Source organism: Odocoileus virginianus, chromosome 11 (genome assembly GCF_023699985.2).
Source record: "Odocoileus virginianus isolate 20LAN1187 ecotype Illinois chromosome 11, Ovbor_1.2, whole genome shotgun sequence".
Taxonomy (NCBI): domain Eukaryota; kingdom Metazoa; phylum Chordata; class Mammalia; order Artiodactyla; family Cervidae; genus Odocoileus; species Odocoileus virginianus.
Window position 1 is genome coordinate 46,398,985 of NC_069684.1, and position 868,801 is coordinate 47,267,785.

The 868,801-nt window shown below is 42.6% G+C and overlaps 5 protein-coding genes, 1 long non-coding RNA gene, 1 other non-coding gene and 2 pseudogenes across 15 annotated transcripts; 7 read left to right on the forward strand and 2 right to left on the reverse strand.

Annotated features, from left to right (window-relative positions):
- Positions 1–27,999: 27,999 nt before the first annotated feature.
- Positions 28,000–28,922, reverse strand: C11H1orf202 (chromosome 11 C1orf202 homolog). Its single transcript, XM_070473749.1, has one exon. It carries the CDS (start codon positions 28,459–28,461, stop codon positions 28,000–28,002), a length of 462 nt encoding a protein of 153 aa, XP_070329850.1. The 5' UTR covers positions 28,462–28,922.
- A 3,308-nt stretch (positions 28,923–32,230) lies between these two features.
- Positions 32,231–37,459, forward strand: LOC139037379 (uncharacterized). The gene is made up of 2 exons (XR_011490153.1): positions 32,231–32,707; positions 37,239–37,459. It is a non-coding gene; the product is annotated as an uncharacterized lncRNA (long non-coding RNA).
- Positions 37,460–102,264: 64,805 nt separating this feature from the next.
- On the forward strand, positions 102,265–109,099 carry COX20 (cytochrome c oxidase assembly factor COX20). 4 transcript variants are annotated; one of them, XM_070474403.1, is made up of 5 exons: positions 102,598–102,690; positions 102,810–103,084; positions 108,152–108,266; positions 108,381–108,444; positions 108,829–109,099. In XM_070474403.1, the coding sequence occupies exons 2-5, from the start codon at positions 103,043–103,045 to the stop codon at positions 108,968–108,970; spliced, it is 363 nt and encodes a 120-aa protein (XP_070330504.1). In that variant the 5' UTR covers positions 102,598–102,690; positions 102,810–103,042; the 3' UTR covers positions 108,971–109,099. The 4 variants fall into 4 exon arrangements, 2 of the variants coding, with proteins under 2 accessions (XP_070330504.1, XP_020770927.2); XM_020915268.2 differs by lacking the exon at positions 102,598–102,690 and adding an exon at positions 106,609–106,793 and having other exon boundaries at positions 103,010–103,084; XR_011490383.1 differs by lacking the exon at positions 108,152–108,266 and having other exon boundaries at positions 102,265–102,690; positions 108,829–108,886.
- An 8,673-nt stretch (positions 109,100–117,772) lies between these two features.
- HNRNPU (heterogeneous nuclear ribonucleoprotein U) lies at positions 117,773–127,499 on the reverse strand. Of its 2 annotated transcripts, none has more exons than XM_070474402.1 (14): positions 126,642–127,499; positions 125,629–125,740; positions 125,470–125,543; positions 123,407–123,546; positions 122,742–122,841; positions 122,281–122,393; positions 121,705–121,968; positions 121,431–121,550; positions 120,975–121,103; positions 120,718–120,886; positions 120,229–120,483; positions 119,787–119,971; positions 119,347–119,418; positions 117,773–118,888 (listed from the first exon to the last, which is right to left on the reverse strand). In XM_070474402.1, the coding sequence occupies exons 1-14, from the start codon at positions 127,273–127,275 to the stop codon at positions 118,835–118,837; spliced, it is 2,421 nt and encodes an 806-aa protein (XP_070330503.1). In that variant the 5' UTR covers positions 127,276–127,499; the 3' UTR covers positions 117,773–118,834. The 2 variants fall into 2 exon arrangements, with proteins under 2 accessions (XP_070330503.1, XP_070330502.1); XM_070474401.1 differs by having other exon boundaries at positions 126,585–127,499.
- Positions 127,500–131,998: 4,499 nt separating this feature from the next.
- Positions 131,999–132,755, forward strand: LOC110151843 (keratin-associated protein 3-3-like; annotated as a pseudogene).
- Positions 132,756–179,413: 46,658 nt separating this feature from the next.
- Positions 179,414–180,209, forward strand: LOC139037380 (translocon-associated protein subunit gamma pseudogene; annotated as a pseudogene).
- A 32,927-nt stretch (positions 180,210–213,136) lies between these two features.
- On the forward strand, positions 213,137–343,978 carry EFCAB2 (EF-hand calcium binding domain 2). Of its 5 annotated transcripts, none has more exons than XR_002318161.2 (8): positions 213,137–213,261; positions 251,392–251,476; positions 289,560–289,632; positions 308,745–308,824; positions 309,411–309,453; positions 309,558–309,624; positions 342,010–343,657; positions 343,752–343,978. XR_002318161.2 is itself a non-coding variant. In XM_070474404.1 (8 exons), the coding sequence occupies exons 1-8, from the start codon at positions 213,231–213,233 to the stop codon at positions 343,813–343,815; spliced, it is 504 nt and encodes a 167-aa protein (XP_070330505.1). In that variant the 5' UTR covers positions 213,137–213,230; the 3' UTR covers positions 343,816–343,978. The 5 variants fall into 5 exon arrangements, 3 of the variants coding, with proteins under 3 accessions (XP_070330505.1, XP_020770856.1, XP_070330506.1); XR_002318162.2 differs by having other exon boundaries at positions 342,010–343,433; positions 343,574–343,978; XM_070474404.1 differs by having other exon boundaries at positions 342,010–342,070.
- Positions 343,979–361,136: 17,158 nt separating this feature from the next.
- On the forward strand, positions 361,137–866,378 carry KIF26B (kinesin family member 26B). Its single transcript, XM_020915263.2, is given in 16 exon segments — positions 361,137–362,201; positions 363,020–363,421; positions 554,918–555,454; positions 605,057–605,226; positions 715,148–715,328; positions 772,408–772,614; positions 777,505–777,598; positions 778,803–779,065; positions 782,671–782,854; positions 794,784–794,943; positions 838,374–838,536; positions 839,630–841,690; positions 841,692–843,126; positions 854,832–855,034; positions 855,489–855,639; positions 859,245–866,378. Coding segments are annotated over 16 exon segments (6,423 nt in total). The 5' UTR covers positions 361,137–362,138; the 3' UTR covers positions 859,394–866,378.
- On the forward strand, positions 563,951–564,022 carry TRNAC-ACA (transfer RNA cysteine (anticodon ACA)). The gene has a single exon. It is a non-coding gene; the product is annotated as a tRNA-Cys (tRNA).
- Positions 866,379–868,801: the final 2,423 nt, after the last annotated feature.

Sequence of the window (868,801 nt, forward strand, 5' to 3'; positions counted from 1 at the left end):
ATATATGATCTTTATGAGACGTTGACTCAGTTCAGGTCTAAAAGTTAAATCGAGAATAAAATGCAAAGACTCTGATAGTGAATCAGTTCACTCAAAGAAGAGTCCTATCCTAACCTAAAACTCAGGTTAGTGATAAATGTTTAGTGCAGTTTGCTTGGGGTTTTTTTTTTTTAATTTGGTGGATTCCAGTTTTTTTCTTATCCATTCAAATATACACGATTTTAAGTCTGTGCTGCTGACACCCATGAAGGAGTGGCCATTGTTTAGGCACTTCTTGGTGAGTAGCCAGGAACCTTCTACCTTTGCTCATCCAGATTCCAGCACCTCAGCACACAAATGATTTTATTGTGATTTTGTTGTATTTGTTTTCATCTGCAGCACCTGAGGTTTAAAAATAGTGTAAACGGTCTTAGTAAAAATAAATAATGGCCTAAAAGGCCAATTATCTGTAGAATCAGCAGATAAAATTCTGGACATGAGATTGTTGGCAGTCTAATTGTACTTGAGGTTGAGAAAATAAGTGTCTTTAGAAAATCTCATTTAAGTCCGTTTGTTCACTGCAGTTCAAAATTGAGGCTGAATTTAATTAACTAGCATTTAGCCACCTTCCCTTGCCCTTGAAGGAAAAGCCTCTTGTTCTCAACGTGATCTCTGTTAAGAAAAATCCTATCTAAAAAAATCAGGTCATTAAGATACATGTGATACGATGGCATCAGATGTTCTCTCTGTAGCTGTAACCAAGTGAAACTCATTTCTCACGGTGGGTTGGGCAGTAATAGTGTTAAAGAGGGTCGGGAGCTGCTGGCTTCTACTGTTTGTTCTCAGTGCCCTTTGGTTTTGGTTTTTTTCTTTTTCTCAACACTAAGAAGGGGGCATCAGTTTTGCAAAGCGTGGCCTGTGGCGTGGTAGAAGGCAGTGATGCAGCAGTAAAGAGAGCCTCCACTTGATGCCTGAAATCCAGCCCACTGTTGCTCTGACCCACAGCAATAGTGCAAGTTACCTTCACCAGCATTTGTACAGAGCAGGGAATTCTGGTTTTCGCCAATTGATAGCATTGTGTGTATGAGGAGATTCAACCCTACAGACAGCTGCGGGACTCTGTATCCATGGCTTCTTTCCATCACAAAACGGGTAGAAACATGTTCACTGCTTCAGGGTTCTAATCTGTGTGTCGTCTTATGGCTCCATTTCTATAAGATACTCTGTAATTTTGATACATGCTGTATTTTCTTTCAGTGACCAAGTTTAAAAGGCGTGGGTTCTGTTCAGCAAATTGGCCATACTGCCACTGAACCCCTTCCCTTCAGTATGGTTTAGCAGCTCAGTCATTAGACTTTCATTGTCTACCCAGTCAATACGCATCTTCATTGTTTGAAAGGTGTTAACAGCAGTTGGAGAATCTTCATGAACCTGAAGATTTATTTCTTGTGAATTTGAATGCAAATGTACTGTCATTCATAGTGTTTATATGAAAAAATACCAGGAATCTTCACTTTTGCTACCTTGATATAGCATTGGGCTATCATGTTAACAACATTGAAATACATCAGTTTATTAAAAAATACTTTTATAAGAAATGTTTTATAGTGCTTTCTGACCTCCAGAAGACTGCAAATGTTACATATTGGGGGGGGGGTACTATTTTTATTTAAATTTTTTATTATTTTTTGTTTATACAGTTTTAAAAGCTACACTCCGTTTACAGATTACAGATACTTCTAGACGGGTGGGGATAAGGGTAGGGCCCCCACTATCCCTGAACACACACTCCCCGTCTAGAAGCACCTGGCTCTGTCCCCGCGTTGGAACAGTGCATTCTGTAGTCTCTCTTACACCCAGTAGGGAGATTATTTGTAAAACCCAAGAATCCCATCTGCTCTGCAGAGACAGTCCACCCTTCTCCATTGTATGTTCCTCTTGTATTTGCTTGTACTTTTACTCCCATGTATTCCTGCTGAACTTCAGGTCCATGGACCAGCTCCTTAACGGTCAAAGCATAGCCACACATGCTCCCAGGCAGCAGTGCCAGCCCCGACTCCTGGGGGATGGAGGCAAAGCTGGGGAGAGAGAACATGCCCCCTTGTCTCCGCCAGGAGTGCAGGGGAGAGACCTGTGGGGGAACGGCCCCCACTGTCCCTGAACACACACTGCCCATCTAGAAGCACCACGCGAGCAGGAGCCTGGGTGACTGCACCTAGTTTCTTGCAAACCTATTCTGCTCTGCACCTCCAACCTGACCCTTCCCCCGTCTTCATTTTGTACTTAGTCCCTCCACAAACTCCAAAACTTCACAAGTGGTGGCTAGGGCTTCCCTGGTGGTCCAGTAGTTAAGACCGCTTCCACTGCAGAGGGTGCAGGTTCAATCCCTGGTTGGGGAACTAAGATCCCGCATGCCACGTGATGCAGCCAAAAAAAAAATAATAATGGTGGCCGTTTATGATCTGTCAATGGGAGATTCAAGAAGATGACGGAGGAATAGGACGGGGAGACCACTTTCTCCCCTACAAATTCATCGAAAGAACATTTGAAAAAGCTGAGCAAACTTCACAAAACAACTTCTGACCGCTAGCAGAAGATATCAGGCACCCAGAAAAGCAGCCCATCGTCTTTGAAAGGAGGTAGGACAAAATATAAAAGATAAAAAGAGAGACAGAAGAGCTAGGGACGGAGATCCGTCCCGGGAAGGGAGTCTTAATAGAGGAAGTTTCCAATCACCAGGAAACCCTCTCACGGGCGGGTCTGGGGGAAGTTTTCAAATCTCGGAGGGCAACCTAACTGGGAGGAAAAATAAATGATCTGTCAATGCCTGTTCACTCTCTGCTAACTGGGAATGATCTACAGCTCATTTGTTCCCAGGAACAGCAACCAAAGGGGAACTTTCCCCCAAGTCTAAATAGGTTTTTAATAGACTACCAACTCCAGTCTGGTAAAGCAACTGGTCTTACCTGTAGAAAGGATGCCAAATACACTGAGGGACAATGGTCTTTACTCTCCCATTATCTGCTCCCGAAGTTCTCATCACCCAGATACTGACCTAGTTCTCAGGGTGCAGAAGTCTGTGCTAATAAAGAAGAATGCTCTATGCTATGCATTGCAAGAGGTCGATTAGAGGCAGGCAGCCACTTCTTTACGGATTCTGAACCCAGAGGACTGCTGAGCCCTCTCAAGCTTGTCTCTGTGATCGTTTCCCCAAAAGGAAGATCCTCCCAAAGAGGATTATACTTGGTTCCTGCAGTGGGAAGTGTGAATAGTTTCCATCTTGTCAAGGCCAAGGGGAAAGCTAGGGTTAAGCAAGTGTGTGTTTAGTCGCTCAGTCGTGTCCGACTCTTTGCAACCCCATGGACTACAGCCAGCCAGGCCCCTCTGTCCATGGGGATTCTCCAGGAAAGCGTACTGGAGTGAGTTGCCATGCCCTCTTCCGGGGATCTTCCCAACCCAGGAATCGAACCCAGGTCTCCTGCATGGCAAGCAGATTCTTTACCAACAGCCACCAGGGAAGCCCAGGTTGTTAAGCAAGGCCTGCTCTCAGTTCCAGCTCAGGAAAGCATTCATCTCCACTTTGCTGTCCGGTAGAAACTAACACATTGAAAAGCAACTCCACTCCAGGAAAAAAAAATTTTAATAAAAATAGGCCCCAAAATATGTGGCCTCAGCTAAAATATGGATTTGAATTTGCTTTTAAAAAATGTAGACATATTTGTAATTCCACCACACTGTTTAGGTCAATAAATAATAACTGATAAAATATTTCCTTCAGGGAGTAAGAAACTAATAGGTCAACAGCAGAGCAAAATTGTTAAATACCGGAGAATAATGACCTAAAATACATTAAAGCTTGAGCTGAACATGCTTCTTAAATAGTTAATGTCCAATATTAAATGTTTTATTTAATTGCCCATTGTTTGATAAATATTAATATAAAATACTAAAACCAGTGACCAGTAAGATAAAACAACATGTATTGTTTTAAAATGTATTATAAATATTATAACCCAGGTTGTATGTATATGCTTTAAAAGTTTTGAGAAAAAAACTGGAAAAAAAATGACTTTTAAAATTACGTAAATAAATTATGAATAGTATTATATTTTAAAATTTGAACATAGCAATAAAATTTATTAGTCTACAGATCATTTAAAAAAAAATCGGGCAGTTGACCCCGGTATTGGGGGAGGTTCTTCTGCCCCTGTTTCTCCTTTCCTGTCACACACAACACCCTACTGGTGACACTTCTATCACCAAATGTGTGGGGCTTTTCTCCAAACCTAGCAGTTCTCCACAACACAGGCTGGTGGGTCTGCAACTCAATTCTGACACTATCTGCCTGGAGAAGGCATCAATCCCACAGGCTAAGGGCTCAGTCCCACTAAACTGCCTCCCACTTCAGATTCCAGTCACTAGTAGCAGGGCCCCGGGTTACCCACGATTTCTGTCTGACTTGGCTACAAATCAGAGGTTCCCACAATACCCTCCTTGAGTATGATTTGCTACAGAGGCTCACAGAACTCAGAGCAACACTTTCATGTACCAGTTTATTAAAGGATGTGATTTAGAAAGTACAAATGAACAACCAGATAAAAAGAAACACAAGGTGAGGTCTGAGAGTATCCAGGGCACGGGGGAGCTTCTGTCCCTTTGGAGCCAGGGTGCGTCACCCTCTTGGTATGTGGATGTGTTCGGCCACCTGGAAGATCTCCAAACCCTATACTATTGGGATTTTATGGAGGCTTCTTCACGTAGGGATGAGTAAGTATTAACTCCATTTTCAGCCCCTTCCCTCTCAGAGGTAGGGATGACAGGAAAAGATTCCAAGCTTCTAATCATGGTTTGGGGCTTCCCAAGTGACTCAGTGGTAAAGAATCTACCTGCCAATGCAGGACACACAGGAGAAGGCTTGATGCCTGGGTCAGGAAGATCCCCTGGAGAAGGAAATGGCAACCCACTCCAGCATCCTTGCCTGGGAAATCCTGTGGACGGAGGAGCCTGACGGGCTACAGTCCATAAGGTCGCCAAGAGTCAGACCCAAAAACTAAGCATGCTTGCAGTCATGGCTTGGTCTTTCTGGAGACCAGGAGCCATGCCCACCCAGAGCGGCCTCGACAGAACAAAAGCTGCTCCTGGTGCTCTTATCACTCAAAAGTTTACAAGGGTTCTAAGAGCTCTGTTCTTGGAATCGGAGCCAAGGAACAATACATACATTTCCTATTATCTCACGACTTCCAATCTTTCAGCCTACATACTCATCAGAGCTTGAAGCCAGAGTCACTGTCCATGTTACAGTGGGAAAACATCCTTGCTGTTTCCAAAAGCCAGTCCTTCTTTATCACTAGATCTCACTCTCTCATCTCTCAAGGCCTTGCCCCAACTTTATTCCTTGTCTCCTTTGAAACATCAGTTTCCTTTTCTCCACTGGATCATTGCTATCGGCATAAAACATGTTCTGTGCTTTCTCAGCTAAAACCAACAATCCAGGACAAACTCTCCCTTCACTCCCTCATCCCTAGCAGGGCAACTTTTCCCGATTTCTCTCCACAACACAAGTTCATGCACCTTCAAGTCCTATTCACTCATAAATAATACTTTGGCTTACATACATATATATTTCAGCCTGAAAAATAATGAACACCTCCCTGTACCCACCACCGAGCTTAAAAAAACAGAACATGAGCAGGAAGCTCGATCTCCCTCCACAGTCACTTCCTTGTCCCTCCACTGAGGGGATGACCACTATCCTGAACCATATGTTCATCATTCCTGTTTTTAACAGTTTTCCATACCCACTGAAGCATCCCTAGACAGTATATTATTTGGTATTACCTATTTCAAAACTTTTTATAAATGGAATCACTTTGAATATGTTCTCCTATGATTTAAAAAAATTTTTATGTATTTCTTGAATTCATGCACATTTATGTGTGTAGTTATAGTTCACGTTCACTGCTGTATAGTATTCTGCTGTATACCTATACCATGGTTTTATATATATTCCACTTTTAATGGATATTTGAGCTGTTTACCAAAACAGCCCTAATGCTCTTGTGAATGTTGTTTAAGACATACCCTTTGCTCAAATAGAAAGGTCCCTCTAGGGGTGGAACTTTGAGGTTTGAGGGAACATGGGAGAGGGTTTCCCCTTATCTGGGAGAGGAACTGCAGAGTCGGAGGGAATGTGCACTTAATCCAACTTTATTAATTTTTAAGGAAAAAAAATATACTCTTCTTACTGCACTTTGATTAAATAAAATCTTATTTGGCCCTCTCTTCATCTACTAGTCAAACAGAGCACCACAGGCTAGTTATTCTCTTATAATATCATATAATGAAATTTCAGAGCCTGGGCTTGGAAAGTTTTTTTTTTTTTTTCATTATTCAGAGGTAAGAGCTGTGCTCAGCTCCCACACAATCCCTAGGAAGACAACACTCAGCATCACAAAAGTCATCCAAAGGATCTGCTTGATTGGTTAAGAACCTTGAACAGAATGTGTCTTGCAACTCAGAGCAGCAGAGTCTAGATAGACTTCTCTGACTAGAAATTGTTGCCACATCCTGTGACAATAACCACTATGTGAAAATAACCTCCACAGAAACCTATATTTGGTTACTTGTCTTACTTAATTCACTGACAATTATTGTTGTAAGTGCGATCCCAGTATTCCTAAAAGTTACAATACTTGAAAAAAAAGCTTCTCTTACAGATAGGAAGAGGATCATGGCACCTTTTTCCTATGAGCATGATGGAAATTTCAAAACCCCCCTGCTAGATACATTATTTAACAAATCATCTGAAAGTCCTTGTATCATCTTGTCAACACTGGGCACCAAAATTGTTTTTCAAGGTGGCCATAACACTCTGCACTCCCACAAGCAGGAGACTTTCATTCCCATTACCCCACACCCTTGCCAAGATTTCATGTTGACTAACTCTTCAGTGTTTGCCAATCTGGCATAAAGTGGTATCGAGCTATGCTTTTAATTTGCATTTTCCTGACTATTAATAAGATAAGAATCTATGTCTCTGGGACTTTTTTTTTTTTTCCTGTGACAGTTCTATCTTTAGCCTATTTTTTAAATATTTATTTTGGCTGTGCTGGGTCTCCATTGCTGCTTGGGCTTTTCTTTAGTTGCAGCAAGCGAAGGCCACTCTCCAGTTGTAGTACACAGCCTTCTCATTGGGTGGCTTTTCTTGTTGCGGAGCACAGGCTCTAGGATGTTTGGGCTTCAGTACTTGCGGCTCCTGGGCTCTAGAGAACAGGCTTAGTAGATGTGGTGTGTGGGTCTAGCTGCTCCACAGCAGGTGGGATCTTCACAGCCCAGGGATCAAACCTGTGTCTCCTGCATTGGCAGGCAGATTCTTTACTACTGAGCCACCATGGAAGCTCCTAGCCTATTTTTCTATTAGGCTATTTATCTTTTTCTTACTGATTTGTAGAAAATATTTACGTATTCTAACTATTAGTCTTTGACAATCCTATGTGCTACAAATATTCTCTACCAGTTTGAGATTTGTCTTTTCATTATCTTCAGGGTAAAACAAGTTTGTTTAATAATAATTACTAATTATTATTAGTAATAATATTACTAATATTATTGACTACACAATAATATTCTCTGTGGTAGATAGGTTTTGAATCTAAGAAATCCATCTCTCTACCTAAATTGGAAAGATATTCTTGTACATTTTCTTCTAAATATTTTAATGTTTCCTTTTTTAAGACTTTAATCCAACCAGAACTGATTTGGGTGTGTGTGAGTTATCGATCTTTGTTTCTGTAAGGATAACTATTTGCCCTAACACAATATGCTGAATAGGCTATCCTTTACCCACAGATCTACAAGTTCTATTTCCATTAATCAGGTTTCCATATATATGTGTGTCTGTTTCTGGGCTCTCTAGTTCCATTTGTTTGTTTACTAGCTCCACTAATGATACACTGTCTTAATTACTAACGCTCTATAATAAGCCTCAGTATGTGGTAAAGCAAGTTTTCCCATCTTCTTCTGAAAGTTATTGGTTATTCTTGGCCCTTTACTCTTCCGTGTATATTTTGGAATCAACTTCTCAAGTTATATCATTTCAGTTCAGTTCAGTTGCTCAGTCATGTCCGACTCTTTGCGACCCCATGAATTGCAGCATGCCAGACCTCCCTGTCCATCACCAACTCCCGGAGTTTACTCAAACTCATGTCCATCTAGTCACTGATGCCATCCAGCCATCTAAGTTACATACCCATGTGCAAATCCTATTGGAATGCATTGAATTTATTTATCAATTTGTAAAGAACCAATATCTTTATGATATTGAGTCTTTACCTAAGAACATGATATATCACTCCATGGATACTGAGCTTCAGTGTCTCTCGATAAAGTTTTATAATTTTCTCCATACAGGGGTTTATTGTATTAAATATTTTGTTAGCTATATCCCTAGGTTCCTCGTATTTTTTCCTGCCAGTGTGATATCTTTTATTTCCTAATTATATTTTCTGACTCATTTTTCACCATATGTAAAAAATGCAGTTCACTTGATTCAAATTTACTGAAAAACTGATCAGAACAAAGAGTTCCCATATACTCTTCCTCTCACATGCACACTTTCCCCTACTATTATATCTTATATTAGTGCGGCACATTTATGAACTGATAAACTGATTAATACATTATTATTAACTAAAGTCCATTTACATTAGGGTTCACTCTTGTACTATTATACAAGTACTGTTATTGTTCAGTTGCCCAGTCATGTCCGACTCTTTACAACTCCATGGACTGCAGCACGCCAGGCCTCCCTATCCCTCACCATCTCCCGGAGTTTGCCTAAGTTCATGTTCGTTGCATCAGTAATGCTGTCCAGCCATCTCATCTGACGCGCTCTTCTGCCCTCCATCTTTCCCAGCATCAGGGACTTTTCCAGTGAGTTGTCTGTTCGCATCAGATGACCAAAATACTGGAGTTTCAGCTTCAGCATCAGTCCTTCCAGTGAATATTCAGGGTTGATTTCCTTTAGGATTGACTGGTTTGATCTCTTTGCTGTACACATAGATGACAAAAATCTCTTTCTTTATCCCTGTTATAATCCTTGTTCTGAAGTCTACTTTGGTATTAATATAACCACACTTTCTTATGATGAGTGTTTTTTATCTTTTCCATCCTTTTATTTTCAATCTGTGTGTCGTTACGTTTAAAGCAGGGTTGTTGTTTTTTTTCTTTTTTACATACAGCATATAATCGAATTGTACATTTTTATCCCAGTGTGACAATTTCTTAGACTGGAGTTTTTAGACATTCACAGGGAATGCAAATATCAATACAATTTCATCTAAATCTACCAGTTAGCTATTTTTTAACCACTTGTCCTATGGGTTTTTGTTTTTTGTGTGGTTTTTTTTTATGTTTGTTTGGTTTCTTTATTCATTTTTCCTGCCTTTTTTTGAGGATTTATATAGAATATTTTAGTAATCTACTTTGTCTGCTTCATTAGTCTTTGTTAGTCTGCTTTATCTGTCTTTGGATTTTTTTTAAGATTATTTTTCTAGGGCAGTTTTAGGCTCATATGTCTTTGAGTTTGTTTTGTTTCTAGTGATTGCTCATGGTTTACAACTCACATCATTAATTTATAACTATTTACATTCAAATACTAATATACCACTTCGCATATATTGTTGGAACCTTAAAATAGGATACTTCAATTTCTTCTCCCCTATTCTTTCTGCTAGTGTTCATAACGTTTTAGATTTGTACGTGTTTTAAACCACACAGTACTTTGCTTTTGCTTTAAAATGGTTCTTTTAAAGGAACTGTTAAATGACACGGGGTCTTCATAACCCCATGGACTATAGCCTATCAGACTCCTCTGTCCATGGAATTTTCCAGGCAAGAATAGTGGAGTGGGTAGCCATTCCCTTCTCCAGGGGATTTTCCTAACCCACAGATCGAACCCAGGTCTCCTGCATTGCAAGCGAATTCTTCACCATTTGAGCCACTCAGGCAGACATTAAATGGCAAAAAAATATTTTGAAACCTATCCACATATTTACCATTTCCAGAGTTATCTGTGTAGATCCAAGTTTTCATCTGGCATCATTTTCCTTTCACATGAAGAATTCCTTTAATGTTTCTTGTGATACAGTGGTTTTCTTTAGTTTTCAAAATCTTGAAAAATTTTAGTCATTATGTTTTCAACTACTTGTTCCTGCAGTCATTCCCTTTGACTCCCCATCCTTTCTTCTATTCTTCTGAAACTCCAGTTATACATGTGTTAACATGGTTTGGTATTGTCACTGGGTCAGATGCTCTTACCATTTTCCTGATCTTTTTGCTCTTACCATTTTCCTGGTCTTATTCGCTTTTATGCAACTGTGTTCTATTACTATTTGTTGATGTTGATTGATATTTTCTTCTGCAATGCTTAATCTGGTATAAATCCCCAAAAGTGAAATATTCATTTAGTATATTTTTTAATCTCTGGAGATATTCCACCTCTCCTCATTCTGTTCATGTTTTCCTTAAAATCCTTGAACATATTTATTTTAATTATATTAAAGTTCTTATTTGCTAATTCTATCATATCTTTCTTTTATGGTTGGTTTGTTTTTAAATTCTGTCTGTTTTTATTGCCTGGTTTTTCTTCTGATTATGGGTCACATTTTTCTGCTTATTGGCAAACATAATATTTTTTATTGAATGCTATATATTTCAATGTTACACTCCTGAGGGTCTGTATTTTAAAGGATGTTGAGGGCTTTTTTTTTCTGACTGTCAGTTAAATAGTTTGCATATCAGTTTGATATTTTCAAGGCTTGTTTGTAAGCTTTTATGGCAGGTGCACAATAGCCCACGCTCTTGGGGTGATTCAGCCATCCTATTAAGTGTGACCCTTCAGTTCTCACTGTGGAATACCCCAGATGATTAACAAAGCCTTTCTAGTCTGACTGGGCATTCTTGTGTTTTTCCTGATCTTAGACAAAATGCTTTCAGCTTTTCACCATTAAATATGATTTTTTTGTTCAGTTCCCTCAGTTCAGTTCAGTTCAGTCGCTCAGTCGTGTCCGACTATTTGTGACCCCATGAATCACAGCATGCCAGGCCTCCCTGTCCATCACCAACTCCCGGAGTTTACTCAAACTCATGCCCATTGAGTCAGTGATGCCATCCAGCCATCTCATCCTCTGTCATCCCCTTCTCCTCCTGCCCCCAATCCCTCCCAACATCAAGGTCTTTTCCAATGAGTCAACTCTTTGCATGCGGTGGCCAAAGTACTGGAGTTTCAGCTTCAGCATCAGTTCTTCCAATGAACACCCAGGACTAATCTCCTTTAGGATGGACTGGTTGGATCTCCTTGCAGTCCAAGGGACTCTCAAGAGTCTTCTCCAACACCACAGTTCAAAAGCATCAATTTTTCGGTGCTCAGCTTTCTTTATAGTCCAACTCTCACATCCATACATGACAGCTGGAAAAACCATAGCCTTGACTAGATGGACCTTTGTTGGCAAAGTAATGTCTCTGCTTTTTATTTTTATTTTATTTTATTTTATTTTTGTCTCTGCTTTTTAATATGCTATCTAGGTTGGTCATAACTTTCCTTCCAAGGAGTAAGCGTCTTTTAATTTCATGGCTGCAATTGCCATCTGCAGTGATTTTGGAGCCCCAAAAAATAAAGTCTGACACTGTTTCCACTGTTTCCCCATCTATTTCCCATGAAGTGATGAGACCAGATGACATGATCTTAGTTTTCTGAATGTTGAGCTTTAAGCCAACTTTTTCACTCTCTTCTTTCACTTTCATCAAGAGGCTTTTTAGTTCCTCTACACTTTCTGCCATGAGGGTGGTGTCATCTGCATATCTGAGATTATTGATATTTCTCCCAGCAATCTTGATTCCAGTTTGTGCTTCTTCCAGCCCAGTGTTTCTCATGATGTACTCTGCATATAAGTTAAATAAGCAGGGTGACAATATATAGCCTTGACATACTCTTTTTTCTATTTGGAACCAGTCTGTTGGTCCATGTCCAGTTCTAACTGTTGCTTCCTGACCTGCATATAGGTTTCTCAAGAGGTGGGTCAGGTGATCTGGTATTCCCATCTCTTTCAGATTTTTCCACAGTTTATTGTGATCCACACAGTCAAAGGCTTTGGCATAGTCAATAAAGCAGAAATAGATGTTTTTTCTAGAACTTTCTTGCTTTTTCGATGATCCAGCAGATGTTGGCAATTTGATCTCTGGTTCCTCTGCCTGTTCTAAAACCAGCTTGAACATCTGGAAGTTCACGGTTCACGTATTGCTGAAGCCTGGCTTGGAGAATTTTGAGCATTACTTTACCTGCAATTATGCAGTAGTTTGAGCATTCTTTGGGATTGCCTTTCTTTGGGATTGGAATGAAAATACCTTTTCCTCAAACATGTTGTCTGTTAGGAACGAGGAACCCAAATTAATGATTAATTTTATTATTAATAAAGGTGAACTATTAAACTTATGGGATATGTTAAAAAAAAAAAAAAGAAAACACCTTTTCCAGTCCTGTGGCTACTGTTGAGTTTTCCAAATTTGCTGGCATATTGAGTGCAGCACTTTCACAGCATCATCTTTCAGAATTTGAAATAGCTCAACTGGAATTCCATCACCTCCACTAGCTTTGTTCATAGTGATGCTTTCTAAGGCCCACCTCAATCCCCTCAGGCATGTCCAATTCTTTGTGACCCATGAAATGCAGTATGCCAGGCTTCCCTGTCCCTCACTATCTCCCAGAGTTTGCTCAAACTCATGTCCATTGAGTCGATGATGCTATCCAATTATCTCGTCCTCTGTTGCCCCTTTCTCCTTCTGCCCTCAATCTTTCCCAGCATCAGGGTCTTTTATGCCCTTTATTATACTTTGGTATGTTCTCTCTCTACCCACTTCATGGAAAGTTTTTATAATGAATGGATGTTAAATTTTGTCAAAAGGTTTTTCTGCATATATTATGGTGATCATATAATTTTTGTTCTTAAATTTATTAAGGTGATGTATCACACTAATTGATTTGCAGATACTGAACCATCTTTGCAGCCCTGGGATAAATCCCATTTGATCATGGTATATGATCCTTTTCATATATTGTTGAATTTGATTTGCTAATATTTTGTTGATAATTTTTGCCTCTATGTTCATCAGTGATATTGGCCTGTAATTTTCTTTTTCTGTGGTATCTTTGTCTATTTTTGGTATCAGGGTGATGCTGGCCTCATAGAATGAGTTCAGAAACATTCTTTTCTCTACAGTTTTTTTTTTTTCTTTTAATAGCTAGAAGGAATTGGGTGTTAACGCTTCTCTAAATGGTAGTAAATATTTGTGAAGGCATCTGGTTCTAGGCTTTTTTATTTAAGGGGAGTTTTTTTTTTATTCAATTTTATTACCAGTAATTGGTTAGTTCATAATCTATTTCTCCCTCTAGTAGTCTGCTGTTTCACTATAACTTGTCTGGATAGAGATGATGTTTCATTTACTCTGCTTGAGAGTTTTCTGGCTTCCTGAATCTGAAAAGCAATACTTTCAACAGCTTTGGAAAATTCTCAGCCATAATCCTGTTGAATATTTCTTCTTATCTATTCTAATATTGCTTTCTAGAATTCCAACTAGACTTTCATTACACCCTCCCCCTGTTCTATATCTCCTAACTTCTCTTTTATATATTCCCATTTCATAGTTTTTCTGTTCTGCATCCTGAGTAATATATGTGTATCTACTTTCCAGTTTTCTGTCTCTATCCTTAGCTTTGTCAGTCTGTTACTTTATCTGTCCACTGAGTTTTTTATTCCAGTTATATGTTCATAGTTATATGTTCATAGCATAGTTTTTTATTCCAGTTATATGTTCATAGCATGGTTATATGTTCATAGCATATTTAAATATTTTCCAAATCTTCTTAGTCATTAAATAATCTTTTGCTCCCTGCTTATACTTTTAAGCTTAATTTTCTTTAAGCATACTTTTTAAATTCCCTGCCTAATAAATCCAGTGTCTAAATGTTTATGTGCTTATTGCTGCTAGCTTCTTTTTTTCATGCTCATGCATAGACTGCCTTGCTTCTATGTGTGCTTCATAATTTTATTTTAAGGTGAGCTCATGTTCCCTGGAACTTTAACTATGGAGATTCCCTCAGGCCCATGCTGAAGTTGTGTTGCTCCCAAGAGGATTTACAAGAGCCTCTGCCAGCTGCGTATGGGACCAATCCATTCAGGATCACTTTAACTGAATTCTTCTCTTGACTTTTTGTATCACACTGCTTGCTGCATTTGACACACATATATCTGGAAATATTAAGGCTCAGGAAGCAGAAGTAGGGCCTGGGAAGAAAGAAGTAGACAAAAATTAAGGATTGCTGTTTTAAAATATATTATTACAATTGGAAAAACTTTAGATCTTTATATATAGTTGATAAAGGACCTAAGAGATGAGAGGATTCACAGATCATGGTCCAGCCTCTATTTCCCCAGAGTATATAGTGATCCTGCAGTCACGAAGTTCTTGGGTAAAATTATCTACCTCTGCAGATCATTTTATTCTGCTACACTGGGATAGACAATACCACTCTCAGGAGCAAATGGAAGATCCAGTTCTCACCTAGGGGTACAGTTCTTTTCTCAGGAGAAAGAAATAAGGTGAGCATCTGCTTTTCCTTTGTTTCCAGCTACTGTTTAACCCACATATGTTGCCATTTCTGTCCTCCTGTAACACAGAACTGACCGCACATCTCACTCAACAGGCAACAGTGAGAATCCACTGAGGTTAATTGCAGAACTGTTGGAACAGAACCTGGCATGTAGTAAATGTTCAGGGAATGCCAGTCAGTGCTGTTTAATCTGGAGTAAATCTTCTGAAGACTCTTCAGAGTCTCTTGGGCTGCAAGGAGATCCAACCAGTCCATCCTAAAGGAAATCAGTCCTGAATATTCATTGGAAGGATTGATGCTGAAGCTGAAGCTCCAATACTTTGGCCACCTGATGCAAAAAGTGACTCATTCAAAAAGACCTTGACACTGGGAAAGATTGAAGGCAGGAGGGGAAGGGGACGACAGAGGATGAGATGCTGGATGGCATCACCGACTCGATGGACATGAGTTTGAGCAAGCTCTGAGAGTTGGTGATGGATAGGTAAGCCTGGAGTGCTGCAGTCCATGGAGTCACAAAGAGTCGGTACAGCTGAGCGACTGAACTGAACTGAAATCTTCTGAAATTAGGGTATCCAAGGATTTCAAAGTAGTAATGATGGTGCCATGTATTAATTTTCAGTATAATTGCATTGCATTGTACTTTGTGTGTGATTCAGATTGCATCAAGTTAGTGTGATATACTGGTTACCTTGTGCTACTTGAAAGTCTTTGATTAATAAAGTGGGAAGAGGACTTCTCTGGTGGTGCAGTGGATAAGAATTTGCCTGCTAATGCAGGGGACAGGGGTTAAATCCCTGGTCCGGGAAGATTCCACATGCCACAAAGCAACTAAACCTGTGGGCCACAACTACTGAACCCACATGTTTCAGCTACTGAAACTCACGCGCCTAGAGCCTGTGCTCCACAACAAGAGAAACTACCGCAATGAGAAGTCCACCCACCGCAACAAAAAGTAGCCCTCTCTTGCTGCAACTAGAGAAAGCCCATATGCAGCCGTGAAGATCCAGCACCACCAAAAATAAAAAATAATAAAATAAAGTGAAAAAAAAATAAAGTTGGGAGAATGCTGCTGCTGCTGCTAAGTCGCTTCAGTTGTTGGGAGAATAAACTTAAGTAAAATACAATTTTTAAACATGAAAGAGCAAACTAGTAGAAGTAGCCAGGCAGATTACATGTTTCAAAACAGGATCCAGGGACTTCCCAGGTGGTCCCCTCCTCGTGGGGGAGCAGGCATCACCTGTGCGAGCCAGCTCCTGTCTCTCTCTAGGTGTGCACCTCAGCTCAGGGAGTGCTTCCCCCCAGGCCCCCAGTGGCCCTCGAGGCAGACATTTGTGTGGGTCGGTGACTACTCTGCATGGTCCTCTGTGACCTGCGCCAGCTACGGGGCCAGGTGACCCTGTAACAAGTCAGGCCTCAGCCACCCAGGAGCCCACTTGCTCGTTTCAGTCTCAGCATAGCAGCTCAGGGTGAGAGACTGTGAGGACACAAGGCCCTTCTGGCAGGACAGAGCCAGCATCAGGTGGGCAGGGACTCCAGTTTCACAGCCTTTTGAAGTGTGTGGGACTGTGTCACTGAGAACGTGCACTCCTGCTGGAGGGGACAAGGTCAGCACCAGGGAAAGACAAACACACATGTTAAGCAGACATGCCAAAGACACAAATCGCTTGTGAGACAGACTCAAAACTCAGAAGATGAGTTCAGTTCAGTTCAGTCACTCAGTCGTGTCCGACTCTTTGCGACCCCATGAATCAGCACGCCAGGCCTCCCTGTCCATCACCAACTCCCAGAGTTTACTCGAACTCATGCCCATCAAGTCGGTGATGCCATCCAGCCATCTCATTCTTGTCGTCCCCTTCTCCTCCTGCCCCCAATCCCTCCCAACATCAGGGTCTTTTCCAATGAGTCAACTCTTCGCATGAGGTGACCAAAGTACTAGAGTTTCAGAAGATGAGTCAAATATAGCTAATTAGTTAGTTAGCTGTGAAACATATTCAATATACAAATAAGTAGAACACATGTGTGCTAAACAGCAAGGATGGATAGGAGGACCAAAGAGGAACATGAAGTTCCAAATACTCATTATTCACTGTATGATACACTGGAACTCCATATACCACATGGTAAAACACATTTTTTTTTAACCAAATACTACAATATGGGAAAATGCAATCTAGGCACCAAAACTCACTAGATATATTCATGATGTACGTGAGGTACTCAGTAGTCATGAGTCTTAAATTGGTCATTACTTTTAAAATATTCCAGGTATGATAAGACACATGGTGTTCAGGTCACTAAGTTGTGTCCGACTCTCACCCTATGGACTGTAGCTGAACAGGTTCCTCTATCCATGGGATTTCCCAGACAAGAATACTGGAGTGGGTTGCCATTTCCTTCTTCAGGGGATCTTCCCCACCAAGAAATCAAACCTGTATGTCCTTTGTCTCCTGCATTGTAGATGGTCTCCTGCATTGCAGGCAGATGGGTTTTACCAGCTGAGCCCCAGGGAAGGCCAAACATGGTGAGACATGCAGACACAGAAATGACTGTCATGAAGAAAGACATTTTTATACTCACAAATCCCTAGAAACGGGCATGCTAGTCCACATGGGGAAGCACCAAGGGGAGTTAGGAGGCAGAACAAGCAAGAGGAAAGCATGGGCAAGAGGCTTTATTGCAGTTTTCCTAGAAAGAAACAGGTAAGGAAGGGTAGGCAAACCGAGGATGCAGAGGATTGGATAGTTTGAATAATTTCTGCAGGCTCTGGGTTATAGATACAGTCCCTAGTTTTCAACTGCCTGGCCCTGGGGTAGTTGAGGGCACAGGGATAGGGTCCTAGACTGTGGGAGCCTAGAGACTCTGAATTGATTATTTTCATATCAAAGACAAGATCATAGACAAGTTGCGGGTCATCTGGAGGAATTAGCTAACCCTGGGAGCAGCTGTCCCTCCCCAGGTCTGCAAAGCCCCAAAATGTCAAAGCATCATAAAATACAGAAAAGAAAAAAAAAAATGACTGACACAATCACCCCTTGGTGACACACCTCTGGCTCCAGCCTACCAGGCAAACTCTCCAGTGATTCCATAGGCAATGAATGAGCACAGCTGTGGCCAGGCAAGCTCGTCCTGCATCTCTCCTCAACAGAAGGAACACTGACCTCAAACATCTTCAGTCTGTCGAGCCACCTTGCTGTCCTCAGCTCTGGTCCTTACAACCCCTCCATCAGTGCAATGAGCTGACGCAGCGGAGAGACACATTGGGATTATCTCTGAAGCTGATGTGGCTCAAGCTTCAGGGCCCCTCACTCCCCAGACTCTTAGTGTTCCAGTGGGAGGGAATCCAGGCTGCTGTCTTGATGAACACTGCATAACCATGTGGTCTTTCCACCCCGTCTGTGTGTTAACCATCTCATCTTCGTTGCTTCACTGTATTTTCCTTTCTTTCTTTTTTGAATAATTATATTTATTATTTCTGGCTTTGCTAAGTCTTTGTTACTATGCGGGCTTTTCTCTAGTTGCGGTGAGCAGGGGCTACTCTCTAGTTGTGATGCAGGCTTCTCATTGCGGTGGCTTCTATTGTTGCAGAGCACGGGCTCTAGGATGTTCGGGCTTCAGTGGTTGCAATTCCTGGGCTCCAGGGCACAGGCTCAACAGTTGTGGCACACAGGCTTAGCTGTTCTACAGTAGCATGTGGGATCTTCCTGGATCATAGATCAAACCCGTGTCTCCTGCATTGGCAGGTGGGTCACACAGCCCCATGCTGTGTGTTTTCAAATGATTCGATTTACCGTGTCTCAACTCGGTCTCTCAGCTCTGTTTCTTGGGCTGGGAAAGCTGGCTTAGAGGCAGTCATGGGTTAAAGCTGCCTCTCCCTCCCTTGGCTGCTTCACAAAAGGGAGTTTGGGGGCAAGAGACAGCCTTTAATTTTCAATCAGCCTCGACCATCAGTGTGCAGGTTGCAGGGCCTGAGGTTTACATAATATGAAAGTCAGCGTGTGTCTGGAATGAGAAAAAGAAGTTAAAGCAAGTTACCGGAGTCTTAGAGATTCTGGCTCTTTAGTTTTTGTTTTGTTTCTCAGACCTCTTTAGTCAGTTTACCAGAAACACTTGTATGGGAAAGGTCCCTGATCACTACCCACCTCCTTCTCCACCAGGACACTGGGGGCCTGACCATTGAGGGCTGAATGTTCATACTCCTTGCTCACAGTGGGAGAAGACAGGGACTAGTCCCAGCCCTGACGTGTGGGACAAATTCACTTCCTTCCTCTGAGGCCGAGTTCCCTCCTCTGTAAAAGAAGGAGATTGCTGGTCCCCACAGTCACTGTCTTCTGGTGTAGGGTAACATGCACAGGCAGCTTCAGCATTGTTGTTCAGTCATTAAGTCATGTCTGACTCTTTGCGACCCCATGCGCTGAAGTATGCCAGGCTTCCCTGTCCTTCACTAACTCCCAGAGTCTGCTCAGACTCATATCCATTGATTCGATGATGCCATCCAACCATCCCATCCTCTGTTGTCCCCTTCTCCTCCTGCCCTCAATCTTTCCCAGCATCAGGGTCTTTTCCAATGAGTTAGATCTTTGCATCAGGTGGCCAAAGTATTGGAGCTTCAACATCAGTCCTTCCAATAAATGTTCAGGGTTGATTCCCTTCAGGATTGACTAGTTTGATCTCCTTGCTGTCCAAGGGACTCTTAAGAGTCTTCTCTAGCACCACAGTTCAAAAGCATCAATTCTTCGTCTCTCGGCCTTTTTTATGGTCCAATTCTCACATCCATACATGATTCCTGGAAAAACCACAGCTTTGACCATATGGACCTTTGTCAGCAAAATGATGTCTCTGCTTTTTAATATGCTGTCTAGGTTTTGTCACAGTTTTTCTTCCAAGGAGCAAAGCATCTTTTAATTTCATGGCTGCAGTCACCATCTGCAGTAATTTGGAGCCCAAGAAAATAAAGTCTGTCACTGTTTCCAATTTTTCCCCATCTATGTGCCATGAAGTGATGGGACCAGACCCATGATCTTAGTTTTTTGAATGCTGAGTTTTAAGCCAACTTTTTCACTCTCCTCAGAAGACTCTGCCGTTAGAATGGTATCATCTAAATATCTGAGGTTGCTGATATTTCTCCTGGCAATCTAAATTCCAGCCTGTGAGTCATCCAGCTTGGCATTTCACATGGTGTACTCTGCATAGAAGTTAAATACACAAGGTAACAATATACAGCCTTGAGAAACCCTTTTCCAATTTTGAACCAGTCTGTTGTTTCATGTCCTGTTCTAACTGTTGCTTCTTGTCCTGCATACAGGTTTCTCAGGAGACAGGTAACGTGGTCTGATACTCCACCTCTTTAAGAATTTTTCACAGTTTGCTGAGCTTCAGCATAGGCTCAGGAAAGGGCCAGCCTGACCCAGGAGGTGGGCCTTAAGAGAGAAGAGGAGGTGAGCCAATGACCCACCGAGGCCTCCCCAAAAGCTCCCAGGCCCCCAAGGTGCTCCCCAAGTTGCAGGCATAAGAATCTTCTGGGAAGCTTAAAACACAGATTCCCTAGGTGATTCCCTGGGCATCACCTCCCAGTAGTCTAAGTCAACGGACTGATGGAGCCCATTATAATATCTTTCATAGTAGTTTCACTGCCCTTAAAACCGTCTGTGGTTTGCCTAGTCATCCCTTCCTCCCTCTCCCCAACCAAGCTCCTGACAACCATTGCTCTTTTTACTGTGTCCATAGTTTTATCTTTTCCATGATGTCACATAATTGTCAAAATCCATAGGATGAACACAAAAGTAAACCCTAATGTAAGCCACGGCAAGTGGTAAACTTTCAATTAATAGTAGTTATTCTTGGGCTTCCCTGGTGGTTCAGTGGTAAAGAACTTGCCTGCTAATGCAGGAGAAACCAGTTTGATCCCTGGACCAGGAAGTTCCCACAGGCCAAGGAGCAACGAAGCCTGCGTACCACAACTACTAAGCCCGAGCTCTTGAGCCCCGGAACCACAACCACTGAAGCCTGTGCTCCACAGAGAAACCACTGCAGTGAGAAGCCCACTCATCACAGCTAGAGAGCAGCCCCCGCTCACCACAGCCAGGGAAAAGCCTGCACAGCAGCAAAGACCCAGAGCGGCCAAGAATTAAAAATAAGTTAAAAAATTTAATTAATCTAAAACAGACCAGAGACCTAAACATAGGAGCTAAAACTGTAAAGTTCATAGAAGAAAACATTAGATTTGGCAATGATTTCTTGGCTATGACAACAGAAGCACAAACAAGAAAAGAAATAAATTGGACTACACCAAAATTTTAAACTTCTGTGCATCAAAGAACACAAATCAGTACAGTGAAAAGGCAACCTACAGAATGGGAGAAAATATTCTCAAATTATATATATATATTATATATAGTAAAAGTATATAGTAATATATATGTATATGTATGCATATATATAGTAAAAGAACTCCTACAATTGAAGGGAAAAATTCAATTAAAAAATGGGCAAAGAGCTAGAATAGACTTTTTTCCAAAAAAGATTAAAAGATATGCAAATAAACAATAAACACATGAAAAGATGTGCAACATCACCAATCATGAGGGAAATGGAAACCAAGAGCATATAAAATTCTACCTTACACCCATTAGAATAGCTACAGTCAAAAAGACGAAGAAGAAAACAGAAAATGTTACTGAGCAAGGGCTTGCTGCCCCTCGTACATTGAAGCCAACACTGACATCAACTTTTGAGAAAAGAAAAAGGTTTGTTGTAAGACTGACCAGCAAGGAGACAAGAAGCAAGGCTCAAATCTGTCTCCCTAGTCCAGGGTTGGGGCAGAACATAAGGCGTTGGGGCAGAAGCTGACTGACCAGACTCTAACCAGTCTGTATATATGTTAACCAAGATACTCGGGCTGCTCGGAAGCTGGGTTATCCTTATTGAAGAACTTCTAGTCTGTGGCTCTGGTGACAAGAGTCCTATTCTTTGAGTTCCATAGACTGAAGATTCTTGGTTCTGGGGTCATCCTAGAAACATGGGTCCCCTCTTGCTCATGGGCAGTGCTGTCTCTGTAAGATAACTACAGGTTTGATTAATCAACAATGTGCTTTAAGGAATCAGAACCAGTTTAAGCGAATCCACGCTTTATGTGCTTTTTCACTAACAAGTGGTGAGGAATTCAGAAAACTGGAACACTGATGCTCCAATTCTTGGTGGGAAGGTAAAGCGATTCAGCCACTATAGAAAACAGTATGGTTATTCCTCAAAAACTTAAAAATAGAATATGATCCAGCACTTCCAGGTGTGTACGCAAAAAATTGAAAGCAGGGCCTTAAAGAGGTATTTGTACATCCCTGTTCATAGCAGCATTATTCACTTCACAATAGCCAAAAGTTGAAGAAACCCAAGTGTTCCTGACAGATAAGCAAAATGTGGTATGTACATACAGTTGTAATATTATTCAGCTTTAGAAAAGAAGGAAATTCTGATATATGCTGCAACATGGAACCTAAAGGACTTTATGCTAAGTGAAATAAGCCAAGCGCAAAAGGACAAATACTGTGCGATTCCTGTTTTAGAATATACCTAGAATATTCTAAATATACCTAGTCAAGTGCATAGACACAAAAAGTAGAACCATAGTTGCAAGGAATTGGGAGGGTGTGTGTAACTGGAATGAACTTGGATCTGCTTGCTTATCATGCAGCAGAGTCAGTTTACTGACACCTGGTTGAGGTGAAGGACAGTACAGTGGGTATTGCAGGTACCAAGCAAGAAGGAGCAGTTTATGCCCCAAAGACCTGAACTCCCTGATGGCTTTCAGGGAAGAGTTTTTAAAGGCAGCACTTGTGGTAAGGACTGCAGGGTGCTTGACTTTCTTTGATTGATTGGTGTTGAGGTAACAGGATGATGTTTCAGGAATCTTAATCATCAGCCTTCTGGTTCCAACCAGCCTGAGAGCTAGTGCTTATGCCCAGCATGCTCCAGCTGGGTAGGGTCTTAGTTAACACAGAACAACCCTGCAGACACGTCAAATTGTTATGTAGGAACCAGGACTCTGTTTTACCACTAACCTATTGTCATTACTCTTCTTTTAAAAAAAAAATTATTTATTTATTCAGCTGTGCCAGAATAAGTTGCAGCACGCAGGATCTTCGATATTCATTGCAGCATGCCGGATCTTTAGCTGTGGCATGGGGAATCTAGTTCCGTGACCAGGAATCAAACCCAGGTCTCCTATGTTAGGAGTGTGGAGTCTTAGCCACTGGACCACCAGGGTAGTCCCCATCATTACTCTTCTTGCTTAATTGCTTTTTCTTAGTTTCTGCTTTCCCTCACTTCCCCAATTAATAATTGCTTGTGCCTGCTCTTTGGAACTCAGGGAAAACCTAGGAAACTAACGCCTTCTTTCTGCAAAGAAGAAACAAGGGACATGGAGGAGTTTTGTACCTGGGAAGGCCCTGCAGGATCCTGCTAGGTTTCCAGGGGAGGATGGAAAGTTGTTGTTTAAGGGAGGCAGAGTTTCAGCTTCGCAAAATGAAAAGGGTTCTAGAGATGGCTGGTGTTGATAGTTACACAATGACGTGAATGTGCTTAATACCACTTAAAATGGTTCAGAGTGATCTCGGTGGCCTCAACCTGCAGCCGCTTGAAGCAGGACTTTGGTTCCCAGGCCAGAGACTGAAGTCAGGGCACCGCAGTGAGAGTACTGAATCCTAACCACTAGACCACGAGGACTGGAGACAAGGTCCTGGCCCATTAGCTTTGTAGAAATGCATTTCCACAAAAAGACAGAACGTTGTGAAACAAGTGTTTCTAGGAGGAAAAACAAGTACATTCACACGGGCAGACTCAGAGTTGCACCCTCGTGGTAGTTTGAATCACTTATATGGGGCATTTCTTCCAGGTTTCCTCTGGCTAGTCATCTTGCACTGAGTCCATATTTGGTTTATCTCAGAGGCCTCCCCTGTGTGTGTGAGCATCTCTTAGCCAAAATGGATTCTAGTGAAAGGCCCTATGGCGTCCCTGGTGGCAAGGATGGTAAAGAATCTGCCTGCAACATTGGAGACTTAGGTTCAATCCCTGGGTCAGGAAGACCCCCTGGAGAAGGGAATGGCAACCCACTCCAGTATTCTTGGGCCTGCAATGCAGGAGATCCAGGTTGAATCCCTGGGTTGGGAAGAGGCCTATGAGAAGGTTGACATCACCTATGAGGTGGCATACCCTTCCTTTTTGACCCCTGAGGAGCCTTTCTGCACATATGTCATCAGGAAGTTCTCCTCAACCTCAAGAATGTGTGGTCTCTTTATCTGGGAAAGGATCAGTTCTTCCTTCATCTTAAAGTATCTGTCCACAGGGGACAGACTCCAGTTGCTCAACCTGGGGGCCATCTATCTCCTGACCTCAAGATAATAAACTTCGTGTCTATTTTACCACAATTAGAAGTATTTTTTAAATGATTCAAGTCACAGAGTCATTGTTAGGAACATAGCATTGTGACATAGGTTTGACCTCTGAGTCGAAAATCCACTGGAGGATGGTACGGCAACCCAGGCCGGTGGGATCTTGGGCAGGCTACATCCATGGGGTTGCAAAGAGTCGGACACAACTGAAGCGAGTTAGCAAACACACACAAATGTAAATAAAGCAATTCTACCTGTTCCCATATAAATCAGATGGGGGGAGTGGAAAGGCATCTTAAATCTTACTTCTCTCCCTTGGCTTCCCAGGTGGCTCAATGATACAGAATCCACCTGCCAAGCAGGAAATGCAGGTTTGATCCCTGGGCTGGGAAGATCCCCTGGAGAAGAACATGGCAACCCACTCCAGTATTCTTATGTGTAGAATCCCATGGACAGAGGAGCCTGGTAGGCTACAGTCCATAGGGTTGCAAAGAGTCGGACACAGCTTGGCGACTAAACAACACCAAAGTCCCTTGGTGGGAGAAGTCTACCTCACATGCCTAACCCTGGGCCTCGATATATCCTTTGGAGCCCCCTGGCAGAGCAAAGCCTGGAACTCTGAGCAGGCTGGCCTATTAGTGAGCTGAGACTCCTCCTCTTGGGCTCCTCACTGGTAACCCAAATCAACAGCCTGCCTCCCTTCTCTTTCAGAGGGTAAAGCATTTTAAGCTCTCTCTTGAACAGTCTCTAAAACCAAGTAGGACTCTGTGAGGCCTTCCCAATACAAAAGCGTTACAATATACCCCCTTGCTCGTTTGTAGGAAAAAGACTTCAGTCTCATAGACCTTCCCTAATTCCAAAGGGCAGATTCAAACAGTTACTAATTAAGGAAGTGAAAGGATGCAGAAACAAAGGAAAGGCAGTCAGAAAACAATTGTGCAGCAATAAAGCCCAGTCCTAGTTCCTCAAGAGATATAGTGATATGTCATGGTGTATATGACAATATATCTTTTGAGTTCTACAGGAACCAAGGCCCCCCACCCTGGTGGAGGATGGTAACTTCGGGGTGAGTACCAGATTCCTGGAACACCATTACCTCTCTACCAACCAATCAGAAGAAAGTCACACACCCTGCAGCCTTCACCCCAAATTTTGCCTATAAAAACCCTTCCCTAAGAGGGGGCTCAAGAGAAGTAGGGGGACAAGCCTGTCCCAGAACTACCTCAAGGTCTGTGGTCTCCTGGCTCCTTACAGCAAACATTTTTCCCCTTGAAGTGGCCTGAAGCAGAGCTACCTTACAGAAATCTGGGGTTAGAGAAGCCTTGGCAAGAGGCAATGAAAAGAGTTTAACTTAAGACCCAACCTGACTTACCTCCTCTGGGCAAGAGACATGCTTCTGGAATATCTGCACCAGAAAACCCTCAACCAAAAGTGCCTGAATAATGAGAGGCTGCATTTCTTTGTATTGGTTTTCGATTCAAAGGAAAAGGCATATAGGAGGAAGAACAAATCACAAACTGATACTGCTCCAGCCCCAGAGGATCAGAAGTTAACACTGTCACCAGGAAATACTCTAAAATTCCAGGGGAAGGAGGGTATAGTGGGAGAAGAAACCACCAGCAGGTATTCTACCCCAGCACCCTGATGTAGCATCCACACCCAAAGGCCATGTTTCTGCTGAAGATGGGCTTTGGCAGGATATACCCCCTGGTATGGGGCTTCCCAAGTGGCACTAGTGGTAAAGAATCTGCCTGCCAATGCAGGAGACGCTGGAGATAAGGGTTCAATCGGGAAGATCCCCTAGAAGAGGGCATAGCAACCAATTCCAGTATTCTTGCCTGGAGATTCCCATGGACAGAGGAGTCTGGTGGACCACAGTTTGTGGGGTCACAAAGAGTCGGACAGGACTGAAGTGACTTAGCAAGCATGTGCATACTGGCTGGTATAATAATAGCCCAGAGAAGTGGTAGAAGCTACCACTCTCTTGGCCTAGGAGGAATTCATTATAACCAACTGTCAAGAGGAACCGATCACAGGCAGACAGCACTACCAAATGTGTAAGGTTTTATGTGGACAGAACGAGAAGATGGAACAAATTCTCTAAGATAAACATTTACATTATGTCATGTACTTATATACAGAGCTGACATGAGTGTGTATGCACATATGTGTGAATTAGTGGAAATGTGTCCACACAGACCCAGGCACAGCCTAGACCAATTTCCTTAGCCTCATGAAGAAGATATATTGTAGAGACCATGGCCTATCAGTCAAAACAAAAAGGCACAGCTACATTCAAATTAAGGATCAGAAAAAATTAACTCTGCTTTAGTTTGGCTCTTTCCTCTCTGAAATAAATAAACCCAGGAAACATTAAACAGTTGGAATTTCTTACATATTATTCAACAGCACCTCTGTTTTGGTATTTGAGGATTCAGTAATCTGATATTCTTTTAATAGCTTCTCCTTTTATGGTCTCTTAGTTTCAACCTCTCCAAGCAAGGAAGATTCCATTGGGCTGCTCCCTATGGAACAGCGTGTAATTCAGGCATCTTGAGATCCCTGGTTCAATCAGCTATAAGGCAAGATAGCCAGATTGGCTTTCTTATAAGGATGGATGCTGACTATGAAGCTTAATGGCTTTTCTGTTGAAAATGCATTCCCCTATCCCAACCCTATAGATAATCTAAGCTGTCTGGATGATGCTAGAAATTAAAAAAAAAAAAAATTAGTAGAAGTACAAAATACACCTAACCTCAATCACAGAGAATTGTGTCCTGTAGGACGTCCCTTCCTGGTCCCAGCTTTCTGGCCTATGCCTTGCTTTTTTCTGCTGTTCTGAGATTCCTAGGTTCTGATCTCCAGAGTCCTCATTCCTTCCTTACCACAGCAATGAACTGAACAACGGATGGTCCTCCATGCCGGCTTCCCCAAGATGACTTTCTAGGTCAAGGGCATGGGGAGACCCTGGAAGGCCTCAGGAGCTCCCCAACATCAGCAACGTCAAGTGAAGAACCTGAAGGCCCACTGCTCAGCGTCTCTAGTTTGTTTAAAGCACTGCTTTGGTCAGGTGGGGCAGGAAGGGAGGACAGTAGGGTCAATAGTGGTCTGGGAGTAGCCCGGGGAGAGACAATTATACTGGTTTAATAAATACCTTGACTGCATACAGCTCTTTTAGTGTACTTTGAGCACTTTCGCTTCTAATATTGTACTTTCATCCTCGCAGGCCTGTAGGTACAGAGTATCATTAGCAAGTTTTTATTGATGAGGAAGAGGAAGAAGTTAAAGACGCATCCAGGAATCTCCCGGATTCCTCTCCCTTAGCACTTTTATCTCCAGCACAAGTTTTCAAACTCCCGCATTAGCCCCCGGGCCTTGGCCCTAATGTGGGTTTACACGGGTTCATAAACGCCTGTTATCGAAAGATCAAAGCAGGATTTGCTCTTGCTAGTGTGAGGTGAAGACCTCGAGCATCCCTGTTTAAAAGAAAAACAAAACTGTTTTAATCCCAGAGGGCCTGCCTCCAGTTGAAGGCCACTGCCCCGCCCACCTTCTTCTGGGGTGTTCAGGGAAAGATGAGCCCCCGCTTCCTTTTTCAGCTCTTCCTTGCCTGACAGCAATGGCCAGAGAATACGCAGGGACCGGAGGGATCCCGGGGCCTCCGCGGCGACTACCTCCTCATCCGTCACTGCATCTAGGCCCCAGCCCCGAGAGAAGGAGAAGCAAGCCGGGTCACTTCACTAAAACTTTGGTTTCAAATGAATGCCCACCCCCCCCCCCCACCCCATCCCTGCCAGGAAAAAAAAAAAAAACCACACCCGCATTCCTTCATTCAAATGGAACTGGGTTTATTTTCATATCTTGTCTTTACTAAACAAAACAAACTCAAAGCTCTGGGTGCAGGAGGCGGGGCAGGGTTCCGGACGGCCGCGGCCTAGTCCCGGGCCTGCGCGCTTTCCGGGCGGCCGCGGCCTAGTCGCGGGCCTGCGCGCGGTCCAGCACCAGCAGCGGGATCTCCTCCAGGCTCTCGCACCGCTCCGCGCGCCGCAGGTAGCGCCGCCGCCACGCCACCAGCCTCTGCAGCAGCTTCCGCAGGCCCGCGGGGCCCCAGCGGCCGCACTCCTGGGCCGTTGGCCCGGGCCTCGCGTACCGCGCCTTCTTCCTGCGCGGGCCGCGGGCCGCACCCCGCCGGAAGAGCCGCCGCCAGCACCAGCAGCCCGAGCAGGAGCCGCCGTCGCCGGCCGCGCGCCGCCCCGCCGCCTCGGGCTCGGCGCGCAGCGGGCCGTCCCGCTTGAGGGGCGCCATCCTCTCCAGCAGCCCGTGCCGCACACCGCCGCGCCGGGTGCAGCTGGGCGGCGCGTCCGCCATGCCGGGCCCGGGCCTCTCCTGCGAGCGCGTCGGACTAGGGCCACGGCCTGAGACTCGGGAACACATGGGCCTGGCGGCCAGACAGCGGCCTCAGGACGCGACAGGGCCGCTCAAGGCCTTTCTGTCCCTTCCCGGGTGTGCCCAGAGGCCTTCCCCTGTAGACGTTACCAAGGAGACCCGAACGCTGACCGCACAATGCCGGGTTGAGGCATGCTCTCCGGGTACCGAGCACGAACCCTATCGCAGGATCCAGAGTCCCACATGGTTCCTCCACCCGCCAGTAAACCTGCCGAGTTCGCCGTTGAGTGGTCTTCAGACAGGACCTCCAACAGGCCAGAAGGGCCCTAGGAGGCTCCCGAGGTCCACAGCCACATTTACCGCCGTAGGCTGCGCAGCCTTCACTGATCACACGCTCCTGTTGCCCTGGAGACTTTCAATAGTTTGTGGACTGGCTTCAGATGTCTGTATTTTTCAGCCAGCAGGGAACCACAGTTTCTGGGAAACTCTCAAAACCTGATTTTCTTCATCTGGCCTTACCTAAACATTTCTTTCCTTGTAGGATTATCACTGATTTTTTTCTTTTTCCCTAGTAATTTTTTCTGATGGCACACATAAGATTTTTAAGGAATTTTTGAAAAACACGAATACAAAAAACAAAACATTTTTTCCTGCTTCTTTGTATACATTTTTGCATTTGTTAATTTCCTTAAATTCAAGTAAGAAAAAGCTAAAATAATGGCTACCATGTATCATGCTTATATGTGCTAAGCACTCTAATAATATTTTGCATAATTTTCCTGGTTTATTTTGTAGCCCACTGACAAATGAGCAGGCTCAGGAGTGAGTCTGTTTGAGTTTGAATTCTGGCTCTCACAGTTACTAGCTTTAACTTTGGGCAAGTTACTTAAACCTGTTAGTGCTGCAGTTTATTCATTTGTAAAACTGACATAATAACAATCCTACCTCTTTGGGAGTTGTTGTGGGAATTAAATGAGATAAAATACATAAAGCACTTAGGCACCTGTTAAGTGTGCAATAAGTCAATATTTATACAATCCTCGCAACAATTCAAAGTGGTTCCCAAATGAAAAATTCCCACTTTGCTGATTGAGAAAACTAAAGCTTGGAGAGGTGAAATCATTTACCTGAGATAACATAACTTATAAACTAAGGAGTTATGATTTGAACCCCAGATTCTTTGAACCCAGGATAGTAAATGACTGCTGCTATTGAGCTTTCAACTGTTCACCCTACCAGTATAGCATTCCTTCTTCTAGTACATTTATCCTCAAAAATGTCCACAGTTTATAGTTAGGGGTCAACATTTAATACTTGTGTAACAATTTGGATAAAAACAACACAAAACAGGAGGAGGGGGGAAAAAACTCAGCTATTCACTCCTTTTTTGGAGCAAGTTTAAAATCTTCTAATCATCTTGACAGGAGCCTTTCCATTCCATCACCCCTGAGCACAGCCTAACAGTAAATATCCCCCTCACCTTGGCCTGACTGCACAGAACCAAACCCCACGAGCCATTTCCCTTTAAGAACTGCTTTATGTTTTAGTTGCTCCTTCCCCAACTCTCCATGGATGCCTCTTTCTTGTATTCAGGCCATCTGTGCTTCCTGCCACCCAAACCAAAGAGTGAGCACAAGGTAAGTCCTAGTTGATACAATTGGTAGTGAAACAAGCCCCAACTCAGATTGTTTACATGTACAGTGCAAGAAAGAGCAGCAAGGACACCAGCTCCCCACAGCCGTACACAGGGCAGCACTGGAACAGAAGGGCCAGGTGACCGCAAAGCAAAGCCCGTTTCTGAGAAGCTGATGCCATGCTGCAGCTAGTTTACAGGCTGCAACTGGGCCCAAGAGCCGGAGGACAGGGCAGAAAGTCTCATGCATCATGGGAACTGAGAGGGGATAAGAAACTGTCTCACAACAGCCTCCTAGGAAGAAAGGAGGCAAGTAGAAAATGGTCATGGTGCTCCTTATAAGCCTTGCATGCCCTCACGCTCCAGGAAGATTACAGAGTGTTCTGCCAAGATTTAGATTCAGCAACAAGTCAAGCCTGGCCTGTGTCCTATGTGGATGTGTACAAGGTCCTCAGGGCACCATGACGGAGCCATTTCCCTTCACAAGCCAACTCACATGCTTCCGGAATCTTTTTCTGGCTGTTATGAACTGAATTCTGTTCCGCCCTCCCACCAAAGTTCAGATATTGAAGTCTGAACCCCTAGAACCTCAGAATGTGACTATATTTGAAGATAGAGTCCAAATAGGTACTAAGTTACAATGAGGTGATGATGATGAGCAGTAATCCAATATGACTGATGTCTTTATATGAAGCTTAGGACACAGACACTCAGAAAGGGAAGACCATGTGAAGACACAGGAAGAAAGTGACCTCCTACAAGCCAAGGAGAGAGGCTGCATAAGAAACCAAACCTGCCAACACCTTGATTTTGGACTTCCAGCCTCCAGAATTGTGAGAAAATGAATTTCTATTGTTTAGCCACCTGATCTATGGTATTTATGGCAACCCTAGCATTAACGTACTGGCTGACTGGCTTTGCCTCCTATTTTATTCTGCCTCAAATCCCCTTATTGTTCCTCAGTCATTCCATTCTGCCAGGAAGGATCTCCTTAGTACCTCTGTGCACAGGCTCCTCCTTGTAAAGGTTCACTGTAGGGATGCCCTTTGTGTGACTCCTGCCAGGCCCATGCATCTGCCATGCTCTGAGGCCCCTGTGTGCCCAGGCCACATGGAAAGTCTGGGCAGCCTCAAACAGAGCCTCGGGCCTGACTTAGAGTTTGGAATTCTTAGATGCCTGTCACCCGCACAGCTACTCAGTCCTAGAGGACACTGGGTCTAGGGTTGCCAGATAAAATACAGGATGCTTAGTTAAATTTGAATTTCAGGACTTCCCTGGTGGTGCAGTGGATAAGAATCTGCTGCCAGTGCAGGGGACACAGGTTCATCCCTGGTCTGGGAAGATTCCACATGCCATGGAGCAGCTAAAGCCCAACTATTGAGCCTTTGTGCTGCAACTACTGAAGCCCACATTCCTAGAGCCTAAAACCCGTGCTCTGCAACGAGAGAAGCCACCAGGGTGAGAAGCCCCTGCTCACGGCAACTAGAGAAAGCCCTGAATGCAGCAACAGAGACCTAGCACAGCCAAATAGAAATTAATTAGTTAAAATAAAATAAATAAAAATTAGTTTTTAAAATTTGAATTTCAGATAGTCAACAAATAGTGTTTTAGAATAAGTGTATCCTAAATATTGCATAGGCTGTACGTCTATTAAAGAATTATTGACCTGAAACACAAATTTAACAGGGTTTCTGTATTTTCACTTGCTGCCCTACTAGGGTCCTGCGGAGAGTCCAGGGCACACTCCATTAAGGCACTTTGAGGGCGTTTCCTCCAGGTCCCTCAGCGCATCTCCTGGACCCAACGCTAGCCAGAGGCTGCAGCACTCCCTATAGCCTGGAAGCCCAGCAGAAGCAGGCTTTTCAGGCCCACCTTGTCCTAGTCCACATACCCAGAATAGCACCAGAGACCTGGAGTCCCCAAAATTAGGAAGAGCAAGAAGGGACAACAGAATTAGACAGAGTCTTTGGCACCCCCCAAACCCAGAAAAAGAGGCAGAATAGCATGGTTAAGAGCATTAGCTTTGGGGTCATTCAGTCCTGATTCAGAGTTAGCAGTGTGGCTTGAGTAAGGCATGGAAACTCTCAACCTCAGCTGTGTCATCGGAGCACAGAGCCGCTGTTCCCACCTACCTCACGCTGCCATCCATTGTGAGGAGCAAAGAGACAGGGCATGCCGGGCCCTAACACCGTGCCTGACACAAAGCAGGTGCTTGAGAGATGCTGGCGCCACCGCTGTGGAATCCTCTCCATCATCATGCTCCCATCATCATGCTCCCATCTCCTGCCCCAACAGTTCTAGCACACACAGGTTCTCCCAACATGAGTTCCAGCAGAGTCTTCTTTTCTGAAGTCCTGTAGCTCATGGCAAGCTCTGGGAGCTCCAACTCCTGGAAACTTTCCCAGGAAAATTTGGGATGCAGAGACATGGGATAGAAAACAGATGGCTTCAGTGTTTTGTGGTGTGGACAGTGAAAGGTCAGTTAGCTCTGCGGGAGCGAGCACTGTGCCAAAGGGACCTGGACCATGAGATAAGCATCCTCACTTCTCTAGCCTAACACTCCCCTGTCTCAGACACCCGCTGACTACTCCACCAGGTCCAGGCAGAGCAGCATCAGCTGAGCCCCAGGAGCAGATTATGTCAGCACTCAGATCCAGGAAGGTGAGCCCAGGGACATCATTCCCTGTGACATGTGACATGTGAAAGGTGACACGTTTGTAAGTAGAGACGTGAAGTGGGAGAGTGAGACCACCAAGGGTGACTCCTGCCATTCCCCAGATAACTGGGCCAGAAGTGGGGTATTTACCGAATAAAACAGAACAGATTTTGCCTCCTCTGTGGGTGTTGACCTCATTCTAGTATATAGACTTCCCAAGGTGACTGTTTCAAAATCGCTGTTTATTATAAGAACCAGTATTTTATCCAGATATTTTGAGATAAAATTGTGATGAAATAAGTGCACCCTAGGAAAGGCCTGGTTTCCATATTAGGAAAGTAAATTCTGCCTCCAAGGACATTGGGTAATTACACCCTCGAATGTTTGTACCCTACTAAATATTATAATAACTATGAGAGAACCAGATTCTCTTCCTTTTACTGTGCGTGGGTAGATCTTATCATCAGGATGTCAAGGCTACTGCAATGTTAGTACAGCCTTGATGTCAAACAGGGCCAACCTTGGAAGCCCCCAAAACCATAGCCTGTGGAAATTCAAAGAATTCTCCCCAGGATTTCTGCAAATCCTTCATCTCCCAATGTACTCCTCTCTCTGACTTTCACAAACTTCTCCAACATAAAACATGAAATATTCCAAAGTTCATAGATTTTCATGGAAATTTTGGAGCAGGAACTGGATAACAGGATCACAAATCACAAATGCAAAAATACAAATGACTTCCCAGAGAACACTAAATGTCAAGGTATTCACCTCTGTGGAGCATCCATAGCCTTCACCAACTTTATCAGTCTTCCTAGCTCTTTCCAGCCCTGCCACTCTCTTCTCTGCTCTCCACTTCTCTTTCCTCTTCCACATAAGAAGAAAAAAAATAGTCCTCCCTCTTGTTCATGGCAAAGTTGTCCCCTTTCCATTAATACTTCACCACCTGGAGATACCTGACTCCAGGATCTTGCCCACCTCAATCAGCTTGGAATTTGCCTATACAGAGGTATCTCCATCTAAGACAAAACCTTTTCATCTCCCTACATTGAGTTCATTTCTATTGTTATAATCTAGACCCTTGAAGGATGACTTTCCTGCAACATCAGAGGTGGTGGGTGGATGAGTGAGGAAGGAGGAGACATAGTCCTGAATCAGCATCAACAGAATCAGTGCCTTCATCACTGCCATCATTACATCATCATTACTATCATCCATTTCTTGCCATTTTACACCACATTGTACCATAAGGAGTATTACAGGCATGATATCACTTCAGCCCCACAACAGGCCTATGAGGTAGAAAGAGTATCCCATTTCACTGATGAGGACACTGGTGTGTACTTTGCTGTGGAAGGATCCATGGCTAGCAGAGACAGCAGGCTGTACCAGGAAAGGCTTGTGAACATAACCCTGCCGTGTGGATCAACTGAGAATTTGACTTGCCCTCCCAGGAGGAAAACTAGGTACTGCCAGACTGGGGCAGAGGGGGCAGGAAGGTCTGAACCAGGCAAAGATACGAGTTTGCTTGGGGGTTTTGGCGTGGGGAGAGGTTAGGGGTTTTTTTTGTTTTTGTTTTTTTTTTTTAATGAGAGAAGAAGCCTTCACAGTGTTCTTGGGAGAAGAACAAGATACACAGTTAGATGCTGTATTGGGAAATATGAAGGCTCTGGTCCCATGGAAATAGGGAGCTGGTAGGAAAGGGACCAATGCAAAGCTATGCTGGGTTTCTGGGAAAAGAATCCAGTTATTTTAAACCAGGGTGTTCAAAGGAACCAGGTCTGTGTGCTTGTCAATCACATTAGTTAGTGTATGGTCTGCTACAACTGCTAAGTCGCTTCAGCGGTGTCCAACTCTGTGCAACCCCATAGACGGCAGCCCACCAGGCTCCCCCATCCCTGGGATTCTCCAGGCTAGAACACTGGAGTGGGTTGCCATTTCCTTCTCCAATGCATGAAAGTAAAAAGTGAAAGTGAAGTCGCTCAGTCGTGTCTGACTCTTCAAGACCCCATGGACTACAGCCCACCAGGCTCCTCCATCCATGGGATTCTCCGGGCAAGAGTACTGGAGTGGGGTGCCATTGCCTTCTCCGAGTGTATGGTCAGTGACCTATAGTTTGTAAACATAATTTTTTATAATCTTTGAGTTATTTTTGTGGTTTTTCTCATTTCAATTTTTCTTTTGCTGTCTTTATTATTCTCTTAGATGATGCCAGCCTACTTTATTTGTTATAAGGAAGATATAAAAAGCGGGATTTTTTAATTTATTTTTAAAAATTTTGATGCAATTTTAAAAGCTATTTCCATGTACAGCTATTACAAAATATCGGCTCTATTCCTCTTTTTGTGCAGTACATCCTTGAGCCTGTCTTACCCTCAATAGTTCGGGCCTTGTACTTCCTCACCCTGTATTGCCCCTGCCCCCTCCACTGGTAAGCACTAGTTTGTTCTCTGTGAGTATGTTTCTTTGTTGTAATCACTAGATGGTTGTATTTTTTAGATTCCACCTATAAGTGATATCACACAGTATTTGTCTTCCTGACTTACTTCATTTAGCATCCAAGTACATCCATGTTGCTTCAAAGGGCAAAATTTTTGTTCCTTTTTACAGCTGAGTAGAACACATTTGTACCACATCTTCTTTATCCATTCATCTGTTGGTGGACACTTAGGTTGCTTCCATATCTTGGCTATTGTAAAGAATGCTGCTGTTTGTGGCAGGGGGAGGTTGTGGTGGTGGTGGTTTGGTCTCTCAGCCTTGCCTATAGTCTGCCAGGCTCCTCTGTCCATGGGATTCTCAAGGCATGAATCCTGGAGTGGGTAGCCATTCCCTTCTCCAGAGGATCTCCCCAACCCAGGGATCGAACCCGGGCCTCCTGCATTGGCAGGCAGTTTCTTTACCACTTGAGCCACCTGGGAAACCTGTAAGTTAAGAAGGGGACAACCAAATCTGCTTTATTTCAAGGACAGCTGTGAGGCTCTCAGAGATACCCATTATCATGAAGAAATCAGCTGGACAATAATTTCCAGCCCCTCAACTCCTCGTTGGCCTTTGGCACCAAAAACGTTGCTGTCAACATCTCATGGACAATTGCGGCAGTTTGCTGCATGACTGTCAGAAACCCCTGAGGCAGCAGGGCAGAAAATCCAGGTGATTCACCTAAATGGGCCGAACCCTGGATGGTTAGGAGAAACAGCTTCTTTCCAATCTCTGCTTTGAAGGAAGAGACTTGGCCAAGGGCTGCTTTTACTTTGGCAAATGTCTTGTTTCAGGAAACCCGAAACATTTGTTTCAGTCAACAAATTCCTTTTTAAACACTCAATAGCCTGGCAGTTTCAAGAGAAAATATTTGGGTGGGTAGTTAATATTGTTTCTGAAAAGAAACAAAGGCTGAAATGTCTGTGGTTCAGACACTAGCCAGTGAAACATTAGGACCAGGCATGTTTTGGAAACTTTTCCCACCTGTGGAGGTGAGGAGAGGGGATGGGACATTGGAAGACATCATTGCACACAGGAGCCGGTTCTCCCAGCTCTGCATGTTGCTGTGTTTCCTGCAGGTCATCCGGAGACCAGTCCACCCACCACGAGGAAGGCTCAGGGAAATAGAGATGGATTCTTGCCCCCCAACCCCCACTTCCCTAAGAACTGCCCCAGCCCCCACTCCCCATATTAAATGACCTCACTCCTCTCAGGACAGAGTCTAGAACTCATATTACATCAGAGAAGTTGTCTCCCTCAGAAACTGGAATTGGGTCAGAGGTCCTGGTCAGGTACACGTGGGTGGACCCAAAAAGTCATGTCAATTCAGGGTGAGGGCATGTCATTCCTGAGCGTCACGCACATATAAATGTGGAAATACCTATCTCTTCAATATACTCAAACCCCTGTCAGATGCAAGTCCCATCCATTCTCAGGGATAGAACAGACTAAGGTTTTTCAACAGCCATGTGAAGCTATTTTCCAAGGTCATACAATAATTCTCTAGAAAATCGAACCAGAATTTGGATTTCTTAAATCTAAAGTCAACTTACACCCTATGGATGAAAACTGCTACCTCCGCTGGAAGGCCACACACACACACACATTCAATTACCAGGATAATGCAAATTAAAATCTGACAGTGCTGTGTACTAAGCAACATTGTAACCTGAAAAATTTAGGGCTATCATCAAAACAGCTAGTATTGAGCAGAAAATTACCAGGCCCTGAAATCACTGTAGCTGGCAGACCTTCCAAATTATGTATATTTTAGGTTATGAATGTTACCTTCAGCTCTATTTTTAGCTTTCCACTCCTACAAAAGCATTTGTAAGAACAGAGAAAAATCTCTGTGACAGAATCTATTAAGTGTGAACTGCTCACCCGGTATCTCTGAGGGCAGAAACACTACAGTTTCTCAGATTGCACTTCTTTTATTTTTGGAACGTAATACAAATAGATTTTTAAATTTTCACTTCTTCATAGTAGAACACTTAACACTTTTGTAACATTCCTCAAGGTCTGTAAATGAAATCATTAACACTTCGTCTTTTTCAGGCATGAAGTTGTTGAGAAGTCTGAAGAAACAGGATTTGCTTTTTCCTTGACATCCAAATTCTAAAACCACAGCCAGAATGGTGTTCACAACAAAGTACCAAGCTGGTGGCTTAGATCTTTCTGAGACAGGGGTCCCCAGCCTCCCAGATCTAATGCCTGATGATCTGACGATCTGAGGTGGAGCCGATGTGATAATAATATAAGTAGAAAAGTGAAAGTGACGTCGCTCAGTCGTGTCCGACTCTTTACGAAATAGAGTGTGCAATAAATGTAATAAGGCGTTTGAATCATGCCTAAACCATTCCCCACCCCTCACCCCACCCCAGTTCGTGAAAGACTTGTCTTCCATGAAACTGGTCCCTGGTGTCCAAAAGGTTGGGGACCACTGCTCTAAGAAGTGTGTTGCATTCATATTTCCCAGAAGTGGACAAATCACCCTGGGTCTCCCTAAACCCCACAGTACCCAGGCTGAATGTATCCCTTTCTCTCTAGAAACATCAGCACAGAATGAGTGGAGGTCATCTACCTGAGGAGTTAAGATTCAGGGAGATGAAAAACTGCAAGTAGAAGGTTAAGTGAGGAACAGAAGAAGGTGGGAGCAGGGGCCCATATCCCCGCATGAGGTGGGGCCTGAGAACTGAGGCTCCTCCACCACAGGGCACCTTTCTGGAGGCCAAAACTCCCTCGGGCCTGCAGGGAGGATCAGAACTTTACGCTGCATTTCGAGGGCTTCTTTCCTTGGAGGTTATGAAGAGAGCCCCGTTCAGAGCACAGGGGAGATTGTACTCTGTGAATTTCTCCAAGCTGCAACTGTCACCATCCTTTCTAACCCCTGGGTCACTCACAAGGGTCTAACTAGAGAAGCTAGGGCCTTGATGAAGCCATGATTCACACCCACCCCCTGCCATCGGTCACAAGGGCCATCAGAGAAACTGACCCCCACAGTGGCTCAGAGGAGCTGTCCTGACCCCAGGGCACAGCACACCCCAGGCTACTGTCACAGCAGACGTGCAAAGGGTTTTTTCCAAGCCTTAGCTCAGCTATTGTGGGGCCAACATTCCTCACTTTTCTGAGACTTCAGTTTCTTCATTTGTGAGACAGAGACTATTATAGTATCATCTTCAAACGTGTGGGGATTAAATGGGAAGCAAGCAGCAGATGTGGGTTCAATCCGTGGGTCAGGAAGATCCCCTGGAGAAGGAAATAGCTACCCATTTCAGTATTCTTGTATTCTTGCCTGGAAAATCCCATGAACAGAAGAGCCTGGGGGGGTCCATGGGGTCGCAAAGAGTTGAACATGACTTAGCAACTTAAATACCACCACCTTGAAAGTACTTTGTTAGGTGCAATAAATATGAGGCATTATTATGAATTCATGGGGAAACAGAGGTTCATTGTAATAATTCACACCCAACACATGGTCCTATCTGTTGTTGTTTAGTCACTCAGTCTGTGACCCCATGGACTGTAACCTGCCAGGCTCCTCTGTCCTTGTGATCTTCCAGGCAAGCATACTGGAGTGGGTTGCCATTTCCTTCTCCAGGGGATCTTCCTGACCCGGGGATCAAACTCATGTCTCTTGCATTGGCAGGCAGATTCTTTACCACTAAGCCACCAAGGAAGCCCCACAGTCCTGTTTGTAGGAAGTATTTAATGAATATTTGAGAACAAGGAGGATTATTTTGATTATTTCAAAGTATACTGATCATCACCCACACAAGCTGCAGACCAAGGGTGAAAGAGAATGCAAGTCAGGAAGTGAGGGGAGGGGGCACACCCTCTGACCTCTGGTGGCAGCTGGAGATTCTAGGGGTGGTTTTTGGAGGTACCTGGAAGGAGGTGTCAGCCTGCTATAGGCATTGATGCTTTCTTTCCTTAAAACAAAAAAGTAACGATCTTATCAGGCTTTAGTTTCCAGGCAACCGTGTTCTATTGAGTCCCATGTTTTGGCAGTTCTTTGATGCCTGAGTCATATTTGTGGTGAACTCTATGCAGTAACTCCATGCAAAGGAACAGCTTAGACCCAAATTGAGACTATGGTGGGGTTTCTTAACTCCCTCTGTGCCATGGGCTCATTTGGCAGTCTGGTGAAGTCTGTAGGCCTCTGATAAAAATGTTGTTTCTAGATGTGTTAAAAGTAAATTGCATAGGATTATGAAGGAAACAAATCAAATGTTTTAAAAAGTTGCGATAATGTACTTGCTTCATTATTAGCATAATTAATAGCAAGATTGAGCAGCAGTTCTACTGTAACTATCAAAACTGTGAAAATGATGGGAACAGACAGTAATCCCTGATAGCCCAAGCATCGGGGTGTGATAGAGAGTGTCTGTGGTTTCTGCTGGAGACAGAGTCGAGGGGACGGCTGGCGCGGCTGTGGTTTGTTGCCGTATTTGTAACAGAGGGAAATGCCGGATTTCATTTGGAGGTTGGCAACTTCCTAGGTCCATGAACTTCCTGAAACCTTTTCATAGTCCCCCCTGTTAGGAATCCCTTCTAAGGAAGCAAGCAATTCCAGGTTCTACCCCAGATGTAGCTTTCTCCCCGCTCCTCCATCACTTATTGTCTATCAAGGATGTGTTAACATGAAATCCAAGTGGGGTTCTGTAAGTAGGACCACAGTCATAAGTCTCCACTGGATAAGACTTAGAGAATATTTCCCTCCAGGACAGCAGGACCAACTCATTTATTATTTATTTGCTGGGGCATTAGGAGCCTCTTTTTTTTAATTTTTGTAATTAAAAAAAATTTTTTTAATTGATGTCCAGTTGGTTGGCAATGTTGTATTTGTCTAGGAGCCTCTTGTAGGCAGAGCCTCAGGAAGCTACGGTGGTGGTGGAGTGTGGGAACATCACAACAGGAATTAACACAGATGACGAGAGGATTTGAAGCAGAATAGATACACGTGTATGCATGGTTGAGTCCGTTTGCTGTTCACTGGAAACTATTACAACTTTGTTAACTGGCAATACCCCAATACAAAATAAAAAATTAAAAGAAAAAAAGAAGATGAGTGGATGACAGCGGGAGAGGAGGACAGACTGCTGAGGGAAAGACACATGTCTGAACCAAGAGCACTTTTAACCCACACCAAGCGCCACCTTGCTCTGATTCTGAGCAGAGCATTCTCAAGAAACACAAAATGTTTGTTAAATTACTACCCCTAAGATCAGAAGAGTAATTTATGGAGCTTCTGAGAGAGGATGAGCAAAGCAGAGGTGGGGAACGAGACCAGGGCGCTGTCCATTGTATGGCCATGAGCCCTCTACTCCAAAACCTACAGTAGAATTCTATTAAAACTCACCAAATTGTTGGTACAGATGGATTTCCACTGGAAACCAGTGAAGGGACCAAGTTTTATACCAAGGATAATGTGACATTATATGAATGAAGGAGGCAGATGGACAGGGAGGCGTTGACTAGCGTCTGGATCATATTCCAGTAAATGATTGACCAATTGACCAATGTAGACAAGGCACCCCAAACCCAGATGTAGCTTTCTCCCTGCTCCTCCAACCCCTATTGACTATCAAGGATGTATTAAAGTGAAAGTCAAGTGGGGCTCTGTATATAGGACCACAGTCATAAGTCTTCATTGGATAAAATTCACTTTGCTACTTTGAACTGAGTCTGTTTTTTCATTCACCTCCAGATTAGGTAAATCATCCATGCAGACAGCACAGCTCTGATGACTGGCTTGGATCCAGGTTTTCAACCCTGTGCATTAAGAGTCCAAGTGGAATTTCACACCTACTGGCTCCATCATTTGTAACTGTCCTCATTTGGGGAGGCATGAATTTTCAGCTAGACTGAAAACAAGATGTACAGTCCTCTGGAAACCTCCATCTCACCAAAATTATAATTAAAAAATACAATAGGAAAAATAAGCTTTTCATTGATAAGACTTGACAGATGCTAGATAAGCACTCCACATACTCAGCTCAAGTTTGTTAATTAACACAGACTTTGCTCATTACATTAAGTTAAAATACTGCAAAAGCAAGCAGGGTATGTATTAGAGCTTTTTAGAGAAATAGAACCAATTAAATATTGATATAGTGATTTGTTCTAAGGAATTGATTCACACAGTTGTGGAAACTGAAAAGTCTCAAGATCTGTGGTCAGTGAGCTGCAGATCCAGGACTGCTGAAGGTGTGAGTTCCAGCCCAAGACTGGTAGACTGGAGACCTGGAAGAGCCCATGTTTGAGTTCAAGTCCAAAGACAGGAAAAACTTTGAGTCTCAGCTCAAGACACCCAGGTAAGGGACTTCCCCCTAGTGGTTCAGAGGTTGAGAATCCACCTTCTAATGCACGGGACACGGGCTTGATCCTTGGTCTGGGAACTAAGATCGGCCGTTCCTCGGGGCAGCTAAGGCTGTGTGCAGCAACTACTGAGCCCCAGTGCTGCAACTAAGATCCTGCAGGCCACAGCTAAGACCTGATACAGTCAAAAATTAATTAATTTTCTTTTTTTTAAAGACAGGCAGGAGGAGTCCTGCTCACTCAGACTTTTGTTCTTCTCAGGCCTTCACTGGGTTGGATGGGCTCATCCACATGCAGGAGGGCAACCTGCTTCACTCCATCTATGGACTCAAAAGTTCATCTTGTCCAAAAACATCCTCACAGACACACCCAGAATAATGTTTGACCAAATGTATGGACACCTCATGGCCCATCAAGTCAGCACATAAAATTAACCATCACTGAGAACAATGTATTCCAATTACATGCGGTGAAAACACAGGCGAAGCAGATCCATTCTGTAAACAGTCAGGAGAGGGGCTGCTGCGGGGGGCTTCTGGTTAGCGGCAGTGTCTTACTTCCTGAGTTGATGGTGGTTACACAGGTATCTCATGTTGCGAACATTTGCTGAACTGTAGACGGGATTTATATCCTTTTCTGAATGTATGTTATACTCCAATTCCATAGGCTTTAAAGAGAAGGTGGGAGGCGGGTACTTGGTCTACTGGGAACATCTGTTGAAATGTTCTAGGAGATAGTGAAAGTCGCTCAGTCCTGTCTCACCCTTTGCAACCCCAAGGACTATACAGTGCATGGAATCATCCAGGCCAGAATACTGGAGTGGGTAGCCTTTCCTTCTCCAGGGGATCTTCCCAACCCAGAGATCGAACTCAGGTTTTCTGCATTGCAGGCATATTCTTTACCAGCTGAGCCACAGGGAAAGCCCAAAAATATTAGAGTGGGCAGCCTATTCCTTCTCCAGTGAATCTTCTCAACCCAGGAATCAAACCAGGGTCTCCTGCATTGAAGGTGGATTCCTTACTAACTGAGATATCAGGGAAGCCCAATACTATCAGGGAAGTATTATCTCTGGGAGAAAGCACGTATTCTTGGCTGGTATCTTTCAGCCTCTCAGATTCCTGGATGGGGAACAGAATCCAACAGTCCCTGCTTTGATTCCCTTAAATTAAAGCCCAGTTGTGTTGAGGAGCATCTCTTTTGCCTCACGTGGAGTTCCTGACAGGAAGGACAAGGCACCCCTTGGCCAGGGGACCCTCACGCTACTGCCAAAAATGCAGGACCCAGTTCAGTCATCTGAGGCCACAGCTGCAAAATCTAGGCAAAACTGACCACACTGAGTTGACATCATGCAGCCAAGCTTTCTTCCATTTTTGTTTCTCTCCTGGCCCCGCCCACCCCCACCCACCCCCTACCCCCCCCCACCTCGGCCCCGGAGTCTCCTTCTGAACATTCTTGCTTTGAAATTTCTGGGCAGAAAGAAACTGATTTAAAACCCGATTCGTATCTGTCTCTGGGGAAAGCCACAGCACAAATGAGCTTTGGATTATTTTTTTGACGGCATATTATCCAGAGAAATTTTTTTTTTCCTCTTAATTCTTCCAAGTGCATATTCTTTGAGACTCAAATCCAGAGGCACCCAGGGAGATAAAAAATTGACTGGTTAGGTTAACCAAGGCAGAGAGCCAAGCTAAATTGCTTGGCCTCCAAATTAAAATGCTGGCCTGAATCAAGTGCCTTGTTAAAATTCTTAAATTGAGTTTCTCTCTTCACTTGGTAGAGTATTTACTTACACATCATGTCAGTGCTGGGAAAAGTCTAACCTGGTGTGGGACTGTACAGTCACCCATGAACTGACTGTTCTTCGGCACATTATTTAACTTCTCTGAGGCTGTTTCCTCGAAGTTGAGTGTTGTGGGGTGGATTTTAAATATACAAAGTGCTGAAGTCATTATAGTTACTCTGATGACTGATGTATATTCATCATTGTTATTGTTATTTCAGCATCCTGAGAAGTCCAATGTGGGTCTGGCCTAAGAAGTCAAGGTAGTTTGAGGTAGCCATTTCTTTCTCCAGAGGATCTTCCCAACCAAGGGATTGATCCCAGGTATCATGCATTGCAGGCAGATTCTTTATCATCTGAACCACCAGGGAAGCCCAAATAGAAGATAAACCCTTTTATTCTTCACGAAGTTTGTAACTTTCCATTCAACAGCATTTAAATAGAATCTAAACAAGGTTCAAGTCATCAATAGGTCTTGAATCTACCAGATTAGAGTATTTTCAATTAGGTATGCTTGTCTTCAATAAAATAGAATAAATGAAATGTATTTTAAATAGCTTTATTATGCCTGGCTTGTTACTTGTATTATATTTGATTGAATCTTTTGATGACTTGAGTGAAGGTAGGAGAGTAGTGCACTTAATTACATTTTGATGAACTTACAGATTTTTAAATCTTGATAATCATAATTCACAACGACAAAAATAATTCAAAAATACATAATAAATGTACTTAAGAATTGACAGTGAATTAACAGTGAAGAAATTTGGGGTGGGGGATCCCAATTTAATCTTTCTCCTAACCTTAGAAAAATTAATTTCTTACATAGTAGGTTACAAAGTATAATAATAACAGTACTGACGCTGATTTTAACAAGCATTTTAAAGTTGTGGTTACTGGAGAATATAATGAGGTTCTTCTCCCAGCAGGAACTAGAGAAAGTTTGTCTTCCTCAAATTATCATGTCAGATAAATCCAAGGTATGGGCTGAAAAGAAAATAATTATGTAACCCCTCTGCTTCAACATATCTCTTTTTTTAGGGAACATAAACTATTAGTAAAATACGAGAGAGAATTTTAATATGTGAGTCATAGCCTATGAATCACGGTAACACATCAAAAGGCTCTGATTGGGAAAAACTGAATTATATTCCTATTCTCACACTAAAATAATAACCCTCTTCTCTTCCCACAGGGCCAGGGAAAAACATGGTTTTTCAGTAGTGAACTTTAACTTCTTTTCTTTATTTCTTCCCAGTTTGATTTTTATGGGGATCCAGTCTAGGATGGCTGGCTCCTTGAAGACTTACATTATTTAGGGCCCTTTTCCACCCAGCATGTAATTCACACTCACTCTCCCTCCATCTCAAATTTCTTGCCCTCATTTGCTGTTATTTCTACAAAGATAAAACACTAGGTGATTTTTTTTTTTTTTTAGCTTCAAAGTATTTTTACAATTATCTCATTGGATCATCTCAGCAACTTTGTAGAAAAATATAAGTGATTCCCCATTTCTGCAGACCAGGAAACTTAAGCATGAGAGGTTAAGTGACTTCCCAAGGCCCAAGCCCCATAGTACCAAGTAAAGTAAATAAAGTCCCTCATCATCTTGATGGACTACAGGCTGCACGGTTGTCATGGCAGGCAGAAGGAGTGATGGATGGTGGGTTGCTAACAGACACAGTCAGGGCACGGAGACTTTCCTTCATGGCAAAGAGCACAGAAACTTACAGACATGGCTGCATGGTGCAGGAGACAAGAAGACAAGGCAGAGAGAGGAGCTCTGGGCTCCCAGGCCCTGGACCTCCTCCCCTCCTGTCTAATTACAGCATGTCAGGCCCTTGACCTTGTCATTACCTACCGCTGCATCCTGTCTGTAGCTCACTCTCAGACTGCTCTCCTCTCCGCCCCACTAACTCTGTCAATATCCCAGTTCCAGCAACCCCACGACCCCAGAAACCTACCATCCTACAACCTACAGACCTCCCTGCTCCCAGTTTTTTCATGTCCTCTCCTCTCTCCTTGTTCACCAGCTTCTGTAACTATTCACTATGATCACTCGCTCATGCCTTCCACTGCTTTGCTCCTCTCTTAATTTAAGGCCTTCTGATGAAATCATGACTGTGGTTAATCTAACTCTCCACCTGCTCTGGGCCTGCCCCTCCCAATGGCTGGACAAAAGCACCCAGTCACGCTCTCTAGTCACCCTTTAAATTTGTGATAAAGTCAAGTGGGACCAGAATGATGCCCTGCTGTTCCATCGCTAAGTCGTGTCCGACTCTTTGCAACCCCATGGACTGCAACACACTAGGCTTCCCTGTCCTCCACTATCTCCCAGAATTTGCTCAAGTTGGTGATGCCATCCAACCATCTCATTCTCTGTCTCTGTCTTCTCAGCCTGCCTTCAATCTTTCCCAGCATCAGGGTCTTTTCCAGTAAGTCAGCTCTTTGCATCAAGTGGCCAAAGTATTGGAGCTTCACCATCAGTCCTTCCAATGACTATTCAGGATTGATGATGCCCTACAAACATACTATTATATTGTGTTGGTAAAATAATTCATTCCAGGTTTTCCATAATATCTTGCTGCCGCTGCTGCTGCGTCGCTTCAGTCACGTCCGACTCTGTGCGACTCCATTGACAGCAGCCCACCAGGCTCCCCCGTCCCTGGGATTCTCCAGGCAAGATCGCTGGAGTGGGTTGCCATTTCCTTCTCCAATGCATGAAAGTGAAAAGTGAAAGTGAAGTCGATCAGTCATGTCTGACTCTTTGCAACCCCACGGACCGCAGCCTACCAGGCTCCTCCGTCCATGGGATTTTCCAGGCAAGAGTACTGGAGTGGGGTGCCATTGCCCTCTCCGCCATAATACCTTACAGAAGGAATATTTTGGCCAACCCAATACTTACTAGTCTTTTCTCTCTGCCACTCCCAAATTTCATACCTTCTCTTCATTCTCCAAATGGTCAACACCTCCTCCCCAACCTCCTTCTCAGAAACCTTGCTGCCTATGTCACCAAGCAAATAGAAGCCATCAAGAAAAGACCTCCTACACACTTACCCTGCCCCCACCCTCTGCACCTGTGTCTGCGCACTCAGCCTTCTCCCCTGTTACTATGCTGAACCATCCCGCTCTGACCAAGCCCCCGAACCTATGGGTTCAAAACACCCTTCACCCACTCAAGGAAGTTGCTTCAGCCCATGTCTTCTCTCTCCTGCACCATCGCGTCTTCTCTCTCTTGAACCATTCCCATCAACATAGAAACATCTCTGGACTTCCCTGACAGTCCAGTGGTTGGGAGTCCACCTGCTAATGCAGAGGGCACAGTTCGATCCCTGGTGGGGAGATTTCCATGTGCTGCAGCTACTAAAGCCCAAGAGCCTAGAGCCTGTGCTCTGCAACAAGCAAAGCCCCCCACAATGAGAAGCCTGCCCCCAGCAGCTATAGAAAGCCCACGTGCAGCAGCGAAGACCCAGTGTAGCCAATAATAAATAAATAATAAAAATTTTTTTAAAGGAAACATCTCTATTTCTTCTATCACTGCCTTTTCCAGCTAACAGCCTATTTCTGTTCTTTCCTTTACAACAAAATTCTTTCTGTCCTACTGACACCAGCAGTGTCTCTCCTCTTTTCTCCCTTGAATCCTCCACAACCAGGCCTTCACTCCTACCACTCTACTGAGCAGCCCTCAAGGTCAGCAATGGTTTCCTGTCACCTACCAGCCCTCTTTCTACTCGACCCATCAGCAAAATGTGATAGAGCTGATGCTCCCTCCCTCTTGAATTTCTATCTTGACATCAAGGACACCACGCCACCACGCTCTCCTAGCTATCCTCCTGCTTTTCAGCCACTTTTCTCAAGTTCTTTTGCTGCTTCTTTTTTCATAACCACTTTAAATGTCAGAGTGCTCCGGGGTTCAGTATTGGACCTGTTCTCTCTTGTATCCATAACCAATACTGAGAGAATCTTGTATAGTTTTAGGGCTTTAAATACTATGTACATAATGGACTCTCAAATTTTTAATCTTCAGCAAGAACCTCTCTGCTGAACTTCATACCCACTTATCCAACTGCTATTTGAAACTCACTTGGATTTTGACCGAGCCTCTTCATGGGCTCCTAACTGAGCTCCCAATTCACTCACAAGCCACTCTGGTCATCTTCCCTGTTTCAGCTCAAGGCGAATTTATTCTTCTAGGTGCTTAAACCAAAGACATTGCTATGATCCCTGACCACTTCCTTTGTTCCCCCTCACGTATCAGTTTGTTAGCAAATCTCATTGACCATACCTTGGCATCCAGTCCCATCACTTCATGGCAAATAGATGGGGGGAAATGGAAACAGTGACAGACTTTATTTTCTTGGGCTCCAGAATCACTGCAGATGGTGACTGCAGCCATGAAATTAAAAGACACTTGCTCCTTGGAAGAAAAGCTATGACAAACCTAAACAGCATATTTAAAAACAGAGACATTACTTTGCCTACAGAGGTCCATCTAGTCAAAGCTATGGTTTTTCCACTAGTCATGTATGGATGTGAGAGTTGGACTATAAAGAAAGATGCGTGCTGAAGAATTGATGCTTTTGAACTGTGGTATTGGAGAAGACTCTTGGGAGTCCCTTGGCCAGCAAGGAGATCAAACTAGTCAATCCTGAAGGGAATCAATCCTGAATATTCATTGAAGGGACTGATGTTGAGGCTGAAACTTCAATATTTTGGCCACCTGATGCAAGGAGCTGACTCACTGGAAAAGACCCTGATGCTGGAAAAGATTGAAGGCAGGAGGAGAAGGAGATGACAGAGGACGATATGGTTGGATGGCATCACCAACTCAATTGACATGAGTTTGAGTAAGCTCCAGGAGATGGTGAAGGACAGGGAAGCCTGGTGTGCTGCAGTCCATGGGGTTTCAAAGAGTCAGACATGACTTATTGACTGAACAACAACAATCTTCAAAACATATCCAAAATCCAACCATTTTCCGTATCTCCACTGCTGCCACTCTTTTTCAAACCACTATCATCCTTTGCTTGGATTACTGCAGTAGCCTCCTAGCAGGTCTCCCTGCCTCTGTCCTTGATCCCCTACAGTCTATCCTTAATAGAGCTTCCAGAATGATCTGGTTAAATTCAATCACCCCACTACTTAAACCTTTACAGTGCATTCAATTTCATGGAGGGACAGGCTTTAGCATGGACTATAGCCCCCACCTGATCTTGCCCCTCTGCTCTTGACCCTTCTCCCCTCTCCCCCATCCCCAACTCATTCTGCTCCAGCCACACCACCCTCCTTGGCCACAAGCCAGGCATCTGCTTCAGTCTGGCACTTTCTGCTCCCTCTGCCTGGGAAAAACACTTTGTCTCTCTAAACCTCAGTTTCTTAATCATAAAATGGGAATAATGCCATCCACTTCATAAGACAATTGAAAGATTAAATGCAATAGTTCATGTAAAGTACTTACTACAGTGCCTGACACGTAGTAGGCACTTGGAGAATGGAAATTAATTTTATTAGTAGTGAGAAAAGTTATAGGAGCTGCAGGTGCTTGGCGTGGAAAGAATCTTACTGGTAATTTAAAAGGCAGTTATCTGTTATCAAAGGGATGCAGACAAGTTGCTGACCATTTCCACAGAAGAAATATGCTTTAGCTACAACAGGGAAGAGTCTTATTCAGCCTAGGAAAGATGTGCCTAGTTCTTATTTTTACTTTTTATTGATGTATAGTTGATTTACAGTGTTTCAAGTGCAAAGTGATTCATATATATATATATATATATATTCTCTTTTTTAGATTCTTTTCCATTATAGGTTATTACAAGCTATTGAATATATTTCCCTGTGCTATATAGTAGGTCCTTGTTGATTATCTATTATATATAGCAGTATGTATCTATTCATCTCAAATTCCAAATTTATCCCTCCCCACCCCTTTCCCCTTTGGTAACCATAAGCTTGTTTTCTATGTGAGTCTCTCTTTTATAAATAAGTTAATTTGTACCATTTTTTTTAGATTCCACATATAAGTGCTACTACATGCTATTTATATTTCTCTGTCTGACTTACTTTACTTAGTATGATAATCTCTAGGTCCATCAATATTGCTGCAAATGGCATTATTTTATTCTTTTTATGGCTAAGTAATATTTCATTGTATATCTATACCACATCTTCTTTATCCATGCATCTATCAATGGTCATTTAGGTTTGTCTTGGCTATTGTAAATAATGCTGCTATGAACACTAGGGTGCATGTATCTTTTCCAATTAGAGTTTTCCTCTTTTCTGGGTATATACCCTGCAGTGGGACTACTGGATCATATGGTAGCTCTATTTATAGTTTTTAAAGGAACTTCCATACTGTTCTCCATAGCAGCTGTACCAATTTACATTCCCACTAACAGTGGAGGGTTCCCAAATGAGTTCAATTTTAAGAGAAAGTAACTATGGAAGTAGGCTTTTCTAGAGAAGCTCTGACATTGCATTGATACAGACTTTTTTTTTTAATCTAGTCATAGACACCCTGGACCTTTGGGTTGAGAAGTCCAAGGTCAGAAAAGAGCCACAAACATGGCTCTTCCTCAAAAAGGCTGCAAACTCCATAGCAAAATGGGGCAGCTGATTAGACCTTTGTAAGCTAATAGGGGTACATTGCAAGTTCCATACTCCATTTGTTCAATTCCCCTCTCTGCCTTTTTTAAAATCTGTATTTTAAATTTTCATCTTCTCAGCTTGCATTTTTCCCTGTCTCCAGTCACACTGATGGAATTCAAGCACTTAGCTCTGAAAACCTCAGGCTCTTATAAAGGATGATGAAAGACAACTCATCAAGATGAGAAGGGGAAAAGCACGCTCTCTTTTCTGGAAGCTGGAGAAAAATAGGTGCTCTTCTGCATCATAAAATATCCTTGCAAATATTGACTTCTAGTGAAAAAAAATCTGGTATGATACTGGGATTTCAGAAATTGTCTTGAAAAATAACCTTTAGCCCTTAAAATACTGTTTATCTCACCACCTAATTTGTTCCTTGGTAGTAATTCTATTAAAATTGACATCTCTGTTTTCTAAACACATGTGAGTTTTATGTGTTAGGCAGGAAGAAGATTATCATCCTTCTTATCCTACAGGCAAAGAGGTAAAAGAAAATTCAGGACTCCCTTGAATTTTTATTTAAACAACAAGTTTGAAAGTCTGTGTCTCACTTGAATTAATAGCATTAGAAGATCAGGGTGACTGGATCCTCAGCTCACCTATAAATCAGTGGTTCTCAGCCTTGGCTGCATCTTAGAATCACCTAGTGGGGACTGGCTGGATGGGAGATCAGTGAATAGAATCACTAGGAAATTTAGTCTAGCCCCAGCCTGGGCTCAGTTCAGTTCAGTTCAGTCACTCAATTGTGTCCGACTCTTTGTGACCCCATGAATCGCAGCACGCCAGGCCTCCCTGTCCATCACCAACTCCCGGAGTTTACCCAAACTCATGTCCATCGAGTCGGTGATGCCATCCAGCCATCTCATCCTCTGTCGTCCCCTTCTCCTCCTGCCCCCAACCCCTCCCAGCATCAGGGTCTTTTCCAGTGAGTGAACTCTTCGCATCAGGTGGCCAAAGTATTGGAGTTTCAACTTCAGCATCAGTCCTTCCAATGAACACCCAGGACTGATCTCCTTTAGGATGAACTGGTTGGATCTCCTTGCAGTCCAAGGGACTCTCAAGAGTCTTCTCCAACACCACAGTTCAAAAGCATCAATTCTTCGGTGCTCAGCTGTCTTCACAGTCCAACTCTCACATCCATACATGACCACTGGAAAAACCATAGCCTTGACCAGATGGACCTTTGTTGGCAAAGTAATATCTCTGCCTTTTAATATGTGATCTAGGTTGGTCATAACTTTCCTTCCAAGGAGTAAGCGTCTTTTAATTTCATGGCTGCAATCACCACCTGCAGTGATTCTGGAGCCCCCCCCAAAAACAAAGTCTGACGCTGTTTCCACTGTTTCCCCATCTATTCCCCACGAAGTGATGGGACCAGATGCCATGATATTAGTTTCCTGAATGTTGAGCTTTAAGCCAACTTTTTCACTCTCCTCTTTCACTTTCATCAAGAGGCTTTTTAGTTCCTCTTCACTCTGCCATAAGGGTGGTGTCATCTGCATATCTGAGGTTATTGATATTTCTCCCGGCAATCTTGATTCCAGCTTGTGCTTCTTCCAGCCCAGCGTTTCTCATGATGTACTCTGCATATAAGTTAAATAAGCAGGGTGACAATATACAGCCTTGACGTACTCCTTTTCCAATTTGGAACCAGTCTGTTTTTCCATGTCCAGTTCTAACTGTTGCTTCCTGACCTACCCAGTTGTGGATGTGACTGGTGATAGAAGCAAGGTCCGATGCTATAAAGAGCAATATTGCATAGGAACCTGGAATGTTAGGTCCATGAATCAGGGCAAATTGGAACGTGGTCAAACAGGAGATAACAAAAGTCAGTGTCTACATTCTAGGAATCGGCGAACTAAAGTGGACTGGAATGGGTGAATTTAACTCAGATGACCACTATATCTACTACTGTGGGCAGGAATCCCTTAGAAGAAATGCAGTAGCCATCATGGTCAACAAAAGAGTTTGAAATGCAGTACTTGGAAGCAATCTCAAAAACAACTGAATGATCTCTGTTCATTTCCAAGGCAAACCATTCAATAGCACGGTAACCCAAGCCTATGCCCCAACCAGTAACACTGAAGAAGCTGAAGTTGAATGGTTCCCTGAAGACTTACAAGACCTTTTAGAACTAACACCCAAAAAAAGATGTCCTTTTCATTATAGTGGACTGGAATGCAAAAGTAGGAAGTCAAGAAACACCTGGAATAACAGGCAAATTTGGCCTTAGAGTACGGAATGAAGCAGGACAAAGGCTAATAGCATTTTGCCAAGAGAACGCACTGGTCATAGCAAACACCCTCTTCCAACAACACAAGAGAAGACTCTACACATGGACATCACCAGATGGTCAACACCAAAATCAGATTGATTATATTCTTTGCAGCCAAAGATAGAGAAGCTCTATAAAGTCAGCAAAAACAAGACCAGGAGCTGACTGTGGCTCAGATCATGAACTCCTTATTGCCAAATTCAGACTTAAATTGAAGAAAGTGGGGAAAACCACTAGACCATTCAGGTATGACCTAAATCAAATCCCTTATGATTATACAGTGGAGGTGATAAATAGATTTAATGGACTAGATCTGATAGACAGAGTGCCTGATGAACTATGGATGGAGGTTCGTGACATTGTACAGGAGACAGGGATCAAGACCATCATCCTCAAGAAAAAGAAATGCAAAAAAGCAAAATGGCTGTCTGAGAAGGCCTTACAAATAGCTGTGAAAAGAAGAGAAGCGAAAAGCAAAGGAGAAAAGGAAAGATAGTCCCATTTGAATGCAGAGTTCCAAAGAATAGCACGGAGAGATGAGAAAGCCTTCCTCAGCGATCAATGCAAAGAAATAGAGGAAAACAACAGAATGGGAAAGACTAGAGATTTCTTCAAGAAAATTAGAGATACCAAGGGAATATTTCATGCAAAGATGGGCTCAATAAAGGACAGAAATGGTATGGACCTAACAGAAGCAGAAGATATTAAGAAGAGGTGGCAAGAATACACAGAAGAACTGTACAAAAAAGATCTTCACGACCCAGATAATCACAGTGGTGTGATCACTCACCTAGAGCCAGACATCCTGGAATGTGAAGTCAAGCGGGCCTTAAAAGCATCACTACGAGCAAAGCTAGTGGAGGTGATGGAATTTCAGTTGAGCTATTTCAAATCCTGAAAGATGATGCTATGAAAGTGCTGCACTCAATATGCCAGCAAATTGGGAAAACTCAGCAGTGGCCACAGGACTCGAAAAGGTCAGTTTTCATTCCAATCCCTAAGAAAGCCAATGCCAAAGAATGGTCAAAGTACTGCACAATTGCACTCATCTCACACGCTAGTAAAGTGATGCTCAAAATTCTCCAAGACAGACTTCAGCAATACATGAACCGTGAACTTCCAGATGTTCAAGCTGGTTTTAGAAAAGGCAGAGGAACCAGAGATCAAATTGCCAACATCCTCTGGATCATCGAAAAAGCAAGAGAGTTCCAGAAAAAACATCTATTTCTGCTTTATTGACTATGCCAAAGCCTTTGACTGTGTGGATCACAATAAACTGTGGAAAAATCTGAAAGAGACAGGAATACCAGACCACCCGACCTGCCTCTTGAGAAACCTGTATGCAGGTCAGGAAGCAACAGTTAGAACTGGACATGAAACAACAGCCTGGGCTAGGTAAAATTAAATGAGAATTTCTGGAGACGGGGTGCAGGCACTAGTGTAATATTAAACAAAACCCAGGTGACTCTAATGTGCCTCCAGGGCTCAGAACCACTGGCACTGCCAAAGTAACACTTCCTTGTTATTGAAGGAGAGTTTTACCCGTCATTCATCAACACTTTCTGATTTGCCAGGACTTTCTTGACAAATAAAAGGCTGCATTAGCAGAAAGAGACTATGATTAACCCAACCTCATACCATTGACAATATAATTCCTCTTATTATTTCCAAATAACAAAAGCCCTTTTATTTTGGTGTTAAAATTTTGCTTAGTAATATCCTACTTTTAGAAAAACAAAATCCTCAGGTTTCTCTTTTAAACACTCCAACTTTTTTCTTTACAATGAGATTTTTGCCTCATAGATAAGAATTTTAAAGACAATTAACCCTCTTCCTCCTCATAAGCAAAATAAAAGCACTTTAATTTAATTAGAGGATACCTTTGTTTACTACAACTCTGTCCCAGAAGCAAAGGTGTCTGTAATGTGAGAGCCCTTTGATGTCTGTGTTTCTATGTATTCTTTTTTAAATTTCGTATTTTTTATTGGAGTAGAGTTGATTAACAATATTGTGTTAACTTGAGGTATACAGCAAAGTGATTCAGTTATACGTATTGATGTATCTATTCTTTTTCAAATTCTTTTCCCATTTAGGTTACTACAGAATATTGGACAGACTTCCCTGTTCTGTACAGTAGGTACATGTTGGTTATCATTTTTTCTTAATTTTTTAGGTTGCACCAAGGTATCTTAGTTCTCCAGCCAGGGATTGAATTTGTGCCCCCTGCATTAGGAGGGCAGAGTCTCAACTACTGGACCACCAGGGAAGTCCCTGATTATCTATATTAAATATAGCCGTGTGTACACGTCAATTCCAAATTCCCAATCTGTCCCTCCCCCTCCCCCTTCCCCCTGGTAACCATAAATTCATCCTCTAAAATCTGTGTGTCTTTCTGTTTTATAAATAAGTTCATTTGTATCATATTTTCTAAGATTCTGCACATAAGTGATATCACATATTTGTCCTTCTCATTCTGAATTAGTATGATAATCTCCAGGGCCATCCATGTTGCTGCAAATCTAGGTATTCTATATAGAGCTGTTCTAATAGTGTAGCCAATTATCACATGTGGTCTTTAAATTTAAATAAGTTCAAATTAGAAATTCAGTTCCTCGGGAAGACTAGCCATGTTGTAAGTATTCAATAGCTACCCGTGGGTGCCCAGGTATTGAATATTTCCATCACTGCAAAAAGTCCCTACTGGATAGCACTGAACTGAAGAGTGTGACTTGGTTCACCCAACTGTTGCAAGAAGGGGCTCTAGAGTGGACTCTTGGCTAACACTCAAAAATGAATTGTCCAAGGAGGCAACGTACTGACGAAGCAAGACTTTATTGGGAAGGGGTGGCCGGGTGGAGAGCAGCAGGGTAAAGGAACCCTCTACCACAAGACTCACAGTCCCAGATTTTACGGTAGTGGGGTTAGTTTCCAGGTTGTCTCTGGCCGATCATCTTGCTTGGCCTATATTTGGTCTGACTCAGTCTTTCTTGATGGCATGAGCATCTCTCAGCCAAGAGAGATTCAGCGTGAAGGATTCTGGGAGGTTGGCAGGACAAATGGGCTGGCATCTCCTCCCTCCTCCTTTTGTCCCCACCCAAATCCTCCCTGTTAGTTTTCAGTGGCATCTCCCTGCTCTTTACAGGGACCACCTGTCGTGAGACAACTCAGGCAAGTGATTATCAAGCCTGGCCACAGCAGGCAGTTTCAGTCAACATTCCCTAACAGAACCGTACATGGTTTCACTCCTGGACTTTAATGGAAAATGGAGGCCCACCACCCTCACAGTAGAAAGGTCAACTTCTCCAGGTCTGAGCTGTGAGGTGATGATGGAAGTGAGAAGTCTTTTTCTTCTGAACAGTTAAGCCTTCTCAAGTGCTAGTAATATCGTTCTGTGTACAAATTAGATTGAAAAGCTGACCAGTCTGTCAATCTAGAGAACATGATCAGTTTAGTTACAAAGACTTCACCAGGAAAACAAACGTAGGTGCTGACCTGCTGTTCATTTCTCCCCGCTGACTAACTGCCAGGATGTCTACAATGAAGGCCTCAGGAGGTGCACGTGACCTCACCCCGCACTGCATGCGGGCACTTCAGACAGACGAATCTCAATGCCACAAGGCAAGAGAGCTGAATACACAGGAGACTGCTGCTCACCCAACATTTGTCAGAGCTGGAAAGTCACCATCTTTGATTTATTCCTTTCCTCTCTGCAGGAGGGCAGGATTCCCAAGCAGCGAGGGCCAGGTGGGCCCTGGGTTCTGCTCTGAGCTTTCCTCTGGTTGGCAGGCAGAGCATCTCTGAGTGCACATGTTGTACTCAGGGCCCAGAAACGCGGGCTCCAGGCTGTGGTCCACTCCCTGGGGAGGCAGAGCAGGGCCCCCTGTGCAGAAGCCGAATGGGAGCAGTAACACTCCCTGACCCTTGCCTTCATGGCTGTGGAGAGTTCCTACCTCTGTCAGATGCAAAACCAGATGCATATCGGTGTTCACACATATTATTGAGACTTAGTCATGTCAGCAGTTCTCTGATCACACATGTTTCCTTTGAGTCAACAGTGGGAATATACCTACATTTCCCTACTTTAAAGTTTGAAAAGTATTCAAATGTGTAGTAAATGTTCAGAGGAAAGGAGCTTGGTCCTCAGCAAATTGTTGAACGGCAGGGGTTGGCAAAGGGTATTGATAAAGTGGACTAGGGTGACTGAAGGTGGCGACAAGGATGGGGAGACCCTCACTGCAAGGGAAATGTAGGATATGTGGGGCTTGGGAGGTGTGAGGTCTTTGGCTTTGACTGTGAAGGGAACTAACCTCAGATGGCTCCTTCACTGAGGTAGTCATTAGCAGAGCTCAGGAGACAGGCTAACACTCTAAGTTAGCTTATTAAAAGAATTAGGACTCCATGCATCGACTGCAGCGGGCATGGGTTCCATCCCTGGTTAGGGGACTAAGATTCCTCATGCCCTCTGATGCAGCCAAAAAAAAAAAGTTCTGCTCAGCCCAGGAGCCCAGAGCTTGGCTCAGGATTCCAAATGTGTAAGGACTGGAATGGCAAGGACTTACCCCATCAAAGTAATAATGACAGCTCTAAAAATGTAGTGAGCGGGCAATTAGGCAAATAAAAAAATAGATAAATTTTTTAAAAAGAAAGAAGAAATAAAAGGCTTTCAACTGGAAAGGAAGAAACCAAATGATCTCTTTTTGAAGATGACATCATCTTACATATAGAAAATTCTAGGGGCTTCCCAGATAGCTCAGTGGTAAAGAATTCACCTGTCATGCAGGAATCACGTGTACAATCCCTGATCTGGAAAGATCTCACAAGCAGCAAAGCAACTAAGCCCTGTGCTCAACACCTACTGAGCCTGTGCCCGAGAGCCCGAGAGCTGCAACTACTGAAGCCCAAGTGCCTTAGAGCGTGTGCTCTTCAACAGGAGAAGCCACGGCAATGAGAAGACTGCACACCACAACTAGAGACTAGCCACCACTCACAACTAGAAAAAGGCCCACACAGAAATGAAGACCCAGCACAGCCAAAAATAAATAAATAAATAAATAAAACTATAAAAAAAGAAAATCCTAAGAAATCCAGTAATATAATATTAGAATTAATAAACAAATTCAGCAAGGTCACAGAATACAAGATTAATGTACAAAATTCAATTTGTATGTATTCTGTACAAAATCTAATCATTTCAATGAGCAATACAAAAATGAAGTTAAGAAAATTTCACTTACAATCGCATCAAAAAGAATAAAATACTTAAGAATAAATGCAACAAAATAAATGCAAAATTTATATTCTGCAAATTACAAAACTTTCTTGAGAGACGAAGACCAAAATAAATAGAAAGATATCCCATGTTTATGGATCAGAAGACTTGACATTGTTAATTTGGCAATATGCTTCAAATTAATCTATAGATTCAATATAATCCTTGTCAAAATTCCAGCCAACTTTGTGCAGAAATTGGCAAGTTGATCCCAAAATTCAGAGTATTGCAAGCAACCGAGAATAGCCCAATCTTGAAAAAGAAAAACAAAATTGGAGGACTTACACTTCCCAGTATTAAAATAGGACTGAGCTACAGTAATCAAGACAGTGTGATACTGGCATAAGGACAGACTTATAGATAAATGGATAGAATTGTTATTGTTCTGTCACTGTTATGTCTGACTCTTTGCGACCCCATGAACTACAGCACACCAGGCCCCTCTGTCCTTCACTATCTCCCAGAGTTTGCTCAGCTTCATTTCCATTGGGTCGGTGATGCTGTCTAACCATCTCATCCCCTGCCACCCCCTTCTCCTTTTGCATTCAATCTTTCCCAGCATCAGGATCTTTTCCAATGAGTCAGCCCTTCACATCAGATCCTAGAGCTTCAGCTTGAGTCCTTCCAATGAATATCCAGGGTTGATTTTCTTTAGGATTGACTGGTTTGATCTCTTTTCAGTGCAAGGGACTCTCAAGAGTCTTCTCCAGCACCACAATTCAAAAGCATCAATTCTTCAGCTCTCAACCTTCTTTATGGTCCAACTTTCACATCTGTACAGACTACTGTAAAAACCATAGCTCTGACTATATGGACCTTTGTCGGCAAAGTGATGTCTCTGCTTTTTAATAGCTGTCTAGGCTTGTCATAGCTTTCCTTCCAAGAAGCAAGCATCTTTTAATTTCATGGCTACAGCCACCATCTGCAGGGATTGAACAGAATTGCAAGTCTAGAAATAAATCCTCACTTTAATGATTAATTTTTTTTGTCACTTGAGTTTTGACAAGGGTGCCCAGACAATTCTATGGGGAAAGAATAATCTTTTCAACAAGCTGCACAGGGACGACTTGATGTCCCCTTACTTATTACCACACAAAAAAATTAACTCAAAATTGATCATGGACTTTAATGGAAGAGCTAAAACTACAAACTCTTAGAAGAAAACATAGAAGTAAATCTTTGTGACTCTGGGTTAGGACTCATAGTAGAAGCAACAAAAGAGAAAATAGATAAACTGGACTTCATCAAAATTGAAAACTACTGTGCTCCAACTGATACCATCGAGAAAATAAAATGCCAACCCACAGACTAGAGGAAAATACTGGTAAATCATGTATCTGATAAGAGATTTGCATCCAGAACATATAAAGAACTCTTGCAACTTAATCAAGAAAAGACAACATAATTTTTAAATGGGCAAAAGATCTGAATAAGCACACTTCTCCAAGGAAGATATACAAATAGTCAATAAGCACATGAAAAGACATTCAAAATGTGTCATTAGTCATTGGGAAAATGCAAATTAAAACCACAATGAAAATCACCTCTCAAAAAGTATAATAAAAATGAAAAAAAATGTTGATGAGGATGTGGATAAATTGGGACCCTCATACGTTGTTGATAAGAATGTGAAACTAGTGCAGCCACTTTGGAAAACAGTTGGCAGTTGCCCAAAATAATAAGACTAGAGTTAAGATATGACCGAGGATTCCACTCATCGACATACAGCCAAGAGAACTGAAACATGTCCACACAAATAGTTGCACATGAATTTTCATAGCAACATTGCTCATAATAACTTAAACCTGGAAACAACTCCAAATGCCTGTCAACTGATGAATAGATAAACCAAATGTTTGTATATCTACACAGTGTAATATTATTGGGCAATAAAAACAAATGAAGGGGGCTTCCCCAGCAGTCCAGTGGTTAAGAACCCACCTTGCAATACAGAGGATCCCTGGTTGCAGAATTAAGATCCCACATGCCACAGTGTGCTCCCCCCAAGAAGGAATGAAATATTGTACTAAAACATGCTACAATATGAATGAGCCTTGAAAATACTGTGCTAAGTGAAAGAAGCCAGACACAAAAGATTACCTATTGTATGGCTATATTAGTTTAAAACGTCCAGAATGGGCAAATCTATAGAGACAGAAAGTAGTTTGGTGGTGGCCTGGGGATCAAGGAGTGGAAGAGGAAAATGATGGCTAATTTATAGGAGAAGTTCTTCAGGATGAGGAAAATGTTCTAAAACTGATGATGGTGATGGTTGCATAACTCTGAATATGCTAATGCCATTAACTGTACATAAAATAGGCTAATCGCAAAGTCTATAACTTATGTCTCAATAAACCTGGTAAACAAAACAAAATCAAAAATCTGTAATGCCCCCTTCTGAGTGTGAACACCTATCAGCCCCCACTCAGCCCTAAGATAGCAGCCCCCAACCTTTTTGGCACCAGGAACCAATTCATGGAAGACAATTTTTCCACAGACAGGGGTGGGGGGGATGGTTTCAGGACAATTCAAAAGCATTACGTTTATTGTGCACATTTCTCCTATTATTATTATATCAGTTCCACCTCAGATCATCAGGCATTTGATTACAGAGGACTCTTGCCCTAATAGACACCTTTTTCAAGGTGACCTGCAGGCTCTCAGCCTACTGTGGGCCTGGTAAACCCAAATCTGCATATTCAAACATCCCTTAAGGTTTCTGCATGCTCAGTGGCTCAGTTGTGTCCGACTCTGAGACCCCATGGACTGTAATCCGCCTTACTCGTCTGACTGCGGGATTATATCAGCAAGAATACTGGAGTGGGTTGCCATTTCCTCCTTAAATCTTCCCGACCCAGGGATGGAACCTGAGTCTCCTACAATTCCTGCATTGGCTGGCTGGTTCTTTACCACTAAGCCACCTGGGAAGCCCACATCTTGAGGTTGGAGATGCACTCAAAGGCTTCAGACTCAGGAAATAAAATCTAAAGTGAGAGCTAATCATTGATAGCAATCAGGAGGATGTACTTAACTTGTACCTAGCTTTTTCTGTTTCTTAAATATTACTTTGTGTTTTCTATTTATTTTGTGAATCAAGGGCAGTGCTTTGAGATAGCTAAATGACCACCGAGGAAGTCCCAATGTTTATACATTTATTCGGACATAATAGACGTGCTCATTACTGACCTCCACTTAGCTGGTTCATCCCATTGCTCCTGCTCTCCATGCCTGCCACAGGCTGCCCTGCCAGGGTTGGGTTGGGAGCCCCTGGAACCACTCTGTGGTGAGACTGCTCTTCCGGACACCATTACATGTCTGCCCCTTCAGCTAGAAGCATCCTTGGCTGAAGCAAATTGGTTGCTTGCAAACATCCAATTTTGTTGCTCACAAATTTATTTATGCTAATCTCACTTATTTTAACTGTGAAACCTAAAAGTATATATAAACCAATGACATATTAGGGTAAATGTTTCTATGGAAACTAAGTGGAAAGCTTTAGAAAGATGAGATATAGATGATCTACTATCTTTTGTTTTTTTAGTGCAACCAACGGGAAAGATAAGGGCTTCCCTGGAGGCTCAGCTGTAAGAATCTGCCTGAAATGCAGGAGTGCATGCATGCGTGCTAAGTTGCTTCAGTCATGTCCAACTCTTTCTCTAGGCAAGAATACTGGAGTGGGATCAAACCTGTGTCTCCTGTGACTCCTGCATTGCAGGCAGATTCCTTACTGCTGAGCCACCAGGGAAGCCTGTAACAGAGGAGATGAGAGTTCAGTCCTTGGGTCAATAAGGTCCCCTGGAGAAGGAAGTGGCAACCCACTCCAGTGTTCTTGCCAGAGAAATCCTATGGACAGAACAGCCCGGCAGGCTACAGTCCACGGAAACACAAGAGAGTTGAAAACTACTGTGCGACATGTAAATCCATGGCTGATTCATGTCAATGTATGGCAAAAACCACTACAATATTGTAAAGTAATTAGCCTCCAGCTAATAAAAATAAATGGAAAAAATTAAAAAAAAAAGAAAATGACTGTGTGACTATGTAACAAGAAATGGAAAAGATAGCCATCAAAAATTAAAGAAAGAAATTGTGACAATCTGGAAGAGTTTAGCACTCAGATTATTGAGCATCTGTCTATATACTTGTTCCACATAAGTAACCAAAACTGTTTATAATGAATTATGAATATGGCTGATTCAAGAAATCACACAGAACTCCAATCAACTGATCCTCAAAAAGAAGGACTTTCCACCAGATCAACAAAGCAACGTTCATTTTGGGTTTTAGTTTAATATGTTCAATATAGATCTTTGCTTATTTAAAATATAACCAGTGTAGAGCAATTTCTATTCCTCAAAAAAAATTTTTTTTAATTTTTGTTCATTTATTTATTTTTGGCTGTGTAGGTCTTTGGTGCTGAAAGCAAGCTTTCTCTAGTTGCAGCAAGTGGGGGCTACTCCCCAGCTGTGTTGCGGTGCTCAGGCATCTCACTACGATGGCTTCTCTCGTTGCAGAGCTCAGGCTCTAGGGCGAGGACTTCAGTAGTTGCTGCTCATGGGCTTAGCTGCTCCACAGCTTGTGGGATCTTAGTTCCCAGACCAGGGATTGAACTCATGTCCCTTGCATTGGCAGGCAGATTCTCAACCACTGGACCACCAGGGAAGTCCCTTTTTTCTTTAAAATTGGAATATGGTTGATTTACCATGTTGTGTTGGTTTCACATGATGAAACCAACCAGCAAAGTGATGCAGAGTGCATTCAAAGGACAAAAATTATGACTGACAACATTGAGTGTTAGAGAAGATGTAGATCAGTGGGTTGTGTTATTCGTTGCAGAGGAAGCAGGTATTAGAAGCACTTTGGTACAGTTCAAGATAATATTATAAAGCTAAAGACTTATGTATCCTCTAACCTAACAATTCCACCTTTATTACATTCAAGAATACTCTTACAGTTTTATACCAAGGTATACAAAATTGTTCTTAATAACAGACCATGGGAACAACCCAAGGCCACAGACGGGAGAATGAATAAATAACCTGTACTATAATCACACAGTGAAGCTGTAGTCCACCAAACCACACGCAGCAATATTGTCCAGTTATGTATCACTGTGTAACAAAACACTCCAAGACTTATTTGGCTTAAAATATAAAGGTTTAAAACAGTCACTTAATTATATTTCATGATTTTGTGGCTCAAGAATTTAGGCAGGGCTCAGCTCCATGCAGTACTAAGGTCACCCATTCAGTTGGTGGATGGGTTAATCTGGAGGGCCCAAGGCAGCTCCGTTCACATACGTGACAGGGTGGCAGTGGTGGTTGAAGGAATGGACTCAGCTGGGAAAATCCATCAAAGAGCCTTCATGTGGACTCTCGAGCACAGTAACCTCAGAGTAAAGGGATGTCTTACATGGTGGTCCAGGGATCCCAAAGTGTTCAAAGAGACAGGAAGTTTATGTTGCCAGTTTCTTAAAGCATGCACACCAAAACTGGCACAGCATCACTCTATCTTACTTTACTGGTCACAGCAGGTGCGGAGACCACCCAGATTCAAGCAAAGGGACCATCGACCTTGCTTCTCAGTGGAAGAAGGGTTAAAGAATTAGTGACCATCTTTTATCTTCTATGAACATAGATAAATCTTTTCACTCCAAGTTACATAAAGAAAGTTGCCAATATTTGAAAGTGAAGTGATTTTAATTCTAAACCAAAATGACATCCTTGAGTGTTACTGACATTTCTGTGCTGATGAGACAAATAAATGATCAGAGGACCACTGATCGGTTACCAGTTTGTGAATGCCATAAACAAAATGACAGGAAAGTAGGCTATTTGGTTTTCTCAAGGTGAAAACCAAACCAAAGCCAGTTAGCAGATTGGGGCCAGAAACTGAAACCAAAGCCCAATTTGCATGCATCTTTTGACCTAGAAAACTAACTTCTAACTGTAGTGGATAAATGTAACTTTGTTCAACATCCACCCTGTGGGGAGCATAGTCCCTTCCCTTGGGGAATTTTTACTGCTCCTTTTCAGCTCTGTGGCTCTGGTGAAAGCTGCCAATTACAGGGCCCACTGTGGATCCCAAAGGGGTGTCCACTCACCCCAGGCCAGCGCGGTCAGAGCCCTTACAGGGGATTTTTTACATACAGGGGTAGAGACCAAGTATGTTCTTCCCTTTGGGGTTTATGTTTGGTGGTGGTTTATTCACTAAATTGTGTCCAACTCTTGTGATACCATGGACTATAGCCCACCAGGCTTCTCTGTCCGTGGGATTTTCCAGGCAAGAATATTGGAGTGGGTTGCCATTTCCTTCTCCTGGGAATCTTCCTGATCCAGGGATCAAACCCAGGTCTCCTGCATTGCAGGCAGACTCTTTATCAACGGAGCCACCAGGGAAACCGAGTTTTCTGTTGAGATCCCTTAAAGCTGGAGCTACCTCAGGGCATATTCCTGACTCAAATAGGAAGATTATATAGAGTTGGAGAAAAGAAGACCAAGTCCGAGGACAGAGCAAGGGCCTCCTTTGAGCCCTCGGGACCAGTCAACCCTGAAGCAGCTCTTCTTCTGTCTATTATGGAAGCAAACACAGTCCATTTTTGCCTCAAGCTAGTTTGAGTTGGGCTTCTATGGCTTGCAACTGAGAGATTCTTAGTAACACAATGAGGACATTTTTAGAAATGCATACAAAGGATGTTCACATAGTGGTGTAATTGCAGAAAAAGAAGAGAAAAAAAGAAAAGGAAAGAAAACCTAAGGACCTGATAAGAGGGACATGAAATGAAAAGAAAGGTACAAATCTAAAACAACAAATACATTATGATTCTAAACTGTATGGGCACACACAGCTGCTCTGGGCTGTGGAACTCTGCCACAGGGAGCCTCCTGGTCCAAGGTGAAAACTCCCCAAGGGGAGGGGTGCAGTCCCCACAGGGATAGATGCAAGACAGTCAACACTGTCCGCTGCAGTTAAAATAGACTCCTTGAAATGGAATCTCTAAGCCAAAAGTTGCATGCAAGTTGGACTTTGGTTTCAGTATCTGGTCCCAAACTGCTAACTGGCTTTGGTTTAGCCTTGACCTTTGGAAGGTCAAATAGCCTACTTCATGCCATTGATGTTTGAGGCATCCAGAAACTGACTGATCAGTGGTCCCGGGATCACTCATCTGTTTTATCAGCATAATGTCAGTAATGCTTAAGGTGTGCCATTTTGATGTATTAACATTTTCAAATGAACTTTCAAATATTCACGCCTCTTTTGGTGTGCCCATATTCACCGCTGGTACATGCAGGAGTATAAAGGTCTAACAATCTTGGCTCAATCCAAGACAGCTTCAAAGGGGAGTTTCTAGTTCCAGAGCTCCCATGCCCCGGCCTGACTTCTTCCTCTACACAATCCAGCTCTGACCCCTTCCAGTCCATTCTCCCTGGTCCCAAGGACACTGCTAAGTAAACATTCTGCTCCCCAGAGAACCCAGCCAGCAACGCAGCCCTTGGGATCTGAAAGGCCGTTTTGGGACTGGATCTTAAGTTGTCTTGTGTACTTGGTTTTTGCAAGGGCATTTTTGTCTCCGCAAGTAGATGTGAGTTCCTAAAAGTGGAAACAGCCTTACATTTCTTTAACATCCACAACACGCTTCCCCCACCTTCAATCTTTGCTCTGAATTAAACACAAACATTTGCAATCTAAAAGCAACATGTGGGCTTTCCAGGTGGCTGGGTAGTAGAAGAATCCAGCTGCCAATGCAGGAGATGCAGGAGACGCGGGTTTGACCCCTGGGTTGGGAAGATCCCTTGGAGGAGGAAATGGAGGAGGAGGAAATACCCACTCCAGGATTCTTGCTTGGAAAATCCCACGGACAGAGCAACCTGGCAGTCTATAGTTCATGGGGTCACAAAGAGTCAAATACAACTTAGCAAGTGAGCACGTGCAAAGGGATTTTTGAAAAAAGAAAAATGTACCTACATTATTTGAAAATCAGAATGGGGAAAATATGGACACTTGTCTTAGTCTGCTCTGTCTGATAAAACAAAATACCATAAACCGGGAGGCTAGAAACTTCAAGATCAAGGTGCCAGCCAGTTAGATTCCTTGCCAGTGCTCTCCTGCCTTCAGATGGCTGCCTTTCTTGCTGTATCCTCATGTGACAAAGTGAGAGTGAATCTCAAGCCTCTTCCTCTTTTTATAAGGACATTAGTCCCATCCTAAGGGCCCTACTCTCATGACCCCATCTAATCATAATCACCTCTTAAAGGCCCCACCTCCAAATGTGGGGATTGGGACTTCAACAAATGAACTTGGGAGAGACACAAACATTCAGTCCATAGCAATTTTTTTCCCTTAAAGGAATTATAGCAATGAAGGTCAAGCAACTGCCTTTATATATATATGCCAAGTGAACGGTGAAGTAGGAAAAAAAAGTCCCTGCTTACTGTGGTTCCTCTTTTACTGGTCTTCTTATATCACCTTCTTCACGGTTTTAATCCTCATTATGCTCCCTGGGCTGTTTTGAGTTGCATGATACACTTCTTTTAAAATTACCTGGGGTATCAATCCTTGGAGAACTCAGTAAAGTCACCAATGGAAGAAACACGTGTAAATGTACTTTGGCGACACCTGGTGGTAAGATATGCAATAACATCGTGAGCCGCCTCTAATGGCGGATTCCTGGTTTAGACTTCATGAAAATTAAATGAAAAGGGAATTTTAAGAAACGGTCCATAGAGTTAGCAACAAAAAAGAAGTGTACTTGTAGACACGCTTGCGTGTGTGTGTATTCCTTCTTGTGCATTAAAGATAGAAAGCATCTGTCATTCTATGAAGGTGAATCCCAAGCTTGATCAAGAATATGTCTCTTATTCTGATGCTTCAATTCTGACTCATACAAGATACTGAACCATTTGGGGGCTCACTTTCTCATCTATAAAACAGGAAATTGTAATAAAGTTTAAACCCTATAGAATTCATGAAACTCTGTTAAGTGAACTAAGTGCTAAGTGACAAGTGTTTTGTGAATTTGTATGAATGTTGTGCTATTACAAATGTTAGCTCTCAGCCACAAAATTTTCCCTTCAAATAATTTTAATATTACTTAAAGACAAGACAGAATTAATCTGGACCTTGTACCTTACAACAAGTCCCTTTCACCAAGGGTTAACTGAAATGATAATGAGTCCAATCACAAGGATAGAAACAGCGATTTCTTGGGCAGTGGTTCTCAATCAGGGGTGTTCACCCTCCAGGGGACATTTGGCAATGTCTGGAAACATTTTCGGTTGTCACTAGGGGGGTTTGGGGGGAGGCTTACTGGCATCCAGCAAGTAGAAGCCAGGGATGATGCTAAACATCCTACAAGGCACAGGACAGCCCCCACAACAAAGAATCAATGGCCTGAAATGTCAACAGTGCCAAAGTTGAGAAACCCTGGCTTAGGGAACAGGAGGCAGAACATCCAGCCTTCTCTTTCCCTCCGACTGTCCTCATCACCATCGCCACCAACTACAAAGATTGGGTGATGGGTCATAAATGAGAATTTATGTGCAAGAGAGTTGTGTTATGTGCAACACATATGTGCAAGAGAGTTCAGAGCTTGCAGGTTGAATTTATTAGGCAGGCATTATGAAATGTTATCTACTATTTGTAATTCATCTCAACATGGACACAGTTGGTCATATTCTTTCCTCCTCTTTTATAGGAAAACGAATCTGAGCTTTTGCTGGAGAGACGTGGAGATAGACTAATGGTAATCACAAAATGCATAGTTACTTGTGGAATTCAGTCCAAATAAGAGCTAAAAGAGAGTGAGTATAATTTGTAGTGGCCATGTGCGCTGACAGTATAGATATAGTACAGCTGCTTTTCTCAATGGTGCAAGCCCAGGGTGTGGAGCATACCAAAAAAGGGTTTTTTGTGTTTTTTTTAACTTTTTAATTTATAAAGGAGTATAGTTAACAATGTTGTGTTAGTTTTAGGTGTTCAGTTCAGTTCAGTCACTCAGTCGTGTCCGACTCTTTGTGACCCCATGGACTGAGCACGCCAGGCCTCCCTGTCCATCACCAACTCCTGAAGTTTACTCAAACTCATGTCCATTGAGTCGGTGATGCCATCCAACCATCTCATCCTCTGTTGTCCCCTTCTTCTCTTGCCTTCAGTCTTTCCCAGCATCAGGGTCTTTTCAAATGAGTCAGCTCCTCGCATCAGGTGGCCAAAGTACTGGAGTTTCAGCTTCATCATCAGTCCTTCCAATGAACACCCAGGAGTGATCTCCTTTAGGATGGACTGGTTGGGTCTCCTTGCAGTCCAAGGGACTCTCAAGAGTCTTCTCCAACACCACAGTTCAAAAGCATCAATTCTTCGGTGCTCAGCTTTCTTTATAGTCCAACTCTCACATCCATACATGACTACTGGAAAAACCATAGCCTTGACTAGATGGACCTTTGTTGATAAAGTAATGTCTCTGCTTTTTAATATGCTATCTAGGTTGGTCATAACTTTCCTTCCAAGGAGTAAGCGTCTTTTTATTTCATGGCTGCAGTCACCATCTTCAGTGATTTGGGAGCCCAAAAAAATAAAGTCTGACACTGTTTCCACTGTTTCCCCATCTATTTCCCATGAAGTGATGGGACCAAATGACATGATCTTTGTTTTCTGAATGTTGAGCTTTAAGCCAACTTTTTCACTCTCCTCTTTCACTTTCATCAAGAGGCTTTTTAGTTCTTCACTTTCTGCCATAAGGGTGGTGTCATCTGCATATCTGAGGTTACTGATATTTCTCCCAGCAATCTTGATTTTAGTTTGTGCTTCATCCAGCCCAGCGTTTCTCATGATGTACTCTGCATATAAGTTAAATAAGCAGGGTGACAATATACAGCCTTGACGTACTCCTTTTCCTATTTGGAACCAGTCTGTTGTTCCATGTCCAGTTATAACTGTTGCTTCCTGACCTGCATACAGATTTCTCAAGAGGCAGGTCAGGTGGTCTGGTATTCCCATCTTTTGAAGAATTTTCCACAGTTTATTGTGATCCACACAGTCAAAGGCTTTGGCATAGTCAATAAAGCAGAAATAGATGTTTTTCTGGAACTCTGTTGCTTTTTTGATGATCCAGCGGGTGTTGACAATTTGATCTCTGGTTCCTCTGCCTTTTCTAAATCCAGCTTGAACACCTGGAAGTTCACGGTTCATGTATTGCTGAAGCCTGGCTTGGTGAATTTTGAGCATTACTTTGCTAGCGTGTGAGATGAGTTCAATTGTGCGGTAGTTTGAGCATTCTTTGGGATTGCCTTTCTTAGGAATTGGAATGAAAACTGACCTTTTTCAGTTTTAGGTGTACAGCAAAGTAATTCAGTTATTTATATACATGTTATTTATTCAAAAAGGTTTTTATTTTAAAGCAACTGTTTTTGCTAATCATATAGGCAGTGGTGGTGGTGTAGCCATGTGTTCCAGGAAACAAACTCACTCAGAAGGACAATGCAAATAATGGAGTGCAGTTTATTACACCAGTGGCCCAAGGCAGAGTCTCCTCTTAGCCAAGGACCCGGACCGACCAGGTTTTGTGAAAACCTTATATACCCTAAGTGTACATGCCCAAACCCACCTCCCCAAATTCCCTGAAGCTAGCCTGAACAAAGGAAAAGAAAGATATAAAGTTAACCCGTGATTCATATACCTTAAGCCTAGGTAGTTAACAATGGACAAGTATCAATAGGCCTGTGGTCATACCCCAATAAGCATAATAGAATGTATGATTCTATTCGGTTTCACGGATAATTAGGGTACTCTTTTAGGCAATGGAGAGTCTAGGTATGAGTTCTGGGGCTCTTCCATCCGGGCGCCTGGTTTTCCAGTTGGTGTGTCGTTTCCATAGATACTGGGCATATAACTCAGAGTCCACCATCCGGCGCAAGAGGGAGTCCTGCTTTCAAGATGGAGCCTGTTCTGTCTGTTCCCTCCTTCAGTGGTATTAATATTATTGCTTTGAGATTGCCGTATGAGTAATACAGCATAAAACAAATGAGTGAGTGGCTGATTCCTGGCTTGGAGCAGGAAATATACACATTGACCCTTAAAGTATCATCTTGTCAGATCAGATCACAATGAAGTCATTGAAAATCACTAGGTCTTATAAAGAGAATTCAGGAGCCAATTGGAAGAGGCATTCACTAACCAAAGAAGGGGCAATCTTTGGTTCAAGATACAAAGGGATTGAACTTGTCTAAATCACTTTTTAAAATCATTTTATACTTTTAAAAATCATATTACATATATATATTTAAAAAGCTTAAGTCATATTTGGAGAATATTAGGGACCAATAAAAGGGACCTAATTAAATTTAAAGGCTTTTGCATAGCAAAAGACAAAAAATATAACACAAAAAATGAGAGAAAATATATGCAAACAATGTAATCGATAAGGAATTAGTCTCCAAAATTTACAACAGCTCATGTGGTTCAACATAAAGAAAACAAACAATACAATCAAAAAATGGGTTGAAGCTCTAAATAGACATTTCTCCAAAGAAGACATACAGATGGCCAAGAGGCATATGAAAAGATACTCAACATTGAAAATTACTAGAGAAATATAAATCAAAGCTACAGTGAGTTACCATTTCACACCAATCAAAATGGCCATCATCAAAAAATCTACAAACAATAAATGCTGGAGAGAGTGTAGAAGAAAGGGAATCGTCCTACCCCTATATTGGAAACGTAAACTGGTACAGCCACTATGGAGAACAGTATGGAGGTGCCTTAAAAAAATAAAAATAGAGCTACCATAATGTTATGTGAGAGCCTGGATGGATGGGAAGTTTGGGGGAGAATGCATACATATATATGTACAGCTGAGTCCCTTTGCTGTTCACTTTAAACTATCACAACATTGTTAATCAGCTAAACTGCAATACAAAAATATTAAAGTTTTTTAAAATAATTAAAAATGTTTAAAATAAAAGTAAATAAAAATAGAGCTACCGTGTGTGTGCTAAGTCGCTTCAGTTGTGTCTGACTCTGTGCAACCCAATGGACTGTAACCTGTCCATGGGGCAGGCTCCTCTGTTCATCGGATTCTCCAGGCAAGAATACTGGAGTGGGTTGCCCATGCCCTCCTTCAGGGGATCTTTCCCACCCAAGCATCGAACCCGCGTCTCCTGTATCGGTGGCGGATTCCTTCCACTAGTGCCACCTGGGAAGCCCCAGAGCTACCATATGATTCAGCCATCCCACTCCTGTGGTACATATAGACACTGGAATATTAATTACTCAGCTGTTAAACAGAATGAAGTAATGCCATTTGCAGCAACATGAATGGACATAGAGATTACCTTACTAAGTGAAGTAAGTCGGAGAAAGACAAATATCACATGATACCACTCATGTAGAATCTAAAATCATACTAATGAACCTATTTACAAAACAGAAACAGACTCATAGACTTAGAGAACAAACTTATGGTTACAGGTGGCAGAGTGGAAGGGAGAGACAGATTGGGAGTTTGGGGTTGACATATACATACTACTATATTTAAAATAAACAACAAGTACCTACTATATAGCACAGGAAATTCTGCTCAATATTCTCAATATATTTCCCCAAATGGGAAAAGAATTTGAAAAAGGATACATGGATATGTTAACTGAATCACTTTGCTATACATCAGAAATTAACACAACTTTGTTAATTAACTATGCTTCAACATATAACAAAATAGAGTTTAAAAAAAAGAACAGTGGACCCTTGAATAACACAGGTTTGAACTGCACAGGTCCACTTAGATGCAGCAATTTTTTCCCCTATAAATATATATATGTATTGCAAATGTATTTTCTCTTCTTTATGATTTTCTTAACAGCATTTTCTTTTCTCTAGCTTACCTTATTGTAAGAATATAGTATATAATACATATATCATACTAAAATATGTTAATAGACTATTATGTTACCAGTAAGGCTTCCAGTTGGAGAAGGAAATGGCAACCCACTCCATTATTCTTGCCTAGAGAATCCCCATAGACAGTCCATAGCGGGGCTACAGTCCATAGGGTCGCACAGAGTCGGATATGACTGAAGTGACTTAGCACACAACGCTTCCAGTCAACAGTAGACTACTAGTAGTTGTTTAGGGGGAGTCAAAAATTACATGCGGATTTTTGACCCCCTCAGTTGCACCACTAACCCCAGTGTTGTTCCAGGGTCAACTCTACAAAGAAACACAAGTAAGGGATTATTTTACTGGTTACTTCAGGGTGAAGGATACGGGTGGGATGGGCACATAGAGTGTCTTCTCAGTGACTGGAAAAATTTTATTTCTTGACCAGGATGGTAGTTATAAGGTTGTTGTAGTGATTTATTAATATATGCCTTACAACTAAATTAATGTTAGTTAATTACATTAAATGTTAATATAATGTTACATCAATGTTAAATATTAATAAGTGTTAAATATAAGTATTTACTATAAGTATTAAATTATTTAATATAAGTATTGAATATATATGCCTTATAGTGATTCATTACATTATACATTCATTTTTGTGTGATTTTCTGTATCTACACTTTGTTTTCCAATAAAAAGTTTTAAAGTACTATAAAGAAATTGCAAGGCAGAAATTCGTGGAATCGTCTCACATCAACACAAACACATAGTGGGTTTTTGGAACTTTGTTTTCACACTTAACTTTAGAGCTCTAACGTAATGACAGTTACAGGAATTGGCCACTAGGGTGTGTTCCTTGTTGCCCATAGCTTCTGTGTTTCCACTGAGAAAAGGGTTTTTTTAAATGCTTGTGTAATGCCATGCGAGTATTAGGATAAAGGACTTGTCGTCCTTTGATTACAGTCAATGTAAGTGAGTGTCAGTGCTGGCAACTTTTATTTGGAAGATTAGATTCAACATGTAAATACAGTGTATGTATTGAAAATACTACAGCTGTCTCCTTTCAAATAAGTCTTAATTTACTTAAGTGATAATAAAGCCTCATAAACCACTGTAACGAAACATTAGGACCTGACATGTGGAGAATGAAAGGTGAGGCACTTTCATCCTTGATCTTCTAATAAGAGATGATAGCCGCTGGTAGCAGGGACAGAAACCCTGGGAGCTATTCAGAACCTCCTCTCAGATACGTCACCCAGCTCCAGGTGGGCAGAGAATGACAGCACACTGGCCAGGCTTTGCGAGTCAATCAGGAAAGAAGCGTGGTCTTTGAGGGGCCAAGGGTGAGGTCACCTACGACTGCTAATCCAAGAAGCATCTTTCATTATGTGCAGTGAGGAAAGGGCTGCTGTCCATAGGACTTTATTGATTAGGAGCTCATCTAAGCTTCAGAGTCCTGCATCTTAGGTAAGAAAAAAAGGTGGCTCTCCTGTAATAGCTGCTTATCTTTTCTCAAAAGGAGGAACAGGTGATACAATCTCCTTTTGTTAATAAATCATGGACCTCAGCTGCTTTGTATTGCTAAGGAAATAAAAAGTTTATAAATTGCTCATAGATTAAGGGAAAAAGAGATACTTTGAATTTTAGAATTTTTTCACAAGGTTTTGATAGCTAATACAAGTCTTAAGCTTTAATATTGATTGTTATTATGGAATTTGCCATACCTCTCTAGCCATCCTGAAGGTGTGATACAGTGCCTGTGGGTGTATTTGTGTATACATTTGTTAGAATGGGTTAGAATTACTCATTCTGGTTCCTTTTTGAGATTTCAGGTACTAGTTCATTAGAAACACCTTGGGGTCACATATCCTTCCTGCTGTGATGACAGGATCTTAGTGGTGAAGACGTGGGATGTGGATGGACAGTGAAGAAAGGGAAGTGGAGAGGATGCATGGGCAAGATCACATAGGGAGGGTCACAGATTTAAAAATTTCCACTTGGGTGGACACTGTGGCTTTTCCCTAATCCCCAGTGCTCTTTAGTGACCCCATGCCTCACCCCCAGAGACAAAAGTCAGCCTTCTCTCATTTTAGGACCTTCCTAGGAGCCTCCAGGACACACCTTGTCACAGGCTTGCCCCTGGCTTAAGTACCCCACAGTGTCCCTCACCTCTTGGCTTCCTCCAGCCACTACCAGCCTCACACCCCAGACGGTCGCCTCCTGCCCACAGAAATGCTTCCTCCACCCTTTCACCTTCTGTCACTCATGCAGTGGTTAAGCAAATGGACAGCAGCCTCAGAGATAACGGAGTTAGAATCCCAGTTCAGCCACTTTCACGTGACCTTGGACAAATTATTTAACCTCTCTAAGCCTCGATTTCTTTTGTCATTAAATAAAAATGATGAGGATAATAATATTGACCTACTACTGATTCTTTTTTTCAAAGCAAACACTCCCCCGTTACCAACATCCAAATCAAGAAAAAGCCGGTGCCCAGCACTGCCGCCCCCTCCCAATCACTGACCCCTCTTCCCCGCAACTTCTAGACCACATATTTTTCTTGGTTTTTGAACTTTATATAAGTGGTAATCTACAGCATACACACTTTTACATCTGACTTTTTTCCACTCAAATCTCTGCTTCTGAGACTCACCCAAGTTGTCACATTAGCAGTAATTATTTCATTCTCATTCTACTGCTGATGAGTAATTGGGTTGTTTCCAGTTTGGACTACTACCAAGAAAAATGCTAGGAACATGCCAGATGTAGCCTCAAGAAGTAGAAAAGAAACACACTGAACCTCTACTGAAACAGGATGGGACAAAGTTCTGGACTTAAATTTACACATGTTGTTGAGTTATTATTGACAGGTAATGAGGGAGAATGGAAAAGAAGGTAGGGTTTTAGATCAGGCACACTTGTGATAAGCTCTGGACTTTCCACTTACTAATTGTATGACTTGGGCAATTAGTTGACCTCTTTGAGAATCTATTTGTTCATCTGCAAAATAGTAATAAGAATATCTCCCTCATTTACAGAAAGAGATGGGCACACAAGAAGGTGTCTCCAGGGGCTTCCCTGGTGGCTTCGTGGTAAAGAACCTACTTGCCACTGGAGGAGACAGTTTCGTTCCCTGGTCTGGCAGGATCCCACATGCCACGGAGTGACTAAGCCTGCGTGCCACAGCTTCTGAGCCTGTGCTCCAGAGCCAGCGAGCCTCCACCATGAGCACGCGCAGCCTGGAGCTGGGTTCCACAAGAAGCCACTGCAACGAGAAGACTGCACACTGCAACTAGAGAGTCGCCACCACTTCATGCAACTAGAGAAAAGTCTGCATGCCACCATGAAGACCCAGCACAGCTGAAAATCAATAAAGAAATACAATTATTTTAAAAAAAAAATAAGGTGTCTGCAAAGGCCCTAGCAGGGTGCCTAGTCCACATGAAGGTGACTCTGCAGCATTATGGGGTGGGAGAGAAACACGGGTGCAAAGGGAGGAGCCCCTTCTCTCCTAGATGCATCTACTCAGGGTATTTATTCAAACGTGTCTCCTGGGAACATTTTTATTATAAAATTAACAAAGGGCAGGGAAATTTTAAAAACTTCTAATCGCTTGAACAAGTGAAGCAAATGAATGAATCTAGCTGCCCATCAGGTTGGTGGCATATCCACATGAAGACTATTTTAGTATACTCTGGCACACCCTGCACACCCTGGCAGGGTATACTCCAAGGACAAAAGGTAAATAGGTAGGTAGGTGGATAGACAGGTAGATAGATAAGAAAAACCATTATCTTAGGAGCCAAGATTTTCAATATAAAGAAAAGAGACAGGAATATAAAATCCAGAAAACATGGGTAAAAATCCTGTAACTCATGAATATGTACTATTTGTTAGTATACAGTTGTTGTCTACTAAAAAGGCCAAGAAGCAACCACACCTAATGACAGTGAGCCTCCCTAGTGCCGAGACTGCAAATGTCCTAATTTGAATTTCAGTGTAAATTAGTCATTTAACAAAATTTTTCTTTCCATCTCTGCCCACTGTAAGAGCCTAGATACAACAGCACCTGACTAATAGAAAGGCCACACTGTTAGATACAGGAGCCAATTCATGGGCCAAAAATGAAACAATCTGGGTGTCAAAAGGATAATGTTTACAATAGATTGAAAAACAAGACAATTATAAAAACCCAAGTGTTCATAATGACATAATCATACACACACACACATACACCCTCATTGCTTGTCTTTGGAGGTGGCTTTGGTATCAACAAGTTTTTCTGAAAATTGGTAAATGAAGGAAAAGAGAAGCATTTATCCTGACCACATCTTCATATTCAGCCTGTTTTTCAAGGTAACTAAATAGTTGATGAAGGAAAGTTCTTCTTTATAGAATTTTGATTAATAAATCTGGAAGGAATGGTAGCCACTAATTAAATGATGTATTTTTAGGACACAGTTATCAACAGCTACTTAAACCATCCCTGGAAGGTAGATCAGGAGCTTTAAAGTGGTGGGATCAGGTTGACACCACCTCAGTCTCACTTGGCCAGTCTTTGAAAGTGAGAAATGAAGTACGTGGGACCACATAGAAGTACTCTTCCCAGCATACCTGAACCTAATCAAGCCTCTGACTCTACCTACCAGCATACAGGAAATAGAAGGATACCTGAACAGGTAAATGAACCAGCAGTAATCAATCAGCCAAATTCAACAGAGGGAAAACTCTACAGGCAAATAACCTGGTTTCTTTAAAAAAAGGGAAACAAAGCATATTTTGGAGAAAATAGCAATTATTACTATTTTAATTTATTTATTAATAAATTAATCTATTTATTAAAATAGGCTCAAAAGAAATAGTCACCAAAGGCAGCTGGTAAACATTGTTTGGGTCCTAATTTGAAAAAAATCAACTGTAAAATGACAATTTTGAGACATTCAGGGAAATGTGAATATAAACTTAGTCCTAGTTAATGTCACTGATAATTTTATTAAATGCAATAATACCAATGAAGTTATTTTTTCCTAAATGCTCTTATCTCTCAGAAATAGCTACTTTAGTATTTATGGCAAAATAATTTAGTCTGTGGTTTGCTTTAAAATATTCTAACAAGAAAATACATAAATAAAATAAAATATTCTAACAAAACAGGGATGGAATAATATAAATGAAGGAAGATAGATTAAAGGTTGATTGTTGAAGCTAGATGAAGGATACCAGAGAGCTCATATGTTAGTCCCTCTATTTGGGGGTATATTTAAAGTCTTTCAAAATTAAAAATTTCCAATTCTATTTAGAATTTAAATTTATGTCAGTGGTATAAATTATATTAAATTTCATTAATTTGGAGTAAGGACAATCAAGGTTAGGCAGAACTAATTTTTTAATTATAATCTAATTTTAGAATATTTGTATTTAATTTCAACAGACCTTATCTTTATTATGCGTAAGTTGATGCAATGACTTGGACTAAGAAGTTTTATTTTTTTTTTTATTTTACAAAATAATTTATTAAGAAACTAGTAGAGATTGTATATTTCATGATTACCTTTGATCCAAAGGTTTTTTTTTTTCATTTATTTTTATTAGTTGGGGGCTAATTACTTTACAATATTGTAGTGGTTTTTTGCCATACATTGACATGAATCAGCTATGGATTTGACTAAGAAGTTTTAAAGAGTTGGTAAATAAAATATCAATTATTGCATCCAGATGTTAAATGTAACCCTTCTTATTGTCAGAGTTTCAGCACGGGCCCCGGAGGCCAGATAGTAAACAATAAGTGTCAAGTTCCCCACTTACAAATTGAGATACTGACTAGGCTAGACCATCTACACCAGACTTGTAAAGGGCAAAATCCAAGCTAGTTCCACCAGCATTAGATGACCACCCTCTTCTAACCTCTTAAGGGATGAAGAGACTTTGGCGCTGAGCTGTGTGTCCGCTCCAAGGGGGAAAGATTGAGGGTCCTTCTTTCTCACTCAAACTTGTGGAGGGACTCCAAAAGGCCCTTGAGAGAGCATGAGGCTGGGGAGACATGCAGGTGGGTGTTGGAAAGGTGAGGGGCCGTGGCAGAACCGCCCCTGTCTGTGGGCAGAGTGAGAAGAGTCACTTAGAAGTGATCTGTACTTCCTCAGTGACAGGGCAAAGGGAGACGTCCCCAAGGAGCACATGTGGGCCCCATGCTGGGGTGTTGCCTGGAGTTATCCAGGGCTTCCTCTCAGGGCACACGCAGGGGAGGGACCACCTAGACAGAAGGTCAGAAAGTCACCTAAGAGCACCAGCTAGAGGTGGGCTCAGAAGGGCCCACCTGTGCAGACCACCTCTCCAGACAGCCTTCGCCCAGTTACGGCCACCCCGGCCATGAGACAGGACAGACTGGACTGCTGTCTCCCCCGTGCCAGCCTCTCCTCAACCCAACCCAGAGGCGTCAGAAACTAGTTTTCCAGCCTGACGTAGGCCCAAGTTCAGAAAGGGGGGAAATTCAGAATTTAAGGAAATTTGAAGGGCTTCCTGGGTGGCTCAGTAGTAAAGAATCCGCCTACCAGGGCAGGGGCTCAATCCCTCATCTGGGAAGATCCCACATGCCGAGGAGCAACAAAGGTAGAGTGCCACAACTCCTGAACCTGAGCCCTAGAGCCCGGGAACTGCAGCTAGTGAACCGCAGCTAGGGAACCGCAGCTACTGGAGCCCGGGTTCCCCAGAGCAAGAGAAGCCACTGCAATGAGGAACCTGCGCACCGCAACCAGAGAGTAAGCCCTGCTGGCTACAACTAAAGAAAAGCCCGCTCAGCAATGACCGAGCACAGCCAAACAAATAAATTTGGAGTTTTGATATTAGATGTTAGGTGAGTGTATGCTCCTTGGTTTTTGTCTTGTCACAACAAAGATTTGGAGTGACAGACATTAAAGCCCCCCTTGGCGTGTAAAAACAAAGACATTACTTTGCCAACAAAGGTCTGTCTGGTCAAGGCTATGGTTTTTCCAGTGGTCGTGTATGGATGTGAGAGTTGGACTGTGAAGAAAGATGAGCGCCGAAAAATTGATGCTTTTGAACTATGGTGTTGGAGAAGACTCTTGAGAGTCCCTTGGACTGCAAGGAGATCCAACCAGTCCATCCTGAAGGAGATCAGTCCTGGGTGTTCATTGGAAGGACTGATGCTGAAGCTGAAACTCCAATACTTTGGCCACCTCATGCGAAGAGTTGACTCATTGGAAAAGACCCTGATGCTGGGAGGGCTTGGGGGCAGGAGGAGAAGGGGGTGGCAGAGGATGAGATGGCTGGATGGCATCACCAACTCGATGGTCATGAGTTTGAGTAAACTCCGGGAGCTTGTGATGGACAGGGAGGCCTGGCGTGCTTCGATTCATGAGGTCCCAAAGAGTCGGACACGACTGAGCGACTGAACTGAACTGAACTGAACTGGTGTGTCACAGCTCTCGGGTCTTGGACAGACCGTATTATAGCTCTCAGGTCTCGAACGGACCGTGTTACAGCTCTTAGATAAATCAGTGTCACAGCCCAGTGTTACAGCTCTATTTTATTTAGATGATAGCAGGAAAATCCATCTTCAAGGCGTGAGGGCATGTTGATCCAAAGACACGAAGATAAGAGGGCCCCAGCATGTGGGAAAGAGAGAGTGAGCTAGCTTTGGCTCCTCTTTTTATATGTTTTTCTCTCCCTGGGCCTGTCCTATGTAAATTGGGCCAGCCAGGAGTGCTGTTTGTTTTACCTGAGGTCCTCACTCCAGTCCTCAGACCTTCCTTTGTTCTATTTTCGCGGGCTTTTCCCTTCCAGGTCTTTTAGCCACCGCCATTCTGGACTCCTTTTCCCTATTCTAACTACCTAACATAACCCTTAATGGGATTATAGGCCACTCCAATGACAGATACAGAAACCACAAAAGCTATGGGACATATAGTTTTATCAACAGAATGAGTCCACAGATTAACAATTCAAATTACCTAGGTCCTGTTTTTTTTTTCAATAAACCGCTTAAAATATTTCTAAATTCTTGGCAATAACTTCAAGAACGAGGAGGGAAATGGCACAGATGAGACTGGAAAATAAGGGCGATGGGTGCTAAGGACTTAGATTCTTTATTCTTTTATTCTTTATTACTTTGATTCTAAAAACAATGAAGAGCCTTGGAAAGCTTTTAGGTGTGGATTACAAAACAGGATTTTCAATGTTGTGGCTGCAGTGGGGCAAGTGGATAGGGTGGGGTGGGTGGGAGCTGGCCTGGAGTAGAAGCAGAAAAACCAGTTAGAACACTAGTGATCTGGTTGAATGACAATGGTGACTGAAGTGAGTGGATATTAGACTTACTCTGATGATCCCTTCTACAGGTCTTATTGATGAATAGCTTCATGGTGGGGGTAGGGGGACTTAGGGGGAGCAAAGAGATTATTCCTGGGTTGCTGGATTAAGCAGCTGGGTAGTGCCTTTTAACAAAAAACAAAACTGGGGAGGGTTGGTGGGAAAGGTGACAAGTTTAGTTCTAAATCTGTCAAGTTGAAGAACCTGGGAAGTGACAGATCCTGGGAAAGCTGTCAGGTAGGGAGCTAGATAACAGAGCCTGGAGTTCATGAAACAGGGTGGGGCCACAGGCCCCCCCCAGAAGTGGGTGGCCAGTGCAGCCTGGGACGGCTGGGCTTGCTGGGCTGGGTTTGAATGGACAGCCCGGCCCAAGCCTCAGGGAAATCAGGGGATTGTAGAGGAGATGAAGGCAACAAGGAAATTTCAAAGTAGAGGTCAGAAAGCAACCAAGAAGAGTGAAAGAGGATGGTGACTTCTAAGTCTAGAGAGGAATAAAACACAATGTTAGATGTTGTTGAATGGCTAATCAAAATAAAGACTTGATTATTTCCTTCAACATAATTCCTGGGCGGGGCGAGTGGGGACACTTCCAATGAGATGGGCCATGAGTTGTTAGTTGTGGAAGCTGGGTGTTGAGTACCTGGAGATTCACTGCACTGTTCTTTCTATTTATGTATATGCTTGAAACTTCCCATAACAAAATTTTGTTTTATTTTCCCATAATAAAAATGTAGCCTTTGGATTTTTTATCACAGAGACCAGTAACCTCTGCATGAATAATCTCATGAAGGCAAAAGCCAGACTGAATGGATTAAGCAGTGGAGGCAAGAAAGAGACAGGGTGTAAACAGAGAAGGGTATGGGTTTGGAAGAGGATTTTTTTTCTTTTTCAGAGTGGAGAGACTGGAGCTTGGTTATATCCTGACATGGCTGAGCTGGTGGCAGGGAAATGTTGTTGAATAAGGAAGGAGCCTGAGAAGGTAGGAGGAGATGGAATGGAAGATTCTAGAGGCACAGAGCTTGTATCTTCCTCTTTCTAGACAGTGAGGGCACCTGAGCCAGGGAGGGAAGGTGAAGGGCTCAGAGATTTAAAAACAGTGGAGAAGGTTTGAAGAAGAAAGAATTCACTAAGAAAACACTGTAGGGTAGTGTTGAGGGTCCAAATGACATCGATGAACACGAAAACTGCTTTGTAGGGTTTTGTTTGTTTGCTACGTTGGGTTTTTTGTTTTTTGGTTTGTTTGGTGGTTTTTTCTTTTTTTGTAGCCTGGTTCTGAGCTCACAAAAGAAGAACGTCCAGCTTCGTCAGGTTGTTGGAGGTTGGCCAAGGATGCCAAAGGAAGAAAAATTGAACATGAGAGTTTAGGTATGTCATAGATAACTATTGTTGCTGAACAAATTACCCTCTAATTCAGCAGTTTAAAAACACAAGCAGTACTTCCCTGGTAGTCCAGTGGTTAAGAATCCACCTGCCAATGCAGGGGACACAGATTTGATCCCTGGTTCAGGAAGATTCCCTAGGCTGTGGGGCAACTAAGCCTGCGGGCTGCAACCACTGAAGCCCATGGGCCCTACAGCCTGTGCTCCGCAACAAAAGACACCACAGTGAGAAGCGGGTGCACCTCAGCTATACAGTAGCCCTCGGTCTCTGCAACTGAAGAGAGCCTGAGCAGCAGTGAAGCCCCATCACAGCCAAAAATAAACAAATAAATGAAATAAAACCCACATGCATGTATGATCTCACACAGCAGCACACCAGCATAAAACAGTGCCATGTCAGACTTGCCCATTGCCCCTCAATAAAAGGAAGCTTCCTGAGAGAGGGGCCCCAGGCCTGTCTTGCTCCTTGCTGTATCCTCTTAGTGTAGAGGACTACCAGGCACATAGCAAACAATTAAAAAAAAAAAAATCTGAAAGCAATTGAGTGAGTGAATGAGTGAAACCCACCAGAGAAAATTTTAGTTTCAATTTAATGACAAACTTTTTCTTTTCATGAATGGGGGATGGAGTTTTCAAGGGTGGATTTATGAGCTTGCACAGACTTTCAATGGTTCCTTAATTGTATGCTGCTATTTTTTTACCCTCTTCTTTTTCTTTTGTCAAATACAATTAGCTTACATTGCTGCTAGTGAAACAGTTCTCGGAGTTATGACTTAACATGCTGTGCTCTTGAAAAATCACTCTCAAATACAAACACAAATATCCCATTCTAAATGCAAGAGGTAGTTCCACAAAGGATTGCTGTAAAGGAAACATTCACTTAAAGTCCTCATTTCAATTCACTTTCGATAGAAAATTAGAAATGAGTCTTGGCAACAATGACAACAAAAAAAACTGATCACTGAATGAACACAAGCATACGTGATTTCAACAAACTTTTTGAAAACCGCATATCTTAAGGGAAAAATCCCCTTTTGAAATATTAATATTCAAAATGTTAACCCTGTGAAAAAAATAGTAATAGCTTACATTTTATTAGCTCTGGGGTTTATCCCCTTCTGTCACCTTCCCACCCCCCCCAGCCCTGTTTGGGACAGCAGGTGGTGAGGGTCACCAAGGGGTCAGGGCTGCATGTGGTTAGGACCAGTATATTGGACTCACAGTCGTAGCTTCGTTCTCTTTAGCTGTGTGATCATAAACCGGTCACTTGACTTCTCTGGGCCTCAGTTGTCTCCTCTTTAAACTGAGGCATTGTCAGGGTTGTGAAGGTCAGATGAGAAGCCTTTAGAACACCTGAGATGTGTGAGTTAGCCAAGACTGGCTCTCGTCTCTGTTTTCACAGATTAGAAAACTGAGTCAGAAATGTTTAGAAATTTGCTTAAGGTTAAACAACCAGCAAGCATCAGAGTTTGACTCACCCCCAGAATTTGTCTCCAAATGGAGTGCCCTTTCCGCCTTACTACAATTATCTCCCATTTTAACAATGAGAGTGTATGACTGTCTTAGAAAAGGTCAAAAGCAAAATACTAAAAATACAGCATACAGACAATCAGAAACCAACATTCTCCCAGTGTTCCCACCCCGGAAAGAGCAATCCCAGAAGCTTTAGAGATTTAACTAAGGTTTTAGCAACAATAAAATACCATCAGATTTCTTAAAATTTTTATTTATCTATTTTATTTAGCTGTATTGGGTCATAGTTGCGGCAGGGTGTTCTTCAATTGTGGCATGTGGGATCTAGTTCCCTGATCAGGGATCCATCTCAGGCCACTAACCACCAGGAAGTCCCACTGTCATGCTTTTTTAAATTATAGCTAAATGCTAGTTCTTTTAGTGATTGAGACTTGTTCCTTCTTTTTTTTAACATCACTCCCTCTTTCTGGGCCCTGGAACCAGATGCAACTCTGCAGTGTGTTCCCCAAACACTGGTAATTCTCATTCACCGTAGCTGTGTTCTGTCAAGTCATCAAAAAGGCTGAGTTAGTGAATTCCTAGGGGAGATACAAACCTTGGCTCCTGTGAGCCTCCGGTGACAATATTTTTGTCAACCAATCAAAACAGAACCTTACTTTATGCGCCTTTCTGTTATAATACACCTTATTTAATAGATATTGTTGATTCATTCACACTGAACTCACGGCCAACCACACTGTAACTCGTGCCTGTGCCAAGCTTGCCCAGCACACGTATTTTTCTCCTTAAGGCGCATCACGACTTTCTTTGGACCCTAAACAGCCCTGCAGCCCTGTGCTTGGGGGCCACTTTAAACAGCATGTGTGTTAGTCACTCAGTCGTGCCTGACTCTGTGACTCCCGTGGACTGTAGCTGACTGTATAATCACCAACAAAAATGAAAAAAAAGAGAAAAAGAAATGGCATTAAAGAGACCACGGTTTAACAACTTTTTACAGCATTTGTGCTAATACAGAAAAGCTGAATGCAGCCTTGTTTAGCCTCAGCCGGGAACATGTGCAGTGGGCAACTCGAAATTTCCACCATTCTGTGTATGGTTACGCGTGTGTCTGTGTTCAGTGGCTCAGTCAAGCCCAACTCTTTGAGACCCCATGGACTGTAGCCCGCCAGGCTCCTCTGTCCATGGGATTCTCCAGGCAAGGATACTGGAGTGGGCTGTCATGCCCTTCTCCAGGGGGTCTTTCCAACCCAGGGATTAAACCTGGGTCTTCCGCACTGCAGGTGGATTCTTGACTTTCTGAGTCACTAGGGAAGCCTGTATGACTGTAAAAAGTGCCACATGTATTAATTTGGGAGTTACAAATAAATTTTAGCTAGGAGGTAAATTTACAAATACGGTATCTGCAGATAACTACAGGAAAGATTGTATCTATTGGGTTGGCAAAGAAGTGCATTCAAAGCCAAACTTTTTGGCCAACTCAGTAGTTGGTGCAGAAGGAGGTCATGTGAAAAGGCCACGATCCCTGAGGCTGCTCTGCTGCTAACAGGTGAATGGACATGTGTTCTAGTCAATCTCAGTTCTCTTGCCTGTAGTGAGGAGGCTGGATTAAAGGAGCCTAATTTCCTCCTAGCAACAACATTCAATGATGCAAATAATGACCCCTCATACAGGCATAGAACATACAACTTTATGTCAACTATAAAATGTAGATTATGGAACCAAATCTGTGACTCTAGGCAAATACTTAACCTTTCTGAACCTCATTTTCTTTATGAAATGAAAACGTTTGTCTCATAGAGTTGCTGGGGGGGAAGGGAATAAGAAACAAAATCATAATATAGGCAGAGTACCTAGAACATGCGTGTTCAGTTGCTCAGTTGTGTCTGACTTTTGAGACCCCATGGACTGTAGCCCGCCAGGCTCCTCTGTCCATGAAATTCTCCAGGCAAGGATACTGGAGTGGGTTGCCACCTCCTCCTTCAGGGGATCTTCCTGACCGAGGGATGGAGCCTGCATGTCATGCGTCTCCTGCATTGGCAGGTGAATTTTTTACCACTGAGCCACCGGGGAAGCCCCTACCTAGAACATAGTGAGCACTAAATGTTAATTCTTCTTTCCTGAAAATGTGTAAACACTGCTTATTAATATGAAGTTGTTCAACTGGATGCTGGGGAAAAAAAGGCTGCTTAATAACTTCATATGGTCCAAGAATGACCAATGAACAATGTGTTTTATCAAGAATTTATTGGTTTCTAATAAAATAAGCCAATATTGTTCCTGACATATCTGTCAATTAGTAGATTAAAAGTGGCCACCCAGCCTCAGCAAGTAGTCAAAATTCTCTGCCTTACTCATTCAGTGATTCACTCATCCATGATTCCACAAATGTTTACGGGCTACTCACGACATGCCACGGGGCACTGTTCTAGGCCCTGGGGGTAAAGCCCTGCTTTCCAAGAGCTTATGAAAGTGAAAATCTGTTGCTAAGCTGTGTCCAAGTCTCTTGTTGATCCCAGGGACTACAGCCCATCAGGTTCCCTTGCCCATGGCATTTCCCAGGAAAGCACGCTGGATTGGGTTGCACTCCAGCATTGCACTCCGCAAACCCAAGAGGGTTTCCTTCTCCAGGGGATCTTCCTGACCCAGGGATTGAACCCGTGTCTCCTGCTTACCAGGCGGGTTCTTTACCACTGAGCCACCAGGGAAGTGCCACCGGCCAAGTGCTTACAGTCAAATGTATGTGACATCAGGCAGTAAATTAATCTCATGAGATGTCTGATGACAGTCAGGGTTAAGAAGCAGTGGGCTAAAGGTTCAGAGAGTGGAGGAAGGAGAGTGCTCCCTTGAGAAGATGATCAGAGACGGCCTCTTTAAGGAGCTGCATCTAAGCAAAGACCTGTATGGTGGGGGCAGAGAACCAAGAGATGATCCAGGAAGGGGATGGCATTCGGGGCCTTGAAATCAAGAATAGAGCTTCTGTGTTGGGTAAACAGCGTGGAGACTGGTGGGGGAGAGTGTGGGATCAGGAAGGGAGAGCATTGGATGAGACCAGTGTCATAAGAGAGGCCAGCTTGCGGAGGCCAAGGACATTGCACCTAGGACTTTAGATTTCATTCTGAACACAATGAGCCAGTTGATGGTGGTTGGTAAATTTACACTGGATAAATTTAAACTGCTTTTTGAATGTGATTATAAAAATATTTTAAACTTTTAGAAATCATAAAATAAAACTACAGGGGACTTCCCTGGTGGTGGTCCAGGGGTTGAGAGTCTATACGTTCACTGCAGGGGGTGCAGGTTCCATCCTTACTCCGGGAACTAAACTCCTACATACCGCATGGCTTGGCCAAAAGAAAAAAAAAAACATACAATCACCTGTTTGTCATCCCACTGAAGTAATAATAAACTATAAAGACGAATAGAATCCTCTTAGTTATCTCTCTCCAGTCACATTCTCCTCCCTCCCACAAGAGGAAAGTGAAAGTGTTAGTCTCTCAGTGAGGTCCAATTCTTCGCAACCCCATGGACTGTAGCCCGCTAGGCTCCTCTGTCCATGGAGATTCTTTAGGCAAGAATATATGCCTTTCTCCAGGGAAACTTCCTGAACCAAGGATCGAACCTGAGTCTCTTATGTCACCTGCATTCCTTACCACTAGTGCTAACTGGGACGCCCCCACAAGAGGAAACCCTCTCCCGAATTTGATATCATCATTTCTAGGTGTATCTTTATGCTTTTACTAAATGTATATGCATCCCTACATAGATATTATTATTTTGCAGGAGTTTAAGCTTTATATAAATGGTATCATAGTTTATATATTTTTGTGCTATTTACAATTTGTTTAGCAACATCATTATAAAAATCATCCATGTTGTTACGTTACTATTATTCATTTCATATCATTATTCATTTTACTATTATTATTCACACATATATATATACACATACATATATAATACACATATATTTTTATTGATGCTTATGCTCAGTCATGTCCAAATCTTTGCAACCCCATGAACTGTAGCCCACCAAGCTCCTCTGTCAAAGGAATTTTCCAGGCAAGAATACTGGAATGGGTTGCCATTTCCTACTCCAGGGAATCTTCCTGACCCAGGGATCAAGCCCATGTTGCGTGCGTCTCTGGCCTTGGCAGGTGGATTCTTTACCACTGTGCCCCCTGGGAAGCCTTTTATTCATGACTTTACCATAGTCAATTTAACCATTCTTCTATTCAGGAATATTTAGGTTGTTCTCAGTATTTTTGCTATTACAGACATATGAGTATTCTCATATATGATCCCTTCTACACATAAATCAAAGTTGAATCTAGACTGATGCTATTCAAAGTGGAGTTCCAAGAGGAGCAGTATCAGCATTTCCTGGGAGCTAGAAATGCAGAATCTTGGGCCCCACACCAGACCTACCAAATTAGAATCTGCATTTTAACTATACTCCCAGGAACTCTGTATACACGATGCAAATTTAAGAAGTATTGATCTAGAAGAAGCAGTTCTTCTCAAACTATCCGTTCTGTTTTGGTTTTTAAATCTATTATGAAATTTTGTAAAACAAAAAAATCATATGTTTGGATATTTTAACAATGTGAATGTTACACAGGTTTCTCAAAAGATATTCTCAATTTCTGCACCTACCTCCATGCAGCTCAGTAACAATCATTTTGTGGATGGCCAGGGATCAGCAAACCCAGGCTCTGGACTTAGAAGTGGAATCACTGAGTTGTCTCATCCTTAATTTTACTGGATAATCCCAAGTTGTCTTCCAAAGTGATCATATCAGTACACACTCCCACCATCAGCATATGAGAATGATGGATGTGAAACAGTATCTCACTGGTATTTTAGTTTACATTTCCTTTATTTTGGAAAACTATTTGACAGTTTCCAATAATATGCTTTTCAAATGCATAAATCTTCTTATAGTTTTACCTTCATTACTTCAATTTATAATTATTTCCAAAATTATAATTACATAATGCTGTGATATTTAACTTATATGCAGAGTATGTGTGTGTTTCATTGCTCAGTCGTGTCCGACTCTTTGCGACCCCATGAACTGTGACCTGCCAGGCTCCTCTGTCCACAGGATTCTCTAGGCAAGAGTACTGCAGTGGACTGCCATTTCCTTCTCCGGGGGATCTTCCCTACCCAGGGATTGAACGCAGGTCTCCTGCATTTCAGGCAGATGCTTTACCATCTGAGCTACTAGGGAAGGCCTAAAGAGTACATATGCAGAGTACATCATGTGAAATGCCGGGATGGATGAAGCACAAGCTGGTATCAAGATTGCTGGGAGAATTATCCATAACCTCAGATATGCAGATGACACCACCCTTATGGCAGAAAGCGAAGAAGAACTAAAGAGCCTCTTGAAGAAAGTAAAAGAGGAGAGTGAAGAAGTTGGCTTAAAACTCAACATTCAGAAAACTAAGACCATGGCCTCTGGTCCCATCACTTCATGGCAAATAGATGGGGAAACAATGGAAACAGTGACAGAATTTATTTATTTTTTTGGGCTCCAAAATCACTGCAGATGATGACTGCTGCCTCTAAATTGAAAGATGCTTGCTCCTTGGAAGAAAGTTATGACCAGCCTGGACAGTGTGTTGAAAAGCAGAGACATTACTTTACCAACAAAGGTCCGTCTAGTCAAGGCTATGGTTTAACCAGTGGTCATGTATGGATATGAGAGTTGAACTATAAAGAAAGCTGAGGGCCAAAGAATTGGTGGTTTTGAACTGTGGTGTTGGAGAAGACTCTTGAGAGCCCCTTGGACAGCAAGGAGATCCAACCAGTCCATCCTAGAGGAAACCAGTACTGAATATTCATTGGAAGGACTGATGCAGAAGTTGAAACTCCAATACTCTGGCCACCTGATGGGAAGAACCGACCCACTGGAAAAGACCCTGATGCTGGGAAAGATTGAAGGTGGGTGGAAAAGGGGACGACAGAGGATGAAATAGTTAGATGGCATCACTGACGCGATGGAGGTGAGATTGAGTAGGCTCCAGGAGTTGGTGATGGACAGGGAAGCCTGGCGTGCTGCAGTCCATGGGGTCGCAAAGAATCACATATGACTGAGCAACTGAACTGAAGTGTTGTGACTACCCACAACAATAAGGTTCAACTATTGGAGTACAGATATTTGCTAAAAATATATGCCCCTTCTGCTGCTTAAAACAGCTATCCCATTTCATTTTATCGGTTTTTCAAATATGACTTAATCCATCTATATTTCAAAATATGCACAATGTTCAGTCTTTCAGGTTGCATGGGAATATTTAAGAGAATTACACTCTAGATAAAGCATAAACTTCTTTTTTAAAAATGAGGTTCTTCAACATCGAAACATGTATATTATCAAGTGTGAAACAGATCGCCAGTCCAGGTTGGATGCATGAGACAAGTGCTCGGGGCTGGTGCACTGGGATGACCCAGAGGGATGGGATGGGGAAGGAGGTAGGAGAGGGGTTCAGGATGGGGAACACATGTACACCCGTGGCTGATTCATGTCAATGTATGGCAAAAACCACTACAATATTGTAAAGTAATTAGCCTCCAACTAATAAAAAAAAATAAATAATAAATAAAAATGAGGTTCTTGAGCGTCCCTGGTGCCTCAGTGGTATAGAATCTGCCTGCCAGTACCAGAGATGTGGGTTCAATCCCTGATTCAGGAAGATCCCACATGTTGCACAGCAACTAAGCCCATGAACCAGAAATTATTGAGCCTGTGGTCTAGAGCGTGGGAAACCGCAACTACTGAGGCCATGTGGCACAACTAGCGAAGCCCATGCACCCTAGAGCCCATGCTCGGCAACTAGAGAAGCCATTGGAATGAGAAGTCTGCCCATCGCAGCTAGAGAGTAATCCCCCACTCACCACAACTAGAGGAAGCCCTCGCAGCAGCAAAGACTCAACACAGCCAAAAATAAATAACTTTTTTAAATGAGGTTCCTCTCTTATTTTACAATAAGGTTGACAATAATAATACAAAGCAGCACTAAGCAGATTCACTATTAAAGTAACAAGCTGGAATTTCCTTATATAATTTACTATAGAAGAGACTATGGTATAAAATAAATTGAATGATTTTTGTCTTTTTTTTTTCTTTTTTTGCCACACCAGATGGCAGGTAGGATCTTAGTTCCCTGATCAGGGATGGAACCCAAGCCCCCTGAAATGGAGTCTCTTCCCAGTGGACCACCAGGGAAGTCCCTAAATTGAATAATTTTAAATTATTTATTTTTTTCATAAGGAAATGAGAAAAGACTCCCAAACTGGTAAAATTCTGCAATATCTTAGAACTCATCCATGACTTACTTTAGGAAGGACCTGCTTGAAAGCAGTGGACCTATGGCATGCACTCACAGAAGGCATTAGAATGAGGTTCCATCTTGGAAGCGTTTAAGAAGCTCTACCTATTTCTTTGCTGAAATCTAGGTATGTAGAAAACCTCCTCTCTGGTGTGGGGCATCCCTTTTTCCTGGCTCCCACCACTAAGCAGCCAGAATAATCAGTTTTAGATATAAATCTCAAAGTGTCATCTAGCTCCTAAAATCTTTCCATAACTTTCTATCACACCTTGAACAACATCCAGACTCCCAGCCAGGGACCCAGCCTGGTGGTCCTGGCACCCCACCTCTCCAACTACATTCCCTGCATCCCCTGCAACCCACCTCACTTGTTAACACCAGCCCCTGGGTTCCCCCACAGCTTATTCCCACATGGAGTCTCTCCACCAGGTTTTCCTTTCTGCTTTTTCTTCCCCAACCAATTCCCCCAGGCTGGCTCCCTGTTTTCTGTACCTTCCAAGAGAACTTCTCTTACCACACAATCAGAAGTCATCATGAGGTCCTATAATTTACAAACACATTTTAATTCTGTGCAAGCCCTACTCACTTGCTTATCATCCATCTCCCCAGACCTGTAATAAACCCCAGGAAAGTAAGGACTTTGTTTGTGCTGGTCAATATTGTATCCTCATTTCTAAGACACCATCAGGCTCAAAGCTGCCACTCAGTACATGTGTCATATTGACAGTGAATCATTTTTTGAGTTTCTAGGTATAATCAATCACCTGAATGAAAGAGCATTGTATCCAATGAATGCAGAAGGAAAAAAGGCAAAGACATGGTTTCTATGCTTGAGACAACTGGGAGATGACAAATTCAGGCTGAGGAAACTAACAGTCAAAACCAGCAAATAATATATAAGTTCAGACAAGAGGTACTCTGAGAGTTGAGAAAATAACTTATTGACCATTTGCCCTATGAACTGCTGAACACTTGACATCATTTTATCCTCATAGTAATTATAGGCAGGGAGTTATTATCATCCTCATATTATGGTTTGAGAGATTAAAGAAGTTCAAAGTCAAAGAGCTAGTAACTCATGGGTTACCAGAATGCCTACTATTTACAACCTCTCAGGAAGAGAAGGTCTTCAACTGAAGGTGGTCTGGGAGGCGTCATGGTTGAGGGGCAGTTGAACTTGCCCTTGAGAACTGTCAGGATTGGAACAGTGCAACAGGATTGGAACAGTGCAACAGGAGGTGGGAGTGTGTCCATTTCAGATGAACGTTTCTGATTACTGGAAGACAGATAGTGCAGAGATATCTACATATGAAATAGGGTACTTAAAAGAAGACTGCCCCATTTGCTTATACTAGGGCAGGATGAAATCAATCTGAGAGATTTGAATAGAAAAAGTAATTCCATTCAAAAACACAAGGCTAAAATCAAGTTACTTGGGAGCTATGATTCACAAAAACAACATTTTCTTGAATGTCCCTACTATGGGACTGACTCTGAGACTGTGTCCTGGGGGGCTTCCCTTGCAGCTCAGCTGGTAAAGAATCCACCTGCAATGCCGAAGACCTGGGTTCTATCCCTGGGTTGCGAAGATCCTCTGGGGAAGGGAAAAGCTACACACTCCAGTATTCTGGCCTGGAGAATTCCATGGATTATATAGTCCATGGGGTTGCAAAGAGTCGGACACGACGGAGCGATTTTCACTTTTATTTTCTTTCCTGGGGGTGGAGGGAGTGTGTTAGGTGCTACAGCACCTTTTCAGAGAAGCTTGACAACATTGCGACCATTCCGTGGTGGAGACCAGCAGTGGATTATTGACGCAGTGGATTAAAATCTACCTGCCAATGCAGGGGACACAGGTTCGATCCCTGGTCCAGGAGGATTCTACATGCCACAGAGCAACTGCAAGCCACAACGACTGAGCCCTTGCATGGCCACTACTGAAGCCTGCATTCCTTGAGCTTGTGCTCCACAACAAAAGCCACTGCAATGAGAAGCCAAGCATGGGAACCAGAGAGCAGCTCCCACTCTCCGCAGCTAGAGAAAAGCCTGCACGCAGAGGACTTTGAAGACCCAGCACAGCCAAGAATAACCAAACAATAAAAAAATAGTTGTAGATGGAAGTCAGTTGTCATGTTTGGCAGAAGAATAAATAAAAATCTTTTGATTCAGGAAGTTTATGGAGTACACTAAGTGTTCTTAGACCAGTTGAACCTCCTACCTTGGCCAGGTTTCAAAAATAATGGAACACACAAATTAGCAAATCAACAAAATATAACATAATAAAGCAAAACTTTAAGGCTCAGGTCAACATTTGAGCCCACTCAGACAAATAATCTCCTCTGCTTATTCAGTGAGTTTATGTAGGTAACTAGGTGAAGAACAAATGTCCTCTATCCACCTATAATAGTGCTCATCTTGCTACTTCAGGGCCTTTTACTGAATATGAATAGCCCCATCCACAGGTGCTTAAAATCTAGCCTAGCAGTGTTTTGATTCATAAACACGCATGATGCACACAATCTGTTAAAAGAATAGAAATGAAAGATTTATAGGGTTAATCTTTAGCACTTTAATATTTCTTAAATTTTATCTTGTTTATTTCATGAGGACGTAAGCTTATTTGCTCCCATTTGAACCACTTTACTTCTGAAAAGTTAATTATATCCAGAGAGAAGTGCATTATATGCTGGTTTATCTTAGATCAATTTGAGGAATGTGTCTATTCACATATGTACACATAAACCCGATGTAAATGTATGTTGACTTAGGTTGTGTCAGTTTACATATCTACACATAAACCCAATGTAAATGTATATTGGCTTAGGTGAGGAAAAAATCATTTGTTGAAAAAGGAATTATGTTGAAGCCTTTAAATATTTGTGTGTTAGTAAGTTAATAAGTATTTTCTTGTCAGTGTTTAGTACATTTACAGGAAATATGAGTAATATTTGTGTACTTTGAGATAACCTCAAATTCATATGAATAGATACCAGAAAAGATTGTTAAAATATGAACTGAGGAGTTGTAAAAATATGACCAAGATTTAAAAAAAAAAAAAAAGGATATGGGAAGAGAGGGAGAGACAATGATGGAGGAATCAGAGTTCTCCTATAACCTAGGACCCACAGGCATAGGTAGAATTCCTAGCACATAGTAACAAGAATGAACTGAGAACTCCGCATACTTGTTTTCAGAGAAGTATTTTAACTTACTTTTGCAAATATGAGACCTAAAGCTATCCAAGAATTAGTTTTGTTTTTCAAAATTCATTCATTTTTGGCTGCGTTGGGTCTTCATTGCTGCTCACCAGCTTTCTCTAGTTGCAGTGAGTGGGGGCTACTCTTTGTTGCAGTGCAAGGGCTTCTCATTGCATTCTTGTTGCATGCAGATCATGGGTTCTAGGGCATGCGGGCTTCAGTAGTTGTGGCTTGCAGGCTCTAGAGCAAAGGCTCAGTAGTTACCCCGAAGCATGAAAGATCTTCCCGGATCAGATTAAACTATGTCCCCTGCATTGGCAGGTGAAGTCTTAGCCAGTAGGCCACCAGGAAAGCCCCAAGATTTAGTTTTAACCGAAGAAAATAATATTTAGTTCTATGGGTGGCAATATAAGTTGAAGTGTATATAAAGCATTAGAAACTACCTTGAATAAAATTCTATCAGTGTTTTTCTTATACTTAAAAAAAAAAGATTCACCTCAAATTGCTTTAAGAAACAATTTAATCCCCACTAAAAGGAGCATGAGTTCTTTGAAACAATGGTTGATTACAAGTCAGGGGCAGGGAATGTACAAGGAAGTGCACTGATCCCCAAAAAGGATGATCCTAATTGACCATTACACATTAAATAAATAAACTGTTTAAATCCAGAGAAGTAAGAAGCTCTTCTTTACAGACCAATGTCAGCTAATAAATGGAGATGAATTGACAAAAATAAGAATGTCGACCTTTTGGCAACCTTCAGTGTAATCATGGATTCAAAGCAAGGATCATCAAAAATGCTAAAACCATTAGATGAATGGATTTTTGGTAACAATATTTGCATGGATTTTTAATTGCAAAAAAGGGAAGTATATCTTCACAACAGTGAGCTCTGGCAGTCTCCATCTTAACTGAGGGACCAAGGTTAGGATCACCAATAGTGGGACAATATGTGCCTCCTGATATGAATTTTGAAATACAGAACAGGGAATTCCCTGGTGGCCTAGTGGTTAGGATTCTAGGCTTTCACTGCCATGGCCCAACTTCAATCTCTGGTAAAGGATCTGAGATCCTGCAAGATGTGTGGTCAAAAAGAAAAAAGGAACTATACAACATCTAGAAGTATTCTGGCAAAGAAAGCTAAACCTGAACTTAATCAGGCTTGTAAACTAGCACGTCATTAAAAATATAATGTGAGCCATATATGTAATATAATTTTTAGTAGCCACATTTAAAAAGTAAAAACACCAAAAGCCACAGGTGAAATTAATGTAGTAATATGCTTTAACCCAATATAACAAAAATATTAGTATTTCAACATGTAATCAATATTTTAAAATATTTTACATTCTTTTTTTGTACAGTCTTCAAAATTCAGTGTGTATTTTTATACTTAATGCACATTTCAATTGAGATACTGAATTTTCATTAGAAATACTTGATATATATTTAGGTTTCATAAAATTTACAGTTGAAGAAGTAGATCTGCTTACTCAAGTTGTTCCAAACCTACTTAAAAGTTAACCAAAAGTGGAGTCCAGCAGCTTACTGCTCAAAAGCCATTAAAGAGGCCCGGTTGATGGAAAGTTTGCTTTATTTTGGATGTTGGTAACTAGGGGTGAGGGGAGAGCCAAGGCCTGTCCGAAGGCCAACTCCGCAATGGGCAAGAGCCTTTCTAGATTGAGGGAGGGGGTTACATGAAGAAACAGCACAGTCAGCTCTGACAGTCATCTTGAAATTGGCCTTCGGTGGTCTGACCAGCATTTTCTCTTGATTGTTTTAAGCACAGTTAATCTTCAGCTTTAGGGTCAGTTTGTTTCCATTTCCATGAGGCCAGTTCTCAGAACTGTGGCAGCTTATGTCATAGCTATAGTCTGCCCATCATGTAGTTAACGTCTCCACCAGGTGGGGGTTTCAGTATATAAAACACAGGTCACAGGATATGCCTCAGAATATTATCTCTAGCCCCTGAGAAGAAACTAAAGGAACTTAATGATATTTAATGACTACATTATTATTATGTGATCTCCTTTAACAGTTTTCCTTTGCTTCTGCATTTTCTCGCTTCACTGGTTAAACTTATTCTTTAGCTAAAGTTTTTCCACAGACAATAGGCAGGCAGAGGACAAGGGGGGGGTTCTGCTCTTTTTCAAATTTTTTCCGATAATGAAATTAAGTATGAGCTTTTAAGTTTAAATTCAAATTAATTCAAGTTAAATTTTAAAATCCAGGTCCTCAGTTGCATTAGCCACATTTTGGGTGCTGAATAGCCACATGAACCATGCAGCCTTAGACTAAATTTCTATTTTATAGAAAACAAAGGGGATAGACAATTAAATGACACCAAGAGACAATCCAGAATGTGGAACGCTCCACAAAATAACTTAGACTTTCTAAAAAGTCAATATCATAAAAGAGCTAAAACATGAAGACTGTCATAGACTAAGAGAGATTCAGTTCAGTTCAGTTCAATTCAGTCATTCAGTTGTGTCTGACTCTTTGCAACCCCATGAACTGCAGCATGCCAGGCTTCCTTGTCCATCATCAACTCCTGGAGTTTACCCAAACTCAAGTCCATTGTGTCGGTGATGCCCTCCCATCTCATCCTCTGTCGTCCCCTTCTCCTACTGCCTTCAATCTTTCCCAGCATCAGGGTCTTTTCAAATCAGTCAGCTCTTCACATCAGATGGCCAAAACACTGGAGTTTCAGCTTCAACATCAGTCCTTCTAATGAATATTCAGGACTGATCTCTTTTAGGATGGACTGGTTGGATCTCCTTGCAGTCCAAGGGACTCTCAAGAGTCTTCTCCAACACCACAGTTCAAAAGCATCAATTCTTCTGTGCTTAGCTTTCTTTATAGTCCAACTCTCACATCCATACATGACACTGGAAAAACCATAGCCTTGACTAGATGGACCTTTGTTGACAAAGTAATGTCTCTGCTTTTTAATATGCTATCTAGGTCGGTCATAACTTTCTTTCAAAGGAGTAAGTGTCTTTTAATTTCATGGCTGCAATCACCATCTGCAATGATTTTGGAGCCTAAAAAATTAAAGTCTGCTTCCCCATCTATTTGCCATGAAGTGATGGGACCAGAGGCCATGATCTTAGTTTTCTGAATGTTGAGCTTTAAGCCAACTTTTCCACTCTCCTCTTTCACTTTCATCAAGAGGCTCTTTAGTTCTTCACTTTCTGCCATAAGGGTGGTGTCACCTGCATATCCGAGGTTATTGATATTTCTCCAGGCAATCTTGATTCCAACTTGTGCTTCCTCCAGCCCAGAGTTTCTCATGATGTACTCTGCATATAAGTTAATAAGCAGGGTGACAATATACAGCCTTGACATACTCCTTTTCCTATTTGGAATCAGTCTGTTGTTCCATGTCCAGTTCTAACTGTTGCTTCCTGACCTGCATACAGGTTTCTCAAGAGGTGGGTCAGGTGGTCTGGTATTCTCATCTCTTTCAGAGATACAGTAACTAAATGTAGTGTTGGATCCTTGTTTAAAAACAATGTGTAATTAGGGAAGTTCCATCTAGTCAAGGCTATGGTTTTTCCAGTAGTCATGTATGGATGTGAGAGTTGAACTATAAAGAAAGCTGAGCACACACAAAAAAAAAGAAAGCTGAGCACAGAAGAATTGATGCTTTTGAACTGTGATGTTGGAGAAGACTCTTGAGAGTCCCTTGGACTGCAAGGAGATCCAACCAGTCCATCCTAAAAGAGATCAGTCCTGAATATTCATTAGAAGGACTGATTTTGAAGCTGAAACTCCAGTATTTTGGCCATCTGATGTGAAGAGCTGACTGATTTGAAAAGACCCTGATGCTGGGAAAGATTGAAGGCAGTAGGAGAAGGGGATGACAGAGGATGAGATGGTTGGATGGCATCACCAACTCAATGGGCATGAGTTTGAGTAGCCTCCAGGAGTTGGTGATGGACAGGGAGGCCTGGTGTACTGCAGTCCATGGGGTTGCAAACAGTTGGACATGACTGAGCGACTGAACTGAATTGAAGGGAACTTTGAATATGTAGTACCTTCTAGATGAATTATGAAATTATCCAACTTTCTTAGGTATGACAATGGAATTATGTATATAAGCGTTTGCTTTATTTCCAGGAGGGGGAATAATTCTAGAAATGCAAGTTTAACCAAATACCAAGGCTGTCAGGAGAAAAAAATATGCATAGGCAAGATGCTCTCAAAATATTTACCTTCTATGCAAACTTTTTCCAGGAAGCCACTGGAGTATATACTGCTCTGAAATGAGGGAATTAGCCAGGAAAGAGGAAGATTACAAATTGAGGAAGCAGGTGATTTCCAAGTAGGTATGAGATGATGAGAACCCCCAGGATGGTAGCTGGGAATCAGTCTTAGCAAGCTACCATTATAGACTGGACCAACAGGAGACAAGTTCCAGAAGAGATGTCTTTTAAAATAAAATGACATGCAGATTATACAACATTTTTTACTATATTGTGGAGATTTTTACAACTCTTTAGAAGAATTTTGAGAGAAAAATTAATGAGAGGTGCATTCAGTGGTATATTGATAAACTACCTGTTTGAGAAGGGGGAAGGTAGAAAAAAAAGAAAGAAGCTCTGACGTGTAGCACTTGTTGACTTCTGTGGCATAAATACTCCACTATAGCAAAATTCAAGTAACCAGGATGAAGTCACTGAACAAAGAGTTGGCAAGAGGTGTGTATAATTGACACTTAACAACCAGTAAAGGGGGCTGTAGGGAAGAACATGTAATATGCAATTGTCCCAAGAGCCAAATGTCCCATCAGCCAAATGAGTATTATATGCTAAATTTTAGATAATCTCTTATGAAAAAGAAAAGGAAGGATCAACAAGAGCTAGTTTCAACAAAATTAAGCAAAAAATCACAGCAATTATTAACTCCAGGAAAAATTAAAAATTTTACAAGAAAATAAATGAAATCATAGTATCCCACATGATTCAGCTATGTCCATTTGCATTGCCATAATAATGTGCATACTGAATGCTTATTTAGTTTTTGGAAATGCAACACAACCATATTGAGAGGTTGAGGAAAGGGGAAAGGAGTAGAAAAGAAGGGTAAATTTTATTATCAATAGATAATGCCTACAATTGAAAAATTAAGAAATAGGAGAATGAGTATTTTTACTTAGAAATACAAAAGTAAACTACCAGAAGAAAGAGCCAAAAGAGGTAAAAGTCATTGCCTGTGGGGTACAGAACTCCAGAACGGAGAGAAATGTGGTGGAAAACAGCTGGTTTTCCTATCAGGTGCTACAGTACCTTTGAGTTGAAGCACATGCTCACATACAGACACACACAAACAGGGTAGAAGAGCAGGGAAATTCAGACTGCTGGTTACAGAGGGCTGACTGAACCCAGTTTTCTTTTTACCACCCCTTTCTCCAAAACTCACTGAAATGAAAAAAGCAATGTAAAAATAAAAATAAATTGATACTTCCTTTGGAAAGACAGGAGATTGTACCATCAGTAGACCAGGACAGTTAGGAACTTCCCAATGATACAGAGAGTTGGGATCAAATTCATTATTAAACACAACATTCCTGATTACAAAATGACCCCACACAAGCTTAAGAGAGAACCTCAAAAAGCAAGTTTGCCAGCACAACCCAACCCAATCCCTAAAATGATGTCGCCATTTCAGCCCTCCCCCTCCCGCTGCCTACAGATAACTACAGGTCTAGCATGGGATTACTGACTCTAAACACTCTCTCCTAGATGAGAGAATGAAAGCAGGCACTCTGGGCAGTGTGCCAGGGGACTGACAGCCACCGAGTGAGGGAAGGAACCCTTAAAGGAGAGTTCTTCTGGCCCCACTATGTTAAACCACCGCCGCATTCAGGACATCTGCATCCATGACCAGACAAACAAGAGAGTCTTACCCATAGCACGGTTGAAAAGCAAAGCACAGTAGTAGAAGTAAGACTGAACAGGATGTCACTGTCACCTAGAAAGTCATTCCTTTAGTTCCTGTATCACAACCCCCGGAGCCATCCTGGATGCTGTCCTTCAAGACCGGACTCCAACTTTTTATCAATTCAGTGAACTTCTCCACATCTTCCCAATAAATTTCTTTTCTTGTTTTAAGCTAACTACAGTCAGTCTGTTGCCTGCAGTGAAATAACTCTTACCATACAAATAGATGGCTGAATGGCAAATAAGAAGTTTAATGCTATTATCATATAGTTAAACATTTTATATATGTTATAGTGTATACATTTTACTATTATAATAAATAAGCTTAACAATGCTAAGGTAGAGAATGCATATTCTTTTCAAAAGCCTATGGAACATGTACAAAACGATCTCTTAGGTAATACACACATATACACAAAAATTGAAAAATCCCCCCGAAGTTCCCCCAAAGTAGAACTACATGGACCACCTAAAATTTAATACCAAAAGCATATCCAAATATATGCACTTGGAAAGAAAGAAAATCTGAAAGTATAGAAAATTTAGAAAAGAATGGTCATAGAAACATTACCTGTCAACTCTGTTGACACATATGATAAAATGATTCTCAGAGGAAATTCTATAGCCTGGAATACATTTGTCAGAAACCAAGAAAGATGGAGAATACATGAACTTAAGCAGTCAATTCAAAAAGTTAGACAAAAGACCTCAAAATAGATACCACATTAGTAGAAAAAAAAGTGTAAAATATAAAATGAAATTTACAAACCTGCCTTGGTCAATAATACCAAAAGTTGATCTGTTAAGAAACAAAAACAGATATAACCAAAATTATTAATGAGAGAGCATGCAATTTTCAAAATTATGAGAATTTTTTTTTTTTAGATGGGAGTCAAGAAGGTCTTAAGCAAAACACAAGCAAGACGAAAGAGGTCAGGAAGACACAAGATCAAAAGCCATAAAAAAAAGCACTGGCATATTGGACTCTGTAATAATAATAATAAATTGAAAGTTAAAAAATCCATTAAAATAGATAAATTTAGAAAAGAATGGTCCATAAAAAATGGTCCACAAATGTCAATCCATAAAAAATTGACAAACAGATTTTTGGGAAAAGAATGACCAATAAACATTTGAAAGAATATTCAACCATACTAGTAATCAGGAAAGTTTAAAGCAATTAGGACACCATTTTTCCAGCTTCTTTGGTGGTCCAGCGGTTAAGAATCCGACTTGCAATGCAAGCTATTGTGATACCAGTTTGATCCCTGGTCTGGGAAGATCCCACATGCCTTGGAGCAACCAAGGCTGGGGGGGCCACACTACTGAGCTTAGGGTCCACAACAAGAAAAGCCACTGCAGTGAAAAGCCGAAGAACCACAATGAGGAGCCCCTGCTTGAGGAAACTAGAGAAATCCCTCTTGCAGCAACAAAGACCCACCACAGACAAAAATAAATAAATAAATCTTTAAAAAAAAAACAAACATATTTCACTCATCAGATAGACAAAAAATTTCAAATATGATAATACACAGTGTTAGAAATGTGAGGATAGCTTTCCCAGTGGTCCAGGGGTTAAGAAACCACCTTCCAATGCAGGGTACGGGGGTTTGACTCCTGGATGGGAAAATACCATCCTACACACCCCAGGGTAATGAAGCCTGCAGTTTGCAACTAGAGGAGCCCAAGCCATGAGGCAGATCCAGGCCAGCCAAAATTTTAAAAATATGAATAAATAAATGTTGTGAGGACACAAGCACTCCTCATCCACTGTTAATGGGGAATGTAAACTGGCAACAGTACTGGAAGGCTAGGTCAATCAGAAGGAAACTAATTAAAGGATTGCTCAGCAGCCTTTAAACTAAATAAGTCCATAGATGCTTACATGAAAAAATTTTCAATGCATAGTATTAAATGCTAAAATTATGTAAAGCACACAGCACAGACATTTACATAAGTGTGTGTGTGTACCATACACACACACACAAGTATGAAGGTAGGTCTGATATAGAGAGACGTTTACTTTTTACCCTATATTCCAGGGTGGTTTTAATTAACAAGAAAAAAGAAAACACTTTGGAAAGAAATGTATTAAACTGTTACTTGTGTTTACCTTAAACAGGGGAGAAAAAAGGGGAGAAAGTGAAAAAAAGACTTTTACTTTTCACTTTATATGAAAATTAAAAAAACATGTATTATGTCATTTGTGAAATTTAAAAAATTAATATAAAGAAATAATGTATGAAAATACTGCAGAGATAAATGAAAAGCACCCTAATTTTACCCTAGCAATTTTTCGAAGTCACAATAAAAAATAAAATAGGATGGCTCTGGTACTTTTCCAATTCTCCTTCCTTTAGGACACAACAATGAATTACTTCAAAAGAATTCCTCACTCCTTTATGGACTGTGTGTGTTAGTCACTTAGAAGTGTCCTACTCTTTGCGACCCCATGGAATATAGCCCTCCAGGCTCCTCTGTCTATGGAGTTCTCCAGGCAAGAATACTGGAGCGGTTTGCTATTTCTCCACTTTTAATGGACTATTACTGCCTTAACTACTACCTTTCAGACCAAGATTTCAAAGCATAGTTAGCAAAGATTTTCAGCTCAGAACCCCAAACTGGCAGGCTATCATGGGCAGGGTGACATTTATTCTATTTCTTAACTAATATTAGAGCAGTATGTTAAAGCAGCTTAATCTCTCCCAAAGTTACTTATTTAAAACACACACACACACACGTCATAAACTACGTGTTTTACTGGGATTGTAGAAAGGTATTAAAGGACCACTAAAGTGTAAAGAGTAAGAAAACGCTCAACTAATGACAGATGATAGCAAACAATCATCGCGAAACTTACGCAGCATTTACTCTGTGCACTGCAGCATGACTATGCACAATAATAACATACACGCGAAAGCTTGAACATCTCCCCAGGAATATATTTTGAAATATAGATAGATAGATAGATAGATAGATAGATAGATAGATAGATAGATAGATAGATAGATAAAAGAGCCATGGTTTTTGTTAAGGACATTTTCCTTACGGTGCATAGGAAAAATTACGGGAAAAGGATTTGCATTGTACTTATTTAGAATGCCGAGGAAGTGGGCAAGCCCTATCTCGCATCAGACGACTGCAGCCGCTAAAATGCAGATTTCAGGTTTAGTCGCAGTCGTAGGGAGTGGTACACGCTGAACACTACCTAACATTCAAAAACGCGTGTCGCAGGCCTTTTCCCACTTCACCCCGCCCGCCTTCCCCCTCCTGCACGCCGGGCACAAACGTCTTGACGCATCCTCACTGACGAGGTGCTCCCTCCATTTTGTCCCCAGTCTCCTTCAAGCGAAAGGAGCGGCGCTATTTTAAAGCAAATCCCTGATTAAACCAAAACGAGAGAGGAGGCGATGTGGGCGCGAGACCACACTTTGCTGGAGGCCAAGGCTGGGTGGAGCTGCCAGGGGCGCCCAGGGCTCGTCCCGGGGCGGGAGGACAAAGGACATAAAGGGGACGCGGGCCGCACGCCAGGACGGGCCGACTTCCGGGCCGTGGGCTGGCGGGGGTGGGGGGTTCCCGTTCGCAGGACAAAGCGGCGGCGGCGCGCACGGCTCCTCCGCGCGGCCCCGCCCGCCCCCGCCGCACGCGCCCGGCGTCCAAGCACGCGAGCGAGAGCACGCGCGCTGACGACGGTTAGAAATGGCGGTTGGAGACGGAGGAGGGGCGGGGGCGGGAAAAGGCGCAGCCTCGAGTGCCAAGAGCGCGGGTGCATGGTTGCTCCCCTAGCCCTCCTTCTCCTTCTCTTCTCCAGGCCTTCGACCTGGGGAAAGCCCCGGTGGAGAAGACGTGATCCGTTCACTTGAACAAAGGAAATGGCGGCCGCACCCGAAGCTACCGGCACAGCCGGTGTTGCCGCCTAGAAGACTGGGAAACGTTCCCTAAAATGGCGGACAGCGAGGACGCAGGCGCGGGGCGGGGCGGGGTGGGGCGTCCGCCCACGGCGGCCGTCGGCGGCGGGGCGGGGCGGCGGCGCTGACAGTCCCCATGGCGGCTGCGCCGGAGCCCGGGGAACCCGGGAAAGGGAAGGTAATTCGGGGAAGACGGAGAGGGGCGGCGGGGTGCGGGCGGGCGGCGGGTAAGGACACGGTCTCTGAAGCTGGGAGACCCTGGATAGGAGCACGTGGCATTAGCTTCTCTCCAATGGTACAGCTGAATGGTACAGCCCCCCATTCAGCGACATTTTTATCGTGACACGATTCAAGTGACCCAAACTAGGAGGATGAGGGGACCGATACCGATAACTTACTGCAGGCCCCAAGACTGGTCCCTGTGGAAAGAAAATTTTGCTGAGGGCGCCTCATATTGTAATTGGCTAATAAAGAGTGAATTTATAGTTCCCTGACGACAGGTGCTAAGGCTGTATATATCACATTTAAATGGAGGAATGGGCAAATGCTGAGAAATGAAAATTTTGCTATATTCGAGTGAATGTATATCCAGAGCAGGAGGATCAGATGAAAGGATTTGAGGTTTTTTCCGTTAACCAGTTTTCAGTCAACCACGTGGACTTTGCATCATTATATGCAACCAACAGCTTCACTGGCTGGCATTCGTGTCTTGCTTTGCCTTCTCAGCCCATCATCCACAGTTGTCTTTGTGGGCTACCCTGTAAAATGGATCATTTTACATCTGCTTAAAACTCAGCCGTAGCAGCCCATTGCTTTCAGGATAAATCCGAATTTCTCGATCTGTAATGCAACGGAGTGGGTTGCCATGCCCTCTTCCCAGGGATGGAACCCGAGTCTCAGGTCGCCTGCATCGGCAGACGGGTACTTGACCACCAGTGCCACCTGGGAAGCGTGTAAAGCTCCTCACTGTTCAGTCTCTGTGAATCTTCTCATGCTTTCCTCTCCAAGTGTATTCAAGCTCAACAGGTCTCTCTCTGGCCTCCCATGAAGGGCTTCCTGACCCCAAAGGTAGCTGAGGTGCTTCTGTCCTCATCTCCCTGACACCTTGTACATGGCTGTTACCATTACAGCATTATACTGGAAGTTAATTTATGTCTTCTCTTCCTTAAGAGCAGGAATCCAATTTTTATATCCTCAATGCATATTAAGTGCTCATAAAAAATATGCAAGAAAAAATTTTATCCATCGTAAACCAGAGAGATTAACGTTGGATCAGTTGAGTCACAAATATTTATGAAAGACCCACTCTACCACACTGCACCAAATCTGTAGATCTAGGAGATCTGCTCAGCTTGAAAATTTTGATTGCTTCTTCAGTGTTCTTGCTGCTCTGGGGAATTTTCCATCTAAATTTGCCCTAGATGGGACACTTCCCTCCAGCTTCCAGTGCCGGGGGTGGGGTGGAGGTGCAGGTTCATTCCTGATTGGGGAACTAAGATCCCACATGTGACATGGCTCAACCAAAAAATAAAATTTTTAAAATAAACTTGGCCTAGATCATCAATGGTTATGAACGTTGGATACATTGCTACCATATTTATTATCAAAGCTTGCCAGTTGTCTTGATGCCTTTTCTGTTTTTTGTGTCTCACATGCCGATTGGAATATGCTTTAGTAGAACAGAGGCATCTAATTTATAACAGAATTCTAGACGGCTTTGTGAAGACATTGGGATCTTCAGTGGGCCTTTTTATCCCTTGTGTATGTGATTGTTCACCTTTGATAGGAGGTAACTGCTGTCTTTTTAGGGTCATGATGGTGGTTTAACCCACTGAAAATCAAGAAAAGTCAATGAAAGAAAATGTTTCATTTTATTTGAAGTGAAACATGTTTCAAAGTCAAATGATTATCTGTGCCACATGTGCAGAGATGTAAAGTAAGATGGATTTAGCAAAGTGGCTTTTAGACCTCAGTGGTGCCCTTTCGGTGGAGGGTAGGGGATAGATGTCTTGTTGAACTGGCTTAAAAGCAGGTAGGTTTTTAAGTGGAGAGGAGCACACATTGGTAACTGAGTTTTGCAGTAAAGAGCAGAAAAATGGGATGGTGGCTTGGGGAAACAGGGTGCTGAGAGGGTAATTTGTGTATTTCTAGATTGGAGATTATTAAATAGATGAAAAACAAATAATGCAAATAAAGTAAGGGATAACCATTAGAAGCAAAGTCCTTAAGAGTAATCAGCTGCACAGTGAGGACTAGTTTTAAATAGTAGGGCCAGCTCCTCCTTGGAAATAAAAGGCAAATGAGCACTGATGGAGCAGATAGATTTAACAGTGGAAAATGAAGCAGCTTTGACTTATATAATCTATGTTTAAAGTCTTTAATTTGTTAATAGCAGGTGAACCTTAAGTTTGCAGACTACTTAGGGAGTAAAAGAGGAATGCTAAATGCCTTGAACATTACAAGTAGAACTACTTCAAAAGGACTTCAGGTGTAGGATTCTTTCCATTTCTGAGACTTAGTTTGGATACTATATTGTATAAACTCAAGACTTTTATTACAGTACTCTGTATTTGCTTTTAAGCCATCACTAGTCTTTCAGATTTGTCAGGAGGCTGTGACAATTCTCTTACTAGGAAAGGGAAAAAAATCTTAGTATATCCTTACCCAATTTTGAGTCAGGGTGGCATTAGTGGTAAAGAACCCACCTGCAGGTAGACCTAAGAGAAAATTCCCTGGAGGAGAGCACGGCACCCCACCCCAATTCCGGTATTCTTGCCTGGAGAATCCCATGGAGAAGCCTAGCAGGCTGGTCCATAGGATCCCAGAGTCGGGACACGACTGAAGTGATTTAAGCACACACGCATATCTACAGTTAGGTACTTAGCTATGTTACTCCTTATATGTGAACCCTGAAAGGGTTAAATGCTCCAATGGAAATGACAGGCTTTCAGGGTCAGACTGACTTCCACTCTGCCACCACATATGAGGCTTCTACTTAAACTGTGAGCCTGTTTCAGAATTAAAAACAAGGAATATAAAGAGCTTGGTGCCTATAACCCCTTAGCACCCCTAAGCTGTAAGACTGTTTAAGTAGACCAGCACTGCCTTCTCAGCCCTGGTGCTACTGACATGGACCAAGGCAGTTTTTGTTGGAGGCGGTTTAGCAGGACCATCCTTGGCATCTAAAACCACGTGTTGGTTTTAGAAGTAACACTTAACAAAGATGTTTATCTTTCAAAGCAAGCTGGATTATTCTACCATTTGCAATTTCAAAAACTTAGTCTCCAAAGCAGTGTTTCTCCCAATCTGGTGGTTTGGGGTGGGGAGTGTGAGTTTGGTCAGTTTCCTAAACATAAATGCCCAGGCCTAGTCAGTCAGAATCTGGGGGTGGGACTCAAAAATCTCTAAAAACCCTCAGGAAATTACCTAGTGGATTTAAACAGCACCCTTTCAGATGTCCAGCAAGTTTACACACCTGGCAAAGAACTGCACTTTATCCTTTTATCCAAGTGCTCCCCCTCCAAAAGCTTGCACATTCTGCTCTATCCTGGGGTTACACCAGGACTCCATTATGGAAGAGAATCCAAATGAAAAGTTCAGATGCCTTCAAAGAGCTGTGCTGTCTTGGTTGGGATATGCAGTGTCTGGCATGCTATGGCTAACGCTTAATGGTTCCTTTCATTCTCTGCTTAAATGGGAAAGCCATCAACATTCTCCCCTGTGATAGAAGCTGCTGGTCTCGCATCTAAGACCTGACATTAAACACCACCACCGCCAATCTCAGTTCTTTTAGCACCCTCTCCCCACCCAGGGCAATGGCCTACCTGCAGAACAGTTCACGCCCTCCCCTCTGGGGCCATAAATGCCACTGGGCTGTTGACCTGAAGGTAAGAACAATCTTTTTTTTTGCTAAATTAAATGAAAGGCCTAGAAGTTAAATCCCAACCTCTTGTATATGAAGCTTTGTACTGAAGAGCCTGCCACTGGAGTCTGCCAACTTTAAGAGGCACCTGCTGCGTTCAAACATGTTGGGGGGGAGGGGCACGGGCAGGGGCAGGGGACAGGCAGAGACAAAAGAAAAACAGTGATCTGAGAGTATATAACTTTTGCTTTATTAGGAACCAAGTCACATTGTCTTTTCTGCAGAAGCTTCAGCCAAAGCAAACAGTCAAGAATACCTTTATGTTTCAACCTTGAATCTAACTTGCCCTTCACTGTCCTTTCCCTATTTCTTCCAATCCAATCTTCTTTTACCCTGTATAGTATATTACCATCTAGGTATCATCTCATTCCTAAGAATGGGCAAGTGACTTCCTTTTTGAAAGTTACATTACTGAAATTTTTTTTTTCAAGTGAATAGGAGTGCTGCAGCAAAACATTAAGTGTGACTTTAAAAAATGTCTGCCCCCCAACCCCAAAGTACAGTGAGAGTGACAAGACATCAGGTTGAAAATGTCACACTTAAAGTGGCAGTATTTTTCAGAGGGAGAACAAATCCATAAATCCAGTGCAGACTGTATAAAGAATTTAAAAACCATTTTAGCACTTGAAAGAACTTAAATTATCACCTAGCCAAACCCCTTCATTACAGACTGCAGGCCAAATAAGAAAATATATCCTACAGGTTACAGAAGTTAGTGGCAGAACTGAGACTAAAATCCAACCCTCTTAGATTTCCACTTTTTTTATCACATCTAGATGTGGTTACTATGTACTTCAACAAAGAAATGAAGTGCAACTTTGTATCACAGGCAAGGAAACAGACAAGGACTTGTCAAAATATTTATTATAAACAAAACTGATGTGCTGTTACTGGTTAACACAGATAAAATCTGCACTCATCCTTAAAGGAATTTAAAACAGCAGTATACTAAATATTATAAGTAACATGGTTAAAACAATTTCACTTTCCCATCTGTTTCTCAAATTGTAATTATTCTGCTTTTACCTTCAGTGATAGCCAAATCCCCAAGAGATGCCATAGAGATATTTAAAAGAGCTCATGAAATAATGTATGCCCCTATCTCCAAACCAGCTGGTTAACAAATTATGGCATAACCATGATACCATAATCTATTTAGGTTTAATTTACTCTGCTACTTAGTACTTTCTGGTCAAATTCTCAAGGTTTCCATTTTAGATTCATTCATATTAGATACCAAAGCAGGATGGTTTGTTTTTAATCTTTGCCAAACCATCCTGAAGTAAAATATTCTTTTACTCAAAATTATTTTATTTTTCCTAGCCCTTTAAACTCCTAGGAATTTTAGATGTTGAAAACATTCCCTGTGCACGGGATTCGATATTATATGGTTCATTAGGATCTGTTGTGGCTGGCCTTGGACATTTTTTGTTAACTAGTGAGTATATCTGTTTTTCTTCATGTATAAAAAACATTTCTCTATGTGTTTACAGTTTTGTTCTAGATGAAGTATCACAATCCTGATTATAGTGTTTATGATTCCTTTCGACAGGCAGAATTAGAAGATCATGTGACATTGGAGTAGGAGGATTTATCGTGGTGACTTTAGGATGCTGGTATGAGTGTTAAGTATTCAAGATTTTAATAAGGTTAATCCAATTCCAAAGCACATGCTATGCTCAGCAATCCCCCACTGGGAGATTCCCACCCCTACTCAAGATTATCTTACAAAATGATATTGCTGGACTGCCTTTAAATACGTATATATACCCATGTGTTTTGTGTCATTTGTCAAGTCAACAGATGAATGCGACATCAGACACTGCATTATGCCATGTCAGGGTTTATATTTCATTTAGGAAGGCCTCCACCTTTTATCCTAATGCTCACTTCATCCCTGCCTATGGTACCACTGTCAGTCATCTGTAAGCTTTTAAAAACTTCAAATTAGTTCCCATAGGTATGTCATATTGGTAATTTATTCACATTCTCCTTACTAGGTTCCACTGTAGGTATAATTATGCAAAGCTAAGAATCCAGGAAAGACTTGCCAGAGAAGGAATTAAAAACAAGATTTTATACGAAAGTACCCACCTTGATCCTGCAAGAAAACAAACCAATGGTGGCGGCAGCAGCAACTGAGCAGTCTTGAGCATAGAAAACCCAGATATAATTCACTTCATTGTGAACAAAGCTGAGATGAACTACAGAAACATTTTATGTACCATAAGACAGATCGCAATCAAGTAAATAAAGTATGTGTAAGCTGTAGTCTTTTTTACATGTCTGAGTATTTACAAACTTATTCGGGCCCTGTAACTGCTGTCAGTATAGCATGATGGACTCACTTCAATAATCCTTGTGTTTAACTTGCTTAGAAAAGTGTCTCCTTACAATAAGCAGTGAGTACACCTGATGTCTCAAGAGATAAAATCTCAGCTGGATGTTAAAACTTGCCTTAAAAACAAAAGTCACAACTGTATTACTGTACCTTGTTAAAAATGAAGGGATACTTTCTGGTCTCTAAAGTCAGTGACGTTCTATCACACTTAAAACTAATGGATCATTGCTTTCCAGTTGTTACTTTTAAAATGCACCCAGTGCTTGACTGTATTCTCCCATTTTAACAGGTGAGTTCTCTCTCAGAAAGGAAACGTGATTTTTAGCTGCTCTAAATAGGTCTTGGAAGTATGCAGGGTTTTTATTTTTAAGTAGAATTTAAACTTGCACATGGCATGCATAAAAATATCTTCTGAAACTTGTGTGGTGCAAAGGAAAAAGAATTGCAAAATTACACACATGTTGTTCCATTATGTAAAGACATTCATAATAATAAACTGGCTGCCATTTAAAAAAAACACCCAACTAAGCCCAGAGCATTCACTCATTCATTCATCCATTTTTGGTTTTAGTAAATATCAATATGAAAATACTTAAAACACAAGCTTAGAGGCCTTTCTGGTTGAGGAATGAACACTGGTGCATAAAATCACAGCATTATTACTGGGCCTAGTGATTATCACGGTTAACTAAAATAGAGGAAGGAAGAGATGTCTTGAAACTTAGGTGGTTCTTATTTTGTGCCTCTTTTCAGGATAGGTAGGGCTTGTTCACTTCATGAGAAAGGTACCATTTTCCCTCCTGTGCCCACCTTCTTACAGCTTAGGGTACACAAATGTTTATGGTTTATCAAATGCCGTCCGTATCATGAGTGACACTGTCAAGCATGTACACAAAAGCTGGGATCCCCAATCCCAGGACTGATACTGGCTCATGGCCTGTTAGGAACTGGGCCGCACAGCCGGAAGTGAACAGTTGACTTCCATGAAACCAGTCCCTGGTGCCAAAAAAGTTGGGGACCACTGTTCTGATCTTTATTGACCTTAATTATCTGGCCACCACCACAGGGAGAACCTTGGACACGGAATGGAGAACTAAGTTTCACAAGATCATCTGCCTCCTGTTACTAGCATAAATCAAAGCTCAATGCAGTCTACATTATGCAAATTGACCTGAAATAACTATGTGAACAATTCCATAATGTGACAGTCATTTGTTCTAAAGGGCGGGGTAGGTGGGAAACCAATGAGAACTGATCAAATTTTAATAACATGTAACATATAACATCAGGCCAATGGATTAAGTAACTCAGTCCCTTCCAGCTCTAGCACACTATTATTAAATCTTACCCCAAGTTAAGAGAAAAATCTCTCAGCTGGCAAGAATGTCCAAGGCCTTCACCAGTAACAATGTTAGTTCATTTTCAAAGAAGACTGCACAAACTGGAGACCTGGATAAAAACATAAGTTTAAATACTTATTTGGATTACTTTTCAAATGTCATTTCATAAATTTACAGTATTAGCATGTTTTCTTCTTGAACTACTAGGATGATACAAAATGAATTACTGGACCACTCAACATGCTCTAGGCCTGTATCACACATTGCTACTAGATACTTTCAATAGGGCCTCCAAGTTGATCTTGACACTTCCACTTCTGGTTCCTCCAGTCCAATCTTCCACTCTGCTATCCGACTTCAAGCTAGTAAATTCTGCCAATCCTATCACCAGTGTACATCTGGCTCACCATGAACTGAACTCACCTCTGCTCACTTCTTCGTTTCACTTGAGTGCCCTTCTCCTATTTCCTCTAACATTCTGTTGCTCACCAACTTCTAGAATTAGGTTCATCATCATCTCATTTAGACTCATTAGTTGGTTTCATCTGTTTTCCCACAGTGGTAGACTTTCATTGGTCACTGACTATAGCTAAGAACCCTATCAATTTTTATCTTTACATTCCCAATAAAATGTCTGGCAGAAAGCAGTTAACAAGTCAGTTGAATTATTAAACATTCACTAATCCCCCTCATCCAGCAGCTTACATGCTTTTCACACTTAAGCTGAAAGAGGAACCTACCTTCCAGGCCCACATGAAGGCTTCAGCTGAACTGCTTCATTATTCCATTAAATCCGATTTTTCACACTACTGTGATATAGCAGTAGGTACCAGCTAAATAGCTGATTAAAATAGAATTGTCGTCATTAGTAGGTTTAAAATTTTTCGTGGCTTATCTATCATACCTACTATCTTTAAGTGCTTTATTATGCAGTCCCCCCCTTCCCCCACCCCTCCTTTGACTTGTTTTACCTTTCAATAAAAGAACCTCAGGGTTTTTTAAATTAACTAGCTTTTCTCTGGACTTGTGATTTATATTGACCAAGTTTGCCAACATATTGACTATCCCTAGTACCATCATTTGCAAGCATCTCTTCAGTCTACGTACCTCTACTCCATCGCTGGTTTCCCTTCGCTTCGCTTTTATAATGCGAGGAGGTCTATATAATAAATTCAGGATTCCTGTTTATGCACACTTTTCAGCAAAATGCTAGGTATCAAATAAGGTTTGAATCCTTCTATTCCTAGGTAAAAATCTGGTGGATGGGGATTAAGGCACCCCTTTAGTCATGTAAGGTACATGACTTTGGGAAAGCAGAATACCTTAATGAGGAAAGTAGAAAAAGTACAATGATTGTTTTAATTATAGTTTTTAATGGTCCTCTAGAATAAAATATCTTTTGGAAGCATCTTAAAAATATGGTCCATTGGTCATCAAATCAGGTCAGTTTATCTTCTACCACCCAAATACTGGTATCTTACGCAGGATATTTTTGTGTGTGTGCATTAAGTTCAATATGTAAATTTTCTCTGAAAAGAGACGCTTTAGGGACAAATTATCTTACACAGTATTTTTCAAAGTAATACATTTCAAAGTTTATAATGTAGGCGCTACTGATCAGTGTTGCAAACATCCTATGAGTCTTTTCGACTACTGCATTCGCCTTTTATTTTCTAGAAATTATAGACTTCACAAGTATTTTTATCTTGAGAAAACTACCACTGACTATAAATAAATAATGAAGTCAAAGTTTTCTGTTGTTCACTAATATTCACACGTACTTGGGCAGTTATCTGTTCCACCTTTTTTCTAAGAATAACTTCCAGAGTTCTGTAAGTTAGAAAACACCTATTTTATGGCCTACCCTTAGGAGATTCAAATCAGCACAAGCTGGTTTCTTACAGGGTGAATTTTCATTAAACTGTATTCCTCCTTAAGCCCCAAGGACAAGTCATGTGACATGAAACAATGTTTTACAACCTAAATTCTAAGGCTGCTTTATAAACATTTTCCTAGTTTTTATGTTTTTCTTCCTCCAATAGAAAGAAGGGTTGTGAATTTTACCTTTTACTCTTACAAGCTGTCTGCTCTTCAAAAGCCATTAAGAGATTGTTTTGACAGAATAAAACTGTTTCACTGAGGAAATTCTGATCTTTTTATTTCCCGTCAGTATAGTACTCAAGTCCTCTCTCATTCACCAAAATACATTATTCTGAAGTATGTAGTGAGGAAAATTTCTAAGTTTCATACATGCTTCTGAACTAACATAATCAAAGTCCTTGTCTTAGATTTCAATTCCTGATTTAATGGACTTTTGATATAAATGTACATTACTTCACTATCCAAAAGATGGTTTTCCAAGTTTTTATAGGCTGCTTATTTGTGCATTTACCATAGATGCAGAAGGATTTGGGGAACCCAAGGACATAGGCATTCTAGATCTCTTTGCATTAGAATATTTTAAGTATTTAAACTACAAGTAGGGTGTTGAAACATACAAAACATTAAAAGGAATCTGAACCATTAGAATGAGGAGATAATCTTAAAAGGACTTGGCTCTATTTGCATGTAGCGCCTCTAATCTATGCAAGAGGACCACCAACTAACATTCTACTAAATGCGCTTCACATTTCAGGTATACAAAGGAGCTATTAGAACTTTTTTTTTCCTTCTAATTATAGACAGATCTATCCACCTAGTTACTAATTTCTCCCTTTCCCCTGTCTTTATTTTAAAAAGAGTTCTAATTAAGGTGAGACCCTGGAAGCCCAATATAACAAGTGTTAACGTACAAGCAGCAATTAATTTGGAATACCTATTGGAATCACTGGAACACATTTACTTGGGCCCTTTTACTCTTCCACACAGCACATTCACATGGACAGACTAAGGAAAAGGAGATGAAACTTAAATCAGCACATTATCTTTTATTTTTCAAAAAAACAAAAACAGTACGCTGGAACCTTTTGTTGTACTTGACCATTACTCTCCCATCTCCCTTAACTACAACTAAAAGGGCACCTTAATAATAGCTAAGGTAAAAGATTATCCTGTCATTCAAGTAAGCTTCAACTGCTCTCATTCTATGTATGCCTGAATACTTCTGAAGATTTCATGCTGTGCAAGCTGTCTACAGTGCCTATCTCAAAGTTCTTGATTGCTTTTACTTTTAAGATTTTTCAGCTGATGTTAATTTGTGGCAATGCTTCTCAAGTGCTTGGCAAATGTAAAATATTTTACTAGCCAAAACTAATTTTACTTCGTATAAGATCATGTAATTAATGGGAGTCTTAGAGGACTGGCAGGAAGAACATGCAACAAGCAGTTTAGTGTTTACAGGTTCCAAACTCGATGCTAGCTTTCCAAGCCTGTTGTCCCTACAGAACGTCCACTTGTGCAAAACCCAAGATGAACTGCACATCCGCACCAGTGACTGCTGTGCCACTGATGTAGCACTGATTTTAACTGAAACACTTAAGGAACCGAGCCTTTCCCTAAGACATTTCTCCATTCGCCTGGACTGTTACTACGCCATCACTTTCAACTGTTTCTCATACCAACAAACCCAGTATTTAAAAGCAAAACCCCTGTTCCTTGTCAAGATGTAAGTTTATGTTGATTCCTGGCATAAAGAGAAAAAAGTTACAATATTCCTAAAGTAATTAGAATTGACTACTTAAATACATGATTAAGTTCTTCTCCCAATAACTCATCTAACCAAAGATTACAGATGTCCTGGTTTAACAGTTACCTGCAACATTTACTCCCATAATATTGGATCCATAATCACAAGGGAAATTACCAACTGTCTACATGTCAAACAGTACTTATTCAGCTTCTCACTTGGACAGCACATTCTCAACCTGATCACACAATGTATAGGTGTTACCTTTTTTGAGTACTCTGGGTTAACCTTTTGAGTAATATCACTACCTATTTTCAGTCTGCTATTCCTCATGGACTAAACTCCTTGGGCAAACAACACTAACCTATCACCTGAATCTTTGATCGGCTAGAATGTTAAAAGTATATGTATGTGTGTGTGTGTGTGTGTGTGTATGTACTACTCTTAGTGTTATCTTTGTTAGCCATAACTCTCCTACCTAAAGCTATTTTCCGAGCTCCAGCTATCTCCATGTTTGAAAGTCACTACTGTGACCACCAAATAAAATGCCATACCTTATTAGCAGAATTTAAAAATTAGGTTATTAGCTGTTCACATGTATAAGTTAACAATTTAAAATTAATGTTAAGGTCATGGTTTTTAATTTTTTCTATTGCAACACACTCGAGGACACATACTACTTCTATCAGTCCAGTAGGTCATTTCCAAATTAATTCTTAAGGATTTAATTTTATTATCAAGGTTAATAAAGACTAGTTTATGACAAATGTCACTTCAACAGTAGTTAGGTAAACAATGTATTTTTACTGTCTTATAGTCATGTACGTGTAGTACGATTAATAGTACTAAGTTAAAAACTGGGCATTAGAACACAAGTAAAACTCTAGGCACTGAACTGGCCACAACTATCACCTGCATGTTTGAGTACAGGAGTTGGGGACTGATGGCCAAAGTCACATTTCAAAGTCATCCAAGGAAAATGCTCTCCACTATCACAAAAATATTGCACTCAACTATTTCTAGTTAAGTTTAAGGCAACTGATTTTAAGAGACTGAAGTTTACGTGAGTAATAAATCCCAATCCTTTAAGAGATCTGAAGCAGCTGCTAAGCTTCTTAAAGCACTAATGGTCCTTTAAAATTCATGTGTAATCAAGAGTTCCAATACATAAACTAAGCATTGCAACTTACTGCCAGGTCATTATCATACATCCGTACTTTCATTAAGTATTACTAAAATGTTAAAACCTAAACCCATTGTTGAGCTCCAGAGCCCCAGAAATATGAACAAGTTTAGATTCAAACATCTTTAAGAATTTTAGAAAAATGGCTTTAGAAGAATAAGGTTCCTTCCAAAATGAGTCTTCTGGGGGGTTGAAAAGTAGATGACTTTTCTGTCCTACAGGCTCCACTTTTTTTTAGAGACAGTTTAAGTTATATGTGAATTATGAGAACTAAAATGTTTTGTGTATCTAATACCAAAAACTTCAACTTAGACTACCAAAATACAAGTTTACACCTTCCTTAATTTCTCCTTAACATATTTATCCTGGTTTTGGCTTTCAAAACACATCAAAAACACACTTCCAGATCTACAATCAGTTCTTCCTATGTCAAAGGTGTCTGCACCACTGCCTTAAATACTATCAAAATATTTTGTTTGTGCAATGGAACCTGTTATAAAAACAATCCTAAGATAAAAAGCCTGTTCATATATGATGTTCATAGGAAATCATGTCAATTCAACTCCCACACCTGAGGCATATACAGCACACAATCTTTCCATGAATGTAAATTCCCCGAGTTGAAAAATACTGAGTCATCTTTCCTTGAAAAAAATTGTTTTTTAACAAGCTTTAATACCTGTTGCTAGCGTTTAAAACTAGTTTCATATTTCTTATTTTCCAACAGGCTCCTAAGGCAAACGAGAGCTTCTTTTCTACATTTAATGTAGCTTGTCATTTCAATGTTAAACTGGTTGGACTCAGCCTTCATCCTAAGATCTCACCTTGCTGTCTGTGTATTAGGGCCACAAGTCAGTCTCAGGCTCCTCAGTCAGAGCTGGAGCTCTCCACCCAAGGCCAGATATGAGCATCAAGATGTAAATGACCAACAGAGATAACTTTTTGCAGTTTCAGTTTTAACTTTTATCATTTCTATCTTTATGCTGTTTTTGTACCAAGTAACCAATCTAATCCAATTCTTGCCTCAGGATGGTAGGTATAATCAACTATATGCAAAAGTTTCTAGTGAAAGCATCTCTTAAACAGTCTCACAGGTGAGTTTTCTAAGGTGTAGCTGGGACATCTGTGTTCAGATGTTTATCCAGTTTTGCTTGACATAGAGGAGATGTAGGCAAGGGGAGAGGTGAACAGTAAACCAAGTTTTTTGTTTATAGCTCTTGTTCTACCAAACTTGGCATCAACTTTTTCTCTTGCTTGCTATATGGTGCACTCCCTCTTAATTTCTTATATATTCTCTAGGTTTGTTTCATTTCATATAAATAGACATTAACAGTAACAGTAATTCTGACCTTGAAACTGCTTCTTAAAACCTAACATTTTCTGTCAACATTTTTTATCTCTCTTCCCCAAATTTTCTGTGCTACACAGGCAACAAGCCTACAGAATTGTCCCCTGGCCATCACTCTCCCATTGCAATGATTAAGAGTAGCAAAATACGCAATTTTGAACTAGAAACTATATCCAAGGTTTTTCAATAGTATTTAAAACATTTAGGACACCTAAATACTGATTAGCAACAAAGCTTACTTTTTCCCTCTGGACAAGGCTATGCAATCCTAGTAATACTGATGCATCCTGAAAAGTAGGCTCATGCAGATAGTTGCAATTGCTAAAAAGACAAAAACCCTGGAGACACTATCTTATACTGGTAAGTATTCCTATGGTAAGTGTGTTATAACCAAAACACTCTCAACAGAAACTACACCATCATCTGAAACTCAACTCCAGCTCATCTTTCAGCAAGAAAAATTTCTAGTTAAAAATCTGACTTAAAATGGCTAAAACAAAAATCTAGGCAGGCAGAAAATTAAACCAACCTGTACTTACCAGAGGAAACCTGTAACACCAACGAAACACTAAGCTCATGTCAAGTTTTAGTTCTACAGTTTGACTCCTGATTCCTCACCGTAAGTGAGGGTCCTTTACAAGATTAAGTGTTCTGTGCAAACCCAATAAAATTACAATTAGGGGATCTAATGTTTATCACATAACTACAGTTAAGTTAGCAGTGTTGTGTAGTATTGACTGGCTTGCATGATGGCTTCTAAAAGCATCTGTTCCCAGAGTTTCATGTATTATATAGATGTATATATAATTATCAGTTGAGGACAGCCATTAGCATTTTGTAAAGATGGTAAACTGAGTGTTAACTTCTCCCAGCCAGTACCTTTTCCCCTCATTAAATGTTTAAAGTCATCTGGGGGGAGGGGAAGGGAAGAGTTCAACTTCGTAATTTTAAGTCAATTGTCAATATACATTTAAGTTTTTAAAACCTAAATGTTCCAAGTGCAGAGTAAAGAATAAGCTGTCCAGAAAGCACACACTTAAATTTTCTCCTCTTGGGAGTTTCATAAAGGGATTTTGAACCTTGATGGCGAGAATCCCAAAACAAGAGTAAAATGAATTCTTTTTATTGCAAACAAACGTCTAAATTAATTTCTCCACCCACTTTCTTTAGAAAGAAAAAGAAATCAGCAGGCTAAGGAGATACCCATTCAAGAACTGACATGATTAAAAATTAAGATATAAATGGGTGACTCACAATTTCATTAGCTTACAAAGATGGTGGAGTTAACTACTACAAGCACACTAGTTATACAGTATTTTGTGGGAGAAGGGCATACAGACATAGCTAACTTCATATAGATCCCATTAGACAACTGGATTTACAACAAGTTTTTTTAATAAGAAATGGGCAAAGCCAGCTTTCTTTTCAGAATCAAAATGCAGAACAAATGGAAAAATTATGGTACTTAAACCTTCACAAGTTTGAGCCTCCACAAATAATGCAACCAAGTTTTACATTTTTTAACAGCCCTTCTACATACACTCCATCTTCTCTATCTTAGTTTCAAATTTTATCTTCATTCCCAAATATGCCAATTCCATTGTTACTTAAAAAGAAAGAACCTTCCCAGTTACTGTCAAAAACTACTATTTAGCTTACCCCTCCACTACTCAGCAAACTACAGAGAGGATGGAGTGTAATACGAGCAGTACAGAGTCTTATGCAATTCATGAGGACCACTAAGTCCTTACATGAATCTGGTTGCTAACATTTCTATTATATTGTGACAATGACTCCCGACTGTTATCTCTGTGAGAAATGGGGGGGAGTAAATTCTTAATAAAAGACACCAGGTACAAAGCAACATTTTACTTTTGTTGTGATAAAAAAAAAGTCACATTTTACAGATAAAATGTAGAACCCTGAAATACTGACACATTCTCTTATCGTGCACAATGCTGAGGTTCTCTTACGATTCACTTTAAAACTGCAATTAAAAATGTACAAAAAAGAAAAGAAAAAAAAAAATCAACCCACAAAGCTTCTAAAAAAGGAACCCGCAGGCACTTCCTCTTGTGGAATGTTTAAAAAGTTAGCCTACTAAAGAAAACAGTCGACTTCTTGTGAAGGTTTTGGAGAAATATGTATCAGTTCGTTTTATTTGGGTATTCAATAATATCCTTGGTGATAATGCTGACTCCATGGCTTCTGACCCCAGAATTGCTGTAAGAGAAAATTTTTTTTTTAAAGAAAAAACATCAATAAGCCACTCAAATTGCTTTTAGGAAATGACAATCTAATTCAGAGTAATTGCTGGAAACAAATTTATACCTGTCATTCCTCTGATTTATCAAGCCAGATTTAGTTAGTATTAACATCCCATTATCAATACACATTACAAAAAAAACACATTATGACTTCGGTTAGTTTATACAATTAAAGCTATCAGTTAAAAAAAAAAGTATGAATTAAATATTACTTTATTAAAAAATATTAAGTTACAGCAAACTCCAACCTATCTCACCTTCAAAAGATAGTATATAGCTACAACTGCAATACAACTCACAGCTTGCCCTGTAATACTTATTTATAAACACTTCAATCCCTGGACAAGATCTTTTTTCAAGATTGATTCTTAAATACAATTAAATGCACATAAAAACATGTAAGGAATTACTTACACCCTGCTGCCACTGGTTGTAGCCCTGAGATTGATTTTTGTAGCCACGATTGTTTCCTCGTCCTCTGAAGTTCTACAAAAAAGAAAAAAATCTTTAAAGAACTCAGAACACAAGCTGTTAGTTAGGATTATCTAAGGGGCAGGGGGCAAAGAGGGGACATAGCTGCAGAAATGGATGGATGGGCAGTCAGCCATTAACCTGAACACTCTGCTGGGTTTCCTTTCAGGTGATTAAAACTTATTCACTAGGAGACATCACACCTGACTTGCTCCTATTAAGAGTTAACGCACCTAAAAATTAACATTAATGAATTTTACACATTTTATCATAATTATGCATATACACTGTGTTCTTAACTCTTCAGTGAAGCTGCCCACCCTATGTAACCTCTCACACTAAGTTACATGGAGAATCTGTCTGCAGAGGTCTTCAGTGATCACCTGGTTGTAGTTCCCTCTGTTAGGCATTCCACCTCTGTTGTAGTTCCCTCTGTTCGAATACCCGCCTCGGCTGGGAAAGACAGGGCCACGAGGATACGGATAGCCAATTCCACCACTTCCACCACCACCACCTCCTCTCTGTGGCATGTTGCCCCTCCTATTATATCCACCACGATTCCCAGGAGCTAAAAAACAAGAAACATTTCATTTAATAGTGTTACTTTCTTTACATGAGACTTAGGGTTCTTTCGGACCATTCCTTCATCTTAGGAGAAAAATGTTTAACCGTTCAACACAGCCTAGATATGCTTACTAAGACAGCTAAGATAATGCAGATCAAAAGCTTCCTATGTTAAATTCAGCTAAGTAATATATAGACCCAAACTAGAAGTTTACCATTTGTTTCAACCTTGGACCAAATAGTAACTCTAAATTAACTTGCCTCCTCCTCTGAAATTTCCACCACGCATATTGAATCCACCACGTCCTCTATGCCCACCGCCTCTGTTAAACTGGTTCTTGCCACTCTTATTTTTATTGCTCTTCTTTGAGCCTGTGTTCTGTTTCTTTTCCGGTGGAAGAGCCTTTTTGCTTTCTTCCTTATATTGCTCCAAAAGTTTCTGGGCTTCTTCCTTCTGAAGTTCAACATAGGTTATTTCATCAAAGCACTCAGCTACTTCTGGCAGAGTAAAGTTTCCTGCAAAACATAAAAGCATATTAACCTACAAACCCACTACATACACATTCACAACCCTAAAGCCTACAATTCTCAATCAGCTGTAATTCTTGCAAAACACACAATACCTAGTCATATTTTAATCACATTTTCTTACAAACACAAGTTAAATAAAAACGTTCATTTACAGTTAAACAGCTATTACTGATATTAAGACACAAATCACAGGCTATATAACGTAACAGAACACCATGCCTTTCATTTTGAGAACTGCATGTTCTGGTAGGTCTTTCCCCTCTACTTCCGCCTTCTTCTGTGTTCTCTGCTTATAGTCTTCATCTTTTGGGCAAACTACAACAGCTTTTCGTTGGAAGCCTGCAAAGAGGCACATTTTTCTCCTCTGGGCAGCAGCAGACACATTTGTCTTTCAGAAAAAGAAAAAAAAAAAGTTTATAACCCCAAACAGTAATTCTACAATTATCAGTTTTTTCAACTTCAAAGTTACAGCTTACCTGATCCAAAATGAAATTTCGCTTCTTACGGGCAGCAATCTCAATAAACTTTCCAAGACATTGTGGAGCTCTCTGCAACAGCGTGTTCAGCTTTCCAGTATCTGCCATTTGCTTCTTAAAACCTGCCACCTTTTTTTAAAATTAAAAAAAATTTAAACATTGCCGTTCCTCAATGCTGTAAGAAAGGACATTTTATCCTATAACTCCACCCAATGCCAATCAACTCATGTTTATCTAAACTGGATAACTGAGTTAAAACTTCTACAGAAAATGGAGTTTAGTCACTGGAAGGAAAGCACTTTTACCCTTACAGGTAAAGCACCTACTTACAAAACCATTTAACTGCCCAAACTCAAAACCTCTAAAATACTAAACAAAATGAATAAAAACAAGATTACCTAGAATAAATACCTTCTAGTCTTTTTAAAATGCTGAAATCAAGCCCATTTTACTTACCATCATTTTATCCATTATGGTGTTTGTTCCAAGAATGTTGTATTTACCAGGATTTTCTGCTGCATGTTTAGTAACCCAGGTAGTTTTTCCAGCTCCTGGCAAGCCAATCATCATAACCACCTACAATGCAAAGAATTCTTTAAATATTTTTTAATACACAAAAGCCCAGTTCACACATTTGAATTTTCACAGCCTTTTAATGAGAACAAGTACAGCAGTAAATTAAACAGAACTTTAGCCAAGGTTCAAAAAATTTTTTTTTCCAGTGACTTACTTCACAATCTTTCTTCTCTTCAGGCCCCTTTGGTCCTCTAACTCGATCCTCCAAGGGGACATTCTGGATAAAAGTATAGTCTTCAGGTATTGGAAAATATGGCTTTTCCTTCTGACCAAAATTAAATTCAACTGCACAGTTGTGGCACAGAACATGCGGGAAGAGTGGTCGTCCAGCAAGAACCTCCTTACTGATTTTGAAGGCAATGCCAAGATCTTGTCCATTCTTTGCATAAGCCAGTTCTACTTCATCACTTTCAAAGTTCTGTTAATTGCAGAGAAAAATGAATGGATTTTAATCTGCTTCTTGTAACACTTCTTAAAAAAAAAACAAACCACCTAGGAGTAAAGCTTATCTTGTGGATATTTAGGTTATATGTTAAAATAGCTTGGTGTGAACAACTACAACACCTATGTCCACAAACAGAAATTAATACTACCCAAAAAGACTAGATTTTCAGACCAACTTCACATTAAGTTTTCAGTCAAAATCAATAAGTAAATGAAAAGTCCGATATAACTGAAATAATCTTATCTAATGACTTGCCATTCACATAGAAACTTAGCTAAGACTCACAGCGAAACACGTAATCACGTCGTTTTCGTCGAACTTCTCTCCGTAATCCTCAGTCTCACAGTTGCATGTTTTTATTCCTTTTAGAGAATACCCATAAGAAAATTCTTCTTCACCTAAGAAAGTGATTAACTTTCATTAAATCAAGTCTCTGAAACAATACACTGACCCATTATTTTTTCAAGATGTGGGGTTCAAGAATACACTATACTGACTTTATACTATATATAAGAAGAGCTAGGTGGTTATTTAACTAGTTGACAAATTGCATGACATGATAACATTCTATTTGAACCATCAGCCATAAACCAAGTAACTATAAAGAAAAGCTAAAATTTAACCTGTGGCTCATGTTACTGTTATTCATCTCTAAAAAATAGGCAAAAAGTTTAGAATGCCTTCTAACTACTGAAATCAAACCCTAAACACTCAAGAGTACCAAGATACTCAAATGGAAACTTTACCAAGCAACATTCCACTTGTGGTTAGTGACCACCCAATCCGAACTTCATGTATATCAATATCTTTTGTATATAAATGCCTCACTGGGATCTTCTCTGTAACCTGAAAGTCAAAGAAAAACAAACTGTAAACCAAGGAAAATAAATCACTCAATCAACCCTGCTTTATTTCATTTGGGCAATGGGCTAATAATCCTTCTTCAGATACTAAGTACAAAGACACACCAACTTTACTTTACACTCCCCCCAACATTTACAAGAACTTCAAATTTTAAGGGCTTATAACTTGAAACTGAACATGTACTTGGTTGATTCACATTTAAAAGAAAATGTTGAAATTATATATTCTCATACTCAAAACCAACTTAAGTTTATTCTTTGACAAGTATTTCTCAAAATAAAAGCAGGAGCCTAACCAAATTTTTTTCCAAACCTTTGGCAGGTCTTTCAAGTGCCTGATAAAAAATGAACACCCTAAGTAAAAATTATGCTGGCTCTATCTACATGGCAACTTCTAATATAATAAACATCTTCAACTACTATAAAACATAGTCCCTCTTGTAACCCACAAAAATTTGAAAAAAAAATACAAGTTCCACTGATATCTAGTAACAAGCAAAAACCTCACAAAGCATAAGAAAAAAAGAACATCACAAAACTACTTTTACCTTCATCTCAAAACAGACTTTGCCTTTTGACACACCATAAGATGCCCTTCCTCCAGCCCACAGAAAAGCAAAACTCTCCATGGTAAGGGAAGAAGCACTGAGGCGATCTCTTGATATTTTAAAATGTAGATCACAATTATCTGCAATTATATCAAATACCGTTATTATTTCTTTTGATATCCACTATCAACATCTGCTATGTAGACAAAGCTATTATTAAATTTTCACATATTTCTGAATGCTGCATACATTTTTGCAGATGCTATTCTAAGTTTCAGTTTAAACCCCACTCCCACCAAGTCATTCTTGCCAAATTATGAACTGAAGTGTACACTACCTATGCAGCTAACAAATATCAAGGTTTAGTTTATGAGCATTTTAAGTATATAAAATAATCAAGACAATGTGACATTTATACATACCTGCTCTGCTCTTTACCTTGATTTAGAGGCAAGCAGTAGAGGATAGCAGGAAATCAAAGTGAAGCATGCCAGACCAGGTAGAATTTACCAGTGCCACAATAAAACTGAAGCGAGGCCATGACCAAGTATTTTAAAGAGTATGAGCTGTTGATCCTCACTTTACAGGGGTTCTAGATCTTAAATTCTTTGCTAAAACTTAAGACAATCTCAGTCTATACAATACAAACCTGGTCATCAATGCTGTTACTACCACAGCATTTTAGGTCCCCTTTCCCCAGATTTGCCTGTTAATACGAATGGGGGATTACACACTTTGGAGTAATCCAAATCCAAAACGACTTTAACCTAGCTAGCTTTGGGTCACTGGCTCATTAGCATGCACCTTCTGAGTTCTTAGTGGAGGCAACACTAAATTAAGAAAGCTACTTTCTTAAGTTTTACTGGTGAGATGAAATTATACCTACAGTCTGGAATTCCTTACATAAGCTTTGCTCTTTACATTTCTCATAGAAATGTTCAATAGATTATACTTGAGCCCAATAATGCACTTAAACTGGTATCCCTCGATGAGCTACAAAGTCTTATAACAGCATTATCTTCCTAAACCATTGCTTCGTATCTCGCCAATTTTAAGCAACTAAACTTTAAAACTAAACATAAAACATTCAACTACTCTTCCATACGCAGTTCTTAAAAAAAAAAAAAAGACTCCACTACGTTGACTATATGTAAACGGTATGTAATAAAAAGTCAAGACTTACATTTACACTACCATACACATCTAAATAAAATAGGTATTCCAAAACAGGAGAATCTAAGATTCAACTCCTTAGAGCTACAAGACAGGATGACACCTTACCTCTAAGCAATTATTTCTACCCTTTTTTCGGTTTATCACAAAATTCTACTCTCTGATCAAAATACTAAACCAATGATTTTGTATGTATGTGAGAAAAATTAGGAATCTGACTGCCAAGGCCCATTTAGAGGTTTGCAATACTTCCTCATACTCAATTGCAACCCAACTGGGTAAAGTAGCAGTATTTACAGCGCTGTCATTGATACCATTCGCTGCTGAAGAAAGCTAGTGGCCCAGTGATAGCCCACTGCTGCTGCCCCAGGTCTTTGGAAGAAACCAACTTAGGTTAAAGCAGCAGCTACTGAACTGGAATTGAGAACAAAAGAGCAGTTATTGAGAAAGTAATATTACAATCTTTTAGAATAGGGAATATCGTGATGTGCTAATGGGAAAGTCATTAATAAATACTTAACTAGCCCAAGTAGCTCACTTAATATAATTCCACCAAAAAAAAATGACATTACTTTTATTGTAGACCCTATAGGGACAAATTATAGTCAGTCTTACAAGTTTCTATTAGCTAGACAGTCAAATATTGACATTCATTTCACATTCCTACAAACGAAAATTTTAAAATCATACCAAAAAGTAATCAAATTGTTAGAGCCTCTAAAACTATCAATACAACTGCTGGACTAAATTAAGTGACCAGAATCTGAATAAAAGCCACCATCTTTCTAATTTTAAAAGAACCGTTTACACACATTAAGTTGTCTAACATCTTGTAACCAGAAATCACATTTGATAACTGAGGGAGGAAACAGGTAAACAGCTTCACTTACAAGTATCAAGACAAACCACTGTGTCGTCGAAGTGTTCATCTTCTTCTTCAACAGGTGGCTGAGGAGATTTGGCTCTGAAAAGACAGAATTGTCTCCTGATACAACTTTCCCCACCAAAGAACAATGAACATGTGACAAAACTAGGTTAGCATCCTCTACCTGCTATACTTGTTCTCTTCAATGTACTCAAAATAGCCACGGCCATGATCTTCTCGAGGTCTTTTAACACCTCTCTTTTTATCTCCGCCTTTCTGTTCTGTTTTGCCGTCTCCTACAACACACACGACACCGCTGTGTAAGATACCACGGCACGCCGCCACAACAAACAGAAAATCCCTTTCTTGTTGGAGGTTCCCTAAAGCTCCACTTGTACATTGTCGTGATTTCAATCAATGACTCACTTGCGAATTCAAACAACAATCTGCTTGGAATCGGCTTGGAGTCCGTGACGCAGTCTAAGGACATTGCTAATTTTGCCAGTCCACTCGAATATTCCAGAAAACTAATGAAAATTGAGCGCGGCCCAGGCCCGTCGCCCACGTGTACCCCAGAGAGAGTTCAGGAAAGGGGGAGGGGCAGAAGCGCCCCGCCCGCACTCCCCTCCCCCCGACCCGGGCCCGCGCTCCCCGCGGCCGCATTGTACTGCTCGCCGCGGGCCCCGCCCGGCCCCGCCCCGCCCGCCGGAAGTGACGTAACGCCGAGCCCGGCGCGCCTTGCACAATACCGCGGCCCGGAGCCGCCACGGCGCGCCGCCGGGGCCCCGGGCCTCCCCTCCCCCCGAGACATGTGCCCGCACCGCGCGCACGCAGCGCGACGGCGCCTCCGCGGCTCCTCCCCCTCCAGCGGCAGCTGCAGCCTCCCCCCTCCCCACCCCGGCTCTCCAGCCACATAATGGAGGCGCCGCCACCGCCGTCACACACCAAGCCGAGGCCTCACGCCTAATCCGGGATTCCCCGCGCCCCGCCCGCCCCCCTCCAGCAGTTCCCAGCCCCCAGGGGTGCTCCCTCCCGCGGCGGGTGTCCTCCCTCCCCCCCTGCGGGGCTCCGGCAGGCCTGGGCACGGTCCCCACCCCGCGCGGGCCTCCCGCCGCGCGCAACCAACCACGCAGCACTCACCCGCCGCCGGAGCCCCGGGGCGACCGCCGCCTCCGCCGCCTTCCGCCTTCTTCTTACCTCCCGCCTGCTGCTGGCCCTGCCTCGCCCCGGGCGGCGCCACCGTCACCGCGAATAGCGACGTGGGGCCGCTGCTCTTCCCCGCGGCCTCCTTGGCGGCCCCGCGCTGCTGCTGGGGTTGTTGCTGCGGCGCCGCCGGCGGTTGAGGCTGCTGCTCCCCGTGCCCGTTCTCGTCGCCCGCGCCTTCCTCCTCTTCTCCGAGCTCATCCTCCCCTTCCTGGAAGCCCTGGTCGTCGCCGTTCTCGTCCTCCGAGGCGGCCTCTTCCTCCTCCATCGGGCCCGAGTCGGCCGCCCCCGCCGCGCCGTTCTCCTCCCCGAGCTCCATCTGGTCCCCATCCAAGGCGGCGATCCCTTCCTCCTCCTCCTCCTCTTCCTCCTCGTCGTCGTCGCCGCCGGCCGCGGCCTCCTGCTCGAGGCCTGCTCCCGAGCGCCCAGCGGAATCCCCGCCCAGGTCTAGGCTGCCGTTCCCGGGCTCCATGGCGGGGCGGCCCCCGGCCTCCTCGTCGTCTAGCGCGGCCTGGAGACGCTCCATGAGCTCGGCCTTGAGGCCCTTGTCGGACAGGCGCCGCTTCTTGAGCTCCTCCTTCAGCTCCGACACCTTCAGCTTTTTCACATTAACAGGCGAGGAACTCATGGTGAGGCCCCGATTCACCGCTAGGCGCTGGCTCAAACTCGGCTCCGCTCACTCGGCCACTGGCGGCGGCTGCGGCTGCTCCTTGGCCCGGGCGGCGGCTGCGGCTGCGGCTGGAGGTGGGTTCGTGCTGCAGAGCGGATCCGCCTGGTGTCGAACGGCGCCAATTCCTTTCACCGAGTTCGCGAGGGAGACGCGGAGACTCGCCTGGCGCGAGCGAGCACGCAACGTCCTCTCGCAGGGGCGGCACCGCGCACGTAATATAGCCGCCCCGCCTCTGCGCCGGTGGAGCGCCCGCGCTCGCCCCGCCCCGCCCCGCCCCGCCTGAGCGGCGGGCCGGGAGCGCGGCGCCGCGCACTGCGCTTCCAATTGGGGCCGAGCTAATGGAGGAGGTGGAAACCGCCTTCAGTTAAACCGACCCGCTGCAGCCTCTGTTGGCCTTTCCAGCACTTTGGTGGCAGTATTCGTTTATGCTCTTTGCTTTCCGGCCAGGAGGCTACTTCTACCCAAATGCTTTCATCCTCAACTTGGTATTTTCAGCTGGAATCAGCCACCTCTTCTTCCATTTTAGATTTATCTTATCTGTTTCTCCAGCTATTTGCTTAGAACTCCTTAAAATTTTGATGTGATTTGTACACGCTGACAGTAATTATGCGCAGGGGATTTTCTTCTGCTTAATAATTGGTTTAATTTTCCTAAATCCTAACTTGGGAGTTGAATTTTAGACTCAGGAAGGGCCTTTCTTTTGTCTCCCATGACCTCTGATGCAGGGTTTAGGAGATCATGTTTGTTTTTGAAGTGTCCTCCACTCCATACTGCAAAGCGGACTTTACAGGCCTTGTCATGGTACTAATAGCCAAAGAAGTTAGCCTTAGAATTGCATTTCTGTTTTCTTTATATCTACCAAAAAGGCTAACCTGTAAGATTTATTCTGTCCAATTTAGAACATGGTCATGCAGTTATGAAGTCTCCTTAACTAACAGTGAGGATAAGACCCCCAGCTAGGTCACACACTTTGGTTCTATTCCTATGGCTATACCTTTGGCAAAACTATGCCAAAGCTCTAATAAAGACTTATGAAAAAATACAAGGCTGTGATTTTGTGAAAAGAAAAATAACTGTCACTCTCAAAGAGAAATGTTATTTTGGTTGTCTTAGAAGTTTAATTTTTCCTTTTACTAAATAAGAGGTGAGTGAATGTTCTTCCAGTTTTCCAGAATTTAGATATGTGATAAGAGATGAATGTCTTAAACCCCAGAGAATCTGCACAGTGGCTAGCCAGTGGTCTAGTCTAGTCTAAGGTCAGCTATATTGCTTGGTGCTTTAGCTGGCACAAGGCTGCCCCAATTTTAATTCAAAATTTAGAAAAATACACATTTAACTTTCTCCCATAGCATGGTTTAACTGATTAATAAATTTTATTTTTAAAGTTCTCTTCAATGGCTTTTAAGAATCTTGTATTTTACAGTGCAGTCATATATGAAGATGAAATATTAACATTTGTGAAATGATTTGAGTTGAAATTAGTGGATTATGTATAGTACTAGTAATTCTCAGTTTAAGCTGATGGAGGCAGAAGGGATAGCACCCGAAATAGGAACTTCCAAACAGTGCCAAAAAGTCATTTTAGCCTTTGGTTATAACATCCTTAGAGCTTACAAACAAGTGACAAACTGAAATTTGAACTTTTCAGGTTCTTTGCCCTTGTTCAAAATGGGAAAAGAATTACAGGGGGGCTTCCATGCTCACAAAGTAAGTAATTAGTCTGCCAATGAATCAGAATTAAATATGGTAATTATGGTGGTCATTTTTGTGTCCTTAGATATGACTTACATGTTTAAATGTTACCAACATGAAAGCAATTTCTGTTTAACTGGGAAAAACTAAATCGTGAAAATAAAGTTCATATACCTAAATATCAATTTATAACAATTATTCTTGGTATGTTAAATTAATTGTAAAAATAAACATGAAATATAACTTTAGATACTCCTTGGAAGAAAAGTTATGACCAACTTAGCATATTAAAAAGCAGAGACATTACTTTGCCAACAAAGGTCCATCTAGTCAAGGCTATGGTTTTTCCAGTAGTCACGTATGGATATGACAGTTGGACTATAAAGAAAGCTGAGCACCAAAAAATTGATGCTTTTGAACTGTGGTGCTGGAGAAGACTCTTGAGAGTCCTTTGGACTGCAAGGAGATCAAACCAGTCCATCCTAAAGGAGATCAGTCCTGGGTGTTCATTGGAAGGACTGATGTTGAAGCTGAAACTCCAATACTTTAGCCACCTGGTGCAAAGAACTGACTCATTTGAGAAGACCCTGATGCTGGGAAAGATTGAGTCCAGGAGGAGAAGGGGACGACAGAGGTTGAGATGGTTGGATGGTATCACTGACTCAATGGACTTGAGTTTGGGTAAACTCCGGGAGTTGGTGATGGACAGGGGGCCCTGGCGTGCTGCAGTCCATGGGGTCGCAAAGAGTCGGACACGACTGAGCGACTGAACTGAATAACTTTAAATGGGCGTGAGAAAATTTCATGGCTTTGTCTCCAAGAGTTTTGTATCACAAAGATCATCTTCAGTCTGCTCATTACATGGCCCGAGAACCCAGGTCCTCCTCCCACCCCAGGCTTCTTTCATTACACTGGGCCTTCCGAGACAACATTCAACAGAAAAACTGTTTTTATAAATGCTTAACGGGGCTTTCCTGGTGGCTCAGAGGTAAAGAACCAGCCTGCCAATGCAACACACAGGGATTCAGTCCCTGGGTCGGGAAGATGCCCTGGAGAAGGAAATGGCAACACACTCCAGTGTTCTTGCCTGGGAAATCCCATAGACAGTGGGGCTTGGGGGCTACAGTAAACGGGGTCGCAAAGAATCAGACACGAGTTATCAACTAGACAACAACAGCAAATGCTCAAAGAGCCATCATCTTGTTGTTTGTCCTTTTTACAAGCAATATTTTATTTTACCACTTGAAAATACAAATAGTGACTTCACTTTCCTAATAGTTTTTCTTCTTGTGTTTTTAATGCTGTCATGATAGTCCTGTTCTACAGAGACCAGTAAAAGTACAGATCACTCTCTCTAAATTGCTGAGGGATCTGTCAAAAATTTGATATTCCCCCTTTTTGAAATCCTGGAGACCACCAAGAATACAGAGTGGAAGAGAGGGTAAATTAATTTCAACAGTAAAAAGAAAAAAATGATTAGTGAATAGCCCATAGGTAATAAATCTATGACAGGGCATTACAGAGTTAGGGTGCTCAGAATATGTAGCTTACATTTTGAAGTTGAAACAAAGGCACATACCTGGATGTTATAGTTTGTCATACAGTTCACCCAGCAAGTATTTTTTAGCACCTTCTCTTAATCACTAGGAATACAGCAGTGAACTATGTAATTATGCCTTCATTCTCTTAGGGACAATTAGCCAATAAGTTAAAATAGACGCAAAGAGTGGGACACGACCGGGAGACTGAACTGAACTGAACAAGTACGGCCGGGAAATGTCAAACAGGAGAGGGGCAATGTGTGCTGGGGTTGGGGGAGTTTTTCAGTTATAAATGGGGTAGTCTGGGGAGCCTGGGCAGTAAGGTAATATTTGAGTAACTATCTCAAAGAGGTGGAGGGAACAGTAGGTAGCCCTGAAGGGAAAGATAGGCAGGGAGTTGAGGGGAGATACAGATTACCAGCAGCCTTGTCAGTGGCCTGTAAGGACTTTGGCTTCTGCCTCCAGTGAGAAGGAGGATACTGAAGGGTTGTTACTAGTGAGGAGATAAGAACTGGCAGCACTGCTAGATTCAATGGACTCAAGATGCTATTTCATGCGCATCTTTTTTTTTTTTTTTGGTATAGAAAATCAATGCCAATTTAATAAAAGAAGCAAGAAACACACCGAGATACATTTTTCAATCTTCTTACAAAAATGTGAGAAGTTATAAGTACCTACAAATTACTAAGTATTAACAGTACACTTTCATATAGACTAACAGAAATGCACAGTAGGAAGGGAGAATGTTTCAAATTCCGGTTAAAAATACAGCCATAAATAGCAGACAGACAAGGGCTGCAGTCCCAGTTAGATAGCATAGTGGCTGTGTGATCTTGCGCAAGCTATTTATCTGTCTGTGCCTGAGAGTATTTACATCTAAAATGATACCCGCCTCATAAGGTTGTTGGGAAAGTGCATTGAGATAGTATAAACTCTGAGGACAGGGCTGGAAGCACAGTAAGAGCTCAGTATATGTTAGTCTTCATTAGCTACTTTGAGCAATTCAATAACCTTAAGAAAATCTGGAGTTGGATTGCTAAATCTTATTTAGGAAATTATACATATCGTATAAATTGTCAATGAATTGTTCACAGTGAAATGTCAGTCTGGGAAAAAATGAAGTCTGGATAGGAGGGTGCAGGCTTTGCTTCTAGGCATGGCACTGTCACTATAACCAGTTGGGGGACCTTTGGCAAATTGCACCATCTCTCTGGATGTTTGCTTCCTCCTCTATAAACGAAGCAGAGCAGACTGGAAGATTTGTAGAGTCCCTCTAGGGTGAAACTTCTGTGAATCTCCTATTTGCTGACTCCACACTGTCCATGGAGGAGCACTATTAAAACTTTGAAATATTGATTATTCATATTCAAGTTTTACTTGTTACATTTGAAACTTTGCATTAGAGTCTTAAAGCATTTCATAATTAATTAGTAGACATGAGATTTAAACTAGTGTATCACAGCTTTTAAATTTTAAGTGGTACAAAATATTCCTATTTATATGGAAAAACTCAAACGAGCTTTTTGGCCAACCAAATACTTTCCTGGATACCGCAACAGGCTAAGAGGTTTAAAGTAAAGGGTTTCTCCAAAAGCAAACCAGATTCCCACCGCCATGGCTTTCTGTGCTTCCCATTACTGCTGCAGTGTCCCCACTGGTACTATCACCACCATCTGCTTCTCTGATAAACGCTGCCCATGTGGACTCAGCCTGCCCAGCACCTGCCCACACACGGTTTGGTTAGCGGAGCCAACCTGCTGTGACAGCTGCCCCCACCGTGCTACATTCCTTGACCCTGTGTGCCCACCTGCTTCCTGCTCCACCCTCCCAGCCCGCCCTAGGCCTGGAGACCGTCAACCTCGCAAGCTTCACTCAGCCCTGGGATGAGCCCTCCATCCCAAGCCGCTGCTGACCGATGGCTGCCTCCCTCAGTGTCTGGTGACAATATGGAAGCTATCTCTTCAGCATTCACTTGCCTCAGTATATTTATTGGATAGGGAGGCAGACCAGGTGGCCTAGATATGGACAACCAACCATTCATCTTAATGGAAAGAAAATCAAGAAATTTGTTATGGCTATTTGGCTGAGTGTCATTTGGTTCATTTGGGCAGGTGACTATCATCTATTATCAAACGTATTGAAATCTATCAGACCTCAGATTGTATTTTCTTGGTCATGTTGCTTCCTAGATCCCATTTCTTTCTTTCTTTTTTTTTTTTTTAGATCCCATTTCTTATACTGAGTATTTTCATAGAGAAAAATGTAATTTCTTGATGAGTTTTTCAATAAACTTTATTTCTGTGACAACAAATAAGTAAGTGGTTTCTGTAGGAACTATCTTGTCTTTAATGTTATGAATCTGTCTTCACACTCATTATATAATGTCTGTAGAATAAAATGTGCCCCAACAAAGGAAACTATAAGCAAGGTGAAAAGACAGCCCTCAGATTGGGAGAAAATAATAGCAAACGAAGCAACAGACAAAGGATTAATCTCAAAAATATACAAGCAACTCCTCCAGCTCAACTTCAGAAAAATAAATGACCCAATCAAAACATGGGCCAAAGAACTCAACAGACATTTCTCCAAGGAAGACATACAGATGGCAAAAAAACACATGAAAAGATGCTCAACATCACTCATTATCAGAGAAATGCAAATCAAAACTACAAACTAGATCGGGCGCGTTCAGGGTGGTATGGCCGTAGACGAGAAATGCAAATCAAAACCACAATGTGGTACCATTATACGCCAGTCAGGATGGCTGCTATCCAAAAGTCTACAAGCAATAAATGCTGGAGAGGGTGTGGAGAAAAGGGAACCCTCTTACACTGTTGGTGGGAATGAAAATTAGTACAGCCACTATGGAAAACAGTGTGGAGATTTCTTAAAAAGCTGGAAATAGAACTGCCATATGACCCAGCAATCCCACTTCTGGGCATAGACACTGAGGAAACCAGATCTGAAAGAGACACGTGCATCCCAATGTTCATCGCAGCACTGTTTATAATAGCCAGGACATGGAAGCAACCTAGATGCCCACCAGCAGACGAATGGATGAGGAAGCTGTGGTACATATACACCATGGAATATTACTCAGCCATTAAAAAGAATTCATTTGAATCAGTTCTAATGAGATGGATGAAACTGGAGCCCATTATACAGAGTGAAGTAAGCCAGAAAGATAAAGACCATTACAGTATACTAACACATATATATGGAATTTAGAAAGATGGTAACGATAACCCTATATGCAAAACAGAAAAAGAGACTCAGATGTATAGAACAGACTTGTGGACTCTGGGAGAAGGCGAGGGTGGGATGTTTCAAGAGAACAGCATCGAAACATGTATATTATCTAGGGTGAAACAGATCACCAGCCCAGGTTGGGTGCATGAGACAAGTGCTCCGGCCTGGTGCACTGGGAAGACCCAGAGGGATCGGGTGGAGAGGGAGGTGGGAGGCGGGACCGGGATGGGGAATACATGTAAATCCATGGCTAATTCATTTCAATGTATGACAAAAACCACTGCAATGATGTAAAGTAATTAGCCTCCAACTAATAAAAATAAATGGAAAAAAATTTAAAAAAAGAATAAAATATGCCCATTAGAAACCTGCAGAAAAACTGGAATCATGTAGTTCATAGTAAGATATGAGGGTTTTTCTGATAAATATTTACCAAGTGAAGAGTGATTAACATTTAGCAAAACTCCTTTAACACAGAGGCAGGATGAGCAATGAGGAGTTTATAGAAAGTGCACACCATTATACCTTACCAGTGATTGGTCAGTATCACAGTACCTAATTTAAAAAGAGGAAGAAAATGTTTGAACCATCCTGAACCACAGTCAAGAATGCGATGAAAAGACTAAAGCGAATATGACCTCTCAAGTTCCCAAGTTCACAAGTTCTACCTGTGCTGTGATTGTCTATTGTGAAGTTTGTCTCAGTTCCTTGAGGGCAGGGAAGGGAACCTGACTTTTCCAGCAGTGTGCAGTGTCTGCTCTCAACATTCACGGAGAGCAAGGCACTGCACTGGGGAACAAGGAGAGCTGAAATTAAAAATATCCCTTAAGAATGTGTGAACTGCGCTGCAACCCTGACTTGGACTGAAGGATTCTTGATTTAAAAGAGAGTTATTGGGCTTCCCTGGTGTCTCAGTGGTAAAGAATCTGCCTGCAGGAGACATGGGTTTGATCCCTGATCCAGGAGCAACCAAGCCCGTGTGCCCCAACTATTGGGCCTGTGCTCTAGAGCCCAGGAAGCGCAAATACTGAGCCCACGTGCCGCAGCTACTGAAGTCTGGGTGCCCTAAAACCCATGCTCTTCAACAAGAGAAGCCACCACAATGAGAAGCCTGGGCCCCGCAATGAGAGAGTAACCTCTGATCACAACTAGAGAATGCCCACATGCAGCAATGAAGACCCAGCACAGCCAAAAATAAATAAATAAAAATTAAAAGAGAGAGTTATGAAAAAAATCAAATAGAGGCTGTAATAATAAATTTTATTCAGCAGAGTCTTCTTGGCATAACACTAGCACTTGTTAAATAAATAACAAGTAAATTTCTTTGCTAGCTCTACTTTCCACTTGGCGGTTAGTATTTTTTTTGTGGACACCATATATTAGTGAATACCATCAGAGATCCTCAACGCTTAGAACTACTAAATAGATTTTTTTTATGGCTTGTAGATTTTACACGTCAAGGTCCCCTACCCTCTACATTGACAGTATACTGTGTGATTGCTTCCATCTAGTGAAGCAGGCTTGTGTTAACTGATTTTATACTCATCTTTAGTGGAGCCATACCCAAGGCTGCGTAGTCCATTTCTCTATTTTAATGCTCCATCTTTCCTTTTTCATTTCCTCATTAGAAAGAAGCAACACAAAGGTAGGGACTTTATATTCTCCATAATGCCAGCAATATTGCCAAGCACTAGATGCTCAGCAAATATTTTTACTTTATTTAGAAAGTGATATTAAACTATTAAGAAAGTCTTAAGACTCCACATACAAGCCCCATCAAAAAGTGTAACCCAGAACATAACAGTTGAATATGATCTGGAAAAGTACGTAAAGATGATACATAGGAGATTATTTACCAGTGTTAACCAATATAGTTGTCACAAGTAGCTAATTAAATTAAAATTAAAATTGAAAATTCAATCCCTCAATCACTTAACCACACTGCAAATGTTCCGGAGCCATTGGTCTCATACTGGATAATGAAGAATGGAATATAGCCATCATCACAGAAAGTTCTTTGGGATACAGCTGTTCATAGACTGTTTTAAAAATACAGTTTATACCCAGGGACCAACCCTAGTCTGCATATGGCTCAAGCCAGACTAAAGGGAAAGCTGGCCCCAGGAATCAGAGTGAAAGTGTGCATATATGCGTATGTATAAATGTATCATAAATTTATAAATATATACATGAGCAGTAAACCTCCCAATTCATCCTTTGATCTACTTAATAAATATTTATTAAATACCTACTACATACCAAGTTCTATACTATGTTCAGGGAAAACACAGATGAATAACACCATCTCCAACCTCCAGGAGTTTGCAGCTTGGGGATAAAGACAAGCTCTAACCAGGATGCTATTCTGGTACAGCTGTTTCATGGGGATTCAGCCATGCTGACCAACCACCGAGCTATAGAGTTCCCATGGTATAGGTCTGCACACTTGGCCACCCACAAATATTCACACATGCAAAAATGAAACAAAACCTCACAGACACCTTCAAGAGGTCAGTTGTATGACAAGTTAGCAGTAATTAGCAGTAATGGGCTTTCCTGGTGTCTCAGACAGTAGAGAACCTGCCTGCAGTGCAGAAGACCTGGGTTTGTTCCCTGGGTCGAGACGATCCCCTGGAGAAGGGAATAGCTACTCACTACAGTGCTCTTGCCTGAAGAATTCCATGGACAGAGGATCTTGGCAGGCTACCATCCATGGGGTCACAGAGTCAGACACAACTGAGTGACTAACACTTTCACTTTTTTTCTCATCCTATATCATACTCATTATTTTATATACAGAGCTGCCTATTATTTGCAGATTTCTGCCAGCTGATAAGTAAGTCTTTTACTAAAAACGGTCAGGAGAATAAATAAGCCCTGGGGATGTAAAATATAGCATGGCAACTACAGTTAATAATACTGTATTATATATTTGAAAGTTGCTAAAAGAGTAGAGGCTAAACATTCTCATCATGAGAAAAAAATTTTTTTATTAACTGTGTATGATGATGGATGTTAGCCAGACTTATTGCGGTGATCATTTTGAATATAAATATCAAATATTTACCACTAATATCAAATCATGTTGTGCATCTGAAAGTAAAATTATGTCATATGTCAGCTATACCTCAATTTTTTAAAAAAGCTGTCAGGAGTTTAGGGGGAAAAAAAATCAAACCAAAAGCGCTTTCCGCACTGTCCTGATTGCCTAGATGCTATGTTTATACTCTGTGTTTATGTAACCTTTTTTCCTTTTCACTGTTTTCACTTTGGTTCACACAAGCACATTTGAGATGGGTCATCTTTTAAGTCTGCACTATTTTTCTTGATTCATTTATTTGTGATATCAACTGCCAGTTATTGGGTGCCTGGTTATGTACCAGTCACTGTACTGGGTATTTTATACAAAATATCTCTAATCCTCATAGTAATCTCATAATATGGCAATTATTTGCCTCAATTTATAGGTATTGAAACTGAAAAACAGAGGGATTAAGGAACTTGACAAGTTCAGCGAGTGGTAAAGTTAAGACATCAAATCAGGGGTGCCTGACTTCCATGCCAAACTCTTCCCTGCATCAGTAAGTTTGGAGCATTAGAGTTTCAAGTCAGAACTGACATACTCTAATTCTAGCAAGATTTCATAGTGTCTAGTATATATACTATGAGTACACGTAGTATACAATATGTACACGTTATGTACAGTACAGTACAGTACAGGAAAAAGAGACAGGCAAACCAACAATTACATTGCAAGAGTACTGTATTACGAAAGTGCTGCAATAGCAGTGGGTATTGAGTTTGGAAAATGGAGCAAAGGGCTTCTTGGGGGATAAGACGCTTGAAAAAGCTGCATCTTCAAAAGCAAGAAGGTCGAAAGGAAGGAAGGCCATTCCATGCGGTAGGAACAGCCCCTGGAGATGCATGGAGATGAGAAGCATTCCTACAGCTGGAATTCAGTATGGCTGGAGTTCAAAGTTTGGGGGAAGGGGGCAGGAACAAGGGCAGGAGTAAAAGTTGTTCTTGCTGTTTGGCTGCTAAGTCATGTCTGACTCTTCTGCGACCCCATGGACTGTAGCCTGCCGGGATCCTCTACCCATGAGATTTCTCAGGCAAGAATATTGGGCATGGGTTGCCATTTTCTTCTCCAGGGTAAAGATAGGGAATGGTTATAAGGAACAAAGAGGCAGATTGAAAAGAACCCAGATCAGCTAGAAGCTGGAGTTTCATCCACTGATAAAGATGTGGGGGGTGAGAGCACTAAAGAATTTTGATCTGAGAAGTGGCATGATCAGGTCCAAACTTTAGAAAGATCATGTAAGTATTGAAAACTCATGTGGTTCCAAGTTGTGAGCATGAAATAACAAACGAATGAAGAGGGTTCAAGGTTTAAGGAAAACTGCAGTCAAGATGAGACATGTAAATGTCACTTGGTCTTTTGTCAGGGGCACTTTGGGAGTGACGAAAATCTCAGAGAACTGGAACAAAGGACTCACTTAAAGGACCCCATGGGGACTTCCCTGGTGGTCCAGTGGTAAAGAATCTGCCTGCCAGTCAGGCGACAAGGGTTCAGTCCCTGCTCAGGGAAGATTCCACATGCCACAACTACTGAAACTACTGAAACCTAGAGCCCATGCTGGGCAAAGAGAGAAACCACCACAACGAGGAGCTTGCACACCGCAACTAGAGAGGAGCCCACGTGGCCACAACTAAAGAAAAGCCCGCCTGTAGCCAGGAAGACCCAGCACAGTCAATAAATAAATAAATAAAAATATAAAATACGTATTATTCAAAATTGTAAAGCAATTTCCCACCAGTTAAAAGGTAAATCAATTAAAAAAAAAATTTAAAGTTAGACATCATCAGGGAGGTAAACTATAAGAAACATTGTTTTTCATTTGTATAGGTAAAGAACATCCTTGATAATGTAGATAACCAGTGCCAAAATGAGAAACTAGAAAAGAAAAACTAGTAAAACATCAAAAGGGAAGGAAAAATACATTTGGTTATAGCAGAATCAGTGATGGGAAGAACATAAGTATGAAGTTGTAGCAATAATAGAGAGTCAGATGCTAAAGATACTTACAGAACATAAAAAGATGCTGATGTTTCTTTGGGTAAAGTTGAGAAATAATTCAGGTTTTATCTGAGTTACGGGTAGATGATCGATATGATCTGGCCAAAATTTCAAAGGTCTCTGGTTACTTTCAATACATATGTATCAAAATAACTCTTCTGCTTAAGAGATCTAGTGCGGTTTCTGGTTACTTGACTAGATCTTATCTGATCATGGTGAATTAAGTAAAGAAAGGCTTCTAAGCACTGGAGGGATGGAGTTTTCATCACCAGAGATGGGAAAGTCAGTGAGTAGAGTAGGATGAAAATTAACTGGGCAAAATAATTTATCTATACATAAAAGTTAAAATGCTGAAATGTTCATAGGGTCATTGCTATTATCGTTGTTTAGTCGCTCAGGCGTGTCCAACTCTTTTGTGACCCTAGGACTGTATGGCCTGCCAGGCTCCTCTGTTCATAGGATTTCCCAGGCAAGAATACGGGAGTGGGTTGCCATTTCCTTTTCCAGGGGATCTTCCCAACCCTGGTATTGGGATCAATAAAAATATTGACAGTTTGAAAAAATAAAAATATATATACAACCAGTGCTCTGGGACAAGCCAGAGGGATGGCGTGGGGAGGGAGGAGGAAGAGGGGTTCAGGAGGGGGGACTCATGTACACCTGTGGCTGATTCATGTCGATGCGTGGTGAAAACTGCCACAATATTATAAAGTAATTAGCCTCCAATTAAAATAAATTAATTAATTTTTAAAAATTGGGGGGCAGCAGCTTGATGAAAATATATTTTTCCTTGCAATGGAAATATGGGAAGAATCAATTCTTCATTTTACAAATTATTTCATTTTTAAAATAATACTCTTCTAAAGTAATAAATACATAATTTAGAAAGTAAAAATAAAGAAAGAAATAAAGGGTCGTTTTAGCCTGGTTGCTTAGCAGTAAAGAATTTGCCTGCAATGCAGGAGATGGAGGAGATTCAGGTTCATTCCCTGTGTTGGGAAGATCCCCTGGAGAAGGAAATGACAACCCACTCCAGTATTCTTGCCTGGAGAATCCCACGGACAGAGGAGCTTGGAGGGCTATAGTCCATGGGGTCACAAAGTGTCGGACATGACTGAGAGACTAAACAACAAAAACAGTAATGACCCTATGACTGTGAACCCTGTCACCATGTGGGAATAGGACTCAGGACTGCCACGTTATTCCATTTTTTTTCAGGGACATGGGAAATTTTCATTTTTCTGTGACATTGCCTGAGTTCTGGAGGTGGCGGACACCATGCAGGCCGAAAAACCTGCATCTTTGTTCATCTGTAGGTAAGTTCTGCCTAGAGAGCCTTGAGGTGAACATGGGCGAGACGATCAAGTAGGAGGCTATTTGGAGTAAAACAGGTGAGAAGTGATGATGACCACTCTGACAAGGTCATGGGTTTGTTCAGTTTTGAGAAGGGAAAGGAATGGTGAGGAAAGCTTATTTAACATTTTGAGAGTTTCCTTAAACCCCAGTGATATTTGTTTGGACTCCGACTCAACCGCTCAGTCTAGGCAAATATAAGTATTGGGTTAATTTTCTAAACAATGCTGCCATTAGAATGGAGATGGAATATTTTGTGGGAAGGGGCACAGTCTTACTAAGAGGGAGAAGCTGAGCAACGCCTAGTTTGGGGGGCTTTGGGGACGAGCACACACAAAGGCATTCGATCGCTAACCTGTTCCTTTCATCCCACTCACCCCCAAAATGGCCACAAACAGATTGAGACAAATGAATTAAGTCATAGAATCAAAGCAAACCTTAGTGACACTTCAGGCCTGGAAACTTGTTTCAGTTCCCTATACTTATTTAAACCATCGAAACAGGGTTAAACTGAATATCAAGGAGAGTTCTGAAAAGTACAGGCACACAACAGGAAATTTGTAATCCAATGGGAGGTGATGGGTGGGAGGAAAGCAGACAGCCTCGATAGGCGGAGCTTAACCGTCAAGAAGTGGCCCAGTGAGAGGACCGCGTGGAGGGGAGGGATGTATGTGTGAGAATCTTACAACTTTTTGTTTCTTAGCAAGAGGTAACGACACTGTATTTTCTACAGGTCATCTCCCTGAGTCACTGCCTAGCTGTATCACCGCCTCGTCTCTTAATTACTTATTGTATATAACACATAGGAATATCATATCATATCTCATCCTCACAGTGATAATGAGATTGTATAAGGACCTGCTTATTCTAATCTGTTTTAAGATTCAGTATATGTGGCACCTCCTGCAAGAAGATCCTCCTGATTGTTCCTAGCCCACCCCCCTCATCCTTTACTCTATAAAGTATGCCACCCCTGAGCTTCCAAAATCTTCAGTGCTATTCTTGGCCCATGGAGTAATGATCATCTGTTTCTATGGCATCACCAATGCGATGAACTTTGAGCAAGCTCCAAGAGTTGGTGATGGACAGGGAAGCCTGGTGTGCTGCCGTTCATGGGGTCACAATGAGTTGGACACGACTGAGCGACTGAACTCAACGGATTGTTTCTGTCTGTCTCCCACTGATTGACCTTCTCAAGGGGACTCTGCTGTATGTCTAGCTTGTTTTGTGTTCTTAGACCAGCCTGAGAAGTAAGCATTCAGGACACATGATATGTGGAATAAATGATGCTTTGGAGATTAGTATAACTCAGCAAATGGCTATATTCCTTACCAGACAGTTACTTTAGGCAGAGTTGTTTCCTTGGCTCAATTTCAGCCTCTTCACCTGTAAAATGATACTGTCATGCCTACCCTCAAGAGGCAAAAGTTACATGCGCTGAAATACTAAGCTATAAAATGTCAATGGTATACATATCATTATTAGTTTTCAAACATAGATTTTGGGAAAAAAAGAAAAGGGGGAAAAAAAAGAAAGAAACCAGAGGGATTCTTGACTCTTGAGTGCTTATCTGTGCACACAGTTCACAAGCACCACTGTGGTCAAAAGAAAAAGATAACTAGCAGCCTTACTTACCTTATTTCTGCAGAAGCATTGTTATTATTGTAAAAAGTTAAAAATCTAAAACTGACAAGACACTAAAAAGAAGAGCGTAGTGCTTTAAAATGTGAGAACAAAGTCACTGCCTACCAGTCAAGTGGTGATAAACCTGCTCACCATCCACTCTAACTTGGGATTGGTATTGAGGCAAGCTAAGCCTCTTGAGATGGAGAAGGCAATGGCACCCCACTCCAGTATTCTTGCCTGGAAAATCCCACGGATGGAGGAGCCTGGTGGGCTGCAGTCCATGGGGTCGCGAAGAGTCGGACATGACTCAGCGACTTCACTTTCACTTTTCACTTGTATGCATTGGAGAAGGAAATGGCAACCCACGCCAGTGTTCTTGCCTGGAGGATCCCAGGGATGGGGTCGCACAAAGTCAGACACGACTGAAGTGATGTAGCAGCAAGCCTCTTGAGAAACCTATATGCAGGTCAGGAAGCAACAGTTAGAACTGGACGTGGGACAACAGACTGGTTCCAAATAGGAAAAGGAGTATATCAAGGCTGTGTATTGTCAGCTTGCTTATTTAACTTATATGCAGAGTACATCATGAGAAACGCTGAGCTGGGGGAAGCACAAGCTAGAATCAAGATTGTCGGGAGAAATATCAATAACCTCAGATATGCAGATGACACCACCCTTATGGCAGAAAATGAAGAGAAACTAAAAAACCTCTTGATGAAAGTGAAAGAGGAGAGTGAAAAAGTTGGCTTAAAGCTCAACATTCAGAAAACTAAGATCATGGCATCTGGTCCCATCACTTCATGGGAAATAGATGGGGAGACAGTGGAAACAGTGTCAGACTGGTTTTTTTGGGCTCCAAAATCACTGCAGATGGTGACTGCAGCCATAAAATTAAAAGACACTTACTCCTTGGAAGGAAAGTTATGACCAACCTAGATTCCATATTAAAAAGCAGAGACATTACTTTGCCAACAAAGGTCCGTCTGGTCAAGGCTATGGTTTTTCCAGTGGTCATGTATGGATGTGAGAGTTGGACTGTGAAGAAAGCTGATGCTTTTGAACTATGGTGTTGGAGAAGACTCTTGAGAGTCCCTTGGACTGCAAGAAGATCCAACCAGTCCATTGTAAAGGAGATCAGTCCTGGGTGTTCATTGGAAGGACTGATGCTGAAGCTGAAACACCGGTACTTTGGCCACCTCATGTGAAGAGTTGACTGATTGGAAAAGACCCTGATGCTTGGAGGGATTTGGGGGCAGGAGGAGAGGGGACGACAGAGAATGAGATGGCTGGATGGCATCACCGACTCGATGAACATGAGTTTGAGTAAACTCCGGGAGTTGGTGATGGACAGGGAGGCCTGGCGTGCTGCGATTCATGGGGTCACAAAGAGTCGGACACGACTGAGCGACTGAACTGAACTGAACTGAAGGGCAGTGCAGTCCGACAGTCAGAATGGAGTTTCACCTCAGAGTTACTTACCTTCCCCAGGTCTTCCCCTCCAGAAACTGAAATTCTGAACCTGGCCTTTATTCTACAAACAGTAGAGCAGTCTAGCTGTCCTACAACAGAGGAGTTTGAAGCAAAATTGCTCTCAAATTACTATCAATAATTTTGCCTAAGCAAGCTAATTAAAACACTTGGTAAACAGAAGCTTAATTTATGTTTGTCCAGAAATCAACCCTGAGTATACATTGGAAGGACTGTTGCTGTAGCTGAAGCTCCAGTACTTTGGCCACCTGATGTGAAGAGTGAACACATTGGAAAAGACTCTGATGCTGGGAAAGATTGAAGGCAGGAGGAGAAGAGGGCGGCAGAGGATGAGATGGTTAGATAGCATCACTGACTCAATGGACATGAATTTGAGCAAACTCCAGGAGACACTAGAGGACAGAGGAGCCTGGTATGCTGCAGTCCATGGGGTCTCAAAAGAGTTGGACACAGCTTAGCGACTAAACAACAATAACAGAAGGAACTGAAGGAATTGCTACAAATTCCCGAGTTGAGAGATGATGGCTCATTATGTTTTAGGCTCACACTTGAGATCTCTCTGAAAGGTAATATCATTTCTTCCCAACATAAGGTTTTTTGGGATGCAAAATGAGACTAGTTTCTAGTTTTTTTCCTTCATTAGATCTTGAGTCAGGTTATATCATTATATTCACATTTAAGTAAATGTGAATTCCCAGATCAGGAACTTTCAAACACAAATACAAAGAGATTTTACAGTGTAAATACCAATTGTTTTTCTATGATGGGTGGTTCAATGTTAGCTCTACTTCCTGGCCATCAGTATGATAATAAAGAGCTGGAGGGAAGTGAATCACTCATCAGCATTTCACTAGAGTGATGGATCTTTTTAATGCCCCGCTTAAAGCTCTGGAGCGGCTTCCCCCTGCTGTGGAGACAGAACAGGAAACCCTCGGGGGCTTCCAGGAAGTGGCTCCTGCTCCCTCTGCAGTCTTATCTCTGTGTTTATCGGTGCTGGGCTTCGTTGGCCTGGTGGAACCCATCTATTCCCAGGGCTGGCCTTGTTGTCCTTTCCTGCTCTGGGCAAAATCTTAGCCTGGCCAACCTCCACTCAAGCTTCCAGTCTCGACATAATTCCCACGTCCTGACCAAGCCCTGTCATCCAGATTGAGCTTGATCCCACATGGAGCCCACACCTCCCTTTTCCTAACTGGTGGTGAAACAGACCTACCTCAAAGAAGCACTGCGAATTCAAATGGACTGTCGAGTGGGGGGCAGTCAGCAATGTTAGCCCCACTCCTGTTGTTGCTGTCCTGCTAGTCTCCTTCCCTAGACTGTAACTGTGAGATGGCAGACCACATCTGTTCTATTCGTTCTGTTACCTTGACCTTCCGCGAACAGAATTGGGCTCAATTGCAGGTGCTCCGTAAATATTTTTTGACTGAAGGAATGCAAAAATTTGTTGAATGAGGGGATGGGAAGTTTTTGTTTAATGGGTACAGGGTTTATGTTTGAGATGATGAGAAACTTCTGGAGATATGCATGTGAGTGATGGTTGTGATGTGAATTGTTTTTAATGCCACCAAACACTCAAAAATGGTCAACTGGTAAATCTTATGCTTTCGTGTTTTACCACAGTAAAAATTTTTGTTGAATGAATGCATAGATAGTTAAGTGTTTTGAACCAGGTCCTATCTATCTCTAATACTTCATTAAATATTCATAAAGTGCCTACTATGGGTAACATAAAGATGCAGTCTTGGACTTATTTAATAGTTTGAAATACGCTAAAAATTCAAACCAAGTCACCCTTTGTATGCAAAACATATTTTAACTAGGTAGACTGGTCATATTTATCTTTGCATTCCAAGCATCTAGCCGCACTTAGCTCGTGCTCAATAAATGTTTCCTTTGGGGCTTCCGTGGTGGCTCAGCAGTAAGGAATCTGCCTGCCGATACAGGAGTGAAGTGAAGGGAAGTCGCTCAGTCGTCTCCGACTCTCTGCAAACCCGTGGACACCAGGCTCCTCCGTCCATGGGATTTTCTAGCCAAGAGTACTGGAGTGGGTTGCCGTTTCCTTCTCCATACAGGAGATACAGAGGACTCGCCGATACAGGAGACTTGGGTTCAATTCCTGGGTCAGGAAGATTCCCTGGATGAGGAAATGGCAACCCACTCCAGTAATCTTGCCCAGAAAATCCCATGGACAAAAGAGCTTGGTGAGCTACAGTCCATGGGGTTGCAAAAGAGTCAGACACAACTGAGCAACTAAACAACAAATTAAAAAATAGGACATGACAGTAACATGGTATTTGCTTAGGGCTTTCCTCATGACGAAACGCTTCCACAATCAGAATCTCAGATTATCATGGAGGTTCCTTCACTCCTACCCTTTTTATTCTTTTCCCATTCCTTCATCTACTTCTGTTAACAGAAATCCCTCTCTGGCTTCTGTTGTCAGAATCAACACAACTTTCTTAGTTTCTTTATCAATTATTCTCAATTGTTCATTTCTAGCTCTTACTCCATCATATCTAAGCAAATTTTGCAATTTTTTACTTTCAACAAAGTCCAAGTCCCAGGAAAGAATTACACTTGACTCTGGGGCAGAAGATACATTACCGGGATAAGGAAGGCCTGCTTAGCAGAAGGTGGATTGGGCTCCACACTCTAGAATCCTGAGAGCGCCCCACCTGTTAAAAAGTATTCTGAGCTTCCTTGAGAGTAAGTATTACATGCATGCTCAGTCTCTTCAGTCAGGTCTGACTCTTTGTGACCGCATGGACTGTAGCCCACCAGGCTCCTCTGTCCATGGGTTTCTCCAGGCAAGAATGCTGGAATAGGTTGCCATGCCCTCCTCCAGCAGATCTTTCCCACCTGAGGATCGAACCTGCATCTTGTCTATGAAATGAGAATAATAAGAGACACTCATAGAACTGGGGGTTTTTCCCTTTCTTTTTTTGGCTGTGCCATGTGCCATGAGGGGTTCTGGGGATCCTAGTTCCCTGACCAGGGATCAAAACTGTGCTCCCTGCAATGTAAGCATGGAGCCCTAACCACTAGACCACCAGGGAACTCCCTCAGAGAGTTTTTAATGAGCATTAGAAAAACTAATGTTTGCAAAGCAATTAAAACAATGTTAGACTTGTATTAGGTAGGACATATAATGTATTGCATGTCTAAGGACATTATCCATTGGTAAGTTCCTTTGTTGCTAAGGAAACAATATTAATTGCATACATATTAGTCTTAACAATATGTATTACACTTATGCTCTTGCTCTTAGGTTGAGTTCAGTCTTTCAGCCTGAAGATAGAAGGTCACTGTACTTGGGATTGAGAGACTCTTTGCCTTCTTTTCCCACTACAGACCCATACCTGAGTTATGTAAGAAGCTTATTTTATGCTCTGCAATTATTAGCATTTCCTATTTTAAATAAGATACTATACATGGGTAAAGGTTCTCAGGGTAGCAGGATGAACAAGAGAAGCAAAATCACCTTTCTTCTCACACTCTGGGTGTCTCTAGACAAAGCAGGATGGTGTTAACTATACAGCCTTGGAAGCTAGGAATTGGCCTGTCTGACTTTAAATTTCAGTAATACCATTTTCTCACTGTGTGACTTTATGCAAGACATTCAATCTCTTACTATTTTCTCATTCACAACATGGAGAAAATGAAAGGATCTAGTGTACTGATAGTTGGAAAGATGGCATGAGTTAATGAATATTAAGACTTAGAACAATAAATGTTAGCTGTTGGCATTATGTTCTATTTTGCTTAATCCTCTTATTCTCCTCAAAGTCAATGGCTTTTAAACACTTTTTCCCATGATCTTCAGTAAGAAATATATTCTATATCATAATCCAGTATATTCACAAATGAAAAAACTAAATTGAAGCTTCACAAAACACATTACTCTTAGCATACATATTGTGCTGTGAGTGTTAGTCGCTCAGTCGTGTCCATGTCTTTGCGACCCCATGGACTATAGCCTGCCAGGCTCCTGTGTCCATGGAATTCTCCAGGCAAGAATGCTGGAGTGGGTTGCCATTCCCCTCTCCAGGGGATCAAACCCAGGTCTCCTGTACTGCAGGCAGATTCTTTACCATCTGAACCACCAGGGAAGCCCCAGCATACTCATTGTACTCCATTAATTTCTATTCCTTAAAAAAAAAGAGAAAGAAAACAACAACAACAACAACAACAACAAAAAAACAAATAAAAATAAATGGAAGAAAAAAAAAAAGTAAATCCATGGCTAATTCATTTCAATGTATGACAAAAACCACTGCAATGTTGTAAAGTAATTAGCCTCCAACAAATAAAAATAAATGGAAGAAAAAAAAAAAAAGGAATACTGGTAGCGCCCTATTCATTTCACAATCCACTTATGGATCCATTTGAAAAGCTCTGCTCTTTGGTACCTGTTATGGGCAGAATGGGACTTCCCTGGTGACTCAGATGGTAAAAGAGCCTTCCTGCAATGCGGGAGACCTAGGTTCAATCATTGAGTTGGGAAGATCCCCTAGAGAAGGAAACGGCAACCCACTCCATTATTCTTGCCTGGAAAATCCCATGGATGGAGAAGCCTGGAGGGCTACAGTCCACGGGGGTCGCAAAGAGTCAGACATGACTGAGCAGCTAACACTTGCACTTTTCACAGGCAGGATAATGTCTCCCTCACGTGTCTACAATCCTGGGAACCTGTGAATATGTTCCTTTAGGTGGCAAAAGGAATTCTGCAAATGTGATTAAGTACAGACTTTGAGATGGAAAGATTATATTGGACTATCCAGGTGGGCCTCGTCTAATCACATGAGTCCTTTAAAAGTGGAGAATCTTTCCTGACTATGGTCAAAGAGAGATGTGAAGCGTCAGATGTGCAAAGAGATAAGGACTCAGTCTGCCAGTGCCAGCTTTGAACATGGAAAAAGGTGGCTATGAGCCAAGGGATGCAGGCATCCTCTAGAAACTGGGAAGAGCAAGCAAATAAAGTCTGCCTTAGAGCCTCCAGAAAGGAATGCAGCCCTATGTGTGAGTGCCCTATGGACTGTATCCTGCCAGGCTCCTCTGTCCGTGGGATTCTCCAGGCAAGAATACCGGAGTGGGTTTCCATCCCCTCCTCCAGGGGATCTTCCAGACCCAGGGATCGAGAGTGATAGTCAAAGCTCTTCAGATGATAAATCTAAAAGGACATGTTTCACTGTTTCATTTTTCCCTGTTCCGCTCCTCAGAATATCCTATTTAAAAAGTTATTTTACCATTTCACTTTATTATAGTTTTTTCACTTTATTACAGTTAAAGTTTTTTCTTTTTGTCTTAAAAATTCCTTCTTGGGAACCAAAGAAGGGACGAAGAAAGAACTCTGCTTACCAGTCAGCCAGCTTTTTGCATTCCATCTAAGTTCTCAGAGTTTGTCATTTATATTATGGCTCTCCAACCACAAAATGTTTTATTTTTTTAATTAGGGCATTAGTGGCATAGAGAATTGTCTTTTCTATGCATGGGAAAAATAAATTCACTAGGCTATATAGTCTTTTTCTCATAAGGACATATGTGAGACTGGATTAGGGCCCATCCTAATGGATTTATTTTAACCCAATCCCTTCTTTAATGCCCTATCTCTAAATACAGTCACGTTCTGAGATACTGGAGGTCAGGACCTCAACATAGAAAACTGGGTGGAATGTACACAAGTTAGCTCATAACAAACAGTGAGAATATTACTTCTTGAGACAGCCTTACATAGACTCAGAGTTCTAGGTGCACCTCAAAGCCCCTGTCGTGGCCCTTCTGTTTGGGTAGATATTTCTATTTTCTAGTCTCAAGGCTGGGCTCTGCCTTGCAATCTTCACCAATCTCTCTAGGAATCACGTCCCTTCGTATGGGCACATCCACCCCAAATGCTTTGATTATAAGATTATAAACTCTTCACACATGACAGCTACACCATCACCAACTCAGCTTGCTTAGCAGAGCCCTAGAACATTTTTCTCTCTCCCTTCTTTCTATCATTTTGACCTGGAGTCTTCTGAAGACTATCCTAAGCCCTTTTATTTGCAATGGAGTTCTTGCAACTTGTGCTGTACTCTTGCTTGCCTTTTTCTTCTACGCCTTTGTTTTCTTTAAAGCAGCTCTTAGAATTATTTAATTCTCTTCTGTGCAATCACTTAAATCCCACTCACCTCCACACAGCTTGAATCCAGATTCCCCGAAACATTTTCTTTCCATTCAGAAATTTGTAAATATACTTTTCAACAAAGCAAGCAGCACTGACTTTCATTAAACATCTCAAGAATATAATTTGGGGGCCCTCACTCTTTTTCCTTCTGCTCCAATTTACAGCTTATGTTGTTTAGCTTTGCATGTGGCATTCTTGCTTCATAGACCAGGTTCAAAGTTGACCAATATACCTGGCTATCCAGGAGCGATGTCCAAGTCCTTGGCTGCGGTCTGCTCCTCAGAAGCAGTGACTCAGTGGCAGAGCAATGCAACATCCTGGCAATGGGAATGAATTTGGGCAATCACAGGCCTGAGTTCAATGTTCTTTTGTGGGAAATTTGTCATTGGTGCAGGTAGATGTTTAGAGGATGGACAAGGGTAATGATACTAATCTAGGCAGAACCTTATTTAAAAGACTTTTTTGTGTGTGTTAGTCTGGCAAGTGTGTGTGTGTGTGCTAGGTGGGCACTGAAAAGTCCTAGCCTAAGGCAGAATCACTCTAAAGGGCATTAAATGTGATTCCAGTTCCAGGGTCTGTGCCTTGAAAAAACAGATTCAATTTTCAGGTGCCTGATGCATCTCATTAAACATCAGTGTCTGCCTTGATCTTGCTTAGTTGAGATCTGATAGATTGCATTCAAAGTCATACTAATGATCAGGTAAGGCTAAAAATGTTGAGGTTGGAGAGCCAGTTCATTCGTTAACTGTTGTAATTGAACTAGACTGTGGTCATTAATATCAATGACAGTGGCTGTCCTTGGTCATCCAGTTAGCAATAAAGAGCTCTGAACAAGAGCTAGGGCCCACTCACTTCTGGAAGCCTGAACTACTGCACTAGGCATCTAAGTGCCTTGAGATCACCATGGTACGAGAAAGCCCAAGTCAGCCAACCTGCAGAGATCCTGCAGCGAAGCCCTGAGATGATGGGAAGACAGAGACACCCAGCCAGGCACCGCTGCCCCAGCTGCTCCAGGCCCTCGCTGTCCCAGCTCCAGCTCCTTTTCCTGCCTCTGATTGCGCAGCTCAACTTTATCCACAGCTGCCCAGCAGAGCCCTGCCTGAAACCCTGACCCACAGAAACCAGGAGGGAGAATGCAGAAAACGGTTGTTAATGTTTAAAGCCACCTAATCTGAGGATAATCTGTTAGGCACAATAGTAACCGGAAGACTTCCCAACCTTTCTCCTCTTTCAGTCTCCTCCTCCCGAGAGCAAACTCTTTCCATTCTGGTAGCTGACTCTTCTCACTATTTATAATTTCATAAGAGTTAATATGCTTAAACCTCTACATGTCAGATGTATTACGGTTGGACTTCTGATTTTGGAAGATGAAGGTACCATGCTCTTCTGTTATCCTACCCTCCCCTTCTGCTTGCTCAATCACCCAAACATAACTATATTAATGTTTGTTAAGCCAACATTTATTTTTTTCCTGATTAATACTACCGTGCAAGTCTTATTTACTGTTGAGCCGATTTATGCATAACCATTATATTCCCTTTCTTATACAACTAAATTTCTCATTTGCCCAATTTCCCATATCATTATCACTATTTATTTCTGCATTCTTCAGCTGAATTGAAAAGCCCCAGAACAAGATTTTCTATGTGGTCAAACACATCAAGTTAAGTCTATCTATTGGGAACCCTTTTCCCCTGGATGTCACCCGGCTGGTGACTCTGTCCCCGGGCTGTGTGGGTTGGTGCTCCCCTGGGGCAACTTCTGTCCTGAGACTTCCTTCCTCCTCTCTTCTGTGATGGATTTCTTTTTTCCTGACTCTGTATCCTACTCTTTCTTGGGTTGTACCCTCCTCTCAGTGGATCTTATTCTCTTGCAGCTTGCTAAAGAAGGATGTGCAGGAAGTGCAAGTGTTGAGATCTTGCACAGCTGAAGCTGTTGCTCTCTCTTTTTTTTTAATGTCTTATTTTATATTAGAAGATAATTGATTCACAGTGTTGTGTTAGTTGTAGTGTACAGCAAAGTGATTGTTATACGTATGGGGCTGGTGGTGGTGGTTTAGTTGCTAAGTTGTGTCCAACTCTTGCGACCCCATGGACTATAGCCAGCCAGGTTTCTCTGTTCATGGGATTTTCCAGGCAAGAATACTGGAGTGGGTTGCCATTTCCTACTTCAGGGGATCTTCATGACCCAGGGATTGTATCTCCTGCATTGGCAGGTGGATTCTTTATCACTGAGCCACCAGGAAAGCCCCAGTTATACATGTTGATATGTCTTTTCTTTTTCAGATTCTTTTCCCATGTGGATTTTTACTGATTATTGAATACAGTTCCCTGTGTTATATAGTAGGTCCTTATTAGTTATCTATTTCAAATATAGTAGTATGCATATGCCAATCCCAACCTCCCAATTTATCTCCCACCCTGGGATCGAACCCAGTCTCCTGGGCAGTCACCCCTATTGGCAGGCAGATTCTTTACCGCTTTGCCCTATAGTCTTGTGCTGTCTTCATTTCCCTTCTGTCATTTAGTAGAGCTTCAGGAGCAGCAGATGGAGAAGGCAATGGCACCCCACTCCAGGACTCTTGCCTGGAAAATCCCATGGACGGAGGAGCCTGGCAGGCTGCAGTCCATGGGGTCGTGAAGAGTCGGACGTGACTGAGAGACTTCACTTTCACTTTTCACTTTCATGCATTGGAGAAGGAAATGGCAACCCACTCCAGTGTTCTTGCCTGGAGAATCCCAGGGACAGAGGAGCCTGTGGGCTGCCGTCTATGGGGTTGCACAGAGTCGGATACGACTGAAGTGACTTAGCAGCAACAGCAGCAGGAGCAGCAGAGATGAACCGTTGTGTTAACTGGGCTGTGTTTAATCAGCAACCTCCCCACCTACTTTGTAAGATTATTGTCGGTACCAAACAGGACAATACATGCAAAAATGCTTTGCAAACTCTTAAAATAACATACAAATGTGATTTATTATCATTTGACTCCTAAGATGCCTTGATAGATTTTTCCCACCACCTTTGTCAAAATCAGCACTTTGGTAATGGTAGCCACTCTCTTAGCAATAATCCTTAAAACCTTAATCAAGATGAAAATAAATAAAATGCTCTCAACCTTATGTGTTATACAAAACAAGTTGAAAATACAATACTCATTTGTAACCTGAAGGAAATACATCGTGCTGGGAGTTTCAGCAGAAGTCTCATAGACCCAGTTCATGGCATCTGCTCCCAGGGGCCCACCAGAAGCTCCCAGGTGAGCAGACTGTTTCTCCCTGTATCTCACGGGCCCCCTGTGTACAGATTCCCTGAAAGCACTTCCTGCCCTACTGAATCTGCTTGTTTTCTTATTTGTGTCAGCCTCCGGGTATGGAATCTGTCTCATTCATCCCTTTATCCCCAGCACCCAGCACAGTTCCTAAATGTCTGATGAAGTGGAACACTGCAGACAACCTCAGTCAAATATTATGCAGTCTTTTCGGCAAAAGTTCCAAGGGCTTGACTAGATATTCTACTTTAAGTATTAAGAAAGCAAAGATCAGCCTTTCTTCTTCCTCTATAAAGACAAAGGGAAAAGGACGGCTCTGTCTAACAGATTGCTTCGTCTTTTGGTGCAATGGAAAAGAAGGCCAGGGGAGTAAAGCTACAGTCCTGGCAGCGCCAGGCAGGCCAGACACAAGTGCTGAGCACAAAGGGGGAGGCAGCGTGGGTCCTGGCAGCTCTCGTGTTCCATGAGAAGCACCTGCTTTGCTGGCAGCCGGGAAAGAAAGACCCAGAATAGCACAGACGCACCCACTCGAAAAAACACAGAAACTCCCCTGTACTATAGGCAAGGTGGGAGGTCAGGAGAGAGGCCTTGTGAAGCTGACTTGAAAATTTTACCCAACCCTATCAAAAGGACTTGATTTTCCTCTGCAGTGGGCGGAGGATGAAATTCAGCACTTCTCAGAGGCAGCGAGGCAGGCTTGGGGTTCACAAAGTGGGTATGGTGAACTTGCAGGAAGTGTAGACATGACAGTTACTCAGCGAGGACCCGCTGCACATGAAGCGCAGGGCCCGCAGGCCCGAGGGGGGCTCTCAAGGCGGTGCAGCTGCCGACCCTCTCTCGGGGACAGCCCACTGCACTCTCAGTTCTAGGGGAATGGGTCGAAGCTTGGAGACGACAGTATTGGCGGCAGTAAGAGCAAGAAGCCAAACAAGCAAGCGAGGAGGCACAGATAAGGAAACGAGGGGACACGACAAAATCTCCGCCTGAGACCAGGGTGTTAGCCAACCTGAACGACTCTCCCGTGTCTGTCTACTCCTCAGTGTCCCGGAGAGTCCCTTCAGACGTTCCCTGGTCGCCAAAGTTTGGGAAACCCCTTAAGACTTCACAATCAACACGGGCATCTGCAAGGCCTGGAGTGGTTCTTCATGAAAGAAAAAATAACAACAACGAAAAGCCCCACAATGTTTTACTTTCTTTAACTCACAGTTTCTCAAACACTTTCATTCCCGTAAGACCTATTACAGACGGCGGACCTAATGCTGCATCGACCACAAAAGGAGATTGCTGTTATACCCAGGTCTTTGACACTTGAATCTTGCCTTTGGGATTGCCTCGTCTTTCAGAGTTTTATACTGAAGGATGGATTTAGTTATAAAATTCACATTATGAATTTTTAGGTCTCCTTTTCTCAAATAGCGTCAGAGTGGGAAATTCACCAAGCTTCTTAGAAGTTGTTTTGTTTTTCCAATTAATTTTCCCTTTGAAAAGTAAACTTTATTTTTAAGGGCAGTTTGGGGTTCACAACAAAATTAAGCAGAAAGGACAGAGAGTTCCTATATACTCCCTGTCTCATCGCCCCCCACACACAGCCTCCCCTACCAGCAACATCCCCCGCTGCAGTGGTACATTGTTACAATGAACAATTGACACATTGTTAGCACCTGTAGTCCATAGTTTGTTTCCATTAGGGCTCACTTTTTGTGTATATCCTATGGCTTTGGACCAAGGTAAAATGATATATCTACCATTATTCTCACTGCTCTGAAAACCCTTTCTTCTCTTCCTATTCATCCCTCTCTCCTCCCAACCCCTGGCAACCTCTGATCTTTTGACAGTCTCCGCAGTTTTGAATTTTCCATAATGCCATACACTTCGAATCCTTGTAAAGTTTTTTGTTGTGAACTCTTATCATATTTATAGGTAAAATAATTTTTTTAAGGGGGAAATAATACCTCTTTTATGGCTGGAAGATCATTGGCTTATTCTTTACCTTATAACAGTATTGACACAATTGATATTTGGGGCTGATAATTGTTTTGAGGGAGTTGTCCTGTGTATGTTTATGTGTACATGTTTAGTAGCATACCTGGCCTCTACCCACTCACTGTATGCCAGTAGGATCACCTTCTCCAAGCTGTGACAATCAAAACTGTCTCAGACATTGCTTAATGTCTCCTGGTGGGCAAAGACACACTAACTGAGAACTACTGGTTTAAAGAGAACACCTACACTTCATGAGAAAAATCTCAAAAATATTTTATATTTGATTATTTACCTCTGGTAAGCGTTTGGTCACCTAAAACATTTGGTAAGGAGAAGCAAGACTAGGTATAAAGACCAAAAGAATTCTGATGATTCCTCAAAAAATTAAAAATAGGACTACTGTATGATCTATCAATTCCACTTCTGGATATTTATCCAAAGAAAATGAGAATACTAACTCAAAAGATATATGCATCCCAATGTTCATTGCAGGATTATTTACAATAGTCAAGATATGGAAACATCCTGTGTCCACTGATGGACAAATGGATAAAGAAGATGTGATATATACACACACAATGGAATTTTATTTATCTGTATTAAAGAATGAAATCTTGTCATTTGCAACAACATGGATAGAACTTGAAGATATTATACTAAGTAAAATAAATAAAAAACAAATACAATATGATCTCACGTGTGAAACTGATCTAATCTTGGGTGGCCTCAGCCTGTAATGGCTTAGAGCAAGTCTTGGGTTCCCAACCAGAGATTGAGGCTGTGTCATGGTGATGAAAGCACCAGATCCCAGCCACAAAGCCAGTGGTAAGTGACAAAGGCCCTGGCTCTTCGGCTTTGTAGAAAAGAATTTCCACAAAGACAGAAAGTAGTGAAGCGAGTAAAATATTTATTAGGAGGAAAAAGAGTACAGTACTTGTGGATAGACAAGTAGTGGGACAGACTCAGAGGGAGAGTCCCTGGGTTGCTGAGTTGCACCCTCATGGTAGTTTGAATTACTTTTATGGGACATTTCTCTTCGGTTTCCTTTGGCTAATCATTATGATTTCCCTGGTTCACAGTCCATATTTGGTGTATCTCAGGATCCTCCCATGCATCTCTTAACCAAGATGGATTCTACTGCAAAGGCTTATGGGTAGAACATCCCTTGATATGACTCCCTTTGGCCTCTGAGGAGACTTTTCTGCACACATGTGGTCGGGGAGGTCTCTTGACTTTGGGAACAAGAAATAGGTGGTCTGTGCAAGGTCTAACCTCCCTTAATTGTCCTGCTTTTCTTGCCTTGGAGCCTCGGTCAATAGATAATGAATCACCAATCACTTTACTCTGGGGGTCCCATCTGCCTCCTCCCTCAAAATCTAAAAAAAAAACCAAATACAGAATAACATTATGTTTGCCACATTATCACATTATTGGTGATCATTTTGCAATATATACAAACACTGAATCATTATACTGTATGCTATATGATGTTACATGCCAATTATATTCTATTTTAAAAAAAGAGCAAAGAGTTGCTGCAGAAACCTACAGTCTTGACCAAGAACAGGGCCTTTGTAACTCATACAGCAAACTGCATGAGCCTTTGCCTGGGATAGTAGTTTAGTAAGTCAGATTATAAGGTCAAAGGAAAAAGAAGAGATTGTTTTCTCCCTGGAACAGCTAAATACTTTAACTCTCATTTTGCGGTTCTTTACATGTCTCTTAGCTTGAAAACAGTTTGGTTCAAGTGCTCTTTCAAATGTTCATAGAGGAGAAATATTTGCTTTCTTTAAGAATTAAAAGCTAATACTTGGCATAGACATGTTAGACTATAAACTCAATCTGATAAAAGTCTAACCAAACAACAACAACAAAAAGAAGAAACCTATTGGAAATTTTGGGTTAGATACCTCTAGTCTAATAAACTATAGTCAAGGGAGTGAGGCTATACACTAAAAGGTGGATGGACATTCAAGGGGACTCTCACTACGCCACTCATCAAAAAAAAAGCTTTTATTCTTTTTTGGCCAGACCATGTTGCATACAAGATAGCACGCAGGATCCTAGTTCCTGACTAGGAATTGATGCTGGGACTCCTGCAGTGGAAGCACAGAGTTTTAACTAGTGAAATGCCAGGGAATTCCCTGGAATTCTTAATCCTTAATATGGCCCACCAGGCCTTGGATGGCCGACCCTGCCCATCTTGCTAGCCTCTTTTCACATCCCTCATCCTCACCCCTACCCCCATTTCTCAGATTGGACCTCAGGCCACCTCAGTTCAGTTCAGTTCAGTTCAGTCGCTCAGTCGTGTCCGACTCTTTGCTACCCCATGAATCGCAGCATGCCAGGGTTCCCTGTCCATCACCAGCTCCCGGAGTCCACCCAAACCCATATCCATCAAGTTGGTGATGCCATCCAACCATCTCATCCTCTGTCATCCCCTTCTCCTCCTGCCCTCCATCTTTCCCAGCATCAGGGTCTTTTCAAATGAGTCAATTCTTCGCATCAGGTGGCCAAAGTATTGGAGTTTCAGCTTCAACATCAGTCCTTCCCATGAATACCCAGGACTGATCTCCTTTAGGATGGACTGGTTGGATCTCCTTGCAGTCCAAGGGACTCTCAAGAGTCTTCTCCAACACCACAGTTCAAAAACAACAATTCTTCAGCGCTCAGCTTTCTTTATAATCCAACTCTCACATCCATACATGACCACTGGAAAAACCATAGCCTTAACTAGACGGACCTTTGTTGGCAAAGTAATGTCTCTGGTTTTTAACATGCTGTCTAGGTTGAGCTTTTGCAAATGCTATTCCCAGTGCTTGGAGTACACTTTCCTCCTCTTGTACCTTTCCTGTTGCCTTGAGAAGTCCTGAATCTCCTTTACCTCTGTTTAAATGTTACTTCCTTACCCCCTTATATTCTGGTAACACCTGTGCTTCCTCATCACAGCAGTTTGTGCACCTGTAATTAGCTGATCATTTAGTGATAACTTGTTTAATTTTGTTGCCTTGCTAACCCAACTTTAACCTCTGTGTATTAGTTGTCCTGTGTTCCCAGTGCCTAACAGTACCTGGCACATAGTAGATGCTCATGAAACATCTGACTGATGACTTAGGTCATTCCTCTCTGGGCTTCTGGTTTTGATTTTGGCTAAAAAGTGATTTAAAAAAAAGGTATTATATTTTTCCCTTATTTACTCAATATGTGTCTGTCTAGCTTCTGATTCCAGATTTCTAATTTCCCCCTATTTTCTCTCCTTCAACTTTTGCCAAGAAACTTCTTTCAGACCTAGAACTGTGTCCCTAGCCTCAGCCCCGCAAATTTTTTTTGATCAGTGCCCCTGAACTTTTCCTGTCTGGTTTTTGTATTCTCATTGGCAATGGCAGCATAGTATTTCACCATGTGGATGGTTTGTGTAACCATTCCCTATTGAACACTGGTGGTGTTTCCAACTTTCTGATTCTGTGACAGATGCCACAATTAAGATCCTCAAGCATAATTTTTTCTACATTACTGATCATTTTCTCAGGGCAAATTTCTAGAATGGAACTAAGTCAAAGGGTATGACCACTTTCATAAGACTCAAGGTATATTTTTGTCTGGTTTTATTCCATTATATTAAGCTTGCTTTTCGTGCATAACTCAGTGTTCATGGCAGTTACCCTACTGACTCTCTACCTGTGCTTCACTTTTTCTGTATCAGCTCCTTCATCTGCCTTATTTCCTGGAATTTTTTTTGTGTGTGTGGCCACTTTCTAGTTGGCAACCAAGTCGCTTATTTCCATGTCTTGTTAGTCTTCTGATTGATTTGCTCATTGAATAAATATTTATTGAGCCCCTACTATGTGCCAGAAACTGTCCTTGTCAAAGTGAAGTAAACAGCTAACCAAATAATAAAAGAATATTGTAAGTGCTCTGAAGAATTTTAACAGAATGCTAGAACAATAATAGAATAAACTCTCTCTCTTTAGATAGGCTGTTAGCAAAAACCTGAAGAATAACAAGCAACCAACTAGTCAACAAGTTCATGAAAAGATGATCAACATCATTAGTCATTAAGGAAGTACAAATCAAAACCACAACGAGAAATCCACCATAGCCTCCACGATGGCTACAACGAAAATAAATATGGGAAGGAGGATGGATAGAAAGTGTTGCAAGGCTTTGGAGGAATTGGAAACCTCATATAGTGCTTGTGGAAATGCAAAAACGTTACAGCTGGGGTGGAAAACAGCTTGGCATTTCCTCAAAAAGTTAAACCTAGAGTTACCGTGCGTGCATATGACGCATGCATACGACCCAGTGATTTGACTCTTAGGTATATATCAAAGAGAATTGAAAACATATATTCTCACAAAACTTGTGCATGGGTGTTCTTAGCAGCATTATTCATAGTTGCCAAAAAGTAGAAACAAGTCAAGTGTCCATCAACTGATGAACAGGAAAGCACATTATGATCTACCCACACAATGGAATACTACTCAGCCATAAAAAGAAGGAAGCACTGATACATATTGCAACATGGATAAACCTTGAAAACATTATGCAAAGTGAAAGAAGGCAGACTTAAAAGGCCACATAATGTGATTTCACTTATGTGAAATGTTCAGAAGAGGCAGATTTGTAAAGACAAAGTAGATTAGTGGTTGCTGCAGGCTGGGGGAGGCGAAAGTGGAGAGTGACTGCTTTTCATGGGCAAGGGGTTTTTCAGATGATGATGAAATTGTTCTGGAAAGAGATAGTGGTGAGGGTTATTCAACATTGTGAATATGCTTCAAAAACCCACCAAACTGTACACTTCGTGATGATTTAAATGGTAAATTTTACATTATGGAATTTTTTTCTTTTTTTAATTTTCATAAGGAGTATAGTTGACTTACAATGTTGTGTTAGTTTCAGGTATAAAACAAAGTGAATCAATATACATATACATATATCCACTCTTTTTTTGGAAATTATTTTTTATTGAGGTAAAATTCACATGACATGAAATTCACAATTTTAATGTGTACAATTCAACAAAAAAGAAGCATGTTTTACAAGGAACGTGAGGGAAGATTATGCTAACATGTAATATGTGGAAAAAATGTCAGTCTTCCTGTTGCCATTTTACTCACTTTTTAAGAGAAACTTTGATTTCTTTTATGAAAGATACTACAAAAGATTATACTAGGATCTTAATTTTACTTACACGTGGTAAAAACTGTGAAGCTGTAATACCTGTCAATTTGTAATTGCTTTATGCTGTTATGAAAGAAATGTCCTTTTAGAAACAAAAAGTTCAGAGAGGGTCACCATCAATTAGAAATGGCACGGTAAGTTCAGAGAGAAAAGTTTTTCACCACAGCTGAGCTGAGCATGGGTGATGTGGGAAAGCGAGGCTAATGGAAGGAATAGGAGTCAGCTGAATATCAGCATTCACAGGTGAATGTACACGGGGACTGACACTGCCTCGGACTTTCTCTTCTTTAACATGCTCAACATTTCCAATGCTACACTTTCCATTATGGTCTCCTAGTTAAGTCAGTTTCTTAGCACCCAAAGACCCTTCCTCTGGTATGTTCTGATGATCGATCCTATGCTTGGATCAGGAGGAACACAATAAAAAACAAGGTTGTTCATCCTTCAACCCATCCCTCAAACTGTCCACGCAGGAAAGACTGAGGAACAACTATAAATGAGGCACATATCATTTAATAAATGGAGAAACAAAATGGAAAAATGGCTAGGTTGATATTTAGGATGAAAAGTTGCAGCAGCAGCATCTGTGTGGAAATTCAGTCACATGGCCAGGCAGAAAGACTTCAAAAAGCAACACCTTACAAGGTTGGAATAAGGTCCTCCACTTAGGTCTCTAATTGCAAAACTCATTCTCTAGGAGAAAAAAGATACCTGACAAGACCTTTATATTGCATCAAGCCCTTCTAATATTTAAAGGAAATTAGGGAGAATTTGCATACTTCTAGGCAGGTGACCTCTGTCCTACATAATACATAGGTATATTTTCCAAACTGAATAGGGCCTTAATTTCCAATTATGGGTTTCTAAAGTGCAAAATTAATACAGTACTTTAAGTGAATAATAGGACTACAGAAACTATGCAATCTGCAATTTCCTGCCTTAAATATTCACTGTAGGTATACTATTAATAGCTTAGTTATAACCTGTATAGAAGAAGAAAAATATATGCCAGTTGATTCAGCAATTTTTTTTTTTTTAGCAATTGTTTTGATATGGCTCATGTTATTTGTTTTTTACTCTATGCAAGTTGTTTTTATCTCTCTGTTCCTCAATTTCTGCATCTGTAATGTGGGGATGATAAATATAACTAAGTAATATGGTTGTTAAGATTACACATGTTTCTAATGCATGTAAAAGGCTTAGAGAGCAATGGCTGGTACATGGCAAATGTTTAACAAAGGTTAATGATTATTATTGATATTATTATCCTTAAAATAATACAAATTAACAGGTTATATCTAACAAGAATATTTAATGCTTTTGGTAATATGATGTTATTTATTTTTTTTATGTTATTTTTTAAATTGTCATGTAGGGGATTCCCTGGTGATCCAGTGGTTAGGAATCCACGCTTCCAATGCAGGGGGCAGAGGTTCAATCCCTGGTTGGGGAATTAAGATCCTGCATGTCGTGTGGCCGAAAGCAAACAAACAAACAACATTATCATGTAAAGATACATTCTTTTTCTTGGTCATTATCAAACTATTTCAGGGTAAAGAAAAATTTAGATATTCCAATGAATCAGATTTTTATGGTGAAAACAACTAAGAGAATTGAGGTGACTAAATATGAGTAAAGCACACAAAATTCTCGTGAGACTAACTTCTGATGAGAAATCGGTATTTTCTTCTAGGTCACGGACAACATGGAAGAAGGCGAAAACAGAGGTAAATTTGCAGAGGACTATAAAATACATTGTACATTGAGCCATGCAGAAATAACAGTGACTGATATATGCAACTACTATCAAAGAAACAAAGGTGCGTGGCTATGCATAATCATGATAGAGGCAAGCGGTGAGGTTTGGGTGGGCTTTATTGTTTTTACAGGGAGGCAGCTACTGAGTCATAAATTTAGTGAAACAGAAAAATTGAAAATGACGAGGAAAAGAAATCTAATATATTTGGAGACAGCCCTACTCTAGCACAGACAGCATGGCGATAACAGCAGGATGATTTCAGGGGAGATGGTCTTTAAAAGTTATCCTTACTGGAAAAGATGCTAAATATCACTACTCATTAGAGAAACGCAAATCAAAACCACAATGACATATTACCTCACACCTATTAGAATGGTCATTATCCAAAAGGCTGGAAATAACAAGTGTTGGCAAGGGTGTGGAGAAAAGGGGATCCTTGTGCACTGTTGGTGGGAATATAAATTGTGGTACAGCCACCATGGGCTTCCCTCACTGCTCAGTTGGTAAAGAATCGGCCTGCAATGCAGGAGACCTGGGTTCGATTCCTGAGTCAGGAAGATCCCCTGGAGAAGGAAACGGAAACTCCCTCCAGTATTCTTGCCTGGAAAATCCCATGGACAGAGGAGCCTGGCAGGCTACAGACCATGGGATCACAAGAGTCATATACGACTTAGTGACTAAACCACAGCCACCATGGAAAACAGTACGGAGTTTCCTCAAAAAACTAAAAACAGAACTACTAAATGATCTGACAATCTTCTCCTGGGTATTTACCCAAAGAAAATGAACATGCTAACTTGAAAAAATTTATCAACCTTATGTTCATTGCAGGGATCTAAGTGTTCATTGAGGGATAAATGGGTAAAGATCACTCTCACACACACACATACACACACACACACACACAGAGGAATCCTACTCAGACATGGAAAAGAATGAAATCTTGCAATTTGCAGCAGCACAGAAGAACTAAAGGCATTATGTTAAGTAAGGGTAATATGCTAAGTGAAATAAGTCAGACAGAGAAAGACAAATATCATATGGTCTCACTTATATATGGAATATAAAAAACAAAACAAATGAACAGAACTCCCAAATCTCATGCATCCAGAGAAATGAGTGATGCTTGTGGGGGGGTGGGGTGTTGGGAATGGGCACAATGAGAGAAGGGGGTTGGGAGGTGCATACCTGCAGTTGTAAAATGAATAAATCATGGGTGCAGAGTGCAGTATGGTGATGATAGTCGATGACTTTGTTGGGCATGTTTGAAAGTTGCCAGTGGAGTGGAGCTTGAAAGTTCTCATCATGAGGAAACAAAATACTTTTGTGTAATTTTTATGATGACAAATAGTGACCAGAAAAATGGAAACCAGATCATTTTTCAGTGATACAGTGTCAACTCATTACATTGTACACTGTGAGTCAATTATACCTCGATTTTTAAAAAAAGTTAGCTTTCCTGTGCTTCAGTTTCCCACCTAAAAATGAAAATTCTCTGTATCTAGGCTCTATGCAATGGCAACATGCTAAAGTACATGCTGCTGCTGATTAGTTGCTCAGTCACGTCCTACTCTCTGTGGCCCATGGACTGCAGCCCACCAGGTCCTCTGCCCGTGGAGTTTTCCAGGCAAGAGTACTGGAGTGGGGTGCCTTTTCCTACTCCCAGGGATCTTTCTGACCCAGGAATCGAACCTGTATCTACTGCATTGGCAGGTGGATTCTTTACCACTAGTGCCACCTGGGAAGGCCTATAAAATGAAAATAAAATGGAAGCAATTTTACTCTACCTCGTTAAGTTGGAAAAATAGAAGGAGTAAATGCTAAGTTCCTTAAAAGAGGTATTTTCTAAATTTTCTAAATTTAATTAACAAATTTCCATACTGTCATGGATTTGATATTGTCAAGTACTTACACTTCCAGTTTAATTTTGGAATCACTTTATTTTCAATGAAAATTTTTTTGTATTTTTGGTTGCAACTGAGCAATACATGTACGTTAATTTGGGGAGAATTGACAAGAGTTGTTTTTTTAAGTTTTTCTTATTTTTCGGTTGTGCTGAGTCTTCATTGCTGCTCAGGCTTTTCTCTAGTCACAGTGTGCATGTTGAGAAAGTTCTCATCAGTTCTCATTGTGGCATGTGGAATCTTCCCAGACCAGGGATCAAACCCGTGTCCCCTGAATTGGCAGGCACATTCTTAATCACTGTATCACCATGGAAGTCTGGAAAGCTATTTTTTAATGTTGATTTTATAACCAGCAGTTTACTGAATTCTCTCATTCTTTCCAACAGTACTTCAGTTGATTCTCTTGGAGTTTCTTGCTGCACATACATAGCAACTGCAAAAAAGAGGGAGAAAAGAAGACTATTTCTTCTTTTCAAATAATCAAACTCATTTTTTCATTTATGTCTTTCATTGGCTATAACTAGCAGAATAACATTGAATAACAGCATTGATAGGGTACATACCTTACAGACTTGTCTCAGATTTTTAGATGAATGTTAGTTGTTGATTTCAAATAGAAAAGATTGTATCACATGAGAAAAGATTCTTTTTATTTTTTTTCTTTACTAATGGTTTTCTAGTTTTGTACTTATCAGAATTCCTCTTACCAAAAGTTGTTTCCATAAAGCCCCACATAACTCATTTTGAATTAATATACATTATATTTAATATGTTGTTGTTCCTTTAGTCACTAAGTACATGTCTGACTCTTTTGTGGCCCCATGGACTTTAGCCCTCCAGGGTCTTCTGTCCATGAGATTTCCCAGACAAGAATACTGGAGTGGATTGCCATTTCCTTCTCCAGGGATCTTCCCAACCCAGGGATAGAACTTACTTTTCCTTCATTGGTAGGTGGAGTCTTTAATCGCTAAGCCACCAAGGAAGCCCCATCTTTAATATATATTACTGAAGAAGCAACTGTTAGAACCAGACATGGTACAATGTACTGGTTCAAAATTGGGAAAGCAATATGTCAAGGTTGTATACTGTTGCCCTGCTTATTTAACTTATATGCAGAGTACATCATGCAAAATGCTGTGCTGGATGAAGCACAAGCTGGAATCAAGATTGCCAGGAGAAATATCAATAACCTCAGATATGCAGATGACACCACCCTTATGGCAGAAAGCAAAGAACTAAAGAGCCTCTTGATGAAAATGAAAAAGGAGAGTGAAAAATCTGGCTTAAAACTCAACATTCGGAAAACTAAGATCATCGCATCTGGTCCCATCACTTCATAGCAAATAGATGGGGAAACAGTGGAAACAGTTATAGACTTTATTTATTTTGGGGGGCCCCAAAATCACTGCATATGGTGACTGCAGTCATGAAATTTAAAAATGCTTGCTCCTTGGAAGTAAAGCTATGACATACCTAGACAGCATATTAAAAAGCAAAGACATTACTTAGCCTACAAATGTCCATCTAGACAAAGCTATGGTTTTTCCAGTAGTCATGTACAGATGTGAGAGTTGGGCCATAAAGAAGGCTGAGTGCCAAAGAATTGATGCTCTTGAACAGTAATGTTGGAGAAGACTCTTGAGAGTCCTTTGGACTGCAAGGAGATCAAACCAGTCAATCCTAAAGGAAATCAGTCCTGAATACTCATCGAAGGGACTGATGCTGAGGCTGAAGCTCCGATATTTTGGCCACCTGATGTGAAGAACTGACTCACTGGAAAAGACCCTGATGCTGGGAAAGATTGAAGGCAGGAGGAGAAGGGGATGACAGAGGATGAAATGGTTGGATGGCATCACCGATTTAATGGATATGAGTTTGAGCAAGCTTCAGCAGACAGTGAAGGACAGGGAATCCTGGTGTGCTGCAGTCCATGGGATCGCAAAGAGTTAGACACAACTGAACAACTGAACAAAATCATAATTTGCATAATAATTAGAACCTGAAAATACAAATCCCCCTTTTAATACATATGGTGAAGATTAAATTTAGGGAAAAAAGTATTATAAAAATAAGTATTATATGTAAGTGTCACATATGAGGCATTTTATTATTAATAGATGCCTCAGAGTAGTGTTTCTCAAAGAGGAGTTCAAAATTCACCTGTACTATTCATTTGAAGGGCAAATTAAAGAACCGTACCCCAGATCCATTAAAAGGGAATTTATGGAGCTGGAGGCTAGGGAGTTGAATTTTCAATAAGATCACCAGGTGACTCTTACATACCTTCCAGTTTAAAACCCTGCCACAGAGAATAAAAGAACAAGCAAAATATACAGGAAAAAAATAGAGAGGAGGAGTGTATTTGAGCTTACCATCACAGAGTGGCAAAGCTCAATTCATCATGCTGTAGTGAATCAACTGGCTGTGAGCCTGATGAGACCGTTCAGCCTCTGCCTACTCCAGGCACTGTTTGTCTAGGCTTAATTCTGACCATTTCCTTTAAATCATTGATTTTTCCAACAGTGCTATAGAGGCTCCAATACGGAAACGCAGAGGAGGATAAACTGCTGGAACTCTCTTTTTCAACTTCAAGCAGAGAAGCTCCACTTTTATCTGTTACATGTTTTAGAGTTTTGTACAATAGTTTAAAAGTTTGCAAATGACTGATTTATACCCTTCAGCAACATCTTAATTTTACTATAAAGTTAGATCATTTACTGTTGCTACACATGATTAAAACAAAAAGGCATATGATTAAAACAATTTGAGCAAGTTTGACATGGTCCCTTTTCTGTTTTTCTTTATGTATTTGTCTCAAAAAATTAAATCTCTTCTTTATCAGGGGCTGAGATTTTTGCGTATAATGTGTTAAATGCTTCTATAAATCTGAGGACATGCTATAGCTGTTTATTATTACTGGATTTCCCTGGTGGCTCGGATGGTAAAGAATTCACCTGCAATACAGGAGACCTGGGTCCAATCCCTGGGTCAGGAAGATTCCCTGGAGAAGGGAATGGGTACCCACTCCAGTATTCTTGCCCAGAGAATTCCATGGACAGAGGAGCCTGGCAGGCTAGAGTCCATGGGATCACAAAGAGTCAGATACAACTGAGCCCCTAACATACTTTACTATTATTACTATTATTAATCAGAAACTTATATTTTATAAGTTTTGAAAAAAGAGAAAAAACCAATAGGATAAATAAGGTATAATTCATGTAGGCTCTGCCCCAGTGAACTGGGCCCAAGACTAAGACAGGAGCTAGGGTTTCTGACCAGAGCACTCATCACTTTCTATTGGTTTTGGTGAATGTCCTCACACACCTCTGAGTCTCAATTCCTTCTTCAATAAATGAAAGATGCTGGAATGAGATTGCCAACCTTCTTTTCAGCCCTAAAAGTTGATGACTTCTTTGTATGTCAAAGAATTCAACATACTTAGATTAGTGCACACTGCTGTACTTCAGGCTCTCTGCCGTACACAAGAAAAAATTTCTGGTTAATTATTAGGCATAGAGTAATGTCTGCTATACATTGAGACTAATTTATTCTAAAATTGATTGCATGCATGCTAAGTCACTTCAGTTGTGTCCAACTGTGTACAACCCTATGGACACTAGCCTGCCAGGCTCCTCTGTCCATGGGATTCTTCAGGCAGGGGATCTTCCTGACCCAGGGATCGAACCCACATCTCTTATGTTTCCTGCATGGGCAGGTGGGTTCTTTACCACTAATGCCACTTGGGAGGCCCCCTAAAATTAATTAATTCACCACAATAAATACCTATGTGTAATTAAAAGCAAGGACCCTAAGATAATCATTATGCTCATTCTTTTTAAACATAAGCATGTAAATTAACTTCCTATGTTCCATTAAGGTAACCAGTTCATCAGGACAAGGATGCTACATTAAGTCAGGGCTAGTACGTCAGTTCTCCACTTTAGGCTTTGCTTCTCTTTACATTAGTTTTTCAAGGCAAGTTGTTTTCCCAGGTAGCACTTTGCTTTCCTCCTACAGTCTCTGAAGAGCTGAATTCTTTAAATGGTTTCTTTTCAGTTGTGTTCCATGATATTTCACTAGATCTCACCACTTAGAAATGAATTAAGTAAAATCATGAACCTTTCATCTATTTAGCAAATACCCGCTGAACACACCCTGCAATTTTAGCAGTGCAGAGGACATTGAGGCAAGGAAGAAGAGGGGATAGCCTTGACCTGGAGAAGCTCACAGCCTTCTTTTTTTTTTTTTTGGCTGCACTGTGAGGCATGTGGGATCTTAGTTCCCTGACCAGGAATTGAACCTGCGTTCCCTAAGTGCAGACTCAACCACCGGACCACTCGGGAATTCCCAGCTCACAGCTTTCTTGAGTCAATGTAGAAAGTAGAAACCATATCCAGTGTATTGACCCCATGGTAAAGAAGATTCTTAGCAAATGATCATTTTGACTTTTCAAACAAAAATTCCTTACCAACAGTTGCATGTGAAATACACATTTGAGAATTTAACAATATGGTATTGGTCTGAAAGGGAGCCCTGGTAATATTTCTTTGTGGATGCTGAAATAAATACAAATATAAGATAATGAATAGATTGAAGAATTAATATTTTGATATAATCATCACTAAAAAGCTGTAAAGGCGAGAGCATGGAAATGACAACTGCTACACATAATAATTGTATTTCCCCTCCCCCCTCTGTCCTATTGTCCATTTTTGTAAAAGAGAACTATTGTAGTTAGGCATCTTAGAGAAAGGGGAAAAAAAGGTAGATACAGCATACAGGAAGAATTTTTATCTTACCTTTCCTTCATCCCAGTTTATTTTTTGCCTAGTGATTGTAGCATAGACACTGTTCCCAGGAGCCTGGGTCCCACAGGGTTGGGTAAAACATCAATAACATGCTTTAAACAATTCTTTACAGTAAGACTTTCACATTGCATTTGGATGTGCCATATGCTCTTTGGAAGCCCATACTCATTCCATGTGTACACACAGTTCTCTTCACTTTGCTGTTCTTTCCCTGTGTTAATGAGATATTGATACTGTGTTTTGCAGGGTTTATCCCCACCTCACAGCTTCGTCACTTTTCTGAATTAAAGTTAGACACTGCTGCAATGTTCTTTGGTTCCTGCTTTGTTGGGAAAGCTTTCAGTGGCAATCTCTGTGATCATGGGTGTATTAAATGTCAGGCTTGAAATAATCATTCTGGCCTGGGCTGATGGTAAATAAGGGGACTTCTTTACTTTTCATCCTGTGCAAGGAAAATTCCTTTCAGATTCAACACACAAGTCAAATGAGCTCAGACTCAGCTTGAATGTGTATCCCACTTTGCCTCCCTCACCACCCCCGAAAAATAGAATTCACAGAACCTAAGCTGAATACTACCATTAAGAGGAAATCGCATTCACCACATTTCCAGGAGAATGACAAAGAGAACCAAGATAAATGCCAGGGTACGTCTTGGATCTTTTCTAACTGATGTGTCAGGTTGTGGCAGAACTTAGAAGAGCAGGAAAAGATGTCACTTTTACTCTTTGGGATGAAATAAACTTCTTTTCAAAGTTATTTTTAAAGTATCATTTAATTATTTCTTGTGTGCATCTGAAAACGAAAGTAAATTAAAGAATCCACTGGGCTTTGAAACTTTCCTATATATTAAAAGATTTTATAGTGACTCTAATGTAAGCATCTAGCGATCTTTTTTGTGTTGTAATTTAATTCCTTGTGACTCATTCTTTTCATGTGATCTCTGAAATAAAATAGTAGCGTTCTTGAGCACAGAGCGGAGTACTAAATAACTCTAAATATGCATTATGGTAGGCACTGCCGGCTAGCAGGTCATGTTTAAGAGTTGTAGTTTTCCCAGTATATGTAACTTAAGTTATCTGTGAAAATGATAGCCAAAATCTGCAGGTTTTTATTTAGGAATACGGAATTTGATACTGGAAAATAGGAGGAAGCCTACGGCGGTTGGGTTTTTGCAGTCCGGATCAAAAACATGAACAGGCTCAAAGAAATAATGAGGCAGGCAGCGCGCGCGATGGGCCCTGCGTTCCCCGGGAACTGCACCGCGCGACCCAGGGGACAGGCACGCACCCTCCTGACCGCATCTCCGCGCGCAGGCTGCTCCCGAAGCTCCCGGCGGGCACCCACGTCCGCCCCCCTCCGGAGTCCCTGGGCTGCAGAACTCGCCCCAGGCCTGTGGCTTTTCAGAAACACAGTTTCGCTTCTCCCTTCACACGGACGGGGATGCTTGACAGATAATTTGGCTGTCAGATGCCAGCTTGCCTATGTAACATCATCTTCTTGAACACGGTAACAATATATTTCAAAGGCATGGCACGTGTGAACAGAAGTTCATCTTAAGATCCGGGCACAAAGATAGTGCATGCACATCCCGAAGTCTAAAAGTCCCCTCTGCTCTGCAATTTTCACTTGTCATAGGAGGAGCCACATCTCAGGAATGTAATGGCTCTGAAACTGTGGGGGCTGTATTTCCTTAGCCGGAGCAGTTTAGGGTACCCACATTAGGAGGTGCTCAGTTTGGCTTGTGCTGTATGATTTTTGGTGGGTTTCATTTAATATTTACTCATTTGGGGAAAAATAAATATTGAGAGTACAAACTACCTTTGAGGTAGTAGTCAAAAACAGAGGCTTGATCAGATTCGAATTTTTGGACATGACTACTTCGCAGACACTGTATCATATCAAGGGCACATACTCCCTGGTGGATTTTCTTTTTGTGATGACAATATTCGTTGACAGATACCATCAACCTGGTATGTCCATTATAAATTTCCCCACCAGCTCTCCACCTATAGTTTTAGTGGCCCCTGATAACCATTTCTTAGGTACTTTATTCATTAGGGGCTGCAAAATGGCAATATTTTAATATTATCATTCCTTCTTCATTTATCAGCAGGATCTCTTCTCAGTAATTGATTACCCCGAGATACAGTTCATACAGGAAAGGCAAAATAAGTGCTTGACTCTTTTATCTATGAATTTTTTGGAAATAAAGAGTTGCTTCCTTCACATCCTTCAAAGGTGACCAGTGAGTCTATTTTTGGAGAGTTGCTATGAAGCTGTGGATATTATTGTTCTTGGTGCATCTCAATGTGCTGCAGTTATTTATTTACTTATTTATTTGATGCTCAAAATATCCCATTTCCTGCCAGTGCTCTTGTGTCTGTCTGGCACCACTCTAGACATCTTTGACAGCTTTCTTGCTTCCGGTACAACAGGATGTTCCAAGGGTCAGAGGAAGATATTAAATGACATCATAGGGAAGCAGTCAACAACATTTAGAATGAGAAACTCTCCAGGACAAACTATTCGGTTTCTTCAACAGCAAATTGCAAGAGGGAAAGGAAGGAGTGCGTGAAACCCATAGATGGGAAGAGACTGGAAAAACCAGATAAATGCAATTTCTGGACCTTGTTTGCATCCCAATTTAAAAAAAAAAAGCTGTAAAAGAGATAATCAGCAAGAACCTACTGTATAACAAAGGGAACTCTCCTCAATATTCTGTAATACCTACATGGGAAAAAACATGAAAAAGAATAGATGTGTGCCTGGGCTTCCCTGGTGGCTCAGATGGTAAAGAATCTACCTTCAGTAAAAGAGATCTGGGTTTGATCCCTCGGCTGGGAAGAGATGGCTACCTACTCCAGTATTCTTTCCTGGAAAATTTCATGGACAGAGGGGCCTGGCGGGCTACAGTCCATGGGTTCACAGAGAGTCAGACACGAGTGAGCAATTTTCCTACACAGATATACTTCTAATAAAATCACTTTGTTGTACACCTGAAACTAACAAAACATTGTAAATCAACTATGCTCCAATATAAAATAAAAGTTAAATTTTAGAAATGGCTGTAAAAGATAATGAATGAGAAAAAATCAAGGAAAAATTAATGCTGGTTGGTGTCTTGGTGGTACTAAGGAATTGGCATTAACATTTTAAGATGTGGTAGTATGATTGTATGTTAAAAATACTGTTTTAGAGATATATACAAAAGTATTTATGGGTAAATGTTTACAATATCTGAAATTTATTTCAAAAGAAACTAGTTGGAGAGGAAAGTAGGTATGATATAGGGAACTTAGATGTAATGTAGAGTATGTTTGGCCATGTGTTGATAACCGTTGAAGCTGGGTGATGAGTATATGGTGAGGCCCTGTGTTACTCTCTCTGGTTTTATACATGTTTGAAAATTGCATAATAAAAAATTTAAAATTTATCTTAAAATAGAAACCACGATAGAAGGAAGCTGAAGAGGAACTGGTGATGGTAGAACGACACCAGCTCCATAAATAAAGTCTTGCCTAATTCAGAAATGTGCTAACCACCTGGCAGCTGCAGTTTCAGAGTAAGAGGAGAGACCTGGTGACTGAGCAAGTCGACTGATGCTCTCCTTGTTACTGAGGTGTGCCCCAGGCCTCTGCTTAGGGCTGTGTGTGTGTTTAGCTCACCTCGTCCTCACACTAGCTTCATGAGATTGATGGGATTATTAAAATACCTATTTTACAAATGGAAAACCTGAGGTTCAAAGGAACTACTCCCGTGATAAACAGAGATAGGCTTCAAACTGCTTGGTCTGGCTCTAGAGCCCATATTACTAACAGCGACATAAATAGCTCTTAATAGAAGCCAGCCCTGTTCAAAGTGCTTGGCTTCTATTCATTCAATGTTCACAACAATAACCCTCTGAGGAAGACCCTTCCAGTAGACCCTTTTCCCAAGTGAGAAGATTTTGCTATAACAGGTGAGGTACCCGCAAAGTCGCGCAGCAGACCCTGGAGCTTCTGCTGCCTCTCACACCCTTAGCTGCCTGTCTACACTGTGCAGGGGTCCTTCCTTCCCGGTTTAAGAAGCATCTGTTGAGTGCATGCAAGAGCCTGTCTCTGTCAAAAGTGCTGGGTTATGGGGATGAACTTTTCTCTTTTTTTTGCCTTCCAGTAGCTTCATGTCTCCTAGTCCCCGAGTCTCTGGGGAGCTACTTAGAAGATGACGGGGCTACAACTGAGAGGGCTGGGCTTCCCTGCTGGCTCAGAGGGTAAAGCATCTGCCTGCAATGCGGGAGACCTGGGTTTGATCCCTGGGTCGGGAAGATCCCCTGGAGAAGGAAATGGCAACCCACTCTAGTACTCTTGCTGGAAAAGTCCATGGATGGAGGAGCCTATCATGCTACCTGTGGACACTTCATTGTCTGAAGTTGAGTTCGGAAGAGAACTGAACTGGCTCCCCAAGAAGGCTTCTCCTGAACCCGAGAGTTTCTGAGGTGAGGCTCTGAAGGAAGTTGCTTGTGAATCCTATCACTTCACACTGAGAGCCTCCACTGCTGGGGGCAACTGGTCCTTGATTCCCAGGGACACCATGCTCATTCCCATCTTAGAATCTTCTCTTGCTGGGCTCTGTTCCCAGCTTATTCATCTCTGCTTTGGCTCTCAGTAACCTCCCTACTCTGAAATGTCAATGCCCTTATTGGTTGCGCTAATCAATTTTGTACGTAATTATACACACCCCTCAATTGTTACCTAAGAGTTTCACTGTGTATATCTTGCCTCTTTGCTTTAGTTGTAAATATTTGGAAGTCAGAGAATAGGTCTTATGCTGAACTGATACTCCCTCAACAAGCCCCAAACCATGGAGTGGTGCTCACTAAACACGATTATAGGAAAGTCTTTACCACTGTACAGTGTATGTTAGATGGCAACACATGTAGAATGGTCAAGAACACAAGCTCTCCCTCTTACTAGTGGTGTGCCTCAAGGCAATTTATTGACATCTTTTATGTCTTTTCCTCTCTGTAAAATGGATGTAGATAACAGTTTCTACTTCATGTGTGTAGAGTACTTAGCACAGTGCCTAGTAACAAATGTTTAATATGATAGCAGCTAGTGTTTTTACTATTACTGCTAATTGCCTAGCAAAGTAAGGTTTTATTTATTTATTTATATTTTGCCTGTGTTGGGTCTTTGTTGTGGTGTAGGCACTTCATTGCGATGTGCAAGCTGTCTAATTGTATCACACAGGTTTAGTTGCCCCTCTGTATGTAGGATCTCAGTTTCCTGACCAGGGATCAAACCCACATCCCCTGCCTTGGGAGGCAAATTCTTAACCACTGGACCACCAGGGAAGCCCACGTAAGGTTTTATTGACCAACCAGAGCATTTTTTTTTTCCTATATATGAAATCAGATTAAATCTTAGATTGCATAATATGCATGATTTAGTTGGCTCAGGAGGCTATGGGGTGTAGTGGAAAATCAATGATCACTAAATTCTTCTTGGAATTGGACCAGAAATCAAATTTCTCCTCTGATACTGGCCATACGATCTTGGCTTTTATGAGCCTTAGTTTGTTCCTATGAAAAATGTAATTAATAATAGGTAGTTCATTAGGTTTGGCTTCCCAGGTAGCTCAGATGGTAAAGAATCTGCCTGCAGTGCAGAAGACCTGGGTTCAATCTCAGGGTCAGGAAGATACCCTGGAGGAGGAAATGGCAACCCACTCCAGTATTATTCTTGCCTGGAGAATCCCATGGACAGCGGAGCCTGGTGGGCTAGAGTCTGTGGGGTTGCAAAGAGTCAGACACAACTGAGCAACTTTCACTTCATTAACTTCAGTCCGTTAGGTTGCTGTATGGTTCAGAAAAATGAATATAAGGCATCTAGCCCAGAATTTTATACAAAATGGATCTTAAAGAAACCATTCCATTTAACATCATCAAGCCTGTAGCGTTTCTCTCTACAGAGATTATGTCTGCTTAGTAGATGAGGCCTTTGTAGTTGTTTTCTTTTCTTTTTTCCTTTTGTCATGTGTGATCTTAGTTCCCCGACCAGGGACTGAACCTGTGCCTGCTTCAGTGGAAGCATGGAGTCTTAACCACTGAACTACCAGGGAAATTCGCCATTTGTGATTGTTTATGGTTGTTTATCGACCTTTCTTTTCTAGGAAGTTCTAGCCCTATAGACCAACTGCAATAGTTCAGTGCCTCTGAATCCTTGCTATTCAACTTTCTGTTATATGCTCCCAGGAGTATATACTTGGTACATACTCGGAACTTAATGAATTCATATTGAATGACTCAAGAACCTACTTTTTACAGATGCATATAGACCATCCTGGGGCTTCCCTGGAAGGTCAGCTGGTAAAGAATCCACCTACAATGCAGGAGACCAGGGTTTGATCCCTGGGTTGGGAAGATCCCCTGGAGGAGGGCATAGCAACCCTCTCCAGTATTCTTGTCTGGAGAACCCCATGGACAAGAGGAGGCTGGCAGGCTATAGTCCATGGGGTTGCAAAGAGTCGGACGAGACTGAACAGCATAGACCATCCCTCTTCTGTTAACACACTCTTCCCAGTTTATCAACCTCTCAGTCTACTGTTGACCGATCTCATCTATTACATTTTAGTTCTTCTTCATGTTGTCCCAAGGATGACCTTCACTCTAGTGCTTATTTGTTCCATCCACCAGTAAGATTTTTAGATCAGACAGGAGAGGCCGTGTCAGGCTGGGTAAGTGATGTTTTTGAAGAGATTCAGGAATGCCAAGTGAATAATGCTTGAGGGGAACCAAGAATACAAGGTGGAAAAAAATGCAGAGATAAGATAAACAGGGCGGGTGGAGAGAGGTTGTGGAGAGACTTAATGGTCAGGCCAAAGAATCTAACTTGACCTATCTGGCAGTTGGAAAAGCCAAAAGGTTGTTTATATAAGTTATGATAATCTCTTTTTTTGGCTGTGAGTATCTTAGTTCCCTGACCAGGGATTTTATCCATGCCCCCTTGCACTGGAAGCTCAGAGCCTTAACCACTGGACTGCCAGGGAAGTTCCTACAGTGATATTTAAATGTAGTTTTATACATTAAAGAGTCAAAACTGCTATTGTAATTAAAACAGCAGTCTCCTGTTTCACCTTTCCTAATCCCCCGTCCCCACTCCCTAGAGGTAAACATGTTAAATTCCTTTAAACTGTTTCTTCTGGTTATTTGAATCTACTTGTTTTCTTTTTGCAGGATGACCCCCAACTCTTGCTCCTTTACCTTCTCTCCATCTTCCCAGGACAGTCACGTCATAATTTTTTGTTAAATCAGTATTTGTGATTTATATTGTTACAATTATTTAAATTCTATAAATACAGTTCACAACTAATTAAATTTTCTTTGCTACACTGTTTTTCCTGGTGTTAATTATTGCCTCATTGTTTTATTTACTTAATTGCTGTGTACTGACCACTAGTTGAGCCCCAGATGCTGCAATAAAGATATAAGCTGACTGAGTACACAAATAACCTATTGGATTTTTCTCAACTTGCTGATTTAGCAACTAAACAACAACAATGGATATGGAGCCCTTGGCAATATCTCTGACAAAAAATAACTGGTGAAAATTACCTTTTTATACGTGTCACATGCATCATCCACTTAGAAACTTTGCTTTCATTCTAGTTTTCTAGTGACCTTTGCTATGCAAGGAATTTGTATGCAATTGCTGAGTGCCCTCTAAGTCGCTTGAGTCAGGTCCAACTCTTCAGGACCCTGTGGACTGTAGCCCACCAGGCTCCTCTGTCCATGGGATTCTTCAGGCAAAACTACTGGAGTGAGTTGCCATGCCCTCCTCCAGAGGATCTTCCCAACCCAGGGATTGAACCTGCATCTCATATCTCCTGTGTTGCCAGGTGGGTTCTTTACCAGTAGCACCAGCTGGGAAGCCCATGCTATTGCTAAGTTACCAAAATATTTTTGAATTCTTTATTTTCACTTGATCCTCAAAATGACCAAAGAATTAGACTGATTTTGAAACCTGGCTGTAGTGCTTACTGCCTGCGTGCTTGATCAGCTGCTCAACGTGTCCACTCTTTGCGACCTCATGGACTATAGCCCGCCTGGCTCCTCTGTCCATGAGATTTCCCAGCCAAGAATATGGGAGTGGGTTGCCATTTCCTTCTCCAGGGGATCCTTCCAACCCGGGGATCAAACCGGCGTCTCCTGCATTGGCAGGCGGATTCTTTACCACAGCACCACCTATGTGCAAGTTATCTAATTTCTTTTCTCATTTTTTTCAGAGAAGTTGGGGATAGTTTTAAGGATTAAATGAGATAATCTCCAAATATCAATATATATATATTAGCTATAGTTATTGAGGTAAAGTGTTATTAATCTATTTGCTGATTAGACAAAACAAATTAAGTTGCATGTACTGTTGGCACAGTGTGTAAGGGTAGAAAGTGAAAGTGAATTCAGTCATGTCTGACTCTTTGTGACCCCATGGACTATACAGGCCCTGGAATTCTCCAGGCCAGAATACTGGAGTGTGTAGCCCTTCCCTTTTCCAGGGGATCTTTCCAACCCAGGGACCAAACCCAGGTCTCCCACGTTACAGACAGATTCTTCACCAACTGAGCCACAAGGGAAGCCCATGTTAGGGCAGACCTGGGCTTAGAGCTCATCACGGACTGAATCATAGTGTAAATATCAGAGGAGAGTTTGATTTATACTCATGTTCCCTGCTACACCCTAGTGCCTAAAGTAGTATCTGGTAAATAATAGGCACTCATACATGTGATGAATAAATCAATATAAACACCAAGTTTCAGGCATGGAAATGGTCTCCAAAATTTGGTTAAATAAATTGATTTTTCAAATAGGGACACTAAGGCCCAGACACTTTTAAGTGAACCTTGGACATGTTTTGTTTCTGTTTTGTTTCTTTGTGTCTGCAGAGTGCTTTTCAAAAAAAAAAAAAAAAAAGAAATTAAAGTAGTTGCCAACTTAGGCCTGGCCATCTATGAATAGAAAACTCAATTTTGTGGCTTAAAGAGAATAGAGGTTTATTTCTCGCCAATGTAAGAGAAAAACTAGTGGTGAGCAACTCAAGGTGGTAACTCCAGAGTCAGGAAGATCGTTAGACACATATCCTTCTGCTGTACATTCTTAACACATGGCTTCCATCATGTGTTACGCACACAGACACACACAGACACACAGACACACACACACAGACACACACACAGAGGCTTACACGCATATTTGGCTGTGCCAAGTAGCTTGTGCTCTAGTTCCCCCACAAAGAGTCAGACTTGGGCCCCCGAAGTGAAAGTGCCAAGTCCTAACCACTGGACAACCAGGGAATTCCCTTCACCTTCTGTGTAGTGTTATGGTTTAAAAAAACAAAACAAAACAAATTTGGCTCCTGGGGCCCCAGCCATTGCATCTGTCAGGAAGGAGGACGATGAGGAAAAGGGGGGCACTTTCCAGCTGAGCTGGCCCAGGAGATTACCTGGACTTTCCACACAACTTCCCTTTTTATCCCATCCACCCAAAGTGAAAAAGAAGATGGAGAACTTTTTTTTTTTTTTGTTAATCTGATGGGCTTGCTCTCTGGGTTAAAGCAGGGTTCTTTTTATTAGGAAAATAGAGGGGAATCAATATTGGGTAGAAATTTTCTATCAGTTGTCAATACTTTCAAAAATCAGACAATTTTACATAGACATTTGGATTTCTCTTGTAAAAATCAGAAGATGGAGCTGAGTTATAGGTCAGAGAGAAAAGCAGATTTGGCTGGACTAGAAGAGAGACTGGGTGACACGGACCAGGCTCATGAAGGCTAGATTGAGGAGGAAGGAGGGAGTTGAAATTCCAGGACATGAGGCGTGATTTGGAGTTTGGTGTTCTGGTCTGATGAAATTGGTGTTTTGAGAGGATTCATCCAGTAACAGTGTGAGGATGGGATAAATGGGAATGGTAGAAAGAATTGGTAGAGAGCTATTGCAGAGATCCAGGCATGAAGTGATGAGAATAGTACCAGCAATACCAACAGAACTATGCTGCAAGCTACACACATAATTTAAAATGTCCTATTGGCCATATTTTAAAAAGGAAAAAGGAATTCATGTGACACTGACTTTCATAATAGATTTCACTTATCCAGTATCTTGGAGATGTAATCCACATAAAAGTTGTCAATGGGCTGTTTTGCATCCTTTGTTTGTGTATTGTCATTGAAATCCAGTGTATATTTTGCACTTACAGCACATCTCAATTCAGATGTTAATTTTTTATCAGAAATATTTGGTCTGTATTTAGATTGCACACAATTTATAGCTGAAAAAGTACATTCACAGACCCAAGTGATCCCAAATATACTTAATTTTTCCAAACACTGGAGTAACTATTTTCAAACTTATGCTAATTAAAATATGAATAAAGTTAAATGTTCAGTTCCTTGACCGCACTCACTTCAAGGGCTCAGTAGCCACAGGTGGGCAATGGCTTCCATATAGGACAGCCACATATGAGATGGAGAATGAAGACAGAGACAAAGGCCCCAGTCGGAGACACAGCTCAGATGACGCACTTCTGATAAGACCCATATGAGCATTGTCCTACAAAAGCACTAAACTTAGCATTTTGCATATTCCCTAGACTTGCCAGATCATTTTACATCTCCTGTCCCTTCACCCAAAAATGCTTTCCCCCTTCTCTTTTGATCTGAAAAAATGTCTATTTATCTTTCAAGTCTCCATTCAGAGGTCATCTCTGTGAAATCTACCCCAGGTCTCTTAGAACCGGTTAGTTGCCCCATCTTTTTGTTGTTGTTTGTATTGCTTTTAAATTTACTGAGCATAGCAAAAGATGTATTCCCTTTTTTATCATTTAATGAGCAATTATCAGTATGTACATGATCATAACTCATTGCAGCATAAATCTCGGCATTATATCAAAAGATCTCATCCTGTTAACATTAAAAATTTTTCTTTAAATTTTGTGTTGAGATATAGCTGATTAACAATGTTGTGATAGGGCGGATACGGTGGCTGCTGAGGCGGTGACGGTGGCTTCTTCCCCGCTCTGCGCCCGCTTCCGCGCGCGTCCCGCGGCTCCGATTCCACCATGGCTCCCAAAGGCGGCCCCAAGCAGCAGTCCGAGGAGGACCTGCTCCTGCAGGATTTCAGCCGCAACCTCTCGGCCAAGTCCTCGGCGCTTTTCTTCGGGAACGCCTTCATCGTGTCCGCCATCCCCATCTGGCTATATTGGCGAATATGGCATATGGATCTTATTCAGTCTGCTGTTCTGTATAGTGTGATGACCCTAGTAAGCACTTACTTGGTAGCCTTTGCTTACAAAAATGTGAAATTTGTTCTCAAGCACAAAGTAGCACAGAAGAGGGAAGATGCTGTCTCCAAAGAAGTGACTCGGAAACTCTCTGAAGCTGATAATAGGAAGATGGCTCGGAAGGAAAAGGATGAAAGAATCCTGTGGAAGAAGAATGAAGTTGCTGATTATGAAGCTACAACATTTTCCATCTTCTATAATAACACCCTATTTCTGGTCTTGGTCATTGTTGCTTCCTTCTTTATACTGAAGAACTTCAACCCCACAGTGAACTACATTTTGTCCATGAGTGCTTCCTCAGGCCTCATCGCCCTCCTGTCCACTGGCTCCAAGTAGACTGCCTCAGCTTTGCCACCCCCTTCTCCCCATAAACTTTGTGTCCGTGGGTGGCCTGTGGTGTGCGGAAAAGTAGCAGGGTGGTCAGGGTGGAAGACACGCAAGCTGTTTGTATAAGTATGGAGTTTGAAAAACCCAACAAAATATAATTCAGTATTTGTTTATTGGCTCTTTTTTTTTTTGGACAGATTGTTGAAATTAAATGAATTGAAAGGGAAAAAAAAAAAAAAACAATGTTGTGATAGTCTCAGGTGAATAGTGAAGGGACTCAACCATATATACACATATGCAATTCTCTCCCAAACTGCTCTCCCATCCAGGCTTGGCCACTGTACCACCAGGGGAATGGTATTTTTTCCCACATTTTCACAGATCTGTAATTTTCTTGAGGTAGAGAACCATCCTAGTTGTCTCTGAATCCCTAGTACATAGTACAGGACCATATAGATTCTTAATAAAAGGTTATTGAATGAAGACGACCTTCACTTTAGCTTAGAACTTGCTTCTATATTGACACTTTAGTCTGCTACATTTTAAAAGGGTATGTCCAGCTCTCTTAATTCAATTTTTGCTTTGTCTATTTGAATTTCATTGGACATGTTCTTTCCAAATAGCATAGTTCAAGAATGGCTTCTACCTTTATGTCTGCATACATAAAATTGGACTGATGCAGGCTTGTATAAAATTTTCCTCTTTTTCAGACTTAACCTCAGTTCACGCTGCTGCACTAAATAATGCATTTGAAATTAGTGTGTGTCTTTTTGACTGTTGCCTTTTAAGTGGACAAATCCCAGCATATAACAGTTCTTGAATGACAATCACAAGAAATTCTCAAAATGTGCAAGGTACTCATTTCGGTGTAACCTACTTGAGCAAGGGGCTGTAAAACAGACTGACAGCATGACAAGGCATGTCTCCACCTCCAAGGTGATAAAGAATAGATTCCATTAGGTGCTTTTAACTTGGGCACAATCAACTTCACCATGATGGAGTGACTGACCTTCAGTGCAGCCAAAGCCACATTGCTATGCTTTAGATTGTGAGAAACAGTGAGCCTTAGATGATCTCAACTGGTAGGGAGGCAGTTTGGCAACATCCATTAAAATTTTAAGTGTGCATTCCTCTGACCCTCCAAATTCTACTTTTGAGAATTTATTATACAGAAATACTTACATTAATAGGTATAATCTTCATGAATGGAATTAGTGCCCTCAATTAGTGCCCTTATAAAAGAGGGTCCTTCCATCATGTTAGGACACAGTGAGAAGATAGCTGTTGATGAACCAAGAAGTGGACCCTCACCAGTCACTGACTCTGCTGGTATCTTGACCTTGGACTTCACAGACTCTCAAACTGTAAGAAATAAATGTTTGCTGTTTATAAGCAAAAAAAAAAAAAAAGTATATATTTGCATAAATATACAAATATGTGTGGAAAGGGGTGACTTTTGTATTTGTATTTGTATTATAAGTTGTTATTTTGATATTTGAAACAGCCTCCACAGCAATTGGTATCAGATTGCTGTGGTTAATAAAACAAATCAAGTAAAATATACTATACCCATATGGTAGAATACAATGCAGCTGTCTCAAAAAATAAGTTCTGGATAGATAGATACGTAGATAATTTTTTTAACATGTAAAGGTACTCAGGATTTATTGCCGAATAAAAAGAGCAAGTAACAGAACATGATTTATTAAAACAAATGTGCACGTTTATCTTTAAGATATTAAAATGGGAAAGCATGAGTTTTCCAACATAAATTTCTTTATTGTTTGAAGTTTGTTCAGAGTACCATATTTTTTATTTTAAAAGGTTTTTTAAACATAAACACTACAAGGAAAGTAAAGAAACAAGAAAATTGGGCTTCCCTAGTGGTCCAGCAGTTAAGAATCCACGTACTGATGCAGGGGACAAGATCCCTGGTCCAGGAAGATCCCACATGCTGAAGGGCAACTAAGCCCATGAGCCACAACTACTGAAGCCCAGGTACCTAGAGCCACTGCTCTGCAACAGAAGCCACCGCAATGAGAAGCCGGTGCCCACAAAGAGTAGCTTCTGCTCACCGCAACTAGAGAAAGCCCACTTGCAGCAATGAAGACCCAGTGCAACCAAAAACAAACAAAAAAATTTTTTTAGAGAAAGAAACAAGAAAATGTCTCAGCAGCAGAAAATTCAAGCTTCATATAAGACAGTAATTCTGAGCAATGCCTTGTAGGAAACAATAGCAGCTCTAACAACATGGTACACCTAGGACCTAGATATTTATTTATTTATTTACTTACTTTTTGGCCTTGCCACTTGGCATGTGGTATCTTAGTTCCGCTATCAGGGATCAAACCCTTACCCTGTCCACTGTAAGCTCAGAGTCCTAACCATTGAACAGCCAGTGAGGTCCCACAACATGGTCATCCTATTCTCTCTTCTGAAGTAGAAGCTTTTGTACCCTGCTTTAGTCGCATGTCCATACTCATTTTCTCAGATTCAGTCTCTAATACCTTCTCTCTGTTTCATAATCAAAGTTCCTCGAGATAAATGATCTGATCAGGTTGACCAATCAATAAGCAATCTGGATTAGTCCTATTGGGTAATATTAGCCCATATTGGATTCTTATGCCGGGCCACTTCATGGGCTTATATTCTCCCTTTATGTCTCACTGGCTTTGGCTAGAGCAGTCTCATGGTCAGTGAGACCAAGGTTACCGGGTTATATGACACAAAGCAAGGTCACATGCTGAAAGAACACCCATGTCTTTGAAGAAGAATACAAGCAACCACACACATGTAGTGTTACATGGACCATCCACTGTATGCTCCCTTTGGTTTTATACAACTAATGAGAGAGAGACTAAACAGAATCAATGATCATAGTTGTTGCTCTGCCATAAAGAAAGCTGGCCAAGAATCCCTTTAATGACATCCTTCTAAGTGGAGAGGAAGTTCGTCTTCACTGTGTTTCCAGGTGGCTCAGTTTGTTTCCCTGGACAGCTAGTTTGCACTGTACATGCATGCTTAAGATCAAAAGATTCAATTTCAAAAGCAACTTTCTTTCACCACTTGAAGCTTTCTTTTCTTTGAAAGATTAATGGGCTGATGAAGAAAAGGAAAAAAAAACTACCGCTAATGTTTTTGAAGGCATGACATAAGTCACAGGGTTTGTAGGGATGACAATGTAGCTAAAATCTTTATAGAATCTGGGATTCATGTAATTCTGTACTCTTGAAATATTTCAAAGCCAAGTCTGGGCACTTATTTTTAAACCTTAAAAGGCAGGTCATTCAAACCCTCCAGAAAAAGGGAAAGAAAGCAAAAGAATAGGTATATCCCTAAAGAATGTAGAGATGAACATTTTCTTTATCCTCTTTAATTTAAAAATAGACATCTTCAGACCATTAGGAATATTGTTAGTCTTTTCTTGATGGCAAAAGGGCCATCTGTCTTTGAGAACCCATATAAGATGCATATGTGTTTACAATACTTCCCAGCAGTTAACATCCCTATTTCCTGTGGAAGGTAGTGGCAATATAGGAAGAAAGCCATGGTGTCATTCATTTTTCTACACCTTAAAACAGGAAGACAAATTTGCCAAGGTATATCTGGTCACTGTTGGGTCGATGAAGTTTTATTATTATGCAAAGTCTGTCACTTATCTTTTAGTCTCAGTGTACCCCTCACAGTGTCTAATATGATCTTATATGAGGATTTCAATGTCTATTAAGCAAATGGCTATTGAATATCTATCTTGTGCCAAGCACAGTGTTAGGCACTGGGATGCCAAAGTAAGTAAGATGCAGTTCCGACCCTAAAGTTACTCATATCTAGCAGGGAAAGCAGCCTTGTCAACAGCCAATTATAATGCAGTGCAACATGTGCTCATTAGAGACTTGCGCAGCTGTCCACCTAAACCCAGTTGAGAGGGGTTACCTTGGGCTTCCCTGGTGGTTCAGATGGTAAAAAAAATCTGCCTACAATGCAGGAGACTGGGTTCTGATTCCTGGGTTGGGAAGATCCCCTGGAGAAGGGAATAGCTACCCACACCAGTGTTCTTGCCTGGAGAATTCCAGGGACAGAGGAGCCCAGCATGCTACAGTCCATAGGGTCATAAAGAGTCAGACATGACTGGATGACATTAACACACAACTGTACCTTGTTTCACCGATCCTATGGTGCAAATTGACACCACTGAAATTGAGATACATCTTACAAGAGATGGTGTCTCATAATTATTATTGGTAGGTTTCTTTTTCCCCTTGTGAAGTGAAGTTGTTCAGTTGTGTCCGACTTTTTGTGACCCATGGACTATAGCCTACCAGGCTCTTCCATCCAAGGAATTTTCCAAGCAAGAGTACTGGAGTGGGTTGCCATTTCCTTCTCCACTGGATCTTTCCAACCCAGGGATCGAACCCAGGTCTCCCACATTGCAGGCAGACAATTTACCATCTGAGCTACACAAAACAATCACACAATCACACACAAAACAATGGTGCATCTTACAATCAATGGCATCTTCAGTTAAATATATTGGGTATATCCTTGGGTCACATAGATGAGAGAAGGTGATTCTTGAGCTGGGTCTGTGAAGAATGAGTGGGGTTTTCACTAGGGGGAAAAGCAATATACTAGGACAAAATCCACTGACTAAGCTTTAGAGTGGGAAGATCTAAGTCCTAACTTCTGAGACTTTGGGCTATTTGTTGTTTAACAGTGGGAGTGTTGTGAAGACAACAAATAACAGCTAACCCACATTCAGTGTGTGCTGTGTGTCTGGCAATGTTCTAAAGGCTTTAAGTGTATTAACTCATTTAGTCCTCAAAATAAGCCTAGGAGATAAGACACTATTATTAACTTTTATTAAGAGCAGAAACTTGTAGAGGTTAAATAAATTGCACATGTTTACACAGCAAAAAAGTGGTGGATTAAAACCCAATCACTGACATGAAGCTCTCAAATGAATGTTTATCAGAAAGCCTCTCTCCGGGAAAGATAATGTGTTATACATATGTTAGTTGTTATTTACTGCAAGGAAGAGGATTTTGCAGGTCAAGGGTACAATCTGAGCACAAATGTCACAGTAGTTTAAAGCATTCAGACTTTAAATGGGGAGAGAAAATGTTGGTATGACCTCGAGTATCTCTAGACAGGAAGAAAGGAAGTTATATTGATGCCAGATGATAAAGTGCATTGTAGAGTATTTTGGCTTTTGGAGTTTATCTATAGGCTACAGAGAAGTGTTTAATATTTTTGAGCTGGAATGTGATTCGATTATATCTGTCATTTAGAAAGATAATGTGGGGAACATGATGTGTTATTTAGAAAGCAGTGGGGAAGATGGATTTCAGTGGAGCAGGACTGAAGACAGGACTTCCCTGGTGGCTCAGACTGAAGAATCTGCCTGCAATGCAGGAGACGCAGGTTCAATCCCAGGTCGGGAAGATCCCCTGGAGGAGGAAATGGCAACCCACTGCAGTATTCTTGCCTGGAAAATCCTATGGACAGAGGAACCTGGCGGGCTACAGTCCATGGGGTCGCAAAAATTTGGACATTACTTAGCGACTAATCAACAACAAGAAGGACTAAAGGCAGGGAGACCACTTAGCAGGCAGGCCAGACAATTAAGGCACGAACTTAGGCTGCAGTAGTTCAGATGAAAAGTAGAGAGGGTAAGAAACGTTTAGATAGAGATCCTACACAACTCTGATGAAGACCTGTTCTCAAACAGGTCATGGGAGGGATAGATACATGTAATCAGAGGGCAGGCAGGAGAACAGAGGAGGGCTTTGGCATCTAAGGTACTGCCAGGTAAACCTGGCTGATTCACCAAGATGTCCCACAGAGATTGCTTGTTTTTGTTTTTGTTTGGTTTGGTTCTTGATCTGATATGTAGAGAGTGTGTTAAGTCGCTTTTGTCATGTCTGACTCTCTGTGACCCTATGGACAGTACCCCTTTAGGCTCCTCTGTCCATACGATTCTCCAGGCTAGAATATTGAAGTGAGTTGCCATGCCCTCCTCCAGGGGATCTTCCCGATCCAGGAATCAAACCCACATCTCCTATGTCTCCTGCATTGGCAGGTGGGCTCTTTAGCACTAGGACCACCTGGGAAGCCCTCTGAAACCACAGAGCAATCTACAAAAGCAGGCTTCTGCTCAGGACACTGCAGAAGCAGAAACACACCTGGGCACACCAACTCTGCACATAGCTCCAAGGCCATGTGTGTGTGGGCACCCTCCCTGCTCCATGTGGGACAAGCCTGACCCGCTTCCGGGGGCAGACCTGGAGAACATTACAGGAGAGTCTCCTGGGGAAGGGACGTGCATCCTGACCAAGCAGGCCCAAGTTCAAGGTTTCCTGGCCTAGAGCTGTCTCCATAAAGGGAGTCTCCCTAAGGGACTGTGGGTCCCTCCGAGTGCCCACCTGGCACATCTACCTGATGCCTTCCTCAGGAGACACAGGAGCCAGCTTTCTAGGAAGTCTTGATGCAGACAGCCACTCGGGGTGATGAGAAGGGAAGCCCCCAGCAGCCGGGCAGTGGGAGGCAGTGTGGGTTGGAAATGGGTGGGCCCAGGATTTCTGAATTGAGTGTGGGGGCCACATGGGCGCCACCCAGACTCAGAAAGCCAAGACCACATGGCAGCAGCCCTGTGGGCACACAGTGCACTCTGCTCCTCGACATGCTCCCCTCCTTCCTGCCTACACAGGTGATGGGGGGCTCTTGAGCAGACCCTTGCCCCCCGGGGAGACCAGGTGAGCCCAGTCCCGGTCAATGCTCTAATCATGACCATGTGTTACCTTATGTCTTTCAGAAGTCAGCTAGAGTGGTCATGTGATCTTGTGGCTATTAGGTGACCTGGAAGGAGTGGAGGAGAGTGGCCTATGTTGGTGGCAAAGACTTCAGTTTCCAGAGGAGTCTGGCAAGGAGAGATTCCTCTGATATCAATAGTAATTGAGTTTTCGTTGTGCCTAGAACACTAGGGTAGAGACTAAACAACAAAGAAGATAGATAAGCTCCTTTGGTCAGCTGAGAGGTCAGAAAGTGAACACCTGAAAAAGTACTTTGAATAGCATATCAAAAAACCAAATGAACAACACAGCACCAACTGAATGGAGAGAAGCAGCTGCCTTTGCCACATGTGGCCATGGCATGCACTGTGGTTGGCTTAAGCTGGCTGGAAGCTTAAGTGACCCTAGTGGAAGCACTGGGTACCCCAGGTAAGTTGCTGCAAGAGTAGTTTGAGGCTGAATCAGATACCAGACATCTGCCTCAACTACCTCTATTTCAATTAAAAAAAAAAATCTATCCTCCTAATCCTTTAAAAAGTGTTTTTTAAGTTTTATTTATTTATTTATTTTTGATTGTGCTGGGTCTTCATCGCTGTGTGCGGGCTTTCTCTAGTTGCAGCGAGTGGGGGCTACTCTCTAGTTGCGGTGCATGGGCTTCTCATTTCGATGGCTTCTCTTGTTGCAGATCACAGGCTCAAGGTTGCATGGGCTCACTACTTACAGCACGTGAGCTTAGTATGTTTCAGTTTTTATAATACAAAGATTCTGTGGCAAAATAAAAGGTGGGGGGAAATGATCTCACCAAGAATCTCTGAATTTAGGAAAGTAATATTTACAACTCTATGATCCTATCCATTACATTCGGGGCCACCACCCCACGAGCCAATGCTGGTTCCTCATTAAACTAGAGAGCCCTTCCTCCACCGTCTCACTCCCTCTTCCTTGCATTAAATAATAACTAACATTTGCGTAAGCAACCTTCATATATATGGTCAAATGATCTCTAACAAGGGTGCCAAGCCCACTCATGGAGAAAGGATAGTTTCATCAGCAAATGGTGCTGGGAAATTGGATAGCCATTTGTGAAAGAATGTAATTGGACGATTATCTTATATATATACAAAATTTAGCTCAAAATGGATTAAAGACCCAAAATTAAAATCCTTAAAGGAAACACAGGAGACTATGACATTGGATTTGGCAATGATTTCTTCGTTATGACATAAGCCCGGGAAACAAAAGCAAAAATAGACAAATTGAACTACATCAAACTTAAAGACTTTTGTACGTTAAAGAATACAGTCAGGGGCTAGTCACAGTGATTGAGAATCTGCCTTGCAATGCAAGGAACAAGGGTTTGATCCCTGGTCCTGGAAGATCCCACATGCCACGGAGCAACCAAGTCCGTCTGCCACAAATACTGAGCCAGTGCTCCAAGGCCTGGGAGCCACAATTACTGAGTCCACATGCCTAGAGCCTGCACTCTGCAACAAGAAAAGTTCTAGTGCACTGCAACTAGAGAAAGACCACACAGAGCAATGAAGACTCAGCTCAGACAAAAATATATGAATAGATAAATAAATAAATCATTAAAAAAAGAACACAATCAGTAGAGTGAAAAGGCAACTAACAGAATGGGAGAGAAAATTTGTAAATCATATATCAGATAAGGGGTTAATATCCGGAATATATAAAGAACTACAACTTAACAAAAAAATCAAATCAACTTAAAAATGGGCAAAGGGCTTGAATGAAAATTTCCCCAAAGACAATATGCAAATGGCCAACAGGTATATGAAAGATGGTTAAAATCACTAATCATCAGAGAATGCAAATCAAACCACAGTGAGATATCATCTCGCACGCACTGTTGGCTATTATTTTAAAAAACCCAGAAAATTATAAGTTTTGGCAAGGATGTGGAAAAGTTGGATCCTCGTGCAGCATCGGGACTGTAAAATGGTACAACTGCCTTGGAAAAGAGTATGACAGTTCCTCAGAAAATTACAAATAGAGCTACTACATGATCCAGCAAACTCATCTCTGGGTATATACCCAGAAAAATTGAAACGGGGATCTCAAAGAGATATTGCACAGTCATGTAGATACCAATGTTATTCACAATAACCGGGAGGTAGAAGCAGCCCAAACGTCCGTTGATGAATGAATGGATAAACAATATGTGGTATGAACATACATAGCATATTATCCAGTCTTAGAAAAGGAGGGAAATCTTGTCATGTGTTTTAACATGGATGAATCTTGAGGACATGACACTAAGCAAAATATACCAGTCTCAGCACATAACTCCATTTATATGAGGTATTTAAAGTAGTAAAATTCAGAGGAGCAATAAGGACAGTGGTGGTTACCAGGGGCTGGAGGGAGGGGAAAACGGGGAATTGTTGTTTAGTGGGAATAGAGTTTCAGTTTTGCAAGGTGAAAATTTTCTGGAGAGCTGTTTCACAACAATGTAAATATACTTAACACTACTGAACTGTACCCTTAAAGCGATTAAGATGGTAAATTTCTTCAAAAAGAGATGTAGTCTGGCTTTTTTCCTTTCTTGATGCACCTGTGGTTCTTTAAGATATAGCTCCTTACAGGCACAATGTCACTTTCTATGTACGCAGTCAAGATGCACATGATTATCAATGCACAGGCACAATCTGAGACACTTTAAGGTAAAATCTGTTTAGAGCTAGGAAAATAGGCTGCTGCCTTTTTTTTTCTTTTCATTCTTTCATTACACACCTGACATCTTTTTTTGTAACCTAATCTTTAAATAACATTACACTTAAAAATGGAGGGAATGCACAGGGTGTGAACACAGGAGGAGAAGGAGAAGGAGATCATTCAGGACCATTTTAGAGGCCACATAACATTCTAGTGGACTATTGTTATAAAGGTATAGCTCTACCGTGTTCTTTACTATAACTTTTACTAGGTATTTTAAATGACTATTTTATGTAGTATGTCTCATTCTACAGCTGAGCGTGTCATGTAATTTGTTCAGGGTCACACAGGAATAACCATGATCAGATCTCACAGGTCTGAAACTGTTAGGCACTCTATCCTATGGGGTATCTTTTTTTATTACTATTAAATGCAAATCATCTTACTTCACATTTGTGGAAAATCAAAGGTGTGCTTTATGGCACTACATCAATAACAAGTTTTGGAGTAATTTTTTTGTTGTTGTTGTTATTTGTAAATTTACTCTTCTTCATATGTCACAATTAATTTGTTTGAATTAGAATCCAAATAAAATGTACACATTACATGTGGTTGTTATAGCTCCTAATTTTTTTTCTTCTAGAGTGATCTTTCCTTGTTCCTACTGATTTGTTTTAATGTCATTGACTTATGGAAGATACTGGTTTAGTTGTCCTATACAATGTCCCATATGTTGGATTTGCCTGTTTGCTTGGGCTTTCCTGGTGGCTCAAATGGTAAAGAATCTGCCTGCAATGCAAGAGACCTGGGTTCAATCCCTAGGTCGGGAAGATCCCCTGGAGAAGAAAATGGCAACACACTCCAGTATTCTTGCCTGGAGAATTCCATGGACAGAAGAGTCTGGTGGGTTATGGTCCGTGGAGTTGCAAAAAAGTCAGACACAAATAAATAACTAACACAATTCCTACTGGTGTCATCTAACTCATTCTTTCATTATCTGCCCCATTTCCTGTAAATGAAAGCTAGCTCAACAAGCCTGATCAGATTCAGTTTCAATTTCTTTGGTAAGACTGTTTCAGAGGTGGTACAGCCATTACTGATTTAATATGTTTCTACAAAATTAAGCGATGCTGGAATATTTCAGGAAGGATTTGGAATCTTTCCTAAAGATAAGAGTCCCCAAATCCATCCACTAGTTTCAGACTTTTTTTCTGCTTCTTGCTAACTCTTGCCAGCACTGATTACCTATTTTTGTCTTGGTCTAAAGCAGAGATATGAATCTGAATGCCTAGCTGAATATGGGATATTTACTAAGAGTAGGTATGTATCTTTCTGGTTCTGATAAGCAACAGAAATGAACTCTGCCTAACTTATTTAAAGTACCATATTAAAAGGATATAGGATGGATTATAGAGTTTGTAGGAAGGCTAGAGAACCAGACTCAGAAAGGGGACAGAAATGCCAGGAAGCTAGGCAGAAGTACCCAAAAACCAAGGTCCCCCTCAGAAATCTGCTTTCACCACCAACATCAGACACTCCTGCCAACTGCTGTCCCTAGACCCTGCTCAATGAATGAACTCTAAATCATCCCTTTGTCTTTGTGTTACTTGTTCAAGGTTAAGAGTTCCAGGCAGGAGAAAGTAATGTATCATTTGGCTCACATGTGTATATCTTGTTCCCAGAGAGTTGGAAGAGGGACTATATAGACCCTTTGGGATCCACAGTGGGACACCTTTTCTACCCTGAAGACTCATAAAATGGAATATCAATCCTAACAGAAAGGGGGTTTGGAAGTTGTGTAGCCAATACCTGACAAATATCCATTGCACAGGATTAATTAGATTAATGGTTGGACCTGTTTAAAGGATAGACGAATAAGAATCATTGAGGGGAGGGGAGGTTTTCAAACAAAATTGCAATCAAGGTTTTAGGCTAAACACCTATATCTGATGATCTCTTATGGTTCTCAAATATTATCATGCACTAGAATCACCTGGAGAGTTTGTTAAACCACTGAATACTGGGCCCCACCTCCGGAGTTTCTGATTCTGTATATGTGGGGTAGAGTTTTATATTTCTGATGAGATCCCATGTAACACCAGTGGTGCTGGTTTTGGGTCCACACTCTGAGAATCACTAATTTAGGCTCCAGGTCAACAACTCTTCTATACTCTTGCTGAGAAATGTCAAAAAATTACAGCTGCAGATGTATAGATGGATGAGATAACCTCTGAGGATTCTTCAAACATGTGAGTCTATGGTCCAATAATATCCTGTAAATATAATTTTTTTCAGGTTCTCAAAGATAGCTAACATGCTTCCCCAACTTATTTTTCTCTAAAAGTCCCTAATACCATCACTATTCTTTTTGTGTCACAGATTTAATTCTGTTTATCACCCTAGTCACTTTCCTATGGATTATTTTCAGACCGCTATTGCTCCTGTTAACAAGAGAGACCCAGAGCTTAAACGTATTCTAGATGGGATCTGACTATTGTAGAGCAACCACAAGAAATATCCACCTTGTTCCCCAGTTGTCTATTAATTTCATTCAGTAGCTGTATCTTATTATTAGCCTTATTATGAAGTTCTTATTCATGAAAAGCACAAATATTCCTCCCTTCTTTCTTTCCTTCCTTTCTTTTTTACTCTTCTTTTCTTTCACTTCAAGTCTTTTTTTTTGTTTTATTTATTTTTTAAAAATTAATTAATTTATTTATTATACTTTACAACATTGTATTGGTTTTGCCATACATTAACTTGAATCCGCCATGGGTGTACATGTGTTCCCCATCCTGAACCCCCCTCCCACGTCCCTCCCCATCCCATCCCTCTGGGTCATCCCAGTGCACCAGCCCCGAGCATCCTGTATCATGCATTGAACCTGGACTGGTGAGTTGTTTCACATATGATAACTTACATGTTTCAATGCCATTCTCCCATATCATCCCACCCTCACCCTCTCCCACAGAGTCCAAAAGACTGTTTGATACATCTGTGTCTCTCTTGCTGTCTTGCATACAAGACAGCGTTATCGTTACCATCTTTCTAAATTCCATATATATGCGTTATTATGCTGTATTGGCGTTTTTCTTTCTGACTTACTTCACTCTGTATAATAGGCTCCAGATTCATCCACCTCATTAGAACTTCAAGTCTTAATGCCCATATCTTCTCATTGTAAAATTGATTATAGAAGTCTAACTTTTGGAACTTCCCGGTGGTCCAGTGGCTAAAATTCTGTTACCAATGCAGGGGGCCCAGGTTCAATCCCTGTTTGGGGAACTAGATCCCGCATGCCGCAACTAAGGGCATGCATGCTATAGTCAGGGGTTTGAATGCTGCAACTAAAGATCCTGCATGGCACAACTAAGACTCGGCACAGCCAAATAAATAAATAAATATATATATATATTTTAAAGCCTAAGTTTAGGATTTAACATTTATCCTTATTAAATTTAATTGTTTTAGCCTTAACCTATCAAATTTACCTGTTATGGTACTCTAATTTTAAATTTCCTGTTTGATATAATTATTGTGACTTGTGATTTTGTGAGAGCTAAAGATATGATTAGCATAATCCTCTTTCACTCATACATTTATTCAATAGGTATTTATATACCCTACAATACTATAGTCATTGCTCTAGTCCTAAACATTAATAAAACATTGATCAGAACAGTGCCAAGGATGGAGCCCTACTGCACCTACTCCCAGAAATACTTACGTTGCTAATCAACAATCTAAAGGATATGATTATTTTATCCATTATCACCTCACCTAAATCTATTTTGGGGGCTTCCCAAGTAGCTCAGTGGTAAAGAATCCACCTGCAGGAGACGTGATTTGGTCCCTGGGTCAGGAAGATCCTCTGGAGGAGGAAATGGTAACCCACTCCAGTATTCTTGCTTGGGAAATCTTATGGACAGAGAAGCCTGGCAGGCTACAGTTCATGGGGTTGCAAGGTGTCGGACACAGTTTAGTGGCTAAACAACAACAAAATGTATTTTCACCTAGTTTCCCTGACTCTATTAACATTTCGCTTACAAATGTGTCTTCAGGCTTCTGGCACTTGCCTTGAAGAAATGAGAGCCATACTGTCATTCCTTTTCTAGGCTGAGAGATTCTGTGTTTCAAACAACACTGTGGGTCATGTCTTGGGTCTTTAGAGCTAGAGGGGCACTTCCTCTAGGAAGTTTGCACTTCCTGCTTGAACCTGTGGCAAGTCACCTCAGTTCTCAGAATCTCAGTTTCTTCATTTCCAAGGAGCATAGAAAATACAATCTTACAAGGTTGTTATGAGGATTTTTGTTGTTTGGTTGCTAAGTTGTGTCTGACTATTTGCAATCCCATGAACTGCAGCACACCTGGCTTCTCTGTCCTTCACTATCTCCCAGAGCTTGCTCAAACTCACATCCACTGAGTCAGTGATGTCATCCCACCATCTCATCCTCTGTCGCCCCCTTCTTGCCCTCAGTCTTTCCCAGCATAAGGAATTTTTCCAGTGAATCGGCTCTTCACATCAGGTGGCCAAAGTATCGGAGCTTCAGCTTCAGCATCAGTCCTTTCAATGAAAATCCAGGGTTTATTTCCTTTAGGACTGACTGGTTTGATCTCCTTGCAGTCCAAGGGACTCTCAAGAGTCTTCTCCAACACCACAGTTCAAAAACATCAATTCTTCGGTGCTCAGCATTCTTTATGGTTCAACTCTCACATATGTATATGATTATTGGAAAAACCATAGCTTTGATCAGATGAACCTTTGTTGGCAAAGTGATATTTCTGCTTTTTAATACACTCTCCAGGTTTGTCATAGCTATTCTTCCAAGGAGCAAGTGTCTTTTAATTTTGAGGCTGTAGTCACTGACCGCAGTGATTCTGTAGCCCAATAAAATGAAATCTGACACTGTTTCCACATTTTCCCCATGAAGTGATAGGACCAGATGCCATGGTCTTAGTTTTTTGAATGTTGAGTTTTAAGCCAGCTTTCTCACTCTCCTCTTTCACTTTCATTAAGAGGCTCTTTAGTTTCTCTTCACTTTCTGCCTTTAAAGTGGTATCATCTGCATATCTGAGGTTGTTGATATTTCTCCTGGCAACCTTGATTCCAGCTTGTTCTTCATCCAGCCCCTCATTTCACAAAATGTACTCTGCATCCAACATCAGTTCCAGCCTTCTCCGGACCCCCTTCCCAGCCACTCCAGCATGGCCTTTGCCTCAACCCCTGGCTGCATGTTGACCGACCCCGACAGCCAGTGAAGGTTTAAGTGCTCAACGAGGACCGGCAGCAGGACAGTCAGGGCACCAGGATGTCATCCAGCTACGCTGAGTAGCTGAAGGGCATGTCCCTGTTAGTTAGGGCCCAAGAAAATGCGGTCCACTGGAAAAGGGGATGACAAACCACTTCAGGATTCTTGCCTTGAGAACCCTATAAACAATTATGAGGATCAGATATAATATATTTAATATGTCCAGTACATTCTACTTTTTAAACTTGCCATATGAAAAAAATAGTAAGAAGACCAGGATTCCCAGTGAGGAGAAACTAGATTTTTTTAAAATCCTGTGTAAATTGATGGAAAGCTTTGACTCAGGAATTTGAAAATCAGAGTTAAACAAAATATACAAAAATGATTATCAAATAATATTAAAATATTTTATTTAAACTTTAAGTTTAATAAACTAGTTTTCTATTTAGTTAAAATATAAATATTGACATTTTTGGTTATTTCCTTAATAATCTGTAGCAGAGTTTACTTTATTATCATTATTGTATTAATATTTAATAAAAAAAGTTTCCCACAGTTCAGAGAACATAAGCAATTTTTATTTTCTCTGTGCTTCCTAGGTAGAATAAGGCTTTTGTATAAACTTCCAGAAGGATTATATGCTGGGACTCTTTGGGGATTACTCAGAAAGGAAGGTAAAAAGACATAAATAAAAAATATATATTTGTATCTGCTTTTTAAAAAATAGAAACAAAAAACTGGTAACTGTATTTAGGGAAGGACATCAGGTGAGTGGAGGACAGGGAGGGAGGGAAACTGCTTTTTCACTATTAAAGCCTTTGTACCTTTTGAATTTTGTACCATGTGCATATATTAGTGATTCAAAAAAATAGTTAATCCTTTTTAAGCAGTGGAAAAAGAATTTTAAATTATACTATCCTTTTCACTGAAAGCTTCTTTTTATAAAATTTCAAAGCTTTGATAACAAAAAAGTCAAACTAAATTCTCTGAAAAGTCCCATTCAAGTCTGATAAGGCATGTGTGAGTCCTTAGTCACTTCAGTTGTGTCCGACCCTGCAACCCTATGGACTGTAGCCCACCAGGCTTCTCTGTCCACGAGACTCTCCAGGCAAGAATACTGGAGTAGGTTGCCATGCACTCTTCCAGGGGATCTTCCTGACCCAGGGATCAAACCTGGGTCTCCTGCATTGCCAGAGGATTCTTTACGCTGCATCACCAGGAAAGCCCAAATCTGTTAAAATATATGAGTTAAACAAGTTAAATGAATTGTGTTAAAACCTATTTATAACAGCTTCTAAACTCTGCCTGCTGGGCATAAAAGTGAAAAATACTTTATTTCTGCAAAGATGCTTGATCCATTGCTAAAATTCTAATGAGAACATAGATTTTTAAACTAGGACATTTTTAAACATATAATGAGCAGGATAGTAAGCTTGTTTTAGATGTTAAAGTATCAAAATCTATTTTTTCAAAATTTTGAGTAACTGTATTACTTTTACATATAAAACTTTTTTGTGGTTATATACTTGCCTTTTGTTGACAAAATTGTATCGTGTGTAGAATCAACCATTTACATAAATCCTGACTGCCTGCTTAAGGCAAATAAAACAAGAGTTTTCCAAGTCAGTCTGTACACAAGAGAGAGATATGTAAAGTATCAAGCATCTCCAAGGACTGCTTAGATCATTTAGTTTTATGAAACAAAGTGAGAGTCCTTCAGTGGGTAAAATTTCAAGCAAAAATGCTTGTTTAGAAAAATGTTAATCTTGAGGTATTAAACAGCATCATTGAAATTTTCATTGCCGCAGCAACAGCTGTGAAGCAGACTCTACAACAGAGACCTGTTTTAGGTGACTTGGGAAATGCCAGAAAAATGAAAGCCAAATTTCTTGCAGTTGAGGAGTAAATAAATACCTAAGCATATAATAATCACTTCAGAAATTTCATTAGAACCTGTGAAGTATTGGAACCCCTGATTTACCTCTTGCAATGCTACCTCCACTGTGAAGTTCTTTGCACAATACTAGGTATTCTGTAAATTTAAGACTTCTTGTCTCCTTCCTCACCAGTCGCAGCAGCCCAGGTCCCCCAACTCCTGTCCCCCAGTTAAGGAATTATATCAGGTTCTCCTAAGGGTACAGTCCAATGGCAGACAGTAGAGAAGACCACCCAAATGGCCCACTAGAGTAGGAGAAGGGGAACCAAACCTGCTGTCTCTGTTGGCAGTCAGGGAAAACTTAAAGTCACAACAGGTAACCTCAGATCACTCAGAAAGGCTCCAGGGGCCCTTTATCCAGAAAGCAACTAGTAGATTTCCCATAGAACATTTCAGGGATTCTGGAATCTTTACCAGGTGGTGTCAACCCAGAGCCAGTTGGATGTGGATATGGACATTAAGGCCACAGTCTCCCCTGAAGGTGTGTGTAAAGCATTGCCGCTCTTCAACACACCACATCAAGACCAAGCAGACAGAGACACACCCCTCAAAGCTAACATTCTGTTAAACAGTTACCAGGACTCACTCATGGGGTTCCAGCAGATGTCTGAGGACGCCCAGGGGCAAAAGGCCCCAACTGAAAGGTCTGGCAGTTGTTCACATGCCACATCAGGTTACTGCACCACCTTTCAACCATGTGAATTGAAACTGCCCAGGTCAAACAGTTTGAGGAGCAGTGTAGTAATTCTTTAACTAGCACGTGTCTTCCAAGTTCTGTTATCTTTTCTTTTTTAAGACAGGAAGAAACTCAGAATAATAAGAGATAGCAATAACTGCCTCTTACTGCATTGTTTTGTGCCAGACACTAAGTGCCTAGCCGTTTAGCTGCTCAGTTGTGTCTGACTCTTTTGTGACCCCGTGGACTGCAGTCCACCAGGCTCCTCTGTCCATGGGATTTCCCAGGCAAGAATACTGGAGTGGGTTGCCACGTCATTTGCCAGGGGATATTTCCAACCCAGGGATCAAACCCGCATCTCCTGCATTGTAGGTAGATTCTTTACTGCTGAGCCTCCAGGAAAGTCCAAGGGGCCTAGTATCCTACACCAACCCAGTATTTCTTCACAACAACTCAGCAAGGAAGTATTATTCTCATTTTGCAAATGAAGAAGTTTTGGCTCAAAGAACTTAGGTAATTTGCTCCAAGTTCATGTAGATAATAACTGGCAAAAATAAGATTTGAACTCAGGACTAACTGGCATTAATACCCATGCTCATTTCATTTAGCACAGCTTTATAATGACATGGAGAGGTACCATATGCTTGTAAGGCAAGAAGTTGTTAGCAGTACAGGATTTTGTGTTGTTGTTAGAAAATGAAAAAACATGAAAGCACACAGCCTGTTGCCTGGTATACAGTAGGAACTCAGTAAATGTTTATTAAAAAAAAAACCCTAATCTTACATCCTGGAACATGTGTAGTGGAGTGGGACAGGCACACAGTGGTCTTCTGAGGGCTTTAAATGGGTTCTAGGGATGACTATTATATATTTAAAAATAACAACACTCACATGGCTCTATGGTAAGTCAGTTGGCCAAGATAAAAATAGTTTCTAAACATAGAAAGAGCAGAAATTCAATCTAAGATACCAAGTCATGGAAAGCAGTGACAGAGGTTGCAACAAAAAAAAGAACATACATAAACTGATTATGCATTTGTACGAAAGTATCTATCCTCCATTTAGGTTCAGTACATCCCTTCTCTACAGCAGAAAATACATACAGACATGTACATATCTACATATGCAAATAAATAAACTAAGATGATATATTCTTTAAAAAAAATTCTTCTATTTTTTGGCTGCACTGTGCTGCTTATGGGATCTTAGTTCCCTGACTAGGGATTGAACCCATGCCACCTGCAATGGAAGCATGGCATCCTAACCACTGTAGGCAAGGGAAACCCCAAAGATAATATATTCTGATGTCACTTGTTTGCAATAACATTATTTACAAACCTATTAATTTTGAGGCTTCAGTACTTATTCGCACATAACAAATATACTACAGGGCTTCCCAGATGGTTCAGGGGTGAAGAGTCTGCCTGTCAGTGCAGGAGACGTTGTTTGATCCCTGGGTCAGGAAGATCACCTGGAGTGGGAAATGGCAACCCATTCCAGTATTCTTATCTGGAAAATGCCATGGACAGAGGAGCCTAACGGGCTACAGTCCATGGGGTTGCAAAGAGTCAGACACGACTGTGTGACTGGCCTACTATTAGATAAGCTACCGTAAAATGCATTTTCTTAAAATCTTTAGGTGAAGGAAAGAGGACAGTTAATGTTTAAAATGTTAGGGGTGCAGATGCACACATGGCTAGGCTGGTATATAACTAGCAAGGATGGGGGACAGAAGCTACATTCATAACCGTTCCCTCTGTGCCAGTAGACTTACAGTGGCAGACTTAGAAAGTTGGGTTAACATTCTGTCATCTGAAACCCTGAGAGCTGGTATGCCAGATAAAAACTCTTGTCACTGTGCCCAGGACTCATTCCCCAGGACCACAGTGGCTTTCAGGAGATGGGATGAAGCTGAGGGCCTCCTTTAGCGCCCTACTTTTAAAATGTTGTCTGGAGCACACAGTTAGTTGCTAGGGTGCGCCAGTTGTAGGCATGATTATTTAGGGAAGAAGCCCTGAAATGTGTGTCTTTAAATCATCTAATTTTATTCCATGAACATCAAGAAGAGAATGACAGATGGGTATTATGTATTATAGCATAAGTTATATATTAGATGTTAGCTATGTATTATAACTTGAAGTAATGGCAGATCACATCAAGCAAATCTTTCTGTAAGAATACAAACACTGAAACAGATACATTTGGGGAATGCATTTTTGGAGTAACAATATAAAGGATTAAAAAAAAAAAACTCAGAAGAACTCACTATAAAATTGATTTACAAATTTAGGAACATTAACCTTTCTCCTTTGGAAAAAAGTCTGAAAGAGGTTTATTTGTAAAACATGATGCAAAATAGGAAAATTAGGGACAAAAACATAGACAGTGATTAACAGCACAGGTTTTGGGGTCAGGCTACCTGAGTTCGTGTCTCAGTTTGGTCAAAAGACACAGAATCTCACTTCTCTGGGCCGCAGTTTTCTAAAACATCATATAGGAATAATCATAGTATATAACTTATAGGATCATTGTGAGTGTTAAGGTCCTATATGCTAGCTATGGGCCTAGCACCCAGCAATTCTAAATATAGTAACAGAGGTGATAGATACTGCTAAGTACCTGAGGAAAGTGGATTCCTATAATCAAGGGCTCCCTGGAGGCCCAGTGGTAAAGACTCTGCCTGCAGTGCAGGAGACATAGGAGATGTGGGTTCGATCCCTGGCTGGGAAGATCCCCTTGAGGAGGAAACGACAACCCACTCCAGTATTCTTGCTGGGAGAATCCCATGGGGAGAGGAGCCTGATGGGCTGTGGTCCATGGAGTCTCAAAGAATCAGACACAACTGAAGCGACTAAGCACAGCACAAGGGGAAAAAAAGATAGATTTTGCTTTCTGGCAAAGAAACAATAAACATTCATCAACGAAAATTATCCAGACTTAAATAGAAGGTTATTAAATGAACGTTTGACTACAGGACATTGCCTGGGATAGCAGATATTTTCAATGGCAACTTTGTACACACGGACTTAATTATTAAAGTGAGGCACCTTTTGTCCACTCTCCAAAAGAGTGCTATATTCTAACTTATGGTTGGGAACTGAGACCTCATCCAAGATCTTTTCCTTCTAACCTACATGATTAGGGCACGGAAAAACCAGAAAAATGGATGGATGAAAGAATTTCAAATGATTGATACTGTAAGTGTATCTTTACCAGAATGGGATCATGGTTTATTTTTAATTAGCTTTTTTCAATTTTTGCTTAACAGGTTTTTATTTCAGGCTTTGGGCAGAGATGACTTACCTGGTGGCTCAGACAGTAAAGAATCTGCCTGCAGTGCTGGAAACCCGGGTTCGAACCCTGGGTCGGGAAGATCCCCTGGAGCAGGGAATGGCAACCCATTCCAACATTCTTGCCTGGAGAATTCCCTGGATAAAGGAGTCTGGTGGGCTACAGTCCATGGGGTTGCAAAGTGTAGGACACGAATGAGCGACTAACACTTTCACTTTTGCTTTGGCAAAGATACATGGCTTTCGGAGAAGAATAAGGTGCATTACTCATTTTGGCCTTATACGTTCCACACGTGTATTAAAGAGTCACATGCCTTGGATACTTGAGATGACAGAGGAAGCCTTATGCAAAAATGAGAGTCACATGTCTCCTTCTCCTCCCAATTAGGAGCCGGTTCACTTGGTGCCTGGAGAAGGAAATGGCAACCCACTCCAGTATTCATGCCTGGAAAATCCCATGGACCGAGGAGCCGGGGGGCTACAGTCCATTGGGTCGCAAAGAGTTGGACATGACTGAGTGACTCACTCACTCACTTACTCGGTGCCACGCAGAATGGGGTTGCCTAATGATAGAGTCATGACATTTTACTTGAGAAAGAGCTATGAATTCACTTAAATACTAGGATAAGTTCGGGATAATTTGTCAAGCTACAAGCCATATAATGTAAGGAAACTGTTACAGCCTGAAAAACTTAAAGGCAGGTTTAATCAACCCTTTCTTTTATTCATAAATTGGCCCAGCAGATTTTGTCTAATTTCCAGAAACAGTGAAGTTATTTTGGAATTAGATTTAATCGCTCTGCTCTGTGCTGCCTAACCTCTGGGCATTTCTCTAATACAATACATTTCTTATGGTATTGTCTTCCTCCTGTAAATTCTAAGGTTCTTTAGTTGAGCCAAATTATAGAGTACAGATTACAAAAAAGAATTGTGGGACACAGCGCCACTTGAAACGATTTCTCAAGTGAATTAGTACATTAATTAATCCAGTGTTTCCCAAAACTTATTCAGTTATTTATTTATTTTGACTGCACTGGATGGCTTGTGGAATCTTAGTTCCTTGGGTCCTTGGCAGTAAAAACAGAGTCCTAACCACTGGACCACTGAGAACTCCATGCCCTTTACTTCTGATTTTTGTCACATGCCGGTTACTTGTGTAATTAGATACTTAACATTTTCCTTAATTTCACATAAATCGACTAATTTTAAAACCAATTTGTCTTAAACAATGATATTTGTGAAATCGTAGATCTGAGGTACTAGACTTTTAGTACACTATTAAAGTAGAAACAGAACTTAGTTTAAAAAAAATACACACACATATTTGAGCCCTTGGGAACAAGGGATTAAAAAATTAATTCACACAGGTAAAGAGACCCAGCCAAAGCCACCAGCCAAGGGAAGTTAGGGGCAGAACCTCAGTATACAGTTTCATGATACAAGTTAGTGTTTCCTTGATCATGTTTGGTGGCAAATTGTGCCCCAACCTAACTGGGTAGCTTTTTAAATATGGGAATTCCTACCAAATAAAATAACTTTAGCCTGTGTGTAAATGGTGCCAAAGAAATTCTGTCAGTAGCCAGTAGGTCCAATTGCTTAAGCTCACTAGAGTACTTATTTTCTTAATTACCAAGCAATAGTCATCTTCAATTATTTAAATACAATAAAATATATTAATACAGGATTTTAATAATAGAGGAAAGTGTGTGTAGAGTGAGCTTAAAAAGAGGTATATGGGAACTTGGCTTTTTGCTTAATATTCCTGTAAAACTAAAACTGCTCTAAAATATAAAGCCTATTGATAAAAACAAAGAATGGTATTGAGGCCAGTTGTTTAAAACTGCTTTTATTTCTAGCTGATATCTTTCTCATTCATCTTAATAGTAGTGTTTTGCTATGGGGTATGTTGAAGCATTCATTGCCAGGATAGCTCAATACAGAGATGTGAGTACAATAGATTTGGGTGGCACATAGGTGTAGGCACCCTGGATTGGTTACGAAATTTGCCTTTCACATTGTCAAGAGAAGACAGTAATCCTATTTAACACGTTTGATCCTCAAATTCTATTCGTGCTTTTATTAGGTAAGTGATACTTAATGGAAGAGATCATAATTCTCATCCTAAAATTCCAAAACCTAAGTGGTAAAAGTGCTATACCAGGTCACCAAAAAAAAAAAAAAAAAAAAGCCCTGGTCACACACACACATAAAGTGCTATACCATTTTAGAGAAATGGAGGCATAGAAGTCTAATAAATATTCCACAGAAATTCCAGCAGTAGATATTCCTAAATAACACTAGAGCAAAAATAGAAATAAAATTCAAAATTCTTGGGCCTGGCCATTACATTATGCTGTTCCTTCTTAAAATGATTATTTAAAAAAAAATACCCAGTGTAAAGAAAGAACAGAATTTGTTGGGCACTTGTATTACTCACATTTTAAAAAGAAGGCCATGGGAGGGAGGTTTAAAAGGGAGGGGATATATGTATACCTATGGCTGATTCATGTTGAGGTTTGACAGAAAACAACAAAATTCTGTAAAGCATTTATCCTTCAATAAAAAAAAAAAAATTAAAAAAAAAGAGAAGGCCATTAAAAAGAAGATATACTTTAACCCTTATTTTTATATAGTAGTAATAGTAGTAGTGTTAGTCTCTTAGTCGTGTCCGACTCTTTGCGATCCCTTGGACTGTAGCCTGACAGACTCCTCTGTCCAGGGGATTCTCCAGGTAAGAATACTGGAGCAGATTGCCCTTCCCTTCTCCAGAGGATCTTCCCGACCCAAGGATCAAACCCTGAATCTTTACTGTTTGAGTTACAGGGAAGACTTCCATTTTTGTATAGGCATAGTTATTTAAGACCATCTAGAAAGGGCTTTATGTTTGTGGACATCAATTTTTAAAATATTTATTACATTCTTAGTTGTATATTTTTTTCCATGAAAAACATGGTTTTTTTATTACAATATACACTCCTCTATGAGACATAAGCCATGTGTGTGCATGCGTGCTAAGTCACTTCAGTCGTATCTGACTCGGCGACCCTATGGACTGTAGCCCACCAGGCTCCTCTGTCCATGGTATTCCCCAGGCAAGAATACTATTGTTCAGTTGCTCAGGCATGTCCAACTCTTTGTGACCCCATGGACTGCCTGTCCTTCCCTGTCTTTTACAAACTCTTGGAGTTTGCTCAAACTCATGTCCATTGGGTCGATGATGCCATCCAACGATCTTGTCCTCTGTCGGCTCCTTCTCCTCCTGCCTTCAATCTTTCCCAGCATCAGGATCTTTTCTAGTGAGTCAGCTCTTCACATCAGGTAGCCAAGGAATACTGGACTGGGTTGCCATGCCCTCCCTCCAGGGGATCTTCCCGACCCAGGGAATTTGTCAGGTGGGTTCTTTACCACTAGCCCACCTGGGAAGCCCAATATAAGCCACGGTTAGTAAACTTCTATTTAATATCCCACTTAAAGGTCTACGAAGTCAAAGGCCTTGGGACCCACTCCAGGCACTGAAATAAAACAGTCTAGAGAACGATTTCCCTGGTGCTCCAGTGATTGAGACTCCAAGGTTCCAAGGCAGGGAGCATAGGTTCGATCCCTGGTTGGGGAACTAAAATTCTGCATGCTCTGTGGCACAACCTTAAAAAAAAAAATCCAGTGAATGTATATGTGTGTTCAGTTGCTCAGTCCTGTCCAACTCTTTGGACCCCCATGGACTATAACCCACCAGGCTCTTCTGTCCTCTGAAATTTTCCAGGCAAGAATACTGGAGTGGGTTGCCATTTCCTACTCCAGCGGATCTTTACAATGCAGGGATTGAACCCTTGCCTCTTGCATCTCGTGCACTGGCAGGCAAATTCTTTACCACTGAGCCACCTGGGAAACCCAACCTAGTGAACAGACTTAGTCAAAGTAGTTAAATTTGCAACCACTTATCTTCTGGAGAAAAGAGTATTAGTTCAATCCAATGACACATTTCTGTGGTGTTCTGGATAACTAATAATTGATCACTACTGTAGATACAAGCTGTTGTTGGGTACACAGACTGTGGGAAGGGCCTGGTATACACTATCCATCATATGAAGGAGAGGGTAGTTTTGGTGGGTGGGAATTTCAGTTTTGTGGACCAGTAATTTAGTAAACTTCAGGACAAAATGATTAGATGACAAAAAACCCACCCCTCCCCCCCCCAAATTGCTAGTTTATTTATTTAGTATTTTGGTCAGGCCACACAGCTTATGGGATATTAGATCTCTGGTCAGGGACTGAATCCAGGCCCCACCAGTGAAAGCATAAAGTCCTAACCACTGGACAACCAGGGACGTCTCAAAAGACTGCCGATTTAAAACTGCCAGCTCTAAGGTCTTCCCTGGCAGTCCAGTAGTTAAGACTCTGCTGTTCCACAGTAGAGGGCACAGGTTCAGTCCCTGTAGGGGGCAATAAGATCCTGCATGCTGTGTGGCTCAGCCAAAAAATAACTACATAAATGGTAAAACTACCAGCTTTAAAAGTATTTCAGCAAATGGAAAGCAGCTATCAGCTATCATATTTGTGTACTCCCTGTTGAGCCTAACAGGCTGTGCTGCATCCAGGACATAAAATATTCATAAATATTTTCTGATAACTGAGGGAAACTTCCTTCTCCAAGACTGGAGAGAGAGGCTAAAATGAACGTGATCACGCCTCCTACCCGGGAGTTTGCAGCTGCTGTTCTTATACTATTTGGTGAGGAAGAATTGTGAACATGTAGGAAGAAACAAGAGGGACTGGAGAACTAGGTGAACCCTTCCCCAGTTAACCAGCTTTCCCTTGGCTTAGTCACCCTGCCCCCACGCCCGGTGTATAACTGACTTGCTCTTCCCCTCCAAGCCTTCCTAAAAATAACTTCTTGACCTCTCTTTCCTGTCACCACTATTCACTCCCAATCTCACACCTTCCCTTACCTTCTTGAAAATATAGTTAACTTCAAAAAAAGAAAAAGAAAAAGAAAAATGATAAAGAAAACCCCAGCAAAATCTGTTTATGTTAGTATCATTTTGTTAGTGATGTTCCCTCTTGGCGTTGCAGTGGCAGTTCTAGGGCAGTTACTAGGTAATGTGGAACTTTATCAAGGAGTTAGCTTCCAATGCATGGGAGTGTGTAGTCCCAACTGCTTGCTACTCACAGGCATTTTATTACGTGTAAACAACCATAATCATAGGCCAGGCCTAAAAAGTCAAGATGAGGCACAGAGTTGAGTCATTTTCTGCTCAGTTCTAAAGATGCAAACAGTACTGGAATTATCTATAATACAAAATGATAGCACAAATTTACTTTTCAGTATCTGAAACTTAAAAATCCATATGTCTCTCAAAGACAAATACCAGGACTTCCCTGGTGGTGCAATATAAGAGTCTGCCTGCCAATACAGGGGACATGGGTTCGATCCCTGGTTTGGGAAGATCCCACAAGCTGAGAAGCAGCTAGGCCAGTGGACCACAACTACTGAAGTACGTGGTTTGCCTAAAGCCTGTGCCTTGCAGCAGGAGAAGCCCATGCACCGCGACTGGAGAGTAGCCCCCACTCTCCACAGCTAGAGAAAGCCCGAGTGCAGCCGCAAAGACCCAGAGCAACCAAACGGGAAAAAAAGAGACAAATATCATATGATATTCATATGTGGAATCTATTTTTTAAAAAATGGTTCAAACTTATTTATAAAATAGAAACAGACTTATAGACATCGAAAACAAACTTATGGTTACAAAGGGGAAATATGGTGGGGAGGGATAAATCAGGAGCTTGGGATTAATATACACACAGTACTACATATAAGATAGATAATCAGAAAAAAAAAAGGTAACAAGGACCTACTGTATAGCACAGGGAACACTAATCAATATTCTGTGATTATCTACAAGAGAAAAGAATCTGAAAAAAGAATGAATATATGTACATGTATAACCGAACCACCTTGCTATATTACCCCAAACGAACACAGCATTGTAAATCAACTATAATCCAATAATAAAAAAAAAAATCCTGTGTCGATATAAAACTATCAACTAGAGTTTTAAAATTTTACTTATTTATGTCCTTTAAGAGCTACATGGACTATCATTAATCTGTATAAGCTCTAGGAAGGAAAATTAACTACGGTAGTGGCAGTAAGGGAATGGGACACGTTCTAATCATTTCAGAGAGCATCAAGAGCTTTATGAATCAGGAACCAGGTCTGCAAAATTTTTCTAAGTTTCCAGGACATTGATAACATCCCCATTTGCCAACTTTATTATCCTATCTCTTTCTCCATATGTCAGTAGTGAAACTCTTAGCCTGCATGTTTGTATCCAGGGTGGCAGGGAAGGTGGAGATCGGGATGCGCCAGCCCCCTTCACAATCTCTTCACTGCGTTGGCTGGACAGGAGAGCAGTCATGTCCGAGGGGACTGATACGGGTAGGAAATGGAAAATTCAGAATAAGATTCTGAGGGAGCATCTCAGGAAAGGCTTTGGGGCTCAGCAGCAGCAAAGCCACTTTTCCTCTCAGAGAAGCAATTTTGGGATCTTAACTCTGTTTTTTTTTTTTTTTTTTCTTTTCTATCTTTAAAAGGGAACTATATCAGTATCCTTCTTATAGAGTTACTGTGATAGTGTAAAATATTGGGCATAGTTCCTAAAACATAGGAAGTGCTCCAAATACTACCACTATTGGCCCTAGTTTCAGAAGAGATATGCATGGCCATAGTCTAAAGAAATTAAATCAGGCCAGAAGTCAAGGGAGAAGCAGAGGTGGCCTCCATGTCCCAATTGGTCAATCATCTCCTTAGCTCCATGAATTGTGGTGCCGAAGAAGACTCTTGAGAGTCCCTTGGAAAGCAAGGAGATCAAACCAGTTAATCCTAAAGGAAATCAACTCTGAATGAATATTCATTGGAAGGACTGATGCTGAAGTTGAAGCTCCAATATTTTGGCCATCTGGTTCGAAGAGCTGACTCATTGGAAAAAGACCCTAATACTGGGAAAGATTGAAGGCAGGAGGAGAAGGGGATGACAGAGGATGAGATGGTTGGATGGCATCATCAACTCAATGAACATGAGTTTGAGCAAACTCCGGGAGATGGTGAAGGACAGGGAGGCCCGGCGGGCTACAGTCCATGGGGTCGCAAAGAACTGGACACAACTTAGTGACTGAACAACAACAAAGACCTGAGATGTGGAAACCAAGGTTACAGAGGAGAAATAATGTCTAAACTCATATAGCTAATGAGCAGTGGACTGAGGTTCAATCCTGGGTCCATTTACCTCCTAAGGCTTAACTCTTCCATACAGTTCTGTCTCCTAAACTAAACACGATTAAAAATGAAAGTTAAATTCAAAGATCTATTTTTGAAGCTGGAACTAAAAACCATTATTCCAAAGTTAATCACCTATATAATTCTACACTTTCCCTCTATTTTCACAGTTAAGAGGAAAGAGGTTATATCAAAGATCATGAACATTTTTTGAGTCTCTGGGTCAGTTACCACCCGGCCCCTTTCAGGTCTGATTTTCAGTGAATAAAGAACCAGAGACTCACCAAAAGTTGCTTAGCAATGAGTGTCCCTGAAAAGTGCTTAGAACAGGAAATGCTTAAGCAATGAATTAAACAGTAACTTGTTGTGTCAATGTGCGTTCTTAAGGAAAACAGAAAGAACCATGTACTTTTGAGAGAAGCAACGCCAGGAACCGTTATTTTTCCAAACGCTTTAAGAGTTGTGGTTTCATGTAAGATTTACTTTCAAGTTGCCCACAAGTCCTGCAGTTCCAGCTTCCTGCCCTGGGTCTCCTTGAAAAGCCTGAAGGAACTCTGGCACTGAAAATGCTCTTGTCCAGAGCCAAGGATTTAACACAATTCTCCCTCATTACCAAGAGGCCTGAAACCTCAATCTGCCGGAAGATGGGAAGGAAAGAAAAGAAGGTGAGCAGACCACTGGGGCGTGGTAGAACAGTGGGTTTCACCTCCTCTCCTGCCACCCAAAAGCTAGGCCTTAAGTTTAATTTTTTGTCCAGACAAGGACACCATGCATGCCATTATCTGGTTCCTTTCAAGTCCCCAAGGGTCTCTGCCAGTTGCTTTGGTTGATGTTTTGAAGCAGTTAAAAAAAAAAAAAGGGTGAGGAAAGTGACTAATTCTGTCTAGAATTTTTGCCCTTAACATTCTTCTCTAAATATTCAGGTTACTAAATAGAATATAACAATGGTATCTTACATTTATAGAGAAGTACAGTGGCTCTGGAATCAGAACTAGACTCCTTGCCAGCTCTCACCAACTAGCTGTGAGACCTTATACAGGCCATTAATGTGAACACGTAGTTCTTTCATCTGTGAAACGGAGATACTGTCAGCCTCAGAAGGATTAAGAGAGACAATATATACAAAGTATTTAGAGTTGTTTTTATTATTTTAACTGTAAGAAAACTGTACCCTTATTCTATCGTATTCTGATGTTTCCTTTTGAGATCACAGAGGGGTAGGTTAGGAGCAGTGTCTTTCTCGAAGGGCTGGACATTCTTGATGCTAATCATCCAGAGAAGGATGAAAGACATATCTTCAATTAGAAAACTGGAATTAGATCTGAGAAGTAATAACCTCCCTCTCATTGTCCTGGGCCTATAGCCCAAAGAATCTAGATATCCTTAAAGCCACTCATGCTTGATAAGAATTAAAAATCCAAGGTGGGAAATGAGGAAGGGGCCACAAACTTAACATGAAACTCTGTCATCTGTGTAAGACGTGGAGTCAGCCTCCTGTTGAAGACCTGGAAAAGCAAACTCTCCAAGTGGAAGCTGAATCTTGGGAGAGAAGTACTTGGGGTTTGATCCCCTAAGTACTTCTTCCTTTATGAAAGTGGGGATTCTTTACAAGTTCTCTAAAATATTCAAAGCTTTCAGTTACATCTATTTGAGTCTCATGAAAACTCTAAGACGAGGAGCTTGGATGTTGCTATCTCCATTTTTCTAAGTTAACTAGGTTTTAAAGAGATTACATGCCTTGCCTAGAATCATTTCAGTACAGGGCAATGGCTAAGGAAAATTTGGTTTAAAAAAAATTATTCCTAGTCCAAGGGGATGTCAATGATCCCCATCCTAGGAGAGTAACAGTGCTGTAAAGATTTTTTTACTATCATTTTGCATTATTCATACCACTAACCTTTCACTTTAACCACATCTTAGGTAACTGAATCAATTGTATTCAGAAGAAACATTTTCCAAGTCCCTCATAGGCACAGAACTCATGCCTGTGAACAAATTTGTCACACTATAAATTCAGTCACACAAAAAGACATAATCTATACATATCCCTCTGGCCCCACTCATTGGCATAGTGGGCTTTTGTCACTCGGATAACCTTTTTTTTCATTTTGTGGAAAGTTTTCCAGAATAATAACAGACTTTTATGTCTAACTAGTCAACTGAAAAGTACATATTAAGCTCCCAGTATGTGTCCCAAATTGGGATAGGTACTGTAGGGATACAAAAGATGTATATATTAGGATCCATCTTCAAATCTAATTGGGCAGAGGGGTTAACTAACATAAATATTTTCTACTCATCCAAATTTAGAGTGTTATCTTAAGTATGCTGTAGGAGTTGAGAATTAGAGGTCAATGTGGCTTGAAATAATCTAAAAAATAAAAAGCTTTTCCCATCAATGTCATTGAGAAGACTAAATTCTGTCCTAATTTTAAAAATGCACATTATTTTTACAAGTTTGATAGAGTTCACACATTTTATATTTTAAATACCTTTATTTATTTTCAGCTGTGCTAGGTCTTTGCTGTTGCATGTGGGTTTTCTCTAGTTGCAGTGAGCGGGAGCTACTCTCTAGCTGTGGAGCACTGGCTCTACCGTTGTGGCATACACAACTACTTGCCCCATGTCAGGTGAAATCTTTCTGGACCAGGGATCGAATCTACGTCCCCTGCATTGGGAGGTGGACGCTCAACCACTGGACCACCAGGAAAGCCCTAGAAATGCACGTTCTTTTAGACATAAACATTGAAAAGTTGTTCCAGGCAATGGAGATATATGGACAAATGAAACAATTCCTGTCCTCAAGAGCTTACAGTTTGGTAGGTGGAAACAAGTAGAATCACTGTAAATCAACGTGAAGGTCTGTGTGTGTGTGTGTGTTTGTTAGTTGCTCAGTCAAGTCTGACTCTTTGTGACCTCATAGACTGTAGCCCTCCAAGCTTCTCTGTCCATGGAATTCTCCAATTCCAGGAGAATTCTCCAGGCAAGAATACTGGAGTGGATTGCCATTGGCTTCTCCAGAGGAACCTCCCAACCCAGGGATCGAACCCTGGTCTCCTGCACTGCAGGCAGTTTCTTTACCGTTTGAGCTACAGGGAAGTCCTTGTGAGGGTCAACACCTCAGAAGAAGGGGTTGACACCGAAAGCTTTAGGGAGCACATGACCTTCAAGGAGGTCACTGACAACAGGGAGGGAACAAATGTGTGTGGGAGGGTGAATGTTAAGAGAGAATGTTAGAGGAGAGAAAGGCATTCCAGAAAAAGGAAACTGAAAGCAGCACAGGAAAAGGTAAAGCGAGTAGTGAGCGTGAAGACTAAAGCTGGGGTTTCCCACATTTATTTCAAAGGCCTTCATCACCTACATGAAAAGAGGGTCTTGAAAAAACAAATAACCAGACCATAATGATCATGACATTTAAATATACATGAGTGCTAATCATGTGTTGGTGTTCAGTCATTAAGTCACAACTAACTCTAGTGAATCCACTGAACTGTAGCCCACCAGGTTCCTCTGTCCAAGGGATTGCCGAGGCAAGAATACTGGAGTGGGTTGCCATTTCCTTCTCCAGGGGATCTTTCCAACCCAGGGATTGAATCCACATCTCCTGCATTGGCAGGTGGATTCTTTACCACTGAGCCACCAGGGAAGTCTGTGCTAATAATTACTCTACTTTTTGGCATTAAGAAATTATTGTTCATGATTATATTCATTTTATATAAATATCTATCTTCTGAGCCATTTTGTGAGGATTCAATTGTAGTCACTTTCAAAGAGAATGCTGATTGGAGCACCACAGGAATATCTTCTACAGAAAAAATACTTATTTTAATACAGAATATTAGTTTTCTTTAGGATTTACTGAGGGATTATAGAACCAGAATAAACATATAAAAACTCAGCTAATCAAATCATTAAATACCTTATATTTTGAAGGCCTCTTAATATTTACAGTTAAGTTTATAAATGGTCTTTACATAAAATTAAGTCATTTAAATTAATATACACATGCATTAAAGGGGCTTCCCTCCTGGCTCAGACAGTAAAGGATCTGTCTTCAACGTGGGACCCAGGGTTGGATCCCTGGGGCAGGAAGATCCCCTGGAGAAGGAAATGGCAACCCACCCCAGTATTCTTGCCTGGAGAATCTCGAAGACAGAGGAGCCTGGAGGGCTAAGGTCCATGGGGGTCGCAAACGGTCAAACTACTGAAACCGCTTAGTACGCACATGGACTAAAAAACCATCTAAAACTAGTTTTAAAAATATATATATTCGCTCGAACCACACCATTAGGCATATTATTTAAAAACTATTTTTAAAAGAAAATATCCTAGTGAATTTGTCCTTAAAATCAGACATACATTTAACACGTTACAGCTTCCAAATTTCAGAAAAGCGAGATGTAAAACTTTCCCTCGGTAATTTTAGCTGGACATCTTGTCGAATTTCACAAGCAGGAACATCTTCATGTACGTAACAGTGGGCACAATACAGGCACGTCTTTGTTGCTATGAGAACCTCTATTTTGTATGAGAAATCGCAGCCTTGACGACGCAATGTTTGCGCCGATTTTACAACATGTTTTTCAACAGCGATTCAGCTCCACCAGTTAACACTCTAATAATGGCCCTCTGGTTTCCTCCCCGCCAGCCCAGTTTTCCGTCCCAGCTGCAGCGCTCGCCCGCCGTGCAGTCCCGGTCTCTGGGAGCCGGCTGCGAGCACTGGACTGGCGAAAACGCGGGCCGGAGGTGGGGCAGGATCGGATGGGAAGGGGAGGCGGCGGCCCTGCGGGTTGCTTCTGTCACCCCTCCGGAGTCAAGCTCTGCACCAGCTCTCCAGCTGTGTTTTAAAATCTGCAGTTAAAAAAAAAAAAAAAAAAGTCGAGCAACGCCTCATCCTAGCGTCCCTATGGAGGGGACGAGGAGAGCAGTGTGTCCCCAAATGGATCAGAAACATGGGAAAGGAGGGGTTCCGAACTTCATTATTAAATACTTCCTCTATACTAGAAAAATCAGGGTTCAGGGCTCGATACTGGGCAGAATAGGCTGAAGCCACAGACGCGGCTAAAAGGGTCGCGGGCGCGGATCCGGGCTTCCGAGCGCCACAGGGATCCGGCTGGAGCGGGGGGCGCGCGCGCTCGGAGCGTTCCTTCCCCCCACCCCCGCCCCAGGGTCTCCTTCCTCGGGATTCGGAGCCTCCCATCCTCCAGGGCCGACTCGCCGCGGGGCTGGAGGGGGTCAGGACGCCGCGACCTAGCTTAGCGACAGGCCTCTCCCCGGCGACGGCGCCGCAACAAGATGGCGGACGACAGAGACAGGGACGGCACAGGTAAGAGGCACGGCGGAGCGCAGCCCTCGCCGCCCGCCGCGACCCCGGGCGGTTGGTACCGGGGAGCTTCGGACAGAGTGGGACCCCCTACCTCTGGATCCCCACCCTCAGGGAGAAGGCTGACCCAGCCAGGCCTCGCCGCCCGCCCTGTAGCGGAGGCCCCCTCCCCGGTTCCAGCCTCCCTCGCCCCGCCTCCCCGGTCTTCATCCCGCCCCCCTACCCCCATCGTCCCGCCTTCGGAGCCCCGAGCCTCGCTTCCAGCTCGGGTTGCGGCTGAGGCGCCGGCCTGGAGCCCTATAATGGCGTCCTTGTTCACGGTCTCGAGGACACCGCCTCCAAGCCTGAGCTTGGGCTCTCGTCGCCGCAGGCGCCACGCCGGCAGCTACTCAGCCTCTGGGCTCCCGGGGCGGCCTGGGAGAGGACAGATCAGGCTGTGGGCGTCTGCCGTGCTCCTCCCCGGCTGCGCTGAAACCCCGCCCGGCCCAGACGGCTGGCGTTTGCGGCCACCATTTTGCCTTCGTAGAGGGGACGTGGGAGGACGACCTCGAGGTCACCGCGGCTGCTTCCGCGCCTCCAGGATCCGAAGTGTGCGCGCCACCCGCCTGGTGTCTTGTCTTAAGCGAAAAACAAGACAAAACACAAAAAAGTTTAATAAAGATGAAAGAGCAGACTCCAGAGGGAACGCGTAGAGCTCGGTGCGCAGGCCTGGTCTCTGCGGCGGCACCAGACGGCCCAGCGCGATCGCGGCGGCAGAGGCGGGACTGGGCCTCCGGTCGCCGGGTGGGAGGCGTTGATAGGTTTTCATGATTAGCGGAAAGAAAACCCGCTTATCCATGTTTATTTGTAAGATTATTACGTTGTTTTAATTCAGCAGTTTGATTAAAAGATTGATGCTTTTTTTTTTTTTAACCATCCTCCGTTAGTTGCTGAAAAATAAGTCTGAATTTCAGTAACTGGTGAACTCGTCGCTAAACCGTAAAGCCATTGAAACGGTAAACATCTTAGAAATGAAAAGAATACCCCACCTTTGTTCTTTTTTTGAGTGCTTGAAACACATCAGCGTACCATTTTTCTCAGCATGGAACAAAGATGTAATGATAGTAAGTAATATTTACAAGTGTAGAAGGCAGCGCTGAGGTATTCAGTCACTTGTCATGGTGATCACAGAAAAAAGGCGGAGAAACACACGGCACTGTGCCAAAGAGCTACGTAGTGACGGCAATGATACTATTTTTTTTTTTTTTCATTTTATGATTACGTTAGTCTGAAAAGCCAGACATTTTATAGATGTTACCTTCCTAAGATGTCCTTACAATTTTATTGTGCTGTTTTAAAAGTATAAGGTGCGTCCTAAGAAAAGGATTACTTTTTTAATATTAGTTTTAGAACTTTCCCCAGAGGGACTTCCCTGGTGGTCCAGCGGTTAAGAATATGCCGGCCAGTGCAGGGGACACAGGTTCCATCCCCCGTGGGGAAAGATTGCAGATGCTAGGGGAGCAGCTAAGCCCCTGCGTCACAACTGCTGAGCCTGGGCTCTCCAATAAAAAAAGCCCGGGCATGAGAAGCTCCTGCACCCCAATGAAAAGTAGCACCCCCCCTCCCCCGCTTGCAGCAACTAGAGAAGACCCGGTGCAGCTAAAAAAAAAAAAAAAAAAAGACCTTCCCCAGAAAGACTTACTTTTATTTATTAAAATTCTTATTTACCAAAAAAAAAAAAAAAAAAGGAAGACTTTCAGGATTTAAGTTAATCATGGATTTTTAAAAAACATTTGATTAGGTCAGTCTGAGGAAAAAAATGCACTGGTTATGCTGCAAATACAATTTGTTTTTCTTCATTAAAAAAGTAGATTGAAAGCTTTTTTCAGTTTTCAAAGATACTTTCCTATTTATAATAAACTATTTCAGAGAAGAAACAGTTCTGTCTATAGCCATAGAAGTAATGACTGTTAAAATCAGACTGGTGTCATTCATTCAGTTGACATGTGTTTAATGCCTACCATATGGAAGGCATTCTGATTAGGTTAGAACTTTGGAGGATATTTTTTTCTCCCAAAGAAGGTGAGCTATGTAAGGGAGATAAGACATCCACAAAAGGGAGAGAACAGTCAGCTGGACTGGGATGAGCAGCCCATGTGCCAGCTGCTTGCCAGGTGTGTTGTGTCCCCTTCTGATGTGGGCAGCAGCCGGGTATCACTGGGAGCTTGTAAGAAAGGAAGGAGCTCAGTCCTTGCCTCTGACTTACTGAATAAGACTGCATTTATGCATTCCTGCTGGTGAGCCACATGCACTAATAAAGTTTGAGAAGCGCTGTTACACGGTATATCTCAGTTACTCTTTACAACGGTCTTATGAGTTAATTGTAATAGCAGCTTGAAGGGCATGATGAAACAGAAGTATGTTGTCTTAAGGATAAACTAGAGACTCATTTGCTGATAACCATCTTTGAATACACGTATTTCCCTCACATATTTGATTCTCTGCGCTGAAGTTTCCGAAATTACGCCTGACCAATTAATCAGAATAGGCTAGGCTTTGAGGATTCACTCAAGCTAACTAAACTCATAAAGAGTGATGTACAAACCTGAATAATGATTTATTAATTTAAATTGGGGTATGTTGATATATCGATCAGGAAGCTGACCTCTGCAATGTCATATACTGTTTTATGTGTATAAAGCTTTTGTAGAGGGTAGATTTATATTTCTAAAGTTGCTTGATGAACATGGAATCAAGCAAAAGAAAGGGATGATTGTGAAGGCTATATTCATTACCTTATAAGCTTCAAGAGTGTGGGGATCATTTTCTTACACTCAGTGTCTTGCAGAACGCATAGCACATGGTAGGAATTCAATAAATATTGTCACATGCAGATAATTTAATTCAAAGTGTTTGTTTTAATCAAAGTATTATTTACTGTTTCCCCAAAGATCCACACCTAAAAGCATATACAATTATTGTTACAGATTTTCCCCCTTTTCCTTTCAAGTAAGCTATATGCTTTTATTTCATCTGGCTCAACAAACATTTTTTTTTTTTTTTTTGAGAGCCAAAAAACTTCATTGGCATGTCTTTAAAAAATAACAACACGTATATATTTTAAGTTCATATTTAATCTTGAATTTTTTTTAAGTTCTAAAGGATTAAGTTTCTGGTTAGTTATCATATCCAGCTCTTCTTCAACATTTAGGGATTAATCTTGGTACAAATAGAATATTGGTAAGAAATAGTAACTAAATCTATAATGGGCTATTTTGCTCTATTTATAAAAATTTTCTGTAGGATTATGTACATTGAAATCATGCTTAATTTGTAACATTTTTGTACCTTATACATAGTATAATTTATCTTTTTTCCTAGATTAAAAAATGTAACACATATTAGCTAAAAAAAGAATTTGAAATTCTAGAATCAAGTTAATTTTTTTAAAGTACTTAATTTTATTTGTTTTACTAAAAGTAGAATGTTTGCAATGGGATAGGAAAAATTATTTTTGAAGTTCTGTTATTTCTGTGTAAGCTTCCTCAGCCAGAGCATTATTTATTTATTTTTTTCTTTCCCTCTGTTTTGTTTAAAATGAGGAATCAATGCAGTTGTTGATTCTTTGGATCTTTAAATCTTATTTTAATGTTTCTATCTCTTAGAGACTTTTATGTAGGACTGGAAGAATCTTCTATTTGTGATTAAAATCATGTCTAGGAAACACACTGTTTAGGTATAACATTCTAATTTTTGGCAGGCCACTGAGTTTTGGAAAGCATGTCAGTTTTTTGTTTTTTAAATAAGACTCAGGTACTCAAAGTTCCTTCTAGGATTTATGATTTTTGTTTGTATTAAAATATTCTTTTCATTTTGAATGCTTTGATAATATTGCTTGGTAAAGCACTTCCAATTAAGGAATCAGCTCCTAGATGGAAGGAGTTTTATAATTTTGTTATGTGTTTGTTTCCCTGTATTGTGCCATTCCTCTCAAAACCCAGCATTTGGAAATCTAAAGTAAAAACTGAGATTACAAGTTAATGCTACTTCTTGAAAAGTGAACTGTTGATAGTAGAGTGTAGTACAAAATAGTAGAAAATGTGAGCACTGAAGTAAGATCTAAATTATAGTTTCCTCAAGCTCGATAAAATCTTAGCGAAAATACTAAATCTAGGGATCTTCAGGTTCCTCAAATGTAAACTGGAAGTAGTTATATCTATTTCATAATCTGTTATAATGTGGACAGTATCTTCATAGTCATTGTTACACCCTCATCACCCACCACAATGCCTGGCATTAAAGGAATGCTAAATAAATTGGGAAAAAAGTGGTTGGTATATTTTAGGGAATTAATGGCTGTTTAGTGGATTCCATATGTATGACATGAAATCTAAGTGTTCAGTTCAGGTCAGTCGATCAGTCGTGTCTGACTCTTTGCGACCTCATGGACTGCAGCACGCCAGGCTTCCCTGTCCATCACCAACTCTCAGAACCTAGTCAAACTCATGTCCATTGAGTTGGTGATGCCATCCAACCATCTCATCCTCTGTCATCCTGTTCTCCTCCTGCCCTCAATCTTTCCTGGCATCAGGGTCTTTTTCAATAAGTCAGTTCTTCGTAGTAGGTGGCCAAAGTATTGGAGTTTCAGCTTCAGCATCAGTCCTTCCAATGAATATTCAGTGTGATTTCCTTTAGGATTGACTGGTCTCCTTTCAGTCCAGGAGACTCTCAAGAGTCTTCTACAACACCACAGTTCAAAAGCATCAATTCTTCGGGGCTCAGCTTTCTTTATAGTCCAACTCTCACATCCATTCATGACTACTGGAAAAACCATAGTTTTGACTAGACAGACCTTTGTTGGCAAAGTAATGTCTCTGCTTTTTAATATACTGTCTAGGTTAGTCATAGCTTTTCTTCCAAAGAGCAAGCATCTTTTAATTTCATGGCTGCAGTTACCATCTGCAGTGATTTGGGAGCCCAAAAAAATAGAGTCTGTCACTGTTTCCATTGTTTTGCCATCCATTTGCCATGAAGTGATGGGACCAGAGGCCATGATCTTAGTTTTTTGAACATTGAGTTTGAAGCCAGCTTTTTCACTCTCCTCATTCACTTTCATCAAGAGGCTCTTTAGGCTTTGCTTTCTGCCATAACGGAGGTGACATCTGTGTATCTAAGGTTATATTTCTCCCAGCAATCTTGATTCCAGCTTGTGCTTCATCCAGCCTGGCATTTCACATGATCGTACTCTGCATATAAGTTAAATAAGCACGGTCACAATATACAGCCTTGACGTACTCCTTTTCCTATTTGGAACCATTCTGTTGTTCCATGTCCAGTTCTAACTGTTGCTTCCTGACCTGCATACAGATTTCTCAAGAGGCAGGTCAGATGGTCTGGTATTCCCATCTCTTTCAGAATTCTCCACAGGTTATTTTGATCCACACAGTCAAAGGCTTTGGCGTAGTCAATAAAACAGAAATAGATGTTTTTCTGGAACTCTCTTGCCTTTTGATGATCCAGTGGTTGTTGGCAATTTGATCTCTTGTTCCTCTGCCTTTTCTAAATCCAGCTTGAACATCTGGAAGTTCATGGTTCACATATTGTTGAAGCCTGGCTTGGAGAATTCTGAGCATTATTTTGCTAGTGTGTGAGATGAGTGCAGTTGTGCAGTAGTTTGAGCATTCTTTGTCATTGCCTTTCTTTGGGATTGGAATGAAAACTGACCTTTTCCAGTCCTGGGGCCACTGCTTAGTTTTCTAAATTTGCTGACATATTGAGTGCAGCACTTTCACAGCCTCATCTTTTAGGATTTGAAATAGCTCAACTGGAAATCCATCACTTCCACTAGCTTTGTAGTGATACTTCCTAAGGCCCACTTAATTTCACATTCCAGGATGTCTGGCTCTAGGTGAGTCAGATAATCACACCATTATCTGGGTCGTGAAGACCTTTTTTATACAGTTCTTCTGTGTATTCCTGCCACCTCTTCTTTGCTTCTGTTAGGTCCATACCATTTCTGTCCTTTATTGAGCCTATCTTTGCATGAAATGTTCCCTTGGTATCTCTAATTTTCTTGAAGAGATCTCTAGTCTTTCCCATTCCATTGTTTTCCTCTATTTCTTTGCACTGATCGCTGAGGAAGGCTTTTCTCTCTCTCGGCTATTCTTTGGAACTCTGCATTCAAATGGGTATATCTTTCTGTTTCTCCTTTGCTTTTGACTAGTCTTATCAAGTCCTTATATATTTTTTCAGCCCACTCCCACAACATATATCTTAAATTAACAAGATTGGAAGGAACAATAGAAAGATTTTACCAGACCCACTCCCATAATATAATTTTAAGATGACAGGATTAGTCAGAAGGTTCTTGTTAAGGAGAAACATGTCCTCAAGCAAGATGCATTGTTATATTGACTAAGACAAAGCAATGTAGAAAAGAACATTTGTCTTTTCCTCCTTGAGAGCCCCAGACCCCTTTCTCCTTCTCGAGGGCACCGGATTCCTTTCTCCTCGGGAACCCTGGACTTCTTATCATCCTACCTAGGAACTGACTCTCTCAATAAGACTTATATCACTTACTGTTAATTCCCTGGGATTTAGAACAGTTGTAGTATGTATTGTAGTCACTCTGTAAATACTTGTTGAAGGAATGAATGAGTGTAATGAAATAAGTTATTTTTAAAATGTAGCGATACATTTGGAGCTTAAGACCTGGTCTTGAACTTGGACACTGCTTTTGTTTTTTTTCCAGATTTCATTGGGCATGTCATTTAATTTCCTTAGACTTCAGTTCAAAGAGTTCTCGATCTCATCAGCACTTTGAAGTAGGCACTGGGCTAAATATTTTACATGAATTATGTTATTTAATTCTTTGAACAAACCTGTGTGAGAGAGACCTCTTATCCACTTTCTACAAATGAGTAACAGGGGCTTGGATGGTAAAGCAGAATTCTAGTTTCAGCTCCAGCACTAAGAGCTTGGAAGTCATCACCCCTGTTGCTGTAAACTGGAAGAAATACTTGGTAATTTTGGCAAATAGTTGAAGACTATGTGGTAGCTGTGCTAGTGAGAAACTTCTGGGAACCTACAGTCTTAGGAAGTCCCTCATATTTTTTTGGGTTTTACTTCCAGGAACCCCACCAGGCTGTCTGGTAATGGGACAGGAAAGACCTCCTTATTGCTCTAGCAGGCAGAGGGGGAAAGGAACCATTTTGAAATCTCCAGAACATTCTTCATAAAAAGATCTGCTTTCCATGGGGAAAAGACATTACCAGTGCCTTGTCCTGCCTATCTGTGTTTAGCCAGCCACAGTGCCCCATAGCCTTCTTATCTCATCTAAGAGGATGGGGAGAAGCTAAAAAACAGTTATAAGGGTCACATTCCAGAAACCCTGGTCATTAAAAAAAAACCTGAACTTTAATCATGAGATTATAGATTGCTTTTCTTCAACTCACACCTTATCACCGCATAAACAGGACTCAGTGTGATACCAGTGTTTTACAACTGAAAAATGTAAATGCACACTGTATCTGAGGAGGAATTCTGACAGGGCTCTGGCACTAGAGCTGCAGGAAGCAGGAGACGTGGCACACACCCGCCTCGTGTGCTCAGTCGCTTCAGCCAGGTCGACTCTGTGACTCCATGGACTGTAGCCTGCCAGCCTCCTCTGTCCACGGGGATCCTCCCAAGGATACTGGAGTGGGTTGCCACCCCCTCCTCCAGGGGATTTTCCCGACCCAGGGATCGAACCTGCGTCTCTTATGTCTCCTCCACTGGCAGGTGGGTTTTTTTTACCACTAGTACTATCTGGGAAACTCAGACACACCCTATTCCTAGTCAGACTGGCATAAAGCCTCATACTAATGACCTTCTGTCTCAATTCTTACTACCTGATGCATCAGGTGTGGTTTTTAACAGGAAGTTACAAGGCATGCTAAAAGATAAGTGGGACAACCTGAAGAGAAAGGAAGTATCAGAACCAGACTCAGGGACATTGTACACATCTTGGAACTATCAGATAAAGAATTTAATAACTATGACTAATATGTTAAGGACTGTAATAGAAAAAATAGACAACATGCAAGAACAGATGAGTATTGTTAAGTGGAGAGATGAAATCTCCAAGAAAGAAAAAGAAATATTAGAGACCAAATGCGCTGTAATGGAAATGAAAGAATGCCTTTGATGGGCCTGTCAGTAGACTCAACATGACTGAGGAAAGAGTCATTGAGCTTGAAGATGATGCCACTGGACACGTCCCAAACTGAATGCAGAGAGAGAATGAAAAACCAAAGAAAAACCAGAACATCCAAGAACTGGGACAATTATTAAAGGTCTAAAATACACGGAATTACCAGAAGAAAAGGAATCAAAGAATGAAGCACAAGAAGTATTTGAAATAATAACAGCCAAGAGGAGAGATGTCCCTGACAGTCCAGTGATTGAAACTCCACACTCCCAATACAAGGGGGTGCAGGTTTGATCCCTGGTCAGGCAACTAGATCCCACATGCTGCAACTAAGACTTAGTGTGACTAAATAAAATAAATAAATAAATGTATATATTAAAAAAAAATGGCCAAGAGTTTTCCAAAATTAATGACAGACACCAAACCAGATCCAGGAAGCTAACTGAACACCTTCAGGATAAATACCAAAAAGCTATGCCTAGGTATATTATATTTCAAACTGTAGAAAAGCAAAGATAACAAGAAAATCCTGAAAGAAGTCAAAAAAAGTAAGATGCCTTACCTAGGCTTCCTGTCAAACTATGTAAAGCAGGAGGGCGTGGACTGAAGTAGTGTTGAAAGACAGGTAAGGCAGTATGACCACGGCCACTTAGCTAACCTGAAACAAGGGCTCACGTTCAAGGCTCTCTGACTCCAAAGCCAGTGCTCTTAGCCTCTATACCCCACATAGAGAAGTCAAGGGGAATTTTATTATAAAAGGAAGGAAAACTTGGCCCATGATCTCCTCACCTGGAGCAGTAGTTCCCAGACTTTAATGAACTTCAGCATCACCTGGAGGGCTAGTTAAGCCACAGATTCCTAAGCACCATTCCCAGAGTTTCTGAACCCGTAAGTCTGGGGCTGGTGGGCTGAGGGTGGACTCTTGAGAATCTGTATTTCTAACAAAGTTACTGGAGGATGAGGATGCTATTAAAAACCATTGATCTAGAATCTAGGGTAAAGTTTCAATGTATTTCCTTCTGGGTTTTTTCTAGACAGATTTGTATTTTGTTTTGTTTTACGAATTTGAGATTATGTTGTATATAGTTTTATATCCAGCTTTTGTATTTACTATTATAAGCACTTTTTCATGTCATCAGTATTTATCAGCATTATTTTTAATAGCTGTATTTATTATATTTATGAATTATATTTACCTAAGCTTTCCCTGACTATTGATGTCTACATTGTTTTCAAATTTTCTGTGCCATAAATAATGCTGCAGAATAATGCTGCCACAGTAAATGTTCAATGAATGTCTTGTATCAAGAATCTTTTGACACAACTTTGATCTCCACTGTCTATCCCCTTTGGAAAAATGACTTCATTCCTTCTCCTCTTTGTTGGTTCATACTAGTTATTTATGAGTCACAGAAGATAATCTCATTTCTAAATTCTATGAGCACTTATTGTGATCCTTTTTACTAATTACATTATTTTCTTTTAAAAATGATTAATCAAAGATACATAATTGCCAGTCAGAGGTTGTGATTCGGGTAAGATACATATTTGCTTATTGTTTGTCTATCCTGCTACAGTGGAAACTTCATGAAGTCGGAGACTTTTTTTCACTTACTATTAATTCCCTGGGATTTAGAACAATTATAGGGTTTATTGTAATCAATCTGTAAATCTTTGCTGAAGGAATAAATGAACCAAGGGTAACATATTGAGTAAAGTAGTTTAGTGTCATCTTGCATGGTCTTTTCATGGGTAAATGTGTTTTTTGTTAACCTAAAAATATTGAAAATAGTTCAGAGCTACCCTCATTACATTTGCAGAAGCACTCACATTGGAAATTACATTTTAAAATCCAACTTCATTGTTTAAAATGCTAGAATGGCACTTCTGCTTCAACATGATGATTGAGTACACGTGTTTATTTTTGCCCTTCCTAAAATCCCACAGAATGACAGTAAAAGAATTAAAAAAAAAAAAAAGGCATAGACTTACAAAGATAAAGAGAATGGGAGAGGAGATAATAGGGGTTTATAAAAAGACATTACTAGAGATAGTAATTTATTAAATGGATGGATGGGTGGCCACTAACTTAGCAGAACCAAAGAAAATAAACATAAACCTGTGAAGGAGGGAGCCAAAAAGAAACAAACCAAGGGGAGTTGTGCTGCTGCTGCTGCTAAGTCGCTTCAGTCGTGTCCGACTCTGCAACCCCACAGACGGCAGCCCACCAGGCTCTCCCGTCCCTGGGATTCTCCAGGCAAGAACACTGGAGTGGGTTGCCATTTCCTTCTCCAATGCATGAAAGTGAAAAGTGAAAGTGAAGTCACTCAGTTGTGACCGACTCTTCTCGACCCCATGGACTGCAGCCCACCAGGCTCCTCCATCCATGGGATTTTCCAGGCAAGAGTACTGGAGTGGGTCGCTGTTGCCTTCTCCTGGGGAGCTGTGAAATCCTGGTAATTTTTAGAATTGGAGGCAGCAGCCACCTCTCTTGGCCTATGTGTGGAGTGAGACTAAGTATGGGAGGTTTGGATGAAAGTCATAAGGCAAATGGTTGGATCTCTCATCCTTTGGAGTAACCAGGTGATAACTTCTGAAATTTAAGTCAGAGAGATTCAGGATGCAGGGATGTCTGGCACAGTTGATGGTAGGGGGTGATGTGCCATTATTATCACCAACTTTGATATAGTAGCTGACGTTAACATTTGTATTCAATTTAATAGTATCACATAGGTTAAATTCTTCTGTTGTTGTTCAGTTACTAAGTTTTGTCTGACTCTTTGCTACATACCATTGACTGCAGCACAGTCCATGTCCTTCCCTGTCCTTCCCTGTCTCCCGGAGTTTGCTTAGATTCATGTCCATTGAGTTGGTGATGCTATCTAACCTTCTCATCCTCTGCTGCCCGCATCTCCTTTTGCCTTCAGTCTTTCCCAGCATCAGGGTCTTTTCCAATGAGTTGGCTCTTCTCATCAGATGGCCAAAGTATTGTAGCTTCAACATCAGCCCTTTCAATGAATATTCAAGATTGATTTCCTTTAGGATTGACTGATTTGATGTCTTTGCAGTCCACGGGACTCTCAAATACTTCTGAGTAGGATCCAAGATAATAAACCTGAAAAGTGGTAGTCTGTCTAATAGTATGTCAAAGAGATGGGGATTTGAAATTCTGTTAATTAAGATCTTCATTAGCTATAAGGAAAGGGAACATGGAACTCTTTAATTGATTAGTAGATTTGCATTGGTAACTATGTTATAAAATAGAATAAGCACTAAGGCTTCAAAAGAAGAGTGAAAGGAATTTTAGAGATTAAAGAACTTCAGGTGAAATCAGTAAGTGAAGTTTCATAGAAACTGTGCAATATGATGAAATGAGAGGGAAAGTGTTTCAAATGACCAGTTTGAGTCACTTTATGTGCATTATACTTCAACTACCCACTTTTGTGGCTGAACTGTATCTTATATCATCTAGAATTGTACCACCTTTGGCATCTTAAATTCAGATATTTTTTTTCTTGAACCGCCTTTTTATTCAGCACTGATTATTTTTAAGAATAATTTTGAACAGTAATTTTGTAAAATAATTTAAAATTTACAGAAAAATTGTAATAGTACAGAGAATTCCCACATTCCCTTTACCCAGATTAATTTCAGTATTTTGTCACATTTTATCACTCTCTCTCATACATATACATATAACCTGTTGTATGTATCTGTTATATATGTATATTCTTTACTTGAAACACTTAAGAGTAGTATATTATAGTTGTGCCACTTTCTTCCTTAATACTTTTGTATATATTTCCTAGGAACAAAGATAATCTCATGTAAAATCTCTAAGAAGTTTAATTTAGATACACTTAAAAAATTGAAGTGTGGTTGATTTATAGTATTGTGTTAAGTTTCAGGTATACAGCAGTTTAGATATATATATATTTCTTTTTTTCAGATTATTTTCCATTGTAGGTTATTATAAGATATTGAACATAGTGCCTTGTACTATATACAGTAGATTCTTATTGCTTATCTATTTTATGTATAGTATTTTGTGTCTGTTAATCCCATACTCCTAGTTTATTCCTCCCCCGACTCTTTCCTCTTTGGTAACCATTAGTTTGTTTTCTGTGTGTGTGAATCTGTTTCTGTTTTGCATATAGATTCATTTGTATTATTTTTTAGATTCTACATATAAATGATATCATATTTGTCTTTTTCTGACTGAATTCAGTTAGTATAATATTCTCTAGGCCCATCCATGTTGTTGCAAATGGCATTCTTTTTAATGACCGAGTAATATTCCATTGTGTATATATATATGTGTGTGTGTGTGTGTGTAACTCTATTTTTAGTTTTTAAAGAAACCTCCATAACTGTTTCCAAAAGTGTCTGTACCAGTTTTCATTCCCATCAACAGTGTAGGAGGGTTCCCTTTCCTTCACACTCTCTCCAGCATTTATTATCTATAGACTTTTTTGATGACAGCCATTGTAAAAAGTATGAGGTGATACCTCATTCTGGTTTTGATGCACATTAGTAATTAGTGATGTTGAGCATCTTTTCTTGTGCCTGTTAGGCACCTGCATGTCTTTTTTGGAGAAATGTCTACTTAGTTCTTTGATTGGGTTGTTTCTTTTTTGATAGTTAATTGTATGGGGTGTTTATATTCTTTTTTTTTTTTTTTGGCGGGTGTTTATATTCTTGGCTATTACTCTTGTCAATCACATTGTTTGAAAATATTTTTTCCCAGTTCATAGGTTATCCTTTCATTTTGTTGAAAATTTCCTTTGCTGTGCCAAAGCTTTTAATTTTGATTAGGTCATTTGTTTATTTTTGCTTTCATTTCTTTTGCCTTGGGAGACTGATCTAAGAAAATATTCCTACAATTTTTGTCTGAGAATGTTTTGCCTATGTTCTCTTCTAGGAGTCTTTTCATGGTGTCATGTCTTATATTTAGGTCTTTAAAACATTTTGAGTTCATTTTTGTATATGGTGTGATGGAATGTCCTAATTTCATTAATTTACAGGTAGCAGCCCAGTATTCCCACCACCACTTACTGAAGAGATTATCTTTTCTGTGTTGTATTTGATTGCTGTTTTGTTGTATATTAATTGACTGTAAGTATGTTCCATTGATCCATATATCTTTTTTGTGCCAACATTAGGCTGTTTTGATTATTGTAGCTTTGTAATAGTCTCTGAAGTATAGAAGGATTATGCCTCCAGCTTTGTTCTGTTTCATCAAGATTGCTTTGGCAATTCTGGGTCTTTTGTGGTTCCATGTAAATTTTAGTGTTATTTGTTCTAGTTCTGTGAAAAATGTCATGGGTATTTTGATAGTGATTGTATGAGATCTGTAGATTGCTTTGTGTGGGAAAGCCATTTTAACAATATTAGTTCTCCCAATCCAAGAGCATGGGAGATCTTTCCATTCTTTTAATAATTTTCAATTTCCTTCATCAATGTTTTATAATTTTCAGCATATAGGTCTTTCACCTCCTTGTTTAAGTCTATTCCTAGGTATTTCTTTTTGACATAATTTTAAGCAGGATTATATTTTTGCATTGTATTTCTGATACTTCATCATTAGTATAAAATAATGCAACAAATTTCTTTATATTAATCTTGTATCCTGCTACCTTGCTGAATTCATTTATTGGTTCTAATGGTTTTTGTGTGGAGAATTTAATGCCTTTGTATAGAATATCTTGTCATTTGCAAATAGTGACAGTTTTATGTCTTCCCTTCCAATTTGGATATGTTTTATTTTTTTTGTCTGATTGCTGTGGCTAGGAGTTCCAATACTATGTTCAATAGAAGTGGGAAGAGTGGGCATCCTCCCTGTTCATTTTTTGACTTCTTATATGACAGAGAAAATAGAAGTCATAAAAATAGGAGCTTCCTCAATTTGTTCATACATACATGTACATCTACTGGATTATTGCAATAGCCTCTTAATAGTTTTACTTATTTTCATTTACCGTGTTGAAAATATGCTTACCTGGTGATGAATTATTTGTCAAAAACCTTTCATGTTTCTCATTGCCTTAGTATGGTCTTAATTCTCTAATAGAGCAGACTGTGATGTTTTATTTTTCCAGGTTCTTCTCTAATCACAAGTCTGATAGGTGCCACCCTCCATGCCTTCTACATTGTACCATAATGAACAGTTTATTTGTTTTTTCCATAATGAAAGTTCTAATCCTCTGTATATATTGTTTTCTCCTCCTGAGCTTCCTTGAACAAATGGTATTGTTTAGTGGTTTAGAACATGAAATTGATAGTAACTCTTAATGGATTTGAATTCCAGCTCTACCTCTTAATAGCTAGATCTCAAAAGAGTTGGACATGACTTAGTGACTGAACAACAGCAACAATTTTAGGCTAGGTACATAACTATTCTAACTTCTTTGCATGTTAAATGACGAGTTAATTGGAAGCTACCTCATACAGTGGTAAAGCATGTAGCAGAGAGTCTCACATGTATTAAGAGTTCTATACATTATATCAGTAATTACTTACTGTGTCAGGCAGTGTGATGGACATTGGAGAATAGAACATATTTGGGTCTTAGCCTCTTAGAGATTATATACCATAGAGAAGAGAACCATAATACAGTGATATTTAGGATAAGTTCAAAAAGTTCTAGAAGAGGGACCCCTGAGTTAATTTTTTTTTACTTCAGGGGCTTTGAGTGTGGCATTCCCTATTCCGAAAAACTACTGTTGTGTAGTTGCTAAGTTATGTCCAACTTGTTTGCGACCCTATGGACTGTAGCCCACCAGACTCCTCTATCTAGGGGATTTACTAGGCAGGAATACTGGAGTGGGTTCTCATTTCCTTCTGCAGGGGTTCTTCCTGACCCAGGGATAGAACCCATGTCTCCTGCATTGGCAGGCAGATTCTTTACTGTTGAGTCACAGAGGAAGCCCCCCAAACCTACTAGTTTTCAGCTAAAAGGACTGCAGATTCAAAAACCTGAATAAATAAAGGAGCATGACTTACTAGAAATATTGAATAAGGGTCAGTGTAACTGGAGTGAAGAAGTGAGGGTGGGTGAGACTGTAAGACTGGTGTGAAATGGGGTTTATAAAGTAGCCTGAGACCACACCTATTAGATGACCAGGTCAGGGGTACTGACCTCTATCCAAGAGCAAGAGGAAGTCATTGAAGCCTTTTAACTAAGGAGATAATACAATTCAGTTTATGTTTTTAAGAGGTCCAAGGTCCCTTGCCTACTGTGGCAGATTGGACCAGGGCAAGAGCAGGTGATGATGGTGTTATCTTGGACTGAGTGGTAGCTAAGGAAATAGGTAAGAAGGTTTTAGATCCTACAGATTCTAAATTTCTTTGTAACTGGATGTTGAGATTTGGAGAAGAGGGTTAGGGATGAATTAACACCTCTCCATTTCAATTTCTGACTATTTCTTCATCTCTACCCAAGTCTCACCCTCAAAACTGAGATTGGTGTCACTCTTGTGCTTCTATAACACTGTCTACATACTTTGCTGAGTTTTAGCACATCTGCTATTATAGTTCACTGTAGCTGGTTTGTTTTCCTTTTAAATTAAAATGTATTTGTGGTACATGATCAATAAATATTTGATAAATGAAAGCACCCAGTAACATAAAGCTAGATCACGAGCGAATACCAAACAGTATTTTAAGCCAGGTGTTTTGCTGATTTATTGTTTTTGGATCAAGCCATTTATAAAATAAGAATTCATTAAGAACTTCTCCTCCCCCTAAAACACCTTAATGGGTTCTTAACATTTTTTTTTTTAAACAGCATATTTCTGGAATAGGTATTGGCATTATTTGGGTCAAATAGAACAATAACATAATTTATACTTCTAGTTAATTAACCTGGAATGCATTTCTTTACCTTCTTTGTTGTGTATTTTAAACAGTTCTCATGATAAGGATTTCTCTTGGAGCTTATTATTTTCTCTTAATTTATGTAGGTGGGGTTTTGAGTATCTAGTATTTAAATATATATACAGACATTTTAGCTTTAGGAAAAAACCCAGCTGTGATATTTAAAAACTTCTCTATTCTCCCTGGGTAGTGGGGCCAGTATTTGGTAGCTGGTGGTGAAATTGAAAACCCTTGATTACATCCTTGCCCTGGGACTGTGTCAGTGGCAACTGTCACTCAATGGGACAGAGGGAAAGGAAACAAAACAAAAACCTCTCTGTTTTCTTAGGCAGTTTGACATATATTTTGGTTAATATAGATTCTTCTGTATTTATTATCATTAATTTCCTCTTTTGAGATTAAATGTTAAGTAGTTTTGGTTTTGGGCTTCCCTAGTGACTCAGGTGGAGAAGGCAATGGCACCCCACTCCAGTCCTCTTGCCTGGAAAATCCCATGGACGGAGGAGCCTGGTAGGCTGCAGTCCGTGGGGTCGCTAAGAGTCGAACATGACTGAGCGACTTCACTTTCACTTTTCACTTTCATGCATTGGAGAAGGAAATGGCAACCCACTCCAGTGTTCCTGCCTGGAGAATCCCAGGGACTGGGGAGCCGGTGGGCTGCCGTCTATGGGGCTGCACAGAGTCGGACACGACTGAAGTGACTTAGCAGCAGCAGCAGCAGTGACTCGGGTGGTAAAGAATCCACCTGCAGTGCTGGAGACCTGGATTCAATTCCTGAGTTGGGAAGATCCCCTGGAGAAGGTCATGGCAACTCACTCCAGTATTCTTGCCTGGAGAATCCCCATGGACAGAGAAACCTGTGGGTTATAGTCCATGGGGTCACAAAGATTCAGACATGACTGAGCGACTAAGCATAGCACAGTTTTGGTTTTGTCTTGGTATGGTTTGATTTTAACTTGGTATAATAGATAATTTTTAGCCCTAGTATTTCTATTGCTGAAAAACAAATATGTCAAATTGTTGGCTTTGGTAATGTGTAATTTGGGAAGAAGGAAAAAGGAATTACTGTGCAGTAATATAACTTGCCTCTATTTTATTATTGTATCAATATATTAATTTAGTTATATTTATTTTATAAAAGAGAAGTCTGCTGTATGCTTTTATGACCTAGAAGGGTAGGAACAACTATGAATAATGTAAATAATATAAAATATATACATTTTATTTAGTATTTTTTAATCTTTTTTTTAACATTGATTTATTTGACTACACTGGATCTTAGTTGCAGCATGTGGAATCTAGTTCCCTGACCAGGGAATGAACCTGGGCTGCCCTGCATTGGGAACGTGGAGTCTTAACCACTGGACCTCTAGTGCAGTCCCTGTTTAGTATTTTTAAAAAGATGATTTGCATATCTAACCCAATAATTAAAGTAATTACTAGTTCAAAAAATATTATTAGTGGAATACCAACAGATTCTAGTAAGGTTTATGACTTCATGAAAACCAGTGCAGGAAGCTCGGGCTTCCCTGGTGGTTCAGATGGTAAAGAAGCTGCCTGCAATGCAGGAGACCCAGGTTTGATTCCTGGGTCGGGAAGATCCCCTGGAGAAGGGATTGGGTACCCACTACAGTTTCTTGCCTGAAGAATTCCATGGACAGTGGAGCCTGGCGGGCCATAGTCCGCAGGGTTACAGAGTGAGCCACTACTGAGTGACTAACACACGCGCCAATGCTAATAATCCTGGGTGAAATCATTTAATAAAGTTTTTCCTTTTTTCTCTTTCATTATATTTCATGTAAATGAGTACAGTTGACCAGGGGCGCCACCCACAGCGTAGTTGCGTATCTGCATATAATTTATATTTGGTCCTCCTTACATAGGTGATTCTCCCTTGTCCATGGTCTGCTTCTCAGATTCAATCAACTCTGGACCCATGTAGTAGTGTGGTATTTACAGTTGAAAAAAAAATTGCATATACGTGGATGTGTGCAGTTCAGACTCCTGTTGTTCAAGGGTCAACTGTAACAGAAAATTTAATTTCTCTCAATCAAATTTATATAACTTACTTTCTTGAGATACTAAGCAACTTTGCCCAAATTAGAAAAAAATAGTCTGATAATGGGTAACTTTTACTGAATATTACTGTAGTTCTGGTAGTAGCTTTCAAAACAACCTTGTGACATTAAGACAGTCTTGATACCTTTTTTCAGATAAGAGAAACTGAGTATTGAGCAGTTAAGTTACCTGCCCAAAAGGTTACAGAGCTAAGAATTGATGGATCTGATCTTTAAACCCAGGTAGTCTGATACTGTGCTACAACCTAGAAATAGTGGCAGAACTTTTTCAAAGTAAGAAGTTAGTAACTTTCTTATTTCTTAAAGCCATTCTTTATTTAGTTTTTCCTAATTTTTACCTAATGCTGTTTTCTGTTCCAGGATCCCACCTCTGATACTACACTGCATTGAGCTGTCATGTCTCTTTACGTTCCTCTTGGCTGTGACAGTCTCAGACTCTCCTTATTTTTCATGATCACTTTGACAGCTTTGAAGATTAATGGTCAGCTTTTTTGTAGAATGTCCCTCTGTTGGGATCCTGGAACACATACTACCTAGAAGTGATGAGAACTGATGAAGCCTATGACTTACTGAATTTGCAGTCTAATGGGGGTTGGGGAAGGACAACCTGGGGAACCCCCATCAAGTGACTACAGCATTATGGGAAAGCATATGACACATTGAGGATACACTTTCTCCAGATCACTAGCCATTTCTTTGCTTCCAATTGAGTTTTCCTCCTAGCAACAAGAGTCATCTTTCTTGATTATAAATCTAGTCAGATACTCCTTACTTGATAAATCCTAGTTTGATACCTATTGCCCTTAGAATAAAATCCAAATTCCTTTAATGTGTGTTACTGAAAAAAAGCCTTAATAATATCAAGTCTCTCCCCACACTTTCTCTCAGTTCAGTTCAGTTCAGTCACTCAGTCATGCCTGACTCTTTGCGACCCCATGAACCACAGCACACCAGGCCTCCCTGTCTGTCACCAACTCCCAGAGTCCACCCAAACCCATGTCCATCAAGTCGGTGATGCCATCCAACCATCTCATCCTCTGTCGTCCCCTTCTCCTCCTGCCCTCCATCTTTCCCAGCATCAGGGTCTTTTCCAGTGAGTCAGCTTTTCGCATTAGGTGGCCAAAGGATTGGAGTTTCAGCTTCAACATCAGTCCTTCCAATGAACACCCAGGACTGATCTCCTTTAGGATGGACTGGTTGGATCTCCTTGCAGTCAAACGGACTCTTAAGAGCCTTCTCCAACACCACAGTTCAAAAGCATCAATTCTTCGGCGCTCAACTTTCTTTATAGTCCAACTCTCACATCCATACATGACTACTGGGAAAACCATAGCCTTGACTAGATGGACCTTTGTTGGCAAAGTAATGTCTCTGCTTTTTAACATGCTGTCTAGGTTGGTCATAACTTTCCTTCCAAGGAGTAAGCGTCTTTTAATTTCATGGCTGCAATCACCATCTGCAGTGATTTTGGAGCCCCCAAAAATAAAGTCAGTCACTGTTTCCACTGTTTGCCCATCTATTTGCCATGAAGTGATGGGACCAGATGGCATGAACTTAGTTTTCTGAATGTTGAGCTTTAAGCCAACTTTTTCACTCTCCTCTTTCACTTTCTTCAAGAGGCTCTTTAGTTCTTCACTTTCTGCCCTAAGGGTGGTGTTATCTGCATATCCGAGGTTATTGATATTTCTCCTGACAATCTTGATTCCAGCTTGTGCTTCTTCCAGCCCAGCATTTCTCATGATGTACTCTGCATATAAGTTAAATAAGCAGGGTGACAGTGTACAGCCTTGACATACTCCTTTTCTTATTTCTCTAGTTACATCCAATTATAAGGAAGTAAAGGAGCAAAAACTCGAACTTTTTATCATGCTTTTTAGTTTATTTTCTAAAACTGTTACACAATTTTATTATTTTGAATTATTTTTTAAGGAGGAGAAAAAAATTGACCAAAGTTAGCACACAGGATATGATTTTGAAAAGCACATTTAAGAATTAGTTTCTAATAAATATCCATAAGAATTCATGGAAAATGGAGGGTACACAATAATTGAAAAGTGTTCCTGTTTGTTGACACTCTTAAAAATGCTTCTAAGATTCTTATTTTATAAAAGTAAACCTATCAATGTACAGTCTATTTTAAAAATATACAAGATACTCTGACATATATTACAGTCATTCTGTTATAAAAATGTGGTTGTTCATGGAAATCAAAGGTGTAATAAAAAATCTTTCAACAAACAAAAGCCCAGGACCAGATAGTTTCACAGGTGAATTCTACAAAAAATTTAGAGAAGAGCAAACACCTGTCCTACTCACCCTTCCAGAAAATTGCAGAAGAAAGTAAACTCCTGAACTCATTCTATGAGGTAACCGTCACCCTAATACCAAAACCAGACAAAGATGCCACAAAAAAAGAAAACTGCAGGCCATTATCACTGATGAACATAGATGCAAAAATCCTCAACAAAATTCTAGCAAACAGAATCCAACAACATATTAAAAAGATCATACATCATGACCAAGTGAGCTTTATCCTAGGGATACAAGGATTCTTCAGTATTCACAAATCAATCAATGTGATACACCATATTAACAAATGAAAGATAAAAATCATATGATTTATCTCCATAGATGCAGAGGAAGTCTTTGACAAAATTCAACACCCATTTATGATAAAAACTCTCCAGAAAGCAGGCATGGAAGGAACATACCTCACCATAGTAAAAGCCATATATGACAAACTGGCAGCAAACATTATCCTCAATGGTGAAAAACTGAAAACATTTCCTCTAAAATCAGGAACGAGACAAGGGTGCCCATTCCCACTAATACTATTCAACATAGTTTTGGAAGTCCTTGCCACAGCAATCAGAGAAGAAAAATAAAAGAAATCCAGATTGTAAAAGAAGAAGTAAAACTCTCACTGTTTGCAGATGACATGATCCTCTACATAGAAAGCTCTAACTACACCACCAGAAAATTACTGGAGGTAATCAATGAGTATAGTAAAGTTGCAGGATATAAAATTAATACACAAGTCCCTTGCATTCCTATACACTAACAATGAGTAAACAGAGAAATTAAGGAAACAATTCCGTTCACTATTGCAACAAAAAGAATAAAATAGTTAGGAATACATTTACCTAAAGGAACAAAAGACCTATATATAGGAAACTATAAAACACTGATGAAAGAAATCAAAGATGACACAAATAGATAGAGAAATATGCCATGTTCATGGATTGGAAGAATCAATACAGTGAAAATGAGTATATTACCCAAAGCAATCTATAGATTCAGCACAATCCCTTTCAAACTACCAGTGGTATTTTTCACAGAGCTAGAACAAATAATTTCACAATTTGTGTGGAAACACAAAAAAAACTTGAATAGCCAAAGCAATCTTGAGAAAGAATGGAACTGGAGGAATCAACCTGCTTTACTTCAGACTATACTACAGAGCTACAGTCATCAAGGCAGTATGGTACTGGCACAAAGATAGAAATATAGATGAGTGGAACAAAATAGAAAGCCCAGAGATAAATCCATGCACCTATGGACACCTTGTCTTTGATAAAGGAAGCAAAAATACACAATAGGGAAAAGAGTCTCTTTAACAAGTGGTGCTGGGAAAACTGGTCAACCACCTGTAAAGAATGAAACTAGAGTACTTTCTAACACCATACACAAAAATAAACTTAAAGTGGATTAAAGATCTAAACGTAAGACAAGAAACTATAAAACTCTTAAAGGAAAACATAGGCAGAACACTCTTCGACATAAATCATAGCAATATCATCTATGACCCACTTCCCAGAGTAATGGAATTAAAAACAAAAATAAACAAGTGGGACCTAATTAAACTTAAAAGCTTTTGCACAATGAAGGAAACTATAAGCAAGGTGGAAAGGCAGCCTTTAGAATGGGAGAAAATAATAGCAAACAAAACAACTGACAAAGAATTGATCTGCAAAATATGCCAGCAGCTCAATACCAGAAAAATAAACAACCCAATCCAAAAATGGGCCAAAGAACTAAACAGACATTTCTCTGAAGAAGACATACAGATGGCTAACAAACATGGAAAGGTGATCAACATCACTCATTATCAGAGAAATGCAAATCAAAACCACAATGAGGTACCATCTCATGCTGGCTAGAATGGTTGCCATCCAAAAGTCTACAAACAATAAATGCTGGAGAGAGTGTGGAGAAAAGGGAACCCTCTTAACACTGTTGGTGGGAATGCAAACTGGTACAGCCACTATGGAGAACAGTGTGGAGATTCCTTAAAAAATTGGAATTAGAAACTGCCATACGACCCACTGCTGGGCATACTCACTGAGGAAACCAGAATTGAAAGGGACACATGTACCCCAGTGTTCATTGCAGCACTGTCAATAGCTAGGACATGGAAGCAACCTAGATGTCCATTGGCAGATGAATGGATAAGGAAGTTGTGGTAGATGAACACAATAGAATGTTACTCAGCTATAAAAAAGAACACATTTGAGTCAGTTCTAATGAGCTGGGCGAAACTGGAGCCTATTATACAGAGTAAAGTAAGTCAGAAAGAGAAACACCAATACAGTGTATTAACACATATATATGAAATTTCAAGACAGTAATGAAGACCCTATATGCAAGACAGCAAAAAAGACACAGATGCAAAGAACAGACTTTTGGACTCTGGGAGACGGCAAGGGTGGGATGATATGAGAGAATAGCATGAAACATGTATATTATCATATGTAAAATAGATGACCAGTGCAAGTTCGATGCATGAAGCAGGGCACTCAAAACTGGTGCTCTGGGACAACCCGGAGGGATGGGGTGGGGGTTTCAGTATGGGGGGACACCTGTACACCCATGGCTGATTCATGTCAGTGTATGGCAAAAGCCACCACAATATTGTAAAGTAATTAGCTTCCAATTAAAATAAATAAATTAATTTAAAAAATTTTAAAATGTGCTTGTTAGCTAGTATTTCTGATATTATTTCACCATCTGACCATTTTATGAAAGTGCTCATTTTCACATATGGTCATTACATACTTTGCTAAGTGAGCATGCTATAAAAAGTAACATTTTTTAGAACACCTGCTGAATGTGACATTTCTGTGAAATTAAATGTTATTGCTAATATTTTCCCCAAGATTTACAAAACTGCATCTAGTTTACATATACCATATATATGTATACCATACATAACTTGTATATTTTAGCTTTACTTAATTTTTGAGATAACATTTTTTATATTGAATTAAATGTAACCATGAATTAAATAGGTGGAATTACTTGGATTATCAACCAAGCATTTTTTTTTAAACTGCACCGTGCAGCTTGAGGGATCTTAGTTCCTACCAGGTATGAAATCCAGGCCACAGCAGTGAAAGTGCCCAGTCTTCGCCATTGAACTGTCAAGGAATTCCCAACCATTTATTCGTATATGCTAAAGTTATAGTTTAAACATATTCTGTAGCAAGAGATTTATTGTTTCCAGAGTACATTTGTCACATCTATGAATTATGACTTTACTTTTCTGTTGATACGACTAATAAATAGTTAAATTTGATTGAGACTTTATGCCTTGTGAATGAGGACTGAGTGTGGATTCTTTTTTTTAAGAGCTATGTGAACATATTTTCCACCATTTTTGATGGTGGTCTTTTTAATGCACCATTAATTTCATGGTGCACCATTTTAAGTGTAATGCTTCTTAAAAACAAAAACAAAAATTGAGTGATTAGTCACATAGTCAGTCAGTTCAGTTGCTCAGTTGTGTCCGACTTTTTGCGACCCCATGAATCGCAGCATGTCAGGCCTCCCTGTCCATCACCAACGTCACATAGTAGAGGGCGATAAACCAAACCTTGATCCACAACCACATAAGCACATTTCAGAGGGGATTTTCTCATTAATTGAGAGGGCTAAATGACTTCTAAATTTTCTTTCAGTTCTTGATTCTGAGGTTTTCAACTGACTTTTTTTTTCTCTACTAGCCTAAATATGTGATCAGCCAAACGTTTTGGAAATTTCTCAAAAATTTGCATAAAGCCATAATCTGTATGTTAATAACTAATGAACCAACTAATGGACCAACTTAAACTTGTACCAACTTACAATAATGTTATATAGACATGAATTCATAGAGAGAAGTACTTTGATTACCAAAATCATTTTAAAAATTAGTGATAGTACATTTGATCACATTACATTTAATTTTAATATACTTTGAGGCTAAAAAAGGTCTGTTTCTTAAGACATAATTATTTCCTCAAGTATCTCATTTGTTATATTCTAATCCTCAAGATTTTTTCCTGATAAAAGTTGTTTTTCCATCAGGCATTATTTTAATTGTTTTGAAATACTGATTTAATCAGTATAAGTTGCCAAATACTAATATTTTTGGCATATATTCACATCCATTGTTGCAAAGACATATTCTTGTACTTTCATTTTAATTTAAGTAGTTTATATTTTCTTCTGACAGCAGTAAAAACTTTTTAAGGCTTCCATTAGGCTGTTAACATGGAAATAGGTTAATATAGCTTTCTGACTTGTTACCATGGTATTTTAGCCAAATATTATGAGACTGGGTCTTATATTTTGGCAATGATATACACAGTCTGGCTTTTTGTATTTTGAAGATGAAGAATCTAAGTAAACAAAAGAAGTCAGGGATACTAAAGGGCAAGAGGGGAACGTGATGCTTTAGTTTGGTTTTAGCTTCTTGATTGGCTTAACTACCTGGAACCTTTGATAGTGGTATTCAGAAGGAGTGTTAGAATTGTTAAGCTTGTTTTATTGTCTAAAATATGTATGCCCTTTATTATTTTTTTAAATTTTATTTATTTTATTTTTGGCTGTGCTGGGCCTTTGTTGCTGTGCACGGACTTTCTGAAGTGCTCTGAGCAGGGGATATTTTTTAGTTGCAGTCTCAGGCTTCTGTTTGTGGTGCCGTCTCTTGTTGCGGAGCACAGGCTTCTCTAGGTGCTTGGACTTCAGTTGTTGCACCTAGCAGGTTCCAGAGCACTGGCTCAGTAGTTGTGGTGCTTAGTTGCCCCATGATGTGCGCTTTAATTTTATAACCAGCAAGACATTTGAACTAGGATGAAGTGTATTTATTACTGTTTGTGTCTATTCTGTCCAGGGGCTTTGCAGGTGTCACAATGGAAAGGAATCCTCCTGACAATGCAGGAGACCCAAGAGACTTAGGTTAGATTCCTGGCTCAGGAAGAGTCCTCTGGAGAAGGAAATGGCAACCTACTCCAGTATTCTTGCCTGGAAAATTCCACGGACAGAGGAATCTGGCAGGTTACAGTCCATGGAGTTGCAAAGAGTTGGACAAGACTGAGCTACTGAGCATGCATGCATGCTACTCTATTCAAGATTTGTTTTTCTTACTAGTTTTGAAATACCATAGGCAGCCTGTACAGTAGGTGCTATTTTCTTCTTGAGCTCTGGGTTTACTCTTTCAGGTAGCATTCTCAGCTACCAATTATAACTGTTGGAGTCTGCCAGAGTAATTGCATTAAAAAATCAACCTTGCCTTATTTTAAGCTATTTAAATAATAGACTCATCGAAGGTTTTAAATTGTTTTTCTCCATAAGACTTTATTCACGTTAGTCTCATCAGTTCAAATAGTCTTGATCCTGTGATACAGTATTTTGAAACAGAAACTTATGCTCAGATTTAACCATAATAATTAGTATCTAATACATGTGTGTACATTCTCAGTCGCTAAGTTGTGTCTGACTCTTTTTGAGCCCATGTACTATTGGCCACCAGGCTCCTCTGTTTGTGGGTTTTCCCAGGCAAGAATACTGGAGTGGGTTGCGATTTCCTCCTCGAGGAGCTCTTTCGGACACAGGGACTGAACCCATGTCTTCTGCAGCTCCTGCATTGGCAGGCAGATTCTTTACCATGGAGCCACTTGGGAAGCCTATTTAATGCATATATAGCACAAAGTTCTGGAGATAGACGATGATAACTGCATAGTAATATAAATGTACTTAATATCACTAAACTGTATGTATACTTAAAAATGGCTGTGGGAATTTTCATGTTGTGTATGCTGCTAAGTCGCTTCAGTCGTGTCCGACTCTGTGCGACCCCATAAATGGCAGCCCACCAGGCTCCCCCATCCCTGGGATTCTTCAGGCAAGAACACTGGGGTGGGTTGCCATTTCCTTCTCCAGTGCATGAAAGTGAAAAATGAAAGTGAAGTCGGTCAGTTGTGTCCGACTCTCAGCGACCCCATGGACTGCAGCCTACCAGGCTCCTCCGTCCATGGGATTTTCCAGGCGAGAGTACTGGAGTGGGGTGCCATCGCCTTCTATACATGTTGTGTATAGTTTGTTACAATAAAAAAATAATGGCATCATCCTGATAAGTTTGGTTCCTGGAGGAGGGCATGGCAACCCACTCCAGCTTTCTTGCCTGGAGCATCCCCATGGACAGAAGAGTCTGGTGGGCTATAGTCCATGGAGTTGCAAAGAGTCGGACATGACTGAAGTGACTTAGCAAGTAGACACATGTTAAGTCTGGTTAATGATTTGTTGTTGTTGAGTCACTAAATTCTGTTTGACTCTTTGTGACCCCATGGATTGCAGCACCCCAGGCCTCCCTGTCCCTGACCATCTCCCAGAGTTTGCTCAAGTTCATGTCCATTAAATCAGTGATGCTATCCAACCACCTCATCCTCTGCCGCCCTCTTCTTTTGCTTTCAGTCTTTCCCAACATCTGGGTCTTTTCTAATGAGTTAACCCTTCGCATCAGGTGGCAAAGTATTGCAGCTTCAGCTTCAGCATCAGTCCTTCTAATGAGTATTCAGTGTTGATTTCCTTCAGGATTGACTGGTTTGATCTCCTTGCTGTCCAAGGGACTCTCAAGAGTCTTCTCCAGTACCATAGTTCGAAAGCATCAGTTCTTTGGCGCTCAGCCTTTTTTTATGGTCCAACTCTTACATCCGTACATGACTATTGGAAAAACCAAAGCTTTGATCATATGGACCTTTGTTGGCAAAGTGATGTCTCTACTTTTTAATATACTTTGTAGGTTTGTCACAGCTTTTCTTCCAAGGAGAAAGTGTCTTTTAATTTTGTGGCTGCAGTGATTTTGGAGCCCAAGAAGATGAAATCTGTCGCTATTTCCGCTATTTCCCTGTCTATTTGCCATGAAGTGATAGGACCAAATGCCATGATCTTAGTTTTTTGAGTGTTGAATTTTAAGCCACCTTTTTCACTTTCCCCTTTCACCTTCATCAAGAGCCTCTTTAGTTCCTCTTCACTTTCTGCCCTTAGAGTGGTATTATCTGCATATCTGAAGTTGTTGATATTTCTCCCAGCAATCTTGATTCCGGCTTGATTACATTTGTTAATGATTACCTTTGTTAAAATGTGTAAAGAATTTAGATTATTGCCTGATCCATATTAAGTGCTTCATACATGTATATCCAATAATATATAAAAACAATTATATGCCGCAAATAAGTAGGATTTATCCCAGGTATGCAAGACTGCTTCAACATTCAAAAGTCATTTAATGTAACTCACCAACAGTGTAAAAAAGAAAAATCACTAATTCCTAGTAGACTAGGAATAGAGGGAACTTTCTCCACTTGAGAAAGAGCATCTGCAAAACCCTAAAGTTAACATCAGACTTAATGGTGAGACATTTGAGACTTTCCCACTAAGATCAGGAACAAGGCAAGAGTGTCCTATCTAGCCACACCCTTTCAACAAGATACAGTAAGTAATAGAGCTATGGTCTGAATTTTTGAGCACCAGACCATATGTTGAAATCCTAACTCCCAAAAGTCATGTTATTAGTAGGTGGAATCTTTGGCAAGTGGTTAGGTCACGAGGATGTAGCCCTCATGAATGGGATTACTGCCCTAATAAAAAAGATCATGCAGAGGTCCCTACCATCTTCCACTATGTGAAAATACAATGAGAAGTCTGTAACCTGAAAGAGAGCCCTCACTGAACCATATTGACATCCTGGTCTCAGAATTTCAGCCTCCAGAACTGTGAAAAATAAGTTTCTGTTGTTTATAAACTACCTGCTCTGTGATACTTCATTACAGCAGCCCAGTATCTTAGCCCATAGACTAAGACAGCTAAGCAATGATACAAGAAGAGGAAATAAGAGTTCAGACTGAGAAAGACTGCCTTCACAAACATGATAAAAATTACATTAATTGGCATTTTAAAAATATTTTAGTAACTTTTTAAAAAAAACTACTTATTCATTAGAATAAGAGGAATGTTTACTTACATAATTATCTAAAAATTATAATATCCCTTCCATCTTTTTTAAATAGCAGCTTTATTGAGATATAATTTACATACCATCTTGTTCACTCTTTCAAGATATATAGTTCAGTTGTTTTTAATATATTCATAGATATGTGCACCCATTACCAGTCAGTTTTAGAACAGTGTCATTAGAATGGTTGATTTTTTTTGAACTTCAATTTTTAGGATTTTTTAAAAACCATTCTAACCTTTTAAAAATGCACAGTTCAGTGACATTGCTGCTGGAGGAGACTCTTAAGCATCCCTTGGACATCAAGGAGATCAAACCTAAAGGAAATCCTAAAGGAAATCAACCCTGAATATTCACTGGAAGGACTGATGCTGAAGCTCCTATACTTTGGCCACCTGATGTGAAGAGCTGACTCACTGGAAAAGAACCTGATGTTGGGAAAGATTGAGGGCAGGAGGAGAAGGGGGCAAAAGAGGATGAGATGGTTGGATGGCATCATTGACTCAGTGGACGTGAGTTTGAGCAAACTCTGGGAGATAGTGAAGGACAGGGAAGCCTGGCGTGCCCCAGTCTGTGGGGTCACAAAAGTCGCACATGACTGAGTGAACAACGACGACAAAGTACCTTCACAGTGCTCTGCAACTATCGCCACTATCCGTTATCAGGACTTTTAATCATTCCAAACAAAAACTTTGTACCGACTAGACATTAGCTCCCTGTTCCTCTTATTTCCTGACAAATTCTTCCCAGCTCCTGAGAACCACCATTCTACTTTCTGTTTTTATGAGTTTGACTGTTTCGTTCCTCATATATTTGAAATCATACAATATTTGTCCTTCTGTATCTGGCTTATACCACTTAGCATATAACATCTTCAGAGTTCATCCATGTTGTAGCATGTGTCATAGTTTTGTTCCTTTTTAAAACTGAAAGATATATATATGCCACTTTCATTTATGTATCACCTGTCAATGGATATTTGGGTTGATCCCACCTTTTGGCTGTTGTGAATAATGCTGCTGTGAACACTGGTGTGCAAATACTTGAGACCATGTTTGCAGTTATTTTGAGCGTTTACCCAAAAGTGGAACTGCTGGGTTTTATGGTAATTAGATTTTAGTTTTCTGAAGAACTACCATACTGTTTTCCACAACAGCTGTACCATTTTATATTTCCATTGGTAATGTACAACTGTTCCAATTTTTCCATATCTTCACCAAGACTTGTTATTTCCTATTTTATAACAGATATCCTAATGACTAGTGATGTTGAACATCTTTTCAGGTACTAATTAGCCATTTGTATACGGAAATTCAAACTTCTTTGAGAGATGTCTGTTCAAATTTTTTCATCTTTTTAAATTGGGTTTGTTTTTCTGTTGTTTAGTTGTAGGAGTTCTTTATATATTCTGAATATTAATCCCTATCAGATATATGCTTTGCAAATGTTTTCTCCCATTCTGTGGGTTGTTTTTCACTCTCTTAGTAGTGTTCTTTGATTTCACAAAAGTTTTAATTTTGATGACATCCAACATTTATGTATTTTTGTTTGGTTGATATTTTTGTGATATTGCAAATGGAGTTTTAAAAATTCCTTTTCAGGTTGTTTGTTTTTATTATATTGAAATGTGACTGATTTTTGTGTGTTGATTTTGTATCCTGCATCTTTGCTGAATGTATTTATTTTCTCTGTCAGGTTTCTTTTTTTCTCAGACTAAGGGTTTTCTACGTAGTAAGATTGTTATCTGTGAACAGAAATGATTATACTTCTTTCTTTTCAACTTGGATGCCTTTTATTTCTCTTTCTTGCCCAGATTAACTGACTAGAACATCCAGTACTATATTGGAAAGTGGTAAAGGAGGCCTTTTTTAAATCTTATTCCTGATCTTACAGGAAAAGCTTTGTCTTTCAGCACTGAAAATTATATTGGCTGTGGGTTTTTCATACAGGCCATTATCATGTTGAAGAAGTTTCCTTTTGTTCCTAGTTTTATGAATATTATTATCATGAAAGGATGTTGAATTTTGTCAAATGCTTTTTCTATATCAATTATCCTAATCATGTGGCTTTTCTGCCTTCATTCTATGAATGTAGTATGTAACTCTAATTGACAGTCTTGTGTCTCTGGAATAAATTCCATTTGGTCTTGATGTTTAATCCTTTTAATATATTGCTGAATTTGTTAACCACTACATTTTACTGTCATTTTTTTTTATAGTAACTTAATTCTTTCCTTGCCAGTTTCTTACCCAAAAGATAGTTCTCTTGCTATACAAATTGTTCCATGACATAGAAAAACAATTAAGCATTCCCCAGTTTCATTATATGAAGGAAATAAATATAATTCTGTTAACAATACCTAAAAAAACATCAAAAAGGGAAATTGTGAGTTGTCATATCCAAATGGGACATGGATTGTCTCATATATAATCATTAACTATTTAGTAAGCATTTATTGAGAATTTAGTATGTTCCAGGCGCTGTCAAAGTTGTTCTCAAGGTGTTTACAACTGTGGAAGGGGAGACTAGTTAACTGCTGATTACAATACAGTTTGATATAATATTATAATAGAGATATCCATGGGTGCTACACAGGAGGGTACCTAATTCAAAAAGAAGATAAAAGAAGTGTGTTACTCTTAAACTGTCTTGAATGTTAAGTAGGAATTATCCAGAAAAAGGAGAGGACTGTTTCATACAGAGGACTATCAATCATAATGACAATGAAAAAGCATAATAATTGAAAAACTACAAAGATTTCCAAGGTGGAGAATCTGTATGAAAAAGTATTGAGAAATGACATTTTTGAGATAAGGAAGGGCCAGTTTGTAGACGTGATTTAGGAGACTGAATGCTTTTTTATTTTTTTGAAAGAACTTGGGAATCATTGAAAGATTTTAAACCAGGAAGTCATATGAACAAATTTTTGTTTTAGACAGATAGTCCTAGCAAAATGTGGACTATGGTTTGAAGGATGAAATGGAAATGGAGGGAAAGGAAACTAAAGGCAAAAAGACAGGAAATCATTGCATAAATCCAGACAGGAAGTGACTGCATTAATCCAGGCCAGAAGCAATGAAGGTCTAGACTTAAACTGTGGCAGTGGAAATGGAAGAGGGAGACTGATTTTGAAAGTATTTAATAATTAGAATCAAAAGGTGTTGATGATCTAATAGAACTGTGAGGATGGGTTGTTGGAAGTTAAATTGGTTGGCTTGATAAATTTGGAGGAAAGTGATCAGAGAATCAGTAGAGGACAGTAGTGAGAAGGAGTAGCAGGTGATTTCTGAAGGAATGAAACTTAACAGAGTAGTAGTTTTTTTAACATGAGGGTGAAATAAGAACGCTATCAGACAAGTGCAGAAGGTAGGCCATTTTATAAGACATTGCATAGCCTGGTCTCTTCCACAAGCTAATTTCAACGGGGGACAGGAGACCAGGAGAGAATGAAAGACTGTTTTAGTTTAAAAGAGACCAAAAAATTTAAAAACCAAATGTATGACATAAATTAATTAGAGTGTAGGTTGAAAAAGTAACTGTAAAAAAGACATTATGGTACAATTTAGAAATTTGCATATTGAATAGATATTAGATGTTCTTAGTGAATTTTTGTGAATTTTAAGGATATCATAATTGGGATTATGTAGGAGAATGTCCTTATTTTTAGGAGATGCATGTTGAAGTATTTAGGGATGAATAATTGTAATGTCTGTGACTAGAGACAGGGATTTAGGAAAGAAGAAAAAAAATGGCAAAACATTAATAATAGTTTGATACCGGTGGTAGGTATAGAGTTGTTTACAATACTAATCTTTCAGTTTCAGATTCAAACTTCAGTTTGCCATGCCAGCAGCTATTTATATAGCATTTATATTGTACTAGATATATAAGTAATCTAAAGATGATTTAGCCTATATGGAAAGATGTGTGTAGGTTATATGCAAATATTACAGTATTTTATATAAAGGACTTGAGTATCCTCAGATTTTGATATCTGCAGGTCCTGGAACCACTCTCCCCATGGATTCCGAGGGATGACTTTTTTCAATTCCTGATCAAATTTTAAAGTATGAGATCCTCAATTTTTGATAGTTTATTACCAGTGAGAAACTTTGTGTAAAAATGTGAAAGCATTTTTCTTAGCCATTAAAAAATTTAAAACGATTGACATTATAATTTCAAAAACTCATCCTTTTAAAATTGAACTGTAGTTGATTTACAATGTTATATTCGTTTCAGATGTACAACATAGTGATTCAATATTTATAGATTATATTCTATTTAATGTTAGTACAAAATAATGACATATTTCCCTGTGCTGTATAATATATCCTATTTGTTTGTTTATAATTTTTATTGGTGTATAGTTGATTTACAATACTGCAGTTTCTTCTGTACAGCAAAGTGAATCAGTTATCCATCTACATATACCCACTCTTTTTTAGATCATTTTCCCATATAGGCCATTGCACAGTATTAGTAGAATTTCCTGTGCTATGCAGTAGGTCCTTGTCAGTTATCTCTTTTACATATAGTACTGTGTATGTGTCAGTCCCAGTTCCCCAACTTATCCTTCCCCCTCTTACCCGATGTTGACCATAGTTTTCCTTTTTAAAAAAATTTATTGGTTTGTTTTTGGCTGTGCTGGGTGGTTGCTGCTGCTCAGGTTTTTCTCTAGTTGTGGCCCGCAGGGACTGCTCTTGGTTGCAGTGCTCAGGCTTGTCATTGTGGGGGCTTCTCTCGTGGAGAAAAGGCCCTGGGGTTCTCGGGCTTTGGTGGTTGCACGTGTTGGCCCAGCAGTTGTGGTTCCCAGGCTCTGGAGCACAGGCTGTGGCGCACAGTCTCAGTTGCCGTGTGGCGTGTGGGATCTTCCTAGACCAGGGATCGAATCCATGTCTCCTGCATTGGCAGGCGGGTTCTTTACCACTGAGCCACAGGGAAGCCTAAGTTTGTTTCCTACGTCTCTAACACTATTTCTGTTTTGTAGATAAGTTCATTTGTACCCTTTTAAAATTTTTATTTTTTAAAAAAATTATTTGTTTATTTTGGCTGTGCTAGGTCTTCCTTGCTGCACGTGGGCTCAGGCTTTCCCAATTGTGGCGAGCGTGGGCTACTCCTTGTTGAGGTGTGCCGGCTTCTCACTGTGGTGGCCTCTCTTGTGGACCCCGGCCTCTAGGCATGTGGGCTTCAGGAGTTGTGGCACATGGGCTGAGTTGCTCCACAGCCTGTGAGATCTTCCCGGATTAGGGCTTGAACCCATGTTCCCTGAATTGGCAGGTGGATTCTTAACCACTAGACCACCAGGGAAGCCCTGGACCTTTTTTTTAGATTCCACATTATAAGCGATATCATATGGTATTTGTCTTCCTCTGTCTGACTGACTTCACTCCATATGACAGTCTCTAGGTCCATCCATGTGGCAAATGGCATTATTATTATTATCTTTAATGGCTGAGCAACATTTCAGTGTGTGTGTGTGTGTGTGTGTATGTGTGTGTGTATATATATTTATATTTTACATCTCCTTAAACCAATTGTCTGTTGATGGGCACTTGGATTGTTTCCATGCCTTGGCTATTGTAAATGGTTCTGCCATGAACGTTAGGGTGCACGTATCTGTTCAAATTGTGGTTTTCTCTGGATATATGCCCAGGGGTGAGATTGCTGGATCACGTGGTACCTCTATTTTTAGTTTTCTAAGAAACCTTTGTATTGTTTTCCACAGTGGCGGTACCAATTTATATTCCCGCCAACAATGTAAAAGGGTTCCCTCTTCTCCATATCCTCTCCAGCATTTATTGTTTGTAGATTTTTTGATGGTGGCCATTCTGACTGGTGCTTATTTATTTTATATATAGTAGTTTGTGCCTCTCAATCTCATTCTGTTTCACCCCTCACTCCTTCCCCCACTGATAACCACTAGTTAGTAGTTTGCTCTCTGTGAGTCTGTTTTTGTCAAACACACACACTTTAATTGAAAAATATAACTTTAGAAAATTTTGTGATGTAGTACAAATTTTTTTTTTTAAATTTATTTTTATTTATTTATTTGGCTACTCCTGGTCTTAGTTGCAGCATGTGGAATCTAGTTCCCTACACCAGAAATGAAACCCGGGCCCCCTGCATTGAGAGCTTGGAGTCTTAACAGCTGACCACCAGGGAAGTTCCTGCAAGTGGTTTTTCAATCCAGTTGAAGTTTCTCATATTATTACTTAAAAATTATGGTGTAGATTTAATTTATATAACATGTTATGTGTTGTTAGAGCCTGGCAGCAAGCTCGGCTGCTACTGAAAGGTCGTATCATCAGTGGAAGGGTAGAATTAGCTAGTGTATATGAAGATAAGGATTATGGGCTGTTTCTTAGAGCCACAAGCCCCCTCAGTCACAATACTATGTTCCTTGGGCATGTGGAACACAAACTACTCCACTAGCTCCATGGGTTCTTTGTCCATTTGTCCATGGTGAGCAGTGGTGCATTTGATTTCTGTTTTCTGAAATTGGAGTATATGAGGTAGATCACTTTCATGGCAAGCATGGAGCACTGGGTGCTTGATATTTGTTGTGCTTGCTACCTGTATAGACCAAGGGGCTTGCTGTCAGAGCCTGTTCTGCTTTGAGCCTCTTGCTAGGAATCCCTGGAATAGATTCTTTCAGCTGCCTGACTTTGATCTGGCCACACTGAGAGATGAGAGGATCAGTGTTTTAGGCTGCTCTTGTAATCCTTTCACATCATACCTGCATCCAGTGGGTGAGGATTCCTGAGTTACAGAAGTTCCAAATGTCTATTAAAGCATTATTTATTCCTGACAGATGACGATTAGAAAAAGGAGATTCCATGATCAAGTAAATTTGGAAAATGCTGCATTAATTTCTTTAGAACATCTCAAAGAGTTTAATATGGTAATATGCATGATAAATCCCCAAGAGGAGACCATAATATTGTGAGTCTGTTTTTGTCAAAAACAAACCCTTTAAATGCCTTTTTCAGGCATTTTTGATTATTGAAGCCTTTTACTGAGAAACACGTTGAGGAATGAGTGTGAAACAGAACCCATTTTAGAAAACTTCAGTTCAGTTCAGTGGCCCAGTTGTGTCTGACTCTTTGCGACCCCATGGACTGCAGCACGCCAGGCTTCCCTGTCCATAACCAACTCCCAGAGCTTGCCCAAACCTATGTCCGACAAGTTGGTGATTCCATCCAACCATCTCATCCTCTGTTGTCCCCTTCTCCTCCTGCCTTCAATCTTTCCCAGTATCAGGGTCTTTTCCAATGAGTGAGTTCTTCACATCAATATTAATTAGAGGTTGTTAAAAGTTAGTAATTGTTCTTAATATAAAACTGGGCAGAGGAATGGAAGAATACTGCTTTAGACTTATTAGTAATACCTATTTCAGAACACAAGTCATAATTGTATTTACTGGTAAAGGACTAGTATTCTAATCTATCAAATAATAATGTTTTTAAAGAGCAAAGATTATCATTATCATTTGATGAATTCAATTTATTTTGGTAGTTCTGGCCAGTGTCCTAAATCATGAAGGAGAAATAAGAAAGTATGCATTTTGGAAAGAAGAGACCAAATGAATTATCAGAAAATACAAAGTAACCAACTGAAAAGGGATTATAAAAAGTTTGGGGAAATAGATGGATATAAGATCAATAGCAAATGTTTAAAAAATTAATATTTACCTCTACTTCTAGAAATTTCAAGGTTTCCAAAAAGTTTCCTTCGCAATATCCACAAAATCCATAAAATACCGAGGTGTAATCTTCTTGGAGAATTTGTGTGTGGCTTTTATGAGGAAAGCCATAATGTATAACCTTCAATTTAGAGATATAAAAAGGGCTATATAGCTAATATAGATCTCTTAGATGTGAAAATGATTTTAAAATGTTCATTCTTTCTCAGTGTATGGCTTCATTGCAATAGCAATCCCAGTGGTGTTTTACATGGAATTTCTAAATTTTATTTGAATTTCTAAATTTCATTTGGAAGACTTACACTGGTGAGTATATTAATGAATATTCCTAAGAAGAAGACCAGGAACAGTGATAATATTAATAAGTGAAATGGGATGATAATGACATAACGGTAGAAATACAATTCAGAATGGAATCAGTAGAATAGACAATGGAAGTAGTCTCCATCATATAAAGGACTATAACACATTGTAAAGTAGGAGGAAAGAATTCAAGTGCTTAGTAAATTAGAAATTATTAAAATCAGCTTAGAAGTTTATCTTTCACTTTGAATCATGCCAAAATAACTTTCAGATGGATTTCAGTATATTTTTAAATGTAGAAGACAATAGAATTGAGTTTACCAAACCTTTAGAAAAAGGATAATTTTCTCCCTCTTTTGGTGGTCCTTTCAAAGGCTATGTTTCTAAACTTTAAAGGATAAGAAATCTCAACATGTGTGACTAAAATAAAAATAAAAAATAATGTACTTTTAAAATGTAATCTTAAATTTAAAAAGCAAATATCAGCTTTGTGTAATGACAGTATTATAACCAGTGAGATTTTTCCCGTTACTATTAGAACTAGTAAGAATGTTCCCACTATCTTACACAAATTCAAGTGCATTCAACTTAGTGTATTTCAGTGAGATAATAAGACAAATGCACAAAGATGAATTGGGCAGAATGGTTCACTCAAGAATTAATATATTTAACAACAAAAAAATTTAGAAACTACCTAAATGTCTACAGTTAGGGAGCTGGTTTAATAAATTATGATAAAGTTCTATAATGGATTATCAGTCTCTAAAAATGATAATGTAATAAATATTTTTTTGAGAATGAAAAGATGCTCACGATTTACTGTTGAGTGAAATGTTAAATTAGAGGGCAGTATTAAGAGTAGTTAACTCTGCATGTTAGGATTTGAAGTCATTTTTACTTGGTCTCAACTTTGTTTTTTTTTTTTTGTCTTCAGTAATCGTGTGTGATTTTGATGATCATAAGGGAGATGGAACTGTTTTCATTTTAGGAAAACAGATTCAAACAACTGACCTGGAAAATTGTTTTCAGTAATTCTTTCAGTAAGAATTAAGTAAGAATTTCAGTAAGTCTTTATTATTTAAAGAGCTCATACAAAATTAAGAAAAAAATGGAAGATCCCAGTAGGGATGAGCAGAAAACCTGAACAGACAATTCAATACATAGAAAGCAGACGTGGTAAACAAACATTAAAGATCACTATTCAGATTTACTTGTAAGCAAGGAAACTGTACATTTAAATAATGAGATAACATTTATTTGCTTATCAGACTAGAAGTTTGCCACCATGTTATTATAATAAATTAATAATTAATAAATATCAATAAGCTTAAATCCCTTTGATAGTTTTCACAATTGAAGGTTATGTTGCAACCTGGAAAAATAGAGCATCTGAGTGAAATAGGAGAATGAATGGTAGTTCATATGCTGCAACTAAGTCCAAATGCAGCCAAATAAATAAATCTAAGAATTAAAGAAACAAACAAACAAAAAGAATATTGGGAAGGGGAGGGGGGAAGTAAATTGCAGATATTGTAACATTTCACTCTTAAAGACTTAAGCATTCCTCTCCTGAGAATAAAGATGTTCTCCTACATAACTCCCCTCCCCGCCAAAAAATAACACTAGGGAAGCGTTCTGCATGTTCTTTCTTATTAATAATTTCTAGTTGTTGAGTTTTTTAATTTTGAATTTAAAATTGGAGTAAAATAATTTTTATTTACTTTTTCTTTTGCAGAGGTAGCTGTAGCAGAATTTCACAAAAAAATCAAAGAAGCTTTTGAAGTGTTTGACCATGAATCAAATAGTACAGTGGATGTAAGGTTTGGAGATGTTTCCTTCCAATTCTAAATTGCTGATACAACTCTTGAAGTAGAAGATGGTTCATTTCTCTTTCTACATTCTTTGAATTTATTATGCTAAAGTATTTATGTTTCTGTGCTCAGCAAAAGGTCTTTTCTAGCTGCTGTTTTGTATAGTACTGTTTCTTATTCTTCATAATCTAGTGGAAAGACTGTATATCCACTTTGCCTGTTCTAATCTATAGACTAAATTCTGTGAAGGAGACAAATTTGTATACTATAGCTTTAGTGCTGGACACACAGTTGGCACTCATTAAATATTTGTTAAGTGAATGAACAGAATTTACTTTTAGAATACATAGATATGGGGCATTCCCTGGTGGCCTAGTGGTTAGAATTCTGAACTTTCACTGCTATGGTCTGGGTTCATTTCCTGGACGGGGAATTGAAATCCCACAAGCAGTGTGGCAAAAAACAAAACAAAACCAAAAACCATAGGTATGTATTATCAGGCATAAATAGGATATTACAGAGAGTGAGTGAATGAAGTGGCTCAGTCATGTCCAACTCTTTGTGACCCCATGGACTGTAGCCTACCAGCTCCTCTGTCCATGGGATTCTCCAGGCAAAAATACTGGAGTGGGTTGCCATTTCCTTGGATTAATAATTCTTAAACATGATATACTCCTCAAGTAAAATAACAAAAAGAACCCAAACAAAAGAACATTAAAAAGATGAGAAAAAAACACAAATACTGGTGGATTTAGAATAGAGGACAGGAAACAAAGAACAGTTTGAAAAAGAGAGGCAAAAGATAGAGCAGATTATGCATGTTGTAGAATCTGTGCCACACAAGTACATCAAAGAAAATGAAATCATCCTTCCAGGAGGCCAAACTGATTGAGAAATATTTGATGGGATCACAATCTCAAGAGTTAGAACTCAGTATGGATGCCAACAAAACAGTGGGAAATGATTTTTAAATGGTTTTGGCAAGAACCATTTGATGCTTATAAACCAGTCCCATCACTCCCACACTGGTTAGAGGACTAAATGCTTTAAATTTAAGCTAACCTGAATGAACAGTATGAGTATGACAGATTGTAACTACAGTCATCCCTCAGTATCTACAAGGTATTGGTTCCAAGACACCCGCTTGCACCCTCCTCCCCTCCACCCTACCCTTCATGGACTTAAGAAGATAGTCTCCTGCTTTGAGCGGAGGCTTCCAAAAAGTAGCAGTGAAGAGAAAATCTCCCAAATCCCTTGGAGCAGTGATGCCAGCCATTTTTTGGTAAAAGGGCCAATTCAGGGGACATAAACATGCTTATGAGGAAGGCATGACAACCCACTCCAGTATTCTTGCCTGGAGAATCCCTTGGACAGAGGAACCTGATGGCCCGCAGTCCATGGGGTCACAGAGAGTCAGACACAACTGAAGCGACAGAGCACACATGCAAACATGCTCGTGGGCTTCCCTGGTGGCTCAGCTAGTAAAGAACCAGCGTACCAATGCAGGAGATGCAAGGGACTTGGGTTCTATCCCTGGGTTGGGAAGATCCCCTGGAAAAGGAAATGGCAACACACCCCAGTATTCTTGCCTGGGAAATCCCATGGACAGAGGAGCCTGGCAGGCTACAGTCCATGGGGTCACAAAGAGTTGGACACAGTTGAGTGCACACACACACGCACATGCATGCTATTGGATGCATCTTTCTTCCCACTCAGAATTAAAATAATTGTACTGAGACCCAGTGGGAAAGTGTATGTTCTTACTTAAATTGTCTACTTTATAAAAGAAAGAAAGTTACCAGGAAAATTGGCGTAGTTTTTAGCACTGAAATATCCGGGTGGTAGCAGCATGGATGAATGCAGTTTCTAGTCTCTATTCCTTCTGCTGATTTGTATAGCACTTTAAACTTTACAGTGAGCATTCTCATGCTGCCAGTATCATTACTATCTGCTTTTTATAAATCAGCCAGGAAGCAAAGTGACTTGCCAAAGATGAAATAACAGGATAACAACACAGTTGAAACTCAGATTCGTTTCTTCTGTTTGGGGCAGCTGTGCCTCAGCCCTGGAAGAGGCTCAGGGGACGTAGTGCTGAAATAAAGTCTGGTCCTGCTTTTCCTAGCTTTAGCAGGTTCTTTTATTTGTAAAAACAGTTAATCTTGCTAGAATTTATTTTGGCTTATGATTAAAAGTGAAGGTCTAAATAGACTCTCCTTTTCCAAATTACTAAACCATTCCATTTATATATCTCTTGAATTTTTAGATTCATTTTATAATATACTGCATTTTCTATAATTGGGTCTGATTTGGGCTACATATTCTGACCTATTGCCTTCCCTCCCAATCATACACTAGGACAAGCAGTGAAAGTGAAAGTGTTAGTCGCTCAGTCATGTCCAACTCTGCGACCCCATGGATTGTAGGGTCCTCTGTCCATGGAATTCTGGAGTGGGCTGCTATTCCCTTCTCCAGGGGATCTTCCCAACGTAGGGATCGAACCCTGGTCTCTTGCATTGCAGGCAGATTCTTTACCCTTTGAACCACCAAGGAAGCCATACTAGGACAATCCTATATTAATTGCTCTCAAATTATACAGTATGCTTTACTATCTGATAGAACTAGTCTCTTCATTACTCTTCTTTTTGAGCATTTTAATTAAGAATTGAAGGCAAAAAAAAAAAAAAAAAAAAAAAGAATTGAAGGCAGAGCACTTCCCTGGTGGTCCAGTGGTTAAGACTTCACCTTCCAGTGCAAGGGGTGCGGGTTCAATTCATGGTTGGGGAGTTAAAATCCCACATGTCTCGCAGCCCAAAAACCAAAACCTAAAAACAGAAGCAATAGTGTAACAAATAAAGACTTTAACATTAAAGACTTTAACAATAAAGACTTTAAACAATTAAAAAAAAAAAAAAGAATTGAAGGCAGTGTTCTGTGTAGATTGAGTAAAGAGGTGCCTGAATGGAGTAAGAGTTCCAGAGACAGTTGAAATAGCTTGGTTTGGAAGAGAGAGCTGTTCCCTGAGAGACTTACTGGGCTTTTGACTGTTTCTGCCCCCTCATGTGCTTGATCCCTCAGTGATGCTATTTCTCTTGAAGGGCAGACCAGCACCCCTTACCTCGGCTTTGCATGAATTGAAAACTTTAATTTGAAATTTTATTACTTTAGGTGGAGTGGAGGTGTGACTGCCAGGCAGCCAGTGTGTTTTGTTTTGTTTTTGTTTTTTTTCATCATTGTGTAAAACATTATTAAATGAGCTCCTGCTGCTTTCCTCCTGGCTCAGAGGGACAACCAGGGGACTGGAATCTGATTTTCTGAGTTCATTGCTAGCTTTGTCACTATAACTTATTTACTCTTATTTAAATAAGAGTGACTTATTTACTCTTTCTGTGCCTCACTTTTTACATTTGCCACAAAGGACTGATGTAAGTTAGTAGGTCTCAAAATGGTTTGGAGAACCCTGTGTATCCCTAGGATTCTTTCAGGAGTCTGTGAAATCAAAGCTATTCTCGTAACAAATCTGAGACAGTATTTGCTATTTTCATTCTCATTTTTCACAAGTGTATATTGGAGTTTTTTCAAAAGCTGCATGTGTGATATTGCAACAGATTGAAGGCAGAGCCAGATAGGAGAATCCAGCTGTCTTCTGTTAAGCCAGACGTTAAAGCAGACGTGTAAAACACTACCAGTCTTCTAATTAAATTTATTTTTTTGTTTTGGAAAATATAGTTATTTTTCACACACAAGAAATATTTATGTAAGCAAATATGGGACTTCCCCAGTGGCTCAGCAGTGAAGACTCCACCTGCAATGCAGGAAAAGCGGGTTCAATCTCTGGGTCGGGAAGATCCCCTGGAGGAGGAAATGGCAACCCACTTAGTATTCTTGCTGGAGGATCCCAAGGACAGGGGAATCTGGTGGGCTACAGTCCATGGGGTCACAAAGAGTCAGACACAACTGAAGCCACTGAGCACATATAATAAGCTTATTGTCATTTCTGTGAATTTGACTGCAAGGAGATTAAACTAGTCAATCCTAAAGGAAATCAGTCCTGAATATTCATTGGAAGGGCTGATGCTGAAGCTGAAACTCTAATACTTTGGCCACCTGATGCGAAGAACTGACTCTGAAGAACTGATGCTGGGAAAGATTGAAGGCAGGAGAAGGGGATGACAGAGGATGAGATGGTTGGATGGTATCACTGACTCGATGGACATGAGTTTGGACTTGATGGACATGAATTTGAGCAAGCTCAGAGAGTTGATGACAGATAGAGAAGCCTGATGTGCTGCAGTCCATGGGGTCGCAAAGAGTTGGATGTGACTGAGCAACTGAACTGAACTGGATGAATAATAAACATTTTTAAACTTTGAGGTTTAATTTTTAATATTAAATATAACTCACATAAGCAAAAGCTCTTTGTGGGTCTGAATAAGTTTTAAGAGTGTAAAAGGGGTTCTGAGACCAAAAAGTTTGAGAACCACTGTTGTCAGTGGACATTTCTAAAGCTCTTAGAACAATATTAACTGAGAACAGTTAGTTTGGGATTTAAAGCTTAGAACAATATTAGCTTGTTTTATTGTTCTACTCAAAATTCTTAAAGTAAATAATTTAGACTTGTTTTCCTTCTGTTTAATCTGGATTAATCTGTTATCTTGTATTCTCCTAAGAACGTTTTACTTATATCTCTCTGTACTGTTTTGATCTTTTAAGTTCTGAAGCAGTTTATTTTCCATTTTCCTTGTAAAATAGTTTTTAAGGTTGCATCTTGAAAAACATCATGGCAGGTTTTTAATAGTATCAATTAGGGGGATTTTTATTTTGCTGCATACAAACAGACCATTATACATTTTGACTTACTTACATTTTCCTGCTCTGTGTTCAGATTTCAATCAAAAGCATGACTGAAAATTAAATTTTTGACTAGATTATATATATATATATATATAAAGTCTATTATATATATATAAAAGGTAAAATTCTAAAGGTACAAAGAATATATAGTGATAGGTAGACTTTTACTTGGCTCTCTGGTTCCCCTTTCTAAAGGCAAGATTTATTATAATTTTCTCTAATTCTTCCAGAGATAGTCCATACAAGTACAGATGTGTATATATGTGTGTGTATTTTTTATTGTGATAAATACACATAACAAAATTTACTATTCTAACCATTTTTAAGTGTGTGTGAGTGTGCGTTAAGTCGCTCAGTCGTGTCCGACTTTTTGCAACCCAGTGGACTGTAGCCCATCAGGCTCCTCTGTCCATGGAATCCTCCAGGCAAGAATACTGGAGTGGGGAGTGGGTTGCCATTCCCTTCTCCAGGGGATCTTCCTGACCCAGGGATTGAACTCAGGTCTCCCTCATTGCAGGCAGATTCTTTACTGTCTGAGCCACCAGGAAAGCTCTTCTAAGTGTATAGTTCAGTGGTATTGAGTATATTTACATTATTTCCATCCATCTTCAGGACTTTTTTATTTTCCCAAACTGAAACTCCATAAGCACCTCCCCATTTCCCCTCTCCTTAGTTCCTGGCAACCACCGTTCTACTTCGTGTCTCTGTGAGTTTGACTATACCAGGTACCTCACTGTGTCTGGTTTATTTGACTTAGCATAATGTCTTCAGGGTTCTTCCTTGTTGTAACTCGTATCAGAATTCCATCCCTTAAGACTGAGTAATATTCAACTGTGTGTATATAACACACTTTGTTTATTCAGCCCTCTGTCCATGAACATTTGGGTTGTTTCTACCTTTTGGCTGTTTGAATAATGCAAATTTTATGCAGTCCAGCAACCCCAGGTAGCCTTTTGCTAATGCAGATAATCTCTTTTTCACTGCTATTAATATCTCAACTTAGCATGAGTCTCTGGGGCTAACAACACCCAGTATTCATCTGTTTTACTGATAAAGAGATTTAAGTTTCTTAAGCAATTGGCAAGAACCTTGAGTGTATTAGATCTTGTCTAAAATTCAATAAGAAGCATATGATAACTTCTTTGTAATGATTTAGAAGTAACTCTTAAGAGGATTGGAGGTGCCATAAATATTACTTCTACGTCTTCACTTTTAATACTATTTTTGAAGAGAAGTTAATACAGCATTTCACAGTTCATCTTTATCAGGTTGTAAAAGTGTGAGCAGTATAGAGAAATTGCATGGACAGTTTCCCCAAGCAATTATTGTCAGAGAAAGCTTGGGGTCACTCAAAGAACTTTTGAAAAACTACATAGGTAAATGCATCTGCATTTGTGGCTTGGAAAAGTATATTATAAAAAGAGGAATGGGATTGTTGGACCCACAGACCTGTTGATAGGGAGTGAATTTTTATAATTTTATTCATACAGTGATATTTCACATGCATGAATAAAATGATGAATAAAACTACATGAGTAACTAATTTGAAAAATGTTAAGTTTAACATATTACCAAAGAAAGTGAAAATCATGATGAAGGAGGAAACAGACAGAACAGGCTCCATCTTGAAAGCAGGACTTCATCTTGCATCGGACTGTGGACTCTGAGCTGTATCCCCAGTATGTATGGAAACGACACACCAACTGGAAAACCAGGCCCCCGGAAGGAGGGGCCCCAGGGCTCATACCTAGACTCTCCCCCGCCTAAAAGAGTGCCCTAATTATCTGTGTAACCCAATAGAATCATAAATTCTATTATGCTTACTGGGGTATGACCACAAGCCTATTGATAATTGTCCACTGTTAACTACCTAGGCTTAAGGCATACAAATCACGGGTTAACTTTTATTGTATCCTTCTTTTCCTTTGTTCAAACTAGTTTCAGAGAATTTGGGGAGGTGGCTTTGAGCACGTACACTTAGGGTATGTAAGGTTTTCACAAAAACTGGTTGGGGTCCTTGGCTAAGAGGAGACTCTGCCTTGGGCCTGCCGGTGTAATAAATTGTACTCCACTATCTGTATTGTCCTTCTGAGTGAGTTTGTTTTCTGGAACACGTGGTTACAACAATGAAAACCACATAATGTAAATTTTAAATATACAAAGTGATAGTCTATTGTTTATGAAGACAAATAACATTCATGAGAGTGATAAACAGTATTCTCAGAGTAGTGGTTGCATCTGCAGATGGAGGGACAGAAATGATGTGCAGAACTTTAGCTGTTTCTGCAATGTTTTATTGTTAGGGAACAAATGTGGCAAAATGTTAACTTCTATTTAATCTTGGTATTGGATATATGAAATCTATGTATTTTTTTTTTTGGCCACATCGCAAAGCTTTTGGGATCTTAGTTCCATGACCATGGATTGAACCCTGGCCCTTGGCAGTGAGACCCCAGTGTCCTAACCACTGGACCTCCAGGGAATTCTCTGTAATCTTTTTTTCTTTACTTTTCTCTGAAATATTTCACAATTACACATAAAAATAAATAGTTTTAAAGGGTGATTTATATTTTGTTATTTTACCATCTCACTTTCAAGTTGATTTGTAAAAAATTGGTTTGTTTGTAATAGCCCTTTTAATAAGCTCTGATTAAAGAATCAGTTTAAAAAATCACTTAAAGAAAGTTTAAAAAACTATCCCAAATTCTACTTCCTGAAGCTATTTATTTTTATGTGTCTTTATAGATGAAAGTTTAGTAATACGATGGCACTGTGACAGAAAAATAACCCTCGTGTTCAGGCTGTCCTGTTCAGGGTACTTAATTGCCTGTTTCTAGGAGACCTTTTTTGTATTTTATATCTTTGGTGATCAACTTCGCTTGATTCTGGCTGGTAGGTATCTGTCTGTTGTACTTATTGTGTTATCTAGATCAGGCGCAGAGCTTGCTGTGTGTCTAAAAAAATTGGGAGCCAGAGGCTCTCTGATTATTGGTGGTCTCAGGGAGTGTACTTCCTGGGGCCTCTGGGCATATAATTCCTGTGGCCTCTGGGTGTGTACCCTCTGTGGCTTCCAGGTCTGGACAGCTGCTGCCTCAACCTATTCTCCTTAGCATAGGATATAGCATATTGGATTCACTTGAAAACTGTCAGCGTTATTAAATGTGGAAGACTTAATACAAATACATAACAAAGAACAGTTCATGGCAGTATCTTCATTAGCTTTGAAAGTTATAGGGGACACAAACTCAAGAAGCGTTAATTACCATGTGCTCAGATAGCTACAGGCATATTTGGAAATCTGGCTCCCTCTCATCATTCTGTGGCTGACACTCTTTCAGGCTGCATGGGACCAAAATAATCCTTATGTTTTCTCATTTAATGCAAGTGTATTGTAAGGATATACTTGGAAATGAATGGTATAAGAAGTAATTATTTCTTATATTCATAAGGAATAAGCAAAAAACTGCAGTGGTATTCAGTGCTCTTAGCCCACTGAAATGACATTTGTTTCAAAGGGACCATAGGGCTCCAGTGTTTTGGCAGTCACTCTGTGACTCCACTTCAACTCTAGTAGTGCAACATGCTGGGGATTTTACTCACTTGCTTCTTTAAAAAATTTTTTTTATTTTATACTGGAGTATAGTTGATTTGATATGTATCATTGGAAGGGCTGATGCTGAAGCTGAAACTCCAATACTTCGGTCACCTGATACAAAGAGCTGGCTCATTAGAAAAGACCCTGATGCTGGCAAAGATTGAGGATGGGAGAAGAAGGGGACAGCAGAGGATGAGATGGTTGGATGGCATCACCAACTCAATGGGTGTGAATTTGAGCAAACTCTGGGAGATAATGAAGGACAGGGAAGCCTGGTGTGCTGCAGTTCATGGGGCTGAAAAGAGTGGGACATGACTTAGCGACTGAACAACAGTAGCTGATGTACAGTGTTGTATTAGTTTCAACAAACTGATTCAGTTGTACCTATACATACCTCTATTCTTTTTCAGACTTTTCCCATATAAGTTATTACAGAATATTGAGTAGAGTTCCCTATAGGTCCTTGTTGATGATCTGTTTTATGTATAGTAGTGTGTATACGTTAATCCCAAACTCCTGGTTTATCCCTCCCCACCGCCTTTCCCCTTTGTTTATTCACATACTTCCGTGCCTTCTCCCAGATTCTTCTTACCACTTTGCTGCTAATTTAACCTCCACTGTGTGTCTCCAGTTCCCTTGCTTCTATTTGTGTATGGCTTTCGAGTCCTTCTGATTCTGCTTATTGCTTCCTATATGTTTTTCCTCTTCCATCTCTGTCATCTGTGTCCCTCTCCGTTTGTCTTCCTTTAAAACTCCCAACGAAGGAGAGAGAAAAATTTGCTTTTGCTATTTGTCGGTACTGAGTGGAGAGTGCTTTTGTTGAGCAGAGCTCTTAGAGTGAGCAACTTCATAGGCTTTGCTTCTGTAGGCCTAGAGAGAGAGATCATTTTTGGGTTAAGTAGCCATCTCTGGTTAAAGCAGCTGTGCCTAGTGAGGCAGTCCAAGTGGTACAAAGCATAACAACCTGTCCATTAAGAAATTCTCAGGAGGATTGTGGATTTGTCAGGTCCCTCAAATCCTGATGAGGTTGTACAGGCCTATTATTAGTCTATTCCAACCCAATTTCTAGGCCACTTGGAACTTTGTGTTAAACTTACTGGTTTCTTAACACTCCCCTTCCTTGATACTGCTAATGATTCATGTCAAGGTGATTGACCATGGTGGAGACTGAGGAGTCTGTTTCCTTGCTTCCTGAGCATGTAGCTACACTGTACTTCCTAGACTCTCTTAAAGATAGAGGGAGGCCTGGAATGTGACTGACTTTTGGGCAGTGGGATGTAGGTGGAATTGATGTGCGCCACTTCTAGGTCTGATCCATGAAAGCTTCCATATGTGCTCCTTCAGGCTTTTCCCCCTTTTAGCTTGAAACAGGCAAGTGGAGTGACGTTGGAAGTCATGCCTTGAGAGGGATAAATACACAGGGCGGAATGAGCTGGGCTTCTGAGTGATTTTTTTTTGAGGAAGGCCACCTATTCTGAGGAAAACTCATTTTGAATTTAACATAAGCCACTCTCTGACAATAGCATTATGTCACTGGATGTTGAAATTTGTTATAACAGTGACCATTTTCCTCACAGATTGTCCTTATTAAATATTCTTCATAGGAACTCAGGGAAGGATTTGGGTCCCCTAGATATCTTACTAAGCTGTGTCCTAGGCTGAATGAAGTTGGTTGGGAGGGCACCACCTTCAGAGGGGGCTGCTGGGGTAGAGAAGAAGAGGCATCATTGTTTTGCTATTCCATCAAACATGGCATGAAGAATATCTCCCTCTAAGATTTCTTCTACCAATTGCAAGCTATGTATATCAGATGCAGTGTTTGAAATTGCCCTCAATTTAGTTGGAGGGCAATAGGAGTAGCTCGTGGTTCTACCTTGTTACACAGAGCAAGTAGCTTTGTCTGAACAGTAGTCAGTTGCAGCAGGAGAATTCAGTGTTCTGTATTTTCTAGATAGGGTGAGTGCCAGAAAGCTCATCCATTTTATCTACAGAGATAATAAGGCAAGATGTCTAAACTGTTCTTTGCCTGGGGGGAGGTGAGAGAGACAGGACGCACGTGGGTTCTATTCAGGTGGCTATGAAAGGGAAAAGATTCAGTTACAATGGCAGGGTCCTAAGGAACATGGGAATTCATTATTTTTGTCTTCAAAGGGTTCAGAAACAAGTGTTTAGAGGTGCCACTGTATAATGCAGTAATGAAGCCAGGCCGGAAGCCAGGGTGGAAGCACTGTAATTTAAGTCAACTCTTGGTTAATTAAATGCATGGTAGTCATACCAGCTCCTAACCCTTTGCCTTCTTCTATTTTAGTTTTTGAATTGCTGAGAAGTGACAAGCAAATGTCTTCTTTATTTCTGAAAACTACTGATGCATTTTATAATAGTTTCTGACCTTCCTCTGAGAGCTCATTTTAGGCTTTTCTTTGCTAGCTTAACTCTAAGTTAAATATTTATATTTTTATCTGGAAGTTTGTATTTCTTGTCTCTCTTAAGTTTTAAACTTATTGAAGACAAATGTATCTAATATTTGGGCTGTGTAATATGTACAACAGTGTCTTTGTGTATATACAGCATTGATGATGTTAGCAGAAGGTATGTAACTAGCTGTGAGGAGTTACTAGAAAATGAAAGTGTTAAGGTGTGTTAGGGGCCAGACAGTGAGTGATTGCTTGCCGCCCTCAGGAGACTAGATTTGGTTATACAGAAAAAATAAATCCAAAAATGTTGAAAAGTGATAAGACTCGACTTGAGTTTTTAGAAAGGAAAGCAGTTGCAGGAGGGGGGATAGGTTGGCACATGGACTGGAGCAGTGGTTCTTAGTGCTGGGTGCTAGGGAGCTAAAAACCACAGAAAAATTGGCAGGGACTTGAACCAGGGACTTGAAGAACAAACTTCAGTGCTCCAAAGTCTCGCAGTCAGGTGTAGACAAGGGTATAATGGAGAAAGAGGATTCTCATTCTCTGTGAAAAGGAATCTTAATTAGAGCTTGGGGAAAATTTTGGATGACCCTATCTATGTGGTGGTCTTAAAGCACTGCCCACAAGTCCCATTTGTTAGGACTGAAAGCAGAAGGGCAGCTGAGAGCTCTCCAAGCTAACAAGGCCTGGTGACTCTCAGCCCTGGCCTAAAGCCAGGCAGAAATAAGGATGTCTCTAGGGGCATGCATGGATAGTGGAAGAGCCTTAGCCACACCCACACAGGTAATGATCTCTTGATAACTAAGCTTTCTTTGACATTCATGCTGATCTTTGTATTCTGCTAATTTATCTTTTCCCCTGAGGCAGTGAACCTGAAATGCCCTAGCCTCCTAGACTTGGGGGAGGGTGCAAAGAATTAAGAATGGAAGAACCTCCTTTGTTGTTCTAAACTATCCCACTGCATAAGTGTCTTCCATATAAAACAAAAAACAACTTCTACCCAGTAACACCCAGGGTAATGTTCTATGTCTTTCTCTTAATAGGTAAGAATCTTAATAAGAAAAGGAGTTTACTTTCATGATAACCATCACTCTGTTCATTCTTTGACATGCAATTTATTACTTGACTTCTATCTCTCAACCCTATTCCCATTCTAACTGTGTTCCCTGAAGTCACTTACTGTCTTATGCCTTATTTTTTCCATGACGTCACCTTTTGTTTTCATCCAACATCTCTGACTGTTCCTTCCCAGTTTCTTTTTTGGGGTCAACTATCCCTCTATTTTCCCAAAGAAAGGCAGTGCCAAGGAATGTTCACACTACTGCACAATTGCACTCATCTCACACACTAGCAAAGTAATGCTCAAAATTCTCCAAGCCAGGCTTCAACAGTACATGAACCGTGAACTTCCAGATGTTCAAACTGGATTTAGAAAAGGCAAAGAAACCAGAGATCAAATTGCCAACATCCTTTGGATCATCAAAAAAGAAGAGAGTTCCAGAAAAACATCTACTTCTGCTTTATTGACTACACCAAAGCCTTTGTCTGTGTGGATCACAACAAACTATGGGAAATTCTTAAAGAGTTGGGAATACCAGACCACCTGACCTGCCTCCTAAGAGATCTGTATGCAGGTCAAGAAACAACAATTAGAACTGGATATGGAACAACAGACTGGTTCCAAATCGGGAAAGGAGTGCATCAAGGCTGTATATTGTCACCCTACTTAACTTATATGCAGAGTACATCTTGCGAAATGCCAGGCTGGATGAAGCACAAGCTGAAATCAAGATTGCCAGGAAAAATATCAGTTACCTCAGATATGTAGATGACACCACCCTTATGGCAGAAAATGAAGAATAACTAAAGAGCCTCTTGATGAAAGTGAAAGAGAAAAGAGAAAAGAGTGAAAAAGTTGGCTTAAAGCTCAACATTCAGAAAACAAAGGTCATGGCACTTCATGACAAGTAGAAGGGGAAACAAAGGAAACAGTGCGAGACTTTTTTGGCCTCCAAAATCACTGCAGATGGTGACTGCAGCCATGAAATTAAAAGATGCTTACTCCTTGGAAGAAAAGCTATGACCAACCTAGACAGCATATTAAAAAGCAGAGACATTACTTTGCCAACAAAAGTCCGTCTAATCAAAGCTATGGTTTTTCCAGAATGAATGTGAGAGTTGGACTATAAAGAAAGTTGAGCCCCCAAGAACTAATACTTTTGAACTGTGGTGTTGGAGAAGACTCTTGAGAGTTCCTTAGACTGAAAGGAGATCAAATCAGTCCATCCTAAAGGAAATCAGTCCTGAATATTCGTTGGAAGGACTGTTGCTGAAGCCGAAGCTCTAGTACTTTGGCCACCTGATGCAAGGAACTGACTCAATGGAAAAGACCTTGATGCTGGGAAAGATTGAAGCCAGGAGGCGAAGGGGATGACGGAGGATGAAATGGTTGGATGGCATCACCGACTTGATGGACATGAGTTTGAGCAAGCTCCAGGGGTTCGTCATGGACAGGGAAGCCTGGTGTGCTGGGGTCACAAAGAGTCAGACACGACTGAGACTGACTGAACTGAACTGAACTGATCCCTCCATTTGACTTATTAATGTCCACCAGAGTTTTGTCTCCTTCTGTCTTTTTACTTTACACCCTTTTCTGGGATATCTCATTTACACCCAAATTTCAAGTTCAAACTAGAAAAATTTTAAAGTCTATACACAAGGAAGGCATGGCAACCTACTCCAGTATTCTTGCCTGGAGAATCCCATGGACAGAGGAGCCTGGCAGGCTGCTCTCCATAGGGTTACACAGAGTTGGACATTACTGAAGTGACTTAGCACACACAGATGCAGCAGGCACAATTCTTAGGTCAAAGGGGAAATTTTGGGACAATGAAATTGAAAACATCAAGAAAATAGCTGTAATAGAAATGAGATATGAAAATGGAAATGACAGCAGAATCCGTGTGCTATAACCAAATTGAAATGCCTGTGTAAAGAAAAACAAAAGACAAAGATGAACAGAACTTTCAACTCAAAAAGCTAGGGGAAAAGGGTAAGCTGAGAGAAAGCAAAAGGGAGGAATTAGGAAAGATAAAAACAGAATTAATGGGACTGGAAAACAGGGAAATAGTCAGAACTGGTGAATAAAGTAAAAAGCCAGATTTTTATAAAAGGCTAAAAAAAAAAAAAAACCCAATAAACCACTGGCATTTTTTTTTTTAGGAAGCACACATGCACTGGTGACTTGGGAGGAATAACCATCAAAAAAAGGAAATTTTAAAATATCATAAGAGAATGGTATGTACAACTTTATAAGCAAATTTGAGGATCCAGATGAAAAAAGCAACTTTCTAGTTAAAAATTATTTGTCAAAGCTTGTTCTAGTCTTGTATACCTGAGTTGGAACACTCAATACTGTTAAGATGGCAGGACTCCCCAAATTAATCACCAGATTAATTAATTCAGCACAATCCCTATCAAAATCCAACCTGCGTCTTTTTGTCCTTGAGTAATTGACAGCCTGATCCTAGAATTCATATGGAGGGACTTCCCTAGTGGTCCAGTCATTAAGAATCCACCTGCCAATGCAGGGTACGTGGGTTCGATCCCTGGTCTGGGAACTAGGATCCCACATGCTGTGGGAAAACTCAGCTCCTGTGCCACAGCTGCTGAAGCCTGTGCACCCTCAAGCTCATGCTCACAACAAGAGAAGCCACTGCAATGAGAAGCCTGCACACCACAACTCGAGAATAGCCCTGGCTCACTGCAGCTAGAGAAAGCCTGTGCACAGCAGCAGAGAGCCCATGCACCACAATGAAGACCCAGTGCAGCCAAAAATAAGTAAATAAATAGCTTTTAAACACTCCTGTGGGATTGCAAGGGTCCTAGAATAGTCAAAAACAATCTTGAAAAAGAACAAAGTTGAACTAACACTTCTTGATTTGAAAACTTACTACAACACTACAGTAATCAAGATTCTGTGATACTGGCATATGGTTTAAGGCTAGATATGTAGATCAATGGAATAGAGTTGAGAATCTAGAAATAAACCCTTACATTTATGGTCAATTGATCTCCAACGAAGTTGGCAAGTCAGTTCAATGGAGAAAGTATAGGCTTTTCAACAAATAATGCTGGTACAACTTGATATCCACATGCAAATGAATGAAGTTGGACCCCTATAGCATACCATATATAAAAATTAACTCAAAATAGAGGAAAAAACATACATGTAAGAAATAAAACTATAGGACTGTTGAAAGAAAACACAGGCGTAAATCTTTATGACCAAGGATTAGGCAGTGGTTTCTTAGATATGACAAGTAAAGCATAAGCAACCAAGGGAGGAAAAACAGGTAAGTGGGACTTCATCAAAAGTGAAAACTTACATGCTTCAGTGGACATAATAAAGAAAATAAAAAGACAGCCACAGAATGGGAGAAAATATTTGCAAGTTACATATCTGATAAGGGTCCAGCATCCAGAATATATAAGAACTCTTATATCTCAATAATAAAAATACAAACAACCCACTTATAAAGTGGGCAAAAGATTTGAATAGCTATCTCTCCAAAGAACATATTTAATGGTTAATACACACCTGAAAATATGGGAAAAACATCGTTAGTTGTTAGGGAAATGGAAGTCAAAACTACAGAAATACTGCTTCAAATCTACTAAGGTAATTTTAAAAAGTAAAATAACAAAAGATTGTGAGGATGTGGAGAAATTAGAAACCCTCATACTCTGCTGGTGGAAGTATAAAATGGTACAGTCACTTTAGAAAACAGTTTTGTAGTTCTTCAAAATTTTAAACATAGTTCCCATATGACCCAAGAATTTCATAAGTGTATGCCCAAGAGATACGAAAAAATATGTTCACACAAAAACTTGTGTATAAATGTTCATAGCAACATTATTCATAATACCCCAGAAGCAGAAATAACTCAAATGTCCATCAACTGATGAATGGATAAAGAAATGTGATATATCCATATAATGGACATTATTCATTCATAAAAAGCAAATGAAGTACTGACCTGTGCTGCAGCATGGTGGAACCTGGAAAGCATTATGCTAAGTGAAAGAAGCCAAACAGGAGAGGCCATATATTGTGTGATGCTTATATGAAATGTCCATAACAGACAAAGCTATAGAGACAGACCATAGGCTAATGATTACAAGGAAGCAGGGAGAGTGGGAAATGAGAAGTGATTGCTGGCAGGTATGGGGATGCTTTTGGGGGTGATGAAATGTTCTAGGATCAGTAAGGGTGATGGCTGCTCACAATTGTGAATATACTAAAAACCACTGAATTACACACTTAAAAAAAAGAGTCAATTACCAAAAATAAAAAGCAAAACAAAACAAATTGATCCCAGTAAACATAGAAAATCTAAACATACTAAATTCCATGGAATCAGAAGGCAAGAGTTCTTTCACAAAAAGGCTTCAATACAAATAGTTTCATAGGAGAATTCTATCAGACTTAAAAAATTTTAGTCACAATGGTACTTAATCTTTTCTGGGAAATAAGAAAAGAAAAACTTCCCAATTGTTTTTCTGAAGTGAGTATAATAATGATACCCAAAACTTAATAAAGAGTGCATTAAAAAAACTCTAAGGAACAGTCTTACTTATGAGAACTTCTATACAAAAATTACAAATAAATTACTTGAAACAAAATGCAATAGCACATTAAAGCAAAAAGGAGTTTATATCAAGAATAAAAGAACAGTTCTATGTTGGGAAGTATATATGTATTTCATCATACTAGTAGATCTGAGAAGAAATAGCATAGGATCATATTTATAAGTACTTAAGAGGCATCTGATAGAATTCAGCACACATTCCTAATTTTGATGATATGTGTATCTTTAAAATACACAAAGAGAGAAGAAGAAATTTTAAGAATTGGCTCACATAACTATGTAAGCCAAGAAATCCCATGATCTGACATTTGCAAGCTGGAGAATAAAAAACCAGTGGTGTAAACCATTCTGAGCCTTAAAGCTTGAGAACCCGGAGCATGGTTGTCCAAGAATGGGAGAAGATACATGTCTCAGCTCAAGCAAAGAGAAAAAATGTGCCCTTCTGCTTTTTTGTTCCACTTAGCATACCAACAGACTGAATGATGCCCACTCAAGCTGATGAGGGCGATCTTCTCTCTTAGGTCTACCCATTCAAATGCTGGATTCTGGAGGTATCCTCACAGATACACTCAGAAATGTCTTGTTAGCCAACTGAGCATCCCTTAAGCTCAATCAAGTTGACACTTAAAATTAGCCATCACACTCAGTGAAGTACATCTTGAGGAAATAGTTCCATAACATGAAATACTCGTATCTCAGCCTAAAATCCAGTCTCTTACTTAATGAAGAAGTACAATCAGCATTTCCATTAAAGTCAGGAACAGAATAAGAATATCCATATTCATCATTATTATTTAGTATTAACTGGAGACTTTAGCCAGCAATTAGACAAGTAATAATAGAGGCATAAATATTGGACACGAAAAGGTAGAAGAAAAAGAAGTGTCTCTATTTACATAGAGGAAATCATGAAATATCTAGAAAACCCCAAAAAATCAATGAAAAATCACCGCAAAGAAAAAGAAAGTTTAATAAAGTTGTAGGGAATGAAATTAATATACAGAAATCAAGCCTTCAATTATACAAATAATGGCCCGTTAGGTGATATATAATGAAAGGTGCGTGTCTGTTAAGTTGCTTTAGTCGTGTCCAACTCTTTGCAACCCATGGACTGAAGCCCGCCAGTCTGCTCTGTCCATGGAGTTTCCCAAGCAAGCATACTGGAGTGGGTTGCCTTTTCCCATTCCAGGGAATCTTCCTTCGGACTCAGTTCTCCTGTGTCTCCTGCATTGGCAGGCAGGTTCTTTACTACTAGCACCATCTGGGAAGCCCATAATCAGAGGTAAGACCCATTTACAATAGCAACAAAAAAATTTAAGTTTATAGACATAAATATAACAAAAAATACAATGCTGCATTAGGAAAATCTGAAAAATGTATACAAATAGAATTGAACAAATGGAAAGACGTACCGTGTTTTTCGATAGGAAGACTTGAAATCATAAAGGTGTCAAGTAATCCTAAATCAACTTACAAACACAAAACAAGCAGTTAAAATACCAACAAGTCTCTTCTGGAGCTAGACAAGTGAATTTAATGTTCATGTTAAAAAATAAATAAGCAGAATGGCCAATGAAAACCTGGCAAAGGAGAGCAGGGAGATAAGTTTAGCTATGTTGTTGCTGTTGTTCAGTTTCTAAGTTGTGTCTGACTCTGCGATCCCATGGACTGTAGCCTGCCAGGCTCCTCTCTGTCCATTGGATTTCCCATGCAAGAATACTGGAGTGGGTTGCCATTTCCTTCCCCAAGAAATCTTCCCGACCCAGGGATTGAACTCAAGTCTCCTGCGTTGGCAGGCAAGTTCTTTACCGCTGGGCCACCTGGGAAGCTCCAGTTTAGCTTTATTCGATATTAAAACATATTACAAATCCTTTACAAAATTAAAAGAGTGTGGCATGAAAGACTAATGAAATAGAACAGAAAATTCATAAATAATTGCCAAGTGCCAGTGGAAAGATAATACATGATATAGGTGACATCTCCAGTAAGTGGGGGAGAGATAGACTTAATAGCTAGATAGCCACTTGAAAAGTGTAAAAATAGATCTGTCCTTCAGATTATATACCAAGATAAGGTTGTATGCAACAAAAAATCTAACCGTAAAACATGAAATTTTGTGTAAGTATTAAAAAAACATGTGGGTGAATTCTTTTATGAAGTTGGAGTAGAGAAAAATGACTCAACATCCAGAAGTAAAAAGACTGACGCATTCAGCCACATATAAGTTTATTTTTAGCTAAAAACAAAACAAAACTTTAAATCCAGAGATAAATGACAACTTGAGAAAATGTTATATTACAAATGACTGATATCCCTAACATGTAAAAGTGGTAACTCTAAAAATATCTGATTAACCAGAAATCTCCACTCTTTGCCCATAGAGCAAAAAGGACCTTATAATGCCAGTATTTTTAATCTTTTCAATGTTTTAAAAACCATTTTATTTTGAAATTACTTTTGTAGTTACAGAAATGCAAAAATAGTGAGTGTTCCTTCAACCAGCTTCTCCTAATGGTCACATCTTATAACTGTAGTACAATTCCTGAAATCAAGAGAAAAATTAGCATTTTTTTCAGAACCATGAACAAAAATTCTAGAGCTTACTGATTTGTACCAGCTTTCCACTAATCTCCCTTCTCTCTTCCAGGATCCAATTCAAAATCCTATTTGTATTTAGTTATTATATGTCTTTAGGCCCTCTAGGCTGTGACAGTTCCTCAGTCTTTGTTTCATGACCTTGATACTTGTAAAATGTCCTGCTCAGTAATTTTGTAGAATGTTCCTTAGTTTGGGTATATTAGATGTTTTCTCATGTATAGATTGAGCTAATGCATTTTGCCAAGAATAATGCATAAGTGATTTTGTATTTTTCTCAGCGCACCACGGCAGGGTGATGCTGTGCTCAATGTTAACCTTGCTCTCTTGGTTAAGATAGTGTCTGCCAGGTTTTCCCACTATGAGGTTGTTATTTTTCACTTTGTTACTTAGTAAATATCTTGGGGAGATATGTCAAGACCACACAAACATTCTATTTCTCCTCCAAATTTGCCCACTAATTTTAGCATTTATTGGTTGATTTTTTTTCTCCTTTTGTGTCTGCCAAAAGGCGTTTCAGTGTTGCTTCTTAAACAGGAGGCTCCATGAAAGTGGACATTTTGTTTTCTTTGTTTGGGCAGTAAACAGCCCAACATTTGGCAATGTTGAATTTGGAATTATTTAGACCTTTTGCAGCAATGAAAAATGCTTTAGTCAATTTAGTTAGCATTTATTAAAACTCTTGTTATAACCAAAACATCCATGAGAAATATGTAAAAGGCATAGTGACTCTGATCTGCATCTGAGTCTTTTTCTCTGTTACTACTTTTCCTCCCAAGTTACACTCACTGCCATGATTTGTTCTAAGATGTTATTGCAGAGAGCTGAGAGAGAGAATCACAGGAGTCAGAAGATTGGAACCAGCTTCTGGTTCTGCTCCTAGTTATGTTCCTAGAGAGTGCATCAGTATGACTTCTCCAAGACCCAGTTTCCTTATTTTTAAAGTGGAGATTATGATATGGATTGATGTGAGAATTAAATGAGTGAATGTAGAGAAATAGAAAAGTATTCATTTATTATTTAACAAATATTTACTGAGTCCCTATTAGGTGTGAGCTCCTTCTGAGGGTCAGAATATAACAGTGAAAGGCTTCTGTCCTTATGGAGCTTGTATTTTAGAAAGAAGAGACAGACAGTATACAAGCAAACAGATAAATAGATACAATTTCACATAGTAATAAGTGCTGTAACGTAAATAAAACAGAATGAGGTAATAAAATATGGTATCAAGAAAATAGGATTGATGTATTAGAGAAGGAGGGGTGGTTAGGTGGGGTTCAGTTCACCTCAGTTGCTCAGTCATGTCTGACTCTTTGCCACCACATGAACTGCAGCACGCCAGGCTTCCCTGTCTGTCACCAACTCCTGGAGCCTGCTCAAACTCATGTTCATTGAGTTGGTGATGCCATCCAACCATTTCATCCTCTGTTATCCCCTTCTCCTCCTGCCTTCAGTCTTTCCCAGCATCAGGGGCTTTTCCATTGAGCCAGTTCTTTGCATCATGTGGCCAGAGTATTGGAGTTTCAGCTTCAATATCTGTCCTTCCAATGAATATTCAGGACTGATTTCCTTTAGGATTGACTGGTTTGATATCCTTGCAGTCCAAGGGACTCTCAAGAGTCTTCTCCAACACCACAGTTCAAAAGCATCAATTCTTTGGCGCTCAGCTTTCTTTATCGTCCAACTCTCACATTCATACGTGACTGCTGTGGGGACAGTTGAAACATTCTGGTCAGGGAAAGTTTCTTTGAAGGTAATTTTTGAGTTAAGATGTTAAAGACTAGGAGCCTGCCATGTGGTGAACTAGGGGAGACCAAGTATGAAGGCCCTATGAAGGGAAGGGGTTCGTGTGTTGGAGAGAAGCATAAAGGACAGGGTAGCTTTGAGGAGAGTGGTGTAAGATCGAGTCGCAAAGGCCAGCAGAGGGCAAATTATGTACATTTCTTAAAGGCCATGAAAAAGGAGTTTAGATTCTCAGTGCAGTGAGGAGTGCTGGGGGCTCTTAGAGGAGTTAATGCTTGGATTCTCCTTTTTCTTCTCTTTAAAATTTATTTTTAATTGAAGGATAATTGCTTTACAATATTGGTTTGATTTTCTGCCTTACATCAACATGAATTAGCCATAGGTGTTACGAGCCATGATTTAAGCTTCATTTCATGGCTTTGCCAAGAATGAGTCAGTGAAAAAATGACTTCCACAAGGGCAAAGTCTTCATTTTGTTTTCTGTTGTACCTGGCATAGTAGTGTTCAGTAAATATTTATTACATCAATAAAAATCATTTGCAAATCCTTTGTTCCTTCTTAGACATTTTTGAATTGCATTAAACATTTTCCTGTACTTAGCCTAGTGTCAGCTATTTCATAGAGAAGGTGCGATATTCTGCCAATCTTTTCTTGCCTAGAATTCTTTTCTCCCCTAGACATGCAGAATTGGGTCTTCACTTTGTGATCTTTTTGACCTTAGACTGCCCTCAAACTGAAGACTCACAATCTAACTCAATGCCACTGGCTCCACCTTGTGTCAGGAACGTGGTACTGTACTCACCAAAAATCAGCCTCCCAAGAGCCCGCCTGCCCCTGGCCAAATGTTTTAAGTGGTCCAATTGCTGTAAGTAAACTAAATGATGATGCCACTACTGGACAACCTTATTGTGACTCATTTGTTGTGAAATGATTTCACCTCCATGTCTACTATTCTTTATATAATGCAGGAGTGGAAACAAATTCTTAGTATTTAACCAAAAAGGCTTTTGGACTTAAATTTGTAGCTCTTGAAATACCTTGGCCACCTGATGCAAATAACTGACTCATTGGAAAAGACCCTGATGCTGGGAAAGATGGAAGGCAGGAGGAGAAGGGGATGACAGAGGATGAAGTGGTTGGATGGCATTACTGACTCGATGGACTTGAAGTTCGAGCAAGCTCCGGGAGTTGGTGATGGACAGGGAAGCCTGGTGTGCTGCAGTCCATGGGGTCACAAAGAGTTGGACATGACTGAGCAATTGAACTGACTGACCAACTTGTAGCTCTTATCAATATAAGACCTCTGACAAAAAAATGTCTCTGCAAATTTTAAGGACTTTAGATGAGACAGTTGAGTTTCATTTTCTCTGAAAAGCATATCAAAGCTGAGGTGTTGGTAATTTTTTAAAAATCCCATGAAATTTATCTAAAAGAAAAAAAAATTTTTTTTCCAAAATAAAATGTTGCTTTTTTTTTTTAAAAAAAAAAAAACACAGATTGTATTTGCTTTCTGTTTCGCGTATATATGTATAGATCACTAAGTGAGTTAGTTGGACCTAACTGTGGCAGGGCAGAAGGCACATGACCCGTTGCTTGAGCTTGTTGGGACTCACAGGATCAGTGATGTGCTGGGGTGAAGTCATGTTGACTAGTACTAGGTCACCAGAGCTGATGAGTTACGTTTTTAGGAATTCTGTAAGCCCCTGTTAAACCTAATTAACATAAAAAACAAGCTGTATAAACTTGCAAGTTAATTACATTAAAAACAAATGTGCTCCATTGGGCAGCACTTATGCTAAAATTGGAATGGTACAGAGAAATTTTTTTAAATGTTTATTTATTTATTTAGCGGGCTTTCTCTAGTTGCAGAGAGCCGGGGGTGTGGGGGTGGCCTGCTCGCTAGTTGTGGTGTGTGGGCTCCTCCTTGTGGAGCACTGGCTCTTGAACGCACGGGCGTCAGGAGTTGTGGCTCTCAGACGCTAGAGCACAGGCTCAGCAGCTGCGGTGCCCGGGCGTAGTTGCTCCGCGGCATGTGGGATCCTCCTGGATCCGGGATGGAACCTGTGTCTCCTGCACTGGCAGGTGCATTCTTTACCACTGAGCCACCAGGGAAGCCAGGTGCAGAGAAATCAGTGTGGCCCCTGCACAAGGGTAACACAAACTCAAGAAGGGTTCTATACTTTGTCAAGTTGTCGTTTTACTACCAGTGGAAAAATAACAAAGGTGCCAAACCCTCAAAGCTTACCACTTCCTAATGACTGTATTACGTCTCTGTCTTATTTATGCTCCGGAGGTGATATATGTCTCCTGTGTGGGAGGGTGCCATGTGATAGTGTGCTCTTGTCACTGACTCCATCGTGAGTGATGTCAGATTGGAAGCTTAAAACTGGCCATGGTGGGTAGATTTGCACAACGAAGATGCAACGCTCCTGATCAGGGCTTTTTCTCCTGAGGAAACCCCTTGATCACCCACACACTACTGTACACAAATAAGTTTGTTTATGCCTTCTCTCTCTCCTCTTCCAAAAGCTTGACAGAAAGACTTTAGAAGAAACTATTAAAATTTAAAAACTATTTTAATTTTATTGCATTGACATCAATATATTTTTAATACTTCTTTTCAATGGTGACTTTAATAATTTTAAGGACTTTAATAGTTTTAATAATAGTAGGGCTTCCCTGGTGGCTCAGATGGTAAAGAATCTGCCTGCAATGCAGGAGACCCAGGTTTGATCCCTAGGTCAGGAAGATCCCCTGGAGAAGGGAATGACAACTCACTCCAGTATTCTTTTTTTTTTAAATTTATTTATTTTTTATTGAAGGATAATTGCTTTATAGAATTTTGCTGTTTTCTGTCAAACCTCAACATGAATCAGCCATAGGTATACATATATCCCCTCCCTTTTGAACCTCCCTCCTATCTCCCTCCCCATCCCACCCCTCTAGGTTGATACAGAGTCCCTGTTTGAGTTTTCTGAGCCATGCAGCAAATTCCCGTTGGCTATCTATTTTACAACAGTAATGTAAGTTTCCATGTTAACTTGTTCCATACATCTCAACCTTTCCTCCACTCTCCCATGTCCATAAGGCTATTCTTCATGTCCGTCTCTCCACTGTTGCCCTGCAAATACATTCTTCAGTACCATTTTTCTAGATTCCGTATATATGCGTAAGAATATGATATTTATCTTTCTCTTTCTGACTTACTTCACTCTGTATTAGTAGGTTCTAGGTTCATCCACCTGATTAGAACTGACTCAAATGTGTTTCTTTTTATGGCTGAGTAATATTCCATTGTGTATATGTACCACAAATTCTTTATCCATTCATCTGTCGATGGACGTCTAGGTTGCTTCCACGTTCTAGCTATTGTAAATAGTGGTGCAGTGAACAATGGAATACATGTGTCTCTTTCTGTTTTGATTTCTCAGAGTATCTGCCTAGGCCACTCCAGTATTCTTGCCTGGAGAAGTCCGTGTACAGGGGAGCCTGGTGGGCTACAGTCCATGGGGTCACAGAGAGTGAGACACAACTAGCAATTAAACACTTTCACAATCATTTTAAAAGGTTATTTTGTTTGTTTTATATTGTAGTGGTTTTTGCCATACATTGACATGAATCAGCCATGGATTTACATGTATTCCCCATCCCGATCCCCCCTCACACCTCCCTCCCCACCCCATCCCTCTGGGTCTTCCCAAGGCACCAGCCCCGAGCACTTGTCTCATGCATCCAACCTGGGCTGGTGATCTGTTTCACCCTCGATAATATACATGTTTCTGTGCTGTTTTCTCAAAACATCCCACCCTCGCCTTCTCCCACAGAGTCCAAAAGTCTGTTCTGTACATCTGTGTCTCCTTTTCTGTTTTGCATATAGGGTTATCATTACCATCTGTCTAAATTCCATGTATATGCGTTAGTATACTGTATTGGTCTTTATCTTTCTGGCTTACTTCACTCTGTATAATGGGCTCCAGTTTCATCCATCTCATTAGAACTGATTCAAATGAATTCTTTTTAATGGCTGAGTAATATTCCATGGTGTGTATGTACCATAGCTTCCTCATCCATTCGTCTGCTGATGGGCATCTACGTTGCTTCCATGTCCTGGCTATTATAAACAATGCTGCGATGAACATTGGGGTGCATGTGTCTCTTTCAGATCTGGTTTCCTTGGTGTGTATGCCCAGAAGTGAGATTGCTGGGTCATATGGCAGTTCTATTTCCAGTTTTTTTTTTCTCCATTTATTTTTATTAGTTGGAGGCTAATTACTTTACATCATTACAGTAGTTTTTGTCATACATTGAAATGAATTAGCCATGGATTTACATGTATTCCCCATCCCGGTCCCCCCTCCCACCCTATTTCCGGTTTTTTAAGAAATCTCCACACTGTTCTCCATAGCGGCTGTACTAGTTTGCATTCCCACCAACAGTGTAAGAGGGTTCCCTTTTCTCCACACCCTCTCCAGCATTTATTGCTTGTAGACTTTTGGATAGCAGCCGTCCTGACTGGCGTGTAATGGTACCTCATTGTGGTTTTGATTTGCATTTCTCTGATAATGAGTGATGTTGAGCATCTTAAAAGGTTATTTTGAAATACTTTTCAATCAATTAGCTTGATTCAAAATCTCATTTAGTCAAAGTTAAATAGGCTAATCAGCCTTAATATATATAATTATATTAGTTATTTTCTTATTTCATATTTTTATTTCATCTTCTAGTTCCTATCTAATACATATTTCCTCTTAATTCTGAGCTTCTTTTATTTTCATCATTAAGCTTTGACATTTCTATTCCTTATCTCTTAAACCTGTATTTTCATCTCTTTCAATGTTTTCTTACATTTTTCTCTTTCAGATCTCTTTCTTTCCAGACCTTTGTCTCTTTCTAAAAAATTAATGGCCCGGTTTTTTCTATCCTCTGTTCTTTCTTACATTTCTCTTTTTTTCTTAGCTCACTCTCAGGAGCCTTACAACACCTGGGGCTGGATGTCTGCAGTATGGTTTCCTTTAGAACGGCCGGAGTCTCAGCTCCATCTGGAGTTCTTCAGAGCACCTTAACCCTCCTGTTATGTCCCTTGTTCTGGCACTAGAATTATGATGTGAGAGTAGCTCAGGGGATCACGTGGTCTTCAGTGCTCTGGCCTCGTATTTCAGGACATTGGAGAACAAAAGCTCCACATCACGTTTGTTTCTGCTGTCATTTCCCTTTACTGTCCTCTCGGGGGCTCTGTTTAGGAACTCGAGAGGCCTCTTGAGATATGTTCACCTCATCCAGTATCATTTGAAGAAAGAGCACGTGTGAGAGAAAGGGGCTATGAGTATTTAAACAGCACCTCCCTTCCCCACCTCACTTGCCTTTGAGTAATTTTCTTCTCAGTCGCTTTACTGGGCGGTGCCATCAACGGACTGCCACAGAAGGGCGCCTCCCAGTCAGCTGCCTCCCGGGCCAGAGGCTGACCCGGCCATTGCTTGTCTTTGGAGAGCTTGAGCACAGTGCTTGTTAGAGTCACTCACAAAGTCCAGCTGTTTTCCTGCAAGAGCGGGAGCATTCTGGTGCTGCCTTCTTGGTATTTGGTGAAGGGATGAGAAGGGCTCCATGCTTTCCATACACTTTTCTTCTACCTGCAAACACGGTAGACTGGTATCCACCTCACCTCTACCTGTACTTCTGGAAACAGACTGCTTTAGATCTATCATCTTGCTAAGTTTTCAATATTAAATTCTAAAATACTGAGGGAAAATGTTGTAACTAGTACATTTTATTGTGAAACTGAGGGCTAAGTCATCTTTAATAATCAATTTTTCAAGTCAAAATGATAAAAAAGTGTATAACATGAAAGGAGCAGTTTGTGTCATCAATAGTTTATACAAGGCAGGATTTCAGTTATTGTTTCTTACTACTCTGGTTTTGGTTTCATGAATGAAATTAAGTTTAAAAAACTTCAGACTTATAGACAAATAATAAATGGTACACTGAACTCGTGTGTACTTTCACTTAGATTCACCATTTTCAACATTTTTGCCATACTTGCTTTTGATGTGTGTGCTGTCTCCCTATATATTTATTATGTTTGTATTTATGTTTGTATTTTATTGTTATTTTCATTTGACTAGACTCTTTTTTACATTTTATTTTTAATGGAAGGATAATTGCTTTACAGTATTGTGTTGGTCTCCACCAAACATCAACATGAATCAGCCATGGGTTTACCCATGTCCCCTCCCACCTGAACATCCCTCCTGCCTTCCTCCACATCCCACCCCTCTAGGATGTTACCAAGCCCCAGTTTGAGTTCCTTGAGTCATATAGCAAATTCCCATTGGCTCTCTATTTTGCATATGGTAATGCATGTTTCCATGTCACTCTCTCCATGCCTTCCACCCTCTCCTTCCTCCCCCACCAGCTGTTTCCGTAAGTCTGTTCTCAATGTCTGTATCTCCATTGCTGCTCGGCAAATAGTTCATCAGTACCATCTTTCTAGATTTCATATTTATGCGTTAGTATATGGCATTTGTTTTTCTCTTTCTGACTTACTTCACTCTAGGTTCGTCCACCTCATTAGGACCGACTCAGATGTGTTCCTTTTTATGGCTGAGTAATATTCCATTTTACATATGTACCACAGCTTCTTTATCCATTCGTCTGTTGATGCACATCTAGGTTGCTTCCATGCCCTAGCTATTATAAATAGAGCTGCAATGAACATTGGGGTACATGTGTCTTTTTAAATGTTGATTTCCTCAGGGTGTATGCCTGGTAGTGGGATTGCTGGGTCATATGATGTTTTTATTCCTAGTTTTTTTTTTTAATTCTTTTTTTTTTTTATTCCTAGTTTTTTAAGGATTCTCCATATTGTTCTCCATAGGGGCTGTATAAATTTGCATTCCCACCAATAGTGCAAGAGGGTTCCCTTTTCTCCACACCCTATCTGGTGTTTGTTGTTTGTAGATATTTTGATGATGGCCATTCTGACCTGTGTGAGGTGATATCTCGTTGTAGCTTTGATTTGCATTTCTCTAATAATGAGCAATGTTGAGCATCTTTTCATGTGTTTATTAGCCATCTTTATATCTTCTTTGGAGAAATGTCTGTTTAGGTCTTTTCCCCACTTTTTGATTGGGTTGTTTGTTTTTCTGGTATTGATTTGTATCATTTTACTAGACTTTGAGAGTAAGTTGTAGACACTGTGACCTTTTCCCTTAAATACTCGAATGTATATCCTCTGAGAACAAGAACATTCTCTTTTATAAGCCATAGGTGTGTGTGTGTGTGTGTGTGTGTGTGTATTTAAAAATAATCTTGGAGTCAAGCACTTGAGGAGAACTTTTAGAAGCCATTTGGTTCCTTCCCCTGCTTCTTGCAGGTAAACTCCTAAACAGTACAAAATTGGTATTTTTCAGGAGTGATGTATGCAGATTTCTACATAGAACATGCCTGTAATAGAGTATGTGAAGCAGAAGTGTAGGACCATTCTCATGATGTTTACATGTGTCCCTGTAAACAAAGAAGCAAACGCGTGCTATGTTGAACAAAACTGTATCTGAGGGCCACATTTCTTCCTTTGATCATCAGCTTGTGATCCCTGAGTCTGTCTTCAGGGCTCTTATGGGGTGGCATACCCACAGCTTTCTGTAGACGCACCTTGTTACAGTCAAGTTCTTTTTTAAGTCTAACTAAATGCGCAGTTGATATTTATGAGAGATAGTGGTGTGCAGTGGTTAAGAGTGTGGAGTCCAGCCTGTGTGTGCGTCTGAATCCCTACATACTGAATCCCTAATCCCTTACTACTGAATCCCTAATCTGCTACTTATTAGGATCTTGGGGAAATTACCAGACATTTCTGTGGTTCAGTTTCCCCCATGTGTAAAACAACAGTGCCTACCACACAGAGCTATTGTGAGGAGATATTTTTTCTCATATCCATGCAGATCATGATCATGTCATAAGGGAAGTGAATGAGATGTAAAGTCTGTTCTTTCTAGAAGTCTTAGAGGAGATGTCCGTTCTTAAGCCAGAATGCTAGTTAATCTACTTTTCTCACATCGTGAGGGCTTTTGTTTCTGTTCTCATCCCTGTTCTCTGCTTAGCCCCCTTGTCAGACTTCTCCACAGCTCCCAAGATTTCCCTAGTCCCAAGGAAGTCATTGCTTTAACATATTGGCTATATGTGACCTCGGGCCCATTCCTGAATGCCTTTGGGATTTAATTTCTTCCTCTGAAAATGGAGATAATAGTAGTGCCTACTTCCTGAGGATTAAATGAGGTGATAGAATGTGCCGGGCACAGAGTGCGTGCTCTAGAGCTGCGAGCTGAGTGGGCATCCTCCACAACCGTGTATTCTGAACTTCTGGTCTAGATTTTCTTACCACTGGCACTCTTGCTGGTGGTGGTGATGGTGGGGTCCTTCCTCTTTCTTCTACGAGTGCTGTTACTAAGGTACTGCACGCGCGTGCTCTGTTGCTCAGCTGTGTCCAACTCTGCGTGACTCTGTGGGCGTAGCCCACCACGTTCCTCTCTTCATGGGATTCTCTAGGCAAGAATACTGGAGTGGGTTGCCATTTCCCACTCCATATTAAGATACCAGTGGTCTTCTTTTGTCCAAATCTAAGACAGTTCTTATTCTTCTGGCCATCTTTAATATTTTTAACAGTAGAGATCAGCCTGCAACAGAGGTACGGAGCAGCGGGCACTTAAAGGGGTTACAGGAAGAAGAGGGGGTCAGATGAAGGGAAGGGGAGGGAAGAGATGAGGGAGTGAGAGAGACCTGGACTGATTGATGAGTAGAGAGCCAGTGATGGAAGTATTTTGCAGAGGGGTTAGACATGGAGTGGATGAGTGGGGAATGGAGTCGACAGTTGCAAGAGAAATAATTTCTAAGTATTGTAATAGCAAAAGGAAGCTGAGAAATAGAATAGTTGAAGGTGGTCGGGCACCCATCGAAATTTTTTCAAGATAAGGAATATTGTGAATGTTTTATAGCCAAAGAGCTAGCAAATAATAAAGAATGAAGATGCTGAAAGAGAGGCACATGTGTCAAGAACAAGAGCCAAGACAACGGAGTGGGGTTAGCTTTGTTAGGAAGAGTGCTATTTTTCCCTCCATGGTTGAGAGAGTAAGGAAGGAGGTTTGCTTCCCTGGTGGCTCAGATGGTAAAGAATCCCGTAATGCACGAGACACAGGTTCGATCCCTGGGTTGGGAAGATCCCCTAGAGAAGGGAATGGCAACCCACTCCAGTATTCTTGCCTGGAGAATTCCATGAACAGAGGAGCCTGATGGGCTACAGTCCTTGGGGTCACAAAGAGTCGGACACAACTGAGTGACTGACACGTTCACTTTCATGTACACACCTGTAGTGGTGTGAGAGAAGTGCATGGAAAGCTGGTAGTATGGACTGAAGGTTTGAGTCCTTCTCAGATTCATATATTGAGGCCCTTACCCTCAGCAGGATGGTATTTGGTGGTGGGACCTTTGAGAGGGGAGTAGGTTTAGATGAGGTCATGAGAGTGGAGCCCCCCAAAGGAGAGGGAGACCCAAGCCTGCTCTCTTCCCGCTGTGAGGTCACAACAGGAAGAAGGTCACCTGCAAGCTGGGACTCGGACTGTCCCAGACCCCAAATTAGTTAGTGCTTTAATCTCAGACTTCAAGCCCCTAGAACTAGGAGAAATGAATGTCTGTGGTTTAGGTTCCCTCGTCTGTGGTATGTTGTTAGAGCAATCAGAGCTGAGTGAGAAGGGTTGGTGATGGTGCCGACCTCAGCAGTTTTCATTTCTTTGGTGAAGTAGGTGATAGGGTTTTCTGCTGAGATTAAGGGGGGCCATGCTTTGGAGCTTGAGGCCAGAGAGGATTCAGGATAGCTCTTTGGGAAGTTTGCTAGGGCATCAACATGAGATGAGAGAAAGGATTGTCGGGCAGCGTCCAGGACACTTGATGCTAGATGGCATGAATCTGTAGTGGGCCACAGGTTTTTGTTGTTTTCTTCCAGCAGTGCTTTGCAGTAACAGGAAATTAAAATTAGAGGCATAGAGATGCTCAGGGTTATGGATCAATAGAGCAGGCAGGATGGAAGGTTAAGGGACCCAGAATCCGGGGTGGTGATAATGGAAATTTTGAGTAGTTGACTGTGGAATATTGAGCAACCCAATGTGTAGATTAATTAACTGCCAAACACTGCATGAGTGAACCCAGGGGAAACTGGTGGAGGAACCATCCAGCCAACCTACAGAATTATGAAAAATAAGAACTTGCTGTTGTTTAAGACGCCACATTTTGGGCAGTGTGTGATCCAGCAGTGGAAACCTGCAATGCTCTGCCTCATGTTGGGCAATTGGGACCGGGATTCTGGGGGCAAGGGAGCCGGTGCAGCAGGTCAGGCCCTGGGGAAGCAGAGCAGAAGAGAATGGAGAGAGAAAGAGAAGACTTCACATCCCATTCCCAAACCACAAACTAGAGTTATAGATATGAATTGTATCTAGAGTAGTCTAGTAGACTAGAGATAAAAATGTGTCATGTTCCTGTATTTTTCTAAATCTAATCTAATTCCATTTCCCCATGTGCAAGACCAGAAAAAGTTCAACATTAGCAATTTGGTGGCTCCTTCTCTTCTTCTCTCATATTGTCCTCAGTTAGTGTTAGTTGCTCAGTCGTGTCCAACTCTGTACGACCCTCTGGGCTGTAGCCCACCAGGATCCTCTGTCCATGGAATTCTCCAGGTAAGAATACTGGAGTGGGTTGCTATTCCCTTCTCCAAGGGATCTTCCCGACCTAGGGATTGAATACACACAGGTCCCCGGCATTGCAGGCGGATTCTTTACTGTCTGAGTCTCCAGGGACCACATTGTACTAGGAGGCTAATGCAGTCTTTAGGGAAAACAAGGGCAGGGAAACCGCTGTGCTGCTGAGACATCTAGACCTGAAGCCATGGGCATCACCCCCTTCCTTTGTGCCCAGGTCGGCTGCAGGGATCCTGACCACAGCTTCCAGAGCACAGGGGAGAGATTAGCTTTCTGCTGAAAGGGAGGGTGGGCGAGCTAGAGAACCTGTTGTTTGTGTACAGGTGAGCTCGTGACATTTTGTATTGTTCTCTAGGCCACTGTGGACCCTCAGCTGAAGGGTCTTTGCCCTTTTCTCTTATATCATCAGGACTAGACAGAAAGAAGTTCCTTGATGCTGAGAGGACGTTAGGCTTTGTTTTCTGTGGTCTGCCTGGGCAAAGTGAGACAGTCTAGCCCAATGCCCTCAGAGAGCAGAAGATGGTGATGGGTTCTTCAAAGCAAAGTGGAAAGAGGGGCAGAGTAAAATGTTCTAAGACTGCAAGGAGGAATCTACCGCCTTCTTATAGGAAGCAGCTTGCTGGTGGCAGGTCTTCAGGTGAGATGGCCATGTGGATATAGCACTAAGCACCCGGCCCAGCCCTTCCCGCCTCCTTGGGAAGCCCATCTGTTCAGCTGATGGTGCCCAAATCGGTCTTCTATTTCACCCTGGTCCATTCCCATTGGTATTTAATGGGAATGCTCGCGTCTTTCTGGTCTTAAAAAATAAAAAATCTCCCGATACCATGTCCCCCTCCAGACGTCAGTTCTTCCCCTTCACTGCACAGATCCATCCACCTCAACCCTGGTTTCTCCTCAGCCTTCAAGTGAAATATCCTTGGTCCAGAATCAGAACTATCTCCTTCTTTACTAATTCCAGTGGACATTTTTCAGAACTTATTTTCCTTGACCTTTCAGCAGCATTTAACACTGAAGATGACTCAATTTTTTTCATCTCTTTCCTTAGTTTCCATGACATCACCCTGTCCTGAATTTCAGCTTATTTCCTGGCTCCTCTTCTCTGAGTCTAGTGCAGATTCCTCATCCTTGGACCGTTGTGTCAGTGGGGAGACTCCTGTGAGCTCTTCCTGCATCATCATCTCTTCCACCCACGGCACTCTTCGTACAGGAGCTCTTCTGCTCCCGTGGCTTTGTTACCAGATCTGTGTTTCCAGCCCAGATTTTCTCCTATACATCTTTATACATGTCAAGTCTACCCTTAGATTTTATCCCCTTCAAAAGCTAGTAAGTTAGCCTGTTACTGTTTCTTGGATATTGGCAGAAGACGTGAGACCTGGGTCAGCAACCCAGGACTTCATTTAAATATGTTTGAGGGAATTCCCTGGAGGTCCAGTGCTTAAGACTCTGTGCTTCCACTGCAGGGGGCATAGGTTTGACCTCTGGTCAGAAAACTAAGATTCTTCATGCTTTGACATGTGGCCAGTAAATAAGTAAATAAATGAATAAGGTTGAAATTTTCTCATAGTGGCACAGGGGGGATAAATTACATTGCTGACACAGCACAATGCAATTCTAATTTTCTGTTTATGTACTGTACCTGTCTTCACAAAGTGCATCATAATGGCAGCTATTCCCTAGAAAAGAACCATCAAAAGAAGGATTGCATATATAATTTAAAATTTTCTAGTAGCTGTATTTTTAAAAACTAAAAGAGAAACAGGTAAAACAATGTGTTTTATTTAACCAATATGTCTAAAATATGATTTCAACATGTAATCAATTAAAAATTATTAATGGATGTTTTACATTTTTTTAATACTAGTTTTTGAAATCCATATATATTTTTCACTTAGAGTCCATTTTAATCTGGACTAGTCACATTTCCAGTGCTCTATAGCCAGATGGAGGTAATAGCTTCTGTATTGCATGGTGCAGGCCTGAAATTTCTCTTTTTTTCCCCCAGCCCACCTCCCCAAGATTTCTAACTGGCAAGGGCATACAAACACTACCCTCCTCACTTCCCTGCCTTCCCTTTGTTTCTGTGAGTTAAGGCAGCCTTTATTCTTATCCTTCTGAGTCTGGAGTTGAAGCAGTTCTCTGATTCACAGAACAGAAGGCCTAGAAGGTTATGGAGGAGATAAATCCATGACTGTTTATCAAATTATATTTTTTTGTCCCTGCCTCACTAACTATTTGTTCTAACGTATGCAATACCCAGTCTGATATTACAAGAGTATTACTACATTGGTGTTAGCCAGTTTCATGGGTCATCTTTAGCTGCTTCTTGAGAGAAAGTATAATCTCATAAAACATTTTTAGTCTCTAGTAACAGCATCATGTTCAGATCCTGCCTCAGTGAGGCACGTGGGCATGAAAAGCAGTGAGACTAAGGAACCCAGGGAGGTACGAAATAGAGTTGACTTGAAGACATTACATGTTTAGTTGGCCCTCAAATCAGTCAGTGAACACCAGGAATCCTATATTCCACAGTTATTGACTTCAGGTTTTTTTCTTGATACTCATCCTTCAGCCTCCTGAAGTGAAGAACTTAAAAATTCTTATTTAAAATGTTTTCTCTGTAAAATAGAGAGTAAATATAATACCACAGATATTAGCCAGAATGGTGAAGAAGTTAAATATTCTAGTTAAGTGGACATTAGTTAAGTTGCTAACATTAGTTAACATTAACATCTAGTTAAGTTGAACAAGTTAACTTTCAAAATATCACAACTTTTTAACCATTTTAAATGAAAACATTTAACAGTCTATTATTAATCCCCTGTCTGAGTATCCAGGGAGTACTGAATATAGCTTATACTTTTCTTAGGTTATTGATAAATTTTTTTAAAAATTTTATTATTATTTTTTTATTTTTTTCCATTTATTTTTATTAGTTGGAGGCTAATTACTTTACATCATTGCAGTGGTTTTTGTCATACATTGAAATGAATTAGCCATGGATTTACATGTATTCCCCATCCTGGTCCCCCCTCCCACCTCCCTCTCCACCCGATCCCTCTGGGTCTTCCCAGTGCACCAGGCCCGAGCACTTGTCTCATGCATCCAACCTGGGCTGGTGATCTATTTCACTCTAGATAATATACATGTTTCAATGCTGTTCTCTTGAAACATCCCACCCTCGCCTTCTCTCACAGAGTCCAAAAGTCTGTTCTATACATCTGAGTCTCTTTTTCTGTTTTGCATATAGGGTTATCATTACCATCTTTCTAAATTCCATATATATGTGTTAGTATACTGTAATGGTCTTTATCTTTCTGGCTTACTTTGCTCTGTATAATGGGCTCCAGTTTCATCCATCTCATTAGAACTGATTCAAATGAATTCTTTTTAATGGCTGAGTAATATTCCATGGTGTATATGTACCACAGCTTCCTCATCCATTCGTCTGCTGATGGGCATCTAGGTTGCTTCCATGTCCTGGCTATTATAAACAGTGCTGTGATAAACATTGGGGTGCATGCGTCTCTTTCAGATCTGGTTTCCTCAATGTGTATGCCCAGAAGTGAGATTGCTGGGTCATATGGCAGTTCTATTTCCAGCTTTTTAAGAAATATCCACACTGTTTTCCATAGTGGCTGTACTAATTTGCATTCCCACCAATAGTGTAAGAGGGTTCCCTTTTCTCCACACCCTCTCCAGCATTTATTGCTTGTAGACTTTTGGATAGCAGCCATCCTGACTGGCGAGTAATGGTACCTCATTGTGGTTTTGATTTGCATGTCTCTGATAATGAGTGATGTTGAGCATCTTTTCATGTGTTTTTGTGCCATCTGTATGTCTTCCTTGGAGAAATGTCTGCTTAGTTCTTTGGCCAATTTTTTGATTGGGTCATTTATTTTTCTGGAGTTGAGCTGGAGGAGTTGCTTGTATATTTTTGAGATTAATCCTTTGTCTGTTGCTTCGTTTGCTATTATTTTCTCCCAGTCTGAGGGCTGTCTTTTCACCTTGCTTATGGTTTCCTTTGTTGTGCAAAAGCTTTTAAGTTTCATTAGGTCCCATTTGTTTATTTTTGCTTTTGTTTCTAAAATTCTGGGATGTGGGTCATAGAGGATCCTGCTGTGATTTATGTCGGAGAATGTTTTGCCTATGTTCTCCTCTAGGAGTTTTATAGTTTCTGGTCTTACATTTAGATCTTTAATCCATTTTGAGTTTATTTTTGTGTATGGTGTTAGAAAGTGTTCTAGTTTCATTCTTCTACAGGTGGTTGACCAGTTTTCCCAGCACCACTTGTTAAAGAGGTTGTCTTTTTTCCATTGTATATCCTTGCCTCCTTTGTTGAAGATAAGGTGACCATAGGTTCATGGATTTATCTCTGGGCTTTCTATTCTGTTCCATTGATCTGTATTTCTGTCTTTGTGCCAGTACCATACTGTCTTGATGACTGTGGCTTTGTAGTATAGTCTGAAGTCAGGCAGGTTGATTCCTCCAGTTCCATTCTTCTTTCTCAAGATTACTTTGGCTATTCGAGGTTTTTTGTATTTCCATACAAATTGTGAAATTATTTGTTCTAGTTCTGTGAAAAATACCATTGGTAGTTTGATAGGGATTGCATTGAATCTATAGATTGCTTTGGGTAGTATAGCCATTTTGACAATATTGATTCTTCCAATCCATGAACACGGTATATTTCTCCATCTGTTTGTGTCCTCTTTGATTTCTTTCATCAGTGTTTCATAGTTTTCTATGTATAGGTCTTTTGTTTCTTTAGGTAGATATGCTCCTAAGTATTTTATTCTTTTGTTGCAATGGTGAATGGTATTGTTTCCTTAATTTCTCTTTCTGTTTTCTCATTGTTAGTATATAGGAATGCAAGAGATTTCTGTGTGTTAATTTTATATCCTGCAACTTTACTCTATTCATTGATTAGCTCTAGTAATTTTCTGGTAGAGTCTTTAGGGTTTTCTATGTAGAGGATCATGTCATCTGCAAACAGAGAGAGTTTCACTTCTTCTTTTCCTATCTGGATTCCTTTTACTTCTTTTTCTGCCCTGATTGCTGTGGCCAAGACTTCCAAAACTATGTTGAATAGTAGTGGTGAGAGTGGGCACCCTTGTCTTGTTCCTGATTTCAGGGGAAATGCTTTCAATTTTTCACCATTGAGGGTGATGCTTGCTGTGGGTTTGTCATATATAGCTTTTATTATGTTGAGGTATGTTCCTTCTATTCCTGCTTTCTGGAGAGTTTTAATCATAAATGGATGTTGAATTTTGTCAAAGGCTTTTTCTGCATCTATTGAGATAATCATATGGTTTTTATCTTTCAATTTGTTAATGTGGTGTATTACATTGATTGACTTGCGGATATTAAAGAATCCTTGCATTCCTGGGATAAAGCCCACTTGGTCATGGTGTATGTTTTTTTAATATGTTGTTGGATTCTGTTTGCTAGAATTTTGTTAAGGATTTTTGCATCTATGTTCATCAGTGATATTGGCCTGTAGTTTTCTTTTTTTGTGGCATCTTTGTCTGGTTTTGGAATTAGGGTGATGGTGGCCTCATAGAATGAGTTTGGAAGTTTACCTTCTTCTGCAATTTTCTGGAAGAGTTTGAGTAAGATAGGTGTTAGCTCTTTAAATTTTTGGTAGAATTCAGCTGTGAAGCTGGTTATTGATAAATTGAATTACATTCCTATTGGGGAGGGGGCGAGGAATAACTAATATTTATTGAATGTCTACTCTGTCAAGAGCTGTGCTTTATGTTATGGTCTCATATTATTTGGCCATTAGAGTATTCTCAGCTCAGTTCTGAGTATTTCAAGGAAGAATCTTTGTTTCACCTGCCAGGTAGGCTTATGCATGCAGATTAACCTGCCCAGTCTAGCAAATTACAGGACTGGAGTTGGAACCCTAGCAGTCTGCCAATGGCTTCCCCAGTGGCTCAGCAGTAAAGAATCTGTCTGCAAAGGAAGAGATTCAAGAGGTGAGGGTTTGATCCCTGGGTTGGGAAGATCTCCAGAAGAAGGAAATGGCAGCCCGCTCCAGTATTCTTGCCTGGGAAATCCCAGGATATAGGGAGCCTGGTGGGCTATGGCCCATGGGGTCTCAAAAAAGTTGAACATGACTTAGCGACTAAACAACAACAATAGTCTCCCCCTAGAGGTCGTACTTTTGGGTACCCTGCCTCTAGACTTCACCTCCTTAGAGATTATCATCCTCATTTTACAGATGTGGAAACTGTGGCTCAAAAGAATTAACTAACACTTAAAACCAGTTAGGAAGTGGCAGGGTTTGCGCTTGCCAGTCAACACAAACACTTCTTTCTTCTCTCTTGGGTTCACTTGTCTGCCTTTTCCTTTCCTCAGAAAGTATCTTTCATCCTCTTGAGGCAATGTTTATTACATGACTTTGTTTGCTGTGCTACACCTGCTGTGAAAGAATTTAGAGAAACATAGTGCTTGTTTTTTCAGAGTTTATATTCTAAAACAATTGACTACTTTTTTTTCCCACAGAGAGGTCGGAACAATTATCAGGTCATTAGGATGCTGCCCTAGTGAAGGAGAGCTACATGATCTGATTGCAGAGGTAAGTAGGCTGAGAAACTTTCATTCATGGCTGAATGAAATGGAATGGCTCTTTTTGCATGGCTCTATCTTCTTGTAATTAAAAAAAGCCAATCGTTACCTGAAGTGAAAAATGCCCTAAATTACCAAATGTACTCAGTGAAGACCTTAGGACAGCTATGAACGTGCATGCATGCTAAGTCACTTTAGTCGTGTCTGACGCTTTGCGACCCCATGGGCTGTAGCCCGCCAGGCTCCTCTGTCCATGGGATTCTCCAGGCAAGAACACTTGAGTGGGTTGCCATGCCCTCCTCCAGGGGATCTTTCTGACCCAGGAATCAAAACCGTGACTCCTGCATTGCAGGTGGATTCTTTACCGCTGAGCCACCAGGGAAGCCTAGGACAGCTATGTGAATTAGCAAATTAACAGGATCTGTAAGAATTGGTATCAGATCTTAAAGAAGTGTTTATGACCAGGTAATGCGATGGCTCAAGTAAAGACCTCACTTTAGACATTACACTCTTTGTAATTAGTTGAAGAAAGGCCAGTAGACACAGGGGACTGACTGTATGCAGAATGAAAATTGGCAGATGAATATAGTAAATAATGTCAGTTTACAGGGAGCAGAAAGAGGAAAGACTGTACAGAATATATTTGAGGAAATAAAACTAACTTTCACAATTAGTAGTAAATAAAATAATAACTCACTTGACGCTGAATTTTGAAAATGCTTATTTGTAATAGTGTAGATGAGTTGCTGGAGGGAATTATAAACGTTGATGAGAAGCCCAAAACCAGAGAGCTTCACGCCTTATTTGGTTTTCCAGAAAAGTATCTGATCAACTTTCAAGTACAACTTTCAGTTCAACAAGGCAGAGGCCTGGAGGGAAAAGAACTACCTGGGCAGTCACTAGAAAACTCTTTTCAAACTTGTTTATTAGGTATGTGGGTTTTGGTGGAGGCCAAGTATCAACAAAGAGGCTAGGGACAAAGGCAAGCATGTATGATTTTATTTATCTCCTTATTCCTTGCACCCAGTATAGTACTTGCTTGTTCGGGAAGGAAGTGACTCTGGGTGAGTCGCTTAACCTCTGCATCAGTTTCTCCATAATAATACTCACTTCAGAATTTGCTTCAAAGATAAATGAAATAATGTATAAGAAGACAAGTTTTGAATCCTAAAGTACATAGATTGGAAAGATGACTGTTGCTCCACATTAACAATTTTAAAATTTAATTATTTTGTATTGGAATGTAGTTTATCTACAGTGTTGTTAGTTTTAGGTGTACAGCAAGTGATTATTATACACATACATATATACATTCTTTTTCAGATTCTTTTCCTATATAGGTTGTTACAGAATCTTGAGTAGAGTTTCCTGTGCTATGCAGTAGCACAGGAAACTTGTTTATTATCTGTTTTATACATAGTAGTGAGGATATGTTAATCATAAACTCCTAATTTATCCTTCCCCCACATTTCCTCTTTAGTAACGATGTTTGTTTTCTAACTCTGTGAGTCTGTTTCTGTTTTGTCCGTAAGTTCATTCGCATTACCATTTTGATAACTAAAACCAAGAACCAATTTTTTATTAGCATTTAAAAATACTCAGTAAAGCAGGAAACTGTTTTCCATTTTGGGATCCAGCAAAGTCATTTTTACTGAGTAGAGGGAAAAACCATCTCCTGCCTGGTCCTCACTAACAGAAAGTGTTGATCACTCCCTTAAAGTGACTATCATCAAAGCTAGAATTTGTATTGGGGAGAAGAAAGTTGGCACTGTGGAAGAGCTAGAACTGGAAGATGAATTTACAGTGAAATCACAATTATTGTTTGTAGTTAAGTAGACTAAGTGGAGCAGTAATGAAAAATACCTCTGAAACTTTAGAACCTAATTCTTTTATGGTTTGCTTGTATGTTTTAATCTATAGCAGGGATCAGCAAACCACAACTCCAGGGCCAAATCCAGTCCACAACCTACTTTTGTAAAGCTTCATTGGAACATAACTAGACTCATTTTGTTGTTGTTGTTCAGTTGCTAAGTCATGTCTGACTGTTTGCAACCCCATGGACTGTAACACGCCAGGCTCCTCTGTCCCCTGCTAGCTCCTGGAGTTTGCTCAGATTCACGTCCATGAAGTCAGTGATACTGTCCAACCATCTTATCCTCCACTGCCCCTTTTTCCTTTTGCCTTCAATCTTCCGCATCAACAGGGCAAGACTCACTTACTTACATATTATCTATAGCTATTTACTTACTACAAGAGTGGATTTAAGAGACCATATGATTTGCAAAGCTTAAAGGTTCTGGCCTTTTACAGAAAAGGTTTGCCAACTCCTGATCTATATATAGGTTTCTCTGGCAAAGTAGAACAAATACTACATCTAGTGTTAAGAGATTGGGGTTCAGATCCCATAACTACTGCTTACAGTTGTGTCACCTTTGGTGAGCCACTTAATCTTTCAAAGTCTGGTTTCACATGCAAAAGAAATGCAGCACTACCATGGTGTTTTATGAGTGTTAAATTTAATAGCTGTAAGGAATCAGCTGTTACCTGGTGGGCACTCTGCATATTTGGATTTGCTTGCTCTGTAGATGACTTGCTACCAAAACACCCCCACAGGTTTGGGCAGTTAGCCACAGTAGGTGTTCAGGTCCCAATGTTTTATTTTGTTTCACTGTTTTCTTAGGTACATTGACACAACTTTTGAAAATTACAGATATTTAGAACAGTTATGGTCTCATAAAGATCACTGAGCTATCTAAGCTCTGTATAAATGTTTTTCTGTACTTATTCACAGCGCAGTTTATTCACATTGCATTCTAGCAATATGCTTGAAAAGGTTTGCATGTGACTGTCCTTTTTGAAGTTTCCCAAATAATTGAGAGGGAAAAAAAGCACACAGATATTTGATACATACATACATACAAAGCTACATAATAGTGAACGTCTAGAGGTAGATGTCATATCACTAAATGCTGTGTAGTGGTTTCAGAACTGAAGCTGTTTCTGCCTCATTTGTTCTGAAATGAAATAGTGACTATACTCTAAAATTCTTCTATAAAAAATTGAAGTCTGTGTTTGGTTCTCTAATTGTCATTTACTTGAATTTTATTGTAGATTCATACTAACTTTCAGTTCTCCATTTCCTGGAGATGAATTTGAAATACAGTGTTTCTCTTGAAATAGATCATTTAAAAAATCACTCAACATTGATCCCTTTACTTAATATTCTGTAGTTAACCACTGGTCCCACATAATCTCTGCCTGTTTGGAATGTCACCAACCCAGCAAAAATGAGAAAGGTTAATGAAAATCTTATCAACATGCAGGTTACTGAACAATTTTTCCTTTGATGTTAAGTTAGAGCCGCCTGGAATCTTCAGTGTGCAAGGACTGGGAGGAGATGATGACGTCTCAGTACAAGCGGAAAGGATACTTAGTGGCCTAGATCCTTTAAAGTTCAGACTAAGGGAGGTGGGAGGGGGTATCCGGATGGGGAATACTTGTAAATCCATGGCTGATTCATGTCAATGTGTGACAAAAACCACTACAATATTGTAGAGTAATTAGCCTCCAACTCATAAAAATAAATGAAAAAAACAAACAAACAAACAAAAAAAGTTCAAACCTAAGTGTACTTATGGAGAATTTAAAGTAATTACAAAAGAGAACTAAAAGATGTTTGGAAAATAATATCAGTGCTGGTGAGATTATTACATTGCACAGTGTTTTTTAAAAGGTCAAGTCATCAGGAAAATCTAAAAATCAAAAATGTGTGTGCACCTAATAACAGAACTTTAGTATACATAAAGCAAACATAGACAGATTAGAGGGAAAAACAGACAATTCCATAATCACAGATGACGATTACAGTAAACTGCTCTAAGTAACTGATAGAATAGCCATATAAAATATTAGCAAAGATATAGAAGATATGAACAATACCATCAACCACTCCAACCTAATTAGTATTTATAGAACACTACCCTGAACAACTGCAATATACATGTTCTTTCCATGTGTACATGGAGTGTTCATTAAGATAGTTTAAGTACTAGGCCACAAAACAAGTCTTAGTAGATTTTTAATACCAAAAAAATGAATTAAATAGAGAGCAGTTGAGAATAAGATCATTAGGAAATCCTCAAGTACTTGGAATTATACTTCTTTTTTTAAATTTTATTTATTTTTTTTATTGAGGGATAATTGCTTTACAGAATTTTGTTGCTTTCTGTCAAACCTCAACACGAATCACTGATAGGTATACATAAATCCCCTCCTTTTTGAAACTGTCTCCCGTCTCCCTCCTCATCCCACCTCTCTAGGTTGATACAAAGCCCCTGTTTGAGTTTCCTGAGCCATAGAGCAAATTCCTGTTGGCTATGTATTTTACATATAGTAATGTATGTTTCCATGTTATTCTTTCCATACATCTCACCTCTCCTCCCCTCTCCCGATAAGCAACATACTTCTAAATAATTCATGAATCAAAGAAGAAATCACAAGGAAAATTAGAAAACGTTTTGTCCTGAGTGATAGGGAAGATGCAACATGTCAAACTTTGTGGATGCAGGTAAAACATCACTTAGAGGACAGTTTACCACTTTAAGTGTTTATATTAGAAAAGACAAAAAAATCTGCAAATAATTATCTAAATTCTCATCTTAAGAAACTAGAAAAACAAGACCAACATACACACAATATAAATAGAGGGAAGGAAACTATAAAGAGCAGAAATCAGTGAAATAGAAAATGGACAGAGAAAAATCACTGAAAGAAAATATGAATCTGTTCAAATACAGTTGATAAACTTACAGCTAAGTACATTGAGATACAAATTACCAATATCAAGATTAAAGGGAACTGTATTCAATATCTTGTAATAGCCTATAATGGAGAAGAATCTGAAGAAGAATATATATATATAAACATATATATGTATATATAAATATAAAACAATCACTTTGCTGTATACCTAAAACTAACACAATATTGTAAATCAACTATATTTCAATAAAAATGTTTTATTTAATTATGAAATTTCCCTTCTACCAGTTCTTAATAGTACTAGAGCTATAGTCACTTCTTGAAACAGAAATTAAGGAGTAGCTTCTGTATAAAAAAATCTTTAATATGAAGAATGGGTTTTCATTATCCTTCAAATAATAAGGAAACATTATCAAAAACTGTATGCCAATGAATCTGACAACTTAGATAAATGGATAAATCCCCTGAGAGACACAGATGATCAAAACTGAGTCAACAAAAACTGGAGAATTTGAATAGTCCCATATCGATTACCAAAATTAAATTTATAATTAAAAATTTTCCCACAAAGAAAACTAGAGATTCAGATGAATTCACTGGTGAATTTGCTCTAACATTTATGGAAGAAGGAGTACCAATTCTATACAAAAATCTTTCTGAAAATATTACAGGAAAGAACACTTTTTCAGCTCATTTTCTGAGGCTAGTATTACTCTTGATACCAAAACCAAACAATCATATTACAAGAAATAAACCTATGGACTTTGTTAACATAGATGCAAAAAAATCCTTAATAAAATTTTATCAAATTAATTTCAACAATATGTTAAAAAGGATAATACATCTAGAGCAAGTGCCATTTATACCAGAAATTTAAGGTTAGCTTAATATTAATTGATGTAATTTACTACATTAATAGAACAAAGTAGATAAATGATCTAATCATTTGAATAAATACAGAGAAAACATTGAAAAAATTCTACACTCATTGAAGATAAAAATACCCAGCAATATAAGAAGAAAAGGAAACTTCTTTACCTGGCTAAGGACATCTACAAAAAGCCCTAAGGCTAACATCTTACTCATTGGTGAAAACTCAGTGCTTTCTACCTAAAATCAGGAATGTCTATGTTCATCACTCCTATTCATCTTTGTACTTGAAATCTTAGCTAGTTCAACAAGGCAAGAAATAATAACCAAAAATACACAAGTTTGGATAGTAAAAAGTAAAACTGTTTCAAAGCAACATGATTGTGCATATAGAAGATCCTAAGAAATTTACCAAAAAGTCATTAGAACTAATATATGAAGTTAGCCAAGTTACAGGCTACAAAGTCAACATACAAAATTAATTATATTTCTATATAAGTTAACAATTAGAAAAATTAAGTAATCAGTTCCATTTATAATAGCCTAAAAAGTGAAATAATAAAGTTAGCAAAAGATAGATGAGACTTAAATACTGAAAACAGCAAACATTGTACAGGGAAATTAAGATCTAAGTAAATAGATATACATGTTTGTGAATTAGAAAGCGCAATATTTTTAAGATGTTCTTCTCAGATTGAACTCTAGACTCAACACATTTTCAACCAATCATAGCAAAATTTTCTGAAGGAATGTACAAACTGATTCTAAAATTTGAATGGAAACATGAAAGACCTTGAACAACCAAAATAATTTTGACAAAAAGGACAAAGATGGATTTATACCACCTCATGTGCAGATGACACCACCCTTATGGCAGAAAGTGAAGAACTAAAAAGCCACTTGATGAAAGTGAAAGAGGAGAGTAAAAAAGTTGGCTTAAAGCTTAACATTCAGAAAACTAAGATCATGGCATCTGGTCCCATCACTTCATGGCAAATAGATGGGGAGACAGTGGAAACAGTGTCAGACTTCATTTTTGGGGGCTCCCAAATCACTGCAGATGGTGATTGAAGCCATGAAATTAAAAGACGCTTACTCCTTGGAAGGAAAGTTATGACCAACCTAGATAGCATATTGAAAAGCAGAGACATTCCTTTGCCAACAAAGGTCCATCTAGTCAAAGCTATGGTTTTTCCAGTGGTCACGTATGGATGTGAGAGTTGGACTATAAAGAAAGCTGAGCGCCGAAGAATTGATGCTTTTGAGCTGTGGTGTTGGAGAAGACTCTTGAGAGTCCCTTGGACTGCAAGGAGATCCAACCAGTCCATCCTAAAGGAGATCAGTCCTGGTGTTCATTGGAAGGACTGATGATGAAGCTGAAACTCCAATACTTTGGCCACCTGATGCGAAGAATGGACTCATTTGAAAAGACCCTGATGCTGGGAAGGATTGAGGGCAGGAGAAGAAGGGGACGACAGAGGATGAGATGGCTGGATGGCATCACCAACTCGATGGACATGAGTTTGGGTAAACTCTGGGAGTTGGTGATGGACAGGGAGGCCTGGCGTGCTGCAGTTCATGGGGTCACAAAGAGTCGGACACGACTGAGTCATTGAACTGAACTGATTGCAGATTTACTATGAAGCTTCAGTTATCTTGAGTATTATATTTGTACACATATTGTGTGGTATCATGCACAGTGTGATATTTTGTACACTGGTACACATATAGATCAGTGGAACTGACTAGAGAATTGAGAAATAGAACCACACATATCTTTGACATAGGTGCCAACATCATTCAATGAGAAAAGGATAATCATTTCAATAAATAGCGTTTGAGCAAATGGTTATCTGAATAGAAAGAAACAACACTCTTTTCAACATTCTTTTACTCCATACACAAAAATTAACTTGAAATGGATCATAGAACTGAACATGAGAGCTAAATCTATAAAACTTCTAGAAGAAAACATAGGGAAAACTTTGTGATGTTGGGTTAGCCAAAGATTTCTTAGACAAAGAGACAAGAAAGCATGAACCATAAAGGAACAACAGTGATTAATTTCATCAATACTAAAAACTTTTGCCCATCGAAGGGCAGAGCTAAAAACATACAGGGCTTCACTGGTGGTCCAGTGGTTGAGTCCGGCTTGTAATACAGGGGCCACTAGTTCAATCCCTCATCTGAAAAAGATTCCACATGCTGCGGAGCAACTAAGCCTGTGTGGCACAACTCCTGAGCCCAAGCTCTAGACCCCTTGAGCCGCAACCATTGAAACCCATGCGCCGTAGAGCCCATGCTCTGAAGCAAGAGAAGCCACTACAATGAGAAGCCTGCACACCACAACAAAGAGTAGCGCTTGCTCGCCGCAATTAGAGAAAGCCCACAGGCAGCAATGAAGACCCAGCATAGCCAAAAGTAGAAATAAACAAATGCGAGTCATGGATTGGGGGAAAATACTTGAAAGATAATTTATTTGATATTGTATAGTTCATTTGATAATATATGAATGTCTGTGCTGTGCTTAGTCGCTCAGTCGTGTCTGACTTTTTGCCACTTCATGGACCGTAGCCCGCCAGGCTCCTCTGTTTAGGGGATTCTCCAGGAAAGAATATTGAAGTGGTTTGCCATGCCCTCCTCCAGGGGCTCTTCCCAACCCAGAAATCGAACTGGGGTCTTCTGCATTGCAGGCCGATTCTTTACCAGCTGAGCTACTAGGGAAGCCCATATGAATGTCTCTTTCAACCTAATTTTTAAAATAGCCGAAGGTTTGTATGGACATTTCGTGAAAGAAAAAGTATCAGTGGCCAATAAGCACATAAAAAGATGATGAATATCTCTAGTCAGTGGGGATAATGAAGTGCCACTACACATCCACTAGAATGTCTTAAGATTTGAGTCTGAAAATGTTAAATGCTGGCAAGCCCATTAATGAAAGTAGAGTGTTAATGTTCCCTACTATTATTATTGTATTACTGTTGATTTCTCTGTTTATGTCTGTTAATATTTGCTTTATATATTTAGCTGCTCCTGGGTTCAGTATATATTTACAATTGTTATATCTTCTCTGTCGGGTTGATCTCTTTACCACTATGTAATGTCCTTCTCTGTCTCTTGTTACAGTCTCTTGATTTTGCCTGATTTTCTTTGTTTATTTCTGTGTGTTAAGTAGGTCAGTTTTGTTTCCCAGTCCTGGAGTGGTAGCCTTATGCAGATGTCCTAGGGGGCTCAGTAGCTCCCCTCTGATCACCAGAGCTATATGCCCCCTGTGTGGGCTGCGTGTGCCCTTCTGTTGTGGCAGGGCTGACTGCTGTGGGCATGCTGGTGAGGGGGCTGGCCCTTGATTCACTTGGTTGCAAGGCCCTGCCTCCTACTGGAGGGTGGGGTAGGCTTCCTGTGTGGTTTGACTGAGGAGCCTGGTGAGGGGGTGCAACTGCTGCTGGACCACTGGAGGGCAGGGCTGAGTCCATCGGCAGCTGTCTGTGTGGCCTGGGGAGAGCATGTGAGGGAGGGGCTGCTGCCAGCCCACTGGTGGGTGAATAAGCCCCCGGCAGAGGTTTGCTAGTGGAAGGAGTCTGAAATGGAGCTTGCAGTGCTGGTGTCATTGTGGTAGAAGAAGCTTGCAGAAAAGGCTGCTACCAGTGTCTTCATCCCTTGGAGGTCCAGCTGCTTCCTATCTCTCTGGGAGGCTCTCCAAGATTAGCAAGTGGGTCTGCCCTAGGCTTCTTCTGACTACTACCTCTGAGTTAGCATTCAGAGTGTGAGATTTTGTGTGCACCTTTTAAGAGAGGAGTCTCTGTTTCCTATAGCCCTCCAGCTCTCCTGTTCACAAAGGCAGACGCGCTAGGGGCTCATCTGGTGCAGGACCCCGAACTGGGAAGCCCAAGTGGGGTTTGAACCTCTTACTCCTTGGTGGGAACCTCTGCAGTTGTGACCATCCTCCTGTTTGTGGGCGACTTACCTGGGAGTGTTGTTCACTCTTTCAGCCATGTCCGACTCTTTGCAACCCTGTGGAATGCAGCATGCCAGGCTTCCCAGTCCTTCAACATCTCCTGGAGTTTACCCAAACTCATGTCCATTGAGTTGGTGATGCCATCCAACGATCTTATCCTCTCTTGTCCTCTTCTCCTCCTGCCTTCAATTTTCCTCAGCATCAGGGTCCTTTCTAGTGAGTCAGCTCTTTGGATCAGGTGGCCAAAGTATTGGAGCTTCAGCTTCAGCATCAGTCGTTCCAGTGAACATTCAGGGTTGATTTCCTTTAAGGATTGACTGGTTTAATCTCCTTGCTGTCCAAGGGACTCTCAAGAGTCTTCTCCAGCACCACAGTTCAAAAGATCAGTTCTTCGGTGCTCAACCTCTTTATGGTCCAACTCTCACATACATATATGACTACTGGAAAAACCATAGCTTTGACTAGATGGACCTTTGTTGGCAAAGTAATGTCTCTGCTTTTTAATACTCTGTCTCACTTCAGTTCAGTTCAGTTGCTTAGTCATGTCTGACTCTGCGACCCCATGGACTGCAGCACGCCAAGACTCCCTGTCCATCACCAACTCCCAGAGTTTACACAAAATCATGTCCATTGAGTCGGTAATGCCATCCAACCATCTCATCCTCTCTCATCCCCTTCTCCTGCCTTCAATCTTTCCCAGCATCAGGGTCTTTTCAAATGAATCAGTTCTTCGCATCAGGGGCCAAAGTATTGGAGTTTCAGCTTCATCATCAGTCCTTCCAATGAACACCAGGACTGATCTCCTTTAGGATGGACTGGTTGGATCTCCTTGCAGTCCAAGGGCCTCTCAAGAGTCTTCTTCAACAACACAGTTCAAAAGCATCAGCTTTCTTTATAGTCCAACTCTCATATCCATACATGACTACTGGAAAAACCATAGCTTTGACTAGATGGACCTTTGTTGGCAAAGGAATGTCTACTTTTTAACATGCTGTCTAGGTTAATCATAATTTTTCTTCCAAGGAGCAAGCGTCTTTTAATTTCATGACTGCAGTCACCATCTGCAGTGATTTTGGAGCCCCCAAAAATAGAGTCTGTCACTGTTTCCACTGTTTCCCCATCTATTTGCCATGAAGTGATGGGACCAGATGCCATGATCTTAGTTTTCTGAATGTTGAGTTTTAAGCCAACTTTTTCACTGTCTTTCAGTTTCATCAAGAGACTCTTTAGTTCTTCTTCACTTTCTGCCATAAGGGTGGTGTCATCTGCATATCTGAGGTTATTGATAGTTCTCCTGGTAATCTTGATTCCAGCCTGTGCTTCATCCAGCACAAGGTTTCTCATGATGTACTTTGCATATAAGTTAAATAAGCAGGGTGACAATATACAGCCTTGACGTACTTCATTCCCGATTTGGAACCAGTCTGTTGTTCCATGTCCAGTTCTAACTGTTGCTTCCTGACCTGCATACAGATTTCTCAAGAGGCAGGTCAGGTGGTCTGGTATTCCCATCTCTTTAAGAATTTTCCACAGTTTATTGTGATCCACACAGTCAAAGGCTTTGGCATAGTCAATAAAACATAAATAAATGTTTTTCTGGAACTATTTTGCTTTTTCGATGATCCAGTGGATATTGGCAATTTGATATCTGCTTTCTCTGCCTTTTCTAAATCCAGCTTGAACATCTGGAAGTTCACAGTTCACGTACTGTAGAAGCCTTGCTTGGAGAATTTTGAGCACTACTATGCTAGCGTGTGAGATGAGTACAATTGTGCAGTAGTTTGAGCATTCTTTGGCATTGCCTTTCTTTGGGGTTGGAATGAAAACTGACCTTTTCCAGTCCTGTGGCCACTGCTGAGTTTTCCCAATTTGCTGGCATATTGAATACAGCACTTTCACAGCATCATCTTTTAGGATTTGAAATAGCTCAACTGGAATTCCATCACCTCCACTAGTTTGTTGTTAGTGATGCTTCCTAAGGCCCACTTGACTTCACATTCCAGGATGTCTGGCTCTAGGTGAGTGATCATACCATCGTGATTATCTGGGTCATGAAGATCTTTTTTGTATAGTTCAACTGTGTATTCTTGCCACCTCTTCTTAATATCTTCTGCTTCTGTTAGGTCCATATTATTTCTGTCCTTTATTGTGCCCATCTTTGCATGAAATGTTCCCTTGGTATCTCTAATTCTCTTGAAGAGATCTCTAGTCTTTCCCATTCTATTGCTTTCCTCTCTTTCTTTGCATTGATCGCTGAGGAATGCCTTCTTTTCTCTCCTTGCTGTTCTTTGGAACTCTGCATTCTAATGGGTATATCTTTCCTTTTCTTGTTTGCCTTTCTCTTCTCTTCTTTTCACAGCTATTTGTAAGGCCTTCTCAGACAGCCATTTTGCGTTTTTGCATTTCTTTTTCTTGGGGATGGTCTTGACCCCTGTCTCCTGTACAATGTCATGAACCTCATCCATAGTTCTTCAGGTACTCTATCAGATCTAGTCCCTTGAATCTATTTCTCATTTCCACTGTATAATCATAAGGGATTTGAGTTAGGTCATACCTGAATGGTCTAGTGGCTTTCTCTACTTTCTTCAATTTAAGTTTGAATTTGGCAATAAGGAGTTCATGATCTGAGCCACAGTCAGCTCCTGGTCTTCTTTTTGCTGACTGTATAGAGCTTCTCCATCTTTGGCTGCAAAGAATATAATATGGTTTTGGTTATTGACCATCTGGTGATGTCCATGTGTAGAGTGTTCTCTTGTGTTGTTGGAAAAGGGTGTTTGTTATGACCAGTGCATTCCCTTGGCAAAACTGTATCAGCCTTTGCCCCGCTTCATTCTGTACTCCAAGGCCAAATTTGCCTGTTACTCCAGGTATTTCTTGACTTCCTACTTTTGCATTCCAGTCCCCTGTAATGAAAAGGACATCTTTTTTGGGTGTTAGTTCTGGAAGGTCTTGTAGGTCTTTATAGAACTGTTCAGCTTCAGCTTCTTCAGTATTACTGTTCGAGGCATAGACTTGGATTACTGTGATATTGAATGGTTTGCCTTGGAAATGAACAGAGATCATTCTGTCGTTTTTGAGATTGCATCCAAGTACTGCATTTTGGACTCTTTTGTTGACTATGATAGTTACTCCATTTCTTCTAAGGGATTCCTGCCCACAGTAGTAGATATAATGGTCATCTGAGTTAAATTCACCCATTCCAGTCCATTTTAGTTTGCTGATTCCTAGAATGTAGACGTTCACTCTTGCCATCTCCTGTTTGGCCACTTCCAGTTTGCCTTGATTCATACTCTGTCTAGGTTTGTCATATATACACCTGCGGGAGTGGGTCCTGGCAATCCAGTGTCCCCCGCCCTCCTACCTGTCTTGTTATGGCAGATTCTTCATCACCAGCACCACCTCGGAAGCCCCCTTGTTACGATTGCTTCTTTATATCTTTAGTTATGAAAAATCTTTCCTGATAGTCTTCAGATTATTATCATAGAGAGTTGCTTTATAAGTTGTTGCGATTTGGATGTGCCTGTGGGAAGATGGGAGCATGGGGTCTTCCTACTCTGCCATCTTGGTGACACCCCCAATCCATCACCTTAATATAAGCAGTATTAGTAATTTAGTGCACTTCCTCCCATGTTATTTTCCTATACATGTTTTTAGCATAATAGTAATCTTACAGTACAATTCAGTGTGTACAATTTAACCTTGCTTTTTTTTTGCTAATTGTATCACAATCAGTTCCCATGTTATTATGAAAATTTCATTCTTTAAAAAATGCATGCTGATTAAAATTGGACGCTCAAAAAATAGAGGCGTGATTGCTCTTGTTTCCATCACTCAAACTCAACCAGAATATTTTGTCTTTTTACTCAATATTACATCAAAGTGATTCTTCCATACTGTTATCTACTTTAAGGAAAACTAACATTTTAAGAAGGAAATCCTGTCATATACTGTAACATGGATGAAGCTTGGAGATATTATGTGAAAATTCTAGTCACAAAATAGACCAGTACTTCATGACTTCACTTACTTGAGGTATCTAAAGTAGTTGAACTCTTAGAAAGTATGTTGTTGAAGATATGTTGAGAGTTTGAATTGCTTCATGAAATGTAAGAATAAGTGATACTTTAAACTAACATGTTGTTATAAATGTGATTTTAGAAATGTCTCTGGACCTAATAAAGCTTATGTGATATTGGATATTTATGATGCTAACCAAATCTTAACCATGTCTCAGTCCAGGATAGAGCTTTTCTTGGAATCTTATTGCAACACAATTTTAAAAAGTTCCTTTTGGTATAAATGGTAGATTACCTTGGGGGGACAGTTGCTTCAACACTTACTGCCTCTGTCTATTAGGGGTAGGGAGGTACACGCGATGCCCTGGTGGTGAGAAAAGGGAGGGTGTGAAACCAATTAGTGTAACTGGAGCCCCTACTCTCCCTGCCCCACTGCGGCCTGAGGGTAGACTGGGGGGATTACAGCTTGCCAGAAGCTGACTCTCCCACTGCTTCAAATTATGAAAACTTACAGTTGGTGATGGACAGCGAGGCCTGGCGTGCTGCGATTCATGCGGTCGCAAAGAGTCGGACACGACTGAGCGACTGAACTGAACAGTTGGGAAGGACCTTTTTGATCACCTGGTCTAGCCACCTGTTGATTCTTAGACTCTCTGATAGTCCACCCAAAGGAAGAGTTAGTCTTGTTTGATACCTCTTATAATAAGAAAGGGACTTATAACCCCAAAGGAGTACTTATCCCAATTTTTACACAACAGCATCTGGGATGTTTGGAGTAAATAATTTTTCTAAAGCAGGTAACTTTAGGATTTTTCATTTGTAAGACTAATTGGTAAATGCCAGTGAATTTTTGTTATTATTTTATTCTATTCAAGGCAGAGAAGTATTTTCTAAATTAGTGTTTTGGTTTTGAAACACAATTTATGTCAAAATTTGCATATGTGATATTCAAGTCTAATTGAAATATCTCATTGTTTTTATACTTTTACTACAAATAGTTAAAAAATTCATATGTATGTCTTATTTGGTGACCTGGAACTAGATGAAATGTAGGTGAAATACCATCTTAACTACTGGTATTATCTTGCTTTTGTGAAGCATGAAACGGTTCAGTTTATTGACGGATTGTATGTCCCTGGGGAGAAATGAATTTTCAGTGTGTTTTATTGTGCCTATTCAAAGAGTTCACTATTAAAATAAATAATGCTTTAATGAGAAAAGAGATCGCCTGATGACCTCACTGTGGGAATGGGAGAAGGCACTCTGGCTGCGGTCTCATCACAGCACCTGACTGGCCTTGAGAACCACGAGGGGCACTTTACCTCTCTGTGCCAGAATGTCCTCAGACGCAAAACAGATGAAAAAAACTGTCTTTTACCAGGGTAGAGTGAGAAACAGTATTTGCCTCATGCTTTGAAACTTAGGTAACTGTTGATATAAAAATAATCACACAGTATATACATATTTATTGAGATGGCTCCTTATTGGACCAGAGGATGCAAAGAGACTGGAATGGCTGGAGGCCCTGTGCTAGCCTGTGGAGGCAGGCCCCTTCGTGTATCAGGGAAGCAGGGTATTTTCTTCAGATCGCCTCCGCCACCATAGTTCTTTGGAGGAGGAGAAGCCAGGTGTGTTGGGGCGTCAGTCTTCTTCCAGGTAGACACCTGCTGGCTATTAAGATGAGCTCCTTCTATAAATGGTACTTGAAGGCTAAGCTGGAGGTCTTCCTGCAAAGAAGTTTTATTTCCTCTGCATTCATAAATGCTCCCGAGCGGACTTTCTAATTATTACCTTCTTTCTAGCACATTAGCCTTTCTCTTAGATGAACAGACCAGATTAGAACTTACTTTGCCTCATTCACATACATAGTAACAAGATATATTTGGTTTTTTTGTTTTTGTCTTTTGAAGAGGAGGAAGATGTGACAGATGGCTGTCTGTTACTCTCCTCTCCTTTCAGTCTGGGAAGCAAGCAGGGGAACAGCAGAAGTGGACATATCACGGCTGCTAATCTGCGGACCCTCTCCTCTAGACAAGGGTTCAGGGGCGAGGGACAAGGGATTAGATATGCCTAGCAGTTTAATACATTCATGCCACATTCCACGTGGCATTTTACAGAGAGGAGGCAGGATCAGACTTCTGTAAAAAACAGTTCCCTATGGTGGGCCAAGGAGGTCGTGTCTAAAATTTTAGCACCAGAGATCAATTCTGTTAGGAGGAGGTGTCACTGCAGAATATAGAACCAGAAGTGTGTACACTACTGATTAAAACAATAATAATCATAATAATTCACAGTTTACAAAGTACCTTTATGTCATATCTCTCACAGCAATGTTTGTGTGCAAGCGTATAAAGCTTGGTAGAACTGCTGTAACAAAGTACTGCAGACTGAGTCTTAAATAACAGAAATTTATTGTCTCACGGTTCTGGAAGGTTGAAGTACAGAATTGGGGTGTTAGCAGAGTTGATTCCTCCTGTTGGCTAGGAGAGAAGAATCTGTTTTAGGCCTTTCTCCTTGGCTTGTAGAGGCTTATCTTCATGTTCACATGACATTTTCCCTGTGTGCATGTCTCTGTATCTAGATTTCTCCTTTTTATTAGGACATCAGTTATATTGGAATAGGGCCCACCATAATGACCTCATTTTAACTTGATTACCTCAGTGAGTACCTTCTCTCCAAAGAAGTCACATTCTGGGGTGTACCAGAGATTAGGACTCCAACATATGAACTTGGGGAAGATATAACTCAACCCATAACTATCTATATATGTTTATATACAATATATGATAAAGTGTAGTTCAATATTTGATATATTTCTATTAAATTTTAAAGGCATTTTAATATGTGAATTTAAATAATCATTGAGCCATTATTGCATAACAGTTATAGAAAGTAGTGTCTTTGTCCTATCTTACTCATGGCCTCATAAAGTCAACTAGTTTGTCCTGCACCAGAAGTAATAGAAGCACTTATTATCCTCCCCTCTATCCACCCATTTCTAGATTGTCAGGTGGGCTGTTCTATCCTGCTTTTCTTTGTTTCTCTTTTATGATAGAGGAATGGTACCCTATTTTAAAAATGCCTTTTAAAAAAACCAATGGAATCAAAATAAAACATGGAGTTTAGTAAATAATACTACGTCAGTATTGGTTCAATGGATGTTACAATGAACCAAGTATAGTTTTACCATAATAATGCAAGAGTAAACGACAGAGGAAACTGGGAGGTATATGAGAACTCTCTACTATCTGTAAACCTAAATCTATTCTAAAATACGTTTATTTAAATAATAAAAACTTTTAATAATATAAGGTAGTGTCTAGTATATGTTATACAGTTCATTAATGCTGTATTTAGAAATATTATATAATTGTGCTATTTTTTATGCCATTACTTATATATCTGTTAATACACAAAGATTGGATGTGGCCTCTAGAGGACAGTGTTGTCATAGAAAGATTTTCACAATCTGTCCCAGTTGAAGATGGGACTTACATATTTTTCTTCTTACTTTTTTAACTCCAAGGCATTATTTGTTCATTATCCCTCTTTAAAAAAATCAAGGAAAATATATACCTCATCTGCTATCCTGATTCATTGGAGTTTTGTTTTACTTATTATTTTTGTGAAGTTTAGCTCTGTACAGATCCATCAGGCCATTTGGCTGTACACAGAATAGCGTTTCACCCGTGTTCAGAGCACCAAGGGTTTGTGGAAGTTGTCCAGGAGCATGACCATGGTGGGGGAGGCGTTATGAGGGATGTGTCTGTGACTTCTCACGTGATGGAGAGTGTGCTATAGAGTTAACTCCCTTTGGAAAAACTATGAACCGTTTGTGGATTGATGAGGATGCTCATAAAATAGGATTTTTGATTTTCCAAGGTCAAGACTGTTGGCTCTGCAGTTTGTTGAGGGTACGGGGAAAGGGAAACAAACTCTAGCTCTAGCTTCTGGAACAGATTTCTGGATTAATCAGAATAGAAACACAATTTAATTTAAAAATTATCCCTCTGGAGGCAGTCTCATGAGATTGGCATTTTAGTTTTAAGCAGTTTGTTGGGGCTGGGAGTTACAGAGTGCTACTCAAGCACATCTGAACCAGAGCCACCTGAACATTGATTTGCAAATTGCTTGCCTTGGATCTAGAGGCAGCTGAAAACAATTGCTTATTTATTGATGGGCTCAGAAATTCTGAAACACATCATTTTGTCATTAGATGGATGACATTTTTTTACTGATAGTGGAGTCCAAGGCCTTACCTCATAGTAGGTGAGAATCTAGTATAAACATTAAAAAATAGTTTTCATTTGATGACTGTGTGTTCCACTTAGCAGCACCTATAGATTTCTTATCTTTTGCTCAAAGAATAAATCTTTTAAAATCCCCACTGTTGAATTGGGATGTGTGAGCGTTTTAATAGGATTTTTGAAAGGGAGTGGAAAATTTACAACTTCTCATAAATAGCCTGACATGAAATTGAAAATCAATAGCGTACTGTTCAGCCATACCATCAAAAGCTGTACCTTGTGAGCATGAGTCTTCCTCATTCTCATCTAACCGTTCTGGTACCAAAATTGTTAGGTGTTGTCTTCTCTTAATTAGCGGTGGTGTAACAGTGTTCCACAGAGCATCTAGTTATTTAATGAATAGTACAGTCCTTGAGATTGATTGGTCCCCTAATCTGGTCTCTTAGCCAGTGTTCCTTATGTCAGGGGAAGTCCTTGTGCAAGTCAGAATCCTGGGCGTTGTCCTTGACCCTCTTTTTTCCCCTCATCCTTGCCTGTGATAGATACAGTACCAGGTTTTCTTGGTTTTATGTCTTAAGTGTTTCTTGAAAACACCTTCTTCTCTCTCCATGGCTACCACTCTAATCCCAGCCCTTGTCATATCTGCTTAGACTACCGCAGAAGCTGCCTCACCCGCAACCAGTGTGATCTGTCAGACACACAGCTATGAGACCTTCAGTGATTTAGGGTAACAGTGTCTTGGATAACAACCAAAGTCATGTTCATGGATGGTAATACCCTGCATGGTATAGTCCCCATTTCTCTCTCCAGCCTCATCTGAAGACATTCTCCTCCTCGCTCCGTGTGCTTCAGCCTCCTGGCCTCCGGTGCAGCCCACAAGGTCTTAATGCCTGTAATTTCATCTACCAGGCCTTTCCCTGCTGTTTTTGCTTACCTTTTACTCATCCTTTATAATAATCAACTCAAGTGTGATTTCTTTATGAATGCATCTCCTGATAATTTGGCCAAGAACAGGTTCCTTTATTCTATGCTCTACTAGAGCCTTGCTCCTTTACTTCATTGTTTCTTACATAAGCTTATAACCAAGCACTTGGCTTTGTTGTTTTTTTGATGGATTTGTGTCTCCGCTACCAGAATATAAACGCTGTGAGCGGGGACCATGTCCAAGTATGCTCATTATCAAGTCCCCAGTACTTGGCACAGCGCTTGGAAAAAGTAGTTGCTCACTACATTTGCTGAATGAATAAGTGGCTGTTTTTTACTGACTGTTCAGGTAGAGGAAGAAGAACCGACTGGATACATTCGATTTGAAAAATTTCTACCAGTGATGACTGAAGTGCTCCTAGAAAGGAGGTAAGAAAGTAAATACACTTGTTGAGGTAATGATTAGAACTGCATTAATTTCAAAACACTTGGCCTTTTCACTTTGTATGTTATACTCAGCCAATGTTTATCACAGAATAGCTCCCTCATAGTTTTTCTCTATACTTCTGAACTGCCAGTTGGTATGTTTCCAGAAATATCCACCACTTCAGTATTAATCTGATAAGCAAAGTGTAATTAAAGGGCAAATAAGCTGCAAAAAGCATAAATCAACAACATCCTTATTAGCTTCTGTTTGAATTATCAATGATAAATAAGAATTAACCCTAATTATTTTTCTAGACAAAGTGTAGCATTAGCTTACCATAGTTTGTTAACTATAGGAATTTTGTTTCCATAATGATGAAAAAAAGCTAACAGATAACATTTAACTATACCTTGTGGGTATGGAGTACTTTCAACTTTATTATCTAGAAATCCAAAAAGATTTCAGTGAGGGATGAACTACTATCCTGTATGCTAGCAGCTTTATTAGTACTTTTTTTTAATGTGAGCATTTGTTATTTGGAGATTGAGCTAAATACTGTGATGTTTACTTCTTTTATTGCATAATTAGATATAGACCAATTCCGGAAGATATCCTTCTTCGAGCTTTTGAGGTTTGTAAGCTATAAATTTTACACATATTTATATTTACATGAAAAAATTCATCATGTGGAATTTTCACCAAAAAACAGAGTATCTGTCTTTTCCTTCCCCCTAGGTATTAGATCCAGCTAAACGTGGATTTCTTACTAAGGGCGAACTGATAAAGTATATGACTGAAGAAGGTGAGAATGATTCATTACTTATAAATGAAAGTCACTCAGTTGTGTCCTCCTCTTTGCGACCCCATGGACTGTAGCCCACCAGGCTTCTCTGTCCTTGGAATTCTCCAGGCAAGAATGCTGGCGTAGGTTGGCATTCCCTTCTCCAGGGGATCTTCCCCACCCAAGGATCAAACCCAGGTCTCCTGCACTGCAGGCGGGTTCTCACTGTGTGAGCCAGTAGGGAAGCCTTACTGCTTGTAACAGTGACTTACTAAGTGATCAATGATTTTAAAACAGCTGTGCAAAAGTGCTGGAGGGCACTTTAATCATGCCAGTTAAAAGAAGTTACTTAGTATTCTTATGACTTTGGTTTTGGAGTTTTCTGGTGGATAAGAGGACAAAGGATAAGTTTAGAGGGGATGGATTACTGCCTTATAGGATTTTGTAAAGTATAATGATACTTCTATAAATTGAAGTCATTTCATTCACTTAGAGTATTTCCAGAATAAAAGGTATGTCACCAGGAAAACATGAACTATCCATCACTATAAATCAATGCTTGTTACTAGATTGAAGATTTCAACTGGAGTCTATAAAAATTATTTTTTTTAAAAATAAAAAAAATAAAAAAGATTTATTATATTACTGTTTTGGCTGTGGTGGGTCTTTATTGCTGTGTGCAGGCTTTCTGTAGTTACAGTAGGTGAGAAGGGCCACGTCTCTAGTTGTGGTGCACAGGCTTGTCACTGCAGTGTCTCCTCTCGTTGCAGAGCATAGACTCTAAGGAGTTACAGTAGTTGTGGACTCTAAGGGCTCAGTAGTCGTGGCACAGGCACTTGCAGGATATTCTGCAGCACATGGCATCTTCCTGAACCAGGGATCGAATTGGTGTCCTTTGTATTACAAGGCAGATTCTTAACCACTGGACCACCAGGGAAGCCTCAGAATTCCTTTTTTAAAGATCTTTTCAGTTGGTAAAGTTAGGGGCAATACAGCCTCAAATGTATATATGAATTCCGTAAAATTTTTCATTTTTTATGCTAATGATAGCATATATTTTTGCTTTGTATTTAAACTGTACACACACACACACACACACACACACACACACACTTATACATATTACCTACACACCTATATAGGCCAACATATTTTCTTTAGGAATTCTCTCTGCTTAGGCTGATGTGTAAACTCGTTTTCCCTGAATGTCAGTAGCCTAATGGGCATGCTCTTGAAAACTTTCTCATTGGTCACCTGCCCTCCTCCCATATAAAGTTAGAACTCTCTCTCTGTTCAGTTCACTAGTTCACAGATGAGTCCTGAGTAATTCAGAGTTGCCAATCAGTTGAGACAATCAGAAGTGCATGAAATTTTGAGTACAGAAGACTAAGACTGTGTCTCCATGTCTCACTGGTTTGACCATTTTGACTTGATCCACCATTAGGTGATAATACAGAGGGTGAGATCAATAAGAATGGCATGATCATCATAGCTGCACCCAAGAACTCATGACTCTCTTAAAATTATCTTAGGGATGAACTTTGATGGAAATGTGATGTTTCAAAGCATCAGCTTAGGGATTAAGCTAAGGGAAGTAAATACTAGGTTATATCAGGCAATATGAATTTAGTCAAAATGGCCAAATCATTACTGGGTTGTGCCTACTATGTGTAGGTAAGGGATGCAAGAACAGTGAGAGTAATAATACTAAAACCTGCTCCCTTTCTCAAGGAGATTATAGTCTTACAGGAGGGAATAAAACAATTCAAAATGTAAGATAGTAGGAAAAAGTGAGTATCAGAAGATCAGTGTGGTCTGGATCTGCCTGGAAAGCTTGGTCTGGGAAGACTTGAAGAGAAAATAGGTTTTCTAAAGATGGTAGAATAATATGGGTGAGTTATCAGGAGAAGGGCTAAAATATTATGCATTATAGCACTCCCTTACATCATACATCTCAGCAAGTGCTTGTTAAATTAATGAATGAGTGAGGTAGAATGGATGAAGGAGCTGATGAGAGGAAGACATCAATTGATAAAGAGCATGAACAAAGACTGGGAGCATGATAAATGAGCATGATATTTTGGGAGACTGAGAAAACTCAGAGGGTCTTGTTGGCAAACAGTAGGAAATGAATCTAGGTAGACTAACTGGGACTAGATTGTGGAGGCTGAGGCTCAGGAGACTTTATCCTATGGGCAATGGAGAAGCACTGCAGGGTTTTGAACAGGTGAGCTGCACAGTGCAAGAAGGATTGTGGGAAGGTTGACCTGGTGCTGGTAGGCTTGTGAGAAGAGCAAGAAAACGGTTAGATTGGGGGAGACCAGTTAGGAGGCTGGTTCAGCATTTTGAAGATATCCTAATAAGGGCTATATCTAGCAGTGGCAATGGGAATGGAAAGAAGGGATTGATACAATAGTACTGCCTGCAGCAAGATCCATAGGTTATGTATGATGAGCAACCAAGTGCAGGGCACAAAGATGGGAGCTGAGTCAAAATAACAAGGCTTTGGCCTGGGTAGTGGGTGTTAGGGTAGTGGTTCAGTTCAGTTCAGTTCAGTCGCTCAGTCGTGTCCCACTCTTTGCAACCCCATGAATCGCAGCACGCCAGGCCTCCCTGTCCGTCACCAACTCCCGGAGTTTACTCAAATTCATTCCCATCGAGTCGGTGATGCCATCCAGCCATCTCATCCTCGGTCGTCCCCTCCTCCTCCTGCCCCCAATCCTTCCCAGCATCAGGGTCTTTTCCAATGAGTCAACTCTTCACATGAAGTGGCCAAAGTATTGGAGTTTCAGCTTCAGCATCAGTCCTTCCAATGAACACCCCGGACTGATCTCCTTTAGGATGGACTGGTTGGATCTCCTTGCAGTCCAAGGGACTCTCAAGAGTCTTCTCCAACACCATAGTTCAAAAGCATCAATTTTTCAGTGCTCAGCTTTCTTCACAGTCCAACTCTCACATCCATACATGACCACTGGAAAAACCATAGCCTTGACCAGATGGAACTTTGTTGGCAAAGTAATGTCTCTGCTTTTTAATATGCTGTCTAGGTTGGTCATAACTTTCCTTCCAAGGAGTAAGCGTCTTTTAATTTCATGGCTTCAATCACCATCTGCAGTGATTTGGGAGCCCCCAAAAATGAAGTCTGACACTGTTTCCACTGTCTCCCCATCTATTTGCCATGAAGTGATGGGACCAGATGCCATGATCTTAGTTTTCTGAATGTTAAGCTTTAAGTCAACTTTTTCACTCTCCTCTTTCACTTTCATCAAGAGGCTTTTTAGTTCCTCTTCACTCTCTGCCATAAGGGTGGTGTCATCTGCATATCTGAGGTTATTGATATTTCTCCCAGCAATCTTGATTCCAGCTTGTGCTTCTTCCAGCCCAGCGTTTCTCATGATGTACTCTGCATATAAGTTAAATAAGCAGGGTGACAGTATACAGCCTTGACAATATACCTCAGGGTAATGGTACTCACTGAAATAGAGGAATCAGACTGCAGTGCATCCAGAGACAGTGCAGCTTTTCACAATATCCACAGAATATTAATCAGTTTGAGAATATGCATTTTAAATGCCCAGGATGTTATATGACGAACATAAGTCACATTGAATCAAACTCCTACAGGATAGAAGTTGACATGTGTCTAGGTATGTATATGGTGTCAAGTAGTATTTATTAGCAGGAAAGATCTCGAAAGAACTTTTCTGAACTAACACATATTGCTGCCTATGTGCCAGGCAATGTTCTAAGTGCTATTCAAATAATAACAATTCAGATACTCATAACAAGCCTATGAACTGTGGTGTTGGAGAAGACTCTTGAGAGTCCCTTGGACTGCAAGGAGATCAAACCAGTTAATCCTAAAGGAAATCAATCTTGAATATCATTGAAGGAACTGATGATGAAGCTGAAGCTCCAATAATTTGGCCACCTGATGCAAAGAGCTGACTCATTAGAAAAGATCCTGATTCTGGGAAAGATTGAAGGCAGGAGGAGAAGGGGACGACAGAGGATGAGATGGTGATGGCATCACTGACTCAATGGACCTGAGTTCGAGCAAGCTCCGGGAGATGGTGAAGGACAAAGAAGCCTGGCATGCTGCAGCCTATGGGATCACAAAGAGTCGGACATGACTCAGTGACAGAACAACGATAAACCCATGTGACAGATAGTATTTTACAGACAGGAAAACAGACACAGAGAAGTTAGGGACTTGCCCGGGGTTTTAAAGCTAACGAAACAGTTGAGCATTTGGACCCAGGCAGTCTGGCTCCCAAGCTTGTGCTTTTAATGATTAAGCTGTTTTCCTCCCATCGTTAATCAAATACCAGTTGTTTCTTTCCTTGCTTGGGGAAGCAGTGACCACCTTCTGAACTTCACTGTGAACAAGGCCTTGTTCCAAGTGGCCAAGTGTGGTCCCTAGACCTTGACTTGTTCTGCCGGCATGCAGATCCAGTTCCTCCTGTTTTCTTCATGTGCTGTCCTCAGCTCTAAACGGGGATACATGGTTCTTATCTCTTGTGAGGTGGTTCGGAGATTAACTTCATATCTGCGAAGCACTTCGATCAGCCTGGCAAACAGTGGTTCTTGATAAATATTTGTTGTCAGTGTTCTCATAAGGACTCCCATATCCATCAAAGTTCATTGGCAGTGGATTTAGTATTTACCAGTCAGGTTACATGAAAGATTAAGAATTTGTCTTTTTAGGCACTTTAGGCCTTCTTTCTTTGCTTAGGATGTAAACATGATTTCAGAAAAACACAAGCATGTTCCCATTGTTTGGTAATACTATCATCATCATGATAAAACCCCCGCTTGAATAATTTCTGTGTTAGTAACTGAATTCCACCTTAGAAGGCATGGTTTGTAGTAGCAGGTGACTTAAGCTTGTAAGGTAGGTAACTCTCAGGCCTTGGTAATTTATCTGCTTGGATTAATACTCTTTAGGAATCAGGTGACAATTTGGATGTTTCTGTATTTTGGTTTAACATCAGAACAAAGTTCTGTCTTAAATAGATGACAGCCTTTCCAATGTTCTTCCTAAATTTGCTTTTCATCTTGGTGAAACCAGTATCCATGATGGCCTTCAGTTGTTATCTGAACCCAACTAAGGCTCACAGATTTTCTATCCAACTTTTGATTTCATTTAACAGTAGCACTGGGTCAAACTATAACAAAGAGGGTTGGTTTGAAATGATTGGTGAATGGAATCTGTGGTCACTGGGTGCTCCTGAATCACTAAATCAACCTACCCTTGTTAGAGGATATTCATAGATATTCTTACAGTTTTAAACCATGTTATATGTTGTTCAGCCTTTCTGCATAGCAACAATTTAATCCTTTCTTCATATGCTTACTAAATATAATGATTAAACTTCCTATAAAACTATGACTTCAGGTTTGTCCTTTTAATTGCCTTTTTGGCAATTTTAGTGATTTTAATTTAAATAAAAAACCTTATTTATGATGTTTTCATGTCCTCCTGCTGTTTTGGCTGAAATGATTGATGCTAAAGGTTGCTTGAACTATGCTATCTGCAAGGTAAAATAACTCCAAAATTTGCCAGGAGTACAATAGCAAATTCTTTGAACCTCTGGACTGTCATGATGTGCTGGCTTTATGGCCCCAGGGAGAGTAACTGGCAACACAATATAGGATGGTGGGGCTCCATGGCAATTCAGTGAACTAGTGGAAAGAGAAAGAGAAAGGGAAAAAAAATGAGATGATTGTAAATGATGAGTGTCCCTTCTTGTTCCTCCCAGGTGAGCCTTTTTCTCAGGAGGAAATGGAAGAAATGTTGTCTGCTGCAATTGATCCAGAAACGAATTCAATTAATTATAAGGACTACATAACAATGATGGTGATAGATGAGAATTAGACACTCTAAAGACTTAATTTCTAATTGAAAGTATAATTTTAAAGACTGCTCGTCCTTGTTAATTTCACATTTTATTTTATAACTCCTACATATTGCTAATTAATGCCTGTGACAACTATTTCAAGATACTTTGTTCTTTAAAGGTGATCATACAGTTTAAAATACAGATCTATTTAGCATGTCTAGCCTAATGGAATGACACATTACATTGCTAATTAAACACATTGCTTTTAAGCTATTCATAAAATATTTAACATTATCCATGGATTATTGTTAATGTTCTACAATAAAACCCAGGTTGCTTTCAAATTAATTAAGCTGACAAAAATGAAGACTGATTAGAAAGACCTAAAGTTTAGCATATGAAGATCTTGGGATGGGGCAGGATGACCACAAATTGAAAATCAGTAGTAATGTGATGACAGCTTCTTTTTAAAACAACAAACCCTTCTTCAATCAGAGTGGGGAAGGAGAGTCATTGAAATGAATATTAATAATTAATTTCATGTGGGTGCCAATTTCAAATCTCACTTGAGATGATAGTCACTTAATGTATGTAAAAATTTAAATTGGCTGATCTAGCATGTTACCTGCCACTTATGGCATAGCTAAAGGAGTTGAGATGGTTGACCCTTGAGAAAAGAAGACTGATTGGAAACTGATAATGTGTGAAAGTGGCAGTTCTCTTGCAGTTTTTAGAATCTTAGAATAGATTCTAATCTCTGAATAGAGTCTGAATTCTATTCAAAACACCTGTCATGAGAATATTGTTCTGAATACTGAGTAAGAATATTGAGAAATTTTATGGTGTGTAAGAGGTACAAGTGTTGAAAGAGCAGAATGATGTTATCTGAGTACGAAGAATCACAATGGAAAAGCAAAGGGGAAAGTCAGGTAAGGGAAAATGAGTCATCTTCCATAACCTGTATCATTCTTTCACACACACGTACACACTGATCTTTATTTAAAGGTGCTTCACCACCACATGTGCATGTGTGTGTGTTTATGTGTGTATAAATATATGTATAGACATTTAATGTTGCTTGGGATTACTCCTCCTAGACATGCAGGGGGCTGCTATTCAAGAGACTATTTCTGTTTATTCATTCATGAAACCTTTACTGAGAATTATTAGATAATGTCGCACTTGCTTGGTGGCTCAGTGGTAAAGAATCCATCTATCAGTGCAGGAGATGCAGGTTCAATCCCTGGGTTGGGAAGATCCCTTTGAGAAGGAAATGGCAACCCACTCCAGTATTCTTGGCTGGGAAATCCCATGGACAGAGGAGCCTGGCAGGCTATAGTCCTTGGGGTTGCAAAAGAGTCAGACCACTAATTAGTGACTAAACAACAACATTAGATAATGTACTAGGAACTGGAGTTGCATGTGAATCAGTCCCTAACTAGTCAAGATTATAGTTGGGTGAGGGAGACCTGCAGGGCAGTCAGCAATCACATTTCAGATAGGGCATGTTCAGGGGATTGTGGAAGTGCCGAAGAGGGCAGCTGACTCAGCATGGAGTGGGAAACTTTCTCCGAGACAAAAGATTACTTTGAGTAGAGAAGGTTTTCTGGAACAAGTAACATCTCACTTCAAGATAAGTCTTTTACTAAGTGGGCAGCAGGACGCAGGGTATTTCAGAAGAGGAGCAGCAAGAACAAAAACAAAAAAAAAAATCCAGAGGTGTCATGAAACACAGAACAGTCTGGAGATTTAAAGTACTAATAGTTCAGTATGTTTGGAATGGAGGAGATCTGGGGACATGAGAGATGAAAGAGGGGTGGCAGTCAGGAGCTGTATCATTAAGGATATTGCGTTGCTGCTGCTAAGTCGCTTCAGTCGTGTCCGACTCTGTGCAACCCCATAGACGGCAGCCCACCAGGCTCCGCCATCCCTGGGATTCTCCAGGCAAGAACACGAGTGGGTTGCCATTTCCTTCTCCAATGCATAAAAGTGAAAGTGAAGTTGCTAAGTCGTGTCCAACTCTTCACGACCGCATGGACTGCAGCCTACCAGGCTCCTCCATCCATGGAATTTTCCAGGCAAGAGTACTGGAGTGGGTTGCCATTGCCTTCTTCAGATATTGGGTTAAGTGTACAGTTAAGGTTTTAGTGTAAGAGTTTGAACTTTCTTCTGAAGATCATAGAGAAAGATCATTTGTAAGTAAGGAAAATAGACTTGAAGAGTGAGGACTAGAAGTAGGGAGACCAGGTGGTAGCCCTTTGGTTGGTGGGAGGAGTGAGATTCGGAAAAGTCAAGCCTGAATGCCAGGTCTGTGGCTTGGACAATGGGTGAATTGTAGTGTCATTCATTCAGAAGGCCAAGAAGCCAGTTGAGGTTGGTAGGCAAAATGATGAGTTTGGCTCTGGACACCAGGGGATTGAGGAGCTAGTGAGATACCGAGGTGGAGACATTCAGTAATCAGTTGGATCATTAGGAGGAAGAGCTGGGCAGAGACATGAATCTCTGAGTTCTCAGCTTTTAAATAGTAGTTCATGCCTTTGCAAGAAAAGAGAGCCCCAGGGAAGCGTGGGGAACACCAGCATTTAAGAGAGGGCAGAGGAACAGGATCCACAAGACACTGGGAATAAGAAGTCAGAGAGGAGGGCCAGCAGGGGAGAAGCGTCATGAAGCCAAGGTAGGAGAGAAGCACTCAGAGGCAGTAACCAACCCTGTCAAATGTCAGGGAGAGGCGAGGTCAATTAAAGACGGAAAAAGTGTCCGTCACAACAGAGTTCATTGACAACCTCTGCTGGGGAAGACTGGGTGAAGCGACAGTGTGCAGAGTCCAGTGGGGGGAGGAGCAGGGAGGGGGGAGCAGGAGGAAGGAGAGCACGGAGGACAGTTACTCGGCCGTGACAAGAAGGGGAGATGCAGGGCTGGAGAGAGCAGGCTGGGGGAGTTAGTTTTGGAAGGTGGACACAAGCAGGCACATTTATTTTCAAAGGGCTGAGAGCTCGAGGAGAATGGTAAAATTTGGAAATATCTCTTGTGGGAAATGGGTGAAAGAATTGAGAAAGAGCCCATATAAAGATTTCAAGAAATGCGGGAGGATTTTCAGCAACTTGGGCCCAGGAGCAAAAATGATGGATCATTGTATTGATTCAGGATTAAGGTTTGTCATTGGGTGAGATGGAAGCAACTGAAGGTTTGGAGCCCACAAGGCATCTCTGAGTTGTCTTCTCTGAGCCCATTACCCTTTGTGACCCTGGTCATGACAGAGAAATACAGGCAGGTGGATCAGCCCCAGTCTCTCTATAAATTGGTTTCCCAGGTGTCTCAGTGGTAAAGAATCCACCTGCCAATGCAGGAGACTCCAGGAACGTGGGTTTGATCCCTGAGTCGGGAAGATGCCCTAGAGGTGGAAATGGCAACCCACTCCCATATTCTTGCCTGGAAAATTCTATAGACAGAAGAACTTGGTGGGCTGCAATTCATGGGATTGCAAAGAGTTGGGCACGACTGAGCATGCAATCCACATGCACTCTTCATAAGTGGTAATGTCATATTCTCTTTTGGGGAAGGATGCTTCAGGATTGGGTACCCCCAAGTCTCACCTTCTAGAATACTTTCAGAAGTTCTGACTGATGTCAAATTTCACACCCTGTCTCAAGGAAATTTTATCTCTTTAGTAATTAGAAGAGTTTTATGTATGATTCATTTTTCTATCTTTAGCATTAATTTGTTTTTTATAAGGCCATGAAAAAGTGCAACAGGCTTCCCACAGAAATCTTATTTTGTCTCCTAGTTGCAGAATACTTGTAGCATATTTGCAAAAGGAACAATTTTCTTTATATTCTAACCATTTTGATTCATATTTTACCTCTTTCACTCATCTTAGTCCTCAACATCCAGTTGAAGTCACAATGGCATTTTCTTGGCAAGAAGAGATGGTCTCTTGTGTAGAAAATTTGCTTGCCCATGTGACTCCAGGCTTGTGCAGGGCTCACCATCTCGGGCCCTGTGGAAACCCAAGTCTGCTCTCAACCCCTCGGGGCTGTGGAAGCTCCATCACTCAGGGCTGGGGTGCAAGCCTGGCATCGGGAGATCCTCTCGCCCTGACTTCGGTTTTGCCTGTGACCCACTCTGGGTCAGGCACTTCCCTTCTGTGCACCTATGTCTGGAAAATGAGAGGCCCCACTCTAGTTCTCCTTACACCTTCCAAAAGCAGTGCAGATGGAGTCCCCTTCATCTGTACCCAGTGTCCAAGTGTCAAATGGTAAGAGATGAAGAAGTATGTCCAAGACAGCAGGCTGGTTGGGATTTTCACTGGTAGGAATTTTCACTACCATTTCACTGGTACGATTTTCACTCCCATTTTTTTGTGGAATGGAGTGCATTTAGGGCTTTGTCTCCTTCCTTCCTTTCCCTTTTCTAACCGCTTCCAGTTAAGAAAGTTACCTTATTTATATAGCCAATTCCCTGTAGAAGATCAGTGTTACTACATTGTCTCTTCTGGGCAGATTAAGTAGGCAGAGAACCTCCTGGTCACATGTGCCTGCCTCGGGCTAGGTGTGACAGTCTCCTGGGCCTGCACCTACTGAAAGTATAGGTTACCAATCACCTGCTGAGAAGCACCTGGGAGCGGGTGCTTGTTAGAAATTTAAACGCCCAGGTCCCATTCCAGGCCTCTAGAACAGACCCTCCAGAGGTAGAGCCCAGGAACCCACGTTTTCACAGACATCCTCAGGGGAGTCTCATGCATGCTAAAGTGTAAGAGCCACTGTCTGAGATAACGAAAGTGAAAATGCTTTAAAGGTTATAAAAAAAAAAACTATTTAGCTGTTTTTGGCTGTGTCGAGTCTTTCTTGCCGTAGGCGGGCTATTGTCTAGTAGCAGTACGCAGGCTTCTCATGTGATGCCTTCTCTTGTTGCAGATCACCGACTCTAGGGCAGGTGGGCTCAGTAGTTGTGGCCTGCGGGTTTCATTGCCCTGTGGCACGTGGAATCTTCATGGACCAGAGGTCAAACCTGTGTCCCCTGCATTGGCAGGCATATCCTTAACCACTGGACCATGAGGGAAGTCCGGAAATACAAATTTCAATTACTGAATGGCATCTAGTTGTTGGGATGTACCTTAACTGATTTAACTAATTTCTTTTTTTAAAAATTTATTTATTTTGATTGGAGGCTAATTTACTTTACAATATTATGGTGGTTTTTGCCATACATTGACATGAATCGGCCTTGGGTGTACAGGTGTCCCACCATCCTGAGCTCCCTCCCCACCACATCCCTCTGGGTTGTCCCAGTGCACCAACTTCGAGTTTCCGGCTTCATACATCAAATTTGCACTGGTCATCTGTTTTACATATGGTAATATACATGTTTCAGTGCTATATCTTCCCACCCTCGCCTTCTCCCACATAGTCCAAAAGTCTGTATTTCACATCTGTCTCTTTTGCTGTCTTGCATGTAGGGTCATCATTACCATCTTTCTAAATTCCATATATATGTGTTAATGTACTGCATTGGTCATTTCTCTTTCTGGCTTACTTCACCCTGTCTAGTAGGCTCCGGTTTCATCTACCTCATTAGAACTGACTCAAATGTGTTCTTTTTTATAGCCGACTAATATTCCATTGTGTATTTCTTATTCCTGGTTATTTAAATAATTTTCAAATTTTTCTGTCATAATAAATTGCTATATACTCCTGGTAGTTAAATCTTTATTATTTGCTTAGAACATATTCCTAGAAGTGGAACTGTTGGATCAACTTTAAAGAGCTGGAGACCTTTTAAAAAGCCTGCTGTTAATGTTTTTTCAAGCTATCTCAGAGGAAGATTGTTCTCATATCCCAAATCTCATCAGCACTTTTTTTTGTTTGTTTTTAATTTTGCCAAACTGACAGGCAGAAAATAATCTGATTGATTTCTTGAAATTTGCATTCTGTTGATTATTTGAACTTTCTAAAAGTTCATGACCATGTATACTGAATAATTCAATTGGATTAGCTCAAGGAGGCACCAAATTTGAACCTCACAGATTGTTTCCCACCAGATATAAGAACCCCTCTGGTTGCTATGAAATGGATCCCACGAAACACAGCACTATGGGCAGGTTCTGAATTTAAGAGGTACACTTTCATTCTGAACGACTATCACTTGGAGAAGGTGATTAGTGAGAATGAGCCACTGTTGCACAGAACTGTTAGCAGGAGATGTCATAGACATTCAAGCAAAAAAATAGGACCTGGGGAAATAAACATGCAAACGAGAAGTGAGGAATGATCACCAAGGCCAGAAGAAGAAGCCAACTGGCCATCTGCTCCACTACTAGCTTCTTGGAATGGTAACATGTTTCCCAATGCAGTTCATTTGATCATTGAGTCCATATTTTTTGAATTCCCACTACATGCCAGACACTGTTCTGGGCACCAGAGGTGCCAAAATAAGTAGGAGACATTGTCCTTGTCCTTCAGAGATTTCATTCTTGTGGGAAACAAGTAATTACAAGCAAGTAATAGTTGTTCAGCAATGCTAGCAAAGTGCTTTGGTATCAGAGCAGAGAGCAGCCAGCTCTGCTGGTGGAACTCAGAGAGCTTCCTAGAGGAAGTGATAGGATGAACCACAATGGTTTTTGTGTTCCTATTGGCAGTATTGCTGCAGTCCTGCGTGGGAAAGAATGTTCTGGAATGGGATGGCTTGAGGCTCATCCCAAAATAGAGTGATAGCATGGCTTAGGGAGGATAATAGGCCTGTTTTTGGATTACAGCTGTGCCAGGTACAGAACACGTGAGTGGGAAAAGTCATTTGATGTGTCTGTATCTCTTGCCCAGCATAAAATGGCGATAATTGAATCTACCTTGTAGATACCCTGGTTGGGTTACCCTGAGCATTAAGGGCTACCAGCCTAGGACTTGATAAGTGGTATCTACCATTACAAAGCACTCAGCTGGTAAAGAATCTGCCTGCAATTCAGGAGACCTGGGTTCAATCCCTGGGTCAGGAAGATCTCCTGGAGAAGGAAATGGCTACCCATTCCAGTATTCTTGCCTGGAGAATCCCATGGATAGAGGACCCTGGCAGGTTACAGTTCATGGGGTTGCACAGAGTCGGGACATGACAGAGCAACTAACACTTTCACTTCTTCACAAGGTTGCTTTGAGGATTAAGGGCTACCTGCCCAGGACTTGATAAGTGGTATCTACCATTACAAAGCACTCAGGAAATATCCTTTGAATGATGAATATAAATATTTCCCCTGTGTTCTCAATCTTTTAAAATTATATAACAAGGCTGGGTCCAGATGCTTACAGGATTTCTGGGAATAAGAAAGTCTGTTGGGACTTCCCTGGCAGACCAGTGGTTAAGACTGTGTGCTTCCACTAGGGGCTTGGAAAACTCCTGGTATCAGGAGTGAGACCCATTGAAGAAAAGGTGGAGAGAAGAGTGGTTATGTGTAGCGTGGGCTGCTGGAGGCTGGCAAGAGGGTGACTGCAAAAGAAATCACATTATTCATCTAAGATCCATAAAAATAGACATAAGGAGGGAGGGTAGATTTGGGGATAACACAGAGTAAAAAGAGGCATGGGGCAGTAGACTGAACATGCAGAGTCAGAAGACAATGACCAATTGGTTTCAAGTGCCTTTATGGGGACATTAGAATTAAAAGGATGCTTGCTTTGATGGAGAAGGTGGGGACATGAGAGAAGGGTCTATGAATGGGGTGCCACCAAGTTCAGGTGGCTTTGGAGCTATGTTTGCAAGGGACTGATCACCAGTTTGTGAAAGTGAAAGTTGCTCAGTGGTGTCTCTTTGCAACCTCATGGACTATGCAGTCCATGAAATTCTCCAGACCAGAATACTGGAGTGGGTAGCCTTTCTCTTCTCCCAGGGATCTTCCCAACCCAGGGATCGAACCCAGGTCTTCCGCATTGTGGGCGGATTTTTTTTTTTACCAGCTGAGCCACAAGGGAAGCCCAGGAATACTGGAGTGGGTAGTCTATCCGTTCTCCAGCAGATCTTCCCAACCTAGGAATCGAACCGGGGTCTCCTGCATTGCAGGCGGGTTCTTTACCAATTGAGCTGTCAGAGAAGCCCGATCACCAGTTTAGGTGATTAAAAAAAGGACTTCCTGTCCTTTCACAAAGAAATTTCACAAAAAGAATGGAGTAAATAGACCCCCATGTAGCCACTACCCATTAACATATGGCCAATTGTGCTTTATCTGTCCCCCTCCACTGTTTTCCTGACCTCAACCTTCACCCATGCTGGATTATTTCAAAACAAATTCTGGGACATCACGTCTAAGGGCTTTGATAGTATCTTTAACAGATAAGGATCTCTTCTTTTTCCCATACAACCTTGAAACCGCTTTCATAACAAAAAACAATGATTCTTTAATAACATCTGATACACAAACATTATTCAAATTCCCACAATTGTTTCATAAACGCCATCTTACTAGTGGTTTATTCCAATCAGGATCCAAACAAGGCCCATACATTGAGTTTGGTTGATGTGTCTTTTGGTCTCTAACACTCCTGTCTACTTTTGTTCTTGCCATTTATGTGTTGAGAGCCCTGGCCATTTGTTCTGAATTGGTTCTATTCCGCACATTTTGGGTTTGTCTGATTGCACTTCTGTGGTGTTAAGTGACATGTCCCTCTCTTCCCAGTATTCTCTATAGACCCATTGTTTCATCTAGAGGCTTGATCAAATTCAAGGTCAGTTTTGGTTTTGCTTTCTTGTAAATCAGCTTCATTGAAGTAGGGCTTCCTTGTAGGAAATAGGGCTTCCCTCATAGCTCAGTTGGTAAAGACTGCTTACATCGCAGGATACCCCGGTTTGATCCCTGGGTTGGGAAGATCCCCTGGAGAAGGAAATGGCAACCCACTCCAGTATTCTTGCCTGGAGAATCCCATGGAGGAGGAGCCTGCCAGGCTACACAATCCATGGGGTCGCAAGAGCAGGACATGACTTAGCAACTAAACCACCACAAATCAGCTTCATTGAAGTGGTGTATATTTATTGCCTTCCTGCAGGTGGCATGTAATGTCTGTCGTCTCTCTTTTTGTCACTTGCTCAGGTTCAATTGATGTCAATGTAATCCAGCCAAAATGATGTTCCTCATCGACCTTTCCCTAACGCTTGCCTATAAACATGATTTAGTAGGAGTTGGGAAATGTGATTTTTTAAAACTCCTATAATTCTTTTTTGCATATACATGCTGCAATTCCTTTATTTAGGATAATTTTCCCTCAAGGACCATTTGGCTTCTTTGAGATGCAGTTTGTACTAGCATGGATACAGCAGTTCGCTTCATTGTTTTAATTCTTCATTTCTTTTAAAAACACGCACTTTATTTTTCTACTGTGTGTATGACGGGTGGGGCTTGAAATTGCTTGTGTCCTTGTCGGAAGTATAAGCCCCCATTTGGCACCTGTGCCAGCCAAGGCTGCATTGGGTAACATTCTTCTTCCTTATTATTTTCTGGCATTTACAGTGTTTGTATTAGCAGTTACATTGCTATTTCTGTCACAGTGAGTCTTATCTTTTCTTTAGTGTAGGTGGAAGTGAAGTGTTTGGGTTTGACTTGATTTAATAAAGCTGTTGCAGGTTGATGAAACAGGTTTCAAACATCATAAGTTCACAGGGGAAATGGTGATTTAGAGTAACAACTTATATAAATTATAATAGTACAGCAAGAATTCATAATAATTCTGAGTACAGTTCTTCCCAACTAAACACATTAATCAACTAATACATACAATATATTTTGATATTTATCAATAATATATTTAAATTGTATGTGAAAATAATATATACTAAAAAGAAAATCACTCACACAACTCATACTTGCAAATTATCATTACTGTCATTCTTCCATTTTAAATTTGGTCTTTTGACAACACATATTGGTTACCACTGAGTTTGGAGTTGTAAACCAGGTAGAGATTCGAGTTAATTTCTGTAATAATCAGGATTAACCAGATAATTTAAAATTTCTCTAGTGATTAAGAATTCATATGCCTTAGGAAACAGAACTACTTCCAAACAGTGGTAACCTAACTCTAGAGAAAGATTGCATTTCTAATTCCCTGATGGACATTCTCTTAATACATGGCTAAGATCCAGGGCTCTAGTCCCGAGAGCAAGAGTGCTTCACCGAAGCACTGGTGAAGGTGAGTGGGCAGGGTCAGTTCTACCTACAGAGAGAAGTGGGCCCCATGGGCCTAAAAGGCACAGTCAGTAACTGAAAACCATTCTGGGAGGAAGGTGATCGGGGAGTCTTTCCACCATGTCCACAGGTGGATATGGACACTGTGAGACCTATGAGGTGCCTTGCAGGGAAGGTCAGCACAGGGGTTTTATTGGCCTGAGGTGCTTACAAGTTGCAGAAGTGGAGGTGGAGCAAAGAGTCAAGATGTGGAAAAAGAAATGTGTGTGCATTCAGGTAACAGACTTTATGGTGCCAAGTGTCCATCAAGCTGTTCCCTGGACTATGCTCTGTGAGACTGCACACCGCATCCCATCAGCAACGCCCTGATTAATCAACATGAAATCAAAGGCTGCTCCAGATCTATACAACTCTTCTTCAAGTTCCCACCCCACCCCTGGGCCTTCTGTTCTGATTGGAGGACCTGGCCTCTTATTTTACAGAAAACGTACACCCTTAGGCTTGCATCCTCTTCAGTCTCCTTCGTCAAAGACCAAATGGCACCTTTAAGATCCAGGGCCAGAAGGTGCAGCTGCCAGGCAGAGTGTCCTGGAGTGTCTGCTCTGTGGGTTCGGCCCCAGCTCCTGCCTCCACACTGCCCTCTCCTGGTTCTCAGGCCTTCCAGTTCTCTCTGCCCCTCCCCCCACCCCACAGGCTCCCCGAAGTGGAAAGTGGAAGTGTTAGTTGCTCAGACACTTTGTGACCCCATGGGCTGTAGCCCTCCAGGCTCCTCTGTCCATGGGATTCTCCAGGAAAGAATACTGGAGTGGGTAAACCATTCTCTTCTCCAGCGAGAGATCAAACCTGGGTCTCCCCGTTGCAGGCAGGTTCTTTACCATCTGACCACCAGGGCCAGCCCTCAGGCTCCCAAAGCATCCCTTTGATTCAGACACTCTCCGTTATCACCCCGTGCCAGCCCAAATGTCCCCTGCATGAAATCATTCACTGTGCAGTCCTCTTAATATCTAAATTGACCTTTGTGTTCACGCACTCCAGCCTCCTAATCTCTGCCCTCAGACATCCCCACCCTCTTCAAAGCCAGCTTCCTTCTGTGCAGTTGTCCCCGCTCCCAGCTGCCTCACTGCTGACCTTTCGCTGTCAAATACTCTCTTTATTCTTTTGTCTTTACCTTTATCTGTGTGTGTATTTCTCTCAGACCATAATCTTTTTCAGGTCTACCCTGTCTTGTAAAAGACACTTTCCCTCATGTACACACAGCTCTATGTAAGATGGATAACCGACAAGGACCTACTGTGCAGCACATGGAACTCTGCTCACTGTTATGTGGCAGCCTGGATGGGAGGGGAGTTAGGGGAGGATGGATCCATGTATATGTATGGCTGAGTCCCTTCGCTGCTCACCTGCAACGACCACAACATTGTTAATCAACTATACCCCAATATAAAATAAAAGTTTAAAGTTTGAAAAAAACAAAACAAACCGACGCTTTCCCTTCCCTTAGGTGTATTCCCCTTCCTGTCCCCCACCCCCACTCCTCTGGGTCCGTGGTCTCTCTCTCTCTCTCCATCCCATCACGCCCACCAATTGAAAAGAGGGTTCCATCCTCTCTGAGCTCACATCCACACTTCCCTCTGTCAGGCTCCTTTCGCCTTCATCACTCTGCTCAAGCTGCTGCCGAGATCACCACCAACACAGCAGCTGCCAACGCTGGTAACTTTGTTCCAGGCCTTAACCAATTTGAATTCACTGCACTGTTTCATGCTTGGTGGATTCAAAGACATACTTTTGACTGATTCTCTCCTTTCTTGTTGATGACTGACTGTCTCTTACCTCTGACTGGTGCCTCTTTTTATTCCTATCCTTAAATATTAGTGTCCCCAGGGTGCTAGTCTTAGCTTTTCTTCCTTAGTCCTCTCTCCACGTGGCCTCATTCATCCCTGTGGTCTCATCTGCCACTTCCAAGCTGAAAACTTGCAGTTGTAAACCTCGAGATCCAACCTGTCACCGAGGCTTTCACCAGTGAATGTCCTGCAGGTCCCTCATATGCAGTGAAACCTGCAAGAGGAAGCTCTTCCTCAACTCTTGTTGGCCCAACCTAGTGACATGCATCAGTCATTAAGGACTTGCCTCACTGTCTCAGAAGTGTCGCTTCCACTCCACCCCTATAATACTCACAACCTCCTTCCTCGGTTACTGCAGGGATCTCCTAACTCTCTGCCTCTAGCTCCACTCAGTCCGATCCATTCTCCCCTTGCCTCAAGAAGCATCTTTCTAAACAGATAAGGTCATGGCACACATCTTAGTATAGGTTTTGTTAAAAAGTGGCCCTGAGATAAGGATTCTGGTTCTTGGTTGATTTGGGAGGTAATCTCACAAAGTGGTACCATGGGAGTAGGGAAGTGAGATGGGGAAGGGAACCAGTGGAGTCACTGTGGAGTACATGCTTCGGATTTATCCTCCTGAGGGGTGAGAGAGCAGGGGTATTTACATTCCAGCTCTCATCAGGCTTGGTTGGGATCAAGGAGAGGTGCCAGTACTGTCTCAGTGGATGGTCCTCCTGCAGTGCTTGGGGGAGGGGAGCCTGTGAAGCCCTCAGACATGGAAGTCAGACCAGTTATTGAAATGGGAGGCTTTTCCAGTGGTCATGTATGGATGTGAGAGTTGGACCATAAAGAAGGCTGAGTGCCAAAGAATTGACGCTTTTGAACTGTGGTGTTAGAAAAGACTCTTGAGAGTCCCTTGGACAGCGAGGAGATCAAACCAGTCCATCTGAAAGGCAGTCAACCTTGACTGTTCATTGGAGGACTGATGCTGAAGCTGAAGCTCCAATGCTTTGGCCACCTGATGTTGGGAAACATTGAAGGCAGGAGGAGAAGGGGATGACAGAGGATGAGATGGTTAGATGGCATCATCGACTCAATGGACATGAGTCTGAGCAAATTCTGGGAAATCGTGAAGGACAGGGAAGACTGGTGTGCTGCAGTCCATGGGGTTGCAAAGAGTTGGACATGACTAAGCAACTGAACAGCAAGATGGGGCAATGTGAGAGGCACAGGTAGTGTCTCCTCATCACCCTCCTGATTAAACCCCCCACAGGTCCCCACTGCCCATAGATAGCCTTTCCAGCCTCCTGGCCTGCTCCCTCCTGGCCTGCTCCCTCCTGGCAAGACCTTCCATGTACACTGGCAGGAATGCAAGACCTCCTGTGCTTCCATGCGTTTACATGTGTTGTTCTTACCTCCATGTGAGCCTTCTTTTTTAAACATGTATTGAACATGGGTCATTTATTTATGTTAGTTTATTTAATGTAACCCTTATAATAACTTTACACATTGACTTTAAAAAATTACTATCTCCTTTCTGTGGATAAGGAAATCGAGGCTCAGAGAGGTTAACTAATAAGCCTATTGGCACACAGTTAGCAGTGACAGGGCCGTGTTCTGATATCCAGGTTCCTCTGCTCCAAAGTCGTGTCATGGGTTAACCACTACGATGAACTGCCTCACGCTTTTGGACTCTGCTCACAGCGGTGACCTGTCCTTACTCCTTCTAACCCCACTAGATGTTCTCTTCTTAGCTTCCCATGGTGTGCTGTACCTTTTTATATATATGCTTTTTTATAGCAGGTGTCATTTTGTAGCACAGTTATTTATTCATTCATCTGACTTGCCTTTTAGTCTGTGAGTCCCTCGTGTTTCATCTTGAATGCCTGGCCCATTGCATAACTTGGAGCTGAATTAATATTAAAATTGGACTTTCATTTTAATATCATGCACACAAACACCGAGGAAGGAAACTTCTTTAGAAAAAAATATAGGCCTGTTTTGACTCTTCTGGACACGTTTTGCTGGGCAGGAAAGAAAGAGGCACAATAACCCTACTGGTGCAAGGTTTGGGTCCTCTGGAAAGCCCCTGAAATATTAGGTGGCTTTCAATCTAGATGGGGTTTCCCCTGGGGACAGAGGCAAAACCCTTACTCACATCAAGGGAGAGTCTATTTTCTTCTTAGTTTATGTATAGAATTAGAAGACCAAAACATTAAAAAAAAAAATTCCTTAAAGCTCTTAAGCTCTGTGATTCAGAGTGTGTTTTTAAAAATTGTGGTAAAAAAATCACATAACATAAAATTTACCATCTTAGCCATTTTAAGTGTACAGTTAAGTATATTTACAATGCAATAAAACAGATTTCCCAAATATTTTCATCTTGTATATCTGAAATGGTATGAAAAGTGAAAGTGTTAGTTGCTCCACCCTGTCCGACTCTTTGCAATCCTTTAAATAACAACTCGCCTTTCTCCCTGCCCTAGCCCCTGGTAACCACCATTCTCCTTTTGTTTCTGTAAATGTGTCTACTCTAGATAACTCATGTAAGTGAAATCATACATTATTTGTCTTTTTGTGACTGGATTATTTCACTTAGCATGGTATCCTTGAGGTTTATCTGTGTCATAGCATATGTCAGAATTTCCTTCCTTTTCCAGGCTGAATAATACTCCATTACATGTACATATCATACTTTTTTTTATCTGTTCATCTTGGTTGGGCTTCCCTGGTGTCTCAGTGATAAAGAATCCGCCTGCCAAGCAGGAAACAGAGATTCGATCCCTGGGTCAGGAAGATCCCTTGGAGAGAGAAATGGCAACCCTCTCTAGTATTCTTGCCCGGAGAAGCCTGGTGGGTTACAGTCCGTGGGGTCACAAAGAGTCACAATTTAGCAACAAAACAACAACTTGGTTGCTTCCAGCTTTAGTCTATTGAGAATAGTCCTGCTAACAATGTGAATATGCAAATACTTTTTCAAGAGCCTGTTTTCAGTCTTTTCAGACTTATATCCAGAAATGGACTACTGGATCGTATGATAGTTCTGTCTGTAATGTTTTGAGGAACTGCCATGCTGTTTTCCATGGTGACTGTAACATTTTACATCCCACCAATAACGCACAGGGCTTCCAATTTTTATACATCCTTGTAGACACTTGTTTTATGGTTTTTTGATAGTTGCCATCCTAACGAGTGTTTTTATTTGCATTTTCCTAATGATTAGTGATGCTGACCATCTTTCTACATGCTTCTTGACCACTTGTATATTGTCTTTTGGAGAAATATCTATTCAAGTCCTTTGCTTATTTAAAAATTGGATTATTTGATTTTTTTGAGTTGTAAGAGTTCTTTGTATAGTCTGAATATTAACCTCTTATCAAATATTCGATTTGCAAATATTATCTCCCATTTTGTAGGCTGTCTTTCCCACCACTGATTTTGATGCACAGAAGTTTTAAAGCTTGATACAATTGTACTTGTCTCTCTTTGCCTTTGTTGCCGTCCTGGGAACGTTGACAGGACGTGTTTGAGTCAGACTGGCCGGTGGCTTGTGGTCACAGAAAGGCAAGACGAGGAAGTGTCAGTGGACTACTCACCCTCCAGAGCTCTGCCATCTTAAAAGTGTATTGAATTCACATAGCCAAAGGGGTTTAAGGTTTTAGTGTGGACCTTCCATCCATCCTAAAATGGGAGGGAGACAGCTTCTCCCTGGGAAGAAACTTCCACCCAGGTCCACTGTAATAGACTGCCGTATGGAGAGTTGAGAAAATGATACTTTTCTCTTTAATAAAAACAACAGAAAAGAACTGCATGTGCAGACTTGTAAAAACCAGGCGACACAGTCAAATACTGAACCTGCTAATAAATATATCCTAGGAAAACAAAGACCAAAAAACACAGACTTTGCTGCTAAAAATTAACTTTATAATTTACTCTCTGGCAACAGGGGATAATGAGAAAGAGCAGCAAAAACATAAGGAAGGCAGAGGGGAGACAGCCCTCCCCCTCTTTCTTCACCCTTTCCTGGGTGGGTGTCTGGCACTCGTGTGCACTGCGCTGAGACCACCAAGTGCATGTGGGTGGGTTGGTGCCAGGAGCTGAGGGTAACCTGCAGACGACAGAAGTGCCCGAGCCTCTGTCCACCTGTTGACCGCAGGACAGAGTGTAAAAGAAAAGCTTGGGCCTCTCACGCCCTTGGTCTCCCATGAGTCATTTGTGGAAAAGGATGCAGCTATGAACAATTTCTTTGCAGTGCACTTGGACTTTTCTAGGGTTGCGAAAAGCAAGACTAATGAAGGCTACATGAATCATTTCGTTTCGTGACTTCTATTTTGGCTTCCTTACCTCTGGAAAATATTTCCAGTGCCTACTTTCTTTGTCCCTTTTCTCTCCACTTTGGTAAAAGATAACTTTCCCCACCTGACTTTGTACCTGAGCTCATTTAAGGGAACACAGACAGGGGACTTCTGAGAGCCCTGGGGCCCGCCTGCTGATCTGGAGGGTTTGACTAGCATTGCTTTAAATGGATGATCTTTATTGCTTTAATTATTTCCTTTAAGGTCATCTTTAAGATTATTGGAGTTTTAAAGAGATATCTATAGCTGAGTGAGAGAAGCTTACTGAAATTTGTGTGTGTTCATTTAGAGAAAAGTGTGAAAGCATGTGATTTTTAAACTTCTTTATACTTTTTTTTTGGTAAAATGGTAACACAAAATTCACCATTTTGACCAGTTTATGCATACAGTTCAGTGGCATTGGGTACATTCACATTATTGTGTAACCATCTCGCAGCACGCCAGGCTGTCCTGTCCGTCACCAACTCCCGGAGTCTACCGAAACCCATGCCCATCGAGTTGGTGATGCCATCCCGCCATCTCGTCCTCTGTCGTCCCCTTCTCCTCCTGCCCCCAATCCCTCCCAGCATCAGGGTCTTTTCCAATGAGTCAACTCTTCACATGAGGTGGCCAAAGTACTGGAGTTTCAGCTTCAGCATCAGTCCTTCCAATGAACACCCTGGACTGATCTCCTTTAGGATGGACTGGTTGGATCTCCTTGCAGTCCAAGGGACTCTCAAGAGTCTTCTCCAACACCACAGTTCAAAAGCATCAATTTTTTGGCACTCAGCTTTCTTCATAGTCTAACTCTCACATCCATACATGACCACTGGAAAAACCATAGCCTTGACCAGACGGACCTTTGTTGGCAGAGTAATGTCTCTACTTTTTAATATGCTACCTAGGTTGGTCATAACTTTCCTTCCAAGGAGTGAGCATCTTTTAATTTCATGGCTGCAATCACCATCTGCAGTGATTTGGGAGCCCCCCAAAATGAAGTCTGACACTGTTTCCACTGTCTCCCCATCTATTTGCCATGAAGTGATGGGACCAGATGCCATGATCTTAATTTTCTGAATGTTAAGCTTTAAGTCAACTTTTTCACTCTCCTCTTTCACTTTCATCAAGAGGCTTTTTAGTTCCTCTTCACTCTCTGCCATAAGGGTGGTGTCATCTGCATATCTGAGGTTATTGATATTTCTCCTGGCAATCTTGATTCCAGTTTGTGCTTCCTCCAGCCCAGTGTTTCTCATGATGTACTCTGCATATAAGTTAAATAAGCATGGTGACAATATACAGCCTTGACGTACTCCTTTTCCTATTTGGAACCAGTCTGTTGTTCCATGTCTAATTCTCACTGTTGCTTCCTGACCTGCATGCAGGTTTCTCAAGAGGCAGGTCAGGTGGTCTGGTATTCCCATCTCTTTCAGAATTTTCTACAGTTTATTGTGATTCACACAGTCGAAGGCTTTGGCATAGTCAATAAAGCAGAAATAGATGTTTTTCTGGAACTCTCTTGTTTTTTCGATGATCCAGCGGATATTGGCAATTTGATCTCTGGTTCCTCTGCCTTTTCTAAAACCAGCTTGAACATCTGGAAGTTCACAGTTCATATATTGCTTGGAGAATTTATTCTCTGGCTTGGAGAATTTTGAGCATTACTTTACTAGTGTGTGAGATGAGTGCAGTTTGAGCATTCCTTTGGATTGCCTTTCTTAGGGATTGGAATGAAAACTGACCTTTTCCAGTCCGGTGGCTACTGCTGAGTTTCCCAAATTTGCTGGCATATTGAGTGCAGCACTTTCACAGCATCATCTTTCAGTATTTGAAATAACTCAACTGGAATTCCATCACCTCCACTAGCTTTGTTCGTAGTGATGCTTCCTAAGGCCCACTTGACTTCACATTCCAGGATGTCTGGCTCTAGGTGAGTGATCACACAACTGTGATTATCTGGGTCGTGAAGATCTCTTTTGTATAATTCTTCTGTGTATTCTTGCCACCTCTTCTTAATGTCTTCCACTTCTGTTAGGTCCGTACCATTTCTGTCCTTTATCGAACCCATCTTTGTGTGAAATGTTCCCTTGGTATCTCTAATTTTCTTGAAGAGATCTCTAGTCTTTCCCATTCTGTTGTTTTCCTCTATTTCTTTGCATTGATCGCTGAGGAAGGCTTTCTTATCTCTCCTGGCTATTCTTTGGAACTCTGCATTCAAATGGGAATATCTTTCCTTTTCTCCTTTGCTTTTTGCTTCTCTTCTTTTCACAGCTATTTGTAAGGCCTCCTCAGACAACCATTTTGCCTTTTTGCATTTCTTTTCCATGGGGATGGTCTTGATCCCTGTCTCTTGTACAATGTCATGAACCTCCGTCCATAGTTCATCAGGCTCTCTGTCTATCAGATCTAGTCCCTTAAATCTATTTCTCACTTCCACTGTATAATCATAAGGGATTTTATTTAGGTCATACCTGAATGGTCTAGTGGTTTTCACTACTTTCTTCAATTGAAGTCTGAATTTGGCAATAAGTAATTCATGATCTGAGCCACAGTCAGCTCCCAGTGTTGTTTTTGCTGACTGTATAGAGCTTCTCCATCTTTGGCTGCAAAGAATATAATCAGTCTGATTTCGGTGTTGACCATCTGGTGATGTCTATTTGTAGAGTCTCCTCTTGTGTTGTTGGAAAAGAGTGTTTGCTATGACCAGTGCAGCATTCTCTTGATAAAACTCTATTAGCCTTTGCCCTGCTTCATTCTGTACTCCAAGGCCAAATTTGCTTGTTACTTCAGGTGTTTCTTGACTTCCTACTTTTGCATTCCAGTCCCCTGTAATGGAAAGGACGTCTTTTTTGGATGTTAGTTCTAAAATGTCTTATAGGTCTGCATAGAACCTTTCAACTTCAGCTTCTTCAGCGTTACTGGTTGGGGTATAGGCTTGGATTACTGTGATATTGAATGGTTTGCCTTGGAAACGAACAGAGATCATTCTCTCATTTTTGAGATTGCATCCAAGTACTGCATTTCAGACTCTTTTGTTGACCATGATGGCTATCCGTTTCTTCAAAGGGATTCCTGCCCACAGTAGTAGATATAATGGTCATCTGAGTTAAATTCACCCATTCCAGTCCATTTTAGTTCTCTGATTCCTAGAATGTCGACGTTCGCTCTTGACATCTCCTGTTTGACCACTTCCAATTTGCCTTGATTCATGGACCTAACATTTCAGGTTCCTATGCAGTATTGCTCTTTACAGCATCAGACCTTGCTTCTATCACCAGTCCCATCCACAGCTGGGTATTGTTTTTGCTTTGGCTCCATCTCTTCATTCTTTCTGGAGTGATTTCTCCACTGATCTCCAGTAGCATATTGGGCACCTACCGACCTGGGAGTTCCTCTTTCAGTATCCTATCATTTTGCCTTCTCATACTGTTCATGGGGTTCTCAAGGCAAGAATATTGAAGTTGTTTGCCATTCCCTTCTCCAGTGGACCACATTCTGTCAGACCTCTCCATCATGACCCGTCCGTCTTGGGTAGCCCCACATGGCATGGCTTAGTTTCATTGAGTTAGAAAAGACTGTGGTCCTGTGATCAGATTGGCTAGTTTTCTGTGATTATGGTTTTAGTGTGTCTGCCCTCTGATGCCCTCTCACAACACCACCGTCTTACTTGGGTTTCTCTTACCTCGGACGTGGGGTATCTCTTCACGGCTGCTCCAGCAAAGCGCAGCCTCTGCTCCTTACCTTGGACGAGGGGTATCTTCTCACGGCCGCCCCTCCTGACCTTGAACGTGGAGTAGCTCCTCTCAGCCCTCCTGCGCCCGCGCAGCAGCCGCTCCTTGGAGGTGGGGTTGCTCCTTTCGGCGCCGCCCCTGCCCTCGGGCGTGGGGAAGCTCCTCTGCGCCGCTCCTGCGCTGTCGCAGCCTGGTGCTCTCGGTCGCTACCCCGACCTTAGGCAAGGAGTAGCTTCTCACGGCTACGCTTCAGAAGTTGATCATTCTAAACTGAAGTTCTGTACCCGTGAAACAGTAACTTTCCGTCCTCACTGTACACGTTTTTTGAACGTGAATTTTATAACAAAGGCTTAGATTTTGAAAAATGGGATACAGTTTACTTCATCCTTAAATAATGTTTGCTCATAATGCTGTGTTTTCAAGACTATTTTTCCCATGCAGTCTCCCCCAACCCTTGAAAAGCACATCACAGTGTCTCATAAGTCAGCTAAATGAGACACAGTTGAAATGCTAGTTTTATGAGGCTTCAAGGTACTTCTCCATAAAGATTCTGAGAAAGCTATTAAGAATGTATCTAGGGACCTCCTTTGTGGTCCAGAGGTTAAGATTCTGCACTTCCAGTGCAGGGAACACTGGTTCAATCCCTGGTTGAGAAACTAGAAGCCCACAGGCCATGTATTATGGCCAAAAAAAAAAAAAAAAAGAATGTACCTAGAATTCTGGAGCAGTAATGCAGCTCCTTGAGGAAGAATGTAACAGAAAGAGGACATTCCGTTTAGAGCTGGCCTCTGAAAACATGGTGGTTTCCAGTCTAAAATTAACATGCCAGTTATGAACATGCAATATGAACATTAATACATTCTGACTAATGTTCTGGATTATTAGCATACTAATCAACCCTAAATATTCACTGGAAGGACTGATGCTGAAGCTGAAGCTCCAGTACTTTGGCCACTTGATGCAAAGAGCCGACTCATTGGAAAAGACCCTGATGCTGTGAAAGATTGAGGGCAGAAGGAGAAGGGGGCCACAGAGAATGAGGTGGCTGGATGGCATCACTGACTCAATGGACATGAGTTTGAGCAAGCTCCAGCAGATAGTAAAGGTCAGGAAAGCCTGGCATGCTGCAGTCCCTGGGGTCACAAAGAGTTGGACACAACTGAGCAACTGAACAACAACAATAAAAAATAACAATAATGGCATTAAGACCCAACAGTCTGAGCATTAACCACATGCTAGACACCATGCTAGGCGCTTTTCTCACAAGACTCTACACTTGGTTAGTGTTATTATCTCCATCTTACAGTGGGATAGGCTGACACATAGAGATGAAGGGCATGGTACTAAGAAGAGATGAAATGAGGATTCCAACCTAAATCTATCTGATTTCAGGGTTCAAGCTTATGGTCATCATCACTGTTAGGCCAACCATTGGTACACCATTTTATCATTCAGGATGTCTAGTTTGGAAAGAAAAGAAAGTTGATTTTGCACTTTTTTTTCATTGAAGTGAAAATGAAACAGGAGCAATTTATTAGAAGAACATCCGAAAAGATGACATAAGGTTTTGTATAATGCAATCCCTGGTCTCACCTACCAAGCGCCTTACTGGTCTGCATGTCAGAGTTCTTTTTTAAAAAGTGTCTTCTGAGGCTGTCTCCAGGTCCTTTGCTGTACACCTTTCCTGTGGAAATTACCATGCAAAGCTCAGTGGTTGGCCAGAGGCCCATTTGCGCCATTCTTATTCAAGAGGGAATTCAGTGATGCTTGAAGAGCATGCCTGATTGGAAGGTAGTCTATGGCAGAGCTTTTGTTTCTTAGAAATTCATTAAAGGGAAATGCTATCACTCAACTAATTTAAGTTATTATTTTTTTTAAAAAAATTGTTTCCCACTGTTTAGGAGGAGAGTTACTTCCTGGATCCTCAGGAGTGGCTGTTACATCTGGGAAGGCAGTTCTCACAAGTGATATGAGGGGTGTGCTCTTAAGTGGAGCAGTGTGGTGGGCAGGGCCTGGTGACAACTGGTGTATCATTCTTAGCCAGCAGTTTGCCACCTTGGATGTGTGTATCTCAGTCAGTCTTTCAGTCACTCATCCATTCACTCTTTTGTTCATCAGTGAGCCCCTTCCTTGAGTGAGGCACACCAGGTTATGTAGTGGGCCTTAGAGATGCGTCTGCAGAGCCTGCCCGCAGAGGGCTTGCCGTGTAGTGATGAGGGTAGACACGTGAACAGGTGAATCACAGCGCTGATGGCCAAGTGATGGTCAGAGTGCCGCTGGAGCACCGAAGACAGCAGCAACCCCGGCTGGGGAGTCAGAAATGAGGGGTGACATCTGAGCTGTGTCTTAATGGGGGAGTAGGAGGTTTCCAGCCACGTGGTGGGACGGGGAGGTTGTTTCAGGTAGAGATGGCGCATGCAGAGGCACGGAACTTCTGGAGCCGCCAGCTTGCCTGCATGCTGCTTTGCTCTAGTCGTGTCTGACTCTGTGTGACCCTGTGGACTATAGCCTTCCAGGCCCCTCTGTCCGCGGCATTCTCCAGGCAAGAATACTGGAGTGGGTAGCCATGACCTCCTCCAGGGGATCTTCCTGACCCAGAGATCGAACCCATGTCTCTTAAGTCTACCTGCTTTGGTAGGTGGGTTCTCTACCACTAGCGCCACCTGGGAAGCCCCAAACAGGTGCAAGCCTCAAACAGAGATATCCACCAAGGGCAGAAGAGAGTGCCTGGGTTTCTTGTTTCTATTTTGTACCATAAATACAAAATCTTTATTTATATTTTTCTAAAGCTTTCAGCCTCCTTAAATGTTTGGCTAAAATCTTTCTTTGTCTTAATCTATAGACACAAAGATTCATGTTGTCAAAATAGCATGAAGGCTGGTCTTGTAGAAATATTTTATCAACTAAATATCAATACACGGATGAACTGTATAATATCCTGGCTCTTAAGCTCTTTATTGTGTGCAGGGTGGTAGAAAGTATTTGTTTTTATCTCTTTTCTTGTGGCTAATACTTACAAAGGCAGCAATGATCTTATCTGACGTTCAGAAATATCCATGGAAAAGCCTCTAAGCTCTGTAAAGAAAATTGCTCTTTTTCTTCATTCTTTTTTTAAAAACCAGTTTTGAGAGGCTCCCAAAGATATCCAGTGTGAAGCAATTTGCAGAGAACTTGTTGTCACTGAATCTGGCTTCCTTTTATTGGTAAACGATAACAGCAAGACTAAAGCACATCTGCATAGTTTTAAATATGCCTCAAATGGGAAATAATGACTACCAGGCAGGGAGTGGTTACTCAAGCAGAAGCAGCAGTTATGGCACGCAGGAATGAGCAAAATTTGAATAATTTTGAAACAATGAGGTGGGCTGCACTGCTCCATATTTACATTATACAGGCAAATTAAGGATTCTAAATGTAAAAAATATCAACCATTTGCCATGGGAAATAGATGAAACGGGAATTAGAACAAACTATGAATCTGCCTGCCAGTGCAGGATATGTGAGTTCGATCCCTGGGTTGGGAAGATCCCCTGGAGGAGGGCATGGCAACCCACTCCAGTATTCTTGCCTGGAGAATCCCACGGACGGAGGAGCCTGGCGGGCTACTGTCCGTGAGGGGCAAAGAGTCGGACACGACTGAGCGACAGAGCAGCAGGAGCCCTTCCAGGAAGGCATCAGTAAATCTTGAAGGAAAGAAAAGGGGCTGAGAACAATGTGTGGCAGGTGGACTGGGCTGGACTGCTGAGGCAGTGAGGTTTCCTGCTTCCCCTCCAGCTTCCTCTGGAGAACTGGGAGCATCCTACTTACCACCTTCAGGGCCTTTTAGGAACCTTTGATTTATAGCAGATATTGTACAAAGAAAATTGTGCCTGCCTAGGGCCAGCTGACCAGCTCCTCAGCTGGGAGAGGGGCCCGATTCACTAAGTCAGTGAGGAGCTGGGCCCAGGCGGTGGAGAGCTCGATGCTGTGAGGTTACTGCTGGCTGTGAGGTGCTGGCGCGTGCTTTAGGTCAGTGTGTGGGGTGGGAAAATTCCAGGTTGCCAAAACCATTAATATTCCAATTTTTTCCTCATTTCATTTTCCTGGTAGGTTTTTGCTCATACTCTATTTTCACCATTAGTTATTTTGTTTTGGGTGCGTCTCCTGCATACTCAGGCGGTGATGGTGACATTTCCAGCGATTGCTATGATTTTCCATTTTACATACAGAGACATCTGTCACTTAGGGCATCACATGAAAAGCGTCCAAGCTAGTTTCTGGAATGGGACGGCCCCTAGAGGCTGATACATGAACTGTGTGGAGTAATGAGTCTGGGTGGATTACAGGCTAAGGGCAAGCCTGGGCCTGGCCAACTTGACTTGCAGCCCACTGAACTCCAATGGGCTTCCCAGGTGGCCTAGCAGAAAAGAACCCATCTATTAGTGCAGGAGACTCAGGTTCGATCCTGGGGCAGGAAGGTCCACTGGAATAGGAAATGGCAACCCACTCCAGTATCCTTGCCTTGAAAATTCCATGGACTAAAGAGCCTGGTGGCCTGTTGTCCACGGGATCTCAAAGAGTTGGACACGATGGAGCGCGCGCACACACACACACACACACACACACACACACAACTCCAAAACAACACGGCACCTGACCTTCCACAGAAACCAAATCGTTGATGTGTTCACAGGAATAATATTAATGTGGCTCAAACTTGGGTTTGTCAAGTATAGACTTACATGTTCAAAATATTTAAGGCTAACACAAATCAAAATTAATTTTGTCAGTTACATTTTTATTAAGTCTTGAAAGCTTTATAGATTTGTTTTAGTTATCATGAAACCCATGTAAGTATTTCATAAGCAGAATTTTCAGGAGGTTTTATGCCCCTTTTTATAAACTTCTGATGAAAAAACAAGTCACATAATAGGGAAATAGTAAGGTGTAGTTTGCACACTTTGTGTGTGCTCTCAGACATTATCACCTGACTATAGATGTGATCTTTGCTGCTCCGAGTTACAGAAAGCTCACCCCATAAAAAGGAACTAATTGGCTTGTATAACTGAACAGTCTAATAGTAGACAAAGGTGTAGATGCAGCTCGATCCATGGCTCAGATGTCAGAATTACTGTCTAAGTCTTGGTTCTCTTTCTTTGCGTTAGCTCCATATTCAAACCACCTCCTCTCAAGATGACTGCAGGCAGTTCCGGGACTTTCCCTTGCAGAGATACAGCATCGGGAAACACTGTTTCCATCCCCTGTTTTGACTTTATTCTGACTTGACACTCTAAGTTCATCTTGGGACCAGCACTGAGGAGCTTAGTTCTGGGCCAATACCCCGCCCCTGTAACCAAAGGCTTTCCATGCGGGATGTGGACTGTGTCAGTGAGAGGTACATATCTGAACAAAACCAGAGACTTTGGAGGCTGGGAGGAAACTGGCAAATATCTCTAGAGTCCCCATGCCTCTAACGGGAGGAAAACCAGCAGGTTCTGTCTTTGGCACCACCTACCACAGGTCCCTGGTGGCTCAGATGGAAAGCATCTGCCTACAATGTGGGAGACCTGGGTTCGATCCCTGGTCAGGAAGATCCTCTGGAGAAGGAAATGGCAACCCACTCCAGTACTCTTGCCTGAAAAATCCCATGGATAGAGGAGCCTGGTGGGCTACAGTCCATGGGGTCACAAAGAGTCAGACACTCTTTTCACCACAGATACCTGTAGAAGCATCACAAGTCTTAGGTTTCTCCTAGTTACTTCCTGATCTATTTTTTTTCCTTAATCCCTAATCTCCTCTCTACAGTCCTTGTGTGACTGTTTGCTTTTCTCCATATTCACGCAAACACAGAACATCATTCTTTTCTCTTAATCTGCTTCAACTTGTTCTAAGAGAGGCAGTGTATATGCAGTTCTTAACTGAAGGCTGGAGTAAGGAGAATGAGTTACTTGGTAACACATTACAGCTCACTATTTAAATTTGAATGTTAGCTCATAAAAAAGTTTTCTAAATGTAGTTCATACTCCATAAAATTCACTCTTATAAAGTGTACAATTCAGTGGTTTTTAGCATATTCATAGTTGTTCGACCATCACCACTATCTAATCGTGTATCATTTTCATCATCCCGGAAAGAAACCCTGTATCCATCAGTGTTCCTCTTCACTTCCCCCCTGCCTTCATCCCCTGGCAACCAATAATCTGCTCTTTGTCTATTCTGGACATTTCATATAAATGGAATCATGTAATATGTGGCCTTTTGTGTCTGGCTTCTTTCACTTAGAATAAGGCTTTCAAGATTCATTCATGTTGGAGCATTTATCAACTTCATTCCTTTTATGATAGAATAATATTCCACTGTATGGGTATATATCATCTTGTTTATCCATTCATCTATTGATGGATGCTCGTGTATTTCCACATTTTAGCTACTATGAATAATCCTGCTATGACTGTTGGGTATATTAGCTTGTTTTTAAGATGTCTTTACCACATCTGCTGTGGGCACTTTCTCACTGACTCTCTTCTCTTTGTACCCCAGCCTCCCTGCAGGTTTCGTATCCATGCACCCACAGTGACAGAGCTGAGTGGTGTTTCACCAGGTGAGCACAGAGTCTTGCTGTGACTGGGGGCTTCCTGCCCTGGTTTGATGACTTCCTGCATGCATCCTGTAAGGCTAGGACATTTTACTCTTCATTCGCTGCTGTCATCACAGAGATGATGAACTCAGCAGGGGGAGCAGCTCTTGGAATGATCAGCCAGAGTGGGTGTGGGATGTGCCAAGTGTGGGGTGTCTGTTAGCCATCTAAGTGGAGAGGTCAGGAAGCGAGGTGGACATAGGGGTCTGGAGTCAGGAAAGGGGTCAGGGCTAGAGACATGAATCCCCGGGAGTTATCAAGAAATGGACGTACTTAGAGCTGTGAGCTTAGATGAGACCACCAAGCAGGGAGAGTGGATGGAAGAAGAGAGGACCAGGGATTGAACCCTGTGTGCTCCATCCCCAAGAGGGCAGGGAGAGAGAGAACTGGCAGAGGTGACCCAGGGAGTAACCAGTGAGGTGGGGAACAGGAGGGAGTGTGGGATCTGGGAGGAAAAGGTGACCAGCTGTGCCAAAGTGGAACGTGCCTGGCACCTAACAAAGGCCCCATGATTAGGAGCCTGTTCTGGTTTTTATTAATACCATTGTTGGGAGGAGGGAGAGAGCAGAGAACTAAAACTTCATGCATCACAATGCAGAGTGAAGAGTCAGTGTCTGAAATGGATAAATCAAGAGGTGGCAGAAATAAGAGCATAAGCACATTTTAAAAAATGAAGCTAAATCCCTCAAGAAGTTCAGAAGTTGCTCCAGAGAAGAGGGCCACAGGTGGGGGGCAGGGGAGTGGGACAGAGGATTTGTAAAAATACTTTTGCATATTTGACTTTAAACTAATTTACATGTATTTCTTTGATGAAGAAGATGTAAAGGCCGTACACACACACACACACACACACACACACACATGGGGACTTCTGAGTGGTGTTTCACCAGGTGAGCACAGAGTCTTGCTGTGACTGGGGGCTTCCTGCCCTGGTTTGATGACTTCCTGCATGCATCCTGTAAGGCTAGGACATTTTACTCTTCATTCGCTGCACTCTTTTCCGGCTCAGGATGGGTAAGAATAACAGAGGCTCCGGGGAAGAACCCGGGAAGGAAGTAACTGGAAATCTCCCCCTTCCCCCGGGTGCTGTTTGCTCTGCTGCTTCCCTGCTGCTGAGGGTGGGTGGGAAGCAGGGTGATGCCATCTCTCCCGGTTTCCTGTCGCACTATCATCTCCCGCAGCACAGCAACCCCTGTACCGCCCAGGCTCACCAAAGACGGTGTGGCCTCTCTACTTTGGGAAATGAGAATTCTCAGAAGACCAACAGAAATGCATGTAGAAGATGACTGAAATTGCTGGTTATCAGGAGAGATGATGACCTGAAGATGTAGGTTCAAAGTGGGCTAAGGTTCTCTAATGACATGATGAGTAGCTTTTTACTTATTTCCCGTGGCTTTTGCTCCAAATGAGAGGTTTCACCTCTCACGTGGTGAAGTGTGCAGTATAAATCCAGCATTCATCACGCAGGGACTTCCAGGGAGGCCATTCAGAGGTTCCACCTGCATGATGAAGCGAGGTTAGGAATAGTGGCACCCAAACCAGAAAGAAACAGTGAGTAGAGAAAGAAAACTGAAAGGCAGAAAGGGGACTGTTATGGACCGAATATTGATGTAACCCACCCTCCCCCGTGTGATGGTGTTTGAAGGTGGGTCCTTGGAAGAAGATTAGCCATGAAGATGGAGCCCTCTGGAATGAATCACTGCCCTTAGAAGAGGCAGAGGGATAGATGGGCTTCTTTCTACCAAGCGAGGACACAGGGAGAAGTCGGCAGTCTGCAACCTGGAAGAAGTCACCAGAACCAGATTTGCTGTCATGTTCACCTCAGACTTCAGCTTCTAGGACATGAGAAATAAATGTTTATTGTTTAAGCCACCCAGTCCATACAGTGTTGTTTTTTTTAATTTTTATTTTATGACAGCTTGCACTGAGACAGGGACTGACAAGTACAAGGTGGGAGAGAGGAAAGCCAAGTAAAACGAGATGATTTTTTTTTTTTTTTTTAAGGAGTAATAGGAAGAGAGGAAACTGGCTGAAGAGTTGGGTTTGGGTGTTATTTGGGGACTGATACAATGGGTTAATGTATTAATTTCCTATGGGTGCCATAATAAATTATCACAGACCTGATGGCTCCAAACAGCAGAAATTTATTCTTTCACAGTTCTGCCATTAGCCCCAAATCAAGGTGTTGACAGAGCCATCCTCCCTCCAAAGGCTCCAGGAGGGACCATTCCTTGCCTTGTCCACTTTCTGGTGGCTCCAGAAGTTCCTAGGCTTGCAGCAGCATCACTTCCATTTCTGTCTCCACCTTCTCAGAGCCTGCCCTTGCCCCTTTTTCTCCTCTGTGTCTATGTCTCAGATCTTCCACCAGTCACTGGATTTAGGGCTCACTGCAAGTCTAGGATGATCTCATCTTGAGATCCTTTACTTAATTACACCTACAGAAGCTCTATTTCTAAATTAGGTTACATTTACAGGTGAGAGGGGAGCATTAGGATTTGGCTGTATCTCCTGGGGTACCTCTATTCAACCCACTACAGTTAACTTACCCTTGTTTTGACTTAAGTGTAAGGGAGAATTTCTCAGGAGTATTGGGCAAAATTTAAAGTTCTTTTTTGGTTTTGTAAAAAAAAAAAAAAAAAAAGTAAAATGAATGGATAAACAGTAAGATATTAAAAATCTGGAGTAGGACTGAGGAAAAAACAGGCAATTGAGAACCTGAGAGTTAATACGAACCTATGATAAGAGTTCAGACGTGTTTTTCTGTTATCTCATTGGATTTTGTATGTGATCATAAAGGTGACATGCAGCAGGCACAGAGCAAGGAAACAAATATGATCCTGACGTTCCAGGAGTCCCTGTGCTGAGTGATTTTCTAGTTATATATTTGACTCAGATAAATGATTGTCGTATCTGTTCATTGACTTAACAAACTCTGAACCCTAATGACATGTGTCAGGCCCTGGGAGAGGAACCAATAAGAATGCGCCTGACCAGTGCGAGTTCATGGTCTGATAGGAGAGAAGGACCTTCTCACGGGAAAGGAGCCCACACGAGACAGACGTGGGGATTCAGAGAAGATAGTGCGGTGGGCAGAGGGCTCGGAGAAGGGCTCCTGGAGGAGGGGGCGTTGAAGAGGGCTGTTGAAGAAGGGAGGACTGAATGTGAGGTGATGGGAGGAAAGCCATTCTAAGCAAAGGCAAAGACAGATGCATGGATGAGAGGTTGCACAGTGTGTGTTGTGGGGGGGTGGGGGCGGGATGAGGGGCTCAGCTTGGTTGGATGTTAGGGTCTGTGGAAGAAAGTAGCAGAGATTAAGTGTGGAGAGGCTGGGTTGGTGCCGGATCATGGAGGGCCTTGAAGGTCATGCAAAGGAGTTTGTTGTGCAGATGCACTGGTCTCGGGTTGGGAGGGGATGCACAGCCTCAGGAGGGTGGTTTGAGAGTCTCCAGGAGAGGGTGTAGCTGGAAAGAGCCCCTCCAAAGGGTGAAGGGTGTAATGTGTCTGCTGGTGCATCCTCCTCCCAGGGTCCTGTGCCCTAGATAAAGGGGATCCTTAAAGCTCTGAGCAGGGGATGGCTTCTCTGCACCTCCTTGGAAGACTTGCTGGGCTGGGGCGAGACCTGAGGTAACATCCTGTGTGGACACCACCGCCGTCACCCTCGTCATGAGGAGGTGAGTGCTGACCAAGGGAAGGAGTCTTGGAAAGACAAAAGAGGAAAGCAGTTGGCTCTGAGATTGTCTCTGTGATCAGGGACTGAATTGTTCAGCTTCTGGGCTAGATCTGGTGGAAAACTCTCCTTGCCAATCAACGTTCACTCTTTATTCGGGTTAAGTAAGGCATACAAGATTCTCTCAGCGTCTCATCCCGTAGCATGTTGGCTGGTGAATTGCTGACTCTGAGGGTGTGTATATCAGTGACTGAGATACTTGTTTGTTCTCTGATAGTATTCTTAGACTCTTGAGTCGTTTTCTGTTTCACTGACACTGGGGGAGGGCAAGATGAATGTCCAAATCCTCCTTGCTTCTTTCATTTGGATGATGGAAAGACTTAAAGGCGTTACCAGTGCCTTGTTTTTTTTCTTTCTTAATATTTATATATTTGGCTATGTCGGGTCTTAGTTGCGGCACGTGGGATTTCTGTGGAGTCCTGCGGGACCATTGCTGTCTTAGACTCTCTAGCTGTGACTCATGGGCCCCAGAGCATGCAGGCTTAGTTGATCCTTGGCATGTGGGGTCTTAATTCCCCAACCACAGATAGAACCCTTGTCGCCTGCATTGCGAGGCAGATTCACCTGATCACCTGGGAAATCCCACTGGTCCCTTGTTGCTATGGCACCTGTAGTGAGGTCCATGAGGTGCTAGAGCAGGGGTGAAGGGGATGTGAGAACATGCTGGAATGTAGTCATGGCTGTGGACCAATGTATTAGCTCTGCTTTCCATGGAGACCATCCATCCAGCTTCAGGTCAAAAATCTAGCAATCATTCTCACCTCCTCTCATTCTCTGTCTTCTCATTCAGTCTGCCAATTTCGACCTTCAAAATATGGCAGCCAAAAAGGAGAACCATGAGGACCTTATGCTAAGTGAAAGTCACAAAGAGACAAATACTGTATGATTCCATGTAGAAGAGGCATCTGGAATGGTCAAAGTCAGAAACGGAGTAAATAGTGGTTGCCAGAGGCTGGGAGGAATGGGGAGCTAGTGTTTCATGGTACAACATTTCAGTCTGGAAGATAAAAAATTCTAGAGGTAGATGGTGGTGATGGCTTACAACATTGTCAGTGTGCTTAATGTCACTGAACCGTACATTCAGAGGTGGCTCAGATGGTACATTTTGTTATGCATGTGTGTGTGCTCAGCTGCTTTGGCACGTCTAACTCTTTGCGACCCCAGAGGCCTGCCAGGCTCCTCTGTCCACGGGGATTCTCAAAGCAAGAAGTCTGGAGTGGGTTGCCATGTCCTTCTCCAGCCTGAGTTTTTAGTCATTTGATCACTCCCCGCCCCCACCCTGAGGAGTGTGAACACTAGCCACAGGGCTCTCAGCTGTGTGCGGTTTGGGTAAATTTGTCAGTAACATAAAAATAAAAACTATTTAAATGTAATGCCTGAGAGTTTGAAACACGAGCTAGGAGCAGGTCTCGGGAAGCATGTCCTCAAGGAATCCTGGAACAGAAACATTGCTTGCTTCTCGTAGCAAATAGAGAGTAAGTACAGAAGGACAGTTTGAGATTTGGAATTCAAAGCCATTTTAACTGCTTTTGTGATGTTGGGTATATCGTTTAGCTTTCTTGTGTTTTGGGGCATCTAACCAGTATAAGTGAAATAACTCTGCCAGCTGTCTTCATAGAAGAAAAACGGGTAAGGAAATGGTAATCACTTGGTGTAAATTATTCTGAAAAGCCAACTGCTAAAGAACAATATTCTGTGCTGGCATGGAACTGGATATTGGACTAAAGGATCAACCAGGTGTCCTTGAAAATTCAACACTGGTAGGCTTGCCTCCAGTAGCTAAGGGAGATGATGAAACAGTCCTCTAGAGTTTTCAGTCATTATTTTTATCATGAAAGCCTGCACTATCTTAGCTCTAATCTAAACTCGTCTCCTAAATTTTAATCTCCTAGAATGAGGTATGTTCCTGTCTTTGTTCTCACCCCTGGAAACGAACTTACTAAACATGGTCCTGATTTATCTTTTTTTTTTTTTAAGACTGTATTCTGGTCACTTAAGTCTCCTCTGTCAAGTAGTCTCTCCTAGGTTCTTTAATTGCTTGTGATTGGTCATTTCGTCTGTCTTTTTGGCTGTAAGACTTTAGGAACAGAATGCAGTGTTCAAGATAAGTTTCAAGTGACCTATTTCACATGAAAAGTGACGCACTAGTATATAATGGTACACATTTATTTCCCCCATAAACATGTATTAAGAGCCACACCCAGGATTGCTGAGTGTTAGGGACATAAAAGATTAAGGATGTGGCCACTGGCTCATAGTCTAACAGATGTCATGCACACAGTTTTGAAATACTAAATGGATGCCTCATACCTTAAGTTGAAGCTCTGTAGTTATCAGTTTGCATCTTTGCACTGTGGCTTTAGAACTCTTTAGGAATAATCCACTTAATAGAGAAAAGAGGGCAATGGAAAACAGATATATGGACAGCTCATGCATGGCTATGTTGTTATATAGGTATCTGCTTAATGCTTGGGTTATTAGGGATATTGGGAAGATACAGTCCCAGAGGGGCTGTAGGGTATGTAAGTAGAACTAATTGGGAAAAACTTCCTGAAGGAGGTGAGTCTGCTTTAATACAGCCAAAGTTTATATTAATCTTGAACCTATTATCTGCTTGTCTTTTAGGAAAAACTTTCTAATTGTCTACCGTTCAGAATCTGGGATTCAAAAACCTATCTGTTTGATGCAGGAAGTGTGATGTTTGGAGCTTGCCTCTGTGCTTTTTGTTTTCTCACACCAAAAGTGTGTATTTTCATGCACTAGTTCATGTTTTTCAGGTGTGGGTTGGCAGCACCTCCCAATTTAGCTCAGCCCTGTATTTCATGAGCCACCATTTATTTCTCCTTAAAGATCACTCATTAAGATGACAACTAAGTCCTTAGGCTGCCCCGCCTTGGGACCGTGGGCCACACGTCACATTTTGTGGCTTGGGGCCCTGGGCTGTATTGATACTTTTAATCCGTGTGCCTGTGTGCATCTACTAGGTGAGATTTGCTAAAATTTGTTGCCGTCAGAGCTTTACCACAGTAAACATCTGTCACCTCTTGTGGGGTCTCTTCATCTGTCAAACAAGTGGAACTTCCAAAGGCAATCTTGTGTGCTAGGCTTGGCTTCTGTTCTGTGAGACCTAGGAGTTTATTGCCCCCCATTCTTCTGAACCACTGGAGGAATATTTTTCTTCCTTTAGTTCAGAGTTCTGGGCAGGTAGTGACGTTGGTCACGTGAGAGACAGCTGAACCAAGGCTACACAGTGTTTCTTCACATCCCCTCCACTGGGAATATTGAGGCCTCTGGTTTTTCTTATTGTTTCATTAGTTGCCTGTGGCTCTGTCTTCATTACTGGGGGCCTGAAACAGCTCACTAGCAGGACCTAGCACACAGAGGCATTAACTAGTGACTGGCCTTCCTCATGTACTCCGGGCAGCCCTGGGACTGTCCTTCTACGCTGCCGCTTGCTGTTCCGTGAGATTCACCAGTTAGTCAGACAGCCAGGGTTCCTATGGGCACGTTATTATTACTCCCCTGGGACTTGGTTTCATCATTCTTAATGTGGGCGTGCGAAGGCTCCCTTTTGCACAGGTGGCTGTAAGGAATTATAAACCAATAAAGAGATTGCTTAGCATATGGCTGAATGTCAAGGGCAATAGAGATGCTTAATTTCATTTATTTAGTAGTAGTTGGATGGCCACGTGAATGTTGCTGTGGAAACCGTAACTCCTGAATTCTCTGACACTTATTTGTGTTTTGCTTTTAAGTGAGGCTTTAAATTTAAATCCTGTTTTTTTTTTTTTTTAGTATTAGAAAAGTAACAGGAAAGATCACAGTTTGATCTCAATCACAACCTTCCCATAAGAAGCAGTGTGAGCTGTCACTGCTTCTCCACCAAGGAACATCTGTTGTCCAGTTTTTTTCATCTGATCCCTCTTTTTTTTCCCCCAAGGTCTTGTCTCCATTCACCCACGCATCCATCTATTCATCCATCCAACACACTACATTTCCAGCTCGTGAGCTGAATGGGGCAAATGCAGGTGGATCAAAACTATTGATTTTCTAGCAGGAATAGAACTGAGAGGATGTCTTTGGTGATGGAGATGTGTGTTGGCACATCTTGTAGAGTGGTGAGATGGAGGGGGAGGCAACAGATGGTGTGGTTGCAGTGAAAGGGGAAATCTCAACAATTCAGAGGACCAGAGGCTGGTGCCCTGGGCTCAGACAACACATAGCTGGGGGATCTAGGGTGTAGGCAACAGCAGCATCTGGTTAGAAAAGTTGATCTTGACTCTAAGCTCTCAGTGGAGGAACTTGTGCAATTCCACAGCTCCTGCAAGCTCCTCTCTCCCTCAGGAAGGATCTTCATGTGGCCACCTATCCTCCACCATAGGCTTCGAAGCCTTCCCTGGGCTGCACAGACCTCTCTGCCCATCACCTCCTGGGGTCGACTGTGGTGCTCATTCCCAGCACCTGCTCCCAACCACTCCTGCCCCTGCCAATGTTTGCTCACTCCCTTCTCTCAGACACCACGATTTTGTTCTGGCAGTTCTTTGCGTGCGTGCGTGCTCAGTCACTTCAGTCGTGTCCAACTCTGTGCAACCCAATGGACTGTAGCCCACCAGGCTCCTCCGTCCATGGGATTCTCCAGGCAAGAATACTAGCGTGGGTTGCCATGCCCTCCTCCAGGGAATCTTCCAAACCCAGGGATCGAACTCTCACCTCTTGCATTGCAGGCAGATTCTTGACTGCTGAGCCATCTGGGGAGCCCCTGGAAGTTCCTTACAGAGATGCTAATGTCTTGACTCTTTTTCTTAAGCATGTATTCTCAGTTTTTTCATGACTCTTCTGTGCCCACCAGTAATCAGCGAGTGTCTCCTAGTGTTCTTCCCAGGGTTGGGTTCATTCTGGTCTATGTAAAGAGAGATTCTGGGGTTCCAGCTGTAGCTACCGGAATTCCTGAAGTGCGCATGCAGGTCAACTTTCTCTCTGGGAATTTTGCTTCAGAGGGAAAGGCAGTTGGATTATTGTGGCTGTATCTTTTCTAAGTGAAACACATCATCTTCTCCTTTTTCCTTGTTGTTGAAAAGGCTATTTCAGCTCCCATCCTGAACATCACCCCTCACACCTCGTTTCCTCCTCCTGTTTGTTCGGTCTCTGAGCCTAGCTGATTAGGTGCTGATGGTTCTGAAACCAATCTTCATTCCCACTTGCTGTTTTATCTCTCCCATTACTTTTTAGAAATGACTTTAGTGAGGTTTATTTTACATATAATCAAGTTCACTCTACACAAGTGCACTTCTATTTTTTTTTGGGGGGGGGTAAATTTAGCAAGTAATGCAGCTATCATCATAAATCAGTTTCAGAACATTTTCGTCACCCCAGTAAGATCCCTCATGCCCACAGTTAATCCCTGTTTCTATCCCCACCCTCAGGCAACTGCTAATCTACTTTCTGTCCCTAGAGATTTGTCTATTCTGAAAATTTCACACAAATGATATCCTATGATGTATGGTTTCTCATGTCTGGTTTCTTTCCCTTAGCCTAATGTTTTTGTGGCCCATCCATGTTGTAGCATGTATCAACTCTTCCTTCGTTTTTATTGCTAAATAATGTTCCCTTGTATGGATATGCCACATTTTGTCTAAGCCCTTACCAACTGGTGAACGTTTAGGTTCTTTCTACATTCTGGCTATGATGAATAATGCCACTATGAACTTTTGTGTGCCTGTCTTTGTATGGTATTGTTTTTATTTCTCTCAGGTACTTAGTTTATACTTAACTTTTTGAGAAACTGCCAAACTGTTTTCCAAGGTGGCCACATCATTTTACATCCCCGCCAGCAATGTATGAGGGTTCCTCTTTTGCCATAACCCAACAAGAGTTGCTATTGTCTGCCTTTGTGATTATATTCATTCCAGCGAGTATGAAGTAGTATCTCATTGTGGTTTTTAATGTTCATTTCCATAATGACTAATGATGTTAAGCATTGTTTCATGTGCTTTATTAGCCATTTATATATCTTCTTTGATGAAACACTGTCCACATTTTTTGTCTTTATATGAGGATTTTTGGTTCCTAATGATTGAATTCTATGACCTCCCCTTACCTTTTTCCTCCTAACTGGTATGGCTGCTTCCATGTAGTACTTCTTCAACATATTTTTTACAAAGTGCTACCAGATTAATGTTTTGTGTGGCCTTGGCCATATTCCTCACCCTCAGTGTTCTCCACAGCCTGAAGTTCAAAACCCTAATCCTTGACATTCGAACTATTACATGACATGGTTCCATCCCTCCATACTCCCACAGGCGCCTGAGTTCTGGGAAGGAAGTTCACTTGGAACATACCTGCCCTTTCTCCTGGGTGCCTGCCTCTTCCTGACGTCTCTCCCACCCCTTCCTAACCTCTGACCCATCCAGCAAAGCCCAGTACTCTCCACTCCTCCTCACGACTTCTCCAGTGATAGCATCCCGCCTTTCTCTGACTCCGTTGACTCTTTGTTTCCTTTGTTTTGCTGACCTGCTTACTTGACCTACCTCTAAACCAAGTGCTGTTTTTGAAATTTTATATAAAAATGTTTCCCGGCACCCAACAATACAGTGATATTCTGTTCCAGCTCTATGTTTATCAGAGTCATCAACTAGACACGAAGTGGTTTTGTTTATGTCCTGGACTCTCACAGCCTTTTAAAGTTTCACCTATGGTTTTGTTTATGTCCTGGACTCTCACAGCCTTTTAAAGTTTCACCTATCACCAACACATGCCGTACTTCTGATCCTGCGTGTGGCTCCTGGTTGGGGACCAAAGAAAGGTCTGTGCTTCTTCCCTTGCACCCCATCCCCACCCCCCACTGAATCTGTATCTTGGGCAAGTCGCCTCACCTCTAGAGGGCTCTAGGGTCCCCTTCTTATATTCCTAACTATAAATTTAGTGAGTTGTAAAGGTAAATGATGTAAAATTAGTTTTTTATTTTTTTCGTAAAGTGCTTTGAAATCTTATTTTGTTGTAAAATATTTGTAATCACCAGTATTCTCTACCCATCTGTCTTGCCAGTGTATGGTATTTTTTTCCTTTTTGGCTGTTGTTACTGTTTCTTTTGTTTTTGTATCCTGGCTTCGACTACACATAGGTCGGGAACCCACATCCTTTACCCTTCTAGCTCCTTGTGATTCATTTTCTAAAAATTGAAATTTGCTTTAATTTCCTTTTTTTTTTTTTTTAGTTTTAGTAACTTTTCTTAGCAAGCTTTGGGGGTTGGTGATGGACAGGGAAGCCTGGCGTGCTACAGTCCATGGGTTCACAGAGACAGACACGACTGAGCAACTGAACTGAACTACACTTTTCTTATAATAATATAATAATTATAATGTCAATTTTTTCTCAGAAAACATAAAAGGAAACTCCCAGAGAGCTGTTGTACTCTTAATACCTTGATGTTATTTCTTTTTTTCTGTTGCATAGTTTTCTTTTGTTTCCACTGAATTATCATTATATTGTACATACTTACATTTTAAAAATACTTAACACTGGCTTCCCTGATGGGAAAGACATTGGTCAAGACTTTGAACTTCCAATGCAGGGTACATGGGTTTGATCCTGGGTCGGGGGTCTAAGATCTCACATGCATCATGGTTTGGCCAAAAAATAAAAACAAAATCTTTATCAGCATCTTTCCACTTTTTCCATAAAATTATTTTTTTATGAGAGCATTTTTAATGGCTGCATGGTACTCCATAGTCTGACTAAGTTTTTACATCCATCCCCTACTGATGCACACATAAGTTGTTTCTCTGACTTCACTATTATAAACAATGGTACATAGAGGGCTGTGATCCCTTTTCAAAGCAGGAGACTCCTTGTGATAAGCGGCAGCATCTTGCACGGTCATCACATCACATCTGCTGCCCAGTGTGAGTGGGAGGGCACTCATCAGACCTTCCTCTGTTTTTGATGTATCTTTCTTTTTGAATTTTATTTGTTTTTGGCTACGCTGGGTCTCTGTTGCAGTGTGGGCTCTTCTCTAAGTGGCGGCAAGCAGGGGCTGCACCCTAGTTGCGTGTGCAGTCTTCTCACTGGGGGGCTTCTCCTGTTGCTGGGCACATGAGCTCAGTAGTTGTGGTGCTTGGGCTTAGTTGCTCTGCAGCATGTGGGATCTTCCCAGCCCAGGGACTGAACCCATGTCTCCTGCATTGGCAGGTGAATTCTTTACCACTAAGCCACCAGGGAAGCCCCTGCATCTCTATTTTTAATCATTGGTCTTTTCTCCACAACCTGAAAGTTTAAAAAACAAAAAAAGATCACTCTCACCACACAAATTTAGTTCACACACTTTCCTCTTTATCTTCTGAACTATCTGAACTTTGGACTGAAATCTAACTTGGAATTTAGCATGAAAGGAATTTGTGAGCATAAAATGATTAATGATTGAAATGATCATCCAAGAGTGGAAAACCTTCCTTGGGTTGCAGGATAACAACCTTCTCTTGCACTACAGTAGTGCTCCAAGTAACAAATTAAAGTTATCAGCTTGCGGATGATTCTTTGGCAGCCCACACATGATCATATGGTCCCCAGAACACCAGTAGATCATATGCAAATATTGTTTGCATATTCATCACGATGCCACATGGACAGTGTAAGCTGCTTTGATTCTCTTTCAAGGAGAAATGCAGGCGCCTCTGGCACATGCACTCCACTGACTCCACTGGCATGTTGGTGCCTGAACCAATGTGGAAATTATTCAAAAGAAGAATACTAAAGAGGAGTGGAAGCTATTATAGTCTGCCCTCTGCTTAGCAATTAGAAGTTGCCAGCCTGATTTTGGTTATTCCTGATTTATACTTTGGGGCTTTCAAAAGCACAGCAACATAATATATTTTAGCTGTAAAATTTATGAGCTACTCACCCCTGAGGTATAAATAATGAAAAAGCTAAGTTTCATTTTTTGAAAATATAAAAGTCCCACAAAACACTCCCAAAGAAGCTACATCTGTTTAATAAATAAGCAACAAGGAATATGGAATAAAGAATTTCATTCTAAGTCAGGTAATGGACTTTAACATTTTTTTTGCACTCTGTACTTAAAAAAAAAAAAATAGCAGGGAGATACTGTTTTTCACCCAGGGATATAAATGGAATAAATAAATTGGTGTTAATAGGAGCTCTGGGTTTTGGGAAGTCAGGATGTAATTTATCCGAAATATGAGTGTTTTTTTTTCTTAACCTAAATCTTGAAGTAATTCCATTAACACCCTCAAATATGAAGATGTGGGAAGTATACAAGCACACCTAATTTTATTGCATCTCACCTATAATGCTTCTTCCGTTTTTTTTTTTTTTTTTTTTACAAATTGAAGGTTTGTAACTCTGCATTGTCAGATGATGTATTTTTAGCAGTAAAGTATTTTAAAGTTGGCTTCCCTGATAGCTCAGTTGGTAAAGAATCCACCTGCAACGCAGGAGACCTGGGTTCGATTCCTGGGTTGGGAAGATCTGCTGGAGAAAGGGATAGGCTACCCACTCCAGTATTCTGGCCTGGGTTCCAAAGAGTTGGATACAACTGAGCAACTTTCATTCACTATGTACATTTTTTAGACATATTGCTATTGCACACTTAATAGATTACAGTATAGTATAAAAGTAACTTTTATATGTACTGAGACACCGAAACATTCATGAGACTGACTTCATTGTGATATTTGCTTTATTGCAGTAGTCTGGAACCAAACGTGCCTGTATATATATAGAGATTTCTATCTATCTGTGAGAAGTTGGGTTGCATCATGAAAAGAACTTCACTTAGATAGAAAATAAAATTATAGCTAGTTTTTTTAAAAACTAACTCTTTAGGCTGCTAACTCAGAAAACAGAAACCCTTGAAACTACAAGAATTACAAAAACCTAAGGTCAACTTGAAAAAGCCACTATTAAGGTAAAATGAAGGTGTGCTTTACATACAACTGAATTTCCAAAAGAAAACAATTATAAGCTGGGTAACAACAACAAGAACCTATTTAAAGGTACTGGAGAGTGGCCAAAAGCAGGCAGAGACTGGAGGGGATTCAGGGATTCAGTCCTTGAAAGAAGGGTTACAGGGGTTTTTCCAGTCTGCTGGGCACCGTGGCTATAACTCAATGTGAAAGCCAGTCTTATTGGTTAGAGACATTACACAGTGGAGTTCAGGGGTGTAGCTGGAAAGGGAGGGAAAAAATCCCAGGGAGGAGAGAGTCAAAGTGAGGCAGTCCTGAAATTCACATTACATTGCTCTCAAATCCTTGGCTGATATTTTAAATTTTGCATACATGGAAGAGTTACAAGAAGTCCAAGGGAAAAGGCATGTCAAAGCTGAAAGAGCTGAAGAGATTTCAGCTGCTGTCACTACAGGGAGCAGAGCTTAGAGTTTAATGCCCAAGTTGGAGGGACCTGATAAACACTTTAGATTTTCTTTTTCAAAAATAATTTTATTTATTTATTTATTTTTGGCTGTGCTGGGCCTTTGTTGCTGCGCTGGAAGAGGGCTGCTCTCTAGCTGTGGTACATGGGCTTCTCATTGGGGTGACTTCTTTTGTGGCAGAGCCAGGTTCTAGGGTGTGCGGGCTTCAGTAGTTGCAATTCCTGGACTCTAGAGCACAGGCTCAGTAGTTGTGGTGCTCAGACTTGGTTACTCTGTGGCATGTGGGATCCTCCTGGGCCACGGATCAAACCTGTGTCTCCCATATTAGCAGGCAGATTCTTTACCACTGAGCCAGCAGGGAAGCCCCCACTTTAGTCCTTCCATCAAAACCCCAGAAGGGCCATACTTCAGGGGTAAAGATCAAGTCCCAGGACTAAGGGATTTTTCTCAGATCTAAGACCAAACCTCAATAGAACTATCTGCTTTAACAAAAGCACAAAGCCAAGCCTTTATAAGTTTAAGATGACCCACTGGTAAAGAATCTGCCTGCCAATGCAGGAGACACAGGAGACTTGGGTTCAGTCCCTGGGTTGGGGCAATCTTTTGGAGGAGGAAATGGCAACCCACTCCAGTATTTTTGCCTGGATAATACCATGGACAGAGGAGCCTGGCAGGCTATAGTCCGTGGGGTTGCAAAGAGTTGGAGACAACTGAGCGATTGAGCATGCATGCATGCACACACATACCACTAACTTAACTGTCTGCTAGAACAAAATCAGTACTTTTCAAAGGAAGGTAATAGAATCTAGCATCTCTATGATGTAATATCCACAATACCCAGCTTGCACTTCAAATTTACTGGTTATGAAAATACACAGAAAGATGTGATTCAGAGTCAAGAGAAAAAAACAATTAATAGAAAGTAACCCCCAAATGAGCCAGATGTTGGAATTAGCAGGCAAGAAAATTAAAGCGGTCGTTATAACTATGTCCACAGATTTAAAGGGAAACTATATATGTATATATTGAAAAGTACAATATCGGAAATGAAGAATTCACTGAATAGGTTTGACAGAGATTGGAGATAGCAGAGGTAGATGTCAGTGAACTTAATAAAGGATCAATAGAAATTATCCAATCTGAAGAATAAAAGGGTAAAGGCTGAAATAATTACAGAGCCTCGGTAACTCATGGGACAATTTAAATAGTGTACTAATATACATGTAATTGGAGTCCCAGAAGGACAGAAAAGAGAGAATGGGTCTAGAAAAATTCAGTAAATAATGACTGAAATTTCCCCAAACTTGCTGAAAAATTTACAGATCAAATTATAGGTCTTAGAAATTCAGCAAACCCTAGGCAGGATAAATACAGCGAGAACCACATCCAGGAGCATTATAACCAAACTGCTGAAAACCCAATTGTAAAGAGAAAAATCTTCGAAACATCCAGAAAAAAAGGGCATATTATACACACACACACACACACACACACACACACACACGTGTGTTAGAATTCCCATGAGAGTTAATGTTAGCTTCTAATCAGAAGCAAGCAAGGGCAGAAGTCAATGAATGACATCTTTAAAGGGTGGCAAGAAAAATAACTGTCAACCAAAAATTCAAAATACAGTTAAACTGTTCTTCAGACTCAAAAGTGAAAAAAAGATAGATAAGCAAAAGCTGAGGGAATCTGTCACCACTAGACTCTTGGTACAAGAAATGTTAAAGGAAATTCTTCAGTCTGAAGGGAAATGACCTAGTTGAAAAGCTGGCTCTCTAGGGAAAAAAATTTTATCAGTCTTCCAAATATAAAACTGGGTAAATATAAAAAGGAAAAAAAAAACAACCAACAAAACCCCCCCAGGGCCTTCCCTGGTGGTCAAGTGGTTAAGAATCCACTTTGTAATGCAGGGGACTCTGGTTCAATCTCTGGTCTGGAAATTAAGATTCCACAAGCTGCAAGGGAGCTGGGGAACCACAATAAAAGATCCCTCATGAAGCAAGGATGATCCCACTTGTGCTTCAACTAAGAACCAACAGCAGCCAAATAAATAAATTGTGTGTGTGTGTGTTAGTGACTCAGTCGTGTCTGACTCTTTGTGACCGCATGGACTGTAGCCTGCCCTCCAGGCTCCTCTGTCCATCTGATTTTCCAGGCAAGAGTACTGGAGTGGGTTGCCATGCCTTTCTCCAGGGGATCTTCCCAACCGAGGGCTCGAACCTGGTTCTCCTGCATGACAGGCAGATTCTTTACCCTCTAAGCCACCAGAATCACCCAATTAATTAAAAAAAAAAAACCACATATTTAAAATGTTCTAGCTTCACCAAAAGACAAGTTGTTTAAAGTAAAATGGAGACTATGGTATTATGGATTTTACAATGTATATGGATATAAAATACAACAAATAGTAGCATAAAGGAGGGACGTAAAATGGAATTATACTGTTGCAAATTTCTTACACAAGGGCACAAAATTAAGTAGCCCAAGTTGAAGATGCATATTATAATCCTTACAGAAGAGCCTCTTGATGAAAGAGAGAGGAGAGTGAAAAAGCTGGCTTAAAACTCAACATTCAGAAAACTAAGATCATGGCATCCAGTCCCATCACTTCATGGCAAATAGATGGGGAAACAGTGCAAACAGTGACAAACTATTTTCTTGGGCTTCAAAATTGCTGCAGATGGTGACTGCAGTCATGAAATTAAAAGATTAAAAAAATTAAAAATTAAAAGCCTTGGAAGAAAAGCTATGACCAACCTAGAAAGCATATTAAAAAGCAGAGACATTACTTTGCCAACAATAGTCCGTCTAGTTAAAGTTTTTCCAGTAGTCATGTATGGATGTGAGAGTTGGACTCTAAAGAAGGCTGAGCACTAAAGAACTGATGCTTTTGAACTGGGGTGTTGAGAAGACTCTTGAAAGTCCTTTGGACTGCAAGGAGATCCAACCAGTCCATCCTGAAGGAGATCAGTCCTGAGTGTTCATTGGAAGGACTGATGTTGAAGTTGAAACTCCAATACTTTGGATGGAAAGAACTGACTCAGTGGAAAAGACCCTGATGCTGGGAAAGATTGAAGGCAGGAGGAGAAGGGAAGGACAGAGAATAAGATGGCTGGATGGCATCGCCAACTCGATGGACATGAGTTTGAGCAAGCTCTGGGAGTTACTGATGGACAGGGAGGCCTGGGGTGCTGCAGTCCATGGCGTCGCAGAGTCCGACACGACTGAGTGACTGAACTGAACAGTTAAAAGGCTAATAGAGGGGTGAAAGCGGAATACTAAACAATTCAATCAACAAAAAGAAGGCTGGAGAGACAGGAATGAAAAACAGAGTACACACAGAAAACAGACCCATACTATCAACAACATGTAGCTCAAAAACTTCGCAGTCAGGGAAAACTAATCCATGGTGATACAACAGAAATCAGAACTGTGATTTTACATGACGGACTGGAATCACCCAGAAAGGCACAGGTATGAACTTTCTGGAGTAATGGAGATATATAACTTGATTGAGGTGGTGCCTTACCTGGGAGTGTACATTTATCAAAATTAATAGACTATACACATAAAAATTGTGCATTTCACGGTATGTAAATTTTACATCCATTTTTTTAAAGCCTCATATCAAACTCTCTTGCGGGGCTTCTTGTTACAAACTTTGATCAACAGAGGGCGCTCACAGCTCACCAAACACGCTTCTGAGTCCCAGCTACTCTGGGATGCAAATCAGACCACCTCTGGTCTCCTCCGTCTCCAAGGTGAATCTCCCAGCTCCCCAGTACTCTCCCTCGACACCTCACCTTCCCCACCCGCGGCTCACGGGCTAGTCCGTTTCACCAGGCCACGAGCTACTTTTCGGCAGATGAGCAGTGCGTAGCTAATGGCGATGTTATTTCCCGCAGCACCTGCGCGGAATACAGATATGGACGGAAGCAGGCAGTTGCCCGGAGGTGTGCCTGCCCCATAAGGTCTTCTCTTGATATGACCACTTTTAAATGGAAGTAAGAACGTAATGGAAACTTCCACACTGTTTTCGACATCTACATTTTTACCTTCTTACCTCGCTGTGAAACATTCCCACGCAAGGGCTGCCGTGGGAAGGGCCGGGGGCGGGGAGGGTGGTGGATGGCTGCGCGAGGGATGCACGAAGGAATTTTCCCCCGAGGAAAGCAGGTGTGGGGGGCGTTGCCATTTCCACAGGGTTCCAGCACCCTAGGATATTGTCTTCCTGCCCCCTCCGTATCTCAGAGGGAAACTAGAGACTGGAAAGCCCCGGGCGTCCTTTGCACCCTCGCCTGCCCCCAGGCCGGGTACCTCCCGGGCGCGGAGATGCCATTACACCTCACGTGATACCCGCGCGGGGCCGGTCCTTCAAGAGGCGTCTCGCGGGGTGTTAATTAAAGGTCACAACAAAACAGACCTGCGGGCTCTCTAGAAGATTTGTCCTCTCCGGAGATGAAAAATGACACCCTGGAGCAGCTACGTGTGGAGCCCGGCAAATGCCGGCTTCCTAGGCTCTGGGCTCTGCGCCGGGGGCCGGAGGGGGACTGGAGAGGGCGACGATCGGGTGCTCCCGGGACCCGGTGGACCCTGGCTGCTGGAAGAGCCGGGATCGGGTGCCGAAGGGACCCCCGACCGAGGCGAGGCCAAGGCCAGCTCGCACACACCCCCTTCCAGGCCCGCGCCGTCCCTCAGTTTCCCTGCCGGGCGGCTGCCCGCTGGCTCCCCCGGCTCGTGCGTCCCAGCCCTGGGCGGCGAGGCAGAGCGCACACTGGGTCGCGGGCGGGCTGGGGCGAAGGCTCTGTTCTCCCGCTGCACTTGGGAGGGTGGGCCCCCGGCCGGCCAGGCTTAGGAGGGCAATTCCAGAAAAGGTTTGCAGGGCAGGTCTAGGAGAACAAAGGGCGGGGGGAGGACTCGGCATATTTGTGGACTTGTTTGTGACTCAATCCCTCTTTCACGGCGTTTCAAAGGCAGAACTGCAAGCCTTGCCAGGAAGAGAAAGAACTTGGGGGCGGGGAAGCTCGGGCGCGTTTCTGTCCGGCTGCGCTCGCTCGGCTCTGCCCCCAGCTCCAGTCTCGCGCAGTGCTGTTTCATTAGAGCCCTGGACCCGGGCCACTCACCAGCAACTTCCCCGCACCGCGCGAGATTTACGACCCCCTCCCCCGGCTCTCGGCCTCGGAATGTCAGGCAGGAGAGCCGCAACATAAAATGGATCCCGGCTGGCGCGGCGGCGGCGGCAGCCAGGCGGCGGGCTCCCCGGCGGGGCCGCGGTTCGCAAGGCTCCGCGCTGCGCCTGGGCGCACACGCGCGCCCTGACCGCGGACGCCGGCCGGGCCACACCGCCGCCCCTCTCTGCCCTCGCGCAACTGTCAGGCAAAGCGGGACGGCGGATATTGGCTCCCCCTCACGCCGAGGCTCCTCCCCGATCTGGATCTTTATATTTTGGGAGAATTTCTTTGAACTCAGTTACCAAGCTCCGCGAAAGGAGGCAAGTTCCCACAGCCGGTTCGCTGGCGGTAGGCGAGGCGGGGGTCTCGCCCACCTCCTCGGCAGCTGCCGTGTGCCCCGATTGTACTCGTCTTTTCCCTCGTGGAGGAAAACGGACTCACTAGGCTAAGGAAAATGCCAATTATCTGGATGTGACCGTGAAAAGAGAACGTGGGACTGGAGGAAGCAGAAGAGGAGGAAAAGCATTATTTGAAGAGAAGAATAAACCAGGCACTCCAACCCTTCTGCAAATTAGTGCTGTTACTTCTGGGGTCCATCTGCTTTTATCCCCCCAACCCCTCCATTAAGAAACCTTGACTTGAGGGCCAAGAGACAGCCCCCTACCACTGGGCATCCTTCTGGGTTGGAAGACCTTTTGGATGTAGCGTTGGTGGAACATTTAGACACTCTCCTCTGGAAAAGCCACCATGAATTCGATAGCTGGGAATAAAGAGAGGCTTGCAGTCTCCACCAGGGGCAAGAAATACGGGGTAAGTTGTGACGGGTCTAATGCAGAGATGTGTTACCAGACTCTTTCCCGACCCGGCTCTCCCTTTCTGGGTAACGTGCGGCCGGGGCAGGGCGGCTCCGAGCTCTCCTCCGGCTGTAGCGGCGCCTCGGCCGGGCCAGCCAGGCGTGCGCGCGCGGAGGCGGGTCTGCCCGCGGGGACGCCCGCACACTCGCCTTGCCCTCGGAATTTTTGCAGCCCTCTCGTTCCTCCTCTTCCCATCATCCCTAACTTTTGCAGCATTCCTGACTTCCAAACAGAGTTAAGTCGAATGGGAGGGTTTCCCACGAAATCTCCGCAGCTCTTAGGGATCGTTCCCCTGGAATCAGGAAAACCTTTCATTTACCTTCAGGATCCGGAGGGCTGTACCCCGAATTAATACAAATCCAAAAATCACAGTCACCCCCGCCCCCCAATAGTCTTCCAGAATCTTAAACGTGGGCTCCTTCTGGGATGGGTGCCGGGTTCAAAAGCGCGGGGAGCTGAATCGGTGGGTTCCTCTGCAGAAACCATTGAAATTCCCTGAGCGAGCGAGTCCCTATCCTCCAGATCGGAGGAGTGGGCCGGCGCCCGGGAACCGGCGCAGGGGACGCCGGGGCGACGAGGATTCACTTAAAGACAATTAACCAGACAGATGGAGGCAGATTTGGCCGCAGGACCCGGAGCGGTCCCGAACGCGCCCCTATTGGCGCTGGGCCGGCGCCTTCGATGGAACGCAGATCCCCGGGCAGGCCGGAGGGTGGCCCTGGGCCGGGGCGCGGGAGCCCGGCGGCCCCTGACACCCGCGTGTCTCCCCTGCAGGTGAATGAAGTCTGCTCGCCCACCAAGCCCGCGGCGCCCTTCTCCCCCGAGAGCTGGTACCGGAAAGCATACGAAGAGTCCCGCGCCGGGAGCCGGCCCACCCCCGAGGGCGCGGGCTCGGCGCTCGGCTCGTCTGGGACCCCGTCCCCGGGCTCAGGTACTTCGTCCCCGAGCTCCTTCACGGGCTCCCCGGGCCCCGCCTCCCCGGGCATTGGCACCAGCTCGCCGGGCTCCCTTGGCGGCTCGCCAGGCTTCGGCACGGGCTCCCCGGGCTCGGGCAGCGGCGGCGGCTCCTCCCCCGGATCAGACCGCGGCGTCTGGTGCGAGAATTGCAACGCCCGCCTGGTGGAGCTGAAGAGGCAGGCTCTGAAGCTGCTCCTCCCCGGGCCCTTCCCCGGCAAGGTGAGCGCCGCCGGGGACGGGACGCGGCTGGGCGGGCCACCGCTGCGCGCGCCTCGCCGCGGCCGGGGGCGGGGGTGGGGGTCCTGCAGCGCCACGCGATGCTTAGTTGCAGACGGGTCTTGGCTCCGCATGGGCAGCTCCAGGCCTCGGGGGGCGATCCCTAGGTTTATGCCGCCAGACCTTCCTCGGGCACATTGCTTGAATGGTGCGTGCGCGGTTCCAGGCCTCAGCTGTCCAGCTGGGTTGCCCAGGTTATCCTTCCTGCCTCCCTCCACTTCCCAGAGCACCCTTTCTGTGCCCCCAGCACCCGCCCAGCTCTCCGGATGGACCCGCGCAGTGCCACCTCTCCCCGAGACCCTCGTCCCCCGCGTGTCCACAGACCTTAGCCGCGTGTTAGGCCGGGGACATACTGACACCAGCTGCTGGGATTCGGCGCCCAGCCCCCTGCCTCCTTACCACCCATCACCCGCAATGTCCCCCTCCCCCCGCTCCCCAGCCCTCATTAGATTTTTCTCCCCACCGCCATTCGTGATCCTTTACAAGAGTGTCGGTGGGAGTAGTAAAAGCAGGCTGATATTTAGGAGTTGGCATTTCCCATTGCCTATTTGTGGCCCTTCCTTTCCAGGGTTACCAAACAGAAACACACACTGGAAGGCCAGCTTTCCCCCGGCCTCTGTGTGGCTGTCAGAGGAAGACTAAGGGGTGAGGCGCTTCTCTGAGCGCGGCTGCCTTCTGTCTGCTCCAGCGCGGAGCACGTTGGCTGCTCCATGGCAACCTTGCCAGCGGCGTGTGTGTCCAGACCCCAGAGGGTACCACAATGCGATTGTATTTGCACTGTTGGGCCTAAGTGCTATCAGATGAAAATATTTACTCTTTCACTTCAAAGGGCTTTTATCAGTGGTTAGAGAGAAATATCAAGAAAACAGCGTGAACTGCTGTAGAGAATTCTGACAGTGTTCAGTGGTATTTTCTGATTTATAGTTCTGTGACTTTTGAAGTAAAGCGTTGTGATTCTGAGTCGTGGAGTTTAGGAATAAATGCATCTGCTGGCCATTTCTGCTTATCCAAACACACACACTGATGTTTTCATATGCAAGGGTTAAATTAAACAAATACCCACAGAAGTTGTAAAATTTTAAACGTGGAAAATTGCCACCAAGAGAATTGGTTTTATGAATCCCGAATTTATCTCTAGAATAATTAACTTGTAGATTGTTGTCAGTATGCCATTTTTGTAGTTTGATAATAAATCTGTCAGGACACCCCTAAAAATAAATCTCAGGGACTCTAAAAGCTTATTTCACTCTTGTAAGCCCTATCCTCTGATTTAACACCGGCTCTTCACGAACAGATTTATTTACTCTTGTGATCGTTTATCAGTATTCTTTGATTTTTTTTTACTGCATTCAAGGAACTGTGTTAGGCACAGCAATAAAATAACAGGTACCTGCAGTCCTTGTCCACATGGAGCTTGTATTCTCATGGAGGATAGAGATGTTGACCACAAAATGCACAACTCCTAATTTATTTCCATTTGTGGTGAGTACAACAGAGGATGAGTATGGGGTGCTAGAAGATTGTATAACCAGACTGGACCAGCTGGTAAATTATTAAGAGCTTTGGTTCTTAAAGATATATAGTATCTGATTTTTGGCAATCCTAGTAAGTTACAGCCTACCAATTTATTCTAGAACATTCTTGCAGACCTGTTCTTACAGTAGCTTCTTTGTGTTGTTGCATGCTCCTTGTGTGCAAAGGTAAATTACAATATACTCTTTTTATAAAAGTGGTGGGAGGAAAGGAAATCTATAGGAAGAAGAAACAAATGTTGAAACTTAAATGCATCCATCATATTTTGTGGAGTCATGTGACAAAGCAGATTTTTGGTTTTGTTGAAGCAGCCTGGAAAAATCATTCTCAGTGCAATAAAAGGCAGCTTGATATATGTGCCAGTTTTATTTACATGATGAAATAAAATTGATGCTGGCAAACTGATGACATTGTCAGTGAAAGTTACAGAAGAAACGTTGGATCTGGGGACCCTCAATGCTCTACACCAACTTACAATGATCCAGGTACATCAGGAAGAGAGCTATCAGTCTTGGGGGCAGTCACATGGGGTCACTTTAAGTGCACACATGAATTTGCTTGCAGTTTTAGATGTGATATGGCACAGTGAAATACGACATTTAGTGCAAAGGAGAGCACACGACTCAAGCCAGAAGCAAGTGTTACTCAGATGACCTCAGTGTTAGTAAAGAGGTATGGGGCCAGAATTTTAAATACAAATCCTCTGGCTGTCTCTGGGAATAGTCATTTTAGGTTTTTTTTTCCTTTTTAAAATATTGGTACCCTCAGACTAGGTAATATTTCCATTACACCTTTGAAATTTGCAGTATTTTAACCAAACAAATATTGTGTTTTCTCAAGCATCATGGATGGAGGCCCATGTAACTCTGACACAAGGCCTTTCTTCTTCCCAGAGCCAGATTTATGAGCGAAATGTGGACCTCTATCACCCTCCGGCACAGAAGGAGTTAATTTTCCTTAGAACAAGAGATGTCATTGTGACTCCAACAAGTAGTTTGCCCTGAAGAGTAAGGGTCTGAAAGATAAAGGCATGTTTTTGAGGGGTAATTAGCAAACATGTTCATAATTCACAAGATTTTTAGCTGTACATGGGGACTCATTTCTTACATAGAGTACTACATTCTATGAGGTGGTATGAAAAGTCTCCTAGGTAAGCATTTTAAAGTGAAAGGCAGAATAGCACATCCAAGAACCTTACTATTTTAGAGTAGAGTTGGCTTCGGTTCTTTCTCTATCACTGATTTATTTTGTGACAGTGAGTAAATCAGTTTTTCTCTGTATTTTTAACTTTCCTATTTTTTCCTTGGTGTAAAGGAAAAAAAATGATTCAGACTGTAGGTGACCTTTCAAATGATTAGACTGTCAAAAAATTATTTTCGATAAGGTTTTGAAAAGTGCTTACATTCTTCAGAGAAAGACGGGAATGTTTATGATTATTAACTAGACAAGATTGTATGGGATTTATGTTTCACCGAATTTAGGGCTCTTCTTACAAAATATCCACTTTCAATATCTGCCTCGGTCAATACTTTTCCCAAATACCATACTGCCATCCAAATTGTCACATTGAGCCCATTGGTAGAGAGCATGCGCTGCCGAAGTCCCCCAGTTTTGTCTCTGAAACAGCTGGTTAAGAAGGGGAGGTGAAGTGCTGGTGAGCCCATGCAGGGCTGTCAGGCTGGTCCCAAGAGTTAGACACTCACTCTGGTGGCCTGAAGTCTGGACACCCAGTTCTGAGCAGGTTCAGTACTAGTCATGTGACCACTGGAGAATGAGGCTTCTTGGCAGACGGTGACAGGACTTGGAGGTTTCTAGCTTAGGTAACGGGGTGGGGTGGGTAGTGTTAACTGAGGCAGGAAATGGGAGGCGAGACAGATTTGAAAGGAACTCAGAAGAAAAATCCTAGAGAGGAGCCTGGTGGGCTATGGCCCAAAGAGTCCGCACAGTCCACAAAAGACTGAGCATGCATGCAATACAATACAATTCATTCAACACCTGCTGTGTGGCATACTCTTTACAAATAGTGTCTCACTGAATAACTGTAGGCATCAAGTATTATCATCTGGATGCTGTAAATGAGCCAAATGATTTCCAAAGAAGTTTAGTAACTTTCCCAACCTTTCTCAGCTTACTCATCGCTGCACTGAGATTTGACGGAATATGAAGCCTGTCGTCTTCCTTGTATGCCACTGAGTCTTGCTCTTCCAGGGTAGCAGGAAGTCTGGAAGCAGCATTAGAACTTCCTTCTTTCTTTAGAAGTTCTAAACAGTATTAAAATACTAACAAGAATGACCTAAGAGAATATATCCTGGACTTGGAGGGCATTGAAGAAGCTGGAAATCAAATTTATGGTCTCAAGGACTTGCAATGCAAATTAGAATACAAAATACAAACAATCAAGCAGCGTACCCTGAAGGCAGTTACGAAAGTGTCCTCCCTCAATAAACTCTTGACATTTTCTTCTTTTCAGAAGAAAGATGCTAGTGGGTTTGGTTTCCCTTGCACTGAGTTTGTGGTTTCTGGGAAGAGAAAAGAGTAGAGGCAGGTTTAGGAATGAAACAGACCTGGGGATGTAGAAGGGGCAACTGTGAGCTTACGTGACTCTTAATGATGCCCTGCAGGTGCTGGGCTTAGTTGCTCAGCAATGTCCAACTTTTTGCAGCCCCACGAAGAGAAGAGCCTGGTGGGCTACAGTCCATGGGATTCTCCAGGCAAGAATACTGGAGTGGGTTACCAAGCCCTCCTTGATGCGTTGCATCAGCCTTTCAAATAGCAACACCTGAGTGAGTCAAGTTTTTTACTTGGTGCAGACTGTAAATCATTTGGATTGACTTGTATCACTTCAGTCAGTTAAAAAAAAAAAAAAAAGGATTTACTTACTGGGTTTATTTCTTTTCTAGGGCTAGTAAGTGAAAATGGTCAGATAAAATTAATGTGGTTTTTAAAGTCTTGGGATTTTAAGTGAAATCAGTCCTTTTACCCATTGTAGCATCCCCATGAAATGTAAAATCATTTCATATCCATCGGCAAGAGCATCTTTCTTGTTCTATTCACAGTTGAGGTACCAAGCCAGAAATAGGTACCACAGAACAAATCTCACAGTTGGGGGCTGTCCTAGATCCTTTTGAGGTCTGTGACAGAATTTTTGAATGGACGGCGTAAACCCTATGAAACATCAGCCCCTAAGAACTCCCTGGAGTAAGCAAAAAATTCCAGGTTGGCAGAAGGTTATCAGACATCTGCTCATTTCTATATCAATACAAGAAAATCTTTTATGTAAAAAACAGTGCAGAACTACATTCCTAGCTGAATTTTCCCTGGTCATATATTCTGGGTTCATTTATGACTCAGAAATATCAGGAGGATTAGCCAGATATACTGAGAAGAGTGGCCGGGAATCACAGAGATTAAAGAAAGGAATGTGTCAGCGGTTTTAAGAACACCAAACAAGGCTCTAAATAGCCAGGCCGAAAGTAAGTCTAGACTTGGGAATATATATATACACACATATATTTTTTCAGTATTTTTTCGGTTCAAAAACAAGGGTATGAAAAAATAACTCCGTTTTTTAAAAAAAGACCCTCTAGAAGCCAATGTAAAACTGTTTATAAATAGTTATTGAGTTTTAAATACTTACTAGCTATGAGAAAATTCTGTCTGAAATCTTCTAAGAACACATGGTTATGCTTCATTTGAAACTTCCATTTTGGAAATATTTTAGATAAGGGATCAGCTAATAGATAATATGAGTAGTGAAAAAGTCCTGTAGCATTTGTCATTAAAGCATTTATGAAACATTTTAGGGATTATAAAAACATTCCCAGTAGAGACGTGTGAGCAGTAATATCTTCTTTAGGGCTTATTAGTAAGCTATGGAATAATGGCATTTCATTCTACCAGACTTTTAATTGTGAACCAGCATGGTCAGTTTTTATAGTGATTTAATTCACTTTGTAAAAATCCCTGGCCTGTAGTAATTTCTTCCACACTCATTGCAGATAGGATGATTGCGTTAGAAATGTGATTTTTTAAATGGCCGAGGCTGGTAATTTGTCAGCATTTGGCAGGATTAAGTCAATGAAATAGGCAACATTAGTTGCTCTTTGGCATTATATCACAGATCAAACTGAACCACTCATCAGCTGATAATAATGGTGATGGTAATAATGATAACTAATGTTATCATCTAGTAATAATGATGACAAAAAATGGCTGGCAATTATCTAGTATATGCTAGGCACTGTACTAAGATACACAAACATATACATACATAAAATCTCATGGCAAAATGAAAATGAACCTGATTTCTTTTCTTTACCCTGGAATTCCAGGTGATTGATGTGGTCCAGGTCACAAAAGGAAGCATGAATAAAGATACAGGGACCAGCGAAATCCAAGAATGTTTCCCTTCCAAAGCCATTGAGGGGATATGAATATTATTAAATTACTAATTAATATTAATACACTATTGATACAACTGCCTGAGTGGGAGAAGGTTGGGATTATTTTTCCTGGTGATGTCACTTTCAGGGTTGGGGGAAAATATGTGAGGTTTTCAGGATCCTGAGCTGAGTAATTTTCTTGATGGAACGGATTGGAGAGGGTCAAAGGAACTTCCTTATCCTTACATTCGCATCATTGAGACTCTTGCCAGCCCTTCTCAGAAGCCCTGCCCGAGGGGCCCTTGGGGGCCGCTGGAGAGGTTGAATTCTTCAGCTGGACCTTCAATGCTGAGACAGCAGGGTTGCCAGACTTTACTCTGTTTTGTCCCGGTGGAGACTGCACTGTGCTGTCTGTGAGGGTTTCCAGTCTTATTTTCAGGAATACAAAGCTAATTTCCTTTTTATTACTGTCTTGAGTCACAGGCTAATCATAAGAATCTTCCCTTTATTAAAAAATATCTTCTGTGTGGTCTTATTGTGGCAAAGGAGCACTGTTTAGAATGGGATGCCATTGATCTTTCAGGCTCACATGCACCCAATCAGAAATAAAACTGTATTTGTATACGTGCAAAAGGACAGAGAATACATCTCTATTCCTAAATTACTTTTGAAATATTTATCAAAATAGTAAATCATCCTCCTACTTTCCATTGCCTTTGGGATGTTCTAGGACCCATCTAAGAAAATTGGATTTTGAATTTTGGTTAGAAAAGTTGTCTGTCTACCTTTTCCAGGTTATAAAGGAATTCACCTATATTTTCTTTGAATATTTGTAAGATTTCCCTCTTAATAGTTATATCTCTGATCCATTGAGAGATTATTTTGGTGTATATTGAGAGGTGTGGCTAAGTTTTGCCGTTTTCTAAACGTCTGTCCAGTTGTCTCCAAACTCTTTATTAACATATATGTCTTTCCCCCATTTGATTTGAAATATCCATGATCATAAGCCAGATTTTCAGTAGTTGGGTCTACTTCTGGACCTTCTGTTATGTCCTATTTATCTGTCTTCTCATGTACTAATTCCACACTATTTTAATTATAGAAGCTTTGTACCATGTTTTAGTATTTGGTAACACTGGCTTTCTCTCTCTCCCAAATAATGCCTTTCCTTCCTAGTAGCTTTCTAGTTATTCTTCCTGACTATTTTCCCATATGAACTTTAGGATCAACTTGCCTAACTCCATAAAATTTTTAAAAATTGGGACCATATTAAGTTTATATATTAACCCTGGGGAGTTTGTGGCATCTTTATGTGACTCCTTCCTGAGAACATGGAATGTCTTTCCATTTGAACACATCTACTTTTCAGTAATTTTAAATGCTTTTCTCATAGAGGCTTTGCCCATTTCTTGTTAAATTTATTTTTAGGGATTAAAAATACCATTTGTTGCTTTTACAAATGAGCTTTTCGCTTCCATTATCTCTTCTAATTGATAGTTGTTAATATATAAGAAGGATAGTATATTAATTGTATATCCTGTTATTAGATTCTATTACTGTGTTCATTAGCTTTTAAATTAGTATTTCTTGGATTTTCTTTTGTGAATAGAGATATCATCACTCTTCTCCTTTGCTATTTTTATTCCTCTAGTGGTTCTCTCTTGTTTGTTATATTGATTTATGCTTCCAAGACAATGTTAAATGGTAATGTATTGTGGGCATATGTATAGCTTTTTCCACTAAATAAGATGTTGACCTTTGGACTGAGGTCTATATATATTTTTTAAAGTTAAGGAAGGTATCCATCAGTTCCTATTTTATTTAGTATTTTTAGTCAGAAATGGGTGTTATATTTTGTCAGATGTCTCTTCAGTATCTAGGGAGATGATCATATGATTTTTCCCCCTAAATCCATTAACATTGTGAAATATTATCATTGCTTTTCTGATAATGAACCATCCTTGCATTCTCATAATAAACCCTACTTGGTCACAGCATATTTTTTGAATATGCTGTTGGCTTCAGTTTGCTAATATTTTATTTATGTTTTTTCCTGTCATATTCATATTCCATAAGCACTTTTGATTCCCACTCATGTACCAGCTACAGTTCTATGCCACCTTATAACCAAGATATGAAAAAGACTAAAAATTCCTGCCCTAGAGTAACTCCCAGCCTAGTATTAGAGATAGACAAGAAACCAAAGCGTTAGGGTGCAGCATATTAAATGCTGGACCATGGGCTATGGAGGCTGCTGGAGGGGGTGAACAGAGAGGTGAGGCTTGAGCTGGCTTTGACAGAGTGAGCAGGAGCATTGTGGTGAAGCACCGGCATTCCAGGAACGGGGAATGATGAGCATAAGGCACACTCAGTATCCTGGGGGAATCACAGTGTGCATATCTGACTTCTCGCAGTGGGTGCATGGGTGAGTGACAGGCTGGGAAGGTGGCAGGGAGAGAATGAGGCCTTGCAGGCCGAAGAATCTGAATGTTATTCTATAGGCAGCCATTGAAGGGCTTTCAGGAAGGGAGTGAAATGATCAGATACTCATTTAAGAAAGATTTCTGTGATAGGGAGAGAGAAGCTGGATTGGAAGGGTGGGGCCATGGAGTTCAGTGGAGAGGCCCCTCCCTGTGGCCTGAGTGAAAGCTGGTGCACACTTAGCTGACGTAGTAGCAGTGGGAATGAAGAGGAAGCCTGGACCCAGAGTGGACAAGATCTTGTCCATAGAAAACCCATGGCAATGGCAGCTGAGAAATGGGGTGGGGAGGAGAGGGGAGGAGGGAGTTGAGTTCTTTCAGATTTCTGGCAGGGCAAGTGTGGGGGTGGTGGTACTTTTAATTGAGATGGGGAATACAGGCAGAGAGTGGGTTTTATTATTGTAGGTCTGATTTTCAAGGATGGGTGTGGAACCTAAGATTGGTTTGGGCTCTCTAGAGCTTAAGGTGGAATGTCCCAGTGGGGTCCAGCAGGGCTCTAGAGTGGATTTTGGGCTAGCGCCATGGATCTGGGAAGTGTCAGGGTGAGGATGGCGGTGGAGTCCACAGATGGGGTGAACTCTTCAAGGATGTGTATGGTGACAGACGGTGAAGCATAGAGTTGTGGGATCCATTACTGTTGAAGGGACAGGCAGCTTGAGGAGGTAGGAAGACAAATCAAGGAGAGGCCAGAAAAGAAGGAGGAAAATAGGAGAAGGTGGTGTCATGGAAACTGAGGGAGGGGTGAGCTTCAGAAGGTAGGGGTGATGAAAGGTCAGATACCTTGGAGAGATTGAGGAGGAAAGGGCTGAGGTTTCCACTGAATCAGGAATCAGGAGGAGGTTGGGGATTTTTGTTAGAAGTTTCTGGCACTCTGGAGAAAGGCAGGCAATTGTCATTGTGTATCCAGGAGTGATGAGGACATCTGAGGCAGCTCAGAGTTGTTGAGGACCTGGAGAGGTTAAGAGAGATGCATTTTCTGAGGCTCTTACGACCTTAAAAAAATGAAGCTCTGGGGTCAGCAAACTTGGGTGCAAAACTAGGCTGCATCACTGAGTGTGTGACCTTGGGCAAGTCACTTAGCCTTTCCAAACCTGTTTATTGTCATCTTTACATGAGGGCAATGTTGGGGCCCCATCAGGGTTGTTGTGAGGAGACGGTGACATTGTGAGATGATATCCAGTCATCACTTTCTGTTTTATTCCAATGACTCCCCACAGGAAGTTGAATTTTATGAAAATTACTTCCTTTCCTTCTTTCTCTTCCCTTCCTTTCTTCTTCTCTCTTTCTTTTCCTTTTGCCAGTGATCTGACACCAAACTGGGAAAGCAGTTGTCAGAGAAGATGGAACTTTTCAGCTCATCTCCTTTGTATTTCTTCACCTGCAAGTGAATCAAGCATCTCATACTTATTTATTCATTTATGGGGTGGCTCCACAGAACCAGAGCTTGGTTGAAGAAAATCGCTTCTCCTTTTCGTTTGAGATGCCATGAATATGGATTGAGATTCTCTGTCACAGATGGAAATCCTCCCCTTTAAGCCCTGCCCCTCTCGGAGACCCCCCTAGGGAGCAACGCAGACACCCGAACTTGGCATTTCCGCTCCGCTGAGTGAGGGAGACCAGACGTCCCCCAGTGACTGCGCATGCGATGTGCAGATCTGCGCGGCACCAGGAATTTGGGCTTATCTGCCTCCCAATCCAGTTTTATCTTTCTCAGACAGTTTTCTTTGCAGTTATACTTTGCTGATCCTATCGCGTGGATTCCGCCCAGACCCTGTGGAGAAGTCTGGAAATAAAGACACCCTCCCCCGCCAAGCAGTATTTCCTGCACATAATCTCAGCTCTCAGCGCTGTGGCTGTCCTGGGTAGAGAGCGTTCTTGTAAACTCTTATGTAGAGAGAATTGATATTCTTATGCGGCTCCGTAGGTGCACATTTCAGAAGGCTCTGGGGTAGAGTAAGTTCTTTTGATAAGCAGAACTATATCCAAATGTATTTTAAGTATTATAGACTAATTTACAGACGAAGGACTACTTTTTATTCATCTTTTCTACTTAATGGAGTTTAAGCTCAATGTTGTTGCTGACTGCAAAAAGTTCTTGTTAAAAGTTTCAGTTCTCCACACAGCATGTTTTTAAAAGCTTTCCTAGTTCTTACACACAATATATCTTTATTTTTAAAGCACGTATTGTGAATAACAAGTTTAAATCTACTTTGCCACCACAGGGGTGAAAAATGTAAACGTTGAATAATTCTTTATCTAATCTGAGTGCTGTCTGGGATTTGTAGTTGCTAACTCAGGATTTCTTCGAAGATAACATAGGAATTTATAGGGCTTGAGATTTTCCTGTGAAGTCATTCCATCTTTTAATTAGCGGTGATGAGCAGCTACACTTTCCCATGAAACGCGATCATCTTATTTATAGCGGTTGCTTTCTTTAAAGTTGTAATCACTATTTCTCTACTCCCTGCTCCATCTACCTGGTGGTTTCATGAGGCAGGAGGAGACTTACTAATTAACTGATAAGAAACCACCAACAATAATAACCAGAAGCTACTGAGCTATCTAACCAAAGAGTTATACGTTGCTCAGTCATGTCCAACTCTTTGTGACCCCACGGACTGTAGCCTGGCAGGCTCCTTTGTCCATGGAATTCTCCAGGCAAGAATACTGGAGTGGGTAGCCATTCCCTTCTCCAGGAGATCCCAACCCAGGGATCAAACCCAGCTCTCCTGCATTGTAGGCAGATTCTTTACCATCTGAGCCACCATGGAAGCCTCTACAGAAAATATGTAGTTGAATTCAGGCAAGTGACTAGTAACTGCCATTATTTAATGAAAAATAATCACCTGCTTGGTTCAGGTGTGTGTCTTTTCATAGAAGGATGTCTCAATCCTGAGCACAGCAGCTGAAGAGGTGGACTTGAGTGTCTTCTCTGTGGACCCACAGCTGTGAACTTGAACATCCCTTGTTTCTGCCCAGCCAGGAATTGTGGTGATGGGAACTGAGAGAAGGGTAGAAGGCAGAGGAATTAGATAGAAGGAGAAGGAGGAAGGAGGACAAGAGAGTGGGTGAGAGAAACAGAAATAAAAGGGTGAGTGGCTGTAGGCATTGGAGGCTGTCTACAGTCCCAGATGCTGAGGTGCAGTTGGGCCTCTGGCAGTAATGAGCACTGTGGCCTTGGGCGAGTCATCCAGTCAGCTTGTGCTTTATTTCTCTTTTGTAAACCAAGAGGGTGGAATTAGTGGTCTCTAACTGCTTCCAAGCCTTGAGTCTCTGAAGCTGGAGGGTAGCCCCAAGACTTCATGGAGCCCAATCTTTGTCCCCACATTCTAGAGGAATGTGCTTGACAAAGTCCTAAATGGATTACTGGCTGAATCTGGAGCCTGAAGCTGTTCCATGGGTTGGCACACCTCGGTCAGCCAAGGTGTGTCCCCCTTTTTCCCATTCAGAGGAAGTTACTTGTTGGCATTGCCGTGGCTGATATTTCTGCCTTTGGAATTTTTATCATATTAATAAATTGACTGACAGGATTTTTCCTATTTCTTTTTCCCCCCTCTAAGTTTATTTGCATTTAAGTTTTTAATTTCATTTTTAATTGGAGGATAATTACTTCACAATATTGTGTTGGTTTGTGCCGTACATGAACATGAATCAGACATGGGTATACATATGTCTTCTCCTTCTTGAACCTCCCTTCCATTGCCTACCCCATCCAACCCCTCTTAGTTGTTACAGAGCACCAGATTTGTATTCCCTGTGTCATATAGCTATTTCTTTTTTTTAAAATATATATATTTTATTGAAGTATAGTTAACTTACAATGTTTCAGGTACACAGCAAGGTGATTCAGTTATACAAATACACATATATTATTTTTGAAATTATTTTCATCATAGGTTATTATAAGATATTGACTATAGTTCCCAGTGCTATATAGTAAACCTTTGTTGCTTGTTTCCTATCTATTCTTAATTAGAAATCTAGCATTCTATTCATACTAAGTCAAACAAGTGGAATCAAAATGTCATAATTTTTTTAGTTAGGCAAAATTTCATGTTTTCTAAAAAATTATACATATATACATATGTATACAAAAGCTTTTCTACTACACTTGATAAAGTCTTCAGAAAAGACCTTAAAAAAAAAAAGGAAGAGATGGAGAAATTGGAGAACATAAATGGGAGCACTGAATGTGAAATAGAAAAAGTGAAGCAAACTAAAACATAGTAAAGATCATTGTATAGTTCAGTTCTTTTTAAACATGACTGCTCATTAGAAACATATCTGGAGCTCTGGAGAAAAAAAGCAATACCTGAGCATTTGTATTTTTCAAAAAACTTTCAAGATAATTCTGATATGCATCTGGATTTTAAAAAGTGATTACAGGTTTTTCTGTTAGATTCTAGTTTTGGTGATATAGAATTCTATTATTTTTCTGTTGATCAATCATGATACAGTGGTGTTAAGTGAGTAATAGTTACATAATCACAATAGTAAATGATGTTTATCAATTTTCATGATCAATAGCCAAACAAAAATTAAAAGGTAATTATACCTGCAAACCATAATGGGAACAAGATTAACTTAACAATATAAAATACATGCAATTTGCAGGAGGGGTGGGACGGGGGTGTCAAGCAGAGTCATGTGGCAAGTGGAAGTGCATACATGCACAGGTTTTCATCCACCCGGTCAGCCCATGTCTTTTGGTTGGTGCATTTAATCCATTTACATTTAAGGTAATTATTGATATGTATGATCCTATTATCATTTTCTTAATTGTTTTGGGTTTATTTTCTGTAGGTCTTTTCCTTCTCTTGTATTTCCTGCCTAGAGAAGTTCTTTAGCATTTGTTGTAAAACTGGTTTGGTGGTGCTGAATTCTCTTAACTTTTGCTTGTCTGGAAAGCTTTTGATTTCTCCATCAGATCTGAAGGAGAGTCATGCTGGGTAAAGTATTCTTGGTTGTAGGTTCTTCCCTTTCATCACTTTGAATATATCATGCCATTCCCTTCTAGCTTGTAGAGTTTCTGTTGAGAAATCAGCTGATAGCCTGATGGACATTCGCTTGTATGTTATCTGTCATTTTTCGCTTGTTGCTTTTACTATTTTGTACATTTTAATTTTTGTCAGTTTGATTACTGTGTGTCTCGGTGTATTCCTCCTTGGGCTTATCCTTCTTGGGACTCTCTGTACTTCTTGGACTTGGTTGACTATTTCCTCTCCCACATTAGGGAAGTTTTCAGCTATTATCTCTTCAAATATTTTCTCAGGTCCGTTCTCTCTCTTCCTCATCTTCTGGGACCCCTATAATGAGAATGTTGGTGTGTTTAATCTTATCCCAGAGGCCTCTTAGTCTTCATTTGTTTTCATTCTTTTTTCTATATTCTGTTCTGTGGCAGTGGTTTCCACCATTCTGTCCTCTAGGTCATTTATTTGTGCTTCTGCCTGAGCTATTCTGCTATGGATTCCTTCTAGTGTATTATTTGTCTCTGTTTGTTTTTTAGTTCTTGTAGGTCTTTGGTAAACATTTCTTGCATCTTCTCAATCTTTGCCTCCATTCTTTTCCTGAGATCCTGGATCATCTTCACTATCATTATTCTGAATTCTTTTTCTGGAAGGTTGCCTATCTCCACTTCATTTAATTGTTTTTCTGGGATTTTATCTTGTCCCTTCATCTGGGAGATAACTTTCTGCTTTTTCATCGTGATTAACTTTCTGTAATATGGTTTTTTGTTTTAGCCACTGTGAGGCTGTGCTTCTTCTTCCCTCTTATACCTGCCCTCTGATGGATGAGGCTAAGAGGCTTGTGTAAGCTTCTTGATGGGAGGGACTGGCGATGGCAAAAACTGGGTCTTGCTTTGATGGGCAGGGCCTTGCTCAGTAAAGCTTTGATGCAATTTGCTGCTGATGGGTGGGGTTGTACTCCTTCCCTGGTAGTTGTTTGGCCTGAGGTGGCCGAGCCCTGGGGTCTATAGTAGGGTTAATGGTGAGTTCTAATGGCTAACTCAAGAGGGTTTATGCCAAGGGGGACCTTCCAGTGCCCCTGTCCCTGGTGAGCCCCTGCTGACCCTCGCCTCCACAGGAGGGCCTCCAACACAGGCAGGTAGTTTTGGTTCAGTCTCCTGTGGGGTCATTGCTCCTCTCCTCCGGGTCTTGGTGTGTGTGAAGTTTTGTTTGTGCCCTCCCAGACTGGAGTCTCTGTTTCCCTCAGCCCTCTAGAAAGCCTATAATCAAATCCCGCTGGCCCTCAAGGCCAGATTCCCTGGGAATTCCCATTCCCTTTGTCAGATCCCCAGGCTGGGAAGCCTGATATGGGGTTCAGAACCTTTACAACAGTGCGAGAACTTCTTTGGTATTATTGTTTTCCAGTCTGTGGGTCACCCACCTGGTGGGTATGGGATTTGATTTTATCATGATTGCAGCCCCCTACTGTCTCGATGAGGCTTCTTCTTTGTCTTTGGACACAGGGTATCTTTTCTTGGTGGGTTCCAGTGTTCTCCTGTCAATGGTTTTCAACAACTACTTGCAATTTGGTGCTCTCTCAGGAGGAGATGAGCGCACTCCTTCTATTCCGCCATCTTGAACAGGAAGCCATATAGCTGTTTCTTAATGAAGCTATTTCCTGTCTTCTGTATTTGTGAGCAGAAATCAACTTGGCAAACAAAAAGACATTTGATTTTATGAGAGCAGTTTGGTAAGGAATTTTGAGAAAAAGGATTGCCTTAGAAATAAGGATTGCTTATAGTTAGTCTTCCATTAGGGAATCTGCCATACTTACTAGGTTTTAGAAATGATTTGTGAGGAGTTCTCACTAGATAGCATTGTAGAAACGCCAGAATTCCAATCATTTCATTTATTATTCTTAAAAAAATCTACATCTTAATGTTTTTGAAAATCTATTCCCCCCTATGCTTTATTCTCTCTTCTGCTCCTTCAAATCTCTAGACAAGGTCACAATTACTTAGACCAGTGTTTACACAGCCCACGGCCATGACTTGGGTCTCATAATCCTGTTGTTTGGATGCTATGGTCTGCAAAGGAGATGGCAGGCAGCAGATGCTGAGTGAACAAGGCCCACTTAGTGATTAACAATTTCATTTTTCATCTTTAGCACTAACCTAAGTTGCCTGTTTAAGCTGTCCACTTCCTGGGAAATGTTTTCCAATTCTTCTTTCAACTACAATAATTTATGTTTTTGTTATAGTCTAAATACAGCTCAGGGAGGACAGATAATAAAAGCAGGCCTTCATCTGGCCTTTCCCAGGCCGAAGCACGTTAGGACTTGGGTGCAGACACGGCAGGAGCAGGCGCAGGACAGGGGAGCAGCAGGTATACCCACCGTGGCCCCAGTTCTCCCGCTCGGTTCCCGGGTGCCCTGTTGTTGTTTTTGTTTAGTTGCTCAGTTGTGTTCGACTCTTTGTGACTCTGTGGACTGTAGCCCATGGGGCTCCTCTGTCCATGGGATTCTCTAGGCAAGAATACTGGAGTGGGTTGCCATGCCTTCCTCCAGGGGATTTTCCCAACCCAGGGATCGAACCCGGGTCTCCTGCATTTCGGCAGGCGGATTCTTTACCAATGAGCCGCCAGGGAAGCCCCTTGGGGGGCACTCACAGTGTATCCTGCAGCCCAGCAAACCCTACATGTGTCTCCCTTGACTCTGTTCTCAGATACCTTATCCTTTATTTCTCCTCTTGCTCTTTCTTCCTAAGTGCGCACATGTAATCACTTGTGAAGTCTCTAGGAAGAAGTCTTTCTAACCGGCGGTGCGTGTGCCTGTGTGTGTGCATGTACACACTTGGCAGGAACTCTGCAGGAAGCCTACAAGTTGATGACATGGTAGACATCCTGTCTCAGGTTTCAGACATTGTTAGGCCGAAGCTTTTATTGGAGGTCAAGGCAGCTAATAAAGTGGGGTGTGCAATTAAAAGGGCATTCAGCACAGAAGGATGGCTAACTGTCTCGAGGGCTGGGAGTGAGGGAGGGTTGACAGCTGCAAGTCTGCTAATGATGGCTTCACCGGCATTTTTTTTTTTTTTTTGTAGCCAGGGTGGTAAATGTAATACAAAGGCACTGTTTTAACGTGCCTAATCAGCTCTCGGCTTCCTGTGAGAGGCATCCACTTGGCGGAGGAAGTTGCTGGTTGTGGGCATTTTTGTGGTGGTAGTTTGTGCTAATTTACTTTTTTAAATAGAGTACTCATGGTTATTAGCGAATCTCCATACTGGTCAGGAAGAGGGTGACAAGATGATGGCAAGATTCAGGAGGTTTGCCCAGGGTCACCCAGAAAACCTCACGCTCCTGACTCTCCATCGGTTTCTAATAGGATTTATTTACGCTGTTGTTTTGCCCATGTGGCTCTGCTTGACTCTGAACCCTGGGAGCACAGTAATCAAATCTTATTAATTTTACCCAGTAGACAGTAATTGTTTTCTCCACTACATGAATTCTCCAAAAATGTCTGTCCTTTAGAATAATAAAAAATAAAATCTCCTTTCCACTGCTGTGTGATGAAAACCTCGCTGAGGATAAGGCAAGGTGAGAGAGGAGGGAGATGCTGGCAGTGTGTAGAGGGCGGAAGGTGATGCCTGGGTTAGTCCTGGGAAGAGTCAGGATACTGTCCCACTGTCATGGCCTCCTGTTCTTAGAAGAGTGAGATCCACAGGGATCAGAGTGTGAGCAGCTCCTTCACCCAAGTGGATCTTGGTCTAGGATTTATATGGGCTGGCTAGCTTGGGGGATCTTGAATTTCTTGTTAGTGGATAAGTCCTTGTTTTTGCTTAATTTAGTGTTGTTCCGTTCACTTCTCGTCTGGCAGAATAAGAGAGGATGAGAATGCTCACTGGATGTTTAGAATGATGTCCCAGGTAATCAGGGAGGAAACTTTTTAGCACCATCAGGAACTAAACTGAGAGGGCAGCTTGAGGCTACGTCCCCAGACACAGGCCCCTCCGATTTAATCTCTCCCTTCATCTGGTAGTTGATACTGTTGGTGCGGCTCTGCCTCCGCTACTTGGTGAGATGGTGACATATGATCACACCCAGGATGGAATGGGGTCTGGAAGTATAAAGGACTCTCTCCCTTTAAAGGCTTGGAATCGCTTCAATTTGAGGTGAGAGGAGAAATGCAGTAGGTGAGAGGCTGGTTTCCAGTCATTCACTGCAGAGTAACAAGGAAGCAGGGTGGTTTTCCCCTCATAGACAGTAATGAGGTCCTGATAATTCTGGAAAGAAATGGAGTTTGTGTTCATCACTCCATTTAAGAGCACCCATTAATATCTTTTTAGTAAGATCCTGGGCTTTCCAAACCCTCTTCATAATTCTCACATTGGGCAAAAGTCAATATAATATGTCAGTTTAAATGGATGCCATTATTTTTAACACTGTACATCACCTTTCCTCCTGGAGACTTCAGAATATCCTTTTTAATCATTAGCATTTTATAATCATAGAATGAGAGCATAGAAGGAGCCTTAGAGTTTATGTAGTGTTGCTTTACTTTTGTAATTAAAAGCCTGGAGCCAGATAATCTGGCTTAAGTCTTTGCTCTGTCATTTATCAGCTCTTGAACTTGAAGGACTTTGCTTTCTGCCTCAGTTTCCTCACTTATATAATGGTGTTAGTAATAATTGCTTCATAGAGAACTGAAGAGATGTTTTTCAGAAGAGGATACTCAAATGGCCAACAGACAAATGGAAAAGATGCTAATCATCACTAATCATCAGGGAAATGCAAGTCAAAACCACAGTGAGATATTACCTCATATGTCAAAATGGCTATTATCAAAAAGAACATAAATAACAAATGTTGGGGAGGATGTGGAGAAAAAGGAACCCTCCTACACTGTTGGTGGGAATATAAATTAGTGCAGTCACTGTGGAAAAAAGTATGGAGGTTTCTCAAAAAAACTAGAAATAGAACTGTGTGACTCAGCAATTCCACTCCTAGTGTATCCGAAAAAAAAAAAAAAAAACAAAATCACTAATTTGAAAAGATACACGCATTACCAGTGCTCATAGTAGCATTATTTACAATAGCCAAGATAAGGAAGCAAGCTCAGTGTCCATCAGCAGATGAATGGATAGAGATGTTTAAGATCTTCAATTTCATTCCACACAATGGAATACAACTCAGCCATAAAATAGAATAAAGTTTTGCCATTTGCAGCAACATGGATGGATTTGGAGAGCATTATGCTAAGTGTAATAAGTCAGCCAAAGAAAGACAAATACTATATAATATCACTTATATGTGAAATCTAAGAAATACAACAAATTAGTGAATATATCAAAAAAGAACAGACTCACAGGTTAAAAGAACAAACTAGAGATTACCAGAGGGGAAAGGAATAGGAATAGTAGATTAAGAGGTACAAATTATTAGCTATAAAACAAACTATCAATACAAGGATAATTGTATAACCATATATAGCCAATATTTTATAATAACTGTAAATGGAGTATAACCTTTAAAAATTGTGATTCGCTATATTGTATGCCTGTAAAATATTATATGGCAACTATACTTCAATAAAAATGCACTTTAAAAAATTAAAAAATAAGATTAATATCTAAAAAATTGCTTTGTAGGCATATTTTATCTGGCACGTAGTAGGTAAGCATGCATTAAATGTTAGTATCCAAACTACCATCTTAGAGAAGAGAAAAGTAAAACTTACATATCTAAAGGATGACCTCCTTTTCCCAGATTGATTATACAAAATGAACATTTGGTTTTCATTCTCTCATCATCCATCTGTATCTGTCTATCTGTTCATCTGCCTGTCCAACATTTCTTTGGCCTTTGCCATGTGGGTATATGGTGGCGCTCCTGGTAAAGAATCTGCCTGCCAGTGGAGGAGATGGAAGAGACATGGGTTCAGTCCCTGGGTCGGGAAGATTCCCTGGAGTAGGTAACCTGCTCTGGTATTCTTGCCTGGAACACCCCATGGACAGAGGAGCTGGGCAGGTTATAGTCCATGAGGCCACAGAGAGTCAGACACAACTGAGTGACTGAGCATACATACACACATATAGGTGTGTGGTCCTGGACTCCGTGCTGAGGATAGAAAGGTGGTTAAGACAAGTCTTGCCCTTGGGACCCTCACAGGGACCACAAGGTGGGAGTTGGTAGAGAAGCAATGTGCTGAGGGTGGAGTTAGGGGGACACAGGGAGCAGCTCCCACTGCTCCAGGCCACTGTGCTGGATGTTGTCACCTGCTTTTCACAGCACCCTTCAAGATGTATCGTGGCACGATGTAGAGTGGGATGAGATGGTTTCCTAGAAGAGGTGACAGCTGAATTGAGGCTGATAAGGTGAGTAGGCACTGGTAAGTGAAGGCTGAAGAAGGTGAGACATTCCAGGGAATCTTAGGAAGAAAGAATAAGCCTTGAGGGTCTTCCTAACCCCTGAGAAATGCAGGGTAACCAGCCAACCACATTGCCCTCATAAGAGGTTAGATGACAAAATTAGATTTATAAGTCATTGTTAACAGTGATGGGACTTCCCTGATGGTCCAGTGGATAAGAATCCACCTGTCAATGCAGGGGACGCAAGTTCGATCTCTGGTCTGGGAAGATTTCACGTGCTGCCGTAACTAAACCCATGTGCCACAACTACTGAGCCTGCATGCTGCAACTCCTGAAGCCTGCACGCCTCGAGCCTGTGCTCTGCAACAAGAGGAGCCTCCCAATAAGAAGCCTGAGCCCCACAACAAAGAGCCACCAAAACTAGAGAGTGCCCAAATGTGTAGCAATGAAGACCCAGCTCAGCCAAAAATGAAGAAAAAACAAGTGATGATACAATGTAATACACCAGGATAGCAGTATAATACCCATGTTCATGATAGCATTATCCACAGTGGCAACCCAGGTATCCATCAGTGGATGAGTAGATACACCAAATCTGGCATATACACAGTGGAATATTATTCAGCCTTAAAGGGAAGGAAATTCTGACATGTGCTACAGTGGGGATGAACCTTGAGGACATCATGCTAAATGAAATAAGCGGGGCACAAAAGGACAAATTCCATTTATATGAGTTACCTAGAGTCATCACATTCATAGAGACAGAAGAGTGGTTGCAGAGCCTGGGGGAAGGGAGAACAGAGAACTGTTGCTTAGTGAGTGAGGGGTTTCAGTTTGGGAAGAAGAAAAAGTTGTGGAGGTGGATGGTGGTAGTAATTGCATAACCATAAGAATGTACTTAATGCTACTGAACCGTATACTTGAAAAGATAAGTTTTCTGCATTGTATGTTTCAACACACAAGCACACATAGATAGCAGTACAAACTGTGTCACAAAACAGTGTTCTGAGGGACTAGATATCCCTGTGGACTGTCTGATCAGGGAAGATTGCATCCAGTAAAGGCTCCTGAACACTATGCATGAGACATTGGTCTATCTAACCGCTGAATGTTCCTAAGCATGTAATGTGCAATATCACAGTGAATCCTCACAGTTATCCTAGGAATGAGGTATGTTACTGTCCCCATTTTACAGATGAGAAAACTCAGTGAGGTTAGGTGTCTGGACAAAGCAGCATCCTCACCCCTCCTCACCCCTTCACTGTGCTGCCTACTTGTGAGCCCTGTTATAGCCCCTTAAGAGGAAGGTGGATGATACTGCAGGTGTGGGCCAGGTGAGTGGCCTGTGAAGGGATGCTGGAATACTCCTTGCCCTTGCTGTGTCTGCTTTGCTTCCACTTGCCTTCTGAGAAGGGGACTGGCATGGCCAGGCAGAAGCCCGGCAGCTCCTCCCTCTACATGTGCCATGGGAGAGTGTGTGTCACGGGCAGGACCCACATTACTCTTTTCTGCAGGAACCAGTGCAAAGCAATTGTTTTACTTGTGCCTGGAATCGTCTGAAAGTTTTACACTGGCAGTTATCATCACTGGGTAAACACATTAAACTAGCAAATAAATCTTTGTGAGGGCAGTACATTAAATGGTTCCCTGCATAATAGTTATTAATACATTACTATAATTGCATTGCACATTTTGCAGTGAATTAAAAAAAGTGATTTATTAGTGCTTGGGTACTTGACAGCAGTATGTTCAATGGCAGCATCACTTTTCTGAATTTGCCAACACATTTTGTGTGTATTGCTATTTTGGAGTTAGACCAAATGGACCTTTTTAAAGATTAGATAGGTTCATAAAACCTATTTATATAGTTGCTTTCTTCAGGTTACTACACTGGGCGTTGGCCACTTCCCCCTTCCTTCTCACAGCCTCCCTTTAAGGAATGTCATGGCTGGATGCAGGGTGTTAAGTGTTTTTTGCTTAGTTGTGTCTGACTCTCTGTGATGCCATGGACTACATCCTGCCAGGCTTCTCTGTGTATGGGATTCTTCAGGCAAGAAAACTGGAGTGGGTTGCCATTTCCTTCTCCAAGGGATCTTCCTGACCCAGGCAGGGATCGAACAGGTCTTCTGCACTGCAGGCAAATTCTTTACCATCTGAGCCTCCAGGGAAGGATATAGGATAGTCTGTCTTAAATTCATTTAATAGGTGAAAGAAAGAGAGATCAAGATGTTCCCCCCCTATCCTGCTTCCCATTCGTTCAGCAACTGTTAATACTGCATCTGCTTTTTGCTGGTCACTATTATAGCCCTGGACTCTTGATCAATGTCACCCATGAGTTCAGATCAGGCCTAAGACTCCTTTTCTGAAGCACTGCTGCTCTGAGCTTATGAAATTTCAGAGGTTATTGAAAGTCCTGCCTTTTTACAGGTGTCTGACACTTTGCAGGTTGAGGAAAGGGAATTTTACCAAAGCATAACATTCCCAGTGACTGTACCCACAGATGATGTGCCACAGCCATCAGGCCATAAAGCATCAACGCTTTTCTTGCAGAGGGCTCCTTCAAACCATTCTCATGGACTCTGGCTAATTGGGAGTTTCTTTTGGGAGCCCATTGCTCATTCCTTTCTGCCTTTCCTAGTTGAGGCTTTCCACAAGAATGAAAAGCTGTTAACAGTTGCTTTTGTCTTAAGCAAGGCCATGGACAGTACAGTAACTGCTTTCAGATGCTGCTGTTGTGACCCAGATTCAGTCCTGTGACCCCGAGGTGAAAGGCTACATATTCCATTACATCTTGGAGCCAATCGGACTCCAGTGTATTTCAGCAGAAAAAGGAAGCAGGATAGGGTGATGTATACACCAGATAGCGGCTCGAAATAGGTATGGGAAAATCCAGGAATGGAGCTTCCATTTCTGCACATGTTTTTGTAAAAGGCACCACCTATGTTAATACAAAAATACCAATGATGTAATCCTATATTCCTGGAATATAGGCTGCATATGGCTACAATCTCTGTGTATATTACATGTGAACAAATAGAGTGGGCATACATATGAATTATAGAGTAGTTGGGTTCAGATTCATTTTTTTCTCCCTTTCCTTGATGCAGTTTTGAGAAAGGATGAAATCTTAGTTAATACTGTTTAGCTCCACCAAAGATTGAGTACAGGTCTGTAATAAGAATCTCAGAAGGTTGAAACCCATTTCCTTTCCAGGTCTTAGGGCCCCGTGTTCAGGCTCATTCACTGTGGGTGGCTGGTAGGTCACCTGTGCTGTGAATTATTTTGCATGACTCAGCTGAGGTGGTGACATGATCACAGGGCAGAGAACTTGGAAGAGGGAAAGTGGACCGGAGGCAGGGCAACCTTTTTATTTTGAGGTACTAGGTGGTTCTTTGTACAAATGCCAGCCAAGGGCAAGTTTCCTTTGGCTGAGATCATTTGAGACTCCGTTGAGACTTGAAAAAAAATATAAAGGTACAGGAATTAGAAGACGTAATTTTGTGGCAAAGTGTAGAATGTCACTGAATCCAGCCATGATATGAAAATAACAAAGAAGCCATGATCCAAGTTCGAAGACCTATTTTATTGTATTAATGTTTCACATTAAAAAGCAGAGACATTACTTTTCCAACAAGGTCCGTCTGGTCAAGGCTATGGTTTGCCCAGTGGTCATGTATGGATGTGAGAGTTGGACTGTGAAGAAAGCTGAGCACTGAAAAATTGATGCTTTTGAACTGTGGTGTTGGAGAAGGCTCTTTAGAGTCCCTTGGACTGCAAGGAGATCCAACCAGTCCATGCTGAAGGAGATCAGTCCTGGGTGTTCATTGGAAGGACTGATGCTGAAGCTGAAACTCCAGTACTTTGGTGACCTCATGCAAAGAGTTGACTCATTGGAAAAGACCCTGATGCTGGGAGGGATTGGAGGCAGGAGGAGAAGGGGATGACAGAGGATGAGATGACTGGATGGCATCACTGACTCGATGGACATGAGTTTGAGTAAACTCCAGGAGTTGGTGATGGACAGGGAGGCCTGGCGTGCTGCGATTCATGGGGTCGCAAAGAGTTGGATACGACTGAGTGACTGAACTGAACTGAATGTTTCATCAGAAGTCTCTTTTTACTTGCTCCATTTCTGAATGTTTTCTCTTCCAGCCTAGAGCTCTCCTAGGGGAGAGCTGGAAGCATGGAAGCATGACTTTATTTAAAAGTGGTGAAATTTTATCCTGAGAAATTGTATCTGAATATTTATTCTCTGTGAGATACTGGCATTCTTTTTTTTTTTTTTTAAATATTTGTTTGGAAAGAAATATTTTCAGATACATGAAGGTCATATAAGGATTAATTAGTAAGTGGAGTGTCATATACTATGGAAGCGGACCAGAGGGTTAAGGAAAGATGCATCCTTTGCGTGTATATGTATGTGTGTGTATATGTATGTATGTGTGTGTATATATATATATATATTCTTTTTCATATTCTTTTCCATTATGGTATATTACAAGATATTTAATGTAGTTTCCTGTGCTATACAGTAGAACCTTGTTGTTTATCTATTTTATATACAGTAGTTTGTATCTTAAGCTGCACACTCATTTTTAAAATTTTTGGCCGCACCAGGAGACATGTGGGATTTTAGCTCCCCAACCAGGGATCCAACCCATACCTCCTGCATTGCCAGTGCGGACTCTTAAGCACTGAACCACCATGGAAGTCCCTTAAACTGTACACACTTGATGCGAGGCTGGCGGTTGAAGGCCTAGAAGGTGTTGTAAAGTCAGAAGTCCTGAAAGGTGTTGTAGAATGAATCATATGTTAGCTACCCCCACAGAGACATCAGATAGGCAGGGGGAGTCTAGCTCAGCTCTTTCATGCTCAGTATAAGGGCTTTGGGCTTCCCAGATGGCGCTAGTGGTAAAGAACCTGCCTGCTAATGCAGGAGATATAGGAGATGCGGGTTTGATCCCTGGGTTAGGGAAGATGCCCTGGAGAAGGGAATGGCAACTCTCTCCAATATTCTTGCCTGGAGAATCCCAAAGACAGAGGAGCCTGGCGGGCTACAGTCCATGGGGTCACAAAGAGTTGCACACGACTGAAGTGACTTAGCAGGGACGCACGCATGACGGCTTCACGCACACCTGGTGTGTCCACTCGTCCTCAGTGGTGCCTTCAGCTGCAGTGGAAGAAGTGTGGCTGACTGGATGGGTCAGCAGGGCCTTGGGGCCCCTTGAATTTCAGATGATTCTTCCTGTGACTTTTGTAGGTGATGTCTACTTCTGAACAGAGCCAGGTCTGAAGCATTTACCGCTCTCTGGTGCTCTTGTGACTAGGTGGCTTGCAGAGAGCCCTGCGGTCACTTCTGCAGGCCATCTGCTGTAACTTTTGCAGGGACACACAGGGCTGTGGGCCCTCCCTCTGTTTTTTGAAGATAACCCTGTGTTTATTGATCCCTAAGTGCCTCTAAGATAACACTATCTCTTAATAAAGGCGTAGTGCTAAGTAACCCTAGGTAGGGCTTCTTTTGGGGCAGAAGACTGTGGAGTGAAATGCTTGTGCAGATCCTGGGCTGTTGTGGATACGTTTTAACATGACAATGCAGATGGCTGACACTGATGAGTGTCCTGTGAGCAGCTGGGGGAGCCAGGCCAGGCTCCTCCTCGGCCCTCTGTGTGAATGCCATCTCATTCCCTGTGACATGAAGGGGTAGGACTCACAGCCTTTTGGTTTTGATTTGCTTGCCTTGGCATGTGTGTGTGCACGCGTGTGTGCTTCTTTCTGTCTGGTGAGGGATATGGTGGTGGCTGGGCCTGTTTCTCATTAGCACAGCCACCCTTCAGTGAGACAGGGAGAAAATCGCTCTCCAGAATCTGAGGAACCCACAAGCTTGATGGCCTCAGGTTCCGTAGGAGTCCTTAAAGGTGAGGCTCAGGCAGCAAGGAGAGCTGTCTCTCACGGGGGATCAAGGAGCCAGGCCCTCGCTGGAGTGTCTGGGCAGAGAGTGTTTCTTCTCTGAAGGGAGTCCCACCTGGAAGTCAAATCTCCCCACCCCTGTGGTGCCCCATGAGCGAGGCCTCTGCCCCAGAACCATTTCTTGAGCCGCTTATTCAAATGATTCTAAGAACATTCAGGAAATATTTAGAGTACCTACTATGTGCTGGGCATTTCAGTAGGAGCTTGGAACTTTCAGGTATTGACTTTGACCCAGAACATGTTATCATGGATATGGGGCTGAGTTGTAAATTAAGGGGAGCTGTCCTTACAGCTTTGGTTTCTGTCCAAGGGCTTTCTTCGTCCTTACAGTGAGTGGATCTCGGGCTGTCCCTTTAGTCAAGAGTTTCCTGATGCGATTTATTCTTGTCCTTTCTTTTTTTTTTCTTTTCTCTTTTTTGGCCATGCCTGTGTCATGCGGAATCTAGTTACCTGACCAGGGATTGAACCAGGGCTCCCTGTGCAGAGTCTTAACCACTGGACCTCCAGGGAAGTACCTATGTTTTTTTTTTTTTAATCATAGTAAAATGCACATGACATAGAATTTGCCATCTCAACTACTTTTAAGTGTACAAATTCAGTAGCATTAAGTGTATTCACTTATGCAACCATCACCATCATCCATGTCCAGATCTTTCTCATCTTCTCAGACTGAAACTCCAAACCCATCAAACAACTACTTCCCGTCTCCCACCCCTTGCTCTAAGTTATTTTGGAACAAAATAGTGTTTGGTACACTCCAGAGAATGTTCTAAGGTAGGGGTCCCCAACCTCCAGGATCTGAGGTTGATCTGATGTAGAGTTGATATAGGGCTTCCCTTGTGGCTCAGCTGGTAAAGAATCTGCCTACAATGTGGGAGACCTGGGTTCGATCCCTAGGTTGGGAAGATCCCCTGGAGAAGGGAAAGGCTACCCATTCCAGGGTTGATGTAATAATAATAGAAATAAAGTGCACAATAAATGTAATACCCGTAAGTCATCCCCAAACCATCCCCCCACCCCAGTCCATGGAGAAATTTGTCTTCCATTAAATCAATCCCTGGTGCGAAAAAGCCTGGGACCGCTGCTCCAAGGAGAGAGACCCAAATGACATCATTAAAACTCGTATTCACACCATAACTCCTCAAACATCTATTAAACTCCTCATGTGTGCCCTGCACTGTGTGTTAACATGCTACAGATGCAGAAACAAATGAGATTCAGACTTTGGTCCCAAGAGGTTTACCAACCGGTAGGGGAGACAAACGTGTAAATAAACAAGCCCCCAGCCTCTTATGATGGCTGCAGGGCAGGTGTGGAGGGGAGAGGGGAACAGCTGAGGCAGCGTCAGGAGGATCAGGGTGGACCCGCATCTGAGCCTTGACGGACAAGCAGGTGTTGGCCTTGACAGCCGAGGGGGAGGAGGCATTCTGGAGAGCGGCAGCTGTGAGCAGCACGGCCTCGAAGCACCTGGAGCTTTGTGTGGGCGGGGGTGGTGGTGTGGGAGGTGAGCGCTAGGTGCAGGGTCCTGTGGGCCTGGCCGAGGACCAGACTGCATTGTAAACAGGGGATCAGATCTGTGCTCTGGGATAATTGCTGGTAGCCGCAAAGAGAAGAATTAGAGGGATGCAAGACACACCTGGCAAGAGACGATTGTGAGAGCTTCCCTGGCGGCTCAGTGGTAAAAAAATCTGCCTGCCAGTGCAGGAGACACGGATTGGATCCCTGGTCTGGGAAGATCCCACTTGCTACAGAGCAGCTAAGCCCGTGTGCCACAACTACCGAGCCTGTGCTCTAGAGCCCGGGGATCACAGCTGCTGAAGCCCGCGTGCCCTAGAGCCCCGGCTCTGCAACAGGAGAAGCCACGGTAGTGAGAAGCCGGTGAACTGCAACTGGAGAGCACCCCTGCTCACCCCAGCTAGAGAAAAACCTGCTCAGCAGTGAAGACCCAACAGTCAAAACAAATCAAATTCACATGAAAAAATTAGATTTATGTATAAAAAAAGAGAGACTGTTGTGAGATTTTAAAGGAATTTGGTTTCACTGGAACTTTTGTTTCCCTGGGAAGTGTCAGAGCCTCCCCATGTCTAAGTGTGGGAGGGACTCGTGTCTCTCCTGGGTTTGAACATTCAGCTTCAGAAGCTGGAGGTTGTCGAGGAGTGGCTGAGAGGGTGTAGTCACTTTTAAAACGTACCGATCTGCTCATGCAGTCCTGAGGACTGTGTTCATTTTTCTGCCTGAGGTAGGTGTGTAGTTTCTGGGCCAGTGTTCACCGTGGACATGGTGAGAGAAGGGAAGCAGAGAGAACCACACCACAGAAATAGTCACACACCATGCTGCCTAGAGCAGCATTTGGGGTCCTCTGGAATCAGTGAGCATATTCTTTCCTTTATTGTGGGAAGGACCATGGGGGGGGGGCGCGGAGGGAGGGGTGCTCTCCTCTCCCCCACCCTGCCCATCTGACAGAGGCCTGAGAGCTGCAACAATGATTGTGCCAGAGAGGAATTTGCCAGAGCTCTCAGCCATCTTTCCACATGAAAGTTTCTTTATCTCTTTCACACTCAAATTCAAACCCTTTCTTTCCTTTAAATCACTTCTGTGCTGTTTAACCTCTTTACCCTGATTTTCTCCCCCTCCTGTCTTGCTCCTTTTATAGTAGTTTCCTGCTAATGGATCACCTGGATAAGATTGCCCCTGGCTTTGTGAGAGTGGCAATTAGCGCTCACCCGGAGAAGGCTGCTGGTTGCTCGGCGGCCTTGGTGTGGAGGATGGATTGGGCCTGGCTCCTTTCATCTGAAAGTGGGTTATCGATTAGCACGGATGCCAATTTACTGCACAGGCTCTTGCCAACCCCTCTTGATCTCATTATGGTGTAAATTTTCAAGATTGTATCACATTAGCTCAGGAGAATTCAGGAGAGAATAGTAGTAAAGTAAAAAATAAAAAAGACCACAAGAAGACGAATATTTCTTTCGTTATAATCCAGATAAAAATAAACATGGCTTCATCCAGTGATGTTCTGAGACTGGTGTGTGCCTGTGTGTGTGTTTATGGAGGTGGGTTGTTTGTAAGGCATGGTTACACCCAGCAACAGGTCTTAAAGTACTTTACGTCTTTAACTGGTGGGAACATACTGTATAGTACAGGGAATTCTACTTAATGCTCTGTGGTGTCCTAAATGGGGAGAAAATCTAAAAAAGACATATATGTATACGTATGGCTGATTCATTTTGCTGTGCAGTAGAAGCAAACACAACATTGTAAAGCAATTATACTGCACTGAAAATTAATTAAGAAGAAAGTACTTCACATCTTTAATCTTGTCTTCTGATTCCCTTTAGGATTGATTTTCTTGGGAAATTATGATTTTAGGGAAGAGATGAGACCTTAGGTGTATTTACCATGGCAAGACTCCCCTCGTATCAGCTTAAGACCCTGAGATGGCAGAGGAGGGAGTGCTGGCCACTGTGGGCTGGCTGATGCTTTTGTAGGTTGTGATGATTTTGTAGGTCAGACAGTTTGTGTGTAGGCCAGACTGTTGGACAAGTAGGAATATGAGATGATTCTTTCCTGTTTCTGAATAGTTTTATTAAGATACCATTTACTTGCCATACAGCTCACCAGTTTAAAATATACGGATCAGTGGATTTTAATGTGTTTCCAAAATTTTGCTGCCGTCAAATTTTAGAATATTTCTGTCATTCCAAAAAGAAATGTGTCCGCTGTCAGTCACTCTGTTCTCTTCATCCCTACCTTCTGTCCTATACATGGAATCATATAGTACATGGTCTTTTGTGACTGACTTCTTTCACCTAGCACGATGTCTACAAGGTTTACCAGGTTGTAACATGGGTCAGAACCTCATACCTTTATTATCAGATAGTTTTCCATTGTGTGGATATGTTATATGGATATGTGTGCACATGTTATATGTCCTTTCATCAGTTGATGAATATGTGGGTCATTTTCAGTATTTTTGCTATTATGAGAAATGCTATTATAAACATTTGTGTATCAACCTTTGTGTGAACATAGGGTTTCTTTTCTTGTGGGTAGATACCTAGGAGTGGAATTGCTGGTCCTTACGGCAACTCTATGTTTAACATTTTGAGAAACTTCCAAACTGTTTTCCAAAGTGGCTGCACAATTTACATTCCCACCAATGATAGATAAGGATTCCTTTCTCTGCATCCTCACCAATAATTGTTATTGTCTGTCTTTTTTACCCTATTATGTGTGAAGAGGTATCACATTGTGGCTTTGGTTTGCATCTCACTGATGACTAATGCGGTTGAGCATCTTAACATGTGATTATTGACCACTCACATGTTTTCTTTGGAGAAATGTCTAATCATATCTTTCATCCATTTAAAAAATTTTCTATTTTTTTGAAAATTTTATTTTTTATTTTATTTTTGACGGTGCTGGGTCTTTGTTGTCCTCAGGTTCTTCGCTGCAGACCATAGGGGCTACTCTCTAGTTTCGGTGCATGGTCCCCTCATTGCAGCGGCTTCTCCTGTTGCAGAGCATGAGCTCTGGGGTACATGTGCTTCAGTAGCTGCGGCATGTGGGCTCAGTTGCCTTGAGGCGTGTGGGATTTTCCCAGATTAGGTATTGAACCTGTGTCCCCTACTCTGGCAGGTGGACTCTTTACCACTGGACTACCAGGAAGTCCTCTTTTGTCCACCTTTTAATTGGGCTTTTTGTTGTGGTTACTGAATTGTAAGAGACCTTTTTATACTCTGGCTAAGTCCCTTATCAGATATATAATTAGTCAATATTTTCTCCTTATCTTTTCACTGTCTTGATGATGTATTTGAAGCACAGAAGTTTTATTTTTGATGAAGTTCAGCTTACCAGGTTTTGTGCTTTTAGTGTCATATCTAAAGAAATTGTTGCCTAACCCAAGGTCATGAAGATTTATTTTTATATATTCTTTGAAGAGTTTTATAGTTTTAGCTCCAACTTAGGTCTCTGATCCATTTAGAATTAAGATCATTCACTTCTCCTACAATAAAAATTTCTCACAAACTCATTGAAATTTCAACAAGATAGATTTAGAATACCATTGTACGTTTTCTTTTCTGTACCTTATTTTTTAGCACAACTTACCTGGTGGCCATTACATGCTGGGTAGAGTTAAGGTTGCAGAGATGGTGGTGAGAGTTGGCACATGAACAGGCAGGGCGTGAAGATCGTGCCAGAATCTCTAACACATCTTCGGAGGGGTGGGAGACCTGCCACACGAGCGACTTGGAGGTGGGAGACGGAATTCAGGACCTTGGCACTCAGCAGAAGAAAGCTTGACCTCTTGACCAGCATCAGAGGTGACAAAGCAAATGAACCATCAGAGAGAGGCCGGTGGTGTGACACAATTAAATCATTGTGGCACCGGGGCAGCCTGCCAAGTGAGCTGTCAGAGGGGCAGATAGTGATCAGATTTTTTGCTGAGGTGCTGTCATGTAGTTATTTGATAAAGCTGTCTCTCTATTCTGGCTTTCAGTGTTTTTTCCCACCCTACCCCTCACCCTCCTGCAAAAGGCACTGAAGCTATATCTTACATACAGGTCTGGTTTTCTTCCCAAGTCCCTCCAAGGATCAGATATGAGTTTGGGGGGAGGGCAGGAGGGAGGGTGAGATGCTGACCATATTTTTAACCAAAAACCAAGACCAGTGACACAAGATGGAAATCACTAGATATAGTGATCTCATAGTATATTCCCTCTTGAAGCATAAATCGAAAAGGCAAATTGAGTGGTAGGCTGACAAGAGGAAGTTTAATACTCTGTAATTTGAGCTCCAGGCCAGGTCTCAGAACACTTTGGGCACATTGCCAGGAATAGCTTAGTCCTCCAGTGAACCAAGTGATCATGGAGAATGGTTGTGGGTTGACCTTAGGGTCTGATCCTGTACATACACACACAAGCACACCCTGTGTGCACTCTCCCAGGAGGGTGATTCATGTTTAATGTTCTTCCAGTCATCATTTGATTTTAAAATCTTGGGGGAAAGCATTGAAAATCAAATATATTCATCATTCCTGCATTAAAAATAAGAAAAAGGCCAGTATTTAAAATTCTGAGTTTAAATATAGAGCATCAGTTCTCATCACAAAATGATTTATCCATGGTTTACCTTTAGAGAGCAGTTGCTCTTTGGTACAGTAGAGATGGACTTCTTAGGAACTGTTTTATTAGGGTTGGAAGTCAGCCTGCACCTGATGCAGAGGTAAGTACATGATGGACCGTTTTTAGCAAACGTGGTTTTTTGGTTTCTTCGTCCTAAACCTGAGAGGATAAATGGAAATTTATTACTGCTGCAGCAGATAGAGATGTATTACTGAACATGTCTCTTGTCTTCACTGAAAAAAAATCTGTCTGGAGCAGTAAAACACATCTCTGGGTATTTAGATCCCAGTACAATGGGAAACCATATGATTCTAGATTGGAATCCAGGGCACTCAAATCCACAGTTAAGTTTCAGAGCCAGATTTTTTTTTTTTTTTTGGTTCTCTGGGATTATGCAAATCATCCAATTCAAATTCAAGTCAACTCACATTTTTGAGACCCTGCTGTGTGCTAAGGTGGTAGAGATACTAAGACTTGTGGTTCCAGCCTTCTAGAATGGTATAAAGAGGGGAGAGCCTGGACAGTATCCAGAGACACAAGTTGTGTTGGGACTTAGCGACTCTGAACATCCTTTCTTAGGTCATCTCATTACTCTGAATGTGAGTTTTATTCTCAGTCAGCAGCTCTCTGATCTCTTTTTTCTCTCTGCAAAGCCTGAGGGTGGCACATTCCTTCTGTCACAGTCATCTGGTAGTTCCATGACCAGTGTCAAGAATTCCTGCCACCAGTTTACTTGCATTTCTAGCATTTATATTTTCTCAAAATGGGTCTTCTTCTCCCAGATGTGCTAGTTTTCTAAATGACAGCAACAGGGACAAGATTCCCCCCTCCAAGAGTCATGGACTGAGTTGGGTTCTGGAGATGTTGCAGGAACTCCTGAGCTCTGGGTGGAAGCTCCTTGATTGAAGAATGGGTCCTGCTTCCCTAACTTGGGCTTCGCTGGTATCTCAGCTGGTAATGAATCCTCCTGCAATGCGGGGGACCCCGATTTGATTCCTGGGTTGGGAAGATCTCTTGAAGAAGGGATAGGTTACCCGGTTTGATATTCTTGGGCTCCCTCGTGGCTCAGATGGTAAAGAATCCTCCTGCAATCCAGGAGACCTGGTTCGATCCCCGGGTTGGGAAGATCCCCTGGAGAAGGGAACAGCTACCCACTCCAGTATTCTGGCCTGAAGAATTCCAAGGACAGAGGAGCCTGACAGGCTATAGTCCATGGGGTCGCAAAGAGTTGAACAAGACTGAGAGACTTTCACTTCACTTCCCTAACCTTGGGCTAAGTATCGCCTCTCTAGCTCTTTACTGAGTTTCTTCATTTTCTGCTTTATTTGGGTGCAAATGAAATCAGCTAAACAGCCCTTGTAAGTTATCCTCTGGGACAAAGTGACTTCCCTGTGTCTCTGAGGTAGAAGGCATTTCATTAACTCTATGGTTGACAAGAGCTTTTCTTTTAATTACTTATGTATTTCTTTTATATTGGCTGCTCTCGGTCTTCATTGTGGTGAGGATTCTTCGCTGAGGCGCAGGGGCTTCTCTAGCTGTGGTGTGCGGCCTTAATTACCTCTATCATGTGGGATCTTAGTTCCCTGACCAGGAAACAAACCTGTGTCCCCTGCATTGGAAGGTGGATTCTTAACCGCTGGACCACCAGGGAAAATCCCCAGGAGTTGTTTTTAGAGAATGGCCCTGAAAGCCACTGGGAGCTGAGAGTGGAAGGCCACATGGTCAGCAATCAGAACACTTAGCCGTGAGGTTCTAGTCCCACCCTCTCCTCTGAGAGCTGTGTGGAAACTGACTTACCTCCAATCTGGTCTTCTGTGAAGTGGCAGTCTTAAATGTCCTGGTTACCTTTTAGACAAAAGCCAAATGGGACAGTGGACATGTCAACTCAATAAAGTGACTTCATTGTTACCATCATCACTGAAAGAACTATGATATCATTGGACAAGAGATCCAGCACTTTTCTAACAATTTATTTCTCCAAAATAAAAGATGATAAGACCTTTGGATAACTGGTTCTTTGGCTAATGAAGTAGAGTATTTCTGTGGTCACTTGCTTTTGACCAGCTTGACGAACAGAAGAATTGATGATTCAGGTTCCTGTCTTGACCAAATACTGAACACATTTGTTTGTATTAATACTTAGGAGAATGTGGATTGGAAGGTTCTTGGTGTTTGAATTTTGTGAGTGGGAATGAGTAGTTATGTTGGGAGGTGATGAAATGTTGATTCAGCTTTCATTGTTTGCTGTGCTGTGCCTAGTCATTCAGTCATGCCCTTCTCTAGGGGATCTTCCCAACTCAGGGATCAAACCCAGGTCTCCCACATTGAAGGTAGATTCTTTACCAGCTGAGCTACCTGGGAAGCCATGGCTTACTAGATAACATCCAACAATTATTAGAGCATTCATTATTCACCTGTTAGGATAAATTGGTTAAGGGCCATCTTTCCTTATAAGCAAAGGGCATGGAATTAATTTATATTCTTGAGCTTAAGACTGAGATAATGAAAATTGTGGTTGAGGATTGCTTTTCTGATCTTGGAGAAATTCAAGTTTGAATGACGAGCCTCTGAATAAGGATGGCAGACATTGCAGTAGGAACAAGGGGCAGGCTGAAGACACTGGGGCGTAGATGTGGCTAGTGAGCTGGATGAGTGGGCCGGAGGTGAGGCCACTGTGGGAACAAGCAAAACCCACTTCCCTCTCTGAGGGCCTCTGTTTGTTCCAGGACCATATTTTCATACTGTTATGTTTGGGTTTGATTTAATAGCTCAGCCTAGGAGAGGTATTTTAACTTTGCCATTACACCTTGTAAACTAGCAACATGATGGATTTTAAGAAACTAGCTGCCAAGTGAATTCTACTTATAAAAATGTGTAAACTTTAAAATTGTGAACTATTGTGCATTGTTGGTGGGAACATCATATGGGACAGCCGCTATGGAAAATGGTATGGTGGCTCCTCAAGAATGAAACAGGATTACCATGTGATCCAGCAGTTCCACTTCTGGGTATGTGCTCCAAAGAATGGAAAGCAAGGACTCAAGCGTGTATTTGCACATCCACAATCATAGCAGCTTTATTCACAGTAGTCAGAGAATGAAAGCAGCTTAAGCATCCTCTAATGGGTGAATTGATTACCTATCACAATAACATCCCTTGTGGCAATGATAGCACAATGGTGTGAATATAGTTACCGCCACTGAACTCTGAAATGGTTAATATGGTCAATCTTATGTGTATTTTACTATAGTAAAAAGAATAGTCAGTTGTTATCTTGCGTTGGTGATTTTTTTCCTTGAAAAAAAATCTGGAAAATATAGACTATAAAAGGCTCTGCCTATGTTATTCCAGTTTTGGAAAGTTAACTCTGGTTGTTCTGTTCTTTTCAATGTCATTTACTCTAAGAAAGGGAGGCTCCTCTGCTGACTCAGTGGTAAAGAATCTGCTTGTCAATGCAGGAGACTTGGGTTCAATCCCTGGGTCAGGAAGATCCCCTGGAGGAGGAAATGGCAGCGCACTCCAGTATTCTTGCCTGGGAAATCCCATGGACAGAGGAGCCTGGTGGGCTATAGTCCATCGGATCACAGAGAGTTGGACGTGACTAAGAGACTAAACAACAACAGTTCTAACAAAAGATAATGATGTTTCCTGGACCAAGCACACCTTAACACTTTGATTAAAAGAAAAACAGCTAAGTGTGATTTAAAGTTTATCTCACTCTGTTATATTTTTAAGCTGCAAGGAAGCCACGTTTACATCAGGTTTGACACTAACAACTGGGCTGTCTTTTAAAAGTGTGTTTGCCGTGCACTCAGGGCTTTGTGGGCCTAAGACGGTAGCAGTGTTTGGGGTCTAGATATCTGCTGAGGATTTTCTTTCTGAAGGAGCCCCTAAGTGAAAGGTTATAAACCTCATCCTTTCTGTGTGATGCCTGAGAAGTGTCAGCTCTGGAGCCAGGAAGAGCATCATCCTCCTGAGACTTGCAAGTGTGTTGAGGACCAGTGAAAAGCAGGGTGAAGAAGACCCCGTGGAAGGGGCTGGTGGGCAGCTGCTCTGGTCACTAGGGCTCACTTGCCACCAATCCTTCCTCCTCCTTTTGTGCATCCTCAGAATCAGGCCATTTGGTTGGTAACTTTCCATTTAAGACCGTCTTCTGGATCTTTTGCCCAGAATTACTTGGCATGTGGTCTAGACTGTATAAGGGAGGATGTAGGGTGGTAGCTTTATAGCTGCCATTAGCATAGTCTGGAATCAGTCGTGGGCTCCGTGGCTACACTGAGAACAGTCTCTCATTTCCCTGGGAGCAACTGCTGCTGATTCTGAAATCACCGAGTCCTAATTCCTGTGTTTGGCATCCATTTTCCTCTTGTACATAAGATGTCTTTTCCTGTAAGTTTCCCAAAATGATTTTCTTAAATTTCTTCCAGACATCACTAAAATGTCCACACCTTTGGGACTTTGGTGTTCCAGAGGTTAAGACTGCACACTTCCAATGCAGAAGGTGTGGGCTCCATGCCTGGTTGGGGAACTAAGAGTTCACATGCTGTGTGGTTCTGCAAAAAAAAAAAAAAAAAAAAGTTAACATTGTGTTTGACGGAAAAACCTTTAGAAAACCCCCAAACTTCAGCACCTTTGTCAGGTGTTCTTTGATTTGAAGTAAGTGGCCATTTTCCCTTAGTTTCATGATGCCTTAGTCTCCCTTTAAAAAATAAGTACCAAAAGTGAAAGTGAAAGTCTCTCAGTCGTGTCCAACTCTTTGCAACCCCATGGACTATGGAGTCCATGGAATTCTCCAGGCCAGAATACTGGAGTGGGTAGCCTTTCCCTTCTCCAGGGGATCTTCCCAACCCAGGAATTGAACCCAGGTCTCCCACATTGCAGGTGGATTCTTTACCAGCTGAGCCACAGGGAAGCCCAAGTACCAAATATATATAAAGATAAACATTTGCTTGTTTGTGACCCTAGTTTTTCCTGTAAGATGACATCAAAACTTGGAAAGAAGTTTCCTCCCAACATGGAAAGCTGTAAAATCAACACCTGATAAATAATGTTACCCACATGCAGAAAACCTTCAAACAAACCCAACTGAAGAAATGACTGATCTTGGATGCACTTGTATGGCCAGGTCATGCTCTCTGGAAGATGTAACTGTATCATTATTATGAAGAGGAATTTATAATCATCTCAGTTGTATTGTAATGTGTGACCATTAATTGGTGGTTCCATGACTGGCCAAAGAAAAGGAGAATTGGATGGCATTTGTCAGTGTACCTTATAAACTTCCAGGGTTGAATGTACTTGACAATTGGTTATATGAATAAAATTAGCCCTGGAAGTAAGGCAGATATTCACCTATTGATTATCAGTAAGGCTTACCTGGTTGTTTATGGCCATAGTCCTTCTTGCTGTACTGGGCATCTTTTTTGATGGTTTGAGCATCTCGTCTAATTATGATCAGTTGGGGACTAGGTCGTGCCAGGTGTTAAGTATTTTAACTATCTTAATGCTTAGTGTACAATTCACTAACTGGAACTTCTAACTCTGTAAACCATAAATAAATAAAACACTGTTGGTTAATTTTATTGTGGTAAACTGTACCTGTCATGAAACTTGCTATTTTAATTTTTAAGTGTACAATTCAGTAGCATTAAATACATTCATGGTGTTGTGTAGCCGTCACCACCATCCACCTCCAGAACTTTCTCATCTTCCCAAACTGAAACTCTGTACCCATTAGATAGTGACTCCTGGGCTTCCCTGGTGGTTCAGTGGATAAGAATCCGCCTGTCAATGCAGGAGACGTGGATTAGATCCCTGGTCTGGGAAGATGCTACGTGCTGTGGAGCAACTCAGCCTGTGCACCACGACTATTGAGCCTGTGCTCTGGAGCCTGGGCCGCAGCTCCTGAAGCCCGTGCTCCCTAGAGCCTGTGCTCCGCAACAGGAAGCCACGGCAATGAGAAGCCCACACTCTGAACCCAGAGAGGAGCCCTGCTTGCCACAACTAGAGAAAGCCGGAGGGGCAATGAACACCCAGCACAGCCTCAAAAAATAAATCAGTAAAATACAGAGAAAAAAACTCTTAAAGAAAAGCATCTCCCCACGGCCTCTTCCCCCTCAGCCACTGATAACTTTCTGTTTCTGGAACTTGCTGTTCTAGGTGAATACAATATTTGCATTTTTGAAAGCACTGTTAATTAATTTTACAAAAAGCTATTAAATTAATCACCTTAATAATTATCTTAACATTAAATTACTGCTACTGTTGCCCTCAAAATATAATTAAAATACTGTATACTAAAATAAATTCTAAATAAGAGAATTAAATTTAAGAAAAAATAAAAAATACAGAAAAAAGTATAGGTGACTAATCAGTGGATGGAGAAGTTTCTAAGCTTAAAAGATTGAAAACTTTTGAACATATACGATGTTATATGTCAAATATATTTTGATTAAAAAAAGAAAGACCAAAGAAAGAAAAGGTATCACAAGAGAAAATTAGGGACAAGTTTGACTACATAAAAATTAAACACTCTACATCAGGAAAGAACTGGACACTTGATCAGTAGAGTCTATAGAGGATGTAAAAAATTACCAAAGGGTTAATATACTTGATGTATAATTTTTTGTATGAGTTGCTAAAGTCGTATGTGATATAATAGTCTCTCAGTCATGTCCTACTCTTTGTGACCCCATGGACTGTAGCCTGCCAGGCTCCTCTGTTCATGGGGAATTCTCCAGCCAAGAATACTGGAGTGAGAAGCATTTCCTTTTCCTGGGGATCTTCCTGACCCAGGGATCAAACCCAGGTCTCCTGTGTCTCCTGCATCGCAGGCAGATTCTTTACCACTGAGCCACCAGGGAAGTTCCTGTAAAAATCCCAGTTAACAAAGGGACAAAGTTAATGAACAGACTTTGCAAGAGGGGAAACTCAGTGGCTGACAAATATAACAAAAATTGTTCAGCCTTATTAGTAATAAAATAAACACCAATTAAAACAACTTTGAAAGTAGTCATGTATGGATGCGAGAGTTGGAGTATAAAGAAAGCTGAGCAGCAAAGAATTAATGCTTTTGAACTGTGGTGTTGGAGAAGACTCTTGAGACTCCCTAGGACTGCAGGGAGATCCAACCAGTCAATCCTAAAGGAAATCATACTGAATATTCATTGGAAGGACTGATGCTGAAGCTGAAGCACCAATACTTTGGCCACTTGCTACGAAGAACTGAATCATTGGAAAAGACCCTGATGCTGGGAAACATTGAGGGTAGGAGGACAGAGGATGAGATGGTTGGATGGCATCACCAACTTGATGGACATGAATTTGAGTAGGCTCTGGGAGGATGGACAGGGAAGCCTGGCGTGGTGCAGTCCATGGGGTCGCAAAGAGTCAACTGAGCGAGTGAACTGAACTGAGTTACCAAAAATTGACCCAGCTTAGTGAAGATTTTAAAAAATGTGATATTTTTTCATATAGCACAGAGTAAATTAATGCAGCTATTTTAGAAAGCAGTTTGATGAGCCTTAGAATTATTCTTAGCCTATGACCTAATAGTTTAACTTCTCAGAATCTATCTTAAGAAAGTAACCATAACTGCAAGGAAAATGCACAAAGATATTTCCTCAGACATTATTATTATAAAACATTGAAAAGAAGTTGCATGCTCAGTATTATGGAAATGATTAAATAAATTCTGATCAACTTGATCAAATACTATGTGGTTGTTCAAAATGACATTTATAAAATGTTTCCAGTGTTTCGGGGAAAATGCTCTTTATAATTACGCTAAGATGTGACATTGCATATGGAGTATGTCCTAGTCTAGATAATTAAAAACTTGTGAAGGTAAAAAGTGATCGTTGGCTAAAATATTAATAAAGAGCAATACGGATGGCGGCTTGTTGTTGTTGTTTTAGCCACTCAGTGGTGGCCACCTTTTTTAGACCCCGTGGACTGTAGCCCACCAGGCTCCTCTGTTTATGGTATTCTCCAGGCGAGACACTGGAGTGGGTAACCATTGTCTCCTCCAGCGGATCTTCCCGACCCAGGGACGAAACTTGTTTTCCTGCCCGGTAGGCGGCTTCTTTACTATTGAGCCACCAGGGAAGGGCAGTGGATGGCTGCTTATCTCCTGTAAACTGTTCTCTAACATTTTCACAAAAAGCAGGTACTACTTTACAAAGTATTTAACATTTTGGTTCACTTTGTAAAAATTTGATTCTCACATATCCTTTTCTGGGAATTTTCCTTTCTATGGTATAAACCATCCTATGAGAAGTTACTTAGTTTTCAAACTGTATCCTGCTGAATCAGCACCTATACTGATGACTTTTTAAAATAGTGTAATCTTCCAGAGGAGAGGGAAGGGTTTTGTTTATTTTAGGGGCTTGCACAGCCCACAGTAACTCTTTCCTTCTGTGAAAATGAGGTCAAAGACAAGTCACCTGGCATGAGTTTGTGAACTGTCATCTCTGATGGATTTGAATTCCTTTATAAAAACCTTTTTTTTTATATGGGAGTTAACAATGTTGTGATATTTCAGGTGGACAGCTAAGGGACTCAGCCATACATATACATGTATCCATTCTGCCCCAAACTCCCCTCCCATCCAGGCTGCCGCATAACATTGGGCAAAGTCCCCTGTGCTATACAGTAGGTCCTTGTTGGTTATCCATTTTAAATATAGCAGTGTTGATGTCTTTGAATTCTTAACGCCACTATATTCAATGCCCTCACAGTCAGATATGATGAAGTCTATTTCAATTGACTTTGGAAAAAGAAAGCTCATGCTTTAATTTTAAAATAACTTTTCCTAAATTCCATATTTCTTCCCTCATTTTAGGGAAGCAATTTATAGACCTTATTAAGGCTTTATTAAGAGCCAGGGGTCTGTGCTGAACACTCTACTGGTGTTACATCACTTACTCTTCACAGCAGTCCTGTGAAGATGGTACTGTAATTATTCCTGTTGTGTAGATGAGGAAATAGGCACGAGGAGTGAAGGAAGTAGAGAAGCACGTGTTCAAACCAAGGTAATCTGACCCCAGAGTCTTTCCACCACTGTGCCAAGTCTATTGGTGATTTACATGTACTTTATGAAGGAATCAACTCTGGCACAGAGTGGCCAAGGCTGGCATCTGATGAGGCATCTAGCAGTCGATGGCAGAGAGAAATTTGGGGCAGAGATATGGCTGTGTCCTTCCCTGGTGGGTCAGCGGTCAAGAATCCTGCAATGCAGGAGCTGCAGGAGACGCAGGTTCAATCCCTGGGTTGGGAAGATCCCCGGGAGGAGGGCATGGCAACCCATTCCGGTATTCTTGTCTGGAGAATCCCATGGACAGAGGAGCCTGGCGGGCTCTACAGTCCAGAGGGTCACAAAGAGTTGGACATGATTGAGCGACTTAGCACACACCGCATGCAGATGGCTGTGGCTATTTATTATTCAAGGAACTGAGCTTTGTGAAGATAAAGAATTACATCTGCACTTGAAAGTTTCTTCTTGCTTTAAAATGAGTTATTATGAGTTTTGCGTGGACTTTTGAGAATACCCAGCCAATACTAACCTAATCGTTAAAGCAGTCCATGTAGGATGCCAGATAATTTGATTTTTGTAGGAGGAGAAATAAGGTAGTTCCTTCTATGTAAAGTTTTGGTCTCCTCTTCTAGCCTCGTTTCTGCCCTAGTTTATCTTTGGAGGAGACCTCATTTCTCATCTTTGTGCTAAATGCATTTTGAAAATTTCCACTTTGTTTTGTTTTTTTTTCCCCCACCTTGTTTTGGAATTGATTCGAAGTTTCATTTTTCCTAGATGGCTTGATGCAGGAGATGGTTATGTCTGGGAAAGCTGCATGGGATTAGAGTTGTGTAGACTCGGTAAAATTGTTACGCTGCAAACTCAGTGTATGGAAATCACAGACTATTTCATTTTTCACTTTAGAAACTGACATTTTAGCCTGAGAGTGTTAACAAGGCTTAACTCACTCAGACGAAAAACGCTGGCCTGGGTGCCTGTATACCGAGAAAAATAGAGATGCTTGCAATCAAGTAATAGTGTTTTCTTGAGGAGCCAAAAGCTGCTCGTAATAGAAATGTCAGTAATTTCCTCACTCTGTGTGTGTGTGTGTTGTGTTTGGAGATGACTGTAGATTTTTACAATTGACCATTGTAAAAATGGTTATTATCTTATTCAAACGTGTCAGGCTCCAAAGCACTTAGCATGTGGAAAGAAGTGAAGGAGAGACTGGTATTAAAGAGAGCTGCTCAGGAGGCCTCAATGATTGTTGCTCTGTATGAGCTCCTCGAGGATTTTATGTAGGAAGCGAGGTGATCTGGGAGTGGATGGGATTTCTTAACAGACTGCCTCTAAACAAGCCACCATTTTGTTCCTGCATAGTTGCTATTGATGTGTAGACCCATAAGTCTCCTTCGTCCACTGACAATTTAGGCAGAAGTCCACTGTCGCATATTGCTTTTATTCAAGTGAACAAAACTTGGTCCAGCAGCATCTCCAGATTATGTCTGCTATTTGGCTCCCAGTCAGGGGAGTCTTCCACTTTCTAAGCTGGGAATGACATTCTTCTTTGGCTCTGCATCCATGCACCATCCTTTAGTAGGGGTGTGCAGCAGCCGTGGGGGGCAGCCTTGATCCCAGCTGAGGGTGTGAGATGTTCTGGGTGGTTTATCTTTGAGCTGCACATTTCTTGAATTCCTTAGGAGAAATAGGTCACATAAACATGAACCTGTGATTTTTTTTTTTTTTTTTTTAAGGATTGGGTATCTGCGTTTCTACTTTTACATCCTTGCCTTTCATCTTCCTGGGTGGATCTTCTGTGCCTCCTGAGCGCCTCCCCAGTGCGGAGAGGAGGAGGCAGACCTGCGCAGCGTGCCTTGGGGAAGCGTCACTGGCTCGTTACTCTCCCTTAGGGAACACGGATGGACTGGAACCCGTGCTTGGAACCTGAGCTTGTCTTCCAGGTCCTTTGAGGAGGTCTTTCTATGGGAAGAAATTCTTAGAAGCATTTGCTTCTAGTGTTCTTTTGTCGCATTTTACGACCATATGTATTAGGTCTACAGATAAGGCAACAATGATTGGATGCTGTCCCCATGGCAAGACCATGGTAGATGGACCAATAGTGATTTACCCAAACCACTATTTCTCCCAGTCAGTAAGATTTCAAATATAATATTTGTGGTTTTTTTTTTGTTTTTTTTTGGTCCTCCCTAGCAGTTACTCTGTGGCCAAATCCAAATGCCATTGATTTCCACTTTGCAACAATCAGTATGTCAGTACCTGTCTTTTAGCTTGGTGGCACCCCAGCCTCCTACCTGGTCTCCCGAATTCCATTGTCTTTCTGTTCCTCCTGGCTTTAAATACAACTCTCACCATGCTTTTCAAGTATATTTTCAAGTATAGCTCTTAAAATGTCATTTATTTTCCTCAAAACCTGCATTGGCTTTCCGTTGAATGGTAAACTTCATATAAATTCATTAGACCTCCAGGTCTCCTACCTACCTTTCCAAGATTTAGTACCTCATGTGTACTATACTCTAAACCAGTCGTTTTTCAACTTTAACTTGCTCCAGTATCACTTGGAAGACTTGTTAAAATGTAGATTGCTGAAGGAACTTTCCTGGCTGTCCAGTGGTTAAGCCCCTGCTCCCAATGCAGGGGGCATGAGTTTAATCCCTGGTTGGGGAACTAAGATCCTGCATGCCACACAGTGAGGTCAAGTTAATCAATTAATTAATTAAATTGAAAAAAACATAGACTGCAGGACCCCAGACCCAGAGTAGGTCTAGGATGAGCCTGAGAACTTGTTCTCAGGTCGCCAGGTAATGTTTTGAGAACTACTGCACTAGCCAAACTGGAGTTGTGGTTTAACAGATCTCAGAATTCTCCCTTGAGTTTCATTTCAGTGCTTCTTTATTCACTTTGAATACTGTCCTTGGCCCATTCTACCTGCCCAGATCTTCCACTTGCTCAGAACTTTTCCTAATGCCACTGTCTTAAGGAAGTAATTGCCCAGCCCTCCAAGTGTTCTAAACACATCCTCCTTTGACTGACCATGATCCTATCACTCTATCATCCAAACCTACCATGCACCCACTTACTTATGTTCCACCGTATTTTCCCCGCCTGGATGGTAAACTCTTTGAGAGGAGCAAGATACAATTCCTTCAGTGTTTGGTGGAAAAACAATTTTTGAAATAAGAAATGTTACTGTGGGTTGATTCTTTTCTGTGTTTAAAGATCCTGGCACGTGCTTTGAGACTCCTAAAGGGCAGGGATTATATCTTACTCATATCTGAATCCGCTGCAGCACCCAATTCCTTGCCTCGTAGTAGGCCCATAACAAATACTTGTTGAATGAATAACAAGCTTAAATACTCAAGATGATGCAGGCCTGAGAAACCAGGAGGAAGTTCTCCATAGCCGTCTTGCTTTTATGCCTGTAATCCTCTTAGGAACTATGGGTCTTCTTGGAGAACATTTATTATTTTTAATGAACTGGTGTGTGGCATAGTTTAAACCTATTTATTATCCTTCATCCCTTAGCCTTGAATAGTATCCATCAGCCAGGAAGATCTGAGGAGGGGTGGGGCAGGCTTTATCCTCAGGTTATTACTTTTCCAGAGGAGAGCACTTTGAAGAGGGCAGTGAAGACTGATCTTTTATTTCAGCACAGTATAATTATAATAACCTTGTTCTTTAAAATACACACACACTTCAGAAGCTGCTTACAGCCAGTGATGGTAGCTGTGTACCTACCCTTTGAGAAGACCGGAGAATCAGGGACAAGCAAGTGAGAAGAGGTCTATATATTTTTAAAGATTAAAAAAAAAAATTGACTTTAAAAATTTATAAAATGTTCTTTGTAATTCTTTACATTACAAATGTTCATTGTAAACAATGAAAACAGTTCAAAAATAGATAGAGCCAAAAGTTTAAGTGCCTGTGAGGAAGTATATTTTTGTGATTTAAACTGATATGTTTTTTATATATATATACATACACATATATGTATGTATTTATATTGGCATTCTAATGCCTCAAAAGTAAAATAAATGATGTTTATAATATAGACAACAACCAGCTACAGTTTTGTTATCCAGGATAATCACTGTATGTTTTTCTGATGTCCTCAAAATTATTAGCACTCCTTTGCATAGCTGAATTTCACAAGTATGTTTCAGTTTCACATTTGATTATTTCCCAGTGGTTTCAAGCCTCAGCCAGCATCCTCTCACACAGATGCCCTTAATCAAATTATGGGAAAGAAGAAGCGAAGGAATGAAATCCTGTTTTGTGACTCCCCCCCTCCTTTATCCTTCTTCCTACAGACTCTCACTGAGCACTTACTCAGTGCTGCCTTGGACGCAGGCACTGTGCTTGGCATCAGGAATACAGTGGTGAGCAAGAGACCCAATGTCTGCCTTTTGGGAAGGTTCAGATCATAATAGCAGGGTCAGGACAGTCTTTGGAGCCAGATGGCCTGAGTTCAAGTCTCAGATCAGGGACTTTAAGCTGTGTGCACTCAGACAGGTTACCTGCTTCTCTGGCCCTCAATTGCCAATCTGTAAATGGGAATGGTAAAAACACCTGTCTCAAAGCTTATTGTAGGAAAAGGAAAAAAGGAAAGTGAAGTCACTCAGTCGTGTCCGACTCTTTGTGACCCCATGGAATGTAGCCCACCAGGCTCCTCCATCCATGGGATTTTTCAGGCAAGAGTACTGGAGTGGGTTGCCATTTCCTTCTCCAGGGGCTCTTCCCAACCCAGGGATTGAACCCGGGTCTCAGATCGAACCTGTGTCTCCCGCATTGCAGGCAGATGCTTTACCCTCTAAGCCACCGGGGAAGCCCCTTGGGTAAGATAAATATTTCTTGTAAGGATTTCCCAGGTGGCTCAGTGGTAAAAAATCTGCCTACAAATGCAAGACATTCGAGTTTGATCCCTGAGTCAGGAAGATCTCCTGGAGTAGGAAATGGCAACCCACTCCAGTATTCTTGGCTAGGAAAAATCCCATGGACAGAGGAGCCTGGTGGGCTACAGTCCATGGGGTGACAAAGACACAATTGAGTGAGCACAACAGTTGTAAAACAATTAGAGCAGAGCCCAATTTTTGGTAAACGTTCAATAAACCAAGTTATTATTTGTAATCAGGGTGGGGCAGACATTAAAAAAATAATAAATATGAAGTAATAAACTGAGATATTTTCTGTAATGGAGAGATGAAGGATGCTGGGAGAGAGACCAATGGGGTTCCAAGTTGGACTGGGAGGTCTAGGAAGCATAATGAGCACCTAGGATTGGCAAGGAGGCCTGAGGAGGGGTGAGGAGGGAGAGTGTGTGAGCTAAGGCTGGAATCTCAGGCAGGGCAGACCATGCAGGGCCCAAGGGCAGCTAGTTCACTTCGTGTTGTTGTTCAGTTGCTAAGTCAAGTCTGACTGTTTGCAACCCCATGGACTGCGGCATGCTAGGCCTCCCAGTCCTTCACTATCTCCGAGAGTTTGCCCAAACTCATGTCCATTGAGTTGGTGATGCCATGCAACCATCTCATCCTCTGTCATCCCCTTTTCCTGCCCTCAATCTTTCCCAGCATTAGGATGTTTTCTAATGTGTCAGCTCTTGCATCAGGTAGCCAAAGTACTGGAGCTTAAGCATCAGTCCTTCCAATGAATATTCAGGACTGATTTCCTTTCGGATTGACTGGTTTGATCTCCTTGCTGTCCAAGGGACTCTCAAGAGTCTTCTCTAGCACCACAATTTGAAAGCATCAATCCTTGGGCACTTATCCTTCTTTATGGTCCAACTCTCACACCTGTACATGACTACTGGAAAAACCATAGCTTTGACTAGATGGACCTTTGTCGGCAAAGTAATATCTCTGTTTTTTAACATGCTGTCTAGGTTGGTCATAGCTTTTGTTCCAAGGAGCAACCATCTTTTAATTTCATGGCTGCAATCACCACCTGCAGTGACTTTGGAGCCCCAAAAAATAGAGTCTGTCACTGTTTCCACTTTTCCCCCATCTATTTACTATTAAGTGATGGGACCAGATGCCATGATCTTCGTTTTTTGAATGTTGAGTTTTAAGCCAGCTTTTTCACTCTCCTCTTTCACTTTCATCAAGAGGCTCTTTAGTTCCTCTTCACTTTCTGCCATAAGGGTGGTGTCATCTGCATATCCGTGGTTATTGATATTTCTCCCAGCAATCTTGATTCCAGCTGTGCTTCATCCAGCCCGACATTGTGCATGATGTACTCTGCATATAAGTTAAATAAACAAGGTGACAGTATATTGCCTTGATGTATTCCTTTCCCAATTTCGAACCAGACTGTTGTTCCATATCGGTTTCTAACTGTTGCTTCTAGACCTGCATACAGGTTTCTCTGGAGGCAGGTCAGGTGGTCTAGTATTCCCGTCTCTTGAAGAATTTTTCACAGTTTGTTGTGATCCACACAGACCCATAAGATCACAGTCTTGTTGATCCCACTGGGCTGTTTTTTCACTGGCTTATTTTTAATTTCTAGGATAGGTGCGGTGATGGTCCCAAATCTCATTTCTTTCTTTTTTTTTTTTTTTTTTTTAATTTTTATTAGTTGGAGGCTAATTACTTTACATCATTACAGTAGTTTTTGTTATACATTGATATGAATTAGCCATGGATTTACATGTATTCCCCATCCCAGTCCCCCCTCCCACCTCCCTCTCCACCCGATCCCTCTGGGTCTTCCCAGTGCACCAGGCCCGAGCACTTGTCTCATGTACCCAACCTGAGCTGGTTATCCGTTTTACCCTAGATAATACACATGTTTCAATGCTGTTCTCCTGAAACATCCCACCCTTGCCTTCTCCCAGAGTCCACAAGTCTGTTCCATACATCTGAGTCTCTTTTTCTGTTTTGCATATAGGGTTATCGTTACCATCTTTCTAAAGTCCATATATATGTGTTAGTATACTGTAATGGTCTTTATCTTTCTGGCTTACTTCGCTCTGTATAATGGGCTCCAGTTTCATCCATCTCATTAGAAGTGATTCAAATGAATTCTTTTTAATGGCTGAGTAATATTCCATGGTGTATATGTACCACAGCTTCCTCATCCATTCGTCTGCTGATGGGCATCTGGGTTGCTTCCATGTCCTGGCTATTATAAACAGTGCTGCGATGAACATTGGGGTGCATGTGGCTCTTTCAGATCTGGTTTCCTTGGTGTGTATGCCCAGAAGTGGGATTGCTGGGTCATATGGCAGTTCTATTTCCAGCTTTTTAAGAAATCTCCACACTGTTTTCCATAGTGGCTGTACTAATTTGCATTCCCACCAACAGTGTAAGAGGGTTCCCTTTTCTCCACACCCTCTCCAGCATTTATTGCTTGTAGACTTTTGGATAGCAGCCATCCTGACTGGCGTATAATGGTACCTCATTGTGGTTTTGATTTGCATTTCTCTGATAATGAGTGATGTTGAGCATCTTTTCATGTGTTTGTTAGCCATCTGTATGTCTTCCTTGGAGAAATGTCTGTTGAGTTCTTTGGCCCATTTTTTGATTGGGTCATTTATTTTTCTGGAGTTGAGCTGGAGGAGTTGCTTGTATATTTTTGAGATTAATCCTTTGTCTGTTGCTTCATTTGCTATTATTTTCTCCCAATCTGAGGGCTGTCTTTTCACCTTGCTTATAGTTTCCTTTGTTGTGCAAAAGCTTTTAAGTTTCATTAGGTCCCATTTGTTTATTTTTGCTTTTATTTCTGAAATTCTGGGATGTGGGTCATAGAGGATCCTGCTGTGATTTATGTCGGAGAGTGTTTTGCCTATGTTCTCCTCTAGGAGTTTGATAGTTTCTGGTCTTACATTTAGATCTTTAATCCATTTTGAGTTTATTTTTGTGTATGGTGTTAGAAAGTGTTCTAGTTTCATTCTTTTACAGGTGGTTGACCAGTTTTCCCAGCACCACTTGTTAAAGAGGTTATCTTTTTTCCATTGTATATCCTTGCCTCCTTTGTCGAAGATAAGGTGACCATAGGTTCGTGGACTTATCTCTGGGCTTTCTATTCTGTTCCATTGATCTATATTTCTGTCTTTGTGCCAGTACCATACTGTCTTGATGACTGTGGCTTTGTAGTAGAGTCTGAAGTCAGGCAGATTGATTCCTCCAGTTCCATTCTTCTTTCTCAGGATTACTTTGGCTATTCGAGGTTTTTTGTATTTCCATACAAATTGTGAAATTATTTGTTCTAGTTCTGTGAAAAATACTGTTGGTAGTTTGATAGGGATTGCATTGAATCTATAGATTACTTTGGGTAGTATAGCCATTTTGACAATATTGATTCTTCCAATCCATGAACATGGTATATTTCTCCATCTATTTGTGTCCTCTTTGATTTCTTTCATCAGTGTTTTATAGTTTTCTATGTATAGGTCTTTTGTTTCTTTAGGTAGATATACTCCTAAGTATTTTATTCTTTTTGTTGCAATGGTGAATGGTATTGTTTCCTTAATTTCTCTTTCTGTTTTCTCATTGTTAGTGTATAGGAATGCAAGACATTTCTGTGTGTTAATTTTATATCCTGCAACTTGACTGTATTCGTTGATTAGCTCTAGTAATTTTCTGGTAGAGTCTTTAGGGTTTTCTATGTAGAGGATCATGTCATCTGCAAACAGCGAGAGTTTCACTTCTTCTTTTCCTATCTGGATTCCTTTTACTTCTTTTTCTGCCCTGATTGCTGTGGCCAAAACTTCCAAAACTATGTTGAATAGTAGTGGTGAGAGTGGGCACCCTTGTCTTGTTCCTGATTTCAGGGGAAATGCTTTCAATTTTTCACCATTGAGGGTGATGCTTGCTGTGGGTTTGTCATATATAGCTTTTATTATGTTGAGGTATGTTCCTTCTATTCCTGCTTTCTGGAGAGTTTTAATCATAAATGGATGTTGAATTTTGTCAAAGGCTTTTTCTGCATCTATTGAGATAATCATATGGTTTTTATCTTTCAATTTGTTAATGTGGTGTATTACATTGATTGATTTGCGGATATTAAAGAATCCTTGCATTCCTGGGATAAAGCCCACTTGGTCATGATGAATGATTTTTTTAATATGTTGTTGGATTCTGTTTGCTAGAATTTTGTTAAGGATTTTTGCATCTATGTTCATCAGCGATATTGGCCTGTAGTTTTCTTTTTTTGTGGCATCTTTGTCTGGTTTTGGAATTAGGGTGATGGTGGCCTCATAGAATGAGTTTGGAAGTCTACCTTCTTCTGCAATTTTCTGGAAGAGTTTGAGTAAGATAGGTGTTAGCTCTTCTCTAAATTTTTGGTAGAATTCAGCTGTGAAGCCATCTGGTCCTGGGCTTTTGTTTGCTGGAAGATTTCTGATTACAGTTTCGATTTCCTTGCTTGTGATGGTTTTGTTAAGATCTTCTATTTCTTCCTGGTTCAGTTTTGGAAAGTTATACTTCTCTAAGAACTTGTCCATTTCTTCCAAGTTGTCCATTTTATTGGCATAGAGCTGCTGGTAGTAGTCTCTTATGATCCTTTGTATTTCAGTGTTGTCTGTTGTGATCTCTCCATTTTCATTTCTAATTTTGTTAATTTGGTTCTTCTCCCTTTGTTTCTTAATGAGTCTTGCTAATGGTTTGTCAATTTTGTTAATTTTTTCAAAAAACCAGCTTTTAGCTTTGTTAATTTTTGCTATGGTCTCTTTAGTTTCTTTTGCATTTATTTCTGCCCTAATTTTTAAGATTTCTTTCCTTCTACTAACCCTGGGGTTCTTCATTTCTTCTTCCTCTAGTTGCTTTAGGTGTAGAGTTAGGTTATTTATTTGACTTTTTTCTTGTTTCTTGAGGTAGGCCTGTAATGCTATGAATCTTCCCCTTAGCACTGCTTTTACAGTGTCCCATAGGTTTTTCATTTCTTTCTTAAATCTCATTTTCACAGATGTTCAGTGAAGGATTGGGAGACTATTGTAGCAGCACATGGCATTCAATGAAAGACAGAATTTCATGAACCATTTTTTTATTTCCCTTCTGGTATCTTGAGTCTGGTTGATCTTGTCTAGAGCCCTGATAATCTCTGAGACAAAATATTTAAATCTTCTGTAGCTCTAGGGACTTTGAGAAAGGAATATCATGGCTGAAATCCTAAATTTTTTCAATATAATTAATGTAAGTGTTACACAGCAGATGTCGTTCAGCACAATCTCCATCCCAAGAGAATGTGTCAATATCTTTGTATATGGAAATGTACATGTATACTCATAAATTTCTCCAGCCTCCCAAATATGTCTTCCTTTCCTCTTTGGGGCTACCCATTTTTCTCCTGCAGCCCCTGGTTACCTTAATATACATTTTAAAAAAATTTATTTTAATTGGAGGCTAATTAGTTCACAATATTGTAGTGGCTCCTGCCATACATTCACACGAATCAGCCACGGGCACACATGTGTTCCCCATCCTGACCCTCCCCTCACCTCCCTCCCCCTCCCATCCCTCAGGGTTAGCCCAGTGCACCAGCCCTGAGCACCCTGTCTCATGCATCGAACCTGGACTGGCAATTAATATACATTTTAATCTTCATTTTCAGAAAAGCATGAGAAATTGTCACTGTAAATGACTGACAGACTTGAATTATTATTGTTCTTTCTTCTAGGGGAACTTGCTCTTTCATAGAAATCAAATCTAACCCAAAGGAATGACTCCCTAATTATTAAACTTAGATATGTGCAGGTCTGATTTGGGGGTAGTAGGATTTTCCAAGCAGTCTTGAAATCCCAGTGCATATGCACAGGCATCACACTGTTTGCACTGGTGAAGCCACAGTGCTGAGAATTTCTCAAATAGAGTTAAGACCACTCTGCTGTTGCCTCTTTATCTAAGAGGTGTATTTATATGATGCGTTGTGTTGATGCGTCTTTTTACTTATTTTGTGGAAAAGGTAACAGTGTTTTAGTAAAAGGTGAATTAATCCCATACCGTGTGCCCAGTGTCAAACTTGAGAAGGAGGCTTATCTTCATTTTTACGTGTGAGGCAGCTAAAAATTACAGCAATTAAGGGCCATGCTCAAACCCACATGGCTAAGAATTGGAGTTGGGCTTGAGGTTGGAGCTCTTGGGTTGGATTATCTACATGAGTAAAATACAATCTCAAAATCACCACTGCTTCACCTCCTGATTTTCAAGTTATTACACGTTATACATACAAGCAAGCCAGGTCAGTTCCATTTTGAAATAACAGTTGTTAGAATGAAGATAATATTTTGCTTGAGATGAAACAATTCTGGCCACAGAAGCAGCACAGTTACCTGCCTTCAGATGTGTTAGGAGAGAGGGTGCAGAAATCCTCGGGTGCCTGCCAGGGGTTGTTTTGTCCCTGGGTTCTGAATTCTTGGCATTTTCAGATTGGTCCCATTTGCCTTCTAACGTTCAGCTCTGCCTGTGGTTTCTTCCATGACCATGGGAATTCTGAATTCAGAAAGGTTATTAGCCATCTGGATAATTGTACCTTTATAACTTTTAAGACAACCACCTAGAGGCAGAGGATAACTACAATAAATGACTTGTAATTCTAGGTCTTAGATCTTTGCTTTCACATAAAACCAGCTTTCCACTTCCTTAGATTCACAACCTGAAGAAATCAAAGCTAAACATTACCAGAAGTCATTATCTACTATTTAAAGCAAGTTCTAAAATGAAAACAAGCCTCCTTTTTAGGGGCGAGTGGGGTAACGGGATCCATTTCTAATTTTGCCAGGCTTCTGTAGGGATTTTTTTAATAGGGAGAATTTTTTACCCCCAGCTATTTTTCACGACAGGGGTATGATTGTATCTGAGAAGGCAGCTTGACTTTCTGCTTCAGGGAGAAGCCTTTTATTTCCTGTCGGGGTTTTAAAGTTGCTCTTGTTTAGGTGGTTGCTGTTTTATAAGTCTGCCTCAATATTGAAAGGCAGGAGGCCTGTTGGTCTATGTTGTGTTGGCCTTGGGGCATTAGAATTACAGAGCAGCTTTATTTAGGATTGCTAGGCAGGCCATATGTACTCAATTATGCCATTTTGAACGACGTGGTCCTTTGTACCACGTCTGCCCCCAAGCCCTTTTGTGCAGGCTGCCACTCACTGTCAGCATACACCTTCGGTAAGACCTGGGAACTGTTGTCGGCAGGGAGAGCTCAAATTTATGTCACTGGTCCCTTGAAACACTCTAGCATCCTCACTGCAGAAGGCAAGCTCTTGTGCACCTCTGTCTGTACTGAATGTACTCCAAGAAAATAAAAAATTCACTTATGCTGGAAGACACGGACTAATAGGGTTTGCTGGAAAGAGCATGGGCTTTGATGTCTAACAGATCAAGCTCCAGATCCTGACCTAGCTGTCTGAGCTTGGGAAAAGTTGTATAACTCTTTTGAACATCAGTTTCTCCATTTGAAAGTGGGTTGAAGTGACAAGGAAACTGATTGTGGTGCCCTTAAGAAGATAGCTGCTTCTTGCATGAATTGTCGTCAAGATGGTTTCTGCCACAGTCATGCATGTTAAGTCACTTTAAGTCATGTCCAGTGCCTTGTGACCTGGTAGACCGCAGTATCCCAGGCTTCTCTGTCCATAGGATTCTCTAGGTAAGAGTACTGGAGTGGGTTGCCGTGCCCTCCTCTAGGGAATCTTCACAACCCAGGGATCCAACCCACATCTCTTATGTTTCCTGTATTGGCAGGTGGGTTCTTTACTGCTAGCACCACCTGGGAAGCCCCCCATGTTGAATGAAAGTGAAAGTGAATACATGTACATTATTTCCCTGATGACTTTCCTGGTGGCTCAGACAGTAAAGAATCCGCCTGCAATGTGGGAGACCCGGGTTGGGAAGATCCCCTGGAGAAGGAAACAGCTACCCACTCTAGTATTCTGGCCTGGAGAATCCCCATGGACAGAGAAGCCTGATGGGCTGTAGTCCATGGGGTTGCAAAGAGTCGGACATGACTGAGCAACTTGTAGGTTCACTTTCATTTCTCCTCCCCCTCCTTTTTTCATAGATTTTTATTCAACAAACATTTGTTGATCATCCTATGGTGGTTCAAGATAGGTGCCTTTGAATTTTAACTGGGAGAATGTCCTAACAGCAAGGATTTCAAGCTGTCGCAATAGACCAGGAGGCAGATGTTTATGGTTGTATGTGGAATGCACTGTGGGATCCTCAGTTACCACACAGCTAGCGTTTGTTCACTTTTAAAGATTGGAAAGATTTTCTTACCTTCGTTTTATCTTGTATTGGGAAGTGGATTTTTTTCTTGCCGGGGGCGCTGTTTTCCATGATGCATTTCCTCCTGCCTCCCCCTGGCGGTGCAGCCGGAAGGCCCATTGCCCTGAGGGTCTGGCCTCCCTGTCCGTACCCTGACTGCTGGCAGCCAGTGTCTTGGCATCATCACTGGTGTATTTATTCCTGTGAATCTGAGAATGTTCTGAATGCTCTGTGGCTGCATTCATATGCCAATGGCTGGAGCCCAAAAGAGGCAGAGGAGGGTTGGTGCTTCCACGTGAACCTAAGTGGTTAAAGAGCTTATGGATAAAGCTTTCATGGGAACTGATGTCAACCGGAGCTTCTTGACTGTAGTTAAGAACTGGGTCCAGTTCCTGAGAGAAGCGTAAATCCCCATGCTGGATGTGCCAGTGCACGAATAGCTCGCAGGGAGTCAGCAATTAGCCTACATTGTTACACAGAGATATTTTAGGTTCAATACGTATATCCTTCTGCAGTTATTGTCATGCCAGGCTTGGATGCCAGGGAAGCTGGGAAAACTGATGGGTGGGGGCTTGAAGAATCTCAGGAGGGGCCTGGAAGATACTTCAGGTCTAGGAAGGAGAGACAAACAAGAACCACCCTGGAGCTTCATGGATGATAATAATTCACATATGGAATATTCCAACTAGAGTCCTAAGTATAAATGCTATTTGGAGCATCACCTTGGAAACTATTCATTTGAAATTGTAGTGAAATGCCATCTTATGTGTTGTCAGGATCTCTTAAATTCCTGTTATGTTCTGTCTCAACCTCAAAACAACTGGTTCCCTTTAAAATTTCAAGTTTTTATCTTTTTTTCCTACAGGACTTTCTTTGGTGAGGTGTTTCTTTTTTTTTTTTTTGGTGAGGTGTTTCTTAATTGTTTAAGATGGGGTAATAAAAGGAGTCGATGTGTTTGTGTAGCATCGGCTATAAATTCAGGCCACTGGCATACCTTCTAGCTCCCAGCCTCCCTACCTCACCAGATAGTGTGTCTGCCAGAGTACTGGAGTCTGTTAAAAAGAACATTACTATAGTTAATTGTTTTATAATGCAGTTTATTCTTAGAGTATGCCAGAATCATTTCTATAATTCATAGTGATTATCATTGTTAAGGTGTGTGGAAAGCATGCTAATTCCTGTTTATCCTATAGAATGAAACAACTAAGGCTCAGAACTCATGGCTGCTTTATTGAATCTTCTCATAAGAATCTAGGGGAAATAGTGCTTGAAATACACAAGAATAATAACAATAATATGCACAACCAGCAACACCAAATACCACAAGAATGATGTGGTTGCAAGCTACATTTCCTCAATAATCAGACAACTGCTACATTCCACTGGGAAAGTAAAATAGTCCTGTGACATTGCTGGTAGACTAGCCAGCAAGTCTTCCCGTGTAAAACTAGTTCTAAGATGGCCCTAGCACCATATCTCGTCTGGGCTCACGGAGCAGCCTTCCCATGGAAACGCTTCTGAATCCAGACTTGGCTGCGCTCAGGGAACCAGGCGAGGTGGCCCGAGGCTGTCCCTGTCGAGTGCTACCCTAGGCACCCCCCTTTTTGCTCCAGTTCAGTGTCCCAGCGTATCTGGGGCTCCTGCTCACTCTCTAGCTCCCTGGACAGACTGAAGGCATAGCTCTGGAAATCTTTCGCTCAGGTGGGAAGAGATGGGGTCCCTGGGTAGAGAAGCGGGATGTGAAGCCTGGAATCTTCGTTGTACCCGCACCCCGTGTAGTCCCCGCTTCTTCCTCTGTTTGCCTCTGTCCCTGGAACTGCCCCCGCATTGTTGCACACGTTTCATGGGATATGTCTTTTTAATGAAAAAATATTTGATTGTATTTTTGGCTGCGCTGGGTCTTCGTTGCTGCGCCCAGGCTTTCTCTAGAGCAGGGGCTACTGTTAATTGTGGTGCACAGGTTTCTCATCGCAGTGGCTTCTCTTGTTGTGGAGCACGGGCTCCAGAGCGCACGGGCGTCAGTAGTTGTAGCGCAAGGGCTTGTTAGTTGTGGCTCACAGGCCCTAGAGCTCACAGACTCCGGTAGTTGTGGGGCACAGGCTTTAGTTGCCCACAGCATGTGGAATCTTCCCGGACTAGGGATTGAACCCCTGTCCCCTGCATTGGCAGGCGGATTCCTATCCCCTGTACCACCAGGAAATCCCATGTGATGTGTCTTAAATCAACATTCCTGGTGAGCGGGGAAGGGGTGTGGGAATAGAAGACATTTGTTGAATCAAATCTTGTGTTTTCTTCATGCAATGATATATTCTTGACATTCAAAGACCAACTTCAGGCTGGGGAAGAGCCTAAGGCACTGTTGCACATAGCGATATAGGCAGTTATTGATCTGAAGAATTAACCTCAACGGCTGCTTCAAGGAATGAGATGCATCTCTACTGAAGGGGGCCGGGAGGATCCTGGAGACTGTCCGGGCACATTGGCTCTGACCCTGGGTCGGGGTGGTGCTTCCACTGCAGCGTGTCAGTCGGTTGTCCCTCTGGTAAGACCATCACGAGGTAGGACTGGCAAATTCCCATGAACCCTTTGACTGCAGGCCACTTCTGCTCCCTCATGCTTTGCTCTTTAAAAAGTAAATTTCATAATTTATAAAAAATTATATTTAAGTAGGAAATTAAAATCTCTCTGTTTCTAAAAGTAATGCTGTGCTGTGTGCCATGCTTAGTTGCTTAGTCGTGTCTGACTCTTTGCAACCCCATGGACTGCAGCCCGCCAGGCTCCTCTGTCCATGGGGATTCTCCAGGCAAGAATACTGGAGTGGGTTGCCATGTCCTCCTCCAGGGGATCTTCCCAACCCAAGGATTGAACCCAGGTCTCCTGCATTGCAGGCGGATTCTTTACCATCTGAGCCACCAGGGAAGCCCATGAATACTGGAGTAGGTAACCTATCCCTTCTCCAGGGGATCATTGTGACCTGGGAATCAAACTGGGGTCTCCTGCATTGCTGGTGGATTCTGTACCCGTGGAGCTACTAGGGAAGCCCATAAAACTGATATATTCCCATTATAGAGAACGTGGAAAATGTAAAAAAGATACCAAGTACATAAAACCATCTATAATAACTCCAGACAGAGACCACAGAATTAAGAGTCCGGGTGATTTCAACTGGCTAGAATGATCAAGTCTAAATCAGCATGATGACATTTAAATGGGATCTCAGGAGACTTCCTTGGTGGTCCATTGGTTAAGAATCCACCCTCCAACGCAGGGGACATGAGTTTGATCCCTGGTCCAGAGAGATCCCACATGCCACGGAGCTACTAAGCTGGTGCCCCATAGCAACTGAGCCCACATGGTCTAGAGCCTGTGCTTTGCAACGAGAGAAGCCACCACAATGAGACACCTGTGCCCCACCACTAGAGAGTAGCCCCTGCTCGCCACAACTAGTGAAAGCCTGGGCACAGCAACAAAGACCCAGCCCAGCTAAAAGTAAATAACCAAAATGGATCTCAGCTCAGCTCCTCGGAGGGAGGAGCCCGTGGCCTTGAAGGCAAGACCAGTGCTGGCATGGAGAAGGGGAGGTGTGGATAGAGCAGGCTGAGCGAATGAATGAAGCCAATGAAAGCATGGAATTAAGGCAGGATTCACCAGAAGAAATGTGATAGAATTTCTGGGGCATTCGTGTGGAATGAAACCATAGAATGGGCTGTATTCTAACAGGTGTTTTCTTTTCCAGTTTTACACATATTTCTGTACTTGCCTTCTTTCTTCCATTAGATTAATCCACTTGAGAGCTTGTCTCTCCTCAGTGCTAAGTTAGTAGTTTTCACTTCTCACTGCCCACCTTCCCACAATTCCTTCAGAGCACGCACACACCCCCTGCCCCTGAGGTTTTTCACAGATCACATTTTTTATCATCCTTTTGTCAAGAAAAGTGTACATTTCTGTCCTGTATTAATCAGTTCCTCACCAGATATACAAACAGCATCAGATCTGCTGGAAAATGTAAAGCAGGAAGGGGCTGCAGTGGGAGGGAGCAGCCCCTTCTCTCTACTTTCTGGCTGCAAAACCATTTGGGAAGCTGCTGGAGCGATCGTGGGAGGTGGGCCCTGAAGCTGAGACACTGCCTTGGAGGCCCCTGCTGGTTTCCTTTTTCAGCTGTTTCCTTTTCTCAACAGATAATTCTCTGTTAGCTAATCCAGGGCTCCTGGGATGGAACTCCCTCTTCTAGTTCACCTCCATGCCAGGGACATTTTCTTGGCACTTGAAACTGAAGCGATAGATTGGCAGTGGGAGTCTGCTTGGCTAGGGGTAAAATAACCGATGATTGCACATAATTGCAGAAAACAATTTTGAATTTTATTAATGAGGTGCTCTAAACAACATCTTTTAGCCCATTGTCCCACTTAACAGCCAATTCACTGGAGTTCAGCGAGCTGTAATTTACATTTATCTTCCCCCATTGACAGCACCAGGCCCTTGTATTCTGTAATTGACACAAGTTGGTCATTTTCAGGGGTTGGTTCTCTCTCTAAGGATATAAAACAAACAGACTTGTTGGAGAGCTGCATTGATTTAGCCTCCTTCAGAGGGCCAGTTGGCTGCTTCTGCTGGAGCTTATTTTCTTTCCTGGGGAGAGCTGACATGGGCACAGAAAGCCCTCGGCTTAGTGTGTAATTGAGGAAGGGGCTAGAGGGGGAGGCAAAAGGGAAAATCTCTGTATACAAAAGATACTTTTTTCCTTTGCTTCCTCTTACCCAGGGTCCAACATTTGCAAGTGGAGTTGATTTTTAAGGTACACGGTAAGATTTCTGGGTTAGGGGTAGAGGTAAGGGGAGGGGAGGGTTTGCTGGAGTGGCTATAGGCTACAGTCCCCCTTAGTGTCACACAGAAAAATATGACATGTGTGAGTCACCGCCATAGGTCACCATGAGCTTGGCTGAGCCAACTCCTTCCTTTCCGTATCTTACAACTGAAACCTGTGGCTACTTTGATGTGCTTCGTTGTGATCTGCTCCATGCTGGACACACAAGGAGTGTGAAGAAGAGACCACTTGTTGCTGTTCATTTCACAGCCAGAATGTGAGCCCCTTGAGGTCGCGGATGTCTTTCCTGTCCTGTCTTTGGATCTTCTCCAGAACCTAGAACACAGTAGACTCTTAGAGGATGTTATTAGCAAGTAGATTAATAGAGGAGAGAAGACAAGTACAGATGTATATGCAAAACTGGAAAAGCAAAAGTACATGATAAGGCCTCCAGAGGGTGCAGAAGGGGCATTAGGACTCAGATGATGAAGGTGCCCCTTTTGTCTGGGGTGAGCCAGGAAGGCTCCCTGGAAATGCCACCTGTAGGATGGGAGAGATGGTGACAGGAGAGTGGAGGCTGGTCATTGCAGGAATAGATTCAGGAATCTATTAGGCGCAGGAATGTGTACGTGTAAGAAGCAATATAAGGCGTGCCCTGGCTTTGAATGAGTGTTAGATATGTGCAGGGAGATAGCTGGGGCTCAGTGGTAAAGAATCCACCTGCCACGGAGAAGGCCTGGGTTCAATCCCTGAGTTGGGAAAATCCCCTGGAGAAGGAAATGGCAACTCACTCCTGTATTCTTGCCTGGAGAATCCCATGGACATAGGAGCCTGGTGGGCTATGGTTCATGGGATCACAAAGAGTCGGACATGACTCAGTGACTAAATAACAGCAGGGAGATAGTTGCAGGTCACAGGGGAAATGCAGGCTGTAGGCAGGTCATGGGTGTCTTGAATGTCAGACTAAAGATGGACTTGATTCATTGCCCATGAGGTTTTTAAAAGTTTTGAGTGTCAGGTCATGCGGTCCTTCATATAGCGTGGCAGAGCCTGGGAGCTTTGTGGAAGATGGGAGGAGGTTAGAGCTCTGGCCCTTGAAGTGTTTCAGGATATGCGGGAGCCACAGGAAGCAGGATGACCGTTAGGCAGAGCACAGGAGAAGGACCCTTAGAGAAATGTCTGGAACGAGGAGCCAACATTCTCTTGTTCGGGGTATTTTGTTTTCTTCCTCAGCAGAGTTCAGCGTGCTCTGCCTTCAGTTCCGAGGGCCAGGGTCAGGTCAGAACTGAAGCTGGAGGAAGTTATCACGAGCGAGGAGAAGCGGGGCTTCCGGAGCCTGGCAGCCTCTCAGGACACATCCGCTCTTACCTCTGTCCTGGTTCTGGTGGGGAGCTCGGCAGGTTGCAGAGCAGGGCCCCGGGGCGGTCCCCTCCTCAGGTGCTTCTGTTCACTGCAGGAACGAGGCTCGTCCTGAAGAAGAGGTGTTTGGAGCAGCCTGGCCTGTAGCTTTTTTCTTCCCCAGAGAAACCTCTCAGACGGAGGACATCCTTTCGTCAGACACATCTTCCTCCCACAGCCGCACCTTCTATTCTTCACCACTGTGATGCTCAGTTCTCCTCCGGATACCACAGCCCCATTTGTTTTTCGAGACCAAAAATATACCCCAGGGAAGCATGGCAGTTTTAAAAGCTCACACCAAGGGAATGTTTTTATGCGCTTTGTGTTTTCCTGTGGTGATGTTTCCCAGCGATGGGCCTGAAAGAAAAAGGCTAGCCAACTGTTGCTAAACGCAGTATTCCCTTGTGACTGAAAAGGCCTAGCTTCCAGCCAGACCGGGGGCACTCAGCTGGGTGTGGGGTGGCAGCAGTCACCACAGGATCCCCAGATGGCTGTCTGGGCTCCTGTGTGGCCTGAGGCTGTCCCATCCATGATGCGGTGGAAAGCCTCTCCCTGCTAAGGGCCACCATCCAAAGGCATGGAGCCATCTCCCTTCCCCACAGCCATCTAGCTTTCTGCCTCTTGTTCAGTCACTCGGTCGTGTCCAGCTCTTTGTGACCCTGTGGGCTGCAGCATGCCAGGCTTCCCTGTCTTTCACCATCTCCTGGAGTTTGCTCAAACTCATGTCCATTGAGTTGGTGATGCCATCCAACCATCTCATCCTCTGTTATCCCCTTCTCCTTCTGCCCTCAATCTTTCCCAGCATCAGGGTCTTTTCCAGTGAGTCAGTTCTTCGCATCAGGTGGCCAAAGTATTGGAGTTTCAGCTTCAGCATCAGTTCTTCCAATGAATATTCAGGACTGATCTCCTTTAGGATTGACTGGTTTGATTTCCTTGCAGTCCAAGGGACTCTCAAGAGTCTTCTCCAACACCACAGTTCAAAAGCATTAATTCTTTGGCACTCTTTCTTCTTTATGGTCCAACTCTCACATCCATACATGACTACTCGGAAAACCAAAGCTTTGACTATACGGACCTTTGTTTGCAAAGTGATGTCTCTGCTTTTTAATACGCTAAAATGATCTGGCTCTGGAGGCTAGCAGCCTTAAATCCAGGGCAGCTGAAAGGCATGGTAACCTGGGGAGGAGGACTGTGAAATCCCCTTTCCGGTCTGAGCTGGGGCTCTTCTCTGCACACCTAAACGGGGCCTGCCCAGGGATGCATCCTCTGGCAAAGGCCTTCTTATGTGATGGTCATGTTTTATTTCGTACGCCAGGTTATGGATACATGTTGTTCATCATATTCTACTTTTACGCCCCTTTGTATTTCTGATGCAGTTCATGATAACTTTTCATAAAGAAAAATTTCTCTTCTCTTTCTCTTCTCCTGTTCCCTTTCTCTGTTCTAGTCCTAAGTTGCTTCAGTTGTGCCCTACTCTTTGCAACCCTGGATCATAGCCCACCAGGCTCCTCTGTCAATGAATTCTCCAGGCAAGAGTACTGGAGTGGGTTGCCATGCCCTCTTCCAGGGGATCTTCCTGACCCAGCTATTGAACCTGTATCTCTTCCGTCTCCTGTATTGGCAGGCGAGTTCTTTACCACTAGCGCTAAGGTGTTCCCTTTCTTTACCCACAAACAGAGAAAGAATTCTCTATTGGGAACTAACTGTTAAGTTCTCTCTTGGGAGCAATCTTTTCTCCTCTATTCCTTAGAAAATGTGGTCTGACTTGTTAGCACCAAGCCACATCACTTTTGCTTTCCATTCAGCGGGCACCCTAGAGATGGGGTATCCAGGAGAAATCCCAAGACCTGGGGAGCACATGGGTATCACATCTCAGCCATGACCCAAGATCACTCATTGCCCCTCCCCCGCCACCCCTACCCCCCCACCCCCAGCCCAAGAGAAGATTGTCTGCTTGGGAGCTTTGAGTCAAAGCGGGAGGTGATGCATCCTCTGGGTCAGTGCCTGATGATAGTGTATTTGGAGCCTTCCATCATGGAAGCCTTCCTCAGCATCCCATTTGGGAGAGGTGTCCTGATTGTCTCCATTGTAAGGGTGAGAACTGGGGCTTACAGAGATTAAGTGGCTTGCTCATGATAGCGTAGAAGGTGGTGGAGCTGGGACTGGAGATGCTGGTACCCTGCCTCCTCTCCAGTACTGCGCTCTCCTCTGTGATGGATACACATCTTTCAGGCCCTTTCTATCTTCTGCTTCACCCCCCACAATTCTGGGGTCCCCCTGCCCCATCCTCCCCGGGAGGAGAGACACTGTGATCTCTCTCACAATCTCTCTCACAAGAGATTGTGATGCCCGGAGTGAGTTTAGAGGGCAAAACGAATCCTGCTTTTCTCTCCCTTCCTCCCCCTAGGACTCAGCATTGCCCCAGATCCTACTTGGTGACCTGGCTTTGCCTTTCTTCTCTGACGCATTGAAGAGCAGCAGCCCAGTAGGCTGTGTTTGACTGTCCCGCCATTGTGAATTCAGAATTTGCCCTGGTTTTGGAACTTTAGTCTGCACGCTTGGTGTAACTTTGCATGGAGTCACCAGAGAGGTGTCCCTGTGGCGGGACCCCGCGGCCAGGCTTGCACCATCCTACTTTACCCCTGTTACGGCTCCTCGCGGGCTGCTCTTCAGTGGAGTACCAGCCCATTAATGAGTACTTAACACCCACGGATTGAATACAATTATTCTACAGCTGGCATTTTCCATGGCTATAATTACAAAAGGATTCCAGCCATCATTTATGGGTGTTCTCCCTGGAGCTAACAACTGAGTGATAAGTTGACCCAGTTTGTTTAAAACTCAAGTTAATAAACAACATTAATGCATTTTTAGGTCTATTGGCAATATCCTCTAACTCAGTGTGGATTTCCAAGGCGGGGAGAACCCCTGATGTAGCCAGGCATTATTTTTTTTCAATTAACCTACTTCTATTTGGATTTTTTTTTGGGGGGGGGGTTCAAAACAATTTGGGTCAATCTCAGATTTTTACGAATGAACCTCTGGAGCAAAAGAAATTAAATAAGCCCTATGGGGGCTCTGTTACCATAATTAACCCCAAAAGACAGGCTGATGGGGGGCTTGGAGAGGGGCCATCTGACCATTTCAGGCCATCTCCTCCGTGGAGACCCTGCTGGTGCGTCCTCTTTTCATGCTGACTGCCTGGTTAAGTAAACACTGCATGTTATAACGCCTCCAAGGGGTTCACATTTCTCATGCTTTTTCTGCTTTTAGAGTAAACTGTTCTCTCGTCTCCTGAGTAAGGGCTCAGCAAACTTCATACTCCCAGGGACCACTGAGGGGGTTCAGGATGGAAGAGACTGCCTGGGGCAGTTCTAAAGTGGTGCCAAGGAGAAGGGATAGAGAAGTAGAGGGAAAGAAAGGGACCAGGGGTGGATGACAGAGCCAGGCTGCCTTCCTTGCTAGGGGGAGGATCACTGGATCCTGGGCTGATGACCACCTGCCAGGTTCGCATGACGTCTTCCTCATTCAGATGCATTTACTACAGTATGGATGCGTGTGCGGCCCCACACTGGACCTTCAGCCTCACTCCTTGTTTAGATGATGGAAGATGCCTCAACTGTAGTTCCACTGGACCTCAGGGTTTCCTGATTAGGGACGGAGCCTGGGGCCACCTTGAGGTAATTGTGGCGTAGTCATTATGTCAGAATGCGAATTTTTCTAAAATTTGAAATCTGCAGTGCAGTTTCTTCCTGTTGATACAGTATGACTCCTGCAGTATTTCTGTATTCCTTCCTACGACCTTGATTTTTCTTCAGAGGGACCAGAAGCTAAAATATTGTCAGCAGGGAAATGTGTTTCAGAGGAATGAAGGATGTGTAGATGGTACCTACACACCTGAGTTTATAATTGGGTGGATACTCGATAGATGGGAGAGGCCTTTAAGACAGATTCTCAGTAGCTGAGAGTCCCCGGGTCACCTGGGTTTAGCACTGCCCACTGCACACCCTAGTCTCCCCATGAGTAGACAGATCCTTGTATTCTCGTGTGTGGCGTCTGGACCACAGGTGTCATAGAAATGCCCACACCCAGGAAACTACTCTCTCTGAAGTTGATTTGTAGTCTCCCCCAAGGTCTGGGCATGTTCCTTCTGGAGGCTGTTGCCGCCTCTGCTTCCCTGCCGACAGGTTTGCACAGCTTGGGCCTGAGTTAGAAGCACAGTTTGTTTTAGGAGCTCAGTGTCTGTTTCCCAGCCTCCGTCTCCAGGGGATTGGCCTCGCATTGTCCATGCCTTGTATGGTGGCCAGTGTCCTATATTAAGGACACCTTTGCTGAGGTGTTCAACACTAACCTTCTCTTAGTAAACTGAAGACTCAAAGCAAATGGTCACAAACCCTTTTGGTATTCACACCAATATATATGTCATTTTGTTCCAAGCAAAGTATATTATGTTTTTCCTGCCTGGTAGAACTCCATAAACAAGTTACATTTGAACAGAATTGACTAGAAACTTAAAAGAAATTTTAAGAGAAAAGCCTTTTCCCACCATAAATGTGTGTTGCTCTTAGGTGACCAGAATAATCTTGTTTCTACTGAAATGACTGATGCTGTTCTGCTTCTTCGAATGTCAGATGTTAATTCAGATATCTCTTCTCTAACCTCTGAAGTCATGTGCAATAGAAGTCTTTGATGTTGGTGTATATGGGCTGCTATACTTTTCTGACATGAAAATTTATAAGAAAATTAGCATTTTTTTCTTTCCTCCACCCTCTGGTTTGATCGTTCTCTTCTTCTTTGAGTGAATCTCGCGTTGATGTTCTGTTTTTGTTGTTCCATCTCCCTTTTTTTCTTTTCTTAAATGATCAACATTATGGCTTTAGTCCTATTTTCCTAGAATTTTCCAGACTCCCATAGTTTCCAATTTATTTCTGATTTTTCCTCTCAATTGCAGCTTAATCTAAATCAATAAATATTTTCTAAGTGCCCATCATGTTTCTGCATGACCTAAAAAAATAAAAAGGTGAGTAAGATGTAGTTCTGTCCCTGTGAAGCTTGTGGTTTATTTGGGATATGGAAGAAGAAAGCAAGTACATAAGTAACAGGAAGACAGAATTTGGTAGGTGCTAAGTGAGAAATGACTCTTGAGAGTCCCTTGGACTGCAAGGAGATCCAGCTGGTCCAACGTAGAGGAGATCAGTCCTAGGTGTTCTTTGGAAGGACTGATGCTGAAGCTGAAACTCCAGTAATTTGGCCACCTCATGCGAAGAGTTGACTCACTGGAAAAGACCCTGATGCTGGGAGGGATTGGGGGCAGGAGGAGAAAGGGACGACAGAGGATGAGATGGCTGGATGGCATCACCGACTCGATGGACATGAGTTTGAGTAAACTCCGGAAACTGGTGATGGACAGGGAGGCCTGGCGTGCTGCAGTTCATGGGGTCACAAAGAGTCGGACACGACTGAGCAACTGAACTGAACTGAACTGAAGTGAGAAATGGGGCTTCCCAGGTTTCACTAGTGGTAAGGAACCTACCTGCCATTGCAGGACACCTAAGAGATGTGGGTTCGACCCTGGGTCAGGAAGATCCCCTGGAGGAGGGTGTAGTAACCCACTCCAGTATTCTTGCTTGGAGAATCTCATGGACAGAGAAACCTTGCAGGCTTCCGTCCACAGGGTCACACAGAGTCAGACACTACTGAAGCCACTTAGTATGTGTGCACAAATGAGAAGTGCTGAACAACAAAATTCTGTTAAGAAGAGGGAGGCAGGATGCCTCCTGTCTGCTGGGTTTGAATTTGGAAGGGCTTCACTGAGAGGGTGATTTCATGTTGGCCCACAGTGAGGCTGCTAGGATTGCCTATGTTCTTCTGCTTAAATCTTTTCCCTTTCATTTCTCCTCCTTTTCCCAGACCAAAACTCTCCACCTGCTGTGTATACTTTACTCATCTCAGGTTGTGATGTCCTCAGGTTTGGCTTACGCCCGTGTTCGTTGTTGGCACCGGTGGAAGGCTTCTCACTGACCCACCAGATACCCAACTGTGACATGGTCTGAGGAACCTTATTTCACTGGAATGTTGTGTGGATGTTTGGGAAAAGTCCTGTGAAGAGGATTCAGTTCCTGAGGCGAACAGAGCTCCCTGATTATTGAGCAGCCCTCTTTGAGACTAGAGAGGAGACGGTGCTAGTCACAAAGGAGATAACCTCTCTTTAGGATGCGTGGAGACAGAACTTTGCTCCAAAAGCCATGGAGGCTTTTCCTTCTCTGCAGATTCATTTCATTTGTTAGTTCACTCACTCACACTCACTCACTCACCCACTCACTCGCTTGTTCATTTCTTCAAAACATACTCCTTCAGTGTCTGCTCCCTCCCAGGCATTAAGCTAGCTGGGCTCCAGGATGCAAGAGGTAATTGGGCCTGGTTTCTACTCCTTAGAGTCTTACAGTCCTTTGAGGATGTATTTTGGACCTGGAAACCTGGGATCATAGAAACTGGTTCTCTGTTTATCATCTCTGTATTTTTGTGTTTCTTTAGAGACTGAACATAATCTGTATCTTTTTGGACTAATAATGTTAGTTCCTTAGGTAATTTGAAAATGTGCCCTAACCTTCTTCAGCATTTAGAATGGCATAATTTTGGCATGCCTTAATCTTCCTTTCAAGATAATCATAATGAAAGGAGTCAGACCCCCCTCATCATAGTTACACTGCTCATTATGTTTTTTCTTTTCTTGCTCATTATGTTTTAAAAGAGATATCCCTTCTCCCCGAGTTCCAATTTTATTGTCATTACTTGCTTAAAAATATTAATGAGGAATAAAACCACCCCACATCACACTGATGGCTTAGAAAGATCAACCATCATTTCTTTTCATGAAGTTCCTTGCAAGAGTGGATGTATTTGTGACAAAAGAGAGGAACAGGAGAAAGATCTGACTCTTATGCTCTCCAGTGGGGTGAACTCAGAAAGTGACAACCCTTTACCCCACCCTGCTCCCACCCTGTCCTCAAGAGCTCCTGAAGAACAAAAGGCAATTCATGTCGCAGAATATTACTTCTGTCACCATAGCACCGAACCATTAAAAATAAAACTGTCCCTCAAGGCAAAACATTTCATTTATTTTCCTTTGAATGAGTAACTTGTTTATTAAGATGAACTAAGTGGCTAAATCTAGATTGTATGCAGGCAAGAAAAATTGATTTATTGTAGCCTTTCAGAGAGTGTGCTTTATGTTCTCAGGAATTATCTTTGGATTTTAAATGAAGAGCTCGTCGATTCGGATGGGGAGCCTGGCCCCTGGATACACACACAAGCCAGCCCTGCAGTGGGTAATGCAGTGGTTGACCTTTGTTCTTTAGCGGATTGGTTCTTTTGGACCAAGTCAGGGTGTTGAAAGATTTAAAGAGGCTCAGTGATCTTCAAGGGAGGCTATGTTCCTGACTCAGTTGTGACTACAGTTTTCTTAAACTGTTTAATATGAAAATGTTCACTTTTGCCTTATTTCATATCTGAGGCCATTATATCACTGTGTCCTTGGTGGTTCTGGGAGGGGCTGAGGCTTTGTGGTTCCTGATGCAGCCCAGAGGCATCCCTGCCATGGGGAAGCGTGTCTGTCTCTGCAGGGAGGTCGCCCGCTGCTGTCTGCTCACTTGAGATATGATGGCCAGTTCCCCTCTGACTGAGGCCCCATTTGCTCTAAACTGGTGGAATTAAAATAAATAAATAAATAAATAAACTGGTGGAATTCAAAAGCAGACAAAAGTGTAAGTGGTTAAAAAGACCAAAAATTCTGACAATTTACTAGTGAAACAGAGGACATTTTTTTTTAACCGTAGCAATCTTTTTTTTTTAAATAAATTTATTTATTTTAATTGGAGATGAATTACTTTACAGTATTGTGGTGGTTTTTGCCATACATCGACATGAATCAGCCACAGGTGTAAATGTGTCCCCCCTTCTTGAAACCCCCCTCCCAGCTCCCTCCCCACCCCATCCCTCTGGGTTGTCCCAGAGCACCAGCTTTGACAATTTAGCAATGAAACAAAGGACATTTTGTTTTGAGCAAAGAGGTTTTTAGTTCTGAAAATTTTCTTACTTCTGTTTGGTTGTTATTTTTCCTCATAGCATTGCAGCACACATATTATTTCTGTGTCTAATCTCATGACACCCCCTGGCCTCCCACGAATCCTGAGTGGTTGCCTGGTAAAGATGATGATCTCCATTTTCAGATGAGGAAACTGAAGCTCAGAGCAGCTTTGTGACTTGCTCAAGATCTTAATAGTAATGAAGGTAATGGCTCCCCGTCTTGCACACCTGCATACGCACTTCCCCACCCTTCATTATGAATAATAGTGGCTGCCTACCATTGCACACCTGCAGACCCACTTCCCCACGCCTCACCATGAATAGTAATGGCTGTCGTCATTTCCGTTTCTCCTACCTCTCTTGGTTATCACCATCTTGCCAGTTAGGTTTTAATATCGCTCCACTTTTACAGTGAAGACCAGAAGGCACTGGAAGAATAATGAACTGCTGGAGATTAGCGGACTGGTGGCAGAACTCAGGCTTAGTCCTGCATCCTTCCCCCAATCCCAGTTTGGTGACACAATGTTTGGGCACCCTTATTTGTCCCTTTTACACATTGCTTCTGAAGAGAGCGCAGCTGTAGTTCAGTACAGATACATGTAGTTCATGTATCTGGTGCAGGGGACAGAGGGCAGAGGCCATGGCTGGGACCCCCAGCCACGAGGGTCGAGTCCAGCTTCCCATCTGTGTGTCTGTGTCATCTGAGTAGTGAAATCAGGCCCCAGGGGCAGACCGAGCCTGAGGCTTCTCAGTGGGGTGCATGCCGGCCACCCCAGGACCCTTGTTCTGGTTTGCGTAAGGTGAGCAGGTACAGGTTGGACAGCTGCCTCCTCCGGGGGAGCTCAGATGAAAACAGGAGACACTCCAAGGCTTTCTTTCCCTCCCTGCTTACCTTTTAGCCCATCTGAAAGACAGAACAGACGAGGGCGAGTGAGAAAAAACAGGAGGGAGTTGTGTGGGGACTGATGGCTTCACGTAGCCAGTGGGCGATCTGTGTATTACCTGTCTAAGGGAGAACAAGAACCAGGTACCCCCTCGGCCACATTTCTGGTCTGGGTGAACCCAGGAGCCCCACAGTGCGCCACGTGGGGTTCCTGGAGGTGGGGCTGCCCAGGAGGGGACAGTCTCACTGTGTACTTCATGTGCGGGCTCTAGCTAAGAATTAATAAGCAAATAGGCCTTGTACCTTGCCATAGGGAGAGGGTTTATATTCCTGAACTGATGAATGAATAAATAAACGAGTCTTTTTCAAAAGAAAGCTTGGGGCAGAATGAACCACCAAAAAGTTATTGGCTCTAAACTGCTGCTTTTTGCACATCTGACCAGCTCCTCTCGGCCAGGCCTGAGACCCTTTACCCAGCTCCTGCTGACGTTTCTGCCTTTTGCAGGAATCCTCCCAAGACTGCTTGTGCTGGGAGGGAGCATCCTGCATCCACCCCTGTTTTCTGGGAAGGTGCCCTTTCCTGAGAGTGGTGAATGTCTGACCTTGGGTTTCTCGATGTTTGTGTAAGAGGGGAAAGTGCTGTCACCGCAGGAGACACTATCCATCTACTTGTATTAGAAACCAGAGCACCAGCTGTGTCTTTGCAGTTTTCACCCTGATCGTTGCCATTTCCCGTCACTCTCCTTTTTTCCAAGCTGGTGGTGATGGAAGAGGGTGGCAACCCCCACCCAGGCCACTGGCATGGCCCTGTCTAGGTCTCAGAAGGCTTTTGAGGTTGGAGCAGATTCCACTTTCTTTAAATCTCTGAAGAGCTCTGATCAGCACTGATCTGCTCCTTCACCTGCCTGTGCAAGAAGCCTATCTAGGTCTCAGAAGGCTTTTGAGGTTGGAGAAGATTCCACTTTCTTTAAATCCACTGAAGAGCTCTGATCAGCTCTGATCTGCTCCTTCACCTGCCTGTGCAAGAAACCCCGTGAGGGTGGCCTTTCAGAGACCTTTCAGAGACCGGGTTCCTCCCATGGAGCTTCTGTTATCTCTCTCAGCAGCGTATTGTCTATTTTGCACTGAAGGACAGCGAGCAGTTTAGAAGGTGGGACCAGGATATAAGAACAGGGCAGTGTTTTCCTGCTTAAGAATTCTTTGTCTCCTAGTGTACACACAGGGAACTCTGCCCAGTGTTATGTGGCAGCCTGGGTGGGAGGGGAGTTTGGGGGAGAATGAATACATGTATATGTTTGGCTGAGTCCCTTTGCTGTGCTCCTGAAACTATCACCACATTGTTCATCGGCTAAGTCGCTTCAGTCGTGTTCGACTGTTTGTGACCCTATGGACTGTAGCCTATCAGGCTCCTCTGTCCATGGGATTTCCCAGGCAAGAATACTGGAGAGGGTTGCCATGCCCTCCTCCAAGGGATCTTCCCGACCCAGGGATCAAACCTGAGTCTCCTGCATTGGCAGGTGGGTTCTTTACCACTACCACCACCTGGAAATTGGTTACACTCCAATACAAAATAAAAAGTTAAAAGAAACCTTTGTTTTTCCTTTGACAGTTTATACAAACAGTACTCATGACCACCAGTATTAAGGTACACTGATCCGTGCAAGTCTTTCATGCATGTTCACTTTTCTCCCAGTAACCCTCAGGGGTTTAAGATGAGAATTTTTGTTACTGGCTCCATTTTTCACAGATTCAGGAACTGAGGCTCAGAGAGGTTAAGTGACCAAAGGATTGGAATGCAGGGTCCACTGTCTTCACATCCTCTTCTCTTTTCATTTTGCCTCTAGCTTTGAGTTTGGGAAGCCTCGCCTCCCACGCTTGACAGGTAGTCCCATTGTTTTAGAGTGGAGAGTAGGGGGTGGTCAGGAGGCTGGTATAAATCTCATTGCAGTTGGTCGTCTGTGTTGGTTGCTGGAGGATGCGGATTCCTCACTGACCCGCAGGCCAAGATAGAGCATCTCTCTCATTAGTGAGGCATCTCGAAGGGGTGAGATGCCTGACTGTGCTATTCCAGGAAAGTGTGTGTGTGTGTGTGTGTGTGGTGGGGGCTATGGGCAGGGCTGAGATATGTTCTTTGAGGTGTAATTACTGTCTCTTGCCAAAAAACAAAAAGGGGATTGAGATTTTACAGCTGGTTTTCTTTAACTACCAGCAACACCAGCATTGTTTCAGGGAGCCGCAGAATTTCCAAACACAATGAAAATTCCAGGAGTGTAGGGTGGGGGTTTTGGGGCCTGGGGTGGGTGTGGACACACTTGGGGAGGGAAGACCACAGCCTGAGCCGTTTTGTCCTTCCTTGGTAATGAATTTCACACAGCTTGTCTGCAGGATGCTCAAATTTAAGCCTGGGAAAGAAGGGAATGAGGAAGGAACAGGCTCCAGGGAATAGGGGAGGCCATAAAAACCAAACATCAGCCAGGACAGGACCATTTGGTACGGGCTCTAATGCTTGCCTTCCCATTAACTCATGTCCATGGAGGCTCCAAAGGGACATTTGTATGTGTGAGTTTGTTCATGGGAAATTAATTTTCCTCTCCCCAGTTTTAAAAAAATATGCAGTCTGTATCCAAATAGTTTCAAAATAGCACCAATATTAACGGTAAGCAAGGGAGCTATTGTCACCAGCAAGTCTTGTGGGGTCAAGAAACAAAAGAATAAACAGAAAAGAAAAGAAAAGAATAGAAAAGAAAGAAAGAAAAAAGAAAAAGAATAAGCAGGCAATATCAAACAGTAGCATCTTCGGAAACCATTTCCATATTCCTGAAAAGCTCTTAGCAATATTGATAACAAGTCCGCTGGCCCTCAGGTCAGAGGTGGCCCTACTTTCTCTGAAGGGTGGAGGGAAGTGAAACAAGCTTTTCCTGATCTGCCTCCACTCTTAACGACTCCCGCTTTACACGCTGCATTTACATTCGCCTTTTCAGTTGACAAGCTCAGGCAGCCTGACCAAATAGCTCTGACAGTTGTGAGGGTCAGTGTTGGGCTTTCAAGTAAAATCTTAATAATGCCTTTATTATCCTTTGAAGCACAGGAAAGTCAGGAGCCCTCAGTTCTAGGTCTGGCTGTTCAATGAGTTAATTGAAATTTATGGCCTGTCAGTGTAGTCAGACAAATATACATGAAGGACAGAATGTGGCGAAGGCTGTGAGGGCGCAGAGAAGGTGAATAGCAGTTCTTCCAAGTTGTAGGGTGTAATTCTGGAGAATTTTCTCATTTCTTTTATTTTCAGGAAGAGGTATGTTGTAATGGTTAAGAACTATTACATGCCAACATAGTAAGGGGAGATAGAATCTCTCAACAAATGGTTCTGGAATGAATAATGCTAAATACCAGCAGAGACTTCAGAGGAATTGAATGGTTGATCATAGAAAATGAAACTCTAAAAGGATGAGGAGAAAATATAGGTGAATTTCTATCTGATCCCAGAGTGGGGAAGCCTTATCTAACTATGACAGCAAAGGAAGAAAAATCAATGAACAAGCAAAACTGATAGGTTGAGTTATAAATTACATACGTAAGCGTATTCACAGGAGCACAGCAGCAGGACCTTGAAACAACCCACATGTCTATTGAGAGGATGATGGATAAGCTATAGAATTTTTCACCCAGTGGAATTTTTGTGAACAGCCAAAATTAATAACTACAATGACATACAGTAATATGTGTACATTTTAACAACATAATATTAAGAGAAAAAAAGGTTGCTCACAACACAATAGCATTTGAAAATTTATTTTTAAGTTGAGGTATATGGGCTTCCCAGGTGGTGCTAGTGGTAAAGAACCCGCCTGTCAATGCAGGAGACATAAGAGATGCGGGTTCGATCCTTGGATGGGGAAGATCTCTTGGAGGAGGACATGGCAATCCATTTCAGGATTCTTGCCTGGAGAATCCCATGGACAGAGGAGCCTGGTGGGCTGCAGTCCACAGGGTCACAAAGAATCAGATATGACTGAGGTGACTTAGCACATATGCACAACATAATGGTATTATTTTAGTTTCTGGTATACAACAAAAATGATAGCATATTTGCTCTGAGTTTTAATATGAAACATTTCACACATTTAAGTTGAAAGAATTTCACTCACAGTGAACACCTGTACACTCACTATCTAGTTTCTACCATTAACATTTTACTGTATTTGCTTTACATATACAGTATCCATCCATCCTTCCCATTAATGCAGTGGTTCCCAGTGGGGGCTGACTGCCCTCAGGGAACATCTGACTGCATCTGAGGAAGAGTGCTATTTGCCTCTAGAGGGGAGAGACCAAATGCTGCTCAGCATCTTACATTGCACAGGACAAGCACCACCACAAAGAATGATCCAGCTCCAGTGTTCCTTAGTGCTGAGGTTGAGAAGCCCTGCATCAATCTATCTTATTTCTTAATGCAGTTCATAGATCATTGCCTTAGAAGTTTCTCTCATGGTCCCTCCTTGGCCAAGCTTCTCAGACTGCCCCGTCAAGGCAACTACTGTTCAGATTGTTTCCACCGTAGATTACTTTTATTTGCCCTAGAATTGCATATAAATGAAGTCATAAAGTAAATATCCTTCTTTGTGAGACTTCTTTCAGGTACAAAGCCCAGCAGACCTTAAAGTGTTTTATAGATCTCCGGGAGCATCTAAAACCCTTTCAGGGGGTCTGAATGTCACAGTGATTTCATAGTAACATGGAAACTTTTTTCACTCTTTATACTGTGGTTGATGTTCACGTTGACGAGGCAAGGGAGATGGGAGGAAAGCTGCTGGTTTCTGAGAATGGAAGCAGCGACATCAAACTGTTCATAGTTATTGTTCGTCACCTCCACTTGTAGAAGAAGAAACCTGAACGACCCAAGAATGCCCCTGCTGAAGCTGTAAAAGCAATGAATGTTATGAAATCTTGGCCCCTGGCAACAGAATGGGAAGCCTGCATGCAGTGCTGCTGATGCATGCTACAGTTGTCTCCAGGAACAGCCTGTGCCCCAGTATTTGACTGCAGCTGAACTAGCTTTCTTTTTTTAATGGGACATCATTTTCACCTGGAAGAACAAATGGCAGACAAACTCTGGTTTGGACTTGAGTATGTGGCAGAGTGAACCTGTCACTTGAAATAACTAGCAGCCTTTGTTACTATTGATAGAACTTGAACGTTCAGATAAAAATTAAGAATTTGGAACCTTGTATCATGAGGAACTCGAGAGCTTCCCAACAACTAAAGGCTTCTCTGATGAGGCTGGTGGTGATTTTATTAAACGTGGTTTTTGAAATAGTGTGTCATGATGTGTGTCAGCATTTGGGAATTCTGCATAACTCAGTGAATTCTTATTTTCCAGATGTCCCGTGTATGATGTTACATCAGACATGGGTAAGAGTTCCACTCCAAGTGTCAATAGACCAATGAGTTCTCGTGTATTTAATAACAGAGCAAAAAGCTTTTTGATATGGTTTCAGTTCCCACATTACAACTAACCTTTAAGATACAACCACTTGTGAGGTTTTGGTGTGTATCAAAGATGATAGCCATAATTATCTGAAAAGACTTTTAAGATACTCCTCCATTTTCCAACTGTGTCTCTGGGTGAGGCGGGATTTCCTTTAGATATTTAGCCACAAAAACTTACCACAACAGATGGAGTACCGAAGAAGACTTGAGACCTGAACTATATCCTATTAAGTCCAACATTAAAGAGATTTGCAAAAATGTAAAAGAAAAAAAAGGAAGAGGCCATTCTTGGTTTTTTGCTTAGGAAAATAGAATTATTTTTCTTAAAAGAATAATTTATAATAGGCTTATTTTATTATATTTAGATAAATTGATACAGATATTAGAATTTTCTCATTTTAATTTCTATTGCTGTAAAATATAATCCCCATAAACAAAGGCTTTGGAAAGTCCTCAGTGCTTTAGAGTGTAAAGTGATCCAGAGGCCAAACCTTTGAACACAGCTGACTTTGTGTTTAAGGCATACTATATGGGTTGCTTGTTCCTTTTTATAGTGAGTTGTATACCATTGTGTGAACATACCACAGGTTGTTTATCCTTCTACTGATGGACATCTGGCTCCTTCTAGATTTCGACTCTTACGAGTAAAGCTGTTATGTACATTCTTGTATAAATTGTAACCGAGCAAGGCTTGTTGTCCTGTGCTCAACTGTCTTTTGAGCACAAGTTGACTGTCTTTTGCAGAAAGGTTTTATTGCAAATACCAAGACGACTGTCTTTTGCAGAGAGAAAGGTTTTATTACAAGTTGGCCAAGCAAGAGGACAAGAGGCAATGCTCAGATCTGTCTTCCCATGACTTTTGAGGAGGGTATTTATAGTGAAAGTAGGGAGTAAGAGGGGAAGGGGCTTGGAAGTGATTGGTGGGAAGTAAGGGGAAGTTTCAAGAGTTCTTTGCATAGGCGTGACTGTCCTTCATATCTATGCATGGATCACACATGCAGTTTTGGGGGTGGGCAGGTTCTGTATATTACATGCAGTGGATTTTCATCCTGTGATATCCAGAGTTCACTAGTGGTCATTGTAGTCCTTCAATGTGCCTGTGTGATGCTCGGGCAAAGGGGCTGTCAGAGGTTATCTCAGTATCTGTGGTTTCCCTGGTCCTCTGCAAAACGAGCTTCCGGCTCTTGAGTAATCATTTCGTTTCTACCCTACGGGCCTTGAGTGTATAAGTCATAGGGTATGGTTTCCAAATCTTTCTTTTTTTTTCCAGATCTTTTTGTGAGAATGTTTTTATTTCTCTGGGATAAATACCTAGACATTGGATTGGGCTGGTCATAGCATGGGTGTATATGTTTAGTGTGTAAGAAACCTGCAGATGGTTTGCCAAAGTAGTTTACTGTTTAAATCCCCAACACAATGTATGAGAGTATTTCTGCCTTTTTATCAGGTCAAAACAGCAATCTCTCTCACACACACACACAATTTCAGAATTCATATAGGTGAAGTAATACTATATGAATAGGCAAAGAATTGAGTGATGAGTACAAGGTTCAAAATGACAGCGATGCTGGTGGGGGTGGTAGGGAACTGGAATGAGGAGGACTGCAGGGCTAGATGTAAGGTGTGGGGAGCTCTATTAGAGCACTGTTTTGGGGGGGCTTCCTTGGTGGCCCAGTGGTTAAGAGTCTGCCCTGTAGTGCAGGGGACACAGGTTCGATCCCTGATCGGGAAATTAAGATCCCACATGCTGCAGGGCAATTAAGCCTGGGCAGTGCAGCTGCTGAGCCTGCATGCATCAGCAACGATCCTGCATGACACAACAAAAATTAACTAATTAATTTAAAAAAGCACTGTTTTATAAAACCAGGAGAGTAGTACCACACAGGGGGTTCTTTCTAATAGTAAAACACTATATCCCAGAATATCACTGTTTGTGGCAGCAATATTTTCCTGTCCAGTCTCTTTGCATCGAAGTCTTCTGAGGCTCCAGTTGTTTGTGAAGAACGTCTCTGACCTTATGCAGGAGGGTCATGGAGAAAACAGACTTCTGCTGCTTATACTGGCTGCATCAGGAAAGAGGACTGGATGTGCCTGTGGCTCCTGCCATTCAACAGTTCCTTTTAGGAATCAGCAACTACTTTTCTGTTGGGCTTCCCTCACCTATCTAAGTCCTTGCTGTGGATTCTTCTCCTGGCTTCCAAGTCCTATGCAGGTGGCTTGAAGCCAGAGCAAGGCCTCGTTTAGCTATGATCAGAGGCACCCCCCACCACCCCTAGTCCATAGGGGCCAGAAAGGTTTAAGCCAGAGTTTATTTGCCCTTAGCAAAACAGAACGAGCTTTTATTATTATTATTTTAGGGCTTGGGATAAAAAGGCCCATAAAAATGAGAGCATAAAACAGCTTTTACTGAACAAACATTATGCTGATTTATTTGTGAGTGAAATCTGAACCATATGGTCTAGTTTCCCTTAAAACGCACAAGGAGTTCGGGATTAAGGGAACAGCACTTGGCAAATTTGTTTTGTGTTTCACTGAACATGTTGTGTTAAAAAAAATAGAACAAGGGTGCTGTTGGTGCTCAACTACTGTTCTCACGATTGCTGAGTGCTCACTGTGTGCAGGAACTGGTGCCTAGTGATTCCCACCCGTTATCCCGCTTCATCTTCCCCACGATCCAGGCAGTCCGGGAGGTGGGGAGGGGGTGGGGAGTGGAGCGCATTCCCTACCGGGTCAGCAGTTCTGAGCCCAGCGTCATTATTGCCTGTAGGAATTTTGGGCAAAATGGGGAAGATTGGAATCCAGGCTTTGTTCAACAGTGACGGCTTTTCCTCCTAAAATCCCTCAACAGTGAAACGAAAAAAACAAGGATCTGCAGATCAGCTGGGCTCCTCAGATCCCACAGCCAACACACATTCTCTTTATTTAATGAGCTCCTCCCAGCCTAGAGGTTTCCCTGGTGGCTCAGACGGTAAGGGATCTGCCTCTGATGCAGGAGACCCAGGTTCGATCCCTGGGTTGGGGAGATCCCCTGGAGAAGAAAAAGGCAACCAACTGCAGTTTTCTTGCCTGAAGAATTCCATGAACAGAGGAGCCAGGCAGGATACAGTCCACGGCGTCACAAAGAGTCTGACACGACTGAGTGACCTTGACTTTCCCAGCTGAGACTGAAAATAAGGTCTTCCCAACTGTCTGGGTCTCATTTTCTGTCTTGGCCACACTTGCCTGGGTATCTCAGCCTTCAGTGTGTTTACCTGGGGAGCATGCATCTCTTGGAGTTCTGGAGAGAAAAGGCTGTTGTTGCAGAGTCTCAAGTTGCCCTGTAGTTACCATGATGATGTCATGCGTTTAAGCTTCTAATTTGCCCTAAGAAAGCCCAGAAACTCACCTTCTCTCTGTAAAGGTGGTCTAAGGAAAGAAGTTTGTTTCTGTTTTCCGTTAAGCTCTTCCACAGACATCTGATTCCATATCACTGGTTTGTCAGGTGGTGTATTTCAGATTCTTGAAATTCGGGCAGTTTTCTCTGAATGAAATGTAGAGAATGGCAAGCTGTGAACTCAGTACCCCTAGATTTAGGTCAGCCCTGTGCCACCTTTAACATGTTCTCGGGCAACTTCTTTTTCAGTACCAGGTGACGTTATTACTTAGGAGCCAGTTGCTGAGGGATTTGCATTTCTGGTTGAACTGAGCCATGGATACAGGCCTGAAAGGAAGGATGGATGTCCCTGTGGTGAGATAAGTCCCTGTTTACTTGCCTGTATGGTAAAGAAAAGAAGAACCCCTTTTATTCCACAGCCAGAGGATTTCAAGTCTGCTAAAATCAGCAGCATGACAAAGCCTTGCCTGTGCCGTTGGCACAAGGCAGTGGGTACACCAACATGATAGGGAAGCCCCGCTGTGTCTCTGTACCCAGGCCTAAGGCTGTGGCCTCCCTTCTCCTCCTCTGTCTCTCTCTCTTTCCTTTTTACCCCACTCATGTGGCACTTTGCTTGTACATCTTGGATTCCTCGTGTGCAGAGCCACTGCCGTCTCAGCCTGCTCCCTGCCTTGTTCCAGCGTGTGGAATTTAAAATCAATAACAACAGGAGAAGGGGATGAACATGTTAGAATTTTAGACACATTGTTTCCTGAGCCACTAACTGTTGCAGGCTTTGATGTATTTGGGTTATTTCCCAAAAATCCTTTGGTAGTTTTTTCTTTTAAAATTCTGACTATATTTATCCATGACATATAATTTGTAGACCTTCCTTCAAAAGCCATTTGTACTAGCAGGGTCATATCAAGTATATAGATTCTTTTTTTAAGAAAATATTTATTTGTTTATTTGGCTGCTCTGGGTCTTAACTGTAGCACTCAGGATCTTCAGTCTTTATTGGATGTATGGAATCTTCAGCTGTGGTACTTGAACTCTTAGTTGTGGCTTGTGGGATCTCGTTACCCGACCAGGGATTGAACCTGGGCCCCCTGAATTGGGAGCTCAGTGTCTTAGCCACTGGACCACCAGTGAAGTCCCTGCAACATGGATTCTACAGAAAATGGGGAGCCTGGGAAGACATCTCCCTTCATTCTCCACGGCTTCTTTTACTGTCTTAGCAGCTCTTTAGTGGCCTTTTTTATTTTCTACACTTAACTATCTCCATAACCGAAATGACCTCTGTGTCTAGATATTTATAAGAGCTATCTCTAGGTCCTTATCTTCCCATTTATTCTGATTTAAGAAACAGAGGTCAATTTCTCCTTTTTAATTATAAAGTTTCCTTCATAATTAGGACTAGGGGAAAGAGTAATAGTATTAATAATGGCAACAAAACACACAGAGTTGTTGAATTGCTTATTATGTGCAGGAAATACTGGTCAAGATTTATATCTGTTATCTCCCTTAATCCTCACAATAGTCCTAGGAGATAACGTCACCCTCATTTTACAGCTGGGACTCAGCATTGGAGCTCACACACCTAGTAGTGGTGGAAGGGAGACAGAGCCCAGGTTTGCCTGGCTCCAGAACTTACCCTCCAACCATGACTTGATACCATCTGCTAAAAGTAGCCTGAGGGCTTTGACAAAAGTAAATAAGCTTACATTCCAGCTACAGGGAGTTTTTTTGTTTTTTTTTTTTTTTTTTTTTACTCATACCTCTCTGAATGAATATATTGTCAAATTTCCAAATTGTATTTTTAGGGAAGTTTCAAATTTTTTTTCCAAATGATCTTTTAACAGCAGTATACTCTCTCTGCCTAGAATGGGATAGATACAGTTCCCAAAGGAGGTACATTATATTTCATAATCTCTGATAGTCAGGAGCTCAGTACTTACTAGCTTTCAACTTGTGGATTTTCATAGGTAGGAGTAGAGCTATGTGTGTGTCCTCAGTTCTTTTAGTCCTGTCCGACTCTTTGCAACCCTATGGACTGTAGCCTGCCAGGCTCCTCTATCAGTGGGATTCTCCAGGCAAGAATACTGCAGTGCATTGCTGTTTTCTCCTCCAGGGAATCTTCCTGACCCAGGGATCGAACCTGAGTCTCCTGTGTCTCTTCTATTGCAGGTGGAGTCTTAATCCCTGAGCCACCCAGGAAGCCCAAGAACAGAGCTATACTCTAGAGCAAAATTTAGTCTATTCACTGATACTGCACAAGAACTTTGTTTGGTCTTGGCCATTCTGTTTTTCATTAATTTGATGTATACTTTTTGTGTACATGTACACTTTACCAGCATTATCAGCCTCATCATAGTCTGTAAGTGATGGGCACGGTGCTTGTTGAAAGTGCTGTTGAAGGAAGTGTTTGATTATTGTGTAATGGAAGTGTTACTCTAGACTTAAAATTAAGGACCTGCCATCTGTATCTCAATTTCTATTGTTTTCCAAATTTCTCTATTCATTTTCCTGTTGGTCTGTATGAAGATCAACAAGAAGAGCGAATAAAACCACTCATAATCTACTTCTAAAGTGTAGCTAGGAGACAGAGAATATTATAAACCAGTCATGTAAAGTGGGGAAATAAACATCCATAACCAGCAGAGCCAGCTTCTCAGTCCCCTCCTCCACTCACTCCAATGTGCCTTTGTTAAGATATGCACTTTAGCAACAGAAGAGGCATTCGTGAATTAAGTAATTTAGCAGGCTATCCAAATGATGACCATCCAGATTATTTAAGAATGACTAGAAAATGACAAGTAACACGCATAAAAGTTGACTGTAAGAAGGAAACAGAAATTGAGAATAAAACCTTTTCAGTGGAAGGAATAAAATGCTCCTTCTAAAAACAACCACAACTCAAATGAAAACTGTAACACTGCCTTCAACACAAACTGATGATCATTGAACAAGCATTTGAAGAGATAGGAAAAAACCTCAAATCAGGAAATTGAAAATCTCAGAATAGAAACAGAAGAAGTGGAAGATGTAAAACTAGAGATTGTGACATGCAAGAGAGAAATTGAAGAAAAAGACAAAATCATCTCAGAAATGAAGATGGAGTTACAAGAGGACAATTCAGATTTTACTGAGAAAATTGAGAAAAGAAAAATCAGTCAAGACAACAGAAATGAGGTGAAGAGATGAAAGGGATCAGAGACAAAGTGATATACAGAAGATAGGCAAAGAAGACCCAACACACAAATATTTGAAGAAAAAGCAGATCAATGGAGTAAAACAAGCTTTAAAAATTGCAATCCAAGAATACTTTCCAGGAAAAAAAAGATGAGAATCTGTATACTGAAAAATTTTACACCTATTGGGGAAAGTTTACTGAGAATGCTTGAAGTCTAGACATATCCTGAAGTACATAGAGGCTGCAAATGATAAAGAAGGAGGTGATAATACAGAGCAGGAAGAGAAGGAGGAGGAGGAGGAGAGAGGGGAGGAGGTTGATGAAACAGCTCTCTGGCCTCCAGTGTTCATTGCAGCACTATTTACTGTAGCTATGACATGGAAGCAACCTAGATGTTCATCAACAGATGAATGAATAAGGAAGCTGTGGTACATAGACAAAATGGACTATTACTCAGCTATAAAAAGAAATGCATTTGAGTCAGTTCTAGTGAGGTGGATGAACCTAGAGCCTATTATGCAGAGTGAAGTAAGTCAGAAAGAGAAAGACAAGTATTATATATTAATGCATAAATATGGAATCTAGAAAGATAATACTGATGATCCTATGTGCAGGATAGCAAAGGAGACACAGACATAAAGAACAGACTTTTGGACACAGTGGGGGAAGGAGAGGGTGGGATGATTTGAGAGGATAGTGTTGAAATAGAAACATTGCCATATGTAAAACAGATAGCCAGTGGGAGTTTGATGTATGATGTAGGGAACCCAAAGCTGGTGCTCTGTGACAATCTAGGGGTATGGGGTGTGGAGGGTGGTGGTGGGGGGGGTTCAAAATGGAGGAGACACATGTATACCTATGGCCGATTCATGTTGATATATGGCAAAAACCATCACAATATTTTAATTATTCTCCAATTAAAATAAAATGAAAACTTTTCCCTGATTCAACAAAGCAAAACACCCAGGGCTTCCCTCGTGACTCAGTAATAAAAAAAATCTGCCTGCCAATAGAGGAGACACAGATTTGACCCCTGATCCAGCAAGATCTGACATTCCTCAGAGCAACTAAGCCTGTGCATCACAACTACTGAACCTGTGCTCTAGAGCCCAGAAACTGCAACTACTGAGCTCACGCACCTGTTTCCTGTGTTCTGCGGCAAGAGAAGCCACAGTAGTGAGAAGCCTGAACACTGCAACTGGAGAAAAGACTGAACAGCAATGAAGACCCGGCACAGCCAAAAATAAATAAATAAATAATAAAAAATAAGCACACCAGGTCGCTTAACAAAGGGAGAAAATTAGGTTGGTATCAGGATTGTTAGCTGCTGAGGCAGAACATGAGGGAAAATGTGAGTCAGGGATTTTATTTCCAGTTAATCGGTCCTTAAAGTATCAAAATGATAAGAAGACACTTAGTTATACAAAAACTCAGGGAGTATTGTACCAGCAAATTCTTCCTGAAGAAGGTACTAGAGGATTGCTTTCAACCAACTAAGAGATAACTAGAGAAATTTAACAAAATACCCAGTGATTTAATAAAACAAGTGGCAAAACTACTTGAAAGAGGACCTCAGGTTTCTGAGATTAACTGGATGTAATCATCCATAAGATCCTTGCTGCTGCTGCTGCTGCTAAGTCGCTTCAGTCGGGTCCGACTTTGTGCGACCCCATAGACGGCAGCTCCCCAGGCTCCCCTGTCCCTGGGATTCTCCAGGCAAGAACACTGGAGTGGGTTGCCATTTCCTTCTCCAATGCATGAAAGTGAAAAGTGAAAGTAAAGTCGCTCAGCCATGTCTGACTCTTTGAGACCCCATGGACCACAGCCCACCAGGCTCCTTCGTCCATGGGATTGTCCAGGCTAGATCCTTGCTTAGAAAGTTTAAAAAATTCATGGAGCCACGTTGCGGTATTTTCATCAAATCCAGAATCTCTGAGGAGAGTTCATTACAAGGCTTTGGAGGTCCTGGATTCCAGATGTGAAAAGCAGGGGAAGAGAGAACTTGGAGGTGATTAACGGAGCTCTGGGAAGATCAGAAGCACTATGGCGGGAAGAGATGAAAGAGTTTTCTAGGAGAAGAAGCAGAAGTTTTGAATTTGGTAAATTGTTCTGAGACAAGGCACCAAGGACATTTGAGAGTGTAGATCTTAACAAAAATATTTTATGGTATTAAGGAGACAGTACTCTTCGGTTGTAATCTGTGTATATTACAGAGAAAATCTATGTATACTACTGCTTTCCTTTGTAATCTAGACTTGGGAAGATCCCAGTCTAGAAATGGCGGCAAATATATGACACATGTGCTTTCACTCTGTTCCTCCTAAGTTATAAGCATTCATAATTGATCTTGGCCATGGTTCTCTTTTTCACTGAGCCCCAGTGAAGCCTCCGAAGTCTACTCTTCATAGCACGCCAGACAGCCATCATCATCCTATCGGCATCTGTTAGAAGTGGAGATACACTTGCTGCCCTATTTGTAGGGTTTGTAGTTTCCTGACTTAGCATCTTCATCTCATTTGTGGACACTAATGGGATTAAAGACATTCCCTCAGCCAGTATTTGTTAGTCACTTTGTAAATGTCAAGCACCATTTTAGGTGCTGGATATAACACAAATGATCAAGACACATCTGCAGGAGGTTCTCAGAGCCCAGAAGGAATGAATGACTCTGTAGAGCTTTCTTGGTACATATGTTACTCTTAAGTTATAGCCAGCATTGTAATGATGATAGAATACTTTGTGGAAAAATCATGGAGTCAGACAGATCTCAAGTTTTAGGCATGGCAAAACATTATGCACAACTTATTAAAGCGGATGCCCTTGTTCTCATTCTGTTGTACCTTGTTACTTGAAGTGGGGTCTAAGGACAAACATGACATCACCTGGCAGCTTATAAATGCAGAATGCAGAATCCCAAGCCTTACATCAAACCTACTGAGGCAGAAGTTGCATTTTATTAAGATACCAAGGTGATTCAAATGATTCAAGGTGATTCAGACATAAAAGTTTCAGAAGCACTGGGTAGTGTGTTTAGATAGAGCCAAGATTTATCATTTGCTACCATCAATGACACTTTCCAAAAAAAAAAAAAATCTTGTAACCAACCATAGGCATATACTCCAAATATCAGCTTCTTTCTTTGCTATAGTTTTCTTATTTGTCCAATGGAGATACCATTATAAAATCTCATTGCTGTTAGGATCTGTTCTGTAGGTGGGGAAGATTTACTGAGGTATAATTCGTGTGTGAATTCAATATAGTGCCTGGCTCAGTAGAAGTTTGTGAATGACATAACTAATACTAGTTTAATGGAAAATTGGAGATTTAAAAATAGCCTTTCAGTACCCTAATCTTTTGCTCAGTGCAGGAACTTCAGAACCAAGCCCTTGGCCCCTTGTTTGATACTTTTAAGTAAACAGCCAGTAGTATGGTACCAAAAGCACCCCTGCAGGGCCAGGAGGTACCCACACTTGCATGCAGACTCCCATCACACACACACACACACACACACACACACACACACAGACTGCACGTGTGCCAGGGGAGACCATCCCTGGCTCCGGAACTTGAGGGGGGAGCTCTGTCTTGCCCTTTATGGAGGTCTCCCAGGTCCCACTGCTGCCTGGCCACCCCTACTTGTTCCTGGGAGCTAGAGAACCAGGCGGGAGTTTTCCTGGCACTGTTGGTGAGAAGCAGTGTTTTCTGGGCTATGTGTGAGCACGCCTGGGTGGAGGACAGCCCAGAACTTTGGTGCTTCCTGGGGGATTCCAATGAAAAGAGGAAACGGGGGCGGAGGGGGGCCGCATGGTGGGCAAAGGGCTGATTTATTCAGCTGTGAATGCCCGGGTCTGCAGGTTTGATGGTAAACTTTGAACTTGTATGAACTGAATAGGGGGCTCCCTTCCAGGCCCCTGCAACATCAGCCTTCCGTGGAGTGTCTCTGAGAGAGTGATAGCCTGTTGTGTTAAAATGCTGTGCCCTGTACCAGCCTGGCGGCCAATCTGTCCAGCACCTGGTGGCCCTCAGGCCCACTCGGTAGGGGTGGCCACGGCCTTCCTGCCTTTCAGAAGGCAGAGTCTTCCGAAGAGGTGAATGGGCTTCCATAGGCACCTACGTGGTAAAGTAGCCGCAAGGGGCTTTTCCGTCTCCCTCCTCAGCTCCCTGCACGGCATTTAGTCGTCTGGGGAGGGGCAACTGCTGTAGTTTTGCAGAGCTGAGGTGTTCAAGGAAAATAAGTATACGTTGGAATTCAGTAAATTAGATCATTACTGTCTTACTTTAAGGTTGTATTTTGAAGGCCATCTTTATTAGAGGTAGATGTCCTCTGCCATTCAAAGCGAAAGTTTGTATCAGTTAAATCAGATTTGCTTTTTAATTCCCATTAAGTAGGGGATAGAAAGGAAGAGTCCACAGAGCACTGAAAGACTTAGTATTGTAATGCTGGAGGACAGTATAAAGATCCTGCAGTGTCCCTGTGTGAGCTGGGAGCTGTGTGTGCAAGTTTAAGACATGTAAATGACATGCAGGGCTTATCATTTGGTTTCTCAGTAGGTTTCTGAGTAGTTAAGAAAAAGCCAATTGCCTTCCCCAAACACCACCACCACCACAAGTTGCCCGCACACAGTATATAATTTAAGTTTTGATGGGCAGATTGTGAACAGGTAAGAAAGTTAAGCATGTAAGTGCTGCCTTCTTATCTTGGTTCCATCATTTACCCACTGTGGGTCTCTGGGCACCTTAGTCTTAAGCATGTTGAGCCACATCTTTCCCCATCCTTTTCATTCCTGTAAGACAGGAATGAGTTGTTAACTGCATCACAAGCTTATAAAGGATATTGCATATGACATAGCTTGGCACAGTGCCTGGGACATAATTGATGCTCAATAAATACTATAATCATTAATATGGGAACTATAGGACTTGTTATTTGGGAGAACGTTGTAATGAATTCCTTTATAAATTTTTAATGTTACTAATCAGTTCTGAATTATATTTGTTTTATAAATTAGAGTTTGATATAGTGAGTTTTCTTCAAGAATATCTGTCTTTGTGTAATGCATGATACTTGGTTTTTCCTTGTACTTTCTTACTTCTGGTAAAAAAAAAAATCTGAATAGAAAGTGAAAGTCAGTCCTGTCTGACTCTTTGCGACCCCATTGACTATACGGTCTGTGGAATTCTCCAGGCCAGAATACTGGGGTGGGTAGCCTTTCCCTTCTCCAGGGGATCTTCCCAACCCAGGGATCGAACCCAGGTCTCCCGCACTGCAGGAGGATTCTTTACCAGCTGAGCCCCCAGGGAAGACCGTAAAAACACTAGAGGTAGAAATACAAGCACGTGATACAGAGTCCTCCAGTGCTAGAGGTATGGGGAGGGACTAGCGCATTTCCCTGGCTGTGAGCCCCTCACGAGGGCAGGGAGCTTTCCTGTTTGGCTTAGAGCACGTGGTAGGTACCTAATAACTGTGTGTTGCTCGATTAAACTCGAGATCACATAGCTCAAAGCTCTCATTTTGCAGATAGAAAAATGGGGTACAGAGGCGTGAAGTGACCGCTCGGTGTTATGTAAGACAGAGCTGGGACTGGCACCTCTGGTCGGTGATGATGATCATAAACGTATCTATGGCTCACAGAACAGCTGAATTCCTTGGGAATGAAGATTATGTTGCCTTAAGCAGCACCATGCCTGGATGCTTAGCTTTCTTCCTTCTGCCCTCCCTTCTTCCCAACTTCCTTCTTCTTCCCATGCCATCGCCCTGGGTGGTGTATCCTTTGCCAACACCAGGACTTGGACAGAGACAACTGTGACCTACAGATCGGATCCCCTACCACGCACCTCTGAAGTCCATCCTTGGACTGAGACTGTGGCAGATGTGGGCCTGTTACCTCCCTTCTTTATGGACAGATGGCACATTCCTATTTCTCTGATAGCAAGTCTGCTCTCCTGCTACAATTTCAAGGTGCTGTTGGTTCCTGGAGGCCACCTGGATGGAGATTTCATGATGGGGAATGTGCTTCTCCAGCACCCAGGAAGCCTGGAGTGTAATGGTGCCAGCAATCATGAGGCTGTGGTGAAGCCTACGTCCCTGGCTTCGGGAAACTGTGCCCTGGTGAGCTGTGATGCTGAAACTGGGGCCCAGGGGCCCGTGAAGAAGTGAAGTGAAGTTGCTCAGTTGTGTCCGACTTGTTGTGACCCTGTGGACTGTAGCCTACCAGGCTCCTCCGTCCATGGGATTTTCCAAGCAAGAGTAACTGGAGTGGGTTGCCATTTCCTTCTCCAGGGGATCTGCCTGACCCAGGGATCAAACCCAGGTCTCCCACATTGTAGGCAGATGCTTTAACATCTGAGCCACTAGGGAAGGGGCTGGAGTCTTTTGCTGGCTGTCTTTCGAACAGAGTGCTTTTCTTTGGATTATTCGAGGGAATCTGCAACTTTCTGTATGAGTAGGAAATTCATTACTTGCAAGTTGCGGAACACCAGTCTATTTGAACGTTCGTCAGTCATAGAGGACAGAACTTCCTGAACTCTCTGTGGTCAAGGATCAGCTTCAGTAATTTCCAGTATGCTGCATATTGACAGGTTTCTAAAATAAAATACTACAAAAATGAAGTAAGAAACCTAAATTCATAGAAAATATAAACCCTCATTTTTGTGATTGGAAACAAGATTTATCTTATATTCATTTTGCTACAGAAGATTCTAAATGCTTCCTTTTAATGGCTGTACTTTTCTCTGGGAATCAGTAGGCTGTCTGCAGTCATAACTTTGAGTAGCCCTTAATGGGAGATACGGCTTCTTATCTTAGTGTTTTTTTTTTCCACATATGCTAAAAGTTTATTTTCTGCCTCACTTCCCCCACACCCTCCCAATCCACTGATTTTGCTTCCCTGATCTTAGAATGGCCTGAGTGACCTGGAAGCCTATGGCACTTAGTGGAAGATGGAAGTGGGGTGGGAGGAAATGTCGCTGCTTCCTGCGGCAGTTGCCTCGTTTCCCCTGAGAATGAATTCCTGTTCTTCTTGCATCTATGCAGATATTTAGCTGAAATCCCACGGAAAATAATGATACTGCATACAGCAAAAAAGGGAGCTGTTGCCCTGAGGCCCAGAAAAAAGGTCATCTGATTCATTTTCCAGAAGAGCGACATTTTAGTGCTATACTGGGATATGAATTCTGTATTTGCATTGACTTCTATCAAAAACTTATCAGAGGAAACTTCCCTGGCAATCCAGTGTTTAAAAACTTTGCCTTCCAATGTAGGGGGTTGTGGGTTTGATCCTTGGTCGGGGAGGTAGGATCCCACATGCCTCAGGGCCAAAAACCAAGAAATATAAAACAGAATTAATACTGTGACAAATTCAATAAAGACTTAAAAAATGTCCCACATTAAAAAAACACAAAAAACTTATCAGAAATACCATAATAGGTGAGTGGAACCTATTTTGGATCCCTGCCTTAGGATTATGGTGAGTATGATGATCTTCTGAACTTTTTGTGTTTTTCCATCCAAAAGTTATCTTTCATGACAGTGTACTTTTCTTTGTCACATCAAGAGTTCCTTCCTGTGAAAGTCACACCATCCTCCGTGAAACCTAGGAATTTTTCTGATGCCTGGTGTCTTCCTGAGTCCACTTTTGCAGTGTTCATTACCACATTTGCTTGGTTTTTCTTTCTTGGGAGGAGAGGGGTGAAGGCAGCATGTCATCATGGTAACCAGGAGAGTGGAGTTGCAGCATCACCTTATTACTATGTGCTGTAAGGTCGAAATTCCTGAAAATTGTAATTTGGGGTTGATAGAATTAGTGTTCTATGTCATAAAATTCTGGAATTTAAAATCTGAATTATTCTGAGCGTGTTCAGAATAATGTGCACAAATGCACATATTAACACACACATTTGTGCATAAGATTGTGCTGAAGGTGCTCAGTCGCTTCAGTGGATTCCAACTCTTTGTGACCCTCTGGACTGTAGCCCGCCAGGCTCCTCTGTCCATGGGATTCTCCAGGCAAGAATACTGGAGTGGGTTGCCATGCCCTCCTCCAAGGGAACTTCCTGACCCAGGGATCGAACCCGCGTCTCCTGCATTCTCCTGCCTTGCAGGTGGATTCTTTATTGCTGAGCCCTGGGGAAGCCTGTGCTTGAGGTTACTGTGGAGGAACACCATTCTCCTTAGACTCCTGTGTTTCTATTTAGTCTTTTCCCTTCTAAGGGAAGCTTTCAGAAGCAAAAGGGACTCACAGTATATTAATGCTTCTACCAAGAGCTTCCTTAGGGCTGGAGGTAAGTGAGCAGCCAGCAGGGAAGAGAAGCAGCAGGGCAGTTTGGCTGAGATGGTCCTGTAAGCGGGTGGGTGGATGCAGGAATGTGCTCAGAGGAGCCAGGAGAAGAGAACGCCGTGGGGAGGATGCCAGAAAGTCCCGGGGAGCTGCTGGGGGAGGGTGGAGGATGTGGCCTAGTGGCGCAGGGAGGGCGGAGGCTGGTCAGAGCTTTGTGGGAAAGAGCCCCAGGGAATTCAGAGAACCCAGAGAAGAGGGCTTTACCCGGATGGAGCTGGAGGACTTTGTCCCGGCCCTGGGGACCTGCCCCAAATTACCTGCCCTGAACCCTGGATCTTCACTGCTTCCTGTTTTTGGGTCCCTTGGGGCATTCAGAATATCCCCGAATCTTACTAAGCAGCTCTTCCTGGTCTCAGAACTTTCCTGTTGGAGGAATAATAATCAGGAGTAAGGAATAGCTTCCCTTGACCCTAAGTAGTGTCAGTATTTCCTGAGTGGCTCCAAAGCATTTAGGGGATATCATTGCCACCAAGAGAAGCAAGGAAAAGAGAAGCAAGGTAAAAAGATGGTGGTAGCCAGAGCCGGGAAGGGGCAGCTGGGGATAAAAGCCTGAGAACGCCCAGGTGGAGGGGAGGCAGTCAGCAAGCAGGCAGGTTTGAGATACTCGTTTGGCCAAAGGTAGCCAGCAGACCAGTTGTTGTGCAGAGATCCAGAATCCCAGGCCCCTTGGGCGGGAGCAGGGCTCCCAGGTCCCTCGAGGCCCTCGAGCCCAGGGCCGGGATCAGTGCTGGCCCCCACTTTCATTTTTCCTTACCTTGCAGGATGAGGGCCACAGGACACGGCGACCCACCTGTATCCTCCTGTTTGGTGCTGGGGACTGCTGTGGGGCTGTGGGGACAGCGGCCGTGGCAAACTCTGGGGCCCAGGGCAGGCGCTCACAGCAGCCGCGGCAACAGGAGTCGTGTCTGATCAGTATTTGCTTTGGGGGTTGGCCCTGGTGGCTCCCCTTAGCCCGTGGCATGAGCGCTGGCCAAACTCCCCACATGGCCATCAGGGCTCGTTCCTGACCTGGCAGCCTCATCTGTGGACACTGGAGATGCAGGCCCTTAATTGCTGTTCCTTGGATTTCCCAGGTTTTCCAGAACCTCTGTGCTTTTCAACCTGCCTTTCCCTCTGCCTGTAATGTCTTTCCTTGCTAGGGAATCAAAAGAGAGAAAAATGCCTGTGGGAGTTAAAATAGCATCATGACGTTCAAGGTTATTTTTAAATAATGCAAATTATAGATAAGAATAGAGAATCACATGTTGAATGTCCATCAGCAACTTTATCAGATCTCAGCTTGAGGCCACATTTGCTTCAGTTCAGTCGCCCAGTCATGTCCGACTCTTGGTGAACCTATGGACTGCAGCACGCCAGGCATCCCTGTCCATCAACAACTCCTGGAGTTTACTCAAACCCATGTCCATTGAGTCAGTGATGCCATCCAACCATCTCTCCTCTGTCGTCCCCTTCTCTTCCCACCTTCAACCTTTCCCAGCATCAGGGTCTTTTCAAATGAGTCAGCTCTTCACATCAGGTGGCCAAAGTATTGATTGGAGTTTCAGCTTCAACATCAGTTCTTCCAATGAATATTCAGGACTGATTTTCTATAGGAGGGATTGATTGGAACTCCTTGCAGTCCAAGGGACTCTCAAGAGTCTTCTCCAACACCACAGTTCAAAAGCATCAATTCTTCCGCGCTCAGCTTTCTTTATAGTCCAACTCTCACATCCATACATGACCACTGGAAAAACCATAGCCTTGGCTAGATGGACCTTTGTTGGCAAAGTAATGTCTCTGCTTTTTAATATGCTGTCTAGGTTGGTCATAACTTTCTTTCCAAGGAGCAAGTGTCTTTTAATTTCATGGCTGCAATCACCATCTGCAGTGATTTTGGAGCCCCTGAAAATGAAGTCTGACACTGTTTCCACTGTTTCCCCATCTATTTGCCATGAAGTGATGGGACCAGATGTCATGATCTTAGTTTTCTGAATGTTGAGCTTTAAGCCAACTTTTTTACTCTCCTCTTTTACTTTCATCAAGAAGCTTTTTAGTTCCTCTTCACTTTCTGTCATAAGGGTGGTGTCATCTGCATATCTGAGGTTTTGATATTTCTTCTGGCAATCTTGATTCCAGCTTGTGCTTCCTCCAGCCCAGAGTTTCTCATGATGTACTCTGCATAGAAATTAAATGAGCAGGGTGACAATATACAGCCTTGACATACTCCTTTTCCTATTTGGAGCCAGTCTGTTGTTCCATGTCCAGTTCTAATTGTTGCTTCTTGACCTGCATACAGATTTCTCAAGAGGCAGGTCAGGTAGTCTGGTATCCCATCTCTTTCAGAATTTTCCACAGTTTATTCTGATCCACACAGTCAAAGGCTTTGGCATAGTCAATAAAGCAGAAATAGATGTTTTTCTGGAACTCTCTTGCTTTTTCAATGATCCAGCGGATATTGGCAATTTGATTTCTGGTTCCTCCGCCTTCTCTAAAACCAGCTTGAACATCTGGAAGTTCATGGTTCACGTATTGTCGAAGCCTGGCTTGGAGAATTTTGAGCATTACTTTACTAGCGTGTGAGATGAGTGCAATTGTGTGGTAGTTTGAGCATTCTTTGGGATTGCCTTTCTTAGGGATTGGAATGAAAACTGACCTTTTCCAGTCCTGTGGCCACTGCTGAGTTTTCCAAATTTGCTGGCATATTGAGTGCAGCACTTTCACAGCATCATCTTTTAGGATTTGAAATAGCTCAACTGGAATTACATCACCTCCACTAGCTTTGTTCGTAGTGATGCTTCCTAAGGCCCACTTAACTTCACATTCCAGGATGCCTGGCTCTAGGTGAGTCATCACACCATCGTGCTTATCTGGGTTGTGAAGATCTTTTTTGTATAGTTCTTCTGTGTGTTCTTGCCACCACTTCTTAATATCTTCTGCTTCTGTTAGGTTCCTACCATTTCTGTCCTTTATTGTGCCCATCTTTACATGAAATGTTTCCTTGGTATCTCTAATTTTCTTGAAGAGATCTCTAGTCTTTCCCATTCTGTTGTTTTCCTCTATTTCTTTGCACTGATCACTGAAGAAGGTTTTCTTATCTCTCCTTGTTATTCTTTGGAACTCTGCATTCAAATGGGTATATCTGTCCTTTTCTCCTTTGCTTTTGCTTCTCTTCTTTTCACAGCTACTTGTAAGGCCTCCTCAGACAGCCATTTTGCTTTTTTGCATTTCTTTTTCTTGGGGATAGTGGTCTTGCTTCCTGTCTCCTATATAATATCACGAACCTCCATCCATAGTTCATCAGGCACTCTTGTCTATCAGATCTAGTCCCTTAAATCTATAGAGTTGAGATGGTAAAGACAGAGCTAAGGCTGTTTGTATTTTTTCCTACTCCTGATTGTCTTTCTTAGAAGTGGTAGCTTTGCAAGTAACTTGTGGTTACCCTTCCCATGTTTGGTGTTCATATTCTAGACACACGTTTATATAACAAATATTGGGACACAGAGTGCCTTGACCTATTAAAAAGTTGCATATTAAATTGTATCATGTTGTGTGTGGCATTCTACATTTGCTTTTTCATTCAATATTGTTATTTTTGATATGTGTATGCTATTAGCTGCTGTGCAGTATTCTGTTGTGTAAATATCTGGTGTATTCACAAGTCTCTGATTTAGGGTTTTTGCCCTCGGTTACCTCCATTGCTGCTGTGTGCATCCTGTATATGTCTTTTTTGGCACCTATGTGGAAATTTCTATTTGTATACTGAGAAAGAGAGGGACAGAGAGAGAGAAAGATGGGAAAAGAGAAAGGGGGAGAGACAAGGAAGAAGAGAGAGAGAGAGAGAGAGAGAGAGAAAGAGAGAGGAGGGAGGAATTTTCAGGTCATAGGTTATACATGTCTTCAGTTTTATTCATTATTGCCAAATTACTCTCCAAAGTGATTGCACCAATGACACTCCCATCCTGTTCTCCCTTGCCAATGCTTTTTTTAAAAAATAAAACTTTAAGTTCTTGCCAATCATATGAGTGAGAAGTGATATGTCATTGTTGTTTTAATTAGCCTTTCCCTAATTCCTGGTAAGATTATCATCATGGCGAATACTTATTAGTTCTTTGGAATTTCCCCTTCTATAAACTGCCTGTTATCTCCTTTGCTGTTTTTTTTTTTTTTTAACCTGATGCTTGTTTTGTCCTTGTTGATTTAGGTGTTTATATATGTTCTATGTAATAGTCTTTTGTTGTCTATGGCATGCTTTTACTTCCAGTCTGTGGTGTGTTCAACATGTTCCATCTTCTGTTCTACAGAAGTTTTAAACTTCAATATAGTCACATTTACTCATATTCTTCTGTATTGGTTTTGCTTTTGAATGTGTTATCTAAGAGAATTCTTCCTTAAAAATCTTTCTATGTTTTCTGCTAAAAGCCTATTTGTTTCATTTGTCTGTGAAAGATAATCCAAGATATTTCCATACTGTTTTTCATAGTGGCCACACCAATTTACATTCCCACCAACAGTGCTCAAGAGTTCACTTTTCTCCACATCCTTGTGCATATTTATTATTTGTATCCTTTTGATGATGGCTGTTCTGATAGTGTGAGGTGATACCTCATTGTGGTTTTGATAACATATTACTCTGATGCTTAATAATGTTGAGTGTATTTTCACGTGTCTGTCGGCCATCTATATGTCTTCTTTGGAAAAAATGTCTCTTCAGCTCTTCTGGATGTTTTTTAATTGCATTATTTTTTAAAAGGAAGTTCCACCTAATCCAGGTCACCTGATGCCACCTGCATCAAGGCTCTGCTCTTTGGAATCATTGATCCTTCTGGGCTGGTGATTCCGTTATTTCCTCATCACCCTCATCTTCAGTAGCATCAACAGCAGGACTGCTATTTAGCTGGTAGGCATATGTATGACCACACTGGTTGTTAAAATACTGAAACGCCATCACACAGTATCTGAGTCCAAGTCCACCCCACCACCTAAGCTACTCCTCTAGGATGTCTAGGACCTCCTCAGAATCAGCAACTAAATGGTTAACACCTGATAGAGCAGGCAGTCTCCAGGACCCTGCTAAGACTCTGGCTGGTTTATATCCTAGGAGGAAGACAGACAGGCAGGCAGACACAATCTCACCTCCCCACACATGCTCACATGGAGTCATTGAGAAATCTATTTTGATTGATAGGTGTCCATGCCACAGTAGTTGTTAAATATTGTGAATATCAAAATATCATGAAACAAAACGTGGGCCTTTTCTGTGGTTAGAAGACAAAAGAATTCTGCTGTATGCAGAGCTATGTGCTGGGTTTTTTAGAGACACTGTAATAATAGATGGTACATGAAAAGCTTGCAAGTCGGGGTGGAACACACGCACACGCAACAACACACACACACAACATAAAGAAGCCGTGCATCACCATGTGACGCTGATGTAGAGCACAAGGTGCTGAGGAGTCTGAGAGTAAGACAGAGTCAGACTGCTCTAGGGTGTAAACGATTTTCTTTCTGTGATCCTTACAGTGCCTGCCACTGTGGCTACATAGGATTTTAGTGTGACGTGCATGCTCAGTTGCGTCTGACTGCAGCCCCATGGACTGTAGCCCATCAGGCTCCTCTGTCCTTGGGATTCTCCAGACACAAATGCTGGAGTGGGTTGCCATTTCCTACTCCAGGGGATTTTCCTGACTCAGAGATCGAACCCACATTTCTTCCGCCACCTGGGAAACGCCAGGATTTTGGTAATTATTCTAAAATGTAATTGATTGGAGGAATATCAAGTCAGTGAATTTTTAAGGCAGAGTGGGTTGATGGGAGAGTGATGAAAGAAGAGTGGCGAATGCTGTGAATGAGAAGGGCCTGGGCAGAGGATGCTGCTGTGGACCATCACAGTGGTGAGCTTGACTGGGAGGTGGGTTTGTGGGAGTCGTAGTCAGTGGACCTGGGGGAGGCAGAGAGGGTTGGCAGGACTCTGAAGGCTAGACATGGAATTTTGCATTTAATATGAAAATCAGTAAGAATTCCATGATGAAGAAATACCAGCCACAGCTTAAATTAACAGGTGGGCTCCTTGCTCCAGAACAGTTACAACTCACCTTTTTGGAGGGGTGAGGATGCAGAAGGAGGAGCCCCCACCTCGACCACATATATTCACAGCCTGCAGAGAGCTTTGCCCTCTTTTCTTTTGCTCTATGTACTTTTCTGACCCCCTCTGCACCGAGATGTCACGGCAAATGTCCGCAGCTCACCAGAGCCCACATTAGCCCTGGTTCCAGTGCTCGGTCTCACTGCGGGACCAGAAGATAAGGGAAAGCGTCTTCTAATAGTCACACCCCCAGCAGTGCACACACTGCTGTGAACATTCAAATGGCTTCATTATCCTCTTAACATCCTGGGTGAGTCTGAAGCTTACAGCTAAGATACATTGCTTTTTTGGTCTCTGGGATAAACATGCTGATAGTATACTTTTATACCCCAAATACCTGAGTGCCTTGATGAAGATGGTGAGACCTACTTAGGACCGTCAGCAGTACGACTCGGAGCGCTGGCTGGCTTGGCAGTGGAAGGAGCCTCTGCAGGAGCTGCCTTCAGAGGTCTGAGAGCCAGTGTTCATCACTTTACCTTCTGCCCGTCTGCAGGAGGGAAGAAGGATCTCTTAGGTTACTCAGGTTGCTCCAGATTCTCACTGTGTTTCCATGACTGTTTTAGAGCAACTTTTACATATGAAGATGCATATTATTTGGCCAAAGACTAAACTAAGGTTACTTCCTGAACTCGGGAATAATACTTAACCCAAATCACTCATGTTTAATGATTGCCAGAGAAGCAGCCTTGCTTTTGAATGCTCCACCATCGTGAAAGTTGTAAGTGCCAAGAACTAAATGGTAATGAGTTTGAAATGTTCATGCGTGCGTCACAGCAGGGATCTAGGCTTAGATAACACTTTGTGGTTTTTATGGTTAAATCCTCACATAAAATCTCTCTTTAAGCTAACACGTGATTATCCCCCACAGTAGTTTAAACTGAACTTGATTTGTGGATTTGCTTTTTTTTACCCCCTCTCTTTTCTGTTTGAGATATTTGTCAACATCTGACATAGCTTCTCCTGTGGAAATAAACACTAAATGACACGTCAAAGAAGTAAGTGTAAATCAGTTTATACCCCAAGTGAAAATCAGCTGTTGGGATGTGAATAAAAATAATCTTCTATTCATTTTTTTTTTCATTGAGGGCTTTGTGGAGATTTAGTATCTCTGGAACAACCTCTGTAGATTACTGTGGAGAGAGATGCTTGAATTTAGGACAAAGAAAGTGATTTTGGTTTAGCTGAGTAAGCTGGGAGGGCAGGGAGAGCAGTGAAGGAGGAAACACAGGGGCATCCATAACACAGGGTGGGTTCCAGTGGCCAAATGGAAGTCCTGTGGTGTAAATGATGTATGTCAGCTTCCTGCTTTGTGCATATAGGTTTAGACAGTCAATCCACAGAACTGATCTGGGAAGGATCACTTTGTTTTTGGGTTTGTGCAGGACAGGTTAGAACAATACTAACATTTGATCTGACGGTAACATTAACTAGCATATCTGTAAATTGATATATTGAGCAACTGAAGAAATTCTATTTTCCTACCAAGTAGAAGGTCCTAACTCAGTTGGTAAAGAATCCACCTGTAAAGCAGGAGACCCCGGTTCTATTCCTGGGTCGGGAAGATGCCCTGGAGAAGGGACAGGCTGCCCACTCCTGTATCCTTGGCCTTCCTGGGTGGCTCAGATGGTAAAGCATCTGCCTGCAGTGTGGGAGACCCAGGTTCAATCCCTGGGTTGGGAAGATTGCCTGGAGAAGGAAATGGCAACCCACTCCAGTACCCTTCCCTGGAAAATCCCACGGACAGAGGAGCCTGGTAGGCTACAGTCCATGGGGTCGCAAAGAGTTAGACACGACTGAGAAACTTCACTTTCAGAAGGTCCTATAACTATCTGTTTTGAATGTGATCCTCAAATGTTTACCATTTTTTTCTTCAAAAAAATTTATTTGGCTGCATCAAATCTTCATTGCAGAATGTGAGATCTTTCCTTGCAGCTTGTGAGCTCTTTGTTGTGATGCGAAGGCTTCTCTCTAGTTGTGGTGTGAGGGCTCAGTAGTTGCAAGGGCACAGGCTTAGTTGCCCCAAGGCAGGTGGGATCTTAGTTCCCCCACCAGGGATCAAAACTATGTCCCCCGCATTGCAAGGCATATTCTTAACCACTGGACCGCCAGGGAAGTCCCTATTTACCTTTTTTTTTTAAAGGTTGAGAAGTTCAAATATTTAATTCTATTGTTGTTCAGTCGCTAGTTCATGTCTGACTCTTTGCAACCCCATGGACTATAGCACACCAGGCCTCCCTGTCCTTCACTATCTCCTGGAGTTTGCTCAGACTCATGTCCATTGAGTCAGTGATGCCGTCCAACCATCTCATCCTCTGTCATCCCCTTCTCCTCCTGCCTTCAGTCTTTCCCAGCATCAGGGTCTTTTCTAATGAGTCGGCTCTTCACATCAGTTGGCCAAAGTATTGGAGCTTCAGCTTTAGCATCAGTCCTTCCAGTGAATATTCAGAGTTGGTTTCCTTTAGGATTGACTGGTTTGAGTCTATAGGCAGTGATATTATATGATCCATGTAGCTTTCATCCATATTTAGCGTTGCCATATTTGCTTCAGATGCTTTTTTAAATATTACCATTACATGTTCCTATATTGTCTCTCTCTATTTATTTGTTTAGGTGTGTTGGGTCTTAGTTGCAGCAGGTGGGATCTTTGTTGCATCATGTGGGGACTTTTGTTGCAGTGCCTGGACTCTCTAGTTGTGGCACACAGACTCTAGAGCCCACGGGTTCAGTAGTTGCAGCTCCTGGCCCCCGCTACCCAAAGACGTGGGATCCTAGTTCCCTGACCCTGCATTGCAAGGCAAATTCTTAACCACTGAACCACCAGGGAAGTCACTTAGATGCATTTTTAGTGTAATAAAACATTGTCAAAGGCTCCCCCTTTTATTGCCCTGTTTTCTTCCCTGGAGATAATGGAAATTAGCCTCATCTGTGCTTTCATGGATAATTGCATAGCTTTCTATGTAGAGTACCATATAGTAACATAGTTTGCTGTATGTTTTGTGTATTTTAAAATTCATAATGGTAATATACTCCACATATCCTTTGAGAACTTACTATTGCAATCCATGATAGCTTCAGGATTTATCTACTGATTTCGTTTCTTTAGCTGTTTAACTTTCTAATGAATGACTACACCATAGTTTACTTAGCCATTCCTCTTTTGATGGGCACTGAGGTTGCTTTCAGCTTTTCACTATTACAAGCAAAGCTTAATATACATCCATGTGTGTTAGTATTTCACATATATCTTGCTCACATAATTTGCAGTGTCACAGGGTACACGCAACTTCAGCTTTACCAGATGTTGCTAGACTGTTCTCCAAAGACATTTGTCTACAATGAACGAGCGTGAAAGGGTGTTTCGTGATTTTAACTTGCATTTCCCTGATTCCTGGTGAGGTTGCTATCTTTTCTACTTTTATTAGCCGTGGGACTTTTCTCTTCTAAAAATAGTCTGTTCATTTCCTTTGTCCATTTTTCTCATAGTATTGCTCATCTTTTTCACATCCATCGGTACAGCTGAATTTTAGGAGGTTTCAGTGTGTGTCTCTGATGGTTATTGTGTCCAGGGTCCCCTGTGACACAGTGACCAGAAACTCAGAGAGCTCAGAACAAAGTCTTACAGCAAAGATTTATTACAGCGAAAGATACAAAGCAAAATTATCAAAGTGAGAAGGAGCATGAGGTGAAGTTCAGAGGAAACTAAGCGTAAGCTTCCAGGACTTCTGTTCCTGTAGTCACAGGGAGGCACTTACTTCCTCTAGTAACAAAGTGTGGCAATTAACATGAGCTGTACAGGGAAGCTGATTAGAGACTCTGTGCCCACGGTTTTCTGGAGGTGCTGTTTGTAGAGGCACCCTCTGGCTAGCCCATACAGAATTCCAGATTCCCAGAGGGAAAGCTGATATTCAGCCTAAACCACAGTGTTTGAACAAACAGGTTAGGCAGGGAGCCACTCATAACAGTTCTGGGAATGATGGGAAACTTCCTGAAATCCAAGTTTCCAGATGCCAACCAAGGGCCAATTTTACGAGGAGTCCTTTCTAAGGACACTAGTCTCAGGTCTGCTATACTAATTATATTCATTTCAAATATCTTCCCCTAACTTATGTTTATATTGTCTTTTGCCATAAAGCAGTAGTATCTATTTCTTCTTCAATGCTTTATAATTTTAATGTTGTACCTAAAAATATATCCTTACCTACCTCATTCATAAAGGTAGTTCCTTACCTGTTTCTCTAATATATTTTACATATTAATGAAATGTGCAGCAAATTGGTTAAACTTTTTTTCAGCCTAAAACTTTGTGGATTCTCTTGAATTCTCTGTGGAGATAATCATATTGCCTGTAGTTTTGACCTTCTTTTCTTTGTGGCTCTTATTGATTTTTCTTGTCATATCTTCTAGTTATTAGGTCCCGTAGTACCATGTTGAATGGGGTTAGTGATAGTGGGCATCCTTGTTCTAAAGTTTTTGAAGAAGTGCATCTCACATTCAACCATTAACCATGATATTTGCTGTGTGATGTGGGTAGATATCCTTTACCAAGGTAAGGAAGCTTTTGTTCCAGTTTGCTAATATTTTTAAACTTTTGTGAATGGGAATTGAATTTATAAAGTGGCTTTCTACGTCTATTGAGGTGATTATAATTTTTATCCCCAATATTTAATGGGAGAGCAACTTTAAGATATTTTCTAATGTTCAGCTATTCTTACAGTATTTGTGCTAAAGATGCTTTGGTTATCATCATTATTATTTTAAAAAATATTTTTCTGGATTTGATGCACTAAAATTTTGTTTAAGGGTTTCACATCTGTGTTCATGAGTGAATGTGGCCTATAATTTTCTTTCCTTGTCCTGTCCTTATGTGGTTTGGTTTCAAAGTTATAGTGGCTTTGTTGAATGAGTTGTGGGAATGGTTGCTTTTTTTTCTATTCTCTGGAAGAGTTTGCTATAAGATTGGATTGATAAAATTTGGTAGAATTTGCCTATAAAACTTTTGACATTGGGATTGTGTCAATTTTAACTACTCATTTAATTTTTAAAAATGATTATAAGACTGTTCAGTTTTTCTACTTATTCTTAAATTGTATACAGATTAAAATTTTTTTGATTATATTGTATATGGAATTTTAAGTCCTACTTTTTTCCTTTAATATTATGGGCATTTCCTATGTCACTAAATATTCATCAAGAAGGTGACTTTTAAAGCATTTACTTTAGCGGGTTTTTTTTTTTATGGTTAACTTTATTTCTAGAATTTCTTAAGATTATATAGGAAGCATACATAATGTAGCATAACTATAATGCTTTGCATATAGTAGACACACAATAATTTCTGTTAGACATTGCACCCAGAATTAACCAGGTATTGGAAGTTTCCAGAGCAAAAAGCTAGAATTGCTTCATGATTTACAGAGAGAGGGTAAAGGTAATTCTACGAAAATTAACAAAGGGAGGGGGGTAGTTTCCTTTTTGTGAAAGGAAAAATAGCACATTCTTTTTGAGTGATGACTTATCTTTAAAACACATCCTGCCTGAACTGATGAGCTCAAATTTCTAGGCCTGGGCAATTTCTGTTGAAAGACACTTCGTAGAGATTTCCAAAAGTGTATATATAGAGGTGGGTTCTTAGTTCTGGGGGGAGGAATAACCTGGGGAGGACATTCCCCCCCCCCACCCCGCCCCTTGTATTGATTTCAGTTTAATAATTTTTCATAGAGCTGTTCTTTTTTAAAAAATAATAATTTTTAAAATTTATTTTCGGCTGTGCTGAGTCTTCGTTGCCAAATGGGCTTTCTCTAGTTGTGGCTAGTGGGGGCTACTGTGTAGTTGTGCGTGGGCTTCTCATTGTCGTGGCTCCTCTTGTTGGGGACACAGGCCCTGGGCCGCGTGGGCTTTAGCAGTTGCGATGCGTGGGCTCAGCCATGGCAGCTCACGGAGCTGTTCTTGAGGCCACACATGGGGCCAGCCCTATGCTTCAAGTGCATCCTCAGAGAGGCTGCACATGGACCTACAAAGACAGCCGCCCTCCGCTGGGTTTGTGGATGCCTGGGTCAGGTTTGCAACTGTTGGACCCTTCCAGTGTTTGACTTTTACAATATAGCAATTACATTTCTTAACAAAAAGAAAATAGTCCTCCCATTTCTAGATGTCTAAAAACATTTCTTCCATACCTTCAAAATCAGTGAAGTGTCCAGAACCGCTGAAACCAGTGTCTTTCAGAGAAGAAGTCTCTGAAAACTCACACCAGGTTTCCTGATTGGAGCTGTGTGTAACCCATTTAGATTGAAATCAGAAATATGGTCAGGCTTGTAAGTTCTCCTTTTGAAGAGCCCTGGCTGATAATCACATATTCTTTCTGAAAAGCGCTTTATAAGCCATGTCTTGTGTGTGTTTTCTCCTTGATGCTCTTTTTGCAGCCTGCTGCCCACAGGTGAGCTGAGTGGTCCTTCATGCTATGTACCAAGGGCACACAAGACAGTGCTGCCATGCCTTCTTATGAAAAGCAATTTGGTTTCTTTTGAAACATTCTTGTCCTTATTAGTTTACAGCATAATTCTTTAAGGCTATGTAGAATGATCTGCATATGTAAAAATCTAACCGTTTTCTTTTAAATTAACATTTAAAAAAAAATCTGGGGACCTGGAAAAATTCCTTTTTCCTTTTCTATAAGATGGTACCTCTAATGTTTTCTTCTCTCTCTTTTTTTCCTCCAGAGTAGCAGTTTCTAAATTGTTAGACATGGTGCTTCCTTGGTGTTGCATAACCCATTTCTTTATGGTACCCAGAGTTAGCCAATGGTTGAAATGTTTCTTTGTGAAGTAGAAACGGAGAGGCATAAAGCATTAGATGAGTCACTTAAAGTCATCCTAAGACAGTTTTCTCTGCATATTTTATTTTGTTTGGTTTTGTTTTCTCTTGATCCCCTGTTGTTTAAACCCTTTCCTCCTCCTCTTCCCTGTGCTGGAAAGTCCCCTGGACCTGGGTGTATGACCCAGTTGTATGACCTTGAACAAGCTGTTTGACCTCTCAGAGTCTCAGTTTTCTCATCTGTAAAATCTAAGATCCCGTCTCCTCTGATGGCCAACTAATTTATGACAAAATTTGAACCCTTCAGTCACCAGTGCTATAGGCCAGGAATATTACTGACATTTGGGGATTTGACATAAAACCCTGATTTGTCTTTATGTAATCTGGCTCCATGAATATGCTGTGTGACATCTCTTAACCACAAACATGAAACTGACACGTGCATTGTCATGACACTACGAGGCAGGCGCCAGCCTTAAATTCAGAAGCTGCTGTCAGCTTCGTCCAGCCCAGCAGTCTCACTGTCCAGGCCCAGCCCATCTCTGGGCGGCTGTAGTAGTCGTTCCTCACCCTCACTTCTCAGCCTCTTGTACCCAAGGAGTCTTTGGTGATGTTGCTGGTTTTTAGGTCATGTGTGGCTTCACAGGTTATATCCCCCACATCCGGCCAGTACATGGGTGAGTCTCTGAAACACTATTTTCTGCTCACCTCTCAACTAGTGCAAAGAGATTGGTGACCTTTCTTTTCTTCATCTCCCAATTCCTGTCCTGGTTGAGTGGCTGTCAGGGGCCCATTGTCTGAAAGGCCTGGCCCAGGGCTGGAAGTATCACTGTGGGAGGGTCTCAGGTGGCCCAGGACCGACTCCGGGTTTGTTATCAAGGCTGTTGGTCAGAGGGTGTCGTTCTTGATTCTCTGGAGGTGAGCTGGGAGCCGCCCAGACTTGGAGCCCTGGGTCCCTTGGTGTGGCTGCTGTTCTGTGCTGTTTTCATTGTTGTTTCCTCAGCACTGTCATCACCCCATCTTTTAAAACTTTTTATTGGAGTATAGTTGCTTTAAAATGCTGTGTTAGTTTCTACTCAGTTACACGTGTACATATATTCCCCCTTTTTTGGATTTCCTTTCCATTTAGGTCACACCGAGCACTGAGTTCCCTGTGCTAGACATCCCCTCTAGGTGCTAGGTGCTAGGTGCTAGCATCCCCTCTTCTAGGAGGCTGGAGTCTTAGACGGCAGGACCATGTAAAGGTAAAAACGCACTAGGCCACGTGGGCCATGTGAAACCCAAACTTCAGGTGCCAAAGTGCAGGAGGAGGGGCTCTCGGGATCCCCTGGGACTGAAGCGGGGGCACACTCCTGACCCACCTTGCTTGCCACATTTCCTTTGCTCACTGCCACGGGCAAACAGGGATGCTGGGCTTGGAGCAGGATCAAAGCTCCTTCCTGGCTAACCTGCCGATGTGAGCAGGTAAACAAATGGGAGCCGTGAAGCAGAGGGAGGCTGAAGTGCAAGTTGGTCTCGCTGTGATTAGCAGCTGGCTCTTTTCCAGATTCCACCTGCTCTATGTGATGCTGCGGCGTCTCATTCCAAGTGTCTTCCCACAGCGTCTGACCTCGGGCTGTGGGGAACAATACTCTGGTGTTTGCCAAGGATAACAGTGCAGAGCGGCTCCAGCAGCAAGGCGGGGTGGGGCGGGGGGAGGGCAGCATGACATCAGAGCCGGTGGCCCGGTCGGGGGGGAGCTGCGGGGACAGGGGCTGAGGCAGAGGCCGCCATGGTGCTTGCTGACTCACTGTACTTCTGGGAGGTTCCCCACCCTCTCTGTTCCGTTCTCCTGCCATGCGTGAACCCACTTTGGTGCTTGGCATGTTGATGTGCCCGCTGGCATAAAAGGTAAAAGTGAGGCTGTGTTGAAATCACAGGCGCCCCTCATTTTATGCCACAGATTCATGTGAATCAGACTTTTGCAAGAGTCCTTCAATTGCCAAACCCAAACTGCCCCCTTGGGGCTTCCTTGGTGGCTCAGTGGGGTAAAGAATCCGCCTGCCAGTGCAGGAGACACAGGTTCAATCCCTGGGTCGGGAAGATCCCCTGTACGAGGAAATGGTGACCCACTCCAGTATTCTTGCCTGGGAAATCCCACGGACATAGGAGCCTGGCAGGCTATGGGGTTGCAAAAAGTCAAACACGACTTAGCAACTAAACAAGAAGCCATCTCCTCTGCGGGGGCAGCTGGTAGGCTAGAGTTTGTTAGGTGATAGAAACAGTAATGGATCAGGAAATAGTTAAACTTTAAGCTCTGTCCTGGGTCTCACTCCGCTTATTGCTAAAAAGAAGAGGCACTGTTGGATTGGAAGATTTCTTAAGATCTTTCCCAGCTTAAGTCTGTTTTTGTGTCCAGTTTGGAGCATGGCCCTGATCGCTGCTACCCAGTGTTGGGACTAGAGGCTTAGAAAAGATCACACATACCTGCCCCTGCCTTCCCTCCCCAGCCCTGCTGGGTTCTGCTGCGTCTCTCCTAGCTGGAAAAAGACTGGGGCTTGGCCACTGGAATGTACAGGTGTTGCTGGGCAGAGATGTTAGGGCCAGTTCCCATAAACTTAAGCACCCTCATTGGATTAGGTGTCTGGATTCTGGAGAATAAGGTCCAGGAAGCGAATACATGGAGACTGCAGGATGGGGTAGGAATGCCCTGGGCTTTGATTGTGAAAGTGTTGGGCACTCAGTCATGTCCAATTCTTTGGGACCCCATGGACTGTAGCCCACCAGGCTTCTCTGTCCATGGAATTCTCCAGGCAAGAATCCCGGAGTGGGTTGCTATTCCTTTCTCCAGGGGATCTTCCTGACCCAGAGATTGAACCCGGGTCTCCCAAATTGCAGGCAGATTCTTTCCAGTGTACCTGACCACCAAATGCAAACGTCACTTCCTGGAAACCTGGAAACTAACCTTTCATAATGTTAAGAAACCATTTGCGATATTGATAATAACTGAAAAAAGATCTGCTCAAGAAGGATGAATCTTCTCTATGGAGTTTATTGAAGTAGATACTGCTGGGTATGACATGGCGTGATGGGACGCTGTTTATTTCTTCTCCGGAGGTGAAGAGACAGACTTCCTTTTTCAGTGGAGTGGAGGCAGGGGAGGCAGGAAGGTGGACTGAAGTATTGATGGAGTTGGACTCCCCCAGTGGACTGTTTGCCTGCCCCTTGCTGAGTTTCCGTGCAATGCAGGAGATGGGCCTCCAGAATCAGGAAGCCATGCTCACTGCTCTGTAAGTGTGAGCAGGCTTGGTCCTTTCTGTCATGAAGAAATGCCATTCAGGTCTGTATGGTAAAGCAATGTGGACTTTTGGTAAGGGCCGTTTAGGGGGCTTGGAAGTTACCTCATTGTTTCTCCCAACCTGCTGTGTGGTTCAAGGCAGTTGCTTAACTTCTCTGGGGTTTGGGTACCTGTAGGAAAGGAAATAAGAATGTTGGACTCTCCCTAGAGGCCTGGAAAGAATGTCAAATAAGAATGTTTTGATGCTTTATAAATATAATATTTTTAATATAAGACTTCCAGTGAGGACTATAGGATTAACGGGGGCTTCCCTGGTGGGCCATTGGTAAAGAATCCACCCACAATGTAAGAGACTCGGGTTTGATCCTTGGGTCGGGAAGCTTCCCTGGAGGAGGAAATGCAACCCACTCCAATATTCTTGCCTGGAGAATCCTATGGACAGAGGAGCTTGGTGGGCTACAGTCCACAGGGTCGCAAAAGAGTTTTACATGACTTAGCGACTAAACAGCAGAAGATTAACACCGTTTGAGGCTCATGTCTTGGATGCCTGTCACACTGCCTGGTGCAATGTCCTTCCCTTGAATGGCAGGAAGACGGAAGCGCTTCTCACCCGTCTGTTACCTTCTGCCAAGTGTGAATGTCATGCTGGCATTTGTGTTGGACCCAGGTGGGGTGAGTGCTCACCTAAGCAAACACAGACCCAGGTTCCTGACTAGGGGTGTGCATCACGTAATCAGTGGCCTTCAGGTGCAGGATTTTTGCTGTTAGTTTTTGGCTCAACAGCCATCTTGTCTGCTACGCTCCTGTCTTATATTCTCCATGGCACCTACACAGGGTCGTGAACAGCCACAGATGCTTAGCGATGACTGGTTGACTAACGGCGCAGTCTGAGCGGTTAACCCTTGAATTTCCTGATGGTTCTTAATGTGCAGAATCTGGAATTGGGGGGCTATCAGTCATCCCTGGACCTAAGATTAGAACCATCTCTCTCCACAGCACCTTGCCATGTGTTGTTTTGGTTACTGATAAGTGTGGCCGGCATTTTTCAAATATCCTGTCTGAACTGGGGCATGAAATACTCAAGATGGAGCACGTTATTACTGCTGCTTCCACGCTGGCAGACAGCTTGGTCCCATCCATGTGTTTATCCTTGAGAGCCTTTCTTTCCCCCTTGTAATGTACACACCTAAATGCACTGGGATATTGTAAGGCATCCAGGAGACCACCACCTCCCAAAGTAACCAACTAAAGACAAGACTGCTGAGTTTGATTACTTGTTATAATTTTGCTCTGAATACATTTTACTTCCCTGTTGACTTTTTTTTTTTTTTCCTGGCCACACTGCAAGGCTTGTGAGATCTTAGTTCTCCAACCAGGGATGAAACCCATATCCTCTGTACTGGAAGGCAGAGTCTTAACCTCTGGACCCCTGGGGAAGTCCCTTCTCTTGTTGACTTAAGAGACATCTGCCTATGCTTCGCTTTTTCATTTCTTTTCTAGGTAGAGTCTCCAGTGAGGGGATGGTTTCCTAAAGGGGCCTCTCAGGAGTCTTACTCTGGAGACAGAGGGGAGTTTTTAGAAGGATGGAAGACAGATGTTCATTTCATGTACACATGTACCACCGCAACAGATATCTCAGCCAGTGTTTAGGATTTAGTCAGAGAGCTTCATCCCCATGAGTTCATGTGTATGTGTGTGACAGCATTCAGAACCATACCTAGCACAAAATAAAAACTTTTAACGTTTTCATTGTTCTTCTTATTGATATTATTGTCATCTTTTACTTCTGGTCAGCATTTCACAGTGGGCAGCAAAGGGGAGTGTCACGATAAAGTGAAAGCGAAAGTTAATCGCTCGGTCACATCCAGCTCTTTGCGACCTCGTGGACTGCAGCCCACCAGGCTCCTCTGTCCATGGAATTCTTCAGGCAATAAGGGGACTTCAAAAGTCTGTCTCAGGGACTTCCCTGGTGGTCCAGTGGTTAAGACTCCAGGATCCCAATTCAGGGGGACCCAGGTTTGATTCCTGATCAGGGAATTCGATCCCACATGCCGCAGCTAGAGATCCTGCATGCTGCGATGAATACTGAAGATCCCTCATGCCGAGACTAAGACCTGGCCCAGCCAGATAAATAAATTAATAATATTAAAAGAAGTCCTGCCTCAGACTAACCAGTCCCTGCTTCTGTAGCCCGAGGACAGGAGGAGAATTGTGACGGCAGGGGGACCCCGCCTTAGTAGTGATGCATGGATTTAGCCTGTGCCCTCTGACATATGCCCACACTTCTGACCCGTACATTTCCCTGATCCGCTGCAATTCTTTATGACGGGGTCACGTCTCCCGTTGTTTCTCTGAGAGAAGGTGCAGACGCGTGTATCTGAAGTTCCGCCTCCGTCACACTCGCTGCCTCAGCTCTGGCTGGGTTCTGGCATTTTAGTGTTCCCTCCTTGCTCTCCAGGCACGTCAGAGGCGTGAGTGATGAATTGACATGCTCTAGTGAGCGGAGTATGTATGCTCAGAGTATACTTGGGGGCCTTTGCAGAGAGGCTTGCCGATACGCCTCACAAACGCTGCTTGAGTACTTAGCACCCACTGGGCTCTTGGATAGAACTGGGGACAGGAAGCTGAGAGACCCTGCTGTTGATTTCATCCCCACTCTGCCCTCAGGAGCTTGGGCTGTTTGGTTCGGTAGCCGACAGACTTCCCACACCTATTGGGAGAGATGTGACTTGTAAGACCCATTTCCTTAAAAAATTATAATTGTTGTGGAGGACTGTCTTCCTAGAGTCAAGCATCAGTCATTTGATGTCTGGGTGATACCAAAAAATTCATCTGGAAGAAAGAGAAGCACAGTTAGTTAACAGATGTCACAATGCTAAATAGCTGGTTGGCCGACTTGAATGAGCTGACTAGTTCTTTTGTCATCTTGTAGCCACAGTCTGCGTGTCTGCCCAGCTTTCTTATGCTGAGGCTTTTCCCTCAGGATCATCATCAGTTTTTTTTTCCAGTATTTAGATGATTAAACTCACAGATGGCAGCTTCTACGTTATTGTGCCACTGATTAAAGAATTGTTAAGGCAGATTTATTTCTCTAAATACAAACACATGCAATACTGAGATTTGGCCCAAACTTTGCCAGACACAATAGTGCATTGTTTCTCTCTTCAAGATGTATTTCATTATATCCTTGTGTTATAAAACAGCAGTGCCTGGTGTTTATATCATGGTGTCTATCTCCAAAGAGCTCTCAGCTCCTGCTGTACTTATTCTTTCAGTCGTTTCTGACTCTGCATCCCTTTGGGCTGTAGCCTAGCAGGCTCCTCTGTCCATGGGGATTCTCCAGGCAGAGACAGGAGTGGGTTGCCATGCCCTCCTCCAGGGGATCTTCCCATCCCAGGGATCGAACCCAGGTCTCCTGTGTTGCAGGTGGATTCTTTACTGTCTGAGCCACCGGAAGCCCAAGGATACTGGAGTAGGTAGCCTATCCCTTCAACAGGGGATCTTCCTGACCCAGGAATCAAACTGGGGTCTCCTGCACCGCAGGCCAATTCTTTACCAGCTGAGTTTCCAGGGAAGCCCTCTCAGCTCTTGACCACAGCTTTAAACAGACACTAGGTTCCAGGTTTTTTGTTTTTGTTTTTTCTTTTCTTTTCCTTTCTTCCTTGGTCACCAACATTCTTAGATGTGTGAATGCATACAGTGGATACTCACTAATTCTGATTATTGTCTTTATTAATAATCTAACAAATGTGTTAGTGTTAAATATGAACGCTCCTTGTCCCACATGACTGCTTCTTTTTAAATCTGGGGGCAGGTAGAGAAAGTGGATTCATTGTAATCGCTTCCCTGTGTCCTGTTAAAGTTTTATTTCATGGAAATTACTGGTCTTGGGTCTCATGCCATCTGGTTTCAAAATATTGTTCTTTAAAAAATTAAAAGCACTGTCATGAACAGATATGATTTTGTATGAAAAAAATCACTGCCACAAAAAGTTCATTCTCTGGGAGCATGTGTTGCTTCTTTATCACTGGGTGCCTCTAATGCTTCTTGGAAGTTACAGCCTGGGCGTTGGAAAGAGCACTGGAGAGTAGAGGGCTGGTGCATGGACGGGGTCAAGGTACACCCTTGTGACCCTCTCTCTATGCAGCAGTCTCTGAGATAAATTTACTCTTTTTTGAAATCTCCTTTCTTAGATTGGTTTGTTCAAGAAAACTCAACTGTAGTTACCTGTAAACTTGTGCATATGTGATAGGTGTGCTCAACTACCATGATGGCTCAGGTGGTTAAGAATCTGCCTGCCAATGCAGGAGACAAGCGTTCAATTCCTGGGTTGGAAAGATCCCCTGGAGAAGGAAATAGCAACCCCCTCCAGCATTCTTGCCTGGGAAATCCCATGGACAGGGGAGCCTGGTGGACTACAGTTCATGGGCTCACAAAAGAGTTTGACACAACTCAGTGACTAAACAACAACTAAGAACAGATACTGCTGGTGGCTTTTAAGTATCATGGAAATGGGAAAAAAGTGATAAAGAGGCAATAATTCTGAGTGAGTTTCAAATTCCAAGAACTTGACAAATTCCAACGAATTCTTAAATTGAGGCTTTCAAGTAAGAGTACATAGTTTGACCACTTAAGTGTTTTAGAGTGACAAGTATTTGTGAATTGGAGATTTTTAGGGAACTTAAAGAATGAATTCAGGAGAGTTGGGGACTTATGCTGATTGTCTCTGTATTGGAGGTCCTTTCTTATATCTAAGCTTTCTGTTGCTTAGCAAAGATTTGAAAGCTCATCCTCGTCATTGTGAAGATTCTTAAAGAGTGACAGTAAAGGCGTAACTTCAGACCAGTGAGAGGGGATGAGAGCATGGTCCTTTGCGTGCTCCTCCTATTTCATAAGTTGGGCCATCCATGAAGCCTTGTTTCCAGTGCACTGCTGGGACCACTGTTTGAGTTGAGGTGTACAAGTCAGCACCCAGAAGTCAGAGCCCAGGAGGATTTGATCTGACCCCTGAACTGGTCGGGGCCTTCTGTCCAGGTATTTCCTAGTCCTCCAGCCTCTGAGTTTTAACTCTTTTGTAAACACCATGTTTGTAAGTCCATTTGTGTCTGAGTTAACACTAGAGTGACCAAGCGTCTGGTTTGCCTGGGACTGAGGGCTTGCCTGGGACACAGGACTTTCAGTGCTAAAACTGGGAGTACTCAGTCACTTCAGTTGTGTCTGACTCTGTGCGACCCCATGGACTGTAGCCCACCAGGCTCCTCCATTCATGGGGTTCTCCAAGCAAGAATACTGGAGTGGGTTGCCATTTCTTCTCCAGGAAATCTTCCCGACCCAGGGGTCAAACCCATGTCTCTTATACATCCTGCATTGGCAGGTAGGTTCTTTACCACTAGCGCTACCTGGAAGCCCTAAAACTGGGAGAGTTCTGAGCAAACCCGGACTGTTAGTCACCCAGTCAACACCTGCCTTGCACACCTGGTACATGTGAGCCGTAGCTGCGTGTCCATCTGTAGGGTTGAACAGTGACCTGCCAACAAACATCTGTCCCCTGGAGCCTCAGGAGGTGACCTTATTGGGAATAAGGGTCTTTGCAGATATAATTAAGGTAAGAATCGTAAGATCATCATGTATCAGCATGGGCCCTAAATGCAGTCAGTGATGAGTGTCCTTTACAAGAGACAGAAAAGGAAATGCATAGAGACAGGGAGAAGGCCATGTGGAGATGGAAGCAGAGACTGGAGTGATGTGTCTGGAAGTCACAGAACACCCAGGATTGTCAGCAGCTGCCAGCAGTAGGAGGGAGGCACGGAACTGTCTCCCTCGGAGTCCTCAGAGGGAACCAACACCTTGCTTTCAGACCTCTGGACCCCACAACCGTGAAAGAATGCACTTCCGTAGTTTTAAGCCAACAAGTTTGTGGTGGTTTGTTATGGTCACCCTAGGAATCTAATACAATGTGGGAAGTGAGTTTGGGTCTTTTACTGCAGAAAGCAAAGCTGGGGGTGGCTAGGGTGGTTTCAGGCATCAGCAGTCTGGCCTCATCGCCCCACATGGGGCAGCCTGCCTGTGGCTGTTGTCTGCATGGCTGTTTGGTGGGAGCTCCTGTTCAGTGGTGTCCGACTGCATTCCTCAGTGCCCTGGGACCCCAGGGGCTGCCCTCGGGGCTGCGCTGTAGGGAGTGTGGAGTCCCTGGGCTCCAGATTCCTGGAGACTGAGCAACTCTGTCTTAGAGGAGCTGTTTTTAGGAGATTTTGTTTGGTGTGGGGAGGTACTCTGCCACTTAAGAAAATAAAAGAAAAAGAAACTTTATGAAATCTTTCCAGTTTGCACCCTCTCTCTCCTTTCTCTTCAAATGCCTTTCTCGACCCTTTTCCAGGCGAGACCCTTTAAGGGTGCTGTATCTCCTCCAGCCCCAGGGACCCCTTGATCCAGAAGTGGAAGGGGAGCTTGATGCAGAGTCTCCTGATGAGCCCCCAGTGCTTCAGATAAAATCCCATGGAGTGACTGTCCCCCCACCCCCCTCTCATGACCAATATCCTGCAAGTGTTCCCATGCAAGGCTGATGTGTCATGTTTATTGATGGCCTGTGGCAAAGCGCAGAGGTAGAAAGTTGGAAGAAGGTGGGGTTGTTGTTCAGGCACTCAGTCGTGTTTGATTCTTTGAAACCCCATGGACTGCAGCACGCCAGACTTTCCTGTCCTTTACCATCTCCTGGAACTTGCTCAGACTCATGTCCATTGAGGGGGTGGGGAGAAATCATTAAATACTGGGGTGGGGAAAAGCAGGCAGGCAAGAAAATGGTTTTAAAAGGGTTAGGGGAAAAGGAAGGCGGAGTGATAACAAAAGGGAAAAGCGTACCTACATTAGAGTGCTGTAATTTTCCCCAAGTACTGCCATAGAAATCACACTTCAGACTCTCTGCCATGCATACATTTGAGAACAATTTACCTGTATTGTTCACACTGTGTCCTCAGCATCCTCTTCCTTGCGGATCAGTCAGCAGGACTCATTTCATACATTATCATCTGGTCCTGTTGAGTGTTCATTTCTTTGCACTGATTTTGCTGCCAAAGTGTCCCTTTTTCAAGTCATGGACATCATTAAGTATACTTTTTATTTTACATCACTTATCATTTTCAGAGCTCCTTTATTTCATTACTTTGTATTCAGAATTTCAGGCCTCCATCAATAGCCCTGACATAAAGGCGGGTCCCTGCTTTCTGTGTTTGGTATTAGCAATTCCTTTCCTGAATCAGAGATTTCTTTTTCTCTTCAGAAGTCCACTGTGGAAAATAGCATACTTAATATGACTTAATCTGTTCATGGGGAAGATGGAGATAAAAATGGGTGATGAGAGTTCCCTGTAAGAGAACTCCACCTGCTTCTGTCTCCAGCTGTGACACTCTGCTTTCAGGGCCTTCTTAAACTCTGTTTCTTTCTCCAAGGAACAGGGGTTTGTGGAGGGGAGCTGTGTACCTAGGCTAGGAGGTCCAGCCCCAGGGGTGCACATACCTGAGCTGTTAGTTAACTTGTCTTCTGTATTTTTCCCTATAAAACGGAGACTCACTGTCTCTTTGGGGCTTCTCCAAACGCTCAGCAGTTAAAAAAAAAAAAAAAAAAAATTAAATCTGCCTGCAATGCAGGAGACACAGAAGACCCAGGTTTGATCCCTGGGTTGGGAGGATCCCCTGGAGGAGGAAATGGCAACCCACTCTAATATTCTTGCCTGAAAAATCCCATGGACAGAGGAGCCTGTCAGGCTACTCAGTCCAAAGGGTCTCAAAGAGTCAAACACGACTGCGCATCGAGCACACGCACTCAGCAGCGTACATATAGCAATAGAACAGAACAGATACTGGCTATCTGTTGTTGGGATGGTACCACATTGACAAGCTACCCCAGAACTTAGTGGCTTAAAATAATGGCCATTTGTTCTTGTTCCTGTGCCTGGCAAGTCAGCTAGGGTCTCTACTGATCCAGCTGGGCTCAGCTCAGCCTGGTACCCAGGGGAGCCCTGGGTGCAGTCTGCTCCCTGTGGCTCTCGTCCCTGATGGAGCAGGAGCGCATTTGCTTCTCATGGCAGGGGCAGAAGGGCACGACTGCTGGGCGAAAGATGTCATGCCTCTTGAGGTTGCCTGTTCTGGCCACATTCCACTGGCCAGAGCAATTCATGTGGCCCCCAGTGGAGTAGGAAATATATTCTGCCTTCAGTAGAAGCAACTGCAGAATCACACAGCAGATGCATGTAAAGAATTTGGGATACTAATTCAGTTCACCAGGGACAGCATCCTTCTTCATGTTAGTGGGTGTGGATCTGTACTCATTAAGGTTTATTCTCAGAAGTTTACATCTTTTGAGGGTTGAATTTATCACTTGAGTGTGTTCATTTTTATCCCTGAGCTCTCTCAGGTGGAATATTCCAGGTAGAATGTTTCCTAAAATTAAAAAAAAAAAAAAAAAGAAAATCAGAGGAAGGAAACTCAAACAGACTGCTGCTTCCTCCCACTTCACTGCTTCCGGAGGGCAGGGCACCTGAGAATTCACGTGGCAGCCTCGGCAGTTAAAGCTTCCTCCTCTCAGGCCGAGGGTGTCACTGGTCTGAGGAATACCTATGCATTACCTGGGGCTTCTTAGGCTGGAATGGGCAGGAAACAAAGCCCAGATGCATATATTTTAGATTTTGCCCCTTGGGCCCCTGGTGAACCATATCATAATTCTGCAGAAAATTACTGGGATATATATTTGTCCCATTTTTAACATATCTAGATATTTGGCATATTTATAAAAAAGATAAATTAGATGGTATTCATAAATTAAAGATTCTTTACTTTATTAAAGAAGTCAGTACAAAGTAAACTTAAGTAGCAAATTTTTTCAAAACATTTAATATTTCTTGGTATTTTCTCTGAGTCTGTAGCTTATCTTTTTACTCATTGTTTATATCACCTTGCTTATGTTAAGGTTTAAATGATGATAAAATAAAATATGTCAAAACAAAATAAAATTTTTATTAAAAATTCCTTATTTTCTTACAGCTTTTCAGAAGTATTTTTTTTTTTTAAATCACATATAACAGGAAAATCATTGCCAATCTGGAACTATTTTTCCTCTATGGTGATTGCTATATATTTTTAACTATTACATTTAATCTTTATTTTTAAAAATGTTTGAGGAATCATATATAGATCATTTTACACACTTATTAATTTCTATTACTTTAAGTCATTAGATTTTCATGTTAGGAGGAATGGGTGTGCGTGCTCAGTCACTCAGTTGTGTCCAACTCGTTGTGACCCCATGGACTGTAGACCACTAGGCTCCTCTGCCTGTGAGATTATCCAGGCAAGAACAATGGAGTGGGTAGTGGGTAGCCATTTCCTTCTCCAGGGGATCTTCCTGATCCAAGGATTGAACCCCAGTCTTCTGTCTTCTGCATCTATTTTAAAATTGAACAGTGTTTGCGTATTTCTCTAGTTTTTAAAAATCTATGCAAATATTTTTCCCCCCAGTTATTGATATTTGGCTCTATTTTCAAGGCTGATTAAGAGATTATTGGTGGACTTGTACTTTTAGCACATTTCAGAGATCACATTATTAGTTAGAGCCTGTAAGCTGAGGATCTCTGAGTACCCTTTCTCTTTACTGATGCGTGCCCATCGAAGAGGAATGAATTCCTGATTTTGATCGTAATTTAGGATTTTGTTGAAAAGTAGCTGTTCCTTTTCATCTCCCCATCTTTATTTTTTCCACCAGCTTCTGGATTTTGATAAGTATCTTGTGAGGGTCCCAATCATGCTATTATAGATTTTTAAAAAGATAAAAAGAATGGTAAGAGAAGGAGACAGAAAATCCCCTGACAGAGTTAATTTCTGTGTCCCCTGATTCTTTCTTTCACTGCACCATCCCTTCCTCCCACTCATTTTTAGTCCTGAGTGTTATTCCTGGGAAGAACTTTTATATTTTCTAGGAGTCCATCTGCTGTTACTACTTATCTCCCACCTGAAGCTATAATGTTCCATTCCAAGCATCGTAATCATTTTCACAGCAACTAAATGTGATTTCACACACAGCAGATTATGACTTCTGCAGAGAGTGAGCAGTATAAAATCATTAACCCCTTAGGACAGGGACCCCATTTCACACTAATCTCCTTAGCAACCAACACAAGACAGGAAAATGGACAGCATAAATGGATTGTGGATAATACAGCATCCAATTTAATAATCTGTTCTAAATGCTTCCAGAACATAATCTCAGGGAGAAATGATAGCTGGCATGAAAGAGTATTGAGCAAATTTACCCAGAAGGGGTGGCATGCATGTGGAGAAAGAACATAGGAACGTGTACCATAAAAATGAGGGTTGTGTCCATTGGAGATGAAGTCTTGGCTGACAGTGGTGGACCAGTTGGCCAGTAGGACTCCTAGAGAGATAGCATCACAAGATGAATGACAGTGTTCTGAATCGATTAAATCTGAATGAGTCGATTCTCATTTATGTCTGGGTTCCTTGTGTTTCAGTGAGGAAGAACTATACAGCACATAGAACTAGATCTGTGCAGTAACACTTGTAACCTCTCTGTAATTAACAGCAATAAGAATAACCAAAAGGTCTTGATTTCTTCCCCAAAGACTTGTAACATCCCTGACAGTTGAATACTTGTTTAGTTTACTGTTGCTACTTCAGAGGAGGGTGTTTTATCAACAAGGGGAAAGTCAGTCCAAATAACACAACTGTTTTTTTGTACCTGCCTTGTATAAGATGCAGGCAGCTGATGCAGTGGGCTCCATTGTATTTGATTATGTCTGAGATTTGTGCTACTTTTTTATATGTGATTTACATAAAAAAGAAAGTTGTTGGAATTGGTGGCTAAAAGTTGCTCAGAAATAAAATGTTTCTCTCTGAAGCGGCAGTAATTTTGGAATCCTCACCATAACCGATTGATCAAGTCAGACAACTTTCTTCATAAAGTGCAATGAAATTGAATTTTGGTTTAATCATAGATATGCTTATAGGATGGAATATGAACACATTTTCTGTCTGTTGAATAGAAGACTATCACTGAAAAAAATTACCAACAAGTTATAGGAAGCCAGACATTGTAGAACCCTATTACCCCTTTCAATTATTGTGATTTTCTACTCAGCAAGTATATAGACTAGAAAAAAATCATCTAATAAACATTTATTAGTAGCTGCTGTATGCCTGATAGCAGAAAATTAGAAGGAACCAGATGCACCCACTTTAATTAATTGGTGTAATCAGGAGTGGTATGCAACATCAAGGGTGAAAATTGCTAACTTAAATTGTGGCTTTGTGGCTCAAATGAGTTTTTGCAGTCTCAAAGTGTTTTTTTTTTTTCTGTTTTTTTCTCCTTGAATATTTAGAGCTTCTATGTTTTTATTTCCCATCTATTGGAAAAATTTTCCTTCTTTTTGGAGGGTGGGAGGGTGTTCAATTAAAACTCTTTTTATGGAGTAATAGGTTCCAAATTGCCAATTATTTGCAGAAGAGTTGGGAGTTTAATCCCTGAATTTTCTCAGTTCTTTCAAAAGACCAATGAAGAGAGGAATAGCATCAGGAGATGTAATGGAAATAACACAATACATGTTATCCTCCTTTCAACAATAAGTAGTATAGATTGGAAATATAAGTATCAGTCTTCTCCTTTTTCTGGCTAAATTTGCTCACTCTTTAGGGCTCTGCTTAGATATCTTTTCCCCAAACTGCTCTCCTCTACCCACAATCCTAACTTCCAACTCGGTTAGGTTTCCTTTGTTGTCGTTTAGTCCCTAAGTTTGGCTGGACTCTTTTCCACCCCATGGACTGTAGCCCTCCAGACTCCTCTGTCCATGGGGGATTTCCCAGGCAAGACTATGGCAGCAGGTTGCCATTTTCTTCTCCAGGGGATCCTCCCGACCCGGGGATAGAACCTGAGTCTCCTGCATTGCAAGTGGATTCTTTACTCTTTGAGCCTCCCGTGGTGGCGGGTAGGGAGCAGAGGAGGGAAGCCCTAGGTTTCCTTATGCTTATGCTACTACACTCTATTTTGGAATTGTCTACCTATATTCTCACTTACTTTGGGTTATGGGGCTGTGTCTTGTTACCTTTATATATCCAGCTCTAATACAGAGCCTGGCATTCATTTAGGTGCTCAATAAAACCTGTACTGAGGAAATGAGTGAATGGAAGTGGTGTCTGTCTCACCGAGCTGCTGGACTTCTCTGCACCACGCTCATCTCTGCATCCCCAGTGCTCTTTGCTGTGTCAGTTATCCACTGCTGCACAACCAGCTGCTCCAAAACTTAGGCACTTACAGTGACCGTCATTTCTTTAGCTGTGATTCTGGGCTCAGTTGAGTTCTGCTTTTAGCTCGACTCCCTCATGTGTCTGTGATCAGCTTTCAGGTCAGCTGGGGGTTGTGATCTTTTATCTTCCAAAAGGCAAACCTGGGCTCATTCAGGAGGTAACTGGGCAAGGTTCTAAGAGAATGAGCAGGAGTGTGTGTGGTCCCTAGAAACCTGAGCTTAGAATCGGCATGGTGCCACCTCTGCTGTATTTTATTGGCTAAAGAAACTACAAGGTCAGGATAGATTTAAAGGGAAGGGAAATAGACTTCACGTTTTAATGGGGGTTGGGGGGAGCTGCAAAGTCTTACTGTGGACGACAGGGATACAGGGAAGAGACTAATTGAGGACATTTTTGCAAGCAATCTACCACACTTGGCAGAGAATAAGTGTACAAATAAAATGTTTGAATTACATCTGAGAAGTATTAGATTTAGCCAAAATCTGGGAAGATCTTTCAAAGAAGAAAACTTTTCTCTTTGGTTCCATTCCATGTGGCTTTTGTCATCATTTTCCCACTCCCGTGGCTCCTCTCCGCTTTTACAAGGACTCAGGCCTGTGTGCTGCCCCGTCAGTGCCCAAGTCTTCCTAGGCAATTAACAGACTATGTGTTTGTCCCCACTGAGTGCCTACTATAAGCCAGACTCTATATTGGGAATACAGCAGTGTGTTCAGTTCAGTTCAGTTGCTCAGTCGTGTCCGACTCTGCGACCCCATGGACTGCAGCACGCCAGGCAGGCTTCCCTGTCCATCACCAACTCCCGGAGCTTGCTCAGACTCACATCCATTAAGTCGGTGATGCCATCCAACCATCTCATCCTCTGTCGTCCCCTTCTTCTCCTGCCTTCAGTCTTTCCCAGCATCAGGGTCTTTTCCAATGAATCAGTTCTTCACATCAGGTGGCCAAAGTATTGGAGTTTCAGCTTCAGCATCAGTCCTTCCAATGAATATTCAGGACTGATTTCCTTTAGGATGGACTGGTTGGATCTTCTTGCACCAGGGACTCTCAAGAGTCTTCTCCAACACCACATTTCAAAAGTATCAATTCTTTGGCACTCAGCTTTCTTTATAGTCCAGCTCTACACACAGTAGTGTGCAGGTGAAACATAATTCCTGTCCTGTGGGTGAAGATATTTGAGTAGAAATTATAAGTGCAATTACTTACAAAGACATGTGGAGTTGAAGAGAACAGATAACAGTTGGCCTGTTGGAGAAGTGATGTTTGAGATGAGACTGAAAGGGCCAGTTGGAGATGGCTGACCCAGAGGCTCTTACAGACAGAGAAGGTGATGTGAAGCACTTTCCCGGGAGAGAGAGCAGGCGAGGATCCGGGAAGGGGAGGGGGACTGGATGACTGGGGCCCTGGGGCCAGGGAGGAGCATGCAAGAGCAGATCTCCCAGGCTCCCAGGCCCAGAAGGCTCTTTCCCAAGAGATAGGAGAAGCTGTTGAAGGGTTTTAAGCAGGGGACAGATTAAAAAAAACAAAACAAAAAACCCTCCAACTCTTCCTGGGCTGCATAGAAAATTAGATTAGAGGAGTGCCAGACTGGTTATGAAACCCACTCCCTTCCCCACCATCCAAACACCACCCCAATCTTGGGCTTGGGAAGAAAGCAGAAGGACTAACCTTAATCCACTAGTTATGATAACCTTGTCATTAAGTGTGTGTTCAAAGACATCTTTAACAGCATTTTTAGAGTTGTCCTTTCCTGATTTCTTAGCCTGTGGGTATTGGAAGGGAGGGGACTGGGAAGGGCCAGTAGGGGGCTGTTCCCCTGACTGCCCTGCCTGGAGGGGCTGGGTGGCTGTAAAGGCCTTAAATGGGTGCAAGAGGCTGCTCCTTTTTTTTCCTACTCTTTTTATTGGGGGTCATTTTAAAAACTTTGCTACCTTAGGGTACCTGGTTTTCAGGGTAAAGCGGGCATGGCTTGTCACGGGAGGGTCTCTAAGCCCCACATTACCAGCTTTGCCACTCTGGGAGTAGCTGATGGACCTTTGTCCACGGATGGAGTAAACCAAGTGTGTGTCTTCCAGCTGCATTCAGACCTGGGGGAGTGGGCAGGGGGAAGCAGTCACAGAAGCAATGTGTAAACCAGCCAGTTTCTGCCTAATGAGACCCTGATGGCCCCCCTCTGGCCAGCAGTTCATTCACCAGGAGGCCCAAATGCCACTCCTGTCCTTTTCAACATTTAGAATTTTCTTCAAAGCCCGTGATTTCTGCTTATCAATCACGTTCAATGTCAGGTTACTTGGAGAATGGAGTTATTACCTTTAATGTTTAATAACTGTACCACAAAGATAATATAATAAAATCCAAGAAATGTAATTTAGACCGGCTTTGGACTCAAACCTTACCTGTGTGTGTCTGTTTAATCTTTCTTAATCCCATCCCCAGGGCTAAGAAAAACCTTGTTTTCTCGATGACTTCTGCTTGGGCTGTGTCTTTATTTTGTTCCTGATTTTGCTTGGTGAGGTCCTGATGGTCTGGGTGGTGCTTCCTGAGTGTGGGCAGCTGGAGGGAGAGGTGATGCTGAGGATGACCATGCTCTGAGCCAGCTCTGCGCTGCGTGAATAGGGGTTGGCAGCAGAAGTAGAGTCAGGGCAGGTCTTTGCTCTGGCTGCAGATGAACCACGTGCCTACATCTTCGGGATGATCTTACTGATTCCTCCAAGCCTGAGTGTCTCTGGGGGGCTTTCCGGCACAGAACTTAGCTTCACAGCAGACGGATGGCTCTTTGTGGTGAAGGGATTCTTGGGGTAACAAAGTGTCACAATAAAGAAGGAAGATTTCTTCCTTTATATTTTTCTGCTTAGGAATATGCTTAAAATTGAATTTAGTCATTCCGATCTGTCTGTTTGGAAGGAGCATCACTATAAATTTGAATTTGCAAGTTAGAACTGATTTCCCACAGGCACATTCCCCTGGAGAAGGAAGGCAGTTAGACTGTTTTTGAGTTCTTCCTGTAAGGAATATAAACCATAATGGTGGCCCTGTTTTGTATCCTGAGGGGCTGTGAATGGGAAGTCTATGGCAAGGTTCATAGAATGTTTAGTTTTCTCAGAGAAAGGAGCCATAGAAATGTAAGGCAGTACAGTTGTGCCGGGAACCCCCAGTCTCCAGACTTTAATTTCAGTCTCGGTCATAGAGAGAGAGGATCCGTGAGCTTTCCTTCCCCTCCCCATCCCTCTCACTTTGTTCTCAAGGAATGAACCAAAGGATAAGAAACTAACTGTACACGAGGATCCTTCCAACAATTAATCCTCATCGTACATCTTTGAAGGAGCAGGGTAACTCCCATCTCAGATTTTACAGTTTTCCTTTTTTTGAACTTCTTCATACATCATGAACTGACTTGTCTTCTAAAGGAGTCAGAGTTAACAAGGCTGCCCTTGAATAGCATAACCCTGAATCAGGTATATAGCAGGCTTTTGCTTTTTCATCTAAATGATTGAATTTCTCTTTCTTCTCTACTTTTGTTGGAAATAGAGAGAGGAGACAAGAAAAAGGACTGAGACCAGTTCCTAAAGGAAATGTTCTTAAGGAAGCCAAGTTTGAGTTCTATGGATATTCCAGTTTTGACTGCTCTGATATTTTCTTAAATATATCCAGGTCTGCTTCAGCTCATGGGGAAAGATGGCAGAGATTTGAGCCCAGAGTCGTATGTCATACCAATCAAGACAAAAATAATGGAGTATAGACATTAAAAACCTTTGTTGTGAATGCAGTGATATTATCCCTTTTCAAACATTAGATACAAATCTGTATATTCCAGGGAAATGTCTCTACACACCATTGGTTTAGCAGTTTAACTGAATTAATTAGACACTTCAGTTCAACAAATGGTCAATTCAGCCAACTTCCTAATTGATTCTTAGTAAAACCGAATCATCAGCTGCCTGAACCAACTGGTCATTGTGTGATATAGACACAGGCCTAGGGTACCAAGGTTAAACTGATAAGTGAAAAAAAGTGAAAGTCTGTTACTAAGTAGTGTCCGACTCGTTTGCGACCCCATAGACTGCAGCCCTCCCAGGTGGTTAAGAACCTGCCTGCCAATATAGGAGATGTAAAAGATGTGGATTTGATCCCTGGGTCAGGAAGATCTCCTGGAGAAGAAAATTCTCCAGTGTTCTTGCCTGGAGAAGTCCATAGACAGTGAAGCCTGAAGGGCGACAGGCAAAGAGTCGGACACTGCTGAAGCAACTCAGCATACACATTGACTGCAGCCCGCCAGACTCCTTTGTAGGATTTCCCAGACAAGGCTACTGGAGTGGGTTGCCATTTCCTTCTCCATGGGACCTTCCTGACCCAGGGATTGAATCCATGTCTCCTGCATTGTAGGCGGATTCTTTACCGCTGAGCCGCCAGGGAAGCCCAAACTGATAAGTGACTAGGATCAAACTTACAGAAGAGTCAGAGAACTCTAACCATGGAGCTAGAACAACATCTCTTGAAATAATACAGTGAAATCATAATCCACACTCCTCCAGGTCTCATCTGACTTCACATTAAGTGGTGTTTTCAATCCATTTTGAAAAGCACATGAAAAGATGTTGACACGCTTGGATGAGTGGCAGGCCATAAAGGAGATACTGAGAGTGAACTTTCCCGAGGCAATTTGAACATTAGAGATAATGATGCTATTTAGTATTTTCTTAAGTCCTTTCTGGAAACATTACTTTTCAAGAACTTGAAGTAATTGAAAGAGAGATATCCATTAAATATGTTTAGAAAAAAATTTTCTGTCTAGTTTTGAGTATACTGGATTTGCCTGAGAGGCTTTTTTTGGACTGCATTCAGAGAATGACTTGGGTAGATTTGCTTTGACTTGATGGCTTTGGGGTATAAGGAGGCATGAATGAGTGTGAAGATGTTTGGGGAATTTACATTTGCTTAAGATAACTCTGGTTCAGACTTGAACCTGAGCTTGCCTCGCCATTATTCATCTTTGTACCCCTTGCATCTCACCTAAGGTTGATCACAAAGAGTCCAATAAATCTTCAGGTTTGGTTGTTGCCAGTCTCTAGCTCTTGAATTTATTCATTGAATTGGACTCCATTTGCTGTTAAGACCTTTGGCTTTAGGGAAGGAACTGTAGGGTCCTGGAATGTTTGATATGTTGTCATTTTTTTTTTTCTTTATGGACTAAGAAATTTACCCTAAGTTCAGGGTGCAAAGAGGGTGATGTTTTACATGGTATTCCCTATTTAGGAGCAAGTGAGGAGGATTCGTGCTGCTAGTTGAAATCTCTCCTCTCAGCTCTGTGCTGAAGAACTGTGTTTGCAGTTGACATCCCTTATTAAAAAAGTCCTGAGTCTCCATGGTTATAGGATTTGTCATTGTTGTTCAATTTCTAAGTCATATCTGGCTCTTTGCAACCCCATGGACTGCAGCAAGCCAGGCTCCTCTGTCCTTCACTGTCTCCTGGCATTTGCTCAGATTCATGTTCATTGAGTTGGCGATGCTATCTAACCATCTCATTCTCTGCTGTCCCCTTCTCTTCCTGCTTTCAATCTTTCCCAGCATCAGGGTCTTTTCCAATGAGATGGCTCTTCACATCAGGTGGTCAAAGTATTGGAGCTTCAGCTTCAGCATTAGTCCTTCCAGTGAATATTCAGGTTGATTTCCTTTAGGATGGACTGGTTTGATCTCCTTGCAGTCTCAGGGACTCTTGAGAGTCTTCTCCAGCTCGACAATTTGAAAGCATCAGTTCCTCAGCCCTCTGCCTTCTTTATGGCCTGAACTTCATGGTTACAGAATAGAGCCATTTAACAGCAGAAGCAAGCAGAACAATCAGAGGTGTGGGCAATAATTTGAGTGGGAATGATAAGGGCCCTAAAGGAGATACAGTCAGGAAGTGGATCTGGATCTGCACTAGGTGCACCAGGGTTGGCCCTGTGGACTTCTCATTGAAGGACCTTCATGTAGCCTCTAGATTCAGGAGTCTGCTGACTCAAGTCTTAATGAGATGCCTAGAGTGTTAGGTTGGAGAAGGCAATGGCAACCCACTCCAGTCCTCTTGCCTGGGAAATCCCATGGACAGAGGAGCGTGGTAGGCTACAGTCCATGGGGTCGCTAAGAGTCGGACACGACTGAGCGACTTCACTTTCACTTTTCATTTTCATGCACTGGAGAAGGAAATGGCAACCCACTCCAGTGTTCTTGCCTGGAGAATCCCAGGGACGGGGGAGCCTGGTGGGCTGCCGTCTATGGGGTCGCACAGAGTCGGACACGACTGACATGACTTAGCAGCAGCAGCAGAGTGTTAGATCAGGAACAGATCCCTTCATTAGCAAAGTCCACCTTACAGTTCCCCTTCCAACTACAGGTTTTCAGTTCTCCACCTTTATTATCTTTGTCACTTGCCTAGAATTTCATTCCCTCCTCTAAAAGTTCAGACCTGTCACTTTCCTCAAGGGCCCAGTCAAAACTCAGCTTTTCCAACCTTCTTTTTATAGCCTCACCGCAGCACTGTGTAATTTTGTACTTATTCTGCAGGTAAGTGTTCCTTAGCGATTTCATTTATGTTTTGACTTCTGATATAGCACAGTTGAGTGTTTGTCCAAGTAAGTAGAACTGGTCTGTGCACACTGAGTTGTATGAACCACCTCATATTTTTTTTGAAACTTATTTTTAATTGGAGGATAATTGCTTTACAGTATTGTGTTGGTTTCTTTCATACATCAACGTGAATCAGCCATAGGTATACATATGTCTCCTTCCTCTTGCACCTCCCACCTCCCTCCCCATCCCACCCCTCTAGGTTGTCAAAGAGCACCTGGACCCCTCGTATTAATGTTCAGTTGGGAGAGGGGGACAGTTATTATTATTTCCATTTTACAGATGATGACATTGAAGTTCAAAGAGGTCCAGTGACTTAACCAAGCTCACACAGTCAAGGGCAGAGTGGAATTTAAAGCTGTATCTTCCAACTTCATGTCCAATATTCTTTCCATGACCACACACTTCATCTTAGCTTGACAGGTCAAATAAATTCTGCCTTCAATAAATTAGAGCCATAATTTTTTAAAAACATGAAATCCTTGCTTAGAAGTATCTTTCTGAACAGTATGTCTTTTTCTAGAAGATAGCTTGACTTAGAGTAAAAGAGTAAGTGCAACCTTTGGGAAAAGGTGTTCTCAAGGTTTTCTTATCCCTTTGTGGAGTATTTATTGAGTGCCTGTCCTGTTTCAGGCATCCTGCTGGTTGACAGGAATGGGAATAGGGTCAAATGAGGACATGACTCCCATGCTTCCTAATCTCACAGCCTAGTGCCTGGGAGGTGGGCACCAAGGTGGTGGATTTCCTGTGTGCTTATGAAACTGGAAGACTGATGCCTACTATGGGCAAATTTGACCTTCATTCACTACAAATGAGATTATATTATACAAAAAGTAGTGCTCAGAGTGGGGGGCTGTATGGATAAACAAATGCACAATGGAATATTGTTCAGTGTTAGAAATCATGAAAATTTGACATTTGCTACAGCATGTAGCATGAACCTTGAAGACATTATGCTAAATGAAATGTCAGACACAAAAGGAGAAATATTATATGGTTCACCTTATATGATAGGCAATTCATGGAGACAGAAAGTAGAGGTTGCCAGGGGCCAGGAGGAGGGCAATGGGAAGTTACTGTTTACTGGGTGCAGAGGTTCCATTTGGGATGATGAAAATGTTCTGGAGATGGATAGTGGTGATGGTTGCAAACCATTATGGACCTGCAATCAATGCTGTTGATTTGTATACGTAAAAGTGGTTAAATTGGTAAAGTTCATGTTATGCATATTTTTGCTTGTTGTTTGGGTTTCCCTGGTGGCTCAGATGGTAAAGAATCCGCCTGCAATGTGGGAGACCTGGGTTCGATTCCTGGGTTTGGAAGATCCCCTGGAGGAGGGCATGGCAACCCACTCCAATGTTCTTGGGTGGAGAATTTCCTTGGGCAGAGGAGCCTGGTGGGCTGCAGTCCATGGGGTCACAGAGTCGGACATGACAGCACCAGCACAGCACACAGCTTGTTGTTTTGCCCCTCAGTCGTGTCCGACTCTTTCGTGACCCCATGGACTGTAGCCCACGAGCCTCCTCTTTCCATGGGTTTCCCTAGGCAAGAATACTGGAGTGAGTTGCCATTCCCTCCTTCAGGGGATCTTCCCGATCCAGGGATGGAACCCACATCTCCTGCACTGGCAGGTGGATTCTTTACTGCTGAGCCACCTTGGAAGCCACAAAAATTAATTTTCCAGAATATTGTCAGCTATATGCATAACCATGTTTAAGACAAGAGGAAGATGGACACGGTCATAGCAAACAGTCTCGGGAAAGCAGAGGAGACCTCAGCCACCAGCTGGTTTCCAGAGTGCAGAAAACATCGGATGGACAGCCTTCCTGCGAACGTGAGCTGCTTTGCTAGTGTTCAGAGTAGCTCTGGTGAGGGTGGCAGCCTTGGAGCAGGATCTGGGTGACTCTTGCAGAGAGTTGATGGGGTAATAAGAAGAGCTGGTCTGAGAGAAATGAGAACATGTGTATTGGAAGGCTGCCTTTGCTTAATGTTCCATACAATCCAGGAGGCCAGATGGCATTTTGTGTGGTTTTCACAACTGTGATTTTGGATTGATTACTAAACCTGTTTGTGTTCCTAACCCAGCTCCCTGCCTCCCGCCTGGCTTTTAGCTTCACCCGAATTCTCAGAGCTGAGTTTGAACAGTTACATTATTATTTTTTTCTTTTCCTTATTCCTGTTGCATTGGTGCCAGCCTCTACTACCTGATCCAGACCTATTTGCCTGCCTGGAATCTAACATAGTAAATAAAATCCTTTTTCCAACAGGTCTGATCAAATGAATGGCTTTCACTTTGCATTTGTGTTCAATTCCAGATTGACTTTTTCTTAGTTTGGATCACCCTTTTGATGTGTTATGAGAGTAAAATGCATGATCCCATGTTGACTTTTCCTCACCCTGTTGGCTTCCATCATCAGACAATGTTTTCATAGGAAAGGCAAATTTATTTTATGTTTAATGTAAGAAAAACAGAATATAATCATAAAAGTAATAAAAGTTAATATTTGAATTTTCAAAACACTTTTCACATAAATAATCTCTTTCAGTCCTGACAACAGTCCCAAGGAGCTGAGCAGATATTTGCCCGCTTCATCGGAGGAACTGAGACACAGAGATGTTACGTAGTATGCCCAAGCTGGCCTGGCTAACACTGGATAGAGCTGGATCTGGAGATGATAGCTTCTGGGTCTACATCCAGAATTCTTTCCACCAGCCCACTCTACCTCCTGGAAGAGAAAATCCAATGCAGTGTAAATAATTTTGGCATCAGCTAACATTTCAAGCTACTTATCAGATCTTTGTTGTCCTTTATTAAAAAAGTTATAGACCTTATTTAATATTAATTAATATTTGCTCAGTCACTCAGTCGTGTCCAACTCTTTATGACCCCATGGACTGGAGCCCACCAACCTCCTCTGTTCATGGGAGTTAGGCAAGAATACTGAAGTGGTTGCCATTTCCTCCTCCAGGGGATCTTCCCGACCCAGGGATCGAACTTGCATCTCTTGCATCCCCTGCATTGGCAGGTGGGTCCTGTACTACCTGGGAAAATCCTCTCTCATGCTCTTTGTTCTTTAGGAACGCCTGTGACAATGGTCCGCAATGGACCCACTTTAACAGACTGGCAAAGTGAGTCAGAGAACAAGCAGTGTTGGGGGAGAGAGCCTGAGAGAGGAGACTGACCTTGGGATAGAGGACCTGCCTTGCCCCTTAAACTGTGGACTCAGGAGTATCTTCTTCATCTTTCCTCTTCGGGCACTTTGCCAATGCTTGATGCAATAGGAACTCAGTAACTATGAGTTGAGTGGAGGCTCTGAAGATACCAGTTTCTTTTTGTGAGGAATTAGATTGATTTGCTCTGTGAAAGTATATTTTATTAAGATTTTGAACATAACTCATTCATAATTTCTTCTCCCCTTACTTTTAAATGAGGTTTTTCATGTCTTTAGTTCAAGTTCCTCTTAAAATACAACTATCATTCTTACACTGGTCGAGGCATGAATGAATTAAAATCTGGTTGAGATGACAGTGAACTGTGATGGCTATACTGTGGGCCCTTTCGCCTGGTTTCCTTGGGCTCTCCCGCTTCCCGAACTATGCAGGAGGTGAGGTGGGGGCTCCTGGCCACGGTGCTCTGGGTTATTACAGTGATATATCTTGGAACTGAGCTTGAGCAGGGATCATCCTGTTTCCTGTTGGAATTGATTTTCTGTCCAACTTTCATTTCCTATTGTGCATTCCTTTGGGGTCAGAGCAGCTTTGTCAGACAAAAGCAGGGCTTTCTCCTCTGGAGATATTCCTGGATTCTCTTCAGCTGTGTGTTTATATAAGTGGACAGCCAGGCAGTGCAATAAAGTGGCTGCCTGGCCAAATTCTGGCTGTACTTGCCTGATTGGACTCTGGGGGTTGGACTCAAAGAGCTCTAGGACTTGGGCTGGAGTCCCAGGTCATCCTGTCACTTGCCCTGTATCTTAACGTTGTAGGCTTTTATTCTCTGACACCTGTATCAGAGACCTCTTCAGAAGAGAGGAAATGTTATAGTGCTGTTATCATTTCAGATGTTTACTGCTTAAATGAATCTGGTTCAAAGCTTAGGCAGACTGTTGGTGGATCATAAAGCTGAATCATTTCTCAAAGAAACCTCTGACCCATGCTTCTGCCTTCCACTGCCTGATTACTTCCTAATCAGTGTTAAGATGACAATCTCCAGGTTGCCAAGATGTGTGAAAACTGAATCCTTAGCATCCTAAGATGCTGAGTAGAATCCACTCAGTTGTTTCACTTTCTATGTCCTCAGTATCCACTCCTGTTTTTATTGCTCTGTCCCACCTCCATGGTCTCTGCAAGTGTTCTAGAATATGTTCATCAGCTGGAATAGCGGTGCCAATAAAGTACATTTTACTAAGTTTACCAAAGATGAGGAATTTTGTTTGATCTTTTATTGTGACTTAGTGCCTCTTTAAGCAGTCATTTTCCATCATATTTCTCGGATTTATGCTTAGTAGACTATGTTAGTCCATTTGCTGCTTCACAATCAAGGCCCTGTTTGATGATGTGTAATCATATCAACAGGATTATATCTGTCAGCATGTTATTATCAGTACTAGTCAGAAAAGTCTAATATAAATTTACTGTAATGCCACAAAGGGTGCCAGTCTTGTGGGCCTAAATAATCTCTTGTTGGGAAAGAAAGCCAGTGATGTGGTAAAGGATTTGAAGGACTTGTTTTGGAATTATTTCTAAAACATGAGGGTTGATAGCATACAAACATGTCCAAATGAATAGAGTCATGTGAAAGCATCCAGTTTTATTCAGCCATAAATTAGATGTTGTATTCTCTGAGTATAGGATTGAAGGAAGGTGGTTCCATAAATTCAGCAACAAGGAAGGAAATAGCTTATCACTCTAATCCACCCCTCCCCCCCCATTTATGTGTCATGGACACAGCAAGAAACATTGAGGATTTACCCAGTATATCAGAGAATCATGGTTATTTCTTCCAGGTTATGAAGAACTGTGTCATTGTAGAGAATGGAATGGTCATCTACATAGTGATTAAGAAAAATAGAATAAACCAAGAGATTTGAGTTCTGTTCTCACTTCTGCTTCTAACATATTCAGGGACCCTGAGCAAGTCTCTTTATCGAGCGGGACCTTAATTTCCTTATCTGTGAAAAGATATTTTCAGACTAAATGTCCCTGGGGATCCTTTTCAATTCTGACATTGAGCTCAGTACATCAACTCCCTTCATTTATTTACTCAATCTTAGTGAAATTAATTTGGATGTGTTAATTGTTTGCATCTGGGTAATTACTGCTCACACACCTGAAGAATATCTGGCATGCTGGTGGTTTCTGATGTTAAAGTGTGGTGAAGGAAATGTGAAATTCCTCCCCCAAACTAAAACTAGAAGCAACTTCTCTTTTAGAGCAAGTGCTAGTGGAATAAACATAAAGGCAATATAGCCAGGCCAGGCCCTTCTGTCCCTTCATCAAGTCCTGAAGTTTCAGAGTCAGTCGTTCCTGGCCCTTGTGCCGTGAAATGACATCCTGTCCGGCTTTGTGACAACATGTGAAGGAGGAGGAAGTGTGAGGCTGTGAAGACGCACCCTCTCATCTGTGGCTTCACTGCAGAGCGAGTGTGATGCTTCTCAAGTTAAGCACTTGGTTGGAAAGTTGTCCAGCCCTGCAGTCTCCCCCAGTTCAGATGAGGGTCCCTGGGGAAATTCACAGAGGAGCAGGTTCCCTTACACCAAAGAAAAATTTAAAACATTCCAGTTCAAGCAGCATAATCCAGCCACATATGCAGGGGGCAAAATTGTCACTGTCTTTTGGAGAAAGGGAAAACACTAGTAACAAATAAGTCTGATGGGATTTTGGAAGAACTTCAGTCTCATTCTTCTGTGATTTCCTGGTGGCTCAGATAGTAAAGAATCTGCCTGCAATGCAGGAGACCTGGATTCAATCCCTGGTTTGGGAAGATCCCTTGGAGAAGGAAATGACAACCTGCCCCAGTATTCTTGCCTGGAGAATTCCATGTACAGAGAGTCTGGTGGGCTACAGTGCGTGGGGTTGCAAAGATCAGATACCGACTAACACTTTCATTTTCTTTTGTGATACTGGAGAGATAAGTTTTAATCTAGTCACTCTGGGTGTGATGGAGGCTGATAAATAGCATGGTATCCCACTCTCTTCCCTGATCAATCTGAGTGCTAATCATAAGACCAGAAAAAGGCTCAAGGATTGATGGCAAAAATGATGAGAGGATATTTTTACTCAGGAAGATATGTCTGACCAATGGTACAAAATGGATTTCACACTGTTTTAGATCCTTCCCTTGAATCCTCAGAAATATTTGGTTTCACTGACTGAAAGAACGATCCCATCTCTTTACTCTTCTCCTCTTTGGGTGTCCTTTTCTCTCCTACTTTCTCTGGGTGTCTGCACCATCTGAATCTTCATTTGTTTACAGATAAGCCTAAGTTGAAATAAAAGTCAAATGTCCCCTCATTCTGCAAGCCTCTCTTATTGGTGTCCTAATTTCCCACCCACTGTGCAACTTTCTGAAAGAAAAGTCGGTACTTGCAGCATCCACTGCATCACAGCTAACTCACTCCTTAAATGTTCTGCAGTTGGTCGTAAATTCTTACATTGTCCTGAAACCACTTTATCAAATGTGGCCAACAACTTACTGATGACCAAACTTGGTCACCAAGTCCTAAGCTGTTTTGTGGATCTTTATTGTCTTTGACTTTTTTTTTTTAATAACAGCATCTGACACTGTTGATTTTCCATTCTGAAAAATCTTTTCCTTCTCTGGCTTTCTCTCATTGGGTTATGATGAGTCTTGTCAAGTGATGTCTAGAAAGCACTTAAAAAGCACTCACGGAGACTCACTCAATAAATGTTAACTGCAATTATCGTTATTCTGGACCACTGTGCTTTCTAGTTTTTATGTTGCCTGTTTCTTTTTTGTTGATTCTATCTACTCTTTAAAAAAATTTACCTATTTTTTAACTGAAGGCTAATTGCTTCACAGAATTGTGTTGTCTTCTGCCAAACATCAACATGAATCAGTCATAGGTATACATGTGTCTCCTCCCTTTTGAACCTCCCTCTCTTCTGCCTCCCCATCTCACCCTCTAGGTTGTTACAGAGCCCCTGTTTGTGTCCCATGTCCTACAGCAAATTCCCACTGGCTGTTTTGCATATGGTGATGCAAATCTCCATGATTCTATTTATTCTTTCTGCTCTTTAAATAGACACATCTCTCCTTGCTGCTGTCCTTAGCCATCTTCTCTCTTAAAAGGCACACAGAGTGAACTTACTATTAAATTGATGAAGTTTAAGATTCAGGGCCTCCCATTAGCATGGGTCACTTACTGTTGGTTAAGGCTCCTCCTTCTTGTACCCAGCTTTGCCCTTCCTCACACTTCTCCTGTCAGCTGCTGATGGAGGAGCTGTGGACATTTTGACTTGAATGAAAAAGACAGGTGGTGTGAAATGTTGGCAAGGATATGGAGAAACCGAATTTTCATACACTGTTGATGGGAATATATAATGCTGCAGTCACTGTGAAAAAATAGCCTCAGAGATCCTCGAAAAGTTAAACATAGAATTACCATATGCCCCTGAAATTCCACACCTTGGTGTGTACCCAAGAGAAACATGAAAGAAAGTCCACACAAAAATTTGTGCACAGATGTTTATGGCAGCATTACTCAGAACAGTCAAAAAGTGGCACAAACCCAGATGTCCATTGACTGACGAATGACTAATCAAAATGTGGTTTGTCCATAGAACAGAATATTATTTGGCAATAAAAAGGAATGAGGTAGTGATACACGCCACAACATGGATGAACTTTGAAAGCATTATGGTACGTGAAAGAAGCCAGACCCAAAAGACCACAAATTGTATGGTCCCACTTTAATGAAATTTCCAGAATAGGCAAATCTGAAGAGAAATTTAGTAGATCACTGGTTACCAGGGGCTGAGGTGAGGAGTGACAACTAAAGGTATGGAGTTTCTTTTAGGAAGTTGAAAGTGTTCTCAACTTGGTAATGTGTTCACAACCCTGTAAACATTTACACCCCAGAATTTATTCTTTAAATGGGTGAAGTGTGTAGTATTTGAATTGTATCAATTCAAGCTGTTTGAAAAATGCAGGAAAAAAATTTATCCATTGCCTTCTAAATAAAGTTCAAACTCCAAGGCTTGGCTTTCAAAGTCTTTTATCTATATGGTACATATTTCTTCATCTATACATTTGTAAACCTTACACATTATTCAGATGTCATCTTTCATCAAATTGGATGTGTCCTCTTCTAGATAAATACTCCATTCACCCCTGTCCTTCAGCCCTCAGCATAGTCTTCCTCATGTTGTATTTATTTCTTTATTTGTCTTATTATCTACATCTGATGGAGAGCTCTTTAAGACCAGAGAGTGTGCCTGTTCCTGTTAGTGACTGGCCCCTAGTCTTGTCTGGCTGGTATGTAATAAATGTTCATCACTTGATAGAATGAATGGATTATGGAGTTATTAGAAGTGACCCTGGATATGACACTCTCTTTACCTACCCTTTTCACAAGGGTCTTTCAAGAACAATGAGAGATCAAGTGTATGAAGACATTTTTGGAAACTCTTAAAACTCTAACTGTGCAGGGTATTATTATTATCTGTAACCCTGGTAACTATTCAAATTAGTGTCAATTAACTTTTGGCGGCACGCTGAAGCTGCTTTATCGTCTGTGTTAGTTTGTCAGATGAGGTAATGCACTTTCTGGGTACAGTTGTCACTGGAGAGACTGGCAGCATTTCATAGTTGTAAACAAAACTGTCTCGTGTGCGCGATCATGACAAAGAGGGAATAGGATGCCAGCAGCTCTGTGAAAACACTTCAATCCATTTCAGCAAGAAGGAATTGTGATCTGGTAAGTAAATTAGTGTTCTCTGTCCTCAGCTCCTGCTAATGAGGGGGCCCCAGAGACTTCTGGCCCCGGGGGATAAGCCCCTGAGATCCATTCAGGTTTGGTTGAAAGCTGCTTTTCTTTAGGGATCTTTATTTAAAAGCAGAATTCTTGAAGCAAATATATTTATCAGCTTAGAAATACTTCAAATATACAGAAATGCGCAGGGAGTGATACAACAAACCAACCTACCACTCACGTTTAACAAATGCTAGCTTTTTGCCATATTGGCTTTGGATTTTTTTCTTTTTGATGAAAGACATTTCGAAGACAGCTCATTGAATCTTTTTTGCCCCTCCCCAATCCCACTTTCCTTCTCCCTCTTCAGAAATAATTAGTATCTTCTCCCAGGGATTTTTAACTGGTTAATCTTTTAGCCCAACTTTGATGTGAATTGTTAACTTTTTGAGGCCAAAACTGTTATCTGCAATATTCAAAGTCCGCCTTCAAGCCCATTAAATGAGAGTTTTCCCTGAGTTGGTTTAAATCAGCCCCTGGGTAAGGGGAGGACACTCTATAACTGTGACTCTTATCACCACATTCCTAGAATTCTGGGAAGAGTAAAGAAAAGGCAATGTGGTCTTGTCTTTGAAATGTGGAAGTTAGGTGACAACTGTGGCATTTTGGATATGGCAGGTATGGTGCATTTAACAGACTATCGAAATACAGAGCAGTCTAATTTAGTAGTCGTTTTGGAGAAAATGACAAGGCATTAGGTCATGGAGAGAGGGAAATAAAATAACCTAGATGGGGATGTATACCTTTGTGTGCCTGCTTCATTCAAAAATAAACTTGAGAACTTGAGATGTCCTTTTTTTTAAACGTGGATTTATTATTTGTTTTTGGCTGTGCTGGGTCTTCGTTGCTGTGTGGGCTTTTTCTCTAGTTGTGGCTAGCGGGGGCGACTCTCTAGTTGTGGTGCGCAGGCTTCTCTCCTTGCGGAGCACAGGCTCCAGAGTACCGCAGGCTTGAGTGTTTGCAGCAGGTGAGCTCAGCGGTTGCGGCTCCTGGGCTCCAGAGCAACAATCCGCCTACTAATGCAGGAGACGTGAGATGTGCGTTCAGTCCCTGAGTCAGGAAGATCCCCTGGTGGAGGGCATGGCTGTGCTGTGCTGTTTAATCGCTCAGTTGTGTGTGAGCCCATGGACTGTAGTTGGAATTCTCCAGGCAAGAATACTGGAGTGGGTTGCCATGCCCTCCTCCAGGAGATCTTCCCAACCCAGGGATCAAACCAGGTCTTTGCGTTGCAGGTGCATTCTTTACCGCCTGAGCCACCAGGGAAGCCCATTAACACTAGAATGGGTTGCCTATCCCTTCTCCAGGGGATCTTCCCGACCCAGGAATTGAACTGGGTCTCCTGCATTGCAGGCAGATTCTTTACCACTGAGTCACCAGGGGAGCCCTTGAGATGTCCTTTTCAACTACATGCAAGAGAACAAAAATGGGGATGAGGTGCGGAGATGGAGATGAAGGGAAGATGAGGGTGGGGCTAATAAGTTCAACCCTAAGGTAAGGTCAGCACATGAGTGAAGTTTCCTCTAGATGATCCACACACCTGGTCACAAGCTTCTCATAGACAGTAAAGGCACATAAAGTGATCAGTAACACAATTTGGGGCCGTGAAGATAAAGGCAAACCAGTAGCCCAAAGAGTATCTGTTTGTAGCACAGATGCCTGAGAGCCGTTTCCTTACGGATGTGGTGCTCACTCTTGATGGAGGGGTGGAGGGGGACTGACTGAAACATTGTAGGAGAGTACTGCAGTGCTCTGGAGTGGTGTATCCGGTGCACGGGGAGCACTGCTGAGGGTCGGCATGGTCAGTGTGCGTCAGAAATGCCCGGAGCCAAGGGTTGTCCGTGCTGATAATGCTGCCAGTGGCATTGACAAGGTTCATTTCATATGTCAACTTGTTGGGCCACAGGCGCCAGATATTTGGTCAAACATTATCCCGATGTGTCTATGAAGGGTGGTTTTGGGTGGGATTAGCATTTGTATCCATAGACCTAGTAAAGCAGATGCTCTCCCCAATGTAGGCGGTTGTTGTTCAATCAGTTGAAAGCCTGAGCAGAGCAAAAAGGCTGACCTTCCTGTGAAGGTCTTTGTTCTCAGACCTCTTTTTTTTTTTTTCTTTTCTGCCTTCAGACTGGAAGTGAAACATTGGGTCTTCCTGGATCCACCAACCTTCAGACTAGCTTCTCCCTATATGGGTGTTGTTCTCACCGCCTGCTTTTTCCTTTTTGATTGTCCGTTTTCCATGATCCTAACTTCAGCTCAGAAGGAGTGGTGCTCTGTGCAGGGCCAGAGAACCCCAGCACGGTGGCTGGGTCTGGAGCCATTCACATACAGTCTGTAAAGCTGCTGCTGATGCCTGGGCTGCTCATCCTTCTGTCATTCCCGAGAACAGACTGAAGCCCATTTCAGGGGCGTTAGCCTTACCTGCTCCATTGGCATCACCCCTGGTAGGATCAGCCAGGCTGGGTTGGGCTAAGGTTATAAGTGTGGCAGATTGAGGGTCTCCTGGCATGGTGGGTTTGGGGGGGTGGGTGGGTGGGTGAGTGGGGAAACAACTTGTTCAAGCTGTGAGGTGCCCAGCCTCTGTCTGTACGGCCAGGTCTGCCTCTAGTGTGGAGATGGCTGACTGCAGATATAACCGGTGCTGGGATGGGAGGGCCTGGCTGATTAACCACTTCCTGGCTTGTCCCTTCTGCATCCTTCCTTCCCACCAGGTAAATATTGCTTAGACACCAGGTTCTGATTAAAACTACAGGATGAAACTTGTACCAAGGATACAACTGATGGTCTGTGTCAGCTTGTTGGAGTTAAAAAATATATTTTAATTTGTTTAACTCTCTGGGGAAATTATCTGAGGCTGCATGTGATAATCAACTTTCACATGAGCTTTCAAAACCCTGAAATTATTCGAGCCACAAAATGAGATTTTTTTAATCTACATGAATACAGGAGTCTTTGCCCCCACCCCACTTTTTTTTTGAGTGGGGGAGGAGGGGAGATTAAAAAATTTCTAATTCATTCCTCTCCTTTTCCCCTAGGACACTATCGTTAGCAGTTGTAAGAAAAGGAGCACACTAAGGTGTATCTTAGATGGCATTTTCACATGTATTTTCCCTTTTAATTTTAAACTCTATACCAACTCTTCAAGTTGTAGCAAGTGTGGCTCCCCCTTTTATAGAAGAAAGTGGTCTCTGAGCGCTGATGAGATTTGCCCGAGTTCTTATGACTGATGGGTTGCAGCGTCCATACTAGAACCCAGTTCTTCTGGCAACAATCTTGATGCCCTTTCACCCCACCAGGCTGTCTCAGATAGTAACAGTGATAAAGTATTTATAGAAGAATGGAGTATGGGATTAAGATGGGTTTATATTGTACTCCACCTGCATTAGTCAGGATAAGCTAAGTTAAGCTGTGGTAAGACAAAATTCCAGTGGCTTAACTTGTTTATACAAAGTCTCCTGTGGGTCCAGGTGACTCTCTGCAACAGTTGCCCTCCACTTCTCCAAATTTCTTTAATCTCATGACTCCCGTGTCACCATGAAGCTTCAGGGGTGCACCGAGGCAGAGAAAGGGGGACAGAAAAATTGCAAGTTGACTTTTAGATGCTTCAGCCCAGAAGTAACAAAATTTAATGACAGTTGCATGACCCCTGCTCAACTGCACAGAGGATGGGAAACTTTGTCTTCTGTGTGTCCTGGAAGGCGAGAAAAGCCACCGATACTGGTGACCACCAGCAATAACCACAACTCCATCCACAGGCCAAAACGCCTGTCCTGAAAAGCAGGACCTCTTTGGACAAACACCCATGTCACAGATCATGAGGAACGTGTTCATAGTTCTGGAAATTACTTTGAAGGGACATCCAAGTATTTGACAGCTGTTTAGCAGATATAAACCATGCGACCTCTCCTAAACATCTGTGATACGGTTCAAGGATGGTGATTTCTGTTTTATAAACACCATTTTCCTAATTAATCATTCAGTAATCCGCCCCCCACCCCACACACACCCCACCCCGCCCCTTGTCCTGAGGAAACAGTTAAAACTCCTGACACAACTCAGTCCCATCCTGATTTGGCCCCTGACACCTTCTCCAGTCTCATTTTTCACCACTTCTCATACCATATTCAGGCTTTCCCAGTGGCTCAGTGGTAAAAAATTTGCCTGGGATACAGGAGACATGGGAGACTCAGTTTCAATCCCTGGGTTGAGAAGATACTTTGGAGTAGGAAGTGACAACCTACTCCAGTGTTCTTGCCAAGAAAATATGGTCAGAGGAGTCTGATAGGCTATAGTCCATAGGGTTGCAAAGAGTCGGACACGACTGAGCTCATGCACTCACACGCTCGTACCAGGTCCAGGATTATGGAACTCCCTTCAGCTCTGCCCAGTGAGCTTACTCTCTTTTCCTCCTGGTCTGGACACAAGCTGGTCCCACTGCCTAGCAGTACTTCCTCCCAGCCCCTCCTACTCTTAATCATGTCTTCAGGCCAGTCCTCTCCTGCCAGGGTTAAACCCCTTCCTATATGCTCTGTCAGCCAGTCTGTTCAGCCAGTGGACCTTGGTAATGTAATATCCTACTCACTTATCCAAATCCTCAACTGGATGGCAAACCCCTTGGGGTCAGACAGTGGGACTGATGGCAGCACTTGCCCTTTAGGGTTTATTCTCAGCACTGAGCTTAGTTATTTCATGGAAGCGATTGACTGTGTATTTGTTAAATAAACAAATGAATGGACATGTGAGTGAATGAATGAGACTTCACTAAAGTGTCTGGATCTCATGCTGTTCTCCACTGGCTGTACGGTAAGCTGTAGTCAAGATGGTCACTTTTGAGCTTTGATCACTGTTAGTGCACATTTGTATGGTAGCGTTGATTTGCCTTATATTCCACCATTCTTTCTTAAAAGTGGTGATGGTTGTTCAGTTGCTAAGTCATATCTGACTCTTTGTGACCCCATGGACTGCATAGCATGCCAGGCTTCCCTGTCCTTCACCATCTCCCTGAGTTTGCTCAAACTCATGTCCATTGAGTCAATGATGCCATTCAGCCATCTCATCCTCTGTCCTCCGCTTATCCTCCTGCCTTCAACTTTCCCAACATCAGGGTCTTTTCCAATGAGTTGGCTCTTCACATCAGGTGGTCAAAGTACTGGAGCTTCAGCTTCAGCATCAGTCCTTCCGATGAATATTCAGGGTTGATTTAAAAGTGGTAGAAATATCTTATATTTCTAATATTAAATAATCTTCTATTTTCCCTACAAGGTTTAAATTTGTGGAATAATGCATGAGTATTGGTAAAGTGTCATTAGGTATCTGAATTACTTGACTATAATTCCCATTAGAGTTATTGTTTAAAAGACAATTGTTGTATGATGCTATTTATAAAGAGGTCCCTAAACCCTCTTACACTGTTGGTGGGAATGCAAATTAGTACAGCCACTATGGAAAACAGTGTGGAGATTTCTTAAAAAGCTGGAAATAGAACTGCCATATGACCCAGCAATCCCACTTCTGGGCATACACACCAAGGAAACCAGATCTGAAAGAGACACGTGCACCCCAATGTTCATCGCAGCACTGTTTATAATAGCCAGGACATGGAAGCAACCCAGATGCCCATCAGCAGACGAATGGATGAGGAAGCTGTGGTACATATACACCATGGAATATTACTCAGTCATTAAAAAGAATTCATTTGAATCAGTTCTAATGAGATGGATGAAACTGGAGCCCATTATACAGAGTGAAGTAAGCCAGAAAGATAAAGACCATTACAGTATACTAACACATATATATGGACTTTAGAAAGATGATAACGATAACCCTATATGCAAAACAGAAAAAGAGACTATGATGTATAGAACAGACTTGTGGACTCTGGGAGAAGGCAAGGGTGGGATGTTTCAAAAGAACAGCATTGAAACATGTATATTATCTAGGGTGAAACAGATAACCAGCTCAGGTTGGGTACATGAGACAAGTGCTCGGGCCTGGTGCACTGGGAAGACCCAGAGGGATCGGGTGGAGAGGGAGGTGGGAGGGGGGACCGGGATGGGGAATACATGTAAATCCATGGCTAATTCATTTCAATGTATAACAAAAACTATTGTAATGATGTAAAGTAATTAGCCTCCAACTAATAAAAATTAAAAAAAAAAAAGAAGAAAAAAAAATAAATAAAAAAAAATAAAATGCTCTATAAAGAGGTCCCTAGAGTAGTCAGGCCCATATGACAGAAAGCAGAATGGTGATGGCCAGGGGCTTGGAGGAGGGAGTGAGTGAGTGAGTTATTATTTAATGGGTATGGAATTTCATTTGGGGACAATGAAAAAACTTTGGATATAGATGGGGGTGACAATTGCACAGCAATGTGAATATACTTAATCCACTGAACTATACACTTAAAAAGAGTTGAAATGGTAAATTTTTATTTGAACAGAATAAAAATTTGATTCCCATTATAATATATATCACTGATTCCATAAATTGAAATAGAATACCCATCTATGGTAAATGAGTACTCTAAACATGACTATAGACTGCAATATAATGTCACCTAATGAGACCACAGCCCATTGCATGTCGCCAGGCTAGTGTGTGATTATGCTGCAAGAAAGTTTGCTGAAGCTGAATACATTGTGGTTCCCTGGCTGCTTCTTATTTAGGAAAATTATTCCTGAAACGAGATTCATTTTGATTCAATAGAAACATTCTCCACCTTTTCTCCCAAGACGAAAACCCAGCTTGGAGGTTTACAAATTTTTTTCTGAACCATGATTTATCTCTTTTGTTATTTTTTTCTCTGATAGAATTTGCTTTAAAAAAGTTTTAAACTATTTCCTGCCCCTGCATTTACTAAGGACCAATTTGTTTGTCTCCTTTCATCCCCGTAAAAATATCTAGACACATGTAACCCCACCCAGCAGTGTTTGTATTGGCCTACATGGCCAATTTCCTGACCTTGATTTGATATCATCGCTGCATTTGATATAAAATGCTTAAGTTTGAATAAATGTGTGATTTCCATGGGGCTTTTGACAGACACGTACTAGCTCAAGGACCCCTATTATCATGGTCAAGAAAACCAGGTAGTCTGCCTTTCACATGCTTCCAGCACGTTTCCTTTAAGATAGTTCAGCCATGGTGGAGGGGCTCCCGAGGGCCGGGTGATGGATGCCCCCAGTCAGGAGTGCATATTGGATCTGTTCCGCGGAGGTGATGTATGATTTCAACATTTCAGGGGTAATTTGGAGCCGCCATGCTCCCAGGCTGGAATTTTGCTGCCATGTTGTCTTGTGCTCTCCTGTGTTCAACGAGAGGAAAATAAATCTGGAAACTTGCTTTAAAAAGGGCATACTGTATCCAGTTTTATATAATGAAAAGATCTTAAATGCTAAGCTTAATTTTCTTGTTTGTAGAAGGAAGAAATTGAACTAAGCTCCCTTCCAGCTCTAGAAATCCTAAGATTCTGCCTAACCCATAGCAACCCTAAGGGGGCCCAACAGCCCTTACCTTTTTCCTGTCTGGCAGGCCAGGGGGCTCATTGTCTGTGGGTTTTCAGGGGTTGTTGCTTTCCCTCGGGGTTGATTGATCTGTTTATGCTAAGCTGGAGGCTGGAGCTAGAAGGGAGGTCGTTTGTTTTGGGCACTGCTGAGAAAAACAGCCTAATCACCTAAACACCTTGGGGAATGAAGTAACTCCAAAAGGAAGGGAACGGGCCTGTGCTTTGATTTTGAGTGAGGGCCGTGAAGGGGTGGTGGTGAGGGTACCTGGAGAGCTGTAGCCCGCAGGGCTGTGATGATGACCAGGCGAAAGGGGTCTGGTTTCCATAAATGCACAGGGGTGGGATCCTCGCTCCAGGTTTCTGGGGACCTCCCTGGAGCTCCCCCAGACCGTGGTGCTGGGCCAAGGGACTGCCCGGGAAAGGTGTGCTGGGAGGGCATGGGGCTCAGACACTGAGAATGTCAGCCTTTCTTGCCAGAAAGGCTGGGAAGTTTTCAGCAACTGGGAAGTTTTCAGATGAATAGAAAAAAAGTAAAACAGGGAAACTGCTAAAGTCGAATGGCCACGAGGTTTCATCTTTCTGTCTTCAGTGACCCTGAACAGTACGGGGATAGTGGGGATTTAATATGTTTAAGCAAGTTAGTGTCTCTAAGATAAAACTGCCACCACACCTGACTTCTGGGTTAGACCCTCACCAGGCCTCTCTCTGATTAAGAAGTACTTGTTCAGTCACTAAGTCATGCCCGACTCTTTGTGACCCCATGGACTGCAGCATGCCAGGCTTTCCTTGTCCTTCATCATCTCCCAGAGTCTGCTCAGACTCATGTCTATTGAGTTGGTGAGGCCATCCAACCATCTCATCCTCTGTCATCCCCTTCTCCTTCTGGCTTCAATTTTCCCCAGCATCAGGGTCTTTTTCTAAATCTATTGTTTTCCTTCTTCGTTTATATTGCCTCTTTCACAAGGGCTAAGAATTCTGAGACAAGAACGAGGAGACCCTCAAGCATATTAAGATTTAACTCTGGGTCAGATCAGCAAATATTTATTAGGTACACACAAAAGACAGGGCCCTGAAAGACAAGACAAATCAATTAACCAATATCAACGCTTGTCACTGATCAGGCAAAAAAGGCAATACAATGAATGGCTGGCAAATACAGGTGTGAATTCCACTTAGTTTCAGCAAGATGAAGGGAGAGGAAGCTTCTGGAAGGAGACAATTCTGTGAGCACCAGTCTGAGTATCTCTCTGGGGGCTTGACTACCCCCATTGCTTCTCCAAGGGGCCCTCTTTACCCCAGGGTAGGTGGCGGCAGGGGGGATGTATAGTCTGACAGGTGGGCTTGCCCACTAGGGTCTGCCTGCCTGATTCTTGAGCTGTGGGTAATAGAACAGTGCTGGAACTGCCCTAGAGCTGAGTAGTGTCACTTCTGGATGCTGACCTTTCCCAGCAGAGACTTTGATGTGACTGGCTAAGATCACAGGGCTAAGGCAGAAAGCAGCAAACATGAGTTTGGGGGACTGGTATACACATTACATCTCTAGGAAGAAAGGTGGTTCTGAAAACTCCATCAGCTGTGTGTAACTTATTTCCTCTGCCTGCTGGTATGTCTGTCATCCCTGAGATTCAACATGGCCAGATTAGATCAACATTAGATCAACAAATCAACCAAACAAGGTGAAGAGAATAAGGGTTTGTCAATAACAAGGACAGCTTTTACTATTTGAGACCAGTTCTCCCCAAATCAAACCAAACAAAAACAAAAAATCCAAAGCACAAAACGATTCCATTTTATTCCTAGAAAAAAGGACAATTTTCTAAATAGGAAGAACATGGGAATATGTGGACCATGATTCTTCTGGAGATTTATAGCGACTCTTATATATCTTTATCCTCTGGTTAAGAAGCATCTTTAGCCTCGAGGATGAAGCTAAGGTTCTGAAGTATACACTGGAAGAAAAAGCTGGGGGATCTTGGCAGTGGTGGAGAGAGAGGAACACAAAACTGAGTCTGTAGTAATTCTTTTATATAAAAATGCATTCTGAGGTGCCAGGAGATTCAAGGAGAAGATGAAGCTCTCCTTCTAAGGTTAAAAGATCTGGCAGAACCATACTCTTCTCTGCAAGGAATAAGAGCTCTGTGAAGGTCTACAAATAGGCATTGAGAGAGGGGAGTGGGCTGGGAGGGCAGCAACAAGGAGGAAATAAAGCTGGTGGGAAGTATCTGGAGATCATGTAGGCTCTTCGCTAAGATGGGGCAAACTGGCAAGATGCCTATGGTTTTGAGTTTGATGTAATCACTCTGCTACATAGACTCAAGGGGATTAATTCAGTATAGCTATGGATATTCTTTTCCTTGAAGTTATAGCTGTCTGGCTGTAAACAACAGAAAGTCAGACACAAGCTGAGCGAAGGTCACAGGGCTGTATAATAACATGTCCAGATCCAGGTCACTCATGTGCTCAGACTTCTGAGACCTCTGTCCTTGGGCTGGACTTTCTGACTTCTGAGGCTTTTCTCAGCTGTCCCTACTTAGTATAAATAACAGCCTGCTGAAGAGCGGGTGACAGTGTGGCATTTTGCGGGGCCATTTCTTGCTCAGCATTCTTCAGGAAGTCTGTCGCTGGCCGTGTGCCAGGCCTGACAAACAGCCGTGAAAACGACTTGGCATAAAGTGATTTTTAAAAATTATTGTTGAGGTTAGTTCGTTATTACATCTCCCTTGCTTGGCAAAATAATTGCTATGCTTTTTCTTAAATCAAAAGAAAACACTGATAGAATGTTTTCCCATGTTTGTATTGTGGAACATTTCATGATGTCTTGAGCTTTGTCTTCTTGTATGCATCTCACCCGATCTCTGTCCTTCCTAAAAACGTGTGTCCACCAATTCCTGGGGATGAAGTTTGGTTAGAATTGCTGGTCATTTTCCAGGATTTTTGTGAATAACTTTATTACTGTGATTCACTACTGATGGTGTCTCTGGCCCATCGCTGAAGATGGGTTGGAGAAGAAGAGATTGTACATGAAGTGCAGCCAGTGACTTTGAGAAATATGTAGATGGAAGCGTTTTGAGGTTTAGACTCATATAAGTCCATGATATTTTTCTGTAGCCCCTTAGGTGTGGATCCCTCAAGTGGGAATGATTTTAGAGCATGAAAAGACAGGCCAGTGTTATCATTCTATAGACACTTCAGAGAATATATTTGTTCCTACCAGTCCATAATAATAAAATGACACTTATTCAGGATTTTACTGTTCACAAAGGCTTTTACCTATATCACTGTATTTGACTATGATATTATGATGGTCAGCTCTGTGAGGTAGATCAGCCGTTCTTCTTTGTCCCAGAGGAGATACTGGAGGCTCAGAGTGGTAATGTGACGTACACACTACCATGTATTAGTGCTTAGGGCCAGAGATAGGCAGGCTGGAACCCTGAATCCCTTCACTACCTTTAAAAAAAATTAATAGACTTTTTTTTTTTAAAGCAGTTTTAGGTTTTTTAAAAAAAAAGTGATCAAGAAGTACAGAGGGTTCCCGTATGCTGCCTCCCCCACCCCTAGTTTATCTTATTATTAACATCTTGCATTAGTGTGGTGCACTTGTTATAACTGATGAACCAGTATTGATACATCATTTTTTAAATGTCTCTTACTTCTATTTCCAGAATATAGGCAAACATTTTCTGAATATAGTAATAATACCACCTTAAAATACCACCTTAAAAGAATGCTGTATTGTATTTAGAATGGATAAACAACAAGGTTCTAATGTATAGCATAGGGAACTATATTCAATATCCTGTGACAGATGATCATGGAAATGAATATTTAAAAAGATTGATACATCATTTATTAACTAAATTCCATAGATTAGGATTCACCCTTGTGTTGTACATTCTATGAGTTTTGACAATGTGTAACAGCAGGTATCCACCATTCTGGACCATACAGATTAAGGGTTCCACTGCCCTAAAAATTTCCTGTGCTGTTTATTCAGTTCTCCCGCTCGCTCACTCCCAGCAACCAGCGGATCTTTTTACTATCTCCATGGTTTGTCTTTTCCAGAATGTTACATAGTTGGAATCATATAATATTTTTTACTTCCTTTTACAGCTCTAATATGTCCCCCTCTTTCTTTATATCAACAATAATTGTTGTTCAGTTGCCAAGTCTTGTCCGACTCTCTGCGACCCTATGGGCTGCATGCAGCACGCCAGGCTTCCCTGTCCTTCACCATTGCCCAGAGCTTGCTCAAACTCACATCCATCGAGTCGGTGATGCCATCTGACCATCTCATACTCTGTCATCCCCTTCTCCTCCTGCCTTCAGTCGTTCCCTGCATCAGGGTCTTCAAATGAGTCAGTTCTTCGCATCAGGTGGCCAGAGTTTTGGAGCTTCAGCATCAGTCCTTCCAATGAATATTCAGGATTGATTTTCTTTAGGATTGATTGGTTGGATCTCCTTGCTGTCCAAGGGACACTCAAGAGTCTTCCCCAACATCACAGTTCAAAAGCATCAATTCTTTGGTGCTCAGCCTTCTTTATAGTCCAACTCTCACATCTATTCATGACTGCTGGAAAAATCATAGCTTTGACCGTACAGACCTTGTTGGCAAAGTAATGTCTCTGCTTTTTAATATGCTGTCTAGGTTTGTCATAGCTTTTCTTCCAAGGAGCTAGTGTCTTTTAATTTCATGACTGCAGTCCCATCTGCAGTGATTTTGGAGCCCAAGAAAATTAAGTCTGTCACTGTTTCCATTGTTTCCCCATTTTTTGTCGTGAAGTAATGGGACTGGATACCATGATCTTAGTCTTTTGAGTGTTGAGTTTTAAGCCAGCTTCTTCACGTTCCTCTTTCACCTTCATCAAGAGGCTCTTTAGTTCTGTTCGCTTTCTGCTTTAAGGGTGGTGTCATCTGCACATCTGAGGTTACTGACATTTCTCCCAGCAATCTTGATTCCAGCTTATGCTTCATCCAGCGTGGCATTTCACATGATGTACTCTGCATATAAGTTAAATAAGCAGGGTGACACTATGCAGCCTTGATGTACTCCTTTCCCAATTTGGAACCAGTCTGTTGTTCCATGTCCAGTTCTAACTGTTGCTTCTTGATCTGCATACAGGTTTCTCAGGAGGCAGGTAAGGTAGTCTGGTATTTCCATCTCTTTAAGAATTTTCCACAGTTTGTTGTGATCCACACAATCAAAGGCTTTAGCGTAGTCAAGAAGAATATGAAGAATTTACTGTTTCTTTCTATTTGAGTTAAATTGTTTTCATGAAAATGTATACATACTTTCCCCCTACCACCATCTCCTTTGTTGGTTCTTACCACTGGTTGGAATATGGTCAATAGATTTATGTCTGGTCAAGATGTTCTTGCTTAATATGACAAACCTAACTGTTCATGTGAATTTGAGTAAACTCCAGGAGATATTGAAGAACAGGGGAGCCTGGTGTGCATGGGGTTGCAAAGAGTTGGACATGGACTTAGTGACTAAACAATAACAGCAACAAAACTGTTTGTGTATATCAAGAATTTTGCTCCTCTGGGGAAAGTCAGCAAAATATAGTATATCCTACCTGTGATCTACTCTCTTGTAAACCTGTTTTACAAGAGAATTTTACTGTAGTCATTGAGAAAACTGGGGCATTGAAAGAGGAAGAGGCTTGCCCAAGAGAAGACACTAGGAGAACAGAAAGTGAAAGCCATGTCTATTTCCATCTGAGATGCTGATGACTTTAGCTGTGATTGGCCAGTGCCCCGGAAAGAGAGAGCTCAACAGGAGAAACTGTGCCAGTTGGTTCAGCCTTTTAGCACAGGAGCTCTGACTGTTGTAGCTTCCTCCACAGAATCTGAGGAAGCCACAGATTTGATTTGATCCTCACAGAAATTAGTGACTTACACTGGGACTCATTTTTAATTCCTGGGAGGCTTTGGGGACCTCAGGGAACCCCTGGGTTGTGAGGAGAACCAAGACAGTGAGTTTAGATCTCTTTTCCCTCTCACCCCCAAGCCCAGGGAAAGTCAGGTTCCACTGGAGGCAGACCAAGCTCATGTTTTTGTCTGTTTGTTTTGTTTGCCGGGACTGAATACAAGCATTGGTTGATGGAAAAGACTACATTGTGAAGTCATCTTATAGTGGAGAGAGGAACTAGGAATGCACCCAGTAACTTACTATGCATTTGCTTGGCATTCTTAATTATTGTGGGTTCTCTGTTGCTTGGGTGGCCATTGTTGACAATTTTTAGAGTGACAAAATGGTGGAGGTCCCAAAATATTTAAAAAGTCTTCTTGTTTTTTAACAAAGATAGAGTACCTTATTAAAAAGATAACTAAGGATAAAGATAGCTAAGGATCAGATAGTCATGGATACATTGATGGCTAATGCACTCTTCTAAGTGCTGGTGTAATAAATATGGGTGTTTTTAACCTTGTCAGTTAGGTGGCAGCATAGTCTAGTAGAAAACAGTTCTAGCTTGTGGGTCAAAATTTCTCCAATTTGCTCCTAAATCCCTTATTGACATCATATTTGGGTGAGCCCGGACAAGTCGCTTGATTTCTTTTGATTTCCCTTGCCAGGTCTGTAAAAGGAGACTAATCATAGCAATACTTGGCCCTGATTTGGGACAAATGAGGTAACACATACTGAGAGTTTCATTCTGGCAATATACAACTTTGAGCTGTTATACAGCTATCCCAATTAAAAGCATCTTATAAAAAAAAAAGCATCTTACCATTAATATTTATTTTATGTGGCATACATATATCTCGCTCTATATGTATACATATACTATTAATGTTCAGTACATGTATGTGTGTTCAATACATATATGTGTGTATGTATCTATATATGTGTGTATGTGTAGCTTACACTATATATGTGTCCTGTAGTTTGTAGTTTTTCAAAGTTCTTTTATAGGCGTTACCCCATTTGATTCTCCCAACAATCTCTCTGAAGGGGAATGTTTTTGCATTCATTTTATACCTGTGATTGATAGAGGTTATGCTTCCTGAAACTTGATACAATTACCATAATTTTAAAATCAAGGAAAAAGATCTTCAGTGGAGACAGAAGTCACAATTTTAAGTGCTTTTGTAACAAATTGTGAACAAGTGTGGAAAACTTTCAAGAAAATCTTTAACCCAAATCGAGAAGAAAAGCCTTTTGAGAAAGGTCTTTCCTGATGCAGAGACTGAACAGTGTCTTTCACTGAGCCATTAAATTTGCATGTTGAATGAGATTCCCCATTCCCCGGGAAGGTTCTGTTTGGGATGGTGTCCTTCAATCAACCTGAAAGAACTGCTTAAATCTGTTATTTATGAAAGGCTCTAAAAGACTCCTACTCTCTAAGGTACCACTTTTTCGTGTAGTTGTGAATTTGTTAATCAATCCATCTAGCCATTTTTCATTCAGCCACTCAAAAAGCCTTTACTAAGCTCCTACTGCATGCCCTCAAGGACCAAGCTAAGGTGGGAAGCAGACAGTGTAGATGGAATTGGTCTCGATGCCACGCAGTCTGGGCTGACGGAAAGCACGTTTTTGGACTTGATGGAGTTGCTGAAAAGAATTCAAGATACATTGTTTAGGAATCTGATCTTCAAGATGCACAGTCCCGTTCTTATAGAACTTTGAGGTGTATTAGCTGGGTGAAAAAGAATTCTTTCAGTGGAAGCAGTATACAGTGATAGTGTTTCACATGAGGTTCACAAAGGTCATAGAAAAATCCTTAGACCTGCAGAGAGAAGTTCTCCACAGGGTGAGACGGCAGAGGCAGTGGGAGGTAGAATGGAGCCGGGTGCCCTTGGTTGGGGTTTATTTGTTTCTGTCTTCACATTTCTCCTTAGCTCAGTGCCCGGGTCACTTGTCTGTCTCCCTTGACTTGAGATGTCTCCTGTTTGGAGTGCTGCACAGTGTTTGGAGCATGCAATCTCTTGAGATACCTACCATGGGCCAGCCGTGCCTCAAACACATCATCGCTGTGATCTCTCAGGCTTGTTAACACAAGAGAAGGATCCAAGACACTGTGTTCCTAAAGAAAAGTGCTATCTATTGCCCACCTCCTCACACAATACCCAGATTAATCACTTCCTCATAAGTAAACCCATAGCAGTTTTTACATATGTTAAGTTGAACCGTATGAAATTGCCATTGTTCACCATTTTGACCACAAAAATGGCAATTCGTATAGTTCAACCTACCATGTTATGTTATTTAGATGTTTATGTATGTTTTTGTAGACAATGGGATAGGACCACTTCATGGTTTATCTTTGAATCCACATCACTTAGCCAAGTACCTGACACATAATAGATGCTTAATAAGGTAGACTGCAAGGAGATCAAATCAGTCAATCCTAAAAGAAATCAGTCCTGAATATTCATCAAAGGGACTGATGCTGAAGCTGAAGCTCCAATACTTTGGCCACCTGATGCGAAGAGATGACTCATTAGAAAAGACCGTGATGCTGGGAAAGATTGAAGGCAGGAGGAGAAGGGGACGACAGAGGATGAGATGGTTGGATGGTATCACTGTCTCAATGGACATGAATTTGAGCAATCTCCAGGATATGGTGAAGGATACGGAAGCCTGGCATGCTGCAGTCCATGGGATAACAAAGAGTGAGACTTGCCTGAGTGACTGAAGTGAACTGAACTGAATAAGAAATATATTAAAAGCTGGGAAGAGCTAAAAGTTCTCCTAGATTATTCTGTTGACTGAATGACAAATTGGTTGACTTTATTATCCAGCTAAGGAAAAGGAAATTTAAAAAAAATCAGAATTACATAAGTTAATCCCACTCATTTCCTGATTTATACATCTCTGCACTTCAGGTATTGCCATGATATGTATAGATTCCTGAAGTATTTATGTTTTTAAAATGACAGAATCAAGACTCTACCAGAAAATTACTAGAGCTAATCAACGAATATAGTAAAGTTGCAGGATATAAAATTAACACACAGAAATCTCTTGCATTCCTATACACTAACAATGAGAAAACAGAAAGAGAAATTAAGGAAACAATACCATTCACCATTGCAACAAACAGAATAAAATACTTAGGAGTATATCTACCTAAAGAAAAAAAGACCTATACATAGAAAACTATAAATCACTGATGAAAGAAATCAAAGAGGACACAAACAGATGGAGAAATATACTGTGTTCATGGATTGGAAGAATCAATATTGTCAAAATGGCTATACTACCCAAAGCAATCTATAGATCCTATGCAATCCCTATCAAGCTACCAAGGGTATTTTTCACAGAACTAGAACAAATAATTTCACAATTTGTATGGAAATACAAAAAACCTCGAATAGCCAAAGTAATCTTGAGAAAGAAGAATGGAACTGGAAGAATCAACCTGCCTGACTTCAGACTCTACTACAAAGCCACAGTCATCAAGACAGTATGGTACTGGCACAAAGACAGAAATATAGATCAATGGAACAGAATAGAAAGCCCAGAGATAAATCCACAAACCTATGGTCACCTTATCTTTGACAAAGGAGACAAGGATATACAATGGAAAAAAAACAACCTCTTTAACAAGTGGTGCTGGGAAAACTGGTCAATCACTTGTAAAAGAATGAAACTAGAACACTTTCTAACACCATACACAAAAATAAACTCAAAATGGATTAAAGATCTAAATGTAAGACCAGAAACTATAAAACTCCTAGAGGAGAACATAGGCAAAACACTCTCCGACATAAATCACAGCAGGATCCTCTATGACCCACTTCCCAGAATATTGGAAATAAAAGCAAAAATAAACAAATGGGACCTAATGAAACTTAAAAGCTTTTGCACAACAAAGGAAACTATAAGCAAGGTGAAAAGACAGCCCTCAGATTGGGAGAAAATAATAGCAAACGAAGCAAGAGACAAAGGATTAATCTCAAAAATATACAAGCAACTCCTCCAGCTCAACTCCAGAAAAATAAATGACCCAATCAAAAAATGGGCCAAAGAACTCAACAGACATTTCTCCAAGGAAGACATACAGATGGCTAAAAAACACATGAAAAGATGCTCAACATCACTCATTATCAGAGAAATGCAAATCAAAACCACAATGAGGTACCATTACACGCCAGTCAGGATGGCTGCTATCCAAAAGTCTACAAGCAATAAATGCTGGAGAGGGTGTGGAGAAAAGGGAACCCTCTTACACTGTTGGTGGGAATGCAAACTAGTACAGCCACTATGGAGAACAGTGTGGAGATTCCTTAAAAAACTGGAAATAGAACTGCCATATGACCCAGCAATCCCACTCCTGGGCACACACACCGAGGAAACCAGATCTGAAAGAGACACGTGCACCCCAATGTTCATCGCAGCACTGTTTATAATAGCCAGGACATGGAAGCAACCTTGATGCCCATCAGCAGACGAATGGATAAGGAAGCTGTGGTACATACACACCACGGAATATTACTCAGCCATTAAAAAGAATTCATTTGAATCAGTTCTAATGAGATGGATGAAACTGGAGCCCATTATACAGAGTGAAGTAAGCCAGAAAGATAAAGACCATTACAGTATACTAACACATATATATGGAATTTAGAAAGATGGTAACGATAACCCTATATGCAAAAAAAGAAAAAGAGACTCAGATGTATAGAACAGACTTTTGGACTCTGTGGGAGAAGGCGAGGGTGGGATGTTTCAAGACAACAGCATTGAAACATGTATATTATCTAGGGTGAAACAGATCACCAGCCCAGGTTGGATGCATGAGACAAGTGCTCGGACCTGGTACACTGGGAAGACCCAGAGGGATGGGGTGGAGAGGGAGGTGGGAGGGGGGATTGGGATGGGGAATACATGTATATCCATGGCTGATTCATGTCAATGTATGACAAAAACCACTACAATATTGTAAAGTAATTAGCCTTCAACTAATAAAAAAAAATAAATAAATAAAAAATAAAATGACAGAATCAAGAATCTTATTGGAAGGCATTCCAATTTAGGGGGAAGACCCTGCAGTCCAGTGGAGGGAAAAAGTATCATTTTAACTATGAGCTCCTCATTTGTTGATATGAGCTTAAATAGAGGCTTTTCCATGGAATGCCACTTTGCCTTCAGCCCAGGAAATTGTATAGACAAGCTTGAGTCCATTTCACCCAGACTTCAGATTCTAGAAGTAGGAGCTTCAGTTGAACCCAGGGCTCATTGTTGGGTACAGGTTGTGATGGAGACTTTCCAACCAGAGCTGCCAAGGCAGGCTTGATCACGACCTCTTACTCCTCTGAGGGCTGTTTGGAAACCCCTGTCTCAGTTTCTGCTCCCTTGCTTTATTATTAAATGGAGAGAAAATCAGGGAGAATGGTGAAAATGAAATCAAAGTGCATGGTAAACTGGATTTGATGCAGAGATAGGCAGGAACACAGACTCCTTCTCTCCCACCACCACCCCAAAGAGTGTATCTCCATAAAGATGAGAAATACCTAACAAGACCTGAGTGTGTATAAATTCTCCCAGAGTAAGGTGGGTTCTTTGCAGGGTGCAAATTTTGAACAGTCACCGTCAACCTAACGGATATATTTCAAATGTAAATAAAAGTCATCAAGCAGTAACAGTTCATCTCCTAACTTCATTTTTTGTTGTCACAGAGGTGTTCTGTTTAGAGAGAAAAATAAGCTGTTATAATATTCCAACTGAAGTATCAAGAACATGATTTAGTAGGTGAGTTATTTAGGGCTACTTAGCAAATAGCATTTCTGGACGTTGGTAAATGTGTTCCGCTCCTTCACATGTTCAATGAAACAGCCTTTTCTTCTTCTCACCAAGGTAGTTATCCTGTCCTTAGCCCAGAGACTCAATTTCTAACGGCTGTTGGGTTTATTCCAGGGCCACCGAGCACAGGTTCTGAACCATTTTCTTTTTCAATTCCTGTGGCCTCAGAATGCTCCGAAATGTTGACTTTTGCAAAGAGGCCAAGGAGGTCTGCACGTGGGCCAAGGCTTCTGCTGTGGGCTTGGCACAGGAGAGGCAGCTGGGAGGAAGGAGCGTGTGGGCCTTCCGTGGTGCAAGTTTCTCCAGAAACTAATTCGGGACAGTCTTGTGAGTTACATACATCTAGCAGGCATTTCTCTGTCCCTAAGAATTATATCCATTGTTGGAAAAATCCACCTATATTAATATCAATAAATCCATCTATTTATTATATTGATACTAATATTAATATCAATACCCCCTTTACAGGTACACGATCAGGCCCCCAAAGGCCAAGTGATCAGTAGGAATCCCCTTCACATCCATCTCTCAGCTTCTTTCTGTCTTATAGTTTTCCTTAAATCCTTTATTTCTCTGCTTTCTCTTCTTACTCTTCACAGTCGGAAGAAGTTAAGACTGTGACGGTCACAGCAGCGGTGGGACCAGGGGCATAACCAAGTTTTGTGAGACCTGTCTTCCCAAGTGGCTTAGCAGTAAAGAATCCACCTGTCAAGTAGGAGACGTGGGTTCGATCCCTGGGTCGGAAAGATCCCCTGGAGAAGGAAACAGCAACTCACTCAAGTATTCTTGCCTAAAAAATCCCATGGATAGACGAGCCTGGGAGGCTACAGTTCAGGGGGCCACAAGAGTTGGACACGACTTGGCGACTAAACAACAACAATAACGAGCCTTATATGATTTAGGCGACCTTCTTTAAGAACAAGAATGCAGTGTTCACTAACCTGAATGGTGGAAAATATTTTGCAGTGTATGCATGTATCCAATCATCATGTTTCTATACCTTCAATTTACATAATAATATGTTACTTATTTTTTAATTAAACTGGAAAAAAAAAAGAGAAAGAATACAGTTGACCTTGGACAGACATTGCTAGACCCACCACCCCCAAGACCCAGAAGGGACCCTGCAACTGAGGACTCCAAAGCTGAAGCTTCCTTTAGCTTTATGGTGATTCCATTTCTGGTGAAGTTTTCCTATTTTATTTCCCTTACCCCCACCTAACCCCATGCCTTATGTCAGTGGAACAGGTTTGAGGGTTTGAATCAAAGAGCCTTCCTTTATAGGGTAGTATCATTTCAGACGATCAAGGCATGTGGAATAAATGTAAGCGAGCCCAAATTACTCTTGTTAACTAAAGTGTTAGTTTATTCCAAGGCATACTTAAAGTATTAAAAATGGAATTAACGTTAAATAGATTTATTTCTTTCTATCTTATATTGGAGTACAGTTGATTAACGTGTTGTGTTGGTTTCCGGTGTACAGCAGAGTGGTTCAGTTATACGCATACATGTATCTATTCTGTTCTTTTTCAAGTTCTCTTCCCAGAGCCCGAATTCCTCTGACTGGTTATCACATGTGTGGTTTTAGCTCCTTTTCCTTTCTGCTTTCTTTTCCTCCCTGTGTTCTGGGCTCTCCTTCCTCCCAACGTTTAGCTGCGAGATAGCTCTAAAAGTCTACACTGGCTGGAAGACACAGCAGGAACTCATGACCTGGATCTAAGAGGGCTCTGGGACCCTGGTGGAGTTGAAAGCAACTGCTTCATAGCATTGATCCTGGAGGAGTCTAGTCTCTTATATCTTTTCTTCTAAGATGATGGCAAAGCATCAACATGTTTTAGCCATCTTTTCAATTACGTGTGCATTCCAGTGCCTTAAGATACTAGACCTATGAGAGAAAAAATGAGTGCTTTATACTTTTATGAAGATAATATTTTTGGTGGCAAATGGGGTTTATCAGACCTCAAGAACTCGTGACTTCCAGAAAATGATAGTGGGCTAACCTGGGTTTGGAGGAATGTCCTTATCCTAGACACAACAAGAAACCCTTAGCCAGGGTGCAGGGGAGAGTGGCAGAGAGTAGGACTGTCTGGTCCTGTCACAGCTGTCGGGGGAGTGACAGGTGAGGAAGGACAGGGAACCCTGAGTGAGCGGCTCTGCTGACAGTGCTCTCATTACCGAGGAGGACGTGCGGGGGAACCACCTGGATGTGGGCAGGAGACACGGGTTTACTCACCCCTGTGCCACTTGGAGCATATCAAAATGGGGGAGCCATTTATTCCTTTTTTGGGTCTTAGTCCTAACACTTACAGAAACAAGGGATTCCGCCTGGACTAAGGGTCCCTGGCAACCCTCTGTTTTGTTATCCTTCAATTAATTTATTATTATTCATAAATATCCCTATTAAGTAGGCCAAGATAGTGAGTTAGTAGCTGTTAATTTTAGTCTGTTAGACTTTGTCTTCTGGGTATCTTAGATTCATTTTTATCTGTTAATTACCTGGATGTGGTAAGCATACACCGACACTGCATGCCTTTGTATAAGCTGTAAGCATCTGGCCTTAATCCAGCTGTGTCTGTGATAGAGTTCCTACAGTTCTGAGAGGGGCCAGCTGCCCTGTGACCACCACCTGACACTAAGCCCCTTCTAGCCAAGATCAGGATGTGGTGATACACTTAGTTGGTTTATAACGGCTCAGCTTCCGTGAGACTGGAAGGGCACGACATGTGTGATTCTGTGATCAACCTCCCCCTGATGCCCACTCTGGCAGGGCCTTTCTCATCACAGGTATGATGGGCGCCAGATATCAGACCACTTGAGCTGTCTCCCGTGGGGAGATTTTGAAGATAGGTGGGCGAGCAGCGGCTGGGAATTAGCCAGGATATTTCATTCATTCTGCAGGGAGAACTGCCTCTGTCACAGTCCTTTCTGTCCATGCATCTTCTGTGATGCATTGTGTGTTATTATTAATATATTATAATCTATTAGAGGGCAATTTTCTCTAATTTTCTGTCATTTTGCCGTTCTATGCAAAAGGCATTAAATTGTGAATTAAAATGTGGGCATCTGATTATCACTGGAAAAAAACCAGCTGAATTTACAGGCTCTGAAAGCGGCAGTATGTTTGAAAAGTTTTAACCATTTCTGTGATTTTCCTTTCTGTGAAGGTAGGGGCAGGAGAGGAGGTGGCCACTGGTCCCTAGAGAATATTTCAGCTGTATGTGACTCAGCAAAGACTGAACTGTTTTCACTGACTTAGTCTCATGGTTGGGCTTCCTTCTCACTCCAGAATTTCCAGGCCTCAGAGAAGCATCTGATTTTCAGGGCTGTCAGCCCGCCACCTGTCATTTACACATCAGAGAAAGAAGCAGTCATCGCCAGTGCAACGATTTACAAGGGCAGAGACAATATATACAAGTATCCAGTTATTCTTGTCCATGGTTGTAAAGCTCCACTAGCTCTCCGTACTGGTTCTTTTGGGATTTGAACCACAAACAGATGAGATACCCAGAATGCTGCAAGCAGCACCTGGGAGAGTCTGGAAATCCAGAATGCCAGCGTAGGGTGTTCACCATCCCCTCCCTGCCATGTTTCCAGGGGCCAGATGGTTAGAGGCCATGATGATGCCCCTCATATATGGTCATTCACCATTCACTTCAGTTCTCCATTAACCCCCTTCCCCCCCAGCTCTCTCCCCTATGTGTGACTCTTTGTGACTCCATGGACTCCACCAGGCTCCTCTGTCTATGAGATTTCACAGGCAAGAATACTGGAGTGGGTTGCCATTTCCTCCTCTAGGGGATCTTCCCAACCCAGGGATCGAACCCACATTTTACCACTGAGCCACCTGGGAAGCCCTATGTATGACCTGGGGGTTCATCAAATGCTATCACAGTAGATACTAATTAGATGGTTGTCTGATAAACAGTGGAGTGCTGTGTGTACAAAATAATATAAATAAAATAAAATAAAAAAGGGATTTTAATGTTATTAGCCTGCCTTATCTAGTCCAGTCTGGCTGCCAGGCTTTGTGTGGTGAGCTGTCCACTCTTAGCACACAGAGCCCCCCTGGGCTGACCTGAGGAGGGGCGTCAGGAGTGGGGGTGCCATGCTGGGACCCCTGAGGTAGGGCAGGTGATGAGTAGCAGCATAGCTCCTGGGAAACCGAATCCCAGACAGCCGGCTCTGGACGGGCAAGGTGGCAGGATGCCGGTGGCCGGCTGCCACACGTGAAGATGAACAGGGCTGACATGGCGTCGGGGGAGGGGGAGCAAGGGTGTCAGATGAGGTCTGACCTATTCACTCACTCTGTTAGTGAGTCAAGTTACGTGATTAAGAAAACACGTTCATGAGTGAGGTGGGGGAAACCCCAGCAAAGACCGAACACTGGGAAAGGAACAGGAGGGGTTAGAGATTCTGGAGAAGCAGGCTGAAAAAAATGCAGCCTGAGGTGACGTGAAGCCGCAGTCTGGAAATATGGCCATCCAGGCAGGAGATGCCTCGGAGCAGGAATACAGAAGCGCATCCAGGCTGGTGGGAATTCGCGATACGGTGTGGTGGTGGAAAGGGCCTGGGCACCTGGGGGGACAGAAACACAGCTTCTCAATCTGCTGTGAGAGACAGACAGCCTGGAGTCCCGTCATTGCCGGAGAAGTCCAGGCCCTGGAGGGGTGTGGAGAAATGCCAAAGGTTTCTGAGAAGCACTGAGCCAGGTTGTGGGGGCCTAAAAGATAAATTTTAGATTTTTTAAAAAAATGTGAACCATTTTAAAGTCTTTATTGAATTTATTACAATATGGCTTCTGTTGTTCATGTTCTGATTTTTTTGACCATGAGGCATGTGGGGTCTTCGCTCTCCAAGCAGGGATTGAACCCTCACCCCTTGCGCTGGAAAGTGAAGTCTTAACTACTGGACTGCCAGGGAAGTCCCAGATTAATTTTAGAAGGGTTGTATAGGTCAACTTTGAGGAGCGACAGGCCCAAGTTGGGAAAAATTATAGCCTTTAACATTCTGTATATTTAAAATAAAAGAATAAGTAACAGGGAGCTTTTAAGGAAAGACTTCTGTCATCCAAGACTTCAGGTGAAAATACAGATCTGGAAATCGATGAAGGAAATTTGAAATAACCATTCAATCCATCCCCAAATACGGTACTGTGTGGGGCACACAGTTGTAGTAGTCTGCCTGGAAGACAGGGTTTCTGGGGAGCCCAAGTCTGGACCTGGGTACTGTCCCTTGATTGGTGACTATAGAGGAAAGGCCTGATTGTTCCACTGAGGTCTGGTTGACTGTGAGATTTTAGGTTCATTACTGGATATCGATGATAAACAGATAGGTGTCTACAAAGTAATATTCATCATATATGATTATGTAATGTAGGGTAATACAGTAATGAACAAAATGTGATATTGTGTACTTTTTCCATAGGGAGGAAATGAAGGGATTTTTTTAAACTCAGATTTTGTGCTTAGACTAAATGGACATTAGGAAATAAAGTATATGATTATGAACTGGACTGAGCTGCTGGGGAATCTTCTGAGGATACTTGTTTATGGGTGGTTGGAAAAGTGTGTGTGTAAATGTTTCTCAGAACTGTTGTGAATTCATTCAGGCAGATGACTGAAAATGACATGAGCCCTGCAAGTCTCACAAGGGCCAGGTGAGAGGTGGGTTTAACATTTCAGGACAGGACAGGGGTTCCCGCTATTAATGAGCATTCACTCTCTAGGTCTGGATTTATGATTTATTTATGTTCTCTCTTCAGCTTCTGAATGTCAGAAGTACACACTTCTTTTTAAATTTTATTTTTCCCCAGAAGATTCTTTACTGAAGGAGCTTTTGTTAGGTTACCCTTCATTCCCCAGGTAGTTTCAGCCCCTCCGCCGTTCTCGGTCCTACCCTGCATGGCCGCGCTTCCCCCATGGCTGAGCCCCCACTAGTGTCCCTGGCAGCTGGAGCTTCCTTTAGGTTTCACAGAGGTGATGGGGCCCTCACATCGGTCTGTGATTGTTGTCCGTGCTTTGCACAAGACAGTGAGGAGTCCTGGCTGCTTTGCCAGCTTCCAGCACTGCAGTTGGCTTCTGCTTATGGCTCAGCAGTTTGCTGTTCTTTGGGCGGGGTGGCTGTGGCTTAGATGCCACCACACTGCCTCTCCTCTGCATCAGGGTTGAGGGAGGGGGCGGGTGCCTGGCTGTGTTGGTTAATGGCAGGGGTGAGGGGCAAGCTCAGAAGTGGGAGTGAAGGGCTCAGGAACGTCTGGAGAGGCCATGTGCTTTCAGAGTGGGTCTCTCCAGATCAAATCCACAGAATGAGGGCATATTGTAGGTTAGGGGTGCCAACAGCACACCATCACAGTGGTCCAGAAGGGTATGTTGGGCAGCAATGATCAGAAGACTGGTGAAAAATAAGAAAGAGTCAACATTCAAAAGAAAAGCAGGGCAGAGACACTCTGGATGATTTAATGTAAAATTGGAATCCCTACAGATGTTTGTACATCCATGTTCAGAGCAGCATTTTTCACAAGAGCCCAAAGGCAGAAACAACCCAAATGTTCACTGATAGATGAATAGATAAACAAAATGTGGTCTGCCATACAATGGAATATTATTCAGCTTTTAGGGGGAAGGAAATTCTGACAGATGTTACAACATGGGTGAACCTGGAGGACATTAAGCTTTGTGAAGTAAGTCAGACACAAAAGAACAAATATTGATGATTCCACTTATATGAGGTTCCTAGAGCAGTCCAGTCCATAGAGGTAGCAAGTAGAATGGTGGTTGTCAGGGGCTGGGAGGAGGTGGGGAAGATGAGGCACTTACTGTTTGATGGGTACAGAGTTTTATTTTGGGATGACAAGAATGTTCTGGAGATGGACAGTGGTGATAGCTGCATAGCAATGTGAATATGCCTAATGCCACTCAACTGTCCACTTACAGATGGTTGAAACAGTAGATGCTGTGTTATGTCTATTTTACTACATTTGAATAAACTCTGAAACTCTCTATTTTATATTTTTATGTACTTAACTTTTAACCACTCCAAATCTTTAACTTAAACGTCTCCCCTGTGAGTGTGTGTGGAGGTGGGATGGGGAATTTATTTGGGACTCGGAAGGAAGCAGGAAAGGACAGTTTGGTGGTCTGTTGTTCCCTGCGCACTGAGGTGCAGGAAACGACGTGTGGAAGTCGGCGATGGCCTCTCTTGTTTTTATTTTTCAGAGGAAGTGGTAGCAGCTCCCTGTTAATTCACCTTAAATTCTGCCAGGCAGCTTTAAAATCTACATTGCTATATATCAAGCAGTCCCATAGATGCCTACTAACTTAATTTGTGTTTTGCTCAGTCTTTATCCCCAGGAATGTTATTAAAATGTTCTTTCCTGGTCTTAAGTAACACTGTTCAGTCCTTGTAGCCTCACTGATTAATGGCAGGGTAATTGCCCTTCATTTCTTTGCCTTCAAAACAGTGCCACCTGGGTCTTTACTGCCTTCAAAGCAGATGTCTTCTGCAGAGAGTGAAATTCCTACCAGTTCAGCCCCTCCTCCTCCAGCACGTAGGTGAGAAGCCCCTGGGGTGCGCAGGAAGGACCCAAAGCAAGCAGTCCTGCTGGAGCCTTCGGAAGAGTGACCCCAGCCCTTCCCCAGATGAATTATCACTGCCTGGGTTGGGCCCAGTGCTCCCTGAAGGATCGGCAGAGAAGGATCATCTTCTAGAGCGGAATATGTATGCTGGCCAGGCAAAGAAGCAGAAACAACCCCTGAGAATGGGGAATGAGTGTGCAGTACAGTGTGTGGTGTGTGGCTGTTTGTTTTCTACTGATGGTGAGATTTTTACACAGTCACTGTGTCTGTTTCCACCAAGCACCTTCCACAGTCCCCATCCTGGCATCCTTCTGCTGCCCTCTGAACTGGGTGTTCCTTTCCTTCCATTTTTGTAGATGCAGAAACCAAAGTGCAAAGAGGGAAGTCACTGGGCCAAGGCCACACGTGTATTTGGTGTCAGAACTGGGATCTGAACCCAGATCTGTTTGATTCCAAAGCTTATAACCCTAAACAGAATAAACACTGGGTCTAGTCTCAAGTCCCCAGCATGTCCCAGTAGGCCTATGGTTTCTGTTAACCTTGAGAAAGTAGGAGACAGACGGAAGTACTGTTGGACCAAGGAGTGCCTGCCCTCTCCTGCCCTTCTCACTTATGGCTACTTCTGACCACCAGCCCGATCTCTGGCCCCTGGAGCCCAGCAGGCCCTTCTGTCCTCAACATGAAGGCATAGTTCATCCAGCCCAGCTCACAGATGGGCCGTGCTACCCAGCACACTATTGTTTGACCTCCTAAGTACTCTGTCAATCGAATTCTAGATCTGGAGTGTCCTTTCCTTTTAGGGCTTTGCTGTGGCCTCCCCAGACCTGGCATCCCAGGCTCTGGCATCTGGTTTACCAGTGAGTGGTTGTCACTGAATGAGTTAGTTACTCCTCTGGTTACCCATGAGAGAGAGTCTTGGGAAGTGAGCCAGAGCTGGAATTCCCAAAGGAAAAAAAATCCTCCGCAGTGATTTCTGCTCCATTCTGTGTAGCTCTTGCCTTTATGCTGCAAAGTGAAAATGTTAGTCATGCAATTGTGTCTGACTCTTTTTGACCTTATGGACTGTAGCCTGCCAGGCTCCTCTGTCTATGGTACTCTCTGGGCAAAAATACTGGAGTGGGTTGCCATTTTCTTCTCCAGGGGATCTTCCAGACCCAGGGATCAAATCTGGGACTCCTGCATTGTAGGCAGATTCTTTACTGTCTGAACCACCAAGGAAGCCCTTAGGCCCCAAGGGTCTTCTCTAAAAATTTTTTAAATTAATAAACTAATTAATTTTATTTTGATTTATATGGCTGCCTCAGACTTAGTTGCAATATGCAGAATCTTCATTGGGGCAGGCGAGATCTTTTGTTGCAGCACTCGGGCTCTCTAGTTGTGGCATGAGGACTCCGTAGTTGCAACGCACGGGCTTAGCTGCCTCGTGACAAGTGGGATCTTCCGGGACCAGGCGTCCTCTGCATTGCCAGGCAGGTTCTTAACCACCAGGAAAGTCTCAAGGGTGCTCTCTAAAAGAAACTCCATCCTCTGTTCCCAGGAAAAAGACAAGGAGGGAGGCTGTTGGGCCATACAAAGAAGAAGGACTGCACAGGGCCCTGTGGATTGATGTGGAGGACTTAGGGGCAGTTTGAAAAACTGCGGGTCACAGCCATTCGTGTGTGTGCTTCGTCCTGGCTGCTGGACCTGGCCAGCGTCGGTGATCTGTTCCAGGGAGGGGTGCAGTTTTCCCTTTCTCCATGTGGAAATCCTCCATGGCAGAAAATCTTCTGTCTGTCTAAAGCTGATTTGCTTCTCTGTAGGCATGGGCTGTGATGGATCTGTGGCACCAGGGCTGGGGACAGCTCCTGAAGGGCCCTTGGGGTTTAGCCATTTCCTAGTTTTTCCTGTTCATCTACTGGATCAACAGCATGGTTTTGGCCTTGCTCACCTGAATGTTGCTAGTTCTCTGTGAGTCCTTATCCTTTCCCTTCCCCGAGTGCTCAAGGACCACAAAGCCAGCTTCCTTAAACTGGAAAGACTGGCCCTTTGCTAAGCAGTCAATTTTACATGAAACTGAAACCCGAGCTAGGATTTTTGGTTCACCTCCCAGATCACAGGGATGTATTGCCTCATTACCAGTCAAATAAGCAGTTTTAAATGATCCAAGAACAGACTGACCACTTGCAATCCCAGGTAGTCTGTTAGGTCTTTTTGTCACTTACCTTTGCTTCCAAGGGGGTCTACCATGGGAGGAAGGAGGCAGGAAATGAGATGAAGAGAGAAAATTGGAGTGAGTGGACATTCTGGTTTATCAAACAGAAGTAACTTTAACTGTGTGTGTGGAGGGGAGGGAGGCATTTAGACGTTTTGTAACTAAAGATTGTTAGTCATTTAACCTGGTGACCTACAAGTACTTAGGAAGTATGTGTGTGTATGTTAAGAGCCATGTGTTTTTAGTAGATTCAGATCTACTTTAGGACAAAGATGATTTATCTATTTCCCACTGCTGTAATGTAAGCTCCCTGATAGCTGTTTTTTGTTTGTTTGTGTGCATGTTTATTTTGGTTTTCTAATCTTTTGTTCACTAATGTAGTCCATGTACTTAGAACAGTGACTAGCACAAAGGGATGCAATAAATATTTGTGGAACGAATAAATAAATGACTATGAATGTGTGTGTAGATTGGTGTACATACACGTACAGGCAAGAGTAACATCTTAGCCTTAAGTCGTTTATCTAACAACCTGATGATGTAAAATAAGTGCAGAATTAGAACATAGTCCAAAGGTCTATAGAGTAGCCATGCCTGGGGTTGATAAACCTTGTGCTCTTGCTTCTTTTTATTCTGTTTTTGTATATATATATATACATTTTTTTCTTAATTGGAGGACAATTCCTCTACAAATTTGAGTTGGTTTCTGCCATACAGCAATGTGAATCAGTCATAAATACAGATATAAATATGTGTGTGTATGTGTGTATGAGCCTCCCTTCTGCCCACCCCCCTCCCCCCAACTAGGTCATCCCAGAGCACAAGTCTGGGCTCTCTGTGTTTCTAGCAGCTTCCCACTAGCTATCTGTTTTACACATGGTAGTGTGTATGTGTCAGTGCTACCCTGTCACTTTGTCTCACCCTCTGCTCATGTTTCTTTACGCGTAAGAGAGACATATGGTCCTTCAAAGCCAGGCCTACTTTAGATACTGTTTTTGGCCTGGAGCAGATCAGCAATGGCAAATTGAAGATAGAGACAATTACAGAGACAAAACCAACAAAGTGATGGCTAACAGCTTGACAGGAGGAGAGGAGACAAAAAACAGACCCCAGTAATCTATGTAGCACCTCCTGGAACCAGTTGGTTTAGGAGCACACAGCTTTTACACTTTACAATCCATTGGACATTATGTGATGTAGTATGGTATGACATTAATTAATGTTTATAAGTAGACACTGAATCACTGAATGCTTAAATGATGTCTCATAACTGTAAGAAGACAAGGTTGTCTCTAATTCTTTAGAAAGAGTCCTTTGGAATAGTTTAAGTAACTGTTTCTTAACAAGTTTGTGCTTCCATTTGCTGTACCAGGAGGCAGAAAATTATGGCCTGCAAGCCACATTCAGTTTGCTGCTTGCTTTTATAAATAAAGTTTTATTGGAAATGGCCATGCTCATTCATTTACATATTATTTATGGCAACTTTTGCACCGTAGTAGCAGATTGAGTCATTGCAGCAGAGACCATATGGCCTGCAAACCCAAAAATATTTATTGTCTGATGCTTTATAGGAAAAGTTGGCTGATTCCTGATTTACATGTTGGGTTCTTCCAGGATGTTAGTTTCTGCTCTTGTGTACATCTGATACATTTGCATGCATTACTGAGTGATTTGTATACATAAATGTGTATAAATACTCATTTCTGTGTGATAGTAAACACAACTAAATACTAAGCACCACATTTCCTTTACTGCTAAAACATAGCTCCATAGCTCTATAAAAGACTTTGGATACAATTCATCATTGCCCTTCCTGCTTCGCTCAACTGATGGTGTGTTGTGACCTCTGAGACATTTTGGAGAACTATAGCATCCTCAGAAACCTCACTGCACGTTCATGGTCCTCTCAATGGCTCCTGGGGTGTAGGCATTTTGATTGCACTCAGCTTATATAAGACAGATGTCCTTGGCAGTGTGAAGGATTCAACGATTATGTATCCCAGATTACAGAGGGTCTTATTGGATTTTTAAATGGTACTGGAATCCAAATGCAATAGCATGAAATATCATATACTTCCTAGATTATAGAATCTTTTTTTGGGTAGAATTTGCTTTCAGATTATTCTTGGGGCCTTTGCTGCTGATTTCATAGAGAAAGCTTCTCCCTTGAAGGCAATCACACTGATTTATTATTCTGTGCCAATGTGGCTTTATTGCACTAATGCTAGCTTTGACTAGTTCTGACTTCAGTGTACTTCTTGCTCAGCCTTTTGCTAATATACTCACTTTGTTTTATTAATTTTCGAGTACCAGGGGCCAATATTCATTAGGGAAGGTAAGCTTCTAAGATTGTAGATTCCCTGTGGGTAAAATGTGCATATAAGTCATTCAAATGAGCATGGTTTGGGGTGGCAGAGAGAATGCCTTTTTTATTGAAATGTAATTTGAACTGTGGTGTTGGAGAAGACTCTTGAGAGTCCCTTGGACTGCAAGGAGATTCAACCGGTCCATCCTAGAGGAGATCAGTCCTGGGTGTTCATTGGAAGGACTGATGCTGAAGCTGAAACTCCAGTACTTTGGCCACCTCATGCGAAGAGCTGACTTATTGGAAAAGACCCTGATGCTGGGAGGGATTGGGGGCAGGAGGAGGAGGGGACGACAGGAATGAGATGGCTGGATGGCATCACTGACTCGATGGACATGAGTTTGAGTAGACTCCGGGAGTTGATGATGGACAGGGAGGCCTGGCGTGTTGCGATTCATGGGGTCACAAAGAATCAGACACGACTGAGTGACTGAACTGAATAAAAGTGACCTTTTTAAAATGTACATTCCAGTAGCTTTTAGTATGTTTACAAAATTACAGTCATCTCTTTTTTTATATATCAATAGAAGAAATCTGGTTTATTTTTGAGGAACTCTATGTAATCATACAAGTTGCACTGAAATCCACATATTTATGCTCTGTTGAGATTTACCAAATGGCCTGTGTGCCATGGGATTTGCTGAGTGTGGATTCTGACAGTCCGAGGTCCTGTGAGTTATTTTATACATCAGATTGTTCATCCCAGTTGAGCAGTGTCAGAGAGAGCACCAGGACATTGTGTCCCATCCCTTTGTCCTAACCTCAGACCTCAGTGGTTTGATCAAGCTTCCTAGCTCTGAAATTCTTTTCCTCTCCATGAAAGTGAACCCATGAGAGCCTACCAAAAATGACAACTGCTCTGGCTGGGCTAGAGTTCTTGGTAGAGTCTGTATTGGGATGTCAATGGACTTGCTCTTCTTTTGTCTAACCCCACCCCAAACTCTGTCCAGAATGGCCCTGTGCAAGGAGACTGGTCACTTGTTTATTCATTCCCTCATAAGTATGCGTGTCTGCAGTGATCCTACACTGCATGCTAGACCCTGAGAACAAAAAGGGAAGATAGACAGGATCCTACGGCTCGTGAAATTTATATTTTAATGAAGAGCAGAGACATCAAATGAGACTAATTACCCAATTAATTCTGCAGTCACAGTTGTGATAAGTGCACCAAGAGAAATGTACAGCATCTTGTGATAGAAGGGTGCAACGTGGGGCCAGACTTAGTCTGCAGGCAGGGAAGTGTCTCTGAGGGTGTGATATTTTTTAGCCAAGATCTGAAGGATAAATATGGCAGGGGAAGGAGGAGAGGCAGAAGGTAGGAGCTACATCACAGACAGCCTTGCAGGCAAAGGGAGGATTTTGGATTAAGCTATGGAAATTCCTGAAGCTCAAAACAAAACCCACCCTAATTGCTGTGTGTTAAGGAGGAAGTTAGTGTGGAGTGGGGGGATTTATTACAGTCACCCAAGTAGATGATAGTGGCCTTCTTGACTAGGATGGGGACAACTATGAATATGGAATGTGAATTTGAGACATATTGAGGAGATGGAGTTGACAGGACCTACTGCATCTCTGTTGTTTTCATTCCTACAGTTAGAATCCATCCTCCTTTTCCAATTCTGGCTCCTGAGATGTCCTCATTGTTCTTTGGGCTGAGAATCCACTGCGTACACTGAGTCATTCAGAGTCCCGGAGTCAACTGGTAATCCTCTTCGGGGAGTTTTGGTGTTTGTTGTTCAGCTGCCAAGTCGTGTCTGACAATTTGCAACCCCATGGACTGCAGCATGGCAGGCTCCCCTGTCCTTCACTGTCTCCTGGAGCTTGCTCAAACTTAGTCCATTGGGTCAGTGATGCCATCCAACCATCTCATCCTCTATTACCCCTCCCTCCTCCTGCCCTCAATCTTTCCCAGCATCAGGGTCTTTTGCAATGAGTCAACTCTTCACGTCAGGTGGTCAAAGTATTGGAGCTTCAGCTTCAGTCCTTCCAATGACTATTCAGGGTTGATTTCCTTTAGGATTGACTTTTTTGATCTCCTTGCAGTCCAAGGGTCTCTCAAGAGTCTTCTCCAGCAACAGAGTTTGAAGGGTTTGGCACTCAGGCTTCTTTCTGGTCCAATTCTCACATCTGTACGTGACTACTGGAAAAACCATAGGGGAGCTTTAGAACTGTGTCTATAATAATGTCAGGGTCCCAGAAATACAAAGGGTAGGTTTTCCAGATTGTCCCTGGGGGTTTCACTGGAAAAGCTGAAGGCTCCAGAGAAGGCAGACCCTTCAGGGACCTAGAGAAAATCGTGGAGACTCATACTAGTTGACAAGCTTCTTCTCCACAGCAAATCACATTCTCCACAATGAAAAGTTCCTCCCTCTTTTTAAAAGCATCCAAATTACCTCAGTCTCACTTGCTTGCTGGTTGCCTGGCCACTGGCTGGGGGAGATAGGACAGCTGTGTGGGGCCTGGGCTTCCAGGCACCCGTCCTCTCTCTCCAGGGTTCACATGATGCTTTACTACCCAGATGTAGATTTTTTTTGTTTTTCACTTTCTCTCTGGATTTTCAAATTCTCAGACTATAGATTGAGTTGGGAAGTAATCCTTTGCTTCCTCCTAAATGTGGAATAAGAACATGCGCTCTAGAGACCACCTCAGGTACTAGAAAACATCCTCAAATCTCATTGCACCTCAAGGAAATGCATTTGATTGCCCCGAGCCTTTGGTAGATGGCATACTGGTTGTGTGTGCCTTAAGGGTGCTGGTTCCTTGAGATTTTTCACACACTTGACCCAGTAAACTGTTTCTTGCCTTTGGTGGGTTTTTATTTCACCAACCAGAAAACTACTGCAAGATATAGAAATTAAAGAGTTGAAGGCCTTTGAGTCATTCAGATTAGTCATGTATGGATGTGAGAGTTGGACTATAAAGAAAGCTGAGCTCTGAAGAATTGGTGAAGAATTTTGAACTGTGGCGTTGGAGAAGACTCTTGAGAGTCCCTTGGACTGCAAGGAGATCCAACCAGTCCATCCTAAAGGAGATCAGTCCTGGATGTTCATTGAAGGACTGATGTTGAAGCTGAAACTCCAATACTTTGGCCGCCTGATGCAAACAGCTGACTCATTGGAAAAGACCCTGATGCTGGGAAAAATTGAGGGCAGGAGGAGAAGGGGATGACAGAGGATGAGATGGTTGGGTGGCATCACTGACTCAATGGACGTGAGTTTGGGTAGGCTCCTGGAGCTGGTGATGGGAGGCCTGGCATGATGCAGTTCATGGGGTCACACAGAGTTGGACACAACTGAGTGACTGAACTGAACTGAACTGAGTCATTCAGATAGTGTTCTGTGTCTAGGAGCCCAGGATAGAAGAGTGCAGAGACAATTGTCTTCAGTGTTTTTATATAAAATTGCTTTTTCAAAAAACAAGTTGTTTAATTGAGGATACTGATGATGTGGATTCAGGCGGGGGGGGGGGGGCACCTGTGCTATATGGACAGGGAAAATGGGTCTCCCACCCCAAGGCTGCTCCTCAGTATAGGGTCTTCAGTCATTTTGCTTCTGTATTTCTGCTGAAGTTGATACTTTTTAAAATCTTTTTCCCCCCGTTTTTCCCAAGTGGTTGGAGGAACACTGCACCATTTCTTAGTAATCAGGGCCAGTTTACTAGGATTAGAACCCAGTGCTTCAGTGTCCAGGGAGGCAGCAATCCAGCTGAATAAGATCTTTGCATGAGGAGTTGGGGAGAGAAACAGGGGACAGACAGAGAGAAAGCACCAACTTAAATAGGATTTGGAGAACAAGAGTCAGATATTATTCATGTTTATTTTGGAAAGAAGCAACCATAAATGTATTGATATATTCTAGCTATCTGCCTTCACTATTACTTTGCTTCTGGCTGAATTAGGAAGATAAATTCCTTTGGTATCTTTAGTGTATTAGTTGCTTGGGTGTGAATTGTTGGAAGAAATAGTTAGTACATTTCATACAGGAATCATTTGAGATTTAAGATTGGGGCTGGCTAATGACTTTATTGTATAAAAACTGTTAAAAATATTTAGAAAGTCCCATAAAATCTGTTTTTTTTTCTACCATGATATATATCTTTTTGAGAATCTCCATTTGCCTGCCAGAATAAGGAATACCCTCTACACCTTAAGGCCATTGTCCAAATAAGCATGATGAAAGCACCTGTGAATATGAATACATGGTTTGCAAAAAGTTCTTGCTAAAGTTTTAAAACTTTAGGTTTTTGTTGCTTGTTTGTTTGTTTTGCTTTTAGCAGTAGATTAGAGGTGGGAAAGAAGTCATCTTGGAATGGGAAGTAAGCCCGGATTCTTCGCTCCTACTTGATAAGACCTCATTCATGGCTGCCCGAGGTTCAGTTTATTGTTCTTGTCAATGCTTGATGGCTTTGACAGAACACAAAGTCTCAAGGGAATTAGGTGTATTTGGTCATGAGATGCTGACTTATAAATCATGAACTACGCTGTTTCACCTGTAGAGGAGAGGAATTGGCCAAGGTGTGGTTTTGATTTACAAGGTGAGAGCAGGAAGACCTGTGCCATGCTGTCACAGCTGGTGAAGGTAAGCGTTGAACAGAAATCCAGGATGCTTCCTGCACATCCTGAGAAGGACGAGGGCTTCCTGGGTGGAATTGCCAGGCCGTCTTGGGGTGCAGGTGGGTCCCTGGCCCTAAGCTGCTCTAGCCTGAACTGCTGTGCTCTCCTTCCCTCCCTGCTTCCCTCTCTCCCTCCCTCCTTCTTTCCTTCTTCCCTTCCTCTCCCCATCTCTCTCTTCATCCCACTCTCATTACAAAACTGCAGCCTTGGTAAAATCCTGTTGTCCACCCACTTGGCCCATGTATTTGCCCAGAGGAACCTGGGTAAAGTAAAATACAAAACCATGATGACTGTGTTCAGTTTCTTTTTATAAAACTTTTTAAAATTGGAGGATGATTGCTTCACAATGTTATGTTGGTTTCTACCATACAGCACCATGAATGAGCTATGTGTATACATGTGTATCCTCCCTCTTGAGCCTCCCTCCCTGGTAGGTCATCACAGAGTGTCAGGCTGGGCTCCCTGTGTTATATAGCAGCTCCGCATTAGCTATTTATTTTACATATGATAGTGTATATACGTCAGTGCTACTTTCTCAGTTTGCCCTCCCCTCTCCTTTTCCTGCTGTGCCTACAAGTCTGTTCTCTACCTCTGCATCTTTATTGCTTCCCTGCATGTAGGTTCATCAGCGCTATTTTTCTAGATTCCATATGTATATGCATTCATATGCAATAATAGATGGTATTTTTTTCTCTTTCTGACTTACTTCACTCTGTGTAACAGGCTCTAGGTTCATCCACCTTACTCGATCTGACTCAAATGCATTCCTTTTTATGGCTGAGTAATATTTCATTGTATATATGTACCACATCTTCTTAAAGCATTCATCTCTCCATGGTATCTAGATTGCTTCCATGTCCTGGCTATTGTAAATAATGCTTCAGTGAGTATCAGGGTACATGTGTCTTTTTGAATTGTGATTTTCTCAGGGTCTAAGCCCAGTAGTGGGGTTTCTGGGTCATATGGTGGTTTTATTCCTAATTTCTTAAGGAGCCTCCATACTGTTTTCCACAGTGGTTTTCTTGGTTTATATTCCCAGTAACAGTGCATGAAGATTCCCTTTTCTCCACACCCTCTCTAGCATTTACTGTTTGTAGATTTTTTGGATGATGGCCCTTCTGACCACTGTGAGGTAATATCTCATTGTAGTTTTGATTTTCATTTCTCTAATTATGAGCGATGTTGAGCACCTTTTCATGTGCTTATTGGCTTGTGGTATATGTTCTTTGGAAATATGTCTGTTTAGGTCTCCTGCCCACTTTTTGATTGGGCTGTTTGTTTTTCTGACATTGAGCTGTGTGAGCTGCTTATATATTTTGGAGATTAATCCCTTTGCCAGTTGCTTTGTGTTCATTTACTGACCACTTACCTTGAGCAGGCCCTCGGTCCCAGCTGGCAACTGTACTATTCGCTATCCTCTCTCCTGGTCGACTATTTTACACCTTCCTCTTCTTCCCAGCCTCTGACACTACCTGCTCTGTCTTCATTCTCAGTTGAATTTCCCAGGCTCCCACCGTCTGCCCACCTGCTCTCCCTTTTGGCTCATGTAGTGGGTGGGTTTTTACTCCTTAAGGCTGGGTGTCCTCTAAATGCCACCTCACCAACTGGCTCGGTGACATCCTCCAGTGGCCTCTTCTTTCTGTATCATGTTTTCCTTCTCTGTGGATCATTCCTTTTAGAATACTAAAATGCTGTTATAGCTCACAACTTAAAAAAAATTAAGAGCTCTCTTGACCTTATATCCCCCATTAACTACTGCCCCATTTCTTTGATTCCTTTTGCAGCAAATTTACTTTTTTAAAAAAAGACTTATTTGACCTCTATCTTCAGACTCTCATCTCCACCTTTTCTTGGGCCTTCTCCATTCAGCTTTTAGTTGCCATCTCTCAGTCAAAAACTCTTGCAAAGGTCATCGAAGATAGTAATGATAGATGGATGATAATGTGAGATGTAACAGACATTCACTATGCTATGGTCATCTTACTACATTCATTCATTCAACAGGGATTTGTTGACCACCTGCTGTTACAGACACTGTTGTAAGTGTTTTATGAATAGTAACTCACATATGCTTATAAGGTAGGTACTATTTTTATCCTCATTACATGGATAAGGAAACTGAGAAACAGAGAGATGAAAGAATTTATCTACTCCACCATATGTAGTGTATATGATGACTTTTCAGTCCTCATTTTATTGATACTTGACCTACCTGTCATGTTTACCATCGATCATTCCCTCCTTCCTGAACCACTGTTTGACCTTGTTCCCTGGACAGCGTTCTCTTTAGGTTCTCCTTCTACCTCATTATCTGTTCCTCTCAGTATCTTTTGCAGGTTCCTTCTTATCTCCCCTAAATAGATACTGGGAGCTCAGTCATCACACCTCCTCTCTGTCTACACTCACTCCCTGGGTAACCCCCCCCAGTCCCATGATTTTAAATGCTATCTATATACTGTTGGCTTCTGAAGTGTCGTCTCTAGCTTGGGTCTCACCTCCAGACTTGATATTCTCCCCAACTTCATTTTCAGCAGTCCCCTTCTCACTCACCTGCTATAGCCATGCTGGCCTTTCTGTTCCTAGTTATGCCGATAGTGGTCCCACCTGAGCTTTCTGGACCTGGCCTGGCTGAGGATGCTTCCCCTAGATGTCTGCTGGGCCCACAGACTTGCTACCTTCAAGTCTCTGTTTAAGAGAGGCTGTCTCTGCTTGTCGTGTGGAAAAGAGCAGCCCCTTCCTCCAACTCCCAAGGCCCTTTTGACCTACCTTGCTTTATTGTTCTCCATGTGTCTCCACAGGGCAGATCATGTACTTGCTCATTATTCATTTTTTCTCCAGAAAAGAGCTCCAGGCCGCCGAGCTCTGCAGAGCTTGGTCTCCGCGCTGTTGCCAGTGTAGGGTGTGCAATAGGTGCTTAATAAATAGCTATTGAGTGAGTGAATGAAGTCATCACAGGAAATGCATGGACAATGCCTTTTAGAACTCCATGTCTTTAATTTTTTTTAAAGTCAATTGATTCATATTTACAAGATGAGTAAAATAACAATGTATAAATGAGTTTTCTTTCCTCTTCCCTTAAGTTTTATGACACTTATAAATTCACCTGAAATTGTAATAAAAGATTCTAGAAGCTTTTACAGCATGTTTTCAGTTGATGATAACATCCAGAAATAGTTTAAATAACAAGATTAACAGGTTATGGTTTTCCTAAAGGACCATGGTATTTTTAAAAGAGAAACTTCAATAATTCCATTTTACTACTTCCCTGAGCCTTTGAAATACATGGTACTCATTAATGTTGGATTATTTACTAGAAATAACCCCTCCCCCACCCAAAATACCCACCCTGATATTAACTGCCTCGAGTTTAAAGGTTTTTGTCTCAGTACTATTGGCTTAATGAATTAAGTTCTAAGGAAATGTGGCCAGGCTTAGTTAACAATAAATCAGGTAATACTATTTGTAGAAAAAGTAACCAAAACTCTGCTTATAAATAATAATGTGGAAAAATCTGGTCTCCATCAAACCACTGTCCACAGCTGGTCTCTATTTTCAGCTCACAAACACAGTGGAGTTAATATTGAACGTATCTGTATTTGAAACTTAAATAACACAAGCATGTAGTCCTTTGAGAACAAGCTTTTGCAAAAAATCAGCAGAGAACTGCACCTGAAACACATTTATAACATCTTACTTCCAGAGGATTGTCTTGGAGCAATTTTTTAAAAAAAGTGTGGATAGCCTCTTGACCATGTAGCTGGTATTAGGGGGAAAAAAAAGAGTATTTTTTTGCATAAATAATTGCCCTTCACATTCCACCAAAGGCATTAGTCTGATCAGCCAGTGGCTGTGAAGACAGCTGGCCCGGTACTGTCTGGCTCGGTGGACCCCTAAGTCAGGTGCCCGGGGCAGCAGTCCAGAGGTGTGCACAGTTTGCCTGCAATACTCAAAGCTTGGCAGAAAGTCATCTGAGCAGTGGCTAGAGGAGAACACAGATCTTGCCGCATCAGAATCCCCTTCTTTTGAAGGATAGTTCTTGAGAATTTTGTACATGTTTCAGTTTAGCCCCCTCTAGATAATCAGGAGTTCACTGAGAAATACGTTCTTAGTGTCACTTCACAGACCACTGTGAAACTCTTGACCTTCTCTGAAGCTTGCCTTGTGCCATGGGCCACAGAAGTTTCTGCCAACCCCTCAAAACATGGTTGGCTAGAATTTTAGCTGGGTTCCAAGTGTCCTTCCAGTCCTTGGGCTGGTGTCTCCCGAACAGGACTGCCTGCCCCGTTGCTGACCTTTTGACCCTGAGCAGACGTTGGGATATAGTCTGTGGCCATCCAAACCCACATACAGCTGTTCCCCTGAGCCCTGTTCTAGCCGTGTACTCTCTGGACGTGTGCTCTGCATCTTGTGGGCCTTGGTGCATGTGGACCCGACTCCTGGGTCCCAGATCACCAGGATGAACACCAGTCGTGCAGAGAGACCCACGACGGGGCCGTTGCTCATGGCTAGGCCACTGCACAGAGGGGGTTATGTGATCCCAGGGGACATCGTGTAAGTTCTTCATGGCTCCTGGTAACTGTTCCACAGTGTTGAATGGTTCCCTTTGCCTGGCTTGTAAGTGGGCTCACAGCAGAAGTCAAGATAGTGACGAGCTCTGTTGCTTTGTCCTTCTGGAAAATTCCACCACAGCAGAGAGGAGGGGAGGCCAGGGAACTGACTTCTCACAGGTGTCCTAAGGCACATGGACAGAGCGTACCAGAGTCAGTCTCACTGCACGGGGAGGAGGCGGAGCCCCCCTGGCTTTATCTTTTCTGACCTATTCTCTGGGACACACTTAGCTGACCTACCTAGCTGTCTGGGTCGAGGTTCTGGACAGAGAGCTGGGTGTTGAGCTGGACTCGATGCTTTGACCTTGGCCTCTCTGGCCTCCCTGTGTGGGCTGTCTTTGGTCCTGTTATTCTGTTATCCCTTTTGACACTTGGACCTTGAACAGATAGGTGCACGATTAGGACATGGCTTACCCCTGACTGTTCTTCACATAGTCAACATAGGAAAGACTTATTGTTTGTAATAATAACACATTGCATTTGTAGAACTCTTCACAAAGTGCTTTCATGTCCATGCTCTTGTTTCATACTTACATCAGTACTTATCCTGTCTTATGATGAGAAGGCTAAGGTTCAGGAAGGCTGACTGATTTGACCTAGGCTCTGAAACTAAAAAATAGCAAAGCCTGTACCAAAACCCAGATGCTGGTAATTCAGGTCCAGAGCTCTGTTCAGCTCTGCTAGCACCTTCATCATCTCCCCCAGATGATTTTGTTATGAATCTTTACAAAATATTTTGTAATCGTCCATAAAAGTTGGGGCTATGCTTGTTTTCCAACACCTATCAAAGAACCTGACACAATTAGGTATCTAGTAAGTGTTTGGTAAATGAATGAAATTTGTGAATGAAGAAATGAATGAGTGAATATATTGAATGAATAGGTAAACAGGGCAAAACCTATCAGTCTGCATTTGTACATGATAAGGAGTTTTAAAATGTGGGGGGATATGCCCTAAGTCTTTCACTCCTGACTCCCTGTCAGGATGGAAGGCCTGAATCCAGTTCATACCATGATTCTTAAAATTTTCCTGGAATCTGTAGCCAAACTTAAAATCTACTTGTGAATGTGTTCTATGCTCTTATTTTCCCATTCCTACTTCTTTAAGACTTACTTCGGGGCAGGTAACTCTGCTTGGGACTGAGTTTTGCCATCTTATCTCTTGTTAGGCACACAAATCAATGGAAAACATATCCTGAGGAGATCTCACTGAGGCAGGGAGTGGGAGGTGGGGGACATGTCTTTTCTTCCCAGACTTGGAAATTTCAATTCCTGAGCCTGTCTTACCTGTACTGTTTTCCCTGAGCCCCGCCAGAGTCCTCCTGCTAGTTTTCTAGAAAGATATCTATTTCTGTGTGTATGTGCACGTGCATGAGTGTGTGTATTGTTCAGTCATCAAGTCGTATCCGACTCTTCGAGAATCCCGTGGATTGCAGCACGCCAGGCTCCTCTATCCCTCACCGTCTCCCGGAGTTTGCCCAAGTTCATGTCCATTGAATCGGTGACGCCATCCGACCGCCTCATCCTCTGTTCCCTCTCCTCCTGGAGTGTGTGTAGAGTGGGGAAAATGTACAGTGTGTGCCTCCCCCCGCCCCAGTCTGAATGCATTCCTTTCCTATCAACGCCGTTATGTTCTTCCTACGACTGACATGTCAGAGTTCTCCCTGTGGTCTCGTGGTTAAGAGCCCGCACTTCCAACGCAGGGCATCCTAGTTCCATCCCTGGTTGGGGAATTGGATCCCCTATGCTACAGCTAAGACCCAGTGCAGTTGAACATTAACACATCAGAGATCTTGATGAGATAGTTGCTGTTGCCATAAGTTTCTTACACAATTAGTTTACATACATAGACGTTGTATACGAATCAACCAACTCAAACCTGTCTTTTGTAGGCTCTGTCAGTCAGAAGGCCCCTTTAGAAAATATGAAGGCAGATGGATAATGTAACAGTGTAGCAGATAAGTACAACTGGCCCTCTGTCAAATGCCATCTCCCATGTGCTCGAGTGACTGCAGGCAGCAGAGAAGGCTGTCCTGGTCTGCTCACTAACTCTCTCTTTCTGATATGAACCTGGGCTTCTTGTGGTTGAGCCTGTATAGGAGCATCTAGAAGGCATCACTCAAAACAGACAGCTTCAGCTCTTCCTCACATCCTCAAGATGCTGTGGCAGCCCTCCCTGCCACAAGACTCCTCTGAGAAGCCAGGAATCATTGTGGCCCTCAGAGAGGTTAAAATTGTGTTGGTGGGGGGTTGGCAGCGGTGGCAGTCTCTCAGGAGGATGCCAATCATGGTACAGGCCCAGGGGCATGTCTAGAAACCATCACTGCCTTGCGGTAACTCCTGGTCAGGATTGAGAGGGTGGGACCCTGAATTGAGGCTGACTGGATGGCTGGTTCTCTGACTTGTGGGTTTGTAAACAATTCACAGCAACTGGCTTCTTAGGAATGACTGTTACTAAGCAAAGCTGGCAGAGAAGCTGGATAAAGCCTTCCTGCCTGTCCCAAGCCCCCAGCCCTCCCAGCCCCCCACATTCAGAGCTTTTTGAGGGGTCTTGTTCATCTCAGTGACTTTTCACTCCAGATCATTATGGAAAAAAGGAGGGTGAGAAGGATTGCTGGCTCTTCTGTGATTAATCCATCCCACCCCAAACAAGCAGACGAATGTCTGATGACGGATGGTTAGGTTCCGGGCTGCCAAGCGCAGATCTTATAACTAGGTCATGGAAGTGTGATCCGTCTGATGTGTCTAGGACTCCCCTTGCCAAGGGTATGTTATGGCATCACTAACGTATCATGAGTGGAAACAGGAATGTCCGGTCAGGTCCTTGTCTTCTTGGTCTCCTCAGCCGGGGCACTTACGGAGGAAGCCTGTAGGACTTCACTCACCAAACCCAACCAGCATGGAACCTGGCATGTAGCCTGTGCTACATAATGTGGTTTTTGCAGGAACAAAGACTCTCTGGTCTTCTCTATAATTGCACCAAATTACATCTCAGAGATGACTTTTTCTTGTCATGGCATTGGTTTTCTTTCTCCAAGAGGGAAATTGTAAAGTTACCATGACATGAAATCTGGCCAGAGGCTTGAAGGATTTTGTAGTTACAGCAGCCTCAGCTGTGCCCTCTCAGACCGGGGCAGGCGGCAGAGCTGAGGGTGACAGACTCGCTGCCGCCCCCCGAACCGCCAGCCAGATTCACGGTTCCGTGTGGTTGGGACTTTGAGTCTCCTGTCAGCCTCTCCCACCACACTCTAGAAAACATCGCCTGGCACTGTCAACAGTGCCCGTCTCACCAGGAGGGGCAGTGGCTTGAGATCCAGATGCAAGGGCAGCCCTGGGCTGGGGGCCGTGGTGTGGGGTGTTTATTAGCCTGAGGCCAGTGCCTGCCCCCCGGCTCACTCACCCACACCCTCTGTGCCTGGCCTGCTAGTCAGCCAACACCCAGTACCCAGGGGTCAATGTAGAGATTGTGCTTTCTAGAATTTTTTAAAAAAAATTTATGTATTTTTAATTGGAGGATAATTACCTTACAATGTTCTGTTGGCTTCTGCCACACATCAACATGAATCAGCCATGGGCATCTCTATGCTTACGAGAAACCAAAGCAGATGAGAGCCCAGATTAGCTTCTGGATTTAAAATAGCCCTCTTTTGGTTCTGTCTAGAGATTCCTAGGAAAGCGTGTGAGAAGGAATCAGGGAGAAGGCTCAGGCCAGGGATTGACCGCAGTGCAATTGACATTTGGGCCTGGATCATTCTTTGTCATGAGAGTTTTTTCCTATGCATTATAAGACATTTACCATCATCCTTGGCCTTTATCCACCAGTAGCCCCCTCTCAGTGTGACAACAAAAAATGTCCCCAGGTATTTCCAAATGTCTCCTAGGGATCAAAATCACCGGGGGTTGAAACTATGGGAGTAAGAGAGAATTGAGTGAAAAGACATTTGCTTATACCTGTGGTCTTGGGCTGTGTTGCAAGAGCCATTTATCACTGTCTTGAATTATTGTCTAGACAAAGTTGAGTTTTTCAGAATGGTTGCAGTCTGTTGGGTGGCTTGGTGAGCCCTGCAGGAAATGGTCAACTGCTCTCCAAAGGCCACGGCTAGGCTTAGAAACTTAAAAGGGAGAGGTACCCCTTCCTTCTCCCTGTCCCATCTCAGTCTTCCTTACCATCCCTTCCTCTGTAACCCCAACCACTGAATCACCTGGGATGCTTATTAAAGTGCACCCAGAGCCTTACTCCCCAGAGCCTTACTCATGTCCATTGAGGCAGTGATGCCATCCAACCATCTCATACTCTGTTGTTCCTTTCTCCTCCTGCCTTCCATCTTTCCTAGCATCAGGGTCTTTTCCAGTGGGTTGGCTTTTCCCATCAGGTGGCCAAAATAATAGAGCTTCACCTTCAGCATCAGTCCTTCCAATGAATATTGAGGGTTGATTTCCTTTAGGATTGACTGGTTTGATGTCCTTGCAGTCCAAGTGTCTCTTAAGAGTCTTCTCCAGCACCATAGTTTGAAGTCATCAGTTCTTTGGTACTCAGCCTTTTTTATTGTCCACCTCTGACATCAGTACATGACTACTGAAAAAAACCAGGACCTTTGTTGGCAAAGTAATGTCTCTGCTTTAATATAGCTTTTCTTCCAAGGAGCAAGTGTCTTTTAATTTCATGGCTGCAGTCACCATCCCTAGTGATTTTGGAGCCCAAGAAAATAAAGTCTGTCACTGTTTCCATTTTTTCCCCATCTGTTTGCCATGAAGTGATGGGACCAGATGCCATGATCTTCATTTTTTGAATCTTGAATTTTAAGCTGGCTTTTTCACACTCCTCATTCACTTTCATCAAGAGGCTCTTTGATTTCTCTTCTCTTTCTGCCATTATAATGGATGGTGTCATCTGCATATCTGAGGTTACTGATATTTCTCCCGGCAATCTTGATTCCAGCTTGTGCTTCATCCTGCCCAGCATTTCACATGATGTACTCTGCATATAAGTTAAATAAGCAAGGTGGCAATATACAGCCTTGATATACTCCTTTCCGAATTTTGTTGTTCCATGTCCGATTCAAACTGTTGCTTCTTGACCTACATACAGATTTCTCAGATGGCAGACAAGGTGGTCTGGTGTTGCCATCTCTTTAAGAGTTTCCCACAGTTTGTTGTGATCCACACAGTCAAAGGCTTTAGTGTCGTCAATGAAGCAGAGTGGATGTTTTTCTGGAATCCTCTTGCTGTGTTGACAGAAGGCAGAGCACGGGGTTAGGGAGGGCTTGGGGTGACTTACATCTGTAATGAGGTGGTCAGGGAGGCCTCATTACAAGGGGATATTCGACCAGCTGCGGGTGGTAAGAGACAGCCAGGCCTGTTTGTATAGGCACAAGTTTTCCATGAAGAAGGAGGAGGAAGTCCAGAGCCGCTGAGGTGGCAGTGAGCATCCCTGGTGTGATGGAGGAAGAGCTCAGTCAGGCTCTTGTGGTTGGAGCAGACTGGGTCACAGAGCAGTGGTTGGAGCTGAAGTTTGAGAAGGAACAGGAGGCCACATCCTGTAGGACCCAGTGCAAAATCTTTGATTTTTCTTTGGTTGTTTTTGGGTTTTTGTTTAGTTTTGCTTATTGATTCTTCAAATTACTTTTTAATTTTAATTTTTATCCTGCAAATGCTACTTGAAATAAGTTATCCAAGTGAATCCACAAACTTCAGTCAATTTAGGGTCAGAGATTTAATGACTGGATGATTGGTATCTAAAATGAGTTTTGTAAACACAGACTCTAATACTTTGATTTGACTCTGAGGGAAGTAGGGTGGGGGCCATGGGAGGATTTTTAGCCAAGGACTGCTAGGATCAGATTTAAGACTTATGAGGATCTCCCTGGCTGCTGTCTGGAGTAGATATCAGGGGGCAAGTGTAGAAGTTATCATTACTTTTGAAATTATGGCATGGTTTCTGCCCCCTAGGAATTTACCACGATTGTGGAGATAGAGCATGTATGGCTCTAACCAACAAGGAAGTATTTGCTAAGTGATGTGAGTCACTCAGACCAGAAAAGTGCAATGAAAGTGCCTCCTGGGAGTCAGACTTCGTGGACTAGCTGGGCCTTACTATGGATAAACAAGATTTTTTTTTAGTGTAATGGGTTTATGATTGACATTCACTAAATGGTACACATCTGAAGTGTACAATTTGATATATTTGGTTACACATAGATACCTAGGAAACCATCACACTGGTGAACATACCCATTACCCTCCCACTCCCAGCCCCCTAAATTTTCTTGTGGTTTATAAGGCAAGATGGAAATTGTCATCAGGGCAGGAATGTAAGCAAAGGCACACAGAGGGGAAATGAAGGAGCTTCTCAGGGACAGAGGGAAAGCATCCTGCCTGTCCTGCAGGGTCACATGAGGAACCCAGAGAAAGATGTCTGACAGGACAGCTTTAAATAAATTACATGGGGCCCTTGACACTGGGTTGCAAGGGTTAGCTCACAGGGGGACCAGCAGAAGCCTTTAAGTTTGTTGTGGTTTATGGTCAAAACTGGAGAAGGAAATGGCAACTCAGTCCAGTATTCTTGCCTGGAAAATTCCATGGACAGAGGAACCTGGCAGGCTACAGTTCATGGGGTCACAGAGAATCGGCCATGACTGAGCACATCAGCAAATGGTCAAAACAGAGTTTATTTGCTAAAATTCCATCTTTTAAAAACAACAGCAGCAACACAAAATTTTAGGTACTTTATCTTTCTGTAGTAAGCCTAAGAAAACATAGCCAAGTACATTTCTGCAGTGTTTCATACACATAAAATCAATCAAATAAAAAGAAACATTAGGCAATTTCATAATTAGATAATTAACAGATTCCTTAATAAAACTAGAGTTTCACTGGTAGTTCAGCTGGTAAAGAATCCACCTACAATGCAGGAGACCCTGGTTTGATTTCTAGGATCGGAAATTCTGCTGGAGATGGGATAGGCTACCCACTCCAGTATTCTTGGGCTTCCCTGGTAACTCAGATGGTAAAGATTCCGCCTGCAATGTGGAAGATTTGGGTTCAGTCCCTGGGTTGGGAAGATCCTGGAGAAAGGAATGGCTACCTACTCCAGTATTCTTGCCAGGAGAATTCCATGGACAGAGGAGCCTGGCAGGCTACGGTCCATGGGGTCACAAAGGGTTGGACATGACTGAGCGACTTTCACTTCAATACAACTACTTACAGATGGAAAATAAATCCATTTGCCACCTGATGGTTCATCATAGCCCACATGTAAAAAGTACATCTAATCTTGTTCAGTTGCTAAGTTGTGTCCGTCTCTTTGCGATCCCATGGACTGCAACATGTCAGGGTCCCTTGTCCTTCACTGTCTCCCTGAGTTTGCTCAAACTTATATCCATTAAATTAGTGATGCTATCTAACCAACTCACCCTCTGCCGTCTCCTTCTCCTTTTCTTTCAGTCTTTCCCAACATCAGGGTCTTTTCAAATGAGTCAGGTCTTCACATCAGGTGGCCAAAGTATTGGAGCTTCAGCTTCAGCATCAGTCCTTCCAATGAATATTTAGGACTAATATCCTTTAGGATTGACTGGTTTGATCTCCTTGCAGACCAAGGGACTCTTAAGAGTCTTCTCCAATACCACAGTTCAAAGGCATCAATCCTTCAGTTCTCAGCCTTCTTTATGGTCCAACTCACATCCATTCATGACTACTGGAAAAATCATGGCTTTGACTAAACAGATCTTTGTCAGCAAAGTAATGTCTCTGCTTTTGAATATACTGTCTAGGTTTGTCATAGCTTTTCTTCCAAGGAGCAAGTGTCTTTTAATTTCATGACTGCAGTCACCATCTGCAGTGATTTTGGAGCCCAAGAAAATAAAGTCTGTCACTGTTTCCATTGTTTCCCCATCTATTTGCCATGAAGTGATGGGACCAGATGCCGTGATCTTCGTTTTTTGAGCGTTGAGTTTCAAGCCAGCTTTTTCACTCTTCTCTTTCACTTTCATCAAGAGGCTGTTTAGATACACTTCACTTTCTGCAGAGGGGTATCATCTGCATATCTGACACCTTCCAGTGTGGGAGGCTCATCATTTTTGCCTTTTCATGGGGTTTTTGCAGCAAGAATACTGGAGAGGGTTGCCATTTCCTACCCCTGGGGATCTTCCTGACCCAGGCATCAGGACTGTGCTAAACATGTTATATGTTGTACATATAATACTTACATAACTCATTAAAATAGGGACTGTTATCAATTTCCGTTTTTATATTTAAGGAGACTGAGGCTTCAGTAGGTTTTTAAAAATGACTTCCTGTCCCATAGCTACTGAGTAATGGAGCCAGGTCTTGATCCTCCCATGAAAGTGGAAGTGTTAGTCACTCAGTCCTATCTGACTCTTTGTGACCCCATGGACTGTAGCCCACCAGGCTCCGCTGTCCATGGAATTCTCCAGGCAAGAATACTGGAGTGGGTTGCCATTTCCTCCTCCAGGAGATCTTCCCCACCCAGGGATCAAACCCAGGTCTCCTACATTGCAGGCAGGTTCTTTACCAGCTGAGTCACCAGGGAAGCACCTGAACCTCCTATACGCACTAACAAGCTTTTTCAAAAGCATCAAGACACCGTCCATGCCATCCAATTGGAAAAGATGAGAGACGTAGACATAGAAATAATTTCTGTGGTCATGATGAGAAGCACCTCAACTATTCTTTTCCTCAAAAGAATCCATGAACTTTTCTTAATCATATGAAGTTCCAATTAAAAATCTCCTTTTTTTCCTTTGAAGCAGAAAAGTCTTATCATATGCAACACTTTTTCACATGTTGCAGCAAGCAACCCTATTAATTGCATCCTGTCTGCCTCTGGTGCTCCCAGCAGCCTCACGTCCTGAATATAATCATTCAAATTGAAGCACGCGTGAATCTCTAATGGGCCAACATCTCTCGTCTGTAACACTAGGCAGGGTGGCTTAGGCCGTGTGCAAAGTCACTACAGTCCAGGTTAATTTGGTTTCTTATGTAGAACAACTTTGGTCTGACATTTAACATTTCTTCCTTTGACTTTTTTTTTCTTTTTGGTCTTTCTGAGCTCATTACCCAGCATCTTTTATATTCATTCTTTTTTCCATGCAAGATCAGTGCAGGAGTCCAATAATTGTAAAAACCCTGGGGTCTGGATGAAGCCTGGAAGGCTAGGAGGTTTCAGGGTCACAGAGCAGCTCTGTGGGCCAGCTGTGATTCCAGGGCCTGGCTGAGCTGCCGTCACATTGGTGCTGGTTCTTCGGGTTGTCTCAGACCTCACCTGGAGCAGACTCTGTCATGCACCCAGTCACCTCTTCCATGCCCCTCTTCCTCCCTGTCACTGACTTTGGAGAATGAGCCCTGCTGTGTCCCCTCTGCCCAACTGAGTGAAACACTCGGGGACTTTCTTGGGTTCCCACAGTGCATCAGTGAGAATGGCAGCCTCTGAGGGTGGTCACTCTTTTCTACAAAGAGCACTGGGATGTCACTGCTTGTCACACTTTCTAATCGGTTCTCTGCCTTGTTTGTGCATTTGGGAACTCTGAACAACAGGAGTAAAGATATTGATGTTTATTTGTCCATTCCTGCTGGATAGATTCAGCATGATAGCCGGTGAGTAGAGTCTCATGTCAGAGACACTCTGGGTTCCCCAATCCTTTGCATCCCCTCCATCTTGCATGTCCCATCAAACACATGTGGGCAGTGAGATGCTAGATCAGGGCTGAGGAGCATGGAGGAACCAGATCTTCCTGAGGAAGCAATCACACCCACTGGTTGGCATTTTGGGGTGTCCTTAGAGGTCAGGTTTTAGAGTCTTCTTCCTACTAATACCAATGGCTAAGTGAAATTTGTTTTTTCTCCTTCTGAAATTACCAAGTTGGAAAAGCCCCAGTTCTTTTGAGACATTTGAATTCAAATACATGAATGTTCAGGTATGAATGAAATGTTTATGTGGCAGCCTAGATGGGAGAAGGGTCTGGGGGAGAATGGATACATGTATATGTATGGCTGAGTCCTTCCGCTGTTCATCTGAAAATATCACAGCATTGTTCATCGGCAATAACCCAATACAAAATAAAAAGTTAAGAAAAAAAAAACCACATTTGTTTTCTTGGGTCAGATTCACCTGAGGTTTGCTATCTGTTGTTTTGCAAACTGTCAATTTTGCTGTTTCCAGTCAAAACAGAGAATCATTAATATGGACACTTGCCTTTGGGAATAGGACTGCTGGGAAGAACGCTGAGATTCTTGAGGTGGAAAGGACACAAATGGGGAATGTGGCAGGAGGCAGGAGGCAGACCCTTGGGTGGAAAGATTACAAGGTGTGTGAGGGTAAAGTCCCTTGATCTTCTGGGAAACTACCTGCCGTGGGGAACAAAACATTGCCTTCTTGGAGTTCTAGCCACCATTCTGGGCCTCATGGGATAGCATTTATGGAAGAAGAAAGCTTAGGGACAAAGTGGAAAGAAACTGCCTTTGAAGAACGGTTTAAATCTTGTTGAGCTTGTCACTAGAGGCCTCTAGAATAATAAACCAGGAGCAAACATCAGCAGGAGTTTGCACAACTCACGCTGGACTCTGACTCCAGCTGTCCTCTTCCTCACAGACCCAGAGGCTTTGCGGGAATGCACTCTAAGTACTCTTTTGGCCAAAATAAAGCTGGGGAAAAAAATCCTGTCCTCAAAACTGGCTTGAGTGTTTATTGCCGAGGAGATCATCCCTTAGAAGATGCAGTGGGACCTAAAGCAGTGAAGACACTAGTAAACAGCTTGGTTTGCTTGGGCGGTAGCTCTTGTCTTCCGGCTCTGGTTCCACAGACTTCCCACGCTCATTAGCAGCCCTGCCTCATGTGTTGAAACCTGGCTGCTGGCTCTTGGAAAATAATCATGTTACCCGCTTGCTGGGGCCTGACCCAACTGGATCAGGTGTGTGATATCGACGTGGAGTTCTCCCTTCAGTAGATTTCTCTTGGTGGCCTGCTGATGAGCTGGTTTGATGGTTAAAAAAATTCCTTGCATATCACCATTATTTTCTTGGGAACTTAGAGAAAAGAGTAATAGATTGTATATTGAGGAGAGAATAGAGGGTCTGTTCTGGTAGTTTAAGAAAGCTTCAGGTAAAAGGAAGCTATCGAGATTATGGTTGACTCACTTTAGGCTCTTTAGTTAGGCAGAACAAGTGCTGTTGGAAAACTATATTAGCTTTAGATTTGAAGGAATTTATTTCATGACCATTTTTATAAGAGGCAACTAGCTCATATAGACAAAATAAATGGCAGATGGACCAAGACCAACTTCATTATTGATCGTTTTACCTTTGGTTGAGTTCTTTCAGTTTGTTTATTTGACAAATGTTTGTTGGGCCCTGAAATGAGGTAAACACTATTCTAGACTTGGAGGAATTAAAGATGGAAAAGATATTTTGTCTTAAGGGGCTGACAGTCTAACAGACAAACAGTTCTGCAAATAAAAACTGCAGATAATAAAATAGTTTTAAGAGTGGAGTTGTAGGAAAGCAGGATGGTGACTAATTTCTGTTTTATCCTTTTGTTTGTTTGTTTTTTGGTGTGGGGAGGGTTTTGAGGTCCAGGCTATAATCTGGGAGACCATGATGATGTGAGAAATGCTGAAAGCTTTCTCATTCCAGTGAGCATGGAGAGGAGGGACCATTCAGGAGCTTTTAGGAAAGACTGTTTCCTATACTTTGTGATTGGATTGTAGGGAACAGGAGGAGGCAAGAAGGTTCTAGGTTTCTAGCCTGGGTCCCTGAGTGGATAATAGCACTATTTAGTTTGATAGTGACTATTGAAATAAGAATAGGATGAGGAAAATGAATTTTGGATGGTTAGTTTGAAGCGTGTTTATCTGGATGATGTTTTCCAGGGGCCTGGAAGGCTTAATGTTCAGGAGAAAGGCCAGGTAGGGGTGGAGATGGAGAATTCCCAGTCACTGGGATACAGAGGGCTGTGGAAGCCATGGGTTGGGATGCCCTTGCCCGAGGCAGAGAGATTTATGATGTCTTAGATCAGTCTGCCAGAATACACATGAGGCAATCTTAGAGAGCCATTAGATTATGAGAGACCTCTAGGGGACAAAGCAGGACACCCGTTTTCCTGAAACAACCCTAGAAGAAGTGGAAGAGTTAGGGATTGGAAAACCATTTTCTGGCGTTCTCTTTGTTCTTTGGTAGCATTCACTCAGTGGGCAGACACAGGTGTTTGCATGAGCAACTGAGCGTACGCACACACACACACATACTAACTGCATTTATCCCTAACTTTCCTTCTAAGGACCTTTTGTTGTTTCAGATCAGTTCAGTCACTCAGTCGTGTCTGACTCTTTGCGACCCCGTGAACCGCAGCATGCCAGGCCTCCCTGTCCATCACCAATTCCCGGAGTCCACCCAAACCCATGTCCATTGTGTCGTTCATGCCATCCAACCATCTCATCCTCTGTCATCCCCTTCTCCTCCTGCCCTCAGTCTTTCCCAGCATCAGGGTCTTTTCCAGTGAGTCAACTCTTTGCATGAGGTCACCAAAGTACTGGAGTTTCAGCTTCAACATCAGTCCTTCCAATGAACACCCAAGACTGATCTCCTTTAGGATGGACTGGTTGGATCTCCTTGCAGTCCAAGAGATTCTCAAGAACACCACAGTTCAAAAGCATCAATTTTTTGGCGCTCAGCTTTCTTTATAGTCCAACTCTCACATCCATACATGACCACTGGAAAAACCATAGCCTTCACTAGACGGACCTTTGCTGGCAAAGTAATGTCTCTGCTTTTTAATATGCTGTCTAGATTGGTCATAACTTTCTTCCAAGGAGCAAGCGTCTTTTAATTTCATGGCTGCAATCACCATCCGCAGAGATTTTGGAGCCCAGAAAAATAAAGTCAGCCACTGTTTCCACTGTTTCCCCATCTATTTGTCATGAAGTGATAGGACCAGATGCCATGATCTTAGTTTTCTGAATGTTGAGCTTTAAGCCAACTTTTCCACTCTCCTCTTTCACTTTCATCAAGAGCTCTTTAGTTCTTCACTTTCTGCCATAAGGGTGGTGTCATCTGCATATCTGAGGTTATTGATATTTCTCCCGGCAATCTTGATTCCAGCTTGTGCTTCCTCTAGCCCAGCGTTTCTCATAATGTACTCTGCATATAAGTTAAATAAGCAGGGTGACAATATATAACCTTTAGTCACTAGCTAAGTCATGTCCAGGCTCCTCTGTTCATGGAATTCTCCAGACAAGAATACTGGAGTGGGCTGCCATTTTCTCCTCCAGGGGATCTTCCTGACCCAGGGATCAAACCCACGTCTCCTGCGTCTCCTGTATTGGCAGGGGAGTTCTTTACCACTGAGCCACCAGGGAAGCCCCCTAAAGACCTTTATCAGTTTCCTAAGTGTTTTCTTAAATTCCTCTCCATGATGCATGCAGAATAATAATAATTTTGTGTTATTTTTGAAAGATGAGAATGTTTTGAGTACAGAAACCTTAAGTTGAAAACGTGGATGAAAACGTTGCCCAAATGCCATCAGCCCATTTTCCAAGGTGCTGAAGTAAACATCAGGACTCCAAAAATAGAGGTTTGGCTGTGCACAGATTCCTGTTATTCCCATCTGACTTTCTGAGGTCACAAGATAAGTCAGGACAAGACAGTATGAAAGTGTTTGAGTCCAACACTAGGTAGCATGCCAGACTGCATACTAAGCCCATTCCCTCTCTGGGTCCAGGTTTCTTTTGGTGCGAGCTGAGCTGGAGGGCACTCCCTTGTCCATCTCCCGGGGCCACAACAGTCCTTTCCTGTCCATGTCAGGAGAACTCAGCATGTGTGAGCTTTCCATGATTCTGAAGGCTTCTTTTCTCCCTGTTTATTCCTACTGTCCCAGGAAGTAGTATTCCCTTTATTCCATCACTTACAGAAGACTCTGTCTGTTGACCTTTCCTCTTTGAAGTTTTGAGGTGCACTAAAATATTTACAGTATGTAGACCAGCACTTGAAAGGGATTTTAGTTTCCCTAAGACATATCTTTTGACTTACTGAGGCCTTTTGATGCTAAGAACTCACTTAAGGTTTCAGAGCAAGGGTGGCTTAATTTAGGGAACACCTCTTGACATCCATCAGCAATGGCAGACTCATTAAGCCATCCATCTCGCTTTCCTCTGGGTGAAGCAGCGGTGGGCTCTGGGCTTTGCCGCTTCCTGGATCTCAGGTGCCAGCCTAGCTGTGGGCCAGCTGCAGTGCTCCTGACGGTTTTGTCAGTGCCTTGGGAACTGGGAGGGCAGTGCTGGGCTCCATGTGCCTGAGTGTGTGCTGGTTGGTCCGAGACTAGAGCGGGCAGCAAGGGGACCTGGCACTGCATAGTCCAGGAGCCAGAGGGTTCCTTGGAGTCTGAACTCAGAGAGAACAGAAACCAAGATCTTCAGCCTGTTGCACAGCCAACATGTCTTGTTTGTTCCATGTGGGAAGTCACGCAGCAAATAGCAGCAGGCTAAGTGAGGAAGGTACTACTTCAAGGGAGAGTGTGAAAACCAAGAAAGAAGAGAGAAAACGAATCCTCAGCATTAGGCAGTTTTTGTGGAGTGGATGTATCTTTTCTATTCTAGCTGCGGATGTCAGAGTCAAATCCAGATTCTACAGGAATCTAAAATCAACTATGATATGTGGATGGGGCTGGTCTTATAACTCCCTTTTTCCTATGATGCTACTTCAGGTGATTGGGTTAACAAAAATATTCTAAGTAAGCAATTAATATGAGTTTTCTTGAAACCAAGTAGTTTGGTGCCTTAAAAGCATAAGCCATGGGGAGCAGATTGCTTTTGAATGCCAGTCTCTGATTTCTCACCCTGCCTCTAATTAGGTAGTAGACGTGCAAATTAAAAAATGACTTATGAAACAGCCACAGGATAAAATACCATGTGGTCATTTTAAAAAAAATCACATTGTCAAATGACATGTATTGACAAGGGAAAATGCTCAGTATGTAGTATTATGTGAAAAAGCAAGAAACTGTATTTTGACACATAGGAGGGCCCAAATATTTCCTTTTGATTAAACGAACATTTCATAGATGAAGGTGGTGAAAACCTTATGTCTGTGCAAAATTCTGAGTCCATTGATGAAGATGCTGTTCGGCTCTTGCAGTGGAAAATCATGGACTAGAGGTCAACTAGTCTGGGTATAGTCCAAGCTTTTAACCCTTTTGGGGGCTCAGTTTTCTTATTTGGAAACTGAGGTGGTGGTCTGCTCTAGAATGGTCCCTAGGGATCCTTTTGGGTCCTACACGTGCTGAGTTTTGGTCAGGGACTCTGGACAAAGCAGCTGAGAAGGGGCGCCACAAACAGGTCTCATATGGTTTGCATCACTTCATCAGTCAGACTTGGTCAACCTTGACCTCCTATTGTTTCCCATCATTTTCTATGACTGTCTTGAGTTTCTACCCCTCTGAGCCACTCCTCGCTGCTGCTGTGTAAAGAGGCCTCTTGATTTATTAATCAATTAATCAGTGCATGCTGAGGAGCTGTTCAGGGTAGTTAAACAGGGAAAACAAAATGCTGGAGCCCGTAATCAAGATGGATCATAATGAAGAGTGACCCTCCCATCGCTGATCTCCCTGCCCACCGTGGCTGCCCCACACTGCCCTCCTCACCCCCAGCTCTTCAAATCCCACTCAGCCCTGATGGGGTTTCCACCCCATAAAAGATACCGCAAATTTCAGAAGAGAAGATTTTCTTCTAATGTCCTCAGGAAAACACACGTTGAGATAAGACTCATGAGTTACTTGCAGCAATTGTGGAATCTCAAAAGTTGAACCAGGCCCCCCAAACAGCACAGGGGCTCTGTCCATCTCTGCAGACATTGTACCCTACAGTGTACCCTACTGTATCCCCATTTCCCTACACAGAGTCATGGAGCGGGAAGAACCCTACAATAAAGATAAGCTATGGCCTTGAGTGACAGATGAGAGGTTCAGAGAGGCTCTGTAAGTTGTCCAAGGTCACACAGCTAATGAGTAGCAGAACTGGAACTAGAATCCAAGTATTTTGATAACCGGTTAATACACCTGGTGCTTGTTTCTCTGTGCAGTCCTGCTTTCCTACAAAAATTAAAGCAAAGTAAATGAAGAAAGGAGCTTCCCAAGTGGTGCTAGTGATAAAGAACCTGCCTGCCAATAGAGGAGCTGTAACAGAGACTCTGGGTTGGGAATATCCCTTGGAGGAAGGCATGGCAACCCACTCCAGTTTTCTTGCCTGGAGAATCCCATGGACAGAGGAGCCTGGTGGGCTATAGTCCATAGGGTTGCAAAGAGTTGGACATGACTGAAGCAACTTAGCACACACGCACACACACAAATGAAAGAAATTATCCTCATTAAATTCATTTTCTGGTTTCTTTTAAATATATGCTTCTGAGCAAAAGAGTTTTTAATAGTTTTAGATGAAGTTTCTGGGGAAAAGTATCTTGGACTGTTCATGAAGGAGGTATTTTTCTTCTGATGGTTCAGAATGTCAGCTTCGTGGGTGCGGGCATTGCCAGCCTGCTGGAGGCTGATGGTTAACATGGGGACTCTGGTGGGGTTTGTTGGACTGCTGGAGAGGCTGTATCTCTGGGCTAGAATCTCTTTAGTTGGTTTTTATTCCAGTGGCACTTAGCAAATAATGCTAATGAGGCCAGGGTTTAGAATAGAATCTTTGTTTTGGATCACAAGTAGTACCTCCATCTGCTACCAAGTTTTCATAGTTTATGGGGCAGGGCACAGAGCATCAGTCCAGAGTGACTGCACTCACCCCCACCAGGCCTGGACACCCATTTGTGTCTACTTCACCCATTTGTAAACACCTTGGGAGCATCCAGGTATGCCTATATAGCTACAGTGGACACAAGGGGAAAAGTCTGGAATGTTCTTATTTGACTAGTCTGGTAAGGAGGATGCTTAGAAATATATATACACATATATAAAATTAATTCCTTAACGTCTCCATTGTAAAATATTACATTTGTCAAATGTGTTTGTCAACTAGAGGCTCATCTGCCAACCTGGCTGCTCATTTCTGCTGGATGTCAATCAAACAATCCAACGTCTTGGATACATGAAGGGCTTAACTCATAAACTAGACATCTGAATGGCACTTACCAGCCTTGATTTATAGGCTGTCTTTTTTTGTTTGTTTATGTGTTCTCCAGGATCCTGCTTTCTCGGCGGTGATTCACGACAAGCTCCAGGTCCCCAATACCACCCGGAAGGCATGGAATGACAGGGACAACCGCTGTGACATTTGTGCCACACACTTGAACCAGCTGAAGCAGGAGGCCATTCAGATGGTGCTGACCCTGGAACAGGCGGCTGGCAGCGAGCACTTGGATGGCTCCCTGGGCTCTCCCCCACCCCTCTCCAACGTCCCCACTCTGGTGGGTTCCCGGCACGTGGGGGGGCTCCAGCAGCCCAGGGATTGGGCTTTTGTGCCCGCCTCCTATGCCCCCTCAAGCTACACGGCCTTCGTCACCAATAAGCATAGCAGCAAACCCAACAGCCTCGGGGTCAGCAATGGGGCGGAGAAGAAGAGTGGGTCTCCAACCCACCAGGCCAAGGTCAGCCTCCAGATGGCCACCAGTCCCAGCAACGGGAACATCCTCAGCTCAGTGGCCATCCAGGCTCACCAGTACCTGGACGGCACCTGGTCCCTGTCGAGAACCAACGGGGTCACCCTGTACCCCTACCAGGTAAGTAGCCTCTGAGTTAAAAAGGACAGGGTTGGCTACAGCCAAAGCAAAGAGGTGGGTAGCACTTTGTTTCTCTACTTTGTGTCTCTGGGAACTCCCCAATGCAGAGCCTAGTATTTCCATGTAGCCCTGCTGGATGATGCTAAATAGAGATAAAATGTCTGAGGGATCAGTGATCCAAGATGGTGCTCTGTTTCCATTGTCTATACCATCAAAAGAGAGGGAGACTCTCGTCTTAATTTCTCCCACTTTGACCGACCATAACCCTTATCTATTTGCATCTTACCTTAAAGTACATAGCTCAGTTGGTAAAGAATTGGCCTGCAATGCAGGAGACCCCGGTTCGATTCCTGGGTCAGGAAGATCTGCTGGAGAAGGGATAGGCTACACACTCCAGTATTCTTGGGCTTGTCTAGTGGCTCAGCTGGTAAAGAATCCACCTGCAATGTGGGAGACCTGGGTTCAATCCCTGGGTTGGGAAGATCCCCTGGAGAAAGGAAAGGAAAGAAAGTCCAGTATTCTGGCCTGGAGAATTCCATGGACTATACAGTCCATGGGGTCGCAAAGAGTCGGACATGACTGAGTGACTTTCACTTTCACTTCACTTAAATACTGTGGGATTAGGTTACCAAACATGTATTCCCCTTTTCTTATTTTCTCTTTTCTGGTATTTAAATTAGCATATGCTCTCAAGTTCCCTATAGAAATAAGACAGCAGGTCTTAAGTCTGCCAAGGAATCTAAAAAAGTTTTCTTAATTTTTTGGGGGTGAGTTTTCTGCTGGAGGAGGGTTGAGTTTACCATATGTGCTCTCTGTGTCCACTGCGTCACTCATGGTGGGAAGCAGCAGAAAGTGTTGACTTTAAGTGTGTTAGTTGGGGTGGATAATTGGTGCAACAGTTGGTCTCAACTTATTTTGCACTTGTGTCCCTGTTGTATGGGGTGTTTGGTGGGTAGTCTTCCACTATGACATAGGGTCCTAGGCACCTCCATCTATCAATAGATAGATAATAGATAATAGAAAATGTCACCATTTTCCAGAGGTCTCAGAGTCTTCCACGAGATCTTGTACAACCAGCCAGGAACTGGAGAAAGAGAGAGAGGCATGGAGGATCTCCCAGGGAGAGGTGGGGGGCCCAGCATGGAGGGGGTGAGATTTCAGTCTCCTGGTCCCATCTTCCCTCAAGGGAGGCTGAGAAAGCCAGTCTACCCATGTGTCCAGGAGAAAAAATAAACAAGTTGAGTGAATGCATAGCATCGTTTTTCTTTCATGGGATAGAGGTACAGGGAAACAGAAAATGAGTTGAATGCAGCTGATAAAATTCCTGGTGACTTTTCTAGAGTGTAATAGGGAGTGTAGATTGTTTCTCTTGATATCTTGAAAGAAAGTGGGGAGCATGGATCTTTATCTTGAGAAGTTAGTGATCTTGGACGGCCAAACTTTTTGTTTACCTGATGATGCTTTATAGTTTACAAAATATAGAGCACACATCATTTTATTTAAGCCCCCCCCTGCCCCCGCCACGATACACCTGTGAGGTCAGCAGGACAGATGTTGGATCTTCCTCTTATAGATGGGGAAACAGGATGCTTAAAGAAATGGAATAATTACTGTGGTCACACAGCTGGTGCCAGAGTAGCACCAGGTCTTCCCTGACCAGGAGAATGGTTTTCCCTGGCCTGACTGCTTCCAACTTTCTGAGCTTATCCCAGAACACTTATCTCAACATCTTTTCCAGCTATGGTTTCTTTTAAGACATGGTACACCAAAAAAAAAAAAAAAGGCCTCATATTTTGACCTGTGGGGGCCTGCCTGCCACTTCACTTTTGGACAGAATTTCCTGGGTTGTGGATAAAAATATAATGAGAAACCAGTGGCACCCTGGGTGGGACTTCATAGTCTAATGCTTGAATATAACGATCTAGGGCAGGAACAGAATAGCTTCTTTCCATTATTGAATAATATGCTTTTTTTTTTTTGGTTTGTAATTTAAAAATAGTTTTAGAAATTATAAAAAGTGATGCATGTCTGTTGTAAAATAAAATTTTAAAAACATGAAAAAGTTTAAGACAGACTTTAAAAAGCAACACCACCCAGAAATAGAAATTCACAGCATTTTGGTATATTTCCTCCCAGGATTTTATATGCATGCAGTTTCTAAAATTGTGATAATGTTCAGTTCTCTGATCTGCTTTTTGCTTAATATACTTCATGGTATTTTCCCATCATTATATATTTTTCTAAAATAGGACCTTTAATGGTAGCCTAATATTCCATTATATAAATACTACCCATATATGAATATGTCCTAATTTATATAACCAAGCATCAATTATTTGAGTTTAGGTTTTTACTACTATAAATAAAATGCTCTGGTGCACATCTTTCTACCCAGGTCATATTTTCAACGCATCCTGGGTTGTGCTAGCCACACACTCACTCATGTTACACAGACAACTCACATTTCACCTTCCAGGGCCCCAGAGCACTTGTAACATGTATCAGGTGCTAGTTAGAAGATTCAGCTGCTGCACGGCGCTGGTGAGTGAGGACAGAAGAACTTGAAACTGGTGCTTTCATAGAAAACATCCAGAGTGTGGGGAAGCTCTGTGTAGGGGGTGGGGGACTGAATAGGCTGCTTAAAAGGAAGATTGGGGATTATTGGTACATTTAAAATAATGTGTGCAGTAATTCTTCCTGCTCTTCCTTCCCCATGCTCCACCTCAGAGGAAAAAGAATTTCTTGTACGATATAAGTGTCTATAAGCTCTCCCAAGTGCCAGACACTATGCTGTGTGTTGGGTGGGGCTCCTGCCATGGGCTGGAAACCCAGGCTCCTCCCTGTGGTCCTTAGTGGAGAGGGCAGGGGAACTATGTGTTATAACCCAGGGAGGTGCTTTCAAGGGTAGACAGATGCCCAGAGTGCTCTGAGAGCCTGCAGAAGGGCTTGAAGTCCAGTCCATGGGGCAAGGGTGTTTTGATGTGGCCAAAGGCAGGCACAAAGGTGATTCACGCAGTTACCAACTTGAGATCGTCCTGGATACATTCAATTGCTTCTTTCCAACTCAGAACAGACTAATTTGTGCATTTCCCCTGAGCAGTAGTTAAAGGGATCAGAGGAAATCTCTCTGGGATAAAGAGATTTGGTGCCTGGTGAACCAATGTCCCCGCGTCGTGACTATGTTATCCTCATGCCCTGGGGTGGGGGCTCTGGGTCTGGCTAGACTGCATGGCTCCTCTTATGGACATCTCCCTGCAGTAAATATTCTGCAGTTCACCGTCTGGCCAGCTCGCCAGAGATGGTTGACTGCTCTGAAAGCTGACCTCACTTTTCCTGCTCACCCTTACTCCCACTTCCCTCCCCACAGAGCAGATGGTCCTCTGGCTTAGTGCCAAAGCTGTTCTCTGGGCAGAGAAGTATCTATCTAGACTTTGTTGCTGCGGAGGGCACTGCTCCACACCAGCAAACCTGGAGCCTGTAGAAGCAAGGGAGAAGAGGACACTGTTCTGCCATTTAAGTACAGGGGGATGACAAGAATGAGGACAGGCTTTGCAGAAGTGAGCAGAGTAAAACCTCTGTATGGGAGAGAGAAGTGTTCCTCAGGCCCCTCAAGTTCCCTGTTTCCCACAGCACTGTGTGTGTGTGAAAGTAAAAATGTGAAACTGATAGTCGCTCAGTTGTGTCCAACTCTTTGCAATGCCATGAACTGTAGCCCGCCAAGCTCCGTGGGATTCTCCAGCCCAGAATGCTGGAGTGGGTTGCCATTCCCTTCTCCAGGGGATCTTCCCGACCATTTGTAGGCGGATTCTTTAATCATATGAGTCCCCAGGGACGCAGCCTTCAAAGGCTGCAGTAGGAAATTTCTTGATTCTCTTTTGCTAGATCCTTCATTTTTCTCGACTACCTCCAGAGTGGGAATCTATAAGCTCTGCAGATAAATAAGAACCTATCCAGACAGGTAAGAAAAATAGTAATTTAGGAAGCACTGAGATTATATAAAAAATGGCGAACAAACCACAGATAATTTTTTTCATTAAATATCATAGCAAGCTGATTTCACAGAAGTTGATAAGGTGGACTGTTTCAAAGAAAGATATTCTTTTATTAACTTGCAGACATTTAACACAGTGCAATGCTCTAGAATTTTCATTTTATCACATGAATTTTAGCTTTGAGAAGACATGTCTGGATTAATTTCTTGTAGTTCACCACAGATTAATTATATACCTCTTTTGAATGGCAACTGCTTTTTCCCAATTTACATTTATTACAGGAAATACTTACAGGAAAGACTTTACACATAATACTCTAATCCCAGAATGTTCGTGTTAGAATCCACTTCTGTAGGATAGTAATTGCCTTTTGCACCATGGTGGGAGATTTAGAGATGGTTCTGCCTAGTTCAAGAGTATGACTCCTCCAACTGTTGGATCTTGTTTTAGTAGCTTAATATTTTAGTCTCTTTCCTTATGAATGAAATCCCTACCTTGCAAGAGAACAATTTTTTAAAAAGTATGAACATATTTTATCAGCTGTCTAGAAACCAAGGCCAAGAGATTTGAAGTTTCTTTTGGGTAGAGTTTCCTGATTCTGTTTGATGTCTTTTGTTCCTTGAGAACATAGATTTATTTATTCTCGTATCTCTGACAGCAACTAACATATATTAAAAAAGGGATACTCATTAGGGAAAGTTCCAGTCTCAAGGAAACACTAAAGTTGTTTCTCCTGACTGGCCTTAAATTTAGGAAAAAATTCCAGGGTAGAAGGCCTATCCAGACCTCAAGGTTTTGGGTAGAAACCACCAGTTAATTGGCTCCAAGCTAATCTTTAACCTGAAGTATCTTAATGATAGTCAGTAAATCCTTGGGTGCAATGAAAGTAGTCCAGGTGGTTTTTTGATGTCACACTCAAAATAGGGACATTTGAAAGGGTTGAAGAATTTTATTTTGTGGGACTTTGATAAATTGAAGTTGTCAAGAAAATTCAGGAGTATGTTAAATTAATACATAAGTGATAAATCCTTGATGAATCCTTAATGTGATGAGGTGTTCATTGTGCGTTCCTTTATTTGAGGATATGTGTTTGATAAAAGTTATCCTGCTTTCTCAAAAAACATCCATTAGAATCAATGTTAGGAATAATTCCAGACTGAACTCTGGCTGAAGTCATGTGGGATTGTCTCGTATCTTTAGAAGTTAATTGTATATAGTAAGCAGAGGCCTGGGCTTCCCTGGTGTCTCAGATGGTAAAGGATCTGCCAGCAATACAGGAGACCCAGGTTCGATCCCTGGGTCTGGAAGATCCCCTGGAGAAGGAAATGGCAACCCTCTCCAGTATTCTTGCAGAGGCATTATTGGACTTTGTATTTGAAGATACAGGCAAGAGCAAGGCAATAGCAGCACCAACCTGAAAGCAGCTCCAAGCTTGCTAAACTGTGGGATCTTGGCTGTATCCAGGCCTTGGTCTTCTGAAGTCAGAAGCTCTGGGAAGACTTGGTGCTGATCCTTTTATAGAGGACTTCCAGGTGCCCTTGGAAGAGGAGGGTGGACTCTGAGGCTCACTTGTGCTCCAGTGTTCAGAGGCTTTGACTGTGATGGAAGCACACGGAGAGTAGAGCTGTTGCCTTGGGGGATGAGGTAGCATACATGTTCCTTCCTCACTGAGCCACTTTTCACAAAGAAATAGGGCAGGTGTTTGCCCTGTGTCAGTAGTGGAGGATGCCCATTCACGTTCTTTGCAGCCCTGCAGAGCTCAGACACCTGTTACTGAAATACACAAAATGCCTTTCTTGGGCCAGCCCTAGTGCCAGTTTGCTGCTACTCTGTCCAACCAGGCCAATAACATAAAGTGTTGCAATTTGATAAATTATGACATCGGAAAGATCATTTGACATCATGAGTTTTTGTTTTCTCCTGTTTATAGATGGCCAAAAGAGTGTTATTTATCTTTATGCGTTTTGACAAACCTGGGCACAAGAAAAGGGATCAGTTTGTATCTTCTGTCACAGACAGAGCATTTCTCAAGAATATGGTGCTCAGGGTGAAATTCTGAAAGAGTCATCACCTCTTATAAGTATGGGCAGGGCCATGGGCTGAAGGGAACACTTACACTTCATCAATAAATTCCAAAAATAATTTTTACCTAGTCATTTACTTGGGTGGTAGGCTGAATTAGTGTGTGTGTGCTAAGTCACTTTGGTCATGTCCGACCCTTTGCAATCCTATGGACCGTAGCCTGCCAGGCTTCTCTGTTCGTGGGATAGTCTAGAAAAGAGTACTAGAGCGGGTTGCCATGCCCTTCTCCAGAGAATCTTACCAGCCCAGGGATTGAACCCTTGTCTCTTATATTTCCTGCATTGCCTGACGGGTTCTTTACCACCAGTGTTATCAGGGAAGCCTGGTAGGCTGGAAGGGGACCTTCAAAGATGTTCATGTCCTGATCCCTGAAACCTATGGATATGCTACCTTACAAAATAAAAGAGGTTCTGCAGATACAATAAAGTTAAGCATCTTAAGATGGAGAGATCATCCTGGATTATCTGGGTGGTTCCAATTATAAGGGTCCTTGTAAAAGGGAGACAGGAGGAACAGAGTCACAAAGAGAAGATGTAAGGATGAAGCAGAGGTCAGAAGAGAGAAGGTGAAACTTCGCTGGCTTTGAAGATGGAGGAAGGGGTCACAAGCCAAGCAGTGAAAGCAACTTCTAAAAAGCTGGAAAAATCAAGGAATCAGATTCTCCCCTAGAGTCTGCAGAAAGAAGCAGCCCATCTAGCCCATTTTAGATGTCTGACACCCTGGACTTCATGGAGTAAAGAATGGATGTGTGTGCTGCTTTATGCTGCTAAATGTTCAGTAATTTGCTTCAGGAATAGGAAACTAATACACCTGGAAAGCACTGGGTAGCTGTGAAGCTTGGTAGGAGAAGTTAATGAGGTATACAGACCAAGGAGTTGCTGTGGAAACCTGCAGGATGGCCAGGAACATGGGCTTTTCATCCCACACAACAAACTACATTACCCAGTGGATCAGACAGTGCATTAGCAAGTCAGATTATTTCATTTGGGTGCCTCCACAGAATGAGAGGTTACTCATACTGCGCGGTTGCTTTTCAATTGTCTCAGATTTCCCTATTGTTATAGCATCGTAATAACAAGCACGCCACAGCCCTCTCCATCAGCAGCTAGTAATTACCATTATGTAAGTATCTCATACTGTTGAAACTGCAGAAAACATTCCAAGCTGGGGAGTGGGAGAGTGAGGAGAGACTTGGCAGGAATGTCTGTAGAAGGAAGCCCATCTTCTCTGTCGTGTCTGTTGTCCTGACTGAAGGCGTTTCACAGAACTGCCCCCGTATTCAGTCTCATGTCATCTGGTGTTTTGAGGGTTCGCCTTGGCAGCTGTAGAGCAGAAGTTGTTAGCTGCTGTCCTTTTCTTTTAAGTCGGTAGGCAGAAGACAATCCCTGGAGATTTTGGAGCAGGAAAATGGAAAGATTTCCTTGTTGACAGCAGGAGTTCTCAACTAGAATCACTTGCCAGGAGGGCTTTAAAGAAAACTACCGGTGCCTAAGCCACAGTCCAGACCAATGAAATCAGAATATCTCAGGTGGGACCCAGGCTTTGGTTTGAACTGCCAGGGCACAGAACCCCAGCTTTGAAGAACCGTTTATCTGGCAGTGGTGTAATAAGTATAGGGAAGAGAACATTGCTGATAGATAGACCAACAGACAGATGATAGACAGTATATTGTTTCCTAGGGCTGCCATAGTAAAATTACTACAAACTAAGTGGCTTAAAGTAACAAAAATTTATTGTCTCATGGTTCTGGAGACTTGAAGTCCACAGTCAAGGTGTGTTGGCAGGGCCATGCTCCCTCTGAAGAGTCTGTGGGAGAATTCTTCCTTGTCTCTTCCAGCAGGCATTCTTTGGCTTCTGACTGTGTCACTCTAGTCTCTGCCTCTGTCTTCACATGGTTTTCTCCTCCATCTGTCACTTTCCTCTTATTATGAGGACACTGGTCGTTGAATTTAGGACCCGCTTTAATCCAGTATGATGTCATCCCAACCCTTACCTAATTACATCTGCAAAGATCTTGGCTCCACGTAAGGTCACACACTGAGGCTCAGGGTGGACGTGAATTTGGGGTCACTGTTCTTCTGACTACAGATAGATAGATGCCAGCCAGATGGGTGAAAGATGATGGTAGTATTGAGGAGGTGAGCAACCCATGCTCGCCCCTTGCTGGTCCCACTTCTGAGAAAGGAGGAGGTGCAGATGTTCACAGCTGGTCAACAGCGGCACATTCTTGTTCTATCCTGTGATTAGAGAAGATTGAAGGGAAGGGGAAAATATACAAGGGGCAAAATAAAGAAAGCGGGGGAGAAGGTCATATCCATACACACCCTTGTACAGATGGAGAATACTTCAAGTCAGACGAAATGAAAAAATATTCACATGTGTTTCTTTGTGGAATAACAACCTCCTCTTCTGAACATGGCCTTCCTGGGTGGCTCAGACGGTAAAGCATCTGCCTACAATGCGGGAGACCCAGGTTCAATCCCTGGGTCAGGAAGATCTACTGGAGAAGGAAATGGCAACCCACTCCAGTATCCTTGCCTGGAAAATCCCATGGATGGAGAAGCCTGGTAGGCTACAGTCCATGGTGTCGCAAGAGTCGGACACAACTGAGCAACTTCACTTCACTTTGCTTCTGAACTTATGCATATAATACTGTTATATGCTTTTATACACACATACCATTATATGTGCTTTTACAGCCGTAGGTATACATGTAAACAGTACTTCCTGGAGCGCTCCCTGGGGTAGGTCAGCTTATGCTGAAGCCCTACCTAATTGACCATTGCAGGAAGCTTCCATTCCTTTCCTACTGACCAAGCTGATTGCTGGGGTTAGGTTGGTGGAATGGTTCATGGTTTTTTTTTTCCTTCAGCAGTAGTTCTAGGGTCCAGAAAGAGGCTAAAAATTGTGAGTAAGGTGCTGTGCTACTTAAAAGCGTTTCTTATTCTCTCCCTGGGTCCTTTGGGTGGGCGGGAGGTGAGAAGCAGTGGGAATGTGGCCCACCCTCTCGTCCAGCTCCCCCAGGCCAGGCCGGGGTGGAGGGCAGAGCTGAGGATGGCTGTGCGAGGGAGGTGAAGTCGTGACAGAGAGAGGATTCCCTGGATGGGGACCCCTTTTCGCGGTTATCTTTGTTTTAGACAGCATCTCATCTCATCTCTCCGATTTGGGCCATCCTCCTAGCCCTGGTTTACTTGGGCAAAACACTGGCTTTTCTTTATAGAGCTGAGGAAAGGAACTCAGATCACCCACCGTCCACAGGTCCACAGTGAACAATGGCTGTGGCTTTTTTAAAATGACAAAGTGAACAGATTCTGGGGAGGGGGGAGTCTGAGACTGCTACTCATCAGTGATTTTATCCAAGTCTCAAACAATGAGGGACTAGATATTGGTTCACGCTAGATTTGCTGTTCATGCACCGGAAATAAAAGTCTAGCTCCCTTGCTTACAGTGTGACCTCAAGCAGGCTTCTTACTGTTACGTGTCTGTATTTTCTCCTCTGCAGAGTGGCCGGTTGCAGTGCTGTTATGGCGGTTATACAAAAATGATGTATGTTGAACACAGCATCAGGTCTAACACATGGTGAGACCTCGGTGAAGGGACTGGACATTTGAGGGCCATCTTACCCTCAGTCAACTCAGGTTCCCTAGACTCAAGACTGCATGGAATCAGGGTCCTCTTTTCCTATGTAAAAGCCGGTAGTGCATGAAAAAACAAGACCCAAACCATAAAATGATATCAAGCTCATTAAATAAATGTCACCCAGCTCCAACAATGTCAGCCACCTCCACGTATGACCAGAAACCAGCTTTCTGTATGTGCACCACATCTTACAAGAGAAGGTCACATTCTAAACAGGTTGATCTCATCCCACCATTAGTGAGTAAATTGATAAAATATTGAAAGGCTCATGGACCCATTTTTCTCCATTTTTGAAGGTTCTTTTTTTTAAAAAGGAGGAGGGGCGACAGTGTATAAACATGAATAATTTAAAATTCTACAGAATAGTAGAGGGGTGGCATTTGAAAGAATCCAAAAGAGTAAAATCTCATTATTCTGAAGTTAATTTGAAATATGAGGTTATTCAGTCCTGACTCATGACTCCCGTTGCACAAGCATTTTGAAATAGTCCTCAGGTCGCTCATCCTTGCTTTCCTTAGTTTACACATATAATAAAATGTAATATTCTAGCTTTCTTATTATCTGCTTGTGTCTTTATTTGTCATCTTTCTTCTGAAATTATTACATAATTTGAAATCTCCAATAACTTGGAGATTTCAGGTCTGCTCCTTGCCTATCCCACCCCAGGCACACACCTAATTAATTTTAAATTGAGATTTGACTGTGCTAACAGTCTTTAGCGTGACAAATTAGCATGCCTCTATCTTATAGAGGTATTTGTGAAGATTAGTTAATGAGTCATATGTTTCATATGCCTAAGTCACTCCCAGGGAGTAATTTAGGTGTTTAGGAAGCACATTAGTCACCATTTTTAGGACTCTGAAGATCACTTAGTGCATTGCTGCTGCGCCAGTGGCCACAAAGAGTTAACATACTCTTTCAATAGCTTATCTGAGTGCCCAGGAAGGACTGAGATTCTGGGGAGAAAAAAGGTACCACGTGAAAAGCAAGCATAGCAGCAGACCTGTCATATTCAAGGCTGTGACCAGGCGTTTTCTAATTCCATGACACACCTGAGCCAGTCTAACAGTTTCCATCACTTTAGCAAGCCTGGTTTCCCTTGGTCCCTGTGGCTTAGGCTGTGAGGATCAGTATCAGTGGAAAGATTGAATCCATTAGCCTGTTCTTGACAGGCTCCCTTTTTGTTAAAGCAAACAGTCCCTAGAGACCCCAGTGAAAGCAAGACGGGAAGGCTGCCCTTGTGAGTTACAGATGATACACCAAGGCTCAGAAATGTCAAGTGACTCACCCAAGGTCACACAGCAGCTCGAACATGCCAGAGCTGAGATTCAAAGAGCCTCCTGTGTACTGACCTTTTCCACACCCCCTGTCTCCCAGGGGAAGGGACCAACACCTCAGATTGGTCCAACATTCCCCATCTTGGGGAGGGCCACCCACAACAGCACACTGTGTTAACATATCTTTGTGGGCAGTTCTGGGTCACTTGGACTTGCAAGTCCACGTTCAGATTGTATTGCTTTGTGCATTCGTGTAGAAACGAATGCCCTACATCACATCTTCTCACTGGGAGGTGGGGAGACCAGTGGGGACAAAGCTTGAGACAAAGCTGGGCCAAAAATGAACAAAAAAGGCTGTGGAGGCAATGCTGCCATCTAGTGAGACATGTTTTAGCTCATCTGAGAGACTGAACAGGCCTAATACTGGGACTTTCATCATGAATTATACTGATTTCCTAAGATTAATAAATGGCAACAGGGCCCTTTCCTTGTTAATAGTGTGGTCTTTGTTGAACAGAGTAAGTAGATGTTTAAATTCGATGTCCTAACACATATGCTTTCTTCTTATTTTTTTATTACTTATTTATTTATTTTTGGTTGTGCTGGGTCTTCAGTGCTTTGTGTGGGCTTTCTCTAGTTGTGGTGCTCTTCATTGCGGTGCTCAGGTTTGTCATCGCAGTGGCTTCTCTTGTTTTTGGAGCACATGCTCTAGGCACATGACCTCAGTAGTAGCAGCTGGTGGGCTCCAGAGCACGGGCTTAGTAGTTGTGGCACATAGGTTTAGTTGCTTCGTGGCATATGGGGTCTTCCCAGACCAGGGCTCAAACCTGTGTCCCCTGCATTGGCAGGCAGATTCTTAACCAGTGGACCATCAGGAAAGTTCCCTAACGCATATGCTTTGGAAAGGACTCTGTTGGCTGAGATCTCCAGTGAAGATGGAACTCTGTTTGGGGTAGTGGATGGGGCACCCAGGTCTGCCTGTATAGTCTGGCTCACCTGCTTATGAGCTGAGTGCCTTTTTGCCGCACAAAATATCAATATCCACTTTTATATCTCTCTCCTAAGATTGTTTTAAGGATTAGGTTCACTTATTCTGAATTTGTTTTTAGTTCTAAGCGCTAGATTAATGAAATTTTACACACACACACACACACACACACACACACACACACACTTGCAAAATGAGATCCCATACTGAGAGATTCTATAAAATTGACCTCCACTGACTACCCCTAGAGCATGACTCTCTGCCTTCCTGCAGCCTAACAACACACTTAAAGGCGAGGTAGATATACCTGGGGGCCTCTCTGTTGACTCAGATGGTAAAGAATCTGCCTGCAACATAGGTGACCCAGGTTCAATCCCTGGGTTGGGAAGATCCCCTGGAGAAGGGCATGGCTGCCCACTCCAGTATTCTTGCCTGGAGAATTCCATGGACAGAAGAGCCTGTCAGGCTGCAGACCATGGGGTCCCAAAGGGTTGGACATGACTGAGCGACTGAAAACACACACACACACACACACACACACACACACTCTCACACACACACACACAGACATACCTGGAACAACACACATAAGCCTGGAAAGAAGTGATGGAATTGGTGAATTCAGAAGTCTGAGGCAGTCCTGTATCTGAGGTCAGTTTCCAGCTGTCATAGCATGACAGTTATCTTGAACATGGCTATTTCCCAGGGCTCACTCTGTAGCTTCAAGATGCATCAGAACCTATTTCAGGTAAGATTGTGTATTGGAGTTTTTGTTGATGACAACAGTTGTTTTGTTCTCCTCTAAGGACATTTAGATGGACACTCCATTTAGATGGAAAATACAATCTATCTTTTTTGATAGAATGCTTCAATGGTGTAGGTGCTTTGAGGGATTAATTGCTGCTGTTCATTAGGTGGCTCATTCCCTCCAGACACTTCAAAATCCAGTGCTGAGTCACAGTTTATGAAACTGGCCATTTAGCAGCAGCAACCATTACTATTGAGCCCTTAGGAGGTAAGAGAGGGACAGAGAGCAGAGGAATGAAAATTCTTGTCCACATGTAATGAGTAGAAAAGATGAGGGTAGCTGGTGCTTCGTGGAAAAAATGAGAAGCAGAAGGCTCTGGCCTCTAACAAGGGTAGTTTGGAAGCTTTACTATTCTAGAAAAAGGGCTCCAGATCTATTTATTATTGAGGAAGAGATACACTGATTCGTTGCTGAACGTGTGGCTGGATGGCTAAAATGGGCCAAAAATGTTTCAGCCATCGAAATGGCCTTTGCTTTGGGTACAGTGGATATGGTAAGGTGCAAAGAACCACAAATCTTAATTCCATCCCCACTTCTACCACTTACTTCATTAAAAAAACAAATCTTTTGACTGTGACACATAGCCTGTGGGATCTTAGTTCCCCAACCAGGAATTGAACCTGAGCTCCCTGCGGTTCGGCTTCCCTGATGGCTCAGATGGTAAAGAATCTGGCTGCAGTGTAGGAGACCCAGGCTTGATCCCTGAATCCGGAAAATCCCCTGGAGAAGGGAATGGCAACCCACTCCAGTATTCTTGCCTGGAGAATTCCATAGACAGAGGAGCCTGGAGGGTTACAGTCCATGGGGTTGCAAAGAGTTGGACACAGCTGATCGATCAACATTTTCACTTTGCCCTGCTGTTGGTAGTGTGGAGTTTTAACCACTGGATCACCCGGAAAGTCTTCCCACATACTTCATGACTGTAGGCAGTTTCTCTATTTGCAAAGAGGAAAACTGGAGTTCCCCCTGCCCCACATTCTGCTCTCAGCTTTGTCAGCCTTTGAACAGACAACTGAGCTTTTAACATTTTATATTCTCCTACTGGGGTGCTCAGCCATTTCTAGTATGATTTCTCTCCAAAGTTACCAAGTTCATTGTCTCTCAACTTGACAGCTCTGTGTGCATATCAATGATCTAGCGTTTCATAGTAATAGGAATAATAATTACAGCTAACACGTACTGAGTTCTCACCATATGCCAGGCACTGTGCTTGCTGCTTTGTGTGTTTCCACTCAAGCTTCACAACAGTCCTCTGAAGTAAGGAGATTGTTATGCCCATTTTAAAGATGAGGAGACTGAGGTACAAATTAATGTGAATAGACACCACCTGCATGGAGGAAGCCCACATTTTTGAACGCTGAAAAATTTAGCCAACAAGTATTTTATTCAGTGTATAGTTATTTGTTGAAATAAGTTTGATAAATTGCATTTCTGTAAGTTCATAAAAACAAGTTTTATATTAGTAATAAACTTGAGGGAATTCTGTTTTTTTCTGACTTTAATATTAAACAAGTTCTATTCTGATGATTCTCCTTATTTAGTTACTAATCCCCAGTCTTCATTCTCCTTACCTTGCCCACGTGTCCCTTCTCTCTTTTTCCTTCTTCCAATTTTATTTTAAATCACACAATCATCCTCTTGAGTGTTCTAAGACTTAATTATATAGGTTATAAATTATTCGTATGTTTCCCCTCATTCTACCCTCATAATCTCATTTTATTATGGTTTATTTGCATCTCTGAGAATGGGTGGGCAAAGGAAATAAAAGGACTTGCAATGAAAATCAGTCAATTCTATATCACTTGTTAGCAATTCATAGAAAATATTTGTCGGAAAAGGTAATGGAAACTAAAATACAGTAATTAAAAAGGAAGTCACAAATTTAAAAATCACAAACATTTCAACCTCTTAAGAGTAGTTGCTAACTTCTAACCATATAATAGGCTCAGTGGTAAATGGCATAATGCAGCATTTGAGGTTAATGGGTATAAATGTATTAATTACAGTGACTATTCATTAAATGTTTTATAAGGTGTGTATTTTCCTGAGTGGATGAGGAGTGGGAGGAACTAATTCTTGCAGAGCCCAGGTCTTCTGGCTTTGGTTTCATGTCTTCTCCATGGTACCATTCTGCCTTGTCAGTACATAGACATGAAAAGCAGCGTCACTATGTTACAATCACATACATTTATTCATCCATTCAGCAAACATTTTTTAAAATATTTATTTCTATTTTTATTTTTGGGTGTGCTGGGTCCTCTTTGTTGTGTGGGCTTTTCTCTAGTTGCAGTGAGCAGGGGCTATTTCCTAGTTGCGGTGCTCAGGCTTGTCATCGTGGTGGCTCCCCTTGTTGTGGAGCACAGGCTCTGGGGCACGCCAGCTCTAGTCGTTGTGACATGTGGACTCCATAGCTGTGGTTTCCAGGCTTTAGAGCCCAGGCTCGATAATTGTGGCTCATGGGCTTGCTTGCTCCAAGGCACGTGGGATCTTCCCAGATCAGGGGTCGAACCCGTGTCTCCTGCACTGGTAGGCAGGCCCCCCAGCAAACATTTTTTGAGACAGATATCTTGCCATACTAGTTCTGGGAGTACAAAGTACAAAGTACAGTACTTTAGACAGCTAAATTACGGCTTTGCCTGTTAGCAGTGTGGCTTGATGTAGAAGGTCGGTGAGGAGTGATGGCCTGTTCTAAGTGGCTCTCCTTGACCTGCACGTGTGTGTGTGTTGGGGGGTGCGGACAGTTGTGTGCTTACATTGGCACTGAGTGACTCTTGTGTCCTAGATGATAGGCAGGCTCTATGACCCTGACCACGGATGGTGGGCTTAGGGGGCTCCTGACGACCAGCTGGGGTTGCAACTGTGAGGAAGCTAGACCCTGACCACCCACAATGAAGAAGAATCTTGCCCCCTCCCCCTGATCTCAGTGTCCATAAATACTACAAGGGTCACAAGGATCCCACTAACTAGATTTGCAACCTGTGTTGGCATTGTTTCCTCTTTTAAACAACCTCCTTTTTAACACCATCCATTGATAAGATAAGTGAGTAACTTCATCAGCTTAACCTATGACAGAGATCACTAATCATCTTGTCACTCCCTGATCCTAGGAGGAGACAGTTCTGTCGAAGAACAGATTTAAGTCAGTATTTCCTTTCATTCGGTGTTTTGAGACACTCACAACATGCCAGGTGTCAGGGGTGGAAAAGTACAGATGAGTGAGGCTCAGCTCCCTGTACTTCCCAGTGAGGCAGTCTGACGTAGGTCAGGCTGGGGTCAGCGCCAGGGCAGAAGCGCAGACGCCATGCTAGGGGGAGCCAGACAGGAGTCCATCCGGGTATCTGGAAAAATGCATCTTCATATTGGTTACTTACATAGCTATGAATTAGATGAACTATTTATTTAACTGAACAGTAATCCAGAAATAAAGAGTAAATGTTGTATTATTGGAGGAAGTAGAGGTATATTATCCTGACTAGCTCTTGATTCCACTTTTAAAAATCTCTCTCTGCTTCCCTTGTGTGCCTGCATTAGTAGCAGGCAGGGCTGCCCTGACAGCTCCCCGGAGTGTAACCGGGTGTTGCTGTGGCCCTGTGCAGGTGGGGTAGGAGGGGAAAGCATCAGAGGCCAAGTGCAAGGCTCACTTTTCTCCCTCATCCACTTCACCCAGCCCCTGGTCATTCACTCAGGAGATGTTGTGTCCTGGGCTCCAGTTACCAACTTTGGTCTAATACATATTTATATTTTTGAGGCTCGAATAGGTCATTTTGAATCCTTGACTTAAAAGATCCTCTGGTTCCATGACTTTCACGTCAGACCCTGAGCAGCAGAGCTCTTTGCCGTCTTCCTGGTGAGTCTTTCATGGCTCATCTGTATGAGGACAAAGGTGTGACGTGGAAACTCTTGAGACTGAGATGTTTAATCTTACAGGACAAAGGCCCGTGATATGAACATTTCAGTATTTTTATCATAGTATTGAAACAACACTTTCTGAGATGATCTACATGATAACCCTATGAGTGTGTGCACATGTGTTCAGTCGTGTCCAGCTCTTTGCCACCTATGGATTGTACCCTGCCAGGCTTCTCTGTCCATGGGATTTCCAAGGCAAAGATACTGGAGTGGGTTGCTGTTTCCTCCTCCAGGGGATCTTCCTGACCCAGGGATTGAACCCAAGTTCCCTGTGTTTCCTGTATTGCAGGTGAATTCTTTACAGTGAGCCACCAGGGAAGCCCTGATAACTTTCTGAATCGATACTATTGGGAGAAGTAGAAAAGTAGCTCACATTGAAAATGTTTTTCCTTGAAAAATAATACTAAAGTGACTATTAGAATCATGCACTTTTAATTAGTGAAGAAAAAAATGTCTCCTTTAAATGCCTAGTCACATAAATGTCACAGTCTTGATTTGCCCAGATTTGCTCTTTTTTTCTCTTGCCTTGCACATATGATGCTGTTAGCATTTATCGCCGTGTTTGGAAACTGCCAAGATAATGACTGTGCTAATTAATCTGGTCCCATGTATTTTCACCATCAACAGGAGCATGACTGAGTGGGTCCCTCATTCCTTTCACATCTGTCTCCTGCCTTCCCTGGGGAGGAGCAAGTCTGAGTCATCATGATGTGGATATTTATGATCCTCAATAATTTTAAGATTGCAAAGTTTTCCTGAAACTGACAAGTTTGAGAATCACTAACCAATTGCTTAACCACTGAGGAACATGAGGATTTAATTTTCTTTCATCACCACCCACCCCATTCCTACACCACAGATATGCTTATTTCTTGCCTTCCCATTGCTCCAACAATTTTGATTCGATTATTATGATCATATAAAGGCTATAGAAAGGTATTGCTATGACATATAAAGGGTATTTACAGTTGATCCATTTAACTGTAGTTACTTTTCCTTGAAGTATACGAGAGGGGTAAATTTTGATATTTTGGATCTGAACTATCTCTATTCTTTCTTGACACTTAATTAATCATTTTTGTCTAGAAGAGACCAAGTGGCTCAGTGGTAAAGAAACCACCTGCCAATTCAGGAGACCTGGGTTCGATCCTTAGGTCGGGAAGATTCCCTGGAGAAGGAAATGGCAACCCATTCTAGTATTCTTGCCTGGGAAATCTCATGGACAGAGGAGCCTGGCGGGCTACAGTCCATGAGGTCACAAAGGAGTAGAATACAACTTAGCGACTAAACAATAGAGTTCTAGGTTGCAAGTCATTTCCCCTCAGAATTGTAAAGGTATTTCTCTAACGACTTTTTAACTTCCAGTGTTTATGCAGAAAATCTGAATCTTGATCATTTATATACAACATTTCTCATCTCTGTCTCTGCTTTCTCTTAAGGAGTCTTTTATCCCTAATGTTAAATTTCGGAGATGTGTTTTGGTGTGGATCTATTATTATCCTTTGTTCTTGCACTTCACTGACCCTTCTATCTACAATATCATGTTAACCTATTCTAGGAAATTTTATTTCTTTGAGAATTTTCTTCCCCTTCATTTCCCTTGTTTATTCTTTCTGGAGCTCCTATTATTAGGTCTTATGGTCTGGTTTAAAAAAAATTATCTTTGCTTTTCTATCTGCCAAACACTTTTTTTCATTTTCCCATATTTTCTGTAAGATTTCTTCAATTTTATCTATTAACCATTTTATTAAGATTTTCATTTTTGCTATCGTAGTTTTAATTTCCAAGAGCTTCTTTTTGTCGTTGTTGTTATTGTTCTCCAAATTTTCCTTTATTAAATGGCATTCCATTCTTGCTTTATGGATATAATATTTTCATTCATCTCTCTGAGAATATTATTGAAAGTGGGTTTTGTTTTGTTCTCTCTTAGTTTTCCTTCCTCTGTAGTCTCTCTTTCCTCAAGATGGTTTTTTTATTCTCTTTTGTCTTAGATGCTTTCTTCAAACATTTGGTGCTCCTTGGCTGACTGATCATGTTTATGAAGGAGGCACAAAATAGGTGAATGGAGGAGCATGGAAGGGGACTGAGTCTGGTTTTACCTGTGCAATGACCTAAAGGAAACATTAAAAATTTTTTCTTTAGTTCTTTTCTTTGGGGTTGTTCCAACTCCCTTAGAAAAGACTCTTCTTCTAACCTGGTGGGTGCTAGTTTTCTGGGACCCGAGAGGAGGAAGACAAGAGAGATCTCAAATTCTGTATGTAAACTTTGAGTTAATTCCTCCTTAATTACTTCCCTACATACAACTGTGCTTAGTGGGTTATAGTCTAGAGACCCTGGGTTTTATCATCTCAGAGAATAAACCTTTAGACTCTGCCAGGGTGGGAAGGTGCAACCACCCGGAGCAGAGAAAGGGATCTGGAGTTCTAACTACATTTTCTTTTTTTCCTTTTTATTCTTAAATTTTATTTTATTTTATTTTAGTTGGAGGATAATTGCCTTACAGTATTGTGTTGGTTTTTGCCATGTATCAACATGAATCTGCCATAAGTATATTTATGTCCTCTCCCTCTCGAATCTCCCTCCCACCTCATACCACCCTTCTAGGTTATCATAGAGCACCTGATTTGAGCTCCCTGCCTCGTACGGTAAACTACCACTGGCTGTCTAATTTTGCGTATGGTAATGTGTATGTTTCAATGGTGATCTCTCAGTTTGTCCCACCCTCTCCTTCCCACTCTGAGTCCACAAGTCTGTTCTCTATGTCTGCATCTCCATTACTACCCTGCAGATAGATTCATCAGTACCATCTTTCTAGATTCCATATATGTGCATTAATATATGATATTTGTCTTTCTCTTTCTGACTTACTTCACTCTGTATAATAGGCTCTAGGTTCATCCACCTTATTAGAATTGAGTCAAATGTGTTCCTTTTTATGGCTGAGTAATATCCATTGTGTATATGTACCACAACTTCTTTATCCATTCATCTGTCGAGAATGGACATCTAGGGAGCTCTAGCTACTTCTTAAACAGAGTTTAAAAATCAATCCCTTTGACTTAGTTCAATCACGTTTACTTCCAGTGATGCTGTCAACTCTTGATCCTTTTATAGGTTTCAAGGTGTAAACTGGGTTGTTTGCAACTTGACTATCACTGGCTTGGGACTCATCTTTCTTGGGTCTGCTGACTTAGTTGCTACTCACCTGTTTGGGTTCCAGCTTACATAATTATATTGCAGTTGCTTCCTTTCTCATTTTCTTCAGCTTTGTAAGTTTCTATCCTCTTAAGTATTCTTTATTGTCATTTTATTAAGGTTTTAGGAAAGAACAGTCCTAAGTGCATGTATTGAGCCCACCATGTTTAACCAGAAGGGTTTTTTTTTTAAAATATTTAAAAAGCATAAAAATAACTTTCATACTCAGTATTAAATAAAAGTACCTTCTGTATTATATTAGTAGATGAATTTGCTAAGACAAAGAAGCATTTATTCAGCTCCTATTTCTTGAATAAAGTTATTTATTTATTTTAAGAAATTTACCAGTATCTGCAATATATAGGCCTAACAGAAAAGTAAGCAACTTGATTTTCGTTCCAACCTTGAACAATCATAATGTAATATCAGGTTCAAACTCAAGTAGATGTGGGCAGATACATGTGTTGAAGATAAAGAGACTTTTGGGGCGTTTCAAGGATGTTCTGGTTTTTCAGGATGGAATTTTTTATGATCTTGATTTAGTTGACTAGTTCATTCTTTTCTTTCCCTTTTATTTTCCAGAAACAGGCCATTTTATGTCATAAAAGTAAAAGATAAGTTTGGTAGTGTGGTGGCAACACAAGGTCAGGAAACTATGGACCTTCCTTGTCCACTAAGAAGCAACCCAGGAGCAGGTAGACTTCCATGGACTCTGCTACCTGGAAATAAGCTCTGCAGACCCAGTGGTGTGCTAGAGCCCATGACTGGGCCATGGAGGGAGAACTTGCATCTTTAGAAATGGGCAATGCTGCAAATCAAGATATTTTTCCTGCTCTTAAAATCCTTACCAGCACATCATGCCTAGACCTGATGTTACTCTCAGGGCACCCTGGTGAACTCCTAAAGCTTCATAATTATCATTGTTGTTATTCAGTTGCTAAGTCATGTCTGACTCTGAGACTCCATGGACTGTGGACCACCTGGCTCCTTTCTCCATGGGATTCTCCAGGCAAGAATACTGGAGTGGGTTTCCATTTCCTCCTTCAGAGGATCTTCCCAACCCAGAGGTCAAACCCATGTCTCCTGTATTGCAGGCAGATTCTTTATCACTGAGCCACCTGAGAAGCCCCAATTATGTCATTATATCAACATTATAGACATTGTATTTACTTGTCCTACTGTGGCCCAGGGAGGCCAGGTGAAACTGGGAAAAATACAAAATTTGGAGCCAGACAGCTTGACATTTAGATCCTTCTGGACATTTAGATCTGGCTACTTCTAACTCTGTGACCTTTGGCAAACTTCTCTCAGCCTCATCTTCACTCTCTGAATCTGTAAAACGGAAACCCTATTTTTACCTAGCAGGATTGTTGTAAAAATAAACAACAGCGCATCTGCCCTCCCCAGCTATGTCCTATGGGAAACCCTGGCTCTGTGGGCAGGTACCTCTGTGGCCTGTTTCTGTTTCCCAGCAGGGTTGTGACATCATTAGTTAGGACCCTCATTTTTATAACAAAATAATGAACTTTACCTTTTGTTTATTTGGTCTCTAAAATGTATGAAGCCCCTAATTCAAAAATATAGAATGAGTATACTATACTCACACAAGAGTATGATCTGAAGCTTTCTTCTCTCCAGGGCTCAGAATCCCTGAGGATGAGAAGTTTGGTTAAGGGTCAACAATTTAAAATGGGCTTCCCAGGTAGCGCTAGGGGTTAAGAACCTGCCTGCCAATGCAGGAGATGCAAGAGACATGGTTTGATCCCTGAATTGGAAAGATCCCCTGAAGGAAGGTACAGCAACCCGATCTTGTATCCTTGCCTAGAGAGCCCCATGGACAGAGAAGCCTGGCGGGCTACAGTCCACAGGATTGCAAAGAGTTGGACATGACTGAAGTGACTTAGCACAATTTAAAATAGGACTTACAGGTTATCCAGCTATTCTGCTACATCTTAGAATAAGGTTAAAATACTGAAGAAGATATTTGTGCACTTGTACCAAGTCAACTTAACCCTTTCTATAATCAAGAATTGTGTCTTGATCTACCTTCAAGCTTTCATCAGAAATTACTACAAAAAAATTACTTCAATTTTGCTCAGCATTTGCCGTGAATTTTGAGGAGGAACACTGATTTTCCATTGCATGGCTCAGCGTCCCTGGTTTCCAGTGCCTTACACAAGACCTCTGTCCTTTACACAGGGAGTCACCTTTTCTCCCCCAAGGAGCTGGTCTGTTTCATCCTCATAATACAGAGTTGTGAGACTCAGAGTGTTTCTCTGTTTGCTTTTGCACCAGAAACATTAGTGTCAAGTTTTAAAATCAGTCATAAAAAAACGAGCAAACTTTTTGTTTGGCACGTTAGATCTCTCTAGACCCTGTTTTTGCCTAACCATTTTATTAATTTTATTGTGTTTGCCTCTTTTTAAAAGTAACGTGACAAATTTCTTTTGGAAACAGATGAATAAATGAATGAATGAGTTGTGAAGGAGCATAGGGAGGTGAGTGACAGTAACTGGCCTGGTTTCATAAACTGTAGTGTGAGGCACAGTTATGGGAAGTGGACAGGAGAAGACAGGCAGACATGAAACTATCTTCAAGTGCTTGAAATGCTGTGTCTTAGAAGATATAGTGGATGCTTTTCATTGCTCCTGAGGATAGAAAAGAGCCACTGTGCAGACTATCCATTAATTGATTCATTCATTCCCAAGTTATTTTTTTCTGTTGCCTGCCGTCAAGGCACCAATGAGGAAAGTTCTCTGCTCTCAAATTTCTTTCATTTTTGTTCAGTTGTTGTTCAGTCACTCAGTCGTGTCCGATTCTTTGTGACCCCATGGACTGCAGCATGCCAGGCTTCCCTGTCCTTTAGAATCTCCCGAAGTTTGCTCACACTCATGTCCATTGAGTCGGTGATGCCATCGTCCATTTTAGGGAAACAGGTTTTGGCTGACTACAAAGGAGAACTTTCCAACAATCAGAGTTATCCAGTCGTGGGGTGTATTGCCTTACAACGTGAGGAATGTCCCGTCTGGTCGCTGGGGAATCCCAAAAAGGGGCTGAGTGATCCAGTAGCCTGAAAGGTACCCCTGCATCAGGGGAGAGGGTGGACTTTTTGACCATTAAGGTTTGGCCCTGCTCTGCTTCTCTGGTTCTCTTTGACTTGGAGTAGTTTTAGCGCAATACTGAAGGATTCGTTTGTTTCAAAGTAAGTAGGTTTTCAGGGGGTGGGGCGAGGGAAGGCAGCAAAAATGCTTTCACAAGCCACTTGCTTTCCTCTGTGGCCCTGGGGGTCCCCAGAGGTGCCTTGACCCTCCGTAATCCTGGCTATCATCCTGGCAGCAGTGTTGCAGCCGGGGTTCCTAGGAGCCTGCGGTTATCTCCTTACAGGGAGTCTTATCAGCTTTCAGAGCCACTGTGAAGATTGCATTAACCATTGACAGACTCATCCCGTGTCTCTCCCCATGGAAATGACAGTGTGGGAAGGACATCTGGGCGCATGTGAGACCCAGCGCCCAGAGCCCACGTTCTTTCCACGAAGGAGAGAGACAAGGGCCTCGAGCGCAGAGCTGGAGCCAGGGTAACCCAGGAGAGAGGTGGGCCCTTTACTCGGTGGGAGCCGGGTCATCGCTTTCCATCTTCTGCAGTCAAACCCAGAGGCTTGCTGTGGGAATTAGGAAGAGAGGACAAGGGATTGGCCAATGTAAACTCCTAAAAGAAAAATATGGCTCAGAAGAATTTTTTTTCCCCACCATGTATATTCACTCTTAGAATAATTAGAATTTTCTTGGAAATAATTTTTACCTTACAGAAATTTTGCAGAAATAAAAATAGTACAAAGGATACCCATATTTCCTGTACTTAGGTTAACTATGGTTCATTTCTTTTCTGAACCTTTGCGAGTCAGGGGCATATACCACAGTCCTTTATGCCTAAATACTTCAATGTGTATTTCCTAAGAAATGGGATATTCTTTCGTGTAGCCAGAGTGCAGAGTTTTAAAAATTAATTAATGAAGTTTTGGCTGTGCTGGGTCTTCCTGGCTGCAAGGGCTGCTCTTTAGTTGGGGTGCTTGGGCTTCTTGTGGCAGTGGCTTCCCTTGTTGTGGGGCACAGGCTCTAGGGCACGTGGGCTTCAGTAGCTGTGGCTCCCAGGTTCTAGGGCTCAAGCTCAGTAGTTGTAGCATACGGGCTTACTTGCTCCACGGCATGTGGGATCTTCTCGGATCACAGATTTAACCTGTGTTTCCTGCATTGTCAGATGGATTCTTTACCACTGAGCCACCAGGGAAGCCCCAGAGAGCAGTTTTCAACTTCAGTAAAATTAACTTTGGTAAATAACTTTACCACCCATATTCCAATATTTTCGAATTGACCCAATAATGTCCTGTATAGCACTGTCTTCCTCCAGTACAAGGTTTGGTGGAGGATTAGTTTGCATTTAATTGTTATGTCTCTTTTAGAAGATCTTTTAACAGTGACATTATTACAGTTCATTGGTCGTCTCAGTGCCTTATTCTAAATCTATAGATAAAAATACTTTTAATCTTAGGGTATATTTCACTTACTTTTATCCTTTGGTTCACTTGAAAACCAAGGCAGGATTCTCTGGAATCCAAAGCCACTCCCGTTCTAAGAAACATATGGTGTGGAAGGGAGAAGGGCAAGGAACTTTGAATGTACATTTTATACATGGTTGACTTTTCTTTATTTGATTTAAAACACACAAGGGATTTCCCTGGTGGTCCAGTGGCTTAGACTCTGCCCTCCCAGTGCAGTGGGACTGGACTTGATCTCTGGTCAGAGAACTAGATCTGACATGCTACAACTAGGAGTTCAAATGCCACAAGTAAAAATCCCACGCGCCGCAACTAAGACCCAGTGTAGCCAAATAAATAAAAACAAACAAATAAATGTTTTTTACAAAAACATACAAAAGCAGATCAAAGACTTTGAGATCATCCTCAAATTCTCCTGTTGTCAATCTGACTTATTGCCAAGAAGGTCTTGCCTTTGTCTTCGAGGAGGAAATATGTCATCATCTTGAGGGTCTTTGTTTTGACTTGAGACAACACACGCTTATGAATCTAGAAACAGAGAAAAATACCTTTACATTTACTCAGAGCCCTTATTTCAGTGCGTGCATGCATTTTATGAGCCAACAGCAGCAACACATGGGATAATTAAGGATTTCTATGCACACGTCGCTTTGGTTAGCTCAGCAAAGAATACATTCAACAGCTCTGGTCTCTGCCCTCCAGAACAACTTGCTTAACATGCATCAGTATGCATTATTAAATAGAGTACCACATCAAGAAAAAAATATTCCTCACACTTGGAAGACATAACACAGACTTAGAATTATTGGGGTGATTTTTTTTTTAAAAGATGGCAACATTTAACCACAGAGAAACTAAGTAATTTGCCAAAACTTATTTAAAAAATCAGAGATACAGAGATTTCCTAAATGGCTCAGATGGTAAAGAATCTGCCTGCATTGCAGGAGACCGGCGTTCAATGCCTGGGTTGAGAAGATCCCCTGGAGAAGGGACTGGCTACCCACTCCAGTATTCCTGCCTGGGCAGAGGAGCCTGGCAGGCCACAGTTCTTGAGGTCGCAAAGAGTCGGACACGACCGAGTGATTTTCACTCAAACTCACTCGGTTAAAAAATCAGAGATACAGTAATGATGTTTTTGGTTTAATCCTTCCTTTTAAAATGCCCTGTATAAATGTCTTTTTTTTTAGTACGTATGCTAAGAAACTGAGGGATGGTGGAAGAGTAATAGGAGACAACATTTTTTGAAAAGTTATAAAAACCTAGTACATAGCTTCTTTATATGGGAAAAAAGTTAAATGGAAAAAAATTTAACCTCTCCTTTTCCCAAGGTGCAATTTCAAATGGAAGAAACTTCACAGTGGTCTGTATTTAAGAAGCTGCTGTGGCTCCTTGGTGGTTCAGTGGTAAAGAATCTGCCTGCAATGCAGGAGACACGGGTTCCATCCCTGCTGGAAGATAACCTGGAGGAGGAAATAGCAACCCACTCCAGTATTCCTGCCTGGGAAATCCCATGGACAGAGGAGCCTGGTGGGCTATAGTCCATGGGGTCACACAGAGTTGGACTTGAACTGAGCGACTAAACAATAACAGCAAGGGTTCTGAAGGCTGGTAGAGGGTCTGATCAGTAACACTTTCTAACTTACCTCTTAGAACTGTTGACATAGACTTCTTTTTTGGCTGTTCTAAGTATCTCTCCTTTTCACTTGTCTTACTTTGCATATTTTACTGTCAGTTATAGACAGAAAAAAATGGACTTTTAAAATAACATGTAATTTTATTATTTTCTGAGTTTATAATATGTTAGATTCACAGTTATAATCTTGGGAGATATGTGCCCACAGGATATAAAAGCAATCATATAAATCATGAAGTTTCTTGGAAATTATCTTTCCTAGGCTAGTCGAGGATTCTCTAAACCCTTGCTGTCCAGCAGGGTAGTTGTCAGTCATACGTGGCTATTGAACATTTGAGATGAGACTAGTCTGAATTCAGTTGTACTGTAAGTAAAATACACATTAGCTCTCCAAAACTTAGGACAATAAAAAAACAATGTAAAACATTTCATTAGTAAGATTTTTTTAGATTGATTGCACATTAAAATGACAGTAGTTTGGATACATTGGGTTAAATAGAATACATTAAATTAATTTCACCTATTCCTTTTTACTCTTTTAACGTGACTATAACAAATTTTGAACTACATACTCAGCTTGCATTTGTGGCTCCCATTATATTTCTATTGAACAGTTTAAATCTGGAAGGAAAGAAAACAGAAAACAACAACAAAAACCCACAGACAAAATCCAACTCATTGAGTGTATTTTTAGAGTGCATTACTGAAGGGAAAGCTGAATTACCCAGTGATTCAGTTTTGGGGAAAGAGGAGTTAGGTTTGGAGTTCATTAAACTTCTTTAATTAAATCTATTGTAAATCTGCTGTAAGGTCCGAGTCGAGAGGAGAATTGAACCTTTTTGTTTGCTTAAAATTTTTTTCTAGCAAAATCCTGAACTCATTTCAAAAGCGATTTATTTTTTAAAACTTTGTAAAAAGCTTTCCATTCGCTGAGTTTGGAGGGTTGATTAATACTGAGCTCTTAGGAGGCTAAAAAATTATGAAAATTATCCAGAAACTTATGAAAGGAACTGTCTGCTCTCTTGGAGAGACATGCAGGGGTATGTAGGGCCCTCAGAAGCTGCAGGTAGTCATTCACTTGTGTTCGCACCTTCGATAAATGAAAACACTGGGAAAGATAAAATATTTATTCCTATGTGTCTATAACTGAATTTATGGATAGAACTTGCTGGATATTATTGCCTGTGTAAACCCATGTAACTGTGCACATAAAGCATGTTTTTATTAGTTCCTACATAAAATTTTTATGATAATGGCAAACAAAGGACCAATTTAGTTTAGCTGAGTTTGTTCTTATTACTCCAGCTTCGAATAGATAAGCAACAGTGCAGATAATATCAGTCAGTTGGGAAGAAGGTCGGGTCTCCTAAGGCTGGGTCTCCTGGCCAGGAAGGCTGAAGCAAGGCTGCCTGTGGGGAAGCCCCCAGAAGGCCTGGCTGGCAACCTGGTGAAGTGAGGCCAGTGGGGGCTCCATTTGCTTGCAGGCCTGTCATTGAGCAGTTATATTCCCAGTTGGTAACTGCAGAGTATTCAAATTTAGTTTTTGAAAAGGCCTGCATAACTGCCATTGAAAGAACTCCCACATACTGTATTTCAACTGGGGACTTACAGAAAAAAAAGTTCAAGTGGCTTATTGTGGGTCATCTCCCACTCTGGGATTTAAACAAAGCACAAACAGAACAAAGTTCCTTTAAATGGGGTGCCTTCATCCGAGTGCCTCCTGTCTGTGCTTTGGCAGGCTTGCTAGATGGGGGTGGGGGGGCCCACTCCTCTTATTCCCATTACTGCCTTTTTATGCTTGACCCTTGGATGTGGCAAATGCTCCCTGTGCTGACCTGGATTGGAGGGAAGTGTTTCTAGAATCTGAAGGTAAAGCATCTTTCATAAATACTGCTTTTTCGCTCCTGATGGCTAGTTAAAAATTGAGAGTAAGCCTGCAATCTGGAGCGAACATAATTCCTGGAGCAAAATTCAGGAGAACAGATTTGACATATGTAAATGTACTTAGGAGGCCAATAACAAATTTTAACTGAGTGAGTCTGAAAAATGTAAGATATATGAGTGTCATAGATATGTAACACTAAAGCCTATCTAAGAAATCCACTGAGAAAGTGGGCAAGCGTGGTATACATTAGGTTTACTCGGAGCTGTGGTCTGTCTGGGACATTAATGAAATTACAATTTGGTAATTAGAAAGCTGCAAAGGTTTGGATTCTATACATTAGAAGTACCTACACATCAAAAACACATGCTTGGGAAAAGTTTTCCTCTAGACATCTGGTACATTTCTCCCTCTGGGTAGATCAACATCGGAGCTCTTCTAGACAGTTGGTTACTATGATTGTTCTTAGGGTCTCTGTGGAAAGAAGGAGCTTCTGTAACTTCCTACAGCCCTGCTTCTGTGATGTCTTCCTTTTAGAGCCCATCTAATCCAAGGTTCTTTATTATTTAGTAGGTCTGTTTACTAATTCTCAAATGTCTCTGTCCCAGACAGCCCATAGCTCTGAGTTAAACCTAATGTGCACCATACTTGCCCACTTTCTCAGTGGATTTCTTAGTCTCTAGTGTCACGTATCTATGACAATCATATCTCTTCCATTTTTCAGCCTCACTCAATTAAAAATTGCCCCAGAGGAGTAGTTTTCATTTTTTTGCAAAGACACTGCTTGGCAGAATTGCTCTTCCAACAGGAGCAATTCTGGGGTTTATATATGTGTGTATCCTTGTGTGTGCTTGTTTATTTTGGCCTCATCTTGGGCTCTAGGGAAAAAACAGTCTACTAAATCTTAAGCTGCTATAAAATGTCTATGTATTTTTTCGCTCTTACCAACTCTGTGTGAATGTGCTGGTGATAGGCCATGTAGAAAGTCAAAGAGCAGTTCTCAGTACTTACTGTAAGAGGGTTGCTCAGGGTGAGAAAGGTACTCCAAAGGCGAGATTTATTCCCTGCCTTTATGGACCTGACCTTCCGAAATGGCTGTGTTGCCGTCCATGCTGATAGGGGTTACTACAACCTCTATGTATTCTCAGTTGGTGTTGAAAATCGTAATTTGGGGCCATCGGCTTCTTTCTGTGATGGCTTTGCTGATTCCATACTCTGGATCTGAGAATCTAGATCCGTTTGCATGGGTGCCCCATATGTGGAAGCCCTGTAGACTTCAGTGTTACTTTGTGTTAAGGGTAGAATCAAGGTTTGGGGAGTTGAGGAAAGATGACCAGCAGACTCAGCTGAGATGTTGATGCTTTGTTGCTTTCTCTCAAGAGGTTGTTAGGAGAATAATTCAATTTTGGGAGAATTGAAACCAGGCTGATTTGTTAACACAGTTTAGAGTCTTTTAACTCAAGATTGGATGAATAGCTTTTCAATTGTGAATGAAAGACAAGAATCCCCAAAGATCTGCTCTGTTTTAAATAGCAGACTCCAGGGACTCAAGGTTTGTAACAAAAGGGCAGATGTGGAAGAGATGAACTCACGGGTCCCACTCTGAGAGAGAATAAAGCACAGCGTTGGCTGCGATCCCTGAGGTGTCGGAGTCTGCCAATCTTGCTGGCTCTAGGTTGCTCGCTGGGGGAATCTAGTTAGATAGGCTCACAATCAGTTAGTTGGTATTGACTTTGCTGGGCCTGACCCATATTATGAAGTTCTGACAAGTGGAAAGTACAGCTGAGCTTTGGGAAAAGCCGTAGCATGTACAATAGACAAGAAAACCAACATCTTAAATGAACGGAGAAGAAATTTGAGCAGAGCCACCAGGTGAAGAAATTAGGACACCTGATGGAATGTTACAGCCCAAGCAGATTAAAAATAGGTTTGAGTAAAGACATACAAGATTTTACAAGTTTGGCTTCAACTCACTCAGAAACTCTTTGTCTCTTTGCTAATGATGTTAAAAGAGTCTTCTGTTTAAAGATGCTTGAAGAGGTACTGAGAAAATAATATGGACTTGAAGAAATCTAACAACAGCAAAGCTAATGTATGAATTTCATTTTACAACTCATGGGGTCCAGGATTTTTAAATATCCTTGAATTTGAGAATTCAGGGTTGAGGATATAAGGGATAGTCAAATATTATTAAGGGCTTCCCTCAGCTCAGTGGTAAAAAATCTACCTGCCAATGTAGGAGGCTCAGGTTCAATCCCTGATCTAGGACGATCCCCTCAAGAAAGAAATGGCAACCCACTCCAGTGTTTTTGCCTGGAGAATCCCATGGACAGAGGAGTCTGGCAGGCTACAGTCCATGGGGTTGCAAAGGAGTCAGACATGACTTAGCAACTGAACAACAAAATGTTATTAAACTTCTAAAGCATTCTCAGTGTTATTTTTACTAGTGAAATACAGAATGGAAACATGCCTGTGTAAATAAATGTATTTTATTAAGCATCCAGATCCCCTGGGTGAACTGATTCAGAAATCCATCAAATGCAGTTTGTCATGGGCCTGGTGACAAGATTAGGATCTGTCCTGATTGGGATTAATAATCAAGAGTTTCCCAGGAAGCAACCCCGCTGAGCTGTTCCCAGAATTCTGGATGTGTATGAACACACAGAAGTGGAAATTACCAGCTGTATAGAGTGACTGATCCTAAACTCAGAAGGGACTAGACCAAGGGACAGTTCCAGACCTCTTCACAGGATTATTTTAGGTCAGCCCACAAATATTTGCCTACTCTTGTGCAGCTTTTCAATGAGAGACTTTGAAACATCAGTTTAGAGTCTTAAGCCGCTGTTATTTGAGGAAAAGGATGTCTGAAAGTGTTTTTATTTGATATTCCTTATGGCAGATCCCTGATTTTGGAAGCTAAGTGGCAGAGAGGTTGATTAACTTCGTGAAGGTCCTGCAGCCAGCTCTTCAGCTAGAACCAAGCCCCTGGCTTGTTGCTGAACTCAGACCCTGACTCTTCATGTCTCTTATGTGTTTCTAGGAATTCTTAATCATTTTAGAGTTCTGTGGTCCTAGTGTTAGTTGTCTGATGCCCTTTTAAATAAGTGCTGCAATTGACTTGCTGTGCCACAAACCAGATGTATGATTTTGGACAACTCAGTTCACCAATATGGACCATAATCCCTCCATGTTTGCGCATGAAAGTTGGCCTAGACTCTATCTAAGGACTTTTCAGCTCCACTGAAATATTTTTGTGAAAATTGCTCCTTGGCTGCTGTTCAGTTCAGTTCAATCTCTCAGTCATGTCCGACTCTTTGTGACCCCATGAACCACAGCACGCCAGGCCTCCCTGTCTATCACCAACTCCTGGAGTTCACCTAAACCCAAGTCCATCTAGTTGGTGATGCCATCCAACCATCTCATCCTCTGTCATCCCCTTCTCCTCCTGCCCTCAATCTTTCCCAGCATCAGGGTCTTTTCCAATGAGTCAGGTCTTCGCATCAGGTGGCCAAAGAATTGGAGCTTCAGCTTCAACATCAGTCCTTCCAATGAACACCCAGGACTGATCTCCTTTAGGATGGACTGGATGGATCTCCTTGCAGTCCAAGGGACTCTCAAGAGTCTTCTCCAACACCACAGTTCAAAAACATCAATCCTTCCATGCTCAGCTTTCTTTATAGTCCAACTCTCACGTCCATACATGACTATTGGAAAAACCATAGCCTGGACTAGACGGACCTTTGTTGGCAAAGTAATGTCTCTGCTTTTTAATATGCTATCTAGGTTGGTCATAACTTTCCTTCCAAGGGGTAAGCGTCTTTTAATTTCATGGCTGCAATCACCATCTGCAGTTATTTTGGAGCCCAAAAAAATAAAGTCAGCCACTGTTTCCACTGTTTCCCCATCTATTTGCCATGTAGTGATGGGACCAGATGGCATGATCTTAGTTTTCTGAATGTTAAGCTTTAAGCCAACCTTTTCACTCTTCTCTTTCACTTGCATCAAGAGGCTCTTTAGTTCTTCACTTTCTGCCATAAGGGTTGTGTCATCTGCATTTCTGAGGTTATTGGTATTTCTCCCGGCAATCTTGATTCCAGCTTGTGCTTCCTCCAGCTCAGCGTTTCTCATGATGTACTCTGCATATAAGTTAAATAAGCAGGGTGACAGTATACAGCCTTGATGTACTCCTTTTCCTATTTGGAACCAGTCTGTTGTTCCATGTCCAGTTCTAACGTTTGCTTCCTGACCTACATTTAGGTTTCTCAAGAGGCAGGTCAGGTGGTCTGGTATTCCCATCTCTCTCAGAGTTTTCCACAGTTTATTGTGATCCACACAGTCAAAGGCTTTGGCATAGTCAATAAAGCAGAAATAGATGTTTTTCTGGAACTCTCTTGCTTTTTCGATGATCCAGCAGATGTTGGCAATTTGATCTCTGCTTCCTCTGCCTCTTCTAAAACCAGCTTGAACATCTGGAACTTCATGGTTCACGTATTGCTGAAGCCTAGCTTGGAGAATTTTGAGCATTACTTTACTAGTGTGTGAGATGAGTGCAATTGTGTGGTAGTTTGAGCATTCTTTGGGATTGCCTTTCTTTGGGACTGGAATGAAAACTGACCTTTTCCAGTCCTGTGGCCACTGCTGAGTTTTCCAAATTTGCTGACATATTGAGTGCAGCACTTTCACAGCATCATCTTTCAGGATTTGAAATAGCTCAACTGGTATTCCATCACCTCCACTAGCTTTGTTTTTAGTGATACTTCCTAAGGCCCACTTGACTTCACATTCCAGCATGTCTGGCTCTAGGTGAGTGATCACACCATCATGATTATCTGGGTCGTGAAGATCTTTTTTGTACAGTTCTTCTGTGTATTCTTGGCACCTCTTCTTAATATCTTCTCCTTCTGTTAGGTCCATACCATTTCTGTCCTTTATCAAACCCATCTTTGCATGAAATGTTCCCTTGGTATCTCTAATTTTCTTGAAGAGATCTCTAGTCTTTCCCATTCTATTGTTTTCCTCTATTTCTTTGCATTGATCACTGAAGAAGGCTTTCTTATATCTCCTTGCTATTCTTTGGAACTCTGCATTCAAATGGGTGTATCTTTCCTTTTCTCCTTTGCTTTTTGCTTCCCTTCTTTTCACAGCTATTTGTAAGGCCTCCTCAGACAGCCATTTTGCTTTTTGCATTTCTTTTTCTTGGGGATGGTCTTGATTCCTGTCTCCTGTACAATGTCACGAACCTCCATCTATAGTTCATCAGGCACTCTGTCTGTTAGATCTAGTCCCTTAAATCTCTTTGTCACTTCCACTGTATGATCGTAAGGGATTTGATTTAGGTCATACCTGAATGGTCTAGTGGTTTTCTCCACTTTCTTCAACTGAAGTCTGAATTTGTCAATAAGGAGTTCATGATCTGAGCCACAGTCAGCTCCCAGTCTTATTTTTGCTGACTTTATAGAGCTTCTCCATCTTTGGCTGCAAAGAATATAATCAATCTCACTTTGGTGTTGACCATCTGGTGATGTCCATGTGTAGAGTCTTCTGTTGTGTTGTTGGAAGAGGGTGTTTGCTATGACCAGTCCATTCTCTTGGCAGAATATTAGCCTTTGCCCTGCTTTATTCTGTACTCCAAGGCCAAATTTGCCTGTTACTCTGGGTGTTTCTTGACTTCCTACTTTTGCATTCCAGTCCCTATAATGAAAAGAACATCTTTTTTTGGATGTTAGTTCTAGAAGGTCTTGTAGGCCTTCATAGAACTGTTCAACTTCAGCTTCTTCAGTGTTACTAGTCAGGACATAGACTTGGATTACCATGATATTGAATGGTTTGCCTTGGAAACGAACAGAGATCATTTTGTAGTTTTTGAGATTGCATCCAAGTACTGCATTTCGGACTCTGTTGACCATGATAGCTACTCCATTTCTTCTAAGGAATCCCTGCCCACAGTAGTAGATATAATGGTCATCTGAGTTAAATTCACCCAATGCAGTTCACCTTAGTTCACTGATTCCTAGAATGTTGACGTTCACTCTTGCCATCTCCTGTTTGACCACTTCCAATTTGCCTTGATTCATGGACCTAACATTCCAGGTTCCTATGCAATATTGCTCTTTACAGCATCGAACCCTGCTTCCATCACCAGTCCCACTCACAACTGGGTATTGTTTTTGCTTTGGCTCCATCCCTTCGTTCTTTCTGGAGTTATTTATCCACTGATCTCCAGTAGCATATTGGGCACCTACCAACCTGGGGAGTTCATCTTTCAGTGTCCTATCTTTTTGCCTTTTCATACTGTTCATGGGGTTCTCAAGGCAAGAATACTGAAGTGGTTTGCCATTCCCTTCTCCAGTGGACCACATTCTGTCTGTAGGATTTGCCAATTCTGTGGCTGGCAAACAGAAGATGTGAGGTCAGTTCAAAGCTGCAACCTCGAAAGTCTGTGATCGCTTGGACAGAATCAGCCCCCTTTCACCATCAATGGTTTGGTACTGCGCTGGGGAACTCTTTCTGTTTTGTTGTTGTTGTTGAGTTGATGTATATGTATGTTTTTGCATAAACCCACACAAATGTTAAATTAGGGACATACTTTAAGATGAAACAGGAATATGTTTAAACCTCCCTGCTTTATATGTGATAATGAGCCCCAGAACTGCATTATCTCATTTTATCCCAGACATAGACTCACGACTTCCCCTCCCTGGGAAAATTTGGGCTAAGAGAGGGGAAATGACTTGCCCTGAGTCCCTCACGTTGTCATCAATCAAGTCAGATCCAGAATTGGATCCTCTCATTCAGTATAACCCTTCAAGGGCCTGGTGCATGGGACACCCTTTTCTTGGCACTGGGATTCCACTGGCAATTCCATTTGGCCCAGCCTGTCTCCAGTCTGGGCATTTCTTCTTGGTCACTGTAGTTTGAGCTGGCCAAGGAAGAACAGGATGAATCCTCCAGTCTAGAGCCAACCTCCATGCTGTCAGCTTCCTCCAAGGACTCCAGACAAGGACAGGCCCCTTCCTGTGTGCTGGGAGCCCTGCAGACCTGTGTTCTTAGGTCTCCGGGATCAAGACTCCAGCAGCTGCAAACTTCACCCATTCTTGTATGTGGACTCTCCGTTTACCATCCCAGCATCCTGAGGGCTGGGTGTGTGTGTGTGTGTGTGTGTGAGAGTGCATGCACACGTGAGTGTACACATACGTATATGTCTGTGTATGTGTGTATACATGCCTTTGTTTGTCAAGTTCTCAACATTGTCCCCTTGGTTGGGACAGTGACAAGCTGGTTGTCCCCAGAACGCCAGCTTGCTTTGGCCTTTAGTGAAGTGGCCCTTCTGCAGACCTTGGTAAGTCACTTACAGAAAAATATTGTCTCAAGTCCCTCTTGACTTTTTCTCACGAGAGCTCAAGGAAAATATGAGGAAGTGAGGTGCCTACAAGGAATGCACATTGTAAATTCCAGGCCATAACGCACTGCTGGTTTTCTTGAAAGTTTTCCAAGCATTAGCTAAGACTTAGGTGAAGAACAGTGGCATGTTCTGGGAAGGGACTGCTTCCTAAAGCTGCATGATGTTGTATAAACACAGCAGGTCAGGCCTGGATGGAAAGGCCATGGTCTGTATTAGAATTAAATGCTACATCAGTTCTGTAATCTAATGTTCAGTTTCTTAATCTTATTGTGTTTTCTCTTGGAACCATAACTAGTAAACAATGCCATCTGTAAAAGTTACATGAGCAATTCCAAGCCCCCGCTTTTGCCCCTGAAGTTAGAACTATGTTTTTTAATTGGAAAAGGGTGAGAGAATGGCTCAGTTTTGTGACATGGGTCTTTTAAAACATATTTATTTATTTGGCTGTGCCAGGTATTAGTTGCAGTATGTGAAACCTAGTTCCCTGAACAGGGGTGGAAACCAGGCCCCCTGTATTGGGACCACAGAGTCTTAGCCACTGGTTTACCAGGGCAGTTCCTATGAGTCTTTAAACGTCTTCCTTCACACTTTTTATCTTCATGCACCTCAGGGTTCTGGGTACCAGGAAGAACAAGAACAGGCAGAGGGACTTCAACCTCCGATCTTGATTCTGTCTCTCCTGGAAACTGTGTTCCTAGGATCGATTGCCCAATAGCCCAGAGAATTCCAGCTCCCTAACTGTGGCCATCACGTGCTCAACTCAAGCTGGCTGAGAGAAACTGATCTCCTCTCCTTTTTAAAAATCTTTTTCTATAATTTTTTTTTTTGTTTTTCTTTTTCTTCCCCTTTCTCCTGTTCATCTCTTTTTTTCTTTGTCTCTGTTCCTTGGCCTCTTTGTCTCTTGTTTGCCTTTTCTTCCCCACTCTAGTCATTTGTGTCACCACTGTATCGAATGAAGTATATGCTGAAATATCTTATTTTTATTGAATAGAGCTTTATGTAGCCCATTCACAGTTTTAAAAATCAGGTGAAAATAAGCTTTATCCGTCAAAAACAAGGACTTCCGAGGTGTTTCAGTGGTAAATAATCCAACTGCCAATAAAGGAGATGCTGGAGACGTGGGTTAGATCCTTGGGTTGGAAAGATCTCCTGGAGGAGGGCATGACAACCCACTCCAGTATTCTTGCTTGGAGAATCATGGACAGAGGAGCCTGGTGCCCTAAAGTCCATGGGGTTGCAAAGAGTCAGATATGATTTAGGGACTGAGCTCGCACCTGCGCTCAAAAGCAAACAAATCTCCAGTAATCCTATCCCCACTATATTAAGTTCATTTTTATTTAATTGGTGTATTTATTAGATATATTCCATATCCAGACACCATGCCATTCTGGTAGACCCAGTCCATATCCTCACTGGGCTCACCATCTAGTTGGGAAGAGAGACCCATGACAGGCAGTTACAAAATGAAATAAAACAAATGCTCTGATGTAAGGGCAGGTGTGGAGACCATATGGAGGCGTGGCCCCAATCATTCAGGGTGGGGAAGCCTGCTCAGGGCATGCTTCCTGGGGCAGTGGCTCTTGGAAGTGTTTAGGGTGGAGAGCAATGGTAGGTGGTAGTGGTGACTTAGTCGCTAAGTCATGTCTGACTCTTGTGACTCCATGCACTGTAGCCTGCCAGGCTCCTCTGTCCTTGGGATTCTCCAGGCAAGAATACTGGAATGGGTTGCCATTTCCTCCTCAAGGGATCTTCCTAACTCAGGAATTGAACCCACATCTCCTGCATCGGCAGGTGGATTCTTTATCACTGCTGATAAAGAAGTGATAAAGCCCCAGTGACTTTATCTGGGGCTTCCCTGAGCAATGGTAACCTTCCCCCAGTAAAAGAGTAGCCCACATGATTCATCACATGGAAAAATTAGTAGTCCTTCCAGGTTTTGGGAGCCGAGCTAAGAGTCACCTCTGGCCTAACCCTTGATGAGGGTTGTGATTTTTCCTTTGACTGCTCTACTCAGTCTGAATTTGCTTAGTTGCAAATTGAAAGTGAACTCAATTACACTGAGATTCAGACCATTTGAGTTCACTTTCCTTTGATCATAAAAATCACCAAACATTGGATAGAGCAAGTCTGCGTGCATATTGAGAAATTATTCAAATGATCCTTTCCTCTGCTCTTCATCAACTCGTTGGCTGTTACCATGTTTTCTGAATGGGCCAGCCATAGCTGAAGAGCTGTGAATTCTCTGGATGTGATCAGTGCAAGATAGAAAACTCAAGGATAGAAAGGGAAGCTGGCGACATTACCTCCTCCGGACTTCTTCCATGTGGCAGACAGAGTTTAACTATTATTTGGTGACAGTTGTGCCTCCTTCATAAAGTTGTGGTCAGGATTAAATATGGCAACACATACACAAAGCTCTTAGAATAGAACCTGACTCAAAAACAATAAGGAATATGATGATGCTCCATAAGGATGTCTGATGTCTTTTCTCAGCATTCTCTCAGGCTGAAACTAACCTCATCATGTCAGCTCGACTCCTAGTATCATTATTTGTCTTTGAATGTGTCATCAAACCACCCCACAAAGCATACTTGAGGAGTAGGTATTAAAAGTAATTTCAGTCAACCTGTTTACATGTATCTGTATGTAGAAATAGGCTTCCCTGGTGGCTCAGTGGTAAAGAATCCACCTGCCAATGCAGGAGACACAGGTTGGATTCCTGGGTTGAGAAGATTCCCCTGGAGAAGAAAATGGCACCCCACCCACCCTAGTATTCTTTCCTGGGAAATCCTATGGACAGAGGAGCCTGGGGAACTGGCCGTCTAGGTGGTCGCAAAAGAGTCAGACACGACTAATCAACTAATCAACAACTAATCAACTAGTCAACAACAAGCATATGTAGAAACACTATAAGGTTAGTGGTAAGACTTTATCATTTGTTATCAGATATTCTTTAAAGGAATATTTGAGCTCTTCCTTGAGCTGCACATCTCAGAACTAAGAAATCTAAGGGAAGAATTCAAAACAGAAATGCACCTGGTCTTTTGCTGCACCGTGTACCTCAGTCTTTTCTAAAGCTTTTGGGTGGCCCTGCCCCTTTGCCTGGTTGCAGCACAAAGGATAAAAGAAGACAGTCACCCTGTGCTGAGGGGCCAGATTTAAGCCCTGATAACGGGTATCATGAAGCACAAGCAGCCTCCTCTGTTTGCTGAGTCTCATCACACGGGGCAGAACCCTGGATAAAGGCGAGGCTGTAAATTAAGGGTGAGGAAAAGGTGGCTTCTCCCAGGCCCCAGTAGCACCGGTGTGTGCAATTCTCTTTTGCAAGAGGTCACTGAGTCAAACGCTGTGGATGGATAATTTTATGGCCACTAATAAAATTTATAGCCAAAGCAAGCTAAGATAATAAGGGTAATCAAACATCCAGCCCTAGAACATAGGAATCCCATCATGGCCTCTTGGTGCTGATGGGGGAGGGGGTGACTGGACGGCATGGGGGGTTTATCAGACTTAAGGCAACCGAAGGGTCTGAGAGGTGATCTATGTGCCAGGGAGCCGTGAGGACTGAGCCAGGTCTGGAACCAGGCTCAAGTTATGTGGCACTGCCTCTGTTCTGTGGACAGCATGCCGAGGGCTGTAGGAAAATTAACCAAAGCGTTAATGCCTAAAAGTCAACAGTGGCAAGGAGAGGATCTGAACCAACCCAGTTCTAGGATACCCCATCATGGAAAGAATGTTAACCCACTGTTCAGGTGTGACTTGACGTGAGTGGAGTCACTTGAGTGAAGATGAGAAAGGATGGCATTTGACTTGGCAAGTGTGCAGAATTCAAATGCGGTTTAACCCAAGGGTCCAGTTCTGCTGGGGGCTTTCCGCTTCTGGCTCTCCTGGTTTCCTCTCCCGTTGCCGCTGTGGCTGAGGGCTCTGGCTGACCCCATCTCCTGTAGGCTGCGGGCATAGGCTGGTGGGTCCTGTCACTGAGGCCACCCTGCAAACTCACCCTCAGAGTCCCTGGAGGACTGGGCCCCCTTCTCTGACTTGGCCTAGACCCTCGAAGTCCTCGTGACACCCTGTAAAATGACGAAGCAGGCACAGGCCACTGGGACAACCTGAAGGGGATTAACTCTTTGATGCTGTAGTGTTTTTGTTGTGTTCCTTTGTTTTTATTATTGTGGTAGAGTGGACGTAAGCTGAACTTTCCCCTTTGGTGTTTCTGCATAGAGAATCTTTTGTCCCGTAGGCGAGTCTCACATGGAGAAGATCTCAGCATCTCTGCTGTGTTTCAGGAGCGAGGCCTGTGCACCAGCAGTCTCTAATACTACTGCTTTAATACTGCAGGACAATCTCCTCTTGAACTACTTCTTCAAGTGATTCTAGAACATTCAGGAAATATTTAGAGCATCTACTATGTGCCAGGCATTGCTTCAAGAGCTCTGAACTTTCAGGTACAACCAAATAATTGAGTTGAACCCTGGAGATGTTATCATGGTTGTGGGGCTGTGTTGTGAATTAAGGGGAGCACTGTCCTTCCAGCTTTGGTTTCTGTCCATGGGCTTTTTTTCTTAGTCCTTTCAGAGAGTGGATTCTCCGGCTGTTCCTTTAGTCAGCAGTCTCCTGGTGCTCCTTAGTCTAAGTTGTTTTTTTTTTTTTTTTAATTGTGGTAAAATGTACAAGATAAAATTTACCATTTTAACAATTTGTAATTTAACCATGGCTGTTGCTGCTAAGTTGCTTCAGTCGTGCCCGACTCTGTACGACCCCATAGATGGCAGTCCACCAGGCTCCTCCGTCCCTGGGATTCTGCAGGCAAGAACACTGGAGTGGGTTGCCATTGCCTTCTCCAAAGCGTGAAAGTGAAAAGTGAAGTCGCTCAGTCATGTCCGACTCCCAGCGACCCCATGGGCCTGCCAGGCCCCTCCGTCCCTGGGACTTTCCAGGCAAGAGGCTGGAGTGGGGTGCCAGTGCCTTCTCCGCTAATAGTTCTGCGGTATTAAGTGTGTTCATGTGTGGTGCAGTCATTGCCACCGTCCGTCTCTAGAACTTGCCCATCTTCCCAGACTGAAACTCTCTCCTCCTTCAGCTCCCCCTGTCCTCCTCCCCAGGCCTCTGGCAACCACTGTTCTACCGTCTGTCTTTATAAGCTTAACTCCTCAGGTGTCTTATACAATTGGAATCATACAATATTTGTCCTTTTGTTTTCTTTGTTGTTAAAACATCTTTAGACGAGATTAGTGGGAAACCCATTTTACTGCCATAGTTTTCAGTAGATTTTCATCAGGCGAAAAGAGCCAACAGTAGTTAACTTGCTGCAGTGTCTGCTGAGACTTCTAAGCAAGAACTTGTGCTGTGACATCAGCTCTGCCCCCTTGACAAATCCTGCTCAGGAAGGCTGCTCACCACTGCGCACGGGACCGGAGCGCCTTTGCAGCGTGCATCCCTTCAGCCCCAGGCAGATCTGCTTTCCAGGGAGAGAACAGACAGGCAGAGGGAGATTAGGGTTGAAATGGGATCAAGTTTACCCAGTCACTGGGGGGCAGAAAGCAGACAAGGAAAGAGCACAGTGGAACAGCTTATGAGGGCCGAGGGCAGCCAGCCCAGGCCACACGAACCTGCACAGACACTGCAGAAGAAGAGATCTTTCAGGCTTCGGAGACATCCCAGTGCTTCCCTAGTGGGCTGGTAACTCCTCTTCTCTGCCTGCCAGGACCAAATGAACATAACTCATAGAAGAAGCATTTTGGTCCCTAGAAGGAGTGGTTCCAAAGTAAGAGACACACATCCGTGGCTGTTGGCAAGAATCCTCTGTGCTACTGTCCTTGCTTCACCAAGTGCAGCTGCTTCCCCAAGGGGAGCCTGCTCTGGAGGGGCAGGGTTGCCGGGGAGGGGGCCTCTGCCAGGGACTGTTGCAGCCAGCCCCAGAAGTGACTCAAGTGGGGACTGACACATTCCTCCAGTGAAAGCAAAGACCCATATACAGAAAGGGAAGAAAAATTCTCTCTTCCCCCACTCTCTGATATGGGCAAAAACGAAGTAAGTTAATGCAGTCTATCTCACTGCAATGTGATTACTGGAGGAGGACACTGTTCTCTATTACCCTATTATCACAGCTTCCTATTACCCTATGACTGAAATGCAGGGTCTATGTGATCAGCTGTAACTGTTAAACTTTGGTTTGGAGGTCCATTTTTTGACCTTGTCCTTTGCAGATTTGTTTATCTCATCTATATTTTACATAGGCTTTTGGAAAGTGTATTCTGCTGTCCTCATTCCCTAAGAGTGCAACGGCTGACAGCATAGACAATACCAAGGGCTGGTGTTAACTGTGTCTAGTCTTTTTCAGGATAACTGAATTGGTTTGTGCTTACATACATCAAAAATATTTATTGAGCATCACTGTTTTTGCAGGTGGCTCAGTGGTAAAAGATATGCCTCCCATGCAGGAGATGCAAGTTCTATCTCTGGGTCAGAAAGATTCCCCTGGAGAAGGAAATGGCAACCCACTCCAGTATTTTTGCCTAGGAAATCCCATGGACAAAGGAGCCTGGTGGGCTACAGTCCATGGGGTTGAGAAAGAGTCAAACTCGACTTTGTGCCTAAAACAACTGTTCTCAAAATCATAAAAATATTAAGTAACAGTGTAAATAATAAATAACAATAAAGGAGCTATCCCAATATTAATCACCTAAGAGAAAATGCTTTATACGTTATATTCTGGGATTTAGGGTCATAATGTCATTAAATACAATGACTGAGTGGGATGCGTTTGCTGTCCATAAATGTCTCTCCAGAGGAAATGGATACTGTGGTGTTTTCTGCTGCCTCAGCAGAGTCAAAAGGAGATGCCTTTCTGGGTCAATAATGCCATTTAAGATGAACCCCCAACCTGTCACACTCTGGAAGCTCTCAGATGCCTTCCTGTCGGTGGGGAAGTTAAAGGTCAATGGCTTATAGATTGCGATTTGCAATGTGAAAGCCTCCTTGGTTGATAATAGCCAAACATCTTTTGTCTTGATTTCTGTGGTCATGATCATAACCGAATGTGAGATTTGAGACTTCTTTGTTGACCAGTATGCGGCTGCTCGTCCTGAGCTGTCAGTGCAAAGATGTAAATATGATTGTAAGACACGACTCTTTCCTGAGATGAAAATGTAAGGGAGGAGCTTTATCTGTGAGGTCTGTGAGCAACTCCTTGTGCATAGGAATGTTAGTGGGGACTCCCACGCACACCAGAGACCCCATGTGGACAAGGACGCATGTGTGCAGATACCCAGGCCCCCTCCTCCCTGGGCCTGGTTCCTTTATTGCCCATCTCCTGTTTAATTGACCACTGCTTGAAGGATGTGATGTGGTATTTGGAAAGTCAGATACTGTTGTGTTAGTGAAACCGTCCAGTGTAACTGAGATGGGGAGCTAACTGCAGGTTTTAATCACAACTAAACCAAACAAAATCCTGTGGTAAAAATCTAGTCCCCCTAAAATTAGTGACTAGAACCCCCTGGCAAGTTTTCAGTTGCTGCTTCTAGACTCTAACGTACCCACATAATCAAGATAACGAATCCTTTCCCCTAGAATTTTACATTTTTTAGACATGTTAACATGGAGAGAATGAGGTTGGGGGATCCGAATTTTCCCAGGAAGAGTCTGGTAGCTTTCACTGTGTCGTGAGAGAAGAAATTAATTCAGGACTGTCCGAAAAGCGGAGGTAAACGGTAGTCCTCTAAAAAGAAGGCTTTTGATTGCGGATTGTTTCTGGCCTGGTCTGAAACTCCTGCTGTCTGGGCATTTTCTTGCACAGTGGACTGTGGGGAAGGGGCCACTAGAGCTGCCGTGAGGGGACAGTTAAAGCCGGGGTGGCGTTTGGACAGAGTGTGGAGAACAGGATGAAAGTGTCTCAGAATCAAACAAATCGGGGCCCAGTCTTGGCTCCTCCTCGCTGGCCGCTCTCCCCTGAGGAGGCGCCCTGGCTGTCTGACCATCAGCCTCTTAGAATCCGGCTTCCGCAGGCCTAGGGCTCTGTGGGGCCGACCGCTACAGTCCACCCCTCAGTTCCATCCCGCATGCCGCCCACCTACCTTGGCCCCACCAAAGGTGGGATTGCTGCACAACTGGTGAAGGGGTTGGGGTTCTCCTCGCCCTTTAGAGGAGCAGAGTCTTCCGGGCAGATCTGTCCAGAACAGAGCCTTCATTATGGCTGGCAGCGAAAGAGCGGGCCCTTCTCAGAGAGACTTGCTTTTGAAGTGCTGGGGGCCCCTGACTAGGGGGAAAGGCCACTGCCCTGAAATAAAATTCAGAAGCCAGGAAAGAGTGAGTGCTGTTAGGTCGGTGGTCTGCCTCCCAGGAGGGTCGGCTCGGGAATGCGGGGTGGGGTGTGTGTGTGTTAGTTCTGTCACAAGGATGATCAAGGAAGGAAATCGGAATTCTTTAGGGGCGGTAGGGTCTGCCTCGAGTGGCTCCTGAGACCCAGCTCTGGCTCAGGAAGCGGTGGGGTGGAGGGAATTCCCAGGGAGGTTTCTCTCAGTCATTCGTGTTGTATGATGGGGGCTGCAGCTGATAAGCCCACCCGGGGCCTCTTTCCTTCAGGAGGAGGTTGGGAGTGACCCATGTCAGCACCTGCTCACCCGGGAAGGCCAGCAGGTGAGCGCAGACACCTTCCTTCCTTCCAGTTCTCCAAGGACCTCTTTGACCTAAAGATTTGGCTAGAAACACATTTCGGAGGCTCCCTGTTGCCAAGTCACAGAGAGTATTCCTACATCCCCTCCTCCCTTATTTTGGAGAGGGAGAGGAAACATTGTCTTTCTTTGGCTGACTGCAAGTTTTTCGGTCTAGCTTTCTTTCAGATCTCTTGAGGTCAGTGACTGTGGTAGTTTAGTCGCTAAGTCATGTCCAACTCTTGCGACCCCCTGGACTATAACCCACCAGTCTCCTCTGTCTATGGGATTTTCCAGGCAAGAATACTGGAGTGGGTTGCTATTTCCATCTCCGGAGGTCAGTGACTAAGTAAAGTTTATTCCCTGTAATCTGCCAAGTCTGATGCCCAGGTTATTCAGTAAAGTTCAGTGACTGAGATGAGATCTGACAATAATTTTTAAAAAGAATAAAGAATGTAGTCAGAAACCTGCACTTCCATCTGAACTTCCCTACTTAATGGCTGAACAGCCCTGGACAAATCATTAACTCCCCTGAACCTCTCTTTTCTCATCTGTGAAATGGGAAAAATAACCAATTTGTCTGCTTAACCTAATATTGATTGTTTCAAATGAGGTTTGTAAGAGGAAGAAGAGGTTCATTATCAGCAAAAAGGTCAACAGGTATTAGGGCCACCTTTATTCTGTTAGTGACACTGTAACCATCATAGATACAGATCTTTAGCCTTCTCTACTTAATGTGTGACCAGTACAGTGACAAACTATCACAATTTCAGAGAGCTATAGGAAGAATTTGGATGGGAATAGTTGTTTCATAGCCAATTTTCAGCCAGTAGACAATTACCTTGTTTCTTCTATAGTGGAGCAGTTCAGTTACAACTTGTATGTAGTTTGAGGGATTGAAGACAAGGGAAATTTTTATAACAAGCATGACAGTACCATAGTAAGAAGAGCTCCATCAAAACCCAGCATTTTAAAGCCTATGCTCCAGTGTGTATATGAAAAATCATTGCTTATCTGACAAGGGGCCTCCCTCTCTTCCAGAATAGTCTAGAATATGATTTTTTTTTGTTCATTTAAAGCAGCTATCATTGTCTCTGTTGAGAGCAAACCTAGTTGGGCTATTTTTCAGAATCATACAGATTTGACTAAAGGGGAGATAATAGATAGGAGTTATGCTTTAGGCCAGCTATTTTGTGGATTATCTTTGTATACAAAACTGATGGCCAGTGAGCCAGTGAGTTGTACACAGCTTTCAAGGGAAAAAAAGTAACTACTGAAGATACAGGAGACTGTAAGAAATGTTAGCATGTATGCCTGCCGCAGTACCTGGCATGTACTAAGTACCTAGTATGTGGTTGTTCATGTGAAGAAATGAACGAATGAATTACAGGTCTGAAAAAGAGGTAGCTCTTGATCCCTAAGCTAGCACAGAGTGGATCCAGGACACTACACTTGGGTGGTGACCGGGAGAGGGAAAATACTGGTATATCCTAACAGGCATACAAAATAGAAATACAGTGACATTTTTAAAAGAACTAAGAACTTCTTATTTAAAGGACTTAAGGAAAAAATATTTAATTAGATAAATATGAGAAGTAGAAAATAATAATAGCTCAGATTTATTCCAAAAATATGTTTTGGACATCCCAGCATTGTGTTGATCTCTGGGAATATGGTGATAACCCTTGATCTACTATCCTGGGGCTTTCGTGTAGTGAGAGACCATGTTGTCGTTGTTGTTTAGTGGCTAAGTCTTGTCTGACTCCTTGCAGTCCCATGGACTATAGACCGACAGGCTCCTCTGTCCATGGGGCTTCCCAGGGAAGAATACTGCAGTGGGTTGCCATTTCCTTCTCTGGGGGACCTTCCCAACCCAGGGATCCAACCTATGTTTCCTGCATTTTGGCAGGAGGATTCTTTACCACTGAGCTATCAGGGAAGCCCCAATGACCTACTCTTAAACACATCCTAGAAACCAAGGTAAAGATACTGAAGGAAGAACTGCAGTTCTGTAAAAGCTCCACAGAGGCTGGAGGGAGATTGGAAGAAGGCTCTTCTGAGAAGTGATGCTTGAGTTTGGATCTGAAGGAAAAGTAGAAGCATTCCAGATGGAGAGTGAAGGCGTGTGCAAAGGCCCTGTTGCAAGAGGAGCCTGTTTGAGAAACTTGAGGGAGGCTGGAATTCTGGAGTGCAGAGATTGAGGGGGAGGTCAGTTAGCATTGCTGTAGCTGTCTGTATATTATTTCTGAAAGTTTGTAATCCCTGAAGAAGACACTGGGTGTTAATTACAAATAACATGAACTTTTAGGTGGGGAGATTGTACAACAGTCGGCATTTGAGAGGGCGCCCCCTTCCCATTTTGGAACAAGCAGAACAAAACCTAGAGAATGCTCCAAAGGAACCACAGGGCGAGCTCAACCAAGCTCTTGGGGGGTGTGATGTGATGGAAGTCACATGATGAAGAAGAGCATGGATTCAGTTCAATTCAGTCAGTCAGTTGTGTCTGACTCTTTGCAACCCCATGGACTGCAATGCACCAGGCTTCTCTGTCTATCACCAACTCCCGGAACCTGCTCAAACTCACGTCCATTGAGCCAGTGATGCCATCCAACCATCTCATCCTTTGTCATCCTGCCTTCATCTTGTCCTGCCTTCAATTTTTCCTAGCATCAGGGTCTTTTCCAATGAGTCAGTTCTTCACATCAGGTGGCCAAAGTATTGGCCTCACCAAAACCACAACACTGACCATATCTGGAAAGGGGGAACCAGGAGGAAGGGAAATGTACCAGGGACATGGGCAGTTCAATTCTCTATGTGATTTGATTTCTTTTAAAATCTCTTTTCTAAAATATAAAATGTTAACTTTTGTTTTTTATAATCCCTGTCATATGTTTGATCATTATTTGATTTTTTTTCTATATGTGTAAAATTTTTCTTTTAATTAGGAGAAAGAGAGGGAAAAGAGGGGGTCAAGGAAAAGAGGAGGGGCTGGTGCTGGCCTTGGAGTCAGTATCCTGGTCTTAACCAACATTCATCTGGGCAAATCACTTCTCTGCTCCTCAGTTTCCTTAATTAAGAAAAAGAGGATGACCTTGACATCACTTCTAGCTCTAAAACATTCTCTAATTCTAATTTCTAAAAGGAACTGAGGGGACTTCTCTGGTGGTGCAGTGGCTACGAGTCTGTGCTCCCAATGCAGGGGGCCCAGGTTCCATCCCCAGTCAGGGAACTAGACTGCACACGCCTCAGCTGGGAGTTTGCATGCTGCATGTAAGAGTTTGCACGCCACCAACAAAAGATCCTGATTGCCACAACAAAGATCGAAGACCCCGTGTGCCACAACTAAGACCTGGTGCAGGCAAATAAATAAATAAAAATAAAATAAAAGCAACTGATTATTGAGTAATTGTATTTAGAGGCTTAAGAATTGAGTGTCCCATGTCCACTAATCTCCAGTTCTTCAAGAGTGAGAGTTTCTTGCTTGGCACAAGGTAACCAAATAGCTCTCTTTTAAGGAGGCCAGTGCATGGAAATTCATTTGCTGGGTGACACTGTGAAAAGCCATGCGCCCACAGGATCCTTGCATTTCTCCTGGGCCAGACTCAGGAACCTGGAACTGCCCGGAAGCCCTTACCTCTGTGTTAGGCCATCATGTTATTTGCCACACATCCTAGTGTGTTCTCTGTGGGTTCGCAGGGCATCTGCAAGGACTGTTCAGACATAGAGAGGCAGAAGAATTCCAGTCCCTTCTCTCCAAACTTCAGATTATAGTGACATTAATGAAAAGGGAACAACACAAGCAGAAGATCAGATGGTAGCTACAGCCAATGAACGCATTTTATAAGTGGTAACAAATTGCACAACTCACGCAACTGGTTTACTGACTTTTTTTCAGTTGTCTGTGTGTATTAAAAGCAGTACATGTGTCTCTTAGATTGTAGCTGCTTGATGAAAAGAAAATGGTGCTACACATTTTGAAGTTTTCTGGAGGGACATTGTCCAGGATGACATCATGTACCACCAGTGCTTCATAAACACCCATTTTGTGCTGACAAGAGTGCATGGCGGTGGCCAGGTCCCTGATTGTTTCAGCTGCCCCCTCTCCAGCCGGCCTCATTCCTCTGGTAGAGTGGCAGTTGGTTGAGGGGAGCCCACACCCCATGGGCAGCAGAGGAAGCCCCAGGGCAGCAGTCCCTGTCTCTGCAGGGGACGTCCTCCAGGCCATTGGCTGTCTTTCCTGCCGGCCCTCCTCTTTTGCTGATATAGGCTGAGTTTCCTTACCATGCATTTAATGAATGAGAATAAGAAAGTGTGTGTTGGCAGAGTTACAACTGAATAATGCCAAGGCTTTCCAAGTCAGAGCATGAATTGAAGCAGAGCAGTCTCAAGTCTATGGGGCTCAAGAGTAATCGCTATTCTTCTAATAATGGAAAGTACAAATGTTTTATGTTCAAAGGTTAACAAATGGACTCTTTCACTGGCCTTCTGGCCTGTTCAGTTACAAAGTAGAAACTGTTCCTGATCTTTGCCTTATTGCTCTTGCATTTTCTAGGCAATTAGAAACATTTTCCACTCAGCCTTTAAGAGGTTTGAACTGCCTGGAGACCAGTTTTTTTTTTTTTTTTTTTTGAAGGAAACTAAAGTTTAAAAAGAAACAAAACCCAACAGTTTTCCTTTTTGTAAGTAGACTGAAGTTTTAAAGTACCAGGCTTTCAAAACAGCACACTTAGACTTGCCTGCATAATTGTTGCATTTGTCATGGGATTAGCACTTTCCAAAAGTGTATTTCTGTACAGGTATCTAACTTTGCCCAGAAGTATGGTTCTTCATGGTCTATTATGTGCATTTAGGCAAAATGGACCTATTCCCATCCACTAGAATTTGCATCATGAAGTCAATTATCGCAAATAAAATGGAAACCATTTATCTTAATGAACCAGTAGGAAAATTAAATCTGTTGAAATGGTCTAAACCCTCCAAGAAAAAAAATTTTAGTAATTCATGGTGGACTATATCTATTTTTATGAGCTCCTCCAAGTCATCTCTTTGCTGACTGCCTACAGCAACAACAACAGTAACAAATAGTGTTTTGTTTAATTTTTTAGGTTCTTCATTAGCAGGCTCACTTCTGCCTTAATGAAAATGATATCTTTGCCCCACTTGTCTGTTTGAGAGCACTGAGGCCATCCCTGATAAGAAAGCAGCACTAGTTGGTCTTACTGGTCTGCTCTTGGGCTGCAAATAGTGTTGATTAATGGCTCCTGCTTTCACCTCCAAATGGAAGGGAGACACAGCCGTAATTGAAACTTACAATGTCAGAGGATCATTTTATTCCATTACATTTAATGAAAATGAGGTATACTAGCTAAAATGCAGGGAAATGGCCTCAGAGAAGCCCTAGACACTACATGCAGTGTGTACGTGTCACGTGTCTCTGAGTGCATGTGGGGAAGTGTTCCTGTCAGTCCACCCCTGCCCCCCAACCCCCATCTCCCCTGCACCCTGGCCTCAACCCCAAACAGAGATGCTGCCAGTGGTGGTCAGGAAATGCCATGAGCCACAGGTAATGAGCGCGATATCCGTTTTCCTTGTCAGATCTCCCAGCTGATGACAGAGCCTGGCCGGGAAGGCCTGACAGAGGCGGCGCTGAATCGCTACAATGCGGACAAGCCTTTGGCCTGCAGCGGCGTCCCTGCCCCGCAGGGCTCCTGCGTGGCCAGCGAGACCTCCTCGGGCACCTCGGTGGCCGCGTCCTTCTTCGCCAGGTAAGAGAGGTGTCCAGAGCCTCAGTTCTTTCGGGTGAGCCCACCTGAATAGCCTCTCAAGTGGACCAGCTTAGCTAAAACACCAGGAAGACTTTGGGGCTGTTGTTTGACTTTGCTCTTTAAGTCAGTTTCTTAACTTCAGCTCATTGACACCTTGGGCCAGATAATTCTTTGTAGTGAGGACTGTCCTGTGCTTGTAGAATGTTTAGCAGCATCCTTGGCCTCTACTTGCCAGATTCCCGTGGTACCTTCCCTGGTCGTGGCTGTTGTTCAGTCACTCAGTTGCGTCTGACTCTTTGTGACCCCATGGACTGCAGCATGCCTGGCTTCCCTGTCCTTCACCATCTCCTAGAGTTTGCACAAACTCATGTCCATTGGGTTGTTGTGACAGACTAAACTGTCCCCAGACGTTGCCAAACTTTGCCTGCATTGAGAACCTGTGTGGAGAATGTGTGGCTCTAAAGATGGTCTTCACAGGATGCGGACTCTTATGGGTGCAGCCCCAAGGCTGGTGTTTCCAGATATGTATTCTAATTACAGAAAATGAACTGCTTAAAATTTAACTATTAAATAGATGGCAGTTTTCTTCCTTCTTGACAGACTAGCTGCATAGTTGTCGAACTATCCAGCTAATTCCAGAAACTTAAAAAAAGAATGCTGAGAAATAAAAAAGAAAGGTATTTCAGCAATGTTTTCTGCCTAATTTTAGCAACACGGCAGAGACAGGGCAGGGGACAAAGGACAGCTGGGCAGGAAAGCACTTCAGAGACTGTCTAATTTGATCCCTTGTTTTATGAAAGAGGAAACTGAGGACCGAAGTTAAACTGTGAGGTAGTTTATAGCAAAGTCAGAAATGGAAACCAGATTCCTCTGCTTTTTTCTCTGTGACTCATTCTCTGATGCTCGGAACTGAACCATAGAAAGCTTTCTGTACCTAAGATTCGTGAGCTCCTCTTCCCTGGCAGCTTAGTAGGTAAAGAATCTGCCTGCAATGCAGGAGACCCAGGTTCAAATCCCTGGGTCAGGAAGATCCCCTGGAAAAGGGAATGGGCACTCACTCCAGTATTCTTACCTGGAGAAGTCCATGGACAGAGGAGCCTGGCAGGTTACAGTCCATGGGGTCGCCAAGAGTCGCTCATGACTGAGCGACTTTCACTTTCATGGATGTCACTAGAGTGTCAGTAAGAAGGAACATTGTTCGGCTTTTCTTGTTATCCTTAGGAATGGTAACATCCAAAGCACAAACCTGATGAAGGGACTCTGATTAGGAAGGGAGTGAGTTCGAGGAGGAACAGAGACTGACATCTGGGATTAAGACATGATAAAGCCCACACACGGAGCTTGTTGGAGGACTAGTGTTGAGGTCCCGATTATTCCTTGGTGCCATGTGTATTGTCCTAGGAACAATTGGGCCAACTTGAATGAATAGGACATAAGAGGAAACATATATGTAGTGGCCACCTGACAACAGAGTCCATCATGTTAGCTCTTTCTGTATGTGAATTTCTGTGTTGTCTTGGACCACTGTGCAAGCTTACTGGGAGGTCATATCCATGTGATTCAGGGAAAGAAGAAAGAGATGAAACAGAATATGAGGAAATGCCACAAGCACAGAAGACCCCAGGTCCTAGGTAGGCTATTAGAACATGTCCGGAGGAGGGTGACCAAGTGGTGAGGAACTAGGAAGGCATGTCCTGGCAGGTTTATTCTGGAGATGGGAGCCCTTGGCTATCTCATGGCCCATCATATAAAAGAGGGATTTGGATGGTTGTATAAAACATCCTATTAAGTGGACAGAGGCCGAATAAAACCTAAAGATAAAAGGGAGGGCTCTCTCAGCCCAGAATGAACGAGAACTAGCTCACAATTCACACTACCCCAGGAGAGAGCAAGGTCCCTGCCGCTGAGGGAGACTGAGCTTGCCTTGGGTGACTACCCAGCCTCGTTTCAGGCAAGAACATTCAGTGCCCAGACCGGATTTGATCTCCTGAAGTACTGAAATGCCTTCAGTTCACAATCTATCCAGAAATTTTTACAGATTGACTGACTTACAAAAAGAAAAACAAAACAGAAAAAGGCTTTGATGTAGGAAGAATTAAGGGGCTAGGGGCCCTGATGAACAGTATTTAGGGAGAGCAGTGTTTCCTGCTGGGAGGAAACCAACAGTGTTGTCAGAGTCAGGGAGAGGATGTCAAGATGCAATGAACCTGGAAGGCCGGAGTGCTGGACAGGCGTGTGGAGGCCAGCTTTCATGTGGATCAGAGGAGGACTGAAAGGATGGTGAATGCCTGGCAAAGATGGCCTTCCTGAGACTTTTGCTTGTACACCCAGGGGTAGAATGGAAACACCAAGATGGACCCAAATGAATGGGCTGATGATGTCGGCTGGGGCTCATCCTGCAGATGATGTTAGTGATAAACAAGAACTCTTGATTTCAGAATTGCAGGGACTTCTGATATGAGCTTTCAAAGAGCTGGAAAGAATTCAGAGGTCTGCCTAAATTCTTGTTATTGCTTTCTTTGTGATGAATTTTGATAGCACTTGAAGCTTAATGGTTTAAGGCATTAAAAGTACATGGCGTATTTTTACTGCCATGTGTAAAATAGATAGCTAGTGGGAAGCTGCTTTATAGCGCAGAGAGCTCAGCTCAGTGCTCTGTGATGACCTAGAGGGTGGGATGTGGTGAGGCAGGGAGGAGGCTCAGGAGGGAGGGGCTATATGTATATACTTACAGCCGATTCACTTTGTCGTATAGCAGAAATTAATATGACATTGTAAAGCAATTTTATATGTGTGTGTATATATGTATACTAAAAAGGGATCAGGACTAATAATGAAGATGTAACCTTGCATGCCATACTGGGTGATCAACGTTCATATAAGAAATACTTACATATAGATATAGGAAATATAATTGGTTTACTACATAAATTAGCAAAATAACCGTTTTAGAATAATTTTTACTGGAGTATAGTTGATTCACCATGTTGTGTTAGTTTCAGATATACAGCAAAGTGAATCAGCTATGTATATATATATATATATAAATCATCTTATATTGAAGAGGGAATTTAACATAAAATATCATCAACTAAAGAGACTAAATAGTTCTTTTTAAAATAGTACATGGCCTGTGTTTAAAGGGTTCACAGTATATAATGAAGGGGAAGTACCATGTGAAAAAGAATAATTCTTTAAATATATATATATATTTATATACTTTAAATATATGTTTAAAGAATGAATATATATATGTACATATTCCCGCACACCCATTACCCTGTTTGCTCTGCTGTTCTCATCAGGAATAGCTGGGCCTCGTTTCTCCAGGAAGGGAGGCAGCATGCTGACAGCCTCTCTGTCACTGATGGGGACCGAAAGCAGAAAGAAGGCTGAGTGATCTGCCCAAGGTCCACACTTTCAAGAGAGAACCAGGGATGTACCTCACATTGTTGGGTTCCCAAAGGCCCACATGAGAAGTCAAAACCAGCCGGGCTTATGTCATCAAGCAGTAAACTGAGTTCGCATCAGATGAGCTTTCTGTTTCTGCTGGAGCGAAGCTGTGTGAGGTGATGCTAGAGGTGGCTTTTAGTAAGGGTAAAATCTGGGTCTGTCACTGGTGCCAAAACTGGAAACACATTAGTGTTTATGTGGAACACAGTCAAGTTAGGCTTTATGTGGAAGAACAGGAGCATCTTTCCACATCGAGCCTGGGGCAGAGCCAGCTCCTCACATCTGTGCTCACCGCTTTTCAACTCGTTCATCTTGACTGTGTGATGGACACACCTCCCCGAGTCTGCAGGGCTCTGGACTCCGCGCAGCTCCTCGTGAGCACAGGGGGACCGGCCTTCACGGACAGTGTTGGAGTCCTTTTCTTTCACCTAGGAGTGGCGCCATTTGCCAGATGTGTGGCCAACCCTGACTGATGTTTACTGAGCGCTCAGTATGTATCACTCACTGCACTGAGCTCTTCCTGGGCAAAATCTCCCTTAATCCTCAGAGTAACTTTGTGACATAGACCCTGCCACTTCCTCTGTTTGATGAGTGGAGAAAGAGGTGTCCTGAGACAAGTCTCCAGCCCAAACTGCTCAGCTGGAAGTGGCAGGGCAGGGAGTCATCCGCATGCCTTCTTACCTGTGAGCCTTGTTGCTGTTCTCTGTGCTAATAAGTAGGCCCAGTAAATACTTTGCTGCAAGGTTTTCCCACCATCATCATGAACTGATGATCATTGCTGATAAAACCCTAGAAGCAAGTGGGCCCTGCAATCAGTTTGAGAGGGTAAGCAGAACAGCGACAAAACCTCAATTTGTTGAGGGCTGCAGATGTCCACTTTTTTTTTCCCCATGATACAAACCTTTCTTTTTAAGGTGTTTACTTTTTGGAGCTATGGGTAGACGTCCGAGTGGACCTTGTTGCATTTCAAATGTAACAGCTATAAAGTAACAATTCCAGTTCTGAATAATACTGTCAACCAGGGCTGCCCCCTCCTGTGGTCTCTCAACGGCACATACTTACTGGTCTGTGGTAGGTGTGGAAATTCAGAGGAAGAATTTAGCAGCCTCTGTAGCAAGTTGACAGGAGTTTTTTGCCTGCTGAATCTAAGAATGAAAAAGTAGGGCTTGAATGTAATTAGAAATAAAAAGAAAAAAAATGGTTCTTTCACCAGATGGTTTCAGAAATGCGGCTTCAGAAATTGCATCTGTGTGTGCTCAGTCATGTCTGAGTCTTTGCAACCCCATGGACTGTAGCCCGCCAGGGTCCTCTATCCATGGGATTTTCCAGGCAGGAATACTGGAGTGGGTTGTCATTTCCTCCTTCAGGGGATCTTCCCCTTTCAGGGATTGAACCTGCGTCTTCTGCATTGGCAGGTGGATTCTTTACCACTGAGGCACCTGGGAATCCCCTGCTTTAGAAAATATTGAAGCCCAAGTAGCTTGTCCTTCTATCTCTCCCTTGCCAGAATTTCTTCATTTCTTTAAATATGAACATTTTGGTGGACTTCCTTTGCTTCAGAATGTCAGTACCTTGCTTTTGGAAAAGCCCTTTTTTTCTTTGGAAAAAGTAGTAGCAGTGAAATAGTGACAGCAGAATTAAAAGTGTTAATAGTAATCGTAACTAAAAAAATAAAGCTGGGTGTAGCTGATCCTTAGGTTGGTTAATTATCATGCTTCAAATTTTTCAAATGAGGGAATCTCCTTTGTGTTGTGATTCCCATGTTAATATGAAGTGGTGAAGCGAGGTATAGATTTCCCATTTGTTGACTCTTCACTTTGAAGAAAGATTTACTTTAAGAAAATTTTTTTCATGATCTTGTTTCTTCAGTTTTATTGAGATGTGATTGACGTACATTACTGTATAAATTTAAGGCATGAAAGTGAAAGTGGCTCGGTTGTGTCCGACTCTTTGCGACCCCGTGAGCTATCTAGTCCATGGAATTCTCCAGGCCAGAATACTGGAGTGGGTAGCCGTTCCCTTCTCCAGGGGATCTTCCCAACCCAGGGATCGAATCCAGGTGTCCCGTTTTGCAGGTGGATTCTTTACCAGCTGAGCCACAAGGGAAGACCAAGAATACTGGAGTGAGTAGCCTAATCCTTCTCCAGTTGTTCTTCCTGATCCAGGAATGGAACCGGGGCCTTCTGAATTGCAGGCAGATTCTTTACCAACTGAACTATCAGGGAAGCCCCAAGTTTAAGGTATACCACTTAATTTGTGGTATACCTTACATAATTCGTCTTACATTTATTGTGAAATGATTACTGCATAGGTTTACCTAACACCTATCACCTCATACAGATACAGATACAAAGACAAAAAAGAGAAAAAATAATTTTTCCCCTTGTGATGAGAACTCTTAGGATTTCCTCTCTTAGCAGGTTTCAAACATGCCATAGAGTAGTGTTAACTATAAGGGGAATTGGATGAAGGTCGTCAAAAGGTACAAACTTCCAGTTATGAGATAAATACTAAGTACCAGGGCTATAATGTACAATATGATGACTGTAGTTGAAATTTACTTAATTATGTACTTTGTGTTTTAAAAGTATGAAGTGCATGAAACCCTCTAAAAACTCTTAGGTGAATCCACAGCATTGCAGGTTGAGGTAGTGGAATCCTAATTTTAATTTGAAGAGCAGTGAACAAATTCTGGATGATGCCTAGAACTGCCAGGAACTCTGGTACATTAAATGAATCTTTCAAGTGATCTCATATCTTTGCATTGATGTTCTTTCCCAAGTAACCTGACCGATAATCGTATTGTTGTTGTTTTAAAGCTTCTGGAGGATTTTAATCTACATTCAGATCAAGTATTGGATAAATAGTGAAAATTGCCAAATATCACATGAGCTTTGCTAAGACAAGTTCAAGTTTGGCAGAACTGGTACTACCATCTCTGTGGGGTTGGTGAGCACGTGGGTTTTTAGTTTTGTTTTCAGACGCCACTTCTTATTGTAATACTTTTTAAATTTACAGCTTTTACCTTTATGTCACAACCTTTGTATGACTGTATGTAACTTTTTACCAAATTCAAATGACAATTTCAAGTAAAATTATATAAAGGGCATTTCTGGTGATTAATATTTTTTCATTTCTCTATTTAATTAATGTCAATAAGTCCTTTAAATCTGTTTTTGTAGGTTTTGTTAGTTTCAGATTACTGAACACCTTCTCCAGTATTCTGGCCTAGAGAATTCTATGGACTGTATAGTCCATGGGGTCGCAGAGAGTCAGACACGACTGAGCGACCTTCACTTTCATGTTCACTTTCAAATCCTTACTGTCTGTCCTGCTTACTTACTGTACTGCTCATTGTTGGATCCACCGTATTAGTTAGAGCTTCTCCCTCTCTTTTCCTCTTTTTTCCAGTAACGGGGTCCTTTTGTGATTATTGACTCTCTTCTTGAAGATTCTAATCTTTACACAGTTTTCTACTGTTGATTAAAAAGACATAGCTCCTGGAATTTTCTGCATAAATGTTTATGTTCACCTCAGTACTGGATTGTCCTCAAAGTTGTTTCATAGGGTCCACTTGCTCTGTTTTCTCTCTCTGGCTTGCCAAGCTGTTTCTCATTTCCTTTTGCTAACTTTTTGCCTTTTGCCAGAACTCACTCTTTTCTTAGGGATTTTATTATAGTTCTGTCCATCTTTACCTCTTGTGCAATTTCTTCCATCTTTGCTCTTAGACCGTTCCTCATATCACATAATGGCTTTTTCCAAGGCCCATTGTCATGCCGTTGACTCTTATGACTGACTTAGCCAGCATCTCTTTGAGGCTGGAGGTTGCTGGGGCATTAAAACCTAGACCATCTCAGATCCTGGATCGGGGCTGAGCTGAGCTGAGCTGAGTGGTCTGACATCCGGCTCCAAGGCCTTACCTAAGATGAGTCTCTGCGTTCATCTCCCCACCCGACCCCACCACTGCTCGCCCCCCCATCACAAGACCTGCTCCTAGTACCCTGTGAACACGAGCTGCTGCACACACAGCTCCTCCTGCTACAGAGGAGGTCCTTCCTAAAAGCCATTTTCCACGTTCTCGCTGACAGGCAGCTCAAATAGTGCCTTGTTTAAACCAGGTACAGCAGATGCTTTTCATATATAATCTTGTACAGTGAAGGCTTTCTTTAGTCCCTGGGCATGCTGACACAGAGCAGTAGTAGTTGGTTATTTGCAAAGAGCTTATTAAGTCAAAGAAGGATGCGAAGGAGTGTGAAACTGTCATGGTTCTTCTGTTCTTCCATCAGGTACAGTTCCCTTAGGGATGCTCGCATCTTCCTTTATAAAATACATCAACAGTTATTACCAGAGAAGAACTATCCTAAACACACCACAGTTGGTCTCAGGTGATCTAGGAGGAGAAAGATGGAGCAGGGTGCACAGATCCGACTCTTCTCTTGCTGATTCTTTGTGGAGATGGGGCAGACTTTCTGCCCCCAGTTTTGCAGATTAGAAGTTCCTTTCCAGCACTATGTCTGTTATAATAGAGTGATAACTTTACAAAAAACAAACCAAACCAAACAAATAAATGGACAAAAAATGAGAGGGGTTTTAGGAGCTCATTTTGTGGGAATTTCTCTTGATGATTATTGTATTTTTCTGTTTTGTCTACATTGACGTGTGCACCTTGATCTCCTCCCTTGTTCTGGGGTCTCATGCTGACTCACTGTCTATCCCTTTCCCCTTTGCTTCCATTAACTCTTCTCCTCCCCCACTACACCTGCCTGTCTGCCTCTTCCACAGCTCCCATGGAAGTGGGGTTGCTGTTGACCCTTGTATGGAACACCTGTGGTCAGGACCGACATACATAATTGTGCCATTTGCTGTCTGGCTCAGACTCGACTGGTCAAGCTGTGGTGCCTCTCACTGAGGTGCTCCATCCATCCAAAGGGACATCTGCTCCTCGACTGCTGAAAGATAAGATCTGGGCTTGTATGGCACCAGCCGCTCCTTCCTTGGGGGCTAAACTGTGGCAGGGCAGCCACCTTTGAAGGCTTGAAGTGGGAACCAAACACCTACTCTCTGAGTTTCTTGTTTATTTATTCCTGTCAAGTCATAGCTTTACTTAGAAAAGACTCCATGGACTTCTCAGAAAAGAAGGGACTCAGGCTTTTGTATATTGATGCAGTGAATGTTTAGGAATCATAGCTATATGAATATAGTTTCGCTTAAGCACACAGCAGTTGCAATGTGAAAGGAAAACGTGAAGAAGTCAAATGTGTATTTAGCACCGTCAGATTTCAGTGGCCCCAGGAAATAGTTTAAGGTATTTCTGCATGAAGAAGTAAATCCTTGATTGTTTATGAGAGACAGAGAAAGCACTGAAGAAAAAGTGGCCGTGATTCTACACTATTATCCTTTGTGTTAAAAAAAAAAAAATCGTAACACTTTAAATGTATAAGCCTAACACCCAGTACCCCACCCCAGCAAGCTTCAGGACTGTTCTGTTTTGAGGTATGCAGAGCGTAACAGAAATGGCCCTTATGGCTTGGTCCACGCCATTCTGAACCGATGGTCTCTAAAGAAAAAAAGTGGTCGGTGTTTGCCACTCTTCTCATCTCCTGCCACAGAGAATGTGTGAGATACAGCATTTTCTGACTTAAATGAGTCCTTTGTTTGATGGATGGCCAGTTGGGGTGCTGGCAATCAGCTCACAACATCTGGGAATCATTTGTAGAGCTTTCCCTCAGTTGAAAATCCAATTCATGCCTTGATGTGGATGTTAGAAGGCAAAGCTGTTCAGTGAGACTGAAGGATCCTGGTGATTCTTGTCAAATATTCTCAGAGTTAGGCATCCTGGTTCTTATTGTACAATTTGAATGTCTTTTCTACTCATGCAAGGGTGGGGGAGAGGAAGAGTATCAGATAAAGAAAGATGGAGTGGTCCATGGTTGAATCCACAGTCTGCCACTGACATTCTGACTTTAGGCAAGTAACTTAGTCTCTCTAAGCCTCAGTTTCTCCTGTTAAACAGAGATCATCATATCTACTTCATAAGATTATGGTAAGGATTAAATGAAAATGTGATCATACTTTGTAAATGTCATCTAAATCCTAGAGATGATGTTAAGATGGCATTTGCTATGTGCTGTGTTTAATCGCTCAGTTGTGTGCAACTTTTTGCAATCCCATGGACAGTAGTCTGCCAGGCTCCTCTGTCCATGGGATTCTCCAGGCAAGAATACTGGAGTGAGTTGCTATTCCCTTCTCTAGGATTTGCTATGAAAAGATGAAATTCTACCCTCGTGGGAAATCCAATGAATTCTCAACATTCCCTTTTGATCAGGCGACTTGTGTCATGCCTACCTGTATACTGTGCTTACATGGCACCTTATATTCCAGCCTAATGACTACCTAGGGACCTCCATGGTGATTGTAAAGATCCGGCATCATGCCTCCGAGCAAAACTGCCATCACAGGGGACTGAGGACCACAACTGGCTCTTAAAGCGTCACCTGGAAAGAATGAAGCGCCGCTGGTGATTGAAAACATCAGTGATGCACACAGAAAGAAATTCTGTCCTCTCTGATGGGGCTCCAGCTAGCTGACTACACACTTCTACATCTTTCTTTTTGTAGTTTTATAGTCCTAGCAAAACTCTCACACAATAAAAGAGAAAAACAAAAGGAAGAGAGGATGAAAGGAGCAATTAAGAATTCTATGACCATATACCTTGGTAGTGATTCACGGGTGGGGAGCTGGAATTCTGCCATGACACTGACAATGAAAATTAACCAAACAGGAGATAAAATAGAAGTAAAAGAGGCAAATATTCACTCTCTTTGTTAATACCCTCAAGATTTGAATTGGGAGCTGAAGAGGGAGGATTCGGTAGCATGGAGTCAATTAAAAATAACAGTAGCATGACCTTTGTCCTGAAGGAGAAGATGGATGGGGATAGGACACAATTTTACCTATTACTTATTTCAAAAATGTGTTTCCTATTCTGCATTTTTCCCCCCTCCACATTGGCAACACCCCTGTAACTTGTTCTTTCCTTCAGTACTTTACTCATTTAAAACTAATAAGAGCCTATTTTTATTGAGGGTTTCCTATACACCACACTCTGCTTTGGGTTCTTTACATGAATTTAAACTTCGAAAGTCCCCACAAGTTGGCCCTCTTATCATCCCATTGTTTAGATGTGGAAACTGAAGCACAGAACAAAGTAACTTGATTGCAGTCAGACAGCTAGAAGGACTTCAGTAGATTATCTGATTCCAGAGACCATGAGCCAGAATGTCAGATGCATACAGATAGGGATATTTGCCACTTTGTTCTTGGTTTAAGCCCTAGTGCCTAAAAGAATATCTAAGAAATGTTTGTGGGACGAGTGAACAAATGCTCTTAGCCACTGTGCTGTCCTCCCTCCAAACGCAAGATGGGTTGTGATGGGTGGGCATTCATGCAGTCTCGACAGAAGGATGATCAGTGAGACCAAAGCAGAGACATGAATGCAGGGCACATCACTGAAGCCATAGGGAGAAACATTTTGACCAACTACTCGATCCTTCTAATTTTGTTGCTTACTAAAGTATTGCTTCCGGTCTCAATCAGAGTTAAAGTTAAGCGTTTTTCAGTGACTTGTCAGGCTCTCTCCACAGTCTGGCTGCCCGACTCCTCTACCACCCTCCTTCTTGCCTGCTCTGAACTAGACTCCCGACTTCCTTGCTTTTCCTCAAAAAGCGCCAAGACCATTCCCTCCTCATAGACTTTGCTCTTTCTTTCTCCTCTGTTCTTTCTCCAGATATCTTCTTGATTCAGCCCTTCTTTCCTTCAGATCTTTGCTCAAATGCCACTTAATGGCAAGGCCTTCCTTGACTTGCCTACTTAGGATCACAGATACTCAGGGTCTGCATCTCTTTTCCCACATAATACTCTCTCATGAATATTTACTGAATGAATGCATTTCAGACTGAAAGGGAGATGTGCTGCTAAGTCCCCAGATGGTCTTCCACTGAATTTCTTTGAGAAGTTTACATTTTTTCCCCACTAAATTCAAAACAACCTGCTTAGGAATTAAATTATTCTTTTAAATTTGAGATGCTAGGGGGAGATAACATTGTGACAAAGCACGGGAAAAGGCATGGTTGGGAGAGTGAGATTCTCATTAAGCTTTAAGTAGCTGGTTGTCTTTTTAAGAGGAGGCTTTGTAGATATGGGATAGGAGGTGCTGCCTGGAAGAAACCAAAGAAAGAGTTAAAGCAGAGGAAAGAGCTGTGAGTTGTAACTCTGGCACAAATGAAGCAGGGCTCTCCATCTTTTCTCCTGGCTCGTTGAAAACCTGTCTTTTCCTCCCTTGAATAAACCTCTTTGCTTTCTGTCCCAGGCTTTGATTTATTATTTTAATTCTATAGCTGTCCTAGTGAAGTATGTAAAGCATTTGGGGATAAAATCATGTGGAAGACATTATAGAAACTAAAGATGTATTATCTTACGTCGTATTAGGTAGAGGCTCAGTGTGCTGAGGAATTGTATCCTTGATGAAAACACCAATCGGTCTGTGACGTTAATTGACTTAAGAATTGGCTCCTCATTTAGGGTATACGAGACGGAATTTAGGGGATACTGTTATAATCAGTTGGTGAGAAATAGGTAAAACTGAAGGCTAAAAGATATCTCACTGAAGTCTCTGCTTTTCATAACTGACAGACGTCCCTGAAGGTGAGATTTTTATTTTCTTGCGTCTAAAGTGAAAATAATGATTTTTTCTTTTCCTTCTGTCTGATTCCTAATGTGTAGATTTCATGAGAACAGGAACTGCGTCTAATTCCCCCTTTGCATTGAGCATCGCCTAATACAGAGGAGGAGCTCAGTACATGAATGTTGAGAGAATGAGTCAACCATGCTTGAAAACTTAGGTCTGTCTTGCTTTTCAAAGGAATGAAATACTTAAAAAGAAACTGTAGGATTGTGTAACCACAGAGTTATCATTCCAAGTACTAGTATTAATGATAAATAATTCTGATGGATAAAAAATAAACGGAATATTTTTCATTATTGATTTCAACACAGTTAGGTTCAGCAGGACACTATTTCTGATAATCATCTTTTTATTTAGTTGATGCAAAAATGATTTTAGCATCCACGGTAATTAGATGCCTTTTTTGGCACCTGGTATGCTTGTTCATGAAGTACACTGGAATTCGGGAAATATAATTTCACAAGCCTAGAAATAATGGACTGTGTCATTTTCTTGGCGTCCTCTGATACCAAAGCCTTAAGAGTCCATAGTTTGTCCTTTTAAACCCTCGCAAAGGAAAGAAAAGGGCCTTGGCAATAACAAAGAAAGAGGAAATTCTCTCGGGGTCTGTAGTGAAAAGGTTGTAATCAGCACCAGGCAAGCCACTTGGAATAAAAACATGAGAAAATAGAAACCATCACTCAAAATTTATTCCCAGTCTTTTAGGCACTTCAAAAAATAAATGTGGTTCATTTTTCTGAAATAAATTTTCATCTATTATTATATCTGTCTCTTTAGTACTCAAATTGGCAAGGTGGCAGAATATTCCTGAACCTGGCTGTACAGGATTTTAAGGGCACTTTCTAGGGACAATTAAAAAAAAAAAAAAACCCTAAACAATCTTAAGTCCCTATGAATGCTCCCACCTTCAAGTGTTTTAAAATTAAAATAAGACCTTGTTACCACTGTTGAGGACTCAAAGCATCAGGTTACAACTGAGAGAGGTAGAGAGAAAGAACCAAGGATGACAGGTCTGACCCCCACTGCCTCCACAGACCCTTTACACACCACAGGCTCCAGTCCCCCAGGAATTTACCAGATGCATATAGCTGGCGCTGTAGCAGGTACTGTTGGGCCCCACACCCTTCTGCTCATCATTTTCTGAATCAAACCTTGCAGCTCCCAAGGTCCAGGACTTGTGACTACCTGAGGGTTTTCTCTGGCTGCTGGCATCCACTGCCCTCAAGCATGGACAGGCTTGATAGCCATGGAAGTACTCCTGTTGGGAGCAGCTCTCAAATAAGGCTGACAGGAGCTGGTGGATAGATACCTGAGGTCCCTTCCCCCTTGGCTGGTATAACACCGAGGCAGGGTCTTCCCTGTCTCCCTGATTTCCTAAGTTGGACTGAGCCCCAGTTGCCCACATCAGCAATCTGCTCGATCACTTCCTACCGCCCTGTCTCATTTTCCCACTTCCCTGCACTGCTTTCTGGAATCACCTCCAATTAAACCTATCAGCACTCTCTTCCTCATCCAGCAGTGTTTCTAGGGAAAGCCAGCATAAGATATTGGCAATACATTCCCATTCATTCATGCATCCATTCAGTATCAATTCCTTCATTCATTCATCAGGCATTTGGTAAACTCATACTCTATGCCAGGCATTATATTAGACACTGAGGAAGACAAAAAGGAGCTCCCTGTCCAGAGGGGCAGCCGGTTCCCTTGCTGAACAGTTATAAACAGCATAGGGCTTCCCAGATGACTCAGTGGTAAAGAATCCACCTGCGAAGCTGGAGACATGGGTTCAATCCCTGGGTCAGGAAGATCCCCTGGAGGAGCAAATGGCAACCCACTCCAGCATCCTTGCTGTGATAATCCCATGGACAGAGGAGCCTGGCAGGCTGCAGTCTATGGGGGTCTCAAGGAGTTGGACTTGTCTGAACGTGCACACAGCGTCTATAAACAACGTGGAAGTCCAGGACAGAGCAGTACTTGAGAGCTCTCAGTATCACTCTCTGCAAGTCTTCAGGTTATTTGGAAGTTAAAAGTGACTTTACAGCACATATTATTATCAGAAATTGTCTTCTCCATCCATTTCCTGTCTCTTCTAGAGCGTAAGATCCATAGAGAGAGGCACTTGTCTGTCTTGTTCCACTGTTACAGCCTTAACTCTTAGTAGAGTGCTGGGGCCCGGTCAGTATTTGGTGAGTGTGTCTCAGGGGCGTTAGGAGTCTGCCGTGGAGAGTTCCTGCCAGCCTCCTCCTTTCTCTCCTGGCAGAGACCACTCGAATCCCAGGCCACCCAGTTCCACCGTGAAAGTCGTGTCTCCAACTCAGAGGGAGAGCCTGAGCTCAGGGCAGGAGAGAAGGAAGGAGTGCCCCCTCTGCCCCGTGCTGTGCCTTGAGGGTGGGGCCTTCTTTCTGGTCACTTGGAACTGAGGCCTTGGCCAAACCATGTGTCTGAGGTGAGTGTTTTCCTTTAACATAGCAGAGCGAAATCTGCTTCATTCAGAGTCTGTTGACTCAGATGTGAATCACATCTTCACAGCAGCATCTAGGCTGGTGTTTGACCAAACAACTGGGTGCCATAGCCTGGCCAAGTGGACCATCACACCTAGAATCAGTGCTCAGTTTACCTTGAAAATACTTCCCATCCTGTGCACTTTGCTTGTCATCTTCTGAGACCCCTGAGGTTTCTTCTGGCTCTGATTTCTGAGCACTGGGGCTGAGGATGAGCCTGCTGGTCTTCAGGAGGTGTGTCTCCTTCCCTCCCTCTACCCACTTCCCATTGTCATCCTGTGCTCCTCAGCATCCCCATCTGTGGACAGGTGTGATTTAATCCTTGTCTCCTTTAGATCAGTAGGAGAGCTCCCATTTCACTTATTGCTTAAGATGCTGAGCATTTTGTTTTAGCTTTCACACTAAAGATAGAGAAAATAAAAATTGATATCATGAATCTTTAGGCTTTGCCTGTGGTCCTAATCACCAACCACAGCCTCAAAGTCCTGTGGTGGTGGAGTGGATTTACTACTTTACATGTTCTTTATTTCCTTTAAAGCTAGGCACACGAGGAAGATTGATTTATGGAGCTTAGATCCTGCTTAGTTGGTGGGGGGTGGAGGGAAGCTGCAGTAAATTTCAAAATCACTAGTATTTCTTTGCACGTTCAGGGGGAAAAAATCCTAGCTTACATCTATTGCTACAGGAGCTCATAAATTAAAAAATACCAAGTGTATTTCCTATACACCTGGAACTTCAAAATTACAATCTATTCATTCTGTGATCACCCCCTTCATAAAAGAGGCATGGGGGTGATAGCTCAAACAGGATTTCCCAACATAGCTTTGATATGCAGGCAATGATTCACCCATGTCTTTTGACCTTTGCTTAAAAAATATTTCAGGATAAGGGAATTATTTACCTGAAGCACAGACTGTAAGAATTTGGTCCCATTATCTTTTTCCTCTAACCTTCATCTTTTCTTACTCTCTCTTCTGTCTCTCCCTTTCTGTCTTGGGTTTTGGTTTTGATCTGTTATTTTACATAAATTTCAAAACAAGTCTAACAGCATCAGAAACAAAACACAGGAAAGTCTTCTTTATTTTCCATTCTGTTCTGAGCCATAAATTCCTACATATACTCAAATAATACACCCAAGAGGGCTGGTAGAATGAATTTGATTAGCCTCTTAACTGTTTTAGCACCTGCACACCACAGCACTTCCAAGAGTGGGGAAATGATGTTTCTTTCTCTCCCTAAGGGATTGCTTGTTACCTGGGCCATGTAACTGCTGTATGCCACTTTGTTGAGGTTAAGATTGAGGGGCCCTGGTGGAGAAAAAAAGTCCTAAATAAGTACAGGTACAGCATCAAGGCCACATTTTTTTTTAATGTTTTTATTGAAAAATAGTTGATTTACAATGTTGTGTGAAGCCCCATACACTTTTCCTTCTTAATTTTGTTCTTTGGGAACCATGTTTACTTTTTTTTTTCTTTGAGAAAATACATAAAGGGGAAAGAAAGGCTATACTTTATTTAGATTTTCAGAAAGCCTTTAAAAATATGTCATCCTTGCAACCTAGAGGGGTGGGATGGGGTGGGAAGGTGGGAGGGAGACACAAGAGAGAGGGGGCATATGTATACTGATGGCTGATTCACATTGTTGTATGGTGGAAAACGACACAACTTTATAAAGCAATTATCCTCCAATTAAAAATGAATTTTAACAAATGTCATACTGGAAGCAGTAGACATGAACTGTGGTGCTGGAGAAGACTCTTGAGAGTCCCTTGGACTGCAAGGAGATCCAACCAGTCCATCCTAAAGGAGATCAGTCCTGGGTGTTCATTGGAAGGACTGATGCTGAAGCTGAAACTCCAATTCTTTAGCTACCTGATGCAAAGAGCTAACTCATTTGAAAACACCCTGATGCTGGGGAAGATTGAAGGCTGGAGGAGATGGGGACGACAGAGGATGAGATTGTTGAACGGCATCACCGACTCAATGGACATGAGTTTGGGTCAACTCCGGGAGTTGGTGATGGACAGGGAGGTCTGGCGTGCTGTGGTCCATGGGGTCGCAAAGAGTCGGACACAACTGAGCGACTGAACTGAACTGAACTGACGGAGACATGATTTTATACTATCCTACCCCCAGTCTTTCACTTTTAGGTATTTACTGAAGAGAAGTTAAGGCATTTATGTTCACACACAGACTTGTCCATGAACGTTCACAGCAATATTATCATAATAACCCCAAACTAATGAATAAATAAAATGTGGTGTATTCATATAATGTAATCCTACTCAGAATATTCAAACTATTTATATATGCAACAACATGGGTGAGTGTCAATTATAGTGAGTGAAAGAAGCCAGACTCCCCCACCAAAACCAAAAGACTACTATGGTATGATTTCATTTATATTTGATTATAGAAAATACAAACTAATCTACAATGACAGAAAGCATATCAGTGGTAGACTAGGAATGGGGGTGGGGAGAGAAAGATAACAAATGGGCAGGAAGAGGCTTTTAGGGGTAATGGATGTCCATTATCCCATGATGGTGTCCCAGGCGTATACATATGACGTGTATGCTCACTCAGTCGTGTCTGACTCTTGAGACCTTAGAGACTGTAACTCACCAGGCTCCTCTGTCTATGGGACTCCCCAGGCAAGAATACTGGAGCAGGTTGCCATTTCCTTCTCCAGGGGATCTTCCCCACCCAGGGATTGAACTCAAGTCTCCTGCATTGCAGGTGGATTCTTTACCGTCTAAGCCAACGGAGAAGTACATACATGTGACAAAAAACTCACTAAATTGTATACTTTAAATGTGTATCACTTATTATATATGACTTATACCTCACTAACGCTAAGTAATTGAGTTCTTTTGGGGTTAGAAAAAGTGTTTTGAGATGGAGAGAGAATTGTTTTCATAAATGAAGAGGTGGGATAAATGATCATTTTCTCTGGAAGAAGAAGGGTTAATAATAGCACACCCCCCACCCCCAGGAAGGCATGTTTAACTAGACTTGTTTAACATTTTTTTTTCGACGTATGGAGATAAGAAGTACCATGGGAAATTTCCAAATTGTGCATAGGGCTAAGTTCTTCCATGTAATAAAATATCATCAAGGTAGAATGAACAGGGGAAGAAATGAGCAGAGGCGATCTAATGAGGGCAGGAAGAAGCAGTTCAGGTGGAATAATTCAAAATCTTCTATGAGATGGAGGACTCAAAGAAACTGATGATAACGCAGCAGGAAACTTAAGAACCTCGTTGCCTGAAGGTTCAGTCTAAGATTACAACTGGGAAACCAACAGTAACAAAATTTGTTGGGCATTATCACAGAAAATATTGGAAACAAAGTGAAAGGTGTTGTCTTACCCTTGGACAAAATAGAAATTTGTTTGAACCCAGAAGTTCTTAGGAAATTTTGATAAGTATACCTTAAAATATAAGAGGGAAGCAAAAACCATCGAGGGAGTGGAGAAACTTCTGGTTGAGAACAGACAGTTGGAAGAACTCCTCACTCTGGAAGATGCTGTGTGGGAGGAAATCAGAGTAACTCATGTGACATGTATATAGATTTTGCATTAAATCTTGAGTTAGGTCTTAAGATGGAGAAGAAACAGCGTTAGGGAAAAATAAAGTGAACTGTCTCCCGCATCCTCAGACACAGTACCGACTGAGACTATAAATCTGCAGGTCCAGATTCATTCACAGATGGTAGACTGATGGGGAGCTGTTAGCCAGAGCTGGGAGGTGGGGAGTGAATTCCCAGCTTCAGATGCTGTGGGAGGTACCTGCCTCTCGCGTGCAGGAGGAGACAGAATTCTCAGCTCAACGCCTCAGGCCTTCAGGCCAGCACCCTGGTTCTTCTAATCCATTTCTGAAGTGGTCTTTCCTGCAGCATTTTAAGAAGTGGCTACATTATCCTGAGTGTTTTTATCAAGTAACAAATCAGCTGATGTAAACGCATAAAGTTGGCTGAAAGCAAGCCAGGATTTTGAAGCCCCTTCGGCCCTTCTAGTTTGGGCACACGTCACGGGCTTATCCTTTGGAGGCGAACTCAGGGGCAGGTTGGTGTAGAGTGACTTCTGGTATCCGGTGTTTTGGACGTGAATGTCAGCATAGCAGATGCTAGACAGTCCCCCCTTGCACCTGGATTGTTTCATGCCCAAGAGGAGGCAAGACAGGAAAGAATAAAAATCCCAGGCAGCGCAGTGACTCAGAAAGAGGACAGGTGATGGTCTGGCGTCCTCTCCTTGGCTTCTTATGGAATCGCAAAGTACTGCTTTGGGACAGTGAACTCCAGCCATCTGCTTGCTTGGATCCCGGGGAGCAATCCAGCTGGTATCTGCCGCCCTAATGAAGAAGGGCACGGAGCACCGAGGCCCCGCTGTCCGGTTCCTCACCGGGATGGAGCTGGGCTTGGGAAATGGTGAGGATTCACATGTGAAAGTGAAGACGCAGGAAGCCTGACAGCTCCCGAGGACACAACTGCCAGGTTTCCTTTGTTAAAGAAACAGAATGCAGTACAGTTTTGAAAAAAAAGTTGACTTTTTTCAAGATGTCTGCATCTCAGCCAAAGGTGAATGAAAGAGTCTTTTTCTGTTGCTGGCTTCTTGTTTGTTGTAATCATATAATTTTCTGGTGCTCATGACCATCCGTGCTTCTCCGGCTTCCTCCTTGTCCTCCCCGCCACCGCCTATCTGTCGGCTCCAGGGAGCAGGGGTTCCAGTCCACTTGGCCAACCAGCGTGTGATTCCAACAGTAATGAGCCACATGCGGAGACCCGGGAGAGGAACAGGAATAGGTCGTCCCTATATTTTTATGTAGAGATTGATAATCAGGGCTAACAGTCTCGGCAGAAGGTGAGCAACACATTAAACAGAGGGGAAAAGATAATAAAATATCTCCTGCTGCTTAACAGTCGCTGGGCGGATACGTTTCCTGGAACTATCCAGCTGTTGCGCTTGATGGCTCATAAAGCCTTGGTAACGTCCGTCAAGGGCCTTTTTTCTTGGTGAGGGACCATTTTTTTTTACGCAGTTATGATAGCATTTGGTTGCTATCCCTGGAAATGCGAAGAATCCACAGGCACAGGCAGACAGCTGCCGGGGAAGAGCCGGACCGCAGAGGCAGCTGGCTCCTTTGATAGATTTTGGGTCACTTCTGACCTAACGGGCACCATCAAAATGTAGATGCAGACTCAGCAGGCGGTCTGAGCACCTGCTCTGTGCCAGGTTATCACATTTCATCCTCCTACTATGATGTAGGGACTATTGTCGTTGTTTAGTCGCTCAGTCGAGTCTGACTCTTTGTGACCCCATGGATTGTAGCCCACCAGGCTCCTCTGTCCATGGGATTTCCCAGGCAAGAGTACTGGAGTGTGTTGCCATTTCCTTCTCTAGGGGATCTTCCCAAGCCGGGGACCGAACCCACATCTCCTCCACTAGCAATCGGGTTCTTTACCACTGAGCCACCAGGGAAGTCCATAAGGTAGGGATTATCACCATTCGAAAAAGAATAGCATCGAAACAAGAGCCCTGGACTCTTTGAGGGACATACCCAGGTCACACTGCTGCAGGTGACAAGCCGATATGCCCATGCCTGGTGGCCTTTGCTCTGTACCACCTTGCTGCAAAGAGGAGTTGCTTGCCTTGTGTGCTCTGGGTACATGTGAAATAGCTCTGCACCTGCCTGTTCTACATGATGCTCATGCACGTGTGTGCTAAGAAGGGGTGACACTTTCCAGAATGCTCAAAGTAAACCGTGGGTGTGGTAGGTGACTTGCTGTCTTAGGTCATCTCTTCAGAAGCAAATCCCAAAGCAAGTGACTTATTAAGAATGTGATCCCCAGGGGACTGGTAAGGCATTGAGAGAGGCAGGGAAGGGGAGAGATAAGAGAAAGCTAAAGCACACACTTCCTCTGGCAGAGGTTGGCTTTCTGTGTCATCTTGGCCCTGCTGGGGAGCCCCGAGCTGTGGTCACACCTCAGAGCTGTCCTGAATTGGGCAGCAGGGCTGAGGCTGTCGTATTTCCTGACCTCCTATCAGGGTTGCAGGAGAGCAGTAGATCCCAGAGACTTCCGGCCAGCTCTCCGTGCGTGCAGGCAGAGCAGGCTCCATCAGTCCAAGGATAAGCCTTTGGGAAAGAGCAGAGGTGCTGACTGTTAGGAACAGAAGTGCGCTGAAGGGGGGCACACAAGATGCTTCGAGAGCGCAGAGGGGCCCTGGGCTCCGCACCGGCCTTGTCGTCAGCAGCTGCCCCTCGTCATGCCCGGCTGGCAGAGGAGGAGACTGGAGGGATAGGAGGGCGGCAGGGAGGGGCACCAGGAACCCCTGGTGTTTTCAAGCAACACTGTCCTCTGTATCACCACAAGAAAGAGTGTTGATTTTCCTGAATTCTGGGAATGGTGTTTTTTCTTCACTAAGTTCACATGTCTGATTGGTGAGCCACGTTCCATCCGAGTCAGCATGGAACGGAACGTTAGGTTATTTCATGTTGGATGATATAATTCATGTTGACAAGGCAGACCTCTGGGGAGTGAAGGGAAGTTGTTCCTAAGTAAACTTCCATGTTCTCTTAAGAGGTGGGAAAATGGAAAGGGAAAATAAGAAGTGGGGATTGCTCTGAAACCCTGCTGTGACTTGAAGTGCTGCACAGATTCCAGACCTGTGTGTGTCTTCAAAACCAATAGCAGCATGTTAAAAAACAAAACAAACAAACAAAAATATATATATATATAGTATGTGAACCCATAGCAGTAATATTCTAAGTGAAAACAGATTTCTTCCATTTAAAAGAAATGTCAACTCCTTGTTTTGGGGTATGGGGGTTGCCCACATGTGTTCCAGCTGAACACAAACACCAAAGGCCAATGTAATTTATAGCAGATTCGAGTTCTGTCCTTAGCTTGCTTTGTATCCATCACAGTCATCACCATCGAGGACTATGGATGCCAAGTACATTATGGTTTTAACTGAGCAGGGACAGGAATGAATCTGCCTCCTTTTGGGCTATTTGAGGGCTCAGAGGGTGAAATGCAAGCATGGCAATCAGGGATTATAGTGGAACCATGCTTCTCTTGTTATGTAAGCCTGGTCTCCCAGGTAACCTTAGCCTGGGAGACCCATCAAAGGGGCATGGGCAAACACTTAAACACGTAATGAATTAGAATGTTTTATGATGATGGTGGAACTATAGTTTTTTACGCATATTTATCCTTTAGAGATACACACTGAAATATTTACAGATGAAAAGTTACAGTGATGCAAAAGAGGAAAGTGTTGGGAGAGAAAAGCAATGGAAAAAGATTGGCAATGAGTTGAGAATTGTTGAAACTGGGTGATAGTTGCATAGATTGTTCTATTTGCATATGTGTTTGAAATCTTCCATAATAAGAAGGAAAAAAGGTCATGAAACTAGTTATGCTTAAGGATCCCTCCATAAGGCTCTTTGGAAGCACAATCTGGCTGGTCCCAGAGTGTCCGTTGCATTCTCTTTGGGTGGATTTTTATCCCCAAGGCCACCTCCTTTTGGTAAGTCTGGAGGTTCTAGAATTTAATTAGAGGAACCTAAGCCTCTAGGTTTAAGAGTAATTTAAAGAATAACCCAAAACCTTTGCTAAAACAGTTAACTCTTAAGTGAATGATTTATCTCACGGAGGTAGTGTGCTCCAATTTACAAAACATTCACGTGGAACTCTAGCCTCTCCCATTTTATACAAAGACAGATCATTACTATTATTGCAAGGGAGTTCCCATAGACGTTGACTGGATTCTGGAGGACCCTGAATAATAATTCCATTATTGGGAAAGTAAATTTCATTTTCTTTTCATATTTGGAGGTACAGTTTCTGACCACACCACTGGTCTCTTTCATAAAGATACGTGTGCTGTGAACACTAATAGATTCTAGGCTATAATCTGATTGATGGATTGGGTGGTAATATATGCTGCAGTTGCGATTCTCAGTTCTGTTTTAATTGCCCCTTCACCATACAGCACATGGGATGGTTCAGGCTTGTGGAACTGGTCCATTGCATGGAGTAAACTCCACGCTGCAGCTGTGCTTTCATCTTCTCTCCTGAAGGTCACTTGATACTGATTGTGACAGGGAGCTCATGGCTAATGTTCTAGCCCTGATGTTTTAATTCATTCTGCCCACTTATCTTTTGTTGTATCTACTAAGTGAGTAAGAATATGCTTAGTACTGAGGGGGATAGATCATAACTCTTAGTGAGAACTAATCTTAGAAAGAAGGAATCAGTGTAGATTTGCTGAAGGTCTGGCTGATGCTCCAAAGCCTGGAGGAGACTGGGAGTTCTCTCAGTTATAGAAACAGCCCAGAGCTCTTCTCAGCTTGGTGTGCAGAAAGTTAGCTGTCTTTAGGATTCAGAATTGACATGACAACCTACAAAGTGTTGAGTCCTCTCTTGCATACACAGAGCTACTGTGAATTTTAATAACTTCATGTTCTCCATTCACTGAAAAATATATTTATTGAACATCTATAGATTCCAGATAGTGAAGTCTGCTAGACTTTGGCTAGCCTTGTGGTTTTTAAAACCAGAAGCACCCAGTAGCTATTAAATCCTTAAAGTAATACAAAATGTGCATCTCAGAGTAAAGAACCTTTAGTGTCTAGAAGGAGGCGACTGTTCAATTTAGCACACCGGTACTTGAGGACTGATCTCCTGTTGCTGCTTTGAGTCTGCAATTCAAGGTAACATCATGTGGATTTTTGAACCAAAATGAATACAACAACAGATAGTCCATCATGATAATAGAAAGAGGCTGGAGCTTGCAGATCCCATCCACATCAAGGATTTTGCTTTCATTGAGCTCTGCATCCCTGTGGATTGTTGTCATATGGAAATGATTGGGGTGAAAAGAGCCAAGATGTTTCTAAAAATCAATGAGAGCAGTTTGCAAGCCTGAGTTAAGAAACAAGCTGGATATGCCACAAAGGAAATGCATTTTCTCAATAACATTTTTTTGGAGGAGGCTTTGGATAACTTGCATTTGAGTAACATTTGTTTATGGAGTGTCTAGTAATCACTTTCATTGTGGCTGGACCAGGAGGGGCTGTGTTTTCATCGCTGACCTAATTCCTGTGATTCAGTGTGCTGTAAGAGCTCCATTTTTATCACCCTTCTATGACTGACATATATTTCCACTTGGTACTGTTTATCAGATAACTTACTACAAGCTGGGAAGTGCATTCACTAAACACCTGGCTAGCCTCAAGCTCTTTACATTTGACAAAACAGGAGGCAGAAATTATAAAGACTTTTCCATTTTAGACTGAATTATGGAATTTTGTAATTAAGATTTGCTTGAAAACCCATGGTTGAATAAAGAGGTAAAAATACCCTTGATACTTTACTGCTGGGGGAGAAGTTTATCCAGCAAAAGAAAAAAACATAAATTTCAAATGACAAGTTGTCTCAAGGATATGCCTCTACCATAAGATGCTTTTTAATCTTTTTACAGTCTACTTGATATCTCATGCAGTTATTGTCAGTTTTGTCTTCTAATGGATTCATTGCAAGTAGGTCTACCATATATGGACTCCATAATAGCTTTTCTTGTGTAAGCATTTTTCATTCTTATACATGTGAGGTGTTTTCACACATGTTGGATGTTCTATTTATTGATAGGAGAGAAAAATGTATCAATGGGGATTGCTCATGTATTTTGCTTTGGATAGCACCAGAATTCCAATATAAAACTGGTGTGTGTGTAGGCAGAATGTCTAGTTCCATTGAGCCCCTTGCAGCAATCACCTGTTTGATCCAGTTGGCATATTTTGTGTGTGTGTGCGCGTGCACTTTAGTTCTATTTTTTAAAATCTTTTGTTCTTTTTCAAATTTATTTCTTTTTAATTGAAAGATAATTGCTTCACAATAATGTGTTGGTTTCTGCCATACATCAACATAAATCAGCCATAGGTATACATACGTCCCCTCCTTGTTCACCTCCCTTCCACCTCCCACGCCCAGTTGGTGTTTTTGGTGGCCGTTTCCTCTCATTCTTCTCTATTGACTTTGCTTTTCCATCCACAAGTTGCTTTCTCTGTCTAGCTTGAAAGCAACAGAGTGACTTGTCCCAAATCACTGGGTTTACAGGGCTGAAAATCACAATTTACAATAGCTTGCTTGCTACTCGAATTTGAACGTGAAGATTGGAAGGAAGGTCTGGCATCACACTCTCTGAAAAGATTTTCACTGTTGCTCCAGGTGTTCTGAAAGGGGAAGTAAGTGGTCTTCTCTCATGTTTAATGCTGGAGGGAGAAAGAAGTCATCTTAATTATATGGGAAAATAATGTAATCCTTTTCTGTAAGGCCCTTTCAATAAAGTGTAGGGTGCTGTTCAGTGGCTCTGAGAACAGGAATTGCTGGTGAATTATTTATTGTTCCATCTTTGGTACTATTTGATTTCGATGTTTTTGGTTAAAAAAATTCACTTCATTGTGACTTAATCTTTTGAGAAAATCAGAAGGTCAGTGGTGTTATTTCTATCTCTTGCATAGATTATTCTGTGGTAAGATTTGGAATGAAAATGTGTGAATCCTGAAGGGATCTTCTCAAACCCAGGTACCTGAACCCCCAGTGATGTGCCGGGGCCTCTAAGAAGCTGTTAAGTATATGGCACATCTTCCCGGGTCATCGGTTTTTCTTGAAGCCTTAGGGGTAAGATGAGACCAACTTTTTAAGAGTAAAACACAAAGAGATGTACTATGGAATACAGTATGAAACTTGGATGAATTTTTAAGATAGAAAGTGAACTTCTAAGTAATTTCTTGCTAGATTTAGATTGTTTGAGGTTATGTCCCCACATGGGCACTAATTCATCTTGTCCATTGCCATTAGATGTACTACAGAGAAAAGTTTCTTTCTTTTCTGCCCCTTAAAGAGCAAGCAGCTTTATGTGTTTGTTTGTTTTTTAATCAGTTTTAGGGTTTTTCTGTTGGGTTGGCCAATAAGTTCATTTGGAGTTGTCCACGAGATCATCTGGAAAACTCTGAGTGAACTTTTTGGTCCACCTGATATTTGCTACTTCACTGCTTTCTGCTTTTAATCTTATTATTTCCATCTCTGCTTTCTTTTGGTTTACTTTGTTGTTGAAGTTTGGAATTTAATGCATTTATTTTTATTAAATGTAAAATTCAGGCTATGAATTTTCCACTCATGACTGCATTAATTGTATTTTATAGATTCTGATATGAAGTGTTTTATTAACATTTTATTTTAGAAATTCTGCAGCTTTGGTTTATATTTCCCCTTTTACCTGAGAATTATTTAATATAGATTTTTAAAATTTCCAATGGAAGAGACTTTTGGTTTTATTATTTTGTTATTTATTTCTGGTTATATTGCATTATGATCAGATAATATTTTTATTACTTCTATCTTTTGAAACTTATTGAGCTTTTCTTTGTGGTTTAAGGTACAATCAACTTTCATGAATTGCACGTGAGGAGGTGTATTCTCTGTTTTTTGGATGCAAAGTATGATATGTATCCAGAAGATTTATTTTTCCATAATATTATTTTGGAAAAAATATAAAACATAAAATCTTCCATTTTAACTATTTTTAAATGTATAATTCAGTGGCATTAATTATATTAACAATATTGTACAACTATCACTACTATTATTTTCCAAAACTTTATCATCACCTCAAACAGAAACTCTGTACCTATTAAGTAATAACTCTCCATCCCCCGGCTCTTAAAAACCTCTGCTTTATCTCTGTGAATTTGCCTAATCTAGATATTTCATATAAATGAAATCATTCAATATTTGTCCTTTAGTGTCTGGTTTCTTTCACTTAGTATAATGTTTTCAGGGTCTATCAAGTTGTAGCACATATCAGAATTTCATTCCTTTTTATTGCTGAAAAATATTCTTTTATATGTTTATACCACAATTTGTTTATCCATTCATCCATTCATGGGCATTTAGCTATTTCACATTTTGGCTATTGGAAATAATGCTACAGTGAACACTGCTGCACAAGTATCTGAGTCCCTGTTTTCTCTTCTTTTGGATATATACCCAGGGATGGAATTGCTGAGTTATGTGATAATTCCATTTAGCTTCTTGAGGAATTGCCCAAGTGTTTTCTACAGAGGCTGCATCATTTCAAATTCCCACCAGCAAAGAAGGAGTATTCCAATTTCTCTACATCTTCACCAGCATATTATTTTTCATTTTTGTTTGTTTGTTTAAAGTCTTAACATTACAGTTAGTGTAAAGTGATATATCATTGTGGTTTTGATTTGCATTTCTCTAACGACCAATGATGTTGAACATCTCTTCATATGCTTCTTGTTGAAAAATGTCTATTTAAATCTTTTGTACTATTTTAATTGTCATTTTGTTGTTGAGTTGTAGGAATTCTTTGTATTATCTGAGTATTATCAGACACATGATTTACAAATATTTTCTCTTAGTGTGTGTATTGTCTTTTCCCTTTTTTGATAGTGCTTATGATGCAAAAGCTTTTAATTTTGATGAAGTACAGTGTATTTTTCTTTTGTTGCTCCTGCCTTTTGTGTTATAGTTAAGAATCTATTGCCAAATCCTAGGTCATGAAGATTTATGCTTATGTTTCCTAAGTTTTGTGGTTTTAGCTCTTCTATTTAGTTTGTTTATCCATTTTGAGTTAGTTTTTGTCCATAGTGTGAAATAGAGGTCTAAATATGCTATTTGCATGTAGATATCGTTTTTCCAGCATACCAGAGATTTATCTTATTGATTAATTTATCATATTGTTTAGGTATCCTGTGACCTTACTTAATTTTTGTCTTCTTGAATTGTTGAATTGTCTTGGACCAAGAGTGGTAGGTTCAAGCAGTGCCAGTGTTATGCTAAGTTATGTTGGAGCCTGAGGCAAGTGAAAAAAATCAGTAATACTGCTCCTATCTTTATTTTAAAATTTCACATTTTATTTATTAAGATTATATGCATTAATTTTAATTTTTTAATACATTACATTAAAATATTATTTATTTTGGTTCTGAGTTTTGGGCACTCCTTTAAATTGTGCATCCACGGAAAGTGCCTCACTCACTTCACCCTAGTCCCAGCCTTGAGTTAAAGTCTCCTGTTTTTAGCGTGTTTCTATTTCTCTTTGCAGCTCATGCAGTTGTTTTTCAAAAGTGGTTGCCATGTATTTGTGCAAAAAAATTCATAAACATTATACTTTTGTTATTATGAATTGTGGCTTTTAGTATTACAGTGTCATTTGTCTTGTTTCATGCTTCTTGACCTGCATTCTACCTTGTCTGATATCAGAATCACAAATTGTAAGAGAAAATGAGATTCTAACAAGTCCTCAGTTTACCAGTGATGAAACAGAGGCTCAAAGACTTTGGAAGAAGTTGAAATAATTGTGTCTATTAAATTAAAAATGTTGATTACTTTACTTCTAAGCACTGATACAGTAACAGCCTCAGTATACTTCCATATGGAAATGGTGTCATTTCTGAACTTGTGTAAATCAAAATCGCAGTAAAGCACCTCCTATGCGTAAGCACCACATGGGTCACAAACCCAGCCAAGGTTTTAGGATGGGCAGAATGTGGTACCCTGTTAGGGAGCTGAAACCTACACCAGTATGAAGGATGTGAACTGGAGGAAGGCCAATTAGTTGATGTGGATGATTCACTCTACTCAAATAGTTAGAAGTTTCGGTTGTAGCAGTGGAATCCTGGGCTTCCTTTTTGAGTTACTACAAGTTGTATGAGAGAAGAAGGGAGTCTTTTTGCTGCACATTATAGAGTAGAGTCTCTTGTCTTTCCCTTTTGTACTTCTTGCCATAACCTTACAGCCTCTACATTAATTAGACTGGCTTCATTCAAGCAGTTCTGCAGCATTCGAGACTGCCTTCTTACTTTTCTTCTAAGTGGTTCTTGTGTCTGTGTCTTGGACCATTCAGGGAGGTAAATTTGAAGATGAAGGGAAATAAAATATGGCTCAGTTTTGGCCTTACCAGCCCCTTCCAAATGCATTCATGTTTCTCTCTGCATGTCTTGTTATGTGAATGGAAAAAGAAAAAAAAGCATGCTTTGGTCCATCAGGTTTTTTTTCCCCTTTATCTCCTTCTGAGGTGCTCAAAGGCATCAGTAACAGAGCAGGAAAGCCCTGGCTGAACAAAACTTGGTATTTTCCTTTGATACCTTCCATTGGGAGGCTTCATACAATGCACTTTGTCAGCAAGCCCCTGCTTCAGGCAAACATTGAGAAAACTATTGAGGAGGCTTCAATGGAAAGGATCTGATCTGCCCTAGAAACTGCCCTAGTTCTCTATGAGGGGAGCCACCAGCTCTGGAAGAGAAGATCGCCCCACCCCCGAATAGTCTTTTTTCCTTTCTCCTTTTTAATCTACTTTCTATTGTAAGAATTGTGGGAACTCTCTTTAAATGAAAATAACTCTCAAGCTGGGCTTTGTTTTCCAACATGGATAAATGCCTAGATATCTCCTATCTACTCTGTGAATCTTGAGTCTCAACTTCAAATTATAACAAGCTTATCTGGGACAAATGTTTGAGTTAAGGTGAAATAAGCACTGGATGTTGTGAGTGTGGTTATCTAAAGCACCTGAATATTAAAACTTGTTCATCAGCCTCCTGCTAGGGAACCTCTATTCCCTCCTCATGGTCTGTCTGTACGTCTGCTTGAAGCTGGCTCCATTACTGTGTTAATGGCAACCTGCTCCAGTATTGTTGCCTGGAAGATCCCATGCACAGAGGAGCCTGGCAGGCTATAGTCCATGGGGTCCCAAGGAGAGCACCAGTGAGCACACACACACATCCAGACTCTTGCCACTACCCGCTGTTTGATTTTAGTTGATTTTAGGTGTTTCTAAACCCCCAAAGCATCAATTACTTTTTAAAAACTATGCTGTGTCACTTTCTATTTTCAATTGCAGCTTAAAGTATAAAGCAAATACTTGAGGTAGTGATGTCAAGTGAAATAAAATATCTTTTTAACGCCTTTCCCCAGTTATTGTGGTGAACCCGATTGCATACAAATGGAAGAATATTCCAGAAGTGAGAGAGCATGAACACTGCCCAGAGCACTTGTTCACGGTGTCTGCAGTCCTGCTCTGGCTGGACCCCGGGGGCTCAGTAGAGGTCTTGCGGCTCTTCCTTGGGGCCCTTGGAAAACATGGCTGCCCAGGCCAGGAAGGAGTATGATCGCTCAGGAGCGTGCCCATCACTTAGTCTCTTCCCGACTCTAAAAATGAAGGTCCTTTCTAGGTCTCAGTTTCTATGAGTATCTGAAAATTTGTGTTTTCTTCTAATTATAAAACAGGGCTATTGAAAAATACATCAGGTTATAAGGAAATAAGACACCCATGATCACAGGAGCAGAGATAATCACTAGTGACTTTTCAGAGTATTTCTTTCAATCTTTCGCCAGTGCGTAAGTTATTTTGCTGAATTGGATTCATGCATGTATGCAGTCTCCTGCTTGCTTCACTAACATTATCTCTTGAACATTTGTCCATTTTATATAATTTGAAAAAATATGAAAATATATATGAAGACTGAAGATTATTATATTATGCTGATAATATTTTATTTAATGAATATGCTATTGTTACATGTTCAGGGGTTTTGTTATGATAGATGATACCATAGTGAATATCTTTGCACACAAATCTTTATGCATGTCTTCTGTTATTTCCTTAGTATATCCTAGCAGGAGAATCACTGGGTCAAAGTGTGTCCAGATTTTTAACGCTCTTGTTATATTATGCCAGATTAACCACCAGCAGTATATAAGTGCCCTATTTCATGACACTGCACCAGTATTGAATAGTACTTTTGCCAATTTGGTAGCTTAAAGTGATATCTCATTTTAAATTTTGTTCATTTTATTGTTTATTTAGTTGAATGTCTTTCATGTTTTCATCAGCTATTTAAATTCTGCTAGAATTTTTGTATCTTTCATATTCATCCTTCCATTAGAGTACCTGAATTTTTCTTAGTGATTTTTAAATTTTTAATGAAGCTGCAATAGCTGGTATCCTTTTATAAGGATACCAGCTGTTTCCATTTTCCAACCTTTGTACTTTGAATAGAGCTATCCATACAAGAGGTTACATAAATGTTTTTAAATGAGAGAATGATTGATTATCTAAATATGTTGTTGTTGTACAATGTTGGTTAGTAAAACTAAAATGTGAATTTTTGGTCTATTAGGAGTTGTCATGAGAAACTTATTACTTTATAATATATCATCCCCCAAAAGAAAGATGGAAAAGAAGAAGTAAACGATATTCATATACATGACCTCATGCTAGCAGAACATCAGAGAGAACAAATGCTCCAAATCAAAACAAAAGTACAAGCAGCATTTGTTTCAACAATATTTTATGCATGCAAAATATTAATAGAATGATATAAGAAAGACTTTTATCAAATAGGATTTTATCATTTTTTCTTTATTTTTTTAAAGAAATAAAATATCACAGAATAGTTGAAGCCCCCTGTATTTCCCCCTTCTGTTGCATTCCTTTTCTTCTCCAGAGACAGCTGTTATTCTGAATTTGGTACTTTTAATTTGAGTATATGCTTTATACTTTTATACTCATACGCAATACTCATATCAGATAAAATAGACTTTCAAATAAAGGGTGTGAAAAGAGACAAAGATGGACACTACATAATGATCAAAGGATCAATCCAAGAAGAAGATATAACAATTATAAATATATATGCACCCAACATAGGAGCACCGCAATATGTAAGGCAAATGCTAACGAGTATGAAAGAGGAAATTAATAGTAACACAATAATAGTAGGAGACTTTAATACCCCACTCACAACTATGGATAGATCAACTAAACAGAAAATGAACAAGGAAACACAAACTTTAAAGGACACAATGGACAATGAATATGGTACTTTTAATTTGAGTATATGCTTTATACTTTTATGGCACAGGCATATATCTGTAAGCAATATGGAATATTGCTTTACATTTTAACCCTTTTATAAATGGATCATACTGTAAGTTTCATACTGCAACCTTTATTTCCTCATTCAGTGTTATGTTTTGGGGATTCAGACATTTTAATACTGTTCTATTATATGGAAATTTCACAGCATATTTATCTGCTCTCCCATTGATGGTCATTCCAGAATTTTGCTCTTGCAGATGTTGCTGCAATGAATGTTGTTGATTGTACCATTTGCGAGTTTTTCTAGGGTAGCATTGGAATTGCTGAGTCATAAATAGGTCCATCTCCTTCTTTTCTAGAAACTTCCAAATTATTTTTCATGTTTAAAGGTATCACATAGATACCGGAGTCTCCCCGCTATGGACACTTATATAAATAACAGTAGTAAATATTTTTTGAGTGCTTGCTGTGGGCTAGGAAATGTTCTAGGGGCTTTTACATGATTCAGTATATTTAGTCCTGACCTCATTTTCACACTTGAGGAAACTGAGATACCAAGATCTTGACTAAGGTCATACAGGGAGTGACAGAGTCCCTTCAAACCACAAAAGTGTAGTTTACAAGACCTACCTCTTAACACTAGGCTATGCTCCAGGTTATAGAAAGACACTGCCCGGGCCACATTTATAGTGGTACAAAAACACCAACCATTTAGCTGATGGGAAACCTCTGAAGAAGGGAGCAGCCTTACTAGAGTATTACTGTCTACCGAGTAGGAGGAAGAAGCAGAAAGTTGCTTAATTTGTGCAAGATCCAAGGATCAATGACTAAACCTTAGGCTCTGGTGCAGCATGCCACCATCTTGTGTCTTAGTGTCTCTCTCCCCACCTATGTCCCTAAAGGCATAAAGCTCCATCTCCACGTGCTTTCAATTTCTTTCAGTCTGGGGTAGATTGCTTGTAATAGAAAGGTCAAATAATTTTTTAGGAGTAGTAATGGATATAATCTCATACATGGAAATTTTAATTGCAGTGCTTTAATCCCATTCTAAGTGCCAAACTTTTAGGATTAATTTGTTGAATCTGTTGGTAACATGGTGCTCAGTCTTCTGATCAGATTCTTTGCCCGAGGGCTCTCATTTACTAATGAGTAATCGCTGCAATTTTCAGAGAAAAAGCTACCGGTACAATCACGTTTGAACATTCATCAAATATGACGCAAGCCCAGTTAGAAGAGATGTTAGCGTCCTTAGCCTGCAAATAAGGGCATGGAATTAAATCTCCCTACACTGTAATTTTCCTAGGGTTATTACTCCCATCAGTGTTTGGAATGGCTGATGCTGAAACTATTCGTGGCCTTAGAGCTCAGTTGATAGGAACATGTCATGAGTCAGACTTACAAAGCGGCTGGCTGAAGCCTGCCTTCCATTTGCCTGTTATTACTGAAGCCCATTTTGGAAAGGGAAGGCAGAGGTGGAAGAGGAGGTGCTCCAGGAGGAGTGTGTTTCTCTTTGTACACACATCATAGACTCACAGCGCTGACAAACTAATTATAGCTTTAGGTTGAATGCTTCCTTGCTCTGCATTCTGTTTGCAAACAGCCCATTATTTCCATCCTGTGTGCTGGAAAAACACAAGACAAAGTGGGTTCATCGGTTATGTTTCTGGTTAAGTCCAGCTGTCTGCTTATCACCCCTCTTTTTTTTTTTGACTAAGAAAAACAGAATCTTTATTATGTGAAAAAAAGCTTTTGCTCAATTGCAATACATATACTTATATTGATTACTTTTGAAAATTAATTAATTTATTTTAATTGGAGGCTAATTACTTTACAATATTGAGGTGGCTTTTGCCATACATTGACATGAATCAGCCATGGGTGTTCATGTGTCCCCCATCCTGACCCCTCCTCCAACCTCCCTCCCCATCCCATCCCTCTGGGTTGTCCCAGTGCACCAGCTTTGAGCTCCCTGTTTCATGCATTGAACTTGGACTGGTGATCTATTTCACATATGGTAATATACATGTTTCAGTGCTATTCTCTCAAATCATCCAACCCTCGCCCTCTCCCACAGAGTCCAAAAGTCTGTTCTTTATATCTGTGTCTCTTTTGCTGTCTTGCATATAGGGTCATCATTACCATCTTTCTAAATTTTAATATACTGTATTGGTGTTTTTCTTTCTGACTTACTTCACTCTGTATAATAGGCTCCAGTTTCATCCACCTCATTAGAACTGATTCAAATCTGTTCTTTTTAATAGCTGAGTCATATTCCATTATGTATATATATCATAACTTTCTTATCCATTCATCTGCTGATGGACATGTCTGCCAATGGGCGTCTAGGTTGCTTCCATGTTCTAGCTATTGTAAACAGTGCTGCAATGAACATTGGGGTACATGTGTCTCTTTCAGTTCTGGTTTCCTCAGTATCATCCCTCTTTTTCCTTTAAAATTGACTTTCTAACTCCTCTTCCATCCTACCTAGCTTTTTTTTTTTTTTTTTAATCTTTCTAAGCTGCCTTTAGAGCAGTGGTTGGAATTCCAGGTTTATGTCATCTTGTGTTCAGCCTTATCTGCTTTGGAATATCCTGAAAGCCAACAAAGCCACATGTGTTACACCTTCCTTAAGATGGCAGTGACACCTCCTTCACTGACTAAATGGTCCATCCTCTATATGTGAGGTGCTGCCAGTCCCTAGGAGGATGGAGTGAAATACAGAAGAGAATATGACCTTGCTATGAAGGGCCTTCAGAATGACTGAGTCGATAAAAGAGTGACTGGGTACTTTGGGGTCACCTGAACTGTAAAAGAACTAAAGAAAGCAGCAAAGCCAGAAAGAGATGCGAGAACGGGATAAAAACTGAGTGCTACAGATCTGGGACTGGGTTTCCATGCTCTGTTACAGCGCATAAAAGGATGAAAACCTCTGAAATGTGGATCTGTGATCAAGTTTGCAGCCTACTTTAAAGTCTAGGATTCAGGATCTCTGTTCCTCCACTCATTCTTTTTTCTGCATGTGACCTATGGTAGAATGAGAAAGTTCAGAAATGCCCTAGCATTAATTTTCTCCAGCATTGCCTTCAAAGTGTCCTTAAAGCAGAATGAGTTTACCATGTTCTCTCTGGATGATTTTTCTCTTAGATCAGGAATTAGCAAAGTATGGCCCAAGGACCAAATCCAGCCTAAAGTCTCCTGGTTTTGAAAATAAAGATGCCTTGTACCACAGCTGCCCCATTTGTTTATGGGTTGTCTGTGACTGATTTGGCACTAATACACTGAAACTGTGACTCCCCTGGAGAAGGAAATGGCAACCTGCTCTAGTATTCTTGCCTGGAAATGCCATGGACAGAGGAGCCTGGTGGGCTGTAGTCCATGGGGTCACAAAGAGTCAGACACAACTGAGCAATTGAGCATGCATGCACGCACTATGCACATTGGAATCGTGTAGCTGGACGAAACCATTTAACTTAAAATATTTACCACTTAGCTCTTTGCCGAAGGAGTAGAAAGAAGCAGCCATCAGAGAATTCCAGTGTAGGAAGGTTCTTGAAAAGTCATTTGGTAAAGGAAAGTTGTGAGAAAAAGAGGTATATTTTGTAAAAGAGAGGCAGACAGTATGGACAGCCCGCCTTTTCTTCTAGCAGCAGGACCAGAGGCCTTGGTGTCCGTGTGGGAGCATCTACACAGCTCTCAAGTGATGCCACCCATCCTAGAGTTATTTTGGCCATCATGGCTCCTATCTGTTCAACAGGCTTTTTGTGAAAACTTCTGCACTCACAACAAAAGATACAAAGACAGAGAAGGCAGAAGTGGTCCCCTGCTTCTGGGCAGTGGAGGATGCAGAGAGCCAAACAAATCTTGAGAACAAAGTTACCAAAATCAAAGATCCCAGAAGAACTCTTATAGAGACAGGAACAAGGTTGACAGGAAGCCAAGGAAAGAGCTCTCTCTGCCGGGAAGAGTTGGAGAAGACCCAAACCCGTAGTCCAAAGGTCTAGTCCCTTTCATTCTTATAAAAGATCCTAAATGGAAACCAAGAACCTGTCCATTCACTGAGGACATGAAGCATCCAATAGCCATCTTCCCTGTCATGGCTAAGCTGACGTTTAGGAAAATGGTTTCTCATCTCAGTTGTCCAATAACATTTGGGGACCCATTGGAAGCCTGTATTGCTTAGGCGTGATGTGCTAAAACCTGGGTTGACCCTTTGGTTCTGTTTTCTCAAAGTCAGCTCAGTTTTCACAATCTTTTAACCAATCAGATTGGCTGATAATGTGTTCAGTAAGGTCACGCTCTGGCCAGTAGTGGTCAGTGGCAATACATTGAGAGAAGCTCACTGAGGACGAAAGAAATTAATATCCATCCAGTTACCACGAGCTGCTTGGTCCTTGACTAGAGATGATGGGAGCCTCCTGGGAACACTGCCTCATGGCTTTCAGGAAGCAGAGGGCTCTGGGCTCCATCTTCCACTTATACCCATGGTCTCAAATGTATTGGGCATGGGAGTGGTACTCCAAGTGGTGTACTCTCTCCAGACACGGAAGGAAGTGTTAGTAGAGATAGAATGTAGAAATTTATATCATTTTATTCTTGCCTCAGGAATTTGATTTTAGGTGTCTTGCAGGCAGGAGATCTTAACTGGTAATGGTGGTGGAAGAATTTCGCGAAACTCCATGAAATCTACCTTATTTCTCAGGAGAACCATTGAGAATGGAGTGAGTTACATCAAAATCTGAGCAAATGGAATGGCTTCAAGACATACTGAAAGAATGCTATGACACAGGCATGCTTATGCTTTTCCCTAGATAATATTTTTTTTAAGTTAATTTCCAAAATATCTTCAAGTTTTGTGATATCTTCATAAAGCCTATCGTCTAGGCATATTTCACATTATGGAGTATTTCAGTCAACAAATCAAAGCCAGAAATGGACTCCTGCTTTGAAGAAGAAGGAAAAAGTAATGATCATGGCAGTGGACCTTCAGTAGCATCTTCACGTGTTTTCACCATGCACCCACAGTGTGAGTGATAAGACCTGATATTTACTGAGGGGCTTTCACATGTCATTCTCTCTTCTAATAAGTGCTTTACAGACACCATCTTCATTTGTGCTCAGGGCATCCATATGAGGAAGCTGAGGCTCAGATATTGAAGTTAGTGACACCCAGTCCTTTAGGGCTGGGATTTGAACTCCAGTGGGCCTAATTTAGAGACTGCCCTCGCAGTCCTTACCCTGATGTCTCCTGTGAAAGAATCGATGTGAATAAACTAGTGAGTCACACAGACTGAGATGAGCAGGTTCTGGGGGACACAGAGAGACAGTTCCTGCCAAAGCTTATGACCAAGTTGGGGATATAAGGCTAGATACAAAACACACATAAATGAAACAGGATGGATAACTGGATAGCATGTGGTATAATTTGGGTCACATAATACTGAGGACACGCCCTCTGTCCTGCACCCATGTTCCCCATTTGTGCCTTTCCCACAAGGACCCACAGCTTCTGGATGCCAGTGTAAGTCAACAGGAGTGACATCTTGCTACAACTAAAGATCCCTATGCCATAACCAAGACTCAGTGCAGCTAAATAAATAAATAATGAATAAATTTTTTTTTTTAAAGGCAGTGACATCAGCTCATATTTATTCCTTGTACTCATCCTATTGATAAAGAATCCGCCTGCAATGCAAGAGACTGGGGTTTGATACCTGGGTTGGGAAGGTCCCCTGGAGAAGGGAAAGTCTACCCACTCCAGTAATCTAGCCTGGAGAATTCCATGGACTGTATAGTCTATAGTCCATGGGGTCACAAAGAGTCAGAAATGATGGAGCAACTTTCACAGCAACACAGGACTAAGTTTAAAATAAATTTAGTTAAGTTTACCTTTAAATGAATTTAAAAGTAAGCTGGTACAAAAACTTGAATTTGGCTTTTCTTTCTGTTAAGAGGACACACTTTCTTCAGATGTTGAACTGCCTTTGATAATAAATTTAAGTTTATTTGCCTCTTAAATGATCCATTCTATATTTGCCTCAATCTGTCTGCAATGCAGGAGACCCTGGTTTGATTCCTGGGTCGGGAAGAACCCCTGGAGAAGGGATAGGCTACCCACTCCAGTATTCTTGGACTTCCCTTGTGGCTCAGCTGGTAAAGAATCCACCTGCCATGCGGGAGACCTGGATTCAGTCCCTGGGTTGGGAAGATCCCCTGGAGAAGGGAAAGGCTACCCACTCCAGTATTCTGGCCTGGAGAATTCCATGGACTGTATAGTCCATGGGGTTGCAAAGAGTTGAACACGACTGATTTACTGACACTCATCCCATTACATACATGACCATATCTAGTCCTCACACCAATCTCATGAGGTAGAGATTATCATTCTCATTTTATAGAGGAGACCACTGAGGCTTAGAGAGGTTAAGTAACTTGCCAGAACTCACAGTTGAGTAGCAGTGAAGTCAGGACCCAAGCAGTGGTGTGGCAGACCACAAAAGCCTGCAGACTCCCATGATATGTTGTGTGCCCCATATGTATATATGCCAGTAATGGGTTGGGTTTTATTTCTTCTTAGCTGGAATGGGCAGATGAGGGCCAGAAGGCTCAGGAAGGTAACAGTAGTGAAGTCATAGATCCGAAGGTATTTTCGTTATCAGGAAGTTCATGGACTTCCTAGGACTGTGCAATCAAGTGGTTACAGAAATCACTCTAGATTGGTTTGTCGCAGGACCTGGGAGGCCAGCATATTCCCTGCTTGTGAGGTGCAGCTACCGTTGGACCTCCGCTGGGGACCAACTGTCTGGATTGTGATTTAAAGGGAGAAGAGGAGGTAGATACAGGATTGTGTTGTATGTTTTGAGTGTGAAGTGAAAGTGTCAGTTGCTGAGTCGTGTCCGACTAGTTGTGACCCCATGGACTGTAACCTGCCAGGCTCCTCTGTCCATGGAATTCTCCAGGCAAGAATACTTGAGTGGGTTACCATGCCCTCCTACAGGGGATCTTCCTGACCCAGAGGGTCTTCCTGACCCAAGGATCAAACCTGGGTCTCCTGCATTGCAGGCAGATTCTATACTGCCGGAGTTACCAGGGACCTCCTAAGAATACTGGAGTGGACTGCCATGCCCTCTTCCAGGGAATCTTCCCGAGCCAGCGACTGAACCCATATCTCTTACATCTCTTGCACTGGCAGGTGGGTTCTTTACCATTAGCGCCATGTGACTTTATTACAGGAAATTGGTGGTGGCTGAGTAGGATTCCATGTACACTCACCTCAGAGATGAATCCCTCTTGCTCATTTTCTACTTGGGAATATTGTGCCGTGAGGTCTGTTGCCTAAGGCTTCCCTGTAATGATTTTTATAAATGATTCATTCCTCAATTAGTGATGTTTTATTGCTGTACCACAGAACTTTCTTTTTTTTTTTCTTTTTTACCACAGAGCTTTCTAAATCATTACCTCCCCCTCCTCTGGAAAACATGCACAGACTCACTTAATCACGCCATCCCCACCCTTTCTAGCCTTTCCTCAAACTTCTGCCAGTGCATGTCTCTCTGGCACAAGTCGGATGAAAGGAGCATGTCATAGTAGGAAATAAACACAAAAAGCTAAATGCATATTGAAGACAGAGTGCTGATCTCTGCTTCCAAACATGCTATGGTTGACCCATTGCCCACAACACTGGGTTGTTTTTAAAATACTGGGAAGGGAGGGATTGATGCCTCAGGAGATGGTGGGCCAGACAGAGCCATGTGAGACCATTTCCCCCACCTGTGAGTGCACGTGTGCGCAGGTGTGTACACGTGCATGCTCGGGACAGGGTGTTTCTTTCGTGGTGCCAATATTCATAAGACAAGAGCCCAAAGCTGCATCCTAGGGAGGGCCTGAGTAGTAAATCTAGAAAGTGAAATCATAGCAGTTCACTGATCAAGGTGGGTGGCAGGAGAACAGAGGGCAGCACTGGGGTACAGAGCAATAGGGTGGGACTGGCTAACTGATGAAGCCCAGCACATGTGCATGGCCCAGGCACAAACCCACAGGTTGCCTGCAGGACCGCCTCTCTCCCTGCAGCATGCTATGGGCTGTGGACTATTGTAGTTTCGCAGGAAAGACCCAAGACCTCTGAGCAGCTGTTAGCCCTTAGCCTAAGCTCATACTCGGATGAGAAGGGGAAGCAGCACTGATGCTCTGGCAGGAGCTCCTACACCTGGTGCTTGGGGAGCATTTGAAGGCACTCGGGGCAGAGAGGTGGCATCAAAGGATGGGAAGGAGCCACGGAGAAAATGTCTTTTGGGTTTTCTGTCCAGTTACCTGGAGATGCGCTTTCTAGTTTTTTTCTAATTTCAATTTCCTTCAAATTTATATAGATCCGTCTAGCGTATAAATATTCATAACCCTTTAGGATCATCAGCCTCTTAAATATTCTTCGGGTCCTGGCAGAAAAGAGATGGCACAGTCTGTTGGGGCTTCCCAGGTGGTGCCTGTGGTAAAGAACCCGCCTGCCAGAGCAGGACACGTAAGAGACAAGAGTTTGATCCCTGGGTCGGGAAGATCCCCTGGAGGAGAGCATGGCAACCCACTCCAGTAATCTTGCCTGGAGAATCCTATGGACAGAGGAGCCTGGAAGACTACAGTGCATGGGATTGTGAAGAGTCAGACACGACTGAAGCCACTTAGCACACACACATGCACGTGTACTAAGCAGTTTTAAAGGGGGCTGTTTACAAAGCTGTGGCCAGAGTAGAGAAATCACGAAGGATGCTCCGTAGGCTGGGTAGCCAGCGCTCCTACCACAGGCAGCCCTGAGGGCGAGGCGAGGATGCTGCTGGCACCACCTAGAGAGGGAGGACCCCTGACAAGAGCTGGGGCCGTCAGCTGAGAGACACAGCCAGCCTTCAGTGGCCCTCAATGCCCTGTCCTCTCCCATCTCCTTCTGAGTGTTCCATCGTCCTGAAACCAGAAGGTCGTCTATCTGTTCATGCAGTGTGCATCAGTCCACCCCTGGCATTGAAGGAGTGGGTGCTGGAGAGGGACCTAGAGGGCAAAATGGAAGACCCCCAGCTCGAGCATCTAATGAGAATAATAGGTCCGCTCCTCAGAAAAATGCCCAAACATGCAAAATGTTGCATATGTTTTCGGGGAGTTTCAGGACTCCTTTCAGCTCATCTCTGGAACTCAGGGTCAGAGTTCTTGACTGAGATTGACGGGAATAGCTTTTTTTTTCTCCATAAAATACCTTGTGTTCTTCCTAAAGCCTGTAAAGGCTGAATTAACAAAATGTCCTGCACTTGGTACACAGGTCAAAGGAGCAGTAAGCAGACCCTTCTTATTTCTACATAACAAAAGAATAAATAAGCCCTTTAGAAGGAAGGATCAGGTGAATAGGAGTACAACCCTACATTATTTCAAGGGAGTGACGGCAGTTTAAAGGAAAATTTGTGGCTGGGATTTACAAGTAAATAAAATCAGCCATAGGGAGGAAGGATAAGATATAAAGCAAAGTCATTTTCCTCCACTTGGTTTACTGAATGAAAACCAAATGTGTAGGCAGACAGTTGTGAGGATCATGATTTAATGCTTGATTGCCTTTTCTCGTAAATGCTTTAAAAATCCTCTGGCTCCTTAAATTATTGGCATTCACTTAAAGAGGAGGGCTTACCTCAGTTTTAGTCTTGCATTCATTTAGATAATAAAGTCACTTGGGGTCTTGGGGCCAATAGCGTAGTATTCTGCTTAACATGGAGAAGGAAATGGCAACCCACTCCAGTGTTCTTGCCTGGAGAATCCCAGGGATGGAGGAGCCTGGTGGGCTGCCGTCTATAGGGTTGCACAGAGTCGGACACGACTGAAGCGACTTAGCTCGCTGCTGCTTAAAGTGGTAAAAATGAATGGTTTTTAAATCATTTTTAAAATTTTATTTAATTTTGGCTGCACTGGGTCTTTATTGCGGAGCACGGGCTCTTCGTTGCTGCATGCGGGCTTTCTCTAGATGCGGCAAGCGGTCTTCCCTTTGCAGTGGCTTCTCTTGTTCCAGCTCAGGAGTTGTGGCACGCGGGCCTAGATGCTCTGTGGCATGTGAGCTCTAACTTTGTGGATCAGGGACTGAACCTGTGTCCCCTGCATTGGCAGGCAGATTCTTAACCACTGGACCACCAGGGAAGTCCTTAAATTTTTATTTTATATTGTAGTATTGTGGATTAATGATGTTAATGTTATGTTCTGTTAGTTTCAGGTGAACAGCGAAGTGATTCGGTTATACATGTACATGTATCTATTCTTTTTCAAATTCTTTTCCCATTTAGGTTATTACAGAATGTTTTTATTTTTCTTTTTGGAATATAATTGCTTTACACTGTTGTGTTAGTTTCTCCCGTACAACAAAGGGAATCAGCTATATGTGCACATATATCCTCTTACTCTTGAACCTCCTTCCCACTATCCGCCCCCCCCCCCCCCCCCCCCCATTACAGGATATTGAGAAGAGTTCCTGGTACTTGACAGTGGGTCCTTGTTGGTTATCTGTTTTAAATATAGCAGTGTGTACATATCCATCCCAGACTCCCTAACTGCCCTGTCCCCCTTCCCTTTCCCCTCATAAGTTGGTTCTCTAAGTCTGTGAGTCTGTTTCTATTTTAAAATGACTAGTTTTGTTCAAAAGATGTAAGACTAGAAGTTATTAAGCTTTGGACCTAGGACAGTTGTAGTTATTTGAGAATTCACCTAGATATCAATATTTTGGACATTGCATAATAAAATAAATTCTCCTAGATACAAAATATTTATACTACCTGATGGGCGGTATGAAAGAATGAAGGAAAAAGCAGTGATCAAGCTACAGAATGAAACAAACCATTGACTAAATGAAAAGGCAACTTACTGAATGGGAGAAAATATTTGCAAATCATATATCTGATAAGAGGTTAATACCAAAGTATATCAGGAGCTCCTACAACTCAAAAGGGCAAAAAAACTAAACAGTCTACTGAAAAATGGGTAGAAGATCTGAATAAACATTTTTCCAAAGAAGACATGTAGATGACTAACAGGTAAATGAAGAGATGCTCAACATCACCAAATCTTTAGGGAAATGAAAATCAAAACTACAATGCGATATCACCTCACACCTGCTAGAAAGGCTATTACCAAAAAGGCAAAAAATACCAAGTGCCGGCAAGGATGTGGAGAAAAAGGACCCCTTGTGCACTGTTGATGGAAATGTAAGGTGGTCTGGCCACTGTGAAAACAGTATGGAGTGTCCTGAAGAAATTAAAAATAGAACTACCATATCATCTAGCAGTTTCACTCCTGGGTATTTATCCAAAGAGAATGAAAACACTAACTCAGATATGTGTACCCCCATGTTCATTCCAGCATTTGTACAATAGCCAAAATATGGAAACAGTCTTAAGTGTTCATTATGGGTTAATGGACAAAGAAGATGTGATATGTGTGTGTATATATAGTGTGTATATACGATGGAATATTATTGAATCATAAAATAGAAGGAAATCTTGCCATTTTGCAACCTGGTTGGACCTTAAGGGCATTATGCTAAGTGAAATAAGTCAGATAAGTGAGACAAATACTATATGATCTCACTTACATGTGGAATCTATTAATAAAAACAAGAAAAAGCTCAGTGATAACAGAGGACAGATTGGTGGTTGCTAGAGGCAAGGAGGTGAGGGTAGCCAAAATGGGTAAAGGGGGTCAAAAGGTAAAATAAGTCACGGGAATATAATGTACAATGTGATGACTACAGTTAATAATACTGTATTGCATATTTGAAAGTTACTAAGAGAATGAACTTTAAAAGTTCTCATCACAAGAAAAAAAATCATATATGGTGATGGAATGGATGTTAACTAGACTTATTGGAGTGATGATTTTGCAATATGTACAAATATTGAATCACTGTTTACCCTGAAACTTATATGAATTATACCTCAATTTAAAAAATTTAAAGGATGATGCAAGCTATTTATTCTGTGTTTTCAGTTTAATCATTAGGATGATGCTTCATGGAGTTTTGTGTAGGTGGTCATGCGTGTTGTGCATCATTTCTTAAAATACTGCTTTTGGTTGCTGTGAGAGTTTGAGATAAAAATCTGGTTTTCCTTTATTGCTGGAGTGCCTCAGTGTTTGGTACTTGAGTGTTTGCAAAGGAAAGGAGGCCTTGGGACTTCCCTGGTGGTCCAATGATAAAGAATCTGCCTTCCAGTGTAGAGGACGTGGGTTTGATCCCTGGTCAGGGAGCTAAAATCTCACGTGCCACGGGGCAACTAAACCCATGCAGGCAACAAAGCACCCACGTGCCTCAATTAAGACCCAGTACAGCCAAAACAAAAAGAGGCCTCTATTCCCCAGTTCTTTCTCCCTCTTCTGGGTCCAAGATGCAAACCATGGGATCTGAATTCCTAAGAGGTCCTGTGTATGTTGTGTGTGTTAGGTTGCTTCAATCATGTCCGACTCTTTGCCACCCCATGGACTGTAGCCTGCCAGGCTCCTCTCTCCGTGGGATTTCTCAGGTAAGAATACTGGGGTGGGTTGCCATGCCCTCTTCCAGGGCATCTACCCAACCCAGAGATCGAACTCGAGTCTCCTGCATCTCCTGCATTGGCAGGCAAATTCTTTACCTCTACGCCACCTGGGAAAGCCCTAATAATGACTTAAATCATGTGTTAGATAATTTATAAGTGAGAACCAGGTTGAATACTCCTGAATTGCTTGTCCTTTGACCTATAGAGTCACCTGTACCTTTGAACTTTCCCAGGAAGAGGTGGGGGGGGGAGTGGGGGTGAGTAGCACCAACCTAGAATTCTTTAAATTCCTTTCTAAGGATTTGGAACTACCAGAAACAGCAACTTCATTTCTGCCTTTCACCCTCCCTAACCCACCATCGTGAGGATATTTTCATCCTCCATAGAGAATCAGCCCTGGGGAGTTAACATAAACCTCCTTCCCTGGGCTACTGATGGAGGACCCAGCAGACATGGTCCTTAATCTGAGAAGGTGAAGGAGGGAGAGCATCTGTCTGTGCCCTCACCCAGACCTCACTGCTTCTGCATATCCCCTTCTCTGAACTCTCATCACAAAAGAAGGTAATTACCTTCATCCAGGCTCCTTTTATAGAGCAGGTGGCAGCCCATCAGGGTGGCAGTATTTCATTCTCCTGAGAGTGGAACTTCAATGCAAAATGTCCCAGGAGTCATATGCCATTTGTACGAAAACCCAAAGAGGTTAGAGAAAAGAATGAAAAAAATAAGGAGGCTTTTGCTGGAAAGAAGAGAGATGCTTGCCAAAGGAGGGAACTCAGGCTTAGAAAGTTACTGTTTGAAATTCTTATATCTTAAAGAGACAGAGAGAGAAAGGGGGAAACCTTGTTATTGAGTTGAGTGACATTTCTCTTTATTAAAAAGTTATAAAGTCTGGGAGTAGAACTGCTGATAGAAAGCTCAGTTATACAGTGGTTTGGTTTTGGGTTTTTGCTAACTATGCTTTTTTTTTTTTTAGCAGTTTGAATTGGACTGTTAAGGGTTCTTGCAGGGGAAATACTTATTGATTTAATAAGTGAAATTACTTGCCAAACTAGTTACTTTTAAATATGAATATATACTTAAAATATGTGTATTTTAATATATACATACACCATATATATGTGTGTGGGCTTCCCAGGTGGTGCTAGCAGTAAAGAACCCACCTGCCAATGCTGGAGACCTAAGAGATGTGGGTTTGACCCCTGGGTCAGGAAGATCCCCTGGAGGAGGAAATGGCAACCCAGTCCAGTACTCTTGCCTGGAGAATTCCATGGACAGAGGCGCCTACAGTCCATAGTATCACAAAGAGTCGGATACAACCTAAGTGACTCAGCACACACACACATCATATATATGTAGTATGTGTGTGTGATTGATTGGCATGTCACCATTCATGTTTAATGAAATAGATGATCTATAGCCCTATTGCAACACATCCTAAACACAGTTGACTTAAGCAATTGATTAAATCTTATTTTACTATCTGCCTGCAATGTGTATAGTACTTCACCCTGTGGGAAGAGATAATCTACTCTCTGCTTTTTAGGAGTTCAAGATGTATGTGTGTGTGTGTATGGTTTTGTCTTTTAAGGTCAGCTGGGGTAGAAAGAGAAGGGTGTCTATGCTGTACGCCTTTCCCCAGCTGGGTCATAAAGAAGAGACTCTGGCTCCCTCCCACTCCCACCAGCATGGCCCCCCAGTTTAACACCAACACCAGGTTCCAGTGTAGGAAGATCACACACACACACATACACACACACACGCACACGCACATACATTATGGCACACAGAGAAATACGGTCCTCAGGGGAGAGTGTCTGAAAGGGATGGCCTACCTAGACTTGAAATGCCTTTCCTCTCATCTCGGTTGTAATCAAGCCATTAACTTGGCTTTAATGTGAAGGTTTTGTGGTTCAATTTCCTTTGGTGATATCCATTAAAGAGGGGGGGTAGGTGGGTAACAGAACTGATTGGCATAGTCTTCGGGCATTTAGTATATATTATTAATACTTAGTATGTATTATTAATATTTCCTACCTGTAGCAAGAACTATCATGATTTAATCAGTGTTATCCTTTCCTCCAGAATTAGACCATGTGTTTTGTGGTTCCCTGACTTCCAGGTGGGGCTAGGCACACCTAGGAGTATCTATTAGCAACTTCAAGTGATTTTTATATTAGCCAAGCCCTTTAAAAATCTGCAAAAACTTATACTTGTCTTTATCTTTGTTTGATTGGTATTGTCACCATTCATGCTTAATGAAATAGAAAATTTACAGTCCTATTACAACACATCCCAAACACAGTTGCCTTAAACAACTGATTAAAACTTTTTTTTTTTTTTTTACCTGTCTGACTGCAGTGTACTGTGCTTCACCCTGTGATGGGGAGATAATCTACTCCCTATTTGTTAGGAATTCAAGATCTCATTGAAAAGAATAAAATGTGCATTTAAAGCTTCCCAGGTGGCTCAGTGGTAAAGATCCGCCTACCAGTGCAGGAGATGTAGGAGATGTGGGTTCAATCTCTGGATTGGGAAGATCCCCTGGAGTAGGAATGGCAATCCACTCCAGTATTCTTGCCTGGAAAATCTCATGGACAGATGATCCTGGTAGGCTACAGTCCACAGGGTGGCAAAGAGTCGGACACAACTGAGCACACACATGTACATGCAAAAGGTGGTCTATGAATATATGCCAAATAAATAGTACCAGAAGGGAATTCTATAGTTGTGCAAAGAAAGTGGAGGTCATGGTGGATTAGTGTCAGGGGAGAGTCTTCAGGAGTTTGACTTAGGCCTGTAAAGAGGATTCAGATGAATGAGAGGAGCTAGAGGGTATTTCCCACTGTACATGTTGATAGTAGAGAGTTTGGGTTGCTAAGCCAACTATGTTGGGACGGTGTTGAGAAGGTGGGTCTCATTGGAAGGATCCTCAACACCCAGGCTTATATCTTATCGGCAGGGGTAACATACTGATGATCTTGCAGTCCTAATGGATTAGGCAGAAGGCAGATGAACTGGGCTATTGCAGTAGTCAGGACTGGGGTTACTGAGAATCTGAATCAGGCAGATATGAAAAGAAAGCAATGGGTTCAAATTATGGAGGAAGATTTGGCAAGGGTTGGCCAAAGAGTTCATGCTTAGAAGAGCACTGTGGTCTGAAGCATAGTGCCGCTGTCACTCCAGCCTCCATCCCCGATCTCCTGACGGACAGGATGGCCTTCTGTGTTGGATAATTTCCTGCCTATTGGTGCATAATTTGAAATCTTGTCTGTGTAACTTTCAGATGCCCATTTCCTCCTGAATTTCCCAGCACAATTTCACATCTGATCTCTAGCTCTTTCCTTATCTCTTTCTCTCTCACACACACGAATAGATACATAAGATATATTTGATTTGATAACTGGCTCAAGAATTTCAAGATACACTTTCCACTATTGGTTAACTGGAAGCATTTTGAAGAGAACTGAAACCCATTCTTGTATTGGCTTTTAATATTATGGTTTCTATTCTCAAGTAAGACAATGTAAAAGTGATTACTAGAGTTGAGTCTATTGCTCAGCTTTTGATAGTTGTTTTTTAACTCTTGCCAGCCAAAAGACACCTATATAGATACAGAAGTGAGACAAAAGTCAATAGTCTGTTGACAAACACCTTTATAGTGCTTTTACTATCTATTTATATGACAGAAGTTTATTTTCCTGCATTGAAATATGTTATCTCTTATTAGTAAAAGTTCACACTCTTTAGTGAATTCTTGTCATATAAGGCTCTGTATCGCTTTGGGCTATGTGTAGACATTTTCTGTCTAGATATATGATGTTTATATTCATGCATTAATTAGCTATATCAGCAAACACTTATTGAGCCCATGCCTGGCATAGTTCTAGGTGATTGAGTACAATGGGGCCACAAAGATAAGCTACCTGCTCTCATAAATCTTCCATTCTGATCAGAGGAGACAGACAATAAATAAACCAGAAAATATTGGACAATCAAAAAACTATGATGAAATCAACCAGGCAGAAATCTAGGGGGAAGCATTGTAGCCCCACCTCTACTCATGTAAGATGTACATACAAGCACATGTGCCTTGCACATGGGAAGTATTACTGGTACACTTATTGAGTGAGTAAAGGAATGAATGGATGCATTTATTTTCCTGCTTATAAAACTTTCACCAGGAGACTGTTGGCTCTTAGAAGTTTATTGTGCTAATAAAAGTAATCTTGTATAGTATTTTCTTTCCAAAGAGACTTGATAGAGAAGTGAGCAGCTGCCTTAGCTGGCTCTCTATCTCTGGGCTCACTATGCTCTCTTGCCCTCAGATAATGGAGAAGAATAATTCATCTTTACCCTTCAAGGCTATAGCTCCTTCAGGGAACCTTCCTGAGCCCTACATTGAAATTATAGTTTTTGTTCCTGTCTCACTCTCTAAACTAGACTCCGCCAATGTGGACACAGAAAGTTATTTTCCTAGTGCAACCAAGAAGTAGATGCAGAGGGACCATTTCTGTTGAGATGAAAGGCCCCGAGCCTGGCCATTTGCCTCTGTGTATGTAGCACCGTGGGCTTTCCTGGTGGCTCAGTGGTAAAGAACCTACCTACCAGTGCAGGAGGCATGGGTTCGATCCCAGGGTCAGGAAGTCCCCTGGAGAAAAAAATGGCATCCTACTCCAGTATTCTTGCCTGAGAAATCCCATGAACAGAGGAGACCAGCGGGCTACAGTCCATGGGGTCCCAAAGAGTCGGAATACAACTTAGTGACTAAACAACAACAACATAGCACTGTGTTGTTCCTTAAATCTCTTCTTCCTGCCCTTTTGCAGCTTAATCTTTTATTTAGGGAAAGTGAATAAATCATACCCAATAAGAGAACACTTGCAAACTGAAATAGTAAAGACTTGTGGAGAAATGCAGAGGGGATGAAAGCAAGAGAATCTGTTGGATGAGTGGGTGGGCATCACCATGGCCTCCTTGATTTGCTTAATAAGGATCATTGGACCAAAGAAGACCTTCTTTGGTTCAGTGGCCCTTATGGAGCAAGTCTTTACTATTAGATGCAAAGCGATTGTTTTGGAGGACTAGTGTGCAATGGTTTTACGATGTATCTTTTATATGATAGTTCTTATTGTTTTCAGTATTTTAATTGATGTCTTTGACTTCCATGAAAGCCTTAAATATTTCATGATCTTGAAATCAGGATTTATAACTGATGCATGTCGTTGTCATTTGAGTGAGGTGGTGCTGCTACTGGGGCAGTGGTCATCTGGGTGGGTGTGCCCTGTCAGTGAAGGAGACGGAAGAGCTTTTTAAAATCTGCACTTTATAAGCACTCTCTCTGGCACTCACCTGCTTGTTTTAAATTACAAAATCAATCCATCCTTAATGAGAGGGATAGAAAGAAAGGGGAAAAAAAAGTAAGGCAAGAAGAAGAAAGTTAAATATTCATAACCCCAGCAACTACCGTTGCTATCTCAGTATAATGCTCTAAATACTTTGAGAAAATACTTCCTTTTAAAATATAACAACAGACAAAATTACAATGCCAATTTTCTCACTAATAGGGAACTTACAGGTGAATACATGGTTTTCAGACTATGTTCCAAGAGGTGACAGGGACTGTCCAGCTCAAGAGAACAGGTACCCTGCAGAGAGCCAGGGGCCCATCTAGTCTCTCCTCCTCAGTGCAGCTCTCCTGTTATTGGAACATGTTGTATAAGTAACAGTTCTTTTTGGTAAAAGGGTTTCATTACTCATATAAACAACACTTTGTAAATGAGTGTTCTTAGCCACATTAGCGTTGATTGACTGGGGTATTGTGTGCCCACTCAAAGTTAAAAACTCTGATAAACACCTCTGTTCACGTGTCCTCCCTCCCTGGATGGTGAGCTTTTGATTGGCCCTGGAGCAGCCAGCTACTGTGCCCTGCAGAGACTGTGGCCACCTCAGCCTCTTGGACTGGGCTGCACAGACAGTTAACCAGATGGATGGCAATCAGATCATACTTGTCCATGTTTGTCAAGGGTGACATTGCTGACCCCAGTTCTGCTGAGGACGTGTCAGTTGACCAACAGTTAAGGAGGAGGAACTGCCTGGTGCCAGTTGCTGAAAAGGCGGCAAGGGCAACATGAGATCTCCTGGATTGGGTCCAGGCTGGGAGTCAGAAGGTCATTGGGTGGATGGCAATAAAAATCAGCAAGAAGAATGGGAGATATATTTACAAATCACATATCCTAGAAGGGCGTAGTATCTGGACTATAAAAAGAACTCTTACAACCCAGAGACAAAAATGCAACAACTCAATTTTTCAAAGGGTAAAAGGTTTGAATAGACATTGTCCCAAAGATATATAAATAGCCAAAAGCATATGAAAAGATGCTTGAGCTCATTAGTCATTAGGCAAATGCAAACCAAAACCACAGTGAGATACTGTTTCACACCTAGGAGAGCTATGAAAAAGACATGGTGCTTTTGTGGTGTTTTGAGTGTTGGCAAGCATGTAGAGCAATTGGAGCTTCAGATATTACTATAATGTTTTCAAGGCTCATGCACTTGCAGCATGTATCAACATTTCATCCTTTGGACAGTCAAATAACATTCCATTACAAGGATAAGTCACATTTTGTTTATCTGTTCATCAGTTGATGAACATTTGAGTTGGTTCTACTTTTTGGCTTTTATGAATAATGCTGCCATGATTATGTTGTACAAGGTTTGGGGTGGGTATGTGTTTTTTAAAATTTTATTTGTTTGTTTTATTTTTGGTTTCACTAGGTCTTTGTTGCTGCGTAAAGGCTTTCTCTAGTTATGACGAGCAGGGGCTACTCTCTAGTTGTGGTCTGAGGGCTTCTCATTGTGGTGGTTTCTCTTGTTGCAGAGCATAGGCTTCAGATGTGCGGGCTTGTGCCAGCTTAGTTGAGCCTCACAATATGTAGAATCTTCCTGGACCAAGGATTGAACCCCTGTTCCCTGCATTGGCAGGTAGATTCTTAACCACTGGACCATCAGGGAAGTCCCTGCATATGTATTTTTATTTCAGTACATGCCTACAAGTGGGGGGCTTCCCAGATGGCTCAGTGGGTAAAGAATCTGCCTGCAGTGCAAGAGACTCGAGTTCAATCCCTGGGTCAGGAAGATCTCTTGAAGGAGGGCATGGCAACCCACTTCAGTATTCTTGCCTGGAGAATTTCATGGACAGAGGAGCCTGGTGGGCAACAGTCCATGGGGTCACAAAGAGTCTGAAGCAACTGAACAGGCATGCCTGCAAGTGGAAGGACTTTGTTTTGTTTTGTCCTGGGTAAATGGGGAGCCACAGCAAGATTTTTAACATATCTGAAGTTCACTGTGACTGCCTTGTTGAGAGAAATACTGTAGGGTGCACATAAGGGAGCCTAGTCAGAAGGCTATTTTATTGACTTAGATGAGAAATAATGATGGCTCAGATCAGGGCAGAAACAGTGATGGTGGAAAAGTGGTCAGATTCTGGATGTATTTTGAAGGTGGCCGGTAGAATTTCTCTTAAGTATGAGACAAAGTGAGGATATAAAGATTAATCCAAAGATTTTTGGTTTGATCAACCGTAAGGATGGAATTGCCATTAAGTGAGATAAAAAGGTTTGTGAAAGAAGACGAGGAGTTTAGTTTGGATGTATGCTGAGGTCGAGATGTCCATTAGACATATAAGAGGAGCTGTCACGAAGGCAGTTGGATAAATGAGTCTGGAGTTCAGGAAATAGTCTGGTCTGAAGATATAAATTTGGGAGTCATTGGCATGTAGATGGTATTTAGAATCATGAAATTGAGCAAGATCACCAAGGTTCCCATTTATTTTAAGGACAAAATAACATGAATGTGGACAGAGTGTGGTAATATTTTTTGTTTATTGAATTTCAACAATGAGCTCATGTTATAACTGAAAGCGCACATTATAGAGAAACTTCTCTAGAAACAGATATTTAATGTGGTGACACTACAGGCACCCGGAGTGTACGTAACAAGTCATTCATTAATGACCTCAGGGGCCCATGCATCAGGATTGTGTGAAATTTCTTTTGTTCTAATCATGCTTTCTGGTTTTTGGTTGTTTTCCTGTTCTCTCACACGCACCTCAGCTTCTGATCAGGATGAGGGGGTAAGCGTGGTTGTGTTGTTGAGATGTTACCACCCCAAAAGTGAGTGGTAACCTTACCTAACTAGACTAATTTGCTTCATTCCCTTGTAGAGAAAGCAGTTTGACAGCAGAAGGCAGAGGATGGTAAAAAGCAGCAACACATTGTTAGATCACTGACCAAATATTGTGTCCATCCGTCAAAGGCAAGTGGGTTGCTGACTAGCCTAGAAATCACCTCAGGGAGGAATAATTTTAGATCTGAGGGGGTTGAGCCTGGAGGAAAGGGAGAGGAAGAAGGAAGGAGTTACACTGAAATGTTTGAAAGGACACAGATTTGCTGTCTTCTCTCTAGATCGAACTAGGATTGGTGGCTAAGGATTGCAAATGGACACCTTTCATTTAAATACAAAGGGACTTTAAATCATTAAAGCTGCAGTATTATATGCAAGGTAGGTTTGGGCAGTGATGCAGCAGCCTTATCTTAGCCTGCTACTAGAAGCTCAGTGATCATTTGTCGGGTTGTGGCCAGAGGGACACCACACTAGGTGCAGACTTCTGAGAGCTCTGCCAACCTACAAATCCTATGATTCTCAGGTAGCAAGACTTAAAAAAGAGGGGAGGGACTTGAAGAGGGCCTCTGAGAGTGTCTACATTTCTGTGATACAAATAGGCCCTGGTCATTCAGAGGATTATAGACCAACCTGGTATTATTTAACCAGTTAATCCCAGGTTGAAGTGAGTGGTTGGGTTGCAACTATGCATTCCAAGAGTTAGAGCTGCTGAGAGGTTGGGTGGACAGACTGAGTTTGAGCTGGTTTTTTAGAACTGCACTGTGCTTGGATACATGGACTCTTCTTTCTATAGAGACCTTGGGATTCTTTGTTCTGTTTAACTTATGTATTCCAAGTGCTAACGTAGTTTAATCCTAACACTTTTAGAGGGTTGAGAATAGAAATGTTTAAAGTTTGGATGCAAACCCTTGGAGTCATTAACTGTTCCCAGTGAAAGAGACCCCCATGATCATGTGGGCCCATCTCCTTATTTTATAGAAGTGAAGACATAACTGTCCCGTTGGCAGTTTATCCCAGAGCAGTTAGTTGATTCAAACCTCTTCTTATCCCCGCTGTAGTTATTTAACCGCAGTTACTTCATATTTAAGATTTGGCAACAACTACCATGTGAGAAGTACTTATACTGTGCCGTGCAGGCCATGCGCCGCACATGCATTTGCTTATTTCAGATATCACCTGTAAGTGCTGTCTTGGACTTTTCATGCTTCAGGAAGACACATCTGCTTAGAACCAATGGTGGACCACGTGGCTCTTCTCTCGTCTTTCCCGCCGTGCGGGTTGCTCCGCAGATGCTAACTGGCAGAGGCTCTCTCCGCAGCTCTGTGGCCCTCCATTTGCCTCGAGAGTGCCCACCGCCAGCAGCTCATCTGGCACCAGAACTGTGTCGGGTCCGTCCCCATGTTTCAGTCCATCTGTCTAGAGAACAATGGAACTCCCGGAACATTCTAAGGCTCAAATGTAGTGTAAAAAGGACAAGAGAAAATTTCAGGTTTCCGTGTTTGAACTTCTTCCCCCGTGGTGACTGGGGACTCATCATTCAACAGGAAAACTCAATGCATATCCCAGCATCCCTCAGCGTTCTGGTCTCTGGTAGAGAGATGTAACTCCCCTTCCTAGTCCCAGATCTTTTATCTTTCTACATGAGGCTAATATTTGAATACTCTTTTCTTTCCCTGGAGTGTCAGACCTCCTGTCAACTCACCATAAAAACAAGGAATAGATTTTTCTTTTTCAACAAGTGAGGACAGTTGTGGGCAAGTGTTGATGATTACTGTAAGAAGGGAATACAAATGTTACCGTTACTGAGCGCTAAACTTTGTTTATTTCTCCAGAAGTTCCCCAGAGCCTCTAGGCTGGGAATCTCGCCCACAGACCTGATAAATATGCTCTGCCTCCTTGAGGAGCCTCTCATTTCACATGACTGGGTGCTGCAGTGTCATCTCCTAGCAGTGGCATAGTGGCATCGAACCAAACTGCTCTCCTCTCAGAGCTGTGTGTGTTTTTACTCTCCTCACTAATCAGGCCTATATCAAAGGAGGAGAGAAATAACAAATGGGCAGTGAATTTGATTCTAGGAGAATTGCAGACCACGAGTGGAGATTGTCAAGAAGGCAGTTCAACAGGGAGAGGTACTTCTTTTTAAGTAAGAACTTCCAGTGAGTAATCCTTTATAACCAACCTTAGAACTAGGTGTCTCACTAGATGGATGTATATTCAGAGATGCATATTGTCTTATATGAATATCCAAAAGGCTGAATATAAACGTCATTCACCAGGTTCTTCTCAGGGCTTGGGAAGAAACTGCTGGAGGGCACCCTGCTTTCAGTGTATGTGATATATTCCATCTGCCTGACGTCTTCCTTTTCAACAAGAAGAGAAGACACTGGTGGGATTGAGATGGGAACAGGTCCAGGGAAAAACTTACCTTATTGGTGGGCTGTGGAGCCTTAATTAATACGTTCCTCATGTGCTTCCTACCAGGGGTGGTTGATAATTACTACTGGTGTTCCCACCAATGAATGGTTCACCCAGGGGAACATGTAGATTTCAGAGGATAGCGTGTGCCATGAAATTCAACTCTAAGAGATGAATGAACATGCATGGAGTCTCCAGTGTTGAGGCTTGGAGTCCAGAAAGTGTGGTATGATGACGCAGGGTACCAGGTGCATAGTTTCTGGGAATATGAAACATTGAGTTCAAGTTGTTGAAGAAAGCCTCCCCTTCAGGTCTGAGAAGGCGCAAGAGGCAAGTGCTAGGTTACACTCTGGGGCATTGTTTCCTTTGGAAGATGGGGTGTTAGGTGCTGGTGAGAGCTCTGGCTCATCTTCCTTCGTGTCCCTTCCAGTTCTCAGGGGGTTTCATAAGTGCCTGGGGTCTACAGGCACACTGATGTTTCATGTAGAATCCAAGAGCCGGTGGAGAAAGGCTGCCTCAGAATCAATTGTAATAAAAATAATATTTAATAGTGGACATTATACAACATTATAGAACACCTGGGAGCTTCCCAGGTGGCGCAGTGGTAAAGAATCCCCTGCAGTGCAGGAGATACCTGGAGACGAGGGTTTGATCCCTGCGTTGGGGGGAATCTCCTGGAGGAGGAAATGGCAACCCACTCCAGTATTTTTGCCTAGAGAATCCCATGGACAGAGGAGCCAGGTGGGCTACAGTCCATGGAGTCACACAGAGATGGACAGGATTGAGCCATTGAGCATATTATAGAATGTTTGCTGCTGCTTAGATGCTTCAGTCGTGGCCGACTCTATGCTATCTTATGGGCTGCAGCTTGTCAGGCTCTTCTGTCCATGGGATTCTCTAGGCAAGAGGACTAGAGTGGGTTGTCGTGCCCTCCTCCAGGGGACCTTCCTGACCCTGGGATCGAACCCGGGTCTCCTGCCTTGCAGGCAGATTCTTTACCACTGACCCACCAGGGAAGCCCTATGGAACATTTGCTTTGTCTCAAACGGTGTGCTCAAGGCATCATTTCTTTTAGTCCTCACAGGTTTTACTAGTGTTCCCTTTCATAGGTGAGAAAATGAAGCTTAGAGAGATCAAGAGAGTTATCCAAGGCCACCCAGCTGGCATTGAAATCCAGACCCCTAGAGCTCAAGCCCTGAACCGCTCTGCCTTGTTCCAGAACTGGCTTAAGTGCCTGGAATGTCACAGTTTCTTCCCTTCATATTGAAATATAGTTGATTTATAGTGTTATGTGTCACAGTCTCTTTACTACAGATACTTGCACCTGTCTTGCAGAGAGCCAGGCAGGTGTAGGAGTAAAGTTTAAATCACTGAGAAGAAATTTCACTGATTGATTTTGGGAGGATGTGTTGAGCAAGTCCCAGCACGTTGCTACGGTTGCTGTCGCAGGCAGGCACAGACGAAGCACCTGGAGTGGTTGCAACAGTGAGGCGACCAGAAGGTTAAAAAGGAGAAGGTAACTTGCAGAGCTGGAGCGTTAACTTTGCAAGTTAATTTTGCCAGGTTTGGTGTAGAAACCCCAAATTCTCCTTACAAAAAATAACTCCTTGGAACTGAATCAGAAAGAGTATTTCTTTGCAGCTTCTCTGGTGGTCCAGTGATTAAGACTCTGCACTCCAGATGCAGGGGTCATGGGTTTGATCCTGGGTCGGGAAAGATCCCACATACTGTGTGGCACAGCCAAAAAAAAAGAATGTATCTTTTTTTAAAAATTTACTTATTTTTGGCTCTGCTGGGTCTTTGTTGCTGCGCAGACTTTTCTCTAGCTGCAGAGTGGGGGCTACTCTTCATTGCACTGCACAGGCTTCTTATTGCAGTGACTCCTTTTGTTGCAAAGCACAGGCTTGAGGGCACCGAGCTTCAGCAGTTGCGATATGTGGGCTCAATAGCTGTGCCAGGCTCGAGAGCACAGACTCCATAGTTGCGGCCAATGGGCTGAGTTGCTCCACAGCATGTGGGATCTTCCTGGATCAGGGATCGAACTCGAGTTTCCTGCATTGGTGGGCAGATTCTTTACCACTGAGCCACCAGGGAAGCCCCAAGAATGTATCTTTTTATATTAGTTTGTAAAATTTTTTCTCTTCTTTTTCAACTTTTCATAATATATTAGCAAAATATTAATATAAAAACCCATAAGTTAGTTTCCTCGCTTCCTCTTTGTATTTTTTCCTTCTTTGTTCTAATACATTCTCCTAACTGGAGCTCTTCACTGTAACGGTGCTTTGTCAAGAGGGACAGTCAGTAGTTTACTTTGTATAATATTTCTCCTTGTTTTATTTCTACTTCCACTCCAAAGATTTCCACTTCCATAGCTTTTCTTTCTTTCACTTCACTTCTGACTCCTGTGTGCTCACTTATTAAGTGTTCAGCATTCTTGGTTGTGATTTTGCTTACTCTAGGCAATATTCTGAATCTTACCTCACCAAAGAAAATGCTAGTGAGGTGTTGCCCTTTATACACCTGTTCCATCCCACAGGTGCTGATCAGCTCAAAGCAGCTGATGGAGCCATGTTACTGCATCCACCCAAAGTCCAGAAACAGTGAATGAAGGTATATGGCCTTGATCATCTGTTAGATGTGCCTCATAATGCTAAAACCAGATACCATGTAATTTCTCTGATACAGTTTTATGTAGACCAGTCCTTCTACTATTCCATGTAGTTCTGGGATGGATTCCTCTCTGGAGTATTTGGTTTACAAATTGGACTGATGAAAAAGAAATTTTGTTGCACAATGAAACATTTTGAAGCAGTGTTCAAAGGTTGGAGATTATTCTAGCTATTTACAACTTTATTTTTTTCCTTTTTACTGTGAGCCATTAACTCTCTTACTTCTTCCTTCCTCCCTCCCTTCCTTCCTTTTTCTTTTCTCCAAAAAAAGTTTCCAACAGAGTAGATTTGTATGACTGAGGGCCCTGAGACTTCCTCTTTGGATTAAGTGGGATGACAAAAAAGCAATGCTTTTTTGCTTGGTATTTAAGTCTATTTTTACAACAGAAGCCAAGAAATTAAAACAATGCTGACCAAGTATTCATCAATAGAGGCATGAATGGATAAACAAAAATGTGGTGTACCCATACAATGGAACAATATTTGTCTGTAAAAAGTAATGAAATTCTGACACATGCCCCAACATGGATGAACCTTGGAGACATAAGCTAAGTGAAATATGCCAGCCACAAAGGAAAAAGATTGTACGATTCCACTTATATGAGGTACCTGATGAAAGTGAAAGTGAAGTTGCTCAATCATGTCCAACTCTTTGGGACCCCATGGCCTGTAGCCTTCCAGCCTCTGCTGTCCATGGGATTCTTCAGGCAAGAATGCTGGAGTGGGTCGCCATTTCCCTTTCCAGAGGATCTTCCCAACCCAGAGATTGAACCTGGGTCTCCCACATTGCGGCAGACTTTTTACCCTCTGAGCCACTAGGGAAGTGTAATAGGCAAATTCATAAAGACTGAAAGAACAGTGGTTGCCAGGAGTAGGGGGAGGAATGATGGGGACTTATTGCTTAATGAATTTTAGTTTGGGAAGATGAAAGGTTTGAAAGTAGATGCTGGTAATGGATGTTCAACATTATGAATGTGTTTAATGCTACTAAAATGCACACTTAAAATGGTAAAGATGGCAAATTTTATATTATATATGTGCTTTACCACAATGAAAAATTCTATTAAAAAAAATAACTCTGTATGCGAAGGTAGCCTTAGGAGAAATTTCTGCAGTTCTTATAAATTGGTGACCCTGTGTAGCCTTTCTCTGGGATCACAGACCCTGTGAAACAAGACTCCAGGGTGACAATGCTTTCTGGTCCTTCCACATGAGTGGTGGTGACATTTTTTTTTTCTATTGCTGTGATGAATAAATGAATGAAGGAAGGAGGGAAGATTCCATACTGCTTTGCATCCTGATCAATACTCATCCTACCTTCTAGTTAAATATGAACATTTTTCTTTGCAGCAACCTCCTCTTAGCTGTTCTTCTTAAATATGTTGGCATTTACTTAGATATGACCTTTGCTAAGGGAGCTTTAAAGAAATCCATATACCTTGATTAAAAATAGAAGATGGTATACTTTCTCAAGGGTTAATGTAGGCAAAGTGAAGAAACGTTGGTTCTAATTTAAGTGCCTGTTTTCCAGTCTCTTTTTGCAATGCATTCTTATTTTATCCTGTCCATTTATTTGGTCTAACACTGTTTCATTGAGCATTTTATAAAATTATTGAGAAATTCCAGAAAAAAATTCCTGCCTTTTTTTTTTTAATGAGGGTCATATTTGAAGCAAAAGAAGGAACGAAAGCATCTGTCGATTTGATGAATCTTTTCTAAGAAAAATGTTGTCCCAGTATATACGATTGAGCAGATAATTCAAGGGGAAAGAAGAAAGAACATTACATAGAGTACTATAGAAATGGTTTTATACAGAACTTAAAAATACATAAAGTAATTTAATTCTTGCGTGTATATGTTCAGTCATTTCAGTTGTGTCTGATTCTTTGCGACCTCCATGGACTGTAGCCCTCCAGGCTCCTCTGTCCATGGGATTCTCCAGGCAAGAATACTGGAGTGGGTGGCCATGCCCTTCTCCAGGGGATCTTCCCAACCCAGGAATTGAACCTGCATCTCATGTTTTGTAGGCAGGTTCTTTACCGCTGAGCCACTGGGGAAGCCCAGTTTAATTCTTAGTATCTCTACAGATTACTCTGTAGTATCTAACTACAGCAAAATAGTTATTATTTCGTTCTGAAGTTTCAGCTTTCCTAAACAGCTCACTAAGGTCATACCAGAGCCTAAGTTCATATCTCAAAGTCTAGAGTCCTGGGTCTGAGGACTGGGTTAGTTGCAGAGGGTTGGAACCCCATAGACAACCTTTATGGTCTCCATCCATGTATATGCAGCCTGAACCTTTACCTATAAAAACTGAATCAGGGGAGTGTTCTGAGTCCCTTGAAATGTTTCACCAGTGCAACTCATATTCTACCACCTCTTTGTTTGTGAACTTGTAAATATGATCCACCATGTATTTCCTAAGTGGTCTTTAGCATATGGATTTGAGATTTTAAATTTGACAGATTTAAATCTGTCAGATTTAAATTTGTGCCTTAAACATGGGCTTCCTTGGTGGTTCAGATGGTAAAGAATCTGCCTGCAATGCAGGAGACTCGGGTTTGATCCCTGGGTCAGGAAGATCCCCTGGAGAAGGGAATGCAACCCACTCCAGTATTCTTGCCTGGAGAATTCCATGGACAGAGGAACCTGGTGGGCTACAGTCCATGGGGTAGCAAAGAGATGGACACGACTGAGCGACTAGAACTTCCACTTTCAAAAGAGAAAAGTGCCACTGCTAGGACCCACTGTATAATTTGTGGGGCCCAGTGCAAAAGGAAATATGAAGTTCCTCATTCAAAAATGATAAAAAAATTTCAAGGTGATGAGAACACAATATTAAACCCAGCACAGGGCCTGGAGTAACTGTGGCCAGCCTTGCAGGTCTATAGGCTCCTTCACACGGTTGGGGGCTGCTTTGGCCTCTCCTCACCCTTTTATGAGCAGCCTGGTTGCCTACCTTTCTCCTTGACATCCTACAAGGTGAAACCTCAAAGGAACAGTAGTAAGTAGTCCTCAGGCCTGAACACTCCTCTAACCCATATTGTAAAATTGGATGCTTGTGTGTTTTGTCTCCTTTGAGCATGAAAACCTTCCCATGGTGGGGTGCCTTCTCCTTTCATTGCTTTAGTGGCAACTCTCAGACTCACTTGAAAGAAAGTGAAAGTGTTCGTCACTCAGTTGTGTCTGATTCTTTGCAAGCCCATGGATGGTAGCCCACCAGGTTCCTCTGTCCTTCAGATTCTCCAGACAAGAATACTGGAGTGGGTTGCCCTGCCCTTCTCCAGGGGATCGTCACCACCTAGGGACTGAACCCGGGTCTCCTGCATTGCAGGCAGATTCTTTACTGTCTGAGCCACTACGGAAGCCCACTTAGGCTCACTTAAGCTTTAAAAAAAGTCCTCAAAAAAGAGCAGAAGGCTGCTCACCCACCTGACATTTGGCCACAATTTTGGCAACAGACCCCAACAGTAGGTACACTTTTTGAAAACACTACCAAATAAACACTCCTCCTCATGGCGTGGGATGGTATCAGGAGTGAGAGGAGACAGGGTCCGCTTGTGGCGTCTGTCACAGCTCCGTCTGAGCGGTGCCACACAGCCCGGTTCCTGAAGGAACAGCCTCTACCTCATGAATCACCCTCGCAGCCTGAGAGGCTGGCGCCTCCTGGTCTGTCCATTCCTGGGATTAGATCTGAACCACAGATCATGTCACTCCTCTGCTGTGGCCCCATCCGTCCCCCGTCTGGATTTTGATGAACAGAAGACTCAGGTCTGGGCTGTAATGGAGACTTAGAGGAGAGTGAAGCATTTGAGTGTTAAGAAGATTATTATAATTATCTCAAGGCACTGAAGTGGTGCTCCATTTGCTTTTCAGACACTAAAATCAGAGGGCAGATCTACAAGAGGTTAATTTTGTGAGTGAGTCCTTAATAACAGAGGCACCAAGGCTTGATTCTTTATGCCTTAGCCTGAGTTTGCTGTTGGAAGATGCAAAATATACTGATAAGATTAAAGGTCCTCTAGTGACTCTTGAGCATTCCCAGTGTCTCAGTGGGTAAAGAATTCACTTGCAATGCAGGGGACATAGGAGACATGGATTCAATCCCTGGGCTGGGAAGATCCACTGGAGGAGGAAACGGTAACCCACTCCAGTATTCTTGCCTGAAAAATCCCCTGGACAGCGGAGCCCAGTGGGCTACGTTCCAAAGGGTCTCAAAGAGTCAGACACGACTGAACAGCAGCAGTCACTCTTAAGAAAGCCTCATGCACTTTTTTTTTTTTTTGTAAATAAGTTTATTGGTATCATTTTTTAGATTCCACACATAAATCGTATTTGTCTTTCTCTGTTTGACTTACTTACTGCTGCTAAGTCACTTCAATCATGTCCGACTCTGTGCGACCCCATAAACGGCAGCCCACCAGAAGAAAGCCTCATGCACTTTTATTTGCAAATGACCTGGACCCTCCATCTTGGAGGACTCCCTGGACTTCAGCACCCCAGAATCCCTCACAGTGGGTCTTGTGGATTTGTATGTGCAGGAAAGCAGATTCTTACCTCCTACAAATCACTGCCAGACATGGAACAGCTAGTCTAGCTTCCACACTCTGGCAGCTAAACCTCTTTACTGATCATCCAGGTAAAAACCACTTACTGATCATTATAAATGCATCCACCATAAAGCAGTCCTTTGGCATTGTAGGCATTTTCTTGAACAAACTCCTTGAAACAACAGCCTCAGGAGGACTCATGCATCCTTTTCAACCCTCCAGAGCAGATATGAGAATGCAGCATCATTTGTTAAATTGCAATTGTGTGTCACTTATAAATAAACATGGACTGGATTCGTGATGCAAATATAGAAAAGATATTTATATCTCATGGAAGTAAGCTTGATGGCTCATTTCATTTTAAAATTATCCAATCTATGATCAAATCCTGAGGTAGAAATCTAAGAGATGTCAGGCCCCAAGATGGACTGAAGTGACTGTGGGATAGCCCCCAAGTGTTAGCCTGTCATTTTCCAAGACTGTCAGATCCAGCACATTTTAAACATAGCACCCCACCCTCTTGAAAAAGTTCATTTGAATGTTTGCTAAATTCGAAGCTTTTTAAAGCAGTGATTTATTTTCCATTTCTGGTTCTTCTTTGGGATGTGAGTCTGTAATGTCAAAGGTTATTAAGGGAAGAAGCAAACTTGCTGTTCAGAAGACATCATATGATATAACATAGTGTGACTTAGTTTAATATAGACCAGGACTCTCTGTTATTTTAGATACTGCTAATTCTATTCATATTATTCTATTACTATTAATAATAGCTAACATTCACTGGATGCTTACATTGTGCCTGGCACTTTGCTAAGAACTTTATACCAATTACCTTACTCAGTTTTTACAGAAACATTTTGAGGCAGATACTGTTAATATCCTAACTCAAAGGAAAAGACAGAGGGTCAGAGAGGTTAAGGAACATACCTAAGAACAGCTTGCTAATCAATGACTGACCTGTGTATAAAGCCCATGTGTGTGCGTGCTCAGTCGCTTTAGTTGTGTCTGACTCTTTGCAAACCTGCGGACTATAGCTCACCGGGTTCCTCTGTTCATGGGATTCTCCAGGCAAGAACACTGGAATGGGTTGCCATGCCCTCTTCCAGGGGATCTTCCTGACCCAGGGATCAAACCCACGTCTGTTATGTCTCCTGCACTGGCAAGCGGGTTTTTTACCCCTAGTGCCGCCTGGGAAGCCCATAAAGCCGTATTTATGACAATTGCACTGCTGTCTGTAGAATTGTTTGACCACCTGGGATAGTTAGTCAGTTTCAGCTTGCTGCTGCTAAGTCACTTCAGTCGAGTCCGACTCTGTGCGATGCCACAGACGGCAGCCCACCAGGCTCCTCCATCCATGGGATTTTCCAGGCAAGAGTACTGGAGTGGGGTGCCATTGCCTTCTCTGAGTTTCAGCTTACTTGCCCACAATAATCAAATGTTGGCCTGCACCTTGAGTACTGACCTTGGCAGAACACAGTGCTGTCTGTGATTGGTTTGTGATATCTGTAATGGGTAGATCCAGGGAGAGCAAAGATGAAACTCAAGTAGCCATTCTCATGTTGGTGGTGGTAGTTTAGTCCCTAAGTCATGTCCAGCTCTTGCAACCTCATGGACTGTAGCCCTCCAGGCTCCTCTGTCCTTGGATTTCCCAGGCAAGAATACTGGAGTGGGTTGACATTTCCTTCTCCAGGGGAGCTTATTATTCACAAGCATGAGGGACTTCTCTGTGGACCGCGTGCCTTCTGGATTTCTGTAGAACACATTTTTATTACACAGTCTGTATTTCTAGCCTGTTAGTGGGCTACTTGCTAATAAAAAGTAGACATTTCAAATGAGTGTCTTATCAAAAGCAATGCCCATTTTCCGTTAATTTTACTTTTGGATTTGTTTTCTTCCTCTGTACTGAATCCTTGGAAAATGGTATGTACAATGAAAAATATTTGAGTGGTTTATTGCTATATGTGAACCTTTCTATCAAGAATCCCAGGTGCTTGTGGTTTCCCTGTTTGTGAAGTACATTGCTAGCTCTAATTATAGGTGGAGAAATAAAAACAGAACAAGTAAATGCTGTTTCAAAATATCTGTAATATTGGCAAATAAATCGGATCCTCATCATTCTTCATTTTTACGGGAAATTCAAACACATATTCACCTCTTCAGTGATGAAGAATTTTTCCTCTTTCATTTTGTTGCTTAGATTGGCATTTGTCCCATGAGAAATCACTGAGCAGATTTAATTTTGTTTATTCTTTCTTTTGAGACAGCATATTTATGCTCTGCCAGAATTATCCAAAGAATGAAATGAATTTCAACCAGAGATGTAAAGACGTAAAAAAATTAGGTCAAAGCTAACATATAAGTCTCTTTGTCTTGCTGACATCAGTCTTTTCACAGTTCTCCTCTGAAAAGAAAGAACTGTATATTGGTATTTCAAAATTAAAAGTAGTCCACACTACTGACTGCGGTTGTTTCCTGTTACTCTGATAGAAAAAACTTCCATTTTTCTTTGCCTAGGGCAATTTCACTCATATCCAAGACAGCTGAATAGACACAGGTCACCTAAAGTTCCGTGCTGGAATCAGCGTTATGGTGACCTAAGTTGGGATAGATTGGAAGAGTCGGCCTGGGGAAATGTTACTATAACCTGAGGAGGAGACACTGGTCTTCAGGAGTTCTTCATGGAGGACAGAAGACAGGGAGCCCTAAGCAGGACAATGGATTTTAAAATCTAGTTAACTGAATTCTGGATCAGGCCTTTATCTCCTGAGTAATGTTGGCTAAATTATGAAATTTCTCTTGACCTGTTTCCTTAAACTGGAAGTAATAGACTAGAAAATCTCAAAGTTCCTGCTAAGTCTAGGAGTGTGAGGATCCTGTGATCCTCTGTACCCAGCACCGTCCTGGTGTCTGCTCTCCCAGGAGGGCAATGAAACAGAAATCCCATTTCACTCTCTGCATGTTTTTGAGGAGGGGAGTCATTCCCACTAAGCCCCATGAGGCACGGGCCAAGCACTGTCAGCTGTTTTCCAGGAAGCAGTTTTTAAGCCCTTCACAAATGTCAGAAATGCCACTTGGGTGGTTTCTCTAGAGTCTTGAGGTATTTCATTGAAGCAGCATTTAGGATTTGTAATATTTCCTTTGCTTAAGGTGATATTATAAGCTTTGTATACTTTCTTCTGATGCAGAGCGGGAGGAGTTCAGTTCTCTTGGATATGGTTCACCTGTCAACTTAGAAAGACCTTTCAGAACCTCAGTTCCTCTTGTGTGCAACTAATAACAGAACATGGTTAAATGGGGCCATGAAAAAGCCAAGATTACCATATTTCACATGACATTTTTAAAGAAAAACAAAGATGAAAAGCCAGAGCAAAGGATAAAGCCATCATGGCCCCTGAAGTTCTGCACTGACTTGTGAAGCAAAGGATGTTTTCCAAACTGACCTAGGCCGATTTGGTTAACTGCAGTTATTTTTGGTAGATATGTTAGCCTTCCATAGTTCAAGGTAAGTGGGTCCATAGGTTTCCTTCCACAAACCATTTCCAGGTGATGTTATGAAGAAAATAAGTCTTAAACTAGATTCTGCCATAGTTATAAACATGTGATAGCAAGCCAGCAAAAAGTTACTCAACCTATTTTGTAAACGTGATAAAGAGCTACATCTTTGTCCTTTTAGGTACATAACTCCTACAGCACCTTGCATAGAAAATATGCTAGAGGCAGGTGTATTTCTTGGCTGACAGTGTGATACATCTAGTTAAAGTCTGGCAAAAAAAAAATACATGTGTAAGGATCTGAACAGTAGACCAATTGGAGTTCTAATGTATAGGCCATTTTGGCTTGCTGTATTCCTATATACTGTTTGTGTAAGAATACCTACATACTATTTCTAGCCAATCCACATATTTTGAACATAATCATTTTCACCAAAGATAAACCACTTCTAACTTGCATTACTTTAATTATCAGTGTCTCTGCTGTTGATCAGTAATAAAGATAGCCAAACCAATTTTAGTAACTGCTTCAGGACTGTTACCTAACAATTAGAACCTCTCAGATAATAATTTGGACTCTCATAGGCACTGACCAATCAGGACAGATTCCAGTCTCAGGTTATGCTAGGTTGAGGAAGACCCCTACTGAGCCAGAGTTATGTCAGAGAGCTGCCAAGGCAATAGAACTTGAGTAGATAAGATCTGAGAGAGAAGGGAACTACAGAGAGTTGAGAAGATGCTTTTTTCTGTCAGGTCATCTCCTGAGAATGTAGCAGACCTTTTGACAATAACATGAGAGTTTGAGTTCAGAGTTTTCAAGGTAGGCAGGACTTGAAAGGTCGAAAGCCTGAGAGAAGGAAATTATACAAAAGTTAGCTAGATACTTCAGTATACTTCCTTTATATTATATTTGAGAAATATTATTGAACATAAAGGAGAGACTAAGGAGCTAGGTAAAACAAAAACAAAAACAAAAACCCAAAAACTGAATAGAAGAGTTTTCAGCACACAATGCTGACTAAAAAATATTGCCATGCAAAGCCCTTCAAGGAGAAGAGGCCCCAGCAGATACCATTTTGGGATCTTTAGAAAGCTACACCCTAGGAGTAGAGGTAAACTCAAATTAGACCAAGCCATACAAAAACTAATGTGAGTCTTTGATTGGGTTGTGGTGTTCACCCCCCATTCTGCCTACTAGATGATAGCATCACTGTAAGGAGAGTATATTTAAGAGTTTCTAAAGTTTTCATAAATTTTTTCAATAAAGAATGACCAGGCATACAAGGAAACAAGTAAAAGAGAAAAAAAAATGCTATGGAAAAAACTCCCAACCATAAATAACTCATTTATTGGTGTTATCATTCATAGACTTTAAAATAACTCTGATTGGTGTGTTTAGAAAATAGGTGACATGATGAAGAATTTCATAAGAAAACTGGAATTTTAAAAATTTCATTAGAAAACTGGAATTGTTAAATATTAAATTGAAAATTCTGAAGCTCAAAAAGTGAAATAATGGATATTAAGAGCTCAATAGATGTATTTAACTGCAGATTAGATGCATGACAAGAAAGATTTAGTGAAAATGGAAGACAGATCAGTAGAAAATATTCAAGTGGATGCATGATGTACAGAGAGCAAAAGGATGAAAAAAAAAAAGCATAAAAGACATATATAACATGTGTTATTCTACATCACATGTGATAGGCATCCCAGAAGAGAAGGAATAGGGCAGGAATGGTATTTTCTGAAAATGATCAAAAACACGGATTCAAGAAGCCTTGCAGGTCCCAAGTAGGATAAAATGTAGTAAAACTGCTGAAAACAAAATCAAAGGGAAAAATTGTGAAAACAGCCAGAAAAAAAAATTCATTACTTTCAAAGGAGCAACAGTAAGACCAACAGCTCACTTCTCAGAAGAAACAATGGATGCCAGAAGACAGTGGAATTCATATTAAGAGGTTGAAAGAATATAACTGCCAAGCTAAAATTTCATAAATCCAACAAAAATAGTCATGAGAAGTTGATGTGAAATAAAGACATTTTAAGACAAACAGAACTTGAAAGAATAAATCACCAGTACTCTAACATTAAAAGAAATACTAAAAGTATTTCTACAGGTAGAAAGAAAATGACCCCAGAAATGCAGGAGGAAATAGAGAGTGACAGAAAGGGTGAATATGTGCTTAAGTTGGAATATATTAAAAATATAAAATGAATTGATGGTTGGATAAAGAGGTGAATAGATAAGTGGTAAAGCAAATATAGAAAAATGTTGATTAGAAAATCTGAATGAGGTTGTTCACTATGTAATTCTTCCATTTTTATTTTTGAAAAATATCATTTTAGAATAAAATGTTGAGAAAAATATATGGACAAATATAAATGAATATTTATCACACAAAACAACAAAAATGGAATCTTATGGAGTCTGAAATATATGTAGAATTAAATGTATGGCCAAAATAATGCAAAAAGTGAAAGAGGGCTAAATGGAGTTCATGTGTTATAAGGTGACAGCAACATCTGGAAGTATTAAAAGTCATAATTTTACTATACTATAATGAGTCAAGGACATGCATTGTAATCTCTAGAGTAACTAGTAAAATAATACATGGAAGGGGAAATAGAATGAAAGATTTTTGATTAATCTAAGAAATGGGAGAGAAAAGGGAACTTAATAACAGCAGATGGACCAATAGAAAGCAATTCTAAGATGCTAGCTATAAAAACAAACATATCAGTAAATGACTTAAATGAAAATTGACTAAGTACTCCAACTAAATGATAATTATAGTCACACCACATTAAAAAAGAACAAAAAAGTCTAACTATATATTTGGCTTGTGAAAGCCACTTCTTAAATATAAGGACTCAGAGAAGTTGAAAATAAAAGAAAGATAGAGAAGGAAATGGCAACCCACTCTAGTACTCGTGCCCGGAAAATCTCACGGATGGAGGAGCCTGGTAGGCTGCAGTCCGTGGGGTTGCGAAGAGTCGGACACGACTGAGCGACTTCACTTTCACTTTTCACTCTCATGCATTGGAGAAGGCAATGGCAACCCACTCCAGTGTTCTTGCCTGGAGACTCCCAGGGACAGAGGAGCCTGGTGGGCTGCTATCTATGGGGTCACACAGGGTCGGACACAACTGAAGTGACTTAGCAGCAGCAGCAGAGATACATCTTATAAATACTAACCAAAATAAGCTGGTATAGTTTACTAAGGTCAGAGAAAATAGACTTTAAGGGAAGAACTGTCATTAAAGATAAACAGAAACATTTTATAATAATTAAAGGATGAAGCCACAGGAAAGTTACAATTCTAGATTTGTTTATATCTAACAATATGGCTCCAAATGTAAAAAGCAAGCATATAACAGAATAAAGAAGATAAATACATCAATCCATAATCATAGTGGGAGCCCTTAATACCACTGTCTCAAGAAATAACAGAACACACAGACAAAAATTCAGTAAGAATAAAGATCTGAACAGTTACTATTAATTTATTTTACCTTATTGATAGATATTAGCCATTGCACTCAGTATTGACAGAGTACAGTTTTTTCCCAAATTACCAAAATTCACCCATTTGTTGGCTTATAAGGCAGATCTTGACAAATTTCAAAGGCAAAATTCATTGAGAGTACATTTTTTTGACCAAAGAGAAGCTAAGTTAGAAATCAATAACAAGAAAACAGAAAAATTCCCAAATGTTTGGCAGTTAAGCAATCCACCTGTAAATAACCCATGGGTTGAAGAAGAAATTTCAGTGAAAATTAGATGATATTTTGAAATTCAATGATAATGAAAATTCAACATATGAAGTGCTAACCAATCATCCTTGAAGTGTGTATTCCTGATTAAGACATTTTAAATGTTAACTGACTTTCCCTATAGTGTAAATTAATGTTAACTCACATGTATATCACACCATGTATGCTGAAGGGCTGTATTTTAAAGCAAATTGCTGACAGGGACAAGAACGGAGATGATTATAGTGATGCGGTGCTTTAAGTGAAATTTCCAATTATTAAATAAAAAGTAATGCTTAGTTGGTGCAATTTTATTTATTTTATTTTTATTTTTGGTTGGTGCTATTTTAAAACACACTTGTTCTATCATATTATATTCATCCATCTAAAAAAATACAAAAATACAAAATATGAAAATAATGCACATATAATTTCCAAAGTGACTTCTCAGCATTCAGACATCATGTATTATCCATTAGATTGCCACATTCTTTCATTTCCCTGTATCTCTTTCTCACGCGGAAGTCTTCCTAGAAGCTGAGTGAGGTAGGAGGGATGAGAACCTGGGCTGCCCTGCTATATATTCTATTATTTTCAACCCGATGGCTTTAGTGTGATCGGAGAAGCTGGAAATTGAATCAGGAAGCTCAGAGGCAGCCCACGTGATGAGTCAGCCTGGCTGCGAAGGTTGTCACTGTTGGCTCCTGTGCTTAATTAGAAGCTAGCGGAATACCGTCCTGTACCCTACCTACTGAAACCTTCACTCGAGAAGCAACTGGGTTAAGGAAGAACATGCTGAAAACAGAGTTTGTGAACCATAACTGAAAACTGTCTATCCACAGCAGCCACCAGCAAAAGTGAGCGTGGGAGAAAGTGCAGCCGTTGGCAGTCTTCTCACGGAGCCGGTGTGTGGGCAGGGGGCAGTTTCTTTGAAGCTATATCTGCCGGCGTTCAGTTTTTTTCGGTGGGCTTTCTTCCTGAAGAGATATTAGTAGTTTAAATCTGTGTGGATTGTCAAGTTTTCTTCCTCTCAATAATATACTCATTAATATTTGACTTGCTTTCAGCCTGGAATTTTCAATAATTTAATAGCTGCCCTCACCAGCTGCCTGTGAGGAAGACCCATCTTGCCCGTTGCCCAGTGGTTCTGTGTGTCCATGGAGTGGCTCTGAGAGCACCGAGCAGAAAAAACAGGAGCAAGTCTCGTCTCCCCTCATTCCTCTCTCTGGCCGACTAACGTTTCCTTTTCCGGCTCACATTCTTCTTTGCCTCCATTTTTCTGGGTCCCTGGGGATACAATATCACTAAGTCCTAGGCTGACTATAAAGATTCATCTTTGATGGTCGTGGGATGGAGGTGGCATTTTAGCTCCAGGAAGAAAGGAGACAGAGCTGGTTGAAGGAAATGAATTTCTCTTTTATCTTCCCCCTGACTCTTGTGTAAGTTACAAATCAGTGAATTCATCCTCTTCTTATTCAGCATCTTGCCACCCTGAGGCCCCTTCCCGACTCTTCAGAATTCCTTCTGTAATTAAGCGCAGTGGTAGAAAAGTCAGTTTTGTGTGTTTGTGTGTGTGAGGGAGGAGGGACGAGGAGGCTAAGCAGGTGCTTTAGGGAAGCAGACTCAGGCACATTCACAAGACGGCAGGTTGCCAAACTTGTATGACTACTGCAAAAAGAACTCGCACTGCATTTTTGCACCAGGTTTTATCGATATCAAGTATCTTGTATCAGTGCTAGCAGTGGTCCTTGTTACCTGTGCTCAGAGAGAAAGGGCTATGGAAGCTCTAAACTGCAGACAGTTCTGAGTGTCCTCAGCAGTGACCCATATTACAGAGGTAAGGAAGCCCTAAATAATAGTATCATGTGTGTGTGTAAAGGTGGGGAGCGTATCCTTTCTGGGAGAGGGTTCTAACACATTACAAAAATAATCTAGATTAATGCAACATCATCAGAGCATCATGAGGTTAAATAAATCAGCCTAGATAGACTAAGTGATGTAGCCAAGGCTGCACAGTGAAGTTAGAAGTAAAGTCAGATGAAGATACAGTCCCCTCTTCATGCTGACTCTTTTTTGCCATATTCCATGGGAACTTAAGAATAATAGAGATTATTTTCTGATTTTATTTTCTTTGGACACGTTAAGCTGGCTAAATTAGCTTGGGGTACATGCCTGACTCATAGATAAATAGGTAACTGTCAGTGGTATAATTTTTGTAATCCAAAAAGTTTCCACTCACGGATTTGCTATAATTTACTGACAAATAAATCCATGACCCCAGGAGGCAGAGACGACAGCATTGCTTCAGAAAGCACATGTTTCTTGGAAATAGCATATTAGTGCATATGGCTTTCAGATTAACCAGTTGATGTCCTGGGCCTGTGGGAATGGAGGATGGGGCAGAAGCCTTGTTTTGTTGGGGTTTTGCTCTTGGTGTCCAGGCTAGTTGGTCTGATGCTCGGTAAAGCGTGGAGTCCATACTGGACACCAGGTAAGCAGTGTGGAATGTGTGATGAGGCCATTTTCCTTGACGGAATCCTCCCTCCCTCAAGATTCTGCCGAGGCTCAGCCAAGGCGGGAGCATCACTTTCTCCCCTGTTCTTGATTTTTCAGTGCTCACTATTTCTGCCTGGGTGGCTGCACGCCATTAAGTAGACTGTAGGTAGATGGCCCCCACTCTTGCTAAGAATGTGGCAGTTTGGGGAACTACATGTCTTAGACATCCATCCTCTAAGCCCCAGAGCAGAGCATTCAGAAACATTCCTTCCAGTTCTGAAATTCCTTAGGATGAAGTTGTCGGTTTACTTTGGGGAACTGAAAAGGTAGGGCATTTCATCAGGGTGCTGACCTTACACCTGTGAGCTTGACTGGCTCAGCCCTGAGAGTGACATTTGTCCTAGTCTTCAGCTTTCTAAAGTGATTATTTGACTTGAAGAAAGAGTATTGATCATCTGGTCCACATCCTGATTCCTAAGACTCACTTGCTATAAATATATCTCACATTTGAAGCCTGAATTCTTCACACATTCTAAGCTTTCTGAGTTGGAAAAAATACATTACTTTGTAAGTACAAAAACTGTAACACTCTATAACCCCAACAATAGGTTGAACACTGGGTTTCTTGTAAATAACATATTAATAACACCTGGTATGATACCTGTGAACATGCTCAGTGCCTGAAGCAAATTGGCAGGAGCGTCTTCTTCTTTTGCCAATAACTTGTCAAAAACTCCCAAACTCTCAAAAGAACATCCAAGACAAGGTAGCTTACGTAGCATTCAGACTTCACACAGGCAAGGGCTGGCTCCTAGCCAACTTGAAAAGCCAAATTGAATTAGAGAGGGAATTCTGAAGAGTTGGGAAGGCACCTCAGGATGGCAAGATGCTGAATAAGAATGGGATGAATTAATTGATTTGTATCTTAAGGAGATCAAAGCAGTCAATCCTAAAGGAAATCAACCCTGAATATTCATTGGAAGAACTGATGCTGAAGCTGAAAAGAAACTCCAATACTTTGGCCACCTGACGTGAAGAACTAACTCATTGGAAAAGACCCTGATGCTGGGAAAGATTGAAGGGGACGACAGACGATGAGATGGTTGGATGGCATCACCGACTCGATCTACATGAGTCTGAGCAAACTCCAGGAGAAGGTGAAGGACAGGAAGCCTGGTGTGCTGTAGTCCTTGAGGTCTGAAAGAGTGGGACATGACTGGGCGACTGACAACAACAATCTTACACACGAGTTAGGGAGAGGATAAAGGGGAAATCCATTTCCTTCAACAGCTTGGGCTTCTTTCTTTCTGGAGCTAAAATGCCACCTCCTCCCCTTGATGACTGGAGAGGAATCTTTATATCCAGCCTAGGACTTTGTGATTTCATATCCCCAGAGCCCAGAAAGGATGGCAGGCAATGTCAGGTCACTTATAGATATTCCTAGAGGAAGAATGAACTACTTAGCCCAATGGAGGCAAGGTGTTGGGCACTGCCTAACAATTAAAATAGAGACTAAGTATATGTGTTGTGTCTGCCAGGCACTTTTAGTTGCTTTATCTTAGACATCCTGGCAATCCTTGAGGTCAGTACCATTATTCACAGAGAAAACAGTAGCTTAGAGGACTTCAATAATTTACACGAAGCAACCTAGTGCAATGTTTGATGGAGGGGACTCTAAAAACCATATTGAGTGTGTCTGAATCTTGGCTTTGCCACTTAGCTGTGTGACCTGGAGAAAAGCTTTTAGCTTATTTATGTTTCCATTTCCACATTTGTGGAATACAGATAATAATGTTACGTACTACACAGAGTTGTGCATGCTCGGTCACTCAGTTGCATCTGACTCTTTGTGACCCCATAGACTGCAGCCCGCCAGGCTCCTCTGTCCATGGAATTTTCCAGGCAAGAGTCCTGGAGTGGGTTGCCATTTCCTCCACCAGAAGATCTTCCCAACCCAGAGATGGAACCTGAGTCTCCTGTGTCTCCTGCACTGGCAGTCAGATTCTTTACCACTGAGCCACCTGCATGGTAGGTACATAGCCGTTGTGATGAGGATTAAATAAACAGACACACGTAAAGCCCTTGGACAGGGCCTGGCACATGGCAAGTGCTGTGCATATCTGTTGTTGTGGTTGCTTGTTTCTAGCTGTGCTAAGAGATTTGAACCTAGATTAGTTTGACGCTAGAGTTCTTTGCCACTTGTTTTATGATTTTATAAATGCAAGTGGAGTAAATGTCTTCTTTCTCTGGCATCTAAAATGAGATGATAATCCTGCTTTAGCATATAAAGTTATCATGGCGATTCATATTTGTCTATAGAGAACTTTTTAAAGAGAGGATAATTGCCATACTGGGCTAGGAGTTGGAATTCATATCAGAATTAGATTTTGTGAACTGAAGTATCAACGATTGTCTTTTTTCCCTGAGACTAGCCAGATATTTAGAGGCATCTTCAGTCCAAAGTAGTCCTGTTCCCTTACCAACACACAAATAGACAATTGTTGAGCCTTTGGCTAAATTTGGCCCAGCCTCAATTCTCTCTTTAGAACTAGCAATTGCTTCATCACACACACATTGTATTTCCCTGATATTTTGGTAACGGCTGCCCTGCACGTGCATAGGATGCCAGCTGCACCTCAATACAGTTCTCTGAGCATCTGACCATCGAAGATCCAACTAAGGTAGCATGCACTTCAGAGGAGAAGAACTCCAGGCCGAGGACAGATAACTGCATTTTGCTTTTCTTATAAGAAGGTCATTTTGTCTATTGTTTTATAACTACTTGATATGAAAGGTCATTATAGCATGATTTCATCCAACAAGAGATTTTAAACTTAATAAAAAACTAGATAAAACATGTACTTTCTTATATTTTTTTTCGGGAACAAGGTAGAGTATGGGGCTGTTATATTTTAAAAGAAGCAGCAAAAATTATTCTGGAAACCATGAGCTTATTTTATGTTGGACTGCAGAAGATCAAAACTAGGTCAGTCTTGTTCCAGGCCCTTTGTGCATATTTGTTTAATTGAATGAATGAATGAATGAAAATAGTAGTTATGATTATAGACATTTGGGTTTCCCAGGTAGTGCTAGTGGTAAAGAAACTGTCTGCCAATGAAGACGTGGGTTCGATCCCTGGGTCAGGAAGATTCCCTGTAGTAGGGCGGGTATTCTTAACTATTGAATCCCATGGACAGAGGACCCTGGCAAGCTACAGTCCATAGGGTTGCAAAGAGTCGGACACGACTGAAGTGAGTTAGCACACACATAATCTAAGCATGAAAAAATGCCTCTGGATAAGGAAAGAGAAGTAAAATGACAGAGGGATGAAAGAACATAGGACATTAGTGGGTACCAAATCCTTCTTGTCATCAGGGAGGTCTCCCTGAAAACCTATCTGTATTAATTGGAAAAGAACTTTATGCTAAGCTCTTTTCAAACCTACACACGCATTGTCCTAATTTGTCTTTTAAACATTACATCTAGATTTTCATGTATCATTTCCCCCCATGCATATATCTAATTAACACACAGCTTTCATGTCTATTTGGCTGTGTATGGTATGAATTAGACTTCAATTTTTCTAAGGTGCCAAGATTTTCATGCTCTCTTTGGGTGGTGCTGACCACCCTGTATATACCACATGTCGAATGAATTTTTAAGATACTGGCTTTTCCCAAATTCAGCATCTACATTCTTGAAAGCACTTCCTTTTCCCCCAAACAGATCTAACTAAATATCAGAGGTATTTGACCTTTCATTTTAAAAAATGTTTGATGTTCTGACTACTTTCAACAAAAGATCTCTGTTCTCAAATCCATTCTGTGGGGAGAATTCCTCAGTTCTTTTGAGAGGGATGAAAATCCTCTCTTAAGTCCACCAAACTGGAGATCAAGGCGTCAGAGCCCCACTCATCTGCAGAGCAGTCATTGTGCAGGAGAGGGCTCCTTGGTGAGAGGGCTGCTTCCACCCCTGGATGGGTGGGTGGGTTCGGAGTCAGGACTGGGGGGCTTTACCTTGGCTTTGCCGCAGGGTGGCTGTCTTACTTTGTGAAGGTGTGAACATCGGTCTCTTCTCCTGTGGCTTTCCAGGTGGCTCAGTAGTAAAAGAATCTGCCTGCCAATGCAGGAGACACAGGAGATGAGAGTTCGATCCCTGGGTCGGGAAGATCCCCTGGAGGAGGAAATGGCAACCTGCACTATTCTTGCCCAGAAAATCCCATGGACAGAGGAGCCTGGCAGGCTACAGACCATGGGGTTGCAAAAGAGTTGGATGTGACTGAGCACAGCACAGCGCTCCTCCTGTACGGCTCTTGGAGTTTTCCTAGGCCTACTCAGCTGTTATACTGTGGGATTTGACATCATGTGATTCAACGTGGGCCCACCCCAGGCATTCGCCAGAGGTGTGTCCAAAGGTTTTCTAGAGAGGATTGCCAGTGGTCCTCTCCTGAGTGGCCAAGTGCAGCTGGTGCAAGAGCTCCCCAGGGAAAGGAACCTGGCCCTGCTCTGGTCATTTTCTTCTACCCCTAGAGGCTCCTTAATAAAATAGCAATCCTCAAGCTTTCAGAGCTGTCCTGTCCCGTCTGCACACTGTCTGAGCATGGCTGGTGAGGACAGGCCCAGGAGGCAGGGCTTCAGCCATGGGGAGACAGGAGGCCCTGAGCCTGATCTCTTGGGGAGCTTCTGCCCACCATGGCTCCTCTGCTCTTCTGGGCACAGATGCCCGGTGCTGGGGCTTCCTCTCCAACGGCCCCACCTGCCTCCCCGTGCACTGTCCTCTCCTTCCTTCCTTTCTGCTCTTTCCCTCCCTCCTCTCCGCAGTTGAAATTATACCTGTGGTCTGGGCTGTCCCCATCTCATGATGAGGGGGCTTGGAAAACATGGAGCACGAAAGACTGCAGGAGGCTACAAAAGAAATTGTAAAATTTAAATATCTTAAATGAGCTAATCCTTAACTTCCTACTGAAGGATGAACTGCATAATGTTTTAACCTTGGGAAATTAAGCAATAACTCATAGTATTGTTTCAAAAAGAAAAAGCTGTACCAGCTCCTACATGCCTGACTGCTCCACATAGTAAGATGTGCATGCGTGCTATGTTGTTTCGGTCGTGTCTGACTCTTTGTGACCCTATGGACTGTAGCCCATCAGGCTCCTCTGTCCGTGGGATTCTCCAGGCAAGAATCCTGGAGTGGGTTGCCAGGCCCTCCTCCAGGGGATCTACCTGACCCAGGGATTGGACCCACGTCTCCGGCAACTCCTGCGTTGTGTGTAGTTTCTTTACTGCTGGGTCACCAGGGAAGTCCAAAAAGTGAGAGAGAGTTTTCTCATTAGCAGATTCAGGATCCACACTTGTGGGCAATTGAAGTTTTGAAGGTGGAGAGGACTCTATACAAGGTGCTATGTACAACTCTCATCATATATTATAATGTCCCTTGATTTGTATGTCACACTTTATTTTCCAAATATGAATAACAGGGATCTTGAAAATAAGGACCAAATAAAAAGATTCAGAAAAGGTGTAGATTTTGTGGCACAGCATGTCAAGGAACATAACTTACTTTTTAACCATCACTTCATTGCATTTCCAGAATGCATATGCTTCATATTAGCATGAGTGTCTTTGAATGATTAAGGATTTTCATATGTTTGGTATTTCCCACAGGGAAATTCACAGGTAATTTAGGTATAATTCTCTTTTTAGACTTGTTTCCCCTCCCCCCATAGTTTATAACGATTTGATAACCATTAAACCTTCTTCCTTGCATGTGAATACATACATTTTTATACAGAATATGTCACTAGAGTTTTAACAGCTTAGATTTCCTTTTCTTTTCAGTTATTTTCATTGCAATGGTATTTCCTTATAAGAGGGAATAAGGAAATCACTCTCTCAGGCCTACTACAGAAACAGTGGAGCCCAATTTCTTGGGTCCTCCAAGATGGCCTTTGTCACACACTTGACATATTGTGTTTGGGGCTCAGAAGGAGGAGATGCCTGCACACCACAAGCAGGGACTCTGGTACACTGAAATGAAAGCTCTTTTCTTTACTTTGCTGTCTTAAATCCTTCTGATAGCCCCATAAACTAATACATTGTCCAAATCCTCAGGGAAACTCTATTCCATCAGCACTTTATAGGTCCCTATCTGTCCAGTAAACTAGGATTTAGCCTTATTTGGTGTCTGTCTCTTAATCTACCTCTTGGCTTTATATGTCAGCTGATTTGTTTTTCCAGATCACTGGAGCATCTTAGGTACCATGTTGTTGGGATTCCCTGGTGGCTCACATGGTAAGGAATCTACCTGCAATGAGGGACACTTGGGTTTGATCCCTGGGTCGGGAAGATCCCCTCAAGAAGTGACTATCTACCCACTCCAGTTCCTTTTCTGGAGAACTCTGTGGACAGAGGAGCCTGGCAGGCTACAGTCCATGGGGTTGCGAAGATTCAGACATGACTGAGCAGATAGGCTACCCATCCCTTCTCCAGCGGATCTTCCCGACCCAGGAATCAAACTAGGGTCTCCTGCATTGTAGGCAGATTCTTTACCTGCTGAGCTACTAGGGAAGCCCTAACACACACACACACATACACACTCCCCACTTATTATCCTACTTCTTTGGTTGTCTCGGAGGATAATCAGAGCACCATAGAATGTTACAAATGGGAGGTATCTGTGGGATCAGTTGAACCAGTGTTTTTCAAAAACATGTGTAACTGTAAAGCTTCAATTTTAAATGAAATCCTCAACATATAAAACATAAAAGCAGTGTTACTCTGGTTAAAGGTTTCCCAGGTGGCTCAGTGGTAAAGAATCTGCCTGCCAGTGCAAGAGATGTGGGTTTGATCCTTGGGTCAGAAAGATCCCCTGGAGAGAGACATGACAACCCACTTCAGTATTCTTGCCTGGGAAATCCCATGAGCAGAGGGGCCTGGTGGGCTGCAGTCCCTGGGGTACCAAAGAGTCGGACACAACTTAGAAACTAAGCAGCACCGCCACCAACTTTGGGTGAAGGGGCTCTGACTTGCCTCATGCCGTTCAGGTGGTTCCAGGGTCCACAGCCTGTGATTTCCTCTAGATAAAGGAACTGAGACCTGGAGATAAGATCAGCTGCTTGACATTTTAGTGAGGGCAGAAGAATCAACTGTCATTGCCTTGGAGCTTTGACGTCACTAGAGGAGGGATGTGAAGACCACTGGAGGTAAAGCCCAAACAGAGCACAAGGACCACACTGCCTCCCCCTATGGCCTTGCAGGTTGGGGTCTCTGGGAGGCCAGCATGGAGATGGACTTGCCCATTGCAGGGTGTTTATTAGAGATGCAGGGTGTGGAAATGAGGAGGAGGATGCAGGACTGTATGGAGGAAAATGTCAAGCTGCCAAACAAAACCTCAGTCAACACCACAGGGAAGCTCTGGAACATAAATGGCCATCATGTTGACCTATACTGGACTTAATGGCTGGGCCCTTGAAACCCCATCAACCATGGAATGTGGGTCACCCAGGGAAGGCCATGCACTTGGGTAAAGTGGCATTCTGCAGCTAGGCAAATCCTAAAAGAGCTGACAGCTAGAGGCTATCTGCCCACAGCTAGGGCAACAAGACCTCCCTTGAAGAAAGATCTAGAGAACACATCTCCATGTCCAGTACCCATGGCCACTAGCCTTCTGATGAACTAAGAGATAGTGAAGAGGAAAGTGGTGATGGCAGCCTTCCCAACCATCTGCCAGGCCGTCTCAAACTTCTGGTTAGAGAGTCCCAACTCTGTAATACTGAATATGATGCTTGCTGAACAGATGTTTTGACAGATAGACCAGTCCTCAAGATAGCTTCTCCACTGTGCTTCAAGATGGAATCTTGGGAGTAATTTTCATTTCCATTTCTGTTTACCAAGTTTAATGACCACATTCACCTGTTGGGGCTTAATTGAATATAGTGGGAAATGCAGCAGATTACCTGTGGAAGGGTTTGGATTCTAGATCTCCTTCTAGAAGTTATTAGTTGTGTACTAAGAGCAAGTCATTTAACTTTTCTGTTCTATGATTCCTCAGTTATACGTGGGATCTTGTTACCAAATGAAACACTCTAAAAACTATTAAACAGCGTTTAAAATGCCCCTTAGATAGTGATGTTACTCAGAGTTGTTGTGGGCCCTTTTGCCTTAGCACCCCATTCATCCATCCATCCATCCATCCATCCATCCATCCATCCATTCATCCAGCCATGTTTTCATTCATACATCCAGTCATTCATTAATTCAATTATTATTGTAATTCCTAACTTTCAATTTAGAATTCCTCCAAACTTTTAAAGTAAACTAAGTGAGAGATCTTGTTCTCTGTTAATTTAAGTGGTCCTTCTCAAGGAGACTTAGTGCAAGCTCCATTCCCGCTTTCGTGTAACCCACCTCTGTAAGAACACCCCTTTGCCACCACTGCTTACAAGTGTGACACCTTTCTGAGCCCCAAACCCATCAGTTTATCAAAACCCATCTCCACTCTATTGCTTATTCCACTGGGTTCACTCACTCTGGTGCTTTCTTTGGGTTTTTTCACCTCCTATTAACTTTCTTTTTAAGTTAGGTCTTTGCAATTTTTTCTCTTTATCATTCATTAAGACCTAACTTTTGGACCAAATCCCAGCTGTTAGGACTCATTAAAAAATGTTCTTTATTGTTAAGTGTATCGTGCATACAAAATAATATGTGAAATATAGATTGGATAGATGCTCAGTTTAAAGACCAATAGAGTAAACATCTACGTAACAACCACCCAGGTTAAGAAATACTCTTATGATATATTTAGCCATTTAATGAATGCACATTTATTGGGCACCTACTTTGTATCCAAAAGTTAGGGATGTATATAATGATTGAGAGATCATTGGTTTCCGTAAAACAACTCACCTTCATCTACTAAGAAAGAAAGAAGCTGATACATAACGGCAAGATATGAAGGTACTTTGAGGAAGAAGTACAAACAAAATGTGATGGGATCATTACCTACCTCTGGGAGAGACAGAAAGACTTCTAAGAGGATGAGATGCAGGCTGGGTTTGAAGGGATGGTTTGTCTGGGGATGAAGCGAATTCTTGGCAAAGGCAACAGTGTGTGTAGTCACAGAGCTGTGAAAAGCATGGGGCATCTGGAAAAGAAGCAAGTCACTCCTTCTCCTGGCTCTCGTTTTGTTTCCTTGGCACTGCTCTCTCCTGGGTCGCCTCTCACCACTCCCACTGCACACTCTCAGTTTCCTTTGTCCCTCAGCCCCCATCAATGTTCGAGTTCTCACGGGTCTCCCATTCGGACCTCTTCTCATTTCATTCACTTTTCCATTCACTCATCTACTCACTCCACACTGACCAAGAAATGAATCTTCAATAAGTCCGGTCTGCATCAGGATCAACCGTGGGTTCGTTAAGATGCAGATTCTGCAGGTATGCGTTAATATATGATATTTGTTTTGAAGATATACTGGATAGCACAGGGAACTCTACTTAATGCCCTGGGGTGTTGCTTTACAATGTTGTGTTACTTTCTACTGCACAGCAAAGTGAATCAGCTATACATATGTATACACTATACTTTGCTGTGCAGTTGAAAGTAATACAACATTGTAAAGCAACAACGTTGCTGTTGTTCAGTGGCCAAGTCATGTCCAACTCTGCAAACCCATGGCCTGCAGCACGCCAGGCTTCCCTGTCCCTCATCTTCTCCTGCGGTTTGCCCAAGTTCATGTCCATCGAATCAGTGATGCCATCCAACCATCTCATCCTCTGTTGCCCTCTTCTCTTTCTGCCTTCAATCTTTGCCAGCATCAAGGTCTTTCCCAATGAGTCAGATGGCCAAAGTATACTACAACAAAAATTAATTTTAAAAAAGGTACAGGTTCTGGTCCCCAGCTGCTCAATCATAATCTTCAGGATAGAGTCCCAGGATATGCATTTTAACATTGTCACCAGGTATTTCTAATGCAGGTGATTGGGACTCTTGGAGAAACATGGTGAAGGGATTTCTTGAGTGGAGAGGGGAGGTTTGTAGAGAAATTCAGGAAGTGGTTGGAGGTGGTCTTGTGGTGTCCACCTTCAGGCTGCCCCATCCTCACGTCTGCCGCCTGCTTCAGCTCGCCTCTTGCTATTGCTTCTTCCTCCATGTCCGTCTCCTCCTGTCCCTGGCCATCTGCAGAGCCCACGTGTGTGTCACATCCCTGCTCCCTGCCGCTCCCTGCCTGAGGCACGGTGTGTCTGGACTCTGTCTGCAGAGTGCCCCCAAACAAAGGAACCACCACACGAAGTTGACAGTCAAGCTGAAAACCCCTGCCTCGCCTCCTATCCTCTTCCTTTTGGGGGCTTCTTTCCTGAAGCAGGAAAAAAGAAACCCCCCTAAAAATCTGGGGAAGGCATGCTCAGGGATGCCATCAGAGGCAAAGAGTGCTGTTGGTCTGATTTGCACTTCCATCACTGAGACTATTTGAATAGTTTTAAGACATGTAAACTGTGAGACTAGACATTTTCACTGAAATATATGCATGGAAATATGATTCTCACGGGGACACATGCTTGCATCTGTTTGTCTACATGTGTTTACTTGCACAGTCACACTTGCAGACCCAGAACCTTGGTTCTCCCGGCTTTGTCTGCATCAAATGTGTATATGGATGTATAATTAAAGATTTTTAAACACTTGATTTTGAGAGTCTGTTTTGCAGCTGCTGTGCTCAGAAAATTCCTCAGCTACTGCGGGTTAATGGGAGTTCTAGTAAGTGTTTCTCTCTGTGCTGCTCTCTTTTTGTAAAGCTCCTGTCTTTCCTCCCTCTCTCTCTCTCTCCCTCTCCCTTTCTCTCTCCCCCTCCCTCCCTGCCTGCCTCTGCTCTTCCCTCCCTCCCTCCCTCTCTCTCTCTCTGAGATAGCAGACAAGAGAGAAACTGGAGCGGCTTGCCCTGAGAAGCGTGCTTGTGTGTGTGGATTGGCAGGATCCCGTGGGTTCCTCGTCCATCAATGCAGTGTTCTTGGAGGGAAATGCAATGTTGGAGCAGGGGTTAAGCTGGACCAGGAAGGTGGCTGGACGCTCAGAGAGGCTGGGATCCTGGTTTAGCCAAAGGCTGGAATCACAGGAATGTTTCACCGGGGTCTGCTCTGACAATTCCCAGACCCCCATGGATTTTAGAATTTCCCAGCCTTTCCTCCTTCACCTTCGCACTCTCTTACTTCCTCCTGAGATGGCCCCCGACCTGCGAGAGACATTTGAGAGAAGCTATTTATTAACAGATGTGAAGAAATGGATTCTGCACTTGATTATTTAGCCATGATTTATCAATGATGATGGATTGGAAAGCGGTGTAAGTAACAGTTATGTTCCTGTAGTTAGATGGTCTGTCTTAGTTGCTCTTTTCTTTTTTGCTTTAGCTTTTCCGGTGAATTTCCTTTTGAGAAAAGTGAAGAATAAAATGTATCAAGTATAGAGAAGTTAGAAGTTAGGAGGGTCCAGCTTATATGAGCTTTCTCCTTGTTCAGTCGACTTGCAGAATACATCAGCTATATCAAGTGAGACACACAAAACTACCCACAGAGAATCTACAAACATCTCCAGGAGGGTGAGGCTAAAATGGGAAATAAATGAACCGGGGATTTGAACCGACAATCATTGCTATAATCAGACTTGTTCAGAGGTGCTAAAAAAATTGACATTGGCTCATTTTAGAATCAAAGATGGAATTGACATGTGCTGTCTTCACGGGATCATAAAAATGAAGTTAGCCTGTGGCTCTCAGAATAGCTTCTTTCTGGCTACATAAATGTGAGATGGACTTTTTTCCCCCCTAATGTTGAATGTTGACTGTATTTACCTCCCATTTCAGCTTTTCTTGAGACAGAACCCCTCCCATTCTGGAACGTAATGTCTGGTCACCCTACGGCTGTGTGACATTGGCAATTTGAAAGGCACTCACTTGCCAGTCAATGCCAGTCAGAAGATATTCCATTTTTTCTGTGCTAGGGCTTGATTTAAGCACTTGATTTCCAGTATTTGGGGTGGGAAGGTGGGAACAACAAGTAAGTTTAAGACCAAAACCCGTTTATTTCACAGGAGAGAGTAACAGCTCTCTAGAAGATTAGACATGGAAATTAAAGAAGATGATTTGCCTTTTCTTCAGGATTTGAAATGAGGCTAATTTTGTGTAGAAAGAGTAACTTAAACTTTCTTGATTTAAGAAAACAGCATTTTAAAGGAAACTTTTAAGATCATAAAGCACTTAGGTAAGAACATCAAAACAGATTGCTAACATTTTTATGACCAGTTGAAACTTTTTCTCTTTGAGTCTATACAGTAGTGTTTATTACATATATGTCTGGCTTAAAACTTGCTTAGTTATTTGGAAGAGGGATTTCTAACAGGGACACTGTAAAGAGCTTTTCTGAGTGATCTTTTGCCTTTCCCATTCATCACATCCATACTGTAGCCCTGCCCCTGCCTGTCTCCCAGCCCCCGTCTTCCCTCTGAGTCTTGGAACCTCATGAAAGACCTTTCTAAAGATTCCCTTTAGCATGCCCTGCCCAGCTCTGGACAGAGGAAGCACTGTAATGCAACACAGAAGGCTGCCAAATTTGGAATTGAATGAGCTCAGTTGATTCCTGAATATTAAATCAGTTCTATGAGCCATTGAATGAGATCATATCTTACAAACCTGACCCAGAGTGTTGCTAACTTTATTGATTGGCATTTTGCAGTTTCAAGGGCTGCGGCACTGGGCACCTGAGGGGATCAGTCTAAAACCAAAGGAAATCCTCCCACTCTTCTCGGATTCCTGCTGGCCACATATACCTAGGGCCACGCCTTTTAAAATATGTCCTTTGTTATCAAGGGAAATCTGAGACAGAAAACACATGTTGGTAGCGTCACGTGAGTGCCTCTGCACATGAAGTGGTGGTATTACGGGGGAAACGCTTTCGATCTTGTGCTGTTTTGTTTGGGTTTCTTGTTTGTAAGGATTCTGTCAGACTCGTGCATCTGGAAGAGGTTTGGGGTGGGGGGAGGACTGAAAAACCTAGAGCAAAACCTGAAGGATAAAGGAAAATCACTTAAAAAGCAAGGTCAGACTAGAAATGGAATAACTCTCTTACCCAAATTCCAGTTCTCATCCTTAGTTTTAGTTTCCTGTTAGAGCAGACACTGATCTTTGCCTTCCTGGGCTTGTAGAGATAGATTCTTTCCTACCACTTTTAGATTTTGAGCAAAAGAGGGGCAATTTCTCCAGAAACAGAAAAGCCAATAGGAAACCATCTTCTGCGTTTCTGTTCCCTTGGGCCAGCAGCTCTCTCCCATCCCCATGTCCCCCTCCTGCCTTCCTCCTCTCTGCCAGTCCAGGCTCTCTCCGCCTCAGAAGTGTCCCCCTTGAATCTCACCTGTATCCTGTTAAAAAGATCTGCTGCCGAGGGCAGGGATTTTGGGAAGGGTGGAGAGAGCTTTGTAGTGGTGAGTGAACGAGGGGCTAGTAACGCTGACACCTGCAAACAGTCTTTGAGAGAGGCGGCTGATTGGCATCAGTAAAACTGCTGAGCAATTAAAAACAAAACAAAACAAAACAAAAACCTGGAAGTCAAGGTGAAAGAAGAGAAAGGGAAGGCTGTTGTCTCTGAGGAGTGTCAGGCAAAGTTCTGTTAAGTGCCCAGAAGGTCGAAATTGACAACGCCAGATGGTTAAGATCGTCTTGAACTGATCACTACCTTGCAGATGGAGCCGAGCCTTCACTGTGGCCCTGGAGTTCTGCTGCAGAACTTTGCTGCGGACGCACCGCCTGTCCTCTTGCTCTGCTCGGCCCCTCCCTTCTCTGATTCTAGGTCCCTATCTTCCGTGATGATGGCTTCTGCTTTACAAGTGGAAGCTAAGGAAGGTTCTGAAACCACCTCCTCAGATCTGTCACTGTGGAAAAGAACTTCTGTTAGGGTCCTCATCGCTCTTCTCCCAGGTCTAGTTTGTGCCTTTGCACTGATTAAGACTTAGCTTTATACCTGATGCTTCTCTCCGGGAACTTGCTCCTCTCTGGTCTCGCCTGTACTGCAGGGGGTGTTCACCTTCCTGGTGCTTTTCGCTGCAGAACCATGACCTTTTCATATACTGTGCCCATCCTTAACCTCCCCTGCCCAGCCGAGGCCTGGGAGAGACTGCAGGGGAGAAATATGTCTGCAATAAATGTGGAAAAGAAAGCTGTCCGGTGAAAGCTGTCTCTGCAAGCTTTCCTGGTGATAGGAAGGACCTGCCTTCTCTTGCTGCCTTCCTCCAGGAGTCCTCGGAAGACCCGCTGTTAGTTTACATCTGCCTTCAGCAGAACCCACAGTTACTCTGCACATCTGAGCCCTTGGCCAGGAAATTGCTCAGCTTCTCTAAACTTCTTTGCACCAGTAAAATGCATGCACAGCCTATCTCATCAGGTTTTGCGAGAATTAAGTGAAGACACGTGGTACTTAGCGTGGCGCCTGGTCATGTCCTTGAGAGGATGCTGTCCTCGCGTTTTGCTGTCAGCCCTGGGCCTGTCGGTCAGACATTTTCAACAGAGGACCCACATCCTAAGTGATGGGGATCTTGAGGAAGACGGTGTGATAGAACACAAAGAGAAGTGGGTAAGAGTCAAGACCTGGGTGTTTTCATTCCAGCTCTGTTAGTAAACCGCTGTGTGACCTCGAGGACGTTATCACCCCTTCCCATCGCTCTGGCCCCACTGACACTCTTCCCTGTCCCTAAACAGTTTGCTCCATCTCTCACCACACCTCAATTCATGCTGCTTCAGGCAGCTGCCGCCCTCCCCTCCTGCTCTTGGCTAATTCCTTTCTTCTCTTCTTCTATGAGATCTGCCCTGATCCTTGTGCCAGGTCAGGACCCCCCCACCCCCCGACTCTGTGCAATTCCCAGGCAACCCCATGGACGAGGCTCCACCTCCCCTGCCCCCTTGCGGCCCTGTCATTGCCCGGAGAGGGACGCCGCTGTCTGAAGCTCCTCGTTTGGTGTCAAGACCGGGACGCTGCTTGATAAACACTTGCAGAGTGGATGCTCAAGTGAAAGGCTGAGTGAAGGGTCCCTGCTGCCTCCATGGTTGGTCTTGAGGGAAGGAAAAAAAAAAGAAAGAATGCATGTGAAAGGCTTTGATGAGTAGAGATGGCGTTTGGTTTTAAGTTTGTAGGAGGCACAGTGTACCTTCAGTACCAGTGTTTCAAGTTGGTCTCTCAGATCCTAGGATTCATAAGTTTTAGTGAAACAAAACAGTGTTCTTTTTTGTACTGTCCTTGTAGCACAGGACCCATTCTTTGTCTAGAAACAGGACGGGCTTTATGTGGGCCAGAGGCTCTGATGTTTGAGACTATGAGCAGTGGAGCTTCTCATTCCACAGGGAGAGATAAGGCTCTGAAAGCCCCGGCCCCTGGGGGCAGCCCTGTGTGGCTTCACTCTCCCGGGCATGAGTAGCGGGTGGTGGCAGGTCCCGCCGGTGAGGATGCAGGAGGGGTTCTCAGGGCAGAGGTGGGGAGAGAGGAAGAAAAGGGCCCTCGGCGTGAAAAAGCCACGTCACTTATGTCGTCAGCTTCATCACTGAGGCAGCTCAGGCAAGGAAGGAGCAGGGACTTTGGAGTTTGACAAGCTTGAGTTTGGATTCCAGCCCTACCGGCGGGACTTTGCTGTATTTCTTGAGCCCTCTCACCGAAGGTTATGGTTTCCCATAGCAGTGCTTGAACTCTGGCCCAGCATGAAGCAGCTCTGCCTTAGTGTTTGGTCTCTTTCTTCTTCAGATTTTTTTTTTTTTCAGGAAGAAAAGAAAGCATGTTTAACAGAAATAGTCATTCTCAATGACCTGTCCTGATGCAGAGCCATAAGATGGCCAGAGGTGACGAGATCATGTCCACGAGTGTACTTTATTAACAGACAACTCTACAGAGATGTATATATCCATACTATGTGTGTCTGTGTGCGTGTATACACACAGTGGGGCTTTTCCACAGATATATGTATACACACACACACACACATATATGTAAATGTATCTGTGGAAAAGCCCCACTGCAGCTGCCTTTGGATTAGACTGACTGCACTGTGGATCTGTTATTCACCTTCACCTCTTCAGGTCCAGCCCAGGAGTTGTGTAAGCTCATTTTTCACTTTCCTCTGACCCTCGATGTCTCCACAAATGAGCCACCTGCTGTATCTTGGTGCTCGGGTGGAGATGCAGGGTAGAGTAATGAGCCTGCAAGGCCTTCCTACACCTATTGGCTGTTCTAGAGGGAAATTGAGGAATACTGCAAAGCCACAAATCTGAGCTGTCAGCTCATAAATATGTAAGCTCCTCGCTTAGGTAATAAACTCCTTGACAGCCAAAACTGTCATTTCCACATGCTCGTCAGCTGAACACAAAGTTCCAGTTGCCAGACTGTCCCTGGATACTGAGGACTAAAAGCTGGTGAGTGCAGAGTGGGGAGGGGGAGCTGGGCTGATGGCTCTTTAGAGGTCTCTGGCTACTCTCCATGGCTGCTGGCTTTGCTCCTCACCCCACCATGGTTGGGGGGTAGGGAGCTTTCTCTCTTGGTATTTTGATTACTAAATGTGGACAAGAATTTTGCAGTGTGGCACTTGAGATAGGAAGAGGGTTAAATATATAAATGGTGACAGGAAAAAATAGTGCCCAGCATTTAGCTTTTGGCAGCAATGACTAAATCTGTCCAAATTTAAGTCTCTGTTGTATTGTGTTTAAAACTCTACTAGGAGTTTTGATAAAAATCAAATCAGCAGTTTATGATATGTGTATCTAATTTTAAAATATAGGCCTGCAGATAAGATTCAGGGCAGGAAGTAGATATTTGGTGCACAAACATCTATCAAGCACCTAATATGTTACAAGCAGTTTTTAAGTTTGGGGGATTCAAAAGTGTATTAAGGAGAGATGTGGTTAAAACAAAAATTAATTCTAGTGTAATACACTATGATAAGCTACAAAATAGCTCTACTGATAAAATATTATCAGAACATATGGAAGAAAAGGATAAATTCTCCTTTGGATGGTAGGAAAGGAGTACCAGGCATTAGAGCTGGATCTAGAAGGATGAGAGGGAGGTGGCAGGGAGGGGAGGGCATTTTAGACAGGAATTGGCTTAAGTCTCTATTTATACACAGAAGCATAAAAGTGCAGGGGTGTCATGAATTTATCTTCATATTGCACAATTAGGATAATTTTTGGATTCTCAAAATAGGCTGTGATTACTAATGTGTGTGTGTGCTTAGTCGCTCAGTCATGTCCAACTCTTTGCAACCCTCTGGACTGTAGCCTGCCAGGCTCCTCAGGCCATGGGGATTCTCCAGGCAAGAATACTAGAGTGGGTTGCCATGCCCTCCTCCAGGGGATCTTCCCAACCCAGGGATCGAACCTAGGTCTCTTGCATTGCAGGCAGATTCCTTACTGTCTGAGCTACCAGGAAAGCCCTAATAGATCCTATTAAATATGGATTATGAAAGAAAGTGAAAGTGTTAGTTGCTCAGTCATGTCTGACTGTTACAACCCCATGGACTGTAGCCTGCCAGCCTCCTCTGTCCATGGGATTTCCCAGGCAAGAATACTGGAGTGGGTTGCCATTTCCTTCTCCAAATAGAAATTATAATGATGATGAATTAATAACTGGTATCAGGTAAGATTCAAAATCAATCACATTGACACAGCTGTTTGGAAACAGTAGATCATAAGTCATGAGCCAAGTACAAGCAAGAGGATGTAGGAGTAGCCCCACCCTGTGTTTAGACCTTGGTTCTGTGGCTGAGTAGGTGGGTAGTCTTACACTACTGGTATCTCCTTATATCTGTGTATCCATCTCTAAAAATTATTGCTTGGAAAGGAAGAGTGGCTCCAAAGAGAGAACAGGAGATTGAGTCCCAACAACTTAAATTCACTTGAGAAGTCAGAAAAAGTCACTGGGAAAGTATCTATAGTAAAAGCACAAGATTTTATAGCACCTTTCAGATAACTCAACGTCTTTAAAAAAAAAAAAACATATATTTGTTTATTTGGCTGTGCAAGTCTTAGTTATGGCATGCGGGATCTTTAGTTGCAGCGTGTGGGATCTAATTCCCTGACTAAGGATATAATCTGGGCCCCCTGCCCTGGGAGCATGGAGTTTCAGCCACTGGATTCTGACTTGCCGTTGTTTACTCGCTCAGTCACGTCTGACTCTTTACAGCCACATGGACTGTCGCCCACCGGGCTCCTCTGTCCATGGATTCTCCAGGCAAGAATCTGGAGTGGGTTGCCATTTCCTTCTCCAGGGGGATCTTCTTGATCCAGGGGTCAGGACTGTGTCTCTTGCAAGTCTCCTAGGGAAGTCCCCAAAGTCTTTTTACAGTTGCAGTAAGAGCCTGCCTGCCTGTGAACTGGTTACTCGACTAAAGGTTTGTGCGTGTGTGTGTGCTGTTGCTTCAGGTCTGTCTGACTCTTTGAAATCCTGTGGACTGTAGCCCATCAAGCTCCTCTGTCCGTGGGAATCTCCAGGCAAGAATACTGGGGTGGGTTGCCATGCCCTCCTCCTGGGGATCTTCCCCACCCAGGGATCGAGCCTGTGTTTCTTATGCCTCCTGCATTGGCAGGCGGGTTCTTTATCACTAGCTCCACCTGGTAAACCCGCTTTTAATAATGTCCCAAATTCATGATAGTGGGAAAGGTACTAATGGGCCTTCTAAGGGTGGACTAAGGTTTTAGATGCTTTTAATAGTAAGTCAAAATGCCAGAGTGGTTACCGAAGCATTTTTGCGTAGGAGAGCCCTTAAGTATCAGGTGTTTGTTGGCTTTGGACTCTTTGAAGAACGGCGTTTTGGGTAAGGAACCTGTGCCAGGTGTCTGGAAGCAGAGTTAGTGAGAAGCACCACACTCTCACATACTCACTCTTGGGTCCACATTGCATTCATTCTTTCATCTATAAATGTGCCTAACGCCTTGCCACAGGGAGGCTAAGTATTGGGATAAGATACTGGCTGTACCCTCCAGGAGCTTACAGCTTTGTAAGGGCATAAGACATGGACGTAAAGAATATAAATGGGAAATTAGTTTTAAAATAAAATGAAAGGGAGCTATTAAAATTCAGAAGATGGAAAGCTATTTCCTAGTAAAATGGACGGCTATGCCCTGATTGAGAATTTGCTGTATTAATGCAGACTTAGATAGTCACAGTTGCTTTATTTAAGAAGTTTTGAGCATCCAATAAGTGGGTAAAGTTGTTTGACTTAGCCATATTTTTATTATGGGGAAATGCAGAGCAGTATTAAAATTGAATTGTTGAATTGTCATTTGTTGACAGCCTAGTAAGAACATATTGTTCAAGTACAAGAACATTATTGATTTAATTACCTTGAAAATATGATTGTGACAATTATCTATTTTTCTAAAAAAAAAAAAAATCAAAGATTCATCAGTTAGTTAACAATAAATGTGAGCAGTATCTGAAGGCATCTCTCATCAGAACTACCCCAAGGATAAGTCAAGGAAATGTGGACTTTGAGCCCCCTCTGGAGGAAAGAGGAAGAGCCCTCCCTGGCTGGTCTGGGAGCAAATGGTCAAAGATGGAAAAAAGAATCATCAAATGACTTTTGGAATGAACCTTCTGAAACAGAAGTCTACAACTTTTAACTCATGGAGAACCCAGTGAGGATATTTACTTTAACAGGCAACTTCAAAAACATCCCTCCCCCAAAGGCTTGCTACAGAAAATACTGGGCACAGACTAATAATGAACACAATAATTATATTAGTTTTATGAACATAATAGCCAACAAAATCCCATAACACAAAGTATTTTATGGATTACCATCATTTAAGGAGCTAGCAAAATGTAAAAACAACCCCTCCCAAAGTGTTTTTATTCATTTCTGCATTCTGCTAGTGTTTATTGAGTACCTGTGGGTGTACCAGGCACCATTCTTGGTGAGAAATGAAGTAAACAAAAGCCTTGCATGAAACTTACATGGGAGCAGAAGATAGTAAGCACCAGCTCTGACCATATGCCTTTCCTTAGGGAACACAGCAGAATGAGTGAGGCTGTGGGTATAGAGTCAGGCTGACAAAGATACTGGTGAATCTGGAATTCTTGGGTTAGATTGTGCATGTGCCAAACTCTTTAAAAAGAAATAGACTCTTATTTTAGTTCTCCTAAAAATAAAAATAACCACCTTTCCCACAGATGATGAAGAACCTGTTAATATAAATGGACAGGCTTGGTTTGGAAGATATTTAGAAATTTAAACACATCAGAATATGCCCTCAGAACATAGCTGTGCAGAACCTCTGGGCCGGAGGAACCCTTAAATGTAAATTGCCTCCATCTCGACAGATGTTTCCAAACTCTTCTATTGGGAAGCATGTGAGGACCATAGGGTTGCTCCTATTAGAAAGACAGGCAGCCAGACTTTCTTCTTCAGTGTCATTGATAAGTGAAAATCACTTAGTCGTGTCTGACTCTTTGTGACCCCATGGACTATACAGTCCATGGAATTCTCCAGGCCAGAATACTGGAGTGGGCAGCCATTCTCTTCTCCAGGGGATCTTCCCAACCCAGGGATCGAATCCAGGTGTCCCGCAGGGGAATTCTTTACCAATTGAGCCACCAGGGAAGCCCAAGAATACCGGAGTGGGTAGCCTATCCCTTCTCCAGTGGATCTTCCCCACCCAGGAATCACACTGGGGTCTCCTGCATTGCAGATGGTTTGTTGTTGTTTTTACCAGCTGAGCTACCAGGGAAACCCATGTCATTGATCTGGGGCCAACTCCATCCATTCATCCATCTATCCACCCATGTTTATAGAGTGCTCACTATGTTGAGGCAATGCTGAGAATGCACTTGCAAGAAAGGCAGATATGGCTCCTGACATTATGAAACATTTACTGTGTAAGGAAGACACAGTCACGGTCAGTTTTAAGAAGCAGTACCGGCAAGTCACACTTTTGGTCCATTCCTCATCTTGACCAGGGACCACACTGGCAGGTGCCTGGCTGGTGTGAAAGACATAGCAATCAGGTTCTATCAGTCTCTGTGCAGCAGAGACAACTTATTCCCTGTACATGAAGGAAAATGATACTATCTACACCCAGTTTAACTTGTGGGCCAGTTTAAACAACTGAGTTAGTTTGCTTAACAGCATTTTTATTTTGCATAGGTATTGATTTTTCTAAGTGCTCCAGGACACTGCCTGATGAGTGAGGATGAAAACTGGTTACCCTACAGTCGAGGCGACTACCAAATAATTGCCTCCAGCACATAAAAGCTGCAGACACGTGGTTGATATAAGAATCTAGTTTCAACTGGTAGTTTTCAGGCCAAAGCAACTGCATCAACAGAGACTTCCCTGACATCTGATTTAAGGTTGTAGAAGACCCCAATTTATTTACTGACATTGTTCTCTTTTCTGATCTTTTTTTGCTCTAAATACCACCTCCCCTACACACCCACCTTTGCCAACAGCACAACCAGAATTCTCATTCAAGATGCCCAGGACTTGAACACATCAGATTCAATATCATAGAGTCAGTTGCAATAAACCCTGGCAGGCCATGTTTAGAGTTGACCCAGAATAGCTTAACAGGGCTTAAAGGAAAGGCATCTCTTTTACCTTTCTTCTTATGATTATATTTTAAGAAGCTTATGGGAAAGAATCTCTGAAAAGAAACATTTAGGATATAGCTTTCATATTAATATTTTATTATAACAGTAATTGTAGCAAACAAACATTTACTGGGTAGATACTATGCACCAGAAACTGTTCTAAGACATCTGTTCGTTTAGATCTCACGACAACCCCACACAGTGGCCGTCCTGTTTTGCACCTGAGGAAACTGAGGCATGGGAAGGGTAAGGAACTCAACAAAGGTCACAGAGCTGTGAGTGTCAGACAGAAGATCTGAACCCAGGCCACTTGGCTGCACAATCTGTAAACTCCGGGCTGTTTCTCCTTTCTGCCTCTTGAGGGAACTCTGAAATACTGAAGTACTTAATGGTAAATCATTGTTTGCTGGAGCATGTATTGAATCACATGGCTTCATTTACAAGAGCTCTTCTCTCCACCCAGAGACTTCTTGAGCCCTGTTGAAATCATAGGTATGGAAGAGGCTGGAATGTTCTTTTCTAGATCCCAACCCAGGGATCAAACATGGGTCTCCTGCTTTGCAGGCAGATTCTTAACCTACTGAGATACCAGGGAAGTCCCAGATTTAACAGAGCATTTATCATCTAATAATCTAAAATCACAGATAGCACCTTACCAGTTTTGGCCCACCTAACTAACTTTAAAAGAACTACAAGAATTGATCAATACAATATTGTTACATAGTACATTAGGTAGGAGCTCCTTTTAGCAGCCTTGATAAAAATGTGTCAAAAATCACCTAGAAGATAAATAAATAGCAGAATAGTCATATATAACATTAAGAATTTATACCCTAAGTGATTTTAAGTGACTTATAAAATTATGTATTTATAAAATAAATTAGATCCATACATATGTATACATATTGTCTGTGTGTGTGTGTATATATATATATATATATATATATATATATATAGAGAGAGAGAGAGAGAGAGAGAGAAGTGTGTGAGAGGAAGATACCAGTTCCTGGACCAATTTGATTATTGCTATTGGACATTAACTAGACTTTGGCTAAATCGGTAAAGAGTTTGCCAGCAATGCAGGAGACCCAGGTTCAGTCCCTGGGTGGGGAAGATCCTCTGGAGAAGGAAATGGCAACACACTCCAGTATTCTTACCTGGGAAATCCCATGAACAGAGGAGCCTGGTGGGCTACCGTCTATGGGGTCACAAAGAGTCAGATACAACTGAGTGACTAACTCACTTTCAAGGTAAATGAATCAGAAGAAGAGTGAAAAAAAATGCAGAAGGGAACAAAACACGTATTGAGCTCACTGGTTGCAGACCATCCTAATGGCACTGTTCATCCATCCTGCCCTTTATCTTCACACAGACCCTCTCAGTAGGCATTATTATCTTTATACAGATCCAAGAGTGGCAAAGCCAGGATTTGACCAGGACTTGCTGACTCCAAGTCTTCGCAGGTGGCTCACTGGTAAAGAATCTGCCTACCATTGCAGGACATGCAGGAGACTTGGGTTTGATCCCAGGGCTGGGAATCCCCTGGTAGAGGAAATGGCAAGCCACTCCAGTATTCTTGTCAGGAAAATCCCATGGACAGAGGAGCCTGGTGGGCTGTAACCTACGGGGTCACAAAGGGTTGGACTGAGCAACTGAGCGCACACACACTCTGACTCCAAAGCCCGTGTTTTCATACTGCATTATTATTTTTACCCAATAAAGTGATACAGAGTTTGCCTGGAGACTCCTAGTCTTCCTTGGAGATTTTTTAGGGAATTTTAATGTAGGGAACAGTGGGTAATAGCATAGTTACCTGTAAATAGCAGGTATTCAATAAGTATTTGTAGAATAACATGAATAATAAATGCATTAGATGCATAAGATGAAATGCATAAGATGCATAAATGCATAAGATGCATAAAATGCATAAGATGAAAGCCATTTACTTTTTACAAGCTATAGAAATGTTTAAGAATGCTTTTATGTTAGCCTCTATAAAAACAAAGCTATACATAGCATCATAATTCAGCTCAAGGCATTTAGGTGAAGCCTAAAAATATAATTTTTTATATTTTTCCTTCTATATTTTCTTAAAACAATGGTGTAGACCTCCTTATCTTTATTTCTTCAGCCCCCATTTACTTCTCAATCTGTTGGAATGTACTCCACCTCTCCTCTGATTCTGTTCAAAGTTGATGATGAATTTATTAATTCCAATCCAGCGGACACTTTTCATTCTGTTTTGGTCTCTTAGTAACATTAATGTTATCGATGTCTTGTTCCATCTTTCCCTTCATCTCTCTGGCTGCTTATTTTCAGGCTCCTTTGATACCTCCTTTTTGCATCCACTCATTAAATGCTGAGGTTTCTGAAGGTCTAATGAGCCACTTTCTGTTCTCATTCTTCTCTGCATCTCCCTGGGCCATCTCACATCCATATGATGAAGTTTCTCCAATCTGAAAATCTAAGCCAAATAGTTTTTGTATCCAAATACTATAAATGAAGCTCTAAACATAGACTATGTATCTTGAAAATAAGTGGTTTCTGTCTATGGAGTCAAAGGCAAGTGTACAAATTAAGAGACTCTTAAATATTTCTTAGCCATTTCTTGGCAATTAGTCATGCATTAGGAGTCACTTTTGTGCACCTTTGAATACAGCACTGAATGGCTCTTTGCACTGGTTGCTAGTGATTTGTTTGACAGAGTAGAGGGAAAGCATAGAAATTTAGAGTTTCCAGCCACTTTCAATTGAATATCATTTGTAAAGATAAAGTAGCTCTGAAATTTTAATGGAAATCAATGTGAAATAAGATTCAATTTGTAAAAACTTAAATTACAAGCAATTTGTAGAAGTATATTGTGTAAATGCAAGAATTCACAGGGGGAGAAGGTGATTGATTGATTATATAATATGCATTACATTCTGTCCAGTGGCATGTGACTTTGTTCACAGACACAGCTGGATGGCATCTGGGGCTAGAGGACAGGATCACATCACCTGTTCCTAGGTGCTCTATCAGTATATAAATATTGTGCTCAGTCATTCAGTTGTGTCTGACTCTGCTACCCCATGGACTGTAGCCCGCCAGGCTCCTCTGTCCATGGGATTTCCCAGGCAAGAATACTGGAATGGGTTGCTATTTCCTCTTCCAGGAGATCTTTCTGACCCAGGGATTGAACCTGGGTCTCCTGCATTACAGGAAAATTCTTTACTGCAGAGCCACCTGTGAAGCCCAATGTAATTATTATCTTTATAATAATGTCAGAGCTAGGAATTTTATTCTTAGCCAAGGATTGAGTGTCAGGAAACTGTAGTTATAATTAATGATGTGTAAGTAAGTTGAGATAGTACTTGAAACCTATATGGGTGCTTAAGGTAATCACGTTCCAAATTCTGCAAAAATGGTGATCATTGAACTTAGGATTCTAATACCTAAGAGTAACTACAGCATATAAAATTTAATTTACCCATTTTAGATCTCACCTGCCTAAAAATAATAGGCACACTAAAGTAAACAATAGTAAAATGTGCAGTTTAACATGGCTCAGGTTTCTTTATGGAGTTAACCAGGAAATTTGAACTAAATCCTTGTTGTATTTTGACAAATTTCTCCATTGCCTGTAATTTATTTCAAAATAGTTTTTTCTTTATACCGGTTTAATTATTAATTATTTGATCATTGTTCTCAAAAATACTTTTTAACTATAAGACAAAAAAGTAGCAAGAATGTAATAAAGACTTTATTTTTTTGTTAACTGATTTTATTTGGCTGCTCTGGGTCTTTATGGCTGCATGCAGGTTTTCTCGAGTTACAGTGAGTGGGGGCTACACTCTAGTTGTGGTGCACGGGCTTCTCATTGTGGTGGCTTCTCTTGTTGTGGAGCACAGGCTCTAGGATGTGCAGGCTTCAGTAGCTGTGGCTCCTGGGCTCAGCTGCCATGTGGCATGTAGGATCTTGCTGGACCAGGGATCAAACTCGTGTTCACTGCACTGGCAGGCAGATTCTTAACCACTGGACCACCAGGGAAGTCCCAATAAAGACTTTAGCTGAGAGAGATGTGAATTACTTGGGAGGAATCCACTGCATTATCTTTATTTATTGTTTTATATGATTTAATTTCTTTATTTGCCTCCTCCCTCCATACCCATGCTACACACACACACATACACACACACTAACATGCACACACATATCCATGTCCAGATTTCAACAACCCCAGATGCAGTGTGCAAAGTGAGGGGTGGAGAGCATCCATCCTTGGTGGTCAAATCCATGTCCTGGCCGTGGAGACAGGTAGGCTCATGTTTCCTTCCCAGGCTGTTTCCTAGCATAACTGCCTTGCTCATGTAGAATCATCAAATAAGCAGGAACATGCAACAAAAAGTAAAGCACAGGTCTTTGTTAGCGGCCTTGATGCACAGTCACAAAAAGCGTTGCCCCCATGGTTCGTTGCTGTTGTTTTCTGACGCTGAAACCTGGAGATAAACTGTAAACTAAAATTTTATTGTGGTGAAATATACATAACCCATCCTTGGAGATAGGAATGGCAACCCACTCCAGTGTTCTTGCCTGGAGAATCCCATGGACAGAGGAGCTTGTGGGCTAGAGTCCGTGGGGTTGCACAGAGTCGGACACGACTGAGCAACTAACACCCACTCATCTTAACTGTTTTTAAATGTACAGCTCGGTAGTATTAAGTCCACTCATGTTGTTGTGCAGCATCTCCACCTTCCCTCTCCAGACCTCTTCATCTTACCAAACTGAACTCCATCCCCATGAAACAGTAACTCCTCATCCCCCGCCTCCCTCAGTCCCCGGTAACCACGGTGCCGCTTTTTGTCTCTCTGGCTTTGACTACTCTAGCTAGCACATACAGGCAGAATCATACAGTATTTGTCTTTTTGTGCCTGAATTATTTGACTAAGCATGATGTCCTTAAGGTTCATCCATGTGGTATCATGAGTGAGAATTTCCTTCCTTTCTGCCAACGCCTGTAGTCCTCATTGGCCATGATTATTATGGATTCTTCCTCCTTTCACAAGTTATTTTGCTCTGGAGTAATCTCTCATCTATGCTGTCTGTTCCAGGGAGATGGCTTCTTAACTTCATTGAAAACAAAAGCTGCCTCCTTTCCTCTGCTTTGGAGCCTCTGAACATGCCTATGATGAGTTCGCCTATATATTTTTAATTGGAGTATAATTGCTTTATAATGCTGTGTTAGTTTCTGCTGTACAACATCATGAATCAGTCTTGTATATACATGTGTCTCTTCCCTCTTGGACCTTCCTGCCACCCCTCCAGGTCGTCACAGAGTACCAAGCTGAGTTCCCTCTGCTATAGAGCAGCTTCCCGCTAACTGCCTATTTTACACATGGTCGTGTACACCTGCAACATGATTTCACCCTGTTTTTTCAACAATCTGCATAGACTTCCTTCCAAGTGACCTGGCAGTAGAATAAATACGAGAGGAAGGGATGTGAGTTTCTTTCTACCTCTCTCCCTCAAGTGGGGCTGCTGAGGTATCAGCAGTCTAAAAGATTGCCCCAAATCTGGGGTTGCCTGACCTTGTAACAGAGGTGGGGGGCAGACATTCTGAGCCGCTGCTGTGTCTGGTTCCTACTTTTTTAATGCAGAGACCCCTAGCAAATTGTTTTTCTTTGAAATAACTTACTTAATGATTTCCTCAGATTTCAACTGTACCAAATAATTTGTTAAATAAAAAGAAACATTGATATTAAAGGGGAAAAAAGAAATCACTTCCATTAGCAAACAAAACTAACATATATTCACATTTAATTAACCAAGAAGCCCCCAAACCACAGAGTATGTCACCCAGCATTGACAATTAATTATCTTTGCTGTGAGAGAGCTACAGGTATTGAGCAAAGAGTTACAGATTAAAGGCTTTGTTTTCTCTGCAATTGCTGTCCATTTCTAGTTATCACACCTTGATAGCAGCTTGACTGCTTCAGGCAGCAAATTATATCTGAAGTATGTAATTTCATGTCAGTTTTTAATTTCACAAGATCAAAATATGGGGAAAGTGAAGATAAAACACTGTTTCTTTTAAAATAAAGACATTAAATGAACAACAACTGCTTTTCAGTTTCTTATGCTTTTTAAGATAATTTTCTACCAAACAGCTAAGGAAGATAAATATTAAGGGAAACTAGGGAATTAGTGGTCACCCTTGGCTTTTAAATGGGCTCTCTGTTTATGGTAGGTCATGTGGTTTCTTCCTTTGAACATTACATTAGCATATATATAAATGATTTAACTAGAAACTACTGGAGTTAGCATCTAAAAGGCTGCATGATGTAATGAAAAGAACATTAGATTCATTAGATTCTTGAAATCAAATTATCTGGAATATGCTTATTCCTTGAAGGAACCTTAATTTTAGTTAGCTATTTCTTGCAATGTAGTCGATATCCATACATATATTATGGACAATTGTTTCTCTGCAGAAAAATCAAACACAGGCATTCCTAAGGAATAGGCTTTAATTAGCCTATGATTGTCTTTTTCTCTGTCTATATTTATAAGCAGCTGAAATAGCTAGTTGTAGATACATGAGTTTATCAGCTTCAATCAAGGAGACCAGCTAGTTCTCAATTATTCATGTTTATGAAAGGTAACAGTACTGGCAATTAACTACAATCATATATACCTAGTTGGGGATGGATTTTTCAACTACAGTTGTACTGACTAGGGTCTGATGGCCTCGATGTTTACAGTTCTTTTATTTGTTGATCCCAGTTTGCAAAGGTCTGCCTCTGGAGGAGGTTAGAAGCTACCTGGTTTCCCAGGTATTAGTAAGAAGGCTTGGCTGGGCGGATTAGGCTAGGGACCTAAAGATCTGCCGACAGGGAGCATCTGATCAGAAGGGACTGATGGCTAGAGGGTCATTTAGCACAGGGAAACATGATGAGGACCTTAGTGCTAATAGGAGGAGAGACTGGGAGATCCATCCAGGCTGAAGCAGAAGGCTTTTAAGCTGAAGTCAAGTCGGCAAGCAGAAGGCACAATGCAGGAGATCAGGGAGCCAGGTTAGGGGTCTGGGAAGATGAAGACCTAGGCTTTTCACAGGCTGTAGAGCAGGAGCAGGGAGATTGGGAGTATAGCTGGGGCTGCGACCTCAAACCCAGGCACGTGGCTGCTGTCCCCAGTCAGACAGTGGGCGAGGCTGGGTCCCACCAGGATGGGGCAGTGGGCTTGCCCTGTGCTGTCCCCTCGCGTGGCCTCATCCAGGACATCTGTAAAGGACATCTTTGGAGCAGAAGATCCTAGAGGTGCACCTCCAGACTTCTGTGCTCGTTAGACTTTTTCCCTCCCTGGTAAAGTTCTTAGGTATGTGCCCTGGCAAGTTGGGAGTCTACTGACTCAGGTCAGCAGGCGAGAAGAAAGTGTAGGTTTGTGCATCATGGAGTAAAGCAGTGAAATAAAGAAGGTAACAGCTGTGGAGTCACAAACTAATATGTATGTCATACATGCTCAGTTGCTAAGTTGTGTCCACCTCTTTGCAACCCCATGGACTATAGCCTGCCAGGCTTGTGCATGGAAAATTCTCTAGGCAAGTATACATACTGAAATGGGTTGGCATTTCCTCTCCCACGTGGCATCAAAGGCAGCTTACAAATTGGAAGTATGCTTTCTTTAGACCTCCAGGATCTAATGCCTGAAGATCTGAGGTGGAGCTAATGTAATAATAATAGAAATGAAGTGCACAGTAAGTGTAATGTGCTTGAATCATTCTGAAACCATCCCCTGGCCCCCTGATCTGTGGAAAAACTGTCTTCCATGAAGCTGGTCCCTGGTGCCAAAAAACGTTGGGGACCACTGCTGCAGATCTTTATATTACACATCAGTTGATAACCATTTTTGGTTTATTCAGTCTTCCAGTGTCCTTGAAAGAGTGGGGAGCCCTCTCAAAATATGAAAGATTGATGAGGCCTGAAGCGAGTTGCATCTTTCTGAGGTCACTGAGTCTCGGAGACAGAAATTCCCTCTTTCTAATGTGTTTTCATCTAGGTTTGGCCTGGCGCTGGCTGTCTCAGCAGTGTTCTGGTCTAACCTACTGGGTTTTCTGGACACACAGAAATAGAAATGTGTAATAAGAAAGCCCACATGTCCCCAAGCTGCCAAAAGAGTGTGGCACCAACTGTCAAGTTCCAGATGAGATTAAATTCGTTAGAGCAGAGGTTCCCAGCCTTCTTTCGGGCCCTGGAACCTAGCCTTCCAAGGATGGCATCTTGGCTGTTAGTGAAGGCACTCCCTGAAAGCCCCATCACATGAAATATTAAGGAAGCTGCCAAGATCTGCCGGCATGCCTGGTATCCTGCTGCCAGGCGCCTGAGGTGACGGAGCTTGGGGCCCACAGAGCACAAGCAGCAGCTGGTGTATAATGAGCTGAAAGGGCTTCCCTCCCAGCAAGACGAGTGGAAGAGTCTTTCCTAAAATGCTCCAAATCCCTGTAGACACCAGGGAAGCTTACCTGAGCCCCGAGAAAGCAGGGCATCAGAGACATGGAGGCAGAGGGCCTCAGCAGGACGAACATTCTGCCGCTGACACAGCGTGCATCTGCGTTCTGCCAGTCCACATTTCCTCAGCAAGGAAATAGCAAATTCATGCTTTGTGCTCCCGTTTAGCCTTCCACTTGTGCGTGCTTAGTTGTTCAGCCGTGTCCGACTCGTTGCAACCTCATGGACTGTAGCCTGTCAGGCTTCTCTGTTCATGGACTTCTGGCAAGAATACTGGAGTGGGTTGCCATTCCCTTCTCCGGAGGATCTTCCCAACCCAAGGATCTAACCTAAGTCTTCTGCATTGTAGGTGGATTATTTTACCCTCTGAGCCATCAGGGAAGCCTTTAGCTTTCCATGCCAATGGCTAATTCTTTTATTATTAAACATCTCCTGCTTTATTTGAGCATATGAAAGCATTTCTGTTTTCACATAAGGATCTTGGCTCAGCAAACGCTTTCTTAGGTACCTGGCTTTCAGCAAAAAAGATTTTACTTTGAATAGCTTTCGTAAAAAAAGAAAAGTTAGTTTATGAAAGGGCTGCTTTTCATCCCATTGGTTTTGCCTTTAGTCGTATTTTCATTCACCTCTATTATTCTCACTTTGACCATAAAAAATCCAGACAGGAATGGATTAGCAGTATTCACCAACAGTATGGTTTTTAAATTTTGCTTTTTCCCCGTTTTGTACCTCTAGGCATGAGTGAATGATGTGCAGTTCAGGTAAAGCTTCTACCTCCTCTGAGCTTCTAGGGAGCCAGTGGAGGTTCTCAATAATGTTGGGTGGTGTGGATTCCTCTCATAGCCACCACTTAGGAGTAGACTCTTGAACACAGAGGACCTGCGGGGTGACTCAGAGGTGACTTGACTGACATGCATAGCCTATTAATTGCATAGTTCTTTGAAAGTGAAAGTGTTAGTCACTCAGTCGTGCCTGACTCTTTGCAACCCAGTGGACTACAGCCCACCAGGCTCCTCTGTCCATGGGATTTTCCAGGCAAGGATACTGGAGTAGGTTGCCATTTCCTTCTCCAGGGGATCTTCCTGACCTAGGGATCGAACTCGGGTCTCCTGCCCTGCAGGCAGATTCTTTATTGACTGAGCTACCAGGGAAGCATAGTTCTTTAGTATATAGTCGTCATTGATTGATTGATTCTGTTTCCAGAGCACTGAGATGCATTCTAAGCAGCTTCAGCATTCTTTTTGTATCTGTAGAAGGAGAGGTATGAGGCAGTGGAGAATGGCACAGAAGAATGGTGTGTGCTGGTGGTCATTGTTGTGGTGGTGTTACTGTCATGCAAGGACTTGCTCTGGGTTGGGATTGTAGGAGTCGAGAAACCACTTTCATATCATTTGCCTTTCATATCCTAATTCTGGGCATGACCTGACTCACTCAGCTGAGACATTTTCCCCCTGTGATGAGAAGGTATGTTGCTAAGCAACTAGATCAGTAATTGGTAAATGCTTATATATGATTTGATTTGAGTTACATACAAAACTATGTAACTGCTTTTTTTCTGTCTTCATTATTAGGCACATGATTATCATTTGGTTTTATATTGCCCAAATGAAATAAAATAAGTGCTTCTATTTATCACATTGCATAACAGCATGAAGTGGTAGACTGACCCTAAGTCTAAAGCAGAAAATGCAAATCCTCATCTCAGTTATGACAATCACCAGTCCTGTGACTACAGATAAAATCAGGTAACTTCTGTGCCTTCATGGCTTTTTACACCTGTACTTTGTGGTACAAATACCTTCTCTGCTTGTCTCACAGGACTGAGTGTGATGGATGTGACAGTATGTGAAAAAGGATTTAGAAAGAGTGAAACATTTCAAGATCTAAGCATTTCTAGAACTTCAGATACATAGTCTTGGGACTTTGCATATGTTCCTTTAACTCCAAAGGCTGGATCAATTAAGAAACCCTGAGCGGGTATATACCAGTGGTCCCCAACCCTTTTGGCATCAGGAACTGGTTTCATGGCAGACAATTTTTCCATGGACCGGAGGTCATGGAAATTGTTTCAGGATGATTCAAGTGTATTACATTTATTGTATACTTTATTTCTGCTATTATTACATCAGTAATGATGCAGTGATCGAGTCAAGACTAATGGCATCCAGAAGGAAAGACCACACTACACAGCAGCATCTCATTAAGTGTTAAGACATAAGACATAGGCTCTCAATTGCCTCTCAATTGCTGAAGCCTCAAGGACTTGATAAGGGCAACTTGTAGAAGCCTTGAATGGGTAAAGTTTTAAGAGAAGAATAGGGGTAAATTCATAGAGATTATCACTGTGGGTTAATGCTGTGCCGCTAGTTGCAAAAATCAATCTATTTTCAAATTATAATAGTGTCTGGCTGCTGTGTCTTAATGCAATATTGTTTGAGGTTAACCGTCAGCCATGTTTTGCCTCCTAGCAGTAAACATTTTATTTGAAGTCATGTCATGAATTATCTTCCTACACTAATGAAATGGATCATTTACATAAAAATCTGAAAAACCCCAAGACCCATATGCTTTTTGGTCTCCGGAGGCATGGAAATGACCTCAGTGACAGCCAATTAGAAAATGGAAAGGTGAAGGAGGACGCTTTTTATTCCCTGTTTGGAGAATTTCCAGAATGAGTAACATGCTTCATGGCAGTGCCAGAATACTTTTAAATAGGCATTATTTCAAAATGAAGCCTAACGATTTTTTTTTAACACGTAGATGAATATCTTAACTATTTCCAGAGGGCTTTGCCTCAGACCACTGGTTCTTGTCACAGATCCTCCCTATTCATAATCTGTTTTATTTTCTTCTACCCCTGTGTCACTGACCCCATGGATTTCCTGGGAGCTGCTGTGATCTGTCACGTCATTGCTTATTTACCAGACAGTCTTAATCCTCAGAGCATTGAAATATTTTATAATGGCACCTAAGCCATCGGAGCCTATGACAGCCCTGGCCATTTCACATTAAATTGCCATGTGGATTGTCTTTTTACCTGCTGACGCTGGCGATTTTACCACTCTCATCTCCCTCCTGGGTCAGGACCCTTTCTGGGCAACAGATGGGGCAGTTCTAACGGCCTCACCCTGCCCTCCTCTTGAGCAGTTTTTCAGTTGATGTCTCACCAGTCAATTGCTTGGGTTCAATTTAGTAGAGCTTGAATGACCTCTTAATTTTCATGAAGCTTTCACCCACTCATATGATCATCTCACAGTTGAACACCCCCTTCAGACAGGATGAAATGCTCTCAGAGTGTTGTTAGCAAACACGGTACTTAGAATTTTTTAAAGGATGAAGAATCCTTAAAAAAACAACTGTACTACCTGATATTCCTGCTTGATATTATCTAAGGAGAGTTCTATTAGTCACGAAGCTACCAATTCTTACAATATTGTTAGAGCAATATTTTAGTAAACTCTAGACACTAAGGGACCCCAACTTAATTCTCATGGGATGCGTTTAGAATGAAAGACTTCCCATTTAAACAGTCCGTAATTCTGAAAATCCAAGGTCAAATAGTCTATCACATAAATGCAGAAAAAGAAAAAGATACCCCATAAGTTCCCCCTCTGATCTGTATAACTAAGATCTAAAGCTCTCCTCCACCTAAACCAATTAAATTTACTAGATAATTATTTACCTCTTTTCTTTTTGCTCTGGGTGGATCTGGCCAGGGGGAACAAGGAAACATCTCCTTTGAAGGTCATCTCAGTTCTAAACTGATTCCTGAATTCAGATGGTATCACACTGATATGTTAGGGTAATTGTCTCCTGTGTGAGACGAGTAAGGATGGAGAGAAAGGGTAGAGCCCAGAGGGAAGAATTGAGCTCGCTAGGTTTAAATTCTCGCCAAGTTCACATCATTGCTCCTCTCCTTACAGACTGATGATGCTTAGTGTGGCGTCACTTTCTTTATAGCTGTTCAGTGAGTATTAATTTCATCCTGCTAGAGAGGCCGCCTTTTTTTTTTTTTTAATTGAAATAAGGTTCAGAGAATTAAGTGAAGCCCAGGGATATTTAAAGATGTGTGCAGGGCTGAAAAGCTGTAGGAAATATGTGATATAGTCCATGGCAAGAATGAGTCAAGTAAATATTACTTCTCACAGTTTTTAGGTTAACTTTTTGTTATTTAAAATCTTATCAAACAGCATACTCATCTGTTCCTCTCCCTACAAAAAAAAAAAAAGAGAACTTGTGAGACATTAATTACACAAAATAACTGCAAGCCAAAATGTCTTTACCTTTTCAATTCTTTCGTGACTGCTGCTCCTTTGTGTCACTGAATAATACAACTGTATACGAATGATTTCTGTCCCTCAAACTGGACCTGTCTGTGTGTCATTGAAGTGCTCTGTAAAAAGAGCAGAAGTTACTGGCTTTCGAGAAATTGAAACATATAAAATAGAGATCAAATAGCTGGTTAGGATGATGCCGAAATTAAAATAAAATGTTCTTATGCAATATATGGCTCTAAACTGTGATTTCTGAGCTCTAGAATACTTCTGTTTATTTCATATATATGTTTTAGGTTTTGTATTTTTTTTTGTAACTGTGATGTGAGCGAAGTTTCCCCCTTGAAATTTCATATATGTGTGTGTTTTAAGAAGAAAGTAGTTTTTATGTATTCTCCAAATAATTTCCTGCACTGAAGCCAACAGAGGCTTCCCTGAATGGAATAGAGATTTCAGGGATCATTTCAGTGTCTTTGCATCGGAAGAAATTTTGGAAATCATACCATGTTCCCAGTGCCTGCTTTCATCTCCCTGGTATTCCCTGTAAATGGCTTTCTAGCCACTACTTGGACACTTTCGATGATAAAAGCTATTTCAAGAAGCAGATCCATCAGTCCGATTTTTAGAAAGATGCCCCCTTTACTTATACCCCACAAATGCCCTTACATTTCCCTGCCTGTCTTTCTACCTGTTCAGAGATGATCTGATGCAATATGGGGAACAGAGACCTAGGCTCAGGGTCAGTTCCACTGTTTATTATTATATTCCTTCAAAGTACCATATATTAAGTACTTCCTGTATACTAAACCCTTCACCTGCACTCTTATTTAATTTTCATAAATGTCTATAAAAGATAGATTATTTTTTTGTTCTGTCTTACTATGCAGAACCGAGGCTTGATAATAATATGTGTAATAATGATGATGATGATATTACTAAGTACCAACTATATGCTAGGGTGCTATGCTGGACCCTTTACAAAAACATTATCAGAATTTAAGTAACTTACCTATCACCTACATAGTATCTGAAGAAGCTAGATGTTCAAATAAAGTCAGATACTCAAAGGACTTTGGATTTAACTCTTTAAGCCTCATTTATTTGTCTGTTAAATGGGAGTACTATTAGTATCTTCTTCACAAAGTTTGCTGAGATTCAAAATATTGGCCTGAGTAGGATATCAGAAGGACCTCTGATAGGTCAAGTAAAATGGGGCTGAGGACCATGACATTTAACAATCATGAGGTCATTTGTGGCATTGACAAGAGCTATGTCAGAGGAGATATGGGATGGATGTCTGGTTGGGATGAGCTTATAGGCAATGGGGGGAGGTGAACTGGAGAAAACCAAGTGTAGACAACACTTTCCATGAATTTTGCTGCAAAGATGAGCAAGGAAACAGAACGGTAGCTGGCTGGGTAAGAAGAACGAAGAGAAAGACCTGTGTTTTATTTCTGAAGACAGGAGAAATAATAGCATGTTTGTATGCTATTGGGATTGATCCAGTAATAGAGTAAAATTTTGATATTATATTAATATCAAATCCCAAACATTATATTAATATTAGGAGAGAGACAGAGGAATGAAACCTTGACTCCTTGGGAATGCCCTTCATGCACTTTAATTTCAAGGACCCTCTCTTTCCTCCTCTGCAGGGCCTGTGTGGAGGGAGTAAACGCACATGGGTAGTACAGATAAGAGAAATGACAAAAAGCCAGCATCTCTTCTGAGCTGCCTTTCAGGGTCACTCCCTTCTCTCTGTCTCCACTTTTGGACCAGGAACCCCCAACTGGTGGGGAAGTGTGAACCACAGCAACTCCTTGGTCCTTTTACCACCATCTGAAAGAATCCTAATGTGAATAGATAAGCACATGATCCATTCAGTTCCTAGCAGATTGTCATCTTCACCCTTCTTCCTAATGCTTCTATGTCTGTAGGCACCCTGACTTGAACGCAGTAAGAGGTTGCTTTCGGTAGAATGTGATGGTCACACACACCACCTCTGGATGCGTCATTGTTTTTTCAAGGAGAAAATCTCACAGAGTAATGAAAACTACCAAGAGATGCACCAGAAGAATCCCACTTCACCTTTAGTTTTAGAGGGGCAGTATCAGAAAGAGTGGCAATGAAAGCATGAGAAAAAATTATTCCTAGGTTTTTTTGTTTTTTTTTTTTTTGCTGATTGGGGAAGGCACTGTAGAAATTCTTTCTAGTGCCCTTCATTTTTCATCATCTTACATGAATTCACTATAGAGGTCCCTAAGTTTGGCATTGGGATTGTTAGGGTGTCATTCCATCAAAATCTGTTATTCCTCTGTAAATCACTCTTGTGAAAAAGATGTTCAGTTTTACAGCTAAGAAAAAAGTTAAGCTTTGAAGTGGTAATTCTATTTGCTGTATTTGTGCAGTGGCCATTTTGTAGCTCAGGGGATTTGTCAAAAGCATGACAGTTACTGATACAAAATTAAAATTAACCAGTCCAGAGCTTAAGATTTGTACATGAAGATGGAAGGTGGTGGGAAGTGGGAAGGGGTGGAAACAATGCTGATTTAATCTTTTTGAGCTACTTTGCTTGTGACCTGTTATGCAGTCAGTAAAAACATGGGATGGATTATAAGGTTTTGATGTGTAGAATAAATACACAGTAGCCCATTTGTTTTAAGCTGCAGCTAAAATGTTTCTTCACCTTTGGTAAGGAAACTGGAATTCTTAGAATAAGAATATAGTGTGAAAATACCAAGAATGAATCCAGAATGAATCCAGAAGTGAGAATGTTATAGTCTGTGCCTTTGCCTTATTTCCCCCTCTTCTCTATGATAAGGTTGTCATATTTCAGGTGTTTTAGGACATTCTAATGAGGGAAGATGAGATGAGAACAACAAATGTTATTAATGACGGCAGCACCCTCCCTCCCACCTTTTCGTTTGTGTCCTCTGCCACCTTTGTGAGTTCTGACTCTGTCAACCCTTGCTCTTGCCCATGAATTGCATTTTGTAGTGAAAGAGCACCCTGCACAAAAGCCTGCTTTCCTCATGAGCTGCCCCTAGTCTCAGGACCCTACACCTTGGCTGCAGTTTATTCTGATTAGGTGTTATGTTTCTTTAACAGCTTGATTTATATTTCCCCACTGCACTGGGGTCTGTGTTTTTCTTCCACAATCACATCCACAGCATACCTCGAACGGTCACCACGTGGTTCTTTCTTAGACCAGTGTGGATTTTACAACGTGTTAGAGTTTCTAAAAAACTCATAAGGTCTCTCACACTTGAGTTTATACCAGGAGTTATGAGATGATTAACCTAATTGGTACTGTTTATCCCCAAAGATGGCCAGCTTTGTTCATGCTTAAGCTGAGTGTTCGTGGATAATAAGCAGTTCTTTGTGGATGGAGGCTGCAGAACCATGTGAGGTCATGGCATTGCTCTGCCGTGTAAAGGATCTGGCAGCTCCCTGGGTTCACTCATGGCGCTAGTGGTAAAGAACCTGCCTTTCAGTGCAGCAAACGTAAGAGATGTGGGTTTGATCCTTGGGTCCGGAAGATTTCCCCTGGAGGAGGAAATGGCAACCCGTTCCAGTATTGTTGCCTGGAGAATTCCATGGACAGAGGAGCCTGGCAGGCTGCAGTCCATAGGGTCACACTGAGTCGGACATGACTGAAGCGATTTAGCATGGCATGCACAACACTGGATTCACTTGGTCGCAATCAGGGGCTACCACCTGGCCCTTGGAGGAAGAGAGAGAGCTGTTTATGGCAATAAGAACTAGGGGCTTCCTTAGGGAAAGGCCATGCAGTGACCCTAGCATATCTGATTGTGCCATACGTTTTCCTTTATGGTCTTTTTTCTGACTTTTTCCCTCCAGAGCTGCCCAGAAGTTAAATCTCTCATCTAAGAAGAAGAAACATCGGCCTTCCACTTCTGTTGCCGAGCCACCTCTCTTTGCCACCAGCTTCAGTGGGATTCTCCAGACGTCCCCACCCCCGGCCCCGCCGTGCCTGCTGAGGGCTGTCAGCAAGGTGAAGGACACCCCAGGCCTCGGCAAGGTAGGCGCCTGGGCCGCATCCGCTCAGGTTTCCACTGTGGGGCTCTGTGTCAAAGGCAAGGAAGAGAATGTGGGCTCAGCTGGATGATTAAAGCAAGAAGGTGACAGGGAGAGAAGGAGACAAAATGAAATTCGTTGGGAAGTACTGTAAAATTTTCCTTTGGTTGCATATACTAAGCGGTAGATTAAGACATTCATTCCATCTATTGGAGATGTGGTTTGATTTTGGCAGGAAAACAAAACAAAACAAAACTCAGCCTTGTATTGATTGACAGAACTGTAACAAATTAAAGAAAAGACCCCAAAGCACAAAATTTGGAAGGCAGAAGCAGGAGAGACCAAGAGATCATACAGGAATAAGACATAAAGATGCTCTCTCATTTCCCTGCAACACTTTCATTGTTCCTCCCCTTTAGAGAAATCACAAATTCTTCTTTTGAACCAGACCACTGATGAGATTTCTGGGGAGCATTTGCTGTGTGCCATTCTAGCCAAGAAATGCAATTTTGAATTGTTACAGTTACTTAGAGATGAGGTACATAATGAGATGTAGGGACACCATCTCAAGACCTGCCTCAGCTGTGTTTAAGATAACTTTGTTTTTAGATGTCATCTCTTAACTCACACTTCTGAGATGAACATCTGGGTGAAGTAACTTACAGTTTACTCTTCAATGGGTAAATAACCTGGGACTTATAAAAACATTTAGCTGAAGAAAGGGATGGTTGTTTTCTTTGTTTTGCTTTCATCACAAGTAGGCTGGTCCATGCCACCTTGCCAGTCTCTCACCGCTGACTCAGCAGCACTCGTTTTGGAAGCTGCAGGTCTTGCTGAGGGAAGTGGCTGCTCAACTATGTGGACTAATATTTTCCTTATTTGTTGTTGCTGTTGTTCAGTCACTTAGTCCTGTCTGTTTCTTTGCGACCTCATGGACTGCAGCACGCCAGGCTTCCCTGTCCTTCACTACCTCCAAGAGTTTGCTTAAGCTCTTAAGTTGATGATGCCATCCAACCATCTCATCCCCTGTCACCCCCTTCTCCTCCTGCCCTTAATCTTTCTCAGCATCAAGGTCTTTTCCAGTAAGTGGGCTCTTTGCATCAGGTGGTCAAAGTATTAGAGCTTCAGCTTCAGCGTCAATCGTTTCAATGAATATTCAGGGTTGATATCCTTTAAGATTGAAAGGTTTGATCTCCTTGCAGTCCAAGGGACTTTCAAGAGTCTTCTGCAGCACCGCAGTTTGAAAGCATCAATTCTTCAGCACTCAGCATTCTTTATGGTCCAACTCTCACATCCATAGATGACTACTGGAAGATTTTCCTCATTTAAGTCACTGATTCCCTTTCTCCTTGACCCTCAAAGTGGTTATTCCCAGGTTCATGGTCTTCAGTGGCCTCAGCCTGACTAGTGGTCCTTCTGGAGTTTACCCCACACCCTCTGCCCTTCTATCTTCCTGCTTTTCTCTCTTCTCCGCTTCCTCCCATACCTTCCCACCCCCAATTTCACCACCCACTGGGAAAGTACTAACTTGCTAAGCTACTCTGCTATTCTTTCCAACAGAGTTTACATTTTAAGATTCTGTTGAATAGAGCAATATTCTTTTTTTTTTAAATCACTCTATTTCCAACTAACCAACTACACCAAACTGCTCTCCAATTACCGAGCATGCCATGCTCTTTCTGGTCTTTGCACACGATAGTTTCTACTTCAGGTCTTCCCTCCATCTCTGTCAGACACATGGTCCAACTTTTAAAAATCAGTGTGAAAGTGAAAGTCGCTCAGTTGTGTCCAACTCTTTGTGACCCCATGGACTATACAGTCTATGGAATTCTCCAGGTCAGAATACTGGAGTGGGTTGCCTTTCTCTTCTTCAGGGGATCTTCCCAACCGAGGGATAGAACCCAGGTTTCCCACATAGCAGGCAGATTCTTTACCAACTGAGTTATCAGGGAAGCCCCCAAATCAGTTTAGAACCTTCTTTAAGAAAGTGAAATCAGTCAATGAATGAGTTTCTATTGTGCCCTCTTCCTTCTTTAGTCCCAAGCAGTGCTTATTCTGGGCTTCCCAGGTGACTCAGTGGTAAAGAATTTGCCCGCCAATGCAGGAGACTCAGGAGATGCAGGCTCGATCCCTGGGTCGGGAAGATCCCTGGAGAAGGAAATAGCAGCTCACTCCAGTATTCTTACCTGTAAAATCACACAGACAGAGGAGCCTGGTGGGTTACAGTCCATAGGGTCCAAAGACACAGCTTGGTCACTGAGCATAATGCTTATTCTAATGGAAGGCATTCAATCCTGGGATGCTCCATGGCATTGGAAAGGACTTTCCCGGGTCCAGAGGTAAAACAGGAAACCAGGCAGGAGGGCGGTGGCCTGGGCCTGGCCTCAAGGGCTGCTGTAGCATCACCGGCTGTGGAAGGAAATGGAGGAAACCCTATGAGCAGGACTCACGTGGGTGGTAGTGGCACCCCCTTGGGGTCACACTGAGGTCACAGTGGATGGCTGATAGACTGCCTCCTAAGAAGGGTGGGTACAAGTAACTGCAGGACTTAAAAAAATTTTTTTTTTAAATTTAGTTGTGGTAAGGTACACATAACAGAAAACTTACCTTGTGAACTATTTTTAAGTGTGTGTGGACTTTGGTTTTGCTAAGAGGAGTTTAGAACTTTAGTGCCAAAGCTGAACCACCCTGGACAAAGTGACATCAAATTCTCACTGCAGTCTCCTTTTCCTCTCCTGCTCTAAAAGACATCCTACTTCTCTTCTGAGTATATGTGAACCTGTATTTAAATGCTGTCACTCTAAAGAGGTACCCAACTATTAGCCAACCTGGGGCATCCAGGTAACCCACTATGACCCTGTCCAGGATGCCTCCAAATGAACCATGTAAGAAACCATCCTCCTCCATCTGTGACAGTGGCCCAGTCTGTGGTTTCTAAAAGGGTTGTTGCAGATATATGTTCAAGTGGACCTGGGCCCTGAGCCTAGGGCCCTCTGTCCCCGCTTCCTCCATCCCTGCCCCCCTTCCTGGAATTCTGAGACAAAGGAATCAGGGCATCAGGAGGGGTCTGAAACAGCAGAAGGACTGTTTCCAGCCATGATGAGCCAGGCCTTGAATGAAAATAACCTGGGGGGGGGACACTGGTTCGATCTTGATTCCAAGATGTACTATATGTAGTGATCAGATAGACATATAAGTAAGATAAGCAGCATAAGACCAGGTATAACTACAATTAATATTAAAGTCATTCATAAACTAAAGCTCACAAATGATACCCTTACTTTTTTTAAAAGCAAAATACTGTCCCTCTCACTCATTTGCAGTCCAATGTGCTCTTTTGAATGGGAGAGAAAGGGTGACATTACCAGCCAGGAATGCAGGAAGCCTGGAGCTTGTCCGTGGGAGTAATGGGAGAGAAAGGGCGGCATTGCCAGCTGGGACTGCAGGAAGCCCAGAGCTTGTCCAGGGAAGTGGGGTCACCAGGCTGGGTGTCTCAGAAGATGATAGAAGGTGTGACTTCTGCCTGATGATCGACCTTGCGGGAGCTTTCCAGCTGAGCATGGAGATGCAGGTGCTGGTGGAGAGGCAGGGACAGCGGGAGGGGGTATGCCGTCTGAAAGGCAGTGTCATTATATCCTTTAACTTGAAAACGTGTGTGATTGAAACCAGAGGTAGAGAAGTACACCTCCTCCTGCCTCCTCCCTCGGAGGCGTGTGCTTCTCAGAGTGCGAGACGCCCATGACTGCCACGGCGGCACCAATGGCCTGAACTTAGCGGAGGTCCATGTACCAGGCTTATGCTTTTCTCACCCCCTGAGAGTCCACTGCCATGAGGAACTGCATTCTTGTGCTGAGTTGCTCAGTTGTGTCCAACTCTTCGAGACCCCAGGGACTGTAGCCCATCTGTCCGTGGGATTTCCCAGGCATATTCCCAGGCAAAAATACTGGAGTGGGTTGCCGCTTCCTTCTCCAGCATTCTTGTTTTTGTTCAGTTGCTCAGTCATGTCCAACTCTTTGCAACCCCATGGACTGCAGCACGCCAGGCTGCCCTGTCCTTCACCATCTCCTGGAGCTTGCTCAAACTCATGTCCGTCGAGTCGGTGATGCCATCCACCCATCTTGTCCTCTGTCATCCCCTTCTCCTCCTGCTTTCTATCTTTCCCAGCATCAGCATTCTTCTTACCTATATGGAAAAATCCCTGTCAATTTATCTCTGTTGCACAATTTACATATTAACATTTCAAAGAAATACAGTGGAGTTTCATATAGAACCTAAAGAATTGGCGCTATTACATTTAAAGTAGAAAAGTTTCATAGAATTGCCAAAAGTAACTCAATTATTTAACCTGGCGGGGGGGTGGGGGCTGGGGTTCTTGAGGCCCAGTGAGGAGCAAGCCCAGCCCAGCCCCAATTCTCGTCTTCAACCACCAAGGACTTCTTCAGGAGACCCGAAGATACCTCTTGTGGGTTTGCTTACAGTTACCCCCAAGAAAACTGAGGCCCTGAGGGAGCAGGAGATTTCCCAGTGCCTCCTGAGTCAAACCCAGAGGTCAGGACCTGTGAGACATTTTATTCCCTTCTGTTTCACATGACCTTTAAAAACTTGAGTGGAGACAAGAAAGTAATTGGACCATAAGGGCAGCAGAATAAATTGGAAACCAGTCAGCTTCATCCTGTAGAGGACAGGCTTCCCTTTTCAGAGTCGTGGTTGAGAGAGGAAGGGCAGTGACAGGCCAGGGTAGACACATAGCAAGTCAGAAGTGCCCCTCCTTCCCCTCCTCTCATCCCACTGCTGGCTGATTCCGGCAACAACTTTCCTCCCTCATCCCAGCAGGTCCTCCACCCTGAGTTATTGCTGGTCCCCAAGTGCTTCTTGAGGCAGAAGCTTTTCTGGAGACCACAGTGATGGACAAACTTGGGGTAACTTCAGTGTACCTGACGCTGAAGCACAATACATAGGAAATATCTCAGAATCCCCAGCACCTAGAGTCGTACTTGGCACACAGCAGAGTTTACTGAGCACCTTCTGTGGCTCAGATGGCAAAGAATCTGCCTGCAATGTGGAAGACCAGAGTTTGATCCCTGGGTCGGGAAGATCCCCTGGAGAGGGAAATGGCTACCTGCTCTAGTATTCTTGCGTGGAGAATTCCATGGACAGAGGAGCCTGTTGGGCTACAGTGCATGGGGTCGCAAAGAGTCAGTCATGACTGAGCTGGTGACACTTTCACTTTTCTATGTGTCAGGCCCTGTGCTGAGCACTAGGCTTGCCACGATGGACATACAGGCAGAATCCCTGTCCTGACAGCACTTACAATCTCATCCTTTTAATAGTCAGCCTTAGACATCTCACTGACTTGGACCAAGATGAAGGATGACTTGACTTAAGGAAAACTTGGAATCACAGACTTCAAGTAATTGTGTCTAACTTTCAAGTTGTATAAAGAAGCTATAGTACTAAGTGTTGTGTAGAGACATTCTTAATGAACAGATAAAGATGATTAGTGGATCAAAGCAGCTTACTCCCTGTTTATATTTCATGGGTTTGACTTTATGTAAATGATATTTCTAATCTGTTTGAACATGGTTCCTTCTCCTAAGTCAGTAAAAGCTCTTCATGAAATTTGTTTGCACAATTAATTAACATCATGTTTAAAGTTCATTTGTTAGTGTGTCACAGATTAATGTCAGAGCTCTTAGTGTTGGATTACAAGCTTCTAGAGCAAAGCGTATATTATCTGTTTAACTCACTCAGGATTTTACTCTGCAGCCCCACCACGGGGGCATATATGCTTTTAAGGGTGAGAATGGATGTAATGACCGTTACATTAGGGATGGTTGATTCTTCTCTTCCCAGAAGAATTCCTGAAGGGAAATACATGAAGCATGAAGGGAAAAGAGACCTTCTCTTCCTTCATAATCTCCAAGAATGCCTTGAAAGAATGGAATATCAACTCCCTGCCTTTGTTCCCTCAAATATGCTTTGTGAATACAAGAAAACTCCTATAGGTGGGTGCTAGCAACAAGGGAGGACTTCCCAGGTGGCTCAGTGGTAAAGAATCTGCCTGCCAATGTAGGAGATGTTAAGAGACGCGGGTTCAATCCCTGAGTTGGGAAGATCCCCTGGAGGAGGGCATGGCAACCCACTCCAGTATTCTTGTCTGGAGAATTCCATGAACAGAGAAGCCTGGCAGGTTACAGTCCATGGGGTCACAAAAGAGCCAGACGTGACTGAGCAACTAAACAACAATAGTAACAAGAGAACAGACTCTTTAGAATTTGAAAAGATCATAAAAAGTGGATAAAGCAAACATGAAGAATTATGGAAAATTGACCTGGAACCAGGTTGAGGCAGGCTTGTCCTACTCGGCTCACTCAGTGAATATCTGTAGACATACTGTGTTCCAGGGACTGCAGGAGGTGCCACTGCCTGAGCCAGTACACAGAAGCTGCTGGGCTGCTCTGGGCCACATGCCTGCAAAGGGGGGATGGGGTGCATATTCTGGTCTCCAGGGGCTCCAGCCTCCTGTGAAAATGTTTGCCTGCCTGCCTTAGCTACCTCTCCTGAGCTTCAGATGCTGTTTTCTTCTCCTGGGGATCCCCTTTTGCCTAGTTTCTGGGTAGAAGAAGGGTTGTGGTTCCCCTCATGCTGGATTCTGACCTCCACTCAGGACCATCCATCTGTGCATTTCTGAAGCACTTCACTAAGATTTCTCTGTAGACAGTGCAGCCCCAAGGCAGGCGATTCCAAGCAGTCCTCAGAGTTGTGGTTTAGAAACAGACTTGCTTGTCTGGCTAGATTATCTTTCTTAGGCAATATAGGTGGGAGCCACTATTATTATTCTTCATGTGCTAAGTTGCTTTAGTCGTGTCCGACTCTGTGACCCTATGGACTGTAGTCCACCAGGCTGCTCTGTCCATGGGTTTCTCCTTTCAAGAATACTGGAGTGTGTTGCCATTTCCTTCTCCGGGGGATCTTCCCAACTCAGGGATCAAACCTGCATCTCTTATGTCTCCTGCAGGGCAAGAGGTTTGTTTTGTTTTGTTTTGTTTTGTTTTTTACCACTAGTGCCACCTGGAAAGCCCTTCTTCACAGTGCTTGATTTTAAGTCACCTGCCTCTTGTTTAGCACTACTTTTCAAACTCTGTCGCAGCATATTTTGACCTCTATTTTTAAAAAAATCTATGACAAACCTAGACAGTGTGTTAAAAGCAGAGATATCACTTTACTAACAAAGGTCCATATAGTCAAAGCTGTGGTTTTTCCAGTAGTCATGTACAGATGTGAGAGGTGGACCATAAAGAAGGCTAAGTGCTGAAGAATTGATGCTTTTGAATTGTGGTGCTAGAGAAGACTCTTGAGTGTCTCTTGGACTGCAAGGAGACCAAACCAGATCAATCCTAAAGTAAATCAACCCTGGATATTCATTGGAAGAACTGATACTGAAGCTCCAATACTTTGGGCACCTGATACGAAGAACTGATTTATTGGAAAAGACCCTGATGCTGGGAAAGATTGAAGTAAAAAGGAAAAGGGTGGCAGGTGGCAGAAGATGAGATATATCACTGACTCAAAGAACATAAATTTGCACAAACTCTGGGAGATAGTGGAGAACAGAGGAGCCTGGCATGCTACAGTCCATGGGATCACAAGGAGTTGGACGTAACTTAGCAACTGAACAGCAGCAACAAAAACATAAAACATATTCTCTAAATAACATCTCCCCCTCCACACACATGCATGCACTCATTCTCACTGTCTGCTTGGCTCATGTTACCAGGTCCTATATTGTCTAGACTTAGTTTAATTCTAAACTTCTCCTTATTTGGTGTGTAGACTATAGGATAGAAAAAAATAAATGAACCATGTGTGGTTTTCAGTAGAGATTCTTTCCCTTTACAGATTTATTAACATTTTTAGAGCAGAAGTCATTCAATTACTAAGCCCTTGTGACACTGTAAGGAAGAAGCAGCCAAGATTCCTGTTTAGTTTATGTTCTGATACAAGAGGATAACAGTAAAATTGAAAATTAGATTAAAATTTTAAATAAGATCTTTTTAAAAGTACTAATGAAGCTCTTATTCATTTGTTCAACAAGTAGAAGTGGCTGATCTAGCTCTTGCTTGTTCAGGAAGTGATGCCAGGCAATAGCAAGGAGAAAATTTCGTGCCTTCCAACTCACCAAGGTCTGAGTTATTGAAATAGTATGCAAATGATCAAATTCATCGTTTCTTCCTTTCCTCATCCTAAAACTTTACCAAAGCAAAGAGGAAAGATTTGAGTTAGCCTTTAACATTCATTTCCAGTGTCCTAATGTGATGGAAAATTCTGGATCTCACTGCTCACTCATCAGGGATTACTCTCCCCACTCCCTTAAACACGCCAGACAGTAGAAAGGAATCTGAGCTTTCTATTTTGGTGTGCTTTTGTGGGTTGGGGAGAAATAGACTGCCTAAATAAAACATGCTCATTCATCAGGATAGCTGGCTTGATAGCTTTGAAAATTGAATTGTTAGTTCTTCTGGGAAATAAACTCATGTGAACTTCCACTCCCTAATTACAGTTTTGTGCTCTGTTGGTTTTGGTTGAGTCGGCTAAGCTCCTGTAGTTAGTTTGGGTTTTTTTCTCCTTTCTTTCTTATTTTGACCCCTTCTCCAACCTGTATCTCCAGAGAAAGGAGACTTGAAGACAATGTTCTGACTCATTAATCTTCATGGTTTCTTCACCATCACCACTCTGTCTCTGTCCCCAGCAGATGCAGAGTGGTCTGCATCTGTCCTAGAGCCTTGCACATGTGCAGTAAGCCACTGCAGCTTCAGACCCTCAAGCTCAGGAACTGAAGGTACTCTGCTGGGAGGGCAGTGCTGGTCCTGGAGCCAACCTGAACGGCTAAGTGATGAGGCAGGACTTTTCTCTACATCCGCTGCCTTGTCATTCTTGAGTTTAGCAGGCTCATTCTTGCAAAGACAGACAGTGTTGGGAAGATGTTCTCCATTAAAGGCTACTGGACAGAAAAGTCTTGGTAAACCACGTGTAAAAGAAAGCCTGAGGACCATTTTTGTTCTTCATTATTGATATGACTGCCTTTAAGACAGCTGATCAAGTTGTATGGATATATTTTTCTGTTGGCTTCATTATTAGGTACAGACGGAGAAGGGTAAGCAGCACATTTCAGTTTAATTACATCAGATTTCTGATAGGATGGCACATTAACATTATATATAGAACACTAATTTTCTGATTTTCTTTGCCTGAAATATCTACACAGAGCAAACTGCATGAAATGATCTATGGGTAAGCAGGGAGGAAGTTTGTACTCTTTCAGTGCCAGCTTACATAAAGAACACTCAAAAAATGTTGAGTATTTTATGGTAACTGTTTAGTACTAGGCATCCTAACTGGGCATTCAGCGCAGTGTGGGAACCATTCTGCATGAAAGAGCTGTTATAAGAAGCCAAAAGCACCAACAACATCTAAAGGACAAGACCCTAGTGGGGCTTCCCTGGTGGCCCAGTAGTAAAGAATCCACCTGCCAATGCAGGAAACACAGGTTTGATCCCTGGTCCAGGAAGATCCTGCATGCCAAAGAGCAACTAAGCCTATGGGACACAACTATTGAGCCTGTGCTCTGGAGCTCAGGAACCTCAACTACTGAGCCCACAGTGCCACAGCTGCTGAAGTTGTGACCACATGAGCACATGACCTAGAGCCTGTGATCTGCAACGAGAGAAACCACCATGATGAGAAGCCCAAGCACCACAACTAGAGTAGCCCCAGTTCACCGCAAGCCCAAGCAGCAGTGAAAACCCAGCACAGCCACAGAAGACCCTAGTGGTCTTTGGCCCTGCTCACTCCTCAGCACTGAGCTGCCCTGGGAGGGTGACACTGGGGAGAAGATGCTGCCTAGTGCTGGCACTCTGGCAACGTGCAAGTACCGGCAGCATCCCTCCCTGAGAGATTTTCCCAAAGACCATCTTGTCCAGTCCTCTCATTTTGCATATGAAAAAGCTAAGGCCCAACAAGATGAAGTAACTTTTCAACCCATTTTTGTGGGAGAAGTCAAAAGTTTAAGCTTTGGAGTATAAATGATTGTGAGTCATGAAGACTTTAAGGCAGAATTTGAGTGAGTGATTCATTTTTTTACATGTTTTTGTTTATTTGACTGTACTGGGCCTTAGTTGTGGCATGCAAACTCTTGGTTGCAGCATGTGGGATCTAGTTCCCTGACCAGGGATCAAACCCAGGCCGCCTTCATTGGGAGCTCAGAGTGTCAGCCCCTGGATCACCAGGGAAGTCCCTGAATGAGTGATTCTTAAACTTTCCCCCAATTTTGTGATTTCAGCTTCGATTCTTATGACTTTTTAAAGGAATTGAGATGATGGGAGAGGGATGTGTGTGTATGCACACATATGCACACACTCGTGTGTTAGGAGATGGAAGGTGATTTTTCTAGGGGTTTTTTTTTTAAAGGCTATAAACCTTTAGCATAATTGGAGGATAGGTTTGGGGCTTCTCGGAATACCTGTAATCCCTAATTAGCATCCTGACTTATGGAATGGAAACACAAGATAAAATAAGGGAATTCTCTCTGGAATAAATGCCACTTTCTCAATTAAACAAAGGGCAATAAGATGGATTGTAATGCCAGAATAAGGCTTTTGATCATTCTTTGTCCCAAAACCACATTTTAGTCAGGCTCAGCTCAATTTAACAATTACTGATATCAAGAGTATGGGAAGTGTAGGTATGTTTTAAACATATTTCTAACATCTTATCTTTCTATGTCTTTCTCTTGCTAATGGCTGAAAGAAAAGTTAATCATGATTTGCTATAATTATCCCATTAAAATAGGATTGATAGTAATGTTTTATAAAAAAAAAAATGGTGAGTCCAAACTGCTGAGTTAATTAGAAAGTTGTCCTTTGTGCCTCAGAGTAGGAAATGCTATTCTTGCCTACTCAGTGACTAGCATAACAAAACACTTGAATTCCTTTCTAATGCTTCATTGAGCTGAAATGTATCATTATGGAGGGGGAAAATCATTCTGATGCATTCTTAAAAGCAAAACATATTTTGCTTAGATTGTTAAATAGTTTCTGAAATAAAAATTGTCTAGCTTCTGAGAGGCACAATACTCCCTGTGTTCTTTCATAATCCTTTACAAGTTCAGTTTAGCTCTCTTCTGTAATGCTGTGTTAGTCTGTTCCAGCTACTATAACAAAAATACCACAGACTGGGTGGCTGAAACAACAAAAACGTATTTCTCTCAATTCTGAAGGCTGAGCAGTCCAAGGTCAGGTTCTGGCAAGGCCTGTATCTGATGAGAGTTCTCTTCCTGATTTGCCTGCAGTCATCTACTTGTTCTTCACATGATAGAAGGCAGAGAAAGAGCACAAACAAGCTCTCTTGTCTCTTCTTATAAAGACACTAATCTCATTCGTGAGGGCTCCACCCTAATGACCTAACCACCTCCCAAAGTCCCCACCTCGAAATTCCATCACCTTGGGGGGTAGGATTTCATTACATGATATTGGGGGGGACACAAACACATGATCCACAAACCAATCTCCAAATTCCAGTCTTGAATTTGAGTATGTAACTTTCTAGATGGAACAACAGTAGTAGAACCATGGCAGGAACAAAATTCCTTCCAAGTTTCTCTTCCTGTTCCCTTGGTCTTGCCTGTGTGTTCCACACTACAGCCAGCTATTCATATAAAAATTTTGTTATGTGCAGCTTAGTTGAGATCTCTTTACCACCAACAATGAATATCTGGCAGATTCATTAGTGGAGCAGTGTACCAGCTGTAGCTAATCAGAGGTTTTGTTTTTGCTGAAACCACTGATGATAAAATCATTTTGTTTCCAGTGCTAGCTTCTTAGGTTTGTAGGTTCAGTTCTGCGTGTTCAGGAGTGTGAACTCACAACAGTATGCCTGCCAGGGTAAGAGCGCTCTTGCCTGCCCCATCGCTGTTCCCAGATAGCCCAACTTAATCCCTGGTCCCCTACCCACCCCCAGAGCAGCACCACCTACACTGCTTTTATGACCCTTGTCTGTATCTGACAACTTATAGCACAGCTGTTAGGCTGGAGCAGCTCAGGCCAGCTTCGGCAAAAGGCAGAGAATTGAGACCATGTAGTGAGTTTGGTTTAGTGGGTACTGGTGGAGGAGCTGCTGGGGGCCAGGCGTGGCTCTCTGGAAGCTCATGTATGTTGTGGCATGTGGGGGGAGCATGGGACCAGGCAGTGTGGAACCAGTTTGCAAATTCCTAACCTACAGCCATCATCATTAAGCCATCTGCTCCTGGCTCTTTCTGACCCTCAAACAGTAAGTCTGGAGAGGTTGAAAGTGAAAGTGTTAGTCGCTCAGTCATGTCCTACTCCTTGCAATGCCATGTACTGTAGCCGGCCAGGCTCCTCTGTCCATGGGATTCTCCAGGCAAGAATACTGGAGTGGGTAACCATTCTCTCTCTGGAATCTTTTGGGGTTTTTTCCTTGAGCAGCTTGGCCACTGCCCTACCCCATACCCACCCCTTGAATTTGGGAAGAAGAACAAAGGGCCTTTGGGAATGTCTTACCCCACAGACGAGCTAAGGGACAGTTATCCCTGTCATTGTGAACTTGATCTATTCCATGATTCAACTATTTTGAGAAAAACATTTCACCATATTTGAATCAAAAGGTTTTCAGTGAAGGGTACAGTTTTTAAAACCCAATCGAAAAAAAAAATAAAACCCAATCAGTAAAATACTGCCTGCACTGTGTTGTCAAGTAAAGCAGTTGTTTTTGTTTGTCACTAAGTCCCGTCCAACTCTTTGTCAACCCCATGGATTGTAGCCCGCCAGGCTGCTCTGTCCATGGAATTCTCCAGGAAAGAATACTGGAGTGGGTTGCCATCCTTCTCCAGGGGATCTTACTGACCCAGGGATCAAACCCAAGTGTTCTGCATTGGCAGGCAGGTTATTTACCACTGAGCCACCAGGAAAGTCTCATGTAAAGCAGTGGAAAGCTAAAAAATCATAGGAAATGGGGAGGTCAGAGAACAGGGATTGTTGATCTACCTTCAGCTACTCTATCCCCCATTCTATAGAATGTGATAAAAATTAGCACCCTGCAGGGGCCCCAAAGGACTCCAGGACTAAGAAAACACCATTCAGGCTACCACCAGCTACACCGTGCTGAAATCAGGCTGTCTGCTCTGGTTCCCAGTACAAGTGGCCAAAGTGTGGGCAAGAATGGCTTCCAGCCTGGAACATTTGCTGTTGTCTGGAGGTCCTGCTGTTTCTTTGCTCAACTTCTGCTTGGCTGGTTCCTTCCAAGTAGGAATGCCACTTCCTTGAGGAAGATTTCCCTTCTTAGGTGCCCAATTAGGGTGCTTTCATAGCATCCCAGGTTTCTCTTCATTGCATTCATTACCCTATAGATAACTGATCTCCTTAATTCCACATTGAATGGTTCTCACTATTGACTGTAAGCTTCTTGAGGACAGGGCCATGTCTCTTTTGCCACCCTTTGAATCCTACACATGTGCTCAGTAAATTGTAGGTGTATCAGTCAGGGCTCTCTAAAGAAGCAGAACCAACAGGATGTGTGTGTGTGTGTGTGTGTGTGCGCGTGCGTGCGCGTGCACGCATGCAGAACAAGGGGTGGGGGGGGATACACACAGTCATGGAGGCTGGCAAGTCCAAAATGTATGGGAAGGCTGCCAGGTTGGAAACCCAGGGGAGAGTCTGCTAGCAGAATTCTGTTTTCTTCCATGGAGGTCAGTTTTTTTCTATTAAGACCTTCAACTGTTTGGATGAGGCCCATTCATGTTATGGAGGGTAATCTGCTTTACTCCAAGCCTGCTGACTTAAATGTCAGTCTCATCTAAAAATACCTTCCGAGAAATGTCTAATACAATTCTTGACCACATAAATATCTGGGTACTGTGGTTCAGCCAAATTGACATACAGAATTAGCCATCACAGGAGGTGAATGAAAGGATGATGGGAATCATGACCTGGGTCTCAGTTATGCGTTGATGATCTGTGTGAGACTTATGGCTCACACCTCCTTTCATCCATATCGTCTCCCTTGATCTTTCATACAGCTCTGGGAAGTGGGCGGTGTTGGGGAGGGGACAGTGTCAGACCCTGCTGATAGATGAGATTCAGAGAAGGTAAGAGATGTCCCAGAGGTGTCACAGCTTTTCAGAGTGGATGGGAATGTTCTCCAGCTCTGTTTTCAGTATTCATTTCTTGATCTTGCAACATATATTGGCCGTTTCTTTGTGCCACTGGAACACTGTTCTGAGAGTTTCACATGTATTAACTTGTTAAATCCTCATTACAAGTCTGTTGGAAGGATCTGATATAATCACCCCCATTTTACATCCAAATAAGCTGAAACAGGTGTGAGAAAGCTGCCCAAGGTCATGTTGCGTGGTCGTGGTGGAGCCGGGATATACAGGAGCGCCAGTTCTCAGACTTGTTCTCTGGACAGCTACGTGATGATGCCATCTCTCTGCACCCTTCACATGCAGACATTTGGCTTCAGGAAGGGCTCAGTAAGCAAAGGTCCCTGGCTCTCATGTTGCAGCTGCATCTGCAGGGTGCTGAACATAGGTGAGGCCGGGGCTCGGCCTCCATCCTCTGTGCCAGCATCCCGCTGTCTCCTCGCCACTCGTCATCTTGAAGAGCTCTGTTACTGTCACTGTGGTGTTTTATCACCCGTATTAAGAGCTCTAATGGTGTGAGTTGCCTGTGTGGCTCCTGTTTCCATGCAGGAGCGAAAGTAAACTAATCTTCAGGGAATCCACTGGTGGACCAGTGGTTAAGTGAGATGCGGGACATATGGGTTTGATCCCTGGTTAGGGAACTAAGATCCCACATGCAACTGGGCCTGTGTGTCGCAACCAAGACCTAATACAACCACACAAATATTTTTTAAAATACTGTGCTTAAAAAAAGAAAGTAAGCGAATATTCAAAATGATTTTTTTAAAGGTCAAAACAGACCCCCCAAATGTCCTCAATTCCATGATAGAAAAGGCCCCTGTACTCTAGCCCAGAATAGTGACAACCCTGGGTCAGAGCTGGGTGGGACCTGGAGCTGACCTAACAGTGGATCCCATCCTAGACTATGTTCAGCCATGTGGGCAATTCAGTCCCATTAAAATTCTCTGTCTGGAACACCAGCTCAGTGACAATAGGGATGTTTGAATGTCAACTCTTGTTTCAGGAGGTATGTTGTGAGGATTCACGGAGCTGTGGTCTATGGAGACAGTGCTAGGAGAAGCAGTGCTCCCTGAGCCCCTTTTGCTTTCCCTCCATGGCTGTCTTCTGCTGTTAATTTTCTCTCATATTGGACCACTCTATCCCCCTGTCCACACCTACCCCCTCTTCCAAATCTGGCTAAGCGTCTCCTTTTGTCAACATCCCGTATCTATTCCCCAAATCTGGTTTCTCTGGTGTTTTGCACCTTGTCCTACCCCTAAGCAAAGATTCTGCACATTGACCATTTACTGCTTTATATTGCTCTCATTGTTTTATGGGTATAATTTATCTCCTCCACTGAATGTTCAGTCTGTGAGAGTGGGGATCTCGGTTTATACTGTTTTCATGTCCCCACAAATGTTTAGCCATATGCCAGGCAGATAGAACTCCCTGAATTGAATGACATTAAAGTAAAGAGTATAACAGTCATTTTGTGAGTATTTTTCCTGCTTTTGCTACTCAACCCTTCATTCATTTATCCATCATCCATCCATGCATGTATCTGTCCATTGATTGGTTCATAAGACATGTGTGATATACCTGCTATGTGCTAGTAACTTTGGGAATACACAGATGAGTTCAGAATGCTCTCTGTCCTTAAGAGTTCCAAAAATTGCCATTCAAAAGAGTTAAAAATCATTCTTTAGGTAGACAACTCAAACTAAAAATACCTATTATTGTTGTCATCACTCTGGCTTATCATGGCAGATAAAGCTGAAATTTGCTCAAGATAATTGGCTTCCTGGTGAGTTTTCTCCCTCATTCCTTTTTTACTGAGCACACTATCATATTCCTAAAGTATTCAGATTACATTGTGATGACAGCTGATAGTGCAGCAGGCAAGGGAGATGTATCAATACTTCTGTTTCATTTTTAACACTTTGATGTACTACCCGCAATTCCCCTGCAATTAGTTCATATGAATGAATCACGGTGGCCTGCAGAGAATCTATGTTCCTTCAGACTCTCTCTTAAGAGAACTCACATGTCCTGTACTGAGAGATAGAATTCCCCTGAACATATATGATAAGGAAGTTGTACTTGTCCTCTTTGAGGTGGGCTGAAGCAAGGGGCTTTTTTTAAGGTTGTACAGAAAGCTGTCTACCCTTGGGGGTTATGCTCCTCCATCCCCTCTACATTCTCCTGCTTTTAGCACCGAGGCAGACACTTCCTACCTTTCAAACTTCCGGTGTTTCCTGGTTTCCTGTGAGATGCTCCTGCTAAGATATGAGACTGGTATCAATGGTCAGTGTGATTCTGAAGCTATCTTGAAAAATATATGTACTCGAAGGTGGTACAGTCTGGAGTGGGGATGAGCAGAGGACCTAAAGGAGAATGAGAGGGGTTGTCTTAATTAGAAGTCTTTTTAATTTCAAGCAAAACTGAAACTTTTTAGTTTCAAATGGTCAGGAGCGGGAAATGACTGGAGGGATGTTGGTGTCTGTGGACCCAGAGCAGGGAAAAAGTCAGGGAGGTCTGGAGCAGGGCTCGCTGAGGCTTCGGGACTCTCTTTCTCCCTCTGCCTCTTAGTGGTGCTTTCTCCACATTTTGGCTTCGGTCTTCAGTTCAGACCAGCCTTTGCCCTCCCGTACTTGCTGACAGCTCCGAAGTCTATCTTACAGCTTCCACCAGCAGACCCCACAGACTCCTCTCTCGCCCTGAGCTGAAAATTCCAGAGAAGGGCTGGGGTTGGCCCCGATTAGGGTGTGGGATGTAAATAAGTGTCTGTTCCCATCGGAACATCAGGGTTGGAGTGAGGAGGAACATGTCCAAGTAGGAGAAGATGCTGCCCCCAGAAAGGCTGAACAGACAAAGGAAAGCTATCCTCGGGATTCACAGGAAGGTTTAGTGAGCATTTAGGAAGAAAGAGTAATACAGGGAATGATGTGCCTCAGATTCAAATGCAACCTAATCAGTATTTACTGAGCTATTGAAATAAGGGTTTCTTTGGGAATTCATTTTGTGGGTCTCTCATTTAGCAGTTTCTAAGGAAGAGTAGCATGCCTATGCAAGAGAGCTTAGAGAAAAGGTGGATGACCACCTGCCTAGATGCAGGGCAAGCAGGTGACCACCTGCAACTTGTTAGACTCCTCTTGTGAAGGACAAGAGTGTTTCCCAGACAAGCAGGGGGACAGAGCCCAGATTGTGCCCGCAGATGTCCAGATTCTTCACCCCACTCCTGTCCCACTGATCACGTGGCTTCCCTTTCGAGTTGACCCTTGTCCTCAACTGAAAATCCAAAATATTCAGCTGGGGGCTGCCAGAGACTGCTCCTACTCTCCGGCCCCACCTTCCCCCACTGGCCCCTCAAACCCAAGTGAACAATTTTCAGTGCTATGAGGAGGAACCTCCCTCTTGCCTCCAAGGCTTCAGCCATGCTCCTGCATCTTCCTCCTTGACCCTTCATCTTTCTTGTTGGGGATTGGATTTGGGTGCTGTTCTCTCCTAGAAGTTTCCCTTGGGCCCCCAAGCCTCACACTGTCCTTACAGCAACCCTGCAGGCCCCAATTCAGTGTTTATTTTGCTGTGTTGGGTTTGGCCCACTTCCCCTCCCTGGAATCTCTGAAGGCAGGAACTTCATCTGACTGTGCCCATGTCCAGCGCTCCCTGCACACATAAGTGCTGGATAAACATTCATTCACTGGGGATCAGAGGGCAGAGAGCTGCGGGGACAGGGTGCCCACCATGTCGCTGTGCTGCCTGCCCTCTCAGAACATTCAGGTTGAATGATTTCGGTCACCATTTACTTGCACAGCAACATAACAACTTGCGAAGGGCACGTGTATTTGCAAGGCAAAATGCCTGACATTGTCACTCAAAAGACCTCAGTTCCAGGGCTCACTTACCCAGGCTCAGGAAGAGGTGATAAGAGGAGAGGGTTAGTTGATGCATTTTGTGTCTAGGCGATGATGTTGTGTTACATAGGATACTCTCAGATCTTTGACAGGAGTCGAGGCAGAATTCTTGTCAGATGATATAAGAGAAACAACTCATCATTCTGCTACACATACTGGAATCCATTATGTGTTTTCTTAAAGCCTTTGTGTATGCTGGCTCATAGTACTTAAATTGAAATGTAAGGAAATCTGCTTTTACTACCAAATGGACAGCAGAGTAATGAGGGTTTTTGATTCATTCTTGAGCAAGTCTGTTCTTTTCAATTAATATTTTCAACATTTTGGCTGCAGATTTCATGCCATGTTATATTAATATGTTACTGACATGCCAGGCCCCTTTGCGGTGCCTCCCTGTCTGTTCACCTGCTCTCCTCTCTGCCAGGGATGCTTGTCTTCCCATCATTTGTTGGCCTGGAAAAAGCCGTTCTTCCCTCCAGGCCCAGCTCCCTCCTGCGTTACCTGCCATCTGTAGCCCCTCCCCCTTGTTGCACCTCCATTCACTGTGCATGTGGCCCTGTGCAGACCATGAATGTGGAAGAAATGGGTTGTATCTTATTCATCCTTTTCCTTTTTTTTTTTTTTTTTGGTGTTTATTCATTTGAAGACACAGACACCCATTACTTCAATTCATTGAGCATCTCCCCCTTGGCTTCTCCCCTCTTGGAAGGAGACTCAGATACCCCCAAGATGCAGATCTTGCCTTTAAAGAGCTTTCCTTCTGCTAAGGGAGGAGAGCCTTGTTGCTCTACACATGTGATGCTGGGCCTGGGGACTCACTGTTTTATTTCCTTCCTATGAAATAAAAATGTAGCTCATGCTATTACGTCATTTTAATTCTGCCATGATATTTGTTTTAAAACAGATCACTGGATATTAATCCTCTTATTATATTCTGTCCCTAATTCTATTAGAAGAACAAAGAGGGATTTGGGATTTTGGATTGCTTTCACAGAGCACAGAGGTTTTAAACATCTTGTTTGATTTCATGGAGGTTCTTGGGGACCCCATAAATTTCTGGGAACAGAGAAATGCAGACCTGACAAGCTGTCAGCCTCACCCCTCCCGAGGAGATCTGACGTGGGAATCTCAGGTTGCTACACCTGCTCTCGGGCGCTGTCTCCCCTGGAGCCATCCTTCCCTCCAGCTGCCAGCTCCCTCTCACCACTACGCACTCCCCGTTCCTTCCGAATTTTCTTTAGACGGTGGTGACAGGCAGACCAGGTCTCCACCCAGATGACCTCCCCCAGGCTCCTCTGTGCTCTGGAGAGGACAGATTCTGGACTTCAGGGTCTCACCTTCAGAATCACAGCCCCCAAGGGAAGCCTAGCTCAGGAATGATCAGGCTGTACCTTCTGGTCCTGTGGGAAGTCTGGTTCATAGCAGCCTGCACAGATGTGATGGGTGGTGGCCCCAGTCCCTTAAGGAAAAACCAAAGCACCTTGGTCGAGGGGGCAAGTGCTGCCCGCAGAGGCCGGTCACCTGGTGCCCAGGGCTGGGAATCGTTCTAGCTCATGGCAGCTGTTTATTATGAGGGGCATCAGGCAGACAGGAGGCAGTGCTGAAACCCAACAGCACAGAGCTATTTCCAGCTTGATCTTGGCCTGTTAATAATGAAACAGCAATGATGTAGGCACAGGCTGACAGTGCGGGGGTGGTGGAGGAGGAGGTTGGACATGTGGGGAACAGCCTGAGCGGCTGCAGATACAGAAAGAAGCCATGTGGCGTGTGGAACGCTCCCCTTCGGGGGAGAAGAGCAGACCTGGATTGAGAGAGGCAGGGTCATGTGCACTCGCAAACCAAGTGAGTGAAATGCTTTCATATCAATAAGGGGCAGGTACGTGCACTGTGGAGAGAACTACTTGAACCATTCTCTGTGATTCTGACTCAGCATCAGTTTTTGAATCCCAGCTAAAAAGGGAGTGGCATTCTCATCTCCAGTGTAATAATAATTTAGCTAATCCTTACATAGTGCTAACTGCTGAGGACTGTTCTCCGTGTTTTGCATACATTAGCTCATTTACATACATGATACAGTATACTTACACGTACTAACTCATTTACGTGCATAGTACATATACTAACTCATTTGTATTAAACTAAACATAGTACATTTACATGCTGTCTTAGTCCATTGGGGCTGCCATAACAGAAAGCCATGGCCTGGGTGGCTTAAATAACATTGGCTTCTCACAATTTGTTGATGAAGATGCTGGCAGATCTGGTGTCTGGTGAGAGCCTGCTTCCAGGTGCATAGATGTCCATCTCCTCACTGTGTCCCCACATGGCGGAAAGCGTGAGGGAGCTCTCTGGAGCCTCTTTTGTAAGGGCACTAATCCCATTTGTGAGGCCACCACCCTCATGACCTAAACACTCCACAAAGGCTGCACTTCCAAACACCATCACACTGGGGATTAGGTTTCAACGTATGAATTCTGGGGGACTCAAAAGTTTCAGTGCATAACACCCAGGTTAGCTCATTTACATACATCATACACTTATATACATTAGCTAATTTAAAGAATCTATTTTACTGATGAGCAACAGGCCCAGAGAGTCACATGCCTGGGGTCAAGCAGGTCAACTCTGGCTCCAGTCTTAGCTCCTGCCAGCTCTGCTTGCAGCTCTTGCTGCCTGTGATGGTGGAATTAGGATCAGTAGCCTATCAGTGTGCATCTTACCAACTACTACACATGTAGCATTTCATCAGCCCACAAGACCCTGTCAATATACCTACAGAGCATTTTACAAATGAGGCAGAAGCCAAGGTTTCCTAGTCATGGAGGGATGCAGCGGGGACGTGAAGACTTGTCCAGCTCTGTGGCCTCATCCTTACATGTGGCCCGTGCTTCACGGCACCCCTCCGGCTGTTTCCCCCAGGGCCCCTGTGGTCACTGCTGCATACCTGGAGGCTCATGGGCAACCTGAGGGGCCACATCACCTGGACAGCCTCGTCCTCCTGTTCTCTCTGCCGCACTTGGCCACGAAGCCACCTTCCAGCCGTGTGAGTGGCCTCCTTCAAGAACAAAGCCCAGAGGTGAGGCAGGGCAGAGGAGTTGAGGGGGCAACTCAGTTGAGGGGGATGGGGACTCAGGGATCCTACAGAGAGGGTGAGATGTGAGAGGGTAACTTGGTTTGTGACTTTAACCTTTTGCACTGAATATGACAAACTTTTTGAAAAACATAACCTGGTGGCAAAACATGGTAATTTTTAGGCTTTACCCTTAAAATAGGAATGAGCTTGGGTGGCCTCGGCCTGCAGTGGCTTGAAGTAGAGCTTTGGTTCCTGGCCAGAGATTGAGGCCAGGTCGTGGGGTGAGAGCTCTGAGTGCTGACCACTAGACCAGTGGTCAGTGACAAGGGCCCCAGCCCATCAGTTTTAAGAATTGCCACAAAGATGGAAAGTAGTGAAACAAGAGAAGCATTTTTTTCCTGTCTGTGCTCCTTGTGTATACACTTATCCAGTTAGCTGTGTTGCCATTATTGGTCCAGCTTCCCTGTCCGGCAGCAAATTTCTTGTGAAAATTTGAGAAAATCATCGCCTTGGCCATCTTGGCATCTGCTGCCTCCCCTCCTCCCAGCACAGGAGCTGGTGATTAGTACTTGTGTGTTCAGGGAATGAATGTGAGCTTATAAGCGATGGATTCTGAAAAGAGCCTATTAAAGGCGTAAATCAACAAAATTCAAATGCTTTGAGTCAAATGCCACTCTCTTCCCGAAGATCCCATCACTTCCACCCCATGTGCAAAGTTCAACCCGTCCTTACTCCTTCTCACCCTCCCAGCCTCCAGCGTTCTTCCAGGACTTTCCCACAGGTTCCTGCTTTCTCTCCTGGTCAGTGCATCCTTCTGTTTCTGCCCCTTCTTTCATGTGTCCCCCAACAGCAGAATTATATTCCTAAACTCCAAGTGTGATCATTAAACTTAACTACACTTTGTTGTTGTATTGGAGTTTCAGCATCAGTTCTTCCAGTCCATATTCAGGCTTTATTTCCTTAAGGATTGACTGGTTTGATCTCCTTGCTGTCCAAGGGACTCTCAAGAAAGAGTCTTCTTCAACATCATAATTACACTGGACTATGTTAAACGTTTGAGCAAGTCACGCTAGGCTCTGCACAATCCAATCCCAATATATCAGTCAGACTCCTGACTTCGCTCCTATCAGCCACACTGAAGCCTCAGTGTCCGCTAAGAGACGTTTTGTGTCCTGGAGTCTTTGTATCTCTTCTCTCTGCTGGAATGAGCTTCCCCCCGATTCTCGGTCACACGAGCTGCTCATCCCCCCCACCCCTCATCCCCAGGCAGCGTGCTTGCACTTCCCTCCTGTCTCTGCCAGAACTGCTTTCTGCCTCCCTTTCTTCTTCTATGCTGAGATCTCCTCCAGGGCAGAGGCTGATCACCGTTGCATTTCCTCCTCCCAGCACAGTGCCGGCATTGCTTCCCTTTTCCTTTTTTCCTAACGTTTTATTGATTGATTGGTTGGCTGTGCTGAGTCTTTGTCACTGCACTGGCTGTTCTCTAGTTGCGGCGAGCGGGGGCTCCTCTCTAGTTATGATGCACGGGCTTCTCACTGAGGCGGGTTCTCTTGGTGCAGAGCATGGGTCCTCGGGTGTATGAGCTTCAGGAGTTTCAGTTCCCGGGCTCTGGAACACAGGCTCAATAGTTGTGGCTCCTGGGCTCTAGAACCCAGGCTCAGTAGTTGTGGTACTCAGGCTTAGTTGCTCCTCAGCACTTGGGATCTTCCTGGACCAGGGATTGACCCATGTCTCCTGCATTGGCAGGTGGATTCTTTACCACTGAGCCACCAGGGAAGCCCCCCCTGCCCTTTCAAATGTGAACAGCTGTGAGCAGCAGACAGCATTTTGAAAGCTTGGGGTTAAGTCCTGTCTGCAGTAACTCAGAAAGATAGGAAAAGGCCCACCTCAACTGTGTGTCTTTACATGAGGCATCCACAAAGACTTTTTCATCAAAACCCAGACCTCAAGATACACATAGGTCCCCTCCCACTGAGGCACAGGTTACAGACTCCAGGGAATGGTCTCCTTTCCAAAATAACATTATGAAGAAAAAAATTTGAATGCCAACAGTTTTTGGAGTTGACTGTGGTGAAACATTATACTAATTCAGATGTCACTGTGGGGAATGAGAGACCTTAGCAAGTCATTTGCACAGTATTCCTTCTTTAAAAAATTTTTTTAGTTTATTTATGGTTGCTCTAGGTCTTCGTTGCTGCTCATGGGTTTTCTCTAGTCGTGGTGCGTGGGGGCTAATCTTCATTGTGGTGGTTTCTCTTGTTCTGGAGCACGGGCTCTGGGGCATGTGGACTCACAGTTGCAGCTCACAGGCTCCAGAGCACAGAATCAGTAGCTGTGGTACATGGGTCTAGTTACCCCACAACACGTGGAATCTTCCCTGACCAGGGATCAAACCCATCTCCCTTGTATTGGCCAGCGGATTCTTTACCACTGGACCACCAGGGAAGTCCCACAGCGTTCCTTAATGTTTTTGAAACATTAGGGGCATGACATCAGTGCTGCCAACAGTATTGCACCTCTGAAACAGATCTACGTGGAACAAAGGAGGTAATTTTCTTTGCCTCTATGGCCCTGCTTTAAAGATGCTCAGTGTTAGTTCATGTAGGTTATTTTTGCAGTGCCCACAGAAAGTTATCGAGCCCTTTTCACATGACGCATGAAACATGTAAGTTGGCTGTGGAGCCTCTTTTCTTTTCAGTTCAGCTTTACCCCACTTGCCCCCTCCCTCCCCCCTTCCAGGTAGCTCCTCCACTCTAAGGGCCCCACGTTCTGCCCATCAACTTGCTTTCTTTCAGGGTCCTGGAGGTTAGAGGCGCGTTAGAGGACAATTGTGTACCCTGTACAAAATCTTTTCTGAAATAAGGTAGAAGATGAGTGAGTGAATGAATGAATGAATGAATGCCAAACAAATAAGTACAATTGCTTGTGCTAAGATGTAAACAACAAAAAAAAGGAAAAAATAAATTAAGGGCAAGAGTAATGATTCTTTCTCTTCCCTGCAAAGTGGAAGCTTTCAAGTGCAACATACTGCTGTCTAAAACTTGCTTCTCTAGCCACACTTTAGCCAAGAGCACAAGGTCAAAGTTAATGTGGCTGTGCTGTGCCCTGCCCCCCCACCGCCGCCATATTCCTTGTCCTCAGAGCGCATAGCCCTGCCTGCCCCCCACCCACCCAGCCAGCCAGAGCACAGGGTCAGAAATAGCAAATGATGATTGATCAGGTGCCTCCTGTCTTCAGACACAGTCAGCGTTTACTGTCTCTGCAGACCAGACTGTAGAAATAAGCAGACCCATAAAGACCTGCAATTACTATTTCCCCGGAGATATCCCAGATGCTGCTGGGTAGACTGCGACATGGCAGCGCTCTTCCTGCTCCTGATTTATTCCATCCTGGAAGAGCTTTCCTTACATGGGCTTCTCTTCAGAAGTGACTGCTCTTGGCTTTTCAGGAGATGTTTCAGGTATTCTTATTTGGCCACCCTTTCAGTGTCCAGCGGTGCTCAGAGCTGTGTCCCAGGGTCCTGCCTTCCCAAGTGGTGGAGAGGCAGACTTGCCTTCTCCAGTTGCATTCCCACCCCGAGCTCGCTTCTTCCTTGCCCTCCTCAGGATCTGCTGAGTAGGTTTGGTGGGAGAGAGATGCTGGCTTGAAAGGACTCTCCCACCCCCAACCAGAAGTTGCATTTTAGTGACCTCCAGGGTGTACTGGGATGACTGGTGTCAAGAATACAAGTTGGGGATGGGAGGGCTCTCTTACATTCTTCAAACCAAACCACACTGATCATTTGGTGGTCCACTGTGACAAACTCTGAAAAAACATGGCCGAGTTGCTGAATGGTTCTCACTAGCTGAGCTCTGCAGAATTTGGGGCTGTTAGGTAGCCGGATCTCAGGACCAAACTCTCCTTTAAATACTAAGAGTGCAAGCAGGATGAGGTTGTGTGGGAGCAGGATGCTGTCTCTGTTCTGTCATCATTCCCTGTTCGAGTTTTCATCTAAATTAACAGTCTCGGGTTAAGAATTCAAAGGGGAAAAGGGCTCTCAAAGTCTTGTTTGAAAGGCTCGAAAGCATGTGAAACATCACATAGTTGTAGGCATTTCCCTTGCTGTGTGCACAGGCATGAAAGGGAACAGGGAGCTAGAGGGAGCATTGATTGACTCATTGTTGGTGTGGACCAGCATCATCACACTCTGGCCCTGAGGTCACATGGTCTCATGGGGGTTCCTAAAAAAGTTCTTAAAAGAAGCTGAAGGCATGGAGAACTCATTCATTTTGTGTTTTCACTTGTAGGTTCTGACTCGTCACTCAGTGTCATAGCACGGATGTGGGAAATAGAGTTTCATGGTCTCTGAGGCTTTAATATTCGCTGTGCTTTATCCAAGCTGTGCTTTTCAATTGAACCAGTATAAGAGGAATGATTTTTGTTGTTGTTGTTTATTGGAATATAATTACTTTACAGTATTGTGTTAGTTTCTGCCGTACAACAAAGTGAGTCAGCTTTATGTATACCTAGTTCCCCTTCTTCCCGAGCCTCCCACACCACATCCCACCCCACTATGTCATCACACAGCACAGAGCCGAGCTCCCTCTGCCAGGCAGCAGTTTCCCACTTGCTATCTATTTTACACACGGTAGTGTATATGCGTCAGTGCTACTTTCAGTTTGGCCTGCCCTCTCCTTCCTCCTCTGTGTCCACAAGCCAGTCCTAAGGATTTTAAAACTGAAGATAAAGTTCTGTGATTTTCCTACTCTGAGCCAGAGGAAGTTAGATGTTATTACCAGGTTTAAAATGAGGAAGATGATTGGTTTTGCTCCTTGCTCACTGGGCTAAGATGAGAGATAGGTTTGAGGGGCATTATGAGAGTTTGGTTGGGTGTGAAGAATATTCCTTATAATCAGTGAATAAATGTTGTGTTAGGCCATCGGGGAAGGTGTGGAGCTTTATCACTGGGAGTTGAGTCTGGCTTCGTGGTGCTAGAGGATTAAGGAAATGACCACTTAAGTTCTTGTTCTTTTTCTGTGTATTATTCACTCCACTTTATATTGACTGTCTTCCCAGAGTATCCCATGTGTGCATGCTCAGTCATGTCCAAGTCTTTGCAACCCTATGGACTGTAGCTCTCCAAGACTCTTCTGTGCATGGGATTCTCCAGGCAAGAATACTGGAATGTGTTGCCATGCTCTCTCCTCCAAGGGATCTTCCAGACATGGGAATTGAATCCGTGTCTCCTGTGGCTCCTGCATTGCAGGCAGACTCTTTATCGCTGAGCCACTGGAGAGGCCGTCAAAAGTATCCCACTGGGCCTTAGGGAAACTTTGCCTCAGACAAAATGAAGAATCCAGCTAGGGGCTTCTTGCATGGTCAAGAGTTCTTTTTGTCTTTTCCTGAGCACTTTTTCAGTTCGGTTCAGTCACTCAGTCATGTTCAACTCTTTGCGACCCCGTGGACTGCAGCACACCAGGTTTCCCTGTCTATCATCAACTCCTGGAGCTTGCTCAAACTCATGTCCGTCAAGTCGGTGATGTCATCCCACCATCTTATTCTCTGTCGTCCCGTTCTCCTCCTGCCTTCAGTCTTTCCCAGCATCAGGGTCTTTTCCATGAGTCAGTTCTAATGATCAACTATCTTTCCCTTGAGGCAAAGTTAGGAGATAGATAGGGACAAATGTGTGTCTTTGTTTTATAAATCACTTCTTTTTTTTCTCTTAAATATTATTTTTTTATTGTTTATTTTTTGGCTGTGCTGGATCTTGGTTACTGTGCCTGGACTTTATTTTGGGGCTACTCTGCATTTCAACAAGTGGGCTTCTCATTGCAGTAGTTTCTCTTGTAGAGCACAGGCTCTACGGCATGAGTGCTAAAGAGCACAGACTCAGTAGTTGTGGTGTACAGGCTTAGTTGCTCTGTGGCATGTGGGACTTTTCTGGACCTGGGATTGAACCTGTATCTCCTGCATTGATGAGGTGGACTCCTAACCGTTGGACCACCAGGGAAGTCTCCAGACAGATGGTTTTAATTTCCACTTTATAGATGAGAAAATTAAAATTCAAGGATGTCAAGTGATAATTCCACACAGGTTTGAAACTTTGGCATCATTTTTGTGTTTCTTCTCCATATAACCAATCACCAAATTCTGCTAAATTTCCCCTTGTAATGTTATCTGTACCTGATACTTTCTCTCCACATCCACTGTCCCCCTTTAAGGCTATCATCACCCCATGCCTGGACCATTATATTGGTTTCCTGCATTACCTCTCAGAGGCCAGTTTTGCCTCCTCCTCGATGCCTTCCCTGAGTTTTGGAATGTTGGGAATATGAATCCACCTTTGTTCACTTGGCAGTTTCCATGGGTTGCAGGCAGAGAGCCAGCGAGGCACTGGGATGCTTGTGTAGGAAATGTTTCTCAGAGATTTGCTAACATGCTGTGCCCCTTGTACCTTGATAATAACTCACAACAGTGCTCAGTATCGGCTTCCGGCCTATGGACCTCTGTTTATGTTAGACACACAGTTGCATGAATCTATATTTCTCCCCCAGGGTTACACAGTCACTAAACGTCAGGTCACAAAAGTCAGGGAAAGCTCAAACTGAAATGTTTTGTTTTCCTGGAATGAGGATTCACTGATTTTGCTGTGGACTGGGGATTGAGGCGACCTGTTCATACTTATAATTTCATGGTCACATATCACAAAAATTACAAGTCATTTTTAGCCTCTTAGTTACATCTAAAATTTTAAAATCTATCATGTTAAAATGTATCAGTTAGAATGATAATACTGAGAGTGATAATACTGCCTGCTTTATCACTCACATTTTCATGGTTTGAAGTAATTGCATTATATCCTATTGGGTTTCCCTCATGCCTCCTTCTCCAGTTGGGTTGTAAGTCTCTCAGTGACAAAGAACTGTGCTTGTTTATGTGTCCAGGTACTAAGACATTAGTAAGTACCCATCACGTGGAAAGCCCTATATATACCTGTGGTCCTAGAGGAGTTGTATTGCTTGACTTCAGCGATGCACCAGGCCAGGGAGGTGATGGCCTTGGGACTGAAGGGGCTTCTGCTCCCAGCTCCCACCTGTGTCTACACCATGGCACTGCGCTGCTTCCCAAGTAAACATGTTGACCGAGAGGTCTACCCAGTGTGAAGTTATTGGATCCCTAGATCGAGGTGTAGGTAAGTCTGATTTCCAGTGAATAGAGCCTCTCTGTCCTCCCATCTCTGTCCTTCCTCCCCACATGAGAAAAGAGAGGTCTACCCAGTGTGAAGTTATTGGATCCCTAGATCGAGGTGTAGGTAAGTCTGATTTCCAGTGAATAGAGCCTCTCTGTCCTCCCATCTCTGTCCTTCCTCCCCACATGAGAAAGCCGTCAGAGGCTTTGCATGTGCACTGCCCTGTGACTCCATACTCATCGGCTCTTCTCGAGAGGTGCTTGTCCATTTACTTTGACTTCCTTTTGTCAGGCTCTCCAAACACTTCCAGGAACGGAATTAATGAAACCTTTCTCTTAATTTTAGAAAAATAAGCGGAGGCTTGGGAGAGGCATCATTCTGACATGCTCTCTGTGTACACAGTGGAGTCTCTAGTATGGCTTCTGTCTCTCAAATACTTGTGTTCTGTTTGGTCAGAGGTTAGCAGGGTGTATCCCATGTATTTACACGGATTTCATTGTGAGCCTCCAGATCCCACACTTTAAGGACGTCCATCCTTCCTGCCCTTGATAGATGCAGGAAAATTATTTCCTGGTGAGAATGAGGTGCTTGTAAGAGCCAGTCTTTCAGAGAGGAATCTACCGTCAAAAGGGCTAATCGTTCAAATGAAAGATACGCACGGCTGTCTTCCCTCTTTACTCCACCTTGATTGAGATGAGAAGAGTGTGCTTCTGGCCTTGGCAGTGGAGAATTCTGTGGGAACAACATCCTCAGGGAATAGCTTTTCTCTGCTAAGTATGGCAAGTATGGCAAATGCACGCAGAGCTGAGATCTCTTGGCTGCAAGGCCATGGGCCTGCGTCCCTGTTTCAGAAGACAGGCCCTCTTCCTGTAGGAGTGCTTCCCCCTGAGGCAGGCAGGATTTATTTACGTTTTGTCGTTTGGCCTGGAATGTTGCATGTCGCCCTTTCACAGACACCAGGCTGTGGCTCTCATGGAGCCACTTTTGGAAACAGAAGGAGGTTGAGGACATTTTCATATTCGGACACCGAGAGTGCCGAGGTTCTGGGCTTTCATCACCTGCTCGGCTCCTGGCTTTTCATGGGAACAGAGGGGCTGCCTGACCAGGGAGTCAGTTCTGAGGGTGAGGTCCTGAAAAGGAGGCTGGGCACCCTTGCGTTGCTCCCCCGACTGTTCTCAGGCACGAGCTCCTGTATGCTGAGACCTCAGCCATCTCTATGTGCACAGAGGACCCTCTCACTGGCCCAAAGCTCAGAAACAGTCCGCCATCCTGCCTCCTCTGCACCTGTCACCGTCCCCGAACAAATGGGGATGTTGTTGTGGCCGCCATTGGGAATTCTCTCTGAAGAGTCATTCTGTCATTCTCAGACAGAACCACAGGAATAGGAAGCGGATTAGTGGTTGCCAGGGAGTTAGAGGAGGAGAAATCCGGAGTCACTGTCTTGCCTGATGGCCCAGCAGGTAAAGAATCAGGCTGCCGTGAAGGAGACGCAGGAGACACAGGTTCCATCCCTGGGTCGGGAAGATCCCCTGGAGGCGGGCATGGCAACCCACTCCAGTATTCTTGCCTGGAGAATCCCAGGGACAGAGGAGCCTGGCCAGCAACAGTCCAAAGGGTGACAAAAAGTCGGACACAACTGAGTCACTATTCAGTGTACACACACACACACACAGTAAACAGATGTGGGGTTTCTTTGCGGGTGGTAGAAGTATTCTGGGATTAGATAGCGGTGATGGTTGTGCAACATTGTAAATATACATATTTTTTAAAAATCCACTGATTTGTCCTGGATAAGATGGAAAATTTTATGTTATATGAATTTTATCTCAATAAAATTAGATATAAAAATTTAAAACTAAAATATTCAATATATTCAATAAATATAAATATTCAATAAATATTCAATATTATCCTAGAAGGAATCATCCTAGTAACACCCTTCCTGACTTCTCACATTCATCCCAGTTCTCACATTCTATTGCTCACGTTTATTTTCAGATATGTCACATACCTGGGCTTCCCTGGTGGTTCAGACAGTCAAGAATCTGCCTGTAATTTAGGCGATCCAGGTTCGATCTCTGAGTCAGGAAAATACCTGAGGAAATGAACACTCCAGTATTCCTACCTGGAGAATTTCATGGACAGAGGAGCCTGGCAGGCTATAGTCCATGGGGTCATAAAGAGTTGGGACTCAACTGAGCAACTAACACACATGTCACATACCTATATTATATGTTTGTTTTTATTTAGTGTGATCCTATGAAATGCCTATCTGACGAAAAGTAATCAAGTTATAAGGCCTTTAGTGGCTCAGATGTGTTTGTTGTTGCCCCGTCTGTTGGAAAGTGTGCCGACTTAATAGAGAAAGAGAGAAACACACCCTCATTCTTCCTGCTCCTGCTCTGAGCACTTGATTCTGTATATAAAATTCTTACAAGTACACATGTCAACAGAGTTCTTGATATTTTGCCCAGTATATGAGAAGGAATAAAACCTTTCTATCCCAGTTGAAATGCACCCAGAATAAAATGCAAAAACAGAAGAAGAAATCCCAGGAACACAGATGACAAACACAAGCATATTTGCCTTTTGCTCTGCCACATCCTGAGATGATTATAAGTGGGACTTATAGATGCAAATTTTATCTAAATTAAAATATTTTTTCACATTAAAGCTCCAGTATTTGCCTAGGCCATGATGCTTTTAAATGAATGATGCTTACTTTACCCCTCAAATCAGTTCTTTCTGTATCATGCTTTAGCCCTGTTTTTCCTTTCAATTTATTTGATATCTCTCTGACCCCTTCCCTTGCAGAGCTTTGTTCTTGCTTATGGTAAAGTGGCTTAAAAAAAAAAAAAGAATCAATTGACATGCTTTGGTTTAGGGTCAGTTTCACATCAAACCTCCATAGTTCTTAGAGATCATTTAATTTGAGTAAGTATCTGAACAAGTGGGGGCTGAGGCTAGGGAGAAGCTCCTGAAGCAACAGAGCGAGGCCTGGGTAGACAATGGGGTGGGGGGTAGGCTGGGCGCCTCACTCCCAGCTGTCCTGCTTTAGGCCCCTGTTTGGGGCCTCCCAGCTGAGGTTTTGAGGGTCAGCCTGCTTTGTGGCCCACCTGTTACCTCTCTTTGTTTGGTGGTGGGGCCATCAACTTCTCTAGCCTTAGTTTCACTGGTGCCAAAGGCCTGGGGAGGTACTGTCTACACCAGCAACGTGGGCTTGGGAAGGTTGGGGGAGGGTAAGGGGGCCTGCTCTTGCTCCAAACATGCCTTTTCCTAGTTCTTGCATGTCACCATCCTCCTTTTCAAAAAAGAGTATAGTGGGACTTCCTTGGTGGTCCAGTGGCTAAGACTCCATACTCCCAATGCAGGGGACCCAAGTTCGATCCCTGGTTGGGAAACTAGATTCCACATGCCACAACTAAGACCCAGCACAACCAAATAAATACAATTTTTAAAGGGTGATGGACTCTGTGGGAGAGGGCAAGGGTGGGAAGATTTGGGAGAACGGCATTGAAACATGTATATTATCATATGTGAAACGAATCGCCAGTCCAGGCTCGATGCATGAGACAGGGTACTCGGGGCTGGTGCAGTGGGATGACCCAGAGGGATGGGGTGGGGGGGAGGTGGGAGGGGGTTCAGTATGGGGAACACATGTACACCTGTGGCAGATTCATGTCAGTGTATGGCAAAACCACTACAATATGGTAAAATAATTAGCCTCCAATTAAAATAAATAAATTTATATTAAAAAATAAAATTATTTTCCTTTTTAAATAAATAAACAAAAGGGTGATGGGCTTCCCAGGTGGCTCTGATAGTAAAGAATCTGCTTGAGACCCGGGTTCGATCCCTGGGTTGGGAAGATCTCCTGGAGGAGGGCATGGCAACCCACTCCAATATTCTTGCCTGGAGAATCCCATGGACAGAGGAGCCTGGCGGGCTGCAGTCCACGGGGTCCCAAAGAGTCAGACACAACTGAGAGACTAACACATAGTTGGGAAGGTTATCTTTCCTGTATCTTTTTGAAACTATAAAATAAACATAAAGCAAGTGTCCTCACTGACACGCCTTTGAACTCTATATGCTCCAGCCCCAGATATGTCAGGTTTCTGGAGTGGGTGACTGTGCTACCCACCACCCCTCAAACTGCTGCCTTCTCTAACTCCCTCCTTAGAGGGTGACTTTGTTCATATCACAGGGCTTCCATCATGTGGGTAAGGATGTCGGGGAAATGAAGATTTAAAATCCATAACATTATTAGCACTGTCAATACAATAATTTAATAAATGTTCCCAGGAGGAAAACAGGCATTGACAGAGACTACCTCTTCTGTCAGTTTTCTTTCTGTGTGACATTTTCCCTGAATTATGGGAAGGAGGCCTTTGTTGGAGGAGAGTCTAAGGCTTGAACTCTTTCTTGCCACCCCTCACTCCCCTTCTTAGTCTTGCCCGGAGCCTTTCACGCTGTGTCGTGGCCACCTCTGAACCTGCACCTCGAATGTCTGGGCATCAAATAGCTTTCCCTGGTACCTTCTCAACTGTTTTCTGCTGTGTTTCATTGATTTTATAGCTAACATTTCCTTAGGGCTTGGGAAAGGGGGTACTTTACTGCAACTCCTCTAAAAAACCATTTCCACATGAATCACCTCTGGCCTTTTTCTGTTTGGCACGTTGTTTAGACAAAGAGGAGTTTGTATGTATCACTTCCCACCAGACTCTCCTAAGTGGAAGCCTGGGATTTGGAACCTGGGATTTTTTTTTTTTTTTTTCTGCCCTCTAAATGAATGCCTTGTTGGCTAGGTTGTTGACACAGTGCAGTTCCTTACAATTTTATAGCCTAAGGGACTGCCTTAGCTACAGGCCACATTCACTTATTATATTATTGATATGAGCTACTAATTTCTACCTATATATTTCAGGGGATTAATTTTACTTCTCAGCATCATTTGTGAGGTGATTCACATCTAAATTGAATGTAAGATTATTTACTTCCCCAAGTACTTCATCTACGCTGCAGAATTTTGTCTCCAAAAGTGTTTTTTTTAAGATGATCTAATCAAAACCTCTCATTACAAATGAGAAAACAGAACTCTAAAGCAGGGTTTCTCCTGAGCAGCACTATGGTATTGATCGCATGGGTGTGCTCAGTCGTGTCTGACTCTTTGCAGACCCCGTGGACTGTAGCCCACAGACTCCTCTGTCCATGGAATTCTCCAGGCAAGAATATTGGAATGGGTTGCCATTCCCTTCTCCAGGGGATCTTCACGACCCAGGGGTTGAACCTGAGTCTCCAACATGGCAGGTAGATTCTTTACCATCTGAGCCACCAGGGAAGCCCTGTTGGGGTCTGGCTAATTCTGGATTGTAGGAGGCTGCCTGGTGCACTGGGAGCTGTTTAGAGCATCCCTGACATCTCCCCTTCAGATGCTGAGCGCGTACGTGCTCAGCTTCTCAATTGCGTCCACCTCTTTGTAACCCCATGGACTATAACCCTCCGGGCTTCTCTGTCCATGGGATTGCCCAAGCAATGAAGTGGGTAGCCATTCCCTTCTCCCAGGGGTCTTCCCAACCCAGGGATCAAACCTGCATCTCCTGCATCTACTGCACTGGCAGCTGGATTCTTGGTAAAGAATTCCCTGAGCTACCAGGGAAGCCCACTGAGATGCCGAGAGCATACCCCAAACGAATATGTCCCCAGATGTTGCCAAATGTTCCCCAGTCAAGAACCACTATTCTAGAGGTAAATGCACAGTTGGGCTGTGACAGAGTCAAGAGTAAGAACCAGGTGTCCTGACTGCAGGTCCACCGTATCCAGACTGGACAACAGAATTGAGTTCTGTGCAGAGCTCAAGGTCATGGTCAGAAGAGCTTCCCCAGTTCTCCAGGGAGAGAGTAGGGCTCAGGAGGCTGAGGAGGTAGGAACAAAGAAGAGTTTCATGAATTCTGAGCAGATGTGTTCTCTTTACTCAGTGTCCCAGTTGCTAATAGAACTGGACCCAGTGGCGCATTGACTCAACTCTTGTGAATGAACTCCTACTGGACAGTATGTCTTAGAAAATCATAAGATGGGTGTTCAGAGAGAACAGGGTTAGGGGAGAGAATACTAGAAGCAGAGGAATGTCTCTCCTGCCCATCCATACACCCAGAGCCTGGGGCCAGCCCAGGCGAGGAGGCCCCCTGAGCCTCACGCAGTAGACCCCCATGCATTCCCAACCAGGTGGGTAGCAGCTGGGCCCTGGTCTCCATCCTCATGTGGAAGTCCTGACTCACACAATTTCTTTGGCATTTTTCCCTAAGCTCTAACAAGCATCCAATTTCTATGGATCTCCATTCTTTTCCTTTAAGTCTGTGTCACTTTTCTCTCCTGGCCATGGGCTTAGAGAACACAGCTTGCACTGGGAGGCATGTGGGAGCTAATGCCTGCCCTGGAGTATTTCTGATGGAGGCAGACAGTGTTATCAGCAGGGAGGGAATTCATAGGTGAGAGATCAGAAGTTGTCTTGCTGCCTGATTCTGGGACCTAGTAGGAACCTGCGTTCCTCTGTGAAAAGGTAAGAAAACTCTATTGTCGGGGCTCTGGATCCTAAGCCTCTCGCTTTCCTGTTCTGGGCTCTGTCCTTGGCTCACTGGGCTCCTTGCAGCTGGTCTGAGATGACTTTCCTCTAAAAACAAGACTTCTTTAGGTGGCTGTGCCTACAGGCAAATCGAAAAATCCACTCGACTCACTGAGACTTTTGTTTAGATGATGCTAGAAATGCCAACACAGAAACAGAAGTTTTGCATGAAATTACTTTCGGGGTAGTTAAATAGGCTCAAAGAGCAGAGTTAATGAACCGAGGGGAAGTAGGTTCTGTTACACTACCAGAAATTGTGGTTTTCTTCTCATAAATCATTGCTTTCTAAACTTTTCCTGTCCTAGTTCTTTTTTTTTTTCCATTCTTTGAATGAACAGTAGGGCATTCTCTGTGTTCCTGAATTCTTTCCTTCCCAGCCACCTGGTCATAATCCAAAGGAAAAAACAAACCAGACTGATTCTGTGAGCTGTATTTCACTGCCTTTGGCATGTGGGCCACAGTGCTCCATTTTCCACCATAGAAAGGAGGAACATTCTGGAACATTCGCACAAAGAGAAAAAAATCCATGTTTATCTCTACAGTTGAAGTTTCCTAAGGAGAAAATAGCAGCAAATCAAATGAAAAGGAGCCTCAGTTTTCACTAATACCAGTCTGTTTGTGTCTCATCCTGCTCAGTGAGAACTCTGTGTGATTAAGGGAAGCGTTTGCTGTCTCCATCATGTTTCTCCAGCGGTAGAATGGGGATGAGAGCTGTAGCAGCTATCAGGACAGCAATGCTCTGAGCACAAGTGCACCAGTGGGGAAGAACTCAGACGCTTAGGGAAGAATGTCATCTCATAGAAAGCCCCCAACACGCCCACCCAGTATTTAACATTAAGTGGCCTCTTCCCACAGGGCTTCCCCGGTACCTCAGCAGTAAAGAATCGCCTGCCCTGCAGGAGATGAAGGTTTAACCCCTGGGCCAGGAAGTTCCTCTGGAAAAGGAAATGGCAACCCACTGCAGTATTCTAACCTGGGAAATCCCATGGACAGAGGAGCCTGGTGGGCTACAATCCATGGAGTGGCAAAGAGTCGGGTACAACTTAGCGATGAGGCACACACGCACAGCCTCTTCCCACTGTATGACTTGTAAATGTCAAAACTAGAGTCTTCTCTCTCCTCCCCTTTCTCAAAGAGCAGCCATTGCCTGCAAACAGAGGGAATAAAGATACCACCTGAGCAAGCGGGTATATCAGCAGGATCCTACCAGGAAAACAGTGTCACACTCAAATAGGTTATTTTGAGAAGACTGTAATAGAGGGATTGTTTACAGACGAATGGATCATTTGCAGAAAACTAGAGAAGCTAATAGAGTAGCCCAGGGTGCCCACGTCCCTGGTCTGAAATAACGAAGAGAGAGAGCAGCTTTCAGAGTCAAAGAATAGGAAGGGTAGAGGGGTTTCCCGACATGCCTTCCTCCCTCTGGAATGTGCGAGCATCTGTGGATGTGGTCCAGGCAGGCCTACCTCCCTGGCACAGTGCAGGGTGAAGAGTGCATCTGGAGGGCAGAGAGGAAAATTAGCCCAGCATGGATCGGAATAACTCCTTCAAAATAGCCCTCCTCACTCCTGGAAACTAAAAGGCTTCCACTCACGCCACCCCTCCTTGTCCCTGACTGGATGTGGCTCACACCTCTCACCCCCTGTCTCACTTGTCATTTTCTTTCCTGTGTGTTGCCCTTATTTCTTCTTCTGCCAGTACTATGATAATGGTCGGGAAAACTAAAGGCTATTTCAGATCATCTCTTTTGCTGTTAACAGCATGAGGTTTGTTCTGCCAGGAGAGTGATACAGACCTAGGACGGAGGGTGGGGAGTTACTCTGAGCTTCTTGCATTCATTTTACTCAATACAGACCATCTTTCTCAATTGCCACTGCTTGACCAGTTTCTGAGTATGTGGTATACAAGGGCATAGCAACAACTTTGGCCCACTCACCAGCAAGGTGGCAAAAATGTGGATTCCACAATACACGCCCTTTGGATGTCAACTCTTTTGGACCTCTCGTGTGCATTTAGATTATTTCTTTAGATATATTGTCAGTACCCAAGATACCTACAAGAGTTGATGCTACCTGGAAGGGTGTTCACAAGGTTCTTGACCTCTAGTTTTATCCCAAGTTCAAACCCAGAACTATTGATGAGAGCTTTGCCCTTGGTCAGAATAGCATTGAGTTTTGTTGCAAATACACTAGTGAGCATTATAATGAGATAGGGGTGTGTGTGTGTGTGTGTGTGTGTGTGTGTGTGTGTGTTTGGAAGACTGGGGTCAATTTCCTTCTGTGAGCCATCCATTTTCCTGCCTTGACCTAAACTCAGATAGCTGACTGGGGTTTCAGTCCTAGGGGTCTTCACTTCCTCTAAAGTCCACAACCACTGACTTATTAACACCTCATTTCCAGGTAGAAAGCTATTAAATGAGAGGCGAGAAACATGGACTCTATACTGAGTTTACTGCATTTAACTGTTGAACTTGTGTACGTCACTGTACCTCTTTGCTTTTAACCAGTTCTTATTTATTTATTTATGGCTGAGCTGAGCCTGCATTGCTCTGCGTGGGCTTTCACTAGTTGCAGTGAGCAGGCTCTCCTCTCTAGTTGCGATGTCCAGGCCTCTCATTGCAGTGGCTTCTCTTGTTGCAGAGCACAGGCTCTAGGGGATGTGGACCTCGGTAGCTGCAGCACACAGGCTCAGTAGTTGTAGCACACGGACTTAGTTGCCCTGCAGCATGTGGAATCTTCCCAAACTAGGGATCAACCTGTGTCCCCTGCATTGGCAGGCAGATTCCTCGCCACTGGACCACCAGGGAAGTCCCACTTTTCGTCTTTGGATCTCAGCTATTTTACCTGTAAATACAGTAAGCATGAAGTGACAGGTACTCTCTGGGTGAGCAATGTGGAATAACTTAGCCATTTTACTAGCTCTGGATGTTAACTGTTACACCCAGGCAACCACTGAGACTTGAGCAAAGGTCTTTATGGCCTTTGGAAGTCAGACCTATTGGAAGGAAGAAGGGTACTAACCTTAACTTCACCATTAAACCACTCTAGTCCCACCGATGTGTCCGCAGAGTGGTCAGCAGATTCTCTTAATGCAGGACTGTAGGAGCTGAGAGTTTCCGGGGAGTCTACCAAGGGGGTCTTTGTGTTCCTCAACCTGTCCATAAATTACAGAGTACAGATTTGAGTAATAAAGCAGAACAGGTTCAAAGGACTTGTTACAATCTATCGAGTCAATAACTAACAATTTCAGAAAATCCCTGAATACAAATTTATACAGTTTTGAGCTATTTCACAACTTATCAGACCATTAATCTAAGTTTTAAAAGTCCCTTAATATACTTAATCATAGCTTGTGCTTTTTTAAAGTGCTGAAATATGTTTCAGCATGCTGAACCACGGCAGCACAAGGGGGAAAAAAAATGACTTTAGGGAGTTCCACAAAACCTGCCAAAAAAAGCGAATATAAATGTACTCAGTGTGAGGTCTGTTTTGTGTACAATTTACATATTCTAGGTTGGACTTGATCTAAAGGGTTTGTATTAGTTCTCTTGCTGTATCTGCCCAGTGAGACAGTTGTGGTGGGGAGGGCAGTGTACCTGACCTCCACCCAGAGCTGGGTTTGAATCCTGTTTCTGTTTCCTACTTTCTGCGAGAGCTCGGGGAACCCATTTTGTGCTGTTGAACCTATTTCTTCTATGACAGTAAAAGGCCTACCTTAATAGGGTAGCTGGGAGGTTTAGCAAAGAGCATGGCAAAGTGAAGTCCTCAAGAGTCCACCATCTCTTGAGGTATTTGTGAGACTTCTCTGGCTGTCCAACGGTTGAGAATCTGCCTTGTAATGCAGTGGGTGGGGGTTTGATCCCTGGTCTGGGAATTAAGATCCCACATGCTGCAGGGCAACTAAGCCCACACCACAGCTAGAAAGTCCATGTCCTGCAACAAAGTCCCGTGTGACTCAGTGAAGATCCTCAAGTGCCACAACTGAGACCGATGCAAATAAATTTAAAAGAGAGAGAGAAATGCTTGTTATATTGAAACCATGTGCAAGAGCTGACACTGAGCAAAAGGGTCAACATCATTCTCCACCACCACCCTCCAAAAAACCCTACACACCCCCGCTGTCCTTCAGCGACGCCAGCATTTGAAATGCACTTATCTCCATGCATGCCTGCATGCTAAGTCGCTTCAGTTCTGCCCAACTCTTTGCAACACTATGAAATGTAGCCCACCAGGCTCCTCTGTCCATGAGATTCTCCAGACAAGAATACTGGAGTGGGTTGCCATGCCCTCCTTCAGGGAATCTTCCCAACCCAGGGGTGGAACCCTTGTCTCTTAGGTCTCTTGTTTTGGCAGGTGAGTTCTTTATCACTAGCACCACCTGGGAAGCCCCACTTAGCTCCATATCTTCTATAAATTCAGACACAACCCCTACCTCACCTTCAGTTTAACTACTACCACCTACCTACCCCCTAGAAATATAAGAAGAAAAAGTTTAGAATCTGGGTGGGTTGCTTTAGAAAACATTTCCAACCCCTGATGACCTAGTTTGTCATTATTATTAACAGAATGATCCTCCTCCTTCCTATCTCTTTCATTTCCCTCTGTGCCTGCATCCAGCACCTTCCTAGGAGAGATTCCATTGCCAAATTATTTCCATCTCTGCTTTCTAAATCTCAGGTTAAGACTTTACTGATCCTGTAGAACCGAGCTCCAAGTGGGTGAAAGACACCATCAGTGATATTGGGAATGTGAAGATGAATAAGATTCAGGCTCTCCTTCAAGGCACCCATAGTCTTACAAATGGGAAGATGAATATTTTTTTTTGCCTGGAGCATAACTGCTGTGGGTAACTGCCCGATCTGAGTACCAACCCCTGGACTCGGCCAGCCCAGCTGCAGGTCTCTCCTTAGCTGCCACTCTCATGACCCCACCCAGACACCTCTATCCCAGACTCAATCTTCTGGGGGAAATTCGTCATAGTCTTGTTTCCTCCGTTTTTATAGATGAATGTTTTTTGTCATGCATGAGAGTTTATTAAATCAGTTCATTCTGAGTAGAGTTCATCAGAGCTTTCTCTCATGTTGCTCGAGGGCCCTTTGCCATCTGGCCTGTGTTACAGGTAGACAGTATCATAATACGATTTTCTGGTACCTAAATGGGATGCAAGTTGGATCTGGGTTATATCATCATCCTCACGTTTGGTGTGTCAAAGCTGGACAAACTGGCCAGAAAGGTGCCGGCTTTCGACTGCCCAACAAAGCAACATTTGCATTTCCTCTGCCTTACCCAGTGAGTGTTACATGTTTCTAGTGAGTGGTTTATTCTGAAACACTTCCATTAAATTCAGGCATTGTTCTGGAATGATGGCCCAGAGCAAAGGATCCTTCCCTGGTGAAACGATCCCAAATCTCCTGGTTTTAATAACTGTTTTCCACGTGAAATAAATATTGGCCGTTCTACCCAACCACGCATGCTTATTGATGCTGGGAATTGTTCAGTGAAAGTGTTAAACATTAATCTCAAATATGCCCATTTGTCCGCACTCGTGCCCATAGAGTCACACACCTTGCAGAGCCAGGACCATGTTCTCCAGGAGGACAAATGGTCTCGGAACAATTGCTGACTTCCTTTAATGTCGATTTCCTGATGAGCATAACCTTTTAACACTTATTTTTGGCTGCGCTGGGTCTTCATTGCTGCCTGTGGGCTTTCTCTAGTTGCGGTGAGCAGGGGCTACTATTTAGTTGCTACGAGGGGGCTTCTCATTGTGGCGGCTTCTCTTGTTGCAGAGCACAGGCTCTAGGGCGATTGGGCTTCAGGAGTCATGGCTCCCAGGCTCTAGAGCACAGGCTTAGTCACCCTGAGGCATGCGAGCTCGCATCTTCTTGACCAGGGAAAAGACCCTGATGCTGGGAGAGACTGAGGGCAAGAGGATGAGATGGTTGGATGTCTTCACTGACTCAATGGACCTGAGTTTGCGCAAACTCTGGGAGACAGTGAATGACAGGGAAGCCTAGCGTGCTGCAGTTCATAGGGTCACAAAGAGTCAGACACAACTTAGTGACTGAACAACAACAATACATGATCCCCAGGGTAGAGGAGCCAGGACTGTGAATTCTCCTCCACTAGGGAGAAAAGAGATGTTCCTCTGTCAGGTGGCACCCCGACTACCACCGGCATAGTTTGTTCCACGGTTAGGAGCAGTCTAGTCCTGTGGATTTATGTGTAGCTACCGTACAAGTGTTCTGTTCTTGAGAGTTCTGAAGCAGATCTGTCTTGCTCTTTCCTTGAATGAAAAGGTTTTGGCATACTTTGCTTTCCTAGGTAAAGAGTGTGACTTGCTCATTGGCGTTTTAATAAATATTTATTTGTTGGTTGACTGGCTCATTATTCGCCTTGTCAGGCCACGTGGCTGCTTTTAGTACCAAGTTCACTTGCATACAGCAGACTCCTAACTCTGCACCGTTGTCAGCTACACAAGTCCCACAGTAGACTCATTGACTCAGCATATCTAAAATGCCATGCTATGAGAGTGCTAGTTGCACACACACTCTCATCCTTAACTCTGTAACAGCCCAAGTTGAAAGAAAGTTGGTGGTATTGTTAGCACTGGTGTTTATGGATGGAGAAATTGTGACCCCAAAGCTGCTCTATTGCAGAATGATGGGAACCTCCCAGTTACTTTCCTTCCTTGTCCTTTAATTCAGGGGTCCTCAACCTCTGGGATCTAATGCCTGATGCTCTGAGGTGTTGTTGTTGAGTCACTCATTGTGTCTCATTCTTTTATAGCCCCATGGACTCTAGCCTGCCAGGGTCTTCTGTCCATGGGATTTCCCAGCAAGAATACTGGAGTGGGTTATCATTTCCCTTCTCCGGGGGATCTTCCCGACCCAGGAATCGAACCCGCATCTCCTGCATTGGCTGGCAGGTTTTTTACTAGTGAGCTACTTGGGAAGCACCTGATGTAATAATAATAGAAATCAAGTGCACCACAAATGTAATTTGCTTGAATCATCCCCCAACCATCTGCCCTACCAGCTCATGAAGAAAATTATCTTCCATGAAACTAGTCCCTGGTGCCAAAAAGGTTGGGGACCACTGGTTTAATGTCTCCCCATTTTCCAAATTAAGTACAGAGTTTTTAATTTGAAAGGCAAGTCTCTGCACAGTCTGACATCCACTTACTTTTCCAGTCTAATTTCTTACCCCTCCTCCACCCAGCCCACCCTAAGGAATGTCAGAGTAAAGTCATAAAGCAATACTCATTGAGTCCTTGCCCTGTGCCAAGCTCTTTGCTGAGAGTTTCACGTGCATCAGCTCAGGTAATCCTCTTATCAACCTCCATGAGGTGTAGGCATTATTTCCCCCTCCATTTTGTAGATCAGGAAACTGAGGTGCAGAGAGGCTGAGAAACTTGACTCAAGGCTCCATGGCTACTTGCAGGTTCCCAGACCCCAGTTAGCTTCTGCCTACCTGCTTACTCTGCCCAGATACCTGTGCCCTGCCTTAGGTGCCTGGCCGACCCTGACTCTTCTCACTGATCATCATCTTCCTGAAACCTTCCCTAGCCCCACTCCCCTAGTGGAAATGTCCCCTACCACCTGGACCCTCACTGTACCCCAGTATAGAGTTCTTTTGTACTATTTGTTACACTTTTTATCTCACCTGATACACTAAGTTCCTTGAAGACAGCATCTGCTCGTTAAGTTCTCTGTAACCACAGAGCCTGGCATGGTACCCTGGCTCAGACTGAGACATGCTCTGCAGATGCTGAAGGAATGAATGGATGGTTTCTTGATTCCTGCTCTGCGTGTTTAGCCACTCAACTAGTTGAGGGAGTGGCTAGGAGTCTGGGAGAGTCACTGGCCATTGTTTGTCAATCCACATCCCTTGGGCAAGTTTCTTCTAGCCTGAGGTTTCTAAGTCTAAACATCTGAACTGGGTACCATGGTCTGATGAGAGGACAGCCCCTCAGGCACTTTGAAAAGACAAGGAGGGCAATTCATGGGTTCACCTGGAAGGCAAGAGAAAACATTCATATATAAGCTGGAGCCCAGGAACAACGTTCCATGATGGGGACACTGCCCAGTACTGGAGCCCGGTGGTGGTCTCCATTCTGTGGAGCCATGATCAAGCCTCCTCATGCATTCTGATCTTTGAGGAAAGCGGATTCCCTGTGATATAAAAGGGCCTGTCAAGGGTATTTGTGTGGGACCTAAGCAAAGTTTGCTCTCACAGTTTGGCAAGCTGGAGCTGCATGCCATCCATCCCAACACATGATAAATGTTTCTGACATTTGCTTCAGACACAGCATGCTAGGAGGGCTTTTAAATTCTCAAACGCGGCAGTACACCTTATTGATCAAGCACCTTTCATTAAAGGTTTCAGAAGCCTCTCAGCTACTGGGAGAATCCCCCCTCCCAGGTTCCTCTCCCTAGCCCCAGCCTTCCAGGCAAAGAGGATTATCCTTGTTGGATTATGGGTGCATGCATGCGTGCTCAGTCACTTCAGTCATGTCCTACCCAATGGGCTGTAGCCCACCAGGCTCCTCAGGCCACGGAATTCTCCAGGCAAGAATACTGGACTGGGTTGCCATTCCCTTCTCCAGGTGATCTTCCCTACCCAGGGATTGAAACTTTGTCTCCTGCATTGCAGTCAGATTGTTTACTGCTAAGCCACTGGGGAAGCCCCTGAATTATGAGTCTCTACCTTAATTTAACAGTCTTTCTTTCTCAGTTCTTACCATAAGCACACAGGAGAAGACTGCAGTTAGGTAAATCTCACATTAATTTGGCAGTTCTCTCCCTCAACTCGATCTGATTCTTCACACACACATTTTAAGAAAATAAAGAGGATACATGTCTTCCAAATAATCCTCCATATTAGAATTCACCCTTCTGCTTTGAACGTGTGTCTTGCTGCCAGCGAGGGCCTCCCTGCGAAGATCCAGTCGGTGAAGGAAATTGGAGGCGGCCAGCGGTTTGCCTCTGGCAAGAGGTGACCGAGCTTTTCATTAGCATTTGCTCCTTTCCTCCCCACTGGGCTTCACTCATCCCTGCCTCTTATCAGCATGCCCTTCACCTCGGGGGCTGCCCAGGTTTATCAGATCCCATCTAGTTCTTCCAACCAGCAGGCAGCTTTGAACTTCGGGCTCTTTGGAGCTATGCCGAGAATTAAAGTTGCTTTGGTTCTAAGCCTAAAACGTGAAAATAAAGTGATCTGAAATGGAAATGCCACCTTCTCCCTTTTCTGTTATTGTAGGTCTGACTTTCTTTACCACTCCCCCCAACCTTCTCCCGCGCCTCCCTTGCCCAGCCCTGGCCGGGGCTCTATGCACATTGTGTTTTTCATGTGTGTTTAGTGGAATTGGAGAGAGGCACTCTCAAATAGTTAGGAAAATGAAAGTGAAAGTCATTCAGTCATGTCTGACTCTTTGCGACCCCATGGACTACTGTAGTCCATGGAATTCTCCAGGCTAGAATACTGGAGTGGGTAGCTGTTCCCTTCTCCAGGGATCGTCCCAACCCAGGGATTGAACCCAGGTCTCCCACATTGCAGGCAGATTCTTTACCAGCTGAGGCCGCAAGGGAAGCCCAAGAATACTGGAGTGGGTAGCCTCTCCCTCCTCCAGCAGATCTTCCTGATTCAGGAATCGAACCAGGGTCTCCCGCATTGCAGGTGGATTCTTTACCAGCTGACGTACCAGGGCTCTGTGCATACTCTGTGTTCCATGCGTGTTTAGTGGAATTAGAGGGAGGCGTTCTCAAATAGGGAGGCATTTTGGAGGAACTGACAGTGAAAGCATTGGAGTAATTGTGGTTAGAGTTGCTGGTATTGAACTTTCCTCATCTTTTTTCATTGAATGAAAATGAAAGTCTCTAAGACTTATGAAGGAAGGGCCCAGGGATTTGAGATTTGGGTTGATGTCTTCCTCCCCCTTCCTTCCTCCTTCTTCCCACCTCTTTTAGTCTGAGTAGATCATGAGAATGTGGAGTTGGGCATGCTGATCCATTGGGTGCATCAGTTTTTGGTGAACTGTTTATTTACCCTAAATGTTAGCTAAGACTGTTCCAGATTTCATCCTCTTGGCCCTAAAGATCCCCCAGGTGCTTTTCGTCACTAGGACAAGAATCTCCTTCTTCTTTTTCCTGGAACTAAAGGTGCAGAGTTCCAGTTGGAGAAACAGCCTCATCCTGGAGTGTGCGCCCCCATGGCTTGTCCAGGAGTGGACTCCCCAACCTTGCATCAAATCCCACCTCCTCAGGATGCTTTCTCTCCCAACACCAAGCATGTGGGCCTGGAAAAACCTCAGTGCTTAGCATGAGGGGGTTCTGTACTGGCTTACCTAACGTCTGGCCCCAGGAAGCACTGAAAACTCAGGCTAATGCTGACACTGCTAGATTCTACCCAGGCCTCATTCATATGAGGTGTTGCCAGGAACAAAATGATCAACCCATGAGAGAGGCACATATTTAATAGAACTTGGGAGCAGCACGGACAGTGTTCCTAACTCACAGTTTTATGAAGAAAATGGATGGAAGTGATGAATACCAGAGAAATACACAGCTAATAATTAGATGATCATGGCTGTTGCCTTTTTGATTTAGAGAACTACACTGTTTATTATGGTGCTGTACTGAATTCCATGGTGGACCTGGTAGCTAGTATTTCTGGACAGTCCCCTGACAGGGTCACTTAACTTATTTTCAGAGTTCGGATGTTTATTTATCTAGGTCAAAGGCCAGAAACAGTGGGATATTGAAATTCCTGAGACCACGGAGAATCCGGCAGTGAGGTGCAGAAGACACTAAATCAAGTGTCAGGTTAGCAAGCTGAAGTCTTCATATTTATGATAAACTGGGCTGCAGAAAAGAAAAACAGCTTTCCCTTGGCCCTGTTGGTGGCCAAGCTGAACAGCACCTTTGATGACAGCCAGCACCAGCAGACACAGCATTTCTTGAATGCTCACTATTTAAAGACAGATCTGTTAGTTACCTCTCCAGTCAGAACCCATGAGCTAGCTTGAGCGGTAAATGGGCCTTCTATAAATACTGAGAGTCATTCAGTCGTGTCCGAGTTCTTTGCGACCCCATGGACTATAGCCTGCGAGGCTCCTCTGTCCATGGAATTCTCCAGGCAAGAATATTGGAGTGGGTTGCCATTCCCTTCTCCAGGGGATCTTCCTGACCCAGGGATTGAACCTGGGTCTCCTGCACTGCAGGCAGATTCTTTACCATCTGAGCCACCAGGTAACCCCAATAAGTTCCCAAATCCAAACTGAGTCCCTTTGAAAGAATTCTGATTTAAGGAGTTCCCACTACTGCTTTAGCTCAGTTGGTAAAGAATCCGCCTGTGATGCAGGTGACCCTGCTTCGATTCCTGGGTCGGGAAGATCCGCTAGAGGAGGAATAGGTCACCCGCTCCAGTATTCTTGGGCTTCCCTTGTGGCTCTGCTAGCAAAGAATCTGCCTGCAATGTGGGAGACCTGGATTCGATCCCTGAGTTGGGAAGATCCCCTGGAGAAGAAAAAGGCTACCCACTCCAGTATTTCGGCCTGGAGAATTCCATGGACTAAGTCCATGGGGTCGCAAAGAGTTGGACATGACTGAACAGCTTTCACTTTCACTACTGCTTTTCTTGAAAATGTCTTCCACAGCCCTCAGATTGGGAGAAAATAATAGCAAACGAAGCAACAGACAAAGGATTAATCTCAAAAATATACAAACAACTCCTCCAGCTCAACTCCAGAAAAATAAATGACCCAATCAAAAAATGGGCCAAAGAACTCAACAGACATTTCTCCAAGGAAGACATACAGATGGCTAACAAACACATGAAAAGATGCTCAACATCACTCATTATCAGAGAAATGCAAATCAAAACCACAATGAGGTACCATTATACGCCAGTCAGGATGGCTGCTATCCAAAAGTCTACAAGCAATAAATGCTGGAGAGGGTGTGGAGAAAAGGGAACCCTCTTACACTGTTGGTGGGAATGCAAATTAGTACAGCCACTATGGAAAACAGTGTGGAGATTTCTTAAAATGCTGGAAATAGAACTGCCATATGACCCAGCAATCCCACTTCTGGGCATACACACCAAGGAAACCAGATCTGAAAGAGACACGTGCACCCCAATGTTCATTGCAGCACTGTTTATAATAGCCAGGACATGGAAGCAACCCAGATGCCCATCAGCAGACGAATGGATGAGGAAGCTGTGGTACATATACACCATGGAATATTACTCAGCCATTAAAAAGAATTCATTTGAATCAGTTCTAATGAGATGGATGAAACTGGAGCCCATTATACAGAGCGAAGTAAGCCAGAAAGATAAAGACCATTACAGTATACTAACACATATATATGGACTTTAGAAAGATGGTAACGATAACCCTATATGCAAAACAGAAAAAGAGACTCAGATGTATAGAACAGACTTGTGGACTCTGGGAGAAGGCAAGGGTGGGATGTTTCAAGAGAACAGCATTGAAACATGTATATTATCTAGGGTGAAACAGATCACCAGCCCAGGTTGGGTACATGAGACAAGTGCTCGGGCCTGGTGCACTGGGAAGACCCAGAGGGATCGGGTGGAGAGGGAGGTGGGAGGGGGGACTGGGATGGGGAATACATGTAAATCCATGGCTAATTCATTTCAATGTATGACAAAAACTACTGTAATGATGTAAAGTAATTAGCCTCCAACTAATAAAAATAAATGGAAAAAAAAAAGAGAAAAAAAAGAAAAAAGAAAATGTCTTCCATGCTGTTTTATCTGTTGAATGGATATTTCCAAGATAAAATAACCACAGTCACCAGAAACTAACCACAGTGGTTTTCCTACTCAATATTCAGAAAAATCTCCAATTGTCACTTACCCAGGATTTATAAAAAATCAGGCAACAGAGAGAATGGGTGGCAGTTGGAAGACATGAGCTAACCTAGCATCTATGCAGATTGGGCAGCCTTGGATAAGCATGGAGTTCTGTATTGTATATTGATGTAACATTTTCTCTCTTTAGATCTCTCCTACAAGTAAAAACTATTAAGAATCTAGTGACTAGATCTCCTGAATTCGTGGTCTAAGGTGTTTACAGGGAGAGCGGAAATCATCTGCTCTCTAGGACACCAGCTTGTACAGCAGTACCATGAATGAGGGCTAAGTGCAATGCTCACTATTATTTATTGAAGACCTAGTTTGTGCTAAGTATTTAGCATGTGTGTGCATGCTAAGTCGCTTCAATTGTGTCCAACTCTTAGCAACCCTATGAACTGTAGCCTGCCATGCTCCTCTGTACATGGGATTCTCCTGGCAAGAATACTGGCCTGGGTTGCCATGCCCTCCTCTAGGGGATCTTCCCATCCCAGGGATGGAACCTCTTACATCTTCTGCATTGGCAGGCAGGTCCTTTTATCACTAGTGCCATCTGGGAATCCCACTTAGCATGATATTTTGCTTCATAATCCTGTAAATCCCTCTAGATTGGGATGATTATCTCCATTTTATTCATGAGGAAACTGTTAAAATATATTGATAGTCACACCGCTTGTAGAAGCCAGGACATTCTGACTTCAGAGTTCATGATTTTTCTAGATGTGGCGTGCAGAAGATGAAGTCTCGTCCACAGAAATGCATTAGTAAAAGGTACAACCAGAACTCAAACCCAGGCACCGGGTCTCCAGAGCTTGTGTGCCCAAGCTCCGGGCTATGCTACACGTGGTCAGAGGGAGGACCTGCGGACAGTGAGCATTCTGAATGTTGGAGAGAAAATCCCACATCCCACTTTCCTTCAGACCTGAGAATACCTTTGTCTTAGGATGTATCTCTAAACAGCTCATCCATTTCAAATAAGTATCCTAACACTGAGCTAAGAGATGGAGTCTGTTAACAGGCGGCTGTCAGAGCCACCATCCTTGCTGATGGACCAGCCCCTGAAACGTGCCTGTCTCCTTCCTTGAAGCCTGGCCAGGCTTTTCTCAGCCTGCTGGTTGGTGGGAGGGGCCCTGGTCCCAGGGACTGCCCAGTCATGAGCTTCATGGGAAGGCCTTTTCCCTGCGCTTTGTTCTCCCTCCCTCCAGTCCTGCAGTCCCCTGCTAGCTGCCTGGTGACAGATGCTAGTGATGGAGGGCATCGGGGATCCCCCCCGCCCTGCTCCCTGAGCACCTCTTACTGCCCTACTTTCTGGTCTCACACGTGTTCCACACTTAGCTCTAACATACCACCACCTGTCTCTCTTCCCAGCCTGGCTTTTAATAATGTAAATCTTTCCTCTCTGATGGCATTGCTGCTCGTTGTTTGCTGTCTGGCACCATCTGAGCTTAGGCTGCCCCTGATGGCTAAGTGGTAAAGAATCTGCCTGCCAATGCAGGAGTCATGGCTTTGATCCCTGGGTCGGGAAGATTCCCTGGATAAGGAAATGGCAACCCACTTCAGTATTCTTGCCTGAGAAATCCCATGGACAGAGGAGTCTGGTGGGTTACAGTCCATGGAATTGCAAAAGAGTCAGACAGGACGGACTAAACAACAGCCATAGGCACCTCTGAGAAGCCAGCCGCCCCCAGTACAGCGACAGTGCCCCCATCTCTGTAAATGTAGTTCAGTGTGGGCCCAGCCCAACGTGGGACACGTTCAAGCCCCACTGGCTTCAGTGGGGGGACAGGGCTCCTTCTCTGGTTCCAACCCAGGACACTCACTGTAGGAGGAGCTGGTCGGGCCCACGGGCTTCTCACCTTTGCCAGGCAACTGGCTTTGGACAAGTCACTTGAATACCCTGCACCTCAGTCTCTTGGGCCTTACAGTATGGATGATGGCTGTAATAACTGTAATAAACTAACTTAACAAAGCTGTTGTGAGGCACCAAATGGAAATGAGATAGTCCTTTGTAGATGAAAGTTTGTAAAAGAAGTTATGGTGGTGATGTAGATGGATGACGGACCGGGTGATTGATTTTGTCAACACAGAGGAGACACTGCCTCAAAACAGGCCTGGAGCACCCTCAGCCTTCTGAAGTCTGCCCTCCACCCCTCAGGCTCAGCCCTGGATCCTATTGCCCTGGACCTCCTCCAGGCAGAGAGCCTCCTGGCCTGTGAATATGTCATGGAGGACTACTACTGTGGTTTTATGCAAAGACATTTAATCCAGTTTTGATCTGTAACTAACAACTAAACTGCCTGGAATCTCTGGAGGCCCTTCAATGTGACTCTGTGATTCTGTAACAGGAACTATGTATAGATGAAATAATGACTTGGTAATCTAGTGTTTAAAAGCCCCGTCTGTAAATGTAGGGAACCTGTTTGGTTCTCCCTGGACATCCTAGCATCAGAGTTATTTGAGACCTCCAAGGTTATTACTATTTGGCATATGATTCCATGGTCACCTTAAAAACTCCTGGAGGGACTTCCGTGACAGTCCAGTGGTTAAGAATCTGCCTGCCAATGCAGGGGACGTGGGTTTGATCCCTGGTCTGAGAAGATCCCACATGCCACAGGGCAGCTAAGCCTGTGCACCACCGCTACTGAAGCCTGCTCGACCTAGAGCCCATGCTCCACAACAGGAGAAGCCCGTGAAATGAGAAGCCTATGCACTGCAACAACTAGTAGCCCCCACTCAGCAAGGACCCAGAGCAGCCAAAAATAATTAATTTTTTTAAAGGTAATTTCAGATATTTCTAGAAATTTTATCAGAAAAAAATGTCTAAACCTTCTCCTGTTCTAAAACCCAATTTTAATTTGCTTCTTTACAAAACATCTTTGCCTCTCTCTCCTATCAGGCACATTTGGTAACTCAAAAGGGGGAAGGAAAGTCATCCTTGTGGGTTTCGGTGGGCCAGTGGTGGATTAGCAATAGAATCTTCCATTATGCTCTAAGTAGGAAGTGGTGTTAGTCACTCAGCCGTGTCCAACTCTTTGCAACCCTATGGACTGCAGCCGCCAGGCCCCTCTGTCCATGGGATTCTCCCGGCAAAAATACTGGAATGGGTTGCCATTTCCTTCTCCATCTAAGTAGGAAAGCACTCTTTAAATAATGGCTGGAAAATCACACCCTTAATCCCTTGCAATGTGTTTTAGAAATTGGTACTTCATCAAAATCTTTTATAATAGATTTGACAGAGTGTCCAAAGCATAGAAGAATATGGAAGATTGCTCAATTTCTTGGTGGAACAGAAAAGTGAGTGTGTTGAGAAGAATACACTTTGAGAAATATATAGTGTTTAAGGTGCCTGTCTCTTCAATCATCTTACTTAGAATGGCTGGAGAATTTTCCTGAAGTGGCTAATGTACCATAAGTAGACATTGTGAGCATATTATCATGTGTGATCAAGACAGAAAAGAAAGGAATAAAATAAGAGAAAGAGCTCATTTAGCTTTTAGAGCCTCAGATCCAATTTTACATGGATTACTCACCTTTATAGAAGACATAAGCCGACTGTATATGCCTTAATTTAATTTGAGGGGGAAGAAGAAGGAGGATATTTTATTCTTGTCTCTCTTGTCATTGTGTGTATTCATTAAATACGTTTTTGCTTTAATTTTTAAAATTAAGCCTAGGAGAAGGGCTTCTAATGCCATTAATTTGATGCAGAAAGTCTATTTTGTACTAATTAGTTTGAAGAATGCAAATCCATTCCTTTTTTTCTCCTTTTTTTCTTCAAAGAATGATATTTCACATTTGTATGCCATTCTAGAGTTTGTCTTTGTTGTTGTTGTTGTTTTTTAATCTCTTCACACCTGTCCTGCAAGGGAGGTGACACAACAAACCCACATTAGGGATAAGGAAGCCAAGCCACCCTTCCCACGCCCAGCCCCGTCATACCTTAGATGAACAGCTGCACCATGGTGGTGATGTTTGCCTAAGAACCCAGTCCCCTGGCTCCTAGTTCACTGCAGTCAGTGCCCATCACACCTAGAACCTGTAAGAATGGAGATGTACTTCAGATATGATAGAGCCTGTTGTTATTCTCCCATATTTTTTCCTCAAGAGCCGAATCCCATCCAGACATACATAGAAACCAGGCAAGGCTTCCTGGTGTGCTGCGGGCAGCCCAGCAATGCTTCCTGCCTTCCCATCGGCTCGATCAGGCAGGGCTGGATGTCAACTCACTCTCTGATCCAGGCCTCTCTCTCTCTCTTTCATCTGAGCTGAGAAAGTCACCCATAAGAGACGGCAAGATGAATATTTCCATGGTTTACCTTCATCACGGTCCGTCCTAGCATCACTGCGTGCCTCTGGGACGGAAATCGACCCTGGGCTGGAGTGGTCAGTGCTCCTGGCTCTGCAGTTTGGAGGTTCTGTCTCAGGAGATGGCCCCTTTGGGTCTAAAATCCCCTCTGATGGTCTCACCTGCTCTCCTCGCCCCGCCATGCTCTGGTTGGTGCATTCTGATGCACCCATCTTACGTGACTCTGCTTGCCTTGGAGAACCATTTCCAGACGGGTTTTAGGAACTTAAGAATATATGTGGAAGGTGAAGATAATTCTGATAATGCTGGAATTGAGACAGAAATGATGCCACATGGTGTTCATGGTTAGGTTGATCTGACTTCACCATGACCAGCTTCTATTGAGCTGATTCTTGAAACCCTGTGAACTTAGACACCAGAATAAAGAACCAAAGTATAGAAATAGAAAGCAGCTGAAAGATGGTGGTAGTTAATTTACTCTGCCGTTTCTAACCTTGTAGGGAAAACTATTTATCCTTGCCAGCACACTCTCATTGCACTGACTAGGGCCGAGACACTAGCCAGGGACTGATCCCTGTTACACGTGTGTTGGTCCAGAGCCTTCATTGTCAGGCTCCCCAAAGGAGCTGAAACAAAGTCACACCTGTGAAGCACTGCTATGCCCTCTCCACATCCCACCACCTCACCATTGCCTGTAGTCTTTCTCTGACTGATGAGGGACCCTTTGAATCCCTCATTGAATCCCACATTGGCCCCCAGCCCTCCTGAGCCGTATAGTCTGAGGAGAGCCTGTGACCAGACAGCTTGCGGGTGGAGACACAGGCGGTGAGGAGCCTTCCTGGTCCTCAGGCTCCGTGTCAGCGGGGGTCTGGGTGATCCCGTGGGTGGAGCAGTGAGCACTGTGGGGCTGCCTGTCGTGGGCTCCCCGGAAGGCTGAGGCAGTCGGCGCTGCTTCACATTGATGGAGAGTCTGTTCAGTTCAGGGTCGAGGCTCTGTGAGTCTCACAAATCTGCCTCTCCATTAGTCCCGCCAGGCCATCCAGGAGGAGGCGCTGGCATGATTAATGAGCAGGATGGCAAGATACATGCTGTTGGGAGCAACAGCTATCCTGCGCCAGCCACTGAAAACTTCAATGAATGAGGCCAAGTGGAGTCTCTACCAGGGAGCGCTTTGGTAGGTGAGGGGCTCAGCTCCTCTCAGGGAGTCAGGGCACAGGCTGGCATTCCCCAACTCAGGGCCTTTCTAGATCCTCAGTTGCTGGGCCTAAAATAGTCCCCTTGACCCTGAGAGCTGGGGAGAAGCCTGTGCATGTCGATACCTGTGGGGACCCTCTTCCCAGGGCAGTGGCGAGAAGGAGGGTCGTTGGAGATGTTGCCAAGAACCTACCAGTGTTTGCAACAAAAGCACAAACTCCTGGCAAGAAGTCGGGGGACTTTCTTGATCACAAGTGATATCTCCTAAGCGCTTTAATTACAGAGGATTAGCAGCAAGTGGAATGCTGGGCTCAAGGAATAATGACACAAAGAAACGAAGCAGAGAAACCCAATTTCCTTCCTTTAAGAGTGAAAAAATTATATATCCATTTATTTAAATGAATTGCAAAGAAGAGAATGGAGGGTGGCACTTACCTCAGCCCAGAATTCAGTGGGTTTTTAAAGAGCTGTGGATCTCCTTGGTCAGATCAGCGGCTGAGATCTGCAGCTTGTCTGGAAAAATTGAATTGCAGGCCTGGAACTTCATTAAAATTCAGAAGCCTTCCCCCTGAACAAATGACTTGCCGATCCAGTCCCTTCTCTCCTGCTTCTCCTTGTGGGCCCTTGCCCGGGTTAGCTGATATTTTACATTCAGCACCTCTAGTTACCCAGAAATTGCATGTGAAATTGTGAAATAGAAAAGCAGTGGGCCATGTGACTCCATCAGTTCTGCCTGAGGTTGCAACATCCCTGACTTGTAGCATTCAGGGGCTGGGTTAGGAGGTTGTCTGACAGAAAGCCCAGAGGCACCAGGCACCTACCGAAAGTTGCAATTTGAATACGTGCTCTTAGCACACCTGCTGTGTAAGTGGGGCAAATCTGTAGACCTGAGTGGAACTGAAATAAGATTGGAGACATTCACGGTGAACAAGAAAATTGCCAGAATGGAATGTAGACAGACGTGATGGTTATTGTCATATACACGTTGACTATGTATGAGACTAGATGGTGTTTTACTGATGGGAGCCTTGTAAGGCCCAGCACTTCATACCCAGCTCCATCTGCAGTGATTCCCCCGTGGCATCCTTTTTGAGTCCAGGACAAAGTGTTCTAAAACCTTATCATTCACACTGTGGTTGGAAAATGCTAGAATATTGTGATTCAGAGGGGGGCAAGTACAGGCAGGAGGGGGAGGGGAGGCAGAAGAGGTGGGGGGGATGAGGAGGAGGAGAAGAGGAAGGAGGAGGAGAAACAGGAATCAGGCCCCTACTCTGTGCTCAGTACTTCACATGTCAATTCACTTCATTCTCACAACAGTTCCATGAGATAGGCGTTGTTATTCCTAATATGCAGTTGAGAAAACTGAGGCTCTGAGAGGTTTGACTGTGTTTGGGAGGCAGTAGTTGGCATAATGGAAAAAAAGTAAGGATTGGATACTTTCCAGGGTTTTAGAGTCAGACAGAGGTGGGATCAGAGCTCAGCCAACTTTCCAGGGTTTTAGAGTCAGACAGAGGTGGGATCAGAGCTCAGCCATACCACCCGCAAGTTCTGTAACATCTGTTTTCTCATCTATAAAATTTGGACAAGTCCACCTATGCACAGGCCTATTGAGAGGGTTAAGTAAGATACCATTGGCAATAGCACAGTCTTAGCATACCACAGACCCTCAGCAAAAGGCGGGTACCATTACATGACCTCCCAGTGAGTTGACTCTTCCCATCAGGTAGCAAAGCATTGGAGCTTCAGCATCAGTCCTTCCAATGAATATTCAGGGTTGATTACCTTTAGGATTGACTGATTTGATCTCCTTGCTGTCCAAGGGATGCTCAAGAGTCTTCTCCAGCACCACAATTTGAAAGCGCTCAATCTTCATGCTCAGGTGACTCATTGGAAAAGACCCTGATGCTGGGAAAGACTGAAGGCAAAAGGAGAAGAGGGTGGCAGAGGATGAGAGGGTTAGGTAGCATCACCAACTCAATGAACATGAATCTGAGCAAACTCTGGGACATTGTGGAGAACAGAGAAGCCTGGTTTACTGCAGTCCATGGGGTTGCAGAGTCATCTTAGTGACTAAACAAGAGCAGCAAAATTATATGACCTCAGTGGGAGAACAGAGATTTGACTGTGAGAGGTCAGCTTCATCCCAGCCTTGCCCTCTTCCACTATGAACACAGCCTCTGGATCCGCACTAGAGTACTATTCTTAAGTGATAAGAACAAGCCCAGCCAGGACAGGATGCAGGACATCCGATGAGTCGAGTGCCCTCGGAGTTCTTGACGTTTCAGCTTTGCTCACTGCAGATGAGTTCCTATGCCTCAGCAGACAGGCTGAGATAAGCAGGAGGATGTCCTCACTCTCTAGGCACAGTGGAGAGTATTCTCTGAGCGTTTCTGTATGCTTGAAATCTTTGATGTAAAATTTTACAGTCCTTTTCCCCAAAATTGATGATTGAGATTTCATCAGGTCTGAACATTGATTAGATGAAGAGGGCATGATGTAGAGAGGAGTTCAAAAATAATCCTGTTGTGGGACTTCCCTGATGATCCAGCAGTAGTTAAGACTCTAAGCTTCCAATTGCAACAAAGCCAATGCAAGGGGCGTGGGTTCGATCCCTGGTCGGGGAATGAAGATCCCACATTCCATACAACACAGCCAATTAAATAAATATATAAATTTAAATAATAAAAGTAACCCTGTTTGTAACATCAGAATTTGCCTCCTTGTGTTAAAAAAATCCCCTGTCTTTGTGTCTGTCTGCCCTGCTAGTCTTTGCAAAGAAGACCGTATTATGGTCTTTGCAGCCCCAGTGCCTGGCTCCTAGGTTAGGTGCTCACACGTTTGGACTGAACTAGCTCCACGGTAACAAATAGCTGGTAAGGGAGGAAATGCTGCCATTTCCTCAGGACTTGAGCCTCCAGAACTGTGCGTGAGGCTTCAGCTTGACTTCTGCTCAACTCAAAGAGTCCAGGGCAAGCAGTCCATTCCCACAAGTGCCCTGCTCAGCCCTGGGGTGGGGCTCGGCTGGACTGAGCACTAGAAATGTCCACGTTCGATGACTTAAGAGGCGGGTTAAAGGAGTGCTGCCTCCTGTTTCCCACAGAGATGTGCTTTCATCCACTGAAATGACCATTTCTATGCACTCACTTAATGGGATCCCAAATAACATGTTTCAAACAAATCTTTTATCACTTTTGCCCCTTGGAACACATTTCAAATGCTGGTCATTAAAAACAAGCCATTTTCACAGGGCTTTAATGATGACACTAATAACTGTGGGTTTTTGTCTCTAAGAGTCCTGATGTGCAAGAGGCAAGGAGTAAATTACAGAGCTAACTTTTATGTCCAGGGTTTATTGATCTGCGAGCTTCAAGGGAACTATACTAGCCCCCAAAGTGTGGCAATCCAGATTACCTTTCCATCTAAGTAATTGGGCCACCTGGGTACAGTTAACTTTCTATTTATATTAATAGGAAGACAAAGAGTGTGATGTGCCAGTTCTGTAATAAAGTAACGGATGTATCAAAATATTCTACCTGGTAATTATAAATAAGTCAGTTTTCCCATGACCTGCTGAGGATTATGTTGCTAATTCATTGTGCATTTTATCATTATTTGTCATGAGACAGTTCCACACTGCCATATACACTTGTGTCTCCAAAGGACATAAAAGTACTCCATCATAAAGTATCCAAGTGTCTTAATGCCTGTCATTTCCTGCCTTTGTTTCTTAACAGGTGAAAGTCATGCTTCGAATCTGTTCCACGCTGGCTCGCGATACCTCAGAATCCAGCTCTTTCTTAAAGGTGGACCCACGGAAGAAGCAAATCACCTTGTATGACCCCCTGACATGTGGAGGTCTAAATGCCTTCCCAAAGAGAGGGAACCAAGTTCCTCCTAAGATGTTTGCCTTTGATGCGGTTTTTCCACAAGATGCTTCTCAGGTGTGTATAACCCCTCCTCAGTTTTGGGAAGTATTGATTAGTTTCAAGAATCTGTAATTCTTCACTAGGACCCAAGAGCTGCCTTCCAGAGCAGTCTGTTGGGTCTGTTCCACTGTCCACACAACAACGCTTGCAAGTCAGTTTGAGTCCCATTGACTAGTTCAGTCGTTTTGAATGGTTGGTGTCATACCTTGGGAAGGCTGTGCCAGGCTTTCAGCAGAACATACTCTTGGAGAGAAGGAAGAGTGAGCCAATCAGTGGATGGCAAACAGGAGCAGGAAGGGAGCAGGCCAAATTGGAAGTTTCAGGAACAGCTGCATCAAGGTGCTGGCAACTGGTCCATTGGGACCCCACTTCTGCCTGGATATCTGCAGTGGACCACGAGGAATGTGTCTCTGCCTGGGCTTCTGGGTGTGAGCCTATAAGAAGAGAAAAGGTGTTTCAAGGAGCTGGGTTAGAATTAGGCAGGGTTCTCCAGCTCCATAGAGGGTAGTCCTAGTGAGGACCTGGAGTGCTAGGCAGAGAAATTGAGGCTGTCATGCAGTCCTGTGGCCTGGGTCAGGCTAGGGATAGCTCTTGCTGCATTACAAACTGCTCTAAACCTAGTAGATTAAAACAGGAATAATTTATTATCACTCATGAGTCTGTGGGTCAGCTGAACATTCCTCTATACCCAGCTTGGCACACCTGTTCGTCAGAGATCAACTCTGGTTTGGGTCAGGAACTCCATTGATCTTGGCTGGATGCTATCACATGTTTGAGGGTTGGCCAGCTTTAGGCTGGTCCAGAGTGGCACTGGCCAGCTCACTTGGTCTGTCTTCCATGTTGTCTCTTATCAACCAGCAGACTATCTTGGGCTTGCTGTCATGGCAGTGATAGGATCCAAGCTTGCAGGCCTCTTGTGGTCTTAGGCTCAGAACTGACACATCGTCCCTTTTGCTGAATTTGATTGGTCAAAATTTGAGGGGTGGGAAGAGGCTCTGCCTCCTGATTGGAGGAGCTGCAGAGTCACATTGCAAGGGGAAAACACATAGAGAGGGGTGGAGAATTGTGGCCATTTTCATTGTTCAGTTATGAGTATAATTTGGAGGCTTCTTGGGGGCCCAGGGTGCCAAGATTCCTTAACCAAAGCTCCTGGAACCCATCCCAGTAAGAACAGATGTCTACTAGAAGATCCACTTACACCATCTGGTGCAATTCATCTGCCATGAATTGGTGCACTGGATCTTGTAGTAGACATCTGTAACCCAGGTTATAGGTGTACAGTGGCCTACTTTGCCTGCATTTTGGCATCAGACACCTGCACCTTCCTGATAAATTTCCAGCACTTCCCAAGATTTATACAAAACAATGTACAATCAGGTAACTAATAGCCTAGAGCAGAACCTGAAGACAGGGTGCTGATGGCTGCCATTTGCAGCTCCTGTTAATTTCCTCCATGTGGCATCTGAGGGTAGGAAGTAGTGATATTCACACAGGCGCCTATATTACACCATAAGCACTTAGCACATATTATAGGCTCCATTCATTAACAAGCCGAGTATGTGGTTTCCCCAAAGAGTTTTACCATGAAAAGATGAAGTACTTTATGAATAAGTTCTATAGTTTCTCTCTTCATTACATTTCTTGTGTGTTCTACCACCCAATGGGCTCACTAATCTAAACCTGACATTGGGTCTAATAAATGACCTACAAATAATTTAATTAAGCTACGACTTTTCAAAAGCAAATCTCTGTAAGTCATAAGAATTCCGAAGCAAACCCTAAATTAAGTGTGGCCTATTAATGAGTTTTAGATTTATTCCGGAAAAGGGAGCCATCTTTTTATTGCTAGTCTTTGCTTACATTTCACACTTGGTTCCAGGGCTCATGTGCTCACTCTGACAGTTGCACTCACTTCAGCATGCTTTGATTCTGTTACAACTCTAATATAGTAAATGAATTAATACATTTGCAGTTTTCAAGAAGTTTCATGTACATTAACCCACTCAAACTCTCCCTGGAATCCAGTGGTATTGGAAAGGGGGGTATTGCTATTTTCACATTACAGACAAGGAAACTGAGACTTAAAAATTCAGTCTCTCATTCATAGACCCTTTCCTGGGTGGACATTCATCCTGGATTCTTCCTAGGAAACAATTCATGTTCTGCTCAGTATGGTGTTATATCTTTGTCCTCCCTGCCATTTTATCCACTATTTACTAGCAATGTGTCCTTGGGCAAGTCACTCCACCTCTCTGGGCCTCAGTCTGCTCAACCATAAAATGAAAACAAGATCAAAATATGCCTCATGCGGTTGCTGTGATTCACTGCTTGGATACACATGAGGTGCTTAGAGCAGAGCCCGGATGTAGTGAGTGTCCAGTAAATGCTATTTTTACTATTCTGTTGTCATTGTTAATAGTGATATCAGGTTGCTGGCTTGGCCAGCCTCAGCCCCCATGAGGGAACACCCTTTAAGCCTCTGAAATGGGAAAGCAGGAAAGTGTGCCAAATGGGCCTCTGCTCTCAGGCCCTTGTGGTTATCCTGTGAAGCAGCAGCCACCACAGTGGCCCAAAGCAGTCATGAGCTTTGCTTTCACTGGGTCTCTAAAGACATCAGATTCCTGAAGCTAAGCAGTGATTAGAACAGCCCTAGCTCCTCCTTATAAGTCACCCTCAATACCCTCAAGTGGGCTTGGCAGTCATCAGTTGCCCATTGCTGGGGCAGACCTCTGCTGGGTCCAGCTTTTGGGAGGTGTCTTAGTCCATTTGTACCCTCTTAGTGAAACAGCACAGATTGGGTGTCTTATAGGCAACAGAAATTTATGTCTTAGTTCTGAAGGTTGGAAGATCAAGGAGCTGGCAGTTACAATGTGTGGTGAGGAGTGCTTCTTGATTCATAGACAGCTATCTTCTCCATACATCCTTACATTGTGGGATGAGCAGGAGAGTTCTCTGGGGCCTCTTTTATAAGGGCACTAATCCTATCTACAAGGGCTCCACCCTCATGACTTATCAACTCCCAAAGGCTCCACCTTCAAATACCATCACATTGAACATTTGGTTACAACATATGAACTTGGGTGAGGAAGGGGAACACAAACATTGTCATCACCAGGAAGGGTGGGTGGGAGAACTGAGACTTGCCTGTGGGGAACCCAGCCCAGCACACAGAGTCTGCTTGGGAAGGCTCCTGCCTCTCTCGGTTCAAGCGGGAAGACAGCAAAGGGCCTCCAGGGACCATGATCAGCTCCTAACAAACACCAGATGGACATGTTGCTGAACATTCTCTTCTCAGTGAACACTGGGCAGGAATTCTGCATGGGGACACTTGCCTCCCCACCCTGTGCCCTGTGAGGCCGCTCCTGTATCTCTGTCCTCTGGCCTTTGGACAGGGGAGTCAGGGATATGTATGGATTTGGCTCACATTCAAGCATCTTTCTCTTTTCTGATCTTGAACCTAATATGGTTTATTTTATGTATGGCTCTAGGTGGGCTCTCAACCTCGTAGATCCCATCTCACTTCATATCCAAGGAAGGCAGGATTCATTTGATGGTAACTTCTCCCAGTCCTGCAGAGGCACGTTAGCAAATTCCATCAAGTTTCCACTGCCTCCATCTCAGGGTTTGGCACTGGGCTCTCATTGCTTAGGCCCTGGGGGTGAGACAGAGCCTGTGGTCCCCACCGCAGCCTTGTCTAGCTACCGCCTTCGTTGAGTGGGAGCCCCCAGCAGAGCTGCCGAGGTGACCACCAGAACAGTTGACAATTGTTGGGAGTGTGGTTTTTCCATTTCAGTTCAGGAGAGAAAATTGATTTTTGAACACTTAGGTTCATTGTGTTGCTGCAACCTGGAGTTGAATAACTGCATTCATTGCTGAGGCTGCAGTTCTCAGATTCCCACTAGGAGGCATGTTGCTCTGATGCCCGTGGAGCTCTCAGTTTGCATGTCCTCCGACTGCTTCCAGATCTGCCTCGATGCTGAGGCAGAAAAGAAGGTGCAGCACATGTCCAGTGACTTGCCCTCTCGCTGCTGTGAAAGCCTTGGATGCTAACCAGAGGGATTTCCCAGATCCCCAAATCAGTTCATAAAATGTACTTTTTTTTTTTTATCATTTGCAGACTGCTGTATTATTGGGTGTCAATGGGTAAATACCAAAAGTCACCAAGAGCCTGGTCTCTGTCTAAAGATTTAATAGTCACATTGGAGATGAGACACATAAAAGGCTGAAGAAAACCCACTGTAATATACTGACTGATGGTGATTAATAATGTATACGTTGAGTGTATCTATAGAGAAAGAAAGAAAAAGCTGGTTTTGAAAAGGGAAGGATGGAGATAGAGAAAGAGGAGGGAGTTAGGAAGACAAAGCAGACATCCATCATTAACCTCCTGCTTATATTAGAACTATAATGTATCTCAAGGTCACTTTCCTGAAATGGCACATCATCTTTTACTCTCTAATAAAGCCTAATCCATTTCATAAATGTGTGTGTGTGTGTGTGTGTGTGTGTGTGTGTGTGTGCGTGAAAGAAAGGAAAGATCTAGTTAGCAGAGGGTGAATGGAAAATTTAAATATTTGTACAAGAGGCCAGAATGGCAAATCAGAGAAGGGTGTGAGGTCCTTGAAGGCACCCTGGATTCCCATTCCAGCCTGTTCCTGCCTTGTCTGCAGAGACAGCAAGTGAAATGTACGATTAGCAGAAGGGTAGTTTGCATGTAATGAGTGTAACACTCGGGCTTGCAAGGGACCGGGAAGTATGAAGGGTTCTGAGAACCTCTAGAAGTCCATTAGAGCCGACCGATCTGAAAATGCCAAGGCTTTGTGACCCTGAGCCTCAGGAAAGCAAGCACAAGGTTCCATTGTTAATGGTCCACTCACAACTTGTGTCTCCTCTTGCGTCCGCCAGGCTGAAGTGTGTGCTGGAACCGTGGCAGAAGTGATCCAGTCTGTGGTCAACGGGGCAGATGGCTGTGTGTTCTGTTTCGGCCACGCCAAGCTGGGTCAGTGAGATCTTCGCTTCTTCATGCTGCTTGCTTCCCCATTACTTCATCCTTCCTTCTGTATTGTCCTCAGATGAAGGGGAAGGTGTTTTCCTGCAGTGCTGAACTGAATAATCATGAATAACCATTTCTGCTTCTGAAATGTAGATGTTCACCCTAAGTGGATTCCCAGGCATCTAGTAAAGCCTTAAAATCCAGGAGATGAACAGAGAGTAATGGGCTGTTCCCACTTGGTCTGGGTCAGGGTCCCGCCCAGAAAACCAGCAGGAAAATTACATTTTCTGAGTAGGGGTTGTTGGGGAGCAGAGAGGGCCCCCCTTTCCTCTTGGATTCTACATAAAGCCAGAGGAGCAGCCGCCGAGCAAAGCCCAGACCCCATTAGCCCCTGTCTGTGGGGATTAGTCTGGCAGCAACCCTGCTTCCCACCACCCAGTGGTCGGGAATCCACCTGTGCTGAAGCACCTGGGAAAGGAGGCCTCCACACAGCTCTGTGAGGGCCTGATGACTGAATCCCCCTGAGGTGCCTTCTTAATCCTGACCCATGGCCATCTGCTCACCAGGTCTTACCTGTCATGCTTGATAAGTTAGTAATTTGGGGTGTTCCAAAAAAATGGCCCTGGGCAGAGCTCCCAACAGCAACTTTGCTATGATGGAGCCAGTTCTAGGCCAGGATGGAAAGCCCATTTCATCTCACTACCACTTTGGTCTTCTTGATCTCTGATCAAAGCAGTGATCCAGATTTTAAAGGGAATTTGCTCATGCTATGAAAGTATACAGAGCATTTAACTTGAGAAAGGATACAAAGTGTAAGTATGTGGAGTGAATCTGTGGGGTGTGATAAAAAGACCCATAATGGTGATGAAACACCTCTAGCCTTCCCATTGTGAGGAAAACAATGTGGAAACTGGACAGCTTGTAATGTTTGGGATCTTCCTTGAGGTCAGTTGTGATTTAACCTTGACATCAGTCTAGGTTCTCACATTCTTTATTATAGCCCTTCCATCAATAGTACCTGGAAATGTCTTCTTTGTTGTTGCTGTCAAAGTTTTGTTGTTATTGTTGAATATTTTTCATCTTTTCATTTCCTTTCTTCCCATTCCCTACTCCCCAGGCCTTTCTCCTGCATCCTTGGCATCTATTCTTGAGACTACAGAATGATGTCCAGACACTCAAGCTGCTATTCTTTCTTCCCTCGCCCTCCCAGGAAAGTCCTACACCATGATCGGCAAAGACGACTCCATGCAAAACCTGGGCATCATCCCCTGTGCCATCTCTTGGCTCTTCAAACTGATCAACGAACGGAAAGAAAAGACTGGAGCACGTTTTTCGGTGCGGATCTCAGCTGTGGAGGTGTGGGGTAAAGAAGAGAACCTTCGGGACCTGCTGTCGGAGGTGGCCACGGGCAGCCTGCAGGACGGCCAGTCCCCCGGCGTGTACCTGTGCGAGGACCCCATCTGTGGCACGCAGGTGATTGCTTCCGGGGGCTTGGTCTGCTCCGGGTGGCTCATCTCTACCTCAGCGGCTGGGGCACTTCACCTCTTGACTCACTCAACATGTAAACTGGGGAGGCTTGCAAGTGTTTACTTTAAAGTGGACTGGAACTTTATGGCCTGCAGCTGCGGGGCCAGCTGCTCGCCCAACCTAAATATTTGTACCTTGAATCTAATTGACAATGAGCAGGGACCACAATTGTTGTAGCAATCAGGGGAAATTGAATTCACTTTTCTTTACACCCCTTTCCAAAAAAAAAAAAAGTACAATCTTTCTTTTGTTTAACAACAAGCCGAAATATTTACTGCTTTGCACAAATAGCTCCAGCCATTACTGGGACTGTTTACGGCTCTATAAACTGTGTTTCTGGCACTGGTTTACAGCCGGATTAGTGGTGCTGTAGGAAAAACTAATAACCACTTTCTAATTAGAACCATGATATAATTGCTAAGCCAAGAGAAGTTCCAGTTCGCCTCTTCAGGATGTCATGCCTGTTCAAAGTGTTTCTACCTCGTTTGTTTGATGATGGATGCAGGAATGACCTGGGAGGTCCCTGGTTCACACCCAGAATAATCACTTCTTTCAGTCTCTAGCAGTAAGCTTTAGTTTCAGTTTTATCAGATGCCTCCATGTTAGATGTGTTCATTTTGATAAGTATAATACTTGTCTCATCTCAAGTGGGACTATTGTCTCGAGTGAAGGTACCCCCTCTATTACCCCATCTTCTCATACCTGTCCATGTGCTTGCCCTGCTTAAAGCACCTCAGATCCTCCTGCTTCCATTGTGCATCCTCGTGATTCACATAGCCTTACGTGACCGTCCAGGATCACCTATTCCCACTTCCCCTCTTGCCACTCTTCTTAAATTTACTTACATCACCTCAGAAAGCAGTGACTCTCAAACTTTAATGTGCATAAGAAGCCCTGAGGATCTTGTTAAAATGCAGATTCTGGTTCCAAAGTTCTGAGATTGGGCCCCTGATCATGCATTTCTAACAAGCTCCCCAGTGACTGACCGCACTCTCAGTAGCAAGACTCTAAGGCATCAATCATCCTCCCTCTTACTCTGGGCCTTTGCAAATTCTATTCCCTGTGCATAGAACAGTGGCTGCTCCTCTGCTCTTGCTCTTCATCTGGCTTACTCCTTATTTGGGTGTATTTGCTAGATGTCACTTCTTCCAGGAAGCCCTCTTGGATGTTTCTGCTGACTGTCACTTGTGATCGCCTGGTTAGTTCTCAGCAATGCCCAAAGGTCTGTACCATGTCTGACTAAAATTGGCTCTTCATAGTTTTAATGATGCATCAGATATTATTTGGATACGAAACCTAAATACAATGCAAGCTAAGTGGTCATACAAACCTTAATGCAGTGGTTCTCAAACTTCAGTCTTCATCAGAGTCGCCTGGAAGACTTGTTAAAACACAGATTGCTGGGCTCCACCTCTAGAATTTCTGATTCAGTAGGCCTGGAATAAAGCCCTGAAACACGCATTTATAACAAGTTTCTGTATTATACTGATGTTGCTGGTCTGGGGACTACACTTTGAGAACCACCAGTTGGAAGCATAAGATGTGCTCAGACTTCACCTACACAGCACCTGTGACGGATTTGGTGTGACCCCACGCACTGTTCCCACTCTAAGCATTACCTAGACATTCAACTATGCTATAACCTCCATTCACTTTTATAACATCAATAATGGAGTTCCACAGAGGTGGAAGCTCTGATTAACTGAAAACTAAGAAGAAGAGGACAAGACCCATATCCTCTTTACCTTCTTGCTGAAGAATATTAAACATTCTTTGGGTTATTTTTCTGCAATAGTAAGTATAAAACAATGAGCACAAGAGAACCTGTCTTTGAAGTCTGAGGATTTTGGTGGCCTCAGGTTCTAAATATCAACTCTCTCAGTTCAGAATTATGGGTGCAGTTAGAGTCAGAATCAGTTCAATTCAGTTCAGTCGCTCAGTCGTTCCCGACTATTTTTGACACCATGGACTACAGCATGCCAGGCTTCCCTGTTCTTCACTATCTCCTGGAGCTTGCTCAAACTCATGTCCATTGAGTCAGTGATGCCATCCAACCCTCTCATCCTCTGTTGTCCCCTCCTCCTCCTGCCTTCAATCTTTCCCAGCATCAGGGACTTTTCTAATGAGTCAGTTCTTCACATCAGGTGACCAAAGTATTGGGCTTCAACTTTAGCATCAGGGACTTTTCTAATGAGTCAGTTCTTCACATCAGGGGACCAAAGTATTGGGCTTCAACTTTAGCATCAGTCCTTCCAATGAATATTCAGGACTGATTTCTTTAGGATTAACTGGTTTGATCTCCTTTCAGTCCAAGAGACTCTCAAGAGTCTTCTCCAACACCACAGTTCAAAACATCAGTTCTTCAACACTCAGCTTTCTTTATGGTCCAATTCTCACAACTGTATATGACTACTAGAAAAAACATAGCTTTGACTCTATGGACCTTTGTCAGCAAAACTGTCAAAATTTCTACTAACCCTAAGGCTTGTACTTCAAATCATTTCTTTGAACAAATCAGAAATATTAGTTTCCTTTTCTTCCTCTCCCTTGATAAAGAAATGCAGGTCAAATGCTGATAATATTGCTCTGAGTCAGATTTACTGTCAATATAATTGCCAAGGCATCTCATAGGATTTAGATACATTCCCCCTGATGCTTCTTTAATCAATTAATGAGTATGCCTTGAACATAATTTAGAAACTAAAGATAAAGTAGATATCCCTTTAGATGAGACAAATGATATAGATGAGACATTCAAGTATCTTGGGTTTTTTTTTCTTCATATCTTTTACATTTACTTCTTTAGAACTATTCTAGTAAATGTGGCCTAAAATTGACTTTAATTAAATAGCTGGAAAAGTTGAGAGTCAAGTTAAAGCCAAGTAAGTTTTTTCACTTTTTTGAGATACAGTACTCTCTGGATTACCTGCTTCTATACAATCTAATCTTTGAGCTCAAGATGCAGTCACATCCCACATGTTCCCTTCGGTACATGGATTACCCAGGATGTTGGGTTTGCTGGGCTCTGCAGAGGTTAGGGTGGGACACTTGCTCCCACTAAACACTGAGATAAAACCATTTATTTTTCACAGCTGCTACTTACAGATTCTGTGCTTCCCTGGTGGCTCAGCAGTAAAGAATCTGCTGCCAATACAGGAGACTCAGGTTCAATCCTTGGATCAGGAAGATCCCCTGGAGTAGGAAATGCAACCCACTCCAGTATTCTTGCCTGGAAAATCCCCCTGACAGAGGAGCCTGGCGGGCTACAGTCCATGGGGTCACAAAAGGGCAGACACGACTTAGCAACCAAACAACAAGAACAACTTACAGATTCTACTTACATTGTAAAAAAAAGGGTAAAAATATTCTTCTCCAATAAGCATGCTTAGGGTAATTTTCAGATATGAATAAATTAGGCTGAGAATTGCACATGGGCATGGGCCCTGGTTCCAGAAGGACATCAGCCTTGGACAGTGGGGAAGGGACAGCCAGCCTGAGTGGCAGGTGAGCCCTCTCGCCCGCAGCATCAGCCCTTCCCTTGTGTCTTGCAGTTGCAGAACCAGAGCGAGCTGCGGGCACCCACCGCGGAGAAGGCTGCCTTCTTCCTGGATGCGGCCATTGCCTCCCGGCGGGGCAACCAGCAAGACTGTGATGAGGATGACCTCCGCAACTCGCACATGCTCTTCACACTGCATATCTACCAGTACCGCATGGAGAAGAGCGGCAAGGGGGGAAGTAAGTCCGCCTCTACCCCCCCTCCTCCTTGCCCTCCCTGGGGAGAAGGCTCTCCTCCAGGGCAGCCCCGGGGCCTTTTAAAACATATCACAATCTAAGCCCTTACCCGGTGGTCCAGTGGTTAAGACTCTGCACTTCCAGTGCAGGGAACATGGGATTTGATCCCTGGTGGGAAAACCAAGATTTCACATGTCTTGGGGACCAGCTAAAAAGAAGATATCAAGTAAATGAATTTTTAAAAAAGAAATGTAGTACAATCTCACCAGTCTGTGCTGACCTTTGCTTTTGAACATCCAAGAGAAAAGGGCTCACTTGCTAAAGATAATTTACACGTGTAATTGCCATGGGAACGTGAGAGAACAAACTTTAGTAAAGAAAACAACTGCTTCATAGTATATTTTTGTTCATAAACCATATAAGTGCTCATCATGAAAGACCCACATGTCTACCAAGCACCCTGACTATGTTACTAATCATTAGCTTGAATCCACTCTATGAACCCAGAAGAAACAAAATCATGTTTTTAAAATAGACTATGAATCAGACTTTTGAATAGCTAACCAGATCCTGGCTGCCTCCCTCCCTCAGGTAATGCCCAGCGGTGACATTTCTCTGTAAACACCTATGCCCGGGACATGCTCTGTGAGCAAGCTGCCCTGCCAGGAACCCAACTCTGTACTTACAGGATCCCCTTTTGGCTGTTTTCAAAGCCAGCACTGCATCATTCCAATCTTTGTCTGCCAAGTAGTATATACTCCGTGCTCAGAAGCTGAGTGCCAGCACTCAGCTGAGTGTCTCAGGTGGAACCCTGGGCTGTGGGCAAAGTAGTCCATTGACCTCACTGGGCTTTTCTAAGGCAAGTCCATTGACCCAACACTTGGCTGGCCAAATAGCAGCAGCTCTCTGTCCACTTCTACAGGGCTTTTCAAAACCCACGCAGTTGGCCCCCGGCACTCTCGGAATGATTGCCTCAAGGACACTGAATGCCATAAAGACAAACAAAAGCCCTGAGTTAGGAGGCTAACTCTGGTGTCTAGAAGTTGTGGAGCTAATTGACTATAATGGGAGACAACCAACTAACCAAATTCCATAGAACCTGGAATTAAGACATGCAGCCTCGACCTGTGGATGGGCCCCCCAATTTGGGCTCCTTGTTGCCCAAAGAGTTGGAAACTGGTTCTGCTGGAGGCAGCTGTGGGGGGCTTCCATTCCCCCTTTCCGCTTAAGGGAAGTGGAAGCTCCCTCCTCCCCCCATCTCAATGCCATTGTTGGTCCGGTCTTCTGTTATTGTTCCTATTCCTTAATTGTTGTTTAGTTCAGGTTTATGAGATATAACTTAAATTCAGTAAAAATTACCCTCTTTGTATATTGTTAAATAAATGTTGGCAAATCCATTCAGTCATGTAACCACCACCACCACTATCAAGATAGAGAGCAAAGGGGTAGAGAAAAGTCCTTCTAGCCCTAGCAGTCAGCCCCTCCCCAGCCCATGATCAGATTCTTCTCCTTATAGTCTTGCCTTCGTCCAGAATATCACCTAAATGGAATCATGTGGTCCATGTGTGGCCCTTTTGTGTCTGGCTTCTTTCATTTAATATAATGCATTGGAGGGGCTTACCAGGTAGCTCAGCAGTAAGGAATCTGCCTGCCAGTGCAGGAGACGCAAGAGATGGGGGTCGATCCTTGGGTTTGGAAGATCCCCTGCAGAAGGAAATGACAAACCACTCCAGTATTCGTGCCTGGAGAATTTCATGGACAGAGGAGCCTGGCGGGCTACCGCCCACGGGGGGCTGCGAAAGAGTCAGAAAAGACTGAGTGACTGAGCATGCTGCAGTGCATTTGAGATGCATCCTTGTAGCCGCATGGATCAGTCATTCACTTTTCTTGCTGCCTGCTCCTTTAGTTTTAACTGGGCCCAGAGATGTGCCCCGCCCCCTCTTCCCTATTATGGGGTTGTGTAGTCCCGCGGCTAAAATCTTGCTAGATATTGTTGCTGGGGCCAGAGTTCCACTAATCCAGGCTTGGACCCACAGCCTTGGCTACTTATACTGGCTGCTGCCCAGGAATCCAGATGTACTTGCCCTCACTTGCACCCGAGGAGATATGTCGTCCGTCAGCTGAATATAGATCACTCTTGACAACCAGTGATGGTGATACAGGTCTGGCTGGGGATTAGCAAAATCTTTAGAATACGAGTCTTTCAGGGGAGATTGATTTTCAGTGGAGGGCTCACATTATGAATAGTATTTCCATTTAGAATAACTTGCTAAAAAAGAAGGAGACAAGGAATTAGGGTAGGGATGAAGTGATCCAGACCTTTAAATTCTCTAACAGAGCTTTATCCACAGTTCTCCTAACAATCTGGAAGCTGGCTTTAGATCCTGCCCTCGCTGATTTTTCTGGGTTCTATCTTAGCAGCATGAATGTGGGGAGTCTGAAAAAAATATTTATTTTAAGCATCCAGTAATCATTGTAATCAAAGTTTACAGTGGATTCTTGTACTGTCAGCAAAGGGTGACTTACTGAAGATCTGGATCTGGAGCCAAATAGCTTCCAAATGTCTCTGAGCAGAAAAGCTCTGGAGGAAGGATAATCTCCTCCTTCTAGGTTTCAAACCAAATTAAAGCAACTTTGTTGTCAGTTTTTCACTTCCTTTCATGGGTCTGCTCTCAATTTGGAATCTGAAAGTAGGGAGGAATCTTGACAACAAAGAAACAATTGATTAAATTATTTGAACTCTAAGAACTTAGCGTTCAACTTCCAAAAAGTGTAGGCTAGGGGAAGGAAATGGCAACCCACTCCACTATTCTTGTCTAGAGAATCCCGTGGACAGAGGAGCCTGGTGGGCTGCTATCCATAGGGTCGCACAGAGTCAGACACGACTGAAGTGACTTAGCATGCATGCATGCATGCATTGGAGAAGGAAATGGCAACCCACTCCAGTATTCTTGCCTGGAGAATCCCAGGGACAGAGGAGCCTGGTGGGCTGCCATCTATGGGGTCGCACAGAGTCAAACACGACTGAAGTGACTTAGCAGAAGCAACAGCAGGACACTCCTTAAAACCAACCATCCACCCAAGTCAGCCCTTATCAAATCCTGGGCACTTATTAAATGTTTAACATCAAATTCATTTTCTTCCTGTTCATAAATTGTGGAAGTGAATGGCTTTTAAATAATAAATTCAGATTTAAAGAAAAGGCAGATACTATTAATGGCTTCCAGAACCTCGATAGTTATTTTCTAACATGGCTGTAGATGAGAACAAAGAAAGTGCAGCATCGAGGCTGATGATGGGGTAAGCCCTGAAGGATCTGGGGGCATCACCTGCCTGCCACAGCACCTGGCTTCCTGTGAGGAAGAGAATTTAGGCCAGAATGCTCACAGCCTCCTAGCCTGCGGCTTGCTTGACCTCAGTGAATTTATATCTGTTTAAAATATAATGAGGAGATTTGGAGCATTGTTTAAAATGGAAATTTTGTTTACTTATATGTAAGTAATAATCCCCTTGGACCTGGGAGCCAGAACTCAATTAAGGAAAAGTTTATTAATTAGTCACCCTGCAGGAAAGCAGAGCAGAGCGAACTGCTGGTAACTGGCCATTAGAAGTGAAGATGATGTATCCAAAGAGTTCAAATTAGTTGTCTGCTGTAAGAACTAAACACAGCATGTGTGCATAGGCACCTGGATCTTATACACATATATGCATTTTATAAACACACACACACACACACACACACACATGCACGTATGAGTGGACAGACGAAAATGTTTTCAACATGTCCAGTCAAGATAGAAAATTCTGTGTTGATATATCACTGCTTTGCAGACAACACTAGGTTAAGCTTAAAACATTTCCTGGTTTAAACATTGTTGGAGAATTAGTGAGGCTGATTCTTCACCCATCACAGAGACTTCCCCCCCTTTGCTAAGCTACCTCTGTAAAGGCTTGAGATTCCCCTTGGAAATTGCACCATTGAGGAAGAGACCCTAAAACTGTAACAGTCAGCAGCTGCTCCCCATAAAGATGAGTGAATTAGGAGTTCAAAGCCAGATGGTACTAGTGATACTTCAGTGGAATAAGTTCACCATGTAGATTTTTACAAGTCCTATTGATTAAGATGGTCTTTAAAAGCATCATTTTGATGAGTAATCTCAGTTGGCAAGCAACTACTACCCAGGGTTAAGAATGACACTAGGTCTCTGATTTGTTCCTCCACTTTATTACCTCCAGGGGAAGAAGTGTGGAGGCCAAGTGGAGGCTGGGCTGGCTGTGTGTGCGATTGTGTACAGCACACAGGCCTCCATCTGCGTGTGTGGACATGAACCAGTGGACGAGGGCATGGACACTCTCTGCCTGCATTCGTCTGCTTACAAGTCTCATCAGACTATTCCCTTCATCTTGGTTTCCTTTTGACCACAGCCACTCTTTCCTGTGTGTCTTGGAATGGCTTGAATCAGCTGATGCTCTATCCAGGGCTATGCGGTCCACAGGGCTCTAGAGATCTGTTATTTGGGTGGTGGGTGTGGGAAAAGGGGATCTGGGAAATGTTGCTTTTAAAAGAGGCAGACCTGGGCCTCTGCTATCCACCATTGCAAAGCTCTGTGAAGCGAGGATGGCCACACATGAGGCCCCTGCAGGCTCTCACGTTCTCCTTGGTCAGCAGGGAAATGACAGCTCCATATTTTGAGATTTTTATAATATGACTTTTAAAATCTTGGGCCAGGAGACAGTTTTCCAAACTCTGCAGTCTGGGATTCCTACAGTGATGCCTCATGGCCTCCCCACCACCTCCATCAGGGCAGCTGTTTCCGACCTTCTTTCGGAGCCTGAGGCCCCTGCTCTAACTCTTTCAGTGGGTAACCAGCCTCCTGTTTAAGGAGAAGAACAAGTCAGTCTGGCTATGGCCTCAGCTTCTGTCCTCTTAGCATCCAAACCTCCTTGTCTGGGTACCTTGCTTTCCCTCATTTCTTTCCCATAGATCTGCTCCCTCCCATCTCTTTGTTCTTTATCCTGTCCCCTTCTGCCTCTTCTGGGACCTCACCGACTAGGACCCCCATCAATCATCTTTTTGTGCTTTTATTTTCAGTCTCTTCTACCACTAGAGTCAGGGTTGCCTCCTCTTGGAAGGAAAGGAAGGGAAGGAACAATAACATTGATAAGAATTAAAAAAAAAACTTTGGGGACTTCCCTCGTAGTCCAGTGGCAATCTGCCTTGCAATTCAGGGAACTCGGGTTCAAACTCTGGTTGGGGAACTAAGATTCCAAGGTTAAGCAACTAAGCCCATGAGCCTCAACTGCTGAGTCCATGTGTCACACCTAGCGGGTCCATAAACTACAACAAAAGATCTTGTGTGACCCAATGAAGATCCATGTGCCTCACCTAAGACCCAATGTAGCCAAATAAATAAATAAATATTTTTAAAAAGCCTTGTCTGAACCCCGCTTCTCCCTTGAGCTGCCTCCCCATAAGCCGTTCAGATTCTCCCCCCTGGAATATCTTTCTCCTTTAAGTCCCATAGCATTTCGTGGGATGTTAAGCCCCTGCCTTATATCTCAGTCATTCTGGGCTTGTCTCAGCCCCATCAGGCAGACTACAAGCTCCCTGAGGACAGAGTCTCCTGTCGCCTGGCACAGTGCCCTCCGCAGCCCAGTAAGGTGCCTGCACATCAGTTTTTACATGTCACACCAAGTGGCATGTGTGCTGTATATTAAACAGTGAGTGAATTTCTTCCTTACCTCATTTAGCTAATTCATAAAGAGGTGATGGTAGTGGTGGTTTAGTTGTTGAGTTGTGTCTGACTATGATCCCTTGGACTGCAGCCTGCCAGACTCCTCTATCCATGGGATTCTCCAGGCAAGAATATTGGAGTGGGTTGCCATGCCCTCCTCCAGGGAATCTTCCCAACCCAGGGATCGAATCCGGGTCTTCTGCATTGCAGGCGGTTTCCTACGTTGCCCAGATTCTTTACCCACTGAACCACCAGGGAAATTCTCAGAAAGAGAAAGACCATCCTCTTACCCTTTGTGGAAGCAGGTGGTGTGAGTTCAGAGAAGCCCTCTCATGCAACACCGTCAGAAAGAATTGATCAGTTAACTGAGAAAGTTAAAAAGGAAAATCATATAAAAGGATACATTCATGTCATAAACATTTTCAACTTAAAACCTACAATTGTGTGTTTATTAATTGGTCTTCTGATACAGGGCCATGGTTTTTTCTTTGAGATGGGTTTTCAACTTTAGATTCTGACTTTTATAAACAACACTCAATATTAGTAATCTGGCTTTTGCTTTCAATTTCTTCTGAATGATTCAAGGATTTAAGAGACACTTGTGCAACTGAGTATAGAGTTTTTCTAGATTCTTGAAATCTTTTCCACACTGTAATTTCTCATTCACACCAAAGTCAGTATCTTTTTTCAAAAACTAACTCATTTTAATCACACCTTTCCAAAGCATTGATTTCAGTGTTTTAGAAACATTAACTCTTTACATAAATGTATTTTATTGATTTACATAATATTTTATTATTTTTATTTATAATATTAAGTACAAGGGGCATAGTTAGGTTTAGGAGGAAACCCAGCTGACCTGTTGATAAGTGTACAGTTCCTGTTTTTGGAGCAGAAGTGCAAAGACAAGCTAAGGAACAGTCACCACACATCACAAGCCTGCAAGGTGCTGTGGGCATCAGACAGTGTGCCTGACACAGCTGATGGAGGGCCTGGGTTAACCTGATCAGGTGGCAAGGCCATTGTTCCAAAACTTTGCTGCACCAGAGAATCACCTGTGCAGCCTTCCGGTGAATCCCAATGCCCATGCCATACTCCAGACTGGTTAAACTAGAAAGCCTGGGAGTAGGAGCCAGGTGTTCATATTTTGTAAATACCCCAAGCTGATTCTGATATGCAGCCAAGTTTGGGAACCACTAAGTTATGGGAAAGTGAGTTAAAAGAGTAAACTATAACTGTAAAAGTTAGCTCTGGATTTTCATCTTGAGTTTTAATTTTCTATGAGATCTTGAGTGATTTGTTTAATATCTGTGAACCTCAGTTTCCTCATCTATAAAACAGAGCCAATTCTTGCCCTATAGGATTATTGTAGGAATTAAATGTTTTGGGGAGAATTTAGCATATCCTGGCTCCATGAACATGAGTTGGAAGAATCACTCAGGAGTGGGGTTAATTAGTATATTGCTTCCTGTGGGAGAGTAAGACATATGGGTAATTTTATTTGGTCAAAGTCTAGACTTGAAATACACATATTCAAATATAAACAGTCTCAAAGCAGACTGGGTTGTGTTCCTAAACCTTGCAGCTCTGACCTTAAAAATCTGAAAAGTCCGTGAGGAACCTGCTTCTTACCTGCTATTAATTATCACTTATTGTTCATTGATTCTAGAACTACTTTCTTTCCAACCACCTGTAGTAATGGGAATGCTTGGTAATAGCTGATGGCCTGTGCTCACTCATTGTGTACCATTCCGGATTCAGCACTGCGTGTGAAGTTCAGAATTCTGTGACTACTGAAACTCCGGTGGTTATAGAGCAAAGTTGATTTTACATTGTTTAAAATATGACTCTCATTTTGAGTCATGCAGGTATAATTACAGGTATTTTATAATATTATTCTTTAGCACAGTCTAAACTATGCTTTTGTTCTCTGTGTTCTATTTTACTACATGTACATTACGAATTTTATTCCATTACATCAAATGGACTATTAGAGTCTGAAAGTCCAAATTGGTCCCTGTCTTTGCCCTTTAATCTGCAGAGTGCATGAAATATCTGAGCTTCTTCTGTCTATATAATTAGGTTGCAAAACAGATGATATTTTGCTTTAAAAATAACTATTTCCCTTGCACGCTGCCAGTGGCTTGATCCTGCATAATTCAAAATAAGATTAAAGAAAAGTAACATATTATATCTTTCCTATTAAGGATTTTTATTGGAGATAGTTGGAGATAAACAAAATATAACATCCTTAATGTGGAAAGTTTTTTGCCACAAGTGTGCCAGAGTCACTGGAGAACGTGAATTGAAATTTTATATTTTCTGTAAACCTTCATCACCTGTTTTGTTAGTGCTAGATGTAAAGTTGAGACAGGATGAGCAGAGACAAGGCTGGGGTCAGGACAGTGGTTCCTGGATGTTTTCCTTGCTTTCCTGCATCAGACTTCTCTCTATTTTTTCAAGTCTTTATTAATTTTTCTCAGGTATGTTTTGTAGTTTTCAGTGAATGTATCTTTTGTCAGATTTATCTGTAAGTATTTAATATTTTTGATGTTACTGTAAAAGGTATTTTTAAATTTTAATTTCCAGTTGTTTGTCCCTACAGTTTAGAAATACAAGATATCGAGATAATCTTGATCCATGAACCTAGTATTCTACAAATTACTAAACTCAATTATTAGTTCTGGTTGCTTTTTTTGTGGCTTCTGTTAGATTTTATACATAGATAATCATGTAAACTGTCATGAAAGACAGTTTAACTTATTTCTTTCCAATCTGGATACATTTTATTTCTTTTTCTTCCCTGTTGAGCTGGCTAGAACCTCCCCTATAACGTTGAATAGAAAGAGTGAACATCCTTGTCTTGTTCTTGATCTTGTAAAGCTTTAGTCTTTTACTATTAAGAATTCTATTAGCTGCAGGTTTTTCCTAGACACTTTTTATTAAACTGAGAATATCACCTTTGATTTATATTTTGCTGACCATTTTTATCAGTAATGGATATTGGAGTTTGTTAAATGCTTTGTCTGCATCTGCTGAGAGAATCTTTTTCTTTTTAGTCTGCTAATATGGTGAATTACAATGATAGATGAATTTTTTGTTAACCAACCCTGCATTCCTTGGATTAATCCACTTATTTAGTCATTAATTAATTTATTCATGGTATAAAATCCTTTTAATATGTTCCTAGCTATAATTTTCTAGTATGACTCACTAGTATTTTGTTTAGAACTTTTGCCTATTTGGTCATGAGGAATAACTGGTCTTCAACTTTTTTCTTGGAATATCTTTGTTTTTGCTATCAGGATAATCCTGGTCTCGAAGAATTAGTTGGGATGTAGTCTCTCCTATCTGGGGCTTCCCAGGTGGCACTAGTGGTAAAGAACGCTCCTGCCAATGCAGGAGATGTAAGAGGCATGGGTTCGATCCCTGGGTCAGGAAGATCTCCTGGAGGAGGAAATGATAACCTACTCCAGTATCCTTGCCTGGAGAAAACCAAGGCCAGAGGAGCTTGGTGGGCTGCAATCCATGATGTTGCAAAGTGTTGGACACGACTGAAATGACTTAGCATGCGCACACTCTCCTATTTAATTTTCAGGAAGAATTTGTGTAAGATTGATATTATCTCTTCCTTTAAAGTTTGGTAGAATTCACCAGTGTGGTTAAATACACTGCTTTCTCTGTAGAAAGGTTGTTAACTACAGATTCTATTTCTTTAATGGATGTAGGGTTAGTCACATTATCTATTACTTCTTGAGTGAGCTCTGGTACTTTGTATCTATCAAGAGATGTGTTCATTCTTCCAAGTTGTGCTAACTTACTGGCATCATGTTTCTTTATTATCCTTTTTTTATTCTTAGAAACTGTAGTGAGGCTACTACCTCTTTTGTTCCTGACATGGGAAATTTGTGTCTTCGCTCTTTGCTGATCAATCATGCTAGAGAGATATGAATTTTATTCTTCTTAAAGAGTCAACTTTAGATGGTATTGATTTTTCTCTACTGTTCTTTAAGTTTTATATTTCCTTGATTTCTGATTTTATATTAATTATTCCCTTTCTGCTATTTAGTCTTTAATTTGCTCATCTTTTTCTAGTTTATTAAAGTGGAAGCTGAGGTAACTGATTGGAGACCTCTGTTTTCTGATATAGGCATTTAATGGGGTAAATTCCTTATAACAATAGAAGTGTCTTACTAATTTGGATATGTTGTTTTTCATTTTCACTCACTTAAGAACACTTTCTAATTTCCATTTTGGTTTCTTCTTTGACCCTGTTGTTTGGAGCTGTGTTGTCGAGTTTCAAAATATTTAGGGATTTTCCAGGTATCTTTCTGAATTGACTTCGAATTTAATGTATCAGAGTGTAGTTGGAATGATGTGAAGCCTTTAAGATTTACTTAGATTTGTTTCATGTACCAGAATATAGTCTATCTTGGTAAATATTTTGTGTGCAATTCAAAAGAAACTGTATTCTGCTGTTGTTGGGTTGAATGTTCTGTGAATGTCAGGTAGAATGAATTGATAGTTGTTCAAATCTTCCTTACTGGTTTTCTGTCTACTTGTTATATCAGTTATTGAGAAAGGGGTATTTGAAATCTCCAACTATAAGTCTGGAGTTTTCTGTTCATTATTGCAATTCTATCAGATTTTACTTCATATGTTTTAACTTCCATTATTAAAGCATAAACATTTTTGATTGTTCGGACCTCCTGATGAATTTTGTCCTTTATCATTATAAAATGTCTCTCTTTCCCTCCAGTAATATTTTTGTCTTGAGTCTCTTTTGTTTGATATTGTAACTGCTGCAGCTTTCTTACGGCAACCATTTGCATGGTATAGCCTTTTCTATACTTACATTTGCAACCTATTGTTTCTTTATGTTTGAAGTGCACTTCCCATAGGCAGCATGTAGAAGAGTCTTGCTTTTTATCAAATCCAACAATATTGACTTTTAATAAGGATATTCAGACTACTTCATTTAATGGGATAATTCATATGGTGTGGCCCAAAGTATTATTTTTTTGTATGTTTTCTATTCAACCCATCTGTTCTTTGTTTTCCTTTTTATTTTATTTGCTTTCTTTTGAACTTATTGAACATTTTATATGACTCCACTTAATATTCTTTGCTGGCTTTTTAGCTCTAAATCTTTATTTAGTAATTGCTGTAGGATTTATTGTATACATCTTTAAGTTATCACAGTCTACTTTCAAGTGATATTATACCACTTCATGTCTAGAAAAAGAAACTTACAGTAGAGTATTTTCATTTCTCCACTCCTTAACTTTGTGCTGTTGTTGTCAATCATTTTAATTGTGTGTGTGTTATACCCACATATTACATTGTTGTTATTTTTGCTTTAGCCGTCAATTAACTTTTAAGGAGATTTAAATAAGAGAAAAGCATATATTTATTCACATGGTTGTCATTTCCAAAACTCTCCATTCTTTTATGTATATCCTTCATGATGAATTCTTTCAGCTTTTTTAAGTCTGAAAAAGTCTTTATTTTCCTTTTATCTGAGAATGAGACTCTGGCTGGGTATATAACTGTAGGTTGGAAGTTTTCAGTACTTTAAGAATGTCACTCCATTGTCTTCTCCCCTGTATTATTTCTGAGAAACATTATTTTATCATTGTTCCTTTACTTGTAACATGATTTTCCCCCTCTGGCTATTTTCAAGATTTTTCTCATTATTACTGGTTTTAACCCATTTGATTATTATTTTGAGTTATTAACCTGATTCCTGGCTGAGCTTTAGGTCACTGGTCTCTATAACACTCAACCAAAGCAGATAATCACTTATGGGCTATTCATGTTTTAATACGATCAATTTCAGAATTCTGTTACACAAAGGCAGAAATTTCTGTAGGCACAAATCTTACTCTCTTTCAATAGAAATTTACCTTCTCTGTTAAATCTCATCTCATTCAACCAGAAGGAATTATTCCTTTATTTATAGTATGAATGTCCATAGGTTTCAGAAGGCCAGTGGTGTGTGATGGACAGAATCTAAGAGGACTGTGCTATTTGTTACCCCTGCATGATTTGATTGGGGTCTCGTACTAGATCATGAACTTCAGCCTTTTACTTCCTCTTTTTTCCCCTCAGATTTCCCAAGGAGCTGCATGAAGGACAGATGAGGGCTTACCAGACTTAACCAGTCCTTTCTTCTCTTGTCTTCTCTCCTGTGGCAGTGTCTGGAGGCCGCAGCCGCCTGCACCTCATCGATCTTGGCAGCTGTGTGAAAGCTCTTAGCAAAAATCGGGAAGGAGGCTCAGGGCTGTGCCTCTCACTGTCTGCCCTGGGCAATGTCATCCTGGCTCTCGTCAATGGCAGCAAGCACATCCCATACAAGTAAGTGACCCTTCTACTCAAAGAATGGGATGAAGTGAACGTGGTACCAGGGCTAGGTGTGGATTTCTCAGCCTAGTGACATCTGGGGAGAGTTGTACTACAGAGGTATGGACCACATTGTCAGTTCAGTGCCAGAAACTGGGCTTTGCTAGCAATTATGTAATGCCTGATCTTCCAAATTCAAAAGCTATGGAAATACATAAATTTTCCCCAATCCTAACATTAGGCTGCTCAAGTCAGAAATAATAGGAAGTTACCTCAGTTGAGAGCTTTAATCACAATTGCCATTTGTAGATTATTGTTGAGGCTTCCCTAGTGGCACTAGTGGTAAAGAATTTGCCTGCCATGCAGGGGCTGCAGGAGATGTGGGTTCGATCCCTGGGTTGGGAAGATCCACTGGAGGAGGGCATGGCAACCCACTGCAGTATTCTTGCCTGGAGAATCCCATAGACAGAGGAGCCTGGGGCTAAGGTCCATAGGATCACAGGGTTGGACGCAACTGAAATAACTTAGCATGCATGCATTCAAATTATTGCCACCATTGTACAAATTCTTTATAGAGATAAGAGCAAGGGGCCTAAGATTGAATTACCATTCCCTTAGGAGTAGAGCTGCCATATCTAACCAATAAAAATATGGGATGCCCAGTTAAATTTTCATTTCAGATAAAAACCAAATATTTTCAGTGTAAGTATGTCCCCAATATTGCATTAGCTATAGGGGCATCCTGTATTTTATCTAGCAGTCCTATTTAGGAGAACTGAAAAGCTTGGGGAATTACCACCCACTATCCTATGCAAATGTTTGTTTCACTTCCAAGATCCTTTTCCTCTTCTCGGTTATGCTCCAAAAAGATGAAATTAGAACTGCTCCTATATCTGGCATAGCCAAAAACTTGCCATATCATCTTTGGCCATGAATGACCCAGCCCTGGAGCCACACCTCACCACCATCGCTCCGGTTCAGCTTTTCCACTGGACAATGTGGTGATGGGATGAGGGGAACTCTTTAATTTTTCAGGCTCTGCCAAGGTCCAGCTGCATCTTTCACTAGCTATCTGAACCTTCACATCTCATGAACTGAGGGCTATAGCTATATATCTTATTTACACAACAAGGATAAAAGGCTCCAAATGATATGTGTGTGAGAGTCTTTACTTGTAAAGTGTCTAACACTGTAGTCAATAACCAATAACAATAATGTCGTTGAGCCTATACCCACCTATTGAAATGGAAATAACACGTACTTTACAGAGTTGCCTTGAGGATTAAGCAAATATGTGGTGCATGGAATAATTTTTAAATCTGTAGGATTCAACAAAATGTAAGTTTCTGTTGTGTAGGATGGGAAAGGTAAGTCAGGTAGTTTTTTTCTACAATAACTGAGATTCAGTATGAGTTCTTGAGTTGTCCTTTGCCCCTACCATAAGTTGATGCCAACACTATGATTTTTGTTCTCCACCAGGAAGCCCATTACTAGCCTACTTTGGAGTTTAAATAGATATTATAAGTCGGTCTGTCTCAGTTCTTGAAATTTGGAATCCTAGGATATACCCTGAAGTGGATTTTCCAGTCCTTGTGTGATTCTTTTCTATGAGGAAAAAAAATTCAATTTGAAGGTTTATGAAGTTTCATTCAGTATCATTTCTGCAGTTGAATAAAGTCAACTTGTGATTACAAGAAAGAGAGGACGGGAGAGAGGGAGGGAGGAAGGGCAGAGAGGAGAGAAGGAGGGAAAAAAATAAAGGTCTGGAGAGATACTGTCAAGGCTGAAGATCTCAGAAAGAAAAGAAAGAGTTATCAGCCCTTGTGGCTTCCCTGTCCATAAAAAGGGAAATGTGTATTAGTATGATAACTTAACAGATCATGATGTAGACAAAATTCAAAATACCACCTTACGATTGTGTATTTTGCTTGTATGTTTATATCTCATATATATCACATTGTTTCTGTGGAGTGACATGCTTTTATGGATTTAAATAAATATTTGTTGAATTGATGGTGGGGGGATGGATAAAAGTAAGCATATGAAATTACTTTTACTTTAGATAAAGTAACTTCCTTTTGGTTCAAGTTGGATTTTACTGTCAACATTAAAAATTGATTTTGTTGATAGTTCAAGGTCTCTTGCTAAATTAAACATACCATACACCAGTTAGCCACAATGACCAGCTACCTGCTCACTTGCGAGGGCTGACAAAATGTGGAAACTTCACTCACTGTTCTCTGCAGACATCCGTCTGCTTCAGCTCCCTTCTTTCCCTTCTGGCTCTGAGGGAGTGATGATTAAAGACACTCCATGTCTGAAGTAGACTTTGTTGTTCAGTCGCTAAGTTGTGTCCAACTCTTTGTGACACCATGGACTGCAGCATGCCACTCTTCCCTGTCCTTCACCATCTCCCGGAGTTTGCTCAAACTCATATCCATTGAGTTGGTGATGCCACCCAACCATCTCATTCTCTGTTGAAGTAGGCTTATACTTAGTATAAATATGGTGTCAACATAAGACACAGGCATAGAGTTGTCCCCTACCATCAGGATCCTCCTGGGGATCTTGCAGAGCTGCCCACTGCTTGGTGTCAGAAAACATGGTGGCCTGACCACCCAGCCAGCTCTGTCCTCCCCAAACCTTCACTGGCAGTGCACTTGTATAGCCAATTGTATCATCCCTCAGTCCTTAATTCCCATCATTATATGTGAGCTTTCGAAGATCGTTGCTGTAATATTGTTTCAGCTTCTTAGCCACAGTGGATAGTCAATATTTGGTTCTGAGAATGCATTTGCAAAGTGATTAACCGACGACAAACTATCCTCTTTCAAGGTGCCAGAAGATAAGGCCAAGATTTACTCAAATCACCCAGCCAGTTGGTGGCAGGATCAAACTGCATCACGTTTTACAGCCTCAGAGACCTTGGCAGTTCCTTGCGATCCACTCGCCCAGCCTCATCAAGCTCTGTGATATATTAGCTGCCTTTGCTCTGCACAGCGTGAGGTCTTCAGCACAGCAGGATGGCCCAGTTTCTTTTATCAATTCAGTCCGTGCTCCAAACCCCCATCACACGGCATTTTGTTTGCATGCTAAACACCTTTCCCATGTCAAACCCTGTCTCTGCAGTAACTTCCTGAGATAGGGAGGTTTTATGCCCTTGCAGTTTTCCTCTTATTCTTGTTCACTTAAAGGAAAAAAAAAAAAGGAAAACCAAACTCCACTTTCATGACCCTCCCCCGACACCTTCCAAAACACACAAAAAACCCACTTCATTTGTCATCCTGGACACTTCTGTGCTTGGAACTCTCATCACTTGTGTTTGCTTCTGGGAAATTAACTGGAATGTGCACAGAAGGGATAGAGCCTGTCCTCGTTTCTCTTCATCATCGTGCCAGACAGACTCTCTGTCATGTGAGCAAGCCCGAAAGCGAGTTTGGATTCATTACCCATCCCAGGCGCTCCCATGAGCACCCTAGGTGTGCCCTGAATGGTTTTTGACTTTGCAAATGATATAAGTGATAAATGCAAGTGCAGAATAGTTTCCCAACCTCAGTCGTGACATAGCTCAGGCTCGCTGGGCAATCCAAGTTCCATCAATCAAACCCAAGTGGTGACACCATTCAGAAAAGCACCTGGGGACAGGAAGAGACCACCAAAGGCTCCAGCCCCCTTGTCAGTTCTGCACTGACAGGCTACGCAGAACTCCCTAAGTTTGGGGAACCTCTTGTCTTGGGGAAGCTGTCATAGTCCTAAGCTTTTTGACAGTGCATTTTACCTGTTTCCTTCCATTGCTCAGCCATTTGCTGTTCCTCATCATAGCCTTCCCCTTGGATAGATGAGAAAAAATATATAGTGGCATCAAAATGAATTCCCATGCAAGAAACCAGCATGGCAGGCACACATCACTAGAACTGGTACCCAGAAGGGCCACCACAGGGATCTGTCAGTGTGTACTTAGCTTTGGCTAAAGTCCTGTTATGTCCCAGCTGATCTGCAGGACCAGTCTCTCCAAAGACTTGGAAATTCTAACCACCACCCAGTTCTCTCAAAATAGAATTTTTGGTACCTTCTAGATGTCTGGTAAGGGGAAGCATACCCTTCACACAGTGATACTTAAAGCCTGAAACATTTTTCCTTCATTTATAGCTGTGACTCCGTTTGGAGAAATAATGACTTCAATAGGTCAAACAGTCTATTTGATTATTTGCCAACAAGATGCTGTCCTCTATTTCTAAACAACAGAGATGTTATAATGTCCTGGCTTCCACAGAATAAGAGGTTATGGAAAGTCATTCTGTGACCCTCTAGTGCTGTGTCTGTCTGAGATGCTCTTCCCAAGTCAACTTGAAGCATGGCTCTGCATGAACAGCCCCCTGATGGAACTGGTGCTCTATGCTCTTCTTTTATGGGTTTGGTCTGTGGTTCAGACCAAGACCTAATCCTTGTGTGTTAGAATCCATCACAAACACTCTCTGGGGCTCAGGCATCTGACTCTCTGGTGCTCTTCTTCTCTCTGGAGATGCAAGGTGGAGCCCGAGGCAGTCTGCTGTCAGGAGCTTCAGTGCAAGCAAATACTGCTGCAGGGGCCACTTTGTGTGCATGCATGCTGAGTTGCTTCAGGCGTGTCCGACTCTTTGTGACTCCATGGACTGTAGCCCATCAGGCTGCTCTGTGCATGGGAATTCTCCAGGCAAAAGTACTGGAGTGGGTTGCCATGCCCTCCTCCAGGGTATCTTCCTGACCCGGGGACTGAACCTGCATCTCTTATGTCTCCTCATTGGCAGGCAGGTTCTTTACCACCAGCTCCATCTGGGAAGCCCCAGGGGCCACTCTAGAAGAGGTTATTCTACAGAAGTTAGGGATGCTTATCATCAGGGTCTGGAAGGGGAGTCTTTCTCCTCCTAAGGCCCTACTGAAGAGTCAGGAATCAAGGTCACATTCAAGAGAATGTGGAGAAACTGTGGAGAAATGACATTTTATAAACAGAGGCAACTTTTTCAAAATGTGAACACCTCATCCATGCTGGAACCCGTAGGCAGGATCTCTGGGAGTACCCTAAGATTTCATCAGGCCTTCATAAGAGTTGCACCTCTGAAGAAGGTGGACATTCCTTTGCCTTGTCTTCAGAAATAATTTTCTCCCAGTAACCAGTTAGATGTTGGGTTTGTCTTTGCTTTCTCAGAACTGGAAACCCACGCAGTGTCTGGGAAGCTAGAGAAAGGAGCTCATGACTGATATAAGCCACAATACTCAGTTTCCCTGATTCACACAGGAGGTAAAAGATTTGTTCCTTGGGACTCAAATGCACATTAATGACGAAGGGAAATTAAATAGATATTTTCCAGGAAAAATGCAAAGGGATATTAATTCTCCAGATTTACTTAAGATAGCATATAATGGAGAGAAACTCTGAGGAAGAATCTGTGTGTGCATGTGGTATGAGACACACACATATGCATATTTAGCAACCTTTAAATGTACGTTAATGCTGTATTATCTCTTCCTGGTTTACAGAGAGAACATCAATTTAAAACTATTTTCACAAACTCCAGATACCAGTTTATAACATTCCCTGTTTAGAAATAAAATAACCAAAGTCTCAGGTTGCCAAGCAACTACAGCAATGATAATTCTTAGGGTTGCTGCTTCAGAACATCCATTTTTATACATTTTAATGACTTAGGATGCGGAGAAAGTGAGTTCAGAAAATCAGTGGTACATGGATCTCTTTTGTATGAAATTCTAGCATTTTACTTCTTTTCATTCTTTCCTTCTACCTTCGTTTGCTTCCTGGCCAGTGGTATCTTCACATTTAATTTTGAAAATTCTCAGAGATCAATATTATTTTCTTAAGAGTTGGGGCTCTTAAGTAAATGTATTCTACCAGGATTATCACAGAACCATACAGGTCACTCAGGGAGAAATGAGGATGTCTGGGACTCAGTTGGGATCACAAGCCATGGGTTCAAACATTGGGTCTTTCTGTCACTGTCTAACACATGAATTATAAACACATGAAGCTATAGGAACTTCCCTATAGTTCAGATGGTAAAGAATCTGCCTGCAATGCAGGAGACCTGGGTTCGATCCCTGGGTCAGGAAGATCCCCGGGAGAAGGAAGTGACAACCACTCCAGTATTCTTGCCTGGAGAGTCCCCATGGACAGAGGAGCCTGGTGGGCTGTAGTCCATGGGGTCACAAAGAGTCAGACACGACTAAGTGACTAACAGACACACAACACATAAACTCTGTGTCATCCTTTCGGTTCCCAGGAGGACCCCTTTCTGTCCCCTCACAGAACCTCACTGAATTAGGAGCAGACTGTTAGGCCCCCAGCTCAGTCATGATCCTTGGCAGCAAAGCCATAGTATATAGTTTTCTTTGTCCCTCTCAGATAATGAGCCTATGGTTTGAGGATTGAGCAGAAATCAGGAGGCTTCTTCATTTCTCTTTTGGTTTTTCAAGAGATTCTCTTTGATGTTCAGTTTCTGAAACTACTAATCAGACCCTTTTCTCTCTGTGTTCCAAACCAGTTGGCAAACAGATATAGGAGTATGACTGGGGACTTCCCTGGTGGTTCAGTGGTAAAGAATTGACCTGCCAATGGCAGAGACACGGGCTCTATCCCTAGTCCAGGAAGATCCCGTGTGCCTCAGGACACCTAAGCCCACACACCGCAACTACTGAGCCTGTGCTCTAGAGCCCAGGAGCCACAACTACTGAGCCCACGCTCCCCAGAGCCTGTGCCTCAGAACAAGAGAAGCCACCGCAGTGAGAAGCCTGCACGCTACAACCAGAGAGTAGCTCCCTCTGGCCGAAAATAGAGAGAAGTCAAACAGCACCGAAGACCCAGCGCAGTCAAAGATAAATAAATAAATAAAATTATGTAAAAAATCGTATGATTGGGAATTGAATTCCCCATCTGCTGAATGCTAGCAGACTGGAAGATCTCCTGCCGCTCCACAGACTTAGACCCCAGGACTCGGGAATGGGCAGAAGCGGGTCAGCAGAGCAGTCCCTTACCCAGACAGCCACATGGCTCAAGTGGAGGGATGTGTGACCTGCAGAGGGTCAGACAGACAGTCAGCATTGGGCTGCACGTGCCCATGGCCATATTTACCAGCCTCATCAGTCAGGTCTTTTTCCTCCTTTTGTTCATTCGCAAAGTCATGTCCCACTCTTTGCAAGCCATGAATGGAAGCATATCAGGCTTTCCTGTCCTTCACTATCTCCTGGAGTTTGCTCAAACTCATTGAGTCAGTGATGCCATTCAACCATCTCATCCTCTGTCGTCCCCTTCTCCTCCTGCCTTCAATCTTTCCCAGTGCCACAGTCTTTTCCAATGAGTCGGCTCTTCCCATCAGGTGGCCAATGATGCTGAAGCATCAGCTTCAGTGAATATTCAGGACTGATTTCCTTTAGGATTGACTGGTTGGATCTCCTTGCAGTCGAAGGGACTCTGAAGAGTCTTCTCCAACACCACAGTTCAAAAGCATCAATTCTTCAGCGCCCTCTTTTTATGGTCCTACTCTCACATCCATACATGACTACTGGAAAAACCATAGTTTTGACTATACGGACCTTTGTCAGCAAAGTGATGTCTCTGCTTCTTAATACTCTGTCTAGATTTGTCATCACTTTTATTCCAAGGATCAAGCATCTTTTATTTTTGGGGCTGCAGTCACCATCCACAGTGATTTTGGAGCCCAAGAAAATTAAGTCTGTCACTGTTTCCATTGTTTCCCCATCTATTTGCCATGAAATGATAGGACCAGATGCCATGATCTTAGTTTTTTGAATGTTGAGTTTTAAGCCAGCTTTCTCACTCTCCTCCTTCACCTTCATCAAGAGGCTTTTAGTTCCTCTTCCCTTTTTGCCATTAGGGTGGTGTATACTACATATCTGAAATTATTGATATTTCTCCCAGCAATCTTGATTCCAGCTTATGCCTCATCCAGCTCGGCATTTCACATGAAATAGAAGTTAAATACGCAGAGTGACAATATACAGTCTTGACATACTCCTTTCCCAATTTTGAATCAGTCCACTGTTCCATATTCAGTTCTAACTGTTGCTTTTTGACTTGCATACAGATTTCTCAGGAGGCAAGTGTGGTGATCTGGTATTCCCATTCCCAGTTTGTTGTGATCCACACAGTCAGAGGCTTTAGTGTAGTCAATGAAGCAGAAGTTTTTCTGGAGTTCTCTTGCTTTTTCTATGATCCAGTGGATGTTGACAATTTGATTTCTGGTTCCTCTGCCTTTTCTAAATGCAGCTTGCAAATCTGGAAGTTCTCAGTTTATGTACTATTGAAGCCTAGCTTGAAGGATTTTGAGCATTACCTTGCTAGCATTTGAAATGAGTGCAATTTTACGGTACTTTGAACATTGTTTGGCATTGCCCTTTTTGTATTGGAATGAAAACTGATCTTTTCCAGTCCTATGGCCATTTGTGAATTTTCCAAATTTGCTGGCATATTGAGTGCAGCACTTTAACAGCATCATGTTTTAGGATCTGAAATAGCTCAGCTAAAATTCATCACCTCCACTAGCTTTGTTTGTAGTAATGCTTCCTAAGGCCCACTTGACTTCACACTCCAGTATGTCTGGCTCTAGGTGAGAGGCCACACCATCGTGGTTATCCAGGTCATTAAGACCTTTTTTGTACAGTTCTTCTGTGTATTCTTGCAATCTCTTCTTAATCTTTTCTGCTTCTGTTAGGTCCTTGCTGTTTCTGTCCTTTATAATGCCCATCTTTGCATGACGAAGTAAATAAAAGCTCAAAAAGAAGAGTGAGAACTTTGTTTTTGTTTTTTTCCAAGGGCTTAGAGATTCCTAGGGGCTTCCTTGGTACCTCAGCTGGTAAAGAACCTGCCTGCCATGCAGGAGACCCCAGTTGGATTCCTGGGTCAGGAAGATCTCCTGTTGAAAGGAGAGGCTACCCACTCCAGTATTCTTGGACTTCCCTGGTGGCTCAGATGGTAAAGAATCCACCTGCAATGCGGGAGACCTGGGTTCAATCCCTGGGTTGGGAAGATCCCCTGGAGGAGGGCATGGCAACCCACTCCAGTATTCTTGCCTGGCGAATCCCCATGGTCAGAGCAGCCTGGTGGGCTATAGTCCATGGGGTCCCAAAGAGTCATACACAACTGAGCGACTAAGCACAGCACATTGCAGCAGAGATTCCTAATTTATGGACTTGCTGAGTCCTAGGGAGAAGGAGGAAATTGTTTCCAATACTTGTTTTCTGGGTTTCCACTTCAATCCAGGTGGTTGGCGTGTGCAAGCATGAGCCGTGGCTGAGGGATGTTCTACAGTGTGAGTGTAATGACAACAGCTCATAGTCATCATTCCCTTGCTGTGCATCAAGAACTACACTAAAGGCTTGCTGGGGATTTAACTCTCCCAACAGCCTCCTAGCATAGGTACTGCTATGGTCATACTGGTATTACAGATGGGGAAACTGCGACCAGAGGAGTAAGTGACTTGTTCTTATTTACAGGACTGGTAGGTGACAGAGCTCCTCCACTGCCTCTGGTATATCACCTCTTCCTGATACAGTGCCCAGAATGGCGTGGTGTTCAATCAGAACTTGTTGAAATAACAAATGAGGCCAGACAATGGATCAAATGTATCTGCAAAGCTTGAATATGTGCAGCTGGTTGTAAGTGAACACGTGAGTCCCAGGCAGGGGACCAGCTGTGGCTAACTGTCCATTCAGGGTCATCTCCTGGCCTCACCTTTTCCACAATGTGGCAGCAAGGAAAGTGAAATAAGAAAGATGAGGATGGGAAACAATTCCCCCTCCCTGAATCTCAGTCCCTCAGTCCCTCAGTGTCAGGGCTGAATCAGAAATACCATGTGAGAATGTTCGAGTTAGCAAGTGAGTGAACCTTTTGCAGGGCCCCAGGTAGCAGGTTGGCGAGCAGAACTCGGGCTGACCTTGTTAAATGGCTCTCAGAGGAGCTCAGCCATCCTGATGCCATATTCTGTGTACCACCAGCAGATGAACTCAGCAAATCTCAGCTATCTCACAGTCTTCTGCTCTTTCTTAATTTCTGTAAACTTTCTCATGTAAGAGCCTGGACGTTCATATAGCCATTTCTTGTACCCAAGAGAATTTCAGGATCCTGTAATGCTTTCAGGATACAGGACCCCCAGACAGCCCTCCTGCCTGGCTGGGTCGCCCCCTGCCTGAGATGTGTCACCCTCCCCCATTCTGAAGTCTGCACAGGGGCACAGCCTCCCGATAAGAGTTTTCAGCCCTCTTCCCCCTTGGCAGCAGCTTCTGTAGGTGCATTAAGACTCTCCTAAGTGAATAGATTGCTGTCGGAAGAGAGACGTCATCACCCAGTCTGGGTCTGGAAGTTGTGCTGAACACAAGCGAGGTAAGGTGGGGAGAGGCAAGAGGTGAGTGCGATGGCAGGGCTGAGGATGACGGGGCGTGAGGTGATGAGCTTCCTCCAACACCTGGCTAATAATCGCAGTTTGGGGCATTTCTACAGTTGGTCGATGAGACTGTCATCTATCAATGGGAATTTGTGAAGCTTCTTCAGGTTCCACTCCCAGAGAAGTATGTGCAACCAAATAGCTGTGGTTTTCAAAAGAGAAGGATTGTGTGACATGGGCTCAGGAAGTGATGCTGAGCTGAGACCAGGGAGACGTGGGTCCTCATGCCAGCCCACTGCCCAGCTCCAGACACTCAGGCTCTCTTCCTGCAGTTTCTTTTTTCCTTTTCATGTTATTTATTTTGGGGGGTGCACCCCATAGCATGCAGGATCTTAGTTCCCTGACCAGAGATTAAACCCTTGCCCCCTGCTTTGGAAGCGCAGAGTCTTAACCACTGGACTGCCTGGGAAGTCGCTCTTCCTGGGCTTTCCTTTCTCCACCAGCTAACTCAGAACAACGATTGGCCTGTCTCAGAAATATGATAGAGTCCTTTGAGACAATGTCCCTGATAGCCCTTTTAAAGAAACACATTTCAAAGGTAAAAAATGGGAATTTGCATATATTTCCAAACGTTATAACCCAGACTTATCTGGCAGTATTGTATCTTTGTATCTGTTTCTTGATTTTAAAAGTATGCATCCCTTTTGGCCAAGTGGATTATAATTACCTTTTGTTAAAATGGAAGCTTCATGCATTTTTCAGCAGGAGTTTGTGTGCCTGATGTATCAGGTTACTGCCAGATACAGACATTTAATTTAAGAGACTCCAACCTGGAGTACTCTGCATAAAGAGAGAAATAACAGATTCTCTAAGGAGTGAATGACTCCACCTGCCACCTGCCTCAGAGAGACCACCACAGAGAGGGGGCAGTAGGTGAGCAGAGGGTGCTGCACCCCACTGTATTTGTCTGGCCATTCAAATAGTTAAAGACAAATTTTTCACATAATTTGGCCTTTGAATACAAGCCACAGCCTTCTGGGGCTCAGCTAGAGACATGTTCCAACCCTGAAGCAAAACCTGAATGTGTTAGATTTCATGAGACAAGGATTTTTCTTTCAAAGAGATTTTTAAGGCTGACCTTGATGATACAAATTTCACCTTACACTTTATATCCCAAGTGATACACCAAGTTTAACTCCATTATTCATGGAGCACAGAGCTGTTCTGATCAGCAAGGTGAACTCTGGCCCAAAGACCCCTACTGAGGGAGGAGTTTAAGTGCCTGATTTTGTTACAAGTCTGATGGAGGCTACCAAACATGTTGTCGTTGTTGTTTAGTAACTAAGTCATGTCTGACTGTTTTGCTACCCCCAGACCTTAGCCTGCCAGGCTCCTCCGTCTGGGATTTTCCAGGCAAGAATACTAGAGTGGGTAGGTAGCCATTTCCTCCTCCAGGGGATCTCCCTGACCCAGGGATCACGCCCAAGTCTCCTGCGTTGGCAGGCAGGTTCTTTATAACTGAACCACAAGGGAAGCCCATCGCAAACATACACAAGAAATAATGTGAGCAATATGTGGCAGAATATCTGTAAGTTCTTTTATGCATTTAGTGATATCTTTTAGTCAACCATTCACTATTAATTAAAAAATACTTATTGGGCCCCTACAATACTTGAGACACTGGAAATACGACAGAGAAACAGATGATTTCCACTCCTGGGACAACTTACAATATAGGGGAAAGAGAGAGATATAGACGGCAAGTCTCACATTTGGTAATGTGTGAGCACCAGGGCTTAACCGCCAGCGAGGAAAGTTACTCAACTAAGGCCGAGGGAATCAGAAAATCTGCAGTAAAGGCTGTCTGGGCAGATCTTTGCTCATATGCTCCCACTCATTCTCCCTTCTCCCTCGTCTGTTTTCCAAAGTTTCCCACTGTCCATCCTTAAATGCCTGAGCCATTCACAGCTGTTCAGTCTTTTGCTAGAACGATGTCGACATAGCTGACACAAATCATGATAAACTACTGGGCCAAAGGCAAGACTCCGAATCCACAGCTAATTGTTATCTTTAATGATAACTAATCATCATATCACAAGTTATGTTGCTGTTAGATGAAAACAGCCAAAGGGGGAGGGCTTTAGGTTAGTTTGGGGCCAATGCATAGAGGGCCCAAGGTGCCCTCAGGTATGAGCAGGGCTCTGTGACTATTCAAGGATGGCTTGATTTAGGCACCATTAGACGTGAGGAGGGATGGAGCATACAAATGAGTTGGGGCTTAATTCATTTAAAAACTGTCTTGAACATTAATAGAGCTTCAATCAGTGTACCCAACCATAAATTCTTACCTGTTTCACAACTGGTTCAGGCTCAATTGAGCATTAATAGATTTTCTTTTTGTCCATACAAATGAGGTGATAATTCATTTCATGTGTAATTGAACAAATTTCAGTGATATTCATGGAGCAGTTAAGTTGTACCAAATTGTCTAATGTACCTAGTAATTTTTTTAACAAAAATACAGCTGAAGTTTTATTTTGATATAATTAAGAAATAACTCAAGAAATAGATGTTATGGTACATTTGTTACTGCTTTGAAGAATAGTAGACTTGAAGAGATTTTACAATATTCCTTTGGGGCAGCAACCACAATTGCTATTTATTTCTGTTTTTCCTTACCATTCTTTAGGTACTATAAGAATTACCTTAGCAGTGAAATCAGTAAAAACTTCTGGAGTTTCTAGGTTTGGCTAATAGGAAGTATTATCAGGGCCCAGTTTATAAGCATGCATTTCCCAATTCCGTGTCCCAGCATGCCAATAGAGAGTGTTAAACATGTCTGTCCTAAAAGTTCTGTGTGAGCTCTTTCCTTCAAACCTTTTATCTCATGTCTCCCATGAACCTTGCCTTCCATAAGCATAAAATCCTACACTGAGGATTAATTGTAATTGCTTGTATTGAGAAGATGTTTTTGTATGTAGTTTCTCGAACAGAGTCCAAGGGAGGCCCTAAGGGCATGTGATATACCCACTGTTTTCTTCTGAGAATTCTTTTTGGTGAAGGCAGAAAAGGTTTTAGTTTCATCTACGTCCACACAGGGCTTCTCAGGTGATTCATTGGTAAAGAATCCACCTGCCAATGGAGGAGATGCTAGATTAATCCCTGGGTCGGGAAAGATCGGCTGGAGTAGGAAATGGTAACCCACTCCAGTATTCTTGCCTGGGAAGCCTCATGGACAGAGGAGCCTAGCGGGCTACAGTCTGTGGGGTCGCAAAAGAATTGGACACTACTTAACACCTAAACAACAACAACCCTCCACACAGCTGCCAGAATGTGCTTTTAAAATGTAATCTTGATGTCACCTACCTCTTTAAATCCTTCAGTGGCTTCTTGTTGGCTACAGGTTCAAACCCTTTTATGGCCTATGAAGCTCTTTATATTTTGGGCCAGGCTCACCTTTCTGATCATAGAAACTGTGCACAATCTCTTGAAGCCGCCATGCTGTCCACGCCCACGTTCTTTGTAGATGTTGCTTCTTCTGCTTACAATAATCTGTCCACTCCTTCATTCATTCCTTCAGTGAATAGTTCCCAGGAACACGCTGTATTCCAGGATTGAGCTGGATCTCCTTCTTCTGCCTATTTCTTGTACGGTTTAATTGTGAACTGTGTCATACATACAGATGTAGAGACACATCTTCTCAGTCTATAAAATAACAAGTCAAATACCTGTGTGCCCACCAGCCAGAAGAGGAAATAGATTTCAATGCCTCGAGAAGCCCCCGTGTGCTCTTCTCTGATTGCACTGACCTCCCACCTTTTCCAGAGGGGGCCACTATGCTGAAAAAAAGTCTTATATCTAAAATCCCCTTGCTTGCTTTACAATATTACTGCCTAAATTGTGTCCCTAGAAACTACGTTGTTTAGTTTCCTCTGTTTTTGAACTTTACATAACATAGAATCATGCTCTCTCTGGCTCTTCTGTAACTTACTTATTTCAATCAGTATTTTGTTTTTGATACCCATATTGATATGTGTAGCTATAGTCTATTCATCTTCATTGATGTATGATTTTTCATTGTGGGAGGATATCAGTTTTTGATCTTCTGTTGATGGGTTTCTAAGCAGTTTAACAAAATAGCCAAATTTTGTCTAATTCATTTCTGCCTCTGAAGAGATGCTCTCCTCCTTTAATTCTTTAATGTGGTAAATTACATAAATCAACTTCCTAATTTTAAAAAATGTTGCATTCCTTCCTGTGTACCCTTCAAGGCTTATCTCAAATACTATATTGTCTTTGAATTCTTCTCTGATCTTCTTTCCTCCCTCCCAATTCTTTGCTCCAGAAAAATGCTTTCCCTCCCCTAACCGCCTGTGTCATTCTGTAGGTATTTCATTGTGGGCGTTGATATTACATTTTAATTATTTCTTTATAAACATATCTCTACTATCACATGAGCTCATCAAGATGACAGAATCTTTTTCTCCAGATTCCTTATTATTTTTGCACTAATTTAAATTAAACCAACCTGCTCTAAACCCTACCTCTTAGTAACAGATATGAATCAGACATCTGCCTTCAACTTTGGACAGCCTGCCTCATTACCTGGAGGATCCTTTGGGCCCCCAGACTCACACTGTGGCCATCAGAGCCCCATTCTCAGCTAGGACAAAGTAGTGATGCAGGCCATTTAGAATGTGGAAAATCAGTGAAGCTATGGCCCTAGTTTCTGAATCAGATATATGGCAAAAATATATTCATTCTGTGCTTAGTCACTCGGTCATGTCTGACTCTTTGTGACCCCATGGACTGTAGCCCCCCCAGGCTCCTCTGTCCATGGGGATTCTCCAGGCAAGGATACTGAAGTGGGTTGCCAGGCCCTCCTCCAGGGGATCTTCTCAACCCAGGGATTGAACCCAGGTCTCCTGCATTGCAGGAGGATTATTTACCAGCTGAGCTACCAGGGAAGTCAGTATTCATTCTACTAGGTTATTTTGACAATTCATCAAGCATCTACAGTGTATTAAGTGATATTCTATGCATTGAGGCCGTGCACTATTTATGATAGTACATCAGTTAAAGTGTGCGTGCTAAGTCACTTCAGTCATGTCCGACTCTGCAATTCCATGGACTGTACCCTGGCAGACTGCTCTGTCCATAGGATTCTCCAGGCAAGAATGCTGGAGTGGATTGCCATGCCCTCCTCCAGGGGATCTTCTTGACCCAGGGATTGAACTCATGTCTCTTATATCTTCTGCGTTGGCATGTGGGTTCTTTACCACTAGTGCCACTAAAAGCCATATTATAAAATACATTTAAGAAAGAGGCAAGAAGTTCCAGAAAGTTGTCTGAATATGCCTTCTCTGTCATAGATTCTTATTTACTGCCACAACTCTCCAAATGTCTAGAATTTGGCAGAAACAAATATATAGTTCATCTAACAGGTTTAGTTACTCAAACTGCATCTTTATAATAGTCATTTATTGCATGGCTTTGAAGTTGGTGCCCTAAGGATTTAGTATAGAGAAGTTCCAGGAATGCATTAGAAATCTAAGGAAAAACTCCCATTGTGACTAGTTAATATCCTCAGTTTGGGGAACAGCAGCCCATCTTTTGACCATAATATAAAATTTGAGCTGCGTGTTGAAAACCGTGTGCCAAGAAGTACCATTAGGCTCTGTGTGGATGAGGCTTCACCAGCTCTTGTGATGAAGTTTTTGCAGTAAAGGAGATGGTAGTCTCTCCTTTGTATAGCCCAGGAAATGCCTGCAAGCCTTCCAACTTCTGGCTCATTCAACCTCTACCCACTCTAGGGAAATGGACAAATCCGCAGCCTACATCTCTTCCCACTGTGGACTCCTTGACAATCAAATTCTGAAAAAGCAAACCTCCCTGCATGATTTCTTGCTGGAACAATGAAACCCATCTCAGCCCCTGCTTGACAATTTTCTTCAGAAAAGGAGAATAGCCACATTCAAAAACCTGTACAATTTGACCTTTCCAAAAGCGAGAGGTTTTTCCTCACCAAAGTGATTCATTTGAGCCTATAATTTGTAAATGAAAAGCCCCAATGAAAAGAACCAAGTGACTATTCCTCTGAAAGCTTTTTGGATGAGCTGGAATTGCCCTTTGGCATTAAATCCCCTCTTCCAGACCCATTTAAAGATCCATTTCGCATGGTCTTGGAACCATGGGTAGTGTGCAAAAGCAATAAACTTAGCAAAGCTACCAAATTTGGAGTATTTGCTAGGTATAAGCCTAGTCTGTACAGGTATTCTCTTTTCATCTTCACACCTGCGCTAGAGGTAGATGCTATTATTTTTACCATTTTATAGATGAAGACCCTGAGACACAGAAAAATGAAACAAATTGGCCCCTCCCCCTCCACATCCTCTTCCATTACCACCACCACCACCACCATCATTATTATCACCACCATTATCATCTAGCGCCTACTATGTGCCTGTATTCAGTTCTTTATTCTTTTTAAAGCTCATTTCATCTTCATGACAGTTCCGTGGAGCCAGCACTACTAATTGACCAAAGGAGGTTTACTCCAGATTTCCTTTGTCATGGCAGCCAGGAACATGCAGAAGCAGATAACAGAAATCTCTGCAGCCACATTTGACTCAGCACTGTTAGTGGAGCTGCGGAGGGACAAAATTGTAAAGAAGCGAAGTTTATGAGTGCCTCACTGCCACTTCGCCTCTCGGTGCTGGTGCCTCTTGCTCCCAGTGAGTGCCTCCCTCACCCCCTCCACGGGTACCCAGGGCCTTTGTGATAGCCAGGAATGCCCCGAGTCTGCCGCTCCACCCCCATCCCCATGACTGCACCAGTGTTAAGGGTCCCCAGTACCTTGGGCCTCATTCAACTCTATACCTACATCAAAACTGGTCTACATCAAAATCAATCATCAGAACTCTATACCTACATCAAAACTGTGGGTTCTCCCTCATACTTGCTCTGTTGTAAGGTCATGTGTTTTCTTAGGTCAAATTTGTTGTGGGTGTATGTTTAGTCACTAAGTCGTGTCTGACTCTCTGCGACCCTGTGGACTATAGCCCACCAGGCTCCTCTGTCCATAAGATTTCCCAGGCAAGAATGCTGGAGTGGGTTGCCATTTCCTTCTCCATTAGGTCAAATTAGAATAGTAGTATCTAGTAATAGTCTAACAATAGACCAGAGTTCTCTCTCCGTCCAACCTTACCTATAGTTGAATTGTCTGGTTTAAAAATTTTGGCCATCTGCTGGGTACTTAATGGCATATCATTATAATTTTAGTTTGCATCTAATAAGGTCTAATTCAACTAATAAAGTTGAATATCTTCTCATGTTTGTTAGTTATTTCTTCCTTTTTGTATAACTCTTATTCATGTCTTTTGCTTATTTTTCTATAGTGTTGTTGATCTTTTGATTATCAATTCCTATGGATACTTTGTGAACTCTGGGTTCTTCTGTTTTGCAAATAATTTCTCCTTGCATCATTTATTGAATCCCCACCCATCTCCAGTGCTCCTTTGGTCATATAACACATGTCAAATATGTAGGCGGCTGTCTGTGGACTCTCTATTCTCTGCCAAGACCAGACTGTCTTAATTATTTGGGCTTTTGTAATTTTTTTATAGTGTGTTTGTTCCTCATTGTATGGATTTCTACTTTTTACTATTTCTTTCCTTCTATTTTATTTTTTAATTATTTTGCTATTCTTCATCTTCCATCTTAAGATGGCTACTTAGCTTAACAATTTTCACTCTTATTTTATAATATAAGCATTTAATTCTTTACATCTTCCACTGAGTACTGCTTCGTCTCTTCCCTCAAGTTTTGATAGTGATGATTATTTTCACTGTTATTAGTTCAAAATATTTTGTTTTTTATTATCATTACTTTTTTGACCTGTGAGTTATTTAGAATGATTTACTAATTTACACAGTTATTTGGAATTAGTTTGTTCCTTTTGAGGCTTGCTTGTAATCATCCCTAGGGCAGGTGCAGAGCATTTGAGCTAATTTGACCATTAGTCCAGGACCCTAGGGCTTACTGGGTGGCATTATTGGTAAAGAACACTCCTGCCAATGCAGGAGATGTAAGAGATGCGTGTTTGATCCCTGGGTTGGGAAGATCCCCTGGAGGAGGGCACCGCAACCCACTGCAGTATTCTTGCCTGGAGAATCCCATGGCCTGAGGAGCCTGGTCAGCGTGGGTGCGCTACAGTCCATAGGATCACACAGAATCGGACACGACTGAGGCAACAGAGCAGCACAGAGGACCCTAACATTCTTCTTCTTCTTGACCCTTTCTGAGCAGTCTGTCCAATGCTCCATGTATTAATAAATCTTTCCACTCTGCTTGAACACAAATTATTCCCAATTTCATATGAGAAACTCTTCTCTCTCTTTCTTTCCAACACTCACCTTTCTTTCTTTCTGCATTTTGCCCTGAAAATTTTAGCTGCCTTGTCCTCCCCAAATTCCAGATTTTGTCTCCTCAATTCAACAAGGTCACTGCCTGGTTCTGTTTGAGCCCCTCTGTTCTGTGGCCTGAAAGTTCTCTCTGGAGAATGAACTGGGCAAGTTCAGGTCCTACCTTGCTTGTTTTCCTTCTCTCAAAGGTTCCTTTCTGCAGTTGCCCATTGCCTGGTATTCAAAATCAAGTTTTTCCTAATATCCTGCTTGATTTTCTCATTGTGAAGAGTGGAGGATAAATCCAGGTCCTATTTTTCTAACATGGCCAGAAGTGGAAATTGGTCATTCCTGATCTTTCCTTTTTTGTGTGTGCTTAATTTATTTTATTTCATTAAACATCTTAATCCATTTTTTTGTTGTTGTTGTTTGTAACCTACGTTTGAACATCTCCTTCTGCCATATGTTGTTTCTGCTGCGTCTTTCTCAAGATGCCTTGTTTCTTTGTATGTTTATTTTTGCCCAGGGGCAACTCATTTTCTTTGGCATTTTATTTGTGAGAACTCTTTGAGACCTGGGATAAAGATGGTTTACTTTAGCATTTGTATTTATTTCTACTCAATGCCTGGGATTACTACCAGTTGAGGATACTCTAAATAATATTCTCAGCTTGAAACATTTTGGGCCACCCAGGTGCTGAGAATGAAGACTGCAAAACTACGTTAATTCTGCTTTTGGTTCCAAATTCTGGGGATAATTTCTTCTTAGTGCCGTATTTCAAGACTTATTTCTTGTGTAGGTAAGGGGGCAATTGTTGTGGATGGGGATTGTTCATTAAAATCTTCAAATTGGGCAGGCATTGGGCTTTATATTGTTATCCATGCCCTTTGAGGCCATATAAAGCCAAGCTTGAATGTCACTTAGTTTGGTAGATATCTTCAGGGTAAAAGCAAACTCCAGTTCTGCCTACTTCTCTTGGGTCCCCAAATTTGTATATACTTTTTTGCCTAAAAATTTCTTACTCTTTTACAAGCTCACCAATGCATTTAGTAAGATTTGTGAAAATATCTTATCCATAATGTTTAATTATACTTGATAGGAAGATCTTTTCAGATTACCATATTGCTTTTGGGGGCTACTTTTCTATATTTTTCTGTTACACATCTCTTACTGTTCTAAATTATAAGTAATAGAACCACAAAATTTACTATCCAAGCTGAGACACTTCTGAGAGTGAAAAATGGGTAGCTAATGCTATTAACTATCTGAAGTTAGATTAGTGAATCCATAAAATATTTCTGTTGAAAAATCACCCTCAAAAATAAAATATTTTCTGATAAAAAATTTAATGTGCACCAAAGTAAAAAAATCTTTCTGTTGTTTGCCAAGACATTAAAATAAGCAGAATAATTGTTCTTGATACAGCTTTTTGTACTTAGGTCACCTTCACCAAGTCTATGCCTAATGTCATGTCAGTGGTATTTTTCTTAAGATTCTTTTTTTTTTTTTCCTAGCATTATCTTAGAGCCTCAGCATTTTGCTTCTTCAGTCATCTAACTGCCTACCTATATATTTATGTATGTGTATTTCTTAACATAAAACTATCTATACATTACAGCTTCTATTTCTCTTGATAAAATATCATAGTCAAGTGCAAAATTATTACATAACAATCAACTATAAGTTCATTTCAGTAGAATGAGTTTCTCAATTCAGTAAGAATTTCGATGTTAAAGTTTCAGAAGATCTGTCTCAAAATCAATTTTGGAACACAATTATAGAATTTTAAAGGTATATCTTTTATATTGCTTGTTTCTTGCAGTCAGATATTCATTTAGTTCCTTCCTTGCTTTGGCAGGGATGTATTTCATGCCCTCCCTATTTGCGAGTGTTGTCTTATTTAATAATTGCAACTCTCTACAAATTTCAGAGGCTGAGATTTCTGTATTTCGTTTGTTGAGCACTTGATTATGGATTTATGACTTTATTTTGAACAAAGTACAATCAGAATTTAGAAGACCTGTTTCTAAAACTCCTATGCTTTTTTGTAGGACACTTAGGTAGATTTATAAAGCATGAAAAACCTGTCTGATGTCAGCAATTTCATATTATTTAAGCTAGTTCTTTAAAGTCGCAAACATTTTTCAAATCCAATCGGTCACAGGCAGCAAAAGACAAAACTTCTTACTTCCCTGATGTAATCATTGGGTTTTTTTTTTTTTTCCATATAAGCTTTTCTTGTTGTTGTTGTTTAGCCATTAAATCATGTTGACCTCTTTAAGACCCCATGAACTGTGGCCTGCCAGGCTTCTCTGTCCATGGGATTTCCCAGGCAAGAATACTGGAGTGGGTTGCCATTTCCTTCTCCAGGGGATCTTCCTGACTGAGGGACTGAACCCTGGACTTCTGCATTGCAGGCAGATTCTTTACCACTGAGCCACCGGGGAAACCCTATATAAGATTTATCACAACATTTTTGTAGTTCAGTTACTCTAACTTTTCATATGTAAATTTTGCTAATTTTGACATCTACAGCTTATATTTCTCTGGGTATAAATAGAAGTCTGTTTGAGCACAGTCACGAATTATATGTGTGCAATAACCAATCACAGTTGCCTTTCAGCATAAGTCTCTCCATTTGCTAGGAACATTATGTCTTAAAGTGTAAACTCTGTTCACTGCATGTATCAAACACGTTGCAAGATGGAACCAAGGGAGTAGAGAGGGAAGGTCTGCCCAACTCTTCCTATCTCCTTTCTTTACAGTTTTTCTAATAATGCTGTGTTTTTTTAAACATGAAAAATTAGGACAAAATAAACCAGATAGATGCAGGATAATAGGCATAACCTGAGACATTCTGGGTAAGCCAGAACCTATGTTCAGCCTAGGGCTTCCCTGGTGGCTCAGAGATAAAAATCTGCCTGCTAATGCAGGAGGTGCTGGTTGGATCCCAGGGTCAGGAAGATCCCTTGAAATAGGAAAAAGTAACCAATTCCAGTATTCTGGGAAATCCAATGGACAGAGGAGACTGGCAGGCTACAGTCCATGGGTTCCCAAGAGGGGGACACAATTTAGCAACTTAACAACAAAAGTGTTCAGCCTAATTACAGCCGGACAGATATGTCTCATGTGTGTTTGCAATTCCAGGGCTAGCTGAGGGCCTCCTTGTATCCTAGGTTCTTTTTTAAATTTTTTTTTGGTTGTGCTGAGCAGCATGTAGAATCTTAATTCCCCAACTAGGGATCGAACTTGTACCTCCTGCAGTGGAAGCACAAATCTTAACCACTAGACCACGAAAGAAGTCCCTATCCTCGGTTCTTAATACATACTTGTTGGGTAAACTACTCCAAAATAGCCTATTTGTTTGGCTAAGACTTTCTTTGTATTAATGCAGAGGACTGAGGATGGGCAGGTTCTTTGTAACAAGACCCTCTGACCTCCTACCACACAGGAAGCTGCTTCCTCTGCTAAGACTTAACTGCAAGCAGATGACCCCTTGTTGCTATTTTGGAGCATTTTTTTCTACAGACCACATGTATTGAACTCTACAAGCTGGCTCTATCAGTTCTTTCAACCCATACACACTGCTGAGACCAAACTTTTTTTTTTTTTCTGAGCCCTTCAAACTATGTGGACTAAGTCTAGAAGAACCCTGAGGTTGTAACACAGATGTAGTTTGCAGACTGACCTGGCTTGACTTGGCCACAGTCTTGACTGAAACTGAAGGCATATTGGTGGTTCCAGCTGTTCCTCTCTGGGGACTGTTGTCCATATTTCTCAAGATGCGTCTGACAGCAGCTTTGGTATAAATGTCTCTCCTGTGATCTATCTTTGAAGGCTATGAGCTATGCACACCCATGTCGGCCATGGCTTGTGCTCTGGAACACTTGGAGGGGCTGGAGTAGTCTCTCTGCTGTTACGCAAGTGAGACTGTGAGCCTCATACTCAGCATTTGGCACCCGTTCTAGCTCAAGGCAGAGTCTACCTTGGTTTTATTCTGACTGTGGCTCCTATGAGTTTTTTTGGTTGTTTGTTTTTTTTTAAAAGGTAATGCTTTGGAAGTTAGGAAGTTAAGGGGGTAGGAAGCTGGGGGAGATTTCTTTTGATGGAGAGGTACCCATTAGATAATTATTTAAATATTTATAGAAAGGCAGATCTCTTTGGGCACTGTATTAGAAATGATCTCTGTCCATCTTAGGCAGTTCTCCAGGAAACAGGCATCATTAGCATTTGGACCATCCATCTAGCCCACCAGGAGTGTTTCCTGGCACTTTGGGAAAACTCTGAGATGTTTTAAAAAAATAAAAGAGTGGAGATGGGGGGCAAAGAATTGTCATAGGACATTGTGATCGATTCCTCATTTGCAAGCCTCTTGTCACTGGCAGGACTTTGAGAAACTGCCTGCTCAGAGATCTTAATAGGAATGACAGTGACTAGACTCTGAACTCAGACCACATTTATGCCATTAAAAAATGAACAGCTATTTGAGATTGAATTTATCAACTTAAAAGATGCAGAATTTGTGCTGCAATAGCCTTTTGTAAACAAAGTGTCACTAGAAAACTCAAATGTTTAATTCTTTTTGAAGAAATGCATAATTCTTTCATGGCTTTCATGTTGTTCCCCAATAAGATTTCATGTATGAATTGTGACCTTGTGTAACATTTTTTTCTCAGACTTGGACCAGTAATGGAACCATTTTTAAACTTAATTTCCTTTTAATTCCTTCTAATTACTAGGCACTGATCTTTGTGCCAAGAACCAATCCAATTGGTACATTTTGTGAAGGCTGTGGAATCATGTTTCTTTAAACCACACATGATACCCAGAAGGCATTCTAACAGATCTGCCCTCATCACTGTCCTTAAAGTTAGTTATTCTTGATTTCAAAAGAAGTTTATCCCAGGGCAGTCCATGGCACATGTGCGTAACAATAGTCTTTCCAGTTTTCCCCATCTGCTGGTTGGTTAGTGGTCTCCAAGTAACAAGGACCATATTGGATTAAGTATTTTAAGCACAAAATAGCATAAGAAATCATTGGTAACCCTTATTGGCAGGCTTATCACAGGAATACCAAATATGGGAAGGCTTTTGAATCACAGATGCCCAAAAAATGTTAAGTTAAAATCTAAGACTTATAAAGGGTTAGCAACTTTTGTACATCAAAGGATACTCTCAAAAGATTGAATAACAACCTGGAAGATGGGAGAAACTATTTGCAAATCATGTATCTAATATAAGATTAATTTCCAAAATATATAAATAATTCCTAGAGTTTTCTGGTAGCTTCCCTGGTAGCTCAGTCAGTAAGGAATCTGCCTGCAATGCAGGAGACCAGGGTTTGATCCTTAGGTTGAGAAGATCCCCTTGAGAAGGAAATGACAACCCACTCCAGTATTCTTGCCTAGAGAATCCTGTGGACAGAGGAGCCTGGTGGGCTTCTGTCCATGGGGTTGCACAGAGTCAGACATGACTGAAGCGACTTAGCAGCAGCAGCCAGTTTTCTTCTTGGAAAATCCAATGGCCACAGGAGCCTGGCGGGCTACAGTCCATGGGGTCACAAGAGTCGGACACAACTAGGCGACTAAACCACCAGAGTTGAACAACAAAAATCCGATTCAATTCAAAAATGGGCAAGAGGCTTGAACGGATATTTCTTCAAAGAAGATATACAAATTGCAGATAAAGGCATGAAAAGATGCTCTACATCAGCGGTCCCCAATCTTTTTGGCACCAGGGACTGGTTTTGTGGAAGACGATTTTTCCATGGACTATGGTGGGAGTAGTGGGGATGGTTTCAGAATGATTCAAACACATTATAATTAGTGTGCACTTTATTCCTATTATTGTTACACCAGCTCCATCTCAGATCATCAGGCATTAGATCGCAGAGGTTGGGGACCCCTGCTCTACATCATTAGTCATTAGACAAGTGCAAATAAAACCATGATGAAATATCAGTTCACATCTGTTAGGAAGTTCAGTTCAGTCAGTTCAGTCGCTCAGTTGTGTCCGACCTTTGCAACCCCATGGACTACAGCACGCCAGGCTTTCCTGTCCATCATCAACTCCCAGAGCTTACTCAAGCTCATGTCCATTGAGTTGGTGATGCCATCCAACCATCTAATCCTCTGTTGTCCCCTTCTCCTCCCACCTTCAATCCTTCCCAGCATCAGGATCTTTTCAAATGAGTCCATTCAGGAAGGCTATTATCAAAAATTGGAATATGAGTATTGGCAGAAATGTGGAGAAATTGAAACCTCTGTGCATTTCTGGGAGAAATGTAAAATGGTTCGGCCACTGCAGAAAACAGTTTGGCAGTTCCTCAAAAAGTTAAACATAAAATTGCCATATTATCCAGCACTTCCACTCCTAGGTATATACTCAAGAAAATTGAAAGCAGACTTGAACAGATACTTGTACACCCATGTTCCTGGCAACATTCTTCATAATAAGCAACAGATAGCAACAATGCAAGTGTTCAGCAAGAGATGAATGGAAAATATGGTATATCCACACAATGGAATATTATTCAACTGAACCATACACTAAATTTAAAGTGTATGGTTAAAATAAAGTTAAAATAGTGACTTTTATACTAAGTATATTTAACCACAGTTTTAAAAAAAAAAAAGGAAAAGGAGAGGCAAGCAGTTTTCAAGGACACAGGTCCTTGAGGGTTTCTACTACCATTAGACCCTCCTTTTTTTTCCTTAATAATTAATGGGGTAATAATTAGTGGATTGAGTTGTATATGGAAGAATTTCCCTGGACAGGAATAAAGTAAAGGTCTTTGCAGGCTGAAAGCTGGGATGAAAACAGATGCAGGAGAGACACAAACGTCTGCCCTTGTTCCAGGAATAGTGACTGGAGTGGGACAGACAGTGCAGAAAGGCACCTTAGGATATTTTGCAGCTTCCTCCTCAGGGGGCTGCCCAACCTTTATTGTAATCTTTTATATGATAAGGAGGAAGCCTCCTAGATTTTCAGTCAGTGAAGTAACAAATGGATTAGAACTTTGGTCATGCCAGTCTGCCACTCATAGGGTGAGCACGTAAGGGCTGCTATTTGCTGAGTGATGAACTTTGTGGCAATGGCACTTCACTCTTCCTCCTGAAGCCACTTTAAGCATTCCCGAGACTTGGAAAGGCCATTGGCTAAGATTAGGGAGCAAGCTTGGAAGAAGAGGGCACAAGTGGCTCATCCTGACCTTGACAATCAGAATCCTGTTTTAAGCTCCATGCTACTGCCTTTAAAGAAAAGCCATTGCACAGGGAGAGAGATGAGCTTGAGATCACAGGGAGGACACGTTTCATCACCTAATCCATCCTCCCAAGTACTGGTGTGAATCCTTCTCAACAGGGTGATGTTCTGTACCCCTGGCTTCACATAATGATCCAGCTTATGTCACCTCTCTTGGAAGGTTATCCTACAACACGAAGGGTGCCCACTGGCGTGCAGTCTGATGAGCAGAGAGAGATTGGACCTTCCTTTCTTTGTGTGCATATGATCAGAACACAGTCAAGTGGAGGCAAATGAAATGACAGTTAGGGCTCAAATTTGCATTTTCTCTGTTCGTTTTATTTTGATAGAAAGCAAGCATGGAATTGCCTAAATTGAACTCAGGAGACTGGAAATAGTCATGATTGTAATGCAGTGTAATTGTCAAGCCCAGACTCTTTGTCTCATGTTATTTAACCTCTTTTTGGCCTTTCCAAGGAATATGATAGAAGAGGGGTTCATATTGGTTTCCAGAGCTGGAATATAAAAGCCCTATAATTCACCTAGTACCCACATTGCTCTGTCATCTTCATGTTTTGTTAGAGAGTCAGTTTAAAAAAGTAGATAAGACTCTTCCAGATGTTTCCCTGACTTCTTTTTTTTTTTTTTTTTTTTTTGTAAACACATTTCTTTTGAAAGAACTCTAAATACACTTGCAGATTTTCAAAGCCCAGATTTTGTACAGTTCTAATGTCAACCCTGAAGGGCAATCACAGACTGAGCCATAGAAAGAGGCACCATCAAGATACCACATCAAACATAAGCTTCGTGTAAGTTTCTTACCTGAAACAAACATTAAAACCTCATGAAAAAGCATAAGAATGTTCTAAAAATATAGGTTTATCACTAAGGTGATATAGGAAGCTCAGGGATGGTATAGTGGGAAGGCAGGAGAAAAGATTTGATAGAAGGCACTAGACAAAAATAGGATTTTATTATATTAAGAATTCCATTTGTAACTTTCATTTTCTTTCTTCTTGAGAATTCTTTGAGAATCCATGGAGAAGAACAGGGTGAGCAGAAATCAGGGGAGAAGCTCTGGGTTACCATGACAACGTGACTCTTGGCTCCATCTCTATCACCCATCATTGCCTTTTGGATTACTGCAGAGATCTTTGACATTGGAATTAACACATCCTCCTAAATCTGAGGATAATTTAAAGCTGAAGAATAGAAAAGTCTCTAAATAGTACAATGAGCTCATCTTTACTTAAAAGATGTGTAATGGTCACAATGCAACATAATTGAGATAGTTCCTTATTTCTCCCCCAGTAAAGCTGTCATAAACCACTGCAAAGGCTCTATAAAAAGTGACAAGGCTATAGAAATGTCTATTGTAAAGCATCGATAATTAATGATAATGGTTTGGGCCAAATAAATTTGTAAAAGAAAGTAAAATGTGAAAAATGTGAATTTTTCAGGTAATGTGAAAAATGTCAGAGTAGTATTTATAATCTAAATTTCAGTAACAATATAAACATTATTATTACTCCTATTCTGGTCCTGCAGGTGAATTAAATAATGAGCATGCATCTATACAGACCAGTCTACAGAGTTCAGTAACTGCTTAATGAGCCATTAAGTACTTCTTTATAAAACCTTAAACTTCACTACCACACTCTATTTTTGCTAGTCTGCTAATTCAGGGGAAATCTATGGACCTGTTATTTTTTATTTGTGCATGCGAGCATGTGTACTCAGTTATGTCTGACTCTTTACAACCCCATGGACTGCAGCCCACCAGGCTTCTCTGTCCATGGGATTTTCCAGGCAAGAATACTACAGTGGGTTGCCATTTCCTACTCCAAGGGATCTTCCTGACCCAGAGATCAAACCTGTATATCCTGCATCTCCTACATTGGGCAGGCAGATTGTTTCCCACTAAGCAAAGTGAGAATCCTATTTGTCTGTAAGGCCCACTAATTTTCCTTCTCTAAGTTATTGTTTTTGTTTTTCAACAAAGTGATGACATTCCTAGCTCTTGATTATTATAAACTAAGTAAAAATAAATATAGGCTCTTTCTCTTCTGTCCTGGAGCTAGTAAGTCATAAACATTGTTTGAATTACTGTGAAGAAAGGTCGAAATAAAAAGAAAGATCAAATTGAAAGCCTAACTCCTGCCCTCGATGGTCTTGGGATCCTGTTGAAAAGAGCTCCCTGGCATTGACCAAACTGTGAGGTTTGAGGACACAGTCCTTGAACTGCCAAGTGTGCCCAAGACTTCTGACTCCAACTGTAAGGAGTTAGGGTCCAACTACAAAATTAGAGGAAGAGTCCAGAAAAGACTACTCTTACTTCTGACACCAACTGCATGTTTAGAGGGTTCCCAAAATCACCTCTAGGTCTGATAATTCACTAAAAGGACTCAAAGACTCGCTGAAAGTACTCATGGCTACCTCTTGTTATAGAGGATACAGGTTAAAAGCATACAAAGGAAGAGATGCAGAGGGCAGAGTTTGGGGAGAGAAGGGTTCCAAATGTGAAGCCTCCATTGTCTTCCCTTGTGGAGATAGAATGTGTTACCCTCCCAGTTGTCAATGTGTGACAATATGCCCTGAGTTTTGGTATGCAGTTTTTCCTGGGGCCTCATTGCGTAGACATGATGGATTAATTTCCAGCCTGGCTGAACTTGGTCTCTAAGTTGATTGATACCACGTGACCCAAAGCCCCTGAAGTAAATCACATGATTGATCTTCCAGGCATAGCCAGCTCCCATCTTAAGACTATTGGGTGTGGCCCTATGATCTGGTGTGACCAGTCCCCACTCTACACAGAGATATCCCCACCAGATACAATACAGATTACTTCCCAGAAGCTGAGGTTAAAGCTAAATCTCTTTGGGCGAGGCCATATTCTTTATTGCACAGGAGTCAAGGCAAGTCTGAGTGAAGAGGAAGTACTAAATTATGTGGTAGGTAGAGGGGAGCTTAGTATGAGCTTGGATAATCAACCAAATACTTGAGGAGCAATAGAAGGAACATGGACTACTCCCAAACAAGAGAAGAGTTGAGGACATGACAAATGTTTTTTAAAATGTGAAGGGCTAGTGTGCACAAAAAGATGATTCTTACCCTGTGTACCCCTTGGAAATCGAGTTGAATGTCAGTGGGTTAGAAATATAAAAATGGTATAAGTTCAGTATAAGAGAAAACTTTGTAATAATTGAGGCTATTTAAAAATATTACCCAGGCTGTCTTGAAGTTTTCAGTCATTAAAATTATTTTGGCAGTAAGCAGATCACCTATAATAGTAGCAGTCCTCTTATTAGGAAATACAATGACCCTTAAGAATCTTTTTAACTCTAACACTCTATGGTTCTAAAATTATTTTTCTAGTCTTTCTTTTATTCTCAATTAAGAATTATTATTGAAGTGTAAGTTACATAGCATTGTATTAGTTTCAGGTATTAGTCAATTCAGTCATTCAGTTGTGTCTGACTGCAACCTCATGCACTGCAGCACTCCAGGCTTCCCTGTCCATCACCAACTCCTGGAGCTTGCTCAAGCTCATGTCCTTCAAGTCGGTGATGCCATCCAATCATCTCATCCTCTGTTGTTCCCTTCTCCTCCTGCCTTCGACCTTTCCCAGAATCAGGGTCTTTCCCAATGAGTCAGCTCTTCATATCAAGTGGCCAGAATGTTGGTGTTTTAGCTTCAGCATCAGTCCTTCCAGTGAATATTCAGGACTGATTTCCTTTAGGATTGACTGGTTGGATCTCCTTGGAGTCCAAGAGACTCTCAAGAGTCTTCTCCAACACCACAGTTCAAAAGCATCAATTCTTCAGTGCTCAGCTTTCTTTATGGTCCACCTCTCACATCCATACATGACTATTGGAAAAACCATAGCTTTGACTCAGATGGACCTTTTTCGGTAAAGTAATGTCTCTGCTTTTTAATATGCTGTCTAGGTTGGTCACAGCTTTTCTTCCAAGCAGCAAGCGCCTTTTAATTTCATGGCTGCAGTCATCTGCAGTGATTTTGGAGCCCAAGAAAATAGTCTGTCACTGTTTCCATTGTTTCCCCATGTATTTGTTATAAAGTGGCATTATCTTCGTTTTTTGAATGCTGGGTTTTAAGCCAGCTCTTTCACTCTCCTTTCTCACTTTCATTAGGAAGCTCTTTAGTTCCTCTTTGCTTTCTGCCTTAAGGTTACTGTCATCTGCATATCTGAGGTTATTGATATTTCTCCCTGCAGTCTTGATTCCAGCTTGTGCTTCATCCAGTCCAGCATTTTGCATGATGTGCTCTGCATATAAGTTAAATAAGCAAAGTGACAATACAACAGGTATACAACATAATGATTCAATATTTGTATATAATTCAAAATGATCACCATAATAAGTCTAGTTAATGTCCACCACTGTAAGTTGCAATATGTTTTTTTCTTGTGATAAGAACTTTTAATATCTTCTCTCTGGTTGTTGTTTAGTCACTAAGTCATGTCCGACTCTTCTGAGACTCCATGGACTGTAGCCCGCCAGGCTCCTCTGTTCCTAGGATTTCCCAGGCAACAATACTAGCATGGGTTGCCATTTCCTTCTCCAGGGGATCTTCCCAACTCAGGGATCAAACCTGGATCTCCTGCATTGCAGGTGGATTCTTTACTTCTGAGCCACCAAGGAAGCCTCAATCTACTCTCTTAGCAACTTTCAAATATGCAATGCAGTATTATTACTAGTTATAATCATCATGCTATACATTACATCCACAAAGCTTACTTATTTTAAAACTGGAAGTTTGTACCTATTTTTCAACCTTGTATCCTAGAATCAGTGAGTTTTCTAAATTGTGTTCTTATTACAAGAATTACCTTTAAAATGTCTTATGTCATACCTGAGTGCTACAGTCTTGAAATGAATGTATGTTTTCCTGAGCAGAATTTAGATTTAGAATATAGTATTTCAGATTCTACTTACTGAGTGATCAATGACTAGACCAGGATGGAAGTTTTTTCTTGTTCTAGATAAGAAGAAATGAATTGTTAAGCAAAAGAATAAAGTAAGAAAGTTTTCATGAAACACATTTAATTTATATAAGTGAACCTTTATTTTATAGCCACTTCAGAAATTGCAATTATATCTCATTAAGTGAGATTGAAGCAGATAAGTTAGGATTTTAACTTGAAACCTTCTGTTAACTCTAAATTCAAATTACATTATATACTTCTTTTGAAAGATTCTGAGTCTGTTCCCTGTTTACAGCTGGTCTTTGTCATGAAGTAGGCTGAATTAATGTGAATTTTATCTTATTCAGATAAACAGAACACTGATACCCAGAATCAAATGGATTCATGCAGCCCAAATTTCCTTAGATTTCATCCTCCTATGTGTATAAGGGTAGATGACTAAAGTTGTAACTCAGATTTCCTTGGCCTTAACCCATACCTACAATGTAAACCCTCCAGTTTATATAAACTGTCTTTCTATCTAGATCATTTTTGATGTACCTCAGGGAGCTCTTATGAATGCTCATCACGTAGTCCTGCTGGGGACAACTACTGCTTCACCTGAAATAGCCCTGTTTGGGCATGATCACTGTCCTCCTGCCTTTCACTGGGCACAGTCACCAAAGCTGTTGAGCCACCATGATGCCAGCCCTGGCTAACCAGGATGGCAAGGGGAAAAACACATCTCTCCCTGCATCAGAGGCATCCCCAAATGGTGCTGTTTGTGCTAAGGGTTCTATGTTGATGTTGTCTTTGCTATTGTTCAGTCACTAAGTTGTGTCTGACTCTTTGCAGCCTCATGAACTGCAGCACACCAGGCTTCCCTCTCCTTCACTATCTCCCAGAGTTTTCTCAGACTCATGGCCATTGAGTCAGTGATGCCATCCAACCATCTCATCCTTTGTCTGCCCTTTATCCTCCTTCCCTCAGTCTTTCCCAGCATCAGGTTCTTTTCCAGTGAGTCAGCTCTTTGCAGCAGGTGGTCAAAGTATTGGAGCTTCAGCTTCAACATCAGTCCTTTTAGTGAATATTCAGGGTTGATTTTCTTTAGGATTGACTGGTTTGATCTCCTTGCTGTCCAAGGGACTCTCAAAAGTCTTCCCCAGCAATACAGTTCAAAAGTATCATAAAATTAGGGCAGAAATAAATGCAAAAGAAACAAAGGAGACCATTGCCAAAATCAACAAAGCTAAAAGCTGTTTTTTTGAGAAGATGAATAAAATAGACAAGCCATTGGCCAGACTCATCAAGAAAAAAAGGGGAGAAGAATAAAATGAACAAAATTAGAAATGAAAATGGAGAAATCACAACAGACAACACAGAAATACAAAGGATCATAAGAGAGTACTATCAGCAACTATATGCCAATAAAATGAACAACTTGGAAGAAATGGGAAAATTCTTAGAAAAGTATAACTTTCCAAAAGTGAGCCAGGAAGAAATAGAGAATCTTAACAGACCCATCACAAGCACAGAAATGGAAACTGTAATCAGAAATCTTCCAACAAACAGAAGCCCAGGACCAGATGGCTTCACAGCTGAATTCTACCAAAAATTTAGAGAAGACTGAAACTCTTTCAGAAAATTGCAGAGGAAGGTAAACTTCCAAACTCATTCTATGAGGCCACCATCACCCTAATACCAAAACCAGACAAAGATGCCACACACACACAAAAGAAAACTACAGGCCAATATCACTGATGAACACAGATGCCAAAATCCTTAACAAAATTCTAGCAAACAGAATCCAACAACATATTAAAAAGATCATCCATCATGACCAAGTGGGCTTTATCCCAGGGATGCAAGGACTCTTCAATATTCACAAATAAATCAATGTGATACACCACATTAACAAATTGAAAGATAAAAACCATATGATTATCTCAATAGATGCAGAGAAAGCCTTTGACAAAATTCAACATCCATTTATGATAAAAACCCTCCATAAAGCAGGCATAGAAGGAACATATACCTCAACATAATAAAAACCATATATGATAAACCCACAGCAAACATTATCCTCAATGGTGAAAAATTGAAAGCATTTCCCCTAAAGTTAGGAACAAGACAAGGATGCCCACTCTCACCACTACTATTCAACATAGTTTTGGGAGTTTTAGCCACAGCAATCATAGAAGAAAAAGAAATAAAAGGAATCCAGATTGGAAAAGAAGAAGTAAAGCTCTCACTGTTTGCAGATGACATGATCCTCTACATAAAGGAGAGTATCTGCAACCCTAAAGACTCCACCAGAAAATTACTAGAGCTAATCAATGAATATAGTAAAGTTGCAGGATATAAAACTAACACACAGAAATCCCTTGCATTCCTATACACTAACAATGAGAAAACAGAAAGAGAAATTAAGGAAACAATTCCATTCACCATTGCAACAAAAAGAATAAAATACTTAGGAATAAATCTACCTAAAGAAACAAAAGACCTATATATATAAAACTATAAAACACTGATGGAAGAAATCAAAGATGACACAAATAGATGGAGAAATATACCATGTTCATGGATTGGAAGAATCAATATAGTGAAAATAAGTATACTACCCCAAAACCCATACAGATTCAATGCAATCCCTATCAAGCTACCAATGGTATTTTTTCAGAGTACTAGAACAAGTAATTTCACAATTTGTATGGAAATACAAAAAACCTCGAATAGCCAAAGCAATCTTGAGAAAGAAGAATGGAACTGGTGGAATCAACCTGCCTGACTTCAGGCTATACTACAAAGCAACAGTCAAGACTGTATGGTACTGGCACAAAGACAGAAACATAGATCAGTGGAACAAAATAGAAAGCCCAGAGATAAATCCACGAACCTATGGACACCTTATCTTTGACAAAGGAGGCAAGAATATACAATGGAGAAAAGACAATCTCTTTAACAAGTGGTGCTGGGAAAACTGGTCAATCACTTGTAAAACAATGAAACTAGAACACTTTCTAACACCATACACAAAAATAAACTCAAAATGGATTAAAGATCTAAATGTAAGACCAAAAACTATAAAACTCCTAGAGGAAAACATAGGCAAAACACTCTCTGACATAAATCATAGCAGGATCCTCTATGACCCCCCCCCCAGAGTAATGGAAATAAAAGCAAAAATAGATGGGACCTAATTAAACTTAAAAGCTTTTGCACAATGAAGGAAGCTATAAGCAAGGTGAAAAGACAGCCTTCAGAATGGAAGAAAATAATAGCAAATGAAGCAACTGACAAAGAATTAATCTCAAAAATATACAAGCAACTCCTGCAGCTCAATTCCAGAAAATAAGTGACCCAATAAAAAAATGGACCAAAGAACTAAACAGACATTTCTCCAAAGAAGACAGACAGATGGCTAACAAACACATGAAAAGATGCTCAACATCACTTATTATCAGAGAAATGCAAATCAAAACCACAATGAGGTACTATCTCACACCAGTCAGAATGGCTGCTATCAAAAAGTCAAAAAACAATAAATGCTGGAGAGAGTGTGGAAAAAAAGGAATCCTCTTACACTGTTGGTGGGAATGCAAACTAGTACAGCCGCTATGGAGAACAGTGTGGAGATTCCTTAAAAAAATGGAAATAGAACTGCCATACAACCCAGCAATCCTACTGCTGGGCATACACACTGAGGAAACCAGATCTGAAAGAGACACGTGCACCCCAATGTTCATCGCAGCACTGTTTACAATAGCCAGGACATGGAAGCAACCTAGATGTCCATTGGCAGATGAATGGATAAGAAAGCTGTGGTACATATACACAATGGAATATTACTCAGCTATTAAAAAGAATGCATTTGAATCAGTTCTAATGAGGTGGATGAAACTGGAGTCTATTATACAGAGCAAAGTAAGTCAGAAAGAAAAACACCAATACAGTATATTGACGCATATATATGGAATTTAGAAAGATGGTAGCGATAACCCTATATGCAAAACAGAAAAAGAGACACAGATATACAGAACAGACTTTTGGACTCTGTGGGAGAAGGCGAGGGTGGGATGTTTCGAGAGAACAGCATCAAAACATGTATATTATCTAGGGTGAAACAGATCACCAGCCCAGGTTGGATGCATGAGACAAGGGCTCAGGCCTGGTGCACTGGGAAGACCCAGAGGGATCGGGTGGAGAGGGAGGGGGGAGGGGGGATTGGGATGGGGAATACATGTAAATCCATGGCTGATTCATGTCAACGTATGACAAAAACCACTACAATATTGTAAAGTAATTAGCCTCCAACTAATAAAAATAAATGGAAAAAAAAAAAGATAGAAAGATGGTAACGATGACCCTTTATGTGAAACAGCAAAAGAGACACAAATGTAAAGAACAGAGTTTTGGACTCTGTGGGAAAAGGCGAGGGTGGGATGATTTGAGAGAATAGCATTGAAACATGTATACTATCATATGTGAAATAGATTGCCAGTCCAGGTTCGATGCATGAGACAGGGTGCTCAGGGCTGGTGCACTGGGATGACCCTGAGGGATGGGATGGGGAGGGAGGTGGGAGGGAGGGTCAGGATGGGGAACACATGTATACCCATGGTTGATTCATGTCAATGTATGGCAAAAACCACCACAATATTGTAAAGTAATTAGCCTCCAATTAAAATAAATTAAAAAAAAAACAAGGAAGTATCAATTCTTCAGTGCTCAGCCTTCTTTATGGTCCAACTCTCACACTGGTACTTGACTACTGGAAAAACTATAGCTTTGACTAGATGACCCTTTTTCGGCAAAGTGATGTCTCTGCTTTTTAATATGCTGTCTAGGTTTGTCATAGCTTTTCTTCCAAGGAGCAAGCAGCTTTTAATTTCATGGCTGCAGTGACCATAGACAGTGATTTTGGAGCCCAAGAAAATAAAATCTGATACCATTATATAGTATTTAATATAGAGTTCTATAGTATTTAATAAAGAGCTCTATGAGAGAACAGTTAGGCTAACTGTGACCACTCTTAAGCACCTCCACCAACAGATGGTCTCAGGTTAGGTGAACTCATACCAGGCAGCATAATGGCTGGGTCACGAAGGCTGGTCCTTCAGTTGGCAGTGGGTGGTTCTCCACAGGGTCCTCTTCTAAGCTCTTCTCTGATGAGCGGTCTCACCATCTTCCACACTGCTGCATGCCAATGCTGGCAGAGGCACCTCAAACACAGATGCCAGATGCAGGCAGCTATTCTAGCCAATGGTTTATTCTGAAAGCCAAAGTCACCCTCATTGGAAGACCTGAGAACCATGCTTCTCTATCAAGGTTTCCAGGATTACACACTCTCATTCTTAGCATCCCACAGCACAGACCTACTCACACTGTTTGCAGTACAAATGGAGTAATATCTGAAACTGAGTCAAAAGCCCTTTAATGTCATGAACTCCTTTTGGGTATGCCAGTAGGATAGCTTGGCCTGTACCAAGCTTTGGGCTGTTCTGTAGTACCAGAAACCAGAAAATTCATGCCCTGAAATGTTGGCATCCTTGAGGGGAACATTGCTGACAAATGGCCATTCCCGCAGAGTAGACAGCTTCCCATGCAAAAAGGCATGTGAAGTCTTCTCCCAAACATGTAAATGTCTGTGAAGCAACCCTGAACAGGGGACCACCCATCCTTTACAGGGAAGTAAACTCAAGCAAAGTGATTTTTCCCTTGTGAACATATGTGCTTCAGTGTCACAGTTCAGTAGTCTCACAAGTAAAGACAAGCAGAGGCATGAGAGTTGCCCTCACCTGGGGGCCTGGTGACTCAATCTACCGTCTGCATAATGAACACTCTTTCTAGTGAGAGATAAAGAACCACTCAGATGTTGAACATCTAGGCCAGGAGCACTGGGTTATAGGTCCTGGTGTCTTGGGACCCTTGTTCTCAATACTTGAACTGGCCTCAAGAGGACACTGGTGACTCTTCAGACAATAGTAGAAAAGGATATTCACAGACCAATAGAATGTGAATGGGAAGGAGGCAGGATCAGTGGGAGAGAGGGTATAGAGGAACCAGAAACTAGGCCAAGTTCATGACTTTAGCCTATCTCTGGTCCTTCTTTTCCTTTCTGTTCTTTCTTCCTGTTTTCTCTCCTCTTCCCTGGTAGTCAGTGGGTAGATGAGGGGCCTGGTGTTTGGGGTCTAAGGCTGGGAGATTATAATCTTGGAGCTGGATCCATCCTTGGCATCTCTTGCCCAGCATCTCAAGCTGTGTTTGGGGCTCTACAATACATTCTGGCAGTTTACAGGTAAAAAGGGTAGAAAATGGAAGAGTTTCTAGAATTCAATGTAGTTCCAGAGTCATATCATTAACAACATGAGGGATACCAGAATTTTCCTGGCATATAAACACTGGTTGTTATCTTGATCTGACAACTATAAGAATTCTGTGTGTATGGTTTCCATTCTTCAATGCCAATGATGTATTGCTTAAAAATAAACAAGCACTGTCTCCTTTTTCTAAAAAAGAGCATGCCTGTGTGTATGTCTGGGAGGTCACATGTGTGTATGTGTTTGTGATTTTTATGTCTGCTGCCCACAGGAATCTTTCTCTTGCACATTGTTCTGGAGATTAATTTTTGAGATTAACTAAATTCCTTTCCTTTCATTTTATTAGGAATATAAGTCACTTTTCTTTTTTCTGTGCCCTCATTGTGTTTGCATTGAAGGAGGCATATTTTTGAAAACAGATCCATGTCTGTAAGTGGACATTTATGGTTCTCTCCCACAAGAATCAGGCCTTGAAGAAGGGCTGGCCCATCCATGGTGCTGTATTTGAGTTGCTCAACTTGGTGATTCAGAGCTCACTACTCTTCAAAAGAACATGGTCAGTAGATGCCTTTCTTCCTATGTCCAGAGTTCTTCACCTCCTTTCTGGGGAAGAAATATATTTAACAGCTGTCATGAAAGGAACGTCTATTTTCTTATGAAATTATCTGGCCAACATTGTAGATGTATGACTCTGGCGGCCCTGTACCAACCTACCAGTTGGGACAGTTTCCCAACTCTCAGGGTCAGTGAACAACAATCTTGAGATTCCAGATTGTCCTTTCAGAAAGCAATTGAGTTCTGCTGGGTTCGGGGGGAACCTCAAGCAAATATATATCTGGATACCTGCCACGTAGGAGACTCTCAGCCAAGAAGAGAACTGTGCTATACCCATTGAAGTCTGGGTGTTCCCAGCCATCAGGGAGTTACAGTGATGGTGGGTAGCTCCCAGTCTTGAGGGTCTTTCTTTATCATGTGCTGTTTCAGATTTGCTCTTCTGTCATTGGCTTTAATGGATGGTATGATAATATGTTGCTTTTTAAAATTTTATTTATTTTTGGCTGTACTGGGTCTTCATTGCTGCTCTCAGGCTTTCTCTAGTTGTGGGGATTACTCTACAGAGTTGCAGTGCACAGGCTTTTCATTTCAGTGACTTTTCTTGTTGTGGAGCATAAGCTCTAGGCTCATGGACTTCAGTAGTTGCAGCATGCAACCTCAGTAGCTGTGGAGCACAGGCTTAGTTGCTCTGTGGCATGTGGAATCTTCCCAGACCAGGGACCGAACCTGTGTCCCCTGCATTGGCAGGTGGGTCCTTAACCACTGGACTACCAGCAAAGTCAGATAACGTGTGTTCACATGTGTGTCTCCCTCACTGGGTAGTGGGCTCTAGGGCCTCTGCTCTGCACATCCTCAGAGTCTGCAGGATGGCCTCCTGAGGGTCCACATTCACCAAATGCTCCTTGAGTGAGCCACTGTAGACATTCACAAGTTAACGAGTTGGAGGGTGAGCAGCCTCAGAGCCCCTCGAGAAGGACAGCCTCTGCTTCTGTATCACATAGGAAGTGAACGGGGCAGTCGCTGATGACTGTGTCCTGGTGCTTGAGCGATTTCTAAAACCAGCGCTTGCTCCTCTGCCTGTTTCCATGCTGCTGATTTTAAAAGCTCTCCCTTCAGGAAACATCTGAAAGAAAGACAGATGAACTGAAAGACAGACAACACAGACAACTGTCAAGTCAGAGAGAGATTGTTGAATAAGAAGGAAATGGCAGCCCACTCCTGTATTCTTGCCTGGAGAATCCCATCTACAGAAGAGCCTTATGGGCTATCGTCCATAGGGTCACAAAGAGTCGGACTTGACTGAAGTGACTGAGCACGTACACAAGGAAATTAAGACATACTTCTGTGTTCTTGTTGATAACTTTTTGGCACTCTGTCTAAAATGAAACCAACTTTTGTCAATACTTTAGAGCACGGGTCAATGGACTTTTTCTGTAAAAGACCAGCTAGCAAATATATGGACAACCCGTGCTGTTGTAGTGTGAAAGCAGCCAGAGACAATATGTTAACAAATTGGTGTGGCCATGTCTCAATAAAACTTTATTTACAAAAACACCAGGGGGTTGGGTTGGGCTGGCAGGCCTCAGTTTGTCAGCTCCTGTCCTAGAGTACTATGTGCTCTGTCATGTTCTTATAAAATTAATTAAAATTTCCTCATTATGCTATTTTTTGGTGTTCCCTTGCTATGGCTAATAAAAGGTCAGCTTATTTTAAAAAGCAAGACATTTTTCAAAAAATCATTTTAAAAAATGTGTGCAGTGGGGTGGGAGGGAAGTAGAATATGTGTGCATAGAACATGACTGTCTGAAAGAACGGCATGGTCCTTCCCAGACCCCAGTCAACCCTACTCTGTAACCCATCCTTTCCCGTCCCACCCAACCCATCCTTCTCACACGGGTCCCCAAGTCTAAGTTCTCATCCACCCTAGCCCTGGGACTCGGTGGCCAGCAGTTCTGCACCTGTGCTCTCCTATTCCTCTTGCCTCAGTGTCTATGCAGAGGTGCAGACTGAGTTTGAACTGATCACGGCCCTAGAAACTTTTCAGTCTTTTTATTTTCCTGCCAAAGACAGTGAGTTAAACCTACAGTTTGTCCCTTCTTTCACCTTTTCTCCCCAACTTAATTGTCTTTGTTCCAAGTTAAAGGATCATGATGAGGTAAAAAAAAAAAAATCAAAAACTTTATAGCCACCATCTTTCACGCCCATCAAGTATGTTTTAGAGTCTAGAGAGGCCCATGTGAAACAATCTTGCTGGCAGTTTTACTGGCTTTCCAAAGGAGAGCTAAAATGTTCGTTGCCAAGCAACACACAGGCCCTGGCTACCTCCAACAATGTGGACTTAAAAATATAAAATTGTCCTATGGTTGACTTATGAATGGGGGAATCATGGGGAAACACACAGGGCAAACAGTTTGATATATCAGTGCTATATCTATTTATTTTGTCTTTGGTATCTTTTCCTGGGGCCTTTACAGGGTCACGTGGATAAATAACTGGGGTGTGCCTTCAGCAGAGCAACTAATGAACAAGACTCATCAGTAGGACCTTCATAGTACAGTTGATCCTCAGAATCATTTGCAGATTCTATGTTGTGAATTATGTTCAAAATCCATAGTTTTACTGCAATTTGCAGACATGCTTAGTAACAAAAACTTTGAGCCACCCAACACACGTTTTCTCAGCTCAGACTGGACAAGCCAACAGCTCTGTCTTCTTGTTTCACCTCTCATCATGTAAACAAGAGTCTTTTTTGCAGTCTATTTAGTGACACTTTTGTATTTCTATGCTTTTTGTTGGTGATTTCACTGTGTAAAGTAGCCCCCAAGTATAGTGCTGCAGTTGTCTAGTGCAAGAAGGCTGTGATTTACAGAAAAAACACATGTATGAGAGAAGCTTCATTCAGGCATGGTATAGTGCTGTCGATGTAAGTTCAGTGTTAATGAATCAACAATATGTACATCCAGGAAGAGGAAATTCACTGATGTATATGCATCAAAGTTCTGGAAAGTACTCAAGTAACATCTAAGTGCATGATGATACTGTGGAAACAGGCTGTATTGGTGGATATTATTGGTGGATATTATGATATGCCCAGTTTTTTTTTTTTCTTTTAAAGCATAGTGGAAGATATTGTAAGGCTGAAAGCCAAAGAAATTTATGGTCATGTTACCCAGAGTCAAGGAAATGTTAAATCCTTCTCAGCTAGTGTTTTATTATATAGAAGGTACATATAATTCATTATTTATGAGAAATAGAAATTAGGATGCCTTTAAATAGATATGCACATAAAACAAGGTTATGTGTTGATCAATTGATGAAATATTGTGACCCAGGGGTCTCAGGAACATAAACCCACATATTTCCCCTAGGAGCATGGCTCAGCATTCACTAGCTCAGGGTTCCTGGAGACTTAATAAAAATAACTGTCATGACTAATAAGAATTAACCATATATGATCACAACTTAACTCTGATGGGATGTATCTCCCACTTCCCATATGGAAGACAAAGGCTTAGACTTGTCCATGTACAGTGTCCATACTGAGAATGTGTGCCAGGAATGAGACTTGACTTCCCCATCTGGTTGTCAGCTCTGGAGGTTTCCATGATGTTCCTGATAGATATTTTGAAGGAAGATAAATGTTCAGAGCCAGGAGCTAGGGCTGAAGGGCTCCTCCTCCATACGCACTTACTTTTCTGTCCAAGTCAGTTCAAGCTGCTATAACAGAATCCCATAGACTGAGGGACTTAAGTGAATTTCTCACAGTTCTAGAGGCTGGAAATCTGAGATCAAGGTGTTGGAAGATTTGTGCCTGGTGGGGACCTGCTTCCTGGCTCATAGGTAGCTATCTTCCCACTGTTTCCTCACATGGCAGAAGGGACAAGGAAGCTCTCTAGGGTCTTTTGTATAAGGGTAAAAATTTCACTCATGTGGGCTCCACCCTCATGACCTAATCACCTCCCAAAGGTTCAACCTCCAGATACTATCACATGGGACGTTAGGTTACAACACATGAATTTGGGGGAGATGTAAACATTCAGTCCATAGCATTCTCGTTCCGCCACTTTTATCACTGAGTGTTTTCCTTGAAGGGAAATTATGATGTATTTTTAGATTGCACTGGCACTGAGCCATAGTGAGCCCAGTATCTCCAAGCTGACACCTTAATTGGTCCCAGATGGAAAGGGGAAGCTATTGCTCTTACACAAGTCTCTTCTCCCTGAAGGTCTGATGCAGGTCACATGTGAAGTGGTTTTCTGTCTCTGAGGTCTAATCTCTGCTGACAGTGGCCTGCATGTCACAACGGGTCTCCTGAGCTGGATAGTCTCTCTCCAGAGAGCTGACTGGGGCGGGGGCAGGGTGGGGGTGGGAGAGGGAGGGGGCAATGGCTGACTGCCGAAAGTAGTGAAAGCGTTAGTTACTTAGTCACTAACTTTGTGACTGTGGACTGTAGCCTGCCAGGCTCCTCTGTCCATGGAATTCTCCAGGCAAGAAAACTGGAGTGGGTAACCAATCTCTTCTCCAGGGAATCTTCCTGACCCACGGATCAAAGCTGAGTCTCCTGCATTGCAGGCAGATTCTTTACCATCTGAGTCACGAGGGAGGCCCTGACAACCTGATTACAAACCTGAGGACAAACCCCTCTCTCTGGCAGAACAAACTCAACCCAGGGCATGGGAAGCAAAGAGGCTCCATCAGACTTCAGGATCAGGGAAGGCTCCAGAGACAAAATGACATTTGGCAGCAGTTAAGAGGCAAGAGTTGATGACGTAAGCAGAAGCCTCTTAAAAGCAAGGCAGGAAGAATGTCAAGACAAGTTCAGGAATGAAAAAAACATGAGTTGTTCCTTCAGATCACTTTTTAAAGAGCCTAGAAACACCATCTGTAAACTCCTGGGCCTCATTACTCAGGACACTGGCCCCACACAGCACCTGCAAAATCCCTAGAGGAGTCCCTTCTAGGAAGTTCTGTTTTCTCTTGCTGATTGAGTGCTTGGGTCTATGTCTGTGTGTCCCAGGTTTTAATCAGGAATATGAATACCTTTTCCTTTGTCACTACCATGTGCAAATATATGTTAAGAGACAATGGCAACAAAGTGGGTGCAACTCCTTGGCAAAATAAACCTTGCATGTATTATAAACACATAGCTCTTCAATACAAATTCATGGCTGGAAAAGTGCTTTTTTTATTGCAGGGATTGCCTGGTGTGTAAATTTGCAGAGAAAGGCCCGATGTGCAGACAGCATGCCCAATCATGGGTCACAGAGTTGTTCTCTCCCTATCCCTGCCTCTCATTTCTATTCCCAGGTCTCATTTTGGGCAGTGTCCTATGCATAGACACACAGGAATACCCCATCACAGCCAGGACAGTGGTGCCAAGGGAGGTGTTCTGCATGCTTTCCGTCCTTGGGGTTAGAAGCACTTGCTCAGCTGCCAACTACAAATAGCTTCATGTAGAAGATGATGTTAATTAGTACGCATTAAAAAAAAAAAAAGGGAAAAAAAACCTCACTGCCCACAGCAAGCCATGTAGGGGCCCGAAGTCCTACCCTGACAGCCAGAGTGAAGCATGGCCCACTAATGCAGCCTTAATTCACTTTGTTGGCAGAGAAAGCAAGCTCACCATGCTGCTGCGGGAGTCCCTGGGGAACGTGAACTGCCGCACCACCATGATCGCTCACATCTCGGCCGCCGCCGGGAACTACGCTGAAACCCTGTCCACCATCCAGATCGCCTCGCGAGTCTTGAGGATGAAGAAAAAGAAAACGAAGGTAAGGGGTTTGCCGGGGGCGCGGAGGATGAAGCAGCTTTCAGAGCCCTGCCCTGGAACTGAGTCAGAAAGAGTGGAATCAGTATTTCTAATCCCCCAGCACCAGGGGCCTGGTGAGCTTGGCTGCCGAAGGCCTGTCTCAGCATCCACCTCGGGGCAGGACTACCTCCTGGCCGATATATTAGTCCTGTCCCCTCCCCGCTGCTGGTGATTGCCTCAGTCATCCAGCCTGGACTCCTAACGGGGAGTGCTTGGTTCACTTTAGAGAGTTTAAATGATTGCGACTTTGAGGTGAAAATTTTTAAAAGCAATGGGAAGTATCCAAAGTTTGTGTCTTGCCTACCTTGGTCCTTCAACTGTTTGATCCCAAAGGGGACTGTTAGTTCACTCCTTGCTCAGGTGACCCTACTTCCCCTGCATTTCCAGAAGGCACTTTTTCAGGCCAAGGGGTGTTGTCCTATTAGTTCAGTGATTGATTCTGGCTGATGAAACCACTGGGCTCATTTTCTCAGGCAGAGGCAAAGACAGGACAGTGGCGGTATGAGAAGAATGTCTGAGAAAATCATCATGATTGTGGTCAGTCTGGTCTGTGGCCAGCTGGTGATTTGTGGGGGCTTTTCCCCCTCCTTTATATATATAAAAAACAGAAATAAATAAATAAATAAATAAATATGTATTTATTTATATATATGTATGCCCAATATATAAATATATATATTAATTATATATATATAAATGTATGTATAAATATATATATAGACACACATATATTTGGTCAAAAGCACATCTTTCCAACCAGTGTCCCATGGCACAAACTGTCATACATGGCTTGGGTGTGCAAACTGGTGACCCGCTGAAGTCCTTAGGAGTCACATGGGACCTGGGCCAGTCACCCCCTTTCATGAGCAGCCTCTGCTTCCCCAGTATGCCTCACAGGAATATGAGGGCATGATGTGCAGAGCTGGGGCACCCGGCCTGGCACATCTGGGTAATGGCCCGGGGTCTGGATGACCTGTGTGGAGCCAATGGCCTCCGCCATTTGCCTGGCCAGTTGTCCCACGACGCCACACTAACTGTTTCCTTCTCACTCACAGTACACATCGAGCTCCTCCGGGGGAGAGAGCTCCTGCGAGGAAGGCAGAATGCGCAGGCCCACCCAGCTGAGACCCTTCCATGCCAGGGCTGCCGTCGAGTCGGACTTCCCCATCCCTCACCTGTCCAGCGACCCCGACTACTCCTCCAGCAGCGAGCAGTCCTGCGACACGGTCATCTACATCGGGCCAAACGGCACGGCCCTCTCTGACAAGGAGCTGACGGACAATGAGGGGCCCCCAGACTTTGTCCCTATCGTGCCAGCCCTGCAGAAGGCCAGGGGTGACAGCCGGTCCACAGAGGCCGGAGAGGCCGGCGCCAGCAAATCAGAAAGGGACTGCTTGAAGTGCAACACATTTGCCGAGCTGCAGGAGAGGTTGGATTGCATCGATGGCAGCGAGGAGCCCAGCAAGTTCCCCTTCGAAGAGCTGCCTGCCCAGTTTGAGGCAGAGCAGGCAAGCAAGAGTGTCCCATTGAGCCAGGCAGCCGGGACAAGCCCTCTCTGTGAGTCTGATAAGGAAGACGATGGCTCAGATGGCCAGCTGACAGACAGAGAAGGTGCGGAGCCCCTGGCCTCCAAGGTGCAGAGGAATCACTCCCCAGTCCCTGCCGCATTGCTCACCAACAGCCCCACCCCTGCCTCACCCCGGAGCATCCCCGGCAGCAGCAGCCAGCACAGTTCTTCCCAGCTCGCGCAGAGCCCCAGCCTCCGGAGCAGCCGGGAAAGCCTAAACTCCTGTGGCTTTGTGGAAGGCAAGCCCAGGCCCATGGGCTCCCCCAGGCTGGGCATCGCCAGCCTGTCCAAGACCTCAGAGTACAAACCAGCCAGCTCTCCTTCCCAGAGATGCAAAGTCTACACCCAGAAGGGGGTCCTGCCTTCTCCGGCCCCGCTGCCCACCATGAGCAAGGATTCGGGCATGGTGTCTAGTGAGTCCCTGCTGCAGCCCGAGGTACGCACCCCCCCAGTCGGAATGAGCCCCCAGGTTTTGAAGAAATCCATGTCTACTGGGAGTGAAGGGTTCCCAGAAACCCCTGTGGATGACGATCATCAGGCAGCAACTTCCCCAGATTCTAAGAAGGAGGTTCTGAGCACCACAATGGTGACGGTGCAGCAGCCTCTGGAGCTGAATGGTGAAGACGAGCTGGTGTTCACGCTGGTGGAGGAGCTGACCATCAGCGGAGTGCTGGACAGTGGCCGCCCCACCAGCATCATCAGCTTCAACAGTGACTGCTCGGTGCAGGCCTTGGCCTCAGGCTCCCGGCCCGTCAGCATCATCGGCAGCATCAGCGAGGACCTGGAGTGCTACTCAAACGTGGCTCCTGTGTCCGAGGTCAGCATCACGCAGTTCCTGCCCCTCCCAAAGCTAAACCTGGACGAGAAGTCCCGGGAAGCGGGCAGCAGACGTTCCTCCATCAGCTCCTGGCTGAGTGAGATGAGCACAGGCAGTGACGGTGAGCAACCGTGCCACAGTTTCATAGCACAGGCGTGTTTTGGGCACGGGGAAGCAATGGCAGATCCTCCGGCCTCGGAGTTCGTCAGCAACATCCAGAACACCGCCGTGGTGTGCCGGGAGAAGCCCAAGGCAGGCCCCGACAACCTGCTCATCTTGTCTGAAGTGGGGGAAGACTCCTTCAACAAGGCAGCCCCCATCAAAGGCTGCAAGATATCTACCCTGGGCAAGGCCATGGTCACCATCTCTAACACGGCCAGTCTGAGCAACTGCGAAGGGTTCATCCCCATGAAGACGAACATCACAGTATACCCCTGCATTGCCATGAGCCCCCGTGGTGTCCAGGAGCCCGAGGTGTCCCTGGCCACCGTCAGCTCAGTCCCCAAAGCAGCCCAGTCCCAGGAGAGCGCCATGAGCCCCCGCAGTGGCCAGGAGCCTGAGGTGTCCCTGGCCACCGTGAGCTCAGTCCCCAAAGCAGCCCAGTCCCAGGGGAGCAAGGAAAGTGGTGCAAAGAAAGAGATGAAATTTGAGGATCCCTGGCTGAAACGAGAAGACGAGGTAAAAAAAGAGAATGCTTATCCCAATGAAGAAGGGAGTAGGTTTGAGACAGCCTGCAGGCCCCCCAAAGCCTGAGGCCAGAGCAGAACAGGACAAGAAGGTCAGCCCCAGCGACAGACTGAGCAACAGTAGCGGTGAGGTGTCTGCCTTCCCAGGGGCTGACAACTTCAGGAGAGTTGTGGATGGCTGTGAGATGGCCCTGCCCAATGTGGCTGCCCAGAGCCCCGTGCATCTCAACAAAAGCCTGAAGTCCAGCAGCCTTCCCAGGGCTTTTCAGAAAGCCAGCAGGCAGGAGGAGCTAGACAGCCTCTTCTACCACTGTGCCTCAGAGACCAATGGCATTGGCTTGGCTTCCAGCACCCAGCCCTCCAAGGCCACCCTGGAGAGGAAGGTGGCGTCCCCCAAGCACTGTGTCCTGGCTCGGCCCAAAGGGACTCCCCCGTTGCCCCCGGTCCGGAAGTCCAGCCTGGACCAGAAGAACCGGGCCAGCCCCCAGCACAGCGCCTGCAGCAGCAGCTCCAGCAGCCCCTTGAACCAACCTGCGCCCTTCTTGGCCAGCTTCCCCGACGAACCCAGTGGCAAGATGAAGGATGCCAGCAGCAGCAGCAAGCTCTTCAGTGCCAAGCTGGAGCAGCTGGCCAGTCGGACCAACTCTCTGGGCAGGACCACAGTCAGCCACTACGAATGCCTCTCACTGGAGAGGGCCGAGAGCCTGTCCTCCATGAGCTCCCGGCTGCACGCGGGCAAGGACAGCACCATGCCCCGCACAGGGAGGAGCCCGGGCCGCAGCGCCGGGGCCTCGCCCACCAACCCGGGCCCCACGCAGTCGGCCGGGGCCTCGCCCAAGGCCAGCCAGTCCAAGATCTCCGCCGTGAGCAAGCTGCTCCTGGCCAGCCCCAAGGCCCGCAGCCTGTCCACCTCCACCACCAAGACCCTGAGCTTCTCCACCAAGTCCCTGCCGCAGGCGGTGGGCCAGAGCTCCGGGCCGCCCCCCGGCGGGAAGCACATGTCCTGGTCCACCCAGTCGCTGAGCCGGAGCCGAGGCTCGGGCCTGGCGTCCAAGCTGCCCCTGCGGGCGGTGAACGGGCGCATCTCGGAGCTGCTGCAGGGCGGCGCGGGCGCGCGGGGGCCTCCCGGGCGCGCGGGGCCCGAGGCGGAGGAGCGCGCCGGCCCCACCGACGAGCGCCAGCCGCCCGCCGCCCCGCTGCCCTCGCCCTACAGCAAGATCACCCCGCCGCGCCGGCCCCACCGCTGCAGCAGCGGCCACGGCAGCGACAACAGCAGCGTGCTAAGCGGGGAGCTGCCGCCCGCCATGGGCAAGACGGCGCTCTTCTACCACAGCGGCGGCAGCAGCGGCTACGAGAGCATGATGCGCGACAGCGAGGCCACCGGCAGCGCGTCGTCCACCCAGGACTCCATGAGCGAGAACAGCAGCTCCGTGGGTGGGCGCTGCCGCAGCCTCAAAGCCCCAAAGAAGCGTGCCAACTCAGGTAGGCGTGGGCACCTGGCGGGCGCTGGGTGGGCCCTGGGATGCAGGGATGGGAGCCCAGGCACCCCTGATCCCGCCACCTGTCACCTGCTGGGGACGGAGCCCATCATGGTCAAAACCGACCTTCCCTCGTGGCATCACTCACGCTTCAGGCTGTGATGCTCCTCAGTCTCAGCCCAGGGAGAAGGCAGGTCCCCAGAGCACCGCTCCTCACTCACCAGCCGTGGGGGGCGGGAGACGGGATGGGGGGGGGGGGGGTGCAATGCCTCTTCCTGCGTGGGATCCCCCCATTCTGGGCCCAGACACCTGGTTTCTCTGCTCAAGGATCAAGAATACTGCAGCTTAGAACCACTCGAGGGATCAGGTCACTGTAGCTATCCTTATGACCCAGTGACCCCCAGACCCTAGCAGCCATTCTCTGGGGTGGGGTGAAGCCCACTTTGTCTCATGGAAGCTGCAGTGGGGGCAGCCCCTCCTCTGTCCCACTGCCTACTCCACACACACTGGTGGAACAGCCAGGCTCCCACCACCGGCCTGAAATATCCAACATTCACACACACACACACACACACACACAGAGCACACCACCCCCTCACTATGGAGCCAAAATGCATGCTTTTGGAGGAAGTCTTTGCTATGTCCAGGAATCTCCTATCAAAAGACAAATAAGTCCTCTGGAGGAACTGCTGTGTATAAAGCCCACTGATTTGTTCATTGGAGTTTGGGGGAACATGTGATAGTAAGTTATGGTGGGCAAGAAGACTTAGGTCAGAGCTGATGGCCCAGGTGGCCACAGGGTAGGTGAGGTGAAAGGTCAGTAAAAAAGAGAAAGGGACAGAGAGCAGACAGAAGCAACCAAGGACAACTGTAGCTACTTGAGAATTTGCTGACTCATCTTTGCTCTTAAATGGTCTTCAGAGAACTTGCTCCTACTCATCTTTAGTGCGGGACTCGTTTGTAACAAAGCTGTCTCCTGCAGAGCCTCACATACAGTTCTGCACCTTGGTTGAAGTGTGAGTGGCCTGTTGTCCAGCCCTCTTAGCCTGTCCTTAGCTACACTGTGGTCCTTCTGTGGAACCTGGAGCTCTCAGAAACCATTGCCCAGTGGAATATTGATGCCACCAGCACATTTGGAATTAAAAGATGAGATGAGACCCAGAAGGAAGGTCTCCTTTTTCCTGCAGCTGCTCCAACCAGCAATTGCTTCTCAGGTTTTTTCTCTCAACCCCAGGGTTGCTTTTTTTCTATTCTCACACCGCAGACAGGCACAAACTTGGGACTATTTCAGTTTAGATATAAGGACTGTGATCAGTGCACAAGATAAATCATTTGTCTGCCTCAAAAAACAAAAACAAAAACAAAACTTCATGGGACCACAGAGTCGTGTTGTAATTCTAGACCTTATGAAGTATTAATAGATTGCCCCATCCACCCATCCCATCACAGATCATGAAATGCCATGAGGATGTTAGCCTCCCAGCATGTTCGGGAGTCATCATGGCTGTCAGAATCTCAACATTTTTATTTCCCAGGTGTTGTGTGCATCAGGCCTTTATTCACTTTGATGGTGCTCCACATCAGGCCCTTGGCCCTGAATCTCACCACCAGACCTGGGAGTAGAACCCCATGTAATACAAGTGGAGAACGGAAATCCATTCGGTATGACATGACAACTGCTGGGTCCAATTTTCAGAGCCAAGACCATTAAAATGTATTGATAGTGGTTACTAAAAATAACAAGAAAGGTTAAGCCAGAGCCTTTGCCAAAAAAAAAAAAAAGTCTGGCCTTCCCAATACTTGTTTGATAAACCTTATATATTACAATCTACCCAGTCTTGGTCTTCAAAATCCAGAATATTGTGAGACATTTGCTATGTGCTCACGTACATTTGAGTGTTATAGAGTGCTTTCACATACTCTAATTTAGCATTTTGAATCTACCTATCCAGTTTATTCTTTCAATAGCTTTACTCTTTTATATTTTTTTTTACTTGAATTGCTTGGTTTGGCTGTTGCACTGGAGAAGAGGGGAAGAAAAACTAAGGTAACTCCTTGGAAAGTGGACCACAGGCCCTGCACATGTCCTTGCTTGGTGCTGCCTCTGTTTGTAAATGTGTTCTCTGAAGGTCCCTCGTTAGGTTTGGCTGTTGGCTGTTGGCTGGGTGCCAGAGATGGGATTTCATAGAGAGTGCTGAGGGCATCGAACCTCTGTAAGCAGCTGCCGTAGATCCTGGGCTCCCTAATGGATATGGCAGTGGAGATATGCTCCCTGCATTTGAGGTGACCTTGTCTCGCTTATTCATGATTATTATTAAGAGAAATGCTGGCTGTCAGACATGATCAGCATAAATCAAAGGCAACTTCTTTAAGAGAAGCCATAAAACTCCTCAAAGGAAATTCCTAGCTCGATGGCTGGATTTTACAGTTACTGGAGATGTTGGGAACTGCAGGGGAGGCAAGCAGTCATCTGTTAGTGGAGGTTGCTTTCAAATTTGGAAAACTTCAATTCTTTTGTTATCTCCTTAGTGAAAACAAACTAGAAATATATTACTAGGAAGAAAACCTTGAGCTCTTTGAGTGCTTTGTAGTGCAAGTGGAGAAACCAACCATCCCGATAGTTCACCTTTCCAGTCCCATTCCTGGAGATCCGTGCTGGTGGACAGTGAGCAGAATTGGGCTTTTCCTATGGGCATGGTGCAGTGGGAAGGCTGAGCTAGAAAAGCAGGAGACTTGGGGTCTTGGGCTGTGTGACATTTACGGAATAACTATACTCTCTAGGCTTCAGTTTTTTCATGTAAAAGCAAAATGAAGGGGTTGGTAGAGAACGAACCACCATGGTCTCTCTATGCTCACATTGTATAAGATGATGCAAATAACATAAAGAATATTGGTGATAATATGACTTCCTTTCCATAAGATGATGCATAGTCAATGGGATTTATTTTTAAGCTGTTAAACACTGATCTGACCTCTTCTGTGCTGTTAGAGCTTGGTGATAGGAAAGTCGCAAGTGTGTTTGGGAAGGGGCAGGCAGCATAGAAAACCAATCCACTGTGAGAAGTATGTAATCTCATTGGATAGCAAGGACAAAGAACATGAAACAGAGAACAGTGAACCAGGAACCAAGATGTGTTGCCAAGTGCTGAGTAAGGAAGTGAGGGCTAAGGGGAGGAAATGTTTAGACAAAGATGGCCCAAAGCAGTTAAAGAAGGCTATAGGGAAACACTGGGATTGAGCCAGGCCTTGAAGGATGCTGGGACAAAGGGCATTGTCAGCTGAGATGCTTGGGGCAGTAAGAGAATGGTTTATGGACAACAGAGTGGGATTAACTCAACAAGGGTAATATTCTTAATGGATGTGATGATAAACAGAAAACGTAAGCCCAGATCAAGTTATTCCTTGAACATCTGGCAACTATGATAAGAATTATTGCAGCTGGCAATGGGGAGTCATTTATAAGTTCTTGGTTGAGAGTGTCATAAGGTGACAGAAGCTGTGGGTTGCTTTCTGTTGATGGATTTTCATCTGTCCCTCCACTGTTCCTTGCCAGCCGCCCTGTGATAGGTGCATGGACATGTAGGTGTAACTGTTAGGCATGAAGTAGAGTTATGATAGCCAGTCCAGGTAGGGAGCAAATGTTCAACCTGTCCATAGGTTAGCAACTGAAGATCAGTTGCTAAAAGTATATGAATCAGTGATGGGCAGTGTATGGTGTGGCTGCATCAGCGGGGCCCCACCTGAGGCCCCAGCTTCCCACTGATAGCTCACTTATATCACCCATCGTGTGGTCCCTCCCTGACTCTCTCTTCTTCCTCAAGTTCCTGACACTTGACCCACACCTGGTGTGTTACCCTCTTGGCTTCTTTCTTTCTCCCCACTTGTGTCTCAGGCTGTCTGGGGAAATATGAAAATTAGGTTAGGTCTGAGTGAAGTTCATTTCCACTGCAGCAAACCCCAGTGTGGTATGACCCTGCATCCAGAAAGCCCAGGAGAGAAGCCAGCCAGGGAGCATGTTGGTTCCGAGATGCACCCAGGGCTTGACCTGCCTGGCAGGAGCTTCTCTGAGGCCTGTTCAGCACTTGACTCAGCCTGCCAAGTCCCGGGCGCTGGGCTGGTGCAGGTTACCATGAATCAGGTAGACCCCGTTGATTGATTCATTGGTTGGCTGGCTGGCTGGTATTGTGGTCCTACAAGTTAGCTGAGTTCTTTTCTATGTACTTCTGATTGCTTGCCCTGCTGGTGACCCATGTTTTAAACACTGAACCTAACCTCTTATTTTCTTTCCCACTCTAAGCACCAAACACTGTCCCTTCCCTTTTCTGGGAGCTGAGTAAACATTACTGACTGATGGGTTCAGTTTACAGATCTTCTGCACCAGAATCTGTGACTGGTTACTCCTCCAAGGGCCTAGAGCACCGTGCTTCACTCTGTCCCCTCCCTGTGGCCCATTCAGTTCTCAGGTGCAATCTTATTTTGTTTTAATGAATTTCAGGAAACACAGTGGTCTCTAGCTTAATGGAAACAGGGCTATGGCAAGTGGCTTGCTAGCTAATTTAAGATTTCTAGAGTGTTTCTAAGAGACGTCATCTAGAAACATGAGAAAGGGTTCCAAATAAGACAGGCTTTTAGACAATAAGTTGGGAAAACATAGAAATCTGGCTCCCTAAGATACTGAGGAAGCTCCTTAGAGTGCAGTGTAGGCGGAGGTGGGTGCAGGACTGAGTGAGCATGTGAGGGGTCTGGGCTCTGCCCAGAGGACAGGTCCATGGCTGGCCATCTCCCCATCTCCTCTGCAGCCTGGGACAAGCTCACTCATCAGTTCGAGCCCTACAGCTGCCCATGCAGCCACGTCTGCATCCATCTGGGAGGCCTGGGGGGCTGGCTGGCTCTCGCTGGTCAGTAAATCCACGCTCACTGATCTTTCCGCTCCCCCTCCTCATCACTGATGCCTGAGCAGCCTTTCAGCATCAGTGCTTTCTGATTTTTGACTCACTGTCTTTCTAATGATGGTTCCCTGGGTCTGAATGAAGATGGAGGGTGATGGCAGGAAAGCTGACATGGCGGGTTCTCTGTGGGTGGCTGGGGTGGGCATCTGTGTGTCCCCCAAGGCTGTTGTGGGCCTCGGCATTTGGAATGCCTGTGTTTTCTGACACTTGACCTAAGAAGCAGCATCTTCAGATTCAGTGTGGACACTTTTATTGGCACTCAGTGATAGTAAAAATGGAAAGCCTGACATCAGACTCCTCGCTGGGGTCATCGGCGCTGTGGAGACTAGGATGCGATGGGCCATGACAGGTTTGGGGGCCCTTCCAAATGCATGCACCTGGCAGCCAAGCCTGGAGTGGCTGGGGGAGCAGGGGTTTCAGGTCAAATTGGGGCCATTTCATGCAGCAAAACTGTTGGCACTTATCAACTTTAGTGTTTTGAGTTTTTTTTTTTTTTTTTAACACTTGACATCTCCATGTCCATACAGAGTGCTGGTCTGATGAACAGGGAGTGATAGAGAAGAAATCCTTCTGATGACCCACTGGCATCAGGGGGGAGGTTGGTTCAGGATGAGTGATCCCAAACCAGACAGCTGCATCTGACAGGCCCCACACCACTATCGCCTGACTAAGGTGCTTCCCCACAGCTTCTTTCAGTGGATGCTTCCCCGACCTTCCAGGAGCCTTGAACAGAGTGGTCACTGGGCTCAGTGGAGAGCAGGAAGCATCTTCTTGAGAGCATGCTGAAAATCTAAGAACTCATATCTCTGTGGGGACACAGATCAAAGCCCTGTGGTCAATTCTTTCCAAGTGATGATATGGCATTTCGGCACCGTCGTTTCCTGTGCTGTTTCCAGCAGAGTGAGGGCACCATCTCTCCCTCTTAAATTTCCTTCATAGCATTAAACTCCATTTCCTCTGGTCTGACCACATTCCCCTGGCCCCTGTCCTTAATTTTCCCCATCACACCCCAAGTAAGACTCCCAGTGTACCTCTGGAGGAGACCTGAGGGGCAGGGAGGCCCCTCAATAGTGGGTGCAAGTTCTGGATGATGTCAGTTCATTCGTCAACCTGATTTACCAGTGACCAAGTTCAGAACAAACCTCTCTCCATAATTTTCCAGGCAGCCTGTCTATCACATCTAATCCCTTGAATCTATTTCTCACTTCCACTGTATAATCGTAAGGGATTTGATCTAGGTCATACCTGAATGGTCTAGTGGTTTTCCCTACTTTCTTCAAGTCTGAATTTGGCAATAAGGAGTTCATGATCTGAGCCACAGTCAGCTCCCAGTCTTGTTTTTACTGACTGTATAGAGCTTCTCTATCTTCAGCTACAAAGAATATAATCAATCTGATTTCAGTATTGACCATCTGGTGATGTCCATGTGTAGAGTCTTCTCTTGTGTTGTTGGAAGAGGGTGTTTGCTATGACCAGTGCATTCTCTTGGCAAAACTCTATTAGCCTTTGCCCTGCTCCATTCTGTACTCCAAGGCCAAATTTGCCTTGACTTAGTTTTCTGGGTGTGACTCAGAAAACTAAGATTGTGGCATCTGGTCCCATCACTTTATGGCAAATAGATGGGAAAATAGTGGAAACAGTGACAGACTTTATTTTTGGAGGGCTCCAAAATCAGGGCAGATTGTGATTGCAGTAATGAAGTTAAAAAAAACGCTCGCTCCTTGAAAGAAAAGTTATGACCAACCTAGACAACTTATTAAAAAAGCAGAGACATTGTCAATAAAGGTTCATCTAGTAAAAGCTATGGTTTTTCCAGTGGTCATGTATGGGTGTGAGAGTTGGACCATAAAGAAAGCTGAGCGCTGAAGAATTGATGCTTTTGAACTGTGGTGTTGGAGAAGACTCTTGAGAGTCCCTTGGACAGCAAGGAGATCCAAGCAATCAATTCTAAAGGAGATCAATTTTGAATATTCATTGGAAGGACTGATGCTGAAGCTGAAACTCCAGTACTTTGGCCACCTGAGGCAAAGAACTGACTCATATGAAAAGACCCTGATGCTGGGAAAGATTGAAGGTGGGAGGAGAAGGGGACAACAGAGGATGAGATGGTTGGATGGTATCACCAACTCAGTGGACATGAGTTTGAGTAAACTCCAGGAGTTGGTGTTGGACAAGGAGGTCTGGCATGCTGCCACGGGGTCGCAAGTCAGACATGACTGAGCAACTGAACTGAACTGAAGTTCAGCACTGAGAAAATCCAAGATTGCCAATCACTACACACAGGAGAAGCCCTTAGACTGCAATTCACCTGACGCTGGGCACTCACTTCTCACCCTGGCAGCAGTTGATTGACATGGTGAGGAAGTTGAGAAGATTGCAAAAAAGCATGGAAAAAAGATAACAGGAATTAACCTTCAGAATATCTCTACCAGGCTATTATATCCCTGTAAAATGTCATTCTCCTTTCAGGCTTCTTTACTTTTCTCTCACCAATCAGAGTGATCTCTGCTCCCATCTCATGGGGTGCCCTGGAGAGATGAGGAGGCTAGTAGAGAGTGACCCTAATACCTGATATTTTTCCCATCTGTGGTAAGGAGACTCCTTGGTGTTCCCCAATGGACCCCTGCCTCCTGGCCTCACCCTTGATTCATCCCCTCCCATACTCTACTAGGGTTGGTCTCTGTGTCCAATTGAATAAGGTAGATGAAAGTGATGGTTATGTCACTTTCAAGATTAGATTGTGAAAGATACTGGAGCTGCTCTTTCTTGCTCTGGGTAGACCAGCTGCCATGCCATAAACAGCCCTGTGCAGAGGCCCACCAGGCAATGCACTGAAACTCCTGCCAAGAGCCACGACATGAGCTTAGAAGTGGATGCTCCAGCCACAGTCAAACCTTCAGATGACGGCAGCCCCATCTCGTGAGCTGAAAACTTGACTGCAGATCATGAGAGACCCTGAGCCAAAACTACCTGCTCCATCAGCCTCTCCCAGATCCCTGCTTCATAGGAACGTGTGAGAGAACCAACATTTGTTATTTTCACCTGCTGGGTTTAGGGTAATTGGTCACACAGTGATAGATAAGTGATACACCATCCATCCCATGAGCCTCCTCAGTTCCTCCCCTTTTTCTTGCATAAACAGATTCTTAGAGTCATCCCAGAAATGTCTGGACCCATGCACCCAGTGAGATGGGTGCACTGAGATGCCCATATAGCTTCCCAGATGGTGCTAGTGGTAAAGAATCCACCTGCAGTATAGGAGCCACAGGAGACATGGGCTCAAACCCAGGGTCAGGAAGATCCCCTGGAGGAGAGCATGGCAACCTACTCCAGTATTCTTATCTGGAGAATCCCCATGGACAGAGGTGCTTGGCAGACTATGGTCCATAGGGCCGCAAAGAGTTGGGCACAACTGAGGCGACTTAGCACTTGCAGCATGCACCACCTCCCTAGGGGCTGAGTATACGTTATCCAGCTGAGAACATAGGGCTTACCAGGAGTCCCATCACAAGTGTTTGCAGTCTGAGGAATGAGGGCCAAGCCTTCACCTGAAGGATGCTCAGACTCTCCTTGTCTCTGAGAGCTGAACATCTTCCCACTGATGCTCGGTGTTCTTTGGCCTCCATGCATGTCCTGCAGCAGCCATGTCTCACTGGCACTGAGCCCCAAAGGCAGAATTGCTTGCTCTGAGTCAGCTGGCATGATCAGACCAATTGAAAAAAAAACCCAAACTACCGGCTGGTTCCTTTCCATTGTAAGGGAGATAGATATTCACTTCCGTGGTTGACATCTTCAGTGGTTGACACTTCCTAGTTTCATAAGTTAGTGTGTGTATGCATGTGTGTTTGCACATGCATCCATACCCAAGACAAAGATATGGCCCCCCAAAATGAGATTTGATATGAAACCAAGGGAGCCTGGAGGACAGAGTATGCTCTGTAGGGAAAGTTAAGGTTGTGGTTAGAGTCCCTCGTTGTCTCCTGCAGGAAAGACCGCTCACCCGCACTCTGAACAGGCACACACTGCCCTGAGTGCTGTGCCACCAACGCTGCCACCGCCTGGAGCTGCAGGTAGCGGCTTTTCACATTCCTACCTCCCTACATTGGTGAGAAGGTTGTCCTGTGCCTCGGCCCCCTGCTTCTATTTCAAAGAGTTCTGGCTCTTTTTCTCTCTGAGCTTGTGGTATTTTAAGCTTTCCTTAACAGTCACTGGATCTCTTGAAGTTGGAGAAAATTACAGTGTCTTTCTCTTTGGAAGGGTCATCACGTCACACAGGCCACACTGGCCCAGCATGCAACAAGCAGAACCAACTGGAATCAGGGAGGAAGATGGAGGGAGGGTGGGGGAGAGAGGGCACTCACTCCTCCAGAGTTCCCCAAACACCACAAGGATGGTGCTATAAGGACCAGCGCTTCCCCCAACAGCAGCCCACTGCCCAATACAGCCCATCTCCTGGGGCCTCCAGAAAAGCCTCAGTGCTTTGTATCCTTCATATTCTCAGGGCTACCATATTATGGTGTGTATGTTTTCTTGCCCTCCTTCACTCTCACTCAAATCTGACTTTAATGAGATCCATTCTGATAGCTCAGGGAGTAAAGAATCTACCTACAATGCCAGGATACCTGGGTTCGATCCCTGGGCTGGGAAGATCCGCTGGAGAAGGGACTGGCAACCCAATCCAGTATTCTTGCCTGAAGAATTCCATGGACAGAGGAGCCCGGTGGGCTACAGTTCATGGGGTCGCAGAGAGTCGGACATGACTGAGTGACTGGGCACAGACACACATTCTATCTCAAAGCAGAATCAGCTCAGACTGTGTGTGCAGCTAGCCAAGGCTTCCCGCAGACTCCATTGTCTTCCCTCAGATGCAGGAGGGACCACATATCCATTCTGAGTTAAATTAGATCAGGCTCCCTTCAGCTTCAAACAAGATGGTGTCATGTTTCCCGACCATCCTTCTTCCAGGAGAAAGCAAGCTTCCTAAAGTCTGGTCCTGGCAAAAGAAGGTGCCAGGTGAGTGTGTGCCTCAGGAGATGCAACTGTTTGAGGCTGCACCAGGCTTCGCTTCCAGGAGGTCAGGCCTGCAGCCTCCTACTGGGAGAGGGGCCAGAGCTAGGGGGACAAACCTTGTAGTCATCCAAAGCAGGAAGCTAGATCCACTTCAGATGTGGGTGAAAAGATTAGACCCCATTCTCAGAAGCCAGGCCATGGTTTCACTCACTCATGCCATCAGTAACCAAAAAAAAGTGGTGCTTGGTGCATTGGGGCCCCCCATCCTGACAGTCCTTTAGTGATTGCTTTTTATAATCCTCTAGAGACCTGCCTCTTAGGGCTCAAATCTGCATGGTATGTGTTGGGCTGCACCCCACAGGCCTGCAAACCTTGTAGTTGGCCCAGATCGAAGAAAGAGCTGAGAAACATCAATAGTTTAGGGACAGGGGATCTTACACAAAGAGTCCTGGAGTTACACCCCACCTTGTGCAGCAGGCAGGACACGGCAGCAGTTTTCGCTCTTCAGGGAAGAAGGCTACCATTTATAGGCACAATTGATGTCAGGTGGTCTCATTGGTTACCAGGGATTGATTAAGCCCTAGAATTAAGAGGATTGGATAGTCATGTGAATGAAGCCAGGACTGGTTAAACAGGGGATGCGTAGAAAGCAAGAGAACAGCCATCTTAAGTGGCATAACGGTGCACCTCACCCCTACATATTCTGCTTGACCCTTACAATATTGGTCCACCCCTCTTCCCAGATATCTCTGGGGTCCCAGATATCGAGGGGCACTGCAAACAAATACCACAAACGCAATACAGACACCAGCAGCTAAAGAGTATCAAGAATCCAAGAGATGGGCAAACTTTGGAGCCAGATGCTTATTGGGTCAATTTTTTAAGAAGGTCCACAAGGATGACAGTGGCTTCTTGCTGTAGACCCAGCAATAAAACTCATTTCACAGGGAGGCCACCATTGGTTTCCCAGTTCACAAACAGATTCCCTCCACTCAGACTCGGGGTAAAATATACGATGTTTAACGAACACGATACAGGTAAGATCGTAACCATGAAGCAGAATACAGGCAGTGACAGCATCCTGAGATATCACCATCCATGCCTGTGGTCTTCATCCTGGTCTGCAGTACCACTCCACCTGTCCATCCTCAGTCACCACAACCTACTCTGGGCCAAGTTCTGTGGTGTTTAATCATAACCCATCTTTGGGAAGATCATTTATTATCTGATTTTTTTATTTTGGTGGAGAATGTGGGCAATGAGTTTTTTAAAATAAGAGACTTTGGGCAAGTTATTGAAGTCTTTTTTACCTTTCTGTGAGAATTAGATTAGATACTAGACTTGTCTATGACAGAAAACCCAAGAACAATATAAGATTGATTTCTCATGTAAAAGTCTGGTGTAGGGGGTTTTTAGGGCAATGAAAATACTCCATGTGATATTATCATGGATGTTATATGTCCATGCTGAGGGTGTAGCCAGAGTGGCTCTCAGTTCTAGTGTCCTGCAGCCTGTGTGTTTTAAGGGGGAAGACCACAGGTGGGGAGGTGGGGGCTTCTGAACTTGTGGAGACAAGGCAAGTGCCAGTGAAAGGGAGTGGATGCTGAGGTGGTAGGAACTCGGGAGCATTTCAAACACAGCTCTCCCGCAGGTGGGGGTGGGGGGGCTGTCACGCCCCCACCCCTCGCCTTAAAAAAAATGTTCAAAAGAAATTCAAAACTATTAACTGTGGACTTAATTCCCTACCTAGGTTCCCAGAGACGGAGGCTCATCCCGGCGCTGTCCCTTGACACCCCCTCCCCCGTGAGAAAACCCACCAATAGCGCGGGGGTTCGCTGGGTGGACGGCCCCTTGCGCAGCACCCAGAGGGGCCTCGGGGAACCTTTTGAGATTAAAGTCTATGAAATCGACGACGTGGAGCGGCTGCAGCGGCGCCGAGGGGGCAGCAGCAAGGTGAGCGTCCCCCACCCCACACCCCCGCAGGTCCCCTTGTCGCCCCCCCCCCACGCCCCCCAGGGAGCAGTGCTTGAGACGGGGCGGAGGCCCCGGAGACCCCCAGGGGCTTCCGCGCGGGGGGGAGGCGAGGGCTCCTGCCGGCAGCCAGGCCTGTGCACCCAGCTCCTCGGGAGAGCCGCCTGTTTCTCCACCTGGAGACGTGGAAGGTTCACAGACCGGGAGAGCTGGTGGGCTCTCTGGGCCTTTCTGGCTCCAGCTTGGGACGCCAACCGCCTTCTAAATTTGGGATAAACTTGTGATAGCTCTGTCCTGTGTGTGTGCGTCAGAGCTGAGCCCCCTGCGCCCTCCTTGCACAGACTATAAGCGAAGTATTCCTTTCCAGAAGAGGTTGCGTGGGCTGGATTGGAGCTGAAGGTCCCCGTTTCCTCCCCTCTTCTCATCTGTGTCCTAGGAGGTCATGTGTTTTAACGCAAAACTGAAAATTCTGGAGCATCGCCAGCAGAGAATCGCGGAGGTCCGAGCCAAGTACGAATGGCTGATGAAGGAGCTGGAGACGACCAAGCAGTATCTGATGCTAGACCCTAACAAGTGGCTCAGTGAATGTAAGGCCCATCACTATGACTCCCGGGTTCACCCACTAAACAGACCAGGCCGAGGGACACAGACGCTGTCTGAACCCCACCCCTGCCCATCGTCTACAGACAGCTTCCCTGAGCTCGATCCCACTCTCCTGGGAGCAGATGGGGAGCAGGGGCAGTGGGGTGGTGACCATTGCTCTTGCCAGATTATTTCTTGTGTGTCTCAGTCCAGACCACCTGAAAATGAGATATTTTTTTCTTCCTCTGCATGTGGTGGACGATCACCCAGACGTGAAGGCTATATTACAAATCTGCTCCCAGGCCACAAAATCACATTGCATATCTAGCCTGAAATAGACAAGAATTTATAGAGCTCTTAATAGGGTAGAATGTGCAATCCTAGAAAAGCCTCACAAAGAACCCAGAAAGCAAAAAAAGAAAGAAAAAAAACCCTACATTTTTGAGTGAAAAGAATAACATTTGCAGTGTTATTTCCATTTAATAGAAAGCCCAGGATGACACCGACCATCTAGTAACAATTCAGAACAATTTTGCTCTCTTTGAAAGATGGATTCAATTGTCTCTTATTTATTTGTTCCTAACCATTCCATTTACCACAAAATAAAGCTCAGATCTAGTCCCAATTGTTTCAATGATATGTGGCCCAATGCCGGATAACTTAGCCTCTGGAATAAAATGTGTTACTTCCACTAGAATTCCTTTCCCTCCTTTCCTTTCCCGAACTCACCAGCTTTTCCCTGTGCCTCCCTCTCTTCACAACTGACCCCTAAAGGTCACAGCACCTCTTCCCAGCATTCCCAGGTCAGTGCAGGGAGCATGACAGGCCGAGACTGGAGCTGAGGTTTAAGAAAAATACTGGGTGAAATGATCCTGAGCAAAGAGGAAAGGACAGAATTTGCCAGCCTCCTAGCTGTGCCTGCCACTTTCACAGCATGTCTTCAGGTGGCTTCCTTTCCATAACGATGCAGTAATAACATCACCCTTGAGTACCTCATCGGTTCATGTGCGGATCAAACAAACCAATAGGAGGACAGGACACTGGGGCCAGTTATCATGATGCATCTTATCATGTTGCATTATACCATGTGTGGTGTCAGCCACAGTCATGCAAAACTGCTCTGGGTGTGGCTGTGAGACCTCGGGTAAGACGCTTAACCTCTCTGAGCCTTGATTTCCTTAACCATCAGATGGGAAACATAATGGTTTGCCCATCTCATAGAGTTGTTGGGAGAGTGAATGAGCTACTGTCGGTCGAGTGCTACTTACACGGCCTGCCTGTGATGAAAGCTCAGTATCTAGTAGTAATTAGTGTTTGTATTATCAGAGTTAATGAAAATAGCCGTTCTCAAAGGGCTGAGGAATTTGATTTCCTCAGTGCCTGGTTGCCTGATGCACCGGGGCGGGGGAACCTCGTAAGAAATCCTGACAGAGACACGAACTCCTGCTCTCCAGGGTATTTCCCTCTAAGCCATAATGGGGCAGACAAGACACAAACAAGGACATTAGCTGAAGTCTGGCCATGGCATAAACATGGAGCCTAATGCTGGTCTCTCCCACCTGTACACACCCTTTTCCTTCTTCCATGAATCCTCTGGCACTTCAGAATCCCAGGGGCACCCATTCAGCAGCTCCTCTTCTTCCTTTTTTATCCTTTCATTAACATTTTTGAGAGCTGTTTATGCCTGAGGCAGCCTTGACAATTGTCTTCATCTTACAAAGTCACACTTTTCCCAGGAAGTGAGCTGCTTAAACATTGGTAGAAATGTAGATGCTTCCAGGACACAATTGCTTCCTTCTTGCCTTTGTTCATATCAGGAATAGTGATTTTTTTTTTTTTTTATGCTGAGAAAGGTAATGAACAGAAGGCCACATGAAAGGAGAAGCACAGAGATTGGCCCTTCAAGATGAATTAAAATCAAGAATGACCAAAAAAAAAAAAAAATCAATGAGGCTGTATGCTGACTATTCCCTGGATAATAGGCAGGGTGTTGGCATAGAAATATATGTGCTGGGATCCTTTTTTTTTTTTTTTTCAAATTTCCTAATTCTGATGCCACTTTCAAGGTGATCCAATAACATAGCCTGATGTGGCTATGGTGTGGGGAGGGTTTTTTTACTTTAGACTGGTATTCAGGAGCCTCCACCTTATTCTGAGCCCCTGTCCTTATTAACTATGTAACCCTGAACAGGACACATCCCTTCTCTGAGCTCTGTTAACTCCCCTACAAAAGAAGTTAGCCCTGATTTCCACCCCAGATTTTCTGATAGCTCATTACAGTTCTCAAACCACACATTCACATTCATCGTTTCTATTTGGTTCTGCTCTCCATAGCAACTCTAGTTAGGAAAGTAGGCAGACTAGGGATGACTCGCATGTCTTTTAAGGACCCTGTGCCAGCAAAGGTTAGGTGTGGTCTTCTTGGGAGTCAAGTGCAGGTCTCCTGCCTTGGATTCCAAGGTCACCCCACTGCCCTGGCTGCTGTCCACGCCTGTCCTTCCCATGCTGGACACTCCGCAGCAGCTCACCACCCTACCCGTCACAGCTGGACCAACTAGTGGCCAGTGGCGCAGGAGAGGTGGCCTCAGATAATTGCCCTTGAGGAACTGAAGGAAATAGACTTTTAACTCTGTGCAGGTCTGAACTTTAGGGACAGAATCTGGGTCCTAAATCTTGCTTGTCTTCTGAGCAAAGAATTGTAATTATTATTATTTTTCATCAAAGTATAGTTGATTTACAATGTGCTAATTTCTGCAGTATAGCAAGATAATTCAGTTGCATGCACACACACACATATATATATACATTTATATAAATATATATATACATTTTAATGTTTTTTCCATATGGCTTATCACAAGATATTGAATAGAATTCCCTGTGCTATACAGTAGGATCTTGCTGTTTATTCATCCTATATATAATACTTTGTATCTGCTAATCCCAAACTCCCAGTTCCCTCCCTCACCGCCCTGCCCCTTAGCAAATACAAGTCTGTTCTTTGTGAGTCTAAGAATCTAGTTACTAACATGTGCTTGCATGCTAAGTTGTTCAACTCTTTGCGACCCTATGGACAGTAAGTAGCCTGTTCGGTGCCTCTGTCCATGGGGATTCTCCAGGCAAGAATGCTGTAGTGTGTTGCCATGCCCACCTCCACCAGATCTTCCCCACCCAGGGATTGAACCCTCATCTCTAATGTCTCCTGCATTGCAGGTGGGCTCTTTACCACCGAGGAACCGCAGGGTTCAGATCCCTGGATGGGGAAGATCCCCTGGAGAAGGAACCGGCAACCCACTTCAGTATTCTTGCCTGGAAAATTCCATGGACAGAGAAGCCTGGAGTAGCAAAAAGTCGGATAAGACTGAAGCAACTTAGCACACACAGAGAGCCTCAATTAAATGTCGGGGATCTAGTGTTATCATTAGAACGGAGGGCCCCAGTACAGTTGCAAGTAGCAAAGGGGTCTATTCCCGACTTGAGAGCTGCAGAGGGTCGAGGGCATGGCGGTGCCAAGACCTCCAGGCGCAGGCGCAGCAGCCTTGGGGCCGAGCCGTCGGGTCATCCTTCCCTGCAGGCGGCGCATCCCCATGGGGCTTCTCCTTCTTTGCAGTTGACTTGGAGCAGGTTCTGGAGCTGGATTCCCTGGAGTACCTGGAAGCGCTGGAGTGCGTGACGGAGCGCCTGGAGAGCCGCGTCAATTTCTGCAAGGCGCACCTCATGATGATCACCTGCTTCGACATCACCTCCCGGCGCCGCTGACGGGAGCCGCCCCCCGGCCGGCCCTCGCTCCCGAGCCGCGGGCAGCTGCGCTGGGCCGGCCCTTAGGGCCGGCGCCGCTCAGAGACCACAGAAGGAGGACGAAGGTTGGAGGCAAGTCTGGAGTGAGCGTGGAGCGGAAGGCGAGTTTTTCTTTTGTTTTCTGTAGGGACGGTGCAGACACCAGACACGCAGGAGAGGAGCGAATGATGGGAAGCCCAAGGGACGTGGAAGCCCCCGTGAGACTGAAAAAGCACTTTGAGGAACTTTGAAGAACTTGTTTGTACATAAGAACTGCTGGCAAAAGAGACCTCCCTCTTCTCCTGGTTTGTGAGAAAAGGGGAGAGTGGACGTGGGATTGTTGTGGAAAGCTAAAACAAAACAACAGGTTTCCCCGAATGACTGATTAAGTGCCTTGCAAATCTTTGTTATTATCCAAACGTTTATGTTCATACTTTCTTGTGTACAGATGGTGCTAGTCAAGATGAAAACAACAACATGAACAAAAAAGAAAAACACATTTTTGCAATGTATTTACAGCTCGTTTTCTCTTGGTGTTTTAGCCTATTTCTGACTTGCTATTTCTAAGTAAGTTGTGTTTGTAGCGCTCTTTCCTAATCAGTATTGCATATGAATAAATGTTAACTGTCTGCTATGGTTCTGCTGGGAAGGCCACTCAAACAAAAGCTAGAGACTTCTGGGCCCAAGCCAGTGTGTTTCCAGGGACGGCTGGAACTGCAGGTGATGCTCATTGCCACCTCCCACCAGTGGCAGGGTCAGAGGGCAGACTTGGAGGTTGATTATGGAGCAGGTGCATGTGAGCTAGAGAGAAATGGGTGCGTCTTCAGGGAGAAAGGAGCCTCTATGACCCTGGCCCTCCTTACCCTTTGAGTGGGATGTTTGTGCCGAATAATTTTCCCTCCAAGTCCTGAGTCACGTCAGTTCAATTCAGTTACTCAGTCATATCTGACTTTTTACATGTACTGAGGCACGTAAGACTGGTTCCTTTACCCATGAAGCTGGGGTCCTCAGCAACATTTTTCATATTCATTTTTATTCCAAAGATTCTGGATCTAAAGAACACCTGAACCAGTTCAACAGAGCCATATTTTTTTGTTCCCCAGCTTTGCAGATTTATTAGAGCATAGGATTTTTCCCAGTCTGGAGACCTTCTTGGACTTGTAGATGCTCAGAGACCGAAGTAGTATTGGTCTAGAACAAGGAGGGATTGGGGGGGGGGGGGGGGTTACACAACTTTTCTATTGTCCAGAGTGCTGTTTAATGCAAGAAGTTCCAGTTCTTTTGAACCAAAGCCTCCATCCCAAGAAAGGACCAGGTCTGTCTGCTCAACCTTGACACCTGAAGGCAGAGAAAGGTTTCTGGTCATACATCACATAACTGTGGGGCCCAGGGTTTCAATGCATATGGGTATACAAGGCTTGACCCCAGGAACTTTGGACTTTATTCTCAAATTGAGATCTTCATCTCTGCCACAATTCCCTTAGGGATTAGTATACCCATTTTAGTGATGGAAACCCAAAGCATAGAGTGCTCCAGGGATTATCTAATAACAGCTGTGCAGCAGCAGGGTGTTTACCTACCTTCCAGTAAGGGCCTTCTCCCAGGCCCCTCTAGCCAGGCCATTGATAGAGGTGCCCAGGATTTTCCAGAGTACTGTTCTTTTTGACCTCAAATGCAGCATAACTTCATGAATTTATTTCCAGGCGAGGCAGTCCTGGCTAACTGACGCCTCGGCCCCAACTGCTCCCCAAGGAAAAAGAAAATTGCATTTTTTTGTCAACGCTCCTTTGTACACATGCAGCCCAGCATAGCTGGCTAAACAACTGGCAAAGCTCAGCTGAACTCAGTAAGTGGGAATCGAAGTCTTGTGAGCTTCATAGTGCAGCCCTTTACTGGTCAGAATAGGGCACAGACAACCCCCTAGACTAGGAGCCAGCTTCTCTCTGGCTTTATGTTCAATTCAAACTCACTCCTATGGCATCGTGTACACAGAAGCTGTGCTCCATCTGATAGCCAACACGGGCTAAAATATAGTGAAATGCTGCTGCAGAATGGATGATCTCCCCCTCCAGTTTAACAAGTCACCTTGGGAGAGGCAGGCCTCCCCCACCCTAAGCCCATTCTGCAGGGCAGCCCCATGGTTCTGGGGCTGGGTATGCTCTCGTCTCTGCACTTCCGTAAATGAATTTGTTAAAGAGCAGCCTAATGGAAGTGTCTGGACCCCAAGAGATGTCAATCTGTTGAATTTGTTTGGGTTTTCCACTCGGCATCCCTTTGGTTGCTGGCTTGAAATACACCATTTCATGGAAAGCCTTTGACTGAAGGACTGTCAAAGGTATCTTTCTCTTTGTTGGAAACATACACACTTGATTAGTAATCAATGTCCTTAGCTTTTGCCCTGGCCGTGTCTTCCCCACAGGTTACTTCACTGAGCTGAGTTCCTTAACAGGCCATCAAGGGGCCCTTGTGCCTTTCCTGGAATGAGACTAAGAATAAACACCTACAGGAATTTCAAGTCTTGATCAGTGAAATCTTTCCTAGAGGTAATGGCCTTCAGTTTGCATCCTGCCTAAACCTTCTTTATATGTAACAATTTTGTGAGATAGCAAAGGGTTGAATAAAACCAAGAGCTCTCTTGCCAAGTCAGATTGGGCTCTTAAAATGCCACACCACTGAACTTCTCACAGAATGCTCGCTGTTAGCCATGGTGTAGGAGAACAACTTGGCATGGAGGTTGTTCATTCTGACTTTTTCCTTTTTTTTTCTTTTCTGACCTAAGTCAGCTACAAACAACATACCCAGTGTTTATGAACTCTGTGAAGAAATCATGAATTTCATGCTATTGAGTGTTCCTGGTTCTATCAGTTGATTGTACAGCTGATCAGCTGTCATGAAGCAGTTCTAGTACCTGAAGAACAGCTTCATTCAACGACCGAATGTGAAATGGTCCAGGTCCCCTTGTGGTTTTGATGACAGTTAACTAGGAAGGCAAAGAGAATGTCAAAGAACCCATTATTCCATTTTATTACCCACAAATGAAAGGCCCAGAAAAATATTTACTTGAAATTAACATTTAGAAGCCTTCTTTGTCTGAAGCCGTCTTCCCTCTCCAAAGTTGAGCTCAGTGTGAGGTGGAAGCATTAGCACAAAACTCAGAGCCCAAGAGGGGAATAGTGACGTTGTTCTCTAGGAGTAAATCCATAGTGCATCTCATGATGGTGTTTCATGTTTGCTTTATCCTGGGCTTTCAAGCCCCACCTGAGAGCTGGAAACTTTGATCTTCTCATCCTTGAATTCCCCTCTACATCATGGGGAAGCTGTCACTAACTTTCATCTCTTCCAGACTTGAAATTGAAACACCCCATCTGTTGTTTTCTCTGCAGTTGCTATTCTGAAGTTGGGGAGTTTGAGATGTGGAGGCAGAGGTTGGTCCTGTGTTGACTCAGGTGGGGTGCATACGAGAGATCCCAAACCGGGGAGAGAAGAAAGCTGCGATAAAACACTATGCAGCCCAGAGTGGGGAATGCAGCAGGCAGGAATCTGGCCATTTGTCATAAATTAGCCTTAAACTTGAAGTCTGTGTTCCTGGAAGGTGGCAGTGACTTCATTGTAGCCACAGAAACTATCCAGGGCTGTGGTTCAAATAGTCTGACACATACATATGTAGCTTGTACTGGTCCTCAGATTTCTGTTCATTTTGAGCAAGAGACCGTTTATGGGCTTCAGGTGCTGATCATGACGTTTGGTTACCGTCAGCCTTTATCACAGGTGTTACTATTCAAAAGCAGCTGTCTGACTGGGATGGATTTCTTGGGATGGAGGTAGAACTTGCAGGAGCCTGGGCTCCTGTTAAGCTCTCTCTCCACACAGTGGTCTGTGTCATTGGCCACTGCTGATGCGTAATCAAGGCTCCCGCCACGAATAACAGTGTGATGAATGTGTCTAAATTCCCTATTCCATAAAGGGTTTGGGCCGTCACAGACATTACTAAAGATGAGTTATTTCAAAATGGAAACCAGAAGAATTCATGAATTTACTCATTGTGCTTTTCCTGCTGGACTATTAGCCCCACTCGTAGAGCATATATTAAAAGGTTTCCTCACTTTTAAAGGCAATGTATTTTTTTTTCATTTATTTTTATTAGTTGGAGGCTAATTTCTTTACAGTATTGTAGTGGGTTTTGTCATACATTGACAGGCAATGTATTTTAAGCCCTGAAACCATGCCTGTAAGAAACATGTTGAAAGCCCTGTTCTTGATGAGTTGATGCTGGATAAACCATCCATTGGCACTGGTCCTGGGGCCTGATTGCTGCCCCCACCCAGGCAATACTGCCCATCTTCCCTCATAGAGGATGTTCTTCAGCACTGCCACCCTGAGGCATGACTGCCTAAGGGAGGCCAGTGCAGCCCACTTTTCTGTGTGCCCAATGAAGCAAACCTGACACTCAGTGTCACTGACAACTGCCAGCAAATGGTCTCAGTTTTTTGGGGGGTGGGAGGGTTAGTGGGAGGACAAGGTGGTAGAATATAGTGTTCCTTTGGATTCTAACCTCTCTTTTTCTTCCTCCAGCAAAGATCTGTCACATTTCTGGGTAAAAACTCGCAAATTATGTCACTTAGCAATCTTCCTGAAAAAATACATACCTGTTCCAAACTGTTCATCATTTCCAGATAAAAGCATCATTCTAATCCAGGAGAGGCTCATCATCTCAAAAAAAAAAAAACAAACTTTTTTTGCAAAATTTTAGAAGCTACTTATCACATCCCTAGACAAACACATTCTGCTTTTGGGTGGCCCCACTCAGAGCCAGAGATGATGTCATAATATCAGAGACACAGTGGTGCTTGAGGTGATATCAAGTCTTCAGTGCATATAATTAATATTCTCTAAATGCATTTCCCAGCATCTGTGTGTGTATTAGGGTGAGTCCTGAAGTGTGGGCCCATGTACATCTATTTTATATAGATAGAGAAATTACCTTCAAAACGAAAGAGGCTCACTGTTTTATTCCCCATACTGCTCACCAACACCCCACATTGTTATATTCACTTTATGAAGAAGTTACAATTTATTTGTAAACTCGGGCTGTTGTTTTGTAGCATTGCTCATGTTTTATATTATTTATACATCATGGTTGGAAATGCTATTCAAGTGCTATGTATCAAAGTGTAAGTTTGGTGGATCTGCCTATGGCTATTTGTTCACCTCTCTCTAGAAAACTCCATTAACAGAGACACAGGTACAAGGAAGGAAAGAGAAATCAATCAGAACAGGGACTAGGCTCCAATCCTCAAAGTACAGGACTTAGTTCAAAATGTAGTTTGTTTCTATAGCAAGTAAGTAGCTGAAAGAGAAAAGATGCTTTCCCTTTGAACATGATGATAATGGACTTGGAAAGCAGCCTCCACGGGCCTTAGTGAGAGAGGATCCAGCCTCTTCGTGCTGGTCCCACACGAAATTTCTGAAAAGTGCAGACAGTATTAGGTTCCCACATTTCCCTGAGAAACCTCAGCACCCCCGGTGTTCCTGAAGGGGGTTTGGAAAAGGAACCCGAAATTCCTTACCTTGGAGATACCTTGGAGAGAGAGATATATATATATATAGTACATGTTCTTTTCTGGAGAAACCAAAGCACTTTAGTGAGTCTTAAAACCCATAATACTTAAGGCATCTTGTCCCCTCCCTGGATCCCCGAGAGGCTGGGAGGGACTGGGGGGTCAGTAGTCTCATTTGAGAGGCAGCTAAACCTAGGAGGAAAAAGCCTTGAGCTTGGGGTAAGGAAGCCGGTCTCCAGGTCTGGTTTCCTCGCTCGCTATGCAACCTTGGGCAAGTCGCTTCACTTTGCTGGGCCTGTGGCTCGCCGATGGAAGATCGGGGGTTATATTAGCTGCCCTTCTGGGATAGTGTAAAGAGAAAGGTATGGGAAGTGCTTTGAAGAGATGAAAGCTCTGTATTGGAGCTGGGGGTAATCATTTTAGATGAAGAAACTGAAGTCAATAGCCAACGACTGGCCCAAGTTCACAGAGTAGTTTTATAGCAGAACCGGGATCTGAGTCCGGCCTCTTGGACTCTGCCCACACGGTGCTGTTGTACCAGGTGTGTGATATGTGGGCACCCACCACACCGAGGGACTGACGTGGTGTGTGTGCACGGGGTTGCGTACGGATGCATGTGTACAGAAGGTATGTGACATGGTGGAAGAACATAGGACAGAAAACCTGAGTTCGAACTCCAGTTTTGACCATAGTCCTATGGCCTTGGATATATTACCCAACTTTTCTGGAACACAGTTTTCTAGTCTGTAAAATGAAGACAGTGTGCTAAATGATCTTTGTGGTTCCTTCAGCTCTAGTCATGTATGTATGTGTATATAAATATGCTAATCTGTAGAAATGGGCCAGTTTGAAGATTGGAGACAAGACCTGCCCAAGTGCATTTATTGTGTCAGAAACAGCGAATTCATAAACAAATTCATAAAATCTTTTTTTAAATCAATGGTGGTATTTAATGTCATTGTGTTAAGTTCACTATTTGGATAAAAGATTGGTGCCATTTAAAAAATGAAGTTCTTAGCTTACAAGTGTTTGCTGTTAAAAACTTTTAATAAAATTTGTTAAAAGTCAGAAATTCAACTATTCTGTACTTGGGTAGGTCCCAGCAGCCTATTCGCAAACAGGCTGTTTTTGTGTATGGGCCTTCACATAGCGATAAAAGAGTTAACTGTTGGCTTGATCTTGATAAAATGTGAGCAGGCTACCTGGAGAACAGTCTGGAAATGAAAGTTCTCAAAAACTGGTGACATGATTTCATTAAGCTGTGTGCCATTTCCAGTGTGAAGACATTGTTTGCTGGCTAACGATCTCTGACTTTTTGTGGCATATGAGGTGTAAAATGTTGTCGAAAAAGAATCTGGTGTTTAAAAAGAATCAACCTATGGTGGCATTAAATGTTCACTTTTCTCCTACTCAGAGTCATGAATTCCTCTCTCCAGTTTATCCTTCTGAACAGAGGAGGGAACAATTCAAGGTCCAGGGCAAGGGCATCTCACTAGAGCAACACCTTGGCCAAGGACTTCTTCCCAGGCCTCAGGGCCTTCCTAGGATGAGGCCTGTCTCCTCTCACTATGGGGCTGGCCCCCAACAAGTCAGAAGCTCAGGCAGGGGTGGGTGGATGTGGGGCTGAGTCCTGCGTCCCTGAAAGTCCACAGGTTGGTGATCACACATGAAACGTGTCAAGAAGTTAGGTGTTGATGTGGTGATGGCTTTGTTGGCTTAGGGGCTCCCTCTCAGTCCAGTGCCTCTGGGGCTGGTACAGAATAGAGGCCTTGACAGTCATGAAGATTGCTTGGGCCTGGATACATAGCCCCTTGTCACAACTGTGCTGGTCTCACCTGTAACTGGGTATACTCAGGTAAGAAAGCAGGAACGGGTCAGAAACTAGAAGAAGGCCTCTTAGGTGTCCCCCATCCTCAAGAACAGTCTGGTGCCTTCCACTGAAGGTATTCCTCTGGGCAGCATGAGACACTTCTCAATGGTGGTACCTCATTCATCCAATGAATGAGTGCTCCGTAGTCTGAGAGAGAGGGCAGCAACCACTCCTAGCAAATCACACTCATTGTTCCTGTCATGGCATGCTCTGAATTCATGTCTCCTCTACTGAGCCAGCCTGGACACACACAGCTCCCATCCACCCCCTACTCTTGTCTCATGGGCTCACTTTGGGCCACTGTAGCAGAAGTCATAAGTTCTTAAGAAGCCTGGAGCCATAAGAGTTTTCTAGACAAAATGCCTTCAATAGAAGAGCTGGTCAGCCAGAGCTGACCTAGCCCTGGCCATCCCCTGGGAGTGGAGAGACCATAAAGACAGCACCTAGAGCTGCTTCTAACCCCTCGCTCTTCCCCCAAGGGAGGACTACCAAATATGTGATCTTACTTGTTGTTTAGTCACTAAGTCAGGTCCAACTCTTTCATGACCCCATGGACCATAGCCCGCCAGGCTCCTCTGTCCATGGAATTTCCCAGGCAAGGATACTAGAGTGGGTTGCCATTTCCTACTCCAGGGGATCTTCCCAAAACCCAGAGATTGAACCTGCCATCTCCGGCATTGGCAGGTGGATTCTTTACCACTGAGCCACCAGGGAAGTCCATGATCTTACTTGGATTTGTCTCCTAAACCATTAAGCTCTCCAAATTGCTATTAACATAACTGTTATGTTTTTCATCCTTTCCATCCTGTCTTTTGGTCTCAGGGAGGACATAATGACTCTATCACGGGACCGTGGCACACTCCTGCAGACACGGGGACTGGAAGGACATAAAAACCAAAGCAAGGTGACACCACCTTCCAGCAGGAGCAGACCAGGCCGTTCCTACATCTGCGTGGAGAATATGCTGCCCTGTCTCACTTAGGGCCCCCTGCAATGTCTGACCTTCCCGTTGAAGGTTTTGTTTCCAGAAAACCTTTGTAAACATATAGAGCACTTGAATGTAAACACATTGGCCTGTCAGCGGCCAGTGCACCCAGCACCAATGGGTGTCTCTTGTTCTGCAATATCCCCAGGGTCTAGAACAGAGTCTTGAATGTGGTACTCAAACAATACTAGTTGAATGCATGAGTGAATGAATGAAAGGATCACCTTTGGAAGAAGAAGAGGGAACAGAAAAATCCTGGACAGAAGTGTGTGGAAATGTTAGACTTCTTTAACAAAAGAACCAAAGGTATGCAAACGCCCCTTTGGGCATGAAGTCCGTAATTACAATCGGCACCAGGCCCGCACCAGGCAAACTGGAGCCCTTGCTTACCAGGCACACAGCCTTCATTTCCCCACCACTGAGCCGTCTTGGCCTTCAGGCTTCCTAGAGATAGAAGAGAAGCATTCAAGCACATAGATGCCTTCTTGCCATTTACAAAGTAACCATGGAACAAATCTTCAGTGAGTGCTTGCTTTGTCTCAGACTCTGCTGGGGCTGAAAACAAAATAGACTCCAGCCTCCAAGAACTCAGTAAGTTGGCAACACCAGCTGGCAAACAGAAATCCCATTATAAACAGGCAAACACAGTTCCCCTCAAGGTAGGGTGACGGTTTCTCCTGCCAACCCCCACTACATGCCCCTTTTCATCTATTTGGAGCCTTGGGCCAGACCTCACCTCCAAAAGAATCTTCTTGGGCCCAAGATTGGGAGGACAAGGAGGGGGCAAGGAGGGAGAGAAGAAAAGTAGGACACCCTGCAAGTCACCTTATTTCTGCTATGGAAGTTCACTCCCCTTGGGGTCCCAGGCTGGCCCAGCCCTAAACCTGTCTGCTGAGGCTTGTTATCCTCAGGGCTGCTCAGCTGAGTCCTCCAGCATTTGTTCGGAAGCCTTCTCCCTGCACTTACCAAGAGTCTGA

Excerpts from the sequence above, each read along its gene's own strand:
- C11H1orf202 (XM_070473749.1), bottom strand. The coding sequence starts at position 28,461 with ATGTGTTCCCGAGTCTCAGGCCGTGGCCCTAGTCCGACGCGCTCGCAG.
- COX20 (XM_020915268.2), top strand. The coding sequence starts at position 106,722 with ATGGCCTACCTGCAGAACAGTTCACGCCCTCCCCTCTGGGGCCATAAA. Across the intron at positions 106,794-108,151 it reads ACTGGGCTGTTGACCTGAAG|CCCTTTAAACTCCTAGGAAT; the intron begins GTAAGAACAATC and ends TATTTTTCCTAG. Across the intron at positions 108,445-108,828 it reads GTGGTGACTTTAGGATGCTG|GTTCCACTGTAGGTATAATT; the intron begins GTATGAGTGTTA and ends TCTCCTTACTAG.
- HNRNPU (XM_070474401.1), bottom strand. The coding sequence starts at position 127,275 with ATGAGTTCCTCGCCTGTTAATGTGAAAAAGCTGAAGGTGTCGGAGCTG. Across the intron at positions 125,741-126,584 it reads CCCCGGGGCTCCGGCGGCGG|GAGACGGCAAAACAGAACAG; the intron begins GTGAGTGCTGCG and ends TGTGTGTTGTAG. Across the intron at positions 121,104-121,430 it reads CCATAATGGATAAAATGATG|GTGGCAGGTTTTAAGAAGCA; the intron begins GTAAGTAAAATG and ends TTTTAAAAAAAG.
- EFCAB2 (XM_070474404.1), top strand. The coding sequence starts at position 213,231 with ATGGCGGACGACAGAGACAGGGACGGCACAG. Across the intron at positions 308,825-309,410 it reads GAAGTGCTCCTAGAAAGGAG|ATATAGACCAATTCCGGAAG; the intron begins GTAAGAAAGTAA and ends TTGCATAATTAG. Across the intron at positions 309,454-309,557 it reads TCCTTCTTCGAGCTTTTGAG|GTATTAGATCCAGCTAAACG; the intron begins GTTTGTAAGCTA and ends CCTTCCCCCTAG.